Below are 1,153,433 nucleotides of genomic sequence, written 5' to 3'. Positions count from 1 at the left end.
GTCCAGCTGTTCAGTGTACAGTGCTTTGATGCATACTGAGTGTGGGACAAAAGAAAAATCACATTAAGCTGCCAAACACGCTTGCTCACAGCTAACAAAGAAGTCAGGAAAAGTGGATGAAAGGTTAAAAGGAAGGAGGAGAACTTGGGCCAAGCTCCACTGATAAGAAAAAAGCACGAAGAACAACAGAAAATTGCATGCTTCAACCAACAGAAACAGAGGAAAAGTAAATGGCAAGCACATGATCAAATAAAAAAAAGTAAGGGGGGGATGTAAGCCCCTTTTAAGATTTATACTGATTACAATAGACTTCACAATCAGAGCACAAGCGCTGTGCAGGTGAACCTAAAAAGGTTGGTCCGGCAAAGGTAAAAATGCCAAAATGGCTGATAGATAACCCTTAACTATGCCCAGAGCAGAGCCCTGCTGGGCCAACGATAGAGCAAAAAGAAGAACCCTAGAAAGAGGTGCAGAAAGAGCATTGATTTTGTGGAACTCACACCATGTCACAAACGTTGCTCAATAGCAGGTGGTATACAGACTTGGTGGAGAAATGCCTGGCAGCCAGAATAACATCACAGACTTTGGGAGGAAGATCAAATACTGTCAACTGTTGCCACTAAATTTCCACTCATGAAAGTGAAGGGTATGCAGGTTCGGGTGCAGCGACCTCCCTTGTTGCTGTGACAGAGGATCCTGTAGAAGAGGCAGCCTGATCAGAGGACAAAGGGTGAAGATCAACAACTCGGGATACCAGACTCACCGTGCCCAATCTGGAGCCACAAGAATAACTTTGGCCTGGTCTTTGCTTATCTTCTTGAGAACTTTGGGCAGGAGTGGTATTGGCAGGAAAGCATACGGGATGTCGAAGCTCCACTTGAGATGAAAAGCGTCTGAGTGTCACCATGGAAACTCCAGCTCGCAAAGCTGCTGACATTGAGTGTTCTTGGTGGTAGCGAACAGATCTAACCAAGGATCTCCACACCACTGAGAGTCCTTGCCCCACCTCCGGGCAAAGACGCCATTCATGATCCATTAGGCATCTTCAGCCCAGTTCGTCCACCCTGGCATTTAGAGAGCACCCCAGGAATTAAACCACCTGTGAAATGTCCTGGTGTTCTAGCCCTGTCAACAGATGCAGAGCCAATTGACAAAGGGTCCATGACCCCACCCCGGCCTGTTTGATGCAGTACCACATGGCGGTGGTGTTGTCTGTGAACACCTACACTAGTCTTTCTTTGATCGAAGGAAGAAAGATTTTGAATGCCAAGTGAATCACCCAAAGCTCCAACTGGTTGATGTACAGCACAGACTTTGCCGGGGACCAGAGTTCTCTGATCTACAACTCTCCCAGATGGCCGCCCCATCCCAGAAGTGGCATATCCAATCTCAATCACGGTTCGTCAGCCACCACTGCAGAACTTTCGCAGTTCCCTCCAAGATCTGGACCATATCAGGGAGATTCCCCGATACTGTGCCCACTGGGATTTCAGGTCCCACTGCAGAGCCTGCATATGCCAACGTGCATGAGTTACAGGCAGCACGCAGGACGTCATGAGACCCAATAACCTAAAGGGTAATTCTCACTGAAATCCAGGAGAGAGGCTGATATCATAGCAGGAATATCCTGGACTCGCCACTCGGGAGGATAAGCCTGAAACAGCACTGTGTCAAGAGGTGGTCCTCCATCAGCCGGTCATAAGTGGGTGGCATGGGTAGAGGGATAGTCATAAATGAGAGGGAGTAGACCCTTTGGACAATTTGCAAAACCCAACGATCTAATTTTAATGACCGCCAGTGGTACAGGCGATGGCATATCATGCCCCAATTGGATGCCCATGAATGTCAGAGGGCAAACCAAAGGGGTTTGGAGGCGGAGGTTGACAGAGGGGGGCAGGTTGATGGGGGATGGTGAGTTAGCCTGATCTCTAGCTACCTGCCCTATGTGGTCTATTGGAGCCACATCCTCGGCCATTAATGAGGTTAGAGGCCCCTTGCGTGGTCACAAAAGGGGCCATACACAAGTCCAAGGACCTGGCTGTAGCTCTGATGTCGTTAAAGCCCTCCAGCATGGAGTCTGCTTTCTCAAGTGCTGTCAAAGGACATGTCCATAAGCGAGACTTGGAAATTCCCTGAAAAGTCAGTGGTCCTCAACAAGGCATGTTGCTGCATGGACACCAACGATAAAATCGATCTACCTAGCGAGTCAGTTGTGTCCAGTCCACATTGTATGGTAAACTTTGCGGCGTCTCTCCGGTCCACAATAGCCTGGGAGAGTATGGCTCGGGCCGCATATGAGATAATAGGCAGCACATGTGCAACCGAATCCCAGATCGTATGGGAATATCAGCCTAAAAGGCATATGGTGTTCACTGACTAGAGTGCAAGGCTGGCGGAAGAGAACATTCACTTGACAAAGGTATCCAGCCTCTTGGATTCCCTATCTGGTGGAGTGGTAGGTAACGTGCCGGGGTTGATCCCAGAGCTGGAAGTTTAGACTACCAAGCTCTCTGGCTTGAGGTGCTGGGTTAGGAAACTGTTGTACCCAGCAGTAGGGCAATGGTATCAGGCAATTTTCCTATGCATGGGAGCCCCTGTGCAGGGCTTGGACAAGGCCCCAAGAAGGACATCTGTAAGAGCTTCATTAAAGGGGAGTAAGGGTTCAGAAGGAGTGATGATTCCAGAGTGAAGCATCTCCATCAACATTTGTCTTGACTGCCACTAAGGGTAGATGAAGGTCCAAGATCTCAGCCGACCTACGCAACCACATAGCGAAAGAGGCTCCCTCCTCTGTAGCCACGGTAGGAGGAGAGACCAGGCCAGTGTCAGGTAAGGTGTCTAACCCACTGACCTATGCAAGTTACTCATATCAGTTGCCCTCATTCTCTTCTAGGGGATGCTGCTGCTATCCATTAGGGTCTCCAAACCCCTCCCACTCATCTCCCTCTCTAGGCTTGCCAAATGTAAAAGGTACTAGCTCTGATCCAGACAGCATGGTTCCAGCCGGCACAGGAACTGCCTGCTTGGCTCTGTCGATAATGATGATGGGGATGGTCCGCCATGGGGCATTGGCAGTGCTGGGGACATCAGCACTGGGGCAGACGCTGAGGAAGGTCTCGATCAAACTGCCAGCTCCGCCCCAGATCCAACATGGGGTCCATTGGGCCCGACTGAAAACCGAGGGCGAACTCGCCAGCAGGGATCCATCGGGGGCCCTTCCTGAGTCAGTGGGACCCAAAGATGCTCCATAGGGGCCAGGACACCCAAATATGAGGTGCATGGCCACATACAATTCCTTAAGTTGGGTGGGGGTCACTCCGGCTCCAGGAAAGTCGGGGAAACACAGAGCGGACATGTAAAAATGTAATGTTGCATATGTCCTCACAGGGAAAAGGCCCCAAAAGCTATTTTTATAGTTGCAAGGCTGGCTGTTCCATAAGAAGCAAATGGGATTCAATATTAAATACAGATACTGTATCTTGAGAATGGGAAATATGAAATACCAATACTGTATCTTGAGAATTAGACTGTCTAGAAAAAAACTAAACGCAATAATTATATAGCTATTTTAATTTACAAAATCCAATGCAATGGTGAAGTAGTATTTTTTAACTAACTCTTAAGGAAAAGTAACTTTTAGAAAGTTACCTTTTTCCTCAGTGATGTCATTTGAGATGTCATCAGTGATGTCATCAGTGATGTCACTGACCATATCATGAGTGATGTAATATGTGAGGTCATAAGCAGTGCATTGTGGGGGCGCGAGTTATAGCTTGTCCAGCTAACTATAAGTGCCGTTTTTCTCTGGTGTTGTCCGAGTGAAATATCAGCCTAACTATAACCTCCCTTTAACCTTGGGTTTTTTCAGTGAATTTCGAAGTTTAAAAAAAAATTCCATTTCCTAACTCTAACGTTCCTGTAACCTTTGGTTTTTTCACTGAATTTTAACCTGAATAGGCAGAGATGACCCATATTAAACTGACAGACTATGCAGTGTGGGGCTGTAAGCATCCTTTTTGATATAAAAGTGTCAAATCCTGCTTGACAGGTCTATGGGAGGGTTTTCTTAGAACACTTGGGGTGCACTTCAGAGAGGCTTCCCCTTTCGTAGGCTAATGTTAACTGACACCTGGGCAGGTCCTTTCATTTGTCCACCAGCCAGGCAGACTCCAATCACAATGTCAAAGTCTGCTTGACATGTCTCCTGGATATACAAAAAACACTTGGTGCACAAACAGGATGCCAAAACAGTTCTTGTGTATCCACTGTCTGGTTGCTGAAAACTCTACTTTTTGTTCTACCAGACTTATGTCTGGGTTTATTGGTGGTCCTGTGGCTGCTTCAAACTGGATTTTAACATTAGATGTAGGAGGACACTAGGATTACCATAGTACATCCCTCACACGCACACTTCCAGACCTCAGAGCCCAAGTTTGATGTAGCAGGAGACTTTTGCTAACTTGAAAATGCCTACAGTGTTTAGAGTTAGCCCTGGGAGCAATCTCCACATTGGTTATGGCATCCCCAGGGGTCATTCCCACCCACTAACTTTTCCCAGGCATAAATGTGGCATCTCCACTTCAGAGCACTCTTGGAACACTGCTCAGTGACTTTAGTGGTTTACCCTGACAAGTTTTGTGACTGTTACTTGAAGTGGGTAATTAACTGCCCTCAACTAATACTCCAAGGACTTACAGTTTGCAGCTCATCTTCTGTTCTACTGTGTGATATCAGCTCTTCTCTGATATTCTGTGGCAGGGGTGAGTTAGAAGGTCTGGCAAATGGGTGGACCACTTGAATGTATCTCAGTCATAGGTGGTTACATGGGCCACATCCCAGGTCATCGTTTTTTTGCCGACCATGCCAACTCAGACACAAACCAACCAATTTCAAACAAGACTTTATCAGGACAGTACAGTTTGAAGTGCCAGACTAGATCCCCTTTGAAAGGAAACCCAAGACGTATGATGAAAGGTGTGCAATCATGTCCATTTTCACCTCTCAAAATTGTCTATGCTTTCTAGGAGCGTAATATATAACCAAAACTTAAAATTGATCATTTTGATTATGATTGTACCAGCACGTATAGGTAGCAAGACCACTGGGGTGGGCAATTTGAAATAGCGAAATACCAGGGTCAGCAAAGTGATGGTAAGTACCACAACCTACAATTATATGTACTGCTACCGTATACTGTGTGCAGTGTTTGGACGGGAAAGTCCTCCACATGGTAAGAGACACAGTGGTGCTGGAAATATTTTTGAGTGGGGTTCTGCCATCAATGTTACATCACTGAAGTCATAGGGTTTGTGAAAGATCCAAGAGTCATTCAAAAAAGACAAGGGTAGCAAATGTGCCACGCCCATTCAGCAGGAGAGTGGTAAGGGTGTGGTATGTAGCTAGTGGTGCATTTTGGCACACTGGTGAGGTAGCAGGCTGTCATTTACAGACAGCATATTTTCTGTTGAAATGGCCACAAAATTTGCATAGGCCTCTGCAAATTTAGTGGACGTTTCAACCGAACCAGTTTTATTGGTAAATACATAAAGCACAAATATGAATATGTGTGGAAATCGGGGTTCAATGAATTTTTATCACCTGTTTCCATCACACTTCAGAATTGCAAAAAGTGATTTCTTTGGGCTTTCCTAATTGATTATTGTGAGGAGATGGGGTGTATTATATGGTGTGGTATTGCAACATCATTGTGTAATACACTTACAAACCCCTTTAGGTCCAGTAGGTTTCTCCCATAAAACCATCAGCTCAACCCTCTGTAGCTGGGGCAGTGAACAGCAAGCCTTACACAGAGAGTCAAGTGCAAAGCATTTAAACTGCACAAAAACAATTGAAGAAGAAATCAACTCGAAACTCAAGAAATCTGACACCAATCTTTAATAAAAGACTGTATTTTTATAAGAATTTAGACACTAGAACAAAAAATAGCCACCAGAGGATTCAGGACTGGCACAGGTAACAGCGGTGGGGTGTGGCCGGCACAGTTAACAGCGGTGAGACATTGCGTGGTGTGGCGGGGGTGAAGTCGACAAATGACGGTATAGTGAACGTGAAATAAAAATAAAAAAAACACTTACCTTGCGCCCGCCACATCACCAACCCCGCTGTTATCTGTGCTGGCCGTGCCTGGTTCTGGAGATATAGATTTTACAAGCAATAATACATTAAAGCAATTTCACTCAACAGTGTACAAGGCTTGGAAAAAGTCAACGAATTGGATACTTAAAAAGGATGTATGACGTTACAACGCATACATTTACATCGCGGTACATTACATCGCGGTTTTGACAACGCAAGTCGTTACAACGACTTGCGCTAGATGGCGCTCTAGGACAAGGAATAGGACTTAGGAGTAGTATAATTTACTATTCCAACTCCAGTCTACGTACAGTAGGGAAGGTGTTGGATAGTAAATTATACTATTCCTTGTCCTAGAGCGCCATCTAGCGCAAGTCGTTGTAACGACTTGCGTTGTAAAAACCGCGATGTAATGGCATCGCGATGTAATCCCCGCGTTGTAAACGATGTTTCCCCTTAAAAACGTTGTAAAGGTAAACTTAGGTAAATGTCAATGCGGTTGGTTAAAGGTACTTGGGGTGACCAGCTCTGGCAGGGAGCTAGTCAGGGGAACCAGCAAGGTCTCCCAGATCAGTTACCTTCTTAGAAGAAACAGTCCTTCAGCAGTTTCAGGCACCTTGTGGCTGTGATGCTTTCTACGGGGGTCTTCCTGCAGGGATTCTTCGGTCCATGAAGATGGTGAGGGGGTCCTGGTTGCAAGTCCATGATCCATAAGGCTCTGTCCGGTCTAGCCAAATTCCACTTGCCACTGGACTACCAGTCTCCCGTTGTCGTGGTCACAGCACAATCCTTCTTGGGTAAATAACACCCTCTGAGGGTTCCAGCACACTCTTCGTTAGAACTCCCAGGCTCAGCAAACTCGGGTGCAACTTTGTGCATCAGATCACCCATTTGCCCTTCAAAGGCAGCTTCTTCTTTAAAACTCACCTTCTGAACTAACACCCGTGTGGTATTCTGCAGGAGGGACATAACACCTCTCCCATGCAGGCCCCTATAGTTTTCTTTCCTGGGAGTTATTAGCACATCTCCCAGGAGGGCAGAAAGCTGTCTGCAGGACAAACCCCATGTACATCTGTAAACGGGCACTGAAAACCTTGGGCAACTGAGACGGCAACTTCTAAAATTGCACTCTGCCCACCAGTGACATTACATTCGATGTAACCATTAAATCGGATTTTATGCACGGATTATTTAGATACCAAACAGTACCAATCTTAGTAGTCCCTTTCAGACGTTAGCAAGACTGGGGTGCCAGACTGTAACTCTGTACTTGCCAATGAGGCTACAAGTCTCCTCCGTAAAAATGACAATTTGGGGTTTTTACTGCTGGAACATGTAAAAGTACGTGTTTCACTTTTTATTATACAGCACCCTCCGTTAGGGCTCATTGGGCCTGCCAAAGGGTGACTTACATACCTTAGAAAGGGAGGTTTAGGCCTTGTTTTGCCTTGTCGTACTCGTGGTGGCACAACTGGTGCTGCAGTCTCTGGGGCACACCTCAACTTACAGGCCCTGGGTACCCCTGATACCACATACTAGGGACATATGTAAGTTGTTCTATACCAAATGGAGATAAACCAATGAAACATGCATCATTTTCAGAGTCAAGAGCACAAGCACTGAGTCCTGTTTAGCAGGGCTCAGGGCATTTCAGAGCCATTACACCAATAACTAGTGATCAAAATGTGGGCAAAAGGTCAGGTAAATCTGCAAAAAGCCTGTTTCCTTACACTGATATATTTTCAAATGTGTTTATAGTTCATTTCTTGATATTTAAATATTGTTGTCTGTTAAAAAAACTGACATGCTACAGCCTTTACTTTTGTTTCCTGAACACCAGCAGGAATATAACCTAGATGACTTAAAAAAAAATCCTAAATAAAAATAAAAGTGCACTCTGGTTTCCGACTCAGCAGCAATTTGTCAGACGATAATGCCTGACATTTGACCTTTGTCTTTGAATGTGCAGCATCTGTGACAGGATACACACAAAATTTAGAGGCACCTTTATTGAACTCCAGCATGGAGGTGTGGGGGCGTGCGAGTTGCTGCCAGTGGAAGAGTGGGAGGAAGAGCTGAAAAAAAAAAAAAGAACTCCAGCATGATTTTTTGGGGGGTGCTGCAGCACCCCCAGCACCCCTGCTTCCAGCACCTATGAATGGACGTGCACCTCCGCCCTGAGGCCCATCTGTACTGTTGTCTGGATCCCTGATAGTGATCTTTGTGGTCATAGGTGAACACGGATCATGCCTGTGCGCCATGACATAGGCCTGTCTCATGGACTGCGGTCTTGTTGGACCAGGAGGGGTGCCCAAAGTGTTACCCTCATAGTGGTGGAAGGCTCCTGCCCCTAACCAGGAGTTAAGGAGCACAAGCCCGGTGGTGGCAGCGTACCCCGTAGTGGTCAGTAGGAGTGCACAGGTCCGTTGTAATCTGCGTCACTGGAGTGAGGCCTACAGGCTCACTGCCTTTTAAAGTTCAATTGCTGTGCGCTTAATCCACCCATGGCCTACATCAGATTGCTGCGCAGTGCAGAGGTGGTGCATCTGTGCTGGGTGTATGTGTGCCTGGAAGGGTACAATACAGGGATAGTGCAGTACTGAGCAGTACGTGCATGGTGATCCATGTGCTGGATGTACAAGTGCCTATGAGTGGTACAGGACCTGAAGAATGTTGGGCTGAGCAGTGCATGTAGGACAAATGCATGTGCTGGGTGTATGACTTCTTGTGAGTGGTACAATGCATGAAGGATACAGTGCATGCTTGTTAAATGCATAGGTTTGGTGTAGGTGTGCCTATGAGTGGTATAATACATAAGGATACAGTGCTGGGTATTGTGTGTATATTAAATGCAAGTGCCGTATGTATTGTGCCTATGAGTGTTACAGTACATGTAGGGTACAGCACTGTGCAGTGCAGGTATGCACTGAACATGCACTGAGTGTATATGTGTGCCTGCGAATGGTAAAATACATGGAGGGCCCGGGTTCCATTTTGGGAGCCCCAGGCCTGCGTGGTGAAACATGGAGTGTAGAAAGAGCGATCCCCCGGAGAGATCTGTGTATTGATAAATCCCTGTAAGCTAAGTGGGACACACAAAGGGGAGGGGACCGCAAGGCTTCCCCTGTACACGTCAACGGGTGCTCTTCGATTCAGTGAGAGATCACAAGGAAGGGGCCTGGGCACATCTGAGGAAGGCGAGGGGGCTGATAATCATGAAGAGTAGGGCTGCGGGCCCTGGGCTAACCCTTTAAGGTACATATCCTGTGGTTGACATCCAGGGTGGACTCTAGTCTCTCCCATTGTCTGTGTTGTGGGACTATGAGCTTCGGAGACACTCTTGCTTTGATAGACTGCTTTTCAAGAGAAAGAGGGAGCAGGGCAGTGGACACTTAAAAAGAAGCAGAACCCCAGCGTAAAACTTCAAAGACTCACATTTGGTGTCTGGAAAAATGCTCCAGTTAGAAATCTTAGATCCAAGGACAAGGGCCTGCTTAATGTGCCTGGATCAGTTTGGCTAGATACTGTCGTAGGTCCTTTTCTTATCTCACTCCATGATATTGGAACAATCTTCCATATCACATTTGTTCCTGTAGAGATCATGCCAAATTAAAAGAAACTCCTGAAGACAAGGCTATTTTATGTCAACTGATTTCTCAGTGCCTAGCGAACCACTGAGGTACTCCTATGGGTGTGAGTCGTAGCGCTATAGCAAGTGAAGTTAACATAACATAACACCTGCCCTGGAGCACCAGCGCCTGCCTGCTTGCTAAGACCATTGCGCCCTGTGAGGAAGAGGAGAACGTTGGACGGAGCGCGGTCCAGTGGGGAGCCTTAACGAGTTGAGATACTGTGCCAGGTTTGAGTAAACAGCTGCTGTACCAATTGTGTTGTCACCGAGCGTCGTGTGCCAGGAGAGAAATGCCATGAATTTAGCCATCTGTCATCCTGCCCTGATTTGGCTGGAACCCGTGTGTAATGTCAAGGCGGCGATCCCGTATGCCAAGAGGGGCCACCGTTGAAAAGAATGCTGTGCGGTAAGGGCTATAGCCTTGTGCAGAAGGGTAGCGGCGACCCTGTATGCCAGGAAGGGCAGCCACACTTGAAAAGACTGCTGTGCTGGTATGGCTATAGTCTTGTGCAGAAGGGTGGCGGCGACCCCGTACACCAGGAGGGGCCGCTATGGGAAAGTTTGCTGTGAAATGAGTGCCATAGCCTTGTGCTGTAGTGTAATGGCGACTCCATATGCCATGAAGGGACACAGTGGGAAAGGCTGCCATGCCTTAAGAGCCGTAGCCTTGTGCAGTAGAGAGGCGGCGACGCAATATGCCAGGAGCAGCCGCTGTTCTGATCGGGCCGGAGCCCTTGGTCTGTGAGTTGCGGTGACCCCGTATGCCAGTGGGTCAATGGGAGCCCCAAGGACTGCAACTTGTCCTTCACCCGCAGAAGAAGTGAGAGTGCCATGGGAGTACCTGCGCACCATCACCCAGGCAAGGGACCCAAGACTGGATTGTCAACGCCACCCCTCATCAGAAGACCAACTGAACACTTACTTCACTGGAGAAACCACAGAGAGGCTCTGGTCGCATCAGGAGCACAAGCATGAATGAGACACTAAACCCGCTGAGTGCTGCCGCCAGGGTGGTATGCAGCCAGCTTGCATGAACTCAGTTGCAGTGAGTGCCCGTGGATGGGGTGCACTCATGGACTGCAAAAGCTTTAAACAAGCCGGTACATGTAAGACTGGTTTTGGGCCTGTCGACCCTGGGGAACCTTGCTGCTAAAATTAGCACGATAGCACTGGAACACTGTTGACATTAAGTTATAGTCATGGTAAATTCTTGAGACTTGGACTACTAGTGGAACATACCCTGGATGTCACCAATAGTGAATAGCAAATAACCGCGATTGCAGAATGAGTGGGACGGAACCGTCAAAGAAACACTGAGCTCTGACATCAGGGGAGGACTGTGTAATTGTTTGCAGATGTCATGTTGTTCCTCTGTGTGGATAGCTTTAGAAAAAGAAACACTTCCCCTTTTTTATTTTTTTAAAGTGAGTATTTAACTACACAATGATTTGTTGCTGTGTGCATTTCGAGTTGTGAGCCTGTGTTCACTATCCTGTATTAACAACCCCCCACTCCTCGAGAGAGCTTTGGGATGTTCGGACCATGCTAAATTCAGAGTCAAGTGCAGTAGGGGTACTTGGCACATTTTGTCAGAATCCACAGTGTTGGACCCCGGGACATCAGGAGTATAAGGCCTCACCCCCACGGTTGGACCTAGTAGCCCCTGCGTGCCCCACGGCCCTCTGGAATGGGTTCTGACATGCAGTATAAGAGAAAGGTCTTTGAGAAAAATAAAGGATAATGTCAAAGTGATTATACCTCAAAGATGTTACATAAGAATCATTGAAATAAATTGTGGGTCTGTCCATACATAGCGGGCATCACAAATATGAAAGGGGCAACACTTAACCCTTGGTACCTCGGTCAATAAATATAAACAAACAATGGTGCAGGTAGTAGCGAGTTAGTGTGGTCCCAAAGAAGCCCGTATATTCCAGCGGCACTGATGTTTGATGGTGTGTTTCCCTATCGAGTGCATAAATCCTCAGCAATTCTTCTACGTATTTGATTCATTCATCCACTTTCTGGTTCATTACCTAATATCGTGGCTACAATTTTTGTTTTGTCCTGATGATGATCCTAACAAATTGTTGTTAACAGGGTCGAAACGTCTACAACTATACAATTGTACTGATATGATTGACTAGGATAATTAGGATGTACCCTGATTCGGGGTCTCAGAGAGATTAATCTATCCTATCAATCCTTGGTCTTCAAATGACATAGTATCTACATATATTTTATATTTTTGTACAGCACCTATGCACTTTATTTTCACTGATGTTACTTTACACTTTCACTGCGTCTTATTTGCAGCACCTGCATTGCAATTTGAATGAAATATTGAATTAAATAATCAGTTAAATTCATACAGATAGTTTTCTGGTACCTTAATTCTGCAGCCCAGGAGGTTCAGGCTTGTGACTTCCCCACAGGGAACCATTATGTTGCTTTGTACATACATAGTGAGTTGCAATGTCATTCTTGAATACAAGGAGTTGTGATACAGCCTCGATCTTGGAAGAGAACTTGAGGCGTAAACAGGAGCCCCTCTGTCGACTTACTACCGTGAGGTGGGTGCACCTTTTACTATTGCGGCGTGAGCACCTCTTCCAGGACTGTTGAGCAGTTCAAGCAGAACCTCTTCCTCTGACAATGCTCGTTGATTGTGACTTTTGAGGCGGTCATGCATCACCGGACATCGCTGATGAGCGGATGTTGTATGCGCCAACACTGAAGGGTTGTCCTTGCTGTGTGCTATTTTGATTGGGTGCATTGGTGGGTTGGATAGTGAGGTAGACAAGGGGAACATTTAGGTTCCCTAGCAACGTGATCTCTATTTGAAAGTTCAACAGTTGTTTACTATTCCTTCTTGTCTCCTCATTGTGATTCTGATGTTTGAGCATGTCTTGCTTGCTGCGGTCCCACCAATATTTCTTTTCCTCCTAGCATATTCATTGTCTTAGTGCCATCTTAACGTCATATTGTTGATAAGTCAACCTATACCTGATGTACATCTATGTTCAGTAAGTACAGTCCATCTGGGGTCTTTCTACCCACATCTCACCAATGCCACTCGACAGGCTATGGGGCTGGGAGGGGTTGTCCTGGAACGGGGCTTTAGCTGCACACTTCTCAGGAAGACTCCAGACCCTTAATCTTAAACAGAATCTGACTGCATTTTTAGGAGTCGTATGTATACATTTTACTCTTCAATGTGTTTCCTTTCAGCATTTTCATATATCACATTTGCTACTTATCTCTTGTCAGGCAGGTTGTTCCAGAGGTAAGTCATTCAATCTCTGGCCAGAGTCTTATTGCAGATGATGTTGTTTGATCAGCTCCCCAGTGCACCCCACATGCTCCAGCTGTGGGATCCTACAGCCAGGAGGGTCACACATTCTAAGCGGCCTCTAGCTCCTCACAGCGTGGAAGCTCCCTATAGCTTAAAGTGATACTGCTTTCAGAAGATGGAGAAATGACTAGCCTGACATACATGTCTGACTCCTCCGGCAGCTCCATTCACTCTGTTTAGCACCTCCAGACTGTCCTTCAGGCAGCTGACACCAGCCATACATTAATCTGGAGATGAGGTGGTTTCCTCACTGCTACAGGGCTCAAAGTCCAGGGGGCCCCGCCGGCAGGCAGGTAAAGCCAAGGTAAACCATGTGAAATGCCCAGGTTTGAGTTACTGCTGTGACCCCACAACTATGTACAACTTGGCGCCCCTAAGCGGATCTACTGTTAATGTCAAGCCGCTAAAATATGCGACAACACCGGATTTAAGGGTTAAGCACAACAAGATGCAGTCAGTGGATCAAAGAAAGTGGGTAACATGGAATGAGACAAGCGAGGAGGGGACGGACAGGTGGCCGAAAAGGGTACAGGTAAGCAAATGGGAATGGGAACGGAGGAGACGTTGCAAAGCGAGGAGGACTGTAACACAAAAGGAAGGGAAGTGGAGGACGCTGGACATGATCAACAATAGTACACCCTATGGGGCAGACTTACTAATACTTTACACAACGCAGCGAACAAAACTGATGCACTGAGTAACAGGAAGAGATGGAGCAAATGTGTGTGCGTGATGTCTAGCTTAACTTTTATCCTTCCAGTAAAAAATATTAACCTCAGGCACACTTTTAAACTTTTCACACTCTGTATGTGTGCTGTACAGAGCAGCACACATGCAAAGTCTGAAAGGTTGAGAAAAAACTTTTCTCCTATTTTGCTTTGTCGTGAGTAGGGGTAATTTTTGGGCGCAAAGCCTTCTCTACAAATGTTAATAGGTAGGGCTTTGCAGCAAAAACAATAGTTGGTTGCTTGGGAATGCCAATGTAACAACCTCTTGACGCAGAGTAATCCGTTATTTTCAGACAACTGTCCAGTGCACAGTGAATCATTTATCAGGAGTTTGAGACAGTTTGCTTCGCATTTTGTGACTTTGCACTGGTGCAAAGCCTTGATAAACCTGACACAATATTTGCAAGCAAACAACAAGGAGCTACAGAGGGAAAAGAACCAACCAGGTCGCCCTCCACTCTATAGTCAATATCAACACAAAAAGACCTGTTCTACAAGGCACCTCTCTTGAGGCTAAACATATAAGCGGAGGTAGGGATTCACAGCATTTATTTCCCATGTACGCCTCTCTTTTCCATTACGAGGTAGTAACCTCCCGCTTTATTGCCTTCAATTTTTAAATAAAAAACGTTTTTAGGTCTCGTCTAGCGGTGCAACGCATGCGTTGCTCGCTTTGCGAGGCATGCGGTATACACTATAGGTGAAGGAAGCCCCGCCCCCTTTCGCCCACTTTTTCATTGGCTTGTGGCTTTGGCCTTTCTAAATGCTGCCTTCTGATTGGTTTGGAGGCTGCTAGTCCCTCCTTATGACAGCCATGTCTCCTTCCATGGCTATTGGCCCCTTTACTGCATATTTCCTGAGCACTACTTTGTGTCCGTGCCACCCCTCCCGCTGTCCGTGCCTTCTCTCCCGCCCCTCCCACTCCCGTTGTTCGTGCCTTCGTCACGCCCGCCCACCCGCACTCCCGCAACTCCCGTTTGCAATTCAAAAGGTCTCGCGTAAACGCAGTCCTCTTGCATTGCAAATGCTTGTTTGTGTTTCCTCTTTCTATCCAATGGCGGTATACCATTGGTAGTGACGTCGCTGTATACATACAGCGCTGGTGAAAAGGCGTGTGCTTTCGCTGTGAGGCGGTCAGCAGGCGAGACGTTCTCGTTGCGCTATAAGGGGCCATGGCACTCATGGCTGGGATAATCCAACGGCTGGATAAGACAGTGGAGAAGCGATCCAGAGACCAGCCAACACCATTAAGGAGATGCTGGAGAACTGGTGCGACAACGTGGGAAGTTGTGGGTCAAGGCAATCCTTGGAGGGGCCGTAAAAATCCAATTACAATGCACGTGCTGCATGTGGGTGGGGGTTGTTTTTTTCTGTGTTCCTGTCAGAATATGGAAACATGATCATTGTGGCTGGATTTTGCTACGCGCGTGTGTGCGTGCGTCCTATATCGCATTGTGATAATGCTGTGTGTACATGGAAAGTTGGATACTTATCTTGGCCTCTGGAGGTGGGGAACTGTAGGTCCTGTGGAAATTGTTAATCGTTTTATACGTGTAGTTAAATAAGAGTGAGAGGTTCTAAATGCTGGCTGCGATGAAGCTAAAGTTGTTTTCTCTCGAAGCAGGCACCTACTATTAAAATATGTGAATGAGAAGTGCTGATGAAAACTACCTACTGAATTAATGGGTGGGGGCATCCTTTTAGTATTATTCTACAACTATTGTTTACATACATTTACAACACCTTCACACTGCTTCTGACGGTCACAACTCTTATGCAGTGTGTGATGACAATAGTAGGATCATGGCACCAATTCAGTCAATAGAAATAATGTCTACAAATCAACCTCGACAAAGGGCTTTTTTAGCTCCTAATCAAAGTTAAAGCACCTCCTTATCAGGACATAAATATTTGTTTTAAATTCAATTAATGCAGGGCTTTAAACGGGCTGAAAAAAGTATGCGTACACAAACATTCTGTGATTCCTATAGTGTGCCCCTATACCGGTAATTTGGTTCCTCTGAGCTTTCTTTGATTTCATTGCTATTGCATTAAATATAACACAGCAATTGACTATTGGCTTTGTCAATGGCTGTTAGCTGTGTAAGATAAATAAGTAGCAAGTGGCTTTGTTGTAAATAATATTAAAAATGTTTCAATTCTGTCGGTGAGACTGTGAATTAAACGTTACTGAGAGCTGTGGAAGAGATAGCGGTTTTCAGAGTGTCCGAATCACTCCTGATGTATTTACTGTTGGGCATGTATGCATTTTTTATTTTTCTTCCACCTTCTCAATATTGTGACAATTGCGTGCTTCCTTCACACCGCATCACAATTGCACCTGGCATACATGGCCATTACTTTGTGTGCTCTACAGAGAGGCCAAGAATTGAATGGCACTGTATTCTGAACACCTTTTTGACCCACTGACAGGCACTTTGAGAACCTCGCACTCCTGTAGCTTCTACTCCAGGCCTTGCGTACGTGCTGTTTGTTATAAACACCGGAGGCCGACTCAGTTCAAAGTATCAACTACACAGGAGTCATGTGCTGCATGAAACAAACACAGAAACGCAACTTCCTGGAAATAGCTAACATAAGTTTAAATTAAGTAAGACATGTGAAATATAAATACTAGCTACATCACTGACATAGACTACATTAACGGTATTTACATTCATTGTTCAGAAATCGATCAGTGTTATTTGGCAGTAACTGTAAGGGCATGAACATAGAGCCTGGTAGGGATTTGTTTCTAGTGTCCTTTTTTCAAACTCTTACTGGGTTTTAGATCTGGAGGGACCCAGCCCACTTAAAGCCCTGCACTAATGCATTTCATGTAAGTATTGCAGATTTGAGGTTTTGTACTTTACATTTTTTTTAAATTATGTTTGCCTCTTTTTGTGTGCTGAATGTAGTCCACTCCTTACTTAAATTTTAAAATAATTCTTTCCGGGATTTATGTCTCTTTTTCTTCTCCACACATCCTTTCTCATCAGTTCGCTTCTTCTTGATGTTTTTCAGACTCTTGCAATGCGAAAGGAATGTGTGGCATGGTGGAAGGGCTGTCTGAAATGAGAACGGTATGCTGTTTGAGGTAGAAGCTCACTAGTCCCCTGAAGGCAGCGCTCTGAAAAGTGCAAAAACAGCACAGCACAGCACATAATTTATAGGGGTTAACCATATCGAAGAAGGCAGCACTACAAATCTATTGACCCTTACAGTGGTAGCCAACCAAATCAATGGTGACACCAAATAGACATAAATGCGCGCTGTGACAGCCTGTGGGATTTGCAACATCACATCTGTCTCCAGTCTCTATTTAGCAAGTCACATGGAGATTTTTCACTTCAGAAGTCTCACTCTATCAGCCATACTTAAAAGGATTAAGTCATTTGTTTGCCCTTGATCGGTCAAAAAGTTGCCTTTAACCTTAGAAACTTCTTCTAGAGCAAAAGGTCTTCACTTGGGCAGTGCAGCAGGCTGTGGCTGAAGTTGACCCAAGTCTGAGGACTCGGTGAAGACGTTGAGTAAGGGGAAAAAGCTCAGAGTGCGTGAAGCTTTCTTCTTTTGTACATTGATACCTTACTGGAGCTCAGATATCCTTAGCGGGGCAAGGCTACTGGCTGTGGCTGAAAAGGGCTCAATGTCATTGGATGGTTTCAACAGTGGTCCCACTGAATTTTGCTGTTATGGAGAAGAACTTTGTGGGAGATGCAGCAAACTCAATCCCAGTGGTAATGCACCTTCAGCGGATCGGCTTGGCAGGTAGTTCCAGTCCTACGCTTGTTTTCCGGGTTGGCAATACGTTTCTAAACCCCAGGTTTCAAGAATCCTTGGGAGGAGTACACCTTGACACCAGCTAAAAGTCCATAACCTTATGAACAGCACTTGGGGTTGAGACTCACTCCAGTAGGGAGCCAGCAAACGGGTCCAGGGCAGGTCCAGTGGCAACTGGTCAGCTGGGAATGCAGTAAAAGGCTTCTTGAAGCTTGTTGTGTACTTGTATCCCAAACAAGAGGTCAGCCTTATGACCCTTGGAGTCCACTTCTTAGTCCTGAGTACAAGAGGCAGAGCAAGTCTAATCTTAGGTCACTGGCAGCAGGTCCATTAGTCTTCTGTTCTTCCACAGGTTATGAAGTGATCTAAGGTGGGTTCTGTGGACACCGTATTTATTCCTGGCACCAGCCTATTGGTGGGGGAAACTCCTGACCATTCCCTAATCAATACGTTACAAAATTCCCAGGGATGCCCCTACCCACTTTCCATAATTACCAGTGTCCTCTACTGCAAAAAATCCCAAAGTACCTGAGTCTTCCTAAATCTACCATGACAGAATCTTTCTTCTTCTGGTCAGAGCTCCTAGTGCCCTCTCATAGTTGTGGCTATGGACATGGGCACCTCCTTCGCTGTGGTCACTCTAAACCAGTCCTGGAGCAGCTTCCCATCCTGCAAAGATTGGTGTCAGTCTGACTAGAGGGACAATATATGGAGCAGGTCTAGGTGTGAGCTACATTTGCCTGTGACAGGGTAAAGCTTCCTTTGAAGCCCACTATATGCCTGGGCACAGCTTCCAGGCCATCCTATCAAGGGAAAAACAAACCTCCCCACATCCAAGTTCCTTTGTCCCTGTCTGGGGAGCAATTTACACCTTCACTTCAGGGGAGCTGTCCGGTGACCGTTGGAATACTTACAGAAAGGCCTTAGAGGCTTGGGGAAAAGTGATTGCTCTAAAATACCTTTTCCTTAATAGTTGCATACCGTTCTACTTTGCCATTACTTTGAATTTTGTCTACCTGTTAAAACAAGCATTGGCATAGTCAATAGGTCTCACTTTTGGGACCTTATAAGTGTTTAGGCATGCAACAGTTGATGTTGTTGCACCAAGGATATTGTGCTGGATAACTAAACACTTATACGGTCCCAAAGGCGGGACCTATTGGCTATGCCAATGCTTGTTACAGATGGTAGTCACCACACTCTTTTACCCCTGACCAACTTCCAGGAGTTTTAATGTGAAAGGTGCATAAAAATTGAACATCACAATCAGAAAAATAGTGAAAGGGCAAGATGACACCTCACGTGCGCACCACCAACCGACCTCGCTGGTTGGTACTCACCAGCTGTGTCCACTTTTTTTTATCATTGGTAGCCATCTTGCCTTGAAAAATAATAAGTGTAGTGTCCAAAACAAACAAAAATGGTGCTGAGAAAGAAGTGAAGTGGATAAATCACATCCCACAAATGCGACCGTGTGCGACTAAAATTGAAATAAGTTGCACTTTACTCGATACCAACTTTATTTTTCACTGTGCACTTATTCAAATTAAAATCGGTTGCCTATCATGCATACCGCTTCATACTGAGCCGACATGTTTCATTGCCACAACAATTTCGAGGCAATTTCTTCAGGGCAGTGAGGTCGCCTGGCACCAGTACTGGACACTTGAATATCTTTTTTCTTTTTACAGGGACTGCCAAATGTAAAAACAAGACAAATACACAACCCATCATTCTCATATATTCCTTTCAAGCAGAATGTCTGCAAATCTCTATTCACAACTGTAGCGTTTATATTACCATAAGAGAGTCACAGTTCTTCATACCAGCTCTATTCTTTATGTCACGCATGAGACAAACTCCATCTGTGAGTCCTCTCAGTAGATTAACACTCAACCGTAATGCCAATCTACAAAGTGATAAGATTATTGTTAATCGAATGCAAATAGGATAGCTCACGACACACTCCTTTCATACAGATATCACTCCCATATGAGGTACTGTAAACTGGGACCCGCATCGATCTAAATTCCCGGTGCAAGGGTCACACAGTAAACATCATTCTAAAATATCAAACACTGTTAAAATCCCCCACACACAGTCCGCTAATATTTAGAGTTTCAATGATGGTGTTCCGCCGGTTAACGCCAAATACTTCCAGCGTGCCACCACTTTTGAAATCAGACCAATTGCGATCATATTCAAGTGTCATTGATCGCATATTGCCCTAATCCTTATTCATTCATCTCACACAACCTTACCGCACAGGTCCTCACGGAGCGTATTATCTCAACCGTTACTTCTCCTCGACTGGGCGCTTCGTATTTGAGCTTCAAGGAAGCTGCCCGATCACGTGAGAAGACGGCAAATGTGGGCGCCATATTGGAAAGGGATATCTAAGCCACATAACACATCTATTGCAATCTACAGCAGGATAAACGCCATGAACATTCTCATGCATTACCCCAATATACAAAAAATCGACTCTTCATGGTCATGTTTATTTGCAATTTTGAACACATGTGTTTCTTTTTTTATTAAAAAAAAAAAAAAAAAATCGAGAACCTTATGAGAATTGTCACAAACCACGGACTCCTCATCCCTGCGCCCTTCACTGTTGTCTATTAATATAGTCACCGTCAATCAAATACACAAACAGTGTGTCAGGCCACTTTGACGACTGGCTCCTACATTGTGATCTTGATAAAATGCAAGGGTACTGTCCTAGTCCAGCTTTCTCATACCAGACAAATTCATTACAAAAGAGGAAACAGGCTGTGCACCTGATTAATGTGCACAGCCTGTGTTCATTATCATAAAGTATGCCAGAAGTTCAGTGGTGTGGTGTAGTCAATGGCCACTTTACATTCTACGCTCAGGGACACCAAAGCAGGTTCGCTCTGTTACAAGGAGAAGCTTAGTACTTGACTTTATACCATTCTATAAAGTCATTAAGCCCAATCTGATCGCTTTTCTCTTGAAAAATCCAGCGTGCCTCTTTAGAAGCCAGCAGCCCCTCGATGCTCTGCAGATCCCCCACTACTTTCTCCAGTACAACCCAGGTGAATGAATGTTTCTGCTCATGACAGTGCTGTACTAGTTTCCTGTTCTAATGGTGCTAAGGTGTTCCTGCACTCTGATTTTGATCTTACTGTGCATCAAACTTGCGCTTACCCACAACTACTTCAGCTACGAAGATGAGCTATACCTTCAAACCACAGGAACTTCTATGGGCGCAACTTTTGCGCCCAGTCTGGCCTGCATCTATGTAGGCCAGTTTGAAGAGCACATCATTTACCATCAGACTAATCCCTTCCAGGGGAATTTACGCCTCTGGAAGCAGTATATAGACAATGTGCTCCTCATTTGGTCACTCCTGTTGTATCAGTCATACCACCCTAGGGCATTAAGAGACAACTTGCCAGTGGGACAGTTCCTGCGTTACCGTAGGAACTGCTCGACAACTGCTACATACCTTGACCAATCAGAGGGGCTGTGTGAAAAACTAAACAGAGGCACTATCCTTGTAAGATAATCAGACAAGCTAAGAAAAGGGCTTTAAATACTCCGGCCTGCGTCCTACTGGAGAAAAATGAAAGAACTAAAGATGAGTGTGTTACTGTGGTGATGACTTTCAACCCCTTGGCTACCCGGATTCGACAACCAATACGTAAACATTGGGCGCTGTTGTCTACCACTGACTTTAAAATGCCCCCCCCCCCCCAAGATTTGCATTCAAAAGGTCAAAAGGTCAAGTAACCTAAAGGACAAATTGGTTCACACTCGGGCAAGACCACAACAGGAATTAAAAGATACAACTGTCCCACCAGGACATTATCCCTGTGGAACGTGTTCTGTATGTGGTCTTACTAAGAAGACCATAAATGTAACCCTGAACTCTGGCAAAATGTGGCATCTGACGCGATTTAGTAATTGTAATACCATGAATGTGGTTTATAGGTTGACATGCCAATGTGGTCTTCACTATATAGGACTCACAATTAGAAAGATCAAAATCAGAGTGCAGGAACACCTTAGCACCATTGGAACAGGAAAATTAACCACTAAACTAGTACAGCACTGTCATGAGCTGAAACATTCATTCACCTGGGTTGGACTGGAGAAAGTAGTGGGGGACCCGCAGAACATCGAGTGGCTGCTGGCTTCTAAAGAGGCACGCTGGATTTTTCAAGAGAAAAGCGATCAGATTGGACTGAATGACTTTATAGAATGGAATAAAGTCAAGTACTAAGCTTTTCCATGTAACATGTTGTGAAGAGCGAACCTGCTTTGGTGTCCCTGAGCGTAGAATGTAAAGTGGCCACCACAACACTGAACTTCTGGCATACTTTATGGTAATAAACACAGGATGTGCACATTAATCAGGTGTGTAAGGGGGTCTTCTGTGACACTCTTTTGTAACGAGGAAAGTAATGAATTTGTCCGGTATGAGAAAGGTGGACTAGGACAGTACCCTTGCATTTTATCAAGAGCACAATGTAGGAGCTAGTTGTTAAAGTGGCCTGACACACTGTTTGGGTATTTGATTGACGGTGACTATATTAATAGACAACAGTGAAGGGTGCAGGGATGAGGAGTCCGTGGTTTGTGACAATTCTTACAAGGTTCTCGATAAGTTTGTTTTAAAAAAAAGAAAAAAGAAACGTGTTCAAAATTGCAAATAAACATGACCATGAAGAGTCGATTTTTTGTATATTGGGGCAATGCATGAGAATGTTCATGGCGTTTATCCTGCTATAGATTGCAATAGATGTGTTATGTGGCTTAGATATCCCTTTCCAATATGGCTCCCACGTTCGCCGTCTTCTCACGTGATTGGGGCAGCTTCCTTGAAGCTCAAATACGAAGCGCCCAGTCGAGGAGAAGTAAAGGTTGAGATAATACGCCCCGTGAGGACCTGTGCGGGAAGGTTGTGTGAGATGAATGAGTAAGGATGAGGGCAATATACGATCAATGACACTAGAATATGATCGCAATTGGGCTGATTTCAAAAGTGGTGGCAACCTGGAAGTATTTGGCGTTAACCGGCGGAACACCATCATTGAAACGCTAAATATTAGCGGACTGCGTGTGGGTGATTTCAACAGTGTTTGATATTTTACAATGATGTTTACTGTGTGACCCTTGCACCGGGAATTTACATCGATGTGGGTCCCAGTTTACAGTACCTCAAATGGGAGTGATCTCTGTATGAAAGGAGCGTGTTGGAGCAATCCTATTTGCATTCGATTAACAATAATCTTATCACTTTGTAGATTGGCATTACGTTTGAGTGTTAATCCACTGAGAGGACTCACAGATGGCATTTGTCTCATGCGTGACATAAAGAATAGAGAAGGTATGAAGAACTGTGGCTCTCTTATGGTAATATAAACGCTACAGTTGTGAATAGAGATTTGCAGACATTCTGCTTGAAAGGAATATATGAGAATGATGGGTTGTGTATTTGTCTTGTTTTTACATTTGGCAGTCCCTGTAAAAAGAAAAAAGATATTCAAGTGTCCAGTACTGGTGCCAGGCGACCTCACTGCCCTGAAGAAATTGCCTTGAAATTGTTGTGGCAATGAAACATGTCGGCTCAGTATGAAGCGGTATGCATGATAGGCAACCAATTTTAATTTTAATAAGTGCACAGTGAATAATAAAGTAGGTATCGAGTAAAGTGCAATTTATTTCAATTTTAGTCGCACATGGTCGCATTTGCGGGATGTGATTTATCCACTTCACATCTTTCTCAGCACCATTTTTGTTTGTTTTGGACACTACACTTATTATTTTTCAAGGCAAGATGGCTACCAATGATGAAAAAAGTGGGCACAGCTGGTGAGTACCAACCAGCGAGCTCGATTGGTGGTGCGCACGTGAGGTGTCATCTTGCCCTTTCACTATTTTTCTGATTGTGATGTTCAATTTTTATGCACCTTTCACATTAACACTCCTGGAAGTTGGTCAGGGGTAATAGAGTGTGGTGACTGCCATCTGTAAAAACGGTTTTTATTTAAAAATTGAAGGCAATAAAGCGGGAGGTTATTACCTCGTAATGGAAAAGAGAGGCGTATATGGGAAATAAATGCTGTGAATCCCTACCTCCGCTTATATGTTTAGCCTCAAGAGAGGTGCCTTGTAGACCAGGTCTTTTTGTGTTGATATTGACAATATTTGCAAGGCCACAGATATGAACCTCATCTAAGTACAAGAGGAGGCAACAGTTTCTACAAGGGAAAGCACAGACATAAACGGTGGTACGATGAGGACCAAGGGCCTGGGAGGTACAACATACACTGCTATGTTGACTAATCAGATTGACCCAGATTCGTTCTGATATTTGGAGCAGGGTTCTAGGCTCACAAACTAATGTGCCACGTTAGATCATTGTGGACAGGCTCCACTTATGTCTAGGTCCTCAAGGCGCTAGACGAATGAACAAGAAAGAAAATGACAAACAATGAATGGAAACAATTTTATTTTATGTGCTTATTTGCTTCAGGCATTGATTCCAACAGCTTTTGCACAGCAGGATAGTGAAAAGTAAATCATACACAGTAGAAAATGAGCCACATGTGCTCGCAATCAGACAGCAAACGTACGCAATATGAAGAACAATACAAAAAACTAATTTAAAACTCATTTGCTGAGTAAGAGAATACTCTCCTGGAGTCATTTTTGTGCATAGATCAAGGTTTCCGAAATATTAGAAAAGGCCAGAAATACTTTCACAGTTGAAACTTTCGGGTGTAGTCCGAGTGACGCGGAAGTGGTCAAGGTTTGCAGGAGGCACTGCTGAGGCTTTAGTTGTGACTTATGAATCTTGGGGGTTAGAACAATCATAGGTCCCTCACCTCAGGGTGGATATTGGCCTAAACTGAGTGTACGATTCGCACAGATAAACTTAGATCCGAAGTTTAAGTTTAGACCTGAAGTCTAAGTTTAGACCCGAAGTCTAATGTTAGACCTAAAGTCTAAGGGGCAGATTTATGTTCCCTGGCGCATCCCTGCAAATCAGCAGGGATGCGCCAGGGAAGATGCGTCACGCAAGTTTGCCCTTGCGCCACCGCAGATGCACCGCATTTACAATGCGGTGCATCGTGGCGCAAGGACAAACAGATGCGTGACGCATCTGCCAGCGTAAGGTTGGCGCAGTGCTGAAGTTGTGTCGCAAGCGTGAAGCAACTTCAGCACTGTTCCAACCTACCCTATCCCTAACATGGTGCGTCACGCCTTACGCCTGCTTGAAGCAGGCGTAAGGATTTGACGCACCAGCGTTGGGTAAGTGACTGCGTGAAATCTTGTAGATTTCACTCCGTCACTTTTCCGAGGCTTTTTTTGACGTAACGCCCACCCTGCATACATTAAACCTGACGCAGGTTTAATGTGGCGCAGGGGTTTACAACGTGACGCATCTCCCTAGATGCGTCACGTTGTAAATCTGGTGCAGCATGGCGCTTGCTTTGCGCTGCCGCTGCATCACAAAAGTGACGCAACGGCGGCGCAAAAGTGGCGCACGGGGCTTGTAAATCAGCCCCTTAGTTTAGACCCGAAGTCTAAGTTTAGACCTGAAGTCGAAAGTTAGATTTCAGGTCTAAACTTAGGGCTTCATTTACAATAATTTGCTGCAGGGCAGCACCGCAAGCCTTCCTGCTGTGCTGCCCTAAACCAAAATAAAAAGGTGGATATGTGGCGTATATATCAGATACTCCCCATTCCTGTCCTCTTTCCCTGTGCTGGTGCTTTATTGACTACCTTGCGCCAACGCAGGCACTCTTGCAGCATGGTGCAGGGTGTCTGCGTTGTAGGGATGATTGTTTTTGTGCATATAGAACGAGGAAAAACAGGGAGAAATAAAGGTATTTCTCCTCATTATGCCTCCCCTGTGGATGCGTTGGCTTTTGACGCATTCCCAGGTTTAGAGCTTGTTGTAAATCTGGGAACGTGTCAAATGCCATGGGTGTTACCTGGGAACCCCCACCGCAAGCCCATGGCACGTCTCTCTATCACAGTGTGAGGCAACGCAGTGCATTGCCGCACTCCATATCTACATGTCCGTGAAAAGCCATGCAGGGTGCTTTACGTGGCATTGTAGATATGGGTAAGCCCTGTGCGCTACCTGAATGTCACGTTCCGGCGGCACACAGGGCGTGTAGATGAGCCCCTCAGACCTCCGATCTAAACTTAGACTTCAGGTGTAAGTTTACCTTTGTGAATCGGCCCTGAATGAACGAGGGGCCGAAGAGACAGTTTAGAAGTGAGGAATTGAGAGATTATTGAATTAGCAGCAGTGTGAACGTATGTGATAAATTCAGAAGGAACATTTAGGCTGATAGACTCAAGAGAGAAGTTAAGGAACATATGATTACAGGGCTATAGTACAGAAAAATATACTTGCAGGAAAGGAACTTAAAATAGCACGTAGGCGATTTATGAGGCACATAGTAACTGTAGTGGCACATTTAACACTTGGGAATGGTGGCTGCAGGAGCAGTGAGGGCTGAGCAGAGATCGAGAAGCCAACACGTGGAATATGGGAGGGTTGGTTTCAATGTAAAGCTGGTTTGACTGGGGACATGTCAGTCATTGACAAGAGCCCCACATGCCACTGACTCCGCCTCAGCCCTACTGACCTTTTAAAGGCAGGGGTCTATGGTAATCTCTAAGTTTGTCCCTTGGTGAGTGTGCTTGTAAGAGACAAGGAAGGCTTTGGTCTACATTCCATTGAGTGGTTTGTGGAGACACCAGTGGAAGTGAGACTCTGTCCCTTCCTGTTTTTCAGCTCCCCTCTCCACTGAGTTCTTCTAGGTCTTGACTTTGGGCTCAAAGGATGGTGCAGGCTCCATTGCCCTTGTCCCCAATAGTGGATTTCAGGAGGCCCAGGTTGCGCTCAGTGTAGGGTGGGTATCGGATGGCGTTGAGGTTCTCCCTTCCGAAGCCTCGCAGGAGCACGCCACGGTGGTGCGAGAAGGTGTCGAAGGAGAACTTGCCATGGTACTTCCCCATGCCGCTGTTCCCTGCAGAGCAACAGAGAAAAAAAGCATGTTGGCACAGTCTAGAATATACAGCTGAACTGTGTAAACCCTGAAGGAGAGGGAGGTGAGGAGCTTGTGGAGTCAGGGCAGGGGCACTGCCATGAAAGACATGTGCACCGGATTCTTAACTCTCCCACAAAGCTTGCGTCTATGATGGAAGCTTTGATTAGTACCACACTCCAAGCAGCAACCATTCTGTACTCAGCAGTGCACTCAGAAAACCTGGAAACATCTCATGCTATCCACTGCTGATATTGAAGAGTCTGAGCTGCAAGGCCGGACTGGCTGTATCGAGACGCAGGCATTTCCCCAGGGGGCTGGATGGGTGGGACTGATTTTGAAGCAGTGGGGGCCGGTTTTGTTACTGGGGGCCAATTTTGCAGTGGCTCCCAGTAACAAAAGCAGCAGCACTTCACACTTGACACCTCCCCGCCGGTGTTGTTCGGACAAAATTGCCAGGGCTGATTTGGGTTCCTAGTCCGGCCATGCTGAGCAGATTTCAGAATACAGCCTGACAACATCCACCAATCTTATTCTAACAACAACATAGAACTTCCCTGCCCCTTGCACTACAACTACTCCCCTCCGCTGCTACAAGGAGTAGTTGAAGAACTTAACCCTTCAAGATGCCTAGGTACACCTTGTTTTTTTTTACAAGTCCCAAAAGGAGGAGAGAGTACACCGATTGGCTTAACAGCACCCAATTTGCCCAAATTGGCTGACTTAGTATGTGGTGCACACTTATTTAAGTGCTACACCTTGCACCAATCCAGGCATCCCTAATGGTGATTTTAGCGGTTTTTGATAACCATAGAAAGCTCTCAAAGTGGTAGCTGTGGAGAGCAGCCTTCAGGCTTATCTTGAAGGAGTGTTAAGCAGCTTGTTTTAAAAGTGTAATCATGTAGTGTAGGTTAAAAGAAAAAGAACCACACAGTGTCTATATAAAAATGCTTCTATTTATTACACAACACTCACTAACACGTTGGTATATCTCCTACCTGGAGATATCAACACAAAATCACAATAATACTTCAAATACAATAAGGTAAGTAGCACAAAATACAGTGATCTCCAGGGGAAGACCAAACCATATATTAAGAAAGTGGAATGCGAACTGCAGGAGAGGACGGGACTTGGACCAAAAGACCCAGAGGAGCCAGGTACCACTTTAGATAAGCAGCCAGGAACCCCATGGAGGCTGTGTGCAGAGTAGGAACATAGCAGTGGAAGTCAATAGAGAAGTTGCGGTTGTAGTTTTGCAGAACGGTCCTTCCCAGAGGACCCCGAAGAATTTCTTTGGAGGACAAAAGTTTGGACAGCAGCCCCACCTGTGGATGACCTGGAGATCAGGTTACCTACACCAGGGAAGCCAGGTGCATGGGGTGAAGAGTTGTTGGAAACCTCCGTAGATGACTTGGAGAAAAGTGGCTCTGGAGAAGGTGAAGAAGTCTGGTGGAATCCAAGGTTGAATTCTGGAAGTGAGAAAACTAGAAGCAGAGAGGACAGAGTCTGTGCCACTCAGGAGTAACCAGGAGGCAGGGAACAACAATGCCCACCGATGTCAGACGGTTCAGACGAGTTGACGGTGACATGGCTGCTGCAGCTGTAAGGACCAGGCGACACTGTGGAAGACCAGGAGCCGTGCACGGTCTGTTTCAGGTCGGATGTCAGTGACCAGGGGGTAAGTGTCCGGCGGGAGCACCAACAAGCCGTAGTAGCTGCAACTGGCATGGAGAATGAAGAAGGAGCAAAGTTGGGACTAGCAAAGCCCAAGGGACTCCCCACAAGCAGGAGAGTCAGAGCAGGCACAGAGCAAGCAGGGTCGCCCACTGAAGCAGGAGAAGATCCTCAGGAGGACTCGCAGGCCGAAGGCACAGGAGTCGCAAGAGGACCTTGAGCACCTCATCAAGAAGGAAGGCCCATGGTGCAGAGGATGTGGTGAGGATGTGGTACTTGGCAGGAAGAGATGGTGGAGCTTCTTGTAGCCTGAAGATCTCTGAAGTGCAGAGCCTTGGCAACGGCAAGTCGAAGCGATGCACAGGGGTTTGTTTGCAGTGGTTCCGATGAGAGATACTGGCCTCAAAATTACAGACAGGACACGCCAGGCCTTTGGGGAGTTGCAGAACCACCATCTGCATTGCTGAGCCTTTTGAAGTCCATGGGACATCAGGAGCAGCAGGCCGGTCAGCTTTGTTGCAGTGCATGCAGATGCAGGGGAGTGACTCCTGCACTCCAAGGGAGATTAATTTGGGTGTCCTTGATGCCCACAGGTCTGTTGAAGATCCTGGAAGGAGCCCAGACACAGACAACGAAGAAGACTTGCAGAGCAGCCAGACCAGGAGCAGCAGGAGTCTTCCTTGGTGCAGTCTTGGTTCCAAACGAAGTCTAGCGAAGTCCAAGTGTTCAGACGGTTGAAGAGTGATGTGGTTTCAAACTTGAGTCTTGTCTCATGACGAATCTGAAGAGCCACCCACAGTTGAACCCGTTTATACTCTAAGACAGGGGTTGGGACAACTCAGGGGTCCCTCCAAGAGGAGGGGCTGGACAGAAGGAAGGATACTTTCATGTCCTTTGCCAGAGTTGGAGCCAAGGGCTTCTGAACTGACTCAAACTGGAGAATGCAAGGAGGGAGCCGAATGTGCCCTTCAAAGCAGTCTGGTAGCGCTGGCAAGTGCCCCCACCCCAGGCCAATACTCTAAATCCTGTTTCGAAGGTAGTCACACCTCCCTGTGACAGGAAACCTATTGTTCTACCATCCCCTGCTCAAGATTGCCTTAGCAGCAGGAGGGCAGAATCATGTCTGTGGTCAGCGGCAGCAGTAGCTTGCTGTCAGACCCAGAAAGGCTGTTACCGGTAGAACAGGGGGGTACCCCAAGGGAGCCCGCCAGTACATGGGACCTACTTCTAACACTGGATTCAGAGTTGGGGTATGATTCCAAAATGTTTGATACCAAACATGACCGGGTTCTGTGCAGCCACTATATAGTTAGACATCAGTCAGATGTCTACTATATGTATTAAAATGGCTGACCGCACTTACAAAGCCTGGAGAATTGACTACGGAGTTTGTAGGGATGTCCTGCTCATGCAGGGGCACCCTCACACTTATAACCAAGCACCCTGCTCTCAGGACTGAAGGGGTGACTTATAGGTTTTAAGTGCAGTGACCTCAGATATAAGGAAACTTATATCTGTTGAGAGAGGTGCACGCACCTACTCACACAGGCTGCAATCGCAGGCCTGTAGTCAGGGTTTAAGTGGACTCCCATGGTTGGCACAATACATGCTGCAGCCCAAGGGAGACCCCTGGTGCACCTATGCCCTGGGTACCTTAGTACCATATACTAGGGACTTACAAGGGTACACCAGCAGCCAATTGTGGATGTACAGAAGTACTTACTAGGGACTGGGGTCCTGATTAGCAGGATCCCAGTCAGACTAAGTCATAAACACACTGACACCAGGCAAAAAGTGGGGGTAACCATGCTAGAAGGATTCTACCTTCCTACTCAGATGCATCTTGGTGAATGCAGTCCATGATAGCCCTCACTTCAGTTGAAAGTCTTTAGTATAAAAATATATTTTTTGTGTATTTTATTATTTTAAATAGTGAATAAATAAATAAAGCAGTGCCTTACGTAATGTCAGATAAAGGCACTTGATGTTTTTTTAAAATACCCCTCACACACTATGAATTCCCATAGTGTCATGCTTCATCATGGGAGTCTTCCCGTCCCTCTACGGGGCGGGGCGTGCTTCGACCAATAAATATATGGGAGCACTGTTGTTAGGTGAAGGAAGAAAACTATGTGTAAAGTGGTGGTGAGTGAGATAGGGTTAGTGAGTGAAATATACAAAAAATTAAAAATCCTCTAGCTAGTGGAAAAAACAAACTTTATTAAATTCCCTAGCTGAGAATGTTAAAAATTGGGGTTGCGTAGGGGGTGTATGCCAATTAGATACTGCCTACTGGGTCAACATGTTTCGTAAGCAGGCCCCACTGCTTTACTCATCAGGACCAAAAAATATATATGTCCCTACTACACTCAAAATATATGGATAGGGTAGTATGCCTATTCATTAGTTTTAAGTCCTCCCAAATTGGGGAATTCTTAAAGGTACATTGACCTTTCTTGATTGAAATAGCGTTGCTTCGTTATCTGTAAATATAAAAAAATGAATGAAAAACGACCCTTGAGTTGTTCATATAAACACATCTTCATACTCTGCATTTTTCTGCTAGCTGAAAAAGAAAATCGTGATATATTTTTCTTTATTTCAACGGTTCTTAGTACACCGGTTATTCTGGCTTTTCATTTACACGTGTTTACACATTTGTAATCATTCCAATTTCTTTGCCATGAAACGTGATATATTTTTCTATGGATAAATGCTGGGTATTATTTCACCAGCAGTTTATCAGAGACCAATTTGCAATGTGCAAGATATACTCGTTCTTTCATTCCCAGAAGATAGCACACACACATTCATACACCTACTTTCATTAAACACCTCGTTAAAAATAATAGCCATCTGACTCTGTTCTAGAAAAGAAAAGTTACTTTGTAAACTATTAGCTTGTGCGAGCTCGCAACTAAATACGTAATGTCATCTATGCTGTATTTCATAAACTCGTCATAGCCTGTTTTACATAACGAAAAAATATATACATACTTCATTGGGGATGATTATCCGATCTCATGAGCTTGCATCGGAGAAAGGGGGGAACTTCTACCAAGCACGTAGAGGGACGGGAAGACCCCCATGATGAAGCATGACACTATGGGAATTCATAGTGTGTGAGGGGTATTTTAAAAAAACATCAAGTGCCTTTATCTGACATTACGTAAGGCACTGCTTTATTTATTTATTCACTATTTAAAATAATAAAATACACAAAAAATATATTTTTATATCACATTGAGTAGAACCACCTTGTTTATTTGTAGTCTGACATAGGAGGAAGGTTCTACCAGAAATCCTCTTCACTCCCTCTCTTTGTTAAATTTTGAAAGTCTTTAGTATTCATCATTGTTGATGCAGCCAGTGCTGTGTGTCTCTAGACATGTGTTTCAGGATTGTTGCCCTTGTTCAGTAGAAAGTAACACGTTACATTTGGGGGTGCTGGCAATGCTGCTCACAGTCTCTCTACTGATGAAGGAATGAATCCACAAACACGTGTCCAGAGTTAGACAACACAAGCTGCACCAACAAGAGTGAAGAATTAAAGACTACTACTGAAGTAAGTGTTATCATGCACTGCATTTACCATGATGCATTGGGACAGATTGAGTGCTGGGAGGTGAAGCAGTGTGCTCCCTCCCACCCTCCTTGCGTTTGAAAAGGCTCCCTTCAGCTACAGAGCTGATGAGCTTGTGTTGATGCACATGCACCCAGTGAGTAGTACAGAGACTGAGAAGACTTTGGGAATCATTTCCCACACCCCTGCATTTACCACGATGCTTTGGGGGGCACTTGAGTGCTGGGGTGTGAGGCAGTGTGCTCCCACTCTCCTTTTCTTTCACAAGTCCTTCCTCTTTGCTCGCATCATGTTGTGGGGTTTTATTCAATGCCTGCTTGAGCTTAGCTATGCCCTGGCTAGTGATGTTTGACTTGGCTTCCTATCAGGACTCTCTGAGGAGATCTGGATTCTTAGAAGTGGCTGCAGCTAGGACACCTCTGACATTATTATCAGCATATTATTCCAGAACTGAAGCACACACTGAAATCCTGCTCTGTATCTAGCTTTCTCCTACCAGAGGCTCACACCCAACCAGGCTGGAACAGGGTGCTCAGAAAGGGACATAAAGCAGGTAAAGGCCACGTGTGTGCAGGCATGTACACATGCACCGCGTGCATGCACCGCGACGCTCAAGCAACAACACTTATCCGCCATACCAATTCCTCCGAAGGGCAGCGAAGGCAGTGACATCTGCATCATTCCGTCGTTGCTGCAGAAACCTCCACTGCTTGTCTGCTCCATGACTGCATCCACCACCTGCCACCCAGGTAAGACACAGAGGGTTAAAGGTCAGGTTAGTAATAAACATTCACACAAAGGTCATATGAGACACTAAAAAAATAGATCGGCCCACTGGGCATTCAGCAGCGTTTATGATAGCCCAGTGCCTCACAAAGTCTAGGGTTTCCCCATTTACCTACCTCTTGCAATTGCATGCTGGTATGCAGCCCTGCAGCCAGGGCCTCTAGGGGTGCAGAGGCTGCACTGAGGCTCATGTTACACCCCCAGCACGCCCTGCAGCCAGGGCCTCTAGGGGTGCAGAGGCTGCACCGAGGCTCATGTTACACCCCCAGCACGCCCTGCAGCCAGGGCCTCTAGGGGTGCAGAGGCTGCACCGAGGCTCATGTTACACCCCCAGCACGCCCTGCAGCCAGGGCCTCTAGGGGTGCAGAGGCTGCACCGAGGCTCATGTTACACCCCCAGCACGCCCTGCAGCCAGGGCCTCTAGGGGTGCAGAGGCTGCTCCGAGGCTCATGTTACACCCCTAGCACGCCCTGCAGCCAGGGCCTCTAGGGGTGCAGAGGCTGCACCGAGGCTCATGTTACACCCCCAGCACGCCCTGCAGCCAGGGCCTCTAGGGGTGCAGAGGCTGCACTGAGGCTTATGTTACACCCCCAGCACGCCCTGCAGCCAGGGCCTCTAGGGGTGCAGAGGCTGCACCGAGGCTCATGTTACACCCCCAGCACGCGCTGCAGGATCCTCTCACTCTGCAGCGCCCTCTCAAGCCAGGGGGCTGTGCTACCAAGAGCTCCCTGGTTCCCCTGCCTCCCAATCCCTTGGGCCCTGCATCCCCTACCCACGGCTGCCTCTCTCCCCACCTACCGCCCCTTACCAGAGCTCTGTGCCCCAGCTCCCTGGCTCCCCAGCCTCCCAATCCCTCGGGTCCTGCATCCCCTACACACGGCTGCCTCTCTCCCCACCTACCGCCCCTTACCAGAGCTCTGTGCCCCAGCTCCCTGCCTCCCAACCCCTTGGGCCCTGCCCCCATGCATACGACTGCCTCTCTATTCCCACCTGCCAACCCCTCCCCACATCACTCGCTCCCTGTTCCCCAGCCTCCCAGTCCCTCAGACCCTGCATCCCCTACACACGGCTGCCTCTCTCCCCACCTACCGCCCCTTACCAGAGCTCTGTGCCCCAGCTCCCTGGCTCCCCAGCCTCCCAAACCCTTGGGCCCTGCATCCCCTGCACAGGGCTGCCTCTCTTCCCACCTACCGCCCCTTACCAGAGCTCTGTGCCCCAGCTCCCTGGCTCCCCAGCCTCCCAACCCCTTGGGCCCTGCCCCCATGCATACGACTGCCTCTCTATTCCCACCTGTCACCTGCCACCCCCTCCCCACACCACTCGCTCCCTGTCTCCCCAGCCTCCCAGTCCCTCGGGTCCTGCATCCCTACACACGGCTGCCTCTCTCCCCACCTGCCACCCCTTACTAGAGCTCTGTGCCCCAGCTCCCTGCCTCCCAACCCCTTGGGCCCTGCCCCCATGCATACGACTGCCTCTCTATTCCCACCTGCCAACCCCTCCCCACATCACTCGCTCCCTGTTCCCCAGCCTCCCAGTCCCTCGGACCCTGCATCCCCTACACACGGCTGCCTCTCTCCCCACCTACCGTCCCTTACCAGAGCTCTGTGCCCCAGCTCCCTGGCTCCCCAGCCTCCCAAACCCTTGGGCCCTGCATCCCCTGCACAGGGCTGCCTCTCTTCCCACCTACCGCCCCTTACCAGAGCTCTGTGCCCCAGCTCCCTGGCTCCCCAGCCTCCCAACCCCTTGGGCCCTGCCCCCATGCATACGACTGCCTCTCTATTCCCACCTGTCACCTGCCACCCCCTCCCCACACCACTCGCTCCCTGTCTCCCCAGCCTCCCAGTCCCTCGGGTCCTGCATCCCTAAACACGGCTGCCTCTCTCCCCACCTGCCACCCCTTACTAGAGCTCTGTGCCCCAGCTCCCTGCCCCCCAACCCCTTGGGCCCTGCCCCCATGCATACGACTGCCTCTCTATTCCCACCTGTCACCTGCCACCCCCTCCCCACACCACTCGCTCCCTGTCTCCCCAGCCTCCCAGTCCCTCGGGTCCTGCATCCCTACACACGGCTGCCTCTCTCCCCACCTACCGCCCCTTACCAGAGCTCTGTGCCCCAGCTCCCTGGCTCCCCAGCCTCCCAAACCCTTGGGCCCTGCATCCCCTGCACAGGGCTGCCTCTCTTCCCACCTACCGCCCCTTACCAGAGCTCTGTGCCCCAGCTCCCTGGCTCCCCAGCCTCCCAAACCCTTGGGCCCTGCATCCCCTGCACACGGCTGCCTCTCTCCCCACCTACCGCCCCTTACCAGAGCTCTGTGCCCCAGCTCTCTGGCTCCCCAGCCTCCCAACCCCTTGGGCCCTGCATCCCCTGCACACGGCTGCCTCTCTCCCCACCTACCGCCCATTACCAGAGCTCTGTGCCCCAGCTCCCTGGCTCCCTGCCTCCCAACCCCTTGGGCCCTGCCCCCCTGCATACGACTGCCTCTCTATTCCCACCTGTCACCTGCCACCCTCTCCCCACACCACTCGCTCCCTGTCTCCCCAGCCTCCCAGTCCCTCGGGTCCTGCATCCCTACACACGGCTGCCTCTCTCCCCACCTGCCACCCCTTACTAGAGCTCTGTGCCCCAGCTCCCTGCCTCCCAACCCCTTGGGCCCTGCCCCCATGCATACGACTGCCTCTCTATTCCCACCTGTCACCTGCCACCCCCTCCCCACACCACTCGCTCCCTGTCTCCCCAGCCTCCCAGTCCCTCGGGTCCTGCATCCCTACACATGGCTGCCTCTCTCCCCACCTGCCACCCCTTACTAGAGCTCTGTGCCCCAGCTCCCTGCCTCCCAACCCCTTGGGCCCTGCCCCCATGCATACGACTGCCTCTCTATTCCCACCTGCCACCCCTTACCAGAGCTCTGTGCCCCAGCTCCCTGGCTCCCCAGCCTCCCAATCCCTTGGGCTCTGCACGCCTCTGCACTACTGTGTGTCTCCCTACCTCAACCCATGGCTCCTCAACCCCCCCATTTGTGGTCCCCCCACAGATGCACCATGGGGACCACAAACCTACACACCTGCCCAAGCGCCTTGATACACTCTCAGGTGGTTAGTGCGCTACACTAATCAATATAACAACATGCCCGTCTCCACGGCCTCTGCTTGCTCAAAGCTTCCATCAATAGACTGAGAAGGCACCTGGGCTCCTGCCTGCTAGTTGCCTGCTCCTGTTCCCAGCGTCAGCGTCTCTCTGCCTTTCTCTCGCACTTGGCAGCTTGTTGCTGCCTGGTTTCAGCGCCCATGCCAGGTTTCCTGCTTTCCCGTCCCCCATTTGCAAAAGACCCACCCACCCAATGACCTATTCAATGCAGGCCGTGGCACAACCGCATTGATAAGAACCGTGCTGAGAAGGTACGTGGGCACCTGCTTGCTAGTTGCCTGCTCCTGTTGCTACCACCAGCTTCTCTCTGCCATTCTCTCGCTCTTGGCAGCTTGTTGCTGCCACTGCAGGGTTTCCTGCTCTCCCACCTCTGCCGAAGCCCCGGCCCACCCTAGGACCTACTTAATGCAGGCTGCTGTGCACCCGTGCTGCTGGCACACCGAAGGCAGCCCAAAGGCTAGCCTGTCTGTGCCCGCCCATGCCTGGACTGTGCCCAGTGCCAGGAACCCTGGCCCCCACACCAATTGACCAAGACCACCATCACAGCTACTGAAGACACTGAGCCAACGAATTCCACCTCTACTCTGCCGCCATCCTTCATGGCCTCAACACCACGCACTGGTCTTCACAAGGCTACCGCGCATCTCCCTGCACCATGGTAGGACCTTTCACCTGCACCCACTGCAATTTCAGCTGCTACACCTCCTTGTAGGAAACTGCCTCTGTATATACTATACCAAAGCAAGGTATAGGTGCCGATTACGATCCGGTAAAAAAAATTCCCATACGACTCGTATCCGGTCTTTTTACCGTACGAATCGTACAAGTGCCGTACAAACTGGCAAGTACGATTCGCATGGGAAAAAGTCCATACGAATCGCATTGGGAATTATTCCCCACACGTCCTCGGGTCGGAAAAAGTGTCCGACACGTCCTCGGACGATTTACCGTACAAACGTGAAAAGCGAAGTCCGACCGTGCAAGTACGATCCGTCCCGGGCGTCCGATTGTACAACCGTATGGATAAAAGACCGTCCGCACCGAACTCCTATAGCAACCATGGAGACGTCCAAACAGGTGCCCGGTACGCGCCGAACCCCCCCCCAGCCCCCGTACATTTGAGTCGTCCCCCCCCAGCCCCCGTACGTTCAAGTCGACCCCCCCAGCCCCCGTACATTCGAGTCGACCCCCCCCAGCCCCCGTACGTTCAAGTCGACCCCCCCCAGCCCCCGTATGTACGTGTCAAACCCCCCCGTGTATGTACACCCGAGTACGTGTCGAATTGTATGTGTCGAACCCCCCCGTGTATGTACACCCGTGTACATTCGAGTCGTACCCCCACCCGTGTATGTACGGTGCGTACCCCCAGCGCGTACGTACACGGGTGTACATACACGGGGGGTTCGACATGTACATACGGGGGCTGGGGGGGGTCGACTCGAACGTACGGGGGCTGGGTGGGGTCGACTCGAATGTACGGGGGCTGGGGGGGGTACGGCGCTTACCGGGCCACCTACTCTGGTCGTTTCGCGCCGTACTTCGCTTTCCGGCACTTTTTGGGTGCCGTGAAAATATTGCCGTCCGGACTGCTGTCGGTTCGAATCGTACTTCCTGGGTCGTGAAACGCTGCCTGGAAGTGTCCCGACGTCATGTCGCAGCATTCCCGGATCACATTCGTATGCATGTTTTCGTCGGTCGGTGTTTTTTACGATTCGTACGGAAATGGTGTTTCCGTGCGAATCTTAATTCCATGTTTGTAATGTTATCCGACCGGGTATGAGTCGGACGGAGAATACGCTCCGACCGACGGTTCGTACCCGGTTTTTACCGGATCGTGATCGGCACCATAGTGTGCACAGAGTCCAAGGAGCTCTCTTTGTGGTAGTGTGGGTGAGCAGTTAGGCTTATCCAGAGGGTGTTTTGAGCATTTATTTTATTCACTCACTCAAGACTGATGGCACACACTCATAGAGACAGAATCCAGACCAATTGGTTTAGTATAAAAAAGATATACTTATGTTTTATTTTTAGAAGCAAGCAGGGCTCATGAGGCCTGGACATCCTCAGAGAAGACAGATGTGGGGTCGAACAGCCAACATTGATAAAATCACTCTATCCAGCGAAACGGTTGTGTCAAGACCACAAAGAATGTCAAACTTTGCTGTATCGCTCCTGTCTGATACTGCTTGGAAGAGGATGACCAGGGCCTCCTCTGGGACCTGTAACAGCACTTGCACAACCGTTTTCCACAGGGAGTGGGAATAATGGCTCAATAAGCACACATGTTCACTGACAACAATGCAAGGCTGGCAGAAAAATGTTCTTGCTCCAACTATCCAGGCTCTTGGATTCCCTGTCAAGGGGAGTGTAAGGAAAATGCGCCATGGGCGGTAGAAGCTTAGAGTACCAAGCTCTCTGGGGTAGGGTGGGTAGTGAAGAAGTTTGGGTCGCCCGGAGCAGGGCAGTGGCAGCGGGCAATTGTCCTATTTACAGGAGCCCCTGTGCTGGGCTAGGGACAGGTTCCCAGTAAGACGTCTGTAAGGGCCTCATAAAAGGGCAGCAATGGTTCCAAAGTGGAGTCACCAGGCTGTAGAACCTCTGTCAAGATATTATTCTTGGCTGCCCCTGAAGGGAGATGAAGGTCTAGAACCTCAGCTCACCTTCACACCACCATAGCATATGACACTCCCTCTTCGGTAGTCACAATAGATGGAGAAAGCAGTCCAAAATCTGGAGAGGTACCCAGTCCGCTGCCTCACCCAATTCTGCATACCAGTCAATTTCCTGATGAGGCTCGTCTTCAAAGGGTACAGCGACCTCTCCCAATCTTCTTCCATTCCTAGCCGTTCAGAATAAGGCTTAGGTAAGGACCTAGGACCTGGAGGTCCTGTCGGCGCCAGAACCGGCATCGGGAGATGGTGATCCCACCCGGGGTTGTCAGGAATTAGAATGGGGCTGGTGCCGCTGGTGGGCGCAAGTGGCATCGGGAGCCTCGGTGTCGGGACTGAGTCCGGGGAAGGTTGCAATGGCATGACCTGTGTCGATCCAGAACCACTGCCGGATCCATGGGGAGGGTCATCGGTGCCAGTGTTGGAGCTGCAGGCACGGAACCAGATGTAGCCCCCTCTCATCCTGCGAAGCCTGAAGTTGCACCGGTGGTGTTAGGCCAGACAAAAATGAGGCACATGGCATCATAAAATTCTGAAAGTTGGCTGCGGGTCACTCTGATTCCTAGAAAATCATGGTGGCACGCATCCGACCCAGGTACAGCTTATGAAGAACAAGGCCTAGAACGCCGAGGCTCCTCTATCGCGTCAGCTAATGGATGGCGATAAGTCAAATCATGCTTTTTTTGCCTCTTACCTGAATGTCCCGAGGATTTGGAGTGGGACGAAAAGTACTTGAGACTCCCGGAGCAGTGCCTGGACCTTCCTCTCAACCGGGACCGCGAACAAGATCTCCGAGTAGTCGTGCAACGTGGTGCCAACTGCCAGGCCGCAAGTAGCTATGGGGGAGCTCAAAGCATTCGAAGCCATGGCCCGACAGTCGGAGCACGACTTCGAGTTGTGCTCGTGTTCCAGGCACCACAGGCAAACCAGGTGTGTGTCTGTCACTGACTGGGCGCGGTGACAGGCACCTCACATTTGAACCCAGAAGTCTTTCTGGACATATAGTAAAAAACCTACACACCAGAAAGGGTTTGACATAACATCAAAAAGTCCTATCAAAAAGTGACAGAGGGTAGCTCTCTTCATGGATCAGAGCTTAACTGGCACGTACAGAAAAGAACGGCCATCAGTGCACTGAGGTGGTGCCTATATAGGTGACATGGACATCACTACGCCACAGACAACGCTGACAACGTCACGGGGAGCCGACAGACACCACCTACCAGTGCGCAGGGGTATTGCTTGAAGAAAAACCTTCCAGATCCAGTCTGATGCCTCGGTATTTCAAAGGTGAGGAATCTGCAGCTAGATGTTTCTATCAGATATTCCACATAAAAGTAACATTCCAGGCAGGGCAGGGGCAGGCTGTGAAGGGCATAGAAGGAGCAGATCCCAACACAGATCCCTTCTTTACAATGCATGAGCAGAAACATGTAGAAGCAGAACCCAACATATCACCCGCCTTCAGAATGACTGCAAACCTGAGACATGTTGTAGGAAAGGTTCCCTTTGTGCATGGTTACCACCCCACTTTTTGCCTGATTTCTGATCAACTTTGACTGAATGTGCGCTGTCTCCCTGCTGATAATGTCCCCGGTGCCTTTGTTCTTTCCCAAAATTGTACCTTGGTTTCCACAATTGACACACCTCTGGCCCACATATAAGTCCCTTGTAAAAGGTAACACTGGTATCAAGGGCCTTGTGACCAGAGTGGGTCTATAAGGGCTGCAGCATGTATTGTGCCACTCTCAGAGACAGTTTGTTTTGGTGCAGGTAAAACTTAAGTGACGACATGGCACACACCCCTGTCTGCCATGCCCACAGACACTGCCTGTGGCATAGGTAAGTAACCCTTCAAGCAGGCCTCACAACCATAAGCAAGCTGCACTATACCAGAGGTGAGGGCATAGCTGCATGAGCAATAAGCCCCTACAGTGTCTAGGTCTATTCTTAGACATTGTAAGTCCCCTGAAAAACAACTAAATCTCTAGTGTACAGCTGACTAGTCTACATCAGCCTGCCACACTCAGACATGTTTCTGCCCCCTGAGGTGGGAGCCCTTGTGAGTCAGGAACAAATCCTGCTTGGGGTGGAGATGCTTCAAACCTATCCCCAAGCATGGACAGCATTCAGGGCGGGAATTCAAAGGCCTCCTGCCTTTGTTATGCTAGCCTGGGCCTCTCCAGTTAGTTGAGAAGCATTCCCCCTGACCAAACCCCACCTTTGGTGGTCGGTGGGAAAATTAGTAGTCAGGAGAGGTATGTCCCCTCTCAGCCCGGACCACCCGTAAGATGTCCTCAGCTGAAGTGACCCCCTCCTTTGAAAATCCTCCATTGGATGGAAGGATTTTAGCCAATCAGGTTAGGGGGTGCCCTCTCCCCAAAGAGAGGGGACATACAAAGGGTGTAGTCACCCTAAAGGTAATTATCCCATTGGCTGCTACCTGCCAGGACCTGTAATGCCCCTAAATTCAGTATTTAGGTGCACCACTGAATCTTGATGCTCCGATTCCTGCTACCTAAGAAGAAGAAGGACGAAGAAGATGTCGTGCAGCCAAGCCTGAAGACGACTACTGATTTGGCCCCAGCTTTACTGGCCTTTCTCCAGCTTAAAGACCCTGCAAAGAAGACTACGCCTGTCCTGCAGCCAGAGACTTACAGAAACTCGAGAAAGACTGCCTGCTCTTTAACAAAGACCAGATCTCCCAAGGACAGTGGACATGTCCAGAAGAAAAAACACTCCAAGGACTCCGTATACAGCCAGAGCCGCGACTCGTACCCACTCAGCACCTGATGCCTAAGGCCCAAGACTGAGGGCTTACCTGTCCAGTGAAGTCTCCCCAGCAATCCTGACCTCGAAACCATTGGTGGATGACCTCTCTTGAACTCCACAAAGACGCCTGCAGCCTCACCATGTAGGGCCTAACTGACCGCGACCGGCTCCGGTAAAGAAGTTCCGATCTCCAAAGGTACCCCTGCATCCTCTGTTCCCGACTTTGGAGAGCCCTGCAGACGGTGTCCAGGCATCCACTGACACCTGTACTTACCTGCCCATTTGTTGGTCAACTTTGTCCAGCCTCCTGGTCCAAGCCTGCAGCCTCTTTATGCGACCGGAATTCCCATTTACTTGCATTGGGCGCCCAACGTTGATTTGCGTCGTGCACCTGGCCGCCCCTGTGCTGCTGGTGGTGAATGGTTGGTGCTGCCTTTTGGACTCCCACTGTGCTTGTTTGAAAACCCCCGGGGCCAGTGCCGTTAAACCCCAGGTACCTACCTACCTGCAACCATCACCCCCCAGTCTCTTTTGACTAAGTTTGGACTCAGTGTCCTCTGCACCCGGCCGCCCCAGTGCCGCTGGTGGTGCAGCACCAACCTTGATCTGACCCTTGCCCAGTGTTGGTCTAAACCCCCGAAGACTGGATGTGTAAGTCTAGTACTTATCTGAAAATGTACATAACTGTTTTTCTCCCATAGGGATGCATTGCATTTCTTGCTATTTGCACTGTCTCTCTTTCACATTGATAAGTCACTGCTCTTATTGATTGACACCACAAAGTATTTTCAGTAAAACTGAAAAAGTATTTTACTGCCTTTGTAAACAAATTCCATTGTACCTGAAAAGTATTGCTATTCTAAAACTGGTACCTGCAACTGAGTTTCTTTAGGTTCTAGAAATAAAAGTTACAAAGTAATATTTTTATACAATACAATTGGTCTTGGATTCAGTCTTTGAGAGTGTGTACTCATTTCTTGCCTGAGTGTGTACGACAAATGCGTAACACAGCCTCCTGATAAGCCTAACTGCTCAACCACACTACCAGCAAAGAGAGTGCTGTGTTATCTACTTTTGCCTCTGTAAATCCTCTGGGGAGCCACTGCACTCTGTGCACACTGTACATTACTTTGGTAAGTATATACAGAGCCAGCTACCTACACATGTGTCTGAACATTTTGTTTAGTAAGAGTGTTAAACACTCTAGTCACGACCCAAAACAACCTCCCTTAACACCAACACAACACACTACAGACAGCATTAGCCCCAACCAGTGCAAGATGAAACTTCATGCTGGCTGCACTCATCCCTGTTGTAGGCTTTCTGTGCAACGCACCAGGGCGGTCACCTTCTCAAAGGTCACTATGTGCATTCAACACCTTTGCACTGATCACTCACTGTCATACAGCACCCTGTGCACTTCAAGTCCCACACCACTTGTAGGACCATACACTGCACTCATCCCTGAGATGTGGCATTCCATGCAATCCAACTCCCACCAACCTAGTGCAACCATATACACTGCACTCATCCCCTGAGATGTGGCATTCCATGCAATCCAACTCCCACCAACCTAGTGCAACCATATACACTGCACTCATCCCTGAGATGTGGCATTCCATGCAATCCAACTCCCACCAACCTAGTGCAACCATCTACACTGCACTCATCCCTGAGATGTGGCATTCCATGCAATCCAACTCCCACCAACCTAGTGCAACCATATACACTGCACTCATCCCTAAATTAGGACTTATGTGCCATATTGCTTTGCACTTACCCTGCTTAGAACACTCAATGCATTCTACCCTTCGGCACTCACCCTGTCATAGGGCACTCCATGAAACATAAATCACTGCATTGACCCTGTACTAGGGCACAACTGTAATATCCATGTAATACTGCGATCCATGAATTCTACCCTTTCGAACTCACCCTATCGAAGAACACTCACCCCTGCTTTAGGGCATTCTGTGCATTAAATATCCTGCACTGATCTCTGTCATACGACATTTCCTTTAATTATTCTCCCACACCACTGATGGGACCAGATTCAGCACTCAGCCCTGCATGGGGCAATTTGTGCCCTGAACCCTCAGTCAACTAATGGGACAGTACACTACACCCCTCCCAGACACAGGCAATCTGTGCACTCAACCCTCAGTCAACTAATGGGGCAATACACTACACCCCTCCCTGACACAGGGCAATCTGTGCACTCAACCCTTAGTCAACTAATGGGACAATACACTACACCTCTCCAAACACAGGGCAATCTGTGCACTCAACCCTCAGCCAACTAATGGGACAATACACTATACCCTCCCAGACACAGGGCAACCTGTGCACTCAACCCTCAGTCAACTAATGGGACAATACACTACACCCCTCCAAAACACAGGGCAATCTGTGCACTCAACCCTCAGTCAACTAAAGGGACAATACACTACACCCCTCCCAGACACAGGGCAATCTGTGCACTCAACCCTCAGTCAACTAATGGGACAATACACTACACCCCTCCAAGACACAGGGCAATCTGTGAACTCAACCCTCAGTCAACTAATGGGAAAATACACTACACCCCTCCAAGACACAGGGCAATCCGTGCACTCAAACCTCAGTCAACTAATGGTACAATACACTACACCCCTCCAAATACAGGGCAATCTGTGCACTCAACCCTCAGCCAACTAATGAGACAATACACTACACACCTCCAAGACACAGGGCAATCTGTGCACTCAAACCTCAGTCAACTAATGGGACAATACCATACACCCCTCCCTGACACAGGGCAATCTGTGCACTCAACCCTTGGTTAACTAATTGGACAATACACTACACCCCTCCCTGACACAGGGCAATCTGTGCACTCAACCCTTAGTCAACTCATGGGACAATACACTACACCCCTCCAAACACAGGGCAATCTGTGCACTCAACCCTCAGCCAACTAATGGGACAATACACTATACCCTCCCAGATACAGGGCAACCTGTGCACTCAACCCTCAGTCAACTAATTGGACAATACACTACACCCCTCCAAGACACAGGGCAATCTGTGCACTCAACCCTCAGTCAACTAATGGGACAATACACTACACCCCTCCCAGACACAGGGCAATCTGTGCACTCAACCCTCAGTCAACTAATGGGACAATACACTACACCCCTCCAAGACACAGGGCAATCTGTGAACTCAACCCTCAGTCAACTAATGGGACAATACACTACACCCCTCCCTGACACAGGGCAATCTGTGCACCCAACCCTCAGTCAACTAATGGGACAATACACTACACCCCTTCAAGACACAGGGCAATCTGTGCACTCAAACCTCAGTCAACTAATGGGACAATACACTACACCCCTCCCTGACACAGGGCAATCTGTGCACTCAACCCTCAGTCAACTAATGGGACAATACTATACACCCCTCCAAGACACAGGGCAATCTGTGCACTCAACCCTCAGTCAACTAATGGGACAATACACTACACCCCTCCCTGACACAGGGCAATCTGTGCACTCAACCCTCAGTCAACTAATGGGACAATACACTACACCCCTCCCTGACACAGGGCAATCTGTGCACTCAACCCTCAGTAAACTAATGGGACAATACACTACACCCCTCCCTGACACAGGGCAATCTGTGCACTCAACCCTCAGTCAACTAATGGGACAATACACTACACCCCTCCCTGACGCAGGGCAATCTGTGCACTCAACCCATAGTCAACTAATGGGACAATACACTACACCCCTCCCAGACACAGGGCAATCTGTGCACTCAACCCTCAGTTAACTAATGGGACAATACACTACACCCCTCCCTGACACAGGGCAATCTGTGCACTCAACCCTCAGTCAACTAATGGGACAATACACTACACCCCTCCCTGACACAGGGCAATCTGTGCACTCAACCCTCAGTCAACTAATGGGACAATACACTACACCCCTCCCTGACACAGGGCAATCTGTGCACTCAACCCTTAGTCAACTAATGGGACAATACACTACACCCCTCCAAACACAGGGCAATCTGTGCACTCAACCCTCAGCCAACTAATGGGACAATACACTATAGCCTCCCAGACACTGGGCAACCTGTGCACTCAACCCTTAGTCAACTAATGGGACAACACACTACACCCCTCCAAGACACAGGGCTATCTGTGCACTCAACCCTCAGTCAACTAATGGGACAATACACTACACCCCTCCCAGACACAGGGCAATCTGTGCACTCAACCCTCAGTCAACTAATGGGACAATACACTACACCCCTCCAAGACACAGGGCAATCTGTGAACTCAACCCTCAGTCAACTAATGGGACAATACACTACACCCCTCCCTGACACAGGGCAATCTGTGCACTCAACACTCAGTCAACTAATGGGACAATACACTGCACCCCTCCAAGACACAGGGCAATCTGTGCACTCAAACCTCAGTCAACTAATGGGACAATACACTACACCCCTCCCTGACACAGGGCAATCTGTGCACTCAACCCCTAGTTAACTAATGGGACAATACACTACACCCCTCCCTGACACAGGGCAATCTGTGCACTCAACCCTTAGTCAACTAATGGGACAATACACTACACCCCTCCAAACACAGGGCAATCTGTGCACTCAACCCTCAGCCAACTAATGGGACAATACACTATACCCTCCCAGACACAGGGCAACCTGTGCACTCAACCCTCAGTCAACTAATGGGACAATACACTACACCCCTCCAAGACACAGGGCAATCTGTGCACTCAACCCTCAGTCAACTAATGGGACAATACACTACACCCCTCCCAGACACAGGGCAATCTGTGCACTCAACCCTCAGTCAACTAATGGGACAATACACTACACCCCTCCAAGACACAGGGCAATCTGTGAACTCAACCCTCAGTCAAATAATGGGACACTACACTACACCCCTCCCTGACACAGGGCAATCTGTGCACTCAACCCTCAGTCAACTAATGGGACAATACACTACACCCCTCCAAGACACAGGGCAATCTGTGCACTCAAACCCCAATCAACTAATGGGACAATACACTACACCCCTCCCTGACACAGGGCAATCTGTGCACTCAACCCTCAGTCAACTAATGGGACAATACACTACACCCCTCCCCGACACAGGGCAATCTGTGCACTCAACGCTCAGTTAACTAATGGGACAATACACTACACCCCTCCCTGACACAGGGCAATCTGTGCACTCAACCCTCAGTCAACTAATGGGACAATACACTACACCCCTCCCTGACACAGGGCAATCTGTGCACTCAACCCTCAGTCAACTAATGGGACAATACACTACACCCCTCCCAGACACAGGGCAATCTGTGCACTCAACCCTCAGTCAACTAATGGGACAATACACTACACCCCTCACTGACACAGGGCAATCTGTGCACTCAACCCTCAGTCAACTAATGGAACAATACACTACACCCCTCCCTGACACAGGGCAATCTGTGCACTCAACCCTTAGTCAACTAATGGGACAATACACTACACCCCTCCAAACACAGGGCAATCTGTGCACTCAACCCTCAGCCAACTAATGGGACAATACACTATACCCTCCCAGACACAGGGCAACCTGTGCACTCAACCCTTAGTCAACTAATGGGACAATACACTACACCCCTCCAAGACACAGGGCTATCTGTGCACTCAACCCTCAGTCAACTAATGGGACAATACACTACACCCCTCCCAGACACAGGGCAATCTGTGCACTCAACCCTCAGTCAACTAATGGGACAATACACTACACCCCTCCAAGACACAGGGCAATCTGTGAACTCAACCCACAGTCAACTAATGGGACAATACACTACACTCCTCCCTGACACAGGGCAATCTGTGCAATCAACCCTCAGTCAACTAATGGGACAATACACTACACCCCTCCAAGACACAGGGCAATCTGTGCACTCAAACCTCAGTCAACTAATGGGACAATACACTACACCCCTCCAAACACAGGGCACTCTGTGCACTCAACCCTCAGCCAACTAATGGGGCAATACACTACACACCTCCAAGACACAGTGCAATCTGTGCAGTAAAACCTCAGTCAACTAATGGGACAATACACTACACCCCTCCCTGACACAGGGCAATCTGTGCACTCAACCCTCAGTCAACTAATGGGACAATACACTACACCCCTCCAAGACACAGGGCAATCTGTGCACTCAACCCTCAGTCAACTAATGGGACAATACACTACACCCCTCCCTGACACAGGGCAATCTGTGCACTCAACCCTTAGCCAACTAATGGGACAATACACTACACCCCGCCAAACACAGGGCAATCTGTGCACTCAACCCTCAGCCAACTAATGGGACAATACACTATACCCTCCCAGACACAGGGCAACCTGTGCACTCAACCCTCAGTCAACTAATGGGACAATACACTACACCCCTCCAAGACACGGCAATCTGTGCACTCAACCCTCAGTCAACTAATGGGACAATACACTACACCCCTCCAAACACAGGGCAATCTGTGCACTCAACCCTCAGTCAACTAATGGGACAATACACTACACCCCTCCAAGACACAGGGCAATCTGTGAACTCAACCCTCAGTCAACTAATGGGACAATACACTAAACCCCTCCCTGACACAGGGCAATCTGTGCACTCAACCCTCAGTCAACTAATGGGACAATACACTACACCCCTCCAAGACACAGGGCAATCTGTGCACTCAAACCTCAGTCAACTAATGGGACAATACACTACACCCCTCCCTGACACAGGGCAATCTCTGCACTCAACCCTCATTCAACTAATGGGACAATACACTACACCCCTCCCAGACACAGGGCAATCTGTGCACTCAACCCTCAGCCAACTAATGGGACAATACACTACACCCCTCCCTGACACAGGGCAATCTGTGCACTCAACCCTCAGTCAACTAATGGGACAATACACTACACCCCTCCCTGTTAAACCTGGCACCTTGGCGTGAGTCTCCCTTCCTCTTTTTGTCGCTGTGCCTCATGTGTTTTTATGGTGTTGGCCGCTCAGCGTGCTGTGCCACTGCCAACCAGTGTCGCGGTGCGAGTGCTCCCTTGTAAATTATATATGTTGGTTGGATTCCATGATTGGATTGTTTGATTTACTGTCAGACCCCAGTAAAGTGCGCCAGGAGCGCCAGGGCATGTAAAGGCAAACACCGCTGGTGGGCTTGCAGCACTGGTTGTGCCACCCACAGAAGCGGCCGGTAAAATATGTCTAAGGTCTGCCATCGCAGAACCTGCGTGCAGTCTGGTACTGACATGCTGACTGGCAAGTGCCCACACTTGCCGGTCCCTGAAACCTTCCCTTAGCCGCATGTTAGTCACCCCTCTGGTAGGCCCACGGGCAGGGTGCGTTGTGAGCCTAAGGTAGGACAAGCCTGGATGCGTGGCATGTCCTGGTAGTGAATGACCGCCATTTTTTTGTTCACTACTGCAAGGCTACCCTGTTCTCATAGGCCAGTATGGGCGGCCTGGATTGTTACACCCTACGATCCTAACCGACCCAGGGAACATGGTAGAAGATCGAGTTTAGTATGCCTGAACTCGGAATAATAAGGTACATCTTTTCGCAAGGTTTATTTTAATATTCCGGGTTTGCAAATGTCGCTTTTAGAAAGTTGGCCTTTGCTTGCCTAAGCATTTCAGCCGCCTCTGCGTGATGTGTATCTGATGTCTGGCTGGTGTGAGTGACAGGGCTGGGGGAACCCAGATGGGCAGGGCTAGTTGGCCTGGGGGTGAATAGGACGATCAACCGGTAGATGGGTGGGAGGAGTGCTCCTAGGCTCTGAATAGGACAGTGCTCTGCTACCTCAATGCCGGCTCCGCCCCCTGTGGAGCGTCTGAGGACTCTGCCCTGCACTCTGAAAGAAGAAGCCTGCATCGCGTAAACAAAGTGATCAGAAACCGGACTGAACTAGGCAAGGGCCCCCCTGGCCTGGGAGAACAAAAGATTTGCTGTATAAATGTAGGAGCCCTGCTCCTGAGAAACTAGATCCGCTTTTGACCAAGAAGAATCTCTGCCTGAGGAGGAGGCACCGGGAAAGCTGTAGGAGGAAGACTGTCCCTATCCTGGGGGATTGGCCTGCAGTGGTGACCTTGCTGCCAAAGGGGAGAAGAGAAACTGTTGCTGAAGACTTTGCTTTATTTTTACTTTCAAGACTTGTGCTTTTCCAAAACGATCTCCAAGGGCTTGGAACTGAGCTTGCCCCCTGAACTGAGCCCCAGGACCATTGGGCTCTACCTGATCTTCACTCGCCTGCTGCTGGACTGTGGTGTCCTTTCCCTCGCCGGAGCTGTGACCCTCGTGCCGCAGTCCCTCCCTGAGCCGTGACCAGGACTGCTTAGCCGCCCCCGCCTTGGGACGAGCCTCGCTCGATCGGAGCCGCCCCCCCTACGCTGTGCTGGGTTGCCCCTGTCACCTCGCTCGCCGGAGGCTCGCTGCGCACCTTCACCCTCCCGCCGGAATCGGCGTTGTGAGCATCTCCAAGCCTCGGACGGCCCGGACGTATCTGCGTGCCCGGCTGCCCCGCTTTGTTCACCCGCCACCTGCAACACCCCGCTCTGGTCGTGAGCCTGAAGATCAGACACCCATCGTGAAGTGTGGGAGCCCCGGACGCCGCCTCGCTCTTCGGTCGAAGTGCCGCTGAAATCCCACACCCACCTTCGCGTCAAGAAACAAGGTACTGTACTTACGAACTCGACCGCGAGCTCGCATCGGATCCAGGGTCCGCAACGTTCTGATTTCCCTGTCATCTGCCGTGTGCTTCCCGGTCGCCGCTTCAGTTCAGCACGGAGTGCACTGAGGCCTACAGTCACCTTGTGCCCACCTAAAGAACTTTCCGTAACAAAGAGAACTTTACCGTATTCCTAAGAATTGTGGCCCCATCAGTTCAACGTTACTGGGCCTTGTATTTGACGCTGCTGAAACTACATAAAAGCTTATTTTTATATACTACCTGATTGGTGTCCGTTTGTGGTGCATGCAAGAGGTTTACTGTATGTGTAATTGCATTTGCTTAACCGTGTACGCCTGAGACTTAGCCTAGACTGCTCGCGCCACGCACCTAGAGGGTGAGCAGGGGTTATTCTGGGGAGTCATCCTTCGCCCTGACAAGAAGTAAAGGGTCCCTGCTTGTTGTGGGTTCACACCTGCGACAACCAGAGCCCCCTCATTTCTAACACTCCCTGACACAGGGCAATCTGTGCACTCAACCCTCAGTCAACTAATGGGACAATACACTACACCCCTCCCTGACACAGGGGAATCTGTGCACTCAACCCTCAGTCAACTAATGGGACAATACACTACACCCCTCCCTGACACAGGGCAATCTGTGCACTCAACTCTCAGTCAACTAATGGGACAATACACTACACCCCTCCCAGACACAGGGCAATCTGTGCACTCAACCCTCAGTCAACTAATGGGACAATACACTACACCCCTCCAAGACACAGGGCAATCTGTGCACTCAACACTCAGTCAACTAATGGGACAATACACTACACCCCTCCCTGACACAGGGCAATCTGTGCACTCAACCCTCAGTCAACTAATGGGACAATTCACTACACCCCTCTAAGACACAGGGCAATCTGTGCACTCAACCCTCAGTCAACTAATGGGACAATACACTACACCCCTCCCTGACACAGGGCAATCTCTGCACTCAACCCTCAGTCAACTAATGGGACAATAAACTACACCCCTCCCTGACACAGGGCAATCTGTGCACTCAACCCTCAGTTAACTAATGGGACAATGCACTACACCCCTCCCTGACACAGGGCAATCTGTGCACTCAACCCTCAGTCAACTAATGGGACAATACACTACACCCCTCCCTGACACAGGGCAATCTGTGCACTCAACCCTCAGTCAACTAATGGGACAATACACTACACCCCTCCCAGACACAGGGCAATCTGTGCACTCAACCCTCAGTCAACTAATGGGACAATACACCACACCCCTCCAAGAGACAGGGCAATCTGTGCACTCAACCCTCAGTCAACCAATGGGACAATACACTACACCCCTCCCTGACACAGGGCAATCTGTGCACTCAACCCTCAGTCAACTAATGGAACAATACACTACACCCCTCCCTGACACAGGGCAATCTGTGCACTCAACCCTCAGTCAACTATTGGGACAATGCACTACACCCCTCCCTGACACAGGGCAATCTGTGCACTCAACCCTTAGTCAAGTAATGGGACAATACACTACACCCCTCCAAACACAGGGCAATCTGTGCACTCAACCCTCAGCCAACTAATGGAACAATACACTATACCCTCCCAGACACAGGGCAACCTGTGCACTCAACCCTTAGTCAACTAATGGGACAATGCACTACACCCCTCCAAGACACAGGGCTATCTGTGCACTCAACCCTCAGTCAACTAATGGGACAATACACTACACCCCTCCCTGACACAGGGCAATCTGTGCACTCAACCCTCAGTCAATTAATGGGGCAATACACTACACTCCTCCCTGACACAGGGCAATCTGTGCACTCAACCCTCAGTCAACTAATGGGACAATACACTACACCCCTCCCTGTTAAACCTGGCACCTTGGCGTGAGTCTCCCTTCCTCTTTTTGTCGCTATGTCTCATGTGTTTTTATGGTGTTGGCCGCTCAGCGTGCTGTGCCACTGCCAACCAGTGTCGCGGTGCGAGTGCTCCCTTGTAAATTATATATGTTGGTTGGATTCCATGATTGGATTGTTTGATTTACTGTCAGACCCCAGTAAAGTGCGCCAGGAGCGCCAGGGCATGTAAAGGCAAACACCGCTGGTGGGCTTGCAGCACTGGTTGTGCCACCCACAGAAGCGGCCGGTAAAATATGTCTAAGGTCTGCCATCGCAGAACCTGCGTGCAGTCTGGTACTGACATGCTGACTGGCAAGTGCCCACACTTGCCGGTCCCTGAAACCTTCCCTTAGCCGCATGTTAGTCACCCCTCTGGTAGGCCCACGGGCAGGGTGCGTTGTGAGCCTAAGGTAGGACAAGCCTGGATGCGTGGCATGTCCTGGTAGTGAATGACCGCCATTTTTTTGTTCACTACTGCAAGGCTACCCTGTTCTCATAGGCCAGTATGGGCGGCCTGGATTGTTACACCCTACGATCCTAACCGACCCAGGGAACATGGTAGAAGATCGAGTTTAGTATGCCTGAACTCGGAATAATAAGGTACATCTTTTCGCAAGGTTTATTTTAATATTCCGGGTTTGCAAATGTCGCTTTTAGAAAGTTGGCCTTTGCTTGCCTAAGCATTTCAGCCGCCTCTGCGTGATGTGTATCTGATGTCTGGCTGGTGTGAGTGACAGGGCTGGGGGAACCCAGATGGGCAGGGCTAGTTGGCCTGGGGGTGAATAGGACGATCAACCGGTAGATGGGTGGGAGGAGTGCTCCTAGGCTCTGAATAGGACAGTGCTCTGCTACCTCAATGCCGGCTCCGCCCCCTGTGGAGCGTCTGAGGACTCTGCCCTGCACTCTGAAAGAAGAAGCCTGCATCGCGTAAACAAAGTGCTCAGAAACCGGACTGAACTAGGCAAGGGCCCCCCTGGCCTGGGAGAACAAAAGATTTGCTGTATAAATGTAGGAGCCCTGCTCCTGAGAAACTAGATCCGCTTTTGACCAAGAAGAATCTCTGCCTGAGGAGGAGGCACCGGGAAAGCTGTAGGAGGAAGACTGTCCCTATCCTGGGGGATTGGCCTGCAGTGGTGACCTTGCTGCCAAAGGGGAGAAGAGAAACTGTTGCTGAAGACTTTGCTTTATTTTTACTTTCAAGACTTGTGCTTTTCCAAAACGATCTCCAAGGGCTTGGAACTGAGCTTGCCCCCTGAACTGAGCCCCAGGACCATTGGGCTCTACCTGATCTTCACTCGCCTGCTGCTGGACTATGGTGTCCTTTCCCTCGCCGGAGCTGTGACCCTCGTGCCGCAGTCCCTCCCTGAGCCGTGACCAGGACTGCTTAGCCGCCCCCGCCTTGGGACGAGCCTCGCTCGATCGGAGCCGCTCCCCCTACGCTGTGCTGGGTTGCCCCTGTCACCTCGCTCGCCGGAGGCTCGCTGCGCACCTTCACCCTCCCGCCGGAATCGGCGTTGTGAGCATCTCCAAGCCTCGGACGGCCCGGACGTATCTGCGTGCCCGGCTGCCCCGCTTTGTTCACCCGCCACCTGCAACACCCCGCTCTGGTCGTGAGCCTGAAGATCAGACACCCATCGTGAAGTGTGGGAGCCCCGGACGCCGCCTCGCTCTTCGGTCGAAGTGCCGCTGAAATCCCACACCCACCTTCGCGTCAAGAAACAAGGTACTGTACTTACGAACTCGACCGCGAGCTCGCATCGGATCCAGGGTCCGCAACGTTCTGATTTCCCTGTCATCTGCCGTGTGCTTCCCGGTCACCGCTTCAGCACGGAGTGCGCTGAGGCCTACAGTCACCTTGTGCCCGCCTAAAGAACTTTCCGTAACAAAGAGAACTTTACCGTATTCCTAAGAATTGTGGCCCCATCAGTTCAACGTTACTGGGCCTTGTATTTGACGCTGCTGAAACTACATAAAAGCTTATTTTTATATACTACCTGATTGGTGTCCGTTTGTGGTGCATGCAAGAGGTTTACTGTATGTGTAATTGCATTTGCTTAACCGTGTACGTCTGAGACTTAGCCTAGACTGCTCGCGCCACGCACCTAGAGGGTGAGCAGGGGTTATTCTGGGGAGTCATCCTTCGCCCTGACAAGAAGTAAAGGGTCCCTGCTTGTTGTGGGTTCACACCTGCGACAACCAGAGCCCCCTCATTTCTAACACTCCCTGACACAGGGCAATCTGTGCACTCAACCCTCAGTCAACTAATGGGACAATACACTACACCCCTCCCTGACACAGGGGAATCTGTGCACTCAACCCTCAGTCAACTAATGGGACAATACACTACACCCCTCCCTGACACAGGGCAATCTGTGCACTCAACTCTCAGTCAACTAATGGGACAATACACTACACCCCTCCCAGACACAGGGCAATCTGTGCACTCAACCCTCAGTCAACTAATGGGACAATACACTACACCCCTCCAAGACACAGGGCAATCTGTGCACTCAACACTCAGTCAACTAATGGGACAATACACTACACCCCTCCCTGACACAGGGCAATCTGTGCACTCAACCCTCAGTCAACTAATGGGACAATTCACTACACCCCTCTAAGACACAGGGCAATCTGTGCACTCAACCCTCAGTCAACTAATGGGACAATACACTACACCCCTCCCTGACACAGGGCAATCTCTGCACTCAACCCTCAGTCAACTAATGGGACAATAAACTACACCCCTCCCTGACACAGGGCAATCTGTGCACTCAACCCTCAGTTAACTAATGGGACAATACACTACACCCCTCCCTGACACAGGGCAATATGTGCACTCAACCCTCAGTCAACTAATGGGACAATACACTACACCCCTCCCTGACACAGGGCAATCTGTGCACTCAACCCTCATTCAACTAATGGGACAATACACTACACCCCTCCCAGACACAGGGCAATCTGTGCACTCAACCCTCAGTCAACTAATGGGACAATACACCACACCCCTCCAAGAGACAGGGCAATCTGTGCACTCAACCCTCAGTCAACCAATGGGACAATACACTACACCCCTCCCTGACACAGGGCAATCTGTGCACTCAACCCTCAGTCAACTAATGGAACAATACACTACACCCCTCCCTGACACAGGGCAATCTGTGCACTCAACCCTCAGTCAACTATTGGGACAATGCACTACACCCCTCCCTGACACAGGGCAATCTGTGCACTCAACCCTTAGTCAAGTAATGGGACAATACACTACACCCCTCCAAACACAGGGCAATCTGTGCACTCAACCCTCAGCCAACTAATGGAACAATACACTATACCCTCCCAGACACAGGGCAACCTGTGCACTCAACCCTTAGTCAACTAATGGGACAATGCACTACACCCCTCCAAGACACAGGGCTATCTGTGCGCTCAACCCTCAGTCAACTAATGGGACAATACACTACACCCCTCCCAGACACAGGGCAATCTGTGCACTCAACCCTCAGTCAACTAATGGGACAATACACTACACCCCTCCAGGACACAGGGCAATCTGTGAACTCAACCCTCAGTCAACTAATGGGACAATACACTACACCCCTCCCTGACACAGGGCAATCTGTGCACTCAACCCTCAGTCAATTAATGGGGCAATACACTACACCCCTCCAAGACACAGGGCAATCTGTGCACTCAAACCTCAGTCAACTAATGGGACAATACACTACACCCCTCCAAACACAGGGCAATCTGTGCACTCAACCCTCAGCCAACTAATGGGGCAATACACTACACACCTCCAAGACACAGGGCAATCTGTGCACTCAAACCTCAGTCAACTAATGGGACAATACACTACACCCCTCTCTGACACAGGGCAATCTGTGCACTCAACCCTCAGTCAACTAATGGGGCAATACACTACACCCCTCCAAGACACAGGGCAACCTGTGCACTCAACCCTCAGTCAACTAATGGGACAATACACTACACCCCTCCCTGACACAGGGCAATCTGTGCACTCAACCCTTAGCCAACTAATGGGACAATACACTACACCCCTCCAAACACAGGGCAATCTGTGCACTCAACCCTCAGCCAACTAATGGGACAATACACTATACCCTCCCAGACACAGGGCAACCTGTGCACTCAACCCTCAGTCAACTAATGGGACAATACACTACACCCCTCCAAGACACGGCAATCTGTGCACTCAACCCTCAGTCAACTAATGGGACAATACACTACACCCCTCCCAGACACAGGGCAATCTGTGCACTCAACCCTCAGTCAACTAATGGGACAATACACTACACCCCTCCAAGACAGAGGGCAATCTGTGAACTCAACCCTCAGTCAACTAATGGGACAATACACTACACCCCTCCCTGACACAGAGCAATCTGTGCACTCAACCCTCAGTCAACTAATGGGACAATACACTACACCCCTCCAAGACACAGGGCAATCTGTGCACTCAAACCTCAGTCAACTAATGGGACAATACACTACACCCCTCCCTGACACAGGGCAATCTGTGCACTCAACCCTCAGTCAACTAATGGGACAATACACTACACCCCTCCAAGACACAGGGCAATCTGTGCACTCAACCCTCAGTCAACTAATGGGACAATACACTACACCCCTCCCTGACACAGGGCAATCTGTGCACTCAACCCTCAGTCAACTAATGGGACAATTCACTACACCCCTCTCAGACACAGGGCAATTTGTGCACTCAACCCTCAGTCAACTAATGGGACAATACACTACACCCCTCCCTGACACAGGGCAATCTCTGCACTCAACCCTCAGTCAACTAATGGGACAATACACTACACTCCTCCAAGACACAGGGCAAGCTGTGCACTCAACCCTCAGTCAACTAATGGGACAATACACTACACCCCTCCAAGACACAGGGCAACCTGTGCACTCAACCCTCAGTCAACCAATGGGACAATACACTACACCCCTCCAAGGCACAGGGCAATCTGTGCACTCAACCCTCAGCCAACTAATGGGACAATACACTACACCCCTCCCGGACACAGGGCAATCTGTGCACTCAACCCTCAGTCAACTAATGGGACAATACACTACACCCCTCCCAGACACAGGGCAATCTGTGCACTCAACCCTCAGTCAACTAATGGGACAATACACTACACCCCTCCAAGACACAGGGCAATCTGTGCACTCAACCCTCAGTCAACTAATGGGACAATACACTACACCCCTCCCAGACACAGGGCAATCTGTGCACTCAACCCTCAGTCAACTAATGGGACAATACACTACACCCGTCCCAGACACAGGGCAATCTGTGAACTCAACCCTCAGTCAACTAATGGGACAATACACTACACCCCTCCCTGACACAGGGCAATCTGTGCACTCAATCCCCAGTCAACTAATGGGACAATACACTACACCCCTCCCTGACACAGGGCAATCTGTGCACTCAACCCTCAGTTAACTAATGGGACAATACACTACACACCTCCCTGACACAGGGCAATCTGTGCACTCAACCCTCAGTCAACTAATGGGACAATACACTATACCCCTCCCTGACACAGGGCAATCTGTGCACTCAACCCTCAGTCAACTAATGGGACAATACACTACACCCTTTCAAGACACAGGGCAATCTGTGCACTCAACCCTCAGTCAACTAATGGGACAATACACTACACCCTCCCAGACACAGGGCAATCTGTGCACTCAACCCTCAGTTAACTAATGGGACAATACACTACACACCTCCCTGACACAGGGCAATCTGTGCACTCAACCCTTAGTCAACTAATGGGACAATACACTACACCCCTCCAAACACAGGGCAATCTGTTCACTCAACCCTCAGCCAACTAATGGGACAATACACTACACCCTCCCAGACACAGGGCAATCTGTGCACTCAACCCTCAGCCAACTAATGGGACAATACACTACACCCTCCCAGACACAGGGCAATCTGTTCACTCAACCCTCAGCCAACTAATGGGACAATACACTACACCCTCCCAGACACAGGGCAATCTGTGCACTCAACCCTCAGTCAACTAATGGGACAATACACTACACCCCTCCCTGACACAGGGCAATCTGTGCACTCAACCCTCAGTCAACTAATGGGACAATAGACTACACCCCTCCCTGACACAGGGCAATCTGTGCACTCAACCCTCAGTCAACTAATGGGACAATACACTACACCCCTCCAAGACACAGGGCAATCTGTGCACTCAACCCTCAGTCAACTAATGGGACAATACACTACACCCCTCCCAGACACAGGGCAATCTGTGCACTCAACCCTCAGTCAACTAATGGGACAATACACTACACCCCTCCCTGACACAGGGCAATCTGTGCACTCAACCCTCAGTCAACTAATGGGACAATACACTACACCCCTCCCAGACACAGGGCAATCTGTGCACTCAACCTTCAGTCAACTAATGGGACAATACACTACACCCCTCCCTGACATAGGGCAGTCTTTGAATGTTAACCCCCACTTAACTCATTCCTGTCATAGAGCATTCTATGAATTAGATATCAATGAACCACTGTAACAATAAATGTTACAGCTGGTGGAGATCAAAAAACATAAATTCACTTAAATTCTGTTTTGGTCAAATATATTTTCATAGTTTTCAACGTTCATGTTAAAGAAGCAATGTACGTCACTCCACATTACGTTCCAAAATGTCATTAACAATCATTATTCTTTGCAAAAAACCTTTTCGTATACTATCCATATCACAATAATTTTACATTCATTGAAGCTTTTCATCCATCGGTTGAATATTGACACATGTTGAGGTAATTTCCAAAACTATGAATGTGATTATATGAAGTTGATGTTGACGGGGGTGTATGTGTAACTGGGCAGGGCGCCGGTGGTGGAAAGGACCGGATACCCCTGCTGCTGGGGCATAAAGTCATGGCGCAGGCAGTGGAAAGGACCCGGATACCCCTGCTGCTGGGGCATAAAGTCATGGCGCCGGTGGTGGAAAGGACCCGGATACCCCTGCTGCTGGGGCATAAAGTCATGGCGCAGGCGGTGGGAGCTGGTTTCTATCAATAGGGGTATGCAGGGGTGAAGATACTGGATGAAGTTTAGTTAGGGTTGCTGAGGAGGTGAGCCCTCCGAGACTAGTGCATGCCCCTTCTGGCTGCACGGTCGATGGACGTAGTGAGGCTGCTCCGGAATTACTGAATTCACATAGGATACAGTCATAACGTGACTGAGCACCTGCCCCTGTGTCTATAGTCTATATGGGGAACATTACATATATTCAGTTCAGGGAGTTACCCAGTGGGGTTTATGTGCTTTTAAGTGTCTGTTGGCTTTCCTCGAGCAGTAAATGCAATATGATTAGTGAGGTGCAGTGACACTGCTACAAAGAGCAGGCTGGGTAGATGGTCTCACCCTTCACCCGTCAGCAGGTCATCATGCATGGATATGACATGAGAAGTCAACATTATCTCCTGGAATGTCAGGGGCTTACATGAAGTGATAAAAGGTACACACGTATCTTAGGCTTACAAGATAGGCATTGCCTTCCTCCAGAAGACCCACTTGACAGACACTGAGGTGGAGAAAATAAAGAAGAACTGGGAGGAGGCAGTACTAGCTTTCCACATACTCCTCCTATGCATGGGGTGGCGATATGGACGGCGTCACATGGAGGGCAGGTAATGTTTATGCGTCCAACCATGATGACAGGCAGTTCTATCTGTCCATGCTCAATGTACTGATGCCCTACCTGGGGATTTATTTAAAGAATTTGATATAGTTCTGGCAAGACCCTGGGGTATCAGAGCACTTTACAGATATGATCGAAATAATGTTAAGTAAACATAAGTTACATGAATCACAGACTCGTTGAGCGTTCGGCCACATAGGTTCTGGAGAGAATGACCTTGATATGGGCTGGGGACTTCAATTGGTGGATGGGAATTTCGACAGATCACATCTGCCGCTCTGCGCAAAGCCAGTGATGACGGAAACACTGGTTGATCTGATGGGCCGGGTGGCATGCGTGGACATCTGGTGGGCAAAGTACCCCTCTCTTAGGGAATTCCATTTTCACTCACTCATGCACCACATGTATAGTAGATTGGACAGGGCTCTGCTTACAAGCTCGCTGGTTTTGGGGTGGCCTCGGTTACTCATCTGGGTAGGTTTCTCTCTGATCATGCACCGGTTTTGCTAGTATATACCTGGGCAATGCGCAGTGCCCCTATTCTAACCTGGCTGCTCGGCCCAGAGACACTGGGGGATATGACGTTGAAGGACACGATTGAGGGTTTCCTGGAGGAGAATTGGGGTTAGTAACGGGTGCCTCTATAAAATTTATGGTATAAAGCATCAGCTGCAAAGTATCTGCGTACACAGGAAGATAGGCTGGTTCGCCTGCGGAGGGCAAGGTGTGGCACACCCCAAGCAGAGGTAGACACGTTAGCGGTACAGCAGTCTGTAGGAGAGACCTGGGACAGGCTTGCTAAGCTTAGCGTCCAGGAATAAAAGCTGCATCTCCATAGAGCAGGAGGTATACCGGGCCGGCTGTTGGCATGGTTGCTAGGGCTGATTTTGTCATTGAAAGACAGGAGGGGTGACACAGTGGTGTCTCAGGCTGCGATCAATGCCACACTGCAGGAGGAGATAGCGCAGCCCTACAGGCAGCCGCCAAGACATGGGGGTGAGGGCTGTCTGGCATTTTTTGGGAAGAGATGGCTCTTCCTTTGTTGCAAACAGATAATGTGGGCACCTTAACCTTCGAAATGACCAGAGAGGAGTTATTAACTGCCCATTAAAGAAATTCCCAGGAATAAGTCTCTGGGAATGGATGGGCTCCCACCAGAGCACTAATAAATGTATGGAGATCTGCTTGTGGATCGGACGCTGGAGATCTGCTTGTGGATCAGATGCTGGAGATCTGCTTGTGGATCGAATGCTGGAGATCTGCTTGTGGATCGGATGCTGGAGATCTGCTTGTGGATTGGATGCTGGAGATCTGCTTGCGGATCGAATGCTGGAGATCTGCTTTTGGATTGGATGCTGGAGATCTGCTTGTGGATCAGATGCTGGAGATCTGCTTGTGGATTGGATGCTGGAGATCTGCTTGTGGATTGGATGCTGGAGATCTGCTTGCGGATCGAATGCTGGAGATCTGCTTTTGGATTGGATGCTGGAGAGCTGCTTGTGGATCGAATGCTGGAGATCTGCTTGTGGATCAGATGCTGGAGATCTGCTTGTGAATCGGATGCTGGAGATCTGCTTGTGGATCGGATGCTGGAGATCTGCTTGTGGATCGAATGCAGAGGCGAATGACCGACCCACTCGATGCGGGAGGCAGTGGTTGTGATGCTCCTTAAGGCAGACAGGGACCCTACCGTGGTTGGGTCTTACAGCCCACTGTACATGATGAACGTGGATAGTAAAGTGCTGTCTACAGTGCTCACCAACAGGTTGCAGGGAGTGGTCAGAGCACTGGTACTAGAGTATCAGTGTGGCTTTTTACCCACTAGGAGCACCACTATTAACAAAGAAGACTCATACACGTCATGCAGTCGGCGCAGGGTTCAGACCTGGAGGTGGTACTGGTAGCCTAGGATACTGAAAAGGCATTGGACACCGTAGGCTGGGAATATTTGTGGGTGGTGCTCTCAAAGATGTGATTTGGCCCGAATTTAGAGAGTGGGTCGCCTTATTGTACTCAAGCCCTGTGCCCTGGTCCTATCCGGGGATACATTTCAGAAGGATGGAAAGTTGAGCATGGCACTAGGCAGGGTTGACCCCTCTTTCTGCTCCTATTTGCCCTTGTTATAGAGCCACTGAGCATACGCCTTAGAAGGGAGTTGAGGCAGTGGAGTATCCAGTTGGGCGATGTGAAACATGTCATCTCCTTCCATGCGGATGATGCGCTACTGTATTTGGAGCAACCAGGGGTATCAGTGCCCCTTCTACTTGAGTAGCTGCGAAGGTTTGAGGTGGCGTGGTGACCATATGTTAACCTGGGGAAGTCCCTTGTGTTGAGAACACTAGCTGGGTTGAGGAGCAGACCACAAGAATAGCTCCTTGCAGTAGGGTTGAGGTGGGAGCTTTAGAGATTTCTCTAGCTGGGGATACAGGTGGCGTGTGTGGCAATGCAGCAGTACAACTACAACATAAGTAGGGTCTGACCGGCCTGCAGGTTTCCATACTCTTTGGAGCAAGATCCCGCTATCAGTGGCAGGAAGAGACACAACAGCAAAAATTGGCAGCCATGCCACGTTGTTTACATGTGTTGCAGAACTCAGTATCCCCTACCCGGAGCCACATTTAAGAAACTGGACAGTTTATTGGTCTTCCTGGTGTGGGCAGGAAAGAGAAGCCAGGTCGGTCTGGGGGCTTTAAAATTGGATGGGTTGGAGCGGTGGGGCTCAGGCTCCCGGACCTGCAGCTGTGTTATTTGGCAGCACAGCTCCAGCAAGTAGCTGGTCTGTGCTGCAGACAATTATTGGGAGAAGTGCTTGCTAAGGGGGGCCTTGGAAACAGAGAATTTACTAGTAAGCCTTGTAGCAGGGGCTTGATAGTCTGCACAATGCCTCTGTATTATGTGATGAGTGTCTCAGGCATGGGAGATGGCAGTCAAGGTCGTGTTCCGCAGATCTCCCTTCTTGCATCAACTCTTGCTAAGGTGGCCGTCACCCTTTCTGCGGATTGGCGCCCAAATGTCAGTGGCCAGTTGGAGAGTGGGCAGGTGTGAGGAGCTGGGAGATCTCGACAAGGGCAACAGGTGTATCACATTAAAAGAGGCGCAAGAGATATCAGGGGAGGGCCTGGGCAGTTTCTCCAATGAGCCAAGCTGACTACGGTTCTGTGGGGATTGGGAATTTGGGCGTTCTTTTCTGATGGCCACACTCAGGGTTCTCCTGGATATGGGGGCCCCCTGCAGGCTGGTCTCCAGACTGTTTGGGACTCTGAGGCGGACAGGGGCAAGCCCAACCCATCGGCCAGAGCCAAATAAGAGGATACCCTGGATCCCATGTGAGACGGGGACTGGTCCCGGGTGTACGCGCAGGTTGAGGAGGTGTCTCGCACCCTCTGATTTAAATTAACCCACTTCTATGTCCTGCACCGCACCCACCAGCCACCGACATGCCTAGGCAGAATCTACCCGGCCAGAACAGATGAGGTCTGCGGTGTGGCACTGTGCGAGCCAACTTCCTACAGATGATCTGGGGTTGAGCTAGCTTGGTGCTGTATTAGAGGACAGTGGTGCAGCGTCTGAAGAAAGCAATGAGTGTTAGAGCGGAGGTCTCCATAAAGCTCTACCTCCTGGGTGTCATCCCAAACTGACTAATGGCAATGTGGGGAATAAATCTGTATGCCCGGGCAGGCCCTGGCACAGCGGCAGGTGGCCATCAGATGGATGGCACAGGTGAGCCAGACAGCATTGGCTTGAACTCGAGACATGACTGAGTGGGCGCTGGAGGAAGAGAGACGCACGAGGACAGCCAGACCAGATGATGGGGTCAAGAAGGACCGTCTGGACTGAGCTGGGATGCTATAGGAGCTCCTGGAATCGGAAAAGGCGAATCCATAACTGGGACTCTAGAGCGTCTAGTCGCAGACCTGCTGCCCGGGATGGCTGGGCATGGTGGAAGGGAGAACACACGTGTGGGAGAGATCCAGGTGAGCGTTGAGGCTGGTCAACACGACCCTACTAAGGAGGGGGTAAGGAGAATTCTTGAGATGATAGGGGGGTGGGAGGTCAACCGGTGTGACACTAAGGGGAGTGGGGGGGGGGTAGAGTGATTTGAGAAGAGACCCTAGCATCAGCACATTGAGAAGACACCTGAAGTAGTGTCTAAATTCTAAATCGATTAAAAGCACAACGTAAGCAATGGCAATAGAGTTGTTCTCGTTCTGGTGGGGTGTGTGGTTGTTTCTGCCCCGTGTTAAGTGTTGTTATTGCCTAATGATTAAAAAATGCAAAAATAAATATATTTTTTTTTAAACTGAAGGAGTCGCTTGAGTGTCTACGGGGATCAATACACTCACAGTGTGCTCATAGTGGGAATGTACCTTGTCCATGTCGCATAAAGAGATCACAGTGTCTGTGTAGACACTGGCAGCAGACCCTCAGCAGCCCAGCAAGCGCACTCACACGTCTTCCTCGTGGGGTGACCAGGGCAGCCCTATAATGCATTGCAGTGTGGTGATGCGGACACCACGCAAACATGTGTTAGTCTAACCACTGACACATGGGGCTTGGCAAGGCTGCACAAGCACCTCCCCATTATAAAGTGTACAAATAAAGCTGGCACCACTTTCTTTAAAAAAATGTACAAATCAGGCAGGATAATTTGTTTCACTTTCTGTCCTGCCACATGCACGACAGGTAATGGTGCAGCTCATAGCAAGCACCGACCTGGCCTCCACTGCTCACTTTTGTCTATGCTTGCTCAGCCTTCTAAATATTCAGCCATTTTCAAGAGACCTCTCCTCTCCTAAAAAAAGGATGGAAGTGACCTCGGTGACGTGCTAGACTCACCAGCAATACATTTGCAAGTCACAGAGGTCTTACCAGCTGATCGGCAGAACGTATCTTTGTCAGAGCAAAAAACTAAACTAAAGTTCTCACTACGATGGTGTGGAGTTGGTAAACATGCTTTCTGAAGGTTGTGTCAGCTAGTTTTACACTGCTCAGAAATACCTCTTCCTTGAAGAAGCAGTGTTTTCAGAGAGAGAGATGGACTGAGCAGGTGAAGAAGGTGGAGCCCATATAGACGTCCGCCGCATAAATACTGAATTGTTTTCTGCTATTTACTTGGCCGCTGGCTACGTAGTAGTGATTTTTTACTATCTGGCCAGTGGACCTACATATAGCAGAGAACGTTCACTATAGTAGTGATTTTTTACTATCTGGCCAGTGGACCTACATATACTAGAGAACGTTCACTATAGTAGTGATTTTTTACTATCTGGCCAGTGGACCCGCATATAGCAGAGAACGTTCACTATAGTAGTGATTTTTTACTATCTGGCCAGTGGACCCGCATATAGCAGAGAACGTTCACTATAGTAGTGATTTTTTACTATCTGGCCAGTGGACCCGCATATAGCAGAGAACGTTCACTACAGTAGTGATTTTTTGCTATCTGGCAAGTGGACCCGCATATAGCAGAGAAAGTTCACTATAGTAGTGATTTTTTACTATCTGGCCAGTGGACCCGCATATAGCAGAGAATGTTCACTGTAGTAGAGATTATTTATTGTGTCCAGGAGCCCTGCAAATAGAAGAGAAACTTCATTATTTACCTGCCCGCTGGCTAAATAATAGAGGCTCTGCATTGCCTGGCCTGTGGCTACACATAGAACAGAGAAACTTCACCACTCACCTTGTCGATTGCTAAATAGCAAACATTATTCACTATTTCTTCAGCAGCTGTGCTGGCCAATTAGCGACAAAAGGAACAATTCAAACAGTATCCATGCAAAGCGCGGAGAAACGCCACTCTTTACCCCGCTGCTATTTAACCACTGAGATGATGGGTTACGATGCCAGGTGCTGATTTCACCAGGCACTTACCACCAGACAGAACGGTAAGCTAAGAATGAACACACCTGGGAGCCATCTTCTTATACAGGTTAGTGTTAAAACTGGCGTAAATAAGGGATAAGGGGCTGCCAAATCAGAGCTAAAGGGGCGACTCGCAAACAATGCAGCACACACACATAGCGATTACAGTACATCAACATTGTGCAAAACCTTACACCACAGGACAGAGGACACAAATAGTGCTGCTCATGTGTAGAAACTGGTCAATCACATTTGGCATTGCATGACACTGTGAGATGATAATGTACGAGTACAACCACACATCCGTCATGTAGTCGAAATGTCCACTGTCTCCCATCAAATAGCCAGCTTCGCCAAAACAGTCACAATGTACATTGTCATGCAGTCTGAATGTAAACATCTACAATGCGTCAACATACATGGAACACACTGTTAACATGCATCTGTCGTTTACATTGCAGAGGGACAATCAACACCTCCTGCAGAGCAGACATCCCATCTCTACAGTGATGATGAAGAGGACACCCTGCACACTTGCTCAGACACCCTCCAACGGCTAATGGATAGCCTCCGCACCCCACCCTAGGAGTAGGGCAGCCCAGCTGCATCGCTGTGACCCCACACCCTGCACAGACCACACAGCAGGAAGCACACACCACCACGGCTGGCTCCCAGGACCCCCACGGCCAACACATGGAATTACAACGCTGTGTGTTAGGGTGCCAGGAGAAGATGTCAGATGAGCTGCGGGTGGGGTTCGACCTCATGGCAGCCAAACTCAATGTCATACGTGGGTGTCTGAATCCCATCAGTGACCACTTACAGTCCCTAATGGACACCCACTGTCCGCACCATGCTCACCAACAATCCTTGGCTGACCTCGCTGAGGCCATTACTCTAATACAAGAACTGTCTAGTCGGACAGGCTCCAGCGATGACAGTACAGAGTTGGCACAGATGCAGAGGGCAATGGAGACCATGGAGCCGATGCAGCCTGGAAGCATGGCTGCCACGGATTAACACCAGCGAGATGTAGCTGGGATCTTCCATGCGTTGCAGAGCCTCATCTTGCCATTGCTGCCACTGAGCCGGTACCAGATGAGCGCTGCAGGAACCTTGACACACACACATCTCCACACCCTAACGTGTCATTGGCACACAGTGTTTCAACCCTATCACCTTTGCACCCTGATGTGTCAGTGGCACACAGTGATGCAGCCATAACACCACCACACACACCTGACACACCGCATACAGAAGACGTCTCAGAGGAGTAAGATGTTTAGGGTAAGATGTGTAGGGTAAGATGTGTAGGAGTAAGATGTGTAGGGAAACACTCTGCGACATTCACCTGGACCCCGACATGGCCTGCCATATCTGCTCTGGTACCAATGACACAGCAATCCGGCTGCGGACTGAACAATTCCTCCTCAGGTTAACTGTGGATTCCTTCAAGGACTCGGGTTGGCCCACCACTGGGCAACCATGTTATGTGGGCTTGAAATGTCCATGTACTGCTCCAGCTCCGACACTCCCCAGAATGTGAATAAAACATTCCAAACCACACAGATGTGTCATGTCTATGTTCACTCACATATAAAAGTATGGATGAATGTAGGGACATTGATTGCACAAAAAGGTACACCCTGGTAAATGTCATTAATGCGAATGTTTGACCCTGACCCACATGGCCAATTAGACGACTGGGAAGGTGTGAACTAGCTGTGGCCTCATTGCACATGAGCAATAATCTCGTTACCCCCCAACGTAGCGCCGCGTCTATGTATTAAATAGGGCTGTGTGTAGAAATGTCAAATTCGGTAGCAGTCCTGAAGTGGTGTCCCCCATCACATGTGACAATAGAACGTCTCTTCGCATACCTACTCACACACATCTGTGTGGACACAGTCTGTTTTGATGGAAAACCTTGATCTACATGGCAAGAAGTTGGACACCATACTCACATTGCTGGAGACACGTAAGAGCACAGGTCTGCCAGCAACTATCCCTACCACAATGCCTGGCTCACAGAGGAGGAGCTGTCAATAGGGACTCACCCCCAATTTACAAGCGTCAGTCAATCCCTCCCTGTGTACGGACAATGCTCATGGAGGCACACGATTTGTCATTATAATCAACACTCATCACAGTTGTACACTAGTGAAGTTGCGTAAACTTTATTAGCATGTGCGTGTCAGTACGGGCAAGGCAAGGGCCACAACATGCAGACCAATGTTTAAGACACTTACAGGCAACTTAGGGACATGTTGAGGTGTAAGAAATGGGGTGGCATAAATGAAAACAAATCATTACGGATGTCAACGGTCTCAGCCCACCTTGCCTTGCTGGACGAGTCATGTGATATTTTGGCGTCTGCTCATTGCCCCGTATCAGGGGACACGACTCACAGCTCATGGGGTCTGCATAGTGATGTACCACCGGACTGCGCCGACTGTGTGCTCTGCTGAGCTGACAGTGAGCAGGTGAAAGGGTACTACAAGGTCACATGTCGTACTACATTGCCATGTGTATACTCTCCCCCAGCAGTTTCTCCGATTTTGGAACGTTGACAAACGACACTGTGCAGCCCCGCCCATGGAACTGCATCACCTTGCATAGGTGTGTGTACACACGCGTAGATCCACGCACATGCATGCTGAGTCCAGGCGAAGGTAGACATGTCCACTGTTGTGGTGGGATATGTGACCATTCCTCCAAGATGCTACAAGGTTTGGGGACCTGTGCTGTGGGTGACAATCAGGTGTGGCTGCAGGAACGTAGTTACTCGTCCATGAATGCGAGGGCAGCTTCATGGGCAGTCTGTTCCAAGAGTATGTCATTGTCGAGTTCAAGGAACATGAGGGCGAGCCAATCCATTAACTGGTCCGGGCAGCTGTGCTCTGTCCACGCCGTTTCACCGATCCGCAACACAGCCCAATAGGGGAGCGCCTCGATGTGGTACTGCACACAAGGAGTTGTGCAATCTCCCATGCCCAACTGCCTATACATACGCCAAATATCAATGTATCCCATGCACGGGTATCATGGTTACACTCCTGTTCGTGGGCCAACAGGGGGCGCACACACACATCATAATCCAGTTCAGCTACCATTGTGTTGGATAGGCAGACATCCATGGGCTACTCAAATGTGCATGATCAACAGTGATACCAGGGCTGGACGCAGGTGACGCACGCAAGACGGAAAGTCACGGTAACTGATGCGCAACATTGCCAGTGGCAGTGATCCCAACAGATGCAGCATTCGTGCACGGTACAGTTCCATGTGACAGGGGTTGTGAATGTGCCAGGGATTGCCAGCTATTGCCTTTGTTGGTCACGTAGTACCGGCACTCTTCTGACAGGCGGCAGTTATGTGGATGATATGCCACTGCTCAGAGCAATGAGTAGTATTTGTGTGCAACGTTTGGACGTATGGGTTGTTTTTTACTTATGTGTCAAGGGCATGCCATGCAGGTGCACCTCAAGCAGGGACAAGTGTGTGTGGGGTGTGGACACGTTGGTCTTTCATTCATGCAGTTCGTGGTGTAGGAGTCTGTTGTACTTAGATATGCTTGTTCAATGTTATTTATAAGAACCTCTATGTGTTGCCATAGCACTTGTGTGTGGGGGGTTCCATGATTGTTAGTTGGTAACTCTCATCTGTCGTGAGAGGAGCGGTGGCTCGTTGTTCCCACTAATAAATACTAAAGACTTACCTGCTGTGTCCTGTAGTGGTATCCTGTGTCTGGGGGCACTACACTATTTTTGGAGACGAGCAGGCGAGCCACCGCAGCATTTCAGTAGCAGAAGAGTGTGCTGTTAGACGCCTGCTTATTTAAAAGCACAGCTGCATGAATTTCAAGTAGCTATGTTCCACGATTGAAGCTTGGCACCGCTGCTCGAACCTCCTCCAGCGGCTGAATGTGTTCCTGAAGAGAAGGTGATGTATCACTTCTGCCGCGGCTGTTTGCAATATTCTCTAAGCTTTAGGAAGAATCTTGTGAGGAGGTCAGAGGGAGGGATTTGTGGTTGTTTGCACTTTGATGCCATTTATCTGTCCAGAATGAGCCCCGGTGTGCATGCTTTCAAAGGAGCTTCCAATCTTGCCAGTGATCGTTGGGAGTGATCGTTGGGATTCGGATCTCTTTCCTTTTGGGCTGCCTGTAGCAACTGATGATGCACTGGAATCCTGCAAGGGGATTCGGTGATTATCTAGCGTCATCAGTCTTCTCAACTCTTCCTGCCTGTGGTAATTGATGACGCTCGGACACACTGAAGTTTTATTGGAGGATCTTCAGCGTCGTGAGTGTTTAAAAGTCCGAGAGGCTTACGTGCACAGAGGGCTTTGTTTTTTTTCACAGCTGTGTGGTATTTGGACTTGTGGACACCACGTGTCAGTGCCAGCTGGTAACAGGTTTGTGACTTTCTATTTGTGTTTATTTTAAAGGTTCTAGAATTTTGGCCTGCATAACACTCAGGGATGTGTGCCTATTTTTTTTTTAAATTGGCAACGCAAAGTGTAGTTTCTAAACTGCTCATGCAAAGGTTTTGTGTACTTTTCTTCAAGAAAATCTGCCTTCAGTCAAGGTCTGGACGGGCCGAATCTTTGACAGTTATATTCATTGTTTTTTTTAAATGTCCTCCTTTTATACTGCAATTGCGTGTGTGACATTATTTCATCATTATTTTTCTGTGCTTTTTGGGAATAGTGCATATTTTTTGCTACATTCACTGCATAAGTATAAAATAATTGTGCTGGTTTTGTTGTATTTTGTCTGCAAGACGCTTTTGCTTACTAATATGCAATCTGTAAATCCACTACCACCATTTTTGGAAAGTCCGGGCTCACCTCAGATCCAATGGAGGCAGAGGTTCGATGTATTTGAAATTTATTTAGGTGCTATCGGCACATCACGTTTCAGAGCTGAAAGGAAGAAGTATCTTCTTCTCAAATGCTTAGGTTTTGAGGGAAGAGAAATTTTCAAACATCTCCCTGATATCGTGGCGGGGGAGGGTGAAGTCATTGATGATTATCAAGAAGCTGTTAAGAAATTAGTTATCAAATTTGATGTGCAAGCGAGTTTAGTTGTTTTAAGGGACACATTTTTTAAGTGTGCACAGCTACAAAGTGAGAATGTTGATTCATATTGGAGTGCATTGCGTAAACTTTGTGCTGAATGTCAATTTGGGGAATATCGTGACCAGCTCGTCAGAGACCAGTTCATTGCACATTGTTGGGACAAGCAGATTCAACAGAAATTACTTACTATGGGAAATCCTAGCCTTGAAGAGGTCATAAAGGTAGCAAAGAGTGTTGAACTGGCACAAATATCGATCAAAGAGCTTAATGTGAATTCCACCCCAAAGGAATCTGTTAATGCGATTGCTGCTGCCAATGCCACTAGCAACGCTTTGCGTAAGGTTAAGCCGAATGAGAAAGGGCCTTTCAAGAGAAGCAACATTTGCTATAGATGTGGGTATGCTCCACATGGTCAAGACAACAGATTTTGTCCTGGTAAAAATGCCAAGTGCCATAAGTGTGGGAGAGTAGGACATCTGGCAAAAGTATGTCAGTCTAGTGTCAGTAAAACTGACAAAGTTAATTGTGTAATACAGGATGAACCGTTATGTGAAAATGACCTAGTTCAAGATTTTCAAGACATGATTGTGGTGGTCACGGATGAAGGGGTAGTTTCTGGTGATCCGTCTGATAGTGTAGACCGCTATGTAGATGTGTTGGTGGGTGGAGTTTGTTTAAAGTTGCTGGTAGAATCTGGTGCCTGCATAACAATGATTACGTATGATTTGTTCAAGAAATCTTGGGGGGACAGATCCCTTTTTCCTCCTGATAGAGCACCCGTCTCTTACGAGGGACGCAAAATTGATTTGGAGGGGTTCATAGAGGATGTGCTGGAATTCAGGGGGCGCAAGAAACAGGGTAAAATTTATGTGGCGGTGCGTAGATTTAACATCCTTGGTTGGTACCATCAAGGGCTTTTCGGGATGGTTTTGAGACCCGGAACCAGTGAATAAGTCTTGGTTGTCAAAGACAATCCTGATTCTCTCTGTTTAGAACAAGAGTTTCCCAAAGTGTTTTCAGACTTTCTTGGAAAAATTGTGGGATTGAAGCACAAGATCAAAGTTAAGAAAGACGCTATAGCGCTGAAGCACAAGGTCAGGTCTGTGCCGTTTAGCCTTAGGGGAGATCTTAAGACGGAATTGGCTAGATTGCAGAATTGTGGGGTAATTGAGCCTGTAGAATCCAGTTTGTGGTTAAGTCCATTGGTTGTCGCCCGAAAACAGAATGGTGAAATACGTTTGTGCATCGACTTGAGAAGTCTAAACAAAGAAGTTTGGGTCGATTCGCATCCACTTCCAAAAATTGGTGACCTGTTAGAAGAATTGAGGGACACAGAATGGTTTTCCAAGATAGATTTGGCCTCTGCGTACCATCAAGTTATGTTGGATCATGAGTCTCGCCACTATACAGCTTTCAATTCCCTGTTTGGTTCATTTCAGTTTTGTAGGATGCCCTTTGATCTCGCCTCTGCGGCTTCCCTGTCTCAACGCATAATGCAGACAGTGCTTCAGGATGTAAGGGGTGTTGTCATCTTTCAAGATGATGTGCTTATCTTTTCTAAACATTTAGATGAACATGATAAGGTTTTGAGGACTGTGCTTGGTATGTTTGAGAAAAAGGGAATTGTTGTTAAAAAAATAAATGTGAATTCTGGAAGAGAGAAATAGAATTTCTGGGACATCTTGTTTCTGCTAAATGTGTCAGCCCGAGGCCAGGTCTGGTGAAAGCAGTTGTCGAATGCCCATGTCTAAAAAACAAGGATGAGTTACGCTCTTTTTTGGGGCTGTGTGAGTTCTACTCACGTTTCATACCTGATTATGCCAGTAAAATGAAGGTCCTTTCTAATATGTTAAGAACATATGTCACTTTTGAACAGGATGTGAACTGTCAAGAGACATTTGACTTGGTCATGTTAGAAATGGTTAATGCAAAAACCCTTAGTGCTTATGACCCGGCTGTTCCCTGAACCATTACAGTTGATGCTAGTAATGATGGGTTAGGGGCAGTTCTTATTCAATCTTCAGGTGTGAGTGAAGTTACCATCAGCTATGCTTCCAGAGTACTGTGTGATCCAGAGCTTAACTACTCTGTGATTGAAAAGGAGCTTCTGGCGTGATATTGGGCATGTAAAAAGTTCAGGACTTGCATTTGGGGCAGGAAATTTGTCATCCAAACTGATCGTAAGCCCCTTGTATACATTCTGGGGGGAGAACGTCTCAAATATGCCACGCCTCGTATTGCACGGCTTACTACTAAACTTTTACAGTATGATTTTGTGGTTAAGCACATCCCAGGAAAGGAAAATGTCAGAGCTGATTTACTGTCAAGACTTCCTTTAAGTGAGGATGATATACTTGATGTGGATGAGGACAAGGAGGACTGTTTTATTGCTTTTGTCAATGCGGTTGAAAATAAGGCTTGCAGTGAGATTGAATGGAAAGAGGCGTTGAGTGAAGATTCTATTCTTGAAAGAGTAAAAGAATATATTGTGAAAGGTTGACCTAGAGGGAGGTGTGTGTCTCCTGAAAGTCAACCTTTCTGGAAAGTTGCTGATGAACTGCCCATTGAAGATGGTGTCATCATGAGGGATGGTAGGTGAAATTCCTCTTCTTAATGTACGTACCAAGTTGGTTGATTGTGCACATGATGGACGTCTAGGGGCAACTATAACAAAAAGGCATGTCAGACTCCACTATCGGTGGCCTTCTATGGACAAGAACATTGAGTTAAGAGTCAAGGAGTGTGTTGTCTGTTGTGGAGCTGAAAAGGGTTTGAAAGTTGTCACACCTCCTTTACAGCCCATTCCTTTTCCAGAAAAGCCATGGCTTAAGGTGGGAATTGATTTGGTGAGTCCGTTCAATATTCTTCCCAACAACTGACGTTTCGCGTTTGTGTTGATGGACTTTCACAGCAAGTGGCCTGAAGTCCGGTTTTGTGCCTCTCCCACAGCAAGCAATGCAATACTTTTCCTTAAAGAGATCTTTATGAGGGAAGGATTTCCAGAAGCGCATGTTTCTGTAAACGGTGTTCAGTTCGTGAATCAGGAAATTAGTGTGTTTTTGAATGAATCTGGTGTAAAACATTTAAGAAGCTCGGTTGGACATCCTCAAACCAACAGTTTTGTTGAGAGGATGAACAGGGTTGTTGTGGAATGTATTAAATGGGTAAAACATAATGGTTACGACGTGGAAGGTGCTGTCAGATCCATGCTGTGGTTTTACCGCACAACGCCACATTCTCTCACAAAGGTGGCACCCTTTGTATCACTCAGAGGTAGGGTACCCACTTCTGCTTTATACCCGGCTTGGCTTTTAAGAACGGTTTGGGACAAAGTGTCGTGCTGGGTGGATCATGTTGCCTTGGAATCCAGGTTTGAAGCTGCGCAGAGGAAGATGTCCGACTGGTATAATCAAAAGAAGTCGGCGAAGTCTGTTGATTTGCATCCTGGGAACATGGTTCGTATCAGAAAAACAAATTTTGTTAAAAAGGGGGGTAAGTCCTTTGGTGATCCTGTCTGTGTCGAGAAAGTTTGTGGTGGTGCTATTATGGTACGTGGTGGGCATTGGTGGAATGCTGGGAAAGTTGTGAGAGTTCATTCTGCAGCCAATAACTCAAACTGTACGAGGAGAAATTTTGATGTGCCTTCTGGCCCAATTGATGTGCCTTCTGATCATACTTCTGAATCTTTTGAGCCAAGTGAAGCACCAAGGAGGTCTAGTTGTGTTTGATGTGTTCCTTGGAGGCTACGATAATTTACTCTATTTTTCTTTATAGTTCAATCTACATGATTTGTATTACCTTAGATAAATTCTTGTATCCTTATGTTTATTTTTTTTGACACTTGTTAGTTTCATTTTATTTTTTGTTTTTTTGGCTGTTGCTCCTCATCTGGGGAGTTGTTCATATGGTTGCTTTTTATGTTTTGTTTTTTTCATAAACAAAAGCAGGTAATAAGTTGTACTTATAGTTGCTTGTTCAATGTACTTTATAGAATCTCTATGTGTTGCCATAGCACTTGTGTGTGTGGGGTTCTATGATTGTCAGTTGGTACCTCTCATCTGTCATGAGAGGAGCAATGGCTCGTTGTTCCCACTAATAAATACTAAAGACTTACCTGCTGTGTCCTGTGGTGGTATCCTATGTCTGGGGGCACAACACTATTTTTGGAGACGAGCAGGTATGGTATCTCTCGCAGGGAGTGCCAGCCACATTCAAGACCAAGGTCAGGGGTTCAGATGTCCTTCCGCCTTGTGTATTGAGACAAAGGAGCTTTCATACCTAATGTTAGCATTTTTGAAATGTGATGTGGCCTTCGCGTTGCAATTGATGCCAGGCCTTTGACTTAGTGTGCACCGCTACCGATACACACACAACTGTTGGCATGTATGAGCCAAGAGCCTGATTGGCCTTGCGCTCCTTGTACAATCTCTCTCTCTCTTTCTCTCTCTCTCTCCCTCTCTTTCTCTCCCTCTCTTTCTCTCCCTCTCTCTATCTCTCTTTCTTTCGCTCGCTCTCTCTGTCCTTTGATGAGCACATGACACACCTTCTCATCTAGGATTTTGTTTTGCAGGCTGTGACTTACAGATTGTCCTGGGAGGACCCGCCATGTCTCTTCAAAATGGTTGTTTTGTGTTTCTTCTGAATGAGACAAATTATTTAGAAATTCTAAGATGAATGTATGATTCTCATTTTTCTGACCACACATGTATGTTAGGTGTTGTAATTGTGCGACATCAGGTACATTGTTGTGTTAATGATTTCGTAACGTTGATGTGACATATCTTTGTCCGGGGGTGGGTGGGGGGTGCCAGGAGTGGGGCCCTGGGGGTGGGGTCCTGGGGGTGGTGGCGGTGGGTTTTGTTGCCCTCTTGGGGTTCCGGGATGCATGGTCAGTGGCTCCATGGCATCTGTTGTTCTTCAGGTGTGGCTCTGGGCTGGGCTCCTTTCATGGTGTAGGTTGTCGTCTGACTTTGCACCAGGTCAGAGCAGTTGTTAGATTCCTGCTGCTAACGAACCTTATCGCATATTTTGAGATTTTATCGCCGATCTGGCTGGTTGTTTGGAATGCTGCAGATTGGTGTTGTCGTGGCTTTTTGCTCGGGAACGCCTACTCTGCATCTCATTAGCGATAGTTACCGGGCTCATTTGTGGCGATGTTTTTTGCGGCTCCTATAGCAGATAAACTAGTGATATCAGCTGTTTGCACCAGCTTGTGAATGGGGTGATACATTTATTGCGACTTTGGCTGCAATAAAGTGCCGATAACTCGGCGATAGATCCTTCAGAATATGCCCCTAAGTAAAGCTGTTTACCCTTCTACAGCTATGTATCTCTCTTACTCACAAAGCCATGAAAATGTACCAGCGCCAGCTCCACCTTATCAAAACACCTCTTTTTCTGTTCCAAGTTTTGATGTAACCACTAAGCGTGTTCTGGAATTAGTATTTCTGGTTCAACTGCATAGGACCCCCTATGCAAGTCACCAACAGAGTTTAATTAGATGGCTTCATTTTAATCTCATGACAGAAGAAACGTTTTATATATTTACAAAAAAATTAAATCTTTTTGCTCCTGGCCCCCTGGTCCTGCTTGCTGTTAACTCTGAGGCCTTGGTCTTCCAATCCCTGATGCTCCTTTTCATTTGCCTCCTGGTACTGATCCTCTTCAGCCTGTTCTCCTAGATATGGTACGTCTGTTCTTGTTACTCTTCATCCAGTTGTACCTAGTCCCCTCTGGCCTTGCTCACCCTGGTCCCTGTGGATTGAGTTTCCCTGTTCCTTGTGTTCTTGTCCTGGTCCACATGGCTTTTGTCAACCTAACCCTCCTGGTGGGCCCTTTCCTAGCCCTGTCCTACTACTTGTTATCCTTCTCCTGCAATGGGTCCTCTTTCCTTCTTCATGTTCCCTCCACAATTATCCCAGCAAATTTAAAACACTACTTAGCATGCTAAAAAGAAAATTAAAATTCCTAAAATACCCTGGGAGATGACTAAGGTGCCAATGTGACTGAAGGGGCCACTCATGACATAGCACTAAGCATCTATGGCCGAAACCGACCTTGCTGGGTGAATAGTTTGAAAAGAACAAGTTACTTACCTTTGGTAATGATCTTTGTCGTAGAGACTCTATCTAGCTCCAATTCCTTTTGAATGTTCCCCAGGCTTCAGACTGGACAGTGAAGCTTTCTAGCAGTACCTCTGCATGCCAGTAGGTGGCACTGTGTGGCTCCACACTGATTAATTTCCGCTTCCGAAATTATGTGCAGAGCCTATATATTGGCCACTCCCATGCGCTGACATCAGTTGCTCTCAAGACTGTATGTCCGCGCATTCAGACACAGAGCCCCAATTGCAAATTGGTGTGACCAGTGTGCAGATTTCTAGGCTTGGGATCTTATTAATCGATAGAGTCCAAACACAGAACAATCAATCAATCAAACATAGCATTTGTATAGCGCGCTACTCACCCGGAAGGGTCTCAAGGCGCTGGGGGAGAGGGGTCCGTTACTGCTCGAAGAGCCAGGTCTTGAGTTGCTTCCTGAAGGAGGGATGGCCCTGGGTCAGCCGAAGGTGGATGGGGAGGGAGTTCCAAGTCTTGGCTGACAGGTAGGAGAAGGATCTTCCTCCGGCGGTGGCTCTGCGGATGCGTGGAACGGCGGCGAGGGCGAGGCTGGACGATCGTAGCTGGCGGGTGGGCGTGTAGAAGGTCAGGCGGTTGTTGAGGTACTTGGGGCCCAGGTTGCGAAGAGCCTTGTGTGCGTGGGTGAGGTATCTGTGGCTAGATAGAGTCTCTACCAGAAAGAGCGTTACCGAAGGTAAGTAACTTGTTCTTCTGATGGAGACCACTAGCCGCAGATTCCTCACCTTTTGAAAAATATACCAAAGCGGCACCTATTTGGAGATGGGTCTGTGGATGGACTCAGACCAGTTCTGCAGTAAACCTGACTGTCCAGACAGTAGTGCTTTGTGAACATATGAAGGGACGCCCACATAGCCACCTGGCAGAGGACCAGGACAGGGACTCTGCATGCCAATGCAGTGTTAGCAGGTTTGGGCCTGGTAGAATAAGCATCCAGTCCTTGCAGTGGCTGTTTTTTCTCCAATGCGTTGCAGATCTTATTGCAGAGCACGATGCAGGGGGAGATGGTTCTCTTTTGCACAGCCTTGCCTTTTTTCACTCCAGAAAACCTCACAAAGATCTGATCGTTCATCCAGTGTTCTGTGGAACGGCTGTCTATGTAAAAGCTCAGTGCTCTCTTGGGGTCCAAGTATCACAACTTTAGGTAAGAAAGAATCACGTGTCCGCAAAACCAGTTTGTCTGAGGAGATTGGGGGGGGCACTGCAACTTGACACAGAGCTTGTAGCTCATTCGCACGCCCTGACGATGTTATGGCGATAAGGAACACTGTCTTGAGAGTGAGAACCTGCAAGCAGCAGCAGTGAAGCGGCGCAAACAGAATGCATATCAGAAACTCAAGGACCAAATTATGGTCCCACTGTGGCATGACAAAGGGAGAGTGAGGAAACAAATGTAAAACTCTCAAAAAACGCATAACAACTGGAGACTTAAACAATGAGGGCTGGTCTGGAAGCCACCAAAAAAACAAAAGATCCAAAACTGTGCCCAGAGCAAAGTTTTGCTGGCTATGGACAAAATAAATAATAAAATGTCAGATAACTTTGCCTGTTTATGGGGGGCAGTCTATCTGCCGAGTATCGCACCAAACCACAAAATCTTCCCCACGACAGGCATATACAGTTTTTGTCAGTGGACGTCTAGTTGCCAAGAAGATATCATCCACCTTTGTAAGAAGGTCGAAGGTGTTCAGGTGTCACTGTTTGATCTCCAAGCCAGAAGTTGGAGATTTGGAAGGCCTGGTACACAACCCCGCACTCCTGCTGCAATAGCAGATCCTCCCAGAGAGATAGCCAGAATGCCAGATCGGAGGGCAGATGCTCAACACCAGGAGTTCTGGATACTATACTCTCTGTGCCCAATGATGACCCACTGAGATGACTTGGGCTTGGTCGGTCTTGAGCTTCTTGAGAACTCGGGGCAGGAGTGGAATCGGCAAAAAGGCATACAGGAGTCCCGAGTTCTATTCAAGGCAGAATAAGTCTCTAAGCAAGAGATGCCTTGGAAACTTTAATGTGCAGAAGTGCTGAAATTGCGCTTTCTTGGCAGTGAGGGACAGATTGAGCCAAGGTTCTCCCCATTCATGGAAGAGACTTTGCATCACAAAAACTCATGATCTGATAGGTGCTGATGTCTGAGCGTGTCCGCCCTGATGTTCAATGATACTGAAAGGTGGTTCACCACCAGGAAAATTCCTTTGGTGGTCCAGTTTTACACCTGTCGGCCTTAGGGTGGTCTTCCGCAAGATATTTTTCATGTTCCCCTCCTTTTTTGCTGAATTAGTTTTTGTTGGCCTTAGGACCCTGCTAACCAGTGCTAAAGTGCTTGTGCTCACACCCTAAAACATAGTAAAACTGGCTTATACCTGATTGGCATATTAAATTTACTTATAAGTCCCTAGTAAAGTGGTATATCATCTACACAGGGTATATGGTATACCATTTGCTACTTGTAAATGCTACTAGTGAGCTTGCAGCGCTTATTGTGCCACCCACTTGAGTAGCCCTGGGAAACATGTCTCAGGTCTGCCATTGCAGGCTGTGAGCCGTTCTAAACTGCCAATTTGACTTGGCAAAATAAACCTTTTGTCAAGCCTAACACTCCATTTTTAGTACATACAAGTCATCCCTAGGGTAGTCCCTAAACATCCCAGCGAGCTCTCAAAAAATGCAGGAAAAGCAGGAGAAAGCAGTGAAAAAAGGGGGTAAAGCAAGGGGAAGGCACTCAAAAAACAGGGGGAAAAGCGAGGAGAAAGCAATGAAAACGAAGGAGAAGCAAGGAGAAGGTGCACAAAAAACAGGCGAAAACCAAGGAGAAGCCAGTAGCAAGAGTGATGCAGCAGCTTGGGAAGAGCTGGACCTGGGACCTGCGCAGTGCTATGTAGATTAATTTATTTATTGTTTTATAGAAACGAGTATCAAGAAACGAGCAGAAAACAAAGCTATGCCACTGTGCGGTGTGTGCAATGAGTGAGATTTATGGGCGGAATTTGCCCATTAGGAAGGTTTTAGCTTCCTTTTTGAATATTGTCAGACTTCTGATGTTAGGGGCGGCAGTGAGTTCCAGTCTCTTGGTGCGGCCCCAGAAAAGACTTGATTGTATGTTTTTTCCTTTCAGAAGCGGGGTGGTTGGAGCACAAAGTCTCTGACTGACCGGGAGTTTCTGGCTCCTCCAGAAACCACAATTCTCTGGGCAAGATATGCAGGGGAAATCGAGTGTAGCGCTTTGTGCGTGATACATGCTACTTTGAGTTGGATTCTGGCTTCAAGAGGAAGCCAGTTCAGCACCTTCAGGTGCAGTGAGATGTGGTCGAATTATTTTGAGCCTGTTAAGAGGCTGGAAGCGGCATAGAGGCAAGCTTTTAGGGGGGCCGTAGAGATCTTGGGTAGGCCAGAGAGGGTTGAGCATCCGTATTCAATTCTGGAGATAACTAATGCCTGAACTGCCATTCTTAGGTCCAAAGCATCAAGGAAAGGTTTTAGTTTTCTCAAGTAGCTCAGGTGAACCTTGGCAGTTTTGGCCATCGAGTGAATGAGGTCTCACATATTCAGGCTGCTGTCCAGGGTTATTCCGAGAAATGTGGCTGATTCCACAATGGTCGGTGTGCAGTTCAGTGCTGTGATCATCTTGGTCTATTCCAGTGTGTCAGTGGTACTTTTAGTGGGGGGGGGGGGGAGATTAGAAGGAACTCCGTTTTTTGAGCATTTATTTTGAGCTGGTTGCTGGTGAGCCATTGTAAAGTTAGTTTTAGGGCCTCATTCAAAGAGTTGATCTCCTCTAGGGATTTATACCATGCGTAGCTACCTGAAGGCTTTCCAGTGCTTAGAGACAACCAGCGAGCCTCCATAGAGAGGGAACTAGCTAGCCACATGCCTAGGCTCTTAATGAGAGAGGCAGAGGTGGGTGGGCTAGCCAGGTTCTTGGGCGAACCAATGCCTGTTTGTGGCATCGGTTTGTTTCCTAGCAGCATCAACTGTGTTTTGTCTCCTTTTAGCTTTAGTGAGCAGTTTGTCATCCAACTTAACTCTTTTCTCAAGGACGGGGTTAGTTGTTGTGAACCTAGTCTTAGAGACAGAAAGACCACCAACTGGGTGTCATCCGAATAAGAAACAATCAACACTCCAAATTCCCTCACTATGTCTGCCAAAAGGCACAGATAAATATTCAAAAGTGTGGGGCTCAATGCTGAACCCTGTGGAACCCCACAGTTTAACCTCCATTAAGTATGTCCTGGGAGGAGCGCTGGAAGACGGCAGGCAGGGCTCAGAGGGAAACAACAGGTGGGAAGGGTAATGATGGAAAAATAAGGAGAAAGCAGTGAAAACGAGGGAAAAGCAAGGAGAAGGCTCTCAAAAAAGAGGGAACAATTCACAATAGACAGTGCATGAAATACTTATATACAATCACATTTATGTACAACAACGTTGAACTTTATATATCAGTATTTCACGCACTGTCTATTGTAAATTGTCATAAGTATTTTTCATGTTTTGTATGTTAATTTGAAAAATGTGTGTCACTTCACTTCTTATGCAACTAAAATCTTTTTGGTAAATATAAACAATTGCAAAGAAAGGAATGGTTTAATAAAAATTCCATTTAAACAGAAAAGATAGTGGTCTGTTTGTTGCTCAAAAATAATAGGAGTGTATCGTCAAACGGAGCCAGGTTCTCCTTTTTGTATTCACTTTTAGAAAGTTGTCATTTTCTTGTCCTAACAATTTGGTGCCTGCAGCCTATTTTCTGGGTCACATGGCTAGGTGTAGTTGGTAGATGACCTTTGTGTATTATTCCCAGACAGCCACATATTATGGGTACTGGGTGGTGCCAGGATGGGCTATCCTGGAGGGATGGAAGGGGGGAGGGCTGTGCACAGCCCAACATGCACCTCAAAGGCACTGTTTCAGTCCATACACAAAGAACTTCACATTAGCATTTTGTGACTCCATACATCCTGGGGCCAGGGCAGTAGCAGGACATTCCAGACACTTATGTGGGGGGGATGGAGGGGGGGGGGAAACTTCGGATGTTTCTTCCACTTCAAAGATGGCACGAGGTATAAAAACAGGTCCCTCACACCCACTCTTCAGTTCAATTCTGCACCTGCGGATGACTCAGATTACTGTCCTGCTGCCTGTGCCCTGCTGTGTACTTCAGAGGACTGTCCTGCTGCTAGAAGCCTCCCCTGTGCCGTCGGAGGACTTCCCGACCTGCTTTTCTGCTTCAACCCAGGATTACAGAGTGACTCCAAGGGCTAGTTGGCTGGCATCCTGTTCCGAATCCCAGGGACAGAAAAGACTCCAGTCCTTACCATGTAAGTGGTGCCACTCCAGTCCTACTTTGAAGTGGTGCTAAGGATGACCAAAATCCTAACCCTGGGAATTAAAAGAATTTCTGCCAGAAAGTACCCTGAGAACCCAGACGAGACCAGGACCTAACTTCTCGCCAATCTGTCCAAGATGCATCGGCCTTATTAGTGGTTGCTCTCTCTGCAACAGAAAATCCTGTTCAGTGCCTTCTCTGCAGAAGGGTATACAGCTTCCTGAAGCCCTTGCCAGACAAAGCCTGCAGCCTTGTCCTGCTGGAGTTTTTCAACTTCCAAAAAAAGAGACTAAGGGCCATATGTAGGTAATTTATATTTACAGATTCTTAAATACCGAATTTTACCGATTCGGTATTTATGAATCGGTAAATATAATGTAGGTAAAAAATCGGTAAATGTTACCGATTCGGTAATATTCGGTATTACTGATTCGGTATTTACCGAATCGGTAATAAGGAATACCTTCCCATTCATTCCTATGGGCCTGGAGGCCCATAGGAATGAATGGGAAGCCATTCACTATTACCGATTCGGTAAATACCGAATCGGAAATAGGGGGAGCATATTCAAGGGTGGCAGGGTGTCACATTGACACCCTGTTGCATCCCTGAATCGTGCATGTGTGCACATGTGGCGCACATACATGCCCTAAGGACATGTATGTCTGCCACATGGCATATCTAGAAGAGCACAAAAGTGCATTTTAACAGGTATTCAGTATTTACCACCAACCTGTAGTTGGTGGTAAATAGAATCCTTGAAACAAAAAAGCACTCACTTGAGTGCTCCCTACATAGGATTTGAGGATTCGGTAATTTACCGAATCGTTATTTTACCGATATCTTAAAATACCGATTCGGTAAATTACCGAATCCTTAAAACCTGCCTCCTACATTGGAAAGGGATAATACCGGTCGGTAACGGGAAAATTACCGATTTTCGGCCGTTACCGACCGGTATTTAGCTACCTACATATGGCCCTAAGAGCCTGAATTAGATCTTGGCGGACGGGTTACTCCATCAAAACGGTGACAGATATCCCGCGAGCCGAAATATAAATCCCATTATATTTTATGGGATTTATATTCCGGCGGGCGTGGTATCTCACACCGTTTTGATGGAGTATTCGGTCTGCAAGATCTAGATCAGTCCCTAAGTCTGAATGTAGAAATCTTCACCGCTGTTTCACCCATTTCCCGCCCCCCCCACATTCCAAGACGACGCCTTCTCCTTGGACACCGCCAGCTTCCTTGCCCCACTGAACTTTACCATTTATTTTCTCAGAAATATCTTCCAAGTCTGAAGGTAAGCGAAAACCAGGCCCAATCCACTTTGTGTATCCGAAACACGTTTGGCCATAACTTTAGACTTTGCCTCATTCGCGTGCAATTAGATGTCCGCTGTTGGTGCCTTGATCTTTTTGGCACTATTTTTCACTCCAAACTTCAAAAATTCATAACTTTGGCTGTACGATTTTTGTTGTTTTGGTGTCAAATAATGTGTTCAATTATACTGTTTTTCTAAATTGGAGTAGGATCTCTTCTTGTGTGTGTTTTGCATTTATTGCTTTTTGAGTGCTGTAAAACACTTTACACAGTGTCTCTAAGTTAAGCCTGATTGCATTTGTGCCAAGTTACCAGAAGGTTAAGAACACCCTCGCAAGGATTGCGGCTGTTGCTTTCAGAGGGGCTCACACCCACACCCACCCCCGCCACCTCAACCAACAACTCAATTTCTCACATCAAGCCATTTCCAGAGGTGTAGGACCTCCTGGCACAGTTCCGGAGGTGTAGGACCTCCTGGCACAGGGTCCGTCATGACCCCCCTGCTGTGCTTGTTGCTGTATCAAATGGTGGCTGTGTTCATGAGCACCCGTACCAGCCTTCCCTTGGTGGATACAAGGAAAGCTTTCAACAGCAAGTGGATAGCCCTCAGGTCCAGACAGCAGATATGAAGCTGGGACTCTGCGGGAGACCAGAGGCTTCTGATCTTTACCTTTCCCAGATGGTCAACCAAACCCAGAAGTGATGCACTGGTCACCACTGGCAGCTGTAGGAGGGGAAGGGAAAGGGGTCTGCCTCTGACCCTTTCACTGTCCTGTAACCACCTCTACAGATTTGAAGCATGTCTACTCTGAATTCTTAACATGGTCTGACAGGTCCCCTTGATGACGGGCCCAGTGATTCAGATGCCACTGAAGGCTTGCATATAACACCTGGCGTACCTGACCAGAAGGATGCAGGAGGCATCCGTCTTCGAAGCCTTAGAGTTGACCTCACTGAATACCAGGACTGAGACTGAAAGATAAGGATCATAGCCTGAATGTCCTGGAATCTCTTTACCAGGGGAGACCAAACAATGTCCAGAATGGCTTTGATGAAAGAGAGCATCTAAGAAGTAATCAGGTGTAACTTTGGCACATTGATAGTGAACCCCAAAGATGACAGGAGGCTCTCGGATGTAAGTAGTAGACGACTGTCTGGGGCAAGCCCGCGCTTCAACAGCCAATCGTCGAGGTAGGGGAAGACAGGCACCCCTGACCTCTCAAGATGTGTTGCCACCACTGCCATCATTTTTGTGAACACCTGAGGGGTGCTGGTGAGACCTAAGGGAAGCACAGCAAACTAAAACTTCTCCTGTCTTATCACGAACTGCAGGATAGCCCCTTTTTGCCAAAAGGGCTAACACTTTCTGCCACAAAATGGAAAGATTAATCAGTTGCTGGGTGAACGGAGGGAGGTGCGGCAGGGCAGAAAGAAAAGGTAGGGCATAAAGGTAGGGCATACCCTTTCTGCACAATTTGCAGGACCCACCTGTCAGATGTTATGGTTTGTCATCCTGGCAAGAATCACCAGATTCTGCCTCTTACTGGGTGGCTGTGCTTCTCTAAATGCCCTCTAAAGGAACTTGCCAAGTGGGGCTGCATGAAAGGCAATGGACTGGGTGGCCCGTTCGTGTGTGCACGGTGGTCACCACTGCCATGACCACAAAACATTCGTGCTCTGTGCTGGTGTTGGATTGGATTGGTGGAGGAAATGTGGTACCTCTGCTGAAGCTATGAAAGGAACGGTAGGCCTGATTTGGCTCGCAAGGTGGGGCAGATAAGCCCAGGGAGAATGCTGTGAACATGCTCTCCTTGAACCACTCAAGAGTGAAATCTGCCTTGTCCCCATACAGGCAAGGACCGTCAAACAGCATGTCCCATGAGAGACAACTATACATCACCTCAAAAAATGGTGGACAGCAGCCAAGCATGCCAGCGATTGTCCACACTGGTACCAATGGAACCAGTGGTGTTCGAGCCACAACAAATTGTGAACTTGGCTGGGTACTGACTGTTCTATATAGCCTGAATTAGGACCAGCTGGAGACGGTTGGGGACACTTGGGAGGACTTGAGCCACCAAGTCCAAATGGGTGTGAGAATAGTGCTCCAGCATGCAGCTGCCATTCACAGACTGCAGTACAAAGCTGGTGGATGCAAAAGTCCTCTTCCTGAATGTCTCCACCCATTTAGGCTCCCGATCGGGGGCTGTCATCAGGAATGTGCTAGGACTAGTCTTGCTTGCAAATGCCTACACCACCAAGCTTTCAGGTGAGGGCTGCTGAGATAGATATGCATGGTTGCCTGGGGCAGTGCAGTGGCATTGTTCAACTTCACGGTTGAATGTGGAGCAGAGCAAGGTTCGACCCATGCCCCCAACAAAGTTTCCGTAATGGCCTTGTTAAATGGTAAGAGGTGCTCAGTGAATGTCTGCTCTGACTGAAGAACCTCTGTGAATACGTTGGTCTTGACCTCCAAGGTGGGGAGCTGGAGGTCAAGGACTTTGCCTGCCCTAAACATAACCATGGGGTAGGAAGCACTCTCCTCAGAGGCAGGGCCAGAGGGTGAGAGGGGACAGTATCGAGTATTGGGGGAGGTATCGAGGCACCAAACTTCCTTCAGGTCATCATGCCAATTCTCCTTGTAATAAGTTTATCAAACTCATCACCCATCACTCACGTTGTGAATCAGTTTCTGAAACCGTGCCGAACAAGGAATGCAGGGTATGCTTTTGTGGTTGCGGAGGCAGATCAAGTGGGAGAAATGGAGCTTCAACGGTGGCCATGCGTGACTTCGATCATTGTCGAACCAGCACGCCTCGCCATCAGAAGGACAATAGGGGCCTCATCTTCTGACGTTGATGGAGTCAACATTGGAGTCGATGCACCGGGAACCGGCATGGACTGTGATTCAAGAGTGGATCCAAAGGTGGCCTCATTATGGGCTTGGAGGGTCAAGCTGAAATTGAGGGCAAACTCGCTGACTGTAACCCAGTTGGTGAACCTCTCAGCTCCAAGGCGCCTGCACCAGCAAAGATCCAAAGAGTCAGAGCACAGTCGCATGGAACTCTTCGATTTGCTTCCGGTGCTTGGCGATGTAGAGTTTCGCCTTGCGGTCTCGAATGCCCTTCTGGTTCAAAATGCGCAGTCACTAAAGGCCTTGGAGTCATAACTTGACCTAAGAAAAAATATGGGAAGGTTTGGTTTGCTTGCAACAGTCTTTACAGGGCTTAAAACCTGTCATTTTTGGGAGGTGACATTTCCCTTACACACTGTAAAACTAACTCATTTTTTGAGTATGGTAAGGGACTCAAAGAGATGAGAGGTAGCTCCAAATCCACGTCTGGTGACTCGGAAATAAAGGAACTGACAACAGCACACAGCAGTGGTGCCTATATAAGCTCTGCATGTCATGTCCAGAGGAAAACATCGTTAGTGCTGAGCCACACAGCACTGCCTACTGGCACCCAGAGGTACTGCTGAAATGCTTCCAGACCCAGTCTGACACCTAGGGAACATTAAAAAGGTGAGTAATCTGGGGCTAGACGTCTCTATCAGAAATTGTGTTTATTCAGCTGGCAGCTGAGTGAATGGACACCTCCCTCATGAATTACCCAGATATTTTGCTTACCTGCCTCCTGCCCAAGCAACTGGATACCCTCTCAGGTGATTAGTATGCTATACAAATCAATAAAACACAACATAACAAAACTTTATGCATGGTTACTGCTTGTCCATTGAAGTTGTTTACTAAGAAGTGGAAGTCACAATGAATTTGTGTACTACCAAACAAAATGGGTAGGAGAGCTTTAACGGACCCTTTCAAGGGCTCACAATACGTGCATTGTGATTTACAAGGGAAGTTGTGAATTACAATGCACTGGTGAGTATATGCATTGCTAATAGGTACTTTGCATTCACAAAATCTTTATAAAAGCAAAATACTTCGGTTGATCTGCCCTGCAATTGCACAGGCTCTTTACTGCAAGCCGAGAAAGCAGCAGAAAACACATATCACCACAGCCTGCACTGGTGAGATACCGTCACACAGCAGAAGAGTAATGGAGTTCAACATAGGACTAAATCTTCAAGTCAAGACACTGAAATGTATGTTATAGCAAAGAGGTGTAGGAAAGGGTGATGGTATTCCTAATGTATAGTACATGGGATGTGCTCCCAGAGCCTAAGCACATCAACTCATGTTTTCTCTATCATATGAAACACATTATGCGTGTTGATAGACATTTAGCCTCATCTGTAATGTACCTTGCTGTCAGGAGAGAAGACGTGGAGTGTCAGCGGTCTCTCGCGCTCATTGATGAAGGCGATGGCTTCATCAGGGCCCTCGATGGTCATGATTGGCAGGATGGGGCCAAAGATCTCCTCCTGCATCACCGGGTCGGACTCCTTCACGTCCACCAATATGGTAGGGGCTGAGCGGGACAGGAAGTGAGAAATACATACATGGTTAGAATCGTGGAAACAAGAGAGAGGCTCTATAGAAGGTAACATTATTACAACTGCTAGATTATTTAATGGTGTTTAGTCGGGGGCTGGATACCCTATCGGGTGATTAGTTGTGCTTTATAAATCCTGAATGATTGAAGGATTGCCTGGGATGCAAGTGAGCTGTTGTCTCTACCTCGGTGGTGATTCCAGCCAGGCTACGCTGAGGCTCGCGACACAACTCCATTCCTCCAGCAAACACTGGGATCCAGCCTGCCCCGGTCACTCAAGTCCCCAAGTCAGACCTCTCTTCGCAGGATCCTTGACATGAAGGTCTAGAGATCAGTTTCATCCAAGGCTTGGTTTCATCATCATAGAGTACTCAGTGGATTAAATACGCTTCTGAGAACTTGTGACCAGGAATAGTTCCACCGCTCTCTTATATCAGCAGATTGTGACTACAGAAACACCTAATGGGAAGGGACAATCCAAATCTGCGGCGTACATTTTTCTCCAGAAAATACCGGTTACTTAGTTCCCTGAAGAGTTCTTAGTTCATGAGCAATTTATGAAATTGTGCACATTTTCACAGATTTTTAATGTTTGGAAATTTCCTGCAAATTCTTTTTAATGTCTCCCACTGTAACAATAATAGACAATATAAAAGTTATTTATTAACAAATATATTAAATAATATTGTAAACATAAATGATAGGAAACAAATCCAAATAAAAAATCCCTAATAATGATCAGGAGATGCAGGAAATGCTCAGTGCTCAAGCAATTTAATAGAAGTGTATAAATCACAGTCTTCTGCATCTCCATGTATATACACAGTCTGTAAATGCACAATTAATGGAGTTTAAATGGGTCCTTATTGTCTGTCAACAGGGATTTGATCCCATACTAATGCGAGATTATCTTCAGGAGTTTAGTAGGCATTGGCCTAAGACGTTGAGTAGTGACATGGTAAAGAAGCATTGGTTATGCATCGGTTTCGCCTATGTAGTGAATAAAGATCTGTTTTCATCAATCATCGAAGAAAGAGATTCCTGACAGATAATACGGGAGCGGAGAGGATGTGGCGCAGCGGGCAGAGCTACTGACTCGGGAGTGGGGGATCTCGGTTCGAGTCTCAGCAGCGCTGTGCAACATCCTCTGATTCTATGAAAATCACTTAATCTCTTTGGGTGATAAATTGTTATATACATATGCTGCAATGGTAAAAGTCAAAACTTTATGAAAATATAGTTCCAGTAAGGCGGACTGTAACAGTATATAACGGCGGTAGGAAACTGATTAGAGTAGCAAATGAGGAACAAGCATTGGTAAATGCAGAATAGTGCTACAGCTAATAGAAATGGAGGAAAGGTAAATGGCACTCACAGGAACCAGTGAGAAGCCAGGACAGAGAGAGGAGGCCCTTTTAAGTTTACATTAAAAACCATAGATTTCTCAAGCACAGTGCAAGCGCTGTGCAGGCGAAACCTAATAAAAATGAATGCAGTTGCATCAGATAATTCAACAGACAGGAGACTGGGATTGGACCGTGCTGTATGTGTCTGGCAGCAGGGCAAATGAATCATTAGGCTGCGTGCTGCAGTCCTGCCCTTTTCATCTTAAAAGAAGAGTGTCGGCCGTAGCGAAAAGCGCCCAGTAGCGCAATGTATACAGCCACTGCTTGCTGCTTGTTCTTGTTTCATAGAAATGCCACTTTTCCTACATCCTGGACCTGGCGATAATCCAGTAACAAATGGCGGCAACGCCACTTTGTGCTATTTCCTCTCCAACTTTTATGTTGTTTCAGGATTGCGGGTCACTTATGACAAATCTATCCCTTTCGACATACCCTGCCACAGCACGCAATCCTATTAGGGGACCAAACCCTTCCGTGGGCGCCAGACATCTTTCGATACTTAGGGGCAGATTTACAAGCCCCTTGCGTCACTTTTGCACAGTTGTTGCATCACTTTTGTGACGCAGCGGCAGTGTAAAAGTTGTGGCCCATTTACAACGTGACGCATCTAGGGAGATGTGTCACGTTGTGAAGCCCTGCACCACATTAAGCCTGCGTCAGGTTTAATGTATGCAGGTTGGGCATTCCGTCGCAGGAAGCCCTGTAAAAGTGACGCAGTGAAATCTACAAGATTTCACCGAGTCACTTTTACGTCCATACTGTGTCAAAACCCTGCACCTATTTGAAGCAGGCGTAAGGAGTGACGCAGCATGTTAGGCATAGGGCGCCCCTGAGCATTGCTGGAGTTGCGTCGTGCCTGTGACACGACTCCAGCAATGCATGACTTTTCCGTCAGAATTTCTGACGCATCAGTCAATCCTTGTGCCATGGTGTGCCGTATTGTAAATACGGCGCATCCATGGTGACGCAAGGGTTTTGCATGTTGGCGCAGGGAAAGTGACGCATCTGTAGAGATGCTTCACTTTCTTGTAAATCTGCCCCTTAGGGATTAACAGGTACCATACATAAGATGACCTACACAAGGGCAACCTAGACTGAACTATCCGAGCATTGCGATCACAAGTAGCGTTTTGGAAGCCTTACCTCGGACTATCCCGCAACGGATTGCTATTGCCAAAATGATTATGTTGCCACCTTTTATATCATTTTGTAAATCTGCCCCTATCCACACTCCTATCGTATTTTTGACAGCTTGATTCCCTCTTGGTGGAATTGATATGAGCAAATTTTACATCTAGAGTGAGCTTGATTAAGGGCCCAATTTATATCTTGGCAGTATGTATACTTTGTCACAATGGCGACGGAGTATGCATACCGGCAAGACAGTGGTCCGCCCACCAAATTTAAAAGCAGGAGGATCTTAGGTTCAAACATGGCAGAGAATACTCCGTCACCATCGAGATTAAACCCCTTTGATGGCCCTGCGGACCAAGGGCTGTCGGAGACAGACCTCTAATTCTGCCCATCTATTTTACATGGACAGAATTAGAGGTCAGTTTTCCGCCAGGAAAACCCTGGTGGTAAAAGACAGTGAAAACTGCTAGATGCTCCCCTTGCCATGGGAGAGGACTCCTATGGCAAGGGAAGAATTTTCTTTTCAAACAGAAAATTCAGCTTAAGGATCTTCTTTTTCAAAATAAAAAAGAAAACAGTTTGGTGCAGGGCTCTGTCATGTTGACGGAGCCCTGCACCAAACTAATTGTCTTTTTTGTTATGCATTGTTATTAAAAACCATAGTATAATAGCTCATTTAAAAAACCCGCTACAGCAACATTCAATAAAAAGTACCATAATTTTTTTTTCATTCAGAGCGTTACAATAATACCATAATAGCAGTTATCTGTGATCACATTTAAAAGGAAAATTCCAATAAAATATCAGAAGGTTAAAAATGAAAGAATCTCACAGATTTCCAGTTTCTTTGCCACAAGTTTTAAAAATTGAGTAAAATTACAGTTCAAAGAGACATGCATTGCCTTGAGGCATGCGATCACAGCTTGCCTGCACGAGCGAATGCCTATCTGCTTAAAGAGTATGATTAGCAGCCCCCTCCTCTGGTTCAGCAGACCAGGGCTAGGACAAGTAAGCCCAGCTGGAGTTTGCGGAGTTTTACTCAGTAGAACTCTGTGAAGTGGCAGAAAAACTCTGCCGCACTCTGTGGAATTCCACCAGTGGCGGAGTCTGTTAAGTCAAGCTGCTCGCCCTGATTTTTAGTGCCAAAAGTTTGTCTTGCACTGTAAAATCAGCGCAAATGGCACTATGCGTCGCGCCAGAGGGCACTGCTGCTTTCTGCTGCTTGAGGAGGCAGTCTACTTGAGCGGCAGCTTCCTCAACGCGAATGGCAGGTTTTTCAATACGAGCGGTCGCGACCTGCTGTGACTGCCCGCAATGAGAAATCTCACTAGGAGGAGGTCTATCACGTTATTTTGGGCCGCAAGCGCTCGCCAACTTACCGTTGGCAAGCTGCTCGAGAAAACTCCGCACAGAGCATGAAGTGGGCAATACTACACGAACTCCGCCGGCGGAGCGGAATTCTTAGCTCACCCCAAATAGCAAATCATGAGGATAATGTGTTCCTCCTCAGTTTTACACAATCTTCAATGAACGTTTTTATTGTTCCAGAGCCAAGGCACAGCTTGAGAAAGACCAGGGAGGAGGCCAAGGCGGCGCCTATTAAAGGGCTCTTTTAGCTGCCCTGACCACCCAGCCTCTAGATAGGGCTGGATTTAAGAATTTTATATTTATTTAAAATCATCCAGAAGTGGGCTCTGATTGAGAGGGCCTCTGTCTTTTAACACAGAGATTTGTTTCCTCACTCCATTAATTGCTTTTTAAAATGGTTCTGGAGGCAAGGGCCTCTCCCATAGAGATCGAAAAGCCATTTCGTCAATCGACAAGTCTAGATTCTGCCGGGAAGGCGCATTTGTATTTGTTTGAACTTCTTGCCAGAGAACTTGGCATAGTTGGTTCGCAGTCAATGACTTTATTCTTTTCCATACTTTAATGTGGGCTCCTTTCCTTGCAGTTGTTTGGTTTAGTAGACTGAACTCAAACCTTATCTGGGTCGGTAAAGCATTGTGGGGGAGACGGAAGAGCAATCTGAATATTTTTGTCAAGATTGTATTTGATATTGTCGCGTCTCTACCTCGTACTGCCTCACTTCCATAGGAGATGCTCAGTGGTAATTTTGCTGCTATTATAGCTAGCAGTAGTAAGCAGTTTTGGCTGTCGAACGATCTCTGTAACGTGCGAAATGCGAGGAGTAGATTGTTGCCCTTCCTCTGCAGGTCTAGCCTATGCTGGATGGAGGAGCCCTTATCGTCAAATAGTATTCCAAGGTGTCTATACGTTTTAACCAGTTGTTGAACTTGTAGATACCATTCGTGCGTTTTCCATATTCTATTGCTCACGTCCATAGCCTTGGTTTTCTTCTTGTTTATTAACATCCCATTAGTTGTTGAGTAGTGGGATAACTTATTGATGAGACATTACAAGCCAATATTTATTTGGTTTAGGAGTATCACATCATCTGCATGCAGAAGCTTTGAGATGTGCATGTCCCCTAGTCCAGGGGTGTGTGCATTTACTTCATCCAGGGCTGCGGTCAGGTTGGCCAGGTACGGCACAAGTACACATCTTTGTTTTAAGCCCTTGTAGGTTTCAATTTTCTTGGATAGAAAGGAGCCCTCCATCTCTAATCCTCACTCTTGCCCAGGTACCCGATTACAACATCTGTATTGCTTCTAAGTGGCGAGCAGGAATACCCCACTGGGACAGTTTATGCCAAAGGAGGTTGCGCGGAATTCAGTTGAATGCTGACTTGAAATCCCCAAAGCAGAGATACGTTGGTTGCTTTATAAACTTTTGTTTGTCCATAATTACTGAAAGTGATAAAATGTTGGTTGCCATGCCAGCCCCTTGTACAAACCAGGATTGGTTAGAAAGGATAATATATTTTTCTTCCGCCCAGAGCAATACTTCTGTTAAAGGAAGACCTGAAAAGTGATTTTCCTTCGGTGTCTAATAGCGTGAGGAGACAGTAGTTTTCTGTTCCATGGTGATCACCTACTTTGAACATTGGGGTAGTAGTGGAGCCTTTCCATGAGTCTGGAAAGCACTTTTAAACACTACCGAAAGGCTGGCCACCCAAAAGGCGGGCTTTGTCTTGTACAATGCTTGTGGGATTCTGGACCTGGTGTCCTGTCTTGTCTACTCTTTCAGATCAATATACATATTTGCTCTTCAAAAAAGTTACGCGTAAGGTCATCAAGTTTGTGGGGTGTATTGTTGGGGTTTTGCTTCCCGTCTCTTGCTTGGAAAGTGCTGTGGCCTCTAGGGGTTGGGTAAAGTGTTTAGTTAGGAAGTCAACCCAGCTGCACCAAATTGTAAAAAGCATTGGCAGCAACCACAGTGACAGCGGTTCCTGCCAATGCTTTAGAAATTGTGGAAATATGGATTTTTCTGGTCAGTTATGTCCCCTATCTTGGACCCCAACGGTTTCATGTATAAATCACAAGTACATGTATGTTCCCTCCAGTTCCAGTTATGAAGACGCAAACACATGTGTGTCCACCGCCAACATGTCCTCTTTCAGATCCGCCATGAATGGGCTGGATACTCCATTCCTAAGTATGAAAGGCCACCGCCTTTATATGGTTCACTTATGCCATTTTACAGTCCAGGCAAGTAGGCCCTGATTCTGCCATCAAGCTTTTCCTGCCTTCTGCCTCTGAAAGCTCCAGTTTGAGCTCGCATCTGTATCCATGAACTTTGTCCTCATTCTCTGCGCAGCTAACGGTGCCTGACATCAGCCTGTTGCCTGCCAAAAACTGTATTTCACCTTGTGATTATCTGCTCCGCTCCCTACCCAATGCATTCCTGTCTAGTAGTTTAAGTAAACATTCGTCCAGCTACCGAGCAAAGGGCTCGGCTTCTCTGTCTTTATGTAAGTAATTCATAGCCCTGTTACTATGAAAGATTTCTGCCCTCGCATCTAGTGTAGACACTTAGACGCTTGTACACGCACTAACGGACAGTATAGTCAGTATAGAATAAGATTCTACTCTAAGAGACCTCTCTTTTGGATAACATAGTTCTCTAAACATAAGATGTTAGATATGATTTGGGATTAGGTTGACTTGACCCTCCAGACTTCTGTCGCCACATGTAGAGCTAAATGTCAAGTCCCCTTCACCCCCTAGTTGCACGTCAATCACGTCATGCTGCTGCGCGCGCATTTCTGCCAAGTATTTCTGCTGACATTGCGAAATTCTTTCATGGAACCACCCATTTATGATGTCATATCCAATGACGTTCTTTAAGCTACGCCCAGTTACACCTACTTTAGTGACGCATGTATGTTTTATCTTTACTATCAATTGTTACGCCTCCTGCATTTGTTTCACTGTAATGCCTATTGTATAAAAATGATTGTCTGTCAATAAAGTTGGGTCTTCACTTCCTGAACCTTCGTGGTGATGGAATCTGGAGCTCATCGATTTAAATTGATTATGGAATAAAGCCCGTTCCGAACCTCTAATACCACGGATTCTGCCTCTTATTTTACTGAGCTATTGTTATAGATTTTCCGCATCAAATTAAGTCCCGGTAATTAAATTATTTACCACATAAATGGCGCCCGAACAGGGACACTTTCTCATCTCACGCGCCGGCGGTGCGTTGCAGGCCCGGTCTCCTGTCGCAGCTGGACGGACAACAACGCGTACCCACAGGATTTCCTGTATCTCCCTCCTGCCGAGCGGGGGTAACTGAGGCTGCGATCAACACCCAGACGAGGCGGTGAGAAGTGCGAAGTATCTCGACCAGAGCCTAGCTGAGAGAGCAAGATCCGAGGTATACAGAGGCCCACCAGTTTCCGAAGTTTCCGAAGTTCCGAGTCGAGTCCAGTCCGGTCCGAGTTCAAGTTCAGTTCAGTTCCGAGGCCTTCCGTTCCCAGCTACCTGGTGAGTACCATTATCGGGGAGGCGTTCTGACGTGCACATAGGTTGTGCCGGTCAAGACGGGTTTGGGTACACAAATCCGGTCTGCACTGTTTCAGCAGTGTATCTGTACTGTTTAGCAGTATATCAAGTATGTCTAGTATATGAAGTCAGAATTACCTAGTTAGTATCAAGTATTATGCTTAGTGAACGGCCATCATTGTTGTTCATTAAATGTTAAATGTTAAATGTTTTAATTACGTTCTGCATATTGTGGTGTGAATGACTGTTCATTATTGTGTTTTCGTTGTATTAAACGTGTTCAAAATTTAGGTATCAGATCAGATCAGTTCTCAAAATGCCGCTCTTTTCGAAATTAAGACAGATCACAACCAGAAAAGGGGTACTCGAAGAAGCTGTTCCCATTCCTCCTAGGGACACTCCAGGGTACTTCATGTATCATAAACATGGCCTAGACGCCATATTATTTCTTGATCTATGGGTAGACTACACCAAGGAATTACCGGAAAGTCAGAGGTGGCCCGCAGCTGGGACCTGGGATGCAGATTGCATCGTGAAAGTAGAGGAAGAATTATGGAAAAGGAAAGCTAGACAATCACAGAAAGACGCCATTGAATTATGGCGTAAAGAATCGTATAGACGTACAGAAAAAGCACGTAGACAGGAAGAGAAGAGTAAGGAGAATTCAAATAAAGTTCGAGAAAGTGTATTAATTGAAGAAGGTACTCGAGTAAAATCAGAACAAGTAGACAGACAACGAAATGCCCTTGTGAATGGTATGTATCCTCTTCTGGCCGAAGGACTACCTAAGGCTACTCCGGAAATACCAAGAGACTTGCCACCCCCATTGTTTCCGATAAAAGTACATCCCAAAGGGCATCCCAGATCCGCAGAAGATGTTTTTCTTTCCTCTTATTTAGACGACGCAGCTCCCGCGTATGCTAATGCTGCGCCACATAGACCGCCTGCAGAGGGGGTTCAACGCCAAGACCCTCCTCCGTCTGTACCTCTGCAACAGCAAACTCCGACACAAGTTCCGGCAAGCACATCTGTTTCTACATCCGCATCCACACCTATGGTTGCTATATCACGTTCAACGAATCCTTTCACATCCAGCACCCCAGGTGGTGCTACCGGAGGTACATCAAGCATTTTTTCTACGCCACCCAGAACAAATAAACTTTCCTTTCAAGAATTAGCTCACCAACGTACGCCCAAACTAGTAACTCCCAGCACGCTCAAGGAACTTCTAATAGATTGTAGATATGATCCGGTGCCCGGAAAAGGGGACGAAATGATGCTAGCATCATTACGTATCCGACGAGCTGCAATATATTTAGGGAAGCTACCAGGAATGACTGCACATTTAGAAAATATATATCATTTTGTTCAGTCAGGGCGAGACCCTGAGAGTATTAACAGAGCCATGGAGTATCAGAAGGTGGAAATACAGGGGGAACTGTTACGTTTCCTCATAAACTGTGTGATCAGAAATCAAGATCAACCAGGGGTAAATACGGAAGAAATGCAAATTCTTACCACATGGGGTAAGAATATATCAGAGGGGAGACACGATAAACGATCATGTATAGTAGCTATGAGCCGAAAGATCCGCAAAGAAATAGAACGAATACACGAGGAAAGATTAGCAGTAGACGAACCAGAACAAACCGAGGACGAGGAAGAATTAGAACTGCCCACAGGACAGTTAGAAACTATGGCCTATGTAGGTAGAGGAAGACCTTGCAATAATACTAGATGTTTTACTGATCCGATATGTCCGATACGTCCAGATAATAACAGAAAACTCCAAACTCCTATAATAAATATAAGGTCCCCCGAACATTCATTCCAAGCCGCTGACAAATTACTCCGAGAACGAAGGGGTTATCATATACTCGATTCTATGGACGAACAAGAATTAGCCAGGTCAGCCGTTCACTGGGTTGATAGTCCTGGAAAATATGGTGATGATACACTAGCACATACGTTTTTGAACCTCGCCCCAGATGAACAGCGTTTAGCTGGTATCTATATGATTCAACAACTCCTTATATTATATAAAGGCCAACACTCCGATCCTGGTCCATTACCTGATATATTGACTAAATTACTCACGAATAAATGGAGAGGTTCAGGTACTGAGTTAATTAGAGAAATACTAGAATCCAGAAAGCAGTACATTCTTTTTGTATGTCCTGAACATGTCTCACTACCCATCAAGGAAAGAACGACGTATTACATGGATAGACAGAATCCCTTACGCGAAGTGCACCCGATAAAAGGTGATGACAATGAGTTTAAACGTGTGTTTGTATACACACCCATATCTAAAATAGAACTATTAGAAATGAAGAAAGTGGTACCCAGTCATGATAAAGACCCAGCGGGTTTCCACCGTGAAATTAAAGACATGTTGCTCATGGGAGAATATACCTACCCCGACATTATGACAATATTGAAGGTATTAATGCCTGCTGGCATTTATGAAAAACTCAAGGAAAAGGATTGGGAGGTGGGAGACCAAAAGATAGATTGGACAGCAATAGAAAACGAAGAAAAAGCTCGAGGTCCAGGTTCAGGGCTCGGGGACAAGATCAAAGCACTACCAGGTCTACTAGTACAGGTACTGCCACGTCTATTAACTACGAAAAAGGAAGACTGGGGTGCAATCTCAGCCTGTAAACAAAAATCAGATGAAGACACTAGTGATTTCTATTCCCGATTTGAGAAATGTTTTGGTATAAATAGTGGAATAAAAGCAAGTAGCGAGTCGTATCCACATCTGTTTGTGACAAAATTGGTTGAAAATGCCTTGCCCCAAGTTAAGAATAGAGTATTGAAGTTCGAGAGTACCTGGCAAGGTAACTCTCCGTCACAAATGTTACAAATGCTACAGTATCATCACAATAGAATTAGAGAAGAACAAGAACATGAACATAGACGCATGAAAGACACGAAAATGAAAATGCTAGTTTCCCAGACAGTACCAACTGACGGTCATAAGAAGGGTATAACACAGTCCGGTGTTTCAACAGGTCCTGTTAAAGGGACGTGCAATTATTGTAAACAGCCAGGTCATTATGTACACGATTGTCCAGTTTTAAAACATAATATTGCCATAGGTAACGCAAAAGAAAGACCACGACCACTTAGACAGGATCAGAATCAACAAGGAGCTCCGCAGCATGCACAGCCCATGCCAGCTCCGCAACAGTCCATGCCAGCTCCACCACAGCAGCCTATTGCTGCCACACAAACAACGACCCGACAGATGTATCAGACCGCACAGTATGACTATCCTGATTATCAACGATACTCATGAAACAGCCTAGAGAGGGAAGTTGGCTTACCCCTTATTGAGGTCCCTGTAGATCAAGAAGGACCTTATGTACACAGTGAACTGTTAGGTCAAGATAGAAAATTCTTACTCGATACAGGGGCAAGCCGAACAACAATAAAACGTAGTGAAGTTCCAGGGGCACCCCTCTCAGGCTCACAGAATATGTCCCTTGGGTTTTCAGGAAAACCTATCGTTAACGAAGTATCACAGCCTCTTCCACTTACGATTGGTCCCTTGACACGAACTACAGATTTATTGCTTACTAAATCATGCCCAGAAAACTTGTTAGGTATAAAAACTTTGAAAGCTCTAGGAGCTATAATATGTTGTTCTCCGGAAGGAGTAAGATTGTTTTTACGTGATTTCAAAGGGCACTATGTGTCCCGAGACATGGATTCCCGATTGCAGACTTTACCGACACATTTATGGGCACAAGGCCCTACAGATGTTGGTTGCATGAACATTACACCATATCGAGTTACACTAAAGGCAGGAGTGGTACTACCACGAATGCGACAATACAAGTTACCACCAGATGCTGTAGTGGCTTTACTGCAAATCATTGACGAGCTTATTACCCAAGGAGTGGTTGTGGAGACCGACTCCAATGTATGTAATTCACCGATAATTCCGATTCTTAAACGAACTGATCCAAAGGCTCCGCCAGTATATCGATTGGTTATTGATCTGCGCGAATTAAATAAATGCATAGTACCACAATACCCCGTAGTCCCAGACATTTCTTCATTACTGACAGCTATTGATTCCGAAGCAACATTCTTTACTGTAATTGATCTCAAGAATGCCTTTTTCAGCGTCCCAATAGATCCGGAAAGCCAATACTTGTTCGGATTTAGTTTAAATGGACGAAGCTTTAAATTCACACGCGCACCTCAAGGATTCACAGAAAGCCCCAGCATCTATAGCCAAGCACTGAAACGAGAACTTGACAGTATACACATGCCAGTCAACACTGCCCTGCTTCAATATGTCGATGATCTGCTGATCACCGCTAGAAGCGAACCTGAATGTGAGAAAGCCTCACTGACGGTATTACAATGTTTGGCCGAAAAGGGGCACAAGGTGTCCCCTTCTAAGCTGCAATTCTGTGTCCAGCGAGTTGTTTACCTTGGTCACTCGCTGTCCAAGGAGGGAAGGCAGCTTACACCAGATCGCATCCAGTTAATTGCTAACATGCCAATACCCAGGACACAAAAGGAGGTGCGGGCTTTCATAGGCCTCACTTCATATTGTAGGCAGTGGATCCCTCAGTATGCATTTCTAGCAAAACCACTCATTCAGTTGACAACACAGGAGGCAGCCACATCGACTGTTCTCCCTTGGACTCAGGAACATACACACGCTTTTGAAAGTTTAAAGAAAGCCTTATGCCAAGCACCTGTCCTAGCAACACCATGTTACAATAAACAGTTTACACTCTTCGTTACAGAACGCGAAGGTACTGCCTTGTCAGTACTCACACAGGAACAAGCAGGATCACACAAACCATGTGCTTATTTTTCTAGTGCATTAGATCCCGTAGCTCAGGCTCTGCCTGCGTGCCTGAAATCAGTGGCAGCAACAGCTTTAGCAATCAGACAAAGCGATGCCATAGTATTAGGACATCCATTGACAGTACAAGTACCACATGCAGTAGAGGTTCTCTTGAACCGCACACAGACACAACACTTGACTATAGCACGACTCACTGGTTACGAATTAACATTGTTTCAGCCACATATAGAAATCAGACGTTGTAGTACATTGAATCCTGCCACACTGTTACCAGTAAATGGAACAGACCCACTTGCACATGATTGTATTGAAGTTATCACTATCACGACGAAACCTAGACAAGACTTGACAGATGTCCCATTGTCAGATCCGGACCTGACGTTGTATGTAGATGGTTCATGTATGAGAACAAGTACAGGAGAGTTAGTGGCCGCGTATGCAGTCACAACAGACACTGAAGTCATTGAAACAAATCGTATTAATACTTTGTCAGCTCAAGCAGCAGAGCTCATCGCTCTGACACAAGCCTGTATTCAAGCTACGAATAAAAAAGTCAACATATACACTGATTCACGTTATGCATTCGGAGTTGTACATGACTTCGGCGTGCTGTGGCGAGAGAGAGGTTATTTAACTTCTCACGGTACCCACATCCAGCACGGACCCCTCATTCATGCTCTATTAGATGCAATACATCTACCCACTGCAATATCAATTATGAAATGTAAAGCTCATACGAAAGTTACTGATATCATTTCTCAAGGCAATGATTTAGCTGACAGAACAGCTAAACAGACTGCTCAAACTCAAACATCCGACATGACAAAGACAATAGTCCCGACACCAACACATTGCATGATGGTTAAGGATCCCGCTCTTGACGTAATAGACATACAGACACATGCTACACCAGAAGAAATAAAGAAATGGACTGAATTAGGAGGGATCCAAACGGATCAAGGATGGATGACGAAGGAAAAATCTGTGTGGTTCCTTCCTGATTCAATGGTCCAAGTCGTTATTAACACTGTACATAGTCCAGCACACCTAGGAGAAAAAGCTATGCTAGACAGCATTCAACACATTTGGTTCAACAAACATTTACGAGCAGCAGCTAAACAAAAAGTCCGTACCTGTATGATCTGTTGTCAGTTTAACCCAGGTAAAAGCATTCCCGTAGAACAGGGTGGATTTCAGCCTCCTGATCACCCTTTTGAAGTCCTCCAGATGGATTATATCCAGATGGAACGATGTCGAGGATTCAAATATGTTCTCGTAGTTGTCTGTGCTCTTTCCCGTTGGACAGAGGCATACCCGGTTACACTGCCCCGACTACTGCCAAACAGTTAGTTCGAGAATTCTTCCCACGATATGGTTTACCACGTGCTGTCTACTCAGATAACGGCCAGCCGTTCTCCTCCGAACTAATGAAACACGTTTCACTTTTGTTAGGCTATCAGTGGAGATTCCACTGTGTCCGACACCCCGAGGCAGCAGGTCTCGTGGAAAGACATAATCAGACCCTGAAAATTAGATTGTCCAAAATTTGTAGAGAGAAAGGTGTCGACTGGGTAGTAGCCTTACCCGTTGCACTCTTTTACATGAGAATGGTAGCACACTCTCGAACAGGGCTATCCCCGTATGAGGTGATCTTCGGTAGACCACCAAATATGTGGGGGACGCCTATACCACGCAAAATAACTGATATTGACTGTAATATGCTGACAGATTACTTGGCTTCCTTGATGTCTGCACTACAATCTTGTCGTTCACAGGTAGTTGCAGCCTTTCCCGACAACACCGAGGTGAAACCCCATGACGTAATTCCAGGGGATTTAGTTCTAGTGAGGAACTTTGATCGGAAGTCTCAGCTGGATCCTAGGTGGAAGTCGCCTCAACTTGTCTTGCTAACGACGAGGACAGCCGTAAAGATCGAAGGTCGAAAAGGCTGGATACATTCAAGTCATATCAAGAAATTTCATGGACTACCGTCAGATGTAAACGACACACCTTGCGTGTCTTCCCCGAGTGACTCTAAACTTCCTTTGGTTGAACTGAATAGCCACGAACTATATAAACTAAAACTTAGGTCTAACCAGTCAGGCAATTTGATTGTTTAAGTCCTCTCCAAGGTGAAGCGGTCGAATTTGTCTCTGACATGTATCCCTTAGACCTGTGTAGAGAAAGAAACAAAAGGATAAAGCTGAAACGACATGCGTACTGTAAATCACTGCGTAGTCATTGCACAGTGACGTTATTAATTCTGTTTTCCTTAAGTCTTTTAATAATTACTGCAAGTATATTGTTGCACATATATTATCCTATTTCTAGACATGTTTATAATGTTACTGCTGAACATTCTTTTAGTGAATTACCTCCGCATGAATTGTCAAATAGATTTGCGCTGCGCAATAACACTTTTATTAGTATGTTACATCATTCCCATCAGGTTAGCAATGCTACAAATTGTTGGATATGTGGCCGACTCCCTCCCTATCAGAACTATAAAGGAATTCTACCTCTCTTTCCATACCCGTTCACACACAACGGCTCCTGTGGAGCATGGTTTAGTTTAATTAATTCCCTAGATTCGAATTCTGCAGTTTACCAGAATAACTGGGTATGGGGAAATATGAACTTAGTTTTACTCAAAGTCTGTCACCCCAACAAGGAGGGACTTCCCAAAAGAACAGGAACTGATCTAGAAAATGAAGTATATGGATTAGGTAATTTTACGCTTAATCTCTTGATCTTGAATGTCGAATCCGAAGCTACTCCAATTTTGCCCGCCATGTCAGTATTTCCAGTAAAAGGTGAATTATGTGTAAGAAAGAATGGTTCCATACATATGGGCCATAGTAGATGCACCACTGTAATAGAAATTAGTGATCAAGGCAAGTCTACATTTAGAGCTTCTCGCCATTCCTACTTTGTATGTGGTCAGACTGCATATATACGTTTGCCTCTAGATTGGGATGGTACCTGCTACATTGGATTCCTTTTGCCACCTGTTTTCCTACCTCCTCCTGATTATCACAGAAATACTCATTTAGTACACAATAGAGAAAGGAGAGATCTCCCAATAGTCGATTACACTGAGACAGCATGGGAAAAATATACAGATTTCAATAAAGGTCTCTTTCCCTATATAGGTACAGTTACCAATAGTAAGCTGATACGTAGATTAACCAGAACCCTTGAAGCAGTAGTGAACGAAACTATTTCCGCCTTAGGCAATTTAACAGAAGAGCAGTCTGCTATGCGGATTGTTGTGCTTCAAAATCGTCTTGTCCTTGACGTCATCCTGGCCGATAGGGGCGGAGCTTGTAGGGTCATCGGATCAAGCTGTTGCATTTTCATACCAGAAAATTCGCCATCTGTATATAAAGCCATAACTCGCCTTCATAAGATTGTAAGCCAGATACACCAGAATCCAGGCACCTGGACTTGGTCCGGTTGGTTTTGGAGTGTATTATCTACCTTTGGATGGAAGGTCCTATCCTTCCTAGGTATTGGCTTCCTCATATTATTCAGTTGCTGTCTATGCCTACAATGTGGACCAGCGATCTGTGGTCTGTGTGCCACATCGTGTATTCCACCACCAAGATTTCATTCATCACGGAAGAAGAAAGAAGAACAAATGATGCTATATGAACAGATCGATGGATTAATGAAGATTGATATCTCTTGACGGGCAAGTAGGGGACAAGGAGGGAATGTGGAAATATGGATTTTTCTGGTCAGTTATGTCCCCTATCTTGGACCCCAACGGTTTCATGTATAAATCACAAGTACATGTATGTTCCCTCCAGTTCCAGTTATGAAGACGCAAACACATGTGTGTCCACCGCCAACATGTCCTCTTTCAGATCCGCCATGAATGGGCTGGATACTCCATTCCTAAGTATGAAAGGCCACCGCCTTTATATGGTTCACTTATGCCATTTTACAGTCCAGGCAAGTAGGCCCTGATTCTGCCATCAAGCTTTTCCTGCCTTCTGCCTCTGAAAGCTCCAGTTTGAGCTCGCATCTGTATCCATGAACTTTGTCCTCATTCTCTGCGCAGCTAACGGTGCCTGACATCAGCCTGTTGCCTGCCAAAAACTGTATTTCACCTTGTGATTATCTGCTCCGCTCCCTACCCAATGCATTCCTGTCTAGTAGTTTAAGTAAACATTCTTCCAGCTACCGAGCAAAGGGCTCGGCTTCTCTGTCTTTATGCAAGTAATTCATAGCCCTGTTACTATGAAAGATTTCTGCCCTCGCATCTAGTGTAGACACTTAGACGCTTGTACACGCACTAACGGACAGTATAGTCAGTATAGAATAAGATTCTACTCTAAGAGACCTCTCTTTTGGATAACATAGTTCTCTAAACATAGGATGTTAGATATGATTTGGGATTAGGTTGACTTGACCCTCCAGACTTCTGTCGCCACATGTAGAGCTAAATGTCAAGTCCCCTTCACCCCCTAGTTGCACGTCAATCACACGTCATGCTGCTGCGCGCGCATTTCTGCCAAGTATTTCTGCTGACATTGCGAAATTCTTTCATGGAACCACCCATTTATGATGTCATATCCAATGACGTTCTTTAAGCTACGCCCAGTTACACCTACTTTAGTGACGCATGTATGTTTTATCTTTACTATCAATTGTTACGCCTCCTGCATTTGTTTCACTGTAATGCCTATTGTATAAAAATGATTGTCTGTCAATAAAGTTGGGTCTTCACTTCCTGAACCTTCGTGGTGATGGAATCTGGAGCTCATCGATTTAAATTGATTATGGAATAAAGCCCGTTCCGAACCTCTAATACCACGGATTCTGCCTCTTATTTTACTGAGCTATTGTTATAGATTTTCCGCATCAAATTAAGTCCCGGTAATTAAATTATTTACCACAAAATGACAGCCAGCTTGGCAGTAATTTCTAAATTTGGCGGGTGGAGTAGTCTCAGCCTAGCAGACATTAAGTCCTCCACCAGGTCAACAGACATTACTTCGTCTGCCAAAATATAAATCGAGCACTAAGTTGCAATTGGCAATCTCAAGGGGTGGAATGGATGTCCCGAACGTTCCTCAGTATTCCTTTGCAGCACAGCGCCATTGGGAGACTTAGTCGCTGGTGGGCCACTACTTATGGGAGATGGGCCTTCATGCACCTCAACTCCGGTAGGATGAGCTAAGTAAAATCTTGCCCCGGGCGCCAAACCAAAGAAGGACCTCCCAGTCCTGGTCTGCACTGCAGTGGTCACCCAATGACTCTGTATTGGGTAAACAGGCCTACCTTTCCATATGGACCAGCCATACCATTGCAAGGGGAGGGACACTTCGACCCCGTGAGCTTCTACTATGGGGGAAGCTGATATCCACACGATAGGGGACCTCTACAAAGAGTGTACCCTCCAAGACTTCCCAACCTTAGTCGCCACCCGTGGCTTGCAGAATAGAGAATTTTTATCATACAGAAGAATCATACATGCCCATCACATAGCTTGTTATGCACTCTGTCATACAAATGCTGTATACGATAGGCACGGGCAATGAATGACTACGTGGTTTTATAAGGCAACACTTGAGCACTCCGAGTGGCCCCTTCTTCTACTAAGAGAACAACTGGAGACGTAGCTCAGAGCATTCATATAATGAGTGGCAGAAGGCTTTGGATTACCCATAGAAAGTATCCCATAATGCAATATTCATATTTTTGCCATTTAACATCCAACATAAAACCTGCCTCACCCCCTACAAAAACTGTCAGATGTCTGCTGACACTACACCCAACTGTCCCCGATACCAGCATGTGCCGGCCGATTTTGGGTATATGCTCTCACACTGCACATATATTCACCCCTTCTGGGAGGCAGTGCAGACAGTCTTTTTCGCTGTAATGGTTAAACCGAAATTAGAACAGATGGAGGCCTGCCTCTTAGGTGTTTACCCGAGACATAAGTAATTGAAAGTTATAACTAAATTTACTGACCTCACCCTCATACTAACGAAATGGGCCAGCCCCGTGAGATGGAAATCCCAAACGCCCCCATGATCACCACATGGTATCAGGAGGTTGAACACTGGGTGGAGGCCGCGAGTCATCTTTAGACGTGAAGAGAAAAGGTGATTGCGACAGCACGTGATTGCAGAGAGGTGGGATACACTGCCGCATAGATTCGAAGAGAAGGGGCAGGGCGGTGAGCAGAGAGGTGGGATACACTGCCGCATAGATTCGAAGAGCAGGGGCAGGGCGGTGAGGAGAGAGGTGGGATACACTGCCGCATAGATTCGAAGAGCAGGGGCAGGGCGGTGAGCAGAGAGGTGGGATATGTAGAGAGCCACTCGGCCTCTACTATATAATGTATCACACTGTTCAAACATCCCCCACCCCTCGAGGCGGGCTCACCTCGGGGGTATAAATTAAAATACGGAAGACCGCTCGGGGTCTTTCCGGTCAACCCTTATACCGAGTACCTGTGGTCCCTGTGTCCAGCGAGTGTGGCCTGCACCAGGTCACCACACTGGCGACGAGGGTGGGATCTATGTGGAGCCGAAATTGTTTTCCTTTCAGCTTTCCCAACCCTGTGAAAAGTTCGGGGAACTCCTTCATAATGTCCTCGGCGTGTGCTTCGTGTACTTCGTTTGTGAAAAACACAAGCCCCAAGTCTTCAGCTGTGTGGCAACTTAGGAGGGTGCCTTTCCTGCCTTCTGTCACATGGAATCTGGCCGTGGTGGTGAGAGGACCGCTGGTGACCGTCGTCTCAAAAGTACCTCTTAAGGGAAGCGGGTCGACGCCTCCATATGCGTATATTCTCGCTTTGGTTGGTAGCAGAGGGGAATGTGGCGCAGTGCTAAGAGGTCATGTCCTGGTTGTCCCAAGAACACTGCAAGGGCGTTTCCTGCAACTGGCACACGAAGGCCATCAGGGCATGGCGAAAACCAAGGCACGTCTCAGGAACAAGGTCTGGTTTCCAACCATGGACACAAAGGTAGAAGAGCTAGTACGGCAATGCCGAGCATGCACGATCACAGGAGGTTACCCACCAGCGACACCGGTCATCACCGAAGAGCCATGTCATCACCCATGGGCCAACGTGAGTGTGGACTTCGGCAGCTTTCCGGACGGAAGACAGATGCTAGTACTTGTGGATGCCTACACAAAATTCCCGGTGGTAGAGGTGGTAGAGTCCACGTCGTTCCAACACATACGGATGGCTCTGGAAAAGACTTTCGCCTTGCTAGGGAACCCCAAGGTAATCCGATCGGACAATGGGCCGCCCTTCCACGGCCAAGAGTTCAGAGAATACCTGGCGAGGCGAGCGATCAAACACCGGCGGATAACCCCTCTGTGGCCGCAGGCGAATGGGGATGTGGAGAGGCTGATGCGCACTCTGAATAGAGCCCTGCGCATTGCAGTAGAACAAGGACAAGATGTGGAGATAGCCTTAACCAAGTTCCTCGACACGTATTGACACACGCCGCACTGCACGACAAAGTGTGCGCCAGCCCATCTCCTCTTCAAAGAAGCCCCGCGGGACAGGATACCGACCGATCCGTCCTGGAGTCCACCGGCACATGACGATGAAGCGGTGCAAGATCGACGGGAGAAGACTAACAAGGCCAGCGAATACTGAAGAGCCCGAGAGCATCACTTAGTGGCTGGAGACAGGGTGGTAGTAAAAGATCGGCACCCTGGCTGGAAATTCCGTACACCCTTCGAACCAGAGGTGTGGACAGTGCTGGCAACAAAAGGAACTATGATCACGGCCAGAAGAGGCGATGTGAGAGTGACGAGGAATGTTTCGTACTTCAAAAAGGTTGACGGGGAACTAGCAGGAGAACAGGACAGCGAAGAAGTAGGGATGGAGTACGACGATTTCCCAGACTGGTCGGCTGCCCCGGAGAGGAGATCCCAAAGGCGAAGTGAAGGCGTACAACAGAGCGAACCAGAGCAAACCGCAGGCAGCCACCGGGAAAACCGAGCCCAAAGAGAAAAGCCCGTTTCCAGGAGCCTGGAGGACAGAGGTGGTTCCAGCAGAGGAGCAGGCTCCCGGTTGCGAGGTAATCCTGCTCCAAGCCAAAGGCTCAGAGACTTTATGTGCCCTTCACCTTAAAGGAACACTTTAATGATTGACATTATCTAAAATGTTGGAGGGATGTAGAGAGCCACTCGGCCTCCACTATATAATGTATCACACTGTACATACATCCCCCACCCCTCGAGGCGGGCTCGCCTCGGGGGTATAAATAAAGATACGGAAGACCGCTCGGGGTCTTTCCGGTTAACCCCCATACCGAGTACCTGTGGTCCCTGTGTCCAGCGAGTGTGGCCTGCACCAGGTCACCACAGGATACACTGCCGCATAGATTCGAAGAGCAGGGGCAGGGCGGTGAGCAGAGAGGTGGGATACACTGCCGCATAGATTCGAAGAGCAGGGGCAGGGCGGTGAGCAGAGAGGTGGGATACACTGCCGCATAGATTCGAAGAGCAGGGGCAGGGCGATGAGCAGAGAGGTGGGATACACTGCCGCATAGATTCGAAGAGCAGGGGCAGGGTGGTGAGCATGCACCTCGATTGAACCTCCCCCCAGGGGGCTACATCGCTAAGGGGGACAGCTAGAGCGCTGCCCCCTTTCTCGCTGGGAATACAAAGTCGGCTAAACTTTTGTCCTCTTGGACCCCCTCATAATCAGCCCAGTGGGGGCGTCTCTGTTCCCCAAAGTTGAGTGTGAGACGTCGTGACTCACAGCCCGCATATCTACAGCATTTTTCATTATTGTGCAACATTTTTCCTTTTCTTGATGTGCAGGTGTTTAACCCTCTCACCTGACATAGTGATCCCCGCAGTCTATAAACCTAGGACACTCCTGGGACAGAGGGAGGGATAGGAGGGTTATATACGTTTTGTTACATTTCTTGAAGCAATTACTAGCTTTTTACCAGCAATGACTTTGTCAGTGTCGTTGCAACGCCTGATATGTTTTTCGTCTCACTGAGAAAATATATAGGCCACCGTGAACCCAGCCGGTCACTTGTACTGTTTGAAATCTTGCCTGATATGACATGTACTGTCATCAATAACATGTTTTGTATACCGGAAAACTAATAAAGCATATTTGGAAAAAAAGAGTACCCTTGGCACGCACCCCCGCATTCCGCTGTGCCCGTATTACTATTACAGACTTTCCTCACATATAAATCTCTGGGATGATACCAGCAGCTTTAACCAGAGTTCCAACTTCTAGGGTTGAGTTTAGCCATTGAGATTTGGCATTCAGCATCATCAGAGCAAAGGCCTCCTTCTAGCTGAGGTGCCGCCTTCTTGCTGTGCTGCTTTTAAGCCACAAATTGATAATGAGGAGCCCAGTGTTGGAGTGATTCAGTTTCCATTAAGGCCCAATCATCTAGGTGTATATTAAGAAGTCACCGTAGCTTACTGCGTGGAAGCCTCTTGGTCCAAGAAGTCGCCGAGTGGGTCCTGTCCCAAGTAACTGAGTGCAGCGAGCATGCTTGCCCTGTTAGGTCTGCAAACTTGGAGAGGGGCTGACGAGAGCTGACCATTTTCCCCCTTCACACATTAAAATGTCCACAAGTGAAATGCTTTGCAGTGATATGTTATTCTTGGGGGACTCAGCTGCCCTCTCAAATGTGACGGTTCAAGGTTCTTCCGCTCTTCCTGCCTGAGATTCAGAAGGTCTATCCGGTTCATAAGTCAATCATTGTTGTTGTGTGCACCAAGATGTGTACTGTCACAATCCCATGACATTAGGTCACAAGGATAATATTTATCGTTCATTTAGGAGATGGGGCTCGGTATTGTTGCATCTTAGTCTGCATTAACATTGGCTGAGCCTATGTGGTATTTCTGCTCACCTTATGCTGACAGTGGGATTTTACAGTTTTTTTCCTATAAAGGAGGGCTCTTCTTGGAGGAGAGTCAGACTTGCTTTGGAGTCTGTGATTTACCTTGCCTGTCTCTGACAGGTTTCGTCTCACTCTTGAATCTTGCTGTGAGAGGCCTCAATCCTTCTCAGGCAGCATCTGTGCTACACGCCTGGTTATTATTGACTGAATAACTATATTTTTGCCTTCTGTATTGATTTCAGTGTTTGATAAACTTGCAGGCCTTCGAATTTGCTGCTGACTCAAGAAGGCTTATTCTTTGAATATGTTACTTGATTGCTTGACAATTATGATGCGTTAGTGGTACATTACCTCATCTACTCTTGAGGATAAGTAGTTCATCTATTAATTTATCAGATTATCAAAGATAGCATTGTCCATTCTGGTGGTGAATGCAGGCAAAACAAAACAGAAGAGAATAGATAAGATATGGAAATATCATTTTCCCTCCCTTGGATTCTGTCTGAATGTTAGGGACTAGATTTATCATTGTAAAGCGTTGCCCTTGTGTCACGCAGGCTGTCGCAAGGACAACACAATTAAATCAGTTTTACCACACAACACAAGAACACATTGTGTGGCCCTGCACGCTTGGTAAATCTGGAGTAACGAAGGCAGAGCAAGTAGAGACTTTGATCTAGTGCCTTGAGGTACTTAAAATCTGAGTTGGATTATTGTGCTGTCATGCATTACAGTGTGGGCAAACTCTCTCTTTTCGCAATTCTGATTTGTGGGTTATCAGAGCAGGAGAGAGGCGCAGGAGAGCGTAGCACAGTTGGAGTATACATATGCTGGTAGAGTTTCCAACTAAATCTGGGAAGGAAGATGGTCCTAGTGGGATTATTGCTACCAATATCACTGCATCCATGGTTGACACAGCTCTTACTATTGCTACTGTTACTACACTACAATTGAGTGTACCAGCATGGAGATATTTTAATATTTTCAAACTGAAAAGAGCGACATTGAAGTGTTCAGTTAGTACTGAATGTCTTACTATATACAGTGAAGATGCACTGAAGTATTTGACTAAGGAAGCAGCCAAATGTATGTGTGAAGCATATGAAAAGCTTGAGGAGTTGGGAGAGGAATGTAGCAGTGATCTGTGCAAAAAGAGAAATGTGCTCAGAAATTAAAGAATGGCTCTGAGTGATGAGTAGGTGAATTAAATGGGTTAATTGACTTTACGGGCACGCATTTCCTTTGCAATAAGTACATGGAAGGGCATAGGTGCATGTTCCATGGCAGAGATCTGATCTTCTCGTATTTACAACACATTTTCCAAAGATAAGGAAAGAACCAGATAAGCCGTATCTGCAAGGGGATAGGTTAGTGACAATTTCAAAGGTGTTTTAGGTGGAGTTGAATATGTTGTTTGAAATTACAGTCATCAAAGGATTTGTGGGCTGAATGTAAAGCAACCAGAACATGGCCAACAGAGAAGGCTCTAAGAGTACCTGCTCATAATAATACAGCTCCTATTGTGATGGAAAAACTAAAAGAAGTGATAACACATTTGAAGCAAAAATACCTAAAGAGAGAGGTGTATTGGTCAAAGATCATGAGAGCTACTCAAGAGCCAAAAGATTCAGTTCGAGGCATATGAGCTGCAGATTACACACTTTTGCATAGATCGCCATCTGGTGTTGGGCCCGGATGTTTGCAGTTTGTTTTTCCTCTTGGAAAGTCTTTGGAAGTCACAAGGTCGGTGACTCCTCCCTTGGATCGTATTGCGCATGGGCTTCGGCTCCATCCTCAGATTGTTTTTCGCCAACAGGGAAAGATGGAGCGTAGTAATAACAGTGAAGAAACCCATGTGTGTTGTATCTAAATAAGATAGACTGGAACAGATACAGGTAGCCGGGGAGGCGGGTGGGCGTGTGTAGATCTGCAGCTCTACATGCCAAGAACAGATGCATACTGGTAAGTAGCATATTCCGTTCGAGGCATATGAGCTGCAGTTTACACACTTTTGCATAGACTATATAGCAGTTCCCAACCCTAGCGGCGACCACCAGTATCTGTTGCAGTGGTTTGAAATAGTGTTTTTAGTACAGCCTGGCCCACACTAGCTTGTTGCTTGGTTTGCACATCTACACAGTAATGTTTAGTGAAAGTGTGCGGTGTTGACCATGTAGCTGCTTTGCAGATATCATCTAATGGGATGTTCCCTAGAAAAGCCATAGAAGCCCCAATCTTTCGTGTAGAGTGAGCTTTAGGGGAACAGAGAGCGTTCGTTTTGCTTTGTGGTAGCAAATCTGTATGCATTTTACAATCCACCTAGCTATCCCTGATTTTGAGATGGGGTTGCCCTTGTGTGGTGGAGAGAAAGAGACAAACAGTTGTTTGGTCTTTCTGAAAGGTTGTGTTCTCTGGATATAGTAAAGTAAGGCCCGTTTAACATTTAGCGTGTGTAGAGCCCTTTCTGCAACAGTTTGAGGTTGCGAGAAAAATACCGATAGTTCTACCGATTGGTTTAGATGGAAGGGGGCGATCTATGCAAAAGTGTGTAGATCTGCAGCTCTACATGCCAAGAACAGATGCATACTGGTAAGTAGCATATTCCTTACATGCATAGTATGAGAGGCCAGTGCAGATTTATAGAAACTTTAGCAGAGTCACCGGTCTGACAAAAGAAGGCAGTAGCGTTTTTCTATCAGCATTTCTTTTTGTCTTTTTTGAGCTTAGTTCCCACCCATCTGACTGCCAATCTTCCTATTCACCACCAGGCTGCCTAGCCCTGCCCCTCTGGGTTTCCCCAGCCCTGTCACTCACACAACCAGACAGGCAGATACACATCATAGCAGAGGCAGGCTGAAATGGTCAGGCAAGCAAATACCAACTTTCTAAAAGTGGTATTTGTAAACACAGAATATTAAAATAAACTTTACTAAAATATGTATTTTATTATTCTGAGTTCAGGCATACTAAACTCGAATTTCTACCATGTTCCCTGGGTCTGTTAGGATCATAGGATGTAACAATTCTAACAGCCCATTCTGGCCTATGGAGAACAGGTAGCCTTACAATAGTGAAAAACGAAAATGGCTGTAATTCACTATTAGGACATGCCACACACATCAGGGCCTGTCCTACCTTAGGCTTACAATGCACTCTGCCCTTGAGCCTACCATAGGGGTGACTAATATGAAGTAAAGGGAAGGTTTAGGGACTGGGAAGTGGGTGCACTTGCCCAGTCAGCATGACAGTACCAGACTGCACGCAGGTTCTGCAATGGCAGACCCTAGATACATTTTACCAGGCTGCTTCTGTGGGTGGCACAACCATTGCTGCAAGCCCACCAGCAGCATTTGTATTTACAAGCCCTGGGCACTCCTGGTGCACTTTACTGGGGTCTGACAGTAAACCAAATAAACCAATCATGGAATCCAACCAACATATACATTTTAAATAAGGAGCACTTGCACTGTGGCACTGGTTGGCAGTGGCACAGTGCTCTGAACGGCCAACACCATAAAAACACATGAGGCACAGCGACAAAAAGTGGAAGGGAGACTCACGCCAAGGTGCCAGGTCTAACATCGCCAATTACTCGAAGAGGAGTGAGGATATTCCAGGAAATGGTGGACTACTGTGTCAGTGGATTCCAAACCTTTCCTTGATTGCAAAGCGTTTACTGAGACTTTACTGAGGCTAAGTGACAGCGATGTGAGTGATCCGGTGCCTTGTGCGATGAATGCATGAGTGCCTCCTGGAGATCAGAGATAAACTAGCGCAACCAGCACTAGGGATGCCAATTTACAGGACTTTTACTTGTTCTGTTATGAAACAGAAGGGTGTGCATTATCAAGACTTACACACAAACAAGGTGAAATAAAAAGCCCTGGGGCCTACGTTTCTACCACATTAGACCCCGTAACCGCACTACTTCCTAGCTGCCTGAAAATGATAGCAGTGGTTTGTCTTGCAATCGAGCAGAGCAACGGGATTGTGATTGGTTATACACATATTGTGTTAGTTCCTCATTCAGTTGAGATTTTGCTGTCTTGAAGTCGAACTCAGCAGTTAAACAGCTGACTGACAAAGTATGAGCAGGTGATTCTTGCGGCTGAGAATATTTCAGTCAGAAGATGAAATACCCTGAATCCCGCTACGTTTTTGCAAATTGCAAACAAGGATGACGATGATTGTGATCATGACTGAATAATGTTACCAAATTATGCACCAAACCAAGATAAGACATACAAGATGTACCAAATGAACTTGCTGGTCTACTTCTGTTTGTAATTGGTTCTTGTCTGAGACTCCATCGAGGAACATTGAGAGCAGCATAAGCAGTTTGTATCATATTGAATCTTATGTAAGCATCATACTTTTTTTTTTTTTTGCATTGTTTTATACCGCGCGAACTTGATCCGAATCCAATCAGGTATCAGAGCGCTTTCCATAGCACCAGTTACGTTACATGAGGACACACATTAATTTTTTGTTAGGTACGGGGAGATTAAGTGATTTGCCCAGAATCACAGGATGTTCAGCATCATTACCGAGACTCGAACCCAGTTCCCCAGGTCCAAGGGAGAGCGCCCTAGCCGTTATGCCAACTCCTCTGCCCATACTTGTATGTATGATGTAACTTCAGCACAAGCAGCAGAACGAATTGCTTTGCAAAGAGCATGCTGCTTAGCTGATGAACTGAGTGTCACAATCTACACAAACAGCAAGTATGGTTTTGGAGTGGTCCATGATTTCAGACAGTTGTGGTCACAGAAGGATTGCATGACTTTGTAGGGTCCCCGGTTAGAAAAAGCATATACATTTTAAATCTGATGGAAGCATTGCATTTCAGTGGTCAAGCGGATTGCTCAAAAGGTCTGGCAATAGGTACACAGATGAGGTCACAGATTGTGCTCTTGAATCTGTCACAATTCAAAAGAGCAATGTAAAACAGAAAATAATAGTGTAAATTGTTTCTTGTAGACTCCAGTACAAGCATTTGGTGTGTTTAAGGAACTCCAGGACGAGACACTAGAAGATGAGAAAAAAAGAGAGAAACAGCAGGTTGCGTAACAATGAGGTCTGGCTGACAACAGAAAACCAATATGATCTGCTCAATTCACGTCACCAATGTCGAGACTGTTACTTGGTCCCACACAATTAGCGAGTAGCTCCTGATCTGATGGTCCGATTATTTAACAAATATTGGGTTAAAGCAAACTTTAGATCTGCGGCAGAAAATCTCTGTCAGCGTTGTGTTACTTGTCAACAGGTAAACGCAGGGAAGGAAAACTGGTGATGATGAGTAAGAAATGCTGCTTTATAACAACCTAACATACATTCTAGTGATTGTATTCTTATTCTTTAAGTGTGTTGAGGCCTACTCAACAAGTGATGTAACAGTATGCCACTGACCACACTATTAATGAGAGAGTTGGTCCTTAGATTCATTATAGAAACTGCTTTTGAATAAGCTAAAGGTACTCATTTTAAGAGTGAGATAAGTAAGCTACTGTGCACAGCCTTGAAGATTGAGCAGAAGTTCCATTGCAGTTACAGCACAGAAGCATCAGGAGTAGTGGAGAGAATCAATTGCACAGTGAAATCAAACCTGACTAAAGTATGTCCCGCAACATCACTGAAATGGCCAGACACCTCCCCAATTGTAATTATAAGCCTCAGAAACACTCCAAATAACAAGACAGGACTATCTCCTCACAAAGTCTTGATGGGAAGAGCAATGAGAATCCCCTTTGTACAATCAGCTTTGAAATGTGTCAATAAGTGATGACATTACTCTAAAGGTCTGGCTGATGCGGTACACTCTATTTCTCATCAGATGAATTTGGCAACTTCATCATCGAAAAAAAGGACTGTGTCACACTCTCCTGCCTGGTGGCTGGGAGTTGGAGAAGAAGCATGTTCACAAATCTTTTCTTGAGCCAAGATGGATAGGTCGGCACCAGGTGATCCTTGTGACAAACACAGCTGAGAAATGTGCAGATTTGCCACAATGGATTCACACATCTCACATATAGACAGTGAACACTGCAGGTGCAGACGCAATAACAACAACTATTGACACACACTGTCAATCTCAAGTTTGCTGCATGGATCCAGATGGGGGTGTTCTAGAAGAAAAGCAACAAGCACAGGAGCAAAAGACTCAAGCTTGTGATGAAGGAGTGAAATAACATTTGACTATCAAGAACCCCTAAGATACCCAGTTCACAGTGAATCAAGATGATTAAGAAGATGAAACTGTGAACCAAGTGGCAACTGAAGATGCTAATGCAGTAGTAATCATAAGGGGATCTGTAGGCAGAACACAAGGAGACATGTGATCTGAGAGTGTTAGAGGTGGAAAAAGAGTGTTGAAAATAAATCAAAGGCCAGAGGCCAATGTAGAGGAGACAGGGCCAGCAGAGCAAGTCTCCATGACAGTGAGAGTGAATCACCAGTCTGAAAAGATGAACAAGAGTATGAGTGCCAATAGAAAGTATGCAGCTCCTGAATGGTCATATTTAGCTGAAACCGGTGTTGAAACAGATGCTGAATCGAATATGGATGTCATTGAATTGACAAATTGCTACATTTTCCTTGAGGAACCTCCAGGAACATTGCTGTGAATGAAAGTGGAAAGAATCTTGATGGACTATATAAGTGATTTTTGAAAACCTTTCTTGAAATATGCACAGTTATTCAAGTTAGGGTCTGTGTTCTATACCTAGGCCTCCAGTCAAAGATAATAGGGCTTTCTTAGTCTCTAATTATTGGACTAAGATATTTGATTATTTTTTTTAAATCATCACAGCTTGATTTAGATTTTTGTACCGAAATATTAGTATTTAGATTTATATTTTTCTTATAGAACTTTTATAAAAGAAGTAAGGCAATTAACAAGCAAAGTTTCTGCTCAATTTTATGAATAATTTTCTTAGTAATGATAGTATTCATTTTAGTTGTCTTGCTGATAATGTCGCCAGTTGGGTACGAATCTGTTCCTAAAAATAAAAGTGTAGAATTAACCACTACATATAATAGTATAGTCGACAAAACTCGCACACAATGACAGGTTTTTAGGTAATTTTAAAGAGAACATACTATAATTTGCAGTTGAAGTATGCAAGCATCATGAAGAAGTAAGATTGCTATTTGTCTGCATTTCTTCCTGATTCTGTTATATAGAGGGGGTGACAAATCTTCAGCTTTCGTTGACTTATTCAATATCATATAATGTTTTCCGTGATGGAGACTTTCTAGCATCTTATTTAATTTATTTCAACGTTTCCTTGTGAAAACTTCTTTTAAGTATAAGACCTGGACCCTTTTTTTTAATCATTTAACAGTTACAATGTAGCCTAATTTAAAATTTAAGCTGACTAATAATACGTTTGTGTGTAAATGGAATGAAGTGGAGTGTGAATTTATTAGGGAATATACTGCTGATCTTGTGTTAGTCTTTCCCCATGTTTATCATGTGAATGAATTGAGTGAAAAGGATGACACTGGTCTTAGAAGAATGAAACGTGGTTCTGGACAAGTCTTAATAGATATATTTGGTGCCTATTGGTGTCGCATTGAATAATGTGAGAATTAGAAAAGCTGTCTACCTTTGTAGACAGGAAAGCTACTAACACTGCAGGAGCATTAACTCGCATTGATGAAGAATTACTGGCAATGTGTGCTATGAAAATGCAAAAGCGCCTTGCATTAGATAGCTTTGCAAAAGAGGGCGTAGTCTGTTGTATGTTGAATATTCAGCAGTGCTGTACTTTCATTATGGACAACAGTATTAGTTACAGATTAGTAATATCACTTAACATTTTGCGTGAGGCAAAGGACATTGAAGAGTATTGATTATAGGAGTTTGCTGGTACAAGCCTTAGTCACATTAGAAAGGGCTTTGCAAAGGTTGCAGAATGGTTCGATCACATAGGTGGAAGTGTTCTCCAAAAAATCCTAATTACACTAATTCTTCTTCTTATATGCCTTATGAGCTACATTCTTTTGCTGAAAATTCTGAAAGTAATTTTTTGCAAAGATCTTACTTATCAAAGTGAAAAGATGGTGTCAGCAACATCTGCGAAGACGAGAAAGAGACAAAAAATCGAGCAGGAGACCCTTAAAGTGTGTGCCTATGATAATATGAAGACACTGGAAGACTCTAGGGATAAGACACGGAAAACGAGAGAAACAGTGTTATGAGCTGTTTAGATAGAATACCGTGAAATGTATTGTTATAATTTTCAAACGGATTTCTGGAAGATATTTCTGAATAATAAATATTTACTTATGATTCTGGACGATTTTGCATGCTATATAAATACGTTTACATGTGACTGTGTGTTTGCATTTTTCTCCTTTCACGTGCACGAGTGAAATGCTTTGCAGTGATTTGTTGTGGTTGCTGTCCTCTCAAATGTAACTGCCTTCTTCAGTTCTTCTTGCCTGAGACTCAAAGGGCCTATTCCTTTCATAAGTCTGTCTATCATTATTTTGTGTGTATCAAGACTTGTATTGTCACATACGATGACATTAGGTCAGAAGGGAACTAATTATTATTTGTTTAGGGAAGGATATTTGGTATTGTGTTTTATTCTGTATTATTATAATTGGCTGAGCCTATGTAACATTTTGTTTACCTTACGTTGTCAGTCAGACTTCTACTGAGTATTTTCCTATCATAGAGGGCTCATCCTGGAGGAGAGTCAGACTTGCTTTGCGATCCAGTGATTTGCCTTGCCTGTCTCTGAGAGTTTTCCTTTCATTCTTGAATTTTGCTATGACAGGGCTTGCTGTGACTGATGCTGCATCAATGCTACATGCCTGAATATTATTGACTGACTAACTATATTTTTGCCTTCTGTAATGATTTATTGTTTAATACACCTACATGGCTTCAAATTTGCTGTTGACTCAAGATGGCTTATTCTTTGAGTATGCTTTTTGATTTATTGACAATTATGATCAGTTAGAGGCATGTTACCTCATGTGCTCTTCAGGGCAAGGCTGCTCTAATCCTGCGTGAGTGCTTTATCATCTTATTACATTATCAAAGTTAGCGTCATCAATAGGTGCGCCCTTTGCAAATTGTCAATTTTATTTTTTGATGCTTGAAGAACAAGGACTACAATCAGACCCAAACAAATGTCATTCTGTGAATGTGAATGCAGGGATGGATGTCTGCTGCCCCTTGCAGGTCTCTGTTCCTGCATGCCCAGCCCTTTCAGTGGGACTGCAAACAGTCACCTGCCTCACTAATATCAGTGGGGCAGGATTCTGCAAACCCTACCAAATGATCAACTTTGCACTGTGTTGGAGTAGTACATGAATCGCAGACCACTGACAGAATATCGGAAACAAAAACATTGTGTGAACAGAATATCGTCCAAAAATGTCGAAGACCAAAATATAGAGAAGGTAAGTATAGATTTAATATTTTTAACATCACTTCTATCTACCTTAAATATAAATATATTCTCAATGTACACTAAAAGCATACTATGCATATTTGGTCTATCAGTGTTTGTGAAACGCAAATTAAGGAACACTAGGTTCTTATTATTGTACTTGGATTCACAAGCAACAACAAGAAATAAAGAACACATATTGTTATGCATAATATAAACGAAAACTAATCAACAAATATAATAAGATGCGAACAAATATGCAGAAGCAACTGTGATAACTATGCTTAAATTATTTACAGTCCTATGTCTTTGTTTGAACTGCATTTAAATGGTAGTCTGTGCTTTTATTTATTAGATACACTATATATATGCACTGATTGGTCCAGCGCGTCATGTGATCAAGACTGCCGTCGGGCAGTCGAAACGTGTCAGGCTGGGCACTAGCTTGTTGATTCATGCACTTGCACTTTCGATTCAGCACTAAATAAAAGAATTTCTCTCCACGTTGTGGTCCGTACCTGCTTTGGATCTAACCAGGGATCGTTATATATATATATATATATAAAAGCACTGGACTGCTAAGCTGGGAGGAATTTAAATACCTTAAAAAAGAACGCGCTACCATCCCGGTAATTTACTTTATACCTAAAGTACATAAAAATATGAATAAACCACCGGGTCGACCCATTATTGCTGCATGTGATGGCCTTTTAGAGAACCTTTCTAGATACATTGATTTTTTCCTGCAGGGGTTTGTTAAAAATTTTAAATCATTTGTACAGGACACGTGTGACTTTCTGAGAAAGATACAAAATATAACATGGAAGCCCACGTATTTATTGGTAGCACTAGATGTGTCCTCCTTATATACATGCATCAAGAGTAAGGATGGAATGAGGGCGGTTGAATATTTTTTGATGAATAGGCCAATTGTATTCTCTCAGCACACTAATATGCTTCTTAAAATGTTATTATTCTGCCTGGAAAATAATGTGTTTCTGTTTGATGGGAAGATGTATCAGCAGATTCAGGGAGTTGCTATGGGGGCCAGCTTCTCTCCCAGCTACGCCTGTTTGTTTATGGGGTGGTGGGAGGAGCTGGTCCTCATGCAACAACATGAGCAGATTTTTAATAGGAGAGTGCTAACGTGGCTCCGCTATATTGATGACTTATTTATAGTGTGGGATGGAGATTCTGAAAGTGCAACAGCTTTTATTGAGTTATTGAATAATAACACAATTAACCTTCATTTTACGTCTGAGATAAGTAAGGAGATGGTCACATTCCTGGATGTGCGAGTCCAGGTAATGAACAATAGATTATCTACTACCCTCTATAGAAAACCTATGGCAGGCAATACATTGCTTCATGCCTCTAGCGCACATCCGCCACATCTCATCATAAGCATCCCGTATGGGGAGATGCTTCGCATCAGACGAATATGCAGTGAGGAGGCGGATTGCAATATAAAACAGAAGGAAAGCCGAGTTAGGTTTCTTGATAGGGGATATAGCTCTGATGTGATAGAGTCAGCAATTGCCAAGTCCAAGTCTTTGGCTAGGCAAGATCTGTTAAAATACAAGGATAAACAGACTGGCCAAGGTGGAGGAGAGGAACCCATAAGGTTGATTCTTGGATTTTCGCGCCAGGAAAAACAAATTAGGACACTAGTGAGGAAGAACTGTCCCATTGTAAAGGATGACCCAGTAATTGGGGGGTTATTACCCAATAATCCATCAGTCACCTTTAGGAAAGCCAATAGCATGGGCATGTCACTAGTCAAAAGCAACCTTGAAGTGAAAGGAAAGGGCTCATGGCTCATGGCAAGGAAGGGGTTCTTCAAATGTTCATCATGCAAGGCGTGCCAGTATGGAATTAACCAAAAACCAAAGGAAATGATGGACGGAGTGTTGAACATTGCAAGCACTCACCCCCAGTCAACTGATTTGGGTTTAATCCATCACCGTTCTTTAGCCCACTCTGCCACCCCAGTTCAGACATGGGCATATGCAAATCAGTCTGACCCTGTGCCTCATGGGAACAGTCCAGCCCGAACTGCCAAGCCATGTCTTCCCTGGACCGGAAACAAGCTTCCTAGGACCGGTTTCTGGCATTTCAGCCGTCTTCATCCAGGCTTGCTTGAGTCCAGTGGCAAAGTGAGCCACTGGACTCAAGCAACTGGGGTGGCAGAGTGGGCTAAAGATTAAACCCAGATCAGTTGACTGGGGGTGAGTGCTTGCAATGTTCAACACTCCGTCCATCATTTCCTTTGGTTTTTGCTTTGTTCGCCATAAGTTGGCAGGGTATGCTCAGACGTGAGTCCCTTGCTCACTTTGCCACTGGATTCAAGCAAGCCTGGCTGAAGACGGCTGAAATGCCAGAAACCGGTCCTAGGAAGCTTGTTTCCGGTCCAGGGAAGACATGGCTTGGCAGTTCGGGCTGGACTGTTTCCATGAGGCACAGGGTCAGACTGATTTGCATATGGCCATGTCTGAACTGGGGTGGCAGAGTGGGCTAAAGAACGGTGATGGATTAAACCCAGATCAGTTGACTGGGGGTGAGTGCTTGCAATGTTCAACACTCCGTCCATCATTTCCTTTGGTTTTTGCTTTGTTCGCCATAAGTTGGCAGGGTATGCTCAGACGTGAGTCCCTTGCTCACTTTGCCACTGGATTCAAGCAAGCCTGGCTGAAGACGGCTGAAATGCCAGAAACCGGTCCTAGGAAGCTTGTTTCCGGTCCAGGGAAGACATGGCTTGGCAGTTCGGGCTGGACTGTTCCCATGAGGCACAGGGTCAGACTGATTTGCATATGGCCATGTCTGAACTGGGGTGGCAGAGTGGGCTAAAGAACGGTGATGGATTAAACCCAGATCAGTTGACTGGGGGTGAGTGCTTGCAATGTTCAACACTCCGTCCATCATTTCCTTTGGTTTTTGCTTTGTTCGCCATAAGTTGGCAGGGTATGCTCAGACGTGAGTCCCTTGCTCACTTTGCCACTGGATTCAAGCAAGCCTGGCTGAAGACGGCTGAAATGCCAGAAACCGGTCCTAGGAAGCTTGTTTCCGGTCCAGGGAAGACATGGCTTGGCAGTTCGGGCTGGACTGTTCCCATGAGGCACAGGGTCAGACTGATTTGCATATGGCCATGTCTGAACTGGGGTGGCAGAGTGGGCTAAAGAACGGTGATGGATTAAACCCAGATCAGTTGACTGGGGGGTGAGTGCTTGCAATGTTCAACACTCCGTCCATCATTTCCTTTGGTTTTTGCTTTGTTCGCCATAAGTTGGCAGGGTATGCTCAGACATGAGTCCCTTGCTCACTTTGCCACTGGATTCAAGCAAGCCTGGCTGAAGACGGCTGAAATGCCAGAAACCGGTCCTAGGAAGCTTGTTTCCGGTCCAGGGAAGACATGGCTTGGCAGTTCTGGCTGGACTGTTCCCATGAGGCACAGGGTCAGACTGATTTGCATATGGCCATGTCTGAACTGGCGTGGCAGAGTGGGATAAAGAATGTGATGGATTAAACACAGATCAGTTGACTGGGGGTGAGTGCTTGCAATGTTCAACACTCCGTCCATCATTTCCTTTGGTTTTTGCTTTGTTCGCCATAAGTTGGCAGGGTATGCTCAGACGTGAGTCCCTTGCTCACTTTGCCACTGGATTCAAGCAAGCCTGGCTGAAGACGGCTGAAATGCCAGAAACCGGTCCTAGGAAGCTTGTTTCCGGTCCAGGGAAGACATGGCTTGGCAGTTCGGGCTGGACTGTTCCCATGAGGCACAGGGTCAGACTGATTTGCATATGGCCATGTCTGAACTGGGGTGGCAGAGTGGGCTAAAGAACGGTGATGGATTAAACCCAGATCAGTTGACTGGGGGTGAGTGCTTGCAATGTTCAACACTCCGTCCATCATTTCCTTTGGTTTTTGCTTTGTTCGCCATAAGTTGGCAGGGTATGCTCAGACGTGAGTCCCTTGCTCACTTTGCCACTGGATTCAAGCAAGCCTGGCTGAAGACGGCTGAAATGCCAGAAACCGGTCCTAGGAAGCTTGTTTCCGGTCCAGGGAAGACATGGCTTGGCAGTTCGGGCTGGACTGTTCCCATGAGGCACAGGGTCAGACTGATTTGCATATGGCCATGTCTTAACTGGGGTGGCAGAGTGGGCTAAAGAACGGTGATGGATTAAACCCAGATCAGTTGACTGGGGGTGAGTGCTTGCAATGTTCAACACTCCGTCCATCATTTCCTTTGGTTTTTGCTTTGTTCGCCATAAGTTGGCAGGGTATGCTCAGACGTGAGTCCCTTGCTCACTTTGCCACTGGATTCAAGCAAGCCTGGCTGAAGACGGCTGAAATGCCAGAAACCGGTCCTAGGAAGCTTGTTTCCGGTCCAGGGAAGACATGGCTTGGCAGTTCGGGCTGGACTGTTCCCATGAGGCACAGGGTCAGACTGATTTGCATATGGCCATGTCTGAACTGGGGTGGCAGAGTGGGCTAAAGAACGGTGATGGATTAAACCCAGATCAGTTGACTGGGGGTGAGTGCTTGCAATGTTCAACACTCCGTCCATCATTTCCTTTGGTTTTTGCTTTGTTCGCCATAAGTTGGCAGGGTATGCTCAGACGTGAGTCCCTTGCTCACTTTGCCACTGGATTCAAGCAAGCCTGGCTGAAGACGGCTGAAATGCCAGAAACCGGTCCTAGGAAGCTTGTTTCCGGTCCAGGGAAGACATGGCTTGGCAGTTCGGGCTGGACTGTTCCCATGAGGCACAGGGTCAGACTGATTTGCATATGGCCATGTCTGAACTGGGGTGGCAGAGTGGGCTAAAGAACGGTGATGGATTAAACCCAGATCAGTTGACTGGGGGTGAGTGCTTGCAATGTTCAACACTCCGTCCATCATTTCCTTTGGTTTTTGCTTTGTTCGCCATAAGTTGGCAGGGTATGCTCAGACGTGAGTCCCTTGCTCACTTTGCCACTGGATTCAAGCAAGCCTGGCTGAAGACGGCTGAAATGCCAGAAACCGGTCCTAGGAAGCTTGTTTCCAGTCCAGGGAAGACATGGCTTGGCAGTTCGGGCTGGACTGTTCCCATGAGGCACAGGGTCAGACTGATTTGCATATGGCCATGTCTGAACTGGGGTGGCAGAGTGGGCTAAAGAACGGTGATGGATTAAACCCAGATCAGTTGACTGGGGGTGATTGCTTGCAATGTTCAACACTCCGTCCATCATTTTCTTTGGTTTTTGCTTTGTTCGCCATAAGTTGGCAGGGTATGCTCAGACGTGAGTCCCTTGCTCACTTTGCCACTGGATTCAAGCAAGCCTGGCTGAAGATGGCTGAAATGGCAGAAACCGGTCCTAGGAAGCTTGTTTCCGGTCCAGGGAAGACATGGCTTGGCAGTTCTGGCTGGACTGTTCCCATGAGGCACAGGGTCAGACTGATTTGCATATGGCCATGTCTGAACTGGCGTGGCAGAGTGGGATAAAGAATGTGATGGATTAAACCCAGATCAGTTGACTGGGGGTGAGTGCTTGCAATGTTCAACACTCCGTCCATCATTTCCTTTGGTTTTTGCTTTGTTCGCCATAAGTTGGCAGGGTATGCTCAGACGTGAGTCCCTTGCTCACTTTGCCACTGGATTCAAGCAAGCCTGGCTGAAGACGGCTGAAATGCCAGAAACCGGTCCTAGGAAGCTTGTTTCCGGTCCAGGGAAGACATGGCTTGGCAGTTCGGGCTGGACTGTTCCCATGAGGCACAGGGTCAGACTGATTTGCATATGGCCATGTCTGAACTGGGGTGGCAGAGTGGGCTAAAGAACGGTGATGGATTAAACCCAGATCAGTTGACTGGGGGTGAGTGCTTGCAATGTTCAACACTCCGTCCATCATTTCCTTTGGTTTTTGCAGTATGGAATTAACACCACAACCTATACAACAGCATTTGACTCTAAAAATTGCGAAATAAGACATCTTACATGCAAATCTGACTTTGCAGTGTATGTGCTTACCTGCAGTTGTAAATTGAAATATGTAGGAAGCACAAAATTGCCTGTGCATAAAAGAATCCTTCAACATATCCGGGCTATTTGCAACAATGACGAGAATTATCCTGTTGCAAGGCATTTTAAGATTAACCATAATAGTGACCCAAAGCATTTGAGATACTATGTTATAGAGGCTACAACTCCCCAGAAAAGAGGTGGAGATAGAGAATCAAAATTGAGGAGGTTGGAAACAACTTATATCCTGCAATTTGATTCTAAATATCCCAGGGGGTTGAATAACAGTGAAGATCTATATACTTTCTTATGACGACAGCGATTTTTATAACAATAAAGAGATCAACATGGAGTTTCTTGTGATGTGAGATAGTACTGATGATATACATTAATGTTTCCTACCTTGTGATAAGATGAATGTTACTAGGTTCCACCGTACATGAATTTTTAGATTGCAAATTTTAGGATAGTATTTATATATTTATGATGTTTTAGGAATGATTTTAGGAATCATTATTGGAAAGTATATTTTTGTGCTTCCATATATATTATATTATGTGATTTCTTGATGGATCTACCTATTATATTGATTATATTTATTGTTGTCCTGGAATCTTTTGCACTTTAGAAATTTATGCTATTTGCACAACCTTTTTGCTCACAGTGAAGATGGGATACACCACATATGCTGCTTTGAATTAATAACTGTAGTATTATGTGATTGAATATGTGAGCTTTAGTAGGAGTAGAGATTTTAGGAGATCGCCTTACTGGAATCCGGAACTGTTTAGAGATTTTATATCTTTTTTTATAAGGTTCATTAGGTACAGCATTATACTGATTTTGTTAAGCACTTTATTAAGTTACACTGATGGGGCATAGTGAGGAACTTTAATTGATTTATGCATTTATGCTGTCATTATTTATTGTATATTTAAAACAAATACAAACAAATCTTTTTCAGCCTTTTTGCAATTTGGAAGGGCTTAGATATATATTTTTTCAGTGGTCATGATTTTACATTTATGTATTTGTCAATGAGCATTTGTTACAGCTAATATGGAAGTGTTTTCACTATGTCCATGATAATGTCATTGCACTTGCACTTTAAAAAGCGAGGTAAATAGCCAAAGAGTTGTCATGTGATCAAGGGCGGGATCGCTCGAAACGCGTAATGGCGGAGTTGGCTGAATAAAAATCGCACAGAACTATTGGGTCCACGCTTGTTTGTTCTCAAAAAGGAGTAGTGAAGGCGAGTTACAGTATATATATATATATATATATATATATATATATATATATATATATATATATATATATATATATATATATATATTGTCAAGGTACATATATGTGGGGTTATATATAGTAAAACTGGATATGTAGGGGCTTTAGGTTAGACATAAACCTTCATCTTGGTTAAGGGCAGGTGAGGAGTGGGATGGGTTGCTTGATCAGCTCGTTGATAGAGCACCTCCTAGGTAAAGGGCCTGGTGGGCAGTGACAGGACCTGCTCTTTAACTCAGTAATGGAAGAATTGTTTCTTCGTACTCACGACAATGACGTCGGTAATTAAAGCTGCACCTTCAACTCGCAAATGGAGACATTTCACTACCAAAGCCTAAAGGGTTCACCTTAACCCCATCAATAAAATTCATTACTTAGGATCCCAATAGTAATCGAGTAGAGCTGCTCTTTTAACTCACTATTAAAGCTGTAGTCTAGGAAATGGGAACATGGATGCGTGGAGCCACATTACATCTTATGCTTAAGTAGAGTTATTTGCTTAGGAGAATATGTATCAGCTTTGTACATGGTATGGTATAGTGTCTGTTAGTGAATGGAGAAAGGAGCTGCTACTTACTTGTGTTACACCATACACATAAAACCCTAGAAAATACCCCCAGAATTCCCATTACAACATAATTCTAATAATAAAGCTAAAATAAATGCAGACATTTACAGAAATGCATCTTTTAGATCTGTGGTAAGGACAAACGAGATGCTGGAGGTTTGAAAAGGTCTCAAAGATCATTCTGGAGAAAACAGACAAATAAACAAAGACATTTAACAGTTTCTAAAAGCAGAATAGTGAATAATGATTCAAAACCACTCACCAATATATCTCTCTTTCTCATCATAATCTCCACCGATGGCTACGGTGCCAGATCCCAGCAGTGCCTTCAGCCTCTGGAAGTGTCGGTCGTTGATAATACGTGCTAAGTCGGGGGACTGCTTCGGGTCCTTTCCATAAAACGTCTCCAGAGTCTCCTTCATGGCCGGCAGCAGCTGCTCGCGCATCTCCTTGGTGCACAGCACATAGTCTGGAGCCACGCAGGTTTGCCCAGCATTGAAAAAGTGGGCCCAGATGACTCGGTTGGCAGTGGTCTTGGGGTCGCATGCATTATCAATGAAGCAGGGGTTCTTCCCACCCAGTTCCAGCGTGACGGGTGTCAGCTGCTTCGCTGCAGCACTCATTATGATTCTCCCAACATTGGGGCTCCCTGAAGTGTGGAACAGAGGTAAGCATTCACATCTGGAGACAATGAAGTGTGCAGACTTCTACAATATTTAATGCAAAACAGAGATGCCATCTCAGACTTGCCATAAGTTAACTGGGCTGGGAGTGACGTTTGTGATGGTGCAGGGGATGTCGTTCACACTTGTACGGTCACAGGCGCAGCCCAAATGTTCGGCATTAGGTATGTCAAGACACACTGCCCATTGTCACTGCAATTTATTTTTACCTCTAATTTGCAAACTAGCACTTAGGGCCTGATTGGGATCTTGGCGGACGTGTTACTCTATCCCAAGAGTAACGGATAGCCCGTCCGCCGTAATTTAAATCCCATAGGATAGAATGGGATTTATATTTCGGCGGACGGGCTATCCATCACCGTTGTGATGGAGTAACCGTCCGCCAAGATCTTAATCAGGCCCTAAATGTGTGAATGTGTTTTTTAGTAGAGTTGCCCTTAACATTTCATTGGGCCACGTTTGTTTTCTCCGCCATGGCATGCTTGAATGCACTGAAAATAAATGTGGCCCAAAGCCATGTTATCCAGGGCATCCATACAAATAAACACAGATTTATAACTACAGAGCAAAGTTACCCCCGCAGTAGAGTGAAATTGACATTTGAAGACCACTGTTCACTGGTTCACTGATTCACTGATTGCAGGTTGCAATGACATGACACAGGGATAAACATCCGCTTGATAGGCACCAGGCCTCTTCAGTCTGAATTGACCTCCTTGCACATACATAACTCTTTGCATCCTGGTTTTAGCTAAATATATATTTAAAAACAAAAATACATGTGACAAAAATGCCAGGATATAAATCGCATATGGAGATGTGCAGTGTAATAGTTTTATTACCATTGTTATTGGGACAGAGTTTACATACACAACGTGATTTTTGTTTCACTAATAACTTTGACGACATTTGACGAAGCTTCATTTATTTTTATTTATTTTTATTTTAAACGTTTTATATAGCGCTAGCTTGACCCGTGGGTATCAGAGCACTTTACATACATACTGTAAAGAAATTGCATTACTTAGTGGGCAGGCAGTAAGGAAGCAAAACCAGGGATAAATAAAATACAGCATGGAAGACAAGGTGGTTAACACAGTCCGGTCACCAACTATCCTTGAATGTCAAGAGAGAGGAGTAAACTCGGATATTGAAGTCTAGGTTAGTTGACGTTGGTCAGGAAAGTATTTGTTAAGGAGATGGATTTTCAGGTCTCTTTTGAAACAGGAGAAGGAGGGGTTGCATCTGAGGACTCTAGGGAGAGCGTTCCACATCCTGGGAGCGTTGCCAGAGAACGATCAGTATTGTGTGGTTTTCTTTTTCAGTTTCGGAGGAATAAGAAGGAGTGAGTTGGAGCTTCTCAGCGTTCTGGATTGACCTGCTCTTACCTGTTTGTTGTTCAGGTAGTTAGGGGCCAGAGAGTGAAGGGTTTTGTGTGTGATGCAGGCCAGTTTGTAAATACACCTCCCTTCCATGGGAGGCCAGTTGATGGAGTTGATGTGATCAAATCTTTTTACTCCAGATACGAGCCGAGCGGCCATGTTCAACACAGCCCTTAGAGGGGCTAGGTGAGCTTTTGGAGTCCCTGTGCTTGTGCCGTAGTCGATTTTAAAGAGAACTAGGGATTGGACTACTGTCTTGAGGTCATCATGGAGAAGAAAAGGTTTCAATTTCTTGAGGTGTTTTAGAGAGAAAAGAGCACTTTTTGCAGAGTTTCTAAATTTGGGCCTCCAAAGATAAGTTCTTGTCAAGGGTGATGCCTAGAGACTTAACTGAGTCGGATAGGACGATGGGGCAGTTTAAGGCGACCAGATTCTTGAGCCACTCTTGGATTGGACGATGGTTGCTTTTTGGAGAGAATAGGATTAGTTCTGTTTTATCTGGGTTGAGCTTTAAGTGATTAGCGTTGAACCAAGTTTGGATCTCGGTTAGAGTGGCATCGAGGTGTTGGATGTCGCTGGGAGACTTGATTTTGAAATAGATTTGGGTGTCATCAGCGTAAAGGTGGTAATTCACTCCAGCTTTTTTCAAGATGATTGTGAGGGGCTCCATGAAAAGATTGAAGAGGGCCGGGGAGAGGATCGAGCCTTGCGGGACACCAAGTGTGACTTTTGTTGGCTTCGAGAGACAGGACTTGATTTTAATTTGTAGCGAGCGGTGTTGAAGGAAGGAGGAGAACCATTTTAGTACTGTGCCATTGATGCCAGAGCGTTTTGCCAAGGTCTCCAGAAGCGCTGGATGATTTACTGTGTCGAATGCCGCAGATAGGTCAATAAGGATGAGTAGGCAGGCATCACCTTCATCTAAAGCCATGTGAATATCGTCAGAGACGTTGAGCATAGCTGTTTCCGTGCTACAGCCTTTCCTGAATCCTGATTGAAAGGTGTCGAGGAGGTTGAACTCATCAATGTGTTTGTTGAGTTGGTGGAGAACACATTTCTCCAATGTTTTTGCAAGGAATGCGAGGTTGGAGATAGGTCTGAGGTTGTTGAGATCATTATGGTCAGCCGCTGGTTTTTTGAGAATGGGTGTGATTTGTCCAAGTTGAAGGGAGTCTGGGACACAGCCTGAGGCGAGAGAGGCGTTGATGATTTTTGTCCAGAAACGGGAAATGGTGTGGTTAAGTTCTTTTATGAATGTGGATGGGATGGGGTCCATAGTGTGGGAGGAAGGTTTTAGGTTAGAAATTATACTGAAAACCTCATTTTCCGACATAAGCTCAAAGTCGGACCAATGCGCATTGTTTTTTAGCTAGAGGCAGACCTGATTGTCCTTGGTAAGAACTTTTTCTGAATGATCAGGGGTGGTTAGAGTGGGGCAGGGTAAGAGGGAAGGAGGGTTAGAGGTTTGGATGAAGGATTGATACATTTTCGAGACTTTATTAGTGAAGAAGGTGGCAATTTCTTCACAACGCTCATTGGTGGCTTTGATTTCTTGAGAGGGAGTGCAGTTAGTTTGGCTTTTGACAATGTTGAAGAGTTCTCTCGGTCTGTTTTTCGCCAGATCTAGTTGGCTGTGGAAGAAAGACGCCTTTTCACTGAAAATGTGTTTTTTTGTATGCTTGCCGAGCTGATCTAAGTTGCGCTAGGTGTAAGGTCGAGGGGTTTAGTCTCCAAGACCTTTCCGTTTGTCTGAGTTGACGCCTTTCCTCATTCAGATCCACGTTAAACCAGGGTTTAGATTTGGTTTGCCTCAATTGTTTGAGTTTGAGAGGAGCTACTTGGTCTAGAACCTCTGTCATTTTTGAGTTAAAGTGTGTAGTGAGGTCATCGGCTGTCGATGATGAGGGTTGGAGTTGAAGATGGGCATGAATCCTGGATTCAAGTTCGGATAAAGGGATTGCTTTGATATTTCTGGTCCAGTGTTTAGGTTTGTCATCACGAATAGGTTGGTGGAAGACAAGTGCATCAATCTTGAACAGAATGAGGTGGTGGTCGGACCAGTCAATGGGAGAAATCGCTCTCAGAGAGACCAGATCATTGTTGGTAATGATCGCATCCAGTGTTGCACCTTTGATGTGAGTTGGTTTGTTGCAGAGTTGTTTGAGGTTATATATTTCAAGTAGGTTGGATAGGTTCTGGGTAGTGGAGTCTTCTGGGTCGTTCCAGTGGATATTGAGGTCACTCAGGAACACGTCTTTAGTGTCTGTCATGGAGAACCGTGATATTAGGTCTGTTAGTTCTTCGGGGAAAAGGGTGTGCTCTCCAGGAGGATGGTAGATGGTGTGGAATTTGATGAAACGTTCACATAAAAAATGTCAACCACTTCAGCAGCTCCCTGGAATATTTTGCACTTATTTGTGAAGCAGGGGCTTAGAAAAAGGTGGTCCCAAAACATTCATTTTCCATATTAACTCACTTAGGAAATCTTAGGACGTGATAACAGAAAACTGAAAAATAGAATTATACCAAATTTGGCTTGAAGTTATAACTTTACTTATAAAGCGAGTGTGCTTTTTCTTATGTGTTGTAATCTTTTAAGAAGTGTTAACAGAAAACTGGCTGAATGGAATGATAGCAAGTGTGGCTAAAAGTTAGAACTTTACTCATAAAGTGTGCTTTTTGTTATTTGGTATACACCCGTTCAGCCGTTTTCGAGAAATTCACATTTAAAGAGATACTGTAAGTGGTCATGAAGGAGTTTAAAAGAGTGATACCTCGATGGTTGATCCTGAAGGAATCCCGCTAGATAGTCATTTTTAGATCGAGCGTAAGCGTACGACCTCTTGTATACTTTAGTATACATATATCTCTGTGGGCCTAATGCCATTCCTTGTTTCTCATTTGTTTGTTTTAATGTCCTTTAAAAACCCTTGCTTATTAGTGGCCAGTCCAGCTTCTTTGTCCCTCATTCTTCCCCCAAGGAGCAGGGACTTAGTACAATATCATTACACTTTGTTCTGTTGATCTGCTCATGGGGGGACTATTTTATTGTGTTTTCAATCTCGTGTTACACTGTGGCTGCTCGGACCCTTGGCTGCTTACATTTTATTGCACATTAACCCTCTCACTACCTTCCATGTGGCTGGCATTCTTTTGTATTCTTCCTGAAGACAGCTCCCAGGGTGGTTTGGAATGCAAGTAATTAATTATTGTGGTTTAAAGTCTAAGTCTGCCTCCTTTAATTTCCTCCAGAAACAGGTACAAAAGCACTGCAACAGCATGCCATCTAGCTACTGCAGCTCTAAATCCAGAAAAAATGTTAAACCACTACTTAAAAACAGCCATTGTTTCAGTTCCATTAAATCAATGCTTCAAATGATATTTTGTAATGTGAGACCTATTGCATTGCAATTGTTTTTTTTTTGTTGTTTTATTTTATATAGCACGAACTTGAGTGAAAGGTGTGCATTTATGTTGCATTGAGTACAATGTAATTATGTGGCACAGATTGGAATTGTGTGGAGAGTATTTATGTTGCATTAAGTAGAGAGTAATTACGTGGCGTGCAATTATGTAGTACTGAGTGGTATGTGGAGTGTATTTATGTTGTACTGAATACAGGGTAATTATGTGATGTGTAATTATGTGGTACTGGGTCGTATTATGTTGAGTGTAGTTATGTACTCTACTCAATGCAACATAAATACACACCTTTCACTCAAGTTCGTGCTATATAAAAATAAAACAACAACAAAAAAAACAATTGGCCCTGAGTTTGTCCTGAATCCGATGCTGCTGGTGTCCGTCTGGTTAAGCCACCACACGGGTCATCGCTCCCATCGTAGCTGGTAAATCAGCAATAGAATAGTTAGGGGGTTGAGGGGTTATGCGGACTAGCACATAGTAGCACCATATCCACTTTACAACAGCAGGCACTGCCCTACTCCCATACCGGCCGCTGGTAGTGGTGCTACTATGATGAGTAACAATGGCAGGTGATTGCTCAGTGTACAGCAGAGTAAAGATGGCCTGCACGGATGAAGATATGGCGAGTGTTATGCCCAGCCTACAGTGCAGAATACAGAGGCTGCGCGTGGGGGCTGCAGCCGGGAGTGATGCAATGAGCAGTTACCCATGCAGAGTGGAGCAGAATCCCTACCAACCCGCCTCTCCTGTGTTTCTGGCTCAAATGCTGGTATTTGTTGTTTCACCCCCACTTCTAATCCGTGCAGTTCCTCACGTTCAGACTTCATACCAGATGTATCTGTGTGTGTGGTTTTCTTGTGTGTGTGACGTCCCTTGTGTGTCCTTGATATAAAGGTAAAGTGAACCAGCTGCAATACTTCACTGGGATTCCCCTGGCTGTGACCCAAATATGCTTGCAATACAAGGGTTCTTTAGTTTCAGGTTGGGAGGGGCAGTGCAGTACATGTTTTGCATCGCTGCTGAGTGGCGGTGTGTGTGTCGTGGAATATATTTTCAGCCAAGCCTCACTTGTTAGCCAGCAGTACCGTTCATAGTGTCATTTTGAGCAAATGTTTGCATTGTTGTCGAAAGTTAAGCGTGCAAGCTGTGTGCATCTGTGAGTGCACACAGCGAGTCCCTCCGGTGCGAGGGCCGTGATCTGTGCATTCTGTTCAACATCCTGTGATTCTGGGCAAATCACCTAATCTCCCTGCGTCTACCAAATAATGAATGTGTCCTTGTGTAACGTAACTGGGGCTCGTGTAAAGAGCTCCAACACCTTCGGGCCGAGTTCACGCTATATAAATCTGCACACCAAAAAAATAGATTGAGTTACCTGCGCACTAGCCGTGTTCTCTTGGGTCTTTATTTGCATTCGCTCCTGTGGTAGTTTACAACCCTCATAAATGCAGTGAGTGTTCTTTGTCTAGATGGCTGGGATAAAACGTACGCAGTTCGGCCAACTCCCGTAACACTGTAAAGACGTGCTGCCCAATATTCTTTCTCCACAACAGTCTGCCGTGAATAGGAGGGCTTGTTTACTTTAATGTGTGGCTGGCTGACTGTCTTGTCATCACACAGCGGCTAGCCGCATCGCCCAGGAGAGTGTATGAGGTCATAACTGACACGTTTTCAGGGTGCATATGTGTGATATTTCTAGGTTTACAGTGTGCTGTTGGGTGGCATTGGCCTGCCTCCCGCGTGACGCTTTAAGTGACAATTTCTGCAAGCGATTCAACAAGAAAATGGGTGTAATGCCAACATTTTCAGAGTCTTTTTTTTCACTTTGCCCGGTAGGCATTATGTAGATGCTATCCATAAAATGATGGCTGGGAAGTCCATCAGTTATTACTGCACGTCATACTATCTGCAGTGGACTACCAGCTGTTCCCTGTACAATGCTAAAAGAAAGGCACAGCGTAGAGTGAAAAGGGCTCATCATACAAACTCTCAGATGTACTTTTTCAGTGTAAGAGTCTGCGTCCAACGGAGATTGCTTTCACTTTGTTTCCCGTCACCCCGTGGCATATTGGAACAAACGCGCACTGAAGCTGACGAGGAGGGAGTGGGAGGGGGGAGTGGGGGCGGGCACAGTGGTGCGGCCGCAGTTGTAAAAGGCAGGGAGAGGGTAAGATTGAGAAAGGGAAAGATAGGGATCAAAGAAAACAAGTGTCCAACGGAGATTGCTTTCACTTTGTTTTCCGTCACCCCGTGGCATATTGGAACAAGCGCGCACTGAAGTTGACGAGGAGGGAGTGGGAGGGGGGAGTGGGGGCGGCCACAGTGGTGTGGCCGCAGTTGTAAAAGGCAGGGAGAGGGTGAGATTGAGAAAGGGAAAGATAGGGATCAAGGGAAACAAGGACGAACAGGAAGGAGAAACAAAATAGATAGAAACCACACGAGGCAGCGCTTTAACACCTAGCTAGACAATAACAAGCAAGAAGGGGGTGGCAAATGGTGTGCACTTTGATGTCCTCAGTGGCCGCGCGGCTCACTGAGGACATCAAAGCGGCCGTGAAAGTGATCAGGCAGTGCTTTTCAGGCTGCCAAATGGTGCGCGCGCCCGGCGCACATGCACTGTATTTGGAGGCCTGAAAAGCACTGTTTGCACTTCCAGATCCCCCTTTTACAAAAGCTCTCGCGAGAGCAGCGCTAAAGCGCTGGCTCAGGCGAGACCTAAAAATGTCAAGATAACTCCAGTGATTAATGTTCTTGCTAGAGAGCTGGAGTTGTCTAGTGGAAAAGGTTTTGACTCATTGCAAGGTAGCAGAGGGTTATTTTTCCGTCTGCAAATAAAGTGTACCATGCCAAACACAAAATGCATTAAATGTAAATAGGTCAGTGGGTTACTGCTTTTCTGTTACTTGCAGCTAATAAGTTAAAATCCTAACCTAGAACAATGAATTTATAACTGTCATCATAGAACTGCATGCACTGCAAAGTATAGATTAGAGCACATATTAATGTTGCAAAAAGGGTCCATCTGGGTAGAAATCGGTTCTTTTTATTTAAGAGAAACCCTTATGGTGTGCTGTTTTCAATTCTGAGTTTGTGCTTCTGGGGCCCAAGCACTCTTTAACAATGCTACCTTCCAATATGCATGACTTGTGACTCCTACACCCGTAAGTCCTCTGTCTTATGTAACATTTCCTTTACGCTAATTTATACACATATGATTGATTGCCTCTGCGTAATTTGTGTTTGATGCAAAATGCTTTGACACCCTACACTGGAATGAGTGGTGCTTTATAACTAATTAAATGCAACTGAACGTTAGTGGTTATGGAACCTTAGGGGACACTGTTAAAGGGTGGTGGTAATGAAGGAATCCGCAACACTCAGCCTTACCTCAAAATCACCTCAGCACCATTTCAGTATCAGCACAGCACAACCTCCTCATCAGTGCACCACAACCAGTGCAGCACCAACTCAGCATCAGCGCAGTACCAACACAGCACCAACTCAGCACCACCTCAACACCAGCGAAGCACCACCTTAACATCAGTACTGCACCATCTCAGCTTTAGTACAGCACTATCTCAGCATCAGTGCACCACCACCAATGCAGCCCCACCTCAGCAGCAACTCAGCACCAATGCAGCACCACTTCAGCATAAGGGGACCACCACCTCAGCACAGCACCAACTCAACATCAGCACCAGCTCAGCTCCAACTCAGAACCAGTGCACCACCACCACCTCAGAATCACCCAGCATCACCACAGCATCACTCATCACCACATCAGCATCACTCAGCATAACACCACCTCCTCATCAGTGAGCCACCACCAGTGCAGCACCACCTCAGCTTCAGTGCAGCACCACCTCAGCATCAGTGCAGCACCAGCGCATCACGATCTTCGCATTAGCACAGCACCACCTGAACACCACCACTTCAGCATCAGCACAGCCCCATTCCAGCATCAGCACATCACTACCTCCTCATCAGTGCAGCACCACCTGAGCACCAGTGCAGCAGCACCACCTCAGCATGACTCTGCACCACCTTAGCACCAAAGCAGACCCACCTCAGCAGAACCTGAAAACTCCTGAGGCGGAAGCCGGGAGAACGCCGAAATTCTTTTAAAAACTATCACCACTGTATTTTTGTGTCACCTTACTAAAATTGTATTTTAAAAAGCGCACTCACCCGGCAAACAGTCAGAGCGGGCTAGAGTCACGCTGAAACAGCGACTCCTTCGCTGCAACGAGCAAACCCTGGAAAAACAATTTCCCGCCGCCATCTACGGCGAGGAAGCAAGGCCACGCCTACCTGAGGCCACGCCCACCCCCCTCAGCATATATACGCGACCAGCAGCGTTGAAACTGACAGAACCTGAAAACTCCTGAGGCGGAAGCCGGGAGAACGCCGAAATTCTTTTAAAAACTATCACCACTGTATTTTTGTGTCACCTTACTAAAATTGTATTTTAAAAAGCGCACTCACCCGGCAAACAGTCAGAGCGGGCTAGAGTCACGCTGAAACAGCGACTCCTTCGCTGCAACGAGCAAACCCTGGAAAAACAATTTCCCGCCGCCATTTACGGCGAGGAAGCAAGGCCACGCCTACCTGAGGCCACACCCACCCCCCTCCTTAAACCCATAAAATAATGTGCAATTACCGGACGCGCAGCGGACGGGCGCAGCGGGCGCGCCGTCAGCGCGCCGAAGGCGCGCCAAAGGTAAGCCCGTCTGGGCCCGTCCGGACCCGGACGGCCCGTGGCCCCGTTACTCTGCCAGGTGACCCTCAGGAGCGAGTGATGTATACAGCTGATACACTACGAGCCCTACGTCCGAAAACCACCCTGACCTGCTACCACACGGTTACGGAAGGTAAGGTCTTTTCGACCTGCTCATACTGCAATCCGACTCCCCCCCCTAAAATCACCAGACCGGCTCTGAAAGCTGGACTCCTCAACTGCCGCTCCCTCCCGAAACACGCCACCGAAGTAAATCTCCTAATCCAAAATCAGGATTTCGACCTAATGTTCCTAACAGAGACATGGCTTTCTGACTGCACCGATCCGGATGTCGTCACAGCCCTCCCCACAGGTTATCTCTGCCAAACGCTAAATAGACCTAAAGGGAGGGGAGGCGGGGTAGCCATAATCCACAGGGAACGATACGTCTGTAGGATGATTAACGCTGATATCGAGGATTGTGAGTGCGGCCAGTTCTCCATCCAAATCTCCCCAGCCTTCACTGTGGCGGGGCTTCTGACCTATCGTCCCCCTGGGGCCCCAGGCAATTTCTCCAACTCCATAGTTGAATCCATTTCCCAACTAGCCTCCTCCACCTCCAACTTCCTGTTATTAGGTGATCTCAATCTCCACTTCCTTGATCCAACGGATCGTGTCGCCGCGGACATCAGACATGACCTTACAGTTCTAGAGGTATGTCTGGTGAACAACGAGCCCACCCACGAGAAGGGCCATCTATTGGACCCCATCTTTACCAATATTCCAACGATGACCACCAACCCTCCGGTGACCCTTCCATGGACTGACCATCTCCTGGTTCCGTTCTTCTGGGAAACTCCCATATCTAATCACTCAACTCCTAAAACCCAGGTTACCGACCGCCAATGGCACAAATTGTCATCTGATATATGGGCCCGTTCTCTTACAGATTCCACTCCCGAGCTTTCCTCGGACCCGAATGCGGCCGATAAACAATTCAGTGACTGGATTACGTCGTCTCTCGACGCTTTGCTTCCAAAAATCACTACTTTTAAACAGCTTAAAAAGATATCCCCTGCTCCATGGTACACTCCAGAGCTTAAAGCCCTACGGCAAGAATGTAAAAAAATCGAACGCTGATGGAGACGTGATAAAACAGGAGCAAATAAAAATATCTACTCCATCTCTCTTCTCAATTATAAAACCGCTATCCGGAAAACCAAAAGCGTGTTTTTTCAGGAGAGAATAGAGAGAGCGGGTGGCTCCGGGAAGGAAGCATTTGCTATCCTCAAAGAACTCTCAAAACCACCAGAACAAGAACGGGGACCCCCTTCTGACCCTAAAGTTGACCAAGAGAAATGCCAACAATTGGCTAACTTTTTCCAGGACAAAATCCGATTAATCCTGGATTCAATTCCTCCCCTGAGCCCGAGGGAAGAAACCGTTCTCCCATATCCGACTTCTTCCACCGGCCTGTCCACATGGGGCCAGGTCACCTCAGACGAAGTACGGACGACGCTCAACTCCATGAAGAGCGGCTCCCCCAGAGATCCTGCTCCTCTTCGGATCCTTAAAGAGGTAGCCCCTTCTATCATCCCCTCCCTCACTCAGTTGATTAATACGTCACTTCAACAGGGAGTTGTGCCCCTGAGCTGGAAGAAGGCGGTGGTAAAGGCCTTACTGAAGAAACCCACTCTTGACCCTGAAAACCTGGCGAATTACCGGCCCATTTCCTTACTCCCAGGAGTAAGTAAAATCGCGGAAAAACTCATCAACAAGAAACTTTCGCAGTACCTAGAGGCTAACAACAAACTGAAAAATTCCCAGACGGGCTTCCGACCAGGACAGGGCACGGACATCGCCCTCCTGGCGGCGGTAGAGGAAGCCAGAACGCTGCTGGATGGAGGAGGATCAGTGGCAGTGATCCTCCTCGACCTTAGCGCAGCGTTCGATACCGTTGACCACCAACTCCTCATCGAAAGGCTGGCAAGAGTTGGTCTGGAAGGCACAGCCTTATCCTGGCTCTCATCCTTCCTGACACAACGATCTTATCAGATCTGGGAGAAGAACGCCCGCTCCTCCGAAATGCCCCTCCAATGTGGTGTGCCTCAGGGCTCCTCCCTGAGCCCCACATTATTTAATATCTATATGTCCACATTGGAGGAGGTTATCACCCCTTTCGGAGTGAGTGTCATCAGCTATGCTGACGACACACAATTAGTGGTGTCTCTGTCCCACCCTAAACAACAGAAAGCTGATCTCCTCAACTGCCTCACGCAGGTCCATCATTGGATGAATAGATCAGCGCTAAAACTAAACGGGACAAAAACCGAGGTCCTTGTACTCGGCTCAAAAGGAACTTCACTTCCTCTGGACATGTGGCCAACATGTCTAGGTCCTCCCCCAGACCCAAAGACAGAGGTGAAAAGTCTGGGTGTTTGGATTGACTCGGAACTCTCATTCGCCCCGCAAGCAAAGAAGGTCGTAGGGACCTGTTTCGGTCTTCTAAAATCCTTGAGGAAAGTCCTGCCCCTTCTTCCTCCGAAATCACAAAAACTATTAGTCCAGGGTCTTATTATATCAAGACTGGACTATAGTAATGCGATTTATCTGGGTGCACCGGAAGCAACACTGAATAAACTGCAAAGGATTCAGAATACTGCTGCCCGGATCATTACCAACACCCCGGCAAGATCATCGGCCAAACCTGCCCTCAAACTCCTGCATTGGCTCCCTATAAGGGAGAGAATTAAATTTAAAGCCTTGTGTTTGGTGCACAAAACTTTGAACAACCAAGGCCCCCCAGTTCTCCGCAATTTCATCACCCCTTACATAGCCACGAGATCCCTCCGTTCCAACGCAGAAAATCTCATCAACGCCCCAAGGTTTAGGAAAGCACGTTCAGGAGGAAGACGGTTCTCTGTCCATGCGGCCCGTCTTTGGAACTCCCTTCCTCGGGTTCTCCGTCTGGAACCCCAATACCTTCGTTTTAGGAAACTGCTAAAGACACATCTTTTTCCCTAGCTCCTATGTCCCCCTCGTGAACTCAGCCTCGGTCCTCAGTTTTTCTGTTTTAGGGTTCTTCAGCGCTGGGATACCTCCGGGTGACTATGCGCTTTATAAAAATAAATAATAATAATAATAATAACTCAGCACCAATACCGCACCACTTCAACATCAGCGCAGCATCACCTCAGCACAACACCAACCCAACATCTCTCATCACCACCTGAGCACTAGTGCAGCACCACTACCTTCGCATGAACCAGCACCTCAGCATCACTCAGCACCACCTCATTATCACCTCAGCATCACCTCCTCATCAGTTCACTACCAACTCAGCATCAGTGCAGCACCACCTCAGCACCAACGCAGCACAACATAAACATCAGCACCATTTTTGCATCAGTGCACCACCACCAACACAGCACCACCTCAGCATTAGCAGAGCATCACCTCAACACAGCACCAACTCAGCACCAGCGCAGCACCACCACCTCAGCATAACTCAGCACCATAGCATCACTCAGCACCACCTCCGCATCACTTAGCACCACTTCAGTAACACTCAGTATCACCTCTACACCAGCACACCACTACCTCATCATCACTCAGCACCACCTGAGTATCATTCAGCATCACCTGTGCATCACATCTGCACCAGCACACCACCACCTCAGTACCACTTCAGCATTACTCAGCACCACCTCAGTGTGCCCTTGGAATGTGGCATCTGTTGATGCTCTCCTAGTGTCCGTCCGCTGCTTGTGTTGTAATTCAGGTACTATTTCTAAATCTCCACCCTCCTCTTGTTCATGTCCGTCCATTCATAACAAAAAAGCATTACAACAGGCAGGAAGAGGTTGCCAGCATTGCAAGAAAAAAAAATAGCACACATTTTTTGTTAATTCTTTTTTAATAGTCATTTAATTGTACATAATGTATTCTTTAAACTCCACTACATAACACTCCACAACACAAAATACAATTCCAGATACTTACACACAGTCCCACTCCACATAATTCCAATACACCCAAAAACACATAATTACTATCCACATAATACAACTGCACATCATACCACTTAATTCCACTACACACATGGACACCACACAGTTTTATACCACACAATACCACAACTAACAAGTCCAATCCAACCCCATAAATGGTGCACCCCACATACATCCACTCCAATCCATAACACATAGATAAGAGCCATTTACAATGCCAATAGCTCCAACTCTTTCCTTTTTTTAAACACACAGATCTGATGCTTAGCTCCTACCTATTTGTCCTTTTCCGTCACCAAAAACGCAAAGCTAAACACACAGTTCCATGCCACCCAATTCAGCTCCACACATTTCCAGTCCACACCACATAATTTAACACCAAATCACATAATACAACTCAACAACACAATTACACAACACACCACATACATCCAATCCACACCACACAATTCGACATTGTGCCGCAAAATTCAACAGCACAACACATAACTAAACTGATCTACTTACCACTCCACAACACACAATCCCATTCCACATAATGCCACTACACCGAATGCCACATAATTGCTAACCATATATTTCCACAGCACACCATGCCACATAATGCCACTACACAAATCCACTCCACACAATTCCACGCCACACAATTACATAACTAACTAATCCAATCCAACCCATATAGTTCCACTACACACCACATACATACACCCCATAACACATAAGAAAAATACTTTGCCATTTACAAAGGCAATAGCTCTAACTCAAACAAATGCGAGACTGGTTGCATTTCGAATGCTTGTTTAAAACTGGAGCCCTCTGATTGGCACAGGCAGCATTTACTCCTTTGGGTCATTCAGGTACTGTGGTACCTAGGCTGGTACCGTGGTACCGAAAGATTTGATTAGCTAGCCTCAACAAAATGCTGAAACATCCATTACAGGACTCAGTCCGCAAGTCCTGAATATTATTTTCAAAACACATAGAAGGAAGCAGGGTGGACATACCCTTTGACAAGAAACAAAAATAAATAAATAATTGAGACAGTGGTTACTGCGGTACCCAGCGCGGACCCGTGTGTGATACCACGACAACTATTAATTGGGAGTGCAGTACAGTAAATCATTACAAAAATATATATATCCAGCCCCACAGGAGTGGCAGCAAAGGACAGGCAGGAGGGTCGTGGAACCAAAGGGGCAGTGGTAGCAAAATGGATCAGGTAGGGAGGGAGAAGGGGCACACATATGGAGAATGAGGTAGGCAAAGGAGGGACAACAACGGAGGGCAGTGGCAGCACAACGGACCAGGAAGGGAGGGGGCAGGGGCATGCACATGGAAAATAGGGGGGCTAGGGGAGAGGGGCAGGGACTGCAATGGAGAGCAGTGACAGCACAGAGGCAATGTCCGTACAACATGCCAGGTGGGAGTGGCAGACACATGGAGAATGGATGGAAGGGGGGCAGACACGGCAACAAAGGGCAGTGGAACAACAGGAACGGGGCAGCACAACAGCACAAGGAGTGAGGGGCAAACAAAATGCACATAGACAACAAAGGGGGAGAGGCGCAGGGGCCAGAGGCAGCAACAGAGAGTGGCAGTACAGGACAGTGGCAGCACAACAAACCAGGAAGGGAGATTTCAGGGGCACATACATGGAGAACGGGAGATGGGGGAGGAGCAGCAACAGTGGACAGTGGCAGCTCAGGGACAGCACAACATATAGCAATACCCTTACTCCCCAGGGCCATTAAAAAACTTTGGCCACAGCAGAAACAGAGTAATCTCTGCCATGGTCAAACCAAAGGTCCGCCAACCCATAAATTGGGCAAGCGAACCGCTATATTGGCAGGGAGGCTACATGTCCAGCTGCCCAATTTAGATGGGCAGACATGTAGACATTTTTTACAGTCCATCACTGCCAGGCAAACCCTAATGTCCCACCAGCCCCGCCATGGAAGATGGGAGTATCATTTTTTTATTTTGAAAAAGAAAATTCCATTTTTCTTTTTCAAAATGGCGGTCGGCCATTTGAACAGTTCTCGCACTACTAGATGTCCGTGGATGATGCTTTGATCGTTTAGGCGCCGGTTTTTACTAAAAACTTTCAAAAGTCATAACTCTGGTTCTACTGATTAGAGTTTTGTTGTTTTTGTGTCAAATAGTTTTTTTACAATTTTTTCTATTTTTCTAAATTGGTGTGGAATTTTTCTTGTGCTGTATTTTCTCTTTATTGCTGTTTGCGTGCTGTGTAAATACTTTATACACTGCCTTTAAGATAAGCCTGACTGCTTTTTTGTGCCAAACTAGCCAGGGTTTTGTGGTTCACCGTGCAAAGGATTGTGGCTGTTTCTTACAGCCCAGTCAACCAACAACCCAATTTCTCACAGCTGCTATGGAGTGCTTGCTTTGCAGTGCATGATGATTATTTTACATCTCAAGAGTACACTGAGTTATCACACAATACATACTTTATCTCAAAGATGCACTGCACACAGAAAGCAATTATTTTTGGTTTTGTCAGTGCAGCAGGCAGTTTTGAACAGGCCTCAAAATACAAGCCAGATATATTGGTTAGCCAATGCTCCTTTTAACAGGGAGAAAAGATGACCTGCCGCTTGTACCTTCCCACTCTACCTACAAAAGTACCTTAAGTATGTGCATTTCTAATTTGTTTATTGTTATGGCAAGTCATTTGTTGCCATATTTTTGCTGTTAGTTCTTGTCTCATGTGACACCCACAACAGGAAGTGTCTCCAAAGTCCATTTTTGTTCAAAATTTCCAAAATACAAAGGTACATATGGGACAAAACCAACCACCAAAAGGAGACTTGGCAGCACTTGCCATTTCATGTCAAATCATGCTAAAGATGCCTCTGGTGCAAATAGTCATTTTCATATTTTCAGCAGAACATGCTAAATTAAGAAATTACCGTGTCTGTTTTTTTGTGTTGTTTGTCAATTAAGCTTTTGACAAAATGTCCTCATTCATATTACACAATGACAACTGATGATAGGCTGCTCTCGATAGAAGTTCAATGACAAAGTAATTAGTGTGTTGTATAGTAAATGTATACCACGTTGGCCAATTATGAGGAGCAATCTGCAACACAACATACATTCCAGGGAAGTGAGACATGCTATAATGGAGATCTGAGCTCACCTGTGAAGAAAATGTAATCAAACTTGTTCTCCAGCAGCTGAGTGGTTTCCTGGGGTCCTCCGCACACCACAGCAAAACATTCCTAAGGAGAAGTTACAAGAGAGTAGTATAAGTAATCACTGCTCTATGCATTGACAACAAACCTATGCAAAGACCTCGGCCCTAACTGAAAGATGACACTTCAGCTAAGTTATGGTAAAGATCTATAAACAGTCCCTCATCCCCACCCCCCAGGCACAAGCAGTGACCCTGTCATATGTTGCATAAGGGTTCTACCTCGAGCACACAAATCACTATTTACAGTCAAAGAAATGTTTTTATCATTCAAAAACATTGAGACAGTCTCTTTATGTTGTTCCAAATTTTCATTTTCTTTATTCCAATATTCACAGTTGAGTCTGTTTCGAAGATACAGCTTGATACAAAGATAAATTCAATGATAGCCTCCAAGATACAGCTTGATGCAATGATAAATTCACTGATAGCCAACACGTGTTTTTTCGTCTTGTGTTTTAGCACAAAAAGACTTCTTCAGGGCTGTGAACCCAAAGAGAAAGCAGTCAGTTACACTACAGTTTAGACACATAATTTCACTGTAGTCTATCCTACACCCATGATTAGCTTTCAAAGAGTGTCCATGACCAAAAAGATAGTCCTTCACCAAAAAGAAACAGCAGTCTGAGCAAGAATAGGGAAAGAACCTACACCACACCGAAAAAACAAGACTAAGGCACTTGAGTAGTCACCTGATTTGATCTTCAGTGTCTCTCACTATTAAACTATATCCGTCAATCTTGAAATATCACCTTATATTGGTGTATAAAACACCCCTGTAAATGTACATGAACACCTTCATTAGTTATCCAAGATGCCTTCCTCTATGGTAATTGTATATAACATTTCTAAGGTTAAATTCACCTTCTAACTTGCTACTAAAGTCCTTGCAAGTGAGGGGGTCAACAACGTCCTTGTGATTTATTAGAGGGAAAATCAAAGGTTCCACTGACTAAAATACAGAGAATAAAATTATATATACTGTGTATATTTATACACACTCATTGGCAATGCATTTAATAATGTAAGATCACCTGCCGTCACGATTAATATTTAACGCACTACACTATATGGTGATTGATTGTATATTCGCTCACCTGATTTATGCACACGGGAGTAAGATTTTCAATCAGACATGCGTTAAATCTCTGATGGTACAATTTTATAAAGTAGTTGAGCACGTGTTCATGACCTACAATGCATAATAACATAGCTGTCACAATTGAGCAGCGGCAAAGGTATATGGTCTCGAGCTGCCCCACACTGCTCACTATATTATTCATGTCATAACTAGAGTTATAGTATTCTCTATTCTTGTAACAAAACGATTGAAGTATAATTTTAAAGAGTTTCAGAGAGATAGGTGCTAGAATTAAGATCCATCATCTGTCAGGGGTTAAATATATAGGTACTCGATAATATGCCTACCTTCCCCTTATAATCGGATTATCAAAGTTAAGCATAAGGCACTACGGTCTCGGCTTGCAAAGTATTTCCTGGAGAGACTGTTACGTAACCATAAGCAATCCTAATCACCTACGTTAGAATGCAACTCTAAGTGCCATCTTAGAGTCGTTTAGTTTGAATATAATATATCCTCGTGACTCTTAATTTCTGAGTTATTCTTAAACAAACTAAGAGTGTACGGTACTATATTTATAATGTCATTTGTATGTACATATTAAGTGGTAATATTAAAAGAAACCTTTGTGTACATCGTATACTTAAATTTACCAATCATAAGTTCTACCGCTTTCAGTTCTTAACATAATGTTAATTTTATATTTGCAATACTATGCCTAATTATTCTCATTCCTGAGGTTAAAAATAAGTATTAGTAATTGTATTTTCCACGATAACCTTAATCTTTATCATCGTCAAAATTACGCCGCCAACCTAGATTAATATAGTTCACGCGAGTTTCAAATTATATTTTATATATATATATATAGTATGGTATTCATTTTACAGTAGCTGTTGTAAGTAAGTATTTTCACAATATGAAATAAAGTTCTCTTAACTATTATATACGCGGAGAAAATAATGTTTTCTCTGCATGGCGTTCAGTCAGCTAGCTACGGTCTTTAGCGTGGTGATAATTCTAAATGTACCATTCTATGATAGGCTCTTGTTATTCTATTTATCTGCTCAAAGTAATGGTAAACTCATATGCCATCGATAATCCTTATTGTTCTTGTAAACATACGCCCCATCTTAAAGTGGTAGAGTTTACACAGATTCTAAGTCTTAATCTCTGTGTATCTATTCTTATTCTAATCATTCGGTATGTAATATAATTTACAAAATGTATCCAAACTATTCAAAAGGTAAAAAATAGTACCTGAAACCAAGATCGACACCTTTGTGTGTATTAAGAGGGAAGGAAAGAAAAAAATATAAGTTTGAAGAAAAGTACATTTTTAAAGTAGAACAAAGTAGAAATGGAGAGAGAGAGGGAGAGGTAATACATATACTAATTATACAATCTCATTTTCTCATTTGCTTCATGTGACTATCTGAGTTACATAGTAATTTGCGTATTTAAAACATAATCTGTAAATGGATGATTTGAATATTGTTTCCTAATTGCACAACAATCATATGGACTAACCCAAATCAAATTACAGAGTCTCATTATAGATTTTCTTCCAAGAACATATGATGGCATATATAACAAATTTAGTATCACAATTTACGAACATCCTAATTGTATAGTCTCCAGTATTGTTATAGTTAAAGCGTTTCACTTTATCAACTGCCCGACTGCATGTACTGCATCGCCCACATCTGTAAAATCCTTTAAGGTGTTGACTTAACCAGTTACCATTGGCTTGTATACGGGGTTAACTGGGACTGATCATGTTGGCAAGCGTCAATCCTTTCCTAAATGTCAGGCTTGATGTCGTTGCCAGATAAGGTTGTAACGATTTATCTGATCTAAGTATATGCCAGTGTTTTTTCAGAGCCCTAAATAGTTTGTTACCCTCTGTACCGTAATTCGTTACTAATCGGATTAGCTTAGTATCTTGAGAGTCCTCTCTCTTAGAGACTTGCTTAAGTGTATTACTCCTCTTCAATTTGTATATTTTATTTGCATCATTATTCGCAACTTTACTATCATAGTCTCTAGTTGTAAATCTATTCTTGATATCTGCAATAGTTTCTTCAAATTCCCTCTGCTCGGAGCAATTCCTACGGGCCCTCACCATTTCTCGATAGGGAATGGAGTTAATTTGATTCTGAGGGTGACAACTTCCTGCATGTAGTAGGGCGTTACAACTAGTACTCTTGCGGTATATTCGAGTACATATTTTATCCTCTACAATATAAAGTTCAACATCCAAAAAAACAATTCGCTGTCTGTCAAAATGAGTAGTGAACTTCAGATTATATTCGTTGTCATTGAGATAGCTGAAAAATTCTTCTAGTTCAGTAACTGTACCTGTCCAAAGTAATAAGCAGTCGTCAATGAATCTCCTCCAGTAGTAGATATTATTGATCAACCGTCCTCCTTTTGTGCCCCAGATCCACTCCACCTCAAACCAACCCATATGGAGGTTAGCAAAAGACGGAGCGAATCTGGAACCCATCGCAGTCCCAAGTATCTGCCTATACCACTTTTAAAAAAAAAAAGAATCACATTATTTTACAATACAATCTTAGTCATTTCAATTAACATCTCAGTGTGTTCAAAATATTCCACAGCTCGTTTGTTAAAGCCATGACACCTAAATCATGCTATATATTAGTGTACAATCAGATCACATCTAAAGTCACTAAAATCATATCGGGTTCCCATGTGACTTCCTTCATTAGATTCAAAACATGTTTGGTGTCCTGCATATATGACGGGAAGTTATTCACATAGGGTCTCAAAAATGTATCTATAAATTGTGAAAGTTTTTCTGTAGGGCCCCCTATTTCCGATATTATCGGTCTGCCTGGTGGTCTAATGGGGTTCTTCTGTAACTTTGGCAGGGTATATAAACATGGATACCTTGGGTGCACAATTGATAGGTAGAGATATTCATCATAATTAATCAAACTTCTGTCATACCAGTTCTTCAGTTCCTTATTAATCTTTTCCATTAATCCTCTCATAGGATTACTGTCCAGTTTGTTGTGATAAAACCTCCTCAACATAGTCTGTTTTATTCATCATAACGATGTTCCCACCTTTGTCTGCCCTGCGTATTGTCACCTCTTGATTACTGGTTAACTCTTCAAGTGCATATCTCTCTGCCTTTGTAAGATTATCACATCCTGGAAAAATCCACCTAGTTTTCTTATTAGTGATAATCTTATCAAGTTCCAGGTTCATGGCTTTGTAAAAAACATCTATGTTGTTACCCGATGTTAGTTGGGGAGTCCACCTCGATTTATTTTTTAAACCACTCTCAATGCTTAAGTCTGTACTATGCTCTACATCTACTAAGCTCTACATCTTCCAAAGGTTTAGTCATAGTCCATGGGCCATCTTCATTTTCAGCTAGAGATAACAGTGTCTTAGTATTATATATGTCTTGTATAGTTAGGTCCCTGAGTTCTGGTGTAACATCATAACTACTAGACTTACTATGATTGGTTGAATGTATTTTTTAATTTCAATAATCTTACAAATTTGTACAGATCAATTTTGGTTGTATACCAATCATTAACTGTAACAGGATAAAATCCTAAACCTCTTTTCAAACCTGCAGTCACATCTGGAGCCAAAACTATACTAGACAAATTAATCTCCATCTTTTGCTAACCTCTATATGGGTTGGTTTGAGGCAGAGCAGATCTGGGGCCCAAAAGGAGGACAGTGGATCAATAATATCTACTACTGGGCGAGGTTCATTGACGACTGCTTATTACTTTGGACAGGTACTGAACTAGAATAATTTTTCAGCTATCTCAATGACAACTAATATAATCTGAAGTTCACTACTCATTTTGACAGACAGCAAATTATTTTGGGGATGTTGAACTTTATATTGTAGAAGATAAAATATGTAGTAGAATGTAACGCAAGAGTACTAGTTGTAATGCCCTACTACATGCAAAAGTTGTCTCCCTAAGAATCAAATTAACTCCATTCCATATGGAGAAATGGTGAGGGCCCGTAGGAATTGCTCCGAGCAGAGGGAATTTGAAGAAACTATTGTAGATATGAAGAATAGATTTACAACTAGGGGCTATGATAGTAAAGTTGTGAATAATGCTGCAAATAAAATATACAAATTGAAGAGGAGTCATACACTTAAGCAAGTCTCTAAGAGAGAAGACTCTCAAGATACTAAGATAATCAGTTTAGTAACGAATTACAGTACAGAGAGTAACAAACTAATTAGGGCTCTCAAAAACACTGGCAAATACTTATATCAGATAAAACATTACAACCTTATCTGATAACAACACCAAGCCTGACATTTAGGTAACTGGTTAAGCAAACACCTTAAAGGATTTAACAAATGTGGACGATGCAGATGGGCAGTTGATAAAGTGAAACGCTTTAACTATAACAATACTGGATACTATACAACTGAGATGTTCATAAATTGTGATACTAAATTTGTTATATATGCAATCATATGTACTTGTAAAAAAAATCTACATTGGAAGCACTATCAGATGTATTCGTGAGAGAATTGCTGAGCATTTCAGGGCACTGAAAAATGGTGATATGAGATATCCAATTGTTTCACATATTGTACAAAATGAACATGACAAAGCTGCCCACAAATTCAGTTTCCATGGTATAGATCATGTGAAAAATGACCTATGTGGTGGCAACAGGAAACTACAGTTGAGGCATAGAGAAGCAGTCTGGATTATGAAATTTAAGGCAGTAGAAAAGGGATTGAACATAGACAGCAAATTACAGTATTTCCTAGGCAACTGATACGTTTAATCTGTCATACTTTTTTACTGTTATGAACATTGTTAATTATCATGTATGAATATGAGCAAAGGTCTATAATTAGACTCTGTAATTTGATCTGGGTTAGTCCATATGATGGGTCACCAGTGACTTATATGATTTCCTTACCCTTGTTGTGCAATTAGGAAACAATATTCAAATCATCCATTTACAGATAATGTTGTAAATACTCAAATTACTATGTAACTACTAAGATAGTCACATGAAACAAATGAGAAAATTAGATTGTTTAATTAGCATATGTTTTACCTCTCCCCGTCTCACTCCATGTCTACTTTGTTCTACTTTAAACATGTACTTTTCTTCAAACGAATAATATTTTTTTCTTTCCTTCCCTCTTCATACACACAAAGGTGTCAATCTTGGTTTCAGGTACTATTTTTCACCTTTTGAATAGTTTGAATTCATTTTGTAAATTATATTACATACCGAATGATTAGAATAAGAATAGATACACGGAGATTAAGATTTAGAACTCTACCACTTTAAGATGGGGCGTACGTTTATTATGACAAGAACAATAAGGATTATCGATGGCATATAAGTTTACCATTACTTTGAGCAGATAAACTGAATAACAAGAGTCTATCGCAGAATGGTACATTTAGAATTATCACCACGCTAAAGACCGTAGCTAGCTGACTGAATGCCATGCAGAGAAAATAACATTTTCTCAGCGTATATTATAGTTAAGAGAACATTATTAAATATTGTGAAAATGCTAACTTACAACAGCTACTGTAAGATGAATACCATACTATATATATATAAAATATAATTTGAAACGCGCGTGAACTATATTAATCTAAGATGGCAGTGTAATTCTGACTATAATAAAGATTAAGGTTATCGTGGAAAATAAAATTACCAATACTTATTTTTAACCTCAGGAACTAGAATAATCAAGCATAGTATTGCAAATATAAAATTAACATTATGTTAATAACTGAAAGTGGTAGAACTTATAATTGGTAAATGAAGGTATACGAGGTACACAAAGGTTTATTTAATATTACCACTTAATATGTACATACACATGACATTATAAATATAGTTCCGTACACTCTTAGTTTGTTTAAGAATAACTCAGAAATTAAGAGTTGCGAGGATATATTATATTCAAACTAAACAACTCTAAGATGGCGCTTAGAGTTGCATCCTAACGTAGGTGATTAGGATTGCTTATGGTTACGTAAATTGGTATACATAGGAAGACAAAGATGGCGACCGCGGTGCACACCAAACGATTGGGATGCCCGATACGGAGTCTCCCAAAAGGTAAGGCATTTTTAGCGAAACTATTGTAGTTTTCTCAAGATTTGACCATATATTGAAGGTTAATTATTTATTTAACAAAATGTTTTTCTTGAAGTTTTATGCACATGTAACTTATTTCGAAGTTTAAAATCCGGACAGATAACAGTCTCTCCAGGAAATACTTTGCAAGCCGAGACCGTAGTACCTTATGCTTAACTGTGATAATACGATATAAAGGGGAAGGGGGGCATATTATCGAGTACCTATATATTTAACCCCTGACAGATGATGGGTCTTAAGTCTAGTATCTATCTCTCTGAAACTATTTAAAATTATACGTAAATAGTTTTGTTACAAGAATAGAGAATACTATAAGTCTAGTTATGACATGAATAATATAGTGAGCAGTGTGGGGCAACTCAAGACGATATACCTTTGCCCCTGCTCAATTGTGACAGCTATGTTATTGTGAATTGTAGGTCATGAACACGTGCTCAACTACTTTACAAAATTGTACCATCAGAGATTTAACGCATGTCTGATTGAAAATCTTACTCCATTGCGCATAAATAAGGTAAGCGAGTATACAATCAATCACCATTTTGTGTCGTGTGTTAAATATTAATCGCAACGGCAGGTGATCTTACATTATTATATGCATTGCCAATGAGTGTGTATAAATATACACACTATATATCATTTTATTTTCTGTATTTTAGGCAGTGGAACCTTTGATTTTCCCTCTAATAAATCACAAGGATGTTGTTGAACCCTTCACTTGCAAGGATTTTAGTAGCAAGTTAGAAGGTGAACCTTAGATATGTTATATACAATTACCATAGAGGAAGGCATCTTGGATAACTAATGAAGGTGTTTATACATATTTACAGGGGTGTTTTTATACACCAATATAAGGTATTTCAAGATTGACGAATATAGTTTAATAGTGAGAGACACTGAAGATCAAATTAGGTGACTACTCAAGTGCCTTCCTCTTGTTTTTTCGGTGTGGTGTAGGTTCTTTCCCTATTCTTGATCAGACTGCTATTTCTTTTTGGTGAAGGACTATCTTTTTGGTGATGGACACATGGATGTAGGATATACTACAGTGAAATTATGTGTCTAAACTGTAAATAGTGATTTGTGTGCTCTTGGTAGAACCCTTATGCTTTGTGTTGTATTCCCTCTTTCTGAAGGAATTTATGTGGTAGAATTGGTATCCAACCACTCTTCCCCCCGGAGCACCCCCCTAGACGTACACCTTTAATTCATACAGTGCCCTATACTTCAGTTGAGCGCCCAGAGTGTGGTTTTTTACATGATTACCAAGTAGATGTTGTCAACCCAGTCATATGTTCCACCGGCACAACTAAAATCAGAAGACTTTTCAAGATGGCCAAATATTGTGTTTGCCAGACCCTCCAGTTCCACATACAGTCAACAAGCAAAATGCCATCGACCATTTTGTAGAACAATGCCCTTCTTGTATGGTCCCCCCCACACTTTATGCCCCAATGATGATGGTAATGACTCTAAAAGTGCAGTGGAGCCTGCTGCCCAGGCCCCAATGCCAGTGATCTCTCCCTAAACATACATGATGTAGCAAATCAGTACTCTCAATTGGTAAGGACTGTAACCCTCTTATAAGTCTCCTAATAAAGTGGTACCAAGATTACCCAGGGCTTAGATGTTAAAGGGGTCACCAGGGCCTGAACCACTTTTTGTACCACCCTGAATGACCCAAGAGAACAGATGACATCAGGTGTGCCAATGCAGACTGGAGGAACAGTGCAAACGTCTGCAACTCGACTTAGCCCTCACCTTGAGTGGCAAAGTCAATACACTATCTTTAATATATGTCAGTCACCCCTAAGGTAGGCCTCCCAAGCCTAGCAGACAGGGCACAGTATATTAATGGTGTGGACATATACATGCAAGTTTATATGTTACTATACTAGGCCTTTCCATTAAGGAATACTATAAGTGATTAGCGGTCCATAGTATAACATGGGCTGGCACACTCGAGGTCGACAGCTATATTATAGTACCGCCGAATGTCATTATGTTTGGTATCAAAAAACATGCCTCTTCACCCGTGACATGATTTCCATGTAAGGGTTGATGTGCATTGCACCCAGGTGGCTAACTTAGATGTTGCCCACCTGGTTTGCCCAGCATTTCCTGTGCTCTGGCTGGCAGCTTGCAACTGCCAAACCCCAGACAGGAATCTGACCCACTGCCAGGCAGTGTGAATGATCCCAGGAGTCAGAACTAAAGGCCTGGCTGGGAAGGAGGTGACACCTCACTCCCTGAAAGGATGGCTAGTGAATTGGCACATCAAGGCAGTGAGCTTCAAAGCACGCCCCGCCTCTGATATGCATGCAGGTTGATTCCCAAAGGAAAAAGCACCCAGGCACATTTAGACCTGGACAGGTGGATAAATCAGTTAGTCAGAGGGCATACACCCCCAGAAGGCTGGCTGCACTCCTAGGGTGGGCTACATCATCTGTACAGCCAAGGGAGGTTTCTGCCATTTTTTTAAGTCGCAAAATAGAGGGTTCTGGATAGAAAAGGTGAAACAACTCTTGGATGTGGTCACCTCAGGGGCGGATTAGCCGCTGGGACACGTAGCCCATTGGCCACTTGCTCAAACACCCCTGAAACTCTTAAATCTAGAATTTAAAGGACATCCCTGACACCATAATTCTCAGATCTGTGAAGGCTGCAAAGAAGGACAAACAATAGACCCAAGTCTGTAACAGTGGGAGCTGCACAAACCAAAGGCAGGATACTCTGCACCGGTGACAACGTTCCTGGAACTGCACAACTGTGGCTCATCCAGGAAAAATGTCCAGCTCCCCCAGACAGAGGGATCCTTTTGAGAGCCAAAGGTAACTCCAGACTCCCTTGGACTAGTGGCACTAGTCCCTTGCAACCACAGGTAAAAACAACATCCCAGACCCAAAGCATCCCTGGCAATCTGGCCCTCCGAGGAATCACCCAAAAGTAGATGATCCAGTGCATTAAAGGAAATGTAGTCCTGACCTCCAGCAAGGTTCAGGCAGCTACCGTCCATCTTGCTGATCTTACCGCTACCAAGGCTTGTTGGTGACCAGTCCAGTTACCACCCTCTTTACTTTATACTGCCACAAGAGGGAGCCCGGCAACACCTTCAGCCAACTACAGCAGTGGACCTGTTGTCAACCTTTTGCATCCATTTTCTCCCGAGCACCATGTTAGCGGTAAACCCGGCTCTTCTGTGGCTCCCGCTTCAGCACCAAGGACAGTCAGGCCAGCTCTGCACCCCAGCCTCTCGGGCCAGGTAAAACTGAACTGACTGTTGTGACTTGGTCCTGAGACCCGCATCACATTACCCTCCATGGTTTCAACGCAACTCTACCTGCAAGTGGCCGATTGTCACTATTACCGCAATGATAAAGTTTACAGTAATGAATTACACTGAGTTATATGCATCCAATTGTGTTCATTTTGTTATCTACATTTATATAAAAATCTGCTTTATTTTTATAAATTGGTGTCAGATTTCCTTCGAGTTGTGCCAATTACATATCGTCCATGTTGGTACTCTGAAATGCTAAATACATTTTCTTCTTTGGGGTATCAGTTAATATTACATGGTGAGGCCTAAGTAGCATCAGCACATATTACTCCACTTTCCTACACATTTCTTAACTGACAAAATGGACAGAATTGAGATTCACATAAAGAAGAGCAACCAGATATGCACTCTGCATCCTACCCACCTCGAAACACCAGCAAATGGACAGCCTTTACCCTCTTGCATCCTCAAGTCCGTCAAGGTCACCACATCCAAAGACTACATTCAACCCTCATCTTTCATGAAATACTACTCCACAGAATGCCCTCACACCTCACCTCAACATTATCAATGCCTTCCTCAATCAAGAAATCTTTTCAGGTGACCTTATAAATCAGTCAATCAAGTAGTAGTTGCACATCGCTACTTATCACCCAAGGGGGTCTCAGTCAAAGAGCCAGGTCTTGAGTCTCTTCCTGAAGTGGTTGAACAAGGGTGAGGTGCGTAGGTGGAGAGAGAGGGTGTTCCATGCTTTGGCGACGAGTTAAGAGAACAAGCGTCCTCCTGTGTGGCTGCGGCAGATGCAAGTTGTCTGTGTGAGGGCAAGCTGTGCGGAGCTCAGGTTTCTGGTGGGTTGGTGGGTTGGTGGAAGGTGAGGCAGTGGTTCACGCAGTGTGGTCCGATGTTGTGGAGTGCTATATATGCATGGGTCAGAGGCTTGAACTGGTATCTCTTGTGGATGGGGAGCCAGTGGAGGTCCCTGAGGTGCTGGGTGATGTGTGCTCTTTTAGGCAGGTTGAGGATAAGTCTGGCCTCTGCGTTCTGCATTGTCTGGAGTACTTGCACAAGTTTGTTGCCATAGTCTAGTCGGCTGGTGATGAGGGCCTGTGTCACCATTTTTCTGCTGCTGTTGGGGAGCCATCCAAATATCCTTTGGAACATGCGGATGGTGTTGAATTCTTGGATAATGGTGAATAGTTCCGTGGTTCTGTTGGTACTGATTTCGATGCGCCATGTGAGGGCCTCCCTTTTTGAGACTTTGAGCTGGCAGTGGTGGTTGTTGAGGGCGGTTTTGGAGGTGGCTTGGTCGATGTCATTTTTGCTGATCTGCCATCTTCTTTCTTGTTGTTTACATTCGTGTTGTGCTGTGCTGAGTTCTGGTGTGTACTAGCTGGCTCATTTGGTGGGTCTGTGCATCTTGGGTGGTTTGGACGAGGGAACTTGTTTGGCAGTGTTGGTGATCCAGGCGTTGAAGTTCTCTACTGTTTGGCCCGGTTTTCCATGAAGTTGGGCTGGGTAATTCTGAGGAAGTCTGTACATTGTTGCTGGGCTACAGTGGTCCAGCTGCGGTGGGGAGCGCCATCCTGGACAGGGTTGGTGTGTGGTGGGACGATGAGGGTGAAGTGTACAATAGCATGATCTGTCCAGGTGAGTTGTGATGGGTGGCTGTATTTTATTCTATTATTGGGGGTGAAGATGGATTCCAGTGTATGTCCGGCACTGTGTGTGGGGTCGGTGATGATCTGCTTGAAGACAACGTTGTCTAGTCTTTCCAGGAGGTCAGTGATGTTGGTGTCAGTGGGGTCGTCTAGGTGAAAGTTAAGGTCCCCCAGGAGGATGTAGTGTTTGGGTTTGACAGCGAGGGGGGTGATGAGTTCCTTAGAACAAAACTAATTGCCCCTGATGAAAAAGCCCACCCTGCGCATAGAAGATCTCACCAAACTACCACCCTATAACCCACCAGAAAAATAATCAAGGAAACAGACTACCATCAATTACCAGATTAGCAAGAAAAAAACTTCTATAGAGTTAACCAACTAGCTTCTGGTCCCACTGCAGCTCAGAGACTGCGTGCCTCTGTCAACAAAACCCACCTGATCACTGACAAGAATAATTCCTACCTCTTCATCCTACTTAACATCTTTGCAGCCTTAGACACATGTAACCACTAAGCCCTCATCCACAAGCTGCAAGCATACATAGTCTCTGACATTGTCATTTAATGGTTCACCTTTGGGGGTGTACCCCAAGCGAGTATCCTTCGACATCTACTTGGAACCAATCGGCATGCTGTTCATAGACAGAAGCATCAAAATCCATCAATTCGATGACAACACAAATCTTTCCCTGAAAATCTTCTTAGCCCCTTAAACTTAGCCAATAAAATTCTGTCTCATTTTTATTTAGTGCAGACCAAAACCTCTATCCAAATAAGACTGAAGTTCTACTATTTGCTAACATCAACAACGAACCACAAACTGAAGCCAGCCTTTTGTAATAAACTGGAGAGTTTCAACTCCAGCTGATGCCCCAGGCTAAATCACATTGTTCCAACCTTTACATCAACATCTCTATCAAAGAACACATACAAAAAGAATAAGACAGCATGACACCAGCTCTCTTGCCTGAAGAATTTGAAAATCCATACACTGCAAAACCAAACCAACCTTTGAACAACCTAAGCCCTCTGTCTTGTGTCTGGAGGATGCAAAACGCTATTCAACACTGGACTCCACAGATATGTTGGTTTCACTCTGCTTTGCTCACACACCACATCTTAAGCCCACCATCCCTAACCAAAGACTAATTTCCATCAAAGCCATGAAAGTAAAAGTGCATATTTTTAAAGCAAGTATGTTGCAGTCAAAGCTTATTTTTATGTATTTTTAGGCACCACAATGAAAAAGATCCACCAGAGGGTGGAAATTACAAGGTATAGTAAATATGCACTTTTTCACTTAACTGAGAACAAGCAATGGCAAATTCAATAGATTTGACACAGAAACCTTTTCAAGAAAAACACCCGGTAAGCATCAATGTGGTTATTTAGAGTTACTTTGTGCGACCGACTCTGGCAGGGAGCCACTCAGGGGGACTAGTATTGTCCGCAGAAACAGCTGCATTGAAGGTAGGAACATTCCTCAGTTAGTCCCAGGCACTTTTATCCTTTGGCTGTAGGTTCCTATGGAGTGATCCTGATGAAAAGGATACAGGATGTTGAAGATGCTCAATAAAACTTTAGATGCAATACAGTCTACGGGAGACTTCCTGCGACTAATCCTCGGTCCACAGGTTCAGTGAGGTAATCCTGGCCAGAAGGGACGAACTCCCTCAAATTGCTTTCGGTCCTGGCAAAAGTACTTTCACGACTTGGCGTCAGTCACCCGATGTCACGAGCACAGTGGAATCCTTCCTTGGATGATAACTTGCCTTCTGAGTGACCAAGTTGCACTCCAGCGACTCGTCCAGGCTCAGCAAACTCGGGTGCAACTTTGAGCGTCGGGTCTTGGTCCCTGGTGTTGCATAGCGATGAAAGTGGCTGTTTGAGAATTTGGACTACAAACTTGCCCCAGTAGGCTTCTTCAGCTGTTGTGGCCCTGTGCTGCAAACAGGAGGTCATTCATTTGACCCTTGGAGTCTCTTGTTTTGGCTAGGCTCCAGAGACGACTTCTCTGCGAACATGATACAGCAGGCAAAGCCCACGTTTCCTCCTTCCTGATGACCACTTCCTACCAAGTGTGGCATCAGGCTACCCCAGGATGCACCATTCTGCCCACCTCAAATGTGGCAGAACCCCTCTCTTGGAATTCAGAGCTGCTTATCCAAACCCAGAGGTATGGCTATCAATGGGGATGCACTCTTCTGTAAAACCAGTTTGACAACTTGCTTTCCCTTCCCTTTCCATAGTGCTAGCCTGTCTACCTCATGAACAGAGCAGACCTTCTCCAAAGTGTTTCCCATTTGCCCTTCAAAGGCGGCTTCTTCTTGAAGCTTGCCTTTTGAGCCATCACCCATGTGGTTACCTGCAGGAGGGAGAACACTGCTCTCCCGTGCAGGCCCCTATTTTTTTTCTCCTTTTCCTGGGAGTCATCAGCACGTCTCCCCAGGAGGACAGAACGCTGTTTGAAGGTTAGATCCTGTTTACAACAGCAAACTGCCGCTGGAGATTATGGGCAACTAATGTGGCAACTTCTAAAGATGCACTTTGCCCACCAGCCACATTAACTTTGATTTAACCATTACATCGGATTTAATACATGGATTGTTTTGATACCTTGCAGTACCAACTTTAGCAGTCCTATTCAGACCTTGGTATGGGATGACAGCTTGTAACTCTGTACTTGCTAATAGGACTACAAGCCTTTCATATTAAAAAATGGCAATTTAGGGTTTTTACTGCCGGAACATGTAAGAGTACATTAGCCACTTTTTATTTTTCACAACAAAATGTTATTGTCAACAGTCAAGATACGCCCGTAGAGGCCTAATACCTAAGCAGCGATGGATACATGGTAAAAATATTGATGTCGACATTTTGTAGCAAAATATATAGAGGAGGATGTTGTGCATAATAACTTATTACAATAACAATTAACTGAAGTGTCATTAATCCACTGTAAAATATAGAGCATGTAGAATCAACCCATGAATGCAGACTCAACATTCTCATAATCTGAATATCCCGCCATATAGCAACTGTATTAACATCAATCCATTGTTTGATTAGGACTAGGCTCCAACTAAATCCCCCGGAAGTCTGCCCATCTCTTTGATAACTTGGGGTGTTTCAGAGGGCAGCCCGAGCAGCAAATATAGGTATCTCCAGCCCCATACAGAAATCCAAACCGTTCTTTCAAGCCCCATGAGAGGGCGGGGAGGTATCTTTCTAGGTTTTCGCAATGTCTCGCTTCGCGAGTGTGAGGCTCAGTAACAGTAGGTGGCGTTTGTAGATGTTCCCCCAATGTCGTCGGTGAGTTGTAGGAGGGTTAGTCTGGGTGAATGAGGGACATCCCAACCCAAAACCTGCGACATCCATGCCAGAACCTCGAGAGTGATGTACATGACCATACTGTGTGGAGGAAAGTTCCCTCGGCCACACAGCATCTCAAGCAAAGTGGAGATGTGATGAGCCCTGCTCGCCAGAGCCGATATCTCATGTAATACACCCGGTGTAGGGATTTGAACTGTATGTATCATAGTCGAGTCGCTATGGTGGCACCTCGTGGAGATACCAGCGCCTCAGTCCAATCCTCATCATCCAATGGGCCCAGGTCAGCCTGCCAGGCCTCCCGTGTTCTGGATAGTGTTGTATGGCTATTCGTGACTAGTGTGCGGTAGATTTTTGCAATCTTGTGTTCCCCTAATCCTCCCATAAACACTTTAGCCTCAAGAGGGCAAAAATCGGGTATGGTCTCCTGAAGTGCTAAATATGGCGAGAAGGCATGGCGGAATTGAAGATATTTATAGAATTGCGATCGAGGCATCGCATAATCTTGCTGTAATTCCTGAAAGGACTTCAGTGTCTGGCCATGAAGGACATCCCCCACGTTTGAAATTCCTATTATCTCCCAGCCCGAGAAACCAGGGAGGCCAGCCAGCTGCGGCATGAGGCCATTATGCCAAAGGGGAGCCTCTTTTGTTATTCTGCCCCACCACCCCAGCTGCCGGAGAGTGCGCTTCCAGAGCCTAAAGACCGTGGCAGTCGCCGGAGACAACGCCTTCTGGATTGAACCAGCATACAGGACAGAATATAAAGATTTTTCACCCATCAGCCACCGTTCGACCACATAGGTGGGGTCCGACCAATGAGTAGGTGCGAAGCTGCATAAAATGTCTGAATATCAGGTACTGCCAACCCACTGCAATAGGTTGACTGAAAACAGGTCCTCAAAGCGACCTGAGCTGCACCACCCCCCCAGAGAAAGTGTTGAAGTGTAGCATTTAGTTGCGTGAACCAACTAGGTGGTATCAAATATGGATGGTTTTGAAGTTGATACAATAAATGGGGTAGGGAGACCATCTTAAAAATGGCGGATCTACCAAATAGAGAGAGCGGTAGATGTATCCACAGCGGAGCTAGATTTCTTTCCCAAGACAGGGGCTTTGAGGCAGCCAGAAAGACCCCAAGGTACTTAAAACCATCCTGCACCACCCTAACCTCCTCGGACCATGAGCCGATATATCCTACATTACGTATAGGCCATAGATAGGATTTACGGGGGTTCATGTATAGCCCAGATGTTTCACCAAAGATCTGCATGATCCTGAGGAGTCTAGATACAGAACGGTCTGGTCGCATAAGAAAAAAAAAAACGTCATCTGCATACAGCGATATGTGATCCGACGTTGTCCCAGGTCACTCAAATCCCCGGTACTGAGAGTCCATCCCCACCCACACTGGAAGTGGCTCCATAGCAAGTGCGAAGAGATACGGAGAGAGAGGGGCAACCCTGGCGGGTGCCTCATCAGACAGAGAAAGTTTGAGAAACGGTGTCTGCCACACAGACGGAGGCTGTAATATCTGTATATAGAAGTTCAATATACCTCAGGAGATGTGGACAGAAATTAAGGCGGCTCAACAGCACAAAGAGATACGTCCAACTCAAAGAGTCAAAGGCCCTATCTATGTCAGCCAACAGGAGAGCAGTGGGTTTGCCTAAACGATCCACTGATGCAATGGCGTTGTGGGCGTGTCGGATGTTGTGCCGCGTAGCGCGACCCGGCATAAAACCTGCCTGGTCCGAGTGGACCAGATCCGAAATATGTGGAACTATGCGGTTGTCTATGATTTTGGTCAAGAGTTTTGCCTCGACATTGAGGAGAGATATCAGACGATAGGAAGAGTGGAGTTCAAGGGGTCGGCCCGTCTTCGGAAATATCACTATCTCTGCATGTCGCCAATCCGTTGAAAGAGAACGATCATCAAACGCAGCCTGAAGTGCGGTGAGATAAGGAGCAGTGAGGAGGGACTGATATTTCTTATAACATTTGCATGGGAAACCATTTGGGGCAAGAGCCTTACCTGAACAAATTCCAGACAACGCCTCCTGGACTTCCTCAGTCATGATCAGGACATCTAGTGCGTCCCTTGTCTGGTCTGTGAGGGCACGAGGGGGCAAGTCCGCAATGAACTGCTGAATTAGCTGTGGAGAGATAGTCTCGCGAGGGGCATACAACTCTGCATAGTAAATCGTGAAGCTGGCGGCTATTTAAAGAGGGTCTGTGAGAACTTTTCCATTGAGATAGCGCAGGCATGGGATGGAGATAGGGCGGAGCTCCCTCTGACACAAGCGGTGTAGAAAGGCACTCGATTTGTCGCCCCATTGATATACTCTACTCCGGGTAGCCAACCATGCAGAGCGAGCCTCATTCATCAGTTCCCCAGCATAGACCTGTTGGCTATAAAGTAGTTGTCTGTACGAATCGTGCCCATTCGCCTCACAGCACGTGTGCTCCGTGGCCATCATCTGGGCCTCCAATAGTATCAACCTCTCCTGACGTAATTTACGCTGCACCATACAGTAGGCAACATCTAACCCTCGCAGTGTAGGCTTCATCACCTCCCATACAATCGCAGGCGATTCAACCGATCCAATGTTGTGCAGGAAATATTCTGTCAGGGAGGTGTCTGTGTATATGTGACCTATATTTATCATCAAGTAGGGGCCAAGGTGAGAGGCGCCAGCGGAAGGGAGGATGCACAGTATCAAGTCTTAGATCCAGCTGTAATGGAGAGTGATCTGAAAAATTTCATCCGCTACTAATCTATGCATGTGTGCAGCTAATAGGAAAATGTGATCGATGTGGGAGAAGGAACCATGTACGCTGGAGAAATAAGTGAAGCCATCTCCAAGAGTCCACCCAATCTAATCCCCATATCATGGCTCCAAGTTTAGATTCACAGGGCTCAATCGGATTCCCTGCACCACACCACCTGTCTATAGAAGGGCATATTGTGTCATTCCAGACGACCCCTACCAAAGTCAGTCCCAGAGGAAACTCCACCCATAACCGCATCAAGCATTCCATCAGGTTCCATGTGAGGGGCGGAGGGGTGTATACACTTCCCAAGACAAACAACTTGCCATGCATAGAGCCCGTAACAACCACATAACGACCTTGGGGATCGGTCCATGTTTTCTCGTGTACGAAGGGGACTCTACGGTGGATAAGTATTGTTACTCAACGCGAACCCCTAGTGAAGCTGGAGTGAAAGACCTGTACAAAACCAAAACGTTTTAAGCATAGAAGCCTATTGCCAAGCAAGTGAATCTCTTGCAAGAGTAAAATATCTGTGCCATAACGTTTAGCCTGGTGCAAAACAGTCCCTCTCTTGACTTTATCCAATAATCCCCGAACATTACAACTGACCACCCGAAGGCGTCTCTCAACCAACCCAGACATGTCAAAAGTCGGGGACGAACATCACTGAATACATGCAGGGGACCACACGTAACAATCATAGACTTATCTACAGCTACAGAATGGACATATGCATGACACTGAGAAACAAAAAACAAGAACAGTCCCCAACATCCACCCCCACCCCAATACCTCAAAAAAGTAGAAGCATCTGTCGCGACATGAGAGGTCCCCAGGCCCCAACAGGGGTCCAGCGCCGCTCCCAGCCAATGGATCCCTAAATTGCTACCCCTAGACACAGCGATGTTTCAAGGTCTAGGGAGAGCGTTAGGAGGTGTAACACATAGTAACATGCCATCAACCATAGAATCTAGATCGCTCATGTGATGAGCGGAGGAGTGCAGTAGCTTTCCTGTGACAGTCCATACGAATCATACGTGTGATTTATTACGAGATTTGGAGTGTTTCTTGGATAAGAATCACACATGTTCCACTTTTTAACGTACAGCACCCTGCCTTAGGGCTCGTTAGGCCTAGCTTAGGAGGTTTGGGCTTTGCCATAAATGTAAATGGCAACGCCGAATTAGCAGTTTTAAACTGCCTTCCACTCTGCAGTAGCAGACTGGGGGCCATGTCTCACCTTGTCGTACTCCTGGTGGCACATCTAGTGCTGCAGTCTATGAGAGAAACCTCAACTTCCAGGCCCTGGGTACCGCTGGTACCATATACTAGGGACAGTAAGTAAGTTGGGCTATGCCACTTGGGGACAAACCAATTAAACATCCACCATTTTAAAGGTCAGAGCACATGCACTCAGTCCTGTTTAGCAGGGCTCAGGGCATTACAAAGCCATTACACTAAAACCTAGCTGTCAAGATGGGGGAAGAAGGCGGGGGTAAACCTGCAAAAAGCCTGTTTCATTACAGTGGGTCCCTTTAAATAATATCGGAGAACAGCTACTAAAATGGAATTAAATGCACCCGGAGCATATGCTTTACCGCATTAGGTGACAAGGCAATCCTCTGCCACAGTGCGACTGTTGTTGTCCTCTCTTCTTGGTACATTCCATTTTGGGCTGCAACCCATTAACGAGGGACACTGCGGAGTCGCTGAAGAAGAGCTGTATCACCAGTTACCTCTATTACCCCAATAAGATCCACTTCCACACATGGCTCATTGTTCTATCCACACTAGCTTCGCACATTCAGTGTCTGCCCATGACATGCATAATGAGGAGAAATATCGTTATTTCTCCTTGTTTTTTCCTCTTTCTATGTGTGCTGCATTTTGCAGCAAACATAGAAAGAGTAAAAAGCATCTATGGATTGTTTTTGTACAGGAAGGTGCGCCTTCCTGCACAAAAACAATCCTGCCAACAACACAGACACCCTTCCATCATGGCGCAAGGGTGCCCACATTGGCACTAGGCATCAAATTGTGTGCCATCGCAAGTGAAAGGACAGGAATGGGTCGCATTGCTGTAAACACAGCACATTCCTGTCCTTTCGTTTTGCAGCAAGAAGACTTGTGCTGCTGCCCTATGCCAAAAACTAGTTAATAAGCCCTCCCAGCATGAAAATAAGAGATATGGAACTGACACTGAGAAGTAATAATAATGAGGAAGAGAGGGGGGAGCTGTGGGCCATGCCACTTCTGTGTCAAGGGAAAAGAGCAAGGAGTCCACCACGTTAACTTTTTCAGAAACATATAACAGAAGTTGGAGTCTGCAAATATCTGGCCACCACCATAACACTCCAGACATGAAAAGCAGTAAAAACACACATCTAGTAACACCAGTGGAATGTCAGCATTCAAAGGACTTGCAACATCTACATCAAACACTGCTGAGGTCTTCACATCTGTCTACATGACACCTGACTGATCCTGGGCTTCCAGTGAAGACCCTCCTCCATCTCTTTCTCCAAAAGCAGGATGAAAGAGAGATCCAGTGATGATGGAGAGGTTTACCTTATTCTACTTATCATTTTATTTATTTCTATTTAATAGTAAGACAGAAATTCAAAAAATGATATTCATTAGATAATGTCCATATTGGCCAGCTTTAAGAGGTGTCTACAACCAATAACCATCTACAGCCCATCAAATCTGAGGGGCAACCACAGCACACAGGCAATCCAACACGTGCCCTCTCAGGTCAAGTTCCATCACTTCTCACACCATTTACAGGCCCGACCGATGCCTAAGCAGCCATCCCATCAATTTAATCTCAATCTTTATACATCACATACATAATAATACATCTGAGCACATAGGCCAACGCAGAGATTTGTGTTAACCACAAAGTTATTCAGGTGTAGTTGTGACACTCAGGGCACTATGAGTAGGAGCTACTGCATTGAGCCAATTCAATCGGCCAATAGTATGGCATCTCAATGTTCCCTCACTTGTGGGTCTCATCAGGGGAAGAAGGGCACACTGCCAATGAGTGCCACAACAATCCAGAGGACAACCAGAATTCATCGGCAACCAAGTACCACAGAGTTTAGCAAAGGGGATCCTCCAGCAAGCTAGATTCACGGTTACTTGGCAGATGTCAGCATAGTTGAGGATGAGCATCATACTGCTGTTACTCTGGTGTAGCCACAAAGTGTACCAGAGGATCTAGGTCAGACAGGCACACCAAGGGCAGCATGGTTTCACCTTGGGCTTCTTCCAGTCTTACAGCTCCAAAGACATCCCAGACCTACAAGTAATGGTCAGGGTGGTTTTTTTTTTTAAACAGGGTTATCATTTCTAGTAGAACAAACTTCAAGATGTGCGAGGGGTTGCAGCAGATCCCTGCATGACATATCTCCTTCATGTGGGTCTGCCTAATGTCTGTAGCTAGCTCCATTGCAAATTGTGGCACATTAAAAACTAACAGGAAAGCTTTTTACTACAGATACACCCAAAAACAAACCCCAAAGGTGGAAAGGTATCACACCGGGTCAAGATAGCGAGGCAGCAGATCCGAGACCAACTTCTCTATACTCTTGCTGATCTCAGATGGCTTCAGGATGCAGCAGTTTCCTACAAGGTAAAAAAGAGACACACAAGTCAGACAATCTCTGTAGGTCAAAGAAGCTGTTCCTATGGGTGGATAGAAGTCAATGTTCTCTAAGCCTGCAGAAACACGTATTATGGTGTGTGATATGTTGTGTTAAAGTGCAGGTACTTATGAAGCACATGCCTGTCGCAGATGTGGCCTTCTAGCCAATTTTAGAATTGTCAAAGGAGCTTTAAAGGCACTATCCTGAACTGTTACTGTGTTAGTGTGTGTGAGTGTGTGTATTTGTAAGAGTGCGTGTGTGTATGTATGTGTGTGTGTTTGTGTGTGTGTGTGTGTGTCTGCCCCCAAATCGTTCCAGTGTTCATGCTGGGCAGTGGGCAGGAAAATGGGATCTAGCAAGGGAATTCAAGATTCAATCAGAGACAGTGGTGTCAGTGTGGCAATGACACAACATGTTGTCTGCAGTCAGCTGGTGTCAGTGTGGTGAATGAAGAGATAAAAGCAGGTTTGGGGAGGTCAGTGTCTTCACGTTAACCCACTACACTGTAACAGCAAAGATAAGATGGGTAGTTGCACTGGGGAGGAAGGCAGAGAGTGTGGTGTGGTGGTGAGGGCAATGTATTGCCACCTACTGACCTCCTGGTGCTGTGCATGGAGGGGGCGTGCAAGGGTTAAACTAAGGACAGAATGGGGCTGATGTTGGTTGAAAACACTGTTGTCAGTGGGTGTAGCAGGAACACAGCAATATATGAAAGGAGATGAGGTGATGTGAATTAGCGCTGCTGTGGGATGGTTAGAAGCGCCGGATGTAGGATGGTGCTGGAGTGCTGGCTATAAGATGGTGGGGGTGCCTTGGGTTTGGGAAGCTGTAGGAGTCATAGCTGTGGGATTCTGTTGGAGCACTGACTGCAGAGATGATGTAGGAATGAAGACTGTGGGATGGTGAAAGAATGGTAACTGCAAGGATGGTGCGGGAGCACTGGCAGTGGGACAGCGGAGAAGGGCTGGCTGTGGAATGGTGTAGGAGCAATGACTTTCAGATGATTATTGTAAGACATTGGGTTGTTGGTTGGGGGAGTGTGAGCCCTTTGCAAGAAACAGTCGCAATCCTTGTCAGGGTGAACTACAGAAGTCACTAAGTTAAGCTGTAAGTAACCCTCTGGTAACTTGGCACAACAGCAGTCAGGCTCAACTTAGAGGCAAAGTATTTATGCAGCACTCAAACAGTAATAAAGTGAAAATATAACTCAAGAAAAATCCCACACTAATTTAGAGAAATAGAGTAAAATGCAAAACATTATTTGACACCAAAATTACAAAAATCCAACCAGTAAACCCAGAGATATGCAATTACAAAGATGTAGATAAATATAGCGCCTAAAACACTAAGTGCCACTCACGCTCTTCTGATCTTGCTAGAATGGGGGAAATCAGAAGTTCAGTCCACCCTCAATGGTGTGTGGGCCAGACACAGGGAACAGGTTAGTCCAGCGAGTCCCAAGCGGAGAGTTCAGTTCGCCATAGAGGAGGTTGCAAGGAGCAGAGTGAGCATCGGGATGGTCATCGCTGCAGTGAGAAGAGCAGGCCGGGAGTCGCAGATGGTCGTTGCTGGAGTATTGCATAGGTGGTAACTGCAGGTTGTCGATGCTGTTGTGGAAAGTGCAGATGTTGTGTTGGCTGTTGTCGCTGGTGATCGCTGTAGCTCGAAGAGTCAGATTCACCGGAGCTTTGTGTTGGTGGTCGGCGCAGGTGGCGAAATCTTGCTGTGAACGAGACCAGTCATAATTGTGAAGATCCCAAAACTTCAGGATTTCTCCATTTCTTTCAGGAGTAGCTCAACGGATGCCAACTCAACGGATGCCAACCAAGGGTCCAGGTTCAGTGATGCACTCTTGGAGATCTGGAACTCATTCCAGCAGAGGCCAGCAGTGCTCAGACAGGTCCAGTTAAAGGGCAGTGCAGCAGGTCAGCTTGGAAGTTGCAGGAAGGGAGCTGTAGCTCTGAACTGGAGGCCAGCCAGCTAACCCTTGGAGCCACTTCATGTAGCATGGGATGAAAGGAGCAGATCCAGACTTCCATTTCAGGCAGCAGGGCAGGCCTCAGGCAGCAGGGAAGGTCTCAAGCAGCATAGCAGCCCTATGGCAGTAGGCCAGTCCTTCTTTACTATCCACATGTCCAGGGTTGTACTAAAGAGATGGCCTGAGTGTTCAATATTTCTACCAGGTCCCAGCTGTGAAGTGGGCGAAACTTCTAGAATTCCCCCCCACATCTGGTACTAGAATTTCCTTCCATCCTCTGGCCCCAGGATATCTAGAGTCACACAAAATTAGTGTGAAGTTCTTTGTGTGTGTGCTGAGGCAGCTACTTTGAAGTGCAAGTGTGGTAGGTGACAGCTCTGCTCATCCCATCAGATCAGGATGTCCCATCCTGCAAACATCAAGTCCCTCTAGTGTGTGGCTGTCTGGGAGCAATAAAAAAAAAGCCCAACTGCCAACTACATCTAGTCATGTGACCCAGGATACAGGCTTCAGGTACCAAATGGTTAGGACAGGAAAATGGCAACTTTCCAAAAGTGCAACACAAAAAGATGATGGACGGAATATTGGACACTGTCAAACATTCACCTCCAGTCACAGATCTAGGTTTTATCCATTGTTATTTTGCTCACCATGCCTTTCCAGTTTGGACCCAGACATATGCAAATCAGCCTTGACCCTGTTCCCCATGGAAACAGTCCAACCCAAACTGCCAGGCCAGGTCCTCCCGGGACCGGAAAACAAGCATCCTTGGACCGGTTTCTGGCAATCACCACTCATCAGCCAGGCTAGCTTAAAATCAGTGGCGTAACGACCATGGGACTCACGTCTGGACATACCCTTTCCACTTAGGGTAAAAATGCAACACAAAAAGATGATGGACAGAATGTTGAACACGGTCAAACATTCACCCCCATTCACAGATCTGGGTTTAATCCATTGTTATTTTGCTCGCCACGCCATTCCAGTTTGGACCTAGCCATATGCAAATCAGCCATGACAATGTTCCCCATGGGAACAGTCCAGCCCAGCTAGCACAGACATGGGTCCCTTGCTCACTTTGTCACAGGATTCAAGCTAACCTGGCTGATGAGGGGTGTTACCCTGAAACTGGTCCCAGGATGCTTGCTTCTGGTCCAGGGAAGACCTGGCTTGACAGTTTGAGCTGGACTGTTCCCGTGAGGAACAGGGTAAACACTCATTTGCATATGGCTGGGTCTGAACTGAGGTGGCGAAGTGAGCTAAAGAACGATGATGGATTCAACCCAGATCTGTGACTGGGGGTGAGTGTCTGAAAGGTTTCAGCGCTCTGTCCATCATCTCCTTGTGTTTACTTTGTTTGTCCTAAGTTGGTAGGGTATGCTCAGACGTGGGTCCTTTGCTCACTTTGCCACTGGATTCAAGCTAGCCTGGCTGATGAGGGGTGTTACCCCAACACTGGTCCCTGGATGCTTGTTCCCGGTCCAGGGAAGACCTGGCTTGGCAGCTTGGGCTGGGCTGTTCCCATGAGGAACAGGGTCAAGACTGATATGCATATGGCTGGGTCTGAACTGGGGTGGCGAAGTGAGCTAAAGAACGATGACGGATTCAACCCAGATCTGTGACTGAGGGGGAGTGTCTGAATAGTTTCAGCGCTCCGTCCATCATCTACTTGTGTTTACTTTCTAAAAGTGAAATTTTCAGAATTGTGACTTAAATGACAACTTTACCATTAAAGGGAGGTTTAATTTACAATCCATTTGAGTATAAACATGACATTTCTAGCTGGTCCCAATGTAAAGTTGTCACTTATTAAATGTAATGAGGTAACCCAATGTTATCCTATGGGAGAGGTAGGCCTTGCAGTAGGGAAAAACAAATGTAAGAGTTTCACTACCAGGATATGTAAAACTTAAAAGTACATTTCCTACTTTTTAAATACTTTAAACCCTTCCCTGTGAGCTGTTTAGGGCCTACCCTAGGGTTGACTTATATCTATTCAAAAGGAAGATTTGAGCCTGGCAAAGGTTTATTTTGCCAGGTCGAAATGGCAGATTAGACTGCACACCCAAGATGCAATGGCAGGCGTTTTTAAAGGGCTACTTAAATGGATGGCACAGAAAATGCTGTAGGCCTACTAGTAGCATTTAATTTACAGGGCCTGGATACATGTAGTACCACTTTACTAGGAACTTATAAGTAAACTAAATGTACCAATGGATGTAAGAAGTACATTTTACCATGTTTAGATGAGAGAACACAAGCCCATTATCACTGGTTAGCAGTGGTAAAGTGCACAGAGTCCTAAAGCCAACAAAAACAAATTATGCAAAACAGGAGGAGTGAAGGCAAAACGTTTGGGGGTGGCGCTGCAAAGGGCCAGGTTCAACAATTATGATGTGTTGGTTATGGGATGAATGTAGGCGTGCTGACTATGGGTTAGTGTTGTAAGTCTGGCTTTTAAAAGGTATAGGAGAGCTGGCTGCACGGATTGTGTAGAAGCAGTGGCTGTGGGTTAATGTAGGAGTGCTCGTTTTGGAGATTTAGAAGGAGTGTTGGTGTGGGACGGTGTTTGAGTGCTGGTGTGAGATGGTGTAGGAGCGCTGGCTGTAGGGATAGTGTAAGACTGCTTGTTGTGGGATGGTGAATTAGTGCTGAATATGGGGTTAGTACTGAAGCACTGGCAGCGGGATGGTGATGGAGGGGCCATGGCTGCGAGATGGTGAAGGAGCCCTGACTGTCTGTTGGTGAGGGATTGCTGGCTGTGGGTTAGTGTAGTAGCGCTGAAGATGTAGTTGTGCTGGCTGTGAGGCGGTGAAGGAGCCCTGGCTGTCTGTTAGTGAAGGATTGTCAGCTGTGGGTTAGTGTAGTAGCACTGAAGATGTAAGAGTGCTGTCTGTGAGATGGTGACGGAGCCCTGGCTGTCTGTTAGTGAAGGATCGCTGGCTGTGGGTTAGTGTAGTAGCACTGAAGATGTAGGAGTGCTGTCTGTGAGATGGTGAAGGAGCCCTGGCTGTCTGTTAGTGAAGGATCGCTGGCTGTGGGTTAGTGTAGTAGCGCTGAAGATGTAGGAGTGCTGGATGTGAGATGGTGACGGAGCCCTGGCTGTCTGTTAGTGAAGGATCGCTGGCTGTGGGTTAGTGTAGTAGCACTGAAGATGTAGGAGTGCTGTCTGTGAGATGGTGACGGAGCCCTGGCTGTCTGTTAGTGAAGGATCGCTGGCTGTGGGTTAGTGTAGTAGCACTGAAGATGTAAGAGTGCTGGATGTGAGATGGTGACGGAGCCCTGGCTGTCTGTTAGTGAAGGATCGCTGGCTCTGGGTTAGTGTAGTAGCATTGAAGATGTAGGAGTGCTGTCTGTGAGATGGTGACGGAGCCCTGGCTGTCTGTTAGTGAAGGATCGCTGGCTGTGGGTTAGTGTAGTAGCACTGAAGATGTAGGAGTGCTGTCTGTGAGATGGTGACGGAGCGCTGGCTGTCTGTTAGTGAAGGATCGCTGGCTGTGGGTTAGTGTAGTAGCACTGAAGATGTAAGAGTGCTGGATGTGAGATGGTGACGGAGCCCTGGCTGTCTGTTAGTGAAGGATCGCTGGCTGTGGGTTAGTGTAGTAGCATTGAAGATGTAGGAGTGCTGTCTGTGAGATGGTGACGGAGCCCTGGCTGTCTGTTAGTGAAGGATCGCTGGCTGTGGGTTAGTGTAGTAGCATTGAAGATGTAGGAGTGCTGTCTGTGAGATGGTGACGGAGCCCTGGCTGTCTGTTAGTGAAGGATCGCTGGCTCTGGGTTAGTGTAGTAGCATTGAAGATGTAGGAGTGCTGTCTGTGAGATGGTGACGGAGCCCTGGCTGTCTGTTAGTGAAGGATCGCTGGCTCTGGGTTAGTGTAGTAGCATTGAAGATGTAGTTGTGCTGTCTGTGAGATGGTGAAGGAGCGCTGGCTGTCTGTTAGTGAAGGATCGCTGGCTGTGGGTTAGTGTAGTAGCACTGAAGATGTAGGAGTGCTGGCTGTGAGATGGTGAAGGGGTGCTGGCTAGGCGTGTTAACTGTAGGGGGAGTGTAATAGTGCTCACAGCACACAAGGATGCAGTACTTCAGCAGTAGGTGGGGTTGGAGCAGGGTCACAGGTGTAACGTTTGACTCCACCCACCACACATCCACTCACCTGCAGCGATGGCCCCCACGAGTGGAATCAGCAGAAGACCTAGGGGGTAGTTCCAGGGACCAATGATGAGTACCACCCCGAATGGATCCTTCCGGATATATGCAGTGTCTAAAGTTGTCGCCTGGAAGGAAAAAGGCACATTGCATGAGCAGAGATACCAGAGGACTTTGTCTTTAGAATCGTGGGTACTATGAGTTGCAGATCTCAATTTGGGGATTTCATTCTAGTTCCCCGTCCTCTAAATCAGACCATCTTAAAAGATAAACTTCAGCAGGGAATCAAAAGCAGCCCTGGAAAAAATGTGTTCATACTAGTCCCCATATTCCTTGGAGCAAGTGCAGGTGAGCCTGAACACTGCAAGCATGGATGCCTTCATGATCCGTTTTAAAACAATTACTAGGAAAATCATCAGTTGTGGCAGCCCACAGCAATCCCGGGAGGAGGCACTGATTTTGGACTCACTGATAAATGTGGCCAGCTGCATCAAGTATTTTTTTTCGGTCACATATGATCCAATTCACAGAAAAGGACTGTGATTGGAAAAATTCCTTTTCTTCTGTACAAATCACAAGTTGCCTTTTGGTAACAAGTTACTGAATCGCAATTTCGATTCGTGACGGACTCATTACAGATTCTTTATTTGGAAATGGCATATATTTAGGGTGTCCCATCCTAATACCAAATCTCAGGGGTAGGTATTAAGGTTTTGCATCAAACCTTTAATGTTTTACCACCCCCTAAGGAATGGATACTACATCTACATAGTAAAAGCCGTCTCCAATGCCCTGTCAGTATGGATAGAGTCCAAAACGCAACTAAGCACTTTTCATAAACATGAATGCAAAGAAGTAACATAGTCCCCAAACCTTTAATCAACATTTGCCAGGATTTCTGCACACTGCCCCCTGCTATGAGAGGTAAAAGAAATGTCAGGAAATATTCTCAAAATGACAGATAATAGATACCCATGTCAGTGCGTCCTTTGCCCCAGATTATGGGGTATGATGATCCAGTGAGCACAAAAACAAAATGTATACCAGACCCAACACCAAGGAATCATGCCTTGCATACTGGAAATAACAGAGTGGGGGTTGCCACTCTGTGGTTATATTTAGGTCATTAGGTCACAGTTTCCATAGGAAGAGCATTTTTTGTTTCGCTAACAACTTTGGCTCAGTTTTACAAATCGCCATGAGACGTTTAAAAAGAAAAGTTCATCCACTTCAGCTCTGACCTAGAAAGCTGAGCGGTGATCCTTCCATTCAGAGGCCGAGAAAAAGGGGGGTTGCAAAACATCAATTTCCCAGGTTAATTCTCATACAAAAGGTTGGAAAGGGACACAGAATAAACGACTGAATGGATTTACACCCATTTGGCAGAAAGTCAGAACTTTTCTCAGAAGGCATGCTTTTTGTTATTTGGAAATCCATACAGCCATTTTTGAGAAATTTGCATTGAAAGAGGTGACATTACAGGACTCAGGAAATAAAAATATACAGAGGGCAGGCTAAATACAGCCTGAATTCATGGTGCATTGGGTCCCAAAGGGACTGCTCCTTAATTGGCTAGTCACAACTTGGATAACTTGCTGTGGCAGCCATTATAGGTCTTGGGTCATGTTCCACATTGAAATGCATTGTAGTAAATGGCAGATTTTAACAGTCACAATCACAAGCACATATGTAGACTGATAACAGATTGTAGTCACAATCAAAACTTTTTTTGGTGCTACCGATCTAATTTTAGGTACTATGGTGTGTTTTCAGGAGATTTTTCCCACTAAAAAAGCTGATCCTTTGCTGGGATTTGATAGACCATGTATGAAAGAAAACCATTTTCTCTTATGATTTTTTAACAGAGGTTATATAATGTGCCCCAGAAACTAAAATTAGAACATGTTTTCTATACTTTTACGTTATCTTCCTCAGCTATGTGCGAATCAAGTCTGCTATTCTGTGTAAACGTACTTCCAACAGTAGCAGCACCCTGTCAGCTGATACGACAATAAATTACTTACCTGTAACTACGGTTCTCCAGTATTGGTATCTTTAAAAGATTCACATGCTTGAATCATCCCCGTCATCGCAGTGGGAGTCCCACGGTATACATATAAAAGCAGTAGATAATGTTACCATAGGCTACCATGCAATGAAGAGTCAGTGCAATAGCCTATCCACCTTCTTTTGTAAAAAGAACCAAATCCAACCAACAGCCAATCAGGCAACAGCACCCGCTAGAACAATCCCAAGAGAGGCTAGGTTCCTCAGATTTTCCAGCACAAGTGTGCAAGTATAAACCTTAGAGAATAAGGGAAGTCTCTCCAGGGAGGAGGGTGGGTTGCATGTGAATCTATGAAAGATACCAATACTGGAGAACCGTAGTGACAGGTAAGTAACTCATTTTCTTCTCCAGTATTGGATCTTTCATAGATTCACATGCTTGAATCAGAGTAGCTAGCAGTTTCAGAAACATGCATGTTTAACAGTACTGTACTATACACCTTTTCACCTTAGAGGATGGTGGGTAATAACATACATGCCACTATAAAAGCATTAATGAGATAGTACTTAGCAATATATCAATTAAATAAACATATATAAATGTATATATCAGATGAGAAAGAAGACCTCTAATAATAGAGGCTTACCTATTGAAATAGATGACGCAGGACTGCCTGTCCCACTGCTGCTTCGCTATAAGTTGCCACGTCCAGGCAATAGTGCAGCGTGAAGGTATGAACATTCTTCCAAGTAGCGACACGGCAAATCTTGTCCAGCGGGACACCAGCACAAGGAGCAGCAGAAGAAGACACTGCTCTTGTGGAATGCGCCTTGGTTTTGGTTGTACGCGGTTTACCCTCCTTTAAATGACACAATTGAATAGTAGCAGCAATCCATCATGCAACAGTTCTTTTTGTGACAGCAGATCCTAGTTTAACAGGTCCATGAGATACTAGGAGTTGATCCGTTCTGCGCAGATGCTTTGTCCTTTGCAAATAAAACTTAAGGCAACTTTTTACATCTAAAGAGTGAAGAGATTTCTCCGCTGGAGATGAAGGATGCGGAAAAAAAGTGCGCAGAATTACAGGTTCATTAAGGTGAAACACGGATGGCACCATTGGTATAAATTTGGGATTTGTTCGTAGCATCACATAATCTTCTGTGAAACGTAAGTAAGGCTCTTTAATGGTGAATTTCACTTACTCTTCTGGCAGATGTAAGTGCGAGAAGCAAAGCCAATTTCCATGAGAGAAATTTGAGCTCTATTTTGTGGATCGGCTTAAAAGGTGGTTTCAATGACTGTGAGAGGACCACATTAAGACGCCATTCTGGTGGAGGAGGCCTAATAGGAGAAAAAGTTCTGAAAAGGCCCTTCATGATCTGCTTGATGATGCGAGCAGAGCAAAGAGAAGAGGCGTCAGATGTCTGTCTATATCGGGAGAGAGCCACGAGGTGGACCCTTATTGAAGCATACGCCAGACCTGATCTTGCCAGGGATAAGAGATAAGGCAGGATTTGTTCTGGTGAAGAATGAAGAGGGTGAGTATCATTGCGATGGCACCAAGAACAAAAACGTTTCCATTTCAGTCTATATGTTTTAGTAACCGACTCAGCTCTTGCCCTGGACAAAATATCTTTACAATCCTGAGGGATAACTAAATCCTTGTATTCATTGTACTCAGGTTCCAGGCATGCAATTGAAGAGAAGCTGGGTGCCAGTGCAGAATCTGTTCCTTGTTCATCGTTAGCAGGGTGCCTGACAAAGGAAGGCGATAAGGATTGTATTATGACAGCAGGAGCAGCTCCATGAACCAGTGCTGACATGGGCAACGTGGAGCAATGAGAATGAGTTGGCACGGTTCCCGTTTAATTTTCATCAACGCTCTGGAGATCAGGGGATATTCCTGGGAGATGCTCCGCTTTGATAGTTATTTGATGCTGTAAAGTCCATTCCCATATCTTTTGAGCTTCCAAAGATAGGATCGGTGATCTTGTTCCTCCCTGCTTGTTTAGATAATGCATGCAGGTGGTGTTGTCCGTGCGTATGAGGACTGAGGATGCTCCTATCCTTGGGAGGAATGACTGGAGGGCTAGAAAATTGCCCGTAGTTCAAAATTGATATGCATTTTGGAGAGAGAAAGACTCCATTTGCTGCTTATTTGGAGGTCTTGTAGATGTGCTCCCCAGCCTTCCAAAGATGCATCTGTTGTCAGAACAAACTCTGGAAGAGGAGAAAGGAATAACAGTCCCAGAGAGAGATTGTGGGGAGATTGCCACCAAAGAAGTGCATCCTTCATGATCGGAGTTATCCGAACTATGTCATCGAATGATCCTGTTATTTGAAGCCATTGGGCGTCCAACTTCTCTTGAAATGGTCTCATCCTTAGTCGAGCTTGAGGTACCATGAGAATGGTGGAAGACATCATCCCAAGAAAGAATTTGAGGCGAGGTACAGAAGCGCACTTTCTTCTGAAATAGATAAGATGGCGTTCAGTCTTTCTGTTGACAAGTATACCTTGTTTTTGAGAGTGTCTATTAGTGCTCATAAAAACATTAACCGATGAGAAGCAACTAGAATGAATTTTTGAAGATTGACTGCCAGCCATAGAGAACAAAATAGTTGCAGGCAGAAAGAGAAGTATTTTGAAGCCTGACGAAGAGAAGGAGCTTTCACCAGCCAATCATCGAGGTATGGGAAGATCTGTAGGCCTTTCATCTGAAGGAATACTGCCACGGGAGCAAGGCACTTGGTGAAAGCCCATGGAGCTGAGCGAAGGCCAAAGGGGAGGATCTTGAATTGATAATGTGCGCCTGCCACAGAGAAACGTAGAAACTTTCGATGTTTGGGGTGGATAGGGATATGGAAGTAGGCGTCTTCCAGATTCAGGCTTGCTAAAAAATCTGAATGGTTCAAAAGTTGTAAAATCTCCTGAAGAGTAACCATGCGAAAGGATTTCTTCAGCAGGTATTTGTTGAGTTTCCTGAGGTCTAAAATGGGATGCCATTCCCACAATTACTTCGTTTTTATCAGGAAAAAGCAAGAGAGGAAACCTTTTCCTCTCTGAAAGCGTGGAACACATTCTTTTGCTCCTTTTTGAAGCATTATAAAAGCCTCCTCCTTTAACAACTGAAGATGGGGTGGTGTTGATCTTTGAGGCAGGTGATGAGGTGGCATTGTGGTAAACTCTAAGGTATGGCCATACCTTACTATATCCAGGACCCATTTGTCTGATGTTATTTTTCGCCATTGATGCAGGAAATGTGAGAGAGGGGTTTTCTTCAGACAAGACAGAGGAGCGGCTGGCGGCAAAGCGGCATCACTGTTTACGGCCCAAATCTCTGGGTTGAGCCTGTTGCTTTTGTCTAGGCTGTCTGGAGTAAGCAGCCTGTGGTGATGCACGGTATTGCTGTTGCTGCCGGTAGGACGGCCGGTAAGAGGTGTAAGTACGAGGCTGGTATCTTTGATAACCTCCTCAAAAAGAATAATTTCCTCTGCCACGTGCTCCACGGAAGGGGGTCTTTCTATATTGGAGCGTTCCTAGAACCTTAGCCTTGTCCGTATCTGTTTTGATGGTTTGCAAAGCGTCATCAATATGCTTGCCAAAGAGTGTTTGACCATCAAATGGCATATCCAAGATTTTGCTCTGTACCTCAGGGCGGAACATAGTTGCTTTCAGCCAACCCTGGAGTCTCAGGACAGCGGCTCCAGCAAGCTGGCGAAAAGCTAAGGAAGCAATATCCATGGAAACATCAATAACTCCGGATGCTGACCTTTCCCCTTCAAGCAGGATTTTTCTTGCTTCCAACCTTTTATCCTCCGGAAGGAGATCTAAGAAATGAGCAATGTCCGACCACATCTGTCAATCATACCCGGCTAAAATCGCAAGAGCGTTGGCAGCTCAAACAGTTGCTCCTGATGTGGTTGTTGTAGTCGTCGTCGCCGTCAGGGTTGCCGTCGACTGAGGTCGACGGCGGTGCAGCAATCGTCACTGGAAGCGTCGTCGACGGGACCGTCGTCGAGTCTGTCATTGGCAATGGAGATTTTTTCGACGATGAGGAAGGAGAAACTTGTTTAGAGGATGGTTTTTGCGTCCACGGTGATCCTGAAATTAACGCCATTGGTGATACAAGCTTCTTTGAGACAGATATTTTCATGGATTGGATAGAAGAATATTTATCTTTCTTATGGCTTTTCTCCTCGGTAGGAAATGGAAGCTTTCCTTTTTGTGAGGTGCCTTCCTCTTCATGAGGAGACCTTTTTGAAGTCTTCTTCTTGGAAACTTCAGGAGATTCAAGAGATCTCTCTCTCCTTTTAGGTGTTTCCTTTGAAGACAGTGAGGTAGAGTTCTCCTCATCCTCAGAGACAATATCAGATTTTGACTTAAGTTTTTGTAGCCAAATCAATAATCTACCCTCCCTATCCTTGAGGGTTTTTGTAGAGAAGGCTCTACAGATTTTGCAGTCTTTTACCTTGTGTTGAGGGTAAAGGCAGTAGATGCAGCTTTTATGTGGATCCTCAGCATGCAGCCTATTTTTTCCACATGATCCACACAACCTGAAGAGACTTTTTTTCGAAGATGCCAACATATTGGAGAGAAAACTGCTAGAAAACTGGATAACCAGAGAAAAACTGAGCAGAGCTCAGGGAGACTCCCTTTCACACAACGTGCAGTAGCAAATCTGAGGAACCTAGCCTCTCTTGGGGTTGTTCTAGAGGGTGCCGACGCCTGATTGGCTGTTGGTTGGATTTGGTTCTTTTTCCAAAAGAAGGTGGATAGGCTATTGCACTGACACTTCATTGCATGGCAGCCTATGGTAATTCTATCTACTGCTTTTATATGTATACCATGGGACTCCCACTGCGACGATGGGGATGATTCAAGCACGTGAATCTATGAAAGATCCAATACTGGAGAACCAGTGTTCTACTGCAGCTTCCCACAATGTAATAATAAACAACTAGAGCGCTAACATTCTGTATGTATGACAGAAGTGTGGCACGGCAGAAGCCATCTTAATGAAAATAATGTTGTAACACCTAAAGCATTTCATTTAGGTATCAACAAAATGAAGTTGTTATTTGTGATTAACAAGTTACTTACTTTCAGTAACGCCTTATCTAGCTGCACATTCCTTACCTTAGAATTATCCCCCGGCATCACACTGGATCTTGAAATTTTTTCGTGAGCAGTATCCCTGTTCACTGGTAGATGGCGTTGATCGGCTCCATAAGGCGTCGTCAGCGCCGGATGTGAGGCACTGTATTGCTCATGCAGCTATGCCCTCACCTGTGGTACAGTGCACCCTGCCTTAGGCATGTGAGGCCTGCTACTCAGGTGACTTACCTATGCCACAGGCAGTGTTTGTGGGCATGGCACACAGGGATGTGTGCCATGTCGACTCTTAAGATTTATCTGCCTCAAAACACACAGTCTGCAATGGTAGTGTATATGTGTCAGGTGAGGGGTCTCTGAGGGTGGCAAAATACATGCTTAGATACCCTCTCTGGTAACAAAACCCTTGGTACTGTGGTACCTATTACAAGGGACTCACATGTGGGCCAGAGGTGTGCCAACTGTGGAGACAAAGGTACAGTTATGGGAAAGAACACAGGCACTGGGAACCTGGTTAGCAGGAACCCAGTGCAGATTCAGCCAAAGTGCATCATATATCAGGCAAAAAGTGGGGAGTAACCATACAAAAAGAGGCACTTTCCTACAGTCGCTGGAGCATGAGCCTGCACCAGAATCTGTTTACACTCTTGCGATAGATCCAAATTGCTAAGTTCCATGTGGTCAGGTACCATGCTGTCAAGTTCAGCGACTTGGAATGGTGATAAGGAGTCTCTCCTTGATCTCTGGACAATATCCTGTGATGCACATTTAAAGGAATGGGTGGACATGCTGCCAACTGTAGCAGCTTGCTGTACCAGTACTGGTGAGGCTACGCTGCAGCAATAAGGATCAGAGTGCAATGTTCAACCTTCGCATTCTGGGGATAACGGGAAAAGGAGGAAAGGTGTAGGCAAATATATTGTCCAACTGATTGCCCATTGTCCCTGGATGCCATGACCTGCTTACGAAGCAGGCCCTTTCTTGTGGTGTTCTGAGTGGCAAACAGATTGATTGTGGGATGACCTCGCTGATTGAAATTTAATCTACCTGTTTCTGTTCTAGTTCCCACTCTTAACAATCTATCATTTGCCAGCTAAGCACATCCGCCTGATCGTTTTGGCAGCCTAGCAGATGTTCCACAGCAACGTCAATCCTGTAAGAAAAGCCAAGTTACACAGCAGCAAAACTTCTTCTGAAAGGGCCCTGAATTGCATCCCTCCTTGCTTGGCTAGGTAGAACATGCATGTTATGTTGTCTGTTCTGATTAGTACTGACTGACCTGCCAATCTGGGAAGGAACACCTGTAAATCTAGTTTTATTGAGCAGAGTTTCAACACACTGACATGGAGCTTCTTCTCAGCATCTGACCAAAGGCCTCTGGTTGAAAGCTCTTGTAGGTGGGCTCCCCATCTGTCCATGGACGCATCCGTGCTGAGTAATAACCTTTCTGTTATTGGCGGGAAAGAAAGACCTACATTTAGGTTTTCTGGAACTCTCCAACAGATCAGAGCTCATTTCATGTGCCCTGTGGCGCAGACCATATCTTTCCATGAGCCTTCCACCTGTTACCGTGGCAAATCCAGCTCTTGCTAAACAAGTCTCATACGAAGCCTGCAAAACTGAATGAGATCTAAACTTGATGCCATCATACCTATCAGGGACTTGTATTGCCTCACTTTGACTGATTGCTTTCCAGCAATATTCTTTGACATTGTCTGTAACTTTCGCTTTCTTTCTGCCGATGGAAAGGATTTTCCCAACTGAATGTTAAGTATTGCTCCGAGAAACTGGATCTTTGTTTGAGGTACCAATAATGACTTTGCTCTGTTCAAAGTGAGAACTAGTCTATGGAAAAGATTGATGCAGGTATTCTTGGAAGCTCTTGCTTTTTCTCTGGATGGCGCTTTGACTAACCAGTCATCTAGGTATGGGAACATCTGGTGACATTCTGTTCTGAGGAAATGGCAACTGGAGCAAGACAATATGGTGAATATTCTCATCGCTGATTTGAGCCCAAAAGGGGGCACGTTGAACTGATAGTGCTGAATTACTATTGAGAATTGAAGGTACTTCCTGTGTTTTCGATGAATAGGTATGTGGAAGTCAGCATCCCGGAGGTCCAGGGAGACAGTAAAAAAAAACAATCAAGAGGACTTCTTGCAGAGTAAGCATCCAAAATTACTGTTTCTTTAGAAAGGAGGAATTCATAATCTATATCAAAGCCAGTGATGGTGAAAGAAATGGCGCTGAACGCAAAAAATTCATACTTTTGCACTGTCTTGGGTCAGAAGGGCAGGTGGTATTCAGGACATTGCCCCCAGGTTACTCCATCAGATAACCAGGGTTTTATTGATGTGTATGCAGAGGCACTATTGAGGATGGAACTGAGATTCAAGCAAACTACCAGCATCGCTTTGAATAGATTTAAATTCAACACTAGAGCGCAGAGGGAAGGAGAGACATTAGACGAATTTCTTATGGCTCAGAGAACTTTATCCATGACTTGTAATTTCGGTCCTATAACGGATGAAATGATTAGGGACCAAATAATTGTTCACGTTAAGAGCAAAAAAATACTACAATTGTGGGTCATGGGATTTCTTATCCATGGCAAAAGCTCTAGAGCAATCAGAAAAATGGATGTCTACAGTTAAAGCCACTAGTATACAAATGGATGGTTCTGAGGATGTGTGCGTTGTGAAGCATTCTAATGATGAGAACAACATGGGTGGCACGCATCCCACCTACTCTGGAACTTTTAGGAAAACAGATAAGCCAGAGAGGGGTGGTGTGTGTTATAAGTGTGGGAGCAACACACACATCACTTCTTGTCCTTGATGTCCTGCCATTAATGGAGAGTGTAAAAAATGTGGCAGCATGGGGCATTTTGTACGTGCGTGTATGATGTAAAAAAAACCCTATTCAAATGCAAGGCAAGGTCTCCTATGCTGCGGGAGTGCTGGAGAGGAGATCATGTACTGAATGTGGGACAGTTGCAGTGTGTAGTAAAGGCATCGTTTTGTCCATTCAAGAGGGTGTGGATGGTGAGAGTGATCAAGTAGTTAATCCTTATAAATGTATAGTTTGTGTTGCTGTTGTAGTATTAGAGTTTATGGCAGATTCTGGTTCCCCCTGGAATATAATTTCTCAACTGTACTTTCTGGAAAAATTTGAGGGAGTATTTGACATCAATTGTTTACAACCTTCAGACATAACTGAGGAGAGCTTCGATGGTTCCACCATTGACATGGATGGATATGTAAATGTAAACTTGGAGTTCAAGAATAGATTGGCCGAAGTCACACTCAATGTGGCCATCAAGGGTGTGAGTGTGTTGGGGTAGAAGGATCAATAAAAGTTCGGAATTATCTTAAATCCTTGTTCTGGTGAACCTGTGTCTTTGATTAATGAGGAGTATGAGGAACATGTGTTGTGCCTGGATGAAAGGCATATAGAAGGGCATGAAGAAAAATTGAATATAAAATGTTTTCCTGGGGTTTTCAGTGACAAACTGGGATCATTAAAAGACTTTGTGTATAGAATCTAGCTGAAAAGTAATGCTGTTCTATTGAGACAGAAATTAAGAGGAGTACCCATTAAAGGAAGGTAAGAAATGAGAACAATGCTGAATAATTTGGTGGAAGAGGGAATCATAGAAGAGATAGAGTTAGCTGAGTGGCTTTCCCCCCATTGTTTTGGCTTGCAAAACAGATCAGAAATTGAGGTTGTGTGTTGATTTGGGGCACTTAATGCCAATATATTAGTTGACAGTCACCCTCTGCCTAATATCAACAAGGTGGTGTCCATGTTGGAGGGTGCCAGCATATTTTCTACCCTCAATCTCAGATCAGCATAATACCAAATTGAACTAGCTGAGGAGTCCAAACAATTTACAGCATTCATCACACCGCAAGGTCCGTATCAATTTAACAGGATTCCTTTTGGTTTGGCCTCAGCAGCCTCTGTGTTCTAGGGAACTATGTTCCATTTGTTTAGAGATGTGAATGATTTTGTAATATGTTTCCAGGATGACATTTTGATATTTTGTAAGAATAAGGAACAGCATCTTCAACACATATTTGAAGTGGGTAGTAGGTTGGAGAACTGTGAGTTGACTCTGAAGGCTTCTAAATGTAAAATATGTAAAAAAATCTGTTGAATAACTTGGTCACACTCAGTCCAGTGATGTGTAGTGCCAAAAAAATCTAATGTTTATGCTATTATCAATTCACCAACTCCTGTTAACAAAGAACAACTCTTATCTTTTGCTGGCAAGTGTGAGTATTATAGCAAACTTATTAAGGATTTTGCCACCAAGATGGAGCCATTAGGGAACTATTAAGACAAAAAGCCAATTTTGTGTGGTTCGAAAGACAGCAATCAGCATTTGAAAACATAAAACATGAGCTTGTGAGGGCTCCCACCTAAAACCTTTTTGCATGGGAAAAGAGTGAGTGATAACAGTAAAAGCCAGTATGTATGGAGTGGGAGGAGTACTGTCCCAGAGGTGTGACCAGGAGGAATAGAATGTGGCGTTTGCTTCACAGACTCTTAATGACAGAGAGAGAAGGTATGCTGTTATTGAGAGGGAACTTGTGGCATGTGTTTGGGCGATTGAGCACTATAGGAATTATGTGTGGGGTAACACATTTATGTTAAGGAGGGGTCACAATCCTTTAGTTAATATATTGTCTCCTGGTGGAAGATGGAATTCCACTGTGTGCATTGCCAGGCTTACCTCAAGACTACAGGAATACACCTTCAGAACAGAATTAGTCACAGGAAAGATAATGCTACCTCTGACTTTTTGACACTCTTACCGTGCCAACAAACTGATGAGGAAGGTGTTATGAGTGAGTGTGACATGGTTGCTACCAGTAGAGACTTAGTGCCAAGGGAAGGCTGGCCCAAACAGAAGAAGGTAATGTCGGAGTGTTTGTCTATGTTCAAGGTGGCAGATGAATTGGAGGTGGAGGGTGATCTTTTATTCATGGAAGGAAAATGCATCTCTCCCAGTGGGGTGCAGGAAGTTATTCTTAAGTTGGCTCACAAAGAACATCCAGGAATGTCAGCCATGAATCAATTGTTTCACGCATACTTTTGGTGGCCTAGAATAGACAGTGGATAGGACGGTGATTGAGTGTGAAGTGTGTGCCTGCAGTGAGAAAATGTTATAAGTCAGCACAATTTTATTTTCTAACTGTAACCGGTAAAGTTTGAGAGTGAGTGCATGAGTGTCTCAGTGTATGTGTGAGTGTCTGAGTGGGTCTGTGGCTGGGAGCATAAGTCTCTCACTGGGTGTGAGTGGGTGCCTGAGTGTCTGACTGGGTCTGTGAGTGGGTGCATGAGTGTGAGTGTCTGAGTAGGTGAGTGAGAGTGTCTGAGTGGGTTTGGGAGTGCCTCAGTGAGTGTGTGTCAGACTGTGAGTAAGTGAATGAGTATCTGAGTGGGTGCATGTGTCTCTGAGTGGGGCTGTGAGTGGGTGTGTGAGTCTTTGAGTGGGCCTGTGAGTCAGTGCATGAGTCTTTGAGTATGTCTGTGAGTGGGTGTGACAGAGTATGAGTGGTTCTGTAAGTGGGTGCATGAGTGTCTGAGTGGGTCTGTGAGTGGGTATACATGACTGAGTAGGTCTGTGATTGGGTGCATGAGTGTCTGAATGGGTCTGTGAGTGGCTGTGAGAGTGTCGGAGTGGTTCTGTGAGTAGGTGTACGAGTGCCAGAGTCGGTCTATGAGTGCTTGTGAGAGTGTCTGAGTAGGTCTGTGAGTGTGTGGGTGAGTGTCTGAGTGGTTCTGTTAGTGGGTGTATCAGTGTCTGAGTGGATCTGTCACAAGGTGTGTGAGTTCCTGAGTTTCTGAGTGGGTGCCTAAGTGTCTGTGTGGGTGTGTCAGTAGCTGTGTCAGTTCTGTCAGATTTTGTAAGGACAAGAAAGAACCCACTACACGGTCACTACAGATTGTGCTCCAATAGATCAACGATGCATTCACCTCCACAAAGCATTTCAGATCGTCTTTCAATGTGGAATTGCAGTGAAAACACACTTGCTTTGTCAAGTCCAGGAGGTCAGGATCATTTGTCCTTTACAGAAGTGAAGCTTCAATTGGGGCACCTATTATGTTTATATATGTAGGAGCTTCATGTTGAGGTTTAATTTCTGCAAATGAGTAACAGAGCCAGGACGACCCCACCAAAACTTAATGGGAGATGGGGGCCAATTTCGTCCCAGGAGACCCCATCCACGGGGCCTGGGAAAAATTCAATTGGGAGGGGACCCACGTAGTCCCCTTCCCTGGGCCGATTTCGGCCCCGGGGACACCAACCCCCAGGGATTGGCCACATCTACCTGGGTGCCCTGGCCCCATCAAAGGCACACAGTGTGCTTTGATAAAGACCACAGGTGGAGTCTCAATGCCCCCGGGGTCCCAGCCACCTCGCTGCCTCCTGCGGGAGCCGGCATTACTTCCGCACACAGGGAGCTGCTAAATATGCAGCTCCCTGCGTGTGGGAGCAATTTTTCATCTTTTTTCCTGCCGACATGAGAGGGGCAGGGAAAAAGATGAAAACTCTGCTCCCAGCAAGCGGGAGCAGTTTGACCGCTCCCGCTTATTGAGAGTGGAGTTAGTGTTTGGTCTCGCCTGACGAGAGCTGTCACAGCTCCCACCAAGCAAAAGCAAACAGCTATCTCCCAAGTGTGGGCACCTCGGAAGGTAGCAGGAGCTGGCCTTGTGGGGTGGCGGTCCCCAGGGCAATTATTGGCTGCAGAAGCAGGGCCCTGCGCGCCCCTTCTTTAGTATGCACAGGCCGGCGCCGGGGAAATGATGGTCCCCGGGTCATACATGGCCCTAGAGGCGAACCGCGTGGTCTCCCTCCCAGGTTTCACAACTTTATTTGGTCATGGGGAGGTGGTGGTCTCCACGGCCCTGTGGGGTATGTGCGGTACCCCAGCATATTAACTAATTTAGTCAAGGGGAGGTGGCGGTTCCTGGGACATATTAAAGCCCAAGGAGGGGTCCCCATGGCCCCACTTCTTTTTTAGAAATAAAGCACTGGGGAGGTAGTGGTCCCTGGTACTTCAAAAGGCCAGGGGGGGTCAGCGAAGTAACCCTCTAATATTTAAATGAACCCCTGGGAAGGTAGTGTCTCTGGTGCTAAAAAGAGCCCTGTGTGCCCCCCTTCTTCTTTTGTTGCATTATCCTCATGCCTCTGGGACCTGTCCCATTCGGGGGTTAAAGTGAAAACAAGCTCAGGAGACCACACTTGTTTTTTTCCTCAAAACGTTCTGTATGGAGTTTTCAAAAATTAACACTTAAGCTGTCTTATTAGTATCTGTGCCAGTACCATAAGTATACCTGTAGTGTACAGAAAGGCTAGTGAACGGAACAGTTGCTATACATTTTCAGGTATCATCTACATATTTCACATTTCCCAAATAGGTGTCACACAGAGTTTGTATTAGTTTCCGCTATGATCCCCCTCCCTCCCTCCCCCTAAGAAATAAGGAAAAGAAAAGAAAAGCCAAACCGAGAGAAAGCCTTCAACAATGACAGGTATATGTTCTAGGTGGTACAGGGCATTACACAGGTAGGTTTGAAGGAGCGAGATGGGGTTACCCAATCCGAGCCTGTATCCAGTCGACACTGGAGCACCTCAACATGTCAACCCTTTTGGTGTTATCAATATTGGAGCAAGTGGAGAGCTTGAGTTCACGTTGGGCAGGCAAATAGTGTTGTTATGTTATGTTATGTTATGTTACATGGATTTGTACAGCGCACGTTCACCAAACGGTTTCTTGACCCTAAGAGAAACAGGAGGCGGCAGAGGGACAAGGGCTAGTTGTCATAAGCCTGAGAGAATAGCCGAGTCTTCAATAATTTCCTGAATAGTGCATAGTTGGTAGCTGTTCTTATCTCCAAGGGGAGTGAGTTCCAGAACTGTGGTGCCAGAACTCCAAAACGAGCACCGCCCAGTTTTTTACGTTTGAAGGTAGGGATGACTAGCAGGTTGTGGTGAATAGATCGGAGGAAACGGTTGGGGACATAGCGTATGATTTTTGATGAGATGAAAGCTGGTGAGCTTCCATACAGAGATTTGAAGATGGTACACCCCAGTTTGAAGAGACCTCGCTTGGCCACAGGTAGCCAGTGAAGGTCCTTCATTAGAGGCTGGATGTGGTGCCATCTAGGCTGATTGAAGTTCAGTCTGGCCGCCTGGTTCTGGACAAGTTGGAGGCGTCTAAGCTGATAAGCTGGGATGCCTACGTAAAGGCAGTTGGAGAAGTCCAGTCGGGAGATGACCAGGGCTAAGATTACTAAGGTCAAGGCTTCTTGAGATAGAAATCTGCAATTTTTTTTGATTCGGTGCAGTTGGAAGAAGCCGGCTGAGACCACAGAACTGATCTGGGCCTTCATCGAAAGATCGTTGCTGACCAGTATTCCAAGGCTCTTGGCAGAGCTGGCTGGGGAAGGGGGGTTGCCTAAGTAGGGGGGCCAGAAGATGGAGTTCCATGGGTTAGCAGGGCCACCCGTGAGAATTAACTCCGTTTTGCCAGGGTTAAGTTTCAGCTGGTTTCCATTCATCCATTCGCTAATAAATGTCATAGTGTCTTGGAAGTGGGTTAGCGAAGAAGGGAGGAGGCTGATATTGAAAACCAGCTGAAGGTCATCCGCATAATTATAGGTTACGACTTCCCTGTCCAGAAAAGAAGAGATTAAAGGGAGAAGGTATAGATTGAAAAGAAGCCGGGAGAGGGAAGAGCCCTGAGGGACTCCACAGGAAAGTTTCCTCTTTTTGGATGAAAAATTGGCAAGACGGACTGATTGAAATCTGTTGTTAAGAAAAGAAGAGAGCCAGTCCAGAGCCCGCCCCTGGATCCCGGCATTGTTTACACGGTCCAAAAGGATGTTGTGGTCGACCGTGTCAAATGCCGCGGACAGATCCAGGAGGACCAGAGCCTGAGTAAGCCCTTTATCAGCGCTCCCTCTGGGCTCGTCCATAACTGTCAGAATGACCGATTCAGTGGAGTGAGAGGGCCGGAAGCAGGCTTGGTGAGGGTCCAGAATATGATGCAGTTCAACAAAAGAGCTTAGTTGTGAGGAGACATGAGCCTCTAGGACTTTTCAAAGGTAAGGTAGGAGTGAAATGGGGCGGTAGTTGGCAGGAATGGAGGGGTCAGCACCTGGTTTCTTCAATATGGGTGTGGTAAATAATTTTCCTTTACCGGGACTGAATTTGATACAGAAACATTATAAAATAGCTCAGTAAAATGAGAGGCAGAATCCGTGATATTAGAGTTTCGGAATGGGCTTTATTCCAGTAATCGATTATAATCGGATGCTTCAAGTTCCATCACCCCGGAGGTTCAGGAAGTGAAGTACATACATTATTGACATGAAATGGCTTTTATAGAACATACATTACAATGAAGCGAATACAGTAGGCGTAACAATTGATAAGGAAAATGACAATTTGTCTGCGTAACCAGAAATGGGTGTAATAAAGAGTAAAAAGGAACATAATTGGTTGTGATGTCATGTATAGGTGGATCTATAAGATAATACTTGGCATAGATGCGCGCGCAGCAGTATGACGTGTAATTGACGTGTAACTAGGGGGTGAAGGGGGCTTGACATTTAGCTCTACGTGTGGAGACGAAAAGTCTGGGGGGGTCAAGTCAACCTAATCCCAAATCATATCTAACATCCTATGTTTAAAGAACTATGTTATCCAAGAAAGAAGGACTCTCGGACAGAATCTATTCTATACTGACTGTGCGTGCATGTACAAGCGTCTAAGTGTCTACACTGAATGCGAGGGGGTAGGAATATTCCATGGTAACAGGGCTATGAATTACTTGCATAAGGGCAGAGAAGCCGGGCCTTTTGCTCGGTGACTGGAAGAATGTTTACTTAAGCTACTAGGCAGGAATGCATCGGCTGAGGGGGAAGCAGATAATTCGAAGGTGAAATACAGTTCTTGGCAGAGAATAGGCTGATGTCAGGCTTCGTGAGCCGCGCAGAGAATGAGACAAAGTTCATGGTCACAGATGCAGGCTCAGACTGGAGCTTTCAGAGGCAGAAGGCAAAAGGAGTTTTGATGACAGAATCAGGGCCTACTTGCCTGGACTGTAAAATGGCATAAGTGAACCATATAAAGCTGGTGGCCTTTCATATTTAGGAATGGAATATCCGGCCTATTCATGGCGGATCTGACAGAGGACATGTTGACGGTGGACGCATATGTATTTGCGTCTTCATAACTGGAACTGGAGGGGACATACATGTACTTGTGACACGCACATAGAACCGTTGGGGTCCAAGATAGGGGACATAACTGACCAGAAAAATCCATATTTCCACATTCCCTCCTTGTCCCCTACTTGCCCTTCAAGAGATATCAATCTTCATTAATCCATTGATCTGTTCATATAGCATCATTTGTTCTTCTTTCTTCTTCCGTGACGAATGAAATCTTGGTGGTGGAATACACGATGTGGTACACAGACCACAGATCGCTGGTCCACATTGTAGACATAGACAGCAACTGAATAGTAGGAGAAGGCCAATACCTAGGAAGGATAAAACTCTCCATCCCCAGGCTGATATCACATTCCAAAACCAACTGGACCAAGTCCAAGTGCCTGGGTTCTGGTGTATCTGGCTTACAATCTTATGAAGGCGAGTGATGGCTTTATATACAGATGGCGAATTTTCTGGTATGAATACGCAGCAGCTTGATCCGATGACCCTACAAGCTCCGCCCCTATCAGCCAGGATGACGTCAAGGACAAGACGATTTTGAAGCACAACAATCCGCATAGCAGACTGCTCTTCTGTTAAATTGCCTAAGGCGGAAATAGTCTCATTCACTACTGCTTCAAGGGTTCTAGTTAATCTACGTATCAGCTTACTATTAGTAACTGTACCTATATAGGGAAAGATGCCTTTATTGAAATCTACATACTTGTCCCATGCCGTCTCAGTATAATCGACAATTGGGAGATCTCTCCGCTCTCTATTGTGTACTAAATGAATATTTCTATAATAATCAGGAGGAGCTAGGAAAACAGGTGGCAAAAGGAATGCAATGTAGCAGGTACCATCCCAATCTAGAGGTAAACGCATATATGCAGTCTGACCACATACAAAGTAGGAATGGCGAGAAGCTCTAAATGAACATTTGCCTTGATCACTGAATTCTACTGTAGTGGTGCATTTACTATGGCCCATATGTATGGAACCAACTTTTCTTACACATAATTCACCCTTCGCTGGGAATACTGACATGGTGGGTAAGACTAGTTCAATTTCGGATACGACATTTAGAATCATGAGATTAGGTGTAAAATTACCTAATCCATATACTTCATTTTCTAGATCAGTTCCTGTTCTTTTGGGGCGACCCTCCTTGTCTGGGTAGCAGACTTTGAGTAAAACTAGGTTCAGGTTTCCCCATACCCAATGATCTTGGTAAACTGCTGTGTCTGAGTCTATGGAATTGATTAAACTGAACCATGCTCCACAGGAGTCATTGTGTGTAAATGGGTGTGGAAAGAATGGCAGGACTCCTTCATAATTCTGATAGGGAGGGAGCCGACCACACACCCAACAATTAGTAGCATTACTAGTCTGATGGGAATGATGTAACATACTAATGAAAGTGTTATTGCGCAGCGCAAGTCTATAAGACAATTCATGCGGAGGTAAGTCACTAAAAGAATGTTCAGCAGCAACATTATAAACATGTCTGGAAATAGGGTAATATATGTGCAACAACATACTTGTAACAATTATTAAAAGACTTAATAAAAACAGAATTAATAATGTCACTATGCAGTGGCTACGCAGTGATTTACAATACGCCTGTCGTTTCATCATTTTTCGCGACTGTCCATGATTCAGGTCTAGAGGATACATGTCAGAGACAGATTCAACCGCTTCACCTAGGAGAGGACTTAAACAATCAAACCGTCTGACGTTCTAGGCCTCAACTTAACTTTGTAAAGTTCTGTTTCAGTCTTTTCAACCAAAGGAAGTTTTGAATCAGTCTGTGAGGGAGTGCAGGGCACAATGTCTATATCCGAGGATAGTCCATGAAATTTCTTGATATGACTTGAATGAATCCAGCCCTTGCGGCCCTCGATCTTCACGGCTGTCCTTGTGGTCAGCAGGACCAACTTGGGTGCTTTCCACCTGGGCTCCAGCTGAGTCTTTCGGTCGAAATTCCTCACAAAGACGAGATCCCCCGGAACTACGTCATGGGGTTTCACCTCAGTGTTGTCAGGAAAGGCTGCAGCTACCTGTGAACGACAAGATTGTAGTGCAGACATCAAGGAAGCCAAGTAATCTGTCAGCATATTACAGTCAACATCAGTTATTTTTCGTGGTATAGGCGTCCCCCACATATTTGGTGGTCTACCGAAGATCACCTCATACGGGGATAGCCCTGTTCGTGAGTGTGCTACCATTCTCATGTAAAAGAGTGCAACGGGTAACGCTACTACCCAGTCGACACCTTTTTCTCTGCATATTTTGGACATTCTGATTTTCAGTATCTGGTTATGTCTTTCTACGAGACCTGCTGCCTCGGGGTGTCGGACACAGTGGAATTTCCACTGATAACCTAACAGAAGTGAAACGTGTTTCATTAATTCGGATGAGAACGGCTGGCCGTTATCTGAGTGAACAACACGTGGTAAACCGTATCGTGGGAAGAATTCTCGAACCAACTGTTTGGCAGTAGTCGGGGCAGTGTAATCTGAAACCGGGTACGCCTCTGTCCAACGGGACAGAGCGCAGACAACTACGAGAACATATTTGAATCCTCGACATCGTTCCATCTGGATATAGTCCATCTGGAGTACTTCAAAAGGATTATTAGGAGGATGAAATCCACCCTGTTCTACGGGAACGCTTTTTCCTGGATTAAACTGGCAACAGATCATACAGGTACGGACCTTTTGTTTGGCTGCTGCTCGTAAATGTTTATTAAACCAAATGTGTTGAATGCTGTCTAGCATAGCTTTTTCTCCTAGATGTGCTGGACTATGTATTGTGTTAATTATAACTTGGACCATTGAATCAGGAAGGAACCATACAGACTTTTCCTTCATCATCCATCCTTGTTCCGTTTGGATCCCTCCTAATTCAGTCCATGTCTTTATTTCGTCTGGTGTAGCATGTGTCTGTATGTCTATCACGTCAAGAGTAGGATCTTTAACTGTCATACAATGTGTCGGTATCGGGACTATTGTCTTTGTCATGTCGGGGGTTTGAGTTTGAGCCGTCTGTTTAGCCGTTCTGTCGGCTAGATCATTGCCTTGGGAAATGATATCAGTAATCTTTGTATGAGCCTTACATTTCATAATTGATATTGCAGTAGGTAGATGTATTGCATCTAATAAGGCATGAATGAGGGGTCCGTGCTGAATGTGGGCACCGTGGGAAGTTAAATAACCTCTCTCTCGCCACAGCACGCCGAAGTCATGTACAACTCCGAATGCATAACGTGAATCAGTGTATATGTTGACCTTTTTACTTGTGGCTTGAATACAGGCTTGTGTCAGAGCGATGAGCTCTGCGGCTTGAGCTGACAAAGTATTTATACGATTAGTTTCAATGACTTCAGTATCTGTTGTGACTGCGTAAGCGGCCACTAACTCTCCTGTACTTGTTCTCATACATGAGCCATCTACATACAACGTCAGGTCTGGATCGGACAATGGAACATCGGTCAAGTCTTGTCTGGGTTTTGTCGTTACAGTAATGACTTCAATACAGTCATGGGCTAGTGGGTCTGTTCCGGTTACTGGCAAAAGTGTGGCAGGATTCAATGTGTTACAGCGTCTGATTTCTATATGTGGCTGAAACAATGTAAGTTCGTATCCTGTAAGTCGCGCTATAGTCAAGTGTTGTGTTTGCGTTCTATTCACAAGGACCTCTACTGCGTGTGGTACTTGAACTGTCAATGGATGTCCTAACACTATAGCATCGCTTTGTCTGATTGCTAAAGCTGTCGCTGCTACTGATTTTAGGCATGCAGGCAAAGCCTGAGCTACGGGATCTAATGTACTAGAAAAATAAGCACATGGTTTGTGTGCTCCTGCTTGTTCCTGTGTGAGTACTGACAAAGCAGTACCTTCGCGTTCTGTAACAAAGAGTGTAAACTGTTTTCTGTAACATGGCGTTGCTAAAACAGGTGCTTGACATAAAGCTTTCTTTAGGCTTTCAAAAGCGTGTGTATGTTCTTGAGTCCAAGGGAGAACAGTCGATGTGGCTGCCTCCTGGGTTGTCAACTGGATGAGTGGTTTTGCTAGAAATGCATACTGAGGGATCCACTGTCTACAGTATGAAGTGAGGCCTATGAAAGCCCGCACGCTTTTTTGTGTCTTGGGTATTGGCATGTTAGCTATTAACTGAATGCGGTCTGGTGTAAGCTGCCTTCCCTCCTTGGACAGCGAGTGTCCAAGATAAACAACTCGCTGGACACAGAATTGCAGCTTAGAAGGGGACACCTTGTGCCCCTTTTCGGCTAGAAATTGTAAAACTGTCAGTGATGCTTTTTCACATTCTGGTTCGCTTCTTGCGGTGATCAGCAGATCATCGACGTATTGAAGCAGAGCAGTGTTAACTGGCATGTGGATACTGTCTAGTTCTCTTTTCAGTGCTTGGCTATAGATGCTGGGGCTTTCTGTAAATCCTTGAGGTGCGCGTGAGAATTTAAAGCTACGTCCATTTAAACTAAATCCGAACAAATATTGGCTTTCCGGATCTATTGGGACGCTGAAAAAGGCATTCTTGAGATCAATTACAGTAAAGAATGTTGCTTCGGAATCAATGGCTGTCAGTAATGACGAGATATCTGGGACCACAGGAAATTGTGGCACAATGCACTTGTTTAATTCGCGCAGATCAATAACCAATCGATATACTGGCGGGGCCTTTGGATCTGTTCGTTTAAGAATCGGAATTATCGGTGAATTACATATATTGGAGTCTGTTTCCACAACTACTCCTTGGGCAATGAGCTCGTCAATGATTTGTAGTAAAGCCACTACAGCATCTGGTGGTAACTTGTATTGTCGCATTCGTGGTAGCACCACTCCTGCCTTTAATGTGACTCGATATGGTGTAATATTCATGCATCCAACATCAGTAGGGCCTTGTGCCCGTAGACGTGTAGGTAAAATCTGCAGTCGGGGATCCATGTCTCTAGACACATAGTGACCTTTAAAATCACGCAAAAACAACCTTACACCTTCCGGAGAACAACATATTATGGCTCCTAGAGCTTTCAAGGTTTTAATTCCTAACAGATTTTCTGGACATGATTTAGTAAGCAATAAATCTGTAGTTCGGGTCAGAGGTCCTATCGTAAGTGGCAGTGGTTGTGACACTTCATTAACAATAGGTTTTCCTGAAAAACCAAGGGAAATATTCTGTGAGCCTGAGAGGGGTGCCCCTGGAACTTCACTACGTTTTATAGTTGTTCGACTTGCCCCTGTATCGAGTAAACATTTCCTATCTTGGCCTAATAATTCACTATGTACATAAGGTCCTTCTTGATCTACAGGAATCTCGATAAGGGGTAAATCAACTTCCCTCTCTAGGCTTGTTCATGCGTAACGCTGATACTCAGGATATTCATACTGTGCGGTCTGATACATTTGTCGTGTTGTTGTCTGTGTGGCAGCAACAGGCAACGGTGGTGCAGCTGGCACAAACTGTATTGGCTGTTGTGCGGCTGGCATGGCCTGGGCATGCTGCATAGCTCCTTGTTCATTCTGATCTTGTCTGAGTGGCCGTGATCTTTCTTGTGTTTTACCTATGGCGATATTATGTTTTAAAACTGGACAATCGTGTACATAATGACCTGGCTTTTTACAATAATTGCATGTCCCTTTTACAGGTCCTGCTGAATCGGAATGTGTCATACCCTTTTTATGTCCTTCAGCTGGAACAGTCTGGGAAACTAGCATTTTCATTTTCGTGTCTTTCATGCGTCTGTGTTCATGTTCTTGTTCTTCTCTAATTCTATTGTGATGGTACTGTAACATTTGTAACATTTGTGATGGAGTGTTACCTTGCCAGGTACTTTCGAATTTTAATACTCTATTCTTTACTGGGGGCAGGGCATTTTCCACTAACTTTGTTACAAACAGATGCGGGTATGATTCGCTACTTGCTTTTATGCCACTATTTATACCAAAACATTTTTCAAATCGGGCATAGTAATCACTAGTGTCTTCATCTTGCTTCTGCTTACAGGCTGAAATCGTTCCCCAATCTTCCTTTTTCGTAGTTAATAGACGTGGCAGTACCTGTACTAATAAACCTGGTAATGCTTTAGTTTTATCCCCAAGTCCTGCTCCTGCAGTTCGGGCCTTTTCTTCCGCTTCTAACACTGACCATTCTATCTTTTGGTCACCTACCTCCCACTCTTTTTCCTTGAGTTTTTCATAAATGCCAGCAGGCATCAATACCTTTAATATTGTCATAATGTCGGGATAGGTATACTCTCCCATGAGTAACATGTCTTTAATTTCTCGGTGGAAACCCGCTGGATCTTTGTCATGACTGGGTACCACTTTCTTCATTTGTAACAATTCTATTTTTGATATGGGCGTATATACAAATACGCGCCTAAACTCGTTGTCCTCGCCTTTTATTGGGTGCACTTCTCGTAACGGATTCTGTCTATCCATGTGATACGTGGTTCTTTCCTTGACGGGCAATGAAACATGCTCTGAACATACAAAAAGAATATACTGCTTTCTTGATTCTAGAATTTCTTTAATTAATTTAGTACCTGGACCTCTCCATTTATTCATAAGCAATTCAGTCAGTATGTCAGGTAAGGGACCAGGGTCCGAATGCTGACTCCGATATAGTATAATGAGTTGTTGAATCATATAAATCCCAGCTAACCTCTGTTCATCTGGGGTGAGATTCAAAAATGTGCGTACTACTGTATCATCACTATATTTTCCGGGACTGTCCACCCAATGGACAGCTGCCCTGGCTAAATCTTGTTCGTCCATAGAATCGAGAAAATGATAACCCCTTCGTTCTCGGAGTAGTTTGTCGGCGGTTTGGAACGAATGCTCGTTAGACCTTATATTAATTATAGGTATTTGAAAATTCCTGTTATTATCTGGACATATCGGATGTATTGAGTCAGTATGACATCTAGTCTGATTCCTATTACAAGATCTTCCTCTACCTACATAGGCTATGGTGTCCGACTGTCCTGCGGGCAGTCCTGACCCTTCTTCCTCGCTTTGTTCGAACTCGTCTGCCTCTAATCTCTCTTTGTGTAGGCGTTCTATTTCTTTACGGATCTTTCGGCACATGGCTATTATACAATTTTGTTTATCATGTCTCCCTTCTGATATATTCTGGCTCCATCTTGTAAGAATTTTCATTGCTTCCGGGTCTACCCCCGGTCGGTCTACATTTCTGATCACACAGTTTATGAGGAAACGTAACAGTTCCCCCTGTATCTCTACTTTCTGGTACTCCATAGCTCTGTTAATACATTCTGGATCTCGCCCTGTTCGGACAAAATGATATATTTCGTCTAGATGCGCAGTCATTCCTGGTAACTTCGCTAAATATACTGCGGCTCGTCTGATACGCAATGAGGCCAGGGTCATTTCGTCCTCTATACCGGGCACCGGATCATATCTACAATCTACGAGAAGCTCTTTAAGTGCACGAGCACTTACGAATTTGGGTGTACGTGAATGCGCTGACTCTTGAAAAGTAAGTTTATTTATTCTAGGTGGCGTAGAAAAGATATTAGTAGCACCTCCCGTGGCCCCATCTGGGGCGTCGGGTGTGAAAGGATTCGTTGAACGTGACACAGCAACTATAGGTGTGGACACAGCTATAGAAGTAGCTGTAGGAACAGATACAGAAACAGATGTGCTTGCCGGAACTTGTGACTCGACTTGTTGCTGTAGGGATACGGGTGCTGGATCTTGGCGTGAGACCTCCCTGATATGCGGTCTATGTGGGGCGGAATTAGCATACTCGGGAGCTGCGTCATCTAAATATGAGGAAAGAAAAACATCTTCTGCGGTTCTAGGATGCCCCTTAGGATGTACCTTGATTGGGAATAATGGGGGTGGCAAGTCTTTCGGTATCTCTGGAGTAGCCTTAGGTAATCCTTCGGCCAGAAGGGGATACATACCATTCATAAGGGCATTTCTTTGTCTGTCTACTTGTTCTGATTTCACTCGGATACCTTCCTCAATTAATAGATTTCCTTGAACTTTATTTGAACTTTCTTTATTCCTTTCTTCCTGTCTACGTGCTTTTTCTGTACGTCTATGAGATTCTTTACGCCATAACTCAACGGCGTCTTTCTGTGACTGTCTGACTTTCCTTTTCCATAACTCTTCCTCGACTTTTATGATGCACTCTGCATCCCAGGTCCCCGCTGCGGGCCACCTCTGACTTTCTGGTAATCCCTTGGTATAGTCTACCCATAAATCAAGAAATAATATAGCGTCTAAGCCATGTTTGTGATACATAAAGTGCCCTGGAGTGTCCCTAGGAGGAATAGGAACGGCTTCTTCGAGAACCCCTTTTCTAGTAGTGATCTGTCTTAATTTCGAGAAGAGCGGCATATTGAGAACTGACCTTATACTTGATTTTGACCAACTGACCTGATACTTGAATTTGGACAGACTTAATACAATAAACACGATAATGAACAGTCATTCATACCACACTATACAGGACGTTTTTAAACATATTAAACATTAAACATTAAACCTTTAACTGAAACAACAATGATGATCGTCTGCATAACTAATCACCAAGCTTAATTTTTGACAATAACTAGATACTTCGGAATACTTGATATACTGCTAAACAGTACAGATACACTGCTAAAACAGTGCAGACCGGATTTGTGTACCCAAACCCGTCTTGACCGGCACAACCTATGTGCACGTCAGAAATGCCTCCCCAGCAATGGTACTCACCGGGTAGCTTCGGAAACGGAAGGCCTCAGTAACTTGAACTTGAACCGGACTGGACTCGACTTGACTCGTCGGACACTGGGCTTGACTTCGGACTGGTGGGTCTCTGTATACCTCGGATCTTGCTCTCTCAGCTAGGCTCTGGTCGGGATACTTCGCACTTCTCACTGCCTCGTCTGGGTGTTGATCGCAGTCTCAGTCGCCCCCGCTTGACCGGAGGGAGATACAGGAAATCCTGCTGGTACGCGTTATTGTCCGTCCAGCTGTGGCAGGAGACCGGGCCTGCAACTCACCGCCGGCGCGTGAGATGAGAAAGTGTCCCTGTTCGGGCGCCATCATGTGGTAAATAATTTTCCTTTACCGGGACTGAATTTGATACAGAAACATTATAAAATAGCTCAGTAAAATGAGAGGCAGAATCCGTGATATTAGAGTTTCGGAATGGGCTTTATTCCAGTAATCGATTATAATCGGATGCTTCAAGTTCCATCACCCCGGAGGTTCAGGAAGTGAAGTACATACATTATTGACATGAAATGGCTTTTATAGAACATACATTACAATGAAGCGAATACAGTAGGCGTAACAATTGATAAGGAAAATGACAATTTGTCTGCGTAACCAGAAATGGGTGTAATAAAGAGTAAAAAGGAACATAATTGGTTGTGATGTCATGTATAGGTGGATCTATAAGATAATACTTGGCATAGATGCGCGCGCAGCAGTATGACGTGTAATTGACGTGTAACTAGGGGGTGAAGGGGGCTTGACATTTAGCTCTACGTGTGGAGACGAAAAGTCTGGGGGGTCAAGTCAACCTAATCCCAAATCATATCTAACATCCTATGTTTAAAGAACTATGTTATCCAAGAAAGAAGGACTCTCGGACAGAATCTATTCTATACTGACTGTGCGTGCATGTACAAGCGTCTAAGTGTCTACACTGAATGCGAGGGGGTAGGAATATTCCATGGTAACAGGGCTATGAATTACTTGCATAAGGGCAGAGAAGCCGGGCCTTTTGCTCGGTGACTGGAAGAATGTTTACTTAAGCTACTAGGCAGGAATGCATCGGCTGAGGGGGAAGCAGATAATTCGAAGGTGAAATACAGTTCTTGGCAGAGAATAGGCTGATGTCAGGCTTCGTGAGCCGCGCAGAGAATGAGACAAAGTTCATGGTCACAGATGCAGGCTCAGACTGGAGCTTTCAGAGGCAGAAGGCAAAAGGAGTTTTGATGACAGAATCAGGGCCTACTTGCCTGGACTGTAAAATGGCATAAGTGAACCATATAAAGCTGGTGGCCTTTCATATTTAGGAATGGAATATCCGGCCTATTCATGGCGGATCTGACAGAGGACATGTTGACGGTGGACGCATATGTATTTGCGTCTTCATAACTGGAACTGGAGGGGACATACATGTACTTGTGACACGCACATAGAACCGTTGGGGTCCAAGATAGGGGACATAACTGACCAGAAAAATCCATATTTCCACATTGGGATGATTTCCGCAGATTTAAAGAGGTCGGGGACTATACCCTCTTCAAGTGATTTATTTAAGAGAGAAAGAGGGTGGTCAGGACACCTAGAGAAGGTCTGCTGAAAAATGTGAGGGGGGCAGCTATCTGTTGGGGACCCTGAGCTGACTCTATTTAGTAACCCTAAAAAGGTTTCCAAGGAGCTGGGTCATCAGAAATGACAAGTCCTTGGTGTTAGGAGGGATGGGGGGGGGGGGGCTGAAGGGAGGAATACTGGCTTTAATGTCAGTGATCTTGTCTATAAAGTAGGAGTTGAGTGAGTCGCAGAGAGATTGAGAAGGGGTTAGCTTAGGTACTATTCTGTCAGGTTTAGACAACTCACTGACTATAGAGAAAATGTCTTTGGCTTTGTTAGCTGAGTCTACGACCTTTTTTGAAAAATAGTCTGTTTTAGTTTGGAGAATGGTAATTTTATATTCCTTTAATAGGGTGGTATAAATATTTTTGTCGACTGAGTGATAGTGGAGTCTCCACTTACGCTCGGCTTGTCTGAGTGCAAGTTTCTTAAGTTTTAGGTCCATGGAGAACCATCGCTGAGCGTCATGTGGTCTGCAGGTTTTAATATATTTAAGCGGAGCGACGTGCTCACTTGCGGATTCGAGCAAAGACTTGAGATTTGTGGCCTGAGCATGGATTGACTCTGAGTCAATAGGGGCCGTAAGGGTAAGGTGGGAACAGAGAAGATCAATGTTAGCATTTTTCCAGCTCCTTGACTTAAAGTTTTGGGTTGGATTAGGTTTAGGGAGCTGAACTTCCGGTAAGGTGAAGGACACAAAGTGATGATCCGACCATGTGCATGGAGAGATCAGAAGGGTCGAGGGAGTCATAGTAGCTGTCCAGACCTGGTCTAAGATATGTCCCTTGGTGTGGGTAGGTACCTGCACGTGTTGGGTGCAGTTCATGCCTGACAGAAGATCCGTTAGTTCAATAGAGTTGACGCTCTCCATTGCGTATAAGGGCCAGTAATTGAAGTCCCTTATGATAAGGAGTCTAGCATGAACAATCGCCAGGTGAGAGATAATTTCTCCTAAGGCATGGGGAAAAGTGGGCATACAGCAGGGGGGTCTATAAAAAAGGGCGCAGGTAAAGGATGACTTGGAGGATTCTAGTTTAATGACTAGGCTATCAACGGAGGGTACACCCTTAATCTCCATAGTCTTAAACTGATGGTCATTAAGGATAATGGCTGCAACACTGCCACCCACTTTCCCTGAGGGGCGGTTGGTTTGAAGAATATAATAATTGTCTGGCAAAGCTGCCACAATGTCAGGTGTGGATTCATCTGCGAGCCATCAATATTGGAACAAGTGGAGAGCTTGAGTTCACGTTGTGCAGGCAAATAGTGATAGTCCCCGAGACAGGTGGTGGACCAGTGGGCCCCATGTGTATTAATTTTTTGTATAAGTGTGTGACATTATATTGCCATGCGTTCCATGGTCAAGGCCTGCCACAAACGAGAGTGCCATTGTGTTATAGAAGGGTCATCAGGCTTTTTCCACGCTCCTGCCACTGCCATTTTTGCCAACCCTAGGCAAAGCCATAAAATTGATTTGTCCCCTACTGTTTGGTATTTTAGGGAGTCATCCCGTCGCCCCAGAAGTATTGACTTCGGGTCACTCGGCACTGGGTATCCTAAAATCTCTTTGATTTGTGCTAGAATTTCATCCAACAAAGGCTTTATTGAGGGGCAATCCCACCATATAGGTGAGAAATCACCAAGCATACCGCAGCCCCGCCAGATTTTTTTAAGTTTAGTCGGGTATAGGTACCAATCATAAAGCACCTTGTAATGGGCCTCTCTGATTCCCATGGAGTGGTTGAATTTCGGAATGTCCCTCCATAACTTATCCCACTGTGTTGTAGGGATGTCTTTCCCTAGCGTCTGCTCCCAGAAGGAGGTGTGTCTTGGTCGGGGATGTTCGAGGGTCGAAAGCAGGAGGGAGTATAGGGAGGATATAGTGCCCTTTGTTTTATTACCTCCTTTCACAAAGTGCTCAATTGCTGTAAGTTCTCTAGTTGCCGATTCTCTCATTTCTGCCCCTAACACCCAATGTTGAAGTTGTGTGTAGTGATAATGGGGGGAGTTGAAAGTCTCTCTGGCAGTGATCAAATATCAAGAAGTCCCACTTATGGAAGAGGTTGGAAACAATTAGACAACCACCCTTCTTCCACGCAACAAACGCCCTTGTGTGTAGGGCTGGGTTGCTGTGTATCGGAGTGTATGAGGACGGGAAGGTAGTCCAAGTCACTAGCTGGTTTACCTTGTCCAAGGCCCTATGGTTGGTTCTCGTGGGAGTGCTCAAATATGCATGAATTGGGCGATCTTTCTTGGGTTTCCATATGAGGTCCCATATAGTTCTCCCTGCTATTGCCTGGTCCATATGCAGCCAGTGCTTATAGGAAACTCTTGTGAAGCCTTATAGTAAAGATTTAGGTCTGGTAGTGCATGTTCCTCCATGGTTTTTGACGGGAGTAGTTGTTTATATGGAAGACAAGCTCTCTTACCTTGCGAGATAAATTAAATAAACATGGAGAGTAAGGTATTGAGGTATCCATGTTCTAGTTCAATCGGTAGTCCCTGGAAGAGATATAGTAAGCGGGACAGTACATTAATTTTTATAGCGTGTATGCAGCCCAGCCAGGAAAGGTAAAGGGGGCCCATCTCCGAAAATCGTTTTTCAGTTGTTGAAGAAGTGGGGGATAATTGGCCTTAAAATGGTCAGAGAGTTTAGGTGGAATTTTATTGCCTAATATAGGTGATCTCTCTCTTTGCCCATCGAAAGGGAGTGCCTTGCGGTAGGTTCAGGTTATGAAGGAACGATTTAGTGCGAAAGGTTCAATACTGAGGGCGAATAACAGGAGTATAATGGGGCATCCCTGCGGAGTTCCTCTCTCCAGACGGAAGATCTCAGAGCTCACTCCATTGACCAGGACCCAGGAACATAACTGTATATAGTTAGCTTGGACCATAGCCACAAAGTGGTTACTGAAGCCAAACTTTCGTAAGGTATGAAATAAGAAGGACCAGTTCACCAGGTCAAAGGCTTTTTCTGCATCTAGCACCAAAAGGGGTCAGTATTGATTTTTTAGTAGCCTTTTCAACCCGGTGGACCACCCTCCTCAGGTTATCGTGTGTCTGCCTACCTGCTATGAAGCCTGATTTGTCCAGGTGGATACGACCTGAGAGCAAGTTATCTAACCGAGATGCTACGATCTTCGTATATAATTTAACATCTAGGTTGAGGAGTGCTATCGGGCGATAAGATTCACATCTCTGCGGATCTTTCCCCGGTTTCGGGATAACTGAGATCACAGCCTCGTTCATAGAGTTGGGTACTCCTCACCCCTCACTCATGTAATTAAATAGGGGCACTAGTTGCAGGAGTAGTTCAGAGCTAACAGTCTTATAAAACTGGTTCGTCAGGCCTTTTAATCCCGGTGATTTGTGAAGTTTGAGCCATTTTATAGCCATGAAAATTTCCTCTTCAGTAATGGGGTCTCCAAATTGTTCGTTTTGAGTGTGGGTCACTTGTGGGAGATCACCCCCTTCTAGGTAGTCAAGTTGAGCCATCTCATTTGGGGTCTCTTTCGTGTATAGCTGTCTGTAAAAGTGGCTGAACACCTGAGCCTTTCCACAATCTGTGACTACTCTCTCTCCCGTGTTGGAAAGGACCTCTCTGATATATTCTTTCTCCCGTTTGACCCTCAGTTGCCTGGCCAGATGTAATTCCACTTTGTTCCCCTGTGTATATGTGGTATGTTTGAGATTCAAGAGTGTGAGTTAGGCCCTATTGCTATTAATGGCATTGAGGTTTCCTCTTAGCGTTGTTACTTTCCTCTGCAATGCTAGTGTTGGGGTTTCTTTATGTCTTTTCTCTGCCTCTCTCAGCTCATTTTCTAGCTCTAGCCTCTCTTTTGTTTGTTGTTTATTAAGAGCCACAAACATAGCTATGTATTGGCCCCTAAAGACCACGTAAAGGCATACAAGTTTGATGGGGTAGTTTCTGAGGGGAAATTTAGTGCGAGAAAGTCTGTGATGGTCTTCCATAGTTCATCGCGCATTAGTTTATCCCGGATCAGGGACCCTGGAAAGAACCAGCGGCAGTGCCTCGCTGGAGCCATGTCCCATTGCATAGTAATAGTGGTAGGGGCTTGATCGCAGATCCTGATCGGGTGGATTGAGGCTGAAGTCACTTACCCCAGTAGTGCCTGATTTACAAAACTATGATCTAAACAGGAATATGTACGGTGCGAGTGCGAGAAAAATAAATAATACCTCACCGTAGGGTGTAGGGATCGCCTGGCGTCCACGAGGCCCAGGATTTTAAATTCTCTTTTCATTGTTCTCGATATACTACCAGTATTGGCCCTATGGTGGTGCGTAATATCTTCACTCAGGTTCCAGGTTAGATTAAAATCCCCCATCAACACTATATCCCCTTCTGCGAATCTTCCCAACATTGATATTATAGAGCTCAGAAACTGTCCCTGATTACTATTGGGTGTGTATACAGAGGCAAAAGGGCACATTCTTCTATGGAATCATCCTTTGACCATAATTAGTCTACCCTCGCTATCAGACATATATCCTTTCGGCTGAAACTTCAGTGATGAGTGGAAGAGCAGGGCAACCCCATTGTGTTTCGTTGGTGCCGACGACTGATAGATAATCCGGTATGCTCTGTGGTGAGGTCTATGGTCTTCAGAAATTTTCATGTGTGTCTCTTGTAAGGCTACTACGTCATGTCTTTGATCTAATAGGTACTTCCACAACTTGTGCCTCTTGAATGGGGAGTTAAGTCCTTTAACGTTCCATGTTAATGAGGTTACTACCATCAAGACTTAACAACCTGCTGTGCCTCCCCCAGTATCACCTTAAGAAACTCTAGATATCTGTGTGGCTCCACCACCCCCTCTGTGGCAGATCATCCCTTTTCCTGATGGTCCTGTAGCTGCTGACATTGTTTTGGTGTCCCTGTAACACCTCGGTTAAAAAAAAAGAAAGAAAAAAACAAAAAATACACCCACAATTAATTTGAACATGTGAACAGTAACTAGGTCACACTGCTCTCTCGAAAAAGAAGAGCATCTATTGGGGTAGATAGGTCAAAATCCGCCGGTGTAAGGGGCAAATGATTTACCATATTGTTTCCATCCTAAAAACCTTCTAGCAATACAACAAAAGTGGTGTTAGGGCTATGCATCCCTAGACCCCCACTGTACAGAGAGTAGTTAAACTTAAGCATAGGTGGTCCCTCTAAGTGAGCATCCATGTGTCTCGAGGAGACCATATTGAGTAAAATTTCCTTCACGCGGCGTTCCCTCCGAGGTGAAGGAGGTGACTTCCTGCTTCCTCAAATGCATCAGCGTTTCTGCTGTTGACGCAGGCTTTTCTGGGTGCACCAGTGTTCTGGTTCGGATGTTCCTTCCCCCTGATTTGGTTCTTCTCCTCCTTCTTCCTGAGTCTTCGGTACTGATCTTCAGGATACTTGCTGCTTCCTTGAGTGTATTAGCGTAATAGGGTTTGTCCTTTATTGTGAAAACAATGCCAAATGGATATGCACATCGATATTTGATAGAGATTGGATGGGATTGCTATCGGCGGGCTAGTGTGGCAGGGGCTAAATCTTGAAACAATGCACATGTGAAGCCTTGGAACGCCACCTCTCCTGCCCATCAAGCTGGCTGTAGAATTGTTTCTTTCACTTTGAAGGAGTGCAATTTGATTACAATATCTCTTGGTCTACTATTTCCTCCAGAGTTTGGTGGGCCTACTCTATGTATTCTGTCTATTTTGACTTTGAGTCCCGGTGGACCCAATAGCTCTGAGAATAGTCCCATTACAAAGGACCTCCAGGTCCGTTCCCTCTGCCCCGTCTTCCAGATTGTGAATAAAATATTGTTCTGTCTTTGGGATCGGTTCTCTAGATCTTCGCATTTCAGAAGTGATGTCTGAAGTTACGTCCGGAAGTGTTTTGCTGTAATCTCCACCCAGTTGAGACGTTGTTCTAGGTCTTGTGTTTTAGTTTCAAGATCCATAGTACAGGTACTCACAGACTCTACATCTTGTTGGAGGGAGGTAAGTTTGCTTTGAAGGTCCGCACTTAAATTTTACAGTGATGTGTTCATGTCTGACTTCAAATCTTCCCTTAGTTCACGTTTAAAGTCCCTTAAGGACATCAGGAGGTTCTCCCTAGTAAGCGTCATGTTGTTGTTTGGGTCCCCCACGGGGCTACTCCCCTCGTATCAGATGGTGTAAATCAGTGTTTCCCAAACTGTGGTCCGGGGACCCCCAGGGGTCCCTGACACTTTCCCAGGGGGTCCGCAGGCAGCAGTTTAAAAAGCACTGCACTTGTATAATTAGCAGTTTTCCAGCAACAATAAAAGTGTCAAGAAAACACCAGTGATTAATGCACCTGCTTGGAGAGATGAGAGTTTTGTCCTGTGGCAGCTTTGAGTTATCTAATTTAGCACAGAGGGTTAATATGCCTATTGCAAAGAACTTGAACTGTGCATTTTAAATAACAGTATTTTATGTGCATAGGCGAGTGAGTTACTGCTTTTGTCACAAAGATTATTTTGTTACTGCGCAGTACATAAGTGACAACCGCAATCTAGCACAGTGACCTATAAACTGTCATCAAAGAGCTGCTTGCAAACTGCATGGTACAAGTTAGTAACTTATGTTTTTTCCCTGTCTTTCATTATCCCGATGCTGCTAAAAAGGTTGATTAGGGTGGAAATACATTTTTATTGTTAAAGTCAATGCTAATCACTGTCTTATGTTCTGAATCCCGAGTTTTTTGTGCTTCTCCAGACCAAGCACGCTTTAAAAATGCCTACCAGTATAAATGACATGTGAATCCTACACCTTGTAGTTCCCTTTGCCTTATGTAACATTTTCTATACACTGATTTACACTTATGATTAATTGTCTCTATATGTGTGTGATGTAAAGTGATAAACGTGTTGTAGACTGCACCATTGTTTCCTAAATTTCTTTGGGGGGAGAGCCTCCCAAAGCCCCCTTTGTATTGGTCAGGCACACTCAATGCACTTGGTGTGCACCGTATGGGGACTGGTCTGAAAACATCTGCCAGGGCTGCTTTGGGTTTCCGGTCTGGCCCTGGCAGGAGTAGGAGCCTCGTACTGCGAAATAAAACCAACCATTTAAAAGTTAGTCACAGAGATGCAACACCAACCTTCCCATTAAAACTTTAGTTTTTTTGCAAATTCTTTCAATATAAAATACTAAGGGGGATATTTACAAAAGAAGTGGTGGAGCGTGTCGTTAGCCTCTGTGGCTTAACGACACGTGGCGCCATTTCAGAAACGCAGGGCTGCACCATATTTACAAGAATATGGTGCAGCCCTACATTTTGCCCTGTGGTGGTGCTACACTTAGCAGTGTAGCGCCAACACAGGCACCCTTGCAACACAGTGCAAGAGTGTCTGCGTGCAGGTCAAGATTGTTTATGTACCCTTCCTGCACATAAACAATCTTGAAATTGGGTTTTGTCACTTGTATGTGTGCTGCTTAATGCAGCACACATGGAAGTTATAAAATGCCATTTTTTTAATGATTGTTTATGTACAGGAAGGGTCACCTTCCTGAACATAAATAATCCAAGGCGTTTTGCTTTTTCAATGTGTGCTCCACAAGGCAGCCCACATGAAAAAAGCAAAAATGAGGAGAAATAAAGCATTTCTCCTTGTTTTGCCAAGTTAAGACCTGGTTTTCCCTGGTGTGAAATTTTGCGCTGCCTCCTATTTACACTGCCCCTGTGAATAGGGGGCAGCATCAAAATCAATGGGTTTTGCGGTGGAATGCCCACTGCAAAACCCACTACCCACCCCTTTCACGCTAAGCATTGCGCGAAAGGGGGCCTTATTTACAAGGCAGCGTTAAACCATATTAAGTGGTATACCGCTGCCTTGTAAATAAGGCGAAGCCCCTATCGACACGCAAACGTTGCAAAAAGTGATGTTTCCATGGTGGTAGGGGTTTGTAAATATGCGCCTAAAATCCTTAGTATTCCGAGTATTTGTTTTGTGTGCACATGTGTTTATTTTTTTCGAATTACTGTTTTAACGTTTGAAATTTAAATCATACAAATTGCTTGGGGGTCCCCGAGTTCCAGTGGTGACTCAGTGGGGTCCTCAGGAGTCAAAAGTTTGGGAACCACTGGTGTAAATAGTTCGAGACTCTGTTTGCCTGGTTTTTCTTTGGAGGCATAAAGTCGTGCAGGCAGCTAAAACAGAGTATAGCAATAGTAGACGTCGATATCCTGCACTACACCCTACCAGCTATCTGCTATTGTCGTGAGGGTTTAGGGGTGCCAGCGGACGTTGCTAAGTTAGCATTAGTTCGTGCTTTGCATCACCGCCATCTTGCCGCTTATGCACACGACAATACATGCCTTGGTTCCTGTAAACACTCTTGCTCGTGCTGCTTCACATGGGAACTGTCTGCCTTTTACTATTTCTGTTGTGCTCTGAGTTCTCGTCTGTACATCGCATTCAAGGCCAGAAAACAACTTCACTGGTTAATCGGCTTCGGTCCGTCCCACACACATATAGACATAACATGGAACACAGATGCGCTACTGACTTTTCGGGTGCTTTTAATATTGCACGGGATGCAAGTTATGGGCACTTGGAGAAAACCTTTGCAGAGGAAGAGCTCTGCTTGTCTGGAGATGTAAATCCTATCATCTAAGACTTGAGGTAGGGGGTTCACTGCGGTCCATTTTCTTCTGATACTGCCTATAAATTCATCTTAGTTGCAGTTGATTCGTGCACATGTTTTCTTTGGGTTTGGCCACAACGCAGCGCTGACGCTCGAACTGTAGTCAGGGATTTGCGTGTCTTTGTGGGAATTTTTATAGTGGGCACCTTACATTCGGACCAGGGTCCGGCATGCGCCTCTAAGGCGTACAAAGACATATAATGTCACGTGTTTTACATTTTAAGGCAGATCTACGCATTACATGGCAAAGAACGAACATACATATTATTGCCTTGCGTAGGTTAAGTACAGGTTCACTGATCAGTTTAGCTGCTGCATTCGGTCAGCAGAGAAAAAACATGAATCCATGCGGTCTTTGGGGGTGCAGGTCAAATTTTCGTCTCCATACCGGCCTGAGGGCAATTCTGTTGTGGCGCGAATGAACCGTGACTTACAGCAATCCTTAACAGCTAGAGTCCTAGGCACTGGCAGGAACTGACTCGCCCATTTGTATAGCATGCAACGTGCACCTAATAATCTCCCTAGAAGACCTCTGGGTGGGCGGACCCCTTACGAATTGCTCTTTGGCATGAAAATGATTGTGCCAGAGCTTGATGGTCTAGACTTGCCGGCTGCAGCAGTCCCTTTTGACGTAGATGAACATTGTGCTGTATTACAGAACCTACAAGACACAAGAGACAGTCTTGCAAAAGAACATTTACCTGCCACTGCTGATGGTGCACTGCAGATTCCAGTGATCGGCTGGCTGCCTAAAGTTGGAGAACTGGTCCGAGAGAAGGTGGAGATCAAAAAAGAATTTGGTCCATCATATCGAGCTCCGGTTCCAGTGCTGGGCGTGCAAGTTAAGGGCACTTAGAGAAAACCTTACCAGAGGAAGAGCTGTGCTTGTCCGGAGATGTAAATCCTATCATATAAGACTTGAGGTAGGGGGTTCCGCTGTCCAAGCCCAGAGGTCTTCCACTGATATAATAAACATAGCTTATAGCACGGGGAGGGTGGTGAAGCGCTAAAAGGCTTCATCCACTGTCATTATAATATGCTGTCCCCGTTCTTATTATATGGAATTGTAACCATGCTGATTATATTGTGTTTTTGCATTCACTTGCTAATGTTAGTACGTGTACTGCATTACAGAGCATGTTAGTTGAAATAAGCATTTTAAACTATACAGTGTCTCTGGTAACTCACATTGTGAACAGGTATGATTTTCTAAGCAAAAGAGTGTCTTGTTCCCACGAATTCTGAGAGGCCCGGTGTCACATGTTCCAGGATATCCAATCATTGTTAGCTCCGCTGTAGTACGGATAACGAATGGGATACTATAGATAGCCGGATAGGGGTTCTGGGCACTAAGGCGTGTTTTTGGTACACCACAATACACCGAAGTCCTGGGTTCCTGTGCATAGTTCTGTGTGTGTGCAGAATCCCTGCAACACTATCACTGTGGAGAGATCTAGCCTTTAAACGGGTCACTCAGCTATAGGCGCCATCTCCTCCACGATCTGTAGTAGAGTAGTGCTTCCAGGACTATATAGTTGTCATTTAGCAGAGAAGCAGGATCATGGCGATATATCTTGCATGCAGGGCTGACAGAATATAGCTCGCCTGGTCTTCTCAATAGGTAATAGAGCTCCTCACCACATCTCTAGTTCTGGATTCTTGGGACATTAGATAATCAGGGTATGTAGGATATTCATGCTATGAAGCCTTTGCCACAGTGAATAAAAATAAAGCGAGTTGTCACCCGTTCTCCGTTGTTGTCCCAGGGTGCCGCCATCTTAAAGTCAGGCAACTGAGTCTGCTTGTTCCCCGCCTTGCCGTTCACGAGATCAGCGCTTCGGTTATTGCCAACCCTGGGATCTGGTGAGTAGTCTCTGTCACCTATCCTCTCAGGCACACACTAGTGGTGTCTTCAGATCTGTACTTACGAGCCGGGCGGTAGTTACTAGTGAGAAGAGGCACTGCACTCCGTCGCTCCTGGAATCACTAGCTGAGTTTATCAGTCCATCTCGCCAGCCTCGCTCCGTCTCTCCTGGTTGTCATTGCCTTCCGTCTCATAACGCTAACGTCTTCAGGGCCGGGGAGATCGGAGTAGCCCAGTCCGGGTATCACTCTGCTTTGCTTGATGCTAGCCATTCGTCGGCCTCAGCGTTGCATCTGGCTGTATTCGCCTCAAATCATCTGTTTCTTGAGGCTCTCGGAGGTCTGTTGCGCAGCAGCTCCAGAACCGCTTTGTGGAAATATCAAAAATTGTGCTTGAGGGTCTTATTAGGTAACATTTGCCACCTTTACAGCAGAGCCCTCGCGGTTCACGTCCGCTCGGCCATCTTGGCTGGCCACACCACACGCTTGTTTTTTTTGCCACAAATCCACGAATATGTTGCAATTTTTGCTGCATTTTTTAAAAAAATATGCTTTTTTGCCTTGCCGGGGTTCCTGGGAGACCCCAGCAATAGAGCTAGGGGTTCAGGGTATTCCTGCCCAACTCCCTTTTGTTTACTTTTAAAAAAAAAATTGTGACTCGGTTTTAGCCGATTTCCAAATGGCGGGCAACACTGGAACTGTTGGCAGCTAATCAGATCTCTGCACAAGATTGTCATTATTCACGGAGCGTCCGTGTCGCTAGATATACAAATTTGGATTTTCTTTAATAGCTCCAAAACTACTGACTGGGTTTGCACAAAATAACAGAAAGGGTGCTTTCTGGACCAAAAGCTACCTTTCTGCCAAATTTGGTGTAATTCCGTCCAGCGGTTGTATTCGTGTCTAATTTCTCTATAGGAATTAACATGAGAAAAGCAATTATTTTGACCCCCCCCTTTTCTCAGCCCCCGCTTGATGGTTGAGCCCAAACCTTTTCCATGCACAACTAGACAGAGTGGGGCACTGTTTTTGGAAACTTTTGTGGTGAAGATTCGTCAAACTACGCTAAAGACATAGGCAAGTCAAAAAACACTTTTCCTATGGAGACTAGGTCCTATCTATAACTACCTACTGGTGACCGCCAGTAGGTAAAATCTTGTAAGGGCAATTTTAGGCATAGGGGTGGGTAATAGTACTGGGTGGTAAGGGAGTTTTAAGGGTTTAGGTGTGGGTAAGGCTACCGAGTGGTAAGGATGTTTTTAGGGTTTAGGGGTGGGTTAAAGTATTGGGTGGTAAGGGTGTTTTTATGATTTAGGGGTGAGTGTAGGGTATTGGGTGGTAAGGATGATTTTAAGGTTCAGGAGTTGGTAAGGGTATTGGGTGGTAAGGGTATTTTTAGTGTTTAGGAAGGGTGAGGGTATTGGGTGGTAAAGGTGTTTTAGGGTTTAGGTGTGGGTAGGTGTATTGGGTGGTAAGGGTGATCTAGTTATAGGGATGTGTAAGAGTATTAGGTGGTAACGGTGATTTTAGGGTTTAGGATGGGTAATGGATTTGGTGGTAAGGGTAACTTTAAGGTTATGGGGTGGGTAAGGTTATTGGATGGTAAGGGTATTTTTAGGGTCGAGGGGTGGGTGAGGGTATTGGGTGGAAAAGGTATTTTTAGAGTTTGGGAGGGGTGAGGGTAATAGGTGGTAAGGATATTTTTAGGTTTTAAAGGTGGGTAAGGGTTTTGGGTGGTAAGGGTGTTTTTAGGGTTTAGGGGTGAGTAAAGGTATTGAGTGGTAAGGGTGTTTTTAGGGTTTAGGGGTGGGTGAGGGTATTGGGTGGTAAGGTATTTTGTAGGGGTGGGTAAGGGTATTGGGTGGCAAAGGTGTTTTTAGGGTTTAGGGGTGGGTGGATTTAGAGGTTATGGGTCGACAAAAGAATAAATATATATATTTGTGATGTAGGAGGCTGGCTCAGTATATAGTGTACACCTATTGGGAAATCAACCCTTAGTTATAGTTGTTTTGGTCCCTGATAACCAAAGCTCTCAAGGGGGACCTGTGGAGAGCAGGTAAGGCTTATCAGCGAGTGTGTAAAGCAGGTGCATTTACCACAATATTCAGTCAACAAGCTTACACACAAGAAAGAACCACATCAGTGTTAGAATAATACATCTGTATTTATTAAACACAACAGTAAGAACTACTTGGTATATCTCCTACCCAGAGATATCAATTCACACAAAGAAATACTGTATAACAGGTAAGTAAGCATAGGAGAACATATGGGCCCCTATGGGGGAGGCTAAACCACATCCTAAAAAATTGGGATGTTAGATGAGTATCCAAGCTATACAGATACCCAAGGATGAAGAAGCCAGGAGAAGCATGGAACCACCAAAGGTGGTAGCTAGGGATCCCCAGGTGCCCGATTGCAAAAGTGTTACATAGGGTCAAAAGTCCATAGGATAACACGGGGAAAGTTGCGGTTGGTATTACACTGTTTCAGGACCCTTCTCAAAGGACCCAGAGGAAACCAGTAAGATCAAGGAAGGTCAGCGAGCCACCTCACCCTACCTGTGGATACCCAGGCAACCAAGATACCGACACCAGGAAGCCCAGGTGCATAGGTGGAAAGTGGTGTCAGAACCGCCTGTTCATATTAATGGAGAGTCTTCAAAGTCTGGTGGCTAAAGCGTCTCGTGGACCAGGTCGGTGGAAACCAAATGAGCATTCTGGATGAGAGGTGCCTGAAAGTAGAGGGCACAGAGTCTAAACCACCCGTAGGTGTCCAGGAGGAGCAAGAGCTAATGCCACCCCTGGTCGGAGGTACTTCCTGTAGCACAACGTTCTTGATGAAGCAGCTGTGGAGCCCAGGCAATGATGCAGGAGTACAGGAGTCATCCACAAGCTGTGCAATGACGGGTGAAGAATGCAGGAGGGTCAGTGGCTAGTAGGACCACAAACAAGCCTTGGCAAACACAACAGTCAGATTGCAGATAAAAATGCTTGGTTACAGACAAGCAAAGTATGTGGGACTAACCCAGCAAGGGTAAGTCCGGCCGGCCCTCAGGACACAGCAGAGCTAGCAGGAATTGATGGAGACCCCAGGAGGACCCTTTGGTAGCAGGAACGGGGAGTTGTGAGGAGGCCTCAGCAGCACACAAAGGATGGACGCCCACGTTGCAGGAGATGCAGGGTGAACGAAACTCTTGGAGCTGTGCGATCCTTGAGACTGGGGTTTCTTGGAGCATGAAGATCTTCAGTCTGCCTTATAAACGGCAGACAGACACAGTGCACAGGGATGCAGTTCAGATTTGCTGGTGAGGGATTACAGTCTCCCAAGTTGCATGGAAGACTTGTCAGTCCTCTGGGGAGCTAACAAACCTCCACCTGTGTTGCAGAGCTGGGAGGTGTCTGTGGGACAGCAGGGTCAGCAAGCCGGTCATCGACTTTGAGGTGCTTGCAGGTGAAGGAAAGTGACTCCTTCATTCCAAGGGAGATTGCTTCTTGCTGGGATGCATGCAGATTCGTGGGAGACTTGAGGGATGCATGATCATGGAGTTGCAGAAACTTGGAAGATCTTGGAGACAAAGTTGCAGTAGGAGTCTTTCTACCAGGAGCAGTCTTGTCTTGGTTTCTGGCTCGATCCAGCAGCAGAGATCCAGTGTCCAACAGCAGAAGTGTCTTCAGACAGGTATTGACTAATCCTGACAAACTCCAGGACGAATCTATGGACCCACCCTCAGGGGAACCCTTAAGTAGCTCTGAAAGGGGGAAGGACACCTTCTGCAGTGACCTACCTCTCAGAGGGGTCCGGGACACTAGTCTGAGGACCTAATCAGTCAGATGATCCCAGGGGCCAGCATTCAAGATGGTAGAATCCAGCGGCCACCTGGAGTGGCTCTGGGCACCTCGAAGTGGAGGAGCTGGACAGGGGGGTGGTCATTCCCCTGTCCTTTGTGTAGGCTCACACCAGAGCAGGAGCCAATGGCTCCTGTACTGGTGGAAACTGGTTTTTGCAAGGAGGGCATCAAATGTGCCCGTCAATGCAGTCTGGAGGTGCACGTAAGCACCCCCACCCTACCCAATTCTAAAGGAGAGGTGGTCACATCTCTCCTCTACAGGAAATGTGTTCTGCCTTCTCCTGCCCAAGTTAAGCTCATTAGCAGGGGGGCAGAATAGTTTCTTGGGGCAGCAGCAGCACAAGGAGGCAGGCATACCCTGCAAGGCTACACAGGTAGGTATGGGGCTCCTCTAAAAAGCCCCCTCAGTACATGGTATCATGCAACTAGCACTGGAATAGGTGCAGTTTCATGATTCCAACATGTTTGATACCAAACATGACCTGATTCGGAGAAGCCATTATATAGTTGGATATCTCGAGATGCTAGTGTCCACTACATACCTTACAATGGCTTCCCCGCAATTACAAAGCACAGAGAATGGAGTACCTCTGCTCGTGCACGAGGTACCCACACACTTAGAACCATGCCCCCTGCCTGTGGGCTGTAAGGCCTACCTTAGGGGTGACTTATACGTCCTAAGTGCAGTGACCAGGATATAAGGAAAATCCTATATCTAAAGTGAAAGGTGTATGCACCATTTCACGCACGCTGCAATGGCAGACCTGCAGACAGAGTATGCATGGGCTCCAATGGGTGGCATATTACATGTTGCAGCCCATGGGAGACGCCTGGTGTACCAATGCCCTGGGTACCTCAGTACCATATACTGTATACTTACAGGGGTACACCAGTATACCAATTGTGGGGTGTACAAAGTACAAAAAATTGTTTTGCCCAGCACACGCTAATGTCAACACCGGTTAAAAGATAACATTAACCATACTTACGAAACAGCCCTGAGGAAGTAGCAGCCACCTGCCATGGGTGACGAAATCCGTTTTGGCGAAAAAGAGGCAAATAAAAAAACTAAACAAGAACATATGAGAATAAACTTAACAAACACAAAGAAAGACAAGAATTGTTGATATCTGTTATTTATGTAATACATGTTGAAATTAACGTGTGTTGGGGAAAACAATTTTTTGTACAAACTGGATGATTTTGGTCGTTCAACTTGGTCGTGGGTGATCTCTCCACCTCAGAGCGCCACAGAACCTTCTGCAAACCTCACCCGCGCTAGGGTGTACAAAGTACTTACCAATGAATTGAGGAGAGAGAGCACAGACACTGGGATCCTGATTAGCAGGATCCCAGTGTACTACAATCAGCAGCCCACAAATCACACTCGCCATGCAGGAAAATATACTGAAGCCCAATACTACTTCCTTTGCCCTAACGTTTCAACTTAATAGCCTTGCTCACAGGTGGAAGAAGACACCTACGTGCGCTCTGACGTTTTTAAAAAGGATGTTTAATCACGTGACTGAATTATAACACTACATATCCCATAGTGCACTGTAATTTCATTCAGGTGTACTCACTGGAAGTCCTCGAAAATTTCATTTTTCCCACAAATCACACTCGCCATGCAGTATTGGGCTTCAGTATATTTTCCTGCATGGCGTGTGATTTGTGGGCTGCTCCGTGCCCATTTCACTGAAGCCGCCCTGAAGGGTCCTGGGCTCCGGTAACGTGAGACTTGTTGTGTGTGTTCAAATTGAGGAGCCTGATCCACGAATGCACCAGACCTACAGAGGAGTGCTACTTAGCGAAAACGAGTTGCAATTGGAAGGGATTCAAGCAGGATGACTCCTGCTATGATCGTGCTGCAGCACAGGGCTTCTGCTGGTCGCATGTAGAAGTAAAAACACTACAGCACATTTCGTTCACCTGACTGCTGTTTCATGGATTCCACTTGAATACCAGTGCATGTATCGAAAGGAACTGTTTACCAAAAATGAAATTTTCGAGGACTTCCAGTGAGGACAATATATATAAATATATATAAATATATATATGTGTATATATATATATATATATATATATATATATATATATATATATATATATATATATATATGTCCATGTCAGAAAACAGACTAAAGACAACATTTACGTTTTGCAGTGTTTCTTCTATGTTTACACGTCATGTGATGTCAGCACTCTAATCACTGTGAAGTATTTAAAAATAATGATGAGCATGCTTCAAACTGACTTGTGAGCAAGGGCTTTCGTAGCCCGAAACGCGTCAGGTTCGAGGTTTAAGAACAATAAACTCCATCTAACCTAATTTCGCTGGGTCCGCGTCCCTGTTCGCCATTGCTGTGGAGGTGCAGGGATACTATCGCTTTTCTATATATATATATATATATATATATTACCTACTAGCGGTCACCAGTAGGTAGTTATAGTTAGGACCTATTATCCATAGGAAATCAGCAACGTTCTATTTAGAATAACTTTGGCGCCGGTTGACGAATCTTCGCGAAAATTTCAAAACTCGTGGCCCGGTCCGGTCTGCTCCTATCCTGAAAGTCTCAGGGTGATTCGTCAAGCGGGGCCGAGAAAAAAGGGGGGTCCGAAAACGTGTTTTCCTCATGCCCTCGAGGGCCCTGGGGACCGTCACCCCCCAGGGCCGGCTCCTGCAGTGTCCTGGGGTGCCCACTCCCGGGACACTGCTGTTTGCTATGGCAGGGCGAAAGCTGAGGCTCCCGCCCTGTCATAGCAAACTTGGTTTGGATTTTGAAAGAGAGAGCAGGGAAACCTGCTCTCTCTTTCAAAATTCAAACCATTTTGCTTTTCCACATGGGGAGTTGCATGTTTGTAGCTCCCCGTGTGGAAAAACAATGCCGGCTCCCGAAGGATGCGGGGAGCCGGCTGGGACCGTGGGGGCATTGGGGCTCCCCCCACGGTCCCCAACATTATAAATGAGCCCCGGGGGATGGGGACCCCGGGGAGAATAGAAATTAGTGATAGGTGCTTCTTTTTTTTTTACGGTAAAATTAGGAGTCGCGCATCCGGCGCAGCGCTCAGCGCGGCCCCCTGGTGCGCATGCGTTGGGTGCACGACTCCTATCGCGTTGGGTGCACGATTCCGCTTGCAGCCCCTGGTGTGTACGCGTTGGGTGCACGATTCCGCTCGCGTAGGGTACGCGACTCCTAACGCGTCGGGTGCGCGATTCCAAGCAAAAAAAAAAGAAATATTTTTGAGATAAACATCAAGCTTATGTGTTTTGATCTTGAGTGGCTCTAAAAAGAGCCGTTGTGTTTATTGAGAGATTTTGGTACTTATAAGTAAGTACCTATACAGAGTCTAAAGTTGTTGAGGAAGACTCTGTTACCCTCATCAGTAAAATGTACACCATCTCTCCTAAAGATGCCTTACATAGTAAAACGCAGATTGTTGTTGTAAATGGACCCCATCGTATAATCTCTGAGATAATCAGAAACAGATTTATTGAAATGTTTCCTAGCTTTCTCAATCTGTGGACAAAATTGATTGGACCAGTTCCATTTCTGCCTTTGGCATATGTTAGAATAGACAAAGGCAGTTTGGGGGAAAAGTGACATCAATTCTGCAAAGGTGTCCTTGATAAGCATTTCCAGACCTATCCCAGTCAAAGTGCCTAGGTCATTGCCACCACAGTGCACAATTATGAGGTCAGGGTGTTGGAGATGTAAAAAAAGGATTTAACCAATGGCATCAATTGGTGCCACTTTAACCCTCTCTGTCCAATCCATTTAATGTCTACATTTGACAAAGCTAGGTCTTTGTCAATGCCTTTGTTTTCTGCATACCTTTGGCTCCAGAAAATATAGCTGTGTCCCACAATCCACACTCTAAGCATCTTGAAAGGAAGTCTGGATGCACTCAGATGGTCTCTGTAAATGAAATGGCAGTTTGAAAACTAAGATTTTTCTAAAATGGTGGATAAGATACAGTTTTGGAGAAAAAAAAGAAAAGATTGGTTGTTTGAGAACATTCTAGTCTGAAACCTAGGGTGCATGTTTCTCTTTTTTAAAAGCATGTTTCTTATTGGTTAACAAAAACTGTTTGAAAAGAACATCATATAGGATAAGCTGGTATAGTGAAAAGTCAAGCACACTTGCTGTTTTGATTAGCAACACTGTGTGCTGAACTTGTGACCTGTGTGCTCAGTTGAGTGTTCCATGAACTGTTACTATGGTAACAGGCAGAAGGCACATTGGGTGTAGGGTTCAAACTTATGTCAATTGGAAAGGGTTGAAATGTGTAACCAATAGAAATGTGTGTTTGCTTTTGAATTAATGTGGGAAGCAATGTGATTTGATAATTACATGTATATGTGTGCATAATAAGAGGGAAACTTTGCCATTCTTTGGTTTTCCTGAAAGCAGTTCAATACAGAGATTCTGTATAAGAAAATCTGGTGTGTGACTGACATACTTCTTAATCTACAAAACAATTTGAAAGGTGAGTTATTAATTTGTGAGGGGATGTATGTGGTGCATTTTGTTTTTAATAAGAGTAATGTGTTTCTCCTGCTAAAAGTCCAGGGAGTAGTTTTTCTTGTCTAGAATCACATGGTGAGTCTGTGTGCATTTGGGAACCATTGTGACAGAAAAATGTGGGTAGATCATGTGTTTGCAGACACATAACTGCTTAAAAACTTATCCTGTTTTTATGTTTTGGTAGAATTAGAAACCTGTCATTGCTTATGTACTTGCAAAATGAGTGAGGCTTCTACACTAATGTACAGTAGTAAAATATGTGCAAAGTGTGCAGTCACCTTACCTCTTGTAGACTAGTAAATGTGTTTTGGAAAAATGCAAGGGATAGTGTTGCTTGTCTAGAATCACACTGTGAGTCTGTGTGCATTTGGGCAACCATTGTGAGAGAAGCATTTGGTTACATCGGGTATTTGCTGAGAGATAACTGTTTTAAAATCTGTCATGTTGTCAAGTTTTAGTAGCATTAGAAGCCAGTCATTGCTTATGCATTAAGAAAATGAATCAGGCTTTCACAGTAGTGTGCCGTATTGAAATATGAAGAATGTGTGCAGCCACTTTACCCCTTCCAGACTAGTGAATGTGTTTTGGTAAAGTAAAAGGAATAGTGTTGTTTGTCTAGAATCACACTGTGAATCTGTGTGCATTTGGGAACCATTGTGAGAGAAGGATTTGGGTATTTCATGTTTTTGCAGACACATAAGTGCTTAAAAACCTATCCTGTTCTCACGTTTTGGTAGAATTAGAAACCAATTAATGTTTATGTATTTTCAAAATGAGTCAGGCTTCAACACTAACATGCAGTGCTAAAATATGTGGAATGTATGCACTTATCTTACCCCTTGTAGACTACTAAATGTGTTTTGGTAAAAAGCAAGGGATAGTGCTGTTTGTCTAGAATCACACTATGAGTCAGTGTGCATTTGTGAATCATTCTGAGAGAAGTATTTGGATATTTCATTTGTTTGCAGACACATAACTGCTTAAAAACCTATCCTGTTCTGACGTTTTGGTAGAAATAGAAACCATTTATTGTTTGTGTTTGCAAAATGAGTCAGGCTTATACACTAATGTGCAGTAGTACAATATGTGGAATGTGTGCAGTCACATTACCTCTTCAAGAATAGTAAATGTGTTTTGGTAAAATCCAAGGGATACTGTTTGTATTCTAGAATCACACTGTGAGTCTGTGTGCATTTAGGAACTGTTCTGAGAGAAGGATTTGGGTATTTCATGTGTTTGCAGACACATGACTGCTTAAAAACCTATCCTGTTCTCACATTTTGGTAGAATTAGAAACCAGTCATTGCTTATGTATTTGTAAAATGAGTCAGGGTTCTACAATAATGTGCAGTAGTAAAATATGTGGATTGTGTGTACTCCCTTTACCCATTCCAGACAAGAAAATGTGTTTTGATAATATGCAAGGGATAGTGTTTGTTGTCTAGAATCACACTGTGAGTCTGTATGCATTTAGGAACCATTCTGAGAGAAGGTTTTGGGTACTTCATGTCTTTGCATACACATAACTGGTTAAAAAACTCTAAACATTCAGTCAGTACCCAAGTACTCATGCAGTGAGCCAGGCCTTAGCACATGGATTGATTCAAACGCCTATCCACTATGCACGCAGGCATCTAACCACCTACTCAATTGTCTTTCACACCTTCAATTCCCCAGTCAGTATCCATACACTTCCAGCAAATACCCTGTCACTCCCCTTGTACTCTTCTAGGGACCCATTCAGCACCATGTACTAATCTATTCACTGCGCCAAAACCCAAACCCTTAAAAGATTCATCCAGGCACTCTCCTTGCAGTACTCTAATCATTCACTCAGTACCCAAGTACTCATGCAGTGAGCCAGGCCTTTGCACATGGACTGCTTCAAACGCCTATCCACTATGCATGCAGGCCTCTCACCACCTACACACTTGTCTTTCACACCTTCAATTCCCCAGTCAGTATCTATACACTCCAATAAACACCCTGTCACTCCCATTACACTCCTCGAGTGACCCATTCAGCACCATGTACTAATCCATTCACTGCACCAAAACCCAACTACTTATAAATTCACAGAGGCACTCTCTTTGCACTACTCTAATCATTCATGCAGTACCCAAGTACTCATGCAGTGAGCCAGGCCTTTGCACATGGACTGCTTCAAACACCTATCCACTATGCATGCAGGCCTCTAACCACCTACACACTTGTCTTTCACACCTTCAATTCCCCAGTCAGTATCCATACACTTCCAGCAAACACACTTTCACTCCCCTTACAGTCCTCCAGTGACCCATTCAGCACCATGTCTTAATCCATTCACTGCGCCAAAACACAACCACTTATAAATTCACCTAGGAAGACTCCTTGCATTATTCTAATCATTCAGTCAGTACCCAAGGTCTCATGCAATGAGCCAGGTCTTTGCACATGGACTGCTTCAAACGCCTATCCACTATGCATGCAGTCCTCTAACCACCTACACACTTGTCTTTCACACTTTCAATTCCCCAGTCAGTATCTATATACTCCAATAAACACCCTGACACTCCCCTTGCACACCTCCAGTGACCCATTCAGGACCATGTACTAATCCATTCACTGTGCCAAAACCCAAACACTTATACATTCTCCCAGGCATTCTCCTTGCAGGACTGTAATCATTCAGCTAGTGAGTAAGTACTCATATAGGGCCCGATTCACAGAACTAACTTAAGACAAAATCCTAAACTTACTACCATTTTGGTATTCACAGAAGGCACTTACTCATTTCGGTATTCACAGAAGTTAGGAGTCCTAACTTTAGGACTCCTAAATGCCTTCTGTGAATACCGAAAGTCTTAAAGTTAGGATTTTTCTCAGTTTAGGAGTAGTAAAGTTAGGAGTCCTAACTTTACTACTCATAAACTGAGAAAAATCCTAACTTTAAGACTTTCGGTATTCACAGAAGGCATTTAGGAGTCCTAAAGTTAGGAGTCCTAACTTTACTACTCCTAAACTGAGAAAAATCCTAACTTTAAGACTTTCGGTATTCACACAAGGCATTTAGGAGTCCTAAAGTTAGGACTCCTAACTTCTGTGATTACCGAAATGAGTAAGTGCCTTCTGTGAATACCAAAATGAGTAAGTGCCTTCTGTGGATACCAAATTGGTAGTAAGTTTAGGATTTTGTCTTAAGTTAGTTCTGTGAATCGGGCCCATAATGTCCCAGGGCATAACTCAAACACTGGTAGAAACCTTTGTCCATTACACATGCAGACCTGTAATCACCTATTTAGTTATGTATACACCTTGAATTACAATTTCAATTAGTGAAGAGAAAACAAAGTGGTTAAATGGTTTTTATATAGAATGTGTCTGTATAATAATTGAAAAGTATAATTTATAAATGTATTAAAATACATTTATTTATGTTTACTTTTTACAGATATTGTTTATCATCATTAAAATAAAGTTATCACGCCTGAAAAATCAAGAAAGAGAAAAGGACAGAAAAAGGAAAAATATTCGAAGAAAATTCAACAAGCATTGGATGACCAACATCATGTGGCTAAAAAGAAGAAGTCTTCTGGTAAGACAACCAAGGAATTCATTAAAAAACTTTCAAAGCCTACAAACAGTGTGCGGAATGTGCAAATTAATGACAATGATTCGACTAGACAAAAGAAAATCAATAACAGGAAAAGAAAAAAAGATAATTTACATGCAAAAGATTTAAAGTATGGTAAAAGAAGGCAAAATCAGTACAAAGAAATACCTAATTTTTTTTTTACAAAAGAGTGGTTCTTAATTTGCTGAAAGATATGAAAAAATATAGAAAAAGAGCACAATTTTATAAAAAGAAGAAGCATATTGAATCCATTGTTGAAAAGGCTTTTGCAGTAAAAAGGAAACTATTTATTTTAGTTTTAAACAGAATTCGATCACTAGATAAACCAATCCATTTAATGAAGGCCAAAAGTAAGAGTAAAAGAGTAATTAACAGAACTAATTTTTGTGATTTTTTGGGGTGAATGGAAACACAGTTCAAGTTCTGAGCCTTTCTTTAATGAAGAAAGTTATTTACAGACCAATGATTTGTTGCATGCAGTTGATACCAGCTTATGAGGTTACAAATGGTTATCCAATTGAGAAAGAGAAAATGGTTCCCAGAAATGCAGAAGTGATAGCTGATGAAGTTCTAGGCATACGTCCTGAAGCCCCAGTGTACACTTGGGATTGCAGTAGTATTTGTAGCGTACGACAAGAATCTATTGATATTTTACGCAATTTCTTACAAACATATAGTAAAAAATCTGTTAAACAAAAGATGAAGATATTGCAAGGACTAGACTCTTGCAGAGTGAGACAAAATACTGGTTTGCAAGGTCATTCTCTGGCTTGTCTTTCTAGGTAAGTATGCCAAAGTGTTTTTTACCATTTCAGGATGTTAGCAGTACACCATACTCAAATGCGGAAATTAGTCAGAAGATTGTATTATGCAAAAAGTCCAGCACTAATGTTAAATGAGTTGAACAGTGCTCTTTTGCGTGGATCAGTATCAGATGTGAAGAAGGTTTGTGATGAAATTGAGTTTTGTTACTTTGGTCCAGAACAAGAGAGTGCAGAAACTGATACATTAATAGAAGAAAATGTTGAAGAGAATGTTGAACATAGTAGTACACAAAATGTTGAAGATCAAATTTCAAAGTTTAAGGTGATTTCAGATGAAAGGCCAAATTATTATTGTATTTGTTGCCGGTGAACTCACTATAAAAATCAGACTAGAACTGTTGATCTGTATTTAAAAAGTGAAAGAGAAAATAATGATAAGTGGAAGGAATTTACAGCTTATTTGTTGGTAGAGAATTGTTTTGATTTGGGTTCTGACCAGCGTATTTGCAAATATTGTTATAACAAATTAGATGAAAATAAAATGCCCGCTAGAGCTGTTCATAATAATATAGAGTTGGTTGCTATTCCTCCAGAACTGATAGATTTAAACACCTATGAGTCTATTCTCATTCAATGTGTGCACCCGTTTCAGGCTATCGTTCGTATGGAGCCTAAAACAGGTAAATTGCCTCCTTCAGATTTACAGAGAGGATTAAAAGGAAGAGTTGTATATTTACCTCTAGATTTAAAGAAAAATATTGAAACTATTGGTGTAGAGAATGTAGAAAATGAACCACTAGTTATTCTAGTTAATGGTGTTCATACTAAGAATAAGAAAATCTGGCAAGAGTTAGTGGATGTTAGAAAAGCGCAAAAGGCAACATTGTATCTGACAACAAATAATGAGTACTATAGAAATGTGTATGTAGGAGAAGAATAAATAGATTTAGCAGAAGATACTGAAACGTCAAGTGGACAAATTTGAAAAGTGGACATGTCCAGATGTGAAGAAATCAATGAACATTACAGTGTACATCCACTTCATTCCAAAGAAGTGATGGGGAATACTATTGAGTTATTCCAAATGAAAAAAGCAAAGGGAAGTCCCATGAGTGTATGGGAAGAAATTTTGGAAGCTCGTTGTTTTCCTCAGTTGTTCCCAACAGGAAAAGGTGGACGATATGATGAACGACCTGTGCAGATTCCTGCATCTGAATTTCGCACAATAAGATTGTATGCAGAAGATCCAAGATTTCGACAATGTATCTCATATATATTTCATCTTTTGTTTGAGAGGGACTTTTCTGGACTTTCTATGCAGTGAATCACATATTGAACATAGGAGTACATTTTCAAAATGTTTTTGTGAAGGAATTTATTGATAAAGTACAACAAAGAGATGATCATTTAGAATCTCAGCTGATTAATCTGATGGCATGTCAGCGTGGCACTAATGAGTATTGGTACCGTCGTCATGGAGAACTTAAATGTATGCTAAGAAACTTAGGAACTCCTACGTGGTTCCTTACCCTAAGCTGTGCTAAATACGCTTTGGATGATTTACTTGAATTTCTTCGAGAGGCAAATTCGAATATAAAAAATATTGAATACAAGACACCTGGAGAATTGTGCTCTTTGGATCCTGTTAATGTATGCAAGTATTTCAATCATAGATTTGAAGCTATGATGTCTTTTATCTGTAATAAAAAGAATCCTCCTCTTGGAGAAGTTGTGGATTTCTTTTGGAGAAAGGAGTATCAAGCTCGAGGTGCTCCTCACATACATATGCTCATATGGATCAAAGATGCCCCCAAATTCGGAACTGATTCTGATGATACTGTTTTGTCGTTCATTGAAGAATATGCCGCATGTGCCATACCCAAAAGCACAGAAGAAAACAATTTAAGACAACAAGTCTTCCGATTCCAAAGTCATCGATGTGGAAAATACTGTTGACAAAAGTACAAGTCTAAGGAAAAGTTTTATACCAAATGTCGTTTTGGATTTCCACGTCGTGTAATATCAAAAGGAAGAGTGAACAGTTTTATGTCAGCAATGAGACATACTATCACTAGAACGTCTCCAAAAAATTCCTACAATTTGAGAAGATGTGAAGAATCAAAATACATAAATGATTACAATCCGGGTATCTCTCTATGTGGAATGCTAACATGGATATTCAGTACGTAGCAGATAATTCCATTGCTGTTGCTCGGTATGTAACATGCTACATTACAAAATCAGAAAAGACGGAATTAAAAGAAATGTGGGAAGAAATTTCTCAAATTATACAGTTTCAGTTTGAAGATGTTATCCCATCGAGAGATTGGAGCGTATGAATGCTTAGATCAGTTATCATCTGCAAGTTTATACTCCAAATCTAGAAGAATCATTTGGGTGAGTCTAGGTCTTGCTGCAACATGAAATTGAGTTGTTAAATCTGTACAAGAAATTGAATATTTAGCATTAAATGAACCAGAAAGTACAGATATTCTGAAAACAAATATGTTGGACACATGTTATCCAAACAGAAGTCATCATCTTGAGAACATATGTCTTTATGAAGTGCTGCAAAACTACACTTTTAAACAGAATACCACAGAAAATATCAATGATGGAAAATATGCAGTTATTGGTTCCGAAGGATGTTTGGTGAAACAAAGGAAAGGAAATGTAATTAATCACAAGAAACTGAGTTGCGACACTCCTGATAAAAGGGAACTTTACTATTTAGCACTTTTTCAACTGTTCAAACCATGGCGTTCAGAATTGGAATTACTTGGAGATTTTCACAGCTATGAAGATTCCTTCAATGCTTGTAAAGATACCATAGAATGTTCTGTTTTTGCAAATTATGTGAAAATGTTGAACGATGAAATTGATCAAAAAGCTACAATTGCAGCTGAGATTGCTAGGGACAGTTCTCAAGACAGTCAAAGCTCTGCTCCACTGAGTCAAGATCCACTAGGACAACCAATTGTTGAAAATGAAGCAGCAATCGCCATGAATGAGGTGGAAACAGCAATGCATCAAGTTCAAGAAGATATTATGGACTTAGCCAACTTGGAAGAACAACTAAATGTTGAACAGAATAAAATATATCAGCAAGTGAGACAACAGATTGACCATGCATTTCTTCATGAAAAGAAAGAATGCACATGTACCTCATTTCAACCTATACGAATGTATGTGAGTCGACAAGCTGGAACAGGAACAAGTTTCTTAATTAAAGTAATCACCAGTTATATACAGAAAACAATGGACTCACATTTGTCTTGTGTTGTAACTGCTCCAACTGGGTTGGCAGCACACAACATTAAAGGAATTACATTGCATCGTTTACTCATGCTACCTATGGAGCATGAAAACAAATTGGAATATCACAAGCTATCTGGAGAAGCTTGTTTAGAAGTTTCAAGAGTACTAAAGAAAATGAAACTTCTGATTATTGATGAGGTAAGCATGGTCTCAAACTTAATGCTTGCTTTTGTACATTTAAGAATGCAGCAAATTCTTAAAACAGAGTATGATGTGTTATTTGGAGGAAAACATGTCATAGTTTTTGGAGATTTACTGCAACTTACTCCCATAAAAGGATAACCAGTATTTAAAACACTTGCGCATGAAGACACCAAAAAGTCTTTGGGAAGTGTTGGAAATGTTAACATTTGGTCATATTTTGAGCAAAAAGAACTCACGAAAAATACGCGAAAGGCAAATGATGCTGAATATGGAAGTATTCTTCAAGATATAAGAATTTGAGTACTGACAGAACATGACAAACAAGCTTTGCAAAGTCGACTACTTACAAACTTGTTTCCAAATGAAAATATACTTCCTGAAAAAATATATAAAAAAGTTGTAGAAAATAATTCTATAATGTGCTTAATGCCAACAGTGCGTGAGTGCTCTATTTTCAATGAAGAACTTTTGAAGCTAGAAAATGAACAAATAATAAAAATGGAAGGCATTGATAAAATAGAGCATGAAGGGATCACTATTATTTTTTATTTTAACAGACAAAATGAAAACAAAGTTGGATTCTTTAGAAAAATCTATTTCTAAAACTGCAGGTTTAGAAAATAATTTTTATGTATGTGTAAACTGTCGGGTTATTTTGCGGCGTAATTTGGATGTTGAAAAAGGGTTAGTGAATGGAGCAATGGGAAAAGTTGTTGATTTTGTGAATTATCCCAAAAAAAGATGGAATTGAATGTTTAAAAATTAAATTTGATCAGATTGAAGAAATGAAACAAATTGCTTGTTGTTCTGCTCGTTTTTTGCTTGTTAAAGATTTGTATGTACGTAGAAAACAGTTTCCTCTTTCTTTGGCATATGCAGTGACTATTCATAAATCTCAAGGATTAAGTGTAGACAGTGCTTTGGTGAACATTGGAAGTACCGTGTTTAAAAAGGGGATGGCATATGTTGCTTTGTCGCGAGTCAGAAGTTTATCTGGTTTGTTTTTGATTGATTTTGATGAGTCAAAGATTGCTGCAGATGGAAACTGTGTAAAAGAATATAACAGGTTAAGAAGAGTGTATGCTCCCCATTTAGGGAAATATCCTGTGTTTGAAAAGCGTGTGGTAGGTCGAAAAAGAAGATATTAGTATATCTGTAGTGAAGTTATAGAGAAGGAAAAAAATCATAATAATGTTGAGATTGCAAGTAAAAAGAAAAAGGATACTGTAGAACAGACTGTTGGTTATCACTTTGAAAATACTTCTGGTATCAACTGCTATGCTAAAGTAGTGGTCAATGCTGTTTTTTTTCTTGAAAGCTTGCAAGAGCAAATTGAGGAGAATCGGGAAAAAAGATTTTGTTCCTTGTTGCATTCTGTTTATGAAAAATTGAGAACAGATAAAACTAAAATGCAAAGCGTTTCTGATATTCGTGATCTTTTGGATATATGGTCTGGTTCTAGACAATTTACGCAGAATATCCAACAAGATGCTCAGGAATTTCTAATGTATATGCTTACCGTATTGGAAAATGAAGGCATAGAAATTGAAAATCTTTTTGGCCTTCGTTATAAATGGGAACATCAATGTGAAAATTGTATGTTCACATGTAGCACTGACATAGACACTGAAAGATTTATATATTTGACATTACCAGACTATAAATCAGTGTATTTCAATAAACTAGTTAAATCAGCAAATCAGAACATGGACTGTAGCCAATGCAACTCAGAAATGTTATCAACATTATTTATACAAAGATATGGACAATATATAATTTTAAAAAAACAACGCTGTACAGCTGATGGAAGAAAATTGGAAACTTTGATAAAAACTTTTGTAGCAAGTCAACTATCAATTTCAGGAAGAACGTTTGTAGCAGTAGCAATAATTTTCCATGATGGTCCTTCTACAACATCTGGACATTACACTGCGTATTTAAAATGTGATAATGGATGGACATATTGTAATGATGCTCAATTGGGTTTTAAACAACGCTTGACTCGCGAATTACCAAATTCCTACCTAATATTTTTAAAGCCAAAGCTTTAGGAACATAATTCAGTGTATTAGGAATATGTTAAAATGTCTTAATATGATTACTATTGGACAATTTCAGTTTAAAGGATTTCAGCAATACCATTTGGCCCTGAGGAAAGGTATACATTTTAATTATGGACTTTTTGTTGCACATTCTCAAAGCATATATTTTTTAAAACCTCATTTACAGAGTACAGAAATTATAAAAAGAATTCTTTATTGAATCATTATTTGAGTACTTTCAGATTCAAGTAAAAAAATGTGCTTAGAAGGAACCATTTTAAATATCTGTGTGATTTGAATGAAATGGTTTGTTATTGACGATGTATGAGTAATAGTTTATCGTAGGCACCACGCACCGAACACGACTTCACGAAATTGCATTCAAAAGTAATATAGGTTTATTAAAAGTAAAAATACATTATTTTTATGAGTAGCTTAGATTATGTCTTGCCTTAATATTTATATTAAATCCATATATATATCTTTTTTGGCATTAAAATATTTTGCGGGACTCGCGCACCCACCGTGCCAAATACGTATATGACGTCACGTGGAAGCACGCGAGCATCGCGTAATGTACAACGTATGCATCGCGTATGCGCTTGAAGTCACGTACGGGTCGCATAGCAATCGAGCAGGAAAATACGTATTCATCGCACACCCTACGCGGATCCTGAACAACAGTGGTAAAGTGGCGGCTAGGTTCCGTGCATTGTTCGAGAACGGTACGCATTGGGTGCGTGACTTTCCCTAAAAATTTCTTTTTTTTTAAACAATAACAAAATATTAACAATATATTTTTAAAAATATATATAAAAAAATAGAGTTAGAATATTTTTAAAAATATATTTTTTTAAATTTACATTAAAAACGTAATGCAATTTAAAAAAAATATGTTAAAAAAAAGAAGTATAAAAAACGTAAATAAAACAATTAATGCACTTAAAAATTATGATTTAGAAAACCTAGAGATATGTTATAGATAGGAATTAGATTTTAAAAAACCTTAGAAATTCACGGACAGGTTTCAGGGGTGCTATATTTAGATATTAGCATTTAAAAATCCTTTGAAATTCACTGAAAAAAAGTAGGTTTCAGGGGCGTTATAGTTAGAAACTAGCTTTTAAAAAACCTTTGAAATTCACTGAAAAAAACATAGGTTTCAGATACGTTATAGTTAGGAATTAGAAATTAAAAAACCTTAAAAATTCACTGAAAAAACCATAGGTTTCAGGTATGTTATAGTTAGGAATTCGCATTTAAAAAACCTTAGAAATTCACTGAAAAAACCATAGGTTTCAGGTATGTTATAGGTAGGAATTCGCATTTAAAAAACCTTAGAAATTCACTGAAAAAAACATAGGTTTCAAGGGTGTTATAGTTAGGTGGGCATTTCACTCGTACATGATATTGTTATATTGATCATTGACAGCATGTATGAGTGAATCTTTAGGTAAGTGATTAGATGTGTGTGTAGATGTAGGAATCACTGAGTGGATTTTTAGAAACGTGTATTGGTGGGTGAATGGATTCAAATATGGTACTCTGTATTTTACAGTGAGTGATGAAAGGTTATACTAGTGTATGATGAGGTGTATCTGACTGTCACGTGGAAGATGTCATCAGTGATGTCATCAGTGATGCCATTTGAGATGTCATCAGTGATGTCACTGACCATGTCATGAATGATGTAATATGTGACATCATCAGCAGTGGATTGCGGGAGCGCGTGTTATAGCCAGCAGAAATAACTATAACGAAGGAATTTCAATGGTTTTGTACGAGTGAAATGTCCAGAAAACTATAACAGCCCTGAAACCTATGTTTTTTTCAGTGAATTTCTAAGGTTTTTTAAATGCTAATTCCTAACTATAACATGTCTGAAACCTATGGTTTTTTCAGTGAATATATATATATATATGTATATAATATATATCCACACACTCACACACACACACACACATAGATATATGTATATGTGAGTAAACAAATGCCCTGGAGCTGCGCAGAACTCACTCGGCAATAAGCCACCCATCCGGGTTTCTCTGACAGTTCACCTTTGCATGCAGGTATTATCAATTGTTTGCCTGTTTGCCTGACGCGTTTCAAGACACAAGGTCTCTTCCTCAACATGCTTTATGTTTGAGTCACCAATGATAGTGCAGCCCACTTAGGGCAAATCATCCAATGAGGAGAGAGCATGATTTAAATAAAGAAAACAGGAGCGAACCGTCACTCATTTGTTGAGCTGCCTCTGAGGAAGAGACCTTGTGTCTTGAAACGCGTCAGGCAAACAGGCAAACAATTGATAATACCTGCATGCAAAGGTGAACTGTCAGAGAAACCCGGATGGGTGGCTTATTGCCGAGTGAGTTCTGCGCAGCTCCAGGGCATTTGTTTACTCACATTACTTGCACGGCGGCCCTCGTCGTGGCAGAACGCACCATCTCGGTAACATGGAGAGGCCGTGGTCTGGAACTGGTTCGGACTGTTGCGGCGCAATAAGCCAGACGAATAATGCTTACCTGAACATCCAGGATCCTACCAAGGAAATGAACTGCTTTTATTAAACAAGTGAGTCGGAACCTACTTAAGGAAAAAATGTTTGTGTTGCTCCTTGGGACTACTAAACCCAACATGCTTTATGTTTGAGTCACCAATGATAGTGCAGCCCACTTAGGGCAAATCATCCAATGAGGAGAGAGCATGATTTAAATAAAGAAAACAGGAGCGAACCGTCACTCATTTGTTGAGCTGCCTCTGAGGAAGAGACCTTGTGTCTTGAAACGCGTCAGGCAAACAGGCAAACAATTGATAATACCTGCATGCAAAGGTGAACTGTCAGAGAAACCCGGATGGGTGGCTTATTGCCGAGTGAGTTCTGCGCAGCTCCAGGGCATTTGTTTACTCACATTACTTGCACGGCGGCCCTCGTCGTGGCACAACGCACCACCTCGGTAACATCGAGAGGCCGTGGTCTGGAACTGGTTCGGACTGTTGCGGCGCAATAAGCCAGACGAATAATGCTTACCTGAACATCCAGGATCCTACCAAGGAAATGAACTGCTTTCATTAAACAAGTGAGTCGGAACCTACTTAAGGAAAAAATGTTTGTGTTGCTCCTTGTGACTACTAAACCCAACATGCTTTATGTTTGAGTCACCAATGATAGTGCAGCCCACTTAGGGCAAATCATCCAATGAGGAGAGAGCATGATTTAAATAAAGAAAACAGGAGCGAACCGTCACTCATTTGTTGAGCTGCCTCTGAGGAAGAGACCTTATGTCTTGAAACGCGTCAGGCAAACAGGCAAAAAATTGATAATACCTGCATGCAAAGGTGAACTGTCAGAGAAACCCGGATGGGTGGCTTATTGCCGAGTGAGTTCTGCGCAGCTCCAGGGCATTTGTTTACTCACATTACTTGCACGGCGGCCCTCGTCGTGGCAGAACGCACCATCTCGGTAACATCAAGAGGCCGTGGTCTGGAACTGGTTCGGACTGTTGCGGCGCAATAAGCCAGACGAATAATGCTTACCTGAACATCCAGGATCCTACCAAGGAAATGAACTGCTTTTATTAAACAAGTGAGTCGGAACCTACTTAAGGAAAAAATGTTTGTGTTGCTCCTTGGGACTACTAAACCCAACATGCTTTATGTTTGAGTCACCAATGATAGTGCAGCCCACTTAGGGCAAATCATCCAATGAGGAGAGAGCATGATTTAAATAAAGAAAACAGGAGCGAACCGTCACTCATTTGTTGAGCTGCCTCTGAGGAAGAGACCTTGTGTCTTGAAACGCGTCAGGCAAACAGGCAAACAATTGATAATACCTGCATGCAAAGGTGAACTGTCAGAGAAACCCGGATGGGTGGCTTATTGCCGAGTGAGTTCTGCGCAGCTCCAGGGCATTTGTTTACTCACATTACTTGCACGGCGGCCCTCGTCGTGGCAGAACGCACCATCTCGGTAACATCGAGAGGCCGTGGTCTGGAACTGGTTCGGACTGTTGCGGCGTAATAAGCCAGACGAATAATGCTTACCTGAACATCCAGGATCCTACCAAGGAAATGAACTGCTTTTATTAAACAAGTGAGTCGGAACCTACTTAAGGAAAAAATGTTTGTGTTGCTCCTTGGGACTACTAAACCCAACATGCTTTATGTTTGAGTCACCAATGATGGTGCAGCCCACTTAGGGCAAATCATCCAATGAGGAGAGAGCATGATTTAAATAAAGAAAACAGGAGCGAACCGTCACTCATTTGTTGAGCTGCCTCTGAGGAAGAGACCTTGTGTCTTGAAACGCGTCAGGCAAACAGGCAAACAATTGATAATACCTGCATGCAAAGGTGAACTGTCAGAGAAACCCGGATGGGTGGCTTATTGCCGAGTGAGTTCTGCGCAGCTCCAGGGCATTTGTTTACTCACATTACTTGCACGGCGGCCCTCGTCGTGGCACAACGCACCACCTCGGTAACATCAAGAGGCCGTGGTCTGGAACTGGTTCGGACTGTTGCGGCGCAATAAGCCAGACGAATAATGCTTACCTGAACATCCAGGATCCTACCAAGGAAATGAACTGCTTTTATTAAACAAGTGAGTCGGAACCTACTTAAGGAAAAAATGTTTGTGTTGCTCCTTGGGACTACTAAACCCAACATGCTTTATGTTTGAGTCACCAATGATAGTGCAGCCCACTTAGGGCAAATCATCCAATGAGGAGAGAGCATGATTTAAATAAAGAAAACAGGAGCGAACCGTCACTCATTTGTTGAGCTGCCTCTGAGGAAGAGACCTTGTGTCTTGAAACGCGTCAGGCAAACAGGCAAACAATTGATAATACCTGCATGCAAAGGTGAACTGTCAGAGAAACCCGGATGGGTGGCTTATTGCCGAGTGAGTTCTGCGCAGCTCCAGGGCATTTGTTTACTCACATTACTTGCACGGCGGCCCTCGTCGTGGCAGAACGCACCATCTCGGTAACATCGAGAGGCCGTGGTCTGGAACTGGTTCGGACTGTTGCGGCGTAATAAGCCAGACGAATAATGCTTACCTGAACATCCAGGATCCTACCAAGGAAATGAACTGCTTTTATTAAACAAGTGAGTCGGAACCTACTTAAGGAAAAAATGTTTGTGTTGCTCCTTGGGACTACTAAACCCAACATGCTTTATGTTTGAGTCACCAATGATAGTGCAGCCCACTTAGGGCAAATCATCCAATGAGGAGAGAGCATGATTTAAATAAAGAAAACAGGAGCGAACCGTCACTCATTTGTTGAGCTGCCTCTGAGGAAGAGACCTTGTGTCTTGAAACGCGTCAGGCAAACAGGCAAACAATTGATAATACCTGCATGCAAAGGTGAACTGTCAGAGAAACCCGGATGGGTGGCTTATTGCCGAGTGAGTTCTGCGCAGCTCCAGGGCATTTGTTTACTCACATTACTTGCACGGCGGCCCTCGTCGTGGCACAACGCACCACCTCGGTAACATCGAGAGGCCGTGGTCTGGAACTGGTTCGGACTGTTGCGGCGCAATAAGCCAGACGAATAATGCTTACCTGAACATCCAGGATCCTACCAAGGAAATGAACTGCTTTTATTAAACAAGTGAGTCGGAACCTACTTAAGGAAAAAATGTTTGTGTTGCTCCTTGGGACTACTAAACCCAACATGCTTTATGTTTGAGTCACCAATGATAGTGCAGCCCACTTAGGGCAAATCATCCAATGAGGAGAGAGCATGATTTAAATAAAGAAAACAGGAGCGAACCGTCACTCATTTGTTGAGCTGCCTCTGAGGAAGAGACCTTGTGTCTTGAAACGCGTCAGGCAAACAGGCAAACAATTGATAATACCTGCATGCAAAGGTGAACTGTCAGAGAAACCCGGATGGGTGGCTTATTGCCGAGTGAGTTCTGCGCAGCTCCAGGGTATTTGTTTACTCACATTACTTGCACGGCGGCCCTCGTCGTGGCAGAACGCACCATCTCGGTAACATCAAGAGGCCGTGGTCTGGAACTGGTTCGGACTGTTGCGGCGCAATAAGCCAGACGAATAATGCTTACCTGAACATCCAGGATCCTACCAAGGAAATGAACTGCTTTTATTAAACAAGTGAGTCGGAACCTACTTAAGGAAAAAATGTTTGTGTTGCTCCTTGGGACTACTAAACCCAACATGCTTTATGTTTGAGTCACCAATGATAGTGCAGCCCACTTAGGGCAAATCATCCAATGAGGAGAGAGCATGATTTAAATAAAGAAAACAGGAGCGAACCGTCACTCATTTGTTGAGCTGCCTCTGAGGAAGAGACCTTGTGTCTTGAAACGCGTCAGGCAAACAGGCAAACAATTGATAATACCTGCATGCAAAGGTGAACTGTCAGAGAAACCCGGATGGGTGGCTTATTGCCGAGTGAGTTCTGCGCAGCTCCAGGGCATTTGTTTACTCACATTACTTGCACGGCGGCCCTCGTCGTGGCAGAACGCACCATCTCGGTAACATCGAGAGGCCGTGGTCTGGAACTGGTTCGGACTGTTGCGGCGTAATAAGCCAGACGAATAATGCTTACCTGAACATCCAGGATCCTACCAAGGAAATGAACTGCTTTTATTAAACAAGTGAGTCGGAACCTACTTAAGGAAAAAATGTTTGTGTTGCTCCTTGGGACTACTAAACCCAACATGCTTTATGTTTGAGTCACCAATGATAGTGCAGCCCACTTAGGGCAAATCATCCAATGAGGAGAGAGCATGATTTAAATAAAGAAAACAGGAGCGAACCGTCACTCATTTGTTGAGCTGCCTCTGAGGAAGAGACCTTGTGTCTTGAAACGCGTCAGGCAAACAGGCAAACAATTGATAATACCTGCATGCAAAGGTGAACTGTCAGAGAAACCCGGATGGGTGGCTTATTGCCGAGTGAGTTCTGCGCAGCTCCAGGGCATTTGTTTACTCACATTACTTGCACGGCGGCCCTCGTCGTGGCACAACGCACCACCTCGGTAACATCAAGAGGCCGTGGTCTGGAACTGGTTCGGACTGTTGCGGCGCAATAAGCCAGACGAATAATGCTTACCTGAACATCCAGGATCCTACCAAGGAAATGAACTGCTTTTATTAAACAAGTGAGTCGGAACCTACTTAAGGAAAAAATGTTTGTGTTGCTCCTTGGGACTACTAAACCCAACATGCTTTATGTTTGAGTCACCAATGATAGTGCAGCCCACTTAGGGCAAATCATCCAATGAGGAGAGAGCATGATTTAAATAAAGAAAACAGGAGCGAACCGTCACTCATTTGTTGAGCTGCCTCTGAGGAAGAGACCTTGTGTCTTGAAACGCGTCAGGCAAACAGGCAAACAATTGATAATACCTGCATGCAAAGGTGAACTGTCAGAGAAACCCGGATGGGTGGCTTATTGCCGAGTGAGTTCTGCGCAGCTCCAGGGCATTTGTTTACTCACATTACTTGCACGGCGGCCCTCGTCGTGGCAGAACGCACCATCTCGGTAACATCGAGAGGCCGTGGTCTGGAACTGGTTCGGACTGTTGCGGCGTAATAAGCCAGACGAATAATGCTTACCTGAACATCCAGGATCCTACCAAGGAAATGAACTGCTTTTATTAAACAAGTGAGTCGGAACCTACTTAAGGAAAAAATGTTTGTGTTGCTCCTTGGGACTACTAAACCCAACATGCTTTATGTTTGAGTCACCAATGATAGTGCAGCCCACTTAGGGCAAATCATCCAATGAGGAGAGAGCATGATTTAAATAAAGAAAACAGGAGCGAACCGTCACTCATTTGTTGAGCTGCCTCTGAGGAAGAGACCTTGTGTCTTGAAACGCGTCAGGCAAACAGGCAAACAATTGATAATACCTGCATGCAAAGGTGAACTGTCAGAGAAACCCGGATGGGTGGCTTATTGCCGAGTGAGTTCTGCGCAGCTCCAGGGCATTTGTTTACTCACATTACTTGCACGGCGGCCCTCGTCGTGGCACAACGCACCACCTCGGTAACATCGAGAGGCCGTGGTCTGGAACTGGTTCGGACTGTTGCGGCGCAATAAGCCAGACGAATAATGCTTACCTGAACATCCAGGATCCTACCAAGGAAATGAACTGCTTTCATTAAACAAGTGAGTCGGAACCTACTTAAGGAAAAAATGTTTGTGTTGCTCCTTGGGACTACTAAACCCAACATGCTTCATGTTTGAGTCACCAATGATAGTGCAGCCCACTTAGGGCAAATCATCCAATGAGGAGAGAGCATGATTTAAATAAAGAAAACAGGAGCGAACCGTCACTCATTTGTTGAGCTGCCTCTGAGGAAGAGACCTTGTGTCTTGAAACGCGTCAGGCAAACAGGCAAACAATTGATAATACCTGCATGCAAAGGTGAACTGTCAGAGAAACCCGGATGGGTGGCTTATTGCCGAGTGAGTTCTGCGCAGCTCCAGGGCATTTGTTTACTCACATTACTTGCACGGCGGCCCTCGTCGTGGCAGAACGCACCATCTCGGTAACATCAAGAGGCCGTGGTCTGGAACTGGTTCGGACTGTTGCGGCGCAATAAGCCAGACGAATAATGCTTACCTGAACATCCAGGATCCTACCAAGGAAATGAACTGCTTTTATTAAACAAGTGAGTCGGAACCTACTTAAGGATAAAATGTTTGTGTTGCTCCTTGGGACTACTAAACCCAACATGCTTTATGTTTGAGTCACCAATGATAGTGCAGCCCACTTAGGGCAAATCATCCAATGAGGAGAGAGCATGATTTAAATAAAGAAAACAGGAGCAAACCGTCACTCATTTGTTGAGCTGCCTCTGAGGAAGAGACCTTGTGTCTTGAAACGCGTCAGGCAAACAGGCAAACAATTGATAATACCTGCATGCAAAGGTGAACTGTCAGAGAAACCCGGATGGGTGGCTTATTGCCGAGTGAGTTCTGCGCAGCTCCAGGGCATTTGTTTACTCACATTACTTGCACGGCGGCCCTCGTTGTGGCAGAACGCACCATCTCGGTAACATCGAGAGGCCGTGGTCTGGAACTGGTTCGGACTGTTGCGGCGTAATAAGCCAGACGAATAATGCTTACCTGAACATCCAGGATCCTACCAAGGAAATTAACTGCTTTTATTAAACAAGTGAGTCGGAACCTACTTAAGGAAAAAATGTTTGTGTTGCTCCTTGGGACTACTAAACCCAACATGCTTTATGTTTGAGTCACCAATGATAGTGCAGCCCACTTAGGGCAAATCATCCAATGAGGAGAGAGCATGATTTAAATAAAGAAAACAGGAGCGAACCGTCACTCATTTGTTGAGCAGACTCTGAGGAAGAGACCTTGTGTCTTGAAACGCGTCAGGCAAACAGGCAAACAATTGATAATACCTGCATGCAAAGGTGAACTGTCAGAGAAACCCGGATGGGTGGCTTATTGCCGAGTGAGTTCTGCGCAGCTCCAGGGCATTTGTTTACTCAGATATATGTATATATACACACACACACACACAGACACATATGTATATTTATTTTAACTGAAAAAAGCAAAGGTTACAGAGCGTTACAGTTAGCTTCAGATTTTACACGCGCAAAACCGTAATTCAGCAGCTATAGTTATCTCAAGTAACGACAACTCACACCCCAGCAATACACATTTTTCTCATCAATAATTATTCATTATGTCATGGAAGATGTCATGACTGATGTAAAAGGTGGGGTAATTAGCAGGACCTATGGCCAAATCCCCGCATGTAGCCAACCCCACACTGTGCACAGTCTTTGGCCGTGTACAGAGTGGGGTTGGCCACAAGGCCTGACCTGCAGTTCTTAACCTGTGTTCTGGGTCTGGAAAGCCTACTCGGGGGGCATGCGATTGCTTAAAAAATTATGAAACATTACCAGATTTATAAGGTGTCTATAAATGAGGATGCAAAATCCAGGTTGAAAATGATAAAATGATAAAGTCAAGTTCGCGCTATATAAATCTGCAACAAAAAAAACCTATCTTATTCACTTTTAAAATAAAAATACCTACCTCTGCCTGTTGCTCATAAAAGTGTGTTTCATTTTACTGTAGTTAATAAAGAAGTGCTTTAAGGATTTTGTTTACAAATATTTTGGAAATAGATACCTTTCTTTATAAAACAATTGTTCTGGGACCTTGCAGCTAGGTGGAGATATTCCACTGTTATTGATATGAATTAATATCCCATGGTGGAGAAAGGCTACAGCTTGGGAGAGTTTTATGTTTCATACTCACATTTCCTATGCACAGTATCTGCACTGTCAGTAATGCCAGGGTCAACACACTCCTGACGGTCACTTAGCGGCTCAAAGGTAAAGACACTTCAAGAGGGCAGACCTTGCCATTCTTTCTGTTACAATAACACATGTGCTTCAAAGACATACCCAGTTTTTCGTCACATATTCATCTTTCATCCAGGTCTTCAGGTTGTTGAGGGCCAAGTTGATTTCAATGTGTATTAAACTGGTCTCCCCCACTTCCGTCTCGAATGCAGGCTACGAGGGCACAACCATGAAAGAAGGGAAAAGAACAAGACAACATGAGTGGGAGTGTGGGCAAGGGATGGGGTGAACGAGGAGAAAGGGAAGAAACAAGACAAGGTGACGGTAGTAAAGGCTGAGCATTAGGACAGTGGGAATAAGGGGGACTCAATAGCAAGAAACAGCAAAAGATGACCACAAAGTTGAGTACAATTGAAATGCAGTGGAGGTGAAGAGTAAACAAGGAGAACATAGGTAGAGCAGCGCATGTTGAAAAGCGAGCGAGAGACAGCATTGATGGGGAGAAGAGGACAATGACATATTAACTCTGAGGGGATTATATCAACTCTTAAGTAAACTATACCGACCTTGAGTGATGCTGTAATGTCAGCAGAAAAGGAATCCTCTCAGTGTTTGAGGCGAGCAGGTGACTTACATGCCGCTTTGGTAAAACAGCAATCAACTGACCGTGCCACGCCAATCCACTGCTTATCTTTTGCAATGCTTAGAACGACATTCGTGCAAAAATTACGCGCTGATTAAAATAAAATTTAAAGAAGGCTTAAAATAATATAAATCCAAACTGACTCTTTCTAACTCTGCCGACAATTAAAATAAAATTATAGAGGCTCATATCAAACAGAAAGAGATTTTTAAAATTAGGAAGGAGCTCTTATCAGCAAAAAGAATTTCGATAAATATAACTCTCTAAATAAATAAAATGAATCAAAGACAGCATCGCCTGTAATTCCACGAATGGTTTCGATGTAAAACCCGACAAAACCCCTTCTGTTCTTTCGTCTTTCATTGAGAGAGACGGAGACTGGTTCCAAGAAATGATGTCAAAAGTAAAGTCTGGTTCACCATTAGAACCCGGTCTTGCAGCAAGTTTATAATGACAGTCCACGGCAAGCAGATCATCCCTTTTCGGCCTACTGAATAGGTCCTTAGCCCAGGGTGGAGTACCAGCCTCATTGAAGAGCACAATGGTCATTTATTATTAAAAAAGCAGGGAAAATATCCCATAGTGCTATAAAAGTCTAGGCCAATATCCCTGCTCCCTTACCAGGCCAAACCTTACGTGCCTGTGTAGCCCAAGAAATGTGCAAGCACCAACAGCCTTCTGATTTTCTTCGCCCCTTCGGGTGGAATTCTGCCCAAATGCATAGCATGGAATCTGTGGATGGCTTGAGGTGGGACGATGACTGGGGATCAGTCTCAGCCTTGGTGCTGCTCAATCTGTCAGCTGCCTCTGACAAGGCTGACCATCAGATTCTGGTCGACCGTGTGGACAATGCTGGCCTTTAAGGACCATCCATGAATTGGAGGACATCTTTTTTGGCAGATCGCACCCAGACAGTTCATCTCTTGCATTATTCTGCTAAAGCACTTGCAATTAGTGGGGAGTTCCTCAAGGCTCCCCTCTATCCCCTCATTTGATCTACCTACACATTAAGCCTCAGATGCAAGAACTAGCAACAAGAGAGTTAAACTCTACAACTATGCCATTGATTCTCAAGTCTTGCAATGACTTGATGAAACATTGGCCTCGCTACTTGAACTCCGGAACGCTCTGCACCTCTTTCGAAATTGGAGAAGCTCCAATTATCTTAAATTAAATGGAGATGAAACAGAGATCATAATACTGAACAATAACTCAAATATCTGGAATTAGTCTATTGGGAGGTAGAAATGTGACTGGTACTAATCCAATGGTGAAAAGCCTTTGAGTTTTTATGGACAGTAACTTGGCCATGAAACCTCAGGTTGGTTTAGTGGTATCCAAATGCACATTCATGTTGAAGATGCTAAGGAAAGTTGCTCTACTTTAAAACTTGTTGCCTCATCTTTCAGGTCTAGTAAGGCATACCACCTTTTTTGTAGTTATGAAGAACAAGTTACTGGATGTGCCCCAGACTTAACGTGTGCAGTGCCTATATAGGCACCACCCCAGCATTTTCGAGACTTTCCACGCCAGAAGCGTGGAGCCATGAAGAACACTGACCACTGGTGTGGAAAACTAGGGCCCTGAAAGAGGAAAAATCCTGTCTCTAGAAATCCATTCACAGAGTGGGGAGGATGGGTGGCTACATAGAGTCTCCACCAGATAAGGCGTTACTGAAGTTAAGTAACTTGTTCATCTGATAGAGACTTCTAGATGCAGATTCCTTACCTTAGAATAAATACCCAAACAATATCTCCCCGGAGGCGGGTCTGCAAAACCATTTCACAACGGACCTGACTGTCCAGGCAATAGTGCTTGGTGAACGTGTGCAGAGAAGCCCACTTTGCTGCCTGGCAGATGTCCAGGACTGGAACTCCGGGTGCCAATGCAGTGGTCGCAGCCTCAGCTCTGGTGGAATGAGCACACAAACCCAAAGCGGGCTGCTTCTTGAGCAGTGTCTAGCAGATTTTAATGCTGATTTTAATGCAGACCATGATCCATCGAGATATGGTATATTTCTGCACCACCTTCACCTTCTTTTCTCTGACACACCCCACGAAGAGTTGATTGTTCACCCGGAAATCTTTTGTATGGTCAAGGGTAAAACGACAGTGCTCTTTCTGGATCTAATTAGTGGAGTTGCTCCTCTTCCTAAGAGGGATTTGGTGGAACATATTCTCAACAGGGTATTTGAACAGGGATTGCTGATCTTGCAACCGCAGAAAGACCAAGATGGCAGAAAGATAGCCTTTTAAAGTACCCATAGCAGAGCACTGCTGGATAAGAGAAGAAATAAATAGAAATACCTTAGAAAGAGGAGCAGAAGGGGTCAACCTGATTTTTTGCACAACATGCCACAAACGTGCCGCAATGGCAGGTGTACATTGTCTTGGTGGAGGGACACCTGGCTAGCAAGATAACATTTTAGACTTAGGGCGGAAGGATGAAAGCTGTCAACTGTTGCCGCTCAATCTCCACACATGACGGCTAAATGTTGCCAGGTTAACTGCTGCTGCAACAGAAGTTTCCCCCCAAAGTGGCAGCCTAAGTGGAAGAACAATGTCAATGCTCAACAGCTCGAGTTGCCAAGTTCTCCGAGCCCAGTCCGGAGTCACAATGATGACCTGGGCCCAGTTGTTACTGATCTTTTTGAGAGCTGTGGGCAGAAGTGGTATGGGCGGAAAGGCATACAGGAGGCCTGAGCTCCACTTGAGATAAAAAGCATCTCTGAGTGAAAGCCGCCTTGGAAACTTCCGTGTGCAAAACTTCTGACATTACTGCATTCTTGGCAGTGATGAAGAGATCTAACCAAGGCTCTCCTGACTGCTGAAACAGACCTTGCACCACCTCTGGATGGAGACACCATTTGTGATCCGATAGGCATCTTTGACAGAGTTTGTTTGCCCTAGCGTTCAAAGAGTCCTCCAGGTGTTGAACCACCAGGTAAATGCCCTGACGTTCCCGCCATGTCCAGAGGTGCGTGGCCTCTTCATAAAGGGTCCACAATCCCACATCACCCTGTTTGTTGCAGTACCAAATGGCAGTGTAGTTGTTTGTGAACACCTGCACTGGCCTTCCCTTCATGGAGAGTAGAAAGGCTTTCAATGCCAGCTGGATCGCCAAGAGCTCCGGTAGGGTGATGTAGAGTCCGGATTCTGCCCGAATCAGAGGCCTCTGATCTCCATCTCCACCAGGTGGCAACCCCATCCCAGGAGGGACGCATCTGTCACTACTGTCAGATCTTGTTGGGGAAGGCACAGGGGTCTGCCGCTGACCCAATCGCAGTTCGTCATCCACCACTGCAGATCTTTTGCAGTTCTGTCTAAGATCTGGACCATGTTGGAGGGATTCTTATGATGCTGGGACCATTGGTACTTCAGATCCCATTGCAGAACCTGCATATGCCAGTGGGAATGTGTCACAAGCAGGATTCAGGTGGCCATGAGGCCCAGCAGCCTCAGAATCCGTCTCACTGAAACCCAGGACACATCGGTATGTTAGCCAGAATATCCTGGTCTCGCCTCTTGGGAGGATAAACCTGAAACTGTACTGTCCAGAACAGCTCAGATGAAAGGGAGCATCTGAGAGGGAGTCAGGTGTGAATTTGGCATGTTGATAGTGAACCCCAGAGAGTGCAGGATGTCCGCCGTAGTCTGGAGGTGGGAGCCCGGCTTCAACAGCGAGTCATCGAGTTGGAGCAAGGCTGGTACTTCTGATGTCCACAGATGAACTGAAACCCCCTCCACTACCTTGGTGAACACCCGAAGGGCGCTGGTAAGGCCAAAAGGGAGCACAGCAAATTGAAAGTGCTCATGGTACACGGTGAACCGCAGGCAACGCCTGTGGGCAGGCAAGACAGGAATGTAGAAGTAGGCGTCCTGCAAGTCCAACACTACCAGCCAGTGTACCAGATCGAGGGCAGACAGAACTTGAGGGAGCATGAGCATTTTGAATTTCTCCTTTCTTAGGAAGAAATTGAGAGGGTGCAGGTCTAGGATATGACAAAGGCCTTCATCATTTTAGGGTACCAGAAAGTAGCAGGAATAACAAGCATGACCTACTTCTTGTGTTGGCACCTTCTCTATGACTCCCTTGGCCAAGCGAGCCGCTACTTGCTGGTGGAGTAAGGAGAGGTGGTCCTCCTGTGGCAAGTGGGTGGCATAGGTGGCGGAGTAGTCATGAAAGGGAGGGAGTAGTCCCTTCAGATAATCTGGAGAACCCAACGGTGTAATGTAACTGACCTCCAGAGGTGCAGGTGATGGCGCATCCTGCCTCCCACTGGTTGCTCATGATGGTTAGAGGGCGAACTAAAGAGGTTTGGAGACTGCGGCTGCTGGGGGAGTGGTGGAATGGCCTGAACTCTGGCTGCCTGACCCACAGGGTATGGGGGAACCGTGTCTTCAGCCGAGCAGAGGCTGGGAATCTGGCGTGCCGTGGTGGCTGGGCGGGTAAAGACGTGGTTGGAAGCCCCTTCCGTGGCCACGAAAGGAGTGAGAGGTGGAGTGAGAGGTGGACTGGGGTTGAAGTTCTCCAGCGCTGAATAATGTCTCAGAAAAGACAGAAGTCATGAAAGGGCATGTCCATAAATGAAGCTGGGACAGCCCCTGAAAAGCCAGTCACCCTCAGCCAGGTGTGGCACCGTAAGGCCACAGACAAAGAAACTGCTCTGTTCTAGACCATAGGAATAGGGCTCAGGTTCCGGTCTGGAGGGTATGGCCCCATTTGGTGTTGACTGATGCCCCTCCAGTTGGGTTTCGGAGTCGGAGATGTGGATAGGGATAGTGCCAGTGGTGCCGGGAGCTTCGACATGGGGATTGGTGTTGGGGAAGGTTGAGCTGGTATAACAGGCACCAGTCTGGATCCATCGTGGATCGAAGGGGCGTGACTGATGCCGGGAGCAGTCCGCTGTGGGGAACCAGTGGGGTCCCTTCCCGAACCCGCAGGGTCCGAAGGTGCCCCAGCAAGGACAGGCCACCCAAATATGAGGTGCATGGCCTCATAAAATTCTCGGAGCTGGGTGGGGGTCACTCTGGCTCCCAAAAACTCAGGGAGGTATTAAGAAGGCCCAGGTGTAGGCTCAACCACGGAGCTAGATCTCGAGTGACTATGCTCCCTCGTCGGAGGACTTTAACCGATGGGGTGAAGTTGAAGACCTCTTCGACGTCTTACTCTTCTTCTTTGTAGGAAAGTACGATCTTTCTGGCATAGATATCCCTACTTTTTGCTTAGTGTCAGTACCTTTTGACTGTAGTTCACTGGGATCCTGCTAACCAGGACTCCAGTGACAGTGCTCTCTCCTCTAAATTCACTGGTAAGTACTTTGTACACTCCACAATTGGCATACTGAGGTTATAAATCCCTAGTATATGGTATTGAGGTACCCAGGGCATTGGTACACCAGGGTGTCCTATGGACTGTAGCATGTATTGTGCCACCCACAGGAGCCCATCCAAACTGTGGCTGCAGAGCTGACATTGCAGTCTGTGTGACAGGATGCATGCAGCCTTCAGTTCAGATGAAAAAGTTACTTACTTTCGGTAACGATGTATCTGTAAGAGACATATGAGGTTATAGATTCCTTACCTGTAGATCTACCCCCAGGCGTCAGACTGGGTCCGGAGAATTTTTTCGTAGCACCACCCCTGCGCGTTGGTAGGTGGCGTCGGTCGACTCCTTGTCCGTCATCGGCATCGTGATTGCCGGGATAACATCGCAGTGTCTACTTAGACGCCGCCCCTGAGCTCTGATGTCAGTTCTGACACGACTTTCCACGCCAGAAGCTCAGAGCCATGCAAGACACTGACCACTGGTGCACAAAACTAGGGCTCTGTAAGGGAGTCCCTATCCCCAGAAGTCAATGCGCAGAATGGGGAGGATGGGTGGGGCGGTAAGGAATCTATAACTACATATGTCTCTTACAGATACATCGTTACCGAAGGTAAATAACTTGTTTATCTGAAAGAGACTGTAGTTATAGATTCCTTACATGTAGAATAGATATCCCAGCAATGCCAACCCCTGAGGTGGGTCTGCGAATTAAGTTCACACCAGGAAGTCCTGGAGAATAGAATGGCTGAAAAAGATGCCTCTCCGGATTTTCTTTCCAAGCAGTAATGTTTTGTGAACGTGTGCAGGGATGCCCATGTGACTGCCTGGCAGGTATCAATCAGCGGAACGCCATGTCCCAAAGCAGTAGTGGCTGCCGTCGCCCTGGTAGAGTGGGCACGCAATCCTACAGGAGGTTCCTTTTTCACCAAAGAATAGCTGGTTTTGATGCATAGGACAACCCATCGAGAGATGATACATTTGTGCACGGCCCAACCTTTCTTGGCGCCCACATAACTCACAAAGAGTTGATCGTCCATTCTTTAGTGTGGTCAAGGTAGAAGGACAGCACACGTTTTTGGTCCAGACCGTGGAGTCTCTCCTCCTCTTTGGAAGGGTGCGGAGGCGGGAACAAGGTAGGCAATGTGATAGTCCAACCTGTGAGATACCCACTTTGGGTAGAAAAGAGGGCCTAGTGCAAAGGACCACTTTGTCCAGATGAACAGCAAGAAAGGGAGTCTTGGAGGATAGAGGCTGAAGCTCACTCACCCTGTGGGTAGAGGTGATGGCAAGCAGGAAAGCAGTCTTTAAAGTAAGAAGACGAAGAGGACAATTATGTAGGGGCTCGATGGGAGCACACATAAGATAAGTAAGGACAAGATTCAAGTCCCAATGGGGCATTACAAAAGAAGGAGGAAAGAGATGAGTAATGCCCCTCAGAAATCTATTTACAATCGGGGACTTGAAAAGAGAAGGTTGATCTGAAAGGCAAAGAAAGGCTGAAATGGCCGAAAGATATCCTTTAAGGGTGCCCAGAGCAGAGCCCTGCTGGGCCAAAGAGAGAATGAAGAGGAGAACCTCTGAAAGATAAGCGGAAAGGGCATCCACAGCCTTTGCTGTGCACCATGCCACAAATTAGTTCCATCCACAGGTGTACCGTTTTAGTGGAGGGATGCCTGTCTGCCAAGATGACGTTACAGACTTTGGGAGGAAGGTCGAAAGCTGTCAACTGTCGCCGCTCAATCTCCACGCAAGGAGGTGGAGGCTGGACAGGTTCGGGTGGAGGACTGTCCCCTGCTGCTGCGACAGAAGATCCTCCCGAAGAGGCAGTCTGGTCGGAGCATCAATGGGCATGCTCAAGAGCTCGGGGTACCAGACTCTTTGTGCCCAGTCAGGAGCCACAAGAATGAATTGGGCCCGGTCATGCTTGATCTTCTTCAGCACTCTGCGTAGAAGTGGTACAGGTGGAAAGGCATACAGGAGGCCGCAACTCCACTTGTGACGAAAAGCGTCACCTAGCAAGTGCCGGCATGGACACTCCAACGCAAAAGAACTGTTGACATTGCACATTCTCTTCAGTGGCGAACAGATCTAACCAAGGCTCTCCCCACTGCTGAAAGAGACCTTGCACCACCTCCGAGTGAAGACGCCATTCGTGATCCATCATGCACCGGCGGCTGAGTTTTCCCACCCTTGCGTTCAGGGGACCTGCCAAGTGTTGAACCACCAGGGATATGCCCTTATGTTCCAGCCATGTCCAAAGGCAAAGAGCCTCTTGACATAGGGTCCATGACCCCACCCCGCCCTGTTTGTTGCAGTGCCAGATGGCGGTGGTGTTGTCCGTGAACATCTGCACTACTCTTCCTTTGACAGAAGGAAGGAATGCCTTCAGTGCAAGACGGATCGGCCAAAGCTCCAGAAGATTGATGTGGAGCCCGGACTCTGCTGGAGACCAGAGACCCCTAATCTCCGCCTCTCCCACGTGGTCGCCCCATCCCAGGATTGACGCATCTGTCACCACTGTGAACTCTGGTTGGGTAATGGAGAGGGATCTGCTGTTGACCCAATCCCGGTTCGTGAGCCAACACTGCAGCTGATATGCAGTCCCCTCCAAGATCTGGACGACATTGGAAAAGATTCCCCTGATGCTGCGCCCACTGGGACTTCAGGTCCACTGCAGAGCCCGTATATGCCATCCACCAGCAGGATGCAAGAGGCCATGAGGCCCAGCAGCCTGAGGGTCATTCTCACCGAAATCCTGGCTAGAGGCTGAAACATCGGTATCGTAGCCTATATATCCTGGACTCACTGCTCGGGAGGATAAGCCCGAAACTGTGCTGTATCCAGAACTGCTCCAATGAAAAGGAGCTTCTGAGAGAGAATCAGGTATGACTTCAGTCCTAACTTAAACCTAAGGGCCCTCAACCGCTTCCTCCGGAAGGAGAAGTTCAAAATGCTCACGTTGGCTCAGGTCCTCTCTACCCTTGATCCTGGAGACAGGATGGTAGCGTTGGACTTGCAGGACGCCTATTTCCACATCCCCGTCCTGCCAGCCCACAGGCGTTACCTACATTTTACGGTGGGCCATGAGCATTTTCAGTGTACCGTGCTCTCCTTTGGCCTTTCCAGCGCCCGTCGGGTGTTCACGAAAGTGATGGCAGTGGTCGCAGCTCATCTGCGCAGATCTGGGGTTCGGGTCTTCTCCTATCTCGACAACTGGCTGTTTGAGGCGGACTTGCCCCAGGCTGTCGTCTCCTACCTCCATACTACAGTGGACCCCCTGCATTTGCTGGGGTTTACTATCAACATGCCGAAGTCTCACCTGATTTCATGACAAGACCGGAGGCTAGCATTATGTATATTACTTTTATTGCCAGCTCTTTGCATTAAGGAGGATGGTGGGAATCGAACCCTGAGTGGGACACGCTACCAGGTGGCAAACCGGACACATTGTACCGCCATTCTGGACATTGTGCGGTCTAGTGGGTAAACTGGGGGAAATAAAATGGGACGCTGCGCGAGTGCACAGCAGACGCGTGCAGCGGACACACCGCTGTCGCAGCGAAGGCGTGCCAAAGGCAAGCCCATCTGCACCCGTCAGCGTCCCGGAGGCGACCGGTGCCGGAAAGGCTGCTGGGCACTCGCCGGATTTCAATTATGGCATTAAGTACCACAGATCTAAATTATTAGCCATCGGAAAGTGCATGAGCTGCCGCCCCCTCCTATCTCTTTTAGCCGATGCGGACTGCCTTGCTTGCAAATTTTGTGGATGGACATTCTCGCCCAGTGCAAAGGGCACGGAGGCTCTACAGAAATCCAATAATGGCGCCCACCAGGATCAGACCTTAGGGGAAGGGAGCCTCTTGAAGGCTATCCTGTTAAACATCAGGTCGTTAAAAAAACATGAGCTTCAGCTCTCCGACCTTTTAACTGACCTAAAGCCTGACATCATGTTTGTTACAGAAACCTGGTTAAATGACAGCTCCAACCCCACTATTACTAGTGCAATTCCCCCGGGGTACCGGATCCTCAGAAAGGACAGACTGGGGGGCAGGGGTGGGTGAGTGGCCATTATTTATAAAAACCTTTATTCCTGCTCGCTACTCCCTATTGCAGAGATAGAGGGAGCGGAGGAACTCGGTTTCTTTCTAACTGTGTCGGCACACCAATCTATCGCCGGGGTCGTAATCTATCGACCCCCGGGTTCGGACGGATCATTTGTAGAATCAATTGGTCATGCTATAGCCCCTATTGCTGCCAAATACAAGCATTGCCCAGTACTTGGAGTTTTTAAAATCCATATGGATCAACCTGGAGAACCTGAGCCTTCCAAGTTGTGTGAATCACTGGGTATTTTTAACCTGGCCCCCTATGTTTTTTTGCCCACTCATGAAAAAGGCCACATCTTAGACCAGATTTTTTCAACGGCCACTATAGAAATGGAAGTGCCTCTCCCCATAATATGGTCGGATCAATTTTTTGCTTACTTTCAGAGACCCTAAAGAGTTGAGTAGGCCTCTATCATATAGTAGGCCTGCCCGAATAGTCTTAGGCCTTTTAATAAGTTCACGGTTGAGGCACTAGACAGTGCACTCAGGCTACACGCCATTCCCTTCAATGGAATGTTGGAGAGTGATGTACTCTCCTTGGAGAACTGGCTACATTTCTGATCGGCAGAGCTGGCTCCTCTGACGACCCGGGCAGCCAATGCCAGTAGGGCCTCAGCGCCATGGTTTACTGAGGCCCTACGAAAAAGTAAAAGCGCATGTAAATGCCTTGAGAGAATATGGCGGAAGAATTTTAATCCCTCTGACAAAGCCATTTAAAAACAGTCCTTGAAAGTTCAACACTCCAAGGTCCGCGACAAAAAGAAACTCTTCCTAACCACCAAAGTTGAACAGGCGGGGAACAAGAGTAAGGAATTGTTTAAAATCGTTAAAGACTTTAAATCCCCAAATGCTATGAACAGCCCATTTATCCCGACCAGTGACTGGACTAACAGTTTAGGGCATTATTTCTTTGAGAAGATTAAAAACATCCAAGATTATTTTAAGGAGCTGCCCCGTGTAGAGGGATTAAACACAGCTGCTCCCCCCAGAGTTAATTCTACGCCAGGTGTGTCTCTCTCACAATTCCCGCCTATCGCACTAGATAAATCTCTCGAGATAATGAAGGCTCTAAAATCCGGTTCCCCTGTGGACCCTTGTCCGGCGCAAGTACTGGCGTCAATCGCTGAAGTGATTAACCCAGCGGTGAATCGAGTTCTGAACTCCTCCTTGTCGGAGGGAATAATGCCTGAGAGCTGGAAACATGCTAGAATTCTCTCACTGTTAAAAAAAACCTACAGCAGACCCTCTGATAGCATGTAACTATAGGCCAATTTCACTGCTGCCTTTCTTTTCCAAAGTTTTGGAGAAATATGTAAACATAGTTACTACAGAGTATGTGGAGGCTAATAACATATTACATCCGAGTCAGTCAGGGTTCAGAGCAAACTTCAGTACTGAGACGGCCTTACTAGAAGTCTCTGAAACTATCAAAACTACTTTGGATAGTGGGGGCAATGCGGTATTGGTGCTATTAGACCTGTCTGCGGCCTTTGATACTGTGCCCCATGACCAACTCCTGGAAAGACTTCAGGACTGCGGTATTGGTGGCACGGTTCTCAAATGGTACACTTCCTTTTTAAGTGGCCGCCAGCAACCTGTATGGTCCCCCCCTTTTTCATCCCGTATTACCTCCATGAAAGTAGGAGTTCCCCAAGGGTCAATTCTAAGTCCGGCCCTGTTTAATATGTATATGGCCCCCCTTGCACTCTTAGCTGAGAAATAGGGCGCTAAAATTGTTATCTTACGCCGATGACACGCAACTACTGTTCACCAGCGAGAAGTGCTCCGTGTTCAGAGGCAGTGAGATAAACACCGGCCTAACAGAGGTGTTTTCCTGGCTCAGAGGGAACCAATAAAAGTGCAATCCCGAAAAGTCGGAGATTATTTTTTTCGGTTCCAATTCGAGTGAGGAGCGGCGTCAGTGGTGGCCACTGGACATGTCCCCGCCGAAGTGCTCTGTTACCACAGTAAAAAACCTCGGGGTGAAGTTGGATTCGGACATGTCCATGAAGACCTAAATTCAAACTGTGGCCAGCACCTGTTTTGAGCTTTTAAAAATGCTGAAGAACTTCCTCCCCCTGCTCTCGGTCCCTCTCAGAAAGATGGTAGTTCAGGCCCTGATTGCTTCAAGGCTGGACTACGTAAATGTCCTATATTTAGGCTTACCGGAATATCTTCTAGGTCACTTACAGGTGATTCAGAATGCGGCGGCCAGAGCTATTCTGATGGTAGGACCCAGGGCTCATATGACCCCCCCACTTAAAATCTCTTCATTGGCTTCCGGTGCGTAAGAGGGTCCAGTTTAAGGCTCTTACTTTGGCCCTTAAGGCCCTACACAACTCAGGGGCCCATTATAATAGGAAAAGGATCCTGCACCACACCCCTCAACAGACATTGAGGTCCTCAATGCAGTACCTGGTGACCATTCCTAGGTTTTCCCGTTCTCTAATGGGCAGCCGCTCTTTTCAAGTGGTGGCATCCCGCTTGTGGAATAGTCTGCCACTTTCTCTTAGACAGACATCTGATTTAGGTGTGTTCAGGAGAAAATTAAAAACTTGCCTATTTCAACAGTAGTACTAGCTAGTAGCTGTGGGTTCACTCTGCCTGTTTTAGCGGTCTTTAGCGCCGGGACACTCCGTGGAGTAGCCGTGCGCTTTATAAATACCCAATTACAATTACAATTACTTCAAAGTATTACATCACTAACATCAAAACATCAAACAATATATAAACCCTGTCACAGCAGCCATCTTCCTCTTTTAAGCTGCTCCTGAAGCAAACAGGGGAACAACCTTTACAATGCAACTATTACAACGCACTACACTTACAACGCAGGCATTACAACGGAACATCCTTTACAACGCATGACACTACAACGCATACCATTACACTGCATACCATTACAACGCAGACACTACATCGCATGTCACTACAACGCAGGCATTACAACGCATACCATTACAACACATGCCATTACAATGCATACCATTGGAGTTAGAATATTAATTTTTAACCCCTACACTATCCAACACTTACCCTACTGTTGCACCCCCTGGAGTCAGAATAGTAATTTTTAACCCCTACACAATCCAACACTTACCCTACTGTTGCACCCCCTGGAGTTAGAATAGTAATTTTTAACCCCTACACTATCCAACACTTACCCTACTGTTGCACCCCCTGGAGTTAGAATAGTAATTTTTACCCCTATACCATCCAACACATACCCTACTGTTGCACCCCCTGGAGTTAGAATAGTAATTTTTACCCCTATACTATCCAACACTTACCCTACTGTTGCACCCCCTAGAGTAAGAATAGTAATTTTTACCCCTATACTATCCAATACTTACCTTAAATGCAATGTAACATTATGCGTTGTAATGGTATGCGTTGTAAAGGTAGTATGCGATGTAATGGAATGCGTTGTAAAGGTAGTTTTTTAAAATGCGTTGTAGTGTCATGCGATGTAATGGAATGCGTTGTAGTGGATGTTGCGTTGTAAAAATTGCGTTGTAAGTGCATGCGTTGTAAAAGTATGCGTTGTAACGTCATACATCCAAGCAAACATCAACTTATTTGCATGAACAAAAACATCTTCATGAACTCCTTTACTGGACATCTGAAATAAACATAATTTCCATAAATACACTGATCCTCTTGGAAATTCCAAAAATACACATAAATAAACTGATCCTCTTAGAAATTCCCAAATTACACCTTAACAAGTCCACCCCCCTTCCTAAAATCAAGACGGAAGGGTGGATGGGATAATGCTAGCCTCCGTGTCTTTAATGAAATCCAGATTCTCCTTACACAAACTTAGAGAATCTACATTTCATGACTAGACCGGAGGCTATCATTATGCATGTTCAAAGCTGTGATAACACCACAGATGATACATGACTCATAGGTCTTAAATAAAACTTTGTAAATACATCAGCATTCGTCCAATCTGCTGCACGCAAAATTTCCTCCAGACGACCACCAGACAAGAAAACCTTACTTGCCATCGCACTTCCCACCAAATGAGCACTACACCAGCTTCAAACATACAAAATCTCACCCATTTAGCAATAGTAGCTGTAGACACCGGCCTGTAAGATTTCAACAACTGATCATCTCCATGCCTTCGGAATTCACTCAACTTACCCTCATACCCTCTCAAGCATTTAACCACACACACCTTAGAATGCTTCTCAAATCTTGGATAAAAAATTGTAGAAGACATACATTTTGTCCTTTTTGTAATTGCAAAAATCACTCCATCTGGATTATAGCACCTGTTACTAACATCCAACACTCTTACATCAGAAACTCTCCTGAAAGAGATGAGACACAAAAGACTTGCTAGTTTACCAGATAACTGTTTTAGACTTAAATACTTATTAGCTGGCCATCCTTCAAACAAACTAAAAAGCTTGTTACCATCCCATCAACCACTGTATCTTGGCTTTGGGGGTCTCCTCAACTTAACGCCCTTCATCACCCCACAAAGTAACAGCTCTCTACATATAGAACAACCCCCTACCAAGCTATGCCCTGCAGCAATTGCAGACCTCTAAAAATTAATAGTCCTGTAACTCAAACCCTTATCAGACAAAGAAGAAAACAAAATACACAACTGTATGGCAGATGCCTCCAATGGGATCCAAACTCCTTTGCAAGCACCAACCAACCCATTTCCTCCATGTTCCCACATATCCTTTCCTTGTTCCTGGTGCCCAAGACTCCCTGAGTAACTCCTGAGCCTGCTTCGAAAGTCCTCCAAACTGCCTTCCTCTCCTGAAATCCTCCAAACAAGAAGGCTCAAAGCCCCTTCCATAACCAAAGGGTGAAAAACTCCTTCTTCCCCTTGAAGCATGTCCTCTGTATCAAGAATCAAAAAAGGTTCCTCTATTGCCATCTCCAAAAGTCTTGGAAACCAGGCCTGACCAGCCCAAAACGGCATCACTAGCACTAGTTGACATCTCTGCCTCCTCACCACCAACAACACTCTCTGTATCAATGCAAATGGGGGAAAAGCATATCCCCAAACTTTCCTCCAATCCTGCAGGAACGCATCCACTTCCTCTGCCAACGGATCTGGTCTCCAACTGTAATAACATTTCAATTGGAAAGTCAGCCTTGACACAAACAGATCTATCTCCAGTGGACCCCAAACTCGTAAAATGCTCTTGAAGTAAAGTACATTCAGCTTCCAATCGCTGTAATCCCTGAGATACTTCAAATTCCAGTCTGCTATAACATTGCTCTGACCTGGCAAATACTCTGCCTGCAAACCAGTCTTTTCTTCTAAACAAAAATTCCAAATCTCCTTGGCCAACTGAGTCAGATTCTTCGATCTGCTTCCACCTAAGTAGTTTATGTATCGAAGCACCAAAACGTTGTCCATTTTCAACAAAACATTGAAACTTCACAATTTCTTTTCAAAACTTCTCAATGCATAAAGACCTGCCCTCCAAACCATTTATATGCTCCGACCTCTCCTTCAAGGACCATTTCCCTTATGTCTCCTGATTCTCCAAACATGCTCCCCAGCTAAAGAAGCTCGCATCTGTCTCTAACACATAATCTTGGCATATTCCAAATATTGCTCGGCCATTCCACGCCTCCAAATTCTCCAACCACCAAATTAATTCCTCTTGAGCCTTCGCAGAGATAACGACCTGATCTCTATACCAGAACCCCTTCCTGAGAGCCTCTGCCTTCACTCTCTGCAACGCCCTGTAATGAAGAGTCCCTGGAAACATAGCATGAATAGATGAGGAACACAAACCAATCACTCTTGCCAAAGATCTCAGGATGACTTGTTCCTTTCGCAACAACCCTTTCAATTCTGACCTTATCTTTACCTTTTTCTCTGGTAAACTCAGGGAGGTGGATGCAAGGCCCAAGGACCGGGCGTGGCCCTGGAGTTCTTAAAGTGCTCAAGCGCGTTGTCCGCCTTGTCGCCAAGCAAGCAACGGCCATCAAAGAGCATGCCCAAAAGCATAGCTTGGACATCACCCGAGAAGCCAGTAGACCTCAACCAGGCGTAGCGTCTAAGGGCTACCGACGTGGAAATCATCCTGCCTAGTGAGTCGGCGGTGTCCAGCCCACACCAGATGGCGAATTTTGCTGCGCCTCTCCCTTTGGCAACAGCATGGGAGAGCATGGCCCGGGCCACCTCCGGGCACTGTGGCAGCACCTGCGCAACCGTGTCCCACACCAAGTGGGAGGTACAGCCCAAGAGACATGTTGTGTTCACCGACCGCAGTCCTAAGCTGGTAAGAAAACATCTTCCCAAGATGGTCCAGCTTCTTGGATTCCCTATGAGGTGGTGCATTAGGGAATGCGCCCTTGGACGTCAAGGCTTGGACTACCAAACTCTTAGGGGTGGAGTGTTGGGAGAGGAAAATGGGGTTGCCCGGGCCGGGCAGTGGGAATGGGGAATCATCCTATCCATAGATGCCCTTGTGTTGGGCTTGGACCAGGTGCCCAAAAGGATGTCTGTGAGGGCCTCATTGAACGGCAGTAGGGGCTCCGAAGAGGCCGCTGGTGGCTGAAACACCTCGGTCAGGAGGTTAGTCCTCACTGCCACTGTAGGAAGCTCGAGGTTTAAGGCCTCGGCCGCCCTACGCATCACCACTGCGTAAGATGCACCCTCCTCCGTAGCCACGGTAGGGGGAGAAAGCATGCCAAGATCTGGGGACGTATCCAAACTGCTGGCCTCACCCAACTCCTCTCTCCAGTCCGGTTCTTCCAACTGGTCTGCTTAGAGGGTCCACAGATCCCTCCCAGTCCTCCTCACCCTCCTCTGGTAGCCACTCAGGGAAATAAAGAACACCATGGGAGAACACTGGTAAAAAGTACCGTCCGGAACAGATCCCAACGACGCTCGACGCCGGACTTGCTCCGCGTCTACATCGAAGGGGAGGCTGGGGTCGACGTTGGCTGGGGACACAACCGGCGTCGGAGGGGGCGGAGGTGGGTGTCGTCACTAGATTTGGTACTGGAGGGGTTGTCAAGAGGTCGACCGGCGATGATCTGATCTGGATCTAGGCCTGGATCCTTAGGGGCCCTGCGGCACCGAAGCTGACGGCATCGAAGGCCTAGATCCCCCAGCTGAGTCCCCATGGCCCGAGGGCACGCCGCAGAGTCGGGCTTCCAGAAGATGGAATGCAAGGCTTTGTAAAAGCTGCAAAACTGGGCAGGGGTCGCTCCGGCTCCCGGAAAGGGAGGGAAGGCCGGAGTCGACCCAACAGGCTCAGTGGGCGGAACCGGAGAACTACCTTCCCCTTCCGGCGTCGCGTCGGCCGACGAACAGGGAGAACGTGAAAAGCGACAGTGCTTCTTCGCCTTCTTTTTGTGGATCGACTTACCGAAAGACTTCGACGAGGAGTGTTGGTGATGATTCTGCGACCAGTCCCGCGACCTCCCTCTCGACTGAGACCTCGAGCGGGGTGGAGCGGAATGCCAGGCCTCGAGAAGCTTTCGGGACCGATCCCGCAAAGACTTCAGGTTCATGGCCCGGCAGTCGGAGCACGACTCTGGGCCGTGATCACGCTCCAAACACCATAGGCACACAAGGTGCGGATCCATAACCGACATCAGCTTGTGACAGGAGTCACAAGCTTTGAAGCCGATTCAAGGACGGGACACTCCTGTGCACCAGGTGTCGAACGACTCGAAAAGATGTCGACAAAAGTCACAAAAAAGAGAGTCAAAAAATGACTCGATGTACTGCTCTCTCCGGATCTGTGCTTCTGGCGCGGAAAAAGAAAGAACTAACATCAGCGCGCGAAGGCGGCGTCTAAGTAGATACCGCGACGTCCTTCCAGCGACCACGATGCCAACGACGAACGCAGAGTCGACCAACGCCACCTATCGACACACAGGGGTACTGCTGAAGAAAAATTCTCCGGATCCAATCTAACGCCTGGGGGTAATTCTAAGGTGAGGAATCCATAACTAATTGTCTCTTTCAGATTTGTTGTTATCTGCTTAGCAGGCAGGAATGACTCCCAATCTACTCTTGGACGAGCAACAGTAAGTTGGAAGCCAGTTACAGGAGCCACTTCGATCCAGAGGGACCGTTACCTGTCGAGGCAGCAGTCTCAGGGTCCGCAATGCAGTATTCTAATTTAGTGTGGCCCAACAAAGAAGACATCCTGATGCTGGGGGTGCAGAATGCTGAGGATGCTGAAGTTACTGAGGAAGCTGAAGAAATACTGAAGACATGAAGATTTCTTTCCTAGTGGGGTGTACCAAGCATATTGAGCCACTCCCCCTGAAACATTGGCTCTGCAATAGGTTTTCCCCTCTCAGGAGGAGATGCCAGCCTGGCTGCCTACACAAAGGAGCGGGCCTGTTGAGGTCTGACTCGCATTTGCTTCACGGAGGCGGTAGCATCTTTGAAGCTGGCTATCTATGGTAACTGGCCAGGAGCCATCGTGCTGGAGAACGCCACATCTCCACCCAGCAATGTTTTGTCTTTGTTATCTATTCCTGGGAGTGCTTCACACTTTCTAGAAAGGAGGCAACCTGTTGTCTGGGGGGTCAACTGCTGCAGACTGTCAGGAAGGGCTACCAGAGTTCTGAGCAACAAAGTGGTGACTTTCCAAATTCACCTTTGCTTTAAAAGTTACTTTAAATCTGACTTCAGCAATGAATTGGGTTTAATAGATCAATTAAATTAATAACTCTTGTACTATCTCTGGTAGTCCCAAGTGGAAGTTAGCAGTTAGTGTATTGGCTGATGCAACTCCCTGTCAGCCATTTGGGCTACCAGCCTCACTACAGTAAAAACAGAAATTTCGAATTTTCACTACGAGGGCAGGTCAAACAGACAAGAAACCTCCCCTTGTTTTAAATATTTAACACCTTGTCCTATGGGACACCAAGGCCTTCCTTAGGGGAGACTGATTAATATTAAAAAGGAGTTGAGAACTTACCAAAATGGATTATTTTGCCATTTTGAGTTGGCAGGTTGAAAGCTGCCAAACTAGGCTGCGATGGCAGACCCACAGCCACGTTTTCACCTAGTTACGGTAGTAGTGACACAATTATGTGCTGCAGCCCATTAGTGACATTTAACTTACTAGCCTTTAGTACCTCTTGTACTATACACTAGGGACACTCATGAGTAGCCGAGCGCGTTATAAATCCAAATAACATAACATAACATACGTAAGTTAAGTAAGCAAATCAGGTATAGCCAATGGTACACAATTTTGAGCGGTCAAAACGCATGCATGGGGCCAGGACAGCAGGGTCCAGTGCACGACTGAGTCAAAAAACCAGCAGCCACAGTCCAACATTTTTTGGGAGGATGACCATACAAAAAGAGGCATTTTTAAAGAATAAATCTTAAAAAATGCTTGTGTATTAATCTTCAAGAGATTACATTTATTTTTAATAGAATCAGACAGATTACACAAGCAGCAAATTCTGATGACGGTGGTGACGTCTTTGTATACACTGACTGTAGAATTCTGGGGGGCTGGAGGGAGGGGGATTGTTATTTGTAAAAGACTAGTCCTGACATTCTCTGTAGCACCACTGTGTTGTTATTTGAAAATCCTAATGATGTGATGCGGGTAACTTCTCTCCACTGTTTAATTATAATAAAAAGGGGAGAAATAAAAAGAAAACATAAGATGAGCCCCATAAAGGAAAAGGGGTTGATTCACAAAAGTATCTAAGAGTTTCAAAAGTTGTACCAAAAGAGTACTCTTCTCAAACTCTTAAATGCTTATGGGATTTGGCTCTAAAACCTCCATTTCCACACTAGAAAACGCACAAAGACGTCACAGTCCTTTCTAATTCTACTAACTAAATTTGAATATTGTCCGAATAGCCCCATCTTATTCCTGTTCAGCTGTTCTGGGGGCAAATCCGAAAGGCATGCAAGAGTCCTACAGGGCTACTACTGTACATACATGTGTGAATAGGCCCATTGTGTGTGGTAATTGCTAATGACAAACAAGACCAGTGTTCAAGGATGGATTTTAGCCACACCACTCACGTTTCACCCCTAGAAACAGTCAACTGCAAAGCAAATCTCCACTTCAAAAGACACACATCAGAAACAACACATGCGGCAAAGTGAAAGCTTTTCTCCCAGAAGAAGACTTCAGAACTGCTATACTAGCCATGGTGTTATCATTGCTTACTGTCATCCCAGAAAAACAAGTGGCCCCCTGAGGAGACTCCTCCATGCAGCTGCCTGACTCTTGCAGGATTTAAGGAAGTTTGATACAATCTCTCCCACCCAATAGGCAGTCCAATGGTTCCTCCACCAGCCTGTCACCTTCAAAGTCTATTGCATCAGCTGCAAAGTGTCAAAGTCAAGCCCCCTGGGGCTACATAATTCTAGCAGTAGCATCCTCATCAGGCTAAGTCACCTAAAAAATCAGGAAGGGCTTCTTGCCATCCTCTCAAGAACTAAAATGTGTACCACCCCATTATGGGTTCAGACCCATCCTCACCTTCTGTAAGTCGTAGGCCAGCGCCTCATTAATGTCTGTGCTGTGCACCTCTCCCCACCCTGGTCTCAGACCAATCATCACCTAATGTAAGTCCTGGGCCAGCGCCTCATTAATGGCTGTGCAGTGCACCTCTCCCCACCCTCACCCTGGTATCAAAGCCGTCCTCTCCTTGTGTAAGTCCTAGGCCAGCGCCTCATTAATGTCTGTGCTGTGCACCTCTCCCCGCCCTGATCGCAGACCAATCCTCTCCTTGTGTAAGTCCCAGGCCAGCGCCTTATTAATGGCTGTGCTGTGCACCTCCCCCCTCTGTGTTCAGACCAATCCTCACCTTGTGTCAGTCCTGGGCCAGCACCTCATTAATGGCTGTGCACCTCTCCCCAGCCTGGTGTCAGACCCCTCCTCTCCTTGTGTAAGTCCTAGGCCAGCGCCTTATTAATGGCTGTGCTGTGCACCTTCCCCCTCTGTGTTCAGACCAATCCTCACCTTGTGTCAGTCCTAGGCCAGCGCCTCATTAATGTCTGTGCAGTGCACCTCTCCCCACCCTGGTCTCAGACCGATCCTCACCTTCTGTAAGTTCCGGGCCAGATTCTCATTAATGGTTGTGCTTTGCACCTCCCCCCTCTGTGTTCAGACCAATCCTCACCTTGTGTAAGTCTTGGGCCAACGCCTTATTAATGGCTCTGCTTTGCACCTCCCCATTATGTGTTCAGACCAATCCTCACCTTGTGTAAGTCCTAGGCCAGCGCCAAATTGATGGCTGTGCACCTCCCTACAACCTGGTCTTAGACCCGTCCTCACCTGGTGTAAGTCCTGGGCCAGCGCCTCATTAATGGCTGTGCTGTGCACCGCCCCCTCTGTGTTCAGACTAATCCTTACCTTGTGTCAGTCCGGGGCCAGCACCTCATTAATGGCTGTGCTCTGCACCTCCCCATTATGTGTTCAGACCAATCCTCACCTTGTGTAAGTCCTGGGCCAGCACCTCATTGGCTGTGCACCTCCCCCCACCTCCCTCCACCATGGTCTCAGGACCCGTCCTCACTTTGTGTAAGTCCTAGGCCAGCGCCCAATTAATGGCTGTGCTGTGCATCTCGCCCCTCTGTGTTCAGACCAATCCTCACCTTGTGTAAGTCCTAGACCAGCGCCTCATTAATGGCTGTGCTCTGCACCTCCCCCCTCTGTATTCAGATCAATCCTCATCTTGTGTCAGTCCTGGGCCAGCACCTCATTAATGGCTGTGCTCTGCACCTCCCCATTATGTGTTCATACTAACCCTCACCTTGTCTAAGTCCTGGGACAGCGCCTCATTAATGGCTGTGCACCTACTCCCTCTGTGTTCAGACCAATCCTCACCTTGTGTAAGTCCTGGGCCAACGCCTCATTAATGGCTGTGCTGTGCACCTCCCCCCTCTGTGTTCAGACCAATCCTCACCTTGTGTCAGTCCTGGGCCAGCGCCAAATTATTGGCTGTGCTGTGCACCTCCCCCTCTGTGTTCAGACCCATCCTCACCTTGTGTAAGTCCTGGGCCAACGCCTTATTAATGGCTGTGCTGTGCACCTCCCCCCTCAGTGTTCAGACCAATCTACACCTTTTTTTTTTGTTTAAATAATTTTTTGGATCAAAAAGAGGTACAGCCATACAGTCCAATCCGATATACATAAACAAAGCATAATTATACATCAAACAGAAAAAAAAGCACATGGACAATCATAATGGGATTTCTTTCTGAGCCATTTCCAATCTATATATTGATATAGCCATTATATCAATATGCTGGCTTAGAGCAGATGTTTTTAAAGCTCTTCCAAGCCGCCCCAAACGGACCTATATTTTAGCAGTGCTTTAGCTCCCCTAGCTTTAGCCAGAGTTTTTTCCATTTCCCTAGCTACTTTAAGAATTAGCGCCCATTCCATCTCCGTAGGGGGTTTAGGGGAGATCCAGGCTCTAGCTATCGCCAGCCGGGCAGCAACCAGCATAATTGCCAGTATGGGTCCAGTCTGCTCACATGCATCTTTATAGCCTAGCATCCTATCAGTTACTGAGAGCGTAAGATCCCTTCCTAGTCTCCTTTCAGTTACTCCTACTACCTTATCCCAAAAGGTCTTCATTGAAGGGCACAGGACAAACATATGCGCACTACTATGTAGCCCACATTTAGGACAGTTATGTTGTGTCCCTCCATGAGTACCTCCCCATTCAGCCACCCCTTGGGACCATCTAGCGATCTTTTCTGGTGTATGATATAGCAAACAAAGTGTCCGAAACTGCTGCAGACGTAAGTTCACAGAGTGTACAGATCGGGCAACGGTGTCTAGAGCTATCCTCATGTTCTCAACAGTAATATTCTCCCCCAACATCTCACTCCACTTGAGCGCCAATTTCTCACACCCCTCTGTCCTGTTTTGACAAAAAAAATTGTATGCCTTGCTAATGGTTGCTTGCTGGTTCTGAGCATACATACAATCCCACATATTTGACCCAGCAACCCTCCTTACTTCTAAACCTCTAAGTAGGTAGTCCCTAATCTGTAGATATTTAAAGAACAAATGCTGGGGGATATCAAATGTCGCCCGGAGATTCTCAAATGTTTTGAAGCCATTACCATCGTAAAATTGTCCCAGAGAGTACACCCCATACCTAGCCCATTGATGGGCCATACAGTCTTGAAAAATTGCCGCCAGCATTGGGTTCCCCCACAAAGGGAGTCTACTATGCATAGTAGATAAAGAAAATCGAATTTTAATGCCCTGCCATATATATATACACAATCCCGAATAGTCTTAAACCGTACGCGTTTGAAACAGTTGGGGTCGTCAATTCGGTACTAAAGCATCTGGCTCTCCGCCCCGAGAACCAGCCAATGCCAGAAAATCGTTTGCTCAGGTTTCAGCTGTATATTATCCCTATTCACTCTTTTTTTCTTTCCCTCATTTTCTCTCTCGCGTACTCTCTACCGAATGAGTCATGGTAGATTCTAAATCTCTTGTATACCACGACCCAATATAATATTATTATTTTTATTGGTCTCAACTTATACTTCTGTCCCTGTAAATGGAACATTGATACTTTAGAATATTCAACGGCCCGTTATGACTAGAACTTGACTCATGTGTTGATTCTTAATCATTGTGTTGTGAAATTGTATTGTACACACGCAACCAGGATCAGAATTGAATTAAGTTTTAAGATGTTTTTACTGCACAATCTTGACCTGCACCGGGTTTGTGGTGTCACAACGTAGGTTCGACTGTCTCACTTACTATATATTTTTCTTATCATGGAACTAAATTTTGTCACAGGGGTTCAATTTTGTGTGTTCACAGGCGCAGTGTCGGGTTTTTTCACGTTGTTAATAACTATTTTATGCATCTACTGTAGTGTCTCTACATTGTACCCTTATATGTTTTTGTAGCCCTGAAGAAGTCGTGGGTTCACACCCGGACGAAACACGTGTTGTCTGGGCAACGGATCCATATTAAAACAAGAAAGATACACTTTATTGGACTCACTAAGTGTTTTTTGAACTCTTGTTCTCTCCACTACTGTTTGTACTTACAAAGCATTATCTGTTAACGTGTGCATAGGCATCCTATGTTTAACAGGTTTCAGCAGGCTCCGTAAACGGCCAACAAAAGCAGACAAAAAATAAAGTTTAAAATCAGGAAGATCTAAACCACCTTGATTGTATGGGAGCTTCATCATTCCAGTCGCCCGTCTTGCCTTCTTATAAACCCATATGAAACTACTTAAAACTCCGTCAAGTTTCCTAAAAATAACATTTGGAAAACGTAACGGGATAGACCTAAAGAGATAAAGAAACTTAGGAAGTATTTTCATTTTAATCACATTGGATCTGCACAGTTTGCTTAGTGGGAGTTTATGCCACAGCTTCAATTGTTTAGTAACTTTAGTTAATAATGAGACATAGTTTAGGGAGTGTATAAGCTCAATTTTAGAAGAAATTTGTACCTCAAGATATGTGGCTTTCGGACATACCCCTTCAATCTCGTCCTCCGGTTGAAAACTAAGCAAAACCTGAGTTTTATTCCTGTTCAACTTATATCCAGAAAAGCATCCAAACTGTTTTGCCTCTCTATCTATATTATCTATAGCCTCCTTTGGTTTTACCGTGAAAATAGCTATATCATCGGCATATGCCGTAAGCTTCAGGGGGTGCTGTTCAATGGGCAGATCAAATTATTACTCAAAAGTGCCCGGATAAATGGCTCTATATAAAGAGCAAATAAAAGCAGGGAGAGAGGACAGCCTTGCCTCGTACCACACAGAATGGGAAAAGGAGTAGTTTGGACATTCGAATAGAGTAACTTAGCCATTGGATTATGATACATAGCCTCTACTAATTTTCGAAAACTTTCCTTGACCCCAAATGCAGTAAGTGTTGCCCAAAGATAATCCCAGGCCACCCGGTCAAATGCCTTTTCGGCATCCAATAAGACCATGCCCAATTCGATCCTTAACTTCCCAGCTACATCAAAAGCAGCTACTGCCGTATTTACATGGCCGGTGGTATCTTTCCCATGAATAAACCCATGTTGCTGGGGAGAAACCAGGCTGGCCATCAATGGAGCTAACCGGGTGGCCAATATCTTAGCAAACACCTTTGAATCTGTATTTATTAGTGAAATTGGGCGGTACGAGGCTCATTGTTCCAGGTCTTTATCTTTCTTCAAAAAGAAGATTATATTAGCCATATTCCATGAGTCAGGAACACGCCCTGTGTTCCCAACTTGAGAAATTACATCCCGCAGCACCGGGGCGAGAAGGTTCTTACAGCACTTATAAAGCTCCGTGGGGAGGGCATCATCCCCCACCGCCTTCCCTGATGTTAGCCCTCCGATTTCTTCCAAGACCTCTTTCCACTGTGATCTCCTGTTCTAATATAAGAGAATCTTCTTCAGTCAAAGTTGGTAGATTGCCCCCCTGTAAATAACTCTGCATATCAGTTAAGTCCTGCCCCAAATCTGTAGAATACAATTGTTGATAAAAAATAGAAAACTGATTTGCTATCTCCTGAGGGCATCTATTGAGGGCTCCTCCCTCTCCTTTTATAACCTTGATCTTAGTTTGGAGACGTTTATCCATGAGTTGATGGGCAAGGACTTTGCCAATCCTATCGCCATATTCATACTGTAAGGTCTTATGCTTGGTAAAGCACATTGTCACTTTTTCTTTTAAGACCCTATTTATCACAGCCTTCTCCTCCAGCAGCGAAATATAACAAAGATCTTGATCTGCCTTTTGGAAACGAACAGCTTCAGCATGTTGAAATTCACATATAATAAGCTTTTGATAAGCGTCTTTACTTTGCCTCTCCCGTTCCTTATTTTGTTGGTGAACAAACTGCTGAGTAACTCCACTAATAAATGCTTTCATAGCATCCCAAACAACCCAAAGCAGTGCTGATCCTATATTGTCACTGAGAAAATCCGGTTTTCTTTTTACCAATGAAAGCTGAAAACTCACAATCTGTTGCCAAATATCTTGGAAAAATAAATGAGCGAGCAGCTTTGATTACAGGTTTAACTCGAAAAGAGAGAATTATGGGATTATGATCTGATGTGATCCTAGGGCATATCTCCATATCAGCCCCTAATAAGATGGTATCTGAAACTCAGGCCATATCAATCCTCGAATACTGCTGATGAGGCACTGAGTAAAATGTATAGCCCGGCTTGTTAGGATACAAAACCCGCCAAGCATCTTGTAAAGCATATAGTCTCCCTAACTCTAGAATAGAAGCTATCACCTTCATCATTCTTGGAACATGCGGCTGGCTAGCGGAGTCTATACCGTAATTGATAACACAGTTAAAATCTCCCATCAAAACCATCTGTTCTTGCCATCCCACTAATTCTAAACAAATATCATCAAATATAGTCGGGTCATCAACATTCGGGCCATATAAAACACAAAAAACATATATAACAGTACTAATTTCAATTTGAGCTATGGCCCATCTTCCCCTTTGATCTGCTAGAACTTTATGAATCTGGCAATCTAATGTTTTTGATATTAGAATAGCAGCCCCCCGAATTGATACATTCTGAGAGGTACATACAACATTCCGAAGTCCCAGTTGTTCTAGAAGAATTCACATTAATACAAATGATAGTCACACAGTTTGCCACTTTGTCAATGCCAATTTGGCCTCCAGATCTGAAGCAAAAAAATATGGCTTTCCATCTTTGACAATTTTCAGCCTTGCGGGTTCCTGCAGAAACACTTGGGCTCCAGTGGCCTTAAGTGGATCAATAAGTTGCCTCATCTTCCACCTTTTTTCCATAGTAGTGCGGCTTAGGTCTGATCTAAAAAATATTGATAAAGAATCCACTGCCACTGGAGAATTAGGGCGAGCTTTAAAAGACAGTGTTTGTTTCAACAGAAAATTCCCCAAAAAAATCAAAATAGGGCGAGGATACCGGGGATTAGACCTTTGTATGGGTAAGGGTAGCCTGCGTGCCCTTTGGACTTGACAGTCCCAATCCCAATCCGATAGGTCGGGAAAAGCTTTTCGGAGGAGTTGGACCACAAAGGCGCGGGCATCTGCATCTTCCTTTCCCTCCGGGACCCCAAATAGTCTCAGATTATTTCGTCTTTGCCTGTTTTCCAGGTCCTCGATCTTAGCATGTCAGGCTTGGAGCTGTTGTTCATGAGACTGAACAGTCTGTGCAATTGTAGTGACTGATTCTTCTGCTTCCGTCACTCTGCTTTGTAGCTCCGTCACATCTTTCGTAATATTGGCCACTGTATTTGTTATCTCGTCTAGGGACATTTTAATACTTAGATAGTCCGCCCGGACCTGTGCATGGTGGCCCTGAGCCTCACATCGTTGTTCTTGCAGCGCCTGTAATATTGCCGCAAGTGAGGGTTCTCTCTCCGTGCAAAAATCTGCTCCTTTCCCAGCTCTCGGGCTGATGAAGCTGTTTGTGCATTATTGACCCCCTCCATACTGAGTGCAGTCGGGCTGTCTAGGCTATTTAGAGGATAGGTCAAAAGTACCTCTTGTTCGACTCCAGCCACATTCTTTTCATTGAGAGCTGTACTTTCTGTGCTTTGACTCTTGGCTGAGTTAGTGCCAGACAAGCGTGAAATCATCGCCTGACTTCCCCCTTAGCCAGTACCCATTTTCTTATTGGGCTGTTCTCAAATCCTCGTCGGGCACCGGAGCTAGTATAGGGACTCCCCCTTTGAGGGTCAACAGATTTCCCATGGATTTTGGTGATTTTAAGGACTTTTCCCTTTTTCTTTTGGCTTGTCACTAAAGTAATATGAACATTGCGCAGATCCTCTTGATTATTCTTTAAAGTTACGGCCTCCCCCGCCAGACCAGGTTTGTTTACATTTATCTTCATCTGGTTAGCCATCGCCTGTGATTGATCATATATACTACTCTGGTTACCTTGATTCAATTGTGTATCATTATTAGATTCAATCTCGAGACTGAAGACTTCCCCATTTTGGCTTATACTACTGGGACTTTCTGCATTATTTTCATTGTTACTGCCCGACTGGCTCATGATCGATATTTCTCCAGAATTATCCATTCCCTCAGTCAAACGCTCCCTTGCGCTTTGCAGGTCCAAGAGACAACTCCCGCCCGGCAGCAAATTCACCAATTTCTCCTTCCACCCTATCAACCAAGTTCTCCAGAGCCCTATTCTCAGGAGCATCCACCTCGCCTTCTTCAACAGTCGGGCTGCAAAGTAATGAGGTAAGCAGGATAGCATTTGCAGAAGCAGCGCGGAGCTCTCCTTCCGATATCAGCTCCGCCGCCTTACCTTCCTCAATGAGTCGTACTGTCGATCTGCCAGTTTTAATCAAGGCAGTTTTACCCCCGCTTTTCAGATTGTCCTCAGTCTGCGGGGGAGGTTGTATTCCTGCAAGGCGAGCAGCCTGAGTCGTCTTTCCTGCATTCTTCGGTGGCGCCATGCCCACCCTCGATTCTATATCCCAGGAAGGAAGACGTGACCAATCGACACCCAATTCCCAAGAGCAGCGGGAGTAGGATACGCAGCAGACTCTCCAGCAAGCCCATCCCGAAGCCCGCCAGAGATTGCAATTAGCTCCGAGCATCCGCGACGTCAGAGGCAAAGCAGAGGCAAAAACCACACAGCTCGCTGTTAGCGGCGAAATCAGCACCGGGATTTTCTAATCGGTAGGCCGCTCAGATCATATCAGTACACCAGTCGGGTGCTAGGAGTGCTGCGTGGCTGTGAGATGCGGCGGCACTAGTCTGCCATCTTCCTTCCCTTGACCATTCTTCACCTTTTGTAAGTCCTAGGTCAGCGCCTCATTAATGGCTGTGCTGTGCACCACCCCATTATGGGTTCAGACCAATCCTCACCTTGTGTAAGTCCCAAGCCAGCGCCTCATTAATGGCTGTGCTGTGCACCTCCCCCCTCTGTGTTCAGACAAATCTTCACCTTGTTTAAGTCCTGGACCAGCGCCTCATTAATGCCACCCTTTGCCACTCCCCCACCCTGGTCTCAGACCCCTCTCACCTTGTGTAAGTCTTGGACCAGCGTCTCATTAATAGCTGCCTATGCACCTCCCCAATCCTGGTCTCAGACCCCTCCTCACCGTGTGTAAGTCTTGGGCCAGCGTCTCATTAACGTATGCCTGTGCACATCCCCACCCTGGTCTCAGACCCCGCCTCACCTTGTGTAAGTCCTGGGCGCGCGCCTCATTAATGGCTGTACTTTGCACCTCTCCCCACCCTGGTCAGACCCCTCCTCACCTTCCTTAAGTCCTGGGCCATCGCCTCATTAATGGCTGTATTGTTCTCGTCCAGGAGTGTCCTTAGGGCTTGGAGCTGGGCCAGCCGGTACTCCAGGGGTCGGGTCTTGCGCAGTTTGAAGCTGGTCCTCAGACGGTCCACAATGTCCTTGAAGTTGGACATCCTGAAAACAAAAAGACAGCAGAGGGTCAAAGAGCCGCTTGTAGGACTGGCACTATCTGCTGCCTGTAGGGGCGCTGCAAGGTCGAACTGAGGTGCATTGGGAAAACTATGTGATCACATTAGTGGAATAACTGAGGGTGCTGTAGGCCAGACTTCAGTCAAGACTCAGTGGAGATGCTTTGGGCCACACAATGTGTTGAACTGTTGAGCTGTTTGTGGATCAGTGCTGGAGTCTCAGGCATACTGCAGGTGGAGAGTGAGGTGCATTGGTAGAGCTTTTTATAGGGCGGTGCTGGAATATCAGTCACTCTGGAGGTGAGAACTGAGGTGTATTCAGAGAGGTGTGAGGAGAGGCAGGAACTCGAACCCACACACATCTCATCTGATTACCGGGGGCTGTCCAGATATGAATAGCCACTAGAGAAGGCTTGAGTGCCTAGCCCTGGGTGAGCCAGGCAGGAAGCAGCTGTAAACTCCACATGATGCTAAAGTTCAAAGCATGCAAGGACGGACAAGGGATCTTCCATCTTTGACCTGAGACTGGTTTGGTGGATCACAGAAAGGAAGGTTTGCAAAAAGAAATTCCACATTCCTCTACATCGCACTGTTTCACACCCAATCTATATGTTATAAGTAATGATGTCTTATATAGGATTATCAAAGAGTGAATGTAGCCACATTGTACGTTCTTTTGGACAAAGCACACAGCCTATTTGACGTCATTTGAAGACGGGGCTCATATGGGCTTGAAAGTTAGTGAGGTATTCCATGCTTGCAAACTTAGTAATTCCTTAAACTATAGCTTTCCCTGCAGTAGGGGGGTCCATCTTACAAGAGGGGGGGGGGGGGGGGGCTCTACTCCAGACATTCAGTATACTGCGGTAGGATAAAAATGGAGTAACTTCTAAAATCTAAATCTCAATCTGAAATCTAAAACAATGAATGTGCACATTCAGAGGCTATCCGGAACAAATGGCTTGCACCCGGATGTCGTGGACCACTCAAGGATGCTCCTGGACACAGACGGGCCGATTCCAGGTCAGGCCACTTCTCCAGGACTTGCGTGATCCTGGAAGTGTCGACAGTCCTTTTAACGATGGCTGCCGCTGTCTTTGGAAACAGGAACCAGAGATGTGTGCAGGCTCACTGAACTGCCAAGTGACTCCTCTCTCGGTTTTCACTTTAACGAGGTTAGATAGTCCATCTTGGAGGCGCTATAAGGCAGAGATCTAGCTCTGGCAGCAGATGTATCCCAAATAATAAATATGGCGTTTAAGCAATGCTGTAAATTTACATAAAAAAGATGCAATTTGTGAGACTTGGTACCCGTCGTCTCGGGGCAGCCACAAGGTCCTGGGCTCCAATGGTGACATTTCCAGTCCTTTGCCACTGTTGTTGGGGTCACAGAGTACTGTTGCTCCCCAAGGGGGTCACTGAGTATTATTGCTTGACGCTCTCAGGGTGGGGAAGGAGAGCAGCTAAAGGCTTATTTCAGGAGGTGAGGACAGACAGACACTTCGGAACACAGCAACACACAACACCCTTTAATAAACGAATGTCCAGTCAGTTCATCAGTTTATAAAATTAAAAGTACTGCCACACACACACAACTGAATCCGATATGTAAGAGAACGAAGAGAAAGCTCCTTCCAGCAAGAGATCTGACCCCAGACACGATCATGGTGCTAATGCTGTAGTGCCTGTTCATCTTGGAGTGATGTCATCACTGATGTCATTTAACATGTCGTAGATGATGCAATATGTCAGGTCATAAGCAGTGCATGGATGGGGCGCAAGTTTTAGTTAGTGCACTGTATTATAACTGTCGAATTTCAGTATTTTTTCTGTTTTAAAATGTTACTATGTGTGTGACTTTGTCACCTGACTACAGCAACACTTTAACGTAAGTGTCTTTCCATTAAATGTCTGTAAATTAAGATTTAAAGATCATGTTAACCTTTGTTTTTTCAGTGAAATTCTGGGATTGTGTTGAATTTATTTTAAAGTGTTTTTTCCATGTCTAACCATAATAACACTTTAACCTTTGTTTCATTTTTAGTGAATTTATGTTTAAAAAAAAAATCGTATTCAGGCAACTCCTCGCTGTGCTCAGCTTTCGGCCGTGCATAGCAGCAGGATTGGCCGCAGGACTTAGTGCCCAGCAGGGCCATCCACCCAACACCCCACGCCCATTGTGCAGGGCATTTTAATCCAGCTAGTCCTCCTCGATTACACATAACCTGCAGATCGGTGTAGAAGAGATTGGATGCATATTTGTATTTCATTTTTCGTTTTTTATTGTTTTAACATCTTTTGGTTTTATATATTTATGCATTTATTTTTTACAGTTGAGAACTTCTTTATTTTATTCTTTTTTGCACAACACTTTGGGGCAGCTTTACAAGTCCCTTGCGCCACTTTTGCGTCACTTTTCCCATGTTAAAAGTGACAGCAAAGTGGCGCAAGGGGCTTCTAAATCTGCCCCTTTGTTTTTTGTGTGAAGATGGTCTTCCGTGGCCCTTGAATATATTCTTTAATTAACTTCACTATTTTACCAGCACCTGCAGTACATTCCAAAACGTTGCACCTTGTCATCATTTACTTCCTATTCTTCATGCAGCACTTCCTGTGCAGCAGCTGGATCTTCTTCTACAGCTCACCTCTCCGGCATCCCTGCATGAGCTCTGCTGTTGAGTTGCATAGCCCAGGGAATATTGTCCTGGCTTTCCTTTATGCAGCACCTACTTCTACAAAGTACACGCCACGTCTTGTGCATGGCACAGATTTACTTCGATTTCATTCTACGCAGCGTAGCAAGGGTAGTAGCTGAGGTGCGTTGCATGAAAAGGAGCGCTATTTACAAACATATGACGCAGTTCAGCTCCCTCCTGAGGGCCGCCAGCTCCCATGCAGGCGGCCTCGCGCAACGGCGCCTTAAGGTCAAGGTAGTTATTCTTTGATGCTTAGTTCTCTTTGCATGTGCATGTATACTGCGCACACATACAAAGAGGAAGTAACACGGAGAAATAAAGATATTTCTCCTTTTTACGCCTGCCTCAGGTAGGCACACTACTTTGGTACAAACCCATGTTTACACACCTTTGTAAATATGGGTTTGCATCAAAATACATGGGTGGATACACGGGAACATATTCTACCCATGTAACATTCATATGACGCAAAGTAAAGCAATGCAGCGCTATGCTTTGCGTTACTTTTAAAAAAATTACAAAGGCACTTAAATTGAGATTTGCAAGTCTTTGTAAATCCCGGTTGGAAATGGCCCTTTCTGCAGGGTCACCCCCATACCTTTTGCCTTTCCTCATTCTCTTTTTCTTATTTTGTTTTTGCTGGCATTAGAATTCTAAGCACTTTACCACTGTTAACTGGTGCTAAAGTGCATGTGCCATGTATTTATAAGGCAGGACGTGCACTTTTAAGTATTACATTTCCTTGCAGTGAAAAACTCCCAATTTTGTTTTTCAGTACTGCAAGGCATATCTCTCCAATTGGATAACATAGGGATTGAATTATTACATCTTTTAAGTGTAATTCCCAAATGTGAACAAATAGGCTTTCCATGTATAGTGTCAATGAACTCACAATTTAAAACCACAACTTATGATGAAGTTGCATTTTAAATTCCAGTTTAGGCACTGCCCCTTTATAACGTTGCCATTTACTTACCTTAGCCATGTGGGGCCTACTGCCTGTCTCTGGAATACACGCCTGGGGTGGGTGACAGCTGGCTTTCTGCATTACCTCTAGACATTCTCACACAAACGAAGGGCTAGTGTGCATGAGTGGTCATCTGTATGTGGTTGAACCATTTTGAGCAGGGTGGGAGGGAGGAGCTGACACTTACACCTGACAGGGATGTGTCCTGTCCCCACACAAAAAATTGATTAACCTCCTGTAGTGTGCCTGGAGCAAGGGCAGGAAGAGAAAGGCTCTGTGCACTTCAAAGCTTTCTTTGAAGTGTCCCCCACTTCAAAGGCACCACTGGGTATAAGTACTGGCACTACCAAATCATACACTTCTCAACTTGAGACTACTTTGCCAGGAAGAAGAACTGCTCTGCTGCTGTACGGACTGCCACTCTGCTGGACTGCTGCTTAGCTGGACTGTACCTTGCTGTACTCTTGCTTTGCTGAGCTGCCCTGCTGCCTTCTGTTCTCCTGGCTGGGTGAAAAGAACTGGACGTGTATCACTTGAACCCAAAGTAACTCCGAGGGCTTCCTGGCTTGCCTCCTATTCCAAGTCTCAGGGTTATCAAGGACGTCAACTACCTACATCTGCACCTGGACTTTGCAAGCTGTGAGTCTGACCTGCCAGGTGGTGCTACCCCAGTCCTGGACCCTTGGAAGTGAAGCCTAAGGTGCCTCTTCAACCAGAACCCACGCATCCTCATCGGAGCTGGCACATCTTGGCCTTTGCATGAGTCAGAACCAGAGCATCTGCATTGTTGCAGGGAGTGGACCAACGCATCGCATCCGGAAGCAGCGCTTGCACTCAGAACTGACGCATTACCGCAATTGCATGGAGAAAATCGACGCATCTCGTCCACTGCATGGCTCGAAACGGACGCATTCTCGTCGATGAAGACGCGTCCTGGATCAAGGTACTTTGGTTCAGTGGGCCCAAGTGAGTCTCTGTATCCGGCCCATGGTCCATTGTGGTCGGCCTGAACTTTTGACTTTGCCCCAGTCTAGCGAGTCCAGAAAACCCATTTTAAGAGCTTATTGCTTCTAAGCGCTATTTTGACATTTATTCTTTTGTCGTTTTCGTCTTGGTTTATTTATAATATAATAATCTATTTTTCTAACCTGGTGTGGAGTCTTTTTCTGGTGTTTTCATTGTGTCATTGTATGAAGTGTTGCACAAATACTTTTCACATTGCCTCTACAAGTTGATCATTCATTCATTCATTCTTGGTTTAAGCCTGACTACTCTGTGCCAAGCTACCAGAGGGTGAGCACAGGATTATTTAAGGTGTGTCGTGACTTACCCTAGGATTGTGATTCCTGCTTGCATAGGGTGCATACATCAACCAACCTGAAACCCAATTTCTGAGCATCCCCAAATAGATTTTGCGTTGGGTTGCGCCAAAAAAGTGACACAACCCGGATGCAAAATCTTAGCAAATCTGGGTCATATGTTTTTGTACCATGGTAGAAGTGCAAAAAAATAGACACCAGTGATTCCTTTTCAGGCCTCGCTAGTTTTAGTGCTGTAGAACTGAATGGGAACATATTAAATGTTATTATCTTCATATGGTGCACCTCTGATAGGTTTGGTAGATAATATGCTTACCATTTGCTGGCGTCATCTTTTGTCAGAGGACATGATGGTTACACATTGCATTTACAGTAAACTGTTTCTTTTAAACACCATTCTAGTAACAGTGGTCAAGAAAAATATTTGAGGATCTTTTCAAAGTGTGTGGGCTAATTTTTTTAGCAGTGTCTCCTGAGTGGCCAATCTAATGGCAGCTTTATGTTTTTTAACCTCCTATAAGGTACTGCAGTACTTCCCCAGGACTCATAGATGCAATAAGCAGGTACAGTGGGAATCCCGTGTAGGTTTTACTTCCATTTCTGTGTCCTGCTAGAGTACCATAGGACCCAGAACTTCGAAATCAAAGTTGTGTTTACTATGAAGAGGTTGTTTTTGTTTGTACTTTAAGCCTTGAGAAACAAGCAAAATGTATTGGGTTTTTGTGAAATTTCTGAATTTGTTGGTGTTGTGTTACTGCAGTACTTGAAAGCAGTACCGCAGTACCTGTGACTTATAATAAAAGCACATCTGACTGCCTGATACCATTGGCTTATATCGCTGTATGTACTAATGAAGTTACTTCTCATTGGTTCATAAAAGTGTCATAAAGCATGTTTAACTAGTTGCTTCCTCTTGGCCACCATTTTACATCTGTCCTTTAAGTGCACACCAGTGACTCTGTGTCTTACTTTTTTTGTGAGTGCTTTTTTTTATTTGGGTTAGTAAAGACAGGAATGAATCTGTTGTGCGGTATGTTTTTAATATTGCTGTCAGGGTAGGGGTTGAGATTTCTGCTCAAATCACTACATGTAAATTATCTAACAGAGATTTTAGTAGGGGCACCGGAAGAATATATAGCTTTGGCACCAGTGGGATGCACAAGCATTTAGGGCCACACGTTTTAGCGGTCGCAAACAGAGAATCGGGCCATTTGAGACTGCTAAAGAGTCATTTAGCATGTACTAACTCTATTTTACGAGTCGATAACCTATTACTGTCTCAAAAAATATGATTTGTGAAGGGCGTGCCTTCCTTATAGTGAGTCACAAGGGCATGTATGAATGTTTCACGACCGGAATGCGGTGGCAAAACATTCATATTTTACCAACTCCTTAAAGCGGTGGTAATACATTCAAATACTGGAAGAGGTCCCCAAGGGTTCCCTTCCCTTTCGAGAATGTGGGCGCCAACATTTTTATTAAGAGCAGGCAGTGGTTCCACAGACCACTGCCTACGCTTCAAAAATAAAAAGGTAGCTTTTCATTTTTATTTGGGAAATGTAGCCGGTTTTCCTATAAGTACATGTGGCCCTTAAATGTCTGTCATCTAAAAGAATTTGCATCAGCCAAGTCTTGTTGAATAGACCAAGGTGGACAATCCATGGTTGCTTTATCTTTGATGCCACAGGAGCTGTTAACACCTGCATCCATTATGCCGAAAATAAATTTAAGAGCTGTGATGAATGACATTGATGAACTCTATGCCACCATGGACTTCTATTGCATTGTTTATGCAAAAATGTTTTTGGCCAGTGAATAGAGTGCCAATACAAGACAACAATTGATCACTGCTAACAGCAACGCATGCAAAAACAAAAATTCTGTTCTGAGGTCCGGATTTTTTCCTGTTTTTGTTCTACTCCAAACATTTTAATCTACAGCAAAAAGATTATCAAAAATGTCAAAAAACACAAGAATATTACAAACAAATCCCCTGGTACTTTTTAGAACCATCTTTACTGGTTCAAAAATAGAAAACTATTTATAATTTTTGTTATGTTTGTCTTTAATGTTATTATAGCTTTACAGACCACCATAGCAGGCTATTCTGGCCAATAAAGGCCCAGTCTACTATTATAGACTCAACCTAAACCAGGAAAATGTATAAGAAGGCAGTAGCCCTTTAATGGACAGAACAGCCAGCTACAGCCAGATGCGTACCAGGCTATACAAACCGCTAAAGGCCCAGCCAGGTGTTTCAGAGCTGCGAGAAAAATGAATGTCTGTAACACGCGGGTGGAACGTTATTGGCAGCAGTATCCGCTACAGCGGGTTACAATGCCATTATAACATTCTACGCCCTGAGGGAACAATGTCCTAATTCACCCTTGTTACTAATTGTAGCAAATTATAGCAGCCATTTACTTTTAAATAAAGTTCCAGAATTACAGGCCCAAGCGAAGTCAAAAGAGCCAAGAAAACTCAGAAGCTCTATCAGATAGTACTTCCTCTAACAACCTGATGAAATAGAGGCCCCTGGATAAATTCCATAACGTCATTTCCTCAATGTAGGCCGTATAATGTTATGTCTGGCGTTCACGGAAAGGAAAATAAAATTTGACCTTTACATCTTCTGAGAAAAGTTCTGGGCGGTTGTGACCAGTAGCTTTTTTGTTTTCAAAAACAAACTCTTGTTTTTGGATTTTCTTGTGGTAAAAGAAGAAACTCTGTAAAATGTTGATAGCTAACCATCATGTCTCACAGTTCTGCCTGTCAGTGTTTTACCAAAATTGCAATTAATTGCAATGAAAGTAGTTTTTCTTAATGTGGACAGATATCCTTGGTGTCAAGACGCATTTCTAAATTTTGTGGATGGGCTATGTGTTAAGGTGACAGAGTAAAGTATTCGATCGCAGGAATTAAACCATTCATTGAAGTTTAAATTAAGACCACAGATGTTTCAGGAGACAAAGGGCTTTCTAACCCTCGCAGCTCTGAGATGTTTGTTTCATTACTCTTAATTTACTTCTCATACGTTTTTCAAATTTTTTATGTATGCTGCACTGTACAGCACACACCCAAAGAGGGAAAGTGTTAATGGCATCCTAAGCATAATATTTTATCCTGGAAGAGTGCTCTTCCATTACAAACATTATGGTACAGATCCCTTTGCACTGTTGTGCAAAGGTGTGTGCGCAGCACTGGTCAGCCTGATTCTGCACCCGCGCTATCTTAGTAGATATGACATATTCCTGCTCTCTCAATCTCTGTTTAAGAACAATCTACTGAATTGTTTAATAACCAAGCATTGCACATCATGGGATAGCCATTTCTCCCTCACTATTAACCAGATCTTTTTACTTTTTGTAGAGTTTTTCATTTCTAAAATATTTTTAAAAAAGTCAATTTTACTCTTTTGAAGACCACTGCTTTCAGTATATGTACGTTCATTAAGTATATTCTCTTCTATAGTATATGTTGTTACTAATATTAGTTGTAAACAGACATACAAAATGTACTATTTACATATTCAGAATATATCTCTGTACTGTCAACACTGGAAAAACTGTAATTACCATAAACAAATTCAAAAACATTCAGACAATGTTTAAAACAACATTTATTAGTTGGTTAGTAAACCTCCACAAATGCTATCATTTGAACAGGATAGACAATATTTATTTTTGTTCTCAGTGAGGCTGTTTTACCTATTTCACCACGTGTGATTAATCATATACCTTCAGCACTCCAGACACTTCAGAGAAATGTTTGCTCAAATGGAACTGTGATGAAAAAAATCCTTAGGATTATAAAAATCTGTAAAAGGTGCACATGTTAAAGTGTCAAATGTAAAGAGAAGATATATCGTTTACTGCATTGCGGACATCATTTTCTCTGCAAGTTTATCAATTAGTACTTAGAAAAGGAGAGGACATCTTAAAGAAATTGCTCACTGCTCTAAAGTACTAGTAAACAGTAATTATTCTCTTTGCTGAAAAAAATCTAGTAGCCGACACTGACTGTCACACTTCATGGGCCAAATGACAACATATACTCAAAACATTAACAAAATCTATATATCTCTGAAATCAGATCTAATACACTATATGTTATATTTTCTCAAACGATGGTTCCAGAAAACATAGAAATTCGTTTTCTAATCCTTTGGCAACCTCTCCTTGAATGTCAGAAAAGTATCTTTGCATTCAGTCCAACCTGATCTATTTCTCAAATACACAGTGGACCGTTTGTCTGATATAAGAGTAGAAGGGCCAGCATGGAAACTGTTGCAGTCTTTTTTAACCGACAGATCACAAACTGTGGATCTGGACGGTAATAGTTCCAAACCTTTCTCCCTTCCATGAGGGGTGCCACAGGGCTCGTGCCTAAGCCTGACGCTTTTCAATATCCATGTGGCACCCCTGGCTGGAGTCATTAGATCTTTTAGTTTCCAACTCACCTCCTACACTGATGACACTCAAATAGTGCTATCACTGATGGAAAGGAGGGAAATGGAAACCGGGGCAGGTTTCCATGACTGTATGGGAGCCATCTCACATTGGATGGCCTCTTATTGCCTAAAACTGAACTCCACCAAGACTGAGGTCATAAAGTTCGACAACAATCCACGTGTGTGGACATCGGACTGGTGGCCAGAAGATCTTGGTGTATGCCCCCCCACAAGGAAAGCAAAAAACCTGGGGGTACTGCTGGACAATAAGCTCACCATGAGTGACCAAATAAGCATGGTGATCTCAGCTTGCTTTCTAGTCTTGAGGATTATAAGGAATATTAAGTTCTTCCTGTCTGAAAATAGCCTCAAGACAGTGATTACGGCTCTTATAATGTTGCGTCTGGATTACTGCAATGGCCTTTATCTCAAAAAAAAAATCAGTTATAACCAATGTCAGTTCTTGGTGACAATTCACACATTCATGGTCCTAGTAATCATTAATTGCAAACAAATCATCAAGAGGAATGCATTAATTTTCTAGAATATCTAGAACAACCTTGACAAATTCTGTTCACCCTGTGCAAACGTCGAAAAATACCCGTCACAGAATAAGACGCATGATTTTAAGCTTGCACTGTCCTCAGTAAAGTTGACAGTACTCTACACAGTGTTTTATCAGTGTTCTCCTCAGTTTTATGAATAAGTTAAGTAAACTGAAAAATAACATCTACAATTACATTACAGTAGCAGTTTACTCTATTTAAATTAGAAAACTGAGATACTACCATAACCTTTACTTTATCCGCTTTAAACTTTATGTTGATGCATACCACATCATGGACCAGGGAAGGGCATTGTCTGCAGTTAAGGTAACACTTGTGTCTGTTAATATGGAAAAAGTTGATGCTGACATGAAAACGATACATTCATTTATGTGAATTGAGATTGCGTCTTTATTAATGAATTCACCTGTTGTGAACTCCACATCAACCCCAACTTGCAAATACGTAATCAGGCCAGCACTAAGACCTAGGCCCAAGGTTTTTGATTGATAGGTTACAGGTGGGGTGGCACGTACCTGGCAGACAAATAGACAAACAGGAAACCTTTGATCAATCCCACAGATAGGCGCAGCGACACTATAATGCCCAATAAATCACACATGACCAGGGTGAGGGTGAGGGGGGGCATGCACGTTCTTAAAACACCATAAAGTACGATGCCACATAAGTTAGAAGCATGTAACCAAATATAACACAACACACGCAGTGATCACACGCTCCTCATGACGGACATGTTACCCACTGGCCGGACTGTGTCATGCAAGGTCGAGGCCCACCTGTATTATCCATTAAACCATTATTTTTTTACTCTAAAGGGAGCAACTTACATTCTTTACCAACCAAGGATTGGCGGAAACGTTTTATTGCCTATGATGAAATGTACTTAGGAGAGCCACAGATCGATTGTAACTGTTCGCCTAGCCGCCATGTGTATTGCTCCTGTTTTGTTATGGTGCTTCTTGTATTTTTAAAGGTATTTCATGTTCAAGAAACATGTCCATATGTTAATCCTGTTCACTCTTATATTTATGGTTCATTAATGCAAAGCCTTCGTTATACGGGTGAGCACTGTAAGGAAATTTTGTAAGCTTGTACTGCACTGCTCATAGTGGGTTTAGTATAAAAATGTGTACCTACGTTTGCATAGTTTAACAATATGAGGCTACATATAATGCTCCCAGAGTGCTCTCTGATAAGATGCAAACAACTGCAGAAGTTTGAAAGCAAGATTGGTGATTACTTGCTTTCAAAATAAAATGTTAAAAAAATGCAACTAGGAAAAAACGTTTTATTAAACTACTGTAAAATATTAGGTACCATTTCTGTGAAGCATCATTTAGTAAAATGTGTTGATGCATGCTAGTATTTCCAATAAATATTCATAATGGAAAATCAGTGTATGCAGTTTCAATAAGATTGTGGGAAACATGAACATAAACAAACACTGGTTAATCCAAACCTATTTAGGGGCCCAATTCTTAAAAGCCCTTAACTCAGGTTCAGCTCCAATTTCTCCCTCAGGATGTTAGAGAGGAAAGTAAAGATGGCTCGAGATGCAGTGTTTTGCAGCTGACTGACACACAATTCCAACCCCTGCTAACTTTGTTCTGCATGATACATAATGAGATTCCAGAGACTTTTGTATAAAAGCAGGGACAAGCAAATTCATTTTTAGTCTGGATGTTCTTCCCTCACCTACTGCAGTCATCATGCCAACCACCAAAACCTAAAACTGTACAGATGTCTAGACCTTAAATAATTTCCAATACTTTTTAGGCCTTATTTCAGACTTTGGTTTGTATGTCTTCATGCGTTACTGACTACTCCTCATACCTTTCTGGGACTTGAACCAACGTTTCCAATTGTTCAGATGTAGTAGTTACTCATGTTTTTTATTGAACATTTATATGAGTTTTAAGTTGACATATGGTGGTCAGGCAATACATTACAACAATACATACTTCCCCGCTCCCCCTCCACCCTGAAAATACATGTTGCACACATAGTTTACTAAGGCAAGTCTTTCTGCTGCATGCTACAGATTTGGGTAACTGGGTGTCCACCTTTTCCCTTGGGCCTTCGTCTGCTCGGTTGAATCTACCCTAATCCTCTTTCTCATTTCTCGTGTGAGACCTCTGTAACCCTAGCTCCCTGTGGACCAGCCTCCCCTTACATTTTGCGCCATCCCCTTCGATCATTATTTTCTCTTGCCTACAAAATTCTTTCCCAAAGCCCAGTCTTACAGCCTTGGGCATATTGTGCTGGGCCCCTTCCGGGCAATTTCCCTCTTTCCCAGTACAAATCTTAGATTAATCAGTATTCGCTTATATGACATTGTGCATAAGTCCCTCCATATTACTATTATTACAAGGGATACTTGAGCATCAATATGTACTCCAGTGGTGTCTTCTAGTTTGTGTACCACTCCAACCAAATAGAATTGGAGTTTAGGGCATTCCCATATTGTGAGGAGGAGGAGGGTGCACTTCTGACCACACTTTGCATGCACTGAGCATCTCTGGCCCTACCTATTGTGTGCAGCAGGGCTCGGGTACAGTATATTCTATGCAGGATTTTTAATTGGAGTTGGCCGAAGCTCGCCTTTACGGCCACTTCTCTTGGGAATTGTAATGTCTCTTTCCTTCAACTCCCCCTATGTTGCTGTGCAAATGTACCCGCAGCTGGCCTACTTCGCCCTGTGTGTTCCTCATCAATGTGTTGTACATGAGATAGAATGTCTTTATCTCTATCATCACTAGGGTGTAATCTTCTTTGGTTTCCTCTCTCAGTGGATCCTTGTGTGTAACACAAGGCGTAATTGTAAGTATTTAAATATATGCGTTGTTGCCATTTCATACTTGATCCATAGCTGCTCAAATGGCACTATAACATTTGTGTCAATGCATCATCTAGTGTGGACAGGCCAATATATCATCGTCTCACAGTGCCAAGTCTTGTGTCCAGCCACTATGGGGCCTTTGGTGTTAGTCTATTCTCATGTGCCAGTTCTCTGTTTAGCTTATGCCATAAGCTATGACTGTTGCGGTTGCCAGTGGTATGTTGGCCTCCATACACCACAAGTGCATGAAGGCATCCTTTCTTGCCCATTCTGGCCCGATCACTCTGAAATGCTGGGTCATCTAGTGGTGCGTATGTACATTTGCCGCTCTGTAGTATTTACAAATGTTGAGAAGCTCTACGCCCCCTTCGTATACAGATCTGTGGAGGGTGGGCATAGCTACCCATAGTGAACCCTTCAACAAGAGTAGGGATCTTAATAATCTATTTATTGTAAGGAAGAACTCATCGGAGAGGGTGTACGGGCTGTTTTGTGTTCTATAGCCTTTTCCAGCCTATGGAGGAGAGGAGCTAAATTCTCTTCATAGTGAGTTCTCTTGTCTTTAGATATCCATAGCCCCAGATCAAGGTAGCAACCCTTAGTGGTAAGGGCAGGCCTCCTTCTATTGCCCAACTTCCAGTTGGGGATATCAGGGATTTCGCCCAGTTTATTCCTAGCCCATATACTGAAAAGATCTCCCTAAGCCTTAACAGGGAGGAATCTGGTTCTGCCAACTAGAACATGATATCATCTGCATATAGAGATATTCATTCCTCCCATGGGTCGTCCCATTGCCAGCCCCATACCTAGGCACCAGCCTGTATCCATTCAGCCAAAGCCTCTATCGCAACAGCTAATAGCATCGGTAACAGGGGGAATCCTTGTCTTGTGCCCGTCTTTATGGTGAATTTCCTGGAGAGGACCCTAGGGTCTGTATAAAGTAGTTGAATCCATTTAAAAAATGTAGGTCCGATCCCCATTTTATCCATGATTAAAAACAGGAAAGGTCATTCTAATGAGTCGAACACCTTTTTTGCATCCAGCGATACCAGCTAGTGGTGCCTTCATCCCCTCCACAGCTGTGATATTATTATAAAGGCAGCAAAGGTTTAGCTTGGTAGATCTATGTGGCATGAATTTAAGGATTGTGCGCTGCGAAGGAAATGCGTTGGGCACACTCACAGTGGTAGTTCTCTTAGTTCAAATGAGAGAAACATTGGACGAGTTGATTAATCTCTTTCCTGGCACTGCCTTTGTTTATTCCAACATATGTCAAAGGCAAAAGCGGCAGTAGTCCAACCAATTTTGTACAAAGATTGAGAAATCTCAGAAACATGTCAGTAAAGTAATTTCTGCATATCTTTGTGACTACTCTGAAGGGAGGATGGCAGAAACATGGACTTGGACAACAAAGGACAGGGGTGAGAGAGGCAAGGGCAGGAGCAGCAAACTAACCACTAAGGGCAAGTGGGAGCGGCAGAAGCAGCACAACAGACCACATCGAGCTGAAGGGAGAGACGAGAGGCACAAACCTAGACAACATAGCATAGGGTGAGGGGGAGCAGGGGCAGCAAGCTTACCATGGACTGCAAGTTGGTAGGGCAGTGGCAGCACAACGGACCACACAGATGACTTAGTGTCCGCCACCCCCCTCCCCTTTAACCTTTTTCTATCACTGTTACTCAACACTCTGTCCAGAAACATGACTAAGAACTGCAATATGCTCCCAGAAAAATAAATCTACTACCTTTTTTTACTTGTTAGAGGACTACTTGTGATATGATGATATCAGACACTAAGCACCGCCTCCGGTGATGTCTTTAATGGAGGATTTAATGTGATATTCAGGCATTAAACACTAAGCCCCGCCTCTGGTGATGTCTCGAATGGAACATCAGATGAACTAGTGAATGCAATAATGGTGCTTTGTAACCCCTACACATTGTAAAATGATTTCCTTGCAAATTATTTAATGATGTGGAGCACTCTTGAGTCTGCAGGGACTATGTTTGTGCTACAGAAAAAATGCAATAAAAAAAATATAGAGGGTGCAGATTTCACTGCAGTGATGAAGGCTATTTTACCAAATGTGGGTCCCTACTCGCATTTTATATATAGGACAGGTGGCTTTTATAGTGAAAGAGACCCTGTCACAGTGTGCATGTCACTATATTGTGCAGCTCTGAACACTGCAGGCAGAGGTACAGCTATCAATAGTCTAAGAAAGTGGACCATTAGTTTGGGGGAGTGAGAACATACCTCAAATAATAATCGCAATCCTTGTCAGGGTGAACCACAAATGTCACTATATAAACCTGTGCTTAACCCTCTGGTAGCTTGGCAAAAGGAATCAGGCCTAATTTGGAGGCGATTTGTAAAGAATGTATGCCGTACTCAAACAGAATTAAAGTGAAAACACAACACAAGAAAATTCCTAAAAGAATTTAGAAAAATTGAGAATATTTTAATAAATTAATACCACTGCTACCGCAAAAATACAACAAGTAGAACTGGAGATATGGAGTTTGAATTATAGCACCAAACAGCACAAAATTACCACCGCAGTTATCTGCTTGCGCTAGACCAGTTTAAAATAAAAAAATAAGGATGAAAATGATAAGAGTGTGGGTCAGCTACAGGGACCGGGTTCGTCCCAGTCGAGAGCTTACCATCAGACTTGTTCACTTTTATAGAGAAAAAGTGCTTGTCAACTACTTGTCAGTGAGGAAAGCTGCAAGCTGAATCCTAAGTGAGGCTTGATGATAGCTGGTTGCTCAAGAGCGGGGTCTCTGTGAGGTACTCGATAACGGCGAGAAAGCTCTGAGCAGACAAAGTCCGATGTATGTGTCCATGAAGGCCTCGACGTTGACAGGTTGTTGCTCAGCATTGGTCTATTAAAAACCCTCTATGGTTGGACTTTGACACTTTTCTAGAAGTCAGATGTCCTTCAGCGGGGCAAACCAGCAAGCTGAGGCTGATTGGCAATTCAATGTTGACGACTGAGAGTTAGACTGCAAACCTGGTTTCCCATCGATTCTCCAGGCAGAAAGTTGGAAAACAATATCCATTTCCTTTGTTTTGGGGACATGAGGAGTACACTCTAACACCAGCCAACGGTCCATGACCTGTGGGGCACCACTTCATGGTTAGGATTCACTCCAAAAGAAGCCAGCAGCAGGGTCCATGGCAGGTCCAGTTAGTACTAGCCCGCCAGGAGGTTGCACACCCTTGTCTTGCTCAGGCTGCACCTTGGCCTCCCCGTGCCTTGGGGTGCGGCAGAGCAGTCTGGGCCTGCTGGTGCCCATGAGACGGCCCTTTCTACTTAGCAAGCAGGGGCTCCCAAAGCAGGCTCCCGAAGGGTGATAAGGTCAGTCCAGGATGGGATCGCAGCTCCTCCTCCTGTTCAGCAGGTGCGGCTCTCTGGTTGATACTGCCGGTAGCATATGCTTATCTCGCTCATTAAGCCATGCATGTGTAAGAACACATTGCCACTACAGTTAAACTGTCAATGGCTCATTAAACTAGTTATGGTTCCTCTGAGCGCTCAAGCTGTTACTTGGATGACTGTAACTCAAGAGCTAAGACATGCCAAAGAGTGCTGAACTTCTGTATACATGCATTTAACAGACCATGACCAATCTAAGCCTCCCTGGCCACTTTGTGATTTTAGATAACATCAGTTTGTTTACACGTGTCTGTGATGGCTACGATACTTACGGAGGTCTGTCCTATCAATGTTAGATGGTGCTTTTTGTGCCTATCTTGTTGACCACAGGTAACAGGGAATTAGGCTTTGATTTGGGATTGGGAGCCTGAGAAACTGTACCACAAGGAAATCAGAAGGCACACTAATTACCTACTCCTGACTCGGGAGGTAAAGACAAAAAATAACAATATAGGACTCTTTCAAGACCCTGTAATTGGAATGAGTACACTTTCAATCCTTTAAGAGGATCCATTGGAGGTCACGTCTGGTGCCAGCAGCTGTGGTATTTTCAGCCCCAATAGGGTATTTTAAGTTTACTGCAGTTAAAAAGCTTATAGCTTGATTTTGGAATAAAGCTGGCGGACCACTGCAGGCAAGCTACTACCTATCCCAGCCCATGCCTCTCGGCACCCCCCTGAGAGTCTTTGGAGTTCAAAACATTTATTGTGAAAAAATTCATGTTCCGAGCAGGTTGGTTGCCTGAAAACTTCACCTAGAAATATTTGTTGTTTTTTTGGAACTGCCGTTATGATTAGGAGGGACAGCCGTGAACATTTGTACTGTGCCGCTAGATGTGAAATTCTTGGGCCGAAACAAGACGAACCAAAGCAAAAGCATTTGGCAAGAATGTTGTCATTAATCTAGAACAGGCATCTCCAACCTTTTCTGTAATAAGAGCTACTTATGTTCAATTAAAATACTCCTGAGCTACTATAAAATTATGACAGAAGTAATTGTAACCACATCAGATATTCTCAAGGAGCTATCGCCGAGTTAACGGCACTTCAACGCAGCCAAAGTTGTGATAAATTCATCACCCCATTCACAAGCTGGTGTTAACAGCCCATAGCACCAGTTGACCTGCGATAGCAGCCACAAAAAACACAGATGACCCCCGCAACTATCGCTAATGAGATGCAGAGTAGGCGTTCCCGAGCAAAAGTCCGCGACAACACCACACCGCAACTTTCTCAACAACCAACCAGATCGGCGATACAACCACAAAACATGCGATAAGGCGCATTAGCAGCAGGAAACCAACACCTGCTCTGACCTGGTGTAAAGTCAGATGACAACCTGCACCAATAAAGGGAGCTCAGCCCAGAGCCACACCTGAAGAACAACAGATGCCATGGAGCTACTGATCATGCAGCTCGGAGCCCCAACAGGCCCACAACACCCACCGCCACAACCCCCAAGCCCGCCACCACCCCCAGGACCTCCCCAGCACCACTCCCCTGGACCACCACAGAGGCAGCGCAGACACAGACCGCGGACCTTCAGAAAACGCACCAGCCTCACAGACATGACACCAGAGTAAGTCATTGCCCACAGGCTCAAAAGGACAACCATCCTCCGCATCCTGAACATCATTGTCCACAGGCTGAGGGTACCAACACAGCGGATAACCAACATCCCACCTCAGACAAAGCTGCTGGCTGTGCTGCACCTGTTGGCCTCTGGTACCTTCCAACCAACAACTGCCAGAGTCGGAGGGGTCTCACAGCCAGCCCTATCAAAGTTCCTCAAACCTGTCCTTGATGCCATCATCAGCTTGGTACCCCAGTACCTATACTTCCCCCTCACTGCGCATGAACAGCTGGAGACCAAGCAAGACTTCTACCACATAGCTGCATTCCCACACGTGTCGGGGGCAATTGACTGCACACATGTCCTAATTTTGCCCCCTGCCGACACTGCACACAATTACCGCAACAGAAAGTACACACATTCCATCAATGTGCAGGCAATAGTGGACCACTGGGGACTCTTCACCAATGTCGTCGCCAAGTACCCAGGCAGTGTACATGATTCCTACATCTTCCAACAGTCCATCATCAACCGGCGCTTCCAAGATGGCACATACGGAAATGCTCTGCTCGTTGGTAAGTACCAAATGAACACACCACACACCTCAACTCCACAATCATGCAACTCACAACTCTGGGAATGCACATGTTACAAACTAACATACAACATGCCAAACAACATGCCCACCTACCAGACACGACAGCACAACTTACTGTGGTAACCTGGGCTAGCCATGTACATAAGCCATCAACGGCTTGGCACCTCAGCCACACAATAGCAGATAGCGGGGAGAGGTGGGAACCAGGCATGTGCGAAGGATGCAAGTGACCCATTAATAAGCATGTACACAATGCCAAGTGTGGCGTGGATGTGCTGGCCAGACTGCAGTATGCAGACCACACACATGTCGACACACACCGCTGGTGTATGGAGTGTAGTGGACAGTGGACGCAACCATGTCACCGCAGGCAGTGGTGTAGACCTGGGACAAGTAACCGTGTCGTATCTTCATGCAAGCGTAAGCGGGGTGGACAGGCGTACGACAGTGCTGCGTAGGAGTGTGGCTCCTCCACACGTGGATCTGGGTGTGGCTCAGTGTGGGCATTGCCAAGGATTTGGCTGATGCGTGTGTCTCTGTTGTAGTGTCTGCGCCACCCGTCACGCAATCGACATTGTTGCCATGTGACATGTCCCCAGTGTGCGTGGTCGGCCGAAGGGGTACAGGGGGGAGGCCATGCCAGCTCTGGGTCAGGGATCACACATGCCAACTGTTGTGTGTGCCGCTATTAGCGCAGCATGAGCCAAAGATGTACCCTCAACTACATGTCGAGTTCAGCCAGGCAGGTGCTCTACATCTGTGACAGCACTGTCCTTGCGATGGACCTAAACGCACGTGGCCACATTCTGCGCAGCATCATCACTGTGTCGTACTCAGGCCTGTACACATGCGCAGACAGGCATGTCAATGGTGTGCAGTAGGGGTGCATGCGATGTAATCGTGCTGTGCACACTAGTGAATGTGCTCGGGGGGAGGTGCTGCAGTGAGGCTACATAGTACACAGTGATGCAGCTCATTTGCAACACGCAGTACATGCCATACAGGAATCACTAAGTCACACATATCACACACCAATGAACCAGTGAACCTGCCAACACATCATGCAGTATGTAGTTGTGACTCATGTCTCCCTGCACTGTCACAGGTGACCAAGGATATGCACTCTGCGCTTGGATGATGACACCCCTCCGAGCACCGAACACACAGGCCTAGAGGCAGTACAATTTGGCCCACAAACGCACCAGGGGCATCGTGGAGCACACATTTGGCGTGTTGAAGTCACGTTTCAGGTGCCTGGACGCCACAGGTGGTAAGCTCCTGTACAGCCCAGACTTTGTGTGCAAGATGATCGTTGCATGTTGTGTGTTGCACAAAATATGTGTACGCAGCAAAGCCCCATGGATACGAGTGCCAGATGCACCGGACGATGATGATGAAGATGAGGCAGGTGGACCACACCCCACTGCAGCCGCAGCAGGAATAGCCCATAGGGAATACATCATTGACAATTTCTTCTCTGGTTGACGTCACATTGTGTGGGTCCTTCGCAGTAATGGCACAGTACGTTGACTGCCACAGGCACTGCATGTGCTATTAAAAGCATTCTGATACACATTCCCTGAGTGCATGTCACTCATCTGTACAGGCACTTCACTCAGACAAGTGTGGGTGCGACATGTTGTGCTGTCAATTGAGGGATTTGTTGATGGATGGTGGGTGTGTCACCTCTGTGCAGTGAGGCTGTTTATGGTGTCGTGTATTCGAACTGCCAGTTCTGTGTGCCACAGTTGTTACAGTATCCCACTCTTCGGCGTTTCACATGTGTCCCAAATCATTCCCTTTTGGCTGTCATTTGTGGCCTACAGGTCACAACAGGCATTCTCTTGGGCTCTGATAAGTGCCCCCATGATGCAGGTAAGCACCCTGTGACTCAAGTTCCACAACATAGGCAACATGTACGTAAGGGGGAGTCAATGCCCCTACATTAGTCCGTGCTTTCATTCTTGTTTGGTCATGGACATGGCACGTCGGTGTGCAGGGGGTGTTGTTTGTCCCTCTGCAATGTGAGAGGGAGATGCGGTTTCACAGTGTGTATCATGTTTGTCTCCGCATTGGCGCAGGTTACGTACTGAATGCATGTCAATGTGTGTTGTGGCTGTTTGTGGGGAAATGCCTATCTGATTTGGACAATGGTAATTTGTTCTGCGTCACAGCTGTGGGGTTGTCTCGCACGTTGTCACCTCACCATTTATTGACTCCGCTTTTAGGTAGCATTTTCCTGCCAGACACGTGGGATTCACTGGCCGGTCGCTGGTTTTCGGTGCTTTTTGTACCGCGATTGGCCTCATCGCAGGATTTCTTGCGTTCGCGTTGTGCATTTTGCGGCGTGGCGTTGATTTTGATGCGGTCAGTTGACGCGTTATCTGGTGACTATCGCATGGTGCCGCCGTGTTGAGAATGCTTCGTTCACACGGCGTAATTCGATAGACTGCGATGTTGGAGGTTGCGTTAAGTAACTTTTGCGATGGTTATCACACGTTCTTGAGAATATCCCCCAGGATCGCATAAGTGGCCACCAAATGTAAGATTAACAGCAGAGATCCCCTCAGTGCATCAGGCATGGTTGCAAATGGTAATGTAAGAAAAATGCTTTGTCGATGTGGAATGCCTCTACATGGGTAATACTTAACAACCATAGCTTCAATGTCCCTAGCACCAAGTACATTTTGTTAGCAATAGACTTCCCAACACCATTGGATTTTTAACACTCAGATATAGCTTTAAATATATTTTGGAAATTCAACCATTTTTCTCCCAATTATCAGCTTTTGAATTCTCCAAACATACACATTTTCATGTTGAATACATGACAATAATTTTCAATTATGTTACAGCTATATTAATTCAACCAAGAGAATGTTCACTGAGCTGCACACTGGACAGCTACTGGCAGGCAGCTGGAGAGCAACTACTAACTCACAAGCTAATGATTGGAGAAGCCTGATCTAGAATGAAAGCCGGATGTTCAAAGACGATTAGATATCCTTGTAATTCCGACTATAAACAATGGCAACTAGAGATCCAGCAGCATTATTTCCATGACCTGCTGAGCAGCATCCGAGAAACTAAGCTTGGGTTCCGGGGGGAGAAGAGCATCATCAGGAGTGGCGTCAGTGGCTTAAATGGACTCAGCACGGGAAACCTCACCCAGCCCAGTCACAGACAGGACTGACAGCGGTGGTGCATGGCCCTTCTTATTTGTTGGAGTGATTTGTCTGGTTAATTCTGATAATGAATGAGATTCACTCATGCTAACTAGTTGAGTGACCCACAGGGGTTGGCAAACAACTTTTTAGAGGGACAAGTGGTGTTTAGACACATGCGATCGAGCAATAACAGGTTTGTGATGCTCATAAATGCCCGGGGCTGCATGCGTGCTACACTGTAGGAATCAGCATGTGTCTATCCTTTGCTGACAGGTATGGGAAACCTGCTGAACCCATTCATGATAGGAATTAGACATTCAATTATTTCCACACAAACAAGAATTTCCTAGTAAGTGTGGGTCATAAGCTCGTGCTAATGTCCCTGCCCATTGTATACACCGTCTGTTGCTACTACTGATTAGATGGTTTAGTGAGGTCTCCGAATCGGCCCCGGCTGAGTCGGCAACGGCTCTGGTGGAGTACTGAGAAGATGATCAAACTTGTCTATCTAGAGAATTTAAAATTTGTAACAAGGTTTCCAGAGGTGAACCTGCCGAAGGATCCTTAATGGAGGAGTTGGCTGAGTGACTGACAGTGTGAACCCTCAGCCGCCTCACAGACAGAACCCAAGGCACAGGGCCCAGACTTCCCCTGGTGCATCCTGGCCAGCATAGTGGTCTATGGCTGCAGGGTGCCTGGGTGAGGACTAGGCAAGGGTCAGGCTCCTCCACCCATGAGGACTCAACTGAAACTTGAGGCACAGGGGCTTGTGACTTCACACGTCTATTTTACTAAAAAATTTCAAACGGTGGACCAAGTGTACCAAAGCTGTGTACAAAATTAACAATCTATTATATCTCAGAGAAACTCTAGATGTGTACATTTCTCACTCATGCATGTACACAGGAGAATAAACGATAAAATCAACATCATTAAAACTGACCGAGAGGTGATTCGTAAACCACAATTTGCAATTTTGGAGAAAAGAAGAATATGAGAAATGGAAAAATCTCCCTGTACAAGAGGACAGTATCAAATATCTTCTGGATAACATAGCGCATGAAATTGAAGGAAAGCCAATATATAAGTGCACTGATGTTGGGATCGAATGTAATAAACTCAGTAGAAACCATCTCCAGTGGAAGAGATCAAACATTTTCCACTTGTAGATATTACAAAGATGTACGTGAAACAATTGTGCAAGTATCTTGTATATGTCCTAGAATAAAGGACATACAAATCTAAAAAGACACAATAAAATTGTCATTGACAGAGAAAAAAGCTGTGATTAGATGACATATAGGGAACCTCATATCAAGAATAATCAAGGCGAATAAGAAAAATGTATGTTGTGTTCGCCAACGTTGGAACTGCTCTAATATCAATGTTTCAATCCGGTACGAGAACTCACAAATTTCCCTTGAACAAGCATTTAAAGGCAAACTTACCTACTACCAGGGACTATTGCAAGAAATCCAAACCCTCTCAAGCTTTTCCACAGTGAAATGTCATGGTTTCATCGTAGGATGTTGGGTATTTGACATTGCTCTAGCTCATCTTCGTCTCCAAATGTCTCTACAGTTTAAGAAAAATGTATGCCTAACTAATCTGATGTGCACTCTGAAAATATCGCAAAAACCAAAGGAAACATGCCAAGTATTCATGGACAACTGATGGATTAGCATATCACATAAATGTAAAGTGAATTATGTATTGTATCTCATTCAAGATAGAATACTATTTTAGAAATGATGGCACGTAATAGTTAACTTAATCTCACATGAAGTAGAATTTTATTATGATGCTTGACTTTGATACCCAGTATTAAAACTAGGTGAATGTTATCAGTATTAGTATTAGTCGAACATCATCAGTATTAGAATTAGTTGAATACTAGCAGTTATATATGTAAAGTTAGGACTGTTAGAATTGTACTGGGGGGTGTATTGTCTATATACAAATGTGGTTCTTATCTGTGAGGACAAGTCAAAGTGTAATTGAACTCCGGGTCAATCTTTGTGTTGTTAGAAGCAAGACTGATTTGACGCTGATGGGCAACAATAATATTCCAGAATTAGTGATTGAATAGTGGTACACGAATACCAAATACCTCATCATCTAATTGATTTGATTTTATATTTGATTTGATTTTTATTTTATATTTATGTTTATAGGGTGCGACAATTACATGAAGGCATTAATGTGCTATAGCCGGCCGTCTAGTGGAAAACCCTGTCTATAAGTCCACTAGAGAAAAATAGATGCAGCCTATGAAGTATAGAGCCAGGTTTTGAGTACCTTTCTGAAAGGCAACATCTCTGGGATAGCACTCAGGCTTTACGGAAGGGAGCTCCAGAGTCTGCTTGCAGCAATCGAGAAAGCTCTATCTCCCCAATTATTCTTACCACTCCTTGGCACAGAGCAGATTATGGTGTGCCAATCGGAGTCTTCTATATGGAATATGCCAGTGGAACATATTTTTGATCCCCACCAGCGTTTCGAGAAAAAGGGGCCTTGTGAACCGTGCATATTGCTTTCAACATAATGCGCTTTCTGATGGGGAGGCAGTGTAAGGCCTCGAACCCCACAGTAGCCGATTGTGTTAGTTAGTGAAACGAAGGAATGGATGAAAGAGATTCCCACTGGCCCTACCTCCTATCTAGTGAAACCACAGCCGAAGGAACAGGCTTGGCAGAATTAGCAGGGGAAGAAGGGCCTATTGGTCCTTCTGACATTTTCATTTCCAAACGGAGGTGTCAGAAAAATTACCATAGGGAAACTGGCTTGTGGCTGCCAAGCATCGATAGCGACGTTACTGTTTGATCCTTGGATGTTGGCTCATTTTGAAGCAGAATTCACCAGGCTTTGATTGTTCACCCACTAATAGAGAACGTGAGCTGGGTTTAGACTGCTGTGATACAGGTTAGTTTTACCATATGGATGATGTGTTGTTGCACTAATAATCCCAATCAGTACGAGAGGAACCACAGATTCAGACATTTGGTATGCGTGCTTGGCTGAGAATGTCCACCAGTTCGCTTGTCATCTTTGTGTTGGCAAAAACGTCACCAGTGACGTTTCATTCTCAAGGCTGTTCCAGCCAACGGATGAGCATGAGTATTCAAATTCAGTGACCCAGGTCACCAGCCCAGTCCTCCTAATATGAATTATTGCCAGGCCTAAGGACAATGCACCCAAATGATGGCAGTATTTCAATGCCCACCTAGTGGGCTGGGATCATTTAAAACACTTGCAACAGGACACACAAAACTACTGCTACAGCGCTGTCTGCATGTCAATTCAAGCAAACCCGAGTGTTGCTTCACCTTTTGGAAAAACGTCTGTTTCTTGGATGGCCTCTATCCTTTTATACCTCACTGTTAGGGAAAAGTTCTCCTGGTAGACGATGGAGAGTATTCTACACGCCTATAAATGTATTGATTATCAGAATATCCATTCAGCTCAGTTTTTATTAACACACTGATGTTATCCTAGCGGTCGTTACTTGCATGATCACACTTCTCTGCCTTGAGTGTGTGTGTGATTGTGTGTGTGTGGGTGTGTGTGAGGGCAGGGGGCTTTATCAGTTGTACGATGTGCTAAGAGTGAGTTGAGTCCACGCAGGCTGGATCCTTGGTAGAATATGAAGATGGGGGGTAAAGGTGGAAAAAGCTCATTAGAGGTCTCATCATCGACTCTCTGGTATACCATGCTGGGAGACATCTCAGGGGCTAGTGGTGGTTGTAGTGCTGGCTTACTCAGGGCTCGGAGGTTGACTTGGCTGGTTGAGTAGGTAAGAGCAGGCATTTGGCACCAGAGGCTGACTTGGCAGACAAGGGCATTCATGGTTGTTGGTTGGGTGGTTAGGGCCCACGTCAGAACTCAGAGGCTGACTCGGGGGAAGAGGGCCTTGACCTTGGTTGGGGTGTTCAGGGGGTGTTTGTGAGAAGTTGGCCTGGTATATGCTGTCCACTAGTTATAGCGGGCACCCTGTACCAGTCCAAAACAACCCCTTATTGGTTATAAGTTAAAAACAAACTTTATTGAAAGCTATCCTAGTGGTTTCTATGGAGAGCAGCCTTCAGGCTAAGTCTTGAAGGAATGTAAAGCAGCTTGTTTTACCAGTCTATAATCTCTTGAGTTCCTAAATGAAAGATATCCACACCAGGTATATATATAAAATATATGTATTTATTACTAAACACACCCTCCTAGTCTCTTTATGGGACTGGAGGTCAAAACACATAAGTTACACTTCAGTAATCACAGTAAAATAGCACAAATACATGTGAGGCCCTAGGGGCGAGCCAAACCATATACTAAAATAGTGGTATAAGAACCACGACTTAACTAGACACAAGGCCTAGAGCCTGTAGAATTGCTGGGACCCCAAGGTTCCACCCAAGGTAGTGACAGAGGGGACCCATGGGGGGCCGTGTGCAGTGTGTGAACACAGCCGCGAGCTCCCGTTAGCTTCTATGGGGAAAGTCGCGGTTAGATTTTTAAAGATTAGGGACACTTAGAATTGAGTCAGGACCAAACCCTTTTGGACTTAAGAAGTACCCACGGGAGCACCAGAGTGCTCGTGTTACCTCACCCAGGGATGCCGGGTGCATAGGTGTATTTTGGTGTCGGGGCGCGTCGTCGATTTCAATGGGAGCTGGCGAAGAAGTGCTGCTGCCATGAAGAGGCGAAGTGTCCGAAGAGATCCAAGCCTGGATCGGAGATGAGAAGAACCTGAAAGCAGAGGGGACAGAGTCTGGGTCACTAGCAAGTGACCAGGAAGGCGATAGGCAGATGCCCACCGATGTCAGGTGATTTCAGAAGAAGAAGGTGAAGCTTGACTCTTCAGCCAGGAGGACCAGGAGGCGTCGAGGACAACCAAGAGTTGGATTCGAGCTGTCCCACGAAGGATGTCGAGTGCTGCAGCGTCAGTACCCGGATTGGAGACAACAAGCCTTGGCAACAGCAACCCACGCAGAAACGAGAAAGATGCTCCTGTGGGACTCACCACTTGGTTGGGAGTCAGGGCACGTCTGGCGCAACCAGGAAATACCAAGGAAATACAAAGTTACCCCCTCAGGTACCCACCAGTCAACGGACCAGGGATCGCGAAGGGACCTTGAGATGAAACACAAAATGGCGGCCCACGGGTCACTCGGAATGACCAGGCCAACAATCTTCAGTGGATTCAGTGCTCGAGGTGGGGGCTACAAGTTAGCCCAAGCACGACTTCAAGAGATGTTGAGAAGTCAATGCACTAGCAAAAGTGCACGGTGACCAGGAGTTCTGGTTCCACACTACTCACGAGGGCTGCGGGTCTCAGCTATGCTGGGGACTCGGGTCGGCCTGTGAGATGTCTGGAAATCTTCTTCCTGGGTTGCAAATACTTCGGAGTTCGGCGGGAGATTCGGAAATGCAGACCGGCAAATTGCTTTGTTAGTGCCCACCAGGCAGGGGAGTCACTCCTTGACCCCAAGGGAGATTTCTTCAGTCCTCTAGTCTTGAGTAGAGCATCGAAGTTCCAGGATTCAGCTTCAAAGTTTCGTCCAGGGATATCTAAAGTTCTGGTTACAGAGGTTCTTTACTTATACCTAAGGAAGGGGTTGGACTAGCTCTTGGGACCCACCAATGGGAGGGTTTGGAAAGAGGGGTGGCTACACCCATTTCCTTTGTCCAGTTTCACACCAGAGCAGGGGCTAGAAGCCCCTGGACCGGTTTGAGCTTGACTATGCAAAGGGACACCAAATGTGCCCCCAGTGCAGGACTTCAAAGCACTCAGAGTGCTCCCACCCAGCCCCAATAAACATATGCCTGTCTGAGAGGTGGTTACACCTCCCTGTGACAGGAAAACTATTGTCCAGGCCTCACCTGCCGGAGTTTTGGTCAGCAGCAGGAGGCCAGACCCGTGTCTGTGGCTGCAGCATCCATTTTGTGATGCCAGGGTTCTGTTAAGTTTCTACCGGGCAACCCAGTACTATACTATCCTGTCTCTCCCTCTAGAAGGGTGGAATTCTACCCCCGCCGTCAGAACTGGCGGGTGGGGGGGGGGGGGGGGTAGGATTCCAAAGTGCTTGACCCCAAACACGACATGTTTCTGTGCAGCTATCCCAAAGTTAGCATTTACCGCGAGGTTATAATGCACTTAAGAGTATATGGTCAGGATGCATTACAAACAGCATCAGAGAAGGGTCTCCGAATGCTGCCGAGGGGCTCTGCTCATGCAGGGGCACCCCCTCACATAAGAACCAAGCACTCTGCCTTCAGGATTGATAAGGACTGCCATAGGAGTGACTTATAGGTTTATATGTGTGTATATATATATAGTGATATAGGTAACCTATATCACAGTAAGCGGTGCATGCACCACCTTACCCAGGCTGAAGTAGCAGACCTGTGGTGTCATTTTGTGTGGCTTTCCAGGGGTGGCATAATACATGCTTCAGCCCCTGGTAGGCCTCTGGGATACCTATGCCCTGGGTACATAGTGTACCATATACTAGGGACTCACAAGGGTACCTCAGTATCCAATCTATGGTGTACCTAAAGTACATGCAATTAATTTATAAGAGAAAGCAGATAGGCTGGGGACCTGAATAGCAGGTTCCCAGCCAAACTAAGTCAAAAACCATCAAAACACTAGGAAAAAAGTGGGGGCAGTCATGCAGTCAGATTCCACTTTTCTACCGTGTTTGGATACAAAATTGACCAAAAAATATTCTGTGAACAAAATATTTTGTCAAGAACATCGAGAATCAAGATATTGTGAAGGTAAGTTTATATAGGAAAGCAAAGTTTTACTATACCTAATTCTACATATATTTACCTTAAAAATATATATATATATATTTTCAAGGTACAAAGATGAGGAGTTTGGAATAGTAACTTTATACTTACTTATTTGCACTTACCTTCTCGTTATTTTGGTGCTTTATATTTTTGACACAATACTCTGTCCACATGATATTTTCTACATTGATTTTCTATTAGGAATTCTAGGAGACTTTTATCAGACAACCCTCTAGGCCCAAGTTAGGGAACAGAGGTTAAATCTGCAGACAATGGCTTTCACACTGGTTGGTTGCATGGTTCAGGGCCCAGAGACCCTGAGTTTAACTCAGCAGATGATGACTTTCACAGCAGTTGGGTGGTTCAGTGCCCACTTAAGGGACCAGACGTTGATTCAGCACACGAGGGATTCACATTGGTTGGAGCCTACGTTAAGCATCAGAGGTTGACCCAGTGGACAAGGTCCATATCCGGCACCATAGGCTGACTCTGAGGATGAGTCTTCATGCTGGTATATTGATTATAAGTGGTCTGCATTTTAGTTTTCCTTCCTAACTTAAAACTTTCAGAGTTGGTGGTTTGCACATGTTTTTCACTAACACAGGAGAATGTCACGCACACATTTATTTTTAGTAGACATTGTTGTTCTATAGTCTGCACTGTTAGTTCCAGGAACACACACGTGAGGAGGCGATGTCCTTCCTTTATTCTCGTAAGAGATTACTCTTTCCCTCCAGACTGAGTAAAGCTGCTATTCGGTCTGACTAGCAGAATGAAAAGACTAGTGTTTTATTATTTAAACCATGAAAAACCATGTCTGTGGAGGTGGGAGTCGTGCGCCACAGGAGGAGCAGGAGCAAATGGAGGCCACAGTCATCAGTGTGGAGATGGTGCAAGGAGTTGGAAGAACGGACACAACTCGATAGGACCTGACACAACATCAACAGGGTGAGTAACACCCACAATGACCCTGGATCATGTCCCTCCTCCCCATGGCACACTGCAGCACACACACATAGCAATCACAGCACATCCCACGACAATGTGGTACAAAGTGCAACACCGACACTGCAGAACAGAAGACACAACTGGGTCTGCCCATACGCAGAAACAGGCCAATCACATCCAACATAGCAGGAAACTGTGAGATGGAAATATACGTGTACAAACTCACATCCGTCATGTAGTCCACATGTCCACTGTTCCACCTCAAATTGCAGCACCTCCCAAACAGTCACAATGTACATTGTCATACAGTCTGCATGTAAACAAGAACAATGCGCCAACATACATGTCAAACACAATGTCAACATGCATCTCCCCTTCACATTGCGGAGGGACAAACAACACCTCCAGCAGAGCAGACCAGACAACTCATCACTGATGCTGGAGAGGACCACCACACCTCCGACACCGACGCCCTACAACAGCTCATGGACATCTTAGACAACCCAACCCCAGAAGGAGACCCCAGCCCCTGCACAGACCACACAGCAGGAAGCACCCGCCACCATGGCTGGCTCCCAACACTCCACTGAGGCACACATCGCATTCCAATGCCAGGTGTCAGAATGTCAAAAGGAGGTGGCCGGACAGGTGCTGGTGGGGTCAGAGCCCATGGGAGCCTAACTAGATCACATACGTGGGTGTCTCATTCCCATCTGGGACCACCTACACCCCACAAAGGAGACCCACCCTGCGACAGAGACACATGCATTTGCACATGTCCTGTAATGAACCATGCCCAGAGCCCCGGAATTATCATTCACACACCCACGCCGGACAATGACCCAGTCCACTCCCCTTACGTATAGAGTGGGTGACGACAAAGCTACACGTCCAAGGTCCTACCCGCTGCCACCGGGGACATGGTTGCGTCCACTGTCCACTACACTCCAGACACTAGCGGTGTATGTCGACATGGATGTGTGTGGTCTGCATACTGCAGTCTGGCCATCACATCCACACCACACTTAGCATTGTGTACATTCTCATCCATCGGTCACTCGCCTCCTTCGCACATGCCTGGTCCCCACCTCTTCCCACAATCGGCTATCGCGTGGCTGAGGTGCCATGCCGTTGATGGCTTATGTGCATGGCTGGCCCAGGTTGCCACAGTAAGTTGTGCTGTTGTGTCTGGTGGGTGGGCATGTTGTTTGGCATGTTGTATGTGAGTTTGTGACGTGTGCATTCCCAGTGTTGTGAGTTGCATGATTGTGGAGTTGAGGTGTGTGGTCTGTTCATTTGGTACTTGCCAATGAGCAGCCTGGAAGCGCTGGTTGATGATGGACTGTCGGAAGATGTAGGAATTATGCACACTGACTGGGTGGTTGGCGTCGAGGTTGGTGGAGATTCCCGGGTGGTCCACTGTTACCTGCACATTGATGGAATACATGTGCTTTAGGTTGCGGTTATTGTTTGCAGTGTTGCCAGGGTGCACAAGTAGGACATGTGTGCAGTCAATTGCACCCTAACACGTGTGGGAAGCCAGCTTTGCTTGGTCCCCAGCTGGTCCTGTGCAGTGTGCGGGAAGTATATGTAGCGTGGTACCAAGCTGATGATGGCATCCAAGACAGTTGTGGGGAACTTGGAATGGGCTGGCTGTGAGACTCCTCCGACTCTGGCAGTTGTTGGTTGAAAGGTACCAGAGGCCAACACGTGCAGCACGGCCAGCAGTTTTGTCTGAGGTGGGATGTTGATTGTCCGCTGTGTTGGTGCCGTCTGCCTGTAGGTAATGGTGGTCAGGATGCGTGGGATGGTTGTCCTTTTGAGCCTGTGGTGGGCACTGACATTCTCTGGTGTTGGGTCTGTGAGGCTGGTGCATATTCTGAAGGTTCACTGTCTTTGTCTGCTCTGCCTCTGTGGTGGTCCAGTGGGGGCCCTGGGGGTGCCGGTCTTGGTGGTGGTGGTGGTGGGTGTTGTGGCTCTGTTGGGGCTCCAAGCTGCATGATCAGTGGCTCCATGGAATCTGTTGGTCTTCAGGTGTAGCTGTGGTCTGGGCTCCCTTTTCTGGTGCCGGTTGTCGTCCGACTTTGCACCAGGTCAGAGCAAGTGTTAATTTCCTGCTGCTAACATGCCTTATCGCATGTTTTGTGATCTTATCGCCGATCTGGCTGGTCGTTGAGAATGTTGAGGTGTGGTATTGTCATGGCTTTTTGCTCGGGAACGCCTACTCTGCATCTCATTAGCGATAGTTTCCAGGGTCATCTGTGGCGATGTTTTTTGAGGATGCTATCGCAGGGAAACTGGCGATATCGGCTGTTTTCACCAGCTTGTGAATGGTGCGATTAATTTATCGCGACTTTGGCTGCGCTAAAGGGCAGATAACTCGGCGATAGATCCTTGAGAATATGCCCCTTAGATGGGATATATTTGTTAATGCACTGAGGCTGGCTTCCTGAGACATTACACTAAGGTATGGGGTTAGATCATTTCAACAAGGTCTGCAAGAAGGATACTTTTATTATGCTCTAGGTGTATTAGTGATATGTAGGAGTAACATTAGGAGCAATTAACATGGTTGAATTATTTGTATTTTCACCATTCTAATAATGCTTGTAACAATGTGTTTCATCTGTCTAATAATCGCAGTTCACATGTTTCAATAGCAGGCTACGTGCATTATCTACGTTCAAATGCATTAACATGGTGAGAGACGCTTGCTCTCTTGAATCATTTGAATAGACTGTATCAATGACTTATGGAGTGTAATATACGTAGATTAACTATTGCCCCAGCAAGGGCTCTTAAAGCTGGACATCGCCAGTTAGCTGTGCCTGCAATTAGTCAGATTACTATTAATACCATTATGAGTACGATTCCAGCCTAACATGATGAAATTGCGTTTTTGATTGCACAAAAAACAAATCAACTTGAGGCAGTTTTTCCACGTATGGGACCCCAAGATATACTTAGAATTCTCACTGTGTGTTCCACTTGGTATGGTTATCCCAATTAAGGAGTGAAATACCCACAGAACTGTATTTGCTTCTCTCTACACCGTTACTCAAGGTACTGCTTCAAATGCTGTTTTACCTGAAGTTCTTAAACAGACCATGGAGCAGCCCCTGCCCTAGGTTTGGGGATGAAACTCATTAGCAACATTGCTGCAGTGTCCTCAATTATGTTAAATAATATCGGAATGAAGGCAGCTTTTCTGGCGACTCGCCACTGGCTCGCTTATTTCACAACGTAGGTGTAAACGCCATGGAAAGGCTGGGGGGATTGTGTTGGGGAGGCAAGGGTGCACTTGGGGGGTACCCATGGTACCATCCTACATTTCACAGCACAACGTGGCAGGCATCGTGTGGTGCCTGCCACGTAGTGCTGTGAAATGCGCATCATGGTATATTGGCATCGCAGCGTGTGCTGCTCTCAGCAGCACCCGCCGCAATGTTAATGATCAAGATCCGACCGCCATGGTGGCGGTCGCATCGTGATCGGGTGTGCGGGACCGCCGCATGCATGGCGGACGGTCCCGATTTACACCAGAATGGCAGAGTCCGTCCACCATCCTAACAGGCCCCTCAGTTATGAGGTGCTGCCTGCCCTCACTCTAAAAATAGTGATAGTAATCCTTCAACTGATTTTATCCCCTCCATAACCACTCCACAGCAAACAATCAGTGGGAATAGTGGCAGGCAGGGCCTTTTGCTGTCTTGCACCACCACGTCCCTTTACAATACCGCCCTTTGTTCAAACAAGTATGGTGGGTGATATCCACGTCTCCAAGGTTCCGTACATCTTCATTGAAGAATTATAACATTAGTCAAAGGTACTGTTTGTCATTCTTCAGGGGCCCTACCGCCATCATTAGTGGGTTACTCCCATGGCTACTCCGCCCTTTCTCTGAGATTCCAATGGCTCCTCCTGATCGAACCATAAAATCACCACGCATATAAGTGTAGAGCTGCACTGCCCTAACCGTCCCCCACCCTAGCATCCCACAGCTTTTGTAAAATGAGTGATGGTGAAACTTTGCAGGTGCTCCATCGACCCCATTTCCACCCACCATAAAATCAAAGGGGAAGCAATCTCACTGCTGCCTTAGTACTGCTGAGAAAAATGGGTAAAATTAGAGGAATTTACATGCAAATCCAGAGGCACCTTTTATTTGCTTTGTTCACATTAACTATTCACCACTCTATTATAATAACACATTATTATTCCAGAGCAAAGAGCCTCTTTTACTAAAACATGATAGGAAACAAATATCGCCCTCATTGGAATAATTCACCAGACACATCTCCATTCTCTGCATACAAAATCGCTGTAGAGCAAACATAAAGTCAGACCTGCTGATCTGTTCATTGTTGTTTGTAGTTTTAATTCTACTGTTTGTCTGCACATCTTTAGTTTGCATTTCTAAATGAGGTAGTCTGGCTCATATGGTCTCAGTGTTCCTTCATAAATTATGAGGGTCATGTGCTAGCCTTTTTCAAGCTCCAGGGTTTCAGTAGTTTTATCCTGTGAATGTTATTGAATGTAAAGATTGAATTCAATGAGATTACACAATTAGTAAAATGCCACTCTGTCTGGGACACCGTCTGGGAGAAGCCAAAGGCTGATGAAGACAGCCTGCTAGGAGCCCAAACCAGGATTGCAAATATACTTCTGGAAAAATGCAAATGATAGTAAATAACAAGTACACAAGAGACTTGGCTTGGATACTAAGTAGATTAATACAGCCCCTGAAGGGCTCTGCGGTTGACTCCGTGGGTCCCATTTGGTGAACGATTGAGTTGAGTACCCATAAACATCAAATATATGGGACCCCGTATGGTGAATGTGGTCTTAACTCATACTACGTTAGGTAAAATGCAAAAGCAGGTCCTTCCTGAAGGCTGACAACTTTGAAAGCCAAGTGGGACATGCTCATTCTTTTTATTTATTTTATTTATATATGTATATAGCGCACTGCTACAGTCCTACTACCATTTTCACATAGGTGCATTTAATTTTAGGACTCTAAAATTCTTGTTCCAGATTGCTTTCCTGACCCCCTAACTATTTGAGTTATTGGTGGAAGTCCTGCAAGAAGGGTGCCTTTGCTACACATCAATGATGGACACAATACCTGGAATGTAGAGAGTAAATACATTGATGCATCGATCTTATAGTCAATGCACAGGGCTTGGATTGCCAGCGTGCCATTGACTCGTCTTCGGCTGGGGTAAAGCACTCCAATGCAGTAACACACCTTTTCTTGTTGGCCATCTCTGCTTGTCTCTGGCATGGCCATGTGTTGGATGACCCCACGTAATAAGCATGGCAGCAGATCCCTCAATCATGCCACCACCCCCTCCTCCCCCACGATTAAAACAAGGGGATATTGAAAAAGTGATCACACGAACAAGATCATCCTGGTAGAGCTCTGCTCATCTCATGTAAAAAGGACTTTCTGCAGAGACTAACTCACAAGATGAACAATGCATGCCTCACTGCACAAGAGAACATCTCACAACTGTGGAGGGAATTGCTACGCTACTGCAGAAGATACCAACTGCTGATCTTCAAGACTTCACCAATTACAGTAAAATCCTCAAAAATATAAAGACATGGTAACTAAAAGACTGCACGATGGACACGTGTTGCTGACTCACTATGATCATACACATGGTGTTTCCAGCCCTGGGCTTTAGTGTGATAACCTAATGCTTTCTGGGTCTTGTAGTCCTGGTTTAATCATACCATAGATAAGTGATGAGCCCAGTCGCTATCGTAGCTGGTAAACAAAGCTGTTAAGACAGCCTTTTGGCAATAATCAGCTGTTCAGCTAATACAAGTGTGCCACCCTAAGTACTGTCCTAAGCAGACCCTGGGACTGGATCGGCATCCCTGTGAGTTTAGGTATATGCTATGGCTCTGAAAGATGACGTTATTGTAGTACATTAAATGTGCTGACAGAGGCGATGATTCCCACTCCTACGTACATTTACGTACAGATCCCTCAGAGTTCACAGCTGCAGAATAGCCACTTCTGTGTCTTTCACTAAAGCAGATATGATTGAGACCCAGCCTGAACCATCAACTTTGAATAATTATCCATAGTGCCAAGCAATTTATATACTCAGTGTAGGATGAAATGTAAACTGAAGTGTGGGCTTGGTCAGAAGTCTGTTTTCAGAATAAAAAATATGGAGCACATTATTATTTAATTAACATACACATGTTTGTAGTTTTCTGATCTCAGTTTATAAGCTCTAAGTTCATGTTACTCATGCACTGTATCATTTGGAGATGGTGCTCTACACAGACAGCAGAGGAACGTATTACTTAGGCTTTCCAAGTGAGAAGGCTGCTTCTCTGAATGATTGTCAGCAATTCAGTTCCTTCTAGGAGGGGCAACAGGAGGTGGTGGAGGTCACTGACAATGTCCTTGTAGAACTTCATGATAAAATCAAGCTTCTGTGGTCCAGCAGTACAACAGGACCTCATAATATGGCACCAAGACAAAAGAGTCACAGACTCAGAGGTCACTCAGTGCTGTTAGAATGTAAAACTGGAATGGGACTGTGGCACAGAAGAGCTATAATGTGAAACTGGAATGAGACTGGGACACAGAAGATCTATAATGTAAAACTGGATTGAGACAGGGACACAGAAGAGCTATAATGTAAAACTGAAATGAGACTGGAACACAGAAGAACTATAACGTGAAACTGAAATGAGACTGGGACACAGCAGAGCTATAACGTAAAACTGGAATGAGACTGGGACACAGAAGAGCTGTAATGTGAAACTGGAATGAGACTGGGACACAGAAGAGCTGTAATGTAAAACTGGAATGAGACTGGAACACAGAAGAGCTATAATGTGAGACTGGAATGAGACTGGGACACAGAGGAGCCAAAATGTAAAACTAAAATGAGACTGCTACACAGAAGAGCTATAATGTGAAACTGGAATGAGACTGGAACACAGAAGAGCTGTAATATAAAACTGGAATGAGACTGAGACACAGAGGAGCCAAAATGTAAAACTGGAATGAGACTGGGACACAGAAGAGCCAGAATATAAAACTGGAATGAGACGGGGACACAGAAGAGCCAGAATATAAAACTGGAATGAGACTGGGACACAGAAGAGCCAGAATATAAAACTGGAATGAGACTGGGACACAGAAGAGCTATAACGTAAAACTGGAATGAGACTGGGACACAGAAGAGCTATAACGTAAAACTGGAATGAGACTGGGACACAGAACAGCTGTAATGTAAAACTGGAATGAGACAGAGACACAGAAGAGCTATAATGTAAAACTGGAATGAGACTTGAACACAGAAGAGCTATAATGTAAAACTGGATTGTGACTGGGACACGGAAGAGCTATAACGTAAATCTGGGATGAGACTGGGACATGGAAGAGCTATAATGTAAAACTGGAATGAGACTGGGACACAGAATAGCCAGAATGTGAAACTGGAATAAGACTGGGACACAGAAGAGCTATAATGTGAAACTGGAATGAGACTGGGACACAGAAGAGCTATAATGTAAAACTGGAATGAGACTGGGACACAGAGAGCTATAATGTACAACTGGAATGAGACTGGGACACAGAAGAGCTATAATGTAAGACTGGAATGAGACTGGGACACAGAAGAGCTATAATGTAACACTGAAAAAGACTGTTACACAAAGAGCTGAAATGTAAAACTGGAATGTGACTGGGACACAGTGGAGATATAATGTAAAACTGGAATGAGAATGGGACACAGAAGAGCTGTAATGTAAAACTGAAATGAGACTGGGACACAGAAGAGCTGTAATGTAAAATTGACCTTTCAGCAGCAGAATAGAAGAACCTGTACTAAAACCACAACTCTGCATAGAAGGAGTGATTCATATTTTTTCAGGTCTTAGTGTCAATTTAGTCCTCTGACAGTCATGATAGGCCTGAAAAAGAAGGAGCGACACAGAGGACAAAGAGATAACATATTTACAGAGGCCATAGCCCAGAGCTTGTTTGGCAGCCCCTAGTCCACAGCAGGGGGCAGAGATCCAACAGGTTTCCAAACTGATTGAATGAAAACAGTACTATGCAAACTAGATTGACGTTCATGTAATATTGTTGAGCAGACTAAGAACAATTGTTACTTACCTGTAAACAGGTGGTTCTCCAGTATTGGTGTCTTTCATAGATTCACATGCTTGAATATATTCCCCGTCGTCGGAGTGGGAGTCCCACGGTAAATAAAATAGCAATATATATATATATATATATAGTAAAATATACACAAGTAATCATATAATTAGCGCATGTAGGTGTAAAACACACATAGTGTACCTATAAGAGAAAACTCCATAGGAATACAATGGAGAGAGACAAAAGACCTTTGTAGTCTATCTCTGTCATTATGTAAGTCCGAACTCCAGCCAATCAGGCGTCAGCCCCTCTCTAGAACCTTCTCCTCAGAGCTTCTCACCTCAGATTTTCGTAGCACAAGAGTGACTGTAAAGTGCATGAGGAGAAGAGAGCCTCTGAAGGGAGGAGGGAGGGTCGCATGTGAATCTATGAAAGACACCAATACTGGAGAACCACCTGTTTACAGGTAAGTAACAATTGTTCTTCTCCAGTATTAGGGTGTCTTTCATAGATTCACATGCTTGAATATAGAATAGCTAGCAGTAACAATCACCATTGTTTCCATGCCAAAATAGATTCAACATATATAGATAATCAATCTTCTTATTCATAAAAACAGTATTGAACAACTGTAACATTGTAAATGCATAATATACATATATGGAAACAATATGGAGGCGGGAGGAAGAGGCTCACCTTACTTAAAAGGATTGCGCAGCACTGCCTGTCCCACTGCAGCATCCTCCTCGCTTAAAGTTGGCAAGCAGTAGTGCTTAGTAAACGTGTGTCTGGTCGACCACGTAGCTGCTCTGCAGATGTGTTGCAAAGATACTCCAGCAAATAAGGCAGTAGATGATGATACTGCCCTAGTGGAGTGTGCCCTCACTGGAGACTGCAGAGGCTTATTTGCCCTTTGGTGACAAAAGACAATAGCTGCCGAGATCCAGCGTGCAATCGTTGGTTTAGTAACCTGACGTCCTTTATGACAGCGTCCATATGCTATAAAAAGTTGATCGGATTTCCTGAAAGAAGCTGTCTTACTGATGTAGAACTTAAGACACCGCTTGACGTCCAAAGAATGTAATCTTTGTTCTGCAGGTGTCTGAGGATTGGCAAAAAAGGTCTTTAATATTACTGGCTCATTAATGTGAAAGTCAGTAGGCACCTTGGGTAGAAATGATGGATTGGTGCGTAACACTGCAGCATCCGGTTTGAACTGCAGGAACGGAGGTTTGATGGTAAAAGCATGGATGTCACTGACACGACGAGAAGACGTTAGTGCCAGAAGTAGAGCTACCTTCCAAGTGAGATATTTTAGGTCGGCCTTGTGAATGGGCTCAAACGGAGGTCTCATCAATTGTGCCAACACAACGTTGAGGTGCCACAACGGAGGAGGACGCCAAACTGGCGGAAATTTCCGGAATAGGCCCTTAAAGAATTGGCGGATTATTCTTGAGGAACAAAGGGAACTTGATCCATCTTGCCGGAAACGGGAAATGGCTGCTAGAAAAACCCTTAGGGTTGCATGCGACAGTCCAGAACTGGCTAGGTGCAAGAAGAATGGTAGCAATTGCTCTGCCGTGGAATGTATCGGATGAACTCCGTTAGCAGCACACCAATGGCAGAATCGTTTCCATTTAAACTTGTACGTCCTGATTGTAGAAGGTGCTCTTGCCTGGGCCAAAATATCCCTACAATCCTGGGGGATATCTAGGTGGGCGAACTCATGGTGTTCAGGTTCCATGCTGATAAGCTCAGTGAGGAGGGATTTGGATGACAAATTCTCCCTTCGCTCATTGTGAGCAGATCCGTCCGATGTTGCAGGAGGATTGGCTGGCATTGGGACAGGAGGAGCAGTTCTGAGAACCACGCTTGCCGTGGCCAGCGCGGGGCTATTAGGATCAGGTGGCAAGGTTGTCTCCTCATCTTCCAAAGAACCCGAGGTATGAGGGGTATTGGAGGAAAGGCGTACGCAAATAGATTGCACCAGTTTATCAAAAGGGCATTCCCTTGTGATTGCTTGTGGGGATGCCAGCTTGCGTAATTTCGGCATTTCCGGTTCTCCGGCGTGGCAAAGAGATCGAGTTGCGGACGGCCCCATAGTTGGAATATCCTCTCTAGAGTGGGTTGGTGTAACTCCCACTCGTGGGTCGACGAGGAGGACCTGCTCAGGGAATCCGCTAGGACATTGGATACTCCTGGCAGGTGGACTGCCGTAAGCAAGATCTGATGACTGAGAGACCAGTCCCAAATTCTTTGAGCTAGCCTGGAGAGACTTGGGGATTTTGTTCCGCCCTGTTTGTTGACATAGTGCATACAGGTTGTGTTGTCTGTCTGTATTAGCACTGACTCTCTTTGGAGCAAAGGCAGAAACGATTTTAGAGCCAGAAAAATCGCCATGAGCTCCAACTTGTTGATGTGCCAAGATCTTTGATGTGTGGACCATCTTCCCTTCACAGAGAGATCCTCCAAATGAGCGCCCCATCCTTCCAATGAGGCGTCTGTTGTGAGTGTTCTGTCCGGTGGCAGCGACAGAAAGGACATGCCTTCCGTCAAGTTGGCTGGAATTGCCCACCATGCGAGTGCTGACTTCATCTGATCTGTGACACATATCATGTCGTGGAAAGATCCCGTTACCTGACGCCACTGAGCATCCAGAGCTTCCTGTATAGGACGTGTCCTCAGCCGGCAATGAGGGATCAAGGCAATGGATGATGACGCCATCCCCAGAAATGATTTTAATAGTCTCACAGAAACTGACTCTCTTGATCTGATCAGAGCCACCAGTCGCAGAATCTTTTTGAGATGCTCCTGGGAGAGGAATGCCTTCGCTGACACAGTCTCCAGAGTTGCGCCCAGGAAATCTCTTTGTTGGTACGGATGAAGTTGGGATTTTTCCACATTTACGGACAGGCCTAAAGAGCGAAACACGTTCTGGCACAGAAGAGTGTGTTGTCGCAGGTGAGTGCTTGACTGAGATTTCAGGAGAAAATCGTCCAGGTATGGAAATATTTGCACTCCCTGGAGGCGCAAATACGCTATTACTGGAGCCGGTACCTTTGTGAACACTCGAGGGGCCGAGCGCAGGCCAAATGGTAACACTTTGAATTGGTAATCGTGTTGACCCACTCGAAAACGCAGGAACTTTCGATGCCGCTGTAAAATAGGGATATGAAAATAGGCATCCTGGAGATCTATCGTCGCCAGAAAATCTTCCTGCAAGAGTAAGCGCAAGATGTCTACCAGCGTCATCATACGGAAGGATTGGCTCTTTATATATTTGTTTAGTGCTCTTAGATCGAGGATGGGCCTCCACTTTCCGTTTTTCTTTGTGATCAAAAAGAACCGGGAATAAAAACCTTTTCCCTTCTGAGACACTGGTACCAGTTCTATAGCTCCTTTTTGCCTTAAAAGTCGTACTTGATGCAACAGTTCTTTCATGTGAGCTGGTGGCGGTCCGGAGGGTGGAGTGGGAGGAGGGAATTTGGTGAATTCTAAGGCGTGTCCCTTCTTCACAATGTCCAAAACCCAACGGTCCTTTGAGATGGAGGACCATTGGGAAAAGAACAGAGAGATTCGACCTCCAACCTTGTCTGTCCGGTAAGAGTCACTGTCTCTTTGATGCGGTTCCTCTGTATGAGGATTTTCCTCTATATGACTTGGAGGTTTGCTGCCGTGATGTTTGCTGTTGCTGTCCATAAGAGTAACGGTTGGACCCTTGATTGTAAGGTTTGTATTGTTTATTGTCTCTTCGAAAACTTGAGGAGGTGCCGCGTCCGCGTGCACCACGAAAATTACTCCGCTGAAATTGAAGGTTTCCTAGTGATCTAGCTGTTTCAGTGTCTTTCTTTATGGACTGTAGAGCTTCATCGACGTGGCTCCCAAATAAAGACTCGCCGTCATATGCCATGTTTAGGATCATGGACTGAACCTCCTGACGAAAGGATGTAGATTTTAACCATCCTTGCCTACGCAGAACAGCCGCACCGGCAAGCTGACGGAAACCCATGCAGGCGATGTCTACTGCACAATCGATTATTTCCGCCGATGCCGCTTCTCCCTCTTGGAGCAACTTCATTGCCTCCACTTTAGATGGCTCTGGTAACTCCTGAACCACATCCGAGATATCAGCCCAAACTTGTCTGTCATATCGTCCCAGGATGGCCAAGGCATTAGCTGCTCTAACCACCGTAGAGGCCATAGAAGAGAATTTACGCCCTATGGCATCCATCCGACGTCCGTCACGATCCGGAGGCGAGGTGATAGAAGATGCCAGATTTTTCACCTTACGTTGCGCTGCCTGCGTAACGACCGACTCAGGTTTAGCCTGACCCGTGAGGCATGCTGGGGTTCCTATTGGTGCCTTATATTTCTTTTCTAATCGAGGCACCTGAGCTGGCAAGGTATTCGGTGTCTGCATTAATTTCTTGCCTTCTTCCCAAATAAACTCAACTATGGGAATAGCATGAGTCTGTTTGTAGGGTTGATTCTTGAAATCATAAAGGAAGCAATCTTCCTCCCTGCGCTCCGTTGTTAACTTAAAACGGTGTGATGCCCTTTCCATCAGTTGGTGAAAATTGGCTATGTCCACTGGAGGTGAATCCCCTGTTACTATCTGTGAGGGGGATGGTGTTTGTGCCTGGTAATTGTCCCACTCCGCCATATCATCATCATTGTCATCTACATCCCCATCATCATCTGGGATTTCACCCTCTTCTGTGTCCTGAGGGCCTTCCTCTACAGGCTCATAATGAGGCAACAACCTTTCCGGAACCTGTCGTGGAGGTACAGGCGGCATCTGAGGAGCAGGATTTACAATAGGTACCGGTGGAATTGTGGAAATATGGATTTTTCTGGTCAGATATGTCCCCTATCTTGGACCCCAACGGTTCTATGTGCATATTACAAGTACATGTATGTTTCCTCCAGTTCCAGTTATGAAGACGCAAACACATGTGCGTCCACCATCAACATGTCCTCTGTCAGATCCGCCATGAATAGGCCGGATATTCCATTCCTAAGTATGAAAAGCCACCGGCTTTATATGGTTCACCTATGCCATTTTACAGTCCAGGCAAGTAGGCCCTGATTCTGTCGTCAAACTCTTCTTGCCTTCTGCCTCTGAAAACTCCAGTCTGAGCCTGCATCTGTGACCATGAACTTTGTCTCATTCTCTGCGCGGCTCACAAAGCCTGACATCAGCCTATTCTCTGCCAAGAACTGTATTTCACCTTCGAGTTATCTGCTTCACCCCTTAGCCGATGCATTCCTGTCTAGTAGTTTAAGTAAACATTCTTCCAGCTACCAAGCAAAAGGCCCGGCTTCTCTGTCTTTATGCAAGTAATTCATAGTCCTGTTACCATGGAATATTCCTACCCCCTCGCATTTAGTGTAGACACTTAGACGCTTGTACACGCACGCACGGTCAGTATAGAATAGATTCTGTCCGAGAGTCCTTCTTTTGTGGATAACATAGTTCTTTAAACATAGGATGTTAGATATGATTTGGGATTAGGTTGACTTGACCCCCCAGACTTTTCGTCTCCACATGTAGAGCTAAATGTCAAGTCCCCTTCACCCCCTAGTTGGACGTCAATCACACGTCATGCTGCTGCGCGCGCATCTATGCCAAGTATTATCTTATAGATCCACCTATATATGACATCATAACCAATTATGTTCCTTTTTACTCCTTATTACACCCATTTTCGGTTACGCATATGAATCGTCATTTTCCTTATCAATTGTTACGCCTACTGCATTCGCTTCATTGTAATGTATGTACTATAAAAGTCATTTCTTGTCAATAAAGTATGTACTTCACTTCCTGAACCTCCGTGGTGATGGAACTTGGAGCAACCGATTATAATCGATCATTGGAATAAAGCCCATTCCGAACCTCTAATACCACGGATTCTGCCTCTCATTTTACTGAGCTATTTTATTATGTTTCCGTATCAAATTAAGTCCCGGTAATGAATTTTATTTACCACATGAATGGCGCCCGAACAGGGACACTTTCTCATCTCACGCGCCGGCGGTGAGTTGCAGGCCCGGTCTCCTGCCACAGCTGGACGGACAATAACGCGTACCAGCAGGATTTCCTGTATCTCCCTCCGGTCAAGCGGGGGCGACTGAGGCTGCGATCAACACCCAGACGAGGCGGTGAGAAGTGCGAAGTATCTCGACCAGAGCCTAGCTGAGAGAGCAAGATCCGAGGTATACAGAGGCCCACCAGTTCAAAGTCGAGTCCAGTTTCCGACGAATCGAGTCGAGTCCAGTCCGGTCCAAGTTCAGTTTCCGAGGCCTTCCGTTTCCGAAGCTACCCGGTGAGTACCATTACTGGGGAGGCATTTCCGACGTGCACATAGGTTGTGCCGGTCAAGACGGGTTTGGGTACACAAATCCGGTCTGCACTGTTTTAGCAGTGTATATGTACTGTTTAGCAGTATATCAAGTATTCCGAAGTATCTAGTTATTGTCAAGAATTATGCTTGGTGATTAGTTATGCAGACGATCATCATTGTTGGTTATTTTAAAGGTTGAAAAAAAAAATGTTTAATGTTTAATGTTTGATGTGTTAAACGTCCTGCATATTGTGGTATGAATGGTTGTTCATTATTGTGATTTTGTACTAAGTGTGTTCAAGATTAAGTATCAGATCAGTTCTCAATATGCCGCTCTTTTCGAAACTAAGACAGATCACTACAAGAAAAGGGGTACTCGAAGAAGCCGTTCCTATTCCTCCTAGGGACACTCCAGGGTACTTCATGTATCATAAACATGGCTTAGACGCTATATTATTTCTTGATTTATGGGTAGACTACACCAAGGAATTACCAGAAAGTCAGAGGTGGCCCACAGCGGGAACCTGGGATGCAGAGTGCATCATGAAAGTCGAGGAAGAGTTATGGAAAAGGAAAGTCAGACAGTCACAGAAAGATGCCGTTGAGTTATGGCGTAAAGAATCTCATAGACGTACAGAAAAAGCACGTAGACAGGAGGAGAAGAGTAAAGAGAATTCCAATAAAGTTCGAGAAAATCTATTAATTGAGGAAGGTATCCGAGTGAAATCAGAACAAGTAGACAGACAAAGAAATGCCCTTATGAATGGTATGTATCCCCTTCTGGCCGAAGGATTACCTAAAGCTACTCCAGAAACACCGAAAGACTTGCCGCCCCCATTATTCCCAATAAAGGTACATCCTAAGGGGCATCCTAGAACCGCAGAAGATGTCTTTCTCTCCTCATATTTAGACGACGCAGCTCCCGAGTATGCTAATTCCGCCCCACATAGACCGCATACCAGGGAGGTTCAACGCCAAGACCCAGTACCAGTATCCCTACAGCAACAGATCGTGTCACAAGTTCCGGCAAGCACATCTGTTTCTACATCTGTTCCCACAGCTGCTTCTATAGCTGTGTCCACACCTATAGTTGCCGTGTCACGTTCAACGAATCCTTTCACACCCGACACCCCAGATGGGGCTGCAGGAGGTGCTAGCAACATTTTTTCTACGCCACCCAGAATAAATAAACTTACGTTTCAAGAGTCAGCACATTCACGTACCCCCAAACTCATAAATGCCCGTACGCTTAAGGAACTTCTTATAGATTGTAGATATGACCCTGTGCCCGGCAAAGAGGACGAATTGATCATGGCATCATTACGTATCAGACGAGCCGCAGTGTATTTAGGGAAGTTACCAGGAATGACGGCGCATCTAGATAATATATATCATTTTGTTCAAACAGGGCGAGATTCTGAAAGTATTAACAGAGCTATGGAATACCAGAAAGTGGAGGTACAGGGGGAACTGTTACGTTTCCTCATAAATTGTGTGATCAGAAATGAAGACCGACCGGGGGTAGACCCGGAAGCAATGCAAATTCTTACTAGATGGAGCCAGAATATATCAGAAGGAAGACATGATAAACAAAATTGTATAATAGCCATGGGCCGAAAAATCCGTAAAGAAATCGAACGCCTACACGAAGAAAGATTAGCGGTAGACGAGTTCGAACAAAACGAGGAGGAAGGGTCTGGACTGCCCGCAGGACAGTCAGACACCATAGCCTATGTAGGTAGAGGAAGATCTTGTAATAGTAATAAATGTCCTATTAACCCGATACGTCCGATATGTCCAGATAATAACAGGAATTTCCAAATACCTATAATTAACATCAGGTCTAACGAGCATTCGTTCCAAGCCGCCGACAAACTACTCCGGGAACGAAGGGGCTATCATTTCCTCGATTCTATGGATGAACAAGATTTAGCTAGGGCAGCTGTCCATTGGGTGGACAGTCCCGGAAAATATAGTGATGATACAGTAGCACGCACATTTTTGAATCTCACCCCAGATGAACAGCGGTTAGCTGGGATTTATATGATTCAACAACTCCTCATACTATATCAGAGTCAGCATTCGGACCCTGGTCCCTTACCTGACATATTGACTGAATTGCTTATGAATAGATGGAGAGGTTCAGGTACTAAATTAATTAAAGAAATTCTAGAATCAAGAAAGCAGTATATTCTTTTTGTATGTTCAGACCGTGTCTCATTGCCCATCAAGGAAAGAACCACGTATTACATGGATAGACAGAATCCCTTACGAGAAGTACACCCAATAAAGGGCGAGGACAACGAGTTTAAGCGCGTATTTGTATATACGCCCATATCAAAAATAGAATTGTTAGAAATGAAGAAAGTGGTACCCAGTCATGACAAAGATCCAGCGGGTTTTCACCGAGAAATTAAAGACATGTTACTCATGGGAGAGTATACCTATCCCGACATTATGACAATATTAAAGGTATTGATGCCTGCTGGCATTTATGAGAAACTCAGGGAAAAAGAGTGGGAGGTAGGAGACCAAAAGATAGAATGGTCAGTATTAGAAGCAGAAGAAAAGGCCCGAACTGCAGGAGCAGGACTCGGGGATAAAACTAAAGCACTACCAGGTTTATTAGTACAGGTACTGCCACGTTTACTAACTACAAAAAAGGAAGATTGGGGTACAATTTCAGCCTGTAAACAGAAGCAAGATGAAGACACTAGTGATTACTATGCCCGATTTGAAAAATGTTTTGGTATAAATAGTGGCCTAAAAGCAAGTAGCGAATCATACCCACATCTGTTTGTAACAAAATTAGTAGAAAATGCCCTGCCCCAAGTAAAGAATAGAGTATTAAAATTCGAGAGTACCTGGCAAGGTAACACTCCATCACAAATGTTACAAATGTTACAGTACCATCACAATAGAATTAGAGAGGAACAAGAACATGAACACAGACGCATGAAAGACACGAAAATGAAAATGTTAGTTTCTCAGACAGTTCCAGCTGAAGGACATAAAAAGGGTATGACACATTCCGATTCAGCAGGACCTGTAAAAGGGACATGCAATTATTGTAAAAAGCCAGGTCATTACGTACACGATTGTCCAGTTTTGAAACATAATATCGCCATAGGTAAAACACAAGAAAGACCACGGCCACCTAGACAGGACCAGAATGAACAAGGAGCTCCGCAGCATGCACAGTCCATGCCAGCTTCACAACAGTCTATACAGTTTGTGCCAGCTGCACCAGCGCTGCCTGTTGCTGCCACACAAACCACGACACGACAACTGTACCAGACCGCACAGTACGACTATCCTGATTATCAACGATACGCATGAACAAGCCTAGAGAGGGAAGTTGACTTACCCCTTATCGAGATCCCTGTAGATCAAGAAGGACCTTATGTACATAGTGAATTGTTAGGCCAAGACAGAAAATTTTTACTCGATACAGGGGCAAGTCGAACGACCATAAAACGTAGTGAAGTTCCAGGGGCACCCCTCTCAGGCTCACAGAATATTTCCCTTGGTTTTTCAGGAAAACCTATTGTTAATGAAGTGTCACAGCCTCTTCCACTTACGATAGGACCTTTGACCCGAACTACAGATTTATTGCTTACTAAATCATGTCCAGAAAATCTGTTAGGAATAAAAACACTGAAAGCTCTAGGAGCTATAATATGTTGTTCTCCGGAAGGAGTAAGGTTGTTTTTACGTGATTTTAAAGGTCATTATGTGTCTAGAGACATGGATCCCCGACTGCAGACTTTACCTACACATCTATGGGCACAAGGCCCTACTGATGTTGGATGCATGAATATTACACCATATCGAGTCACATTAAAGGCAGGAGTGGTGCTACCACGAATGCGACAATACAAGTTACCACCAGATGCTGTAGTGGCTTTACTACAAATCATTGACGAGCTCATTACCCAAGGAGTAGTTGTAGAAACAGACTCCAATGTATGTAATTCACCGATAATTCCGATTCTTAAACGAACAGATCCAAAGGCCCCGCCAGTATATCGATTGGTTATTGATCTGCGCGAATTAAACAAATGCATTGTGCCACAATTTCCTGTGGTCCCAGATATCTCGTCACTACTGACAGCTATTGATTCCGAAGCGACATTCTTTACTGTAATTGATCTCAAGAATGCCTTTTTCAGCGTCCCAATAGATCCGGAAAGCCAATATTTGTTCGGATTTAGTTTAAATGGGCGTAGCTTTAAATTCTCACGCGCACCTCAAGGATTTACAGAAAGCCCCAGCATCTATAGCCAAGCACTGAAACGAGAACTCGACAGTATCCACATGCCAGTTAACACTGCTCTGCTTCAATACGTCGATGATCTGCTGATCACCGCGAGAAGCGAACCGGAATGTGAAAAAGCATCACTGACAGTTTTACAATTTCTAGCCGAAAAGGGGCACAAGGTGTCCCCTTCTAAGCTGCAATTCTGTGTCCAGCGAGTTGTTTATCTTGGACACTCGCTGTCCAAGGAGGGAAGGCAGCTTACACCCGACCGCATTCAGTTAATAGCTAACATGCCAATACCCAAGACACAAAAGGAGGTGCGGGCTTTCATAGGCCTCACTTCATATTGTAGGCAGTGGATCCCTCAGTATGCATTTCTAGCAAAACCACTCATTCAGTTGACAACACAGGAGGCAGCCACATCGACTGTTCTCCCTTGGACTCAGGAACATACACAAGCTTTTGAAAACCTAAAGAAAGCTTTATGTCAAGCACCTGTTTTAGCAACGCCATGTTAGAGAAAACAGTTTACACTTTTTGTTACAGAACGCGAAGGTACTGCCTTGTCAGTACTCACACAGGAACAAGCAGGAGCACACAAACCATGTGCTTATTTTTCTAGTACATTAGATCCCGTAGCTCAGGCTTTGCCTGCATGCCTAAAATCAGTGGCAGCGACAGCTTTAGCAATCAGACAGAGCGATGCCATAGTGTTAGGACATCCATTGACAGTTCAAGTACCACATGCAGTAGAGGTTCTTGTAAATAGAACGCAAACACAACACTTGACTATAGCGCGACTTACAGGGTACGAACTTACATTGTTTCAGACACATATAGAAATCAGACGCTGTAACACATTGAATCCTGCCACACTTTTGCCAGTAACCGGAATAGACCCACTATCCCATGACTGTATTGAAGTTATTACTATAACGACGAAACCCAGACAAGACTTAACCGATGTCCCATTGTGCGATCCAGACCTGACATTGTATGTAGATGGTTCATGTATGAGAACAAATACAGGAGAGTTAGTGGCTGCTTACGCAGTCACAACAGATACTGAAGTCATTGAAACAAATCGTATAAATACTTTGTCAGCTCAAGCCGCAGAACTCATCGCTCTGACACAAGCCTGTATTCAAGCCACGAATAAAAAAGTTAACATATACACTGATTCACGTTATGCATTCGGAGTTGTACATGACTTCGGCGTGCTGTGGCGAGAGAGAGGTTATTTAACTTCCCACGGTGCCCACATTCAGCACGGACCCCTCATTCATGCCTTATTAGATGCAATACATCTACCAACTGCTATATCAATTATGAAATGTAAGGCTCATACGAAAGTCACTGATATCATTTCTCAAGGCAATGACCTAGCCGATAGAACAGCTAAACAGACTGCTCAAGCTCAAACTTCCGACATGACAAAGACAATAGTCCCGATGCCGACACATTGTATGACAGTTAAAGATCCTACTCTTGACGTAATTGACATACAGACACATGCTACACCAGACGAAATAAAGAAATGGACTGAATTAGGAGGGATCCAAACGGACCAAGGATGGATGATGAAGGAAAAATCTGTGTGGTTCCTTCCTGATTCAATGGTCCAAGTTATAATTAACACTATACATAGTCCAGCACATCTAGGAGAAAAAGCTATGCTAGATAGCATTCAACACATTTGGTTCAATAAACATTTACGAACAGCAGCCAAACAAAAGGTCCGTACCTGTATGATCTGTTGCCAGTTCAACCCAGGAAAAAGCGTTCCCGTAGAACAGGGTGGATTTCATCCTCCTAATCACCCTTTTGAAGTACTCCAGATGGATTATATCCAGATGGAACGATGTCGAGGATTCAAATATGTTCTCGTAGTTGTCTGCGCTCTGTCCCGATGGACGGAGGCATACCCGGTTTCAGATTACACTGCCCCGACTACTGCCAAACAGTTAGTTCGAGAATTCTTCCCACGATACGGTTTACCACGTGTTGTTCATTCAGATAACGGCCAGCCGTTCTCATCCGAATTAATGAAACATGTTTCACTTCTGTTAGGTTATCAGTGGAAATTTCACTGTGTCCGACACCCCGAAGCAGCAGGTCTCGTAGAAAGACATAATCAGATACTGAAAATCAGATTGTCCAAAATATGCAGAGAGAAAGGTGTCGACTGGGTAGTAGCGTTACCAGTTGCACTCTTCTACATGAGAATGGTAGCACACTCTCGAACAGGGCTATCCCCGTATGAGGTGATCTTCGGCAGACCACCAAATATGTGGGGGACGCCTATACCACGCAAAATAACTGATATTGACTGTAATATGCTGACAGATTACTTGGCTTCCTTGATGTCTGCACTACAATCTTGTCGTTCACAGGTAGCTGCAGCCTTTCCCGACAACACTGAGGTGAAACCCCATGACGTAGTTCCGGGGGACCTTGTGCTTGTGAGAAATTTCGACCGAAAGACTCAGCTGGAGCCCAGGTGGAAGACACCCCAGCTGGTCCTGCTGACCACAAGGACAGCCGTGAAGATCGAGGGCAGGAAAGGATGGGTGCATTCAAGTCATATCAAGAAATTTCATGGACTTCCTTCAGATGTAAACAGCCCACCTCGTGTGTCCTCACCAATTGACTCAAAACTACCTCTGGCTGAGGCCGACAGTCAAGAACTCTATAAACTAAAATTAAGGCCTAGGCCGTCGGACGATTTGATTGTTTAAGTCCTCTCCTAGGTGAAGCGGTTGAATCTGTCTCCGACATGTATCGCCTAGACCTGAATCATGGACAGTCGCGAAAAATGATGAAACGACAGGCATATTGTAAATCACTGCGTAGCCATTGCATAGTGACATTATTAATCTTGTTTTTCTTAAGTTTTTTAATAATTACTGCAAGTATATTGTTGCACATATATTACCCTATTGCCAGAAATGTTTACAATGTTACTGCTGAACATTCTTTTAGTGACCTACCGCCACATGAATTGTCTTATAGACTTGCGCTGCGCAATAACACTTTCATTAGTATGTTACATCATTCCCACCAGACTAGTAATGCTACTAATTGTTGGGTGTGTGGCCGACTCCCTCCCTATCAGAATTATGAAGGAGTCCTGCCTTTCTTCCCACATCCGTTTACACATAATGGCTCCTGTGGAGCATGGTTTAGTTTAATGAATTCCATAGACTCAGACACAGCAGTTTATCAAGACCAGTGGGTATGGGGAAATCTGAACCTAGTTTTATTCAAAGTCTGTTACCCTGACAAGGAGGGTCGCCCCAAAGGAACAGGAACTGATCTAGAAAATGAAGTATATGGATTAGGTAACTTCACACCTAATCTCATGGTTCTAAATGTCGAATCCGAAGTTGAACTAGTTTTACCAACAATGTCAGTATTCCCAGCGAAGGGTGAATTGTGTGTAAGAAAGGTTGGTTCCATACATATGGGCCATAGTAAATGCACTACTATAGTAGAATTCAGTGATCAAGGCAAATCTTCATTTAGAGCTTATCGCCACTCCTACTTTATATGTGGTCAGACTGCATATATGCGTCTACCTCTAGATTGGGATGGTACCTGCTACATTGCATTCCTTTTGCCACCTGTTTTCCTAGCTCCTCCTGATTATTATAGAAATATTCATTTAGTACACAACAGAGAGCGGAGAGATCTCCCAATTGTCGATTACACTGAAACAGCATGGGAAAAATACACAGATTTCAATAAAGGCATCTTTCCCTATATAGGTACTGTTACTAATAGTAAGCTGATACGTAGATTAACTAGAACCCTTGAAGCGGTAGTGAATGAAACTATTTCCGCCTTAGGCAATTTAACAGAAGAGCAGTCTGCTATGCGGATTGTTGTGCTTCAAAATCGTCTTGTCCTTGACGTCATCCTGGCTGATAGGGGCGGAGCTTGTAGGGTCATCGGATCAAGCTGCTGCGTATTCATACCAGAAAATTCGCCATCTGTATATAAAGCTATAACTCGCCTTCATAAGATTGTAAGCCAGATACACCAGAACCCAGGCACTTGGACTTGGTCCGGTTGGTTTTGGAGTGTGATATCAGCCTGGGGATGGAGAGTTCTATCCTTCCTAGCTATTGGCCTTCTCATACTATTCAGTTGCTGTCTATGTCTACAATGTGGACCAGCGATCTGTGGCCTGTGTGCCACATCGTGTATTCCACCACCAAGATTTTATTCGTCACGGAAGAAGAAAGAAGAACAAATGATGTTATGAACAGATCAATGGATTAATGAGGATTGATATCTCTTGACGGGCAAGTAGGGGACAAGGAGGGAATGTGGAAATATGGATTTTTCTGGTCAGATATGTCCCCTATCTTGGACCCCAACGGTTCTATGTGCATATTACAAGTACATGTATGTTTCCTCCAGTTCCAGTTATGAAGACGCAAACACATGTGCGTCCACCATCAACATGTCCTCTGTCAGATCCGCCATGAATAGGCCGGATATTCCATTCCTAAGTATGAAAAGCCACCGGCTTTATATGGTTCACCTATGCCATTTTACAGTCCAGGCAAGTAGGCCCTGATTCTGTCGTCAAACTCTTCTTGCCTTCTGCCTCTGAAAACTCCAGTCTGAGCCTGCATCTGTGACCATGAACTTTGTCTCATTCTCTGCGCGGCTCACGAAGCCTGACATCAGCCTATTCTCTGCCAAGAACTGTATTTCACCTTCGAGTTATCTGCTTCACCCCTTAGCCGATGCATTCCTGTCTAGTAGTTTAAGTAAACATTCTTCCAGCTACCGAGCAAAAGGCCCGGCTTCTCTGTCTTTATGCAAGTAATTCATAGTCCTGTTACCATGGAATATTCCTACCCCCTCGCATTTAGTGTAGACACTTAGACGCTTGTACACGCACGCACGGTCAGTATAGAATAGATTCTGTCCGAGAGTCCTTCTTTTGTGGATAACATAGTTCTTTAAACATAGGATGTTAGATATGATTTGGGATTAGGTTGACTTGACCCCCCAGACTTTTCGTCTCCACATGTAGAGCTAAATGTCAAGTCCCCTTCACCCCCTAGTTGGACGTCAATCACACGTCATGCTGCTGCGCGCGCATCTATGCCAAGTATTATCTTATAGATCCACCTATATATGACATCATAACCAATTATGTTCCTTTTTACTCCTTATTACACCCATTTTCGGTTACGCATATGAATCGTCATTTTCCTTATCAATTGTTACGCCTACTGCATTCGCTTCATTGTAATGTATGTACTATAAAAGTCATTTCTTGTCAATAAAGTATGTACTTCACTTCCTGAACCTCCGTGGTGATGGAACTTGGAGCAACCGATTATAATCGATCATTGGAATAAAGCCCATTCCGAACCTCTAATACCACGGATTCTGCCTCTCATTTTACTGAGCTATTTTATTATGTTTCCGTATCAAATTAAGTCCCGGTAATGAATTTTATTTACCACAGAATAATTGCTGGAATCACCGGGGTTGACGGAACCTCTGAATGTTGAGGGGATAGAGGGAACCGTTGGTTGTAGTCGTCCAACATGCGTTGGAGATTAGTAATGAGCGACAGAGGAAGAGTCGCCGTTTTATGCTTCGGAGGGGCCTGGTGTATATATACCGGATCCTCATCCTCACTACTGACATCCTGGCACTTAATAACCAAGTCGGATGGACTTTGTGCCGTTCCGAAAGACTCCGGTAACCCCTCGGATTCCTGATCCGAATCTGTAGCGAATAATGGTGAGGGAGGCTGTGCAACTCCCAAAGGAATATTATGTTCCTGGCTCTCCGAGCCCACAGTAGGAGGTAATGGTGTCCAAGAAACTCCTTCCCTTCTTGTTTTCTGGGTAGCCGCCACACCGCTTATTCGTACCCTTACGAATGTCTGTGGAGATGTACTCGTCGATGGAGCCGTCGTCGAAGGAATGATGGTCGACGGAATTATCGTCGACGAAGTCTGTGGCAACAAAATTGCCGTCGACGGGGCCATCGTCGACGGAGCCACCGTCGACGGGGCCATCGTCGACGGAGCCACCGTCGACGGAGCCGCTGCCGACGGAGCCGTCGTCGAGGTCTTCGTAGACAAGGCTTTCTTCAGGTTCTTTACTTATACCTAAGGAAGGGGTTGGACTAGCTCTTGGGACCCACCAATGGGAGGGTTTGGAAAGAGGGGTGGCTACACCCATTTCCTTTGTCCAGTTTCACGCCAGAGCAGGGGCTAGAAGCCCCTGGACCGGTTTGAGCTTGACTATGCAAAGGGACACCAAATGTGCCCCCAGTGCAGGACTTCAAAGCACTCAGAGTGCTCCCACCCAGCCCCAATAAACATATGCCTGTCTGAGAGGTGGTTACACCTCCCTGTGACAGGAAAACTATTGTCCAGGCCTCACCTGCCAGAGTTTTGGTCAGCAGCAGGAGGCCAGACCCGTGTCTGTGGCTGCAGCATCCATTTTGTGATGCCAGGGTTCTGTTAAGTTTCTACCGGGCAACCCAGTACTATACTATCCTGTCTCTCCCTCTAGAAGGGTGGAATTCTACCCCCGCCATCAGAACTGGCGGGTGGGGGGGGGGGGGGTAGGATTCCAAAGTGCTTGACCCCAAACACGACATGTTTCTGTGCAGCTATCCCAAAGTTAGCATTTACCGCGAGGTTATAATGCACTTAAGAGTATATGGTCAGGATGCATTACAAACAGCATCAGAGAAGGGTCTCCGAATGCTGCCGAGGGGCTCTGCTCATGCAGGGGCACCCCCTCATATAAGAACCAAGCACTCTGCCTTCAGGATTGATAAGGACTGCCATAGGAGTGACTTATAGGTTTATATGTGTGTATATATATATAGTGATATAGGTAACCTATATCACAGTAAGCGGTGCATGCACCACCTTACCCAGGCTGAAGTAGCAGACCTGTGGTGTCATTTTGTGTGGCTTTCCAGGGGTGGCATAATACATGCTTCAGCCCCTGGTAGGCCTCTGGGGTACCTATGCCCTGGGTACATAGTGTACCATATACTAGGGACTCACAAGGGTACCTCAGTATCCAATCTATGGTGTACCTAAAGTACATGCAATTAATTTATAAGAGAAAGCAGATAGGCTGGGGACCTGAATAGCAGGTTCCCAGCCAAACTAAGTCAAAAACCATCAAAACACTAGGAAAAAAGTGGGGGCAATCATGCAGTCAGATTCCACTTTTCTACCGTGTTTGGATACAAAATTGACCAAAAAATATTCTGTGAACAAAATATTTTGTCAATAACATCGAGAATCAAGATATTGTGAAGGTAAGTTTATATAGGAAAGCAAAGTTTTACTATACCTAATTCTACATATATTTACCTTAAAAATATATATATATATATTTTCAAGGTACAAAGATGAGGAGTTTGGAATAGTAACTTTATACTTACTTATTTGCACTTACCTTCTCGTTATTTTGGTGCTTTATATTTTTGACACAATACTCTGTCCACATGATATTTTCTACATTGATTTTCTATTAGGAATTCTAGGAGACTTTTATCAGACAACCCTCTAGGCCCAAGTTAGGGAACAGAGGTTAAATCTGCAGACAATGGCTTTCACACTGGTTGGTTGCATGGTTCAGGGCCCAGAGACCCTGAGTTTAACTCAGCAGATGATGACTTTCACAGCAGTTGGGTGGTTCAGTGCCCACTTAAGGGACCAGACGTTGATTCAGCACACGAGGGATTCACATTGGTTGGAGCCTACGTTAAGCATCAGAGGTTGACCCAGTGGACAAGGTCCATATCCGGCACCATAGGCTGACTCTGAGGATGAGTCTTCATGCTGGTATATTGATTATAAGTGGTCTGCATTTTAGTTTTCCTTCCTAACTTAAAACTTTCAGAGTTGGTGGTTTGCACATGTTTTTCACTAACACAGGAGAATGTCACGCACACATTTATTTTTAGTAGACATTGTTGTTCTATAGTCTGCACTGTTAGTTCCAGGAACACACACGTGAGGAGGCGATGTCCTTCCTTTATTCTCGTAAGAGATTACTCTTTCCCTCCAGACTGAGTAAAGCTGCTATTCGGTCTGATCAGCAGAATGAAAAGACTAGTGTTTTATTATTTAAACCATGAAAAACCATGTCTGTGGAGGTGGGAGTCGTGCGCCACAGGAGGAGCAGGAGCAAATGGAGGCCACAGTCATCAGTGTGGAGATGGTGCAAGGAGTTGGAAGTACGGACACAACTCGATAGGACCTGACACAACATCAACAGGGTGAGTAACACCCACAATGACCCTGGATCATGTCCCTCCTCCCCATGGCACACTGCAGCACACACACATAGCAATCACAGCACATCCCACGACAATGTGGTACAAAGTGCAACACTGACACTGCAGAACAGAAGACACAACTGGGTCTGCCCATACGCAGAAACAGGCCAATCACATCCAACATAGCAGGAAACTGTGAGATGGAAATATACGTGTACAAACTCACATCCGTCATGTAGTCCACATGTCCACTGTCCCACCTCAAATTGCAGCACCTCCCAAACAGTCACAATGTACATTGTCATACAGTCTGCATGTAAACAAGAACAATGCGCCAACATACATGTCAAACACAATGTCAACATGCATCTCCCCTTCACATTGCGGAGGGACAAACAACACCTCCAGCAGAGCAGACCAGACAACTCATCACTGATGCTGGAGAGGACCACCACACCTCCGACACCGACGCCCTACAACAGCTCATGGACATCTTAGACAACCCAACCCCAGAAGGAGACCCCAGCCCCTGCACAGACCACACAGCAGGAAGCACCCGCCACCATGGCTGGCTCCCAACACTCCACTGAGGCACACATCGCATTCCAATGCCAGGTGTCAGAATGTCAAAAGGAGGTGGCCGGACAGGTGCTGGTGGGGTCAGAGCCCATGGGAGCCTAACTAGATCACATACGTGGGTGTCTCATTCCCATCAGGGACCACCTACACCCCACAAAGTAGACCCACACTGCGACAGAGACACATGCATTTGAACATGTCCTGTAATGAACCATGCCCAGAGCCCCGGAATTATCATTCACACACCCACGCCGGACAATGACCCAGTCCACTCCCCTTACGTATAGAGTGGGTGACGACAAAGCTACACGTCCAAGGTCCTACCCGCTGCCACCGGGGACATGGTTGCGTCCACTGTCCACTACACTCCAGACACTAGCGGTGTATGTCGACATGGATGTGTGTGGTCTGCATACTGCAGTCTGGCCATCACATCCACACCACACTTAGCATTGTGTACATTCTCATCCATCGGTCACTCGCCTCCTTCGCACATGCCTGGTCCCCACCTCTTCCCACAATCGGCTATCGTGTGGCTGAGGTGCCATGCCGTTGATGGCTTATGTGCATGGCTGGCCCAGGTTGCCACAGTAAGTTGTGCTGTTGTGTCTGGTGGGTGGGCATGTTGTTTGGCATGTTGTATGTGAGTTTGTGACGTGTGCATTCCCAGTGTTGTGAGTTGCATGATTGTGGAGTTGAGGTGTGTGGTCTGTTCATTTGGTACTTGCCAATGAGCAGCCTGGAAGCGCTGGTTGATGATGGACTGTCGGAAGATGTAGGAATTATGCACACTGACTGGGTGGTTGGCGTCGAGGTTGGTGGAGATTCCCGGGTGGTCCACTGTTACCTGCACATTGATGGAATACATGTGCTTTAGGTTGCGGTTATTGTTTGCAGTGTTGCCAGGGTGCACAAGTAGGACATGTGTGCAGTCAATTGCACCCTAACACGTGTGGGAAGCCAGCTTTGCTTGGTCCCCAGCTGGTCCTGTGCAGTGTGCGGGAAGTATATGTAGCGTGGTACCAAGCTGATGATGGCATCCAAGACAGTTGTGGGGAACTTGGAATGGGCTGGCTGTGAGACTCCTCCGACTCTGGCAGTTGTTGGTTGAAAGGTACCAGAGGCCAACACGTGCAGCACGGCCAGCAGTTTTGTCTGAGGTGGAATGTTGATTGTCCGCTGTGTTGGTGCCGTCTGCCTGTAGGTAATGGTGGTCAGGATGCGTGGGATGGTTGTCCTTTTGAGCCTGTGGTGGGCACTGACATTCTCTGGTGTTGGGTCTGTGAGGCTGGTGCATATTCTGAAGGTTCACTGTCTTTGTCTGCTCTGCCTCTGTGGTGGTCCAGTGGGGGCCCTGGGGGTGCCGGTCTTGGTGGTGGTGGTGGTGGGTGTTGTGGCTCTGTTGGGGCTCCAAGCTGCATGATCAGTGGCTCCATGGAATCTGTTGGTCTTCAGGTGTAGCTGTGGTCTGGGCTCCCTTTTCTGGTGCCGGTTGTCGTCCGACTTTGCACCAGGTCAGAGCAAGTGTTAATTTCCTGCTGCTAACATGCCTTATCGCATGTTTTGTGATCTTATTGCCGATCTGGCTGGTCGTTGAGAATGTTGAGGTGTGGTATTGTCATGGCTTTTTGCTCGGGAACGCCTACTCTGCATCTCATTAGCGATAGTTTCCAGGGTCATCTGTGGCGATGTTTTTTGAGGATGCTATCGCAGGGAAACTGGCGATATCGGCTGTTTTCACCAGCTTGTGAATGGTGCGATTAATTTATCGCGACTTTGGCTGCGCTAAAGGGCAGATAACTCGGCGATAGATCCTTGAGAATATGCCCCTTAGATGGGATATATTTGTTAATGCACTGAGGCTGGCTTCCTGAGACATTACACTAAGGTATGGGGTTAGATCATTTCAACAAGGTCTGCAAGAAGGATACTTTTATTATGCTCTAGGTGTATTAGTGATATGTAGGAGTAACATTAGGAGCAATTAACATGGTTGAATTATTTGTATTTTCACCATTCTAATAATGCTTGTAACAATGTGTTTCATCTGTCTAATAATCGCAGTTCACATGTTTCAATAGCAGGCTACGTGCATTATCTACGTTCAAATGCATTAACATGGTGAGAGACGCTTGCTCTCTTGAATCATTTGAATAGACTGTATCAATGACTTATGGAGTGTAATATACGTAGATTAACTATTGCCCCAGCAAGGGCTCTTAAAGCTGGACATCGCCAGTTAGCTGTGCCTGCAATTAGTCAGATTACTATTAATACCATTATGAGTACGATTCCAGCCTAACATGATGAAATTGCGTTTTTGATTGCACAAAAAACAAATCAACTTGAGGCAGTTTTTCCACGTACGGGACCCCAAGATATACTTAGAATTCTCACTGTGTGTTCCACTTGGTATGGTTATCCCAATTAAGGAGTGAAATACCCACAGAACTGTATTTGCTTCTCTCTACACCGTTACTCAAGGTACTGCTTCAAATGCTGTTTTACCTGAAGTTCTTAAACAGACCATGGAGCAGCCCCTGCCCTAGGTTTGGGGATGAAACTCATTAGCAACATTGCTGCAGTGTCCTCAATTATGTTAAATAATATCGGAATGAAGGCAGCTTTTCTGGCGACTCGCCACTGGCTCGCTTATTTCACAACGTAGGTGTAAACGCCATGGAAAGGCTGGGGGGATTGTGTTGGGGAGGCAAGGGTGCACTTGGGGGGTACCCATGGTACCATCCTACATTTCACAGCACAACGTGGCAGGCATCGTGTGGTGCCTGCCACGTAGTGCTGTGAAATGCGCATCATGGTATATTGGCATCGCAGCGTGTGCTGCTCTCAGCAGCACCCGCCGCAATGTTAATGATCAAGATCCGACCGCCATGGTGGCGGTCGCATCGTGATCGGGTGTGCGGGACCGCCGCATGCATGGCGGACGGTCCCGATTTACACCAGAATGGCAGAGTCCGTCCACCATCCTAACAGGCCCCTCAGTTATGAGGTGCTGCCTGCCCTCACTCTAAAAATAGTGATAGTAATCCTTCAACTGATTTTATCCCCTCCATAACCACTCCACAGCAAACAATCAGTGGGAATAGTGGCAGGCAGGGCCTTTTGCTGTCTTGCACCACCACGTCCCTTTACAATACCGCCCTTTGTTCAAACAAGTATGGTGGGTGATATCCACGTCTCCAAGGTTCCGTACATCTTCATTGAAGAATTATAACATTAGTCAAAGGTACTGTTTGTCATTCTTCAGGGGCCCTACCGCCATCATTAGTGGGTTACTCCCATGGCTACTCCGCCCTTTCTCTGAGATTCCAATGGCTCCTCCTGATCGAACCATAAAATCACCACGCATATAAGTGTAGAGCTGCACTGCCCTAACCGTCCCCCACCCTAGCATCCCACAGCTTTTGTAAAATGAGTGATGGTGAAACTTTGCAGGTGCTCCATCGACCCCATTTCCACCCACCATAAAATCAAAGGGGAAGCAATCTCACTGCTGCCTTAGTACTGCTGAGAAAAATGGGTAAAATTAGAGGAATTTACATGCAAATCCAGAGGCACCTTTTATTTGCTTTGTTCACATTAACTATTCACCACTCTATTATAATAACACATTATTATTCCAGAGCAAAGAGCCTCTTTTACTAAAACATGATAGGAAACAAATATCGCCCTCATTGGAATAATTCACCAGACACATCTCCATTCTCTGCATACAAAATCGCTGTAGAGCAAACATAAAGTCAGACCTGCTGATCTGTTCATTGTTGTTTGTAGTTTTAATTCTACTGTTTGTCTGCACATCTTTAGTTTGCATTTCTAAATGAGGTAGTCTGGCTCATATGGTCTCAGTGTTCCTTCATAAATTATGAGGGTCATGTGCTAGCCTTTTTCAAGCTCCAGGGTTTCAGTAGTTTTATCCTGTGAATGTTATTGAATGTAAAGATTGAATTCAATGAGATTACACAATTAGTAAAATGCCACTCTGTCTGGGACACCGTCTGGGAGAAGCCAAAGGCTGATGAAGACAGCCTGCTAGGAGCCCAAACCAGGATTGCAAATATACTTCTGGAAAAATGCAAATGATAGTAAATAACAAGTACACAAGAGACTTGGCTTGGATACTAAGTAGATTAATACAGCCCCTGAAGGGCTCTGCGGTTGACTCCGTGGGTCCCATTTGGTGAACGATTGAGTTGAGTACCCATAAACATCAAATATATGGGACCCCGTATGGTGAATGTGGTCTTAACTCATACTACATGCTGCGTTAGGTAAAATGCAAAAGCAGGTCCTTCCTGAAGGCTGACAACTTTGAAAGCCAAGTGGGACATGCTCATTCTTTTTATTTATTTTATTTATATATGTATATAGCGCACTGCTACAGTCCTACTACCATTTTCACATAGGTGCATTTAATTTTAGGACTCTAAAATTCTTGTTCCAGATTGCTTTCCTGACCCCCTAACTATTTGAGTTATTGGTGGAAGTCCTGCAAGAAGGGTGCCTTTGCTACACATCAATGATGGACACAATACCTGGAATGTAGAGAGTAAATACATTGATGCATCGATCTTATAGTCAATGCACAGGGCTTGGATTGCCAGCGTGCCATTGACTCGTCTTCGGCTGGGGTAAAGCACTCCAATGCAGTAACACACCTTTTCTTGTTGGCCATCTCTGCTTGTCTCTGGCATGGCCATGTGTTGGATGACCCCACGTAATAAGCATGGCAGCAGATCCCTCAATCATGCCACCACCCCCTCCTTCCCCACGATTAAAACAAGGGGATATTGAAGAAGTGATCACACGAACAAGATCATCCTGGTAGAGCTCTGCTCATCTCATGTAAAAAGGACTTTCTGCAGAGACTAACTCACAAGATGAACAATGCATGCCTCACTGCACAAGAGAACATCTCACAACTGTGGAGGGAATTGCTACGCTACTGCAGAAGATACCAACTGCTGATCTTCAAGACTTCACCAATTACAGTAAAATCCTCACAAATATAAAGACATGGTAACTAAAAGACTGCACGATGGACACGTGTTGCTGACTCACTATGATCATACACATGGTGTTTCCAGCCCTGGGCTTTAGTGTGATAACCTAATGCTTTCTGGGTCTTGTAGTCCTGGTTTAATCATACCATAGATAAGTGATGAGCCCAGTCGCTATCGTAGCTGGTAAACAAAGCTGTTAAGACAGCCTTTTGGCAATAATCAGCTGTTCAGCTAATACAAGTGTGCCACCCTAAGTACTGTCCTAAGCAGACCCTGGGACTGGATCGGCATCCCTGTGAGTTTAGGTATATGCTATGGCTCTGAAAGATGACGTTATTGTAGTACATTAAATGTGCTGACAGAGGCGATGATTCCCACTCCTACGTACATTTACGTACAGATCCCTCAGAGTTCACAGCTGCAGAATAGCCACTTCTGTGTCTTTCACTAAAGCAGATATGATTGAGACCCAGCCTGAACCATCAACTTTGAATAATTATCCATAGTGCCAAGCAATTTATATACTCAGTGTAGGATGAAATGTAAACTGAAGTGTGGGCTTGGTCAGAAGTCTGTTTTCAGAATAAAAAATATGGAGCACATTATTATTTAATTAACATACACATGTTTGTAGTTTTCTGATCTCAGTTTATAAGCTCTAAGTTCATGTTACTCATGCACTGTATCATTTGGAGATGGTGCTCTACACAGACAGCAGAGGAACGTATTACTTAGGCTTTCCAAGTGAGAAGGCTGCTTCTCTGAATGATTGTCAGCAATTCAGTTCCTTCTAGGAGGGGCAACAGGAGGTGGTGGAGGTCACTGACAATGTCCTTGTAGAACTTCATGATAAAATCAAGCTTCTGTGGTCCAGCAGTACAACAGGACCTCATAATATGGCACCAAGACAAAAGAGTCACAGACTCAGAGGTCACTCAGTGCTGTTAGAATGTAAAACTGGAATGGGACTGTGGCACAGAAGAGCTATAATGTGAAACTGGAATGAGACTGGGACACAGAAGAGCTATAATGTAAAACTGGATTGAGACAGGGACACAGAAGAGCTATAATGTAAAACTGAAATGAGACTGGAACACAGAAGAACTATAACGTGAAACTGAAATGAGACTGGGACACAGCAGAGCTATAACGTAAAACTGGAATGAGACTGGGACACAGAAGAGCTGTAATGTGAAACTGGAATGAGACTGGGACACAGAAGAGCTGTAATGTAAAACTGGAATGAGACTGGAACACAGAAGAGCTATAATGTGAGACTGGAATGAGACTGGGACACAGAGGAGCCAAAATGTAAAACTAAAATGAGACTGCTACACAGAAGAGCTATAATGTGAAACTGGAATGAGACTGGAACACAGAAGAGCTGTAATATAAAACTGGAATGAGAGTGAGACACAGAGGAGCCAAAATGTAAAACTGGAATGAGACTGGGACACAGAAGAGCCAGAATATAAAACTGGAATGAGACGGGGACACAGAAGAGCCAGAATATAAAACTGGAATGAGACTGGGACACAGAAGAGCCAGAATATAAAACTGGAATGAGACTGGGACACAGAAGAGCTATAACGTAAAACTGGAATGAGACTGGGACACAGAAGAGCTATAACGTAAAACTGGAATGAGACTGGGACACAGAACAGCTGTAATGTAAAACTGGAATGAGACAGAGACACAGAAGAGCTATAATGTAAAACTGGAATGAGACTTGAACACAGAAGAGCTATAATGTAAAACTGGATTGTGACTGGGACACGGAAGAGCTATAACGTAAATCTGGAATGAGACTGGGACATGGAAGAGCTATAATGTAAAACTGGAATGAGACTGGGACACAGAATAGCCAGAATGTGAAACTGGAATAAGACTGGGACACAGAAGAGCTATAATGTGAAACTGGAATGAGACTGGGACACAGAAGAGCTATAATGTAAAACTGGAATGAGACTGGGACACAGAGAGCTATAATGTACAACTGGAATGAGACTGGGACACAGAAGAGCTATAATGTAAGACTGGAATGAGACTGGGACACAGAAGAGCTATAATGTAACACTGAAAAAGACTGTTACACAAAGAGCTGAAATGTAAAACTGGAATGTGACTGGGACACAGTGGAGATATAATGTAAAACTGGAATGAGAATGGGACACAGAAGAGCTGTAATGTAAAACTGAAATGAGACTGGGACACAGAAGAGCTGTGATGTAAAATTGACCTTTCAGCAGCAGAATAGAAGAACCTGTACTAAAACCACAACTCTGCATAGAAGGAGTGATTCATATTTTTTCAGGTCTTAGTGTCAATTTAGTCCTCTGACAGTCATGATAGGCCTGAAAAAGAAGGAGCGACACAGAGGACAAAGAGATAACATGTTTACAGAGGCCATAGCCCAGAGCTTGATTGGCAGCCCCTAGTCCACAGCAGGGGGCAGAGATCCAACAGGTTTCCAAACTGATTGAATGAAAACAGTACTATGCAAACTAGATGGACGTTCATGTAATATTGTTGAGCAGACTAAGAACAGTTGTTACTTACCTGTAAACAGGTGGTTCTCCAGTATTGGTGTCTTTCATAGATTCACATGCTTGAATATATTCCCCGTCGTCGGAGTGGGAGTCCCACGGTAAATAAAATAGCAATATATATATATATATATATATATATATATATATATAGTAAAATATACACAAGTAATCATATAATTAGCGCATGTAGGTGTAAAACACACATAGTGTACCTATAAGAGAAAACTCCATAGGAATACAATGAAGAGAGACAAAAGATCTTTGTAGTCTATCTCTGTCATTATGTAAGTCCGAACTCCAGCCAATCAGGCGTCAGCCCCTCTCTAGAACCTTCTCCTCAGAGCTTCTCACCTCAGATTTTCGTAGCACAAGAGTGACTGTAAAGTGCATGAGGAGAAGAGAGCCTCTGAAGGGAGGAGGGAGGGTCGCATGTGAATCTATGAAAGACACCAATACTGGAGAACCACCTGTTTACAGGTAAGTAACAATTGTTCTTCTCCAGTATTAGGGTGTCTTTCATAGATTCACATGCTTGAATATAGAATAGCTAGCAGTAACAATCACCATTGTTTCCATGCCAAAATAGATTCAACATATATAGATAATCAATCTTCTTATTCATAAAAACAGTATTGAACAACTGTAACATTGTAAATGCATAATATACATATATGGAAACAATATGGAGGCGGGGGGAAGAGGCTCACCTTACTTAAAAAGATTGCGCAGCACTGCCTGTCCCACTGCAGCATCCTCCTCGCTTAAAGTTGCCAAGCAGTAGTGCTTAGTAAACGTGTGTCTGGTCGACCACGTAGCTGCTCTGCAGATGTGTTGCAAAGATACTCCAGCAAATAAGGCAGTAGATGATGATACTGCCCTAGTGGAGTGTGCCCTCACTGGAGACTGCAGAGGCTTATTTGCCCTTTGGTGACAAAAGACAATAGCTGCCGAGATCCAGCGTGCAATCGTTGGTTTAGTAACCTGACGTCCTTTATGACAGCGTCCATATGCTATAAAAAGTTGATCGGATTTCCTGAAAGAAGCTGTCTTACTGATGTAGAACTTAAGACACCGCTTGACGTCCAAAGAATGTAATCTTTGTTCTGCAGGTGTCTGAGGATTGGCAAAAAAGGTCTTTAATATTACTGGCTCATTAATGTGAAAGTCAGTAGGCACCTTGGGTAGAAATGATGGATTGGTGCGTAACACTGCAGCATCCGGTTTGAACTGCAGGAACGGAGGTTTGATGGTAAAAGCATGGATGTCACTGACACGACGAGAAGACGTTAGTGCCAGAAGTAGAGCTACCTTCCAAGTGAGATATTTTAGGTCGGCCTTGTGAATGGGCTCAAACGGAGGTCTCATCAATTGTGCCAACACAACGTTGAGGTGCCACAACGGAGGAGGACGCCGAACTGGCGGAAATTTCCGGAATAGGCCCTTAAAGAATTGGCGGATTATTCTTGAGGAACAAAGGGAACTTGATCCATCTTGCCGGAAACGGGAAATGGCTGCTAGAAAAACCCTTAGGGTTGCATGCGACAGTCCAGAACTGGCTAGGTGCAAGAAGAATGGTAGCAATTGCTCTGCCGTGGAATGTATCGGATGAACTCCGTTAGCAGCACACCAATGGCAGAATCGTTTCCATTTAAACTTGTACGTCCTGATTGTAGAAGGTGCTCTTGCCTGGGCCAAAATATCCCTACAATCCTGGGGGATGTCTAGGTGGGCGAACTCATGGTGTTCAGGTTCCATGCTGATAAGCTCAGTGAGGAGGGATTTGGATGACAAATTCTCCCTTCGCTCATTGTGAGCAGATCCGTCCGATGTTGCAGGAGGATTGGCTGGCATTGGGACAGGAGGAGCAGTTCTGAGAACCACGCTTGCCGTGGCCAGCGCGGGGCTATTAGGATCAGGTGGCAAGGTTGTCTCCTCATCTTCCAAAGAACCCGAGGTATGAGGGGTATTGGAGGAAAGGCGTACGCAAATAGATTGCACCAGTTTATCAAAAGGGCATTCCCTTGTGATTGCTTGTGGGGATGCCAGCTGGCGTAATTTCGGCATTTCCGGTTCTCCGGCGTGGCAAAGAGATCGAGTTGCGGACGGCCCCATAGTTGGAATATCCTCTCTAGAGTGGGTTGGTGTAACTCCCACTCGTGGGTCGACGAGGAGGACCTGCTCAGGGAATCCGCTAGGACATTGGATACTCCTGGCAGGTGGACTGCCGTAAGCAAGATCTGATGACTGAGAGACCAGTCCCAAATTCTTTGAGCTAGCCTGGAGAGACTTGGGGATTTTGTTCCGCCCTGTTTGTTGACATAGTGCATACAGGTTGTGTTGTCTGTCTGTATTAGCACTGACTCTCCTTGGAGCAAAGGCAGAAACGATTTTAGAGCCAGAAAAATCGCCATGAGCTCCAACTTGTTGATGTGCCAAGATCTTTGATGTGTGGACCATCTTCCCTTCACAGAGAGATCCTCCAAATGAGCGCCCCATCCTTCCAATGAGGCGTCTGTTGTGAGTGTTCTGTCCGGTGGCAGCGACAGAAAGGACATGCCTTCCGTCAAGTTGGCTGGAATTGCCCACCATGCGAGTGCTGACTTCATCTGATCTGTGACACATATCATGTCGTGGAAAGATCCCGTTACCTGACGCCACTGAGCATCCAGAGCTTCCTGTATAGGACGTGTCCTCAGCCGGCAATGAGGGATCAAGGCAATGGATGATGACGCCATCCCCAGAAATGATTTTAATAGTCTCACAGAAACTGACTCTCTTGATCTGATCAGAGCCACCAGTCGCAGCATCTTTTTGAGACGCTCCTGGGAGAGGAATGCCTTCGCTGACACAGTCTCCAGAGTTGCGCCCAGGAAATCTCTTTGTTGGTACGGATGAAGTTGGGATTTTTCCACATTTACGGACAGGCCTAAAGAGCGAAACACGTTCTGGCACAGAAGAGTGTGTTGTCGCAGGTGAGTGCTTGACTGAGATTTCAGGAGAAAATCGTCCAGGTATGGAAATATTTGCACTCCCTGGAGGCGCAAATACGCTATTACTGGAGCCAGTACCTTTGTGAACACTCGAGGGGCCGAGCGCAGGCCAAATGGTAACACTTTGAATTGGTAATCGTGTTGACCCACTCGAAAACGCAGGAACTTTCGATGCCGCTGTAAAATAGGGATATGAAAATAGGCATCCTGGAGATCTATCGTCGCCAGAAAATCTTCCTGCAAGAGTAAGCGCAAGATGTCTACCAGCGTCATCATACGGAAGGATTGGCTCTTTATATATTTGTTTAGTGCTCTTAGATCGAGGATGGGCCTCCACTCTCCGTTTTTCTTTGTGATCAAAAAAAACCGGGAATAAAAACCTTTTCCCTTCTGAGACACTGGTACCAGTTCTATAGCTCCTTTTTGCCTTAAAAGTCGTACTTGATGCAACAGTTCTTTCATGTGAGCTGGTGGCGGTCCGGAGGGTGGAGTGGGAGGAGGGAATTTGGTGAATTCTAAGGCGTGTCCCTTCTTCACAATGTCCAAAACCCAACGGTCCTTTGAGATGGAGGACCATTGGGAAAAGAACAGAGAGATTCGACCTCCAACCTTGTCTGTCCGGTAAGAGTCACTGTCTCTTTGATGCGGTTCCTCTGCATGAGGATTTTCCTCTATATGACTTGGAGGTTTGCTGCCGTGATGTTTGCTGTTGCTGTCCATAAGAGTAACGGTTGGACCCTTGATTGTAAGGTTTGTATTGTTTATTGTCTCTTCGAAAACTTGAGGAGGTGCCGCGTCCGCGTGCACCACGAAAATTACTCCGCTGAAATTGAAGGTTTCCTAGTGATCTAGCTGTTTCAGTGTCTTTCTTTATGGACTGTAGAGCTTCATCGACGTGGCTCCCAAATAAAGACTCGCCGTCATATGCCACGTTTAGGATCATGGACTGAACCTCCTGACGAAAGGATGTAGATTTTAACCATCCTTGCCTACGCAGAACAGCCGCACCGGCAAGCTGACGGAAACCCATGCAGGCGATGTCTACTGCACAATCGATTATTTCCGCCGATGCCGCTTCTCCCTCTTGGAGCAACTTCATTGCCTCCACTTTAGATGGCTCTGGTAACTCCTGAACCACATCCGAGATATCAGCCCAAACTTGTCTGTCATATCGTCCCAGGATGGCCAAGGCATTAGCTGCTCTAACCACTGTAGAGGCCATAGAAGAGAATGTACGCCCTATGGCATCCATCCGACGTCCGTCACGATCCGGAGGCGAGGTGATAGAAGATGCCGGATTTTTCGCCTTACGTTGCGCTGCCTGCGTAACGACCGACTCAGGTTTAGCCTGACCCGTGAGGCATGCTGGGGTTCCTATTGGTGCCTTATATTTCTTTTCTAATCGAGGCACCTGAGCTGGCAAGGTATTCGGTGTCTGCATTAATTTCTTGCCTTCTTCCCAAATAAACTCAACTATGGGAATAGCATGAGTCTGTTTGTAGGGTTGATTCTTGAAATCATAAAGGAAGCAATCTTCCTCCCTGCGCTCCGTTGTTAACTTAAAACGGTGTGATGCCCTTTCCATCAGTTGGTGAAAATTGGCTATGTCCACTGGAGGTGAATCCCCTGTTACTATCTGTGAGGGGGATGGTGTTTGTGCCTGGTAATTGTCCCACTCCGCCATATCATCATCATTGTCATCTACATCCCCATCATCATCTGGGATTTCACCCTCTTCTGTGTCCTGAGGGCCTTCCTCTACAGGCTCATAATGAGGCAACAACCTTTCCGGAACCTGTCGTGGAGGTACAGGCGGCATCTGAGGAGCAGGATTTACAATAGGTACCGGTGGAATAATTGCTGGAATCACCGGGGTTGACGGAACCTCTGAACGTTGAGGGGATAGAGGGAACCGTTGGTTGTAGTCGTCCAACATGCGTTGGAGATTAGTAATGAGCGACAGAGGAAGAGTCGCCGTTTTATGCTTCGGAGGGGCCTGGTGTATATATACCGGATCCTCATCCTCATCCTCACTACTGACATCCTGGCACTTAATAACCAAGTCGGATGGACTTTGTGCCGTTCCGAAAGACTCCGGTAACCCCTCGGATTCCTGATCCGAATCTGTAGCGAATAATGGTGAGGGAGGCTGTGCAACTCCCAAAGGAATATTATGTTCCTGGCTCTCCGAGCCCACAGTAGGAGGTAATGGTGTCCAAGAAACTCCTTCCCTTCTTGTTTTCTGGGTAGCCGCCACACCGCTTATTCGTACCCTTACGAATGTCTGTGGAGATGTACTCGTCGATGGAGCCGTCGTCGAAGGAATGATGGTCGACGGAATTATCGTCGACGAAGTCTGTGGCAACAAAATTGCCGTCGACGGGGCCATCGTCGACGGAGCCACCGTCGACGGGGCCATCGTCGACGGAGCCACCGTCGACGGAGCCGCTGCCGACGTCGAGGTCTTCGTAGACAAGGCTTTCGTCGACGGAACCACCGTCGACAGTGTCGTCGTCGGGATCTTCTTTTTCTTCGCCGACGGAATGGGCGTCGACGAGCTCGACGACGTCTTCGTCGACGACACAGTCTTCGTCGACGGAACCTTTACCTTCTTCGTCGACGTCGAAGTAATGGGCACAACAGAAGTCACCGCCCTTGAAGAACTGATGGTAATCGTCGACGAGGATAACGTCGACATAACGCTCGTCGACGACGAAGCAGCTGACGTCGTCGTCGGGGTCACCGTCGACGAGGTAGAAACAGCAGATCTCGTCGTCGGGAGCATCGTCGACGAGGCTGACAAGTTTTTCCCCGAGGAATGGGAAGTAGACGCCTCAGCAGCCTGAGAACAGTGTCCCTTAGGCGACAAAGCAGTAGGTGAAACCACAAAGGTGGCAGTTGTCAGAGGCAAAGCCAGCTTCTTTTTCTTCAGGAAAGGAGATGGTAACTCCTGCACACTACTGCGCTTAGAGGCTGGTTGAGAACGACCAGAAAAGAGACTTTCCACATCAGAGAGAGGGTTATCCTTGTCCTTCAGTCTCTGTAGCCATAATAGCAGGCGGCCTTTTCTGTCCTTTAGAGTTTTTGTAGAAAAAGTTCTACAAAACTTACATTTTGCCACCTCATGGTCAGGATATAAACAGTAAATACACTTACTGTGTGGGTCCTCAGAGAACAAACGCAGTTTTCCACATGAAGAACATGGTCTAAACAAAGATTTCTTACTAGAAGACATCCTCACTGACAAAAACTGCGCAGAGCTCAGGGAGACTCCCTGTCACACGACGTGCGGTAGAAAATCTGAGGTGAGAAGCTCTGAGGAGAAGGTTCTAGAGAGGGGCTGACGCCTGATTGGCTGGAGTTCGGACTTACATAATGACAGAGATAGACTACAAAGGTCTTTTGTCTCTCTCCATTGTATTCCTATGGAGTTTTCTCTTATAGGTACACTATGTGTGTTTTACACCTACATGCGCTAATTATATGATTACTTGTGTATATTTTACTATATATATATATATATATATTGCTATTTTATTTACCGTGGGACTCCCACTCCGACGACGGGGAATATATTCAAGCATGTGAATCTATGAAAGACACCCTAATACTGGAGAAACATTGATGCATTTGGGGAAAGTCACGTTTGCTTGTGTAAGTAAAAATAACATCCATAAACATGTGGGTGTAAACGTGGATAAACATGAGGGAGATATGAGAGGGTTAAGAATTAAAATGTAGGAAGGGATAAGCATGGATCATTCTGAGGGTGTATGCTTACATATGTATGAGGGGATTATAAAATAGGGAGATGCCCTAAAATGCAAGAGGTGTACTCACATGTATGAGTGTTAAGAGCGGATGTGAAAAAGGTGGAAAAGCATGAATATGCAAGAGCTAGATCTGGATATCTATGAGTGAGTAAGGATGTATGGAAACGCTTATCAAACTTATATAACATGAGTGCAAACAATCCTTTAAGAAGGCCTAAGAAGTGGATAAAAGTTTTACCTGACAAACATTGACAACGTTTTACTGATTACTAATGTCATGAATTAATCAGTGCGACTCTTGAAGTTTGTGAACACAACTAAAGTATCCCTTTGGAGGATACCATCTGATATTCACTGACTGACCCAAACTTAAAGTTTATCTAATTTTTTAGGTCGAGAATTCGAGTCCTGTTGTAATTTCTTATGTTAGGTTAAAGCCATCCCCTAGCTTTTGATTTGTTTGTTTAAGACCCTACAAAAATCCTTGCTTCCCATTGGTCAGTCCTGCCTCTTTGTCTCTCTTTCTCTCTTCCATTCCTCCCATGCAGCAGGGACTAAGTACTGTCTCATCACACTCCAGTTCTTTGTCTGTTCTCTGGGGACTACTTTTTTTCTTGGTTTCCTGCTCTGTTTCTGTTTGCCTGAGTGTAGTTTCGGGCACCATAGCTGATTACATTTAAATATAGTTTTTCTCCCTCCCACCTCCTCCTAATTCCACAGTTGTAGTGGGGGTACCTCTTTCGCCATGCCTCCTTCTTCATTGGTTATATTTTTTGGTCTTTTAGCAATTTTCGATGTCTACAGTCATTTGGGCTCTTTTTGTAGTAGGATATTAGTTGGTTTTGGGCTTTGTTTTAAGGAGGATTGGGCTTGTTCCTCTTGCGAAAGCTGCTGCTTCAGCAGCACACTCTGTGTACAGGTAGCATGCTTGAAAGGCATGTGCACTGGGCACCTGTTGATCTGTAACTTTTAATAACTTAAAACACTTTAACTTTTAATTAGTCCGCGCAGCGCCCGCTTTCACTTTTAAATATTCAGCCCGAGGGCAGCCTTCACTTTAAAATACTAAGTCTGATGCCCGCCTTAACTTAGCCTAAATTCACTTTTATATCTAAGTGTCACAGCCGCCTTCACTATTAAATATTAAGCGCAATACCCGCCTTCACTTTTAAATTCTAAAATCTTCCGAGGCATTCCGCGTTTTAAGTCACATTCATTTCAAAGATGACTATGAGCCTTGCTGCCTCTTAGTCATGCCCTGTCGTTTGCAGCACCCCGTCTGTATGTGCTTCCCCCCTTGCTTGAGTGCATGCTTATCATCAAACGCATGCGCCCGTGGTTTGCGTCGGCTGAGCTTTGAGGGAGCCCACCCTTCTGCGACCACTCAGCCCAAGGCATGTCTGGCACCGCTGCAGTGGGAGGGGAGGACAGTGCAATACGATTACACTACGGGAAGGAACGTCAGAGTATCCGTGATGTTGGATGTGGTTAATCTTCACATCAGTGTCCTTGTGAAGACAAAGGGGCTTGTGAACAGCAAAACGAAGGTAGGTGGTTCTCCTCCCGCCTGTTGTTCTATTTGGTATTTATATACGTGTGCTGTGATTTACGATTTTTTAAAACTGTTTTATGTTTCTCTCGCTCTTGTTCTCTCTCTCTCATCATCTCTACTTTCTACCTCTCTTTGTTTCTCTCTCTGCCCTTATCCCAGCTAGGTCTCCGTTGCTCTCCAGCTAACCCTCTCTCTTCCAACATTTTAAAAATCGTGCGTCGTTGCAGTATCTTCTCCCACAAGTACATCGCCAGGCAAGAGGCAGCACGTGACTCCTGGAACCCGAGGACGTCTTGGTACCTCCTCTTTGTTTCATAATATAGCTGAGATCGATATGCTTACAACAGGTTTCTTGGAAATATATACTTCCAAATCTTCCTCGACCTAGGCGCTGTTTTGAACTGCATTGAAATTACATTTCTGTAGTGCTTGCCACCCCTGACGAGACGCTGAAGCGCTGCATTTTGTGTTAAGTAAATGAAGCACGGTGATCTTCAATCTGCGGTTGATCCATTTTAAGTATTTGCACCAATTTTATAATACCACATTGCAACTTCACAAGTATGGTTTGTGTGAACATGCCAATTGTGTGAGGTGTGGGCATGCTGATGCTGATTTTTTACATATGTCCTGGACCTGTCCTGGAATCTCTACTTTTTGGTCTAAGATTGCGCATATTCTCACAGAGGTTGTGTTGGAACCTGTACATTGTACACCGGAGCTCTGCCTGCTGGGTTATGCGAGGCAGTTAAAACCATGTAATAGGCGGATAATCGCTGTATCCACTTTGTTAGCGAAGAGGTCTGTAGCACTCTGTTGGGGGGCAAAAACTACACCCACTGTTAAAAACTGGATTCGTGATTTGCTTTATTGTAGAGACAAATTAGAGATATATGCTGAGTAGCTACCTGAAACCTCACGCCCCAAAGATTTCTGGGCGCCCCTTACGACCTATTTATGAATTCAGCCGAACTTAACATGAATGATTTATACTGTGCTCCTAACATTTGATGGGGGATTACTCCTTGTGATGTAGACCACGTTGTAGGTTTTTCACAAGCCACCTACTCACGTTTCTATCTGCTCACTACTATGCCGTCAATGTACAATGTACTGCAGTCCACATTGTTGAGGGGGGTGGGTTGGGGTTGGTTCATTTGGGTGGGGTTGGAATAAAGGAAGGGAGTTGGGGCTCTATAGTATTACTTTTGCTCTCCTGTTTCAGCTTCTAAATGCACAAGACTGTCATGCATTGAAATGGCAAAGTGAGCAAGGGACTCACGTCTGAGCATACCCTGCCAACTTATGGCGAACAAAGCGGTACAAAAGGGGGTGGTGATGGACGGAGCATCAGAACCAATCAAACACTCACACCCAGTCAACAGATCTGGGTTTGATCCATCAAAGAACGGTGATGGATTAAACCCAGATCAGTTGACTGGGGGTGAGTGCTTGCAATGTTCAACACTCCGTCCATCATCTCCTTTGGTTTTTGCCTTGTTAGCCATAAGTTGGCAGGGTATGCTCAGACGTGAGTCCCTTGCTCACTTTGCCACTGGATTCAAGCAAGCCTGGCTGAAGACTGCTGAAATGCCAGAAACCGGTCCTAGGAAGCTTGTTTCCGGTCCAGGGAAGACATTGCTTGGCAGTTCGCGCTTGACTGTTCCCATGAGGCACAGGGTCAGACTGATTTGCATATGGCCATGTCTGAACTGGGGTGGCAGAGTGGGCTAAAGAACGGTGATGGATTAAACCCAGATCAGTTGACTGGGGGTGAGAGCTTGCAATTTGGTTTTTGCTTTGTTAGCCATAAGTTGGCAGGGAATGCTCAGACCTGAGTCCCTTGCTCACTTTGCCACTGGATTTAAGCAAGCCTGGCTGAAGACGGCTGAAATGCCAGAAACCGGTCCTAGGAAGCTTGTTTCTGGTCCAGGGAAGACATGGCTTGGCAGTTCGGGCTGGACTATTCCCATGAGGCACAGGGTCAGACTGATTTGCATATGGCCATGTCTGAACTGGGGTGGCAGAGTGGGCTAAAGAACGGTGATGGATTAAACCCAGATCAGTTGACTGGGGGTGAGTGCTTGCAATGTTCAACACTCCGTCCATCATCTCCTTTGGTTTTTGCCTTGTTAGCCATAAGTTGGCAGGGTATGCTCAGACGTGAGTCCCTTGCTCACTTTGCCACTGGATTCAAGGAGGCCTGACTGAAGACGGCTGAAATGCCAGAAACCGGTCCTAGGAAGCTTGTTTCCGGTCCAGGGAAGACATGGCTTGGCAGTTCGGGCTGGACTGTTCCCATGAGGCACAGGGTCAGACTGATTTGCATATGGCCATGTCTGAACTGGGGTGGCAGAGTGGGCTAAAGAGCGGTGATGGATTAAACCCAGATCAGTAGACTGGGGGTGAGTGCTTGCAATGTTCAACACTCCATCCATCATCTCCTTTGGTTTTTGCTTTGTTAGCCATAAGTTGGCAGGGTATGCTCAGACGTGAGTCCCTTGCTCACTTTGCCACTGAATTCAAGCAAGCCTGGCTGAAGACGGCTGAAATGCCAGAAACCGGTCCTAGGAAGCTTGTTTCCGGTCCAGGGAAGACATGGCTTGGCAGTTCGGGCTGGACTGTTCCCATGAGGCACATAGTCAGACTGATTTGCATATGGCCATGTCTGAACTGGGGTGGCAGAGTGGGCTAAAGAACAATGATGGATTAAACCCAGATCAGTTGACTGGGGGTGAGTGCTTGCAATGTTCAACACTCCGTCCATCATCTCCTTTGGTTTTTGCTCTGATTGGTTGAAAGACGTCAATTGTGTGTGCAGCAGCTGAAGGTGATGTAGCTCAGAATCAAAGGGAAAACTACCCCCCCCGCCACCCCTGTCGTGTGTGTCAGCCCGGCTGTGACAGCTTCCTGGGTACACACACAGCCGCACCCGAGTACTTCACAGGTCTTTAAAAAGACCATTTACTTGTTAAAGGCTGTGTTGCTTTTCACCCCTTCTTAAAGCCCCTGCAGCTCCATTCTGCATATTGCTGGAAGAGTCAGTTCCCCCCCGAAATTTTTAGTAGCGCCCCGAAATTTGGCTCTAGTTGTGCCTCTGCATGGGGGTCCTTGTGTCGTTAAAGAATACATTCCACTTGTCATTTTCACACGACATCCGAGCATGCACACATAATGTGCATGCTCTCACTGCAGTCCCAGAAAAAAAAAGAAAACGGACTACCTCTGCGAGGCCCGAAAATAGAGCCCGATAGAGACCTGTTTCGAGGCCCCCTGAAAATAACTCCTGGTGCTCAGACCTGGATAGACCCGGCCCACTTAAAGCACTGCCTTTCAAGCAATAGGTGTCTGACTGCCGAGGGGTACTGCATTATGCAAGTAAATCTCAGTTTGACAACTTGCAGAAAAGGGGTTTCAGTAACAGAACTTTGAGATGTGGACAAAGGGTATGTCAGAAATGCAGAGAATCCAACGCTATGTGCAAATGTCCCATGTGAAACTAGAGCAGATCTTAACCCCACGATACTCCTTAAAGCAGTATCGCAAAGCGTCTCCCCAAAAATCGGAATAGTTCAATTTACCAAAACTGCCCACCAGCTCGCCAGCCTTTGTCTCCCAGAGATAACTGCCTAATGCTTCATACAAACACAATGGGGCTTATTTACAAGACCCCGGCGCCACACCTACATCACTTTTCCATGTTACAAATGACGCAAAAGTGGCGCAAGCGGCTTGTAAATTAGCCTCAATGTGCGCATAGAACGTGAAATATTCCTCATTTGAACACAGAAAGGTTTTGCCTCCCATGATGCTCCCAGTTGTTCGCCTCTCTGGGGATCATTAATGCTGCTGCGGCATGCGGTGCTGGATGGCTTGCACGTGACGTTGCCTCTCTGCTAACCATAGAAGGTAAACAGTAGGCGATTTTAAGAACTGCGTTGAGCTCCAAGCCTCGAGCCACAGGCCGGAGGCAGACAGAGGCTGCTGAAGAAAGACAGAAGTGAGGCAGGCAGGGTGCACCACTCTCCAGGCACACTGGGGGGCTAGGCTTCAGATCCTTGTAGAACAAAAAAAAACGTAGAATATTAATATAATAATAATCATTATTCGGCAGTCTATACAGCCATAAAAAAGAGACACTTTTAAAAAGATACAAAATCAGCACATCAAATCCACATGTTAACTACACTATGGTCATATATACAGGTTTACAGAGTATCCTAAAAAAAACCTTCAGAAGTCAGGGAAGTGTTTTAATGTAGCCTCTTCCCTGGTTGTGCTTGTAGCTTGGGGGTCCTGCTAACTAATACTGCTGTTAGTGCTGGTGAGTAGCAGTGATGGAACAGAAAGAAAGGTCAGGCCTGGTGGGGCTGAAGGATTAGGGAAAAGATTTTTTTTATAAAAGGGCGGAAGCAGGAATGGAAAGAGTGACAAAGGATCAGTGGGGGGCTTAAGCCAAGAACACTACACAGAGGAAGCACAACATGTTGTTGTGTTTTTGTTTCTTAATAATATTTATGTAAACTACCATCATGCCTTTCATTCTAGCGCAGGTTTTGCACCAATGAGTATTTTCTTCCCGTTTTGAAAAGAGGCTTTTTTTAACTACAAATGTTTATATTCGCCCACTTTTGTATGTACCTCTGAAAAAAGAAACTATTGCTCTATAGGGCGAGGATGGCAAATATCGTCAGCTCCAAAATCATCCCCGGGCTGTTCCCAAATGTGGGCGCCATCGTGCGGCAAGTATATTTTGACACGGCTTCCATTTGAGTGTTCTAGCCTGGGCTTGTGTTGTGATGTGGGATCACTGACAGAATACTGATTACCAAAATATCCCCATACGCTAACATTGAGACAGAAGTATCGATGTCAAAAGTATAAAAATATCGAAAAAATTATATTGATGTTAAAAATATCGATGTACAAAATATTGTTTTTTATATATATATAAAACATAATGTTAAATAAATTAAATAATACCATTAACTTTGAAAAAATCTTTAAGATGTAATGTACATTTTAACAAATATAAGAAATACATTTAATTAAAAAAATTAAACATATATAAAATGTAATATATATGTATATTAACTTTGAAACAATTAATACCCTAATAATTTTAATTTATTTTAAAATGTTATAAATATAAAAAAAATGTACAATTAAATAAATAAATATATATATGTACATATGCCTATAACATAAAATCTAATAAAAAAAACAGTATATTATAAATTAAAACATCAAAATATTTAATAATTTTTAAACTTGGACCGCATATCTCTGTATGCAGATGATGTGCTTCTATATCTGGCCTCCCCTACATAGCCTCCTTGACAGATGTGATTCCTATGGGAGGCACTCCGGCTACACGATTAACTGGAGCATATCTATTCTATATGTCCTAAGAGGGCCCCCGCCGGTGCTACCTCTCGGATGCGAAGTGAAAGTAGTGGATGCCAACTTCAAATACTTAGGGATCCATATTACTTCCAACCCTGAGGACTTTATAATCCAAAATCTCCAACCACCCATAAGACGGCTACAAAGGGATGCCAAACACTGGCAATCCCTACCACTAACGCTATTAGGAAAAGCAGCACTTTTCAAAATGATGGCGCTTCCTAGATTTCTCTATGCACTGCAAATTACCCCCTTCTTGGTTCCCCTCTCCTACTTCCGGGCTATAGAGGCAGAAATCACCAGGCTCCTATGGAATGCGAAACCAGCCAGAATAGCAATGGCCAAACTGAACAAAACTTGGTATGATGGAGGCATTGCACGAAATGTTATAAAAAAGAGATATCTAGTGAACAGATGCGACATTTATATATATATATATATATATATGGATCTATTTATTCAGGACATGTCCTAAGGTATAATTCAAGAGTTGGGCTCCAAAACGAATAACATTCTCCTATAAGTATTGCTATCTTTTTATTTTTTTATTGCTGGATTGCTGTTGGGAACAGGCATACCAAACACTTTTATCCTGGCTCTCGATTGGAGATGACAGAATGTGCGGGCCGTAAGCGCCCAAGACGATTAGCAACTGCATGAGCATCCATATACTGTAGGCACAAACGACACTAGGATTATGTAAAGAAATTACGCTGATTTCTCTGCACAGTGCCAAAGAATAAGAGATGCTATTATGAAGGCGATGCTTATTGATGCTTGACAATAGATGTATTGTACCAGGTAAAAATGTAATAATAAAGATATTAAAAAAACAAAATGGAGGCATTGCACTCCAAAACATACACACACACCACTGGGCGGCCCAATTGATAGTAATAAATGGATGGCTACATGTCCCACAGACGGATCCCGCTTACAGACTTGACAGGCTAGAGTTGGGGAAGGGAGGAATTGATCGAGCACTAAATAACAATAACAAGGACATGCTAGGACCGACAAAGCAAACACTCCATGTATGGTATGAGTCATGCCGAAAATTGGGTTGGCATAACAAAATCACGCAAGCCACACCTCTTTGGGTAACTAGAAAGTTAGGTGTGTTGTGCAATAGCAAAGGATGCCAAGCCTGGGACAACATAGGAATGTAGAAAGTGGGCGACCTATGGGCTCAGGGGAGGGTGGGGTGATCCCATTCACACAGCTTCAGGAGAAATATGAAATGGCACCCACAGAACGATTCCGTTACCTACAGATTAAACATGCCCTGGAAGCGACTATCCCTCCTGGCACGGCCCTCCTGGAGGCCTTGCCACTAGAAGACAGGCTATTGACAGAACACATGGACAAAAAAGCCATATCACTAACATATCGCAAAATAATGAATAATCTACCCAACCCCACACAACTCCTTAGAGAAAAATGGCAGAAAGATTTAGGTGAATTAGACGAATCGGACTGACAGGAGACATTGGAATCACCGAGAGAAGTAGCGATACCATCTAGGCTTCGCCTTGTCCAACTCAAGCTACTCCACAGGATCTATAATACTAGAGTCACGCTACATAAGATGGGCAAGATTAACAACTGCAAAAATGTGATGACATAGGCACATTTTTCCACACAATATGGGAATGCCCCAAAGTAGTAGCATACTGTAAATCAGTGATGTCCACTATCACAAGAGTGAGCAGGACCCTTGTACCACCGGAGCCCAGATGTTGCCAACTGAATATATGGGAACCAAATGACCTTAACTCAGCGACGCAGACATGGACAACACTGGGTATGATGTTAGCCAAAAGAAATATTGCCAGACACTGGGGGGCACACAATACTCCAACGGTGGCAGACTAGTGCAATGATTTAGATGGGGCCATGATGACAGAAAGAACTGTCTATCTACATAGGGGATGCCCCAAAAAATGGGAACGTCTATGGGGACAACGGAACACATTCAGGGGTGGGATATGCACAATACCTACAATTGACGCTAGAATTGATGCTGATGATTTTGCTGATGTAAAATAGCTATACTCAAATATGTATAAGACTTTATTGTATGATAAGAATTCAACTGTAAGATATGTACCAATTGTTATCAATAAAAAGAGTTAAAAAAAAAAATTAAACCTACATTTCGCATTACATTGAGTTCAACAGTAGGGAAAGTTGTGGATAGTGTAAGGGCAAACATTACTATTACCACTCCAGTGAGTGCAACAGTAGGGAAAGTGTTGGATAGCATAGGGGTAAAAATTACTATTCCCACTCCAGTGAGTGCAACAGTAGGGAAAGTGTTGGATAGCGGAGGGGTAAAAATTACTATTCCCACTCCAGTGAGTGCAACAGTAGGGACATTGTTGGATAGCGGAGGGGTGAAAATTACTATTCCCACTCCAGTGAGTCCAACAGTAAGGAAAGTTAATAACATTTAATTACGTCCCACCCTATTCACCTATAAACCCACAACCCGCTCCTAAAAAAATTACACAATTAACATAATTACCAATCAACATAATTACCAATTAACAATAAGTTAATTCCCACAATTGACAGTATAAAATATAAAAAAATAGATCACCTACTTTTAAAATACATACTAAAATACAGAACAGTAATTTAAAAATCGATATTTGAAACAACTATATTTTTGCAAACGATATTACTAACTTTAAGTTGATATTCTTGACCACGATATTCTTGCTGTCGGTATTTCTGTATCACGATATTTCCAACTCGATATTTGAGTATGTTGACATTTAAAACTCAATATTCTTTCTGTGCACCGTGATGTGTACAGCGGGGAGAGAGGGGCTCGATCTACTATATTGTACAGGTGTGGGTCGATTTCATTTGTTGTAAAGGAAACAATACACCCAGTCTCATTTGACCACATGTTAATTTGTATCGATTAGAGAGGGGACAGCAGTCTGACAACCGCCCTTCCCCACAGATGCGCACACTCCACCTCCTACACCCCTTACCCGGCCTCACTGCTACAAAAGGCTAGCCAGCTGTGCTAACAATACAATGGGGTCACTGGATCAGTTGCCCATAGGACAAAACCAACAGGAAGCCATTATATGGGCTTTAATCAGTGCGTACACTTCTTATAACATATGCTCTGTATATCTTAGCAGAATTCTATAGGGTGACCTTATAAGGCAATGTGCCTGTCATACTCCTTTTCCCACAGGATACCTATAAAAACAAGGCGTCGATAGTAATCACTACGAAATAAACGTACAGGATTAATATTTCCGAAATGTGCCCGAGCCTGTTGTTCACAGTGCCGTTTATTAATGTATTTAATTTGTATTTATTTAATGCAGTTTTATATAGCACAAACGTTACCCAAAGGTATCAGAGCGTTTTACAAAAGAACCAGGTACGTTACAAAAGGTACACCAGATAGACTAAACATGCTAACAAGTTAGATATATACAGTTACGAGTACACAAAAGAGACTGATCACGCTAAAATGTTACATATATGCAGTTACAACGCTAACAAGTTGCATATTTATATTGTAAAATAGAAAAGGTGTCAGCGTTAGGTTGGAACAAGAGTAAAATACATATTGACAAGGTTGACCTCATGTGAGTGCCAGGTATATTACAAAAGGTACACAAGGTAGACTAAACACGCTAACAAGTTACATATATACAGTTACAGGTACACAAGATAGGCTGATCACGCTAACAAGTTACATATGTGTAGTTACAACGCAAATAGGTTGTATATTTATATTGTAAAAAATATGAAGGGTGTCAGCGTTAGATTGAAACAGGATTAATATACATATTTACAAAGTTGACCTCATGTGAGTTCTAAATAGTCGTACTGGTCAAGAAATGGGTTGAGTTATTCCAGGAAGTGTCTATGGAGGAGGAGTTTTAAGATCTGTTTTGAAGGTCCAGAAAGAGGTGGTGGTTCGGAGGGATGGAGGAAGTGAGTTCCGGATTCTCGTTGCATTACCAGAGAAGGACTGAGCCATAAATCTTTCCCTTTTGAAGGTAGGTGGTTCAAGCCGTAAGTTTACCGCATTGCATAAATGTCTAAAGCCTCCTAAGATTTTGAGTTTATTGCCAGGTGGCATGTGGTGGAGGTGTGCAAGGCTTCGTGGGTGATACAGGCAGTCTTGTAAATTGACCTTGTTTCGATAGGAAGCCAGCGAAGAGACAGCGGTGTGGGTGTGATGTGATCATTTCTTTTAGCCCCATATATGAAGCGAGCTGCTGAGTTTAGGATGGATTTTAGAGGGGAAAGGTAGGATTTGGGGAGGCCAGCAAGGAGAGAGTTGCAGTAGCCCAATCTGGAAAGAACCAATGATTGGACCAAGGTTTTTAGGTCTTGGTCAGGAAAGAAGCGCCAAAACCCCAGAGAAGGCGCAGTTGGTAGCGTGCATTCTTAGCGATGGAATTGATATGGTAAGTGAATTGAGCCTTTTATCTAGGATGAAGCCAAGAGATTTGGCACTGTCAACAATGATAGCCTTGTTGTTGACAATGTTCAAATTGTGACACCAGGGATTCGTTTTTGGATCAAAAGGAAGCGACCCCTTGGGCAAGGGTCGCTTCCTAAGGGGGAAATGTAATTTCAGACTTTTCTGCCCCCCCTGGGGACAGATCGGCCGATTTTTGGCCGTTTATGGACCCAGAGGGGGCAGAAAAGCCCACTAGAGCCAGGGAATAGTTTATTTTTAAATGAAAGGGACCCCTTGGGCAAGGGTCGCTTCCAGGGGCCAAATTTATTTAAAAATGATATTATACCCCCCTGGGGACAGATAGCCTGATTTTTTTGGTGTTTCTCGCCCCGGGGTGCGGGGGGGCAGAAAAGCCTTCTAGAGCCAGGGAATTCGTTTTTTTAAAATTGGAAGCGACCCCTTGGACATGGGTCGCTTCCAGGGGCCATATTTTTTTTTAAAGTATATTCTGTCCCCCCTGGATCATTTTGTTTATTTGGCCTTTCTGCTCCCAGGGGGGCAGAAAATCCCACTAGACACCAGGGAGTGTTTTAAATTTTAAATGGAAGCTACCTCTTGGGCCTAAATAATTTTCAAGACTTTTCTGCCCCTCCCCCTCACCCCCCCGTGGTCAGATCAGCTATATTTTGGGGTTTTTCTGGCCTGGGGGAGGGGGGGGGGCAGAAAAGCCCACTAGAGCCAGGGATTTAAAAATAAATAAATTGGTCGCTTCCAGGGGACATATATTTTTTTATGTGTATTCTGCCCCCCCTGGGGGCAGATCTGCCCGTTTATTTGGCCTTTCTGCCCCCATTTGGGTAGTAACATAGAGTATTTTAATGTTAATTGTTGTATTTCTTGTGAATTGCAATTGCCGTGCTTTATTTCTCCCTTTTTTTTCTAGTTCAAGACTTTTTTTGTACAATGTAAATGAGTTTCATTTCTCTGCATGAATGTGTTTTTTGCAAATCGTGTACTAATACCAGTATGTTTGGCTTCTGTTTTTTGAGTGTCCAAAACTTTTTGAATTTGTGCTTGATGTGTATTGTGTTGTCTTGTGAGTAATTGGTTTTGGTTTTTTCTTTCTAGTGGGATATCGTTGGTTTTTGCTCTGTCTCTGCAGAGTAGGTGCTGGTGAGTGCAGCTGTCTCTTTTAAGTGAATCGTATAGTTTTTGAGTATATAGATCTTTGTGATAAAGGCACACATTTTTTTAATTAATTATTTTGCACAGTGTTGGATGTTGTTGACTTGTTTGTGCAGTCTCCTTTTTTAGTAAGGATAATGGCTAGCCGCAGGATTACTGCTTAGCAGGTTGTTGGTAGTGAGTTTTCTCTCCACAAGGTATCATCGGATGATGAAGCTACTCTCATTGAGGATGAAGCTACTCTCAGTGCGGATGAAGTGCCTGTGTTAGAGGAGGACATTGATGTGCGGATAGTGCGGCAAGAAGCATCTGGGCTGCAGCCTGGGGCTGCAAGGCTTCCCATTGATATAGTGCGGCAAGAGGCATCTGGTTTGCAGCCTGGGGATGCAAGGCTTCCAGTTGCCCCAGGCATGGTGCAGCCGGCATTGCCAGACTTTACTGGTGTTCCAGGGTGTAGAGTCAATACTGAAAACTTTTTGCCAATACATTTATTTTCAGTTTTTATGGACGATGTATTTTTGACAGTGATTGTTGAGCAGACTAATTTGTATGCCGAACAGTTTTTGAGGGACAACAATGCCAGTCTTAAGCCCGACTCTAGAGCTACCCGGTGGACTCCCACAAATCTGGAAGAGATGAAGAAGTTCTTGTGTTTAACTTTTTGATGGGCTTGCTAAGGAAGCCATCAATGTCTTCATATTGGTCTACTAGTCCCTCGGCGACAACTGCTATATTTACGGCAGTCATGAGTCGTGATAGGTATTTGCTTCTGCTTCGGATGATGCATTTTGTCGATAATGGTTCAGCGTTGCCACGAGATCACCCTGATTGTGACTGTCTTTTTAAGATTCGGCCTGTCATTGATCACTTTGTTGATCGATTTTCTGAGATCTATGCTCCAGGGAAAGAAATAGCAGTGGATGAGTCTTTGGTGTTGTTCAATGGCTGCTTGGTTTTCAGGTAATACATTCCTAGGAAGAGGGCACACTATGGAATTAAGCTGTATATGCTGTGTGACAGTTGGACTGGATATGTCTCTAATTTCAGGGTGTACACCGGTAAGGAATCCAGGATTAACCCCATTGGTTGTCCGTTCACTTTTGGAGTGACTGAGAAAACTGTGTGGGGGCACTTGGTAGAGGACTTTTTAACAAAGGCCACCATTTATATGTAGATAACTTCTACACTGGTGTGCGGTTGGCCAAAGTGGACACTGTTGCTTGTGGCACAATCCGCTCTAAACGTAAAGGTTTCCCGAAAGAACTAGTTTGTCAAAAGCCTGTGCGGGGACAGTGCAGTGCGTTGCGTTGCGTTGCAAGAAGCTTCTAACTGTGAAGTTTTCAGACAGGAGAGATGTCTACATGCTGACTACCATCCATGATGAAATCACTTCACCTGTGACTGTTTGGGGTCAGGTTGCTGAAGTGCGCAAGCCTGTGTGCATTGTAGACTGTAATAGGCACATGGTTGGTGTTGACAGAGTAGATCAGAGGTTGGAACCTTACGCTGCTCTTCGTAAGGCTTACATTTGGTATAAGAAGTTGGCTATCCAACTTTTCCACTTGGCAACCTTTAATGCTTTTGTTGTATTGCAGGATTCTTGTCCTGAGTCAAAGATGACTTTTGCTAAGTTTCAGGAGTCTGTAATAGGCAGCCTTGTTTTAGTGGAACAGGCAAGTGTTCCTAGAGTTGGAGTGGTGGAGGATGTTGCTAGATTGAAAGATTGCCACTTTCCTGATCACCTTCCTCCCACACCCTCAAAAGACTTTCCCAGTAGGAGATGTAGAGTTTGTTGGCGAAGAGGTATGTGGAAGGAGACTCGTATGTACTGCCCCGAGTGTCCTTCTAACCCTGGGCTGTGTGTGCCTGCTTGTTTTAGAATATACCACACGCAAAATAATTTTTGGGAGCATCCATGAGTGGTAAAGTGAACTGCACGGCCTCTATTGTTTAATATTTTTTATTCAGTTTCAAGGTTGGCATTTGTGTAGTGTATTTAGTTTCAGATTTTGTGTTAGTAGATTTGTATCTATTTGCAATTTGTTTGTGTTTTCTTATTTGTATAAAAAAATCTTAAATGTGATGGCAGTGTGCGTGGAGTGGTGCTTATCTGGTGGTGTGCGTGGACTGGCGCTTGGCTGGCGGTGTGCGTGGACTGGCACTTGGCTGGTGGTGTGTTTGGACTGGTGCTTGGCTGGCGGTGTGTTTGGACTGGCGTTGGCTAGTGGTGTGTGTGGACTGGCGCTTGGCTGGCGGTGTGCATGGACAGGTGCTCGGCTGGTGGTGTACGTGGACTGGCGCTTGGCTGGCAGTGTGTGAGTAGTGACTAGCTGCTGGTCACTACACACACTGCTAGCCAAACGCCACTCCACGCAATCCGTGAGCTGGTGTGGTTGCTGTGTCAGGAATGTGGGCATGTGAAAGTGATGGTGGTTGTGCAGAAAAATGTGTCTTTTCTGTTTTTGTCAAGCAGGGTATAGCTTGTCCCTTTTTGTGAATGTTGTAATGTGTTGGTTTTGTGCCTACTGGTGTGAATGTCAAATAACAATAGATACCTTGAGGATTTATTCAGTAGAAATTAATTAATTAGATAGTCACAACAGTGATCTTAATTTCCTTGAACTCAAAGAAGAAAAAACTCACAAAGTGCAATTTTCAAAAAAATGACCCAAGTTCATTTTTAGTTTTTTAACAAAAATAAATTTGTATTTTCAATTTTTTAAAGTAGTGAAACAATACACTTTACATTTCATGTACGGCAACATAAAATTACTGTCTTCTTTAGAATCTCATTAGCAGTAGTCAATGACATTTCTTACAAACAAAAATGTCGCAGCGTCGACGTTTCGGTCTCACTCTCGAAGAACAATCACAGGGACCATCCTCAGGACCGAAGTTGCACCATGAATCGGCTGCTACTTACACAATTAATAGGCATTTGAAGCCTAAAAAATCCTTCTACTTTGTACGGATTAAGTTCAACATATGGCCAAATATGTGGTTGGCTTTGTTTTGTTTGTAAGAAATGTCATTGACTACTGCTAATGAGATTCTAAAGAAGACAGTAGTTTTATGTTGCCGTACATGAAATGTAAAGTGTATTGTTTCACTACTTTAAAAAATTGAAAATACAAATTTATTTTTGTTAAAAAACTAAAAATGAACTTGGGTCATTTTTTTGAAAATTGCACTTTGTGAGTTTTTTCTTCTTTGAGTTCAAGGAAATTAAGATCACTGTTGTGACTATCTAATTAATTAATTTCTACTGAATAAATCCTCAAGGTATCTATTGTTATTTGACTGATCTACCCAATTCCTTGGGGAATAGTGGGTTGCCCTATTGTGATTACCTACTGGTGTGAATGGTCTTGTATGTATCATGTTTGAAAGGTGTGTGAATGGCCTGTAAAGCGGTTGGTGCCTTGACGTGGCTTTACAGCTCACGAGCTGCAAATCACTGGTTCAGTTTTTTGTCCTTTTAATTATTGACAGTGCATTTCATTTTTGTGAATTCTCGTTAATAAAATTATATATACTGAACCATCACTCGCCCTCGTGCCAAATACAACCAGTATGTGTGTGTGCTTGAGGAATAGATGGCTGTGCAATAATCTTTGTCTTTTTTATCTCTCTGCAAAGGTGTACATTTCATCTAAGAATAACCTACCAACTGTAGATTTTGTCGTAAACTAAACACCCATGGGAGTACATGGTGATGTCTCTCTTGTGGATCCCAACAAGCTATCTTACCCACAATGTTCTGCAAACTTCAAAATGTCTGTCACATTTTCCTTGCAATATTGTGCCAAAATTTTCACGCTGCAGAAAGAAACAACACATTTTCTACCCTTTCGCCTTTCTCCAAGTATCCCAATAGAAATGGTACCTCACTTGCGTGGGTGGGTCAAAGACCCGTGACAGGCAAGCGCCCAAAACCTTCTGAGGCTACATCAAAATTTGACTATCACAAAACAACCTGGTTTTGCAAGGGGGGTCACCTGGGTTTTTGGCCCCCGTGCTCGGCGGCCATCTATGGAAACCTACCAAACTCACACATTTCTAAAAACTAGACACCCGGAGGATTCCAGGGAGGTATGACTTGCGTGGATCCCCCAACATTTCCTTACCCAGAATCCCCTGCAGACCTCAATTTTAACTGAAAAAATCACTTTTTTCACAAATGTTTGTGTGGGAAAGTTGTGGCATCACCGTGCTGACGCAAATTTCCTACCACCCAGCGTTCCCCCGGGTCTACCGATAAAAATGGTGCCTCACTTGTGTGGGAGGCCCAAGTACCTGCGACAGGCAGGGGCCGAAAACGTATTGAGGCAATATCAAAATTGCCTAGCACCAAACAACCTGGTTTTGCAAGGTGGTCACCTGGGTTTTTGGCCCCGTGCTCGGCGGCCATCTAGGGAAACCTACCAAGCTCACACATTTCTGAAAACTAGACACCCTGGGGATTCTAGGGAGGTATGGATTGCGTGGATCCCCCAACGTTTCCTTACCCAGAATCCCCTGCAAACCTCAATTTTAGCTGATAAAATCACTTTTTTCACACATTTTTGTGTGGGAAAGTTGTTGCATCACCAGGCTGACACAAATTTCCTACCACCCAGCGTTCCCCCGGGTTTCCCGATAGAAATGGTGCCTCACTCGTGTGGGAGGCCCAAGTACCCGCGACAGGTAGGGGCCCAAAACGTATTGAGGCGACATCAAAATTGCCTATCACCAAACAACCTGGTTTGCAAGGGGGGGTCACCTGGGTTTTTGGCCCCGTGCTCGGCAGCCATCTAGGGAAACCTACCAAACCCACACATTTCTGAAAACTAGACACCTGGGAGATTCCAGGGAGGTATGGCTTTCCCCAACGTTTCCTTACCCAGAATCCCCTGCAAACCTCAATTTTAGCTGCAAAAATCCCTTTTTTCACACATTTTTGTGTGGGAAAGTTGTGGCATCACCGGGCTGACACAAATTTCCTACCACCCAGCGTTCCCGAGGGTCTACCGATAAAAATGGTGCCCCACTCGTGTGGGAGGCCCAAGTGCCTGTGACAGGCAAGGGCCCAAAACGTATTGAGGCAACATCAAAATTGCCTATCACCAAACAACCTGGTTTTGCAAAGGGGGTCACCTAGGTTTTTAGTATGAATTCCCCAGCACACGTGATATAAAAGCAACAAAAATTTCAGATGTTATTCACATGTAATTAAGAACAAAACAATGGATCAAAATTATTGAAATCCCCTGGGTGTCTAGTTTTCCAAAAAGGTATAGGTTTGCTAGGTTTCCCTTGGTGCCGGCAGAGCTAGGGTTCAAAAACTACAGCTAGGCACTTTGCCAAAAATGGGTCATTTTTCACAGTGAAATTGAGGTGTGTCCACGTTGCGTTTTGTGCCGTTTCCTGTCGCGGGCACTAGACCTACACATGAAAGTGAGGCACCATTTTTCTGGGAAGACTTTGGGGAACGCGTGGTGCGTGGAAATTTGTGGATCCACGCAGATCCAGAACTTTCCACCACAGATATGTGAGGAAAATGTGTTTTTTTGGACATTGTTTTAGGTTTGCAAGGGATTCTGGGTAACAGAACCTGGTGAGAGCCAGTCAAGTCACCTCATCCTTGATTCCCATGGGTGTCTACTTTTAAAAAATATATAGGTTTGCTAGGTTTCCCTAGGTGCCGGCAGAGCTATGGTTCAAAAACTACAGCTAGGCACTTTGCCAAAAAAGGGTCATTTTTCACTGTGAAATTGAGGTGTGTCCACGTTACGCTTTGCGCCTTTTCCTGTCGCGGGCACTAGGCCTACCCACACAAGTGAGGTACCATTTTTTCTCGGAAGACTTTGGGGAACGCGGTGTGGGAGGAAATTTGTGGATCCACGCAGATTCCAGAACTTTCCACCACAGAAATGTGAGGAAAATATGGTTTTATAGGACAATGTTTTAAGTTTGCAAGGGATTCTGGGTAACAGAACCTGCTGAGAGGCAGTCAAGTCACCCCATCCTGGATTCCCCTGGGTGTCTAGTTTTCCAAAAAGGTATAGGTTTGCTAGGTTTCCCTAGGTGCCGGCAGATCTAGGGTTCAAAAACTACAGCTAGGCACTTTGCCAAAAATGGGTCATTTTTCACAGTGAAATTGAGGTGTGTCCACGTTGTGTTTTGCACCGTTTCCTGTCACGGGCACTAGGCCTACCCACACAAGTGAGGTACCATTGTTCTCAGAAGACTTTGAGGAACGTGAGGTGGGTGGAAATTTGGGGATCCATGCAAATTCCAGAACTTTCCACCACAGAAATGGGAGTAAAATGTTTTTTTTTTTTTTTACTATTTAGGTTTGCAAAGGATTCTGGGTAACAGAACCTGGTGAGAGGCAGTCAAGTCACCCCATCCTGGATTCCCCTGGGTGTCTAGTTTTCCAAAAAGGTATAGGTTTGCTAGGTTTCCCTAGATGCCGGCAGAGCTAGGGTTCAAAAACTACAGCTAGGCACTTTGCTAAAAATGGGTCATTTTTCACAGTGAAATTGAGGTGTGTCCACGTTGCGTTTTGCGCCGTTTCCTGTCGCGGGCACTAGGCCTACCCACACAAGTGAGGTACCATTGTTCTCAGAAGACTTTGAGGAACGTGAGGTGGGTGGAAATTTGGGGATCTACGCAAATTCCAGAACTTTCCACCACAGAAATGGGAGGAAAATGTGGGGTTTTTGACAATTTATTTAGGTTTGCAAAGGATTCTGGGTAACAGAACCTGGTGGGAGCCAGTCATGTTACCCCATCCTGGATTCCCCTGGGTGTCTAGTTTTCAAAAATGTATAGGTTTGCTAGGTTTCCCTAGGTGCTGGCAGAGCCAGGGTTCAAAAACTACAGCTAGGCACATTGCCAAAAAAGGGTAATTTTTCACTGTGAAATTGGGTTGTGTCCACATTGCGTTTTGCGCCGTTTCCTGTCGCGGGCACTAGGCCGGCCCACACAAGTGAGGTACCATTTTTCTCGGAAGACTTTGGGGAACGCGGGGCGGGTGGAAATTTGTGGATCCACGCAAATTTCAGAACTTTCCACCACAGAAATCTGAAGTAAATGTGTTTTTTTTTTACAACTTTTTAGGTTTGCAAGTGATTCTGGGTAACAGACCCTGGTGGGAGACAGTCATTTCACCCCATCCTGGATTCCCCTGGCTGTCTAGTTTTAAAAAATGTATAGGTTTGCTAGGCTTCCCTAGGTTCCGGCAGAGCCAGGGTTAAAAAACTACAGCTAGGCACTTTGCCAAAAAAGGGTCATTTTTCACTGTGAAATTGGGGTGTGTCCACATTGCGTTTTGCGCCGTTTCCTGTCGCGGGCACTAGGAAGACCCACACAAGTGAGGCGCCATTTCTCTTGGAAGACTTGGGGAACGCGGGGTGGGTGGAAATTTGTGGATCCACGCAAATTCCAGAACTTTCCACCACAGAAATGTGTGGAAAATGTGGGTTCTTTGACATTTTTTTAGGGTTGTGAGGGATTCTGGGTAACAGAACCTGGTGAGAGCCAGTCAAGTCACCCCATCCTGGATTTCCCTCGGTGTCTAGTTTTCAAAAATGTATAGGTTTGCTAGGTTTCCCTAGGTGCCGGCAGAGCTAGGGTTAAAAAACTACAGCAAGGCACTTGGCAAAAAAAGGGTAATTTTTCATTGTGAAAATGTGGTGTGTTCACATTGCGTTTTGAGCCGTTTCCTGTCGTGGGCACTATGCCTACCCACACAAGTGAGGTACCATTTTTATTGGGAGACTTAGGGTATTTCAGATTTGCAAAGCAACTGTTATTACCTATTGACTTTCAATGCATTTCTGCCATCCAAATAATAGACAATGTGTAAAAAAGAAGTCATTTTGAAAAATGACCGATAATTCTCATGCTAGTATGAGTGTCCCAATTTCGGAAATGTGCAAATATCTACTGTTTCTAAACTCTATATTTTGTTCCCATTTCAGAAATACATAGGTGTCTTTCATACAAATTTTTCCTTTCTATACATTTTCCCAGAATAATTGCTATATACCCGCCACATAATAAAAAACCATTGCAAGTCGCTGCTCAGTTTTTGGCTCTGGGTTCGTCGAGTTGTTGGTGAACCTATAAGTCCTATATATCCCCACAACCAGTAAGGTCCCACGGATGTAATGGTATATTGCTTTCAAAGAGCTTTCATAATTAGAAGAAGTTACAGGTGAAAACATTGAAACAAAAGGCTGTTTTTTTCAAATAATTTTCAATTTTTCCTATATTTAACTGTTATTTTCTATGAAGAAACCTTGAAGGATCTACACAAATGACCCCTTGCTGAATTCAGAATGTTGTCTACTTTTCAGGACTGTATAGCTTTTCAGGATCCATTAATGCTTTCATACCCATTTTTACCATTCACTGGAAGGAGGTTGAAAGCACAAAAAATAGCAAAAATCGGCTATGTCCCAGAAAAATGCCAAAACAGTGAAAAACATTTTGGTTTTCTGACAAATGTCTGTCATTTCCTAAAAGCTGGGAAAATGGTGATTTCAGCCCCACAAACCCTTTTTTGATACCATTTGCAGGGAACAACCCAGACGCTTTCATTTGCAGCACTTTTTTCCCATTTTTCCCCCAAAAAACAAAATGTAGCTTTATTTTGGCTAATTTCTGGGACCCCTCTAGGGGAATCCACAAACCCTGGGTACCTTTAGAATCCTCATGATGTTGGAAGAAAAGGACGCAAATTTTGCATGGATACCTTATGTGGTCAAAAAGTTACAGAGGCCTAAGCGCAAACTACCCCAAATAGCAAAAAAAAGGCTTAGCACGGGGGGGGGGGGGGGGGAGGCCTAGCAGCGAAGGGGTTAAAGCTGTTTATTTTGGGTATTCGCCTTTCCATGTGTTTTACAAAAATATATATATTCCCTGCTCAACTTCCTCTTGACTTACTTCTAGGACTCTGCTTAAAACAGGTGAACGCATACCAGTGAACGTTCTAGGTTTGTCAACCAAAAAAAAAAAAAAGTAACAATAATATTGGGAAGTGCACGCCAGGTCTCACATCTGGAACGGTACTCGCGAAGAGCAGCACTGGAGACGTAGGATTCAGTAGCAGATTTACAATAAACTAACACAGCTCGGAGTTTATTGTACATTTTTGTGTGCGATGGCGATGCCTCCTCCCGGGTGGTTGTGGCGGTCCTTTGCCTGGATCTTGCACCCATATGGGATGGCGATGGCAATGTAGGGGGCGAGGAGGCATTGGTCCAGGTTTCTGTGAGGAAGGTGACGGCGGGTGAGAGCGAGTCAAGGAGGTTCCAGATTTCCATGGCGTGTCTGTGCATAGAGCACACGCTGAGGAGGATGCATCTGAGGGCGTCGGTGGTGTTGGTTTTGGCGGTGTTGGTGTCCAGAGCGGTGGTGAAGGTCTGGCGGCAGCTGCAGCAGGAGAACTGGCCATGGGTCGTGCTCGGTGTGGCTGTGTATACTGTCCGCCTGTGTGCATAGCCACAACAACATATAACACAACTATTGCAGCCTGTGTGGCCTTGTTGATGTGGCCGGCTGTACACAGCATGTGGTATACAACTGTGTATACTGTCTGCCTGTGTACATATCCACAACAACATATAACGCAACTATTGCAGCCTGTGGAGCCTGTTTATGTGGCTGGCTGTACTCAGCACGTGGCATACCACCGTTGTACTCAGCACGTGGTATACCACTGTGTATACTGTCTGCTTGTCTACATATCCACACAAACATATAACGTATTTATTGCAGCCTGTGGAGCCTGTTTATGAAGCTGGTTGTACTCAGCATGTTGTATACAATCATGTATACTGTCTGGCTGTGTGTACTTAACTAAAAGAACATATGATGCAAGTAGTGCAGTGTGTACAGCCTATGTATGTACCTGGCTACCTCTAAGCATGTGCTATCATGCACTGGATTCTGTCTATGTACCTCCCAGTAATACAAGATACAAAAAGCCCAGTGTTTGCGGGCTGCATCTGTGGGTAGCTATTCTAAGCATGTGATGTGCCAGTGCAATGTATAGAGGCTGTTTGCTTCCTTAAAGCATAAGCCTGTGTAGTCTCTTCTAAGGATGTGATAGAACAGTATGAATATATAGAGCCTGTGCTTACTTGCACCAAACATAAGATACGTATAGTGCAGGGTATGCAGTCTTTTTAGGCGACTGGCTACACTGAGCAGGTCTTATAGCAGAGTGTATGGAGACTGTCTGTGCACCTGACTACAACAACCATGTGATGCACATAGTGCAGTGTTTGCGTCCTGGGAATATGGCTGGCTATTTTAAGCATATGATATAACAATATAACATGAAGAGTGCTACCTTTTACAAAACATAAGATACAAATAGTGCAGTGTTTACGGCCTGTGTGTGTGGCTGGCTTCTCTAAGCATGTGATATAACAGAGCAGTGTGCAGTATCCACAGGCCTGCCTGCAGCTGACATGATACAAATACTGCAGTGTTTGTTGCCTGTGTATATGGTGGCTGTTCTGAGGATGTGATAGAATAGTGAAGCGACTGTCTGCGCCTGACATGCAAACAGCGCAATGTTTGCAGCCTGTTAATGCGGCTGATCACACTAGGCTTGTGATGCCACTATGCATTGTTTTCTTTGCTTCTTTAAAGTTTACAGTGTGTCTCCTGTCCTGCCTGTCTATGTTTTATTTCTCTTTAGGACTCTTTTTTCCTGCAAGTTTATCTTTCCACCTATATCGTCACCCACACCATCTTTTCTTTTATTTCCCCACTTTCACCTTTTGGTGTTTTAGGTCTCGCCTAGCGTTGCAGCGTGAATGCGTTGCCATCGCTTTGCGAGGCATGCAGTATATACTGTAGTGTGGAAGCTTCGTGGAAGCTCCACCCACTCGCTGACCATTGGCTTTTGTCTTAAATGCTGCCTTCTGATTGGTTTGAGGCTTGTTAGTCCCTCCTCATTCATCATTTGTAACCTTCCACGCCTATTGGCCCCTTTACTCCTGACACTATTTTCTTTTAGGTCTCGTCTAGCGTTGCAGCACGAATGCGCTGCCCTCGCTTTGCGAGACATGCAATATATACTGTAGTGTGGAAGCTTCGTGGAAGCTCCACCCACTCTCTGCCCATTGGCTTTTGTCTTAAATACTGCCTTCCGATTGGATTGAGGCTTGTTAGTACCTCTTCATTCATCATTTGTATCCTTCCACGGCTATTGGCCCCTTTACTCCTAACACTATTTTCTTTCCTGTCTCCCTACCCCACTGCCCTCTCCCTCAGTCTGTGACTTCTCACCCTCCACAGCCCCCCCACCAATCCCGTTCATGTTTTCTTGCCTGCCGGCACTTCAGTTTTCATCTTCATTATTGCCACCTTGAAATATGTGAGTTCAAGATGCGTGCTGTACAAAAACTTCTCGTGTTTAATGAACTAGATTTTAATGTTACTCTAAATATAATAAGACTCTAGGCAACATTCGGGGTATGCATGGCAAATGACGCCTCTTAGTTCACAAATGGCATTGTTGTCGGGCGGGAGGAGCGGCAGTATTTTAGCTCATGCTTAAAATGAGCACTTTTGATAACTTCCTCTCAATTCAGTGCTATAATCTTGTGTACTGAGGTGACGCGTTAAAGAAATGCACTTTTTTGAATTCTGAAGAGACATTATCGCACATTTACATCATGTTTACTGTATGATTAACATGCCGATCATTTTCACGGCTCGCCCACTGGCTCGTATAGGCTTGGCTCATCTCCGACTGGCTCTACCTGTTAATTAATATATTGGCTCGCGCACCTCTAACAAAGAGAGAAGAATGGATACATGACAGTGAGCCCTGTAGATGGTAGAGAAATAGACTGGTGCAGACAAACAGACAAAGTCAGTCTCCATTGCCTCATGTCAAAATCATTACTTTCAATAACCTGGTAATCTGCCGGCAACTCCTGCATGCCCCAACCTCATCCCCCTCACCTATTCTTAGTAGAAGCAGCAGATTCTGAGCTGTGCCCTGTTGGTGCAGAGGAGCATGGCAGAGTCTGTAGAAGCGCTGGGATCCCTAGCCTCTCCGGGCGGGCACCTAAGCCTTCTGGGTGCCTTCACACTCAGGGTAAATGAATACATTTTGTTCTGTGTTTTAGTCGCCCCTCTGTGAGCACTGTCTGGTAGATGAAGCTCTGTGGCAATAAACAAATTCAGAAAGGTGGTTGTGTACACACAAATAACAGCCACAATACCATACGTTTTGAACGTGAAGTTAGATACCTGCTCATCGAGTACCTCATTGGCTGATCATTCCATGGCATTACCAAAATTATATTTGGACAAATTTGCTCAACTGTAAAACACTCCCTTCTATGGGTCATTTAACAACTTGGGGCTTTGGGGTTAGGTAACCTACTTTGGATGCTGTGTAAAAGACTAAATACAAAAATTAATGCAATGAAACTAAGCAACCAGTATTGTCTAAAACACTGTGAAAACTGACAAGCATTCTGGCATTTTGTTAGTTGATGTAGATTTTCTCATAGATGCGAGTAAAGTACTCTTAATATCTTAATGAAATCTGCACACTTTTAACTAATAGCACCGGGCGACCTTTGACAACTAGGCAATGAATACATTTTCATGTACCCCCGAAGCCCCCCTGCTCCCTTGGCAAACTTCATTGCCTCCCAGTATTTGGGGGATAACCAAGACACAGGAGAGTGAGTGAAATAGTCTAGAAAATGAAAGAGAAGCCGGGATTCGGATTCACATGCTCCGATCCCGATCGCATTGCTTAGTCTGTAAGCACTACTTTTATTAATGAGTTGCGCATTAGTAAAGCACCACGGTGTGCATGTATGGCGACACTTCACCCATGACGTACGTGCCAAGCAATTGTTGACACAATCCACACTTTGCGTCTTTTTCAATATATTTATCACAAAGTGCAGGTCCTTTCCAAGGGATTTTGCACACTACATACATTCACTCCAAAAATAAAACGTGTAGGTAAACAACATTGCCATTTACAATGTCAATAGCTCTAACTCACAAATGTGAGACCTATTTGCATTGCAAATGCTTGTTCTTTCTGTACCTGTCTACTGACCCCCTCCTTGGGTACCACATCTCTCTTTGCCATTCCTCATAGACGCCTCCTCTGGATGTCTCTTTGGTTCCTCTCCTCACTCTCTATACTATTATTATTATTATTATTATGTGTTCTTATATAGCGCTCAACTTACCCTTGGGCATCTTGGCGCTTGCATTGGGAACCCGTCCTGGTTTTTCCCTGTGAGATAACCCGTACTGGGCATCCCCAAGGTGAAAGCCAGGCATCCCGCCACGGGGGGGCCGTTGTGGAGATTAAGCAAGCTTGTTGCCCAGAGCTGCATAGTGTGAACTCGTGCTTAGAGTGGGCACCGAAGCGAGAATTATCGAGTCCGTGGACAATTGGGCTCCGGACCCTGCCGCGTCGGGAATTGAACCCTGGTCCCGGGTCTGACCTCTGCTTCAGAGTATGCCTCCTCTAACCAGTGAGCTACACTTCTCCACCCTCCACTACTACACCCTCTCATCATCCCCCTTGGCCTTGAACCGTCTCTTACCAGTTTACCCTGTGACTTTCTCACAAGCCTGTAGTGCTGCCAGGGTGGCTGCGTGACTTCAGGCAAGCAGGGCATCTGAGGGACGCCTCATGACATGGAGAGTACATGCCCTCGTGGGGACTCATACATGCATGAGAATAACGACAATGTTTGCCTTGTATGGCGCCTAAGGCTGCTGGGTTGCTGCCTCGAAGCGCTGTCTTGCATGACTCTAAACAAACATCTCATTGGTGTGTCATCCAAGGAATACACAACCGCGTGCACATGCGAAGCTAATGATACTGACTGCAGTGATGATATTGACTATGTCTGCTTTAAATAGCAAGTGTCCTGCAGCATTGCCCTTTCAAAGCGCTTGAATCAAGTTACCAGGTTTAATGAAAAGAAGGAGCCCGCGCCTGAGGTGACACAGCTGTGGCAGGGTGCAGCGCGTTCTGAGCTTTTCTCAACCCCACCTCCAGCCACTCAACCTGTCTTCTCCATTCCTTCATTCACTGAGGCTGCCCCCTACTCCCCCTGCTTCCCCACAGCTTTCACAACACAAGTCTCGTGATGGGCCTGCAGGGCAATGCGTGCTCCTGTGGGAGGGATGCACTGGGTGCAAGGCTGCAAAACCTGTCTGGGGAGCTGTGCAGGGTACCTTCCACCCCATGCGGCCATGTGCTCTGTATGAAAGCGGGTTACAAGTTAGGGAGGGTCTGAGTCCTACCCAAGTAATATGTCCAAAAATCCTGTCAGGTCAAAGAAACACTTTCAATCATTGAAATCACTGTAGGGGCCCGTGTTTGACCTCAAGGTCATGGGTTCAAATCCCGGAGGGTCCACTCAGCCTTTCACCCTTCTGAGGTCAATAAAATGAGTACCATTGAATTGAGTAACAATAAACATCAGTTATTCACCGCCGAGATACCTTTTGCGGTGACCGTGCTCTTCACAAATACACCTTATGTTGTGTTGTGTTGTGTTATGTAAACCAACGCCCGACTCTCCCCCACTGCACAGAGCAGACAGACACATTATTTAGCAACAATAAAACAGTCAAAAAGTCAAACCACACACAATGAAAATCCCACCACCAAAATGAAGAAAACATTACTAAGACAATTGACACCAAAAAGGCTAAAATTATATCCGGGGATTAGAGATAGGAATTTTTAAAGTTTGGAAGCAAAACACCCCAGGATAAAGCAAAGACCCAATCACAAATCACTGTTTATGGTTGGCCAGAACCTGGATGCAGTTTCAGGATGCCACGATGGAATGGCGGTGGATACACCAAGTGAGCTGTCCCGGTTATAGATTTTACTTTCTGAATTAAAGGCTGATAACATTTTTAGGAGATGGAGTAATTACTGTCACCACGGTGGAGTACTTTACTCCTGCCATGGCGAGGGTACACCGTCTGCCGCATGGCAAATGCTGTTTGGTTGATTTCAGCCCAAATCCTATCCACCCAGTGTGTTTGTTGTAAACCAATGCCCCTTCCACCACCATACAGCCTCTAATGCAGCTTTGATTACAAATGAGCCCGGTGAACAGTTATGCCTCAAAGAGAGAGAGAAAAAAATGTAATCAAACGTTAAGTAGGAGCTGCTCCATCCCCAAAGCCTCCACCTCCCACCATCCACTCACTGTCCACCAAATCCTTCGCACTCAGCCCTCTGCACTCTCCGTCCTCCCTAATATGCACAATTTCCCTCAATACCATCTGCCTCACCATTGTCCAGAGCCCGCCTCTACCCTGTCATCATCTAACTCCAGTGTCATCTCTCATTTCCACAGTCTATCCACAATCACCCTTCTCCCACCCTCAGTTGTTTCCCCTTCACTCCACTTTCCTTCTCCCCATTACAGTTTTCCTGCACTAGTCCACTCATCATGCCAAATCCCATTCATTTGTTTCTCTCCACTGTCCACCTTCTAGACATGCCCTCTTCTCTCTCCACTGTCCTTCCTCCGCAACCTCACAATCATCGTCAATACCTCGCCCCTGCTGCCTCCCCTTCGCTGTATATTGTTCCACAATCCTCGTCTTTCAACCGTTCTCTACTCCATCCACCACGTTCATTTTCCACCAAACTTTCCCACAGTCCTCTGGATGTCGATTTCCTCAGCTTGCTTCACTTACCATGTGTCCAACATAGAAATCTATGATTTTTTTACAAAATTCATACATTTTGTGGCTTTTTATATTGCAACCATAATCCTCCATTGGACTGTTCTACATGCCTGTTTGCGGCTTCATATTGCTTCACATGGGACTTTAAAAAGTTATTTTTGGGACCTATATTAATTGTGACATAGCTGGTAACAATCCTTGGTGAAATATTTCTCTTTAGCATTGACAGATCTTAGGCGTCTGCTATGGGATTATGCGTAATCTCCGTAAAAATTTTAAGTGGCTACCCATCGAAGCGAGAAAACCTTTGCTACAGGGTCTTGTTATTAGCCGTCTTGATTATGGCAAAGCTTTATTTACAGCACTCAATAAGGACCTGCTTTCCAAGCTCCGGATTCTTCAAAATACCGCAGCCAGACTTATTCTTAATCTTCCCCCCAGATCTCCTTCCGCCCCGATTCTTAAAACCCTTCACTGGCTCCCGGTGCGTCAAAGAGGCCATTTTAAAATCTTAAATCTTACACACAAGACAATGTATGATACCGGCCCAGGCTACCTGGCAAAGAAACTACAATGGTATGTACCTGGAAGATCCTTAAGGTCTGGTACTAAATCATACCTTGTTCAGCCGCGTATTCGAACCTCCCGTAATGGTGGCCGTTCATTTTCTTACCTTGCCCCCATGCTTTGGAACAAACTACCATCAGACCTTTCATCCATAGCTGATCATAAATGCTTTCGTAGAAAGCTGAAAATCTGGCTTTTTTCCCAATAAGTTTTTCCTTTAGTTATCAGGCTACTGTCTGTTTTACTGTCATTTTGCTGCTAGCGCCTTGAGACCTCCGGGTGAATTATGCGCTCTATAAGAATATCTGACATTGACATTGACAGCGTTGCAGTGTAAGTATACTTCCAAACAATATTAGATACATTTATTTTTTAAATTGATTGTCAAAAAACAAAACAAATTCTTTTGTTGGTGTGCAGATTGTGAAGACTGTTGTAACAGTCAAGGTTCTACATATATTAAGGATATACGTTTGTGCAGCTTTTCAAGCACTTTCTTATGCGGACGACATGCAGATTATAGTATCTATCTGTCACGACCTGCCCCTAGTGGCCAACAGATATAATCACTGCATGGCCCGAATAAACATCTGGATGAAGGAATGTTCTCAAACCGAACATGGAGAAAACTGAGGTGCTGGTGTTCTCAATTGGCAAAAAAAACTTGGGGCGGTGTGTGATACCCTTTTGGATTTTGAGTAGCCGGTCAAGCGGACCACTAGTACCCGGTACTATATTAGTAAAACTCTTGTGAAGATCTTTCCTTTTATTCCTGTTGAACTGCACCATGTGGTGGTCATTGCTTTAGTTTGGTCTAGACTTGACTACTGCAATGCCTCTTATTTGAATTTCGAGGCCTCATTATTGAACACGCTGCAAGTGTTTGAAAACGCGGCTGCCTAAGCGTGCCTCGGTTAGAGAGGGTATCAAGGCGCTGCATTGGCTCCCTGTTAGGAAGCGCATCTTTTATAAGAGTATCTGCTTAGTCCTTCAAGCCCTCTATCATAAAGGGTGTAAACATGTTTCGGCCCAGTTTAACTGGTATATCCCTGGCAGGCCACGCAGAATCTCCTCTGGTTGAAAAGTTAGCCTCCCAAGATTTCAAAAAGCCAGCTGGGGAGGCCGGTCTTTCTCTGGTGCTGCGGCCAAGCTTTGCAATCCCCTGCCTACCCATATTATCCATTTAGACTCTTTTACTCTGTTTAATAAATCCATAAAGACTTGACTTTTTTCATCCTAATTCTTTAGGACAGCTCTTGTTAAGCCCTGTTTCTCTGTAGCGCTTAGATACCTTTGGGTATATTGCTCTTTATAAATTGAATTGTAATTTCATTTTCATAAGTATGAACTACGGGCCGGATGTACAGAGGGTTTTCCCCATTCTCTGTCTATGGAGAAATGTCTTCATAGATCAGAGAACATGTCCTCTTTTTTAAAGTCACACTCTCTCAGGGTCCACAGGAAATAAATGCATCTGTTTGACACCTTTGTGGATTTGCATTTTTTATTTCAGGTCTGGTTGGTGCTCCAACTATTGGCCTATGTTAGTTATGAAAGCCTAAACTGGAAACTTTACCTCATCCTGTTTGTATATGATAGCTTGAACTTTATTTAATTACATTTAAAAACACATATACATTTACATTTCAGCAGCTGTAGTTGATTTGAATAAATGCAATCACCAGATGACTGGAACTTGCCTTTTGACTACCTTGATATACGATTGTTTTCAACTTGAATTATGATACAATATGAGGTTAACAATATTTTATTTTTGTGTAATTTCAAGGCCCAGAAGACTAATGAGGTGCTTCTCCTGAAAGAGGGACCCGTATCCTCAGCTGGGGTCTGTCCCCAAATCCTCCCTCAGACTGACTTACACTGTGAAATGTTACACCTCGGTACAGACCAGTCAGGGAGGGGAGAGGGGTAGTGGGATGAGGGATACAGAGAAGTGGAGTAGGTTCGTCACAGGCTCTCAGTCCTTCGCTCAAGCTCCTCAGCCTCAGTCTTCTCGCCTGCCTCGTCGCCATGATGTATGGATGAGTGGGGAATAAACACAACTGAGCGCCTCCTCGTTAGCCTCTCACTTCCCAGGAAACTCACTCGTTTCTGCCTGATTCTGCCGGATCTTTTCTTCGTACCCGACACTGTCTGTTCCCCACTTTATTCCTGGCTCTTGAAATTCTATATTATATTTCGCTAGAAAGGAGAATTCACACATTCGTTGATGTCTTATAGTTCATACACTATTTGAATTCCTTTGCATGTTCAAAATGATCTGTTAATTTACAGTTGCCATTTACCAACTGAAGTGCCTTTGCCTTTAAAAAGAACTGCTTTAACTGCTCGAGACAGGATTAGTGACTCCTCTTAGCAGTTTATGTTAACATTATCTTTTTGAAATTAAATGTTTACGTGTTCATAAATCTTTACTTGCGTAGTGTCCTTTTCTGCACATCCCTTCTACATTTTCACTTCACTTCACCATAAATGTCTTTCACTTTGATAAGTTAACATTAACATAAATATTACACTTCAGCAAAGTCCTTTTGTTCTGCTGAAATTCCTCGGATTAAAAGCCAGACACTGTTTTATCATAACTTGTTTTCTGCAATGCGCTGCACCTGTTTCCTGACTTGTTTTCCCCTTTCACGGCTTCAGACGGGATCGGAGAATAAAGTCTACGCTACACGTGTGTATTTTACTCTGCGCCGCATCTTACCTTCAGGCTTGATTCTGCTCTGAAGTCTTATTGTTTGCTTTTAATATTCTCCTGTTGCAGGTCAGGGAAGTCGGCTCTTCAATGCTAGTGTCTTCAGGGCGCTGCACACAGGCAGACAGGTGCTTCAGGGCGCTGCACACAGGGAGACAGGTGCTTCAGGGCGCTGCACACAAGCAGGCAGGTGCTTTAGGGCGCTGCACACAGAGAGACAGGTGCTTCAGGGCGCTGCACACAAGCAGGCAGGTGCTTTAGGGCGCTGCACACAGACAGGTGCTTCAGGGCGCTGCACACATGGAGACAGGTTCTTCAGGGCGCTGCACACAGAGAGACAGGTGCTTCAGGGGGGTGCACACAGAGAGAAAGGTACTTCAGGAGATGCGGTGCGGGAACCAGGCCAGCAGCTCCTGCCTCTTCCACAAACTGGATTACAAGGGAGGTGGGTAAACCTGGGCGTGGCACATATACCCTAGCCAAGCCCAGGATGGAGGTGAGCTTGGGCGTGGCTTAAATAAATACCACAGCCATGCCCAGGATGGAGGTGAGCTTGGGCGTGGCTTAAATAAATACCACAGCCATGCCCGCGATGGCTGCCAAACCCCTAAAATGTCTAAATCTTTAGAGATTTGCCTCTTATCACTTGTCTTTGGCAGTGGTAAGCCATAAACAACGGCCTCACAAGCGTTACTGGTGCAAAATATGTCTTTGCATCAGCAGCACATTCCAAGCGCCTCCACGCGGATTCCTCTTTCATCAGCATTTAAGGTTCAAAAATTACCCACGCACATTCACACAAGGTTCCTCTAGTCAGTGTGGGAGAAGCCAGATCTATATTAGGATATCAAATATTTTCTAGGTCATTTAGGTGACAAGGTTAATGTATATTAATGAGAACATCATTTCTTGGCACCCCTTAAGTTAGGTTGTACTGTAATTGTTGGTTAGGGCTCCTGTGGGCTGTCAAAAAAAGCTCTGCAGCTTCTCAACAACCATCATAAATAAACCCGCTGTTAATAATCTGAGTTTCTTGAGACAAAAGATAGCTGTCAGAACCTGTCTCAGAAACGTTAGAGTTAAGTCTGCTTTTCCATACACTGAGGCGCTTATTTACAAGCCCCTTGCGCCAATATTCCAATATTAAAAGTGACGCACCGGCAGCGTAAGGGGCTTGTAAATAAGCCCCTGAGTGTTTATTGGTTTGTTGATAACTTTAGCCCCGTTAGAACAATCTTCACAGAACTTTTCCTCCCAAAAAGTTAATTGACCTCAGCTCCTTCCTGGAATGTTTTGGGGTGATCTGTCTAGCGAGGCCAAGAAAAAAGGGGTGTCCTAAAACGCAAACTCTCCATTCATTTTCTATAGACTTCTTTAAGACGGGCGCAAACTGCTGGACGGAAAGACACCAGATTTGTCAGGAAGCGGATCTTGGCCCTCAGATTGTGGTTATTGTGATTTGGTGTAAATGCGTTTAGTAGTTTTTGAGATATTGAAGGTACAAAAATATAGTTATTTGGACGGGTGTATTCGCCAGAGTCTCGGGAGCGTCCCGCGAGAGCGCAAATTAAAAAATTGAGCCCTATGATTGGTTGAGAGGCCAATTTTTCACATGAGCCTTCTCGCAGGGAGTCTCGCGCGCTCTCTGTTTCACTGGCTGTTAAGTTCAGAAATGAAATGGCCGCCATTATTGTTTACTATGAAAAATTGCAGCTGTTGCCAAAATGAAGTAAAAAGTTAGTATAGTTAGCAGCACTAACTATAACTTGCGCTCCTGCCATGCACTGCTTATGACCTCACATGACATTACTCATTACATGCTCTATGTCATCATTTATGACATCACTGATTACAACTCAAAAGACATCACTGATAACATCATCCAATGATTGTTCTAATTTGTTTTATAGTTTACATAGTGGCGGGTAAGTAACAAAGTAACATATTACTTTTCTACCTAATATTGTACAGCCTGGGTCCAGCAAATGGGTGTGTTTAAAATAAATAAATGAAAATTTGATACTTGTATAGCGCACTACTCACCCGCAAGGGTCTCAAGGCGCTTGTACGAATACCGCTGTGGAACCCATCCTGGCTTTCCCTGTGAGGCGTCCACTCCTGGGCACCCCCAAGGTGGAGGCCAGGCATCCTTAGCGTTGTGGGGGCCGTTGTGGAGATTAAGCAAGCTATTGCCCAGAGTTGCAGAGTGGGACTCCATGATTGGAATAGGCACAGAGGCGATACTTATCAGGACCATGGAATTTTTGAGCCCAAGACCCGCCGAGGCGGGGAATTGAACCCTGGTCCCGGGCTAGACCTCTGCATCAGGGTCTGTCGCTCTAATCCTTGAGCCACACTTCTCCACCGTCTACAACACACATGTGCTACTAATGCGTGTGTAGTGGTATTGAACATGTTATACATCTTGGTATTCATTCAATGTAACTCTGTGTTCATGTGACAGTTGACTTGTGTACATTAAGTTCCAAACAAATTTTAGATTCTGCAGAAAAAGTTTGCAACATGAGAAAGATTCTACGTAGAAGATACTATCTTTTGTAAGCAGCCTTGAGTTATTAGATAATTATGTCAGCATGACTTTTTTTTACTTAAAATAGAAGACTGTGTGCACCAGGTACTGACCTATTTACATGTGTTTTCTTTGATTCAGAACAAGGACTATCTGTACAGTTATCACCACATTATGATGGGTCCAGGTAGTATGATCATTAGCACCTTCAGATATTGGTTATTTTTAGCAAATTGTGTCTTTTTTAACAACTGTTGAATAGAGTGTACACTGTTCTTGGTAGACTGTGTTCAATACTCAGTGGTGTATTTCTTATGAGAATTTAACTGTTTGTAAACAGTGTGGTATAGAATAAATTCTATCCAGGGAGTAAACACTTTTTGCAGTACCCAGTTCTCCATTGATATCTACTGCATTTCTCATTGAAGGTTCGGTAAGTGTCAGGGCTTTAATACAGTTAAAAGCTGTCTATAGTGGGGCATTTGTTGTGGAATTGGGATTCACTATTTTGGCTTTCTGTAAACAGTTGTATACGGATTTGAGCACCATACTCAATTAGGGTTTCGGATATATCTGTGGGTTATTGATAATGTAAACTATGCTACCTGTAAAGTGTATGGTATATGGTCAAAGTTGCATATAATGCTTGCTTTCTACATGTAAGGGAGTTGTATCTGTGATGGCACTAATAATGCATGATATCCCATGAGCTATTTTGTACTTACTGTCAGGCCTCTAATGCCATAGTAATTTATAGAGCAATATGCAGGAAAACATAGATTGGATGATGTTATCAGTGATGTCATTTGAGATGTCATTAGTGATGTCATATGTGATGTCTTAAGCAGTGCATGTCAGGGGCGCAAGTTATAGCTAGTGCTGCCAACAACAACTGGTGAATTTCAGTGGTTTTTATTTAGTTCAAAATGTTAATGTTGTCATTGACAAATTCACCAAACTATACCGTTACTTTAACTTTTGTTTTTTTTCAGTAGATATAAATAGAATATGTAATAAAGAACAAGTTACTTACCTTCGGTAACGATATATCTGTAAGAAACATTAGTTAGTTAGTTAGATTCCTTACCTTAGAATATCCCCAGGCGTCAGGCTGGATCCGGAAACATTTTCGTCAGCAATACCATTGCTCGTCGCTAGGCGTTGTCTGCGGCTCCGCGTCCGTCGTCGTGATCGCCGAGATGACGTCGTCGGAGTACTTAGACGCCGCCCTCGCGCGCTGACGTCAGTTCTTGTACATAGCTTTCCGCTCCAGGAACGCAGAGCCATGCAAGAAACCGACACTAGTGCCATGAATCTAGGGCCCTGAAAGGGATGACCTTAACCCTAGATGTCAGTTCGCAGAACGGGGAGGATGGGTGGGGCGGTAAGGAATCTAACTAACTAATGTTTCTTACAGATATAGCGTTACCGAAGGTAAGTAACTTGTTCATCTGAAAGAAACACGTTAGTTAGATTCCTTACCTTAGAATAGATACCCCAGCAATACCAACCCCAGTGGTGGGTCTGCGAACCAAGATCACACCAGGAAGTCATGGAGAATGGAACGGTCAAAGAAGCCGTCTCTCCAGACTTGGCAGTCCAGGCAGTAATGCTTGGCAAACGTGTGCAGCGAGGCCCACGTTGCTGCCTAACAAATGTCCTGTAGAGGGACTCCCCGTCCCAGGGCAGTAGTAGCCGCTGTGGTCCGAGTGGAATGGGCCCTCAGCCCCACAGGAGGGTCCTTCTTAGCCAAGGAATAACCGGCCTTAATGCACAAAACGACCCACTGAGAGATGGTCCGCTTGTGCACTGCCCGCCCCATATTAGCGCCCACGTAGTCAACGAAGAGTTGGTCGTCCACCCGGAACTGTTTTGTGCGGTCCAGATAGAAGGAGAGCGCACGTTTTGGGTCCAAACGGTGGAGCCTCTCTTCCTCTTCCGAGGGATGCGGAGGCGGAAAGAAGGTGGGAAATGTAACAGACTGGCCGATGTGAAAGGCAGTTACCACCTTAGGGAGAAAGGAAGGACGAGTCCTGAGAACAACCTTGTCCAGATGGACAGAGAGGAAAGGAGGCTTAGAAGAAAGAGCCTGGAGCTCACTCACCCATCTGGCAGAGGTGATGGCAACCAGGAAAGCAGTCTTAAGAGTCAGAAGACGAAGAGGACAATTATGAAGTGGCTCAAAAGGAGCGCACATCAGATAGGTTAACACCAGGTTCAAGTCCCACTGAGGTATTACGAAAGGGACAGGAGGAAACATTTCATTAGTCTTTATTTCGATATTTCATCATAAAAGACATAACAATAACAAGAGAACAAATAAAAATGACAATCGGTCATAATTAAAAAATACCATACAATGTAATCCAGTTTGTTCTTAGAACATATTAGACCTAATTAAAAATACCATACAATAAGTTCCAATTTTCTTTAAAAACAAGTATAAAGATAAAATTGTATATAAAAAATTCTCGGTATATTAAAACCACACGATTATTATCAGTTCAATAGCGTCTTTTATCAAAAATGAGAGCAGAGAAACAACTCTATTGGCAACAATCAGGAAGACCCCATATTAGTTTATTGTTGTTTGTATATTCCTGGCCCTAATAATCCACATCCAGCCCAGAAATTTAGCAACAGCTATAACCAAGGATTCCTGGGTGTTAGTTCTCAGAATCCTCAGCGCTTCAGAACCGACACGTGTGCCTAAATTTCGACAAATAGGTATCAACCACTTGTTACGTGGGGCAGTGTAGGCTGGACATACAAAGAATATATGGGCAATAGTTTCTTTTAGGCCCATACACCATTTGCAGACATCATCCTGCAGGCCGTTCCAAGATTTGGTGAAGGTTTTAATGGGAAGACTACCAACCCTAAATTGATGGTACAATTTACGATCACAAGACCTGGTGATAATATCCCAATAGTCCTCCATAAGGGGAACGATCTTGGGTTCGAAAAATAGTCCAGTCAGGGTGAATAGCCTCAGTCTTCATTATATATTTGTGACACACTAGTGCCCAGTATGTTTCTTTAAAAACCTTTTTTGTAGGAAATTGGCTATTAACAGGATCTAACCACAGGTTACTCATCCCCATATCCACCAAAAGCGTTCTAACTTCCTTAAACCATGGGATATTTCCTGAACCTACTACTGATCTAACATCCAGGATTGCCCGGGCGAATAGATCAAGTTCTGGGGTAGTCCATATCCGCCGCCAAAGAGCGAGCGGCCTGTAAAGTGCCACATCCTCAATAGATTAACATCCCAAATCCATTAAGAGGGGCTTTAATGGAGTAGAACCAGGAAGACCTGTCAGATTCCTCAAGAATTTGTTTTGAACCGTAACCAACATGGATAGGTCAGAAAAGCCCCATAGCTCCGCTCCATACAGGATCGCAGAGCTAATCCTAGAATTGTAAATTTTAAGGGCAGGACCTATCCTTTTGGTCAAGGACGATGGCTGTTCTTTAATTAAGCACCCTGTCAACTGGGCGAACTTGAGGGAAAAAACATCAATCTGAGGTTTCCATTTTAATTTGGACTCCAATGTAATTCCTAGGTAGGTCATTACATTGGTCTGGACTAACTTGGTATTATTCATAGTTACAGAGCCATCTACTTTAGAGAGGATCATGAATTTGGTTTTATCAACATTAACCTGTAGATCATTATCAGAGCAAAACTCTTCAAATTTGTTCAGTGCCCGTTGCAATCCCATCTGGGTTTTAGATAGCAAGAGAGTGTCATCCGCAAACATAAGTAACGGTAATTTGGTGCCATCCAGGGATGGAGCATCCGTTGGAAAAGCAGAAAAGTACTCCATTACCCTGTTGATGAACAACAACAAGAGTGTTGGCGCTAGAACACACCCCTGTCTAACCCCGCGTGACACAGTAAATTTTTTGTAACCTGCCCTTGCAGGCCCCAGCGAACACGTGCAAAATTTTCCTCGTAGCTTGATTACTAGGGCCAGTAAATCCAAAGGCATCCCCATTTCACTCAAAGCCCTCCATAGCTTACTCCTAGGCACCAAATCGAACGCAGACTTGAGGTCAATGAAGGCAGCATAGATGGTACCACCACCCAAGCTCACCACACACCAATAAATCAATAAAAACCTAAAGACTTGCTGGATAGTGCCTACACATGGTCGAAACCCAGCCTGTAGTGGGGACAATATATCGTCAAGCTCCATCCAACTCTGTATTCTCGCGAGAACCATCCTTGCAACTATTTTTTGTATGCAATCGATCAAACTGATCGGACGGTAATTTCCTGGATTGGAGCGGTCACCCTTCTTGTAAATTGGCAAGATCTCAGCTCCCCGCCATGAATCTGGGATGCGTGCCCCATTAGCTATTGCATTCGCCATAAATACTATATAGGGCACCCAATTGGCAGTATCATACTTGAAAAGATCCACAGGAACACAATCCATGCCCGAGGCCCTACCACTGGGGGCCTTGTTTAGGGCATCCTCTGCCTCCTTACTGTCAAACGGTAAAATATGATTATTAGTTGGGGTACAAAAATTAAGCTCCAATAATAAGTCAGACCGCAAGGAATCAATCACTGCCCCCGACACAGAAAACTGGGCACCAAAGTGATTTACCCAGTCATCTGGGGAAACATAATTTGTGGGGGATTGTGATTGTGTACCATTACCCCATTTCACAATATGCCAAAATTTGGCCATGTTTGTTAATCTACTAGCATCAAGAAGATCTTTCCAATGCTGCTCATCCCATTCTTTTTTGGCACAATGCAAGACTTTTCTATAGTTTCGCCTGGCCGTCCTAATGTTGGGCATTAGTTTAGACCTAATTGCCAGAGACAAAAGTTTGTAAGATTCACTGCACAATTTATTGTACCATGATTTATCACTACACTGACTCATTGCGTTCTGGGGTCTAGTGGTGTTAGAAAAAGGGGATTTTAAACTCAAAAATAGGTCTTCATGAATATTGAGGATACTATCATTAATTTCAGCCTGAAATTTAAAGGATCGCAGTATAACCAATGCCCGTACCACCTCTGATCTTATATTTTCTAGGGCCTCCATATCATCAAACACTCTTGCCCATCGAACCCTTAGCAAATCATTTGTTAGTAGGGCATCAGCAGTGGCCACCTCTGTTGGTTCATTACCTGTCGACATTACAATAAGATTGAGACTAAGAAGCAGAGGATTATGATCACTTTCTGGACGTTCGAGAATCGCCATGTCACCTAAAATAGACCAATACTCAATCTTAATTAAAATATAATCAATTCTGCTTTTATGTTGACCATTATCGAAAGTAGCCCTACCCATTTTGTCTGAAGTTGATCGTCCATTGGCTGCCCTAAAGCCTCGTTCCAAACAAAAGCCCAGCAGTTGTAAGGCAGATTCAGACCATTTCTTTATAGGTGGTAAATCGAGAGGAGGAATATTCCACTCAGCATCCTCCTCATCCATAATATTTTCCCCTTCATGATTTAGGGGTTCAAATGTGCAGTTAAAATCCCCCGCTATGATCGTGATACAATCGTGCCCCACCAAATCAAAAAAGGAGTCAAAATCAACAAAGGTTTTCGAACTCTGCCCCCCTGGCATCCCTCGCATATATACGTTTGCAATAAGAATATCCTGTAGGGCAGGACGATGTAATTTAACAGCGAGGATATCTGGGCTATTTATAAGAATCTCCTCCTGACAATAGTTGTTTGATTGCCTAACCCAAAGTGTAAGGACCCCCGAGGGCCTACCCAGTTTCCCTCTCACCGCTGCTTTAAAATTTTTTAGATATCCTAAGTGGTGGGTGGGTTCGACAGCCCATGTCTCCTGGAAAGCCCAGATGTCATACTTCTCCACAAAGTCTGACCATTCTGTTACCGGGAGTCTGCGCTGTAACCCTGCAATATTCCAGGAAGCAAACGTGAGCAAAGAAGAATGACTACTCTGGCCTGGCAAAAAGTGAGCATTTACAGACTGTGTGGGCACTTCCAATGCCACATGACCCTGGGATATTTCCCTTCCCAAACCTGAACCCTCATACACAGGGATCACAATGGCCGGCCTTTCTAATTCACCAAAAGCCATTGTGAAACCACCAAAAATCTCACCATCAATATTTTCCGGCCTGTTACCACCCCCATCATCACATAAAGCCATCCCAACATTCGGTTCCGAACTCCCTGTAGAAAGGGAGAGTCAATCCACCTGATCCAAAACTCCAAAACTATTGTTTATAGGAATGTTGTATGAACGGTCATTTAACCACCCCCTTTCTCGCTCCCTGGTGACATTAGCTGGGGCCGACCATTTCTGCCTTCCCAAGTGATTTCCATGAGGGTAATAATAAGAGAGAGGGTGTGACTTAATGCAAGATACCATACCCTCAATTCCCTGTTCACAGATAAATTTCACAGCTCGTTTATCTCTAAAGTTGAGAACAATACAATTACCTGTAGAATCCTTCTTTCGGGTTCCCAACCAACCTACTCTACGCACATGAATGATCTCACTAAACACATGTAAAGGTAGGGATTTATGTTTGTTCAACCAATGTACGGATTTGTTCTTAAGTTCGTCATAAGATTCTGGGGTATTACTACCAAACCCTGGAACCCCAGACAAGATCACTACATAGGGTGCCCAATCTGGAGGTAAGTCCAAAAGGACCCTATTTGGCTTTGTTCCAGTTCGAGCACTACTCAGTTGGCTTCCAGTGCTAGCAACTCTAGGGGCAGAAGGGTGGAACCCCCTGTTCTCGTGCGATATATTGACCGCTGCATCCGTGTTAACGGATGCAGCAACCAATCTAGTAATAGGAATGTTATTGGGAGATGGTAAAACACCTACTTGCACAACTGGTAGCCATGGGTTATTTGAAGAGGGTTGCTGACATGGCACCGACATTGGTGCGGATAAACTCTCCACCTTTGTTGTTAATATATTCACCGCATCAACATTTGAGCCCACCCTCGTATCAATGGCTCGGAGTTGCTCTTCAATACACGTTAGCCGCTCGTTTAGAGGAGAGACAATTGAAGAGACTACATTTTTCATTTCTTCCCAGAATCTAGCACCTAAATTTAGAGATGAAACATCCCTTATTTAATTGGGTGGGGGTATCTGCACCAAGCCCGGGGTGGCATTATTGGTAGGGGGATCAGGGGGGTCACTATGCTTCCCTTTCCCTAATTTGGTACCATTGTTTGATTTACCAGCTGTCGCATTTGTCTGTCTCAATAAGCCTCCACCCCGTTTACGTTTGCCTGCATAAGCACCTAGGGGGGAGGGCACAGATTTATTTGGTAACAAATGAGGTGTAGATCTCGTTGACACCCGTGATGTCATGGGATTTGAAGCAGAACTCTGTGGTAGTCCCTCATTTGCTGGATGAACACTCTGATTAGACAGGGACAAAACTGAGTCTACAACCGGGTGGGACTGAATTAGGCCATCAGGTGGAAGGTGGACCGGGGAGGGAACTCTGGCCAATCTCCCCAGCGAGGAACGTTTAGTATACTCCAATTCAAGAGACACTCTGCGTTCCGCTAATGCAATCTCCTTTTCCAGGACCGAAGTAGCTCTTATAATGAAGTTATCTAATGTCCCAGCAACACCAATATTAGAGCTTCTCCCAATTGATTCACGGCTGCCTGCCATAATTAAATAATCAAATAAATAATGCAAAAAACACAGATTGTACTAGTAATAATAATAATAGTGCATACAACCCCTAACACCAGGGCACAAGCTTTCATTCAAAAGGTCCTGCCTTTGCCCTCGCCCCCGGGCTTGCCCGGACTTTTCTCCAGCGCGCCGACCAAGTAGCCTCTTAGCGAAAAGTCAGTGGGCGTTGGAGAGGCAAATTCTGGTGAGTTCAGGTGAGGCAATCACAGGGCTCCTGGAACTAGAAGTCCTACACAGACCTACACCTCTTTCGGGTAATCTCCCCACACAGCGGCCGCGCCTAAGGTGTTTGTAGGCAGCGGCCGCAGGGGAGACAGCAGGCAGGACACAGAGCACCAGGCAACGGGGCAAAACAACAGCAAGCAGCAACATGCAGCCCAGAGACAATTTAAGCAGCGGCGCAGTTCCTTCCTCTGGAATCGGCTAACAAGTATCCCTTTAGGTAAACGTAAGGGGATCAAAGGACAGTCACAGGATAAAGAAATAAAGGATTCATAGAGACTGTATCCCTTCCGTAGGTACACAAAAAAAAGAAATACAGCCGATCCTGTCCCTGGCGACAATGAGACAGTTCCCTGTATTCTCAACTGACTTTTCTCCCGCTGGGGCTGTCCGCCCTCAGTGTCGAAGTAAGCACCAGGAATTATGCCCCCAAAATGGTAGAGAAACAACAGGCTCCTCGTAGCGGGCCCCCGGTAACGCAGCACGCAGCACGCAACTGTGCCAGTATGGGCCGTCGGGGGAGTACTGGTCTGGAGGTTTCACTCGGCGATGTCGATCAGGACACTATCTCACTCCCTCCCTACCCAGGTAGTGGCACACAGCAGCGCTGGACCGGAGTCCAAGCGATTACCTGGGGGGTCTGCCTCGTTGTCTTCTTTCCCGCTGTCGGATATCCCACGGAGCCGGTCAGGTCACGGCGCTCTCTCTCTTCAGGCACACAGCTCAGCCTACGGCGGTGAAAACACACTGCGCTCTGGCAGATCACGGGCCGGGCGGGCGGCGGTGACAGCAGGCACGCAGGCACGCAGCACCTCTCGGCTTCCTCACGATCACAAGCAGAGGCGATCACGAGGAAAAGCTCCGCCTCCGCCTCCTCTCAGCCTCCTCTCAGCAACACGGGCTTCCGCAGGCACGCAGCACAGGAGGAAACATTTAATGCCTTTAAAGAATCTAGCAACAACAGGGGACTTGAAAAGAGAAGGCTGATCAGGAAGCCGTAAGAAAGCAGAAACAGCTGAAAGATATCCCTTGAGGGTGCCCAGAGCAGAGCCCTGCTGGGCCAGGGAAAGAAGAAAGAGGAGAACTTCTGAAAGAGGGGCGGAAAGGGGATCCACAGCCTTTGCTGTGCACCATGCCACAAATTTGTTCCACCGGCAGGTGTATACCATTTTAGTGGAGGGACGCCTGGCTGCCAGAATGACATCACAGACTTCAGGAGGCAAGTCAAATGGCATCAACTGTCACCACTCAATCTCCACGCATGGAGGTGGAGACTGGACAGGTTTGGGTGGAGGACCGTCCCCTGCTGCTGCAACAGAAGGTCCTCCTGAAGAGGCAGGCTGATCGGGGGATCGATCGATAGACTGAGTAGCTCGGGATACCAGTATCTTTGTGCCCAATCCGGAGTCACAAGGATGACTTGGGCCCGGTCGCGCCCGATCTTCTTCAGCACTCTGGGCAGAAGTGGTATAGGCGGAAAGGCGTACAACAGACCGCAACTCCACTCGCGACGAAAAGTGTCTCCGAGCGAGTACCGCCTTGGAAATTCCAACACGCAGAACTGATGACATTGCGCGTTCTCTTCGGTGGCGAATAAATCTAACCAAGGCTCTCCCCACTGCCGAAAGAGGCCTTGCGCCACGTCCGAGTTCAGATGCCATTCGTGATCCATCATGCACCGGTGGCTGAGTTCATCCGCCCTGGTGTTCAAAGAGCCCACCAGGTGTTGAACCACCAGGGTGATGCACTGATGTTCCAGCCATGTCCAGAAGCGCAGAGCCTCCTGAAAAAGGGTCCATGACCCCACCCCGCCCTGTTTGTTGCCATACTACATGGCGGTGGTGTTGTCCGTGAACACCTGCACTACACTTCCCGAACAGAGGTAAGGAATGCCTTCAGTGCAAGCCGGATCGCCCGCAGCTCCAATAGGTTGATATGGAGCCGGGACTCCGCCGGAGACCAGAGGCCTCTGATCTCCGCCTCTCCCATGTGGCCCCCCCATCCCAGAAGGGAAGCATCCGTCACCACTACATGCTCCGGTTGGGGTAGGGAGAGGGATCTGCCACTGACCCAATCGCGGTCCGTGAGCCACCACTGCAACTGCCTTGCAGTGCCCACCGAGATCAGGACGTGGTCGGACAGGTTGCCCCGATGTTGAGCCCACTGGAACTTCAGATCCCACTGCAGAGCCCGCATCCGCCACCTGGCGTCATGTACCAGCAGGATGCAGGAGGCCATCAGACCCAGCAGCCGCAGCACCAACCTGACCGATACTCGGGATAAAGGCTGAAAGATCGGAATCAGAGCCTGAATATCATGAACCCACTGTTCCGGAGGATAGATCCGAAACTGCGCCGAGTCCAGAACCGCTCCCGATGAAAAGGAGCTTCTGGGAGGGACTCAGATGCAACTTCGGCACGTTGATGGAGAACCCCAGCAAATGCAGGAGGTCGGCCGTAGTCTGGAGGTGGGAGACGACTGGGGAAGACTGGAACCCCCAATCTGCGCAGATGAGCTGCGCCCACCGCCATCACTTTCGTAAACACCCGAGGGGCACTGGTGAGTCCGAAGGGGAGCACGGTAAACTGAAAGTGCTCGTGGCCTACCGTGAACCGCAGGTAACGCCGGTGGGCCGGCAGGACTGGGATGTGGAAATATGCGTCATGCAAGTCCAACGCTACCATCCAGTCTCCAGGGTCTAGTGCAGCAAGAACCTGAGCTAAGGTGAGCATCTTGAACTTCTCCTTCTGGAGGAAGGCGCTGACGCACCTGAGGTCCTTCTTGGGAACCAGCAAGTAGTGGGAATAACAACCCCGACCTACTTCTGGGCCAGGAGCGTGCTCGATGGCCTCCTTGGCCAAGAGGGCCGTAACTTTCTCCTGCAGAAGTTGCAAGTGATCCCCCTACATGCGGTGGTACTGCGGTGGCATGGCTGGAGGGGCTGCCTCGAAGGGGAGGGAGTAGCCCCTTCGGACGATTTGCAGCACCCACCTGTCCGACGTGATGGTGGGCCTGAAAGGTCAGACTAGGAAGGCTTTGAGGCAGATGCTGCTGGGGCAGATGTGGGCTGACCGGCTCTCTGTCCCCCAGCTCCACAGGGGGACAGAGAGCCGCGTCCGTGACCGCGTTGAGGCTGGTTCTGCGGCCTGTGGCTAGACGGACTTGTGGGGGCGCCCCTTTCTTGGCCACGAAAGGGGCGAAAAGTGGAAGATTGCGGGCGCTGGGCCGAGATGCCCAAGGACTTGGCCGTAGCCCTGGAGTCCTTAAAGCGCTCCCGCGCACTATCCGCTTTGTCGCCAAAAAGGCGACGGCCATCGAAGGGCATGTCCATGAGGGTGCTCTGAACATCCCCGGAGAAATTCGTGGATCTCAGCCAGGCGTGGCGACGAATCGCCACCATTGTCGCAATCGCCCTACCCCGCAAGTCCGTGGTGTCAAGCCCACATCGAATCGAGTACCGTGCTGCATCCCGCCCCTCAGCAAGATCCTGGGTGAGCCGTGTCCAGGACACCTCCGGACACTGGGACAGCACGTCCGCCACCGTATCCCACAAGGAGTGGGTGTAACGGTCCAAAAGGCACGCGGTGTTGATAGACGGCAACCCCAAACTGAGGGAGGAAAACAGCTTCTTCCCAAACTGTTCCAACCTTTTGGATTCCTGATCCGGAGGAGCGGACGGGAAGGCGGTCTGGGACGTAGAGGCCTGGATAACCAGGCTCTCAGGGGTGGGGTGCACCGACAGAAAGCTGGGGTCCCCCGGTGCAGGGCGGTGGTGCCGGGCCACGTTCCTGTCCACAGGAGGGACTGTGGAGGGCTTGGACCAGGTGCCCATCAGAACGTCAGTCAGTGCTTCATTGAACTGCAGTAGAGGCTCCGAAGAGTTTACTGGCGGTTGAAGCACTTCAGTGAGGAGATTAGTCCTCACGGCCACTGCAGGGAGCTCCTGATGAAGGGCTTCGGCAGCCCTGCGCAGCACCACAGAATAGGTAGCACCCTCCTCCGTAGCCACGGAGGGAGGAGAGATGAAGCCAGTGTCAGGGGAGTTGTCAAGACCACTGGCATCCCCCAGCTCTTCTGCCCAGTCCTGATCAAACTGGCACTGCTGTGCCAGAGGGTCCTCAGACCCCTCCCAGTCATCCCCGTCATCCGACTCCTGGCAGATAGGCTGAAAGGTCGGAGCCGGGCGGTAGATGAATTGCTCGTCCATCAGCGCCTGGATCCCACGGGGGCCTGCAGCGTCGGGATCGAAGTCAACGACGGGGCCTCCCAGTCGGACCTGCGGGGCCCGAAGGCGCGCCGGCAGGCCTCGACGGCGGAGCGAGACTCTTCATGGCCACGAGGAAGTCCCGGATCTCGCCTGGAGTTGCATTAGGCCCAGGGACCAGAGGGTATGGGGCCGGATGCGACTCCTGCGGCTCCGACGGAACCGCGCAGGTGGTGCCACCCGAACCCTCAGCCGAGTCGCGCGACCGTCGAGGGGAGTCAGAAGAGTGATGCCGCTTCTTCGACTTCTTCTTACTGTGCCTCGACTTACCTGAATGCGAGGACTTCGAACCCAACGAGTGATGATGGCTGCAGCTCCACGACCGGTCCCTCGACCTCCACCGGGACCTTGAGCAGCGCGGAGACGACTGCCAGACCTCGAGGAGCTTGCGGGACTGCTCATGCCTTCGAGGTCAAGGCCCGGCAGTCGGGGCATGACTCGGCATCATGGTCGGCCCCAAGGCAGTAGAGACACCGACGGTGGTGATCCGTAACTGACATCAGTCAGTGACAGGCGTCGCACGGCTTGAAACTGGACATCTCTACCGGCACCAGGAGTCGAGGTCGACTCGAAAGAGGAACCAAAAAAGTTCAAAAAGTTTAGTCAAAAAGTGACTAAAGGGTATGCTCTTCCCGGATCTGCGCTTACTGGCGTGGAAAAAAGAAGAACTGACGTCAACGCGCGAGGGTGGCATCTAAGTACTCCGACGACATCATCCCGGCGATCAAGACGCCGACGACGGACGCGGAGCCATAGACGAAGCCTAGCGACGCACAAGGGTATTGCTGACGAAAATCTTTCCGGATCCAGCCTGACGCCTGGGAATATTCTAAGGTAAGGAATCTAACTAACGTGTTTCTTTCAGATGCAATTGATATACAAAAACTATGTTCTTGAAGTATAACAACTGACAGTTATTCTAGTAGGTATTAAGGCCCGATGGGACCTGCTCATGGTAACCCATATTCTACACATTTGGGACCATCACCATTTTTTGGGTGTGCCAAGGAAGAGGAAGGGGAAAAAGAAGACCAAATCAACGAGTGAGTTGGAGCCCGCTACCTACATTACGACAAACACAGAGCCGGCAGAAACAACTATCAACCAGCAAGAGCAATTGATTGCTAATCTGGGAGACTACAAATTATCTAAAGAGGAATAACAAGAGCTTAGTAAACATATGGGATTTGTACCCACATATGTTGGAGTCATGTTTAAAATAAGAAGCTTACAGACTTCTTTCGAAAGATTTTCCTTAAATGCTTTTTGCTAAGTTAGATTGCATTGATACAGGCGTAACCAATACTGGTTTGAAAAACAGATACACTTTTGTTCCGCCTCCCCATACCCATAGTTGTATACCGTGGAACATGCTGCTCTAAAAGTTTTAGAGGGTGGGCATAACAAACACAGACCCCCCGGTTAGAAATAGTGGTCTCTAGTTGGCAATGGTTGGCACCTTTGTCCAAGCAGGGACCCTTGTTCCTAATATGGGTAAGGGAGTTACACTCCTAAAATAACCCCTGCTCACCCCCTTGGTAGCTTGGCATGAGCAGTCAGGCATATCTCAGAGGCAGCGTGTAAAGCATTTGCACATAACCAACAGTAATACAGTGAAAACACTACAAAAGGGCACCACACCAGTTTAGAAAAATATCCAATATTTTTATAAGTCCAAAACAAGGCCAAAACCAAAAGAATCTAACATACAGTACTTAAAAATATATACTTTGCAATATATCCTTTAAAATTACAGAAATATCTCAAAAACACAGTTCTTCCGAGTCAGTAGCTCCGTCTGGGGCTACTGCGATACTGAAAACAACAGACTCCGACAGAGCCGGTTAGCGGAAGCTGGCGTCTGTCGGCCCAGAGCGATGCGTTGTGAAGCTTACGAGCGGGGCCCCCAGCCACAATGCGGTCATGGGTGGCGAAGTCAGCAGGTAGTGACGACGTCGGTGAGATAAAGTTGGTGAAGTGAAGCAAGGCGTACAGAGTGTGGTGCCCATAGGTCACGGTGCAAGCAGCGGCTCGGTGGCGGCGATCGTCGTCGTCTGTGAGACCAGGATTGCGGTGCAAGATGCAGCGGTTCCTTATGCAGTGCCTTCAGGACACAGAGCCAGCGATGGAGACAGTGACGGAGTCGGTTGCTTTTCCCTTCTCTGTGGCAACTGAAACAGTGGTTCCAAAAGCGGTACCAAGAGGTTGGTGAAGCCTTTGCAGTCCCTGAGATTTCAATACAGGAGGCAAGCTCTACTTCAAGCCTTGGAGATACTCAGCACAAGTAAATAAAATTCAGTCCAGCCCTTTCACTGCCCAAGGCAGAAACAGCAACTGCAGGCCATTCCAACAAAGCAACAAAGGGGAGGTACTACTTCTGGCAGCTTTTCCAGCTCTTCTTCTTGGCAGGTTCCTTGATTCCAGAGAGTTCTAAAGTTCTGGGGTCTGGCAGAGAGTGTCTGTGCTTAGTCCAAACCAGTTCTGTCCTCTCTGGCCCAGCTTTCTGCCAGGAGGTGGCGACAGCATTGTTCAAGGCAGACCAGGCCTATTCAGGTGTAAGGAAATCTCCTCCCACTACTCTAAATGCAGCCCAGGTCTATTCAGCCCAGCCCTGACTGATCCAGGAAAGTCAGGACACACCTTGGCACCCCCAGGTGGCTGTCTGAAGAGAATGTACATCCCTATACCCTGTCACTCCAAAGCCAGACAGTCAATCAATCCACAAACCCAGCAGAAGCACACAGGATGGCTAAGCAAGAAAATACATATTTTCTAAAAGTGGTATTATCAACCACAGAACATAAAAATCCTCTTTACTAAAAGATGCATTTTTACATTCTGACTCCAGGCATACTAAACTCCATTTCGCTATCTTGTCCCAGTGGGAAGTTATGCTTATAAGATGTTATATGTAAAACTCCCATTCTACGCTATGGGACAGATAGCCTTTCCATTGGAAAAACAAAATGCACTGTAATTCACTACCAGGACATGCCACACACATCAGTACATGTTCTACCTTTAAAATACACAGTACCCTGTCCACAGGGGTACCCTGGACCTACCTTAGGGGTGATGTATATGTAATTAAAGGGAAGATTAGGGTCTGGCAAGTGGGTGCATTTGCCAGGTCGACATGGCAGTTACAAACTGCGTGCAGACACTGCAGTGACAGGTCTGAGATACCTTTACAGAGCTACTCATGTGGGTGGCACAATCAGTGCAGCTGGCCCACTAGTAGCATTTGATTAACAGGCCCTGGCACACCCAGTGCACTTTACTAGGGGCTTACTAGTAAATCAAATATGGCAATCTTGGAAACACGAAATCCGTAATAATAATTTACAACAGGAGCACTTGCACTGCAGTGAGAAAGTGTGCAGAGACACTAAACTAGCAAAAACAGAGTAAAAACCGGGAGGTCAAAAAGCAAAAAGACAGGGGATCTGCAGCCGTAAAGGGTGCTTGGGACCCGATGAATCACTCCAAGCTTTGTGATGACAAAGATTTGTTTTTTTTAGTGGTAATGGTGGGCTATGAAGTACTTGCTTTTAATCGTAACAGTATTTACACAATCAATCAATCAATCAATCAATCAGATAATTTGTAAAGCGCACTACATACCCGCAAGGGTTTCAAGGCGCTGTGGGTGGGGAGGGGGTAGGGGTGCTGTTGCTACTGGTCGAACAGCCAGGTCTTGAGTTGTCTCCTGAAGGTTAGAAGGTCTTGGGTTTGTCGTAGGATGAGGGGGAGGGTGTTCCAGGTCTTGGCGGCGCGGTGGGAGAAGGATTTGCCTTCGGCTGTGGTTCTACGGATGCGTGGGACGGTGGCCAGGGAGAGGTCTGCGGAGCGGAGTTTCCTGTTGGGTACGTAGAAGGAGAGTGGACTGTTGAGATAGGCTAGGCCTGTCTTGTGAAGTGCCTTGTGTGCGTGGATCAGGAGCTTGAAGGAGATTCTTTTGTCGACAGGGAGCCAGTGCAGGTTCCTCAGGTGGGGGGTGATGTGGTCGCGGCACGGGACGTCGAGGATCAGGCAGGGTCATTCTGGATTCTTTGCAGTCTGTTGATGAGCTTGGTCGGGGCTCCGACGTAGAGGGCGTTTCCTGCCGACCAGGGCCTGGGTGACTGTTTTCCTTGTGTTTGTCGGGATCTATCTGTAGATCTTGCTGAGGGTGTTGAAGCAGGTGGAGGAGACAGCGCTGACTTGTTTGGTCATGGTGAGTTTTGAGTCGAGGATGACTCCCAGGTTGCATGTGTGGTTGGTGGGAGTGGGGGGTGTCCCCAACGATGCGGGCCACCAGGAGTCGTCCCATGCTGAGGGGTTGGGCCTGAGGATGAGGATCTCTGTCTTGTCTGTGTTCAGCTTAAGGCGGCTATCCTCCATCCAGTCGGCGATGGCCTTCATTCCCTGGTGGAGGTTGGATTTGGCGGTGAGGGGGTCCTTGGTGAGGGAGAGGATCAGTTGCGTGTCGTCGGCGTAGGAGATTATGTTGAGGTCGTGATGTCGGGCGATGCGTGCGAGAGGTGCCATGTAGATGTTGAACAGCGTCGGGCTGAGGGAGGATCCCTGCGGGACGCCGCAGATGATTTCGGAGGCTTCGGATAGGAACGGGGGGAAGCGGACTCTCTGGGTTCTGCCGGAGAGGAAGGAGGAGGTCCAGTCCAGGGCCTTGTCTCGGATCCCTGCGTCGTGGAGTCGTGTGCGTAGTGTGCGGTGGCAGACGGTGTCGAAGGCGGCGGAGAGGTCCAGAAGGATGAGGGCCGCCGTCTCGCCGTTGTCCAGTAGGATCCTGATGTCGTCTGTGGCGGCGATGAGGGAGGTTTCGGTGCTGTAGTTGCTGCGGAATCCTGACTGGGAGGGGTCCAGGATGCTGTTGTCTTCGAGATAGCGGGTGAGCTGGATGTTGACTATCTTCTCGATGACCTTAGCTGGGAACGGAAGCAGGGAGATGGGCCGGAAATTTTTCAGTTCGCTCGGGTCCGCCTTGGGTTTCTCCAGTAGGGCGTTAACCTCGGCGTGTTTCCAGCTTTCAGGGAAGGTCATGGTCTCGAAGGAGAGGTTGATGATGTTGCGTAGGTGGGGTGCGATGGAGCTAACCGGCTTTGTTGAAGATGTGGTGTGAAAAAGGGTCAGAGGGCGAGCCGGAGTGGATTGTGCCCATAGTCTTGATTTTGTCTTCGATGCTCACGTTTGCCCAGGTTGTCAGGGGGTCGTAGTCAGTGGGGTGTAGTGGTTCTGGCATGTAAGGGCCTGTTAGGGTCATCTGGGGGTTGAAACTATCGTGGATGTCAGCGATCTTGCAGTGGAAGAAGGTGACGAGGGAGTCGCACAGGGCTTGCGATGCGGGATGTCGTTGGCGTTGGAGCTGTGGTTGGAGAGTTCCTTCACGAGGTTGAAGAGCTCCTTGCTGTTGTGTGCGTTGTTGTCGAGGCGGTCTTTGAAGGAGGTCCTCTTGGCGGTCCTGATGAGGTGGTGGTGTTTGCGGATGGCGTCTTTGTGGACTGCGCGGCTGCCCGGCGACTTCTCGCTGTGCCATATGTTCTCCAACTTCCGGCAGGTGCGCTTTGACGCTAGGAATTCCGGGGTGACTCTCTTGCTGGTGTCTTTGAAGGTTTGTTTTTTCAGCGGGGCTAAGGTGTTGGCGCAGTCGTCCATCCATCGTCTGAGGGTGCGCGCACCATCGTCGGGGTTGGAGGGGTTGGTCGTTGGGTTGAGTGCGAGGTTTGTCTGTAGTTGTAATTCGGTGATTTTGCCCCAGCAGCGACGGGGGATCTGTAGGGTGCGGTGATGTGCGACGGGTTTTCGGAAGGTGAAGTGGATGTAGTGGTGGTCGGTCCAGGTGGGGTCAGAAACGTGACTGAAGGAGACGTGTGGGCTTGAGGAGAAGATGGCGTTGAGTGTGTGTTTGGCGATGTGGGTCGGCGTCGTGATGAGCTGTTCCAGTCCCAGGTTGGCGAGGTTGTCTATCAGGGTGGAGGAGTTGCTGTTGTTGTTGTTCTCCAGATGGAAGTTCAGGTCTCCGAGGAGGATGTAGTCGGTGGAGGTCAGTGTGTGCGTGCTGATGAAGTCGGCGATGGCGTCGCAGAATTGTGGTCGGAGTCCGGGTGGTCTGTAGACGAGGGTGCCTCTTAGGGTGGTCTTGGGGTCCGTGTGGATCTGGAAGTGCATGTGTTCGGCGGTGCTGAGAGTGTCGTCGGTGTTTGTTGAGACCCTGATGGTCTTCTTGTGGACGATGGCGCTTCCTACTCCGACTACGTTGGTGCGGTCTCTGCGGGTGATCTTGTATCCGTCGGGGATGGCTATGGTGATGTCTGGAGAGGAGGCTTCGTTCATCCAGGTCTCGGTCAGGAAGGCGACGTCTGGAGATTCGGTGTTGAGTAGGTCCCAAAGCTGGGTGGCGTGTTTGCGTGCAGAGCGGGTGTTGATCAGGATGCATCGGAGCTGGTTGGGTTTTGTCGTGGTGGGTGTCTCTGCGTCTTTGATGCAGGAGAAGCTGCAGTTCTGGCAGGCGAAGGGACCGTGGGTGCGCTTCGGTGTGGCCCTGCAGCAGGTGGGTGTTCGTCCTGGGTTGAGAGCGATGAGGGTGCTGGTGTCGTATCGGAGGCGGTCTTCATGGCTGGTGTGGGGGCCAGGGGTTCTGGCGCTGGGCGCGGTCCAGGTGCGGACGGGTGCAGACGGGCTTGCCTTAAGCACGCCTTTGGCGCACCAGCGGCGCACCTGCACTGCAGCCACCATTTTAAGGGGAGGTGGGAGGGAGGAGCAGCTGGGAGGGGGGAGGCAGGTGGCAGGGGTCAGCAAATGGGCGCGGGGGGGCGGGGCCGCAGGGGATGCAGCGGCAGGAACGGGAGCGGCGCGAGCAGGCACAACAGGGGGCATAGAAAGCAAGTGGGCAGCGGGGGCACAGAGGAGCAAAAGGCACACAGGGATGGGGCACAGAAAGCAAATGGGCAGCGGGGGCACAGAGGAGCAAACGGCACACAGGAACGGGGCACACAAAGCAAGTGGGCAGCGTGGGCACCGAGGAGAAAAAAGGCACAGAGAACTCAGGGAGCAGGTGGAGCTGCAGCAGGGAGGGGAGCGACCTACCTGGCAAGCTCAAGGGTCTCTCTCCTCACCGCGCAGCGGGCGCCATTTTAAGGGGAGGTGGGAGGGAGGAGTAGCTGGGAGGCGGGTGGCAGGGGGCAGCAAATGGACACGGGGGCAGGGCCGCAGGGGATGCAGCAGCGGGAATGGGAGCGGCACGAGCGGGCACAACAGGGGGCACAGAAAACAAGTGGGCAGCAGGGGCACAGAGGAGCAAAAGGCACACAGGAACGGGGCACAGAAAGCAAGTGGGCAGTGGGGGCACAGAGGAGCAAAAGGCACACAGGAACGGGGCATAGAAAGCAGGTGGGCAGCGGGTGCACAGAGGAGCAAAAAAGGCACAGAGCACTCAGGGAGCAGGTGGAGCAGCAGCGGGGGGGGGGAGCGACCTACCTGGCAAGGTCAAGGGTCGCTCCACAGCCCTTAGTACCCCTAAGGATGTGTTGAAGGGACAGTTATGTAAAAAACAATTGCATTACATACACCCTGGTATTTCCAAAACTTACATTTTGGAAGCACCATTTTATCGTAAAACTATTTACACATTTTGTATCAGTGTATCTTATACTGTGTGTAATGCATTGCAAGTATAAAATAATGACTTACATATTCACAGTGCTTTGTGTCACAGGCTGTGATCTCGTAGCACTAAAAATATACAAGTCACTATTCTCCACTGCACCAACCACGATTTAATTCTGTGGCTCTCTGGTTACACCTAGACATCTGCAAATGACTAAAAGAGGTTTCATAATGTACTGCAGTGCATCTCCCACTGAGTAACAACTTTTAAAATGTATTTTTCATTTACGCTGCCCATTATTTTATAAGTAGGTACCTGATGGTGAAAGACCTAAAAACACGTACAGAATATTTTGGGGCGTATTTATGAGAGGTTTGCGTTGCCAGAACATCACTTTTTTTTATGCTGCGGCGGCGCACGCATCTCAACCATATCGATGAGGCAGCACAAAGTCACCCTGCATGGCTTTACATGGCCTCATAGATATGGAGTAAGGCAAAGTGCGCAAGTCACTTCGTTGCCTTACTCTGCGTCAAAGATGTGTTCCATGGGCGTTGCATGGGGGTTCCCACATAACAACCATGAACTTTGATGCTGCCCCATACTTACAAACTCACATAAACCTGGGGCAGCACCAAACACATATGTCTTCCCAGCGGACGCGTAAGGAGGAGAAATGTTTCAATTTCTCATGTTTGTTTCCTTTTTTCATGCGTGCTGCATTCAGCAGCTCACATAGAAAGAGGAAAACATCTCTTGAGATTGTTTTGTGAAGGAAGGTGCCCCTTCCTGCACAGAAACAATCGTGCCTATGTTGGTGCTAAGCAGCAATTTGTGCACCACTTTCATAAATATGGTGCATTCCTGCCCTTTCACATTGGAATAGGACAGCGCAGCAAGAAGACTTGCGGCGCTGCCCTACGCCAATTCTTCATAAATGAGGCCCTTTGTTTTTAGCTACACCTTTGACCACGCCCCCACATGCACTGACCTTTGGTTTGCTAAACGCTGTTTAATATTATTTCCCCACCATAAAAATGATGTGCTGTGGGAATTGGGGGCATTTATGGTTCTCGATGATGAGAAGCACCAGGTTCTAGAAATTTTTATTAGAAGGGGGTTCTTACACCTAAAAATGTTTAACAAGGCGGTCTCAGCATCAAAAAGTTTGAAGACCTCTGCTTTAGGGGATCCAATACATTTGTTATAACACCTAGTAGGACATTTTATTATTTTTCAATCCATTATTCCTCTCTGCATAGCCTCACACCCATACAAGTGGCATAGTTTAGTGATATAATCTGTACTTGGTATGCCCGCTACCCCCCTTCCCTCCACCTCTTGGTATGTACCTATCCGAAGTGTTATGAACATCCCACAGCTGACTCCAGCTGACTGGAACATGTGAAAGGAACGAATAAAGAAGACTCTTCACCTTATTGAGCTTCGTCTTCTTTTTGTAACACTGGCGACAAACAACCGGATGGGGACGGTTCACCATTGTGAGAAGTTGGCCTGATGTATGATGTCACTAGTTCTAGTGTACACGTTATATCAGTCCAAACAACCCTTATGGTGATTGGTTGTAAAGTCAACCTTATAGACCAGCTATCCTAGTGGTAGCATGGACAAGAGCAGTCTTAGGTTAAACTCTGAATGGCATGTGAAGCCAGCTGTGATACCATATATAATCTCTTGAATACCAAATGAAAGGACACCACAACAGATATAAATATATAAAATAAAGTGTATTCATTCTAGTCAAACCCTCAGCACTCTTTATGAGATTCGAGGTAAGTTCAACACAGTCTTATTTAAGCATACATTAAGTCACACAGGTAAGTAATACAGTTAGGCCCTAGGGGCCACGCAGACCATATACTAAAGAAGTGGTATAAGGACCACTGTCACGGAAATACTATAGGCCTAGGCCTAGGGAATCGCTGGGGCTACACTACACTACCAACAGTTAGGAAGTGGGAGGCCCACGGGATTCAGGTGCAGAGTGGAAACACTCACGCGTAATGCGTATAATCGATAGAAATAGTACAGTTCTGAAATAAGCAGTTTTAGGACACTTCTGGAGTAGCTAGAAAGTCGAGACTCGGAAACTAGACCCTAGGATAGTCACTACCCTTGTGAGCACCGAAGTACCCAAGTTACCTAGCCCACAGGCTGCGGGTGCATAGGTGTGAACTTTCGTCGTGGACTTCTATGGATGCCTGAAGGAAAGTTGCTGACAGGCAGTCAGTGCAGAGTGTCCGGTGGATCCCAAGGCCGGGCTCAAGAAGGAAGGGTACCTGCAAGCAGAAGGGACAGAGTCAAGGTCACTAGCCAGTGACCACGTGGAACCAGGAAGGAACCAGGCGATGTTGTGAAGATTGCAGGTGAAGAGGTGAAGCTTGTCGCAGCAGCCACGGGTACCAGGAGACGTCGAGGACAACCAGGACCAGGAGGCGAGCTGTCCCACGAAGGCTCTTGCTGTCGGCGGCGTCGAAGTCGAACTAGGACTCACCAAGCCTTGGCAAGCGGAACCCACGAAGAATGGAGGACTTGCTTCTGGTGCAGACCAGGAAGGTCTGGGGTGCTTCTCTTTTGCAGAGGAGCAGGAGCCAGTCTGGAGGAGCCAAACCAGCAGTGAAGATTTAAAGGTGTGTCGTCGCAAAGGCCGCTAGCCAACGGGCAAGCAACCGGACAGACGCGGCAAGCAGGAAAATGCAGAAGGGCCCCACGCAGGACTCGTGGAGTGTGGGGGCTGATCTTCGGTGCAGATGGTGCTTGGGGTTGGGGCTTCTCAATCCCCGGTGCACAACTTCGAAGGTACCTCAGAAGCTGCACTGGAAGATACTCGCCACTTTTCCCAGGTAGCCGGTCCCACGTCTCTCGTCGCCTCCACGGATCTCAGCTCGGCTGTGGATGTGGATCAGGGTCAGAGAAGTCTGGAAGTCAAGGCTCTGCAGTCGGTCCCTCGTAGAACTTCAGCAAAGCAAAGGGTAAGTCTCTTGATGGTGCCTGTTTGCACAGGGTAGCCACTCCTTGGCCACAAGGGAGATTCTTCGGTCTTCTTCTTTCGTCGAATGTCGAAGGTCCAGAGTTTCTGTTCAAGTTGCAGGTTCAGGATAATCTAATCTCCTGGGGCCCAGCTACCACTCTTATCCAAATCTGGGGGGCTGGGTTGCCTGCTAGGTCACGCCTTATGGGTGGGACCTGGGAGGGGGGTGGTTACACCCCCTTCCCTTTGTCCAGTTTCGCGCCAGGACTGGGGCTGGTGTGCCCCAGCACCGGTTTGAACTGGACAATGCATGGGACACTTTGTGTGCCCCAGGCAGTGTCTCGTTTCTTTCATCCCTCCCTGCCCCAATACACTAAGGCCTGTCTGGGGTGGTGCTCGCACCTCCCAAGGCAGGAAACCTATTGTCCAAGCCTTCCGTGCCGGGATCACTCCCAGCAGCAGGAGGTCAGACTTGTGTCGTGGCAGCAGCATCCATTTTGTGATGCTGGGGCTCTGGTTAGCTTTAACCGGGTAAGTAGGTTTCGATATGTCTTCTCCCTCTAGAAGGGAGGGATAATCTCCTCATCACCAGAAATGGGATGGGGGTATTATTCCAAAGTGTTAGACACCTTACACGACATGTTTTGATAAAGCCAAACCATAGTTACCATAACCGTTTAAGATTATAAGGCACTCTAAGAGTATATGGTAGGCTATATCATAGAACAGCTATAAGGACATGGTTCCGAAAGCTGCAGACAGGCTCAGCTCATGATAGAGCACCATCTCACATGTTACCAAGCACTCTGCCTCCAGGATTGTTAAGGCCTGCCATAGGAGTGGCTGATAGGTACACATGTGTCTATATATGAGGTAGGTATAGGAATTCTACACCTAAGCAAGGAGTGATTACACGACCTTGCCCCAGCTGAGTGATCAGCCAGTTGTGTCATAATGGAAGGCCAGGCCAGGGGGGGCATAATACATGCTGCAGCCCCTGGTAGGCCTAGGATACACCTATGCCCTCGGTACCTAAGGTACACTGTACAGGGACCAATAAGGTGATCCTATCCAAATGGGTTATGCACCTAAAGTACATAGTATCAATTTAGAGAGAGAACAGCAGGGCTGTGGGTCTGATTAGCAGGCCCACAGCCACATCTAAGTCGAAAACCAGTAAAGCAAAAGCAAAAAGTGGGGGTGAACATAGAAAGCAGACCCTACTCTCCTACACAACCCCCCCCCCCCCCAAACTTAGGGACATTAAACTAACCTTGACCAGTTGAGTCTTCATGTTCTAAGTGGAAATATCTGGAGAGTCCATCTGCATTGGCATGGTCAGTCCCAGGTCTATATTCCACTGTGAAGTCTGTCCCCTGTAGGGAAATGGACCACCTAAGAAGTTTGGGATTTTCACCCTTCATCTGATTTAGCCACAAGAGGGGCTTATGGTCTGTCTGAATCTTGAAGTGAGTGCCAAACAAGTATGGCCTCAGCTTCTTCAGGGCCCAAACCACATTAAAGGCCTCCCTCTCAATAGCTGACCAACGTTTCTCTCTAGGGGTCAGCCTTCTACTTATAAAAGCAATGGGCTGGTCTTGACCATCTATATTAAGTTGTGAAAGAACAGCTCCCACACCCAACTCAGAAGCATCTGTCTGGACAATGAACTCTTTGGAGTAGTCTGGACTTTTCAGAATAGGTGCACTGCACCTGGCCTGCTTCAGGTCATCAAATGCCTTTTGACAGCTTACTGTCCACTGAACTTTCTTTGGCATTTTCTTGAAGGTCAAGTCATTAAGTGGTGTCACAATGGACCCATAGTTCTTAACAAACTTTCTGTAGTACCCAGTCAGGCCCAAGAAAGCTCTGACCTGAGTCTGGGTAGTTGGAGGAGTCCAGTCCTTTATGGTCTGGATCTTGCTCTCCAGTGGTTGAACCTGACCCCCACCAACTAGGTGGCCCAGGTATACAACCTTGCTCTGCCCTATCTGGCACTTAGTGGCCTTGATAGTGAGGCCTGCCTTTTGCAGGGCCTCTACACCATCAACTGAGCCATCATCAGGGTTCTGAGTCAACAGGTCTGGGAGAGGGTCACTCTCTTCCTCCTGCCCCTCATCTGTAGCCATGAGTAAGCCCATGTCTGCCCTGTCAACATATGCCTTCAATCTGTTGACATGAAGCACCCTGTGGGGGCTTCTGGGAGTCCCAAGGTCCACCAAGTAGGTGACTTCTCCCTTTTTCTCAACAATAGTGTGGGGTCCAGACCATTTGTCTTGGAGTGCTGCTGGGGCCACTGGCTCCAACACCCACACTTTCTGCCCTGGCTGGTAAACAGTCAGCACAGCCTTTTGGTCATGCCAAGCTTTTTGGAGTTCTTGACTTGCCTCAAGGTTTTTAGAAGCCTTCTTCATATACTCTGCCATCCTGGAGCGGAGACCAAGTACATAATCCACTATGCCAAGTTTGGGTTGTCTGAGAGGTCTCTCCCATCCTTCCCTTACTAAACATAGGGGTCCTCTTACAGGATGCCCAAACAAAATCTCAAAAGGGCTGTAGCCAACCCCCTTTTGTGGGACCTCTCTGTAAGCAAACAGAAGGAAGGGTAAAAGGATGTCCCATCTTCGCCTAAGCTTGTCTGGTAAATCTTTTATCATTCCCTTTAGGGTCTTGTTGAATCTCTCAACAAGCCCATTGCACTGTGGGTGATAGGGTGTGGTGAACTTGTAGTTCACACCACACTCCTTCCACATTGCAGTCAAATATCCTGACATGAAGTTGGCACCTCTGTCAGAAATGACCTCCTTTGGAAAGCCCACTCTGGAGAATTCTCCAAGTAGGGCCCTTGCCACAACAGGAGCTGTTGTGGTCCTCAGGGGAATAGCTTCTGGATACCTGGTGGCATGATCCACTATCACCAGTATGAATCTGTGCCCAGATGCTGTTTGTGGGTTCATTGGTCCTACAATATCTATGCCCACTCTTTCAAAGGGAACCCCCACCACAGGTAGTGGTATGAGGGGGGCCTTTGTGGTGCCACCTGATTTGCCACTGGCTTGGCAGGTGACACAGGAGCGACAAAACTCCTTGGTATCTTCTGACATATGGGGCCAGTGAAAGTGAGGGACAAGCCTGTCCCAAGTCTTGTTCTGGCCTAAGTGTCCTGCAAGGGGAATATCATGGGCCAAGGTAAGAAGGAAGCCTCTGAACTTCAGTGGTATGACCAACCTCCTGGATGCACCAGGCTTGGGGTCTCTAGCCTCTGAATACAGCAGCCCTTCGTCCCAATTCACTCTATGGGTACCTTGAGCATTCCCTGCAGCCTCAGCAGCAGCCTGCTGTCTGAGGGGTTCAAGAGAGGGGCAGTCTAATTGTGCCTGCCTCAGATCTGCCCTTGAAGGTCCCCCTGTCCCAAGAAACTCAACCTGATCAGGTTCAAGTTCTTCTAGAACAGTTCCTTCAGGGCCCTCAGAATCATCCTCCTGTGAGGGCTGATCCAGTGCCTGAGGCAGGGGGGAAGGCTCAGCCTTTACCCTACTGCTCTTTCTCTTGGTTTGTGACTGGTCCATAGTTTCAGGATCCAGCACTTGTTCAGTGGTGCACTTTTTGGCCTGTGACCTGGTCACAGCAAGGACATGTGCATCTATCCCTAGCATTTCTGCATGGGTCCTATACTCCACTTCAGACCAAACTGAGGTTTCAAGATCATTGCCCAGTAAACACTCCACAGGAAGGTCTGAACTAACAACAACTTTCTTGAGGCCAGTTACCCCTCCCCAGGAGAAGTTAACAATAGCCACACTATGGGAGGTAGTGGCATTGCTAGCGTTGGTCACTAGGTAGTTCTCACCTAGTATGATCTGTCCAGGGTCCACAAAGGCAGGTGTCATCATTGTGACACTAGCCCCAGTGTCCCTGTAGGCCTGAGCCATTCTTTGGTTGATAAAAGGTGTCTGTCTGTACTTGCCCAGGTTACTGGGGCCTACAGTAGAGGACAAAGCTATTTCCCCATCACAGATCAGAACAGCCTGAGTAGGTATCCTGACTAGGCCAGAATCCTCCTCAGTTCCCAGGGTTAACCCTACTACGCCCTTTTGCTGGGAACCACCACTTACAGCTGAACTAGGGGGTACAGTTGCCTTAGGGGCAATGGTGGCTGGGGGCTTATCCTTTTTGGTGCACTCACTAAACCAATGTGAGTTGGACTTACAATAGTTGCACCATGGTTTCTTTTGGCCATCTTTCTTTTTATCCTTTTTGGGACCACCCTCCCCCTGAGCCTTTTGGGGGCCTGGTGAAGACTTCTGGTCGTTTTGTTTCTGATCATTACCCTTCTGGTCTGCCTTTTTCTGATCACCGCCCTGGTTCTGGTTTTTCTGCTTAACTCTAGTCCTGACCCATCTATCTGCCTTCTTTCCCAATTCTTGGGGAGAAGTCAGATCAGAATCAATCAGGTGTTGATGCAGTAGCTGGTTTTGACAGTTGTTAAGGATTTGTTCTCTCATGATCAAATTGTACAATCCTGTATAGTCCTTAACCTTACTTCCCACTAGCCAGCCTTCCAGAGCCTTAGTGGCACAATCTACAAAGTCAGTCCAGTCCTGAGTCTGTGTCTTCTGGGTATCCCTGAACAACAACCTGTATTGTTCAGTGGTTAGGCCAAACCCATCAATTAGAGCACTCTTCAGGACAGTGTAATTGTCTGCATCCTCATCACTAACTGTGAGGAGCTTGTCTCTACCTTTCTCAGAGAAGGAGAGCCACAAGATAGCTGCCCACTGACTTTGGGGTACCTGCTGTACTTTGCAAGCCCTCTCCAAAGCAGTTATCCATTTGTGGATGTCATCCCCACACTTGTAGGGAGGGACAATCATTCTCAGGTTTCTATTATCATAGTGCCTGTCTCTATCCTTAGGGATATTGCTGCCACCAGTGGGTTCTAACCCACTTAACTTTTGCTCTCTAGCCAGAGCAAGCTTCTCCTTGGCAAGGGCAAGTTCTTCCCTCTCAATCCTTAGATTAGCTTCCCTCATTCTGGCTTCATGCTCTTTTCTCTGGGGGGAAGTCATTCCCCTGTGAGAAGAGGCATTAGAGATGCTAGAGACATGGGAGTGGATGGATTCCCTTGAAGGGGATCTGTCCCTCCTGCTTCTCTGGTTAAGCCCACTTAGGGGTCTGTATGGGGGGACCCCATGCAAACTCCCATGTAAGCTTAGGTTAGCCTGGCTAAGTCTTCCTACTTGGCCCTGGCTGTCTACCTCTTCATCTGAAGTCCCATCTGACTCATCTGTAGTGGGTAGACCCTCCCCTGTACCTAGGGTACCAGCCTGTGAGGCCCTAAGAGCATCATATTCCTCTAGGATCTGTACTAGCTGAAGGAGGGTAGGGTTTACACCCTGTTTTAACTTTCTGGAGGTACACAATTGTCTCATCTCCTGAAAAGTTAGGGTATCATATCTAGAGGGGATCTTTCTCAGACCTGCCCCTCCTGAGAGAGAATCTCCTTGATCTCCTCCCAGAGACATGATCTAGTGAGGGTGTGGTGTGTGCACCTACCTACACTAGTTGTTTCTACTAAACCTCTCTAGTAGTTGTAGTCAGGGTGTGTTAGTCCCTTCAACCTACAACAACTAAGTCCAGTAGGACTTAAGTATTATAATCTATGTTATATGTACCTAAACAATATCTGTGTGATCTTTCAATTTAGTATCTCAAGACTACAATGGTATTACAACAGCAAGCTCAGATCCCAACCGCTGCTCACCAATGTGAGAAGTTGGCCTGGTGTATGATGTCACTAGTTCTAGTGTACACCTTATATCAGTCCAAACAACCCTTATGGTGATTGGTTGTAAAGTCAACCTTATAGACCAGCTATCCTAGTGGTAGCATGGACAAGAGCAGTCTTAGGCTAAACTCTGAATGGCATGTGAAGCCAGCTGTGATACCATATATAATCCCTTGAATACCAAATGAAAGGACACCACAACAGATATATATATATATAAAATAAAGTGTATTTATTCTAGTCAAACCCTCAGCACTCTTTATGAGATTCCAGGTAAGTACAACACAGTCTTATTTAAGCATACATTAAGTCACACAGGTAAGTAATACAGTTAGGCCATAGGGGCCACGCAGACCATATACTAAAGAAGTGGTATAAGGACCACTGTCACAGAAATAGAATAGGCCTAGGCCTAGGGAATCGCTGGGGCTACACTACACTAACAACAGTTAGGAAGTGGGAGGCCCACGGGATTCAGTTGCAGAGTGGAAACACTCACGCGTAATGCGTATAATTGATAGAAATAGTACAGTTCTGAAATAAGCAGTTTTAGGACACTTCTGGAGTAGCTAGAAAGTCGAGACTCGGAAACTAGACCCTAGGATAGTCACTACCCTTGTGAGCACCGAAGTACCCAAGTTACCTAGCCCACAGGCTGCGGGTGCATAGGTGTGAACTTGCGTCGGGTTTCGTTGTGGACTTCTATGGATGCCTGAAGGAAAGTTGCTGACAGGCAGTCAGTGCAGAGTGTCCGGTGGATCCCAAGGCCGGGATCAAGAAGGAAGGGTACCTGCAAGCAGAAGGGACAGAGTCAAGGTCACTGGCCAGTGACCACGTGGAACCAGGAAGGAACCAGGCGATGTCGTGAAGATTGCAGGTGAAGAGGTGAAGCTTGTCGCAGCAGCCACGGGTACCAGGAGACGTCGAGGACGACCAGGACCAGGAGGCGAGCTGTCCCACGAAGGCTCTTGCTGTCGGTGGCATCGAAGTCGAACTAGGACTCACCAAGCCTTGGCAAGCGGAACCCACGAAGAATGGAGGACTTGCTTCTGGTGCAGACCAGGAAGGTCTGGGGTGCTTCTCTTTTGCAGAGGAGCGGGAGCCAGTCTGGAGGAGCCAAACCAGCAGTGAAGATTTAAAGGTGTGTCGTCGCAAAGGCCGCTAGCCAACGGGCAAGCAACCGGACAGACGCGGCAAGCAGGAAAATGCAGAAGGGCCCCACGCAGGACTCGTGGAGTGTGGGGGGCTGATCTTCGGTGCAGATGGTGCTTGGGGTTGGGGCTTCTCAATCCCCGGTGCACAACTTCGAGGGTACCTCAGAAGCTGCGCTGGAAGATACTCGCCACTTTTCCCAGGTAGCCGGTCCCACGTCTCTCGTCGCCTCCACGGATCTCAGCTCGGCTGTGGATGTGGATCAGGGTCAGAGAAGTCTGGAAGTTAAGGCTCTGGTCGGGCTCTGCAGTCGGTCCCTCGTAGAACTTCAGCAAAGCAAAGGGTAAGTCTCTTGATGGTGCCTGTTTGCACAGGGTAGCCACTCCTTGGCCACAAGGGAGATTCTTCAGTCTTCTTCTTTCGTCGAATGTCGAAGGTCCAGAGTTTCTGTTCAAGTTGCAGGTTCAGGATAATCTAATCTCCTGGGGCCCAGCTACCACTCTTATCCAAATCTGGGCGGCTGGGTTGCCTACTAGGTCACGCCTTATGGGTGGGACCTGGGAGGGGGGTGGTTACACCCCCTTCCCTTTGTCCAGTTTCGCGCCAGGACTGGGGCTGGTGTGCCCCAGCACCGGTTTGAACTGGACTATGCATGGGACACCTTGTGTGCCCCAGGCAGTGTCTCGTTTCTTTCATCCCTCCCTGCCCCAATACACTAAGGCCTGTCTGGGGTGGTGCTCGCACCTCCCAAGGCAGGAAACCTATTGTCCAAGCCTCCCGTGCCGGGATCACTCCCAGCAGCAGGAGGTCAGACTTGTGTCGTGGCAGCAGCATCCATTTTGTGATACTGGGGCTCTGGTTAGCTTTAACCGGGTAAGTAGGTTTCGACATGTCTTCTCCCTCTAGAAGGGAGGGATAATCTCCTCATCACCAGAAATGGGATGGGGGTATTATTCCAAAGTGTTAGACACCTTACACGACATGTTTTGATAAAGCCAAACCATAGTTACCGTAACAGTTTAAGATTATAAGGCACTTTAAGAGTATATGGTAGGCTATATCATATAACAGCTATAAGGACATGGTTCCGAAAGCTGCAGACAGGCTCCGCTCATGCTAGAGCACCATCTCACATGTTATTATTATTATTATTATTATTATTTAATCATTTGTAAAGCGCGACAGCTACCTCCAACGGAGGTGTCCCGGCGCTAGCATCCAGAGGTCATGCAGAGGACAGCGGGGTGAGAGAGACGTTAGACGGAAGTCGTGAGGTCAAACAACCAAGTTTTGAGGGCCTTTCTGAAAGGGAGTTCAGCTTTAATCTGGCGTAGGTGGTTAGGCATCATATTCCACATAGTAGCCGTTTTTACTACAAAGGCCCTCCCTCCTATTCTAGCTTTCCTAAAACGTGGAGTGGCAAGGAGGTTCAGGTTGCTGGAGCGTAAGGTTCTGGCGTTCTGATATTTTTGGAGCCTCTGTCTCAGATAACGAGGGCCAACCTCTCTGAGTGCTTTATGGGCTAGGACCAGGGCCTTAAACATTAATCTTTTTTTTACGGGCAGCCAGTGAAGGCTCCGCAAATGTGGAGTAATATGATACCTTAGTGGCACATTTCTAATCAATCTCGCAGCAGAATTTTGAATTCTTTGAAGTCTCTTCATAAGATAGTCAGGCAGACCAATGAAGAGGCTGTTAGCATAATCTAACTGGGAAGTGATAAGCGCATGCACCACCATCTTTCTGCATTCCATAGGAAGGAAATGAAGACACCTGCGAAGTGCCTTCAGTTTCCAGAAACATTGTGAGGAAATATAGGCTATTTGAGCCTTGCCAGTGAGTTGGGTGTCCATTCTAAAGCCTAGGTTCCTTGCTGAGTTGACCGGAATTGGGGGGGGGGGTTAAGTTCTGCAGGCCACCAGAGCTCAGCTTGAGGAGGGGTCGGCTGATTAAAAAACAATATCTCGGTCTTGTCAGTATTTAGTTTCATGCAGTTATCGGTCATCCAGGAGGAGATATCACGGAGACACTGCCTGAACTTAGTGAAAGCATTCTCGTTATGCTCTTTGAAGGAGAAGATAAGTTGGGTGTCGTCAGCGTAAGAAACGACACGTACACCCAGGCCTTCAACAATGGATGCCAGGGGGGCCAGATATACGTTGAACAGAGATGGGCTCAGGGCGGACCCCTGCGGACCCCCTGCGAGAGTGTCCTAACACTTGACACGTGTGGGTGAAGAAAGACTTGTTGAGATCTATCTCCCAGAAATGACTTGAACCAGCGTAGAACAGTTCCTGTAACACCTAGTGAGTGGAGCCTGTTGAGCAGGATCTTATGGGAGACCGTGTCGAAGGCCGCCGACAGATCAAGCAGTACCAGCATGGCACAGCTACCTTGATCCATAGTCTCCCGGATTGATTCTGTCACCTCCAGCAGTGCCGTCTCAGTACTATATCCCGCCCTAAAACCGGATTGTGAGTCATGTAGGCAGTTATTGGATTCGAGAAAGTCAGACAGTTGCCTTTGGACCTCCTTTTCCAGAATTTTTGCAGGAGCGGGAAGCAGGGAGATGGGCCTAAAATTCTTCAGTTCCGTGGGATCAGAGTCTTCCTTTTTTAGAATAGGACAGACAAAGGCTTTCTTCCATTCTGTAGGGAAAATACCAGTGTCAAGTGAGGTATTCCAAACATTGTTCAATGTATTGTTCACTGCCGGGGCTAGAAGTTTGAAAATTCTAGCCGGGCAGGGGTCAGAGGGGCAGCCAGACTTAATTTTCATAAGATCCCTCAGGGAGGCGTCATTTTCATACCGATGAAAGTCGGACCATTTACCTGGATGACCAGTCAGGGGCCTCTCCCGCTCATCCGTAATCGGGAAGGCAGAGTAAATGGCCGCAATTTTATCATGAAAAAAAGAGGCTAATTCCTCACACAGCAAAGGGGTAGTCGGGATGATACTTTTAAGGGATTGAGGTTTCAGAAAGCTCTCTACTATCTTATAAATCTCCCTAGGGGAGTTCTCTGCCTCCATAATTTGTTTAGCAAAAAAATCTTTCATAGTTTTGCGCTTGAGGATATGGAATTTTTTCAATGCTTCTTTGTAAGTATACTTGGCTGAGATTTCATATTTTTTTCTCCAGATGCGTTCCAGTTTTTTACAGTGACTTTTAGCCAATTGTAGTTCAGTATTGAACCACGGCGCTGAAGGCTTGCTCCTAACTACTTTACAGGATCTGATCGGGGCAATCTTGTCTAGGGCAGAGGTCAGCCATGTATTGAAGAGGGAAGAGTCCCTATTGGGATCACCTGAAGGAGTAGGAGTGGAGTTAGCTAATTCATTTTTCATAGCGTCAAAAGTAACTTTCCTCCAATTTCTTCTTTTTTCTACAGTGGGTCCACCGACTTTGGCAGGACATAGTAGTCCCAGCGTGAATGTGACTAGCATGTGGTCTGACCAGGTTACTGGTAAAGGTTTTTCCACACTGATGGCCCTGTCGTTAGAGAAGATGAGATCTAGTGTATGTCCCGCTGAGTGGGTGGGAGAGTTGACTAATTGCACAAGATTTAAACTTTTAAGTGCATCGTCCACTAAGGTGGTTTGAGGACATGTTGCAAGGTCCATATGTATGTTAAAATCTCCTAGTACAGTGTAGCTGGAGTAACGCAGTGAATGGTTGGCAATGTAGTCGAAAAGTGGCGACCAGTAAGAAGTCGGAGTACTAGGGGGTCTATAAATCAGAAGACCTGCCGTAGACTGATTTTTGTTGAGCTTAATTTGATAGGACAGGGCCTCAATAGGATCCAGCTCCGTTATTTTTTTATATGAGATATCCCAGTCTTCTTTCAAAATTATTGCCAGACCTCCTCCAAGTCTGTTGTCGGCTCTGTTGGCAATAACCATTCTGTAACCTATGGGGACAGTCAGGCATATATCTGGATTCGATCCCTCACGCAGCCATGTTTCGGTCAAGAATAACAAATCCAAATTTAAGGTTTTTAGAAGCAGCCACAGATCAGCAGCATGCTTAGGCAGTGATCTGCAGTTTATCAGGGCTGCTTTGATGGAATGTTCCTCCCGGTAACTGTCTAATCTGTTGGCCCCAGGTGGAGTGGAGATATCAAGCGACTTTATGGGAGTAGGTCTAGGCAGAAGAAACTTACATGCTTAGCATTGTGACTCGCAGTAGTTTCCGCCCCTTATCCGCATTCTGTCAAGTGAAAAACAGGTAGGGATTGCACAATTCTGTTTAGACAGGTCAAGCAGTTGATTCCTAGACCAAGTTTTTCTCCCCTCGTGAGAATGGCAAGCAGAATATCCGGCCCCGGGCGCGGGACAAGCGCGGACGGGCGCAGACGGGCTTGACTTTGGCGCGCCTTCGGCGCGCCAGCGGCGCGCCCGCTGCGCGTGTCCGCTGCGCGTGTCCGCTGCGCGCTCGCGCCATTCTGCCGTGAAATACCTCTCAATGCGTTGTGATTGGCCAGGGCCCCACACACCCTCTCAGCTCACCGTGTAAGTGCGCATGCGCCAAGCGCAGGCACTAAATCAACACAGCTGCGCTGAAACAAGGATCGTAGCGGGCCGCCAAAACTAAAAACACATTAAAAACTGAAGGTAGGCAGTAAAATCAGAATAAAACAGTTATTTAAAAAAAATACTGTGCCAACTACGCTGAATGTCAAACAGTCGCCTCTCTCCCGGCTGAGCCTCAGGAGGATGCAGTGACGCGCGCTCGCGCCGTTCTGCCGTGAAATACCTCTCAGTGCGTTGTGATTGGCCAGGGCCCCACACACCCTCTCAGCTCACCGTGTAAGTGCGCATGCGCCAAGCGCAGGCACTAAATCAACACAGCTGCGCTGAAACAAGGATCGTAGCGGGCCGCCAAAACTAAAAACACATTAAAAACTGAAGGTAGGCAGTAAAATCAGAATAAAACAGTTATTTAAAAAAAATACTGTGCAAACTACGCTGAATGTCAAACAGTCGCCTCTCTCCCGGCTGAGCCTCAGGAGGATGCAGTGACGCGCGCTCGCGCCATTCTGCCGTGAAATACCTCTCAGTGCGTTGTGATTGGCCAGGGCCCCACACACCCTCTCAGCTCACCGTGTAAGTGCGCATGCGCCAAGCGCAGGCACTAAATCAACACAGCAAGCACTCTGCCTCCAGGATTGTTAAGGCCTGCCATAGGAGTGGCTGATAGGTACACATGTGTCTATATATCAGGTAGGTATAGGAATACTACACCTAAGCAAGGGGTGATTACACGACCTTGCCCCAGCTGAGTGATCAGCCAGTTGTGTCATAATGGAAGGCCAGGCCAGGGGTGGCATAATACATGCTGCAGCCCCTGGTAGGCCTAGGATACACCTATGCCCTGGGTACCTAAGGTACACTGTACAGGGACCAATAAGGTGATCCTATCCAAATGGGTTATGCACCTAAAGTACATAGTATCAATTTAGAGAGAGAACAGCAGGGCTGTGGGTCTGATTAGCAGGCCCACAGCCACATCTAAGTCGAAAACCAGTAAAGCAAAAGCAAAAAGTGGGGGTGAACATAGAAAGCAGACCCTACTCTCCTACAACCATCACCCCCAATATACGTAATTCAGTGACAGCTGATACATACAACCCTGATAAGGGAACAATATAGTGAGTACTTCTCTTACCTCAAGTTACTGCTGCCGCTTGTGCTGATCGTGTGTATCCAGATTGCTGACTGTATTTCAAAGTCATCTTGCCTGCTGGACTCCCCACATGAGGAGGCACTCTAAAGTGTGCATCAGCATCTGATTGTTGCAAGAGAGGGCCCCGGAGGATTGCGGATCCGCTGCAGTTGTGGGGACAGATGTCGCGTTGCAGAGTGGAAGTGTGGTGCCTGCCAATTTTTCGAATTTGGAACTGTTGTCTGCGTGGTGCGACTGACTTTGCCTTGAGCCGTAGCTTGTAAGGAGAGCGCACCGCCGGAGGGGAGCATTCGAAGAGGCGAGCCTTCGTGGTTTCGCGGTGGGGGTAAGCCAGTCTCCCTTGAAGTGCCATTGCCGGGTTAGCGTCACGGCGTGGGAGCCGGTCTCCGCAGCAGAGTTTCCACAAAATCTTGAGCATGCCTTGTCACCAGCCCAGTTACCTTTACTGACGAAGGAACGGGTCTCCGCCTGGAGCGTCGCCTCTTCATACAGGATCGGCAGGTTCCGGCGGTCCTTCCTCCATTGCCTTCCATCTCTCAACCTGCAGCTTCCTGAGTCAGGACAGTGCAGGGATGGCCTCCGAAGGCGTTCCTGGGTGAGGAATTTGTCATTTTATCGTCAAACATTCTTCACACGCCTGTCTCCGCTTGCTACACGCTGACAGGCACAGCTGACACGGCAATTTACCCTGGTTTGTAAAAGTCTTTTGGCTTCTTTCCTGTGCTTCATCACCGTCAACCATTCCATGCACCTGTCTCCGCCTTCCACACGCTGACAGGCACAGCTGGTGCTGCAGTTTATTTTGCTTTTCAAATCACTTGGCCCCAATCTAGTGTTACATCACCGTTTGCCGCCTGCTTCACGCTGACAGGCACAGTTTCATTAGAAGTGTCCTTCACTGCGGAGTCCATCCTTCAGCACTACTCCCACCTCATGTTGACGGGCACAGCCTGTGCTTGCATACCATCACCGTGTGGCAGTCTCCGCAGTGGTCAACCCAGTGTTTGTGTTTAGTCATTTTTCCATGTTGTCATCTCACTTACATAGTACGGGCAAGGCATAGACAAATTTGGCCACTACAAATATGTCTCAACCACCCCCTTTCCTCAATGAAGTGGGGGAGCCCCTTTTACCATAGAAACAATGGTTTGGACTAATGGAGTCATACCTATTTGCAATTGGTGGGGTGAGATTCTCGTCCCTACGTAAACTACATACCCTACTTCATAACTAAGGAATTGAAGGCCGCAAAACCTACGATAACATTTCGGAATCAGCAGCAGAGGATGAAGATAGCGACGATGATGACAATGTGTACTTAGTCGCAGTTAACAGATTAGAAAAGCATTTTGGTAAAACTATCAATGTGGTGTTAGAAAGACACAAGTTCTTTTCTAGGGTACAGGCCAAGAGTGAGAAAGTTAAAACTTACGTTGCGGCTTTGAAGGGTCTGGCAAACACGTGTGAGTTTGAAGCCTTACAAGATTCCCTCATTAGAGATCAGTTGGTCAGATGCACCAACAACCCAAAAATACAGGAGAGACTCTTAGTGGCCAACCCAGATCTCAAACAGGCCATAGAGATAGCAGTTGGAATTGAGCACACTGCAGATTGCATGGTAGCAATGAAGGAGGATGGGGACAAACACGCAGATGTAAAGGTGATAAGTACACAAGAGGTCAGCAAAGAGAGTAAGAGTAAGGTACCTAATGTTCTTCCCTCGGGCACCAAACTTAAATGTTACAGATGCGGGAGCCCCAGTCATCTGGCTAACTATGTAGTGTGCCAAGACAGATCAGTCACGTGTCACAAATGCAGAAGAAGGGGTCCCTTGGCCAGGGTCTGTAGAGATCAACGTTCCAAAGCCGTACTGCCCATTGAACAGGAACTTCCCCAAGAAACCAAACGTGTTTCAACTGCAAAGTTCTGATAAAACTACTGATTTCCCTTCTTGTACTATCACTTTGGATAAGAAAGAAGTGGCCGTCTTTGCAGACTCTTGCTCACCCTATACTTTGGTGGAAGCTGAGATGTTCACTAAACTGTTCCCCTCGTGGCAACAAGACATGCAGCCACCCGACATTCATCCAGGAGGTTATAATGGTGACCCCATACCTTTGATAGGTATGACTACCATGAACATAGGATTAAAAGGGAGGAGTACAGTAGGCAAAATCAACATCACGCAGAAGGTATCCAACTTGTTGGGGTGGAAACACCAAAGAGAACTGGGTATCAAGTTAGACCCCAACAGTCCTGACCAAGTTCTTTTAGTGGATCCGTCAGTAGGTGGCACGGAGATTTGTAATGACTTCCCTAAAGTCTTTACGGATAAGTTAGGGTTACTTAAAAACTACCAACACTCCATCAAGCTTAAAACCAATGCTAGACCAGTGGCTCACAAAGTCAGGCCCATACCACACATGATGCAACCCCCCCCCCCCCCCCCAAGCTGAGCTAGACTGACTTTTGTCACAAGGGGTCATTGAACCCATAGAAAGCTCACAGTGGTTGGCCCCCATTGTTCTTACCGCCAAAGCGTCCAGCAAGGAGATCACCACAAGGTGGACCGTCACCCTGACTCCCGTCACCTGACCTTGTTCATAACCCCTCTTGGGGCATTCCAGTACATTCGCATGCCCTTTGGGTTGGCTTCAGCAGCCGCTGCCTTCCAGAGGATCATGCAGCATGTGCTAAAGGATCTCCCATGTACCCTGTGCTTTCAGGACGATATTCTCAATTATGGGAAGGATTTGGAAGAGCACAATACCATCCTGAGGAGTGTGTTGGCCAAACTTGAGGCAGCAGGCCTGACCTTGAAGAAAGACAAATGTCACATAGGTGTGGGATCCGTAGAATACCTAGGTCACACCATTTCTCAAGATAGAATAAAGCCCAAGGTAGATATGGTCAAGGCTATTCAGAATGCTGCTGCCCCAACGTGTGTTGAAGACCTTAAATCATTCTTGGGTTTATCCGCGTATTGTGCTGAGTTTGTCCGTAACTATGCCAGTATTGTGGAGTCATTGAGAGTATTACTCAAAGCGAGGTCCCCTTTTGTATGGAACAAAGATTGTCAGGCTGCATTCATCACAGTGAAGGAGGGCATCGCATCCGCCCCATCGTTGGGCAGATATGATCCCACCAAAACCACCGTTCTATGCACTGACACCAGTAATAAAGGGATGGGAGCCAGTCTCACCCAATTTGTCAATGGCAATGAACAGGTGGATGCCTTTGCTTCTCGCACTCTTAAAGGGGCGGAAGCTAATTACTCCATGGTGGAGAAAGAGGCACTCGCTTGTGCATGGGCCCTCAAACATTTCCATTTTTTCTTATGGGGTATTCCCTTCACTGTGAAGACTGATCACAAAGCCCCTCATGTATGCGTTAACCACAAAAGGGTCAGCAAAAACTACACCGAGGATTGCAAGAAGAATCCTGGGACTGGATGGGGTACAATTTCATAGTCAAATATGTGCCAGGTACTAAAAATGTTGTAGCTGATTTTCTATCTCTCTCACCGTCTGTGGTTGATGATTGTGCTACTTTGGTTGAATCTGATACTTAAACTGACTTGTCTTAATAAAGAGGAATGGGACAATTGCTTACAAACAGATGAGGAAATGAAGGCCTTCAAAAATTATATAGTCAATGGGTGGCCTAGTGGGAAAAATGAGGTCGCAACACCATTGAGTAGTTACTGGGATGTGAAACTGGAATTAAGCATTCAAGAGGGATCGGTTTGTAGGGGTGAGAAAATCATTCCACCTGTGAAATTGAGACAAAAAATTGTGGACCTAGCCACTTAGGGCATAGCCTGAAAAAAAACAAGATCAGACTGGACTACTGGTGGCTTGGGATGGATGCTATGGCTGAGCACATGGTAAGGGACTGTCTAGAGTGTAGGCGCTCAGACAAAATACATCAAGCCCGGATCGTGGTCCGTGGTCCAAACTAGCTCTTGATGTCATTGGTCCCCTCAATCTCAAAACCTTAGATGAACGCTTTGTACTGGTCATGGTGGACTATCACACTCGTTGGGTGGTTTACAAGTGTGTGCACCAGATTAACACAAAGGTACTCATCAGCTTTCTGTGGGACGTGTTCTTCGATGAAGGAATCCCTGACATCCTGGTTACTGATAACGGGGTACAATTTACATCGGAAAACATGACTGATTTCTTATTTGAAATGGGCAATACTCATCACAAAACGGCTCTATAGTGTCCCTGTGCCAACGGGTTAGTGGATCGCATGAATCGTTTAGTAAAAGAGTGTCTACAGCGAGCAGAGATCTTAGGAATCTCAGCGAAAGATGCTTTGCAAGATACATTTTGGGCCTATCGCTCAACCCCAAACTTGGTCACAGGGTTTTCCCCTTTTTGCTCCTTGAAGGGTAGAGTCCCCAAAACCAGACTGTCTCCTCCTTTGAAAAGAAAAAATACATGTGTAGTAGATCATGACGAGATTAACAAAAGAATAGTACAAAACAGGTATGATGTAACAAAACATGTTAAATCTTGCACGTTCGAAGAAGGTGATTGGGTTCCGTGGACCTTCCCAAACCACGTAGGAGGGAGGCTACAAGATTCTCAGAACCCATAAAGGTAACAAAAGTGGTCAGAAATGTAGTTGAACTTGCTAATGGGCAAACCTGGAGCATGGACAGAATTGTCCCACATAGGCACGAAAACGTTCCTCATGTTGATGCCCAAGGGGGTGAGAGGTATAGTGTTGCTCCTAGGAGATCCCAAAGAACCAAGTCCACGCCTAAGTCAATAAAATACTATTGTACTACATAAGGCTTATCAGTTCTGTGTTCTATTGCCTTTCTCTTTTGTCCACATGTGTTTTTACTTCCTAAGGATGTACTCCACGCATGGGGAATTCAGAGACTTCCACATTTTGCGGACTAAACCGTTAGTGCTTTGTATTTTCCTGGCTCACCCGGTTACTTCTCCCTCCCTTTCCCTTCCTTTCCTTTCCTTCCCTATGTAAGGAGATGTGTTATAATCTGTACTTGGTATGCCCCGCCACCCCCCTTCCCTCCACCTCTTGGTATGTACCTATCTGAAGTGTTATGAACATTCCACAGCACGTATAAAAAGACTCTTCACCTTACTGCGCTTCGTCTTCTTTTTGTAACACTTAGCATCTACTTAGCATTCTCCCTAAGCTCCCCGATACATTGACGGGTAGTAGCTTACATCTACTCCTTAGGAGTGATGTCAGGAGGGGTTTTATGAGGAAGCATGCTTGGGACCCGATGGTTGGGTGATGGCTACTGTCCCTAAACAAGAAGGTTTTCAAATTTATGATTAAACCTATTGATGTGATAGCTCCCATTTGTTTTGGCAGGCCATTCTTTTTGTGATATTTTATAGTGTTTGTGTACCTGCCTGCACGTGACATATGCCTATAATGTAGTGCTTGCAGCCTGTGCATTTGGCTGCCACACTAAGCATGTGATACCCACAAGGAGCTGCTGAGTGTGACTCACTTTAGACAAATATCTCAAGAATTCATCTTAACTTTCCAGCCCCTGAGGAGTACATACTTCATGTGGACAAACAGACAGAAAAGATAAAGACAATATTTGCCTTAGATGGTGCCTGTGGTCTGGCCCGTGCCAGGTCCACGGTTTAGGTAATGACTGGGCTTCACACTAGTGTTTTCCTTAGGTTTTTTTATGATTTTTTATTAGGGTATGCAAGGATACGTTAGAGCAGATCACATTCAAAACACAATCTGTCTGTGGGCTTTGTTCCACTCCTTCTCAGTCTCTATTTCCCATTAGTCCACTCTCTTTGGTCTTGGGCACTGATGCCTCCCTCCTAGTCCGTTGCCCCAATTACTGGTCCTTCCCTCCTATCCCGGTCTCCCAGGTACTGATATCTCCCTCCTACCCCGGTTTCTAAGGCGCACCAAGTAGGGTAGCATCCCTCAAAAAGAAAGAAAAGAAACAAATGTCATGGGCGGCTTGCTGGTTAACCTTCCGTGTCCTAGAATGTCCACCACCCCTCCTCTGTCTTCCCTCCCACACTTTCTGTCTCCTTCTTGAAGGAGTGTTCTAAAAAAAGAAAAAAAAAGAATCAGGTAAGACATGTTTCCTCTTCTGTCCCTGCCCCTCTGTCCCACTGCAGTGTTCTTCTCTTCCCCAGCCCGCTTCGGTGTCCATCTGGACCCCTCTCCCACTTTTTCCCCCCCCCAACCTTTCATTTGACTTCACTGTTTTTGCCTCCCCTCCCACCACCTCCGTAATAGGGCTCTCCCTGCTCCCAGGACTTGCCTTGAGCCTGGACCCGTCCAGGCAGCAGCGGAGGGAGTCAGCACGTCCGCCTGACTTTCTGGGGGGCGTAGCTCCCTTCTGCAAATGGCTGCCTCTGCATCTGCTGTCCCGTCAGTCTTCTCCTTTTCCCGCGGCGTCTTCTTCTCGGACGGCGTCTCCTCTTCCTGCGGCGGGATTCCAAGATGCAGTTTTACGTGCTTGCAATGAAGTCAACCAGGTGGGTGTGACAGCCGCTGCTGGTCTCTCCGCCTTCTGCTATCGCGCCAGACTACAGTGCCTTATGCCACAGGGTTGCTGAATCGAATTACTGCAGTGCATGGCTCTGCACAAACGTCTCATGAGTGCAATAGGACTTTCCAGTTTCTGAAAAATACACAACCGTATGCACATGCAAATATACCGATATGTTTATGTTTATGGGATTTGTAATACGCACAGCTACTCAACAGAGTGTCCCGGCGCGAGCCAGTGGATTGGAGACATATTGACTATTTCTGCTTTATATAGCACGTTTACTGCAGTGTTGCCCTTTCAAAGTGCTTTAATCAAGTTACTGAGGTTAATGAAAATAAGGAGGTGTGAATTGAGGTTACATAGCTGTGACAAGGTGCAGCATATTCCGTACTTATGTCACCCTTCTACTTCACACATATCTTTGTCTGTCCTTCAGCCCTTGATTCCCTGGGGCTACTTAGCCTCTCCTTCCCCACAGCTTTCATGACAGAAGTCTTGTGATGAAACTGCAAAAGCAGTAAGCGTTCCTTTGAGAGAGATGTAGTTGGTGTAAGCCAGAGAACCTTGCTGTGGCGCTGTCCGGGGTACCATCTACCACATGAATTCATGTCCTCCCTATAGTATGGCACAGGCTCATGCACTGTGGTGTAAAGCTGACACGCATGCACGGCCTGACCTCACGTGGGAGGTCGCAGATGAATAAATAAAAGGGGTGAGGTTCTGCCCGTACTCACTGTTCGCGGAGAGTTCTGAAGCATAATGTGCCTCTGTGTCTTATTGCTGCTGCGTGAACCTGCAAAGGCCCAGCGGGCCATAGCACTACATTGATGATGAGGAGGAGCCAGCTTTCTGCACCAATCTCACCAGTCTTGGCCATTATCGCGTGGAGTGTGCGTGCCTCCATTCCATGCGGACCAACTCTTCTCTGCCTAGCCTGAAAACATCCCCCTGTGAACTTAGATGGCAACTGGTGAGACTGCAACCGCTCCCATGCGGCCAACTCCACTTAGTGCCTCCTCTTATCCTCCTGAGAGGAGACCACATACTGCCACCGTATACTAGCACCTTACCCTGCAATGCTAAACAGGTGACCTACAACACTGCTTTTCCTCATGGTAAGTGCCAGTGCCACTACATTCCTCATGATGCTGTCAAGTCTCACAGCACTGGCACAATACCTCCTAGACTCCAGCACCCCAGTTTGACTGCAGTTACATCTCTCAATGAGTGCTGCGCTACAAGAACATTTTCAAGTCATGTCTAATCAGCAGGGTCCACCCCCTGCCCTGGCACCAGTGCCTCTGCCAGAGCGACTCATGTCAGCTCACACCATTGGAGGTGCATCCAATCCTCTACCACCCCTCAGCGAGCTCAGTGACCCGGTGACTATGGCACCTCAGTGGCGCATGTGGGTCAAGTGCCTGAACAGCTATTTCAAGGGCACCAAAGAGACAGACAGTGAAACAAAATGCTCTTTGCTAGTACACTATGCGGGGGAGGTGATCTTTAAGTTTTCTGTAATCTCCTTGGCACTGGTTGCGATGATGATTATGACGGGTCTATCACTGCCTTCAATGCATATTTTGATCCCCAAATAAATTCTGATATTGAGAGATTGAAATTACACCAAGCCCGTCAATGTGAGGGGGAGTCCACTGCCCTGTTCTATGCTCGCACCTGAAAGAGGTGTGCGCTCAAATCAACCAAGGCTGCCAGTCTGCGGCTTCCACCGGCCCAACGTCCCATGTATCCTGATTCTCGCATGATCCTACAAACTGTCCAATGACAGTGCAGGCCAGATTGAAATGGTGTTCCACAAACTCACTGCCAAACCTAAGCCTACATCATGACCGATTAGGACTAAAACAATAGCTGCAGTCTCGAAAGCCCCCCCCCCCTTGAAGCAGTGTACCCAGGCCTGTCTATGCTGAAGACCCTAAATTAAGACTCCTGTGGCTACTGCATAATCTCCTCTCAACCTCCTATTGAGGTCATGGCTAGGAGCAAGAACTGCTCAACATGTGAATGCGCCAACCACTTTGCGAATGTCTGCTGGGGTAGATGCCGACCCCCTGCATTCTGAGATCATTGCATGCCCAAGAATCCAGAGGTGAAAGCGATCACACATGTCCAATGAACAGGCCCAGAGGGCGCTACTATTTGCCTGCAGTTCCAGCTGTGCTTCAGCCAAAGATGAAAATGATGAGATCTGCTTGATCTCCTCCAAACTAGAACCGTGACAACTCACACAGCGAGCTCTCCCCACCTGCTGAGTGAACATTGGTCACACGCTGGTCATTGCTCTGATTGACACTGATACATTGGTCAACGATACCAGCCTGGCACAGTTCCATGCCACTGATCCATGCCCCACGCTGCTGTCCACCTCAGCCAAAATTCGTCAATGGAAGTCTGACAGCCAACCCACTAGCAAAAGTGTTCACCTGCTCCGTCTCTCATGGCGCCCAGCTTGCTTGATAAAATTCTTTGTTGCCTTCTTCGGATTCGGAAACGCACCTCACCTGGGACACCGCAGAGCACTTATAGGTCATCCACTTCACTGCAGTCTTCAGGGATCTATCCTGTCACATCAACCACCTACTTCTCACCTCTCGCCTGGGTCACCTGAAAGGGCACCCAATATCACTCCAGATTGACTCTATAGTTAGCCCTCTTACCTTAATACACAGCAGGATCCCATTCCACCTCCACCCCGCTATGGAAGCAGAGCTACAAAAGCTTGAATATGCTAGGGTCATCAAAAGTATCTGGCCCTACCCCCTTGGTGTGTCCTATGGTGATTGTGAACAAGCCTAAGCAGCCAGGGTGCATCCGAATTTGCATTGGCATGCTCCTTCCCAACATAGCTATGAAAAGAGAATGCCACGTCTCCCTTAACAATTGATGACTTGATGGCTGACATCCATGGATCCAAGTGATTCTTGAAACTCAACCTGAAGTCGGGATGTCATCAGCTTTGAGCTACATGAAGACAGCAGGTACATCACAACGTTCTCTCCTCATGAAAGGCATCCACTCAGGGGCCCCCACCCACCCCTGCCCACCACACACCTACCACAGAGTCACCACCGCCATCGTACCAGAACTTCAACACACCATCAACACGAACTTCAAGACCGGCACCTTCCCCGACAACTGGAAATGCGCAGAAGTCCAGCACCTGCTCAAGAAGCCCTCAGCTGATCCCACGGACCTCAAGAACTACCGGCCGAAATCGCTCCTCCCCTTTGCAGCAAAAGACCCTGAGAAAACCGTCAACTCAGAACTGACAAGGTTGGATTGATGCACTGAGCTCCTGAGGCGGAAGCCGGGAGCAAGACTTGTTGTTTTTTAACCTGATTTTAACCTTACTTGTATGTCACTTGAATACTTGATGTAAAAACTTACCTGCTCAGCTCCTGAACAGTTCGTGCAATGGATCTAGCGTTGCCGCGGTACCTCAACTGTAAACACTTATTGCCGCCATTCCGGCGAGCCCGAAGGCCATGCCCCTTTCTCAGAGGCCACGCCCCCCCACCGAGCCCTACATATAGACGCTGATTGCAAGCGCCTTTCATTGATGCACTGAGCTCCTGAGGCGGAAGCCGGGAGCGAGACTTGTTGTTTTGTTACCTGATTTTAACCTTACTTGTATGTCACTTGAATACTTGATGTAAAAACTTACCTGCTCAGCTTCTGAACAGTTCGCGCAACGGATCTAGCGTTGCCGCGGTACCTCAACTGCAAACACTTATTGCTGCCATTCCGGCGAGCCCGGAGGCCACGCCCCTTTCTCAGAGGCCACCCCCCCCCCCCCGCCGAGCCCTACATATAGACGCTGATTGCAAGCGCCTTTCATTGATGCACTGAGCTCCTGAGGCGGAAGCCGGGAGCGAGATTTGTTGTTTTTTAACCTGATTTTAACCTTATTTGTACGTCACTTGAATACTTGATGTAAAAACTTACCTGCTCAGCTCCTGAACAGTTCGCACAACGGATCTAGCGTTGCCGCGGTACCTCAACTGTAAACACTTATTGCCGCCATTCCGGCGAGCCTGGAGGCCATGCCCCTTTCTCAGAGGCCACGCCCCCAGCCTCCGTCCTACCTACCCATAAATTATGTGCATCTTCCGGACGCGCAGCGGGCTCGCCGTCTGCGCGCCGAAGGCGCGCCAAAGGTAAGCCCGTCTGCGCCCGTCCACGGCCGACCGGGCCCAGGGGCTCTCCACCATGCCCAGATTGTTCAATACTCTCCTGCGCAGCTCTACAATCTCCAAGGACCGTGGCCTTTGGATGACTCTGTGATTTTGTACATCGGCAGACTGGGATTGACGGCCTCGTGCCCTCTCCCTTCTCTCCCGTCCTTACCATCCCTTCCCCCTCTCCCCCCTGATCCAGCTCCCATCCCCCCTGCCCCTCCTATGCCTACCACCCTATCCGTCTATTATCTTAACAACAGGTCAGCAGTTAAGCACTATCACGAACTTTTTGTCTTTTTGGACTCGCACAAACCAGATCTCCTATTTCTTACAGAGACTTGGTTTAGTGACAACTCCCTTCCTTGTTTGTTAGCTGCCCTTCCTGTCGCATATTACGCTTTGCACGCCGACCGACCCTCTGGAAAACCGGGAGGCGGCGTCGCTCTGATCGCCCGTAGAGAACTCTCCTTTCAGTCTTTAACCTTTTCCTCCATTGGATCGTCAGACTTTTTAGTCGTCCGCTCACCGTCTTTCAGAGTCCCACTTACCTGCTTGCTTATGTACCGTCCCCCCCAACCCTCTCAACTTTTTCTCCCCGGTTTCCAAGATCTACTGGCCACCTTAGCGGTCAACAACTCCTCCATTTTGGTTCTAGGAGATTTTAACTTTTGGCCCTCTGACCCCGCAGAATGCTCGACCTCTAAAGAATTCTCGGACACCCTTTGCTCCCTTAACTTTGGACTCCCACGTTCACTCCCCCACCCACATTCAGGGCCACATCCTTGATCAGATTTGGTCTCTTAATTGTCCTATTGCTTCCTTGTCCATCTCCCCCTGCACCTGGTCTGATCACTTCTTGATATCCTTTTCCCTACACCTTAGCCAAGTCACTAAGCACTCTCTCCCCAAAAACATCTGGGCGCGTTCCTGGAGCCAGGTGGATGTGGCCGCCCTTTCCGCCACACTCTCCGCATCCAGTCCGGATCTACACGGTCTGTCATCTTCCGCACAAGCCGACTCTATTAACTCCTGGCTCCTGTCAGGGTGCGACTCGGTCGCCCCCCTCAGGCGGGTGTCCTCCAGACGTCTGAACGACGCAAACCGTTGGTTCAATGAGAAACTCAAAGCCCTTAAACTCATTGTGCGCCATGCCGAGCGGGCCTGGAGGCGAGACTACTGCCCTAACCTCAAAACCCAGTATACCACCCTCCTGTCCCAATACAAAAAATCTATTTTGGCTACAAAGACTGTCTACTTCTCTTCAAAAATTCTGGCTGCCGAAAATCAGACCAGAGAAATGTTCTCCATTGTTCACGACCTTGCCTACTCCGACAGAGCCACCCTTAAACCCTCTCCCTCCCAGGGCTTATGCGACTCTCTTAACACTTATTTCCTGGATAAAATCTCAAACATCAAAGCAAACATCCCTCCCCCCTCCCCTTCCTTTGTCGACCCCCAGTGTCCGTCAGTCGGGGCACGCCTTGACTCCTTCCCCCTTTTGACAGAGGAGGCTTTTCTCTCCCTCCTCCCTATGGTCAAATCAGGCTCACCTCTGGACCCCTGCCCTGCCCACATCCTTAGGCACATCTACTCTGTTTGTGTGCAGCCCCCTCTCAAACTTCTCAACAGTTCACTGTCCCAGGGCATTGTTATTCAATCTCTAAAAACGGCCACCATTGTTCCTACCCTTAAAAAACCGGGCGCTGACCCCTCCGCTCTTGTCAACTACCGCCCCATCTCATTATTGCCCTTTCTGGGGAAGGTACTGGAGCGCCATATTACCAGAACGCTCAGTACCTTTGTGGAGGAGAACGGGATATTAGCCCTTCGCCAGGCTGGATTCCGCCCCGCACACTCCACGGAGTCCGTGGTGCTATCGGTCCTTGACAACCTCAGAGAGGGCATGGACACCAACCACCCCCAGGCCTTGGTCCTCCTCGACCTCTCCGCCGCTTTTGACACGGTTGATTATTTCATCCTACTCTCTCGTGCCAGAGCGGCGGGGATTGGAGGCTCGGCCTTGGTCTGGCTGTCCTCCTTCCTGAGGGACCGCACCCAGGCAGTACGCCTGGGCGACTTCTCGGCGGACTTCCGGAAAGTACAATGCGGGGTCCCCCAGGGCTCCTCCCTCTCCCCCCTTTTATTTAATTTGTACATTGCCCCTCTCATTTCTGCCCTCCAGCAAATGGAGGTCTCCGTCTACAACTACGCAGATGACCTGCAGCTTATTTTTATCTTGTCCCCATCCCCAGAGTCTATGGTGAAGTTCCAGTCTGTTATGATCTTTATCCGGGACTGGATGAATTACAACCACCTGAAGTTAAATCCAGACAAAACCGAGCTGGTTCTGACAGGTGGTTGCTCCAGTCCCTGGACCTCTCTCTTCTGGCCCCCCTCCCTAGGTTCCCCCCCTTCTTCTTCCTCCTCTGTGAGAACTCTGGGGATCAAGCTGAATGACCAACTCACCCTGCACTCCCAGGTTAGTTCTGTGGTGTCCTCCTCCTTTCTTTCACTTCGCACCATCCGTAAAGTTTCCCGTTTCTTTTCTTTTTCTGCCCTAAAACTCATTGTCCTGGCGATGGTAATCTCCCGCATAGACTACGGCAACGCTCTATATTGTGGCATGCCCGCCTACAGTATGCGACGACTACAGCTGGTCCAAAACCAGGCCGCCCGCCTGGTCTACAACCTGGCCAAATTCCACCATGTCACGCCGCTTCTCAAGTCCTTGCACTGGCTCCCTATTCGAGAACGAGCCCAGTTCAAGATGGGATGTATCACCTTTCAGGCCCGGGTCGGCGCAGCCCCTGCCTTCATCTCCTCTGAAATCAAAGCCTACGCCCCCGTCAGGGAACTACGTTCATCCTCCCAACATCTATTGACAGTTCCCCGCTTTAGGCGCAAAAAGTGGGGGGGCACAAAATTCCCCACACTTGCCCCTGCCTTCTGGAACTCTCTTCCCGTCCACCTTAGATCTTCCACTCAATACTCGCATTTCTGAAAGGCGCTCAAAACCTTCCTTTTTTCAAAAGCCTTCTCATTATAACTATCATATTCTCCCCCTCCTCCCGGATCGCCTTATCCTCCCGGGTCTAGTACCTCAAAGCGCCATGAAACCGCCAGGTGTACGTGCGCTCTACAAATGTTTTAAACTCAAACTAAAACTCATTCATCGAAGACAATGTCATCCTTGACCCGTCTCAATCCAGATTCTAAAGCAACCACAGCTGTGAGACCACCCTACTCGCCACCACAGACGATATCGCACACTCCTTGACCAAGGCCACACCGCTGCCCTGATCCTACTCGACCTATCAGCCACATTCAACACCGTCTCCCATCGCACACTCATAGCCAGAATACACGACGCCGGCATACAAGCAACCGCCCTCGACTGGAATCGATCATTCCTCACCGGCAGAAGCCAAAGGATCAGACTGCGGCACTTCCTCTCTGAACCCACGGAAATCAATTGCGGAGTCCCACAGGGGTCATCACTCAGCTCAACCCTCTTCAATATCTACATGGCAACCCCTCGCCGCCATCGTCTGACAACACGGCCTCAGCATTGTATCCTGTGCCGACGACACCCAGCTCATCCTCTCCTCACCAAGGACCCTGCCACCACCAGACTCAATTTCCAAGAAGGAATGCAGGACGTCGCAGCCTGGATGACAAACAGCTGCCTAAAGCTCAACACTGAAAAGATAGAAGTCCTAGTCCTCGGAACCACCCCATCAGCATGGGACAACACCTAGTGACCCATCACCCTAGGCAGTCAGCCAACCCCCACGGACCATGCCAGAAACCTCAGCATCGTACACGACTCCTCCCTCTCCATGAACCAACAGGTCAACGCCGTCGCCTGCAGCTGCTTTAACACCCTTCGCATCCTCCGCAAGACCATGCACTCATCACCAGCAGGCTGGACTATGAAAACACCCTCTACGTTGGCATAAACAAGTCTCTACTCCGCAAACTCCAGACGATACAGAACACCGCCGCCAGACTCATCCTCGGCATTCCTCGACACAAGCATATCAGCCAACACCTACGGAAGCTCCACTGGCTTCCTGTTGAGAAGAGAGTCGCCTTCAAGATCCTCACCCACACCTACAAATGTCTACACAACACCGGACCCCAATACCTCCCATCAGCCAACCTCGTCCTCACCAAAACCCCACGCATTTGCAGAGCCAAAGCAGGGGGGAGATCCTTCTCCTACATCGCGGCCAAGACCTGGAACAAGCTCCTGATTGACATCAGGCTCGCCCCCTCCCTGAACACCTTCAGGAAGACTCTTGATTCCTTGCTCCATCACTCCCAAGACCTGGCTGTTCGGCTGAATGGAACTGCTACCCCCCCTCCTCCTCAGCACCTTGAGACCCTCACGGGTGAGTAGCGCGCTTACAATTCTCTGATTGATTCATTGATTCATGTCAGCCTCCACCGCTACCACAGGCTCAACTTTAGAACATCATCGGTGGTGCAGGTCTTCCAGAATGCCATTTGAGAAGTCCTCACAGGCCTTGAGGGGGATCATTAATGTCAGTGATGACATCCTCATCCATGCCCCCACACTCAAGTTACCGGAGCTGCCTGAGCGCAGCCCTCGAGAGGATCAACTCAACCAGCCTCCTACTTAATAGGGCAAAGTGCCACTTCTTCTGCCAAGAAATGCAGTTCTTCGGCTACAAATTCTTAAATACAGGCATCAAAGTTGATTCTGCAAAGTCTGTTGACATCAAGGACACAGCTACACCATCCTATGCTGCTGAAGTCCGGAGCTTTCTTGGCCTTGCAACGTACTCTGGGAGGTTCATTCCCAGCCTGGCGACGCTGTCAGGACCACTGAGACACCTCACCAAAATATCCAATCCCTGGGTATGTGAAAAAACTGAAGATGACGTATTCCAGGCCATCAAGACAGCTCTTCTCCAGGACTTAGTAAGTCCTACTTTGACCCGGCAAAGGAATCAGAACTGGTGGTGGACGACAGCTCCATTGTCCTTTGAGCAGTCCTGCTGCAGCATGCAGGTGATGACCATTGGGTACCAGTTGCTTTAGCCAGCAAGGTCCTCACTGAGACTGAAAAGTGATATGTCTACATTGAAAAGGAAGAACTCACCATCAAATGCAGCTGCCACCATTTTCAACTTTACCTCTATGGTCGGGCTTTCAAGCTCATAATGGACAACAAACCACTCATATTGCACTTTGCTGGCACTGCCCCGTATCCGCCTACCTGTATAGAGAAATGAGCCCCACAGCTCCAGAAAAACCAACTGATTGTAAACTACAAACCAGGGCTGAGCTATCCTGCAGACTGTCTCTCCAGGCAACCCCTACGACCGGTCAGTGGCCCTTCAGGTCCGATGTGGAGACTAGGCACACCTGAGTGCGGAGGTCACCTGTCCCGGGACTATTGTCCTTGAAGACATTTCCATTATCAACACCTCAGGTCCATGAATTCAAAAGACCTGGGAAGCTGCCAAATCACGAAAATAAAAGGATTTCTTCTCAAACATCCGGCGGTACAATGACATCACCCAACGTGACCTTTCTGCTCTATAGAACATTTGCCACAAACTCAGTACCACAGACCAAGGCATCCTCCTTAGAAGCCGCCGAATTGTGATTCCTCTCTTGCTGCAATCAACCATGCTGGCCTTCGCACACACCGTCACCAATGACCCACTAAAACAAAAGAATGCCTGAGTCAGAAGGACTGGTTTTCCACTTTCAGTGCAAAAGTACACAACATGGCTGCCCGGTTTAATTGGTGCCAAGTAAGCAATTCACCAGACCGACCCCCTCCGATCACAATCGAGAGCACTAGCGCTGGTTCCTGGTGTCAAATAGGTGTGTAATTCGGTGCTGTGCCTGAAGGGCACCACATGGTGCCATGGTGGTGTCGGATACTTTCTCCAAATTCCATATTGTAAAGATGTCGCAAAGCACCATTTCAGAACACTCTGGGAAGTGCCTTGACAAGATTTTTGCGATATTTGGAGTCCAAAACACTTTAAAAAGCGACAATGGCTTTCCTCTTCAGAGTCTGGACTTTAAAGAATACCTACAGGCCCTCGCTATCATCCACTGTTCCTATTGGCCACAGGCCAACAGGAAAGTTGAGAGACTAATGCGCACACTCAACAAATCGATCCATATTGAATGTGAGCAACAAGTTGACGTGGAGGACACCATCCACAAGACACTTGGCGCATGCCTGGCGCACTCCACACATTACCACCCAAAGGGCACCAGAGGATGTCCTATAAAGCTATTCCACATTCCACATGCTAAAGGATGGACTCCTGAGACTCTGGATATGGAGGCAACATAACAAAGGGCACAAAATGACAGCCAGACCCATGGAGCACGAGGATTGGACATCCACACTGGGGGACTGGGTCCTGGTGCATTATCGACATCCCGGTGCAAGGTTCCAAATCATATTCAAAACACGCCCCTTTCAGGTTAGGAAGGGGCACAATGGCAACGGCCCAGGGCAACTCAGATTGTGTCACAAGAAAAGTGTCAGCCTTTACCAGTGGTACCAGCAGAGGTATTTAGACAATATATTGAGTTGTAAATACTAGGATACAGAAATATCGTTGTCAAGAATATTGATTTTTTCAGGTAAGCAACATCATTGTCGTTTTCAATAATAAAGTTGTAAAAATATTGTTTTTTAATTATCTTAATGTGTTTTAGTTCATATATTATTTTTTATGTTATTGTTTGTATAATTAATAATATTTTTTAAATATAGTTTGTAATTTTATGTGATCTATATATATTTTTTTTATTGAAGTGCTAATAGTAATTTATAGTGTCGTAGCAGATTGCTAGGTTTGTAGGGGTATAGGGTGGGAAGTTAATTAAGTAATAATTTTTAACAATTAATAATTAATTTATAAAGTGAGAACATGACCACCATGGCATCAGAGTTTTACAAAAGAGAGCTGATGAGAGTCGTGGTACAGGAAAGCACCTATCACTTATGATACACAGTAATAGGAGTAGAACAGCAAGGTACAAAACAATAGGATACAATATGAAAAAGGATGAATGATAGTCTCAAAGAGTTTTCTTATGACACATGTTTTTTTAGTAGTAAGGCTTTAACTTCCAACTTGAAAAGCCTGAATGAGGTGATTGCGCTCGTTGAAGGTGGAAAGAAGTTCCATATTTTGGAACAGATCTGGCGAAAGTGCGGCCGTGTGTTTTTTTTTTAATCTGGCTGGTTTTACTAGTAGTGATTTAGCACTTCTACAGTCCCTTCCACCTGCTGATAGCTTGATCCTATTTGCCAGAATTGTGTAGAACATGGTGTGTTATGCATGCAACCTTCAATTAAGTCCTAGCTTCAACTGGGAGCCATTTGAAAGCTGAGTGAATGGGGGGATGTGATCATAAAGACATGTGCCTGTTAAAAGCTTTGCTGCTGCATTTATTGTTGCTTTCAATGGGGCTAGGCTGGCTTTAGGTAGACTACGTGGCATTCCCACACTCTAGTCTTGAGAGCACTAGAGATTGAAAAGCTGTTTTGAGGTCTCCTAGTGGTATGAAGGGTTTTAGTTTTCTTAGAAGGTGCAGATGTAGGTTAGCACTTCTGGAAGCCACTTGTATGTGAGCTTGCATGCTTAGACTTGAGTCTAGTGTGATGCCAGGTTATTTTAGTTAGTCGCAGAAGGTTGGGGGGCAGTTTAGCAATTTGAGGTTTTAAGACCACAGTTGAGGTTGTTGGGATCTAAGTGTGGAGAGAAAAGAATGAATTCGGTTTTAAGAGGATTTAGTTTTAGGTGGTGGTATGCCAGCCAGTCTTGTGTTTTTTCTCAGGGTGTCATCCAGTCACCGGATATCCTCTTGAGAGGGGAGTTTGATGTAGAGTTGAGTATCATCAGAATACATGTGGTACGAGATATTTGATTGTTTCAGGAATTCAGTGAGTGGTTCCATGCATAGGTTGAAGAGCACTGGCGAACTTGTAGATCCTTGCGGAATGCCCCTGTCTGCTACACCAGATAGGGTGCTGCCATTCTTGACTCTTTGTTAACGGTTCTGAAAGAAGGAGGTGAACCAGGATGGCTTCTGATAGGCCCATACTGAATTCAAAAGTTTCTCTGAGGCGTTTTCAGCTGGCCGCATTGAACGCCGCAGATAAATCCAGAAGTATTAGGACACAGGATGCGTTTTGGTCTAGCGATGTTTGTATATCATCTATGATGTTTAGAATTGCGACCTCATTATTATGTGCAGGCTGGAAACCTGAATGGTGTTCACACAGCTGATCGTGGGTGCATTTTTCTACCAAGTTAGGCAGAAAGGGCAGGTTGAATAAAGGTCGGAAGTTGGCTAGGTCTTTCTGGTCAGTGCCTGTTTTTGTTTTTTGTTTAGCAGGCATTCTGTGAGGGATCCTTGTTGGAGAGATGAATTCACAATTTTTGTCCATAGGGAGTGATGAAGTGGAAGTTGGGAGGGAATGGGATCGTCAAAGTGTGTGGTGGGTTTTATTGACTAAATGATTTTCTGGATTTACCCATCAGACAGAGAACTGAAACTGTTCCAGGAGACTCTGTTTTTCTTGAGACAGTTGGGGTGTGTTGGTCAGTATTCTTGCTGTGTGCATGGGGTTGATGGATTCCCTAGATTGGGCACTGGCTTGGCTGGTAATAGAGTTGCTTATGATTGTGATTCTTTTCTTTAAAGAAAGTTGAAAAGGCGTTTCAGGTGTCCGTTGAGTTATTTGCAATTGCGGGTTCTGCAAGTTTTGCTCATTGTTGTTTTATTATGTCAAAGAGTTTTCTGGGCTTGTTCTTTGTTCTGTTTTTTTGTGATCTGATAGCTGTTACTTTGGCTTGTCAGATAGCCTTTTTGTATGAGATTCTGTGCATTCCCAGCTGTTCCAGTTAGGTGATGTTTGCATCCTTCCTCCATAGTTATTCCAGATGTATTAGTTGTCTTCGGTCATTGTTTATATTTTGGTTAAACCACAGTACTGAAGGTTTTTATTTGCCCTTTTTAGACGTAACTACGTCAGTCATGCTGCTGTTGTAAAGATGAATCAGTTCTTGAACCAATGTTTAGTCATGCCTAGGTGTCAAGGAGGTTTGGCACAGACCCAGCAATTCAGTTCTGTTAATGTGGCTGTAATCCCACACTCAAGTTGTCTTCCCTTCTATTTTTTGCCATTGGTTTTAGTTTCTTGTGTAGATGTTTGGAAAAGAATTTGATGATGGTCCGATCAGTCTGTCAGGGTGATGTCTAGCATCTTTACCGATTCTGGTTTAGCCATGATGAGGTCAAGTGTAGCACCTTTGTTGTGCGTTGAACCCTTGCATGCTTGAATCATGTTGAGGTCCCAAAGCAGGTTACTGAGTGCAGCCACTGTAGGGTCATTGTTCTAATGCAGGTTGAACTCTCCCAATAATATTGTATTGATTGTTTTCAAAAGTTGCCCCAGGAAGACTGTGTTGTCACCAGGTGGATGGTATAAAATGAGTGTTTTCCCCAGCAGTTTCTTTTCCAGTCTGACTTCAGCTTCCATGAGTTCAAACGGCAAAGTATCTTGACGCGAGAGTGGGTTTAAGGGAGTTTCTGTAAATTATAGCGATACATCCCACATGCTTCAGTGTATGGTCTAGACGTAAGATGCCAAAATCCAGGGGAATAAGAAGGTCTAGCATTGGAGCAGCTGTTGGGTGTAGCCAGATTTGAGTTAGAATGTCTGGATCATGCGCTAAGAACACATCTGTTAAATCAGTTGCGTGTTTTGCGGCTGCATTGCAATTGTGCAGCATGCATTTCAGGTTTCTCCCTGTTTTGTGAGTCACTGTGGTGGACAGCGTGTTCGTAGAACTCGGGATCAGGTTGTTGAGATTGACTTGTAGAGGGTTGTATCTCCAGTTTTTGTAGTTGGATATCTTGACGATCAGGATGTTGGATGTTGCATCAGGGGAGGTTTTCTGTGTGCCCTGATAGAATATTGCAGACTGTTTACCTCTTCTTCTGAGAGGTAATTGTTCGACTTCTCAGCTGGTGAAGCTTGTTGTCACGGGGAGTTGTGCGTGTGCTGTTGTAAATAAGTTGACTGCTAGTTGGGGAGTCAGTGCACTTGGTTGAGGGAGTGAACATTGTCTCTAGGGTGAGTAGAAGTGTGATGACTTTCTTCTTGACACATTCTGTGTCTTCCCCAAGTAGTTGCAAGTTGTTATTGATTTAGTTTAAGGGAAGTTTATGTGTTGGACACTGACAAATTACATTGTTTTTCTGCTGGAATGTTTGCGAACCTTTGTGACCGGTCTGCGCTTTTACTTTAGAGGTGTTATTCCCTGTGTGGAGCTTCCAAGTCCTTCAACCAGCTTTTTTAGTTTGGGCTGTCCTGTGAGATCTGCTCGGAATCTGCTGTATCTGGTCTGAGGATAGGAGTGGTGGTAGCTTGAAGGACTGTTCTGTGATTGTCTCTGTGTAGGGAAGGTCTCTTTCCAAGGTTTTGAGGAGCCCTGCCTTCTCTTAGAGGGGTAGAGTCATTTTAAGTTTTTGTCATAGCTAGAGTGTCGGTGGGTGTAGTGCTCTGAGGTCATTCTTCTGTGTCTAATTCAGTTGTAAAGGATTGAAAGGGCAGTGCTAGTGGTCGGGTTGTGCGAAACCCCTATGGTGGGTTAAGAATGTAGCACAAAGAGTGTTTGTCGATTGAAGCTCAACATGTCTGGTGGCTGGTGTTGTCTAGTTGTTACATGCATACCCTTCACAGTGGGTATCCTGGATGTATTGTTTGGTTTCTCTACGTGGGACAGTGTTTTTTTCTTTCTCAATAAGTGAGGATGTGTCCGAGAACCTGGTCTCCCTGTTGTTATGTGCCCTGGTTAGGCCCATGTCTCAAAGCTGCTCATTTCTTACATTGTCCTCTTTTTCACAATAACATTTCTGCTGGGACCTTTTGCACATATTTGTGTGCGTGACAATGTTGGATTATTTTATCTTAACCTACTTTTGTTTACACATCTAGCTTTGCATAACATTATCACGATGCCTCGAACACCATGTACAAGGCCTTTTTAAGAACAATGTACAAATGTCTTTCTATCTACATCCATGGTGCGACAGGGCTATCTACATATCCATAACATTGTTAATCTGTACGTACAACCCAAGGATGCTTTCTATTATGAATAATGAGCATCCCAAAAGATTAGCGGAGGATCCACTCCGGCTGGCACCGAGGGTCCCTGCATGCTGAGACTTTACCGAACAGTGGTCTGACATCTCTGTGAGGGGGTGTCCAGTTCGGGACCAAGACAGGCTCCTACATTCTCTCCCACCAGGTAATGTGATTTGATCATCCCTCTGGGGGATTCTTGGCTTCACACCTACACACAGAGTAGGGTTTGCATAGTAGGATTACGCCTGATTACTACCTTGTTTATATACCTGCATATATAGACTGTATTAGCTCCATGGTAGAACTATATCTACTATTCACTCTTTTGTTGTGTGTAATCACTTTCATCTGCTTCTGTCTACTGATTATCGCAGGACATGTATTAAAACGTCACACTGTGTATTACCTGTATATTTCTCTGAACACAAGTAAGCACGAGTGACTGAGCTAAAGGTTCTGAACTGTAACCACGATCCCTGTGGGGTCAGGGTTGTCAAGTTCAGTGGTTGCCAGAAACCATCCGCTCCCTGGTAGGGTTAGGGGGGCTTATGGTGGCACTGTGTGATAGCTGGTCTCTAGGCCAACATATCCAGTAGGGATGCTTGGAATAAGTCTGGGCACCTCACCCAAATTGTATGTTGTCCAACAAACATGCAGGTCCTACAGATTAGTGGAAACTACACAACACTGTAAGTTAGATTGATGACCCAGTCAGGTTTTACGTTAGATTGAGTGGTCCACAACGGGGTTAATATCACCTGCTCTCTGTCTGGCTGGGGTTTCTTGGTCACTGACTCAATTACTTTTGTTGAATTTTTGCTCCTTGGGCTGTTTGTAGAAGGGTCTAGTTGGAGTTTCCGTGAAGCTGTGTAGCCTTCTTGGCTATGATTGCCATTGCATGTAGTTCTTATAGTTAGGAGACGGAAAGCTCACTAAAAAGAGAGTCAAATGCGTGTAGGCGATTATGAGCTGCTTGGATAAGGATGTTGCCATTTTTATAAATTGAGATGGTAGCTTTTGCTTTGATTAAGGCGGAAGGTGATATTATGATTTTGGGACCATATGGGATGTTCTCTGTGGTGTTAACTGCTTTGAGAGAGTAAAACACATTCCACCATTTTGCTCTGTGTATCGTGTGGATGATAAGATCGGTCTTAATGGCACCTTTTGAGAAGCAAAAATAGAAAAAAGATATGAGTTTCGGGGTTACTCCTTAGAATGTTGTGTTTTAATTTTGTTGCTCCATTTGTGCGTAAGTCATGTGGATAGTTGATTCTGAGTGAGTTAGAATTATGTCCATTTTATAATACCTTTACATATTATTTATATTTTAGGTGTGGGCTGTTGGGTTTGTAAGGATATAAGGTGGGAAGTTAATTAAATATTAATTAATTATCAATTATTTGTTTATTATAAATTATTTAATTGATAGCTATATTTTAGTTGCTGGTTGCTAGGTTTCTAGGAGTAAATGTAAATGTACATGTCCAGTATTTGTAAAGCGCAAACAATTACCTGAAGGTGTCAAGGCGCTGGGGGCCGTCTGGAAGATTAAGCGAGCTATTGCCCAGAGTCACATGGTGCTGGACTGATCTGCCGCCGGCACCGGGGATCGAACCGAGAGCCCCCAGGTTCCGGAGTGAACCGCCCGGGCTGCTGCACCACACCTCTTCGTACGTTAGGTACTAATTAATTACCAGTATTACATTTTTAATAATTAGTTAATTGATTATCAATTAAGTAAATTGTGTTATAATTATTTATTTTCGCTATATTTTAAGTGCGGGCTGCTAGGTTTGTGGGGATATAGTGTCGGAAGTTAAGTAAGTAATACATAAATTAAAAACAATTGATAATTAATTACTCTATTGATTAATAATCATATAGATTGTGTAATTGTTTTTTTTGGGTGAATTGATAATGTTCATATTAAGAGTTTTATATTTGTTGTTATTTAATAGGCTTATTCAAATATGCAATGTGTTTGAAGTTAAGTACTTTCCCTACTGTTGCAGAGACTGGAGTGGGAATAGTAAACTTAACCCCTCTGAAATCCAACGCTTTCCCTACTGCTTCACTGACTGTGGAAATAGTAAATTTAACCCCTCTGATGTCCAACACTTTCCCAACTGTTCCACAGACTGGAGTGAGAATAGTAAATCGTACCCCTCCGGAGTCCAACGGTCTCTCTACTGTTGCACAGACTGGATTGCATATAGTAAATCTAACCTCTTCGAAGTTAAACTCTTTCCCTACACTTGCACAGAGTGGAGTGGGAATAGTAAATTTAATCCCTCCGCAGTCCAATGCTTTCCCTACTTCTGCACAGACTGGAGTGGGAATGACAAATGTAATCCCTCCGCAGTCCAACGCTTTCCCTACTGTTGCACAGACTGAAGTGGGAATTGTAAATGTAATCCCTCTGAAGTCCAATGTGTTCCCTACTGTTGCATAGGCTGGAGTGGGAATAGTAAATATAATCCCTCCAAAATCCAATGCTTTCCCTACTTCTGCACAGACTGGAGTGAGAATAACAAATGTAATTCCTTGGAAATCCAAAGATTTCCGTACTGTTGCACAGACCAGAGTGGTAATAGTAAATGTAATCCTTCCGAAGTCCAATGCGTTCCCTACTTTTGCACAGACTGGAGTAGGAATAGTAAATGTAATCCCTCTGAAGTCCAACACTTTCCCTACTTCTGCACAGACTGGAGTGGGAATAACAAATGTAATCCCTCGGAAGTCCAATGATTTCCGTACTGTTGCACAGACTGCAGTGGGAATAGTAAATGTAATCCCTCCAAAGTCCAATGCGTTCCCTACTGTTGCACAGACTGGAGTGGGAAGAGTATATGTAATCCCTCCAAAATCCAATGCGTTCCCTACTGTTGCACATACTGGAGTGGGAATAACAAATGTAATCCCTCCGAAGTCCTATACTTTCTCTACTGTTTCACAGATGTGAGTGGGAATAGTAAATGTAACCCATTCGAAGTATTAAGTCCCATATTGGAAGCACCTTGAGTACTTCTTAGGGGTGGTCTTGCTGAACCTTTGCCCTGCAATGAGATTATAGAGATGCCCCATGTAGACTAGCTTCTATTTTGTTTTCCTTTCAGTCAGTGCACTGCTCCCTTCCCTTTCCTCAGTGATATTATTGAAGTCTCTCCTCCTGGCCTTTTTTTGTATTACACCATTTTGCTGGTTGGTTGTCCCTTACATTCCTATGCAAGCAATAGGAAGCTTGATTGGACATCGCTTCTATGGCTAAATAGGAGCTTTTATTCTGCTGATTGGTAGCTATTGATTGCCTTCCTGTGTGTCTGCAGCTAAGGCATTGGTTGAGCATTATATACATATACTAAGTTAGTCTCCTAATGAATCAGGTTGCACACAGTAGTGAATGAATGTAGGGTTCCCTTCTAGTTCCTTCCTCATGTTTTTTCTTTTCTTAAGGTATACAATGCTGATGAAATCAAATGAAAAATGAAATCCAGTATTTGTAAAGCGCACAATTACCCGAGGGTGTCAAGGCGCTGGGGGCCGTCGGGAAGATTAAGCAAGCTAATGCCCGGAGTCACATGGTGCTGGGCTAACCTGCTGCGAGCAATCGAACTGTGAACCCCGTGGCCTGGAGTCAGGCACCCTGGACGCTGTGCTACACCTCTTCCACTGATGCACCTTCCTTGATGCATGAGGAGATCGACCAGGGGAGAAAAACACCAGGACACCTTCCTTGAATCAGCTTCTTCTGGACAACCAGAATCCTTCCCTTGTTTCCTAATTTACCTCCTTTCCCCCAGTTCTTTACCGCCCACAGCTGTTCTCCAGTCAGCATGGAGGGTTAATCACATAGTGAGAGGTTGGACTATCTCCGTTTCCACAGTACCTGGTATTCAGGTGAGTGGGGCTCCCAACACAAAGTCTAATGCTTTCCCTACTGTTGCACAGACTGGAGGTGGAATAGTAAATCTTACCCTTCCTAAATCCAATACTTTTCCTACTATTGACCTGTATGGAGTTGGAATATTAAAAGTAATCCCTCTGAACGCCTACGTTTTCCCTACTGTTGCATAAACTAAAATAGGAATAGTATAGCTATTATGCCCACACCTTAATACTTTTCTTAATATTGTTTAAATATATCGATTATTGTATATATGGATGTGTATATTGTTTTAATTTTGTATTATTTGTTTTATATATATATATATATATATATATATATATATATATATATATATATATATGCCAGCCACAGTTTAAAGATTGCTGCGCACTCCAACCAGTATTCAAATTGTTTTTATTTTATTCTTTACAAGGAACTCACTGAAACACTGAGAGCTCGCATGAAAACTCGGCTAGTGGCATATGAGAACGACATAAAGAAACGCAAACAGACCAAGTTCGCACGTGACCAACAAGATTACGAGAGTGGCAGAGTGCTCACTTTCGCTAAAAAGTATGACGCTCCAAGAAGAGCCCTGCGAGAGGCGAGAGGTGAAGCAGCCAGCACGCCAAGAGACACATCGGAATCGGAAGCGGATCTCTCTGAATCAGAGATACCCAGAAATTCCGGGGGAGCAACTGCTAACACGGACCAGCATTTTCCCGAGGAATATCACCTCATCAAGGAAACATGGCGCAAATTTCCCCAAAAGAGCCGTCCACCGGAACAAAGCGGCGGAAAACAAGGCGAGGAGGGCAGATCAACAAATCAAAACTACGAACCCCGGGTTACAAGGAGCAGACGGGGCGGCAAGAGGAAGTGAACAATCTCTCTATCAATCAATCAATCAATCAATGAAACTTTATTCGGATCGTTGAGAATCCATAAAAGTACAAAAAGACAATTATAAAATCGTACAATAAAATAAAATACTATTTGCACATGAGAAATAGTCCATCTAAACTTTAAGACATAGTAGACCGGGCGCGAACCGCAGTCTCTATCATTAACCTCTCAGAAAGGACTTTGACACAAATAGAGAAAACGGTGTTACAGAAGGGATTGACTTTCTGCCCCACGACTCAATGGGACTATACAACTACGCGCATTGACCTATACCAATACATCCGCAAGCTCAAGTTACGCAAAATATTTGCGATGCACCCTGGCCCTAAGAAGAAACAGCAAGGAACAGAAGGACCGATCATGGGTAACTTAGTAGGTAGTGATCTGGAAATTCTGACAACAATCCGTGATCTGCACGAATCTGAAACAGTGGAGAGTGCTGTGGACATGCAAAGCAACACCCAGCTTCTATTAGAGACTGGGATTGAACAGAGCAGTGGGAAAAGTGAGTTCAAGCCACGATCTAAATTTATCCCACAGACTCCACATGATGCGATTGATTGCTTCCATGAGGCGGTAATCAAGGACCTAGACAAATTTAGAACGTCAACTATCACTCCTGGTGGAAGAAGGAAATACAACCTCACGAGAAAACAATGGGAGGCTGTGAAATCCCTTAGAGATGACCCCAGACTGGTGATCAAACAGTGAGACAAAGGGGGAAATGTCGTGATAATGACCAAAGAGCGATATAAGCAGGAGGCCCTTCGCCTACTTGGTGATGCACAAAGCTACAAACTTATCAAGAGAGAGGACTACAACAAGAGTATACAGGCCTTTCATGATCTCCTGGAAGAGTGGAACAGCAGGGGAATTCTTGAGATCAATGAATTTCAATACATGAGGGTAGAATGCCCTGTTCTGCCCACATTTTACCATCTCCCAAAGGTCCACAAGGACATCAATGTACCTCCAGGACGCCCAATAGTGTCTTCATTGGGAAGCCTCCTAGAAAAAGCTTCCATTTATGTGGACTCTTTCCGGTTTCCAATGGTGAAAGACCTCAGTTTGTTTATTTTGGACTCAACCGACTTCATTCGCCAGATTCAAAACATCATTTGGGACAATGAATTATTGCTAATCACATTAGACATAACCAGTCTATATACCAGCATCAGACACTCGCAAGGATTAGCAGCTCTTGAGTTTTTTCTAAAGACCCGATCCCTGAAGTTTCAGGAACACAACAAGATGTTATTAGAAATAGCATCATTTTGTCTACACAACAACATTTTTTTATTTGCAGGGGAACTATACCTGCAAATACAAGGTACCGCGATGGGCACGTGCTTCGCCCCCAGCTATGCGAATTTATTCGTAGGCTGGTGGGAGAAGCACGTGGCCTGGGCGGGCAGAAATGAAATCTGGCTAGACAAGATAGCCCTATGGACAAGGTACATCGATGACCTCTTCATAGTATGGAGAGGTACACGCACAGAGGCAGAAGATTATGTAAGATCCCTGAACAACAATGAGTTCAATCTACAATTCACTAGTAACATTAGTGAAAAGGAGGTAGCATTTTTAGATCTCCTAGTCTTTGTGGCAGACAATAAGTTGTGTACTAAACTATATCGCAAACCCACAGCAGGGAACACTGTTTTGCACTCTTGGAGCCAACATCCCCATAATTTAATCAACAGTATACCATACGGGGAGCTTCTGAGACTTAAGAGAAACTGCTCCCGACCAGACGACTTACAAGAAGCCGCCAACGAATCCCTAGATAGATTCAGGGATAGGGGCTACACTAATAAAGTTTTGCAGGAAGCGACAGTTAAGGAAAGCAGCAGAAGCAGGCTAGAATTACTAACCCAAAAGCAAACAGATAAGAAGGAAACGGAAGAAGAGCAAGGTAAAGTTAGGTTAATCATGACCTACTCATTTGAAGCACAAAAAATAAGGGGTCTCATCCAGAAAAATTGGAATATCCTCCAAACCGATGGGGTCCTTGGGAAATTGATCCCGTCTGGTCCTGATGTCACCTATAGGAAGAGTGCTTCCTTGAAAGATAACCTGGTACGCAGCCACTTTGAGGATAAATCCCGGATCAAACCATTGATTACGGGCTTTTTTCCATGCATGAATTGCAAGGCCTGCAAGAATTGCAAAAAGGTTAAAGATTATTCGATACCTGGGAAGAAAGACAAAAGGCCCATTGATAAATTATTGAACTGTAACTCCAGCTTTGTGGTATACTGTTTAACCTGCCCTTTGCGGGTTGCAGTATATCGGGAGCACAAGACACCCAGCAAAGAAACGTGTATTGGAGCACAAACGAGCCATAACCAACAGGGACAGAACATATCCAGTGGCGAGGCACTTTGCCAACATGCACGAGGTGAGGAGTGATAAGTTAACATACTTTTGCCTAGACCAGATTCAACCGGCAGAAAGAGGGGGAGATAGAGTCAGAACACTTAGGCAATTGGAGGCCAAACTCATAGTGGAACTACGTACCAGGATCCCGGGAGGGTTGAACCAAGAGGAGGAACTGTGGTCTTTTATTGGATAAGTAGAATAATAACATGAACAATGCGCTGTACCTTTAGAGCTGGAACTAATGGGGAAAAGCAAGAACCATGAATAACTACTTAAAATAGAATAGACAGCAGCAATTTGAGTTTGCTCATCCAGAGCTTTATTTTGATTTGATTGGATTATGACAATCTAACCACGTTGGCTACATGCCCACTCTATTTAGGAGTCCGTATTATCAGATAAACGCATTAGGGCACACTTTTACTAATCAAATGATCAGTGAAGAGCTAATTTAGATAGGCCAATGCTATATTGTGATAAATTCAATTTAATGAATTGATTTGATGCTTTTCACTGATTATCTTGTGAGAACGTGGAGTATAATGTGACATTGTCATTCTGTCTAATAGTAGAGAGCATAGTGTCAATATGGCTGCCAATTCCCCAAAGCAGTATCCGGTCTCTGCAAGACCGTTTTCTATTTTTATTTTCATCACTGCACATTTTTTTCTTTGATTGGAATCCCTGTTAACCAATGAAATGACTTGTTTAAATAGGAGGTGTGAGAAGGGAATCACTGACATTGCCGAAGGCCAGGAGGCTGAAACGCGTTTGTCAGTAACTTTATTGATCATGTTTGCAAAGAATAAAATAAAAACAATTTGAATACTGGTTGGAGTGCGCAGCAATCTTTAAACTGTGGCTGGCGTGAATTCGCGAGTTTTCGTCCTCGCGGCTGGGGCACCCGCTGTGCTGAGAGCAGGAAGCTGACGGGGAAACGTGGTGAAAAAAAAAATATATATATATATTCAATTCAATTCAATTCAATTCAAATAGACTTTATTCGGATTTCAAAAACCATCCATAAAAGCACAAAGTAAATTTTAAAAATACAGATATAATACTACAATTTTGGGCCACAACTTATCATTTACAAATATAATTTATAAAAAACAGCAATGAAAACTCAGATAACCTTTATACTGTACAATGCATAGAACCACCTCAAATACAATATATAGCAGTGTATAGCAAAGGGTAAATATAGGTATTATGAAAACAAGACAAATACGTTATAATACATTAGGTGTAGTGCAAATCACGTTTTAAAGTGCGAAGTGCATATCTTGATACAGAATTAATCAATTCTCAAAGACCTGCGTGAGCATACAATAGCATTAAGAAAATTGCAAACTCTAAAAATTAATTCATCAGATCCCAACATTAAAAAATGTCTATAAGCGTGATTGAGGTCGGTCAAATCATGTTTTCTGCAATAGGGGATTAAATAGTGCCTTGTAAACTTCATGTAAAAACCACAGCCAAAGATAAAGTGTAACATACTCTGGGTTCCACCATGGTCACATGGGCAATTTAATTTTTCCAGGTTTTTAGTGTAGCCCAATGGAAAGCAGATAAGATTGATAATACTCCGGTCCCTGAATCTGAAGAGTAGAGTCCTCTTCCATCTGCCCAATTTTTTACATAAATAGGGCTGAGGTAACATCGGGAATTCAAGGGATGGTTCCTGGATTTGTAGATAATTGATAGTAGATGGTTTCACAAAATCTACTCTTTCCCTCTCTATGTGATAATGCTGATAGAGTGCTCTTCTCACTAGGTTTTTGTGGGAGCCATCAATCTGGTTAGGGTATGTAAAAAGATGGCCATAGTTAACACTCTTGAGGCTCTTTTCTACCGCATTAATCCAAGGAATTAAGTTGACATTCTCGCAATTCAGACAGTCCATAATAATCTCGCGGGACAAGGAAGCTGCCGGGTTTTTCCAGACCCTTAACCAAAACAGTGCGGGTCTGGCTCTTATAAAATCCTCAACATAATGTAGTTTTAATTCATTATGGCATACAGTAGTTGGTGCACAAATGACTCCCCCCAAAATTTTCCGGCAAAATCTGTTCTCTTCTCTCTGTAATTCGGAACAGTTCGAAAACCCCCAAACTTCAGCCCCGTATGTGCCAGTTGGGAGACATTGGCTCCGATAGATTTGTAATAGGCTAGGAACCACGTCCGCCTGGCGCGGTTGGCGGAGAGAGATAACAGAGTTGATTGATTTTGAGAGTTTATTTCTCCCCATTGCTACGTGGGGTTGCCACGAGCCGCTATTAGAAAATAGCAGGCCCAAATATGGGAAAGTGCAAGTGCTTTTTAAGGAGTTTTGACCTATCACAATCTTTGGGATTTTGTAGTTTTTAGGGCCACAGGTCATAATAAAAGATTTGCTAAAATTAGTGCACAAGCCTAAGTCAGACATGTAGTCAACGAATCCCGAGATTAAAATACGTAGGGCGTTCGGGGTGCGGCCTATAAGTACCGCATCATCCGCGTAGAGTAACGCCGGGATTGGTTTCTTATTAATCATTGGAACATCTTTTGTCAGGTTACATAAGGAGTTGGTTAATTCATTGATGTATAATATAAAAAGCAAGGGGGCCAGAACGCAGCCCTGCCTGACCCCCTTGCCTATTAAAATTTCGTTTGAGACCTCGCCTTCATTGTTTATTCGGACGCGGGCCTTCAGGTTGCAATGGAGATTGGCCAAAAAGTGGACTAGTGGTTCATCTAAGCCGTAGTTTAAAAGAATGGACCATAAGCGGGAGCGGTTTACAAAATCAAATGCTGAGCTTAGGTCCATGAACCCAAAATACAGAGGGGATTGTTTAGCTCTTGTGTATTTAGCCATTATAAGGTTGAGGTTCAGACATTGTTCCACCGTGCCAAGTTTGCTCCTAAAGCCTAACTGGCAGCGGTGGATGATAGAGTTGTCATCTGCCCATATACTAATTCTATCAAATAAGACCCTGCCAAGGACCTTCAGGGTATTATCGATCAACGATATTGGTCGATAACACCCCGGGTCCAACCTATTTCCCTTTTTGAAGATAGGTACAATAGTACTACTGGACCAAGTCGAGGGGATAGATTTCTTACTCAAGTTGTTAAAGAGATTACAGAGTAAGGGGGCCCAGAAGCTTATATTGGATTTAATCTGGTCGATAGACAGACCATCCGGGCCTGGTGCCTTATTACCGGCACTATTTCCAATAGCTTCCTCTACCTCCTCTAGTGTTATAGCAATGATGCTATCTGGGAAATTATCCTCGGTATGATCTCCATCTTCCGCATATAATTTCGAAAAGTGGGTGACCCATGAATCTCCCGTGATATTGCAGTTAATCGGGGTGATGTTACTTCCCAGGGCTCTCAAATTCTTTACGTTTCTCCAAAACCCGGTTGAGTCTTTTAGGGCAGCAGATTTCATTAGATTATCCCAGTGACTTATTAAAAGCTCCTCAGTTCTAACTTTTAGTGCGTGTTTATATTTAAAGCGTAGTGAACTGACAAGGGACACATCTCGAGGTTTAACTGCCAAGGCCTTTCTGAGTTCTCTATTGGCCCTCGAGCAATTAGTATCAAACCATCTTTGATCGATTACGTTATGTTCTTTTGACGGTCTAGATATTGCCCTTTTTATAGCTATGCATAAATCACAAAATGACTTAATTATGTCGGGGCCATCGAATGCTAAACATTTGGAGATCAACAGAGGATTATTCCTGATCACAGTAGATAGGATCTCATGATTGTCGATCCCTCTCCAGACAATCCTAAGCCTGTCTGTAGAGACAGTAATATTTTGGGCTCCTATCTCACAAGGGCCTATAGGTTTATTGATAGATTTAAGTTGGATTACTATGGGCAGATGATCGCTATATGGGCTACTAACAACCTCAGAGCTAAATAGCACTTCACTAAGGAGGGAAGAGGTAAACATGTAATCAATCGTAGTTGAACTACCACGGCCAATATAAGTAGGGGCCGGCTCAATTCCCTCGGGAGATCCACATAGACTCATTACATCATCTAAATCCCTACTATGTAATAAATCCAATAATTCGGCACCTCGTCTACAAGGCAAGGATGTTTGGTGGATGTGGGCATTAAAGTCTCCACCAACACAAATGCCATCAAATTGGCCAAACTTTTCCCCATTTGCAACTTCATCAATAAAATTAAACAGTTCCAAAAAAGTAGGATTGGGATAGTTAATAAAATCATTATTATAAAAGTTTATAAGACAAATTCTTAACCTTGCAACATATTTCACAGCTATCAGATGTTTACTGACCACATGTAAAGGTTCAATTTTCACATCTTTAGAGACTTTTGCCCAGATGGATAAACCGCCACTTGGTCGCCCCGAAACAGAGGGCAAAGCAGTGAGATTATGCGCAAAAAAACCCTCCAGCAATTGAGGACATGTACACCATGTTTCCTGCAACATTACCACATCAAAATGGCTTATCCATGTAACCCATTCTTTAATTTTCATCTTGCTTAAGAGCCCAGCAATATTCCAACTAATGATACTGAGAGTATCAGTTGGTGGAGTAGTGGTGCGAGAAGGCTGGGCAATAGGAAGGTAGGGGCGTATTACAAGGGGTGAAATTGATCCATCTGGACAGGACTCAGGAGTATTTATAAATTTTGCCCTTTCCAAAGGCATTGTATTAGTGGCCTTATCCGGTATGATGGAGAGAGTTAATAGTGGTCAATCTAGGCTACCTAATTCAGATAGGGCGGAGAATCTGTTAAATAAAGGAATTGTATTAGGGGCCGTTTGGAATATTCTGTGTGGAGGCCTATAAAAATGGCCCAGTGGGTGAAGAGTTATGGCGGTCGATGAATTGGCATAGGTATTGTGTATGTCTAAAAAGAATCTTACTGAACTCGGGTGTCGGAAGTTAATCACTATGCAGTCCCCACTGATATTTTTGTGTTGTGGGCCCACCCAGCTTACCCGACGAGTTGATATGATCTCATTAGATATGTTCCATCTTGCCCCTTTATGTTTAGTCAGCCAATCAGTGCATTTATTGTGCAATTGTTGCCATGACTCACTTTGATTTTCATTAAGGGCTGGTACACCAGCTAGCACAAGAACATATGGGCAGGCTTCTGGGGGTAAGTGAAGTGATGGTCCTAAATTATTAGTGGTGCTATTTCTTACTGTCGCACCTCTACTTACACTTACACTCTCTGGTTTATTGCCTGTCCTATCTTGTCGGGTTACTGATGGGGTAATAGTAAGATTGGCATCCGAGCTCACGATATTAGTAATAGCTCTTCCTGCTGTTCCAAAAGAATCATGATTTGGGCCCTTAGTCAGTACGGGTTCGATATTGGTTGAAGTACTGCTAGATGGAACGGCTTTAACCGCTGTTAAACTTTTGGTGTTACTATGGCCAGGGTCATTAATAATGGCCAGACCTCCCTCCCTCAGATCATTGCATAATGATTCTAATTTATTCATAATTTTTTCACCCCGGGCGACATCCACACTCATAGTGCCTTTCCTTTTAATTTCCTCTTTTTTTACAAGGGTTTCGATTTTGTCCAGTCTTTTAAAAACAAGATTAAATTGCTTAGCTATTTGAATTTCTACTTGCTTAAAAATGGTATCGACGATAGTTTCAACCAGGTTACCATTAACTTTGGCTTGGATATTGCGGTCAGTATGCTCAGTCTGGGTACTGACCGAATTGTCAATCTCATCACATAGTCTAACGACCTCACTTATACCCTTATCCCGGGCAGGAGACACTGAACTACAGACAGGGACAGTAGATCTTCCCGCTCCTTCATCCGCTGGTAAAAGTTGCGAAGATAAGTCCTCCACGGAGCCTGATAGCACTATTTCACAGTCATTTCCTTTATTTTTATTCCATAAACTTTGTGGCGTGGGTTGGTTTCTACAGTGGCTTGGTTGTTTCCTCTTGTTTATGGTACATTTCACTGGGCCTCTTTTGCGTTTCTCCCTTATTGTTGTGACAGGACGTGTTGTTTTGTCTGATGCGGATTCCACTAATTGAACAGTTACAGGTACAGTCACCAAGCTGGTTGTATCAGTAATGGAAGTTACAATATCAGTTTGTGCTGATGTTTTGATAACTGTTACTGTAGGGGAGAGGGGGAGACCCAGAGTAGGAGAATCGTTAGGGGACTGGGAGCATAACAAGGTAGTAGTAGGAAGTCCGAAGGACATCCTACGTTCGGTGTCCGCAATCTCGTTGGTAACCATGGTAAGGGCATTTGCCAATAATACATCAATTGATGTGGGCAGCTCGTTAGGGGTAGCAGTATTAGTAGGTATAGACTTCATCGTGCGTTTCCCCATACTTCATGTAAATACCTGTACGGCTTAGCGATGCAAGGGGGGGCCCAGCCCAGCCTCGTCCTGCCCCGGACGGCCACAGACGGCCCGCCCTCTGCCCGGGCTCCGCCCGGCGCCGCCCGCGCGCGTCCCGCGACGCGAGGGAAGCACTCTCTTTTAAAGCGCCTCCGGGCGCGCTGGAAACCGGAAGGTGTCAGCCCCCAAAGGATCACGGGAGCTGTACAACCTGAACAACAATGAGTTCAATCTACAATTCACTAGTAACATTAGTGAAAAGGAGGTAGCATTTTTAGATCTCCTAGTCTTTGTGGCAGACAATAAGTTGTGTACTAAACTATATCGCAAACCCACAGCAGGGAACACTGTTTTGCACTCTTGGAGCCAACATCCCCATAATTTAATCAACAGTATACCATACGGGGAGCTTCTGAGACTTAAGAGAAACTGCTCCCGACCAGACGACTTACAAGAAGCCGCCAACGAATCCCTAGATAGATTCAGGGATAGGGGCTACACTAATAAAGTTTTGCAGGAAGCGACAGTTAAGGAAAGCAGCAGAAGCAGGCTAGAATTACTAACCCAAAAGCAAACAGATAAGAAGGAAACGGAAGAAGAGCAAGGTAAAGTTAGGTTAATCATGACCTACTCATTTGAAGCACAAAAAATAAGGGGTCTCATCCAGAAAAATTGGAATATCCTCCAAACCGATGGGGTCCTTGGGAAATTGATCCCGTCTGGTCCTGATGTCACCTATAGGAAGAGTGCTTCCTTGAAAGATAACCTGGTACGCAGCCACTTTGAGGATAAATCCCAGATCAAACCATTGATTACGGGCTTTTTTCCATGCATGAATTGCAAGGCCTGCAAGAATTGCAAAAAGGTTAAAGATTATTCGATACCTGGGAAGAAAGACAAAAGGCCCATTGATAAATTATTGAACTGTAACTCCAGCTTTGTGGTATACTGTTTAACCTGCCCTTTGCGGGTTGCAGTATATCGGGAGCACAAGACACCCAGCAAAGAAACGTGTATTGGAGCACAAACGAGCCATAACCAACAGGGACAGAACATATCCAGCGGCGAGGCACTTTGCCAACATGCACGAGGTGAGGAGTGATAAGTTAACATACTTTTGCCTAGACCAGATTCAACCGGCAGAAAGAGGGGGAGATAGAGTCAGAACACTTAGGCAATTGGAGGCCAAACTCATAGTGGAACTACGTACCAGGATCCCGGGAGGGTTGAACCAAGAGGAGGAACTGTGGTCTTTTATTGGATAAGTAGAATAATAACATGAACAATGCGCTGTACCTTTAGAGCTGGAACTAATGGGGAAAAGCAAGAACCATGAATAACTACTTAAAATAGAATAGACAGCAGCAATTTGAGTTTGCTCATCCAGAGCTTTATTTTGATTTGATTGGATTATGACAATCTAACCACGTTGGCTACATGCCCACTCTATTTAGGAGTCCGTATTATCAGATAAACGCATTAGGGCACACTTTTACTAATCAAATGATCAGTGAAGAGCTAATTTAGATAGGCCAATGCTATATTGTGATAAATTCAATTTAATGAATTGATTTGATGCTTTTCACTGATTATCTTGTGAGAACGTGGAGTATAATGTGACATTGTCATTCTGTCTAATAGTAGAGAGCATAGTGTCAATATGGCTGCCAATTCCCCAAAGCAGTATCCGGTCTCTGCAAGACCGTTTTCTATTTTTATTTTCATCACTGCACATTTTTTTCTTTGATTGGAATCCCTGTTAACCAATGAAATGACTTGTTTAAATAGGAGGTGTGAGCAGGGAATCACTGACATTGCCGAAGGCCAGGAGGCTGAAACGCGTTTGTCAGTAACTTTATTGATCATGTTTGCAAAGAATAAAATAAAAACAATTTGAATACTGGTTGGAGTGCGCAGCAATCTTTAAACTGTGGCTGGCGTGAATTCGCGAGTTTTCGTCCTCGCGGCTGGGGCACCCGCTGTGCTGAGAGCAGGAAGCTGACGGGGAAACGTGGTGAAAAAAAAAAATATATATATATATATATATATATATATATATTATTTTGTTTACTATTTTTTGTAAATGTCATTTTTTTTATTTTGTTGTTTTATGTTTCATATATATGTATATTATCTACTGGCGGTCGCCAGTAGATAGTTATAGTTAGGACCGTGTTTCCATAGGAAATCTGAAAATTCTATTTTGAATAACTTTGGCGCCGATTGACGAATCCTCGTGAAATTTTCAAAACTAATGGGGCGCTCCGCTCAGCTCCTACCCTGAAAGTCTCGGGGTGATTCGTCAAGCGGGGGCTGAGAAAAAAGGGGGGTCCCAAAACGCGTTTTCCCCATGCATTTTTTTTTTCCATAGGACCTTTAGTCGAAGGTACAGCCGAACGGCTGAACGGAATTACTTGAAATTTGGCAAAGAGGTAGTCCTCAGGTCAGGCATGTGCCTTTTGCATATATGGAGTCAATCTGTTCAGTAGTTCCTGAGGAAATTGCATTTAAAACCACATACATATCTATAGCCGCGCACCGTCCGCGCACCCTAACGTGCGCGAGCGTAATTCTGATTGGTGGATTCATGACAGTCAACATTCAAATCGGTCGAAATCAGGAAGTGTCGGCCGCCATTTTGTGTGTTGTGTGTGTGACAGGGAAAAAGGTGGAGAACGTGAAAAGGGGGCAGGGTAGAGAGTTCCTAACCCCGTAGCCTTTGTCAGGGGGTCCCTGAAGGACCACGAAGAGTGAAAAAAACATTTTATTTTTTTTCAAAAACTCGCGGGGTGCGCGCACGGTGCGTGCACCCCCAGCCGCCATTTTGAGTTTTAGAGGTAGAAGAGAGCTAAAAACATAAGTGGAGAACGTGAAAAGGGAGCAGGGTAGAGAGTCCCTGACCCCCTAGGCCTTCTCATGGGGACCATGAAAGACCTCTTAGGTCTAAAAAAAAAAAATATTTAAAAAAATATCGCGGGGTGCGCACACGGTGGCAAAAAAACCCATAAAAAAATAGATTAAAAAATCAAGTTTAAGTGCTTAGATGTTGGTTGGCTCTAAAAAGAGCCGTTGTGTTCATTGAGTGTTTTTTGGTACCTACAAGTAAGTACCGATGCAGAGTCTAAAGTTCAAGAGGAAGACTCTGTTGCCTTCATCTGTGAAATGAACACCGTCTCCTCTATAAATGCCTTGCATGTTGTAACGCAAGTCGTTGTGGTATATAGAACCCATACCATAGTCTCTGAGGAAAGCAGAAACAGACTTATTGACGTGCTTTCTTGCTTTATCAATCTGTGGACAATCTGCGGACAATATTGGTTGGACCAGTTCCACTTTTGCCTTTGGCATATATTAGAATATACAAAGGTAGTTTGTGGAAAAAGTGACATCAATTGCACAAAGGTGTCCTTAACAAGCATTTCCCGACCTACCCCAGTTAAAGTGCCTAGGTCATTTCCACCACAGTGCACAATTATAAGGTCAGGCTGTGGAAGATGTAAAAAGGATTTCACCAAAGGCATTAATTGGTGCCACTTTAACCCTCTCTGACCAATCCATTTAATGTCTACATTTGGCAAAGCAAGGTCTTTGAAAATACCTCTTTGTTCTGCATACTTTTCACTCCAGAAGACATAGCTATGACCTACAATCCACACTGTGAACATGTTTCAAGGAGATCTGGATGCACTCAGAAGGTGTCTTTCAGTAGAATGGCAATATGAAAAGAAAGATAGTTGTAAAATGGAGACCATTCCACACTAAAAACTAGGCTGTATGTTTAAATTTTAAAAAGCATGTTTTGTATTGGTTCAGAAAAATGTGTTCCCACAGAACATTACTTTGGATTTGCTGTTAGGTTTGAAAAGTCAAGAACTCTTGCTCTTTGGATTAGAAACATTGTGTGCTGAACTTCTGACCTCTCTGCTCACACCAGTGTTCCATGACCTGTTGCTATGGTAGAAGGCAGAAGTCATGTTGGGGGTAGGGATCATTTGGAAAGGGTTGAAATTTGCAACCAATAGAAATGTGTGTTTCCATTTGAAAAAATGTGGGAAGCACTGTGATTTGAAGTTAACATGTATATGTGTGAAAAAAGAGAGGGAAACGTTGCCATTTACTGGTTCTGCTGAGAGGTGTACATTTCAGAGATTCTGGCTCTGATAATCTGCTGTGTGAGTGCCACATTTCTTTCTCAACTAACTACTTTTAAAGGCGAGTTATGAATTTGAGAGGGATGTATGTGGTGCATTTTGATAAAAAAAATGTAAATGAGATTTTTGTTTTAAAGTTGTGTTTTACATGTTATGTTTTGGAAGATATTTAACTGCCTTGAACTTGTCAGAAATTATGGAGTATGTCTTCACCATAAGTAAAGGTGTACTGGTATCACCCAGGAATATTGTTTTCTGCCTAGAATCACACCATGAGTCTGTGTGCACAAAGGAATTGTTGTCAGAGATTTAATTCGTGATGGTCTGGTTCTGTAAGACTTGCATTCGTAGGAAAGGGGCAGCTTGTTTTGCTGAAGTGTGATGGCTAGCATTCAGCACAAATCAATATCTCACAAAAGAGAGGCAAATGCTAACACATTTGAAAACAACAGGGTAGATTTTCCTTTCACTCCTGCCATGGGTGAGGTAGATCCTACATGTTCAAAACTGCAATTAACCCTTACCCCACAAGTACTCTTACATACATCTGTGCAGTCTTCATGCAGTTCTGCAAGCGTCCATGCAGATCTCTCTTGCACCTGACAATACACAGTCTCCAGAAGCACGCTCTTATCACACAGGCAGCTGCTTCTCCTGCACTCCCATGCTAAGTATTCAGCACTGTGTGGTATTTTAGATAGTAGTGTGTAACGCTAACACATTCAATGTCACCAAGGCTCATTTCCTTTGCTCTAGTCTAATCACTCACTCAGGTTCCACATGCTCATGCTTTCAAGTAGCTGTTAGGACATGTGCTCTTTTCTGCCTCTCTAAACTATAAGGAAAATGTGTCAGGCTCTTACAGTATTTATCACTTGCAAAACCACAGTGGTAAATGTGCTTTGAAATTGCCAATGAAAAATCGTTTTCTGCCTAGAATCACACCATGAGTCTGTGTGCACACAGGAATTTGTTGTCAGAGATTTAATTCGTGTTGGTCTGGTTCTGTAAGACTTGCATTCGTAGGAAAGGGGCAGCTTGTTTTCTTGAACTGTGATGGTTTGCATTCAGCAGAAATCACTATCTCACAAATGAGAGGCAAATGCTAACACATTTGAAAACAACAGGGTAGATTTTCCTTCCACTCCTGCCATGGGTGAGGTAGATCCTACATGTTCAAAACTGCAATCAACCCTTACCCCACATGTACTCTTACATACATCTGTGCAGTCTTCATGCAGTTCTGCAAGCGTCCATGCAGATCTCTCTTGCACCTGACAATTCACAGTCTCCAGAAGCACGCTCTTATCACACAGGACATCCGTAAGAGTCTTCGGAAAAAGAAATTGGATCCACGGCGTACACTGTAAGAGGGTACCCTTACCACTGTCGTACGACCAGTGGATCCGCGGAGGTATCGCAGACACCGAAACTGAGAGATTACCGAAATTCACACCGTTTAGCGACGCTGAATTGGTATGGACAAGGTCTGAGAAAGAAGATGACGATGTCTTGCAAGCAGCTGTGCCTTCACCTTTAAGATTGGACACCACTGAACCTGAACTGTTGTTTCAAAGCCAGACAGAGCCTGGTAAAAGTCGTTATAACCTACGGTCTAGAGACAATGGACTAATAAAGAACAAATAATTCCTTTCATTTTGAGAACAGCACACTTTCAGCCGAGGAACTGTTTTGGTCCTTTTTTTCTTTTTTTCGAACCACCATCCAGGTTCAGCTGTAAGGTCGCGGTGTAAAGACTTGGGATTGCAGCCGTGTAGACACAAGGTCGATGGTTCTGGTTGGTCCTAGGGCGTTCCCTGGACTGACAGACGCACTCCTTAGCAGAAGAAAACCAACCGCCGCGAACAGCACGGTGAGAGGATGGAATTTTTTGAGGTCAAGAGAGCTGTTGAGAAAACAAACTTTAAGACGAAACTATGCAGGATAATGCATCTCAAATGTTTTCCGATTACATGTATTGTGATGTTTCTTAGCATGACGCTGGCTTTGGTGGGTTGGATTGTTTTTTCTACCCAATTGACTTCTGCACCCACTTCCCAACCTACGTCTTTTCCTATTACTACTTCTTTGCATTCTTTTCATATCTTACCAGAACACGAGCAGATTAGAAGGTCAGAATTTGCAAATAACTCATTTGTACAGCTTCTGCATCAACATCAGTTGGTAGTAAACATCACTAATTGTTGGGTGTGTGGTCTTATGCCACATACTACGGATAGAGGCATTCCCTATCTGGTTCTGCCGTTTAGTCAGAATGGGTCTTTATGGGCCTTCCAGACGATGTTCATTTATGCTATCGAAGTCTATCCCCTGCGTTCCATAAGAGATAACTCGAGTAATAAAGCCTTGGTGAAGGGAATTGCGAATATGAGTAGGGATATCGACACGTATAGGACTATTCCCAAGGACGAGTTACTAGCTTATGTTGGCTGGAACGCGGCTGGATACAGTGTTAGCCTGAGTGAAAAGCAGAGACAAAAGAAGTCACCTCCGATTTGGATCGTACCCCACCGAGGTCATTTTTGTCTGCAAGGTATTGGCAGGAACCCGAAAGCTCAGTTAGGGAAGAGTGTTTGTACTCAGACGTATGTTTTTACGTCTCAGTCTTCCCCGCCGTTTTTGGCAGCCAAGGGTACGTATTTTGTTTGCTACAACAGAGCATATACATGGTTGCCCCCTGATTTTTCGGGAACGTGTTATGTTGGATATTTGTTGCCTCCTACGTATACTGCTGCCGCAGATTACCACAAGACGAGAGTTGTCAGGGGTGTCTTCGATCAGGAAGATACCGCTGGACAAGAAGTAGGAGACTTCTTTAAGGGTTTCCTACCGTTTTGGGGACCTATGGTTAACAGTAGGAGCTTGCGGCAATTGACGAGAGTGGTTGAATCCACCATAAAAGAAACTGCCGGTGCCCTTAGTAATTTGACAGCTGAGCTTCAAGCGGATCGCCTTATGACATTGCAGAATCATATGGTTTTAGATGTCATACTTGCAGATCGAGGTGGAGTATGTAAAGTGATCCAATCGAGTTGCTGCGTTTTCATTCCAGATAATGCGCCGACAGTATACGAGGCCATCTCCAGGCTACATAAGATCTCCGAGTCAATACATACGGACGGAGGAGATTGGTCGTTAACTGGATGGTTTTGGGGACTGTTATCCGCTTGGGCATGGAGGATTCTGACGATCATTGGTGTGGCTTTAGCGATTCTTTTCTTGTGTTGTCTCTGTGTACAGTGTGGTCCTGCCATATGTGGCCTTTGTGCTACTACCTGTGTTAGGAGACCGCCTGTCTTGAGAAAGGTACAGAGAGATAAGATGATGCTTCAACAGCACCTTGATGATTTGATGAATATCAACATCAATTCAAATGCAGACTGAGATTGCCTATGTAAGGGCAAAAGGAGGGTCTGAGGTTCCGTGAAATCTAAATCTGCGTAGTAAATATCATGGTTCCGCTACGATTTTGGTAACAGCGAACCGTAACTAGTGAGTTCGGCTAGTACGTGTGTTCTCGTCACATTACACCAGTGGATTCACTGCGTATTTAGGGTTTTCGTTCCGAACCCTGGGTTCTATTTTGTGCATGGTAGCCATTTTGCGGTTGCCCTCACATAGGCCGATGACTGTGGTCAAATAATACAAAAAACAATGGTCCTAGACCTACTTTAGAAAAGCATTAGTCAATACTCCTTGTATTTCATAGAATTTCCAATTATTCATGAGCGTTGATCACGTGCAGCCGCACCCGCTCGAAGTAATGAATACAATAGTATGTATGAACAGTAAAAATGCAATACCCAATGTTTTACTCAACCATGCATTTAATTCTTCATGCCAATGGTATACAATACTAATGTAATCGTTTTCATAAACCAAAGTAGTACAATCATCAGGCACTCAATGTAGAAGGTTGCTCCAGATGGAACGTGCGGGGAGAAAGTGCTCAAGTGAAAAGGGGATGTGAAAAGACTTCAAAGTAGTGGCATAGGAGATAGAGGTTGATATGTTCTAAACAGAAATGGAAACGGTTGTAATTCACCGTTCCTTCGGGACTGGCCACATGTATGATAAAAATACAACTTTACATTTCATTTCATACAGATATAACTTCTTGTGGTGCACGTTTTTTCAAAGAAAACAGCATGTGTGGTCCAGGCCAGGTATTAGGGGCGTCGACGTTTCGATCCGTCTTGTGGCCGCGAGGGTAATTTAAACCTCGGCCGTGCGGATCTTCCTCAGGACGAAAATGGGGCAACCAACTCTTATAAGGATCCGTCAAGGTCAGTGAAACCAAGGTCCTAGTGTGTCAGGGTCCGTCGATTAGTGGGCCCAGCAATCACTCAATGATGTGCGTCAATAAGTTGCCTAGTAGTAGTTACAAGGGAAACCAATCTTTTGTTCTGTTTTGACCGAGTCCGTGGCATTTAAGGCCAAATTAATCTGATGTTCGGCCGAGAGCAAATCCCAAAGTGAGTTGGCTCGAAGGGACTGTGGTCAGGCGCACCTTAGCTCGAGTTTGTGCTTACTCCTACATGACTTGAGTGAACTGACCTCGTTGCCTAAGGCCGACCCTGCCAAACCCGTTCCCGCCCGCTAGCTGATCTTGATTAAGGGTCAGAGCACGGGATCTCGTAAAGTTTTATTGCACACAAACATGCCCCATCCTACTTCTATCTGTTTCTGTTTCTTCTCTTATGGTCCATTTACGATATGGGTTGTGGTCTCTTTATCATGGGTCTGTCAGGCTTGTCTAAAGAAGAATGTTGGGATTGTTCGATGATTGATCATGGGCCGGACAACTGAAAAGTGAGTTTTACCGTCATGCGATACTTTTGGTGTGGTTACATGCGATTGGACAATTTGTAAAATAATGGGTGTTTGTCTGTAATGTGATGTTTCTGGCATAAAAAGGGATGACTTGCTTTGTAAATCTGAGCAGTCTCCTGAGAACTCATACCGTGATGACTTCTAGGACTTCTGTTACTGGCTGCAGCCAATAAATTCGATCTCTGACGCCACCAAGAAGTATCCTGTGTCTCTGTATTCTAAGACAGGTGAACCCGAAGACTTTGGGCGTGCCCCTGACGCCGCTGGGTTCTAAATACCCGGTTCTTCAGATAGTGATATTGTGTCGTAATAAATAAACACATTTTTGCTAAACATTGTGGGGTTTCTTTTCATCTAACACACTACAGATTAAACTGATAACACAAGCTGCCTAACACTCCTTCAAGAGAAGCCTGAAGGCTGCTCTCCACAGCTACCACTTTGAGAGCTTTCTATGGTTATCAAAGACCACTAAAATCACTATAAGGTTTGCTTACATTAATGCATGGTGCACTACTTGAATAGGTGTGCACCATATACTAAGCCAGCCTCCTACAGTCAGCCACTACCTGTTGCCTTCTCTGATGATATTGATACACCAAATAAACATTCTAAGAAAACACACAGGGTGGCTGTAGTCAAGATGGACCCCCACAAAACGCTAACTATGTAGGGATTCTCTGGAGAAATCAAAGAAGATATCAGGTGGGTCACCTGTTAAGATACCTTCTTCGTCGATGGCCATGGCAGTCCCAAGGTAGTCTTTGAAAGAGATACTGACAATATTACTGTTGACGAAGACATTGTTGACAACACATGCTTCAAAAGTTGATGATTTGTCTGTGAGACATCTGACGCTAAAAGCATCTACACTCTTGTCAACAGAAAAGGAAACACCCAAAACAATTACGAAGAAGACCCTATCAGCCTTGGAGCCATTACTGACGCATTCATCATTGGCAAGCACTCGTGAGAGACTGTTTCACCGTCGACAACACTGATAATTTAAAGGGAAAAAGCACAGAAAAGTGCCAGGTCTATACCGATATTAGAACATCTACAGGATGATAACCATGCAAAAACCGGCTACTGCCACAGTCAATCTATTAAGAACTGAGAAAAATACAAGGCTACCAGTACTGCGTCATCTTGTATATTAAATCAAGTAAAGACAGAGTAATTTGTCTCTGCTTTGGTGCAACGTAGATCACGTAACCCTTTGACTCCTTGCTCAGCTCCCACAGACAAGGAAGGGCGTAAATGGGAGTCTATGGGAAAAAAGAGTCAACATTCTAGATGCTGATGCAGTAACAAATTTCCAATGCTTCTGCGATTGTGCCACTTTTTGACCAACAATTATGGAGTGACATAGCTTTATAATAAAAAGAAATACCCGAAGATGACAAAATTAAAGCTAAAGCGATAATATTAAATGGAGAACAAGCTTTGGCTTCTTTAAATAATGCAGCCATGGATGCATTCACCTGTGCCTTCTGCCAAATAGGCAACACTACCGTTATCAGATGGTATGGATGGTTAAAAAGCATGTCATTTAGGCCCTAGGTACGATCCAGAGTTATGGACATGCCTTTTGACGATACAACATATTTGGGAAGAAAGTTGACAATACCCAACGACCTATTAAAACAAAGCCTGAAATGAATACATCATTAGCAAAACAGGCAATTCAAAAATTATAGAAGGCACGGACACCAGTCCTATAATAAAGGCTCCCTTCTCTACCCATACAGGCAGTAAAGGAAAGAGTGGCAACAACACAGACATTAAAGGCAATAAAACGCAAACCAGCAGCAACAATAGAAACAAAGGACAAAGAAGAAGGGGATATTATTACTCCAGATATGACTCGAAGGGAGAATAAGCAGGACATCCTAGTGGAAGTACGCTACCTGGCTCAGTTGCCAATAGGGGCCAGAATCACCGTTCTCAAAAACTGGCACTATATATCATAAGACAGAAGGGTGCTAGCCATAGTTCATCATGGTCATACCCTGGAATTTGTGGAAAAGTCGCCAGAGGTTCCGCCAAGGAAAGAGAAACACAAACACCTCTCTCGGGTTCTGTAGGAGGCTGCGGAATAATAAAGAAAGGGGGAATAGTAGAGGGACCAAATGGAGAAAAATCCAAAGGATCTACTCAAGATTTGTTCTGATTTTGAAAAGATCAGGGGATTAGTGTCCAATCCTGTACCTTAAGAATCTAAACAAGTACATGAAAACCCAAGGTTTTCGTATGGTCACCCTGCAGGAAAGGTTGCCCTTCTTCAAGGATCAAGAATTGTAAGCAACCATAGACTGGAAGATGCTATTTGCTATTGTCAGGTCGCTCTAACTCAGGGCCTTATCCATCAGTCTAAAATCAGCACCAAGGGTTTTCACCAAATGCCTGGCGACAGTGACGGCATTTATAAGGAGAAAAGGAGATGTACCTTTTCTCAGGCAATGGATACTATCAGCTTCACAACGGTAATGCTCATGAGCCTGGGACTAGCTGTCATCAACAAAAAGTCTCAGTTAATACCGAGCAAGAATCCCACGCTCCTCGGACCCCGGATCTCCACAGACATAGGCCTTTTGTACCCCTCTCATGAAAGAGTACAAAATGACTAAGACAATTCATATTTTTGCGGACAAAGGACACCTCAACAGTGAGGGCGCTAAGCTCAATTCAAGGGACTATGGTCTCATGCACTCTCCTGATACCTTTTTGTCCTCTACATGTGAGGATTATTCGGGAACGATTGAACTTCCAATGGAAGCAAATATCAGGAGACTAGGGCGACCTTGTACATGTGACCGCTCTTATTGAAAAAGTCACTCAAGTGGTGGCGACAACATTTTCAAAGGTCAGCCACTTAACTCAAAGAAGCCCCAGATATTTTTTAACAGCAAATGCATCTCTCAAGGGATGGGGAGCTCACATTTAGGGCACGGAGACAAATGGTCTATGAACAGAAGAAGAATGTAATATGCACATAAATGTCCTGGAGGTAAGAGCAGGCAGACTAGCTTTAAAATCTTTCCTATCTCTGGTTCAAAATACTCATGTCAGAGCCCAAACAGACAACACCACAATGATGTTTACATCTTGAAACGAGGAGGAACCAGATCCCTCATGCTTTCCAAAGAAGGTCAGTAGCGTGTACTGGGAGTGCACAATACACAGATACTCACAAGTGTCAGTTACATGGCAATCAACTGCATCTCAATGTTTGCAGATGGGGCACAGAAAGGAACAACAAATGCACTAATTTTGACAGCAGGTGGCCATGCCCTGGGCCCAGTGAAAATACGTTTGCAATGGATTGGACTGGAAAGTTCATCTATGCCTTTCCACTAATAGCAAGAGTCATTTGCAAATTGCAGTTAGAACAACGCGCAACCATGTTGATAGCTCCAGCATGGCCACAACAACATTGGTACACAGAACTATGGAACATGTCGGCACACACACAAGTCTAATTCAAGTCAAGCCCATGCCTGCTGTCAAGAAGCAACAGAAAAATCTAACATCACAACTCGCAATCTCTAAAATTGACAGCACGGCTCATCAGTCTTCAATCACTTGCCGATTCCAGTACACTGTATGAAGGTTCTGAACACTTCAACAGTCAAAACGTACAACGCTAAATGGAAACATTTTCTTATGTGGGCTGAAAGATAGAAGCTAGATCCACTGTGTATGCTACCTTACGAATTCTTGTCATACCTGTTGAACAAGTTACTTACCTTCGGTAACGATGTATCTGTAAGAAACATTAGTTAGTTAGATTCCTCACCTTAGAATATCCCCAGGCGTCAGACTGGATCCGGAAGATTTTTCGTCAGCAATACCCCTTGCGCGTCGCTAGGCGTCGTCTGCGGCTCCGCGTCCGTCGTCGGTGTCGTGCGCCGGAATGACGTCGTCGGAGTACTTAGACGCCGCCCTCGCGCGCTGACGTCAGTTCTTGTACATAGCCTTCCGCGCCAGGAACGCAGAGCCATGCAAAGACCGACACTGGTGCCAAAAATAAAATCTAGGGGCCTGAAAAGGATAACCTTAACCCTAGATGTCAGTTCGCAGAACAGGGAGGATGGGTGGGTCGGTGAGGAATCTAACTAACTAATGTTTCTTACAGATACATCGTTACCGAAGGTAAGTAACTTGTTCATCTGAAAGAAACACGTTAGTTAGATTCCTCACCTTAGAATAGATACCCAAGCAATACCATCCCCGGTGGTGGGTCTGCGAACCAAGATCACACCAGAAAGTCCTGGAGGACAGAACGGCCAAAGAAGCCGTCCCTCCGGACTTGGCTGTCAAGGCAATAATGCCTGGCAAACGTGTGTAGCGAAGCCCACGTCGCCGCCTGACAGATGCCCTGCAAAGGGACTCCCCGTCCCAAGGCAGTAGTAGCCGCTGTGGCCCAAGTAGAATGGGCGCGCAGCCCAACAGGAGGGTCCTTTTTTGCCAAAGAGTAACACATTTTGATGCACAAAACGACCCACCGAGAGATGGTCCGTTTGTGCACAGCTTTCCCCTTCTTAGCACCCACGTATCCAACGAAAAGTTGGTCGTCCACCCGGAACTGCTTTGTGCGGTCCAAATAAAAGGAGAGCGCACGTTTTGGGTCCAGACGGTGGAGCCTCTCTTCCTCTTTGGAAGGATGCGGAGGCGGAAAGAAGGTGGGCAAGGTGACAGACTGCCCAAGATGAAATGGAGTCACCACTTTCGGAAGAAAGGAGGGACGAGGCCGAAGGACAACCTTGTCCGGATGAACAGACAGAAAAGGAGGCTTTGAAGATAAAGCCTGGAGCTCACTCACCCGTCTAGCCGAGGTGATGGCTACCAGAAAAGCAGTCTTAAGAGTCAGAAGACGAAGAGGACAATTGTGAAGAGGCTCGAAGGGAGCGCACATCAGGAATGTCAAGACCAGATTCAAGTCCCACTGAGGCATTACAAAAGGGACAGGAGGGAACGTGTGAGTAATGCCTTTTAGAAAGCGTGTAACCACAGGGGACTTGAAAAGAGAAGGCTGATCAGGAAGCCGCAAGAAGGCAGAGATGGCAGCAAGATAACCTTTCAGGGTGCCCAGGGCAGAGCCCTGCCGGGCCAGAGAAAGAAGAAAGAGGAGAACCTCAGAAAGAGGGGCGGAAAGGGGATCCACAGCCTTTGCTGTGCACCATGCCACAAATTTGTTCCACCGGCAGGCGTATACCGTCTTTGTGGAGGGACGCCTGGCTGCCAGAATGATATCACAGACTTCAGGAGGCAAGTCGAATGGCATCAACTGCCGCCGCTCAATCTCCACGCATGGAGGTGGAGGCTGGACAGGTTCGGGTGGAGGACCGTCCCCTGCTGCTGCGACAGAAGATCCTCCCGAAGGGGCAGACGTATCGGGGGATCGGTCAAAATACTGAGTAGCTCGGGATACCAGTATCTTCGTGCCCAATCCGGAGCCACCAAGATGACTTGGGCCCGGTCGTGCCTGATCTTCTTCAGCACTCTGGGCAGAAGTGGTATAGGCGGAAAGGCGTACAACAGACTGCAACTCCACTTGTGACGAAAAGCGTCGCCGAGCGAGTGCCGCCTTGGAAATTCCAACGCGCAGAACTGCTGACATTGCGCGTTCTCTTCGGTGGCGAATAGATCTAACCAAGGCTCTCCCCACTGCTGAAAGAGACCTTGCGCCACTTCGGAGTTCAGACGCCATTCGTGATCCATCATGCACCGGCGGCTGAGTTCGTCCGCTCTGGCGTTCAGAGAGCCCGCCAGATGTTGAACCACTAGGGTGACGCCCTGGTGTTCCAGCCACGTCCAGAGGCGCAGAGCCTCCTGACAAAGGGTCCACGACCCCACCCCGCCCTGTTTGTTGCAATACCACATGGCGGTGGTGTTGTCCGTGAACACCTGCACGACACTGCCCCTGACAGAGGGAAGGAAGGCTTTCAGTGCAAGTCGGATCGCCCTTAACTCCAACAGGTTGATGTGGAGACGAGACTCCGCCGGAGACCAGAGGCCTCTGATCTCCGCCTCTCCCATATGGCCACCCCATCCCAGGAGGGACGCATCCGTCACTACGACATGCTCCGGTTGGGGAAGGGAGAGGCTCCTGCCCATGACCCAATCGCGGTCCGTGAGCCACCACTGCAACTGCTGTGCAGTGCCCTCCGAGATCAAGACATGGTCGGACAGGTTGCTGTGATGCTGGGCCCACTGAAACTTCAGGTCCCACTGCAGAGCCCGCATGCGCCGCCTGGCGTGATGCACTAGTAGGATGCAGGAGGCCATCAGCCCCAGAAGCCGCAACACTAGCCTGACCGAAACCCAGGATAGAGGCCGAAAGATGGGAATCAGGGCCTGTATATCCCAGACCCGCTGTTCCGGTGGATAGACCCGGAACTGCGCAAAATCGAGAACCGCTCCGATGAAGAGGAGCTTCTGAGAGGGACTCAGGTGTGACTTCGGCACGTTGATGGAAAACCCCAGCAAATGCAGGAGATCCGCCGTAGTCTGGAGGTGGGAGACGACTGTCTGGGGCGAGCCCGCCTTCAACAACCAGTCGTCGAGATAGGGGAAGACTGGAACCCCTGATCTGCGCAGATGAGCTGCGACCACCGCCATCACTTTCGTGAACACCCGAGGGGCACTGGTGAGGCCGAAGGGGAGCACGGTAAACTGAAAGTGCTCTTGGCCCACCGTGAACCGCAGGTAACGCCGGTGGGCCGGCAGGACGGGGATGTGGAAATAAGCGTCCTGCAAGTCCAACGCTACCATCCAGTCTCCGGGGTCTAGGGCAGCTAGAACCTGAGCCAAAGTCAACATCTTGAACCTTTCCTTCCGGAGGAAGGCATTGACGTTCCGAAGGTCCAAGATAGGGCGGAGGCCCCCTTTGCCCTTCTTGGGAACCAGAAAGTAGTGGGAATAACAACCGCGACCTACTTCTGGGCTCGGAACGCGCTCGACGGCCCCCTTGGCCAAGAGGGCGGAAACCTCCTCGTGGAGAAGATGCAAGTGATCCCCCGAGATACGGTGGTGCTGCGGTGGCATGGCTGGAGGGGTCGTCTCGAAGGGGAGGGAGTAGCCCCTTCGGACGATTTGCAGCACCCACCTGTCCGATGTGATGGACCGCCAGTGGAGCAGGTGATGGCGAACTCTGCCGCCCACTGGCGTGGAATTGGCCTGAAAGCTCGGACTAGGAAGGCTTTGAGGCGGATGCTGCCGGGGTGGATGTGGGCTGACCTCGTCGTCCTCCAGATCCGCCTCGGCGGAAACCACGTCCGCGCGCAGGTTGGTTCTGCGGCTGGTGGCTAGGCGCACGTGAGGAGGCACCCCTTCCTTGGCCACGAAAGGGGCGAAAAGCGGAAGATTGCGACCGCGGGGCCGAGAGGCCCAAGGACTTGGCCGTAGCCCGGGAGTCCATAAAGCGGTTCAGCGCACTGTCCGCCGTCTCGCCAAACAGGCGAGTGCCATCAAACGGCATGTCCATGAGAGTGCTCTGGACATCGCCGGAAAACGACGTGGACCGCAGCCAGGCGTGACGTCGAAGCGCCACAGTGGTGGAAATGGCCCTACCCAGCGAGTCCGTGGTGTCAAGCCCACAACGTATGGCATGTCGCGCGGCATCCCTCCCATCGGCCAGAGCCTGGGTAAGTCGTGTCCGGACCTCCTCCGGACACAGGGGCAGCGCGTCCTCCACCGCATCCCACAGAGAGTGGGAATAACGGTCCAAGAGACAAGCGGTGTTCAAAGACCGCAGGCCCAAACTAAGGGATGAGAACAGTTTCTTGCCAAACTGCTCCAGTCTCTTGGAATCCCAGTCCGGCGGGGCGGTCGGGAAAGAGGATTGGGAGGTGGAGGCCTGGATAACCAGGCTCTCAGGGGTAGGGTGTTGGGACAGAAAACTGGGGTCGCCCGGAGCAGGGCGGTGGCGCCTGGCAACGTTCCTGTCCACAGGAGGAACTGTGGAGGGCTTGGACCAGGTGCCCTGGAGAACGTCAGTGAGGGCTTCATTGAACGGCAGCAGAGGCTCAGTGGAGCTTGCTGCAGACTGAAGCACCTCAGTGAGGACGTTCGTCCTCACAGCCACGGCAGGTAGCTCGAGCCCAAGGGCTGCGGCCGCCTTGCGCAGCACCACGGAGAAAGCAGCACCCTCCTCCGAAGCCACAGTCGGAGGAGAGATGAATCCAGTGTCTGGCGAGGTATCCAGACCACTGGCCTCCCCCAGTTCATCTGCCCAGTCCTGGGACAGTTGGGCCTGATGGGCCATAGGATCCTCGGATCCCTCCCAGTAGTCCCCATCATCCGACTCCTGGTGTAGAGGAGAAAGTAACGGAGCCGGGCGGTAGACAAAATGTGTCTCTAGCGGCGTCGATCTCGGCGTCCATCGACGCCGGACCGGCGCCGGGCCCGGACCGGGACTAAACTGGGGCACGGCGTCGAGCGGAGTCGACGTCGGCGTCGGGGGTGGAACCGGAGTCGACGCCGGTGGAGGAGTGACAAGGTTGACCGGCGTCGACGGGGACTCGAGAACGGGTCCCTCGGACGCTTGCGGCGTCGAGGCCGGAGCCGTCAACGGCGCCGGGGCCGGAGCCGCCGGCTGGCAAGGCAGCCCAGTCGGGTCCGCGGGGCCCGAAGGCGCACCAGCGGGCGCCGACGGCGGAGCCAAGCTCCTCATGGCCGAGAGGAAGGCACTGACTTCCGCCGGCGTTGCGTTAGTCCCAGGGACCGGAGGGTATGGGGACGGACGCGGCGCCTGCGGCTCCACCGGAGCCGCGGGGGTGGAACCACCCTGACCCTCGACCGAGTCGCGCGACCGGCGAGGGGAGTCCGAAGAGCGATGTCGTCTCTTGGACTTCTTGGAATGCTTCGACTTACCCGAAGACTTTGATCCCGACGACCGATGGTGACGTCGGCTGCGGCTCCGCGACCGATCCTTGGACCTCCTCCTGGACCGGGATCGAGAGGCGCGCGGAGCCGAGTGGCGAATCTCGAGAAGCTTACGGGACCGCTCCCGTCTAGCCTTCGAGGTCAGGGCCTTACAGTCCGAGCACGACTCCGCGTCGTGGTCGAGGCCCAAACAGTACAGGCACCGGCGGTGATGGTCCGTAACCGACATCAATCGGCTACAGTCCGTACAGGCTTTAAACCCAGGCATCCTACCGGCACCGGTGTCGATAAACAGGATCAAAAAGGATGAAAAAGTTAGTCAAAAATTGACTAAAGGGGTAGCTCTCCCGGATCTGCGCTTACTGGCGCGGAAAAAAGAAGAACTGACGTCAGCGCGCGAGGGCGGCGTCTAAGTACTCCGACGACGTCATTCCGGCACACGACGCCGACGACGGACGCGGAGCCGCAGACGACGCCTAGCAACGCGCAAGGGGTATTGCTGACGAAAAATCTTCCGGATCCAGTCTTACGCCTGGGGATATTCTAAGGTGAGGAATCTAACTAACGTGTTTCTTTCAGATAGGTCTGGCTAAGGAAGCCTTGTTAGTCGCTTAAGGCAAAGTACTTCTCCCTGCAATTTCCAGATTCACGAGAAAGCCAAACAAGTTGTCTTTACTTTCCCACCGACTAATTAGAGTTTATGTAACAGATCTATAGACTGTTTCCTCCGTCACCAAAATTGGCTACGGGATGGCAATTAAATACAGTTGAAGCAGCTTTGATGAGACAACCTTTTGAACCTAAGCATAGAGCAAGCATACAGCATATCTCTTGGAAGACAGCTTTCTTACTGTTCAATGCCTTAACTAGGAGAGTCATCAAGTTTCAAGCACTCTCATGCAAAGAACCTTTTTTGCAAAGAGAAAGGTAACGTTAATGCCCACTCCAAAGTTTATCCCAAAGTACCTTTGACATTTCATTTAAGACAAACAAATAGTACTTCCTACATTCTTTCCAGGTCCAATGACTGAAGCAGACATATCATTGCATTTTCTAGGTGTTATATGATGTCTAAATGTTATTTAGAGGCCACAAGGAACATTCGTAAAACAGAGTGACTGTTTGTAACCATTGGAGTATTAAATAAGGGAGGTCCTGTTAAAAAACAGACCCTAGTAAGATGGGCAGTTTATTGCATAAAGAAATCTTACACACTCATGAATAAGACACTAACAAGGTCAGTGAGAGCTTATTCTACAAGCGTGATGGCAGCCACTATGGCTCTTTGTGCAGGGCTCTCTCTGAAATGTATTTGCTGTGGTGCCACATAGAGGACTGAGGTGACGTGGTGAGCCCCAAAAAGATGGATTTAGGCCCAGATTTCTGTACGGGGTGAATATTTGACATTGTTCAGCATTTCGTCAATCAATTGTTCTTTTTGCATTTGTCACCCCGAGTGGGATGGGTATGCCCATATGTGGGTCATGTGCTTGCCATGCCACTGGAGTCAAGCTAGCCTGGCTGATGAGGTGTAATACTCCGAAACCGGTCCTAGAACACATGTTTCTGGTCCAGGGAGGATCTGGCCTGGTATGGCTGGGTCCAAACTGGAATGGTGTGGGGAGAAAAAAACAATGGATTTAGGCCCAGATCTCTGTATTGAGGCTAAATGCTTGAAGTTGCTCAGATTTCTGTCCATCAGTTGCTCTTTTTGCTCTTTTACAAAGTTGCCATTTTCCTGACCTTACCATTTGGTGCCTGCATCCTGTGTCACATGACTGGGTGCAGTTGGCACTTAGCCTTTTTATATTACAGAAAGTGAAACAAACGGGGACTAGTTGTTAGCAGGATTGGCCATCCTGCCAGGATGGGAGGGGCAGAGCTGTTCCCTGCCCACTTACATTTCAAAGTGGATGCCTTCAGCACACTCAAAAAGAACTTGACACCAGTCTTTTGTCACCCTAGACCTACTGGAGCCTGGACAGGGAAAGGGGGAACATTTCAAGAACAAGATGTAGGATCACCTATACATTTCTCCATCTTCAAAGGCTGGTACCAGGAATACATATTGGCCCATAAGACCAACTCAATTCACTCCTGGACCTGCGGAGGGCAGTCAGAAGGACTGCCTTTGCATTCCAGAGGGATGCCCTGCTTGAAGCTTGCTTTGTACTTCATAGGACTACTCTGCTGCTAGCAGAGGACTGCTCTGCTGCTTGAAGCCTGCCTTGTACCCTCAGAGACCTGCCTTGCTGCGTGTACCCAAGACTACCAGAGGGATTCAAAGGGCTCATTGGCTGGCCGCCTGTTCTGAGCTACAAGAACACAACAAGCGCCAATAACCTTAAACCCTGCACTTAGACCCTGCCTGAAGTGAGCCATGCACTCCAAGTGGTGCTCCGCTAGTCCTAGATCCTTGGAGGTAGTGCTAAAGGTGCCCAAAACAGCCAAAATCTGAAACTTTGGGTATCCACCAAAAAGTGACCTTAGAACAGTCAGGAGACCGTACCTTACCTGCGCGCTGATCCGCCCAAGGCTCAATGCCAGCTGGCCTGACTTTGCGGTAGCTTCAGCTACATTCTTCTCCGCAGCAGCATATCCTGTTCAGCAGCTCCTCTCAGAAGGGGTATCCGGGCTTGTAAAGCCCTCGTCGGCTATGGCCTGCAGCTCTGTCCCACTGGAAGTAGAAATCTTCACCACAACCTCATCTAGCGGCTTCCCCCGATGATGACACCTCCTCCTCGGACACCACTGGCTGCCTTCCCCTGCTAAACTTTAACTTCTTAGGAACGTTTCTTTGAAATTTCTTCTAAGGTCGAAGGTAAGCTGAGACCTAGCCCAATCCACTTCTTGTATCCGAACTGCTCTCCATAGTGGTCAGCCATAACTTTTGACTTTGCCCTGGTCTCACGCAACTAAATGACCATGGTTGGCGCTTTGAACTTTTAAGTGCTATTTTCACTTAAAACATTTGGGGAGAGGAGTTGGCCTAACGGTTAGGGCGCTCAATCTCAGACCTGGGGGAACTGGGTTCAAGTCTCAGTAATGACGCTAAAACATCCTGTGATTCTGGGCAGATGACTTAACCTCCCCGTGCCTAACAAAAAATGAATGTGTGTCCTCATGTAACGTAACTGGTGCTATGTAAAGCGCTCTGATACCTGATTGGATTCGGGTCAAGTTTGCGCTATATAAAACTCTGCAAAAAAAAAAAACTTGAAAGACTCATAACTCTGGTTGGATTTAATTTTTTGTCATTATATTTATTAAAATGTTCCCTATTTTTCTAAATTGGAGTGGGATTTTTTTGTGTTGTCTTTTCATTTTATTACTGTTTCTGTGCTGCATAAATACTTAACACAGTGCCTCTAAGTTAAACCTGTGTTTGTGCCACCTAGCAGCAGGGTTAAGCGCAGGTTAATTTTGTGACTTTTGTGGTTCACCCTCACAAGGTTTGTGGTTTTGCTTGAGAACTGTGTTCACTCCACCTCAATCAAAAATCCAGTTTCTTACAAGACAGTTTTTACAAAGGAAGACACAGACATAAACGAAGTTACAATGAGCAGCAAGGTCTAAATGCTCCGGAGGTAAACTTTACATGCTATGTTGACTACTCAAATGAAGCCAGATCCTTTCTCAGATGCAGAGTTGATTTCTAGGATCAGAATTCTTTGTGCAACAGTAGATGATTGTGGACAGGGCCCTCTGATTTTAGGTCTGCATGGTGCTACGCGAATAAATAAGCAGGAAAATGACAAAGCACTTGGATGAATAAAAACAATTTTATTTTATGAGTGTAGTTATTTCTAGTATTGATTCCATCAGCTTTTGCGCAGCAGATTAGTGCCAAGTAAAAACATACACAGTAGGAAAAGATTCATCGCTCCATGTACTAATCAGATAGCAAACGTTTGACGATATGAAGAAAAACATTTACAAACAGATTTAAAACCCATCTGCTATCTCAAAGTAAGTTTTGAAGATTGATGAGCATTCTGTTAGTTACAAAATATTTAAAAAGGTGGGAAATACTTTGACAGCTGAGGCCTTCAAGTTTAGTCTGAGTGACTCCAAAAGGTCAAAGGTTTGCAGGAGGCACATCTAAGGTTTCAGTTGTAACTTATGAGTCTTACAGGTTAGAAAAAAGATAGACTACAACTGAGACCTCAGCCGAGCAGACCACAGAGACGTTTTTTCTGCTAGACCTGTCAATCGACCAAAAGCTACTTTTTTCAAGAGCACCGGAAAGACCAGATCCGCGACAATCCAAAGGGGTCCCTGCCCTTGACTAACCCCGGATACCTTAATTTAGGACCTAACAAAACCAGCATTGCAATCGATTTTAGAATAATAGACCAAGGTGGACTGCTAGCCCAGACTGCTAGCCTCATTCTTCAATCAGTCTTGGAAAATCAGCCCTACGCACCAGAGGAGGCGAAAGACATGTGGGCTGTCCAGAGCTTTCAAAAGATTATGCATCAGAATAAATGAATGAGTGAATGGAGAAAATATGTTTACTTTGTCTGACATACATAATTAAGAGCAATGTAAATATGTAGTAAAACATAAAGCATTCATATTAGAACAGATGTGTAAATGTGGAGTAGTAGGCCCACACTCCCACTGAAACCCCAATCAAAACCACCCTGCCACCAAAATCACATCTGTACCAGGCAGGCACAGTGGACAGGCACTGGAGGGCCTTCTTAGATTGCCATTAGTGATCTGGTAGTAGAAGCGACATGAGACTCAGAGAAAGAAACTGGCTGGGCAAGGATTACACAAATGGGCCAAAGCAGAGCAGGCAGGAGTTGAAGCCATGTTCTGTAGTCAGCAATCCAACCACTGGACAACATCATCCAATCAGGATTGATGAAGGGACCGGAATAATGACGGTGTGCTGAGGATAGCGGAGACAATTTAAAAGTCGGCAATTGTGAGATTGTTAATTAGCAGCAATGTGAATGTATGTGATCTGTTAAGCAGGAGGATTTAGTAAAGAGACTCAAGAGAGAAGTTAAGATACTGATTACAGGGCTACAGTACAGAAATATATACTGCTAGCAAAGGAACTACATACAACAGAGGAGATTTAGGAGGCACATAGTACTAACACTTAGGATGGGTGGCTGCAGGGGAAATGAGAATTCAGCAGAGGTCGAGAAGCCAACAGGTGTAATATGGAAGGGGCCCATGCCGATGAAAAGCCGGCTTGACTGGGGACACGTCCATCATCGACAAGCAGCCACACATGCCACTGACTCCACCTCAGCCCTCTGACCCTTTAAAGCCAGCGGGTCTCTGACAGTCTCTAGACTTCTCCCTTGGCCAGTCTGCTTGTATTTTATAAGAGACAGGCTTTGGTCTACGTTCCATACAGTGGTTTCTGGAAGCAGGAGAGGAAGTGAAAATGTGCCCCTTCCTGTTTATCAAGCTTGCCCCGGCTGAGTTCTACTTGGTCTTGACTACAGGCTCAGAGGATGTTGCAGAGTCCTTTGCGCTTGACTTCGATGGCAGACTTCAGGAGACCCAGGTTGCGCTCAGTGTACGGTGGGTATCTGAGGGAGTTCAGCATTTCCATGCCAGTGCTTCGAAGTAGCACAGCACGGTGGTGCGAGAAGGTGTCGTAGGAGAACTTTCCATGGTACATTCCCATGCCGCTCTTCCCTGCAGTGCGACAGAGAAAAAAGCATGTTGGTGCAGTCTGGAATTTGCAGTTCAACTAAGCAACTTTTAAAGGAGAGGAGCTCAATGAATCAGTGCAGAGGCAGTGACGTCACAGACATGTGCGAGCACCCAAGAGCACAGCCTTGATGAGGTCTATGCTCCAAGCAGCAGCCATTTTGTACTTTGCGTGCATTCAGAAAAGTAGGACACATCTTAGCTATCCACTGGTGAACTCGAAGAGTCTGGGCTGACCTCATAAATCATTCACACAACATCGAAATGACCTGCCCAGGGCACCACAACCACTCCCCTCTGCTGCTACAAGGGGATGTAACCCTTCAAGGTGCCCAGTTACACTGAGTTTTTCTTTTGCGGGTCATCTCTCTATTCTCTTTGCTTTCAATGTGTTGTGAGGGTTTGTTAAATGTGTGTTTGGGATTTTGCTATGCCTGGGCTAGTTATCTGGCTTACTAACAGGTGCCTTTGAACAGATCTGTATTATTGGAAGTATGCTGCAGCTCTTACTTCTCTGACATTATTGTCAATATATTAATCCAGGATGGACTTGTTTGGGGTCAGCGAATCATGCTATGTCTCAAGCCCTATCCTAATAGAGACTATGTGATCCTGCTTACAACTTAGGCTGAGAGAAATATGCGTAATCTGCTTTTCTGTACTTATGCGAAAGGTCGTGAAAATTACACAAAATTAAGCGTAAATACATAAAATCCACATACATCATTTAGCAATATATTTTTCTCACTTTCTTAGTACAAAATGCATCCTCGTATTGAAATGTAATGTGAGGAAGCATTTCATGCTAAAATATAGTACGAAAAATGCAAGAGCTATTAACAACAACTGCTCCTGCTCTGGTTGTTCGTGTTGCATCCAAGCTCTGTTATAATTTTACCACAAATGGCTGCATAATTATGCAACGTTAACAACCAAAATGATGCAAATTACACTGTTGCAATTTGAATTTCACCTGGTCGTACTTAGAACCAATCAAGAAAGGAGCAGGGTGTGTGCACACATGCAATTCAGTACCTAGTGCTCTTAACTGTCAGCATACATCATCGAGATCAAGCAACATTACAATCAGCTGCCATACCAATTCCTCCGAAGGGCAGCGAAGGCAGTGTCATTTGCATCATTGCATCGTTGCCGCAAAATCCTCCGCTGCTTGTCCGCGCCAATATTGTATCCATCACCTGCCACCCAGGTGAAACAAAGAGTTAAATAGGTTGGACTAGAGTTAGACATTCAGGCAATGCACAAATATGACACTGAAAAGAAATGGATAGACCTACTGGGAATTCAGGAGAATTTAAGATAGGCAATTGCCTCAGAAAGTTTTGTATGGCTTTCCCATTCATCTAGGTCTTGAGATTCTATGTTGGTATGTTAAAATTAGAATATATTGTACACAATCAATTTTTGTGTCCTTAGGAAGTCTTTAGCTAATTAATCTGAAGCTGAAACATTCTAAAAACTGTTGTATTGTGTTTAGGAAGTTGGGAAAATGAGCAGAAAAAATACCTTAATGTCATTATCCTGGGAGAAGTGTTCCCTGTTGGTGTTGCGGCGGTGTAGAGGCATCCGTATGCTTGGCGGTCCCGCCACGGGTCCGCCAAGCTTATCAGGAGTTTCCTCTCTGTTAGGGTTTTCATGGCAGTTCCTACTCCATGAAAACCCTGTTGGAGAGGAAACAAAGGGGGCCCTACAGGGCCCTCAGGTTCCTCACCCCCTGTGGATGCCTACAGGGAGGCACAAAATGTGCCCCCATGTGTGCATGCACACCAGTTCCTACATTGCATGGACTTTGCTGTCCATGCCGTGCAGGCACTCTTTTTGGCGTTCCCTTTGCGGTGCCCAATTTCTGAGGCACCGCTGTGGGAATGCCAAAAAAGGCCCACCAGGCAGGAGGAAACTCCTAATTTGGCATGTGGCCCGACCACGGCTTTGGCTGTGCGGAAAAGGGCGGACTTGGTGCTGCACTGTCAAAGTCATAATCAGGCCCTAAAAGTTGGATACCTTTATGAGACCTGGAGGAATAGTTTTGGAGTGGTCCTGTCGCTAGTTTATTTACCACCTTTATGGTGATTTAATAATGCGTGATGTATTACAAAGGCATATATGCAAACACTTGTATGCCAATGACATCTAGCTTCTAATATGGTTCCATGTGTCTTCTGGGGTGGAATTTTCATTTTGAGATTAACAGTGAAGTGCTTAATTTCCAGATTTTATTTTTACCATTTTATTACAATAATCTTGATTTTTGGTTCAGGAGTTCCATGGTGAAACTTAGACTGACTCATTTGTGTTGAGAGCCCCGTACACAAGGTTTTTTATGCTTAACCCTTGACAATTACCTGTGTCATTATTTTTTAGCTTAAAACGTTTTATTAATTGTAATAAGAAAGTTTGAAAAGAAGCAGAATAATTATTATACACAATATTAGGTACATACTGCCGGTCACATTTACAGACAATGCATGTTAGAAAAACTTAATTCCAACGCTAAACAAGCATTTTCAAAGCAATAGGTCTCGCATTCAAGCGAGTTTGAGCTATTGGCATTGTAAACGACAATGCCTTTTATTTATGTTTTAGGTTTTAAAACATACATAAAATGCATTTTCATTTACAATACTAATAGCTTAAACTCTTGCAAATGTGAGACTTATTGAATTGCAATAAAGGGCCATCTGAAATGCTTGTTAGACTGTAAATATCAGAGGAAGAGACCGGCCAGCAACATCTTCAAAGTAGCGATAAATAGTGCAGTGAAGAAGATGTGTAAATGTTGTAAATTACACAGACACAAAGTGTGAAGTGAGACTTACATATGATCCATCCAGGATTTGTTTGGGGACACAGGTTCGCCTCGCCCCCCCCCCTTGCCTTTCCCAACTTCGATGGGGTTCTCCATGAGTTTCCCCCTATTCTGTTGGGCAGATCTCTTAAAATAATGAAAACGTTGAAATCCGGCTTTCCTACGGACCCTTGTCCTACGAAAGTATTGGCATCCATTGCCGAGGTGATCAATCCTGCTGTTAATGTGGTTTTGAACCTTTCCTTGTCTGAGGGACTGATGCCTGATAGTTGGAAACATGGAAAAATTCTTCCACTCCTAAAAAAACCCTCAGCAGATCCTTCTGTAGCTAGTAATTATAGGCCAATATCGTTGTTGCCTTTCTTCTCCAAGGCTTTGGAGAAGTATGTAAATGCTTTGGTCACAGACTTTGTAGAGGCAACTCATGTATTACATCTGAGCCAGTCAGGGTCTAGAGCCAACTTTAGTACGAAGACGGCCTTATTGGACGTCTCAGATACTAAAACAACCCTTGATCGAGGAGGTAAAGCGGTACTGATATTATTGGACCTTTTGGCGGCTTTCGACATCGTGCCCCATGATTTACTTTTGCACAGACTCCAGAACTGTGGCATGGGCGGTATGGTCCTTAGGTGGTTCTCCTCCTTTTTGTAAAGTCGGCAGCAAACTGTATGGTCCCCCCCTCTTTCTGCCCATATTCCCATGATGAAAGTTGGAGTTCCACAGGGCTCTATTCTGAGCCCAACTTTGTCAACATATATATGGCTCCCCTTGCGCTGCTCGCTGAGGAATATGGGGCAAAAGTAATATCCTATGCCGACGACACGCAGTTGCTGTTTACTTGCGAGAAGGGTGAAATAAACACTTGCCTGACAAAGGTGTTCGCCTGGTTTAGGCAAAATCAACTGCTATGTAATTCAGTTAAACCTGAAATTATCTTTTTCGGCCATAGTCCAGGTGAGGTATGGCGCCAATGGTGGCCCCAGAATATGTCCCCCCCAGCAAACTCAAGTCACCACCATAAAAAACCTTGGGGTGAAACTGGACGCTGACATGTCCATGAAGTCCCAGGTTCAAACAGTGGCCGGCACTTGCTTTGGGCTACTGAAAATGCTGAGGAACTTCCTCCCCTTACTCACGGTCGCGCGTAGGAAAACAGTGGTTCAAGCCTTGATCACGTCAAGGCTGGACTTTGTTAACGTTCTGTACCTAGGCCTTCCTGATTACGTATTAGGACGACTACAGGTGGTACAAAACGCGACAGCAAGGGCTGTACTCATGGTTGGTCCCATGACACATATGACGCCTCATCTGTAGTCCCTGCACTGGCTCCCAGTGCGAAAGAGGGTAGACTTTAAAGCCCTGGTGCTGGCCTTCAAGGCCTTTCACAATATAGGGGCTCCCTATATTAGGAATAGAATTCAGCCCTATGCTCCATCCAGAACCTTGAGGTCTTCGACCATGCGGTTGTCGATCGTGCCAAAATTCTTTCGTTCTCGTATAGGGGGGAGCGGGGCGCTCATTCCAGGTGGTGGCCTCCAAGCTATGGAACAGCCTGCCGCCCTCCCTGAGGAAGGTGCAGGATCTCGTTAGTTTCAGGAGCAATCTAAAAACTTGGATGATTATTAGCAACGGCCAGCGATAATTCTCGCTGGCCGTTCTTAGCGATAACTTTTTGATCGTAGGCTATCTCTGGAATGTATCGCCCTGGTAGCGCGTTATTAACAACGCGTTTCTCCAGGGCGTTAAAAATTCCAGAGATAGCGAGGTTATCTCAGTTTTGCAGGGAACATTGCTGGTTTTCCAGCGATGTTCCCTGCAAAACGGCGATAACCTTGCTGATACGACCCTATGGTCGTATCAGCATAATCCACCCCCTACGTAAAGCATAGGCGAGTCAGGATTTTAGCAGACGTTAGTTTTTGGCGAAAACAGCAGTTTTCGCCAAAACCTAACGACTGCTAAAATACTGTGGGCTGTCTTGTAAATATCGCGATGTGAACATCAGCGATATTTGCAAGGAAGTCCATCCGGGGAACGTCCAGTGACGCCCACTTTGCATCTCATTAGAGATGCAAAGGGAGGCATTGGGAAAAAGGGTGCTAACATGCGATTATGCATGTTAGCACCCTCTTGTAAATAGGGCGATATTTTTATCTCCGCTTTTTTGGCTTTAAAGCCAAAAAAGTGGTGATAAAGCCCTTGTAAATATGCCCCTTGACTCTTCCAACATTAGACGAAGTTTACCGGCCGTTGTGGGCAGTGTACTGTTAAGGGGCTCCTTTAGCGCCAGGACACTCTTAGGAGTAGCCGCGCGCACAAATACCCAGTAACATAACATAACATCCGAGCTATAAGCACTAACAAAGCGCTCCAAAACCTTTCGCTCTGTGATTACACTGTCGCGGCTGAGGAGGAAGAGCGCGGGGGGGGGGGTATTTCCTGCCCTCTCCGTGATTTGATTGTGCAGTATGGCATTGCATAATGTCATTGCTATATTTGGCCTAATAAAAAACACTCCAGCTGTAGTATGGCTCTGGCTTCACCTCCTGGTGCAGTGCAGGCTGTGCTTTATGGCAGGCATGGAGGGAGGGTGGGCTGGTCTCGGCTGCAGCTCCGGCCTCGTACAGTGCCCCTGTTATTACAAGTGAGAGAGAGGCTCTGAGGTGGTGGTATTGGTATTGGTGGTGGTGGTATTGGTGGTGCTGGTATTGGTAGTGCTGGTATTAGTGGTGGTGGTAGCATTGGTGGTGGTGGTACTGGTGGTTGAGGTGGTATTGGTGGAGGTGGTGGTATTGATGGTATTGGTATTGGTGGTGGTGGCTGAAAAGAGTATTGGCAGACGTTAAAAAGCATGTACCAGGAAATGCGTGCGTGCTGGAAAGCATGTAAACTGGCCGGTGAGCTCAGTTGGTTAGAGTGCGGTGCTAATAACGCCAAGATCGCGGGTTTAATCCCCTGATGGGACGATTTCTGTCAATCTAAAGACTAAACTAGACAAACTGCACATAAAGCAGTGAACCAAAAAGTGATAACTTGCTGCAGTCATTAGCAAAGAATATATATTTATTGTGGTTCTCCGGTAAGCTGGGCGGCTGTGTGCCTTGCTTACTGCACGGACAAAGCAAGCCTGCTCCTAGGCATGCTCATGTCTATTGAAGCTGCAAAAAATAAAAAACTGAAATCGTCCAAGAAGAGGATGCAGCGCATACAAAAGAATGAGTGCACTGGAGGTGGGGTTAGAGACATGTCTGAAAGGAGCAAAATGATCTAAAACTAAGGTGACTGCTTATAAAATACTTCTTGAACACCATCAATGAAAAATACTGCAAAGTAAACTAATTGATGGGAAATGCACTTTTACCCTGTTGATAGCTCAGTTGGTTTAGTGCGATCACTGTAGCTATCTGATGTTGTAGCAAAAGAGTTCAGTGGCCAACCTGCCATCATATTTTAGACTTGTCCTGTAATTGTGCCTCCAGCTCCTATACGCAGAGAAGAGCCGCAGGACCCCCATTGTCTTGCATTTTGGTTTCCCGCTTCTATAAAATCTCTCAAAGGACAAGCATCTCTCATTAAACCCTCTATAAGCCCTGAACCCGGCATCTGAACAACAGGGCTCCAGCGCGTGCTCCCCTGTTGCAACGCAGCATGCTACTTGTCGTTCATAGCACCGACAGCAGCCGACAATACTGCCAAGAGACAGCTTGAATGTGTTAATGACTACCACAGTTAGGGCATTGGTATTTATTTCCTCCATTAGGTATGTTTCAAAGTGGTGACTTGTGCCAACAGTGGGTAGAGGCAAAGAGGGTGATTTGCACAGGATGAAGTAGAAAGCAGACACTAGACTGCAGCAGGATGCAATTTGCTGCAGAGAATATGCATTTATCACGATAGTGCAATTTGGTGAATATACCACGTGACTGGGCACTTCTTCACTCCTCCTGGTTACACTCAGTCCATGTGTGTTTTTTTAACCACACACTAGTAGTTTTCTCATTAATAGTAGATACTCGCAAACTAGCCGAAACAGAGTAGAAGAAAAAAAGTGATTGCCCAAGAGCACACCATTTGGGCAAATGCAGCTGTCCGTGGCCCCCGCAGGGGGCCCTACCAACGGGCGGCCGTTTAGTGCCATTTGGGCACTCGCCACCCGCTGGCCAAGGGTTGGACTCAGAATTGAGTCCTTCACCTTGGCGCGCTAGGCGCGTCACTTCCGGCGGACAGAGGTCGGGGGAGGGTACTTGTACCTCCCCCACCTCTCTGGTGTCCTCTTTGCGCCAGACAAGCTGTCTTGTGGTTGCCCCCTCTGTCGTCGTCGCGGTCGTTTGCAGGAGCTGCTTATAGTGCAGTGAGGTTGATCTGCCCCACCTCCCCTCGTCCCCTCCATTGAGCTGGGGATGCGTGGCCAGCCCTGGTGGGCGGTGGTCCGTTCTTGGAGGGGGGATCAGTTAGCTCCGAGGGGGCTCCGATAGCGGCACCCTTTCCTGGCAGGAGGCCAGCACTGTGTCGTCCGGTGGGGGGGTACGAGGGGGCACGGCGCGGGAGACATACCGAATGCTTCCCGGCTCGGGCGTGCCTGCCCGATTCGGACTCAGGGGTTTTGGTGGAAGGTGCTATTAAATCACAAAGATAAATTGTAGGCTTGAATGACTTTAATTGAACAGCACGGCAGACATCCTCCCAGCTCCAGACTCCTAGACCAACTGAGTCTCTTACTGGCAGTAAACATCATCAGTTCTACACTACAACTTAGAACATAGCCTGAAAGCAAGCAAAGCGCATGCCACTGATGAAATCAAGTTAACATTCAAATGACCACAATATAGGTTACAACACATCCCCCTCCTTTGAACAAAACAAAAACAAAAAACAAAATGAAGCAAATAAAATAACAAAAAGCAAAAGCAAATTCACAAAGGAAAAAAAAACAAAAAAAAACACAATGTAAGAAACTAAATATAGTCATTCAATTTTTTAGGAAAATATTTTACACGGCTTGAGGTTCTAACCTTAAAACCACCAGAATTCTTTTCCCCCGCATTGCTAGATTCACAAAAAGTACCAGCATTGTACTCATCAACACGGTGCGTATCACCAGAAACTTGATTGGATAAACTTCTGCTTACACTGGGTGGACACTTTGCAACTCTTCTGACATTCCAGACCTTCCCATCCTGAGTAGCTACAGAATTCTTGAAAACCCTTTTGATTTGTATAGCTTTACCAAATTTACTAGCTCCCTTGCAGAGAATACCAGGCTTACGGATCCTAATCCAATCACCAACTATAAATGATGGTGTTTGCGTTTTCCACTTTTTATCAAACCAAGAACAAGTTTTTTGTTGTTTGTTCATCACTCTCAAGGAAATGTCATCAATACCTACACTGTTTGAGTCTAGTTTCATGCACTTCTCTCTAAACCACCACGGAGAGATCTTTGAGGCTGGCTCTCTCCCTTTCAACAATTTGAACGGACTAACCTCAGTTGTAGTATGAGGAGTGATCCTGTATAGCCATAATTTCTCTCTAACTCTGTTTAACCAATACTCTCCAAACTTTACCGTATCAACAACAAACTCCTTCAAAACTCTGTTGAACCTTTCAACCTGACCATTTTCATGCGGCCCATACAGAGACGTGAAAATATGCTTTATACCACATTCACCAACAAAATTCCTCATCTCTGAAGACTTAAACTGCACCCCGTTGTCGGTGACAAGGTAAGACGGGCAACCTTCACGTGCAAACGTTTCTTTTAAGAAATTTAACACAATTTCTGTTGTTATTCTATTCACAAACTTTACTTCCAGCCATTTTGAATGGTAATCAACCACCACTAAAGCAAACCTACATTTTTCAGGAAGCATATTAAGAGGACCTGAAATATCGAAAGCTAACTTTTGCCAAGGTACTTTTGGCCATTCCACCATTCTTAAAGGTGGAGTCTTAACACTCAACATTCTTTCACTAGACACACAAAACTCACATTCTCTGACTAAGCAATCAATGAACCTGTCAATGCCTGGCCACCAAAAAAAATTCCTAACCAGACGTTTCATGGAAGAAATTCCATGATGTGTTTTGTGTGCAATTTTAAGAATAACATCCCGCATCCCTTTAGGAGGAATACATTTAGAATTCTTGAAAATAAAGTCTCCCTCCACTTCAAGTTCATCTGCAACCTTGAAAAAAGACAATATCTCAGATCTGATCTGACGCTTGTTAGGCCAACCTTCCATCACAAATTTTTTGACCTCCAACAAATCTTCGTCCTTAACCACACATTCTTTCCAAAACTCCTCACTAATGTCCTGAAATTGTGCAGGGATAACATCATTAATATTAAGCACAAAATCAACCTCTTTTACCACATTTACACCACTAGAACCACATGGTAACCTTGACAAAAAATCAGCTGTAACATTCTTCTTCCCTGGCACATACTCTGTCTTGAAATTGTACTCTTGAAGCTGTAGTAAGGACTCCCTTACTACGTACATACATTGTTAAGTTAGCATAACCACGTTAGAAGTTAGAAAGCCATCTTGCTGCTTTTGCACACGACACTGCGTTCACATGTTATTGCTTAAACGAACTGCTGACTCGAGTTTTGCCTCACACGAGAGCAATCTGTTGTTACCATCCCGAGCTCTGCGAAGCGACCTTGGTCTGCACACGATGTGACAAACAGTCTGAGTTGTTAGACAATGCATGTTTTCCACTCTAGGTTGATCGACCCACTATTTAGTCATAACACACGAGCAGCTGCACATACCTGAAAGTTGGTGCTTTTAATATCACAGACATCATGTTTATTATTCAGACCGAAGACGAGCCTTCCTGCGAGAAGACTCCTGATGCTCCTGTGATGTGATTTCACTAAGCTGATCTTTGAGGTATGGGGTCCCCTATTCAAGCCTAAGAGACCTTCTGTTAGTCTAATAATAATATTAGCTTCTTAGTAAAGGGAAGGTGGTAGTATCCACTGTCATTATAATATGATCACCCCTTTTATATTCTATGGAATTGTAACTATGCTGATGGTTTTGATTTTAATCATTTGTCTGCTTGTATTAGCCAAAGTACTGCATATTAGGGCACGTGGTCTATAAAAATAAACTCTTTTTATTTTCACCGTGTCTTTGTTGATTCTTGTTGTGGACTGATGTGAGAATAATATACGAACAGGTATTTCCGATTCCCACCATTCCTGAGTATGTACTGAGTCGCTTTTTCTGGGTTGTCTTTTCATTGGGACCGCCGAGTTAAATCTCGGATAACGAATGGGACACTTATGCTAGCCGGATACTGGGTTCTGGGTTCTGAGGTGAGTTTCTGGTACACCACAACTCACTGAGGTCCTGGGGTTCTACGCATAGTTCTGTGTATAAGCAGAATCCCTGCAACATGGCGCACCTAACGTTTGGTCTATGAGTTGAAACGCCTTAGTAGTGCTCGCGTTTGTCCACAACACCCTCTTTCTTGTTTCCGGATAACAAGTCTGACGGATTTAAAACCTACCTAGGTCTATTGATATAGGTTCTTTCAAGCTTGATAATTAAAAAGGTTATTGAACCCTTGTGCTACTGATAGTTTCAAGTGTGTGTTGTCCTAATGTCGGTGGATATTGCGGCGCATAGCCGTGCAGCTCTGAAACGTCATTTGACGCAGTATGGGGTGCCGGACACTGGTATGAACGTCATCTTTGTGGTGGGAGCCGATGCGGCTCATCCCTATGAGTTGTTCTACTCTTGGGTGACGATTCCGGCGGTGGGGGATGATGACACCTTTCATTCTTACACTGCCGCTGCCGTGCCAGCGAGCTATACGCCGTATAGGACACAGGAAATACCGATATCTGCTTGGCAGCATCTTATTTGGTTTAATGGCGCCCTTCCCCATGTGGTTATACCGCCGAGAATGGGCCCTTTATCAATTGCAGGGGCCACTTGGCCGGTACTAGCCGGATTTACGCCTCATCCCCGTTACCTCACGGTGACGGTAGCTGAGTTGCGTGTACTACACACTGCCCTAATTACGGTATATAGGGCGTTGGTGCAGTACGTGTCGCGCAATATGCAGGCGGGGGCACCTGCTGTTGCGGGGCAGCCTACTGATCATCACGCGGTGGTCATTAGTCCTGTTATGGTTAATTCTGTTATGGGCAAGCGCCCCCAAAATAGGGATGATTTCCCCTTTTGGCTTGCTGAAAAATTTGACCAAATAGAAGCGGTTTACCCGAATACTACTCCTGTGGAGAAACACAGGATCCTCACCATTAGTTTGCCTAAAGACTTGGTCCCCCACATAGATGATTGTGTAAATTGGGGCAAGGTCTTTGCAGCGACGTATGCGCAGTGCTTTGGCACTCCGTCTATGTTGCAGCTGCCCTCCGTTATCAAAAGAGTTCAAGAGAACCATGGTGCGGAGTCTGCGATAGAGTTAGGGATGCGGCCCCTCGGTCAATTTGACCTGGTGGCTACCATGATAATTGGAAACCTAAAGGGTGATGCTTTGCATTTCCAGGTTCGTAATGAACTGAAGCGAGTTGCTGAGGAGGACAAACCGCAGGAATTTGCGAAAATAATCGCAGAGGCATATCGGGATTTGGGTCGTAGCTCTTTAGGAGTTAAGCCTGTCATAAAGAATCCCGATCTAAAACAGCAGGGTAAGGCAGAAACGTCTGGTAAGGACGAACGACCCATTTTTCCAAAACAAAAATGGCAGTTTAAACAACAGGGAAAGCAGCAGCAACAGAAACAGGGCTCTCGGCCTGCCTCTCCCGTACAGTCAAGTAGTGAACGCACTTATGATCTGCGCGATCGTGCTGCTATAAAGTCTCCTGATAGATTTCAGGTTTCTGAACAGCGCTCTCCTCGTTCTTCACAGGAAACATCGGCTACACAGTCCGGTGGCGGAGGCGGTGGCAAAGGTCGGGGTGCTCCACAACAGCGTGACCAACCCCGGCAGACTGAGGGTAAAGGCAAGCAGGACGAATTTGCACGACAAAGACCCCCGTTTCAGAAGAAGAAAGTGGCGGCTCTGACGGCAAGGTATGCCTCAGATAGTGCGGACACAGCTTCGGAACCAGACGTGGGCGCTGACGCTCCTGGACAGCGCAGCGGAAATTACCATAGTCCGTCAAGCTCTGCGTCCATTTCTGGCGGTGACAGCAACTGATATATCGGTTACTGTTGAAACAGCTGACACCAGAGTGGCGCCCCCTGACAGACTTTATGAAATAGTCTTATTAATTGAGGGTGACATACAACGTACAATAAAAGGGATTTTTTGGGATAATCTGACCACCACCTATGATATCCTCCTAGCGGAGGCAGATTGGCCCCCAGCTTTCATTTTAGAGGCTCCTAGAGGGGAGGAAGTAATCCTCCCGTCCTTTGCGCACACAGTGCCTAAGGACCAAGCTGAAGTGTATGCTGGGGAGTGGGCGCTTGCGCTTGCGCCGGCGGTGTATCGTACTCAGGTGGGATGGGACAGATTGTCCCCCTGCCATGAGATTCCATTGCGGTCTATGCCCCAGCCTCAACCTCAATATCCTGTGCGTCGTGAAGCGAGACCCCACGTCGCGGCAATCCTTGAACAATTGGAATATCAGGGTGTTATTGAAACATGTGTGTCCCCTATGAATAACCCTTTATTCACTGTAACGAAGCCTGACGGCTCGTACCGTTTAGTTTTGGATTACCGGCACCTAAACTCCCATTGCCGGACCTGCGCGGTACAAAATACACATAGCTCGGCTTTGGTCGACAGTCTCGTGCGTAAAAGGTTTAAAACGACACTTGACATTTCCAATGGCTTTTTTAGCCACAACCTGTCCACACTGAGTAGCCAGTGGACAGCGTTTACTTCGGGCGGCAAACAAAAACAGTTTACAAGATTAGCCATGGGTTACAAAAATAGCCCTGGCGTCTTTTCTGCTCGCGTGGTTTCTCTCTTAGAAAGAATAGACCCCGACGCATACTCTTATGTTGACGATATCTATCTTACGGATGATGAGCTGATGCCACATCTGTCTCGAGTCGACAATATTATCGTGAGTTTTGCTGACTATGGCTACAAATTCAATTTTGCGAAGTCACACATCGCAGAATATACGGTGTTGTTTTTGGGCTACGAGCTCAACAATGAAGGTAAGGGGTTAGCCCCCCACTTTCTGGAAAAGTGTGCACGCTTAAGTGCTCCTACGACACTGAAGAAATTACAATCTCTGCTGGGTTTTCTGAATTTCGGCCGTACGTACATTCCTGATTATGCCCAGCGTATCAAGCCGCTTTACGCCTTGGTACAACCTTCGTTTTCGAAGTCTAGCTGGCAGCTAGAACACTCTGCAATTTTACAGTCTTTACAGGCTGACCTTCTTGCTTCACAATACTTGCTGACACGTGATAACCGCACTAACCTGGTAATAAGAATTGTACCAGGCGCCGTGGGGTTCACGTATTTGACGTTTAATGAGGGCGACACAGTCCCCATTGCGTACAAATCCCACTTGTACACCTCTGCTGAATTACGTTTTTCCACGGTCGAAAAAGTTCTGACTGCTGTGCAGATGGCGATCCTCAAGGAACGCGCACTGTCGCATGGGAAACAGATTCTGGTTGTAACACCATATCCTGCTTTAGAGGCAGTGACTAAAGCAAGTGTACCAAATTCTAAAGCTTTGCATCCACGGTGGATACAATGGGCCACAACACTGACGTCGCCAGATGTCACTTACATCTTTGATGCCTCATTACAGACTCAAGAGTACTTGCAGTATGAATTCGTTCATCCGGCACCTCTGTCTTTGCGCCCGCTCGAGGAATACCATTGTGTCATATACACTGACGGGTCTGCGCAACCCGCAATTGGATCGAAGCACGCTTATTCAGCGGCTTGCGCAATTGTCGTAGGTACATTCGTAAATGGTGAATTCCAATCTGATGCAGTGCATACGCAGTCATTGGGTGATTGTACCGCGCAATTAGCGGAGCTTCGGGCTCTGGTGCTTGCACTGGAGTTTGCTGATCCCCGAGTCACTACTCTTATAGTGAGTGACTCCTTCTACTGTGTCCAGTCCTACAATGACAATTTACACTTCTGGTCTCAGAATGATTACCGCGACACTAAAGGTAGCACAATTAAGCATAAAACGCTTTGGGTTCGGGTGGCGGACTTTAAAGAACGTCTCCCTCTCGTGAGTGTTATTCACACTCTTGGTCACCAGCGGCTTGGTGTTCATGCTGTCGGCAACAGCTTAGCTGACGAGGCAGCGAAAACAGCAGTGGCTACATACTTAGTGGCAGCGGTTACAAGATCCAAAAGTAAGATTGATGATGACATCTTGGCAGCTATTGCTGCTACAGAGAAGGGAGGTGATTACCCGAAGGGTTTTCCCTCTCGGTATATTTATCATTTAAGTCCTGATAACGTCCCATTAGTGAGGATTAACGACGTTGGTGACAGAATAATTCCCAACGCGGACTGCAGACCAGCACTGATCCTAGCTGCGCACGAGGGGTTGGCGTCAGCCCACGCCGGTGTGTCAGCTACAATATCTCTGCTACAACAACGTTACTGGTGGTTTGGTTTATATAAACAAGCGCGCGCTTATGTTCTTGATTGTGACATTTGCCAACAGATTAAACCTTCTACTGTTGCGCGCCCGCCACAGACACAGCTGTACATCTCTAATAAGCCATTTGGTTGTGTTTATTTAGATCACTGCGGTCCTTTTTCTTCTGATACTGCGTACAAGTACATCTTGGTTGCAGTGGATTCGTGCACACGTTTTCTATGGGTATGGCCACAAAGGAGTGCTGACTCGCGGACTGTCATCAGGGATTTGCGTGTCTTTGTGGGAACTTTTGCGTGTGGTACCTTCCATTCTGATCAGGGCCCTGCGTTCGCCTCTAAGGCTTACAAGGAGGCTATGAAAAATTTGGGGGTCCTTGTCAAATTTTCGTCTCCCTACCGACCTGAGGGTAATAGTGTGGTGGAGCGAATGAACCGTGACTTAAAGCAATCATTGACAGCACGTGTTTTAGGCACAGGCCGGAACTGGCTAGCCCATTTGTATAACGTCCAACGTGCACTTAATAATCTCCCTAGAAGGTCTCTGGGTGGGCGGACCCCGTACATGATGCTCTTCGGAATCAGAATGTTTGTTCCAGACCTTGATGGTCTAGACATTGCGGCGTCGACCGCACCCTTTGACGTAGATGATCACTGTGCTGTTTTGCAGACTCTACAAGAAGCCAGAGACTCTCTTTCGAAAGAACATTTGCCCTCCACATCTGAAGCTGAGGTTCAGATTCCGGTAGTCGGCTGGCTACCCCGAGTTGGAGATCTGGTCCGTGAGAAGGTGGAGAACAAGAAGGAGTTCGGCCCCTCTTATCGTGCACCAGTTCCAGTGCTTGGAGTGCAGGGTACAAGAACAGTCATTTTACCTCCACTTCCTGGTCGCAAAGAAAACAGGTACATCTCTATTGACAATGTCAAACTTCAGCGAGTGGCCGATACTTCTTAGTATGACTCCGGCAGTTTCATGCCAGACGATGCAAAGACATTCAATGTTGGTTCCTGCTTCTACCACCTTGTCTGATGTTGCCATCGAGATGCATTCAGTTACTGATCCCTTGCTGATACCACCGGCTGGTGGTTTGCCCGAAGAGACTGAGTATGCTTATCCAACACGTGGACCCTCGCCTGTCTTACAATCTACAGCGCTTGGCCAGTCCCGTTTTTCCTTTGACACTAACTCTTTGCCCTCAACTCCCCCATCTAACATTGCTGTTGTTGTAAGTTGGTTTAAGAGACATTTTTTGATAGCCCCTTGGACATACATCTGGTTGATGCTTTTTGGTATTTTTTTGTTCATGTCCATTGGATTTGTTGTAGTTTTCTTCCGTTTGGTGGATGGCCATTATCTCAAAGAGAGATCGACAATTAGACTTATCAATGGAACTTTGGCCCCCCACTCCTCATCCCACATCATGAAAAGGGACCAGACTTTTGTGAATATTACTGCCTGGCCCGTCATGGATGGAATCGCATGGGATGCAGTTAAATTTCAAATTCATGGGCCTACAGAGGTCATTAATGTGCCTAATGTATTTCGTGTTTCTATGGGTGATGTAGTTAAACAGAACATACGTTCTGATGATTGGGATGTACACGCCATTGAAGCACTGTTTTCAGATTTGAAATATTATGCCGCCTTTGATGCTGAGGATTTGTATGAAAATGCGGCTAATTATGCGGAACAGTATTGTTTTCAACATTATGGCAATCACTTCCTGCATAAATCGAATTCGTTTAGAAATTTTGTAAATTTTACCCAGTGGGAACATTGTCCCACCCCCTCGTTTGGCAGTTCACATACATTAGTTGATAAGTTTACTTATTTTACTGATTTCAGTGTTTCAGCCCCGGCATCCTTTTATTTTAAAGTTAAGCCTGAGTCTGCCTCTAAGGTTAGACTGACACACACCAAATTGCTGTATTCTAAGTCCTTTATGGATGAGTTGTCAATCAAAGGTTATGATCTATGGAAGGCTACTATTGATCTTAAGTCGGTTTGGGGTTCCAAACCGTGGCAGGTTCAGGGAACTGAAGCTTTACACCGTGCCTGTCTAGTACCAAATCATATGTTGTTTTTAAATGCAACCATCTTCCAAACCACCTGTTTCGGATTGGCCACTTCTAAAAAACTAAATTCGCCTTCTGTGCCGGATCTGGGTGCTTACCCAAATTGGAATAATCACACAGATCTGTCCCTTCCTGCTTTGCAGTTATTAGTTTCTAATTCATCTTTCAATATTTCGAAATTTAATAGTGAGGGATGGTTAATTTGGCAAAGCAGTTCTGATACCTGTCAACGTCGTTTTCTAGGACTGAAACCGGGGTATACTCAAGATAGCGTGGACCCCTGGTTTGAGTCGTCACATACGGTAACTACATACTCTGTAGGGAAATTATGTCAGTCCTGGCTGCGACATTCCACCTTGGCATCTGTCAAAGTTCATTTATCAAAGTTACATGACAAAATAGATTTGAATGATTTTGTTAAAGGTCCTGTGGGTGGCAGATCCAAGAGATGGGCGTATGCTATTTACAACGAAGTATGGAAACTGTCGCAAATTGAGGCAGCTTCAAGAGTGAGAGCTATTGATCAGGCTAATATGGAAAAAGTATTAGCAGTTATTGATAACAGCATTAACACTCTTTCTTCTCGCATTTATACATTAGATAATATTGTTTCTTCAATTGTGGATATTGTGCAGGATGATATGTCTGTGTTGTATCATGGTCAAAACCAGTTGCGTTCTGTTATGCAGTTTGCATGGACATTACAAACGTTGAAGGCAGGGAAGGTCCCTTGGGACTATCTGAATACAACATCGTTATTTCTTCCCTTTAACCTTACTGACAAACAGCAGTTCATGTCCATGAAGGATGCTACATATTCCTTGCTACATATTGAAAAATTGGAGCCGTTACCTTTCTCTGTAGCGGAAGTCGATTCCGCAGTGTGGCTCTTACACGGATTGATAACTCTCCCGTTCGCACTTTTTAAGTTTACCTCTTGTATGAAACACTATGCTCTAGGTAGATATGAACAGCTGGGTACCGCTTTCATACATGAAGTCTGGTCCCTCCCCTTTACGTATAGATGTACAAGAGACGGTACTGAGGTTTATCTGAAGGGTGAAGAATGTACAACGTCACCTGATCATTCTGTTGTATGTAGGCACATTCAATTGCACGGAGCTTGTAATGTACACGCTCCGAATTTGGCCTGCGTCCTCAAAAGTATCCCGGTACCAGTGATTACGCCATCTTTCACGCTGCTTGCAAACGGTAGTTATTTAATTTTAAACAATGAAGCTTGCTGCAGGATGTTAGTAGGGATCCCGTATATAGTAACTGTATCACAGAGGGTTGTCTGCTGCAATAACGTCCTGTTTCCACCCCCGCATGGGAGGCTGGATGCTTCCATCTGGCCTTCGATTCCAACCTTGAAAGCAGAGTTCAACAAGATGAGCAGAATAAGAGCGCTATTGTCCCAAAAGGAGGTGCCATTGACTTCCTCCCGGGAAACATTTGTCCTTCACGTAGCAAATACGCGCACTGAGGTACAGGCGCTTTTGAATACTGACCTCCCCCTGCATTTTGGAGCTTTGATCCAAACAATTTTCAATGCCTCGTCCACGACTGGCCTGGCTCATTTTTTTAAACTTGTGGGCTCGGGCCTCGTGACCTCGTTCCAAACTATTTTTGGTGTGATTCCGGCATTTTTTCATTCTATTTTCTCAAGCGTCTTTGGAGGTGTCCCGTTAATTCTGGCGCTAGTGGCAGGTGTGCTGCTTTTACTTTTCATCTTGCGAAATGGCTGCTCTTTCTGTGCCACACGACAGCCTGTCCCGCCTGCAGCTTCTTCGTGACAGGATGCTTGATTACTATGGTGTCCTGCCGTTGGCGACTTTGAGCCTGGCATATGGATTATCCTTCCGGTATTCCTACTTCACCTGCGTGCAACCTGTCTTCCACTGCCTAGATTGTCCCTTTGAATGGCCTATGGATTTGTGCTTATCCAACATGGTGTCTCCGGACCCGGATTATGATCGACTGATGAGGCCCTTAGTGTCTCACGAGTCTGCCTGTTCTGGTGTTCGGATTATGGCCTGCGGTGCGGCGCATGGTATCCTGGGTAATTGGGACATCATGAGAGCGGCATATGACTTCTTGGATAGGAGTTATTTGGAAGTACACGCTGGTTGCCCTCTGATGGTGCTAGAGGCTCCGCTAATAGAAGAACACGTATGTTCCTTTTCTTTGCTTAACTGGATGGCTGAAACCTTCAGTGGCCGTGCCAATGATTTTCTGCTGGAAGCAGTGGCCACATATGCTGCATATACTTTCATGGATTGAGTGAACTGTCGTCCACTGTGTTTTCCTCACGTGTCTTGAACTGTCCCTGTACGTCTGCACTTCTGCCCGGTGAGGCGTTTTTTCATTTTTTCACCCCCCACAGCACGTTTGAGGTTTTTTGTTTTTTCTTTCCACTTTTGGTTTTTTCCTATTCGGACTTTGCCTGAACTGACCAGTGTTTTTTAAATTGGATACACCTTGTTCTGCTCTGTCGCGCTTGAACTCTGCGTTCTCTCTTTTCTTGCATACTAAGTAGTGCTTCGATCAAGGGGGCATGTAGTAAGGACTCCCTTAATACGTACATACATTGTTAAGTTAGCATAACCACGTTAGAAGTTAGAAAGCCATCTTGCTGCTTTTGCACACGACACTGCGTTCACATGTTATTGCTTAAACGAACTGCTGACTCGAGTTTTGCCTCACACGAGAGCAATCTGTTGTCACCATCCCGAGCTCTGCGAAGCGACCTTGGTCTGCACACCATGTGACAAACAGTCTGAGTTGTTAGACAATGCATGTTTTCCACTCTAGGTTGATCGACCCACTATTTAGTCATAACACACGAGCAGCTGCACATACCTGAAAGTTGGTGCTTTTAATATCACAGACATCATGTTTATTATTCAGACCGAAGACGAGCCTTCCTGCGAGAAGACTCCTGATGCTCCTGTGATGTGATTTCACTAAGCTGATCTTTGAGGTATGGGGTCCCCTATTCAAGCCTAAGAGACCTTCTGTTAGTCTAATAATAATATTAGCTTCTTAGTAAAGGGAAGGTGGTAGTATCCACTGTCATTATAATATGATCACCCCTTTTATATACTATGGAATTGTAACTATGCTGATGGTTTTGATTTTAATCATTTGTCTGCTTGTATTAGCCAAAGTACTGCATATTAGGACACGTGGTCTATAAAAATAAACTCTTTTTATTTTCACCGTGTCTTTGTTGATTCTTGTTGTGGACTGATGTGAGAATAATATACGAACAGGTATTTCCGATTCCCACCATTCTTGAGTATGTACTGAGTCGCTTGTTCTGGGTTGTCTTTTCATTGGGACCGCCGAGCTAAATCTCGGATAACGAATGGGACACTTATGCTAGCCGGATACTGGGTTCTGGGTTCTGAGGTGAGTTTCTGGTACACCACAACTCACTGAGGTCCTGGGGTTCTACGCATAGTTCTGTGTATAAGCAGAATCCCTGCAACAAAGCCTAGAAGAAAGCCTAGCAATTCTAGCGGTGGAATTCCACCCTTCACCAGATGAAAGAATGTTGACTAAAGGCTTATGATCCGTTCTTAAGGTGAACTTGCTACCCCACACATACAGTTTAAAATGTTCGATGCCCCACACACACGCAAGTAATTTTCTCTCAATAACCGCGTACTTTCTCTCTGACTCTTTGAGTGTTCTTGAAGCAAAGGCCACATTCCACTCACTAGAACTTAGAACATAGCCTGAAAGCAAGCAAAGCGCATGCCACTGATGAAATCAAGTTAACATTCAAATGACCACAATATAGGTTACAACAGGTGCCTCCTTGCTGCCCATGGGGTGGCCAACGGGAGGGGGGCTGCTCTCACTCACGTGGCGGCAAGGTAATCTTTGAATGGCGGAATGTTAGCGAATATAGGGGGGAAGAACGGGCGATGCACCTGGGGCAGCCCATTTGCCGGTGAGCGCTCCCTGCCGGCACGGGCCTTCCTACCCTGGTCAAGAAGAGAGCGTTTTCATCCCCACCTTGGCGCCCCCCCACACCCCACTTCCAAAGAATTAAAAGCACAGTAAATCTGTTATGCCCTGCATAATACTTTCATATCTTGCAGTTTACCAGTCCACATACTGCTCAGACACAGTGTGTGTTTGGAGTAGAATGTTGAGAATGTTGTGATGCGTGGAATGTTGGGAGTCTGACTGAGTGAGGTATGACAGTTACAGATGGGCTGAGCAGCAGGCAGGCTGCTCCTGGTGGGGTTTGCTGTGGCATAGGACCAAGGGCTGACTACTGGGCTAATCTACATCTTTACTACCTGTTTATCCAGCATACCAAGTTGATGTACCAACCTACCATCTTGCTGTACAACTGGAATAAAGGTACTTAAGAACTTACATGGCTACCAGCGTCTACTTTCTACTACAGAGTACAACATATTTTGGCGACGAGCGAGAGTTGGAGACTTACTCACTGCCCTTATAGTTGGTCAAGGAACCAGAAGAAGAAATCTCAAACAGCGCAACTAAAGAAGTAACTCAAGATGTCACAAGCAACAGAAGATTTTGGCACAGCACTCTTCGCAGCCCCACCAGTGTCCTGTCCATCGGACAGCCCTAACAACAGAGTGCTGTACCGTGTGGTTGTGCGTACACCCACAAGTCCTGCACCTGCATGGAAAGTCTACTACTTGGATATGGCTTTCTATATGTCTTCAAGCTACATGGGCGCAGCACATGTCAAGATTCACATGGACAGCTGTCTAGCGCCAAATTCGGCTACTGCCAGGTGTTGGCGCTACTTTAGAGGTGCCTGAAGAGTGATGTTTCGTGCTTCACATGCTTCTACAACGTGTGCAGAGATCGCTACACACGGTCGTGCACAACAACCTCAAGTCTCTTTTTAGCATACTGTCATCTGTGGATGTTTTAAACGCTGAAACTCCACATGAAAGTGAGCATGGCACAGAGACTCCAATTTGTCTGTTCATTTCGGGATGTGGGCGCTACTCGAGACGTGCCTGCATATTGCTTTAACACATTCACAAGAGGTTACTCATATTCTACATGAGCATAGACTCCACAATTGGTCCTGCGTATAAAAATGGTTTGTCAGCTCTGGACATATTCTACTTTGAAAACCTCACACAAAGCAGAGTTTTGAACATTTACTACGAAGACTCTTAATTTGAAGCAGGTCAGGTGTGATGGCTGTTTGATTAAGTGTTGTTTCCCGACCCACGTTACTTGCACTGTTATGGTCTTATGGGGTAAGTTAATTTAATTTTAATTTGGGCCCCAGCCCCCACTATGGCAGTTAACCACTTCTGCCACACTTTTAAAAATAGTAGCTCGAGCTCACATACAGCCTGCTCGAGCTCACACCGAGCCTGCTCGAGCTCTTACCGTCATTCCTGCTGCCTCCTGCCTTCATGTCTCTGTGACGATTATCCTGAGCGTCATTGCAGCTGCTCGGGAATTCTTGGTGCAACTTTCTGCCGTGAGCCATCCTTCCTTACGTCAATTTACGTGCCGCCATTTTGTGCTTCCACTGGAACTCTGCACTGTTTCAACTCGGTCTCATCTTACAGCATTTTTCTGCCAACCATGCCAAACACGTTTTTGGTCAGTTGAAACGTTTTCAATTCAGTAAATTGAAGCTCTAGCCTGCCTGAGTGCCGTCATGGGAGCAAGTTTTACACGTTTTTTGTCTGTTTTCCTGCAGCATCTCACCCGTTGAGTCACAAGGTACTTTTCTTCTTTAGATGGTCTGCAGCATTTAATCTATGTTCTCCAGTACAATTTCTTGTTTGGATGAGTAAATCTTTGGAGGTTGCTCACATGCTCATAACATGGGCAGTGACTCGTTTTTCGAGGTGATATTCTTTTCACGAATGCAGCTTAGGTTTGTTCTAATTTGTGAAATCTTCTTTTCAGGCATTTCTGTATTCACTGCCATGTGTTGTGCTGCCATCTACTGCCAAGATGAAATATGACGATTTTGTATTTGAAATGAATTTTGTTTAATCCACGTTCTCTTTCCTACTTCAAGCATGTTTCGGATCAGAGATTTCTACAGTAGTGTCTTTGCATTGCTAGTATTATGTATGTAATGTTTAGTATCCATGCTTGATAGATTTGCGCTTAAAATGTATGTGCCAGCTTCCACAATTTAGGTTGTGTTTCTCTATGGACGTCTTTGTCTAGTTTATTATAGTGGGTAGCTGTTCTATATTTTCCCTTACATTAGGGATGGGCATGGGATTGGGTACGAGTCTCTTTCCCATAAAGCGTTAACGCAACCCCTACACAGGGGTGGGTTTGTGGTTAATGTTCTTATAAAGCGTTACACGCGGCCCCTTCATTGAGGCGGGTTTGTGAGTGTGATTCCCACTTACAGTTCCCTTACATGAGGGATGGTCATGGTTTGGGTACTAGCCCCTTTCCATAGTGCGCTACACGCAGCCTTTACTGAGGTGAGTTCATGGGTATTATTCCCACTAATGGTTCTTTGATTGGTAACCCTTACATGGGGTATGTTTATGGGGTTTCCTCCAGTTAACATAACATTTTACCCTCTCACAGGGTTGGTTTAGATTTATGGGCACGGTTCCCCTACACAGGGTGTATCTTCTAGTTATGTGGTCCCATATTCATCGTTTTAGTCATAGACCCTTACATTAGGGTGGACTTTAGGGTCTTAATCCCAGGTTTTTGTACCTCACATGAGGAGTGAAGTTTTGGCTTTTATAGCCATCTTCACAACGTAGGTATGTTTCCTTATGCTAGGAATCTAGATTTTCATTTGTTCCCTTTCAGTAGGGATTGAATTTTCGTGGTTTGTTTATTGGGTTTTCACCAATTTACATTACTTTAGGTCATGGGTCTTTTCCCAATATGTCGCGCATAACTCCTACATAGGATTGGTGTGCATTGGTTGGGTCCCATCTATGCTATACAAGGTCATTCCTACACAGGATGTGCATACATGGGAGTTAGACCCAAATACAGTGGCGGGGTTTTTACCTTTTGCCTTACGCAACGACATTTCTCATTTTTTTTTTGTTGGGAGAAGATGGGTTACTGTACTAAATTTTTCAGTTGTTGTATATTATCCGTTCTCTCTACTTTGAATGGTTCTTTATCTCTTGTGATGTTCTCTTAATTGCACATCCCTGGTTTTGATCCATTCCTTACATTTGTAATTTTGCTATTTTTGAAATTTAGCAATCTGTGCATTATGCAACAGTATATTTTATAGTTTGGGTCTAGTGTTGCGGGGTTTGTTTCCCCTTTGCTATACTCTACTTATTGTCTCAATCTGTTATTTTCTTTTTATTGCTTCTGATTCTTTCGTGATATTTAAACACTTTTATGCTTCCCTGAGTTTTGAATCATTTTATTGCAATGTACTTTCTCTTGTGTATAGTTTACTCTTTTTGCATTGTTGCTTTTCCGTGGTACCAATGTCACTTTCGTTTTTCATTTTAAAAGGAGGGGGATGTGTTATGCCCTGCATAGTACTTTCATATCTTGCAGTTTACCAGTCCACATGCTGCTCATCCACAGTGTGTGTTTGGAGTAGAATGTTGAGAATGCTGTGATGCGTGGAATGTTGGGAGTCTGACTGAGTGAGGTATGACAGTTACAGATGGGCTGAGCAGCAGGCAGGCTGCTCCTGGTGGGGTTTGCTGTGGCATGGGACCAAGGGCTGACTACTGGGCTAATCTACATCTTTACTACCTGTTTATCCAGCATACCAAGTTGATGTACCAACCTACCATCTTGCTGTACAACTGGAATAAAGGTACTTAAGAACTTACATGGCTACCAGCGTCTACTTTCTACTACAGAGTACAACAAAATCCATAGCGCACCTTTCCAGTGCTGCATTAGTCTCCTGAGGCAGAAGCCGGGAGTTTTACATTTTGAATATCGTTTTTAACTTGCTTTTACTAGTTTTAAAACTTACTGTAATTCTTGTGTCACTCTCACATCCGATTTCCCTCACACCGCACAGCAGAACGAAGCGCTGTCACGGTGATTGCCGCCATTCAGACAAGCCCTCGAGCCTGGCCACGCCCCCTGATGATCGGCCACGCCCCCGCCACACTATTTAAAGCGCGCTACTCCCTAACGCGTCTTAGTGCTGCATTAGTCTCCTGAGGCGGAAGCCGGGAGTTTTACATTTTGAATATCGTTTTTAACTTGCTTTTACTAGTTTTAAAACTTACTGTAATTCTTGTGTCACTCTCCCATCTGATTTCCCTCACACCGCACAGCAGAACGAAGCGCTGTCACGGTGATTGCCGCCATTCAGACAAGCCCTCGAGCCTGGCCACGCCCCCTGACGATCGGCCACACCCCCCTCCCACCCCCCTAAATGGGATGGTTTCCTCGGCCGCGCAGCGGACGTGCGCAGCAGGCGCGCCGCTGGCGCGCCAAAGGCAAGCCCTTCTGCGCCCGTCCGCGCTCGAACGGGCTTAGGGCCAGAACCTATGCCAGGCGTGGAAACCAATAAAGTGAGCTACTCGCGTCATGCCTTACTCAGCCTTAGACCCATAAAGAACGCACAGTGCAATTATGTCCACGATTCAGATGAACTTTTTGCAAATTGTTTACTCTGCCATCCGGTCAACCTACAACTGTCTCAGGCACCAATTTCACACTCTGGCCTAAAATTAGCGGAATTGAACTGTAGGTCGCTCCCCAAGCACGCCTTGCTTATTAATCACCTGCTCGTGGACCATGAACTAGACATCCTGTTTCTTACGGAAACCTGGCTCACATCTCACTCGGACTCGGATGTAGTCTTGGCTCTGGCCCCGGGGTTTCTTATCCAGTCCCAAGTACGCCCCTTTGGTAGAGGGGGCGGACTGGCCATTTTGCACAGAGATCATCTCTCTTGCCGAATTAGCGACGCTCACATCACAGACTCAGAGAGCTGCCATTTTACCATCAATTTGGGCCCGACAACCTCTATGACAGGTCTTCTAGTGTACCGCCCCCCCGGCCACTCTGGTCCCTTTACCAGCGCCTTACTAGAATCTATCTCAGCACTTGCCCACTCTACACCTAACTTCACCGTGCTAGGGGACCTCAATATTCATTTTGATGATCCCCTAGACACAGGGGCTGCGGATTTGATACTAGACCTGGCTGCCTATGGCCTTCATTTGGGCAACACCGGAGCCACTCATATCAAGGGCCACCTGCAAGACCCAGTTTTTACAAATATCTACACCCTCCAGGCCAAACCTTCTTGCCCCCTCCCTTGGACAGACCACTTTTTGGTGCCTATCTCCTGGCCAGGAAAATTCAGGAAGCCCCACAAGCCCGTCAAGTACACCCAGGACAGGGCATGGTCCAGACTCGCAACTGAGGACTGGGCCAGAGCTCTGGAATCAACGACCTATGCCCCCTCAGAGGATCCTGTCGTAGCTGATAGCAATTTTAGGAAGTGGATCTGCGACTCACTCGATTCTATCCTACCTATAAAAACTCGTGAAGACAAGAGCGGAAAGACTGGCTCGGCCCCCTGGTTTAGCCTGGAACTCAGAGCCCTCCGCAAGGAATGCAAAAAAGCGGAACAACTGTGGAGGAAGGATTGGCTCCACTCTAGTAAAGACTCCTACCGGAGGACCGTGAGAGTATATAAATCCGCTCTTAAACTCTCCAAGGCCTCCTACTACGACAATAGGATTAAAAATGCCACAAACTCCGCGAGAGAATCCTATCTCATTGTTAAGGAACTCCTAAAGATACCACAACCCCCCTCACCGACCAGGACTCCATCGGTCAGGAGTAATGAACTGGCAAAATATTTTGACTCTAAAGTCTCCCATATTTTAACCTCACTTCCACAGCCTAACCAGCCACCCTGCCGGGATGACGTGACGCCTGACACTTGCCCTGCAGGCGACCATCGTCCGCAGCTTAATGCCTTTAGGGCAGTCTCGTTGGTCGAAGTTGAAAAAACTCTGGCCAAGATGAAAAGTGGCTCTCCCGGTGACCCTGCTCCCATGAGGTTCCTGAAATCAGTCGCCTTGGTGATCGTCTCTCCAGTCTTGGAGCTGATTAATGCTTCACTGTCCCAAGGCTCCGTTCCTCCTAGTTGGAAGGGGGCGGTAGTCAAAGCCCTTCTCAAAAAACCACAATTGGACCCTGCCGATTTGGCCAACTACAGACCAATTTCGCTCCTTCCGGGCATCAGCAAAATCGCTGAAAAACTAGTTAATGTCCAGCTGTCCCAGTTTCTGGAATCTAACAATCTGCTCCGACGTTCCCAAACGGGGTTTCGCCCTGGCCAAGGCACGGACACTGCCCTCCTCGCTGTCATCGAGGAGGCAAGGTGCATTTTGGATTCGGGGGGATCAGTGGCAGTGATCCTCCTGGACCTTAGTGCAGCCTTTGACACAGTGAACCACCGTGTCTTGCTCCACCGGCTGGCCAGGGCAGGACTTGGGGGCACCACGCTGGCCTGGATAGAGTCTTTTCTGTCGGACCGCTCGTTCCAGGTCTGGGATGGCAACTCCCGCTCTGACTCTCTTCCTCTGACAAGTGGGGTTCCCCAGGGCTCCTCACTTAGTCCTACTCTATTTAATGCATATATGGCCCCTTTGGAGGACGTAGTCACCCCCTTCGGCATCAAGACTGTGAGCTATGCGGACGACACGGAATTGGTCGTCTCTCTCTCTCATCTTGAGCAATGCCCAGATAATCTTCTGCACTGCCTCCAGAAAATTCATCTCTGGATGTGCGAGTCCTCACTCAAACTTAATGGGTCCAAAACAGAAGTTATGCTGATGGGGAAGAAGTGGTCAGCAATTCCACCATCTGTCTGGCCCGATATTATGGGTGAGGTTCCCGCCCCTAAGAAAGAAATCAAGAGTCTTGGGGTTTGGCTCGAACCGGACCTCTCCATGAAGACCCAGGCGACTAAAACAGCGGGAACCTGCTTCGGACTCATGCGGTCAGTCCGCAAGATCCTTCCTCTGCTCCCCCTTCAATCCAGGAAACTCCTGGTTCAAGGACTGGTCCTGGCACGATTGGACTACAGCAATGCTGTCTATTTAGGAGCCCCTGAAGCCACTCTGGGCAAGCTACAACGAGCCCAAAACGTGGCGGCCCGGATGCTGATGGGTCTCCCCTCCAGAACCTCTGCGAGACCTGCGCTCAAGGCTCTGCATTGGTTACCAGTCCGAGAAAGGATCGATTTCAAGGCAATGTGCATCGCTCACAAGCTTCTCAATGGGCAAGGTCCATTGATCCTGGGAGATATGGTAACCCCTTACAAAGCACCGAGATCTTTACGCTCGGACAATGAGGGACTTGCGACTGTCCCCAGGTTTAGGAGGGTGCGTGCTGGAGGCCGGCGCTTCTCCGTTAAGGCGGCCACCCGCTGGAACTCGCTCCCCCGCAGTCTGCGGTTGGAACCTTGCTACCTGCGTTTTCGCAAGCAACTTAAAACTTTACTTTTCCCAAAATAAGTACTCTCTCCCCTAGTGACTAATTCAAGCTCTTACAGCGCGGGGATGCCTTCGGGTCACCAGGCGCTTTACAAATCTTTAAATAAATAAATAAATAATAAATTTCCACACGCGAGTGCCGTGTGTGATCTTGGCCATGCAAACGGCTCTTGGATGCTGCGGGGATCGAAATCGCTACCCCCAGGTGGTCCACATCAGTGTGCCTGCCGGCAAGGGGGGCCTGGACATGACGGCAATTACTCCGTATTGTGTACCCGGGGACGAGGGGCTCGTGCGGGGTGATGATATCAGAGAAAGGGTTGTCCTACCTAACGGCGATGTCTGCGGTGGACCAGGCCCACGGGGGCCGGTCGCAATGGCGGGTCGCGCGGCCGAAGGGCACCGGAGGGTGAGAATCACTGGGGCAGACCTTAGGGTACTGCTGGGAGTTCCGCCCGCTGTGCCGGTAGCGCAGTGCTTTCCCAGTTTAAGGCAAAGTGGCTGGCACTTCCAGAGCGGGAGGGGAACATCCGGGTTTGTGCTGCTTCCCCCTCCAGTGCACAGGGATCTGCTGTCCTGACACACGGGTCATGGTAAACGCCCGTGTCCAGGTTCTGTCCTGGGCTCGAGAGTCCCGTATTGCCAAGGTTGCTGCACTGCTCCCCTCCAGTGCTTGCGGCGCACATCACTCCGTGACCCCCCCACGCAGCCCATATCCAAGCTGGAAAAGCACGCCGCAACCCCTTAGGGCGTTTACTGTGTGGTGGGTGGTGGGGGGTGAGGCTGGCGGCCGCTCTCTCTCCGAGCAGGGGGAGGGCCTCTCTGTACCCGGAGCTCCCCTCTGCCGTACACAGCTACCGGCGGGAGCGCTGTGGTCACAATGCAGCACACGCCATGCCAGGGAGTGCGCGCCTATCGGCCTTTATGGCAGTGGCGGCCCTGGGCACGTATTCCGTGTTCGGCGGTTTTAGGGTGGATGGGCGCATTACAAAGTCAGCACACAATTCGTCGTGGGAGGACGGTGAGCGAGGCATTACAGTTAAATTGCAGTTTGCTCAATTTTATATAGCGCGAACTGGATTCGACAGTAGGGGAGCGATCCTTTGGGTGCAGGTGCACATGCTTTCTTTCCGCACAAGTGAGATGGCCTCCTTCATAATAGTCTCTGGATAATAGGGTTGTGAGAACCGGTACTGATTTCGGCATTACTCGGAGGTTGGTAAGATGGTTGTTATGATGTAACATGTCATAGTTCTTGAGTGTTAGACGTCGAGAGTTCCGTGAGAGTCAGTTGGCCTCCGGCTCGGGCTGCTCTGGCTGTACATGCGCTTGGCCATAGTGGTGTTTATGGCAGCCTCGGCTCCTCCAGTACGTGGCACCTCGGGCGTGCCTGCTTAGCGATGTTGGAGCAGCTTCAATCAGTCGTGTCTCCTCCATTTGTATGAGGCCGTCGTTAGGGAGCGCCTCGTGTTACAATTTGGGTGGTGCACGTGAGGCTTAATTAATCAAGTGGCCGACTGTGGTCCGGTTCGAGGTTCATAAATTACATGTACCCTAAGGAGCGGGCAGGGCTGCTCGCTATCTGGGCGTCATGTGAATGCATCAAAGTGCATTTAAGGAGTTTCGCTTTTGCAGGCGGCTCTTACCCTCCTTATTGAATACTTAAAAGAAGTAGGGGCCCTTTTGGGATATCTGAATGGACGCAGTCTCTTCTGGCTGTCTTGTCCCAGGCGCCGCCTGTGTCCTGGTGAGGCCACCCAATCCTGAATTTAACAGGAATGTTGCACGTTCTAGTTTGTAAAACCTGTTTTCGAACATGCCATTGTGGACATGATGCAGGTGAAAATTCGGACCATGCGGGTGTTGTTTATGGTCTGCGGATAGTAAACAAACAGACTCTTCGGTTGAAACATCTACGAAGTTGATGGCACCGCGGGACGCCTTACTGGGTCCTTCCGCGCTGCATTCAGAAGGCTATGCCGCTGCCCGCGTCCCACGCAGTGGGACATCAGCAGGGCAGCTCTCTAGTGGCCGCCCGTCGCAGCCTTCCCCCTCTTCTGCCTCGCGCGCGAGGCTACGCCCAGGGAGGAGACCTCCCAATAGTGTGTAGGTGGAGGCGGGCCGTTGGGGGTGGGGGGCGAGGCTAGCCCCCCTACTTAGGCGGCCCTCTCGCCCAGTTCCTCCTCTGCTTTCTGCATGCCGCTCCAGCTCGGACACGCGTTTGCCGTCCGTACCACGCGATTGCGATCGGGGCCCTCCAGCGTCGTCGTGCTTTCAAACACCAAGCGGTGAGTCTTGTTACACCCCTCCCACCCCGGCCCTGTCCCTGGGCATGACCAGGTTGACGGGGCCCTGTGGTTCGGATGGCCACGGGTGGGGGGAGGCGCAAGTGGGGGTCCCGCGCCGTCGAGGGGCAATGCGGCGGGTTTATAGGCATTTTGAGCGGTGCGAGTCCGGCGTTGCAGGGCGGCCAAGAATAAGGGTTTTGCGGTTGGTGCACGGGGGCCGCTTCGGCCGCGTGCGTTTGCTTGTGTTGGGGAGGTCGAGTAACGTTTCAGCCGTCCCTTCGCGCCAAAATACCCCCCCCCCCCCCACCCGCAATCCCGGCCATCTACAACGGGAAGGGGTGATGTTAGGCAAATATTCATTCTGGCCAGATCGCTCCACTTCCCGCCCCGCGACTGAATATGTTTTCGGTGAACACGGTGCTTAGAAGCAACCTTGTGTTCACACCCAACGCTGCTCGGCTACGCACGTCTCATGATCGTCCTGGTTGTGTCCTCGCGTACCAGTTATTGGCTGCTTGTGGAATGCTCCCCCCCCCCGCGCATGTATGTAGTTATGATGCGATCCGGGTTATTGGCGGCTTTCTGATCGCTTCACCTCCCGCGCATTCAATGTAAATATGGTGCACAGATGCAATCCTGTTTATTGGGGGCTTCCGGATCGCTCCACATCCCGCGCATGTAATGACCACAGATGCGATCCTGTTTTCAAATTAACCGCTCCACAGCTCAGGTTGCTACCACCCTTCGGTGCGCACCCAGCTCCTGGACCCTGGTCCGTTGGGACTTGTGGTTGGGTGGTGGGGGAGGGCAGCGAGTGCCAGGTTGCTCCCCCCCTGATGTGGCTCACCAATGCTGTGTCCCGGCGTGGGGTGCTGGGGAGGAGGGCTTTGAGCGGCGCAGTACTTCCCCCTCCGCTGCTGCCCCCGCTCTGTCCTCCTTCAATGCGTGCAGCCGCCATCCTTTTGAGAGGGCGGGAGTAGGAGCCTGGGTCAGATCTAATGTGCACCTTGTGCACTGATGCAAAGGACCCACCCGGACAACTTTCTTCATCCCCTGTGTGTTGGAGTGGAGCCGGAGTGCAAGTGCCTCCGGCGGGGGCTAGAGACTGCGTGGACCGGCCTTTAGCTGTAGACCATTAGAGTGCATTATGTCACGGTTAAACTCTTTCCTATCGAGGAAAACAGACAATGCTTTCCATTGCTGTTCAGCTGTCCTAGCGGCAGTAGGTACCATATGGTCGGTTCGGTGTTTGAGCCTAGACTTAGCACATGACCTTGCTCGCTTATTTATACAAAAGGCAAGACTCGACACTATACGGCTGTGCCGGATTAAATTCTAATTGCGGCCTTGCTGGAATCGGGGGGAAGCTACTGGGAGCCAGGAAGCCAATTGCTCACGCATGGATCCTTTTTGTGTTCTGGGGGTGGGAAGAGGAGCACAGCACAGGAGCTCCTTGGGGGCCGAGTCCGGTCCTGAATCATGGCCGCAGTGCAGGGGGGGCAGTGGGTCCTGGGGGTATCCGGCAACTTGGATTCCCTGTCCTTGGGAGTGGTGCTGACACGCGGGAGAGTGGTGGTGGTCAGGTTCGGGCGTGGGAGCTGGACCTTGTGGCTGGGGAGCGAGGTCCGAGGCCGGCGACACGCTCCAGCGCCCCCCCCGTTTGGGTGTTCACAATTTTGTAGTGTCCCAGTGTCCGGAAATTGTTGCAGCGCCACCTGGCATGTCGCTGCATGCCGGTGGTGTCCTTTGGTATGCGATTGATATGTTGGCGTTCCGATGCCTTCGGCGGCCACGTTTTTTTTTTTTTCTTATCCCTGAAAATTCTTTGGTGATGACGAGTTTTCGCGGGTGCTGCATTTGCGGGCAGCCGCGGGGGGGGGAGGAGTGCGGGCCCGCACCCTGGGTGCATGCATAGACCCACGTAGTTGAGTGCGGATAGCCGGGACGTAGGGCGAAGGGGTTCGAGAGCCTGCGCAAATCGGCTCCTTCAACGCTGCTGCAGCCCCAGTCCGACTTGTAGCCCCCCCCCTCCCCTCACGAATCGTCCCCGACCCCCCCCGCAATTAAAGTGAAATAGGTTTCTTGTCTGGTGCCGGTGGTGGGGGGGCTAATTATCGCACGGGACACAGGTAGTGCCTCGCAGTGCCAGTGATAGGTGGTGCCTCGCAGTGCCAGTGATATATAGTTGTCTGAGAGCATGACTGTCCTCAAACCCCAAGACTAGTTTGTGTTCCAAGGCGTGACCTGAGGCGCACGAAGGTAACAGTGAGCTCTTAGAGTGGGCGGGGAGGTTGTGGACCCGGTCACCCCCCCTGTGGAATGAGAAGGGGAGGTAGGAGCTGACAGGAGTGTCCAGCTTCCGAACAGTTGTTAAACGTAACTCGCCCTGAGACAACCAGTGGACACAATAGGCAGCATAAAAGACATCAAGAATGCCGCTGCCCGCGTCCCACGCAGGGGCACATCGGCAGGGCAGCTCCCTAGTGGCCACCCGTAGGGGCCGCCTCCCCCCCCCCCCCCCGTTCCATCTCTCCCGAGAGGCTGCGCCTTGGGGAGGGGGGCCTCAATAGGCATGTGTGCGTCGCGTCGGTACACTGGCATGTCTGTGTGGTCGGGCGGCTTTTCGACCGATTTTATTACTTTTTCTCCATATGATTGCCCATGAAGAGTCTGGCCTTCCGGTGCGGTTGACGGTCTCGTGTTCGGGCGCGCACTGGATAAGATTGAAAGATTGAAATTTTCGGGACAAACGCCGAGCACCTTTGTTCCAGACGCATGTTCACAATTTGGTCTACGCCGCCCTGCTTTCGGGACATGCATTGTTTGTGGGTTGTTTAATTGTTGCAGATACGCTCGCAGATAGAGTTCGCGCCATATAAATAGGCAACAACAAAGCAGAGTTAACAGCCAGGGGGGGGAAAGCATATGCCAGAATGTGTAATGTAAATACGGTGCTACGCAAAGCGCTCCATACCTTCGGGTCGAGTTCGCGCTATATAAATATGCAACAATTTTCAGCCGTAAGCGCATAGAATATCTGCTGTGTTCGCCCCGTGTCGCTGTGCTTTGCTGTCAGAGGCCTGAGACTGGCAGAGTAGCGTAGGGGCCAGCTGCAGTGTGTCCCAAGCCTGACAACCTGATGATAGTTCTATTAAGCCTCCAGAATGGAACACGAGTGATAATAATATCAACTTATTTGTTATATAGCGCATCTAATCAGAGCCCAACACTACTTACAACGCGCTGTACATAAGTTCTATTAATGCGCAATTGAATGGTACTCAATCTATCGGGCGCCAAAGGATGTAAGGTCATAGTGTCATCCCAGATGTGCTCAAGAAGTGCCAGATTCGTAAGGCTCACAACGAATTATTGGATAAAATAAGAGGTATCTTTTTTTTTCAAGCCACCATGTCGGTGCCACGAGTCAGGATAACTCGTGCGATTCGTTAGCTTCCTGGAGAAAGATCAAGAATTTGTATAGTGGAGGTTTCGACTTCAGTGTAGTAGTGCAGACGGTTAAATAGGCCCGCTACAAAGAACGTGTGCCAAGTAGATTTTCAGAGTGTGTATGATGTATAGAGGTCAGCAGGTTACTGTGTTCAAAGGAGGCATCCTTTTGTCACTTGCAATGTAGATCTTACAGCCCTAATAGTCAATCGTGAGCTACGAACGCTCATCCTAGAGCTGCATTCACACCACTAAGCAGACATCAATGGAACAATGATTAGTGTTGCAAGGAGGGTTAATTTGGCTGACTCGACCGAGCTTGTGCTTCTCCACGCCAAGCAGCCTTAAACTATACTGCCTGCCAGTGGGGAAGGCCATGAATCGCCTACACTTTGAGTCCTTTGGCTTAGGTCACCTTTCCTATACACTGAATCATATGCATATGATTGATTGGCTCGGCGGATTTTGTGTGAGATGCAAAGTCGCGGACACCCTACACCGGTAGGAGTGGCGCTATATAACTAATTAAATGCATCGGAGAGTGGGCATGGAAACGTCGTCATCAGTAACTTCTGGTATTTCATGCCCTGCGCAATTGAGTTCATTTCTCTCCAGTTCCCTGGGAAAGGTTTGGGGGGGGCCAGGGTGATCTATGACGAGTCTGTACTCATTACGGTTTATGGTAAGCGTTTTGAGAAACATATGGTATAGTTTTTTACTAGTTTAGCTCTTGGCCAATGGTAGTTTTCGTCAGCCAGATTCGGAATAGCTGGTATTGCAGGACACTAGAGGCGGTTGTGTGTATGCCCAAGTTGGGGAATGGCAGGCTTTGCAGATTAAGTGATTACATGAATAAAGTCGCAGGTTCTAGCTCGAACAGAGCAACTGTTACTAATCGCAATGCCATGGGTTCACACGCACGCGAGAGCTCCCCCCTTTTGCATTTATTCCCTGGTATCTTTGTCCCATAATGCAGCATTTATTGGGATTATCCGGTACAAGGGGGGAATCTCGTTGGCATTAGTTCCATGCCGGTGGGTACGAATGGACAAAGTTGTGTCCCAAGTGGTGCAACAGGATAAGGGCAGGTCTATAGGTAGATACATGCTCCCTGGCAGCAGGTGTACAAATATGTTAAGGTTCAGCCTAAATCCCAGTCTCAACCATGATGCAATGGTCAGCTTGTGGAAAGGTGTAACACAGAAATTGAGCAACCAATGTTATTAATGTGAGTCAACGCTTGAGTCAGGAGATGCTGCTGTCTCTCATCTTCGCCTTGCTATTTAAAAAACAGCTGGGGTAAGGTTTCTCAAATTAGTCATAGTGACGGCTTAGCGTATATAGAAAAGTCAGCAGCCTGTGCTGTGTTGAGGCAAGTTGTGAGCTTGGGTTTGTGTATCATACATAACATCTTGAAGGTATTGTGTAGTTCCACACTTAAGTCAAGAGATGCGGCGGGCTTTCATCCTTAGCCTTGCTTTAGGAAGCAGCTGGTGTGATATTTTCTGCAACTCAGTCATAGTGGCAGCTTAGTCTATACAGGAAGGCAGCAGCATGAGCTGTTTTGAGACAGGCGGAAGGCCTGGGTTTGTCTATCATACTTAACATCTTTGAGGTTATTCTCCCTGTTCCACAGGGAGGCCAGGGAAAGCACGGAGTGACAGGGTTGACCGAGACTTAGCCTGGCTTGCCGCTTCTGCGACCTTGTGAGGTTTGTTTATGTATTGTATGAAGGTGACAGAGGCTGTCACTGTGGTTTGACAGGCGCCAGGGCCAGATGAAGGTTCAGTGCAAGGCCACATTTGGGGGGGCCATTCCAGGCGAAAGCATTAAACCAGACAGCCCTGGGAATTAGGCAGGCGTACGATTAGCTAAGATTTTGGTCAAACTGAGGAAGAGCATATCGACCACAAATAATTGGGGAACCAGATATCGCTTTACAGAGCAATGCTGTAGATTTCCGGGAGAATGCTGTATGGATAGGCTTCAGGGATAAGGCCGTGACCTTTCTGGAAGGGGCATTCTTCTTCGACCTGTGTCGAACTGGGAAAGGAAATAAGGAGGGCAGGATAACTCTTTATTCTACCTGCGTTGGCACATCTTGCCAGGAGTGATGGTCAAAGTTTTGCCTTCAGCCAGCCTAGGCAACACCCATCCACTCCAAGCTAATTGTTCATGGTGGTTTTGGGCCGCATTTACACAGCCCAGTATTTGGCCCCTGGGGTTGTCAGTGTCGTGAAGTACTAAATTTCACTGAACTGGAGGTGGGCCGGGTTTTACACGAGCAGAAGTTTGGGAGTGCAAGCCTCCACCTAGGGGGTGGCTGGCTGAATCTGATGAACTACTTCAAATGGTTCACAGCACTGCGCGTGGGAGAGTGTCAATGACCTGTGCATACTTCAACCAGACACCCGTGTATGGCATGCCCTCAGCCCATGGTAATAATTGAGAGAGCAGAGAGCGACCATGAGCATGACCAGAGACGTGCTGCTCTCCACAGACATTTGACAGGTTAATGGGCAAGGCTAGCGGAAAAGCCAGATGTAATGTCGTCATTTAAGGCGGACGTGCCACAGGTATTGGCAAGATAGAGACACTGTCAACTATGATGATATGAACGATATCATAACTGGGGCTCACAACAAATCATTTGATAAAATATGACGTTTCATTTTCAAGCCACTATGGCGGCACCACGAATTACCTATAGCACAGCAACACCGGTATAACAAGGACTGTAGGCAGACCTTTGACCCTTTCCAGCAGCAAAAAAGTCCGAAAGCTAGCTTCTATTCATCAAGCGAGGCAATTGTATACGCTGTCCCAGTGGAGAGCAAGAAATGATTGGGTTGGACAGCGGGACTAGTATAAGACTCTATCGTCCAATTTAATGTAACTTAATTTGCAAGTAGAAAGGCAAAAACGAGGAGATGTTGCTAAGATATGGGTCAGTTTGCAGTAAGCAATAGGATAATACCTTGTGAAAGGAAGCAAATTTATATACCCGTGATGTCAGCTTGTGTTTATATACGTAGGTAAGCGGCTGAATCACACGCTACCTTCACCCTGCTTGTTGTGCTGTTGGGAACACAATTACAAGCCAGGAAGGCACTTAATCTGGCCAATTGGAAAATCTCAATAGGATTGCAGGTCCATAAGTGCCTAATTCACCTAAGCCTTGTTACCAATGCCATATTTCCCAGCCTGAGAAACAGATTTAGGTGTTGCTCTTCCCGCTCAGCCTTTCTTGGAGCCAGGGAGTTGGGAAACACTCACATATTTGGGTCCCCGAGCTGAGAGATGTATCCTTCGGCAGCTCAGTCAGTCAAATTGGCTTTATCCAGAGTCATGATAAACGGCGTCCGATTAGCAGTTGCGTTAAAATGTTTTGCCCAGCCGACAAATCATGCAATCCTCGCAGTAGCAGCAGCAACTCAGGAACCATGACGCTATCAATACATCACCTTTGTAGATAGAGTGGAAATTAAAACCTTCGTGCTAGGATATGAAGGGAATCGATGGATTGAGGAATTCAGCTATGGTTCAGTTCTGGCTCCATATGCAGGTGCTAGATCTTCCCATAATTACGTTAGGATGATCTGCTGTGGCTTCGCTTAGAAGGTTAGGAACACCAGTCACGTCTAAGCTTACGGCAGTGGGGCCAAAAGACATCCTTTGTTCGTCTGCCCTGGGCTTCTGTGTAATGTTGCAAATTAATGCCGTCTTTTACGGGTTACAGAACAGGACCCCTAATTTAGCCCATTAAGCTGGCTCGCAGGGGCAGGGCACATATAACAGCAAAGGGAGGAAGGGGGGGCTCTGGCAGCGACGGTAGCCTCCCCAGAGCTGTGGCGGAGTTACAGGGCGATCTGGATGCAGACGGGTACAGTAAGGGTACCTCTGCGACAGGCGGTACAGTAAGGGTACCCCTGTCCGGCACAGTAAGGGTGCCCGAGCCAAGGTCCAGGAGCCGAAGGGGGTTCTGGGAAGACCGCGACGGCGCCCCGTTAGTCCTTCGGGCGGTTGGGGGGCCTGACCAACCGGGGGTGTGCCACAACACGCTCCGCCCCTGTCAGAAGGGGCGGGAGTAGGAGACAGATCACGTGACCCAGTGGATGATCTGAAAATAATTATGTGCCACACTGCCGGGCATCGACCCACCGTGTGTGCTGGCTCACCAGGCGGGCGGAGCAGCTAGGGGCTGCTTGCCCTGGATCGCCCGTAAGATAACCCAATTTTATTGTCATACTATGTTGTATGAAATAAACCTGCAGCAGTTCTTCACCCACAAAGAAAGTGTCAGTGTAATCATTGGGTGACGTCTGTGCATGCGTGTTGATTGAAGCGGATGACGGTGTGGTCACTATGCCGCTGCCCGCGTCCCACGCAGTGCGACATCAGCAGGGCAGCTCTCTAGTGGCCGCCCGTCGCAGCCTTCCCCCTCTTCTGCCTCGCGCGCGAGGCTACGCCCAGGGAGGAGACCTCCCAATAGTGTGTAGGTGGAGGCGGGCCGTTGGGGGTGGGGGGCGAGGCTAGCCCCCCTACTTAGGCGGCCCTCTCGCCCAGTTCCTCCTCTGCTTTCTGCGCGCCGCTCCAGCTCGGACACGCGTTTTCCCACCCTTTCCGCTTACCCTGCGTGGCGGAGACAGCGCGTTATTGGAATGTTTTAATGTTTTCTTTTGCGTTGCAGGAGGAGTTACAGGGCGATCTGGATGCAGACGGGTACAGTAAGGGTACCTCTGCGACAGGCGGTACAGTAAGGGTACCCCTGTCCGGCACAGTAAGGGTGCCCGAGCCAAGGTCCAGGAGCCGAAGGGGGTTCTGGGAAGACCGCGACGGCGCCCCGTTAGTCCTTCGGGCGGTTGGGGGGCCTGACCAACCGGGGGTGTGCCACAACACGCTCCGCCCCTGTCAGAAGGGGCGGGAGTAGGAGACAGATCACGTGACCCAGTGGATGATCTGAAAATAATTATGTGCCACACTGCCGGGCATCGACCCACCGTGTGTGCTGGCTCACCAGGCGGGCGGAGCAGCTAGGGGCTGCTTGCCCTGGATCGCCCGTAAGATAACCCAATTTTATTGTCATACTATGTTGTATGAAATAAACCTGCAGCAGTTCTTCACCCACAAAGAAAGTGTCAGTGTAATCATTGGGTGACGTCTGTGCATGCGTGTTGATTGAAGCGGATGACGGTGTGGTCACTATAGCTCTTCCCGATCACTTGGGTAATGTATCGTCAAAGGAATCATGACTAGAATGTCGGATTACTGTAAACCGAAACGTCCTGACGAGGGTTAGAATCCGAGTAGCTTTAACCTGGGGGCACATGCTGCGATCGCCTTTGGTTACTTAGGAATGAGTGCAAGTGCGCAGGGTCAGCGTTATTTGCTGTCGGCAACAAGGGGAGTGTAAGAGGAGTACACTTTTACACTTATTCCGGGACGTAGAGGCTGGGTTAGCTGCCCTATATTTGTGGGGATAAAAAATGATGTATTTGTAGACTGTATTTGGTTGAGTGTCATTCTCGGGGATTCTGGCCCTCCACTCTAAACGGGGATGGGCTCCTTGGTAGAGGGAGGCCACTTGGTGCAGCTAGTGTACACAGCAAGCGCATTTCGCGGCCAGCGGAGAGCAGTGCACCCTGTACAGGAGCTCCAGCCCTGCTCCATCTCAGGTGTAGCTACTGCTTGGGGGGCAGCTCGCGAAGGCGCCGCGGTGCAGGAGTGGCGTAAGCCGGCATGAGCCGGTTTTCTCCCCTCAGCGCAAGGTGGACATCACATTGGGGGCTGCTTTAGTTTGGCCACATTGCAGGGCCGGCGAACACGTGTCCGACCTGGGATTACATTGTGATTACAATGACAACTATTTCATCCATGCAGCTACGGATTACTAATTTCATTGCAATGGGAAACTGAATGCTGCAGGGAGGGACTCAAACATATTTCACCCGGCCACAATAAGCTTCGGGATGTGAAGGGACATGTCTGCCAGCGCACATTTAATTGGGATGTAGTTATTGTGAATTTTATAACGCAAACTTTACCCGAAGGTGTCAGAGCGCTTCTCAATAGGACCAGACGTGCCTATTCGCTACCCCTGCCACCCGCCTCCCAGCTGCTCTTCCCTCCCCACCTCCCAATATATGGCGTCCGCTGTGCGGCCGCGCCGAAGGGGCGTCTAAGGCAAGCCCGTCTGCGCCCGTCCGTGCCTGGACCGCGCCCAGCACCAGAACCCCTAGGCCCCGCACCAGCCATGAAGACTGCCTCCGTTACGACGCCAGCACCCTCGTCACTCTCAACTCAGGAAGGACCCACACCTGCTGCAAGGCCGCCCGAAGCGCACCCACGGTCCCTTCGCCTGCCGGAACTGCAGCTTCTCCTGCCTCGAAGGCGCCGAGACACCAGCCACGACGGAACCCAACCAGCTAAGATGCATCCTGATCAACACCCGCTCCACACGCAAACACGCCGTCGAGCTCTGGGACCTACTCGACACCGCATCTCCGGACGTCGCCTTCCTGACCGAGACCTGAATGAACAAAGCCTCCTCTCCAGACATCGCAATAGCCATCCCCGACGGATACAAGATCACCCGCAGAGACCGCACCAACGGAGCCGGAGGAGGAATCGCCATCATCCACAAGAACACCATCAGGGTCTCGACAAACACCAACGACACTCTCAGCACCGCCGAACTGTGGTAAATAATTTAATTACCGGAACTTAATTTGATGCGGAAAATCTATAACAATAGCTCAGTAAAATAAGAGGCAGAATCCGTGGTATTAGAGGTTCGGAACGGGCTTTATTCCAAAATCAATTTAAATTGAGGAGCTCCATATTCCATCACCACGAAGGTTCAGGAAGTGAAGACGCTACTTTATTGACAAGTAATCATTTTTATACAATAGACATTTACAGTGAAGCAAATGCAGGAGGCGTAACAATTGATAGTAAAGATAAAACATACATGCGTAGCAAAAGTGGGTGTAACTGGGTGTAACTAGAGAACGTCATCAGGTATGATGTCATAATAGGGTGGTTCCATGAAAGAATTTCGCAATGTCAGCAGAAATACTTGGCAGAAATGCGCGCGCAGCGGCATGACGTGTGATTGGCGTGCAACTAGGTGAAGGGGACTTGACATTTAGCTCTACATGTGGCGACAGAAGTCTAGAGGGTCAAGTCAACCTAATCCCAAATCATATCTAACATCCTATGTTTAAAGAACTGTGTTATCCGAAAGAGAAGTCTCTTAGAGTAGAATCTTATTCTATACTGACTATACTGACTATTAGTGCGTGTACAAGCGTCTAAGTGTCTACACTAGATGCGGGGGCAGAAATCTTCCATAGTAACAGGGCTATGAATTACTTGCATAAAGACAGAGAAGCCGGGCCTTTTGCTCGGTAGCTGGAAGAATGTTTACTTAAACTACTAGACAGGAATGCATTGGATAGGGAGCGGAGCAGATAATTTCGAAGGTGAAATACAGTTTTTGGCAGGCAACAGGCTGATGTCAGGCACCGTTAGCTGCGCAGAGAATGAGACAAAGTTCATGGTCACAGATGCAGGCTCAGACTGGAGCTCTCAGAGGCAGAAGGCAAGAAAAGCTTGATGGCAGAATCAGGGCCTACTCGCCTGGACTGTAAAATGGCATAAGTGAACCATATAAAGCCGGTGGCCTTTCATACTTAGGAATGGAATATCCGGCCCATTCATGGCGGATCTGAAAGAGGACATGTTGACGGTGGACGCACATGTGTTTGCGTCTTCAAAACTGGAACTGGAGGGAACATACATGTACTTGTGATGTATACATGAAACCGTTGGGGTCCAAGATAGGGGACATAACTGCTCAGAAAAATCCATATTTCCACATTCCCTCCTTGTCCCCTACTTGCCCGTTAAGAGATATCAATCTTCATCAATCCATCGATCTGTTCATATAGCATCATTTGTTCTTCTTTTTTCTTCTGGGATGAATGAAATCTTGGTGGTGGAATACACGATGTGGCACACAGACCACAGATCGCTGGTCCACATTGTAGGCATAGACAGCAACTGAATAGTATGAGGAAGCCAACACCGAGGAAGGATAGGACCTTCCATCCAAAGGTAGATAATACACTCCAAAACCAACCGGACCAAGTCCAGGTGCCTGGATTCTGGTGTATCTGGCTTACAATCTTATGAAGGCGAGTTATGGCTTTATATACAGATGGCGAATTTTCTGGTATGAAAATGCAACAGCTTGATCCGATGACCCTACAAGCTCCGCCCCTATCGGCCAGGATGACGTCAAGGACAAGACGATTTTGAAGCACAACAATCCGCATAGCAGACTGCTCTTCTGTTAAATTGCCTAAGGCGGAAATAGTTTCGTTCACTACTGCTTCAAGGGTTCTAGTTAATCTACGTATCAGCTTACTATTAGTAACTGTACCTATATAGGGAAAGAGACCTTTATTAAAATCTGTGTATTTTTCCCATGCTGTTTCAGTGTATTCGACTATTGGGAGATCTCTCCTTTCTCTATTGTGTACTAAATGAGTATTTCTATGATAATCAGGAGGAGCTAGAAAAACAGGTGGCAAAAGGAATCCGATGTAGCAGGTACCATCCCAATCTAGAGGCAAACGTATATATGCCGTCTGACCACATATGAAGTAGGAATGGCGGGAAGCTCTAAATGTAGACTTGCCTTGATCACTAAATTCTATTACAGTGGTGCATCTACTATGGCCCATATGTATGGAACCATTCTTTCTTACACATAATTCACCTTTAACTGGAAACACTGACATGGCGGGCAAAATTGGAGTAGCTTCGGATTCGACATTTAGGATCATGAGATTAAGCGTAAAATTACCTAATCCATATACTTCATTTTCTAGATCAGTTCCTGTTCTTTTGGGAAGTCCCTCCTTGTTAGGGTGACAGACTTTGAATAAAACTAAGTTCAGATTTCCCCATACCCAGTTATTCTGGTAAACTGCAGAATTCGAATCTAGGGAATTAATTAAACTAAACCATGCTCCACAGGATCCATTGTGTGTGAACGGGTATGGAAAGAGAGGTAGAATTCCTTTATAGTTCTGATAGGGAGGGAGTCGACCACATATCCAACAATTTGTAGCATTGCTAACCTGATGGGAATGATGTAACATACTAATAAACGTGTTATTGCGCAGCGCAAATCTATAGGACAACTCATGCGGAGGTAATTCACTAAAAGAATGTTCAGCAGTAACATTATAAACATGTCTAGAAATAGGATAATATGTGTGCAACAATATACTTGCAGTAATTATTAAAAGACTTAAGAAAAACAAAATTAATAACGTCACTGTGCAATGACTACGCAGTGATTTACAGTACGCATGTCGTTTCAACTTTATCCTTCTGTTTCTTTCTCTATACAGGTCTAAGGGATACATGTCAGAGACAAATTCGACCGATTCACCTTGGAGAGGACTTAAACAATCAAATTGCCTGACTGGTTAGACCGAAGTTTTAGTTTATATTGTTCATGGTTATTTAGTTCAACCAAAGGAAGTTTTGAGTCAATCGGGGAAGACACGCAAGGTGTGTCGTTTACGTCTGACGGTAGTCCATGAAATTTCTTGATATGACTTGAATAGTATCCAGCCTTTTCGACCTTCGATCTTCACGGCTGTCCTCGTCGTTAGTAATACGATTTGAGGCGATTTCCACCTAGGATCCAGCTGAGACTTCCGATCAAAGTTCCTCACTAACACCAGGTCTCCTAGAATCACGTCATGGGGTTTCACCTCGGTGTTGTCGGGAAAGGCTGCAGCTACCTGTGAACGACAAGATTGTAGTGCAGACATCAAGGAAGCCAAGTAATCTGTCAGCATATTACAGTCAATATCAGTTATTTTGCGTGGTATAGGCGTCCCCCACATATTTGGTGGTCTACCGAAGATCACTTCATAAGGGGATAGCCCTGTTCGAGAGTGTGCTACCATTCTCATGTAAAAGAGTGCAACGGGTAAGGCTACTACCCAGTCAACACCTTTCTCTCTACAAATTTTGGACAATCTAATTTTCAGGGTCTGGTTATGTCGTTCCACGAGACCTGCTGCCTCGGGGTGTCGGACACAGTGAAATTTCCACTGATAGCCTAACAAAAGTGAAACGTGTTTCATTAATTCGGATGAGAACGGCTGGCCGTTATCTGAGTAGACAACACGTGGTAAACCGTATCGTGGGAAGAATTCTCGAACTAACTGTTTGGCAGTAGTCGGGGCAGTGTAATCTGAAACCGGGTATGCCTCTGTCCAACGGGAAAGAGCACAGACAACTACGAGAACATATTTGAATCCTGGACATCGTTCCATCTGGATATAATCCATCTGGAGAACTTCAAAAGGGTGATCAGGAGGCTGAAATCCACCCTGTTCTACGGGAATGCTTTTACCTGGGTTAAACTGACAACAGATCATACAGGTACGAACTTTTTGTTTAGCTGCTGCTCGTAAATGTTTGTTGAACCAAATGTGTTGAATGCTGTCTAGCATAGCCTTTTCTCCTAGATGCGCTGGACTATGTACAGTGTTAATAACGACTTGGACCATTGAATCAGGAAGGAACCACACAGATTTTTCCTTCGTCATCCATCCTTGATCCGTTTGGATCCCTCCTAATTCAGTCCATTTCTTTATTTCGTCTGGTGTAGCATGTGTCTGTATGTCAATTACGTCAAGAGCGGGATCCTTAACCATCATGCAATGTGTTGGTGTCGGGACTATTGTCTTTGTCATGTCGGATGTTTGAGTTTGAGCAGTCTGTTTAGCTGTTCTGTCAGCTAGATCATTGCCTTGAGAAATGATATCAGTAACTTTCGTATGAGCTTTACATTTCATAATTGATATTGCAGTGGGTAGATGTATTGCATCTAATAAGGCATGAATGAGGGGTCCGTGCTGAATGTGGGCACCGTGAGAAGTTAAATAACCTCTCTCTCGCCACAGCACGCCGAAGTCATGTACAACTCCGAATGCATAACGTGAATCAGTGTATATGTTGACTTTTTTATTTGTGGCTTGAATACAGGCTTGTGTCAGAGCGATGAGCTCTGCGGCTTGAGCTGACAAGGTATTTATGCAATTTGTTTCAACGATTTCAGTGTCTGTTGTGACTGAGTAAGCGGCCACTAGCTCTCCTGTACCTGTTCTCATACATGAACCATCTACATACAACGTCAGGTCTGGGTCTGACAATGGGACGTCTGTCAAATCTTGTCTGGGTTTCGTCGTGATAGTGATAACTTCAATACAATCATGTGCTAGTGGGTCTGTTCCATTTACAGGTAACAGTGTGGCAGGATTCAATGTACTACAACGTCTGATTTCTATATGTGGCTGAAACAATGTTAATTCGTAACCAGTGAGTCGTGCTATAGTCAAGTGTTGTGTTTGTGTGCGGTTCAAGAGAACCTCTACTGCATGTGGTACTTGTACTGTCAATGGATGTCCTAATACTATGGCATCGCTTTGTCTGATTGCTAAAGCTGTTGCTGCCACTGATTTCAGGCACGCAGGCAAAGCCTGAGCTACGGGATCTAATGTACTAGAAAAATAAGCACATGGTTTGTGTGATCCTGCTTGTTCCTGTGTGAGTACTGACAAGGCAGTACCTTCGCGTTCTGTAACAAAGAGTGTAAACTGTTTATTGTAACATGGTGTTGCTAAAACAGGTGCTTGGCATAAGGCTTTCTTTAGGCTTTCAAAAGCTTGTGTATGTTCCTGAGTCCAAGGGAGAACAGTCGATGTGGCTGCCTCCTGTGTTGTCAATTGAATGAGTGGTTTTGCTAGAAATGCATACTGAGGGATCCACTGCCTACAATATGAGGTGAGGCCTATGAAAGCCCGCACCTCCTTTTGTGTCTTGGGTATTGGCATATTAGCAATTAGCTGGATGCGATCTGGTGTAAGCTGCCTTCCCTCCTTGGACAGCGAGTGACCAAGGTAAACAACTCGCTGGACACAGAATTGCAGCTTAGAAGGGGACACCTTGTGCCCCTTTTCGGCCAAAAATTGTAAAACCGTCAGTGAGGCTTTTTCACATTCAGGTTCGCTTCTAGCGGTGATCAGCAGATCATCGACATATTGAAGCAGGGCAGTGTTGACTGGCATGTGGATACTGTCGAGTTCTCGTTTCAGTGCTTGGCTATAAATGCTGGGGCTTTCGGTAAATCCTTGAGGTGCGCGTGTGAATTTAAAGCTACGTCCATTTAAACTAAATCCGAACAAGTATTGGCTTTCCGGATCTATTGGGACGCTGAAGAAGGCATTCTTGAGATCAATTACAGTAAAGAATGTTGCTTCGGAATCAATGGCTGTCAGTAATGAAGAAATGTCTGGGACTACGGGGTATTGTGGTACTATGCATTTATTTAATTCGCGCAGATCAATAACCAATCGATATACTGGCGGGGCTGTTGGATCGGTTCGTTTAAGAATCGGAATTATCGGTGAATTACATACATTGGAGTCAGTTTCCACAACCACTCCTTGGGTAATAAGCTCGTCAATGATTTGCAGTAAAGCCACTACAGCATCTGGGGGTAACTTGTATTGTCGCATTCGTGGAAGTACCACTCCTGCCTTTAGTGTGACTCGATATGGTGTAATGTTCATGCAACCAACATCGGTAGGGCCTTGCGCCCATAAATGTGTCGGTAAAGTCTGTAGTCGGTGATCCATGTCTCGGGACACGTAGTGCCCTTTGAAATCACGTAAAAACAATCTTACTCCTTCCGGAGAACAACATATAATAGCTCCTAGAGCTTTCAAAGTTTTTATGCCTAACAAGTTTTCTGGACATGATTTAGTAAGTAATAAATCTGTAGTTCGTGTCAAGGGACCGATCGTAAGTGGAAGAGGCTGTGTTACTTCGTTAATGATAGGTTTTCCTGAAAAGCCAAGGGAAATATTCTGTGTGCCTGAGAGGGGTGCCCCTGGTACTTCACTACGTTTTATTGTTGTTCGGCTTGCCCCTGTATCAAGTAAGAATTTTCTATCTTGACCTAACAGTTCACTGTGTACATAAGGTCCTTCTTGATCTACAGGGACCTCAATAAGGGGTAAGCCAACTTCCCTCTCTAGGCTGTTTCATGAGTATCGTTGATAATCAGGATAGTCATACTGTGCGGTCTGATACATCTGTCGGGTCGTTGTTTGTGTGGCAGCAATAGGCTGCGGTGGTGGAGCTGGCATAGACCGTTGCGGAGCTGGCATGGACTGTGCATGCTGCAGTGCTCCTTGTTGATTCTGATCCTGTCTAAGTGGTCGTGGTCTTTCTTTTGTATTACCTATGGCGATATTATGTTTTAAGACTGGACAATCGTGTACATAATGACCTGGCTGTTTGCAATAGTTGCATGTCCCTTTTACAGGACCTGTTGAAACACTGGACTGTGTTATACCCTTCTTATGACCGTCAGCTGGAACTGTCTGGGAAACTAGCATTTTCATTTTCGTGTCCTTCATGCGTCTATGTTCATGTTCTTGTTCTTCTCTAATTCTATTGTGATGGTACTGTAGCATTTGTAACATTTGTGATGGAGTGTTACCTTGCCAGGTACTCTCGAACTTCAATATTCTATTCTTAACTTGGGGCAAGGCATTCTCAACCAATTTTGTCACAAACAGATGGGGATACGACTCGCTACTTGCTTTTATTCCACTATTTATACCAAAACATTTCTCAAATCGGGAATAGAAATCACTAGTGTCTTCATCTGATTTTTGTTTACAGGCTGAGATTGCACCCCAGTCTTCCTTTTTCGTAGTTAATAAACGTGGCAGTACCTGTACTAGTAGACCTGGTAGTGCTTTGGTCTTGTCCCCGAGCCCTGAACCTGGACCTCGAGCTTTTTCTTCGTTCTCTAATCCTGTCCAATCTATCTTCTGGTCTCCCACCTCCCAATCCTTTTCCTTGAGTTTTTCGTAAATGCCCGCGGGCATTAATACCTTCAATATTGTCATAATGTCGGGGCAGGTATATTCTCCCATGAGTAACATATCTTTAATTTCACGGTGGAAACCCGCTGGGTCTTTGTCATGACTGGGTACCACTTTCTTCATTTCCAATAGTTCTATTTTGGATATGGGTGTGTATACAAACACACGTTTAAACTCATTGTCATCACCCTTTATCGGGTGTACTTCGCGCAAGGGATTTTGTCTATCCATGTAATACGTCGTTCTTTCCTTGATGGGCAGTGAGACATGTTCAGGACATACAAAAAGAATGTACTGTCTTCTAGATTCTAGTATTTCTCTAATTAACTTAGTACCGGAACCTCTCCATTTATTCGTGAGTAATTCAGTCAATATATCAGGTAAGGGGCCAGGATCGGAGTGTTGGCTTTTATATAATATAAGGAGTTGTTGAATCATATAGATACCAGCTAAACGCTGTTCATCTGGGGCGAGGTTCAAAAACGTATGTGCTAGTGTATCATCACCATATTTTCCAGGACTATCAACCCAGTGTACGGCTGACCTGGCTAATTCTTGTTCGTCCATAGAATCGAGTATATGATAACCCCTTCGTTCTCGGAGTAATTTGTCAGCGGCTTGGAATGAATGTTCGGGGGACCTTATATTTATTATAGGAGTTTGGAATTTTCTGTTATTATCTGGACGAATCGGACATATCGGATCAGTAAAGCATCTAGTATTATTGCAAGATCTTCCTCTACCTACATAGGCCATGGTTTCTAACTGTCCTGTGGGCAGTTCTAATTCTTCCTCGTCCTCGGTTTGTTCAGGCTCGTCTACTGCTAATCTTTCTTCGTGTATTCGTTCTATTTCTTTGCGGATCTTTCGGCTCATAGCTACTATACATGATCGTTTATCGTGTCTCCCCTCTGATATATTCTTACCCCATGTGGTAAGAATTTGCATTTCTTCCGGATTTACCCCTGGTTGATCTTGATTTCTGATCACACAGTTTATGAGGAAACGTAACAGTTCCCCCTGTATTTCCACCTTTTGGTACTCCATGGCTCTGTTAATACTCTCAGGGTCTCGCCCTGACTGAACAAAATGATATATATTTTCTAAATGTGCAGTCATTCCTGGTAGCTTCCCTAAGTATATTGCAGCTCGTCGGATACGTAATGATGCCAGCATCATTTCGTCCCCTTTTCCGGGCACCGGGTCATATCTACAATCTATTAGAAGTTCCTTGAGCGTGTTGGGGGTTACTAGTTTGGGTATACGTTGGTGGGCTAATTCTGGAAAGGAAAGTTTATTTGTTCTGGGTGGCGTAGAAAAAATGCTTGATGTACCTCCGGTAGCACCACCTGGGGTGCTGGATGTGAAAGGATTCGTTGAACGGGATATAGCAACCATAGGTGTGGATGCAGATGTAGAAACAGATGTGCTTGCCGGAACTTGTGTCGGGGTTTGCTGTTGCAGAGGTACAGACGGAGGAGGGTCTTGGCGTTGAACCCCCTCGGCAGACGGTCTATGTGGCGCAGCATTAGCATACTCGGGAGCTGCGTCGTCTAAATAAGAGGAAAGAAAAACATCTTCTGCGGATCTGGGATGCCCTTTGGGATGTACTTTTATCGGAAACAATGGGGGTGGCAAGTCTTTTGGTATTTCCGGAGTAGCCTTAGGTAATCCTTCGGCCAGAAGAGGATACATACCATTCACAAGGGCATTTCTTTGTCTGTCTGTTTGTTCTGACTTTACTCGAGTACCTTCTTCAATTAATACACTTTCTCGAACTTTATTTGAATTCTCCTTACTTTTCTCTTCCTGTCTGAGCGCTTTTTCTGTGCGTCTATATGATTCTTTACGCCATAATTCAATGGCATCTTTCTGTGACTGTCTAGCTTTCTTTTTCCATAATTATTCTTCTACTTTCATGATGCAATCTGCATCCCAGGTCCCCGCTACGGGCCACCTCTGACTTTCTGGTAATTCCTTGGTGTAGTCTACCCATAGATCAAGAAATAATATGGCGTCTAGGCCATGTTTATGATACATGAAGTACCCTGGAGAGTCCCTAGGAGGAATGGGAACAGCTTCTTCGAGTACCCCTTTTCTAGTTTTGATCTGTCTTAATTTCGAAAAGAGCGGCATATTGAGAACTGATCTGATACCTAATTTTGAACACGTTTTAATACCATAAAACACAATAATGAACAGTCATTCACACCACAATATACAGAACGTATTTAAAACATTTTAACATTTAACATTTAATGAATAAACAATGATGGTCATTTAGGGAACTAGTCACTAAGCATAATACTCGATACTAACTAGATAATTCTGAATTTATATACTAGACATACTTGATATACTGCTAAACAGTACAGATACACTGCTGAAACAGTGCAGACCGGATTTGTGTACCCAAACCCGTCTTGACCGGCACAACCTATGTGCACGTCAGAACGCCTCCCCGATAATGGTACTCACTGGGTAGCTCGGAACGGAAGGCCTCGGAACTGAACTGAACTTGAACCGGACTGGACTCGACTCGGAACTTCGGAAACTTCGGAAACTGGTGGGCCTCTGTATACCTCGGATCTTGCTCTCTCAGCTAGGCTCTGGTCGGGATACTTCGCACTTCTCACCGCCTCGTCTGGGTGTTGATCGCAGCCTCAGTTACCCCCGCTCGGCAGGAGGGAGATACAGGAAATCCTGTGGGTACGCGTTGTTGTCCGTCCAGCTGTGACAGGAGACCGGGCCTGCAACGCACCGCCGGCGCATGAGATGAGAAAGTGTCCCTGTTCGGGCGCCATATATGTGGTAAATAATTTAATTACCGGAACTTAATTTGATGCGGAAAATCTATAACAATAGCTCAGTAAAATAAGAGGCAGAATCCGTGGTATTAGAGGTTCGGAACGGGCTTTATTCCAAAATCAATTTAAATTGAGGAGCTCCATATTCCATCACCACGAAGGTTCAGGAAGTGAAGACGCTACTTTATTGACAAGTAATCATTTTTATACAATAGACATTTACAGTGAAGCAAATGCAGGAGGCGTAACAATTGATAGTAAAGATAAAACATACATGCGTAGCAAAAGTGGGTGTAACTGGGTGTAACTAGAGAACGTCATCAGGTATGATGTCATAATAGGGTGGTTCCATGAAAGAATTTCGCAATGTCAGCAGAAATACTTGGCAGAAATGCGCGCGCAGCGGCATGACGTGTGATTGGCGTGCAACTAGGGGGTGAAGGGGACTTGACATTTAGCTCTACATGTGGCGACAGAAGTCTAGAGGGTCAAGTCAACCTAATCCCAAATCATATCTAACATCCTATGTTTAAAGAACTGTGTTATCCGAAAGAGAAGTCTCTTAGAGTAGAATCTTATTCTATACTGACTATACTGACTATTAGTGCGTGTACAAGCGTCTAAGTGTCTACACTAGATGCGGGGGCAGAAATCTTCCATAGTAACAGGGCTATGAATTACTTGCATAAAGACAGAGAAGCCGGGCTTTTTGCTCGGTAGCTGGAAGAATGTTTACTTAAACTACTAGACAGGAATGCATTGGATAGGGAGCGGAGCAGATAATTTCGAAGGTGAAATACAGTTTTTGGCAGGCAACAGGCTGATGTCAGGCACCGTTAGCTGCGCAGAGAATGAGACAAAGTTCATGGTCACAGATGCAGGCTCAGACTGGAGCTCTCAGAGGCAGAAGGCAAGAAAAGCTTGATGGCAGAATCAGGGCCTACTCGCCTGGACTGTAAAATGGCATAAGTGAACCATATAAAGCCGGTGGCCTTTCATACTTAGGAATGGAATATCCGGCCCATTCATGGCGGATCTGAAAGAGGACATGTTGACGGTGGACGCACATGTGTTTGCGTCTTCAAAACTGGAACTGGAGGGAACATACATGTACTTGTGATGTATACATGAAACCGTTGGGGTCCAAGATAGGGGACATAACTGCTCAGAAAAATCCATATTTCCACAGAACACATGCACTTCCAGATCCACACGGACCCCAAGACCACCCTAACAGGCACCCTCATCTACAGACCTCCCGGACCCCGACCACAATTCTGCAACTCCATCGCCAACTTCATCAGCATGCACGCGCTGACCTCCACCGACTACATCCTCTTCGGAGACCTGAACTATCATCTGGAGAATAACAACGACAGCAACTCCTCCACCCTGATCGACAACCTCGGATTAAAACAGCTCGTCACAATGCCGACCCACATCGCCGGTCACACGCTCGATGCCATCTTCTCCTCAAGCCCCCACGTCGCCAGCAGCCACGCCTCCGAACTCACCTAGACAGACCACCACTGCATCCACTTCACCTTCCGAAAACCCCTCACACACCACCACACCCTACAGATCCCCCGCCGCTGCTGGGGCAAAGTCACTGAAGAACAACTACAGACAAACCTCGCACTCAACCCACCCACCAACCCCACCAACCCCGACGATGGTGCACGCATCCTCAGACACTGGATGGACGACTGCGCCAACACCTTAGCCCCGCTGAAAAAGCCAACCAACAGATACACCAGCAAGAGAGCCAGCTGGTTCACCCCGGAACTCCTAGCATCAAAGCGCACCTGCCGGAAATTGGAGAACAAATGGCACAGCGAGAAGACGCCGGACTGCCGTGCTGCCCACAAAGACGCCATCCGCAACCACCACCACCTCATCAGGACCACCAAAAGGACCTCCTTCAAAGACCACCTCGACAACAACGCACACAACAGCAAGGAGCTCTTCAACATCGTGAAGGAACTCTCCAAACCCAGCTCCAGCGCCAACGACATTCCGCCATCGCAAGCCCTGTGCGACTCCCTCGCGACCTTCTTTCACCGCATATCACCGACATCCATGACAGCTTAAACCCCCGGACGACCCCTACAGGCCTCGACACGCCGGACCCACCGCACCCCATCGACCCCGACTCCCTGACAACCTTGGCCAACATGATCATCGAGGACACAATCAAGACCATGGGCATAATCCACTCCGGCTCCCCGTCTGACCCTCTTCCACACCACATCTTCAACAAAGCCAACAGCTCCATCGCACCCCACCTGCGCAACGTCATCAACCTCTCCTTCGAGACCACTACCTTCCCTGAGAGCTGGAAGCACGCCGAGATCAGCGCCCTACTGAAGAAACCCAAGGTGGATCCGAGCGACCTCAAGAACTTCCTGCCCATCTCCCTGCTTCCGTTCCCAGCAAAGGTCATCGAGAAGATAGTTAACATCTAGCTCACCCGTCACCTCGAAGACAACAGCATCCTGGACCCCTCCCAATCAGGATTCCGCAGCAACCACAGCACCGAGACCGCCCTCATCGCCGCCACAGACGACATCAGGATCCTGCTAGACAACGGCGAGACGGCGGCCCTCATCCTCCTGGACCTCTCCGCCGCCTTCGACACCGTCTTCCACTGCACACTACGCACGCGCCTCCACGACGCAGGGATCCGAGACAAGGCCCTGGACTGGACCACCACCTTCCTCTCCGGCAGAACTCAGAGAGTCCGCCTCCCCCGTTCCGGTCCAAAGCCTCCGAGATCATCTGCGGCGTCCCGCAGGGATCCTCTCTCAGCCCAACGCTGTTCAACGTCTACATTGCTCCACTCGCACGCATCGCCCGACAGCACGACCTCAACATAATCTCCTATGCCGACGACACGCAGCTGATCCTCTCCCTCACCAAGGACCCGGTCACCGCCAAATCCAACCTCCACCAGGGAATGAAGGCTGTCGCCGACTGGATGGAGGAAGGCCGACTTAAGCTGAACACAGACAAGACGGAGATCCTCATCCACGCGTCCAACCCCTCAGCATGGGATGACTCCTGGTGGCTCACATCACTGGGGACACCCCCGGCTCCTACCAACCACGCACGCAGTCATCCTTGACTCGAAACTCACCATGACCAAACAAGTCAACGCAGTCTCCTCTACCTGCTTCAACAACCTCCGCATGCTCCACAAGATCCACAGATGGATCCCGACAGACACGAGGAAAACAATCACCCAGGCCCTAGTCAGCAGCAGACTCGACTACGGAAATGCCCTCTACGCCGGAGCCCCGACCAAGCTCATCAACAGACTGTAAAGAATCCAGAACGCCTCTGCACGCCTGATCCTCGACGTCCCACGCCGCGACCACATCACCCCCCACCTGAGGAACCTGCACTGGCTCCCCATCGGCAGAAGAATCTCCTTCAAGTTCCTGATCCACGCACACAAGGCACTCCACAAAACCGGCCCAGCCTATCTCAACAGTCGACTCTCCTTCTACGTACCCAACAGGAAACTCCGCTCTGCTGACCACGCCCTGGCCACGGTCCCGCGCATCCGTAGAACCACATCCGGAGGCAGGTCCTTCTCCCACTGCGCCGCCAAGACCTGGAACACCCTCCCCCTCAACCTACGACAAACCGAAGACCTGCTGACCTGCAGGAGACAACTCAAGACCTGGCTTTTCGACCAGTCGAAGCAGCACCCCCCCTCCTCCCCTCCCCCTTCAGCGCCTTGAAACCCTTGCGGGTAAGTAGTGCGCTTTACAAATTAACCGATTGATTGATTGAACATTCATCAGGGAAGGATATCACAGCACTGTGCTAGGACTCTGGTAGATAGCTGAGTGGTTGATGAGTTTTGCCGGTGTTAAGTTTTAACGAACAGGTGGGTCTTAAGTTTTTTCCTGAAGACAAGTTAGTCCTCGGAAAGGCAGAGATCTTGTGATAGTTCATTCCAATGCTTTGCTGCCAAGTATGAGAAACTACGACCCCCTGACCTTACTTTCTTAATGCGTTTTGTTCTGGCTTGAGCTAGAGACCGTGATCTTAGGCACCTGGTGGGTACATAAAATTCAACTTTGTTCTGTAGGATAGGAGGCCCTCGTTTGTGCAGCGCCTTGTGCGAGTGACTGAGCAGCTTAAATTTCGCTCTTTGGCACATTGGCAGCCAGTGAAGTAGTTTCAAGCACTCAGACGCTGAGCTGAGTCTGTCTTTGTTACATACCAATGCGGCTGCGGCATTTTGCACCACTTGTAGGCGTGTGAAGAGGTAGTCTGTCATGCCCACGAACAATGCATTACCATAGTCCAACCTACTAGTAAGTAATGCTTGCGTGATGGTTCTCCTACAGTCTAGTGGGATCCAAGGGAATAGCCTTTTTAGGAGCTTCAGCGTCGCAAAGCTTCTTCCACATAGAACTCACACATGGTCCTGCATGGATAGGGTATTGCCCATGAGGATCCCCAGATTCTTTGCGCATTGCTTTGGAGCAGGCGCGTCACCCAACGTCTGGGGCCACCAGGTGGTATTCCAGATAAGTTTAGCTCCTCCGAAAAGTAAAATTTCGGATTTTCCTGCATTTAGTTTAAGGTAGTGATCTGCCATCCAGGTTGCCATTTCCAAGAGGCAGTTATTCAGTTTTGATCTAGTGTTCTCGTGCCTTTCTTCAATGGTTATCAGCAGTTGGGTGTCATCTGCGTAGGAGCAAATACCAAAGCCCCACTTCTCGCTGATTTTTGCCAAAGATGACACATAGACATTAAAGAGTGTGAGGCTTAGGGATGCTCCCTGTGGAACACCATAGCCGATGGGTGTTGGTTTTGATGAAAATTCCCCCATTTGTACTCTCTGTGTTCTATAATTTAAGAAAGAGCTCAACCATTGAAGGGCTTTGGCATAAACTCCTTTTCCATGAAGAATCTCCAGTAGGCGATTGTGTGAGAGGGTGTCAAACGCTGCCGATAGGTCTAATTAAATCAGAGCGCCGGCTTTCCCTTGGTCAACCAAAGATCTTATGTTGTCTGACACGGCTAGGAGGGTTGCTTCCATACTGTTAGTGGCTCTGAAGCAGTTTGGGAGGGATGCACTAGGTCATTTGACTCAAGGTAGTTCGACAGCTGTCTGTTAACCAGTTTTTCCATAACTTTCGAATGGTACGGGAGTTGGGAAATAGGTCGGTAGTTTGCAGGGTTGCGCACATCTGTGCCTGCTTTCTTCAAGAGGGGGGTCACTACGGCCCGTTTCCATGTTTCTGGGAATGCTGCAGTATCTAGCAGGTTGTTAAATAGCTGGGTAACATATGGACAGATTATGGGTATAAACCTGGAAAAGACAAAATGAGGGCAGGGATGAACTTGACTTCCTGCATAGTTTTAGCTACTTCTTCCTCAGTAAATGGGGAGAAGCTGCCTATGCACGCAGATGCATCGGGGGGCGGGGTTGGAGTTTCACAGTTAGATGCTGGCAGTGGGGTGTTGGTGTTGAAGGTGGAGTATATTTTACTAATTTTGTCTGAGAAAAACTCACTGATTTCTTCGCAGCATTCTTCTGAAGGTGGCAAAGTTTGGGATAGGCTCACTGGGTTGCATAGCTCCCTAACTATTTTATACAACTCTTTAGTTGAACTACAATTCTCATTGATTCTTCTGGCAAAGTAGGTCTTCTTAGCTTTCTTAATGGCATTATTGTAATTCCTCAACTCTGTCTTGAATGTCTTTCTGTCTATTTGTGATTTAGAGTTCATGTGTATTCCACTTTCCTGGTTGCGATTTGTTTGACTCCTTCAGTGGCAGTTTAGGTACATATGAATCTAAGGTGTTGGTGATTTCTTTTTCAAGATTTGTTATTTCCCTATTGGCCTGAAGAATACTTAGGGCCTCTGGATTCCTGGGGCAGAAGTGAGACCGAAAAGTATCTTCGGTAACCAGCCGCCATGCTCTTCTTATCCCCTCTGAGCGCCTCGAGGGCTTAGTTGCATTTACTGGGAGCTTAAGTACAAAAGATATAAGTGAGTGATATGTCCAGGGGAGGGGTGTAATCTCCTGTATAGAAATTGAATCAAAGTTTGAGAATGGTAATTCCAAAGTTTGCCCTGCAATGTGTGTGGGCTCTGTAACCCACTGCTTTAATTGAAGAATCTGCATGTCATTCTCCAAGTGCAAGGCTGAAGAGTTGGTGGCTTTCTCAAAGTGGATGTTGAAATCCCCTATGACTAGATAATGTTTATATTTCAGGCAGGAGGGGAATAGTTGAGTTAGTAGGTGGGCGCTAAGTTCAGATTGGTGCCCGGGGGTTATAAATTACAGCTCTGCCGAATGATATGCGGCCCTCTCTGATCACCTCAAAAGTTAGTACCTCATGCTTCCCTACTCGCGACACTACAGCCTGAAGGCAAGTGAGGTGGTCTTTAAAAAAAATAGCCAGCCCCCCTCCTTTCCGTCCCTGCCTATCTTGTTTTAAAATGTTATAGTCTGTGGGTAAGGCGGTAGCAATATCAGGAGAATTGCTTTCATCAAGCCATGTTTCCGTTATGAAAACCAGATCAGGGCGCATTTCGTTTATAATGTCCCAGATATCAAGGGAGTATTTGGGTACAGAGCGGGCGTTAAAATAAATGCAGCTAAGTTGGTACAGATCGTCCTCCTCTCTGGGTGGCCGCTCCGACTGTGTTAGACTGCACCATTGGCAATTCAGGCATATGAAGGGGTATCTAGGCGAGTGTAGAACGTACTAAGTTCACAAGGGAGAGTCTGTAGAGCAAACCCTTTTAATATCTCCTCCGTGCCTGCTGTAACAACTAATGACCCAGAGGCAAAGCCGCAGAATGTTTCGCTAGGCCCTTTACAAATTAACACCTGAACACAAGGTTCATCAGTCTTGCACAGCCCCAGCTTCTAAATTCAGGCAGTGCCTTAGGTATATCTGGGCACAAGAAGAAGGCCTGACTCGTACCCCGCACTACCGTAGATCTATCAGGCACTTCTGACATACCCTGCTCGCATGCACCATGCAGAAATCAGATGGAGGAGAAGCATCAGGCTCTAACCCATACGTGTAGATTGCATGTGACTCCTGATGACCAGTATAGCCCTCAGATTTGTGGGGGCATAAGAATCCTATCTTCTGAACTGCTGTGCAAATTGGGGGTAGAGGATCTCCATTCAGAGCTGTGACTACATAGCATTTGAGGGCACCGCTCAATCGTTCTCGTTATCTGCACTGGCTAATTATCATAGTTGTATTATCCCTTCCTGCCCAGTATAGGTCCCATTTAACACTGTATCCTCTGGGTAGGGACCAACAGTTAGTACCTACCAGTAAAGGAAAGACCAGAGGGGGCTCCTAGTAGTCAACTCTTTCAGACAGCTGCGAATTAATTTGGCCGGTCATGTATCCGGTCCCCATTAACCGACATGAGGAAGGACTTATCAAGGGGGGCAGGCTCAGTAGGGGCAAGGAGGCACTAAGCGGTAGACTCTGCCAGCAGCAGTACGTCCATTTTGGGCTGGTGTATCGACCCACAGACAGGCCGCCGAGTGAGCTGGACTAGTTACCGATGTCACGCAAATTAGGCAGAGGTGTCCAGGGGAATCTCATAAACGGGGATGCGCCAGGACATGCCCTGCTAATGTTAGATCTGGACGTAATTTTCCTGCACTACTTATATTGTTAACAAGGACAGGCATACCCTAGACCTCTTGCTTATACGAACCAGCAGCTAGGCAGGCGTGTACTTTGGGGAGTAGGGCTACAAAGGTAGATCTGCCTGTGGCGGCCAAGCCAGCAAGCCATCTCCACCCTCCTCCACCAACAGGAGCTCCTATGGGGAAACAAGGGGTGGTGCTTGCTATTCGGGCAAGATTCCAAGATATCTACGGGTGTGGGGCACGCAAATACAGGTTGGGGTGACACAACTAGGGTCTACCTCTATGCTTGTGGACGGGACGAACCATCACAACTTATAATGGACAACACTGGGGAAAGCTTTACACAGTGGATACCCGGGCCACAGGTAGTGCAAGGTGCCCGTAGGTGCGGGGTACACTGGGGATAGGACGCTTGCGGACAAAGGGTAGCAAAGCCACCTGCTTTTCCTCTCCTGCTTTCCAGCATTACTCCCAACCTGGGTACTGGGTAAGCCACACCAGGGTGGGTGCGCCGGTCGGCCACACACCGTCCGGCCTCTTTCTAAATCTGGCACCAGAACACAAGGTAGTCAGGGCCAACTTGTCTGTTGAGTGACTTGTGTAGGCACCGGTGTAGTTGTCACTCCACGAAGGGGTGAGTTATCTCCAATAGTGGGCACAATACATATATGGGTGTCTCTGGCCTTACAGCTGTGTGGAGCCTGTCTCATTTAGAGGTACGCCCAGGTGGAAATTGTGTACTTAAGGTTTGCATGACCAATGCGGTTTGTGGTATCTCCTAGCGGACCCACTGAAAGTGTACTGCAGCTAAACAGGGAACTCAGAATCTAGGTTTCCATCACTTTGGCAGGTCTAAAGCAGCCAGGGTCGGAGATGGACAGTAGGTACTGTGCATCTGTGATCCGACGGCCTCTTTCTAAATCTGGCACCAGAACACAAGGTAGTCAGGGCCAACTTGTCTGTTGAGTGACTTGTGTAGGCACCGGTGTAGTTGTCACTCCACGAAGGGGTGAGTTATCTCCAATAGTGGGCACAATACATATATGGAACTTTCCCGCAGTAGGGTGAACAGTTCTTGGCACAGGTTCACAGGCCAGAAGGGTCTTTGGCATCAGACACTAGCTGTTCCAAGCTAACGTCAAGGGCTATTGTGTTATAGATGGGGTTCATCCATCTCCAGTAGGGAGGGACCTCTTCCATTAGATTTGCAAGAGGCCTGGTAATGAGCGGTTGCAGGGAGGAATGCGCTGTTTGGTGAGATCAGCAACTACATGGGTCAATGTGAGCTCTGGTGGTCTGACTTGATCGCACGCAGAGGTCGGAGCTAAGCAGAGGAGGCCGTTGAACATCCCTGTAAGAAGGCACTGTTCATGGCCTAAGTTCGCAGACCAGTGGGGCCAGGGATTCATCAGACACGAGCTGATCCAGGCTAATGTTAAAGGCTACGTTGCTAAAGATGGGGTCCATTGTCACCATTGCCATCCAGCCGTACGCCTAGGTTAGGTTGACAAACATGGGGTGCATCTGTCACAGGTGGGCATGGACACTTTCCACTGGACATGCACGAGGCCCTAGAAAGCAGGTTACAGGTCAGAATTGAACTGTTTTGGTGGGGGGGGGCTCTGGCGGCGACGGGGGGCCACCTCCAGAGCTGTGGTGGAGTTACAGGGCGAACTGGAAGCTGATGGGTACAGTAAGGTTACCTCTGTGGCAGACGGGTACAGTAAGGGTAGCTTTGCGCGGCACAGTAAGGGTGCCAGAGCCAAAGACCAGGAGCCTCAAGGCAGGTTACTGGAAAACCGCGACGGCGCCCCGTTAGTCCTTCGGGCAGTTGGGGGCCTGACCAACTGGGGGTTTGCCCTGCTACGCTCCGCCCCGGAAAGGGCATGAGTAATACGAGACCAACGTATTACGTGATCGGAAGAGGATCACCAAAGATGTAGCACTGTCTGGGTATCCCACAGTGCTGGCTCATGAGGCAGGCGGGGGCAGCATAGGTTGGTACAGTTGCCCGCCCTTTGATCGCCCGTAAGATAACCCGCCATATTGCATACTTTGTATGGAATAAACCTGCAGCAATATTTTCCCAGAACAAAAGTTGTCTTGTGTATTTGTTTATTCATGCATGCTCAGATGGTGGGTGGGGGTAAGTTGCCGATAATGGCACTATGCGGCTGTCCGCGGCCCCCGCAGGGGGCCCTCCCAACGGGTGGCTCTTTAGTGCCATTTGGGAACACACCACCCACTGGCCAAGGGTTGGACTCAGGATTGAGTACTTCGCCTTGGTGCGCTAGGTGCATCACTTCCATCGGACAAAGGTGGGGGTAGGGTACTTATACCTCCCCCCCACCTCTCTGGCGTCCTCTTTGCGCCAGACACGCCGTCTCCCACCCTACCGCTTTCCCGGCGTGGGGTTGGCAGGCAATGTACGTAGAACGTTGTAATGTTTTCTTTTTCGTTGCAGGCTGAGTTACAGGGCGATCTGGAAGCAGACGAGTACAGTAAGGGTACCTCTGCGGCAGATGGGTACAGTAAGGGTACCTCTGCGCGACACAGTAAGGGTGCCAGAGCCAAAGACTGGGAGCCTCAGGGCAGGTCACTGGAAAACCGCGATGGCGCCCCGTTAGTCCTTCGGGCGGTTGGGGGCTTGACCAACCGGGGGTTTGCCCTGCTACGCTCCGCCCCGGAAAGGGCGTGAGTAATACGAGACCAACGTGTCACGTGATCCGGGAGAGGATCACCAAAGATGTAGCATTGTCTGGGTATCCCACAGTGCTGGCTCATCAGGCGGGCGGGGGCAGCATAGGTTGGTACAGCTGCCCGCCCTTGGATTGCCCATAAGATAACCCACCATATTGCATACTTTGTATGGAATAAACCTGCAGCAATATTTTCCCAGAACAAAAGTTGTCCTGTGTATTTATTTATTCATGCATGCTCAGACGGTGGGTGGGGGTAAGTTGCCGATAATGGCACTATGTACCGCCGGGCTTAAATTTTTTTTACATTTCATCCAAGGATCAGGCTCCCTGGCGAGAGCGTATTTCTTCGGTGGCTGTCTGTACCTCTCTTGCCTCACAGTACTGAACATACCTCTCCTTCCCTTCCAGCTGGAGACACCTGAAGATCAGCGTTAATTGTCTCTTTTTTTTCTTCCCAAAAATATATGGGAAAAGGTTTTGTAAAATTCCTAAAGCATGGGAACGCCGTTCCCAATAAGTCCCACCCACTTCGACCTCTGCATCCAGGTTAACAACAGGTCATTATGTGCAGTAGTTTAAGTCTGCTCAAACTTGTCACAGAGAGCTGTACGGCGGTCGGTGCTGGGGGTCTTTATCATATGCTGGAGCTAATCTTCTGGGCGACCTAACAGAGAACAGCAGAAACATATCAAAATACTGAAAATTAGAAAAGTACTTAACACCAATGGGCAGTCTATAATCCCACAATGCATGTGGTGCTGTGGCTTAGTGGGTTAAAGCGCCTGTCTCGTAAACAGGAGATACAGAGTTCAAAACTCAGCAATGCCTTGCTTTTTGTTTGATCCATTATAACACGCTGCTTAAATTCAAGCAGCCTGCAAACGCCTGCTTCTACCATTCATATAAAAGTCATTTGGGACAACCATGCTAATTGTACCGGTAAGGGCTACTGCACTATACGGTGTTAATCCAAGTGCTGCATTTTTGGCAAAATTGAACCTACAAGCGATGTTACTATACATTTATATTTTAATAACCGTGGGTGGGTCACTTCTCTTTCTCAGTTGCATCACTTGTCGCTTCAGGTTAGCAATTGTGTGCAACTGATTGTATGGAAAGAGGAGCAGGGTGAAGGATGCTGCTAGCAAAGTCCCACTACTCCAAGACTCTGGACCCAGGAGGGACTTAAACAAAGGTTTTTGAGACTTAAAAAAGATTTTGTGCGACATACGGCGGAGCAAAGAACGACCATGTTTATTTAATGTGCAGCCGACTGCAAGTGGCAGAATAGTGAAAAAGATCGTTCACTTTCTGCATTTAATCGTGTGTTAAACACCCAAAAGTTTCTTAACATTTTTGGTGGAATGGCTTCTTGAGGGAAAATTCTCTTTTGTCATCTGGACGCCCTACACCTTAAAACGCTTCTGTACAATAGTTTTCATTCATTTCATCAAGAGCAGGAGACAGGTGGGTTTGCCCGATATGGTTGACCTCCTATAAATTAAAAGTAACCCAAATATACTTTGCTGTGACATCCGCCTGCACCTTCCATTTTGTGCACGCTGTATCTGCGGCATCCGATCTTTGTCTGTTCTTAGTTTATGAAGTGTTGAGGCATCATTGCATATTGTAGGAGAGTTTTATGCCTCCTCTGAATATGTGATGTTTATTTTAATTGACGGTTAGGAGCCATGCACCTTCTTTAAACTTATGAGGCACTGTAGTTCATTGCCTGCATTAAGTAAAAAAATTAAAGACTGAGAGGCGAAACTGCACCGCATCACACAATGCAGCACAGTAGAGACGCCGAGATTAAAAAATATTTGCAATGCTATAGGTCTCGCATTTAAATGCGAGACTTATGGCATTGCAAACAAAGGGCCACCATTGTCCCGGCTGCTTCGAAAGTGAAAGCCAGCCTGGCGTGCTGAATGTAAGCGAAGCACGTCGTCATGCCTAATGTAGGAGAAGCTCAATAAAGAAAAAAGTACACCCACCATGAAACAACCAAGTAAAGGGGCCAGTAGCCATGGGAGGATGCAAATGATGCCATGGCCGTACTAAGCCTATTAAGGAATCAAACGCCAGCATTTACGAAGGACAAAGAAGCTAGACAATGAAAAATATGGATGGGGCTTCTCCTCCGTACTCTACCTACAACAGATCACCAGAGCAGCGCTTGCACGCTGGCTCAGGCTTGAATTAAAAAGGAGGAAATTGGTATTTCATTTGCAGCAAAAAGCAAGGCCATTTGTTACCCTGATCCTGTGTATCTGGTGGACATGACCAAGCTAGCAAGAGAGGCAGACTTAGCAGAATTCAGAAACTGGTCCGATAGAATATGTTACTTTGTGGAGTCTTGGAAAACCCTCCCTCGGAATTCCTTTTGGAATGGTAGGACCTGAACTGGGGGTTGGGAGGGAGCTCCAAGTGTCAGTGGCTGGAGCTGTGGATGAGGCGCCTTCAAATAAACACACCTCTGATCCGCTTCTCACATCTGGTGTGCTTCTTGGATTCAGAATGATGGAGGTTCACTGTTTCATACTAGTTACATTCGGGTGAATCAGGAGAGGCACGTCAACACTAGAGAAGGAGACGAACACCGGACAATGACTACGACTCATAAAGTAAGGTCGTAATGGAGTAAAGTCTTCGACAGCAACTGAAAATTGTGAGAAAATCTGAAGAGTCCGGTTCTCTAGAGGTAGAAGAGCCATCCCTGAAGGCATAGAGAAGCAGAGAGAAGAAACAGGCAAAGTGGAATGCACGTCAACAATGCTTCATTCCAAATGGAAGGAGGCGTGACACACAGACATGTCTATGCTGTGTTCCAGCAAAGCTAAGAAAACCACACAACCAGAGGACAATACTGTATTCCAAAAGAGTACCGCAGAGAGGAATGCACCTGTGTGCACCGCTGAGCGTGCACAACAAGAAGCATACTAGTTTGGCCTTTTACGGCATCCAGGCTTCGTGATATTCGGGAGACAGAGTGAAAAATACTGGTTTGTGCGTGATGTGAAGATACGAAAGAGGCACTGAACTAGAGGTAAGATTGTAGCATTTTGCCCAGCCGTGACTGGCCGTTCTGATGAGGGATCAAAAGCCAGATGCACCATTACTAAATTGTTGGAGATATAAGAAGATGGATACTGTTTTTCTGGCGAGCCCTAAATATTCTAGAAGTTTTACTTGGATACTGAGTGGTGCTTAGATGTGTACAACTGGTAACATCGGAGGCTATAATTAAAGTTGCTGTGGAAACTGTGATGCATATTTATGAGATGGTGCAGCTTGGCGCTGCAAGCAATTTAGCTGTGTCATTCAAAAGTGCAGGGATGCACCGTATTTACAAGAATACAGCACACCCCTGTGTTTTTTCCCTGGTGCCGGCGCTAAAAAAGCTGCCTGCGCCAGCACAGGCACCCTTGCACGAAGGTGCCTGCATTGCGGGGATCATTGTGTTTGCGCAAGAAGGCACACCTTCCAGCACAAAAACAATCCTTAAAGGCGTTTTGCTCCATCTGTGTGCTGCAGACCACCTCTGTAAGTTCCGTAAATCACAGCACAAGAGAGAGGACAGGCCCGGTTTCAGCAAAATGGTGGAAGCCTTGGGAAAGGATAGAGACAAATCCCTGCTTAATTCTAGAGGAAAGGAAGGGAGATGACCCAGAGAACTTGGATTCAGGGCCTTTACTATATCCTTTAAAGTTCTATTTGAGACACACAATGAGAATATTGGTTACATGGTTACTATTTCTTACTAGTTGTACTATAACAGTTTCGCATCTGGGTGCGCATTTCTACTCCTGTTCCTTACAGCTGGCAGATAGTGGGGGCAGCAGCTCCGGGTGCGTTTGGGCTGAGCCCTTATCCTCTGTGGCGTCCCCGCTCAGCTGCCAATACCTTTCCACTCCCTATGCAGCCTTACAACCTCATCCTGCCCTCTGGTGGACATGCTGGGAGTAAAGGCTGCTTGTGACTCTTTAGGTAGAGCGGGCTCTCTGGCTCTGAGGAGGTCGTGGGGGTGGCCGGCCTGCAGGTAAAACAGGTAGCGGGCAGTCGTCAATCGAGGACTAGAGTGTTAGGCATCCCTGTTGCTCCTTACCACTCCTATTACTTCTCAGGCTATGGACATCATAATCAATTTAAGACTTTAAGCTGAAGCCAAATGGAGCTATTGTCTGATGTATAGGGGAAGCCATAGAGTTGGAAAATAAAGTAAGCCTACTCCATTTAACCCTATTCAATTATTACACAATTGTTTGTGCCCCCATACACACCCATTGTTAATCAGCTAATCTTTTTACTCACTTACAAACACTTATATGGGGTAAAAAGCTGTATTCATTCTATTTGTCAGAATATAATTTTTTATGCAGAAAATTGTTGACATTTTTGGCAGCCCGATATATCAAAAGTACACCATGCGATTCAGAAGAGTAAGCAAGAATGCTTTGGTGACAGCATTAAATAGGAGAGAACTTGGGCCAAAATAAAAAAAGGTGAGTCAAAATTCCTAGGGGCAATGGGAAAACAACAGCCACTCATTTCAGCAGGCTTGTTTACTTCAATTACTGACGTAAAAATGATTAATATGTTAAAATAAACTGACCCCTTGAGTCCATGTCAACAGCTTCACCTAGTAGAGAGCAAGAATCAAAAAGTCACGCAGTGACCACAGGGTAACGAAGCATAAAACAAGTTTTTTTCCTACAGAATCTTCCGAATTAATTAAAGGAGAGGTCTCTCTGGATCAAGGTCTATTAGCCCATCTTCTCTCCACCACCTTCAAGAAGGTCAATTGAGAGACTGCTTCTCTGGATTGGGTATTTCCAATGATCGATGGGCTCAAGCTTCAAGCGGACTGAGCCTCTCCAAGACACCAATGTATTTCTGCAATGGTCCTGGGCTGAACTTTGCTATGAGTTAGAGTAACATTCCTCTTTTAGATGCTCCTTATCAATCAAATGTCAACAGGGCAAGAAAGTCTGAAGCCTCCAAAATCAACCTAGGAGTACAAAACAAGATCAATTTAGGAGCTCCGTCCAAATGGAACTGCCACCTCTTAAAATAAAGGAAGGCTCGTCTAACTTATGTTGGTTCATCATGATGAGCACATAAGTGCAATAGTAAAAACTTGAAACTTTCATTCGTACAAAATGGAAATACAAGTGGATTTACTCAGTACTCTAGCAGTATTCATTTCAGGGATTGATACAAAACTTGAAATTTTGAACAACCTAGTGCTAAGGGCTAGGAGTGAGGTAGGGGAAAAAAACAAAGGCTTGTGCCTGTTGAACGATTATACAATAGTTAACCCCCTTCCCCGCAGTGGTGCAATCCTTGACCTCTGAGATTAAAGTTATGACTTCACGACCAACAACAAAACCATCCAGAGAGCAGAGTGGCTCAAGAAAATCAAACCGTAACTTCTTTGTTAGCTCACTCAAAAAGGAATTTAGAATACAGCACTGTCAAGAACTTCGCTGCCTCTTTGATTCCAAATGTTACTGTGATAAACACAGAAATAAACTCTCCAAAACAGCCTCAAATTAATCAAATAATTCATCAACTTGAGATTCATTCTGTAAACAATCCTGAGGATAATCTAAGATCTGAGATCTCCTCCTGGTTTGGAGACCTCACCTAATATCAACACTAACAGCAGCAGCCTTCAACAAAATGATAGCAAACCATTATCGAAACGTGAACGCAAAAGGTTGAGAAAATAAAGAAACAAAAAGGTTTGTTTAGTTAATCAGCAACTGATCAAGGGCAGTTAAAGAAGTTCCCTAGCTTTCTAAAAAACAAGCAAATGTTATCATAGTCTAAGGAATGTGTTATATTACACTCATAAGAAGCTAATAACATTACTCACGAGAAAGCGAAAACCACATGGTAGCAGAATTCTGAGCCGCAAGCAGATCATTTAAACAAGCTTCCTCAAAAAAACCAACGCAGCAGCAGTGACGCTTCAGAAATTTTTAAAAATGGCACAAACCGCAATAAAAGAGATGTCGACAGACAAAAGTTATATGGTAGCTGTTCAAGAACAAATGTACAATTCCCATGCTGTTGAAGCCCAAGGTTTTGAGCAAACTGATGAAGTCTTTCAAAGTGAAATAACAACAACAACAAAAAGTGATTAAGGATGATGAAGAGCAAATTATAACAGGACATCATACCTCTGCATCTCAGAATAATAGAATACGAACATTCAACCATTGCGATGAAAAGAAAAGTTACATACCTGTAACAGGATAATAATGCAACCTGACAGGAAGAGAGGGTGTTTATGACTTCACTGAAGATACCTACGATGCAGAACTATACCTACAGGTATGTAACTTTCCTTCTGCAAAGTAGGATCTTCATTGATAGTCATAAACCTTGAATAGAATAGCAAGCTATTCAAACTCCGTAAGGCGGCTGTCAGGGACTAAGCCAGCCTTCTACATTGGTGTGCAGCGGTTGGGATTTAAGCCTGCACTATGTTACCAGTTAATCTAGACGTGGATTAAAGGAAAAACACCACTAGCCTTAGGCACATATAAAGTATTTTTGTAGACAATTAAGTTCTACTGAACTTTTAGATTGGTTGTTAAGGTTCTAGCACAACCTTTTCTCCAATCTTAGGAAGTTTCGTTTTCACTAGGGTAGGTAGGTGCAACACCACACTACACCTAGACAGCATGTGTTTAGTTATAAAACCCAGTGGGTCCCAACCCTCTAGATACAGTGATCTTAAGTTCCAGGAACCTGTGTACATCTAGAAAATTGAAGACAGGTAGTAACCCCACTACTTAGCACGTCTTAGAGTTGCTTATCCCAGATGACCTCCAGAAACCTTATAGGTCAGGGGAACAGGACAAAGTGGGTGGGGATGCTTCAGAAGATGGGTCAGGAGGGGTTGCCCCTAGTGACCTTAATTCTGAGCATGGCCAGGAGGAGTCTGATGACTCCATCCTGGTGACTCTGATTCACCAGGGAATAGTACAGATGATACAGAGGGTGACCCTAGAGGTGGGTCCACCTTTGTTCCTCCTGGGAGGGTGCAGAGAATATGGGGAAGGTCTAGATCCTCCTCTTTACATTCCAATGCTTCTGCTAGTTCCATTGGGGCCTCCATCTCTAGCAAGAGGAAGGACTCTTTAGAAAGGGAATACCACCTGATCACACTTGAGAGAGTTAGACTCAAACTCAAGCAAGACCTGTTGGCCCTTGATAAAGAGACCCTGGAAGTCCAGAGGGCTAGGGAAAATTTGGGCCTAGAGTCCCATGGTGGCAGCACTACTGTATCTAGAGTCAGGGAATCTTCCTTTGATACGACTAACCTGAGCAGGATAGTCCCTCCTTACAAGGAGATGGCTGATATATATAAATGGATCACTGTTTTAGGGAGGGCCTGCAAATGCACGAGGTCCCTCAAGGAAAGTGGGCGGCTATCCTGTGACTCTCCTTCGCTAACAAAGGTAGAGACAAGCTCCTCACTGTTAGAGAAGAGGATGTGATAATTATTCACTCTTAAAGAGTGCCCTCATAGATGGGGTTGGCTTTAACACTGAACAGTACAGAGTTAAGTTCAGAGATACCCAGAAGGCACATCTCAAGACTGGGTTGATGTCATAGACAGTGCTATTAAGGCTCTGGAAGACTGGCTTCATGGAAGCAAGGTACAAGGCTATGAGGGATTGTACAATTTGTTGATGAGGGAGCACATCCTTAATGATTGTCCGAATCAACAGCTGCACCAATACCCAGCAGCCGCCCGTGCAGGTAAGAGGGGTGGGGCGGGGATGGGGGGGTGGGGGGGGGGCGATTCGACAGACGACCACGAGGGAAAGTTAAATAAATAATAAATTTTCCCTCGTCGTCGTCTGTTGAAATCCCCCCACACCTGGCCCCACCCCTCTTACCTGCACGGGCCGCTTCTGCCAATACCTGGTGGACTCTGATCTGATCTCTCCCAAGAATTGGGAAAGATGGCAGACAAATGGGTCCGCACCAGCAGAAAAACCATGGTGGTGGAGGCCCAAGAGAAAGGTGGGAGAAGTGTAAAGATAAGAAGGCGTCTTCTCAAGTTTCCCAAAAACCTGCCTCTGTGGGTGAGTCCCAAAACTCCATCAATGGAAAAAAGAGACTTTGGTGTTACCTCTGTAAGGAAAAAGGCCACAAGCCAATGGGTGGCAAACTGTCCTAAGGCTAACAACAAAGAAGCTACTACCACTGCCCCAAAGGCAACTGTTCTCCCTAGCACCAGAACAAGTGGTAGTACAGCTCCAAAGGGATTAGTTGGCTTAACCTTGGGCTCTGAAGTGGGTTCTGGCCTAGTCAGAACTTTCACTCAGGTTGTCCTTGTCTGTGATAGTGGCATGAATCTTGCCACTTTACTTGTAAGTCCCACTAACCTGTGCAAGTACAAGAAGCAGTCTTTGATTAAAGGAAAATAAGCTATGGCTTACAGGGACACAGGGGCCGGTGTCACAATGGTGACAGAGAAATTGTGTCCCCTGAACAAATCATACTAGGACAACTGTAGCAAGTGACCAACGCCAGCAACGTCAGGTCTGACACCCCTTGGCAGTTGTTAATGTCAGTTGGGGAGGGGTAACAGGCCCTAAAAGAGTTGTAGTTTCTCCAGACCTACCAGTAGATTGTCTGTTGGGCAATAATTTAGAAACTTCAGCCTGGTCTGAAATGGAGTTCAGGACACATGCAGAGATTATGGGAATCTCGGCCAGTGCATTTGCTCTCACCAGGACTCAGGCCAAACAGCTAAGCACTAAGGGAGCACTGGGATCAGCTGGCTCCTAAGAGAAGGAGAAGGAAGCGCAAAGATGTATCCTCCTCCCAAACTCCCAGTGAGGATCAGTCCCCTGGGGGAGATGATCTCAGTCCCTGTGAAGGAATTGTTCCAGAGGAAGTTGGACCTGACCAGGCAGAGTTCTTGGGGGCAAGGGGGTCTTCCAGGGTGGACTTGAGTTTGGAGCAGAAAGCCTGCCTCTCTCTTGAACAGCTCAGAAAGCAAGCTGCTGCTGAGGAGGCAGGAAATGTCAGTGGGTCCCATAGGATCTATTGGAAAGATTAGCTCCTGTTCTCCCAGTGTAGAGACCCCAAGCCTGGTGCCACCAAGAGGTTGGTAATACCTCAGAGGTTCAGGGGATTTCGTCTGCCCCCCTGCAGGACATCCTGGGTAAAGCAAGACTTGGGACAGGCTTGTCCATCATTTTCACTGGCCCTATATATTGTTATTGACACTGCTACCCGAAGGTGTCCTGGCACTGTATGAGGTTCTACAGAAGATTGTGGATGGGAGATATGACAATGAATATTAATTGGTGAAGAGCCATGTTTTTAACGCCTTTTGTAAAGGCCCGTAAGTTAGTCATACTCCTGAGGTGAACGGAAGGCAGTTCCATGCCTTGGCAGCATTTGCTATATAGCTTCTGCCCCCCCCCCCCCCCACCCTCAGCTGGCTTTTTTAACCAGTAGCACCATCGCCAGATTACCAACTGATGACCTTAACACTCTGTTCGGAATATACAAGTGTAAATGTTGTTGCAGATAGTCTGGCCCGTTTCCATGAAGGGCTTTAAATATCAAGCATAATGCTTTGAATCGAGTGCGCTTCCTAACCGGCAGCCGAGATAGAGGCATATTTAGGGGTACCAGTCAGTAGTCTTGCTGCCACATTCTGGACATCAAGGAGTTTTGTCACTCCTGTCTCACTTGCTAAGCCAGTGGTAAATCAGGTGGTACTACAAAGGCCCCCTAATCCCACTTCCAGTGGTTGGGGTTTCCTTCGAGAGACTAGGGATAGACAATGTTGGTCCCTTAAACCCTCCAACAGCATCTGGACACCGTTATATCCAAGCACATCTGGACACAGTTATATCCTAGTGGAGGTAGACCATGTCACTAGATATCCATAGGCTATTCCCCTTAAGACCACCACAGCTCCTGTAGTGTTTAGGCCCCTTACAGAGTGGGTTCCCTAAGGAGCTTTTAACTGACGAATGTACAAACTTCATTTCTAGTTATATCACTGCAATGTGTAAAGAGTGTGGAGTGAACTACATGTTCACCACACCCTACCATCACCAGTGCAATGAGCTTGTTGAAAGGTTCAACAAGACCCTCAAGGGTTTTAGTTACAGCCCATTTGAACTTCTGTTTGGACATCCAGTTGGGGGTCCATTGTGTCAGGTTAAGGAGGGCTGGGAGCAGCCTCTCAAACCTCCTAAACAGGATATTGTGGACTATGTCCTTGGCCTGTGTTTACATATGGCTGAGTACATGAAGAAGGCAAGCAAAAACATTGAGGAGAGCCAGGACCTTCAGAAAGCTTGTCATGACCAAAAGGCTGTACTGACTGTTTACCAGCCAGGACAGAAAGTGTGGGTGTTGGAGCCTGGGGCCCCAGCATCTCTCCAAGACAAGTAGAATGGCCCCCACACCATTCTTTAGAAAAAAGGTGAGGTCGCCTATTTGGTTGAGCTATGTACTCCTAGCTGTCCCCACAGGGTACTTCTTGTGAACCGTCTAGTCTTTTGTTGACCGGGCTGACATGAACTTGTTCATGGCCACTGATGAGGGACAGGAGGAAAAGAGTGACCCTCTCTCTGATCTCCAATCTCAGGACCCTGTTTATGGGTCAGCTGATGTTGTAGCCTTGGCAGGCAGCCTCACTGACCAGCAGCAAGCTAATTGCAGGAAGGTCCTCAATTAGTTTGCCTACATGTTTTCTCTGACTCCAAGTCAAACCACCTGGTGTACCCATGAAGTGGAGAGAGGTGACAGTCTGCCTGTGAAGAATAAAATCTACACACAGCCGGACCATGTCAGAGACTGCATCAGGACTAAGGTCCAAAAGATACTGGAGTTGAGGATCATTGAACCTTCAAATAGCCCTTGGCTTAGTACAGTAGTCTTGGTACCAAAACCTCACACCAACGATGGTAAGAGAGAGATGTGGTATTGTTTGGATTGCAGGGGCATCAATGCAGTCACTAGGACTGATGCCCATCCAATTCCAAGGACAGATGAGATTATTGATACTTTGGCCTCAGCCAAGTATCTGAGTACATTTGACCTGACTGCTGGCTACTGTCAAATCAGATTCTCTGAAGATGCCAAGCCAAAAATAGCATTTTTAACCCCTAGTGGGCATTATCAATTTATTGTAATGCCTTTTGATCTGAATCAATCTGAAAAAATGCACCTGCCACATTTCGGAGGCTGGTGAACAAAGTCCTAACAGCTCTGGAAGCCTGTAGTGCAGCACATCTAGATTATATTATTGTCTTTAGTTCCACCTTGGAGGAACACCTGGTCCACCTCAGAAATGTCCTGGAGGCCCTGTAAAAGGCAGACCTCACTATCAAGGCCAAAAAGTACCAGATAGGGCAGAGTTAGGTTGTATAGTTGGGTCACCTGGTAGGTGAAGACCAAGTTCAGCCATAGGAACGCTGCAGGAGAGTAGGATCTGCTTCACATGGGTATCCCCACTTTTTGCTGGTGTTTCACTGTTTTTCGACCTTAGTCTGGCTGTGGCCCTGCTAATCAGGACCCCAGCCTAGCTGCTTCCTCTCTAAAATGGTTTGCATGTACATTAGGTACATATCTAATTGGATTCTGGAGTGCCCTATTGTAGGAGATTAGGGTCTGCAATCCTATGATCACCCAGATTTTTTGCTTTTGCTTCATTGGTTTACGACTTTCCCTGGCTGTGGGCCTGCCAATCAGACCCACAGCCTAGCTGTTCTCTCTCCAGATTAACACACATGTACATTAGGTGCATCCACTAATTGGAACTGGGCCGCCTTATCAGTCCCTGTATCAGCATACCACAGGTATCCAGGGCATCGGCGTACCCAGGGCCTACCAGGGGCTGCAGCATGTATTATGCCACCCCTGGGTGGCCACCCCAAATCTGACACAACTGGCTGCACGACAGCTGGGGCAAGGGGGTGTAATCACCCGTTGCTGTAGGTGTAGTATTCCTATACCTAACCCTAAAATGGACGCATGGATTCCTATCAGTCACTCCTATGGCAGGCCTTATCAATCCTGAAGGAAGAGTGCTGGGAATCATGTGAGATGGTGCTCTGGCGCGAGCTGAGCCCGTCGACGGCTTGCGGAACCAAGTCCTAATAGCTGTTCCATGGTGACGCGTGCCACCTACCTTAAAATGCATTATAATCCTCGCGGTTATTTGCTAACTATGGCATCGCATCACCCACACATGTCGAGTAAGGTGTCATACGAATTGGAATACAAACCCCTCGCCAACTCTGGCGACGGGGTTAGCATTCCACCCTTCTAGAGGGACACGACATGGAAGTAACCTTGAACCCCGGTTAAAGTTGACTCAAGCCTCAGCATCACAAAATGGATGCTGCCACCAGACACAAGTCTGACCTCCTGCTGCTGGGAGACCTTCCAGCGAGGGGAGCTTGGACAAAGGGTTTCCTGTCGAGGGCGGTGTTAGCACCATCCCAGACAGGGTTTGTGTATCCCAGGTAGGCAGGGCTGAAAGGAAGGTGATTGCAAGTGGCACCCCGGTGCTCACTGTGCATAGCCCGGCTCAAACCAGTTTCGGAGGCACCCCAGGCCTGAGCTGGGGCGAAGCCGGACAAAGGATAGGGGTGTAACCACCCCCCTCCTGGTCCCACCCATAGGTAGGACCTAGTCACGGGCCAGCCCCTTTTCCTAGTATAAAGGTAGGAGCGAGTCCCCTTCCCAAATTGGATAATTCTGAATCTTGAACTACTTTCCACGAAAGGAACTCTTGACTTTTTCTGAAGACTCTCCCTTGTGGCTAAGGAGTAGCCACCCTGCACCAGCAGGCACCACCTAAGCGCTTGCGGTTTGCTGTACGTCTCTCCTACGGATCAAGACTGCCCAGCTCGACGAGACCCGGATTCCCCGCCATCTCTGACCTCTACCTACATCGTCAGCCCAGCTGAGATTCGTAGGTGTGACGAGACCTGCGGGACCGGCCATCTTCAGAACCTGCACGACGCTTATCTAGCACAACCACCGAGGGACCCTCGAGTGAGTGCACCTAGGGTTTGAGAAGCCCTAACCCTGAGCAGCTCCAGCACCGAAGTCTGCCTCCCCCGCATCCACGAGATCTGCGTGGGGGCCCTTCTGCTCCTTGCTGCTCACCGCGTTGTCCGGCCACTCGCCGTCGGCTAGTGGCCCTCTTCACGACGCGCCACGACAGTTTTTCATCACTGGTCTGGTTGCTCCAGACTGGTCCTTGCTCCCCTTCAACAGAGGAGTACCTCGGACCCTCCTGGTCCACTCCAGACGCCATCTTGACTCCACCGCGTGGGCTTGCCTCTGCTAAGACCTGCTGCCCCACTCCTGGGCCCAGCATCATCGACAGCAGGCACCTTCGTAGGACAGCTCGCCCTCCATCCTGGTCGCCGCCGCGCCTCCTGGTCCGAGGAACAGCCGAGTCCGACGTCACCCACTCACCTGCCTTCCTGGTGCCCGCACGATTGCTGGCTAGCGGTTGAGAACTGAGTCCCCTCTGCTTTCAGGTTTCCTTCCTCACCGATCCAGGCTTGGATCTCGCTGAACATCGACACTGGTCGCCTGCCAGCAACTTCTTCTTTCAGGCTCCCGAGACTACAACGAGGACTCCTGACATCTTGCTGAACCCCACGCAGCCGCAGCCTCTGGGCTAGGTAACTCGAGCATTTCGGTGCTCCATCATAGGTTCACTCTACAAGTGTCCAGCTCCTTTTCCGTTTAGTCCAACTGATCGGATCCCTCCGGAATCAGTAACTTTAGACTCTCTAACCTCTCCCATTCCACTTGCAGTGTAAATGGTTTCGTGCCCTTCGGGCATTTGTGTAAATTGTGCAACTAGGAGTATTTTCCCAAGAGTTTTGTATTGTGCTTAGCTCCCTGACTCATAAAGAGCCAGGGTAGTCTTGTTATAAATAAATATCCTTTATTTTCATAACAACTTGTGTGGTGTCCTTTCACTTGGTGTTCAAGGGGTATATGTGATGGTAAACAGCTGGCTTAACACGCCCTCTAGAGTTTAGCCTGAAGACTGCTCTTGTCCACACTACTAGGATAGCTGGTCTACAAGGTTGACTTACAACCAATCATCAATAATGGTCGTTTGGAATGATACACAGTGATCACTAGAATAGTGAGCACTACATATCAGGCCAACTTCTCACATTGGTGAGCAGCGGTTGGGATTTGAGCTTGCTGTTGTTTTACCACACACGTATCCTAAGAATATCAAGTTGAAAGATCACATAAGTACCCAGGTACATATAACTTAACTTAGAATACTCGGAGTTCTACTGAACCAGCTGTTATAGTGAAACAGGGACTAGCACACCCTGACTATAACTCTTAGCAAGGGATCAGTAGGGAAACACATAGTGTAGGTAGGTGCATCACTTACACCTCACTAGAAAGCATGTCGGTCCGCGGAGAGTCTGCAGAGACTCCCTTAGTGGTCATTGACCCTCCACAGGTCATGTCACGATATGCAGTTCTTAGCTTCACGGAGATGAGACAACTGTGTGCCTCCAGGAAGTTAAAACAGGGTTCTAACCCTACCGTCCCATTCCTGATAGGTCTCTTAGAGACTTATGATGCTAGAAGGGCTCTTAACGTAGGCCCCTCTAACCCAGATGGGAGCATGCCCCCCTTAGAGGGAACCCTTGGTGACCCAGACCTCGACCTCCATACAGAGGAGGAAGAGGAGGAATTATCAGGAGACGAGGCAGACAAAGGTCCAGTAGTAGTCGGCAGGCTCACGAGGACCAACTTAAGCAGGCATGAGAATGGAACTGGGGGAGCCCCGGGCCCACGCTCAAGCAGGCTTAACCTTGGGAACGGACGAGCTAGGTCTCTCTCGAGAGGCTCTAACAGATCTGTTCGAACACATGTCTCTCAGGCATCTTCTCAGAGAGGAATGACGTCCCCTCAGAGAAGGGAGCACGAAGCGAAGATGAGGGAAGTCAATCTGAGGATCGAGCGGGAAGAACTTGCCCTCGCCAAAGAAAGACTTGCCTTGGCCCGAGAGCAGAAATTGAGTGGGTTAGACCCCACTGGTGGCAGCATTCTCATTAGAGAGAAAGACAGGGGTATAGACACTAGACACCTGAGTAAAATAGTGCCCCCCTTTAAACAAGGGGACGACATACACAAGTGGATAACTGCTTTGGAGAGGGCCTGCACTGTCCAGTGCGTCCCCCCCAAGTCAGTGGGCAGCTATACTGTGGCTCTCCTTTGAAGGTAAAGGACGGGACAAGCTCCTCACTACGAGAGCTGAGGATGCTAACAACTACCAAGTCCTGAAAAATACACTGATTGATGGGTTCGGCTTAACCACTGAGCAGTACAGGTTGCTGTTCAGAGACACCCAGAAAATTCAGTCTCAGGATTGGACTGACTTTGTCGATTGTGCCACTAAGGCTTTGGAAGGCTGGTTGCTGGGTAGCAAGGTTACTGATTACACAGGATTGTACCATCTTATCATGAGAGAACAGATTTTAAACAACTGTCAGAACCAATTGTTGCATCAGCACCTTGTCGACTCGGAGCTGACCTCTCCCCAAGAATTGGGAAAGAAGGCAGACAGATGGGTCAGAACAAGGGTCAAGCAGAACCAGACTCAGAACCAGGGTGGTCAGAAGAAAGCAGACCAAAAGGGTAGTAACAAGAACGAACAAAATGACCAGAAGTCTTCGACAGGTCCCCAACAAACCAAAGAGGGTGGGGGTCAGGCTTCACAGAAGAAGAAGACTCAAGAAGGCCAGTCAAAAAGGTGGTGCCAATACTGTAAAAGTAAGACTCACTGGTTTAGTGAGTGCACCAAGAAAGGAGGGCAAACTCCTGCCACTGCAGCCCCTAAGGCACCTGCACCCCCTAGTACAGTCAGCAGTGGTAGTGCGCCTCCCAAGGCATTAGTTGGGTTAACCTTGGGAACTGAGGGGTGTGACGACTTAGTTGGCACGCTCACTCAGGCCGTCCTTGTCTGTACAGGGGATATGGATATGTCCCCTGATGCCAGTCCCAATACTTTGGGCAAATACAGGCAGACGCCTTTGATCAATGGAAAAGTGGCTTAGGCCTACAGGGACACTTGTGCCAGTGTTACAATGGTGACACCTAACTTTGTGGACCCTGGACAGATCATGCTAGGTACCGATTACCTAGTGACCAATGCCAGCAATGTCACTACCAATCACAGTATGGCAGTTGTTGATTTCTCCTGGGGAGGGGTAAGTGGCCCAAAGAAAGTTGTGGTTAGTTCAGACCTCCTCGTAGAATGTCTGTTGGGCAATGATTTGGAAACGTCACAATGGTCAGAAGTGGAGCAGAGGACTCACATGGAAATGTTAGGCTTGCCAGCACATGTCCTTGCTGTGACCAGGTCACAGGCCAAAAGATGCCCCACTGAACAGGTGCTGGATCCTGGAAGAACAGACCAGACACCATCCAAGAAAAGGAGCAGTAAGGGTAAGGCCTCGCCTTCCCCCTTGCCCCAGGTCGTGGATCAAGTCTCTGAGGAGGCTGACCTTAAAGAACTGAGGGAAACTGAGCCAAAAGAGCTTGACCTGGTCAGGTTGAGTTTCTGGGCTCAGGGGGACCCTCTAGGGAAGACCTGGGGAAGGCACAGTTAGACTGCCCCTCACTTGAACCCCTCAGACAACAAGCTGCTGCTGAGGCTGCAGGAAACGCCACAGGTACCCACAAAGTGTACTGGGACGATGGACTCCTGTACTCCGAGGCAAGAGACCCCAAGCCTGGCGCGACCAGGAGGCTGGTCGTCCCCTTGTCTCTGAGAGGTTTCCTTCTTACCTTGGCCCACGAGATTCCCCTTGCAGGTCACTTAGGCCAGAATAAGAATTGGGACAGAATTGTTCCACACTTTCACTGGCCCCACATGTCCGAAGATACGAAGGAGTTTTGTCGCTCCTGTGTCACTTGCCAAGCCAGTGGTAAGTCAGGTGGCACGACAAAGGCCCCCCTCATACCACTGCCGGTGGTGGGGGTACCCTTTGAACGAGTGGGGATCGACATTGTCGGACCAATGGAACCCCAGACAGCATCAGGGCACAAGTTTATACTCGTGGTGGTGGATCACGCCACCAGGTATCCCGAAGCTATTCCCCTTAGGACCACTACAGCACCTGTTGTGGCACGAGCCCTAGTTGGAGTGTTCTCCAGAGTGGGCTTCCCTAAGGAGGTTGTCTCTGACAGAGGTGCAAACTTCATGTCGGGATATCTGACTGCCATGTGGAAGGAGTGTGGTGTCAACTACAAGTTCACCACACCCTATCACCCACAATGCAATGGGCTTGTTGAGAGATTCAACAGGACCCTGAAAGGGATGATTCATGGACTACCTGAAAAGCTTCGGCGGAGATGGGATGTCCTGATACCCTGCCTCTTGTTCGCCTACAGAGAGGTCCCGCAGAAGGGGGTTGGCTACAGCCCTTTTGAGCTTCTGTTCGGACATCCTGTAAGGGGACCCCTTTGTTTGCTAAAGGAAGGATGGGAGAGACCTCTCAAAAAGCCAGCATCAAACATTGTGGACTATGTGCTCGGTCTCCGCTCGCGGATGGCTGAGTACATGGAAAAGGCATCTAAAAACCTTGAGGCGAGCCAAGAATTACAAAAAGCTTGGCACGACCAAAAGGCTGTCCTGACTGTGTATCAGCCGTGACAGAAGGTGTGGGTGCTGGAGCCAGTGGCCCCAGCAGCACTCAAAGACAAATGGTCTGGGCCCCACACGATCATTGAGCAAAAGGGAGAGGTCACCTACTTAGTAGACCTGGGAACTCCCCGGAGCCCCCACAGGGTGCTTCATGTAAACAGGCTCAAAGCATATGTCGACAGGGAGGGCATGGGCTTGCTCATGGCCACAGATGAGGGACACGAGGAGGAGAGTGCCCCTCTCCCGGACCTGCTCTCTCAGAACCCTGACGATGGGTCAGTAGATGGTGTTGTCTTTTGTGGCAGCCTCTCTGGACATCAACAAAAGGATTGTAAACAGGTTCTTCAATCCTTCCGACATATGTTCTCTCTGACACCCAGTCAGACCAATTGGTGTACCCATGAGGTCGACACTGGGGACAGTCTGCCCGTAAAGAGTAAAATCTATCGACAGCCTGATCATGTCAGAGACTGCATCAAGACAGAGGTGCAGAAAATGTTGGAGCTGGGAGTCATTGAGCCCTCGGACAGCCCCTGGGCTAGTCCAGTAGTTCTCGTGCCAAAACCTCACACCCAGGGCGGTAAGAAAGAAATGAGGTTTTGCGTAGACTACAGAGGCCTCAATGCAGTCACTAAGACTGACGCCCACCCAATACCAAGAGCAGATGAACTTATAGACCGGTTGGCTTCGGCCAACTACTTAAGTACATTTGACCTGACAGCTGGGTATTGGCAAATCAGGTTAGCTGAGGAGGCCAAGCCCAAAACCGCATTTTCTACCCCGGGTGGGCATTATCAGTTCGTGGTAATGCCCTGTGGTCTGAAAAATGCACCTGCCACCTTCCAAAGGCTGGTGAATCAAGTTCTCACTGGGTTGGACGACTTCTGTGCGGCATATCTGGACGATATCGCTGTCTTTAGCTCCACCTGGGAGGATCACCTGGTCCACCTGAGGAAAGTGTTAGAGGCTCTGCAAAAGGCAGGCCTCACTATCAAGGCCACTAAGTGCCAGATAGGGCAGACACAGGTTGTATACCTGGGCCACCTTGTAGGTGGAGGCCAGGTTCAGCCATTGGAGAGCAAGATACAGGCCATCCAGGACTGGGCTCCTCCAACCACCCAGACTCAGGTTCGAGCTTTCTTGGGCCTGACTGGTTATTACCGGAAATTTGTCAGAAATTATGGATCCATTGTCACCCCGCTAAACGATCTGACAAGTAAAAAGATGCCAAAAAAAGTTCAGTGGACAGCAAGCTGTCAAAAGGCATTCGATGACCTAAAGCAGGCCATGTGCACAGCACCTATCCTAAAGAGTCCAGACTACTCCAAAACATTCATTGTCCAAACAGACGCTTCGGAGTTGGGTGTGGGAGCTGTTCTATCTCAGCTGAATTTTGATGGTCATGACCAGCCCATAGCTTTTATTAGCAGGAGGCTGACCCCCAGAGAGAAGAATTGGTCAGCTATTGAGAGGGAGGCCTTTGCTGTGGTTTGGGCCCTGAAGAAGTTGAGGCCATACTTGTTTGGCACTCACTTCAAGATTCAGACCGACCATAAGCCCCTCTTGTGGCTAAATCAAATGAAGGGTGAAAACCCCAAACTCCTTAGGTGGTCCATTTCCCTACAGGGGATGGACTTCACAGTGGAGCATAGACCTGGCACTGATCATGGCAATGCAGATGGGCTCTCCAGGTATTTCCACTTAGAGCAAGAAGACTCACCTGGTCAAGGTTAGCTTATTGTCCCAAAGTTTGGGGGGGGGGGGGGTCATGTAGGAGAGTAGGGTCTGCAATCCTTTGATCACCCAGATTTTTTGCTTTTGCTTCATTGGTTTACGACTTTCCCTGGCTGTGGGCCTGCCAATCAGACCCACAGCCTAGCTGTTCTCTCTCCAGATTAACACACATGTACATTAGGTGCATCCACTAATTAGAACTGGGCCGCCTTATCAGTCCCTGTATCAGCATACCACAGGTATCCAGGACATTGGCGTATCCAGGGCCTACCAGGGGCTGCAGCATGTATTATGCCACCCCTGGGTGGCCACCCCAAATCTGACACAACTGGCTGCACGACAGCTGGGGCAAGGTGGTGTAATCACCCGTTGCTGTAGGTGTAGTATTCCTATACCTAACCCTAAAATCGACGCATGGATTCCTATCAGTCACTCCTATGGCAGGCCTTATCAATCCTGAAGGCAGAGTGCTGGGAATCATGTGAGATGGTGCTCTGGCGCGAGCTGAGCCCGTCGACGGCTTGCGGAACCAAGTCCTAATAGCTGTTCCATGGTGACGCGTGCCACCTACCTTAAAATGCATTATAATCCTCGCGGTTATTTGCTAACTATGGCATCGCATCACCCACACATGTCGAGTAAGGTGTCATACGAATTGGAATACGAACCCCTCGCCAACTCTGGCGACGGGGTTAGCATTCCACCCTTCTAGAGGGACACGACATGGAAGTAACGTTGAACCCCGGTTAAAGTTGACTCAAGCCTCAGCATCACAAAATGGATGCTGCCACCAGACACAAGTCTGACCTCCTGCTGCTGGGAAACCTTCCAGCGAGGGGAGCTTGGACAAAGGGTTTCCTGTCGAGGGCGGTGTTAGCACCATCCCAGACAGGGTTTGTGTATCCCAGGTAGGCAGGGCTGAAAGGAAGGTGATTGCAAGTGGCACCCCGGTGCTCACTGTGCATAGCCCGGCTCAAACCAGTTTTGGGGGCACCCCAGCCCTGAGCTGGGGCGAAGCCGGACAAAGGATAGGGGTGTAACCACCCCCCACCTGGTCCCACCCATAGGTAGGACCTAGTCACGCGCCAGCCCCTTTTCCTAGTATAAAGGTAGGAGCGAGCCCCCTTCCCAAATTGGATAATTCTGAATCTTGAACTACTTTCCACGAAAGGAACTCTTGACTTTTTCTGAAGACTCTCCCTTGTGGCTAAGGAGTAGCCACCCTGCACCAGCAGGCACCACCTAAGCGCTTGCGGTTTGCTGTACGTCTCTCCTACGGATCAAGACTGCCCAGCTCGACGAGACCCGGATTCCCCGCCATCTCTGACCTCTACCTACATCGTCAGCCCAGCTGAGATTCGTAGGTGTGACGAGACCTGCGGGACCGGCCATCTTCAGAACCTGCACGACGCTTATCTAGCACAACCACCGAGGGACCCTCGAGTGAGTGCACCTAGGGTTTGAGAAGCCCTAACCCTGAGCAGCTCCAGCACCGAAGTCTGCCTCCCCCGCATCCACGAGATCTGCGTGGGGGCCCTTCTGCTCCTTGCTGCTCACCGCGTTGTCCGGCCACTCGCCGTCGGCTAGTGGCCCTCTTCACGACGCGCCACGACAGTTTTTCATCACTGGTCTGGTTGCTCCAGACTGGTCCTTGCTCCCCTTCAACAGAGGAGTACCTCGGACCCTCCTGGTCCACTCCAGACGCCATCTTGACTCCACCGCGTGGGCTTGCCTCTGCTAAGACCTGCTGCCCCACTCCTGGGCCCAGCATCATCGACAGCAGGCACCTTCGTGGGACAGCTCGCCCTCCATCCTGGTCGCCGCCGCGCCTCCTGGTCCGAGGAACAGCCGAGTCCGACGTCACCCACTAACCTGGTCGAGGTGACTTCATCCGGTACCTTCCTGGTGCCCACACGATCGCTGGCTAGCGGTTGAGAGCTGAGTCCCCTCTGCTTTCAGGTTTCCTTCCTCACCGATCCAGGCTTGGATCTCGCTGAACATCGACACTGGTCGCCTGCCAGCAACTTCTTCTTTCAGGCTCCCGAGACTACAACGAGGACTCCCGACATCTTGCTGAACCCCACGCAGCCGCATCCTCTGGGCTAGGTAACTCGAGCATTTCGGTGCTCCATCATAGGTTCACTCTACAAGTGTCCAGCTCCTTTTCCGTTTAGTCCAACTGATCGGATCCCTCCGGAATCAGTAACTTTAGACTCTCTAACCTCTCCCATTCCACTTGCAGTGTAAATGGTTTCGTGCCCTTCGGGCATTTGTGTAAATTGTGCAACTAGGAGTATTTTCCCAAGAGTTTTGTATTGTGCTTAGCTCCCTGACTCATAAAGAGCCAGGGTAGTCTTTTTATAAATAAATATCCTTTATTTTCATAACAACTTGTGTGTTGTCCTTTCACTTGGTGTTCAAGGGGTATATGTGATGGTAAACAGCTGGCTTAACACGCCCTCTAGAGTTTAGCCTGAAGACTGCTCTTGTCCACGCTACTAGGATAGCTGGTCTACAAGGTTGACTTACAACCAATCATCAATAAGGGTCGTTTGGAATGATACACAGTGATCACTAGAATAGTGAGCACTACATATCAGGCCAACTTCTCACACCTATAAGCCCCTAGTATATGGTATACTAGGTACCTAGGGCATAGGTACCTCAGAGGCCTACCAGGGGCTGAAGCATGTATTATGCCACCCCTGGGAAGCACTCCAAAATGGCACCACAGGTCTGCTACTGCAGCCTGGGTAAGGTTGTGCTTGCACCCCTTACAGTGGTATAGGCTACCTATATCACTACCATTGCACACACATATAAAAACTATAAGTCACTCCTATGGCAGGCCTTAACCATTACGAAGGCAGGGTGCATGGTTTTTATGTGAGAGGGTGCCCCTGCATGCGCAGAGCCCCTCTACAGCGTTCGGAGTACCTCCTCTGATGCTGTTTGTGGTGCAGCCTGACCATATACTCTTAAATGCATTATAACCTCGCGGTAAATGCTAACTTTGGGATGGCTGCACGGAAACATGTCGTGTTTGGTGTCAAACGCTTTGGAATACTACCCCACCGCCAGTTCTGGCGGCGGGGGTAGCATTCCACCCTTCTAGAGGGAGAGACATGTTCACACTGGGCTAACCCGGTACGACTTTCTACAGCCCTCGCATCACAAAATGGATGCCTCTGCCACAGACACGGGTCTGGCCTCCTGCTGCTGACCGAAACTCCCGCAGGGGAGGCCTGGACAATAGGTTTCCTGTCGAAGGGAGGTGCAAACACCTCCCCGACAAGCAGATGTGTATTGGGGCTGGGCGGGAGCTCTCTCTGGTGCTTTGAAGTCCTGCACTGGGGTCACATTTAGTGTCCCTGTGCATAGTCCAGTTCAAACCGGTTGCAGGGGCTACCTGCCCCTGCTCTGGTGTGAAACTGGACAAAGGAAATGGGTGTAACCACCCCTCTTTCCAAACCCTCCCATAGGTGGGTCCCTAGAGTATGTCCAACCCCCAAACTTGGTATAAGTATGGGAACCCAGACCTTGAGACTTTAGATTACCCTGGATGAAACTCTGCAATATATATCCTGGACCTTCGACGTTCTATCCTGACTAGAAGACTGAAGAAATCTCCCCTGGAGTCAAGGAGTGACTCGCCTGCTTGGCAGGCACCAAAGAAGCAACTGTCCTATCTGCAATTCCGAAGCTCCCGTTGGACGCCGAAGTCTCTGCATCACCAGAGGTGGATTTCCTGACTTCCCCGAGGCTACCCTGAGTCCACAGCACAGCTGAGGCCCGTGGCTATCGTGGGTGACAAGGAACCGTGACCCCTGGTCACCGCGTACTATTGTTGGTACATCGACTTCTTGTTCATCCTTGAAGTTCTGCTTTGGGCTCCGAGTAGCCCCAGCCCTGAGCACAGACTGCACCGAAGATCTTTGGCCTCCACTCCACGAGTGACCCGTGGGTCAGGTTCCAGTGCGACCGCTCGAGGATCCTTCGCAAACGCTAGCCCGTTGACTAGTGGGTCCCCACTCAGGCAACTCCTCTTCTGCTTGGGCTTTCCTGGTTGCTCCAGACATGCCCTGACCTACCCTTGCTGGGTGAGTCCCTCAGATCTTGCTCTTCTGCACCGGCGTCCTTCTTCTCTTTCCACGAGACTTGCCGTTGCCAAGGCTTGTTGGGTCCATTCTGGTCACCGACACCCTTCGTGGGACAGCTCGAATCTGCTCGTGGACTTCGTCGATGCCTCCTGGATTTCGTGGCTGAAGAGTCAAGACACCCGTTAACTCACCTGAAGCACCCGACATCTGTGGGCATTGGTCCATCCTGCCCTCGGTCACTGGCTAGTGACCCAGACTCCGTCCCCTCTGCTTTCAGGTTCCTTCCATCCTAGATCCAGGCTTGGATCTCTTCGGACACTTCTCTTCTTCACGGCAGCAGCAGTTCTTCACCAGCTTCCATTGTAATCGACGACGCAACCCGACACCAAAAGACACCTAGGCACCCGGCTTCCCTGAGTGAGGCAACTCGAGTACTCCGGTGCTCATGTGGGTGCTAGCCCTAGAACTTCTTAAGTCCAAAAGGGTTTGGTCCTGACTCAATTCTAAGTGTCCCTAATCTTTAAATTTCCAACCGCACCGACATTGCCCTTAGAAGCTAACGGGAACCCGCGGTTGTATTTACACACTCCACACGGCCCCCGTGGGTCCCCTGTGTCACTACCTTGGGTGGTTCCTTGGGGTCCCAGCAACTCTACAGGCTCTAGGCCTTGAGTCTAGTTCAGTCGTGGTTCTTATACCACTTTATTGGTATATGGTTTGGTACGCCCCTAGGGCCCAAACGTATATTTGTGCTATTACTGTTGATTGCTAGCTTGTAAATTAAGTACTTCGAACTCCAGTCTCATAAAGAGACTAGAGGGTCCTAAATACATATATTTTAAATATATACCTGGTGTGGTTGTCCTTTCATTTGATCATTCAAGGAATTATAGACTGGTAAAACAAGCTGCTTTACATTCCTTCAAGACTTAGCCTGAAGGCTGCTCTCCATAGCTACCACTAGGATAGCTTTCAATAAAGGTTGTCATTAACCAATTCACCATAAGGGGTTGTTTGGACTGATACAAGGTGCACACTAGAACTAGTGGACAGCATATATCAGGCCACCTTCTCACAACTGCAAAATCCAGACCATCAAGGACTGTATTGCTCTAACTACCCAGACTCAGGTCATAGCTTTCTTGAGCTTGACTGGGTACTACAGGAGGTTTGTTAAGGGATATGGGTCCATTGTGACTCACCTTAATGATCTCACCTACAAAAGAATGCTTAAGAAAGTTTAGTGGACAGTTAGCTGTCAAAAGACATTTGATGACCTGAAGCAGGCCATGCACACTGCTCCCAGTCTGAAAGTCCTGATTACTCCAAAATCTTCATTGACTAGACAGATGCTTCTGAGATAGGGGTAGGATCTGTTTTGTCACAACTTAATGCAGAGGGCCAGGACCAACCAGTAGCTTTTATAAGCAGAAGGTTGACCTCCAGGGAGAATTGTTGGTCAGCTATTGAGAGGGAGGCCTTTGCTGTGGTGTGGGCCTTGAAGAGGTTGAGCCCATACCTGTTTGGTACTAACTTCATTGTTCAGACAGACCATAAGCCCTTCTTATGGCTTAAACAGATGAATGGTGAAAATCCCAAACTTTTGAGGTGGTCCATTTCCCTACAGGGGACGGACTTTTCTGTGGAACACAGACCTGGGAGTAACCATGCCAATGCAGATAGACTCTCCAGATATTTCCACGTAGAAAATGAAGACTCAACTGAGCAAGGTCTCATCTCCTTTTTGTTTAGGGGCAAAGGGGGTTGTGTAGGAAAGTAGGATCTGCTTTCATGGTTATCCCCACTTTTTGCTGGTGTCATTCTGTTTTCTGACTCGTCTGACTGGGATCCTGCTAATCAGGACAGGACCGCAGTCACTGTGCTCTCTCCCCAAATTGGACTATGGTAAGTACTTTGGTACCTTGCTAATTAGCTACTGGTGTACCCTTCTAAGTCCTTAGTATATGGTACTGAGGTACCCAGGACATAGGTTCACAAGGGGTCTCCCCTCAGACATTGACTACAGGCCTGCCATCGCAGCCTGTGTGAGCTGGTGCTAGCACCACTCACAACAGATAGGTTTCCTTATATCTGAGGTCACTACACTTACAACCTAAAAGTCACCCCTAAGGTAGGTCTTTCAATCCTGAAGGCAGAGTGCTTAGTTATAAGTGTGAGGGTGCCCTGCATGAGCACTGCCCTACAAACCCAGGAGTCAATTCTCGTGGCTTTGTAAGTGCGGCTAGCCATTTTATACAAATAGTGAACATCAAATCATTTACGAGATGTCTATCTATACATTAGTTGCATCGAAACCGCTCATGTTTGGTATCAAACAAGTTGGAATCCTGCCCCAACACCGAATCCAGTGTTGGATGTAGTATCCCATTTACTAGGGGGATCCCATAGGGAACCACCCTGTATTCCCGGTACCAGCCTTTCAGGGTCTCACAGCAAGCTAATGATGCTGCCGACCACTGACACAATTCTGCCCTCCTGCTGCTGAGCAAGGCTCGAGCAGGGGATGGTAGAACAATAGGATTCCTGTCACAGGGAGGTGTGACCACCTCCCGGACAGGAGTTTTGTATTGGGCTGGGGTGGGGGCGCTTACGAGTGCCACCTGACTGCTTTAAAGGGGACATTTGGAGCCCTCCTTGCAACCTCCAGATGAAACCAGTTCAGGGAGCTGTTGGCTCCCACTCTGGTGCAAAACTGGACAAAGGACATGTGAGTATCCTCCCCTCTGTCCAGCCTCTCCTCTGGGAGGTACACCTGAATCGTCCCAACACTTTCCTTTATGTACTTAAGGGCTTATCTGTGGGTGGCTCTTCAGATTCGTCATGGGGCAAGATTGAGATCCGAAACCTCTTCATCCTCAACCGTCAGGGCACTTCGAAATTCATTGGTCTTTGCTTTGGGAAACAAGACTGCATCTGGAAGACTTCTGCTGCTCCTGGTCTCGTCATCATGCCAGTCTCCTGCATCATCTGTGCCTGTGCTTCATCTAGGTTCTTCTACAGGCCTGTGGGCATCCAAGACACCCGAAGGAATCTTCCTTGGAGTGAAGGAGTCACTCCCCTGTATCTGCAGGCACTGCAACTAAGCTGACTGGTCTGCTGCTCCTGACATCCTCCGGACTTTGAAAGGTCCAGCAGTGCAGGTGGTGGTTCGACAACTCCCTCGAGGCATGAACTGTCTTCTCACTGAGTTTTGGCCAGTATCCCTCGTCGAAACTACTAAAATAGCACCCCGGTGCACTGTGTCAACTTGCCGTTTCCAAAGCTTATTGACTCTCTTCTCCAGAGATCTTCGGGTTCCAAGAAGCTTCAGCTTCCAGCATCTCTTCCTACCAAGAACTTCGTCCTCACCGCATCCCCTGCACCGTGGGCCTGCATCATTGGTGAGCTGCTCGAGATCCTCTTGCGACTCCTGTGCCTTCGGCCTGTGGGTCCTCTTGAGTATCTTCTTTGGCTCCAGTGGTCTCCTTGCTTGCTCGTGGCCTGCTCTGATTCACCTGTACTTGGTGAGTCCCATGGACCTTGCTGGTCCCAACACTGCACATTCTTTGTTTTCCACATCTTTTGCTGCTCCCAAGGCCTGTTGGTGCTTCTGCCAGACACCGACCCCTAGTTCTCGACTTCTTAGGTGGGACAACTTGTGAACGGCTCCTCGTCTTCCACAGAGTTGCCAGGTCCTCACAGGTGCGGCAACAAGGTCACCGTCAATTCTCCTGCATCTTCTGTCATCAGTGGTCATTGGTCTTCCGTGCCTCCTGGTCACTCACGAGTGACATAGACTCTGTACCCTCTGCTTGCAGGTATCCCTCTACAAGAATCCACCCTTGGATTCCACCGGACTCTTTTCACCTTCTTCGACAACTGCAACTTCACTGAAGTCCTTCATTATGATATACGGAGGTTTTCGACATCACTTCTCACCTATGCACCTGGCTTCCCTGGTGGAGGTTTCCTGGTTCCTGGGGTATCCACAGGTGGGGAGACACTCCAACCTTCCATCTACCACGGTTTTCTTCAGGGTCCTCTTCTTCTTGAAAACGGCAAATTCCCCATTGACTTGCATTGCGTACGTGGCTGTGTTTCCACTCTGCATAAGGCCTCCGTGGGGCTCCTGGGTACCTCACTTGGGTGGTTCCTTGGGTCCCCAGCTTTTCTAAGTCTTCTGGGTCAAGTCTCGACTTTGGTCACAGTTTGCATTACACTTTATTAGTATATGGTTTGGTCTTCCCCTGAAGACCACTGTGTATTTGTGCTACTTACCTGTTCTACTATTGAAGTACTGTGTGTATTGTGATTATATCTCCAGGTAGGAGATATTCCAATGTGTTAGTGAGTGTTTATAATAAGTAACTATTTTTATAACTACAGTGTGTGGTTATTTTTCACTTAACCTACACTATATGATGGATAGTTCTGGTAAAACAAGCTGCTTAACACTCCTTCTGGAATAAGCCTGAAGGCTGCTCTCCACAGCTACCACTTAGAGAGCTTCCGTGGGGTTCCTGGGTACTTACCTGAGATGGGTCCTTAGGTCCCCAGCTCGTTTAAGTCTTCTGGGTCAAGTCACGACTTTGGTTGCAGTCTGTATTACACTTTACTAGTATATGCATTTGGTCTCCCCCTGGACACCACTGTGTATTTGTGCTACTTACCTGTTCTACTATTGAAGTATCTTGTGCATTGTGATTATATGTCCTGGTAGGAGATATACTAATGTGTTAGTCAGTGTTTATAATAAATAACAATTTTTATAACTACACTGTGGTTCTTTTTCACTTAACCTATACTATATGATACATAGTTCTGGTAAAACAAGCTGCTTAACGCTCCTTCTGGACTAAGCCTGAAGGCTGCTCTCCACAGCTACTGCTTAGAGAGCTTTCTAAGGTTGTCTGAGACAACTAAAATCACCATAAGGGTTGTCTGGATTTGTGCAGGTTGCTACACTTAAATAAGTGTGCACCGTATACTAAGTCATTAAAGATAATGGGGTAACCCAGTAACCCTCAGAACCTGGGTGTATACGTGAAACAAAAACAATGGTTCTGTTGGGAGTCTAGTAACCTTCGTTTGACACGCACTTAATACATATGATCAATGTCTCAATAATCATTCAGTAAGAGATACAAAAACACACACATATACCAATTGAGAGATTCAGAAAGTGAATTCCTTTTTACTCAGTTATATAAATCAACCAGATATTTTAGCAAAATATTTACAAGGCTGACCAACAATAAAACACAAAGCCGTGAGACAATTAGTGGCTAATCGAGCTTAGTGACAAAGTGTTTGACCACACATTCACATATATAACACATATTTACAATGACGGACGCATATTTACAAGGAAAGTCCAAAGTCAAAAGCATAAACCAAAACAGGATATAATATTCCGTATTCTAATTGTGGGATTGCGTGGACAAGTTGAACAGGCAACGTCGAGGTTTCGACCCTATGAAGTAGTGCAGGTTTGTAAGCATCTAAAGCGGGTCTTCATCAGGACAAAAAAGGAGGGGAAAATGGCAGCCTGTAAGTGCAAAAAATTGAATCAGAACTATGTGTGTGTTATATAGCTTAAGATAAACTTAACATTGCATTCAGCGGCAAATTGCTCACCTGGTATCCAGAAAGTATATGATTTAAATTCCTGGAATCACATTTAACGAGATGTCAGCCGACACCTCTCTAGGTCGTCTGTTCTGTAACAGATAAGGGAGATTGGAATGACACCCAACCTTCCCCGTAGATCTACTCAGTGTCATGCGATGCAAGGGAAGCCACGTACCTTGAAGGTTATTCACTCCAATGGGAAAGGTGGTGCCGTCGAAACGATCGCCACAAACTGTAAAGGGAACGGCATAGTTTAAGCCACCTGGCAATAGCAGAGGCTGTGGTATAATTAACTGCGCAGAATGCGCATGGCCGAGAAAACAGGGGAATCGTTAATTGGTCACCCGCAAAGAAACTCTATCAGTGAAGTAATCAACTTACGCGCTCGCTAGACAGATCTCCTCGTGGCAAGTCTAATGGGAGGGAACCGTGTTGATGTGAAATTAACGTTCTACCGAGTTTCTTTGCGATCCGTCCTGTGAATTATGAGGCTCCCCTTCGCTGGTAATAGATTTTAGAAAGTTCGTTGGCTTCTTAGAATCGAAGCGATCTGCTTTTCTGTTTTTCGTGCACGCTATCAAAATGTCTTCGTGACAATTGTTGAATCGTTAATGTATTGCAGTTTCAGCCCTTGTGATGCGTAATATACACATTTTTCATTGGTTCCTCTACCGTTTTAATTATAACTTATGCGTGTACATGCAAAATAATCCCTTTCTTAACGGGTGATTTATTTAATTTATTTCCCTTTGGATAAACTACCACGGGTATGCCCGCCTCCCTCCCCCCCCCCCCCCGGTGACCAATTAACGATTCCCCTGTTTTCTCGACCATGCGCATTCTTCGCAGTTAATTATACATCAGCCTCTGCTATTGCCAGGTGGCTTAAACTATGCCGTTTCCTTTACAGTTTGTGGAGATCGTTTCGACGGCACCACCTTTCCCATTGGAGTGAATAACCTTCAAGGTACGTGGTTTCCCTTGCATCGCATGACACTGAGTAGATCTACGGGGAAGGTTGTGTGTCATTCCAATCTCCCTTATCTGTTACAGAACAGACGACCTAGAGAGGTGTCGGCTGACATCTCCTTAAATGTGATTCCAGGAATTTAAATCATATACTTTCTGGATACCAGGTAAGCAATTTGCCGCTGAATGCAATGTTAAGTTTATCTTAAGCTATATAACACACACATAGTTCTGATTCAATTTTTTGCACTTACAGGCTGCCATTTTCCCCTCCTTATTTTCCTGATGAAGACCCGCTTTAGATGCTTACAAACCTGCACTACTTCATAGGGTCGAAACGTCGACGTTGCCTGTTCAACTTGTCCACGCAATCCCACAATTAGAATACGGAATATTATATCCTGTTATGGTTTATGCTTTTGACTTTGGACTGTTCTTGTAAATATGCGTCCGTCATTGTAAATATGTGTTATATATGTGAATCTGTGGTCAAACAATTTGTCACTAAGCACGATTAGCCACTAATTGTCTCACGGTCTTTGTGTTTTATTGTTGGTCAGCCTTGTAAATATTTTGCTAAATTATCTGGTTGATTTATATAACAGAGTAAAAAGGAATTCACTTTCTGAATCTCTCAATTGGTATATGTGTGTGTTTTTGTATCTCTTACTGAATGATTATTGAGACATTGATCATATGTATTAAGTGCGTGTCAAACGAAGGTTACTAGACTCCCAACAGAACCATTGTTTTTGTTTCCCGTATACTAAGTCAGCCCAATATTTTAACGAGTCCAATAGGGTGAGAAAAATGGGTAAAGGTCACATTTTGTACTTTCTAGTGTTAGTCTATCAGGCTGTCTTTTCCTTTACACTATAGGCTTTCTGAAGCAGTCCCTTTTCCTATGAAAAGTGTTATAAGTTTTGAAGTTCCTGCCTCCTGCAGTCTCTACCAGCACGCACTAGGATAATACAATGCTGACAGTCTACATTACAAATAAATGGAAAGTGTCTTTCAGTGATGAACACTGTACAGATCTTTTTCCTGGATATTCTACATATATGGAATAAGGTGTTACAGGGTCAAAGCAGGCAGCACAACATTATTCAAAGTTTACGACTCAAATGAAGATCCTATGATGCAGAACCACGGATATCATTACAGCGAAGCTTTCATTGATGCCAGATATCAATCTTGGTGTGGGCATGATGTATTGAATCACGGTAACATAATCAAGTTACTGCAAGGCCTGGGAGAGTTGACGCATCTAAATTCAAGCAAAAGACACACAATTGATGGACGGAATGCAGAACAAATCAAAACATTCACCCCCAGTCAAGAGATCTGGGTTAAATCCATCATTCTTTTGCTCACCATGCCACCCCAGTTTAGACCTGGCCATATACAAATCAGTCTTGACCCTGTGCCTCATGGGAACAGTCCAGCCCGAACTGCCAAGCCAGGTCCTTCCTAGACCGGAAACAAGTATCCTAGGACCGGTTTCGGGGTTTCACCCCTCTTCAGCCAGGATAGCTTGATTCCAGTGGCACAGTGAGCCCAGGACCCAAGTCTGGGCATACCTGGCGCACTTAGAGCGAGAAAGCAAAAGACACACAATTGATGGACGGAATGCAGAACAAATGAAAACATTCACCCCCAGTCAAGAGATCTGGGTTAAATCCATAATTCTTTTGCTCACCATGCCACCCCAGTTTAGACCTGGCCATTTTCAAATCGGTCTTGACCCTGTGCCTCATGGGAACAGTCCAGCCCGAACTGCCAAGCCAGGTCCTTCCTGGACCGGAAACAAGCATTCAAGGACCGGTTTCAGCAGTTCGGGCTGGACTGTTCCCATGAAGCACAGGGTCAAGACTGATTTGCACATGGCCGGGTTCAAACTGGAATGGCATGGTGAGCAAAAAAACAATGGATTTAGGCCCAGATCTCTGTACTGGGGTGAATGTATAACATTGTTCTGCATTCTGACCATCAACTGTTGTTTTTGCATTTGTCACCCCGAGTGGTACGGGTATGTCCAGACGTGGGTCCCGTGCTCTCCATGCCACTGGAATCAAGCTATACTGGCTGAAGAGGGGTGAAACCCTGAAACCGGTCCTAGGATGCTTGTTTCCGGTCCAGGGAGGACCTGGCTTGGCAGTTCGGGCTGGACTGTTCCCATGAGGCACAGGGTCAAGACTGATTTGCACATGGCTGTGTTCAAACTGGAATGGCATGGTGAGCAAAAGAATGATGGATTTAGGCCCAGATCTCTGTACTTGGGTGAATGTATGACATTGTTCTGCATTCTGTCCATCAACTGTTGTTTTTGCATCTAAATTCAAAGCAGATAGAAGCAATCAAGTTTCACGTGCCTAGTGGCCCTTCATTAAATGCACCAACCTTGGTGACCTGGGCTAATGCGGACATTGCAGAACAGACTTATTTGAAAACACCTTTATTTAGAAAATGGTGAGTAAGATTAACAAAATATATAGACAATGGTTATCCCACCATTTAGGCCAGGCCTTTAACAAAGAAAGAAAACAAAACTCCAGATGCAGGACTGAATTTAGAGTCCGTGCAAGAGTGCAGAGGCTCTTGGAAATCTGTTTTGTGGAATGTTACTGGTAAGAAATATGCATCCAAAAGTCGAGCGCTTGCCAATTTAGCAATTACTTACGCGCGATCCCATGGAAGACAATGTGCTGAATAGTAGACCAACAGCGATCGACTCATGCCTTGAACTGGCTACCTGCCACGGTAATTAATGGAAAAGAAATTAAGTTTGGCCCAGTTATCGTCTCCTAAAACAAACTGACTTACCATCGACTCATTTAAACATTTGTTAATGGAACCTGCATGGCATATATAACTTAATCTATGGAGAAGACACAATTACGTATCGAGCCAATTTCAAATTATTATCGCATAAGAAACATGGAGTATGACCTCCACGCCATTGAGTATCAAAATTGTGCGATAAAATAAAAAGCTAAAGGTTGGCCTTAGGGGGATTGTCAATAGATATTGCCTCTGATCTACAATTAAAGGTCACAGATATAGATATTATAGAGAGTTGGGCCCTGGCTATCAGCAGGAGATTGGGGGAAAGCACCCAAAGCATGTTTAGAACATGAAGCCTGCACCACTAGGCTCTCCGGAGAAGGATGCGTGGATAAAAAATCCGGGTCTCCTGGCGCAACCCTGTATCTCCTTGCCACCTGCCTGCAAACTGCCGGAGCTGATAGAGGCTTCTTCCACACCTCCAACACTGGTTCCAAGAGAGCCTCATTGAAAGGTAACAAAGGCTCCGAAGCCGACGTCGGGGAGTGCAACACCTCTGTAAGCAGATTGGACTTGTATTCCACAGAGGGCAGCTGCAGATCTAACAACTCCGCGGCCTTCTTGATCACAACATGGTAGGGCGCCAATTCCTGTGGTGGAGAAGACCTTGCAGAAGCATGCTCCCACTCCGGGGTGGTATCCAAACCACTTGCTACCTCTATACCTCCAAACTCATCCAAAGAAGAGTCGACTTCACCTTCTTCCACCTCAGCCCGATATCTTTCCTCCTCCAAAACCCTTTGGGCCTCCCGCCTCGATCGGATCCGGGGAGCCGGCGTCGTCGACGTCGTACGCGGCGTCGGTGGAGCCAAAGGCACCGGCGTCGGAGGCGCCACAGGTGGAGTCGGCGGCGCCGGATGCGGCGTCGATGGAGTCGGCCTCGGCGTCAAAGAAGGCTCCGAAGATTGACCATCCATCCGAGGTCGAGCCGGATTCCCAACCGGCGCCGGAAACTGCCAAGAAGGCGCCATCGGCATAAAAGGCAGAAAAGGAGCCTGAGCGTATTGCTGCGGCACTCCCAGAGAAAACGCCATCGGACCCACGGGACCTGCTGGTGCTCCGGATGGGAAGGATGCTCTCTGAAAAATGCCATACATGGCATTCAGAAATCCCGAAGGATCCGTACCTGGAGCCGGGAATTGGGGATAAGGAACTGCCCCTGTATCCTCCTGTGGAGCCACCGGCGTCGGCTCCCCAGAATCCTCCACCGGAGCCGCGGAGTCACCAGGCACCGGAACAGACTCTTCCTGCTCCTGCTCCACATCAGATTCCACCCGACCCGGAGTCGAAGCCTTGGACGGCGCCGGCGAAGGCGTCGGGGAACGAGCTGGAGTCCGCTTCGGAGAAGGAGACTTCGAAGACTTATCAGGAGAAGGCGAAGGAGACAAGACCTTGCTCTGACGTCGATGAGGCGAAGCCGACCTCGACCTCTTAGACTTCGAGGACCGACGCCGAGAAGAATGCTTCCTCTTCTTATGGTGCTTCTTCGACTTCGACGACCTCGAAGTCGAAGACTCTCGCCTGGACTTCTCCTTTTTCCTCCCTCTCTTCTCCTCACCGATCTTCTTCATGAAGAGTTTGGTCTTCCTCTCCTTCAGCGCTTTAGGATTCATGCTCCTACAGCACCCGCACTCATCCACGTCATGATCAGAGGAGAGACACCATAAACAGTTCTGATGCGGATCCGTCATGGACATCAGGCCTCCGCACTCCCTACAGGGCTTAAAGCCCGACTTCCTCGTCGAAGACATACCGATTTTAACAAAAATACACCACTAGATTACAAAGTATCTAGAGAGCACTGGGAAAAAACCGTTGCGCGTCGACGGCGCGGAAAAAAGGGAACTGACGTCATCACGCCGACGTGGGCTTCTTATGGCTCTGATGACGTCGTACGGAGTCGCGTGCGGAGCCGATGTATTGTGACGTCGCCCACGTCGACGTGGAATGCTGGGGAAGAAAAGTTCCGTGGAATGCTGGCGCAGGGGATATTCACAAGGTGAGGAATCCACTGGCAGATGTATCCATCAGAAACTAGAATCAGTGGTTATGGATTTGAAATATGAAAATACCAGTGCTTACTTTTTAACAATGGGAGATTTCATTTCTCATCTTCTATTTCTCATCATGAGTATGGGTACCCTCTTTGTAAGATCATTTGTGAAACATTCGTCTCAGGAGTCAAAAAGCCTAAGCAACGAAATAAACTTGACAAATAGATCTCGAGTCTACTGAATGCAGCAGGCCTCAGAAATCTTAATGGCAGGTTTCCTAAAGACCAACCTCCGGCTTACAAAATCGTACAGCGACCAGAAAGCAACCATTTACCCCAAGTTATGCGCCTCTCTTGTAAGATAGTCTTACATCAAAAATCAAACACGTTGTTCTAAGCACATTTGGAAAATCAAACTGAACTGATGTGACCTGCACTTTTAGTAAATACAATAATGTCTGATTGTAGGCAAATGCTTGAACACTGGGCCAAAAACATGGTAACTTATTAAATGAATGGAGTGTTTTACCAAAAATATACTTCACCAGCTTCACAATTCTGCCTCAAATAGGGGTTATTTACTGGGCCATACTCGGCCCAGGAGAGTAAGACTTACCACCAGTCTCAGAAACATGGAAAAATATCTAAATTGGGATTGCGATTGCTGCAAAAGAAACCGGAAAATAAAATATGCGGATTCCAGGTAGTAGTGCTGCGTAAACATGCCTGTATCTCACTAACAGTTCTGGTGGATGTGAGAGCGAGGAGAAGAGCCACTTTCTATGTCTGACATTTTAGGTCAACCCCATGGATTGTTTCGAAGGCTGCTTCATCAATTGCAAGAATACCACACTGAGACGTCATTTTGGAGGCAGGGCTCTTACTGGTGGAAAGATCTGAAAAAGTCCTTTCATGGACTGCTTTACTAGTCTGGAAGAATAGAGGGACAAGGTGTCTGTATCGGGAAATAGCAGCAAGGTGTACCTTTACAGATGCGAAAACTAGGCCTGACTTGGCAAGAGTGAGCAGATATGGCATGATTAGCTCTGGCGAAGCTTGAAAAGGATGCAAATTATTCTGTGTGGGCCAAATACCAGAATCTCATCAATTTCAGTTTGTAGGTTTTGTTGGTGCTATCTGCCCAGGATTTAGAAAGAATGTTCCTGCAATCTTGAGCTACTTCTACGTCCCGAAACTCATAGAATTCAGGAGCCAGGCATGTAAGTGGAGAGATGCTGGTTCCAGATGGGATATCTGACCGCTGTTCCTGGTCAGCAGTGATGATGTCAATGAGAGACGAATGGGCTTGGCCTCTGACAGAAGGAGAAGCTCCAAGAACCAGTGTTGCCTGGGCCACCTGGGTGCGATCAGCAGGAGACTACAGCGTTCTGTCCTCATTTTGGTGCGGACCCTGGGTATCAATTGGATGGGGGAAAAGCGTATGCATATATTATGGACCATCACATCGAAAGGGCATTCTCCCACGACCCTGGGAGAGTGGAATCTGCTGGCACAAAACCGGCATTTACTGTTGCTGTTCGTCGCAATGAGATCCAGTGCTGGTTTTCCCCATTGTGAGAAGATCTTGTCCAGTTGATGCTGGTCCAGCTCCCACTTGTGGCAACTGCTGTTCGTCCTGCCTAGAGTGTCTGCCAATGTATTTTGAAGACCTAGGACATGTTCGGCTTTCAGGAATATGCTGTGACCCGTGAGCCAATGCCAATGCTCTTGGGCTTCTTGCGAGAGTGTGAGAAACTTTGTTCCTCCTTGCTTGTTGATGTAATACATGATGATCGTATTGTCCGTACGAACCAGCACAGCAGGTCCTTTGATCCTTTTATTTTATTCTTTTTATTCAATTTTTCATCAATAACAAACAACATGAAGAAAAATATGCATTGTTCACATTAGAGAAATGTTCATATAAACGCATTTGACAATAGTACGATGGGAGAACAGCTTTAGCATCCTTTTAATTCATAGCATCACATGCCCAATATTTTAATGAATCCAATAGGGTGAGCAAAATGGGAACAGTCACGATACTTCAACTGAAAGGAGAGAGAAGAGAACAAAGAAATGAGGGGGAGTAGGACATAATGACATGACCTGGATCTTTGCGGCAATGTAAGTGCAACTGTGCAGGACTATGCCCACTTCCGCTCCTTCCACCACGGTAAACCTCTTGCCCTCCCCCCATTCCAATCGACCCTCCCTCATTCCGTCTCCTCCGGGTGTAGCAACAAATATGAACAAAGTGGCTGCCAGATATTTATGGGTCTGGACGAGGGTGGTTGCACTGTAGCATATATATGTCACGGTGAGCAGTCTAAATATCGAGTTTTAAATTTCGACCTACAAGTATATCGAGTTGTAAATATCGTAGGTAAAGAATATCGAAGTCAAGAATATCGATGGACAGAATATCGACCCCAAGGTAAGTATTATCTAAGTTAATAATATCAAAGTCATTAATATAGATGTAAGTAATATCGTAATCAAAAATTTCGATGTCAAGAATATCGATATTTTATTAGTGTAATGTATTTTAATATGTATTTTATTTGTATGTGAAAGATTATTGTAATGTATTTTAATACATTTAAAAATAAATGTTTAGAGATTAATAATTATTTAAAATATAATTTAGCGTTTTAGTATCAGAGCGGGTTGTGGGTTTATAGGGGAATAGGGTGGGAAGTAATTTAATTATAATTAATTAATTAATATGTATTGTTTAATTGGTATTTATGATTAATTAATTGTTAATTAATTACTAATTGTTAATTAAATATATTAATTGATTAATTAATTATTAATTAATTATTAATTGTAAATTAATTTTATTAATTGGTTAATTATATAAGTTATAATTAGTTTAATATTAATATTTCTTTATTGGTATTGTTAATTAATTAATTGTTAATTACTAATTAATTGGTGATTTAATTTTATTAAGTGATTAATTGATGCTTAAATTAATTATGTGAATTTTTATGTGTAGTGGGTTGTGGGTTTATAGGGGAATAGGGTGGGATGTAATTAAATTCAAATAATTACTGAACATTTTTATTTATTTGTAATTAATAATAATTATTTGTTATTTAATTATTAATTGGTAATTAATTGTTATTAGTACGTTAAATATAGTAAATATAAATAATTTATTAGTTCATGTTATTTGTTGTTATTGCTAATTAATGTATTGTTAATTAATAATTAATTTGTGAATAATTTTAATTTGGTAGTTAATATGTATAAATTTGTAAATAATAAGTATATTAATTATAAAGAATGTATTATTAATTGTAAATAATAGATAAACTGATATTTAAATGTATTGTGTATTTTGTATGTGTAGTGTGTTGTGTGTTAAAGGGGGAATAGTGTGGGATGTAATTTAAAGTTATTTATATAAATATTTATTTTAAATAATTGGTATTTAATAATACATATTTTGTAAATTAATTATTAATATGCTATTTTTTTATCACTAATTATTTAATTGGTTATTATGTTTATAGAATCCCTATGCTATCCAGTGCTTTCCCAACTGTTTTACTATCTGGAGTTGCAATAGTAATTTTTAACCCTACGCTATCCAGCGCTTTCCCTACTGTTTAACTTACTGGAGTGGGAATAGTAGTTTGTACCCCTACGCTATCCAGCGTTTTCACTACTGTTGCACTCTCTGGAGTGGGAATAGTAATTTTTACTCCTACGCTATCCAACGCTTTCCCTTCTGTTGGACTCACTGGAGTGGGAATAGTAATTTTTACCCTTACGCTATCCAACGCTTTCCCTACTATTGCACTCTCTGGAGTTGGGATAGTAATTTTTACCCCTACGCTATCCAACGCTTTCCCTACTGTTGCACTCTTTGGAGTTGGAATAGTAATTTTTACCCCTACGCTATCCAGCGCTTTCCCTACTGTTTCACTTACTGGAGTGGGTATAGTAATTTGTACCCCTACGCTATCCAACGCTTTCCCTACTGTTGCATTCTCTGGAGTTGGAATAGTAATTTTTACCCCTACGCTATCCAGCGCTTTTCCTACTGTTGCACTCTCTGGAGTTGGAATAGTAATTTTTACCCCTACGCTATCCAGCGCTTTCCCTACTGTTTAACTTACTGGAGTGGGAATAGTAATTTTTACCCCTACGCTATCCTGCGCTTTTCCTACTGTTTCACTTACTGGAGTGGGAATGGTAATTTGTACCCCTACGTTATCCAGCGTTTTCACTACTGTTGCACTCTCTGGAGTGGGAATAGTAATTTTTACCCCTACGCTATCCAACGCTTTCCCTACTGTTGGACTCACTGGAGTGGGAATAGTAATTTTTACTCCTACGCTATCCAACGTTTTCTCTACTATTGCACTCTCTGGAGTTGGAATAGTAATTCTTTTCCCTACGCTATCCAACACTTTCCCTACTGTTGCACTCTCTGGAGTGGGAATAGTAATTTTTACCCTTACGCTATCCAACGCTTTCCCTACTATTGCACTCTCTGGAGTTGGAATAGTAATTTTTACCCCTACGCTATCCAACGCTTTCCCTACTGTTGCACTCTTTGGAGTTGGAATAGTAATTTTTACCCCTACGCTATCCAGCGCTTTCCCTACTGTTTCACTTACTGGAGTGGGAATAGTAATTTGTACCCCTACGCTATCTAAAGCTTTCCCTACTGTTGCACTCTCTGGAGTTGGAATAGTAATTTTTACCCCTATGCTATCCAGCGCTTTCCCTACTGTTGCACTCTTTGGAGTTGGAATAGTAATTTTTACCCCTACGCTATCCAACGTTTTCCCTACTGTTGCACTCTCTGGAGTGGGAATAGTAATTTTTACCTTTACGCTATCCAACGCTTTCCCTACTATTGCACTCTCTGGAGTTGGAATAGTAATTTTAACCCTACGCTATCCAACGCTTTCCCTACTGTTGCACTCTTTGGAGTTGGAATAGTAATTTTACCCCTACGCTATCCAGCGCTTTCCCTACTGTTTCACTTACTGGAGTGGGAATAGTAATTTGTACCCCTACGCTATCCAACGCTTTCCCTACTGTTGCACTCTCTGGAGTTGGAATAGTAATTTTTACCCCTACGCTATCCAGCGCTTTCCCTACTGTTGCACTCTTTGGAGTTGGAATAGTAATTTTTACCCCTACGCTATTCAACGTTTTCCCTACTGTTGAACTCGCTGGAGTGGGAATAGTAATTTTTACATTTACGCTATCCAACGCTTTCCCTACTATTGCACTCTCTGGAGTTGGAATAGTAATTTTAACCCTACGCTATCCAACGCTTTCCCTACTGTTGCACTCTTTAGAGTTGGAATAGTAATTTTTACCCCTACGGTATCAACATTTTCCTTATTGTTGTTTTTGTTGGAGTTGGACTAGTAGTTTTATTGTGTCTGATATTTCATATGTTTTGTATTTTTTTTGCTATTGTAATATATCATTAATAATAAAAATTATTCGCATAAAAAATATTGATTATTATTTGCTATATGTAATTATTAAATATTTATTAATGTTATTATTTTATGTGTATAGATGTATTGGTATTTTTTAAAAACATTTAATAATTTATACGTTACAGAAATTATTAGTAAAATTAATTATTCAGTAAGTATATATATTATATATTATATGTACATGTTTAATTAAAGTTTTATTAAATTATATATATTAATTATACATTTTAAATATTATACAATATATTTAATTATGTTTATTAAATTTCTAAGTATAATTTGGTTTATTTTACATATATTTTTAAAGTAAAAGAAAAACGATATTTTTAATAACGATATTTTTGATATCGATATTTAATTTTCGATATTTTTGTACTTACCATGTTGTAGATAGGATGTCGATATTCTTGACATCGATATTTTTGTTGCGATATATTTGTAGGTCGATTTTCTGTCTGTCGAAATTATGTCATACAACCATATGTCACCAGTAGTCTCACAGTATACCAGATACCGTAGCCAGGTCTTAATTGTGGGGTCCTTAGGACCACTCCAGTGCTTAGAAATTGGCCTTTAGGCTAGAAGTAAGGCAATAGCGGCAAATCGCTGACTACCCGTGCCCAATGGTTTGAAGTATCCCAGCAAGGCAAGTAGCAGGGAAAGGGTGCAAGATATCGAAAGATCTCTTGCCAATACCGCTGTATGCTAGATGAATGAAATCAGCCTGTTCTGTCGCACATCTGGAAAAGGTGTGGGTTTTTGTAGGTTCCACACTAGCGATCAGCTTGAGTGTAATGTATGCTTTATGCAAGTATTTGTAATGCAGAAGCTTATGCCGGTGATTGCCAGAAATGAAACGGGTCTGTTTGCAACAAAACGTCCATGTCTCATCTGATAACGAATGTCGCAGATCTCTTTCCACGCTTCCCCACCCCCACCAGCAGTCTAAGCGTCTGGGCAAAGTTATATAGGTGAGAGACCAGGTGAGTGCTATCTGTAGATGTAATGATAAGAGATAGCGGCAAAAATTCAGCTGGTCCGGCTGTGGTGGAGTGAAGCGCAATGTACATGGATGTGTGCATTCTATGCAAGAGAAACTTGTCCGAAGGAAAGGACCTTGAATTGGAAATGGGTACCAGCTACTGTGAATCTTAGGTATCTTCGATGTTTGGATTGAATGGGGACATGGAAGTAAACATCTTTGAAATCTAGAGACATCATAAAATCTCCACTGCTGAGCCATTCAAGCTATCCGAAACTGTAACCATCCTGAATGTCTGTTTCTTGAGGAATTTGTTGAGTTTCCTGAGGTCTAATATAGAACTCCACTCCCCTGACTTTTTGTGAATAAGAAAGAAACAGGAGTAGAATCCCTTCTCCATTTTTCATTATAGGAACTTCCTCTATTGCCCCTTCAGGAGCATAATGTTGGCCTCCTTTCTTAAATAGTGAAGACAAGGGGGGTGAGTTCCCCTGGGAGGGATATTGGGTGGTTGTTGAGTAAATTCTAGGGTGCGGCCATAGGCAACTAAGTACAGCACCCATTTGTCCAATGTTATGCTACTCCACTGATGGAAGTGGCTGGATATTTCCTCACCAAGGGGACAGTGGGTACCGGAGTAAGGTCATTGTTTACAACCTGTGTTTCGCCCTTGAGATGGTGTTCTCCTTCAGGGATCTCTGTTGGAGAAACAAGCTGTTGCTGTCTGTCGATAAGAGGGCTGCTGGTAACCCTGCCTGTACTGGGACTGGTAGACCTGATACTGTTCGGTGCACTGGTATCCACCCTTACAGCCTGAAAAACCACGACCTCGCACACCTTGAAAGGGCAGTTTAGGATATTGCAAGGTGCCTAGAGATTTGGCAGTATCAGTGTCGGTTTTGATGGTCAGTCAAGCCTCATCAATATGTTTGCCAAATAATGACTCTCTATCATACACCATCTCCAAGATTTTGGTCTGAACCTCCGGGCTGAATGTTGTTTCTTTCAGCCATTGCATAACGTCATTGAACTGCTGCACCAGCTAGCTGTTGGAAACCAGTTGTAGCTATATTCATCGTGCAGTCGATGACTTCTGATGCTGCTCGCTCTCCTTCTTGTAAGATTTTGCTTGCTTCCCGTTGCTTAGAATCCGGAATGAGATCCAACATAGATGCCATATTGGACCAGATCTACTAATCATAGCGACCCCAAATTGCCAAGGCATTTGCAGCCCGACTTGTGATGCAGATATCAAAGAGAAGCGTTTCCTAATAGCATTGAATCAGCATCCTTCTTTGTCAGAAGTTGCAGTAATTGGCGTTGATGGATTTCTGGATCGTTTCTGTGCAGCTTAGGATATAACAGAGTCTGTCTTGGTATGCAGGGGAATCCTCAGGGGCCCTGTATTTTTTGTCAATTCGAGGCAAGACAGCAGTCCCTGAATCTGGCGTTTTCATTACCTTTAGCCACTCCTGCCAAATATATTTAATTATAGGTGTGCAGCGTACTGATATCCTTGTTTGCTCCTAAAAATCGTATCGGAAGCAGTCTGACTGCTTCAACACCATAGGAAGGTGAAATCTAGTGCCAGCTCTCTATATTAGATTGTGGAAACCTCCAATATCCTCCGGTAGCGAGTCAGCTGTATTATGTGGAGGTGGAGACGATGTAGGGATTATGTAATCATCCCACTCATTAGTCAACAATAGAGGATCATGAATCTCACCCTCTTCGTAAGAAGAGGATGGATCTTCCCTTGGAGGTAAAGGTCCTGATGGGCGAGGAGTTATCCTTGGTGTGGGGGAAGGGGGCGTATTTGGATTCAGAGAGTCAGCAGGTTGCCTTGGCGGAGTTACAGGACGTTTGTTTTGTGGTTGAAGAAATCTCTTTCTGTAGTCTGACAGCATTGCCTGTAGATCCTAAATTAAGGATGGTGGTAGGTGTGCAGTAGCCTGCCTAGGACGTCTAGGATAGTACCCATAAGGATCAAATTATCTTTGAGGAGCAGGGCAGTAATGCTGATAATACTGCTCTTTATCATCATAATCCTTGTCTTCTTCCTGATATTTTACATGGAGCTCAGACAGGTTGTGTGCCGTGCCAAAAGGACCTTCCTCGCCTGAGTCCTGAAGATTCAGTAGGTGACTTGGTGGTAACAAAGACATATTGCTTGGTGAGGTGATCTCTGGGCGTAAAAATGTATTGTGCACTTGGTTTGTACTCTTGTCGAAGGTGTTGTTAGTTGAAGGCGGGGCCGACGGCAGTGGTGATGGTCTCAGCTACAGGATCACTGACGCCGTAGCTAAAGGCACAGTTCACAATGGCTTCGTCGAAGGACACTTCTTCGATGGTGACAACGACGACACCGTCATGGATGGTTAAATTGTCGTCGATGAAATCGGAGTGTTGATGGCAGCTGTAGTCGACGTTATAGAAGCCAACATTCTCGACAACGAAATAGAAGTGCTAGTTTTCGTCGCTGGCGCTTGCGACGTCGATGGAGATGGCGTTGTCGACAAGGACTTCTGAGGAGTTATGGTTCCCTGTATTAGAAGGGGAGGCCTGAAAGCGTACTTTCTCGTTGTGAGAAGGAGTAGATGGCACCGATAAGGCTGGCTCTGAGGGGACTTTAGAGTGTTTCTCCTTTTTATGAGAGTCCTTAGCCCTGGAGGTTTATAAACGTTTTCTGGCCCCTTCAGAAACATAATCATGGGACCTGGCTCTTTTATTTGACCTATGAGAGGCCTCACTGTCCTCATCAGAAGATGTCTTGTGTGACTTTCTTTTTTGAAACCACAAGAGTAACCTCCCCTCTCTATCTCTCAATTTTTTAGAGGAAAAAGTGCAACATATTTTACACTATTTTACCTCATGTTGGGGATAGATAGTAAATACATTCCTTATGTGGGTCATCTACATGAACCCTTTTCTTCCCACTGGTCTTGCAGGGACGAAACAGGCCGTTTCCTTCAGACATAGTAGTAGAAATATAAAGCTGTAGTAGTTTGAAGAAGAAAAACAGAGCAGAGCTCAGGGAGACTCCCTTCACACACAACGTGCTGTGAAAATTTGAGAGATTCATCCTCTCTTGGGATTGTTCTAATGGGGTGCTATATGAAGTCTGAGCCTGCTGGGTCTGTCGTCCTAAGACACCAAGGTTGGTTCAAGGCCACAACACTTAGAACCTATATTTTTATCTTACTATGGCAATGCTCTGTTTGGCAAGCACCTTGACGATGCCTTGCAAGCAGGCAAGGCTGATTCTAACACCGCAAGATCTTTTGAGCACATTACAATTTTGAAAGAAACATCCTTCAGAGGGACCCGCAAAAGAGACACTTATCCGTATCAAGGAGGATAAAAGAAATTTTAGAGTTATCTAGTATTGGGGTATCTTTCATAGATTCACATGCTTGAATCATTCCCCGTCGTTGAGACTACTTCCGGATTCAGGGCTGCACCCTACTACCCTACTACCACGGCCACAGGACAATGATCTCTAATCTAAACGTTATCATGCATGGATGATTCTAAATAATTATACAGTCCGAAATAGACAGTCTTATCTGGGAGAATGTTATTCAATTAAAAAAAAATCATGCTTTATAGATCAGGAGGCCTACCAACAAATGATTATGCCCCACCTTGGATCAATTTAAAAAACGTAATGACTGCAGACTATGCAGCTCAGCAATCAAGACTATCATTCATAAGTTATTACAACACTACTACTACTGAAGGAGAGTCAAGATAAATTAGCCTGTTTGTGCTGCAGACTACATATCCCTCATTAGCATACCTATTTTTGCTAACTATGCTAGGCAAAGTTATTCCATCACTGGCTCAATCCTCTCAGATCAGTTTTGTTCCTTGGCGCTCGCTCTCAAAAGAGAACGCTAGTGTATCTTTTGTGGGCCACAACTAACTCTGAAGAGGAAGCACTAGCCTTTTCACTTGTTGTGGAGAAAGAATTTGATGTGGTATTTAAACTGCTTGACAAGTGGTATTATTAGGCACCATAAGGGCAACTTATCTGTGGCAGCTTTCTGCCATGTAGCTTCCCCATCATACTGGGCCTGAGTCAGAGGTGTATCCTCTCCACTTTGCTATTTCTTTTGGATCTGAAATCTCTTGTCGCAGCTCTAAGGAATTCTTTGCGGATTGATGGCATCACCATTAACACAGTAACTATTAAAGTGTTCCTCTATGCAGATAACATTTTAATGGAAATAACTAATACGAATGAAACATTTCCACTCATAATGAAAACAAGAGCAAAGTTTGAGAAAGGTCTAGCTCACAATTGTCCCTTTTAAGCAGAGTTCAGGCAGTTAGAGGCAGCCTCCCTTTTTAACTATGTGTTAAAAATGCTCCTGATATGGATTACTAAAGTTCTTGGAGTTCCACTCGAGTGTCATTGCGGTTCTGTCCTCTTTGCACCTCCAGTGTTGAAACCATAGCGCATGTCCTGTTTGCCTTCCCAGTCTACTGATCTCCAAGAGCCACGTGTCTTGCACCTATATGCAGGCAGATGGGAACACGTAACCATGTTTAAGTGCTGAGAATATTTAAATCAGATCCAAGCCAAGTGATAGCATACCCTGTGGCAAAATTCTTGGGCCTCATGTGGGGCATGGAGAAAGCTCCTACAAGCAGATTGAGGTGGATGAGGTTGAGGAGAAACTTCCAGTAGGTTACTGTTGTCACTGTTCTGGGTAGCGTAGACAGAGGGCTGTCGTGCATGCGCATTGTGCTCCTGGTTTTAGTCCTAAATGGCCTGAACTGATGATGTATCTTTTTAAAAAGATTTTATAATTTTAAGAATGAGGTGATTCTCATAATGTATTTAGAGAACTTTTAAGTAATAGTTGGACTGCTTTTTTATCTGCAGGATTTTTTTTTTTTAACGATTTTCTTTTAATGGTTATCTGTCTCACATTTTAACATTGTGTGTAAGCGTTGTATTGTACATGCACTTTTATGGTCGAATAGCCAAAATAAAGTATAAATATGATTGATTGACAACTAAAATTTTATCATAACGGATAGATTCTGGAATTAAATAACTTATGGGGCTGGGGTGGGGAGGTTTGACAACCACGATAAAACAATTCGTAAGTTGTATATGCACACTGAAACTGGATGCTTTGTTTACCATGTTATGTGTATTTGTAAAGCACACCGTCACCCGCGAGGGTATCCTGCTGCTGAGCAAGTGTGTGTGCAATAGGTTGGTTAATTGAAGAGCCAGCACTTCAGCTTGTTGCAGGATTTAGAAGAGAGGAGGAGGCTCTGATGTGGAGTGAGGGGTTGTTTTACCCATTAGGAGCTATGTAAGAGAATGTCAAGAGCTATGTAAGAGAATGTCTGCCCCCCTGTTCTGGTTCTGTTTGTGTGGGACGTGTGCAAGTAGGAGTCCTGCGGAGCCGAGGGGTCTGAGTGGTTGGTGGAAGGAGATGCGAGTGTTCAGGTAGATGGGACTAACTTGTGTTACACCTTGAATGTGTGCGTGAGGAATTTGAAAAGAGAGTTTGTGTATCGGGAACCAGTGGAACTCTCTGAGGAGTGGTGTGAGTAAAGTTCTGAATGGGAGGTTGAGTATGAGTCTGGCAGCCGAGTCCTGAGTGGTTTGTAGTCTTCTGGTGAATTGCTTTGTGTTCCCATTGTCCAACTTGATCTGACTAGGGTGTGACTTGATGTGACTAGGGTGTGACTAGTTTTTTCTTGTGTTGCATGGTAGTCATTTGAAGATCTTTCTCAGCATCTTCGCAAAGTGAAAGTAGGGCGTAGTGACTACGTTGACTTGTTCAATTTACTGTCGAGGATTCCGAGGTTCCTATCACGGGTGCTGGGTGTGGGTCCGAGTTCGGCCAGCCACCAGTGAGTCCTATGGCAAGGTATTCTTGACAAAGATCACTACTTCTGTCTTGTTGGTGTTGAGCTTGAGACGGTTGGCTTCGATCCTGTTAGCGACTTCGGTCATCCATGCAGTAAACTTGTTTCTTGAGTTAGGGCCTTGTCCGAGGGGAGAGTATGAGTTACGTCTCATCAGCGTAGGAGAGGATTTTGAGGTTGTGTGCGCAGACAACGCTGAACAGGGGGATCATATATGCATTGAAAAGGGTTGAGCTGAGTGATGAATCTTGAGGCACTACGCAGATGAGTTTGTGAGCTTCCACAAAGTTGGCAGCTTGTGTTCTATCTGTTAAGGAGCAGATCCAGCCGAGAGGGCTCTTGTAGGTCTATCCTGTGCAGATGCAAATGTGGATGGGGTAAAAGACCATATCAACTGCAACAAAGAAATCCAAGAAAATGAAGGATACCATATCTCTTCTATCAAGGATCATGTAGATGTCGTCTGTGGCAGCGGTGAGTGCTGTATCTGTACTGTGGTTGGGCTTGATACCAGACTGTGTGGCGTGAAGGAGCTGGTGGTTGCTGAGGAGGTTGATGAGGTATCAGTTGATAGTTTCTCTTATACCTTGGTCGGGTATGGTAGAAGGGAGATGGGTCCATAGTTGGAGGTTGAGGCTGGGTCAATGGATGGTTTCTTGAGCCGATGGGTAACTGTTGAATTTTTCCAGGTGTCCAGGAATGTTCCTGAGTTGCAGGAGGCATTGAGGATGGGTTTTAGTGCTAAGCTGATTGGATAAGTCTTTTGGTGAAGGCAAAGTGGAGGCAAAGATCAGATGACGCTTCGAGTGAATGGTCTTTATGGTATTGGGGGTTTAGACGGTGGTGACAGCAGGCAACAGAAGAGGGTTCACTCTTCTGCCATGATGGGAAGTTGAGTTGCAACAGTGACAGGGTCCTGGTTGAGGGTATATGTTGCCGTATATGGTGGTGATTTTGTTACAGAAGAATTCCAAGAGTTTGTTGCAGAGGTCTTGTGAGCGGGTGTTATTGCTGGAGTGTTCTAGAGGCATGGTGAAACAATTGATGTTGGTAAAGATTTTCTTGCTGCTTTTTGTGCTGGCTTAGAAGCTGTCTGCAGGAACAAGACTTGAACATGTCTTTATCCATGGAGTCTTAACTGGGTCTCTGTTTGTGCTCCAGTTGCTTGCAGCAGCCTGTGATTCTTTGTTTACCAGATGGCCTGTGGTTGAACTCTTGTTGCTGGTTTGAGCTTCAGGGGAGTTAGAGTATCAGCGCATGCAGTGATCCAACTGTTGAGTGTTTTAATAACTTTCAGCAAGCTGCTGGTGTGCTCAGGCTGGTGTGTGAAGAGGGCGAAAGCCCACTCCTTTGCTGTGAGGCTTCTCCAGCTGCAGCAGGGTGGTACGGTGGTGGCATGTCTGTTGTGGTTTGAGATAGGTATGTTCGTATTATCTAGCTCACCATCTCTCGCAATTAATCAAAAGACTTCCTGAATCCCTCAAAACCACCCATGTGGGTCTCTATACAAAAGACTATATCACTCTGCGTAAGAGGCATAGATGCTCTCTATAAGTTTGCTCCTTCCCACCATGGAAATACGCTCATGGCTTCTTGAAAATTAGTTAAATGGTTAAATACATCAGCCCCCATCTGGCAGAACTGTGGCATTATAATAGGGAGCTCCCCTATCTCTAGGACTGCATAGAGGACATTGGATATTGGATATGTGGAGCAACTGTTTTTGGGAGATAACCTCAATTCCGTCTAGCCCTGTCCCAACAATGGAAATACATTCAACTAATGCATTGTATTTGGAGCAGATTGGTCAGAGTCACATGGTCCCTTCTGCATTTCCGCATAAGTCAATATTTAAAGACTTGGGAGGCGTACAAAGGTGTGGTATCTGGCCTTATAGGCTTCTGATTGGCAAGCTTTACTTTATCCCCAGGGAGAACACCTGAGGTTTCTGGGAAACAGCTCTGCAACACAAATGCACTCTCAAGGACTGGTCGATACAAACACACACCAGCCTAACCAGAGAGTTCAAACTGAAATTCAGCTACTTTAAACTTTTACACAGTTGGTATCAGCCCCCAGAGATTCCACTGAACAAACCTATAATTGCAGACAAGGTACTGGAAGTGTGGGACAAAGGGGTGCACTTTCCTTCATATACTATGGCAAAGCACCAAACTTTCTTCCTGCTGGGCCTCTGTTTGGCCCACACTTATGGGCACAACAGGGCTGTAGGTTATGCCATTGATGCGCTTAGCCCTCCTCCAGTTCTGTCTGAACTGTTCCCATGGGGAGCAGGGTCAAGACTGATTTGCATATGGCTGGGTGTAGACTTGCATGGCATGGGGTGCAAATAAATGATGGATTTAGGCCCAGACCTCTGTACTGGGGTGAACGTTTGACATTGTTCAACATTCAGTCCATCAATTCTTCTTTTTGCATTTGTCACCCCGAGTCAGACGGGTATGGCCGACATGGCTCGTGGGCTCTCCATGCCACTGGAGTCAAGCTAGCCTGGCTGATGAGGGTTGATCCCCTGAAACTGGTCCCAGGATGCTTGTTTCCGCTCCAGTAAGGACCTGTCCTGGCAGTTCGGGCTGGACTTTTCCCATGGGGAGCAGGGTCAAGACTGATTTCCATGTGGCTGGGTTTAAACTGGAATGGCACAGGGAGCAAAACAAACTATGGATTTAGGCCCAGATCTCTGTACTGGGGTGAATGTCTGAAATTGTTCAACATTCTGTCCATCAATTGTTGGTTTTGCATTAGCCCTCCTCTATGACATGGTGGACCATGTATTATCAATAAATGCAACCAGCAATGATTAGCAACAGCTACAAAAGTCTGTATCCTTTTGATATTGGAGCAAGCTTTCTCTACATAATCACTCAGAATGGATGCCTGAGCTTGCCAGAACTGCAGTGTGTTATTTATTATTTATAAAGTTAACTATCAGGTTGGAATATATGAAACAATATAGGAACCATTTCTCAAACCTCCACCACCCTTAGGCTAGGAAATGTCTATATTGATAAGGGGCTTGTGGTGTAACATTCTTGCACTGGTTGTGAAAGTGCCTCCGCACTTCGTGTGTACATCTCTGGAGGGAGACAGATATAGACATAGATATAAAGTTACTAATGTCTGTGTTGGGTGAAGTGGGTATGCCAATGTTTTTCTGATTATGAATGATAGAGTGGGGCAACTGTGCAATATATAGGGAGACTTTGGTGGGCGTAGGGTAAGGTCCAGATATGGGTGGCCACTGTTGCATTTTTCCATAGTAGTGATCAGAGAATGATGATGTGTCTTTACTATACCATACAATGTTTGATGTGGCCTAAGTAAAGATTTGTATAAGGAATTAATGAGAAACAACCAAAAAACTACAAGAAAGGCAATATATTTGAAAACAATGTGATGTAAACTCAAGGTAGCCAAAAATAAATTGTCATTCCTAGCCTATTGCAAGTCAAATCACAAAGATTCTCAAATCACTGAACATCATTTTGGGCAGCCATCTTTGAATTCCTCTGTGTATGATGTATCACAGATGTACCGATTCAAGATGGCTGACATGATGCTTCTAAATGTGGTCATTTTCTTGGAATGGTATGTAATCCCTGATGCGTTTGTCATAGATGTATGTAAAAAACATATCGGACCTATGGAATCTGTAACTTCTCCCAATGAGTCAATCAGATCTGTAGCCTTGCTCATTATCGCCCTAGCCAGCTTTGCCTTATGTAGGAAATATAAGCTTTCCAACAAGCCAAACACTGTAGAAAACACCTTCTGAGAAATTAAAAGCTTGTACAGAATAAGCTCAACATGTAATAGGGGTGTGAATCCTTCTTTGCGTGTTGTTTCTTAAGGCTCTTTTTATGGTGATCTAGCGACAAATGCACTGCCATGCTGGGGCTAAAAAATCACACAAAGTGTTTACTATTTTGCTACCTTGAGTGCAGCTGAAAATGCATTAACACACATGGTGCAAAAGTTTGCTAAAAATGTCACACCTTTTTTATGAATAGTACAATTTCAAATATTTATCCAGTGGGTATACACTCTTTGTTGCACCATTGCACATTAAACAAATCAATGTCTTTAATAAATCAAGACAATTTCGGATCAAACAGGAGATACCTTGATTTGAAACAAATGATTGAAACTCAGGGTTATCATTTCTTTCAAAATTATATTTTGTGCTATTAGATGTATGACAAATATAAAACAAGTGAGGGTTACTATTTGGCTACATAGTTGCAGCATGCAGTCCACTGGTTGGGCGAACAAGATCATTGGGAGTGTAGATTATTAAGGGGCAGCTGCGGTAGGAATTCCCGCTGAGATCCTGATGATGGGGGCCAAGGCCCCAGTCTTCTTACTGCTCGCAGTCTGACGGGTGTGGGAGGCCTGGGACCATGTGGTTAAGACTGTGCTCAAGACGGCCCCATACGCGTCAGACATGAACATCTGGGCGTTACGTCCATTCAAAAATATAGAAAGTTCCATGTGCTTACATAAACGGCGTGCCGGAGGCTGCGACACATTGCAGGACCTTTATCCCAATAATAGGTTTATAACACTGACTGATGCTTAGAGGTGTTCCAACTTGGAGAGGGTCCATTTGTACAGTTCTCTAAAATAGCAACCACAGCACGAGAAATCTGGCTATGTTTCCCAGAGCGCCAAAGGCCTCCCAGACACTGGAGGCCATGTCCGGGGGCAAGAAATTGATCTCTCATATATACAGGGCCCTGAGGAAAGACGCGCCCACAGCTGAACTCTTGGTGCAACAAAAATAGGAGGCAAGCTTCGACAGGCCATTAACGGTGAAACCTGTGACAGTGACAGTGCAAACATGGCTTAAGACCTACCATTGTAGCCTGGCTGTAACAGTGCAAAAACTGCAATTCAACCTGTCCAAATAAACTCTTATGACAGGTAAAATATTAAATATTAACAGGTCACCCCGTATCTAGGCCTTATAGCCTAATCGGTGCATGGTATTTTATAAGAAAGCTACTTAGAAATTTAATGTTAATGAACAAGTTACTTACCTTCGGTAACAATGTATCTGTAAGAAACATTAGTTAGTTAGATTCCTCACCTTAGAATATCCCCAGGCGTCAGACTGTATCCGGAAGATTTTTCGTCAGCAATACCCCTTGCGCGTCGCTAGGCGTCGTCTGCGGCTCCGCGTCCGTCGTCGGCGTCGTGCGCCGGAATGACGTCGTCGGAGTACTTAGACGCCGCCCTCGCGCGCTGACGTCAGTTCTTGTACATAGCTTTCCGCGCCAGGAACGCAGAGACATGCAAAGACCGACACTGGTGCCAAAAATAAAATCTAGGGGCCTGAAAAGGATAACCTTAACCCTAGATGTCAGTTCGCAGAACGGGGAGGATGGGTGGGTCGGTGAGGAATCTAACTAACTAATGTTTCTTACAGATACATTGTTACCGAAGGTAAGTAACTTGTTCATCTGAAAGAAACACGTTAGTTAGATTCCTCACTTTAGAATAGATACCCGGTGGTGGGTCTGCGAACCAAGATCACACCAGAAAGTCCTGGAGGACAGAACGGCCAAATAAGCCATCCCTCCGGACTTGGCTGTCAAGGCAATAATGCCTGGCAAACGTGTGTAGCGAAGCCCACGTTGCCGCCTGACAGATGTCCTGCAAAGGGACACCCCGTCCCAAAGCAGTGGTAGCCGCCGTGGCCCGAGTAGAATGGGCGCGCAGCCCAACAGGAGGGTGCAAAACGACCCACCGAGAGATGGTCCGTTTGGGCACAGCTTTCCCCTTCTTAGCACCCACGTATCCAACGAAAAGTTGGTCATCCACCCGGAACTGCTTTGTGCGGTCCAGATGAAAGGAGAGCGCACGTTTTGGGTCCAGACGGTGGAGCCTCTCTTCCTCTTTGGATGGATGCGGAGGCGGAAAGAAGGTGGGCAAGGTGACAGACTGCCCAAGATGAAATGGAGTCACCACTTTCGGAAGAAAGGAGGGACGAGGCCGAAGGACAACCTTGTCCGGATGAACAGAGAGAAAAGGAGGCTTTGAAGATAAAGCCTGGAGCTCACTCACCCGTCTAGCCGAGGTGATGGCTACCAGAAAAGCAGTCTTAAGCGTCAGCAGACGAAGAGGACAATTATGAAGAGGCTCAAAGGGAGCGCACATTAGAAATGTGAGAACAAGATTCAAGTCCTACTGAGGCATTACAAAAGGGACAGGAGGGAACGTGTGAGTAATGCCTTTTAGAAAGCGTGTAACTACAGGGGACTTGAAAAGAGAAGGCTGATCAGGAAGCCGCAAGAAGGCAGAGATGGCAGCAAGATAACCTTTCAGGGTGCCCAGGGCAGAGCCCTGCCGGGCCAAAGAAAGAAGAAACAGTAGAACCTCAGAAAGAGGGGCGGAAAGGGGATCCACAGCCTTTGCTGTGCACCATGCCACAAATTTGTTCCACCGGCAGGCGTATACCGTCTTTGTGGAGGGACGCCGGGCTGCCAGAATGATATCACAGACTTCAGGAGGCAATTCAAATGGCATCAACTGCCGCCGCTCAATCTCCACGCATGGAGGTGGAGGCTGGACAGGTTCGGGTGGAGGACCGTCCCCTGCTGCTGCGACAGAAGATCCTCCCGAAGGGGCAGACGTATCGGAGGATCGGTCAACATACTGAGTAGCTCGGGATACTAGTACCTTCGTGCCCAATCCGGAGCTACCAAGATGACTTGGGCCCGGTCGTGCCTGATCTTCTTCAGCACTCTGGGCAGAAGTGGTATAGGCGGAAAGGCGTACAACAGACCGCAACTCCACTCGTGACGAAAAGCGTCGCCGAGCGAGTTCAGCCTTGGAAATTCCAACGCGCAGAACTGCTGACATTGCGCGTTCTCTTCGGTGGCGAATAGATCTAACCAAGGCTCTCCCCACTGCTGAAAGAGACCTTGCGCCACTTCGGAGTTCAGACGCCATTCGTGATCCATCATGCACCGGCGGCTGAGTTCGTCTGCTCTGGCGTTCAGAGAGCCCGCCAGATGTTGAACCACCAGGGTGACGCCCTGGTGTTCCAGCCATGTCCAGAGGCGCAGAGCCTCCTGACAAAGGGTCCACGACCCCACCCCGCCCTGTTTGTTGCAATACCACATGGCGGTGGTGTTGTCCGTGAACACCTGCACGACACTTCCCCTGACAGAGGGAAGGAAGGCTTTCAGTGCAAGTCGGATCGCTCTCAACTCCAACAGGTTGATGTGGAGACGAGACTCCGCCGGAGACCAGAGGCCTCTGATCTCCGCCTCTCCCATATGGCCACCCCATCCCAGGAGGGACGCATCCGTCACTACGACATGCTCCGGTTGGGGAAGGGAGAGGCTCTTGCCCTCGACCCAATCGCGGTCCGTGAGCCACCACTGCAACTGCTGTGCAGTGCCCTCCGAGATCAAGACATGGTCGGACAGGTTGCCGTGATGCTGGGCCCACTGAAACTTCAGGTCCCACTGCAGAGCCCCCATGCGCCGCCTGGCGTGATGCACTAGTAGGATGCAGGAGGCCATCAGCCCCAGAAGCCGCAACACTAGCCTGACCGAAACCCAGGATAGAGGCCGAAAGATGGGAATCAGGGCCTGAATATCCCGGACCCGCTGTTCCGGTGGATAGACCCGGAACTGTGCCGAATCGAGAACCGCTCCGATGAAGAGGAGCTTCTGAGAGGGACTCAGGTGTGACTTCGGCACGTTGATGGAAAACCCCAGCAAATGCAGGAGATCCGCCGTAGTCTGGAGGTGGGAGACGACTGCCTGGGGCGAGCCCGCCTTCAACAACCAGTCGTCGAGATAGGGGAAGACTGGAACCCCTGATCGGCGCAGATGAGCTGCGACCACTGCCATCACTTTCGTGAACACCCTAGGGGCACTGGTGAGGCCGAAGGGGAGCACGGTAAACTGAAAGTGCTCTTGACCCACCGTGAACAGCAGGTAACGCCGGTGGGCCGGCAGGACGGGGATGTGGAAATATGCGTCCTGCAAGTCCAACGCTACCATCCAGTCTCCAGGGTCTAGGGCAGCTAGAACCTGAGCCAAAGTTAACATCTTGAACCTCTCCTTCCGGAGGAAGGCATTGACGTTCCGTAGGCCCCCTTTGCCCTTCTTGGGAACCAGAAAGTAGTGGGAATAACAACCACGACCTACTTCTGGGCTCGGAACGCGCTAAACGGCACCCTTGGCCAAGAGGGCCGAAACTTCCTCGTGGAGAAGATTCAAATGATCCCCCGAGATACGGTGGTGCTGCGGTGGCATGGCTGGAGGGGTCGTCTCGAAGGGGAGGGAATAGCCCCTTCGGACGATTTGCAGCACCCACCTGTCCGATGTGATGGACCGCCAGTGGAGCAGGTGATGGCGAACTCTGCCGCCCACTGGCGTGGAATGGGCCTGAAAGCTCGGACTAGGAAGGCTTTGAGGCGGATGCTGCCGGGGTGGATGTGGGCTGACCGCGTCGTCCTCCAGAACCGCCTCGGCGGAAACCACATCCGCGACCGCGCGCAGGTTGGTTCTGCGGCTGGTGGCTAGGCGTACGTGAGGAGGCACCCCTTCCTTGGCCACAAAAGGGGCGAAAGGCGGAAGTTTGCGACCGCGGGGCCGAGAGGCCCAAGGACTTGGCCGTAGCCCGGGAGTCCTTAAAGGTCCTTAAAGCGATTCAGCACACTGTCCGCTTTCTCGCCAAAAAGGCGAGTGCCATCAAAGGGCATGTCCATGAGAGTGCTTTGGACATCGCCCGAAAAGGACGTGGACCGCAGCCAGGCGTGACGTCTAAGCGCCACTGTGGTAGAAATGGCCCTACCCAGCGAGTCCGTAGTGTCAAGCCCACATCGGATAGCATGTCGCGCTGCATCCCTCCCATCGGCCACAGCCTGGGTAAGTCGTGTCTGGACCTCCTCCGGACACAGGGGCAGCACGTCCTCCACCGTATCCCACAGAGAGTGGGAATAACGGTCCAAGAGACAGGCGGTGTTCAAAGACCGCAGGCCCAAACTAAGGGAGGAGAACAGCTTTTTGCCAAACTGTTCCAGTCTCTTGGAATCCCGGTCCGGCGGAGTGGTCGGGAAGGAGGATTGGGAGGTAGAGGCCTGGATAACCAGGCTCTCGGGGGTAGGGTGTTGGGACAGAAAACTGGGGTCGCCCAGAGCAGGGCGGTGGCGCCTGGCGACGTTCCTGTCCACAGGAGGAACTGTGGAGGGCTTGGACCAGGTGCCCTGCAGAACGTCAATGAGGGCCTCATTGAATTGCAGCAGAGGCTCAGTGGAGCTTGCTGAAGACTGAAGCACCTCAGTGAGGACGTTAGTCCTCACAGCCACGGCAGGTAGCTCGAGCCCAAGGGCTGCGGCCGCCTTGCGCAGCACCACAGAGAAAGCAGCACCCTCCTCCGAAGCCACAGTCGGAGGAGAGATGAATCCAGTGTCCGGAGAGGTATCCAGACCACTGGCCTCCCCCAGTTCATCCGCCCAGTCCTGTGACAGTTGAGCCGGAGCGGCCATAGGATCCTCGGATCCTTCCCATTCACCCCCATCATCCGATTCCTGGTATGCAGGAGGAAGGATCGGAGCCGGGCGATAGACAAAATGTGTCTCCAGCGGCGCCGAACGCGGCATCCTTCGACGCCGTATCGGCGCCGGGCCCGGAGTGGGGCTGAACCGGGGCTCGACGCCGAGCGGAGTCGGCGTCGGAGGTGGTACCGGTGTCGACGCCGGCGGAGGAGGCGTGACGAGGTCGACCGGCGTCGGCGGGGACTCGGGAACGGGTCCCTCGGGCGCTTGCGGCGTCGAGGCCGGAGCCGTCGACGGCGCCGGGGCCGGAGCCGCCGGCAGGCAAGGTTGCCCAGTCGGGTCCGCGGGGCCCGAAGGCGCGCCAGCGGGCGTCGACGGCGGAGCCAGGCTCCTCATGGCCGAGAGGAAGGCACTGACTTCCGCCGGCGTCGCGTCAGTCCCAGGGACCGGTGGGTATGGGGTCTTGCGCGGCGCCTGCGGCTCTGCCGGAGCCGCGGGGGTGGAACCACCCTGACCCTCGGCCGAGTCGCGCGACCGGCGAGGGGAGTCCGAAGAGCGGTGTCGCCTCTTGGACTTCTTGGAGTGCTTCGACTTACCCGAAGACTTGGATCCCGACGACCGATGGTGACGTCGGCTGCGGCTCTGCGACGGATCCTTGGACCTCCTCCTGGACCGGGATCGAGAGGGGCGCGGAGCCGAGTGGCGAATCTCGAGAAGCTTACGGGACCGCTCCCGTCTAGCCTTCGAGGTCAGGGCCTTGCAGTCCGAACACGACTCCGCGTCGTGGTCGAGGCCCAAGCAGTAAAGGCACCGGCGGTGATGGTCAGTAACCGACATCAAGCGGCTACAGTCAGCACAGGCTTTAAAACCAGGCATCCTACCGGCACCGGAGTCGAGACAAGATCAAAAAGGATCGAAAAAGTTAGTCAAAAAGTGACTAAAGCGGTAGCTCTCCCGGATCTGCGCTTACTGGCGCTGAAAAAAGAAGAACTGACGTCAGCGCGCGAGGGCGGCGTCTAAGTACTCCGACGACGTCATTCCGGCGCACGACGCCGAAGACGGACGCGGAGCCGCAGACGACGCCTAGCGACGCGCAAGGGGTATTGCTGACGAAAAATCTTCCGGATCCAGTCTGACGCCTGGGGATAGTCTAAGGTGAGGAATCTAACTAACGTGTTTCTTTCAGATATGTCCTTACAATGACTAGCACCCAAAACCTATTTTCAGGGGGGCAGGCCTAGCTGTTCTAGGTAGAAAACCAGAGTACAGATTCATATACTAATACTGTATCTCGGGAATGGGACCAGCTAGAAAAATAATTAAACAATTATTTCAATAGGTATTAAGAACAATTGTTACCTGTAAACAGGTGGTTCTCCAGTATTGGTGTCTTTCATAGACTCACATGCTTGAATATTCCCCGTCGTCGGAGTGGGAGTCCCACGGTAAATAAAATAGCAATATATATAGCAAAATATATACATAAATAATCACATAATTAGCGTTATACAGGTGTAAAAACACCCATAGTGTACCTATATGAGAAACTCCATAGGAATACAATGGAGAGAGACAAAAGACTTTTGTAGTCTATCTCTGTCATTATGTAAGTCCGAACTCCAGCCAATCAGGCGTCAGCCCCTCTCTAGAACCTTCTCCTCAGAGCCTCTCACCTCAGATTTTCGTAGCACAAGAGTGACTGTAGAGTGTATGAGGAGAAAAGAGCCTCTGAAGGGAGGAGGGAGGGTCGCATGTGAATCTATGAAAGACACCAATACTGGAGAACCACCTGTTTACAGGTAAGTAACAATTGTTCTTCTCCAGTATTAGGGTGTCTTTCATAGATTCACATGCTTGAATATAGAATAGCTAGCAGTAACAATCACCATTGTTTCCATGCCAAAATAGATTAAAAAATATAAAGATAATCAATCTTCTTATGCATAAAAACAGTATTGAACAACTGTAACATTGTAAATGCATAATATAAATGGAAACAATATGGAGGAGGGAGGAAGAGGCTCACCTTACTTAAAAAGATTGCGCAGCACTGCCTGTCCCACTGCAGCATCCTCCTCACTTAAAGTTGCCAAGCAGTAGTGCTTAGTAAACGTGTGTCTGGTCGACCACGTAGCTGCTCTGCAGATGTGTTGCAAAGATACTCCAGCAAATAAGGCAGTAGATGATGATACTGCCCTAGTGGAGTGTGCCCTCACTGGAGACTGCAGAGGTTTATTTGCCCTTTGGTGGCAGAAGACAATAGCTGCCGAGATCCAGCGTGCAATCGTTGGTTTAGTAACCTGACGTCCTTTATGACAGCGTCCATATGCTATAAAAAGTTGATCGGATTTTCGGAACGAAGCTGTCTTACTGATGTAGAACTTTAGACACCGCTTCACGTCCAAAGAATGCAATCTTTGCTCTGCAGGTGTCTGAGGATTGGCAAAAAAGGTCTTTAATATTACTGGCTCATTAATATGAAAGTCAGTAGGCACCTTGGGTAGAAATGATGGATTGGTGCGTAACACTACAGCATCCGGTTTGAACTGCAGGAAAGGAGGTTTGATGGTAAAAGCATGAATGTCACTGACACAACGTGAAGACGTTAGTGCCAGAAGTAGGGCTACTTTCCAAGTTAGATATTTTAGGTCGGCCTTGTGAATGGGCTCGAACGGAGGTCTCATCAATTGCGCTAACACAACGTTGAGGTGCCACAACGGAGGAGGACGCCGAACTGGCGGAAATTTTCGGAATAAGCCTTTAAAGAATTGGCGGATTATTCTTGAGGAACAAAGGGAACTTGATCCATCTTGCCGGAAACGGGAAATAGCTGCTAGAAAAACCCGTAAGGTTGCATGAGACAGTCCAGAACTAGCTAGGTGCAAGAAGAATGGTAGCAATTGCTCTGCCGTGGAATGTATCGGATGGACACCGTTAGCAGCACACCAGTGGCAGAATCTTTTCCATTTGAACTTGTACGTCCTGACTGTAGAGGGTGCTCTTGCTTGGGCCAAAATATCCCTACAATCCTGCGGGATGTCTAAGTGGGCGAACTCATGGTGTTCAGGTTCCAGGCCGATAAGCTCAGTGAGGAGGGATTTGGATGACAAATTCTCCCTTCGCTCATTGTGAGCAGATCCGTCCGATGTTGCAGGAGGATTGGTTGGCATTGGGACAGCAGGAGCAGTTCTGAGAATCACGCTTGTCGTGGCCAGCGCGGGGCTATTAGAATCAGGTGGCAAGGTTGTCTCCTCATCTTCCAAAGAACCCGAGGTATGAGGGGTATTGGAGGAAAGGCGTACGCAAATAGATTGCACCAGTTTATCAAAAGGGCATTCCCCTGCGACTCCTTGTGGGGATGCCAGCTTGCGTAATTTCGGCATTTCCGGTTCTCCGGCGTAGCAAAGAGATGCAGTTGCGGACGACCCCATAGTTGGAATATCCTCTCTAGAGTGGGTTGGTGTAACTCCCACTCGTGGGTCGACGAGGAGGACCTGCTCAGGGAATCCGCTAGGACATTGGATACTCCTGGTAGATGTACTGCCGTAATCATGATATGATGACTGAGAGACCAGTCCCAAATTCTTTGAGCTAACCTGGAGAGACTTGGGGATTTTGTTCCGCCCTGTTTGTTCACATAGTGCATACAGGTTGTGTTGTCTGTCTGTATTAGCACTGACTCTCCTTGGAGCAAAGGTAGAAATGATTTTAGAGCCAGAAAAATCGCCATCAGCTCCAACTTGTTGATGTGCCAAGATCTTTGATGTGTTGACCATCTTCCCTTCACAGAGAGATCCTCCAAATGTGCGCCCCATCCCTCCAATGAGGCGTCTGTCGTGATTGTCCTGTCCGGCGGCACCGACAGAAATGACATGCCTTCCGTCAAGTTGGCTGGAATTGTCCACCATGCGAGTGCTGACTTCATTTGATCTGTGACACATATCATGTCGTGGAAAGATCCCGTTACCTGACGCCACTGAGCATCCAGAGCTTCCTGGATAGGACGTGTCCTCAGCCGGCAATGAGGGATCAAGGCAATGGATGATGACGCCATTCCCAGAAACAATTTTAACAGTCTCACAGAAACTGACTCTTTTGATCTGATCAGAGACACCAGTCGCAGCATCTTTTGTAAACGCTCCTGGGAGAGAAACGCCTTTGCTGATACAGTTTCCAGAGTTGTTCCCAGAAAATCTCTTTGTTGGTACGGATGAAGTTGGGATTTTTCTGCATTTACGGACAGACCTAATGAGCGAAACACGTCCTGGCACAGAAGAGTATGTTGTCGCAGGTGAGTGCTTGACTGAGATTTCAGGAGAAAATCGTCCAGGTATGGAAAAATTTGCACTCCCTGGAGTCGCAAAAACGCTATTACTGGAGCTAGTACCTTCGTGAACACTCGAGGGGCCGAGCGCAGGCCAAATGGTAACACTTTGAATTGGTAATCGTGTTGACCCACTCGAAAACGCAGGAACTTCCGATGCCGCTGCAATATAGGGATATGAAAATAGGCATCCTGGAGATCTATCGTTGCCAGAAAATCTTCCTGCAAGAGTAAGCGCAAGATGTCTACTAGCGTCATCATACGGAAGGATTGGCTCTTTATATATTTGTTTAGTGCCCTTAGATCGAGGATGGGCCTCCACTCTCCGTTTTTCTTTGTGATCAGAAAGAACCGGGAAAAAAAACCTTTTCCCTTTTGAGACACTGGCACCAATTCTATAGCTCCTTTTTGCCTTAAAAGTCGAACTTGATGCAACAGTTCTTTCATGTGAGCTGGTGGCGGTCCGGAGGGTGGTGTGGGAGGAGGGAATTTGGTGAATTCTAAGGCGTGTCCCTTTTTTACAATGTCCAAAACCCAACGGTCCCTTGAGATGGAGGACCATTGGGAAAAGAACAGAGAGATTCGACCTCCAACCTTGTCCGTCTGGTAAGAGTCACTGTCTCTTTGACGCGGTTCCTCTGTATGAGGATTTTCCTCTATATGACTTGGAGGTTTGCTGTTGTGATGCTTGCTGTTGCTGGCCATAAGAGTAACGGTTGGATCCTTGATTGTAAGGTTTGTATTGTTTATTGTCCCTTCGAAAACTTGAGGAGGTGCTGCGTCCGCGTGCACCACGAAAATTGCTCCTTTGAAATTGAAGGTTTCCTAACGATCTAGCTGTCTCAGTATCCTTCTTTATGGACTGTAGAGCTTCATCGACGTGGCTTCCAAATAACGCCTCGCCGTCATACGCCATGTTAAGGATCATGGACTGTACCTCCTGGCGAAAGGATGTCGATCTTAACTATCCTTGCCTACCCAGAACAGCCGCTCCGGCAAGCTGACGGAACCCCATGCAGGCGATGTCTACTGCACAATCGATTATTTCCGCCGATGCCGCTTCTCCCTCTTGGAGCAACTTCATTGCCTCCACCTTAGACGGCTCTGGCAACTCCTGAACCACATCCGAAATATCAGCCCATACTTGTCTGTCATATCGTCCCAAGATGGCCAAGGCATTAGCTGCTCTAACCACAGTAGAGGCCATAGAAGAGAATTTACGCCCTATGGCATCCATCCGACGTCCGTCACGATCCGGAGGTGTGGTGATAGTAGATGCAGGATTTTTCGCCTTACGTTGCGCTGCCTGCGTAACGACTGATTCAGGTTTAGCCTGACCCGTGAGGCATGCTGGGGTTCCTATTGGTGCCTTATATTTCTTTTCTAATCGAGGCACCTGTGCTGGCAAGGTATTCGGTGTCTGCATTAATTTCTTGCCTTCTTCCCAAATAAACTCCACAATGGGAATAGCATGCGTCTGTTTATAAGGTTGATTCTTGAAATCATAAAGGAAGCAATCTTCCTCTCTGCGCTCCGTTGTTAGTTTAAAACGGTGTGCTGCCCTTTCCATCAGTTGGTGAAAATTGGCTATGTCCACTGGAGGTGAATCCCCTGTTACTATCTGTGAGGGGGATGGTGTTTGTGCCTGGTAATTGTCCCACTCCACCATATCATCGTTATTGTCATCCACATCCCCATCATCATCTGGGATTTCACCCTCTTCTGTGTCCTGAGGGCCTTCCTCTACAGGCTCATAGTGAGGCAACAACCTTTCTGGAACCTGTCTTGGAGGTGCAGACGGCATCTGAGGAACCGGATTTACAATAGGTACCGGTGGAATATTTGCCGGAATCACCGGGGCTGACGGAACCTCTGAACTTTGAGGGGATAGAGGGAACCGTTGGTTGTAGTCGTCCAACATGCGTTGGAGATTAGTTATGAGCGACAAAGGAAGAGTCGCCGTTTTATGCTTCGGAGGGACCTGCTGTATGTAAACTGGATCTTCATCCTCACTGCTGACATCCTGGCATTTAATAACTAAGTCGGACGGGCTTTGTGCCGTTCCAAAAGCCTCCGGTATCCCCTCGGACTCCTGATCAGAATCCGTAGCGAATAATGGTGAGGGAGGCTGTGCATCTCCCACAGGAATATTGTCTTCCTGGCTATCCAGGCCAACACTAGGAGGTAATGGTGTCCAAGAAACCCCAGTTAAAGATGAAACCGACGCTGAAGTTAGCTGAGGTAGTTGTTCCCTCCTTGTCTTCTGGACAGACGAAACGCTGCTTACTCTTATCTTTACAAATGTCCCTGCCGTCGACTGCTGCATGGTATGTTCTGCAGACGCCTTTGGAGAGGCCCTCGTCGACGGAGCCGTCGTCGACGGAATGCTGGTCGACGGAACTATCGTCGACAAAGTCTGTGGCAACAAAATCGATGTCGACGGATCCGCCGTCGACAGAGCCGCCGTCGACGGGGCCGCCGTCGACGGAGCCACCGTCGACGGGGCCGCTGCCGACAGAGCCGTCGTCGATGCTTTCGTCGACAAGGCTTTCGTCGACAGAACCACCGTCGACAGTGACGTCGACGGGATCTTCTTTTTCTTCGTCGACGGAGTGGGCGTCGACGAGCTCGACGACGTCTTCGTCGACGACACAATCTTCGTCGACGCAACCTTTACCTTCTTCGTCGACGATGAAGTAATAGGCAAAATAGAAGTCACCGCCCTCGAGGTACTGATGGTAATCGTCGACGAGGATAACGTCGACAGAACGCTCGTCGACGACGAAGCAGCTGATGTCGTCGTCAGAGTCACCGTCGACGAGCTAGAAACAGCAGATCTCATCGTCGGGAGTATCGTCGACGAGGTGGACAATCTTTTCCCTGAGGAATGGGAAGTAGACGCCTCAGCAGCCTGAGAACAGTGTCCCTTAGGCGACAAAGCAGTAGGTGAGACAGCAGAAGTGGCAGCTGTCAGAGTCAAAGATAGTTTCTTTTTCTTGAGGAAAGGAGATGGTAACTCCTGCACACTACTGCGTTTAGAGGCTGGTTGAGAACGGCCAGAAAGAAGACTTTCAACATCAGAGAGTGGGTTATCCTTATCCTTCAGTCTCTGTAGCCATAATAACAGGCGGCCTTCTCTGTCCTTTAAAGTGTTTGTAGAAAAGGTTCTACAAAATTTACATTTTGCCACTTCATGGTCTGGGTATAAACAGTAAATACACTTACTGTGTGGGTCCTCAGAAAATAAACGCAGTTTTCCACACGAAGAACATGGTCTAAACAAAGATTTCTTACTAGAAGGCATCCTGACTGACAAAAACTGAGCAGAGCTCAGGGAGACTCCCTGTCACACGACGTGCGGTAGAAAATCTGAGGTGAGAGGCTCTGAGGAGAAGGTTCTAGAGAGGGGCTGACGCCTGATTGGCTGGAGTTCGGACTTACATAATGACAGAGATAGACTACAAAAGTCTTTTGTCTCTCTCCATTGTATTCCTATGGAGTTTCTCATATAGGTACACTATGGGTGTTTTTACACCTGTATAACGCTAATTATGTGATTATTTATGTATATATTTTGCTATATATATTGCTATTTTATTTACCGTGGGACTCCCACTCCGACGACGGGGAATATTCAAGCATGTGAATCTATGAAAGACACCCTAATACTGGAGAAAAATGCAATTCAATTCAATGGTGAAGTAGGGCTTTAATAAACATTAAGAAACAATTACTTTTAGAAAGTTACTTTTTCCCTGCCCGAAGTTCATTGAGACTAATTTGCATTTGCTCATCAGCTTCTCCCAACCAGTAATCAGCCTAGGCCTGATGAGCGGGGAGCCGTGAGGGATCCTCGGGCCAAAAACATTTTCTTTTCAAATCTTAATGCAAATATGTGAAGGATTTGCACTAAAATAAAAAATAGATGTTTAAAAAAACTAAATCCCAAAGTGAGCCAGGGTCCCGGGGGGCGGTGCAACATCATTTTAATGGAGAGGGGCGGTGTGGAGCTCTCCCAGAGCCTTTTCTAGGCCCCGGGGACCTCATCCCCCATGGCCAACTTTTCTGTAAAGCGTAGGGAGTTACGTGCCTCCCAAGCCTTTTCTAGATCTCTGGGACCCCGTCCCCTGCAAGCAATTCATTTCTAATAGGGAGGGTGCGCACCTTGGAAAGGCACCGGGGACCCCAGCCCCTGGGCCGATTCATTTCTAATGGAGAGGGAGCATTTGTCCCCCCTCCGCGAGCTATTGTATGGCCCCACCTCCCAATCCCCTAGATCACTGTTGTTTCCCTTGAAGAACTCTGAGCTCACAGTTGGCCGGAGCAGAAAGGCTCCCACCAGATGTGAGCACACATATTTTTTCCTGCCTGCGCTCTTGAGGGCAGGCAAACAGACCTGCTACTGCCCAGTGGCAGCACAAAGAAAAGCTGCTCCAGCCGTTTGGGTAGAATGCTGGCTCTTGCTGCACCTGAGATGAGTGCTGGCAGGTAAGCCAACTAGGCTGTGGGGGCCATCCCCCTCAATGTTAAAAATGTTATAGGGTGCCCTGGGTGGGCACTAGGGCACTCCAGAGATGTAGGAGGCTGGCTTAGTATATGAACGGTACACTTATTTAAGTGATGTAGCCTGCAGTAATCCAGGCAACCCTGCTGGTGATTTTAGTGGTCTTTGATAAACATAGAACGCTCTCAAAGTGGTAGCTGTGGAGAGCAGCATTCAGCTTATCCAAAGGCACAGAAGTCGCAAGAGGACCTCGAGCAGCTCACCAAGAAGGAAGGCCCATGGTGCAGAGGATGTGGTGAGGAAGCTGTACTTGACAGGAAGAGATGCTGTACGCTGGAACTTCTTGTAGCCCGAAGATGTCTGGAGTGCAGAGCCAACAAGCCTTGGCAACGGCACCTCAACGTGGTGCACAGGGGTTTGGGCCAAGCAGTTCCAATGAGAGATAAGCCCTCAAAATTGCAGAGAGGACAAGTCAGGCCTAAAGGGAGTTGCAGAACCACCACCTGTGTTGCTGTGCCTTTTGAAGTCAGTGGGACGTCAGTAGCTGCAGACCGGTCAGCTTCGTTGCGGTGCCTGCAGATGCAGGGGAGTGACAGCTTCACTCCAAGGGAGATTACTTTGAGTGTCCTTGAGGCCCACAGGTCTACTGAAGATCCTGGAAGCAGCAAAGATACAAGCGACGAAGAAGACTTGCAGAACAAGAAGACCAGGAGCAGCAGGAGTCTTCCTTGGTACATTCTTGGCTTCAGACGAAGTCCAAGTGTGAAGATGGCCTAAGACTGACATGGTTTCAGCCTTGAGCCTTGTCCCACGACGACTCTAAGGAACCACTCACCGGTAAGCCTTTAAGTACCCTAGAGAAAGGGCTGGAACGACTCTGTCTTTTGTCTTTTGTCCAGTTTCACACCAGAGAGGGAGCCAAAGGCTCCCTGAACTGGCTCAAAATGATGTATGCAAGGAGGACACCAAATGTACCCTATAAAGCAGTCTGGTGGCGCTGGCAAGCGCCCCCCTACCCACTCCAATACACTAAGTCATAACTGGAGGGTGGTCACACCTCCCTGCGACTGGAAACCTATTGTTCTGCCTTCCCCTGCTCGAGCTTGGCTCAGCAGCTGGAGGGCAGAATCGCATCTGTGGTCAGCAGCAGCACTAGCTTGCTGACAGAACCTGAAAGGCTATTACCGGTGGTACAGGGGGATAAGCCAAGGAAGCCTCTAGTACATGAAATCATAATTCCAATACTGGAATCGGTGTTGGGGTATGAATTTAACATGTTTGATACTAAACATGACCGGGTTCGGTGCAGCCACTATATGGTTAGACATCTCGTAATGACTGATGTCCACTATATGTATTAAAATGGCTGACTGCACTTACAAAGCCTGTAGAATTGACTACGGGGTTTGTAGGGGTGTCCTGCTCATACAGGGGCACCCTCACACAACCAAGCACACTGCCCTCAGGACTAAAGAGCCTGCCATCGGAATGACTTAAAGGTTTTAAAGTGTAGTGACCCCAGATATAAGGAAACATATATCTGTTGTGAGAGGTGCAAGCACCAACTCACACAGGCTGCAAAGGCAGGCCTGTAGTCACAGTTTGAGTGGACTCCCATGGGTGGCACAAAACCTATGCCCTGGTTACCTCAGTACCATTTACTAGGGGCATACAAGGGTACACCAGTAGCCAAAGATGGATGTACAGGAGTACGTACCAAGGTCAATTTAAGGGGAAAGCACAGCGACTGGGGTCCTCATTATCAAGACCCCAGGCAGACTAGTCAAAAACATACTGACACCAAGCAAAATGTGAGGGTAACCATGAAAGCAGGTCCTACCTTCCTACAGATATGGACAGCCGTATGTTTTACATAATGGTGGACTAACTAATGCTTTGCTGTGCAAAGGGATGGCATGCAGTGATGCGTAATCACATTCCTCATTTATAGCAATGGGCAGGCATCAGATGTGCACCTCAATGAGAATAAAAGCAAATGGCTACTGCCTGCCCTCGGAAGTTTGTAACTGAGAAATGAAAGTCCCAAAGAATGTGTGCTTTGCCTTGCAAGCTGCAAATGGTGGGAGGGCTTTTATGGACAATTTTAAGGGATCTCAATGTGTGCATTGAGATTTACAATGAGAATCGTGAATTACAATGCACTTGCGTGTATTGGGATTGCACATTGGTACTTGCCATTCACCAAGCCATATCCAGGCTTCATGAGAGCTTTTGGATAGGTCCTTCACCAAAAGCCAATAAAGCAGTAGACAACACAGATCACCACAGTCTGCACATGCGAGACAAATAAACCAGCATAAGCGTAAAGGAGTACAACATAGGCATACATCTCCAAGTAAAGAAAGACAATAATATATGTAGAAAGGTATGCTACTGGAAAGAGGTGCAGGCAGAGGTGATTTTGTTGTATTCCTCCTGTGTCTATCCACGACAGCTCATGTTTTTCTCTATCTATATGAATAACTCTCTGTATGTTGGAAAACATTTGGCCACATCTATAATATCTTCTGCATTCTGTGTCTAGTGTACCTTATTGTCAGGCGAGAAGGCGTAGAGTGCCAGTGGTCTTTCATGCCGGTTGATAAAGGCGATGGCCTCGTCCAAATTCTCAATTGTCAGGATTGGCAGGATTGGGCCGAAGATCTCCTCCTGCATCACTGGGTCGGACTCCTTTACGTCAACCATTATGGTAGGGGCTGAGCGGGGAATGAGGTAAGGAAAGGAGAAATACATACATGGTAAGGATCGTGGATGGAAGACATGGGGTTCAATCGAATGCAGCATTATTACAATTGCTAGTCTCTTCAGAGGAATGTAGATGGGTGCAGAAGACATGCAAAATCTCGTAGCAGTCTTTCCTAAAATTCCTCCAAATTCAAAGAAAAAACATTTGTTGGTACACCGTGCCACTGCCTTGTTAAGGGATGTCCTATGATGTAGGGGAACTGTTGTCTGTACCAGGGTGGTGATTGAGACCATGATGCACAGAGGAGACTTGTGGCACAAGCCCGGTCTTCGAGTATGAACTGGGATCCAGCCTGTCCCTGTCCCTGAAGTCCACAAATAAGACCTCCCTTTGACAGTCAGTAACATGTCTACATACATAAAAGACACCACACATTTTTTAAACATCCTGGAAAATCATAAAATTCACTTTTCCAAAGACATGATCATGTGTACGATTGACGTCAAATCGTTATAGACTTCTATTCCACACAAATTGGGATTAACAGCTGTAGAAAGCCTCCTGGTACTAAGTAACAAGGATGAAGATCTTAAAATATTTTTGATGGAGTTACTTCATTTCACACTTTACCACAGTTACTTTCAATGGAACAACCTATTTTACGTACAATCATCTGGTACATCGATGGGAAATTGTGCCGCACCCAGCTACGCAAACATTTTTATGTATCGATTCGAACTGGATCACATATTACAACAATCAGAATGGCAACAAAATTTGATCTTGTATAAAAGATACATTGATGACATTTTTATTCTTTGGAAAGGATCAGAGAGTACTCTTATTACCGCCATTTAAAACCTGAATAAGGTCAATGACAGAATTTCCTTCACATCTAACATCAGTGAACACCAAATATCTTTTTTGGACGTATTAATTACCAACGTTAACGGTACATTACAAACCAGTATCTATAACAAACCTACAGACAGAAACAACTTATTACATTTTCACAGCTTTCATCAACCATCACTCAAAAAACACTTACCATTCTCACAATTGCTCCGAATCAAAAGAATTGCTTCTACAGAAGAAACTTATAACAAACACAAAGTGATTACCCTGAGCAAATTTAAACAGAGAGGATATCCTGAACCCATACTAACAGATGCCATGGAAAGAGTTCAAAAACTGGAAAGAAAACAAATACTCGCATCTAAACTTAAAAGTGATGAACAAAGGTCCGTTTTTGTTTCAAAGTACTCCAGCAGAAGTCACAGAATTAAAAAATCCATTCTAAAACACTGGCCACTACTTTCATTGGAGAAAGATTTTAAGGGTATTTTTTCATCAAATCCCAGATTTGCGTATTTACGCACAAACAACGTCAAAGAACTATTAAAAGAAAAAGAAGACATGTCTACACCTCTAAAACCACATCGTGGCACCCTCCCATGCCACAATTGTGGCAATTGTAATGCGATAATTAAAGGAAACGAAATATCTCATCCAACAAAGGGCACCCCCATAAAACTCAAAGTAACAGGAACTTGTGATAGCAGCAACTTAATTTACATGTTGAAATGTCCTTGTGGAGTAGCTTATGTGGGGAAAACGCAAAGGAAAATTAAAACACAAATAATTGAACACAAGAGCAACATTTGATTAAACAATGTTAAATCCACGGTCGCGGTTTATTTCAACCAGTTTAACCACAACACCAGTCAGCTACGCTTCTGTATTTTAGAAAAAGTGCCAACATTACCCGGCAGGGACAATCAGCAGCATCTTTTAAGAAGGGAAATCTTCTGGATAAATCATTTATCGACACTACAGCCCAAAGGCATGAATGAACGTTTAGATTTTGGATGTTTTTTATAAATCTGATTTTTTATAATTTTTATAATTTTGATAACCAGCATAAACATGTGTCAATGTTGCAATATGAACACACCAGAATTATCGTAAATATCATGTTTTGGAATTCGCAATTATCCTTTTTGCTGAAGCTTCTGAGGGTTACAATCATTCAGGACATTGAAAATATGGTGAACAAGACTGTTTATATTTTACATGTCGTTTTATCGTTTCTCTGCACCATATCATCGTTATCATTATTACACAATTAGAATGATCGTTGAAATCACTTGTAGCAGCATAGACTCATCGAATCATGTACATTTTCATTTTTATTTTCCCATCATCACAATTTTTTGATTATTTTTTTAATCAAATGAGCAGGATAAACTTTATTGGTACACACGTACACACAAATGCACAAACGCAGTCTGTTTTCTTTATACAAGCTGCATGGAACTTGTAGTATTTTCTCGCTCTCTGTAGAATTTTTTTTTGACTCAACAGTCGGTTTTTGTACATTAAGACATACATTTGTTAGTCATTGCAAAAACCACATTTGTTTTATTTAATTTCATTTTCACATTCGTTCGGATATACGTATAAACGGAGTCTGTTTTCTCCACTCATGCCGCATGGAACTTGTAGTACCTTGTCACTATCGGGTAACATCTGACTTGAAAGTCAGCATCCACTGCTGTTTTACGTAAATCACGAACTAACACACGGATCCTAACTTCCGGTACAGGCGCATAACCAGCAACCGAAGGTAAGCGTTTAGCATTTAGTCGCATGGACCGTTTGTAACCTCTAAAAAAAGTTTTTGGCGGGTACGAGATAGTAACTAATATCACGTTTCGTCCACAGGCGATTCACACTCCTGATTTTTAAAAATGTGTGACCATTACGGCGTTCAAACCAGGTCAGATATTTATATTTCTCGTGCCACTTTCATTAAGCACGATGTTACTCGCAACACCACGGGTGTTTTTCACCAGCATCACCTTTTATAAACTAGACGTATCACGCTGCTAACACACCATCTGAGTGGTTACTTATTACGATAGCACGCTCAATTGAAATTTAAAAAAAAAATCAGCCATACACAATTCACATTGTGACCCATTGGTTACAATGATAGCACGCTTTTCACACGAATACCGTTTGAAGCACCATAAGACATGTTCAGCATTTACCAGCAGGATTGTAAATTCAAAACGGGCATATGTTCATGCACTTTTTTCACCGTTTTTTCATAACTTGTTTAATGACATATGTGAATTGTTCTTTAGAGCATTGTTTTCTTCCAACTTTATCACTCTTGTACTTTCAGAATGTAAGTCCCCTGAAGAAGGGCTTAGCCCGAAATGCATTGGGCGGAATCAATGATACATTTATACTATAAATGCAATAGTATGAAACCATTCAAATCAACAAAACTAAGAAAAGAAACTAACAATATGAAATAAAGAGAAAAAACTATTGAAAATATTTGTATGAAACTTTATTGAAACATATTTAAGGAGTGCAAAGTTGGGGACGTTACTCCCAAGGGAAATAACACACATCTGATCAGGATCCTTGACAGGACATTCCAGAAATCTGTTTTATTCAAGCCTTGGCTTCATTATCTTAGAGTGCTCAGAGTATTAAAACCGCTTGAGTAAACTTGTGATCTGGAATCGTTGCGTCACATGTTTTTACAGCAAAAGATTGCGGCTACACAAACACCTCATAGAAAGGGAGAGTCCGGATCAGTGGCAAAGGTCTTCTACTGAAGAACAAGTTACTTACCTTCGGTAACGATGTATCTGTAAGAAACATTAGTTAGTTAGATTCCTCACCTTAGAATATCCCCAGGCGTCAGGCTGGATCCGGAAAGATTTTTGTAGCAATACCCCTTGCGCGTCGCTAGGCGTCGTCTGCGGCTCCGCGTCCGTCGTTGGCGTAGTGCGCCGGAATGACGTCGTCGGAGTACTTAGACGCCGCCCTCGCGCGCTGACGTCAGTTCTTGTACATAGCTTTCCGCGCCAGGAACGCAGAGCCATGCAAGAGACCGACACTGGTGCCAAAAAATCTAGGGCCCTGAAAAGGATAACCTTAACCCTAGATGTCAGTTCGCAGAACGGGGAGGATGGGTGGGTCAGTGAGGAATCTAACTAACTAATGTTTCTTACAGATACATCGTTACCGAAGGTAAGTAACTTGTTCATCTGAAAGAAACACGTTAGTTAGATTTCTCACCTTAGAATAGATACCCCAGCAATACCAACCCCGGTGGTGGGTCTGCGAACCAAGATCACACCAGAAAGTCCTGGAGAACAGAAGGGCCAAAGTAGCCATCTCTCCGGACTTGGCTGTCCAGGCAATAGTGCTTGGCAAACGTGTGCAGCGAAGCCCACGTCGCCTCCTGACAGATGTCCCGCAAGGGAACTCCCCGGCCCAGGGCAGTAGTAGCCTCTGTGGCCCGGGTGGAATGGGCCCTCAACCCAACAGGAGGGTCCTTTTTTGCCAAGGAGTAACAAAGTTTAATACACAACACGACCCACCGTGAGATGGTCTGTTTGTGTACCGCTTTTCCCTTCTTAGCTCCTACCTATCCAACAAAAAGTTGGTCGTCCACCCGGAACTGTTTGGTGCGGTCCAAATAAAAGGACAGCGCCCGTTTTGGGTCCAGACGGTGGAGCCTCTCTTCCTCTTTTGAAGGATGCGGAGGCGGAAAGGTGGGCATCGTGACAGATTGCCCGATGTGAAAGGGGGTCACCGCTTTCGGTAGAAAGGAAGGACGAGGCCGGAGGACAACCTTGTCCGGATGAACAGAAAGAAAGGGAGGCTTTGATGACAGAGCCTGGAGCTCACTCACCCGTCTAGCCGAGGTGATAGCTACGAGGAAAGCAGTTTTCAGGGTCAGAAGACGAATGGGACAATTGTGAAGAGGCTCAAAAGGAGCACACATCAGAAAAGTCAGAACAAGATTCAAGTCCCACTGAGGCATTACGAAGGGGACAGGAGGGAACATGTGAGTAATGCCTTTGAGAAAACGGGAAACAACAGGGGACTTGAAAAGAGAAGGCTGATCAGGAAGCCGTAAGAAGGCAGAGATTGCAGCAAGATAACCTTTCAAGGTGCCCAAAGCAGAGCCCTGCTGGACCAAAGAAAGAAGAAAGAGTAGAACCTCAGAAAGAGGGGCGGAAAGGGGATCCACAGCCTTTGCTGTGCACCATGCCACAAATTTGTTCCACCGGCAGGCGTATTCCGTCTTTGTGGAGGGACGCCTGGCTGCCAGAATGACATCACAGACTTCAGGAGGCAAGTCAAATGGCATCAACTGCCGCCGCTGAATCTCCACGCATGGAGGTGGAGGCTGGACAGGTTCGGGTGGAGGACCGTCCCCTGCTGCTGTGACAGAAGGTCCTCCTGAAGAGGCAGTCGTATCGGGGGATCGATTGACATACTGAGCAGCTCGGGATACCAGAACCTTCGTGCCCAATCCGGAGCCACTAAGATAACTTGGGCCCGGTCGCGCCTGATCTTCTTCAGCACTCTGGGCAGAAGTGGTATAGGCGGAAAGGCGTACAACAGACCGCAACTCCACTCGTGACGAAAAGCGTCTCCGAGCGAGTGCTGTCTTGGAAATTCCAACGCGCAGAACTGCTGACATTGCGCGTTCTCTTCGGTGGCGAATAGATCTAACCAAGGCTCTCCCCAATGCAGAAAGAGACCTTGAGCCACGTCCGAGTTCAGACGCCATTCGTGATCCATCATGCACCGGCGGCTGAGTTCGTCTGCTCTGGCGTTCAGAGAACCCGCCAGATGTTGAACCACCAGGGTGATGCCCTGGTGTTCCAGCCATGTCCAGAGGCGCAGAACCTCCTGACAAAGGGTCCACGACCCCACCCCGCCCTGTTTGTTGCAATACCACATGGCGGTAGTGTTGTCCGTGAACACCTGCACGACACTTCCCCGGACAGAGGGAAGGAAGGCTTTCAGTGCAAGCCGAATCGCTCTCAGCTCCAAAAGGTTGATATGGAGTTGAGCCTCCACCGGAGACCAGAGTCCTCTGATCTCCGCCTCTCCCATGTGGCCCCCCCAGCCCAGGAGAGACGCATCCGTCACTACTACGTGCTCCGGTTGGGGTAGGGAGAGGCATCTGCCGCTGACCCAATCACGGTCCGTGAGCCACCACTGCAACTGTTTTGCAGTGCCCTCCGAGATCAAGACATGGTCGGACAGGTTGCCTCGATGCTGGGCCCACTGAAACTTCAGGTCCCACTGCAGAGCCCGCATTCGCCACCTGACGTAATGCACCAACAGGATGCAGGAGGCCATCAGCCCCAGAAGCCGCAGCACCAACCTGACCGAAACCCAGGATAGAGGCTGAAAGATGGGAATCAGAGCCTGAATATCCCGGACCCGCTGTTCCGGAGGATAAGCCCGGAATTGCGCCGAATCGAGAACCGCTCCGATCTGGGAGGGACTCAGGTGTGACTTTGGCACGTTGATGGAGAACCCCAGCAAATGCAGGAGGTCGGCCGTAGTCTGGAGGTGGGAGACGACTTGCTGGGGCGAGCCCGCCTTCAACAGCCAGTCGTCGAGATAGGGGAAGACTACAACCCCCGATCTGCGCAGATGAGCTGCGACCACCGCCATCACTTTCGTGAACACCCGAGGGGCACTGGTGAGGCCGAAGGGGAGCACGGTGAACTGAAAGTGCTCCTGACCCACCGAGAACCGCAGGTAATGCTGGTGGGCCGACAGGACGGGGATGTGAAAATAGGCGTCCTGCAAGTCCAACGCTACCATCCAGTCTCCAGGGTCGAGGGCAGCCAGAACCTGAGCTAAAGTGAGCATCTTGAACCGTTCCTTCCGGAGGAAGGTGTTGACGCTCCTGAGGTCCAAGATAGGGCGTAGGCCCCCTTTGCCCTTCTTGGGAACCAGAAAGTAGTGGGAATAGCAACCACGGCCTACTTCTGGACCAGGAACGCGCTTGACGGCCTCTTTGGCCAAGAGGGCCGTAACTTCCTCCCGCAGAAGATTCAAGTGATCCTCCGATATACGGTGGCACTGTGGTGGCATGGCTGGAGGGGTCGTCTCGAAGGGGAGGGAGTAGCCCCTTCGGACGATTTGCAGCACCCACCTGTCTGAAGTGATGGAGCGCCAGTGGAGCAGGTGATGGCGAACTCTGCCGCCCACTGGCGTGGAATGGGCCTGAAAACTCGGACTAGGAGGCCTTTGAGGCGGATGCTGCCGGGGTGGATGTGGACTGACCGCGTTGTCCTCTAGAAGCGCCAAGGCGGAACCCACATCCGCAACCGCGTGCAGGTTGGTTCTGCAGCTGGTGGCTAGGCGGACGTGAGGTGCCCCTTCCTTGGCCACGAAAGGGGCAAAAGGTGGAAGTGTGCGGCCGTGGGGCCGAGAGACCCAAGGACGTGGCCGTAGCCCGGGAGTCCTTAAAACGAGCCAGCGCACTATCCGCCTTCTCACCAAAAAGGCGAGCGCCATCAAAGGGCATATCCATGAGGGTACTCTGGACATCCCCCGAAAAAGACGTGGACCTCAGCCAGGCGTGGCGCCGGAGCGCCACCGTGGGGGAAATCGCCCTACCCAGCGAGTCCGTGGTGTCAAGTCCACACCGTATGGCATGTCGCGCTGCATCTCGCCCGTCAGCAAGTGCCTGGGAGAGACGTGTCCGGGCCTCCTCCGGACACAGTGGCAGCACTTCCTCCACCGCATCCCACAGAGAGTGGGAGAAACGGTCCAAGAGGCAAGCGGTGTTCAAAGACCACAGGCCCAAACTCAGGGAAGAGAACAGTTTCTTTCCGAACTGTTCCAGCCTCTTGGATTCCCGATCCGGAGGAGCGGACGGGAAGGAGGATTGGGAAGTGGAGGCCTGGATAACCAGGCTCTCGGGGATGGGGTGTTGGGACAGGAAACTGGGGTCGCCCGGAGCAGGGCGGTGGCGCCGGGCCACGTTCCGATCCACAGGAGGAAGTAAGGAGGGCTTGGACCAAGTGCCGTGCAGAACGTCGATGAGGGCCTCATTGAACTACAGCAGAGGCTCTGTGGAGCTTGCTGATGGTTGAAGCTCCTCTGTGAGGATATTAGTCCTCACGGCCACAGCAGGCAACTCCAGCCCCAGGGCTTCGGCCGCCTTGCACAGCACCACTGAAAAAGCTGCACCTTCCTCCGAAGCCACAGTCGGAGGAGAGATGAAGCCAGCGTCCGGCTAAATGTCCAGACCACTGGCATCCCCCAGTTCGTCTGCCCAGGCCTGTGAAAGTTGACCCTGGAGGACCATAGGGGCCTCAGACCCCTCCCAGTCGCCACCGTCATCCGATTCCTGATAAACAGGAGGAACGATCGGAGCCGGATGGTAGATGAAACGCTCATCCATCGGCGTCGGGTGCGGCGCCGGGCGGCGCCGTGCCGGCGTCGGGTCCGGACAGGGGCTAAACCGGGGAACGGCGTCGTCCGAAGACGGCGCCGGAGGTGGAACCGGTGTCGGCACCGGCAGAGGAGGCGTCGTGAGGTCGACTGGCGCCGACAGAGATCCAGGCCTGGATCCCTCGGGGACCTGCGGCGTCGGGACCGAAGTCGTCGATGGCGTCGGGGCCGGAGCCGCCGGCACGCGAGGTCGCCCAGTTGAGCCCGCGGGCCCGAAGGCGCGCTGGCAGGCGTCGACGGCGGAGCCAGGCCCCTCATGGCCGAGAGGAAGGCACTGACCTCCGCCGGAGTCGTGTCAGTCCCAGGGACCGGCGGGTATGGAGACGGACGCGGCTCCTACGGCTCTGACGGAGCCGTGGGGGTGGGACCACTCTGACCCTCGGCCGAGTCACACGACCGGCAAGGGGAGTCCGAAGAGCAGCGTCGCCTCTTGGACTTCTTTGATCGCTTCGACTTACCCAAAGACTTCGAGCCCGACGAGCGATGATGGTGACTGCGGCTCCGCGACCGGTCCTTGGACCTCCTCCTGGACCGGGACCGTGAGCGGCGCAGAGCCGAGTGCCGAAGCTCGAGAAGCTTACGGGACCGCTCCCGCCTAGCCTTCGAGGTCAAGGCCTGACAATCGGGGCACGACTCCGCGTCGTGGTCGGCCCCCAGGCTGTAAAGGCTCCGGCGATGGTGGTCCGTCACCGACATCAGGCGATGACAGGCGTCACAGGCCTTAAATCCAGGCATCCTACCGGCACCAGAGTCGAGTCGAAAGAAAACCAAAAAGAGTCAAAAAGTTTAGTCAAAAATTGACTAAGGGGTAAGGTCTTCCCGGATTGGCGCTGTCTGGCGCGGAAAAAAGAAGAACTGACGTCAGCGCGTGAGGGCGGCGTCTAAGTACTCCGACGACGTCATTCCGGTGCACGACGCCAGCGACAGACGCTGAGCCGCAAACGACGCCTAGCGACGCGCAACGGGTATTGCTACAAAAATCTTTCCGGATCCAGCCTGATGCCTGGGGATATTCTAAGGTGAGGAATCTAACTAACGTGTTTCTTTCAGATCACCGGTTTCTCAGTCCCAAGAAGATTTAGTATTATAGTTGCAATTTTTTATGTTTAGCAATTTTCAAAAGCTTTTTTAAATGTCTCCCTGAATTTCAAGAAGGAAAAATCTGTGTGTAACATTATAAAAGGAGGAGGAAGGACAGTGGGCAACAAGGATGAGTTGCAGTGGTAACTATTAACAAACTAGCAACACAGCAGCCCCTGACTGAAGAAAATAAGTTACTTACCTGTAATTGCAGTTCCCCAGTATTAGTATCTTTCATAGATTCGACGTCGAAGTGTGAATCCCATCGTACCTTAATAAAGCAGTATGTATCACTATCACCGCCTATTATTGCAATGAAAAAGTCAGTTTAATAGCCTATCTATGTCCCTTTGTTTAAAAAAAGACCAAACTTGAACTATAACCAATCAAGCGGCAGCACCCTGTAGCACTCTCCCAAAAGAGCCTGAGTACCTGAGATTTTCAAGCACAAGTGGGAATAAATAATCTCGAGCTATAAGGGGTGCCCCTCTGGGTATGAGGGAGGGTTACATGTGAATCTATGAAAGATACCAATACTGGAGAACTGCAGTTACAGGTAATTAACTTATTTTCTTCTCCAGTTTGGATCTTTCATAGATTCACATGCTTGAATCAGAATAGCAAGCAGTTACTGTATTTGTATATCTTATAGTATTAGTTCAAACAGCGGATGGAGGGTAGAAAATATATACATAGCATTCATACACAATTTAGAAAATTAATATATATCATACATAAAAATTAGCATCAATACATAAGCAAACACATAAAACCAAAAGAGGCTTCCCTTATTGAAATAAGTGGTGTGGTAAAACCTGTCCAACCGCTACATCACTGTGCTGTGCAGATTCCGGGTAATAAGGCTGCATTCATTATATGCACACTCTTCTAGGTCGCAGCACGACATATCTTCTCCAGAGGCACATCTGCAAACAAAGTAGTTGAGGTGGAAACTGCCCTAGTTGAGTATACCCTGGTTTTCACTATGAGAGGCTTGCCAGCCTTTGAGTGGCAAAACTAGATTGCAGCTGAAATTCATCGAGCACTGGGTGCCATCATGACTGGAGCACCTTTACGAGTGTGTCCCTTAGTGTCCAACAGTTGGTCAGTTCTTATGAGTTGTTTACCACGATGTAAGTAGAATTTAAATATCATAATGTATGACTAGATCTCTCAGGTTGGATTCTGGAACAACGTCCAAAATATAGGTTAATTGAGGCAAAATCTGAAGAAACCTTGGGAATAAAATCTTTGACTTGGTCCTGAAAAGTACTAAATTGTGGAGGCTCAAAAAGGCTGATGGTTGAAGTGAGCGCTAGTAACAAGGCAACCTTCAATTTGAGGAGCCCTTACAAGAGGAAATAACTGAATAATTATTTCATGAACTGTTTGATGAGTCTGCAAGACCAGAAAGAGAAAATGTTATGAGCATCTAAATCTTGATATTGCTGTAAGCCGTACCTTAACAGACACATGGACCAACCGTAACTGAGCTAACAAGGGGAGATAGGGTAGTTATCTGCATATTATGCAAGTAGAGAATGTAGGTTTGATTTCTGGAGCCATAAGCAGAAATGTTTCCATGGCTTCCTCCTTGACCCGTAGAGAATACACCTGCAGTCCTGAGGAAACATTGAGATCTTTGAATTCAGGGAATTTAGGAGCCATGCGCATAAGAGGAGAGAAGTAGGGTCAGGATGAAGGACATGGCCTTAGTTATTCATCAAATGTTTCTGGGATGTTGGAAGGTGAATGTGGTTATATTCCAATAGCAGAAGAAACTCTGTGAACCAATAGTTGTATGGCCCACCATGGGGATATCAGGATGAAACAACACTAATCTGCTTTCCGGTTGCTGAGAATCTTTGGTATTAAAGGTGTCGGGGCAAAAGTTAAGCACAGATCCCGGACCATGTTTCGAAAGGTATTGCCTCACGATTCTGGATGAGGATGACAACTTGCATAGAATTGGCATTGATGGGTTTCATTTGTTGCAAAGAAATCTAGAGCCAGTTTGCCACAGAACGAGAAGATCAGATTTGGCGCCAACCACTCAAATTTCTATTCATGGAGGCTGCTTCACTGCATGCTGGTGATATTGTAGTCGATGGAACGAACTCCCTTCAAATTCTGCCCATGGTGCCACGTGAAATACCCGGGCACCGACTCACACGAAGTGTGTAATCTGTGTTTGCCCCCTGAACACAAAGAACAAGACTGCGACGCTTCCAAGGCTTTCCGCCGGGCTCGACGTCCCCACATACAGAGCCAGCACACAAGCTCCATTTCGAACATCTTCGATCAACAGTAGGACAAAGAGGCCGGCGAGGCCATGGGAACAGAGGAGGAGCAGGAACCGGTAGCCATCTCAGAATTTGAATCTGACCAAGAGGAGGACATCCCACATGGTCAACGTACAGTGAGTACATCTTCCCCCTCATCCCAAGAAACAACTTGGCTCCGGTCCAACCCGCGCCCTCCGGTTCGCACCAAGATCACGCTTCTGACGCCCGGCCCAGTGGCTCGGCACCGAAGCCTACCAAAAAACCTTCCGGCTCTGAAAAGACTCCCTCCAAACCGAGTGGGGAGCCAAGACCTTCGGGTTCGAAACACAAGTCAGGCACCGACCCCCATCATTCGGCCCAGAAAAAATTGTCAGATCCGAAGACATCAATGGTTTCGACTCACAGACAGAAGTGCAGAAAACAACTAGAAATCCCAGACAAATAATTTAACAGCTTTTTGGGGTATTATTAACTCTTTGGAACATGGCAATATGAGAGCTAGCAGTGCTAATATTTCCACAATAGCCTGGGAGTCTTTTATTCCTACCCTGTATGGGATGCATACTGCAAATGGACCAAACTCCTTTAAAGACACATGTAACCCGTTGTCGATAATTAATATAGATAATGAAGGCACGAAAATTGTGACAATCAATTATTAATATTTGAGACACCGCAGGTGGACATGGTAAAGTCACTGATAAGCAGGATGAAAACAAATAGTGCGCCTGGTCCAAATGGGATCCCGAATGCTGTTTTTAAAGCAAGAACAGACATAAGGCCAAAATTTCTTACCCAAATGTTTGAAGACATCATTAAAAACCAAGCAGGTCCCAGAATCTTGGCATGCATAATACATCCGATTTATAAAAATGGCCCCCCTGAAAACCCAGCACACTATATGCTAATTGCCCTAACGGATGCAGAGGCAAAAATGTTTGCAACAGTATTACTGAAAGATCTAGAGAAATGGGCAACTACAAGGAAAGTTATCCCAATTTTTCAAACTGGATTTCGTAGGGGACAATCAACAATAACAAAATTGCTGATACTTACCTTGTTGGCAGAGAAAACCAAATACAAAAAGCAAAAACTTTTTTATTTGTTATGTAGATCTAAAGGGAGCTTTTGATTGTGTTCCGCGTAACCTTCTTTGGGCAGTTATCAGCATGGGACGTACCAAAACACCTTTCAGATATGATTGTGCTATTGTATACAAATACGTGGGTACAGGTCAAAGTGGGGGATGGAAGTAGTACCACTCGTCGCCTTGAAACATAGAGTGGCCTTAAACAGGGCTGCGTACTTGTCCCCTGTCTTTTTAACCTTTTTATGACTGATTTGTCTCATCATTTACATAGTGTCAATGCACACTCGCCAATTCTTGCAGGCCAAAGTGTAAAATATTTGTAATATGCAGACAATACTATTCTGCTGAGTCACACGCAAATAGGGCTGCAAAGATTGATAGTCATTTGATCAATATATATCGGCAAATGGTTTACAAATAAATGCCCAAAAAACAAAAATCATGATAATAGGATCAAAAAAATGAGATAAGACATTATGGAAACTGAAGGATTTATCTATTGAAACAGTAAAGCTGTATAAATACTTAGGAGTTACGCTGGATGATAGAATGACTTTTAAACCACACTTTGATCATTTAAAGGCCAAGGCAACTTCATTGTCTTTTGCCTTTAGATCATTGCGTGATAAACTTTCATGCCCTAGTGACAATCATTTACTAAAAATAATGAAGGCGAAACTTATCCCTGCGCTTACATATGGGTCAATAACTTTCCGTGGAAAAGATAGCCAACTGCTGGATAAATTACAAATAAAAGTTTTTAAGTCAATCTTTAGGATTTCAAAAAATGTTGGACACGCTACAGTTAGACTGGAATTCGGTTTGCTAAACCAAATATTGGTAAGACAAGCTGCATTTTTAAAATGTCTATTTTCACTTTGTTTATCAGTCCCTGAGTCCCTTGCATATATGTGTTAGCAAGAAATGAATAAGAAGGCGTATACTAGACCATGGAGGTCATACTTAATGGAAAGTTTGAATACTTTTAAGCTCCAACATTTTGATAATATGATTAGAAATAAAACCATTTTAAAACAGATTTTAAATGAATCAACTAAATTGGTATCATTAATATTGGATCAGGAGCAGACTATAAAAAAAGCATGCTTGGTGGGTTATTAATTCATATAACAAAATTGAACCCTAATTCTATCTAACATCTTGTTTGAAACCAGCGGTAAAGGATATATTGCTCAAGCTTAGGTTTGGACATTACCCAACAAAAGATGGTACACCTAGATGGGTACAAGTTTGGCAATCACAAAAGTGTAGATTATGTGATTATATTAATGAAACGTTATTGCACATTGCATGCATTTGCCCCAAATTGTGTCAAGAAACATTAACACTTTTAAAACCAATATTCAACGAACAAGGGGTGAGAACGTGTCGCCAAGCGATAATACTGTGCCTTCAAGGGCGTATCATCAATTTAACAGTTAACTTTGTCAAATGTATCCTTATAGCTGAGAAAAAAATGGCTCAGGACGATGTTGTAGTCATTTAATAAGAATAGAAAGTGGCTACGATTCCAACTTTATTGTTTTCCCCTATACTGGCAATGTAACTTGATACATTTTATAAAGTATCTGAGGTTCGGGGTAATTTTAAGAAGCGTGGATGCACTTTATATTTTAAGTACTAAGATTACAACTGAACCAAACGTCTTACTGTATGCTCTGCTTCTTTTTAGGGGCTGATAAAAAAACAGAGAGGGGACTCAAAGATTATCTGCTCTGGATGGGTTTACTAATTTGTACGGTGAATAATAATGAAATGTAATGTTTATATTTGGTTATGAACAAAATACCTTTTTATGATATTTTATGTATTTCTAACTGTTATAAAGATATGTTAACACTTCCTCATTATCTTTAAGGAATTTAAGAAATTGCCTTTTTTTACGAATTGTATTGTTGTATTGTAATTGTGAGAAGTTGGCCTGATGTACGATGTCACTAGTTCTAGTGTACACCCTATATCAGTCCAAGCAACCCTTATGGTGATTGGTTGTAAAGTCAACCTTATAGACCAGCTATCCTAGTGGTAGCATGGACAAGAGCAGTCTTAGGCTAAACTTTGAATGGCATGTGAAGCCAGCTGTGATACCATATATAATCCCTTGAATACCAAATGAAAGGACACCACAACAGATATATATATAAAATAAAGTGTATTTATTCTAATCAAACCCTCAGCACTCTTTATGAGATTAGAGGTAAGTACAACACAGTCTTATTTAAGCATACATTAAGTCACACAGGTAAGTAATCCAGTTAGGCCCTAGGGGACACGCAAACCATATACTAAAGAAGTGGTATAAGGACCACTGTCACGGAAATAGAATAGGCCTAGGCCTAGGGAATCGCTGGGGCTACACTACACTAGCAACAGTTAGGAAGTGGGAGGCCCACGGGATTCAGGTGCAGAGTGGAAACACTCACGCGTAATGCGTAAAAGTCAATAGAATCACTAGCAGTTAGAAATAAGCAGTTTTAGGACACTTCTGGTATAGCTAGAAAGTTGAGACTCGGAAACTAGACCCTAGGATAGTCACTACCCTTGTGAGCACCGAAGTACCGAAGTTACCTAGCCCACGGGCTGCGGGTGCATAGGTGTGAACTTGCGTCGGGTTTCGTCGTGGACTTCTATGGATGCCTGAAGGAAAGTTGCTGACAGGCAGTCAGTGAAGAGTGTCCGGTGGATCCCAAGGCTGGGATCAAGAAGGAAGGGTACCTGCAAGCAGAAGGGACAGAGTCAAGGTCACTAGCCAGTGACCACGTGGAACCAGGAAGGAACCAGGCGATGTCGTGAAAATTGCAGGTGAAGGGTGAAGCTTGTCGCTGCAGCCACGGGTACCAGGAGACGTCGAGGACGACCAGGACCAGGAGGCGAGCTGTTCCACGGAGGCTCTTGCTGTCGGCGGCGTCGAAGTCGAACTAGGACTCACCAAGCCTTGGCAAGCGGAACCCACGAAGAACGGAGGACTTGCTTCTGGTGCAAACCAGGAAGGTCTGGGATGCTTCTCTTTTGCAAAGAAGCGGGAGCCAGTCTGGAGGAGCCAAACCAGCGGTGAAGATTTCAAGGTGTGTCGTCACAAAGGCTGCTAGCCAACAGGCAAGCAACCGGACAGGCGCGGCAAGCAGGAAAATGCAGAAGGGCCCCACGCAGGACTCGTGGAGTGTGGGGGGCTGATCTGCGGTGCAGATGGTGCTTGGGGTTGGGGCTTCTCAATCCCCGGTGCACAACTTCGAGGGTGCCTCAAAAGCTGCGCTGGAAGATACTCGCCACTTTTCCCAGGTAGCCGGTCTCTCGTCGCCTCCACGGATCTCAGCTCGGCTGTGGATGTGGATCAGGGTCGGAGAAGTCTGGAAGTCAAGGCTCTGGTCGGGCTCTGCGGTCGGTCCCTCGTAGAACTTCAGCAAAGCAAAGGGTAGTCTCTTGATGGTGCCTGTTTGCACAGGGTAGCCACTCTTTGGTCACAAGGGAGATTCTTCAGTCTTCTTCTTTCGTCGAATGTCGAAGGTCTAGAGTTTCTGTTCAAGTTGCAGGTTCAGGATAATCTAATCTCCTGGGGCCCAGCTACCACTCTTATACTAATCTGGGGGTCTGGGTTGCCTGCTAGGTCACGCCTTATGGGTGGGACCTGGGAGGGGGGTGGTTACACCCCCTTCCCTTTGTCCAGTTTCGCGCCAGGACTGGGGCTGGAGTGCCCCAGCACCGGTTTGAACTGGACTATGCATGGGACACATTGTGTGCCCCATGCATGTCTCATTCCTTTCAGCCCTCCCTGCCCCAATACACTAAAGACTGTCTGGGGAGGTGCTAGCACCTCCCCAAGCAGGAAACCTATTGTCCAAGCCTCCCTTGCCGGGATCACTCCCAGCAGCAGGAGGTCAGACTCGTGTCTGTGGCAGCAGCATCCATTTTGTGATGCTGAGGCTTTGGTTAGGGTTAAACAGCAAAGTAGGATTTTAACATGTCTCTCCCTCTAGAAGGGGGGAATAATATCCTCATCACCAGAAATGTTATGGGGGTATTATTCCAAAGTGTTAGACACCTTACACGACATGTTTTGATAAAGCCAAACCATAGTTACCATAACCGTTTAAGATAATAAGGTACTTTAAGAGTATATGGTAGGCTATATCATAGAACAGCTATAAGGACATGGTTCCGAAAGCTGCAGACAGGCTCAGCTCATGCTAGAGCACCATCTCACATGTTACCAAGCACTCTACCTCCAGGATTGTTAAGGCCTGCCATAGGAGTGGCTGACAGGTACACATGTGTCTATTTTAAGGGTAGATATAGGTATACTATATCTAAGCAAGGGGTGATTACACAACCTTGCCCCAGCTGAGTGATCAGCCAGTTGTGTCTGATTGGAAGGCCAGACCAGGGGTGGCATAATACATGCTGCAGCCCCTGGGAGGCCTAGGGTACGCCTATGCCCTGGGTACCTAGGGTACACTGTACAGGGTCCAATAAGGTGATCCTTACCAATTGGGAATGTACCTAGGGTACATGGAGTCCATTTTAAAGAGAGAGCAGACAGCCTGAGACCCTAAATGGCAGGAGCTCAGGCCAACTAAGTCGAAAAACCAGCTAGACACTAGGCAAAAAGTTGGGGGTAACCATAGTCAGATATCCACCTTCCTACACAACCCCCCCCCCCAAACGAAAGGAGATAAGGCTGGCCTTGACAAGGTAAGCCTCTATTGCCTAAGTGGCCATATAAGGAAGAACCAGCACTGGCATGGTTACCCCCTGTCTCATGGTCCACTAAGCAATCCCTCACCCTAAAGGTATCATAGGGTCTCCACCATAGGGAATCTCTACCTTTGGTGTGTCTTTGCAAAGTAAAAGGCTGGTGTTGAGATGGAGTACTGAAGTGAGTGTCCTCAAAGTGAGGCCTCAGCTTCCTCCAATCATCCTCCACCATGGATGCCTTTCTTTCTTTCACTGAGTTGCACTGTGCTCTCAGGGTCAGCCTCTGGCTACCTACAGCTGGATTCTGGGTCCCTTTTGTGGGCTTACTGGAGGGACAGGTCAGGTTTGGGGCCCTAAGGTCCCATGTTTGCCTGTGCCCAACAGAAACCCTCTGGGGGAGGTCCCTAACTACCTGTAAAGGAGATCCCTCAGGAATGTTTTTAACCATCACCTGGCTAGGGCTACTAGCCAGGCAATCCTCATTCTTTTGATGGGGGGGTTCTTGTGGACAGGGGCCCTCTTGGGGTCCACTGGCCTCCCTGACCTCTGCAACCCTGGGCTGACTGAGGCAGGGTAGAGAGAGGCAGGCTACCTGCACCAGACTGGGTCCCACCTTGGAAGGGGCCACTGACATCAGAGGCTCTGCCAGGCCAGGCCTGGCTACCTCTGGGGCAGTTCCTTCACAAGCAGTGAGGTCAGATCCCTGAGGAGGCTGACCTTTTCCTGATGTCTGGGGAGAGGGAGACTTTTCTTCCTCCCCACTAATCTCTGTTTGTGTGGAGTGATCCATAGTTTCAGGCTTCACTACACCTATGTCAGTCTGAGTATGGGCTGAGACCATTACAGCCTTGCCAACCTTTTCAGGGAGGCACTCAGTTTGGGTTTGAGCTGTGACTGTCACAGCTCTGCCAATCTCTACAGGGAAGTCTGTCTTTGCCTTGGCTGTGGCTACCACTGCCCTTCCAACCTTTTCAGGGAGGAAATCTACTTGGACAGGGGTTGTGGCTGGCACAACCCCACTACCCTTTTGTGAAAGGCCTACCATTTTAGAATGGGTGTCTTGTTCAACTCCAGCCCAAGCTGAGAGTTCTAAGTCATTCCCCAGTAAGCCGTCCACAGGCAAGGTTGGAGACACTGCCACCCTTTTAGGGCCAGTGACACCTCCCCAGCTGAGACATACCTCTGCCACGGGATGACTGTTCTGTTTGCCATCAATGTTAGTTACCTGGTATGAGAAACCAGGCAAAAGCTGCTCAGAGGGAACTAGCCTATGGGCCACCATAGTGATGCTAGCTCCAGTGTCTCTGTAGGCCTCAGCTTTTCTACCATTGATGTATGGCTCCTGTCTGTACCTACCCAAAGTGTTGGGACAGGCAGTGAAGTTGGCAAACCCCATGCCACCATCACAGACAAGAGTAGCTGCTGTAGGGGAATTGGCTAAGCCAGGGTCCCCCTGTGTTACCCAAGAAAACCCAACCAAATTTTTGGGGGCACTCCCACCACCTGGGGGATTACTGCTGACAGTAATAGGTGGTGTGACAGGAGTAGTTGGAGGAACAGTTTTGTTTTTAGCCTTTGGGCAACTGCTGTCAGTTTTCCAATGCCCAGGAGTTTTACACTCATGGCAGTAAGGCTTTTTAACTGTGGTAGAGGAGGGAGCTTGGGACCCACCACCCTGTGTGGAGTTTTGGGGCCCTGAGGAAGATTTCTCTTTTGTTTTGTCCCCACCCTTCTCTTGAGGCTTGGTGGTATCTTTCTTTTGCTCACCACCCTGATTTTTAGGCCTAATCCTGGTCCTGACCCATTTATTTGCCCTCTTTCCCAATTCTTGGGGAGAGGTCAAATCTGAGTCTACCAGGTGTTGATGGAGAAGCTGGTTCTGACAATTACTAAGGATCTGCTCCCTCATAATCAAGTTGTACAATCCTGTATAGTCCTGCACCTTGCTGCCAGTTAACCAACCTTCCAAAGCCTTAGTGGCACAATCCACAAAATCAGACCAGTCCTGTGTCTGTGTCTTCTGGGTGTCTCTGAACAACAACCTATATTGCTCAGTGGTTAAGCCAAACCCATCTATCAGAGCACTCTTCAGGACTTTGTAATTGTCAGCATCCTCATCACTAACTGTGAGGAGCTTGTCTCTACCTTTGTCAGAAAAGGAGAGCCACAAGATAGCTGCCCACTGACTCTGGGGTACCTGCTGTACTTTGCAGGCCCTCTCCAAAGCAGTCATCCACTTGTGGATGTCATCCCCATTCTGATATGGGGGGACTATCTTGCTTAGGTTTCTATGGTCATAAGACCTATCCCTATCTCTAGGAATGTTGCTGCCACCAGTGGGTTCTGACCCACACAATTTTTGCTCTCTGGCCAGAGCAAGCTTCTCTTTGGCAAGGGCAAGTTCTTCCCTTTCAATCCTCAGATTGGCTTCCCTCATTCTGGCCTCATGCTCTCTCCTCTGGGGGGAAGTCATCCCCCTGTGGGATGAAGCATTGGAGCTTCTTGAGTGATAGGAGTGGAGAGAGTCCCCTGAGGGAGATCTACCCCTTCTATCTCTCTTTTTAAGATTACTTGGGGGCCTGTAAGGGAAGCTCCTATGCAAGCTCCCATGTAAGCTTAAGTTAGCCTGACTAAGTCTTCTGACTGGGGTCTTGCTACCTCCCTCTTCCTCTGAGGTCTCTTCTAACTCATCTGTATCAGTTAAGTCAGGGGTCTCTTCTGTGGAGCGGAGGCCCTTATCTACAGCTATGGCACCATACTTGGCAGCTCTTTCAGCATCATAGGCCTCCAGAAGCTCCACTAGCTGTCTAAGGGTAGGGTTGGAACCCTGTTTTAATTTCCTGGAGGTACACAGTTGTCTCATCTCCTGGAAAGTGAATGCATCATATCTAGAGGGAATCTGTCCAGGATTCTCCTCTCCTGAGGGAGTATCAGTGTGATCTCCATTCAGGGACATGATTCTAGTGAGGGTGTGGTGTGTGCACCTACCTACACTAGTTGTATCTACTAAACCTCTCTAGTAGTTGTAGTCAGGGTGTGCTACTCCCTTCAACCTACAACCACTAAGTCCAGTAGGACTTAAGTATTATAATCTATGTTATATGTACCTAAACAATATATGTGTGATCTTTCAATTTAGTATCTCAAGATTACAATGGTATTCCAACAGCAAGCTCAGATCCCAACAGCTGCTCACCAATGTGAGAAGTTGGCCTGATGTATGATGTCACTAGTTCTAGTGTACACCCTATATCAGTCCAAGCAACCCTTATGGTGATTGGTTGTAAAGTCAACCATATAGACCAGCTATCCTAGTGGTAGCATGGACAAGAGCAGTCTTAGGCTAAACTCTGAATGGCATGTGAAGCCAGCTGTGATACCATATATAATCCCTTGAATACCAAATGAAAGGACACCACAACAGATATATATATAAAATAAAGTGTATTTATTCTAGTCAAGCCCTCAGCACTCTTTATGAGATTAGAGGTAAGTACAACACAGTCTTATTTAAGCATACATTAAGTCACACAGGTAAGTAATACAGTTAGGCCCTAGGGGCCACGCAAACCATATACTAAAGAAGTGGTATAAGGACCACTGTCACGGAAATAGAATAGGCCTAGGCCTAGGGAATCGCTGGGGCTACACTACACTAGCAACAGTTAAGAAGTGGGAGGCCCACGGGATTCAGGTGCAGAGTGGAAACACTCACGCGTAATGCGTAAAAGTCAATAGAATCACTAGCAGTTAGAAATAAGCAGTTTTAGGACACTTCTGGTATAGCTAGAAAGTCGAGACTCGGAAACTAGACCCTAGGATAGTCACTACCCTTGTGAGCACCGAAGTACCCAAGTTACCTAGCCCACGGGCTGCGGGTGCATAGGTGTGAACTTGCGTCGGGTTTCGTCGTGGACTTCTATGGATGACTGAAGGAAAGTTGCTGACAGGCAGTCAGTGAAGAGTGTCCGGTGGATCCCAAGGCTGGGATCAAGAAGGAAGGGTACCTGCAAGCAGAAGGGACAGAGTCAAGGTCACTAGCCAGTGACCACATGGAACCAGGAAGGAACCAGGCGATGTCGTGAAGATTGCAGGTGAAGGGTGAAGCTTGTCGCTGCAGCCACGGGTACCAGGAGACGTCGAGGACGACCTGGACCAGGAGGTGAGCTGTCCCACGGAGGCTCTTGCTGTCGGCGGCGTCGAAGTCGAACTAGGACTCACCAAGCCTTGGCAAGCGGAACCCACGAAGAACGGAGGACTTGCTTCTGGTGCAGACCAGGAAGGTCTGGGATGCTTCTCTTTTGCAAAGAAGCGGGAGCCAGTCTGGAGGAGCCAAACCAGCGGGGAAGATTTCAAGGTGTGTCGTCACAAAGGCCGCTAGCCAACGGGCAAGCAACCTGACAGACGCGGCAAGCAGGAAAATGCAGAAGGGCCCCACGCAGGACTCGTGGAGTGTGGGGGGCTGAACTTCGGTTTAGATGGTGCTTGGGGTTGGGGCTTCTCAATCCCCGGTGCACAACTTCGAGGGTGCCTCAGAAGCTGCGCTGGAAGATACTCGCCACTTTTCCCAGGTAGCCGGTCCCACGTCTCTCGTCGCCTCCACGGATCTCAGCTCGGCTGTGGATGTGGATCAGGGTCGGAGAAGTCTGGAAGTCAAGGCTCTGGTCGGGCTCTGCGGTCGGTCCCTCGTAGAACTTCAGCAAAGCAAAGGGTAGTCTCTTGATGGTGCCTGTTTGCACAGGGTAGCCACTCCTTGGTCACAAGGGAGATTCTTCAGTCTTCTTCTTTCGTCGAATGTCGAAGGTCCAAAGTTTCTGTTCAAGTTGCAGGTTCAGGATAATCTAATCTCCTGGGGCCCAGCTACCACTCTTATACTAATCTGGGGGTCTGGGTTGCCTGCTAGGTCACGCCTTATGGGTGGGACCTGGGAGGGGGGTGGTTACACCCCCTTCCCTTTGTCCAGTTTCGCGCCAGGACTGGGGCTGGAGTGCCCCAGCACCGGCTTGAACTGGACTATGCATGGGACACCTTGTGTGCCCCAGGCATGTCTCCTTCCTTTCAGCCCTCCCTGCCCCAATACACTAAAGTCTGTCTGGGGAGGTGCTAGCACCTCCCCAAGCAGGAAACCTATTGTCCAAGCCTCCATCTCCAGTAAGACTCCTTTCCACAATAGCAAGTGTGCATACTACACTGTATTCAAAAATCACCTACTCCTTTCTACAGTTCACAATCCTGTGAGAGTCTCGCAAGATAGTAACTTAATTCAAAATAAGAATTAACCATCTACTCATCACAGTACTTATCTCTTACACACTTTTTCAAAAGCAACTACCACAATATGCATTCCTACTAATGGAGTGTATGTAACACTCATCTACTCTACTCTTTTTTACTATTCGCAATCCCACAATATATTTTCTTCACATTAGTTATACCGTAGACATCAGATTTCTAAGCTTAAGGGGACAGCATGCCTTTCTGCTGCCCCCTTATATAGCTTTTTTAAATTTCATTTCCACAACACCTCCAATTTTTCACAGTAAACTGTAATGGCAGCTATTTCACTTTTAACATTCCAACGGCCAGTCAATGAGATCGCTCGCAAGACTCACAGGAGGCTCTTGCTCCTGCTAGAGCGTGAAAGCTAACAGAGCAAGCATTGGCATAGCCAATAGGTCTCGCCTTTGGGACCTTATAAGTGTTTAGCCATGCAACAGTTGCATAACTAAATACTTATAAGGTCCCAAAAGCGAGACCTATTTGCCGCGAAAGTGATCGCAATCACGATCACGATCAAACATCAAAGCGGCCGCGAAAGTGAAAGTAATCGCGGTAAAGCGCGGCGCGCGCGCCCGCACACATGCACTGTAGCTCTAGGCTGGCCTGGTAGCACTTTTTGGAGCCCTCTCAATAAGTCTCGCCAGACCAGCGCAGGCGCTGGGTCAGGCGAGACCTAAAAACAGGCCTCTCGACTAATCACAGGGCTTCATTTTTAGGTCTCACATAGGGCAGCGCATGCGCTGCCTCTATGAGTCATTAAGTAATTTGTATATTGGGAGAAACTCCGCCTATTGCCGCTTAATTTCTCCTGCCTCTTCCCATTCGTTAAACGTTATCATAGCTTTTCTTTCGGGCTTATTATTGGCTGTAGAGACAATGCTTCACTTCCGTTTATTCCGGAAGCAGCACTGCGTAACTATAGTTTCCGTCCGCTCTTCATGTTAATCTGTGTCCGAAGGGAACTTTCTTAACTATCCACAGACCGAGAAGCCCGCACCCAGGCTTCCGTATTCACCTCCTGGTATGCGCGGGGTAAATTCAGTCATTCAGACACGCACCAAGCGCATTATTCCCGATACTGCTGAAAACGAAGAGTTCCGAGGCCCGATAATGTCTTCATGCAGTATCTCGTGAGAAAAAGGCGGCATTTATCAATATACAGTATTTCTGCTGCTTCCTATTAGATGTTCCGTCGATTCACACAGACCCTTCACACAGCCGAGAGCCCCTCCACCTGCACCAGTGCACATGCAGGCAGAGTCAACAGGTGCAAAGCATGTGCACTTTGGCGCAGATACCCCGCCTGTGAATCACAGCTGCCCCCCTCCACCACCAGTCTGGGGAAACCCATCCAGTCCAGCGCTCTGGCCGCGAGGTGCAGTGCCTCGTGCACGGCCCGGCTGGAGACTGGGGCTACTTGGGCACACGTTTTAAGGGGCAGCCCACATGGAGGATTGCAGCAAAGCCAGCAGGCATGTCTCAGAATCATATCCCGCTAACTCTCAGTCGCTCTGTTCCAGCGGGTGCTCGTCCCCCTGCTTGCTCACTGAAAGGGGTCACTGGTTTTGAAACGTGCGGACTTGGCTCGCGGTGTAGGTTGCAGCGACGCTCCTCTCCACGCACAGACGTACACAGTTCACACAGACTCTTTTATGCTTATTGATGGGTGCAAGCTTCGGTTTTTCCCTTTTCCGGTGGGACGCCGGATGTGTAATTAGTTCTTACAGGGGCGCTCTGTGAAGGCTCCAGAGGCCGGTCTGGGCTGCAGCTCATGCTGGATGGACTCCTGCCCAGCTCTGGCTGACATTGAGGCATGATTGGCGAACACACGCACGCACAAACGCGCACACATAATGAATAGCTGAGAGATATGGGAGTACTAAGGGTCCTCACCAGACTCTGTAGGGGAGTATCATTTTGCATTACGCTATGGACACACACCACATGTACTCACACAAAAACATACACACTGACATGCATATGCATGCATATACACAAAAACAGACACACACGTACAAATGTACTTACACTATGCACATTATCAAACAAGCATGCAATAACAAATGACTGCACGCGCTATTGAGTGAACACACTCTTACACATACAAACATGCAGGCTCAAACATGAACACATACTTAGACACACAGTCACACCCCCATGCACACTCACAGAGAAACACACAAGCAAACACACTGAGACACAAAGTTCCATACATTGAAGCGTAACAAACTCTGAGAGATATGGCTGCTGTAGCGCGGCGGGGCCTATGTCGCAGTTAAAGGGCTAGCGCCAATAAAGGACACAAGTATACTGGTTCTGCGCTCTGGGCCGGAAGACCCCGTGCGGTCCCGCCCACGTTTATTTATCCCCTCGGGACGAGCCCGCCCCGAGGGGTGTATGGATGCGTGTTGTAGCGCAACATTGTTTTAGAGAGTCCGGGTGGCTCTCTACATCCCTCCTTTCTTTTAGTTCAGAAACCCCGAGTTCGCCCCATCATGGGGAAGTATATACAAAGTCCTTCAGTCTCTGACTTGGGACCGGATTAGGGCGGAGGCCATACTTCTGTCTTCTGGTGCAGGATTCCGGGGAACTGCCCGGCGGGGTAGTCCGTTATGTCTCAGTGACCGGATCCAGACCTGTTGGCCTTCGGCAGTCTTCGCCACACTGAGGTACCTGCTGGCCGGACACCGGAGGGGACATCCCTTCGCCAGGAGACGCCGGGGAACCACAATCCGCAGGATAGCCTGGAGGCTGGGACTCCTCACAATCCGTGCCCAATTCCGAGACTGACTTGAAACTTGACACATTCCTTGTAATAACCTGTTGGCCTCTTCTTGCCGTAACCATAGTCCCTTGAACCTCTGTCACAGTCCATACATCCGGCTCATAGGGAGTTCGGAACTTCCATCCGGGGTGCCGATCCTTGATGACCACACGGTCTCCCACTCGAATCCGTGGGTCTCGGGCTCTTCGGGACTCACTACCTTTCCGGTTTGTTGCTTCTCTTCTCGCCTGAATGGCCGCTCCATCTCTCTCGGCAGGTGCCCACCCTGGATTGGACGGGATAATGTCCCGCGGGGCTCGGTTGAACAGGATGTGAGCCGGAGCACATTTGGTTGTGCTGTGGGGGGTCTGTCGATACACTCCAAGGAACTGGTCTAGAGCTGCTTCCGGGTCTTCTCCATGGCAATCCGCAGCGCTCGATTGTGTGTTTTCATTAGTCTTTCCACCTCCCCGTTTGCTTGGGGCCATAGGGGGGTGATCTTCCGGTGTCGGATCACTAGATTTGCAAGGTATTCCTGGAATTCACGCCCCTGGAAAGGGGGCCCATTGTCCAACTTGACTTCTTCGGGCAGCCCCATCGTTGCGAACACCCGGTCTAGAACCCTTTTGACATGAGGAAACGCATTTGACGCTATTACTTCGACGACAGGGAATTTCGAGAAGGAATCGACCACGACCAGCATGTGCTGACTGTGAGAAGTTGGCCTGATATGTAGTGCTCACTATTCTAGTGATCACTGTGTATCATTCCAAACGACCCTTATTGATGATTGGTTGTAAGTCAACCTTGTAGACCAGCTATCCTAGTAGCGTGGACAAGAGCAGTCTTCAGGCTAAACTCTAGAGGGCGTGTTAAGCCAGCTGTTTACCATCACATATACCCCTTGAACACCAAGTGAAAGGACACCACACAAGTTGTTATGAAAATAAAGGATATTTATTTATAACAAGACTACCCTGGCTCTTTATGAGTCAGGGAGCTAAGCACAATACAAAACTCTTGGGAAAATACTCCTAGTTGCACAATTTACACAAATGCCCGAAGGCACGAAACCATTTACACTGCAAGTGGAATGGGAGAGGTTAGAGAGTCTAAAGTTACTGATTCCGGAGGAATCCGATCAGTTGGACTAAACGGAAAAGGAGCTGGACACTTGTAGAGTGAACCTAGGATGGAGCACCAAAATGCTCGAGTTACCTAGCCCAGAGGCTGCGGCTGCGTGGGGTTCAGCAAGATGTCGGGAGTCCTCGTTGTAGTCTCGGGAGTCTGAAAGAAGAAGTTGCTGGCAGGCGACCAGCGTCGATGTTCAGCGAGATCCAAGCCTGGATCGGTGATGAAGGAAACCTGAAAGCAGAGGGGACTCAGTTCTCAACCGCTAGCCAGCGATCGTGTGGGCACCAGGAAGGTACCGGCTGAAGTCACCTCGACCAGGTGAGTGGGTGACGTCAGACTCGGCTGTTCCTCGGACCAGGAGGCGCGGCGGCGACCAGGATGGAGGGCGAGCTGTCCCACGAAGGTTCTGCTGTCGATGATGCTGGGCCCAGGAGTGGGGCAGCAGGTCTTGGCAGAGGCAAGCCCACGCGGGGGAGTCAAGATGGCGTCTGGAGTGGACCAGGAGGGTCCGAGGTACTCCTCTGTTGAAGGGGAGCAAGGACCAGTCTGGAGCAACCAGACCAGTGATGAAAAACTGTCGTGGTGCGTCGTGAAGAGGGCCACTAGCCGACGGCGAGTGGCCGGACAACGCGGTGAGCAGCAAGGAGCAGAAGGGCCCCCACGCAGATCTCGGGGATGCTGGGGAGGCAGGCTTCGGTACTGGAGCTACTCAGGGTTAGGGCTTCTCAAACCCTAGGTACACTCACTCGAGGGTCCCTCGGTGGTTGTGCTAGTTAAGCGTCGTGCAGGTTCTGAAGATGGCCGGTCCCGCAGGTCTCGTCACACCTACGAATCTCAGCTGGGCTGACGATGTAGGTAGCGGTCAGAGATGGCGGGGAATCCGGGTCTCGTCGAGCTGGGTAGTCTTGATCCGTAGGAGAGACGTACAGCAAACCGCAAGCGCTTAGGTGGTGCCTGCTGGTGCAGGGTGGCTACTCCTTAGCCACAAGGGAGAGTTTTCAGAAAAAGTCAAGAGTTCCTTTCGTGGAAAGTAGTTCAAGATTCAGAATTATCCAATTTGGGAAGGGGACTCGCTCCTACCTTTATACTAGGAAAAGGGGCTGGCCCGTGGCTAGGTCCTACCTATGGGTGGGACCAGGAGGGGGGTGGTTACACCCCTATCCTTTGTCCGGCTTCGCCCCAGCTCAGGGGCTGGGGTGCCCCCGAAACTGGTTTGAGCCGGGCTATGCACAGTGAGCACCGGGGTGCCACTTGCAATCACCTTCCTTTCAGCCCTGCCTACCTGGGATACACAAACCCTGTCTGGGATGGTGCTAACACCGCCCTCGACAGGAAACCCTTTGTCCAAGCTCCCCTCGCTGGAAGGTCTCCCAGCAGCAGGAGGTCTGACTTGTGTCTGGTGGCAGCATCCATTTTGTGATGCTGAGGCTTGAGTCAACTTTAACCGGGGTTCAAGGTTACTTCCATGTCGTGTCCCTCTAGAAGGGTGGAATGCTAACCCCGTCGCCAGAATTGGCGAGGGGTTCGTATTCCAATTCGTATGACACCTTACTCGACATGTGTGGGTGATGCGATGCCATAGTTAGCAAATAACCGCGAGGATTATAATGCATTTTAAGGTAGATGGCACGCGTCACCATGGAACAGCTATTAGGACTTGGTTCCGCAAGCCGTCGACGGGCTCAGCTCGCGCCAGAGCACCATCTCACATGATTCCCAGCACTCTGCCTTCAGGATTGATAAGGCCTGCCATAGGAGTGACTGATAGGAATCCATGCGTCCATTTTAGGGTTAGTTATAGGAATACTACACCTACAGCAACGGGTGATTACACCACCTTGCCCCAGCTGTCGTGCAGCCAGTTGTGTCAGATGTGGGTGGCCATCCAGGGGTGGTATAATACATGCTGCAGCCCCTGGTAGGCCCTGGGTACGCCGATGCCCTGGATACCTGTGGTATGCTGATACAGGGACTGATAAGGCGGCCCAGTTCCAATTAGTGGATGCACCTAATGTACATGTGTGTTAATCTGGAGAGAGAACAGCTAGGCTGTGGGTCTGATTGGCAGGCCCACAGCCAGGGAAAGTTGTAAACCAATGAAGCAAAAGCAAAAAATCTGGGTGATCATAGGATTGCAGACCCTACTCTCCTACATGACCCCCCCCCCAAACTTTGGGACAATAAGCTAACCTTGACCAGGTGAGTCTTCTTGCTCTAAGTGGAAATACCTGGAGAGCCCATCTGCATTGCCATGATCAGTGCCAGGTCTATGCTCCACTGTGAAGTCCATCCCCTGTAGGGAAATGGACCACCTAAGTAGTTTGGGGTTTTCACCCTTCATTTGATTTAGCCACAAGAGGGGCTTATGGTCGGTCTGAATCTTGAAGTGAGTGCCAAACAAGTATGGCCTCAACTTCTTCAGGGCCCAAACCACAGCAAAGGCCTCCCTCTCAATAGCTGACCAATTCTTCTCTCTGGGGGTCAGCCTCCTGCTAATAAAAGCTATAGGCTGGTCATGACCATCAAAATTCAGCTGAGATAGAACAGCTCCCACACCCAACTCCGAAGCGTCTGTTTGGACAATGAATGTTTTGGAGTAGTCTGGACTCTTTAGGATAGGTGCTGTGCACATGGCCTGCTTTAGGTCATCGAATGCCTTTTGACAGCTTGCTGTCCACTGAACTTTTTTTGGCATCTTTTTACTTGTCAGGTCGTTTAGCGGGGTCACAATGGATCCATAATTTCTGACAAATTTCCGGTAATAACCAGTCAGGCCCAAAAAAACTCGAACCTGGGTCTGGGTGGTTGGAGGAGCCCAGTCCTGGATGGCCTGTATCTTGCTCTCCAATGGCTGAACCTGGCCTCCACCTACCAGGTGGCCCAGGTATACAACCTGTGTCTGCCCTATCTGGCACTTAGTGGCCTTGATAGTGAGACCTGCCTTTTGCAGAGCCTCTAACACTTTCCTCAGGTGGACCAGGTGATCCTCCCAGGTGGAGCTAAAGACAGCGATATCGTCCAGATACGCCGCACAGAAGTCGTCCAACCCAGTGAGAACTTGATTCACCAGCCTTTGGAAGGTGGCAGGTGCATTTTTCAAACCAAAGGGCATTACCACGAACTGATAATGCCCACCCGGGGTAGAAAATGCGGTTTTGGGCTTGGCCTCCTCAGCTAACCTGATTTGCCAATACCCAGCTGTCAGGTCAAATGTACTTAAGTAGTTGGCCGAAGCCAACCGGTCTATAAGTTCATCTGCTCTTGGTATTGGGTGGGCGTCAGTCTTAGTGACTGCATTGAGGCCTCTGTAGTCTACGCAAAACCTCATTTCTTTCTTACCGCCCTGGGTGTGAGGTTTTGGCACGAGAACTACTGGACTAGCCCAGGGGCTGTCCGAGAGCTCAATGACTCCCAGCTCCAACATTTTCTGCACCTCTGTCTTGATGCAGTCTCTGACATGATCAGGCTGTCGATAGATTTTACTCTTTACGGGCAGACTGTCCCCAGTGTCGACCTCATGGGTACACCAATTGGTCTGACTGGGTGTCAGAGAGAACATATGTCGGAAGGATTGAAGAACCTGTTTACAATCCTTTTGTTGATGTCCAGAGAGGCTGCCACAAAAGACAACACCATCTACTGACCCATCGTCAGGGTTCTGAGAGAGCAGGTCCGGGAGAGGGTCACTCTCCTCCTCTTGTCCCTCATCTGTGGCCATGAGCAAGCCCATGCCCTCCCTGTCGACATATGCTTTGAGCCTGTTTACATGGAGCACCCTGTGGGGGCTCCGGGGAGTTCCCAGGTCTACCAAGTAGGTGACCTCTCCCTTTTGCTCAATGATCGTGTGGGGCCCAGACCATTTGTCTTTGAGTGCTGCTGGGGCCACTGGCTCCAGCACCCACACCTTCTGTCCAGGCTGATACACAGTCAGGACAGCCTTTTGGTCGTGCCAAGCTTTTTGTAATTCTTGGCTCGCCTCAAGGTTTTTAGATGCCTTTTCCATGTACTCAGCCATCCGCGAGCGGAGACCGAGCACATAGTCCACAATGTTTGATACTGGCTTTTTGAGAGGTCTCTCCCATCCTTCCTTTACCAAACAAAGGGGTCCCCTTACAGGATGTCCGAACAGAAGCTCAAAAGGGCTGTAGCCAACCCCCTTCTGCGGGACCTCTCTGTAGGCGAACAAGAGGCAGGGTATCAGGACATCCCATCTCCGCCGAAGCTTTTCAGGTAGTCCATGAATCATCCCTTTCAGGGTCCTGTTGAATCTCTCAACAAGCCCATTGCATTGTGGGTGATAGGGTGTGGTGAACTTGTAGTTGACACCACACTCCTTCCACATGGCAGTCAGATATCCCGACATGAAGTTTGCACCTCTGTCAGAGACAACCTCCTTAGGGAAGCCCACTCTGGAGAACACTCCAACTAGGGCTCGTGCCACAACAGGTGCTGTAGTGGTCCTAAGGGGAATAGCTTCAGGATACCTGGTGGCGTGGTCCACCACCACCAGTATAAACTTGTGCCCTGATGCTGTCTGGGGTTCCATTGGTCCGACAATGTCGATCCCCACTCGTTCAAAGGGTACCCCCACCACCGGCAGTGGTATGAGGGGGGCCTTTGTCGTGCCACCTGACTTACCACTGGCTTGGCAAGTGACACAGGAGCGACAAAACTCCTTCGTATCTTCGGACATGTGGGGCCAGTGAAAGTGTGGAACAATTCTGTCCCAAGTCTTATTCTGGCCTAAGTGACCTGCAAGGGGAATCTCGTGGGCCAAGGTAAGAAGGAAACCTCTCAGAGACAAGGGGACGACCAGCCTCCTGGTCGCGCCAGGCTTGGGGTCTCTTGCCTCGGAGTACAGGAGTCCATCGTCCCAGTACACTTTGTGGGTACCTGTGGCGTTCCCTGCAGCCTCAGCAGCAGCTTGCTGTCTGAGGGGTTCAAGTGAGGGGCAGCCTAACTGTGCCTTCCCCAGGTCTTCCCTAGAGGGTCCCCCTGAGCCCAGAAACTCAACCTGACCAGGTTCAAGCTCTTTTGGCTCAGTTTCCCTCAGTTCTTTAAGGTCAGCCTCCTCAGAGACTTGATCCACGACCTGGGGCAAGGGGGAAGGCGAGGCCTTACCCTTACTGCTCCTTTTCTTGGATGGTGTCTGGTCCGTTCTTCCAGGATCCAGCACCTGTTCAGCGGGGCATCTTTTGGCCTGTGACCTGGTCACAGCAAGGACATGTGCTGGCAAGCCTAACATTTCCATGTGAGTCCTCTGCTCCACTTCTGACCATTGTGACGTTTCCAAATCATTGCCCTACAGACATTCTACGGGGAGGTCTGAACTAACCACAACTTTCTTTGGGCCACTTACCCCTCCCCAGGAGAAATCAACAACTGCCATACTGTGATTGGTAGTGACATTGCTGGCATTGGTCACTAGGTAATCGGTACCTAGCATGATCTGTCCAGGGTCCACAAAGTTAGGTGTCACCATTGTGACACTGGCACAAGTGTCCCTGTAGGCCCGAGCCATTTTTCCATTGATCAAAGGTGTCTGCCTGTATTTGCCCAAAGTATTGGGACTGGCATCAGGGGACATATCCATATCCCCTGTACAGACAAGGACGGCCTGAGTGAGCGTGCCAACTAAGTCGTCACACCCCTCAGTTCCCAAGGTTAACCCAACTAATGCCTTGGGAGGCGCACTACCACTGCTGACTGCACTAGGGGGTGCAGGTGCCTTAGGGGCTGCAGTGGCAGGAGTTTGCCCTCCTTTCTTGGTGCACTCACTAAACCAGTGAGTCTTACTTTTACAGTATTGGCACCACCTTTTTGACTGGCCTTCTTGAGTCTTCTTCTTCTGTGAAGCCTGACCCCCACCCTCTTTGGTTTGTTGGGGACCTGTCGAAGACTTCTGGTCATTTTGTTCATTCTTGTTACAACCCTTTTGGTCTGCTTTCTTCTGACCACCCTGGTTCTGAGTCTGGTTCTGCTTGACCCTTGTTCTGACCCATCTGTCTGCCTTCTTTCCCAATTCTTGGGGAGAGGTCAGCTCCGAGTCGACAAGGTGCTGATGCAACAATTGGTTCTGACAGTTGTTTAAAATCTGTTCTCTCATGATAAGATTGTACAATCCTGTGTAATCAGTAACCTTGCTACCCAGCAACCAGCCTTCCAAAGCCTTAGTGGCACAATCGACAAAGTCAGTCCAATCCTGAGACTGAATTTTCTGGGTGTCTCTGAACAGCAACCTGTACTGCTCAGTGGTTAAGCCGAACCCATCAATCAGTGTATTTTTCAGGACTTGGTAGTTGTTAGCATCCTCAGCTCTCGTAGTGAGGAGCTTGTCCCGTCCTTTACCTTCAAAGGAGAGCCACAGTATAGCTGCCCACTGACTTGGGGGGACGCACTGGACAGTGCAGGCCCTCTCCAAAGCAGTTATCCACTTGTGGATGTCGTCCCCTTGTTTAAAGGGGGGCACTATTTTACTCAGGTGTCTAGTGTCTATACCCCTGTCTTTCTCTCTAATGAGAATGCTGCCACCAGTGGGGTCTAACCCACTCAATTTCTGCTCTCGGGCCAAGGCAAGTCTTTCTTTGGCGAGGGCAACTTCTTCCCGCTCGATCCTCAGATTGACTTCCCTCATCTTCGCTTCGTGCTCCCTTCTCTGAGGGGACGTCATTCCTCTCTGAGAAGATGCCTGAGAGACATGTGTTCGAACAGATCTGTTAGAGCCTCTCGAGAGAGACCTAGCTCGTCCGTTCCCAAGGTTAAGCCTGCTTGAGCGTGGGCCCGGGGCTCCCCCAGTTCCATTCTCATGCCTGCTTAAGTTGGTCCTCGTGAGCCTGCCGACTACTACTGGACCTTTGTCTGCCTCGTCTCCTGATAATTCCTCCTCTTCCTCCTCTGTATGGAGGCCGAGGTCTGGGTCACCAAGGGTTCCCTCTAAGGGGGGCATGCTCCCATCTGGGTTAGAGGGGCATACGTTAAGAGCCCTTCTAGCATCATAAGTCTCTAAGAGACCTATCAGGAATGGGACGGTAGGGTTATAACCCTGTTTTAACTTCCTGGAGGCACACAGTTGTCTCATCTCCGTGAAGCTAAGAGCTGCATATCGTGACATGACCTGTGGAGGGTCAATGACCACTAAGGGAGTCTCTGCAGACTCTCCGCGGGCCGACATGCTTTCTAGTGAGGTGTAAGTGATGCACCTACCTACACTATGTGTTTCCCTACTGATCCCTTGCTAAGAGTTATAGTCAGGGTGTGCTAGTCCCTGTTTAACTATAACAGCTGGTTCAGTAGAACTCTGAGTATTCTAAGTTAAGTTATATGTACCTGGGTACTTATGTGATCTTTCAACTTGATATTCTTAGGATACGTGTGTGGTAAAACAACAGCAAGCTCAAATCCCAACCGCTGCTCACCAATGTGAGAAGTTGGCCTGATATGTAGTGCTCACTATTCTAGTGATCACTGTGTATCATTCCAAACGACCCTTATTGATGATTGGTTGTAAGTCAACCTTGTAGACCAGCTATCCTAGTAGCGTGGACAAGAGCAGTCTTCAGGCTAAACTCTAGAGGGCGTGTTAAGCCAGCTGTTTACCATCACATATACCCCTTGAACACCAAGTGAAAGGACACCACACAAGTTGTTATGAAAATAAAGGATATTTATTTATAACAAGACTACCCTGGCTCTTTATGAGTCAGGGAGCTAAGCACAATACAAAACTCTTGGGAAAATACTCCTAGTTGCACAATTTACACAAATGCCCGAAGGCACGAAACCATTTACACTGCAAGTGGAATGGGAGAGGTTAGAGAGTCTAAAGTTACTGATTCCGGAGGAATCCGATCAGTTGGACTAAACGGAAAAGGAGCTGGACACTTGTAGAGTGAACCTACGATGGAGCACCGAAATGATCGAGTTACCTAGCACAGAGGCTGCGGCTGCGTGGGGTTCAGCAAGATGTCGGGAGTCCTCGTTGTAGTCTCGGGAGCCTGAAAGAAGAAGTTGCTGGCAGGCGACCAGTGTCGATGTTCAGCGAGATCCAAGCCTGGATCGGTGATGAAGGAAACCTGAAAGCAGAGGGGACTCAGTTCTCAACCGCTAGCCAGCGATCGTGTGGGCACCAGGAAGGTACCGGCTGAAGTCACCTCGACCAGGTGAGTGGGTGACGTCGGACTCGGCTGTTCCTCGGACCAGGAGGCGCGGCGGCGACCAGGATGGAGGGCGAGCTGTCCCACGAAGGTTCTGCTGTCGATGATGCTGGGCCCAGGAGTGGGGCAGCAGGTCTTGGCAGAGGCAAGCCCACGCGGGGGAGTCAAGATGGCGTCTGGAGTGGACCAGGAGGGTCCGAGGTACTCCTCTGTTGAAGGGGAGCAAGGACCAGTCTGGAGCAACCAGACCAGTGATGAAAAACTGTCGTGGTGCGTCGTGAAGAGGGCCACTAGCCGACGGCGAGTGGCCGGACAACGCGGTGAGCAGCAAGGAGCAGAAGGGCCCCCACGCAGATCTCGGGGATGCTGGGGAGGCAGGCTTCGGTGCTGGAGCTACTCAGGGTTAGGGCTTCTCAAACCCTAGGTACACTCACTCGAGGGTCCCTTGGTGGTTGTGCTAGTTAAGCGTCGTGCAGGTTCTGAAGATGGCCGGTCCCGCAGGTCTCGTCACACCTACGAATCTCAGCTGGGCTGACGATGTAGGTAGCGGTCAGAGATGGCGGGGAATCCGGGTCTCGTCGAGCTGGGTAGTCTTGATCCGTAGGAGAGACGTACAGCAAACCGCAAGCGCTTAGGTGGTGCCTGCTGGTGCAGGGTGGCTACTCCTTAGCCACAAGGGAGAGTCTTCAGAAAAAGTCAAGAGTTCCTTTCGTGGAAAGTAGTTCAAGATTCAGAATTATCCAATTTGGGAAGGGGACTCGCTCCTACCTTTATACTAGGAAAAGGGGCTGGCCCATGGCTAGGTCCTACCTATGGGTGGGACCAGGAGGGGGGTGGTTACACCCTTATCCTTTGTCCGGCTTCGCCCCAGCTCAGGGGCTGGGGTGCCCCCGAAACTGGTTTGAGCCGGGCTATGCACAGTGAGCACCGGGGTGCCACTTGCAATCACCTTCCTTTCAGCCCTGCCTACCTGGGATACACAAACCCTGTCTGGGATGGTGCTAACACCGCCCTCGACAGGAAACCCTTTGTCCAAGCTCCCCTCGCTGGAAGGTCTCCCAGCAGCAGGAGGTCAGACTTGTGTCTGGTGGCAGCATCCATTTTGTGATGCTGAGGCTTGAGTCAACTTTAACCGGGGTTCAAGGTTACTTCCATGTCGTGGCCCTCTAGAATGGTGGAATGCTAACCCCGTCGCCAGAATTGGCGAGGGGTTCGTATTCCAATTCGTATGACACCTTACTCGACATGTGTGGGTGATGCGATGCCATAGTTAGCAAATAACCGCGAGGATTATAATGCATTTTAAGGTAGATGGCACGCGTCACCATGGAACAGCTATTAGGACTTGGTTCCGCAAGCCGTCGACGGGCTCAGCTCGCGCCAGAGCACCATCTCACATGATTCCCAGCACTCTGCCTTCAGGATTGATAAGGCCTGCCATAGGAGTGACTGATAGGAATCCATGCGTCCATTTTAGGGTTAGGTATAGGAATACTACACCTACAGCAACGGGTGATTACACCACCTTGCCCCAGCTGTCGTGCAGCCAGTTGTGTCAGATTTGGGTGGCCATCCAGGGGTGGCATAATACATGCTGCAGCCCCTGGGTACGCCGATGCCCTGGATACCTGTGGTATGCTGATACAGGGACTGATAAGGCGGCCCAGTTCCAATTAGTGGATGCACCTAATGTACATGTGTGTTAATCTGGAGAGAGAACAGCTAGGCTGTGGGTCTGATTGGCAGGCCCACAGCCAGGGAAAGTCGTAAACCAATGAAGCAAAAGCAAAAAATCTGGGTGATCATAGGATTGCAGACCCTACTCTCCTACACCGACCATCCGGGAAACTCCCAAAGTCCATGCTGAGATACGTCGACGGCGTCTCACTCGCTTCTTCGGTGATTACTGGGGCTGGTGCCAGGGCCCCTCCGGTGATAGTGCAGGCATGGCATTGTCGAACCATCTCATCTACTTTTGAGTCCATCGCCGGGAACCAGACCTTGTCGCGTAGCCGGGCCTTAGTCTTGGCCATTCCCTGGTGACCTACATGCGCCAGCGCAAGGATTCTTTTCTGGAGGCTTTCGGGGACCACAATGAGGCGTTCACTCAGAATGACTCCTTCCTCCCCCACGCTGAGTTCCCTCCGGACCTGCCATAGTTGTTCGCGAGCATGGCTGACCTCTTGTCGCAGGGCACAGGTCCCATCCATGAAATGGGCCCATCCATTGCTGTCCAACGCCCTGTGGACGTGAGCGAGGGTGGGGTCCTCCCGAGTGGCTGGACTGATTTCCTCCAGCGTCATGGCCTCGGGACACGCCCCCTGCGTTACCATGCTGACAAATGCTTCAGTGCCGCACGTGTCCTCTGGCGAGGCGGATGGTGGGGTTGAGTCCGGGTGACGGGACAGATAGTTCGCGGGGTTGTGAGCCCCGGGCCGATAAACTACCTTAAAATTGTGTGCCTGAAGCTGTACGGCCCACCGTTCGATCCTCGGCGGTGCCAGCCTCGACAGTCCGGTGAACAGCAGGAGCAGTGGCTTGTGGTCCGTTACGACGGTGAAGTCCTGTCCGCACAGGTACAGATGGAAGTGCTGGCATGCCCATTTGATGGCCAGCGCTCGATTTGGTCATACCTCGTCTCGGTGGCGGTGAGGGCCTTGCTGGCATATGCAACGGGCTTCCACACTTCGTGGCCATGCTCCTGCAGGAGGACGGCACCAAGGCCCACCGGGCTGGCATCCACAACCAGTTCCGTTTTCCTCCGGGGTTGAAAGTACGCCATGATGGTCTTGTCTAGGAGCCCCTCTTTGATATCTTGGAACGCCTTATTGGCTGCAGGTGTCCTCTACCACTGGTGATCGTGGCGCGTGAGAGCGCGTAGTGGCTCCGACATAGCGGCTAGATTGGGGATGAACCGCCCGCAGTAGGTGGCCATCCCAAGAAAACTTCTCACTTTGGTGGGACTGCGAGGCGTGTGGGCGGCTCGGATGGCTTCAGCTTTCTTCTAGGTCTAGCAGGAGTCCTTCGCGAGTGAATGTGTACCCAAAGAAGTCTACGCTGTCTTGGTAGAAGGAGCACTTGGCTTTGTGTAGCGTCAGCCCACATTCTGCCAGTCTCTTGAGCGTGGCCCTTTATGTGGGAGTGATGCTCCTCCAGCGTGTTGGAGAAAACCAGGATGTCATCGCTAAGGTTAATCACTCCTTGCAGTCCGGACAGGGTCTCACGGATCGCATTTTGGAACACCTCGGCGGCTGAAGAGACTTCGAAGCTTAGCCTTTTATAACTCCTGAGACTAACATGAGTAGAAAAGGTGCTGATGTACCGGCTACCCGGGTCTAGCTCCAGCTGGTGGTAGCCGGCGTTCAGGTCCAGCTTCGAGAACCATTTCGCCCCGTTGAGGTCCGCCACGATGTCGTCCATCGTAGGGGTGATGTGCCGCTCCCTCTTCACCGCTGAGAAGCCTCATGTCAACACAGAGTCTGATGGCCCCTGGTTGCTTGGGCTTGGGTGCCATGACCAGTGGGGACACCCAGGGGGTGGGGCCGGAGACTTTCTCAATGACGTCTAGCTCTTCGAGCTTGCGCAGCTCCTCTTCCACTTGAGGGCGTAGGTTGAACGGCACCCTCTGATGCCTGAGGGCTACCGGTCGTACTGACTGGTCTATATGCAACTTGAATTTCTTGCCCTTGAGTTTCCCCAGGCCGGTGAAGAGTGTTGGGAACTCCTTGAGTATGTCCTCGGCGTGGGAGTCATGAACCTGGTTTGCAAAGAACACAAGCCCTAAGTCCTCCGCCGTGTGACAGCTGAGTAAGGTCCCTTTCTTGCCTTCCGTTACATGGAACTGCGTCTTGGTCGAGTATCCCCCGCTGGGGATGGAAGCGCTGATGATGCCACGGAGGGGAAGAGGGTCCGTCCCTCCATACGTGTATATTCGCGCCTTGGCTGGCATCAGGGGGGGTCGCGGTGACAGGCGGTCATACTGATCAGAGTCCATCACATTGACAGACGCCCCAGTGTCAATGAGGGCTTGTACTTCCATGCCTCCTACTGAGACTGAACACATGGGCGGCGGCCTTCGCCGGGAGCCTGTCCGGCTGACGTAGGATACCACGAACACCTCGTCATCTTCATCTTCATATATCGGGGGCCACGACTGTGGCTGGTGTTCCAGGCTCGGCAGCGGGTCCTCATGCGAGACCTGGCGAACTTGCTGTGGCCCGAACCTGGGTCTCGACGACGGCTGTCTGAATCGCCCACTCCGGCACACTCTGGTATAGTGATTCATTCTTCCGCAGCGGGAGCACGCCGTCCCTTTCGCCCCGCAGACGGCCGTTGCCAGACGGTCATCACCGCAGTACCCACACGACCCTCCTGGTGCGGGTTTGGACGTCTGGCAAGGTGTAGCAGGACGCCTTTGAATCATTTCCACCTTTTCTTCCTTGATGGGTGTGTTCTTGAACCCCGATCCCGTGGCCACGGCGCGTGTAGGGCCGCTTCCATTTCTTCCGCCCGTGCGTCGGATAACTCATGAGAGCGTGCAAGTAGTAGGATTTCATCCAGCGAGATCCCTGGCTGTCGGAGGATCAGCTTCCGTAGGAGCTTGGAACGACAGCCTAAGATGATCTGATCCCTTATCTCCACTCTTTGGTCTGTGAATGGGCACGTGCTGGCCAGCCGGCGCAGCCGCGCGTAGAACATGTCAACTGATTCCGTGTCGGTCTGCCACGCCCTCCGGAACTTAAATTTCTCTAAATCAGGGTTGAGCTGTGGGTCGAAATTTCTATTCAGCGCAGCAACCGCCGCGTCGTAGTCGTCATCGTTCCCTGTGTTGGGAAGCGTGTCGAACAGGTCATAGATCTCAGCCCCTCCATAATAGATGAGTAGTGATTGCTTTACTGTCCCATCGGTTTCACGAGTCCCTTTGAAATAATGGTTTAATCGCCCTACCCATGCTTTCCATCTTGGCGCAGCAGTAGCCGGATCCGAGGTCTCGCTAAACGGTGGTAGCGGTGCAACTGCGGTGTCGGTGACCACTGGTGGTGGTGGGTTGTTGCCGGCGCCTAGGTTGGACCCACCAGCTTGCGGTGCGCCTGCACCTGCGGCGGGTACCATGGTCATTGTGTGGCTTTTCTGCGTGCTACTGTGGTGCTACCAATGCTTGTTTGATCAGGGTAGCATCTTGCCCCACTTGGTGTCGTGGCCTTGCCAATGCTTGTTTGTCCCAGCTACCCTCTCCTTTCTTTTGGAACTGTTTTCCTCTTTGTGTGCCCCAAATCCTGCTTCTCACCGTGTGAAGTCCTTGTCCAGGCAGGCAGGAGAAAGACAGCCCTGCCGAGGCCCCTCCAGGAGATCGGCCGAGTCAGAGTTGAAAATCTTAAGCTGAGGCCCAAGGCACCATGGTTCCTCACAGTGGGCCATAAGGTGTGAAGACTACATGCACATTCAATCCTTGGCCTCTCTGCAGAGCGATGCTCGTATATGTGCTAGTGTTAATTGTGTGACTGAGGAACACAGCTGTCGAAATCTGGGAGCAGCATAGGAAACGACAATGCAGTGGGGGAGGTGTATGCGCAGGGCTTTAAGTGGGCCGGATCTCACCGGTGCTGAGCACTGGCAGTAACTTTATCCTATTAGCATTACAAATACATTAAATGTATTTTGCTTAACAAACTCACATTGACACAAGCCATTAACATTTACAAAGCCAATAGCTTGCACTCATATAAATGCAATTAAAAACTTTTCCATTTACAAATTTTAACACTATTTGCATTTTACATTACAACCATTTAAAAACATTTTTACAAAACATAAACAATATAAAAAACAATGTCATTTAGAAGGCCATTTACTCAAAACAATGTCACTGCGAGACCTATTGCATTGTAAATGCTTGTTGATTTTGCGCTGTCATGGGAGGTTAGCGGGACTCTTGTTAGCCAAACTGCCAAAATATACAATTATTTTTTACTCCTAATTTCTCAAAACCTACTGAACAGATTTACACCAAATCACAACAAGCATTGGCATAGCCAATAGGTCTCGCCTTTGGGACCTTATGTGTTTAGTCAGAACTTTTGGCTCTGTTGTAGAGCATTGTGGCTGCTGTGCATCATGTTGAAAAGTTATAACAAAAAGTGTTAAGCATTTTTGTTACCTTCATACAAACCAAGACGACATTATATACAACTGAACAAGATTTTAACATAAAAAATGTCTTCTAGTTTTTTTGTACTTGCACTGGTGGCAACTTCTTCCTGCCTCCTATCATGCTTGTTTGTTATAATTTTTTTTGTTATGGGGGAGCGGGACATTATTAATGGGGGAGTGGAGGTTGTAAAACAGTAATTTAATTAGAACACGAGCAGTGGACGGACACAATGGGAGAATCAACAGATGCCAGATTCCAAAGGCAGACTGACGTGATGCTTAGGTGGTGTGCTGATGCAAAATGGTGGTGGTGAGTGATGTTTGGTGGTCAGGTGGTGCCACTATATGGTGCGCATTGGAGGTACGTTGTGGATTGTGTGGTGGAGTTGAAATATGCTGTTTGGTGTGTAATTATGTGGTGTGTATTGGAAATGTGTGGAGTTGAATTGTGTGGCCTGGAACTGTGGTGTTGAGTGAAATTATGCTTAGTGAAATTGCGGCAAGGTGTGGAGTGCATTTATGTTGATTGGTGGTATGTGGCATAGAGTGCATTTATGTGGAGTGTATTTATGTTGCATTGAGTAGAGTGCAATTATGTGGCGTGTAATTATGTGGCACTGAGTGGTATTATGTGGAGTGTATTTAAGTTGCATTGAGTAGAGTGCAATTATGTGGCGTGTAATTATGTGGCACGGAGTGGTATTATGTGAAGTGCATTTATATTGCATTGAGTAGAGTGTAATTAGGTTGCGTGTAATTATGTGGTACTGAGTGGTATGTGGAGTGTATTTATGTTGCATTGAGTAGAGTGTAATTATGTGGCGTGTAACTATGTCGTGCTGAGTGGCATTTTGTGGAGTGTGTTTATGTTGCATTGAGTAGAGTGTAATGATGTGGCATGTAATTATGTGGCACAGTGGTATTATGTGGAGTGTATGTTGCATTCAGTTGAGTGTAATATATGGCGAGTAATTATGTGGCACTGAGTGGTATTTTTTGGAGTGTATGTTGCCTTGAGTGCAGTATAATTATGTAGCATGTGGCACTGAGTGGTATTATGTGGAGTGTATTTATGTTGCATTGAGTAAAGTGTAATTATGTGGCGTGTAATTATGTAGCACAGAGTGGTATTATGTAGAATGTATTTATGTTGCATTTATTAGAGTGTAATTATGTGGCAAGTAATTATGTGGCAATGATTGGAATTATGTGGAGTGCATGTTGCATTGAGTGCAGTGTAATTATGTGGCATATAATGATGGGGCACTGAGTGGTATTATGTGGAGTGTATTTATGTTGCATTGAGTAGAGTGCACTCGGGCAGCTACCACTGGCATCACATGAGAAAGTTATCTCTGGCACCACGGGGGGCAGCAACCACTGGCACCACGGAGGGACAGCAACCACTGGCACTACACGGGGACAGAACCACTGGCATAACACAAGAAGGCGAGAACTGGAACCATACAGGGAGAGAACCACTAGCAGCACACACGGACAGAACCACTGGCAGCACACGGGGACAGAACCACTGGCAGCACACAGAGACAGCAGCCATGTGCACCATGCGGAGATATAACTACCACTGGCATCACATGTCAAGGTGGGAACTGGCACCTCACTCACGGGACGGCAATAAACATCACCACACAAAGGGCCGGAACCACACGGCAAAAACTATCGATTACAGGGCACAGGGAAAGCTTCTACAAGTAGGTACCACACAGGGAAAGCCAGTCCTGGCATCACAATGTGAAAATGAGAAGTGGCAGCACACGGGGAAAGCAAGAAATGTCAACACACGGGGGAAACTGACACTGGCCCCATGGGGTATGTAACTTTTACACCGCGGCGTTTTACATGATGGCGATTACAACACAAGACTTACATGGCCATTAAGTACACCGAGAGACCTTTTTTAAGAGCTTTTTGTTTAAATATTTATGTCATTTAGAAAATGCGGTTTAAGGGTTAAGGAAAGTGATATTAAGGGGGTCAGTGGTAGGACGAGGTTTAAGTACACACATTTATACATCTATATTTTGATAGGTAGATTGATAGTTAGATAGGGGTGCACATAATAGCGAGTGCAGAAGTGGGAAGAGGACCGAAATTCCTCAATATTTCTTCCAAAACAAATAAAATCGCTGCACTTGATGAACTTAGTTGCGGCAGTTTTATTCCGACAGAAAATTAATCCACCCGCGCGTTTCGACGAAACGGTGTTGCTCACTGTAGGGGAGTCCCTTTTTCACATCAATTTGAATACAAAAAGCCCATCTAGTCAATAAAAGCTTTCAAATACTCACCACAATTTCCAGAAGCGTTGGTGGAAAAAACAAAAAAAGAGAGTATACGAGTCTCATAATATAATATATATATCCCCTTAGATCTGCATGTAGTACTAGGAAGCCAGAGCTACAAATGACACTAGATATGGATGGCAAGCATTAGATTCACTGCAGCTTACACTCGAATGCGAATTGTAGAAAAGTTAAAGCGACCATGAAGTGAAAGCAGCTGCGCGCGCGTTTGAAATCTGACATAAAACAGATGGCACACTGCACGCTGGGGCTTGTAACCCAAGCCGTAGGCCTTTTCACACGCACGAGCATGTGTAAAGTACAGCGCGATTCCAAGAGTCCGTTTTCCTAGAGCAGCACAAGCGTGCTGCCTAGGTTCGACCTAAAAGGCACAATCTGCAGACTAAGATCTAGCTTCCTGCTGAATTTGGTGTAATTCCGTTCAGCAGTTTTTGTTGCAGCCATGTCTAAAGAATTCTATGGAAAATGCATGGGGATTTTACGTTTTGGGACCCTCTTTAGGTCGAGCCTATAGCAGCAGCGTGCATGCGCTGCTCGCCTTGCGAGGCATGCAGTAATGGAGTATGGAGTGGAAGCTCAGTGGAAGCTCCGCCCACTCTCCACCCATGTTTTTAATTGGCTCGTGTCATTGTCTTTCGTAAATGCTGCCGTCTGATTGATTATGAGGCTTGTTAGTCCCTCCTTAATATGGTCATGTCACCATTTGTAAACCCCATGGCTACCTGGCCCCTTTACTTGGTTGTTACACGATAGGTATTCTATTTACTTTATTGTGTTTCTCCTATCCCAGGCACGAGGACATGTTTCGCTTATATTCAGCTCGCCGTACGCGCTTTCACTTTCGAAGCAGCCAGGACAATCACAGCCGCATGTTTGCAATGATATAGGTCTCGCATTTAAATGAGAGACCTATAGCATTGCAAATATTTTGTTCATTGTACGTACGGTGCGCTCAGCCTAAACCGAAACACTTTCTGAGATGTCTCCTTATGGGGTTAATTATTCATTCTAATATCTGGTGAACACTATTTAGGCTGCACCGGAAGAGAGCTTTCATCTGAGCTGCGGGACGTTATGTTATGTTATGTTATTCGAGATTTGTTAAGCGCACGGGCACCCAGAGGTTTCATGGCGCTGATGGTGAGAAAGGAAGGTAAACAGTGACCTAACCGTGCGCTTGCTTGAATAACCAGGTCTTCAGTGCGCCCCTGAATTCCGTCAGATTAGTGCATCTCCGGAGTGACAGAGGAAAAGAGTTCCAGATCTTTGGGGCCAAATAAGCAAATCGGCATCCGCCAAAACGTTTCTTTTTAAAAGAGGGCAAGGTGAGAAGGGACAAATAGGCAGAGCGGAGATTACGAGTTGGTTCATGTTTATTTATGAGATGGTTAATAAATTTAGGGCTTTTTCCAAGGAGAGCCTTAAAGGTCAAGCAGCCCACTTTAAAAGTTATCCGTTGGGCTATAGGTAACCAATGAAGAGTGGCTAACAGCGATTTCGCCGAGCTCCTGACGTTACTTTTAAAAATTAGTCTGGCCGGCTGATTTTGCACGATTTGCAGACGTTTAGACAGAGTCAAAGGGAGGCCTAAATAGATGGAGTTTGAGAAATCTAGGCGGGAGAGGACCAAAGCGATTACCACCTGAATAAGGGCAGAGAGCGTGAGCAGATGAGCAATTTTCTTAATCTTCCGTAGCTGGAAGAAACTTGATGAGATCACCGTTCCCACCTGACTTTTTAGTGAGAGATCAAGATTGAGGGTGATTCCGAGGCTTTTCACCGAGATAGAGGGAAGCGGAGGAAATCCCATTGATGATGGCCAGAAGTGAGGGCCCTAGCTTGTTGCACTTATACCCGGAAGTACCAGCTCGGTCTTACCAGGGTTGAGTTTAAGGTGATTCACTTCCATCCACCCTTGAATGTGCAGCATAGTGGCCTGGAATTCCTCGACGGAGTCAATTGAGTTTAGTGGAAATATAAGTTGCAGGTCGTCCGCATAATTATATATTGTAACCTTCCTGTTTTTTAGAGAGTGCAATAGGGGCTTAAGGTACAGATTAAACAGGAGGGGGGACAATGACGAACCCTGCGGAACGCCGCAGGTGGTGGACAGTTTGGGCGCCGTGAAGTTCTCAAGCTTGACTGCCTGGAATCGGTTATTAATAAAGGACTTGACCCAGCCGAGGGCCGCGCCTCGTAGGCCGGCTTGTTCGACACGGTGTAATAAGATGTTATGATCCACCGTGTCGAACGCTGCCGACAGGTCCAGGAGCACCAAGGCCTGGTGTATGCCCTTATCTGCATTAGCCCTCATTGTGTCCAGGACAGCGAGGATCACTGCCTCGGTAGAGTGCGCCTGGCGAAAGCCCGCTTGGTTAGGCTCCAGGTAGTCGGATGTCTCTATAAAATTAGAGATACAACTGGCCACATGGGCTTCTAAAATCTTTGCAACAAAAGGGAGGAGGGATATGGGCCGGTAGTTCGATAGATTAGATGAATCGGCACCTGGTTTTTTAATCAGTGGGACCAGCGTAGCATTTTTGAACGAGTTGGGAACTATACCCTGCAATAGGGACTCGTTTAAAAGGGGAAGTATTCCTCGAGGGAGTGTAGAGTAAACTTCCTTTAGTACATGTGGGGGACAGGGGTCGTTGGGAGACCCAGACTTTACGCGATTCATTAATTCCGCTAGCCTGGATTGGTCTATGAGAGGAATAGCCTCGAGTTCGTAGGGGTTTCTACAGATGTCCACTCTGTCCGTCATGGTAGAGCTGATCTGGATGCTTTCTTTTATAATGGCGATCTTATCCTTAAAAAAAATCATTAAGCTGATTGCACATCAATTGAGTGGGGGGTTGCGAAGGGGAGGTTCTGACATCATTACATAGGTCATTTACGACCCTAAAGATTTCTCTTGATTTATTTTGGGCATTGGAAATTTTTTCGGAGAAAAAAACTGCCTTCGCAGATAAGATGGAGTTCTTATATTTCCTACGGGCAGATGTATATAATGATCTGTCTTCGTCAGAGTACCCGTGTCTCCATTTTCTCTCCATTTGGCGCACTTCAAGTTTTTGTTCTTTTAGGTCTGGGGTGAACCACCTATGGGCGTCCATGCAGCGAGCACGTGAGAACTTGGTTAGGGGAACGTGCTCGTTGCAGGCCGCCAAGAGCCATTCTGTAAGATCCTTATCCATAATGTTAATATCTGGAGAAGATGCTGGGATGGAATTAGCCAAGGTGGTCAGAAAGTCTTGGTTATTTAAAGAACTCCATTTCCTTACTGGCCCCCCCGCAGAAATGGGGGCTTTCAAATGGCCGTAAAAGGTGATGGAGAATTGCAGTAGGTGATGATCGGACCATATGCAAGGCATTATCGTCGGGGTGGATAATGAGACATTGTGTGACCAAATCTGGTCCAAAGTGTGACCCTTTTCGTGAGTGGAGGTCAGGACTGATTGAGAGAAGTTCATATGGGAAAGAAGCTAAAAAAGTTCTGTGGCCTGGGGTCCTGCTTCCGGGTCATTATACCAATAATTCAAGTCCCCAATCAGCATAACCTTGTCATAATTGACTACTAGGCTAGCCATTTGCTCAGTCAGAGAAACTGGGAATGTAAGCATAGTTTTAGGTGGGCGATAGATCAATACCAGCACCATAGTTCCCTTGTCTGTATCGGATTTGAATACGAGGTTTTCAGTGTCTGGTAAGTCCAAGGAAGGTAGGGTGGTGAACGTGTAATCTTTATGGATAATGGCGGCGACGCCACCCCCAGGCTTTCCTGGTTCTCTGTTTGCTGACATTAAATAATAGTCTGCCGGTAGAGCTGTAAGGATATCCGGTAGAGAGTCCGCAGTGAGCCAGGTTTCAGAGACGAATAGCATGTCAGGTCTGTCCGAGTCAAGCAGTAAGAAAATATCTAGTTGGTGTTTTACCAGAGATCTGGTATTAAGGTATAGGCAGCGAAGTGTCAAGGCCTTTGGACTAGGAGTGAAACTAGTGGACTTAGAACCTTGAGACATGATAGAAGAAGTCTCCTGCATTAGGTGGAGAGGATAGATGTTATTAGCCTTTAGGCAGGCGCGTGAGGCGGGATCAAGGTGGAGGGGACCAGAGTGTTGCAGAGCACGGAGTTCAAGGGAGGTGTAACAATACTTTTCTCCATTCTGCCTAGTCCCTAGACCCGGCCAGGCGCGGACGGGTGCAGACGGGCTTGCCTTAGGCGCGCCTTCGGCGCGCAAACGGCGCGCCCGCTGCGCGTCCTTGGTAAACACATGATTATGAGGAGAAGGGGGGCGTGGCCTCGCACTAGTGGGCGTGGCACAGGGAGATGGCGGCAAGACGAAATGAGCCCCGCGTCAGTGCAGAAATCTGCTGCACGGGAAGCCCTGAAGGTGCCCTGTCACCGGTTCAAGTACCGGGAGGAATAGTACATTTTAAAAACACAGAATATTACAACCAGATTAAAAAAGCAATAGCAGCGATTCTCCCGGCTTTCCGCCTCAGGAGTATAGGTATTCTCTATACGTTGAGTCTGTGGTGGAATATAATTTTTTTTCTGAGTAGAAATCTGTCGCCGTTCGGTGGCATTCGAACCGCAACCATGGTAAGGTTGAGTGGGAGCCTGCTTAGGGCACCCTTCCAGCCGGTTGAAGGGTTTATTTCAGGGTTCTGTTTGAAGGAGGGCACGGGACTGAAAATCGTAGGGGTATTTGGGCCCATGGGTCCGAAGCAAGTTACTGAAAAAATTACACAGTTTTGTTTTTAAGGGAGTTATCTTGAGCCCAGGCAAGGAGGAAGGGTTGCTTCTTGGTCTGAGCCCCGAAAGGTCTGCTGTGAGCCCGGGAGGGGAAGTGTAATGGGCGCCTCGGGATGCAGTCGCTCTTGGACAAGCGTGAAAATCAAGTCGCCCGGCTCCATTTTCTATTACCACAAGGAGCCCTCGACAATAGGAGTTTAGTTTATCAGTGATCTTGCCAGATCTGATCGTAGGCTTACACTAGTGGGCTCTAGACAAAACTACCTTAGCTTGGCAGTACCATTGGGCAAAAAAACGAGACCCTTGACGCTGACAAAGGCACTTCACACTTGCACTTTAGTTTTGTAGATTAGCATAACCCACGAAATGCATCCAGTTTACCACAGATATCACCTATTTCGTGACCCACATCGGTCACAATACCATTGCCATCCTACCCAAAAACCAGTAACTATGGTGAAGGATGTATCGTTGGTGGAGGGTCGTCTCCTTTGCACGAATACGATAGGCAATATACCATGCAATAACCTTTTTAAAAATGTACTAGCAGCAGGGGCATTGGACCTCTGAGATGCAACCAACTACCACCCCCTCTGCAATTTATTTACGAGATCTGTAAGACCGAAGTACAATTTTAGACCTGCCTTTCCTGCGATTTCGCATTGAGCAGTCTACCCATTGTCCCCCACTGTTTGCACAACCTTGTTATTTCTATTCGGGGAAGACATGTTTGCATGTGGCACGTTTAACTAGCGAACCTCTACATCCCTCCTGCACTTAATCCCATCCACCCCCTTTAGGTGATTTGTAAAGCGCTATGTTAAACCATGATGTTATTGTAATGAATCCCGCTCGGCCAGATATTGCACTGCAAAATGGTAATTTATTTTATAGAAATCTGTTTAGTCTTGAATGTAAACTACCCTTTTTTGCCACTTAGTTTTGTTTTTCAGTTCAATTTTGAGCACAACATATTTCTTAATGCACGGTTGGCCTCTCGTTGTGTTGCCGTATTTTTTGGGGCAAGGGTATAGCATGATTCTTTATTAGTGATGACCTAGTTGAAAGCGGGTTGTGACTGTTGCAGCCTCACGTAAGGAGGAGTTTGTTTACCTCAATGGCAACGACCCCGTCCACAACTACCAATGTAGAGGGATGACAAGGTACACTTCGCAGAAGAGGTGTGCGAGCAGGTAAAATATGTGGGCTTTTGGGGTGCCACTTACAGAACAAGACTTGAGATGTAGAATTTAAGTCTTTCCACCCCCTCTAAAATCAGAGGGAAGTGGGAGTCACTGAAATTATGCGGCAGGGTCGACTAAATTATGCAGCACAATGCGCCATATTTTTTGTTTTATGGCATTACTTCATTATTAGTGCTATCTTTTATCTTGGTAAATATATCACATCATTGGCATAAGTGTTACCAACCAATATAGAAATAAAAAACTGAAAGCTTACTAGTTGATCTTTGTGAAGGGCCTTTCGCTGCACACACGTTCAAATGTTCTTGGTAACTTTTGATCTGTTTGAGCTAGATCTGCAGGTGATGTGTTACGCGGCAAATCCACAATTCAACGAAAAGAAATCGCATAAATCCATAGTTCCAGTGGACCTCTGTAAGGCCACTACTACTAAAGCTCATGGGTGGTTTCCTATACTGTTGTGAAAATTTTAGTATCGGCAGGAGCAAGTGTTTGATTTTTATATATAAGGTTATGACTTGTTGGGGGTTTTATGCTCTAAAGTAACTTAAAACTTCTCTCTTCAGAGTGTGAGTAAGAGCAGCAAGATTCTTCAGCACAGTGACTTCAGAAAGCGTTGTATCTTGCAAGATGGCTGCATCTTCATTGGAACGTTCGAAGCCTTTGACAAGCACATGAACCTAATTTTGTGCGACAAGTTCGGGAAGATCAACTAAGAGCATTGAGTGCTTCACACTAGTCGAGATATGCATAATCAAGGTTGCCAGAATGAATCCCTTTTTTGCCATAAGTACTTGCATATGTAATCTAGAGTTAATCATACTGTTTGCTGGCATAACAAGATGTGTTGGTATATTCCATTGTGTGGCTCTCAAGCATGGTGCAATGGTAGGAGGACTCGATTGAATGCTTCAATGGTCATGTTGCGTAATCTGTTATCATCCTTGGTGGTACACTGAACCATGTACATGCTTAATGGGACGGCTGATTTATTTGATCTATCCTATATATTTGCAATTTAAAACCTTTGCTCCATTGTCAGGTTTGGGTATTGTGCCGTTATTGATAAGATCTTTTCGGGCCAAGGGCAAGAGATTTGTACAGTCTGAATAGCTTTTCACCTTTTTCTATTTAGGTCCACCCTGCCAGACGGCATACGCTTTTCTGGTTATGAAAGACACTGTGGGTTTACCTAGTACGCCTCCTTCCCCAGCGCTAAAATCGGTTGGCTTAACATTCAATCCTAATAGGCTGCTTCTAATTGCATGGCATGCCTTGTCCATACAGTCTGTTCCTCCTCCTAGACCGTCCCAATTTACTTTTGTCCTTCACTGCTCATTGGTACGGAGTTTCTTTTGTCTTGCATGCTAGACAGATGATGCTCTGCCTGTTGTAACGTATTGTCAGCTTTGACCCTGCCCATTGCTTGCCTTTGGTTGCCTTCTTTGTCATTAGTTTGCTTGTTTGGGTTTTACTTACCTTCTGTGTGTTTGGCCCTCCCCTGGCGAATGAAAAAGTGGCAGCTCTTCCGCAAAGGCAAAGGAGCGTCACCCCACTGCTTTGCAGCAGTGAAATAAAATGATAACTTAATGTTTTATTTTGTCCTGCTGCTGCTATGTAGACTGCATAGGCCGTCAATATTGCACTTTCACTACTCTGTGCAGGTTAGTTGTCCCATGTCATCATGGCAGTCCCTTAAGCTCATCTGCTATGCTGATAAAAGAATTTTGATGGGAGTGATAAAGCACATTTATTTGCAGCATTTAATGTTTCCACATAAAACTACTTAAGTATAACTAGCATACTCGAGGGTAAAAGCTGCAGTCATTATTCCTATATCTTCTGAGCCTCGCTCTTGCTCTCTTCGTGTGCTGAACACCATGCGTCTTTTTGGTTTTAAATTTTAATAAAGCAATTGCTAAAGCGCTTTAAGCCACACAAGGGTTTCTGCCTGCCACCTGTGTCTGAAGAAAGTTGGCAGGCTGGTCTACTCCTCTACATCATTCCATAAATCCATTCCATGCTACACAATTCCACAGCTAACAATATCAATCCAACCTATATAACCCCACTACACACCACATACATACAAACCATAACACATGAGTAAAAGACTTTGCCATTTACAGTGCCAATAGGTCTAACTGCAGCAAATGCGAGACCAATTGCATTGCAAATGCTTGTTTTTCTCAGACCCCACTAGACGGATCTCACTGAAACTTTCCCGGATACTGGTGAATATATATATATATATATATATATATATATATATATATATATATATATATATATATATGTAATCCAAAATGCAGCGGGAGGGCACTCGACGGTACTCAGCTCACCAGCTTTAAAGATGCAGCCCGTCTTTCTTCTCCACCTTACAATGTACTTGCCGACGCGTTTCAGGGACTTGCATCCCCTTCTTCTTGGGCTACAATAACCAACACCTGAAGCTCACATTTGGTTTTTCACTTCCGATTTATGTAGATTGGTATCACTGCCCCCAGTGGGCGTAGGATTAGTGCAAACACTGTTCAATGCATGATGGGACACGGAGTCCCAATGTGATATATATATATATTTTCAATCCGTCACTCCTCGGCATTCGTACCACAGACGGAGATGGACCACAAAGTCGTGCTGCAGATTCCTTTATTGCTGTTTACTCGATCTGACGCGTTTCGGCTCAGAAGAGCCTTGATCACAAATATATATATATATATATACTCGTCTATATACCCTCTTGTTTATGGGTTTGTATTATTTTTTGTTACAAGGACAGAGATGTGCCATATCTTGCCCACACTATAAACGTGAAAATGTTCAAAATGTAGAATAGAATATTAGTGCTGCTAGGCGGCAGAAGCTAGCCAAATGCGTAAGATGTCTGAGGCGTATGTACGCTTCATCTTATTAATAGAGATCTGTGCAGCTACCAATCTACAAGACTACTTGTGCGGTGTACTCCTTTACATACTGGTGACGACATATAGGGAAATTGCTCTAGTGACCTATAGCTCTACTCAATGTGGATGTGAAAATGTATACGGCTATTATAGCTGCATAGCTAAGTCCACTTCTGCTGGGCTTGACGGATCACAAACAGAGTCAGCATTCATACCAGGAAGAAACGTTGAGAATAAAATGAAAAAAGAGTTGATAATATGCACAGGGCCCAAATAATGCGATTGTAATCTATCTGGACGTGGAAAAAACATTCGACCAAGGCAACTGGTGCTCCTTAACTGAGGTACTGAAATCTTGCGGCATTAGTTTAAAACTAGGGGTTGTGGACAAGGAAGCGCTGCCCACTCTTGCACTTGTTCTCATCTATGTCTATGGAGCAGATTGCAGAGTGGAGATTTAAGAAAGAGATCATAAGTAGAGTTCAAATTGGCAGAGACACATATAAGCTTATGAAGTTCTACTCTTGATAAACCTGCCAGGTCTATACCTGCATTCTGCCATGAACACGGTGACATGGGCCGTTCTTACCTCTACTTTTTTACTGTATGCTTGTGTGTAAACTTTGTTTTATCTCTTTCTATTAGAGAAAGTCATGTTTTAGACATATACAGAAATGTTAGCATCATGCCTGCCTCCTAGTTAGGATGACATCTTTTTGTTGTTCATCCTATGATCGCTGCCATATTAGTATGACCACTTATAGTGGAGGCTAAAATATTAACATGAGAACTGAAATGCCGCATTCAACTCCATACTTAATTTGTCTTAGTGGGGCTTTAGCGTTGCCAAACTTATAAACAGGAGATAACAATTGGTGATCAGGTGCTAAAAAACCTGTATTTGGCCAGAGTTCGGTGAGGCTTCGCAACAGAATTATCAGGCCTGAGGTCACGCTGATTTGCTGCAAACCAGCTCCAGTCTGGAGTTGCTTCCATGCTCCGAAAGAGCCTTCAGCCTGACATTGCTTATCATTCCGGAGTAAGTAGTGGCGGATACATAACCAGGAACAACTGCAATTGAATGACCTGTTCAGCATACCACTGTGTACTGTATACGAGGGGAGAACATCACAAGCTAAAATGCCATTTGTATTACATGTATCACAGTGCAATGCTATCTTGGCTATCAAGAAACTATGCATGTCTGGAGTAAGAGTCGTGATAGACAATAGTGAACAGCTACTTCTCACATAGAAGGTACACTACGCAATCCATCCCAAGAAGCTAGATTTATAGGCTTGCTAAATTCATGTATAATGCTTATAAGTAGCGACAGGGTGCTAGGGTATTTGGAACAGGCTAACCATGTTAGAACTGTTCACATTGTATTCATTTGATATTTCATGTTACCATTCATATTTTATGCACGAAACTTGGGTCTCAGAAAATAAACATTTTAAAGCTTTACCCCATGTTTCTTAGTGCTACTTTGACTGTGTTATTCATTTACGAAAGATGATCTAGATTTCTGCTGAATCCTTGTACTCACCCAGACAGACTAATGGCCAGAAAACGCGACCTGTACAGTGTTGCTTAGTGGGTTGTGTATGGGTCATAGTTGAACTGGATTTCTAATACATGTTGGTGATTTCGACTATGTCCTTCCATAGAGGGGTTAGAAATCTGACCCCTACGGCTCTGGATGACCTAGATTGTGACAACTCATAAATCAATAGCAAGTTTAGAGCACAATGTCAAGAAATAAGACCGATTTAAGAACTTCACATATACTACCTATCTCACTCCACTGAGAGCAAGTAGCAGACTTACAAACTTAATACCCTTCCATGCGCTAAGTTGTCCCCACCCTTATTTAGAACCAAAGATTACACCCACTATTGAGCAATTGATCCCGACAAACTACGCCACCTTCCTACAGGAAATATCAAAAGACCTACAAGCCTGGCATATGGTGGTTTTTGTGCGTACCTCAACCACCGCCTCTCTTTCTACACTCCCACCAGACATCTCCGATCTGCCCAACTGGCCCAGGCCACAATCCCACGGATCCGCAAGACCATGGATGGAGGAAGATCCTTCTACTACTTCGCTGAGCATACCTGGAACTCCCTGCCTCTGCACCTCAGACAATCACCATCGCTGCCGCAATTCAGGAACGACCTCAAGACCTGGCTCTGCGACTGAATCGCAGCCCCCTCCCACCCCCACTCAGCACCTTGAGACCCAAATGGGCGAGTAGTCACGCTTTAAAGGATTACTGATTGATTGTGGCTTGGCAGACTTGCATCAGTAAAGATGGCAACTCTGTCCAGAATTCTGTACTTACTTGAAACATTACTACTCCAAGTTCCAGAACGGCTGCTCAAAAAGCTCCAAACAGCAACTGATGACTTTGATTGAGCACGCAAAAAAACACAAGAATATCTAGACAACACATGAACCTGCCACCAAAAGACAGTGGCTTGGGTTTTCCCAATGCAATTAAATATTATCAATGTTATCAAGCAGCCCAATTGAACTATTTGATTGAATCGGAAAGACGCCTATCAGAAAAACAGTGGAGCATTCTGGACCAGATCGTCGCAGGTACAAATATGTGGAAAATACCATGGTTTGAGAAGACGCATCACAGCTGGAGGCTGTATTCCTCCAGTATCACTAGAGCCACATTAGCATAATGGGACAAGGCACCCCAAATACTTTGGCTGTAAACATGTGCCTGGCTTAATTCCCAATACCCTTCTCACCAACAGGAGGCAGCTCAATGTATACCAGCAAGGGACGAAGACACCTCTAGTGAAAGGAGAGACGGGGGATGCCCTAGAGTAAGAAACAATTTTATTGAATTACTGGATACTCTTGTAAAGGAATATAAACCTTCCGCCATGGGCCAATATAGATATGACACTGGGCTTCACATAGTTTGATCAGACTTGCCCGAACCCTACAGATCACAAAGTCCGAGAAGTAGATGATCACAAAGAACAGGGACAAGAAAGTCATCTCTGAGCTCGACAAGTTCTTAATAAATAGCTTCAAACAAGGAAAACTTTCTGAGCAATGTCAGTGGGAAGCTGGTTGCACGCTCAAAGAAAAGGAAGGGGAAGACAGCTATTGTAGGATGGGTACAGCTGCTAAAAGTACAGATAGAGGAGAAGCACTCTAAAAACGAATGCTTTATTGCAACTGTACCACCAGCATATTATACAAATGGGACAAGAATCGATCCGAAGAGTGTTGGAGGAAATATTTTAGATCTGCGGTAAGAACAAATTAGATGCTGGAGGATTGACAAGGCTTGAAAGATCATTCTGGAGAAAAAAAACTAATAAAGAAAAGACATTTACAGGTTTACAACAGCATGAAGGAAAATAACGAATAAAAACCACGTACCAATATATCTCTCTTTCTCATCAGAATCCCCACCGATGGCTACGGTGCCAGATTCCAACAGTGCCTTTAGCCTCTTGAAGTGTCGGTCGTTGATAATACGTGCTAAGTCGGGGGACTGCTTCGGGTCCTTTCCATAAAACTCCTCTAGCGTCTCCCTCATGGCTGGCAGCAGCTTCTCGCACATGTCCTTTGTGCACAGCACATAGTCTGGGGAAGTACAGGTCTGCCCAGCATTGAAAAAGTGGGCCCAGATGACTCGGTTGGCTGTGATCTTGGGGTCGCATCCGTTATCAATGAAGCAGGGGTTCTTCCCACCCAGTTCCAGCGTGACGGGCGTCAGTTGTTTCGCTGCAGCTGTCATTATGATTTTCCCAACATTGGGACTCCCTAAAGTGAGAAACAAAGAGAGTTAGTTAATCATTCATGTTAGGAGACAATGCAGCATGTTGACTAGAATAATAATGCATTACTGAAAAGTTCAAGGAAGGCTCTGAGCCGAAGGTAAGTAAATGCAGATCCTTTATTTCTTCTTGTACAGGGTAAACGACCGGCAAGACTAACGTTTCAGCACCAACTGCTGAGATTCTACACTCCCACATTCCCCACGACGCTGTTGCCAAGGTGGCACCCGCGCACACATTCGGGCTGAAGACCCAACACATCTTCCCCTTCAAAAAACTCACAATCCAGAAACTGCACATAGATCAATACAAAGAACAAAGAAGGGAGTGAAGAGGTACAAAAATTTGTTGACTCAGCCTCCTCTGCAAGTTATGAAAAAACGAGAGTCCACTCTTAGTTCCCAAAAAACGTGCTATCCTTACAAAAAGTGACTAAACCCAAGAGAAATGAGCGTATCTTCAGTAACGATATATCTGGTAGACACATAGTCTAGCCGCAGATTCCTTAACTTAGAATATCCCCAGGCGTCAGACAGGATCCGGAAAACTTTCCGCAGCAGCACCTCTGCCATGATGACGTCCACGGACGTGACGTCAGCGAAGCCATATATACCCCTCCCGGCGCGCTGACGTCAGTGTTCGTCGGAGAAACTTTTCTGTGCCGCAACGCAGAGCCACCACCAAAAAACTGTTAGAATATGGGGACAGTGTGCGAAAATTATGAAAAGTCATGGAATGATGAAAAACAGCACCATAAAGGAAAGTGCCAGGCACTGTATATTGGAAACAAGTAAAGGGAAAGAGCAGAGCACCGCTCTGAGAAGCAACCCCGCAAAAGTGAAGGCCCACCAACCTGGGCGGTAAATGAAGATGTAAACAATATCATGGCAGACGACAGAAAGTCCGCAACCTTAATGTATAACCGTGAAGGACAATAAGCTCGGAACATAGGAGCTAGGACAATTGACCACAAGACATCACCAGAAAGAGATGTTGTATCCCCAATAAGAGTTTCAAAAAATGTGGCAGAGCCAATAGACCTCAAACCAATGGAGCACAGGGGTGGTAAGAGACCCCAAGGCGATAAAGAAAGAGAGAGCGGGGGGTGGGAAAAAACACAAATAGAACCCACACTGTACAACCCAAGACGCAGGGTTAGAATGGATACATGACACATGAACATACCGTCCAAATACGAAAATGAGTAGAGCTATGAAAGCAGAATGAAGCATTCTGTGTGGGAGTGAAGTGAAAGCATCACCCTGCAGAAGGATCAAGCCACCCGGAGGGAGGCGAGCATAGAAAGCCCAAATTTAAAGGTCCTCGCCGGACGGGGAGGACGGGCTGGCGTTAAGGAATCTGCGGCTAGACTATGTCTCTAGCAGATACATGGTTACCGAAGGTAAGTAACTCGTTCATCTGAAAGAGACATCTAGCTGCAGATTCCTTAACTTAGAATAGATACCAAAGCCATACCCATAGAGGAGGCGCGTCTACGACTGAACCCCACCAAGTTCTAGAGAGAACTTGGTCGTCCATAATGTGACTAAAACAGTGCCGTCAATCATGTGACGAAGCACAGTGGGGACAGTGATGTCAGCGTACCTAACTCCTAGACCCTGAAGCTCCGGAGAGAGCGGAGAACAATGGAAGGCAAAGGTAACACAAGCCGACAAGTACAGCACGAAAACCCCTTTTGTGTATTATGGGTTGAGAGAGGGAAAGCCCAAAGCCAGAATGCACGTGCTGGAGCAAGAGTTCACAACTTCGAAAAGGGAAGATGAATGAAGCCTAGGGCCCGAAGGATCCAGAGGATCCGAGGTGTCAACAGAAAACAAAAAGCGATTACCGGTCCACCAGACAAAACAGTGGAAAAAACACTGTTGAACCTGCGCCTGCAAGATTCAAGAGGCAATGGAGGCAAAAGGCTGGCTCCTGCCCAGCAAGTGCCGGTACGGAACAAGAAAACGCTTACTAGGTATGCTGGAGTTAAAAGTAATCTGAGGACACCGTCAGAAGTGGAACTGGACCTAGGGTGTGAGAGATCCACCAGATGTGATGTATCGACTGTAAGCAAAACGCAGAGAGATGGCAACCGGCCCAGTATGCAGAATAGCAGAAGAAGCACTGTTCAAGCCGCATCAGCTAGACACGTGACAACATCGGCAGGCGACCAATCCATGGCCAGAAGGCCGGTAGTAAGATAGAAGACACGCCAAGACATAGGCGGTCTGTTACAACTGGCGAAAGGGCCAATGGCACACAGCCTAGCATCAAAGTAGGAGCGACACTTGTAAGACATCAAAGCATATCAGAAGGCACCTAAGCACACCGTGTGGACGTTGGAACCACACAAAGAAAGGAAAGGCCTGCAGGGCAGCATGAGCAGCTCAGATGCTCACAACAACAAGAGGGCAACAGTCCAAAAGGGGGACCAGGCAGCCGAGCACAACATAGAGGCGGTGGTACAAGCAGACCGGGTCAGTAAAGGAAAGAAGCAACATACACCCCTTTCTTGGGAAGAACCACGGCCCCTGTAAGCTAGAAGCACGCCCGTGGTAACAGTCAGGATCAATGTAAGTGCCCCAGACCACAATAAGCAAGTATTCCGAAGAAATACGCCCCATGAAAAATCACAGTATGACCCAAGCAGAAGTGTGGAAACACCTGTGCGGGGTAACAGGCAATGTGGAAAAACACTGCTGTAGGAGAAGTGGTGAGAAAAGAGGCCACATACAGCAGAGATTTAAATGCTAAGCTTGTACCTTGGAGGACGAGCCCAATCCGGACTGCGTGCCCAAGTTTGTACTAATAGTACTAAACATTTCCACACAGCGGCGGAGACGGTGAGAGCCGTAAAAGCAAGGACAAAAGGACTACAGACAAACGGAACCAAAGGCACCCGAAGTGACACAGGGCGAGGCTAATAAAAGGATCACAAAACAAAAGACAAGGAGGGACTCCCTGAAGGATGTCCGCGAAGAATACTCCATAGGAGCGTACTAAGGCAAGGCAGTTGCAAAGCACCAGCATATACCCCACATAGGGTAAGTGTCAACCCCTGATACGGGGATCCTCTTGGGCAAAACACGCAGTCAGAGGACTGAACCAAAGATTAAACCAGCCATATGGCTGAAATCTAACAAATCAGAGAAGGCTGAACAGCCATGGACAGCAACCAGGGAACCTACTATACACGTTTGTGATAGAGGTGTAGGAAAATAAGGCACAGAACCGTGGAAAAGATATGGCAAGAGCAAGAGCCGGGAGACTAACGAATCCGCGTGGGGAACAAAAAGGTCCACACCATTAAACCTAGATCTCTGAGATCCCGAACATTATCTGGGAAACGACTGTCGCACAGCCATGCATGGCGGCGCAAAGCCACAGATCGAGCAAGAGCTCGTCCCACAGAGTCAGTGGCATCAAGGGAAGAACGGAGCGAAAATTGCGCCATTCCCCTGCCATCAAACAGGAGCCGAAGCAACTGTGACCGCGGCTTCTCTGGAATAGAAGGGAGAAGGTTCTCGACCAAGTCCCAAAGGGTTGAGGATGAACGCGCGAACACACACGCAGTATTCAATGCGCGGATACCCGCACTGGTAGAGGCAAAAAGTTGGCGAGCACACGCGTCCAGCCACCTAGACTCCCTAGTGGGAGATAATAATGGCAAGGCAGACGAAGACTGCAAGTTAAAGGCCGCCTGAACAACGAATCCCTGAGCCATAGGGTGAGTGGACAGGCAGAGTGGATCACCCGGAGCAGGACGATGCCTACGAGCAATAGCCCGATCAACAGGGTCACCAGAAGAGGGCCTTGCCCACATGCCACGCAAAATGTCAAATAAAGAGCTGCCCAATGGCAGCAAAGGCTCCATCTCAATCGGCTCCATATGGAGCAGATCCTCTACGAGACCTCTGGGTAGAAGTGCGCTATATAAGTACAAATACATTTACATTAAGGGATCAGACAGCAGGGGGACCGAAGGAGGCTGAAAACCAAGAATAGCAGCCGCCCTGTGAATGGCACGTGCGTAAGCAGCACCAGCTTCAGTTGCCATCTGGCTAGGAGATAATAAGCCGTCGGTAGGAGACGGTTGAAGACTAAGTTGTCCACTGGACAACAAAAGTGGAGGAGCCGGAGACTGACCCGAAGGCCAGGCAACACAAGGCACTTGCACCATGGGCCCCCGATCCGGGGAATCCAGAGAAGCGTCAACCTCTTGACAAGGAGGCGTTGTTGCCGGCACCGGCGTTGATCGACACCGTGTGGAGGTCGCAGCAACGTCCGAGGAGTCGGGTGGAGCAGCAACCTCGTGAGAAGGCTTTGGCGGTGGCACCGGCGTTGATCGACGCAGGGCTGGAGTCGTCTGGACGTCGACGACCTCCAGAGGGGACCCGACCTGGACGCCGGCCGACGTCGATCCCACTGCAAAATGTGCCCGTTTGATCAAGCCGGGCGCCGAGCCGGTCGTCAATCCGGGCGTCGGGGTCGGCGCCGCCTCCGACGTCAGTGCAGGAAGCTGCTCAGGGCTATGCGAAGATGGACAGGGTGGACTGGATGGGCAACTGGGAGGACCCACCGGGACGGGACCCTTCGGCGTGGTATCGTCTCCGGAGTCGATGCACACAATCGGCGATGAGGAAGAATCCGCCGGCAAGGACCCGACATGAGTGCCCTCCACCTGTTTGGGACTCGAAGGCGCTCCAGGGAGAGGTGGGGACCCAAAGTACGTCGGGAGTGCAATAGAATAAGCCTCCATTTAGGCACGCGTCACTCCAACCCCCAGAAAGGGAGGGTACGGAGAAAGCAACTGCCGGGTGCCCTTACCTGGCATAGAGCGAGAGCAGTACGCGAATGGGAGGAGGACCTCCGTGCTTGCCGCTTGTGCTTATCCGCCCTCGAACGACGTTCGTGGGAACGACCTCTGGACTGACCCCGATCCGGAGGGGGAGAGCGGCGACACGAAGATGCTGGACTGGACAGCCGTGCACCCAGCAGTTTCATACGGCGCTCTCTGAGGGATTTGGGCTTCATCCTCTGACAGGCGTCGCACTCTTTTCTGGTCATGGTGCATGCCGAAGGACCCCATACAGATGAGATACGGGTCAGTGCCAGACATATCACGCGCACAGGCTTCACAAGCATTAAAACTCGAAGGCACTGCACACTGTTCTGGCGCCACCGAAGGTGTCGAAAAGGCCTAAAAACCAGGCCAAGGAACTGCTGGTTTTCCAGGATCCGCGTTGGGTGCGGAAAAGGAGAAAACTGACGTCATTGCGCCGGGAGGGGCATATATGGCTCGACTGATGTCATGTCTGTGGATGGCGAGCAGAGGTGCTGCTGCAGAAAGTTTTCCAGATCCAGTCTGACGCCTGGGGATATTCTAAGTTAAGGAATCTGCGGCTAGACGTCTCTATCAGATACTTGGATTCTTGCATGGGAGAAACAATATGTGTTCTAAAATAACCCTCACCCACCAAAAGGTCCCTTGGTGGCATGCTTCATCATCGGGTTCTTCCCGCCCCGCTGCGGCACGGGGCGTGCTATGACCTACGGAGCCATGGGAGCACTAATGAGTGAAGTGAAATTATGCGTTTGATGTGAGAGTGGAAGGGTCAAGAGATAAGTACCTGGCTGCGTGGAAAACTTTAATACTCCCTAGTGGGGAAAAGGAGGAAAAAGTGCAGTAATGGGCAGTTTCCTCACAGGTCTACATGTTTCGAAGTCTAGTGGGTTGTAGTCTATACCTTATCGGAGCAGAACGGGCATACTTCTCCTGAGGTTCCCTACATCTCTCCTTCACACACTCCAATTTGGCTTGTGGAACAGACAAACCATTCATCCATGGTCTGACTAATTTGGAGGCAGCCATCCTCCCATTAAGTAAAACAAAAGGTGAGACCTTGGGGGAGGTACAAGGAGTGATGTGTAGTGCCCATAACAACTTGAAATGTTCTCCCTTCCAGTTCAACCCATTGGCTACCGAGAGTTGAATACTGTCCTTTATAATTCTATTACAACGCTCCACTAATTCATTGCTGTAGGGATCATAGAGAGAGGTAGTGACATGTTTAATACCCCAATGAGACTTTTAAACTCTTTTGATGTAAACTGCACGCCGTTGTCAGTGACAAGTTCCACAGGTGCCTCTTCTCTTAAAAACAAAGTATGCAAGAATTAAAAAACTTCCTCCGTATTGGCTGATTGAACAAATTGAACCTCAGGCCATTTTGTGCCATAATCTACAAGTACTATCCCAAACCTACTGCATTCATTCAAAACATACATGGAACCAATTATATCTAAACCCAACTTAAACGAGGGTTTCTCTGGAATAGGAATAGCTTCCACGGGACTGAGAAGAGTCACCTAAGACTTACCACTGACTGCACATGCTACACAGTCCCTGACAAAATGCTCCACACTCCGATCCCAACCTGGTCACCAAAAGTTCCCTGATCCTCCTCTTCATGGCTCTCATTGCCACATGTCCTTCTTGAACTAAAGACAAAATCTTACTTTGTAACTTCAAAGGGACTACCAACAAATCCATCTTCCTCAATACTCCATCATTAATGCTCAGTTTGATAAGTGCTTATACGAATTTACGCCAGCAACAAAATCATTAGGTTTCCAATCTTTCCCATGAATGTTAGTGAGAACTTGCAAGATCTCATCACTCAAAACAGCCTCTTTCCATTCTCCTTCTGAGATGCATCCAAATCCAGATTCTCCCAACGTGGCTACTATACAGTCCTCACAACTCACTGCCTCTGTGACATTATCTTAAATAGACAACCTGGATAAACAATCCGCAAACACATTCTTGGCACCAGAAATGTACTCTAGGATGAATTGGTACTCCATCATTCTATAATGTCACTTAGTTATGCGGGGTTGTGGCCTTACTGGCACCTTTGGTAGTAGGCAGGTTCAGAAGCGGTTTGTGGTCCATATGAATGGTAAATGTGGAACCCAACAAATAGTTCCTGAAATGATCTACTCCCCAACAACAGGCTAACGCCTCTTTCTCAATAACTGAGTAGGTAGGTTCAGCTACTCTCAGTGCTCTCAAAGCAAACACCACTACCACTTCCCTAACATCCCTTTTTTGCAAGAGTACAGCACCCAGCCCGTGTTGGCTGGCATCCATTACATCAATTGGAGGATCACTGATATGAAACGGCTGAAGAAGAATGGCATTTCCTAAAGCACTTTTGACATTACGGAATTCCATGTCACGCTCATTAGACCGCACAAATTGCTGATTCTTTTGCAATAACTTCCTCATGTGCTGTATCCTGCCACTGCAATTGGGAATGAAGCTGGCATAGAACCCTAGCATGCCAAAGAAGGGCCGCAATTGATCATGTTGAGAGGAATGGGGAATTCCTTGATGGCCCTGACTAGATCCTCTTTGGGTTCCACCCCTTGGAATGACAACCTGTATGCCAGATAATCTCCAGTATCAACAGCGAACTAGCATTTGTCACTTTTGAGTGTTTACTATTAAGAATGGAAGCACCACAGCTAGGGTCTTATCATGAGACTCCATATCTTTCCCATACACTAAAATGTAATCCTAAAAGCATCTCACGTGTGGAACACCCTCAAACATTGCCTCAGTGATTCTCTGAAATACAGAGGCAGCGGACGCTAATCCAAATGGTATTCTTTTGAACCTGTACCTACCAGCCGGAGTAATGAAGGAAGTCAAATGATGACTCTCTTTGTGCAAAGTTACCTGATGGTAGGCCGAGGACATGTCTAAAGTAGAAAAAAATGTGGTCCCCTTCAATGAGCTTAACATTTCGGTGATATTGGGCAAAGGATGTCTGTCTACCCAGATCTTATCATTGTGCTCTCTCAAATCAATACGTATCCTAAGAGAGCCATTGGCTTTCCTGGCTAAAACTACAGGGGCTAGCCATTCAGAGCTTTTTATTGGCTCGATTATAACTTGTTTAGATAGGTGTGTTAGTTCATGTTCTAATTCTTTCCTCATGGCAGAAGGTATACGTCTAGGTCTATGGTCTACCAGTTTGGCCCCATCCTTCAGGATTATACGATGAGAGAATCCTTTAATCCTGCCTAAATTCTCTTGAAATACTTCAGGGTAACTTGCTTCCTACTTCTTGTCATGCACTGCACACACAGATGTATTATCTTCTCTGAGCAACACTTGCTCAGGACCGTTAGGGTCAAGAATGATGTCTAAATTCTTTTGCTCTAACCATCATAATATATGGGTCCCTCTTTTGCTACATAAACTGTTGCATGGGTACTGTGAGTATTAAAGTGGAATACAGTGTTGAATTCCCCTAGAATCTCTACTGGTTTGCCCCCATATGCTATTGGTCTCACATATGACTCCTTCAAAGTGACATTGCTGATTTTGTTCCAGTCATCTGGACCGATGAGAGTGAAGAAAGATCCTGAATCTGCCACAGCAGAAATACTAATGTTTGCCTGACTTATTTGACACACATGTTTTTTCATACCTACAGATTCTAATCTGAACACTTTGTTCGGCAACACACCACTTGCTTCAGAAGTCATCATAACCTTGTTTTTCTCATCACTACCAGAAGCAGAACTATGTTCAGAAACACACTCAAGGGAAAGAACACGTTTAGGGGTGATTTGACAAATTTTGGCTTTAGATTTACAAACTTTAGCAAAGTGCCCTCTTTTTCTAAATTTAGCACAAATCTTGTCCTGAGCTGGACACAAAGGAGCATTCCCTAAGTGGTTCCTGCTCCCACATCTGTAGCACTTCAAAGTACTTTTAGATTTTAAAACATTTTTTCTCTCAGTCATCCTTGCAGTAGTATCAGAAACCACAGTGTGAACTTGAGATTCCAACGCCATCTGGTGCATGAATCTGGCAGGTGCTTCCACTCTTTTTGCTATTTCCAAAACTTTGTCCAAAGTAAGGTTCTCTGCCATTAAAGGTTTCTCCTGTACTTTCTACTGCTGGTTTTCTTTACTAACTGATCTCTCAATATCACCTTTACAAAGTCTTTATAGTCACACATGGAGGCGAAAACTCTAAAGTCACTCATAAAGTTCTCTACTGCCTCCCAAGAAAGCTGTTTCCTCATAAACTTTGTGTTTGTTCCATAATGATGTTGTTCTTCTTCCTGAAGCGAGAATCTAACATTCTGATGGCAGAAGCGTTTTCATCAATGGCATCTCCTTCACCCAAAACTACTGCTGTAGGTATTTAGGATATTCCTGCCTTCTTTGCCTAAACAATGGCGTAACAATGCCAGCTTCTTTTTTTGAGTAAAGTCCTCTCCCTCAATGGCTTCTAAGTATGCCTCAACCGGGGTGGAAAGGAAGGGAATAGGAGGAATTACACCCTGTTGCATGTTAGCTGAATGAAAAAGGGATAAGAAAACAGCAATTGGTCTACGATGTATGGAGCCCCTATTCCCACTCGCCTTCCCGATGTGACGTGCTCGGTGTTGCTGGCCTGGAGGGCTGCACTGCGGCACACCAAGTGGACACACACGCTGACACAGTGTACTCTGTTGTGGAATGGGACCTGGCTCAAAGAAGTGAACAAACTGCAGGGTTTCAGGCCTTGGGACCTCATAGGTATTTCGCAGCTGGGAGACGTGTGGGTGGGGGACCATTTGAGTTCCTTTGGAGACCTCCAAAACAGGTTCTCACTACACCAGTCACAATTTTATAGGTACCTGCAGCTGCAACATGCCCTCCGCTCACACCTTACAACGGGTACACGGCTCCCCGACCACAGCCCACCTGAAGCTCAAATAATGTTTGGGGACCTGGGGAGGGGTGGCATCTCACGCATCTATCGTACACTGATTAATAATACTCCCACCTCCTTGGACCGACTGCGGGCTCAGTGGGAGGACTGGGTTGGCCCCCTAGAGGAGGAGGACTGGCGTGATGCCCTTATGGCCCCAAGAACAGTCACCGCATCCGCTAACTGTGCCTGGTCCAGCTCTACTATTTACATACAGCTTATCTCACCCCGGCGCGCCTCCATCGGTCTGGGTTTAGTCCGACCCCTGCCTGTACTAGATGCGGGCACAACCCGGCGGACTTCCTTCACATGGTATGGGCCTGTCCTGACCTGCCGTGGTTCTGGAAGGAAATAGAGGAAGAGCTTACTGAAATCTTGGGGTTGGAGGATCCACACGACCCTAAGCACACACTCCTGGGTATTACTAATGGGTTAGACGGCTCTAGGAACGAGAAAGTATTTCTAACTACAGCATTGGTGGTCGCTAAGAGGGACATTGCAGCCTCCTGGAAATGTCCGGAGCCCCCGATTATCGGAAGATGGCGGGCTGGGGTGGACTGGTGCGCCACGCAGGAGAAGGTTATGTACGAAGCTCGTGGGTGCCCCAAGAAATATCGCAAAGTGTGGGGGAAATGGTTGGGGGAGGTGGGTTGATCTTTGGGGAACTATCTATTTGTCACATAACTGTATTTAATGGTATCTGTCCGATGGGTTGTGCAGAGTCTTATATGCAATCTAAAACTTTCATGGGTCTATGATGTAATGCTGGTGTATTCCTTTGCAAAATCAATAACATTTGTTTATCAAAAAAAAGAAAACAGCAAATGTGGCACATACAAATACAGGAAGATTTCACAAAATTGCAGTCTTAAATCTAGGCAGTAGAAATGGATAAACAGCTGTAACAGTAATAAAAAGAATACTCATGACACCTAGGTGTGCGTATCACCGATGCGCACAACAGTTTCTATAAGTAGAAGTTTGCCCAATGTTGAAATGGAGAGTACACATTCTGTGGATCAGTTGCTCCATTTAGACAAAGTACATGGCTGTGCAGGAAAGGTGATTTTAGCAGTTAGAACGGTAATGGAGTGCAGATCACCGCGGATCTGCTGATCTTTTACCGTAGCAGACAGGTTGAATAACCGTGACTCCGAGGTTGCTAGGCAACTGGGAGTAGTAGGTAACTGCCGCTGACCGCGGCTCCCGCAGGGGGCCAATAGAGCGGTCGGCGCTCTAGTGTCGTCTGGGCACCAGAGTACCCTCCCCGCCCCCCCGTGGGGGCAGGGACTCCGGTGAGTCCCCCCTCTTCCTCCCTGGGCGTGACGCGATGGGCGTCACTTCCGGGGGCTTCGTGGCCTGAGGGGAGGCTATATAGCCCTCCCCCACCATGAGGTCAGCCTCTTTGCCACGCTCGCCGCAAGCCATCTACTGGTCGTCTCCCGCCTTCTTCTCCTCGCACCGAGATTCACGCCGTCTGGTTGTCCGAGGGAGCTGCAAGTGAGGGTGAGACTTCGGTTAACTACCATCCCCACCCCACATAAGCCTCGCTGCGTAGGCTCTGCCCGGCCATTGCTGAGTTGTGATGCCTAAGAGGGGGGGATTCAGGAGCTCCCTCGGTGCTTGGTCAGGCTCCCTTGGTTATGCAGCGCAGAGAGAGAGAAATACGGGAGGTAGAGGGCGGCCGTTTATTTCGGTGTACTACGATTCATTGTGATTCTCCGGTGAGTCGGGTTCATCCCTCAGACTATTAGACATGGGCGTATTTAAAGTCGTACTCGACGCTGCCGGTTCTTCGGTAGTTACCCTCCTTCCCCCGGGGGCCGGTCTGTGCCCCTGTCGAAGCAACAACTTAAGCGGTGCTCCGATCACTGCATCCTTGGGGCTTCTCTCACCCTGGTGGGAACTGGCGGCACCAGGGTCCGACCTCCTTACTCGCACACTTCCTGCTGCCTGTGAATTCTTTTCCGCCGAGATTGGGGCGTAAGGCCTGAGCTGCTTATTTGGCACTCATGCACGGCGAGCGGGTGGTGCGTGTCTATGGGATGTCGCATAGCGTTTGATAGCGCATTTCATATTGGGGGTGATTGACATGCTAGATGTAACATAATGTTTTACTAGCACGCATACATTAATAGCGTGCATGCTAGTCCATTGGAGGTTTGATCAATTGGAGGTTTGCACTCACTACCGTGCGGGCGTATTTTCGGTATTGTAGCAGCGCTGCGAGGCGGCTACCCCCATATGCGAGGGGGGTATAGACAAGCCCTTATTCAGGGGTGAGGCCGCTTGTGCAGGCAGGGAGGCGCGGTGATGGCTGACCGAGTGTGCGGAAGGAATGGATGCAGCGCTGCCATAGGTGGGTGCTGCTCCCGTATGTGGGTGCGGCAGGAATGGCAGAAGGGTGCCGCAAGGGATTAGGCATGCCTGTATGCAGCAAAGAGGCGCCGGGAGCGAATTGAGTGCAGTTCATCTTGATCCTGCATTTAAGACGAATTGTGGGACAATGTTCTGTCTTCTTCCGTTGTGGCCTAATAAAATTGGTGGGGACATGCACAATATGGTTGGAGAGAGGTGCAATACTGCAGTGAGGTGCCTTAATCAATACACGGTTTTGCGAATAAATGCAGTACATTGCGCGAATGCACCGGTGAGTAGGGGGCAGGGTTGTACGGCTCGACCTGGGACTGCTTCTGTTTCGATCATCTCTGTGAGGCTGTCGGCTGATAAGGGTGAGGCAGTAGGAGCTGGCCCTTTGCTATATTTGTTATTAGTACCGGGCGAAGGGTACTTAGAGTTGATTATGGATTATGCATGTCCTGCCTGGACGTGGGGCGCTTGGTGCTTGTGCTGCATGGATGTTCTTGTCACGGTGTGGGTCTGTGCCCAGTGCCGATGAAAGATTGATTGGACCGTAACTGATGATTAGCAATGCTATGTCGCCCGTGGATACACACAGCAGCTGTTGAGGGTGGCCTGCAGAGACAGACCTCAACATTTGGAGATGTGAATCGTTTTGCGTGTACTTTTGATGCCTACTTGTTTGGTATTCCATGGCTCCTTGGGTGTTTCATCCGGGCAGATGGGAGCCAAGGAGGTGTGGGGCCCCCTTTTGTTGTGGCTGTGACAGGCCTAGGGCTTCATTTCAGGTTATGCGCTGATAGGCAATCAGGGGAGATCTTTTTTCATGCAAATTTAATTTTACATAACTGCTTCTTTCAATAATTGTTTAATTGTTAAACAAACAAAATGAAAAAATGGCATGGCATAAATCACATACTCAGTGGTGCAGCGTGAAATACTTTGAATACTATTGTGGAGGGAGGAGAGGGGCATCATGAATCAATCAAGGTTTCACCTTTAGTGAGTCATTGCCCCTCCCCACATACAACAATGGTAATCAATAGCATATTGTACATCCGTATCTATATCTATCTATCTATATATATATATAGATATATATATATATATATATGTGTGTGTGTGTGTGTGTATATATATATATATATATATATATAGGTATATATATATATGTATGTATATATATACACACACACATCTGCACATTCATGGCCATACATATATATAATGCATATATATGTACATAAACTGTATATAACCACATACATATATATAGGTTTTAGTTGGACCTGGCACCATTAGCGTGGGTCTCCCTTCCATTTTTTTGCTGTTGCCTCATGTGTTTTTGCTGGTGTTAGATGCTTTGGGCACTGTGCCACTGCTATTCAGTGCCACAGTGCAAGTGCTCCCTATGGTAAATTGATGTATGGATTAGTGACTCCATGATTGGCTGATTTGGTTTACTTGTCAGACCCTAGCACAGTGCACTGAGTGTGCCCAGGGCTTGTAAACCAAATGCTGCTGGTGGGCTTGCAGCACTGGTTGTGCCACCCACAGAAGCAGCCTGTAAAGTGTGTCGAAGGCCTGCCATTGCAGAGCCTGTGTGCAGTCTGGTACTGCCATGTTGACTGGCTAAGTGCACCCACTTGCCAGTCCCTAAACCTTCCTTTTTCTTCATATCATACACCCCTATGGTAGGCCCAAGGGCAGGGTGCATTGTAAGTATAAGGTAGGATATGCCCTGGTGTGTGTAGCATGACCTGATAGTGAATTACAGCCATTTTCGTTTTTCACAATTGCAAGGTTACCTGTTCCCCATAGGCCAGAATGGGCAGTTTGATTATTACATCTTATAATACTAACTGACTCAGGGAACTAGGTAGAAATTCGAGTTTAGTATGCCTGAACTCAGAATGATAAAATACATATTTTAGTGAAGTTGGTTTTAACATTCTGTTTGAAAATACCACTTTTAGAAAGTAGGTATTTTCTTGCCTAACTATCCAAGCCTGCCTCTGCTAGGTTGTGTATTCCTTGTCTGGAGTTTGAGTGACAGGGGCTGGGGGATTCCAGGAGACAGGGTGAGTCAGCACAGGGCTGAAAAGAGAGATCTGCATGCAGATGAGTGGGATGAGTTGCACCTGGGACCTGAATAGGGCTGTGCCTTCCCTCCACAATGCTGGCTCCCCCTCCTGTGGTGCGTCTGATGTCCCTGGCCTACACTGTGAAAGGAAAGTAGGAGTCTTGTCAACAAAGTACTCCAGGACTGACCAGAACTGGTTTGCACTAGGCAAAGGCCTCTCTGCCTTCAGAGAACAAAGAGAAAATGAGTATAAAAGGGAGGACCCGGACCCCAGAACTTTAGATCGCTTTGGGAAACAAGAAGAACCTTTGCTGAGGAGAGGAATCAGAGAAACCGAGGAAGAGACTATCCCTAGCTGATTGCTGTTTGGGGGATGGGCCTGCAGTAGTTGCCTGACTGCCAAAGAAAGGAGAAAGGACTTTGTGCTACGTTCAAACCAACTTGTGAAGGATCTTCAAGGGCTTGAAATAGAGCTTGCCTCCTGCTGAAGTCTCAGGGACAACCGACTTCACCAACCAGCTCCCCAAGAGTTCTTTTGAAGTGCCTGCTGTTGTGTTGGGCCTTCTGAGGGACTGCGTGCCGCAAGGAGCTGGAAGCGCGACTTACCAAGAAGAAGCGTGACGCCGCCGCAGCCGCTGTCGTCGCATCACTGGAGAAGGGTGTCGCCTCTGCCGCTGTCGCTTCGCAGAAGCGCCTCGCATCGCCGGAGAAGAGTGTTGCCGTCGCATCAGACGCCGTCGCATCATCGGAGAAGCGTGTCGCCGCCGCAGCCGCTGTCGTCGCATCACTGAAGAAGGGTGTTGCTGCTGCAGCTGTCGCATCGCCTAAGCGTCTCGCATCACAGGAGAAGAGTGTCGATGTCGCATCAGACGCCGTCGCATCACCGGAGAAGCGTGTCGCAGGGTCTGTCGCGGCTCAGAAGAATCGTTGAATCGCCGCACGGCCACCGGGCATGCACGCATCGTGTCGCAACAAGAAGACACCATTTTTGTTTCATTGCACCGGATCTTCATCGCATCACCACGTTGCAGGTCGCACCGCCATGAAAGCGCAGTAAGAAACCGACATATCACATCCCCATGCAGAGAAGAACTGACGCATCACCGCCCCCTACGCATCAGTAGGGAGCCAACGCATCACCGTTCTTGCGTGTAAGGAACCGACGCATCACCTTCCCTGCAACACTTTCGTTGTATAGCGTTACGCATCCAAAGGTACATTGAACTCAAAGTGTCGCATTTACCATCTTAAGAGAACTAAGCTATTTCTACCATTTTTAAGTACAGTATTGTGGATTTTTGTCGTTTGTGGTCTTGTGATAAGTCTATATAAAGAATCCTATTTTTAATATACAACCTGTGTGGCGTCCATCTGTAGTGTTGTCACTGGATTACTGTATGTGTTCACAAATGCTTTACACACTGCGTCTGAGATAAGCCTGTCTGCTCGTGCCAAGCTACCAAAGGGGTGAGCAGGGGTTATTTTAGGCGTGTACCCCCACACCCTGACTAGAAAGAAGGGTCCCTATTTGGTCAAAGATACCTACCTCTGCCAACTAGAGACTCCCAGTTCTAACAGTTTTTAAATGTGTATGTATATTTTTTATTAAAAATATATATAGCTGTATATATGTACACACAATGAATAAACCTAGCCAGACTACATGCACTATAACTCTCCCCTTCCCCATGCACTTATTATATGCTTTCAACTTACATCATTTATACCATGTTAAATTATAGCATTCGCAGCAAAACTCATGACTTCTCAAATGACATAATTTATGAGAATACAGTGCATGGTAGCAGGGCAAGTTATAGTTCATGTAGTCTGGGTAGCAAGTCTAAAACACTGTGTACAGAGGTTGAGCTAGTTTTAGGTGATGCGCAAATTATAACTTTCAGTTATTCCCATAAGTTTAGAATTTCTAATCTTTGTGTAGTTTAAATCGGTTTTATGGAGAAATGATGAATGTATTTTTCCTAACTATAACTCATCCTCAACCTTTGGTGTTTTCAATGAATTTCAATGTTTGTTTTTTTTGTAATAAATATGTGTTTCAAATCGTACCGTGTAATGTCGTACAGTGGAGTGGCGTTGAGTGGAGTCTCGTAAGGCGGAGTGGTTTAGAGTGTCGTGGCATAGAGTGTCATGGCATAGAGTGCTGTGACGTAGAGTGTCATGGCGTAGGATGTCATGGCAAACAGTGGAGCAGCATAGAGTGTAGTGGCGTGGGGTGGTGTGTCGTAGAGACGAGTGGCGTACAGTGTGGGGGAGGTGTCATAGAGTGAGTTGAGTGGCGTGTATAGAGTGCTGCGTCATAGTGTCCTAGAGGTGAGGGGCGTAAGGAAAATGCTACTTACCCAGTATGCATCTGTTTTTGGCATGTATAGGTGTAGAGTCACATGCTGTGCATAGCCCGCCATCGAGTGTTGGGTCCGGGATGTTTGCTCTTTGTTTTTGTTCGTAGAAGTCTTTTCCAGTCACGAGGTAGGTGACTCCTTCTTTTGGTGATAGTGCGCATGAGCATCACCTCCATTGTTAGATTGTTTGCAGCAGATGGTGATAATGGAATTAGTAAGAGTAGTATGAGATGTCCATGTATGTATGTATCTAATTAAGATGTAACTGCAAGAGGTATACGTACCCGGGGAGGAGGGTGGGCGCATGTCACTCTACAGCTCTACATGCCAAGAACCGATGCATACTGGGTAAGTAGCATTTTCCGTTCGAGGCATGTGAGCTGTAGATCACATGCTGTGCATAGACTAAAAAGCAGTTATCTCCCAAAGCGGTGGCTAACCGGTAGCTGTTGCAGTGGTCTGAAATAGTGTACGTAAAACTGCTTGGCCCACAGTAGCTTGCTGCCTTGCTAACACACCTACACAATAGTGTTTTGTGAATGTGCAGATATCATCTATGGGTATGTTTCCTAGAAATGCCATAGAAGCCCCTAGTTTGCAAGTGGAGTGTGCTCTAGGGGGAATTGTTAAAGTTCTTTTTGCTTTTGTATTGCATACCTGAATGCATTTGACTATCCACCTTGCAATGCCTGGCTTTGATATTGGATTGCCTTTATGTGGAGGAGCAAAAGCGACAAATAGTTGTTTTGTTTTGCGGAAAGGTTCTGTCCTTTCTATATAGTAAAGAATAGCTCTTTTCACATCTAAAGTGTGTAAAGCATGATCTGCCACAGAATCTGGTTGAGGGAAGAACACAGGCAACTCAACAGATTGATTGATATGAAAGGCAGAAATGACCTTTGGTAGAAATTTAAGGTTGGTCTGCAGAACGACTTTGCTTTGATGTACTTGTAAGAATGGTTCCTCTATGGTTAGTGCCTGAAGCTCACCCACTCTCCTCAGAGATGTGATAGATGTGAGGAATGCTACCTTCCAAGTAAGAAATTGTATTTCACATTTATGCAATGGTTCAAAGGGTGAACCCATTAGCCTAGTGAGGACAATGTTGAGATCCCACACAGGAGCAGGTGGAAGTCTTGGAGAAATTATTCTTTTAAGTCCCTCCATAAATACTTTGATGACAGGCCCTCTAAAAAGAGATAGAGGTTGTCTGTTGTGTAGGTATGCAGCTATTGCAGCAAGATGTAAGCCTATGGAAGAGTATGCTAAATTGGAACGCTGCAGATGTAGTAAATAGCAAATGATGTTTTGAACTGAAGCGTCCAGGGGATCTATTTGATTGCAGTATATCACAAATCGCTTCCACTTTGCTACATACCATGCTCTTGTGGTAGAACGTCTAGCCTCTTTGATAATATTTATACAGTCTGGCGGAAGATTAAGGTTAACACAAAGAGATGATAGACGGAGCGCTCACCCCCAGTCACAGATCTGGGCTGAATCCATCATCGTTCTTTAGCTCACTTCCTCACCCCAGTTCAGAAACAGCTTTGTGAAAAGATTACGGTTGCCAAACTTTAAGATTTCACGTGCCAGATTGCAAGGTTGAGATGGCTGGGATCTGGATGTCTTATTTCTCCATGGCTCTGAGTGACCATATTGGGAGTGAGGTGTAGTTTTTGTTGAGAAACTTCTGTGAGCTGCACCAGGATTGTGAACCAGGGTTGTCGAGCCCATGAGGGAGCAACTAGGATTAATGTCAGGGACTCCTGCCTGAGCTTCCGGACCACTAATGGAATGAGAGGGAGAGGCGGAAAAGCGTAGGCAAATATCCCTGACCAATTCATCCATAGTGCATTGCCCTTGGACAATGGGTGTGAATGTCTGGATGCGAAGTTTGGGCATTTTGAGTTTAGGTTTGTGGCGAACAGATCTATGTCTGGAAAGCTCCACAATTGAAAGAATGAGAGGAGAACTTGAGGGTGGATTTCCCATTAGTGGATCTGTTGTCTTTGACGACTGAGCAGATCTGCAATCTGATTGTTCAATCCTGGAAGGTGTTCTATCAGGAGAAACATTATGTGATGTATGGCCCATCTCCAGATGGTCTGTACTAGTTGTGACAGCTGGAAAGAGTGTGTCCCCTCTTGTTTTTGTATGTAGTACATTGTTGACATGTTGTCTGTACGGATCAGGACAGCTTTGCCTAATAGATTAACATAAAACGCTTTGAGAGCTAGAAAAATTGCAGCCAGCTCTAGATGGTTTATGTGGAGCTGCTTTTGCTGCAGGTTCCACAGGCCCTGAATTGTATGTATTTGGAGATGAGCTCCCCAACCAGTGAGTGATGCGTCTGCTGTTAGCACTATCCGTGGAACTGGGTCGATGAAGGGCTGCCCTTTTTAAAGGTTATGTGTATTCCAACACTGCAGAGAGCGATGGGTGCAGCCGTCCACCAGCACTAGATCTGATAACCGACCCTGAGCCTGGTTCCACCTACGTCCTAAGCACTCTTGAAGGGGATGCATGTGAAATCTTGCGTAAGGGACTATTACTATGCAAGACGCCATCATTCCTAGTAACTGCATGAACACTGAAGCTAGTAATGAGTGATGAGGCTGAAACTGGCAGAGCAGAGTCTGTATGTTGTGGATTCTGGCCGGATTGGGGTAGGCCAAAGCCTTTTGTGTATCTATTGTGGCTCCCAGATACACCTGTGTGTTGGATGGCTGTAGATGAGACTTGGACAGATTTACTGTGAATCTAAGCTTGTGGAGCAACTGCACTGCATTGTGAGTGTGACGGAGACAGCTTTTTTGCTAGCTGGCTTTTATGAGCCAGTTGTCCAGATATGGGAAGACATGAATGTGTTGTATTCCAAGGTGAGATGCGACTGCTGCTAAGCACTTGGTGTAAACTCTGGGTGCGGTTGTTACTCCAAATGGGAGCACCTTGAACTGATAATGCTGTCCTGCTACTACGAACCTTAGGTATTTGCGATGAGCAGGATGTATTGGGACATGGAAATAGGTGTCCTTTAAGTCCAGAGTGGACAGGAAGTTGCCTTGTTGAAGGAGTGGAAGTACTTGCTGTGGAGTAACCATGTGAAAGTGGTCTGATTGAATGTATAGATTGAGTTCTCTGAGGGCCAGTGTAGGCCTTCTAGGGAATTAAGAAGTATAGGGAGTATGCACCGGTCCCTTTATGTTTCAATGGGACTGGCTCTATTGTTCCTTTTTCTAACAGAGATTTAACCACTTTTTCTAGAAGGGTGAGATGTTCCAGTGACATTGCATGTGATCTTGGAAGAATGTTTGGGGGAGTGTCTGTAAGTTCCAGGCAGTAACCCTATTGGATAATTTGTAGAACCCTTTTGTCTGAGCTGATGGTGTTCCAGGCAGGGAGAAATTGAGAGAGACGTCCCCCGACAGGAGTGGAAAGATCGGAGGGTAGTGGAAGCAAGTCACTGTTTGTTATTAGCAGGGGAAGTGCGTGTGGAGTTGCCCCTGCCTCTTCCCTTACCATTGTTTACCCTAAAACCTCCTCTAAACTATCCTCTTGATGAGGGTGATTGATTGTTGCCCTTGTAAGAGGAGGAGGGATTTTCTGTGATAACAGTTTTGGAACCACCCCTGTAAAAGGAGCGGCGAAAGGAACCTCTGCTAGCAGGTAATTGCAAAGGCCACATGGACTTTGCGACCTCAGTGTCTTTTTTCATTTTCCCCAGCGAGGTGTTAACTGCTGGGTCAAATAGGTGTCCCTTGTCAAAGGGTTGATTAAGAATGGAGGCTTGTACCTCAGGTTGAAACCTGATATTCTTAAACATGCGTGTCTGCGCAGCAACACGCTTGTGTTTACTGCATGTGCTGCTGTGTCTGCTGCATCTAATGCACATTTGATGGAGGTATTGGTAATGAGTTTTCCTTCTTGTATGAGTTCATTTGCCTTAGCTTTATGCTCATCAGGCAGATATTGGATACGTTTTTCCAACTAATCATAATGAGCTCTATCATATCCGGCTAGCAAAGCCTAAGCTTTGGCAATGCGCCAGTGATTAGCTGTCTGAGAAGCTACCCTTTTACCAGAGGCATCAATTAACTTGGACTCTTTATCAGGAGGAGGGTCCTCACCTGTTGTTTGTGAATTTGCTCTTTTATGAGCATTAGAGACCACCAAAGAATCTAAGGGAAGTTGACCTTTGATGTAAGCAGGGTCAGTAGGTGCTGGTTCATATTTTTTTCAACCCTGGGCGTGATTATTCTTGCCCTAACAGGGTCTTTGAAAACCTCATCTGCATGCTTAAGCATCCCCTTAAGCATTGGTAAAATGTGTGTTGTTTTTTAAGTGGAGCTTAATGCCTCGAATAAGAAGCCCTCTTTATGCAATTCCACCCCATAATAGTGAGCTGCCATATTAAGAAGCTCAATATAACCTATATTGTCATCAGGAGGTGATGGCCTTGATGGCCTTGATGGCTACAAATCAGGGTCAGTGTCTGTTTGTGGATCAGTATTATAATCCTCCCATGGATCAGCACCTTGTGGCCTGTTGTCATCCCCATCCCCTTCATCCTGTGGGTCAGGTGATAGTGGTGGTGAATTAGTGGGGGTAATAAGTAGGTAAGGATTAGTAGGTGAAGGAGGTGGAATATCAGGTGGTGATGGGTGTGTACCCATATTCCTTTTCTTTAGAGGTATATGATGCTCATCCTGATGTGCCAATTTCCTTTTTTCAGGTAATTTGGCATGAATATGTTCAATATCTGGGTTCATGACCAGTTCTTTTTGTTTCGGATATGGAGGTGGAACATCGGACCGAAAATCTTTTGTTGAAGTCTTTTTCTCTTTAGTTGTAGTTTTCTGCATCTAGAGTTTCGGCTCAGAACTCTTCAGCACCGAAGATTTAGGCTTGGACAAAGATGGAGGATGGACATGCTTGGTTTTCGGCGCCAAGGATTTTGGTTCGGTGCCGCTAGGGGGCTGACTGGATCCTGAGACCTTTTCTTTGTATTTCGGCTCCGGTCCCGCGGGCGGGGTGCTCAAAACTCTTTCTCTGTGCCGACCTTGGCCCGCAGGCAGAGGAAGGCCTGGAGCCTTTTTAGGTTTTGGTTGTTGGGGCAAGGGAGTTTCTGTACTCACGGTACGTTGAGCCGGTGTAACTTGCTCACCTTCTTCCATGTCGGAGTCGGCTTCGAACACGGAGACATGTTCTTCTTCCTCGGCTCCTTGAGCGTGTTCCTGGTCGGAATCTTCTCCGAAGATGTCCGGTAGGGAGCTGCTGTGTTGTTGCATTTCGTGACGTCGAGCCCGACGGTCACGGAGCGTCTTCTTCGATCGAAATGATTGGCACGCGTCGCAGACTATCTCGCTGTGTTCCGGGGACAAGCAGAGATTGCACAGTTCATGCAGGTCGATGCGCAGAAACTTGGCGCGACACCCGGGACAGAGCTTGAATGGAGTCGTTCAATTGACTCCTGGCGAGCCCGGCGTGGGTAGATCCAACGGCCCTCCACGAGTTTTAAAATTGAAGATTCTTGGTTCAAAATGATATGCGGAGAATAGGAAACGCGATCCAGAAACAATACCGTCGAGGGAAGTGGATAGTGCTTCGAAGAGAACCCGAGAAACGGTGCCAATCCGGAGCACAGCAATTCATATCCGAACCCGATGGCGGAAAAAATCAATCTAACAATGGAGTCGATGCCCATGCGCACTATCACCGAAAGGAGGAGTCACCTACCTCGTGACTGGAAAAGACTTCTTCAAACAAAAACAAAATGAAAACATCCGGATCCAACACTATATGGTGGGCTATGCACAGCATGTGATCTACAGCTCACATGCCTCGAACAGTGGAGTTTCGTAGAGTGGAGTGGCATGTCATCGAGTGTAGTGGCATGACATAGAATCGACTGGCATAGAGTGAAGTGTCGTACAGTGGAGTAGCGTGTTGAAGAATGGCTTGGTGTTTATTAGAGTGTAGTGGCATGTGGTACACTGAAGTAAATTGGATGGGTATAGAGTGGAGTGGTATATAGTAGTGTTGTACAGTGTTGTGTCATAGAGTGTCATTGCGTAAAGTGTTGTGGCGCAGAGTGTTGTGGCATAGAGTGGAATGGCGTACAGTGGAGTTGTGTGGAGTGGGGGTGAACATTGCGTAGTAGAGTGCAGTGGAGTGGCCCGTCATAGAGTAGAGTGGAGGGGTGTGTCAGAGTGGCATGTCTTAGAGTGGAGGGGCGTAAAGTGGAGTGCAGTAGAGTAAAGCAGCATGTCGTAGAGTGGAGTGGCACAGAGTGGAGTGGCGAGTCATAGAGTAGAGTAGAGTGGAGTGGAGTGGCCTCGTAGAGTGTTGTATAATGTAGTAGAGAGGAGGGGCATAGAGTGGAGAGGTGTTATGTAAAGTAAGTGGAATAGCGTCTCATAGAGTTGTCGTACTGTGTATTAAAGTGGAAGAGCAGAGTGGAGTGGAGTCGCAAGTTGTGGAATAGAGTATCATGTTGTAGTTTGAAGTGGCGAGTCGAACAATGGAGTGGCATCTGGCAGAGTGGAGTGAAGTCTGGTAGAGTGGAGCTGCATGGAGTGTTATACAGTGGAGTGAAGCGTCATAGAGTGGAGTAGCGTGTCGTAGAGTAGAGTGGCGTGTCATATACTGTAGTGGAATGTTGTAGAGTGGCATACATTGGCACAGAGTGGAGGGGCACAGAGTGTAGTAGAGTGGTGTGTCGTAGAGTAGAGTGGAATGCCGTGTCATAGAGTGTGTTAGAGTGTAGGGGCGAAGAGTGGAGTGGTGTACAGTGGACTGGCGTGTCGTAGAGTGGAGGGGCATGGTGTAGAAATGAGGGGTGTGTCGTAGAGTGGAGTGGCATGGAATGGCTTGGAGTGGAGTGGAGTAGAGTGGATTAGTGTGTTGTGAAGTGGAGTGGAGTATCACTGAGGGGAGTGGTGTGTCAATTGGAATGGAATGGAGTGTTGTAAAGTGTCATACAGTGGAGTAAACTAGCAGTGGAGTAGAGTATTGTAGCATGGGGTGGCGAAGAGTGGGGTGGCATGTCATACAACAGAGTGACGTGGAGTGTCACAGAATGGAGTGGCCTATCAGAGTGGAGTGGCGTGTCATGAAGTGGAGGGAGGTGGCATGCAGTGAAGGGGCATAGATTCAAGAAGAGTGTTGTACAGTGGTCTGGTGTAGAGCAGAGTGGTGTATCATAGAGTGGAGTGGCCTGTCATATTGTGGCATGTCTTTGATATGCCACAATATGACAGGCCACTCCTCTCTATGATACGCCACTCTACTCTTCACAGTCGAGAACGGGCAACTGTTACGACACTGAAACTCTTACAATACCTGGAGATTATAGTGATCCTTCCAGATCCCAAAGGAATGGCGCCTACCTTGGAGAAGGTGTCTCCACTCCTTGCAAACCGCTTTCATTGTAACACACATCAATGTGAAAAATGAATAAAGATAGTTCAGGGCATAGCTGAGATAGATTTATTTTCTGCCTTTTTGTTCTGCTGTATGGATCCCATAGTATTTGTTTGTATTGTCTGCCCAACACCTTTGCTCCATTCGAGGCATTGGTCTGCACAGGGATAATGGTGCAGCCCTAGGATGAAGCATGCCACTATTAGTGTGTGAGGGCAATCTTTTTTTTTTTTTTTTTTGAAACCGTTTATTACAAAATTCAAAAAATATACAGAGATGGGCCTACAACCTTCAGGCCGGCCGCTAGCAAGCAAGAGGAGCATTGGATACAAACAATAGCGCCCATGCCGCGGCAAAGAGAAATGCACAGGAGGTAAAAGCGGTGGTAGCCACACCATCCGAGCACACATAACGGTTTCATTTTAATATAAATAACAACACAAGAACAAATCCACAAGGCAACCCACAATCAGAAACAGCAGCATGTGCTCCCCTAGCGGGGGGGACCCTACCAATCCATAGGAGTAGCAAGGGGGGAAAAAGGGCAAGACTGGGATTAGGTGGACTCAGTGCCCGGGACCGGGGAGATAGACTGGCTAAGGGGATGGGGCCGGTGACGGATCGGGCAATAACGGCAGGGTACAGATTCCCCCGCGGTAGGCGTTCCAGGGGCCCCATACGTTCACCCATGTCCCAGGCTTACCTCTCGCAACATACACCACTTTTTCCCGAAACATGCACCAATCCATGTTGTCCTTCCATGCCGAGACAGTCGGGGACCTCTGGGAACCCCACAGTTGAGCTATGTCGCGTTTGGCCACCATATATCCCAGAGTCACCCACCGCGTCTGTGGTACCGAATAATTGGTTGGCTCCCACACGTTCAACAGGCATCTCCTCGCTTCGGGCAGCAGCGACACACGCGTAACCACCCGCAGGACCTCATGCACACCACGCCAGAATCGCTCCACCTCCGGGCATTCCCACAAAATATGGAAAAAGGTCCCCAAAGAACCACACCCACACAGCCCGTCCACAGCATATCCCATACGCAGTAGCCTTGTCCCCGTGACATAGACCCTATGGAGTACCTTGAGCTGGACGAAGCGAAGGCGGGCCGGTATGGCCACCTCTTTCGGGGAGGCCACCGCCGATACCCAGTCCTCGTCATCCAGCTCCAATCCATCGGCCACCCATGCCTCACAAGGTTAGTCAGCAGTCCCGAGCGGTCATTGATAAGTTTTTTATAGATCAATGAAATCGTGCTGTCCGGTACATGTCCATCTAGCACTCTATCCTCCAGAGGGGAATACTCCGGGATGGAGGCAACGTCCGGGAATACGGAGCATAGCGCATGATGGATCTGCATATACCGAAAGTACTCCCTGTCCTGCAATTCTGTCCGTAGCATCTCGAACGTTTTGAATCCCCCCCTCGTCCAGAGATCACCCACCCTGCTGATGCCTATCATGTCCCACTTTTCAAAGCCCTTCGAGGTCCACAGGGAGCCCAACTGCTCAGATGCGTATAGTGGCGACGCCCGGGTCAAACGACCTTTCCACCCCAGCGCCACATTAGCCGCGTGCCACACTCGTACCATGACACGAGTGGGGCCCGTCAAACGTGCGTCAAGCGAGCCGGAGTACAGCACTCGGTTATAATCACCACCCGGCAGTAAAATCTTATCCATTTCAAAAGCCGGGTTTAGAGCGGGCCCGTACAGGCCGTGATTAATCGCAGCCAGCTGGGAGGCCCAATAATACCGTTTGATATCCGGGAGGGCGATCCCCTCGTCATACCACGGGAGCGTCAGCTTCGCCAAGGCGATACGCGGTCTACCCTCCCAGAGCAGTCGGCGCTGCAAACTCTCCACCTCGCGAAAGTAGAGCGCCGGGACGACGTCCATTGTGTTCTGCAGAGCATACAGGAAACGCGGCAGCGACATCATCTTAAACAATGCCGCCCGGCCGAGCGGCGAGAGCGGCAAGCGCCTCCAACGCGCAACATCCTCCTTCAGGCGCTGGAGGGGGGGAAGCAAGTTCTGACTATATCGGGCCTCCGCGTCCAGGGTAATGAAGACACCCAGGTACCGAAATCCCTGCGGGGCGATCTGGATAGGACAGCCCCGCGGAAGGATAGGGTCCTCCCCAGAGAGAACATAGACGCACGATTTAGCCCAGTTGATGATAAGGCCGGAGTTAAGGCCAAATGAATGCAATACATCAACCAGCACTATCAGTGATTTACGTGGGGAAGCCAGGTACAGGAGGATATCGTCAGCATATAGAGATACGCGGTCCTCATACTCGGGGGTCCAGCGGAGACCACGAATAGAAGGTTCCCACCGCAGCCACTCCGCCAGGGGCTCCAAAGCGAGCGCGAAAAGGAGCGGTGATAACGGGCAGCCCTGCCGCGTGCCTCTGCCCAGCTCGAACGAGGCCGACACTCTACCGTTGACCACGACCTGCGCCAGCGGGCCCGAGTACAACAATTTTACCCAACTGATGAATCCTGGGCCAAACCCAAACTTCGCGAGCGTCGCCCAAATATAGGGCCATTCAAGCGTGTCAAACGCCATAGTGGCGTCCAAGGACGCCAAAATGGCCGGCTCTCGTATGAACGGGACACGTGCGAGCACCCCATGCAAACGCCGCAGGTTAAGCGCTGTATTGTGATGAGGGATGAAGCCGGACTGATCCTGGTGAATCAAGTCACACACTACGCCGACCAGCCGATTGGCCAACACCTTGGCGAGGATTTTGGGCTCTGCATTCAATAACGAAATAGGCCGATAGGATGTGACCCGGTCCCGTGGCCTCCCCTCCTTATGGATAACCACGATAGTAGCTAGACGCTGGTCTAGCGGGAGGGAACCCGCCGAGTGGGCCGCGAGGAACATATCACGGAGATGTGGCGCCAGCGTATCCGGTCGCAACTTATACAACTCGATGGGAAGACCATTAGGGCCCATGGCCTTGCCGGAAGCGACCGATCGTATGGCGAGGGCAATTTCTTCGGAAGTTGGAGCAGTGTCCAACGACACTCTGTCCTCCTCCGAAAGGGAAGGCAGCGCGATATCCCTGAGCAGGGCGTGGGAATCCTCTTCAGAGCGGGAGGACACCGGGGAATACACCCCACGGAAATAGTCTGCAAAGCAGGCGACAATTTCTTCTGGTTCAGTGACACACACACCATTCTGTTTCTCAATCAACGGGACAACTCGACTCGCTCTCTCCTTTTTGTCCAACCATGCAATCAATTTACCAGCCTTATCACCCACATCATACAATCTCCCCTGTTGCTCTCTACTGAGGCCCCTGGCCGCCTCCGTGACGAGGGCCTTATAAGCCGATTGCTTGAGTCGAAGAACATGTAATTTGTCATCCGTCACCCCATATTCTAGATCACCCTCCAACTCGGTTATCTCCGCTTCAATACGAGTCACCTCCTCCCGCTCGCGCCTCCGAGAATGGGAAATAAGGGACAAGGCCTCTCCCCTGAGTACCGTCTTGAACGCCTCCCACAATGAGATCGCTGATGACACAGACCCCACATTCTCGTCAAAGTAACGCTTAAGGGATTTAACCAGCTCTGCGCGAATGGTGGGGTCACGCAGGTACCAGGGATTAATCGGGACCACCCTACCCTCTCCCCTCGGAAGAATATCAAAGTGCAACAAGAGTGGAGAGTGGTCCGAAATACCCCGTGCCAAATGGCGCACCTCCCTATCCTCCCAACGTGTGCCGCCGGAACCAGGACATAATCTAGCCGTGAGAGACTACCATGAGCCCCTGAATGGAAGGTGTACTGCAGCTGCGTGGGATGTTTCAAACGCCAACAATCCACCAGCCCCAAGGTATCCAAGAGGCCAGACAACCAGGCCTGGGCACGGGGGAGATCCCTAGGGGGGTGACGATCCACAGTTCGGGAAACCACAGCATTAAAGTCCCCCCCCACCACTAGAATCCCCTCCGGAAGGCCAAGGAGAAGGCCCCCCAGATCCGCAAAGGTGGTCGTCTGCAGCCCCGGCGGGACATAGACAGACACAAAAACGACCACTCTGCCCTCCATTCTACCCACCAAAACCGTGTAACGTCCCCTGTCGTCATGGTGCACCTCATCAATCTCCAACGGGAGCGAGTTCTTAACCATAATGCCCACACCCCTTGAACCAGACGTGAAGCCCGAATGGGCCACAAGGCGGTAGCCCCGTCTATTCATGGCACAAAAGGAGTTGCCAATGAGGTGTGTCTCCTGCAGAAAAACTATATCGGGCGAGATTCGCTTCAAGAACTGCAGGACCACACCTCGTTTTATCCTGTCCCCCAATCCATTAACATTCCAGGACAACAAGCTCAGTCCCCTACCCCCCATCATAAACAGAAGCCATCACTCGTCCCCCAGAGAGCACTTTAGAAATGATACAACGATGTTTTTGCCTTGTGGTAGAAACGAACAACACCCCACCCCAACCCACCCACCCCAACAAAACTCCCCCCTCCCTGCACCCCTGCATGAGCCCAGACAGCCCCCCCAACTTGCAGTGTGCCTGTCGCCCCTATATAGTGAAACTAACTAGACCCCCTAGAGGACGAAAGAGCACCCCTTCTAGACCCCACACAACCTCCAAAAGAGGGGAAAGAACAAAGACACAAGCTTCGGTCGAAAGTGGCATCATAATCGTCCAGAGTGAGGTCCAATATCCACCCCTCAGTCCCGATCCAGTGGGCCGTCTCCTCCCGCCGCCCCCCCCCCCACCATCCCGAGCACTACCCCCAGACAGAGTGTCCAGCCAGTCCCCGGCCGCCTCGGGACGATCAAAAAAGTGCGTGCGACCATCCACCTCTACCCGCAGCTTGGCCGGGAAGAGCATGGCGTATTTTAAGTTCATGTCCCGGAGCCGGCGCTTAACACCCAGGAAACTCAGTCTCTGTTTCTGGACCGCTTGAGTGAAATCGGGATAAAAGTTCACCTCCATATTTTCCAGCTTCATCGGCCCTTGCAGTCTGGAGGCTTGCAAGATCGCGTCCCTGTCCCGAAAGTTAAAAATCCGGGCAATGAGAGGCCGCGGAGGGGCTCCGACCCTCGGCCTTCCCCCGGGAACTCTGTGGGCCCTCTCCACTGCAAAGAATTTACTCAGTCCCCTAGGCTGGAGATGGGTAACGATCAGGTCCTCCACAAAAAGATCCGCCGCCGCTTCCTCCCGTCCCTCGGGTACTCCGATGATGCGGATGTTATTCCTCCGGGCCCGACTCTCGGAATCTTCCAGGCGCCGATCCATAAGCACACTCGCCTGACGAAGTCGGCGCACCTCCGTTTGGAGGGGCGCCACTTCAGTCGTGAGGCCCGACGCGGCGTGGGCCAAAGAATCGACCCGGTCGTTGGTTTTGGAGAGATCAGCCCTCACCAGGTTGACATCCACTAGGATCGCGTCGATTTTGTGGGCTAAGGTGTCAAACTGCTGGCCCACCGAGGCCTTCATCTCAGCAATGGCGCCCATGACGTCTTGCAGAGTCAACTCTGTGGGCAAATCCGGGGCATCCGGAGGGCACTCAGAGGACTTGTGCGGTCCACCGGGAGATCCCTTCGGGAGGGTGTAGCGGTCCATGATGTTGGCCTGATGTGCGGTGCCACGCCGGGTCGACTTGGCCTTCGACCGATCGCCATCTTGTTTCGTGGCCATCGTCGCTGGTCTCACCCCCTCACCAGCCACGCAGTAAAGGGTAAGCAATCAAGGCCACGGGGTCCGGGGGGTCACCCCAGGACGGCGGAGCGGGCCACAGCAGGCAGGCAGGCTGGGTCACCCAGCGAGGCCACTCCAACACCAAGAGCGTCGCGATCCCACTTGCAAAGACGGCAAGGGGGCGCGAAAGTGAAAGTGAAAGTGCGGGGTACGCGACTCGCCAGGCCCAGCCCGCCGTTGTTGTTCACTTTGCCACCGGGTCGCCCCCAAACGCGAGTCCGGGGTCAGGAGCGAAGGAGGCCGCAAACTTCAATCGGTGCTCACTCCGGCACCCGAGGTCCGATTCGAGAACGGGAAACGGGTACCACCTCGGCTCAGGCTCACCGACACAGTCCCCTCAACCGATGCAGGATGAAGACAGGATAAACGTAGGAGGTCGCGGAGGTCCTCGGGAGCCTCGCACCTACGCGGCCATCTTGGTTGCGCGCTAGGTTCCTCCTGTGAGGGCAATCTTAAACAAGCATTAGCATAGCCAATAGGTCTCGCCTTTGAGACCTTATAAGTGTTTAGTTATACAGCACAATATCCTTGGTGCAACAACATCAAGTGTTGCATGGCTAAACACTTATAAGGTCCCAAAGGCAAGACCTATTGGCTATGCCAATGCTTGTTTTGAGTGAGTGGTGTGGTGGTGGACGTGGTGGTGGTGGACATGGTGGTGGTGGATTGGTGGTGGACGTGGTGGACATGGTGGCTATGCCAATGCTTGTTTTGAGTGAGTGGTGTGGTGGTGGACGTGGTGGTGGTGGACATGGTGGTGGTGGATTGGTGGTGGACGTGGTGGACATGGTGGTGGTGCACATGGTGGATGTGGTGGTGGTGGACGTGGTGGTGGATGTGGTGGTGGACGTGGTGGTGGGGGACGTGGTGGTGGTTGACGTGGTGTTGGTGGTGGACATGGTGGTGGTGGTGGACGTGGTGGTGGTGGTAGTGGTGGACGTGGTGGTGGTGGACATGGTGGTGGTGGATGTGGTGGTGGACATAGTGGTGGTAGATGTGGTGTTGGTGGTGGTAGTGGACGTGGTGGTGAACATGGTGGTGGTGGTCGTGGTGGAGGTGGACGTGGTGGTGGATGTGGTGGAAGTGTTGGTGGTGGACGTGGTGGTGGTGGAGGACGTGGTGGTGGTGGACGTGGTGGTGGTGGATGTGGTGGTGATGGACATGGTGGTGGTGGACATGGTGGTGGTGGATTTGGGGGTGGTGGATGTGGTGGTGGTGGCCATGGTGGTGGGGGATGTGGTGGTGGTGGACATGGTGGTGGTAGATGTGGTGATGGTAGACATGGTGGTGGATGTGGCGGTGGTGGTGGACATGGTGGTGGTGGATGTGGTGGTGGATGTGGTGGTGTACGTGGTGGACGTGGTGGTGGGGGATGTGGTGGTGGTGGACATGGTGGTGGTAGACGTGGTGGTGGACATGGTGGTGGGGTGGTGGACATGTCGGTGGTGGATGTGGTGGTGGACGTGGTGGTGGTGGACCTGGTGGTGGTGGTGGACCTGGTGGTGGTGGACGTAAAATGTAAATGTAAATGTGCAGATATTTATATAGCGCAAATCACCAACCGGTCTCCAAGCGCTTGCTTAGGGAACCCGTCCTGGTATTCCCCTGTGAGATAACCCAGCAGGGCATCCACAAGGTGAAAGCCAGGCATCCCGCCGCGAGGGGCCATTGTGGAGATTAAGCAAGCTATTGCCCAGAGTCGCAGAGTGTGAACCCATGAATCGAGTATGCACTGGAGCGGGAATTATCGAGTCCATGGACAATTTATGGACTCAAGACCCAGCCGAGCCAGGAATTGAACCCTGGTCCCGGGCTGACCTCTGCTTCCAGATCTGCCTACTCTAACCAGTGAGCCACACTTCTCCACGTGGTGTTGGTGGTGGTAGTGGACGTGGTGGTGAACATGGTGGTGGTGGACGTGGTGGTGGTGGACGTGGTGGTGGTGGACGTGGTGGTGGAAGTGGTGGACGTGGTGGTGGTGGACATGGTGGTGGTGTATGTGGTGGTGGTGGACGTGGTGGATGTGGTGGTGATGGACGTGGTGGTGGTGGACATGGTGGTGGTGGATGTGGTGGTGATGGACGTGGTGGTGGTGGACATGGTGGTGGTGGATGTGGTGGTGGATGTGGTGGTGGTGGTGGGGGATGTGGTGGTGGTGGACATGGTGGTGGTAGACGTGGTGATGGTAGACATGGTTGTGGACATGGTGGTGGATGTGGCAGTGGTGGTGGACATGGTGGTGGTGGATGTGGTGGTGAATGTGGTGGTGTACGTGGTGGTGGTGGACATGGTGGTGGGGGATGTGGTGGTGGGGAGGTGGACGTGTTGGTGGTGGACGTGGTGGTGGTGGATGTGGTGGTGGATGTGGTGGTGGTGAACCTGGTGGTGGTGGACGTGGTGGTGGTGGACGTGGTGGTGGGGGACATGGTGGTGGTGGACATGGTGGTGGTGGTTGTGGACGTGGTGGTGGTGGACGTGGTGGTGGATGTGGGGGTGGATGTGTTGGATGTGGTGGTGGTAGTGGTGGACATGGTGGTGGTGGTTGTGGACGTGGTGGTGGATGTGGTGGTGGACGTGGTGGTGGTGGACGTGGTAGTGGTAGACGTGGTGATGGTAGACATGGTTGTGGACATGGTGGTGGATGTGGCAGTGGTGGTGGACATGGTGGTGGTGGATGTCGTGGTGGATGTGGTGATGGATGTGGTGGTGGACGTGGTGGTGGTGGACGTGGTGGTGGTAGACGTGGTGATGGTAGACATGGTTGTGGACATGGTGGTGGATGTGGCAGTGATGGTGGACATGGTGGTGGTGGATGTGGTGGTGGATGTGGTGATGGATGTGGTGGTGTACGTGGTGGTGGTGGACGTGGTGGTGGGGGATGTGGTGGTGGACATGGTGGTGGGGTGGTGGACGTGTTGGTGGTGGATGTGGTGGTGGATGTGGTGGTGGACATGGTAGTGGACGTGGTGGTGGATGTGGTGGTGGTGGACCTAGTGGTGTTGGTGGATATGGTGCTGGTGGATGTGGTGGTGGACGTGGTGGTGGTGGACGTGGTGGTGGTGGACATGGTGGTGGTGGATGTGGTGGTGGTGGATGTGGGGGTGGATGTGGTGGTGGTGGTATGGTGGACATGGTGGTGGTGGTTGTGTACATGGTGGTGGATCTTAAACAAGCATTACCATAGCCAATAGGTCTCGCCTTTGAGACCTTATAAGTGTTTAGATATACAGCACAATATCCTTGGTGCAACAACATCAAGTGTTGCATGGCTAAACACTTATAAGGTCCCAAAGGCAAGACCTATTGGCTATGCCAATGCTTGTTTTGAGTGAGTGGTGTGGTGGTGGACGTGGTGGTGGTGGACATGGTGGTGGTGGATTGGTGGTGGACGTGGTGGACATGGTGGTGGTGCACATGGTGGATGTGGTGGTGGTGGACATGGTGGTGGATGTGGTGGTGGACGTGGTGGTGGGGGACGTGGTGGTGGTTGACGTGGTGTTGGTGGTGGACATGGTGGTGGACATAGTGGTGGTGGACGTGGTGTTGGTGGTGGTAGTGGACGTGGTGGTGAACATGGTGGTGGTGGTCGTGGTGGAGGTGGACGCGGTGGTGGATGTGGTGGAAGTGTTGGTGGTGGACGTGGTGGTGGTGGACGTGGTGGTGGTGGATGTGGTGGTGATGGACATGGTGGTGGTGGACATGGTGGTGGTGGATTTGGGGGTGGTGGATGTGGTGGTGGTGGCCATGGTGGTGGGGGATGTGGTGGTGGTGGACATGGTGGTGGTAGATGTGGTGATGGTAGACATGGTGGTGGATGTGGCGGTGGTGGTGGACATGGTGGTGGTGGATGTGGTGGTGGATGTGGTGGTGTACGTGGTGGTGGTGGACGTGGTGGTGGGGGATGTGGTGGTGGTGGACATGGTGGTGGTAGACATGGTGGTGGACATGGTGGTGGGGTGGTGGACATGTCGGTGGTGGATGTGGTGGTGGACGTGGTGGTGGTGGACCTGGTGGTGGTGGTGGACCTGGTGGTAGTGGACGTGGTGTTGGTGGTGGTAGTGGACGTGGTGGTGAACATGGTGGTGGTGGACGTGGTGGTGGTGGACGTGGTGGTGGTAGACGTGGTGGTGGAAGTGGTGGTGGTGGACGTGGTGGTGGTGGACATGGTGGTGGTGTATGTGGTGGTGGTGGAGGACGTGGTGGATGTGGTGGTGATGGACGTGGTGGTGGTGGACATGGTGGTGGTGGACGTGGTGGTGATGGACGTGGTGGTGGTGGACATGGTGGTGGTGGATGTGGTGGTGGATGTGGTGGTGGTGGTGGGGGATGTGGTGGTGGTGGACATGGTGGTGGTAGACGTGGTGATGGTAGACATGGTTGTGGACATGGTGGTGGATGTGGCAGTGGTGGTGGACATGGTGGTGGTGGATGTGGTGGTGTACGTGGTGGTGGTGGACATGGTGGTGGGGGATGTGGTGGTGGACATGGTGGTGGGGTGGTGGACGTGTTGGTGGTGGACGTATTGGTGGTGGATGTGGTGGTGGATGTGGTGGTGGTGAACCTGGTGGTGGTGGACGTGGTGGTGGTGGACGTGGTGGTGGGGGACATGGTGGTGGTGGACATGGTGGTGGTGGTGGATGTGGTGGTGGTGGACGTGGTGGTGGATGTGGGGGTGGATGTGTTGGATGTGGTGGTGGACATGGTGGTGGTGGTTGTGGACGTGGTGGTGGATGTGGTGGTGGACGTGGTGGTGGTGGACGTGGTGGTGGTAGACGTGGTGATGGTAGACATGGTTGTGGACATGGTGGTGGATGTGGCAGTGGTGGTGGACATGGTGGTGGTGGATGTGGTGGTGGATGTGGTGATGGATGTGGTGGTGTACGTGATGGTGGTGGACGTGGTGGTGGGGGATGTGGTGGTGGACATGGTGGTGGGGTGGTGGACGTGTCGGTGGTGGACATGGTGGTGGATGTGGTGGTGGACATGGTAGTGGACGTGGTGGTGGATGTGGTGGTGGTGGACCTAGTGGTGTTGGTGGATGTGGTGGTGGTGGATGTGGTGGTAGACGTGGTGGTGGTGGACGTGGTGGTGGTGGATGTGGTGGTGGTGGATGTGGGGGTGGATGTGGTGGTGGTGGTGGTGGTATGGTGGACATGGTGGTGGTGGTTGTAGACATGGTGGTGGATCTTAAACAAGCATTAGCATAGCCAATAGGTCTCGCCTTTGAGACCTTATAAGTGTTTAGTTATACAGCACAATATCCTTGGTGCAACAACATCAAGTGTTGCATGGCTAAACACTTATAAGGTCCCAACGGCAAGACCTATTGGCTGTGCCAATGCTTGTTTTGAGTGAGTGGTGTGGAGGTGGACGTGGTGGTGGTGGACATGGTAGTGGTGGATTGGTGGTGGACGTGGTGGACATGGTGGTGGTGCACATGGTGGATGTGGTGGTGGTGGACATGGTGGTGGATGTGGTGGTGGACGTGGTGGTGGGGGACGTGGTGGTGGTTGACGTGGTGTTGGTGGTGGACATGGTGGTGGCGGTGGACGTGGTGGTGGTAGTGGTGGATGTGGTGGTGGTGGACATGGTGGTGGTGGATGTGGTGGTGGACATGGTGGTGGACATAGTGGTGGTGGACGTGGTGTTGGTGGTGGTAGTGGACGTGGTGGTGAACATGGTGGTGGTCGTGGTGGAGGTGGACGTGGTGGTGGATGTGGTGGAAGTGTTGGTGGTGGACGTGGTGGTGGAGGACGTGGTGGTGGTGGACGTGGTGGTGGTGGATGTGGTGGTGATGGACATGGTGGTGGTGGACATGGTGGTGGTGGATTTGGGGGTGGTGGATGTGGTGGTGGTGGCCATGGTGGTGGGGGATGTGGTGGTGGTGGACATGGTGGTCGTAGATGTGGTGATGGTAGAAATGGTGGTGGATGTGGCGGTGGTGGTGGACTTGGTGGTGGTGAATGTGGTGGTGGATGTGGTGGTGTACGTGGTGGTGGTGGGAGATGTGGTGGTGGTGGACATGGTGGTGGTAGACGTGGTGGTGGACATGGTGGTGGGGTGGTGGACATGTCGGTGGTGGATGTGGTGGTGGACGTGGTGGTGGTGGACCTGGTGGTGGACCTGGTGGTGGTGGACGTGGTGTTGGTGATGGTAGTGGACGTGGTGGTGAACATGGTGGTGGTGGACGTGGTGGTGGTGGACGTGGTGGTGGAAGTGGTGGTGGTGGACGTGGTGGTGGTGGACATGGTGGTAGTGTATGTGATAGTGGTGGACGTGGTGGATGTGGTGGTGATGGACGTGGTGGTGGTGGACATGGTGGTGGTGGATGTGGTGGTGATGGATGTGGTGGTGGTGGACATGGTGGTGGTGGATGTGGTGGTGGATGTAGTGGTGGTGGTGGGGGATGTGGTGGTGGTGGACATGGTGGTGGTAGACGTGGTGATGGTAGACATGGTTGTGGACATGGTGGTGGATGTGGCAGTGGTGGTGGACATGGTGGTGGTGGATTTGGTGGTGGATGTGGTGGTGGATGTGGTGGTGTACATGGTGGTGGTGGACATGGTGGTGGGGGATGTGGTGGTGGACATGGTGGTGGGGTGGTGGACGTGTTGGTGGTGGACGTGGTGGTGGTGGATGTGGTGGTGGTGAACCTGGTGGTGGTGGACGTGGTGGTGGTGGACGTGGTGGTGGGGGACATGGTGGTGGTGGACATGGTGGTGGTGGTGGACGTGGTGGTGGTGGACGTGGTGGTGGATGTGGGGATGGATGTGTTGGATGTGGTGGTGGTAGTGGTGGACATGGTGGTGGTGATTGTGGACGTGGTGGTGGATGTGGTGGTGGACGTGGTGGTGGTGGACGTGGTAGTGTTGAACGTTGTGGTGGTGGTGGACATACTGGTGGTGGACATGGTGGTGGTAGATGTGGTGGTGGTCGGCCTGGTGGTGGTGGATGTGGTGGTGGACAAGGTGGTGGTGGATGTGGTGGTGGTAGATGTGGTGGTGGTGGACGTGGTGGTGGTGGATGTGGTGGTGGACATGGTGGTGGTGGACGTGGTGGTGGTGGTCGTGGAGGGCACGGTGGTGGTGGACGTGGTGGTGGACGTGGTGTTGGTGTATGTGGTGGTGGGCGATCTGGTGGTGGTGGTGGACGTGGTTGTGGTGGATGAGGTGATGGTAGACATGGTGGTGGATGTGCCGATGGTGGTGGACATGGTGGTGGTGGATGTGGTGGTGGATGTGGTGGTGGACGTGGTGGTGGACGTGGTGGTGGGGGATGTGGTGGTGGTGGACATGGTGGTGGTAGACGTGGTGGTGGCCATGGTGGTGGGGGATGTGATGGTGGTGGACATGGTGGTGGTAGACGTGGTGATGGTAGACATGGTGGTAGATGTGGCGGTGGTGGTGGACATGGTGGTGGTGGATGTGGTGGTGGATGTGGTGGTGGATGTGGTGGTGTACATGGTGGTGGTGGACATGGTGGTGGGGGATGTGGTGGTGGTGGACATGGTGGTGGTATACGTGGTGGTGGACATGCTGGTGGGGTGGTGGGCGTGTTGGTGGTGGATGTGGTGGTGGACGTGGTGGTGGTGGACCTGGTGGTGGTGGTGGTCCTGGTGGTGGTGGACATGGTGTTGGTGGTGGTAGTGGACGTGGTGGTGAACATGGTGGCGGACGTGGTGGTGGTGGACGTGGTGGTGGTGCACGTGGTGGAAGTGGTGGTGGTGGATGTGGTGGTGGTGGAGGACATGGTGGTGGTGGTGGACGTGGTGGTGGTGGTGTATGTGGTGGTGGTGGACGTGGTGGTGGACGTGGTGGTGGTGGATGTGGTGGTGATGGACGTGGTGGTGGTGGACATGGTGTTGGTGGTGGATGTGGTGGTGATGGACGTGGTGGTGGTGGACATGGTGGTGGTGGATGTGGTGGTGGTGGATGTGGTGGTGGGGGATGTGGTGGTAGTGGACATTGTGGTGGTAGACGTGGTGATGGTAGACATGGTTGTGGACATGGTGGTGGATGTGGCAGTGGTGGTGGACATGGTGGTGGTGGATGTGGTGGTGTACGTGGTGGTGGTGGACGTGGTGGTGGGGGATGTGGTGGTGGACATGGTGGTGGGGTGGTGGACGTGTTGGTGGTGGACGTGGTGGTGGATGTGGTGGTGGACATGGTAGTGGACATGGTTGTGGTGGTGGATGTGGTGGTGGTGGTGGACCTAGTGGTGTTGGTGGATGTGATGGTGGTGGATGTGGTGGTGGTGGTGCACGTGGTGGTGGTGGACGTGGTGGTGGTGGATGTGGTGGTGGTGGATGTGGGGGTGGATGTGGTGGTGGTGGTGGTGGTATGGTGGACATGGTGGTGGTGGTTGTGGACATGGTGGTGGATCTTAAACAAGCATTAGCATAGCCAATAGGTCTCGCCTTTGAGACCTTATAAGTGTTTAGTTATACAGCACAATATCCTTGGTGCAACAACATCAAGTGTTGCATGGCTAAACACTTATAAGGTCCCAACAGAAGACCTATTGGCTATGCCAATGCTTGTTTTGAGTGAGTGGTGTGGTGGTGGACGTGGTGGTGGTGGACATGGTGGTGGATGTGGTGGTGGACGTGGTGGTGGGGGACGTGGTGGTGGTTGACGTGGTGTTGGTGGTGGACATGGTGGTGGTGGTGGACGTGGTGGTGGTAGTGGTGGACGTGGTGGTGGTGGACATGGTGGTGGTGGATGTGGTGGTGGACATGGTGGTGGACATAGTGGTGGTGGACGTGGTGTTGGTGGTGGTAGTGGACGTGGTGGTGAACATGGTGGTGGTGGTCGTGGTGGAGGTGGACGTGGTGGTGGATGTGGTGGAAGTGTTGGTGGTGGACGTGGTGGTGGTGGAGGACGTGGTGGTGGTGGACGTGGTGGTGGTGGATGTGGTGGTAATGGACATGGTGGTGGTGGACATGGTGGTGGTGGATTTGGGGGTGGTGGATGTGGTGGTGGTGGCCATGGTGGTGGGGGATGTGGTGGTGGTGGACATGGTGGTGGTAGATGTGGTGATGGTAGACATGGTGGTTGTTAGACCTGGCACCATTGGCGTGGGTCACCCTTCCATTTTTGTCTGTGCCTCAATGTGTTTTTGTGTTGATGTTAGCTGCTCAGGGCACTGTGCCACTGCCATCCAGTGCCACAGTGCAAGTGCTCTCTATGGTAAAATGTATTATGTGAATTGACTTCCACGTTTGGTTTATTTGGTTTACTATCAGTCCCTAGTAGAGTGCACCAGGGGTGCCAAGGGCTTGTATATCCAAATGCTGCTAGTGGGCTTGCAGCACTGGTTGTGCCACCCACCGAAGCAGCGGGGTAAAATGTGTCTAGGGTCTGCCACTGCAGACCCTGCGCGCGGTCTGGTACCGTCGCGCTGACTGAGCAAGTGTCCCCACTTACCAGTCCCTAAACCTTCCCTTAACTACATGTTAGTCACCCCTCTGGTAGGCCTGAGCGCAGGGTGCATTGTAGGTATAAGGTAGGACATGCCCTGATGGTGTGGCATGTCTTAATAGTGAATTACAGCCATTGTCGTTTTTCACTATTGAAGGCTACCTGCTCTCCCTAGGCCAGAATGGGCTGCTGGGATCGCTACACGCTGTGACCCCAGTGGACTCAGAGAGCATGGTAGAAGGTCATGTTTAGTATGCCTGAACTCGGGATAATAAAGTACATCTTTTAGTAAAGGTTATTTTAATATCCTGGGTTTGCAAATGCTACTTTTAGAAAGTCAGCCTTTGCGTGCCTAACCATCTCAGTCCGCCTCTGCTGTGTGTGTGTGTGTTCTGCCTAGCGACAGTACAGGAGCAGGGCTGGGGGATTCCGGGAGACAGGTTGGCTGCCAGGTGGTGGGTAGAGAGATTACACCAGGATGGGTGGGAGGAGTGCACCCTGACTCTTGAATAGACCTGTGCTCTGCCACCACAAAGCCGGCGCCGCCCCCTGTGGAGCGGCTGATGTCTCTGCCCTGCTGCTGAAAGGAACAAGCCGAGTCACCACCACAGAGTGCTCCAAAACTGGACTGAGCCAGGCCCAGGCCCCCTGGCGCTAAAGAACAAAAGAATCCCTGTATAAAAGTAGGGGCCTGGCTCCTAAGAAATCAGATCCAGATTGAACCACGAAGGAACTCTGCCTGACTAGAAGGACCTGGAAGAAGCTGAAGGAGGAGTAACTTTCCCTGACCTAAGGGACTGGCCTGCAGTAGGCGCCTTGCTAAGGAAGGAGAGGAAAAAGACTGAAAGAGACTTTTGCACTTTGTTCTTCAACTATCTCCAAGGGCTTGGAAGAAGAGCTTGCCCCCTGAACTGAACCCCAGGACCAGTGGGTTCACCGTGTCTCCGCTCGTCTGAGAATTCGAGCCGTGTGCTTTCTCCCGCCGGAGTGCCCTGCGCATCTTCGCATCCCTCCTAGGGCCGTGACACCCAGAAGCCTGGCCGCCTCCACTCGCCGAGAGCCCCGCTCTACCTGAGTCGCTCTGGACCCACGAGTCTGGCCGTCCCGCTTCCCTGTCACCTGCCTGCTACTGGAGCGCGCTTGGTGCCCTTTCGCCCTCCCGCCGGATTTCTAGTGGGAAGTGAAATCCAGCCTCAGACGGCCGCCCGTACGTCGTAACGTATCCGGCCGCCCCGCTTCACCTCCCAGCCTGAGTCTGACCGTGCCGCCCTCCGCAGTGACCTCCCGCACAGTCCGTGTCGGAGGCCCTGGGCCGCACCTGTCTACCGAAAGCCGCCCGCTGAATTCTTGATCCGGAAGACCCACGAGGTGCAGAACCTGCATCTCTCCTGAAGACTCGTCCAAACACACCGCACGTTCCCAGGTACAGTGAACTCTCTATCGGACTCGGGGTCCGCAACGTTCTGATTTCCCCGTATCACTGTACCCTGGGTGCACTGCGCATCATCGTGACTGGACCGACTCAACCGAGCCCTGTGAAGCGCTCGTGATCGAATAAGTTACCAAAGACAAGAACAGTGCCTAATTATCATCTTGTGGCTTCCATTTCGTAACCGTTATTGATGGTCTTGTACATGCCTGCGTAACAAAGAATCTTTTATATAAAGCATCCGTATTTTTGATACAACTTACGCCTGGTGTCCGTTTGTGGGGGATCATCGTGGTTTACTGTGTGTGATCATAAATGCTTAACTGACTAGCGCCCTGAAGTTTAGCCCTGACTGCTCGCGCCACACTACCTATAGGGTGAGCAGGGGTTGTTCTGAAGGGGTAATTCCCTCGCCCTGAATAGAAGAAGGGACCGCTGCTTGTCACAAGTACCTACCTGTGCCAACCAGAGGTTCCCCATTCTAACATTGGTGGCAGCGGTGGGATTTCGAATTTGCATTTATGATTTACATACAGTGAATTATTGATCACCACGTAGAGCAGACCTATAACGCAGCCACAGATTGAGTGACAGTGGTTGCTAAAGAAAAACCTCCACCTTAAGAAACCATGCCTAGCTCAGTCAACGGAGGCGGAGCGCCCTCTGTATTCTCTGGAGTAGATGACATCGATTGGGAGCCCGAGGCACTGAGGAAGTGCACAAATGATGTCCTGAAGGGATATCTCTCCAAGTACAGAATCAAGCAAAGTGGACTAAGCAACAAGGATCAGTACGTGACAGCACTGAGAGCCTGGCACGAATCAAAGTTCCCAGAGAATGCCCGGGAGGTGATCCCCCCCGAAGGTGTGTTTGAGCCTAGCAGAGGCCTGTCGCCAGAGGAGTTGGCCGACAGGAGTGCCGCCCGAGCACACGAGGTGGAGATGGCAAAACTGCAAATGGAGAGAGAAAGGCAGAAACTGGCCATGGAGCATGAGGTAAAAATGAGGGAGTTGGATCTCAAGGCCAGGAGTTTAGACAACTCACCCTCTGGTGGCAGCAATTCAACAGAGTCAAGGGTGCACATTCCTAAAGATGTAGTCAAAGAATATTATAAGCAGGATGATATTGGGCAGTGGTTTAGGGCCTATGAAGTAGCCATGTCCTCCCACCGGGTCCCTGAGAAGGATTGGGGAGCGGGGTTGTGGGGAAGGTTCCTGAGTGAGGGGCGGGACACACTGCTAGACCTCCCCTCTGATGTCCACACATCCTATCCACACATGAAGGAGGCTCTTATGACAAGGTATGGGTTGACTCCTGAATTGTACAGACAGAGATTTAGGGATTGCACCAAGAAACCTGGTACCACTTATGTAGAATATGTGACCTTTTTTTGCAGAGCGCTGGATGGTTGGGTGAAGGGTAGCAAGGTAGATGATTACCAAGGGCTGTTTGATTTAATCGCATGGGAGCACTTGTCGGATAATTGTTTTCCTGAGCTACGCCAACACCTGATCGATAGCAAGCTGTCCAACCCGAGGAAGCTTGCTGAGGAGGCGGACCGCTGGATCAGCACCAGGGTCCACAAGGGTCCCGTGGGAGGCCCCGCCAAAGGTGTTCAGGGTCCCCAGCAGAAGAGTGGGGGGGACAAGGGTAAACAGAGGGAGTTCTACCAAGGGCCCCAACGTAATTCCCAAGGGAACCAAGGGAAAGGTTCTCAGCCACCCCCACCCCCGAAGCAGACCGGGGCCCCGACAGGTAACCCTGTTCAAAGAGGGCCCCTCAGATGTTACAAGTGTAACAACCTGGGGCACATTTCCGTGGATCCCAAGTGCCCCCTGTATGGTAAACCAGCACCCTCTGGTGCTCCACCCCCCAAGCAGGTGAATAGTGTAGCCTTGGGGAGGGAGATAGACGTCCAAGGGGCGGGGGGATCCCGTACAGATGACCCTAGTCTCATTAGGAGACCGTGAGATGGTCGCTGAGGCCCAGCTGCCCCCCAATACTCAAAAGTATGGGCAGTGGGTGACCATAAATGGCAAGAGGGTGGGGGCTCTTAGAGATACTGGAGCCAGTGTGACTGCTGTCAAGCAACACCTGGTGTCTCAAGAGCAGGTTGTCCCGCACGCATTCTGCCGTGTTGTCAACGCTGACAACACAGAGAGTCAGTGTCCAATGGCTCAGGTTCCCTTTGAGTGGGGGGGGTCTCTGGTACTCTGCAAGTGGCTGTGAGAGAGGCCATGCCTGTTGATTGTCTCCTAGGTAACGATTTGGAGAGCTCCCCTTGGGAAAAGGTGGAGAAGACGACTCACCTGCGGATGGTGGGCTTGCCTGATTGGGCGTGTGTGACCACCCGGTCGATGGCAGCCGGTAGGGGTGTTGAAGGAACCCTGGAGCCTGAGGGAGAGGCCCAGGAACCGGCCTTAGAGAGAGGGCAAGGGAGGCACGGGAATCCGGCTCCTGACGTTCCCACGGCCCAGGAGGAAGCAGACCTTGAGGGGGATGCCCTGGAGCCTACCGGGGAACAGATAGCCGAACTGGGGGACCTGCCTGAGCTGACCCATTGGCAGCAAGAAGGAGGCCCCACCAGGGAGGAATTCTGCAGGGAGCAGAAAGAGTGCCCCTCTCTAGAGGGTATGCGGCAGCAGGCTGCAGCCCAGGCCAATGGTGATCAGTCCGGAACTCACTTGATCTACTGGGAGAACGACCTCCTATACTCCGAGCCTAAGGTTGCTGAACCTGGGTCAGCCCGTGCGCTGGTGGTACCCCAGAGGTTCAGAGCCTTCCTACTGGGGCTGGCTCACGACGTACCGTTAGCAGGACATTTGGGGCAGGACAAGACCTTTGAAAGGCTTGTCACCCACTTTTATTGGCCCCAAATGCGCAGGAGTTCTGACACTCACTGCAGGACATGCCAGACTTGCCAGGCAAGTGGCAAGAGTGGAAGGAAGCTGAGAGCTCCACTCCAACCTTTCCCTGTGGTCAGTACCCCATTCCAGCGAGTGGGGATTGACATTGTGGGGCCACTGGACCCCAAGACAGCCATGGGCAACAGGTTTATCCTGGTCTTGGTGGACCATGCCACCCGGTACCCTGAAGCCATCCCTCTGAGGACAGTGACGGCCCCCGTGGTGGGACGGGCACTGATGGGAATTTTCTCACGAGTAGGATTCCCTCTAGAGGTGGTGTCTGACAGGGGGACCAACTTCATATCGAAATATATGAAGTCCCTTTGGCAAGAGTGTGGTGTAACCTACAAGTTCACCACACCCTACCATCCCCAAGGAAACGGGTTGGTTGAGCGCTTCAACCGAACCCTGAAGGGCATGATTATGGGTCTCGAGGAACCCATGAGGCGTAAGTGGGACGTCCTCTTACCATGCCTTCTCTTTGCGTACCGCGAGGTGCCACAAAAGTCTCTAGGGTTCAGTCCCTTTGAGCTTTTGTATGGCCACCCAGTACGAGGACCTCTTAGTCTGGTCAAGGAAGGCTGGGAGCAATCTCCCAGGAAACCTCCCCAGAATGTATACAGTTACATGCTGGCTTTCCGGAACCAGACTAGGCGTTTCAGGCAACTTGCTGAGGCAAACCTGGAAGCCAGCCAGGAGGAAATGAAGCGGTGGTACGACCAGAATGCCACTCTGGTTGAGCTTCAACCTGGCCAAAAAGTGTGGGTCCTGGCCCCTGTGGAGCCTTGTGCACTCCAGGACAAGTGGACAGGACCCTTTGAGATTGTGGAGCGCAAGAGTTCTGTCACCTACTTGGTGGACTTGCGGTCTCCTAGGAACCCCTTAAGGGTCCTACATGTCAATCGACTGAAGCCCCACTTGGAGAGGTCCGAAGTGGGCATGCTCTTGGCCACCGATGATGGGATGGAAGAGGAGTCCGAGCCTCTTCCTGACCTCTTGGTAGCCTCGGAGCGAGACGGGTCAGTGGATGGAGTTAGCCTCTCACCCACCCTGACCCCTGAGCAACAGGGTGACTGCCGCCAGCTGCTGGGGCAGTTTCCCGACCTGTTCTCCCTGGTTCCCGGTATCACAAATTGGTGCGTCCATGATGTGGATACGGGAGACAGCTTACCTGTGAAGCACAAGGCCTACCGGGTAACTGACAGGGTCAGGGCCTGCATCAAAGAGGAGGTCTCGAAGATGCTTGCTCTAGGGGTGGTTGAGTCCTCCAGCAGTCCTTGGGCCAGCCCAGTGGTCTTGGTCCCAAAGGCTGCAGCGCCGGGTGCCACGCCCGAACTCCGGTTCTGTGTGGACTACCGAGGACTCAACTCAGTCACGAAGACTGACGCGCACCCCATCCCCAGAGCTGATGAGCTCATCGATCGGTTAGGGGCTGCACGGTACCTCAGCACGTTTGACTTAACGTCTGGGTACTGGCAGATCGCCTTGACTGATGGGGCCAAAGAGAGGTCCGCATTCTCTACGCCAGATGGGCATTACCAGTTCCGGGTGATGCCCTTTGGGATGAAGAATGCCCCTGCCACCTTCCAGAGGTTGGTCAACCAGGTGTTGGCTGGGCTGGCCGAGTTCAGCGCCGCCTACCTGGATGACATCGCAGTGTTCAGCGGCACATGGGAAGGACACCTGCAACATCTCTGGGAAGTGTTGATGGCGCTGCGCAAGGCAGGCCTCACGATCAAGGCAAGCAAGTGCCAGATCGGGCAGGGTTCAGTGGTGTACTTGGGACACCAAGTGGGGAGCGGCCAGGTGGCGCCCCTCCAACCCAAAGTGGAAACCATCCTGGCTTGGGAGCCCCCAAAGACCCAGACGGAGGTGAGGGCCTTCTTAGGACTCACCGGGTACTACAGGAGGTTTGTCAAGGGGTATGGCAGCATCGTTGCCCCCTTGACAGAGCTGACTTCGAAGAAGCAGCCCAGAAAAGTGATATGGACTGACACCTGTCAGAAAGCCTTCGACACCCTGAAAACTGCCATGTGCACGGCGCCCGTGCTCTTGGCTCCTGACTTCTCCAAAGAGTTCCTGGTGCAGACGGATGCATCAGAGCATGGTGTAGGGGCTGTTCTCTCACAGATCACTGAGGAGGGCTTTGACCAACCCGTAGCCTTTATTAGCAGGAGGCTACTTCCCCGGGAACAAAGGTGGAGTGCGATAGAACGAGAAGCATTTGCTGTGGTCTGGGCGCTGAAGAAGCTAAGACCCTACTTGTTTGGGTCTCACTTCCGGGTTCAGACCGACCACCGGCCCCTCAGATGGTTGATGCAAATGAGGGGTGAGAACCCAAAACTGTTGAGGTGGTCCATCTCCCTACAGGGTATGGACTTTACGGTGGAGCATCGCCCTGGCACAGATCACGCCAATGCTGACGGTCTGTCCAGGTTTTTCCGCCTTAGTGATGCAGAACTCCCTGGGGTAGGGTAGTTCTCCCCACTTTTCAGCTGGAGGGGACACGTGTTAGACCTGGCACCATTGGCGTGGGTCACCCTTCCATTTTTGTCTGTGCCTCAATGTGTTTTTGTGTTGATGTTAGCTGCTCAGGGCACTGTGCCACTGCCATCCAGTGCCACAGTGCAAGTGCTCTCTATGGTAAAATGTATTATGTGAATTGACTTCCACGTTTGGTTTATTTGGTTTACTATCAGTCCCTAGTAGAGTGCACCAGGGGTGCCAAGGGCTTGTATATCCAAATGCTGCTAGTGGGCTTGCAGCACTGGTTGTGCCACCCACCGAAGCAGCGGGGTAAAATGTGTCTAGGGTCTGCCACTGCAGACCCTGCGCGCGGTCTGGTACCGTCGCGCTGACTGAGCAAGTGTCCCCACTTACCAGTCCCTAAACCTTCCCTTAACTACATGTTAGTCACCCCTCTGGTAGGCCTGAGCGCAGGGTGCATTGTAGGTATAAGGTAGGACATGCCCTGATGGTGTGGCATGTCTTAATAGTGAATTACAGCCATTGTCGTTTTTCACTATTGAAGGCTACCTGCTCTCCCTAGGCCAGAATGGGCTGCTGGGATCGCTACACGCTGTGACCCCAGTGGACTCAGAGAGCATGGTAGAAGGTCATGTTTAGTATGCCTGAACTCGGGATAATAAAGTACATCTTTTAGTAAAGGTTATTTTAATATCCTGGGTTTGCAAATGCTACTTTTAGAAAGTCAGCCTTTGCGTGCCTAACCATCTCAGTCCGCCTCTGCTGTGTGTGTGTGTGTTCTGCCTAGCGACAGTACAGGAGCAGGGCTGGGGGATTCCGGGAGACAGGTTGGCTGCCAGGTGGTGGGTAGAGAGATTACACCAGGATGGGTGGGAGGAGTGCACCCTGACTCTTGAATAGACCTGTGCTCTGCCACCACAAAGCCGGCGCCGCCCCCTGTGGAGCGGCTGATGTCTCTGCCCTGCTGCTGAAAGGAACAAGCCGAGTCACCACCACAGAGTGCTCCAAAACTGGACTGAGCCAGGCCCAGGCCCCCTGGCGCTAAAGAACAAAAGAATCCCTGTATAAAAGTAGGGGCCTGGCTCCTAAGAAATCAGATCCAGATTGAACCACAAAGGAACTCTGCCTGACTAGAAGGACCTGGAAGAAGCTGAAGGAGGAGTAACTTTCCCTGACCTAAGGGACTGGCCTGCAGTAGGCGCCTTGCTAAGGAAGGAGAGGAAAAAGACTGAAAGAGACTTTTGCACTTTGTTCTTCAACTATCTCCAAGGGCTTGGAAGAAGAGCTTGCCCCCTGAACTGAACCCCAGGACCAGTGGGTTCACCGTGTCTCCGCTCGTCTGAGAATTCGAGCCGTGTGCTTTCTCCCGCCGGAGTGCCCTGCGCATCTTCGCATCCCTCCTAGGGCCGTGACACCCAGAAGCCTGGCCGCCTCCACTCGCCGAGAGCCCCGCTCTACCTGAGTCGCTCTGGACCCACGAGTCTGGCCGTCCCGCTTCCCTGTCACCTGCCTGCTACTGGAGCGCGCTTGGTGCCCTTTCGCCCTCCCGCCGGATTTCTAGTGGGGAAGTGAAATCCAGCCTCGGACGGCCGCCCGTACGTCGTAACGTATCCGGCCGCCCCGCTTCACCTCCCAGCCTGAGTCTGACCGTGCCGCCCTCCGCAGTGACCTCCCGCACAGTCCGTGTCGGAGGCCCTGGGCCGCACCTGTCTACCGAAAGCCGCCCGCTGAATTCTTGATCCGGAAGACCCACGAGGTGCAGAACCTGCATCTCTCCTGAAGACTCGTCCAAACACACCGCACGTTCCCAGGTACAGTGAACTCTCTATCGGACTCGGGGTCCGCAACGTTCTGATTTCCCCGTATCACTGTACCCTGGGTGCACTGCGCATCATCGTGACTGGACCGACTCAACCGAGCCCTGTGAAGCGCTCGTGATCGAATAAGTTACCAAAGACAAGAACAGTGCCTAATTATCATCTTGTGGCTTCCATTTCGTAACCGTTATTGATGGTCTTGTACATGCCTGCGTAACAAAGAATCTTTTATATAAAGCATCCGTATTTTTGATACAACTTACGCCTGGTGTCCGTTTGTGGGGGATCATCGTGGTTTACTGTGTGTGATCATAAATGCTTAACTGACTAGCGCCCTGAAGTTTAGCCCTGACTGCTCGCGCCACACTACCTATAGGGTGAGCAGGGGTTGTTCTGAAGGGGTAATTCCCTCGCCCTGAATAGAAGAAGGGACCGCTGCTTGTCACAAGTACCTACCTGTGCCAACCAGAGGTTCCCCATTCTAACAGTGGTGGATGTGGCGGTGGTGGTGGACATGGTGGTGGTGAATGTGGTGGTGGATGTGGTGGTGTACGTGGTGGTGGTGGACGTGGTGGTGGGGGATGTGGTGGTGGTGGACATGGTGGTGGTAGACGTGGTGGTGGACATGGTGGTGGGGTGGTGGACATGTCGGTGGTGGATGTGGTGGTGGACGTGGTGGACCTGGTGGTGGACCTGGTGGTGGTGGACGTGGTGTTGGTGGTGGTAGTGGACGTGGTGGTGAACATGGTGGTGGTGGACGTGGTGGTGGTGGACGTGGTGGTGGAAGTGGTGGTGGTGGACGTGGTGGTGGTGGACATGGTGGTGGTGTATGTGATGGTGGTGGACGTGGTGGATGTGGTGGTGATGGACGTGGTGGTGGTGGACATGGTGGTGGTGGATGTGGTGGTGATGGACGTGGTGGTGGTGGACATGGTGGTGGTGGATGTGGTGGTGGATGTAGTGGTGGTGGTGGGGGATGTGGTGGTGGTGGACATGGTGGTGGTAGACGTGGTGATGGTAGACATGGTTGTGGACATGGTGGTGGATGTGGCAGTGGTGGTGGACATGGTGGTGGTGGATTTGGTGGTGGATGTGGTGGTGGATGTGGTGGTGGATGTGGTGGTGTACATGGTGGTGGTGGACATGGTGGTGGGGGATGTGGTGGTGGACATGGTGGTGGGGTGGTGGACGTGTTGGTGGTGGACGTGGTGGTGGTGGATGTGGTGGTGGTGAACCTGGTGGTGGTGGACGTGGTGGTGGGGGACATGGTGGTGGTGGTGGACGTGGTGGTGGTGGACGTGGTGGTGGATGTGGGTGTGGATGTGTTGGATGTGGTGGTGGTAGTGGTGGACATGGTGGTGGTGGTTGTGGACGTGGTGGTGGATGTGGGGGTGGACGTGGTGGTGGTGGACGTGGTAGTGTTGAACGTTGTGGTGGTGGACGTGGTGGTGGTGGACGTACTGGTGGTGGACATGGTGGTGGTAGATGTGGTGGTGGTCGGCCTGGTGGTGGTGGATGTGGTGGTGGACGAGGTGGTGGTGGATGTGGTGGTGGTGGATGTGGTGGTGGTAGACGTGGTGGTGGTGGATGTGGTGGTGGACATGGTGGTGGTGGACGTGGTGGTGGTGGTCGTGGAGGGCACGGTGGTGGTGGACGTGGTGGTGGACGTGGTGTTGGTGTACGTGGTGGTGGACGATCTGGTGGTGGTGGTGGACGTGGTTGTGGTGGACGAGGTGATGGTAGACATGGTGGTGGATGTGCCGGTGGTGGTGGACATGGTGGTGGTGGATGTGGTGGTGGATGTGGTGGTGGACGTGGTGGTGGACGTGGTGGTGGGGGATGTGGTGGTGGTGGACATGGTGGTGGTAGATGTGGTGGTGGCCATGGTGGTGGGGGATATGATGGTGGTGGACATGGTGGTGGTAGACGTGGTGATGGTAGACATGGTGATAGATGTGGCGGTGGTGGTGGACATGGTGGTGGTGGATGTGGTGGTGGATGTGGTGGTGGATGTGGTGGTGTACATGGTGGTGGTGGACGTGGTGGTGGGGGATGTGGTGGTGGTGGACATGGTGGTGGTATACGTTGTGGTGGACATGCTGGTGGGGTGGTGGGCGTGTTGGTGGTGGATGTGGTGGTGGACGTGGTGGTGGTGGACCTGGTGGTGGTGGTGGTCCTGGTGGTGGTGGACGTGGTGTTGGTGGTGGTAGTGGACGTGGTGGTGAACATGGTGGCGGACGTGGTGGTGGTGGACGTGGTGGTGGTGGACGTGGTGGAAGTGGTGGTGGTGGACGTGGTGGTAGTGGAGGACATGGTGGTGGTGGTGGTGGACGTGGTGGTGGTGGTGTATGTGGTGGTGGTGGACGTGGTGGTGGACGTGGTGGTGGTGGATGTGGTGGTGATGGACGTGGTGGTGGTGGACATGGTGTTGGTGGTGGATGTGGTGGTGATGGACGTGGTGGTGGTGGACATGGTGGTGGTGGATGTGGTGGTGGTGGATGTGGTGGTGGGGGATGTGGTGGTGGTGGACATGGTGGTGGTAGACGTGGTGATGGTAGACATGGTTGTGGACATGGTGGTGGATGTGGCAGTGGTGGTGGACATGGTGGTGGTGGATGTGGTGGTGGATGTGGTGGTGTACGTGGTGGTGGTGGACATGGTGGTGGGGGATGTGGCGGTGGGGTGGTGGACGTGTTGGTGGTGGACGTGGTGGTGGTGGATGTGGTGGTGGATGTGGTGGTGGTGAACCTGGTGGTGGTGGACGTGGTGGTGGTGGACGTGGTGGTGGGGGACATGGTGGTGGTGGACATGGTGATGGTGGTTGTGGACGTGGTGGTGGTGGACGTGGTGGTGGATGTGGGGGTGGATGTGTTGGATGTGGTGGTGGTAGTGGTGGACATGGTGGTGGTGGTTGTGGACATGGTGGTGGATGTGGTGGTGGACGTGGTGGTGGTGGTGTATGTGGTGGTGGTGGACGTGGTGGTGGACGTGGTGGTGGTGGATGTGGTGGTGATGGACGTGGTGGTGGTGGACATGGTGTTGGTGGTGGATGTGGTGGTGATGGACGTGGTGGTGGTGGACATGGTGGTGGTGGATGTGGTGGTGGTGGATGTGGTGGTGGGGGATGTGGTGGTGGTGGACATGGTGGTGATAGACGTGGTGATGGTAGACATGGTTGTGGACATGGTGGTGGATGTGGCAGTGGTGGTGGACATGGTGGTGGTGGATGTGGTGGTGGATGTGGTGGTGTACGTGGTGGTGGTGGACGTGGTGGTGGGGGATGTGGTGGTGGACATGGTGGTGGGGTGGTGGACGTGTTGGTGGTAGACGTGGTGGTGGATGTGGTGGTGGACATGGTAGTGGACATGGTTGTGGTGGTGGATGTGGTGGTGGTGGTGGTGGTGGACCTAGTGGTATTGGTGGATGTGATGGTGGTGGATGTGGTGGTGGTGGTGGACGTGGTGGTGGTGGACGTGGTGGTGGTGGATGTGGTGGTGGTGGATGTGGGGGTGGATGTGGTGGTGGTGGTATGGTGGACATGGTGGTGGTGGTTGTGGACATGGTGGTGGATGTGGTGGTGGACGTGGTGGATGTGGTAGTGTTGAACGTTGTGGTGGTGGACGTGGTGGTGGTGGACGTACTGGTGGTGGAAATCCCTGCGGGGCGATCCGGATAGGACAGCCCCGCGGAAGGATAGGGTCCTCCCCAGAGAGAACATAGACGCACGATTTAGCCCAGTTGATGATAAGGCCGGAGTTAAGGCCAAATGAATGCAATACATCAACCAGCACTATCAGTGATTTACGTGGGGAAGCCAGGTACAGGAGGATATCGTCAGCATATAGAGATACGCGGTCCTCATACTCGGGGGTCCAGCGGAGACCACGAATAGAAGGTTCCCACCGCAGCCACTCCGCCAGGGGCTCCAAAGCGAGCGCGAAAAGGAGCGGTGATAACGGGCAGCCCTGCCGCGTGCCCCTGCCCAGCTCGAACGAGGCCGACACTCTACCGTTGACCACGACCTGCGCCAGCGGGCCCGAGTACAACAATTTTACCCAACTGATGAATCCTGGGCCAAACCCAAACTTCGCGAGCATCGCCCAAATATAGGGCCATTCAAGCGTGTCAAACGCCATAGTGGCGTCCAAGGACGCCAAAATGGCCGGCTCTCGTATGAACGGGACACGTGCGAGCACCCCATGCAAACGCCGCAGGTTAAGCGCTGTATTGCGATGAGGGATGAAGCCGGACTGATCCTGGTGAATCAAGTCACACACTACGCCGACCAGCCGATTGGCCAACACCTTGGCGAGGATTTTGGGCTCTGCATTCAATAACGAAATAGGCCGATAGGATGTGACCCGGTCCCGTGGCCTCCCCTCCTTATGGATAACCACGATAGTAGCTAGACGCTGGTCTAGCGGGAGGGAACCCGCCGAGTGGGCCGTGAGGAACATAGCACGGAGATGTGGCGCCAGCGTATCCGGTCGCAACTTATACAACTCGATGGGAAGACCATTAGGGCCCATGGCCTTGCCGGAAGCGACCGATCGTATGGCGAGGGCAATTTCTTCGGAAGTTGGAGCAGTGTCCAACGACACTCTGTCCTCCTCCGAAAGGGAAGGCAGCGCGATATCCCTGAGCAGGGCGTGGGAATCCTCTTCAGAGCGGGAGGACACCGGGGAATACACCCCACGGAAATAGTCTGCAAAGCAGGCGACAATTTCTTCTGGTTCTGTTTCTCAATCAACGGGACAACTCGACTCGCTCTCTCCTTTTTGTCCAACCATGCAATCAATTTACCAGCCTTATCACCCACATCATACAATCTCCCCTGTTGCTCTCTACTGAGGCCCCTGGCCGCCTCCGTGACGAGGGCCTTATAAGCCGATTGCTTGAGTCGAAGAACATGTAATTTGTCATCCGTCACCCCATATTCTAGATCACCCTCCAACTCGGTTATCTCCGCTTCAATACGAGTCACCTCCTCCCGCTCGCGCCTCCGGGAATGGGAAATAAGGGACAAGGCCTCTCCCCTGAGTACCGTCTTGAACGCCTCCCACAATGAGATCGCTGATGACACAGACCCCACATTCTCGTCAAAGTAACGCTTAAGGGATTTAACCAGCTCTGCGCGAATGGTGGGGTCACGCAGGTACCAGGGATTAATCGGGACCACCCTACCCTCTCCCCTCGGAAGAATATCAAAGTGCAACAAGCGTGGAGAGTGGTCCGAAATACCCCGTGCCAAATGGCGCACCTCCCCTATCCTCCCAACGTGTGCCGCCGGAACCAGGACATAATCTAGCCGTGAGAGACTACCATGAGCCCCTGAATGGAAGGTGTACTGCAGCTGCGTGGGATGTTTCAAACGCCAACAATCCACCAGCCCCAAGGTATCCAAGAGGCCAGACAACCAGGCCTGGGCACGGGGGAGATCCCTAGGGGGGTGACGATCCACAGTTCCGGAAACCACAGCATTAAAGTCCCCCCCCACCACTAGAATCCCCTCCGGAAGGCCAAGGAGAAGGCGCCCCAGATCCGCAAAGGTGGTCGTCTGCAGCCCCGGCGGGACATAGACAGACACAAAAACGACCACTCTGCCCTCCATTCTACCCACCAAAACCGTGTAACGTCCCCTGTCGTCATGGTGCACCTCATCAATCTCCAACGGGAGCAAGTTCTTAACCATAATGCCCACACCCCTTGAAACAGACGTGAAGCCCGAATGGGCCACAAGGCGGTAGCCCCGTCTATTCATGGCACAAAAGGAGTTGCCAATGAGGTGTGTCTCCTGCAGAAAAACTATATCGGGCGAGATTCGCTTCAAGAACTGCAGGACCACACCTCGTTTTATCCTGTCCCCCAATCCATTAACATTCCAGGACAACAAGCTCAGTCCCCTACCCCCCATCATAAACAGAAGCCATCACTCGTCCCCCAGAGAGCACTTTAGAAATGATACAACGATGTTTTTGCCTTGTGGTAGAAACGAACAACACCCCACCCCAACCCACCCACCCCAACAAAACTCCCCCCTCCCTGCACCCCTGCATGAGCCCAGACAGCCCCCCCAACTTGCAGTGTGCCTGTCGCCCCTATATAGTGAAACTAACTAGACCCCCTAGAGGACGAAAGAGCACCCCTTCTAGACCCCACACAACCTCCAAAAGAGGGGAAAGAACAAAGACAGAAGCTTCGGTCGAAAGTGGCATCATAATCGTCCAGAGTGAGGTCCAATATCCACCCCTCAGTCCCGATCCAGTGGGCCGTCTCCTCCCGCCGCCCCCCCCCCCACCGTCCCGAGCACTACCCCCAGACAGAGTGTCCAGCCAGTCCCCGGCCACCCCGGGACGATCAAAAAAGTGCGTGCGACCATCCACCTCTACCCGCAGCTTGGCCGGGAAGAGCATGGCGTATTTTAAGTTCATGTCCCGGAGCCGGCGCTTAACACCCAGGAAACTCAGTCTCTGTTTCTGGACCGCTTGAGTGAAATCGGGATAAAAGTTCACCTCCATATTTTCCAGCTTCATCGGCCCTTGCAGTCTGGAGGCTTGCAAGATCGCGTCCCTGTCCCGAAAGTTAAAAATCCGGGCAATGAGAGGCCGCGGAGGGGCTCCGACCCTCGGCCTTCCCCCGGGAACTCTGTGGGCCCTCTCCACTGCAAAGAATTTACTCAGTCCCCTAGGCTGGAGATGGGTAACGATCAGGTCCTCCACAAAAAGATCCGCCGCCGCTTCCTCCCGTCCCTCGGGTACTCTGATGATGCGGATGTTATTCCTCCGGGCCCGACTCTCGGAATCTTCCAGGCGCCGATCCATAAGCACACTCGCCTGACGAAGTCGGCGCACCTCCGTTTGGAGGGCCGCCACCTCAGTCGTGAGGCCCGACGCGGCGTGGGCCAAAGAATCGACCCGGTCGTTGGTTTTGGAGAGATCAGCCCTCACCAGGTTGACATCCACTAGGATCGCGTCGATTTTGTGGGCTAAGGTGTCAAACTGCTGGCCCACCGAGGCCTTCATCTCAGCAATGGCGCCCATGACGTCTTGCAGAGTCAACTCTGTGGGCAAATCCGGGGCATCCGGAGGGCACTCAGAGGACTTGTGCGGTCCACCGGGAGATCCCTTCGGGAGGGTGTAGCGGTCCATGATGTTGGCCTGATGTGTGGTGCCACGCCGGGTCGACTTGGCCTTCGACCGATCGCCATCTTGTTTCGTGGCCATCGTCGCTGGTCTCACCCCCTCACCAGCCACGCAGTAAAGGGTAAGCAATCAAGGCCACGGGGTCCGGGGGGTCACCCCAGGACGGCGGAGCGGGCCACAGCAGGCAGGCAGGCTGGGTCACCCAGCGAGGCCACCCCAACACCAAGAGCGCCGCGACCCCACTTGCAAAGACGGCAAGGGGGCGCGAAAGTGAAAGTGAAAGTGCGGGGTACGCGACTCGCCAGGCCCAGCCCGCCGTTGTTGTTCACTTTGCCACCGGGTCGCCCCCAAACGCGAGTCCGGGGTCAGGAGCGAAGGAGGCCGCAAACTTCAATCGGTGCTCACTCCGGCACCCGAGGTCCGATTCGAGAACGGGAAACGGGTACCACCTCGGCTCAGGCTCACCGACACAGTCCCCTCAACCGATGCAGGATGAAGACAGGATAAACGTAGGAGGTCGCGGAGGTCCTCGGGAGCCTCGCACCTACGCGGCCATCTTGGTTGCGCGCTAGGTTCCTCCTGTGAGGGCAATCTTAAACAAGCATTAGCATAGCCAATAGGTCTCACCTTTGAGACCTTATAAGTGTTTAGTTATACAGCACAATATCCTTGGTGCAACAACATCAAGTGTTGCATGGCTAAACACTTATAAGGTCCCAAAGGCAAGACCTATTGGCTATGCCAATGCTTGTTTTGAGTGAGTGGTGTGGTGGTGGACGTGGTGGTGGTGGACATGGTGGTGGTGGATTGGTGGTGGACGTGGTGGACATGGTGGTGGTGCACATGGTGGATGTGGTGGTGGTGGACGTGGTGGTGGATGTGGTGGTGGACGTGGTGGTGGGGGACATGGTGGTGGTTGATGTGGTGTTGGTGGTGGACATGGTGGTGGTGGTGGACGTGGTGGTGGTGATAGTGGTGGACGTGGTGGTGGTGGACATGGTGGTGGTGGATGTGGTGGTGGACATAGTGGTGGTAGACGTTGTGTTGGTGGTGGTAGTGGACGTGGTGGTGAACATGGTGGTGGTGGTCGTGGTGGAGGTGGACGTGGTGGTGGATGTGGTGGAAGTGTTGGTGGTGGACGTGGTGGTGGTGGAGGACGTGGTGGTGGTGGACGTGGTGGTGGTGGATGTGGTGGTGATGGACATTGTGGTGGTGGACATGGTGGTGGTGGATTTGGGGGTGGTGGATGTGGTGGTGGTGGCCATGGTGGTGGGGGATGTGGTGGTGGTGGACATGGTGGTGGTAGATGTGGTAATGGTAGACATGGTGGTGGATGTGGCGGTGGTGGTGGACATGGTGGTGGTGGATGTGGTGGTGGATGTGGTGGTGTACGTGGTGGACGTGGTGGTGGGGGATGTGGTGGTGGTGGACATGGTGGTGGTAGACGTGGTGGACATGGTGGTGGGGTGGTGGACATGTCGGTGGTGGATGTGGTGGTGGACGTGGTGGTGGTGGACCTGGTGGTGGTGGTGGACCTGGTGGTGGTGGACGTAAAATGTAAATGTAAATGTGCAGATATTTATATAGGGCAAATCACCAACCGGTCTCCAAGCGCTTGCTTAGGGAACCCGTCCTGGTATTCCCCTGTGAGATAACCCAGCAGGGCATCCACAAGGTGAAAGCCAGGCATCCCGCCGCGAGGGGCCATTGTGGAGATTAAGCAAGCTATTGCCCAGAGTCGCAGAGTGTGAACCCATGAATCGAGTATGCACTGGAGCGGGAATTATCGAGTCCATGGACAATTTATGGACTCAAGACCCAGCCGAGCCAGGAATTGAACCCTGGTCCCGGGCTGACCTCTGCTTCCAGATCTGCCTACTCTAACCAGTGAGCCACACTTCTCCACGTGGTGTTGGTGGTGGTAGTGGACGTGGTGGTGAACATGGTGGTGGTGGACGTGGTGGTGGTGGACGTGGTGGTGGTGGACGTGGTGGTGGAAGTGGTGGACGTGGTGGTGGTGGACATGGTGGTGGTGTATGTGGTGGTGGTGGACGTGGTGGATGTGGTGGTGATGGACGTGGTGGTGGTGGACATGGTGGTGGTGGATGTGGTGGTGATGGACGTGGTGGTGGTGGACATGGTGGTGGTGGCTGTGGTGGTGGATGTGGTGGTGGTGGTGGGGGATGTGGTGGTGGTGGACATGGTGGTGGTAGACGTGGTGATGGTAGACATGGTTGTGGACATGGTGGTGGATGTGGCAGTGGTGGTGGACATGGTGGTGGTGGATGTGGTGGTGGATGTGGTGGTGTACGTGGTGGTGGTGGACATGGTGGTGGGGGATGTGGTGGTGGGGTGGTGGACGTGTTGGTGGTGGACGTGGTGGTGGTGGATGTGGTGGTGGATGTGGTGGTGGTGAACCTGGTGGTGGTGGACGTGGTGGTGGTGGACGTGGTGGTGGGGGACATGGTGGTGGTGGACATGGTGGTGGTGGTTGTGGACGTGGTGGTGGTGGACGTGGTGGTGGATGTGGGGGTGGATGTGTTGGATGTGGTGGTGGTAGTGGTGGACATGGTGGTGGTGGTTGTGGACGTGGTGGTGGATGTGGTGGTGGACGTGGTGGTGGTGGACGTGGTAGTGGTAGACGTGGTGATGGTAGACATGGTTGTGGACATGGTGGTGGATGTGGCAGTGGTGGTGGACATGGTGGTGGTGGATGTCGTGGTGGATGTGGTGATGGATGTGGTGGTGGACGTGGTGGTGGTGGACGTGGTGGTGGTAGACGTGGTGATGGTAGACATGGTTGTGGACATGGTGGTGGATGTGGCAGTGGTGGTGGACATGGTGGTGGTGGATGTGGTGGTGGATGTGGTGATGGATGTGGTGGTGTACGTGGTGGTGGTGGACGTGGTGGTGGGGGATGTGGTGGTGGACATGGTGGTGGGGTGGTGGACGTGTTGGTGGTGGATGTGGTGGTGGATGTGGTGGTGGACATGGTAGTGGACGTGGTGGTGGATGTGGTGGTGGTGGACCTAGTGGTGTTGGTGGATATGGTGCTGGTGGATGTGGTGGTGGACGTGGTGGTGGTGGACGTGGTGGTGGTGGACATGGTGGTGGTGGATGTGGTGGTGGTGGATGTGGGGGTGGATGTGGTGGTGGTGGTATGGTGGACATGGTGGTGGTGGTTGTGTACATGGTGGTGGATCTTAAACAAGCATTACCATAGCCAATAGGTCTCGCCTTTGAGACCTTATAAGTGTTTAGTTATACAGCACAATATCCTTGGTGCAACAACATCAAGTGTTGCATGGCTAAACACTTATAAGGTCCCAAAGGCAAGACCTATTGGCTATGCCAATGCTTGTTTTGAGTGAGTGGTGTGGTGGTGGACGTGGTGGTGGTGGACATGGTGGTGGTGGATTGGTGGTGGACGTGGTGGACATGGTGGTGGTGCACATGGTGGATGTGGTGGTGGTGGACATGGTGGTGGATGTGGTGGTGGACGTGGTGGTGGGGGACGTGGTGGTGGTTGACGTGGTGTTGGTGGTGGACATGGTGGTGGACATAGTGGTGGTGGACGTGGTGTTGGTGGTGGTAGTGGACGTGGTGGTGAACATGGTGGTGGTGGTCGTGGTGGAGGTGGACGCGGTGGTGGATGTGGTGGAAGTGTTGGTGGTGGACGTGGTGGTGGTGGACGTGGTGGTGGTGGATGTGGTGGTGATGGACATGGTGGTGGTGGACATGGTGGTGGTGGATTTGGGGGTGGTGGATGTGGTGGTGGTGGCCATGGTGGTGGGGGATGTGGTGGTGGTGGACATGGTGGTGGTAGATGTGGTGATGGTAGACATGGTGGTGGATGTGGCGGTGGTGGTGGACATGGTGGTGGTGGATGTGGTGGTGGATGTGGTGGTGTACGTGGTGGTGGTGGACGTGGTGGTGGGGGATGTGGTGGTGGTGGACATGGTGGTGGTAGACGTGGTGGTGGACATGGTGGTGGGGTGGTGGACATGTCGGTGGTGGATGTGGTGGTGGACGTGGTGGTGGTGGACCTGGTGGTGGTGGTGGACCTGGTGGTAGTGGACGTGGTGTTGGTGGTGGTAGTGGACGTGGTGGTGAACATGGTGGTGGTGGACGTGGTGGTGGTGGACGTGGTGGTGGTGGACGTGGTGGTGGAAGTGGTGGACGTGGTGGTGGTGGACATGGTGGTGGTGTATGTGGTGGTGGTGGACGTAGTGGATGTGGTGGTGATGGACGTGGTGGTGGTGGACATGGTGGTGGTGGATGTGGTGGTGATGGACGTGGTGATGGTGGACATGGTGGTGGTGGATGTGGTGGTGGATGTGGTGGTGGTGGTGGGGGATGTGGTGGTGGTAGACATGGTGGTGGTAGACGTGGTGATGGTAGACATGGTTGTGGACATGGTGGTGGATGTGGCAGTGGTGGTGGACATGGTGGTGGTGGATGTGGTGGTGGATGTGGTGGTATACGTGGTGGTGGTGGACATGGTGGTGGGGGATGTGGTGGTGGACATGGTGGTGGGGTGGTGGACGTGTTGGTGGTGGACGTGGTGGTGGTGGATGTGGTGGTGGATGTGGTGGTGGTGAACCTGGTGGTGGTGGACGTGGTGGTGGTGGACGTGGTGGTGGGGGACATGGTGGTGGTGGACATGGTGGTGGTGGTGGTGGATGTGGGGGTGGATGTGTTGGATGTGGTGGTGGTAGTGGTGGACATGGTGGTGGTGGTTGTGGACGTGGTGGTGGATGTGGTGGTGGACGTGGTGGTGGTGGACGTGGTGGTGGTAGACGTGGTGATGGTAGACATGGTTGTGGACATGGTGGTAGATGTGGCAGTGGTGGTGGACATGGTGGTGGTGGATGTCGTGGTGGATGTAGTGATGGATGTGGTGGTGGACGTGGTGGTGGTGGACGTGGTGGTGGTAGACGTGGTGATGGTAGACATGGTTGTGGACATGGTGGTGGATGTGGCAGTGGTGGTGGACATGGTGGTGGTGGATGTGGTGGTGGATGTGGTGATGGATGTGGTGGTGTACGTGGTGGTGGTGGACGTGGTGCTGGGGGATGTGGTGGTGGACATGGTGGTGGGGTGGTGGACGTGTTGGTGGTGGGCATGGTAGTGGACGTGGTGGTGGATGTGGTGGTGGTGGTGGTGGACCTAGTGGTGTTGGTGGATGTGGTGGTGGTGGATGTGGTGGTGGACGTGGTGGTGGTGGACGTGGTGGTGGTGGACATGGTGGTGGTGGATGTGGTGGTGGTGGATGTGGGGGTGGATGTGGTGGTGGTGGTGGTGGTATGGTGGACATTGTGGTGGTGGTTGTGTACATGGTGGTGGATCTTAAACAAGCATTACCATAGCCAATAGGTCTCGCCTTTGAGACCTTATAAGTGTTTAGTTATACAGCACAATATCCTTGGTGCAACAACATCAAGTGTTGCATGGCTAAACACTTATAAGGTCCCAAAGGCAAGACATATTGGCTATGCCAATGCTTGTTGTGAGTGAGTGGTGTGGTGGTGGACGTGGTGTGGTGGACATGGTGGTGGTGGATTGGTGGTGGACGTGGTGGACATGGTGGTGGTGCACATGGTGGATGTGGTGGTGGTGGACATGGTGGTGGATGTGGTGGTGGACGTGGTGGTGGGGGACGTGGTGGTGGTTGACGTGGTGTTGGTGGTGGACATGGTGGTGGACATAGTGGTGGTGGACGTGGTGTTGGTGGTGGTAGTGGACGTGGTGGTGAACATGGTGGTGGTGGTCGTGGAGGTGGACGCGGTGGTGGATGTGGTGGAAGTGTTGGTGGTGGACGTGGTGGTGGTGGAGGACGTGGTGGTGGTGGACGTGGTGGTGGTGGATGTGGTGGTGATGGACATGGTGGTGGTAGACATGGTGGTGGTGGATTTGGGGGTGGTGGATGTGGTGGTGGTGGCCATGGTGGTGGGGGATGTGGTGGTGGTGGACATGGTGGTGGTAGATGTGGTGATGGTAGACATGGTGGTGGATGTGGCGGTGGTGGTGGACATGGTGGTGGTGGATGTGGTGGTGGATGTGGTGGTGGATGTGGTGGTGTACGTGGTGGTGGTGGACGTGGTGGTGGGGGATGTGGTGGTGGTGGACATGGTGGTGGTAGACGTGGTGGTGGACATGGTGGTGGGGTGGTGGACATGTCGGTGGTGGATGTGGTGGTGGACGTGGTGGTGGTGGACCTGGTGGTGGTGGTGGACTTGGTGGTGGTGGACGTGGTGTTGGTGGTGGTAGTGGACGTGGTGGTGAACATGGTGGTGGTGGACGTGGTGGTGGTGGACGTGGTGGTGGTGGACGTGGTGGTGAAAGTGGTGGTGGTGGACGTGGTGGTGGTGGACATGGTGGTGGTGTATGTGGTGGTGGTGGAGGACGTGGTGGATGTGGTGGTGATGGACGTGGTGGTGGTGGACATGGTGGTGGTGGACGTGGTGGTGATGGACTTGGTGGTGGTGGACATGGTGGTGGTGGATGTGGTGGTGGATGTGGTGGTGGTGGTGGGGGATGTGGTGGTGGTGGACATGGTGGTGGTAGACGTGGTGATGGTAGACATGGTTGTGGACATGGTGGTGGATGTGGCAGTGGTGGTGGACATGGTGGTGGTGGATGTGGTGGTGGATGTGGTGGTGTACGTGGTGGTGGTGGACATGGTGGTGGGGGATGTGGTGGTGGACATGGTGGTGGGGTGGTGGACGTGTTGGTGGTGGACGTGGTGGTGGTGGATGTGGTGGTGGATGTGGTGGTGGTGAACCTGGTGGTGGTGGACGTGGTGGTGGTGGACGTGGTGGTGGAGGACATGGTGGTGGTGGACATGGTGGTGGTGGTGGTGGATGTGGTGGTGGTGGACATGGTGGTGGTGGATGTGGTGGTGGACATGGTGGTGGACATAGTGGTGGTGGACGTGGTGTTGGTGGTGGTAGTGGACGTGGTGGTGAACATGGTGGTGGTGGATGTGGTGGAGGTGGACGTGGTGGTGGATGTGGTGGAAGTGTTGGTGGTGGACGTGGTGGTGGTGGAGGACGTGGTGGTGGTGGACGTGGTGGTGGTGGATGTGGTGGTGATGGACATGGTGGTGGTGGACATGGTGGTGGTGGATTTGGGGGTGGTGGATGTGGTGGTGGTGGCCATGGTGGTGGGTGATGTGGTGGTGGTGGACATGGTGGTGGTAGATGTGGTGATGGTAGACATGGTGGTGGATGTGGCGGTGGTGGTAGACATGGTGGTGGTGAATGTGGTGGTGGATGTGGTGGTGTATGTGGTGGTGGTGGACATGGTGGTGGGGGATGTGGTGGTGGTGGACATGGTGGTGGTAGACGTGGTGGTGGACATGGTGGTTTGGTGGTGGACATGTCGGTGGTGGATGTGGTGGTGGACGTGGTGGTGGTGGACCTGGTGGTGGACCTGGTGGTGGTGGACGTGGTGTTGGTAGTGGTAGTGGACGTGGACGTGGTGGTGAACATGGTGGTGGTGGACGTGGTGGTGGTGGACGTGGTGGTGGAAGTGGTGGTGGTGGACGTGGTGGTGGTGGACATGGTGGTGGTGTATGTGATGGTGGTGGACGTGGTGGATGTGGTGGTGATGGACGTGGTGGTGGTGGACATGGTGGTGGTGGATGTGGTGGTGATGGACGTGGTGGTGGTGGACATGGTGGTGGTGGATGTGGTGGTGGATGTAGTGGTGGTGGTGGGGGATGTGGTGGTGGTGGACATGGTGGTGGTAGACGTGGTGATGGTAGACATGGTTGTGGACATGGTGGTGGATGTGGCAGTGGTGGTGGACATGGTGGTGGTGGATTTGGTGGTGGATGTGGTGGTGGATGTGGTGGTGTACATGGTGGTGGTGGACATGGTGGTGGGGATGTGGTGGTGGACATGGTGGTGGGGTGGTGGACGTGTTGGTGGTGGACGTGGTGGTGGTGGATGTGGTGGTGGTGAACCTGGTGGTGGTGGACGTGGTGGTGGTGGACGTGGTGGTGGGGGACATGGTGGTGGTGGACATGGTGGTGGTGGTGGACGTGATGGTGGTGGACATGGTGGTGGATGTGGGGGTGGATGTGTTGGATGTGGTGGTGGTAGTGGTGGACATGGTAGTGGTGGTTGTGGACGTGGTGGTGGATGTGGTGGTGGACGTGGTGGTGGTGGAAGTGGTAGTGTTGAACGTTGTGGTGGTGGACGTGGTGGTGGTGGACGTACTGGTGGTGGACATGGTGGTGGTAGATGTGGTGGTGGTCGGCCTGGTGGTGGTGGATGTGGTGGTGGACGAGGTGGTGGTGGATGTGGTGGTGGTGGATGTGGTGGTGGTGGACGTGGTGGTGGTGGATGTGGTGGTGGACATGGTAGTGGTGGACGTGGTGATGGTGGTCGTGGAGGGCACGGTGGTGGTGGTGGACGTGGTGGTGGACGTGGTGTTGGTGTACGTGGTGGTGGACGATCTGGTGGTGGTGGTGGACGTGGTTGTGGTGGACGAGGTGATGGTAGACATGGTGGTGGATGTGCCGGTGGTGGTGGATGTAGAGGTGGATGTGGTGGTGGACGTGGTGGTGGACGTGGTGGTGGGGGATGTGGTGGTGGTGGACATGGTGGTGGTAGACGTGGTGGTGGGGGATGTGATGGTGGTGGACATGGTGGTGGTAGACGTGGTGATGGTAGACATGGTGGTAGATGTGGCGGTGGTGGTGGACATGGTGGTGGTGGATGTGGTGGTGGATGTGGTGGTGTACATGGTGGTGGTGGACGTGGTGGTGGGGGATGTGGTGGTGGTGGACATGGTGGTGGTATACGTGGTGGTGGACATGCTGGTGGGGTGGTGGGCGTGTTGGTGGTGGATGTGGTGGTGGACGTGGTGGTGGTGGACCTGGTGGTGGTGGTGGTCCTGGTGGTGGTGGACATGGTGTTGGTGGTGGTAGTGGACTTGGTGGTGAACATGGTGGCGGACGTGGTGGTGGTGGACGTGGTGGTGGTGGACGTGGTGGAAGTGGTGGTGGTGGATGTGGTGGTGGTGGAGGACATGGTGGTGGTGGTGGACGTGGTGGTGGTGGTGTATGTGGTGGTGGTGGACGTGCTGGTGGACGTGGTGGTGGTGGATGTGGTAGTGGTGGACATGGTGTTGGTGGTGGATGTGGTGGTGATGGACGTGGTGGTGGTGGACATGGTGGTGGTGGATGTGGTGGTGGTGGATGTGGTGGTGGAGGATGTGGTGGTGGTGGACATGGTGGTGGTAGACGTGGTGATGGTAGACATGGTTGTGGACATGGTGGTGGATGTGGCAGTGGTGGTGGACATGGTGGTGGTGGATGTGGTGGTGGATGTGGTGGTGTACGCGGTGGTGGTAGACGTGGTGGTGGTGGAAGTGGTAGTGTTGAACGTTGTGGTGGTGGACGTGGTGGTGGTGGACGTACTGGTGGTGGACATGGTGGTGGTAGATGTGGTGGTGGTCGGCCTGGTGGTGGTGGATGTGGTGGTGGACGAGGTGGTGGTGGATGTGGTGGTGGTGGATGTGGTGGTGGTGGACGTGGTGGTGGTGGATGTGGTGGTGGACATGGTAGTGGTGGACGTGGTGATGGTGGTCGTGGAGGGCACGGTGGTGGTGGTGGACGTGGTGGTGGACGTGGTGTTGGTGTACGTGGTGGTGGACGATCTGGTGGTGGTGGTGGACGTGGTTGTGGTGGACGAGGTGATGGTAGACATGGTGGTGGATGTGCCGGTGGTGGTGGATGTGGTGGTGGATGTGGTGGTGGACGTGGTGGTGGACGTGGTGGTGGGGGATGTGGTGGTGGTGGACATGGTGGTGGTAGACGTGGTGGTGGGGGATGTGATGGTGGTGGACATGGTGGTGGTAGACGTGGTGATGGTAGACATGGTGGTAGATGTGGCGGTGGTGGTGGACATGGTGGTGGTGGATGTGGTGGTGGATGTGGTGGTGTACATGGTGGTGGTGGACGTGGTGGTGGGGGATGTGGTGGTGGTGGACATGGTGGTGGTATACGTGGTGGTGGACATGCTGGTGGGGTGGTGGGCGTGTTGGTGGTGGATGTGGTGGTGGACGTGGTGGTGGTGGACCTGGTGGTGGTGGTGGTCCTGGTGGTGGTGGACGTGGTGTTGGTGGTGGTAGTGGACTTGGTGGTGAACATGGTGGCGGACGTGGTGGTGGTGGACGTGGTGGTGGTGGACGTGGTGGAAGTGGTGGTGGTGGATGTGGTGGTGGTGGAGGACATGGTGGTGGTGGTGGACGTGGTGGTGGTGGTGTATGTGGTGGTGGTGGACGTGCTGGTGGACGTGGTGGTGGTGGATGTGGTAGTGGTGGACATGGTGTTGGTGGTGGATGTGGTGGTGATGGACGTGGTGGTGGTGGACATGGTGGTGGTGGATGTGGTGGTGGTGGATGTGGTGGTGGAGGATGTGGTGGTGGTGGACATGGTGGTGGTAGACGTGGTGATGGTAGACATGGTTGTGGACATGGTGGTGGATGTGGCAGTGGTGGTGGACATGGTGGTGGTGGATGTGGTGGTGGATGTGGTGGTGTACGCGGTGGTGGTAGACGTGGTGGTGGGGGATGTGGTGGTGGACATGGTGGTGGGGTGGTGGACGTGTTGGTGGTGGACGTGGTGGTGGATGTGGTGGTGGACATGGTAGTGGACATGGTTGTGGTGGTGGATGTGGTGGTGGTGGTGGTGGTGGACCTAGTGGTGTTGGTGGATGTGATGGTGGTGGATGTGGTGGTGGTGGTGGACGTGGTGGTGGTGGACGTGGTGGTGGTGGATGTGGTGGTGGTGGATGTGGGGGTGGATGTGGTGGTGGTGGTGGTGGTATGGTGGACATGGTGGTGGTGGTTGTGGACATGGTGGTGGATCTTAAACAAGCATTAGCATAGCCAATAGGTCTCGCCTTTGAGACCTTATAAGTGTTTAGTTATACAGCACAATATCCTTGGTGCAACAACATCAAGTGTTGCATGGCTAAACACTTATAAGGTCCCAACGGCAAGACCTATTGGTTATGCCAATGCTTGTTTTGAGTGAGTGGTGTGGTGGTGGACGTGGTGGTGGTGGACATGGTGGTGGTGGATTGGTGGTGGACGTGGTGGACATGGTGGTGGTGCACATGGTGAATGTGGTGGTGGTGGACATGGTGGTGGATGTGGTGGTGGACGTGGTGGTGGGGGACGTGGTGGTGGTTGATGTGGTGTTGGTGGTGGACATGGTGGTGGTGGTGGACGTGGTGGTGGTAGTGGTGGACGTGGTGGTGGTGGACATGGTGGTGGTGGATGTGGTGGTGGACATGGTGGTGGACATAGTGGTGGTGGACGTGGTGTTGGTGGTGGTAGTGGACGTGGTGGTGAACATGGTGGTGGTGGTCGTGGTGGAGGTGGACGTGGTGGTGGATGTGGTGGAAGTGTTGGTGGTGGACGTGGTGGTGGTGGAGGACGTGGTGGTGGTGGGCGTGGTGGTGGTGGACGTGGTGGTGGTGGATGTGGTGGTGATGGACATGGTGGTGGTGGACATGGTGGTGGTGGATTTGGGGGTGGTGGATGTGGTGGTGGTGGCCATGGTGGTGGGGGATGTGGTGGTGGTGGACATGGTGGTGGTAGATGTGATGGTAGACATGGTGGTGGATGTGGCGGTGGTGGTGGACATGGTGGTGGTGAATGTGGTGGTGGATGTGGTGGTGGATGTGGTGGTGTACGTGGTGGTGGTGGACGTGGTGGTGGGGGATGTGGTGGTGGTGGACATGGTGGTGGTAGACGTGGTGGTGGACATGGTGGTGGGGTGGTGGACATGTCGGTGGTGGATGTGGTGGTGGACGTGGTGGTGGTGGACCTGGTGGTGGACCTGGTGGTGGTGGACGTGGTGTTGGTGGTGGTAGTGGACGTGGTGGTAAACATGGTGGTGGTGGACGTGGTGGTGGTGGACGTGGTGGTGGAAGTGGTGGTGGTGGACGTGGTGGTGGTAGACATGGTGGTGGTGTATGTGATGGTGGTGGACGTGGTGGATGTGGTGGTGATGGACGTGGTGGTGGTGGACATGGTGGTGGTGGATGTGGTGGTGATGGACGTGGTGGTGGTGGACATGGTGGTGGTGGATGTGGTGGTGGATGAAGTGGTGGTGGTGGGGGATGTGGTGGTTTGTGGACATGGTGGTGGTAGACGTGGTGATGGTAGACATGGTTGTGGACATGGTGGTGGATGTGGCAGTGGTGGTGGACATGGTGGTGGTGGATGTGGTGGTGGATGTGGTGGTGTACGTGGTGGTGGTAGACGTGGTGGTGGGGGATGTGGTGGTGGACATGGTGGTGGGGTGGTGGACGTGTTGGTGGTGGACGTGGTGGTGGGTGTGGTGGTGGACATGGTAGTGGACATGGTTGTGGTGGTGGATGTGGTGGTGGTGGTGGACCTAGTGGTGTTGGTGGATGTGATGGTGGTGGATGTGGTGGTGGTGGTGGACGTGGTGGTGGTGGACGTGGTGGTGGTGGATGTGGTGGTGGTGGATGTGGGGGTGGATGTGGTGGTGGTGGTGGTGGTATGGTGGACATGGTGGTGGTGGTTGTGGACATGGTGGTGGATCTTAAACAAGCATTAGCATAGCCAATAGGTCTCGCCTTTGAGACCTTATAAGTGTTTAGTTATACAGCACAATATCCTTGGTGCAACAACATCAAGTGTTGCATGGCTAAACACTTATAAGGTCCCAACGGCAAGACCTATTGCTTATGCCAATGCTTGTTTTGAGTGAGTGGTGTGGTGGTGGACGTGGTGGTGGTGGACATGGTGGTGGTGGATTGGTGGTGGACGTGGTGGACATGGTGGTGGTGCACATGGTGGATGTGGTGGTGGTGGACATGGTGGTGGATGTGGTGGTGGACGTGGTGGTGGGGGACGTGGTGGTGGTTGATGTGGTGTTGGTGGTGGACATGGTGGTGGTGGTGGACGTGGTGGTGGTAGTGGTGGACGTGGTGGTGGTGGACATGGTGGTGGTGGATGTGGTGGTGGACATGGTGGTGGACATAGTGGTGGTGGACGTGGTGTTGGTGGTGGTAGTGGACGTGGTGGTGAACATGGTGGTGGTGGTCGTGGTGGAGGTGGACGTGGTGGTGGATGTGGTGGAAGTGTTGGTGGTGGACGTGGTGGTGGTGGAGGACGTGGTGGTGGTGGACGTGGTGGTGGTGGATGTGGTGGTGATGGACATGGTGGTGGTGGACATGGTGGTGGTGGATTTGGGGGTGGTGGATGTGGTGGTGGTAGATGTGATGGTAGACATGGTGGTGGATGTGGCGGTGGACATGGTGGTGGTGAATGTGGTGGTGGATGTGGTGGTGGATGTGGTGGTGTACGTGGTGGTGGTGGACGTGGTGGTGGGGGATGTGGTGGTGGTAGATGTGATGGTAGACATGGTGGTGGATGTGGCGGTGGTGGTGGACATGGTGGTGGTGAATGTGGTGGTGGATGTGGTGGTGGATGTGGTGGTGTACGTGGTGGTGGTGGACGTGGTGGTGGGGGATGTGGTGGTGGTGGACATGGTGGTGGTAGACGTGGTGGTGGACATGGTGGTGGGGTGGTGGACATTTCGGTGGTGGATGTGGTGGTGGACGTGGTGGTCGTGGACCTGGTGGTGGACCTGGTGGTGGTGGACGTGGTGTTGGTGGTGGTAGTGGACGTGGTGGTGAACATGGTGGTGGTGGACGTGGTGATGGTGGACGTGGTGGTGGAAGTGGTGGTGGTGGACGTGGTGGTGGTAGACATGGTGGTGGTGTATGTGATGGTGGTGGACGTGGTGGATGTGGTGGTGATGGACGTGGTGGTGGTGGACATGGTGGTGGTGGATGTGGTGGTGATGGACGTGGTGGTGGTGGACATGGTGGTGGTGGATGTGGTGGTGGATGAAGTGGTGGTGGTGGGGGATGTGGTGGTGGTGGACATGGTGGTGGTAGACGTGGTGATGGTAGACATGGTTGTGGACATGGTGGTGGATGTGGCAGTGGTGGTGGACATGGTGGTGGTGGATTTGGTGGTGGATGTGGTGGTGGATGTGGTGGTGTACATGGTGGTGGTGGACATGGTGGTGGGGGATGTGGTGGTGGACATGGTGGTGGGGTGGTGGACGTGTTGGTGGTGGACGTGGTGGTGGTGGATGTGGTGGTGGTGAACCTGGTGGTGGTGGACGTGGTGGTGGTGGACGTGGTGGTGGGGGACATGGTGGTGGTGGTGGACGTGGTGGTGGTGGACGTGGTGGTGGATGTGGGGGTGGATGTGTTGGATGTGGTGGTGGTAGTGGTGGACATGGTGGTGGTGGTTGTGGACGTGGTGGTGGATGTGGTGGTGGACGTGGTGGTGGTGGACGTGGTAGTGTTGAATGTTGTGGTGGTGGACGTGGTGGTGGTGGACGTACTGGTGGTGGACATGGTGGTGGTAGATGTGGTGGTGGTCGTCCTGATGGTGGTGGATGTGGTGGTGGACGAGGTGGTGGTGGATGTGGTGGTGGTGGATGTGGTGGTGGTGGACGGGGTGGTGGTGGATGTGGTGGTGGACATGGTGGTGGTGGACGTGGTGGTGGTGGTCGTGGAGGGCACGGTGGTGGTGGACGTGGTGGTGGACGTGGTGTTGGTGTACGTGGTGGTGGACGATCTGGTGGTGGTGGTGGACGTGGTTGTGGTGGACGAGGTGATGGTAGACATGGTGGTGGATGTGCCGGTGGTGGTGGACATGGTGGTGGTGGATGTGGTGGTGGATGTGGTGGTGGACGTGGTGGTGGACGTGGTGGTGGGGGATGTGGTGGTGGTGGACATGGTGGTGGTAGACGTGGTGGTGGCCATGGTGGTGGGGGATGTGATGGTGGTAGACGTGGTGATGGTAGACATGGTGGTAGATGTGGCGGTGGTGGTGGACATGGTGGTGGTGGATGTGGTGGTGGATGTGGTGGTGGATGTGGTGGTGTACATGGTGGTGGTGGACGTGGTGGTGGGGGATGTGGTGGTGGTGGACATGGTGGTGGTATACGTTGTGGTGGACATGCTGGTGGGGTGGTGGGCGTGTTGGTGGTGGATGTGGTGGTGGACGTGGTGGTGGTGGACCTGGTGGTGGTCCTGGTGGTGGTGGACGTGGTGTTGGTGGTGGTAGTGGACGTGGTGGTGAACATGGTGGTGGACGTGGTGTTGGTGGTGGTGGTGGACGTGGTGGAAGTGGTGGTGGTGGACGTGGTGGTGGTGGAGGACATGGTGGTGGTGGTGGACGTGGTGGTGGTGGTGTATGTGGTGGTGGTGGATGTGGTGGTGGACGTGGTGGTGGTGGATGTGGTGGTGATGGACGTGGTGGTGGTGGACATGGTGTTGGTGGTGGATGTGGTGGTGATGGACGTGGTGGTGGTGGACATGGTGGTGGTGGATGTGGTGGTGGGGGATGTGGTGGTGGGGGATGTGGTGGTGGTGGACATGGTGGTGGTAGACGTGGTGATGGTAGACATGGTTGTGGACATGGTGGTGGATGTGGCAGTGGTGGTGGACATGGTGGTGGTGGATGTGGTGGTGGATGTGGTGGTGTACGTGGTGGTGGTGGACGTGGTGGTGGGGGATGTGGTGGTGGACATGGTGGTGGGGTGGTGGACGTGTTGGTGGTGGACGTGGTGGTGGATGTGGTGGTGGACATGGTAGTGGACATGGTTGTGGTGGTGGATGTGGTGGTGGTGGTGGTGGTGGACCTAGTGGTGTTGGTGGATGTGATGGTGGTGGATGTGGTGGTGGTGGTGGACGTGGTGGTGGTGGACGTGGTGGTGGTGGATGTGGGGGTGGATGTGGTGGTGGTGGTATGGTGGACATGGTGGTGGTGGTTGTGGACATGGTGGTGGATGTGGTGGTGGACGTGGTGGACGTGGTAGTGTTGAACGTTGTGGTGGTGGACGTGGTGGTGGTGGACGTACTGGTGGTGGACATGGTGGTGGTAGACGTGGTGGTGGTCGGCCTGGTGGTGGACATGGTGGTGGTGGTGGATGTGGTGGTGGACGAGGTGGTGGTGGATGTGGTGGTGGTGGATGTGGTGATGGTGGACGTGGTGGTGGTGGATGTGGTGGTGGACATGGTGGTGGTGGTGGACATGGTGGTGGACGTGGTGGTGGACATGGTGGTGGTGGACGCGGAGGGCATGGTGGTGGTGGACGTGGTGGTGGACGTGGTGTTGGTGTACGTGGTGGTGCACTCGTGCTTGTGGTGCGCGCCTGCTCACTCCCGCAAGGTGGATGCCGCCACAAGCATGAGTGTGTGCTTGAAAATGAGCAGAGCGACGGCTAAAGGCCCTCCTATGCAGCGAATGCGCGCTACGTAGGTGAGACCTAAAGACCTTGCGCTTTTCTCCATGTTGTTTATGGTCTTTCAGACATCCACATTTCCTCCTTTACCTCTTTTTGTGGATAAAAGTGATTATTTGGAGGGGGGATGGAAAAGGGGTTGTACCTCTCTCACCTTTGATGTGTGTTATAGTAGTACGGCTGCTGAGCCGAAGGGCTTAACTGAAGAGTAGTGAGGTGGAAATTTTCCAAATACCACTGGACTGAGGAAGACTAACCCAGTTCAATTTTTTTGTTTTCTTTTGTATATACTTTTTGCATCTTCTGAGATATAAGACATAAAGTTGGAGGAACAAGGTTTGTCATACAGAGATGCTGCGGCGGCATCAATCTCAGCGGGCCATCCTTATTAGGAGAACCTACCATCATGCAGGCACTCACCCAGGTGGAGGGGTGGGACACATTTGTAGAATTGACAAAAAAAATGGTGATAAAGATCTTACATGGAGCGATACTAAGTTATACCTTACAGTAAATTCAGCTTGAGGGGTCTATTGGACAATAATAAGCCATTGATATTTCTAGAAGATACATCTTTTAGAAAGGACTGGGAATTAATTGCCTGCAAGTGCAGGGATTGGCTTATACTAATCATCAACATAGCCAAAAGAATCTCTGATGCACTGTTAATTCAAATTCAAACAAGTGAGCAATCACTGAGAACCAATATACTGATATCTATGTATAAATAGAAACTCGCGGAAGTCCACACTGAGGTAGCTGGGTACAAAGAATTTCTTATGCAGTCCAAAATAAATAAAATGCACAAAGATCTTAAACGGTTCTCAAGAGAGAAGGTATATCCCTATACCACAGATGAGTATGTCAATCAAAAGGAACTTGAAACCAAGAAAGGAACCCTGAGAAAAGTTGTAGATTAATCAAGCTCAGGGAGCAATAGCAGTGATTATGAGTATAAACCTCCAAGAAGAGGAAGAGGAAGAGGTTACTATCAGAACCCACCTCAGTTGTTCAATTTCCCCTTTCCCATTACCCCCTGGTCAAGGATACAGGTGGCCTCCGGTGTAGCCACACATGCAATCTATGCAACCTTTCTAATATCACCAGAACCTCCCTTTTTGAGGGAGAGGAAGGGGCAGAGGAAGAGGAAGGGAATGGAAATGAGAGGACACGGCGTCCAGTGGGAAGATCTCAACAAGAGGATCACCAGGAGCATGACCAGGGAATTCATGCCAGACATAAGAAAGGATTAAACTAAGAGCCTTGTTATGATTATGGCTGAGCGGGACCTCCCCACTCTTGCACCGCCAAAACCTTGTACAAACCGCCACCAGATCAGGAGTTTTCTCCTGTCTGGCAGGCCGTTCTTTGGTGTTCCCAGGGTGGTGCCTATGAAATTGGCACCGCAATGGGAATGTCAAACGCAGTACCTGCACGGCATGGACTGCTGCAGTCCATGCCGTGCAGGTACTGCTGTGCATGCACACAGGGGACAAATGTGGTGCCCCCTGAGTGCATCCACATTGCGGGAGGAATGCAGGGCCCCCTTTGTTTCCTCACCGCCATGAAAAGTGTGGCAGAGAGCAAATTCGCAATATGCTTCGCGGGGCTGCAGGGGCCCCACCAAGCATATTGCGGCCTCAATACCGTCGCACCACCGCCAGTGATCTTGGTTGCGGTGGTCCCAGGGTGGCCCGACTGCCCTGGTCGTAATGGAGCGGTCGGAAGACCGCCACCACTGCGCCCCTACGACAGACTTGTAACAAACGCCTTAGTCATGAACCACACAGATATCATATTATCAGAACATCAAGAGAGAGTCCTGAATAAAAGCCTGGGATTCTTTCCCACAAACATGTTGAACTCGTTCCAACTAAGACAAGACCTGGCTGAATTTTTTAGGAAGGTAAGCTTCAGGATCTACTTTAACTGAAGTGAGGAAAGGCATTTACAGGAAGGAGACACGGCCTTCCGTCCAAAATCTACGTCTGTACCCCATTTGACCAAATTATGCCTGAACTGGCAATATTCTATCAGGCCATCATACATGATGTGGACGGGATGAGTAGAAAATAGAATCAACCCTTCAGGAACTTATCCAAGATGGAGATGAAAGCAATTGAGGAACTCAGGCAGAATCCGAGCATAGTAATAAAACCGGTGGATAAGTGGGGGGGGGAGCCATAGTGATACAAACTAAGGTGGCCTATTAACAGGAATGTTTATGCCTGCTGTCTGACAGGTGAAACTACAGTGTGCTCCTGAGTGATCCTACTCCTGAACTAATAAAAGGTTTTAGGTCCCTAGTCAATGAGGCTGTGAGTAATGGTTGGATCTCTTATAATGAAGGATCCTTTTGGAGCAAAGAAAAAACAATAATCCCATACTTTAATACGCTCCTAAAGGTGCACAAATAAACCATTTTCCCACCTAGACCTCCCATTGTCTCTGGGATTGGCTCGATAATGGAACCCCAGTCACAATTTTGTGACTTTTTTCCAGAAACCATTAGTTCAGAAAATGGAGTCATGCTTAAAGGGCACTAGGGATGTCCTTAATCTGATCAAGGAATTTGATCCGGCATCTGAATTGCTAATAGGCTTGGACATAGAAACCCTCTATACTAAAATACCCCAGATGGAGACTTTGAGGATGGTAAGATATATTGTACCAAAAAGAGAGGGATTTCCAAACCCCGAGAGCATTCATAATAGACCTGGCAAAGATAGCGCTTACAAAAAACGTCTTTGAATTTAATGGTACCATCTAACTACAGGCCCATGGCACTTACATGGGTAGAGGTATTTGGTATTTTATTATACAGTTAATTAAAACCGTAACGTACAAACTTCATAGTAATACTTAATAAAATTTCAAAGATTACAAATTGTATGGAATATGCTACTTACCAGTATGCATCTGTTCTTGGCATGTAGAGCTGCAGATCTATACACTGTGCATAGATCGCCATCTGGTGTTGGGCCCGGATGTTTGCAGTTTGTTTTTCCTCTTGGAAAGTCTTTGGAAGTCACGAGGTCGGTGACTCCTCCTTTGGTTCGTATTGGGCATGGGCTTCGGCTCCATCCTCAGATTGTTTTTCGCCAGCAGGGAAAGATGGAGCGTAGTAATAACAGTAAAGAAACCCATGTGTGTTGTATCTAAATAAGATATACTGGAACGGATACGGGTAGCCGGGGAGGTGGGTGGGCGAGTATAGATCGGCAGCTCTACATGCTAAGAACAGATGCATACTGGTAAGAAGCATATTCCGTTCGAGGCATATGAGCTGCAGATTATACACTGTGCATAGACTATATAGCAGTACCCAACCCTAGCGGCGACCACCGGCATCCGTTGCAGTTGTTTGGAACAGTGTTTTTAGTACAGCCTGGCCCACCCTAGCTTGTTGCTTGGTTTGCACATCTACACAGTAATGTTTTGTGAAAGTGTGCGGTGTTGACCATGTCGCTGCTTTGCAGATGTCATCTAATGGTATATTCCCTAGAAAAGCCATAGAAGCCCCTATCTTCCTTGTAGAGTGGGCTTTAGGGGGAACAGATAGCGTTCGTTTTGCTTTGTGGTAGCAAATCTGTATGCATTTTACAATCCACCTAGCTATCCCTGATTTAGAAATAGGGTTGCCTTTATGTGGTGGAGAAAAAGAGACAAATAGCTGTTTGGTTTTTCTGAAAGGTTGTGTTCTTTGGATGTAGTAAAGTAAGGCCCTTTTAACATCCAGTGTATGTAAAGCCCTTTCCGCAACGGTTTGAGGTTGTGAGAAAAAGACTGGTAATTCTACCGACTGGTTTAGATGGAAGAGAGAAATGACTTTGGGTAGAAATTTTTTATTTGTGTGGAGTACAACCTTGTTCTGATGCATTTGAAGAAAAGGTTCCTGTATAGTGAGTGCTTGTATTTCACTAACCCTTCTAAGGGAAGTGATGGCCACTAGAAATGCTGTTTTCCATGTGAGAAATTGCAGCTCACATTTATGTAATGGTTCGAAAGTGGGTCCCATTAGCCTTGTGAGAACTATATTTAAGTTCCAGACAGGTGAGGGTGTTACTCTGGGTGGAATTACTCTTTTGAGGCCTTCCATAAAGGCTTTGATGGCAGGCACCCTGAAAAGTGATAGGTGCTGCCTGTTTTGTAAGTAAGCAGCAATTGCTGCGAGGTGTAACCGAATGGACGTATATGTGTAGTATCTATGTTGGCAAAGGTTATGACATACTCAAGGTTCTGTCATTACCTTGGGGATGGAATGTGCATCTTACAATTGTAGAGCGTTATGACTGTTATTCCCTGGAAGCTGTCTAGATGAGTAGGAATAAATACGACGTTCCTGCATCTAATCTGTGTTCTGGGTTACTTCAATTGGCGACGAGGATGGGATTCATCTACTTATCTATATTCCCATGCGTGTGAGATTTCCTGTTCTTTGAGACGACTATCTGCATTTTTTTGATCCCAATACCAATGAAGTTATCAAGTGTTTGGAAAGCATTTTTGCAAGGGAAGGTTTTCCAAAGGAGTTAGTGTCAGATAATGGGGTACAGTTTGTCTCCAAAGAGATGTCCAGTTTTTTTAATCAAGCTGGTATTATTCATCGGCTCTTTACCACCCACAAGGGAATGGTTTCATTGAGCGCATGAATCGAATTTTGGTGGATTGTGTGCAATGGGCGATAGCTGGAAATATCGATGTCAAAAGAGCGGTACAGAGTATGTTATGGGCTCATCGTACCACACCGGGGACTGAGTTTGGCAAAAGTCCGTTTGAACTGTTGAGAGGGAGAGTTGCTACGTTCGGTATGTGTCCGGCTTGGATGAGACAGTGGGGACTATCATCCACGTCATGTGTATTATTCTCTCAGGAAAGAACGAAGAGAGACATGCATTCTCTTGTTCATAAGAAAACTAAGGTGGAAGAAAGTAATTCGGTCAATCCAAGACAAAGTTTTCAAAATGAAGGGTGGTTCCATAAGATTAAGGAGGGAGATTGGGTTAAGATTAGGAATCCTCATAATGTACATAAAGGTCTCTCAAAATTTAGTCAACCTATGTGTGTTGATACAGTTGCACGTTATGCTGTGAGAGTAAAAGGAAAGAATTGGTGGAATGTGTCCAGGATTTATAGAATACCTGATAAAGTTGTACATCAGATGAGTTTGAAATTCAATTTTGATCATCCTACAACTAAACCAGCGTTTGATGAGAAGGAGATGGTAGTGAGGGGAAAGGGTTCAACCAGCAATGGTGAACTTCAAAGTATGTCTACTCCTTTGGTGAGGAAGAGTAGCCGTAGAAGATCTGTTCCCAAACGTATGGACTTATGAAATGTATTTGCAAGGCTAAACTTCAAAATATGTCTACTCCATTAGTGAGGAAGAGTAGGAGATGTGTTCCCAAATGTATGGACTTTCTGTTATAGTATATTCTTTTATTCTGTGTGTTTTTATAGTCCATTTATTATTTTTCTTTAGTTTTGTAGTTTGTTTATTTATGTATATAGGCAATTTTGTATTAGTTGTTTTGGGGTATTATCCAACTCAAATGTTTCTGTGAGGAAAGGCGATGTTGTAGTATCTATGTTGGCAAAGGTTATGACATACTCAAGGTTCTGTCATTACCTTGGGGATGGAATGTGCATCTTACAATTGTAGAGCGTTATGACTGTTATTCCCTGGAAGCTGTCTAGATGAGTAGGAATAAATACGACGTTCCTGCATCTAATCTGTGTTGTGGGTTACTTCAATATGCTAGGTTACACCTTTGTAGATGGAGTAAGTAACATATGATGTGCTGTATGGACACATTTAGAGGATTGATTGTGTTGTTGTGGCAGTAAACAACAAATCTTTTCCACTTTGCAGCATAGCATGCCCTAGTAGTAGGGCGTCTAGCTTCCCTGATAATATTCATGCAATCAGGGGGAAGGTTAAGGTATCCGAATTCTAGGACCTCAGGAGCCAGATCGCAAGGTTGAGCTGAGCTGGGTCCGGGTGCCTGATCTCTCCATGGTTCTGGGTTAGGAGGCATGGTGAGAGGTGCAGCTTTTGGTGTGGTACTACCGAGAGTTCCAGCAGTGTGGTGTGCCACGGTTGTCTGGCCCATGCTGGAGCTACTAGGATCAGTGTTAGGGAATACTATTGTAGCTTTCGCACCACTAATGGAATTAGTGGGAGAGGTGGAAAAGCGTATGCAAATTTGTTTGACCAGTTCATCCATATCGCATTGCCTTTGGACAATGGGTGTGGATATCTGGCGGCGAAGCTTGGGCATTTTTTGTTTTCGTGGGTGGCGAATAGGTCTATCTGTGGATGCCCCCACTTCTGAAAGAACGGGTGAAGAACCTGTGGGTGAAGTTCCCATTCGTGAATCTGTTGCGTTTGTCTGCTGAGCAGATCTGCCACAGTGTTTTGGACTCCTGGGACGTGTTGGGCCAGGAGAAAGATTTTCTGTGGAATTGCCCATCTCTATATGCTCTGTGCTAATTGAGAGAGCTGTGGAGAGTGTGTGCCCCCCTGTTTTTGAATGTAGTACATGGCAGTCATGTTGTCTGTGCGAATGAGGACTGCCTTGCCTGAAATCTGCGTCTTGAAGGATTTTAGGGCCAGGAAGATTGCCAGTAACTCCAAATGGTTGATGTGGAGTAACTTCTGTTGCGGCGTCCATGTGCCCTGTACTGTGAGATGTAACAGATGAGCTCCCCAGCTGGAGAGCGATGCGTCTGTTGTTAGGATTATTTGTGGAACCGGGTCCAGGAACGGTCGACCTCTGGAAAGGTTTGTGGTGTTCCACCACTGCAGAGAGCGATGGGTGCGACCGTCCACCAACACCAGATCTGTCAGTTGCCCCTGGGCCTGGTTCCACTGGCACGCTAAACACTCTTGGAGTGGACGCATCTGGAGTCTTGCATGGGGCACTATGAAAATGCAAGAGGCCATCATCCCTATCAGTTGCATAAACACCCTTGCTGGGAGAGAGTGTTGAAGTATGAATTTTTGACGCAGAGCCTGTATGTTTGCAATCCTGGCCGGATTGGGATAGGCTATGGCTTTTGAGGTGTCTATGGTGGCACCGAGGTATTGTTTTGTGTGTGATGGTACCAAGTGGGACTTTTGGTGGTTCACCGTGAAACCTAGCTGGTGAAGTAGTTGGATTGTAGCGGCGGTGTGGTGCACACATTGTTCGTAGGACGTGGCTTTTATTAGCCAGTCGTCCAAATATGGGAAGACGTGAATGTGCTGTCTTCTGAGGTGTGCCACCACTACTGCTAGGCACTTGGTGAATACCCTTGGTGCTGTTGTGACCCCGAACGGGAGCACCTTGGACTGGTAGTGTTGCCCGTCCACTACAAATCTGAGGTACTTTCTGTGAGCATGGTGTACTGGGATGTGAAAGTATGCGTCTTTCAAGTCCAGAGTGGTGAGAAAGTCGTTCTGGGAGAGGAGTGGAAGAACCTGTTGAAGGGTTACCATGTGAAAATGGTCTGAATGTATGTAAGTATTTAGAGGTCTGAGATCTAGGATAGGTCGTAGAGTCTCGTCTCTTTTTGGAATCAGAAAGTACAGGGAGTAGACCCCTAAATTTTGTTGATTGATGGGGACTTGCTCTATGGCTTGTTTTTGCAGGAGGGAGATTACCTCCTGTTTTAGTAACGTGGCATGTTCTTGAGACATTGGGCGTTGCCTGGGTGGAATGTTTGGGGGGTAGATGTTAATTCTAGGCAATACCCTGAATGAATAATTTGGGTCACCCATCTGTCTGAGGTGATTGTCTCACAGACGTGAAGGAAATGTTGTATTCTGCCCCCGACCGGAGTGGAATGGTCTGGAGGGAGCGTGGGAAAGTCATTGGGTAGGCGGTGTGGCAGAGCGGGCGGTATTTGTTTTGCCTCTGCCTTTATTATTATTGCCTCTGTATCTGCCTCTTTGATAACCCTTTGTGAAGGTATACTGAGGAGGGGATTTGTAGGACGTGGATGCACTATCTGAGGAGTAGCCTCTGCCCTTGCCCCGAAAGGAAGAGCGGCGAAAGGAGCGCCTAGGAGTGTGTGACTGTAGGGCTCCCATGGATTTCACCGTATCAGTATCTTTCTTCATCTTCTCGAGGGCTTCATCAACTTTTGGACCAAATAAATGTTGTTGGTCGAATGGGTGATTCAATATGGAGGCTTGCACCTCAGGTTTAAAACCTGAAACTCTTAGCCAGGCGTGGCGACGGAGAAGGACACTGGTGTTTATGGCCCTGGAGGCTGTATCTGCCGCATATAGGGAACAGCGTATAGAGGTATTAGTTATAGTTTTTCCCTCTTGGATCAATTCATTAGCCCTATTTCTGTATTTTTCAGGGAGATGGTGCATGATGGTCTCTAACTCATCATAATGCGCCCTGTCGTATCTGGCCAATAGCGCTTGCGTGTTGGCGATACGCCATATATTGGCGGTTGTGACGCAGTGCGCTTCCCTGACGCGTCTAGGAGCTTGGTCTCTTTGTCAGGTGGTGGTGCTACGCCTGACGCCTGAGAATTTGAATGCTTCCTAGCTGTAGATACCACTAAGGAATCCAGTGGTGCAGGGCCTTTAATGTATGAAGGATCTGTGGGGGCGGCTTTATATTTTTTCTCTATACGGGGGTTTAGGACCCTAGCCCTGACTGGGTCTTTAAAAACCTCCGGTGCATGTTTGATTACTCCTTTTAGCATAGGTAGAATGGCAGTAGACCTATGTGCATTATCGAAGGTGTCTAGGAGAAAATCTTCCTCCACTGGGTCAGTATGTAACTCCACCCTGTGATAATGTGCCGCCATCTGTAGTAGGTGGTGAAAGCCTAACGAATCTTCTGGTGGGGATGGCTTAGATGGGTAAAGGTCATCCTGTGGGACATCTGGGATGTCCGGATTGTTATAGTCATTCCATGGGTCTGGGGATCCAGTAGGGGTGGGGTCTTGTGGCACATGTGCTGGATCATAGTAAGGGTCCCCTAGATCATCCTGGTCTGGAGGCAGGGTCGGAGAGCGAAGAGGCAGGGGTGGAGAAGGTGGAGGTGGGGAGGGTGGAGGAGGTGTGGAAGGCACTCTGAAAGGGGAGGTAGCAGTGTCCTTCCTCTTTGGAGTTGGAGGTGGAGGTGGAGCTGGTTTGTCCAAGTGTCTCTTTTTTGAAGACCGTGTCAAATGTCCAGTTTTTGGATCCTTGGTAAGTGTCTTTTGCAGAGGATCCGGTGTGAAAAGTTCTTGCAACACTGGTTGTTCGGTCGGCGCCGAGGTTTTCGGGGCCGGCGGCTTTTTAGGCTTGTCTAAGCCGTGCTTCTTCGGGACCTCCGATTTTTTGTTCGGTGCCGAAAGAGGCTTCGGCACGGGAGTGTCGGTGCCGAGGGCCTTATGATGTTTGGGCGGCACCGAGAGGGCGGGTTTCGACACCGAGGGAATTGGTGCTGGGCTCGGTGTGGAGGTGGAGGCCGATTTTTTCTTCGGTGCCGAAGGGTGTTTTTCAGTACCGCTGATAGGCTGGCTCGAGCCCGAGCTGCCGGAAGGCTTAATAGGCTTCTTTACCGGGCTCGAAGGCGAAGGCGTGACCGAAGCCTTTTTGGGTATCGGCGTGGGTGTGGGAGGGGGTATAGTACTCACGACCCTCTGCGCCGGGGTGATGTCCTCCACATCTGAGTCGTCAGCCTCGGAAGCACTGACGAGGTCGTCGTCCTCTTCTTCGATGTTCTGCTGTCCTGGAGCTTCGACGTCGTCCCCGAAGATGTCGACTGGATCGGAGGTCGAGGAGTGCTCCATGTTGCATCTGGCCCTTCGATCTCGAATAGTCTTTTTGGATCTAAAAGACTTGCAGGCGGGACAGTCTCGGGCCTCGTGTTCAGGGGAGAGGCAGAGGTTGCACACCTCATGAAGATCGTGTGGGGGAATTTGGACCCACATCGAGGTCACTTCTTGAAGGGAGTTCTTTCCATCAGCCGAGACCGGAGCCGGAATAGGCCCGAAGGCTGCCGTCGACGACCGGAATCGAAGAAGTGCCGAAGAGAAGGTGATTAAGATGATTTATTATCTAAAGGATCTCGATGAGCGAGGATTTTGCGTCGATCGTTGAACTGGAAAAGTTCGGAACCGGAGCGCGAAGTATTACATCCGAGCCCGATGGCGGAAAAAAACAATCTGAGGATGGAGCCGAAGCCCTTGCACAATACGAACCAAAGGAGGAGTTACCGACCTCGTGACTTCCAAAGACTTTCCAAGAGGAAAAACAAACTGCAAACATCCGGGCCCAACACCAGATGGCGATCTATGCACAGTGTATAATCTGCAGCTCATATGCCTCGAACACATATTTATAAAATCTAGCAATACGAAAAATGTCAATTCAAAAAGCAGCATTTCAAGTTGATGGCAATATATCCCAATTAGCCGATTAGTCCAAAAGGAGGAGTATATAGTATGAGAGACAATAACAAAATGTCACAATGCTTGCTACTGAGAGTTAACTTTCATTAACGTTCGTTTGTGCTTGTCTTCTCTTAGTGCTGGGCATTGTGCAGTGCAGTTAAAATAATGTTAACAAACTTCCCAGCCCTTGCTAGAACTTGGGCTGAATTATTACTGAAGCACAAATCAGATGCTTCCCTGCAATGTCTCAGTAGTTTTTCCCGATAGACTGGGACCAGTAGACGTCGACGTTCGTTGGCAAGATGGGGGCAACAACATAGCAGATGTAACCAGGACTCATGTGGATAATTTCAGAGCCTACAAGTTAACTGACCATTCCTCCGAGCCCACAGCGGGTTAAAATCATAGATTGCAAGGGCTAACAGCCTCATATAAATAATTTTATTGCATGTCTGTGATTGGAGAGAGTAATTAAAATATGGCTGAGGTTTCCCCTTAATATACTAAACATCAAGAGCTGTAAGGAGTGGTTTTTTAGGAAGCCGAGCAATGTCTCTCTCGAATGACACTAAAGTGATTTGGCTTTTTATCGTTTTTTTTCCACATTGACAGGGGAATGATTGAATTAGGAAGGCTTGAGATTTCAATCTTCAATGTGGAACTGGCCAGGTGCAGCTGTCTGTACCAGGGAGAGAGTTCATCCGTGAACACTGATTGCAATTGTTCTTTCATGGATTGAGCTGGTGCACGCAAAGTATAGATATAGAATTTAATTGGGTCTCCTAACCAGTGAAGATCTGCACTTGCCAGGCCCAGCTCAAGTCTCAGCCTCCCCCTCCTTGCATGCTGGGGAGCCGAAAATATTTTCTTATAGGCCATTATTTGATAATTCACTAAAAATGAGTCAATTTTACCAGGGAAAGCTAGGTGACTATAGGACACTGCCAAAAGTAGTTTGGCTCGTAGGACCCTCAGGATTGGTTCAGCTGTGGGACTGTGAAAATGCCGGCTCAAGTGCCTCAGATTATGTATGACCCCTGCTCCCTTGGGCCGAAGGTGTTTGAGATGGGCTACTTGATTTCCTCTTTCATTAAACCAAACTCCTAGATAATAGCTAGTGCAGGTCGCTATATGTAGACCACCTGCTCGCCAAGACAACATTTTCTTTTTTTGATGTTTCCCAAAAGTCACAACTTTAGTTTTTGACTCTATTGTATGTATCAATGAGCGCTCTTTGTAGACCTGTTTTTGTATGGTCCATAATAATGATGTCGTCGGTGTTGGACTTGGCCCTTCTGGCCGGTTCACCCCGAAACTTTTTGCTTAAAATGGTGACTTGGTTTAGTGATTTTAGTGACTTCTGCGCACTTTACCGCTGTGTCCCAGGGTAAAGTGCGTGCGTGTTGTGAGGTTGGCCTGCCCTCCCATAGGAATGCATGGGGGAATGTATGTGTCCCGGTAGTTCCTGATGCGTGGGGTGTGCAGGCCTGTGTTTGGTATGTGCGGACTCGTGGGAGTGAATGCTGCGCGTTGATGTGTGCAGCGTGCGTGTACCTGGTGTGGAAGTGCCACTTCTAGAAGTGGGCACTTCAGTGTGCAGTCTGAAATGTGTGGCTTGTCTGGTGATTGGCTGGTGAGGTCAGGTGACGGACTAGGGAATTCCCCAGAGTCAGGAGGAGTCACCCAGTGGTGAATGGGGAGTTAGCATGTTGATGGCTGGGGAGGAGTGTACCTGGGTCCTGAATAGGACAGGGCTTCCCCCACACAATGCTGGCGCCGGCCCCTGTGGTGCGTCTAATGACCCTAGCCCTGCCAGTGAATAGGGAGAGGGGCTGAGCAAAACAAAGTGCTCAGGAACCTGTTGGAACTGGTTCGCCCCTTCCCTGCACCTTAGACAAAGGATTTGCCTGTATAAAAATGGGGCTGTGTCCCCATAGAGGGGGTGCTCTTGCAGGATCCACTTGAGGGGGGGCCTGCTGCTGCTGGGCGCCAGGAGAGACCGCCACTGGGGACTGCCTCCCTGCTGGAGGGCCCTGTGAGCTGGCTCTGGGCCCAGCCTTTGCCCCCTCCTCTCTGAAGGACCTCTTTGTTGCTGAACCCTGCTTGCAGCGCCTGGGAGCGCTTTTTGGACTTCCTAGCGCTGGGCGCGCTGTTTTGCTGGACCTTCCTTTGTTTATAGCGCTGGGAGCGCTGGTTTACTGTATAGCGCTGTGTGCGCTGGGATCCTGATAGCGGGTGCCCACCCCGCGATTCCGCCGGTATCTGCCAGGGCGGGCGGGTGCCACCCCGCTTGTTTTCGTATTTCAAGGGCCGGTGCCCACCCGGCATTTACCCCGCCAAAGATTGCCTTTATCGAGGGAGCCTACCCCTCTTATCGCGGAAACGATCACCGCTGCAGCCCGGAGTTCCCGGACGCATCATCCCCCTGCCGCGCTGTGATTGGACCAGCGGGAGGGGGTGTGGCCCACGTGATCGGGGCCGCCAGGAGGAAGCCGCGACATAGAGGGAAGCGGACGGGAGCCTACCCCGCGCTTCCCGGAGCAGAGAGAGAGGAGAAGTGCGGCCGGAGCTGGTGCGGAGGGGGCGCGAGGCACATTGTCGGTGCCTGCCCCTCCGCGTTGCAGAGAAGCTCCAAAGTCCATCGCCGCCGGGAGGAGAGACGACGCGGGAGTCCCCGGAGAGCAGCCTGGTGAGTGCAAAGGGCTGGGGGACTCCGCGCATGTGTTGGGGGTGCGGGGGCAGTGTCAGAGCCCCGTGAAGGCTCCAACGTTGTCTGGCACAGTGGCTACATGCTAGGGCGGCCCCGGAAGGCAGTGGGTCGCCCCCACGTGTTCCCGAGCCCCGAGAGGCTCCAACGACGGGGCTTGGTGATTCAGAGTCCAGTGTGACTCCATTCAGACGGGGGCATTTCTTGTTTAGAGCCTGCGAGGCTCTAGAGGGCATTTTTGAATAGCCAGAGCCCAGAGAGGGCTCCAGAGGCACGCCGAGTGCCTGAGTTTCATTCTACAGCTGCCCAGCACTTAGTGGGCAGCTGCAACGTTTAGGTTGAGGATGATTTACTCTTTAGCTTGCGCAGCTGGCGCAGCTTGACCGAAGACAGAGTGTCCTAGCTTGGACAAGGCCAGTTGGCCTAGGGACTGCCACAGGTGGTGGCTCATGTGAGTTCTCGCTAATGTTCCTACCTGCACCTCTGAATGTTTTCATGCATCATGTGTTTCCTTTGCTCTGCACCTCTGAATGTTTTCAGGCATCATGTGTTTCCTTTGCTCTGCACCTCTGAATGTTTTCATGCATCATGTGTAACGTTCTCTTACCCCTATAGGTATTGTGATACGTAGGTGGTTGTTGCTTTCTCCTAGTACAGGTGGTGCTAGTGAGGTTCTAGTTCCCTGCGTGACAGTCTCCTAAAGTAGTTAGGGTTGCGTAGGTGATACTCCCTTGATACCAGTAAGTACTGGTTGTGTGCTCTACTTATTATTTTTGTGCTACAGTGATTTTATATATGTTATGTGCTAAATATCTAAAAGTGCAATTTCCTGACAGTGGTCCAGGTGGCCCTGTCTTGTACATAATCCCTTGTAAATTCTGCCCGTGCCTGTTGGCACATTGTAAAGTGTGTGTTTTTATCTAATGTGTTTTATTATAATACAAAGGTTATTTTTATAGAATACCTTGTGTGGAGTTTCCTTTGTGGTGGGCCTTGGGTGTTGTTGCTGGGTGCGCGCGCAAACGCTTTACACATCGCCTCAGAGATAAGCCGGACTGCTCGTGCCAAGCTACCAAGGGGGTGAGCAGGGGTTATCTTTGGCGTGTAACTTCCTTGCCCTGACTAGACTGGTGGTTTCTGCCTGACTTTGGCGCAAGCCTGAGCCAACCGGAAATCGCCAGGTCTAACAGTCGGCATATTGCATAATCTGTAGTCGTATACCACCCAATTTTGGAGCTACCAGAGTTGAGCCTGCCAGTTCTTTAGACAAGTCGGCGGTATAAAGATTAAATAGTAGAGGGGCTAGTACACAGCCTTGCTTCAGACCCTTTTTTGTTATATTTTTTGCAGATACAGTTGTGGCGCTTGTTTTAATCCTCAGTCAAGTTTTCTGATGCAGTGACATTAGTGCAGAGAGGAGGGCGGATGGTATCCCCCAGGAGTTTAATTTGTTCCATAACATCCCTTGATTCACTCTATCGAATGCTGCACTGTAGCCCACAAAACAGCAGAATAGAGGTAGATGATTGGCCAAAGTGGCTCTCCACGACAGGTAGGACAGTGCTATTATATTGTCTGTCGTGGAACAGCCTGATCTGAAGCCTGACTGAGTGCGGGGGAGGATGCTGTTTTCTGTAACCCAGTTTTCGAGTTCTGCCAACAAGACGTGAGCATAGGCTTTAGCTTCGATGTCCAATAAAGCTATTAGCCTATAATTGGCTGGATCTGACCGATTACCCTTTTTGTAAAGTGGATGTAATATTGAGCCCTGCCAGGTAGATGGAATTGTAGTTGTAAGAAAGGCTTGTTTAAAGAGCGGTGTAAGGAGCTCTGCCCAGAAAGATCGATTCAATTTAAAAACTGTAGCTGGTATTCCATTTGGCCTTGGCGCGCAATCATTCCTCATACGACTGATGATCTTGATCACTTCGGCTTCGGAGTTGCCTGGGCCCTGAATGTTTTCCTGATTTGGAGCTTGAGGCGAGTAGAGGGCTGACAGCTCCTCTATCCCACTACTGTAGAGCTGATTGATGTGATTCACCCAAACATTCTCAGGTACCCCGTTCTCCTTGGACTGGCCACTATTGCTGACTTGGTTAATATATTTCCAAAATGAAGCTGGATTTTTTTCTTTAAGAAGAGAGAACATTTTAAGCCAGGCATCCTCAATTTGTTTAGCACGTTTCTCCCATGCATGTTTCTTGTAGGCAGCTCGAAGTAATCCAATTGCAGTGCCCTGCAATGCTTTTCCCCCTCGACTTGCATTTGGGGTATATTGGCGCTTCCATTTGCTTTCCGGCTTTTCCTTATTTGGGTGCTGGTTTGGATTATTTGGCCCCTGTTTCTGTTGAGCATCTGGTGTTCCCCCCAGCGCCCGATGCAGGTCCATCAGGAGAGTGGGCCAGTAGTCTAAGAGAGCTTGTGGACTAAAAGCAGTTTTTAATTGTTCATTTTTAGTTATCCATGCGGACAATTTTGTACCGAGATTGGCGGTCCATTTTATCCTGCGCTGGACTTTATCGCATTCTTCCCCCGTTGATTCGCCTATAGGTATGAATTTACAAAATACAGCAGTGGAGAAACTGAAAGATGCTCTAAGGGACCTGTGGTCACTCTCTATTCGATTGTCAATATCAAAGTCATTCAGATGTAATGCTAGTGTACTGCCGATAAATAGATAATCAATTGTAGAGATGTTCCTGTATGTTGGAAGCGGGCCCATGTCTGATCCTTTGCTTTCTTGAGTTTATGAGCGGATGATATAGAACAGGCGTCGAATAAAGTTTGTAATGCGGCGAACTCTTTAGATTGTTTTCTTTTCCTGTCTTGTCAAGTGATCTATTATTAAAGTCCCCGACTATAAGTGGATTATGATAAGGCTATTTGACGAGGAAAGCTCCAATGATGGCTGCCTGATCATCAAGTGCTTGGTTTCTCTGATGCAAAGCTGGATTGACATAACAGTTGAATAATATCATTCGAAATGATCTATAGTGATTTTTTATTCCACTAATAAGTAATACTTGAATTCCAGGTGAAGGAGGTGCAAGTGTAATTACTTCCAACCATCGAGAATGCTTGATGTAAACAGAGAGGCCGCCCATTGGCCGCCCAAAAATGTTACGTCTTGAAGCCGGGACGTTGACTTCAAAGTACCCGGAAAGAGCTGTAGTAGACATTGCCCATGTCTCCTGGAGGCAGATTATATCGCTGCTTTAAAGATAATCTAGGGCCGGATCGTTTTTAATCAATTTCTGAAGACCGGCCACATTCCAAGAAATTATCGTTAAGTAATTGTTTTGCTCATTCAATGTATAGTCTGTATTGCCTCTTGGGGGCTTAGAGATGCCGCTGGACCGAAGTGTCCTGTTTGCTGGTAAAGACTCTTCTCTGGTTAGTAGAACATGGGTAGTGCATTCGCACCAAGTCTAGCATGCTTGTATGTCTGTGAATTTGAAAGGAGATTAATTTACGGACCCGACAAACCCTGGACAGGGCATATGAAACTTTGGCGACAATTTATTGACAATGTACTCTTAGCATGGATAGGAGATCGCAACTGCATTGATGAATTTCTGTTCTGACTAAACAGTAGGAATCACTTCCTATATTTTACCTCCTCGGTCACTACTACTTCACTGTCATTCCTAGGCTTGGAAGCTATGGCCAAAGAGGGCAGACTAATTACCCAAGTATATCATAAGCCAACAGATAGGAATAATCTGTTGTCTTTCAACAGTTTTCGGCCTAAATCCCTTTGTGAAAACCTCCCTTTTGGACAGTTTTTGCGTCTCTTCGGGAATTGCACCAATGCGGGCGACTTTAAGATGGAATCACAGAAGCTTTGCAAGAAACTGCAAGAAAAGGACTACCCACATCGAGTCATTCATCAGGCACAATGAAGAGCCCGAAATTACAACAGGGATGCCCTCTTGGAGAACAGAGAGAAAGCAAACATCAACAGTACAATTTGTGTTACGACATTCAGCACAGCATCTAATCAGGTGAAAAGGATTGTCACAAGGAACTGGCGGATTCTCCATTCCGCTGGCTTAAACTTGACAATGCCCAAGTTCTCTTTTAAAAAGAGTGCAAGCATCAGAGATATGCTGGTACACACTAGACCACAACAACGTGGTCCCATACCCGAACCCAGGATGTGGTATCTTCCGCCAGTGGTAGGCCACACTGCGTGTGGGTCATGTGGCATCTGCTCATCAACGAAAAACTCTAAATTAGTGGATGTGGTTCTGAGCTACCTTTGGATTCAAAACAAACACACCAACTGCAAATCGGATAAAGTGATTTATCTGATCCGGTGCCCATGTAACCTCATTTACATAGGGTACATAGGGATGACAACACCGAATGTGAAGATCAGAATATTGGAACATAAAAGTAATGTAAGTTGCAAAACAAACATGACATCTCTCGCAACACACTTTGCTGAAATGAACCATAGAGTTGACTACATATATTGGACAGTACTAGACAGACCCACAATCCCTGTAGCATCAGGGACATTAAAAGATTTCTATAAAAGCGGAACAGAGATGGGTCTATCAGACCTGCAGCCATGAGGTTGATCTAAATGATCAATCAATCAATCATAGCATTTATAAAGCGCACTACATACCCGTGAGGGTCTCAAGGCGCTGGGGGTGGGGGGGGAAGCTGCTACTGTTCGAAGAGCAAGGTCTTGAGAAGTTTTCTGAAGGTCAGAAGGTCTTCGGTCTGCCATAGGCGGATGGGGAGGGTGTTCCATGTCTTGGCGGCAAGGTGGGAGAATGATCTGCCGCCGGCGGTCACTCTTCGAATGTGGGGGACGGTGTTAAGGGCGCGGTCTGCGAAACAGAGCTGGCGGCTGGGGGTGTAGAGGTTAAGTCGGCTGTTGAGATACACTGGTCCGGTATTGTGGAGTGCCTTGTGTGCGTGGGTGAGGAGCTTGAAGGTTATCCTCTTGTTGATGGGGAGCCAGTGCAGGTCTCTAAGGTGGGGTGTGAGGTGGATGCGGCGAGGGATGTCGAGGATCAGGCGTGCAGAGGCGTTCTGGATGCGTTGGAGCCGTTTCAGGAGTTTGGCTGGGGCTCCTGCGTAGAGTACGTTGCCGTAGTCCAGTCTGCTGCTGACGAGGGCTTGGGTGACCGTCCTTCTGGTTTCGGTGGGGATCCACTTGAAGATCCTGCGAAGCATGCGGAGGGTGTTGAAGCAGGAGGAGGAGATGGCGTTGACCTGCTTCGTCAAGGAGAGGGTGGAGTCGAGGATGACCCCTAGGTTGTGTGCGTGGTCGGTGGGTGTAGGGGGTGCTCATAGAGCGGTCGGCCACCAGGAGTCGTCCCAGGCCGAAGGGGTGGGTGCGAGGATGAGGACCTCCGTCTTGTCCGAGTACAGCTTCAGTCGGCTGTTTCTCATCCAGTCGGCGACGGCCTTCATTCCTTTGTGGAGGTTGGTTTTGGCGATGTGGGGGTCTTTGTTGAGGGAGAGGATCAGCTGGGTGTCGTCGGCGTAAGAGATGACGTTGAGGTCGTGCCGTCGTGCAACGTGGGCGAGCGGTGCCATGTAGACGTTGAACAACGTTGGGCTGAGGGATGAGCCTTGGGGTACGCCGCAGATGATCTCGGTGGCTTTGGAGCGGAAGGGGGGAGGCGGACGCTCTGAGTTCTGCCGGAGAGAAAAGAGGTGGTCCAGTCCAAGGCATTCTCTTGGATTCCGGCGTCGTGGAGGCGTGTTCTTAGTGTGCGGTGGCAGACCGCGTCGAAGGCGGCTGACAGGTCCAGGAGGATGAGGGCCGTGAATTCTCCATTGTCAAGCAGGGTCCTGATGTCATTGGTGGCGGCGATGAGGACAGTTTCGGTGCTGTGGTTGCTGCGGAACCCGGACTGGGACGGGTCCAGGATGTTGTTCTCTTTGAGGAAGCTGGTCAGTTGTTTGTTGACGGCCTTTTCGATGACCTTCGATGGGAACGGGAGCAGGGAGATGGATCGGAAGTTCTTGAGGTCCTTGGGGTCCGCCTTGGGTTTCTTGAGTAGGGCGTTGATCTCTGCGTGCTTCCAGCTCTCCGGGAAGGTCGCTTTCTCGAAGGAGATGTTGATGGTTTTCCGGAGATGGGGTGCGATGGTGCTGCTGGCTTTGTTGAAGATGTGGTGTGGGTAGGGGTCTTCCGGGGATCCAGAGTGGATGGTGTTCATGATCTTGATGGTGTTATTGTCGGTGATGTTGGTCCAGGCGAGCAGGTGGTTGGTGCGGGTGGTGGTTGTCATGGGAGAAGAAGTCTTGGCGGTTGCCAGGGGGGTGACGGAGTCGAAGCTGTCATGGATGTCTGCGATCTTGCGATGGAAGAAGGTGGCCAGCGAGTCACACAGGTCTTGTGATGGTGGGATGTCGTTGGTGTTGGAGCTGGGGTTGGAGAGTTCCTTCACGATGCTGAAGAGCTCTTTGCTGTTGTGTGTGGTCTTTGAAGGAGGTCCTTTTGGCGGATCTGACGAGGTGGTGGTGTCTGCGGGTGGCGTTCTTGTGGGCTGTGTAGCTTTCCAGTGTTTGTTCACGGATCCAGGTTTTTCTGAGTTTTCGGCAGGTTTGCTTGGAGGCCTGGAGGTCTTCGGTGAACCAGCTGGCTCTCTTGCTGGTGTGGGTGTTGGGGGGTTTCTTGAGCGGGGCGAGGGTATTGGCGCAGTCGTCGATCCATTGTCTGAGGTTGCTGGCTGCGGTGTCGGGTCTGCGGGTCGGCTCTGGGCGAGGGCGGTGGTTAGCTGGTCCTCGGTGACCTTGCTCCAGCTGCGGCGAGGCATCTGCTGGGTACGGTGGTGTGTGGTGGGCTTCCGGAAGGTGAAGTGGATGAAGCGGTGGTCGGTCCAGTGGAGTTCGGTGTTGCGGTTGAAGAAGACGTGGGAGCTTGCTGAGAAGATGGGGTCCATTGTGTGGCCGGCGGAGTGGGAGGGTGTTGTGACGAGTTGTCTGAGTCCGATGTTGGCGAGGTTGTCAATCAAGGTGGCGGAGTTGGAGTCGTTGTTGTTCTCGAGGTGGAAGTTCAGGTCCCCGAGGAGGATGTAGTCTGTGGAGACGAGGGCTTGTGTGCTGATGAAGTCGGCGATGGAGTCGCTGAACTGCGGTCGGGGTCCGGGGGGTCTGTAGATGAGGGTGCCTCTGAGGGTGGCGTTGGGGTCGGTGTGTATCTGGAAGTGCAGGTGTTCAGCGGTGCTGAGGGTGTCATCGGAGTCTGTCGAGATTTTGAGTGTTTCTGTGGACAATGGCAATTCCTCCTCCAACTCCGTTGGTGCGGTCCTTGCGGGTGATCTTGTAGCCTTCCGGGATGGCTATGGCGATGTCGGGTGCCGAGGAGGGGTTCAGCCAGTTCGCCGTCAGGAAGGCGATGTCTGGGGCGTTGGTGTCGAGTAGGTCCCAGAGTTCGATGGTGTGTTTGCGGGCGGAGCGGGTGTTGAGCAGGATGCGTCTGAGGAAGTTAGGGTCTTTGGTGGGTGGGTTGGCAGGTCGGATGCTGGTGAAGCTGCAGTTCCGGCAGGAGAAGGGTCCTTGAGTGCGCTTCGGGGCGGCCAGGCAGCAGGTGCGTGAACGTCCGGGGTTGAGTGCGTGGAGGGTGCTGGAGCCGTAGCGGAGGCGGGTGTCGTGGGGTTCGTGGGGGCCAGGGGTCCTGGCCCTGGGCGCGGACGGGCTTGCCTCTTAGGTGCGCCTTTGGCGGCCTCCATATGAGGGGTGTGGGAGGGAGGAGCAGCTGGGAGGTGAGAGCAGGGTGGCGAATGGGAGTGCAGGTGGGCGGGGCTGCAGGGGACGCAGCGCCAGGAACCACAGAGGGGGGAGCGGGTGGGTGTCACAGAAGGCAATGGGACACAGGCAAAACGGGGAACAGGAGAAAAATGGGGCACAGAGGAGACACAAGCAAAAAGGGGCAAGGCAGCAGAAGCAAGAAATATACAGAGCAGTCGTAAATCAAAACGGTGGCACAAACCTAATTGTTAACGGCAGCAGCAGCGGGCACACAGGGGGCTGTGTGGCGGTGAGGGGACCGGCCTGCCTGGTGGCAGGGTCAAGGGTCGCTCTCTCTACCGCTGCGCGGCCTCCATATGAGGGGTGTGGGAGAGAGGAGCAGCTGGGAGGCGGGAGCAGGGTGGCGAATGGGAGTGCAGGTGGGTGGAGCCGCAGGGGACGCAGCGGCCGGAACCACAGAGGGGGGAGCGGGTGTTGGTCACAGAAGGCAATGGGACACAGGCAAAACGGGGGACTGGAGATAAATGGGGCACAGAGGAGACACAAGCAAAAAGGGAGCAAGGCAACAGAAGGAAGAAATATACAGAGCAGTCATAAATCAAAACGGTGGCACAAACCTATTTGTTAACGGCAACAGCAGCGGGCACACAGGGGGCTGTGTGGCGGTGAGGGGAGGGGAGCGGCCTGCCTGGTGGCCGGGTCAAGGGTGCTCTCTCTACCGCTGCGTGGGTGTGGGAGGGAGGAGCAGCTGGGAGGCGGCAGCGGGGTGGCGAATGGGAGTGCAGGTGGCCGGGGACGCAGCGGCGGGAACCACGGAGGGGGGAGCGGGTGGGGGTCACAGAAGGCAATGGGACACAGGCAAAACGGGGGACAGGAGAAAAATGGGGCACAGAGGAGACACAAGCAAAAATGGGGCAAGGCAGCAGAAGCAAGAAATATACAGAGCAGTCACAAATCAAAACGGTGGCACAAACCTAATTGTTAACGGCAGCAGCAGTGGGCACACAGGGGGCTGTGTGGCGGTGAGGCGAGCGGCCTGCCTGGTGGCTGGGTCAAGGGTCGCTCTCTCTACCGCTGCGCGGCCTCCATATGAGGGGTGTGGGAGGGAGGAGCAGCTGGGAGGCGGGAGCGGGGTGGCGAATGGAAGTGCAGGTGGGTGGGACCGCAGGGGACGCGGCGGCGGGAACCACGGAGGGGGGAGCGGGTGGGGGTCACTGAAGGCAATGGGTCACAGGCAAAACAGGGGACAGGAGGAAAATGGGGCACAGAGGAGACACAAGCAAAAAGGGGGCAAGGCAGCAGAAGCAAGAAATATACAGAGCAGTCACAAATCAAAACGGTTGCTCAAACCTAATTGTTAACGGCAGTAGCAGCGGGCACACAGGGGGCTGTGTGGCGGTGAGGGGAGCGACCTGCCTGGTGGCAGGGTCAAGGGTATCCCATGGCATAAGTTCAATAGCCTGCAAGGCCCTAATGCAATTTGAGATAGTGCACTACCAGTACCATGATTACGTGGGCAGAGCTATCCTAAATCCACATCTCAATATAGATTAGAACAAGACTACATAGTTACATAATTAGATGAACTAGCAAGAGGGATGCCCCTAATATACAGGACATGAGGCTATGTCCATGTTGTATTAATTTATTTTACTTTGTGACTCTTTTGATGATCAGAAAAGGAATAAGAGTCGGGAAGGAGTTAATCAGTGACTCACTTCGTGTTTGATCCACCATGCGAGTGAAAATCAATTTCCACAACTGTAGGAGGCTGGCTTAGTATATGGTACACACTTTTTCAAGTGATGCACCTTGTATAAATTCAGGAAACCCTTAAGGCAATTTTAGTGTTCTTTGATGACCATAGAAAGCTCTCAAAGTGGTAGCTGTAGTGAGAAGCCTTCAGGCTTATTCTGAAGGAGCGTTAAGCAGCTTGTTTTACCAATTTAATCCGTAGTGCAAGTTAGATGAAAAGAAACCACACAGAGTTTAGCAAAAATAAGTCTATTTATTTCAACGCAATATCACTATCACATTGGTATATCTCCTACCCAGACATATCAACACAATACACAAGAATACTTCAAAAGCAAAAGTATGCATGAAAGCAGATCCTACTTTCTGGTCTGCTTTCATGGATACCTTCACTTTTGGCTTGGAATCAGTGTGTTTTTGACCAAGTCTGCTAGGATCCTGCTAATCAGGAACCCAGCAACTGAGCTTTCTCCCCTAAATTGACATGGTAAGTACTTTGGTACCGAGGGCATACGTACACCAGGGGTCTACCATGGGCTGCAGCATGTATTGTGCCACCCATTAGAGTCCACTTAAACTGTGGCTACATGCCTGTCATTGCAGCCTGGGCGAGTTGGGGCTTAAACCTCTCACAACAAATATATGTTTCCTTATATCTGATGTAACTGCACTTAAAACCTATGTCATCCCTGTGGAAGGCTCTTCAGTCCTGAGGCCAGGGTGCTTGGTTGTAAGTGTGAGGATGACCCTGCAGGCTTTGTAAGTGCGATCAGCAATTTTAATACATATAGTGGACATCAGTCATTACGAGATGGCTAACTATATAGTGGCTACACCGAACCCAGTCATATTCGTTATCAAACATGTTGGAATCATACCCCAACACCGATTCCAGTGTTGGAAGTATGATCCCATGCATTGGGCGGCTCCTCAGGGGAACTGAAAGCAAATTAGTGCTGCTGCCGACCAGAGACACGATTCTGCCCTCCTGCTGCTCAGCTGAGCAGGAGAAGGTAGAACAATAGGTTTTCTGTCACAGGGAGGTGTGACAACCTCTCAGACAGGACTTAGTGTATTTCGGCTGGGGTTGTGGCACTTACCAGTGCCACCAGACTGCTTTGAAGGGTACATTTGGTTTCCTCCTTGAATACTCCAGTTGGAACCAGTTCAGGGAGCCTTTGGCTTCGCTCTGGAATGAAACTGGACAAAAACATGGGAGTATTCTTCCCTTTGTCCAGCCCCTCCTCTGGGAGGGACCCCCGAGTCATCCTAAGCCTTTCCTTAAGGCATTTAAGGGCTCCCCTGTTGCTGGGTCCTCAGTTTTGTCCTGGGACAAGACTCAACCATGAAACTATGTCGCTCTTCAATCGTCTGGACACTTGGACTTCGTTACCATATTTTGCCTATTTTCTCAGTACCCTCCAGGGGAATCCAAAAACCTTGGGTACCTTTGGAATATCCTGGATGTTAGAAAAAAAATTCACAATTTGGCTTGGATACTTTGTTTGGAAAAAAAGCTTTGGAGGCTGAAGCGCGAACTACCCCAAATAGCCAAACGAGGGCTTAGTTTTCTAGGGGGAAAAGGCTTAGCAGCCAACGTGTTACACATTAGCTTCAACGTCAACACACCTCTCCCTCTAGGTCAACCTTAATAAGAAGAAATTTGGTTGTGTATCACAAAAATCATTGACCGCCAGAACCTGGACACTCATCACCTCTCATAAGACAACACCACCACAATGAGCATTCATCCCTGCTTTTTCACCGCCAAGCTGGCAATCATGGGGTGGCACGTCTATGTTTTAAAAGGAAAATTCCAAAAATGAAGTGCTGCAGTACTCCACTGACTTCAATTTAGTACAAATACCCATTTCAGGCTCAGCAGTAGAAACAATGAAACCATGCAACACCATTCAGCCAAAAGTAACATAAGATAACTCTACAAAAGAAGCCCACACAAGCCCAAAACAGCCTCTTTCAGAGCCCCCTCCCCCTCCAAAAAGGAAAAAGACACAGGAAATTAATTTGTGGTCTTGATCAATCCTGTACAACTCCTTCCTGCTGCTCTTATTCTGTAGTCAAGAAATTACTCTCGCTCATTTCAATGAAGCCAAGTTGTTTTTTTATATTTAAAGTGGTCAAATGATTTATACAACATATGGTCATATGCGCCATATATTCTCTATTCCAACAGTGGGATTTTTTTGTAGGGGTTCTTGTTTGGAATACTCCATGAAATCTCATAAATGCTGGAGACAGATGGAATCAAACTCATCAGTGAGCCTTCACTGCACTCTGTGTCATTTCCTTGAGTAGAAGTATTGAGCAGGTGACATAGACAACGTCTAAGTTGACTTGGACCTCTGCGTTTCATGTTTCTCTCAATGGCTCCGACAGGTGGATATGGAAATATGCCCACCAGCAGCGGCGCTGCACAAGCAGTTTACTGCACGAAGTAAATGTTTTTTTAACTTCGTACTGTAATAATGCATGTTTAAAATGAAAATGAACTGTTTTTACTCCTATTATGACAGGCGGACACTTTTAAGACAGGCATGTCGGACTAAATCTTAAGTTCTAGTTTGTACTAACACTGGCAGAGAGTGTCTCATGTGGAAACTGGACGATGAATTGTGGTCTGATGATCACTCAACTGCTTGCACACTGTAAAGCCACTGTCTGTATGAAGATAAACTTGTGTGTATTTTATGTCATGTTTTTTACGAGCTGTTTACATTTGATATCTTTATATCATATTATATGTCTGTTCTGCTTATTCGCTTGTATGACACGTATTGTCAAAATGTAGCTTATACATACAGATAGGGAAAGTTGTTCCCTGGAGCATGTTCAGACAGCTTACGAGCCCAATTCTGCAGAAGGAGTGCTGTAGGCACAGCACATTTAACTCTTCACTCTGCTCCTCTGCCTCGTGGTAAATTCTCCTTACGCGGCATCCTGCCCAGATGGTGTTTCCAGTATGCAGCCCCCTTTGAGCCATGTGCACAGGTTTAGGTTGCAAGCCACCACCAGCCAAGCATCGTAGCTGGCAGACTTGGGACCAACCGGGTCTCCCTAATGGCTGGAGCCCAAGTAAGCTCTGAGGCAGTGGACATTTGTGAGGCCCTAAATTGTTCACTGGAGTTTCAAATCCAGGAAAGGCAGTAAAGTGAAGTGAAGTGTCTGATGTGGCCTTGAAATGTCCTGAAGTGAGCTTTGAAGAAAGGGTTTGTGAACTTCATGCTGGGACCTGCAAAAATGCGAGAGGAGGTTCTATCGGGTGTATCAGGGACACACTGCGAAAGACTCTCAATCAGATTTTAGACCAAGCACACTATGCAATCTGTGCACTAATGCAAATTCATGATGACCGACCTACACTTCATGAAAGATGGTGTCTCTGCTCAGCCAATTCTCCTCAATATTACGGCAGATTTCATACTATAGGTCATGTTATCACCTCAAGACCAGGTCCTGAAATGGCTCTTGTCATGCCAACGTTTCTGCTTTTCTCTGGACTAGGGGGCACTATAATTTTCATTCAACATTAGCACAAAGTTTTTGAAATGTCCATGATAACTGAGCACCTTCTACCATCTTTATGGCAAGGACATGCATCTATTACGGTATCTGGGTAAAATCCTCATCACCAAATCACAGGTGATGCAGTACTATTGTAAATTGAACTTCGACTGCCTGACTTGCCCTTCCCAGAGGCCTTAAGGTTTTTCATAAAATTTGCCACCAGCAACTAATCTTTCAGTCTTCTGTTTAATGAGACGATTCTGCCTTCTCATCTCTTGTAAACACTATGGTAATGACATTTTGACGCGCGTTCCCAAAGTAAAAAGATACCCTCCAGGCACTAACTGATCTAAGGATCCTGCACATGTAATTACATGAAGCCAGTCTCAAATGGCTCCCTGTGGAGGTTTGCCCAACCTACAAAACGGGCCTGCTTCGCCCTGAAAGGTAATCTGCCAGAGTTCAGCAAAATACTGGGGTAAGATGCACAGAAAACTGATGACTGTTAGTTCCTTGCTTTATAAAGTAGGCTACCCAGGTCTGTTCTTTTTCGGCAATAGACATGGAATCTGCAAGAACCTACCTACAGACCTAATGCTTGAAAAATACAGGAAGAATGACACCTGCCTTTGCCCCGTTTACACTAATCATCAGAAAGTTCACTTCTGTTCTTTGTGTGTACTGGCTACCATCCGAATCTTATAAATCACAGGTAAAGAGAAGGATTGGGTATATCATTCACCTAAGGGTTGCCTACAGTGCAGAGAAGCAAACTGTGATATTTAACTAGGTTTGGTTGCTCTTAAATGGTTTGTTTCCAACCCTAAATAGGGGACTATAATTATTTATCTGTAAACTGCTGCATATACTCGGGGACATCTTCGTGCCTGGGCAAGCAGGGTAATATTAAAAAAGGATAGGAAAATATAAACAAACAAAGGAGACAGGAAAGGAAGGCACGCTATTAGGAATAGAGATAGGTTTAAACCTTTTTCTGAAATAGTGAATGAGAAGTTGTTTTGTGAAGTTAAAAAGCCACCCAGCTTTGTAATTTAGGGTCCACAATACTGGAAGAACACCATCCAGTGTGGGTACACAAAACCGAGGGACTTGCAAGAGTAACTTACCACAAGGTCTAAGCAACCTTGTTGGGATGCAGCGACAATTCTGGGAAGATATCAGATTTAAAGCGTTTTTGTAGCTGGTTTGTGAATAACTGAGAGGGCCTTAAATTGGATTAGACTCTTCATTGGTTCCAGTGAAAGAATGGGACGATCCCAGCACTGTCATCCTTACTGGGGCCAGCCACCAGGCAGATTGCTATCTTTCGTAGCCTCAGCAGTTTAAAAATTTGTTAGTTAAATAGGCCAAGATTAAAGACATTATCATAGTCAAGCCATGAGAATATATTAGCATGGACTAGAGGACTCCAGCTATTCAGAGGGAGGAAAGGGAGAATTGTTCCTAGAAGCATGAAGCAGGACATAGGACATACAGGTTTTTTATAACCTGGGTGTTGGAGAACAGGACATGATCAAACCAGTTGGCAGGGACAAGTGGAGTGCCAAGCGAAGCGGGCCAAAGCACTTGGTTCCAAATTATTGTGTATTCTCACTGAAATAATTTCATATTCAGCCCTGTTCAGCTTAAGAAGGTTGGAAACCATCCAGTTATGCACTGCACAAAGGTAGTAGCGCCTAAGGGGTTCCATGGGGTTTGAGACAGATTTGTGGAATTCAAGCAGGATCTGGGGATCATCTGAAAATGACACCAGTTGAAAGCAAGACTCACAATCAACTCCCTCAGGAACTTTGACATAAACGTTGATCAAAAGGATGCGGGAGGGGACAACAGGTTCTTTGGAGCAACCCACAAATAATGTGCCATTATTTAGTCTGAAATAGGGAAAGTGGGATAGACCAGTCTAATTCAAGGGAAAGGATATAAACCAGTCTAATGCAAAGCCCATAAGGCCACTACGTTTAAATATGTTGATTACAATGGAGGGCCCATCATGTCAAAGGCAGCGGAGAGGTCAAGCATCAAGAGACTCGCATGGGGTAGCTCGATCCCAGGTGGAGCAAAGGGATTCAAGAGCGATCACTAATGCAGACTGTGTGCTTTGACCCACTCTGAAGTCAAACTGTGTCTAGTCATGGAGTTCAAAATTCTCAACCCTCGTAGCCAGCCATAACATGATCCATGATCTTACATAGGGCTGGGAGAAAGGCGACAGGCCGTAAATTCTTCATCCCCGTAGACGGTGTTTGTGGAATCTACAGCCCCAAGGTAAACTTCGACTGAGTAATGTCAGATAAGTGAAGCGAGGAACTTTATCGAGCTGAGTCCGAGGATTTGGCGTTGCACAAACGGAATTGTAGGCTTGGGACTATAGGTCTGCCAGAGAATGTAAGGTACATGTAATTTTGATCAGTACGAATAATAACCAGCTCTCGACTTCTACCTTTATGGCAAAGAGAGGGAAAAAAACGGACAGCTGAAAAGTGGGAGAGGTATCGCGGGGGAGGGAGTCCATTTCAGTTAAAGGAAAAAAGGCAAGCAGCAGTTGGGGAAACCAGATGGTGGTGGATTTGTGAAAACTAATTATACTATTATAGATAAAAAAAACAGCGCCTGGAGGTGTCATGGGGCAGAAACAATCACTGCGGACATGGAAACAAGGCAAACGGGGTTGATGAGGGCGATAACGAGATACAGGGAGACGGTGCAGGGGAAGAGAGACACTGAAGTGTAGGAGGGAGTGGTATAGGTGAGCAGGGACGCACCTGAGAGGTTGGTGGGGTGAAGAATGCTAGAGACAGACATTGATGCATCCTAGCCATTATGCCGTGATGAGGAGCTGGGGAGAAAGAGACGCAGGTGTTTGGAAGGTTAGAACAAAGAGACTGTGCAAACACCGGCTGCGCCGGAGAATTGGCGAGCGTCGCTTATAACCTGCAGGTGAACAGGAAGCATTGTGTTTCTTACCCTGTGGTCTCCATTACAGCTGGGGCTGAGGTTCTTCCTGTGCTCTCTACCAGCCTTCGCTTGCACTTAAAAGGACCTTTAAATCTGCCGCCTACCCTCCCGCCTTTGCAGCCGCCGGAGCTCAGCCTCACTCCATCTTTTGGCTCCCACTGCCGGCCGGACTCAGCTTGGTGGCTGTTAGATTCGTCGGCAGGGGGAGCAGTCGCCCAAGCGATAACGAGGGATAACTTGTTAAAACAAGCATTTGCAATGCAATAGGACTCGCATTTATGCGAGATCTATTGATTTGCAAATGGTAGTCATCACGGACAACGGGAGGGAGAGCGGGGGTAGGCACAGACAACAGGAACGCGGGCGGGGGAGGTGGAAGGGGGGCGGAAATGGGCGAGAAGGCACGGACAACGGGAATGTGGGTGGGGGATAAGGGTGCGAGAAGGCAGGGACCACGGGAGTGCGGGTGGGGGAGGGGGTGAGAAGGCACGGACAACGGAAGGAAGGGGGAGTAGAGAAGGCAGTGGGAGAACCTCATTAAAGAATATAGTGGTCACAGTCTAAATAACAGGTACCATGTAACACTCGAAGTAAAGGGGCCAGTAGCCATAGGAGGATACAAATGACAACATGGTCGTAATAAGGAGGGACTAACAAGCCTATAAACGAATCCGAAAGCAGCATTTACGAAGGACAAAGACACAAGCCAATGAAAAATATGGATGGAGAAGTGGGCGGGGCTTCCCTCATGTACTAAACTACCACAATTCTTCCCTAGAGCAGCGCTTGCGTGCTGACTCTAGGGTCGACCTTAAAAGTACTGAAAATGCAATACCTGTTCAGGCTAACACACAGTGAATCTGCATTGATGCTGTTAGGTGTTAATGAATAATATGCAGCAGATTATGCACATTGTACTTTACAGCATCTCCATAAAATCCAAACAAATATGTTTTAAAAAGTCTGTTGCATATTTTTGCCTTCATTTCCGCCAGAGCTTCTCTGCCTCAGACGAATAAATCAAGCAGAGTTGCTAAAGTCCCTTTCTGTTTTAAATTTTCAAATTACAAAAAAACATATGGGATGAAACCCAGCACCGGAAGGAGACATGGCAGAACTTGCCATCTTTGGTCAAATCATGCTAAATCTACCTCTGGTGCAAACAGTTATCTTTAGCTTTTATGCAGAAAAGGCTACATTATAGTGTTGATTTGTGATTTTATTTTGCATGGTCCTTCTTCACGGATGTGTTTTTGGCATAAATTCCTCTTTATAATTACACAATGACAACAATGATATCCTGCTCTCGGTAAAGGTTCACTGATGCTGTAATGAATGTGTCATATAGAACAAGCAACCAACATTTTCCAATATAGAGAAAACATCTGAAACACAACATACATTCCAGAGGAGTGAGACATATTAAAAGGGAGATCTGAACTCACCTGTGAAGAAAATGTAATCAAACTTGTTCTCCAGCAGCTGAGTGGTTTCCTCGGGTCCTCCACACACCACAGCAAAGCAATCCTATGGAGAAGTCATGAGAGAGTAGTGTGAGTACTCACTTCTCTCTGCACTGAATATAAACCTGTCCAGGGACCTCGGCCCAGAGTCCTCAGGTAGGCGACGGTGAAGTTTTGTACACAGTCCCTCATCCTGTCAGGCAAAAGCAGTGACCCATCATATGTTCCACTGAAACCCCTGGACCTAAGCCCCTGACAAATTTACAGAACCCAGATTCATTCGGTCAGCTGATCCCTCATGATCTCAGCAATAATCACCTTTTACAAAAACACAAATAATGAAGCGTTTACTAGAATCAGAACATTCTTCAAAGCAATCACTGTGCTTGCCAGACCCTCCTGTTCCACATGCAATCAACAAGCATTATGCCATCAATCACTTAGTCACAGAGAAAATAGACAAAATTGGGACTAGCATCAGCAAGAGCCCCCTCTTAGCCATGTTGTCTTCTACCCAGTTTGAACCACCTCCAAATAGACAAGTCTTCAACCTCCTCTTCTATGAGATCCTCAACTCCATGAAGGTCACCACCTCAAAAGACTATATTCTAACCTTACTCATCATGAATCGCCATAGAGATGCCCTCACACCTCACCCTGAATCTCAATGATGTTGCCAACTCCTACCCTATAACCCACCTCAAAAATCATTGAGAAGACTGTCTTCAATCAATTAAAAGATCAGCAAGGATAAACATCTACAAAGCTACCAGTTTAGCTTCAGGTCTCACTGTATTACAAAGACTGGATGCCTTTGAGTAGTCAACAGCGCCTTATCACACATACTTCTTGATCCTACTTAACCTCTCTGCAGTCTTCGACACCCAAAGCCCTAATCCACAGTCTGCAAGCATACATGGGTTGTAGTGGTTCACCTCTTACTTCTCCAACTATCACAAATATTTTCAAAGGTGAACGTCAATATCCTAGAAACTTTCTATCTCTTGAGCAGTACCCCTGGGCTATCCTTAAACCATTTTCTTCAACTTCTACTTGTAGCCCATTGGCATCCTATTCAGAGACATAGGCAGTTTCAAAAACCAAGAATTCACTAACAACACAAAATTACTCGAAAATGTCCTCTTCCCATTAATTTGGGGTCAGATGTATGTACAACTGGTCACGAAATACGATTTGCAACAAATATTTTTGAGACCAGCATTTTATTTTGCAAACTGACCTGCGACTCGTAGTGGTGGGTCATAATTCAAACTACCCCATGAATATCAATGAGGTACGTCGCAAATTGCGACCCACTAGCAGTCACCGCTATCACAGACCCCTATATCTGTGACTGCTTTAAAATATAGCAACCTGTTTTTTAAATGCAACTGTGTGAGAAGATCTGACCTGTTGGGTTGTTTTTTCATGAGAAGCAATGAACATTTTGAGGTGGGATGAGACCCATAGTTATCTGGCCCCTGTTGGAGCCATCAGGATGCCTTAGCTTCCCAATCATGTATGTTGTCAGTGGGAGAAGTGGACAAGCATACACAAAGATCCCTGAGCAGTTAATCCACAGAGCATTGCCCATGGACTGTGGGTGTGGAAACCTGGTGGCAAAATCTGGGCATTTTGTATTTTCGTATGTGCGAAAAGGTCTATGTTTGCGGTGCCCCATTTCTGAAAGTAAGGGAGCAGGACTTGTGGGTGGAGTTCCCGTTCGTAGATTTGTTGCCGAGTCCTGCTGAGCAGATCTGCATTGTCGTAGTCTATTCCTGGCAAATGCTCTGTTAGGAGATGAAATTGGTGATGGATTGCCCAGCACCAGATTTGCTGCGCTATGGCTGACAGGTGAGGGGAGCGTGTGCCTCCTTGTTTTTGTAGATAGACCATGACGGTCTAGGTGACTGTGTGCATATGGACTATCTGGCCTTGAATCTGTTGGAGAAAGGCTTTGAGGCTCGGTGAATGGCTCCAGGTGGTTGACATGGAAGCTGCTCTGGTGAGGAGGCCAAAGACCCTGTACATTCATGCCATTGAGGTCTGCCCACCGGCCGACTAAGGATGCATCCTTGGGGGTCAATTGTAGAAGCAGATCTGCAAAGGGCTGACTGCAATAGATTGTTGCTGTTCCACCACTGCAGAGAGAGCGATGGGTGATTCGCATGTACCAGCACTAGTTCCTCTAATTGACCCTGCGCTTGAGACCATTGGCTTGACAGACGCTCCTGAAGTAGGCACAAATGGAGTCTGGAGTGGGGCACTATGGCAATCCATCAAGCCATCATATCTAGAAGGGGCATTACTGTGGACATGTGAAGTGGAAAGAGTGGCTGAAAAAGAGGTAGAATAAGTTGGGATGCCTACCTCCCTTTGGGACTGGCGAAAGCTTTGCCCACAACTGTGTTTAGGACTGACCGTAAAAAGGAGTGGACTTGGTGTGGCTCCAAGTGAGATTTTGTAGCTTTTACTGTGATCCCTAGGCTGTGCAGAATGAGGATGAGGACTAGGTGAGGGCTAGACATTCCTGTATGCTTGCGCTCTTGATCAGCTAGTCATCTAGGTAGGGGAAGACATGGGTTCCTCCTCCCCTGAGGTGAACAACTACTACTGCTAAACATTTAGTGAAGACCATTGCAGGGCCGTGGTGACACTGGAGGGTAGTACCTTAAACTGGTAGTGTTGACCACTTACCATGAAGCGTAGGTAGTCCTGATGTGCTGGAAGGATTGGGATGTGGAAGTAGGCATCCTTCAGGTCCATTGTGGTCACAAAGTCCCCTTACAGCATCAGGTGGATGATATTCTGTAGGGTGATCATGTGAATGTGTTCTGACAGGATGTATATGTTGAAAGGGTGGAGTATGAGGATTGTTCTGGGAGTTCAGTCCTTCTTGGGAATTAGGAAGTATAGGGAGTAGAAGCCTTAGCCTTGGTGCTGGGGCACTGGTTCTTTGGCTCCTTTGAGTAAGAGCACCTGAACCTCCTCTTGAAAACGAACATGTTACTTACCTTTAGTAATACCTTATCTGACAGTCTATCTAGCCACAGATTCCTTACCTTTGAATAATCCCAAATCACCACACTGGCTCAGGAAAGTTTTAGTGAGCAGTACCCATATATAGGTGCCACCCCAGTGCTCTGAAGTCAGTTTATTTTTGTGACTTTCCATGGCAGGAGTACGGAGCAACAAAGCACACTGACCACTGGTGTGTTAAACTATGGCCCTGAAACGGGGAACAGCCCTGTAACTAAAATCAGTTCGCAGGGGTAAGGGTGGGTGGTTCGGTAATGAATCCGGGGCTAGATAGAGTCTCTACAAGATAAGGCGTTACAAAAGGCAAGTAACTTGCTCATCTGACAGAGACTTCTAGCCGCCGATTCCATACCTTAGAATAGATACCCAATCGATACCTCCTGCGGTAGGGTCCGTGAATCCGATTTAGACTAGAAAGTCCAGTAGAACGGAGCGGGCAAAGTGCCCATCCCAATGGACATTACTGTCCAGGGAGTACTACTTGGTGAACGTGTGCAGCAAAGCCCACGTTGCAGCCTGCCAGATGTCCAGGACCAGGCCTTTGCGTGCTAATGCAGAGTCATAGCATTTTTTCTGCTGGAATAAGCACGCAAGCCCTCTGGGGGTTTCTTCTATGCCAATGCGTAGTAGATCTTAATGCAGAGCACAGCCGATCGGGAGATGGTTCGTTTCTGCACAGCCTTCCCTTTCTTGGCTCTGACATACCCCACGAAGAGTTGATCATCCACCTGGAATATTTGTATGCAGTCAAAGGTAGGATGACAATGCTCCTTTTGTGTCTCTCCTCTTTCTTAGAGGGATGAGGCAGTGAGTAAAAGGAAGGTAAGGTGATGGACTGGCCCATGTGGAATATGGTGACTACCTTGGGTAAGAAGGATGTTCATGTCCGAACGACCAGTATGTCTGGGTAAAACAAAATGTACAGAGGCTGAGACGACAGCGCCTGTAGTTCACAGACACTCCGGGCAGATGTAATTGCCACTAGAAAGGCTGTCTTGATTGTGAGAAGGCTCAGACAGCAGTTATGATGTGGCTCAAAGGAAGCACACATTAAAAAAGCAAGAACTAAGTTGAGGTCCGATTGAGACAGAATGGAGCGAGCTGGAGGAAACGTGCTGAAGACCTTTAAGGAACCTATTTACAATAGGAGACTTAAAAAAGGAGGGTTCATCGAGCAGCGGCAGAAAAGAAAGCTGAGATAGTAGATAAATAACCGTTCAGCAACCCCAATGCACAGCCCTGCTGGGCCAGGGTAACAATGAACAAAAGAGCTTGGGACAGGGGTGCAGATAAAGAGTCAACCTGTTTGTCTATACATCATGCCACAAACTGGCTCCAACAGCATTGCTTACCATCTTGGTCAAAAGTTGTCAACTGTTGCCGCTCAATCTCCATGCATGAATGCGAAGCATTAACAGATTGGAATGAAGAACCCTCCCCTGCTGCAACAGGAGATCCTCCTGAAGGGGTAGTCTGTTCGGAGGACCGATAGACATGCTCAACAGTTTGGGATACCAGACTCTCCAAGCCCAGTCTGGAGCCATAAGGATGACTTGGGCCCGGTTGTTCCGAAACTTCTTGAAAATTTGGGGCAGGAGTGGTAATGGCGGAAAGGTGTACAGAAGGCCCGAGCACCACTCAAGACAAAAAGTGTCTCTGAGCAAGAACTGTCTTGGACACTCAATCCCTGAGAACTAATGACTTTGCACATTCTCAGCAGTGGCGAACAGATCTAACCAAAACTTTCCCCACTGCTCAGATACCGTGCACCACCTCTGGCTGGAGACACCACTTGTGATAAGCTAGGCATCTTCGACTGAGTTTGTCTGCTCTGGCGTTCAGAGAGTCTGCCAGGTATTGAAGCACCAGGGAAATGCCCTGATATTCTAGCCACATCCAGAGATGCAGTCCTTTTTGTCAGAGGATCCACAATTCAACCCCGCCTTGTTTGCTGCAGTACCACACTGTAGTGGTGTTGTCTGTGAACACCTGCACTAGCCTTCCTTTGATGGAGAGTAGAAAGGCTTGCAATACCAACTGGATCACTCAGAACTCCAACAGGTAGATCAGAGTCCTCAGATCTCCACCTGTCCCAGATGGCCACCACAGCCCAGGAGTGACGTGTCAGTCACTACCGTCAGATCTGGTTGGGGAAGGAAGAGGTGTCTGCCGCTTACCCAATCGCGGTCAATGTGCCACCACTGCAAATCTTTTGCAATGCCCTCCGAGATCTGGACCATGTTGGTGAGATTCCGCTGATGCTGCACCCACTGAAACTTCAGGTTCCACTACAGAGCCCGCATATGCCAACGGACATACATCCCATGCAGGAAGCCAAGAGGCTCAGCAGCCTACGTCAGTCTCACGAACTTTAGGATGGACACTGAAACATCGGTATCATAGCCTAAATATCTTGGAATCGCCGCTTGGGAGGATAAGCTTGAAATTGCACTGTGTCCTGAACAGCTCAGATGAAAGGGAGCATCCGAGAAGGGATCAGGTGTGTCTTCGGCATGTTGATAGTGAACCTCAGCGAGCTTAGGAGGCACACCAAAGTCTGAAAGTGGGAGATGATAACGTGGGGAAAGCCAGCCTTCAACAGCCAGTTGTCGGGATAGGGGAAGACTGGCACCCTGATCTCCACAGATGGGGTGCAACCATTGCCATCACCTTGGTGAACACCCTAGTGCCGATGGTAAGGATATAAGGGCGCACGGTAAATTGAAAGTGCTCATGCCCAACCGTGAACCGCAGGAAACATCTGTTGGCAGCAGGACTTGAATATGGAAGTGTGCATTCTGCAACTCCAATGCTAAAATCCAGTCTCGCCAGTCCAGGGCAGACAGGACTTGAGCAAGCGTGAGCATTTTGAATTTCTTCTTTTTCAAGACAAAATTATGAGGGCACAGGTCTAGAATAAGGCAAGGGCCTCCTTCATTTTTTGGGCACCAGAAAATAGCAGGAATAACAACCATATACATTTTATGCTGCACCCTCTCTATGGTTTCCTTGGCCAAGAGAGCCGTCACTTCCTAACGGGGTAAGGAGATGTGGTCCTCCAACAGCTTCTCAAAAGTAGGTGGAATGGGTGGAGAGGTAGTCAAAAAGGAGAGGGAATAGCCCCTTAGGGCAATATAGAGAACCCAGCAGTCGGGTGTTATCGATCTCTAGTAGTGCAGGTGATGGCATACCCTGCCTCTTACTGGGAAACCATGATGGTCGTAGGGAAAACTAAAGGGCCATGAAGGTTGCCTGGGGTGGTGGACTGTCCCGAACTCTGGCTACCTCACCCCTGAGGCCTGTAAGTGTCAAGTCCTTGGCCACACAAAGACTAAGAAATCTGCTGGTTATAGTGGCTGGTTGGTTGGAGACGTGGTTGAAACCCACTCCTTGGCCATAAAAGGACTGGAAGACAGACAGTGGTTGTTGAGGGGCCATGGAAAAGCCAAAGACCATAAACCTGTTGCCCTTGAAGGGCTCTAGCGCTGAGTCCCCTTGTCTCCGAAGAAACAGGAGCCATCAAAGGACATGTCCTTGAGCCAGCACTGTACATCCTCAGAAAAGCCAGTCATCCTCAGCCAGGCATGGCGCCGTAAGGTCATCGACGAGTAAAGCGTTCTGACTAGCGAGTCGGTTATATCAAGCCCACAGCTTATGGTGAACTTAGCTGCATCTCTCAAGCCAGCAATATCTTGAGAGAGTATGGCCCACCTACAAGACAATAGGAAGCACCTGGCCAACCAGGTCTCAGAGCGAGCAGGATTCTCAGCCCAAAAGGCACGCAGTGTTCACCAATTTCAGTGCCAGGCAGGGGGAACTGAACATGTTCTTCCCCAAAAATTTCCTAAGATCTATTTTGGAAGTAGAGGCTAGGACCACCATGCTCTCCGGGGTGGGGTGTGTTATGAGGAAACCAAGGTCCATTGTGGAAGGGCGATGGTGGCGGGCAATCAACCTATTCTCAGGAGCTCCTGTGCAGTGCTTGGACCACTCCCTATGTAGAACGTCCATGAGGGCTTCATTAAACAGGAGAAGCAGTTCAGATGGGGTGACCCCCAGCTGAAGCAACTCGGTCAAGACATTTGTCTTTACAGCCACAGTGGGCAGCTGAAAGTCTAGAAACTCAGCTGCCCTTCTCCCCACCATAGCAAATGCGGCTCTCTCCTCTGTAACAACAGTAGGAGGAGAGACCAAGCCTGTCTCTTGGGAGGTATCCAGTCCACTGGCATCTGCCAGATCCTAAACTTGGTGTCCTTGGTGACATCTAAGAGCTGGTATTCATGATGGTCCACTTGCCCCTTTAAAATTATCTCCAAGTCCCAGCCCAAAAGGAATAAGGCACAGGCTCTGGCCTGGGTGGTACCCAAGTCGGGTCCGGAGTTGGACGATGCCCATCTGGCTCCGCATCAGAGTCGTGGATGGGTATGAAGACTGTGCCACTCGTGGGGGCCAGGGAAGTAGGCAGTGGAGCCAGGGAAGATTGAGGTGGCTCGACCTGATGAATGGATCCATCCATTTATGGATCCAAGGCTGGCCCCAGCGGCGAACCCACTGGTGGAAGACCAGTAGGGGCCCCTCTTGAGTCTCCGGGGATCTAAGGCGCTCCAGTGGGGACAGGTCGCCCAAATATGAGGTGCATGGCCTCATACAATTCACAAAGTTGGGTGGGGGTTGCTCTGGCTTATGGAAGCTAAGGGAGGTGAGGAGACAGCCCAGTAGCAGGCTCAACCATGTAGCCAGGACTTGAATGCCAATGCTCCCTTGTCTCATCCATTGACTTCGACGAATGGGGTTAAGTCGAATTCCTCTCCAACTTCTTGTTCTTCTTCCGTTTGTGGGACATACCCAAATGCCCAATCTTCGACTGCGATGATGAGCACTGGAAGTGGTTCTGGGATCGTTCCCGGAACCTTCCTCTTGACCGGGATCGAATCACTGCAGCACGCGTTAAGTAGCAAGGACCTAGAGGGTGTATGGCACGACAATCAATGTAGGTCTTGACATCATGGTTGTGCTCAAGGCACCATAGACAGACAAAGTGTAGATCCGTCTCTGACATTTGTCAGTGACAGGTGTGATAGGGCTTGAAACCATTCATCCTTATAGACATCCATGCCACACCAGGAGACTCAAAAAATTTGTCAACAAAAAGTTAAACAAAAGAGACAGTGAAAAACAGCATGGTGTAGCTCTTCTCCAGATCTGCGTTATCTGGCGCAGAACGAAAAGAACTGACATCAGAGCGCTGGAGTAGGCACCACGCACATTACTTTAGGTTGTGACTATGTCATGAGGAGCAAAACTACACGGCCTGTCAGTGAGCAGAAGCATAAAATTTCTGAAATGAGCCTGACTCCTGGGGATTATTCTAAGGTAAGGAATCTGTCGCTAGAAGTCTCTATTAGATATAAGATGTTCTGTGCTGAGAGTGTGTGTGCATGGTGGGATGTCTGAAAAGAGCAGTGGCAGTAGCTGTGCTCGATAATGGATAGGACCCATTGGTCTTCGTTGATTTCCTTTTAGCGGGGAAAAAAACCCTGAAGTCTTTCCCTGAAAAGTGTTGGTTGGGGAAATGCGACCAAGTCATTTCTTGGAGGTAAAGGTTTCCTTACTGGGAGTGCTTCTGCCTCAGCCTTTAGAGCTTTTCCCCTTAAAGGAGCCCCGTGAGAAGCCTCTACCATCCTGTTAGTGGTAACACTTGGACTGCCATTGGTAGGACTGGGTTGGTTCTGGGGCAGTGGTCTAGCACCCACCTCTAGACTGCTACTGCCAAAAAGAGCTCCTTCCGGAAGGGACCTGAAAGGCAGCCATAGCCTTAGTGTTCTATGTGTCCTTCTTAATTTTCTCAACCACGGTGTCAGCCTGAGGTCCAAACAGGTGCTCCCCGTCAAACAGCAAGTTAACGTGGTGCTGTTGCACCTTTGACTTGGACCTGGACACACGGAGCCAGGAGTGGCGCCTAAGGATGATTGAGGGGCTCACTCCTCTGACTGCTATATCTGCTGAATCCAAGGCACATCTGATAGTAGTATTGGAAATGGCTTTCCCTTCTTTAACAAGTTTCTCCCCCCTTTTGCGTTATTGGTCATATTGGTCAGGGAGGTACTGTAGTAGCCCCTTCATCCCCTCCCAGTTAGCTCTATTATAACGGGAGAGGATGCCTATGGAACTGGATATTTGCCAATGTGTGCCACACCCACTGCTACAGTCTTCTCTGCAGCATTAATTCACTTGTCAAGAGGCGGAGCGTCCCCTGTGACCTAGGCTGCTGCCGTTTTACTAGGAGTGGTGACAACCAGGGAGTCTGGTGGGACATGACCACTGATGTAGAGTTGGTCGGAGGGCGCAGACTTATACTTTTTCTCTATACGAGGTGATTCTATCCAGGATTTGAAGAGGAATTTTCAAATTCCACAGGCAGATTCTATTATGCCCTTGTGCATGGCAGAGGTACTGAATGGAATAATCTGCCTTTGAAAATGTCTCCATCAAAAATTCGTCATAATCAGGGGTCATGCATTTGTCCACTTTATGCTACGCGGCCGTGCGTTGAATAACGCTGTGGTACACCATGGCTTCTTCCAGGGGGGGACCTAAATTCTAGATTTGCAAAAGGCACACAATTGATGGACAGAATGCAGAAAAAATCAAAACATTCACCCCCAGTCAAGAGATCTGGGTTAAATCCATAATTTCTTTGCTCACCATGCCACCTCAGTTTAGACCTGGCCATATGCAAAGCAGTCTTGACCCTGTGCCTCATGGGAACAGTCTAGCCTGAACTGGCAAACCAGGTCCTCCCTGGACCAGAAACAAGCATCCTAGGACCGGTTTCGGGGTTTCACCCCATATCAGCCAGGATAGCATGAATCCATTGCTACAGTGAGCCCAGGACCCATGTCTGGGCATACCCGGCGCACTTAAGGTGAGAAAGCAAAAGACACACAATTGATGGACGGAATGCAGAACAAATCAAAACATTCACCCCCAGTCAAGAGATCTGGGTTAAATCCATCCTTCTTTTGCTCATAATCTGCTCAAGGAACCTCCTGAGGGGCCAGGGTAGACTGGGGTAAAATCCTCGGCCAAGGAAAAGGGGCTAGAACTGCCCGTATCAGAGTAGGACTCTGGTAACTCCTGTGTAGAAATGGCGGTTGAGATAGAGGCAGTGGAGGATGGGAAGGCAGGAAAGGAGGAGCATGAGTAGGAGCAGAAGCTTTGTCCTTAGGCTTGTTTGAGGGTAAAAGAGACACAGAAGTGCCCGTGGCGGAAATTTTTCAAAAGTAAGCCTTTGCTTCTTTATGTTATGTAATGTTATGGGGGATTTGTAGAGCGCACAGCTACTCAAAAAGAGTGTCCCGGCGCTAAAGTCGCACCTCGAGAAGGGAGAAATCCTGCAAGCTTCCATTTCTACACAGCGAGATTATTGATGGAACATCCAGGTCTTAAGATGGCGTCTAAAACTAAGGAGTTCAGGTTCGCTTCTGAGGGAGGGAGGAAGAGAATTCCATAATCTGCTTACGGTCACCTGGAAGGAGCATCCTCCCTTCCTTACTAGAAGAAATTTTGGCACCACTAACAGATGTTGGGTCGAAGATCTTAGCGTCCTACCCGGACAGTAGGGGGTGATTCTCTTTCTGAGATACAATGCCCCGCTATCATGCAAGGCCTTGAAAGCTAGTACCAGTGCCTTGAAGTTAATTCTGTTTTCCACTTGTAACCAGTGTAAGGTTTTTAGGTGACTTGTCAGATGGGTCCTAGGCCCGACCATCAAGATAGCCCTAGCCGCCGCATTCTGCACCAACTGGAGGCGGTTTATTAAGAATTTCGGAATGCCCAAGTACAGGACATTAGCATAGTCCAGCCTTGAGGTGATCAGGGCTTGAACTACCGTCTGCCTGTGAGGCAAAGGTAGAAGTGAGAGAAAATTTCTCAACATTTTTAGAAGCCGAAAACACATACCAGTCACCGATTTGACCTGCGATTTCATAGAAAGATCAGAATCTAATAGGACTTCAAGATTTTTCACAGAAGTGACAGGGCTAGGGGGGGAAGGTTGGTCCTGAGGCCACCAATTCCTCCATTCATCACCCGGTGTGTGTCCAAAAAAGATGATTTCGGTTTTAGCCGAATTACACAAAAGTTGATTCTGGCGAAACCAGTCAAAGATGTTGGACAAACACTGGTTAATTTTGCTATCATTAAAAGGTTCATCCTTTCCGTATGTGAACAGGAGTTGTGAATCGTCTGCGTAGGTTATAATCTTAGCGCTAAATTTTTCTGCGAGTGAAGCCAGAGGAGCCATTTAGATATTAAAAAGAGTAGGGCTCAATACTGAGCTCTGAGGCACTCCAACGTTCAGTAAGGGAATATCTGCTGAAAACGGTGGGGACCAGACAGATTGTTTACGATCGTTCAGGAAAGAGGCAAACCAGCTGAGAACCGTGCCCCCAAGACTACATTCCCTAAGTCTCTGAAGGAGACGGTCGTGGGGCACGGTATCAAAAGCAGCCGAGAGATCGAGCAGTATTAAAACTGCTTTTCCTCCTCTATCAAGGGTGCCTTTAATGCTTTCTGTAATTTCCAGTAGGGCTGTTTCGGTGCTGTAGTTAGCTCTAAAACCAGATTGACTGCGATGAAGGGCCTTAGTAGCTTCTATATAGTTGGTGATGACTGAGTTCACATATTTTTCTAGTGCCTTAGCAAAAAAAGGAAGCAGTGTTATGGGCCTATAGTTGCTTACAACGGCTGGGTCAGCAGAAGGTTTCTTCAGAAGAGGGATGATTTTACCCTGTTTCCACCTTACTGGAACATTACCGGTGGCTAAAGAGAGATTCATGACTTGGTTAGCAGCGGGATTTAAAACCTCGGCGACAGAAGCTACCATTTTAGCAGGGCAGGGGTCAGTAGGCGATCCGGATTTAAGTGCACTCAAGATGGTAAGTGAGGTATCCAAGGAGATGGGTGGAAACTCCAATAGTGCATCCGCCCTAAAAAGGTCTTTAGAGTCCTGAACGTCAGCCAGACTTGTATAGATGGATACAGCAAATGAGTCCTGAATGGACTTGATCTTGTCATGAAAGAACTTTCCAATACGAACAGTCCATTCTAAATTGGGGGTAAAAAGACTCTGGGTAGCATTTGGGGAGACAAAATCTTTCACTATCTTGAATAGTTCCTTGCTACAATTATTAGCGGAGTCGATTGTTTTAGCCAGAAAACTTTTTTTCTCATTGCGGACTTTCAGATAATGTGTTTTAAGTGCCTGTTTGTAATTGAGTTTGCTCTGAGGGTCATAGCTTTTTCTCCATAAACGCTCAAGGCATTTACAGGCACTTTTGCTCTTCTTCAGCGCCTCGGAAAACCAAGGAGCCTAGGGGTTTCCCCGAGCGGCCCTATGAGCCTTAGGAGGGGCAAGGTATAGTGTCCATTTGTGAAGCCAACTTTCTGGCGCAGATGCTGCATCCTCTAAAAGCCCTTTCACAAGGATCGGACGATGACTTATTATTTCTGCTAGAGAGTCAGGAGTAATAGCCTTAAAAGATCTAGCTTCCTTCTTTTGATTAGTGCTCTGAGCCCAAGACTTGTTACACTCTTTGTTCAGCCAAAAGGTGAGCAGGAAATGGTCTGACCAAGCAATCGGTCGGGGATTCTCTACATCAATGTTATGTGTGGAAAAGATCTGGTCTAAAATATGACCTTTGTCATGGGTTGAAGTAGACACGTATGAAGCCATACTAAAAATGTTTAAAGATTTGCATAGCTTCTTGACCTTGGGATCTTCTTTTTGGTCAAAATGCAGGTTAAAATCACCAAGGACCATGCAATGATTATATCTAGTGGCAATAGATGCTTTAGCAGGGTCTTTTCTGAGGAAGAGCTCTTGCCTGTGCACAAGTGGATAATGATTCTCCTTTATCTTTTGTTCAGCTCCTGCTGTGTCCTTTTGAATACTGGGCTTTCCTCGAGCTCATGAGCGGAATGCTTCGGAGCCAATAGTGGTTTCAGCATCGAAAGCAACTGATTCAGTGCTTATAGCGCTTTCGGCCTCAACGGGGGATCTGGCTTCGAAATAACAGTGCCGGCAGGCGTATTCGGATACACGGCTTGCTGAGTGTCCAGGCTCCTAAAAGCATCTTGCCTCAGGTCCAAGGTCTTGCTTCAGTATCGCTAAGAACTGACAAAACTGGGAGCAAAGCTGATTCACATCTGAATTCGATGGCAGAGAAAAACTATTTGACAATAGAGTCGATGCCCATGTGGATCCATGACTAGAGGAGGAGTCACCAAGATCTCATGACTTGAAAGACTACTTTGGAAAAAAAAAAAAGTTGCAATAGTCCGAGCCCACCACTAGATTGCAGGAGTATGCAGGGCATGTGTATCTACAACCACGCATGCTACAAACATGTTGGTTTCATTCTGCTTCGTTCACATACGACATCTTAAACCCACTATACCTACTCAGAGCTTAACTTCCATCGGAACCATGAAAACAAAAGTGCATTCAAACGGGAATGTTTTCCTCAAAGCAGTAGATCAAAAAGATGCATAAGTCCTAAGCTCTTATAACTGCTGCAGCCAAACAGGGTGAAAACACACCTCGGAGCCTAGGGTCCTTGTGTTCCTCCTCCACGGGCACATGGCCATGTTGTGCGGGCTGCACTGTCCATTTTGGAACAGGACCAAGACTGATTTGCATATAACAAGTCCCTTTCTATACAAGACCGGCTACAAACATAGAATGAAAAGCGCCCAGAGCAACTTTCAGCTGTTCAAACTGATTCAAGCCTTTCGATCCTTCACTTTATGCTGTCTACTCAGCTGGAGCACGTTTTAGCATGTTAGATGACAAAAGGCGCTCCGATGCCACCATATGGATGTTGTTCTCCTCTCTTCTTGGTCCACTTCATTTTGGACCATAACCCAATAATGAGGGAGACTTCCTACTTGAAATTCGGCAGGTGATATGCAGAGTCCCTCAGGGAGGGCAGTGTAACCTTTAACAACTATCTCCACTCCAAATTAACACAAACACAGCCTCTTCCACATATGGCCCCTTTCTATACCCAAACTTACTTCTCATATTCCATGCTCAATTATTTATGATGAAGTGGGGATAAAAGCAGGAACCACATCCAAAGTGGCATGGGACTGACAGCGAGAAGCAATAAGACTGAGCAAGTAAAGGGGACGCTGTGGGCTATGCCACAACTGTGTCAATACAATAGAGCAAACAGGCCACCACATAAACTTTTTTAAAATCATATAATAGCAGTTGGAGCCAGCAAATAACTGGTCCCCACCATGACAGTTCAAGCCTGTAAAAGCAGTACAACTGTATCAGATCTATTAACACTAGTGGAATCGTAGTGTTCAAAGGATATCTATATTAAACACTGCTGAGGTCTTCACATCAGTCTACAATGGTATCTGACTGATTCTGGGCTTCCAGTAAAGACACCCCTACCAAGCATTTCTCCCAAAGCAGGATCAAAGGGACATCCAGATTAGACTGGTAATATTTACATTTTTCTACCCATTTATTTTTATTTATTATTAGGACAGGAATTAAAAATTACATTAAGAAGATAAGGGCCAGATAAGCCGCCCCCATTTGCCTGGATCCAAACTCTTGTAGTTAGGCTTTAAATAAAGTAGTCAAATGGCTTGTGCCAACTGCCTTTTGCACTTCTGCTGTTACTGCCTTCTGAAAACTTCTATTGAAATTACTTTCTGACTTCTAGGCAGCCAAGACAGAGAAGACAAAAGCTTCTTTCACTCACTTTTCAGCTCCCCCCTATCTGCTCACACCAATTCTACTCTATTAACTCAGTTCACTGTCCTCTCTTTAGAGGGCTCCAAAACTGCCCTATTATCTATTGCACCAAGGACTCCTCTTGCTCTTGTCCTGTTCAATTCTGCCTCTGGTAACTGATTCCATGGCCCTAGCTTTCAGAGGTCTTTACAGCCTGTAACTACCTACTGCCTACCCAACTGAGGGGACTACCACAGCACACAGGCAGTTCATCACGTACCCTCTCAGGTCAAGTTCTATCACAGCCCATCCCATGGACAGGCCTTCGATCAATGTGATCCCTGAGTAAACATCCCACCAATGTTAATATGCACCTTTGTATCTCACCAATCTGGCCAGTGGCCAATACAGAGATAAGTGTTACAACACTCATAACACACTATGGACTGAGAGCAGGACGAGCAGGGGCCTCGCCACAGCAGTGAACCAATTGTTATTTGGCACTCATCTCGCACTCGACCTGCCATTATTATGGGGTCTCAGTTTTCCCCCACAAGTGGGTCTCGTCAGGAGGAAGGCACATTGCCACCCAGTACCACAGCTCTCCAGAGAGCAGCCAACATTCAATGGTACCCAGGTACCGTAGTGTACAGCAAAGCGGAGCCCTGACTTGTAAGGGTACCTGTTTTGTTATATTTGTGTATTTGTAAAGCTGTGATGGTAGCCTGGCACTAAGCAGGTGTTTGTGCCTAGCTGTATGGTTGGTTAATAAAAAGCCAGATGACACCCCAGTTGAGGGTGCACATAATGCAGCTGCTACCACCACAAGCTCTCTGGATGATGGCACCACCTCATGGTTCTAGCCGCTCTGGTGCAGCCACACCGTGTACCAGAGGGTCCAGCTCAGGCAGAACCACCAAGGTCAACATGGTTTCTCCATAGACTCCTTCCAGTCTTGCAGCTCCATGGATATCCCACACCTACAGGCATGACCTTGGTGTCTTTCAATATAGGGTTATCATTTACAGCAGAAAAAACTTCACGATGCGTGAGATGCATGAAATGATTGAGGGCTTGCAATAGAACTTTGGAAGACACATCTAGAAAGTTGGTTCACATGATCACTAGTTTCTGCAGCTAGTTTTGCGTAGCACAGTATTTCTTTACTTGTTTTCATAAAAGTCATTACTTTTCAGATAGAGAGTTAGAGAGTGTATCAACAATCATCAAATGCAAACAATTGTTACATAAACGTAAAGTCTGGTATACACATATGACTACAGACGGCTCTACTCATGGGAAGAAAATACTAACTATTTAAACAACAGATCAAAAAGGCCGGTGCTTAGGTCTGTGCAGGAGCTATAGTTCTTGAGCCAAGTAAGTCACTATGCACTAAACAGTGCAGGAGCCATGCACAATATTAGTGCCTTCAGTCTAAAAGTGGTAAGTTGAATAGTACCACCCTAACAACTAACAAGAAAGCATTTTGCTAAGACTACACCCAAAAACAAACTCCGAAGGTGGAAAGGTGTCACACCTGATCAAGATAGCGAGGCAGCAGTTCAGACATCAGCTTCTCTGTGCTCTTGCTGATCTCTGATGGCTTCAGGATGCTGCAGTTTCCTACAAAGGGAAAAAAGAAACACACGTCAGACAATCCCTGGAGTTCAAAGCTGTTCCTTTGGGTGGATAACAGTCAATTTTCCTTAACTCTGGAGGATACATATTTTGTTGTGTTATGTTACAGGAGGAGACATGTTATGTTGGGTTGGGTTATGTTACAGCTACTTGTGTAGCACACGCATGCTATAGGAGTAGCCCTTTAGCAAATTTGGGGATGTTCAGATGAGCTTACGAGCACTATTCTGGACTTTCTGGTTGTGTGTAAACACTGTATTGTTCGGTGATGTGTGATTGTGTGTGTAGGTGTGTGAGAGTGTGGGGGAGTATCTGTGTGTGTGCGGACACAGTGTTTGAGTGTGCTTGAGAAAGAGTGTGTGAGTGTGTCTGCACAGGTGTGTGTGGTGCACTCAAACAGTTAAAAAGGAACACCGACCTAGACAGGGTTGGTTAAAACATTCATTGTGCCAGCCTGCACAAGTGTAATGGGAGGTAGAGGGGCAGGTTTAGCACTGTGGGTGCAGATCAGTGATCTGTGGCACTGTGACCACACTGTTCATGCTAGTGGGCAGGTAAGGGGATAGAAAAAGGGCACTGAAGATTGAAAGGGAGAGCATGGTGTTAGTGTGGCAGAGTAAAGATGTTGACATCAGTGGGCAGTTGTCGCTGTGGTAGTTGAATTCATAAATGGCAGGTATGTTGAGGTGGGTGTCTCCAGGTTATTCTCTACACTAGAGCGAAGGTAGGACAAGGGCACTTACAAGGAAACTAATGGGTGTAGTATGGTGATGATAACAACGTATTGCCAGTTACTGGCCCTCTGCTGTGGTGTAAAACAAAATTCTGCACACTGGGAGCAGTTCATGGAGGGTGCATGCAGGGGTGAAATTAAGAGGTTGGCTGAAAAAACCCATATTACAAGTGGTGCTCAGCTTCAGTGCTTTATCGAATGTAGTAGAGACACAGCAACGTGCAAGAAGATGGAATGATGAATGGCAGAAGTTGCAGACACAGGCATTATGGGCACACTGTCTGGGGCGTGTTTGCTTGAGAGATGTATTCTAGGTGGGGAAAAATGGATCAACAGGTTAGTGACTGTATCTAGGTTCAGCATATTGTTGCATGATATATGCACGTTTGACTCTAGGGCATTCTCCAAAGATATGACCATCCCCCGGCCGGATGACTGACTCCCACCTAACTGCTTTTGTGGGACGGCCTGCCGTTCTGTCATGGAATGTCAATGGTCTCCTGGAAAAGATAATGAGGGGGCGGTTAGGAGGGAGGCACACAAGTATAACCCAAAAATACTCCTCTTGCAGGAAACATATCTCATGGGCAACAAGGTCCTTTTCTAGCATTTAAAGGGTTTACAAGGGTGTTTCATGCAGATTTTCATCGCAGCTTGAGAGTGGCTATACTGCTGCGGAGACGCGTCCCCCTAGCGGTATCAAGGGAATGGAATGATAGGCTGGGACGCTATATGGTGGTGATTTACATTATTCTACCTATTTAGTTCTATTTATTATTAGGACAGAAATTAAAACATTACAGTAATAAGATAAAGCCCAGGTAAGCCACCCAGAATGCCCTGGCTCAAAACTCTTGTTGGTAGGCTTTAAATCAAGTGGTCAAATGGCTCAAGCCACCTGACTGGTGCACTTCTGCTGTAACCACCCCCTGAAGCCTCCTATACAAATCTCTTTCTGACTGCTAGGCAGCCAAAATTGTCACTGCATGGAGCCCCGTTGTCCCGGGTTTGTGTCTATGCCCCACCCCCCTTGATGTTGGAGTTCCTAGCTACATTGAGTCAGCTCCTGTTGGAGCTTCCAGCAGACCCATGGGTTCTGGGTGAAGACCTCAATGGGGGTCTATGACCCTGGACTAGATTGTCCTTCCAAGGTTTCCACAGTGGCAGCACAACCAACTACTCTAGCCATGTTTCTGCAAAATATGTTTCTTCTGGACATGTGGCAGGCGCACCACTCAGCAGGGCGTCGATATACATTCTTCTGTAACCCACAAACGACTTTCCCCCACTTCGATTATTTGTTACACCCTAAAACTAAGGGCCATAGGGTACTCCATGCATGCATCCTAGAACGAGGCCTATCGTATCACTCACCTGTGCAGAAAGACCATGCCTGGGGGCCTCCGCCCTCCATAGTAATTTGGTGCCCGAGTCAATGGTGCCTGCAAGATGGTGACTTTTGCAAGGCTTGCCAACAAATGGGTGAATGATACTTAAGAGAAAAGGGTGGTTCATTCGATTTCCCGAGTATCCTCTGGGAGGCCCTGAATGTCACCCTGAGAGGAAAGATCATTAACTATATTAAAGGCCAGGGAAGAAGGTCCCAACAAATGATCTTTGACTTAGAATGTCGCATTGACGAGCTGGAACAGCAATACCTTGCCAAGGCACATGACTCCATTCTAAGGGACTCTTTACACACACAGGTGCTTCTGAGACAGGAACACATGCAGGAGGCTCAGGTGGTGTGGTTGGCTACACGAAGCCAGATATACCAGAGAGGGGACAACGCTAGCAAGACTCTTCATTGGCTGTGCACACCCCATGTCATTGGAAACCCCATATCTTACATCGAAAAGGACCATGGTACGCATGTCACGGGCAGTGAGGATATAGCACATGCTTTTGCCACTTACTATCAACAACTATATAGCCTCGGCCAGAAAGAGCAGCAGCCAGACATGCAATTTTTCACTGAAGACCTTCCAGTGACCAAGATGGGGCTTGCAGACAGGGAAATGGTGGAGGCAGATGTCACACCAGAGGAGTCAGGGGAGGCCCTAGCACAGTTTCAATTGGGTAATGCACCGGGCCCAAACAGGTACCTGGTAAAGTTTAGGAAGGTCCTATGGCCTCAGGGGGGCCCACTCCTGCTGCAAGCATTCCAGGAGGCTATAAAGAGGGGCCATCTACCTTGAAACCTCTGGACTGCTGACATAGTGGTGATTACAAAATCAGGCCACAAAGGCAAAGGCTGTGAGGAATAATGCCTGATCTCACTAATATACACAGATGTTATGATCTGAGCTAATATGATGGCCAATAGACTGTTGGGATGACTGGAAAACTTGTACATCCAGATCAGTGAGGTTTTTGACCCGGAGGGTCACTAGGCACAACATTACAAGAGTCAACCACGCTATTGAGCTGAGCGCTGGCTTGGCGGGCCATCAAGCTATATAGGATACATAAGGCTGCTCTACATCCACCTCCAGGCCAGGCTGCAGATTGGCAATGCCATCCCCCCTTAGTTCCCCATAAGGAGGCTCGCCAGGCATGCCCACTCTCTCCCCCTGGCAATAGAGCCCCTGGCAGCATGGGTGAAGGTTGATACTCTGCTCCGCGACTCCCAATGGTCTCCAACGGTAAAGGACAGAATCTCATAATTTGCAAACTATGTCCTGCTCTTCCAGAATGATCCTCCCAGCTCGGGGCCTAGAGCCCTGCAAATGTTATCCATATTTAGGGCTTGCAGATTAATAAAGCAAAATCATCCATCTATCCTATTGCTCATTGGAAGACAGACATGTCTTGGGCCCTGGAATTGCGTGTACTACTGAAGGGGTAAAATACCTTTGGGTTTATATCACGGCAGAGAAAGCCTTGGCTTATGAGTGTAACCTCCATTCGCAGCTAGGGAGACTGGCTGGAGACATTACATTTTGGAACTCCCTCCAGCTATCTCTGCTTGGCCATTCGGTCATCTTCAAAATGGTCTAACTGCAGAGACTACTGTATCAACTCCAGAACTTCCTCTTTCCAGTTAAAAAAACCTTCTTTGCTAGGGCCAATGTCCCATTAAGGGAGCTCCTGTGGAGCGAAGGACCCCTGCATTGCCCTTGCAAAATGCTGTAGGCTCACCTTTGAGGAGGGCATTGCCCGGACGTGTTGCAATATAACAGAGCGCCACATCTCCTGGTACTTAATGAACTGGTGGTTCTAGGGATTTGAGGATCCAAACTATGCAGTGGAGGGTTGGGTCTTGGGTCGTGACAGCTTCCCAAACTTGTATACGGTGGTGCTTTACCACACACTATGCTCTGCTCCACGTGGGTGGCACTGACTATATGAAAACAGGTCACAAATGCCACGTGATGGGCTAGCCAACTGACATTGGGGACCCAGTTGTGGAGGGGGACTAGACTTCCCCAGGTATCGGCATTTACACGGTTTTGCCACGAAGGATGAAGTTGGCATCATGACGCTGGGAGATGTTCTCACAAACGGATCCCTTAAGGCTTTCACAGAGCTACAAGTATAATGTAGACTACCAAATGCACGCAGCCAGTTTTTCTTTAGACTTCGGCATTCTCTCACCCCCTATTTGCCCAAAATTCAGGCTTATTCACCTCCAGAGGCTAAAACCCGGCTCACTGACATTAAAACACACAAGCTGTTGGTAGTATATCAAATGTTGTTATGCCAAAAATCAGCTCTTAGAGTAACGGTGAGGTAGGTTAGGACACAGTATCAGGGCCAACTTGAGGATGAGAACTGGAGGGAGGAGTTGGCGACCCTGAGAGAGGCAGTAGTGGCCGCTCAGTACCGTCTTATCCAACTCAAAATACTGCACCACATATACCTCACGAGAAAATGGCTATTCAGAATGGGGCTGTGGGCTCGGGAGTTGCTTGCACTGCAGTGCTGCTAACAGAAGCTCACTACATACAATCTGGGGCTGTCCAGTCCTATCACATTTCTGAGATGGGATGCAGAGGACTCTGGGGACACTGCTGGGCTGGAGGTTCAATCAATCAATCAATCATACGTTTGTAGAGCGCAACAACTCACTTGATAGGGTATCAAGGAGGTGGGGGAGGGGAATGCGCAGATTCTGGAGGCTCACGGCAATCCGTCGAAGAGCCAGGTCTTGAGGTCCTTCGTGAACTTGGAGAGTATTGGCGTCTGTCTGAGGTGGAGTGGGAGGGTGTTCCATGCATTGGCTGTGAGGAAGGTGAGGAGCGACCTCCTGTTCTGGTCTTCTTGATGGGCTGCACAATAGCGAGGGAGAGCTGGGCTGACCGGAGGGCTCTTTGGAGTGCGTGGAAAGAGAGGCAGTGGTTCAAGTAGGCAGGTCCTGTGTTGTTGAGGGCTTTGTGGGCGTGGGTGAGAAGTTTGAAGGTGATTCTCTTCTCAATGGGGAGCGAATGCAGTGTCTGCAGGTGTTGGGTGAAGTGGCAGGGACGTGGTAGATTGAGGATTACTCTTGTGGAGGCGTTCTGGACATTCTGGAGTTTACTGGCGAGGTTCTTGTTTATTCCAAAGTAGAGAGCGTTGCAGTAGTCGAGTCTGCTGATGATGAGGGCGTGGGTGACGGTTTTTGTGTTCGAGGGGAATCCAATTGAAGGTCTTTTGTAGGAGTCGGAGGGTGTGGAAACAGGAGGATGAGACAGTGTTGATTTGGTGGTCCATTTTGAGTTCAGAGTCCAGAATGATTTCGAGGTTGCGTGCGTGGTCCGTGGCGGATGGTGGGTGTCCGAGGGCAGGGGCCACCCGGTGTTGTTCCAGGCGTCGTGGTGTGGGCCCATGATGAGTACTTCGGTTTTGTCCATGTTGAGTTGTAGGCAGCTTTTCTTCATCCACCTGGCGAAGGGAACCAAAACTGGTCTTACTCCGTATTGCAGAGTCCACAGTCCCCAGAGATTTGTCAGAGGTTAAAGTTAGATATAACCTTACTCTCTAAAGTGGTAGCTTGGTCGAGCAGTAAGGCAGTATCAGAGGACAGGTAAAGCATTTGTTGTACACACTCAGTCAGCAAATGGCCTCACACACTCATAGTTACAGGTTGTTGCAATAGGCCACACAGTTTCAAACACAAGAATACATTGAGCTCAATGGGAACTTTTAAGTTATATGCAATTAATTACTTTCAGGATTACTTTTCTAACTCCAGGACTGGATCCTAGATTCAATCCTGGGACGTTCTTGGAAACAAGCGAGTAAATTCGGTTAAGTTATGGTTGTGATTTTTAAGCAATATTTTGCTATTTTAAAAGTTGACACTTAGAAGAAATGTCATAGAAAAACAGTCAATGGTTCCCTATGGAAGAAAATTCATGTTACGGGTAAAGTATGTTCTCGTTACTTTTGTAATCCAGGGCTGGGCTCCTAGGCACAGTACTGGGACCTCTATCTAAAACAGGTAAGTAATTACGTTTTCACAGTTGGTACGATTTTTAAAGAATATTTGTAGTTTGCAAAAATCGACACTTAGAACAAATTTCACAGAAAAACAGTCAATTATTTCCTATGGGAGAAAATTGGGTTAGTGGTAAGTACGTGTAGGAAGGTGGAATCTGACTAATGGTTGCCCCCAACCTTTTGCCTGGTATTTGAGTGGTTTTTGACTAGTCTGGCTGGGATCCTGCTATCCAGGACCCCAGCCTATCTGCTTTCTCCCTAAAACTAATGTGAAGTACCTTAGGTACAAACAATTGGATGCTGAGGATGCCCTGACAGTCCCTTGTAGATGGTACCCTAGGTACCCAGGGCATGGGTCCCTCAGTAGGCCTACCAGGGCTGCAGCACTTATTATGCCTCCCTGGGACAGCCATACAAACTGACACCACCAGACCACTACTGTAGTCTGGGTAAGGTGGTGCTAGCACCCCTTACAGGGATATAGGTACCCTATATCCCACCCCATTACAACACATGTACTCTCATAGGTCACCCCTATAGCAGGCCTTGCTAATCCTACAGGGCAGGGTGCTGAAGTATGTGTGAGGGGGGACCTCTACATGAGTAGGGCCTCTCTGCAACCTTCGTAAAATCGTTACTGGGTTGTTTGTAGTGTAGCCATACCATATACTCTTAACCGCATTATAAGTCTATCGCGATACCGCGATAACTTGAGAATGGCTACACAGAACCATATCGTGTTTGGTGTCAAACATGTAGGAATCATACCCCTAGTCCAGCCTTGGGCATGAGGGTACGATTCCCCCTTGCTAGAAGGGCGATATGGGAAAAGCGGTAGAATTTAGACACCAATTTAAAAGTGCACAAGTTTCACAAAATGGCTACTGCCCACCACCTACACGACCCTGGCTGGCTGTTGCTGGGGAAAACCCCAGCCTCGCCAGCTGGACAATAGGGCTCCTGTGGCAGGGAGGTGCTAGCATCTCCCCAGACAGGATAATGTGGATTGGAACAGGGTGGGTGCACCAAATGTCCTTTCAGAGTTGCACGTAGGCAGCTGCAGAGACCTAATTCTGCATACACCGCATCCTGCCCCTCACCCAGGCGGGAAACACACAAAGGGGAGAGGGTGTAGCCACCCTTTCCCGCCTCACCACTCATTGGTGGACACTACTCTGGACACTCTCCTAATCTTGGGGATAAAGGTGAATAACGTGGCCCCAGAGCCTCAGATTAATCTTGAACTTTACAGTCTTGACCTTCAACTTGCTGCTGCCCAGCTGACGGAAGAAATCTCCCTTGGGATAAAGGAGTTATCCCCCTGCTTGGCAGGCACCTGAAACACTGCAAGTGACCCGGTTGGAACTTCGCTGCTCTCACGAACTTCGACGACTTCCAGAAACCTTGAGGTGGGTTTCCAGCACATCCCAGAGGCCAGTGAGTGTGCTCAACGAGTTTGGGCACCGTGGACCGCATGGGTGCCGAGAGCCCCAATACCCCGAGACCCCGGCCACCTCTTGCATAGCACACGACCCTGACCAGTGGGGAAGTTGTGCTTTGGTCCGTTTACGAGCCAACCACTCTACAGCAATTGTGCCAAAGATCAGCACCCTAGTCCCCTCCGGTGGCCCGTGGGTGCCCTTTTACGCACGCCAAATTGCTGCCTCCCGCGGTCCCTTGTCTCTCGACTTGTGGGCCCTAGCGGAGGTCTATCTTTGAAAACAAGAGTTCCCCTGGTTGCTCCAGGCCTGCTCTACAGTCTCCTCGAAGGAGACCTCTCCCAGACCTCGTGGGTCTGCAAAGTAGCAGATTTGTTTATTCTTCGTGGGTTGCGGTTGCCAAGGCTTAGTGGATCCAATCCGGACACTAACACCGCAGCGACCCTCATCCGACGTGGGACAGTCGCCCTCCTGAAGCTGGCCTTCCTTGAAGCCTCCCGGAGACCGTGGCTGCAGATCCAAGCTACACAACTTTCCACCTGAAGCACCCGACATCGAAGGGCTCTTTGCTTTGAGCCTCCTGGTCACTTTGCCGTGACCCAGACTCTGTCCCCTCTGCTTTCAGGTTCTTCTCTACATTCTTCACATCTTTGATCTTCACGGCATCATCAACGCTTTTGGCTAGCAGAACTTTTGACTATTTTCCCATTGAAAATCAGCCCGCGACCCGACAGCAGAAACGACCTATGCACCCGGCTTCCCTGGGGCAGGTAACAGTGGTACCTCGGTACTCTCGTGGTTGTGGGCATCTCAAAAGCTTAAGTCTAAAGTTTTAACTTTGTACTCCTGCTAGAAGTATTTTTAAACTGTTTATTTCCAACCGCGACATTCTCCGTAGGCTGTAATAGAGATCCCGATAACAGCTACTTGCACTGCACGCGCCTCCCGTGGGTCCCCTTCCTCATAACCTGGGGTGGATTCTTAAGGGGCCAGCGATCCTGAATGCCCTAGGCATTGCCTGTAGAATTGTCGTGGTTCTTATACCACTTTTTTAGTATATGGTTTGGTCCCCCCCTGGGGCCCAATGTTAATAGTGCTATTTATTGTGTCTATCAATGCTTGTTTGATATTGTAACTTTGCCACAGCTTCATAAAGAGACTGTGGGATTCTGTCTAGAATAAATACATATATTTTATATATATACCTGCGTGGGCTACTCTTTCATTTGGTTATTCAAGAGGTTATTATGGTAAAACAATAAGCTTAACACTCCTTCAAGACTTAGCCTGAAGGCTGCTCTCCACAGCTACCACTAGGGTAGCTTTCTTTAAAGGTTGTCTTAAACCTATCATCAATAAGAGTCGAATTGGACTGGTACAAGGTGTCCCTATAACTAGGAACAGCATATGCCAGGCCAACTTCTCACAGTACGGTTGTGAGTACTTTTTAGGGTCAGTGCTGGGCTCCTGGAGCCCTAGTTTGGTTAGATGCAGGCCCATTGGTAATTTTTTAAGTTTGCATAGGGACCTCAATTCCTTGAAAGACAAGTGTAAGTAAAGTGTGAGGTCGAGCTCCTCCACGAGGTCCATGTTATTATTTTCACTAATAGCTGGGTTTGTTTGAGTCATTCTAACCTGACAGTTCTAATCCTCTACCCTGACTATAGTGACTTTTATTTTTCTAAACTTCTAATGGGACTTAAGCAAGGCCCTGACAAGACTTTTAGTATTTTGGAAAAGACCAATCAGAATTCTAAAGGCAGTTTTAAGAGTTCTGTTGTGTGATCACATGGTAACCAAGTAGTCCAACAAATGAAAGTTTGTATCCCACCGCTGATCCACCAATGGGAGAAAATGGCTCTGCATATACTGTTCGCAAATAGGTACAGTGTGTACAGAGTCCACAGTCCCCAGAGGTTTGGCAGAGGTTAAAGTTAGATATACCCTTACTCTCTAAAGTGGTAGCTTGGTCGAGCAGTAAGGCAGTATCAGAGGACAGTGTAAAGCATTTGCTGTAGACACTCAGTCAGCAAATGGTCTCACACACTCAAGAACTGAACTCTAGGCCAATGGTTTATATAAAAATATATGGTTGTTTTATTTTAGAACCAACAATAGGTATAAAAATATACTTTCTCAGAATGAGATGCTTTAGTTAAATACTTTTGCAATATGCAATTGACTTTTGTAGGTAATAGTTACAGGTTGTTGCAATAGGCAACACAATAATACATTGAGCTTAATGGAAACTTTTAAGTTATATGCAATTAATTACTTTCAGGATTACTTTTCTAACTCCAGGACTGGATCCTAGATTCAGTCCTGGGACAGTTCTTGGAAACAAGTGAGTACATTTGGTTAAGTTACTGTTGTGATTTTTAAGCAATATTTTGCTATTTTAAAAGTTGACACTTAGAAGAAATGTCATAGAAAAACAGTCAATGGTTCCCTATGGAAGAAAATTCAAGTTACGGGTAAAGTATGTTCTCGTTACTTTTGCAATCCAGGGCTGGGCTCCTAGGCACAGTACTGGGACCTCTATCTAAAACAGGTAAGTAATTACGTTTTCACAGTTGGTACGATTTTTAAAGAATATTTGTAGTTTGCAAAAATCAACACTTAGAAGAAATTACACAGAAAAACAGTCAATGATTTCCTATGGGAGAAAATTGGGTTAGTGGTAAGTACGGTTGTGAGTACTTTTCAGCTGGGCACCAAGATCCAGCACTGGGAGCTCTCCTAATAGCAGGTGAGTATTTCCGTTTTCGTTACCCGGTTGATTTTAGGTGAATATTTTACGTTTTAGAAACTCCACACTTGGAAGAAATTTCAGAAGAAACCAGTCAATGTTAACTCATGGAAGAAAAGTGAGCTATCGGCTTTTGGGTAAGTACTCGATTGGCAGAGTTAAGGTTCTGGGCACAGACTCAGGGGTCTCCCAGGGTCAGGTTGGTACAGTTGTTACACCCTCAGCGGCACTGGGGCGGCCGGGTGCAGAGTGAGTTAGGCCCAATGTTATCCTATGGGAGGCAGTGGGGCCTTGGTTGGTGGCTGCTGACTAGCAGTCCACGATGCTGTAGGAGCTGGGCTCCTGGTCATTTGCTCAGGGCAAATGAGGAAGTAGGTAGGAGTAGAAGTTGCACTGCCTGGGCCACTCGGGCGGCTGGGTGCAGGGTGCTTTTGAGCCTTCTGGCGCTCAATGGATTTCAATGGGAAAGCTCAAGGACGAACGAAGGCTGCAAGCTCGGGGACGAAGATTCTTCGGTTGCCACCACCACTTCGAGAGGTAAGTTGGGTAGTTGGAGGATAGGTAGGTACCCAGGAGTCGGGCACAGGGGGCCGCCGGGTGCAGGGGTGCCTTTTGATGTCGGGAAATCTTACCCTCTGTTGATCGAGGTTGGGGGGTCCCTGGTTCTGAGGCTGCAGGCATCATCAGGAGCGTCGAGGTGGGTCCTTGGGTGCCGGATTTGGGGTCACAGTCACCGGGGGGACGTCCTCGGGGTCTTTGTCCACTCCGGCACAGGCCAGGCTTGGATGGTGCATAGTGTGCAGGGTTCGCGGTTCTGGGCTAATGCCAGGGGTTAGAAACTTGCTTTGAGCAGAGCCACTGCTCATGGGAGTCCCAGATGCTCAGAGTCACAAGGTAGCCAGGTCCTCCGGGGTTTGTGAGGTTGCTGGCCACAAGAGGTGCCGGGATTTAGCAGGAGCAGGTTCGAGGGTCGACAGGCCGGTAGGGCGGAGCCAAAGCAGTTGGTGTCTTCCTCTTCTTAGCAGCTGCACAGCAGGTCTTCTTTCTTCTTGCTTTTTCGGAATCTGGAATCAGCAGAAGGTAGGTTCAGGGTGCCCCTAAATACTAGATTTAGGGGTGTTACAGGTAGGTAAAGGGCAGGGACCAATGGGTCCCTGCCCTGGGGTGGGTACACCCCCTATCCTACCACTCTCCTGTGGTAGGTGGGCAGTAGACTAGTCCTGATTGGGTAGGACTTCCCATCTTCAAGATGGCGAGCGCCCGGAGATGTGCTTCACCTCACCTCCCCCACCTGAGGGGTGGGGTTGGCAGGCTGGCACATCCCCTGTCCTTACTTGGGGTTTCTGGCCGGTCTTCCCACCAGAGTGGGGGTCAGAACCGGTGGGGGCCAGTTGCTGGGTATAGCAAGTGGCCTGGAGAAGCTCACAAAGGCGGCATGCCTTTGAAGGTTCCCTCTGCCCATCCTGGGGAGGAGACCTAGCACCTCGCCCAGGATGTGCATTGTTGCAGGCTCAGGAGAGCGGGGGCTCTCCACCCAGGGGTCCAGCAACATGTCTGCTGTGTGGCAGCCGTGGCAGCCTCCCAGACCAGACGTTAATGGTAGGTTATGTTTCAGGGGGCATCTCTAAGATGCCCTCTGTAGTGCTTTGTACATTAATTCCCACACTGGCATCAGTGCGGGTTTAATGTGCTGAGAAGTTTGATATCAAACTTCTCAGTCTTCAGTGTTGCCATCATGGTGCTGTGGAGTTCGTGTTTGACGAGCTCTCAGCACCATATACTCTTAAATGGCAGCACTGCACTTACAGTGCCCAGGAATGGACCTGGGTACTGTAGGGGCACAGGGCTCATGCTCCTGGGCCCACGCCACTGGCATAGGGCACCCAGCTAGAGGGGTGGCTGATGTATGCCAGGGCACTGTAGGTTGTGGGCATGGCACACAGGGATGTGTGCCACGTCGACTCTTTGTTTTGTCTTGTACCCAGACACTCAGCCTGCAAGGGCAGTGTGGTTGTGTTAGGGTACAGGGCCTCTAAGGGTGGCACAATAAGTGCTGCAGCCCTTAGAGGCCTTCCCTGGTCACAAGGCCCTGGGTACCTAGGGTACCATTTACCAGGGGCTGACATGTGGCCAGGGTTTGCCAATGTGGGGTTTTAGGTAAGGAACATAGGCCCTGGGCACCTGATTAGCAGGAGTCCAGGGCACACTCAGTCAAAGTACATTCAGCAATTCAGCAAAAAGTGGGGGTATACCATGCAAGAAAGATGCCACTTTCTCACACAACCCCCCCACCCCAAACGAAAGGTGATGAGACTAACCTTGCCCTAGGGAGTCTTCATTGTCTAAGTGGAAGAAACTGAAAAGTCCATCTGCACTGACATGGGCAGTCCCTGGTCTGTGTTCCACTTCAAAGTCCATTCCCTGTAGGGAGATGGACCACCTTAGTAGTTTTGGATTTTCCCCTTTCATCTGCATTAGCCATCTGAGAGGTCTGTGGTCAGTTTGAACCAGGAAGTGAGTACCAAGCAAGTATGGCCTCAACTTCTTCAGGGACCAAACCACAGCAAAGGCCTCCCTCTCAATTGCACTCCAACGCTGCTCTCTGGGGAGTAGCCTCCTGCTTATAAAAGCAGCAGGTTGGTCTTGGCCTTCATCATTGGTCTGGGATAGGACCACTCCTATCCCTAGCTCAGAGGCATCAGTCTGCACTATGAACTGCTTGGCATGATCTGGAGCTTTTAGAAATGGTGCTGAGCACATTGCTTATTTCAGGGTGTCAAAAGCCTTTTGGCAACTAACTATCCTGTTAACCTTCTTGGGCATCTTCTTGGAGGTGAGTTCTGTGAGGGGAGTCACAATGGACCCATATCCCTTCACAAACCTCCTGTAGTACCCAGTCAAGCCAAGGAATGCCCTGACTTGGGTCTGGGTTGTTGGAGCTACTCAGTCCATGATCGCCTGGATCTTGGGTTGTACCTGGCCTCCACCTACAAGGTGGCCCAAGTATACCACAGTGCCCTGCCCTATCTGGCATTTGGATGCCTTGATAGTGAGGCCTGCATTTTGCAGAGCCTCTAAAGCCTTCCCAAGGTGGATCAGGTGATCCTGCCAGGTGGAGCTAAAGACAGCAAAATCATCAAGATAAGCTGCACTAAAGGACTCCAGCCCAGCCAGGAAATGGTTCACCAATCTCTGGAAGGTGGCAGGAGCATTCTTTAACCCAAAAGGCATCACAGTAAACTGGTAATGCCCATCAGGTGTGGAGAATGCTGTTTCCTCTTTTGCTCCTGGGGCCATACCAACCTGCCAGTACCCTGCAGTTAAGTCAAAGGTACTGATGAATTTGGCTTCCCCCAATTTATCTATCAGTTCATCTGCTCTTGGAATAGGGTGAGCATCTGTCTTAGTGACAGAGTTGAGTACTCTATAGTCCACACAGAACCTCATCACTCTCTTTCCACCCTGTTGATGAGGTTTGGGGACCAGAACCACTGGGCTAGCCCAGGGGCGCTCAGAGGGTTCAATGACCCCTAACTCCAGCATCTTGCATACTTCAGCTTTGATGCTTTCCTTGACTTGGTCTGACTGGCGATAGATCTTGTTTTTGACAGGTGCACTGTCACCAGTGTCCACATCATGGGTACACCAGTTTGTCAGACCAGGGGTCAGGGAAAATAGGCTAGCATACTGTTGCAAGACTTGCTTGCAGTCAGTCTGCTGTTGGGCAGAGAGGGTGTCTGAAAAGACTACACCATCCACTGACCCATCTTGTGGGCTGTAGGAGAGGAGACCAGGGAGAGGTTCACTCTCTGCTTCCTGTTCCTCATCAGTCACCATCAGCATGGTGATGTCAGCCGTGTCATTGTAGAGCTTAAGGCGGTTCACGTGGTTAACCCTTTCGGGTGTCCTGGTCAACTAAATAGGTGATCTCACTCTTTCTCTCTAGGATAGGGTAAGGGCCACTCCATCTATCTTGGAGTGCCCTTGGTGCCACTGGCTCCAAAACCCACACCTGTTGCCCAGGTTGAAATTCAACCAGTGCAGCTTTTTGGTCATACCAGTGCTTCTGAAGCTCCTGGCTGGCCTCAAGGTTTTTGGATGCTTTTTCCATGTACTCAGCCATTCTGGACCTTAGGCCAAGCATATAGTCCACTATGTCTTGTTTGGGCTCTTGAAGAGGCCTCTCCCAGCCCTCCTTTACAAGACAAAGTGGTCCCCTCACAGGATGACCAAACAGAAGTTCAAAGGGTGAGAAACCCATTCCCTTCTGTGGCACTTCTCTGTAAGCGAAAAGCAGGCATGGCAACAGGACATCCCATCTCCTTTTGAGTTTCTCAGGGAGTCCCATGATCATGCCTTTCAATGTCTTGTTGAATCTCTCAACAAGGCCATTGGTTTGTGGGTGGTAGGGTGTAGTAAACTTGTACTGCACTCCACACTCCTTCCACATGTGTGTCAGGTAAGCAGACATGAAGTTGGAACCTCTGTCTGAAACCACCTCCTTAGGAAACCCTACCCTGGTGAAGACACCCAGGAGGGCCTTGGCTACTGCAGGAACTATAGTAGTCTTAAGTGGGATTGCTTCAGGGTACCTAATAGCATGATCCACTACTACTAGAATTAATTTGTTCCCTGAGGCTGTGGGAGGTTCAAGTGGACCCACAATGTCCACACCTACCCTTTCAAAGGGCACTGGTAGTGGGATTAGGGGGGCCTTTGGGCGGCCACCTGTCTTGCCACTGGCTTGACAGGTAACACAGTAGCTGACAAACTCCTTCACCTTTTGGTGCATCTGGGGCCAGTAAAAGTGACTAACTAGCCTTTCCCAAGTTTTGGATTGCCCCAGATGTCCAGCTAGAGGGGTGTCAAGAGCCAAAGTTAGGAGGAACTCCCTGTACTTCTGTGGCACTACCACCCTCCTGGTGGTTCCAGGAGTGGAGTCTCTTGCCTCAGCATCCCTCTTCCCAATAAGCTCCGTGGGTACCACTGACATCTCCCTTTGCTTCTGAAGCAGCTTGCTGCCTCAGGCTTTCAAGAGTGGGACAGTCTCGCTGACCCTGGCACAGCTCTTCCTTAGAGGGTCCCCCTGGACCCAAGAGTTCAACCTGGTAAGGGTCAAGCTCCATGGGCTCAGTTCCCTCAGGAGTATCCAAGTCCTCTCCCTGTGGAGAGGGGTCCTGAGTGTTCTGCTGTACAGAAGCTGGTTCCCCAGTCTTCTTACCCTTTCTCTTGGTTGGTTGGGCCATTATTTCAGGCTCCAGACCTACTTTTTCACCCTTCCTCTTGCTCTGTGCTCTGGTTTGCACACACACCAATTCAGGGATGCCCAGCATGACTGCATGGGCCTTCAGCTCAACCTCAGCCAGGCTGAGGTTTCCAGATCATTTCCTAGCAGACATGCAGCTGGCAACGTTGGAGAGACCACTACCTGTTTCAGGCCAGTAACCCCCCCCCCGCCAAGCCTAATGTCACCATGGGATGACTAGTGGTGACACTGTCAGCATTGGTGACTGGGTAAGTTTTCCCTATCAAATATTGCTCAGGGGAAACCAGTGTGTCTTCCAACATAATGACACTGACACCTGTATCCCTGAGAGATTCTGCCCTAGTTCCATTCACCCAGGGGTACTGCAAATATTTCTTTAAGTTGGGTGGCCACACAGCTACAGTGGCAAACTCCACTTCCCCCAGTGAGACTAGACTTGCCTCACTGTGTTCCCAGATTTGCTTAGGGTACACTTCTGATCCCATCTGTAAACTTGCTGCCCAGGAGTAGCTGTACTGGGTGCCTTAGGGGCTTTGTTGTGGGGGCAAGATTTATCTACAGTTAGGTGTCCTGACCTCTTACAGTTATTACACCAGGCCTTTAAGGGATCAAAGTTCTTTCCCCTATAGGGTTGAGGCACATAGGGAGTAGTTTGGGTCCCACCACCCTGAACAGGTTTTTGGGGCCCTTTGGCATACTCAAGACTTTTTATCTTGGGGATTCTCACCACCTTTCCCAAGGGAGGTTTTGCGACCACCTTCTTATGGTCACCCCCAGTGGCTGTCCTTGTCACCCTAGTCTTGACCCAGTAGTCTGCCTTCTTTCCCAATTTTTGGGGAGAAATTAGACCTAGGTCTACCACATGCTGATGCAACTTTCATTTGTGCAATTACTTAATATATGTTCCTTCATGAACAAAGTGTACAATCCAGTAAAATCATGTACACCATGTCAAGCTAACCAACCATCCAGTGTCTTTACTGAGAAGTCTACGAAGTCAATCCAGGACTGGGTCTGGGTTTTGTGAGCCCCCCTGAATCTAATTCTATACTCCTCAGTAGTGAATCCAAATCCCTCAATCAGTCTTCCTCATGAGGTCATTGGATCATGCATCTGGCCCAGAGAGGGTCAGAAGCCTGTCTCTGCAGTTACCAGAGAACAGTTCCCACAGGAGTGCCCCCCAGAGAGGTTTCTTTACTCTTCTTAATTCCCAAGCCCTCTCAAAGGCTGTGAACCATTTGGTGATGTCATCACCTTCCTCAAATTTAGGGACAATCCCTTTGGGGATTTTAGGATCAGAAGTTTCCTCTCTATCCTTCTTTTTGTTATATCTGCCACCATTGATGGGTGCTAAACCCATCTCTCTCCTTTCTTTTTCTAGAGCCAGGAGCCTGGACTCTAGATCCAACCTTTTGGCCAGCTTTGCTAAAAAGCTGTCCTCTTCACCGGTGGGTTCTCCACTGATCTCTCTGGTACCTGGTTCACCTGTGTGATCTCTAGGTTCCCAGATGCTAATTCTTGGATTTGAGGGTATGGGGGGCCTTTCTTCCCTAGGGAACAGTATAGGGGGGTTATTACCCTCCTCCTCTTCTTCCCCTTCCTCATCTGACTGGCCATCACCATGTTCAGATGGGTGGTCCTTAGCATACTCAGCCAAGAGCTCCTGGAGCCCTAGTTTGGTTGGATGCAGGCCCATTGGTAATTTTTTAAGTTTGCATAGGGACCTCAATTCCTTGAAAGACAAGTGTAAGTAAAGTGTGAGGTCGAGCTCCTCCACGAGGTCCATGTTATTATTTTCACTAATAGCTGGGTTTGTTTGAGTCATTCTAACCTGACAGTTCTAATCCTCTACCCTGACTATAGTGACTTTTATTTTTCTAAACTTCTAATGGGACTTAAGCAAGGCCCTGACAAGACTTTTAGTATTTTGGAAAAGACCAATCAGAATTCTAAAGGCAGTTTTAAGAGTTCTGTTGTGTGATCACATGGTAACCAAGTAGTCCAACAAATGAAAGTTTGTATCCCACCGCTGATCCACCAATGTGAGAAAATGGCTCTGCATATACTGTTCGCAAATAGGTACAGTGTGTACAGAGTCCACAGTCCCCAGAGGTATGGCAGAGGTTAAAGTTAGATATACCCTTACTCTCTAAAGTGGTAGCTTGGTCGAGCAGTAAGGCAGTATCAGAGGACAGTGTAAAGCATTTGTTGTACACAGTCAGCAAATGGTCTCACACACTCAAGAACTGAACTCTAGGCCAATGGATTATATAAAAATATATGGTTGTTTTATTTTAGAACCAACAATAGGTATAAAAATATACTTTCTCAGAATGAGATGCTTTAGTTAAATACTTTTGCAATATGCAATTGACTTTTGTAGGTAATAGTTACAGGTTGTTGCAATAGGCAACACAATAATACATTAAGCTCAATGGAAACTTTTAAGTTATATGCAATTAATTACTTTCAGGATTACTTTTCTAACTCCAGGACTGGATCCTAGATTCAGTCCTGGGACAGTTCTTGGAAACAAGTGAGTAAATTCGGTTAAGTTACTGTTGTGATTTTTAAGCAATATTTTGTTATTTTAAAAGTTGACACTTAGAAGAAATGTCATAGAAAAACAGTCAATGGTTCCCTATGGAAGAAAATTCACGTTACGGGTAAAGTATGTTCTCGTTACTTTTGTAATCCAGGGCTGGGCTCCTAGGCACAGTACTGGGACCTCTATCTAAAACAGGTAAGTAATTACGTTTTCACAGTTGGTACGATTTTTAAAGAATATTTGTAGTTTGCAAAAATCAACACTTAGAAGAAATTACACAGAAAAACAGTCAATGATTTCCTATGGGAGAAAATTGGGTTAGTGGTAAGTACGGTTGTGAGTACTTTTCAGCTGTGCACCACGATCCAACACTGGGAGCTCTCCTAATAGCAGGTGAGTATTTCCGTTTTCGTTACTCGGTTGATTTTAGGTGAATATTTTAAGTTTTAGAAACTCCACACTTGGAAGAAATTTCAGAAGAAACCAGTCAATGTTAACTCATGGAAGAAAAGTGAGTTATCGGCTTTTGGGTTAGTACTCGACTGGCAGAGTTAAGGTTCTGGGCACAGACTCAGGGTTCTCCCAGGGTCAGGTTGGTACAGTTGTTACACCCTCAGCGGCACTGGGGCGGCCGGTGCAGAGTGAGTTAGGCCCAATGTTATCCTGTGGGAGGCAGGGGGGCCTTGGTTGGTGGCTGCTGACTAGCAGGCCACGAGGCTGTGGGAGCTGGGCTCCTGGTCACTTGCTCAGGGCAAATGGGTAAGTAGGTAGGAGTAGAAGTTGCACTGCCAGGGCCACTCTGGCGGCTGGGTGCAGGGTGCTTTTGAGCCTTCGGGCGCTCAATGGATTTTAATGGGAAAGCTCAAAGACGAACAAAGGCTGCAAGCTCGGGGACGAAGATTCTTCGGGTGCCACCACCACTTCGAGAGGTAAGTTGGGCAGTTGGAGGATAGGTAGGTACCCAGGAATCGGGCACAGGGGGCCGCAGGGCGCCAGGTGCAGGGGTGCCTTTTGATGTCGGGAAATCTTACCCTCTGTTGATCGCGGTTGGGGGGGTCCCTGGTTCTGAGGCTGCAGGCGTCATCAGGAGCGTTGAGGTGGGTCCTTGGGTGCCGGATTTGGGGTCACAGTCGCTGGTGGGACGTCCTCGGGGTCTTTGTACACTCCGGCACAGGCAAGGCTTGGCGGGTGCAGAGTGTGCAGGGTTCGCGGTTCTGGGTTGAAGGCATGGGTTAGAAACTTGCTTTGAGCAGAGCCACTGCTCTCATGGGAGTCCCAGATGCTCAGAGTCACAAGGTAGCCAGGTCCTCCGTGGTTAGTGAGGTTGCTGGCCACATGAGGTGCTGGGATTTAGCAGGAGCAGGTTCGAGGGTCGACAGGCCGGTAGGGCTGGGGCCAAAGCAGTTGGTGTCTTCCTCTTCTTAGCAGCTGCACAGCAGGTCTTCTTTCTTCTTGCTCTTCTTTGCGTTTTCGGAATCTGGAATCTTCAGAAGGAAGGTTCAGGGTGTCCCTAAATAGTAGATTTAGCGGCGTTACAGGTAGGTAAAGGGTAGGGACCAATGGGTCCCTGCCCTGGGGTGGGTACACCCCCTATCCTGCCACTCTCCTGTGGGAGGGGGGCAGTAGCCTAGTCCTGATTGGGCAGGGCTTCCCATCTTCAAGATGGCGAGCGCCCGGAGATGTGCTTCACCTCGCCTCCCCCACCTGAGGGGTGGGGTTGGCAGGCTGGCACATCCCCTGTCCTTACTTGGTTTAGTTTAGTTTATTTTTATTTTGCATAGTTAATTAAAACCATTGCAATAAAATATTCCAAAATTCTTAAAACATTCTTGTTTAAAACCAATAAAAAATCGAAGAGTGAGAAATTCATAACAAGTTCAATGGAGCTGATTAGAGACAAGCATTTATACACTGGCTGCTGGAAAGTGGTTATCTTGGTTTTCGCTTGCTCTTGCCCAGCGTAACCATTTGTCGTATTTTCCCCAAGGACTCTGCTTGTTGCACAAATTGTCCCCCTGATGCTAATGGACGTCCTTGATAAGGTTCCGCTGAGTCTTTTCGCCCATCTACTGGTCAGCTTGGGTCGGTAGATTTTGTAGAGCATTTTTCATTATTTTCGGCATTCTCCGTTCGACCACCATCAGAAATTTTACAAATCTGCAGTTTAGTTTAGTATTTGACGGGTTTAGGCAGGCCAGTACCGCTTGCCTTCTGGTGCGGATGCCTTTCTGCTTGAATTGATCTTTGAGGAACTGTTGCCGGGCTTGGTGCAGCTCTTCACATAGGCAGATTACGTGAAGGATGTAGCCATTGTTGGAGTTACACAGCCTACAAGTATCTTGTCCGTTTGTCCTCACCCATGGTGGTAGATGCCCAGTGCAAGGAAGAATCCCCAGTTTGTGCTTTAAGAAGTTCAATTTTAAGGCTTTGGGATAGCCCTGATTGAAGTATGTTTGTGGAGTTAGTGATTTGTAGGAGTTGAGAGTCATCCATGCTTGAGATCTTTTTGAGAAAATCTCCTTGTCCTCCAGTAAGGAGAGTGATTTTACATTTTTCCAAACTAATTTTTTGAAGTTGGGGTGACCAAATTGTGCATCCCAAAGATCAGAAAGTTTAGTGGCTTCCAAGGCTAGCCGAAGATGGTTTCTCGCCTCAGAGAAATCCCTGTATTCTATGCCGCGCCACAACAGATAATTTAGCATGTTTGTAGTGGCGCTTCTTATCTTGTGCCAACAAATGATGTATGCCCCGTACCTGGCTAGAACTTGTTTTTGCAGGCCAAACTCCAGCCTTATTTGAGCCGGTGATGTGTAAGGCACATGGTTCTATAGGCTTTAACCTGCAAGCTATCCAGGTCTTTAGCGTCTCTTCCCCGCATTGCCTCACTACCATAGGTGATCGAGGGGAGCAGTTTGGCCTGAACTACCTTCAGTAACGGGGTCAAAGTCGGGCCCATCAGTTGATTTGCCATGTTTTTCATTGTCATGGCGATCAATAAGCCTCTCCTTCTTATTTCCTGTTTCTGATGCACAAAGGACCCCTCTTTATCGAATGTGACTCCCAGATATTTAAACTCACAAGCTGGGTCAATTTTTGAACAGCCGAGGAACCTGATCTTCTGTGATTTCTTTTTATTATTTATTGACATTGTTCGTGTTTTGCTAAGATTTATTTTTAGGTTGTTTTCTGTAGCATATTTCTGCATTTCAGTCAGTTGTCGTTGAAGGCCGATGTAAGTGTGGCTGAGCAGCACTACGTCATCTGCATACATAAGATTGGTTAAAGTTTCCCACCTACCCTTGGTGAGTGGGAGTTGCAGGCATCGAGCACTTTTGGGAGGTCTGCCATGAAAAGGTTGAACAAGGTTGGCGCAAGCACACATCCCTGTTTCAATCCTTTTGTAGTGGGTACTTTTGTGGACAGGTGAGTAGGAGCATCAGCATATTTAGAGTGGTCTGTGGAATGCCCCATCGCTCCAGTTTCCCCCACAGTCTACCTCTCTCTACATTGTCAAAGGCAGCGCTAAAGTCGATGTAACACAAATGTAGAGGAATCTTAGATGTTTTTGCTGCGTCAATTATTAGTGAGATTGCGAGGATATTTGTTGATGTTCCAGTCGTTTTACGAAAGCCAGTCTGGTTCAGCGGTATTACCTGGTTTGTCTCAGCCCAGAGTGTTAGCTCCTCTAGTATGATGCCTGCAAAATATTTAGCTTTGTTGTCAATAAGAGCTACTAGGTGGTAGTTGTTTGGGTCAGCCTTGTCTCCTTTTTTGTGGATTGGGACTATTGTAGAGCCCCTCCAGGATTCTGGAATTCTGTTTATCAGCCTAATTTCCAGGAATAAGGGTTGCAGGATATCTGCCCACTCATTGCTCTTTGCTTTATAGAGGGCAGGTGGAATGCCATTCGGTCCCGGGGCACCTTCTTTCCTGCCTTTGGCTATCTGTTTTTTAATTAAGTCTGACAGCTGGCGCCTCGATGCCCTCAAAGGATTGATTTTTGTGTCTGGATAGACCTGCTCCCAATTCTCTGAAGCGCTTGTTTCCAGTTGTCTCTCTGGAATCCAGCTGGTGACCATTTGGACTCCTGCGTTTTCTATATTGTCGTTGAAGTAGCAGGAGAGATATTTTATCCAAATCGCTTCGGAGATGTGAGATCCTATACCTTTGTGTTGTGGGCGCATGATCCCGTTAACTGTTTTCCGGAAGTGGGCACTGTTGTTATTGTTTATGTCGTATAAGAGTTTTGCCCAGATTTCGTTCTTACCATCTCTCTAGATGTTCTACTTTAATATTTTGAGCGCTACCCTTTGATGTTTCAGAGATGCTCGTCCGCTAGTGTTTACGGGGGATCTTCTCAGATTGCACAGAGTTGAATTTATTGATCTTTTAAGTTTTTTTAGCTGTACTCTCTGCTCTTTCTTTAAGTTGTTGTTACTGCCCTCTTTCCGAAAGTTGTCTTTGGTGGGGGGAGTGACTGCAAGCTTTTTTAGCAGTGTGGCGATAAAATGACCCCAGTAAGTAATATGGCAATCTGTAGTCGAGGCTTGCATATTGAAGAGTTGTATTGCAACTTCAGACTGGAGGTTGGAATTGTCTGTCGTGCATTTGATCCTTTTTTGATTCAATGTGTGGATCAGCCTCATGAATGTATCTGGCCTGATTAGGCTCGGCGCGGTTGCTGTTATATGAAATTCCTGGGGGCGATGATCGCTATCGCCTATGTCCTTACTTGGGGTTTCCGGCCAGTCTTCCCGCCAGAGTGGGGGTCAGAACCGGTGGGAGCCCGTTGCTGGGTACAGCAAGTGGCCTGGAGAAGCTCACAAAGGCGACATGCCTTTGAAGCTTCCCCCTGCCCATTCTGGGGGAGAAGACCTAGTAGTTCGCCCAGGATGTGCATTGTTGCAGGCCCAGGAGAGCGGGGGCTCTCCCCCCAGGGGTCCAGCAACATGTCTGGTATGTGGCAGCCTAGGCAGCCTCCCAGACCGGACGTGGATTGTAGGTTAGGTTTCAGGGGGCATCTCTAAGATGCCCTCTGTAGTGCTTTGTACATTAAATCCCACACTGGCATCAGTGAGGGTTTAATGTGCTGAGAAGTTTGATACCAAACTTCTCAGTCTTCAGTGTTGCCATCATGGTGCTGTGAAGTTCGTGTTTGACGAGCTCTCAGCACCATATACTCTTAAATGGCAGCACTGCACTTACAGCGCCCAGGAATGGATCTGGGTACTGTAGGGGAACAAGGCTCATGTTCCTGTGCCCACACCACTGGCATAGGGCACCCAGCTAGAGGGGTGGCTGATGTATGCCAAGGCACTGTAGGTTGTGGGCATGGCACACAGGGATGTGTGCCATGTCGACTCTTTGTTTTGTCTTCTACCCCGACACTCAGCCTGCAAGGGCAGTCTGGTTGTGTTAGGGTACAGGGCCTCTAAGGGTGGCACAATAAGTGCTGAAGCCCTTAGAGGCCATCCCTGGTCACAAGGCCCTGGGTACCTAGGGTACCATTTACCAGGGGCTGACATGTTGCCAGGGTTTGCCAATTTGGGGTTTTAGGTTTTAGGGAAGGAACATAGGCCCTGGGCACCTGATTGGCAGGAGTCCAGGGCACACTCAGTCAAAGTAAATTTGGCAATTCAGCAAAATGTGGGGGCCTACCATGCAAGAAACATGGCAATTTCTCACAGTTGATAAAAGAGCACTGAATGTTGGATGGTAAAAGAGATTTGGATGCTGGATTGTGTAAGTGTGTTTTCTATGTGTTAGTGAAAGAAAGTTCACTTAAGATGTTGAAAGTGTGCTGGCCGTGGGATGGTGGACAAGCACTGGTTGTGTGGCGGTCAAAGAGTGCTGGATGGTGAGAAGGGTGGGCACTGAGAAGATGAAGAAGTACTGGCTGTGCGATGGTGAAGGAGAGTTGACTGTAGTATGGTAAAGGATTGCTGTCTGTTGGTTAGTGCAGGGGTGCAGGCTGTGTGATGGGAGCACTGGTTATGGGAGGGTGTAGGAGAATTGGCTGTGGGATGTTAAAAGAGATTTTTCTGTAGGATGGTGGAGGAGGATTTACTGTGGGTTAGTGAAGGAAGGGTGGCTCCGAGATGGTTGTTGGATTACTGGTTGTGGGATGACTATGGAGTTGTTGGGTTCTTTTGAGTGGCACAGACAGGCACAGGATATGCATTAGTGAAGTCAAGTGTTGAAGTTTATTCTTCTTGATGTTGGACAGCACAACGACAATCCCCACCAGCTTCTCCAGGCATCAGCCACCAACTGACCACCTGGAACCTGGCATCGGAATTCTAATTACCCAAATTCCACGTTAGCACATTCGGTTACATTCCACATCTAACTACGCTCTAGACAAAACTTAACACAACAGAAGTGCTGGCTGTAGGGTGAATGTAGGAGTGCTAGCTGTAGGGTGAGTGAAGGTGTGCTGACTAAAGGGACCTGGGCTGTAGGTTTAGTGTAGGACTGCTGGCTGTAGGGTGAGTGTAGGCAAGCTCACAGTACAAGGAGGGGGCAGTAGCTCAGCAGTGGGTGTGGATAGAGCAGAGTCAGTGCATGTCCTATGTTTCAATCTCCACCCACGCATGTTCACTCACCTGCAGCGATGGCACCCACGAGTGGAATCAACAGAAGATGGACGGGATAGTTCCAGGGAGCGATGATGAGCACCACCCCGAACGGATCCTTCCGGATATACGCAGTGTCTAGAGTTGTTGCCTGAGAGAAGAAATGTAAAGTTTACACCTCCAACTTTCTATTATCACTCCCTGGCACTCTTTGCACGCTCCTCTAAATAAGGCCATCTTAAAAGATATGATTTGGCCAGAGATTAAGATTATATAGTATGATTCACTGGCTTAATGCAAAATGATGCCCCCACCGCCCCCTCCCCCCTACAGAATGTGATGAAAGGCCTCGGCGTCTCCCACATCTCATGACAATCATTTGACTTGGGCTGTAGTATCCCACCTGAAAGAGTCTCACCCATCACCACCACCTGAGCAGCATGGGCTGCAGGGACCTGTGTTAAGCCCCAGGGGTGATTACTAGTCATACTGTATTTGAGTTACAATCCCTCTACCACCACTATTGTCACTTTTGAGAGAAAATTTAAAGACTAGAATGAAATAGTCGATAGCTGTGAAGCACCAATGGTAAATATTGGTATCTACCACGCATACTGCCCAGTAACCGCCTACTGCCACTGGACCCAATGAAAAGGTCTTGCAGTCAAGTCAGGATGTTTTTATATTAAATGAAACTATTGGAAAGCTTAGAAACAGACTCTATACAGGCAGTGAGTGCTATAAAAAACCTCAAAAGGACCTCTAACAAGGTAGGCAAGTAACTGGGTAGGGAAGACAGAACAAGATATGGTTCAGTGTGTATGTTTTAACTAGGGAACTAGGATACTTGACATCTATTGTCGGTCTTATCACTTCACCTAAATATGCTGGAAGAAACTGCTGAATTCTAAAGCAGGGCAGGGCCCACCCTATAGTTACAGTTGCCTTGGACGGGTAATTCCTCAACCTTACCATTGGAATCACAGCTTTCCCTGGTCTAGTTGGAAACTGGAACCAAGAGGCACGGCTTGTAATATGGGCTCCCACTTGGCTGCTAGAAGGTCTATTTACAATCTACATTTTATAGTAATATAGCTATTAACAAATCTGTTTATTAAGAACTCTACCTCTACATTCTTTTCTATGCAGAGAGATCACCAGCATATAAATTTAGAATTTAGGTCAAAATGTGGGACTGACCACAGAGATTTGTAGGAAAATAGGGAATAATTACTCAAATATGGGAGTGCCTTAGAGAAGGTCATGCAAATACAAACACACATCCACAAAAGAGTAATACCACTGCTATTCACAAACTACACTTCTGAAGTTACTTTGTACCTAGAAGTGGCAAAACAGGCTCAAATGTAGTTCAGTGCAGCCTTGGAGCAAGTCGGGCACAACACACATGAGCACAACTGGTACTGCAAGGCAGGGAAATAAAATAAATCCAATAGGAACTAGTGTTAAAGTGAATAAATTATAAATTATGTTAATAAATAGTTATATATATATATATATATGTAAATATATATATATATGTGTGTATATATGTTTATATATATATTTAGTGAGAGAGATATGCAAACATTTAACATATTTAAATATATCATTATTAAATAATTATTTTACAATGGAACAATAAACCTAATTTAAAACATGATATAAACTTCTACTAGAACATTAAAAGTAAGGATCAGTTTCTTACCCGTAATCCTAGTTCTTTTAGGGGAATCTCCATTGAAATCATAAGCCCTGAATAGTCCCACCCACATGTGGGGTCCTCAAAGCACTTTATCTAAAGTCATATTTATGTAGTATCTTCACCTTATTTCGGAAAGGCAAGGAGGTACATGTGACAAAAGAAATTAGTTACTTACCTGCAACTCCAGTTCTCCAAAATTGGTATCTTTTATATATTCACATGCCTGCATCCTTTCCTGCTGTAAGGCTGCGAATCCTCAGTACAGCAAAATAGAAGTATACAGTGTGAAATATACAGCATACAGTGTGAAATGGCCATAGTCCTAAAACATTGTATTTTTTGTAGCACGTCCACTTGATTTGAAAGAAACTGAACTTCAGCCAATGAGGTGAAACCTTAAGCTCTCGAACTCTACCTAAAGGTCACCATAGCTCAGATTTCAAAGCACAAGTGTGAGAATAATATTGGATGAGCCTCTGACCAGGGAAGAGGGAGGTTTGCATGTGAATATATAAAAGATACCAAAGTAAGAGAACTGGAGTTACAGGTAAGTAACTAATTTCTTCTCCAATATTGGATGTTTTATATATTCATATGCTTGAATTAGAATAGCAAGCAGTACACGTTATAATACATCACAAAAGCGGAAAGATGGCTCAACTTTACTGAATCAGGTTTGTTAGGACACCTTGTCCCCCAGCTGCGTCTGGCTTCTACGTCCACATCTAGGCAGTAGTGCTTTGCGAATGTGTGCCATCTCTTCCAGGTAGGTGTACGGCAGATGTCTTTTAAGGACACCCCAGCATTGAGTGCCATCCTAGTGGAATGCACCCTCACTCTTCCCTTGAGTGGGCGCTTGGTTTTGGCATGACAGAAGGAGTCACAAGCTGAGAGCCAATGAGTTATCTCTTACTTGGACATAGGATAACCTGCCTTTGGCTGTCCAAAAGACACAGACAGCTGGTCCGATGTGCATATGTCCTTTGTCTTGTCTATGTAGATCCTGAGACATCTATGCAGGTCTAAAGAATGTAACGATCTTTCTGCCGAAGTAGATGGATTTGGAAAGAAAGATCGAAAAATGACACGTTCATTTAGGTGAATGGGGTTGGTTCTTACGATTAATTTGTCCTTTGCCAAGCTAAGGAAAGGCTCCGTGATTGTGAATGCTTGAATCTTTACAACTCTTCTTGCAGATGTCAAAGCCACAAGAAGCGCCATTTTCCATGAAACAAATTTTAAATGTGGTTATGTATTGGTTTGAAAGGAGGAAGCATCAATTGACTGAAGACAGTAATAAGTTCCCATGGAACTGGTGAATGAAACGCGATTGAAGACGTTTTAAGCCCACAGTTCACTAGAGTCAACAAATATGGAAGGATTAGATGAGGTTTTATTCTCAGTGGATAATGACCATTATTTCTGCACTATATAAAGAAACGCTTCCACTTGGCTTTGTAGGTCTTTTTGGTCGCTGGAACTCGAGTCTGCAACAGAATATTTCCACATTCTTGCGAAGATCCAAATGGCAAAACTGTAGGAAGTCAGGACCATGCTGTCAAGTTCAAGGACTTGATCGTGATGAAGAACCTCTCCGTGATGTCTGAAAAGAATCTGGGGATGCACTTTCAGAAGAATGGCTGGACATGTTGATAACTGCAGCAGTTTGCTGTACAAATGTTGGTGTGGCCATGACAGAGCAATGAGGATCAGAGTGCAATGGTCTATCTTCGCCTTCTTTAGCACCCGGGGGATCAGCAAAAAAGAAGGAAAGGCGTAGGCAAATTTCTTGAATTAACTGGTTGAAGAGCATTGACCATTGTCCCTGGATGCCACAACCTGCTTTTGAAACACAGGCATTTCCCGTTGCTCGGAGTTGCAAACAGATTGATTGTTTGATGACTCCATTGATTGAAAATGTAATCCACCTGCTTCTGTTCTAGTTCCCATTTGTGACAATCTGACATTTGCTAACTGAGTGTATCTGCCTGATCGTTCTGGCAACCTGGCAAGTGTTCCACCGAGATTTCGATCTTGTGAGAAATGGCCCGATTCCAAAGCTGCTGAACCTCTTCTGAGATGGATCAGAACCTTGTTCCTCCTTGCTTGGCTATGTAGAACATAGACGTTGTGTTGTCCGTTCTGGCTAGGACGGGCTGACCTATTATCCTGGAATTAAATGCTTACAGGACTAGACAAGTTCACAAACATTGATGTGTAGTGTTCGGTATCCAACCATAGGCCTCTGGTTGAGAGTTTCTACAGGTGAGTTTGCCAACAAACCATGGATGCATCTGCTCTAAGTATCATCCTGTTAGACGCAGGTAAGAAAGTTAGTCCTGCATTTTTCTCTGAACAGATTGATGGAGGACATTGTAGGCCTTCTTTCCTCTTTCTTCGATAGTGACTTGCCGAGCCAGTCATAGGGGTATGGAAACACCCGATGACCTTCTTCCGTGAGGAAGGCAACTACTGGAGCAAGCCATTTGGTAAAAATATAAGGGGCTGATTTGAGCCCAAAAGGAAGCGTCTTGAATAATAATGCTGCCCCACTTCCAGGAATCCTAGATATTTTCTGTGTCTTTGATGAATGGGTATGTGGAAATATGCATCCCGAAGACCCAGGGATGTCATGAAATCTCCTCCCTGCATTATCAGGAGGACGTCCTGTAAGGCCATCAAATGGAAAGATTGCTTCTTCATAAACTTGTTTAGCTATCTGAAATCCAGGATTGATCTCCATTGATTCATCTTCTACTTGATCAAGAAAGACCTAAAATAAAACCTGAATTCTCTGTGATTTGGGGACAACCTCTATAACTAATTTGAGAAGGAGTAAGAGAATTCCCTACTGAAACTCCTTCAGATGCATATGATGTTCTTTCATGGGTGGTTTCACAGGGGCTCTCTGAATGAACTTTAGTGTATGGCCTGAAATACAAATTTGCCTCACCCATTTGACTGTTGTTATAGCCTCCCAAGCTGGAGCAAACATGGACATTCTCCCTCCTCAACTGCAGTGTAGGAGATGGGGAATGTGGTAAAGGCAGAGAGTCAAGCTCTTTTCTGGTTGCCATTGGTGCTTGATTGGGAAGCACCTCTTTTTTTCCTGGCGATCTCCCATAGGGCTGCCTTTGACTATGGCTGTAGGCGTATCCTTGACCATATCAAGATTGTTTTTGAGGATAATAGGACCGTTGACTTCCATACTCGTTGAATTCTCCCCTTAAACTTTGAGATCTTCGAATACATGAGAATTAGAAGATCCAAATCTGTGATTCTGTTGTAGACCCCAAGTTTTAGCAGTAACTGTTTTTAGAGCATGAAGAGCCTCATTTACATGTTTGCCAAAAGAAGTAAGGCCATTGAAGGGCATATCCAAAATCTTTGATTGCACCACAATACAAAAGGCTTTGGACTCTAGCCAACCATGCCATATTAAAACCGTTCCTCCTGCAAGTTGTTGAAAACCTGTATTGGAGACATCCATTGCTGCATCAATAATGCAAGAAGTGAGTTCTATTTCCTTAAGGATAGCTCTCGCTGTCTCCCTCTTATCCTCTGGGATGAGTTCAAGCAATGGTGCAATATCATGCCACATCTTGCAATCATAACAACCCAACATTGCCAAAGCATTGGCTGACTTGACGAGGTCACTGCCATAAATGAGATTCTTTTGCTTCAATTGTTTATACATCTAATAACTTTATCTGGCGGGCCGGAGGATGATGTAGGTGAATTTTTTGATCCTCTTCGGGCAATTGAGGAGATAACTGAATCCAGCTTAGTATGGGCGGTGAAACAAGCTACAGCAGATTCTAGAGCCTTATATTTTTTTCTCCAGGCGAGGTATCACTGCCGTCACTGTAGCCAGAGTCTTCATTAACTTTAGTTCTTAAGTCCAAATTAAATCTAAAATGGCTATAGATCTTATAGGCTTCAGAGGTTGCTCTTTAAAGTCATTAAGCAAACATTGTTGATCTGAAAACTTTATTTGAAGACTACTCTTATTTGCAGCTCTTTCCATAAGAGAGTGACATCTGGAAATCTCATCCTTCTGATCTTGAGGAACAGGTGCATCATTCCCTTCCATTGGGTTCACCACATTATCTGCCATATCATCTTGTCCTCCATGATCTTGTGGAAGTTCACATTCTTCCTCATCCACATGAGAATAGATAGATCGATTGGAGTCATTGTCACCCATATCTTCAGGCGTTGGTGGGAACACTGGCCTCTATACAACTCTGGGTGATTCTCTTGAAGGTGGTGGAGGAGGTAGTAGCGACTGTTGTGAAGGATTATCTGCTAAAGGATTAGGCTGTTATGGATTGCTGGGTGGCTGTTGTATCATTAACTTTTGAAATGTTTGCATAATTTGCGGTCATGTAGCTAAAAGGCCTTAGGCACCTGGACTACTTGAGGCTGTCTGTGCTGCCGATTGGGGGGTCTACATTTTAAGATCACGAGGGAAATACCTGATGTTGCGAGGTTTCTTTCTCTAAGCCACACTTCTGGTTCGCTTCCCCGGTCCACCGCGGGTCCTAATCCCGATTGTGTGGAGGGAAGCCATATCCGGCCAATTGAGGGTTGGTGGTCTAGTCCCCACCCTCACATTCACATAAATGGGCATGCAGAGCGGAGCGCGCAGTGGACGCGCATGAGGTAGTTGTACTATTGTGTTGCATTGTAATACTGCCCAGCGCTAGTATGACGCTTGCTGCTGCTATTTTTTAAACTGTTACCATTTATTTTTTGTGCACACATCTTTTAAACATTTTAAGATCACGAGGGAAATACCTGATGTTGCGAGGTTTTTTCTCTGAGCCACACCTTCCCCGGTCCTCCCGATTGTGTGGAGGGAAGCCATTTCCGGCCAATTGAGGGATGGTGGTCTAGTCCCCACCCTCACTTTCACATAAATGGGCATGCAGAGCGGAGCGCGCAGCAGACACGCCAGCAGCGCGCCAAAGGCAAGCCCGTCTGCGCCAGGATATCGCCAGGAGCCAGAGACCCTGGTCAATTTTATGTCAACCATGCCCCCCCCATGCAAACACACTATACCAGACAAGAGCTAATTAATTTACAGACCAATGTAACCCCCACTTGTCGGAAAGAAATCTGGCCTTACCCAGAAGGTCCGTTTTCCTGCAGAGCATGGTGATTTCTCTCCTGGTCAGGCTATCAACAATTCCATGTATAACTCACGAAAGGGGTGGAAAAATCTGTTGTGCAATATTCGATCGCGGCCCAAACACTCTGTTGACGTATGGGACCTAGTGTCCTCGGCTCAACCTGAACTGGGCATTCTAACCGAAACCTGGCTCAAGCCCCACTCTGTGCCCGCTATAGCGTTAGGCATACCGGAGGGGTATAAAATGGTTAGACTGGACAGAACTATGAAGACAGGGGGCGGAATTGCCATTGTGCATAAAGATGGAATCAATGTTTCCGTCCTAGACCAACGTGGCGATGCTACTATGGAGATGTTGGTCTTTAGGATAGATTCCTCCATGCAGGCTAGCTGGAAAGGGGCGTTAATTTAACGTCCCCCAGGACCCCTAGCTGATTTCTCTCTACAATTGGTTGAACTATTAGCTCCGTATGTGAACGCGTGCAATAACTTTTTACTCTTAGGAGATTTCAATATCTATAGTGAATGTCTCTCCAACTCAGATGCACAGACTCTTTTAGCTGACCTATCCCTTTTAGGCCTATCCCAGTTTAATGAAGGCCCGACTCACATAGCTGGTCATACTTTGGATATTATATTTTCAAATTCTTCTAAGATTCAGTGCGAACCCCCCCAACAACTTACTTGGTCTGACCATTCAGTCATTGAATTTTTTATCAAGGACCCTACAGATCTCAAAATACCTAAACCAGCTACATTTTATACTCGCAGGCAGTGGCAGAAAGTCTCTGCGGAAAACTTTCAAACTCAAAATTCTGCATCGGACAATATTGAGGAAGCACTGTCCAAATATAACTCAGCTTTTTCAATAGCCATTGACCACATCGCACCTCTGAAATCTTCCTTGAGCCATCCTAATCGCCCACAGGCAGTCTGGTTCTCGACTCAATTGCGTGTTCAAAAACAACTTTGCAGGAAGTTGGAGAGAATCTGGCGTGCTTCTCATAATGAGGCGGACAGAGATCGGTTTCATTCCACTCTGTCCAGCTACCATACAAATATAGAAATAGTACGGAAAACCCATATAACAGCTCAGTTAGCCCAGGCCGAAAATTCTTCTAAAACCCTGCACCATATTCTTCAGTCCTTCATTAACCCCAAGGCATGTGAAAGCTTAGAGGCCCCCTCCCAACTACTGTGTAATGATATTGATCTCTATTTTACACAAAAGATAGAGCTTATCTATGGAAAAATTACCGCAACAGGAAGCCTGCAGCAGATCCCTATGGCCTTGGACAAACTGAATCTAACAAACTCTCAGTTGTTAGAGAACTTCCCCGCAATTACATTAGCAGAGGTTGAATCACTGATCCACAAGATAAAGTCTGGGTCCCCTTCTGACCATATTGCAGCTAAAGTCATTCCGTCCTTAGCTAAAAATCTGTCTCCCTCGATTCAATCTCTTATTAATCTCTCTCTAACGGAAGGCCATGTACCGCTAATGGAAAAGCATGTCAATACCCACCTTTCCAACTATGTCGAACTGACAGGATGTTTAGATCCTTCCCAGTCCGGTTTTAGGCCCAAATACAGCACCGAATCAGCATTACTAGCGGTCACAGATAACATCAGGATGACCTTAGATAAAGGCCACTCTATGATTCTGGTGCTGTTGGACCTATCTGCAGCGTTCGACACAGTTTCCCACAGTATTCTGATCAAGAGGTTGGGCTAAGAAAATCAGCCTTACAATGGATGAGGAGCTTTCTGTCTGATCGCTCCCAGATTGTCAACCTAGGCCCGTATCGTTCGGCCACTACAGAATTGACCAAGGAAGTACCCCAGGGCTCGCGTCTGAGCCCTACATTATTTAACATCTATATTGCTCCCTTGGCCAATCTTCTGAGGACACATGGGTTCATTCCCACATCATATGCCGACTATACCCAGTTACTCTTTCCATTCGATAAATTCACCTCGGCGGTACGGCTAGCCTTCTCCAATGGGATGAGAGCCATATCACACTGGATGAAGAATAATTTCTTCCAGTGTAATGTGGGAAAACAGAGATAATGCTCTTTGGAGAAGCCTCCCTCCTATAGACCCTAGATTGGTGGCCGACCGACCTAGGTCCCCATCCCCCTCCCAATTATACAGTAAAAAATCTGGGTATCCGTCTAGATCAAGCCCTCAGTCTGAAGGAGCACGCTGCTCAGACAGCTGGTTCCTGTTTTCCTGTAATAGGCCTGCTCCGCCGAGTTTTCCCCCTGCTTCCTGACTCCACCCGGAAAACTCTAGTCCAGGCGCTGGTATTAAGTCGTCTGGACTACTGTAACGGCCTGCTGGTATCTGCTAATGATGCCTCACTCAGCAGAGTGCAGGTAGTTCAGACCACTGCGGCGCGGTTGGTCCTTAATGCCCCCTCTAGGACCCCCTCTCACCCTTTTCTCATGAAGCTGCATTGGCTCCCTATCCGCCAACGGATCAAATTTAAAATCTGCTGCACCATTCATAAGGCACTGCTTAACTTGGGCCCATCCTATCTTTCCGAGAAATTCATGCCCTATGTACCATCAAGATCCCTCCGCTCGAGTGCTCCCTCTCTGCCGCTTTAGGGCCAACTACACTGGCTGCCAGTTAGAAAAAGGGCCATCTTCAAAATGTTGTGCCTCGTCTTTAGATCCCTACATGGACTGGGACCGGTCTATCTTATGGATAAACTTAAATGGTATCAGCCCTCAAGACAGCTTAGATCCTGCAATCGCAAAACCCTGTGCGAATATAAAATCAGGAAACCAAGGTTAGGAGGTCGTGCTTTTTCCTACCTAGCCCCCAAGCTATGGAATAGCCTCCCTGAAGCTATTCGCCAATGTTCAAATCTGGCACTATTTAAAAAGATGCTTAAAACTTGGCTTTTCTAACTGTTCTTTCCTTCTCTCTGATCGCTGATCCTGTTTGCTTACGCCGAGAGATCCCCATGGGGATGATTCGTGCGCGATATAAGTGATCTAAATAAAATAAATAAATAACACCTTCTGGTGGTGCTTCGAGTAAGTAAGGCAAGACTAGGAGGAAGAGCTCTTTCCCATCTTGGCCCTCGTTACTGGAACAAACTCCCCTTGTCCTTGAGACAGTGTCTAGATCACTTGCAATTCAGGAAGTTGCTTAAGACAACGCTTTTCTGCGCTTGTTAAACTCTGCTGGAGTTGCTTCACACCCTACAGTCTGCTCTAAGCGCAGAGATACCCCTTCGGGGGTCGATTCTAGCGCTATATAAATAAATAAATAAATAAAGGTCTTGTAGCATAGGTGTGGGAGGCTGGCTTACTATATGGTGCACACTTCTTCAAGTGAAGCACCCTGTACTGATCCAGGAGCCCCTTATGGTGATTTTAGTGGTCTTAGACAACCATAGAAAGGGTAGCTGTGAAGAGAAGCCTTCAAGCTTAGTTCTGAATGAGTGTTAAGCAGCTTGTTTTACCAGAACTAATCATATAGTAGGTTATGTGGAACAGAACCACAAAGTGTAGTTATAAAAATAGTTATTTATTATAAACACTCATTAATACATTGGTATATCTCCTGCCCAGAGATATGAACACAATACACACAATATTTCAATAGTAGAACAGGTAAGTAGCACAAATGCGCAATGGTCTCCGGGGGAGACCAAACCGTATACTAATAAAGTGGAATGCGACCCGCGACCGAAGTCAGTACTGGGCCCAGAGGACTTTGAAGAACTAGGGACCCAAGGAGCCACTCAAGGTAAGTACCCAGAAATTCCACGGAACACGACCGCATACTCAACACAAGTCAATGTGGAAGTCATGGTTGCAGATTTCAAGAAGAAGGACCCTTCCCAGAGGACCCTGAAGAAACCCCATGGAAGATGGAAGGTTGGAGAGTCACCTACCCATGGATACCCCAGGATACCTACACCAGGGAAGCCAGGTGCATAGGTGTGAAGTGACGTCGGAAACCGCTGTAGACCACAATGGATGACTTCAATGAAGATGGCATTGGCAAAGAAGGTGAAAGAGTCTGGTGGAATTCAAGGGTGGATTCTTGAAGAGGAGTACCTGCAAGCTGAGGGGACAGAGTCTATGCCACTCTGGAGTGACCAGGAGGCATGGAAGACCAATAACCACAATGAAAAAGATGCAGGAGAGTTGATGGCGACCTTATTCCTGCAGCTGTGAGGACCAGGCGATGCTTTGGAAGGCCAGGACCCATTCACAAGCTGTCACACGTTGGATGTCGAGAGCCAGGGAAGCAGTGTCCAGCAGGAGCACCAACAAGCCTTGGCAGCAGCAACAGACGAGGAAAACAAAGAAGGTGCAGTGTCGGAACCAGCAAGGTCCAACAGACTCACCAAGAGCAGGAGAGTTAAAGCAGACCCCGAGCAAGCTGGAGAGCCCACTGGAGCTAAAGAAGAACCTCATGAGGACCCACAGGCCGAAGGCACAGGAGTCGCAAGAGGACCTCGAGCAGCTCAAGAATGAAGGCCCATGGCGCAGAGGATGATGTGAGGATGAAGATTTTAGAAGCAGGAGATGCTGGAGGCTGGGGCTTCTTGGAGCCTAAAGATTTCTGGAGAAGAAAGTCGACAAGCCTTGGCAACGGCAAGTCGATGCGGTGCACAGGGGTACTGTTCCAGCAGTTCTGATGAGGGATACTGCCTTCAAACTTGCTGAGAAGACAGTGCAGGCCTCGAGGGAGTTGTAGAACCTCCACCTGTGTTGCTGAGCCTTTCGGCATCCCTGAGAGCTCAGGAGCAGCAGACCAGTCAGCTTCGCTGCAAGATTCCTTCTGGTGTCTTTGATGCCCACAGACCTGGAGAAGAACCTGGATGAAGCACAGGCACAGATGATGCAGAAGACTGGCAGGACGACGAGACCAGGAGAAACAGGAGTCTTCCAGGTGCAGTCTTGGTTTTCCAAGGAGAAGTCAAACGAAGACCAAAGTGCCCAGACGGTTGAAGATGAAGTGGTTTCGGATCTGAATTTTGTCCCATAATGATTACTAAGTGCCACCCACAAGTGAGCCCTTAAGAACCCAAAGGAAAGGCTTAGGACAATTCAGGGGTCCATCCTAGAGGAATGGCAGGACAGAGGGGACTTATACTCTCATGTCCTTTGTCCAGTTTTGCACCAGAGCAGGAGTCAACGGCAGCCTGAACTGGTTCCAAATGAAGTATGCAAGAAGGGCACATAATGTGCCCTTCAAAGCCATCTGGTGGCGCTTGCAAGCGTCCCCACCCAGCCCAATACACTAAGTCCTGTCTGGGACGTGGAAACCTATTGTTCTGCCTTCCCCTGCTTGAGCCTGGCTCAACAGCAGGAGGGCAGAATCATGTCTGGGGTCGGCAGCAGCACTAACTTGCTGTTAGACCCTGAAAGTCTGGTCCCAGGAATACAGGGGGGCTTCATAGGGATGCCCCCAGTATATGAGATCCATCATACAACACTGGAACCGGTGTTGGGGTAGGATTACAACAAATATTTGATACTAAACATGACTGGTTTCGGTGCAGCCGATATATAGTTAGACATCTCGTAATTGACTTGATGTCCACTATATGTATAAAATGGCTGACCGCACTTACAAAGCCTGGAGAATCAACTACTCAGTTTGTAGGGGGCCACACTTAGAACGAAGCACCCTGCCTTCAGGATTGAAAGGCCTACCTTAGTGGTGACTTATAGGTTTTAAGTGCAGTGACCTCAGATATAAGGAAATGTATATCTGTGGTGAGTAGTGCTAGCACCAGCTCACACAGGATGCAATGGCAGGCTTCTAATCACAGTTTGAGAGGTCTCTCAGGGGTGGCATAATACATGCTGCAGCCCATGGGAGACCCCTGGTGTACCTTGGCCCAGGGTACCTTAGTACCATATACCAGGGTCTTAGAAGGGTACACCAGTAGCCAATTAGGAAGGTACCAAAGTACTTACCATAGTCCAATTTAGGGAGACAGCACAGTGACTCGGGTGCTGATTAGCAGGATACTAGTCAGACTAGTCAGAAAAACAGAACAACACCAGAAAAAAGTGGGGGTAACCATAAAAGCAGATCCTACTTTCATACAATAAGTCATAATAGTCATTTTCCTCTATGTCTTCTCCAAAATCCCAGACATACTTCACATTTAGTTGCATTGGCCTATATTGCAGTGTGTGAAGCATAGTTGCTTGCCTTCTCTTCCTGGTCAGATTGTACATTCGGAACTGCTGGCAATGCTGATACATTCAAAGGTCAAAGCAGAGGTTCCAAACAGTTTATTCTTTGATGGTGCCATAGTCAAAGACACAGTAGACGGTACGTTGACGAGATAGTTTCTACCTTCGACGTTGCTGTCATTAAAGGCGTAGTGACCACCATCGACAGCTCTTCAACAATGGCAAAGCCGCGGTCGACAGAGCAGGGTCCATCATCGCTTGTGTTGACGTTGGGATTGCCATCGACAGAGCGGTGGCCATCAAAGCCGATAGTCTCACCGTCAACAGTCTTATAGACAAAGTCATCATTGACAACGATGTTTGAAAGTTTTAAGATTTAGACTTCTCTGTCAGGTAGGAGTTTGATCCTGTGTCAGTCCCTTTGATCCATGTTTTCCTTGTTTAGCGACAGAAGGGGTGGCTGCAAGAGCTGTTCCAAACAAGTCCAATCCAGGAAACTGAATAAGTCTCCGTTTTTGCACTTCCTTAGTAGAAGTGTGTAGGAGCCTGACTTAGAATATGGTGAACACTTATTCAAGTGGTACACCTTGCACTAATTCAGGCAACCCTTATGGTGATTTTAGTGGTCTTTGATAACCATAGAAAGCTCTCAAAGTGGTAGCTGTGGAGAGCAGTCTTCTGACTTATCTTGAAGGAGTGTCTAGCAGCTGTTTTACCAGTTTAATCTGCAGTGTAACTTAGATGAAGGGAAACAACACAGTGTTTAGCAAAAATAAGTCTATTACAATATCACTATCACATTGGTATATCTCCTACCTGGAGATATCAACACAGTATACAAGAATACTTCAAAAGCAATCAGGTAAGTAGCACAAGACACAGTGGTCTCCAGGGGATGACCAACCCATATACTAAGAAAGTGGAATGCAAACTGCAAAGGAGAACAGGACTTGGACCAGTAGACCCAGCGGAGCCGGGCACAAAAGGAACCACCCAAGGTAAGTACCCAGGAGCCCCACAGATGCTGTGTGAAGAGTAGAAACACAGCCGCCTGCCCAATGGAAGTCAACGGAGAAGTCGTGTTGCGGTTTTGAAGAAGAAGGACCCTTTCCAGAGGACACCGAAGAATTCCCTTGGAGGACGTAAGGTTGGAGCACCACCCCACCTGTGGATGCCCCAGGAACCAAGTTACATTCACCAGGGAAGCGAGGTGAATAGGGGTGAAGCGATATCAGAAACCTCGGTAGACAAGGGAAGACTTAGAAGAAGATACCTCCGAGGAAGACTGTGAAGACGTCTGGTGGAATCCAAGGGAGGATTCTGGAAGTGAAGATCCTGCAAGCAGAGGAGAGAGTCTATGGCACTCGGAGGTGACCAGGTGTCACGGAGACACAATGCCCACCGATGTCAGGAGGTTCTAAAGAATCAACTGTGAGCTTGTCGCTGCAGCTGTAAGGACCAGGCGACTCTAAAGTAAGCCACGTTGGATGTGGGTGACTTAGCGGTCGGTGTCTGGTGGGAGCACCAACAAGCCTTGGTAGCCGCAACTGGCATGGAAGACGAAAAATGAGCAAAGTTAGGACCAGCAAGTTCCAGGGGACTCCCAAATAACAGGAGAGTGAGAGAAGGCCCCCAGCAAGTAGTGGGGCCCACCAAAGCAAAGGAAGCGCCTCAAGAGGAACCACAGGCCGAAGCCACAGGAGCCACAAGAGGACATCAGGCAGTTCACCAAAGATGGAGGCCCACGATGCAAGGACTGCAAGGAGGACGCTGACCTTCAGGAAGTGAGGTGCTGGAGGCTCGAGCTTCTTGTAGCCAGAAAATCTCTGAAGTTCAGCACCAACAAGCCTTGGCAACTGCATGGTAACGCAGTGCACAGGGTTTTGGTTCCAGCGGATACTGGCCTTAAAGGTCAGGTCCCAAGGGAATTGCAGAATCACCAACTGTGTCGCTGAGCCTCGGGAAGTCCGTAGTATGACAAGAGCAGCAGACCGGTCAGCTTTGTTGCCGTGCCTGAAGATACAGGCTAGTGACTCCTTCACTATAAGGGATATTTCATCGAGTGTTCTTGATTCCCACAGATCTCTTGAAGAACCTGGATGAAGCAAAGACACAGACAATGAAAAAGACTTAAAGAACAGTGAGACCAGGAGCAGCAGGAGTCTTCCTTGGTGCAGTCTAGGTTCCAGTGGAAGTCCAACTTCGTTGAAGCGTCCAGACCAATGAAGAGCGACGGAGTTTCAGGGCTAAGTCTTGTACAAAACAAATCTGAGGACCCATCCACAGGAGAGCCCTTAAATACCCTAAGGAAAGGGTAAGGACGTGTCAGAGGTGGCAGCAAGCTAGAGCTGCTACTAACCGAAGACACAATTTTGCCCTCCTGCTGCTGAGCAGAGCTCGAGCAGGGGATAGGTAGAACAATAGGTTTCCTGTGACCACCTCCCAGATAGGACTTAGTGTATTGGGCTGGGGGTGCTTGCCAGCACCACCATACTGCTTTGAAGGGCACATTTGATGCCCTCCTGGCATTCTTTAGTTTGAGCCAATTCAGGGAGCCCTTGGCTCCCACTCTGGTGTGAAACTACACAAAGGACATGGGAGTATCCTCCCCTTTGTCCAACCCTCTCCTCTGGGAGGGACCCTTGAGTTGTTCCAACCCTTTCCTCAGGTTATTTATTTAGGGGCTTATTTAAGGGTCTGCAGATTCGGACAAGACTCAGCCCTGAAACTACGTCACTCTTCGATCATCTGGACACTTAGACTTCAGTGGACTTTGACTGGAACAGAGACTGCACCAAGGAATACATGGTCTCGTTGTTCTTCAAGTCTTCTTCGTTGTCTGTGTCTGTGCCTCTTCTAGGTTCTTGAACAGACCTGTGGGCATCAAGGACACCCACAGTAATCTCCCTCAGAGTGATGGAGTCACTCTCCTGTATCTGCAGACAGTCCAACGAAGATGACCGGTCTACTACTCCTGTCGTAAGATGGACTTCCTGAGGCCCAGCAACACAGGTGGTGGTTCTGCAGCTTCCTCCAGGCCTGAACTATCCTCTCTGCAATTCTGAGGCCAGTATCCCTCATCAAAACTGCTGGGACCAAACCCTTGTGCACCGCGTTGATTTGCCATTGCTAAGGCTTGTGGGCCTTGCACTCCAAAGACCTTCGGGCTACAAGAAGCTTCAGCCTCCGGCATTTCTACTCTCCAAGATCAACATCCTCACCCCATCCTCTGCACCGTGGGCCTTCATCTTTGGTGAGCTGCTCGCGGTACTATCGCAACTCATGTGCCTACAGCCTGTGGGTCCCCCTGAGGATCTTCTACTGCTTCAGTGGGCTCCCCTGCTGGCTCAGGTCTGCTCTGACTCTCCTGCTAATGGTGAGTCCCGTGGACCTTGCTGGTCCCAAAGTTGCTCCTTTTTTGTCCTTCACGCCAGTTGCAGCTACCAAGGCATGTTGGTGCTACTCCCAGACACCGACCACCTAGTCACCGACTTCTGACATAGGACAGATTGTACACGGCTACCAGTCTTCCTCAGCATCATATGGTCCCCACAGCTGCAGCGACATGGTCACCGTCGACTCTTCAGAACCTGCCGACATTGGTGGGCATTGTGTCTTTGTTCCTCCTGGTCACCTCCGACTGGCATAGACTCTGTCCCCTCTGCTTGCAGGTTCTTCACTACCAGTATCCACCCTTAGATTCCACTGGACTCCTTCCTGAACTTCTCCAGAGGCATCTTCTTCTTAGTCTTCCATTGTCGTCTGTGGAGGATTCCAACGTCTCTTCACCCCTATGCACCTGGCTTCCCTGGTGTAGGCGATCTGGTTCTTGCAGCATTCATGGGTGGGGTGGCTTTCCAACTTTCCTTTCTCCAAGGGAATTCTTTGGGGTACTTAGCCTTGCCTCTGGTGAAATGAGCATGCATACTCTCTGGAGGTTGCTTTTTGGCCAATGTGTAGCAGATCTTAATGCATAGCAATGATCGATCTGGAGATGGTTCGTTTCTGAATGGCTTCCCTTATTTGTCTCCGACATATCCCATGAAGAGTTGATCATCCACCAGGAACTGTTTTGTGTGGTCAAAGTAGAAAGACAACGCTCTTTTTGTGTCCAGGAATCTCTCCTCTTCCTTAGAGGGATGAGGTAGAGTGTAAAACATAGGCAAGGTGATGGACTGGCCTACATAGAATCGGGGTGACGACCTTCGTCAAGAAGAATGATCTTGTCTGAAGGACCAGTTTGTCTGGGAAGAAAAAGACCTAAGGAGGCTAGAATTACAGTGCCTACAGTTCACTAACCCTCCAAGCAGATGTAATTGCCACTAGAAAGGCTGTCTTTATGGTAAGAAGCCTAAGATGGCAGGTATGAAGTGGCTCAAAGGGAGCACACATTAGAAAAGTATGAACTAAGTCAAGGTCCATTGAGGCCTAACAAAGGAAGCTGGAGGAAATAAGTGTTGCAAACCTTTAAGCAACAGGGGGCTTGAAAAGGAAAGGCTGATCTTGCAGCCATAGGAAAGATGCAGATAAATAACCCTTTAACATGCCAAATGCAGACCCGTTAGGCCAGGCTACGATTAAACAAAATAACTTAGAAAAGGGGTGCAGCTAAAGGGTTAACCTGTTTGGCTTTACACCATGCCACAAGCTTGTTCCAACGGGCAGTGTACACCGTCTTGGTGGAGGAACGCCGAGCTGTAAAGATAATATTACTGACTTAGAACAGAAGGTCGAAAGCTGTCAAATGTGGCCGCTCAATCTCCACATATGAAGGCAGAGAGTTGACAGTTTTGGGTTGAGAACCCTACCCTGCTGCAGCTACATAAGATCCTCCTGAGAGGACTGCCTGATCGGAGGACCGATGGACATGCTTAACAGCTCGGGATATCCGACTCTCCAAGCCCATTCCAGAGCCACAAGGATGACTTTGACCTGGTCGTTCCTGATCATCTTGAGAACTCTGTGCAGTAGTGGTATGGGTGGAAAGACGCACACTAGGCCTGGGCTCCACCCAAGATGAAAAGCATCTCCAAGTGAGTGCTGTCTTGGGAATTCCAGTGTGAAGAACTGCTGACATTGCTCGTTCTTGGCGGTAGTAAACAGATGCAACCAAGGCTCTCTTCACTGCTGAAAGAAACCTTCCACTACTTCCGGATGGAGATGCCATTTGTAATCTGCTAGGCATCTTCAGCTGTTTGTTCGCTCTGGCATTCAGAAATCCCACTGGGTTTTGATCCACAAGGGAAATACCCTGACGTTCCAGCTATGTCCATCGACGTAGGGCCTCTTGACAAAAGGGTCCACGGCCCCACTGCGCCGTGTGCTGCAGTACCACATGGCAGTGGTGTTGTTTGTGAACACCTGCACTAGCCTTCCCTTGATGGAGGGTAGAAAGCCAGTAGGACCTCTCAGAGCTCCAATATGTTGATGTGGAGCCGGGATTCCGTCGGAGACCAGAGGCCTCTGAACTCCACCTCTCCCAGATGGTCACCCCAGCCCTGAAGTGATGCATCTGTCAGTGAAGGGAGAGGGGTCTACCACTGACCCAACTGGGGTTCGTTAACTATTACTGAAGATCTTTTGCAGTGCCCTCTGAGATATGGACCATGTCGGAAGGATTCCTCTGATGCTACGCCGACTGGAGCTTCAGGTCCCACTGCAGTGCCCGCATTTGCCAGCAGACATGTGTCACAAGCAGGATGCAGGAGGCCATGAGACCCAGCAGCCTTAGAGTCAGTCTCACCGACATCCAGGATAAAGGCTGAACAATCGGTATCAGGGCCTGAATATCCTGGACTCGCCGTTCAGGAGGACAAGCCCAAAACTACATTATGTCCAGAACAGCTCTGATGAAAGGAAGCGTCTGAGAAGGGAACAGGTGTGACTTTGGCCATGAACCCCAGCGAGTGCAGGTGGTCTGCAGTAGTCTGGAGGTGGGAGACGATCGCCTGGGGCGAGCCTGGCTTTAACAGTGAGTCTTCGAGATAGGGAAAGACTGGGACCCCTGATCTCCACAGATGCAACAACCACAGCCATCACCTTGGTGTAACTCAAGATGCACTGGTAAGTCCAATGGGGAGCATGGTGAGATGAAATTGCTCACGGCTCACCGTTTACCGCAAATATGGGAAGTATGTGTTCTGCAAGTCCAATGCTACCATCCGGTCCAGGGAGGACAGCTTCTCCTGGATCCAGGGAAGACAGGACTTGAGCTAGAGTGAGCATTTTGAATTCCTCCCTTTTCAGGAAGAAATTGAGAGGGCACAGATATAGGATAGGAAAAAAGCCTTTTTCCTTCTTGGGCGCCAGAATGTATCAGGAATAGCAACCACAACCTACTTCTGATGTTGGCACACTCTATATGGCTCCCTTGGCTAAGAGACCTGCCGCATCCTGGTGGAGTGAGGAGATATGGTCCTCTGTCAGCCTGTTTCCTAGTTGGTGGCATGGGTAGAGGAGTAGTCACAAAGGAGAGTGAGTAGCCCCTTCGGACAATCTGGAGAACCCAGTGGTGCAGGTGATGGCATGACCTGCCTCCCACTGGGTGTCCATAATGGTCGGGCCAAACTAAAGGGCTTTGAGGCTGTGGCTGCTGAGGGGGTGGTGGACTGACCTCAACTCTGGCTATCTCTGATCCATGAGGTTTGTGGGTATCACATCCTCAGCCACGTAGGAGCTGGGAAGCTGATGTGATGGTTGGGTGGGTACAGATGCATCTGGAATACTTTTCTGGGGCCACAAAAGAAGTGAAGGTGGACTGGGTTAGCGAAGTGTCATGGAAAGGCCCGAGGACCTGGCTGGAGCTCTGCTGTCTTTGACAGGCTCTAGTGCAGAGTCCGCCTTTGTCTCTGAAGAGACAGGAGCCATCAATGGGTATGTCCATGAGCGAGGCCTGGACGTCCCCTGAAAAGTCAGTGGTTCTTAACCAGGCGTACTGACTAGGGGCCACTGACGATTAAACTGCTCTGCCTAGGGAGTCGGTCTTATCCATCCCACAGTGTATGTTCAATTTAGCTGTATCCCTCCCATCAGCAAACTCTTGGGAGAGTGTGGCTCGGCAGGCCTCCTCCAAGACAATAAGCAGCATCTGCGCATCCGAGTCACAGAGCAATTGGGAGTATCGGCCTTAAAGGCAAGCAGTGTTTACCGACCACAGTGCCAGGGTGGCGGAAAAAAACATCTTCTCTCCCAAGGTCTCCAGCTTTAATGATTCCCTGTCCAGTGGTGTGGTAGAGAATACACCAGTATATACTCTGAAATTGGAGGCTTGGACCACCAGGCTCTATAGAGTGGGATGTCGGGTGAGGAAGTTGGGGTCCACTGGGGCAGAGTGATGGCAGTGGGAGTTTGTCCTTTTCACAGGAGCCCCTGTGTAAGGCTTGGACCAAACCCCAAGTAGGATTTCTGTGAGGGCTTCATTAAATTGGAGAACTGGTTTGGAAGGGAATATTCCCCGCTGAAGCTCCCCCGTCAAGACGTTCTTCTTGACAGCCACAGAGGGCAGCTGAAGATCCAGGACCTCGGCTGCTCTTTACCACCATAGCAAATGAGGCTTCGTCCTCTGTAACGAGGGTAGGAGGAGAGACCAAGCCAGTATTTGGGGAGTTGTCCAGTCCATTGGCATCTGCCAACTATACACACCATGTGTCCTTGGTGATTACTAGGGGTAGTTATTGATCAGGGTCAGTGGCACCTTCCATTCCTCCCCAAGTCCTAGCCCAAATAACAACAACAATTCTTTTTTGTATGATTAATTCAAATTTTCGGAATGAAAGTTCAAAGAAAGAGTAGTCCTCATTGCTTTGTGTTGACTGCAAATTTACATCCATGGATTCAAGAAAGAGAAGGCATTGCATTCTTTTTGCTGTACGTTTAGAGCCACTGCTTAAGAATCATTGCTTTGTCTTAACTACAATAGCAGCTTAAAGAAAGTGAAGTCATTCCTTTCTTTTTGCTGTAAGTTTAGAGCCGCTGCTCAATAAAGGAATAAGTCATTGCTTTGCATGATTTCTGAGTTCACAGTCCCTGCTTAAAGAAAACATTGGTTTGTGTTTTCAGAGACTTGGCCAGCTGTTGCTGAAGTCTAACTTCTCCCTATATTAATAGGCCAACTCCTCTGCCTCTGAATGTCACAAAGACAACCATGCAAAGAGCAAGATCACCTCTCCTTGAAACTTTACCATCTTGGGAAGCGCCATATGTCAAAAGAATAACACCCACGTGAAAAGGTCAGGAAAATGGATCACACCGCAACAAAATTTTTTAAAAAGGTAGGGGATATCTAAAATGTCAAATAAAGTAAAATACTGCTTCAAAGTTTCTCTAATGTAGCAGGATCAAAGAAAAAAACCTGGTGGTGCGCAAGATAGCCGCACTTGCATGAGGCACTTGATGTCCGGGGATAACGTGCCATCATCCTGCCTACCAGCGGAGATTTCGTCTGTTGTTGAAGTCTCTCCTTCCTCTAGTGGTGCTCCAGTGAGGGACGATTGAACTGCATCACGCTAGACCGACAGACGGGTGAGAACAAGCAAGAGCACTGACCTACGGGCCACCCACCGGGCCAGGTGTAAGACCTGCTGCATGGGAGCTGGGCCTGGAGGCAGTGTCCCTGGACCAGAATAGCCCACTTTTACCGTGTTCACTTGCCGGGCACTGCAGTGCGAGGACAGCAGTGGTGGCCGCCCTCCTCCCCCGACCAGGGGGTAGGGAACAGTTGTCATGGGCAGACAGCCATGACTCTCTGGTGCTGCCTATCTCGGTGGTGGGTGCCGGGCATTGCTGGGGACCTGACGGGAGAGAACGCACCCTCCGAGTAAGTGCGATTAGGTTGCAGCAGCCTGGTAGTAGCCAACTTAAATCCTCCTCGCTCTTAGCTCCAGGCCATGGGGGACTATTGAGCCCGCTCTGCTGCTTCGCCTTGGCCCACACAGGAGTAGACCCGTTCACTATGGGGTGCAGACTGGGCCATTATGAGAACCTGCCTTGGGACCAGGATTAATACACCATCCAGCCACCAGTCAGCCATTTAGAAACTGGGTTGTGCTTGTGCCCCCCCACGCCTGATGTAAACGTGGTGGTGAGGCAGGACCCAGTTCCCTTTCTATCAGATCAGTATTGCCGCCATCTTGTGCCACTAGGGAGCGGGCATGGCCTTCCTTGATATTGACACTTAGCCCTGGTGCAGGAAGTAGCCCCGTTAACACGTCATATGGCTGAACCAAACATATATGGGGAAGATGCCCCTCCAATGAATGCTAGCCGGCCGGGATCCGCTCGTGCTCCCCACTTCACACTCGCCTGTAGGGGTGGGGCTCGACCTGGACCTTTCTGGCACAAGGTTCCTCATCCTGCTGATCTTTGAATCCTGGACTGCTGTAGGGGGTGCATCATCCACTATATAGTATCCTGCATACTGCTCATCTCTGGATGACAAATGCAAAAAGAACAATTGATGGACAGAGTGCAAAACAATGTCATACATTCACCCCAGTGCAGCGATCTGGGCCTAAATCCATAGTTTTTTACTGCTCATCTCTGGCAGATTCTTCTGGCGCTGTACAATCTGCATTGCGATGGGCAAATTTGATATCTGTCATTCTATGCTACATTTTGACTCCCGTTGGTCCCAGCGAGTGGTCAAAACTGGGGCAGAGATGGGGGCGTGGCTAACTGCCGACCGCGATGGCCGTAGCTTAGAGAAGCTCAGACTAGCCGTCCTTAATTTTCCCCGAAAATCCACACATCCATCCGCAACACCATGGGAGTGACCCACGACGTGTGCGGGGAAAAAAACTGAAGTGGTGGGATTGAAGTTCGCCCAGCGGAAAGCCTTCGGAGACCGCAATAGAGTAAGTGGCCCCGTGAACACCCGAAGGTAACGTGGAGGAGGCCGAGACGTGATTCAACGTCGGCTGGGATCCCTACGCGAGCCCACTGCTTGTTGAGACTCACATCGGGGCCGCCAGAGTGGAAAGACCTGCACTTTAATTAATGCGCCCGACTCAGCAGCGCTAAGAAATCCCCCAGGAGTGGCATGGAGGTGTAGGGAGCGCTGCGACCGGGCGAAGGGCGGCCCCCAACGAGGAGAAAGGTGGTCATCCATGACCATTTAAACAAGCATTGGCATAGCCAATAGGTCTCGCCTTTGGGACGTTATAAGTGTTTAGCCATGCAACAGTTGATGTTGAAGCACCAAGGATAGTGTGCTGCATAACTAAATACTTATAAGGTCCTAAAAGCGAGACTTATTGGCTATGCCAATGCTTGATTTATAGGACTTGTGCCCTGAGTGTAGGGTTCTGGGTAGATGTAGTTAGTTAATACGTTCTGCCTAGATCGATTATACAGGTAGGGTACTGCTTTAAGAAAAAAAAAAAGACGCCATTGCTATGCTCCGAACGGAAATCAAAGCTCTCCAAATCCAAGTAGGGGAGCTGAAGAAACTAGCACAAAGGCATGAGGCAAGAGTGTAGGACGCTGAGGGCCGCTCTCGGCAGAATAACGCCAGCATTCTTGGTGTCCCGGAGAGAGCGGATGGCAGAGCAGTTCACCTGTTCGTAGTGGAATTATTCTGCAATACCTGATTTAGACATAGGATTGCCCTTGTGTGGTGGCGCAAAAGCAACAAAGAGTTGTTTTGTTTTACGAAAAGATTTTGTCCTTTCAGTGGAGTACAAGAGTGCACTTCTAACATCTAAGGTGTGTAGAGCTCTTTCTGCTACTGAATGAGGTTGAGGAAAGAATACGGGTAATTTTACCGACTGATTTATGTGAAATGCAGATACAACCTTAGGTAAAAATTAAGGATTAGTAGAGTTGGAAAAATTGTTCTTTTATGGTTAATGCCTGTAATTCACTCACTCTCCTTAATGATGTGATTGCAATGAGGAAAGCTGTTTTCCAAAAGAGGAACTGTAGTTTGCATTTGTGCATGGGCTCAAAAGGTGGGCCCATCAACCTTGTAAGGACTATATTAAGATTCCACGCTGGAGCTGGTGGAAGTTTTGGTAGGATGACTCTTTTTAGTCCTTCCATGAAAGCTTTGATCACAGGTACAACAAATGCTGTCTATTCTGTAGATATGCAGCAATTGTAGTATGATAGAGGTATAAACCAACGCTGACTGTTGCAAGTGTAACAGATAGCATATGATGTTCTGTATGGAAGCATCAAGAGGGTTGATAGATATGATTGTTACCCCAGTAGATAACAAATCTCTTCCACTTAGCTGCATGGCAGGCCCTTGTAGTACGTCTTCTAGCCTCCCTAATGATATTCATACATTCTGATGGAAGGTTTAAGTAACCAAACTCTAAGACTTCAGGAGCCAGATCGCAAGGTTCAGTTGCTTGGGATCTGGGAGTCTGATTTCTCCATGGTTCTGTGTGAGAATACTGGAGGTTAATTGTAGCTTTTGATGCAGGACTAGAGACAGCTTCAACAGGATTGTGAATCATGGTTGACGTGCCCATGTGGGAGCTACTAGGATTAGTGTGAGAGATGTTTGCCTAAGCTTTTGAACCACTAATAGAATGAGTGGGAGAGGCGGGAAAGAGTAGGCAAATATCCCTGACCAGTTCATCCATAGTGCATTGCCCTTGGATTGCGGGTGTGGGTACCTGGATGCGAAGCTTTGGCATTTTGGTGTGTGGCGAACAGGTCTATGTGAGGGACTCCCCAACTTTGAAAGTATGGGAGGAGAACTGGAGGGTGGAGTTCCTATTCGTATATTTGCTGTCTTTGTCTGCTGAGGAGATCTGCAATCTGGTTGTTCACTCCTAGAAGGTGTTCCGCTAAGAGATAAAGTTGAATGGCCCACCTCAAGATGTCTTGGGCTAGGTGTGACAGTTGGAGAGAGTGTGTGTCCTCCTGTTTTTGTATGTAATACATAGCTGTCATGTTGTCTGTACGAACCAAGACAGCTTTGCCTTTCAGATGAGTCTGAAATGCTTTGAGAGCTAGAAAGATTGCAAGCAGCTCTAGATGACTGATGTGAAGCAACTTCTGCTGTCGTTGACTCCACCGAGCTTGCACTGTGTGTTGTTGTAGATGAGCTCCCCATCCAGTGAGGGACCCGTCCGCTGTCAGTTCTTTCTATGGAACTGGGTCTATGAAAGGCCGTCCTTTTGACAAATTTTGAGTGTTCCACCATTTCAGAGAGCGATGAGTACGGCCGCTTACCAACTCTAGATCGGTCAATAGACTGTGTGACTGGTTCCACTGACTGGCTAAGCATTCTTGAAGTGGACGCATGTGCAGTCTGGCATGGGGGACAATCATGATGCAAGATACCATCATTCCCAGCAATTGCATATAAAACCGAGCTGGAATCCAATGATTGGGTTGAAATTGGAGAACTAAAGCCTGAATATTTCAAATTCTAGCTGCGTTGGGACACGCCAGGGCTTTTTGAGAACTTAGCATGGCTCCTAGGTAGTCCTGCGTATTGCCGTTTGGAGATGTGATTTTGTCGCATTGATTGTGAACCCTAGTTGATGTACTAACGGGATTATTCTGAAAGTGTGCTGAAGGCACTGCTGGTACATACTGGCCTTGATGAGCAAGTCGTCCAAGTATGGGAAGACATGGATGCTTTGTCTTCTCAAGTGAGCAGCTACTACTATTGTCTGTTGTTATTGACTGCCAGATTGGTAGGAAATCTGACAGTCTTACCCCGACAGGTGTTAAGTAGTCGGGGGGAGGGGGAGTGGAGGCAAGTCACTACTATGTATTGGTGAGGGAGGTGCGTGTGTTTTAACCCCAGCCCCTGCGTTTGCCGTTATTACCTCTGTAACCCCCTCTGAAGTAAATCCTAGATGGAGAGAGTTGGTTATTGCCCTTATAGGTGGAGGTGGTCTCCGAGGATGTATTTTTAGAGCCTTTGCGGTAAAAGGAGTGCCAAAAGGAACCACAGCTTTGTGCTGACTGAAGGGCTCCCATGGATTTGGCCACTTCAGTGTCCTTCTTCATTTTCTCTAGTGAAGAATCTACCACTGGGCCAAATAGATGCTCTTTATCAAAGGAAGTGTTTAAAATGGAGGTTTGCAACTTTGGTTTGAACCCTGACATGTGAAGCCAAGCATGTCTTCATAGCGTTATTGGAAATAAGTTGCCCTTCACACACCAGGTCTTGTGCCTTAGATTTGTGTTCATAGGGCAAATATTGTCTTAATTGCTCCATCTCATCCCAGTGCTCACAATCATATCGTGCTAGCAATGCCTGAGTGTTGGAGACACTCTAGAAATTGGCCGCCTGAGAGGCCACCCCTTTTCCGGAACCATCAATAAGTTTGGATTTCTCATCCAGGGGTGGAGCATCTTGTCTGGGAGTTGGCCCTTTTCCTTGCATTGGACACAACCATGGAGTCTAATGGCAACTGACCTTTTATATAAACTGGGTCAGATGGTTCTGGTTTGTATTTTTTGTCTACTCTAGGGTTAAGAATACGAGCTCTGACCGGGACGTTAAAAATCTCATCTACATGCCTGATCATCCCTTTGAGCATAGGTAGTGTATGTGATGACCTCTGAGTGGTACTAAGGGTTTCAAAGAGGAATTCCTCTTCTAAGGACTCCTTATGTAGCTGCACTCCATTGTGGTAAATATTTAAATTACCTGTACTATTTTTTATGCGGAAAAGTCTAGTAAGAATAACTCAGTCAAAATAAGAGGCAGAATCCGTGGTATTAGAGGTTCTGAAAAGGGCTTTATTCCTTACAAAGGAATCATAGTTCGAACCAGGCAATCTTATTCCATCACCACGAAGGTTCAGGAAGGGATAGGCAATACATTATTGACAAGTAACAATATATATATGAAAAGCATTGCATTAAGACAGATGCAGGAGGCGTAACAGCTGATAATACAGATAAGAATACACATACGTAATGAAAATGGGCGTAATAACAGGCGTATACTAGAAACGTCATTTAAAATGATGTCACAAGTGGGTGGATCCATAAGAGAATCCTGCAGTGTCAGCAGAAATGTTTGGCAGAGATGCGCGCGCAGCCGCATGACGTGTGATTGACGTGCAACTAGAGGGTGAAGGGGAATTGACATTTAGCTCTACATGTGGAGACAAAAGTCTGGGGGGGTCAGGTCAACCTAATCCCAAATCGTATCTAATATCTTTGTTTAAGGAACTGTTTTATCCAAAAGAAAAGGTCTCTCGGACGGAATCTATTCTATACTGACTGTTAGTGCATGTACAATTGTCTATGTGTCTACATGAGATGCGAGGGGGCAGGAATCTTCCATGGTAACAGGGGCTATGAATTACTTGCATAAAGACAGCGAGGCCAAGCTCTTTGCTCGGTAGCTGGAAGGATGTTTACCTAAACTACTAGACAGGAATGCATTGGATGAGGAGCGGAGCAGATAACTTGAAGGCTGAATACAGTTTTTGGCAGGCAACAGGCCGCGTCAGGCACCGTTAGCCGCGCAGGGAGTAGGACAAAGTTCATGGATACAGATGCAGGTCCAAGCTGGAGCATTTCAGAGGCAGAAGTAGGAAAAGGCTTGATGGCAGAATTCAGGGCCTGCTCGCCTGAACTGTAAAACGTGAAAAGTGAACCATATAAAGTCGGTGGCCAATCATACTTAGGAATGGAATATTCGACCCATTCATGGCGGAGCAGAAAGAGAACATGTTGACGTTGGACACACATGTATTTGCGTCTTCATAGCTGGAACTGGAGGGAACATACATGTACTTATAGCATGTACATGGAGCCGTTGGGGTCTAAGATAGGGGACACAATTGACCATAAAAATTCATATTTCCTCATTCCCTCCTTGTCCCCTACGGACCCTTATGAAATATCCATCTTCATCAATCCATCAATCTGTTCATATAGCATCATTTGTTCTTCTTTCTTCTTCCGGGATCTTGAATGAAAATTCGAAGGCGGGATACACGATGTGGCACACAGACCACAAATCGCTGGCCCACATTGTAGACACAAGCAGCAACTGAATAGAATGAGAAAGCCAATACCTAGGAAGGATAGGATCCTCCATCCCCAGGCTGACAACACGCTCCAGAACCAACCGGACCAAGTCCAGGTGCCTGGATTCTGGTGTATCTGGCTTACGATCTTATGAAGTCGAGTTATGGCTTTATATACTGACGGCGCGTTTTCTGGTATGAAAACACAGCAACTTGATCCGATGACCCTACAAGCTCCGCCCCTATCGGCCAGGATGACGTCAAGGACAAGACGATTTTGAAGAACAACAATCCGCATCGCAGACTGCTCCTCTGTTAAGTTACCTAAGGCGGAAGTAGTTTCATTCACTACTGCTTCAAGGGTTCTAGTTAATCTACGTATCAACTTGCTATTAGTGACTGTACCTATGTAGGGAAAGAAACCTTTATTGAAATCTGTGTATTGCTCCCATGCTGTTTCGGTGTAGTCGACAATCGGGAGATCTCTCTGCTGTCTATTGTGTACTAAATGGGTATTCCTATGGTAATCAGGCGGGGCTAGGAAAACAGGTGGCAGAAGGAATGCAATGTAACAGGTACCATCCCAATCTAGGGGTAGGCGTATGTATGCGGTGTGACCACAGATGAAGTAGGAGTGACGAGAAGCTCTAAACGTAGATTTGCCTTTATCACTGAATTCTATTACAGTGGTACATTTACTATGGCCCATGTGAATTGAACCATTCTTTCTTACACATAATTCGCCTCTAACTGGAAATACTGACATAGCGGGCAAGATTGGTGTAGCTTCAGATTCAACATTCAGGATCATGAGATTAAGTGTAAAGTTACCTAATCCATATACTTCATTTTCTAGATCAGTTCCTGTTCTTTTGGGAAGTCCCTCCTTGTTAGGGTAGCAGACTTTAAGTAAAACTAGGTTCAGGTTTCCCCAAACCCAGTTGTCTTGATAAACTACTGAATTTGAATCTAGGGAATTAATCAAACTGAACCATGCTCCACAGGAGCCATTGTGGGTGAATGGATACGGAAAGAGAGGCAGAACTCCCTTGTATTTCTGATAGGGAGGGAGTCGGCCACATATCCAACAATTTGTAGCATTGCTGGTCTGATGAGAATGATGTAACATACTAATGAATGTGTTGTTGCGCAGCGTAAATCTATAGGACAACTCATGCGGGGGTAATTCGCTAAAAGAATGTTCGGCAGTAACATTGAAAGCACGCTTGGAAATAGGGTAATACATGTGTAATAATATACTGGCAATGATAATCAGAAGACTTAGAAAAAACATAATTAACAATGTCACTATGCAGTGACTACGAAGTGATTTACAGTACGCATATTTCTTGAGCTGTTTCTGTCTATTTCTCTCTCTATTTCGGTCTAGAGGATACATGTCAGAGACAAATTCAACCGATTCACCTTGGAGAGGACTTAAACAATCAAATTGTCTGTCTTGCTAGACCTTAGTTTCAGTTTATAGTTTTCCTTTTCTGTCTTGTCAACCAGGGGGAGTTTTGAGTCAGTCTGTGAGGGAATGCAGGGCTGATAATTCAAGTCGGATGATAGTCCATGAAATTTTTTGATATGGCTCGAGTGCAACCACCCTTTACGTCCCTCAATCTTCACAGCTGTCCTTGTGGTCAATAAGACGAGTTTAGGCGACTGCCAGCGAGGCTCCAGCGGGTTCCTTCTGTCGAAGTTCCTTATCAGTACAAGATCTCCCGGAACCACGTCATGGGGCTTCACCTCAGTGTTATCGGGAAAAGCTGCAGCTACCTGTGAACGACAAGATTGTAGTGCAGACATCAAGGAAGCCAGGTAATCTGTCAGCATATTACAATCAACATCAGTTATTTTACGGGGTATAGGCGTCCCCCACATATTTGGTGGTCTACCGAAGATCACCTCATACGGGGATAGCCCTGTTCGAGAGTGTGCTACCATTCTCATGTAAAAGAGCGCAACTGGTAAAGCTACTATCCAGTCGACACCTTTTTCTCTACATACTTTGGACAGTCTAATTTTCAAAGTTTGATTATGCCGCTCCACGAGACCTGCTGCCTCGGGATGTCGGACACAGTGGAATTTCCATTGATAGCCTAACAAAAGTGAAACATGTTTCATTAGCTCGGATGAGAACGGTTGGCCATTATCTGAGTACACGACACGGGGCAAACCATACCGTGGGAAGAATTCTCGAACTAACTGTTTGGCAGTAGTCGGGGCAGTGTAATCTGAGACGGGATACGCCTCTGTCCACCGGGAAAGAGCGCATACAACTACGAGGACATATTTGAATCCTCGACATCGTTCCATCTGGATATAATCCATCTGGAGGACTTCAAAAGGGTGATCGGGGGGTTGAAATCCACCCTGGTCTACAGGTACGCCTTTTCCTGGATTGAACTGACAACAAATCATGCAGGTACGTACTTTCTGTTTAGCTGCTGCTCGCAAGTGTTTATTGAACCAAATGTGTTGAATACTGTCTAGCATAGCTTTCTCTCCTAGGTGCGCTGGACTATGTATTGTGTTAATGATGACTTGAACCATTGAGTCGGGGAGAAACCATATAGATTTTCCCTTTGTCATCCATCCTTGATCCGTTTGGATCCCTCCTAATTCAGTCCATCTCTTTATTTCTTCTGGTGTAGCATGTGTCTGTATGTCAATTACATCAAGGACGGGATCCTTAACTGTCATGCAGCGTGTTGGTGTCGGAACTATTGTCTTTGTCGTGTCAGTTGTATGAGTCTGATTCTGAGCAGTCTGTTTAGCTGTTCTGTCAGCTAGGTCGTTACCCTGAGAAATAATGTCAGTCACTTTTGTATGGGCTTTACACTTCATTATCGATATTGCAGTCGGCAGATGTATTGCATCTAATAGAGCTTGAATAAGGGGACCGTGCTGGATGTGGGCACCGTGAGAAGTTAAATAACCTCTCTCTCGCCAAAGCATGCCGAAGTCATGGACGACTCCGAATGCATAACGTGAATCTGTGTATATGTTGACTTTCTTATTTTTAGCTTGAATACAGGCTTGTGTCAAAGCGATGAGTTCTGCTGCTTGAGCTGACAAGGTATCTATACAATTTGTTTCAATAACTTCAGTGTCTGTTGTGACTGCATAAGCGGCCACTAACTCTCCTGTACTTGTTCTCATGCATGAACCATCTACATAGAATGTCAGGTCTGGATCTGATAATGGAATATCTGTCAAGTCTTGTCTGGGTTTCGTCGTAATAGTAATGACTTCAATACAATCATGTGCCAATGGGTCTGTTCCGTTTACTGGCAAAAGTGTGGCAGGATTTAATGTACTACAACGTCTGATTTCTATGTGTGGCTGGAACAATGTCAATTCATAACCCGTCAGTCTTGCTATGGTCAAGTGTTGTGTTTGGGTCCGGTTCAAGAGAACCTCTACTGCGTGTGGTACTTGTACTGTCAATTGATGTCCTAACACTATGGCATCGCTTTGTCTGATTGCTAAAGCTGTTGCTGCGACTGATTTCAGGCACGCAGGAAGAGCCTGAGCTACGGGATCTAATGTACTGGAAAAATAAGCACATGGCTTGTGTGATCCTGCTTGTTCCTGCGTGAGTACTGACAAAGCAGTACCTTCACGTTCTGTAACAAAAAGTGTAAAACGTTTGCTGTAACATGGTGTTGCTAAAACAGGTGCTTGACATAAAGCTTTCTTTAAGCTTTCAAAAGCTTGCGTATGTTCCTGAGTCCAAGGGAGGACAGTTGATGTCGCTGCCTCCTGTGTTGTCAACTGAATGAGTGGTTTTGCTAGAAATGCATATTGAGGGATCCACTGCCTACAGTACGAAGTGAGGCCTATGAATGCCCGTACCTCCTTTTGTGTCTTGGGTGTCGGCATGTTAACAATTAACTGGATACGGTCGGGTGTAAGCTGTCTTCCCCCCTTGGACAGCAAGTGCCCAAGGTACACAACTTGCTGGACACAGAATTGCAGCTTTGAAGGGGACACCTTGTGCCCCTTGTCGGCTAGGAAATGTAAAACCGTCAGTGATGCTTTTTCACATTCAGGTTCGCTTCGGGCGGTGATCAGCAGATCATCGACGTATTGAAGCAAGGCAGTGGTAGCTGGCATGTGGATACTGTCAAGTTCTTTTTTCAGTGCTTGGCTATAGATGCTGGGGCTTTCTGTGAATCCTTGAGGTGCGCGTGCGAATTTAAAACTTCGTCCATTTAAACTGAATCCGAACAAATATTGGCTTTCCATATCGATTGGGACGCTAAAGAAAGCGTTCTTGAGATCAATTACAGTAAAGAACGTTGCTTCTGAATCTATGGCTGTTAGCAATGAAGAGATATCTGGGACCACGGGGTATTGTGGTACAATGCATTTATTTAATTCTCGCAGATCAATAACTAATCGATATACTGGTGGTGCTTTTGGATCAGTTCGTTTAAGAATCGGAATTATCGGGGAATTACATATATAGGAGTCCGTTTCTACAACCACTCCTTGTGCAATGAGTTCGTCAATGATTTGCAGTAAAGCCACAACAGCATCTGGCGGTAACTTGTATTGTCGTATTCGTGGTAATACTACTCCTGTTTTGAGTGTGACTCGATATGGTGTAATGTGCATACAACCTACATCAGTGGGGCCTTGTGCCCATAAATGTGCAGGTAGATTCTGTAACCGATGATCCATGTCTCTAGACACGTAGTGACCTTTAAAGTCACGCAAAAATAGTCGTACTCCTTCCGGAGAACAACATATTACAGCTCCTAGAGCTTTCAATGTTTTTATACCTAACAAGTTTTCTGGGCATGATTTTGTGAGCAATAGATCTGTAGTCCGTGTTAATGGACCGACTGTTAATGCAAGCGGTTGCGATACTTCATTAATAGTGGGCTTTCCTGAAAAACCAAGGGAAATATTTTGTGAGCCTGAGAGGGGTACCCCTGGGACTTCGCTGTGACGGATAGTGGTTCTGCTTGCCCCTGTATCGAGTAGAAACTTTCTGTCTTTCCCTAATACTTGACTCTGTACGTAAGGACCTTCTTGATCTACGGGAACCTCAATAAGGGGTAGGCCAACTTCCCTCTCTAGGCTATTTCATGTGTAGCGCTGATACTCTGGATAGTCATTTTGTGCATACTGGTACATCTGTTGTGTCGTGTTTTGTGTTGCCGCAATAGGCTGTGGCTGTTGTTGTGGTTGTTGTTGTGGTTGTGGTGCGGTCTGTTGTGGAATTGGCATAGGCTGTATATTCTGAGGTACTTGTTGTTGGATCTGATCCTGTCTAGGCGGACGTGGTCTCTCTTTCGTTATACCCGTAGAGATATTATGTTTTAGAACTGCGCAATCGTGTATATAATGACCTGGCAGTTTACAATAGTTGCTTGTCCCTCTAACAGGACCTACTGAATCATTGGACTGTGTTGTACCCTTTTTATGACCTTCAGCTGGAACTGACTGAGCAACAAGCATTTTCATTTTCGTGTCTTTCATACGTCTTTGTTCATGTTCTTGTTCTTCTCTAATTCTATTGTGATGATATTGTAACATTTGTAACATCTGTGACGGTGTGTTACCTTGCCAAGTACTCTCGAATTTTAATACTCTACTCTTAACTTGGGGCAGGGAATTCTCAACTAATTTTGTCACAAACAGATGTGGATACGACTCACTACTTGCTTTTATGCCACTATTAATACCAAAACATTTTTCAAATCGGGAATAGAAATCACTAGTGTCTTCATCTTGTTTCTGTTTACAGGCTGAAATTGCACCCCAGTCTTCCTTTTTCGTAGTTAATAAACGTGGTAGTACCTGCACTAATAATCCTGGTAATGCTGTAGTCTTTTCCCCAAGCCCTGAACCTGCAGCTCGGGCTTTTTCTTCGTTTTCTAATGCTGTCCACTCTATCTTTTGGTCTCCCACCTCCCATTCCTTTTCTTTGAGTTTCTCGTAAATACCGGCAGGCAATAAAACTTTTAATATTTTCATAATGTCCGGATAAGTATACTCTCCCATGAGTAACATGTCTTTTATCTCACGGTGGAAACCTGCTGGGTCTTTGTCATGGCTAGGTACTACTTTCTTCATTTCTAATAATTCAATTTTTGTTATGGGCGTGTATACAAACACGCGTTTAAAAGTATTGTCTTCACCTCTGATTGGGTGTACTTCGCGTAAGGGATTCTGTCTGTCTATGTGGTACGTTTTTCTTTCCAACTTGGGGGGAACTGAAACATGTTCTGGGCATACGAAGACAATGTACTGGTGTCGATATTCTAGAATTTCTTTAATTAAATCAGTACCTGAACCTCTCCATTTATTCGTGAGTAATTCTATCAATATATCAGGTAGGGGACCAGGATCGGAACGTTGGCTTCTATACAATATAACGAGGTGTTGTATCATGTATATACCAGCTAAACGCTGTTTGTCTGGGGTAAGATTCAAAAACGTGTGTGCTAACGCATCATCACTGTATTTTTCAGAACTGTCAGCCCATTGTACTGCTGACCTGGCTAATTCTTGTTCATCCATAGAGTCGAGCATATGATACCCCCTTCGGTCTCGGAGTAATTTATCAGCAGCCTGGAATAAGTGTTCAGGGGACTTCGCATTTAGCATAGGGGCTTGAAAATGTCTGTTACATTCTGGACGTATCGGACGTATCGGGTCATTAAAGTATCTGGTATTGTTACAAGGTCTTCCCCTACCTACATAAGCTATCGTTTCTAATTGTCCTGTGGGCATTTCTGATTCTTCCTCCTCCTCTCCCTCTGATTCAGTTTTGTCTGCCTCCGATCTGGCATTATGTGTTCGTTCTACTTCCTTGCGGATCTTTCGGCACATAGCTACTATACATGTCTGTTTATCGTGTTTTCCCTCTGATATATTCTGACCCCATCTGGTAAGGACTTGCATTTCATCCTGATCTACCTCGGACCTATCTCTGTCTCTGATCAAGCAGTTTATGAAGAAGCGTAACAGTAGTCTCTGTACATCCACTTTCTGGTATTCCATGGCTTCGTCAATACTTTCAGGGCCTTGCCCTGTTTGGACAAAGCGATATATATTGTCTAAATGTTTAATCATTCCTGGTAATGTCGTTAAATACGTTGAAGCTCGTCGTATACGTAGTGATGATAGCAGCATTCTGTCATTTTTACCGGGCACTGGATCATATCTACAATCTACAAGATGTTCCTTAAACATGTCGGACGTTGCTATTTGTGGTGTACGTTGGTTTGCTAAATCTCTAAGAGACGTTTTGCTTCGTAATGGTGGCGTGGCGAAAATTGCTGCCGCACCTCCTGTCGCACCTTCTGAGGTGCTAGGCATAAAAGGATTTGTGGGATGTAAGGTAGAAACTGTGGATGCAGGAAAAGTTGAATTTTGCGGAGGAGTTTGTGGTTGCGGAGTTGGGGGCGGATGATCTCGGCGTTGAGCACCATCGACAGGTGGTGTGTGTGGCGGAACATTAACATATTCGGGAGCTACATCGTCTAAATAGGAGGAAAGGAAAATATCTTTTGCGGTCTTGGGATGTGCTTTAATCGGGAGTAATGGAGGTGGCAAATCTTTCGGTATTTCCGGGGTGGCCTTAGGTAAACCTTCGGCCAAAAGAGGATACATACCATTCATAAGAGTGTTTCGTTGCCTGTCTACTTGTTCTGTTTTTACTCGGGTACCTTCCTTAATTAATATATTTTCTCGGGCTTTATTTGAGTTCTCCCTACTTTTCCCTTCCAGTCTGAGTGCTTTCTCTGTGCGCCTATGCGATTCTTTACGCCATAGTTCAATGGCATCTTTCTGTGACTGTCTGGCTTTCTTTTTTCCATAATTCTTCTTCTACTCTCATGATGCAATCTGCATCCCATGTCCCAGCTGCGGGCCATCTCTGACTCTCTGCTAAATCCTTGGTGTAGTCCACCCATAAATCAAGATATAATACGGCATCTAGGCCATGCTTATGGTACATAAAATACCCTGGAGTCTCCCTAGGTGGAATGGGAACAGCTTCTTCGAGTACTCCTTTTCTAGTTTTGATCTGTCTTAATTTTGAAAAGAACGGCATCTTTAAACCTTGCTACTTGATTCTTACTCAAACTGGACTTGAACACAATTAATACGAAAAACACAATGATGAACACTCATTCATACCACAATTTTTGAACACAGTAAAACATTTAACATTTAACATTTAACGAACAATGATAATTAAGAGAAAACTAACTACTGACATAATACTAATACTAGATAATACTAGATTATATACATGAACATACTGGATATACTGCTAAACAGTACAGATACACTGCTAAAACAGTGCAGACCGGATTTGTGTACCCAAACCCGTCAGGACCGGCACAAACCAATGTGCACGTCTAACTGCCTCCCCAGCAATGGTACTCACCGGTTAGCACGGAACGGAAGGCCTCGGAACTGAACTGAACTGGACCGGACTGGACTCGACTCGACTCGGAAACTTCGGAACCTGGTGGGCCTCTGTATACCTCGGATCTTGCTCTCTCAGCTAGGCTCTGGTCGGGATACTTCGCACGTCTCACCGCCTCGTCTGGGTGTTGATCGCAGCCTCAGTCACCCCCGCTTGGCCGGAGGGAGATACAGGAAATCCTGCGGGTACGCGTTTTTGTCCGTCCAGCTGTGGCAGGGGACCGGGCCTGCAACGCACCTCCGGCGCGTGAGATGAGAAAGTGTCCCTATTCGGGCGCCAATTTATGTGGTAAATATTTAAATTACCTGTACTATTTTTTATGCGGAAAAGTCTAGTAAGAATAACTCAGTCAAAATAAGAGGCAGAATCCGTGGTATTAGAGGTTCTGAAAAGGGCTTTATTCCTTACAAAGGAATCATAGTTCGAACCAGGCAATCTTATTCCATCACCACGAAGGTTCAGGAAGGGATAGGCAATACATTATTGACAAGTAACAATATATATATGAAAAGCATTGCATTAAGACAGATGCAGGAGGCGTAACAGCTGATAATACAGATAAGAATACACATACGTAATGAAAATGGGCGTAATAACAGGCGTATACTAGAAACGTCATTTAAAATGATGTCACAAGTGGGTGGATCCATAAGAGAATCCTGCAGTGTCAGCAGAAATGTTTGGCAGAGATGCGCGCGCAGCCGCATGACGTGTGATTGACGTGCAACTAGAGGGTGAAGGGGAATTGACATTTGGCTCTACATGTGGAGACAAAAGTCTGGGGGGGTCAGGTCAACCTAATCCCAAATCGTATCTAATATCTTTGTTTAAGGAACTGTTTTATCCAAAAGAAAAGGTCTCTCGGACGGAATCTATTCTATACTGACTGTTAGTGCATGTACAAGCGTCTATGTGTCTACATGAGATGCGAGGGGGCAGGAATCTTCCATGGTAACAGGGGCTATGAATTACTTGCATAAAGACAGCGAGGCCAAGCTCTTTGCTCGGTAGCTGGAAGGATGTTTACCTAAACTACTAGACAGGAATGCATTGGATGAGGAGCGGAGCAGATAACTTGAAGGCTGAATACAGTTTTTGGCAGGCAACAGGCCGCGTCAGGCACCGTTAGCCGCGCAGGGAGTAGGACAAAGTTCATGGATACAGATGCAGGTCCAAGCTGGAGCATTTCAGAGGCAGAAGTAGGAAAAGGCTTGATGGCAGAATTCAGGGCCTGCTCGCCTGAACTGTAAAACGTGAAAAGTGAACCATATAAAGTCGGTGGCCAATCATACTTAGGAATGGAATATTCGACCCATTCATGGCGGAGCAGAAAGAGAACATGTTGACGTTGGACACACATGTATTTGCGTCTTCATAGCTGGAACTGGAGGGAACATACATGTACTTATAGCATGTACATGGAGCCGTTGGGGTCTAAGATAGGGGACACAATTGACCATAAAAATTCATATTTCCTCATTATGGTAGTTGGCAGCTCTACCCAGTAACTCAATGTAGCCTACACTGTCATCTGGTGGAGAGGGCTTGTTAGGATATAAATCAGAATCATTGCCCATGGGTGAATTGGTATTGTAATCAACCCATGGGTCTTGCATTGGTTAATTATCATTTCCATCCCCATTGTCATCCCCATCATACTGGTTGTCAGGTGTATGTGGTTGTGTATGTTGTGGTAAATAATTTAATTACCGGGACTTAATTTGATACAGAAACATAATAAAAATAGCTCAGTAAATAAGAGGCAGAATCCGTGGTATTAGAGGTTCGGAATGGGCTTTATTCCAATGGACGATTCGAATCGGTTGCTCCAAGTTCCATCACCACGAAGGTTCAGGAAGTGAAGTACATACTTTATTGATAATTAATCACTTTTATACAATAGGCATTACAGTGAAGCAAATGCAAGAGGCGTAACAATTGATAGTGTTGATAATACATTCATGCGTAGCAAAAAGTAGGCGTAACTGGGTGTGACTAAGGAACGTCATCAGGTGTGATGTCATAATAGGGTGGTTCCATGAAAGAATTTCGCAATGTCAGCAGAAATACTTGGCAGAAATGCGCGCGCAGCAGCATGACGTGTGATTGACGTGCAACTAGGGGGTGAAGGGGACTTGACATTTAGCTCTACATGTGGCGACAGAAGTCTGGAGGGTCAAGTCAACCTAATCCCAAATCATATCTAACATCCTATGTTTAAAGAACTATGTTATCCAAAAGAGAGGTCTTCTTAGAGTAGAATCTTATTCTATACTGACTATACTGACTGTTAGTGCGTGTACAAGCGTCTAAGTGTCTACACTAGATGCGAGGGTAGAAATCTTCCATAATAATAGGGCTATGAATTACTTGCATAAAGACAGAGAAGCCGGGCCTTTGCTCGGTAGCTGGAAGAATGTTTACTTAAACTACTAGACAGGAATGCATCGGGCAGGGAGCGGAGCAGATAATTTCGAAGGTGAAATACAGTTTTTGGCAGGCAACAGGCTGATGTCAGGCTTCGTGAGCCGCGCAGGGAATGAGACAAAGTTCATGGTCACAGATGCAGGCTCAGACGGGAGCTTTCAGAGGCAGAAGGCAAGAAGAGTTTGACGACAGAATCAGGGCCTACTTGCCTGGACTGTAAAATGGCATAAGTGAACCATATAAAGCCGGTGGCCTTTCATACTTAGGAATGGAATATCCGGCCTATACATGGCGGATCTGAAAGAGGACATGTTGACGGTGGACGCACATGTGTTTGCGTCTTCATAACTGGAACTGGAGAGAACATACATGTACTTGTGATTCATACATGAAACCGTTGGGGTCCAAGATAGGGGACATAACTGATCAGAAAAATCCATATTTCCACATTCCCTCCTTGTCCCCTACTTGCCCGTTAAGAGATATCAATCTTCATCAATCCGTTGATCTGTTCATATAGCATCATTTGCTCTTCTTTCTTCTTCTGGGATGAATGAAATCTTGGTGCTGGAATACACGATGTGGCACACAGACCACAGATCGCTGGTCCACATTGTAGACATAGACAGCAACTGAATAGTATGAGAAGGCCAATACCTAGGAAGGATAGGACCTTCCATCCAAAGGTAGATAATACACTCCAAAACCAACCGGACCAAGTCCAGGTGCCTGGATTCTGGTGTATCTGGCTTACAATCTTATGAAGGCGAGTTATGGCTTTATATACAGATGGCGAATTTTCTGGTATGAAAATGCAACAACTTGATCCGATGACCCTACAAGCTCCGCCCCTATCGGCCAGGATGACGTCAAGGACAAGACGATTTTGAAGCACAACAATCCGCATAGCAGACTGCTCTTCTGTTAAATTGCCTAAGGCGGAAATAGTTTCGTTCACTACTGCTTCAAGGGTTCTAGTTAATCTACGTATCAGCTTACTATTAGTAACGGTACCTATATAGGGAAAGAGACCTTTATTGAAATCTGTGTATTTTTCCCATGCTTTTTCAGTGTAATCGACTATTGGGAGATCTCTCCTTTCTCTATTGTGTACTAAACGAGTATTTCTGTGATAGTCAGGAGGAGCTAGGAAAACAGGTGGCAAAAGGAATCCAATGTAGCAAGTACCATCCCAATCTTGAGGCAAACGTACATATGCCGTCTGACCACATATAAAATAGGAATGGCGGGAAGCTCTAAATGTAGACTTGCCTTGATCACTAAATTCTACTACAGTGGTGCATCTACTATGGCCCATATGTATGGAACCATTCTTTCTTACACATAATTCACCTTTTACTGGAAATATTGACATAGCGGGCAAAATTGGAGTAGCTTCGGATTCGACATTTAGGATCATAAGATTAAGCGTAAAATTACCTAATCCATACACTTCATTTTCTAGATCAGTTCCTGTTCTCTTGGGAAGTCCCTCCTTGTTAGGGTAGCAGACTTTAAGTAAAACTAAGTTCAAATTTCCCCATACCCAGTTATCTTGATAAACTGCAGAATTCGAATCTAGGGAATTAATTAAACTAAACCATGCTCCACAGGAGCCGTTGTGTGTGAACGGGTATGGAAAGAGAGGTAGAATTCCTTTATAATTCTGATAGGGAGGGAGTCGGCCACATATCCAGCAATTTGTAGCATTGCTAACCTGATGGGAATGCTGTAACATACTAATAAACGTGTTATTGCGCAGCGCAAATCTATAAGACAACTCATGCGGAGGTAATTCACTAAAAGAATGTTCAGCAGTAACATTATAAACATGTCTGGAAATAGGATAATATATGTGCAACAATATACTTGCAATAATTATTAAAAGACTTAAGAAAAACAAAATTAATAACGTCACTGTGCAATGACTACGCAGTGATTTACAGTACGCATGTCGTTTCAACATTTTTCGGGTGTTTTCTCTATTCAGGTCTAAGGGATACATGTCAGAGACAAATTCAACCGCTTCACCTTGGAGAGGACTTAAACAATCAAATTGCCCGACTGGTTAGACCTGAGTTTTAGTTTATATAGTTCGTGATTACTCTTTTCAACAAAAGGAAGTTTTGAGTCAATGGGGGAAGACACACGAGGTGTGGTATTTACATCCGATGGTAGTCCATGAAATTTCTTGATATGACTTGAATGTATCCAGCCTTTTCTGCCCTCGATCTTCACGGCTGTCCTTGTGGTGAGCAAGACCAGCTGCGGCGACTTCCACCTAGGATCCAGCTGAGTCTTTCGATCAAAGTTCCTCACCAGGACCAGGTCCCCCGGAACTACGTCATGGGGTTTCACCTCAGTGTTGTCAGGAAAGGCTGCAGCTACCTGTGAACGACAAGATTGTAGTGCAGACATCAAGGAAGCCAAGTAATCTGTCAGCATATTACAGTCAATATCAGTTATTTTGCGTGGTATAGGCGTCCCCCACATATTTGGTGGTCTGCCAAAGATCACCTCATACGGGGATAGCCCTGTTCGAGAGTGTGCTACCATTCTCATGTAAAAGAGTGCGACTGGTAAGGCTACTACCCAATCGACACCTTTCTCCCTACATATTTTGGACAATCTAATTTTCAGGGTCTGATTATGTCTTTCTACGAGACCTGCTGCCTCGGGGTGTCGGACACAGTGGAATTTCCACTGATAGCCTAACAAAAGTGAAACGTGTTTCATTAGTTCGGATGAGAACGGCTGGCCGTTATCTGAGTAGACAACACGTGGTAAACCGTATCGTGGGAAGAATTCTCGAACCAACTGTTTGGCAGTAGTCGGGGCAGTGTAATCTGAAACCGGGTATGCCTCTGTCCAACGGGAAAGAGCACAGACAACTACGAGAACATATTTGAATCCTCGACATCGTTCCATCTGGATATAATCCATCTGGAGGACTTCAAAAGGGTGATCAGGAGGCTGAAATCCACCCTGTTCTACGGGAACGCTTTTTCCTGGGTTGAACTGACAACAGATCATACAGGTACGAACTTTTTGTTTGGCTGCTGCTCGTAAATGTTTGTTGAACCAAATGTGTTGAATGCTGTCTAGCATAGCTTTTTCTCCTAGATGCGCTGGACTATGTATAGTGTTAATAATGACTTGGACCATTGAATCAGGAAGGAACCACACAGATTTTTCCTTCATCATCCATCCTTGATCCGTTTGGATCCCTCCTAATTCAGTCCATTTCTTTATTTCGTCTGGTGTAGCATGTGTCTGTATGTCAATTACGTCAAGAGTAGGATCTTTAACCGTCATACAATGTGTTGGCGTCGGGACTATTGTCTTTGTCATGTCGGATGTTTGAGTTTGAGCAGTCTGTTTAGCTGTTCTGTCAGCTAGATCATTGCCTTGAGAAATGATATCAGTAACTTTCGTATGAGCTTTACATTTCATAATTGATATTGCAGTGGGTAGATGTATTGCATCTAATAAGGCATGAATGAGGGGTCCGTGCTGAATGTGGGCACCGTGAGAAGTTAAATAAGCTCTCTCTCGCCACAGCACGCCGAAGTCATGTACAACTCCGAATGCATAACGTGAATCAGTGTATATGTTGACTTTTTTATTTGTGGCTTGAATACAGGCTTGTGTCAGAGCGATGAGCTCTGCTGCTTGAGCTGACAAGGTATTTATGCAATTTGTTTCAATGATTTCAGTGTCTGTTGTGACTGCGTAAGCGGCCACTAACTCTCCTGTATTTGTTCTCATACATGAACCATCTACATACAACGTCAGGTCTGGGTCTGACAATGGGACATCTGTCAAGTCTTGTCTGGGTTTCGTCGTGATTGTAATAACTTCAATACAATCATGAGCTAGTGGGTCTGTTCCGATTACAGGTAAAAGTGTGGCAGGATTCAATGTGTTACAACGTCTGATTTCTATATGTGGCTGAAACAGTGTTAATTCATACCCTGTAAGTCGCGCTATAGTCAAGTGTTGTGTTTGCGTTCGATTCACAAGAACCTCTACTGCATGTGGTACTTGAACTGTCAATGGATGTCCTAACACTATGGCATCGCTTTGTCTGATTGCTAAAGCTGTTGCTGCCACTGATTTTAGGCATGCAGGCAAAGCCTGAGCTACGGGATCTAATGTACTAGAAAAATAAGCACATGGTTTGTGTGATCCTGCTTGTTCCTGTGTGAGTACTGACAAGGCAGTACCTTCGCGTTCAGTAACAAAAAGTGTAAACTGTTTATTGTAACATGGTGTTGCTAAAACAGGTGCTTGACATAAAGCTTTCTTTAAGCTTTCAAAAGCTTGTGTATGTTCCTGAGTCCAAGGGAGAACAGTCGATGTGGCTGCCTCCTGTGTTGTCAATTGAATGAGTGGTTTTGCTAGAAATGCATACTGAGGGATCCACTGCCTACAATATGAAGTAAGGCCTATGAAAGCCCGCACCTCCTTTTGTGTCTTGGGTATTGGCATATTAGCAATTAGCTGGATGCGATCTGGTGTAAGCTGCCTTCCCTCCTTGGACAGCGAGTGTCCAAGATAAACAACTCGCTGGACACAGAATTGCAGCTTAGAAGGGGACACCTTGTGCCCCTTTTCGGCTAGAAATTGTAAAACTGTCAGTGATGCTTTCTCACATTCTGGTTCGCTTCTCGCGGTGATCAGCAGATCATCGACATATTGAAGCAGGGCAGTGTTAACTGGCATGTGGATACTGTCGAGTTCTCGTTTCAGTGCTTGGCTATAGATGCTGGGGCTTTCTGTAAATCCTTGAGGTGCGCGTGTGAATTTAAAGCTACGTCCATTTAAACTAAATCCGAACAAGTATTGGCTTTCTGGATCTATTGGGACGCTGAAAAAGGCATTCTTGAGATCAATTACAGTAAAGAATGTTGCTTCGGAATCAATAGCTGTCAGTAATGACGAGATATCTGGGACCACAGGAAATTGTGGCACAATGCATTTGTTCAAATCGCGCAGATCAATAACCAATCGATATACTGGCGGGGCCTTAGGATCTGTTCGTTTAAGAATCGGAATTATCGGTGAATTACATACATTGGAGTCTGTTTCCATAACCACTCCTTGGGTAATGAGCTCGTCAATGATTTGCAGTAAAGCCACTACAGCATCTGGTGGTAACTTGTATTGTCGCATTCGTGGTAGTACCACTCCTGCCTTTAGTGTAACTCGATATGGTGTAATATTCATGCAACCCACATCAGTAGGGCCTTGTGCCCATAGATGTGTAGGTAAAGTCTGCAGTCGGGGATCCATGTCTCGAGACACATAGTGACCTTTGAAATCACGTAAAAACAATCTTACTCCTTCCGGAGAACAACATATTATAGCTCCTAGAGCTTTCAGTGTTTTTATACCTAACAAGTTTTCTGGACATGATTTAGTAAGCAATAAATCTGTAGTTCGGGTCAAAGGTCCTATCGTAAGTGGGAGAGGCTGTGATACTTCATTAACAATAGGTTTTCCTGAAAAACCAAGGGAAATATTCTGTGAGCCTGAGAGGGGTGCCCCTGGAACTTCACTACGTTTTATAGTTGTTCGACTTGCCCCTGTATCAAGTAAAAATTTTCTATCTTGGCCTAATAATTCACTATGTACATAAGGTCCTTCTTGGTCTACAGGGACCTCGATAAGGGGTAAGTCAACTTCCCTCTCTAGGCTGGTTCATGCGTATCGTTGATAATCAGGATAGTCGTACTGTGCGGTCTGGTACAGCTGTCGTGTCGTGGTTTGTGTGGCAGCAACAGGCAGCGCTGGTGCAGCTGGCACAAACTGTATAGACTGTGGTGGAGCTGGCATGAACTGTGCATGCTGCGGGGCTCCTTGTTCATTCTGATCCTGTCTAGGTGGCCGTGGTCTTTCTTTTGTAATACCGGTGGCGATATTACGCTTCAGGACTGGGCAATCGTGTATGTAATGACCTGGTTGTTTACAATAGTTGCATGTCCCTTTTACAGGTCCTGCTGAATCACCGGAATGTGTCGTACCCTTTTTATGTCCTTCAGCTGGAACTGTCTGGGAGACTAGCATTTTCATTTTCGTGTCTTTCATGCGTCTTTGTTCATGTTCTTGTTCCTCTCTAATTCTATTGTGATGATACTGTAACATTTGTAACATTTGTGATGGGGTGTTACCTTGCCAGGTACTCTCGAATTTTAATACTCTATTCTTCACTTGAGGCAAGGAATTTTCAACTAATTTTGTCACAAACAGATGTGGGTATGATTCACTACTTGCTTTTATGCCACTATTTATACCAAAACATTTTTCAAATCGGGCATAGAAATCACTAGTGTCTTCATCTTGCTTTTGTTTACAGGCTGAAATTGTACCCCAGTCTTCCTTTTTCGTAGTTAATAAACGTGGCAGTACCTGTACTAGTAAACCTGGTAGTGCTTTAGTTTTATCCCCAAGCCCTGCCCCTGCAGTTCGGGCCTTCTCTTCTGCTTCTAATGCTGACCATTCTATCTTTTGGTCTCCCACCTCCCACTCTTTTTCCTTGAGTTTTTCATAAATGCCAGCAGGCATCAATACCTTTAATATTGTCATAATGTCGGGATAGGTATACTCTCCCATGAGTAACATGTCTTTAATTTCTCGGTGGAAACCCGCTGGGTCTTTGTCATGACTGGGTACCACTTTCTTCATTTCTAACAATTCTATTTTCGATATGGGCGTATATACAAATACACGTTTAAACTCATTGTCCTCGCCTTTTATTGGGTGGACTTCTCGTAAGGGATTCTGTCGGTCCATGTAATACGTGGTTCTTTCCTTGATGGGCAGTGAGACATGTTCTGGGCATACAAAAAGAATGTACTGCTTTCTTGATTCTAGTATTTCTCTAATTAACTTAGTACCTGAACCTCTCCATCTATTCGTGAGTAATTCAGTCAGTATTTCAGGTAAGGGACCAGGATCTGAATGTTGGCTCTTATATAATATAAGGAGTTGTTGAATCATATAAATCCCAGCTAAACGCTGTTCATCTGGGGTGAGATTCAAAAATGTGTGTGCTACTGTATCATCACCATATTTTCCGGGACTGTCAACCCAATGAACGGCTGACCTGGCTAATTCTTGTTCATCCATAGAATCGAGAAAATGATAACCCCTTCGTTCTTGGAGTAATTTGTCAGCGGCTTGGAACGAATGCTCGGGGGACCTTATATTTATTATAGGTGTTTGGAAATTCCTGTTATTATCTGGACATATCGGACGTATCGGGTCAATAAAACATCTAGTACTATTACAAGATCTTCCTCTACCTACATAGGCTATGGTGTCTGACAGTCCTGTGGGCAGTCCTGATCCTTCCTCCTCGCTTTGTTCGAACTGGTCTACCGCTAATCTCTCTTCGTGTAGGCGTTCTATTTCTTTACGGATCTTTCGGCACATGGCTATTATACAATTTTGCTTATCATGTCTCCCTTCTGATATATTCTGGCTCCATCTGGTAAGAGTTTGCATTGCTTCCGGGTCTAACCCCGGTCGGTCTTGATTTCTGATCACACAATTTATGAGGAAACGTAACAGTTCCCCCTGTATCTCCACTTTCTGGTATTCCATAGCTCTGTTAATACATTCAGAATCTCGCCCTGTTTGGACAAAATGGTATATATTATCTAGATGCACAGTCATTCCTGGTATCTTCCCTAGATACACCGCGGCTCGTCTGATACGTAATGATGCCATGATCATTTCGTCCTCTTTGCCGGGCACAGGGTCATATCTACAATCTATAAGAAGTTCCTTAAGCGTGCGGGCATTTATGAGTTTGGGGGTACGTGGATGTGCTGATTCTTGAAAGGTAAGTTTATTTACTCTGGGTGGCGTAGAAGAAATGTTGGTAGCACCTCCGGTAGCCCCGTCTGGGGTATCGGGCGTGAAAGGGTTCGTTGAGCGCGATACAGCAACTATAGGTGTGGACACAGCTATAGAAGTAGCTGTAGGAACAGATGTGGAAACAGATGTGCTTGCCGGAACTTGTGTCAGGATTTGTTGCTGTAGAGATACAGGTACAGGATCTTGGCGTTGAACCGCCCCGCCAGACGGTCTATGTGGGGCGGGGTTAGCATACTCGGGAGCTGCGTCATCTAAATATGAAGAAAGAAAAACATCTTCTGCTGTTCTAGGATGCCCCTTAGGATGCATTTTTATTGGAAACAATGGGGGTGGCAAGTCTTTTGGTATTTCCGGAGTAGCCTTAGGTAATCCCTCGGCCAGGAGGGGATACATACCATTCATAAGGGCATTTCTTTGTCTGTCTATTTGTTCTGATTTCACTCGTGTACCTTCTTCAATTAATAGATTTTCTCGGACTTTATTTGAACTCTCCTTATTTTTCTCCTCCTGTCGGAGTGCTTTTTCTGTACGTCTATGAGATTCTTTACGCCATAACTCAACGGCGTCTTTCTGTGACTGTCTGACTTTCCTTTTCCATAACTCTTCCTCTACTTTCATGATGCACTCTGCATCCCAGGTCCCAGCTGCGGGCCACCTCTGACTTTCTGGTAATTCCTTGGTGTAGTCTACCCATAAATGAAGAAATAATATAGCGTCTAAGCCGTGTTTATGATACATGAAGTACCCTGGAGTGTCCCTAGGAGAAATGGGAACAGCTTCTTCGAGTACCCCTTTTCTAGTTGTGATCTGTCTTAATTTCGAAAAGAGCGGCATATTGAGAACTGATCTGATACTTGATTTTGAACAAACTTAATACGATAAACACAATAATGAACAGTCATTCACACCACAATATGCAGAACGTATTTAAAACATTTAACATTTAACTGAGCAAAAATGATGATAACGATCTAAGAAAACTTAATCACTAAACATAATACTCGGCATTAACTGAATTATTCTGAATTTATATACTTGATATACTAGATATACTGCTAAACAGTACAGATACACTGCTAAAACAGTGCAGACCGGATTTGTGTACCCAAACCCGTCTTGACCGGCACAACCTATGTGCACGTCAGAACGCCTCCCCAGTAATGGTACTCACCGGGTAGCTCGGAACGGAAGGCCTCGGAACTGAACTGAACTTGAACCGGACTGGACTCGACTCGGGACTTCGGAAACTTCGGAAACTGGTGGGCCTCTGTATACCTCGGATCTTGCTCTCTCAGCTAGGCTCTGGTCGGGATACTTCGCACTTCTCACCGCCTCGTCTGGGTGTTGATCGCAGCCTCAGTCGCCCCCGCTTGACCGGAGGGAGATACAGGAAATCCTGCTGGTACGCGTTGTTGTCCGTCCAGCTGTGGCAGGAGACCGGGCCTGCAACGCACCGCCGGCGCGTGAAATGAGAAAGTGTCCCTATTCGGGCGCCATTCATGTGGTAAATAATTTAATTACCGGGACTTAATTTGATACAGAAACATAATAAAAATAGCTCAGTAAATAAGAGGCAGAATCCGTGGTATTAGAGGTTCGGAATGGGCTTTATTCCAATGGACGATTCGAATCGGTTGCTCCAAGTTCCATCACCACGAAGGTTCAGGAAGTGAAGTACATACTTTATTGATAATTAATCACTTTTATACAATAGGCATTACAGTGAAGCAAATGCAAGAGGCGTAACAATTGATAGTGTTGATAATACATTCATGCGTAGCAAAAAGTAGGCGTAACTGGGTGTGACTAAGGAACGTCATCAGGTGTGATGTCATAATAGGGTGGTTCCATGAAAGAATTTCGCAATGTCAGTAGAAATACTTGGCAGAAATGCGCGCGCAGCAGCATGACGTGTGATTGACGTGCAACTAGGGGGTGAAGGGGACTTGACATTTAGCTCTACATGTGGCGACAGAAGTCTGGAGGGTCAAGTCAACCTAATCCCAAATCATATCTAACATCCTATGTTTAAAGAACTATGTTATCCAAAAGAGAGGTCTTCTTAGAGTAGAATCTTATTCTATACTGACTATACTGACTGTTAGTGCGTGTACAAGCGTCTAAGTGTCTACACTAGATGCGAGGGTAGAAATCTTCCATAATAATAGGGCTATGAATTACTTGCATAAAGACAGAGAAGCCGGGCCTTTGCTCAGTAGCTGGAAGAATGTTTACTTAAACTACTAGACAGGAATGCATCGGGCAGGGAGCGGAGCAGATAATTTCGAAGGTGAAATACAGTTTTTGGCAGGCAACAGGCTGATGTCAGGCTTCGTGAGCCGCGCAGGGAATGAGACAAAGTTCATGGTCACAGATGCAGGCTCAGACGGGAGCTTTCAGAGGCAGAAGGCAAGAAGAGTTTGACGACAGAATCAGGGCCTACTTGCCTGGACTGTAAAATGGCATAAGTGAACCATATAAAGCCGGTGGCCTTTCATACTTAGGAATGGAATATCCGGCCTATACATGGCGGATCTGAAAGAGGACATGTTGACGGTGGACGCACATGTGTTTGCGTCTTCATAACTGGAACTGGAGAGAACATACATGTACTTGTGATTCATACATGAAACCGTTGGGGTCCAAGATAGGGGACATAACTGATCAGAAAAATCCATATTTCCACAATGTTCAGGTGAAAAAGGCTGAAACTGTGGTGAAGAAGGTGAAAGAAGAGGAAGAGGAGGAGGGGAAGGGTTAGTTCCAACCGTTCTCTTCTTTAAAGGAATGTGGTATTCATCTTCTGTATCAGTCCTTCTTTTTAAAGTCACTTTAGTGGTGATATGTCCAGTTTGAGGATGAACATACAACACTTTTTGTTTTGGAGCCGGTTTGTCGATTGGAGCATTGAAACAATATTTTTTGGTGATTTCGGCACATCTGACTGTAACGACGCTGAAAGTTTTGGTGATGAAGTCTTGGATGTTGGTGTTTTCGGATCCGAAGTGTGTTTCTATGCCTAATGGTGGAGGTCAGTACCGGACTTGTGTTTTGACCCTGAAGTTCTCGGCTCTGAAGTTGATTGGGAGGGAGTATTTTCAGAGCCGGAAGGCTTTTTGATAGGCTTCGGTGCCAAGCCAGAAGGTGGGGTGTCGGAAACATGGTCTCGTGGCCGACTGGAGCCCGAGGACACGGGTTGGAATGGAGCCTTCTTCTTTTGTGGTGTTGGGTCTTGGGACGAGGGAGGAGCTGTACTCATGGTACGTTGTCCATGTGGGATGTCACCCTCTTCGTCGGAGTCGAGCTTTGGGACGGCGATCGGCTCCTGCTCCTCCTCGGTTCCCATGGACTCGCCCGGCCTCTTGGTCCGATTGGTGTCTGAAGAAGTCCGGAATGGAGCTTGTGTGCTGGCTCTGCATGTCATGACGTCTAGCCCAGGGGTCGCAAAGTGTCTTCTTGAAGCGGAAAGCCTGGCACACATCGCAGTCTTGTTCTCTGTGTTCGGGGGACAAACACAGATTACACACTTCGTGTGAGTAGGTGCACGGGTATTTTGCGTGACAGAGAGCGCAGAATTTAAAGGGAGTTCGTTCCATCGACTGCGGGTCGGCCCGACGCGGGTAGGCCCGACGGCATTCCACGAGCTTTCCGAACAAAAGTTTGTCTTTTGCAAGTAAATATGATACGCGATAGAAGGGAACACGCGATCTAAAACAATACTGTTGAGGGTGAGTATCTTGCACTCCAAGGGAAACCGACGGAAAGGTGTCGAACCAGAGCGCAGTGATAGACGTCCCAACCCGATGAAAGAAAAAAAACAATCTAACAATGGAGTCGATGCCCATGCGCACTTTCATCAAAAGGAGAAGTCACCTACCTCGTGACCAGAAAGACTTCTTAGAAGAAAAACAAAGTGCAAACAACCGGACCCAACACTAGATGGCGAGCTATGCACAGCATGTGATCTACAGCTCACATGCCTCGAACATAAAAGTTTCAAGATTCTTTCCTGGAACGTGAACGGGTTGCGAGACAAAATAAAAAGAGGGCTAGTCCTCCAGTTTCTCAAGATACATGCGCCGGATGTAGTTTTATTGCAGGAAACGTATATCCAATGAACACGCTATGGAGCACTCAATCGATGGGGATACAAACTGCTTGCACACTGCGGGTACACTAGGGGCTCCATAGGAATCGGGATTTTAGTGCACACTGCCTTTCCCCTTACCAATCCTAAGGTCACAAACGATCTGCAGGGTAGACTAGTGGTGTCTAGGGTGGCTGGGAGAGACACACCTTTAACTTAATTACGATATATATTCCGCCTAGACAGCAATCCCTGGTCCTGCCGAACCTAGGGGCTCTTCTTTTGAAGCTCCCGGAGGGGGTGATGATTAGGGGCGAGTGTAACGCAGCTCTCTTCCTAGTGACGGACCACTGGCCCAAGCAGGCGCGGCGTTGGGAGATTTTGTGCAGGCAATGGGATTGCGTGACATTTGGAGGGGACTCAGCCTCAATGCACGGCAATATACATAACACCCGGGGGCGCATGGTAGTATGTCTCTTATCAACTACCCTTTTGCATCAACACAACAGGCACCCCACTGCCGGGAGACTTACACCCTGGCCCTTGGGATCTCCAACAACTCTCCACTATGTGTTAATTACGAAATAGCAGATCCCAGACAGCTACGATTGGGCAGGATTAACCCCTGGTATCTTCACATCCCTCCAATTAGATCTAAAATACAGGAAGCAACAGACCAATACATTGCAGAGAACACTGGCACAGTGAGCTTGGCGTGGATCCTTTGGGATGCATATAAAGCAGTGATTAGGGTCCAAGGTATTTCGCTGATAGCGGGGGAGAAGAAACAGAAGCGAGCGCAACTGGACGAACTAGAGCAGGGTATTTTAGTGTTGGAGGCCCACCTACTCACAGACAGTAAAAATGAGGTTAGACACCGTCTGGCCTTAAAACAAGCAGAATACAAAGCAACTGCAGATGAGACCGCAAAAGCCAGATATCGGGCGGCGCAACAGAACTTATACGAAGTAGGGGATAAAGCAGGCAAGTTACTGGCGTGGATCAACAAAAAATCAGAGGCCTCTAGATGTGTGCAAGAGGAACGGAGAGGAGACAGAATCGCCGTCCAAAGAGGTAGTTCCATAGGTGAAGCATTCGCTGAATATTATGAGCAATTATATGCCCCCGAGACCAGGGCCACGATTAGCGAATCCTGGGAATTACTGGACACACTCCAGTTACCATGACTCAAACCAGAAGAGAAAGACCTCCTAGAACAAGACCTGGTAGAGTCTGAAATTGTAAAAGCAATCAGAGACCTCACATCCGGTAAGGCTGGCGGCCCTAATGGCCTGCCAATTGATCTATAGAAAACAACAGCACCCAAAGTTCTGCCCCTGCTGCAGAACATGTTTAATGAAAGCTATGATAACAAGATACTTCCTAGGGACCAGCAAGTGGCCACTATTTTGGTGATTCCAAAGCCGGGCAAGCCTCCTGACAAATGCGGCTCATACAGGCCGATCTCTCTCTTGAACGCCGAACCCAAAATCGTTGCAAAGTTATTAGCAAACCGCCTGCCCCCATGATATCCCCACCCCGATATCCTCACCCCGATCAATCCAGATTTATGCCGAAGCATAACACTGCTCTGAACCTCAGGCATCTCCATGGGTCCTGGGCAGGGCAGAGTCCATTGAAAAAGATATATTAATAATATTACAAGACGCTCGTATAGCATTTGATTCAGTTGAATGGCCCTTTCTGTGTGCAGTATTAGAGAGTCGAGGCTTTGGGATGACATTTTTAAACTGGGTAAAACTCTTATAGTGAATGGTAACATTTCAAGGATCTTTAAGTTGCGCAGGGGAACGAGGCAGGGATGCCCGTTGTCCTCCCTGTTGTCCGCATTGATTCTGAAGCCCTTGGCCACCTGGATTCGGGGAGATCCCGTGATCCATGGGCTCTGCTGGACGCCGGATTGGGAAGATAAGATCTCCCTGTATGTGGATGACATTCTTATGTATGTAGCGGACCCCAAGGTTACCATCAGTAGAATGTTACATGTCTTCGCATTATATCGCAAGTACTCTGGGTACACAATTAATTGGGATAAATCTGTAATATACGTCCTAGCAGGTAATAAACATATGCTTCCCAGAGGATGTTAACCGAAGACTGCTACTGAGGGGTTCCGATATCTAGGCATATACATTACTAAAGACCCGTTGGACTTTTACGAACACAATCTGGTCCCCCCGCTAAGTCGCTTATTAAGCGATACTCAACATTGACGCTGTTTATAATAATGGCACTGCTCAGGTTCCTTTATGTTTTGCACAACATGCCCTGTCCAATATCTCCATGGTACTCCCAGCAAGTAGATGTGGCGGTGAGGCAACTGCTATAGGATGGCGGCACACCACGGATCTCATTATTAAAGTTGACCAGACGCTGATATGATGGTGGGATAGCGCTACCCTCAATTAGACACTACTACTGGGCAGCCCAACTGACGGTGATTAATCACTGGGTACATAAACCGCAGAACGAACCTGCTTACTGGATGGACCGCCAGAACATGTCACTGGGTGGGTACCTCAGGGCAATATATTGGGGGGTGGGGGGGGGGTTCGCGGTGGGAACCTTCCATTTCCCGACATCAACCACACTCTGACTATGGCAGGAGAGTACTGGAGACCTGGGATGGCATGGTCAACTTACCCAGATGACTCCCCTATCGAAATAAAAAAATTAGGCCTGTGGAAGGTGAGCGCGGGTTTCAGTAAGTGGGACACAATTGGAATTTCCAGGATAGGGGATCTCTAGGGGGAGGGGGGAACGTAAAGGCCTTCCCGGTGCAGCAGAAGGAATACCAAATGCCACAGCCTGAAACCTTTAGATACAGCCAGCTCACTCATTCACTGGGAATGACATTACCCAAAGGAACGGAAGAGGAGTTGGCCTAACGGCTAGGGCGCTCGACCTCAGACCTGGGGAACTGGGTTCGAGTCTCGGTAATGACGCTGAACATCCTGTGATTCTGGGCAAATCACTTAATCTCCCCGTGCCTAACAAAAAATGAATGTGTGTCCTTATGTAACGTAACTGGTGCTATGTAAAGCGCTCTGATACCTGATTGGATTCAGGTCAAGTTCGCGCTATATAAAACTCTGCAAAACAAAAGCGGCGCTCCCAGAGGCTTCCCTACTCGAAGATAGGCTCCTGGATGACTGTCTGGCTATAAAGGCAATATCGTTGGTATATCGCAAGCTCATTAATAACCTTCAAGACCCCTTGAAAAAGCTTCGGAGCAAGTGGGAGGGAGAACTAGGTGCACTGGATGATGAAGAATGGATAGAAGCCTTGGACTCCCCTAGAGAGGCGGCCATCTATCTGCATTTTAGATTAATACAGTTAAAGATACTCCACAGGGTCTACTATGCATGCACCACCCAGGTTAAAATGGGAATACTTGACTCACCGCTGTGCCCGAGGGTTCGTGGACGGGAGGGTTCCTTCTTCCACCTGCTGAGGGAGTGCCCCCCACTTCAGCAATATTGGGAAGGGATATTAAGGATCATGACAGAAGTTTATAATGTGACTGAGAGTAGATCTCCGAAATGGTGTCTGTTGAACATCTGGGGGGATTCCGCTTTTATGAACGCGGAGCGTCTGTGGGTAACACTGGGATTCACAATAGCCAAACGCAATATAGCAAAGAATTGGAGAGCGTTGAAGGCCCCGAAGTTGAGGGAATGGAAGACTGACCTGGACTGGTGTATGCAGGCAGACAAACAATTTATAAGAGTAGGGGGTGCCCACAAATGGACAAAAATCTGGGAGAAATGCAATAACTATCGGGGTATGATATGTGACCCGTTGACTGTACATCATCGGGAGGACGAATCACTTTAATTGAGGGGGGATACAGCCATGGTGGTGGGGAAAGGGGGTGGGGGGAAGAGCTGGTACCTGAACAATTATTACAAGCTAATGACCATGACATATTTGATTTGTTGGCAAATTGTTGATCTTTTTTGCATTATGTATCCTGTAAATACAGATGGCATGTTGTTGTTTCAATAAAAAGATTTTATTTTAAAAGACTGGAGCAGAGATACCCACGCATCCTCGGTGGCACACTCAGACTCAGCTGATGTGAACACCCTGCTGCTGCAGATGCAACAAAGCCTGACTTCCATCAAAACTAAAATGGATTCCATTAGCAGCAGTATGTACTCCATCCCTCGCAAACTGGAGAGGCATGATGGTCGACTCCAGGCGGCCGAGCAGCACCTCCCTATGGTTGAGGATACTGTATCTTCTCGAGATGACACCCTCCTTAATATGGAGAAAGTCCTCAAAGTAATAGCAGATAAGAATGAGGATCTACAGGCACATTCCCGCCGCAATAATCTTTGCATCTTATGGGTGACTGAATTCACAAATAAGGGCAAGCTGGAGGATTACGTGGAGAAGATGTTAATTGTTCTTTTTGGAGTGGCCCCTCTTTTGTGGTTATTCATCATAGAACAGGCGTACTACACCATGTTCGCTCGACCCCCACCAGGGGCCTCAGCACACCCGATTGTTGCCAGACTCCTTAATTTTTGAGATTGTGATACTGCTCTTAGGAAGGCCAGGGAGAATCGTACTCGATGGCAATGAAATCACTATATTCCCAGACTTTACTGCAACGGTCCAGGAGGCGCATTGCAAGTTTATTGTGGTTATACAGAAGCTACGACAGAATGTTATTTCTGTTCTCTATGATATGCTCTATGATATGCTATACCCTGCCCACCTTCGAATCTTCATACAAGGAATTTTCTTCACCAGCCCTCAGCATGCCACAGTCCTTTTACACAAACATCCTGTCCATGATCCTGGCTTGGCGTCATCCGCTGCTTCTTCACAAGCCGCCTCACCATCTGCAGTCTTGGGATAAAAATTGTATCCACTACACCGGGCCCGTGTCGATCTTCTTGGGACCTGGACATGGGTTGATGTTGCCACTCAGTGATTTCTTACGCCTTCCTCTGTCGTATGCTGAGACCATCACTTCACCCGCTCTTTCCCAATGGAGAGGCTATGCTTGGTCTCCCCTGATGCCCTCGGCCTGACAAGGATGACTATCTCCCTCGTTGTACCCTGTAGGTTACCCCTCAATATGGTTGATTGGTTTACTATTTCGTTCTACCTGAACAGCTTGATGGGTTGTTCTGTATTCCAATGTTTGGGTTACATGGGATGGCTGGGTGTGTCTTCCTGATATGGTTGGTGGGTATGTTTTCTGTCAGTGTTAATGGCTTGCTATACTTCCTCTTCCACATGCCAGTATGACTACTACTGAGCGAGATGGTTCTACCCTTCTCCACACATTCTATACCTGCATCACATGGAATGTATGTGGCATAAGTGACCTGCGTAAGCATAGACATATACTATCCTATCTAGACAGGCATCGTATACACATAGCTCTGTTGTAACAGACTCATCTTGCCCCTTCTAACCACTCATCATTGACTGGGAAATAGGCATCCTACAGCGTTTTTTCCTCCTACTCATCTTATGCACATGGTACTGTTAAACTAGTTTGTAAGGGAGTACCGTATTTCATGCAGGGGTCCCTGAGTGATGTCCAGGGTAGATATGTGTTAATGTGGGGGAAATTACTCTCCCATAACATCACTATTATTAACTGCTGTGGGTCAAATACCAGTGACCATACTTTTTTTGACTGCCTGTGAGGCCAAATCACATCCATGCAACCATCACTGATGCTTTTGGGGGAGGGGACTTCAATTGTGTTATCGTTGAGGGAGTGGAACAGTCGCATGTGGTGCCCATTTATCCTAGTAGTGCCTCACACCAACTTCAAGATATCATGAGGGACTATGAGCTGAGAGATATGGAGAATTTGCCAACCACATGCCAGAGAAGGTACCTTTTATTCTGGGGAACATGGGAGTTGGTCCCGTTTGGACTACTGGATAGCTTCTAGAGGGATGGGATGCTGGGTGCAATAGGTTACACATCTGGCTTGTACTCTTTCTGATCACTCCTCTGTATTGCTTGCACTGTCTGTTCTTTCACAGGTACCACTAGGAGTCAACTTGTGAATTTCTCCACTCACACTGGTAGGCCATCGATTTAAAGAAGAGCTAGGTCAGGACATCTCCAAATTCTTTCAACGTAATGAAGGACCTATGCCGTTAACTGGGAGAGTATGGGAGGCCTTCACGGTCACCATACAAGGTTTGTGTTTTGCTAAGAGTGGGGGTGGGGGGAGTTGTGTTCCCTAAGGAATTACCTATTCCTCTTGGAGAAGGATCTCAGCTGTGGAACCCCTGCTAGCCCAACAATTTAAGTCATAGTTTTCAGGGTGCCATGAGGTGGCCACCAGGGAGTGCCATCTTTGGGGTAAATATGCCCCTGCAGACTCTTCCAGAGAGGGTGAACGCCTGGGCAAAACCCTAGCAACTATGATTTAGCGTCTCGGGCCACTAATGATATATTATCATATATATATTAGTATATAACAGCGCCCGAATCCCCAACTGGGAGCAGTGCGGCTGGAAAGAGTAGCCACGTTTGAATATCTCGGCGTGACGCTCAACGAAAATATGATCTGGGGGACCCATCAGAGCAGGGCTAACCTTAAATTAGTGCAAATTACCGGGGGTATATCCCGGATGATGAATGGTTCGACCTACCGCCCACTGGGGGCCTTAATTCAGATATATAAAGCCCAGGCCAGGGGGGCGATCTTGTACGGGGCTGAATTGTGGGGCCACATTCCATGTCGGAACCTGTCTTCCACGGAAAATAGGTTTATAAGACAAATAACCGCACTTCCCCCTAGCACTCCACTTCTTCCTCTGAGGCTTGATCTAGGGCTACGGCCACTTGCCGACGAGATAAGTCTAAGACCCATTGCCTTCTGGCGCAGGCTATGGAGCAGCGATGATCTCGCCGACTATAGGGCGGAATTGGCCGAACTATTAAAGCACCCCAAGGCGCTCAGTATCCCCTGGGTCAAAAACATCCAGTCAATTTGCACCGATCTGGGGCTCCCTGAATTGTGGACCGAACCAGCGAATGTAGCACCAGGAATCTCTAAGAGATCCCTGGCGAATCTGTATCACGAACACAAAAGGGCAAGGGCCTTAGCTACCCAGACAGAGGGGTCCCTCTCTTCCATATTCCTGCAAACTAAGGATCTCTACAGATTTGAGAAGGCTTTCGATCCCATATATCCCATACTCACCAGAAAGTTATTTCTCCAGTGGAGATACAGTACATTGCCTTTTCGGTCCTTTTCAAGCACCTGGCTACAAGTCCCTTCCACCAAATACTGTCCTCTTTGCGTTGATAAAGAGGAAAATGATTTGCATGTGATCTTTTTCTGCCCAGCCTACAAGGCACCCAGAAAGCATTGGCTGCTTCCCTTGATTAAGAATTTGGGTGGCAGGGAATATATACCTATGTACAGGATTTTAAAATCCGATGTTTCTGGCCCAACCGTTTTTGCACTTTCCAAATTCTTTACAAATGTTTGGTATACGCGTATTCGTCTTTTAAAAAATGCTGGGTAGATTTTAGAATCACTTCAATTCTTAATAACTGTTTTTATTGTCTGTGTTGATCTTAAAATCATGTATTGATGTTTTAACAAATCTGACAGAATTCATGTGATTTTTTAGTATGTGCATCTTTTATGACCAAATGGTCGAAATAAAGATTGGAAAAATGAAAATGATATATTGGGTATTCGAGGAGAGCACGATAAGCTGCATGTTGACACCGCTAATATCCTCCAGACTTTTTCGGCCTTCTATAGCCCTCTCCACACTTCTCGACCGGGGTTTCGTATTGGGGTGGGAGCCTACTTGGAGGATGTAGCATTGGGTAGGCTTAGCAACACACAGCACACTTTCCTTGAACATGGTTTTACCTATAGAGGTCAGGGAGGCCCTACAGCAATTACAGGCCAGTAGAGCACCAGGGCCTGATGGTCTATCTGCTGAATTTTATAAGGATTATTCAGATATCACGGCTTTGGTCTTCTTATGACCTGTCTGGTCTGCCCGACTAGTCGGGTTATATCCCCGGACGCTCCACCGCCTACAACTTACGAACTCTGTTTGCACTGCTGCAGGATATTGATCCAGTCTTGTTAGCAGTGAAGGTCTTCTTGGACACTACAAAGGTGTTCAACTCTCTTGAATGGGACTACCTTTAAGCCATTCTCCACCGGATGGGATTCCCCCATACCTTTCTGCCTTGTATTGCACTCCTCTATTCTCACCCCGTCACTACACAATTTCACCCACTTTGTAACTAAACTAGGTATGCAGCAGGGCTGCCTGTTATTGCTTTAACTTTTTTGCTTTCATGGTTGAGCCGCTAGTCTCAAAGTTTAGGCAGCACTATCGCAACTATGTTCTACGCTACCCTAGGCGACGCCTGTTAATTTCTCTTTACGCTGATGATATTACCCTTTTCATTCGAGACCTGCATCTAAGTCTGACTGGCATCTTGAGGGAGTTTGTCCAGTTCAGCAGGTTGTCAGGCATTCGGTTCAACTGGGAGAAATCCCAGCTCTTTCCCCTCACACAGGCCACAATACCATTCAACCTGTATTTTCCTCTATGGTGGTGCCCAGAAGAACTTAAGTATTTGAGGATTTATGGTCTCCCGAGAGGAAGTAATAAGCTCTAATTTTGGCACCTTCCTTTCTGCACTCACTGATCAAATCATCCGCAGTTTTTTTGCCGCTGTCTTTAGCTAGCTGTATTGTCCTAATGAAAATGGTGCTTCTGCCTAAGGTATTATATCTCTTTTTGAACATGGCCATCCTGCTAAAAAGACCATTAATCTAAAACACAATTCATTTGTTTTGCATGGGTGGGGATACATTACTCTTTTAAGAGGTTGGGTTTGAAGCCCCGCACATGGTGCTTTATTACCGGTGTGCTCAGGCTCACCATGCTGTTCACTTGTACCATTCCACCCTGTTTCTCCCTCATTTGGCTGTCAAGCAAGGGTATATGACCCGATTCCTCCTTCTTCATTCTAAGGTACTTTGTCAGGTACTCCCGCCATTTACTCGTCCCCTGTGGCGTGCACCTCGGGTGCTTGGCAGAGATGGTTTCGTAAAGTGGGCATGAAGGTCCTGTATTCTCCTTTGGGCCCACTAACCTATCATCCCTTGCTACCAGTCACCCATGAGTCCCCGTGTAGGCTTCAGCTCGAGAGACAGGGCTTTAATTCTTGGGGAGATTTGTACCACAACGGACTCTTCCTTTCACAGGCCGACATTCTGACTGTTGCGCCGGCCTCCTGCATGGAAGTCTTCACATACATTTGTCTGAAATGTAACAAATGACCTTCCCGCTGAACCACCCCCCATAGTCAATAATGTACATAATTTGCTCCAAGCGACTACTACAAGGCACCTAGTTTCCTGATTGTATTGCATTGTATAGGCAGAATCTCTGGGCTATCGGGGGCAGGCACGTTCCCAGTGGGATGCAGAACTTGGGTGGGAGGGGGCACTCACAGATAAGCAATGGCAATATTGCTGTGCACAGACAGGACAGATAGCATCAGTTAAAGGCTCAGAATTATGCATTACAAGTTCCTCCACAGGGCGTACTACACTCCAGTCAAACTGCATAGGTTTGGGCTTACGGTTTGATTTAGATCTTGGCGGATGGGTCACTTCGTCACAACAGTTACGGATATCTTGTCTGCCGAAATCTGAATCTCATAAGATATAATGGGATTTATATTTCAGTGGACGCAATATCCATCACCGTTGTGACCGCAAAACCCGTCCGCCAAGATCTAAAACCGGTCTTAGGCTGGATGATTCCTCTGCCAGACGCAGGATGGCCAGTGCTGATTTCCTTAATCTGGCTTGGTCCTATGGGCCAGTACAATTATATTGGCAGGAGGTACGAGCAGCTCTCTCCATCCTGATAGAGAAAGAACTTCTGCTGACTCCTCTCATGGCTCTTCTTGGGCACGTCAACCATTTGGATGCTGCAAATAGGAGGTATGTGGCGCTAGCCCTACTCCTTGCTAAGAGACGAGTCGCCTTTTGGGCACCTAAATTCAAGTAATGGATTACATATCTAATATACTATAGTGAACAATTGCCACTGTATGCCGAACTCTTGCTTCCCACTTCATGACCCCGAGATATATTGTTACCTCTACACATTTATATCTTGGCACATGTATCCTCCTCTGATCAGCCTTCAGAATCTCCTGAAGCTCCACATACAGGCACTATTTAGAGCTACATGTGCAATACTGTGCTCCATGCTATTCCGCTCAATGATACGGTGCTGACTGTAACCCAGATTTTCCATACCCCTCTTGGTGGTGCTCTGCCATTGTACCTGTCATTGCTATTTATGTGGGTTGGGTTTAATATTTGTTGATGTGTGTAGGCTCGTAGGTGTGAGGCAATCGGATATACTGTAACCCTCATGAATTCATGCCACAACTATTGTTGTTCTTGATTTATATTACAATATGAAATTAAATAAAGAATTTATTTATTTATTTATTTTAATGAAAAAGAAATATGTTTTTTAGAATTATGTTAGAAATAGACAATTGTTTATATAATTGTACTGGGACCTGGCACCTAAGTGGAGATATTTCAATGTTATTAATTTTAATCAATCTCCCATGATGGACAAAGGATATAGCTACAGGAAGTTTTATGTTTCATGATCACATTTCATGTGCCCCACCTCTGTACTGTCAGTAATGCTAAAGTCAACACACTCCACGCTGTCAACTGGTGGCTTCGAGTTAAAGACACCTGCAGGTAGAGGGCAGACCATTCAAACCTTCCTGATTCAAAATACACATCAAAGACATACCCAGTTTTTCTCCACATATTCATCTTTCATCCAGGTCTTCAGGTTGTTGATAGTCAAGTTGATTTCTGTGTTTATCAAACTGGTCTCGGACACTTCTGCCTCGAATGCAGGCTAAGAGGGCATAAGCCATGAAAGAAGGGGAAACAAATAAGAATAATTAGTAGGTTTAGGGTCAATGGATAGGGCAAAAATGAGAGAACTTAGGAAGGAGGGATATGTAGATGTGAAACTGCAAAATGAGATGAGGAGGAGAAAAGGAAGGAAGCGAGGGGGAAAGTATAAGTGAAGAAGTACAGAAGGAAAAAACAAAATTGTAAACATAGACTGTGGGGTAAGAGAGCCATGAATTAGAAGCAAGACGGATAAGGAAGACGTCAGATAAGTGAATTAGCAATATCAATGCACAGGGAAAAAACAGGATATGGGGAGGGTTGTAGCAGGTGGGAGTAAGGACAGTGGGGAGAAGGGAACTGAATTTAAATAAACAGAGCTACTGAAAGTAGTAAAGTGAAAGAGCAAGATGGAGTGTTCGTGAAGTGCATATAAGAGAAATATAAATGCACTAATCCTTTAGATTGCGAAAGCGAAAGACTTAGTGCCTGAGAACCAAGTATTTAGAATTGTGAATATAGCTAACAAAGCGTTCGAGATCACCATATCATTTAATAAAAGTTAAAATTAGTTGTGCTAAAAAAAAATAACAGAAATGCAGCAAAGAAAAAGTCTTCCATTCTCCTGTTGAGGAAGCTACATGTAGTATGTAACACTGTAAGTTTGTCTGCCTAGCACTGAGCTGTGGACGAAAGCATGTTTTGATCAATCAACATCACTCAGAATGGTTGCAATATATATTGTCACACTCAAAGTCGTTCAAGGTTACTGGTGCACAACTCCTTGGGTTGACCATTTCAAAACCATTAACATAAGAAGCACTTTACATGAAAATGAAAAAGGCACACAATAAAATGTAGTTATCCTTCAATTATTTAAAATGTCAGGTTTGTTTAAAAAGTTATTCCACATATGTCAAGTGATACGCTACTACAGTCCAAATATACAAAGGCAATTCATAAATGAGAAGATAGTCTTTATTTTATTCATGTAATTTCAATATAAAAGAGAACACAGCAAATATGTTTCGTCCCAGAAACATCTGGACTTCTTCAGGGCGTTAAATAGCATTCAAATGACATTTTTACTTAATTGGTATACACCTATTTAATGTTTCAAAAAGTATTTATTTTCTAAAGTTCTAGATATGTTCTATTTTCTTTCAACCCATTTGATAGGTCATCCTTCATCGAATCAGTAGTCCCACGCATAAGTTACAAGAGGGCATTGTAGCGTCATGATGGTATTGCTGTTCCTTTATAATCAAATACATGAACAAAATAAAGACCATCACATTATCTATGAATTGCCTTTGTATATTTAGACTTTAGTAGGGTACCACTTGACATATGTGGAAAGACTTCTAAAAGCACCTGAAATTTGGAATAATTCAGGAACAAATACATTTTAGGGTGTGCCTCTCTCATTTTCTTGTAAGATGTTTTGACACAATTGCTTTCCTTTCTGATATGTCCCTAACTGAGGCACTGTTAATGCAGTGATGTGTGTGTAAGTAACTGTACAAGCAACTCCACCACCTCGCTCCACACAGAATCTTTATGAACTAATGTATGAGGAGACCTTAGAATTTGGGCGAAGCAGACATGAAGACTGGTTGTTGGAGGAGCATGCAGAAAACTGTACATCTGGGATCTTCTTGGAGACATGCAAGGATAAGGCACAACAATGAATCCTGGCTGATACCTTGCTCTGGCACTTGGTGTATAAGCCAAGGTGTGTCAGACCCATTGATGTTTACTTAATTACTCCTATGAATGTAACTTTCACAATCTGTAACCATAAAAACTTACCATGTTCCTTTTCCATCACATCTCCATACCTTCTATTGCTTCTTTCAGATCCCTAAGCCCTTCGATAAAAGGTACCTCAATCATCCGCCTATTTTATGGGGACACCATTAAACCACTTAGAAGATGTCAACAGTCTTTAAACCTGGACAAACCTGGGCAAAATAGAAAGATTCACTATGGCCTGGGAACTCTTTTGGAAGGACTAGATAATAGGTTCAACTAGTATTGATGGGAGAGAAGCCTTTACAAGGTGATGCTTGATTAGTATGTGAACCTAACGAAACTACATAGGTACTTTCTATCTTCCGGCATATTTTGTTGGTGAGCATTGTTTTGGGTTGAGGAACTTTCAACATATAGAGTGGAATTCGCCCTTCATTGTATCCTTTTGGAAGGAAATGTTGGTGGCTATTAGAAAAATCCCAGCATATCCTATTCCAAATGACATATACTTTATAATATTGGGTTTCTACTCGCTTCTCCTAGAACCTCAATCTAGAGCAGATTTGAAACTAATGAGGAATTGTCTGGGTGTGATGAAACTAACTGTAAACAGAATTTAAAAAAACCCTACCATAGAATTGTGGCATTTATGTCCCTGGAATTTAATCACCATGGACAATTATCCTGAACCCTTCACAACCAATGTAGGAAGTCTCAGATATTCTGCAACCCGTTACTGTCTTAAGTATCAACTGGCATCCTACAACCTCATGCCCTGCAAGACTGTAAGCTTGCATATACATCTTAAAGAGATGAGAACACTGTGCTTTATTTTGAGTTCAATCAGACAGACTACGCAAGCAACCAGTACAGATGACTGTTGTGATTTCACTCTATACTTTGCCTGGAGACGTATGGGGGGGTCTTTGGTGGTGGAGAGAAGGTGGGGTTAGGAATTGTAGATGATTCATGCTGACATTCTCTGTAACAATGCTATGCTGTTTTTAGCGCTCTTAATGGCAAAATGTTGGTAACTGATCTTTACTGTTTAACCCTAATAAAATGAGAAGTTTAAAAAAAACAAAGCTGAGCCCTATAATGAGAGAAGGGTTGATTCACAAAAGCATGTATGAATATGGCAAATAGTAATCTTTGACATACTCTAACATGCTTCCACCTTCCTATATGAAAAGGTGCAAAGACGGCAGAGTCCTTTCTAACTGTACTAATTATTTATGAACATTGCCTGAATATCCCCGTCTTATTCCCATTTTAGATGTTTTGGGGATAACTCCCAAAGGTATGTAAGAGTACTGCAGGAGTGCTACTAAAAAGCCCTCATTGTTTGTGCTAATTGCCAGTGACAACCAAGAGGAACGAGTTAGAAGTGATTTTAGAAGTAACCAATGCTGCTACACTCCACAAATGGTCAATTGCAAAGCAACCCTCAGCTTTCAAACACGCACCTCAAAAATGACACACGCAGGAACTTGAAAACTTTTCTCTCTGAATCAGATGTAAAAACTGCTGCACGAGCCTGGTCCCATCCTTGCTTACCATCATCCCTGAAAACTCTGTGACCCCTTCAGGTGTATTCTTCATCCAGCTGCCTAAATCTCTCAGGATTTGAGAAGCTTCGACCCAATTCCATTCACTCAATAGACATTTCAGTGGCTTCTCAACCAGCCTGTGTCACCTTCAAAGAATGCTGCATCACCTACACAGTGTTAAACTTAAGCCCTCCGGTGTTACATAATTCTAGCAGAAGCAACCTCATAATGCCTGGGTCGCAAACAAAAGCAGGAAGGACTAAAAAAACATGCCATCTCTTGCTACTAAGAACTCCTTATTCCTTCCACCCCCAAGTCCAGCAAGCTCCCAACCACTGCTCTTAACGAAACGCTTCATCCAAGTATAAACAGCAAGTTATTAAATGGCAGCTGATAGTTCTACTTACCCTGCTGCATAACCTCCATTGACCCATGCTTTGTTCCTTTAAACCCATATTTGAACAGTGCTACAATGGTTTGTTCAATTTAAACCCCCATGCACACATGCGGGAAACATCGTTTACAACGCGGGGATTACATCGCGATGCCATTACATCGCGGTTTTTACAACGCAAGTCATTACAACGACTTGCGCTAGATGGCGCTCTAGGACAAGGAATAGTATAATTTACTATCCAACACCTTCCCTACTGTACGTAGACTGGAGTTGGAATAGTAAATTATACTACTCCTAAGTCCTATTCCTTGTCCTAGAGCGCCATCTAGCGCAAGTCGTTGTAACGACTTGCATTGTCAAAACCGCGATGTAGTGTACCGCGATGTAAATGTATGCGTTGTAACGTCATACATCCACACATGCTCATACCCCTCACCTTATGTATTCCCTCTTCCAGCATCTCACTATTGAACGGCTTGTATACTTCTCTCCTCCCCTTGTACTGAGTCTTCTCCTCACCATGTGTATAGACCTGTGCCTGGGTCTCATTAGAGGACTCCTTGTGCACCTTCCCTTTTGTGCGTACAGCCCTCTCATCTTGTGTATGTCCTGCGCCCGCCACTTGTTAATGCTCACCTTGTGGACATCACTCATTATGCAAGTCTAGTACCATCGCTTTGTTAATGCCCACCTAGAGCACATCCATTGAACTCAGCAGTCTTACCTTATGTAAGTCCTGAGCCAGCGCTTCATTAATGGCAGCCGTGTTCTCTTTAAGGAGCTTCACAAGGGCATTGAGCTGGAGCAGCCGGTACTCCAGGGGTCGGGTCTTGCCTGAGTTGAAGCTCACCCTGAGACGGCCCACAATGTCCTGGAAGCTGGACATCCTGAGGACAGAAGGAGAGCAAAGGGTCAAACACCTCCACTTCTTGGACCACCTCTATCTGCTGTCTGATTAGACCACTGCCCGCCAGAACTGATATGCAGTGCAAAGTTACATGAATCCCAGTAGCAGATCAGCTGAGGGTGCTGTGGGTCAGACTTGTTTTCATTAATACAGATCTATGGTCAATGTTCTGAAACAGTGGGGGTTACTGTGGCCACAAATATGTTAGAGCTGTTTGTGGATCAGTGCTCGAATACCAGGCTTTCTGCAGATGAATTGGTAGAGCTCTGTATGCAGTAGTGATGGAATACCTGTCATAGTGCAGGTGAGAATTGAGGTGCATTCGTAGAGGTGTGAGAAGAATGGCTAAACATGCCTTTATCTGGCAGAATATAGGAATGAGGCAGGGAGCTTTAACCCACACACATCTCATATGATTAGAGGGAGCTGTAAAAATATGGACAAAGCCACTTGAGAAGATTTAAAAGCTTAGCCCATATTTATCTACAAAAATCTTACTAGATTAAAATGAGGGTGCTGTTAAGCACCAGAGAAGATAGGAAGGCTTAGTAAGCAAATTTGGAAAGGGGGCGCTGTTCGTATGCAAATGTCTCTCCTCTTTAATTATTTTAAGCCCTATTAAAAATATATTATGCCTCAAATTACTAAAATCCACACGTGCCCTCACATTTGTAACCCTCTGGTTTCATGCCCGCATTTCTCAAGTTTTGGTATCAAAGCACTTCTGTTCATTTATGGTGCTTTTGTGGGGTGTCAGCTTCTGATCTTAGGCGCAAAAATGGAATATCCGTGAAGCACTAGTCACGAACCAGGACAGTGTCTCCCCTCTAGCACCACTCAGGTTTGATTCTTCAGTGCAAAATTCTTTAGTCATACTTGTAATCAAGTTGTAATCAATTAAATCAACTTGTTTCCATTATTATTCTGTGTCTTAATTTGTAATTCAGTCTGTTCATAAAGAACGTATCCAAAAGTGAATTCCAAATCCCTAGTGCAATTTGAAAGTCCACAATGTGTTTCGGACCACATACAGTCCATCATCAGGGGGTGTCTTGAAAAACCAAACAAAAGCAATACATTTTGTTTGGAACATGGCTGAGGGATACACTAGGGGAGTGTCATGCTGGTATGGAATGCAGAGTATTGTAAACAACTTTTAAATGTGCTATCTGGCAGAATATCCTTTAAGCTCAGTTTTCATTAACACAGTGCCATTAGAGCTGTCTTTGTTTGTAATTACGTTGCCTGATCATAATTCTCTGTCTAGTGCAGCGGCGTTTTATTAATCGCTGGTTGGGTTGTTCAGGACCTACTCAGGAATCAGAGACTAGCTGAGCTGACAAGGGCCTTCACACTGGTTGGGTTGTGAGGCACCAGAGGTTGACTCAACAGATGAGAGCTTCACATTGGTTGGGTGAATCAGGGTCAACATATGGGATCAGATGGCGACTCAGCAGATGAGGGCCTTCACACTGGTTGGTTTGTGAGGCACAAGAGGTTGACTCAACAGATGAGAGCTTCACATTGGTTGGGTGAATCAGGGTCAACATATGGGATCAGATGGTGACTCAGCAGATGAGGGCCTTCACACTGGTTGGGTTGTGAGGCACCAGAGGTTGACTCAACAGATGAGAGCTTCACATTGGTTGGGTGAATCGGGGCCAACATATGGGATCAGACGGTGACTCAGCAGATGAGGGCCTTCAGGCTGGTTGGGTGGTTTAGCGCCCACGTAAAGGACGAGAGGATGGCTACACGGGCAAGAACCATCAAGCTATTTGGGTGGTCATCACAGGTATCAACATTTTATTTTTGGCAGTTTTACAAAACTCCGAATCTGGTTTCTGCATGCAGGAATCGGGAGGTGGAAGACTAGCCTTGAAATCAGCAGTCTGCTGCCAGATTGAAGGGTTGGCATGTATGCTCAGGGGACGAAAACATCTAAATGGAAAACAAATTCAGTCACTGCAAACAGACTCCTGAAACTATTTCCCATGACTCAGTTGCTGATAGAGTGCGTTTGTGAGATGATGTATGAGCAACATTTTTGTTTGTTGGTGGAAACCTTTTGGATTGATAAATGAAAAAAAATCAGTTTCACAAATGTTTTGCGAGCAACAGATGAGCGTGGATGGGAGGCAACAGAAAGTGGGAGGGTGAGGAAGCAACGAAGGCACTGTAGGTTGGGCAAGGGAAAATCCCAAAACAAAGAAAAGCTGAGAGTGGGGAAAGCAATAAATTAGCTTGGGGGGGGGGGGGGAAGAGGGAGGGTGTTGAGGCAGCAGCAAGAAGTGTGGGGGCACCAGGGGGGCTCTTTCATTTTAGCGGAGGAGCATCGCCCCACTGAAATGCCCTCAGAAAAGCCCCAGAGACGAAAAATTAAATGTCATTTTATTTTTTCTCAAGCTGTTCAGAACCGAGTGTCAGGACGGGCGGGCCTGCTGAGGGCTTGCAGCAGCATGGAGGAGTGGGGCTGCCTGTGCATAGTCTAAAATGCACAATTCTCTTTGGCCATCTGCCTTGTGACGTCCAGTCACACATGCGCATTTTAAACCTCTTCAACCCAGCTGGATTAGACAGCTGGATTAGAGAAATTTCAGGCTCCAGTGCCCTCGAGAGCACTGGGAGAGGCCGCTCTCGCCAATCCTAATGCTGCTCTCATGCATGGTTTATTTACAGTCGCCACTCACCTAGCATGCATGCACCCACCCACCACCCATGTGCCCGCCCCCCACTCTTCCTAGATGCCAACTGCCGTTGGGGGGCACTGGTGTTCTGAGGGACATCAGCACGAGGGAGAGCGCTTAAAAACACTTGCACTCTCATGGAAAGCTGAATGTGAGCAGTGGAAGAATACAAACCACTCAGTCCAAAGCATGGGAAGGACGATATGCTCCAGAGAAGAGAATATAAGTATGGGAAGACAAGCCAATGAATACAAAGCAGGAAAATGAGAGTGATAACAAAGCCAACCAATGACAGCAATGGGTGGGCTCTAAGACCACTACGTTTTTGGTATGGTCCACAAGAGGTTTGTCGCAGACAGACAGCTAAGAACTGCCTAGCAGACAAGATATGAAAACAAAAACACTGTCAAAGCCAAATGGCAGCCAAGTCATTCTGGAGGGGAGGGAGGAGAGGGAAAGGGAGAGGAGGGAGGAAAGGGGAGGAGAGGGCTAGTCAGCCAGGAGTTCGGCGACCGAGGTGCTCATGCTGCACCCAACTAAGCTCAGGTCACTTAAGCCCAGGGGTCATTCCCCTGTTCTGCCCATTCATGCTCCCAGCACTTCTCCCCCAGAGGCAGAGGTTTCGGGTAGGTCTCAACAGGGTGGGTAGGCGGGCTGGGGAGCAGTGGAGGAGTTTAGTGGAGGTCAGTGGGACGGCTTGATCTAGTGTTGTATTGTGACACTTTCATGCTGTCATGAACACATGATGTTTTCTTTTGAAAACTCCTCATGCCTGCCAGTACTCCCTCTCCCTTTGGTGGTCTACTGTTGTCCGGTACTACACTGCGACCTGGACTCCAGACTGGACAATAGTGCCCCCCTGCCTGTCTTTTCTGCACCGTCATGGGCCAGTATTCCAGCTTTGTGCTCCATTTGGATGTACGTGAGTAAACGTCACTGGAAGCATCATCACACTCCTGCTTCTTTTATATCACGGATACCACATCAAGGCAGCCTCAGTAAAGTCGGTCGGTGCTATCCTTCGAGCATCTTTGGAGTGTAAAGAATACAATATCCCTGCCATCCTCTGATAGTTGTTTTGAGACAAGATGCAGTCTTAATACTTTCTGCACACACCCCACGAGCAGTTACCCAGCATATAACTAGGATGGTGCAGCTGAGCAGAGACTTCAATTCAGGGCAAGCTCATCTGGCATGCTTGTGCCCCATCCCCTTGTGCAACGATAACGTAAGAGGTGCCAGTAAAGGGAAGGTGAGGCGGCCCCTAAGTGTATGCCAAGTGCATGTCTATCAAGGAGAACCCTTGATTACTACCTATAGGACATCATTAATCGCATAAAAAACGTTAGATTTAGGAGACTGAAGCTTAAGACTGAGAAGGAAGCTACATATGAAGCAATTAAAGTTACAAAAAGTGTGAGAGCAGAAAAGGGAAAATGTGGCAAACACGAGCAAGAACACCCATTCAGGAAGGTTAGTCACAAGCACTAGGAAACAGGAGCGGCTTCTCCCTTAGGACGGAGGAGCGTCGCTCCACTGCCAAAAATGCCCCCCAGGGAAGCCCCAGAGATAAAAAATAAACTGGTAAAACAGTAAAAAATAATTACCATTTAATTTTTCATCCACCCATTCTGAACTAAGTGTTAGCCTGGGGTGGGTCCATTGCTGCAGCAGGGAGGAGGGGTGGGCTGGCTGTTCACTAGGTTCAAGTGTGCATGTCTCTTTGGCTGGCCGTCTTGTGATGGCCAGACAGACATGGTCATTCGAAACCTCTCCAACCCAGCTGTCCCACACTTCACACTATCTCTATTTATTATAGCAATTACGAAATATCAAGGAAGAGAAAGTCATGCTTTCCTTAGATGCAGTAAAAACATTTGATAGAGTAGACTGGGGTTACTTGTTCCCCGCTATGGAAAGGATGGCCTTAACTAGTGGTATGTATTTTTCACCCACAGCGGCCGTCTCTTGTGGTGGGTTTACAACTCCATATTTCAGAATTTATCAAGGTATTTGTGAGAAGGTGGGCTGATATATGCTGTCCACTAGTTCTAGTGGGCACCTTTTATCAGTCCAAACAACCCCTTATGGTGAATGGTTAAAGACAACCTTATATGAAAGCTATCCTAGTGGTAGCTATGGAGAGCAGCCTTCAGGCTAAATCTTGAAGGAATGTAAAGCTGCTTGTTTTACCAGTCTATAATCTCTTGAACGATCAAATGAAAAGACAGCCACACCAGGTATATATTCAAAATATATGTATTTAAGATTAAACACACCCCTCTAGTCTCTTTATGAGACTGGAGTTCGAAGTACTAAAGTTACAAGTGATCAAGCATCAGTAAAAGCACAAATACACGTTTGGGCTCTAGGGGCGTACCAAACCATATACTAAAAAAACGGTATAAGAACCACAACTGTAATAGGCACTAGGCCTATTGCCGCTAGAATCGCTGGAACACCAAGGAATCACCCAAGGTAGTGACACAGGGGACCCACGGGAACTGTATGCAGTGTGGAAACACAACCGCGGGTTCCTATTATCTTCTATGGGGAATGTCGCGGTTGGAATTTTAAAGATTAGGGACACTTCTAATCGAGTCAGGACCAAACCCTCTTGGACTTAGGTAGTTCTAGGGCTAGCACCCACGAGAGTACCAGAGTACTCGAGTTACCTCACCCAGGGAAGCCGGGTGCATAGGTGTCTTTTGGTGTCGGGTCGCGTTGTCGATTCCAATGGAAGCCTGCAAAGAACTGCTGCTGCCGTGAAGAGGAGAAGTGTCCGGAGAGATCCAAGGCTGGATCTAGGATGTAAGGAACCTGAAATCAGAGGGGACAGAGTCTGGGTCACTTGCCAGTGACCTAGGGCAGGATGGACCAATGGCCACAGATATCGGGTGCTTCAGGTGAGTTGATGGGTGTCTTGACTCTTCAGCCACGAGATCCAGGAGGCGTCGACGAAGTCCACGAGCCGGATTTGAGCTGTCCCACTTAGTCTGTCGAGTGCTGCGGTGTCGGCGACCAGAAAGGACCCAACAAGCCTTGGCAACGGCAAGTGACAGGAATGCAGAGAAAGGACTGCAGAGCAGACCAGCAAGGTCTGAGAGACTCACCCAGCGACGGTAAGTCAGGGCACGTCTGGAGCAACCAGGAACGCCCAATTAGAAAAGGAGTTGCCTTAGTGGGGACCTGCTAGCCAACGGGCTAGTGATCGCGAAGGAGCCTCGAACGGTCGCACTTGAAGCTGGCCCACGGGTCACTGTTGGAGTGGAGGCCAACAATCTTCAGTGCAGGAGGTTCTCAAGGCTAGGGCTACTCGGAGCCCAAAGCACAACTTCGAGGATGACCAGGAAGATAGTGTTGCTGCAAAAGTTCACAGTGTCCAGGGGTCACGTTCCATGTCACCCACGGGCCTCAGCTTTGCTGTGGACTCAGGGTAGCCTCGGAGAAGTCTGGAAATCCACCTCTGGGGATGCAGACTTCGGCGTCCGGCAGGAGCTTCAGATTTGCAGACCGGTCAGTTGCTTCTTTGGTGCCTGCCAAGCAGGGGAGTCACTCCTTGACTCCAAGGGAGATTTCTTCCGTCTTCTAGTCGTGATAGAAAGTCGAAGGTCCAGGATATATGTTGCAGAGGTTCGTCCAGGGTAATCTAAAGTCCTAGGGACTGGGTTCCTATACTTATACTAAGTTTAGTGGATGGACTAACTCTAAGGCTCCACCTATGGATGGGCCTGGGGTGGGGGTGGTTACACCCCTTCCCCTTTGTCCAGTTTCGTGCCAGAGCAGGGGCCGAGTGCCCCTGCAACCGGTTTGAACTGGGCTATGCACAGGGACACCTTGTGTGCCCCAGGCAGTGTCTCAAAAGCATTCTCTGAATGCACCCACCCTGCCCCAGTACACATCTGCCTGTCTGGGGAGGTGGTTACACCTCCCTGTGACAGGAAACCTATTGTCCAGGCCTCCCCTGCCGGAGTCTCCCCCAGCAGCAGGAGACCAGACCCGTGTCTGTGGCAGTGGCATCCATTTTGTGATGCCAGGGCTTTGGAAAGTTTTAACCGGGTTTAGCCAGCGTGAACATGTCTCTCCCTCTAGAAGGGTGGAATGCTACCCCCACCGCCAGGAGTGGCAGGGGGGGGAGGGGGGATAGTATTCCAAAGCGTTTGACACCAAACACGACATATTTTGATGCAGCCATTCCAAAGTTAGAATTTACAGCGAGGTTATAATGCACTTAGGAGTATATGGTATGGCTGTATCACAGAACAGCCATAAGGAAGTATTTCCGAATGCTGCAGAGGGGTTCAGCTCATGCTTGGGCACCCTCTCACATAAAACCAAGCACTCTGCATTCAGGATAGTCAAGGCCTGCCATAGCAGTGGCTTATAGGTGTCTGTATAAGGTAGTGATATAGGTAGCCTATACCACAGTAAGGGGTGCAAGCACACCCTTACCCAGGTTGCAGTAGCAGACCTGTGGTGTCATTTTGGAGTGCCTCCCAGAGGTGGCATAATACATGCTGCAGCCCCTGGTAGGACTCTGAGGTACCTATGCCCTAGGTACATAGTATACCATATACTAGGGGCTTATAAGGCACTCCAGAATCCAATTAGATATATACCTAATGTACATGGAAACCATTTTAGAGAGGAAGTAGCTAGGGTGTGGTCCTGATTAGCAGGGTCACAGCCAGACTAAGGTCGAAAAACAGTGAAACACCAGCAAAAAGTGGGGGTACCCATGTGAAGCAGATCCTACTCTCCTACACAACCCCCCTCAAACGTAGGGACATTAAACTAACCTTGACCAGTTGAGTCTTCATGCTCTAAGTGGAAATACCTAGAGAGTCCACCTGCATTGGCATGGTTACTCCCAGGTCTATGTTCCACTGTAAAGTTCATCCCCTGTAGGGAAATGGACCACCTAAGCAGTTTGGGGTTTTCACCCTTCATTTGTTTTAGCCATGAGAGGTGTCTAATGAAGTGCTCTCCAACTACCATCCCATTTCGCTCCTTCCTTTAATGGGTAAAATGGCAGAGAGCCATGGTAACACGCAGCTAACTGAATATTTGGAAATCAATGGCATTCTTGACCCGTCACAGTCCGGATTTAGATCTAACCATTCTACAGAGACAACCCTTATTGGGGTTACGGATTATATTAAAATGGCCTTAGATGAGAATAAAGGAGTGATGCTGGTCCTATTGGATTTAACCGCAGCCTTTGACAGTCTTGACAGTCTGTCATCAGAAATCAATATTTCGGCTAAGAGAGACCGGTCTACAGGAGTTGCCGCTTAAGTGGCTTATTAGTTTTTTGGACCAGCGTTCACAAACTATTAATCTGGGCCCACTCCGCTCACGTACTGTGAAGCTTAATAAGGGGGTGCCCCAGTGCTCGTGCTTAAGCCCGACTTTATTTAATATCTATGTGGCCCCACTTGCTAAAATTATTTGAAAGTTTGGCTTTGTGCCATTTTCTTATGCAGACGATACCCAATTACTCCTATCTTTTGATAAAGATAGGGAGTTAGTTGATCAGCATTTTGCAGAAGGCATGACTGCCATAGCAGAATGGATGACGGATCACTTTCTGCAGCTGAATGCGGCCAAAACTGAAATTTTGTTATTTGGTCCTGCACTTGCCTCCTGGTCGCCTGTACGGTGGCCGGCGGTGTTGGGCCCCACCCCCTCTCCTACTTTGGTGGCAAAAAATTTAGGAGTTCAGTTGGATATACGGTTATAAAATGAAAGATCATGTTATGACCACTGTTGGGGCCTGTTATCGTACTTTGAGCCTGCTGCGCAGAGTGTTCATTTTGTTGCCTCTGACAGTACGTAGGTCGCCTTGATTATTGTAATGCCTTATTAGCATCTGCAAATGAGGCTCTTCTTAGCAGATTGCAGGTAGTCCAAAATTTGGCCGCACGCTTAGTCCTTAATAAACCGCCTTGCACCACCTCCGGGCCACTTCTGAAGTCGCTTCATTGGCTTCCTATTCGCCAGAGAATAAAGATTAAGCTCTGTTGCTTTGCTCATGGAGCCGTCTTTGGCAAATGCCCTAGTTATATGGCAGATAAGTTTAAGTTGTATCGCCCAAACCGGAATCTTAGGTCAGAAAATAGAGGATTGCTGGTGGTTCCACGTTTCAAGAAAAGTCGAACTGGAGACAAAACAGTCGCCTTCCTGGCCTCTAAGCACTGGAACTCCCTGCCAGAGGACCTTCGGAAATGCTCTAGCTTGATGCGCTTCAGAAAACTCCTGAAGACGGAATTATTTAAGATCTGAGCTGTGTAAAGCTATGTCAGCCTGTTCTGTTCTCTATGCTAGCGCGGAGATACCCCTATGGGGGTGATTCCTGCGCTTTATAAATTTTATACATACATACATACATACATATGGTCTGTCTGAACAAGGAAGTGAGTACCAAACAAGTATGGCCTCAACTTCTTCAGAGCCCAAACCACAGCAAAGGCCTCCCTCTCAATGGCTGACCAACGTTTCTCTCTAGGTGTCAGCCTTCTGCTTATAAAAGCTACTGGCTGATCCTGACCTTCTTCATTCAATTGTGACAGTACAGCCCCAACCCCCAATTCAGATGCATCAGTTTGAACAATGAACTTTTTGAAGTCGTCAGGACTCTGTAGAATGGCAGTAGTACACATGGCCTGCTTCAGGTGATCAAATGCCTTTTGACAGCTAGCTGTCCACTGAACCTTTTTGTGCATTTTCTTGGAAGTTAAGTCATTCAAGGGTGTCACTATTAATCCATACCCTTTGACAAATCTCCTATACTACCCAGTCAGGCCTAAGAAGGCTCTCACCTGAGTCTGGGTAGTTGGAGCAGTCCATTCCATTATGGTCTGGCTCTTGCTCTGCAATGGTTGAACCTGGCCTCCACCTACAAGGTGGCCCAGGTACACAGCCTGACTCTGCCCTATCTGGCACTTAGTAGCCTTGATAGTAAGGCCTGCTTTTTGCAGGGCCTCCAAAACATTCCTTAGGTGGACCAGGTAATCCTCCCAAGTGGAGCTAAAGACAGCAATACCATCTAGATATGCTGCACTAAAGGCTTCCAGGCCTGTGAGAACTGTGTTCACCAACCTTTGGAAAGTGGCAAGTGCATTCTTCAAACCAAAGGGCATTACCACAAATTGATAGTGCCCACTAGGGGTAGAAAATGCTGTCTTTCGCTTTGCATCATCAGCTAGTCTGATCTGCCAGTAGCCAGCTGTCAAGTCAAATGTGCTAAGGTACTTGGCTGAGGCCAAAGTATCTATAAGCTCATCTGCCCTGGGTATTGGATGGGCATCAGTCCTAGTGACTGCATTGAGACCCCTGTATTCCACACAAAACCTCATCTCTCTTTTCCCACCACTGGTGTGAGGTTTTGGCACAAGGACCACTGGACTAGCCCAAGGGCTATCTGAGGGTTCAATAACTCCCAAATCCAACATTTTCTGGACTTCTGTCCTGATACAGTCCCTGACATGGTCAGGTTGCCTATAAATCTTATTTTTAATAGGCCGACTGTCCCCAGAGTCCACTTCAAGAGCGCACCAGGTAGTCTGACTCGGAGTCAGTGAAAACATGTGTCTGAACTGATTGAAAACCTGTCTGCAATCAGTTTGCTGCTGGGCAGTGAGGCTGCCTGCCAAGGCTACACCATCAACTGACCCATCATCAGGGTTCTGTGAGAGGAGGTCAGGGAGTGGGTCACTCTCTTCCTCCTGTCCCTCAACAGTTGCCATGAGCAAGCCCATGTCAGCCCTGTCCACATATGGCTTTAGCCTGTTGACATGGAGAACCCTATGGGGACTCCTAGGGGTTCCAAGGTCTACCAAGTAGGTGACCTCCCCTTTCTGTTCAACAATAGTGTGGGGTCCACTCCACTTGTCCTGGAGAGCTGCTGGGGCCACAGGCTCCAACACCAACACTTTCTGTCCTGGCTGATAAACAGTCAGTACAGCCTTTTGGTCATGCCAGGCTTTTTGCGGTTCCTGGCTAGCCTCAAGGTTTTTGTTTGCCTTTTTCATGTACTCAGCCATCCGGGAGCGGAGACCGAGTACACAGTCCACTATGTCTTGCTTTGGGGGCTTGAGAGGTAACTCCCATCCTTCCTTCACCAAACACAATGGACTCCTGACAGGGTGACCAAACAGAAGTTCAAATGGGCTGTAGCCAACCCCCTTCTGAGGCACCTCCCTGTATGCAAATAAAAGGCAGGGCAAGAGCAGGTCCCATTTTCACCTAAGCTTCTCTGGGAGTCCTTTGATCATGCCCTTTAAGGTTTTGTTGAACCTTTCAACTAAACCATTGCATTGTGGGTGATAGGGTGTGGTGAACTTGTAATTCACTCCACACTCCTTCCACATTGCAGTTAAGTAACTTGACATAAAGTTTGCATCTCTGTCAGATACTACCTCCTTTGGAAAACCTACTCTTGAGAACACACTCAAGAGAGCTCTTGCCACTACAGGTGCTGTAGTGGTCCTTAGGGGAATAGCTTCTGGATACCTGGTGGCATGATCCACTACCACCAGTATAAATCTGTGCCCAGATGCTGTTTGAGGATCCATGGGACCAACAATGTCAATACCAACCCTCTCAAAGGGAAACCCCACCCGAGGTAGTGGTATCAGGGGGGCCTTTGTAGTGCCACCTGCTTTGCCACTGGCTTGGCAGGTTACACAGGAGCGCCACAACTCCTTTGTGTCTTCAGAAATGTGTGGCCAGTGAAAGTGAGGAACAATTCTGTCCCAAGTCTTCTTCTGGCCTAAGTGTCCTGCTAGGGGAATATCATGGGCTATTGTCAATAGGAAACCCCTAAACTTCAGAGGTATAACCAACCTCTTGGATGCACGAGGTTTGGGGTCTCTACTCTCTGAGTATAGGAGTCCATCATCCCAATAAACCTTATGGGTGCCACTACCATTCCCAGCAGTCTCATCAGCAGCTTGCTGTCTGAGGGTTTCAAGAGATGGGCAGGTTTTCTGCTCCTGGCTCGGATCAGACCTGGAAGGGCCCCCTGTCTCCAAGAACTCAACCTGGTCAGGTTCAAGCTCCTCTGGGACAGTTCCTTCTGCAGGCTCAAGATCATCTCCCTGAGAAGACTGATCAGCATGCTGAGACAGGTGGGAAGGCTCTGCCTTAACCCTACTGCTCCTCCTCTTGTGAGGCACCTGGTCCGTTATTCCAGAATCCAGGACCTGTGCAGCTTTTGGCATTTTTGCCTGTGACCTAGTCACAGCAAAGACATGTGCAGGGATCCCTAACATTTTTGCTTGTGTCCTGAGCTCCACTTCAGCACAAGCTGAAGTTTCCAGATCATTGCCAAGCAAGCACTGTACTGGTAGGTCCGCACTTACCACAACCTTCTTAAGGTCAGTTACCCCTCCCCAGGAGAAGTTAACAACGGCCAGAGAATGGTCTGTTCTGACATTGCTAGCATTGGTCACTTGGTACATTTCACCAAGTGTAATCTGCCCGGGATCCACAAGATCTTTTGTCACCATTGTGACACTTGCTCCTGTGTCCCTGAATGCCCAAGCTTCTACTCCATTAATTAAAGGCTGCTGTATGTATTTGCCCAGGTTACTGGGGCTCACAAAGGGGGGCATATCAATGCCCCCATCACTGACAAGCACAGCCTGAGTTGGTACTCTGACTAGGCCAGAGTCCATCTCAGGACCCAGGGTCAACCCTACTACACCCTTATTCTGTGTATTTCTTTAGCCTTGGTGTAGTCACTAGTCCAGTGAGTTTTCTGCTTACAGATTTTGCACCGGGGCTTCTTTTGGCCTTTCCCTTTGTTAGGCTGTGAATCCTCCCGTGAAGAAGATTTTTGGGACCCTTGTGAAGACTTCTGGTCTTTACCCTTGTCCCCACCCTTCTCAAAGTTTTTGGAATCTTGCTTCTTAGGGTCACCACCTTGGTTCTGTACTTTCTGCCTCACCCTGGTTCTGACCCATTTGTCTGCCTTCTTTCCCAATTCTTGGGGAGAGGTCAGATCCGTGTCTACCAGGTACTGGTGCAACAGCTGATTTTGACAGTTATTAAGAATCTGCTCCCTCATTATCAGATTGTACCATCCTATGAAGTCACACACGTTACTGCCTAATAAACTACCTTCCGGAGCCTTGGCAGCACAGTCAACAAAGTCAACCCAGTACTGATTCTGTGCCTTTTGGGTATCTCTGAACTTTAACCTATATTGTTCAGTGGTTAGGCCAAACCCATCTATCAGAGCACTTTTCAAGACTTTGTAATCATCAGCATCCTCTTCTCTTACAGTGAGGAGCTTGTCTCCACCTTTGTCTGCAAAGGAGAGCCATAAGATTGCTGCCCACTGAGCTTGAGGGACCTTCTGTACTTTACAGGCTCTCTCCGAGGCAGTTATCCATTTGTGGATGTCATCCCCACTCTGGTAGGGAGGGACTATCTTACTTAGGTGTCTATGGTCATAAGACCTCTCCCTATCTCTAGGGAAATTGCTGCCACCAAGGGACTCTAGTCCCTCCTTTTTACCACCTCTGTAGAGCTCCAGGGCTTCCCTATCTAAGGCCATCTGCTGCTTTCTGAGGTTGAACTTGTCTTGCTCATACTTCAGCAGTCTCTCTCCTCTCCTGGGAAGTTTCCCTCCCTCTGTGAGAAGAAACAGAGGTTCCAATAGAGGAGTTAGACTGAATAGATCCCCTTGACAGAGATCTATCCCTTGAAGCCCTGTGTTCAGACCTACCAGGAGGAAGAAAGGAAGTGGCATTATTGTCATCATCCTCATCCTCATCCTGGTGGTCTGTGTTCACCAGAGTCTGGTCATTGTCACCAGTCTGGTCAGCATTAGAGTTAGGGTCAGGGGAGTTTCCACCCCTGGACCCACCCTCAGGTGCTGCCCCACCCACACTGTCTCCATCTACAGGCCCACTAGGACTTGTGATATCATCCAGTTTCAGTATCTTTATGAGATGCTGGGTGGATGGACTTTTGCCTGTCTTCAGCTTCCAAATGGTGCATAAGGCGCTAAGCTGAGCAAAGGAGAGATACTCATACTTATAGGGAAGGAGCTCACTGGTTCCGGGTAGGGACTCAGTGGTTCCTGGCTGGTTAGACATTACTAATGTGGTGTGGTGTATTGCACTACCTACACTGGTGTGGCCTACTAAACTCTCTTGAGCCATAGAAAGGGTGTGCTATCCCTTAACACACAACTCTAAGTTCAGTAGAACTTACTGTAGCTAAACATGATATTATATGTACCTCAGGTACCTTTAGTGGTTTTCAGTTGATCAATTCAATTGAGATTATCTGGTAAAACAAAAGCAAGCTGGAATCCCACCGCTGCCACCAATGTGAGAAGGTGGTCTGATATATGCTGTCCACTAGTTCTAGTGGGCACCTTGTATCAGTCCAAACAACCCCTTATGGTGAATGGTTAAAGACAACCTTATATGAAAGCTATCCTAGTGGTAGCTATGGAGAGCAGCCTTCAGGCTAAATCTTGAAGGAATGTAAAGCAGCTTGTTTTACCAGTCTATAATCTCTTGAATGATCAAATGAAAGGACAACCACACCAGGTATATATTTAAAATATATGTATTTAAGGTTAAACACACCCCTCTAGTCTCTTTATGAGACTGGAGTTCGAAGTACTAAAGTTACAAGTGATCAAGCATCAGTAAAAGCACAAATACACGTTTGGGCCCTAGGGGCGTACCAAACCATATACTAAAAAAATGGTATAAGAACCACGACTGTAATAGGCACTAGGCCTATTGCCTCTAGAATCGCTGGGACCCCAAGGAACCACCCAAGGTAGTGACACAGGGGACCCACGGGAACTGTATGAAGTGTGGAAACACAACCGCGGGTTCCTATTATCTTCTATGGGGAATGTCGCAGTTGGAATTTTAAAGATTAGGGACACTTTTAATCGAGTCAGGACCAAACCCTCTTGGACTTAGGTAGTTATATGGCTAGCACCCACGAGAGTACTGGAGTACTCGAGTTACCTCACCCAGGGAATCCAGGTGCATAGGTGTCTTTTGGTGTCGGGTCGCGTCGTCGATTCCAATGGAAGCCTGCAAAGAACTGCTGCTGCCGTGAAGAGGAGAAGTGTCCGGAGAGATCCAAGCCTGGATCTAGGATGTAAGGAACCTGAAAGCAGAGGGGACAGAGTCTGGGTCACATGCCAGTGACCTAGGGCAGGATGGACCAATACCCACAGATATCGGGTACTTCATGTGAGTTGATGGGTGTCTTGACTCTTCAGCCACGAGGTCCAGGAGGCATCGACGAAGTCCACGAGCCGGATTCGAGCTGTCCCATGAAGTCTGTCGATTGCTGCGGTGTCGGCAACCAGAAAGGACCCAACAAGCCTTGGCAACGGCAAGTGACAGGAATGCAGAGAAAGGACTGCGGTGCAAACCAGCAAGGTCTGAGAGTCTCACCCAGCAAGGGTAAGTCAGGGCATGTCTGGAGGAACCAGGAACGCCCAATTAGAAAAGGAGTTGCCTTCGTGGGGACCTGCTAGCCAACGGGCTAGTGATCGCGAAGGAGCCTCGAGCGGTCACACTTGAAGCTGGCCAACGGGTCACTCGTGGAGTGGAGGCCAACAATCTTCGGTGCAGGAGGTGCTCAAGGCTAGGGCTACTCAGAGCCCAAAGCACAACTACGAGGATGACCAGGAAGATAGTGTTGCTGCAAAAGTTCACAGTGTCCAGGGGTCACGGTTCCACGTCACCCAGGGGCCTCAGCTTTGCTGTGAACTCAGGGTAGCCTCGGGGAAGTCTGGAAATCCACCTCTGGGGATGCAGGGACTTCAGCGTCCGGCGGGAGCTTCAGAATTGCAGACCGATCAGTTGCTTCTTTGGTGCCTGCCAAGCAGGGGAGTCACTCCTTGACCCCAAGGGAGATTTCTTCCGTCTTCTAGTCGTGATAGAAAGTCGAAGGTCCAGGATATATGTTGCAGAGGTTCGTCCAGGGTAATCTAATGTCCTAGGGACTGGGTTCCTATACTTATACTAAGTTTAGGGGATGGACAAACTCTAAGGCTCCACCTATGGGTGGGCCTGGGGTGGGGGTGGTTACACCCCTTCCCCTTTGTCCAGTTTCGCGCCAGAGCAGGGGCTGAGTGCCCCTGCAACCGGTTTGAACTGGGCTATACACAGGGACACCTTCTGTGCCCCAGGCAGTGTCTCAAAAGCATTCTCTGAATGCACCCACCCTGCCCCAATACACATCTGCCTGTCTGGGGAGGTGGTTACACCTCCCTGTGACAGTAAACCTATTGTCCAGGCCTCCCCTGCTGGAGTTACCCCCAGCAGCAGGAGGCCAGACCCGTGTCTGTGGCAGTGGCATCCATTTTGTGATGCCAGGGCTTTGGAAAGTTTTAACCGGGTTTAGCCAGCGTGAACATGTCTCTCCCTCTAGAAGGGTGGAATGCTACCCCCGCCGCCAGGGAGGGGGGTAGTATTCCAAAGCGTTTGACACCAAACACGACATGTTTTGATGCAGCCATTCCAAAGTTAGCATTTACAGCGAGGTTATAATGCACTTAAGAGTATATGGTATGGCTTTATCACAGAACAGCCATAAGGAAGTGTTTCCGAATGCTGCAGAGGGGCTCAGCTCATGCTTGGGCACCCTCTCACATAAAACCAAGCACTCTGCCTTCAGGATTGTCAAGGCCTGCCATAGGAGAGGCTTATAGGTTCATATGTGTCTGTATAAGCTAGTGATATAGGTAGCCTATACCACAGTAAGGGGTGCAAGCACACCCTTACCCAGGTTGCAGTAGCAGACCTGTGGTATCATTTTGGAGTGCTTCCCAGGGGTGGCATAATACATGCTGCAGCCCCTGGTAGGCCTCTGAGGTACCTATGCCCTAGGTACATAGTATACCATATACTAGGGGCTTATAAGGCACTCCATATGTACCTAATGTACATGGAAACCATTTTAGAGAGGAAGCAGCTAGGCTGTGGTCCTGATTAGCAGGGCCACAGCAAGACTAAGGTCGAAAAACTGTGAAACACCAGCAAAAAGTGGGGGTACCCATATGAAGCAGATCCTACTCTCCTACAGTATTAGGCAAGATTGCCCGCTTTCTCCTTTACTGTTCCTCTTGGTTTTGGAACTACTTGCTATAGCAATTTGTTCCAATATTGATATCAAGGGTATACTACTATAGCTGTCATTGATAATCTCCTGTTTAAGCGGCTAAATTAAAAATTAAAATATTTAGGGATATTTCTTAATAAAGGTTTAAAGGACATGATTTCAGACAATATTAACCCAATATTTGACCAGGTTCAGAGAGACTTTTAATGATGGTCATTGCTAACCCTGTCACTATGGGGTAGGGTGCAAATAATAACAAGCACTGGTAAATGCATTATGTTTCGCCTTTGTGATTTTTTTTAAATTACATTTCAGCTTGTTGAGCAGTTGTGCAATATAATTTAAAGGAACTCCATAAAAATGGTATGACTTGTTTCTTGAGAAAGGCAATATATTGTGCAGTAACAAGTGGAAAGGAAGGTGCCCACCAGGAGACAGTATACAAATTGTATGCCCCCTGTCAGGAGGATGTACAGCAAAAACAGAGGGAAAGTGTCAAGCAATGAAAAGCAAGGGGACAGGATGTAAGCCCCTTTTAAGGTTTATATTAAACACAATAGATTTCACAAACAGTGCAAGCGCTGTGCAGGTGAAGCCTAGAAATAAATTTTCATAGGGTAGCTTGAATGGGGTGAAATCTAGGTAGGTGATGGCTCTGAAATGAAGATGCATGAATGAATATAAGGGGCATGATTAAATGAAACTACTGCCAAGAAATGACATGCAAGGGGTCAACTCACCCAGTACAAAAGTAACACTATCAGGGATAAGTGTTTTTGGGTGACACTGTATATCTGGAAAAAAAACAAGTAATGGGTGATTAACCCTGAATATTGAAAATGAAGAGAACAGTGTGGGGGTAAAGAAACTATTGGTATGGGCCCCCCAGCAGCGCGCTAAGCAGCGTTGTGTGAAAATATCAAAGGCACCCAAACTCACCCTGATGCTTCTGGACACCGTCGAGGATTGGTGTAAGCTGGAAATATAAATAAAAAGAAACTGTCACAAAATGAGCCTTAACTGTGGCAGACTGCCAACCTGTGGTGAAGGAGCTGCAGGCTCCTAAAATCAGTACGACTTACTGAGCGATGGAAATGCATCTCAATAGCAAGGCTGGAGCGAGTGTGTGTGCTCTGACTGCCATATATATGGCAGTTGTGATCTGGACAGCGGCACGCGGTGGAGCTCATTTAAAAAGCTCCTGGTGGCATATAATTGTTATTTGCCAGTGACCAATAGCACAGGAGTGCTACAGTAGTGTTTTGGGCATAGTAAAAAATATTAAATTGAGGATTGAGCTCATCGTAGTTCTAGTATTTGTAGGAACTACAATGGAACCAAAAGAAACAATGCCTTGCCCAGGAGGGGAGGATCCAACTACATATATATCCTAATTATGTGCATAATGACTGTTATGTTCACAAAAAACTGGGCAAAAATAAATAAATAAATAATGGATTGTCGCCTGGGTGATGGGGACACATGGCGAAAAACGCTCATGGATTTGATTTGATGATTGCTGACGACTGGTGAATGTCAAATAAATGTGAGACATGATTGGTCAGGCAAGAATGTCTAGGCGTGGTGCTTACAGGTATGAGATACTTATGTGAATGAGCCAGTGGGGGTCTTTTGAACTGTGTTTTATGGGCTGCTACATATGATTAGGAGCAGAGAAAAAAAGAAAAACAAGCAATGACAGGGCTGGAGGCAGATGCCAGCAAAATTGGGGGAAAAGGGAAGAACGGTCTGCAAAAATATGAAGTGCTACAGATTAAACAAAAAAATAGAGAATACGGGCAGGACAGAGGATGTAGCATAAGGGCCAGAACTGCCGACGTTGGAGCTGGAGTACCGGGTTGAAGTATCGGTGCCGACTCGTAAGCACCCTTGAAATGCAAGCAAAAAATGTTTAAATAAAAGACATGGGAGAATGCACTTTTTAAATGAGCGCAGTCTATGAAGGTAAAATCAGTTAAAAATAGTTGCAGAAAAGTGGATGAAAACAGTACTACGGTAACGGGAAACTGATAAGAGAAGCACACAAGGAACAGTATGCTACAGCCAATAGAAACGAAGAACAAGTAAGCGGCAATCATTGGAACCAAAGAAAAGCAAGGGGGTGGGATGTAAAGCCTGTTTAAGATTTATATTAAATACAATAGATTTCACAAGCATAGCGCACTAGTGTCCAGTGTCCAAGACTGTGGAATGTCTTTGGCCCAGAACAGCATCTCCCAAGCTTTAGTTCAGGAAACTCCTACAAACCGAACCTTTACAATGAACTTTAATAAAATGGCAAATAATTAAATCCCTAAATCTAACCGGTGAACAACTGGAAAGTGATGTAAAAAGTACTGTCTAAGCATCCCCTGGACTCTAACGTCTTTGGGCACAATTTCTATTATTCCTCTTGTTTCTGTTGTTTTGTTACATCCAGCGCTATGAAATAACCTAAGCACTTAATAAAACGTCAATAAAATAAAATTAGTCCGTGCTTGAAAATATCTGCGGGACTTGACATTGCATTACGATCTGTCATTTGTGCACTCAAAAAACATTTACACTCCTATCAGTTAGGTATACAAAAACTTTGTGATTAGGGGAATGCAAAAACCCAAATTGGTGATATGGAGCAGCTAGAACAAGAACTTGATAAGGAGACCAGCATCTAATGTCAACAACTTAATAGCTACTTTCCGATGCACCCTCCCTTGACCCATGGGATAAAGCCATTACAATGAATGAGTTACAATGCATGCTTTTACCCCGCATGCCGTTACAACGCAAATGATTTGTTGCAGGGGGGTATAAGGTGTTGGATTTAACTCCAACACCTTCCCTACTGTTTCACACGCTGGAATTGGAATAATAAATTGTACTATTCATCCAGCACACCCCGGACAGCAAGTCGGCATAAGAATTTGTGTAATAACGGCATGTGGGGTAAAAGCATGCGGTGTAACGTCATACAACATTGACCCATACGTATAGTAAAGCATTCCACATGTTCATATTCGTAATTTATTATAGCTACAAGGTGACACACAATATGCTATACCTTTTCACTGCAAAAAAAAAAAAATGTCAAAGCCAACAGGTCTGGCCTCCCACAAACGTACAGCCTCCGGCTGAGAAGGGGTAAAAAACCCCGAAACCGGTCCTAGGATGCTTGTTTCCGGTCCAGGGAGGACCTGGCTTGGCAGTTCGGGCTGGACTGTTCCCATGAGGCACAGGGTCAAGACTGCTTTGCATATGGCCAGGTCTAAACTGGGGTGGCATGGTGAGCAAAAGAATGATGGATTTAACCCAGATCTCTTGACTGGGATGAATGTTTTGATTTGTTCTGCATTCCGTCCATCAATTGTGTGTCTTTTGCTTACTCGCCCTAAGTGTGCCAGGTATGCCTAGACGTGGGTCCTGGGCTCACTGTGCCACTGGAATTGAACTATCCTGGCTGAGGAGGGGGCAACACCGAAACCGGTCCTAGGATGCTTGTTTCCGGACAGGGAGGACCTGGCTTGGCAGTTCAGGCTGGACTGTTCCCATGAGGCACAGGGTCAAGACTGCTTTGCATATGGCCAGGTCTAAACTGGGGTAGCATGGTGAGCAAAAGAATGATGGATTTAACCCAGATCTCTTGACTGGGGGTGAATGTTTTGATTTGTTCTGCATTCCGTCCATCAATTGTGTGTCTTTTGCTTTCTTGCCCTAAGTGCGCAAGGTATGCCCACACGTGGGTCCTGGCCTCACTGTGCCACTGGAATCGAGCTATCCTGGCTGAAGAGGGGTGAAACCCCGAAACCGGTCCTAGGATGCTTGTTTTCGGTCCAGGGAGGACCTGACTTGGCAGTTCGGGCTTGGCTGTTCCCATGAGACACAGGGTCAAGACTGAATTGCATATGGCCAGGTCTAAACTGGGGTAGCATGGTGAGCAAAAGAATGATGGATTTCACCCAGATCTCTTGACTGGGGGTGAATGTTTTGATTTGTTCTGCATTCCGTCCATCAATTGTGTGTCTTTTGCTTTCTCGCCCTAAGTGCGCCAGTTATGCCCAGACGTGGGTCCTGGGCTCACTGTGCCACTGGAATCGAGCTATCCTGGCTGAGGAGGGGTGAAACCCCGAAACCGGTCCTAGGATGCTTGTTTCCGGTCCAGGGAGGACCTGACATGGCAGTTCGGGCTGGACACTTCCCATGAGGCACAGGGTCAAGACTGATTTGCATATGGCCAGGTCTAAACTGGGGTGGCATGGTGAGAAAAAGAATGATGGATGTAACCCAGATCTCTTGACCGGGGGTGAATGTTTTGATTTGTTCTGCGTTCCGTCCATCAATTGTGTGTCTTTTGCTTTCTTGCCCTAAGTGCGCAAGGTATGCCCACACGTGGGTCCTGGGCTCACTGTGCCACTGGAATCGAGCTATCCTGGCTGAAGAGGGGTGAAACCCCGAAACCAGTCCTAGGATGCTTGTTTTCGGTCCAGGGAGGACCTGACTTGGCAGTTCGGGCTTGGCTGTTCCCATGAGACACAGGGTCAAGACTGAATTGCATATGGCCAGGTCTAAACTGAGGTGGCATGGTGAGCAAAAGAATGATGGATTTAACCCAGATCTCTTGACTGGGGGATGAATGTTTTGATTTGTTCTGCGTTCCGTCCATCAATAGTGTGTCTTTTGCCTTCTCGCCCTAAGTGCGCCAGGTATGCCCAGACGTGGGTCCTGGGCTCACTGTGCCACTGGAATCGAGCTATCCTGGCTGAGGAGGGGTGAAATCCCGAAACCGGTCCTAGGAGGCTTCTTTCCGGTCCAGGGAGGACCTGGCTTGGCAGTTCGGGCTGGACTGTTCCCATGAGGCACAGGGTCAAGACTGATTTGCATATGGCCAGGTCTAAACTGGGGTGACATGGTGAGCAAAAGAATGATGGATTTAACCCAGTTTTCTTGACTGGGGGTGAATGTTTTGATTTGTTCTGCATTCCGTCCATCAATTGTGTGTCTTTTGCTTTCTCGCCCTAAGTGCGCCAGGTATGCCCAGACGTGGGCCCTGGGCTCACTCTGCCATTTGAATCGCGCTATCCTGGCTGAAGAGGGGTGAAACCCCGAAACCGGTCCTAGGATGCTTGTTTCCGGTCCAGGGAGGACCTGACTTAGCAGTTCGGGTTGGACTGTTCCCATGAGGCACAGGATGAAGACTGAATTGCATATGGCCAGGTCTAAACTGGGGTGGCATGGTGAGCAAAAGAATGATGGATTTAACCCAGATCTCTTGACTGGGGGTGAATGTTTTGATTTGTTCTGCATTCCGTCCATCAATTGTGTGTCTTTTGCTTTCTTGCGCTAAGTGAGCCAGGTATGCCCAGACATGGGTCCTGGGCTCACTGTGCCACTGGAATCGAGCTATCCTGGCTGAGATGGGGTGAAACCCCGAAACCGGTCCTAGGATGCTTGTTTCCGGTCCAGGGAGGACCTGGCTTGGCAGTTCGGGCTGGACTGTTCCCATGAGGCACAGGGTCAAGACTGATTTGCGTATGGCCAGGTCTAAACTGGGGTGGCATGGTGAGCAATAGAATGATGGATTTAACCCAGAACTCTTGACTGGGGTGAATGTTTTGATTTGTTCTGCATTCCGTCCATCAATTGTGTGTCTTTTGCTTTCTCGCCCTAAGTGCGCCAGGTATGCCCAGACGTGGGTCCTGGGCTCTCTGTTCCACTGGAATCAAGCTATCCTGGCTGAGGAGGGGTGAAACCCCGAAACCGGTCCTAGGATGCTTGTTTCCGGTCCATGGAGGACCTGGCTTGGCAGTTCGGGCTGGACTGTTCCCATGAGGCACAGGGTCAAGACTGATTTGCATATCGCCAGGTCTAAACTGGGGTGGCATGGTGAGAAAAAGAATGATGGATGTAACCCAGATCTCTTGACCGGGGGTGAATGTTTTGATTTGTTCTGCGTTCCGTCCATCAATTGTGTGTCTTTTGCTTTCTTGCCCTAAGTGCGCAAGGTATGCCCACACGTGGGTCCTGGGCTCACTGTGCCACTGGAATCGAGCTATCCTGGCTGAAGAGGGGTGAAACCCCGAAACCGGTCCTAGGATGCTTGTTTTCGGTCCAGGGAGGACCTGACTTGGCAGTTCGGGCTTGGCTGTTCCCATGAGACACAGGGTCAAGACTGAATTGCATATGGCCAGGTCTAAACTGAGGTGGCATGGTGAGCAAAAGAATGATGGATTTAACCCAGATCTCTTGACTGGGGGATGAATGTTTTGATTTGTTCTGCGTTCCGTCCATCAATAGTGTGTCTTTTGCCTTCTCGACCTAAGTGCGCCAGGTATGCCCAGACGTGGGTCCTGGGCTCACTGTGCCACTGGAATCGAGCTATCCTGGCTGAGGAGGGGTGAAATCCCGAAACCGGTCCTAGGAGGCTTCTTTTCGGTCCAGGGAGGACCTGGCTTGGCAGTTCGGGCTGGACTCTTCCCATGAGGCACAGGGTCAAGACTGATTTGCATATGGCCAGGTCTAAACTGGGGTGACATGGTGAGCAAAAGAATGATGGATTTAACCCAGTTCTCTTGACTGGGGGTGAATGTTTTGATTTGTTCTGCATTCCGTCCATCAATTGTGTGTCTTTTGCTTTCTCGCCCTAAGTGCGCCAGGTATGCCCAGACGTGGGCCCTGGGCTCACTCTGCCACTTGAATCGAGCTATCCTGGCTGAAGAGGGGTGAAACCCCGAAACCGGTCCTAGGATGCTTGTTTCCGGTCCAGGGAGGACCTGACTTGGCAGTTCGGGCTGGACTGTTCCCATGAGGCACAGGATGAAGACTGAATTGCATATGGCCAGGTCTAAACTGGGGTGGCATGGTGAGCAAAAGAATGATGGATTTAACCCAGATCTCTTGACTGGGGGTGAATGTTTTGATTTGTTCTGAATTCCGTCCATCAATTGTGTGTCTTTTGCTTTCTTGCGCTAAGTGAGCCAGGTATGCCCAGACATGGGTCCTAGGCTCACTGTGCCACTGGAATCGAGCTATCCTGGCTGAGATGGGGTGAAACCCCGAAACCGGTCCTAGGATGCTTGTTTCCGGTCCAGGGAGGACCTGGCTTGGCAGTTCGGGCTGGACTGTTCCCATGAGGCACAGGGTCAAGACTGATTTGCATATGGCCAGGTCTAAACTGGGGTGGCATGGTGAGCAAGAGAATGATGGATTTAACCCAGAACTCTTGACTGGGAGTGAATGTTTTGATTTGTTCTGCATTCCGTCCATCAATTGTGTGTCTTTTGCTTTCTTGCGCTAAGTGAGCCAGGTATGCCCAGACATGGGTCCTGGGCTCACTGTGCCACTGGAATCGAGCTATCCTGGCTGAGATGGGGTGAAACCCCGAAACCGGTCCTAGGATGCTTGTTTCCGGTCCAGGGAGGACCTGGCTTGGCAGTTCGGGCTGGACTGTTCCCATGAGGCACAGGGTCAAGACTGATTTGCGTATGGCCAGGTCTAAACTGGGGTGGCATGGTGAGCAATAGAATGATGGATTTAACCCAGAACTCTTGACTGGGGTGAATGTTTTGATTTGTTCTGCATTCCGTCCATCAATTGTGTGTCTTTTGCCTTCTCGCCCTAAGTGCGCCAGGTATGCCCAGACGTGGGTCCTGGGCTCACTGTGCCACTGGAATCGAGCTATCCTGGCTGAGGAGGGGTGAAATCCCGAAACCGGTCCTAGGAGGCTTCTTTTCGGTCCAGGGAGGACCTGGCTTGGCAGTTCGGGCTGGACTGTTCCCATGAGGCACAGGGTCAAGACTGATTTGCATATGGCCAGGTCTAAACTGGGGTGACATGGTGAGCAAAAGAATGATGGATTTAACCCAGTTCTCTTGACTGGGGGTGAATGTTTTGATTTGTTCTGCATTCCGTCCATCAATTGTGTGTCTTTTGCTTTCTCGCCCTAAGTGCGCCAGGTATGCCCAGACGTGGGCCCTGGGCTCACTCTGCCACTTGAATCGAGCTATCCTGGCTGAAGAGGGGTGAAACCCCGAAACCGGTCCTAGGATGCTTGTTTCCGGTCCAGTGAGGACCTGACTTGGCAGTTCGGGCTGGACTGTTCCCATGAGGCACAGGATGAAGACTGAATTGCATATGGCCAGGTCTAAACTGGGGTGGCATGGTGAGCAAAAGAATGATGGATTTAACCCAGATCTCTTGACTGGGGGTGAATGTTTTGATTTGTTCTGCATTCCGTCCATCAATTGTGTGTCTTTTGCTTTCTCGCCCTAAGTGCGCCAGTTATGCCCAGACGTGGGTCCTGGGCTCACTGTGCCACTGGAATCGAGCTATCCTGGCTGAGGAGGGGTGAAACCCCGAAACCGGTCCTAGGATGCTTGTTTCCGCTCCAGGGGGGACCTGGCTTGGCAGTTCGGGCTGGACTGTTCCCATGAGGCACAGGGTCAAGACTGATTTGCATATGTCCAGGTCTAAACTGGGGTGGCATGGTGAGCAATAGAATGATGGATTTAACCCAGAACTCTTGACTGGGGTGAATGTTTTGATTTTTTCTGCATTCCGTCCATCAATTGTGTGTCTTTTGCTTTCTCGCCCTAAGTGCGCCAGGTATGCCCAGACGTGGGTCCTGGGCTCTCTGTTCCACTGGAATCAAGCTATCCTGGCTGAGGAGGGGTGAAACCCCGAAACCGGTCCTAGGATGCTTGTTTACGGTCCATGGAGGACCTGGCTTGGCAGTTCGGGCTGGACTGTTCCCATGAGGCACAGGGTCAAGACTGATTTGCATATGGCCAGGTCTAAACTGGGGTGGCATGGTGAGAAAAAGAATGATGGATGTAACCCAGATCTCTTCACTGGGGGTGAATGTTTTGATTTGTTCTGCATTCCGTCCATCAATTATGTGTCTTTTGCTTTCTCGCCCTAAGTGCGCCAGGTATGCCCAGACGTGGGTCCTGGGCTCACTCTGCCACTGGAATCGAGCTATCCTGGCTGAAGAGGGGTGAAACCCCGAAACCGGTCCTAGGATGCTTGTTTCCGGTCCAGGGAGGACCTGACTTGGCAGTTCGGGCTGGACTGTTCCCATGAGGCACAGGATCAAGTCTGAATTGCATATGACCAAGTCTAAACTCGGGTGGCATGGTGAGCAAAAGAATGATGGATTTAACCCAGATCTCTTGGCTGGGGGGTGAATGTTTTGATTTGTTCTGCATTCCGTCCATCAATTATGTGTCTTTTGCTTTCTCGCCCTAAGTGCGCCAGGTATGCCCAGACATGGGTCCTGGGCTCACGGTGCCACTGGAATCGAGCTATCCTGGCTGAGGAGGGGTGAAACCCCGAAACCGGTCCTAGGATGCTTGTTTCCGGTCCAGGGAGGACCTGGCTTGGCAGTTCGGGCTGGACTGTTCCCATGAGGCACAGGGTCAAGACTTATTTGCATATGGCCAGGTCTAAACTGGGGTGGTATGGTGAGCAAAAGAATGATAGATTTAACCCAGATCTCTTGACTGGGGGTGAATGTTTTGATTTGTTCTGCATTCCGTCCATCAATTGTGTGTCTTTTGCTTTCTCGCCCTAAGTGCGCCAGGTATGCCCAGACGTGGGTCCTGGGCTCACTGTGCCACTGGAATCGAGCTATCCTGGCTGAGGAGGGGTGAAACCCCGAAACCGGTCCTAGGATGCTTGTTTCCGGTCCAGGGAGGACCTGGCTTGGCAGTTCGGGCTGGACTGTTCCCATGAGGCACAGGGTCAAGACTGATTTGCGTATGGCCAGGTCTAAACTGGGGTGGCATGGTGAGCAAAAGAATGATGGATTTAACCCAAATCTCTTGACTGGGGGTGAATATTTTTATTTGTTCTGCATTCTGTCCATCAATTGTGTGTCTTTTGAAACTAAAGGGGACCACACCTCCCCAAACCAGAGATATAACAATGCGGAATCACAAGCTAGAGCCCGCGGGAATCATCGCGGTAGGCGCCGCACACGCACAACAGACTTACCAGTACACTCGTGGCACCTCACAATCATGAACAAGTGCTGCGAGAACGGAGAGATGAGCTGCAAGTAGTAGCAGACTTAAGAAACCAACAGAACAGTAGAGACGCAGATGCTTCCTCTAAACAGTCGCTAAGTGAGGACAGCTCGCAGGCCAGGTGGCCAATACACGAAGACCAGCTATCGCTCCCTGATGTGACTCCCCAGACTGCGCCAAGATGTCTTCGGGTATATGCTGCGCTCTATAAATTTTTTGATTCAATTCTTACTGTGTAATGTAATGTAATGTAATGTAAAGGCCACTTCTATAGCGCTGCTATCACTCCAGGGAGTATCTTGGCGCTCACCCAACTCAGTTGTACGAGATGGGGGGGAAGAGGTAGACAACATTTCGCACAAGACACTGCATCTTTAAACCATTGCTATGCAAGCTGAAACGGACATAGAGTATACCCAAGTTTTTAGTGCTTTCCTATATTGGGTTTCATCCGAAATGGAACGTAAGAAAAGGGGGAGCTTATTCCAGGCCTTGGCGCCCAACACGAAAAGAGATTTACCACCTTTAGTTGTCAGTCTGAATTTAGGGATAACTAACAGATTCTGGCCCAGAGACCTTAGACAGCGTCCTGGATTATATCGTCTAAAGCCCTGGCTTAGATATTTAGGGCCTTGATGGTGAAAAGCCCTAAAGGTAATCAAGAGGACCTTAAAAAGGATCCTCTTTGCAATTGGAAGCCAGTGTAGAGCATCCATTGCCGCGGAAGCTGATGATCTGCGTGGCCAGCCTAATACTAGGCGGGCTGCTGCATGTTGGACCATTTGTAGTCTGTGGAGTACCGATCTACTGGTTCCAGCATATAGACTATTACAGTAGTCCAGCCTGGAAGTAATCAAGGCTACAGCAACAGTTTTCCTGGCTGACAGTGGCAGAAGATCGAAGAACTTTCTCAAGGTTTTAGTAATATGAAAACATGTGCCAGCTACTGCAACAGCTTGTTGTTTGAAGGACAGCTGATTGTCAAATGTAATGCCTAAGTTCCGGACTGATGTGATGGTTTTGGGGGGAGTTTCCTCATCATCAGGCCAACATCCTTTCGGGGAAAACAGATTTTCTTTTCCAACTGGCAGAATTTCCGTCTTACCGGCATTGCATTTAAGGTGGTTATTTGTCATCCATTTAAATGTTGCAGCTAGGCACTCTTTTAGATTTTCTTCGGCGCCAGCCTGCTCCCTGTCTAATACTAGAATAAGCTGGGTATCATCAGCAAACGAGATGGTACTGATCTGAAAGGAAGCAATCAAGTCTATCAGGGGAGCCAAATACAGATTGAAAAGTATGGGACTTAAGCTCGAACCCTGGGGAACTCCAGAGCTAAGGGCCTTTGCTTCAGATTTGTACTGGCCCAATACTGTAATTTGGTGTCTGTCCCTAAGAAAGTTTCTCAGCCAGGTCAGGGCTGTCCCATCTACCCCTGCGGCAGCTAGACGGTCCACTAAGATGTTATGTGAGACCGTATCAAAGGCTGCCGACAGGTCAAGTAGGATTAGGACAGCCTTTTTTCCTTGGTCAATGGCCATACGGAGAGTCTCAGTTGTAAACAGTAGGGCAGACTCGGTAGAGTGTTTTGACCGAAAACCTGACTGATTATGATGTAAAATATCATTTGCTTTCAAAAAACTCGTGAGTTGAATGTTCACGAATTTTTCAGTCAGTTTAGACATCACCGGGAGCAGGGAGATCGGGCGTAGGTTGGAAAGGGTAGTTGGGTCGGCGAGAGTCTTTTTCTGAAGCGGCTTGACAGCAGCAAGTTTCCAATCGCTAGGGACGTCTGCTGTCGCTAGTGATGAATTTATGATGCTGTTTGTGATGGGATTAATAGTTTCTGCTAAGGTTTGTAAAGCCGAAGGAGGACACGGATCAAAGGGAGATCCAGATTTGCTTGCGAGAATGGCTTTAAGGGAGTCTTCAAGAGAGACAGGATCAAAAGTATCCAACCTAGCTGGAGGTTTCACCCTCTCCACTCTTTCATCTGCTTCTGGGATGGAAGAAGCTGGTGGAAAGGTTCTCACAATGTTAAGAATTTTGTTATCAAAATAATCTGAGATATCATTACATAGGCTTTGAGATGGCGGAATCTCCTGCAGCAAGGCAGAAGGATTCATAAAGTCCTTGACTATTTTGAAGATTTCTCTTTGCTCTTGAGCTGCCGTGTCGATGGCCTGGAGATAGTAAGCTTTTTTGGCTGATTTAATGTCAGCATGATACTTTCTTCTTGCCTGTTTATAAGTGTCGCGGGCAGTGATGTCATAATGCCTGCGCCACCGGCGTTCTAGTGTTCTTAGTTTTCCCATTTCTATTCTCAAAGATGGTGTGAACCAAGGGGCCTTCTTTTTCTTTTTAATAGAGTTTTTAGTGTTGGAAGGACCTAATTGATGGCCTATTATTGTTAGCCAATTCCGTAACTTTTGGTTATCTACGAAGGTGTTACCTGTTGGCACCGGGGTACAAATTCCAGGAGCATCCAATACATCCAGTCTGCTGGGTAATTGTTTCCAGTTAGGTTTACAGCTCAAATTGGAAGCAGTGATATTATTTATGGTGCTATTCAGCATTTTATGCGTTAATGAGATTTGAAACGGGATAAAGAAATGGTCAGACCAAATCTGAGGACAAGGAGATTGAACTGTCAGCCTAGTGGAATTGGAGCAGATACAGTCTAGTGAGTGGCCTCCCAAATGTGTCTGTTGATGAGTCAAAAGACTAAGTCCTAGAATATTGATAGTATCCATGAAACAATCAACTCCAGGAGCTGTTGGAGAGTCAAGGTGCAAGTTTAGGTCACCCAGTATGGTGAAGTTCGAAAATCTGAGTACCAGATTACTGAGTGTTTCTCCTACGGTTTCCAGGAATTCCTTGGGGGGGCCTGGAGGGCGATAAATAAGTACCCCTGAAAATGTAAATGAGTCATGTATTCCCAAGGAGAATGATAACGCTTCTGCTCCCTTAATCTCAACAAGTTCATGGGAGGAGCATTTTAGAGAGCTACGATATATAATAGCAAAGCCTCCACCCCGTGTTTCCTTTCTGTCCAAGCGCTGAATAGAAAACTCTTCTGGGAGAGCTATAGCCAGATCAGGATTACACCAGGGCTTAAGCCATGTCTCAGTAATCAAAAGCCAATCAAGCTTATTTACAGTGATAAGCTCATGTATATTTTGAGCATTTTTACATAATGAACGGGCATTGATAAGACCGCCTCGCAGTATTGGACCGATAGGCAGTGTTTCCATAGTAGCCTCAGACCATGGCCTCACCATCTCTTGTTTACATATGATAGGAGCAGAGTGTGCAACCGTATGATAGTCGTGAACAGGACCGGTACGTGCTGGCGCGGTAATGGCAGCCATACCTGTAGAGGACTGAAGGATACAGCCCAGGGGAGGGGCTCCCGCCTCCGCGCCTCCGATGCGCTGACGGGCGCAGACGGGCAAGACTCTGGCCCGACTCAGGCACGAGTCAGGCACTACCGCTGCGCGTCACCGCTGCGCGGTCCTATGGGAGCTTTAAGTAGTAGCTGCCCTCCCCTCCGCCTGAGCACTGGAGCGCTCAGCGCAATGGCGCCACGAAGGTACTCCAAGATGGCGTCAAGCACAGGGTGAAACAACTGATTTTACCCGCTAAAGAAGCGGTGAGTTTACAATTTTCAGTGCAGGCGATGGTTGCAAGTTAAAAACAGGGGAACAAATAAACGATTTACAAACCAAAATACAAAATGAGGATATGACGTTTTTAAAATACACAGCTCAAGTCCTAATTGCGCTTGTTTAAGCGCTGGCTGAAATAAGCAGCGCCGCGGTCAATATGTCCAGCTTTCCCTCGCATCGGCGACCCGCCGCATAAAAGATCTGGCACAGATGGGCACACAATTTACTCTGCAAGAAATAAGCGAATAACACGACATACGGCATAAGTGCACACACGGCAGTGTACACCGTGGGTCTAGACTCGCAAGGCCTGACACCTACATGACTTACGCCCGACCCACCCCCATTTCCCCCTAATAGGTTCGAAGCGGCACACATAGCCGTGAATCACCGTATCGTGCTGTTACTTGTTTGGGCAGACACAGGTTGTCACTCTGCTCTTTCCCAGTTGTACCCCCTGAACATGTTGTTCGCATCCTTAGTTTAAATTTAAAGTTAGCGCACTCACACATCCACGGTTCCCACATCCATGTTCTGTAATTACACAGCACGCATCGTGTCATCACCTCATACCTTGCGTAGCACATCGGCTGCATGACATACTGCTTCCTAACCATGCCACATGCCGCCCACCAACGTAGTCAGTTGGAATGTCAGGGGTATCCACATGCCAGCACGCAGGTATGCAATATATGCATATCTTAAACGTCACGCTGCACATGTAGTGTTTCTACAAGAAATGCACATCTCGCAGCCGAAAATCCGCAAACTGCAACAGAGATGGAGAGGCCATATACTGGCCACAGGCTATTCGGCTTACGCAAGGGGGGTTTTGATATGGGTATGACCCGGTACCCATTTTGAATCAGAGGAGACTGTAATAGACACATACGGTAGGTCTGTTTTCGCTAAGGGCCTGCCTCAATGGCCAATACGTGGTGCTAGGCTCCATATACACACGGAACAAGGCACATTTTGGCACACACTCACGAACCTACTATCATGCTGGTATGATGTTCCTTGGTTGCTTGGAGGTGACTTCAATTCAGTCGTAGACACAACACATGACAGATCATTCCCACCACTCCCACAAACAGCAGCGACTTCTAACACTAGACATTTATGCCGCTGACCGCGGCCCCCGCAGGGGGCCAATCGGCGGTCGGCGCCTTAGTGGCCCCGGGGCCCCGGTCACCCCTCCCCACTCCCTACTTCGGGGGGGGGCGGGGGCAGGGATTCTGATTGTGCCCCCCTCCGTGTCAGGGGCCGGAAGTGACGCGAAAGGCGCGTCACTTCCGGGCCCAGGTGTGAGGGGAAGGCTATTTAGCCTTCCCCCACCCTCACTGGCGACCTCTTTGTCGCCCACCTCGCCTTTCTCGGTCGCAGTCTCCGGCTCCTTCGGTCGTCGTCCTCGCCGCTGCGATCCCGGCCCTAACACCATCTCGAACAACGGTGAGTCTTGCTCTACCCTTCCCGCCCCGGCCCCGGCCCTGGGCAGTACCAGGTCGCCCGGGCCCCTGTGGCCCGGTTGGCCATGGGCGGGGAGGGCGCAAGTTGGGCCAAGAGGGCTCAGGGCCACGTTAGGGATGTGGTCCGGATGCTTTACCAGACACCCCGCTTAGAGAGGGGAGAGGATGTGGTCCGTCGGCTGAAACTGCCGACTTGTGCCTGAATGTGCTATGTAAATACGGGGCTCATGTAAAGCCGGGATGTGCTATGTAAATACGGGGCTCATGTAAAGCCTCCAATACCCTCGGGTCGAGTTTCCCGCTATGTGCATATGGACTGTGCCTGAATGTGCAATGTAAATACGGGGCTCTTGTAAAGCCGGAATGTGCAATGTAAATACGGGGCTCGTGTAAAGCCTCCAATGCCCTCGGGTCGAGTTCACGCTATTTGCATATGGACTGTGCCTGAATGTGCAATGTAAATACGGGGCTCTTGTAAAGCCGGAATGTGCAATGTAAATACGGGGCTCGTGTAAAGCCTCCAATGCCTTCGGGTCGAGTTCACGCTATTTGCATATGGACTGTGCTTGAATGTGCAAGGTAAATACGGGGCTCGTGTAAAGCCGGAATGTGCTATGTAAATACGGGGCTCATGTAAAGCCGGAATGTGCAATGTAAATACGGGGCTCATGTAAAGCCTCCAATACCCTCGGGTCGAGTTCCCGCTATGTACATATGGACTGTGCCTGAATGTGCAATGCAAATACGGGACCCATGTAAAGCCGGAATGTGCAATGTAAATACGGGGCTCATGTAAAGCCTCCAATGCCCTCGGGTCGAGTTCACGCTATTTGCATATGGACTGTGCCTGAATGTGCAATGTAAATACGGGGCTCTTGTAAAGCCGGAATGTGCAATGTAAATACGGGGCTCGTGTAAAGCCTCCAATGCCCTCGGGTCGAGTTCACGCTATTTGCATATGGACTGTGCTTGAATGTGCAATGTAAATACGGGGCTCGTGTCAAGCCGGAATGTGCAATGTAAATACGGGGCTCGTGTAAAGCCTCCAATACCCTCGGGTCGAGTTCACGAGATGAGCGGCAACAGGCCCGGTACCAGGAATTCTCGACTACTGTCTTACGTGACACCTCCCAGCTTCATGCGACAGGGCCCCACTTCCCAACGGCTACGAGGTCGGGAGGGGGGCGCGTGTAGTGGGCGCACCCCCCGTGCGTTGTTGTGTGGGGGCCGAGGTGGGCGGGGCCAAGGGGTAGCCGTGGCTACCTGATAGTTGGGGGCGGATCTAGGGTAATCCGTTCCGGCCCGCGGGATCGCGTCCGGTTCCCAGGGGAGGAGAGTTAGCCTAACCGGCGTTCGAGTCTCGGCAATGACGTTGGAACAGCCTTTGATTCTGTGCAAATCACTTAATTTGTCCGGGCCTAACAAAATGTATGTGCTCTCATTCTATTGTATTCCGAATGACGCGCTTAGTGCCTGCATGGGGTAGGAAAATAGGGCACTCAGGTAAAGCGCTCCAATACCTGTGGGCCGATGGCGCGCTACATCCATATGCCAATAGGTAATCGTGGCTGCCCCCATATATGCGTGTCACGATGCCAGTGCGGGCATTGCTCGCGGGTTGTTGCTCCAAGAAACTCCAGTTCACAAGATTGCCTTGGGGCGAAGCGCCCAGTGCCTACACGGGAGAGAAAATGCGGCACTCATGTGAAGGCCATCAATACCTTAACCTCAATCTCCAATAACGAAGATGTTATTGCCATCACGGGCCGAGTTAGCGCCATCGAGGCAACGGTGACCCATGCGGCTGCATGATTAGGTGTTTTGCGCGGAACTAGCGGCCGTGAGCGGTCGCGGGTCGGTGGAATCGAGCCGCGGGGCCGCGTTCGCATTCGCGGGTCAGAGCTCGGGTAATATGAGATCGAGCACCAGTGCCCTGTGTGTCGATTTTGCGTTCGGACGCGGTACTGAGCTCCCAAGGCCTGGGGCAATGGGAATGCAATGCACATGAAGGCGCTCTCCCAGTGCCCTTTGTAAGGGAATACGACGCTCATGTAAGGTGCTCCAATACCGCGGGACGCTTTCGTATTTAAGCGGTTCCATGTCTGGCTATGGAGATAACACCCTTCCCTCGGTGGAAAGTCCGATGCCAGTGACATGAGTGTGTGTCTAGCACTGGGGCCCCTTGGGGCACCACAGCTCACCCGGGCCCTATGCTGCCTGGGACCAGCTAACCCTCTGCCAGGAGGAAGAAGTGCCCCTTTCATAAAATAAACGCTATTTGTGAACCCGACGTGCTGGTACCAGTGCTCAATCATCTCGGGTCGCGTCCACATCCTGTGATTCCGGCCAAATCATTTAAGCTCCCCATGCCTGAATGCGTAAGGAAAATACGGTGCTCGTATAAAGCGCTCCAATACATCGGGTTGATTTCGCACTATGTAAATAGACAACAATCTTCTCAACCTTTCAAAGAGGTGCAGCTCCCATCTTTTCGAATTGGTCGTCGTCGGGTCTCCAGATTTTGGTGAGTCTTGCGCACCCACTCCGCCCCGGCCCTGTCCCTGGATGGCCACGGGCGGAGGGGACGTAGATTAAGGCGAGTGTGGCGACTCTAAACGGCAGTGACGCGGTTCGCCGGCCGAATTTATCGGGTAGTGAGGGACATAGCCCTGATTGGTAGAGCTCCTGTGGGCGTGCTAAAGTAGCGGGATCGGTGCCCGCACCCCACGTTTTGCAAGCAACTAATCCCCTGGGTGAGGATGGCTTCGGAGCCGCCCACCCACCCTGCGGCTAGTCATTGAGTATCCCCGCGCCGCGTGACCATGGCAAAATTAATCGCCCCCTCCCCCTCGAGTTGGGTCTAAGTGGGGTTTGCTAATGCGGGGCCCTGTAGCACGGTTTGTCATGGGCGGAAGGGGGGGCAAGGTCTATGGCTGGCGGCGAACAGAGAGGGCTGCCTTTCCCTGTGTACTGCGGTCCAATACCTTCGGGAGGGTCGCGCCGTGACCCGGGGCTAATCTATTAAATCCAGAGTTCGCTAGGTACTGCACTCTGGGCAAATCACTTGATCTGCCTCTCGCGCCTGGATATGTGTGTAAATCTATTAAATCCCGGTTTCGCTATGTACTGCACTCCGGGCAAATCACTTAATCTGCCCGTGCCTGGATTTGTTTGTAAATGCGGTGCCCATGTACTGCGCTCCAGTGCCTTCGGGTCGACTCGTGCGGTGAATATGGGCACTTAACGTTGAGTGCACGAATGTGTGGATAGATATGGGATCATGTACGGCGCTCCAACATCTTCGGGCGAGTCATGCTGTAACTCTGGGCAGATCACTGGATCTCCCCGTGCCCGATGTATGTAAATACGGGGATTATGTGCTACGCTCCAACACCTTCGGCCGAGTACTCTCGTCAAATCTAGAATCCACCGTGCCTGAAGATTTATGTAAATACGGGGCTTATGTACTACGCTCCAACACCTTCGCCTTCGGGTGAGTCACGCCAGCAAGATGCACTTTCTTTATCAGGTGCAAAGGCAATTCTGACCCCCGTGTCGCCTCCTCATGCTTGTTTGGGAGAAGGCATTTGCGCCCCCCCTTGGGGGGCGCGGCCGCGGGGGGAATGCGGCGGGCCGCGTGGTCCTGGGCAATGGATGCGCTGCCACCGAAGGGGGGAATGCGTAATGTTAACGCTGTACTAGTTAAGCGCTTCTATGCCTTCCAGACCTCCTCCTGCCCATGCATCGGCGGCAGCGAGTTAGAGGTTGGCGGCTGCATCGAACTAGGGTTCAGGGGGTTTCACGGGCAAGATCTAAACCTTCCCCTGCCCAAGCGTCACCGCAGCGTGACTCGATGGCGGCGGCCCTCGCGAACAAAGTTAATGAATAGGGGTGCGACGGCAAAGAAGCCGCACACCCTGCGCCGGGGGAGCGGTTAGGAGATTAGCGTCGGTTCTCGGCCCTAATACACCAGCACTGCAAGGCTGGGAGCTGCCTGGGTCCCCGCGGATCGTGGGCGGTGCAACCCCGTGGTGCTCCCTGGATAAGGTGATCGCCCCCCCCTCCCGTCGGCTATGCTGCCGTTGAGGGCGGGGGGGGCATGCAGTGGGCTGCGTGCGGTAGGCGTGGGGACCCGCAGAGGTGGGGTAGTCCGCACTATGCGATTGCGGGCATCACTGAACCCCGCACCTTTATGGATAATTGGTACGAGTCTTGAAGCTCCCCGTGTTTAAATGTGTAATGTAAATAAGGTGCTCATGTGAAGCGCCTCAATACTTTCGGGTCGAGTTCGCGCTATATAGTTATGCAACATGTATTGCTGGCTTCCTATAAGGCGGATACATGATACAAGTGCATGCATTGTTCACATTACGCGATTGCGGGCATTACTAACCCCTCCCGCACCTCAGTGGATAATCTGGTGCCGTGCATGCGTGATCTGGTACGGGGAGCGTGGAATATGGTACGATTCTCTTAAGCACCCCCTGCTTGAAGGTGTAATGTAATTACGGTGCTCATGTTAAGGCCTCCAATACCTTCCGGGCAAGTTCGCGCTATATAAATATGCAGCGATTGCAGGCATTGCTAAACCCCCCGCGCCTCAATGGATAATCGGGTGCGGTGTTCGCGTGATTTGGCTCGGGGGTCGTGTTATATGGTACGAATCGCTTACGCTCCCCGTGCCGGCATGGTGTAACGTAATACGGTGCTCATGTAAAGCGCTCCAAGACCTTTGACGTCGAGTTAGCGCCATACAAATAGGCAACATGTATCTGCTGGCTTACTATAAGGCAGACACTTGATACAAGTGCAGGCATTGTGCGCAAGATTTTGCTCCAATACCTTCGGGTCGAGTTTGCGCTAGATAAATATGCAACATGTATGGGCTGGCTTCCTATAAATGCAGACACATAGGTAGTATTCACAAGAATTTGTTCGTGCCCACATTCGCGCGCATCAGGTGATTCCGGGCATTACGACACACCCTGCACCCGAATGGGCAGCCAGGAGCCGTAGCTCAGTGGCACTGTTGCCAGCCTTGGGTGTTGCAGGTCCCTAAAAAGCAGGGGTTCAATCCCCAGCAGTGGAGGCAAGGTCATCTCTGACGGGCAAAATCCAGAGCATTTGCTTGGCCGGGCAGATCACTTAATCTCCCCGTGCACGATTATGTATGTAAATACGGTACTCAGGAATTGCGCGCCAATACCTGCGGATCGAGTTCGCGCCGGGTTGGGACGCTGGGTAAATCAGTGAATATCGCCGTATGATCTCGCTCCCGTGCCCGAATATGTGTGCAAATATGGTGCTCAGGCACAGCGCTGCTATACCGTCGGGTCGATTTCGCGCGTTATAAAAGTGCTATTTACAGCAAGGGTCGCGCTGTCGATCCTGACCACACGTGACCACGTGTCCCTCGTCTCCAACCTTTTGCTGACGGGGGGCTTGGGTCGTGTGTCGTGGTTGTTGTTGTCAGCAACAGATAAAGTATCAGCGTGTGGGTAACAGGCATCTGCTCTCCAGCAGCTCCGTGCCCTGGGAGCACTCGCGTTGCCATAATTCTGAGGCCTACCCATAAAGGGGCAGAGTAGCAAAACAAGTAAATGGGCCCATAGGCGGGCCCCTGGCCTCATTGCTTGAGACCACCATTATTTGGAGATAGGCCCAGGTAAAATAGGGCCTTTTCTGGATGTCTAGGGGACTATTGCGGTTGGGGGTATCCCACACCGGATTCACTGGTCGCGTACGGCGGCCGCTGGGAGACTGGGATGCGGGTTTACGGACACGTTTACCGCACTAGGGGCGCCGCCAGCCAACATAGGGTGCTGCGGTCCCAATAATTGGGGTGTCAGCGGGTATCGTTGGAATCACCCTTTCTGATTAAATAACTTGTGTGTACACCATGTCTCCTCTTTATTAGGACGAGTGGTGTGGGTGATCGGGCATTCATTTGTCGCCCGGGCGGCCCAATGGGCATTGCACCGAAATTGGATGCGACACTTCCCTCAGACCGAAGTGGAATGGATGGGGGTGCCGGGGATGAGATGGTTCGAACTCAGGAATAAGATCGAGCAGAAACTAAGAGCACACGGGTCCACCTTGCCCCACCTGTTGGTGATTCACCTGGGTGGTAACGACCTCGTTACCCTAGGGAGACGTTTGCTGTTATTAGCCATGAAAAGAGACTTAGGGGAAATCTGCAAACGTCTGGGCGAGTGTGAGATCGTGTGGTCAGAGATCATCCCCCGCAGGTTTTGGCGGGGAGCTAAATCCTTAGAAGCGGTAGAGCACTCCAGGAGGCGCATTAATGGAGCAATGCTTAAGTTCACAGCCCAAAGGGGTTTGGGCTTTATTCGCCATGAGATGATTCGGGGGAATGTTAAGGGGTACTTCGACTTGGATGGAGTACACCTCTCCCAAATAGGCATGGACCTGTTTTATTGGATCTAGGCGAAGCATTGGTGAATAGAGGGTGCAGGTAAAGAGCTAGGTTGGTGGGGGGCCCTGGCTGCGACGGTTAGCCGCCTCCAGGGCTGTGGCGGAGTTACAGGGCGATCTGGAAGCAGGCCGGTACAAAGGGTACCTCTGCGCGGCACCACGTGGTGCCTGAGCCAAAACGAGGAGCCTCCAGAGAGGTCCCGGAAGCCGGTCGGCGCCCCGCTAGGCCTGTGGGCGGTTGTGGGCCTGAACAACCGGGGGCTTGCTATGCGACGCTCCGCCCCGAGAGGGGGGGCGTGAGTAGAATGACAACGGCACGTGATCGCAAAAAGAATCACTTGGGGGGCAGCACTTGCGGGTCGTTCCCGTGCTGCCCGGCTCATCAGGCGGGGCAGGTGAAGTAGATGGCCGCCTGCCCTTGGATCGCCCGTAAGATAACCCACCTATTACATATCCTGGAATTATGTAATAAATCCTGCAGCATTTGTTACCCAACTACAACTGTTTCTTGTGTCTTCTTTGGGGGTAACCTAATTTGGGGGAGGGGGGTAAGCGGGGTGCCCCTGGGGGTACTATGCCGCTGACCGCGGCCCCCGCAGGGGGCCAATCGGCGGTCGGCGCCTTAGTGGCCCCGGGGCCCCGGTCACCCCTCCCCACTCCCTACTTCGGGGGGGGGGGGCGGGGGCAGGGATTCTGATTGTGCCCCCCTCCGTGTCAGGGGCCGGAAGTGACGCGAAAGGCGCGTCACTTCCGGGCCCAGGTGTGAGGGGAAGGCTATTTAGCCTTCCCCCACCCTCACTGGCGACCTCTTTGTCGCCCACCTCGCCTTTTCCCTCCCTACCGCTTACCCGGCGTGGTGTGGTGGGGTGGGGTTTTTGGCTGAACGTTTTAATGTTTTCTTTTCGTTGCAGGCGGAGTTACAGGGCGATCTGGAAGCAGGCCGGTACAAAGGGTACCTCTGCGCGGCACCACGTGGTGCCTGAGCCAAAACGAGGAGCCTCCAGAGAGGTCCCGGAAGCCGGTCGGCGCCCCGCTAGGCCTGTGGGCGGTTGTGGGCCTGAACAACCGGGGGCTTGCTATGCGACGCTCCGCCCCGAGAGGGGGGGCGTGAGTAGAATGACAACGGCACGTGATCGCAAAAAGAATCACTTGGGGGGCAGCACTTGCGGGTCGTTCCCGTGCTGCCCGGCTCATCAGGCGGGGCAGGTGAAGTAGATGGCCGCCTGCCCTTGGATCGCCCGTAAGATAACCCACCTATTACATATCCTGGAATTATGTAATAAATCCTGCAGCATTTGTTACCCAACTACAACTGTTTCTTGTGTCTTCTTTGGGGGTAACCTAATTTGGGGGAGGGGGGTAAGCGGGGTGCCCCTGGGGGTACTAGGGGAATGGCTGCGTCACTGGGACTTGGCAGATGTATGGAGAACCCTCAACCCGCAGGCGCGACTATACACATCCACACAGGCTGCACATCCGTATTGACTGCTTAGTTGCAAGCGCACCGCTAATTGAGAAGTGTATTAAAGTGTATTATCTAGGCAAAACACATTTGGATCATAACCCACACGTTATAACATTGCAGGGGGAGGATGTCGGTCCCATAAGCCGCATGTGGAGGCTTCAACCTCTGGCGCTGGAGGATCCCCGTTCAAAACAGCAGTAGGCACAGCGTTAGAGGAGTACTTTGTGAATAATGAGGGGTCGGTCACAGACACAGGGGTCATGTGGGATGCATGTAAGGCTGTGGTCAGGTTACATTGCATTGGACTGAGTTGGAGAATTAGGAAACAACTAGATGACAAGGTTAAATGCATAGAGGTTGACCTGACTCGGCTTGAAGCCGACCTTGCACAGGGTAGCGTAGTACAGCCAGACATAGACGAGCGGTGCCTACAACACGCTGCTGTGCTAGAGCGTCTATGCTGTTTAAATTATGTATCCCATGCTGCACGCACTCATGCGGCGGCAGATAGAGCGGGCAGATTACTGGTGCGCATGATCCGCCAGGAACATGCGCATACACCAATACTGAGACTGCGACCTGCGTCTAGACCGGTGCTCACCACGCAACGAGACATACACAATGAGTTCACTACACACTACACCAGAGTCTACCAGTCAGCACATTGTGCAACACCTGCAGACATGGATTCCTTTCTCACTCCCCTGACTCTGCGTCACATCACAGCAGAGCAACGAGATGAGCTGAATGAGCCACTTACATTGCCGGAAGTACAGGCATACATCTGCTCGCTCGCCACATGAAAAACGCCGGGAGCGGATGGATATCCGGCCAAATTTTATAAAGCGTACCGGCAAACCTTAGCACCACGACTCCTTGCAATGTATCAGAATGCTCAGGAAACAGGCATGTTGCCAGACACACTTTGTGAATCCCTGCTCGTGTCGCTGCCCAAGCCTCACAGAGATGTAGAGCTGATTGGGTCCTACCGCCCACTACCACTACTTAACACTGATTACAAAGTGCTAGCGAAGGTTTTGGCGAATAGACTAGCCCCGTTAGTTCCTAAATTGGTACATGAAGATCAGAATGGTTTTGTGCCAGCTTGCAGCACGTCCTTGAACTTACGTCAGTTCTTCCGAGTGGCGCATTGCTCGGGAGACAATTGGTCACATGCTGGGTGTCTGGTCTTAGACCTAGAGAAGGCCTTCGTCACCCTAGAGTGGGGATATCTATTTGCCGTGTTGCAAAAATAGAACCTAGGAGCTGTGTTCGTGGACCTTGTTAAGTTGTTATTTACCTGTCCCGTAGCCAAAATTAAGACAGGTCTTTACATATCGGAGCAGGTCCCTATCGAACGTGGCACAAGGCAGAGCTGCCCGCTTTCCCCTCTGCTGCTGTTCGTGCTGGCAGTCGAGCCACTGGCAGAGGCGCTACGCAAAACTCAAGACGAATAGGAAATCCCCTTAAGGGACGGCATGCACGTGGTCTCGCTCTATGCCGATGACCTGCTCATATATCTCAGGGATATTAGGCAATCCTGCGTGACAATCGAGAACACCCTGGTTCAATTTGGTTTAGTGTCCGGACTGAAAGTGAACTGGGACAAGTCATATCCATACCCCTTTGCGGAAACTATCCCAGACCCGCATTTAGTTATCAGCGGCAAACCGGTGCACTGGCAATCCACGGCGTTGCGATATCTCGGGGTCCATATATATCGGGAACAACAGGACCTCCTTGAAGGTAACCTGACGCACGCCATCACAGCAGTGCGAGCACAAATGACCTTCTGGAAAACCCTACCACTGGCGGCCATGGGCAGAATCGCACTAATAAAAATGGTGGTACTGCCGCGTTACATACCACTTCACCTTAGGCCGCCGCTGTTCAGAGACCTGGAGTCAGACATGCGGCAGTTCATTTGGCATGGATAGCGAAGCAGAGTGGAGATGACTAAAATGTACCCATTGACCACTCAGGGAGGCCTCTCACTGCCTAACATGGAGCACTACTATCTGGCGGTGCAACTTCGGAGGGTAGCACGCTGGCTAAGCGTGCGGCATTTCGAGGACACAGCAACGCAGGCGCCTGATTACACCCAACCCCAGATTGTGGCTCTTTTTCACCCCAGTAGGAAACAGGCACGCCCATACAGCTGCTGTTGCGAGTGGCGTACCAGTGCTGTTGACGCAGCCTTCGCATCACACACCAGCCAAACGCACCGTCTTTCCTTATACTAAGCACTCTCAGAAGACATCAAGCAGTATCCAGCGCGGAACTCACGCGGTGGGAGGAAGCGGGCATTCTAACAGTAGTGGATTTATACAATGATGGGCAGCTCGTCCCTTTTGAGGACCTGGTGGAAAGCTCGGGTCTGCCACAAGGCCAGTTTCTCCTTCACGCCACGGTGACTTGCGTGCTTGGCATGCAGTGGGGGAATGTAGTGCTGGAGTCTGCCACTCACCTAACCATATAATATTTACATGAGCTAGGCACTGGTCGACATCTCACCAGGTGGTTTGCAGAATCTCTTAGAGTTCACACGGTGCCGCAACTACTCTCTCTGCGCACCCACTAGGACACAGACCAGCAGAGGCCTACCACAGACCGAGAATGGGGTCACATACTTGAAGTCCCACACAGATCCCCCGTAATATGAGGTTCTGGCTCATCGGGGGCATAACACAGGACCCCGCAGACCCCGCGGTGCAGGGGGGCCCCAAGCTCCAGGTACCTTGCAGGAGCCCCCTCAAAATGTGTTACACCACTGCGGCTCATCCAATACTACATAATACATAGAGCCTACCTTACACCGGAAAAAATAAACAAATTCTTTGTCCGTGCGGATGCCAAATGCGCCAGATGTAACAAGACGGGGCAGACCTCTTACATATGTTGTGGTCATGTGCCGCTATTCGAGCATATTGGGACGAGGTCACTAAGCGACCGGCTCAGTGCACAGAGCGAGCATTAGACTGGACATGGGAAGTGTGCATCCTGGGACTCTACCATAGATCTAAGAAGCATAAGGTGACGTCCAGGTATATAGACCTAGGTCTCATAGAGGCTAAGCAACAGCTTACGTGTCGCTGGAAATCGCCCATTCCCCCAGCAGCTAAGGCCTGGTATCACTCACTCCTATGTTGGGCGCAGGCGGAGAGCATAACACTCCGTTGTGAAGATGCGATTGGGCTACGGAAGCAGCCACTGGCGCCGGCATGGGACGCAATCTTATTAGTTTTTCGCGCAGCAGGGCAGGGGCTGGAGTCGGCAGCAGACACGAATGTGAGCGATGAGGAACAGACGACATCACTGCTGGCACCTAACTAGGTCTTATAGGACACTGTGATAACAAACTTGGTCACTGGCATACCCGGACATTTAGCAGTACACGACATATATGCGAAGGTGGGTGGCTGGTACAATTCAATGACTTGTATCTGTATTCATCATGTTGGTTGGGGTGATGCATATTCATAATGTACGTGATTTATGGATGATGGAGTGCTTGTTAGTCAACATAATTGTTCATGTTGATTACAGTTGAGCTTTGCTCTTCAAACCCTTATTTGTTTTCCTTTTAAGCATTAAGGCAATATGCCATTTCATTGCATACTGAACTCGCAACATAGCTCCAATGTCCAAACTGTAAAACGTCATAAATGCATTGACTTGTATAATGATATTACACAAACAGTAGTATATAGCATACATACTGGCTGTCATGTAACGTGTATAAAATCATAATAATAATAAAAACAAATGTAAACAAAAAAAGTCGATGGTAAGTGGAAACTAAATGTAATTGGCAGCTGAACAGGCCAATCGATGAATACGGCTCACTGAAAGACATTTTATTTATGCATTTATTAGGTTTGGTCATATTTAAACAGAAAAAAACAGGAGGGTGTTGCAACAGCTAAAGCCACGTTTAAGTCAGACCAGAAACAGAGCCCTACGGTTCTCCTATCGCACATGGCCAAGTTTGCAATGCACGTCTGTGGGCATTTCTTAATTCAGCTGGGTCAGGCCAACCACAGGCACATACAGGTTCTGCAAAGGACGACACAGTCTGTTCAATGCCAACAAACAGAGGCCGAGGCCAAAGCGGAATTCACTTTTTTTGCTTTCCAGGCAGCAGGACGTGTCAAACTAAACTGACATTATGCATCTGGGAGAGAAGGAAGGGCTCAGAGAGCTATTGTTTCAAATATTAGCTGATAATGACATAATATTTTTCTGCACATTTTGTCAATGTTGTGACGAAAAGCATCAGCCTTTCAATGTAGGTCCCAGCCTCGGGCTGTGGTTGCTTCAGTTAGATAAACAAGCATTGGCATAGCCAATAGGTCTCGCTTTTGGGACCTTATAAGTATCTAGTCATGCAACACAATATCCTTGGTGCAACAACATTAGCTGTTGCATGGTTAAACACTTATAAGTTCCCAAAGGCGAGACCTATTGGCTATGCCAATGCTTGTTGTTAAAACTATGAGAAATACATAATATATTTGCCACTAGTGTTTCCAACTGGAGTGTTTTCGGATTTTTAGGTTTTTTGCAACTAAAGAACTGACTCGATACTTAAACATAAGCCAATAACTTAAAACATACATATGGTGTTAAAGGACCTTGTGTTCAATTCACGGCATACCCTGCAGAGAACTGCTAGTTAAAGGTTCCTGCATTGTAAAGGTGGCGACAATTACAAACCGTATCACCGAATGCGACTAATTTGAATGGATGAACCTCAAATCAACACTTATTTTTAAAACCGTCTAACAAGAATGGTACTTAAAAGAAATATAATCAAAAGAGATGTTTGGGTCTGCCACCACATGCCTGTAATGTTGCAAGTTTTGTACTTTAGGTTACAAGCTAGTGGCGACTTCACCCTCTTGATACATAGATAGATAGATAGATAGATAGATAGATAGATAGATAGATAGATACACACACACACACACACATACATATACACACACACATACCCAAACAAAAACCACCTTACAAAGCCAGAAAATAAAATAGTTAGTTTGACAGTTTGAGGCCTTCAGATGTAAAGTACAGAAGGCTAGCATGATTAACAGGTTCATCCAACTCCTGCGACACCACTGGCTATTTACATGTTCAAAGGCTCTCATGGGTGCCACATAATCACAATGCACAGCTTCAAATGTTGGGTAAATTGTTCGGCCTGCCTTCATATGCATCCAAATTGAACTCACCCTTTACATCACAAAGATACAGTGAATAATCCGATAGATTGTGCTTCCCAACAAAGTATTTACAAACAAGAAAGCCAGTCCATATTTCAGGCAAAATGGCAAGGTTTAAGTAATGGTTCTTGGGATATACACTAATCATGGTTTAATGTTGAAGAAGGAATTTGTTGATTTTAGGTTCTGGTGTAATATGAATGCACATCAACGTCAGAATTATTTACGGTTCTAAAAACAATGTAGGGATTAAGATGGAGTATATCATGACAGAATATACCAAGATATTTTTTAAAGTCACAAAAAAAGGTAAACAATTGTTGCACCCAAGCAATGACTACAGAAAAAGCATAGTACACTATCCCTACCGTTATATAGCATAACAAAATAACAAGCCTTCAAATATAAAATGAATCAAATATAGGTGAAAGAAATGTATAAAATCAAACTCGAATGTGCATAAAATGTACAAGTGACGCGCTTTGTATATTTCGCATCAAACTGTAGCTCCCCTCCCCCTTGCTGTTAGTAAGGGTAGGGAGCGTTCCTGCTAAATTCACGTGTATTAAAACCTTTCAAGACAGCTGCTGACTCACATGCATTGTCAGTAGTTACTCGCCCACGTGCTTTACCCTGCATTCTAATGATAATCTACCCACATCTGTCCTTGGAGTCTGGCCGGTTGATACGTCTGTTCTATTTACAAAGCATCCATAAGAAAAATCCATGGTTGCAGAGAAGCAATGAACACTGCCACTGTGACTAAAGAATGTTCGGTATGCTGAAGGAGACAAGTATATAAGACGCTGCCCCTCAGGAATCAGCAGTCTCCCCCCTGCCCGAAAGCAGTAAACAACTCGGACATGTGGGAACAATGGAGGGCCCCAGAAGGACCAGCTGAGTTTCAGAACATTTTGACTGTTTTAGAGCCTGTGGTGGGGTAAAGTTCTCGACTAATGTAAGACTGCTTCCCAAAGCATAGCCAACTAATGTTTAAAATTAGTTCTGAACTGGTGCTTGATAATTTAAAAACATTTACCGCTTATACAAGTCGCAGTAATGCAAACTTCATTTCTAGCGGGGACATTATATCAGTTGCAAAATGTATACACATCTTCAGAAAGATAAAATTCCTTAAATGTTGAAAAATTCCATGTAAACACATATTTAAACAAATACGACAATCAGCCTAATTATTCAACTGATCAATATATTCCCAATCGTAGTATCTCAATAACTTAAAATGAGATGCCCTCCGCCTGAGAAACGTCCCAGTAACAAAGTTTAAAGTAGCTCTACCTACATTATTGTCGACACCGGAGTGCCATGGTATGGGTGCGGCCCATAATGTAGATGGGCCGGTTTACACTACAGATCATGGGCGGTGAGGTCACAGGCAGAACCGCATAGCTCCCACAAAGAAGAGTGGGAGCCCAGACCATTACCGTGAGTAACTGTAGAACGACTGAACCGAGACTGCACACGAACATTACCACTTATCGGCCCAGCCATATTAGAGTCAGGCTGAACGTCCGCGCGTTCTCGTTGTTAAGTGACGTGTTCTCTACGACGTTGCCAGAGCATGGAATGTTTTTCCTGCCCCTAATATGGCCGGCGCTTTGGGTTTCACCACTCCTTCTTGTTGCCGTCAACACGTAGCAAGAGCGTAGCTTTTGAAACGAAGCCCCTTAGACTCTCAGACACCCTTAATATTTTCATAGAGTATACGTTGTGAACAAGCGTTGACTTGCCAGGCAGAGATATTTATCTACATATACTCTCCCGGTGTCTGCTCAGTCACCAAATCGCTATTATTGCATTTTTGTCTCCGGGTTTAAATGTGAACTGTATTCATTAGGCAAGCCGCTGTCCAATTTGTTCTGGGTTTTTTTATTCGGAAAGCTACTCATTCCGGGAAACCGCAGCGGGTCTTACACTACTTCCAAAGACCTGCGTGTGAAGGTACATGTACTCTGGGTGTGGTGCACGGCACGTTCAACGGTGTCCTACTTTTTCTTACAACCCAGCGTGTCACCCGCAACCGTTTGTTTTCTACTGCGCAGTTTCAGCATCAAACGTGCACAGAGACGCACAGTGCGCACTCAAATTATTGTTTGGTAACCCTCAGGAAATTTTGGACAGATGCCGACCTCTTACGGAAATGTGTACAGGGGATGCTAGAAGACTACTGAAGTGCTAATCGCACATGCCAGGTAAACTAATATTATTGCACGTAGATACTGGAGGCTTTGCCAGCCACAGGTAGCCGTCTCCACGGTTAGTATTCCGCTCCTTATTTAACCATTCTATCTAAGGTTCCCCTTTAAGCTTGGATGGGATGCGAAAAAATGAAACACGGGCATGGTGTTTACACAGTTTGGTAATATGAAAAGTTACGCTTTACAACAATACCGATGTTTACAGTGTGAAACATATGGCCCCTGCATGCCTATAGATGCTGAGGGGTGGGGGGGGGGAGTGCGGCCGAGAGCACACACAGCATTTCCCTTGCAGGAACGAGCAAGGGCACCATTTGTTTAAAAGTTAATTACAAACAGATGGTTTCAAAGCTCGCTCCCGCAAGGGACTTGCCAAACATGCACGTGTTGCCATTGAAAGCAATGCAATGCGTGCACGTTTTTGGCCTAAAAAGCAAATCGATTCCAAGAGGTCTCCTCCTATTCAACGCATGCGCGCTGCGTAGGCGAGACCTAAAAACAAGCATTTGCAATGCAATAGGTCTCGCATTTATAAGAGTTTGAGCTATTGGCATTGTAAAATTACAATGTCTTTTATTTAGGTTTTGGTTTTAAAACAAATAAAAGGCATTGTCATTTACAATGTCAGTAGCGTAAACTCGCATAAAAGCAGTGTGTGGAGTGCAGCAGTGTGTGGAGTGCAGCAGTGTGTGGAGTGCAGCAGTGTGCCATGTGCAGCAGTGTGCGTCGTGCAGCAGTGTGCGTCGTGCAGCAGTGTGCGTCGTGCAGCAGTGTGCGGCGTGCAGCAGTGTGTGGCGTGCAGCAGTGTGTGGCGTGCAGCAGTGTCGTGCAGCATGCAGCAGTGAGTAATGCAGCAGTGTGCAGCAGTGTGTGGCGTGGATCACCCCTTCAGTAAGTCAACCTCAGTCACTGAACTGCAGTATTAAGACCTGTTGAGCAAAGAGTGGGGTACCTTTACAACAGGATTGCCCAACTCATCCCAACATCTCCCAACATTTAGCTGATTTTAGGAAGCTGTCGTGTAGATGGAGTAAAGTAAACTGCATCTCTTGTGTTCCACACGTTTCACCAGTATTAGTAGGCGATCAGCTTTTTATGTCATCATAGTTAATTGCGTCCCTGTTACTTCTATAATTGATAACTTGCAGTGACATTGAAGTCGGTAATTTCCAGGAGAATAAAAATAGACGCATAGAAATGCTTGATTTGCTAACCACTCTGAACATCATTCCATTCCGTTGTTTTTGCTGATATTGCTTTTAACTACTGGCACAAAATATATGCAGGGAGGCATTGTCACTGGCCTTTAAAGGGACATCCAGCCTGGGGTGCCGGGCCGTGTGCATACTGCAGGGAACGCAAGCTTCAGCTCCTAGTCACGTGTATGTACTTTATTAATCTGCTAGTATCATTTAATTTTCTAAACAGTGGTGGACCCCCAGAGGGCCTCAAACAGCTGACCTAAATTAGTTCTAGAGCCGGCAATTTTCTCATTTATAAACTATTTGAGTATGAACAGAAGCTACGAGACAAAAGTCTACTACCACCTGTTAGCTTCTTGCCAGTCCACGAATCGCGTTTAACTCCTGTCGGGGCTGTCACAGATCCCTGTCTTTACCACAAGAGGGCAGTGTCTGCTTGCAGTGGACGAGCCTTATCAGCAGCCACAGGGCCCCAGGTCAGCAAGCGGCGAGGGACCCGCTCGTATTGGACAAAAGTTGCAAATATTAACACATCTGTCCCTACAAGCTTGTCGTGACCTTGTTTAAACATGCAAGGCCGCTCTAAAGACTCTGTCTTTCCGTGTAAAGGTCAATGGTCGCGGTGTCAACACAAATCTCGATTTCACGGTAAAAACACCATCTGAATTTGTAATTAAAGAAAACTCTGAACAGTATTTTTGCCTCGTTTCTTTGCTGCGAATGGACATTTTAGTGTGTACAGTTTGAGCTCACAAAACTAAAATGAGTAACTTTTGTTGTCAGAAGCGATTTAAGGACTGTAAAAGTAAAAGCCCCTTCGGTTGGCCATGAAAATCTGGGAAATCCATGAAATCCATAGTGCGGGTACTTGACCTTAAAGTGCCGGATGTTTCGATCTAAATTATTTTATTCCCTCGATGTGGAAATTTTTTTTTTCTGTGTGGAGAAATCCCTCCCTCTGAAAATATGGGAGCGTTTGGGCCACCATTTGTTTGGGCGCTTTATCATTAGTGGTGGAGGTGCTTTAAAAAACTAGTGACACCACGACAATGTTACTGCTCCTGAGTTTCAAAAAGAGGCACAAGAATCCAGAGCAGACATGGCGAGTAAGTTGGCTGAAGAGGTGGGGGTGGCAAATGGTGTTCACGGGCGCTTTGATGTCCTCAGTGGCCGCGCGGCTCACTGAAAACATCAAAGCGCCCGCGAAATGTAAGTGATCGCAATCGCGATCACACTTCAAAGCGCGGCTGTGTGACAGGCGAAAGTGAAAGACGAGTGCTTTCAGGCTGCCAAATGGTGCGCGCGCCCGGCACACATGCACAGTAGTTGGCGGCCTGAAAGCACTCGTTTGCACTTCCAAAAGTGCTTACTATAAGTCTCGCCAGAACAGCGCTAAAGCGCTGTCTCAGGCGAGACCTAAACATTGGAGGAACAACAGCCTTCTCATTACTGGTTTCACTGAAAAGAAACTTCGAAAGGCATTATGTGCCCTTGCTGGAGGAGACCAAAGGCCACTTAAACTGTCATCACATCTCCAATGTCGCTTTAATGACTGCTGTAGCGGGCATTGCCATGAGATAAATGCCTGTATATGGCGCTAATAGAGATGCACATAATGAGTGTGGGGGGCCATTTTCTCAAAGTTAATACCCTCTAGAACTTTTGTTAATTATTGGAATGCCTTGCTGAAAGCAGCAGTTCGGTAAACGTTATGAGGGGGTCTTTAAAAATGTGTACATGAATGATGTGATTTTGCCTAATGTACTTGCTATAATAAACCGAGGCACATTTCTGTAACACAGGGTTAGTTGCAGTGACGAGGACCAATAAATAAAAGTGTGTATTAACATAAGAGAAGATATGCTGAGAAAGTATGCAGTAAAACACACAGAGAGCAAATGTTAACAGAATGCATCTTTCAACGACGAACAGTCATTGTCACTGAAATGCAGATTGCAACATACAAACCAGAGTCATTCTTTGAAGATAAATGTCTTAATCTGTTCATAATATCCCTTGCAGTGTGAGTGAATGCCCCGTCCTTCGCTCCTCTGATCATGGAGGCGGCATTGTCTTCCAGAGACAGGGTGTTGCGATTTCTGTGTTAGTGAAGTGAATAAAGCATAAGGCACGAGTGTCCTCAGCTCCCAGCCTCGCTCCTTGAAGCTCGCACCTGCTCCAGGAAGGAAGCACGTGCCAGGGACAGTAGTCAGCGTTGAATGATCTGGTCTTTGAGAATGGCTCTCCTCCCTCGGTGCGCGCTCTAGGGAATGTCAGAGCACGCTGGCTCTTACAGTCACCCCAACCCCCTCACAGAGTTAGCCAACTAGTACGTTCTCAAAATGTCAAAAGCTGAACTAGGGGCGAGCCGCGAATGCCCATATGTGAAGTTTGGTTGGCTTCATGTGACTAATGTGTGGATAGCCGTATTTTCACTGACTTGTGCACAGCCAGTGCGTAGGACTTTTCGTAACTGATGCTGGCTTGGAAGAAATCGCTCACATGTTTTTTTAACAAACTAAAATGTCTGCAAAGTTTAACAAAGCAGTTCCACTGTTGCCTCGTTTTGAGTGAATAAAAAATCTAGGCAACAAGGTAGGGGTTCTAAAAGTAATTTTATACGACTGCTGCCTGACTCCAAGATAGCAAAAGAAACACAGATAATGGACGGAATGCAGAGCAAATCAAACATTTACCCCCAGTCAATAGATCTGGGTAAATTCCATTGTTCTTTTGTTCACCATGTCACCCCAGTTTAGACCCAGCTATATGCAAATCAGTCTTGACCCTGTGCTTCATGGGAACAGTCTAGCCTGAACTGCCAGGTCAGGTCTTCCCTGGACCAGAAACAAGCATCCTGGGACCAGTTTCAGGGCATCACCCCTCATCAGCAAGACTAGCTTGAATCCGGTGGCACAGTGAGCCCGGGACCCATGTCTAGACATACCCGGCATACTTAGGGCGAGGAAGCAAAAGATGGCAGAAGTACGGGATGTGTTGAGTTCTTGTTAATGAAGTGGTGCGTGGGAGGAGGGAAAAGGGGCTGGGGAGCAACATGAGGAAGGGAGACAAACTGTTTAGAGCCATGCACTAAACAGAAAGTAAAAAAAAAAAAAGCAGTGGACAAACGCTGGGCAGGCAAAAGCTTTAAAAAAGTGCCACAAACCGTATAATACAGTACTTGGGCCATGGGAGACTGATAAGAGAAAGACAGGAGGAGCAACAGGAAATAGTATGCTACAGCCAATAGAAAGGGAGAAAAAAGTAAGTGGCAAGCACAGGAATCAATGAAAAGCAAGGGGGCGGTATGTAAGCCTTTTTAAGAATTATATTAACAATAGAGTTCACAAGCAAAGCGCAAGCTCTGTGCAGGTGAAACCTAAAAATGAATACAATCCCAAAATTCAATTACATATTTGGTATAATTCTGGTTACTATGCCAAGATCTTTCATTAAAATGTTGACATCAACTATTTCAGAGTTTTTATAGGGTCGAAACAGACCCTGGCAAAATGACTCCAAGTTACATTACTCCACTGCGAAGGAGGGAGGGGGTATGAGGGGGGGTTACATCTTCCTCACTTAGAATATTATTGGATAGCACAGCAATTTGCTCACTCTATTTACATGTTATTCACTCATAAGAATACACCACTCTGGAATTTACTTGAAAGTTCAATATGCCAGTCTGACATGGAACTGGTGATCTATTACACTAAAAGTCCAAAATGTAATCAATCAATCAATCAGTATTTGTTAAGAGCGACTACTCACCCGTGAGGGTCTCAAGGCACTGGGAGGGCAAGAGGCTGCAGGACCGACTGGGCGCTGAAGTTCAGTCGAAGAGCCAGGACTTGAGATCCTTCCTGAATTGGGTCAGTAACGGGGATAGCCTGAGGTGGAGAGGCAGGGTGTTCCAGGTTTTGGAGACAAGGTAGGAAAAGGATCTTACTCTGGTCCTGGTCTTGGAGATCTGAGGGCCGGTGGCAAGTGCCAGTTGGGGGGAGTAGAGGAGTCTGGTGGATACGTGGAAAGAGAGGTTATGGTTCAGGTATGCTGGTCCGGCATTGTGGAGGGCTTTGTAGGGGTGTGTGAGAAGCTTGAATGTGACTCTTTTGTTGACTGGAAGCCAGTAGAATTCTCGTAGGTGTTCGGAGCTGTGGCTGTGGCGGAGAATGTTGAAGACTGTAGTTTCCTGAGGAATTTCTCAGTGACACATGCGTAGAGTGCGTTGCCATAGTCGGGTCTGCTGCTGATGAGTGTGTGGGCGACCGTCTTTCTGCCCTCAGTGGGGATCCATCTGAAGGTCTTTTGAAGCAGGCGAAGAGTGTGGAAGCATGATGAGGAGAGGGCGTTGATCTGGCGGTTCATGGAGAGCGAGGAGTCCAGTATGATGCCGAGGTTTTGTGCATGGTCTGTGGGTGTGTGTGTGTGGGGTTTCCTAACGCAGCAGGCCACCAGGAGTAGTCCCAAGCAGAGGTACTAATTCTACTAATCCTATTATCTGTTCCTCACAACTAGCATGGCAAAAAGTGCGCAAGATTACGAACACTCATATTCATTATGATGCCCCACTATGAAACAATGCAGATATCACATTCAAAGGGGCTGAACTCAACTGGCCTATATAGATCAGGTTCCCCGCTTACCTGCTAGCGCCTTGTGTCCCTGTCTGTGGATTCTTGGTTCCGTTCACCGCTCCCGTTGAGCCAAGTTTGTCCCCGTCTCCCGCCGGCGTGCTACCAGCCATCGCGCCCGCGGAGGGGAGACGGAAACTACACCTCCCAGCAGCCCTAGCGGGTCGAGTCCAGCTGAACCCCTGACGCTGATTTTCGCGCCAGGAGGCGCAAGGAGGCGCATAAAAGGTCGTTGAAGATCTGGGAGAGTGGGTTCCCCGCTTACCTGCTAGCGCCTTGTGTCCCTGTCTGTAGATTCTTGGTTCCGTTCACCGCTCCCGTTGAGCCAAGATTGTCCCCGTCTCCCGCCGGCGTGCTACCAGCCATCGCGCCCGCGGAGGGGAGACGGAAACTACACCTCCCAGCAGCCCTAGCGGGTCGAGTCCAGCTGAACCGCTGACGCTGATTTTCGCGCCAGGAGGCGCAAGGAGGCGCATAAAAGGTTGCTGAAGACCCCGCGACGCGGGACGTGCGCGGGCGGCGCCGGGCTAAGCCCGGGCAAAGGGCGGGCCCTCTGAGGCCCTCAGAGGACAGAAGAGACTGGACTGGGCCACGGACTTTGTACGTATGTAATACAGACCCTGTGAAATCACTATACTTTGTTGTGTAATGTGGTTATCTGCAGGGTCTAAGCTAAGTTAGCCGGTTGTATAGTCCCCGGTAAAAACGTGCCTGGTTCCAAGGATTACCGTTAGGGTTGCTAATATGTCTAAGGTCAAGACGAATAAACCTACCAAGGGGGCTGGTTCTATGGATAACTATCTGGTGCAAAAGGTGACTCAAATTAACAACACCCGCAGAGCTTCCCTAGGGCGGGGTAATGATTCTGCCGGGTGTGCTGAATTATCGTCTCCTTTGATAGTCACAGCTCCTATAGACGGATTGGACGGGGGAAGCGGGGCTGCTGTAATTATTGCAGCACAAACACACATAGATCTGATTACAGATGACCCTGAAGTTGCATCTGAACTAACAGAGGAAGAGTCATCACCCTTATCACCCCTATCGCCCCAGCAAAGACCAATGAGACTGTGCAGGAAGGTGCAAGCTAAGCGCATGGGCAATTATTGCAAGAGTAAAACCGGGAGGGGCAATAGAGTCTCTAACAGTGGGGGACTGCAAAAGAATCTAGGAGAGGGTAGTGGTATGGGCGGATTGAGCTCTAATATCGCCCCTGAACCATTAGCACTTCTATTTCACTCACTGGAGGGAAAATTAGAGGCAAAAATTGTAGAGTTGATGCAACCATTGCTAGCCAAATTAGATACTATGGCCTCAGAAGTAGAAAGACTAGGTGGCCTGTTAAAATCCCACCTGGCTGGGGTATCAGGCAAACCAGATGCAGCAAATATTAGACCAACTGTGGATGACCCGGGATCATCAAAGGGAAGTATATCCAATATTCACTTAAACAGGCAGATTAACACACAGAACACAGTGGTTGTTGTTGATCCTGTCTTATCGGATCCCACGACATTAACAATGCAGAATACCATTAATACGAGATCCCTTGAGGGAAATTTGACCCATACCCACATAAAGAAAAATCGTCATGTAAATCTTCCCCCTGATTGCGCACCTTATGTGGCTGTACTTACGAATGTCCCTCCCATTCAGCCCCAAGCACATCAGGTGTCTGAAGAAAATCATGACTCTTTAAAGAATAGGACGGTTTTCTGGCTCAACAAGAATTGTGGGTTTCCCGTTAAGTATGCAGATCAAATATTAACAACAAGAAGGGTGAGCTGGATTGGTTCATCTAGCAAGACAACAAATGGTGACTGCATTATCATTAATTTTAGGCATCCTCAGCATGCTGCTACAGTTCTACTCAGAGCTGCTGCATTGGCCAACACTCCCAACAGTATTTGCATACGCCCACTGGGTTTTTTTTATTCCCACTTTATTAGAAATCCACCAACCCCTGGCCCATTTAGATCACGTATACCCTCACAGTCAGTGCCTCCAAATGAGGAATATGTTCATAATGGGGGGTTACAGAGAGGTAATGGTTTCAACATTATAACCCACAACAGATTCGATGTCCTCTCAGGATTAGAGCTATGTGACTGACAGGAGGTACCCGGTGGGCAGGCAACTCGTGGCTTAATGGATACGGAATGTTCGGAATGTATTTTGGCTGTCAATAACTCTAATAACATAATTTCTTGGAACATCGCGGGTCTTGGTTCCAAAATGGAGGATTGCAATTGGATCGAGTATATTAAAAAGTACCAAGTTATCTGTTTACAAGAAACTTGGTAAATCGATTGTAATTACTTCCTGGAAGGGTATAAGGCCTATTACGTACCGGCAGTAGCAACTAACAGGGGTAGACCTAAGGGGGGCTTGGTTGTGTTTATATCTATAGTTTTATGTTGTAAGGTTCGGAGAATTACAACAAACCACACTGGCATTATTGGTTTAGTTTTAAATGGAGATAACTGTATGGCCGGTTTGGTCAATTTTTATAATTCCACTAATTGTAGTACCAACTCTAGTCAGATAGTTACATTGCATTCCTTTATTAGTAACTCCATGAAGGGTTGTCTTCATAACCTCATGGTGGTCGGGGATTTTAATGTTCATCCCTGTGGAGACCCTCTTTTTAAAATGATCACAGAATTTAATTGCCCGGACTGTGAGAATTTCCATTTTGAGCACACAACTGAGGGGGAACACCTCAATGATATGCTTAATGAGTTAGAATTAACTCCTATGATGGCATTGATGGCCCCAAATAAGCGCTTTGATACCCCAACATTTAAGGGGAATGGTAGGGCAACTTTTATAGATTTTATTTTGCTAACATCTGTAATGCAGTCTTTTGTGGGATTCTTCTCTATTGAAGTCAGTGAATTCAGTGACCACAATCCTCTCACTGCTCTTATGAGGGGTCCACTGATAGCAAAAGAAAGAGTGGAACCCCTTATCGGTAGGGTGAATACCACTGATGGCAGACGCCGTCTGAGATGGTCCATGGTAACCCCTGATCAGCTGTACACCAAAATAAAAACTACTTGTGCTGACGAAATTTCGTTATGCACACAAGTGGATGCACTCCCAAACACTGTCCTAAATGCCTTCAACAGTTTAGCGGGGAAGGTATCTCAATTACTATCAGTACCTATAAAAAATTCGGACTCCTTAAAAGGTCCAAGGTGGTTTAACAAGGATTGTTCTCTAGCAGCTAAAAATCTAAGAGCAGCATTGTCATCCAAGCCAAGGATAAAAGCTGATGTCCAGCAATGTAGAATGATCTACAAAAAAACTATCGCAAGACATAAGGAATTTCTCAGGGAAGAGGCGTGGTTAGCGATCTTAGATCCTGCCACCCTTGGAAGTAGTACAGCTTTCTGGGCCTTGATGAGAAAACCATTTCTGACACAGGACCCGGGAAATGGTACTGAAAGTTATATATCTAAGGAGGAGTGGGAAGTGCACTTTAAAAAACTATACTGCTGCACAGAGGACATGGATATTAGTACTGACTGTAGTAAAACTGGTGTACAGATTGTTTTTAATAGAGCTGAAGTTTTGGAGGGCATACAGGGAATCACAGGTGGAAAAGCTCCCGGCCCGGACGGGATTCCCCCTGATTTGTATAAATCTGATCCTAGCTTTTGGGCACCGATTCTAGAGTCAGTTTTTAATGCTGCTGCAAAAGAAGGATGTCCACGATCATGGGGTGTTTCCACAATTGTCCCAGTTTTTAAAAAGGGTGACAAGGGCAGCCCACATTGCTATCGACCGATTTCTTTATTAGATTCTATGGTCAAGATTGTAGGAAGAATTGTACTGCAAAGATTGGTAGAGTGGGTGGAGGAAAAGAACATTATGTCTCCCTCGCAATACGGATTTTGTAAAGGCCGATCAACAACTACTCAATGCCTTAACCTCTTCCTGATCTTAAGTAAATATACTATAATACAGAAAGGTACCATTCATCTTGCCTTTATGGACTTGTCTTCAGCGTTTGACTGTGTTAACCGGTGTAAGCTGTGGCAGTCCATGAGGTCAAAAGGGGTTGATAGCGGTCTGGTTGATTTTTTGGTTGCCCTACACTATAATACCAGTGCCAATGTGAGATATTCCCTGGATTTGAGTGTATCTAATAATTTTAGTATTGGAAAGGGTGTCCGGCAGGGCTGTATCCTGGCCCCCTTTCTTTTTAACTTCTATATTAATGATTTAGATGGGGTGTTACAAGATGTTCATGCTGACTGTCCTAGAGTTGGTAGGCGAGGAATTCCAATACTTCTTTATGCAGATGATGCAGTACTTATATCTAGGACCGAGAGGGGCTTGCAATCATTGTTAACAGCATTTAATACATTTATGAGAGATAGAGACCTCTTGGTAAATAACACTTAGGGCCTCATGTAGGAAGCCAAATACCGGTCGGTAACGGCCGATTTTCGGTAATAATACCGTTACCGACCGGTATTTTGGCCATTGGTATGTAGGGGGAATTCGGAATTTACCGAATCGGTAAAATTACCGATTCGGTAATAATACCGAATCGGTAATGTTACCAAATCGGTAACTTTTCCGAATCGGTAATTTTACCGATTCGGTAAATTCCGAAAGCAAAATCGAGATGTAGGGGGAGTGTGTGTGTGTGTTTATGAGTCGGTATTTACCACCAACTTATAGTTGGTGGTAAATAATGAATGTATGTGTAAATGCATTTTTACGCGCGTAGCTGTGTGCAATGTGGCATGCATACATGCCCTTAGGGCATGTATGTGTGCCACATGTGCACACATGGCCGAAACAGGGGTGCAACAGGGTGTCAATGTGACACCCTGCCACCCTTGTATGTGTTCCCCCCATTACCGAATCGGTATTTACCGATTCGGTAATGAGGCATACCTTCCCATCAATGGGAAGGTATGCCTCATTACCGAATCGGTAAATACCGATTCGGTAATCACCGACTAGTAACGAATCGGTAAAAATTACCGACTCATTACCTACATACGAGTTACCACTTCTTAAATACCGAGTCGGTACGGCTCGGTATTTAAGAAGTGGTAACTGGTACGCTACCTACATGAGGCCCTAAATCTTTTGTATTACAAGTTGGTCAGCAACCAAGAAAACCCTTCCAATTTAGGATTGGCGGAGAAATAATCCCTTTAACTAAAACATTTTCTTATCTAGGAGTTCTCTTCGATACAAAATTAAATTGGGAACCTCATCTTGTAAAGAAAAAAGGTGAAATGGTGAGGGTTAATGCGTCAATATTTAATTTTGCAACCAAATTGGGAAAAAAGCCAATCTGTGCAATGTTGAAATTGTACAATGCTAAGTCTGTGGCAACTGTATCCTATGGTAGTGAACTTTGGGGGTATGTTAATGGAGAGCAATTACAGATTGTTGAAAATCGTTTTATGAAGCGCCTATTGTGTGTCCCATCTGGTACGGCTAATCTTGCTGTTCATGAGGAGTTGGGGTCCCAATATATATGTGATTTGCTTTCCTTACGCCCTTTGATGTTTTGGCTTAAAATTTGGCTCAATGAGAACATACCCCTAACACACTTAATTATGAAGGACTTTTTGTCACTGGACAAGGCACTGAGCTCTCCTTGGCTAAGCTACTTAAAATCAAACTTTGATAAACTTGGTCGCCCTGAACTCTTCTCCAAACCACAATTAATTACAAGGGGAGATCTGGAGCAAATTAAACAATCATTTCTGTGGGATAAGAGGATTACGAGAGAAGATGTGGAGCTCCAGAAACCAAGTGTGAGAAAGTTTGTTATGCTTAAGACTACCGTGGCCATCGAACCATATTTGGAAGGGTCTTTGTCTTCACATGAGAAATTTTTACTGACCAGATTTAGGTTTAATCAATTCCATCACCTGCTTATTCAACCTAAATGTGACATTTTTAATAAATTGGCAGCGCCCTGCGGCTGCGACGGAAAGTCTCCGCAGGATATGCTGCATTTTATCTTTTTATGCAAATTTTATGAATTTCCTCGTAAATTATATTTAGTGACTCTTTTAAAAAAACTTGGTTTTAAACAAATCAGACCGGCTCTTTTGTACTTGCAGCTTTTGCACAGTGACGGTATTCTCCAAATTAAGGAATTTTTAAAACTATGTATTAGATTGAGAAACTGCCTGGACCAGTGAAACCATGCCCCTCGTTTTGTGTCCATACTTTGATAGCACTCTTTTTTTGTATTGAAATGGTTGGTTGTTTTTAAGTGGAATTGTATATTTTATGTATGTCTTTTATGGTTAGCAATAACCGAAATAAAGATTTTTGAATTGAATTGATATAGATCAGACATAAAATACTTCACATAAAGGATCTTTGAACACATAATCATTCTTTGAAATCCTTCTTAAATTTGCACTCCAATTTTGATCTCCCCTCAGCACAAATGATTAGATGCACTCATCTCTCATCAGCATTTGCTTTAAGCGCGACAAAAGCTCACAACATAACAACCCATTCTCCAATTGCACGATATAATCATACTTGGAAACATTTTAAGGGTACAGTATCTGATCTCTATGCTATACTGGATAACTACAATAAAGGACTTGGGGAATCCTGTCTTAAATTTACTTATTTCAAAATATTGCATCATTGGCACTGGTCACAGGCCAGACTTCATTCAGCTCACCTCAAACCGTATTCAACTTGTTGGTATTGTAATTCGCCGGATTGGAATATTGTCCATATTTTGTGGGCATGTCCTAATATTCGCATATTTTCGCTTCAGATTGAAGATTACTTGCAGACACATTCTTTTATTAACTTCTCCCTTTCAGAACATCTATCAATTTTACATGATAAATCTGATATAATATCTATATTCATCTATGACTTTAAGTGGTTCTCTACTAATCTCATTTTGTTCAAAGTTTATAATTTACGTTTTTGGAAGACCAATGTAATTCCAGCGCTTAAATCTTGGCTTAAAAGATATCTTTAATGTGGCTCACTTTGAAAAAATTATATATAAGTTGAATGACAATTTACATTGCTTTGATTGTATATGGGGTCCTTTTCTAAATTTAAGGTGATTCAGAATGTATATGGGCTCACACTTAATTTCCATATATTGTATATACCACACTTTCTGTTGTATGCAAAATTTGATTTTCATTCTGTTGTACTGATTTATCATTTACGTGTGCACTCAAGGTATTTGTGACATTGCTTTGTTTTTGTTTTCTTTCCTCCTCTTTTGCAACAATTACTTCTAGTTAATAATATCATTGTTTGCATTTACATATTGCATAATTGTTTTTCCTTCTCTCTTTTCCTGAAAATATTTACTTGTTGATTATTGTATGTTTAATTATGTAAAGAATGAATAAAGAAAGTCAATACAAAAAAGACAGGAAAGCACACCAGGCACTGAGTCACTCTCATTGACAATGAGTAACTACACAGTGGGGCGAACCTTTAATGAGGTCTCAGGACTCAGAGGTTCATCTCTGTGGATTAATGAGGACAGAATCCAGGAGGTCATAGCATCATCAAGATGCAACAGTGCACCAGCATCTGTCTTTAAATCAGACATTGCAAATTGGGTGAAGCAACTTTGCCTTCTTTCGCCGAGCACACTTAACACAGTAAAAATACCCACATTCTGGAAGGGTTCAATCTGACATCCGATACAAAATAAGGGTAGTGTAAGTGACCCAAAGAATTTCAGGGCAATTGCTCTTGTAGCCAGTGACACAAAACTATGTTCTGGGAACCATCTTGCAGATTTAGAGAGTTGGGTCACCCCGAAACAAATACTACCCTTAGAGCAGACCAGCTACAATGACAGTAATGATCTTATATTAAATCTAAAGAAAAAAATAATAATACAGTAAGGAAAACATTATTTTGTGGAGAATTGGGAAGAATGGGTTGACCCTGTGAAATGCTTACCAATATTTGCCTCAAAGCTCAACTAGCCGTAATGAGAGATTGAGTGAAGCATTTGCAACTTAACTTAATAACATCCTGCACAGTCCAACCGTCTTCTGTAATGTGGAACTAATCAGAGCAGACCCCATTACAGCACTTAGGGAGTAACATTAAGTTTTGGCCTTGATTACATTTTCTCAGCAGCGATTTATGCAATTTCTGGTCTTCCTAGAACCCCCTTCCTCTCAACTCAACTTAGAACTAGATATGAGGAATCTGAGTTCAATAGCGGATCTACAGTTTTTGAAGTACTGTTACAGGATGACGAGATCCGAGTACGGCTCCCTAAAGAATGATATTTGGAAGGAAATTATGGTTAACAGTATAATACATCTCCAGGATAAATTCTTTAACCTCCAGTGAAGCAGAACCACACAATTAGAGCTAAGGACTTGAGACTGAGGTTTCTATTGGTCCCGCTTACATCATTGATGTATGGCCAAAGTACGACAACGTCCGGGAAGTGTAAATGTTGTAGAGGCTGTGGCTGTTATGAGACAGTAGAGCACATAATATGTCTATGCCCACATTTGCTTGACCTGCGCAGAAATGATTTACGCATCTGCTTTCTTAGACTAGGTGTTGGAACAATGCTGTCTGCAGTCTTTGTGCGTCTGCAGGGTTCAGATTGCCACTTGATTTGCCAGGTGGTAAATATCTAGACCTGGCAGTCGGAATGCTGGATAGCAGTGAAAGATCATTGCACTCTAAGAACTGCCAGGAGGAAATAATACAAGTGGCTCACGATACAAATAGTGCTCAATGTGCTCATTAAATTGTACTGTACTCACATTTTATTCCTGCACGTTCGGAACTCTATGATTAACATTTTAACCAAATCAATTGTTGCTAGTGAGTATAGGCAGCTTTATTGACTTAAAGGACACAGTGAGTTGTCCATCTACCTGTGGGGTGGGAGGGTTCTCTGTTGGGGAAGACGGCTGTCGAACTGCGGCATATATGTTTGACCCACACTGCATCCATAAAGACAATCTAAGCACTTTAATCTCTTCCTTTGGGTTACACATTAAATCATTTTAAAAAAACAATACATTTATCATATTGTGAGAATATTAATTAGTTTAAATGCCACAAGATGCCAATACACAGATCAAACGTGAAATTAACGAAAAAGGAAGAAGTTAATTAAAAAGTAATGAAAGGGACACTACATTTCTTACAAGTCTAGATTAGCACTTGTTTAATGCTACATCTACTGATAATTTCAAATAAATCGTGACCTTTTTTATGATACAATAACACGTGCCCTGGCGGAGTTTAAATGATATCAGTGTAATTAGTGCAATTCGTGTATTTCACATTAATGACACCATTATGCCACGTCGCTTAGTTACATTACTGTTCACAGCAAACGTATAGCCCGAAGCACAGGAACACACACAACCCGAACGCGAGTGGCTTTTGTTTGCTCCAATTGTGTTTCTCCTGCTATGTTTTTGCGCTCGATGTGTGTTTGCATCACAAGGTGATGTACGGACACAGTTCAGCTGAAATACAGCGCTGTATGACACATTTACATTTCGCGATTGCACGTAATTTTACAAAATTAAACAAAACAAATTTCGCACAGCCCTAAAAACAGATGTCACCGCCGCAGGTGCCTTTAGGCAATGGGCACTTTGTTTCCTCTTCTCCAGATTCCCTGAAGTTTTCGGTCTGCAAATCACCAAGAAGGTACAATACATGTTCTGCACAGCTTGGATGCAGTGCTTTAATCACCGATCTGCATCCAAGCGCTGCTTTTATGTCCATCGTCCCTGAAGATGCCGAGCAGAAGGTACAAAGAAGTCACCCTGTCAGAGTGTCACTTCTCTCCTGTCCCGAGACGAAAAGCCCTGGAGAACTTTTGGTGCCCATCCTTGAATATGTAGGTTTGTGGATATGCGTAAACTCAAACGCGCTGGAGAGCTTTTGGGGCCTCTCCTTGAATATGTAGGTTTGTGGATATGCGTAAACTCAAACGCGCTGGAGAGCTTTTGGTGCCTATCCTTGAATATGTAGGTTTGTGGATCTGAGTAAACTCAAACGTGCTGGAGAGGTTTTGGTGCCTATCCTTGAATATGTAGGTTTGTGGAAATGCGCAAACTCAAAAGCCCTGGAGGGCTTTTGGTGCCTATCCTTGAATATGTAGGTTTGTGGATATGCATAAACTCAAACGCGCTGGAGAGCTTTGGTGCCTATCCTTGAATATGTAGGTTTGTGGATATGCATAAACTCAAAAGCCCTGAAGAACTTTTGGTGCCTATCCTTGAATATGTAGGTTTGTGGATCTGCGTAAACTCAAAAGACCTGGAGAACTTTTGGTGCCTATCCTTGAATATGTAGGTTTGTGGAACTGCGTTAACTCAAAAGCCCTGGAGAACTTTTGGTGCCTATCCTTGAATATGTAGGTTTGTGGATATGCGTAAACTCAAATGTGCTGTAGAGCTTTTGGTGCCTATCCTTAAATATGTAGGTTTGTAGATATGCATAAACTCAAACGTGCTGGAGAACTTTTGGTGCCTATCCTTGAATATGTAAGTTTGTGGATATGCGTAAACTCAAAAGCCCTGAAGAACTTTTGGTGCCTATCCTTGAATATGTAGGTTTGTGGATCTTCGTAAACTCAAAAGCCCTGGAGAACTTTTTGTGCCTATCCTTGAATATGTAGGTTTGTGGAACTGCGTAAACTCAAAAGCCCTGGAGAACTTTTGGTGCCTATCCTTGAATATGTAGGTTTGTAGAACTGCGTAAACTCAAAAGCCCTGGAGAACTTTTGGTGCCTATCCTTGAATATGTAGGTTTGTGGATATGCGTAAACTCAAAAGCCCTGGAGAACTTTTGGTGCCTATCCTCGAATATATAGGTTTGTGGATCTGCGTAAATCTCAAAAGCCCTGGAGAACTTTTGGTGCCTATCCTTGAATATGTAGGTTTGTGGATATGCGTGAACTCAAAAGCCCTGGAGAACTTTTGGTGCCTATCCTTGAATATGTAGGTTTGTAGAACTGCGTAAACTCAAAAGCCCTGGAGAACTTTTGGTGCCTATCCTTGAATATGTAGGTTTGTGGATATGCGTAAACTCAAAAGCCCTGGAGAACTTTTGGTGCCTATCCTTGAATATGTAGGCTTGTGGATATGCGTAAACTCAAAAGCCCTGGAGAACTTTTGGTGCCTATCCTTGAATATGGGGAACAACCTTTACAACGCAACTTTTACAACGCACTACCTTTACAACGCATTTTTTACAACGCATAATCCATTACAACGCATGACACTACAACGCATGACACTACAACGCATTTTTAAAAACTACCTTTACAACGCATTCCATTACAACGCATACTACCATTACAACGCATACCATTACAACGCATAATATTACACTACACTATCCAACACTTACCCTACTGTTGCACCCCCTGGAGTTAGAATAGTAATTTTTACCCCTATACTATCCAACACTTACCCTACTGTTGCACCCCCTGGAGTTAGAATAGTAATTTTTACCCCTATACTATCCAACACTTACCCTACTGTTGCACCCCCTGGAGTTAGAATAGTAATTTTTACCCTTATACTATCCAACACTTACCCTACTGATGCACCCCCTGGAGTTAGAATAGTAATTTTTACCCCTATACTATCCAACACTTACCCTACTGTTGCACCCCCTGGAGTTAGAATAGTAATTTTTACCCCTATACTATCCAACACTTACCCTACTGTTGCACCCCCTGGAGTTAGAATAGTAATTTTTACCCCTATACTATCCAACACTTACCCTACTGTTGCACCCCCTGGAGTTAGAATAGTAATTTTTACCCCTATACTATCCAACACTTACCCTACTGTTGCACCCCCTGGAGTTAGAATAGTAATTTTTACCCCTATACTATCCAACACTTACCCTACTGTTGCACCCCCTGGAGTTAGAATAGTAATTTTTACCCCTATACTATCCAACACTTACCCTACTGTTGTACCCCCTGGAGTTAGAATAGTAATTTTTACCCCTATACTATCCAACACTTACCCTACTGTTGCACCCCCTGGAGTTAGAATAGTAATTTTAACCCCTATACTATCCAACACTTACCCTACTGTTGCACCCCCTGGAGTTAGAATAGTAATTTTGACCCCTATACTATCCAACACTTACCCTACTGTTGCACCCCCTGGAGTTAGAATAGTAATTTTTACCCCTATACTATCCAACACTTACCCTACTGTTGCACCCCCTGGAGTTAGAAAAGTAACTTTTACCCCTATACTATCTAATACTTACCTTAAATGCAATTTAATATTATGCGTTGTAATGGTATGCGTTGTAAAGGTAGTATGCGTTGTAATGGAAATGCGTTGTAAAGGTAGTTTTTAAAAATGCGTTGTAGTGTCATGCGTTGTAATGTCATGCGTTGTAATAGATTATGCGTTGTAAAAAATGCGTTGTAAGTGCATGCGTTGTAAAAGTGTGCGTTGTAACGACATACATCCAATATATAGGTTTGTGGATCTGCGTAAACTCAAAAGCCCTGGAGAACTTTTGGTGCCTATCCTTGAATATGTAGGTTTGTGGATATGCGTGAACTCACTGGAGAGCTTTTGGTGACTATCCTTTAATATGTAGGTTTGTGGATCTGCGTAAACTCAAACGTGCTGGAGAGCTTTTGGTGCCTATCCTTGAATATGTAGGTTTGTGGATATGCGTAAACTCAAAAGCACTGGAGAGCTTTTTGGTGACCATCCTTGAATATGTAGGTTTGTGGATCTGCCTAAACTCAAAAGCGCCAGAGAGATTTTGGTGCCTATCCTTGAATATGTAGGCTTGTGGATATGCGTAAACTCAAAAGCCCTGGTGAACTTTTGGTGCCTATCCTTGAATATATAGGTTTGTGGATCTGCGTAAACTCAAAAGCCCTGGAGAACTTTTGGTGCCTATCCTTGAATATGTAGGTTTGTGGATATGCGTGAACTCACTGGAGAGCTTTTGGTGACTATCCTTTAATATGTAGGTTTGTGGATCTGCGTAAACTCAAACGTGCTGGAGAGCTTTTGGTGCCTATCCTTGAATATGTAGGTTTGTGGATCTGTGTAAACTCAAAAGCCCTGGACAGCTTTTGGTGCCTATCCTTGAATATGTAGGTTTGTGGATATGCGTAAACTCAAAAGCCCTGAGAACTTTTGGTGACCGTCCTTCAATATGTAGGTTTGTGGATATGCGTAAACTCAAAAGCCCCTGAGAACTTTTGGTGCCTCTCCTTGAATATGTAGGTTTGTGGATATGCATCAACTCAAAAGCGCTGGAGAGCTTTTGGTGCCTATCCTCCTTGAATTTGTAGGTTTGTGGATATGCGTAAACTCAGATGTGCTGGAGAGCTTTTGGTGCCTATCCTTGAATATGTAAGTTAGTGGATTTGCGTAAACTCAAAAGCCCTGAAGAACTTTTGGTGCCTATCCTTGAATATGTAGGTTTGTGGATCTGCGTAAACTCAAAAGCCCTGGAGAACTTTTGGTGCCTATCCTTGAATATGTAGGTTTGTGGAACTGCGTTAACTCAAAAGCCCTGGAGAACTTTTGGTGCCTAGCCTTGAATATGTAGTTTTGTGGATATGCGTAAACTCAAACGTGCTGGAGAGCTTTTGGTGCCTATCCTTGAATATGTAGGTTTGTGGATCTTCGTAAACTCAAAAGCCCTGGAGAACTTTTGGTGCCTATCCTTGAATATGTAGGTTTGTGGAACTGCGTAAACTCAAAAGCCCTGGAGAACTTTTGGTGCCTATCCTTGAATATGTAGGTTTGTGGAACTGCGTAAACTCAAAAGCCCTGGAGAACTTTTGGTGCCTATCCTTGTATATGTAGGTTTGTGGATATGCGTAAACTCAAACGTGCTGGAGAGCTTTTGGTGCCTATCCTTGAATATGTAGGTTTGTGGATCTGCGTAAACTCAAAAGCCCTGGAGAACTTTTGGTGCCTATCCTTGAATATGTAGGTTTGTGGATATGCGTAAACTCAAACGTGCTGGAGAGCTTTTGGTGCCTATCCTTGAATATGTAGGTTTGTGGATCTGTGTAAACTCAAAAGCCCTGAGAACTTTTGGTGACCATCCTTCAATATGTAGGTTTGTGGATATGCATAAACTCAAAAGCCCCTGAGAACTTTTGGTGCCTATCCTTGAATATGTAGGTTTGTGGAACTGCGTAAACTCAAAAGCGCAGGAGAGCTTTTGGTGCCTATCCTTGAATATGTAGGTTTGTGGATATGCGTAAACTCAAACGTTCTGGAGAGCTTTTGGTGCCTATCCTTGAATATGTAGGTTTGTGGATATGCGTAAACTCAAACGTGCTGGAGAGCTTTTGGTGCCTATCTTTGAGTATGTAAGTTTGTGGATCTGTGTAAACTCAAAAGCCCTGGAGAGCTTTTGGTGCCTATCCTTGAATATGTAGGTTTGTGGATATGCGTAAACTAAAAAGCCCCTGAGAACTTTTGGTGCCTATCCTTGAATATGTAGGTGTGTGGATATGCATAAACTCAAAAGCCCCTGAGAACTTTTGATGACTATCTTTGAATATGTAGGTTTGTGGAACTGCGTAAACTCAAAAGCGCTGGAGAGCTTTTGGTGCCTATCCTTGAATATGTAGGTTTGTGGATATGCGTCAACTCAAAAGCACTGGAGAGCTTTTTGGTGACCATCCTTGAATATGTAGGTTTGTGGATCTGCATAAACTCAAAAGCGCCAGAGAGCTTTTGGTGCCTATCCTTGAATATGTAGGTTTGTGGATATGCGTGAACTCAAAAACACTGGAGAGCTTTTGGTGACTATCCTTTAATATGTAGGTTTGTGGATCTGCGTAAACTCAAACGCGCTGGAGAGGTTTTGGTGCCTATCCTTGAATATTTAGGTTTGTGGATATGCGTAAACTCAAAAGCGCCGGGGAGCTTTTGGTGACTATCCTTGAATATGTAGGTTTGTGGCTATGCGTAAACTCAAAAGCACTGGAGAGCTTTTGGTGCCTATCCTTGAATATGTAGGTTTGTGGATCTGCATAAACTCAAAAGCGCCAGAGAGCTTTTGGTGCCTATCCTTGAATGTGTAGGTTTGCGGATCTGCGTAAACTCAAAAGCACTGGAGAGCTTTTGGTGACCATTCTTGAATATGTAGGTTTGTGGATCTGCATAAACTCAAAAGCGCCAGAGAGCTTTTGGTGCCTATCCTTAAATGTGTAGGTTTGTGGATATGCGTAAACTCAAAAGCGCCGGAGAGCTTTGGTGACTATCCTTGAATATGTAGGTTTGTGGATCTGCATAAACTCAAAAGCCCAGGAGAACTTTTGGTGCCTATCCTTGAATATGTAGGTTTGTAGATATGCATAAACTCAAAAGCCCCTGAGAACTTTTGGTGACTATCCCTGAATATGTAGGTTTGTGGAACTGCATAAACTCAAAAGCGCTGGAGAGCTTTTGGTGCCTATCATTGAATATGTAGGTTTGTGGATATGCGTAAACTCAAAAGCCCCTGAGAACTTTTGGTGCCTATCCTTGAATATGTAGGTTTGTGGATATGCGTAAACTAAAAACCCCCTGAGAACTTTTGGTGCCTATCCTTGAATATGTAGGTTTGTGGATATGCGTAAACTAAAAAGCCCCTGAGAACTTTTGATGACTATCTTTGAATATGTAGGTTTGTGGAACTGCGTAAACTCAAAAGCGCTGGAGAGCTTTTGGTGCCTATCCTTGAATATGTAGGCTTGTGGATATGCGTAAACTCAAAAGCACTGGAGAGCTTTTTGGTGACCATCCTTGAATATGTAGGTTTGTGGATCTGCCTAAACTCAAAAGCGCCAGAGAGCTTTTGGTGCCTATCCTTGAATATGTAGGCTTGTGGATATGCGTAAACTCAAAAGCACTGCAGAGCTTTTGGTGCCTATCGTTGAATATGTAGGTTTGTGGATATGCGTGAACTCAAAAGCCCTGTAGAACTTTTGGTGCCTATCCTTGAATATGTAGGTTTGTGGATATGCGTAAACTCAAACGTGCTGGAGAGCTTTTGGTGCCTATCCTTGAATATGTAGGTTTGTGGATATGCGTAAACTCAAACGTGCTGGAGAGCTTTTGGTGCCTATCTTTGAGTATGTAAGTTTGTGGATCTGTGTAAACTCAAAAGCCCTGGAGAGCTTTTGGTGCCTATCCTTGAATATGTAGGTTTGTGGATATGCGTAAACTAAAAAGCCCCTGAGAACTTTTGGTGCCTATCCTTGAATATGTAGGTGTGTGGATATGCATAAACTCAAAAGCCCCTGAGAACTTTTGATGACTATCTTTGAATATGTAGGTTTGTGGAACTGCGTAAACTCAAAAGCGCTGGAGAGCTTTTGGTGCCTATCCTTGAATATGTAGGTTTGTGGATATGCGTCAACTCAAAAGCACTGGAGAGCTTTTTGGTGACCATCCTTGGATATGTAGGTTTGTGGATCTGCATAAACTCAAAAGCCCCTGAGAACTTGTGGTGCCTATCCTTGAATATGTAGGTTTGTGGATATGCATAAACTCAAAAGCCCCTGAGAACTTTTGGTGCCTATCCTTGAATATGTAGGTTTGTGGAACTGCGTAAATCTCGAAAGCGCTGGAGAGCTTTTGGTGCCTATCCTTGAATATGTAGGTTTGTGGATATGCGTGAACTCAAAAACACTGGAGAGCTTTTGGTGACTATCCTTTAATATGTAGGTTTGTGGATCTGCGTAAACTCAAACGCGCTGGAGAGGTTTTGGTGCCTATCCTTGAATATTTAGGTTTGTGGATATGCGTAAACTCAAAAGCGCCGGGGAGCTTTTGGTGACTATCCTTGAATATGTAGGTTTGTGGCTATGCGTAAACTCAAAAGCACTGAAGAGCTTTTGGTGCCTATCCTTCAATATGTAGGTTTGTGGATCTGCATAAACTCAAAAGCGCCAGAGAGCTTTTGGTGCCTATCCTTGAATGTGTAGGTTTGCGGATCTGCGTAAACTCAAAAGCACTGGAGAGCTTTTGGTGACCATTCTTGAATATGTAGGTTTGTGGATCTGCATAAACTCAAAAGCGCCAGAGAGCTTTTGGTGCCTATCCTTGAATGTGTAGGTTTGTGGATATGCGTAAACTCAAAAGCGCCGGAGAGCTTTGGTGACTATCCTTGAATATGTAGGTTTGTGGATCTGCATAAACTCAAAAGCCCAGGAGAACTTTTGGTGCCTATCCTTGAATATGTAGGTTTGTGGATATGCGTAAACTCAAAAGCCCCTGAGAACTTTTGGTGCCTATCCTTGAATATCTAGGTTTGTGGATCTGCATGAACTCAAAAGCCCTGGAGAACTTTTGGTGCCTATCCTTGAATATGTAGGTTTGTGGATATGCGTAAACTCAAAACCCCCTGAGAACTTTTGGTGCCTATCCTTGAATATGTAGGTTTGTGGATATGCGTAAACTAAAAAGCCCCTGAGAACTTTTGATGACTATCTTTGAATATGTAGGTTTGTGGAACTGCGTAAACTCAAAAGCGCTGGAGAGCTTTTGGTGCCTATCCTTGAATATGTAGGCTTGTGGATATGCGTAAACTCAAAAGCACTGGAGAGCTTTTTGGTGACCATCCTTGAATATGTAGGTTTGTGGATCTGCCTAAACTCAAAAGCGCCAGAGAGCTTTTGGTGCCTATCCTTGAATATGTAGGCTTGTGGATATGCGTAAACTCAAAAGCACTGCAGAGCTTTTGGTGCCTATCGTTGAATATGTAGGTTTGTGGATATGCGTGAACTCAAAAGCCCTGTAGAACTTTTGGTGCCTATCCTTGAATATGTAGGTTTGTGGATATGCGTAAACTCAAACGTGCTGGAGAGCTTTTGGTGCCTCTCCTTGAATATGTAGGTTTGTGGATATGCGTGAACTCAAAAACACTGGAGAGCTTTTGGTGACTATCCTTTAATATGTAGGTTTGTGGATCTGCGTAAACTCAAACGCGCTGGAGAGGTTTTGGTGTCTATCCTTGAATATTTAGGTTTGTGGATCTGCATAAACTCAAAAGCCCTGGAGAACTTTTGGTGCCTATCCTTGAATATGTAGGTTTGTGGATATGCGTAAACTCAAAAGCCCCTGAGAACTTTTGGTGCCTATCCTTGAATATGTAGGTTTGTGGATATGCGTAAACTAAAAACCCCCTGAGAACTTTTGGTGCCTATCCTTGAATATGTAGGTTTGTGGATATGCGTAAACTAAAAAGCCCCTGAGAACTTTTGATGACTATCTTTGAATATGTAGGTTTGTGGAACTGCGTAAACTCAAAAGCGCTGGAGAGCTTTTGGTGCCTATCCTTGAATATGTAGGTTTGTGGATATGCGTAAACTCAAAAGCACTGGAGAGCTTTTTGGTGACCATCCTTGAATATGTAGGTTTGTGGATCTGCCTAAACTCAAAAGCGCCAGAGAGCTTTTGGTGCCTATCCTTGAATATGTAGGCTTGTGGATATGCGTAAACTCAAAAGCACTGCAGAGCTTTTGGTGACTATCCTTGAATATGTAGGTTTGTGGATCTGCATAAACTCAAAAGCGCCAGAGAGCTTCTGGTGCCTATCCTTGAATATGTAGGTTTGTGGATATGCGTGAACTCAAAAGCCCTGTAGAACTTTTGGTGCCTATCCTTGAATATGTAGGTTTGTGGATATGCGTAAACTCAAACGTGCTGGAGAGCTTTTGGTGCCTATCCTTGAATATGTAGGTTTGTGGATATGCGTGAACTCAAAAACACTGGAGAGCTTTTGGTGACTATCCTTTAATATGTAGGTTTGTGGATCTGCGTAAACTCAAACGCGCTGGAGAGGTTTTGGTGTCTATCCTTGAATATTTAGGTTTGTGGATCTGCATGAACTCAAAAGCCCTGGAGAACTTTTGGTGCCTATCCTTGAATATGTAGGTTTGTGGATATGCGTAAACTCAAAAGCCCCTGAGAACTTTTGGTGCCTATCCTTGAATATGTAGGTTTGTGGATATGCGTAAACTAAAAACCCCCTGAGAACTTTTGGTGCCTATCCTTGAATATGTAGGTTTGTGGATATGCGTAAACTAAAAAGCCCCTGAGAACTTTTGATGACTATCTTTGAATATGTAGGTTTGTGGAACTGCGTAAACTCAAAAGCGCTGGAGAGCTTTTGGTGCCTATCCTTGAATATGTAGGTTTGTGGATATGCGTAAACTCAAAAGCACTGGAGAGCTTTTTGGTGACCATCCTTGAATATGTAGGTTTGTGGATCTGCCTAAACTCAAAAGCGCCAGAGAGCTTTTGGTGCCTATCCTTGAATATGTAGGCTTGTGGATATGCGTAAACTCAAAAGCACTGCAGAGCTTTTGGTGACTATCCTTGAATATGTAGGTTTGTGGATCTGCATAAACTCAAAAGCGCCAGAGAGCTTTTGGTGCCTATCCTTGAATATGTAGGTTTGTGGATATGCGTGAACTCAAAAGCCCTGTAGAACTTTTGGTGCCTATCCTTGAATATGTAGGTTTGTGGATATGCGTAAACTCAAACGTGCTGGAGAGCTTTTGGTGCCTATCCTTGAATATGTAGGTTTGTGGATATGCGTGAACTCAAAAACACTGGAGAGCTTTTGGTGACTATCCTTTAATATGTAGGTTTGTGGATCTGCGTAAACTCAAACGCGCTGGAGAGGTTTTGGTGCCTATCCTTGAATATTTAGGTTTGTAGATATGCGTAAACTCAAAAGCGCCGGGGAGCTTTTGGTGACTATCCTTGAATATGTAGGTTTGTGGATATGCGTAAACTCAAAAGCACTGGAGAGCTTTTGGTGACCATTCTTGAATATGTAGGTTTGTGGATCTGCATAAACTCAAAAGCGCCAGAGAGCTTTTGGTGCCTATCCTTGAATATGTAGGTTTGTGGATATGCGTAAACTCAAAAGCGCCGGAGAGCTTTGGTGACTATCCTTGAATATGTAGGTTTGTGGATCTGCATAAACTCAAAAGCCCAGGAGAACTTTTGGTGCCTATCCTTGAATATGTAGGTTTGTGGATATGCGTAAACTCAAAAGCCCCTGAGAACTTTTGGTGCCTATCCTTGAATATGTAGGTTTGTGGATCTGCATAAACTCAAAAGCCCTGGAGAACTTTTGGTGCCTATCCTTGAATATGTAGGTGTGGGGATATGCGTAAATTCAAAAGCCCCTGAGAACTTTTGGTGCCTATCCTTGAATATGTAGGTTTGTGGATATGCATACTCAAAAGCCCCTGAGAACTTTTGGTGCCTATCCTTGAATATGCAGATTTGTGGAACTGCGTAAACTCGAAAGCACTGGAGAGCTTTTGGTGCCTATCCTTGAATATGTAGGTTTGTGGATATGCGTAAACTCAAACGTGCTGGAGAGCTTTTGGTGCCTATCCTTGAATATGTAGGTTTGTGGATATGCGTAAACTCAAACGTGCTGGAGAGCTTTTGGTGCCTATCCTTGAATATGTAGGTTTGTGGATCTGTGTAAACTCAAAAGTCCTGGAGAGCTTTTGGTGCCTATCCTTGAATATGCAGGTTTGTGGATATGCGTATACTCAAAAGTTCCTGAGAACTTTTGGTGCCTATCCTTGAATATGTAGGTTTGTGGATATGCATAAACTCAAAAGCCCCTGAGAACTTTTGGTGACTATCCCTGAATATGTAGGTTTGTGGAACTGCATAAACTCAAAAGCGCTGGAGAGCTTTTGGTGCCTATCATTGAATATGTAGGTTTGTGGATATGCGTAAACTCAAATGTGCTGGAGAGCTTTTGGTGCCTATCGTTGAATATGTAGGTTTGTGGATCTGCGTCAACTCAAAAGCCCCTGAGAACTTTTGGTGCCTATCCTTGAATATGTAGGTTTGTGGATATGCGTAAACTCAAAAGCCCTGGAAAACTTTTGGTGCCTATCCTTGAATATGTAGGTTTGTGGATATGCGTAAACTCAAAAGCCCTGGAGAACTTTTGGTGCCTATCCTTGAATATGTAGGTTTGTGGATATGCGTAAACTCAAAAGCCCCTAGGAACTTTTGGTGCCTATCCTAGAATATGTAGGTTTGTGGGTATGCATAAACTCAAAAGCCCCTGAGAACTTTTGGTGCCTATCCTTGAATATGTAGGTTTGTGGAACTGCGTAAACTCAAAAGCGCTGGAGAGCTTTTGGTGCCTATCCTTGAATATGTAGGTTTGTGGATATGCGTAAACTCAAACGTGCTGGAGAGCTTTTGGTGCCTATCCTTGAATATGTAGGTTTGTGGATCTGCATAAACTCAAAAGCCCCTGAGAACTTTTGGTGCCTATCCATGAATATGTAGGTTTGTGGATCTGCATAAACTCAAAAGCCCCTGAGAACTTTTGGTGCCTATCCTTGAATATGTAGGTTTGTGGAACTGCGTAAATCTCAAAAGCGCTGGAGAGCTTTTGGTGCCTATCCTTGGATATGTAGGTTTGTGGATCTGCATAAACTCAAAAGCCCCTGAGAACTTGTGGTGCCTATCCTTGAATATGTAGGTTTGTGGATATGCATAAACTCAAAAGCCCCTGAGAACTTTTGGTGCCTATCCTTGAATATGTAGGTTTGTGGAACTGCGTAAATCTCGAAAGCGCTGGAGAGCTTTTGGTGCCTATCCTTGAATATGTAGGTTTGTGAATATGCGTAAAGTCAAACGTGCTGGAAAGCTTTTGGTGCCTATCCTTGAATATGTAGGTTTGTGGATCTGTGTAAACTCAAAAGCCCTGGAGAGCTTTTGGTGCCTATCCTTGAATATGTAGGTTTGTGGATATGCGTAAACTCAAAAGTCCCTGAGAACTTTTGGTGCCTATCCTTGAATATGTAGGTTTGTGGATATGCGTAAACTCAAAAGCCCCTGAGAACTTTTGGTGCCTATCCTTGAATATGTAGGTTTGTGGATATGCATAAACTCAAAACCCCTGAGAACTTTTGGTGACTATCCTTGAATATGCAGGTTTGTGGATATGCGTATACTCAAAAGTTCCTGAGAACTTTTGGTGCCTATCCTTGAATATGTAGGTTTGTAGATATGCATAAACTCAAAAGCCCCTGAGAACTTTTGGTGACTATCCCTGAATATGTAGGTTTGTGGAACTGCATAAACTCAAAAGCGCTGGAGAGCTTTTGGTGCCTATCATTGAATATGTAGGTTTGTGGATATGCGTAAACTCAAATGTGCTGGAGAGCTTTTGGTGCCTATCGTTGAATATGTAGGTTTGTGGATCTGCGTAAACTCAAAAGCCCCTGAGAACTTTTGGTGCCTATCCTTGAATATGTAGGTTTGTGGATATGCGTAAACTGAAAAGCCCTGGAAAACTTTTGGTGCCTATCCTTGAATATGTAGGTTTGTGGATATGCGTAAACTCAAAAGCCCTGGAGAACTTTTGGTGCCTATCCTTGAATATGTAGGTTTGTGGATATGCGTAAACTCAAAAGCCCCTAGGAACTTTTGGTGCCTATCCTAGAATATGTAGGTTTGTGGGTATGCATAAACTCAAAAGCCCCTGAGAACTTTTGGTGCCTATCCTTGAATATGTAGGTTCGTGGAACTGCGTAAACTCAAAAGCGCTGGAGAGCTTTTGGTGCCTATCCTTGAATATGTAGGTTTGTGGATATGCGTAAACTCAAACGTGCTGGAGAGCTTTTGGTGCCTATCCTTGAATATGTAGGTTTGTGGATCTGCATAAACTCAAAAGCCCCTGAGAACTTTTGGTGCCTATCCATGAATATGTAGGTTTGTGGATCTGCATAAACTCAAAAGCCCCTGAGAACTTTTGGTGCCTATCCTTGAATATGTAGGTTTGTGGAACTGCGTAAATCTCAAAAGCGCTGGAGAGCTTTTGGTGCCTATCCTTGGATATGTAGGTTTGTGGATCTGCATAAACTCAAAAGCCCCTGAGAACTTGTGGTGCCTATCCTTGAATATGTAGGTTTGTGTATATGCATAAACTCAAAAGCCCCTGAGAACTTTTGGTGCCTATCCTTGAATATGTAGGTTTGTGGAACTGCGTAAACTCAAAAGCGCTGGAGAGCTTTTGGTGCCTATCCTTGAATATGTAGGTTTGTGAATATGCGTAAAGTCAAACGTGCTGGAAAGCTTTTGGTGCCTATCCTTGAATATGTAGGTTTGTGGATCTGTGTAAACTCAAAAGCCCTGGAGAGCTTTTGGTGCCTATCCTTGAATATGTAGGTTTGTGGATATGCGTAAACTCAAAAGTCCCTGAGAACTTTTGGTGCCTATCCTTGAATATGTAGGTTTGTGGATATGCGTAAACTCAAAAGCCCCTGAGAACTTTTGGTGCCTATCCTTGAATATGTAGGTTTGTGGATATGCATAAACTCAAAACCCCTGAGAACTTTTGGTGACTATCCTTAAATATGTAGGTTTGTGGAACTGCGTAAACTCAAAAGCGCAGGAGAGCTTTTGGTGCCTATCCTTGAATATGTAGGTTTGTGGATATGCGTAAACTCAAAAGCCCCTGATAACTTTTGGTGACTATCCTTGAATATGTAGGTTTGTGGAACTGCGTAAACTCAAAAGCGCTGGAGAGCTTTTGGTGCCTATCCTTAAATATGTAGGTTTGTGGATATGCGTCAACTCAAACGTGCTGGAGAGCTTTTCGTGCCTATCCTTGAATATGTAGGTTTGTGGATCTGCATAAACTCAAAAGCCCCTGAGAACTTTTGGTGCCTATCCTTGAATATGTAGGTTTGTGGATCTGCATAAACTCAAAAGCCCCTGAGAACTTTTGGTGCCTATCCTTGAAAATGTAGGTTTGTGGATATGCGTAAACTCAAAAGCCCTGGAGAACTTTTGGTGCCTATCCTTGAATATGTAGGTTTGTGGATATGCGTAAACTCAAAAGCCCCAGAGAACTTTTGGTGCCTATCCTTGAATATGTAGGTTTGTGGATATGCGTAAACTGAAAAGCCCCTGAGAACTTTTGGTGCCTATCCTTGAATATGTAGGTTTGTGGAACTGCGTAAACTCAAAAGCATTGGAGAGCTTTTGGTGCCTATCCTTGAATATGTAGGTTTGTTGATATGCGTAAACTCAAAAGCACTGGAGAGCTTTTGGTGACCATCCTTGAATATGTAGGTTTGTGGATCTGCATAAACTCAAAAGCGCCGGAGAGCTTTTGGTGCCTATCCTTGAATATGTAGGTTTGTGGATCTGCGCAAACTCAAAAGCGCTGGAGAACTTTTGGTGCCTATCCTTGAATATGTAGGTTTGTGGATATGCGTAAACTGAAAAGCCCCTGAGAACGTTTGGTGCCTATCCTTGAATATGTAGGTCTGTGGAACTGCGTAAACTCAAAAGCGCCTGAGAGCTTTTGGTGACTATCCTTGAATATGTAGGTTTGTTGATATGCGTAAACTCAAAAGCCCCTGAGAACTTTTGGTGCCTATCCTTGAATATGTAGGTTTGTGGATATGCTTAAACTCAAAAGCCCTGGAGAACTTTTGGTGCCTATCCTTGAATATGTAGGTTTGTGGATATGCGTAAACTCAAAAGCCCCTAGGAACTTTTGGTGCCTATCCTAGAATATGTAGGTTTGTGGGTATGCATAAACTCAAAAGCCCCTGAGAACTTTTGGTGCCTATCCTTGAATATGTAGGTTTGTGGAACTGCGTAAACTCAAAAGCGCTGGAGAGCTTTTGGTGCCTATCCTTGAATATGTAGGTTTGTGGATATGCGTAAACTCAAACATGCTGGAGAGCTTTTGGTGCCTATCCTTGAATATGTAGGTTTGTGGATCTGCATAAACTCAAAAGCCCCTGAGAACTTTTGGTGCCTATCCATGAATATGTAGGTTTGTGGATCTGCATAAACTCAAAAGCCCCTGAGAACTTTTGGTGCCTATCCTTGAATATGTAGGTTTGTGGAACTGCGTAAATCTCAAAAGCGCTGGAGAGCTTTTGGTGCCTATCCTTGGATATGTAGGTTTGTGGATCTGCATAAACTCAAAAGCCCCTGAGAACTTGTGGTGCCTATCCTTGAATATGTAGGTTTGTGGATATGCATAAACTCAAAAGCCCCTGAGAACTTTTGGTGCCTATCCTTGAATATGTAGGTTTGTGGAACTGCGTAAATCTCGAAAGCGCTGGAGAGCTTTTGGTGCCTATCCTTGAATATGTAGGTTTGTGAATATGCGTAAAGTCAAACGTGCTGGAAAGCTTTTGGTGCCTATCCTTGAATATGTAGGTTTGTGGATCTGTGTAAACTCAAAAGCCCTGGAGAGCTTTTGGTGCCTATCCTTGAATATGTAGGTTTGTGGATATGCGTAAACTCAAAAGTCCCTGAGAACTTTTGGTGCCTATCCTTGAATATGTAGGTTTGTGGATATGCGTAAACTCAAAAGCCCCTGAGAACTTTTGGTGCCTATCCTTGAATATGTAGGTTTGTGGATATGCATAAACTCAAAACCCCTGAGAACTTTTGGTGACTATCCTTAAATATGTAGGTTTGTGGAACTGCGTAAACTCAAAAGCGCAGGAGAGCTTTTGGTGCCTATCCTTGAATATGTAGGTTTGTGGATATGCGTAAACTCAAAAGCCCTTGATAACTTTTGGTGACTATCCTTGAATATGTGGGTTTGTGGAACTGCGTAAACTCAAAAGCGCTGGAGAGCTTTTGGTGCCTATCCTTGAATATGTAGGTTTGTGGATATGCGTCAACTCAAACGTGCTGGAGAGCTTTTCGTGCCTATCCTTGAATATGTAGGTTTGTGGATCTGCATAAACTCAAAAGCCCCTGAGAACTTTTGGTGCCTATCCTTGAATATGTAGGTTTGTGGATATGCGTAAACTGAAAAGCCCCTGAGAACTTTTGGTGCCTATCCTTGAATATGTAGGTTTGTGGAACTGCGTAAACTCAAAAGCACTGGAGAGCTTTTGGTGCCTATCCTTGAATATGTAGGTTTGTTGATATGCGTAAACTCAAAAGCACTGGAGAGCTTTTGGTGACCATCCTTGAATATGTAGGTTTGTGGATCTGCATAAACTCAAAAGCGCCGGAGAGCTTTTGGTGCCTATCCTTGAATATGTAGGTTTGTGGATCTGCGCAAACTCAAAAGCGCTGGAGAACTTTTGGTGCCTATCCTTGAATATGTAGGTTTGTGGATATGCGTAAACTGAAAAGCCCCTGAGAACGTTTGGTGCCTATCCTTGAATATGTAGGTCTGTGGAACTGCGTAAACTCAAAAGCGCCTGAGAGCTTTTGGTGACTATCCTTGAATATGTAGGTTTGTGGATATGCGTAAACTGAAAAGCCCCTGAGAACTTTTGGTGCCTATCCTTGAATATGTAGGTTTGTGGATCTGCATAAACTCAAAAGCGCCTGAGAGCTTTTGGTGCCTATCCTTGAATATGTAGGTTTGTGGATATGCGTAAACTCAAAAGCCCCTAGGAACTTTTGGTGCCTATCCTAGAATATGTAGGTTTGTGGATATGCGTAAACTCAAAAGCACTGGAGAGCTTTTGGTGACCATCCTTGAATATGTAGGTTTGTGGATCTGCATAAACTCAAAACCGCCAGAGAGCTTTTGGTGCCTATCCTTGAATATGTAGGTTTGTGGATATGCTTAAACTCAAACGTGCTGGAGAGCTTTTGGGGCCTATCCTTGAATTTGTAGGTTTGTGGATCTGCATAAACTCAAAAGACCTGGAGAACTTTTGGTGCCTATCCTTGAATATGTAGGTGTGGGGATATGCGTAAATTCAAAAGCCCCTGAGAACTTTTGGTGCCTATCCTTGAATATGTAGGTTTGTGGATATGCATACTCAAAAGCCCCTGAGAACTTTTGGTGCCTATCCTTGAATATGCAGATTTGTGGAACTGCGTAAACTCGAAAGCACTGGAGAGCTTTTGGTGCCTATCCTTGAATATGTAGGTTTGTGGATATGCGTAAACTCAAACGTGCTGGAGAGCTTTTGGTGCCTATCCTTGAATATGTAGGTTTGTGGATATGCGTAAACTCAAACGTGCTGGAGAGCTTTTGGTGCCTATCCTTGAATATGTAGGTTTGTGGATCTGTGTAAACTCAAAAGTCCTGGAGAGCTTTTGGTGCCTATCCTTGAATATGCAGGTTTGTGGATATGCGTATACTCAAAAGTTCCTGAGAACTTTTGGTGCCTATCCTTGAATATGTAGGTTTGTGGATATGCATAAACTCAAAAGCCCCTGAGAACTTTTGGTGACTATCCCTGAATATGTAGGTTTGTGGAACTGCATAAACTCAAAAGCGCTGGAGAGCTTTTGGTGCCTATCATTGAATATGTAGGTTTGTGGATATGCGTAAACTCAAATGTGCTGGAGAGCTTTTGGTGCCTATCGTTGAATATGTAGGTTTGTGGATCTGCGTCAACTCAAAAGCCCCTGAGAACTTTTGGTGCCTATCCTTGAATATGTAGGTTTGTGGATATGCGTAAACTCAAAAGCCCTGGAAAACTTTTGGTGCCTATCCTTGAATATGTAGGTTTGTGGATATGCGTAAACTCAAAAGCCCTGGAGAACTTTTGGTGCCTATCCTTGAATATGTAGGTTTGTGGATATGCGTAAACTCAAAAGCCCCTAGGAACTTTTGGTGCCTATCCTAGAATATGTAGGTTTGTGGGTATGCATAAACTCAAAAGCCCCTGAGAACTTTTGGTGCCTATCCTTGAATATGTAGGTTTGTGGAACTGCGTAAACTCAAAAGCGCTGGAGAGCTTTTGGTGCCTATCCTTGAATATGTAGGTTTGTGGATATGCGTAAACTCAAACGTGCTGGAGAGCTTTTGGTGCCTATCCTTGAATATGTAGGTTTGTGGATCTGCATAAACTCAAAAGCCCCTGAGAACTTTTGGTGCCTATCCATGAATATGTAGGTTTGTGGATCTGCATAAACTCAAAAGCCCCTGAGAACTTTTGGTGCCTATCCTTGAATATGTAGGTTTGTGGAACTGCGTAAATCTCAAAAGCGCTGGAGAGCTTTTGGTGCCTATCCTTGGATATGTAGGTTTGTGGATCTGCATAAACTCAAAAGCCCCTGAGAACTTGTGGTGCCTATCCTTGAATATGTAGGTTTGTGGATATGCATAAACTCAAAAGCCCCTGAGAACTTTTGGTGCCTATCCTTGAATATGTAGGTTTGTGGAACTGCGTAAATCTCGAAAGCGCTGGAGAGCTTTTGGTGCCTATCCTTGAATATGTAGGTTTGTGAATATGCGTAAAGTCAAACGTGCTGGAAAGCTTTTGGTGCCTATCCTTGAATATGTAGGTTTGTGGATCTGTGTAAACTCAAAAGCCCTGGAGAGCTTTTGGTGCCTATCCTTGAATATGTAGGTTTGTGGATATGCGTAAACTCAAAAGTCCCTGAGAACTTTTGGTGCCTATCCTTGAATATGTAGGTTTGTGGATATGCGTAAACTCAAAAGCCCCTGAGAACTTTTGGTGCCTATCCTTGAATATGTAGGTTTGTGGATATGCATAAACTCAAAACCCCTGAGAACTTTTGGTGACTATCCTTGAATATGCAGGTTTGTGGATATGCGTATACTCAAAAGTTCCTGAGAACTTTTGGTGCCTATCCTTGAATATGTAGGTTTGTAGATATGCATAAACTCAAAAGCCCCTGAGAACTTTTGGTGACTATCCCTGAATATGTAGGTTTGTGGAACTGCATAAACTCAAAAGCGCTGGAGAGCTTTTGGTGCCTATCATTGAATATGTAGGTTTGTGGATATGCGTAAACTCAAATGTGCTGGAGAGCTTTTGGTGCCTATCGTTGAATATGTAGGTTTGTGGATCTGCGTAAACTCAAAAGCCCCTGAGAACTTTTGGTGCCTATCCTTGAATATGTAGGTGTGTGGATATGCGTAAACTGAAAAGCCCTGGAAAACTTTTGGTGCCTATCCTTGAATATGTAGGTTTGTGGATATGCGTAAACTCAAAAGCCCTGGAGAACTTTTGGTGCCTATCCTTGAATATGTAGGTTTGTGGATATGCGTAAACTCAAAAGCCCCTAGGAACTTTTGGTGCCTATCCTAGAATATGTAGGTTTGTGGGTATGCATAAACTCAAAAGCCCCTGAGAACTTTTGGTGCCTATCCTTGAATATGTAGGTTCGTGGAACTGCGTAAACTCAAAAGCGCTGGAGAGCTTTTGGTGCCTATCCTTGAATATGTAGGTTTGTGGATATGCGTAAACTCAAACGTGCTGGAGAGCTTTTGGTGCCTATCCTTGAATATGTAGGTTTGTGGATCTGCATAAACTCAAAAGCCCCTGAGAACTTTTGGTGCCTATCCATGAATATGTAGGTTTGTGGATCTGCATAAACTCAAAAGCCCCTGAGAACTTTTGGTGCCTATCCTTGAATATGTAGGTTTGTGGAACTGCGTAAATCTCAAAAGCGCTGGAGAGCTTTTGGTGCCTATCCTTGGATATGTAGGTTTGTGGATCTGCATAAACTCAAAAGCCCCTGAGAACTTGTGGTGCCTATCCTTGAATATGTAGGTTTGTGTATATGCATAAACTCAAAAGCCCCTGAGAACTTTTGGTGCCTATCCTTGAATATGTAGGTTTGTGGAACTGCGTAAACTCAAAAGCGCTGGAGAGCTTTTGGTGCCTATCCTTGAATATGTAGGTTTGTGAATATGCGTAAAGTCAAACGTGCTGGAAAGCTTTTGGTGCCTATCCTTGAATATGTAGGTTTGTGGATCTGTGTAAACTCAAAAGCCCTGGAGAGCTTTTGGTGCCTATCCTTGAATATGTAGGTTTGTGGATATGCGTAAACTCAAAAGTCCCTGAGAACTTTTGGTGCCTATCCTTGAATATGTAGGTTTGTGGATATGCGTAAACTCAAAAGCCCCTGAGAACTTTTGGTGCCTATCCTTGAATATGTAGGTTTGTGGATATGCATAAACTCAAAACCCCTGAGAACTTTTGGTGACTATCCTTAAATATGTAGGTTTGTGGAACTGCGTAAACTCAAAAGCGCAGGAGAGCTTTTGGTGCCTATCCTTGAATATGTAGGTTTGTGGATATGCGTAAACTCAAAAGCCCCTGATAACTTTTGGTGACTATCCTTGAATATGTAGGTTTGTGGAACTGCGTAAACTCAAAAGCGCTGGAGAGCTTTTGGTGCCTATCCTTAAATATGTAGGTTTGTGGATATGCGTCAACTCAAACGTGCTGGAGAGCTTTTCGTGCCTATCCTTGAATATGTAGGTTTGTGGATCTGCATAAACTCAAAAGCCCCTGAGAACTTTTGGTGCCTATCCTTGAATATGTAGGTTTGTGGATCTGCATAAACTCAAAAGCCCCTGAGAACTTTTGGTGCCTATCCTTGAAAATGTAGGTTTGTGGATATGCGTAAACTCAAAAGCCCTGGAGAACTTTTGGTGCCTATCCTTGAATATGTAGGTTTGTGGATATGCGTAAACTCAAAAGCCCCAGAGAACTTTTGGTGCCTATCCTTGAATATGTAGGTTTGTGGATATGCGTAAACTGAAAAGCCCCTGAGAACTTTTGGTGCCTATCCTTGAATATGTAGGTTTGTGGAACTGCGTAAACTCAAAAGCATTGGAGAGCTTTTGGTGCCTATCCTTGAATATGTAGGTTTGTTGATATGCGTAAACTCAAAAGCACTGGAGAGCTTTTGGTGACCATCCTTGAATATGTAGGTTTGTGGATCTGCATAAACTCAAAAGCGCCGGAGAGCTTTTGGTGCCTATCCTTGAATATGTAGGTTTGTGGATCTGCGCAAACTCAAAAGCGCTGGAGAACTTTTGGTGCCTATCCTTGAATATGTAGGTTTGTGGATATGCGTAAACTGAAAAGCCCCTGAGAACGTTTGGTGCCTATCCTTGAATATGTAGGTCTGTGGAACTGCGTAAACTCAAAAGCGCCTGAGAGCTTTTGGTGACTATCCTTGAATATGTAGGTTTGTTGATATGCGTAAACTCAAAAGCCCCTGAGAACTTTTGGTGCCTATCCTTGAATATGTAGGTTTGTGGATATGCTTAAACTCAAAAGCCCTGGAGAACTTTTGGTGCCTATCCTTGAATATGTAGGTTTGTGGATATGCGTAAACTCAAAAGCCCCTAGGAACTTTTGGTGCCTATCCTAGAATATGTAGGTTTGTGGGTATGCATAAACTCAAAAGCCCCTGAGAACTTTTGGTGCCTATCCTTGAATATGTAGGTTTGTGGAACTGCGTAAACTCAAAAGCGCTGGAGAGCTTTTGGTGCCTATCCTTGAATATGTAGGTTTGTGGATATGCGTAAACTCAAACATGCTGGAGAGCTTTTGGTGCCTATCCTTGAATATGTAGGTTTGTGGATCTGCATAAACTCAAAAGCCCCTGAGAACTTTTGGTGCCTATCCATGAATATGTAGGTTTGTGGATCTGCATAAACTCAAAAGCCCCTGAGAACTTTTGGTGCCTATCCTTGAATATGTAGGTTTGTGGAACTGCGTAAATCTCAAAAGCGCTGGAGAGCTTTTGGTGCCTATCCTTGGATATGTAGGTTTGTGGATCTGCATAAACTCAAAAGCCCCTGAGAACTTGTGGTGCCTATCCTTGAATATGTAGGTTTGTGGATATGCATAAACTCAAAAGCCCCTGAGAACTTTTGGTGCCTATCCTTGAATATGTAGGTTTGTGGAACTGCGTAAATCTCGAAAGCGCTGGAGAGCTTTTGGTGCCTATCCTTGAATATGTAGGTTTGTGAATATGCGTAAAGTCAAACGTGCTGGAAAGCTTTTGGTGCCTATCCTTGAATATGTAGGTTTGTGGATCTGTGTAAACTCAAAAGCCCTGGAGAGCTTTTGGTGCCTATCCTTGAATATGTAGGTTTGTGGATATGCGTAAACTCAAAAGTCCCTGAGAACTTTTGGTGCCTATCCTTGAATATGTAGGTTTGTGGATATGCGTAAACTCAAAAGCCCCTGAGAACTTTTGGTGCCTATCCTTGAATATGTAGGTTTGTGGATATGCATAAACTCAAAACCCCTGAGAACTTTTGGTGACTATCCTTAAATATGTAGGTTTGTGGAACTGCGTAAACTCAAAAGCGCAGGAGAGCTTTTGGTGCCTATCCTTGAATATGTAGGTTTGTGGATATGCGTAAACTCAAAAGCCCCTGATAACTTTTGGTGACTATCCTTGAATATGTGGGTTTGTGGAACTGCGTAAACTCAAAAGCGCTGGAGAGCTTTTGGTGCCTATCCTTGAATATGTAGGTTTGTGGATATGCGTCAACTCAAACGTGCTGGAGAGCTTTTCGTGCCTATCCTTGAATATGTAGGTTTGTGGATCTGCATAAACTCAAAAGCCCCTGAGAACTTTTGGTGCCTATCCTTGAATATGTAGGTTTGTGGATATGCGTAAACTGAAAAGCCCCTGAGAACTTTTGGTGCCTATCCTTGAATATGTAGGTTTGTGGAACTGCGTAAACTCAAAAGCACTGGAGAGCTTTTGGTGCCTATCCTTGAATATGTAGGTTTGTTGATATGCGTAAACTCAAAAGCACTGGAGAGCTTTTGGTGACCATCCTTGAATATGTAGGTTTGTGGATCTGCATAAACTCAAAAGCGCCGGAGAGCTTTTGGTGCCTATCCTTGAATATGTAGGTTTGTGGATCTGCGCAAACTCAAAAGCGCTGGAGAACTTTTGGTGCCTATCCTTGAATATGTAGGTTTGTGGATATGCGTAAACTGAAAAGCCCCTGAGAACGTTTGGTGCCTATCCTTGAATATGTAGGTCTGTGGAACTGCGTAAACTCAAAAGCGCCTGAGAGCTTTTGGTGACTATCCTTGAATATGTAGGTTTGTGGATATGCGTAAACTGAAAAGCCCCTGAGAACTTTTGGTGCCTATCCTTGAATATGTAGGTTTGTGGATCTGCATAAACTCAAAAGCGCCTGAGAGCTTTTGGTGCCTATCCTTGAATATGTAGGTTTGTGGATATGCGTAAACTCAAAAGCCCCTAGGAACTTTTGGTGCCTATCCTAGAATATGTAGGTTTGTGGATATGCGTAAACTCAAAAGCACTGGAGAGCTTTTGGTGACCATCCTTGAATATGTAGGTTTGTGGATCTGCATAAACTCAAAACCGCCAGAGAGCTTTTGGTGCCTATCCTTGAATATGTAGGTTTGTGGATATGCTTAAACTCAAACGTGCTGGAGAGCTTTTGGGGCCTATCCTTGAATTTGTAGGTTTGTGGATCTGCATAAACTCAAAAGACCTGGAGAACTTTTGGTGCCTATCCTTGAATATGTAGGTTTGTGGATATGCGTAAACGCAAAAGCCCCGGAGAACTTTTGGTGCCTATCCTTGAATATGTAGGTTTGTGGATATGCATAAACTCAAAAGCCCCTGAGAACTTTTGGTGCCTATCCTTGAATATGTAGGTTTGTGGAACTGCGTAAATCTCGAAAGCGCTGGAGAGCTTTTGGTGCCTATCCTTGAATATGTAGGTTTGTGAATATGCGTAAAGTCAAACGTGCTGGAAAGCTTTTGGTGCCTATCCTTGAATATGTAGGTTTGTGGATCTGTGTAAACTCAAAAGCCCTGGAGAGCTTTTGGTGCCTATCCTTGAATATGTAGGTTTGTGGATATGCGTAAACTCAAAAGTCCCTGAGAACTTTTGGTGCCTATCCTTGAATATGTAGGTTTGTGGATATGCGTAAACTCAAAAGCCCCTGAGAACTTTTGGTGCCTATCCTTGAATATGTAGGTTTGTGGATATGCATAAACTCAAAACCCCTGAGAACTTTTGGTGACTATCCTTAAATATGTAGGTTTGTGGAACTGCGTAAACTCAAAAGCGCAGGAGAGCTTTTGGTGCCTATCCTTGAATATGTAGGTTTGTGGATATGCGTAAACTCAAAAGCCCCTGATAACTTTTGGTGACTATCCTTGAATATGTAGGTTTGTGGAACTGCGTAAACTCAAAAGCGCTGGAGAGCTTTTGGTGCCTATCCTTGAATATGTAGGTTTGTGGATATGCGTCAACTCAAACGTGCTGGAGAGCTTTTCGTGCCTATCCTTGAATATGTAGGTTTGTGGATCTGCATAAACTCAAAAGCCCCTGAGAACTTTTGGTGCCTATCCTTGAATATGTAGGTTTGTGGATCTGCATAAACTCAAAAGCCCCTGAGAACTTTTGGTGCCTATCCTTGAATATGTAGGTTTGTGGATATGCGTAAACTCAAAAGCCCTGGAGAACTTTTGGTGCCTATCCTTGAATATGTAGGTTTGTGGATATGCGTAAACTCAAAAGCCCCAGAGAACTTTTGGTGCCTATCCTTGAATATGTAGGTTTGTGGATATGCGTAAACTGAAAAGCCCCTGAGAACTTTTGGTGCCTATCCTTGAATATGTAGGTTTGTGGAACTGCGTAAACTCAAAAGCACTGGAGAGCTTTTGGTGCCTATCCTTGAATATGAAGGTTTGTTGATATGTGTAAACTCAAAAGCACTGGAGAGCTTTTGGTGACCATCCTTGAATATGTAGGTTTGTGGATCTGCATAAACTCAAAAGCGCCGGAGAGCTTTTGGTGCCTATCCTTGAATATGTAGGTTTGTGGATCTGCGCAAACTCAAAAGCGCTGGAGAACTTTTGGTGCCTATCCTTGAATATGTAGGTTTGTGGATATGCGTAAACTGAAAAGCCCCTGAGAACTTTTGGTGGCTATCCTTGAATATGTAGGTCTGTGGAACTGCGTAAACTCAAAAGCGCCTGAGAGCTTTTGGTGACTATCCTTGAATATGTAGGTTTGTGGATATGCGTAAACTGAAAAGCCCCTGAGAACTTTTGGTGCCTATCCTTGAATATGTAGGTTTGTGGAACTGCATAAACTCAAAAGCGCCTGAGAGCTTTTGGTGCCTATCCTTGAATATGTAGGTTTGTGGATCTGCGCAAACTCAAAAGCGCTGGAGAACTTTTGGTGCCTATCCTTGAATATGTAGGTTTGTGGATATGCGTAAACTCAAAAGCACTGGAGAGCTTTTGGTGAACATCCTTGAATATGTAGGTTTGTGGATCTGCATAAACTCAAAACCGCCAGAGAGCTTTTGGTGCCTATCCTTGAATATGTAGGTTTGTGGATATGCTTAAACTCAAACGTGCTGGAGAGCTTTTGGGGCCTATCCTTGAATATGTAGGTTTGTGGATCTGCATAAACTCAAAAGACCTGGAGAACTTTTGGTGCCTATCCTTGAATATGTAGGTTTGTGGATATGCGTAAACGCAAAAGCCCCTGAGAACTTTTGGTGCCTATCCTTGAATATGTAGGTTTGTGGATCTGCATCAACTCAAACACACTGGAGAGATTTTGGTGACAATCCTTGAATATGTAGGTTTGTGGATCTGCATAAACTCAAAAGCCCCTGAGAACTTTTGGTGCCTATCCTTGAATATGTAGGTTTGTGGATATGCGTAAACTCAAAAGCCCCTGAGAACTTTTGGTGCCTATCCTTCAAATGTAGGTTTGTGAATCTGCGTAAACTCAAAAGCCCTGGAGAACTTTTGGTGCCTATCCTTGAATATGTAGGTTTGTGGATATGCGTAATCTCAAAAGCCCCTGAGAACTTTTGGTGCCTATCCTTGAATATGTAGGTTTGTGGATATGCGTAAACTCAAAAGCCCCTGAGAACTTTTGGTGCCTATCCTTGAATATGTAGGTTTGTGGATATGCGTAAACTCAAAAGCCCCTGAGAACTTTTGGTGCCTATCCTTGAATATGTAGGTTTGTGGATATGCGTAAACTCAAAAGGCATGGAGAACCTTTGGTGCCTATCCTTGAATATGTAGGTTTGTGGATATGCGTAAATTCAAATGTGCTGTAGAGCTTTTGGTGCCTATCCTTGAATATGTAGGTTTGTTGATATGCATAAACTCAAACGCGCTGGAGAGCTTTGGTGCCTATCCTTGAATATGTAGGTTTGTGGATATGTGTAAACTCAAAAGCCCCGGAGAACTTTTGGTGCCTATCCTTGAATATGTAGGTTTGTGGATATGCGTTAAATCAAAAACGCTGGAGAGCTTTTGGTGCCTGTCCTTGAATATGTAGGTTTGTGGATCTGCGTAAATTCAAAAGCGCTGGAGAGCTTTTGGTGACTATCCTTGAATATGTAGGTTTGTGGATCTGCGTAAATTCAAAAGCGCTGGAGAGCTTTTGGTGCCTATCATTGAATATGTAGGTTTGTGGATATGCGTAAACTCAAAAGCCCTGGAGAACTTTTGGTGCCTATCCTTGAATATGTAGGTTTGTGGATATGCGTAAACTCAAAAGCCCCAGAGAACTTTTGGTGCCTATCCTTGAATATGTAGGTTTGTGGATATGCGTAAACTGAAAAGCCCCTGAGAACTTTTGGTGCCTATCCTTGAATATGTAGGTTTGTGGAACTGCGTAAACTCAAAAGCATTGGAGAGCTTTTGGTGCCTATCCTTGAATATGTAGGTTTGTTGATATGCGTAAACTCAAAAGCACTGGAGAGCTTTTGGTGACCATCCTTGAATATGTAGGTTTGTGGATCTGCATAAACTCAAAAGCGCCGGAGAGCTTTTGGTGCCTATCCTTGAATATGTAGGTTTGTGGATCTGCGCAAACTCAAAAGCGCTGGAGAACTTTTGGTGCCTATCCTTGAATATGTAGGTTTGTGGATATGCGTAAACTGAAAAGCCCCTGAGAACGTTTGGTGCCTATCCTTGAATATGTAGGTCTGTGGAACTGCGTAAACTCAAAAGCGCCTGAGAGCTTTTGGTGACTATCCTTGAATATGTAGGTTTGTGGATATGCGTAAACTGAAAAGCCCCTGAGAACTTTTGGTGCCTATCCTTGAATATGTAGGTTTGTGGATATGCTTAAACTCAAAAGCCCTGGAGAACTTTTGGTGCCTATCCTTGAATATGTAGGTTTGTGGATATGCGTAAACTCAAAAGCCCCTAGGAACTTTTGGTGCCTATCCTAGAATATGTAGGTTTGTGGGTATGCATAAACTCAAAAGCCCCTGAGAACTTTTGGTGCCTATCCTTGAATATGTAGGTTTGTGGAACTGCGTAAACTCAAAAGCGCTGGAGAGCTTTTGGTGCCTATCCTTGAATATGTAGGTTTGTGGATATGCGTAAACTCAAACATGCTGGAGAGCTTTTGGTGCCTATCCTTGAATATGTAGGTTTGTGGATCTGCATAAACTCAAAAGCCCCTGAGAACTTTTGGTGCCTATCCATGAATATGTAGGTTTGTGGATCTGCATAAACTCAAAAGCCCCTGAGAACTTTTGGTGCCTATCCTTGAATATGTAGGTTTGTGGAACTGCGTAAATCTCAAAAGCGCTGGAGAGCTTTTGGTGCCTATCCTTGGATATGTAGGTTTGTGGATCTGCATAAACTCAAAAGCCCCTGAGAACTTGTGGTGCCTATCCTTGAATATGTAGGTTTGTGGATATGCATAAACTCAAAAGCCCCTGAGAACTTTTGGTGCCTATCCTTGAATATGTAGGTTTGTGGAACTGCGTAAATCTCAAAAGCGCTGGAGAGCTTTTGGTGCCTATCCTTGAATATGTAGGTTTGTGAATATGCGTAAAGTCAAACGTGCTGGAAAGCTTTTGGTGCCTATCCTTGAATATGTAGGTTTGTGGATCTGTGTAAACTCAAAAGCCCTGGAGAGCTTTTGGTGCCTATCCTTGAATATGTAGGTTTGTGGATATGCGTAAACTCAAAAGTCCCTGAGAACTTTTGGTGCCTATCCTTGAATATGTAGGTTTGTGGATATGCGTAAACTCAAAAGCCCCTGAGAACTTTTGGTGCCTATCCTTGAATATGTAGGTTTGTGGATATGCATAAACTCAAAACCCCTGAGAACTTTTGGTGACTATCCTTAAATATGTAGGTTTGTGGAACTGCGTAAACTCAAAAGCGCAGGAGAGCTTTTGGTGCCTATCCTTGAATATGTAGGTTTGTGGATATGCGTAAACTCAAAAGCCCCTGATAACTTTTGGTGACTATCCTTGAATATGTGGGTTTGTGGAACTGCGTAAACTCAAAAGCGCTGGAGAGCTTTTGGTGCCTATCCTTGAATATGTAGGTTTGTGGATATGCGTCAACTCAAACGTGCTGGAGAGCTTTTCGTGCCTATCCTTGAATATGTAGGTTTGTGGATCTGCATAAACTCAAAAGCCCCTGAGAACTTTTGGTGCCTATCCTTGAATATGTAGGTTTGTGGATATGCGTAAACTGAAAAGCCCCTGAGAACTTTTGGTGCCTATCCTTGAATATGTAGGTTTGTGGAACTGCGTAAACTCAAAAGCACTGGAGAGCTTTTGGTGCCTATCCTTGAATATGTAGGTTTGTTGATATGCGTAAACTCAAAAGCACTGGAGAGCTTTTGGTGACCATCCTTGAATATGTAGGTTTGTGGATCTGCATAAACTCAAAAGCGCCGGAGAGCTTTTGGTGCCTATCCTTGAATATGTAGGTTTGTGGATCTGCGCAAACTCAAAAGCGCTGGAGAACTTTTGGTGCCTATCCTTGAATATGTAGGTTTGTGGATATGCGTAAACTGAAAAGCCCCTGAGAACGTTTGGTGCCTATCCTTGAATATGTAGGTCTGTGGAACTGCGTAAACTCAAAAGCGCCTGAGAGCTTTTGGTGACTATCCTTGAATATGTAGGTTTGTGGATATGCGTAAACTGAAAAGCCCCTGAGAACTTTTGGTGCCTATCCTTGAATATGTAGGTTTGTGGATCTGCATAAACTCAAAAGCGCCTGAGAGCTTTTGGTGCCTATCCTTGAATATGTAGGTTTGTGGATATGCGTAAACTCAAAAGCCCCTAGGAACTTTTGGTGCCTATCCTAGAATATGTAGGTTTGTGGATATGCGTAAACTCAAAAGCACTGGAGAGCTTTTGGTGACCATCCTTGAATATGTAGGTTTGTGGATCTGCATAAACTCAAAACCGCCAGAGAGCTTTTGGTGCCTATCCTTGAATATGTAGGTTTGTGGATATGCTTAAACTCAAACGTGCTGGAGAGCTTTTGGGGCCTATCCTTGAATTTGTAGGTTTGTGGATCTGCATAAACTCAAAAGACCTGGAGAACTTTTGGTGCCTATCCTTGAATATGTAGGTTTGTGGATATGCGTAAACGCAAAAGCCCCTGAGAACTTTTGGTGCCTATCCTTGAATATGTAGGTTTGTGGATATGCATAAACTCAAAAGCCCCTGAGAACTTTTGGTGCCTATCCTTGAATATGTAGGTTTGTGGAACTGCGTAAATCTCGAAAGCGCTGGAGAGCTTTTGGTGCCTATCCTTGAATATGTAGGTTTGTGAATATGCGTAAAGTCAAACGTGCTGGAAAGCTTTTGGTGCCTATCCTTGAATATGTAGGTTTGTGGATCTGTGTAAACTCAAAAGCCCTGGAGAGCTTTTGGTGCCTATCCTTGAATATGTAGGTTTGTGGATATGCGTAAACTCAAAAGTCCCTGAGAACTTTTGGTGCCTAGCCTTGAATATGTAGGTTTGTGGATATGCGTAAACTCAAAAGCCCCTGAGAACTTTTGGTGCCTATCCTTGAATATGTAGGTTTGTGGATATGCATAAACTCAAAACCCCTGAGAACTTTTGGTGACTATCCTTAAATATGTAGGTTTGTGGAACTGCGTAAACTCAAAAGCGCAGGAGAGCTTTTGGTGCCTATCCTTGAATATGTAGGTTTGTGGATATGCGTAAACTCAAAAGCCCCTGATAACTTTTGGTGACTATCCTTGAATATGTAGGTTTGTGGAACTGCGTAAACTCAAAAGCGCTGGAGAGCTTTTGATGCCTATCCTTGAATATGTAGGTTTGTGGATATGCGTCAACTCAAACGTGCTGGAGAGCTTTTCGTGCCTATCCTTGAATATGTAGGTTTGTGGATCTGCATAAACTCAAAAGCCCCTGAGAACTTTTGGTGCCTATCCTTGAATATGTAGGTTTGTGGATCTGCATAAACTCAAAAGCCCCTGAGAACTTTTGGTGCCTATCCTTGAATATGTAGGTTTGTGGATATGCGTAAACTCAAAAGCCCTGGAGAACTTTTGGTGCCTATCCTTGAATATGTAGGTTTGTGGATATGCGTAAACTCAAAAGCCCCAGAGAACTTTTGGTGCCTATCCTTGAATATGTAGGTTTGTGGATATGCGTAAACTGAAAAGCCCCTGAGAACTTTTGGTGCCTATCCTTGAATATGTAGGTTTGTGGAACTGCGTAAACTCAAAAGCACTGGAGAGCTTTTGGTGCCTATCCTTGAATATGTAGGTTTGTTGATATGTGTAAACTCAAAAGCACTGGAGAGCTTTTGGTGACCATCCTTGAATATGTAGGTTTGTGGATCTGCATAAACTCAAAAGCGCCGGAGAGCTTTTGGTGCCTATCCTTGAATATGTAGGTTTGTGGATCTGCGCAAACTCAAAAGCGCTGGAGAACTTTTGGTGCCTATCCTTGAATATGTAGGTTTGTGGATATGCGTAAACTGAAAAGCCCCTGAGAACTTTTGGTGGCTATCCTTGAATATGTAGGTCTGTGGAACTGCGTAAACTCAAAAGCGCCTGAGAGCTTTTGGTGACTATCCTTGAATATGTAGGTTTGTGGATATGCGTAAACTGAAAAGCCCCTGAGAACTTTTGGTGCCTATCCTTGAATATGTAGGTTTGTGGATCTGCATAAACTCAAAAGCGCCTGAGAGCTTTTGGTGCCTATCCTTGAATATGTAGGTTTGTGGATCTGCGCAAACTCAAAAGCGCTGGAGAACTTTTGGTGCCTATCCTTGAATATGTAGGTTTGTGGATATGCGTAAACTCAAAAGCACTGGAGAGCTTTTGGTGAGCATCCTTGAATATGTAGGTTTGTGGATCTGCATAAACTCAAAACCGCCAGAGAGCTTTTGGTGCCTATCCTTGAATATGTAGGTTTGTGGATATGCTTAAACTCAAACGTGCTGGAGAGCTTTTGGGGCCTATCCTTGAATATGTAGGTTTGTGGATCTGCATAAACTCAAAAGACCTGGAGAACTTTTGGTGCCTATCCTTGAATATGTAGGTTTGTGGATATGCGTAAACGCAAAAGCCCCTGAGAACTTTTGGTGCCTATCCTTGAATATGTAGGTTTGTGGATCTGCATCAACTCAAACACACTGGAGAGATTTTGGTGACAATCCTTGAATATGTAGGTTTGTGGATCTGCATAAACTCAAAAGCCCCTGAGAACTTTTGGTGCCTATCCTTGAATATGTAGGTTTGTGGATATGCGTAAACTCAAAAGCCCCTGAGAACTTTTGGTGCCTATCCTTCAAATGTAGGTTTGTGAATCTGCGTAAACTCAAAAGCCCTGGAGAACTTTTGGTGCCTATCCTTGAATATGTAGGTTTGTGGATATGCGTAATCTCAAAAGCCCCTGAGAACTTTTGGTGCCTATCCTTGAATATGTAGGTTTGTGAATATGCGTAAACTCAAAAGCCCCTGAGAACTTTTGGTGCCTATCCTTGAATATGTAGGTTTGTGGATATGCGTAAACTCAAAAGCCCCTGAGAACTTTTGGTGCCTATCCTTGAATATGTAGGTTTGTGGATATGCGTAAACTCAAAAGGCATGGAGAACCTTTGGTGCCTATCCTTGAATATGTAGGTTTGTGGATATGCGTAAATTCAAATGTGCTGTAGAGCTTTTGGTGCCTATCCTTGAATATGTAGGTTTGTTGATATGCATAAACTCAAACGCGCTGGAGAGCTTTGGTGCCTATCCTTGAATATGTAGGTTTGTGGATATGTGTAAACTCAAAAGCCCCGGAGAACTTTTGGTGCCTATCCTTGAATATGTAGGTTTGTGGATATGCGTTAAATCAAAAACGCTGGAGAGCTTTTGGTGCCTGTCCTTGAATATGTAGGTTTGTGGATCTGCGTAAATTCAAAAGCGCTGGAGAGCTTTTGGTGACTATCCTTGAATATGTAGGTTTGTGGATCTGCGTAAATTCAAAAGCGCTGGAGAGCTTTTGGTGCCTATCATTGAATATGTAGGTTTGTGGATATGCAAAAACTCAAAAGCGCTGGAGAGCTTTTCGTGCCTATCCTTGAATATGTAGGTTTGTGGAACTGCGTAAACTCAAAAGCACTGGAGAGCTTTTGCTGCCTATCCTTGAATATGTAGGTTTGTGGATATGCGTAAACTCAAATGTGCTGGAGAGCTTTTGGTGCCTATCCTTGAATATTGAGGTTTGTGGATATGCGTAAACTCAAACGTGCTGGAGAGCTTTTGGTGCCTATCCTTGAATATGTAGGTTTGTGGATATGCGTAAACTCAAAAGCCCCTGAGAACGTTTGGTGCCTATCCTTGAATATGTAGGTTTGTGGATATGCATAAACTCCAAAGCCCCAGAGAACTTTCGGTGACTATCCTTGAATATGTAGGTTTGTGTAACTGCGTAAACTCAAAAGCGCTGGAGAGCTTTTGGTGCCTATCCTTGAATATGTAGGTTTGTGGATAAGCGTAAACTCAAACGCCCTGGAGAGCTTTTGGTGACCATCCTTGAATATGTAGGTTTGTGGATCTGCATAAACTCAAAAGCCCCTGAGAACTTTTGGTGCCTATCCTTGAATATGTAGGTTTGTGGATCTGCATAAACTCAAACACGCTGGAGAGGTTTTCGTGACCATCCTTGAATATGTAGGTTTGTGGATCTGCATAAACTCAAAAGCCCCCGAGAACTTTTGGTGCCTATCCTTGAATATGTAGGTTTGTGGATATGCGTAAACTCAAAAGCCCCTGAGAACTTTTGGTGCCTATCCTTGAATATGTAGGTTTGTGGATCTGCGTAAACTCAAAAGCCCTGGAGAACTTTTTGTGCCTATCCTTGAATATGTAGGTTTGTGGATATGCGTAAACTCAAAAGCCCCTGAGAACTTTTGGTGCCTATCCTTGAATATCTAGGTTTGTGGATATGCGTAAACTCAAAAGCCCCTGAGAACTTTTGGTGCCTATCCTTGAATATGTAGGTTTGTGGATATGCGTAAACTCAAAAGCCCTGTAGAACTTTTGGTGCCTATCCTTGAATATGTAGGTTTGTGGATATGCATAAACTCAAACGCGCTGGAGAGCTTTGGTACCTATCCTTGAATATGTAGGTTTGTGGAACTGCGTAAACTCAAAAGCGCTGGAGAGCTTTTGCTGCCTATCCTTGAATATGTAGGTTTGTGGATATGCGTAAACTCAAATGTGCTGGAGAGCGTTTGGTGCCTATCCTTGAATATTTAGGTTTGTGGATATGCGTAAACTCAAACGTGCTGGAGAGCTTTTGGTGCCTATCCTTGAATATGTAGGTTTGTGGATATGCGTAAACTCAAAAGCCCCTGAGAACGTTTGGTGCCTATCCTTGAATATGTAGGTTTGTGGATATGCATAAACTCCAAAGCCCCAGCGAACTTTCGGTGACTATCCTTGAATATGTAGGTTTGTGTAACTGCGTAAACTCAAAAGCGCTGGAGAGCTTTTGGTGCCTATCCTTGAATATGTAGGTTTGTGGATAAGCGTAAACTCAAAAGCACTGGAGAGCTTTTGGTGACCATCCTTGAATATGTAGGTTTGTGGATCTGCATAAACTCAAAAGCACCAGAGAGCTTTTGGTGCCTATCCTTGAATATGTAGGTTTGTGGATCTGCGTAAACTCAAAAGCGCTGGAGAACTTTTGGTGACCATCCTTGAATATGTAGGTTTGTGGATCTGCATAAACTCAAAAGCGCCAGAGAGCTTTTGGTGCCTATCCTTAAATATGTAGGTTTGTGGATATGCGTAAACTCACAAGCGCCGGAGAGCTTTTGGTGACTATCCTTGAATATGTAGGTTTGTGGATATGCATAAACTCAAAAGCCCTGGAGAACTTTTGGTGCCTATCCTTGAATATGTAGGTTTTTGGATATGCGTAAACTCAAAAGCCCCTGAGAACTTTTGGTGCCTATCCTTGAATATGTAGGTTTGTGGATCTGCATAAACTCAAACACGCTGGAGAGGTTTTCGTGACCATCCTTGAATATGTAGGTTTGTGGATCTGCATAAACTCAAAAGAACCAGAGAACTTTTGGTGCCTATCCTTGAATATGTAGGTTTGTGGATATGCGTAAACTCAAAAGCCCCTGAGAACTTTTGGTGCCTATCCTTGAATATGTAGGTTTGTGGATCTGCGTAAACTCAAAAGCCCTGGAGAACTTTTGGTGCCTATCCTTGAATATGTAGGTTTGTGGATATGCGTAAACTCAAAAGCCCCTGAGAACTTTTGGTGCCTATCCTTGAATATCTAGGTTTGTGGATATGCGTAAACTCAAAAGCCCCTGAGAACTTTTGGTGCCTATCCTTGAATATGTAGGTTTGTGGATATGCGTAAACTCAAAAGCCCTGTAGAACTTTTGGTGCCTATCCTTGAATATGTAGGTTTGTGGATATGCATAAACTCAAACGCGCTGGAGAGCTTTGGTACCTATCCTTGAATATGTAGTTTTGTGGATCTGCGTAAACTCAAAAGCCCTGTGGAACTTTTGGTGCCTATCCTTGAATATGTAGGTTTGTGGATCTGCGTAAACTCAAAAGCCCTGGAGAACTTTTGGTGACCGTCCTTGAATATGTAGGTTTGTGGATATGCGTAAACTCAAAGCGCTGGAGAGCTTTTGGTGCCTATCCTTAAATATGTAGGTTTGTGGATATGCGTAATCTCAAAAGCACTGGAGAGCTTTTGGTGCCTATCCTTGAATATGTAGGTTTGTGGATATGCGTTAAATCAAAAACGCTGGAGAGCTTTTGGTGACCATCCTTGAATATGTAGGTTTGTGGATCTGCATAAACTCAAACGCGCCAGAGAGCTTTTGGTGCCTATCCTTGAATATGTAGGTTTGTGGATATGCGTAAACTCAAAAGCGCCGGAGAGCTTTTGGTGCCTATTCTTGAATATGTAGGTTTGTGGATATGCGTAAACTCAAAAGTGCCGGAGAGGTTTTGGTGCCTATCCTTGAATATGTAGGTTTGTGGATATGCATAAACTCAAAACCCCTGAGAACTTTTGGTGACTATCCTTAAATATGTAGGTTTGTGGAACTGCGTAAACTCAAAAGCGCAGGAGAGCTTTTGGTGCCTATCCTTGAATATGTAGGTTTGTGGATATGCGTAAACTCAAAAGCCCCTGATAACTTTTGGTGACTATCCTTGAATATGTAGGTTTGTGGAACTGCGTAAACTCAAAAGCGCTGGAGAGCTTTTGGTGCCTATCCTTGAATATGTAGGTTTGTGGATATGCGTCAACTCAAACGTGCTGGAGAGCTTTTCGTGCCTATCCTTGAATATGTAGGTTTGTGGATCTGCATAAACTCAAAAGCCCCTGAGAACTTTTGGTGCCTATCCTTGAATATGTAGGTTTGTGGATCTGCATAAACTCAAAAGCCCCTGAGAACTTTTGGTGCCTATCCTTGAATATGTAGGTTTGTGGATATGCGTAAACTCAAAAGCCCTGGAGAACTTTTGGTGCCTATCCTTGAATATGTAGGTTTGTGGATATGCGTAAACTCAAAAGCCCCAGAGAACTTTTGGTGCCTATCCTTGAATATGTAGGTTTGTGGATATGCGTAAACTGAAAAGCCCCTGAGAACTTTTGGTGCCTATCCTTGAATATGTAGGTTTGTGGAACTGCGTAAACTCAAAAGCACTGGAGAGCTTTTGGTGCCTATCCTTGAATATGTAGGTTTGTTGATATGTGTAAACTCAAAAGCACTGGAGAGCTTTTGGTGACCATCCTTGAATATGTAGGTTTGTGGATCTGCATAAACTCAAAAGCGCCGGAGAGCTTTTGGTGCCTATCCTTGAATATGTAGGTTTGTGGATCTGCGCAAACTCAAAAGCGCTGGAGAACTTTTGGTGCCTATCCTTGAATATGTAGGTTTGTGGATATGCGTAAACTGAAAAGCCCCTGAGAACTTTTGGTGGCTATCCTTGAATATGTAGGTCTGTGGAACTGCGTAAACTCAAAAGCGCCTGAGAGCTTTTGGTGACTATCCTTGAATATGTAGGTTTGTGGATATGCGTAAACTGAAAAGCCCCTGAGAACTTTTGGTGCCTATCCTTGAATATGTAGGTTTGTGGATCTGCATAAACTCAAAAGCGCCTGAGAGCTTTTGGTGCCTATCCTTGAATATGTAGGTTTGTGGATCTGCGCAAACTCAAAAGCGCTGGAGAACTTTTGGTGCCTATCCTTGAATATGTAGGTTTGTGGATATGCGTAAACTCAAAAGCACTGGAGAGCTTTTGGTGAGCATCCTTGAATATGTAGGTTTGTGGATCTGCATAAACTCAAAACCGCCAGAGAGCTTTTGGTGCCTATCCTTGAATATGTAGGTTTGTGGATATGCTTAAACTCAAACGTGCTGGAGAGCTTTTGGGGCCTATCCTTGAATATGTAGGTTTGTGGATCTGCATAAACTCAAAAGACCTGGAGAACTTTTGGTGCCTATCCTTGAATATGTAGGTTTGTGGATATGCGTAAACGCAAAAGCCCCTGAGAACTTTTGGTGCCTATCCTTGAATATGTAGGTTTGTGGATCTGCATCAACTCAAACACACTGGAGAGATTTTGGTGACAATCCTTGAATATGTAGGTTTGTGGATCTGCATAAACTCAAAAGCCCCTGAGAACTTTTGGTGCCTATCCTTGAATATGTAGGTTTGTGGATATGCGTAAACTCAAAAGCCCCTGAGAACTTTTGGTGCCTATCCTTCAAATGTAGGTTTGTGAATCTGCGTAAACTCAAAAGCCCTGGAGAACTTTTGGTGCCTATCCTTGAATATGTAGGTTTGTGGATATGCGTAATCTCAAAAGCCCCTGAGAACTTTTGGTGCCTATCCTTGAATATGTAGGTTTGTGAATATGCGTAAACTCAAAAGCCCCTGAGAACTTTTGGTGCCTATCCTTGAATATGTAGGTTTGTGGATATGCGTAAACTCAAAAGCCCCTGAGAACTTTTGGTGCCTATCCTTGAATATGTAGGTTTGTGGATATGCGTAAACTCAAAAGGCATGGAGAACCTTTGGTGCCTATCCTTGAATATGTAGGTTTGTGGATATGCGTAAATTCAAATGTGCTGTAGAGCTTTTGGTGCCTATCCTTGAATATGTAGGTTTGTTGATATGCATAAACTCAAACGCGCTGGAGAGCTTTGGTGCCTATCCTTGAATATGTAGGTTTGTGGATATGTGTAAACTCAAAAGCCCCGGAGAACTTTTGGTGCCTATCCTTGAATATGTAGGTTTGTGGATATGCGTTAAATCAAAAACGCTGGAGAGCTTTTGGTGCCTGTCCTTGAATATGTAGGTTTGTGGATCTGCGTAAATTCAAAAGCGCTGGAGAGCTTTTGGTGACTATCCTTGAATATGTAGGTTTGTGGATCTGCGTAAATTCAAAAGCGCTGGAGAGCTTTTGGTGCCTATCATTGAATATGTAGGTTTGTGGATATGCAAAAACTCAAAAGCGCTGGAGAGCTTTTCGTGCCTATCCTTGAATATGTAGGTTTGTGGAACTGCGTAAACTCAAAAGCACTGGAGAGCTTTTGCTGCCTATCCTTGAATATGTAGGTTTGTGGATATGCGTAAACTCAAATGTGCTGGAGAGCTTTTGGTGCCTATCCTTGAATATTTAGGTTTGTGGATATGCGTAAACTCAAACGTGCTGGAGAGCTTTTGGTGCCTATCCTTGAATATGTAGGTTTGTGGATATGCGTAAACTCAAAAGCCCCTGAGAACGTTTGGTGCCTATCCTTGAATATGTAGGTTTGTGGATATGCATAAACTCCAAAGCCCCAGAGAACTTTCGGTGACTATCCTTGAATATGTAGGTTTGTGTAACTGCGTAAACTCAAAAGCGCTGGAGAGCTTTTGGTGCCTATCCTTGAATATGTAGGTTTGTGGATAAGCGTAAACTCAAACGCCCTGGAGAGCTTTTGGTGACCATCCTTGAATATGTAGGTTTGTGGATCTGCATAAACTCAAAAGCACCAGAGAGCTTTTGGTGCCTATCCTTGAATATGTAGGTTTGTGGATCTGCGTAAACTCAAAAGCGCTGGAGAACTTTTGGTGCCTATCCTTGAATATGTAGGTTTGTGGATATGCATAAACTCAAAAGCACTGGAGAGCTTTTGGTGACCATCCTTGAATATGTAGGTTTGTGGATCTGCATAAACTCAAAAGCGCCAGAGAGCTTTTGGTGCCTATCCTTAAATATGTAGGATTGTGGATATGCGTAAACTCACAAGCGCCGGAGAGCTTTTGGTGACTATCCTTGAATATGTAGGTTTGTGGATCTGCATAAACTCAAAAGCCCTGGAGAACTTTTGGTGCCTATCCTTGAATATGTAGGTTTTTGGATATGCGTAAACTCAAAAGCCCCTGAGAACTTTTGGTGCCTATCCTTGAATATGTAGGTTTGTGGATCTGCATAAACTCAAACACGCTGGAGAGGTTTTCGTGACCATCCTTGAATATGTAGGTTTGTGGATCTGCATAAACTCAAAAGCCCCCGAGAACTTTTGGTGCCTATCCTTGAATATGTAGGTTTGTGGATATGCGTAAACTCAAAAGCCCCTGAGAACTTTTGGTGCCTATCCTTGAATATGTAGGTTTGTGGATCTGCGTAAACTCAAAAGCCCTGGAGAACTTTTTGTGCCTATCCTTGAATATGTAGGTTTGTGGATATGCGTAAACTCAAAAGCCCCTGAGAACTTTTGGTGCCTATCCTTGAATATCTAGGTTTGTGGATATGCGTAAACTCAAAAGCCCCTGAGAACTTTTGGTGCCTATCCTTGAATATGTAGGTTTGTGGATATGCGTAAACTCAAAAGCCCTGTAGAACTTTTGGTGCCTATCCTTGAATATGTAGGTTTGTGGATATGCATAAACTCAAACGCGCTGGAGAGCTTTGGTACCTATCCTTGAATATGTAGGTTTGTGGAACTGCGTAAACTCAAAAGCGCTGGAGAGCTTTTGCTGCCTATCCTTGAATATGTAGGTTTGTGGATATGCGTAAACTCAAATGTGCTGGAGAGCGTTTGGTGCCTATCCTTGAATATTTAGGTTTGTGGATATGCGTAAACTCAAACGTGCTGGAGAGCTTTTGGTGCCTATCCTTGAATATGTAGGTTTGTGGATATGCGTAAACTCAAAAGCCCCTGAGAACGTTTGGTGCCTATCCTTGAATATGTAGGTTTGTGGATATGCATAAACTCCAAAGCCCCAGCGAACTTTCGGTGACTATCCTTGAATATGTAGGTTTGTGTAACTGCGTAAACTCAAAAGCGCTGGAGAGCTTTTGGTGCCTATCCTTGAATATGTAGGTTTGTGGATAAGCGTAAACTCAAAAGCACTGGAGAGCTTTTGGTGACCATCCTTGAATATGTAGGTTTGTGGATCTGCATAAACTCAAAAGCACCAGAGAGCTTTTGGTGCCTATCCTTGAATATGTAGGTTTGTGGATCTGCGTAAACTCAAAAGCGCTGGAGAACTTTTGGTGACCATCCTTGAATATGTAGGTTTGTGGATCTGCATAAACTCAAAAGCGCCAGAGAGCTTTTGGTGCCTATCCTTAAATATGTAGGTTTGTGGATATGCGTAAACTCACAAGCGCCGGAGAGCTTTTGGTGACTATCCTTGAATATGTAGGTTTGTGGATATGCATAAACTCAAAAGCCCTGGAGAACTTTTGGTGCCTATCCTTGAATATGTAGGTTTTTGGATATGCGTAAACTCAAAAGCCCCTGAGAACTTTTGGTGCCTATCCTTGAATATGTAGGTTTGTGGATCTGCATAAACTCAAACACGCTGGAGAGGTTTTCGTGACCATCCTTGAATATGTAGGTTTGTGGATCTGCATAAACTCAAAAGAACCAGAGAACTTTTGGTGCCTATCCTTGAATATGTAGGTTTGTGGATATGCGTAAACTCAAAAGCCCCTGAGAACTTTTGGTGCCTATCCTTGAATATGTAGGTTTGTGGATCTGCGTAAACTCAAAAGCCCTGGAGAACTTTTGGTGCCTATCCTTGAATATGTAGGTTTGTGGATATGCGTAAACTCAAAAGCCCCTGAGAACTTTTGGTGCCTATCCTTGAATATCTAGGTTTGTGGATATGCGTAAACTCAAAAGCCCCTGAGAACTTTTGGTGCCTATCCTTGAATATGTAGGTTTGTGGATATGCGTAAACTCAAAAGCCCTGTAGAACTTTTGGTGCCTATCCTTGAATATGTAGGTTTGTGGATATGCATAAACTCAAACGCGCTGGAGAGCTTTGGTACCTATCCTTGAATATGTAGTTTTGTGGATCTGCGTAAACTCAAAAGCCCTGTGGAACTTTTGGTGCCTATCCTTGAATATGTAGGTTTGTGGATCTGCGTAAACTCAAAAGCCCTGGAGAACTTTTGGTGACCGTCCTTGAATATGTAGGTTTGTGGATATGCGTAAACTCAAAGCGCTGGAGAGCTTTTGGTGCCTATCCTTAAATATGTAGGTTTGTGGATATGCGTAATCTCAAAAGCACTGGAGAGCTTTTGGTGCCTATCCTTGAATATGTAGGTTTGTGGATATGCGTTAAATCAAAAACGCTGGAGAGCTTTTGGTGACCATCCTTGAATATGTAGGTTTGTGGATCTGCATAAACTCAAACGCGCCAGAGAGCTTTTGGTGCCTATCCTTGAATATGTAGGTTTGTGGATATGCGTAAACTCAAAAGCGCCGGAGAGCTTTTGGTGCCTATTCTTGAATATGTAGGTTTGTGGATATGCGTAAACTCAAAAGTGCCGGAGAGGTTTTGGTGCCTAGCCTTGAATATGTAGGTTTGTGGATATGCGTAAACTCAAACGCGCTGGAGAGGTTTTGGTGACTATCCTTGAATATGTAGGTTTGTGGATCTGCATAAACTCAAACGTGCTGGAGAGGTTTTGGTGACTGTTCTCTGTGGTTATGCACAGACTCACAGGGCTTGCCTCTTGCCTCCTGCCTCCAGCCCGAGAGGAAGATCTCTCAGATGGACATCTTCAGCTTTTTTGCATAAATATCTCTGACAATCAGGTCCATAAAACTGTGACTTTGACAAGATCTTGCAGAGTTCATGTAGTTGTAAAATGCAAACCAGTCATTGATCTGGCGCCTGGTACATGATGACATGTCTCACAAACGATGAACTGAGGCATAGTGAGTTCAATTGATTTGCCCAAGAATTTCACAGTGTGGTCAAGCGGAGGTCAGTTTGTGAGCGAACTTGTTGCTCGTCCGCTGGCACTGGACAGCACATATCATTTAAACCAACAGGTTGTGAAATCAATTGAATGCTTAAAAGTAAATTTGTCGAGCAATCATAAGAAGCTTCCTCACAAAGTAAAGTAAGAGAAAAAATCATTGCTACACTTCAAAAATAGTAAATCCTGATATTTTCTCTAATGAGACGTCCGTTGCAGCGAAAGTACTGGTTTATCCAAAACTCTACTGGGATTAAAACTCTGCGCTCATCAGACCATATTAATCGCCTGTGCCTACTCAGACATCTGAAACACACAAAAGTTGATGAGAGGCTGCTTACAATAAATCTAACCACTGCCAATAGCTTGGAGTAGCACTCAAAACCATCCTTCTTTTGCTCACCATGCCACTTCAATTTGGACCCAGCTATATGCAAATCGGTCTTGACCCTGCTCCTCATAGGAACAGTCCAGTCTGAACTGCCAAGCCAAGTCCTACCTGAACTAGAACACAAAATATCCAGGACCAGTTTCACCCTAGCTATGGTCTCATCAGCTAGGTAAAGCTTGGTTCCAGTGACACAGTGAGCACTGGACCCATGCCTGGGCCCACCCATGCCACTTAGAGCGGCACATGAAACACACACAAGGTGATGAGAGGCTGCTTCCATTAGGTCTGACCACTGCCAATAGCTCAGGTAGCACTCCAAGCCATCGTTCTTTTGCTCACCATGCCACCCCAGTGCGGACCCAGCCATGTGCAAATCAGTCTTGACCTTGCTCCTCATGGGAACAGTCCCGCCTGAACATGCAAGCCAGGTCCTACCTGAAGCGGAATACAAGCAACCCAGGACTGGTTTCGCTCTAGTAATAGTGTGGAAAATATGGATTTTTCTGGTCAGTTATGTCCCCTATCTTGGACCCCAACGGTTCTATGTGCATGTTACAAGTACATGTATGTTCCCTCCAGTTCCAGTTATGAAGACGCAAATACATGTGCGTCCACCGTTAACATGTCCTCTGTTGATCCGCCATGAATGGGCCGGATATTCCATTCCTAAGTACGAAAGGCCACCGCCTTTATATGGTTCACTTATGCCATTTTTACAGTCCAGGCAAGTAGGCCCTGATTCTGTCATCAAGCTTTTCCTGCCTTCTGCCTCTGAAAGCTCCAGTCCGAGCCTGCATCTGTGACCATGAACTTTGTCTCATTCTCTGCGCGGCTCACGAAGCCTGACATCAACTTGCTGCCTGCCAAGAACTGTGTTTCACCTTCGGAAATTATCTGCTCCGCTCCCTGCCCAATGCATTCCTGGCTAGTAGCTTAAGTAAACATTCTTCCAGCTACCAAGCAAAGGCCGACTTCTCTGTCTTCATACAAATAATTCATAGCCCTGTTACTATGGAAGATTCCGCCCTCGCATCTAGTGTAGACACTTAGACGCTTGTACACGCACTAACAGTCAGTATAGTCAGTATAGAATAAGATTCTACTCTAAGAGACCTCTCTTTTGGATAACATAGTTCTTTAAACATAGGATGTTAGATATGATTTGGGATTAGGTTGACTTGACCCTCCAGACTTCTGTCGCCACATGTAGAGCTAAATGTCAAGTCCCCTTCACCCCCTAGTTGCACGTCAATCACACGTCATACTGCTGCGCGCGCATATCTGCCAAGTATTTCTGCTGACATTGCGAAATTCCTTCATGTAACCACCCTCTTATGACATCACATCTGATGACGTTCTTTCATCACTCCCAGTTACGCCTATTTTTGCTACGTATGAATATATTATCACCCCTATCAATTGTTACGCCTCTTGTATTGGCCTTACTGTAATGCCTATTGTATAAAAGTAATTGATTGTCAGTAACGTATGTACTTCACTTCCTGAACCTTCGTGGTGATGGAACCTGGAGCAACCGATTATAATCGACCATTGGAATAAAGCCCATTTAGAACCTCTAATACCACGGATTCTGCCTCTTATTTACTGAGCTATTTTTATTATGTTTCTGTATCAAATTAAGTCCCGGTAATTAAATTATTTACCACATGAATGGCGCCCGAACAGGGACACTTTCTCATCTCACGCGCCGGCGGTGCGTTGCAGGCCCGGTCTCCTGCCACAGCTGGACGGACAATAACGCGTACCAGCAGGATTTCCTGTATCTCCCTCCGGTCAAGCGGGGGCGACTGAGGCTGCGATCAACACCCAGACGAGGCGGTGAGAAGTGCGAAGTATCCCGACCAGAGCCTAGCTGGGAGAGCAAGATCCGAGGTATACAGAGGCCCACCAGTTTCCGAAGTCCCAAGTCGAGTCCAGTGTCCGAAGCGTTCGAGTCGAGTCCAGTCCGGTTCAAGTTCAGTCCAGTTTCTGAGGCCTTCCGTTTCCGAGCTACCCGGTGAGTACCATTACTGGGGAGGCGTTCTGGCGTGCACATAAGTTGTGCCGGTCCAGACGGGTTTGGGTACACAAACCCGGTCTGCACTGTTTCAGCAGTGTATCTGTACTGTTTAGCAGTATATCTAGTATATCAAGTATATAAATTCAGAATAATTCAGTTCAAGTCGAGTATTTTGTTTAGTGATCAAGTTTTCTTTAGATCGTCATCATTATTGTTGCTCAGTTAAATGTTAAATGTTAAATGTTTTTAGTACGTTCTGCATATTGTGGTATGAATGACTGTTCATTATTGTGATTACTGTATTAAGTTTGTTCAAGATCAAGTATCAGATCAGTTCTCAATATGCCGCTCTTTTCGAAATTAAGACAGATCACAACTAGAAAAGGGGTACTCAAAGAAGCTGTTCCTATCCCTCCTAGGGACACTCCAGGGTACTTCATGTATCATAAACACGGTTTAGACGCTATATTATTTCTTGATTTATGGGTAGACTACACTAAGGAATTACCAGAAAGTCAGAGGTGGCCCGTAGCGGGGACCTGGGATGCAGAGTGCATCGTGAAAGTAGAGGAAGAATTATGGAAAAAGAAAGCTAGACAATCACAGAAAGACGCCATTGAGTTATGGCGTAAGGAATCATATAGACGTACAGAAAAAGCACGTAGACAGGAAGAGAAGAGTAAAGAGAATTCCAATGAAGTCCGAGAAAATCTATTAATTAAAGAAGGTGCACGAGTGAAATCAGAACAAGTAGACAGACAAAGAAATGCCCTTATGAATGGTATGTATCCCCTTCTGGCCGAAGGATTACCTAAGGCTACTCCAGGGATACCAAAAGACTTGCCAACCCCATTATTTCCAATAAAGGTACATCCTAAGGGGCATCCTAGAACCGCAGAAGATGTTTTTCTTTCCTCATATTTGGATGACGCAGCTCCCGAGTATGCTAATCCCGCCCCACATAGACCGCCTGCCAGGGAGGTTCAACGCCAAGATCCAGTACCCGTATCCCTACAGCAACAAGTTCTGACACAAGTTCCGGCAAGCACATCTGTTTCTGCATCTGTTCCCACAGCTACTTCTATGGCTGTATCCACACCTATAGTTGCTGTATCACGTTCAACGAATCCTTTCACATCCGATACCCCAGACGGGGCTACCGGAGGTGCTACCAATATCTTTTCTACGCCACCTAGAATAAATAAACTTACTTTTCAAGAGTCAGCACATTCACGTACCCCCAAACTCATAAATGCCCGTACGCTTAAGGAACTTCTTATAGATTGTAGATATGACCCTGTGCCCGGAAAAGAGGACGAAATGACCCTAGCATCATTACGTATCAGACGAGCCGCAGTGTATTTAGGGAAATTACCAGGAATGACTGCACATCTAGATAACATATACCATTTTGTCCAAACTGGGCGAGATTCTGAATGTATTAACAGAGCTATGGAATACCAGAAAGTGGAAATACAAGGGGAACTGTTGCGTTTCCTCATAAATTGTGTGATCAGAAATCAAGACCGACCGGGGGTAGACCCGGAAGCAATGCAGATTCTTACCAGATGGAGCCAGAATATATCAGAAGGGAGACATGATAAGCAAAACTGTATAATAGCCATGTGCCGAAAGATCCGTAAAGAAATAGAACGCCTACACGAAGAAAGATTAGCGGTAGACCAGTTCGAACAAAGCGAGGAAGAAGCATCAGGACTGCCCACAGGACAGTCAGAAACTATAGCCTATGTAGGTAGAGGAAGATCTTGTAATAGTACTAGATGTCTTACTGATCCGATACATCCGATATGTCTAGAAAATAACAGGAATTTTCAAACACCAATAATAAATATAAGGTCTAACGAGCATTCATTCCAAGCAGCAGATAAATTACTCCGAGAACGAAGGGGTTATCATTTTCTCGATTCTATGGATGAACAAGAATTAGCCAGATCAGCTGTCCATTGGGTTGACAGTCCCGGGAAGTATAGTGATGATACAGTAGCACACACATTTTTGAATCTCACCCCAGATGAACAGCGTTTAGCTGGGATTTATATGATTCAACAACTTCTTATACTATATAAAAGCCAACATTCAGATCCTGGTCCCTTACCTGATATATTGACCGAATTACTCACGAATAGATGGAGAGGTTCAGGTACTAAGCTAATTAAAGAAATACTAGAATCAAGAAAGCAGTACATTCTTTTTATAGGCCCAGAACATGTCTCACTGCCCATCAAGGAAAGAACCACGTATTACATGGACAGACAGAATCCCTTACGAGAAGTGCACCCAATAAAGGGCGAGGACAATGAGTTTAAACGTGTATATGTATATACGCCCATATCGAAAATAGAATTGTTGGAAATGAAGAAAGTGGTACCCAGTCATGACAAAGACCCAGCGGGTTTCCACCGAGAAATTAAAGACATGTTACTCATGGGAGAGTATACCTATCCCGACATTATGACAATATTAAAGGTATTGATGCCTGCTGGCATTTATGAAAAACTCAAGGAAAAAGAGTGGGAGGTAGGAGACCAAAAGATAGATTGGACAGCATTAGAAGCAGAAGAAAAGGCCCGAGGTCCAGGTTCGGGGCTTGGGGACAAAACTAAAGCACTACCAGGTCTACTAGTACAGGTACTGCCACGTTTACTAACCACGAAAAAGGAAGACTGGGGTGCAATTTCAGCCTGTAAACAAAAGCAAGATGAAGACACTAGTGATTTCTATGCACGATTTGAAAAATGTTTTGGTATAAATAGTGGTATAAAAGCAAGTAGCGAATCATACCCACATCTGTTTGTGACAAAATTAGTTGAAAATTCCTTGCCCCAAGTGAAGAACAGAGTATTAAAATTCGAGAGTACCTGGCAAGGTAACACTCCATCACAAATGTTACAAATGTTACAGTATCATCACAATAGAATTAGAGAGGAACAAGATCATGAACAAAGACGCATGAAAGACACGAAAATGAAAATGCTAGTCTCCCAGACGGTTCCAGTTGAAGGACATAAAAAGGGTACGACACATTCTGGCGATTTAGCAGGACCTGTAAAAGGGACATGCAACTATTGTAAACAACTAGGTCATCATGTACACGATTGTCCAGTCCTGAAGCGTAATATCGCCACGGGCATTACAAAAGAAAGACCACGGCCACTTAGACAGGATCAGAATGAACAAGGAGCCTTGCAGCATGCACAGTCCATGCCAGCTCCACAACAGACTATACAGTTTGTGCCAGCTGCACCAGCGCTGCCTGTTGCTGCCACGCAAACCACGACACGACAACTGTACCAGACCGCACAGTATGACTATCCTGATTATCAACGATATGCATGAAACAGCCTAGAGAGGGAAGTTGACTTACCCCTTATCGAGATCCCTGTAGATCAAGAAGGACCTTATGTACATAGTGAATTATTAGGCCAAGACAGGAAATTTTTACTCGATACAGGGGCAAGTCGAACAACCATAAAACGTAGTGAAGTTCCAGGGGCACCCCTCTCAGGCTCACAGAATATTTCCCTTGGTTTTTCAGGAAAACCTATTGTTAATGAAGTGTCACAACCTCTTCCACTTACGATAGGACCTTTGACCCGAACTACAGATTTATTGCTTACTAAATCATGTCCAGAAAACCTGTTAGGAATAAAAACACTGAAGGCTCTAGGAGCTATAATATGTTGTTCTCCGGAAGGAGTAAGATTGTTTTTACGTGATTTTAAAGGTCATTATGTGTCTAGAGACATGGATCCCCGATTGCAGACTTTACCTACACATCTATGGGCACAAGGCCCTACTGATGTTGGTTGTATGAATATTACACCATATCGAGTCACACTAAAGGCAGGAGTGGTACTACCACGAATGCGACAATACAAGTTACCACCAGATGCTGTAGTGGCTTTACTGCAAATCATTGACGAACTCATTGCCCAAGGAGTGGTTGTAGAAACAGACTCCAATGTATGTAATTCACCGATAATTCCGATTCTCAAACGAACAGATCCGAAGGCCCCGCCAGTATATCGATTGGTTATTGATCTGCGCGAATTAAATAAGTGTATTGTGCCACAATTCCCTGTGGTCCCCGATATCTCATCATTACTGACAGCTATTGATTCCGAAGCAACATTCTTTACTGTAATTGATCTCAAGAATGCCTTTTTCAGCGTCCCAATAGATCCGGAAAGCCAATATTTGTTCGGATTTAGTTTAAATGGACGTAGCTTCAAATTCTCACGCGCACCTCAAGGATTTACAGAAAGCCCCAGCATCTATAGCCAAGCACTGAAACGAGAACTCGACAGTATTCACATGCCAGTTAACACTGCCTTGCTTCAATATGTCGATGATCTGCTGATCACCGCTAGAAGCGAACCCGAATGTGAGAACGCATCACTGACAGTTTTACAATTTCTAGCCGAAAAGGGGCACAAGGTGTCCCCTTCTAAGCTGCAATTCTGTGTCCAGCGAGTTGTTTATCTTGGACACTCGCTGTCCAAGGAGGGAAGGCAGCTTACACCAGACCGCATTCAGTTAATAGCTAACATGCCAATACCCAAGACACAAAAGGAGGTGCGGGCTTTCATAGGCCTCACTTCATATTGTAGACAGTGGATCCCTCAGTATGCATTTCTAGCAAAACCACTCATTCAGTTGACAACACAGGAGGCAGCCACATCGACTGTTCTCCCTTGGACTCAGGAACATACACAAGCTTTTGAAAGCTTAAAGAAAGCTCTATGCCAAGCACCTGTTTTAGCAACACCATGTTACAGTAAACAGTTTACACTCTTTGTTACAGAACGCGAAGGTACTGCCTTGTCAGTACTCACACAGGAACAAGCAGGATCACACAAACCATGTGCTTATTTTTCTAGTACATTAGATCCCGTAGCTCAGGCTCTGCCTGCGTGTCTGAAATCAGTGGCAGCGACAGCTTTAGCAATCAGACAAAGCGATGCCATAGTGTTAGGACATCCATTGACAGTACAAGTACCACATGCCGTGGAGGTTCTTGTGAATCGAACGCAAACACAACATTTGACTATAGCAAGACTTACAGGGTATGAACTAACACTGTTTCAGCCACATATAGAAATCAGACGTTGTAACACATTGAATCCCGCCACACTTTTACCTGTAAATGGAACAGACCCACTAGCCCATGACTGTATTAATGTTATTACAATCACGACGAAACCCAGACAAGACTTGACAGATGTCCCATTGTCAGACCCAGACCTGACGTTGTATGTAGATGGTTCATGTATGAGAACAAGTACAGGAGAGTTAGTGGCCGCTTACGCAGTCACAACAGATACTGAAATCATTGAAACAAATTGCATAAATACCTTGTCCGCTCAAGCAGCAGAGCTCGTCGCTCTGACACAAGCCTGTATTCAAGCCACAAATAAAAAATTCAACATATACACTGATTCACGTTATGCATTCGGAGTTGTACATGACTTCGGCGTGCTGTGGCGAGAGAGAGGTTATTTAACTTCTCACGGTGCCCACATTCAGCACGGACCCCTCATTCATGCCTTATTAGATGCAATACATTTACCCATTGCAATATCGATTATGAAATGCAAAGCACATACGAAAGTTACTGATATCATTTCTCAAGGCAATGATTTAGCTGATAGAACAGCTAAACAGACTGCTCAAACTCAAACATCCGACATGACAAAGACAATAGTCCCGACGCCAACACATTGTATGACGGTTAAAGATCCTACTCTTGACGTAATTGATATACAGACACATGCTACGCCAGAAGAAATAAAGAAATGGACTGAATTAGGAGGGATCCAAACGGATCAAGGATGGTTGATGAAGGAAAAGTCTGTATGGTTCCTTCCTGATTCAATGGTCCAAGTCATTATTAACACTATCCATAGTCCAGCGCATCTAGGAGAGAAAGCTATGCTAGACAGCATTCAACATATTTGGTTCAACAAGCATTTACGAGCTGCAGCCAAACAAAAGGTTCGTACCTGTCTGATCTGTTGCCAGTTCAACCCAGGAAAAAGCGTTCCCGTAGAACAGGGTGGATTTCAGCCTCCTGATCACCCTTTTGAAGTCCTCCAGATGGATTATATCCAGATGGAACGATGTAGAGGATTCAAACATGTTCTCGTAGTTGTGTGTGCTCTTTCCCGTTGGACGGAGGCATACCCGGTTTCAGATTACACTGCCCCGACTACTGCCAAACAGTTGGTTCGAGAATTCTTCCCACGATACGGTTTACCACGTGTTGTTCACTCAGATAACGGCCAGCCGTTCTCATCCGAATTAATGAAACACGTTTCACTTTTGTTAGGCTATCAGTGGAAATTCCACTGTGTCCGACACCCCGAAGCAGCAGGTCTCGTAGAAAGACATAATCAGACTCTGAAAATAAGATTATCCAAAATATGCAGAGAGAAAGGTGTCGACTGGGTAGTAGCATTACCAGTTGCACTCTTTTACACAAGAATGGTAGCACACTCTCGAACAGGGCTATCCCCGTATGAAGTGATCTTCGGCAGACCACCAAATATGTGGGGGACGCCTATACCACGCAAAATAACTGATATTGACTGTAACATGCTGACAGATTACTTGGCTTCCTTGATGTCTGCACTACAATCTTGTCGTTCACAGGTAGCTGCAGCTTTTCCTGACAACACTGAGGTGAAACCCCATGACGTGGTTCCGGGAGACCTGGTCCTCGTGAGGAACTTTGATCGAAAGACTCAGCTGGAACCTAGGTGGAGGTCACCTCAGCTGGTGTTGCTCACAACAAGAACAGCCGTGAAGATCGAAGGCAGAAAAGGATGGATTCATTCAAGTCATATCAAGAAATTTCATGGACTGAAATCAGATGTGAATAGCACACCTTGTGTGTCTTCACCCATTGACTCAAAACTTCCTTTTATGGAAAAAAGTGACTCCGAACATTATAAATTAAAGCTCAGGCCCAATCAGTCGAGCAATTTGATTGTTTAAGTCCTCTCCAAGGTGAAGCGGTTGAATTGTCTCTGACATATATCCCTTGGACCTGAATAGAGAAAGCACCCGAAAAATGTCGAAACGACAGGCGTACTGTAAATCACTGCGTAGTCATTGCATAGTGACGTTATTAATTTTGTTTTTCTCAAGTCTTTTAATAATTACTGCAAGTATATTGTTGCACATATATTATCCTATTTCTAGACATGTTTACAATATTACTGCTGAACATTCTTTTAGTGAATTACCTCCGCTTGAATTGTCATACAGATTTGCGCTGCGCAATAACACTTTTATTAGTATGTTACATCATTCCCATCAGGTTAGCAATGCTACAAATTGTTGGATATGTGGCCAACTCCCTCCCTATCAGAACTATAAAGGAATTCTACCTCTTTTTCCATACCCGTTCACACACAACGGCTCCTGTGGAGCATGGTTTAGCTTAATTAATTCTCTAGATTCGAATTCTGCAGTTTATCAAGATAACTGGGTATGGGGAATTTTGAATTTAGTTTTACTTAAGGTCTGCTATCCTAACAAGGAGGGACTTCCCAAAAGAACAGGAACTGATCTAGAAAATGAAGTATATGGATTAGGTAATTTTACGCTTAATCTTATGATCCTAAATGTCGAATCCGAAGCTACTCCAATTCTGCCCGCTATGTCAATAATTCCAGTAAAAGGTGAATTATGTATAAGAAAGAATGGTTCCATACATATGGGCCATAGTAGATTCACCACTGTAGTAGAATTTAGTGATCAAGGCAAGTCTACATTTAGAGCTTCCCGCCATTCCTATTTTATATGTGGTCAGACGGCATATGTACGTTTGCCTCTAGATTGGGATGGTACCTGCTACATTGGATTCCTTTTGCCACCTGTTTTCCTAGCTCCTCCTGATTATCACAGAAATACTCATTTAGTACACAATAGAGAAAGGAGAGATCTCCCAATAGTCGATTACACTGAAACGGCATGGGAAAAATACACAGATTTCAATAAAGGTCTCTTTCCTTATATAGGTACCGTTACTAATAGTAAGCTGATACGTAGATTGACTAGAACCCTTGAAGCAGTAGTGAACGAAACTATTTCCGCCTTAGGCAATTTAACAGAAGAGCAGTCTGCTATGCGGATTGTTGTGCTTCAAAATCGTCTTGTCCTTGACGTCATCCTGGCCGATAGGGGCGGAGCTTGTAGGGTCATCGGATCAAGCTGTTGCATATTCATACCAGAAAATTCGCCATCTGTATATAAAGCCATAACCCGCCTTCATAAGATTGTAAGCCAGATACACCAGAATCCAGGCACATGGACTTGGTCCGGTTGGTTTTGGAGTGTATTATCTACCTTTGGATGGAGGGTCCTATCCTTCCTAGGTATTGGCCTTCTCATACTATTCAGTTGCTGTCTATGTCTACAATGTGGACCAGCGATCTGTGGTCTGTGTGCCACATCGTGCATTCCACATCAAGATTTTCATTCAAGATCCCGGAAGAAGAAAGAAGAACAAATGATGCTATATGAACAGATCAATGGATTAATGAAGATTGATATCTCTTGACGGGCAAGTAGGGGACAAGGAGGGAATGTGGAAAATATGGATTTTTCTGGTCAGTTATGTCCCCTATCTTGGACCCCAACGGTTCTATGTGCATGTTACAAGTACATGTATGTTCCCTCCAGTTCCAGTTATGAAGACGCAAATACATGTGCGTCCACCGTTAACATGTCCTCTGTTGATCCGCCATGAATGGGCCGGATATTCCATTCCTAAGTACGAAAGGCCACCGCCTTTATATGGTTCACTTATGCCATTTTTACAGTCCAGGCAAGTAGGCCCTGATTCTGTCATCAAGCTTTTCCTGCCTTCTGCCTCTGAAAGCTCCAGTCCGAGCCTGCATCTGTGACCATGAACTTTGTCTCATTCTCTGCGCGGCTCACGAAGCCTGACATCAACTTGCTGCCTGCCAAGAACTGTGTTTCACCTTCGGAAATTATCTGCTCCGCTCCCTGCCCAATGCATTCCTGGCTAGTAGCTTAAGTAAACATTCTTCCAGCTACCAAGCAAAGGCCGACTTCTCTGTCTTCATACAAATAATTCATAGCCCTGTTACTATGGAAGATTCCGCCCTCGCATCTAGTGTAGACACTTAGACGCTTGTACACGCACTAACAGTCAGTATAGTCAGTATAGAATAAGATTCTACTCTAAGAGACCTCTCTTTTGGATAACATAGTTCTTTAAACATAGGATGTTAGATATGATTTGGGATTAGGTTGACTTGACCCTCCAGACTTCTGTCGCCACATGTAGAGCTAAATGTCAAGTCCCCTTCACCCCCTAGTTGCACGTCAATCACACGTCATACTGCTGCGCGCGCATATCTGCCAAGTATTTCTGCTGACATTGCGAAATTCCTTCATGTAACCACCCTCTTATGACATCACATCTGATGACGTTCTTTCATCACTCCCAGTTACGCCTATTTTTGCTACGTATGAATATATTATCACCCCTATCAATTGTTACGCCTCTTGTATTGGCCTTACTGTAATGCCTATTGTATAAAAGTAATTGATTGTCAATAACGTATGTACTTCACTTCCTGAACCTTCGTGGTGATGGAACCTGGAGCAACCGATTATAATCGACCATTGGAATAAAGCCCATTTAGAACCTCTAATACCACGGATTCTGCCTCTTATTTACTGAGCTATTTTTATTATGTTTCTGTATCAAATTAAGTCCCGGTAATTAAATTATTTACCACAATAGGCTCATCAGCCGAGTAGATGTGTGACATAAACAGAGCCCTAGTTTGTTTAGAAATGTGGCATAATCAGAAATCTGCTAGGATCCAGACTCTGACATAATATTAGAGAGTATTATCAGACCTCTGATATGAGAATGCTGCTATAATTTGTCACCTCACTGAATGGCAATGAATGGGCCAAGTGGGTTTTTATACAAGAAAAGTGGGAAAGAGTACTGCATTTGTACCACCCAAGGGGTCACGGTAAAAGGGGTGGCAATCTTGTTTAAAAAATCTTCTCAATGTATTTTAGGTGAAACTTTGGTGGACTCATCAGGTAGATGGGTAATTGCAAAGGCAAAGATCCAGGGAATTTGGCTTGCATTTGTTGGTTATTACGGTCCAAACCTGGATGATCCCACTCCCCTAAATACTTTATTCCTACATTTAATTGAGTTAAACGAACCTATCGTCATGGGGGGGATTTTAATGTAGTCCTTGACACAACCTCTAAGAGGGCGGCTTGTAATGTCTCCAAAATGAGAGCAGCTCTAAGGCATATAATCCAGGATCTGGGCCTTGTTGATATTTGGACCCTTAAGGGCGTAAAGAGAGGGGTAGTATCGGGTAAATACACCTTTTACAGTAAAAAACATGGTCACCGATCAAGAATAGATTTTGTTTTGGTAACGGCAGCCATTAGTAACCATATTAAAAGTGTCTCTCATATTTCGGAGCATATATCCGACCATTCGGCAGTCTCTCTGCAATTTTTGGTCAAAGATAAGGCTTCTGAACGACGCTGGACTTTGAATAGATCTTTACTTTTAGACGCTTCAATAATTGATCAATTGAAAAACTCAACGAATTAGGTTTTTCTTTTTAATCTTGACTCAGCCCCTTTAAATAAGGTATGGGACACATACAAAGCCTATTTTAGAGGCATATTAGCCAGCATTAACGCATCACATAACAAAAAGGTCAAGAATGAGATTCATTCTTTAGAAGAGTCAATCAAAACAATACAAGGAAGTAGTGGGCGTACCCCAAACCCATCTAACAAGTTAGATCTAGAAACTAATTTAGTAAAAGCAAAAACTAATTTGGCAGATTATTTGGAAATTAAGGTAAAACAAAAATGGAAGCAAGTAAACTTGCCAATTACGAATACGGGGAAAGATGCGGTAAACTTCTGGCCTGGTGGGTCAAAGCAAATCAGGCCAGAAATGCTATCAAAGAACTAAAATGTCAAACTACAGGCAATATCATCACTGATGAAGGGGCGATCGAAAATGCATTCATCCCATTTTTCCAGGAATTATATACAGAAGACATAGATCCGGTAAAGGAACACATAAGAGCTTTTTTTCATCATCTGGGTCTCCCACTCCTAAGTGATGAATTTAGAGATGAACTATCTGCCCCCTTTACAATAGATAAAGTCTATAGCGCAATGAAAAGCTTAAAAAAGGCAAGGCTGCAGGGCCTGATGCCCTCCCAAATGAAATATACTCCCATTTGAAAGAAGAGCTGGATCCTATCTTGCTTAATCTTTTTAACTCTGTCTATATATCGAAACAAGAGCTCCCTCCTTCTTGGGATCTAGCTATAATAATTATCCTGCTTAAAACCAATAAAAATTCAAGGGTATGTGAATCGTATAGGCCGATCTCCCTTCTTAACAGTGACTATAAACTGTATACACAGATACTTACTTAAAGGTTGGATCGGATGGTCGGCCTATTGATTCATAGTGATCAGAAGGGTTTTGTGAAGGGGAGGCATTTACATGATTTGACCACGAATCAATTGGGACAATAGATATAGCAATAGAAAATGCCAGGCCCCTAACTGTGATGACATGTGACGCTGCCAAAGCGTTTGATAGGGTCAGCTGGTCATTTTTCCAAGAGGTGATTCAGCGTTTTAACCTGGGTCATACTTTTGTTTCTGCAATCAAGGCTCTCTATAAAAACCCATCCGCTCAAGTTTTAATGAATGGCAATTTATCCAAACAAGTTAAAGTAGGCAGGGGTTGTCCCCTTTCTCCCCTGTTATTCAACTTGTATATTGAGTCACTCGCCATCAAACTAAGGACATGTAGGAATATTATACCATTCTCCTGCAACGGGTGGGAAAAGAAAATCGGGCTTTACGCAGATGACCTGATGATCTTTACCGGCCAGTTGCCTTTGTCAATTGCAGCCATATGGGAAACACTAGAGAGCTTTGGCAAATTATCTGGATATGCTGTTAATCCAGTAAAGACAGAGATTATGCAATGGAACACAAATTACAGGAGTGATCTAGTTGGGCAAAATATCAGGTATTTGGAGATTGAAGTGGTTCAGAAACTCGAGTCATTAGCAAAAGTAAATTTTGATAAGGTCACAACCATAGTTAAGAAACAACTACAGCATTGGGAATCTTTACCGTTATCTTTTCTAGGCAAGTCCAACCTTTTAAAAATGGCAATCCTACCTAAATACACTTTTCTTTTTTACTCGATCCCCCTAGAATTTAAGAAGGAGTGGTTAAAGAAAGTGCAAGGACTCTTTTCCAGTTTTATCTGGCGAAAAAAAAGACCTAGAATAGCTTGGCAGAAGTTTCGAGAAAAAAAGGAAAACTGAGGCAAAGCAAGCCCGGATCTTCTCCAATATCAGAGAGCCTTCCACCTAAAAATCTTCAGGCAATTGTTAAAAGAAACCCCCGAGCTTTCACCACTATTCCAAGCACTTACTTTTGGCCCTCCGGACCAATTCAGCTGCTTTCTCTTTAAATTTGGAGACCCAACATTTTTTAAGAAGGTGAGACTAAAAATCCTGCAGGCGGCATGCAAAGTATGATCGCAAATCAGGGGTCTACTTCAAATTTCGTGTTACAGTTACAACGCCTCAATTTGGAGATCACCTGGAACACAAGCAAGCCTTCAAGACTCTCTAGCAGTTCCAATAAAAGAAAAAGGAATCCACAGATGGGGTCAACTGTTAGAGGGTATGGATCTAATTTCTTGGCAGCAAATGCAGGAGATTTCAGAAGGTTCTGTCTCCAAATTTAAGTACTACCAATTGCTAAATGGGGCCAAAACCTTAAGAAAAAGTGGAAGGGGAAATAAGTTTTACGAATCAAAAATGGTTACGTGACCCCGGGGTCAAAAGGAAGTCTCAGTATGGTACTGGCTGCTGATACACCCCCATGAAGAACCACAAGCATGGTTTAAAGAGACTTGGAGGAAGGAGCTGCCGGGACACGATCTTGACACACTATGGCAAGTATCTTTTTCTTTTTTATGGTACAGTGTGAAGTCTGCACCTCTAAGAAAAAAACACTTATTTACCATTCATAAGGCATATTGGACTCCTCGGAAGACCCAAGGGCCTACAAGCTGTGAAGAAATGTCCAAAGTGCGGTGAAATAAATGCAGACGAAGCACACATGTTTTGGCTGTGTCCTACCATCCAAGTTTTGCGGCAGAAAGTGGGCACAACTCTCTCAGGTATTGTGGGGCACGAAATTAAGGTGAGTTTAGCATTGGTAATTTTGGGGATAATTCCGGACGAAGACTCCACAAATATTTTATCAAACAATATAAAACTCTTATTTTTATGTTAATTCTTTTGGGGCGTAGAGAGCTCTGCATTAAATGGATTTCAGCTGTCCCTCCTCTTGAATGCGAGTGGCTCAACTCGATACATAGAATAGCAAAAATGGAAAGGGCAACTTATAACACGAAAAGAACACAATTTTGGAGCTTGTGGGATAATTGGTGTAAGACTACACCTCTTTAATATGATACTTTCTTATCATTCTATTTAATTTTCTTGCTTTTCTCTTTTCTTTTTTTCCTCTTCATTATTTTCTTAAAGCCATATTGTTTAGGACTATAACCAGTCCTATGATTAAGAATCAGTATTACAGGCTGTGTGGGATTGCCCAGGAGTGGCCAAGAGGGATTGCCAGTCCTGGAAAGGTGACTCCGTAAGCACCTGTAGATTTGGAGTAAAAGGAAAGGCGGTTAGGCTCGGATGGGGCCCGAGATGTAACACATCTCCTCCTTATTAGGAGTGCGCGGGTACCCCACACAAAGTGTGTCAGAAAAAAAAAGCCGGAATTCCATTTTATCTTCAAACGAATCCTGTTCTGACAAATGAGGACAAAAAAACAAAAAAACAAGAAAAGTGGGCTTCTGAACCATCCAATTCGTTGGACAAATAGAAATGTTATATAAATCCACACCCCTGGTTTAACATTTGGATGGATTCTTCTTTACACCCAAAGGAAAAACAATGGAAGAAATACTTGAAGCACACAGCTTGACGTTGCAGCGTACAGGAGCCTCTCACCTAATGTGTCATTGGCTGGACCCTGTGATGTTACAGCTAAAATAGATGTCTCAACCTTGTGATGTTTAAGCATATGGAAGGAGCTAAAAAAGAGTTGCCAGGTCTAATTTATTTTTGGCTAAATGTATTGGTTAATGGTACACAGCAAGGCATTCTAATCAAAAGAGAACGATGGGTGCTATTAACTATTGCCAAACAAACACTCTTAGCATCAACTATTACAGAAGATAAACTGCCGAAAGTAAATAACACCTTTGTGTACCATAGTATTAGAGCAAATATGACTTTAAGATAACACACTGAACTAACAACTAAAAGAACTAGGAAAATATTCCCTCCCTTGTTCAGTGCCTTGTTGTGAGAAGGCAATGGCATGGGCAGATGGCTTGATATAAGGTGGCAAAAACCTAAATTCATAGAAGATCACAATAAGCGTAAAACCCAGCAACAGATTTATTGAAAAACCATTTTGGAGGATTAAAATACCTCTCTAAATTTTACTACTGGGGTAGCAAGTAATAAACTGAAAAAAAACCTCTCAAAGGTACTCCAATTTTGCTACCCAAGATATCTCTCACAATGCCCTGGATCTTCTGCAGAGAAGGTCCATTTTTATTCATGAAATTGTAGACAATCAACACTGCACTGCATGATGACAGCCCAGAGGGAAGTCCAGGGAGAGCTCAGGTCTCAAATTTCCTCCTCAGAGAAGTAAAACTGCTGGACCTGATAGATTGTAAAAACAAGTAAGAACCACCGTTGATGAATATGTTGCACCACCTATACCCGAAGCCACTCTCTCCTGTCATAGCACAATGAGTTACAAACGGAGGGCCCCACTCACTGCAGGATGGCGAGTTCTCTAACGGCTTAAAGCAGACAACACTAACGGCGCAGATAAAGAAAGAAAGCACCTCTGGACCCAGAAATTCTATAGACTTGATAACTCATAGTGATAGCGTGGCACCCCAGCTCCAGAAATTTCTGGACTGTCATCAATGGTTAGACTCTCCTCAGTGAGGATTCAGGCCACATCTCAGCAGTGAGAAGCTGTTCTCGCAATTAGATGGTGTGTGCTACGTATGACATGACATTTGACACAATAGAGATTGACCTGTGGCCTGAGAGGTGAGGGTCAGAAGCCACCAGGTTGGGCGCAAAAATTAGAAGGATTAGATGTTCTCCATCTGGATGTAAATAAAGGCTCAAACTTGATCCTTTCCAGTCATCGGAAGCATGGGTGGAGTGAGGGGTACCTCATAGATCCCCAAGTCTCTTCAATGTGTTTATAAAACCACTTTTCTCGATCATCATGCCAGAGGCCACAGTACTACTCATATGCCAGGGACTGCCTGTAAGCAAAACATGGCGATGCAGGATTCTTGGAACTTCTTTGGGCGGCCTGCGTAATAACAGAGTCAGGTCTTAGATGGCCAATAAGACATGCAGGGGAGTCCTTTAGTGCCCTGTATTTCTTATCCAATTTCGGGTAAAAAGCCTGTACGAAGGCTGGAGTCTTCATCAGCTTAAGGCCCTACTGCCTTGAAGTCCTATAAAAAGCACTCCGTCTGCTTGACAGGCATGGGGAGATCAAAACAGTTTGTTGCCCGCCCTAAAAGGTCATGAAAAACGCTGATATCTGCCGGTGAAGGATCGGCCATCAGCAGAGTGGGAGAAGGTGGTGTGTGTGCCACATAGTCATTCAATTAGTCTCGGACATCCGGGTCCAACTGCAGCTCTCCCTCTTCTAGCTGCTGGTCACCACTGTCCAGCACCTGAACAGGAATTTGCAAAGGCGGTAAGGTTTTCTGTTTCTGCAGCACAGACGTGGCCTGCTAATCTGAGATGACGGTAGGTTCCTCCTGTGTTGGAGTGGCTTTTGAGTAGCATTGGCCCCAAAGAAACGCTTGTAATAGTCACTCAGCATCAGACGCAAGACTGTGACTAAAGAAATGGAGATGTTAATGGAGGAATCCTGCTGACACTCCTCCTCCTGTTTACCATTAGGATAATGTTAATGTTTAAGGCCTCACAGTTGCCACCGCCACCAACATCACCACTTCTGTCTTCTTCGATGCTACAGCTGTCGTCGTCCTGACCGTCGTTGTCTTAGAAGTCACCGATGATACAGTCAACGGCATACCATATCCGGCAGAGACAGCGGTCGTAGACAGAGAGTGTCTCATGGACGAGCCCGTAGACGGCTGGATTTTTTTGTTAGGGAGTATGTGGCGCAGATGACAGCGCACAGCCAGATCTTTGCTGGGTAAGAGATGGGCCAGGCTGCTCTTTTTAGTCCTTTTTTGCACTGATGTTTCCTCACTCTGAGACCTGGATATGAGGTTACTAGCTATATTTTATTTTTGTGTGGTTTCAAGACCCAGAGCACTAAACTGGTTCTTCTCCTGAAGGAGCGGTACACATCCTCAGCTGGGGTCCATCCCCAAATCCTCCCTCAGACTGACTGTACACTGTGAAATGCTACACCTGGGTGCAGACCAGTCAGGTAGGGGAGAGCTGTTGTGTGATGAGAGATACTGAGATGTAGAGTGGGTTCATCACAGGTTGCCAGTCCTCCCCTCAAGCTTCTTTGCCTCAGTCTTCTTCTTGCCTGCCTTAGAGTGCCTCCTCGTTAGCCTATCACTTCCCAGTAAGCTCACTAATTTCTGCTTGGATATGCCGGATCTTTTCTTCATATCCGACACTTGTCTGTTCACCACTTGCTTGATGATTCCTCAACTTCACCATTAATCCTTACCTTCAAAGGGGAATTCAAGCATTCGCCTTGTGTTATATTTCCCACTGCTCCCTCTTGTGTGTGGATACTTGGGAGAGTGATATTTGTCTTGAAACTGAAAGCATTGGCACCTTGCCAAACAAGAAGGTGTATTGTCATGCCTATTTTAAAATATGCCATAGGGATCTTTTTGTATACTGTGCTTTATTTGTACCGAGGAGTCTTGTTCACTCTGTGTTTACATTTTATGTTTTAAGGGAATGTTGCTTAACCAGTTTGAATTTTTAGTGAGGAGAAACAGAGGTAGTTGGTGGGAACAGAGAAGTATTCAGAATGAGGACGGGTGGATTCTGATGTATATGCATTTAACGTTGAAGATGGATTGTGTTGTAATGATTTATAGAAATACTACATGGCTTCTGGAAAAAACAAGCATCAGCAAAGCAAATAGGTCTTCCCTATGTGCGGCTGCTGTGCAGCGTGGTTGAAACTTGGAAAAAAAGTGCTGTGGGGCAGCCAGTCTTGACGGCGTTATTGCGCTTCTTTTTTTTCTACTTCCAGCTGCGCTGCGGTACAACATGGCTAAAAAGACTTTCACAAAGGTAATATATCTTGCAGTAGGCAGAGGGACTACTGGCTTTGCCAATGCTTGTTTTAGTCGGATGCTGTGATATTGGGTTCACGAGCAATAACCCAGAATAACTGAACTGTGCAGACCTCTTGGGCCTGAACTTCATACACAAGGCTAGGTGAAACAGATACTGAGTGCTGCTCAGTGTAAAGTGAGTCAAAGGCTTAGATTCACTGTGCTAAACGCGAAATAAATGCATTTACTATGCAATAACAATGCAGAGATGAGTCTGTGGGAATCAAGAACCTTACTTTATCTAGTAGGACTGGCGCTCCTGCCTGGGCCCGGAAGGGGGGGAAACACACATGGGAGGGGACCCAACTACCGTCATATTTCACAGAAGCATTGGCCTGTATCACGGTGGCTACCTTTTCCAACTGCTTAACACGAATTAAGAGAGGATATATGGTCTACAGACTGACCGGTTAACCTCTGTACCCGGAGACCCCCGTTCTCATCTTGGCATCGTAACCGGACAAATCCCTGTCTAATGCTGGGCAAAACACTTATGTTGTTTTTTCAGTCTGATGGTTGGCCTTATGTTGGACAGTCTGCTGAAAGCACACATTCCTGTTAATGGTAGGTCAGACAAGTGATTGACTCTTGCCAGCCCTACAGGCCTTTCTGATTCCATCATGCAGCTAACTCTGATACTGATGTGCTTCCTGCAGACATACAACTGACTGTTTCTTGGTCATTCAGGTCTTTTAGGAGCAAGCCAAATCATTTCTTCAGCTTTAGTGGCTTACACCAGACCCCAACTTGTCACCAATTAGTACAGCCCTACATGACATTCACCCATAGCTCGACTTGAAAATTGCTATACTGCTATCCTTCGAGGTCTGCTCCAACCCTGCAGGCCTTTCATTGGTGAGCCTGCTATGCGACTGACACTGTCATCGCCTGTGTGCCAGACACTGGAAACTCAGAAATGTAATTGATTCTGCCACAGGAGCCTCACAATATCTCCGGCTGATCCACCTCTGGCTAGTAACAAGCATTTGCAATGCAATAGGTCTAGCATTTATGGGAGTTTGAGCTATTGGCATTGTAAATTGCATCCTCCTGAGGTGTGAGCCGGGAGAGACGCGGTACTGTATAACCTAAATTTGCGAAGTTTGCACAATCTGTTTTTAAGCTGTTTTTATTGTTGAATCTTTGGTCCACATTACTTTTATGGTAAAATAGCCGCTTTTGTGTATCTCCATACTAGTAAAGCGCATGATTGGTGGTTAGTGTTTGTGCCTCAGCTCATGCGCGCTGACACTGACACTACAGGCTGCTATTAGGGTGGCGAGCTGTGAACCAATCACGCTGCATCAGGGTCACTATTTGAAGAGCAGGCTGGCGCGAGCGCGCTCAACTGCATCCTCCTGAGGTGTGAGCCGGGAGAGACGCGGTACTGTATAACCTAAATTTGCGAAGTTTGCACAATCTGTTTTTAAGCTGTTTTTATTGTTGAATCTTTGGTCCACATTACTTTTATGGTAAAATAGCCGCTTTTGTGTATCTCCATACTAGTAAAGCGCATGATTGGTGGTTAGTGTTTGTGCCTCAGCTCATGCGCGCTGACACTGACACTACAGGCTGCTATTAGGGTGGCGAGCTGTGAACCAATCACGCTGCATCAGGGTCACTATTTGAAGAGCAGGCTGGCGCGAGCGCGCTCAACTGCATCCTCCTGAGGTGTGAGCCGGGAGAGACGCGGTACTGTATAACCTAAATTTGCGAAGTTTGCACAATCTGTTTTTAAGCTGTTTTTATTGTTGAATCTTTGGTCCACATTACTTTTATGGTAAAATAGCCGCTTTTGTGTATCTCCATACTAGTAAAGCGCATGATTGGTGGTAAGTGTTTGTGCCTCAGCTCATGCGCGCTGACACTGACACTACAGGCTGCTAATTAGGGTGGCGAGCTGTGAACCAATCACGCTGCATCAGGGTCACTATTTGAAGAGCAGGCTGGCGCGCCGCTGGTGCGCCAAAGGCGCGCCTAAGGCAAGCCCGTCTGCGCCCGTCCGCGCTCGTTTCGCGCTCAGCGCCAGCCATGCTGTCGTTAGCTCCCCCCAGGTGAGAAAGTCGTGGTCTAAAGAGCAGCTGCTTGCCTACTCTCACTCGGATTGCCTTGAACCTTTATGCTTTAAACCTGACAAGATGTATGCAAAAGGAAGAGGGCGTGATGAGTTTCGTTGTGGGTCCTGTCAGTTTGCTCTGAATAAGCCTCCCAGGAAGGAAGTCACGAGCCCTGATACACCCAAGGAACTGCCTTGTTGTAATTCCCCCGATAATTCCAGCTATGGACTGCAGATCAGGGCAGGTTTGATCAACTGCAGATCCCTCCCTAAACATGCTGAAGAAATCTGGTTGCTGTTACAAATGCATGATTGGGACCTGCTGTTTGTAACAGAAACCTGGTTGAGAGAGGGTTCTAACCCTGATATTTGCCTAGCTATTCCTATGGGCTATAAGATAGTTAGGGTTAACAGGGCTGAGAATAGACTTGGGGGGGGCCTTGCCATTATTTTGAGGGATGGCTGGGAAATTTCTTATAAAAAAGTCGAGGGCATGGGGCCTATAGAGGTTATATCCTTCTATGTTAAGTTCTCCAGTACTTCCTCAATGGCTGGACTTTTGGTCTATAGACCCCCTAACACCGTGGCCACCCATTGGGTGTCACTGTTTGACTGTATTGCAAATCTTTCTGTACGATATACAAACTTTACCGTGCTTGGAGATTTTAATGTTCATATGGATAATGCGAATTGCTCTCTATCCATTCAATTAGGAGATGCTTTAAAAAGTTTAAACCTGATGCAAAAAGTACTATCTCCAACTCATGCAGCTGGCCATATTTTGGACCTTCTTTTTACTAATGACCCAGCCATCAAGGTGGAAGAGCCTCTACCTGTAATTTGGTCAGACCACTTGCTGGTCACTTTTAGGATAAGCCGGAAGCTCCGTGACAGCGTTAGTGGATTGGTCACTGAGATTAGGAGAAACTGGAGGAAGGTTACGCTTGAATCTATGGGGGATGAATAATTCAATACCTCCCTAGAACTATCTGGGAATCCTAACGTTGATACCTCCCTTTTTGATTCATGGCTCAATCTAGCACTTGATAAATTAGCTCTGATTAGAGCATGTAAGGTGTCTAGGAGCAAACCATCAGCTCCCTGGTTCACTACGGAGCTTCGCTGCGAAAAAAGTTATTGCAAAAGGCTCGAGCGAGCATGGAGAAAGAACTATGAATTCTCAGCTAAAATTATATATAAGGCAGCACTAAAAAAATTCCATACGCTGAAACGTAAGGTTATGAGAGATTTTATGGCAAAACAAATTAGGGAGGCTGACAACTCCCCCAGGGAGATCTTTAGGATAGTAGAGGGCTTTATGAAGCCCCAGATCCTAAAAAGCAGGATTTCACCTTCCCTGGCTCTTTGCGAGGAACTTGCTACATTCTTTCATGAAAAAATTCTGACTATCTACTATACCTTCCCGGCGACAGAAATGCAGGATTTGGCAATTGTCAATTCTCCAGACAACTGGTCTACCTTTCACCGATTCGAGAAGGAAGCTTCTCTGAAGGAATTGCTGAAAGTGAAATCAGGGTCTCCTCTTGACCCCTGTCCGGCCAGAATTTTTTAACTATTAGCGCCTATTCTCAACGACACCTTGAATCTTCTCTGGAATACGTCTTTGGAAACCGGAATCTTCCCGTCTGACTGGAAAAAAGCCTTTGTTCAGCCTATCCTAAAGAAAGAGGATGCCGACCCAGCGGAGCTAAACATTTTTAGACCTATATCACTACTGCCAGCCCCTGCTAAAATTTTAGAAAAGGAAGTCCAGAGGCAACTCTCAAACTTCCTTGAATCTAACAATCATCTGCATGACTCCCAGTCAGGCTTTAGGGCAGGATATAGCACCGAGACAGCTCTCCTAGAGGTCGCAGAGTCGATTCGTGAAACCCTTGACCTTGGAAACTGTGCTATGCTGGTATTGCTGGATCTATCTGCCGCGTTTGACACGGTCTCCCATAACATCCTCCTGACTAGGCTACATAGTTTAGGAGTGACGGGGACCGTGCTGCGCTGGTTTCAGTCTTTTCTGGAGGATAGGTCACAACAGGTGTTTCTACATCCTCATGTTTCCGGATCAAAGTCTTTGTCACAGGGGGTGCCACAGGGTTCGGCACTCAGCCCCTCACTTTTCAATGTGTATCTCGCTCCTCTGGCGGCAATTGTGGAAAAATGGGGTGTGCGTGTTGTCTTGTATGCAGTTGACAAACAACTTGTTTTTTCATTTAAAGAACAAAGCGAGTCAGCTTTTACTAACTTCAGGCAATGTCTTTTAAATATCTCGTCTTGGATGACAGACAGTTGCCTAAAATTAAATACAGATAAAACTGAGTTTTTATTTTTTAATCAACCGATCCCTCCTAGTACTGAGTTATGGTGGCCAGCTGAGCTAAATCCGCCTCCAAAACCAGTAACCTCAGCAAGGAATTTGGGTTTCAGGTTTGACTCGCAGCTCACAAGTAAGGCACAAATTATGCATGTCTCCTCTCAATGTGTTTGGAGATTTAAAGCACTTCGTAGATTTCTTCACTTCCTACCTATGGAATGTAGGAAGTCAGTGGTCTATGCTCTAATTACGTCTCAACTTGACTATGCGAACAGCCTGTATTTAGGCATCCCGGACTATTTGATGAGGAGACTGCAGCGTATATAAAATTCAGCAGCTAGGCTCATTAGAAATGTGCCTCTACGTTATCATATCACTCCTCATTTGCGTAGCCTGCATTGGCTCCCTGTAAGGAAAAGAGTCCAGTTCAAAGCACTCGTGCTGGCCCATAAAGCAACAAGGGGAGTAGGCCCTCTATATTTAAAACGAAGGCTTCAGAAATATCATCAAGCAAGAACATTGAGATCAAACAGCTGCAATCTTTTGGTCACCCCGCGTTTTAGGAAGGCAAGGATGGGTGGACGCGCTTTTTCCACTAAAACAGCCTTGCTCTGGAATACTCTGCCAAATGACCTTCGCCAGCTAGAGACGGAACTTTCTTTCAGAAAGGCTCCGAAAACCTGGCTGTTTGGATTACCTTAAAGACTCTGGTATATGCTGCTTAACCCTCCCTTGTCTCGCTTCTCTCTTGATGGATGCCAGCGCCGGGACACTTCCGTTGGAAGTAGCTGCGCGCTCTATAAATATTAATAATAATAATAAATAACAATGCCTTTTATTTATGTCTAGTTTTTAAACAGATAAATAAAAGGCACTGTCATTTACAATGTCAATAGCTTAAACTATTGCAAATGCAAGACCTTTCGCATTGCAAATGCACCCTATAAAAAGAAAAAAAAGCGTTAGGAGAGAGGGTGTCCTGCCTGCAAAAGCAGGCAGGACAAAGCTATTTGAGGAAATGGTGCTCAGAGGCTGTAACTAAAGCCTACCAAGCAACAACACACATAACAGGGGGTGTCGCCATGGGAGGTTACACAATGAGACATGGCGGTACAAGAAGGGACTACTAAACCTTTTGATCAATTGACAGCCACAGTTTACAGTGGACAATGACACAAGCCAATGAAAAATGTAGGTGGAGAGTGGGCGGAGCTTCAAGTCTCTACCTAACTACAGCATGCCTAGCGCATGCGTTGCCCAGGCTCAACCTAAAAAATCCCTATTCACATCAACCATGCTGCCCTCTTGAACCCTTGGTCTCAGACAGCAGCTCGGCAGGTGTCACGAATTTCAAATCCGCATCCAAGGAAACACAGGAAACACTGAATGACTGTTTTCAGCAATAGCTGATTGAAAAAAGCAAGATAGCCAGAGCAGCAGGAGTGGGGGGGAGGGGAATCACGTCAGGAGCAAAGGAAGGGCACTTGAATCAAGTGAAGTTGAATCAATCTGTGCTTGGTCCCAGCTCCACAGAAAGGATTGAAGTGTTGTTTGGCCTGCACTTATTCAAACCTATTTTTTTCACCCACTGTGCTACTCTAGACAGAGACTATTCCTTCTGCAACTCAATACGGACTGGCCGTGCTCCTGATGGGGCATATGTACAGCCCATCCTGACTTGCCAGGAAAGGCTCCCACTAGAAGGGAGAAGAGGCAACACCAGACCGGTTCAGTATTGTTAGGCCTCATCACTGTGGTATGGCTTGGATCCTGTTACACAGTGAGCAAACCTCTGTAAACTGCAAAGGGTCTGCACTAAAATAACATGGATAACCCTGTGATGTTTATTACTTATAATTTAAGAGTTTGTTTCACTTCATGGATTTCTGCAGGGATTACTTTTCCCCCAGGATATAGTTTTAAGAGTAGAGTCTGTTTTCGCTACGTGATGCGATACTTGAAAGACACACTTACCATTATTTACTTTTTTACATTTATAAATGTGAGATTTCCCCTGATGAAGGACTGTAGAGTCTGAAATGCACAGGGGGCCTAAAGGGAATGTGAGATTTCCCATGATGAAGGACTGTAGAGTCTGAAATGCACAGGGGGCCTAAAGGGAATATGTCACAAAGAAATGAATCACACATGATTTATCTTCATATGCTTTACGTATCATGAAAAGAAATAATGAGACTATCAATGAATACCCCAAACCTATAACTTGATGATTTATTAACAATACATTTTTTCTACTGTTTGAACAAAGAGAGTGAGACAAACTTGCTTGAAACTTAACATCAAGAGACGGACAGACGTCACAATAGTGCACAAGCGGACCACCCCTCTTCCAAGGGTGTAGCTGATTTGTAAATACTACCAATGACCACATGGTCTGGTGTCACAACCATGGAGGAGCACCGCGAGGGGGTGTCTGCTCCAACAGCAGGCTCCAATTCAGGTCTAGTGGCCAGTGGTCAGCTAGGAACTTCTAGGAAAAGGCTCCTGCAGTGTGTTGTCTCCTTGTGGCCACAAACGAGGTCAGCCAACAAACCCTTGGAGCACACTTCTTTGTCCTGGTACAAGAGGGAGCAGGTCCAATCCTTCAGGGCTCCTCTCAGGTCACAGACAGATGGTCCAGTCCTAATCTGATCTTCCACAGGTCCAGGAAATGTTCTGAAGTGGTTACCTGGAGGTACCGAATGTATCCACATAAAACACAGCCACAGACGTCTTGTAGGACAAAAGCAGAGTCCTTCGGGAACCAGCCAGTGGATCCACACAACTTGTCTTGGCTTCCTGTCTGCCCCCTTTCAAGTGTGGCCCAACTGAACCCAGCAGACCTGTCAAGCAAGATCTGACACTCAAGCAGCATTTGTTGCTCTAGTTGCAAAAAGGATGCTCACAGTCCCCTTCCTGCATACTCTGTGGTATAAAATATGTAGAGTGCTGCCTTTTACTGAACATAAGATAAAAACAGTGCAGTGTGTATATCCTGTGTGTGTGTGTGGCTGGCTTCTCTACGCATGTGATATAACAGTGCAGTGTATAGTGTCTGTGTACCGGCAGTCTCTGACATATTGTGCCTATAATGCAATGTTTGCAGCCTTTGCATGTGGCTGCCACACTAAGCGTCCACTGTGTACTGTTTTCTGTGCCTCTGTTAAGTTCACTGTGTGTCTCCTGTCCTTCCTGTCTATTTTGTATTTCACTTTAGGATGCCTTTCCCTGAAATTTTGTATTTCTCCACTTATCTCATCACCCACGCCGACTTTTCTTTTATTTCCCCACTTTCTTTCTGTATCTGCCTACTGACCCCCCCTCTCTGGCATGCCACGTCTCTTTGCCGTTCCTTATCGTTGCCTCCTCTGGATGTCCCTTTAGTTCAGTGTTTAGTTTGTGAAATATAAAAGTGCCAAGGTCCCTCGTCAAGAGGCCACTGTAGCTTCCACTGCCCCTACCAATACTGCTACCAACCATCAATCTGCGACAAGTGTGACCATTCAGCAGGGGCGGCTCCTCCATTAGAACGGAGGAGCGTAGTCCCACTGACATGTCCCCAGAAAAGCCCAAAAGACGAAAAATAAAATAGTAATGAAGTTAGTTAGCAGCAGGGAGGACTGGTGGACTGCCAGTGCATAGTTCAAAATGTGCATATCTCTTTGACCGGCTGTCTAGCAATGGCCAATCAGACATGCACATTTTAAACCTCTCTAACCCAGCTAGGTTAGAGAAAGCACTGGCCTCCAGTGCTCTTGAGAGAGCTAGGCCACTCCCTCTAATCCTGGGGCTTCTCTCATGCTGGTTACCAGCATGAGAGCAGACCCAGGATTGGTTAGGGGGAATTTGTTGAAGCCCGCGAGCCTGGAGGAGAGAGAGAACAAGGACTGGAGCAGGATGTCATGCAGCACGCCAGGTAAGTGGTTATCTCTTTTATTTACAGTTGCCACGTACTTTGCATACAAGCACCCACCCACCACCCATTTGCCTGCCACCCACTCTTCCTAGATGCCAGCCGCAATCATTGCCATTTAGACTATTCTAGGCCCCCAAAGCTATAAGAAGTGCTTGTGTGGCTGGTATTTGTAATTTTTAATGTATATGGAATTAATAAACAAGTGTTTTTGTGCTCATCTATAAATTAGGCAAACAGCACCGCATGTCGCATACTGTCATAAGCACCAGTGCTGACATTTAGGTGCCGGTGCCGAGCACCGGAAACCACTGGCTCAAAATAAGCACTGCTTTGGTTTCTCTCCTTTCTCTCTGTACCACACCCGCTCAGCAGCCCCCACGGCTTGCCTCACTAAACCCTCTCAGCAGCGCTCTCTGCTTCCCTCTCTACACTACACCCACTCAGAATCCCCCTCGGCCTCCCTCTCTACACGACACCCTCTCAGCATCTTCCTCAGTCTCCCTCTCTGCACTGCATCCTCTCAGTATCCTCCTCGGCACCCCTTCAGCCTTCTTCTCTGAACTACACCCTCTCAGCATCCTTCCCGGTCCTCCCTCTCTACACTACACCCTCACAGCCTCCATCTGTACACTACACCCTCTGAGCAGCCCCTACGACCCTCTCTACATTACACCCTCTCAGCCTCCATCGATACACTACACTCTCTCAGCACCCCCCTCAGACTCCCTCTTTACACTACACACTCTCAGCCTCCATCTGTACCCTAAACCCTCAGAGCACCCCCCTCGGCCTCCCTCTCTGCACTACACTCTCTCAGCACCCCGTCGGCCTCCCTGTCTGCACTACACCCTAACAGCACCCCGTCGGCCTCCCTGTCTGCATTACACCCTCACAGTACCGCCACTGGACTCCCTCTCTGCACCCCCTCGGCCTCCACCTATACACTGCAACCTCTCAGTATCCTCCTCTGCCTCCATCTGCACATTACACCCTCCCAGCCTCCATCTATACACTGCACCCTCTCAATATCCTTCACAGCCTCCATCTGCACACCACACCCTCTCAGCCTCCATCTATACACTGCACCCTCTCAATATCCTCCTCGGCCTCCATCTGCACACTACACCCTCCCAGCCTCCATCTATACACTGCACCCTCTCAGTATCGTCCACGGCCTCCATCTGCACACTACACCCTCTCGGCCTCCATCCATACACTGCACCCTCTCACTATCCTCTCAGCCTCCATCTATACACTGCACCCTCTCAATATCCTTCACAGCCTCTATCTGCACACCACACCCTCTCGGCCTCCATCCATACACAGCACCCTCTCGCTATCCTCTCAGCCTCCATCTATACACTGCACCCTCTCAATATCCTTCACAGCCTCAATCTGCACACCACACCCTCTCGGCCTCCATCCATACACTGCACCCTCTCACTATCCTCTCAGCCTCCATCTATACACTGCACCCTCTCAATATCCTTCCAGCCTCCATCTGCACACCACACCCTCTCCGCCTCCATCCATACACTGCACCCTCTCACTATCCTCTCAGCCTCCATCTATACACTGCACCCTCTCAGTATCCTCCTCGGACTCCATCTGCACACTACACCCTCTCAGCCTCCATCTATACACTGCACCCTCTCAGTATCTGCCGCGGCCTCCATCTGCACACTACACCCTCTCGGCCTCCATCCATACACTGCACCCTCTCAGTATCCTCTTAGCCTCCACCTATACACTGAACCCTCTCAGTATCCTTCTCGGCCTTCATCTGCACACTACACCCATCCCAGCCTCCATCTGTACACTGCACCCTCTCAGTATCCTCCGTGGCCTCCATCTGCACACTTCACCCTCCCAGCCTCCATCTATACACTGCACCCTCTCTGTATCCTCCTCGGCGTCCACCTGCATGCTACACCCTCTCAGCCTCCATCTATACACTACACCCTCTCAGTATCCTCCTCAGCCTCCATCTGCACACTACACCCTCTCAGCCTCCATCTATACACTGCACCCTCTCAGAATCCATCGAAGCCTCCATCTGCACACTACACCCTCTCAGCCTCCATCTGTACACTGCACCCTCTCAGTGTCCTCCTCGGCCTCCATCTGCACACTACACCCTCTCAGCCTCCATCTATACACTGCACCCTCTCAGTATCCTCCTCGGCCTCCATCTGCACACTTCACCCTCCCAGCCTCCATCTATACAGTGCACCCACTCAGTAGCCTATTCGGCCTCCATCTGTACACTACACCCTCTCAGCCTCCATCTATACACTGCACAATCTCGGTATCCTCCGTGGTCTCCATCTGCACACTACACCCTCTCAGCCTCCATCTATACACTGCACAATCTCAGTATCCTCCGTGGTCTCCATCTGCACACTACACCCTCTCAGCCTCCATCTATACACTGCACAATCTCAGTATCCTCCGTGATCTCCATCTGCACATTTCACCCTCCCAGCCTCTATCTATACACTGCACTGTCTCAGTATCCTACGAAGCCTCCATCTGCACATTACACCCTCCCAGCCTCCATCTATACACTGCACCCTCTCAATATCCTCCACAGCCTCCATCTGCACACTACACCCTCTCAGCATCCATCCATACACTGCACCCTGTCAGTATCCTCTCAGCCTCCACCTATACACTGCACCCTCTCAGTATCCTCCGCGGCCTCCATCTGCACATTTCACCCTCTCAGCCTCCATCTATACACTTCATCCTCTCAGTATCCTCCTCGGCCTCCATCTGCACGCTACACCCTCTCAGCCTCCATCTATAAACTGCGCCCTCTCAGTATCCTCCTCGGCCTCCATCTGCACATTTCACCCTCTCAGCCTCCATCTATACACTGCGTCCTCTCAGTTTCCTCCGAAGCCTCCATCTGCACACTACACCCTCCCAGTCTCCATCTATACGCTGCACAATCTCAGTATCCTCCGTGGTCTCCATCTGCACACTACACCCTCTCAGCCTCCATCTATACACTGCACAATCTCAGTATCCTCCGTGGTCTCCATCTGCACATTTCACCCTCTCAGCCTCCATCTATACACTGCGTCCTCTCAGTATCCTCCGAAGCCTCCATCTGCACACTACACCCTCTCAGCCTCCATCTATACACTGCACAATCTCAGTATCCTCCGTGGTCTCCATCTGCACACTACACCCTCTCAGCCTCCATCTATACACTGCACAATCTCAGTATCCTCCGTGGTCTCCATCTGCACACTTCACCCTCTCAGCCTCCATCTATACACTGCACAATCTCAGTATCCTCCGTGATCTCCATCTGCACATTTCACCCTCCCAGCCTCCATCTATACACTGCACCCTCTCAGTATCCTCCGTGGTCTCCATCTGCACACTTCACCCTCCCAGCCTCCATCTATACACTGCACCCACTCAGTAGCCTCCTCGGCCTTCATCTGCACACTTCACCCTCCCAGCCTCCATCTATACACTGCACCCACTCAGTAGCCTCCTCGGCCTTCATCTGCACACTTCACCCTCCCAGCCTCCATCTATACACTGCACCCACTCAGTAGCCTCCTCGGCCTTCATCTGCACACTTCACCCTCCCAGCCTCCATCTATACACTGCACCCTCTCAGTATCCTCCTCGGCCTCTATATGCACACTACGCCCTCTCAGCCTCCATCTATACACTGCACAATCTCAGTATCCTCCGTGGTCTCCATCTGCACATTTCACCCTCTCAGCCTCCATCTATACATTGCACCCTCTCAGTATCCTCGGCCTCTATATGCACATTACACCCTCCCAGCCTCCATCTATACACTGCACCCTCTCAGTATCCTCCTCGGTCTTCATCTGCACACTACACCCTCTCAGCCTCCATCTATACACTGCACAATCTCAGTATCCTCCGTGATCTCCATCTGCACATTTCACCCTCCCAGCCTCCATCTGTACACTGCACCCTCTCAGTATCCTCCGCGGCCTCCATCTGCACATTTCACCCTCTCAGCCTCCATCTATACACTTCACCCTCTCAGTATCCTCCTCGGCCTCCATCTGCACGCTACATCCTCTCAGCCTCCATCTATACACTGCGCCCTCTCAGTATCCTCCTCGGCCTCCATCTGCACATTTCACCCTCTCAGCCTCCATCTATACACTTCACCCTCTCAGTATCCTCCTCGGCCTCCATCTGCACATTTCACCCTCTCAGCCTCCATCTATACACTTCACCCTCTCAGTATCCTCCTCGGCCTCCATCTGCACGCTACATCCTCTCAGCCTCCATCTATACACTGCGCCCTCTCAGTATCCTCCTCGGCCTCCATCTGCACATTTCACCCTCTCAGCCTCCATCTATACACTGCGTCCTCTCAGTATCCTCCGAAGCCTCCATCTGCACACTACACCCTCCCAGTCTCCATCTATACACTGCACAATCTCAGTATCCCCCGTGGTCTCCATCTGCACACTACACCCTCTCAACCTCCATCTATACACTGCACAATCTCAGTATCCTCCGTGATCTCCATCTGCACATTTCACCCTCCCAGCCTCCATCTATACACTGCACCCTCTCAGTATCCTCCGTGGTCTCCATCTGCACACTTCACCCTCCCAGCCTCCATCTATACACTGCACCCACTCAGTAGCCTCCTCGGCCTTCATCTGCACACTTCACCCTCCCAGCCTCCATCTATACACTGCACCCTCTCAGAATCCTCCTCGGCCTCTATATGCACACTACACCCTCTCAGCCTCCATCTATACACTGCACAATCTCAGTATCCTCCGTGGTCTCCATCTGCACATTTCACCCTCTCAGCCTCCATCTATACACTGCACCCTCTCAGTATCCTCGGCCTCTATATGCACACTACACCCTCCCAGCCTCCATCTATACACTGCACCCTCTCAGTATCCTCCGCGGCCTCCATCTGCACATTTCACCCTCTCAGCCTTCATCTATACACTTCACCCTCTCAGTATCCTCCTCGGCCTCCATCTGCACGCTACACCCTCTCAGCCTCCATCTATACACTGCGCCCTCTCAGTATCCTCCTCGGCCTCCATCTGCACATTTCACCCTCTCAGCCTCCATCTATACACTGCGTCCTCTCAGTATCCTCCGAAGCCTCCATCTGCACACTACACCCTCCCAGTCTCCATCTATACACTGCACCCTCTCAGTGTCCTCCTCGGCCTCCATCTGCACACTACACCCTCTCAGCCTCCATCTATACACTGCACAATCTCAGTATCCTCCGTGATCTCCATCTGCACATTTCACCCTCCCAGCCTCCATCTATACACTGCACCCTCTCAATATCCTCCACAGCCTCCATCTGCACACTACACCCTCTCAGCATCCATCCATACACTGCACCCTGTCAGTATCCTCTCAGCCTCCACCTATAAACTGCACCCTCTCAGTATCCTCCTCGGCCTCTATATGCACACTACACCCTCTCAGCCTCCATCTATACACTGCACAATCTCAGTATCCTCCGTGGTCTCCATCTGCACATTTCAGCCTCTCAGCCTCCATCTATACACTGCACCCTCTCAGTATCCTCGGCCTCTATATGCACACTACACCCTCCCAGCCTCCATCCATACACTGCACCCTCTCAGTATCCTCCTCGGTCTTCATCTGCACACTACACCCTCCCAAGCCTCCATCTATACACTGCACCCTCTCAGTATCCTCCTCGGCCTCCATCTGCACACTACACCCTCCCTCCCAGCCCTCCTCTTATCTCCTTCACCCTGTGACTGTCTCACCAGCCTTTTTTGGCGGAACCGGTTTCTGAAGCGCTGCCAGGGTGGCTGCGTGACTCAGGCAAGCAGGGCATCTGAGGGACGCCTCATGACTTCCCAGCCCCTGGAGAGTACATGCCCTCGTGTGGACTCTGACACGGACGAGAATAACGACAATGCTTGATTTATGTGGCGCCTAAGGCTGCTGGGTTGCTGCCTCGAAGCGCTGTCGTGCATAACTGTACACAAGCATCTCACGGGGGCACCGCATCGCCTGGAGACTACGCAACCGCGTGGACATGCAGAGATTATGCTGTTGCGATATCTGCTTTATATAGCGCGTTATACTGCAGTGTTGCGCTTTCGAAGCGCTACTACCAAGTTACCAAGTGGAATAAAAAAAGGAGGTCGTGCCTGAGGTAACACGGCAGGGACAGGGTGCAGCGCGTTCCGAGCTTATCTGAAATCCACAGCGTTGCCTCTCCTGCATCCCTTGATTCACCGAGGCGACCCCGCCCTGGCTTCCCCACAGCTTTCACAACACAAGTCTCGTGATGGGCCTGCAGGGCAATGACTGCTCTGGTGGGAGGGATGCACTGGGTACAAGGATGCAGAACGCGACTGGGGAGCTGAGCACGGTACCTTCCACCCCATGCGCCCATGTCCTCTATCCCATCAACAGGCTCTTTACCTCTTCTGCTCCTGCTGCCCCCACTGCTCCTCGGGCTCTCTCACATCACATGACCTCAGTCCATGTGACAGGCAGGGATCTCTCGCCCACAGAAGCTAAGAGAGTGCTTCTCGGACACCCCCATCCGACCGCTGATTGGCCGAGCTTTGGCACAGGGAAGAAATGTCAACATCCTCTCGCCTGCTGATGCACTTCAGATCTGCACTGCACACATGCAGACCCTACTCTGCCGCACGGAGCCCGGCTAATGCACCTCCCTCCTGCTCTTCCAGTACCGAGCCCCTGTCACAGGTCAGCTAATGCACCTCCCTCCTGCTCTTCCAGTACCGAGCACCTGTCACAGGTCAGCTAATGCACCGCCCTCCTGCTCTTCCAGTACCGTGCCCCTGATCCCCTGTCACAGGTCTGCTAATGCACCTCCCTCCGTGCTCTTCTAGTACCGAGCCCCTGTCACAGGTCTGCTAATGCACCTCCCTCCTGCTCTTCCAGTACCGAGCCCCTGTCACAGGTCTGCTAATGCACCTCCCTCCGTGCTCTTCTAGTACCGAGCCCCTGTCACAGGTCTGCTAATGCACCTTCCTCCGTGCTCTTCTGGTACCGAGCCCCTGTCACAGGTCTGCTAATGCACCTCCCTCCTGCTCTTCCAGTACCGAGCCCCTGTCACAGGTCTGCTAATGCACCTCCCTCCGTGCTCTTCTGGTACCGAGCCCCTGTCACAGGTCTGCTAATGCACCTCCCTCCTGCTCTTCCAGTACCGAGCCCCTGATCCCCTGTCACAGGTCTGCTAATGCACCTCCCTCCGTGCTCTTCTAGTACCGAGCCCCTGTCACAGGTCTGCTAATACACCTCCCCCCTGCTCTTCCAGTACCGAGCCCCTGTCACAGGTCTGCTAATGCACCTCCCTCCGTGCTCTTCTGGTACCGAGCCCCTGTCACAGGTCTGCAAATGCACCTCCCTCCTGCTCTTCCAGTACCGAGCCCCTGATCCCCTGTCACAGGTCTGCTAATGCACCTCCCTCCTGCTCTTCCAGTACCGAGACCCCGTCACAGGTCTGCTAATGCACCTCCCTCCGTGGTGTACCAGTACCGAGCCCCTGTCACAGGTCTGCTAATGCACCTCCCTCCTGGTCTTCCAGTACTGAGCCCCCGTCACAGGTCTGCTAATGCACCTCCAATAGTGCTGTTCCAGTACCGAGCACCTGTCACAGGTCAGCTAATGCACCTCCCTCCTGCTCTTCTAGTACCGAGCCCCTGTCACAGTTCTGCTAATGCACCTCCCTCCTGCTCTTCCAGTACTGAGCCCCCTGTCACAGGTCTGCTAATGCACCTTCCTCCTGCTCTTCCATTACCGAGCCCCCGTCACAGGTCTGCTAATGCACCCCCCTCCTGCTCTTCCAGTACTGAGCCCCAGTCACATAACAGCTAATGCACCTCCATCCTGCTCTTCCAGTCCCGAGCACCTGTCACAGGTCTGCTAATGCACCTCCATCAGTGCTGTTCCAGTACAGAGCCCCCGTCACATGTCAGCTAATGCACCTCCATCCGTGCTGTTCCATTACCGAGCCCCCGTCACAGGTCAGCTAATGCACCTCCCTCCTGCTCTTCCAGTACCGAGCCCCCGTCACAGGTCAGCTAATGCACCTCCCTCCTGCTCTTCCAGTACCGAGCCCCTGTCACAGGTCTGCTAGTGCACCTCCCTCCTGCTCTTCCAGTACCGAGCCCCTGTCACAGGTCAGCTAATGCACCTCCCTCCTGCTCTTCCAGTACCGAGCACCTGTCACAGGTCAGCTAATGCACCGCCCTCCTGCTCTTCCAGTACCGTGCCCCTGATCCCCTGTCACAGGTCTGCTAATGCACCTCCCTCCGTGCTCTTCTAGTACCGAGCCCCTGTCACAGGTCTGCTAATGCACCTCCCTCCTGCTCTTCCAGTACCGAGCCCCTGTCACAGGTCTGCTAATGCACCTCCCTCCGTGCTCTTCTAGTACCGAGCCCCTGTCACAGGTCTGCTAATGCACCTTCCTCCGTGCTCTTCTGGTACCGAGCCCCTGTCACAGGTCTGCTAATGCACCTCCCTCCTGCTCTTCCAGTACCGAGCCCCTGATCCCCTGTCACAGGTCTGCTAATGCACCTCCCTCCGTGCTCTTCTAGTACCGAGCCCCTGTCACAGGTCTGCTAATATACCTCCCCCCTGCTCTTCCAGTACCGAGCCCCTGTCACAGGTCTGCTAATGCACCTCCCTCCGTGCTCTTCTGGTACCGAGCCCCTGTCACAGGTCTGCTAATATACCTCCCCCCTGCTCTTCCAGTACCGAGCCCCTGTCACAGGTCTGCTAATGCACCTCCCTCCGTGCTCTTCTGGTACCGAGCCCCTGTCACAGGTCTGCAAATGCACCTCCCTCCTGCTCTTCCAGTACCGAGCCCCTGATCCCCTGTCACAGGTCTGCTAATGCACCTCCCTCCTGCTCTTCCAGTACCGAGACCCCGTCACAGGTCTGCTAATGCACCTCCCTCCGTGGTGTACCAGTACCGAGCCCCTGTCACAGGTCTGCTAATGCACCTCCCTCCTGGTCTTCCAGTACTGAGCCCCCGTCACAGGTCTGCTAATGCACCTCCAATAGTGCTGTTCCAGTACCGAGCACCTGTCACAGGTCAGCTAATGCACCTCCCTCCTGCTCTTCTAGTACCGAGCCCCTGTCACAGTTCTGCTAATGCACCTCCCTCCTGCTCTTCCAGTACTGAGCCCCCTGTCACAGGTCTGCTAATGCACCTTCCTCCTGCTCTTCCATTACCGAGCCCCCGTCACAGGTCTGCTAATGCACCCCCCTCCTGCTCTTCCAGTACTGAGCCCCAGTCACATAACAGCTAATGCACCTCCATCCTGCTCTTCCAGTCCCGAGCACCTGTCACAGGTCTGCTAATGCACCTCCCTCCGTGCTCTTCTGGTACCGAGCCCCTGTCACAGGTCTGCAAATGCACCTCCCTCCTGCTCTTCCAGTACCGAGCCCCTGATCCCCTGTCACAGGTCTGCTAATGCACCTCCCTCCTGCTCTTCCAGTACCGAGACCCCGTCACAGGTCTGCTAATGCACCTCCCTCCGTGGTGTACCAGTACCGAGCCCCTGTCACAGGTCTGCTAATGCACCTCCCTCCTGGTCTTCCAGTACCGAGCCCCTGATCCCCTGTCACAGGTCTGCTAATGCACCTCCCTCCGTGCTCTTCTAGTACCGAGCCCCTGTCACAGGTCTGCTAATATACCTCCCCCCTGCTCTTCCAGTACCGAGCCCCTGTCACAGGTCTGCTAATGCACCTCCCTCCGTGCTCTTCTGGTACCGAGCCCCTGTCACAGGTCTGCTAATATACCTCCCCCCTGCTCTTCCAGTACCGAGCCCCTGTCACAGGTCTGCTAATGCACCTCCCTCCGTGCTCTTCTGGTACCGAGCCCCTGTCACAGGTCTGCAAATGCACCTCCCTCCTGCTCTTCCAGTACCGAGCCCCTGATCCCCTGTCACAGGTCTGCTAATGCACCTCCCTCCTGCTCTTCCAGTACCGAGACCCCGTCACAGGTCTGCTAATGCACCTCCCTCCGTGGTGTACCAGTACCGAGCCCCTGTCACAGGTCTGCTAATGCACCTCCCTCCTGGTCTTCCAGTACTGAGCCCCCGTCACAGGTCTGCTAATGCACCTCCAATAGTGCTGTTCCAGTACCGAGCACCTGTCACAGGTCAGCTAATGCACCTCCCTCCTGCTCTTCTAGTACCGAGCCCCTGTCACAGTTCTGCTAATGCACCTCCCTCCTGCTCTTCCAGTACTGAGCCCCCTGTCACAGGTCTGCTAATGCACCTTCCTCCTGCTCTTCCATTACCGAGCCCCCGTCACAGGTCTGCTAATGCACCCCCCTCCTGCTCTTCCAGTACTGAGCCCCAGTCACATAACAGCTAATGCACCTCCATCCTGCTCTTCCAGTCCCGAGCACCTGTCACAGGTCTGCTAATGCACCTCCATCAGTGCTGTTCCAGTACAGAGCCCCCGTCACATGTCAGCTAATGCACCTCCATCCGTGCTGTTCCATTACCGAGCCCCCGTCACAGGTCAGCTAATGCACCTCCCTCCTGCTCTTCCAGTACCGAGCCCCCGTCACAGGTCAGCTAATGCACCTCCCTCCTGCTCTTCCAGTACCGAGCCCCTGTCACAGGTCTGCTAGTGCACCTCCCTCCTGCTCTTCCAGTACTGAGCCCCCGTCACAGGTCTGCTAATGCACCTCCCTCCTGCTCTTCCAGTACCGAGCCCCCATCACAGGTCAGCTAATGCACCTCCCTCCTGCTCTTCCAGTACTGAGCCCCCATCACAGGTCTGCTAATGCACCTCCATCAATGCTGTTCCAATACAGAGCCCCCGTCACAGGTCTGCTAATGCACCTTCCTCCGTGCTGTTCCAGTACAGAGCACCTGTCACATGTCAGCTAATGCACCTCCATCCGTGCTGTTCCATTACCGAGCCCCCGTCACAGGTCAGCTAATGCACCTCCCTCCTGCTCTTCCAGTACCGAGCCACTGTCACAGGTCTGCTAGTGCACCTCCCTCCTGCTCTTCCAGTACCGAGCCCCTGTCACAGGTCTGCTAATGCACCTCCCTCCTGCTCTTCCAGTACCGAGCCCCCGTCACAGGTCTGCTAATGCACCTACCTCCTACTCTTCCAGTACCGAGCCCCCGTCACAGGTCTGCTAATGCACCTCCCTCCTGCTCTTCCAGTACCGAGCCCCCATCACAGGTCAGCTAATGCACCTCCCTCCTGCTCTTCCAGTACTGAGCCCCCATCACAGGTCTGCTAATGCACCTCCATCCGTGCTGTTCCAGTACCGAGCTACCGTTACAGGTCTGCTAATGCACCACCATCAGTGCTGTTCCATTACCGAGCCCCCGTCACAGGTCTGCTAATGCACCTCCCTCCTGCTCTTCCAGTACCGAGCCCCTGTCACAGGTCTGCTGATGCACCTCCCTCCTGCTCTTCCAGTACCGAGCCCCCGTCACAGGTCTGCTAATGCACCCCCCTCCTGCTCTCCCAGTACTGAGCCCCCGTCACATAACAGCTAATGCACCTCCATTCTGCTCTTCCAGTCCCGAGCCCCTGTCACAGGTCTGCTAATGCACCTCCATCAGTGCTGTTCCAGTACAGAGCCCCCGTCACAGGTCTGCTAATGCACCTTCCTCCATGCTGTTCCAGTACAGAGCCCCTGTCACATGTCAGCTAATGCACCTCCCTCCTGCTCTTCCAGTACCGAGCCCCCGTCACAGGTCTGCTAATGCACCCCACTCCTGCTCTTCCAGTACTGAGCCCCCGTCACATGTCAGCTAACGCACCTCCCTCCTGCTCTTCCAGTACTGAGCCCCCATCACAGGTCTGCTAATGCACCTCTCACAGGTCTGCTAATGCACCTTCCTCCGTGCTGTTCCAGTACAGAGCACCTGTCATATGTCAGGTAATGCACCTCCATCCGTGCTGTTCCAGTACTGAGCCCCCGTCACAGGTCTGCTAATGCACCTCCCTCCTGCTCTTTCAGTACCAAGCCCCCATCACAGGTCAACTAATGTACCTTACTCCACGCTGTTCCATTACCGAGCCCCTGTCACAGGTCAGCTAATGTACCTCCCTCCTGCTCTTCCAATACCGAGCCCCCGTCACAGGTCTGCTAATGCACCCCCCTTCGTGCTGTTCCAGTACCGAGCCCCTGTCACAGGTCAGCTAATGCACCTCCCTCCTGCTCTTCCAGTACTGAGCCCCCGTCACAGGTCTGCTAATGCACCTCCCTCCTGCTCTTCCAGTACCGAGCCCCCGTCACAGGTCTGCTAATGCACCCCCCCTCCGCGCTGTTCCACTACCGAGCCCCTGTCACAGGTCAGCTAATGCACCTCCCTCCTGCTCTTCCAGTACCGAGCCCCCATCACAGGTCAGCTAATGCACCTTCCTCCATGCTGTTCCAGTACCGAAGCCCTGTCACAGGTCAGCTAATGCACCTCCCTCCTGCTCTTCCAGTACCGAGCCCCCGTCACAGGTCTGCTAATGCACCTCCATCTGTGCTGTTCCAGTACCGAGCTCCCGTCACAGGTCTGCTAATGCACCTCCCTCCTGCTCTTCCAGTACCGAGCCCACGTCACAGGTCTGCTAATGCACCTCCCTCCTGCTCTTCCAGTACGGAGCCCCTGTCACAGGTCTGCTAATGCACCTCCCTCCTGCTCTTCCAGTACGGAGCCCCCGTCACAGGTCTGCTAATGCACCTCTGTTGGACCCGGCCTCGTGGCGTGGTCCTGGCCCCCTTTTCAGGCCGACCGGGGACCTCTTCACCCTTCGGGGCCCCCCCTGGATTGTACACATCTACCCGCACCAGCCAACGTGACCCGGCTTCCCCCGGCTGCGGCCCCAGCGAAACCCCGACATCGAGGCACCAAGATCCGGCCAGGGGGCCCCACGTGGCCAATCCCCGATCCCGGAGGAGGGGAGTTTCGATGGGACCCCCAACCGTCCCCCAACGCCTGGGTGCGATCGCTCTCCGGCCTCCCTGGGCACTGGCGCCTCTCCCGCTGGGCGTCTGGCCTCTCCCAGCCCGGCCTCTCCGCCCCCCGGACGCAAGGGTCCGGACATCAAAGGGCTCCAGACCGATATCTGGGGCGAACCCGCACCAGGACAGCAGTTGTATCCTGGAGTCGAGAGCCCTGCTGATCGGATCGCGGCTGACCCTACGGAGAAAAGACTCTTGCCTGGAACTGTACCTCGAGCCCTGCTGACTGCGTCGCGGCTCCACCTTGCTGAGAATAAGATCCTCACCCCGGGGCCCTGCTGACGCCGTCGCGGCCCAACCTCGCTGAACTACCATCGGAGCCCTGCTGACCTCGTCGCGGCTCGACCTAGAGGAACTACCATCGGAGCCCTGCTGACTTCATCGCGGCTCGACCTCTTCGAGCCGCCCTTGTGTCCGGCACCCGACGCTCCGACTCCCGGAGTCCTTCCCCGCTTGAGACTTAATACCTGGGCGCAGGGTACCCCCGTACCAGGCTGGTACTGAGACTGTCCCGCTACCCCGTCCCCCCAAAGACATTGAGACTCTTTTCGGATCCCTCGATCCACCTGTACATATTGCCAAAGAAACCTACGATAAATTACCGATAAAAATATATGAGAACTGATACCGGTGTCAAGTCCTGTGTGGTGGTGTTACTGGGCTAGTACGATCATAGGGAAAGGACCTCTCCTAGGAGGCTCCTCAGCGGCGCTCGGCTACTTCCTTGCAGTAAGGAGGCCCACTGGGTGGTCCCGCCGACTCCCCAGAGGTCCGCCTTCCAACAACCTCCCTCCTGCCCTTCCAGTACAGAGCCCCCGTCACAGGTCTGCTAATGCACCCCCCTCCTGCTCTTCCAGTACTGAGCCCCCGTCACATGTCAGCTAATGCACCTCCCTCCTGCTCTTCCAGTACCGAGCCCCCGTCACAGGTCTGCTAATGCACCTCCAATAGTGCTGTTCCAGTACCGAGCACCTGTCACAGGTCAGCTAATGCACCTCCCTCCTGCTCTTCCAGTACTGAGCCCCCGTCACAGGTCAACTAATGTACCTTACTCCACGCTGTTCCATTACCGAGCCCCTGTCACAGGTCAGCTAATGCACCTTCCTCCTGCTCTTCCAGTACCGAACCTCCGTCACAGGTCTGCTAATGCACCTCCCTCCTGTTCTTCCAGTACCGAACCCCCGTCACAGGTCTGCTAATGCACCTCCCTCCTGCTCTTCCAGTACCGAGCCCCCGTCACAGGTCTGCTAATGCACCCCCCTCCTGCTCTTCCAGTACCGAGCCCCTGTCACAGGTCTGCTAATGCACCTCCCTCCGTGCTCTTCTAGTACCGAGCCCCTGTCACAGGTCTGCTAATGCACCTCCCTCCGTGCTCTTCTGGTACCGAGCCCCTGTCACAGGTCAGCTAATGCACCTCCCTCCTGCTCTTCCAGTACCGAACCTCCATCACAGGTCTGCTAATGCACCTCCCTCCTGCTCTTCCAGTACCGAGCCCCCGTCACAGGTCTGCTAATGCACCTCCCTCCTGCTCTTCCAGTACCGAGCCCCCGTCACAGGTCTGCTAATGCACCCCACTCCTGCTCTTCCAGTACTGAGCCCCCGTCACATGCCAGCTAATGCACCTCCATCCTGCTCTTCCAGTACTGATCCCCTGTCAAAGGTCTGCTAATGCACCTCCATCAGTGCTGTTCCAGTACAGAGCCCCTGTCACATGTCAGCTAATGCACCTCCATCCGTTCTGTTCCAGTACTGAGCCCCCGTCACAGGTCTGCTAATGCACCTCCCTCCTGCTCTTCCAGTATCGAGCCCCCGTCACAGGTCAACTAATGTACCTCACTCCACGCTGTTCCACTACCGAGCCCCTGTCACAGGTCAGCTAATGCACCTCCCTCCTGGTCTTCCAGTACCGAGCCCCCATCACAGGTCAGCTAATGCACCTTCCTCCATGCTGTTCCAGTACCGAAGCCCTGTCACAGGTCACCTAATGCACCTAACTCCTGCTCTTCCAGTACCGAGCCCCCGTCACAGGTCAGCTAATGCACCTTCCTCCATGCTGTTCCAGTACCGAGCCACTGTCACAGGTCAGCTAATGCACCTCCCTCCTGCTCTTCCAGTACCGAGCCCCCGTCACAGGTCTGCTAATGCACCTCCATCCGTGCTGTTCCAGTACCGAGCTCCGGTCACAGGTCTGCTAATGCGCCTTGTTGGACCTGTCAGCCTTAGGGTAGTCTCCCCATTTATTTTTGATCGTGCCTCATTTTTTCCACCCTCATTTTTGATGTTGGACTTAGGTCTCTGGGCGCCTTTTCATTGCCAACCAGTGTTAAGGTGCAGGTGCTCCCTTCTCCCAAGATGGCTACCACAGACCCCTGTTACTGCGGAGTGGTCTTTCATAGTAGCACCCTAGCTGCCAGGAGCTGGCTGGAACCCCACAACAATATTGCGACACCAGCCCGCCTTTTTTGTTCCATAGGTAGTATGGGGAAGCTCCTGGAATGTGCTGGAACCTTCTAGAAGGGAGGTGTGGTTTTTACTTTTGCTGCCTTGGCTAGATGTCACCTGACCTAGGGATACATAAGTGAGGGAGGGAACTTTTTCCAGTTAGTTGGCCAGTTGGGGTGAAGCAGAGCTGGAGAATCCACGCAGGAGTGTAGGCGGTAGGGCCAAGCCAGGGACTTATGCCTCTGAGAGTGAGAGGATTTAGGTGCTGCCTCTTAAGTGAGTGAGGGATCCTGTGAAACCCACTGATCTTGCCCAGCAGTAGGAGGACCCAGGGAACCTCTGCCCAGCCTGACTAGGAAGGACCTAGTCGCCAACTCATCCCCTACCCCCCAAGGAACAGAACCCCAAGGGCGCCAGTATTATCTGCGCCACAAAGACTGACTTTTGAAACTGCAGAAGTACCATTCTGAAACTTCATGCCAAGCTGACTCTTGTAACGTCGTGAAATGACTGATTGCCTGACTGCTGGGGATCGACCAGGTGCTGGCGCTGTGTTTCCTGCGCTGCCAGACCTGACCTGTGACCCCCGGTGCTAATCTGCTGTCGAGCGCGGAGCTGACCGAGCTCCCGCTTAATTTGTGACCCCCCCGGGTGCCAGGACCCGCAACGCGATCACCGCCGCGGCCCGTGGGCCTCAGGGAAGTGTCAGTGTCAAGTCGGAGCCCGCGGAGAAGCCCGGGGCCCCGCCGCTGCCGTCGCAACGTCCGAAGGAAGAGCGAGTGTCCGGGATTGTCCCGCGCCGTTGCGCGCATCGGAAGGAGGACCCGGAGCGGAACCGAGCGACGAGATCAAGGTAACTCCCCGGGGGCTGGGAGGTAGCGCGGCCGTGTGGCGGCCTGAGACTCGCCCCCCCTGCTCCCCGGGAGTCGTGGGAAGGCCCGGTGCGCCCCCTGCCAGGTGGGAACGACACCGCATGCAGGAACTGTGACTTTCCCCCCTCCGTGGGATTTCCCGCCGTAATTGTGAGTCTCCCCTCCGTGGGATTACCCTCTCCTGGGGACTGCCGTTCGCAGGACTCAACAGTGCTCAAAGCGTTCTATGTCCCCGTAGCGCTGAACGTTCAATTGTACTCAACAGTGCTCAATGCGTTCTATGTCCTCGCAGCGCTGATCGTTCAATTGTATTCAACAGTGCTCCATGCGTTCTATGTGGGAGTAGCGCTGATCGTCCAATTGTATTTATCAATGCTCAATGCGTTCTATGTTAGAGTAGCGCTGATCGCTCAAGTGTAGTTACCAGTGCTCCATGCGTTCTATGTTAGCGTAGCGCTGATCGCTCAAGTGTAGTTACCAGTGCTCAATGCGTTCTATGTTAGAGCAACGCTGATCGTTCCATTGTATTCAACAGTGCTCAATGCGTTCTATGTCTCAGTAACGCTAATCATTCCTGTGTATTCACCAACCCACAAGCGCTCCTTTCGCCAGTGAAGGTCCCAAGTGCAAGGCGCTTACTGTGCCCACCACGTTTATGCTCAGGGTGCTAAGCAGGCATTATACGACCGCAAGTTATGCTCATGTGCCTTTGTTTCTTCGTAGACACCCGTAGCGCCACGTGTGCAGGCCCCGGCCCACAGCACTAGGGAGGTTCATACTGCAGGGGTTGCGGAGGTAACAGTACTGAGAGGCTGTAATGCACATGTTAAAGCGTACAGGTAATGAACAACTGCAATGCACATGTTGAAGGGTACAGGTCAGGAACAACTGTAATGCACATGTTAAAGTGTACAGGTAATGAGAAACTGTAATGCAAATGTGAATGTGTATAAGCTAAGATACATTGCCCTCCAAGATCACCACGTGTGATCCTTTGATTAGATAAAACTTGATTAATTTGCATTCACCTTATTGTGTGGCGTCCATTATTGTGTGCGTTTACTGCTTCAGAGGATGCGTGTGTTGTATGGTCGCTTAACACACAGGCCTTTGGGTGCCCAGCCGCTCGTGTCACGTTACCCCCTTAGGGCCTGGAGACCCCAGGTCTTACATTGTTGGCGAGCGGTGGGATTTTAGGACCTGTGACCATACAGCACCCTTCCGTGAAGCGGAGGGCGCCACAATTAAACGCCTATTGTTTTTCTCCAAAAAGCTCTGAAACCATTGATTGCTGTGTATATTGATTCCACTGTCCAGGCTGAGTGTGTGAAAGAATCCTGGTTAGCTGGTTACTGTCACCCATATCCTAGGAATTTCTTCCTTAGTATCTAGGTCCCCACCTGTCACAATGGATTTCCGGTTAGCTGACCTCGAGGGGTACACTGTAAAGCAACTGAGAGAGTTCGGGCAGGGGATGGGGGTGCCTGGGGTGCGGAAGGCCAAAGGACCGGAACTCCGTACCGCCATTAGGGCATGGGTAGAGGCCCACCCAGAAGGGAGAGAGGATGAGGGACAGGAGGCGCCAGATGCACTTCAGGAGGAGAGCGCCCAGGAAGTACTAGACATATTAAATGTAGATGGGTCTGAAAATGTGCCCCCAGGGAGACGTTCTGGGGCCAGTAGTAGGACAGGGTCTAGAAAGAGCGCGTCTCCAGAGGAGTACGAGGACAGAAGGGAAGAGAGGCAGTTAAAATGGGAGCTGGCTAAATTGGAGCATGAAAGAGAAAGAGAGAGAGAGAACAAGAAATGGGCAATGGAGGAGAAGAAGCTGGCGCACGAGCTTCAGCTAAAAGAGTTGGAGCTGCGCGCCCTCCAATTGAATGTGTCCAATAAGGACAATGGTGGCAGCATACCTAAGGAGTCTCACGAGTCAAAATTCTACCTACCTAAGGAAGTCATTGCCAATTACACAGTGGGGGACGACATTGCTAAATGGTTGGAGGCATACGAGGTAGCCTTGACTGCCCATGGGGTACCCGAGAGTAATTGGGGAGGTGGTTTATATTGGTATATACCTCCCAATGTCAGGGACACCCTGTTATATTTGGCCAAGGCGGACCAGGTCAGGTATGCCCCCATGAAAGAGGCTTTACTGAAAAAGTTTGGTCTTAACCCCGAGAGGTACAGGCAGAAGTTCCGTGGCAGCCATAAGCTGTCCACACAGACATGGGTGGATTTTTTTGATTATGCGAGAAAGGCACTAGATGGTTGGGTGCGTGGCAGCGAGGTGCAGAACTATCGAGGGGTGTACAATCTTTTTTTACGGGAGCACCTCTTGGATAAGTGCTTTCCGGAGCTGCGCCAACATCTGGTGGACCGCAAGTTGATGGATCCCCGTGAGCTTGCGGAGGAGGCAGATATTTGGGTGAGCACCCGGGTGTCTCACAAGGGCCCCGGGGGAGATGGCTCGAAAGGCGGACAGGGTTTCCCCCAGAAGAAAGAGGGGGGAGATAAAAAGGTGGAGTTCTCGAAAGGCCCCCAAAATAAGTTTGGGAAGGGAGTAGGAACCCCACCCCCATCCAATTCCACAAGACCCACTTACCCTGACAGGAGTCAACAGCCAAGGATTGTGCGGTGCTACGAATGTGGGGAGATTGGACACTACAAGGGAGATCCCAAGTGTCGCAAGCGACCCCCAGCCCCAACGGGCGGGAAAAGTCCCGGGGTGAGTAGTATAGCGCTTGGGGCGGAGCTGCCCTTAGATAGGGAAGGGGAGTGGACAGGCCTGACGCTGGTTTCACTCGGGGACAGAGAGGTGGTTCCCGAAGTGTCCCTGCCCCCGAACACTGCTAAGTATCAGCAGAGGGTGAGAGTTAACGGGGAGGAGGTGGATGCTCTGAGGGACACAGGGGCCAGCATGACCACTGTCGTGCGGCGGCTGGTGTCCCCAGACCAAGTAGTCCCCGAGGAGTTCTATCCCGCCGTATTGGCTGACGGCAGTCTGAGTCACTATCCAGTGGCTCGTGTTCCATTTGAGTGGGGAGGAGTCAAAGGCTTACTGAGAGTTGCTGTGAGCCCTGCCTTGCCTGTGGGGTGCTTGCTAGGGAACGACCTGGAGCACACCAAGTGGAAAGATGTCGAGTTTCGAGCTCACACCGAGATGCTGGGATTACCAGGGTGGACTTGCCTAGTCACACGGTCCATGGCTGCCCAGCATGAAACTCACCCTCGGTTGGAGCCTGGAATAACGGCCCAACCCAACACCAGAAGAGGAAAAAAGAAGGTGGTAAAGGACACGCCCCGTGAGATGGATGGGGAGGCCGCAGAGGTGCCCCCGGAGTCCGTGGAGGTGGATGTCGTTCCCGTGGAGGACTTGCCGACCCTTGCTGACTGGCATGTGGGAGGAGGCCCTACCCGGGAGGAATTTTGTCAGGCACAAAGGGCGTGCCCCACGCTTGAAGGCATGCGGCGACAGGCTGAAGCCCAAGTGGCCAGTCAGGAGTTGGGAGGATATCATGTGTATTGGGAGGATGGTCTCCTATACAGTGAGCCCAGGGTGCCGGTACATGGATCTTCGAGGGCCATAGTGGTCCCCCAACGTTACCGGGCCTTCCTGCTGGAGTTAGCGCACGAGATTCCCTTAGCCGGACACCTGGGCCAGGACAAAACCTTTGCACGGTTGGTCCCTCATTTTTATTGGCCCAGGATGAGGATTGCCTCAGACACCTTCTGTAAGATCTGTAAGTCTTGTCAGGCAAGTGGCAAGACTGGGACTAAATTGAAGGTCCCTTTGGAACCGCTCCCTGTGGTCGGGACCCCTTTTGAGAGGGTCGGTATTGATATTGTTGGGCCATTGGACCCTCCGACCGCAGCGGGACACTGGTTCATTCTGGTTTTGGTGGACCACGCCACAAGGTACCCAGAGGCTATTCCTCTGAGGACCATCACTGCACCGGTGGTGGCGCGGGCACTGTTGGGGATTTTTACCCGAGTGGGATTCCCCAAGGTCGTGGTGTCGGACAGGGGCACCAATTTCATGTCGGCCTACATGCAGGCCATGTGGAAGGAGTGCGGGGTGACCTACCGGTTCTCCACTCCTTACCACCCCCAGACTAACGGACTTGTAGAGCGCTTCAATAAGACATTGAAGGGTATGATCCGAAGCCTGCCAGAGGGCTTGAGGCGTAAATGGGACGTCCTCCTCCACTGCTTGTTATTCTCCTACCGGGAAGTACCGCAGAAGGGAGTCGGGTTCAGCCCGGTAGAGTTGCTCTATGGCCATGCCGTTAGGGGTCCCCTCAGTTTAGTGAAAGAGGGGTGGGAGAAGACTTCACAGAAGCTTCCCCGTGACATTGTCAGCTACATGCTGGCGTTCCGCAGCCAGATGGCCAAGCTGTGGAAGGCGGCCTCAGAGAACCTGGAGGCTAGCCAGACCGCGATGAAGGAGTGATATGACCGCAACGCTCGGACAGTCGAGTTGGACGTTGGACAGAAGGTGTGGGTTATGGAACCTGGGGATCTTTGTGCCCTCCAGGACCGGTGGACTGGTCCGTACGACATTGTGGAGCGACGAGGCCAGACCACGTACGTTGTAGATTTGAAAACCCCCCGTCAGCCCCTCAGGGTGCTCCACGTCAACCGCCTGAAGCCGCACCATGAGCGATCAGAGCTTGCTCTCCTTATGGTGACGAATGGGAGCGAGGAGGAAGAGAGTGAGGCTCTTCCTGACCTTCTAGCGGTACAGGAGAAGGATGGTTCAGTGGAAGGTGTAGTCCTCTCCCCATCCTTGACCCCAGAGCAACAGAGGGACTGCCACCATGTCCTGGGACAGTTCGCCTCGTTGTTCTCCCTCACGCCTGGAATCACTCATCTGTGTACCCATGATGTGGACACAGGGGACAGCCCCCCGGTGAAGAACAAGTCTTACCAGCTCTCTGACCGAGTGAAAGATAGCATCCAGCGTGAGGTAGCCAAAATGCTGGAGCTGGGGGTGATAGAACCTTCCAGCAGCCCGTGGGCTAGTCCAGTGGTGTTGGTGCCGAAAGTGGCCCCACCGGGTTCGACACCGGAGCTTCGGTTCTGTGTGGCCTACCGGGGGTTGAACTCTGTCACGAAGACAGATGCTCACCCCATCCCACGTGCAGACGAGCTGGTGGACAGGCTGGGAGCAGCCCGGTACCTCAGCACCATCGATCTGACATCCGGATATTGGCAGATTGCCATGGCCGATGGAGCACGGGAGACAACAGCATTCTCCACCCCCGAGGGCCACTACCAGTTCCGAGTGATGCCCTTTGGGCTCAAAAATGCTCCGGCCACATTCCAGCGGTTAGTGAATCAGGTACTATCTGGCCTGGAGTCCTTCTCAGCGGCCTACCTCGATGACATAGCTGTCTTCAGTGGTACCTGGGAGGACCATCTGCAACACCTCCAGGAGGTATTGCAGGCGCTGCAACGTGCTGGCCTAACAATTAAAGCCAGCAAGTGCCAGATTGGACAGGGATCTGTCGTGTGCCTGGGACACCTGGTGGGCGGAGGTAAGGTGCAACCCCTCCAGGCTAAAATAGAGACCATCTTGGCTTGGGAGCCCCCCAAGACCCAAACAGAGGTCCGAGCTTTCCTCGGCCTCACTGGGTATTACCGCCGGTTCGTCAAGGGATATGGTACCATCGTAACCCCCTTGACGGAATTGACCTCGAAGAAGCAACCTCGCAAGGTCATATGGACAGCTGCATGCCAAGAAGCCTTTGACACGCTGACAGATGCGATGTGTACCGCTCCAGTACTAGCAACACCAGATTTCAGCAAGGAATTTATTGTGCAGACCGACGCCTCAGAGCACGGCATAGGTGCGGTGCTCTCGCAACTCAACACCGAGGGCCAAGATCAACCAGTGGCCTTCATATCCAGAAGACTCCTCCCTCGGGAACGGCGATGGAGCACCATTGAGAGAGAAGCCTTCGCGGTGGTCTGGGCTCTGAAGAAGTTGAGGCCATACCTCTTTGGAACTCACTTCCTTATCCAGACCGACCACCGTCCCCTTCGCTGGCTCATGCAGATGAGAGGCGAAAACCCCAAGTTGTTGAGGTGGTCCACTTCCCTACAGGGGATGGATTTTCGGTTGGAACATCGGCCCGGAGTTGACCACGCCAATGCTGACGGTCTCTCCAGGTTTTTCCGCCTTAGCGATAAGAACTCCCTAGAGGTTGGGTAGCTCTCCCCTCTTTCGGCTGGGGGGGACACGTGTTGGACCTGTCAGCCTTAGGGTAATCTCCCCATTTATTTTTGATCGTGCTTCATTTTTTCCACCCTCATTTTTGATGTTGGACTTAGGTCTCCGGGCGCCTTTTCATTGCCAACCAGTGTTAAGGTGCAGGTGCTCCCTTCTCCCAAGATGGCTGCCACAGACCCCTGTTACTGCGGAGTGGTCTTTCATAGTAGCACCCTAGCTGCCAGGAGCTGGCTGGAACCCCACAACAATGTTGCAACACCAACCCGCCTTTTTTGTCCCATAGGTAGTATGGGGAAGCTCCTGGAATGTGCTGGAACCTTCTAGAAGGGAGGTGTGGTTTTTACTTTTGCCGCCTTGGCTAGAGGTCACCTGACCTAGGGATACATAAGTGAGGGAGGGAACTTTTTCCAGTTAGTTGGCCAGTTGGGGTGAAGCAGAGCTGGAGAATCCACGCAGGAGTGTAGGCGGTAGGGCCTAGCCAGGGACTTATGCCTCTGAGAGTGACAATATTTAGGTGCTGCCTCTTAAGTGAGTGAGGGATCCTGTGAAACCCACTGATCTTGCCCAGCAGTAGGAGGACCCAGGGAACCTCTGCCCAGCCTGACTAGGAAGGACCTAGTCGCCAACTCATCCCCTACCCCCCAAGGAACAGAACCCCAAGGGCGCCAGTATCATCTGCGCCACAAAGACTGACTTTTGAAACTGCAGAAGTACCATTCTGAAACTTCATGCCAAGCTGACTCTTGTAACGTCGTGAAACGACTGATTGCCTGACTGCTGGGGATCGACCAGGTGCTGGCGCTGTGTTTCCTGCGCTGCCAGACCTGACCTGTGACCCCCGGTGCGAATCTTCTGTCGAGCGCGGAGCTGGCCGAGCTCCCGCTTAATTTGTGACCCCCCCGGGTGCCAGGACCCGCAACGTGATCACCGCCGCGGCCCGTGGGCCTCAGGGAAGTGTCAGTGTCAAGTCGGAGCCCGCGGAGAAGCCCGGGGCCCCGCCGCTGCCGTCGCAGCGTCCGAAGGAAGAGCGAGTGTCCGGGAGTGTCCCGCGCCGTTGCGCGCATCGGAAGGAGGACCCGGAGCGGAACCGAGCGACGAGATCAAGATAACCCCCCGGGGGCTGGGAGGTAGCACGGCCGTGTGGCGGCCTGAGACTCGCCCCCCCTGCTCCCCGGGAGTCGTGGGAAGGCCCGGTGCGCCCCCTGCCAGGTGGGAACGACACCGCATGCAGGAACTGTGACTTTCCCCCCTCCGTGGGATTTCCCGCCGTAATTGTGAGTCTCCCCTCAGTGGGATTACCCTCTCCTGGGGACTGCCGTTCGCAGGACTCAACAGTGCTCAAAGCGTTCTATGTCCCCGTAGCGCTGAACGTTCAATTGTACTCAACAGTGCTCAATGCGTTCTATGTCCTCGCAGCGCTGATCGTTCAATTGTATTCAACAGTGCTCCATGCGTACTATGTGGGAGTAGCGCTGATCGTCCAATTGTATTTATCAATGCTCAATGCGTTCTATGTTAGAGTAGCGCTGATCGCTCAAGTGTAGTTACCAGCGCTCCATGCGTTCTATGTTAGCGTAGCGCTGTTCGCTCAAGTGTAGTTACCAGTGCTCAATACGTTCTATGTTAGAGCAACGCTGATCGTTCCATTGTATCCAACAGTGCTCAATGCGTTCTATGTCTCAGTAACGCTAATCATTACTGTGTATTCACCAACCCACAAGCGCTCCTTTCGCAGTGAAGGTCCCAAGTGCAAGGCGCTTACTGTGCCCACCACACTTATGCTCAGGGTGCTAGGCAGGCATTATACGACCGCAAGTTATGCTCTTGTGCCTTTGTTTCTTCGTAGACACCCGTAGCGCCACGTGTGCAGGCCCCGGCCCGCAGCACTAGGGAGGTTCATACTGCAGGGGTTGCGGAGGTAACAGTACTGAGAGGTTGTAATGCACATGTTAAAGCGTACAGGTAATGAACAACTGTAATGCACATGTTGAAGGGTACAGGTCAGGAACAACTGTAATGCACATGTTAAAGTGTACAGGTAATGAGAAACTGTAATGCAAATGTGAATGTGTATAAGCTAAGATACATTGCCCTCCAAGATCACCACGTGTGATCCTTTGATTAGGTAAAACTTGAATAATTTGCATTCACCTTATTGTGTGGCGTCCATTATTGTGTGCGTTTACTGCTTCAGACGATGCGTGTGTTCTATGGTCGCTTAACACACAGGCCTTTGGGTGCCCAGCCGCTCGTGTCACGTTACCCCCTTAGGGCCTGGAGACCCCAGGTCTTACACACCTCCCTCCTGCTCTTCCAGTACCGAGCCCACGTCACAGGCCTGCTAATGCACCTCCCTCCTGCTCTTCCAGTACAGAGCCCCCGTCACATGTCAGCTAATGCACCTCCCTCCTGCTCTTCCAGTACCGAGCCCCCGTCACAGGTCTGCTAATGCACCTCCAATAGTGCTGTTCCAGTACTGAGCACCTGTCACAGGTCAGCTAATGCACCTCCCTCCTGCTCTTCCAGTACTGAGCCCCCGTCACAGGTCTGCTAATGAACCTTCCTCCATGCTGTTCCAGTACAGAGCCCCTGTCACATGTCAGCGAATGCACCTCCCTCCTGCTCTTCCCGTACCGAGCCCCCGTCACAGGTCAACTAATGTACCTTACTCCACGCTGTTCCATTACCGAGCCCCTGTCACAGGTCAGCTAATGCACCTTTCTCCTGCTCTTCCAGTACCGAGCCTCCGTCACAGGTCTGCTAATGCACGTCCCTCCTGCTCTTCCAGTACCGAGCCCCCGTCACAGGTCTGCTAATGCACCTCCCTCCTGCTCTTCCAGTACCGAGCCCCCGTCACAGGTCTGCTAATGCACCCCACTCCTGCTCTTCCAGTACTGAGCCCCCGTCACATGCCAGCTAATGCACCTCCATCCTGCTCTTCCAGTACTGAGCCCCCGTCACAGGTCTGCTAATGCACCTCCCTCCTGCTCTTCCAGTACCGAGCCCCCGTCACAGGTCTGCTAATGCACCTCCCTCCTGCTCTTCCAGTACCGAGCCCCGTCACAAGTCTACTAATGCACCTCCATCCGTGCTGTTCCAGTACCGAGCTCCCTTCACAGGTCTGCTAATGCACCTCCCTCCTGCTCCTCCAGTACCGAGCCACCATCACAGGTCTGCTAATGCACCTCCATCAGTGCTGTTCCATTACCGAGCCCCCGTCACAGGTCAGCTAATGCACCTCCCTCCTGCTCTTCCAGTACCGAGCCCCCGTCAAAGGTCGGCTAATGCACCTCCCTCCTGCTCTTCCAGTACCGAGCCCCTGTCATAGGTCTGCTAGTGCACCTCCCTTCTGCTCTTCCAGTACTGAGCCCCCGTCACAGGTCTGCTAATGCAGCTCCCTCCTGCTCTTCCAGTACCGAGCCCCCGTCACAGGTCTGGTAATGCACCTCCCTCCTGCTCTTCCAGTACAGAGCCCCCGTCACAGGTCAGCTAATGCACCTCCCTCCTGCTCTTCCAGTACCGAGCCCCCGTCACAAGTCTACTAATGCACCTCCATCCGTGCTGTTCCAGTACCGAGCTCCCTTCACAGGTCTGCTAATGCACCTCCCTCCTGCTCCTCCAGTACCGAGCCACCATCACAGGTCTGCTAATGCACCTCCATCAGTGCTGTTCCATTACCGAGCCCCCGTCACAGGTCAGCTAATGCACCTCCCTCCTGCTCTTCCAGTACCGAGCCCCCGTCAAAGGTCAGCTAATGCACCTCCCTCCTGCTCTTCCAGTACCGAGCCCCTGTCATAGGTCTGCTAGTGCACCTCCCTTCTGCTCTTCCAGTACTGAGCCCCCGTCACAGGTCTGCTAATGCACCTCCCTCCTGCTCTTCCAGTACCGAGCCCCCGTCACAGGTCTGCTAATGCACCTCCCTCCTGCTCTTCCAGTACAGAGCCCCCGTCACAGGTCAGCTAATGCACCTCCCTCCTGCTCTTCCAGTACTGAGCCCCCGTCACAGGTCTGCTAATGCACCTCCATCCGTGCTGTTCCAGTACCGAGCTCCCGTCACAGGTCTGCTAATGCACCACCATCAGTGCGGTTCCATTACCGAGCCCCCGTCACAGGTCTGCTAATGCACCTCCCTCCTGCTCTTCCAGTACCGAGCCCCTGTCACAGGTCTGCTAATGCACCTCCCTCCTGCTCTTCCAGTACCGAGCCCCCGTCACAGGTCTGCTAATGCACCCCCCTCCTGCTCTTCCAGTACTAAGCCCCCGTCACATAACAGCTAATGCACCTCCATCCTGCTCTTCCTGTCCCGAGCCCCTGTCACAGGTCTGCTAATGCACCTCCATCAGTGCTGTTCCAGTACAAAGCCCCCGTCACAGGTCTGCTAATGCACCTTCCTCCATGCTGTTCCAGTATAGAGCCCCCGTCACATGTCAGCTAATGCACCTCCCTCCAGCTCTTCCAGTACCGAGCCCCCGTCACAGGTCTGCTAATGCACCCCACTCCTGCTCTTCCAGTACTGAGCCCCTGTCACATGTCAGCTAATGCACCTCCCTCCTGCTCTTCCAGTACTGAGCCCCCGTCACAGGTCTGCTAATGCACCTCCATCAATGCTGTTCCAATACAGAGCCCCCGTCACAGGTCTGCTAATGCACCTTCCTCCGTGCTGTTCCAGTACAGAGCACCTGTCACATGTCAGCTAATGCACCTCCATCCTGCTCTTCCAGTACTGAGCCCCCGTCACAGGTCAGCTAATGTACCTCCCTCCTGCTCTTCCAGTACCGAGCCCCCGTCACAGGTCTGCTAATGCACCCCCCTTCATGCTGTTCCAGTACCGAGCCCCTGTCACAGGTCAGCTAATGCACCTCCCTCCTGCTCTTCCAGTACCGAGCCCCCATCACAGGTCAGCTAATGCACCTTCCTCCATGCTGTTCCAGTACCGAAGCCATGTCACAGGCCACCTAATGCACCTCCCTCCTGCTCTTCCAGTACCGGGCCCCCGTGACAGGTCAACTAATGCACCTTCCTCCATGCTGTTCCAGTACCGAGCCACTGTCACAGGTCAGCTAATGCACCTCCCTCCTGCTCTTCCAGTACCGAGCCCCCGTCACAGGTCTGCTAATGCACCTCCATCTGTGCTGTTCCAGTACCGAGCTCCCGTCACAGGTCTCCTAATGCACCTCCCTCCTGCTCTTCCAGTACTGAGCCCACGTCACAGGTCTGCTAATGCACCTCCCTCCTGCTCTTCCAGTACCGAGCCCCTGTCACAGGTCTGCTAATGCACCTCCCTCCTGCTCTTCCAGTACCTAGCCCCCATCACAGGTCAGCTAATGCACCTTCCTCCATGCTGTTCCAGTACCGAAGCCCTGTCACAGGTCACCTAATGCACCTCCCTCCTGCTCTTCCAGTACCAAGCCCCCGTCACAGGTCAGCTAATGCACCTTCCTGCATGCTGTTACAGTACCAAGCCACTGTCACAGGTCAGCTAATGCACCTCCCTCCTGCTCTTCCAATACCGAGCCCCCGTCACAGGTCTGCTAATGCACCTCCATCCGTGCTGTTCCAGTACCGAGCTCCCGTCACAGGTCTGCTAATGCACCTCCCTCCTGCTCTTCCAGTACCGAGCCCACGTCACAGGTCTGCTAATGCACCTCCCTCCTGCTCTTCCAGTACTGAGCCCCCGTCACAGGTCTGCTAATGCACCTCCCTCCTGCTCTTCCAGTACAGAGCCCCCGTCACAGGTCTGCTAATGCACCCCCCTCCTGCTCTTCCAGTACAGAGCCCCCGTCACAGGTCTGCTAATGCACCCCCCTCCTGCTCTTCCAGTACTGAGCCCCCGTCACATGTCAGCTAATGCACCTCTCTCCTGCTCTTCCAGTACCGAGCCCCCGTCACAGGTCTGCTAATGCACCTCCAATAGTGCTGTTCCAGTACTGAGCACCTGTCCCAGGTCAACTAATGCACCTCCCTCCTGCTCTTCCAGTACTGAGCCCCCGTCACACGTCTGCTAATGCACCTTCCTCCATGCTGTTCCAGTACAGAGCCCCTGTCACATGTCAGCTAATGCACCTCCCTCCTGCTCTTCCAGTACCGAGCCTCCGTCACAGGTCAACTAATGTACCTTACTCGACGCAGTTCCATTACCGAGCCCCTGTCACAGGTCAGCTAATGCACCTCCCTCCTGCTCTTCCAGTACCGAGCCCCCGTCACAGGTCTGCTAATGCACCTCCAATAGTGCTGTTCCAGTACTGAGCACCTGTCCCAGGTCAGCTAATGCACCTCCCTCCTGCTCTTCCAGTACTGAGCCCCCGTCACAGGTCTGCTAATGCACCTCCCTCCGTGCTGTACAAGTACCGAGCCCCCATCACAGCTCTCCTAATGCACCTGCCTCCGTTCTGTACCAGTACCGAGCCCCTGTCACAGGTATGCTAATGCACCTCCCCCGTGCTGTTCCAGTATAGAGCCCCCATCACAGGTCAGCTAATGCACCTCTCTCCTGCTCTTCCAGTACCGAGCCCCCGTCACAGGTCTGCTAATGCACCTCCAATAGTGCTGTTCCAGTACTGAGCACCTGTCCCAGGTCAACTAATGCACCTCCCTCCTGCTCTTCCAGTACTGAGCCCCCGTCACACGTCTGCTAATGCACCTTCCTCCATGCTGTTCCAGTACAGAGCCCCTGTCACATGTCAGCTAATGCACCTCCCTCCTGCTCTTCCAGTACCGAGCCTCCGTCACAGGTCAACTAATGTACCTTACTCGACGCAGTTCCATTACCGAGCCCCTGTCACAGGTCAGCTAATGCACCTCCCTCCTGCTCTTCCAGTACCGAGCCCCCGTCACAGGTCTGCTAATGCACCTCCAATAGTGCTGTTCCAGTACTGAGCACCTGTCCCAGGTCAGCTAATGCACCTCCCTCCTGCTCTTCCAGTACTGAGCCCCCGTCACAGGTCTGCTAATGCACCTCCCTCCGTGCTGTACAAGTACCGAGCCCCCATCACAGCTCTCCTAATGCACCTGCCTCCGTTCTGTACCAGTACCGAGCCCCTGTCACAGGTATGCTAATGCACCTCCCCCGTGCTGTTCCAGTATAGAGCCCCCATCACAGGTCTGCTAATGCACCTCCCTCCGTGATGTACAAGTACCGAGCCCCCATCACAGGTCTCCTAATGCACCTGCCTCCGTTCTGTACCAGTACCGAGCCCCTGTCACAGGTCTGCTAATGCACCTCCCTCCTGCTCTTCCAGTACTGAGCCCCCGTCACAGGTCTGCTAATGCACCTCCCTCCGTGGTGTACCAGTACCGAGCCCCTGTCACAGGTCTGCTAATGCACCTCCCTCCTGCTCTTCCGGTACCGAGACCCCGTCACAGGTCAGCTAATGCACCTCCCTCCTGCTCTTCCAGTACCGAGACCCCGTCACAGGTCTGCTAATGCAAACCCCTCCGTGCTGTTTCAGTACCGAGCCCCCGTCACAGGTCTACTAATGCACCTTCATCTGTGCTGTACAAGTACCGAGCCCCCATCACAGGTCTCCTAATGCACCTGCCTCCGTTCTGTACCAGTACCGAGCCCCTGTCACAGGTCTGCTAATGCACCTCCCTCCTGCTCTTCCAGTACTGAGCCCCCGTCACAGGTCTGCTAATGCACCTCCCTCCGTGGTGTACCAGTACCGAGCCCCTGTCACAGGTCTGCTAATGCACCTCCCTCCTGCTCTTCCGGTACCGAGACCCCGTCACAGGTCAGCTAATGCACCTCCCTCCGTGGTGTACCAGTACAGAGCCCCTGTCACAGGTCTGCTAATGCACCTCCCTCCTGCTCTTCCAGTACCGAGACCCCGTCACAGGTCAGCTAATGCACCTCCCTCCGTGGTGTACCAGTACAGAGCCCCCGTCACAGGTCAGCTAATGCACCTCCCTCCTGCTCTTCCAGTACCGAGCCCCCATCACAGGTCTGCTAATGCACCTCCCTCCTGCTCTTCCAGTACCGAGACCCCATCACAGGTCAGCTGATGCACCTCCCTCCATGGTGTACCAGTACAGAGCCCCCGTCACAGGTCTGCTAATGCACCTCCCTCCTGCTCTTCCAGTACCGAGCCCCCGTCACAGGTCTGCTAATGCACCTCCCTCCGTGCTGTTCCAGTACAGAGCTCATCACAGGTCTGCTAATGCACCCTCCTCCGTGCTGTTACAGTACCGAGCCCCCGTCACAGGTCTGCTAATGCACCGCCCTCCGTGTTGTTCCAATACTGAGCCCCTGTCATAGGTCTGCTAATGAACCCCCCTCCGTGCTGTTACAGTACTGAGCCCCCGTCACAGGTCTCCTAAAGCACCACCCTCCGTGCTATTCCAGTACCGAGTCCCCGTCACAAGTCTTCTAATGCACCTCCCTCCATGCTCTTCCAGTACCGAGCCCCTGCCATGGGTCTGCTAATACAACCCCCTCTGTGCTGTTCCAGTACGGAGCCCCCGTCACAGGTCTGCTAATGCACCTCCCTTCGTGCTGTACCAGTACCGAGTCCCCGTCACAAGTCTTCTAATGCACCTCCCTCCGTGCTCCTCCAGTACCGAGCCCCTGTCATAGGTCTGCTAATGCACCCCCGTCCGTGCTGTTGCAGTACTGATCCCCCGTCACAGGTCTACTAAAGCACCTCCCTCCGTGCTCTTCCAGTACCGAGCCCCTGCCATGGGTCTGCTAATACATCCCCCTCCGTGCTGTTCCAGTACGGAGCCCCTGTCACAGGTCTGCTAATGCACCTCCCTTCATGCTGCACCAGTACAGAGCCCCCATCACAGGTCTGCTAAAGCAACCCCATCCGGGCTGTTCCAGTACCGAGCCCCCGTCACAGGTCTGCTAATGCACCTCCCGCCGTGGTGTTCTAACAGGAATGTGGTCTGGGTCATAGGTTTTATGGCGCCTCAAGGAAAGTGCACATTAATTATCTATGGTTCACTTCTATGACGGTGCTGTAGGGTGTAAAGAAACCACAAACTTTACAAACAAGCAAGAGCTTAAATGACAGTTTTTCTCAAATCCCCAGCACACGTAAAATTCAAGAGATTCTGACGTTCATAGTATGTGATTAAACAGTATAATTGAATCAATAAATCAATCGCGAGGTCTTCATTCTTCTCCTTTTATTTCATGACGTTTTCAAGTTGAACATCACAGTCACAGCCAACACGTGTTTCGTCGTAAAGGGAAATGATCCCACGACTTCCTCAAGGCTGTGCAAATAAACAATAATGAATACCCTCTGGCATTGGAAACCTAATGTCAAACAGGTTTCTAGTCTTTGAAACACAATAGTTACAATTCGACAAAAGAGGGAGAAGAGGGAGAGAATTGCTAAGATGTTGGTTGTGAACCAAAAATTCCTACAGCATTAGGATAGGCATCTAGGTGTGCAGGTGATTTCAGAAATGAAGAAAACCCAAAAGATGGAGAGAGGAAGAGGGTTTAAAAGTGAGATAATCCGTGATGTATTTTTATAAAAATTGTGGGCGAATAAGCTGAAATTTATTATTTTCAGCGTAGTGACATAGTGAAGCGCAAAAACAGCATGCCAACCGGTGAGATTCACGATAAAAATCCAGGCCCCATGGCCAAATAATATTTACCTATTTTGTTGTTCCAACAATGTTCTGTTTATAAAAAGAAAATATACCAAGCGTGTCATCAGACCTTGAGCTAATGTTTGTAGAGCACTAAAACATCTCATTGGTTGATAAAACAAGAAGCACAAACCTACTTTAAACGTGGTTCTAATTCCAGACCACGTGGGGGTCTATTCATGGACGAGGAACATAGGATTTCACAGCCCTGATTCTGTAGTATGTGTGTATCGCAAATATCTGTAAAAAATAAAATCGCCCCATAAGTACTCATCCTAGAAATGAGTGCCTTCAAAGGGTTTGAGCAAATGACTGAAAGTTCGGTAATCAAGTAGCGTGTCTGGGTACGAGGGCGCAAAAGATTTCACCCACTGTAAGTATGGTACTGTATTCTAATTTAAATCCTCGTCCTCACAGTGATAACCGGTTACATCGCCGAGTGCAGCAGAGTGTTCCTAACGGCAAGTGAAGTTTCCAAGTAACTGAACTACCGGGTGACGTGCAACGTCTCGCGTCACGTTCATAGAGGTAGAAAAAAGACTCCCCAATACAATATCGAGTCATTCCATTCTTTGCCTAATGGGCCCCAGATCCTCATCGCCTCGAACCATCCCATAAAGAGATTGGCATACGAGGGAGAGAATCTGGAACCCATTGCGACACCCTGTTTCTGTCTCTACCATGTCTCTTGAAATAAAAAAACATTATTATCCAGTAACAGTGCCACCATGTCCATTAGCATCTCAGTATGCCAATCTCTTTATGGGATGGTTCGAGGCGATGAGGATCTGGGGCCATTAGGCAAAGAATGGAATGACTCGATATTGTATTGGGGGAGATACATAGATGATTGTTTTATGATTTGGACAGGATCTCAGACCAAACTAACCAACTTCATTAAATATCTCAACTCGAATGACTGCAATATTCACTTTACTTCTGAGTATAGTAAAGACAAGATCTCCTTTCTAGACGTGGAATTTTATGTTAAAGATAAGTGCCTGCAAAGCAGATTGTATAGGAAAGAAACAGCATGCAACTCCATACTCCACACATCCAGCTCACACCCACAGCACCAGATTCGGTCCATCCCATATGGAGAACTTGTGAGGTGAGACGTAACTGCAGCACTAACACTGATTTCGAGTCTCATAAAAGGAGTACACTCAACAGATTCAAGAATAGGGGCTATAACCAAGAGACCCTGAGGAGGGCGGATAAAAGAATTGACACAATCGCTGGGATAGACACTCTAAAAGAGCAAACGATGCCTAACAAGGATGAGAATGAGATAAGACTTGTCACCAGTTTCAATGATTGGTCTGAGATTCTGAGACGTAGCCTTAACAAACATTGGCACCTTCTGAAAGCAGACAGATCTCTGAATGAGGTCATTACGGATAAACCAAATATCACCTTCAGGCGAGGTGTGTCACTTAAAAATATCCTGAGTCCAAGCTACCCGACACCCAAAAAGAGAGACAATTGGTTGACTCAGTACTCATGCGGATTCTCTGGTTGTGGACAATGCACGGCATGCAAGTGGGCACACCCAAGAATCACAGAGTTTCATGGCCCAGGTGGAAAGACTTATAATATTAGGACTAATATTACATGTCTCACCAAATTTGTCATTTATGCAATAGAGTGCAAGTGCCGAAAAAGATATGTTGGCAGCACTATCAGGCCCTTACGAGACAGAACAAGGGAACATATACGAGCGTTGAAGAATGGGGATATGAGATACCCCATAGCAGCACATATATCTACCTGCTCAGAACAGACTACGAACAGATGTTTCAAATTCTATGGAATTGACCATATAACGAGACACCCCAGGGGTGGGAACCGGGAACTGACGCTTAGACGTAAGGAAGCATTATGGATTTTAAAATTGAGGAGTACAGAGTGTGGATTAAATATCGACCACGAACTGCATTAATTCTTAGGCAGATAGAGTAGTTGTCCAACTCTGCCTAAAACATGACGTATCAATATATACAACAATGAACATAATGACCGTGACTCTGATGTAAGAAATGTTAATGTACATTATACATCATACATGATGTATTGTCTATGTCTTAACTGCATGTATAACTTTGTGCTCAGATCACAACATTCATCACTTATTTACTGTCCTTTTGAACCTTGTGACTTTAATTGATGGAGAGACTTAAGGGTGCACAAGGAGCACGAGTAAAAACCTAAGTAACTTGAGGCGAACGCTATAATTGCACTGAATACTGGCACCTCACACACCTAAAGCTGGAATCTACGAGATAATAGGTTGTCATTGACGTAAACACGGGCGTCACAAACTCGAGACACAAACACATCTATCACGCGCACTACTCGGCAGCTTTTCGAAATTTATAATTTTATAACTTTATGCTATAACCTGATTCATAGACTTCCGACTCACTCGTTTGATATGTAGAGAAATAATGATGCACATTAAAATTGGTTTAAGTGATTACGATATTGAGAGGACCCCGTGGAGTCTTTTTTCTACCTCTATGAACGTGACGCGAGACGTTGCACGTCACCCGGTAGTTCAGTTACATGGAAACTTCACTTGCCGTTAGGAACACTCTGCTGCACTCGGCGATGTAACCGGTTATCACTGTGAGGACGAGGACCAGGAATATTGAGTTATATTCAGGTAAGGAGACGTAGTGTCGTGGGGAATATTATAGGAGGCGATCCAAGTGCAGCGGTGCACTATATACAGATTTTTTAAGAGTTCTCTGGCGTATCCGACCTCATATACACTGTCGGGGATAAAAACTCTGCTTTGATTTACGAGAGCTTCTATTCTTATTATTTGTATCGGTTTGTGGTTACGTTTGTGCCGTACACGCTATAAATGGTAAGGATTGAGAAAACGTTGTTTTTATTGAATCCTAGTCAAAACTTTTTAAATTTTTTTTAAATTAGAATACAGTACCATACTTACAGTGGGTGACATCGTTTGCGTACTCGTACCCAGACACGCTACTAGATTACCGAACTTTCAGTCATTTGCTCAACCCCATTGAAGGCACTCATTTCTAGGATGAGTACTTATGGGGCGATTTTATTTTTTACAGATATTTGCGACACACACATACTACAGAATCGGGGCTGTGAAATCCTATGTTCCTCGTCCATGAATAGACCCCCACGTGGTCTGGAATTAGAACCATGTTTAAAGTAGGTTTGTGCTTCTTGTTTTATCAACCAATGAGATGTTTTAGTGCTCTACAAACATTAGCTCAAGGTCTGATGACACGCTTGGTATATTTTCTTTTTATAAACAGAACATTGTTGGAACAAGAAAATAGGTAAATATAATTTGGCCATGGGGCCTGGATTTTTATCGTGAATCTCACCGGTTGGCATGCTGTTTTTGCGCTTCACTATGTCACTACGCTGAAAATAATACATTTCAGCTTATTCGCCCACAATTTTTATAAAAATAAATCACGGATTATCTCACTTTTAAACCCTCTTCCTCTCTCCATCTTTTGGGTTTTCTTCATTTCTGAAATCACCTGCACACCTAGATGCCTATCCTAATGCTGTAGGAATTTTTGGTTCACAACCAACATCTTAGCAATTCTCTCCCTCTTCTCCCTCTTTTGTCGAATTGTAACTATTGCGTTTCAAAGACTAGAAACCTGTTTGACATTAGGTTTCCAATGCCAGAGGGTATTCATTATTGTTTATTTGCACAGCCTTGAGGAAGTCGTGGGATCATTTCCCTTTACGACGAAACACGTGTTGGCTGTGACTGTGATGTTCAACTTGAAAACGTCATGAAATAAAAGGAGAAGAATGAAGACCTCGCGATTGATTTATTGATTCAATTATACTGTTTAATCACATACTATGAACGTCAGAATCTCTTGAATTTTACGTGTGCTGGGGATTTGAGAAAAACCTCCCGCCGTGGTGTACCAGTACCGAGCCCCTGTCACAGGTCTGCTAATGCACCTCCCTCCGTGCTCTTCCAGTACCGAGCCCCTGCCACAGGTCTGCTAATGCAAACCCCTCCGTGCTGTTCCAGTACCGAGCCCCCGTCACAGGTCTACTAATGCACCTTCATCTGTGCTGTACTAGTACCGAGCCCCTGTCAGAGGTCTGGTAATGCAAACCCGTCTGTGCTGTTCCGGTACTGAGCCCCTGCCACAGGTCTGTTAATGCATCTCCTTCCGTGCTCTTCCAGTACCTCTGTCCTGCCCTGCAGACAGCGTGTAATTTTAGTGATGGCCCCAAGCACAGCTCTGGCACTGCATTCTGATCCAGCACTAACATTCACACACTGGCCAGCCAGTGTACCTCTGTCCTGCCATGCAAGCCTCGCACTGCATGTTGATCCAGCACTAACATTCACACACTGCTCATGAAGTGTACATCTGTCCTGCCATGCAAGCCTCGCACTGCATGCTGATCCAGCACTAACATTCACACACTGGCCAGCCAGTGAACCTCCATCCTGCGATGCAAGCCTCGCACTGCATGCTGATCCAGCACTAACTTTCACACACTGGCCAGCCAGTGTACCTCCGTCCTGCGATGCAAGCCTCGCACTGCATGCTGATCCAGCACAGCACTAACATTCACACACTGCTCATGAAGTGTACATCTGTCCTGCCATGCAAGCCTCGCACTGCATGCTGATCCAGCACTAACATTCACACACTGCCCATGAAGTGTACATCTGTCCTGCCATGCAAGCCTCGCACTGCATGCTGATCCAGCACTAACATTCACACACTGGCCAGCCAGTGTACCTCCGTCCTGCCATGCAAGCCTCGCACTGCATGCTGATCCAGCACTAACATTCACACACTGGCCAGCCAGTGTACCTCCGTCCTGCCATGCAAGCCTCGCACTGCATGCAGATCTAGCACTAACATTCACACACTGCTCATGAAGTGTACATCTGTCCTGCCATGCAAACTTCGCACTGCATGCTGATCCAGCACTAACATTCACACACTGGCCAGCCAGTGTACCTCCGTCCTGCCATGCAAGCCTCGCACTGCATGCTGATCCAGCACTAACATTCACACACTGCTCATGAAGTGTACATCTGTCCTGCCATGCAAGCCTCGCACTGCATGCTGACCCAGCACTAACATTCACGCACTGGCCAGCCAGTGTACCTCTGTCCTGCCATGCAAGCCTCGCACTGCATGCTGATCCAGCACTAACATTCACACACTGGCCAGCCAGTGTACCTCCGTCCTGCCATGCAAGCCTCGCACTGCATGCTGATCCAGCACTATCATTCACACACTGGCCAGCCAGTGTACCTCTGTCCTGCCATGCAAGCCTCGCACTGCATGCTGATCCAGCACTAACATTCACACACTGGCCAGCCAGTGTACCTCCGTCCTGCCATGCTAGCCTCGCACTGCATGCTGATCCAGCACTAACATTCACACACTGCTCATGAAGTGTACCTCTGTCCTGCCATGCAAGCCTCGCACTGCATGCTGAGCCAGCACTAACATTCACACACTGGCCAGCCAGTGTACCTCCGTCCTGCCATGCAAGCCTCGCACTGCATGCTGATCCAGCACTAACATTCACACACTGCTCATGAAGTGTACATCTGTCCTGCCATGCAAGCCTCGCACTGCATGCTGATCCAGCACTAACATTCACACACTGGCCAGCCAGTGTACCTCCGTCCTGCCATGCAAGCCTCGCACTGCATGCTGATCCAGCACTAACATTCACACACTGCTCATGAAGTGTACATCTGTCCTGCCATGCAAGCCTCGCACTGCATGCTGATCCAGCACTAACATTCACACACTGGCCAGCCAGTGTACCGCTGTCCTGCCATGCAAGCCTCGCACTGCATGCTGATCCAGCACTAACATTCACACACTGGCCAGCCAGTGTACCTCCGTCCTGCGATGCAAGCCTCGCACTGCATGCTGATCCAGCACTAACATTCACACACTGGCCAGCCAGTGTACCTCCGTCCTGCGATGCAAGCCTCGCACTGCATGCTGATCCAGCACTAACATTCACACACTGGCCAGCCAGTGTACCTCCATCCTGTGATGCAAGCCTCGCACTGCGTGCTGATCCAGCACTAACATTCACACACTGGCCGGCCAGTGTACCTCCGTCCTGCGATGCAAGCCTCGCACTGCATGCTAATCCAGCACTAACATTCACACACTGCTCATGAAGTGTACATCTGTCCTGCCATGCAAGCCTCGCACTGCATGCTGATCCAGCACTAACATTCACACACTGACCAGCCAGTGTACCTCCGTCCTGCCATGCAAGCCTCGCACTGCATGCTGATCCAGCACTAACATTCACACACTGCTCATGAAGTGTACATCTGTCCTGCCATGCAAACCTCGCACTGCATGCTGATCCAGCACTAACATTCACACACTGGCCAGCCAGTGTACCTCCATCCTGCCATGCAAGCCTCGCACTGCATGCTGATCCAGCACTAACATTCACACACTGCTCATGAAGTGTACATCTGTCCTGCCATGCAAGCCTCGCACTGCATGCTGATACAGCACTAACATTCACGCACTGGCCAGCCAGTGTACCTCTGTCCTGCCATGCAAGCCTCGCACTGCATGCTGATCCAGCACTAACATTCACACACTGCTCATGAAGTGTACCTCTGTCCTGCCATGCAAGCCTCGCACTGCATGCTGAGCCAGCACTAACATTCACACACTGGCCAGCCAGTGTACCTCCGTCCTGCCATGCAAGCCTCGCATTGCATGCTGATCCAGCACTAACATTCACACACTGCTCATGAAGTGTACATCTGTCCTGCCATGCAAGCCTCGCACTGCATGCTGATCCAGCACTAACATTCACACACTGGCCAGCCAGTGTACCTCCGTCCTGCCATGCAAGCCTCGCACTGCATGCTGATCCAGCACTAACATTCACACACTGCTCATGAAGTGTACATCTGTCCTGCCATGAAAGCCTCGCACTGCATGCTGATCCAGCACTAACATTCACACACTGGCCAGCCAGTGTACCTCCGTCCTGCGATGCAAGCCTCGCACTGCATGCTGATCCAGCACTAACATTCACACACTGGCCAGCCGGTGTACCTCCGTCCTGCGATGCAAGCCTCGCACTGCATGCTGATCCAGCACTAACATTCACACACTGGCCAGCCAGTGTACCTCCATCCTGTGATGCAAGCCTCGCACTGCGTGCTGATCCAGCACTAACATTTACACCCTGGCCGGCCAGTGTACCTCAGTCCTGCGATGCAAGCCTCGCACTGCATGCTAATTCAGCACTAACATTCACACACTGCTCATGAAGTGTACATCTGTCCTGGCATGCAAGCCCTCCACTGCATGCTGATCCAGCACTAACATTCACACACTGACCAGCCAGTGTACCTCCGTCCTACCATGCAAGCCTCGCACTGCATGCTGATCCAGCACTAACATTCACACACTGCTCATGAAGTGTACATCTGTCCTGCCATGCAAACCTCGCACTGCATGCTGATCCAGCACTAACATTCACACACTGGCCAGCCAGTGTACCTCCATCCTGCCATGCAAGCCTCGCACTGCATGCTGATCCAGCACTAACATTCACACACTGCTCATGAAGTGTACATCTGTCCTGCCATGCAAGCCTCCCACTGCATGCTGATACAGCACTAACATTCACGCACTGGCCAGCCAGTGTACCTCCGTCCTACCATGCAAGCCTCGCACTGCATGCTGATCCAGCACTAACATTCACACACTGCTCATGAAGTGTACATCTGTCCTGCCATGCAAACCTCGCACTGCATGCTGATCCAGCACTAACATTCACACACTGGTCAGCCAGTGTACCTCCATCCTGCCATGCAAGCCTCGCACTGCATGCTGATCCAGCACTAACATTCACACACTGCTCATGAAGTGTACATCTGTCCTGCCATGCAAGCCTCGCACTGCATGCTGATACAGCACTAACATTCACGCACTGGCCAGCCAGTGTACCTCTGTCCTGCCATGCAAGCCTCGCACTGCATGCTGATCCAGCACTAACATTCACACACTGGCCAGCCAGTGTACCTCCGTCCTGCCATGCAAGCCTTGCACTGCATGCTGATCCAGCACTAACATTCACACACTGGCCAGCCAGTGTACCTCTGTCCTGCCATGCAAGCCTCGCACTGCATGCTGATCCAGCACTAACATTCACACACTGCTCATGAAGTGTACATCTGTCCTGCCATGCAAGCCTCGCACTGCATGCTGATCCAGCACTAACATTCACACACTGGCCAGCCAGTTTACCTCCGTCCTGCCATGCAAGCCTCGCACTGCATGCTGATCCAGCACTAACATTCACACACTGCTCATGAAGTGTACCTCTGTCCTGCCATGCAAGCCTCGCACTGCATGCTGAGCCAGCACTAACATTCAAACACTGGCCAGCCAGTGTACCTCCGTCCTGCCATGCAAGCCTCGCACTGCATGCTGATCCAGCACTAACATTCACACACTGCTCATGAAGTGTACCTCTGTCCTGCCATGCAAGCCCCGCAATTCATGCTGAGCCAGCACTAACATTCACACACTGGCCAGCCAGTGTACCTCCGTCCTGCCATGCAAGCCTCGCACTGCATGCTGATCCAGCACTAACATTCACACACTGCTCATGAAGAGTACATCTGTCCTGCCATGCAAGCCTCGCACTGCATGCTGATCCAGCACTAACATTCACACACTGGCCAGCCAGTGTACCTCCGTCCTGCCATGCAAGCCTCGCACTGCATGCTGACCCAGCACTAACATTCACACACTGCTCATGAAGTGTACATCTGTCCTGCCATGCAAGCCTCGCATTGCATGCTGATCCAGCACTAACATTCACACACTGGCCAGCCAGTGTACCTCTGTCCTGCAATGCAAGCCTCGCACTGCATGCTGATAGAGCACTAACATTCACACACTGGCCAGCCAGTGTACCTCCGTCCTGCGATGCAAGCCTCGCACTGCATGCTGATCCAGCAATAACATTCACACACTGGCCAGCCAGTGTACCTCCGTCCTGCCATGCAAGCCTCGCACTGCATGCTGATCCAGCACTAACATTCACACACTGGCCAGCCAGTGTACCTCTGTCCTGCCATGCAAGCCTCGCACAGCATGCTGATCCAGCACTAACATTCACACACTGGCCAGCCAGTGTGTACCTCTGTCCTGCCATGCAAGCCTCGCACTGCATGCTGATCCAGCACTAACATTCACACACTGGCCAGCCAGTGTACCTCCGTCCTGCCATGCAAGCCTCGCACTGCATGCTGATCCAGCACTAACATTCACACACTGGCCAGCCAGTGTACCTCCGTCTTGAGCTGCAGACACTGTAGTATTCCAGTGATGGCCTCAAGCACAGCTCTGGCACTCCATGCTGATCGAGCACTAACACTCACACACTGCTCATGAAGTGTACCTCTGTCCTGAGCTGCAAGTCTCGCTCGTTCAGTGCTGGCCTTCTGTCGTGGCTGGCTCTGGATTCCCGCTGCCTGCTGGTGCAGTGCTTGGGTTAAATGCCTAGCCTCTGATCTGCGGGACGGAATAGTGCCAAGCCGGGCCCGCCCGAGTCTGCCCCGCAAGCCCAAAGTGAACTTTAGAGGCTCCTCCCCGGGACGGAGCTGCCTCCCCTACAACACACACTCACCCTTGTGATGCAATGGACGGTTACAAAATCGGGAGGGTGAGGGCATGTCTCTGAAAGGCTGACCTCTTCCGGACCCTCATCTTGCAGGTGACTCTTAAGGGAAGCAGCACTGAGGGTATAAGGCACTATGTGGGAAGATTAAAACCACAGCAGCAGAAAGAGAGATTGGGGGGCGGGGAGCGGGGAGTGGGGGAGCACTGAGACGAACAGGAAATACAAAGAGAGAGCCAAGGCGGAAGACACGAGAGAGAGGATTTAAGGCGGAGATGGGCTGGGCGTGTGGCTGAGGGAAGTAGGGAGAGAGGGGAGATAGATGAGTGATAATGAGGGAGAGGGGAGGAAAGGGTGATCCGTGGAGGCTGAGGTGAGAGAGAGAGAAAGAAACACAGAGAGGGGGGGGGGAGACAGAGGAGAGGGGAGAAGATAAGGAGGGGAGCAGGATGATCTGTGGTGACCGGGGAGAGACAACGGGAGAGAGATACAGAGAGGTTGAAAGAGGAGAGAAGCTAAGGAGGAGACGGCGGAAGAGAGAGGGATTGAAGTGAGGGACAGGGATCAAGAAGGAAAGAGTGAAGGATGGTGAAGTAGAGGAATTGAGGTAATAAGGGTACAAGAAAGCGAACGAGAAGGAAAAAGGGAGAGAGAAGAGAGACACGGATATAGGAAGAGAAATGAGGGACGTGAACGAGTAAAACTGTCGACACATTCCTTCAATTCTGTGAGCTGTAGTAGAAAGTGCCTTGCAGAACTCTGGCCTGCAGGTTTACAGACAGGTCCTCAAAGTGCCATCCTAGTGTAAGGTGTGAGTGCAGAAAGTGCCTTGCAGAACTCTGGCCTGTAGGTCTACTGGTAGGTCCTCAAATTGCCCCCCCCCCCTAGTGTAAGTGCAGAAAGTGCCGTGCAGAACTCTGCCCTGCAGGTGGCATGTCCTCAAAGTGTCCTCCTAGTATAAGGTGTAAGTGAAGAGTGCCTTGTAGCACTGTACCCTGTAGGTGGCATGTCATGAAAGTGCCCCCCCTAATGTAAGGTGTAAGAGCATAAAGTGTCTTGCAGAACTCTGCCCTGTAGGTGTGGAGTCAGGTCCTCAAAGTGCCCTCCTAATGTAAGGTATGAGTGCGGAAAGTGCCTTGCAGAACTCTGTCTTGTAGGTCTACAGGCGGGTCCTCACAGTGCCACTTAGTGTAAGTGCAGAAAGTGCCTTGCAGAACTCTGCCCTGTAGGTGGCATGTCCTCAAAGTACCACCTCTAGTGTAAGGTATAAGTGAAGAGTGCCTTGAAGCACTGTACCCTGTAGGTGGCATGTCCTCAAAGTGCCCTCCTAGTGTAAGAGCAGAAAGTGCCTTGCAGAACACTGCCCTGTAGGTTTATAGGCATGTCCTCAAAGTGCCTCTAGTGTAAGGTGTGAGTGAGGAAAGCACCTTGCAGATCTCTAGCCTGTAGGTTTACAGGCAGGTCCTCAAAGTACCCTCCTAATTTAAGGTGTGAGAGAGGAAAGCATCTTGCAGAACTCTGCACTGTAGGTCTACAGACGGATCCTCAAAGTGCTTCCAAGTGTGAGGTGTAAGTGCAGAACGTGCCTTGCAGAACTCTGCCCTGTATGTGGCATGTCCTCAAAGTGCTCCCTAGTGTAAGGTGTAAGTGCAGAAAGTGTCTTGCAGAACTCTGCCCTGTAGGTGGCATGTCCTCAAACTGCCCCCTTGTATAAGGTGTAAGTGCAGAAAGCGCCTTGCAGCACTCTGCCCTGTAGGTGGCATGTCCTCAAAGTGCCCCTAGTAAAAGGTGTAGGTGCAGAAAGTGTCTTGCAGAACTCTGCCCTGTAGGTGGCATGTCCTCAAAGTGCCCTCCTAGTGTAAGATGTATGTGAAGAAAGTTTCTTGCAGAACTCTAACCTGTATGTGGCATGTCCTCTACGTGCCCCCTAGTGTAAGGTGTAAGTGCAGAAAGTGCATTGCAGAACTCTGCCCAGTAGGTGGCGTGTCCTCAAAGTGCCCTCCTGGTGTAAGGTGTAAGTGCAGAAAGTGCCTTGCAGAACTCTGCCCTGTAGGTTTATGAGCATGTCCTCAAAGTGCCCTCATAGTGTAAGGTGTAAGTGCAGAAATGTAAGGGGTGAGTGAGGAAAGCGCCTTGCAGAACTCTTCCCTCTAGGTGTACAGGCAGGTCCTCAAAGTACCATCCTAGTGTAAGGTGTGAGTGAGGAAAGCACCTTGCAAAACTCTGGCCTGTAGGTTTACAGGCGGGTCCTCAAAGTGCCCTCCTAATGTAAGGTGTGGGTGAGGAAAGTGCCTTGCAGAACTCTGGCCTGTATGTTTATAGGCATGTCCTCAAAGTGCCCTCCTAGTATAAGGTGTAAGTGCAGAAAGTGCCTTGCAGAACCCTGCCCTGTAGGTTTATAGGCATATCCTCATAGTGACCTCCTAGTGTAAGGTGTAAGTGCAGACAGTGCCTTGCAGGACTCTGCCTTGTAGGTTTAGAGGCATGTGCCCTCCTAGTGTAAGGTGTAAGTGCAGAAAGTGTCTTGCAGAACTCTGCCCTGAAGGTGATATGTCCACAAAGTGCCCCCTAGTGTGAGGTGTAAGTGCAGAAAGTGTCTTGCAGAACTCTGCCCTGTATGTGGCATGTCCTTAAAGTGCTCCATAGTGTAAGGTGTAAGTGCAGAAAGTGTCTTGCAGAACTCTGCCCTGTAGGTGGCATGTCCTCAAACTGCCCCCTTGTATAAGGTGTAAGTGCAGAAAGCGCCTTGCAGTACTCTGCCCTGTAGGTGGCATGTCCTCAAAGTGCCCCTAGTAAAAGGTGTAGGTGCAGAATGTGTCTTGCAGAACTCTGCCCTGTAGGTGGCATGTCCTCAAAGTGCCCTCCTAGTGTAAGATGTATGTGAAGAAAGTGTCTTGCAGAACTCTAACCTGTATGTGGCATGTCCTCTAAGTGCCCCCTAGTGTAAGGTGTAAATGCACAAAGCGTGTTATATCCTTTTAAGTGTAATTGAATGCAATCCAGCCTAGCTGTCTCCTAGCTGCTCAGCTAGAGTGAGAGATGGTGACAGAATGTTGGTGTGACTGTGATGAATGCAATGGCAGGGTGCCTGTGTGTATGAGTGGTGACAGATGGAGATGGGCTGAGCTCCTGGTGGGGCTGGTGTAAGAGCTGGTAACTGGGCTGGATAGATGGCTGGCAACATGAACAAGGACTTATGTATTGACTTACATGGAACTAATAAAGAAGTCACGAAACTCTACCTGGCTACCTGTGTCAACCTGTGAGTAAGTGTAGGAGAGTAGGATCTGCACTTATGTTGCCCCCACTTTTTTTCTGATGTATACACTGGTTTCTGGCTATAGTCTGGCTGGGTCCCTGCTAATCAGGGCCCCAGTCTCTCTGTTCTCTCTAAACAACTTGGTGTGCATATTAGATGCACTAGTGATTGGATACTGTGGTACCTTATGAACCCCTAGTATATGGTCCCCTTAGGTGCCTAGGGCATTGGTACTTCACAGGCCTACCAGGGGCTGCAGCATATATTATGCCACCCCTGGGAAGCATTCTCAATCTGACACCACAGGCCTGCTACTGCAGCCTGGGTGAGGTAGTGTTAGCACTCCTCACTGAGGTATAGGTTCCTATATCTCACCAAACACACACATATAAACCTATCAGCCACCCCTATAGCAGGCCCTATCAATCCTGAGGGCAGGGTTCTTGGTTTACTGTGTGAGGGGGGGGGCTTCTGCCTGAGCAGGACCCCTTTGCAGCTGGCAGAGTCTATTCTCTGCTGCTGTTTGTGGATGTGGTTAAACCATATACTCTTAAGTGCATTATAACCTCGCGGTAAATGCTAACTTTGGAATGACTGCATCAAAACATGTCGTGTTTGATGTCAAACAACTTGGAATCATACCCCCACACCAGTAACTGGTGTGGGAGTATGATCCCACCCTTCTAGAGGGGATGACATGTACCCACTGTACTAAACGGTAGAAATCTGAAAGAGCCCTGGCATCACAAAATGGATGCCACCAGCACAGACACTGGGCTGCCCTCCTGCTGCTGACCGAAACTCGCAGTGGAGGAAGCCCAACAAAAGGCATCCTGTCACAGGGAGGTGTCACCACCTCCCAGACAGGATTTAGTGTATTGGAGCTGGGTGGGTGCACTCTTAGAGTGCTTTGAAGTCCTGCACTGGGGGAGCAGTACGCTCCTCTGTGTATATGCCAGCTCAAACCGGTTCAGGGGCTACCTGCCCCTGCTCTGGCGCAAAACTGGACAAAGGGAAGTGGGTGTAACCACCCACTACCCTGACCCTCCTAGAGGAGTGGTCATAGAGCTAGTCCCTCCCCTATCTTCACTATACGATAGCAAGCATTGCCAATGCAATTCAGATAACCCTGGACGACGCTCTACAAAGAAGAATCCTGGCCCTTCAACGTTCCACTACCTTTGTAAGACACAAGAATCTCCCTTGGAGTCAAGGAGTGACTCCCCTGCTTGGCAGGCACCAAAAACCTTAATCAACGGTTGCAAGCTTTCCCGCTCCCGGCGGAGTTCGAAGTTCCTGCTGCCCCGGAAGTAGATTTCCTGAGTTCTCGACGGCCCCTGTGAGTCCCCAGCGAAGCTGTGGCGAGTGGACCCCACGAGTGACGAGGAACAGCAATACCCGGGGACCGTGCACTATTGTCGAGTGCAAACCCTAAACAACGTTCTATGAACTTGTGCATTGGACAATTTGTGGCCCAAGCCTCCAGCAGGTCTTGCACCAAAAATCAGCTGCCTACCCCGTCCCGAGTGACCGTGGGCCCCTGTGAAGCATTTCCTGAGGCGGCGTCTTCGCGATCACTTGCCCCTTGGCTAGTGGGTCCCCCGAAGACTTTCTCATTGACTCAAAGGGCTCTCCTGGTTGCTCCAGGCCTGCCCTCACTTACCCTTGCTGGGTGAGTCTATCAGACCTTGCTGGTCTGCACCATCGACTTTCTTCAGTTCTGCAGTTGCCAAGGCTTGGTGGCTCCAATCCGGTTGCCGACACCGTCATCAGCTGCAGACGTCGTGGGACACTCCGAATCCAGCTGCTGGTCATCGTCGATCCTTCCTGGACCTCGTGAGCGAAGAGTCAAAACACCGTCGACGACCTGAATCAACGCGACATCTGTGGTCATCCATCTTGCTGGCCACCAGTCACTGGCAAGTGACCTTGAACACTGTCCCTTCAATTTTCAGGTCCTCTTCATCTTCAATCCACCTTCGGATTCCAGCAGACACTTCTCCAGTCGTCGCAAGCAGCAAGTCTTCTTTGGTCTTCATTGAAAACAGCGCCTCAACCCGACACCAAAAGACACCTATGCACCCGGGTTCCCTGGGTGAGGTAACTCGTGAACTCCGGTGCCCTAGTGTGTGTTGGCCCTCGAAGTACTTACCTGGTAAGTGGCTTGCTTGTTGACTTCCTCGAAGTGCCCTAGAACTTTAAAATTCAAACCGCGACTTGCTCCATTGAAACCAATAGGGAACCCGCGGCTGTGTTCACACACTGCACGCGTCTCCCGTGGGCTTGTTACTTACCTGCTAACACTGCAGTAGTGAAGCCCCAGCGATTCCTCAGGCCCTAGGCCTTGTCATTCTTCAAGTCGACTTTGTTAACCCATTTTTTTAGTATATGGTCTGGTACGCCCCTAGGGCTCCAGCCATATTTGTGCTTAATTTATTGTGAAACGTTGACATTTGAATGTGTACCTGGCTTCTAATCTCATAAAGAGATTAGTAGAGTGTGTCTAGAAATAAATACATATATATTTGATATATATACCTGTGTGGTGTCCTTTCATTTGGTAATTCAAGAGATTATAAGGTAAAACAAGCTGCTTTACATTCCTCAGAGACTTAGCCTGAAGGCTGCTCTCCACAGCTACCACTAGGATAGCTTTCTTTAAAAGGTTGTCTTAAACCTATCTACCATAAGAGTCGAATTGGACTGGTGCAAGGTGGCCACTATAACTAGTGACCAGCATATGCCAGGCCAACTTCTCACAGTAAGGATACAACATATTTTGGCGATGACTGGACCTGGACTCAAGCATCTATAAGGATTTAATAGCTGTCTACATATGGTACAGAAACCAAGAGACTACAAGAAGCAAGAGAACCAAGACAGAAGAACTCAAGTGCAACAAAGTTAAGAGCATTCTGTTTGGCGCAACAGGCAAGCCAGCCCCACCAGTGTCCTTGTCAGCGGAGGGCCCCAACCACCATTGCCCAGCCTGGATATGCTCCATTCGACCTACAATATAGATTTGAGAGTAGGTGGTGTAAGGTACACAACTGCCACATGTGTGTGATCCAGCAACTTTGATTTCCTGAAGTCTACTTGGGGCGTATTGACTTTATGATAATGGCACCATATGATCTCTAAAACGATCATTATGGTTATTCTTTATGGATTTTCTCTTTATTGCCTCTGCCCTCGATTGGGATGTTTATACTCTGCAAGGAGTGGCTGCACAACGCGTGTTACTATTCTGAAAGACCTGCACTGTCGTGTTGATGGAGCAAGGATTCCAGAAAACGAAACTTATTTGGAGAAATCGTCCATTAACTTTTATTAACCGTTAAAACTGTAGATGAGACGAAACTAATACACACCAGACACCGACACATGGGAGAAAACCTTTACGCATGTTTAATTAATGTGGAATAAAATGTAAAGCAACTAAAACCCGCTTTAATTCGGAAAAACGCTTTGCGCATGTGCGTACCAGAATTACATAGAGATAACATGACCAACTCATTTTGAGAGGGAAAAACCTCACGCTTGCGCAAGAAGGACTAACATGTGGTCTTGAGGTACAACATGCCCGGCATCTGCTTGCTTGAACTTAAAAGAAAGCTACTGTTGTTAATGCTTTTGCTCATACAAATAATAATAACATGGGATAGAGTAGAAGTGGGTGGTGAACAGTGATAATTATATGTTTAAGAAAATAACATCTGTTTATGATTCTTTTATTAATAGTGTGCATTTGGGCCTGTTAAGCCTATAACAGGAGGAGAAAATGGTGGCGGCTGACTAGAAATCGTGCATGCTCAGTGAATTTATAATGTGACCCGATGACCGAAAAAGCTGAATAGCTGCCAGACACCAAGGACAGAAAACGTGGGAAAGAGAAGACGTGTGTCACTCGTCTATGTAACCTGTATTGAATTAACTATTAAAATGGCAACAATATATGTATGGGAAGAGGAAATAGTGAATGAGCTAAAGGGGAAGGGTTTGCAAGACAATAGTACCTTAATAAAAATGAATATGTCAGCATAGTGTAATGACAACTCCCCTAGCCCCGTCCAATCATACTCCGTATTTTACCAATATTTGCAATTATTGGAGGTGGGTCATGTAGAAATGAAGACTATAACTAGAGTAAGTTTTATTAGTAAGAGAGTGAGAAGTTGCAGTTGTCGACGCTGAGAGAAGATGAGAGAGAGAGGCGAGAGCTGCTAGAGGAAAAAGAAGAGAGAGCAGACTGGGAAGATTCAGATCCAAATGACGCCCTGATTAGATTCAATTCCGGAAGAACATCGAAGAGGGAGAGAGTGTAAGAGAGGGATGCACCCTGGTGTGTCGGGTTTGTAGAGAAGTCTAGTAAGTAGCTGCCCTGTCCTGATCCTGATCTTTGTCTCCTGATTCTAAACTCAGGGTACCCCCACCAGTCCTTTGGCCAGAGGGGTGGTTTTCAGTATAGTCTATTAGGTAAATATTATTCTGTCTCAAATTTGCATAGTTCTTTGCAAATGTATCTTATCATGTGCCTTTTGTCTCTACATCTATCCACTCTTATGCATTGATTTGTTGAATGAGGTTGTGTTATTGAATGTATTGCTAAATTAAAAATTTCTCTCCCATTTGAAGAACGATGGAGCTTGCACTGTGAATCTGTTTTAATGAGCGTTCAATTTATGACTGAAATCCTAGATAAAGCGTATGAATCTTACCCAGAGTCTGTGGTTATTTCACTGAGATCTGTGAATTAGTTATATAACTGTTAATATCACCATCAACTAACTTAACTAATGGTCCATCGACCAGAGGAAAGTGTTGATTTGTGAAGATTAGTTAGACATTAAATATTATTCCAAACTGATTTGTGGTTTCTGTAAGTCAACTAATCAGAACATAAGTGAATTATAAAACTTGACCCCCAGCGGACTGATCAGTGAGTGTGGATGAACATTTGGGTAAATATGTACGGGCCCCATTGAAATATTTGGTTTGTGAAGTGTTCATCCCTGGCCTTCCGCAGGATCAGTGTCTCTCCTAGGATTGCTCATAAAGCAATTGAGGACGCTTTCTTTTGCTTGGTCCCGCTGCCTGCAATATGTGAATTCCATCTAGGTGAGACAATTAGTGATTTATGATTTATTTTATCACGTGAAATGACTTTGAGGCACGTGGAACTGTTGCGCGTCGTTTGACATTTAAATTGTGACAGGAGCAGGTTCATGCACAAATTTCTACAATGCGATTTTAAGTTTGTCACAGCTATGGCAGTTCAACGCCAACAGTGCTTTTTAAATTGGAACGCGCAAGCTCGCTTACCTTCACCATGGGGGTCACGTGTTGTTTCTTCGTGGGCGTCCTTGCATCACAATCAAGGAGCCTTCAGCTGTGACGTTCGTGGCAGTTTCAGCTATGTCTTTGGACGCTTTGGTGCACAAACGTGCCGTGAGCCATACAGCACAACGTAGACTACGTGCCGCCATGTTGAGGTTGGCTGCCACTGCTCTTTCTCGTTAGATCAGCCTTGACCGCGTTATGCCAACCACGGTTTCATCGCTTCATTTCCTTAAATTTCACCTAAAGTGCTCACAGTCGGCGTGAGCACACTACGCAAGTTTTCACTTGTGTATGGATAAGTTCTTAAAACAAGGTACTTTAATTTATTGCTTTTTCCTCACACATGGTTCCATTCTTCGTGCTAGTTTCTTGCACACAGAGTGTCTTGTTGTCCAATAACGCTCTCACTACGAAAAGGAGCCTGATGTGGGCGTTTTGTAGCTATGCTACTTTAGCTACCGTTTTAACATCTTTACTTATGTCTTTTGCTTATGGATGTTCTGGTAAGACTGTTATTGGCCGTACATGCTCAAAGAGAAGCAGCTGTTGGACACTGCAGAGCACGGGCAGAAAAATGACTGTAACTAATTTGTGAGAGACATCGCTCACAGGTGTTTGGGAAGAGTTATATTTAGTTAAAAAACATATAGATATGACTGTAAAAATGTGTTTGTTTGAATTTTAGCTCATGTGTTTTTCTTTAACTCTAGAAATTTGTTCTGGTGTTGTTGTGTACTTGATTCCTCTATGCAAGGGAAGTTCTAGTCTAGTGGTGCTCGGGTGAGAGGTCGCTCACGGGTGTGGGTCTCAATTTATAAATGTACTACTATTAGAATTTTATTTGTATGTCATATGGAAGGATTTTCCGTGTGTCGTGATGCCACAGTTTATGCTTCCCTACAGATTGGTGTTCTATGTGTTTTAGGGGGTGGCAGTCACAGTTTTATCCCTTACATGAGGGATGGGTTTGGATAATACTACCGTCACAATTTGAAGTACTGGGAATTTAAAGCCCAGCGGTGCAGGGGAACACACCCTAAGACTTCGGGTTCTTCCTGTTTCAGACCTACAGAAACACAGAGTCTTCTGGGTGAAGTCAAAGATCGATTTATTGGCTGCATACCAATTACAGGTATCCGAGAAGTACAACACAATGTATGTTCTCAGGAGACTGCTTAAAGTTACAGAAACGGGCTTCTCCTTAAATACAAAATATCATGCTTCAGGCATACATTCCTTGTTTTACGATATGGTCATCTACATGTATCCATTACAAACGAAAAGGCAGAGTCATGATGACCATCCCACATTCCAGTTAAGCCAGCCCACAATTATTTACCCAGCGAGGCTCAGATCCCACATCAGATATCAACAGGCCCCAATAAACACGGGCATCTCCTGTTTGGAAAACAAGCCATAAAGCAGGAAGAGTCAGGTGTGAAAGAGATTAGCCGGAGGCTTGTGTGGGATGAAAAGGCTTTATGGTGTGTCAAACCCTGATGCTAATCACAGGTGGCCGTAGGACGGGGAGCTCGTGGGACCGGACTGACCTGGGGCAGTGGAGCCAAGCTGCACAGGTCACAGAGAAGTCAAACAGAAAGTACATGTGTTCTAAAGGTCCGTACTTGTTCGTAATGTGTAGCCTATGTGAGGGCAACCATAAGATGGCCACCGCTCTAAGATGGAACCCACGAAGTCAATGTATAATATCATATACACAGTGTATTTATCGCTAAAACGTTATACAAGGCACTTGTACATACCGCATTGGCCATTCGCGGTTCGCTAATACCGGAATAGACTGGGGTAGGGCCCTGCCTCCCACGCGGTCCCAAATTCTAAAGTACCACAGACCCTCCTTTTGCCCTTACATAGGCAATAACTATACTCACATCAATCCGAGTCTAGGTCAATATTCACGAAGTCATGGAGATGTTGCTGTAGCATCATCCTATTACTTAGCTCGTCCCTCGATACAGGTTTCCTTACACATAATGTAGCACAGAGGCCACATATCGCAGGAGCACACTGTATGCACAGACAGAACAGGAAAAGAATGGCTAAGATCATTCCAATGACCATCAGAATTTTCCAACCCCAGGCAGATATCAGTTCCCAGAACCACCCCACCAGTGACCAATCTCCTTTATCCACATGTATGGATTCAGATATTTTATGCAGTTTGGAGATGGCTTGATAAACTGTTGGAGCGTTATCTGGTATGAAAATGCAACAACTAGATTGGATAACCTTACATACCCCACCGCGGTCTGCAAGTATGACGTCTAGAACCATACGGTTCTGCAAAGTCATGAGGCGATCCGCTTGGAGCTCAGCTGTCAAATTACCAAGGGCACCAGCCGTTACATTAACAGTGGATTCAACCACACGAGTCAGTTGTCTCAGGTTCCTACTATTGACCGTAGGTCCCCAAAACAGCAGGAAACCCAAAAAGAAGTCTCCCGCTTCCTGACTGGCAGTATCCTCCTTACTAATCACGCCTCTTACGACTCTGGTCTTGTGATAGTCAGAGGCAGCAGTAAATGTTGGCGGTAGCAGATTTGCAATATAACATGTGCCCGAGAAATCAGGGGGCAACCATGTATATGCTCGGTCATTGCAGACAAAATATGTACCCTTGGCAGCCAAGGGAAAACTGTGATGGAAAAGTGTACGTTTCAGTACAGTCACTTCTCCCCAGTTGAGCTCTTGGATTCTGACCATTACCTTGTAAACAGAACCGACCTAAATTGGGGATGAGATTTTTCGCTGCCTTTCACCCAGACTAATACTATACCCCGTCGCGTTCCACCCTACATAAGCTCGCAATTCATCCTTGGGAATAGATGAGTATGCGTCGATATCTCTGCTCATAACGGCAACTCCTTTCATTAAAGCTTTATTATTTGTGCTAGGTCTGATGGAACGCGGTTGTCGCGGGGAGAAGGCATCTAATGCAAAAAGAAACATGGTCTGGAATGCCCATGACGATCCATTGTAACTAAATGGCAGCACTAGATAAGGAATACCCTTATTAATGGTATGTGGCATTAACCCACACACCCAGCAATTGGTTGTATTCATGACTAGTTGGTGCTGGTGCAGGAGCTGAATAAACGAGTTGTTTACAAACTCTGATCGTCTAGCTTGTTCGTGTTCAGGCAGGGGGTGGAAAGAGTGCAAGGAGGCAGTAGGAGGAGGTATAGGCTGTACAGTGGGTGCAAAGGGCTCTTGAGAGGAGAAGAATACAAATCCTACAGTAAACACCATCATACTACATAGTATAAACAGACATAAAAATACAAAACGTTTGCTCTTCATTATTTTACATATTTTTGCTTTAAAGTTCATTTCCTCAGCGAGTCTCTCCATCTTAAAAAACTCCATCCTCTAATCGTGCCGCTCGCGGCGGGTGAGTCTCTTCTGCTAAGGAGTACGCCTGTCAGTCCAGGGAACGCCCTAGACCAACCAGAACCGTTGACCTAACGTCTTCAGCCTGTACCCCAAAGTCTTGGCACCGCGACCCTGCGGCTGAACCCGGATGGTGGTTCGAAAAACAAAAATCAAAAAGTTCTTCAGATGGGAGAGCTATAGTATCAAAAAAATAGTAAGGGAAAGGAATTTTATTTGTCCATAGGCCTTGGTCTCAGTTTGTAGCGGTTTCTACCAGCCACTGTCTGATCTTGAAACAAGAGTTCAGGCTCTGTGGTGTCCAATCGAATTGACGGTGGCACAGCTTCTTGTAAAATATCGTCACTCTCTTGTTCTGAAGTTGTGCCTCTTACACGTGCATCACTAAATGGTACAAAACGGGGTACAGTGTCTGTTTCAGAATCAGCGATACCCTCCTGGACCCACTGGTCATATGGTAGAGGCAAAGGGATCCTCCTACAGTGGGCGCCGTGAATCCAATTCTTCTTCCCTTTTACTCGAACCGCTGACCTTGTCGACAGAAGTACGAGGTGAGGGCCAATCCAACGGGGCTCATCATTGCTCTTTCGCTGGAAGTTCCTCACCAGAACCCACGTGGTAGGGTCGATAGGGTGTCCTGGAGCTTCAGAGGCCTGGGGGAGAGTATCATGCACCTGTTGGTGTAAAACACGCAATTTAGCCGTCAATTCATACAAATAATCAAGCAGTACTGGATGTTCGATTTCGCAGTATTTTGTCGGTCTTGGCACACCCCATACATTGGCCGGGCGGCCAAAAACCACCTCATATGGACTGAGTCCCACTCGTGAGTGCACAGTCATTCTGGTGGATAGGAGTGCTAAAGGCAGAGCGTCAGGCCATTTAGCCCCTTCAGCGCTGCGCGGATTTCCGCGCAGTGCTGAAGGTTCTGAGCGCGGGCGGGGCCATGACGGAACGGTTCCGTCATAAGCACAGCCCAACCGACGTGCATGACGGAACCGTTCCGTCATAAGCGTCGAAGGGGTTAGGGCCGGAGCTCGCTTGGATTTTGGCTAGTTTTAGCTTCAGAGTGCCGTTGTAGCACTCTACTAATCCAGCTGATTGGGGGTGATTTGCAGCGTGAAACTTTTGCTTTATCCCTAATCCCTCACACACATTCTTCATCACTCGACCCACAAATTCACTCCCGTTATCACTCCACACCATTCTTGGCATTCCAAACCTAGGAAAAAATTCCTTCACAAGGGCTTTGGCTGTGGATAAAGCAGTGTTGTCTTTTAGGGGATATGCTTCTATCCATTTTGAAAAAGCGCAAACAACAACCAATACATATTTCAAGTTGTTGCACCTTTCCATGTGGATAAAATCTAGCTGCAAAACTTCAAATGGATATGATGGAGGCACAAAATGACCAGCTGGAGTTGGGGTTCCCTTACCAGGGTTGTATTTCAAACATACCATACAATTCTTGACCACATTCTCTGCACACTTGGGAATTCCAGCATTCTGCCATACTGGAGCCAACAACTTACAGATTCCTTTCATACTGATATGTGCCATTCCATGTGCCATAGTAACCACTGGAAGCACATATGCATCAGGTAGCAACCATCGCCGATGTTCTGACAAATCAACCCAACAACCATTCTCATCCAATTTACCCGTACTTTCTCTCCACTTGCTCAACTCTTTCTCTGTGGCTTCAGCTTGCAGGGACTTCACACTCTCTATCGTGTTTTCACACATTCCAACATCACCAACCCATCTTGCAGGGCCTGCAACATACATTCGAGTTTTCACATCTTTTGCTGTTTCTTTCGCGATTTCATCAGCAAACGCATTACCACGACCAACATCATCAGTGACTTTCTTGTGCGCACTGCATTTCATGATTGCAACTTGTAACGGTAGGGTCAGTGACTCAAGGAGATCATTCACCAACTTGCCATTCTGAATCTTAGCTCCATGCGAAGTCAGGAACCCACGTTCTTTCCACAATCGCCCAAAACTATGAGCCGCGCCAAAGGCGTACTGGCTGTCAGTATATATGTTCACTTTCATTCCTTCAGACAACACGCATGCTCTTGTAAGGGCAATTAATTCTGCTGCTTGAGCCGAATTATGTGGCACACGTGCGGTTTCAACAATCGTGTGCAAAGTCGTGATAGCATATGCAGCAGTCGTATCACCATTCGGAAGCTTGAAACACGAACCATCCACCCATAAGGTACCATCACACTCAGTCAGGGGAGTATCTTTAAGATCTATTCTCCCTTTCGTCTCTTCTTCTGTTCTGAACAAACAATCATGTTGCTCAATCTCATCTAGGTCTGCTGGAATCGGCAATAATGTAGCTGGATTCAAAGTGTTGCATCTCTTTATGTGTATATGATTTGCTAACAGTGTCAATTCATATCCTGACAATCGCGCACTAGCTAAGTGCTGTGTCTTGGTCCTGTTTAACAATGTGTCCACAGCATGTGGAACCATAACAATCAATGTATTATCCATCACTAGTCCAGCAGACTGTTGAATATAGACATAGCTGCTGCAGCTGTAGCTCTCAGACAACTTGGCAATGCCCTAGCTACCGGGTCCAAGGTTGACGAAAAATATGCGCATGGACGCGGTCTGTCGCCAAAAGGCTGTGTTAACACAGATAATGCGCAACCATCTTTTTCATGAACATACAATGTAAAAGGCTTACTGTAGTCAGGGGTACCCAACACAGGAGCTGACCATAATGCATCACACAATTCCAAAAACCTTTACTGACACTCCTCAGACCATGGGATAGGATTCGGTGTGTCTTTGCATGTTAATGCTAACAAAGGTTTTGCCAGCAAAGAAAAATTTGGTATCCAGTGCCTACAGTATGAAGTAATGCCCAAGAAAGCACGCACTTCTCTCTGTGTTCTTGGCACACTCAATTGTGCAATGGCTTGAATTCTTTCTGGGGTCAGTTTCCTTCCCTCCTTCGATAAGAGATGACCTAAGTAGGTCACTTCTTGTCGACAATATTGCAGTTTTGAGAGAGACACTTTGTGATGGAAGGCAGACAAATGAAGCAACAATGACAATGTAGCTTCTTTACAGATCTTTTCAGTATCCGCGGCGATTAGTAAATCGTCAACATACTGAATGAGGATAGCGCCACTAGGTAAAACAAGTGCATCAAGCTGCGCTTTTAAAGCCTGACTGTATATTGATGGACTTTCACAGTAGCCCTGGGGAGCGCGTTTAAAGCGGAAGCTTCGACCTCCTAAACTGAAGCCAAAAATGTCCCTGCTCTCCTCTGCAATTGGGATGCTAAAGAAAGCATTCTTTAGATCGATCACTGAGAACCATGCAGCGGAGGCTGGAATCATAGTTAACAAGGCAGTTATATCAGGGACAACTGGAAACTGTGGCACAACAATCTTATTTACCTCTCTAAGATCAATCACAAATCTGTAAACAGGTGGCTGTGAAGGGTCCGTTCGTTTTAAGACAGGTAAAACAGGACTATTGCAAACGTTGCCTCTTGTCTCTTCAATTACATCCTTTTTAATCAAATCACTGACAATTGCTAACAACGCTTTCTGACCTTCATTGGAGATCTTGTACTGGGGAATACGTGGCAATCTGACATTGGCTTTTAAAGTGACCACGTATGGCGGTATTTCCAAGAGACCCACATCATTGGGACCAGTAGCCCAAAGGACATCCGGGAGGGATGACAATTCAGGTGGCATTGCATTCTTAGACAAATACATAGGGGAAATCACTTCCTTACCTAATGTAAGTTGTACTCCTGAGGGAGAACAATATAGCGTTGCATGCAATCTTTTCAACAAATCTAACCCTAACAGATTTTCACCACAACCTGTCGTTAGGATGAGGGGTGCTTTTAGTTCACAAGGTCCAACAGAATGTGACATAGGACTAGAAATCGGGTTTCTAACTGGGGCGCCAGAAAAACCTACTGAAACATTTATTTCGCCAGACAAAGGCGCGCCAGGGAGTTTTGAATGCATAATTGGACTCTTTGCAGCACCAGTGTCCAGCAGAAAGGGATCTGTTACACCCGCTGTAGTCACTTTAACATATGGTCCACTCTGATCCACTGGTACTGAAACAACTCCCTCTCTCTGTCTATGGCTGCCCTAGTAATCATTACCTTCCACATTGTCTTCTGCATAATAATCATGTTAGAAATGGGGGTCTCTAGTTGGCAATGGCTGGCCACTGTCCAAGTAGGGACCCTTCTTCCTAAGTCAGAGCAAGCAGCCTACACCCTTTGACAATCCCTGCTCAACCCTGTGGTAACGTAGCACGAGCAGCTAGGCTTATCTCAGAGGCAGTGTGTGAAGCATTTATGACCATACACAGTAATATAATGAGGAACACTACAAATGGACACCACTCAAGTAGTTATGAAAAATAGGTATTTTTATATAGACTTAATCACAAGACCAATAACAGTAAAAATCCACAATACTATAAAAATATAATTACTTTAGAAATGCTGCAAGGAAAAATAGTTCAGGATGCACAAAATGATGTTTAGTTCAAGGCAGTGGTCTCTGCGACACTTTTACTCACAAAGTATCTGGTTCCTGGAGCAAAGCAACAAAAAAGTCGCTAAGGCGTTGTAGCGATAAATTTCCTCACGCTAACCAGCGATGCGTTGAATCCTTACCGCAAGGGAGGATGATGCGCTGGGTTGCGGGCAGGACAAAGCGACAAACTTCCTCACGCTAAGCCGGTGATGCGATGAAATCCTTGCCGCGAAGGGAGGATGATGCACCGAGCCTGTTGTGTGTGCGATCTTGCTGCGATGACAAAGATGGCGTCCGCGAGGAAGCGACGATCCGGATTCGATGCGCGGAAAATGGCGAACGCTCGGCGTCCGCGCTGCGATGATCCTGTTGCGATGATTTCCAGATAGCGGGCGTTTTCAGGCCCGCAGACAGGTGCTGCGACGATCTTCGGATAGCGGGCGTTTTCAGGCCCGCTGACAGGTGCTGCGACGATCTTCGGGGTTAGCGAGCACTCGGCGACAGCGGAGCGGCGATTTTTCTCACGCTCACCAGCTGCAGCGGCTCGCTAACGGAGGTTAGCGACGATTTTCAGCGCTCTTTTCTCAGCAGTAGAACTAGAGGCCCTGGAACACACAGGAGCCTCACCTGCAGATAGTAATCCTCGCTGGGAGGAAACAGGAGGCTGATGGTGGAGTCTGATGTGCCTGAGACTCCAGCAGGAGGCCAGCTCTCTTCTAGCCCTTGGGTGATTGCTGTAGCACAAAAATAAAAGTCCAATCAAAGTTCTTTTCCTCTTCTTGGAGTCCAGTAGTAACAGCTGCAGGCCAGTCCCAGAAACAGCCTACAAGCACAAGGACAGTCCTTCTTCTGCAGATTCTTGTAGCCACACGGACAGAGGTTCTTCTTGTTATCCAGGAGCAATACAAAATGTAGGGGTTTGTGCACAAATATTTATACCCCCAAAGTCTTTGTTCTTAGGGGTCCCAAGTCTCTGAACCCAGCCAGAACCAGTTCTGCCCAGCCCTGGAGCACTTTGTTGATCAGGCTGCATCCTTCTTTTCAGAAAGAGGGGGTCTGCCTCAGACGCACAGTGGGAGGTGGAGCCAGCATTCACCTTGCCAGGCACAGCCCTATTCAAGTGCAGGAGCTACCCCTCCCCTCACACCCAGGCAGGTCGCTCTATTCAACCCAGGTCTGACTCAGCCTGCCCTGTCCCTCCAAAACCAGACAGCCAATACACATCATAGCAGAGCAAACTGGAAGGCTTATGCAAGAAAGTACCTATACTCTAAAAGTGGTCGTTTCAAACACAGAATATAAAAATAACCTTCACTAAAAGATGTATTTTAATATTCTGAGCTCAGGCATACTAGATTCGTTTTTCTACCATGTTCTGTGGGTCAGTTAGGACTATAGAATGTAATAGCCCAGACCTCCCATTCTGGCCTATGGAGAACAGGTAGCCTTACAGTAGTGAAATGGGGTGTAATTCACTACTAGGACATGCTACATACATCAGGGCATGTCCTACCTTACACATACAATGCGCCCTATCATAAGGGGGGCTTACAGGATGCCAAGGGAAGGTTTAGGGGCTGGGAAGTGGGTGCACTTCACAGCCAAGATGGCAGTTCTGGACTGCACGCACACACTGCAGTGGCAGGTCTGAGACACACTTTACAAGCTGCTTCTGTGGGTGGCACAAACCAGTGCTGCAGGCCCACCAGCAGCATTCGGTTTACCAGCCCTGGGCACACACAGGCCACGCTACTAGGGACTAACAGGTAAACCAAATAAGCCAATCATGGATGTACCAATTCATATGTCATCTTTACAAAGGGAGCAATCGCGCTGTGGCACTGAATGGCAGTGGCACAGCGCCCAGAGCATCTATAACCAGCAAAAACAGAGGAGACACAGCGAAAAAATGGAAGGGAGACTCACGCCAATGGTGCCAGGTCTAACACACGTCCCCTCCAGCTGAAATGTGGGGAGAACTACCCATCCCCTGGGAGGTTCTCATCACTAAGGCGGAAAAATCTGGACAGACCATCAGCATTGGCGTGTTCTGTACCAGGGCGGTGTTCCACCGTAAAGTCCATACCCTGTAGGGAAATGGACCACCTTAACAACTTGGGATTCTCACCCCTCATCTGCATTAACCACCTGAGGGGCCTGTGGTCGGTCTGAACCCGGAAGTGAGTCCCAAACAGGTATGGTCTCAGCTTCTTCAGCGCCCAGACCACAGCAAATGCCTCTCGCTCGATCGCACTCCACCTCTGTTCCCGTGGAAGTAACCTCCTACTGATGAAGGCTACAGGTTGGTCTAGTCCCTCCTCATTCATCTGTGACAGAACAGCCCCCACCCCATGCTCTGAAGCGTCTGTCTGGACAATAAATTCCTTAGCAAAGTTGGGCGCCTGGAGTACGGGTGCTGTACACATGGCAGTCTTGAGAGCATCAAAAGCTTTCTGACAGGTGTCAGTCCAGTTCACAATCTTGGGCTGCTTCTTGGAAGTCAGCTCAGTCAAGGGGGCAACAATGCTGCCATACCCCTTGACAAACCTCCTGTAATAACCCGTGAGTCCTAAGAAGGCCCTCACCTGGGTCTGGGTCCTTGGGGGCTCCCAAGCCAGGATGGTCTCCATCTTGGGCTGTAGAGGGGCCACCTGGCCACTCCCTACCTGGTGTCCTAAGTACACCACGAACCCTGCCCAATCTGGCACTTACTGGCCTTGATTGTGAGGCCTGCTCTGCGCAGCGCCATCAACACTTCCCAGAGGTGGCGTAAGTGGTCCTCCCACAAGGAACTAAATACGGCAATGTCATCCAGGTAGGCGGCACTGAAATCCTCCAGCCCAGCCAACACCTGGTTGACCAACCTCTGAAAGGTGGCAGGGGCATTCTTCATCCCAAAGGGCATCACACGGAACTGGTAGTGCCCATCTGGGGTGGAGAATGCGGACCTCTCCTTTGCCCCATCAGTTAAGGCGATCTGCCAGTACCCAGACGTTAGATCAAACGTGCTGAGGTACCGGGCAGCCCCCAACCGATCTATGAGCTCATCAGCTCTGGGGATGGGGTGCGCGTCGGTCCTCGTGACCGAATTGAGACCTCGGTAGTCCACACATAACCTAAGTTCTGGAGTGTCACCAGGCGCTGCAGCCTTTGGTACCAAGACCACGGGGCTGGACCAAGGGCTGCTAGAGGACTCAATCACCCCCAGGGCAAACATTTTGGAGACCTCCTCCTTAATGCAGGCCCTTACCCTGTCGGTCACCCTGTAAGCCTTGTGCTTGACAGGAGGACTGTCCCCGGTGTCTACCTCATGGACGCACCAGTCAGTGACACCAGGTACCAGGGAAAATAAATCTGGAAATTGCCCCAACAGCTGGTGGCAATCTCTCTGCTGTTCTGGGGTCAGTGTGGTGGAGAGGACCACACCCTCCACTGACCCATCCTTCTCTCCTGCACACAGGAGGTCAGGAAGAGGCTCACTCTCCTCCTCCATCCCTGCATCTGTGGCAAGAAGCATGCCCACTTCAGACCTCTCAAAGTGGGGCTTTAGGCGATTCACATGCAGGACCCGCAGGGGGTTCCTGGGAGATTTAAAGTCCACCAAATAGGTAACTTGACTTTTTCGCTCCACCACCTCAAATGGACCGGTCCACTTATCTTGGAGCGCGCAGGGCTCCACTGGGGCCAGTACCCAAACCTTTTGACCAGGTTGAAACTCGACCAGAGTGGCATTCTGGTCGTGCCAACGTTTCATCTCCTCCTGGCTGGCTTCCAGATTTGCCTCAGCAATGTTTCTGAAACGCTGAGTTTGGTTCCTGAAGGCCAGGATGTAGCTAAACACATCCTGGGGAGGTTTCCTGGGAGATTGCTCCCAGCCTTCCTTGACCAAACTCAGAGGCCCTCTTACCGGATGGCCATAGAGCAGTTCAAAGGGGCTGAACCCTAAGGACTTCTGTGGCACTTCACGGTATGCAAACAACAGGCATGGCAAGAGGACGTCCCACTTACGCCTCAGGGGCTCCTCTAGGCCCATGATCATGCCCTTCAAGGTCCGGTTGAATCTCTCAACCAGACCGTTACCCTGGGGGTGGTAAGGAGTGGTGAACTTGTAAGTCACCCCACACTCCTTCCACAGAGACTTCATATACTGGGAGATGAAGTTGGTCCCCCTGTCGCTCACCACCTCTCTGGGGAACCCCACACGGGAGAAGATCCCCATCAGTGCACGTCCTACCACGGGGGCCGTCACTGTCCTTAGCGGGATGGCTTCAGGGTACCGGGTGGCGTGGTCCACCAAGACCAGGATGTACCTGTTGCCCATGGCTGTCTTGGGGTCCAGAGGCCCCACAATGTCAATGCCCACTCGCTCGAATGGGGTGCTAACAACTGGGAAGGGTTGGAGTGGGGCTTTGATCTTCCCCCCACTCTTCCCACTTGCCTGGCAAGTCTCACAGGTCCTACAATACGTATCTGAACTCTTGCGCATCTGGGGCCAATAAAAGTGGGTGACCAGCCTTTCAAAGGTCTTGGTCTGCCCCAGATGTCCTGCCAATGGAATGTCATGAGCCAACCCCAGTAGGAAGGTTCTGAAGCACTCGGGTACCACCAGCACACGGGCTGACCCCGGCTCAGCAACCTTAGGCTCGCTATACAGGAGACTGTTCTCCCAATAAATCAGATGTGAACCGGACGTATCACCTGCTGCCTGGGCTGCCGCCTGTTGCCGCATACCCTCAAGAGAGGGGCAAGTTCTCTGCTGTTCACAAAACTCCTCCCTGGTGGGCCCCCCTTCCTGCTGCCACTGGGTCAGCTCAGGCAGGTCCCCCAGGTCGGTACTCTGCTCCCCGGTAGGCTCCAGGGCATCCCCCTCAGGGTCTGCTCCCTCCTGGGCCGTGGGAACCAAGGGGGCCGGTTTCCGGCGCCCCCTGCCCCCTCCCTCTAAGGCAGGGACCTGGGCCATATTCTCAGGCTCCAGGTCTTTTTCAACACTCTCTTTGGCTGCCATGGACCGAGTGGTAGCACATGCCCACTCAGGCAGTCCCAACATTTGCAAGTGAGCTCTCCTCTCCACTGTAGCCCACGGTGAGTTCTCTAAATCATTGCCCAACAGACAGTCCACAGGCATGGCGGGCCTCACAGCCACCTGAAGAGTTCCTGAGACCCCCCCCCCACTCAAAGGGAACCTGAGCCACCTCACATTGGCTCTCTGTGTTGTCTGCAGACACTACTGGGTAGAATGCATGGGGCACGACCTGCTCTTTGGACACCAACCGGGAGCTGACAGCAGTTACACTGGCTCCGGTGTCCCTCAGAGCCTCCACTCTATGGCCATTGATGGTTACCCACTGCCTGTATTTTTTAGTGTTATCAGGCAGTGCAGGCTTATGAACCATTTCAAAGTCTCCTAGTGAGACAAGGGTCAATTCTACGGGATCCCACCCACCTTGGGCACCCATCTCCTCTTCCCCCAGGGCTACACTAGCAAGCTGGCGGGGTGGTGCACGGGGTGGTGCAGGAGTATCCCTTTGGGGACACTGGGGATCAAAGTACCTGTGGCCCACCTGGCCACACTTAAAACAAGTAGGGGGCCCCCTTGGAACAGGCCTACCTGTTGGGGGCATTGGCTTCTTATCTTGGGGAGGCTGGGACACCACTGCCTGGTTCCCTTGGGAATTATCTTGGGGCCCTCGGTGGAACTCCCTTGGTTTACCCCTGTCCCCCCCACCTCTCTGCTGGGGACCCTGCCCACCTTTGGCAAAGTCTCCCACTGGACCCTTGCGAACCCGGGTGCTCACCCAGCGGTCCGCCTCCTCAGCAAGCTTCCTAGGGTTAGTCAGCTTGCAATCTATCAGATGCTGGCGTAGCTCAGGAAAACAGTTACTAGAAAAATGCTCCCATGCAATCAAGTCATACAGTTGCTCAAAAGTTTCTACTTTGCTGCCTTTTACCCAGCGCTCCATTGCTCTGCCAAAAAAAGACACATATTCAACCCACGTGGTACCCTCTATCTTCTTGCAGGTTCTAAATCTCTGCCTGTACATTTCAGGGGTCAAACCATAGCGGGTAATCAAAGCTTCCTTCATGTGGGCATAAATCATCCTACTTTCTGGGGGTAGGTCCAACAAGGTATCCCTCCCTTCACTCACAAAGCGTCCCCACAACCCCGCTCCCCAATCCTTCTCAGGGACCCGGTGGGACACCATGGCTAATTCATAAGCGGCAAACCATTGCCCAATATCCTCACTTTTATGAAAATCCTTAATAACCTCTTTAGGTATATACACTCTACTCTCAGTATGCACTACTGGTATGCTGCCACCAGAGGGGGAGATCTCAATACTCTTGGCCTTAATCTCCAACTCCCTCAAAACTCTCTCATGTTCAAATTTCATCTTCATTATCTCAACTTCCAACTTCTTATTCTCTAGGTCTCTCTGACCATCCAATTTAAGCTTAGCCATCTCCATATTATGCCGCCTATCTCTCTCCCTGTCCTCCATCTCTTCTGGAGTCAGGCCCCTTGAGGACACACTAGTGCCCGGGCTGGAAACTGCTTTATCCCCTACCAAATCTACAATTTCTTCCTGCTGCTCTCCTGCATTCTCTCCCCCCTCCACAGGCCCTTCCTCATTCCTAGGGGCATCCCTGGCTTCTAGCCAGGCCTTCAACGCCTTGTAATACTCTTCCCTTCTAGTGAGACCTGTGATAAGGACTGTGAAGCGTTTGCAAAAATATTTGAGCTGCTTGGCATTGTAGGTGTCTAATTTCTCTTCTTCCCAGGAGAGATCCTCAGAGGCATTGGATCTGGGCTTGCCCATTGTGGCAATAACTGGCAATAACGATCAAAAATAGAATCAAAAAATCTCAACAACGTACGTGGTTATGTTATGGTCTGCACTCACTAGTAGTGTACGCTATAATTACTGTATGCAATCATAAATGCAAGTCCAGATCCTCACCGCTGACCACCAATGTTAGAAATGGGGGTCTCTAGTTGGCAATGGCTGGCCACTGTCCAAGTAGGGACCCTTCTTCCTAAGTCAGAGCAAGCAGCCTACACCCTTTGACAACCCCTGCTCAACCCTGTGGTAACGTAGCACGAGCAGCTAGGCTTATCTCAGAGGCAGTGTGTGAAGCATTTATGACCATACACAGTAATATAATGAGGAACACTACAAATGGACACCACTCAAGTAGTGATGAAAAATAGGTATTTTTATATAGACTTAATCACAAGACCAATAACAGTAAAAATCCACAATACTATAAAAATATAATTACTTTAGAAATGCTGCAAGCAAAAATAGTTCAGGATGCACAAAATGATGTTTAGTTCAAGGCAGTGGTCGCTGCGACCCTTTTACTCACAAAGTATCTGGTTCCTGGAGCAAAGCAACAAAAATGTCGCTAAGGCGTTGTAGCGATAAATTTCCTCACGCTAACCAGCGATGCGTTGAATCCTTACCGCAAGGGAGGATGATGCGCTGGGTTGCGGGCAGGACAAAGCGACAAACTTTCTCACGCTAAGCCGGTGATGCGATGAAATCCTTGCCGCGAAGGGAGGATGATGCACCGAGCCTGTTGCGTGTGTGATCTTGCTGCGATGACAAAGATGGCGCTCCGCGAGGAAGCGACGATCCGGATTCGATGCGGGGAAAATGGCGAGCGCTCGGCGTCCGCGCTGCGATGATCCTGTTGCGATGATTTCCAGATAGCGGGCGTTTTCAGGCCCGCAGACAGGTGCTGCGATGATCTTCGGATAGCGGGCGTTTTCAGGCCCGCAGACAGGTGCTGCGACGATCTTCGGGGTTAGCGAGCACTCGGCGACAGCGGAGCGGCGATTTTTCTCACGCTCACCAGCTGCAGCGGCTCGCTAACGGAGGTTAGCGACGATTTTCAGCGCACTCTTCTCAGCAGTAGAACTAGAGGCCCTGGAACACACAGGAGCCTCACCTGCAGATTGTAATCCTCGCTGGGAGGAAACAGGAGGCTGATGGTGGAGTCTGATGTGCCTGTGACTCCAGCAGGAGGCTAGCTCTCTTCTAGCCCTTGGGTGATTGCTGTAGCACAAAAATAAAAGTCCAATCAAAGTTCTTTTCCTCTTCTTGGAGTCCAGTAGTAACAGCTGCAGGCCAGTCCCAGAAACAGCACACAAGCACAAGGACAGTCCTTCTTCTGCAGATTCTTGTAGCCACACGGACAGAGGTTCTTCTTGTTATCCAGGAGCAATACAAAATGTAGGGGTTTGTGCACAAATATTTATACCCCCAAAGTCTTTGTTCTTAGGGGTCCCAAGTCTCTGAACCCAGCCAGAACCAGTTCTGCCCAGCCCTGGAGCACTTTGTTGATCAGGCTGCATCCTTCCTTTCAGAAAGAGGGGGTCTGCCTCAGAAGCACAGTGGGAGGTGGAGCCAGCATTCACCTTGCCAGGCACAGCCCTATTCAAGTGCAGGAGCTACCCCTCCCCTCACACCCAGGCAGGTCGCTCTATTCAACCCAGGTCTGACTCAGCCTGCCCTGTCCCTCCAAAACCAGACAGCCAATACACATCATAGCAGAGCAAACTGGAAGGCTTAGGCAAGAAAGTACCTATACGCTAAAAGTGGTAGTTTAAAACACAGAATATAAAAATAACCTTCACTAAAAGATGTATTTTAATATTCTGAGCTCAAGCATACTAGATTCGTTTTTCTACCATGTTCTGTGGGTCAGTTGGGACTATAGAATGTAATAGCCCAGACCTCCCATTCTGGCCTATGGAGAACAGGTAGCCTTACAGTAGTGAAAAACGAAATGGGGTGTAATTCACTACTAGGACATGCTACATACATCAGGGCATGTCCTACCTTACACATACAATGTGCCCTATCATAAGGGGGGCTTACAGGATGCCAAGGGAAGGTTTAGGGGCTGGGAAGTGGGTGCACTTCACAGCCAAGATGGCAGTTCTGGACTGCACGCAGACACTGCAGTGGCAGGTCTGAGACACACTTTACAAGCTGCTTCTGTGGGTGGCACAAACCAGTACTGCAGGCCCACCAGCAGCATTCGGTTTACCAGCCCTGGGCACACACAGGCCACGCTACTAGGGACTAACAGGTAAACCAAATAAGCCAATCATGGATGTACCAATTCATATGTCATCTTTACAAAGGGAGCAATCGCGCTGTGGCACTGAATGGCAGTGGCACAGCGCCCAGAGCATCTATAACCAGCAAAAACAGAGGAGACACAGCGAAAAAATGGAAGGGAGACTCACGCCAATGGTGCCAGGTCTAACAAATCATTATTATAGTACTGAGCTGTATTACCAGTTGCATTGGCTTGCTGATCAAAGCTATTTATCGTATTTTGAGGTGGAAGAGGACGCGCGTTCTGGGGAACATTTCCACGCCCTCTACCTCTAGGAGCTTGTTGACCACCTCTACCTCTTGCGCCATACGCATTACTAGTACGCTGCATTAATTTAGGGCAGCTATACTTGAAATGACCCTCCTCTCTGCAATATGAACATTGATTGGGACCTACAGGGATACGTGATTGATAATACCCATTCCTTTGCTGGTTATTCTGAAACTGTTGGGGCTGCTGATAGATACCTTGGGTTTGCCTATAATTATTCTGTCCTCCACGTGGCGGATAAGCCTGCTGTAAGAGGACCTTTGTTTTCAGTTCTTTCGTTTTCTTGTCTGTTCTATCTTTCTCGTCTTTATCTCTATTTTCATAATACTGTGCAGTAGCCAGTATTTGCGCTGAAGAGGAAACAGCCCAAGAACTCTCTGAATCTTTTAATTTCTTACACAACTCGGGGAGTAGATTCTGCACAAATTTATCAACAAATAACCGTTGGCCACCTTCAGTACTCATGTCTTGACCACTGTGGTCGATAAACGTTTCTTCAAACCTTGTAAAGAAATCGGACACTGTCTCATCTTTCTTCTGCTTACATGCGGATAGTTTATCCCAATTCACGCGCTTTGCGGGCATTAAAGTTTTCATGTATGTAATAATTATACCAGGGAGGTCTGCTACCAACGGGTCGGGCTTCGCACCACCAACTTGGCCAGCGTCTGCAGCAATGATATTAGCCCATGTGTTACCCGATTCTGCAGCGTGATCCGTATTACGAATGGATCCCCATAAAGGCTGCGGAACAACATTCCCGAACAACATATCTATGTCAGCTAGATTCATGACACACGATTCTGCAGTTTGTGATAACTCCTTATAATATCCTGCAGGGTTTTTACGGGGGTCAGGCAATGTCTGCTTAAGCGCTAACACCTCAGAACGCTTCCATGGAACATGTACCCAAACACGCTGAAAATGAGTTGGAGCAGCAGCAATATTCCGAGCGGCATCAGCCGCAACGGCTTCCTTCCATACCGGAGGGACTTCTCTCATAGGGTATTGTCGCACTTTTCCCTTTTTCCCCACAGGGAATTCCTGTTCGAACAATGATTGTTGACAATCATCATTCCTGAAGGACAGTAAAGTCGCAACTGCTTTATCTACATCGGGACCCACAATTGTACCTGTTTCAAAATTAAATCGTACTCGACACAATTCCTGCGGGATTGTGTTTGTACCGTGATCCTCCAATTCCTCACAGAGGAATTCACACATTTTGTCAAAGACATATCTCTGTTTTGGGGCATCCCATTGGTGGAAAACGTTAACAACTGATTCCACATTATAGAGTGAAGGGAAACCAATCCACCTACGCGCCAGGTGATCTAACACCTCCTTCTCTTCAGGACCAGGCAGCTGACTGCGCAATTGCTTACGTTGAAAACCAGGAGTCATACTAGATGACCCAAAGAGAGGCGACATTAAACTAGTAACTACATTAGCTAGTCATTGTCGTGCTGAAGGAGAAGTTGAGGCGAAAACGGGGGGATAGACAGAGGGAAGAAAAGCGGATTCAGATACAGGTGCCTTGGTAGTGTAAGAAAGAGCGCCAGGGGAGGCAGCTAATGTGCTAGGCAAAGTCGCAGGAAGCTCAGGGGCAACAGGTAACAAAACTGGCGGCCCTTGAGAGGGCTGCACTGTAAGGATAGGAGCCAGCTGAGGAGGAGCTGGCGGCTGTGGGAAGGCTTGCGGCATATTTACTGGAGGCTGCACATTTACGAGCTGTGGAGGCGCTGTGGCATTTTGCACATACGGGGGTGGCGAACTTAGCAAATGGGACATTAGGGAATCTTTCTCTTCTGTTTCATCTTGCACAAGGGGTGACAAAACAGGGTAACATTTATCGATCCCTAGTTTGCGCTGTCTATGTAACTGCTCATTCATTTGTTCCTCCTCATTATCTTTAAATTGCACAGCTGCTTGCATCATTGACATACCTCTTTCTCTCTTATTCCTTTTCGCTAGTTTAATTTCCTTCTGTTTGGCTTCCTTTCGCCATAGGCGGAAAGAATCAAACATCGCCGGCCGGGCTTTCTTTTTAAACAATTTAACTTCCAAATTATCTAAGATATCTGTATCGAAACTACCATTTTGGGGCCATTTTAAAACACCGTCCTTTCTGGTGTATCGGATCCATACTTCATTATATGCAATGGGGCCCACGCCATGTTTTACATAAAGCTCATAAGTTGGAGTTCCAATTGGAGGAACCGGACATGAATCCTCTAATTGGGAATCCCTTCTACAACCCAAACAAAACAATCTTCCAAATACACTAGAACCAGGCATCTTCGCTCACTAGTCTAGTTTCAAACTTCAAAGGATTATCGAATACGATAGTCTCGTGAATACACGAGTCCTCTGGCTTTGGCACTTGCAAGCTCCAAATCAAAATGATCCCGAAGGATACCAAAAATCCCGAAGGATACCAAACAAACTGGGAGACGCTCCACTTATACTTAACTGAATATCGATGATCGATGGCGTCACCAGAAGACTCTCTCGATTGTTTCGCTCTACCAAATCGTCAAGGGTCCAAAACAGGGCGATTAATCAGGGCAGCAGGCCTTCGTAGCCGTCGGGACGCAGAGAACCTCGCAGAAAAGACTTTCGGACCACGTCGACATGCAGGGGTCGATGAAGTGGCGGCCTTCCTCCGGAATTTCCACACGAAGCTCCTCACGAACCTCTGGCTTGGACTGGTACCGCTGAAATCGCCCCGAGTTGGTCGCCAACTGAAGTACTGGGAATTTAAAGCCCAGCGGTGCAGGGGAACACACCCTAAGACTTCGGTTTCTTCCTGTTTCAGACCTACAGAAACACAGAGTCTTCTGGGTGAAGTCAAAGATCGATTTATTGGCTGCAGACCAATTACAGGTATCCGAGAAGTACAACACAATGTATGTTCTCAGGAGACTGCTTAAAGTTACAGAAACGGGCTTCTCCTTAAATACAAAATATCATGCTTCAGGCATACCTTCCTTGTTTTACGATATGGTCATCTACATGTATCCATTACAAATGAAAAGGCAGAGTCATGATGACCATCCCACATTCCAGTTAAGCCAGCCCACAATTATTTACCCAGCGAAGCTCAGATCCCACATCAGATATCAACAGGCCCCAATAAACACGGGCATCTCCTGTTTGGAAAACAAGCCATAAAGCAGGAAGAGTCAGGTGTGAAAGAGATTAGCCGGAGGCTTGTGTGGGATGAAAAGGCTTTATGGTGTGTCAAACCCTGATGCTAATCACAGGTGGCCGTAGGACGGGGAGCTCGTGGGACCGGACTGACCTGGGGCAGTGGAGCCAAGCTGCACAGGTCACAGAGAAGTCAAACAGAAAGTACATGTGTTCTAAAGGCCCGTACTTGTTCGTAATGTGTAGCCTATGTGAGGGCAACCGTAAGATGGCCACCGCTCTAAGATTGAACCCACGAAGTCAATGTATAATATCGTATACACAGTGTATTAATCGCTAAAACGTTATACAAGGCACTTGTACATACCGCATTGGCCATTCGCGGTTCGCTAATACCGGAATAGACTGGGGTAGGGCCCTGCCTCCCACGCGGTCCCAAATTCTAAAGTACCACAAGTTTTACCCTTCACATGAGGAATGGGTTTGGGTAACAGTCTAATTTTTACATTTTACAGTCAGTGACCGCTACATCGAGGTAGGTTTCTGGGTGGGTTCCCATATTCACTGTTTTTGATGTTAACCTTACACTAGGTTGAGTTATGGGTTTTGGCCCCATTTATTTGTAGTGCTGTGCAAAGGTATATCCCTATATAGGGTGTGTGTTTATGGGTGCTAGCCCCATTTTCACTTTGTGTGTATGTCGTCTTGTGCTGCACGTTTGGTCTGCTTTTTGGGTCTGATGTGTTGGTAAGTTGCGTTATCCTGCACGTCTTGTCATGTTGTGTGTAATTTGCCCTCCGCCTCACGTTTTGTGTCTTGTGTGTAAGTCGCCCTGTGCCTCATGTTTGTTCTGTGTAAGTCACGCTGCGCTTCAGATTTTGTGGTGTGTACCCTCTGTGTTGTTCACTTTGTGGTCCACGTGTATTTTTGGTGTTGGTTTCTTCCTTGTTGCCTGATGTTGGCCTCGGGTGTCTCTTGGGGTGTGGTCCACCCCTCTCATCATTTTAATTTGTTTATTGGGAAGGATGGGGATATTGCTTGTTTCTGATTTTATCTTACTTGTCAATATGTTTCCTTCTTTCAGTTTACGCAGTGTTTCAACTCTTGTGAAGTGGTATTTAGCTTTGCTTCCCTGAGTTAGAACCTTTTCTTCTTTTGTAAATGTATTGTTCATAGTTATTCTCATGCTTTCCTACATTTTCATTTGTCTTTTAATATGAAGGGGGTAATGTTATGTCTTCTTAAGTGTCATTGAAAGCAACCCAGCCTAGCTGCATCCTAGCTGCTCAGCCAGAGTGAGAGATGGTGACGGAATGTTGGTGGGACTGTAATGAATGGAATGCGTGGGTGCCTGTGTGGATGAGTGGTGACAGTTGGCGATGGTCTGAGCAGCAGGGAGGCTGCTCCTGGAGGGGCTGGTGTAAGAGCTGGTAACTGGGCTGGAGAGATGGCTGGCAACATGAACAAGGACTTATGTATTGACTTACATGGAACTAATAAAGAAGACAATAAAACTACCTGGCTACCTGTGTCTACCTGAGTAAGGGCACAACAAAGTGCCTTGCAGAACTTTGCCCTGTAGGTTTATAGGCATGTTCTCAAAGTGCCCTCCTATTGTGAGGTGGAAGTGCACAAAGTGCCTTGCAGAACTCCGCCCTGTAGGTTTATAGGCATGTCCTCAAAGTGCCCTCCTAGTGTAAGGTGTAAGTGCAGAAAGTGCCTTGCAGAACTCTGCCCTGTAGGTTTATAGACATGTACTCAAATTACCCTCCTAATGTAAGGTATGAGTGAGGAAAGCACCTTGCAGAACTCTGCCCTGTAGGTGTACAGGCAGGTACTCAAAGTGCCCTCTGGTGTAAGGTGTAAGTGCAGAGAGTGCATTGCAGAATTCCGCCCTGTAGGTGGCATGTCCACCTAGTGTAAGGTGTAAGTGCAGAAAGTGTTTTGCACAACTCTGCCATGCAAGTGGCATGTCCTCAAAGTGCCCCCTAGTATAAGGTGTAAGTGAAGAGTGCCTTGCAGCACTGTGCTCTGTAGGTGGCATGTCCTCAAAGTGCCCCCTAGTGTAAAGTGTAAGTGCAGAAAGTGCCTTGCAGAACTCTGCTCTGTTGGTGGCATGTCCTCATAGTGCCCTCCTAGTGTAAGGTGTAAGTGCAGAAAGCGCCCTGCAGCGCTGTGCCCTGTAGGGGGCATGTCCTCAAAGTGCCCCCTAGTGTAAGGTGTAAGTGCAGAAAGTGTATTGGAGAACTCTACCTTGTAGGTGGCATGTCCTCAAAGTGCCCCCTAGTATAAGGTGTAAGTGAAAAGTGCCTTGCAGAACTGTGTCCTGTAGGTGGCATGTCCTAAAAGTGCCCGCCTAGTGTAAGGTGTAAGTGCAGAAAGGGCCTTGCAGAACTCTGCCCTGTAGGTGGCATGTCCTCATAGTGCCCTCCTAGTGTAAGTTGTAAGTGAAGAGTGCCTTATAGCTATGTGCCCTGTGGGTGGAATGTCCTCAAAGTGCCCCCTACTGTAAGGTGTAAGTGCAGAAAGTGCTTTGCAGAGCTCTGCATGTAGGTGGCATGTCCTCAAAGTGTCCTGCTGATATACGATGTAAGTGAAGAGTGCCTTGCAGCACTGTACTCTGTAGGTGGCATTTCCTCAAAGTGCCCGGCTAGTGTAAGGTGTAAGAGCCAAAAGTGCCTTGCAGAACTCTGCCCTGAAGGTTTATAGGCATGTCCTCATAGTGCCCTCCTAGTGTAAGGGGTAAGTGCAGGAAGTTCCTTGCGGAACTCTGCCCTGTAGATGTACAGTCAGGTCCTCAAAGTGTCCTCCTAATGTAAGGTGAGAGTGTAGAAGGTGCCTTGCAGAACTCTGCCCTGTAGGTGTACAGGCAGGTCCTCAAAGTACCCTCCTAGTGTAAGGTGTGAGCGAGGAAAGTGCCTTGCAGAACTCTGGCCTGTAGGTTTACATGCGGGTCCTCAAAGTGCCCTCCTAATGTAAGGTGTGAGTGAGGAAGGTGCCTTGCAGAACTCTGCCCGGCAGGTGTACAGGCAGGTCCTCAAAGTACCCTCCTAAAGTGAGGTGTGAATGCAGAAAGTGCCTGGCAGAACTCTACACTGTAGGTTTATAGGCATGTCCTCAAAGTGCCCACTAGTGTAAGGTGTGAGTGAGGAAAGTGCCTTGCAGAACTCTGCCCTGTAGGTTTATAGACATGTACTCAAATTACCCTCCTAATGTAAGGTATGAGTGAGGAAAGCACCTTGCAGTCTCTGCCCTGTAGGTGTACAGGCAGGTACTCAAAGTGCCCTCTGGTGTAAGGTGTAAGTTCAGAGAGTGCATTGCAGAATTCCGCCCTGTAGGTGGCATGTCCACCTAGTGTAAGGTGTAAGTGCAGAAAGTGTTTTGCACAACTCTGCCATGCAAGTGGCATGTCCTCAAAGTGCCCCCTAGTATAAGGTGTAAGTGAAGAGGGCCTTGCAGCACTGTGCTCTGTAGGTGGCATGTCCTCAAAGTGCCCCCTAGTGTAAAGTGTAAGTGCAGAAAGTGCCTTGCAGAACTCTGCTCTGTTGGTGGCATGTCCTCATAGTGCCCTCCTAGTGTAAGGTGTAAGTGCAGAAAGCGCCCTGCAGCGCTGTGCCCTGTAGGGGGCATGTCCTCAAAGTGCCCCCTAGTGTAAGGTGTAAGTGCAGAAAGTGTATTGGAGAACTCTACCTTGTAGGTGGCATGTCCTCAAAGTGCCCCCTAGTATAAGGTGTAAGTGAAAAGTGCCTTGCAGAACTGTGTCCTGTAGGTGGCATGTCCTAAAAGTGCCCGCCTAGTGTAAGGTGTAAGTGCAGAAAGGGCCTTGCAGAACTCTGCCCTGTAGGTGGCATGTCCTCATAGTGCCCTCCTAGTGTAAGTTGTAAGTGAAGAGTGCCTTATAGCTATGTGCCCTGTGGGTGGAATGTCCTCAAAGTGCCCCCTACTGTAAGGTGTAAGTGCAGAAAGTGCTTTGCAGAGCTCTGCATGTAGGTGGCATGTCCTCAAAGTGTCCTGCTGATATACGATGTAAGTGAAGAGTGCCTTGCAGCACTGTACTCTGTAGGTGGCATTTCCTCAAAGTGCCCGGCTAGTGTAAGGTGTAAGAGCCAAAAGTGCCTTGCAGAACTCTGCCCTGAAGGTTTATAGGCATGTCATCATAGTGCCCTCCTAGTGTAAGGGGTAAGTGCAGGAAGTGCCTTGCGGAACTCTGCCCTGTAGATGTACAGTCAGGTCCTCAAAGTGTCCTCCTAATGTAAGGTGAGAGTGTAGAAGGTGCCTTGCAGAACTCTGCCCTGTAGGTGTACAGGCAGGTCCTCAAAGTACCCTCCTAGTGTAAGGTGTGAGCGAGGAAAGCGCCTTGCAGAACTCTGGCCTGTAGGTTTACATGCGGGTCCTCAAAGTGCCCTCCTAATGTAAGGTGTGAGTGAGGAAGGTGCCTTGCAGAACTCTGCCCGGCAGGTGTACAGGCAGGTCTTCAAAGTACCCTCCTAGTGTGAGGTGTGAATGCAGAAAGTGCCTGGCAGAACTCTACACTGTAGGTTTATAGGCATGTCCTCAAAGTGCCCACTAGTGTAAGGTGTGAGTGAGGAAAGTGCCTTGCAGAACTCTGCCCTGTAGGTTTATAGGCATGTCCTCAAAGTACCCTCCGAATGTAAGGTGTGAGTGAGGAAAGCGCCTTGCAGAACTCTGTCCTGTAGGTGTACAGGCAGGTCCTCAAAGTACCCTCCTAGTGTGAGGTGTGAGTGAGGAAAGTGCCTTGCAGAACTCTGCTCTGTGGGTCTACAGGCGGGTCCTCAAAGTGGCACCCTAGTGTAAGGTGTAAGTGCAGAATGTGCCTTGCAGAACTCTGCCCTGTAGATGGCATGTCCTCAAAGTGCCCTCCTAGTGTAAGATGTAAGTGCAGAACGTGTCTTGAGAACTCTGCCCTGAAGGTTTATAGGCATGACCTAATAGTGCCCTCCTAGTGTAAGGTGTAAGTGCAGAAAGTGCCTTGCAGAACTCTGCCCTGTAGGTTTACAGTCATTTCCTCAAAGTGCCTCCAAGTTTGAGGTGTGAGTGCAGAAAGTGCCTTGCAGAACTCTACCCTGTCGGTTTATAGGCATGTCCTCAAAGTGCCCCCTAGTGTAAGGTGTGAGTGAGGAGAGCGCCTTGCAGAACTCTGCCCTGTACATGTACAGGCAGGTCCTCAAAGTACCCTCCTAGTGTAAGGTGTGAGTGAGGAAAGCGCCTTGCAAAACTCTGTCCTGTAGGTTTAACAGGTGGGTCCTCAAAGTGCCCTCCTAATGTAAGGTGTGAGTGAGGCAAGCGCCTTGCAGAACCCTGCTCTGTAGGTCTACAGGCGGGTCCTCAAAGTACCTCCAAGTGTGAGGTGTAAGTGCAGAATGTTCCTTGCAGAACTCAGCCGTGCAGGTGGCATGTCCTCAAAGTGCCCCCTAGTGTAAGGTGTAAGTGCAGAAAGTGCCTTGAAGAACTCTGCCCTGTAGTTGGCATGTCCTCAAAGTGCCCTCCCAGTATAATGTGTAAGTGAATATTGCCTTGCAGCACTATACCCTGTAGGTGGCATGTCTTCAAAGTGCCCTCCTAGTGTAAGGTGTATGTGCAGAAAGTGCCTTGCAGAACTCTGCGCTGTAGGTTTATAGGCATGTCCTCAAATTGCACTCCTAGTGTAAGGTGTAAATGCAGAAAGTGCCTTGCAGAACTCTGCCCTGTAGGTTTATAGGCATGTCCTCAAAGTACCCTCCTAATGTAAGGTGTTAGTGAGGAAAGCACTTTGCAAAACTGTGCCCTGGAGGTGTACAGGCAGGTCCTCAAACAACCCTACTAGTGTAAGGTGTAAGTGCAGGAAGCGCCTTGCTGAACTCTGACCTGTAGGTTACAGGTGGGTCCTCAAAGTACCATCCTAATGTAAGGTGTGAGTGAGGAAAGTGCCTTGCAGAAATCTGGCCTGTATGTGTATAGGCGTGTCCTCATAGTGTAAGGTGTAAGTGCAGAAAGTGCCTTGCAGAACACTGCCCTGTAGGTTTACAGTCAGGTCCTCAAAGTGTCTCCAAGTGTGAGGTGTGATTGCGGAAAGTGCCATGCAGAACTCTGCCCTGTAGGTCTACAGGTGGGTCCTCAAAGTGCCACCCTAGTGTAAGGTGTAAGTGCAGAACGTGCCTTGCAGAATGCTGCCCTTTAGTTGGCATGTGCTCAAATTGCCCTCGTGGTGTAAGGTGTAAGTGCAGAAAGTGCCCTGCAGAACTCTGCCCTGTAGGTGGTATGTCCTCAAAAAGCCCTCCTGGTATAAGTTGTAAGTGAAGAGTGCCTTGCAGAACTCTGCCCTGTATGTTTATAGGCATGTCCTCATAGTGCCCTCCTAGTGTAAGGTGTAAGTGCAGAAAGTGCCTTGCAGAACTCTGCCATGTAGGCTACATGTCCTCAAAGTGCCCTCTAGTGTAAGGTGTAAGTGCAGAAAGTGCCTTGCAGAACTCTGCCATGTAGGCTACATGTCCTCAAAGTGCCCTCTAGTGTAAGGTGTAAGTGCAGAAAGTGTCTTGCAGAACTCTGCCCTATAGGTGGCATGTCCTCAAAGTGCCCCCTAATGTACGGTGTAAGTGCAGAAAGTGTTGTGCAGAACTCTGCCCTGCAGGTGACATGTCCTCAAAGTGCAACCTACTATAAGGTGTAAGTGAAGAGTGCCTTGCAGCACTGTGCCCTGTAGGTAGCATGTCCTCATAGTGCTCTCCTAGTGTAAGGTGTAAGTGCATAAAGTACCTTGCAGTACTGTGCCCTGTAGGTGGCATGTCCTCAAAGTGCCCACTAGTATAAGGTGTAAGTGAAGAGTGCCTTGCAGTACTGTATCCTGTAGGTGGCATGTCCTCAAAGTGCCCCCCAATGTAAGGTGTAAGAGCAGAAAGTGTCTTGTAGAACTCTGCCCTGTAGGTGGTATGTCCTCAAAAAGCCCTCCTAGTATAAGTTGTAAGTGAAGAGTGCCTTGCAGAACTCTGCCCTGTATCTTTATAAGCATGTCCTCATAGTGCCCTCCAAGTGTTAGGTGTAAGTGCAGAAAGCGCCTTGCAGCACTCTGCCCTGTAGGTTTATAGGCATGTCCTCATAGTGCCCTCCTAGTGTAAGGTGTAAGTGCAGAAAGTGCCTTGCAGAACTCTGCCCTGTAGGGTTAAAGGCATGTCCCCATAGTGCCCTCCTAGTGTAAGGTGTAAGTGCTGAAAGTGCCTTGCAGAACTCTGCCATGTAGGCTACATGTCCTCAAAGTGCCCTCTAGTGTAAGGTGTAAGTGCAGAAAGTGTCTTGCAGAACTCTGCCCTATAGGTGGCATGTCCTCAAAGTGCCCCCTAATGTACGGTGTAAGTGCAGAAAGTGTTGTGCAGAACTCTGCCCTGCAGGTGACATGTCCTCAAAGTGCAACCTACTATAAGGTGTAAGTGAAGAGTGCCTTGCAGCACTGTGCCCTGTAGGTAGCATGTCCTCATAGTGCTCTCCTAGTGTAAGGTGTAAGTGCAGAAAGTACCTTGCAGTACTGTGCCCTGTAGGTGGCATGTCCTCAAAGTGCCCCCTAGTATAAGGTGTAAGTGAAGAGTGCCTTGCAGTACTGTACCCTGTAGGTGGCATGCCCTCAAAGTGCCCCCCAATGTAAGGTGTAAGAGCAGAAAGTGTCTTGTAGAACTCTGCCCTGTAGGTGGCATGTCCTCATAGTGCCCTCCTAGTGTAAGTTGTAAGTGCAGACATTTCTTGCAGAACTTTGCCCTGTAGGTAGCATGTCCTCAAAGTGCACTCCTAGTGTAAGGTGTAAGTGCAGAAAGTGTCTTGCAGAACTGACATGTCCTCTAAGTGTCCCCTAGTGTAAGGTGTAAGTGTCGAAAGTGCCTTGCAGAACTCTGCCCTGTAGGTTTATAGGCAAGTCCTCATAGTTCCCTCCTAGTGTAAGGTGTAAGTGCCGAAAGTGCCTTGCAGAACTCTGCCCTGTAGGTGGCATGTCCTCAAAGGTCCCCCTAGTGTAAGGTGTAACTGCAGAAAGTGTCTTGCAGAACTCTGCCCTGGAGGTGGCATGTCGTCAAAGTGTCCCTAGTGTATGTCCAGAAAGTGCCTTGCAGAATTCTGCCCTGTAGGTGGCATGTCCTCAAAGTGCCCCCCTAGTGTAAGGTGTAAGTGTAGAAAGTGTTTTGCAGCACTGTGCCGTGTAGGTGGCATGTCCTCAAACTGCCCCCCTAGTGTAAGGTGTAAGTGCAGAAAGCGCCTTGCAGCACTGTGCCCTGTAGGTGGCATGTCCTCAAAGTGCCCCCTAGTGTAAGGTGTAAGTGAAGAGTGCCTTGCAGTACTGTACCCTGTAGGTGGCATGTCCTCAAAGTGCCCCCCAATGTAAGGTGTAAGAGCAGAAAGTGTCTTGTAGAACTCTGCCCTGTAGGTGGCATGTCCTCATAGTGCCCTCTTAGTGTAAGTTGTAAGTGCAGAAATTTCTTGCAGAACTTTGCCCTGTAGGTAGCATGTCCTCAAAGTGCCCTCCTAGTGTAAGGTGTAAGTGCAGAAAGTGTCTTGCAGAACTGACATGTCCTCTAAGTGTCCCCTGGTGTAAGGTGTAAGTGTCGAAAGTGCCTTGCAAAACTCTGCCCTGTAGGTTTATGGGCAAGTCCTCATAGTTCCCTCCTAGTGTAAGGTGTAAGTGCCGAAAGTGCCTTGCAGAACTCTGCCCTGGAGGTGGCATGTCCTCAAAGGTCCCCCTAGTGTAAGGTGTAACTGCAGAAAGTGTCTTGCAGAACTCTGCCCTGGAGGTGGCATGTCGTCAAAGTGTCCCTAGTGTAAGTGCAGAAAGTGCCTTGCAGGATTCTGCCCTGTAGGTGGCATGTCCTCAAAGTGCCCCTCTAGTGTAAGGTGTAAGTGCAGAAAGCGCCTTGCAGAACTATTCCCTGTAGGTGGCATGTAAATTTAAATGTAAATTTGATACTTGTATAGCGCACTACTCACCCGCAAGGGTCTCAAGGCGCTTGTACGAATACCGCTGTGGAACCCATCCTGGCTTTCCCTGTGAGGCGTCCACTCCTGGGCACCCCCAAGGTGGAGGCCAGGCATCCTTAGCGTTGTGGGGGACGTTGTGGAGATTAAGCAAGCTATTGCCCAGAGTTGCAGAGTGGGACTCGATGATTGGAATAGGCACCGCGGCGAGAATTATCAGGTCCGTGGAATTTTTGAGCCCAAGACCTGCCGAGGCGGGGAATTGAACCCTGGTCCCGGGCTAGACCTCTGCATCAGGGTCTGCCGCTCTAATCATTGAGCCACACTTGTCCTCAAAGTGCCCCCTAGTATAAGGTGTAAGTGAAGAGTGCCTTGCAGCACTATGCCGTGTAGGTGGCATGTCCTCAAAGTGCCCCCCTAGTGTAAGCTGTAAGTGCAGAAAGTTCCTTGCAGCACTATGCCCTGTAGGTGATATGTCCTCATAGTGCTTTCCTAGTGTAAGGTGTATGTGCAGAAAGCGCCTTGCAGCACTGTGCTCTGTAGGTGGCATGTCCACAAAGTGTCCCCTAGTATGAGGTGTAAGTGAAGAGTGCCTTGCAGCGCTACACCCTGTAGGTGGCATGTCCTCAAAGTGCCCCCCTGTTATATGGGGTTATGTGGCCCATAGATACATTGTCGTCATTGCTAAGTAAGCATGAGTTTTGCTTGCCCTATGCTGCTGCTTTTTGCGCACGCCTCTGCTAGAGTTTGTCTTCGAGACGCTTTGCCTCTGCCCTGTACATGACGTTCTCAGCTTTCTCTTCAATTCTGTCTGAACATAATGTCCAAGGTTGATCAACAATGTCTCTTGTTATTCTGTTCTTGTCAGTCCCTATTACCTAGACAAAACATGTTACCAACAGTTGCAATATGGAAGAATCGTGCTTTGATATAGCGTTGTTGCATGTTTTTGAAACACACTTGAAGAAAGCCATTCCATGGAGCTGAGCTCTCCTGTTCCTATGATGTAAACCTTTGCGTTTAGGCTTTCAGATAGGGGGTCTGCAAACAACGCCTAGAGATCTTCTGTTATATAAAATAACTTCTTACTGCCAAAGGGAGGGTGATTAGGCCTAGTTATTTTGCCTTTTTCACAGTCTTTATAAAATGACGACTCCTTTTGAATTCTATGGTATTGTAACAATGCTAATGATGCTTGTGTTATGCCAGTCAGTCAGTCAGTCAAAGAAGTCTTTATTATGATTATTCATCTTAAAAGACATAATGACAATCATGAATTAAATAACACAGGGTATTTATGTCATACACAACAACAATTCATTTGAAAGATTTGAAAATGACCATAAAATCCATCTAAAAAATAAAATAGGAAGGTACTACAGTCCTCCATTCCTTTCCCGAATAGCCCAAGACCAGCTAAGAAATTTGGCTACCCCTACAATGATTATTTCATTGTCACCGATTTTTAGCAGCCTTTTAGCAGTCAGAGCGGATGATGTGCCGAGAGTTCTACTCAACGGTTTAAGCCATGTACTCCTAGGTAATTGATAGGCTGGGCAAACATAGAGAAGGTGGCTTATATTTTCGATATAGTCAGGGCACAAGGGACACCGGTCTCCGATGCCAGTTTTCCATTTACTGGTAAATTTCCTTAATGGGAGCGTTTCTAGCCTGAACTGATGGTACAGCCTACGATCTCTAGGTTTGGTAATCAAATCCCAGTAGGTTTCAAGGGACGGTTCATCTTTGAAATCCCAGAAAGCTCTAGTCAATGGGGAGACTACCAATGTGGAGTACCTTCTAGATTTTACTAAGCTCCAATATGCTGCTCTTAGGTCTGTTTTTGTTGGTATAGCAGCCGTTTCAGGAGACATCCAGAAATCCCTCATACCCATGTCAGTGAGAAGGCTTTTAATAGTTTTTAGCCATAAAATCTTGTTTTGGTGGTCCAACCCCCTTACTTCAAGTAGAGCCTTAGAGAAGTGAAGTAATTCCGGGGTGGACCACAACCTTCTCCAAAAATACAGCATTTTTAACTTTACAGTGTGCTCGATGGGGTTACAACTGAGGTCAAATAATAGAGGGATTCGTGGAGTCGATCGTGGAAGGCCCACAATTGATCTTAAAAATTTATTTTGGGCCTGAACTAGATCGGACAGATTACTGCAACCCCAAATTTCAGCACCATAAAGAATAGCGGGAACTATTTTCAAGGAATACAGCTTAATTGCTGGAGCCAGTGGTTTGTGTTATGCATTCTGCTGCTGGTCGTGGTTCGCATACTGTTTTATGAATCACTATAGTCAAAATAAACATTTTGAACTTATTTAGTGACTGACTATTCTTATTGCGAATAAGTATGAGAGAGTGAAAGATTGTCTTGTTCCCGCGACTCGGAGGTGAGTCGGGAGTGCTCGTGTTCCGGGTTGTCTAAACATTCGTAGCTTCTTGATATTTGTAGGAGACCGAATAAGACACTATTGCTAGCCGGTTGGGATTTGGGGTACTAAAGTGGTAGGAGGTACACCCCTATTTACTGAGCTCCTGTTTCCTTGTGCATAGTTCTGTGTATGAGTAGAATCCCCGCAACACTCCTAGTGTAAGTTGTAAGAGCAGAAAGTGCCGTGCAGAATTCTGCCCTGTAGGTAGCATATCCTAATAGTGCCCTCCCAGTGTAAGGTGTAAGTGTAGAAAGTGCCTTTGAGCACTCTGCCCTGTAGGTGGCATGTCCTCAACATGCCCCTAGTATGAGGTGTAAGTGCAGAAAGTGTCTTGCAGAACTCTGCCCTGTAGGTGGCATGTCCCCTAAGTGCCCCACTAGTGTAAGTTGTAAGTGCAGAAAGTGTCTTGCAGAACTCTGCCCTGTAGGTTTATAGGCATGTCCTCATAGTGCCCTCCTAGTGTAAGCTGTAAGTGCAGAAAGTGCCTTGCAGAACTCTGCCCTGTAGGTTTATAGGCATGTCCTGATAGTACCCTCCTACTGTAAGGTGTAAGTTCAGAAAGTGCCTTGCAGAACTCTGCCCTGTAGGTGACATGTCATCAAAGTGCCCCCTAGTGTAAGTGCAGAAAGTGCCTTGCAGAATTCTGCCCTGTAGGTGGTATGTCCTCAAAGTGCCCCCAAGTGTAAGATGTAAGTGCAGAAAGTACCTTGCAGAGCTATGTCCTGTAGGTGGTATGTCCTAACAGTGCCCTTCTAGTGTAAGGTGCAAGTGAAGAGTGCCTTGCAGCACTGTGCCCTATAGGTGACATGTCCTCAAAGTGCCCCCTTGTGTAAGGGGTAAGTGCAGAAAATGCCTTGCATAAATCTATCCTGTAGGTGGCATGTCCTCAAAGTGCCCCCTAGTGTAAGGTGTAAGTGCATTAAGTGCCTTGCAGCACCTTGCCCTGTAGGTGCATGTCCTCAAAGTGCCCCCCAGTATAAGGTGTAAGTGCAGAAAGCACCCTGCAGATCTCTGCCTTGTAGGTGGCATGTCCTCAAAATGCCCCCTAGTATAAGGTGTAAGTGCAGAAAGTGCCTTGCAGAACTCTGCCCTGTAGGGTTATAGGCATGTCCTCATAGTGCCCTCCTAGTGTAAGGTGTAAGTGCAGAAAGCACCTTGCAGAACTCTGCCCTGTGGGTGGCAGCTCCCCATAGTGCCTCCAAGTGGTGGACTGGGATGAGGACCCGAGTAATTACCATTGGCTGAGATTAATTCAAGCATTCCATCCATCACCTTTTTGCATACTTTAGTGTTTCACCCCTATTTGGGAAAGAGCCAAAGACTCACGTCTTTCTAGAACAATACATAATGATGCAGTAAAAGGCTTGTGTGGCATAGCCAAGCTCAGTGCTAGAGCTCTGCTCCCTCCACCCTGCAGTCTTCCCTAATCCGGACACTGGGCCTTGCATCTCCACTAACCCAACCTCCCGTGCAGTTGCAGTGACCGATACGGACCACTGTTACCGATTGGGGCACGCAATACGACTCCCGAGGGCCTTGGACAGCGAGTGAAGGGCCCGCCTGGGACAAGCGACCACGGCTTACTTCCGAGACCCAAGAGTAGAGATGGAAGCTGAAAACCTCGGCGGTGTCGCGCCGATCCACAGCAACATCGGCAAGTGGACCAGGGTGTGGAAAGTAAGACGCGGCTGTGGCGTGGCAGCCTGCCGAACCTCCGACCATGCGGCTGGCTAAGAGCCAGGAGCAGCAAAGTGAGCAAAGAGGCGGTCAGATGCGGTCTTCCTGGATAGCTGTGAGGCTGGTGTCGCCCTCCATTAAAACAGAGGGGAGGGAGGCCTCATACATCCATTGATCCCCCACAACAGCGCAGCCCCTACTGTGTATGCTACACTGTTGGTGCTGAGAAGGAGGCCTAAGATCGTGCAAGACGCCTGGGGGAGTGGCCCCACGTCTACCCTACTGTAGACCAGACTGACAGCGGCGCCTAGGCCAGGGCACAGAGAGTGAAGCAGAGCTGGTGTGCAGTAAACTGGTGCAAGAGCCGCCACTTGCCCAGAGGTGGCTTCAAGTGCAAATAAACCTGAAGGCAAAGTAGGTGGCACTACGTGCTCCCAGGAGGGTTTGCCCCCGGCAAACCAGGGTGAAATAACTAGTGGAGACCTCGACCAGACCTGGGGGTACCCCACATCCCTCCTCCTTCTTGTGCTTTCTGGAAACCGGTCCCAGGATGCTTGTGTCTGGTTCAGGGAAGACATGGCTTGGCAGTTCGGGCTGGACTGTTACAATGAGGCACAGGGTCAGACTGATTTGCAAATGGCCATGTCTGAACTGGGGTGGTGGAGTGAGCCTAAGAATGATGATGGATTAAACCCAGATCAGTTGACTGGGGGTGAGTGTTTGATTTGCTCAAGCGTTCCGTTCATCATCCCCCTTGGTATCGCTTTGTTCGCCCTAAGTTGGCAGGGTATGCCCAGACGTGGGTCCCTTGCTCACTTTGTTACTGGATTCAAGATAGCCTGGCTGATGAGGGTTATGAACCCGAAACCGGTCCCAGGATGCTTGTTTCCGGTCCAGGGAAGACATGGCTTGGCAGTTCGGGGGACTGTTCCCATGAGGCACAGGGTCAGACTGATTTGCATATGGCCATGTCTGAACTGGGGTGGTGGAGTGAGCTAAAGAATGATGATGGATTAAACCCAGATCAGTTGACTGGGGATGAGTGTTTGATTTGCTCAAGCGCTCCGTCCATCATCCCCTTTGGTATCACTTTGTTCGCCCTAAGTTGGCAGGGTATGCCCAGATGAGGGTCCCTTGCTCACTTTGCCACTGGATTCAAGATAGCCTGGCTGATGAGGGTTATGAACCCGAAACCGGGACCAGGATGCTTGTTTCCGTTCCAGGGAAGACATGGCTTGGCAGTTCGGGCTGGACTGTTCCCATGAGGCACAGGGTCAGACTGATTTGCATATGGCCATGTCTGAACTGGGGTGGTGGAGTGAGCTAAAGAATGATGATGGATTAAACCCAGATCAGTTGACTAGGGGTTAGTGTTTGATTTGCTCAAGTGCTATGTTCATCATCCCCTTTGGTATCGTTCTGGAAGGTGAGGGCCACACCAGGGAGGCAGCAGGCACCAATGCATATTGGAGAAAATCTGTACCTTATATGGACGCGGTAGCTGGTGCGCACTGCCCATATGGTGTCTCACAGACACTGAGGTGGAAGAGATATTCACTGAGAGACGATGAGAAGGTACCAACCGCTTTAGTCACTTAGCCCCCCACTTTCATCCCTGAATTGAGGGGATGGTCTTGGGAAACATCAGCTGGGGACCCTCCATTCACCTGGTAACTAGCTGAGACTGCTTTCCACTTGCTAGCCTCCACTGCAGCAAAAACTCTTGGGGAGTTGACAACAAAGACCATTGTAAACCCTTGAAGGTGGGGGCCCTACAACATGCAATCATGGATAGGCAGAAGTCAACTGCACAAACTCTGAAACAAGTAGTGACTGATCCCCCATCTACGATACCAAATACCCCACAGCAAAGTCTTTCTGAGCCTGCAGCAGACAAACTGGATCAGGTCTTGGCTGCGATCAAGAGCTCCTGGATATCTATGGCGCAGCCCTAGGCTCCCTGGTAGCCGAACTGAGGGGCATATTAGCAAGGGCAATATCGCCGCTTTAGCGGCACTTTCCGTCATTAAAGCGGCGATATTATTATCGCCCAATTAACAAGCTGTCGCTAACAGCAGTTAGCGACAGCTTACTGGCAATAGCGCCTGTGTCCTTCCCGCTTTGCATGTCAGCGATAATCATCGCTAATGACATGCAAAGTGGGCGTACCTCACCTAATCCTGAATGAAATCCCTCGCCACCACAACATAGCCCTATTAACAACGCGGGTCAAGCGACAACAAAAGCTGCGCTGCCCGCGATTATTGCCGGAAATTAACACCTGCTCCAGACCTGACTTAGCTATGCTAACAATGGGAGGTGGAGTGAAATGTTAAATCCACGCTCCCCTATCAGCTAGGATTACCGTAGCGCACTGCCATTATCGCAGCTTTTCCTGTGCAGATGCCGGATATCACCGTCTATCGCTGGAATGTACATCGCCATTGTGCAAAGTGCTGATAATCCGCCGCTGAAACGGCGATGTACTCCAGCGATAGGCGGCGATAATGCGATAATTAGCACAGGTCCTTGCTGATATGCCCCTGAGTTTCCTTCACAATGACCAACGGAAGCTGGTGGACAGGGTTGCAGAAGGGGAGAGAACGCTAGCCTCGCTGCACCTACAAACAATTGATAATCAGCGAGCTCTTCTAGACCTACGAGACCATGTGTGCATGCTGGATGAGAGGGTAGAGGATACAGAGGGATGATCCCACAGGAGCAATATAAGGATCCTGGTGGAGAGTCAGGTCTCCCGGACTTTTCTGGAGACCTGGTTCCACTCCTTTGTTCATGCCTCGGACCTCACCTCTTTCTTCTCATTTGAAAGGGCTCAACGGGTGCAGGCGCGCCCCCCCGCCAGGAGCCCTACTGAGACCCATGCTGGCCAGGCTCCTGCTTTTCAGAGACCGGGATGCCATCCTGCGTGCTGCCAGAACAGCTGGACCCTTAAAATTGGTAGAGAGAACTGACATGCAGTTCCCCGATTATAACCAAACAGTGCAACGACAACGCACTATCTTTTTGGAGGTCAATAGGCGACTCCGACAAATGGGGTTCCAATATTACTTGCTATTTCCAGCCCGCCTTAAGATCCTCACAGATGGCTGATCTCTCTTTTTTACTGACCCCAAAGAAGCCTGGGACTGGGCTAATGGATACCCCAACCCTACCCCCTCCCCCCCACCTACACCCCGGTATGCGGGTGGACCGCATGACCCCCATGACCAGACCAGAAAAGGTGGAATTGTCCAAGGCAAGATCATTCTCCAAGGTCTCTATCTTCGAAGTCTTCCGCCCTGCTGCATATACTCTAGGTCCGCAGGCAGGCCCTCAGAGCTGCATCCAGCCTAGGAGGCGAGGCTGGTCTCTTGGACAGCGGTCCGCGCATTGTTTTCCTCAGATGGGGAGTCTGACTCCTCACTGTCCTTCAACCGTGATTCTCAATCTCCTCCGCAGGTGACTCCACAAACGACTGACAATATCATATGAAGAGACTAACCACTGCCATGGCACAGGCAGGCTGACTCCTGCTTACATATTCTACTGCTGTGTACTGACTTTTTAATCTGTGCATTATTGTGATCGCACCTTTCTCGGCCACCTGGATAGAGGTGCAACCACACATTCCCACACACCTCTCCAGACACCCCACAAAACAACTGTCAATACAGTTCGGATTGAATATACATAGGCATGGCTCATGCAAGCTGCCTTCCTCCATATACACTCCTTATTGCCTAATGGGTCTCCAATGTGTGCACTACTAGTTGAGTTTCACGATCATATCCTCCCAGTCTGCCACAGCAGTGGCATGGCCACACGCTTCTGTACACTTTTAAGACTGGGCCCAGTACAAATTAGATACTGACATGCAGGGCAGAATCGCTCTTGAACCTTCCTTATGCACCACTAGGCAGACTACACCACACAACTTGATGGTTATCCACTATGTCCACTTCGAGGGAACTGCCAGTTGCGGTAGGCTCTGTAAGTTGTTGTTTATACCAGTTGACAGACGCCGAAGATTGCCTTCCACACGAAGCGTGAGGTAGACAGGCATAAAACGTCCCATGTAGCTACGGTATTTGGGTGCCAACACATGGGGGAACTCACTTAGTGGCCCCACGTTTCTTAGGTCAGATATCCCTCACTATTCATGTAATGGTTCTGCTCACTACCACTACATTCCTCACCTTGTATGTAAGGGGTATGCATACAAGGTGATGAAATGTTACTTTACATACTCGTTAGATAATAAGCACAAATAGCGTTCCTTCAAGAAACGCATATCACAGCTGGGGAGCTGATGCAACTCCAAAAGCGGTGGTGGGGGTCTGCACACCCGAGAGGGGCCATGGTCTGGATACACCGAGAGGTTTATTCTCAGGTGCTCGACGTGACCATAGACAGGGAGGGACACTTTGTACTGCTTGAGGGCAGGCTAGAAGGCTCACATGTTCTATTGGGAGCATCTATGCCCCGAACACTGACCAAGAGGCATTCGAGACAATGCTCTGTAGCGCACTAGTGCATAAAACCCAAATGCCATGGATACTGGGCTGCGATTCCAACGGTGTACTCTATCTACACCTTGACTACCTACCTATCGAATCTTACTCTCCCTCGAATCCCTGAAGATCAGAGAGGCAAACTAGATGCTGTGATTACTGCTGCAGACGCCAAGCAAGAGATTCGGTATCATGCTAGAAGTAAAACCCCAGGCCTGGATGGACTGCCAACAGGGAACTACAGTACTTTTGGTAGCAGCCTAGTGCCTCAATTGGCTGAGATGTACAATGATGCCCTAAAATCTGGGGAGTTACCACCCTGCCTCTGGGAATCCTTGTAGGTATGCATTCCCAAGCAGGATAGAGATTCTGCTTGTATGTCCTCATACTGATCTATTGCCATACTAGGAGCAGACTATAAAATCCAGGGCAAAATTGTATCTCGTAGATACGCTCAGGTTACTGGAAAGCTCGTACACCGAGATCAAAATGGATTTATTGCAGGGCGCAGTACTCCTCAAAACATTCGGCGCATGGTTCATGTCCAGGGAAGGCACAGGAGCGGTTCTCTTGCGCTGCATGTCTGGTGTTGGACCTGCAGAAAGTATTTGACTCTCTAACCTGGGACTGCCTTTTCCAGGTCCTCGCACAGATGGGAGTGGCCAAGTGCCTCATGACGAACATGCGGCTATTATATACCAAACCCATCTCCCGAATCCACTTGCATGGGTTCCTTTCGACAACATTTCCGATAAGGCGTGGCACTTGGCAAGGATGCCCCTTTGTTGTACTCACAGAGGCAACAATTGACGCACACACTCAAAGAATAAATCCGAGACCAAATTAGAAAAATAACACTTCTTTTCATATACTTTGTAAAACCAAGAACTTTGTTCAAAAGTATGTACTGTTCTTGTTAGCAATTTTTACAGGTAATTAAATCTTTCAAACATATTCACCTTTACGTACAATGCAATCCTACGGAAGGAAAAATCCTCAATACATAAAGGTAAGTACAGTTGGATTCAGGGGTTCACCTTCGACGTTTTGAGATGTCATGGGCCAAGGTCCAAAGAACCACCAGTGCGGGCGAGATTATAGCTGGATTTGCAACGGTCGGGGTGAAGGGGGCGGGGGGGGGGGTACATCTGAAAACAGGCAAATCTTAGAGCTCCCAAATAGGGACTTGGGTCGCAAGGGGGTACAGCAGTTTCTTCAGTATCCGGGCCAGGCGGCTCACATGCGGAGTGCTTAGGACGGCTGGGCTGAATGCGCAAAGATGCTCCTCGCAGTTAGGGGAAAACAGCTAGATGGGGCAAACTTAGGACTGCTGGACCACTCATGAAGTGTGTCTCAGTGATGTGAGCGCCCCTCACCGGCTGCTTTGTCGTGGAACAAGGAGAATCCAGATTGGACTCACTGTTGATGTTTATGCAGGGCGTCCAGTACACCAGGGGTTGGTGCTTCATGGCTCCGGTTGGTCCTGGTGTCTTCAGACTCAATGGGGAGACAGATCTAACCTTCCAGAGCATGAGTACCTTCTCCTGGTCGTCTGCGGTTGGGAGCTGCAAGGCGGTGGATCGGACTCTGCTTGTTGGTGCCTGCGGGCTGCAGGAGAGTAGCTACTCTACTCCAAAACGAGACTGTAGGCAATTTTTGAAGTGCTGGCAGGCTACCCTAGGCTTTGTAGTTCTCCAGCTTGCAGGATGAGTCCTTCTTTAGCAATTGTCGAGAGAGGTGTGAGCAGACTGGGTTTCGCACCAAAAGTTCTCAGCTCTTCTGCAGTTCTCGCTAGGCAGTGATTCTTCTTAATCCTTCTTCTCTTGATCCGTCAAATCTGAGTTCTTAGGTTGAGGGGTGGCACATAAATACTCAATTTAGGGGTGTTTAGATTATCTACAACCTCTATATGACCACTTCCTGTGGGAAGTGGGTGTAACCCTGACCTGAGAAGGCTAATTCCTTCCAAAACAATATGGAGGAATTTGAAAAGGTGGTGTCCACATCAGCTAGTCCACCTTAGGGGTAGTGCTGGCTTAGTGTGGGCACACCTCTTAATCTTTTCCCACCTGTCTTGCCACCAAAAATAGAGGTTAGGACAGGGGGTTGGGATTTCCACAATCTTGAGAGGCATGGGTCGCATAACAAAGATGGCAGGGTCTTTGAAGCTTCCTGTCCTGGAATGCAGTTCCAGGGTGGAGGAGGTGTAAACACCTCAGCCCACAGCAGGCTTTGATCCCGGGCTCTGAGAGTAATGGCTCTCATCTCAGGAGGTCAGAAACTTGTCTAGGGTGGCTAGCTGGTCGAGATCAGTCAGTCAACATACTAGTGGTCAGCTGGTTTTCAGGGGACCTTCTAAGGTGGCCTCTGGGTGCATTTCTTAATAAATCACTGGCATCCGTGTGGGATTATTGAGATGAGCTGTTTGGTACCAAACATCTGGGGGTGCAGTAAAGCCATCATGTAGGTGGGGAACTCATAATAACTAGTGTCCAGCCCATGTATTCGGTATGGCTTCCCTGTGAACTTGTGGTATCCAAGAGTGAACTTAGATATCACAGGGACACATCCAGTGATGCAGGTATGCCCACACATGGTATGCTGCACCCTGCCATAGGGCTGTAAGGCCTGCTGTAGGGGTGACTTACCTATACCACATGTAGTGCTTTGCAGGCATGGCACAGGGATGTGTGCCATGTTGACCCTTCACTTTTCTCTGTACCAAGACACGGAGGCTGCAATGGCAGCTGGCATGAGCTTGGTGAGGTGTCCCTAAGGTTGGAACAATTTGTGCTTCAGCCTTTAGGGCCCTCTTTAGTCCCAATGCCCTAGGTACCAGAAATACAATTTGCTAGAGACTTACATGGAGTCTAAAGTTGTGCCAATTGTGGAACAATGGTACAGTGTAGGGAAAGAACACTGGTACTGGGGACCTGGTTAGCAGGAACCCAGTACACTTTCAGTCAAAGTTGCATCAGATACCAGGCAAAAAGTGGGGGGTAACTGTGGGAGAGCTTAGTATATGGTTCATACTTATTAAAGTGTTGCACCTTGCACTAATCCAAGCACCCCTATGGTGGTTTTAGTGGTCTTTGATAAGCATAGAAAGCTCTCAAAGTGGTAGCTGTGGTGAGCAGCCTTCAGGCTTATCTTGAAGGAGTGTTAAGCAGCTTGTTTTACCAGCTTAATCTGTAGTGTAAGTTAATTGAAAAGAAACCACACAGTGTTTGACAAAAATAAGTCTATTTGTTACAACACAATATCACTATCACACTGGTATAGATCCTACCTGGAGATATCAACACAATACACAAGAATACTTCAAAAGCAATCACCGAAGTAGCATAAGATATAGTGGTTTTCAGGGGGAGACCAAACCATATATTAAGAAAGTGGAATGCGAGCTGCAAAGGAGAACAGACTTGGACCAGAAGACCCAGAGGTGATGGGGACACAAGGTAGGTACCCAGGAACCCCACGGAGGCTGCATGCAGAGTGGTAACACAGCACACATACCCAATGGAAGTCAATGGATAAGTCGCAGTTGCAGTTTTGATGAAAAAGAAGAAGGACCCATCCCAGAGGACCCTGAAGAAACCCTTTGGAAGAGAGACGGTTGGAAAGCCATCCCATCTGTAAATGCCCGGGAACGAGGTTACGGATGCCAGGGAAGCTGGGTGCATAGGGGTGAAGTGACGTCAGAACCTTCCGTAGACAACATTGGACAACTTCAAAAAAGATGCCTCTGGAGAAGATTGGGAAGGAGTCCAATGGAATCTAAGGGTGGATTTGGGAAGTGAAAAGCCTGCACGCAGAGGGAACAGAAGTCTATGTCACTCGGAGGTGACCAGGAGGCACAGAGAAACAATGCCCACCGATGTCAGGAGGTTCTGAAGAGTCAATGGTGACCTTATTGCTGCAACTGTGAGGACCAGGCAACTCTGAGGAAGACCAGAAGCTGTGCACGAGCTGTCCCATGTCGGATGTCAGTGACTAAGTGGTTGGTGACCGGCAGGAGCACCAACAAGCCTTGATAGCCGCACCTGGCGTGGAAGACAAAAAAGAAGCAACATTGGGACCAGCAAGGTCCAAGGGATTCACCAACTGCAGCAGAGTCAGAGCAGGCCCCAAGCAAGCAGGGTAGCTCACTGAAGCAAGAGAAGACCCTCAGCAGGAGCCACAGGCTGAAGGCACAGAAGTCGCAAGAGGAACTCGAGCAGCTCACCAAGGATGGAGGCCCACGGTTCAGAGGATGCAGTGAGAACATTGACCCTGGGGGGAAGAGGTGCTGGAGGCTGAAGCTTCTTGTAGCCCGAAGATCTCTGGAGTGCTGAGCCAACAAGTCTAGACAAGGGCAAGTCAACGCCGTGCACAGGGGTTCGGTTCCAGCAGTTCCGACGAGGGATACTGGCTTCAAACTCAGTAAAAGACAGTGCAGGCCTCGAGGGAGTTGCAGCACCACCACCTATGTTGCTGAACCTTTTGAGTCCGTGGGAGCCCAGGATCCGCAGACCGGTCAGCTGTGTTGCGGTGGCTGCTGATGTAATGGAGTGACTCCTTCACTCCAAGGGAGATTCCTTAAGGTGTCTTTGAATACCAGCAGGACGATGAGACCAGGAGTATCAGGAATCTTACCTGTTGCAGTTTCGGTTCCCAAAGCGAAGTCCAGAGTGCCCAGACAGTCAACGTTGAAGTGGTATGTGATCTGAATCTTGTCCCACGAGGAATCTAGGGACCCACCCACAGGTAAGCCCTTAAGTACCCTTAGGAAAGGGTTGGGGCCATTCAGGTGTCCCTCCCAGAGGAGGGGCTGGACAGTGGGAAAGATACTCCCATGTCCTTTGTCCAGTTTCTTGCCAGAGTGGGAACCAACAGCTGGTTCCAACTGTAGTATGCAAGGAGGGCCCTTCAAAGCAGTCTAGTGGCACTGGCAAGCACCCCCACCCTGTACCAATACACTAAGTCCTGCATGGAAGGTGGTCACACCTCCCTGTGACAGGAAACCCATTGTCCTGCCTTCCCCTGCTCGAGCTTGGCTCAGCAGCAGGAGGGCAGAATTGTGTCTCTGGTCGGCAGCAGCCATAGTTTGTTGTCAGGGGTCTAGAAGAGTGGTACCGGGAGCACTGAGGACCTCCTTGAGGAGCTTTACAGTGCATGGGATCATACCTCCCACACCTGTTCACAGTGTTGGGGTATGATTCCAACATGTTTGATACCAAACATGGCAGGGTTCATTAAAGCCAGTTTAGAGATGGTCTTTGCGTCATGACGTATGGCCACTCTATATATCATAATGGCTGATGCACTTACAACCTGGGAGAATGGACTCCGAAGGTTGTAGGGGTGCCCTGCTCAAGCAGGGGCACTCTCAGACTTAGGACCCAGCACCCTGCCTTTAGGACTGAAAGGCCTGCCTTAGGGGTGACTTATAGGTTTTAAGTGTGGTGAACTCAGATTTAGGGAAACCTATATCTGTTGTAAGTGGTGCTAGCACCAGCTTACAAAGGCTGCAATGGCAGGCCTGGAGTCACAATTTGAGTGGTCTCTCATGGGTCACATAATACATGCTTCAGCCCATGGGAGACTTCTAGTGTACCTATGCCCTGGGTACCTTAGTACCATATAGTAGGGACTTACAAGGGTACCCCAGTAGCCAACCTGGAGTGTACCTAAGTTCTCACCACGTCCAATTTAGAGAAGAAGCACAGAGACTGGGATACAAGTCAGACTAGTCGGAAAAACATAATGACACCAGCAAAAAGTGGGGGTGATCATCAAAGCAGATCCTACTTTCCTACACACCCTCACACTTATAACCAAGTACTCTCGCCTTCAGGACTGAAGAGCCTGCCATAAGGTTGAGTTATAGGTTTTAAGTGCATTGACCTCAGATATAAAGAAACTTATATCTGGTGTGAGAGGTGCAAGCACCAACTCACACAGGCGGCAATGGTAGGCCTGTTCTCACAGTTTAAGTGGACTCCCATACATGCTGCAGCCCATGGGAGACCCCGGGTCTACCTATGCCCTGAGTACCTTTGTACCATATACTAGGGACTTATAAGGGTACACCAGTAGCCAATTGTGGAGGTACCAAAGTACTTACCATTTCAGTTTATGAGAGAAAGCACAGTTGCTGGGGTCCTGATTGGTAAACAGACATAATATTGAATTCAAAATATCGACAGGACAGAATATCGAGTTTTTAATATAGAATGGACAGAATATCGAATTGCCAAAATATAGTGGTGAAGAATATCGAAAATCAGGTAAGAAATAAAATATCGATTTAAATAAGAAGTAAGTAAAATCAACAGTCATAATATAGTTGTTAAAAATATCGAATTTTTTTAAAGTGTTTTAAGTGTTAGTATATGTGTTACAAGTATGTATACATTTTGGAATGTATGTTTGAATATTTGTAAAATAATGAATTTTATGGTATTTAATTTTTGTGTAATTTAATTCCGTAGCGGGTTGTGGGTTTATAGGGGATTAGGGTGGGAAGTAATTTAATTATAGTATATTAAATAAAAATGTTTAGGAATTATTAATTATTTTTAATTTAATTTTGCGTTTTACTTCTGTAGCGCGTTGTGGGTTTATAGGGGAATAGGGTGGGAAGTAATTTAATTGTTATTAGGTAATTATTAATTGGTATTGAAAATTAATTGGTTGTTGATTAATTATTAATTGGTAAATAATTTGTATTAATTGGTAATGAATTAGTATTAATTGTTTAATTGATAATTATGTTAATTGTATTAATTTATTATTTGTAGCGGGTTGTGGGTTTATAGGGGAATATGGTGGGAATTAATTTAATTGTAAATAATTAATTATTGAAATAATTTTTGTATATTGCTAACTAATTTATTCTTAATTAATTATTAATTGGTATTAATTTTATTTGTAAAATGTTGGTATTGAAAATTAATTGGTTATTAATAAAAAAATAAATTGGTATTTATAACAAAGTAATTATTAAATATTGTTTGATTGGTAATTAATTTTAATATTTTTATTTGGTATTAATAATTTAGTTATTTTTAATAAAATATTACATTATTACTTTCCCTACTATTGCACTCACTGGAGTGGGAATAGTAATTTTTACCCCTACGCTATCCAACGCTTTCCCTACTATTGCACTCACTGGAGTGGGAATAATAATTTTTACCCCTACGGTATCCAACGCTTACCCTAGAGTTGCACTCACTGGAGTGGGAATAGTAAATTTTACCTTCCCGCTATCCAACGCTTTCCCTACTGTTGCACTCTCTGGAGTGGGAATAGTAACTTTTACCCCTACGCTATCCAACGCTTTCCCTACTGTTGCACTCTTTGGAGTGGGAATAGTAATTTATACCCCTACGCTATCCAACGCTTTCCCAACTGTTGCACTCTTTGGAGTGGGAATAGTAATTTTTACCCTCCCGCTATCCAACGCTTTCCCTACTGTTGCACTCTCTGGAGTGGGAATAGTAATTTTTACCCCTACGCTATCCAACGCTTACCCTACTGTTGCACTCTCTGGAGTGGGAATAGTAATTTTTACCACTACGCTATCCAACGCTTTCCCTACTGTTGCACTCTTTGGAGTGGGAATAGTAATTTTTATCCTTACGCTATCCAACGCTTTCCCTACTGTTGCACTCTTTGGAGTGGGAATAGTAATTTTTATCCTTACGCTATCCAACGCTTTCCCTACTGTTGCACTCTCTGGAGTGGGAATAGTAATTTTTACCCCTACGCTATCCAACGCTTTCCCTACTGTTGCACTCTTTGGAGTGGGAATAGTAATTTTTACCCCTACGCCATCTGACGTTTTCCCTACTGTTGCACTCACTGGAGTGGGAATAGTGAATTTTGCCCTCCCGCTATCCAACGCTTTACCTACTGTTGCACTCTCTGAAGTGGGAATAGTAATTTTTACCCTTCTGCTATCCAACGCTTTCCCTACTGTTGCACTCTCTGGAGTGGGAATAGTAATTTTTACCCCTACGCTATCCGACGCTTACCCTACATTTGCACTCACTGGAGTGGGAATAGTAATTATTAGCCCTACGCTATCCAACGCTTTCCCTACTGTTGCACTCTGAAGTGGGAATAGTAATTTTTAGCCCTACGCTATCCAACGCTTTCCCTACTGTTGCACTCTCTGGAGTGGGAATAGTAATTTTTACCCCTACGCTATCCAACGCTTTCCCTACTGTTGCACTCTTTGGAGTGGGAATAGTCATTTTTACCCCTACGCCATCTGACGTTTTCCCTACTGTTGCACTCACTGGAGTGGGAATGGTAAATTTTGCCCTCACGCTATCCAACGCTTTCCCTACTGTTGCACTCTCTGAAGTGGGAATAGTAATTTTTACCCCTACGCTATCCAACGCTTTCCCTACTGTTGCACTCTCTGGAGTGGGAATAGTAATTTTTAGCCCTACTCTATCCAACACTTTCCCTACTGTTGCACTCTTTGGAGTGGGAATAGTAATTTTACCCCTACGCTATCCAATGCTCTCCCTACTGTTGAACTCACTGGAGTGGGAATAGTAAATTTTACCCTCCCGCTATCCAACGCTTTCCCTACTGTTGCACTCTCTGGAGTGTGAATATTAATTTTTACCCCTACGCTATCCAATGCTTTCCCTATTATTGCACTGTCTGGAGTGGGAATACTAATTTTTACCCTCCCGCTATCCAAAGCTTTCCCTACTGTTGCACTCTCTGGAGTGGGAATAGTAATTTTTACCCTCCCGCTATCCAACGTTTTCCCTACTATTGCACTTACTGGAGTGGTAATAGTAAATTTTACCCGCCCGCAATCCTACGCAAAAAATATTGCATTTTTTAAATTAATATTACGTTAATATATATGTATTATTATTTTTTTTTTACTTACATTAATTATTTATTAATTTTAAAGTAATTTAAATATTTTTAAGTATGTTTCAGTTAATTACATGTTTTATTTCATTAATTTTACATTAATTTTAAGACATTTACAATAATTCGATATTGTGACTAACTATATTTTTTACAACGATATTTAGGATTCTATATTTTTGTACTTACCTGTTTGGAGATAGGGCTTCGATATTTTGGCATTCTATATTTTTACTTCGATATTTTGGCAATTCGATATTCTTCTTCTCGATATTTCGTCAGTGATCTGTCCTGATTAGCAGGATCCCAGCAGACTAAGTCAAAACACACTGACACCAGGCAAAAAGTGGTAGAAACTATGCTAGAAGGATCCTACCTTTGTAGTGAGGACAGCGTTTTAGAAGTTAAACGCCATCTTGCCACTTTGCCGCTTTTACACACGACATTACACGCAACTGTTATTATAAGTAAAACTGCTTGCTTGCTTTTTCTTCACATGAGAACGGTCTGTTTTTCACATCCCTAGACTTACTCCACGACCTCAGTCTGAACAATGTGTGCAGAAGCCCTCTATTTCAAATAACAATGTATGCTGTTGAATTCAGGTTGATCGGCCCACACTCTAGACACAACAAGCACACAGCTGCAAATATCTGAAACTCGGGTGCCTTTAATATTGCATTGCATGCATGATGCTAGCACCTTTGGAGAAAACCTTTCCAGACACAGAGAGCAGTACTGATCCTGTGATGTGATTCACCTAAGCTGATCTTGGAGGTATGGGGTTCCCCATTCAAACCTAGAGACCTTCTATTATTATTATAAAACTAGTTTATAGTCAGGGGAGGGTGGTACACAAGGTACTATAGGACCTGTTTCCACTATCATTATAATATGATTTCTCCCTTTGTGTTTTATGGAATTGTAACAATGCTGATGGTGTTATTTCTAATCATTTGTTTGCTTATGTTAGCCAAAATACTGCATCTTAGAGCACATAGGTTAAAAATAAACATTTTAATCTTTTCCGTGTCTCTGATTACTCACGTTGTGGACTGATATGAGAATAAAAACGAAAAGGTGTTCTTGATGCCCACCATTCCTGAGAGTAACCTACGTCGCTTGTTCTGGGTTGGCTAATCATTGGTAGCCTCGCTGTAGTATGGAGAATGAATGAGACACTGATGCTAGTCGGATAGGGGTTCTGGCTACCAAGGTGAGTTTTTTGGTACACCACAATTCACTGAGGTCCTGGTTACCTGCGCATAGTTCTGTGCATGAGCAGTATCCCCACAACATGGCGCACCTAACGTTTTGGTCTTATATTTGAGACACCTTAGTAGTGCTTATATTTGTCCACAACACCCTCACTCTTGTTTCCGGTTGACGGGAGTGATGGTTTCAACCTACCTATATAGTTGAATTATAGGTTCATTCAAGCTTGACAATTAAAAAGGTTTCATTTTGAATTACTACCCCTTTTTGTGCTACGGTTTAATATAGATTGTTTTTCTTCTCTGCGCCCTTATGGCTGAAGTTGCTATTGCAGCGCATAGTCGCGCACCTCTCCGGCGTCATTTGACGCAGTTTGGGGTGCCGGACAATGGAATGTCAGTTATCTTTGTATTGAGTGCCGATGCATCGTTCCCCTATCAGCTTTTCTACTCTTGGGTTACGTTTCCGGAGGTGAATGTGGATAATAAGACGTTCACTCATACACTCCTACGGCAGTTCAAGCGAATTACACGCCATATAGGACGCAGGAAATTCCAATTTCCGCTTGGCAGCATCGTATTTGGTTCAATGGTGCACTCCCCCACACTGTAACTCCGGTTCGGTTAGGTCCCTTGTCCATTCCTGGGGCCACTTGGCCAGTCTTGGCCAGGTTCACACCTCATCCAAGTTATTTGCAAGCCCCGGTGGGTGACTTACGTCAACTACATACCACCTTGATTGCGGTGTATAGGGCTTTGGTGCAATACGTTTTGCGCAATCTCCAGGTGGGGGCAGCTGGGGTTTCGACGCAACCAGTAGGACAGGCCTGGATCACCATTAGTCCCGTCATGCTTAATTCGGTAATAGGCAAGCACCCCCAGAATAAGGACGATATGCCTTATTGGCTTGCTGAGAAATTTGACCAGCTGGAAGCAGTATTTCCTAATTCAACCCCTATGGAGAAACACAGGATTCTTACAATTAGTTTGCAGAAAGATTTAGTCCCTGAGGTAACAGATTGTGAGAACTGGGGTAAAGTATTTGCAGCAGTCTATGCGAAGTGTTTCGGCACACCGTCTATGACTGTATTGCCCTCCGTGATTACGCGTGTTCAGGATGAGCACAGTCCGGAGGTGGCGGTCAAATTGGGAATGAGGCTTGTCGGCGGGTTCGACGTAGTTGCTGATCTCATCCTTGCTAACGTCAAGGGAGATGCAGTTAACTTTCAAGTGTCGAATGAGCTGCGCCTCGTCGCCGACGTCGATAAACCCCGGCAGTTACCAAGAATTATTGCGGAGGCATATAAGACCATTGGCCGCAATAGTTTGGGTGTTAAGCCTTTTCCTAAAATAACCACGCAACCGTAAACTCAGACGGTTAAGTCTACTAAAGACGACCGTCCTGTTTTTCCTAAACAAAAATGAAAAGGTAAAAAACAGGGGAAGCAGCAACAGAAACGATGGTCATGTCCCGCGTCACCAATACCAATGATTACTGAATGCACATATGAATTGCGCGATCGCACAAGAATTAGGTCTCCTGATAGATTTCAGGTTCCTGATCAACGTTCTCCTCGTTCTTCACAGGAAACATCGGTCTCACAAGCTGGTGGAAGAGAATGCGGCAGAGGTCGGGGTGCCCCTCAAGGACGTGAGCAGCCTGCTCGGCTGTTGGTAAAGGCAAGCAGGACGACTTTTCACGTCGACGACCTCAGTTTCAGAAAAAGAAGGTTGTTGCATTACCAGCGAGGTATGCCACAGATAGTGAGAACACAGTTTCAGAACCTGACATGGGCACTAACACTGCTAGACAGTGCAGCGTAGGTTACAATAGTGCGGCAAGCACTGCGCCCATATCTGAAGGCGACAGCAACTGACACATTTGTTACTGTAGAAACTGCTGACACTAGAGTGGCTCCCCCTGACAGACTATATGACATAGTCCTTTTAATAGAGGGTGACATAAAACGTACAATAAAAAGGGATTTTATGGGAAAATCTGACCTCTACATATGACATTTTATTAGCAGAGGCGCACTGGTCCCAGCTTTCGTTTTGGCTGCTCCAAGAGTAGAGGAGGTAATCCTCCCATCTTTCGCGCACACAGTGCGGAAGGAGCAAGCTCAGAACTTTGCAGAGGAATGGGCGCAGGTGCTTGCACCGACGTTGTACCGTACTCAGGTGGGTGGAATAAATTGTCGCCAAGCCATGAGATTCCCTTATGGTCTATGCCTCAGCCACAACCCCAATATCCCATGCGCCGAGAAGCTAGATCTCACGACGCAGAAATCCATGAACAATTGGAATATCAAGGAGTAATTGAAACATGTGTGTTACCCATGAATAATCCTCTTTTCACTGTAACCAAACCTGATGGATCGTACCGCCTAGTTTTGGATTATCGGCATTTTAACTCTCATTGTCGGACGTGCGCGGTGCAAAACACCCACAGTTCTGCCCTTGTTGATAGTTTTGTGAGAAAAAGATTTAAAACCACACTTGACATTTTGAATGGCTTTTACAGTCATTACCTGTCCTCTATTAGTAGTCAATGGACAGCCTTTACTTCTGGCGGCAAACAAAAACAGTTTAAAAGATTAGCCATGGGCTACAAAAAAAGTCCAGGCGTCTTTGCCGCACGTGTTGTTTCTCTGTTAGAGAGCATTGACCCTGATGCGTACTCGTATGTTGATGATATTTATCTTACAGACGACGAATTATGGCCGCATCTGAGTTGCGTTGACCGCATCATTGTTATGTTTGCGGACTTCGGTTACAAATTTAACTTTGCAAAATCGCACATTGCAGAGTATACAGTGTTGTTTTTGGGCTATGAACTCAACAACGAAGGACAAGGTTTAGCACCGCAATTCCTTGAGAAATGCGCATGTTTGCGCGCTCCGACATCTCTGAAGAGGCTACAATCTTTGCTGGGTTTTTTGAATTTCTGGCAGACTTACATTCCCGATTATGCCCGGCGTATCAAGTCGCTATATGCCTTGGTACAACCTACTTTTACCAAATCTTGCTGACTGCCAGAACATTCAGCTATACTGCACTCTTTGCAGGCTGATCTTCTTGCTTCTAAATACTTATTAACACGTGATAACCACACAAACCTCGTAATCAGAATTGTGCCTGGCGCCGTGGGTTTCACGTACTTGACATTTAATGAGGGGGACACGGTCCCTATTGCTTACAAGTCACACTTGTACACCTCGGCTGAAATGCGCTTTTTCACCGTCGAGAAAGTATTGACTGCAGTACAGATGGCGATTCTGAAAGAGAGGGCGCTATCGCAAGGGAAACGCCTGTTGGTTGTCACACCGTATCCTGCCCTTGAGGCAGTGACGAAGGCCAGTGTACTGAATTCTAAAGCTTTGCATCCACGTTGGATACAATGGGCCACTTCTTTGACATCTCCGGATGTGACATTCATCTTTGATGCCTCATTGCAGACTCAGGAGTATTTGCGGTATGAATTTGTTCATCCAGCTCCTCTGTCCTTGCGCCCGCTTGAGGATTACCATTGTATCATTTACACTGACGGTTCGGCTCAACCGGCGATGGAATCTAAGCATGCTTATTCAGCGGCCTGCGCAATAGTGGCAGGTACCATTGTGAATGGAGAATTCAAGTCTGATGTCGTGCATACACAGACATTGGGAGACTGTACCGCCCAATTGGCAGAGCTACGTGCTCAGGTGCTTGCACTAGAATTTGCTGATCCTCGTGTGACTACTCTTATTGTAAGTGACTCATACAACTATGTTCAGTCTTTTAACGACAATTTATTCTTTTGGTCTCAAAATGAATATCGTGATTCCAAAGGTAGCACAATCAAACATAAAATGCTTACTTACGCAGAACTTAAACAACGTCAGCCGCTCGTGAATGTAATTCATACTCTTGGTCACCAGCGCGTAGGGGTACACGCTGTTGGCAACAGTTTAGCTGATGAAGCAGCGAAAACTGCAGTGGCAACATATCTAGTAGCAGCAGTTACGAGATCCAAAAGTAAAATTGATGATGATATCTTTGCGCTATTGCTGCAACAGAGAAGGGTGATAATTACCCTTGAGGTTTCCCTTCTAAATACTCTTATCATTTAGGGCCTGATAAAGTTCCCTATGTGAGAATTAACGACGTTGGTGACAGGTTGAATCCCAACGCGGACCGCAGACTTTGCTTGATAACAGCCGCTCACAAAGGTATGGCCTCAGCCCATGCAGGTGTCTCAGCGATTGTCACTATCTTACAACAACGTTACTGGTGGCACGGATTGTATAAACAGACTTGTGATTATGTCCTTACTTGTGACATTTGCCAGCAGATTAAACCTTCGACTGCTGCGCGGCCACCTCAAACACAGGTGTACATATCTAATAAACCACTTGGGTGTGTTTATTTAGATCACTGTGGTCCTTTCTCCTCTGATACTGAGTATAAGTTCATCTTAGTTCCAGTGGATTAGTGCACACTTTTTCTATGGGTCTGGCCACAAAGGAGTGCTGATGGTCGAACTGTCATCAGGGATTTGCGTGTCTTTGTGGGAATTTTTGCATGTGGTACCCTCCATTCGGACCAAGGTCCGGCGTTCGCCTCTAAGGCGTACAAGGATGACATGAGGTCTTTGGGGGTCCAAGTAAAATTTTCGTCTCCATACCGGCCTGAGGGCAATTCTGTTGTGGAGCGAATGAACCGTGACTTAAAGCAATCTTTGACAGCTAGGGTTTTAGGTACTGGCAGGAACTGGTTAGCCCATTTGTATAGCGTTCAACATGCACTAAATAATCTCCCTAGAAGGACTCTGGGTGGGCGGACCCCATACGAAATGCTCTTTGGCATAAAAATGTTTGAAGGTCTAGACATGGCGGCGTTGGCCGCACCCTTTGACGTAGATGATCATTCTGCTGTGTTACAGAATCTACAAGAGGCTCGAGACAGTCTTGCAAAGGGACACTTGCCCTCCACAACTGATGCTGCACTTCAGATTCCGGTAGTTGGCTGGCTACCTCGAGTTGGTGACCTGGTCCGTGAGAAGGTGGAGAACAAGAAGGAGTTCGCCCCTCTTATTGTGCACCTGTTCCAGTGCTTGGCGTGCAGGGTACAAGAACAGTCATTTTACCTCCACTTCCTGGTCGCAAAGATAACAGGTACATCTCCATTGACAATGTCAAACTACAACGAGTGGACGATTCTTCTTAGTATGACTCCAGCGGTCTCTTGTCCAGCAATGCTGAGAAATTCTGTTTTGGTTCCGGCAAATACGAACAGGCCTGACATTGCCATCGAGATGCATACAGTTACTAATCCTTTATTGACTCCACCGGCTGGTGGGCCCCATGAAGATACTGAATATACCTATCGCACAGATGTGTCGTTGCCTGGTGTGCAAACAAGTGCAGTTGACCAGTCACGTTTTTCATTTGACACAAAGGTGCCGATTACGATCCTGTAAAAACCAGGTACGAACCGTCGGACGGAGCATATTCTCCGTCCGCCGCGTACCCGGTCGGAACAATATACAAACATGGAAGTACGATTCGCACGGAAATACTATTTCCGTACGATTCGTACAAAACACCGAACGACGAAAATATACATACAACTGTGATCCGGGAAAGCGCCGGCGTGACGTCCGGACGCACGCAGCCTGCCTTTCACGAACCAGGAAATACGATTCGCACCGACGTCATCCCGCACGGAGAATATTTTCCGGCAGCCAAAAACTGCCGGGAAATTAGGACGACGCGAACAAGGAGTACCTGCACGCAACGGACAGACATGGACCCGAACCTACGTGTCATCCCGGCCCTCATAGCAGTCGACCTCCTCTACAGATTCCGACGCAGACGCCGCAGAAGGTCAGAACAACAAAGGGAGGGGGGAAAACGGGGGGGGGGGGCAGGAGCAGGGGCAGGCCACAAAACCCCCACCCAAGTCACACAGCACACATGCCCTGGACATACCTGACCCCCAGGCCCTGGTCACTACGAGGGGGTGGGGGGGTGTCCAGCAAAGCCAGCGTCCGCCACAACGGAAGTGGTTGACGACGCGAACCGGTAACACAACAATACAGGTACGTCCCGTACCCACGCCTTAAGAGCGTGGGTACGAGTCGTACCACGCCCACACCTACGTCACCCCAACAATGGCGGGACGGCTCGTACCCACGTGGCAAAGGCCTGGGTACGGCCCGCACAAGCATTCCACAGTGGACCGTACCCCCACCCGCGTATGCATGGAGCGTACCCCCCATCCCAACAGTGTACGTAAGGACCCTACCCCCACCCCCGTATGCATGGAGCGTACCCCCACCCCAACAGTGTACGTACGGACCGTAACACCACCCCCATATGCATGGAGCGTACCCCCACCCCAACAGTGTACGTACGGACCGTAACACCACCCCCGTATGCATGGAGCGTACCCCCCCAACAGTGTACGTACGGACCGTACCCCCACCTGCGTATGCATGGAGCGTACCCCCACCCCAACAGTGTACGTACGGACCGTACCACCACCCCCGTATGCATGGAGCATACCCCCACCCCAACAGTGTACGTACGGACCGTAACACCACCCCCGTATGCATGGAGCGTACCCCCCCAACAGTGTACGTACGGACCGTACCCCCACCCGCGTATGCATGGAGCGTACCCCCACCCCAACAGTGTACGTACGGACCGTAACACCACCCCCGTATGCATGGAGCGTACCCCCCCAACAGTGTACGTACGGACCGTACCCCCACCCGCGTATGCATGGAGCGTACCCACACCCCAACAGTGTACGTACGGACCATAACACCACCCCCGTATGCTTGGAGCGTACCCCCCCCAACAGTGTACGTACGGACCGCACCCCCACCCGCGTATGCATTTAGCGTACCCCCACCCCAACAGTGTACGTACGGACCGTACCACCACCCCCGTATGCATGGAGCGTACCCCCACCCCAACAGTGTACGTACGGACCGTAACACCACCCCCATATGCATGGAGCGTACCCCCACCCCAACAGTGTACGTACGAACCGTAACACCACCCCCGTATGCATGGAGCATATCCCCCCCAACAGTGTACGTACGGACCGTACCCCCACCCGCGTATGCATGGAGCGAACCCACACCCGTGTATGTTCTAAGCGTACATATCCTGATATAGGAGGGTTGGGTGCAGAGTCCTCCCAGCAGTGCCCAGACACAGGAGGGGTGGGTGCCTAACACTCCCAGCAGTGCCCAGACATAAGAGGGGTGTGTGCAGAGTCCTCCCAGCAGTGCTCAGACACAGGAGGGGTGGGTGCAGAGTCCTCCCAGCAGTGCCCAGACACAGGAGGGGTGGGTGCCTAACACTCCCAGCAGTGCCCAGACACAGGAGGGGTGGGTGCCTAACACTCCCAGCAGTGCCCAGACATAAGAGGGGTGTGTGCAGAGTCCTCCCAGCAGTGCCCAGACACAGGAGGGGTGGGTGCGCTTCTCTTTTGCAGAGAAGCGGGAGCCAGTCTGGAGGAGCCAAACCAGCAGTGAAGATTTAAAGGTGTGTCGTCACAAAGGCCGCTAGCCAACGGGCAAGCAACCGGACAGACGCGGCAAGCAGGAAAATGCAGAAGGGCCCCACTCAGGACTCGTGGAGTGTGGGGGGCTGATCTTCGGTGCAGATGGTGCTTGGGGTTGGGGCTTCTCAATCCCCGGTGCACAACTTCGAGGGTACCTCAGAAGCTGCGCTGGAAGATACTCGCCACTTTTCCCAGGTAGCCGGTCCCACGTCTCTCGTCGCCTCCACGGATCTCAGCTCGGCTGTGGATGTGGATCAGGGTCGGAGAAGTCTGGAAGTCAAGGCTCTGGTCGGGCTCTGCAGTCGGTCCCTCGTAGAACTTCAGCAAAGCAAAGGGTAAGTCTCTTGATGGTGCCTGTTTGCACAGGGTAGCCACTCCTTGGCCACAAGGGAGATTCTTCAGTCTTTTTCTTTCGTCGAATGTCGAAGGTCCAGAGTTTCTGTTCAAGTTGCAGGTTCAGGATAATCTAATCTCCTGGGGCCCAGCTACCACTCTTATACTCAGTTGCCTGCTAGGTCACGTCTTATGGGTGGGACCTGGGAGGGTGTTGGTTACACCCCCTTCCCTTTGTCCAGTTTCGCGCCAGGACTGGGGCTGGTGTGCCCCAGCACCGGTTTGAACTGGACTATGCATGGGACACCTTGTGTGCCCCAGGCAGTGTCGTTTCATTCATCCCTCCCTGCCCCAATACACTAAGGCCTGTCTGGGGTGGTGCTCGCACCTCCCAAGGCAGGAAACCTATTGTCCAAGCCTCCCTTGCCGGGATCACTCCCAGCAGCAGGAGGTCAGACTTGTGTCGTGGCAGCAGCATCCATTTTGTGATGCTGGGGCTCTGGTTAACTTTAACCGGGTAAGTAGGTTTCAACATGTCTTCTCCCTCTAGAAGGGAGGGATAATATCCTCATCCCCAGAAATGGGATGGGGGTATTATTCCAAAGTGTTAGACACCTTACACAAAATGTTTTGATACAGCCAAACCATAGTTACCATAGCCGTTTAAGATTATAAGGCACTTTAAGAGTAGATGGTAGGCTATATCATAGAACAGCTATAAGGACATGGTTCCGAAAGCTGCAGACAGGCTCAGCTCATGCTAGAGCACCATCTCACATGTTACCAAGCACTCTGCCTCCAGGATTGTTAAGGCCTGCCATAGGAGTGGCTGATAGGTACACATGTGTCTATATATAGGATAGGTATAGGAATACTACACCTAAGCAAGGGGTGATTACACGACCTTGCCCCAGCTGAGTGATCAGCCAGTTGTGTCATAATGGAAGGCCAGGCCAGGGGTGGCATAATACATGCTGCAGCCCCTGGTAGGCCTAGGGTACACCTATGCCCTGGGTACCTAAGGTACACTGTACAGGGGCCAATAAGGTGATCCTAGCCAAATGGGTTATGCACCTAAAGTACATAGTATTAATTTAGAGAGAGAACAGCAGGGCTGTGGGTCTGATTAGCAGACCCACAGCCACATCTAAGTCGAAAACCAGTAAAGCAAAAGCAAAAAGTGGGGGTGAACATAGAAAGCAGACCCTAATCTCCTACACAACCCCCCCCCCCCAAACTTAGGGACATTAAACTAACCTTGACCAGTTGAGTCTTCATGTTCTAAGTGGAAATATCTGGAGAGTCCATCTGCATTGGCATGGTCAGTCCCAGGTCTATGTTCCACTGTGAAGTCCATCCCCGGTAGGGAAATGGACCACCTAAGAAGTTTGGGATTTTCACCCTTCATCTGATTTAGCCACAAGAGGGGCTTACGGTCTGTCTGAATCTTGAAGTGAGTGCCAAACAAGTATGGCCTCAGCTTCTTCAGGGCCCAAACCACAGCAAAGGCCTCCCTCTCAATAGCTGCCCAACGTTTCTCTCTAGGGGTCAGCCTTCTACTTATAAAAGCAATGGGCTGGTCTTGACCATCTATATTAAGTTGTGAAAGAACAGCTCCCACACCCAACTCAGAAGCATCTGTCTGGACAATGAACTATTTGGAGTAGTCTGGACTTTTCAGAATAGGTGCACTGCACATGGCCTGCTTCAGGTCATCAAATGCTTTTTGACAGCTTACTGTCCACTGAACTTTCTTTGGCATTTTCTTGGAGGTCAAGTCATTAAGTGGTGTCACAATGGACCCATAGTTCTTAACAAACTTTCTGTAGTACCCAGTCAGGCCCAAGAAAGCTCTGACCTGAGTCTGGGTAATTGGAGGAGTCCAGTCCTTTATGGTCTGGATCTTGCTCTCCAGTGGTTGAACCTGACCCCCACCTACTAGGTGGCCCAGGTATACAACCTTGCTCTGCCCTATCTGGCACTTAGTGGCCTTGATAGTGAGGCCTGCCTTTTGCAGGGCCTCTAAAACATTCCTCAGGTGGACCAGGTGATCCTCCCAGGTGGAGCTAAAGACAGCAATATCATCAAGATAAGCTGCACAGTAATCATCCAACCCAGTAAGGACTTGATTCACCAACCTTTGGAAAGTGGCAGGTGCATTCTTCGAACCAAAGGGCATTACCACAAATTGATAATGTCCTCCTGGGGTCGAGAAAGCAGTTTTGGCCTTTGCATTCTCAGCTAGTCTGATTTGCCAGTAGCCTGCTGTCAGGTCAAATGTGCTCAAAAACTTAGCAGCTGCCAGTCTGTCAATGAGCTCATCTGCCCTAGGTATTGGGTGGGCATCTGTCCTAGTGACAGCATTGAGACCTCTGTAATCCACGCAAAACCTCATCTCTCTCTTACCATCTTGGGTGTGAGGTTTTGGCACAAGAACTACAGGACTAGCCCAAGGGCTCTCTGAAGGTTCAATGACTCCCAGCTCCAACATCTTTTGTACCTCAACTTTTATGCAGTCCCTGACAAGGTCAGGTTGCCTGTAGATTTTACTCTTCACAGGCAGACTGTCCCCAGTGTCCACTTCATGGGTGCACCAGTTTGTCTGACTTGGGGTCAGAGAGAACATATGTCTGTAGGATTGCAGCACTTGTCTGCAGTCCTGTTGCTGATGGACAGTGAGGCTGTCAGAAAAGACCACACCATCAACTGAGCCATCATCAGGGTTCTGAGTCAACAGGTCTGGGAGAGGGTCACTCTCTTCCTCCTGCCCCTCATCTGTAGCCATGAGTAAGCCCATGTCTGCCCTGTCAACATATGCCTTCAATCTGTTGACATGAAGCACCCTGTGGGGGCTTCTGGGAGTCCCAAGGTCCAAGTAGGTGACTTCTCCCTTTTTCTCAACAATAGTGCGGGGTCCAGACCATTTGTCTTGGAGTGCTGCTGGGGCCACTGGCTCCAACACCCACACTTTCTGCCCTGGATGGTAAACAGTCAGCACAGCCTTTTGGTCATGCCAAGCTTTTTGGAGTTCTTGGCTTGCCTCAAGGTTTTTAGAAGCCTTCTTCATATACTCTGCCATCCTGGAGCGGAGACCAAGTACATAATCCACTAAATCAAGTTTGGGTTGTCTGAGAGGTCTCTCCCATCCTTCCCTTACTAAACATAGGGGTCCTCTTACAGGATGCCCAAACAAAAGCTCAAAAGGGCTGTAGCCAACCCCCTTTTGTGGGACCTCCCTGTAAGCAAACAGAAGGCAGGGTAAAAGGATGTCCCATCTTCGCCTAAGCTTGTCTGGTAAACCTTTTATCATTCCCTTTAGGGTCTTGTTGAATCTCTCAACAAGCCCATTGCACTGTGGGTGATAGGGTGTGGTGAACTTGTAGTTCACACCACACTCCTTCCACATTGCAGTCAAATATCCTGACATGAAGTTGGCACCTCTGTCAGAAATGACCTCCTTTGGAAAGCCCACTCTGGAGAATACTCCAAGCAGGGCTCTTGCCACAACAGGAGCTGTTGTGGTCCTCAGGGGAATAGCTTCTGGATACCTGGTGGCATGGTCCACTATCACCAGTATAAATCTGTGCCCAGATGCTGTTTGTGGGTCCATTAGTCCTACAATATCTATGCCCACTCTTTCGAAGGGAACCCCCACCACAGGTAGTGGTATGAGGGGGGCCTTTGTGGTGCCACCTGATTTGCCACTGGCTTGGCAGGTGACACAGGAGCGACAAAACTCCTTGGTATCTTCTGACATATGGGGCCAGTGAAAGTGAGGGACAAGCCTGTCCCAAGTCTTGTTCTGGCCTAAGTGTCCTGCAAGGGGAATATCATGGGCCAAGGTAAGAAGGAAGCCTCTGAACTTCAGTGGTATGACCAACCTCCTGGATGCACCAGGCTTGGGGTCTCTAGCCTCTGAATACAGTAGCCCTTCATCCCAATACACTCTATGGGTACCTTGAGCATTCCCTGCAGCCTCAGCAGCAGCCTGCTGTCTGAGGGGTTCAAGAGAGGGGCAGTCTAATTGTGCCTGCCTCAGATCTGCCCTTGAAGGTCCCCCTGTCCCAAGAAACTCAACCTGATCAGGTTCAAGTTCTTCTAGGACAGTTCCTTCAGGGCTCTCAGAATCATCCTCCTGTGAGGGCTGATCCAGTACCTGAGGCAGGGGGGAAGGCACAGCCTTTACCCTACTGCTCTTTCTCTTGGGATGTGACTGGTCCATAGTTTCAGGATCCAGCACTTGTTCAGTGGTGCACTTTTTGGCCTGTGACCTGGTCACAGCAAGGACATGTGCATCTATCCCTAGCATTTCTGCATGGGTCCTATACTCCACTTCAGACCAAACTGAAGTTTCAAGATCATTGCCCAGTAAACACTCCACAGGAAGGTCTGAACTAACAACAACTTTCTTGAGGCCAGTTACCCCTCCCCAGGAGAAGTTAACAATAGCCACACTATGGGAGGTAGTGGCATTGCTAGCGTTGGTCACTAGGTAATTCTCACCTAGTATGATCTGTCCAGGGTCCACAAAGGCAGGTGTCACCATTGTGACACTAGCCCCAGTGTCCCTGTAGGCCTGAGCCATTCTTTGGTTGATAAAAGGAGTCTGTCTGTACTTGCCCAGGTTACTGGGGCCTACAGTAGAGGACAAAGCTAAGTCCCCATCACAGATCAGAACAGCCTGAGTAGGTATTCTGACTAGGCCAGAATCCTCCTCAGTTCCCAGGGTTAACCCTACTATACCCTTTTGCTGGGAACCACCACTTACAGCTGAACTAGGGGGTACAGTTACCTTAGGGGCAATGGTGGCTGGGGGCTTATCCTTTTTGGTGCACTCACTAAACCAATGTGAGTTGGACTTACAATAGTTGCACCATGGTTTCTTTTGGCCATCTTTCTTTTTATCCTTTTTGGGACCACCCTCCCCCTGAGCCTTTTGGGGGCCTGGTGAAGACTTCTGGTCTTTTTGTTTCTGATCATTACCCTTCTGGTCTGCCTTTTTCTGATCACCGCCCTGGTTCTGGTTTTTCTGCTTAACTATAGTCCTGACCCATCTATCTGCCTTCTTTCCCAATTCTTGGGGAGAAGTCAGATCAGAATCAATCAGGTGTTGATGCAGTAGCTGGGACAGTTGTTAAGGATTTGTTCTCTCATGATCAAATTATACAATCCTGTATAGTCCTAAACCTTAATTCCCACTATCCAGCCTTCCAGAGCCTTAGTGGCACAATATACAAAGTCAGTCCAGTCCTGAGTTTGTGTCTTCTGGGTATCCCTGAACAACAACCTGTATTGTTCAGTGGTTAGGCCAAACCCATCAATTAGAGCACTCTTCAGGACAGTGTAATTGTCTGCATCCTCATCACTAACTGTGAGGAGCGTGTCTCTACCTTTCTCAGAGAAGGAGAGCCACAAGATAGCTGCCCACTGACTTTGGGGTACCTGCTGTACTTTGCAAGCCCTCTCCAAAGCAGTTATCCATTTGTGGATGTCATCCCCACACTTGTAGGGAGGGACAATCTTGCTCAGGTTTCTATTATCATAGTGCCTGTCTCTATCCTTAGGGATATTGCTGCCACCAGTGGGTTCTAACCCACTTAACTTTTGCTCTCTAGCCAGAGCAAGCTTCTCCTTGGCAAGGGCAAGTTCTTCCCTCTCAATCCTCAGATTAGCTTCCCTCATTCTGGCTTCATGCTCTTTTCTCTGGGGGGGAAGTCATTCCCCTGTGAGAAGAGGCATTAGAGATGCTAGAGACATGGGAGTGGATGGATTCCCTTGAAGGGGATCTGTCTCTCCTGCTTCTCTGGTTAAGCCCACTTGGGGGTCTGTATGGGGGGACCCCATGCAAACTCCCATGTAAGCTTAGGTTAGCCTGGCTAAGTCTTCCTACTTGGCCCTGGCTGTCTACCTCTTCATCTGAAGTCCCATCTGACTCATCTGTAGTGGGTAGACCCTCCCCTGTACTTAGGGTACCAGACTGTGAGGCCCTAAGAGCATCATATTCCTCTAGGATCTGTACTAGCTGAAGGAGGGTAGGGTTTGCACCCTGTTTTAACTTTCTGGAGGTACACAATTGTCTCATCTCCTGAAAAGTTAGGGTATCATATCTAGAGGGGATCTTTCTCAGACCTGCCCCTCCTGAGAGAGAATCTCCTTGATCTCCTCCCAGAGACATGATCTAGTGAGGGTGTGGTGTGTGCACCTACCTACACTAGTTGTTTCTACTAAAGTAGTCAGGGTGTGTTAGTCCCTTTAACGTACAACAACTAAGTCCAGTAGGACTTAAGTATTATAATCTATGTTATATGTACCTAAACAATATCTGTGATCTTTCAATTTAGTATCTCAAGATTACAATGGTATTACAACAGCAAGCTCAGATCCCAACCGCTGCTCACCAATGTGAGAAGTTGGCCTGATGTATGATGTCACTAGTTCTAGTGTACACCTTATATCAGTCCAAACAACCCTTATGGTGATTGGTTGTAAAGTCAACCGTATAGACCAGCTATCCTAGTGGTAGCATGGACAAGAGCAGTCTTAGGCTAAACTCTGAATGGCATGTGAAGCCAGCTGTGATACCATATATAATCCCTTGAATACCAAATGAAAGGACACCACAACAGATATATATATAAAATAAAGTGTATTTATTCTAGTCAATCCCTCAGCACTCTTTATGAGATTCGAGGTAAGTACAACACAGTCTTATTCAAGCATACATTAAGTCACACAGGTAAGTAATACAGTTAGGCCCTAGGGGCCACGCAAACCATATACTAAAGATGTGGTATAAGGACCACTGTCATGGAAATAGAATAGGCCTAGGCCTAGGGAATCGCTGGGGCTACACTACACTACCAACAGTTAGGAAGTGGGAGGCCCACGGGATTCAGGTGCAGAGTGGAAACACTCACGCGTAATGCGTATAATCGATAGAAATAGTACAGTTCTGAAATAAGCAGTTTTAGGACACTTCTGGAGCAACTAGGAAGTCGAGACTCGGAAACTAGACCCTAGGATAGTCACTACCCTTGTGAGCACCGAAGTACCCAAGTTACCTAGCCCACAGGCTGCGGGTGCATAGGTGTGAACTTGCGTCGGGTTTCGTCGCGGACTTCTATGGATGCCTGAAGGAAAGTTGCTGACAGGCAGTCAGTGCAGAGTGTCCGGTGGATCCCAAGGCCGGGATCAAGAAGGAAGGGTACCTGCAAGCAGAAGGGACAGAGTCAAGGTCACTAGCCAGTGACCACGTGGAACCAGGAAGGAACCAGGCGATGTCGTGAAGATTGCAGGTGAAGGGTGAAGCTTGTCGCAGCAGCCACGGGTACCAGGAGACGTCGAGGACGACAAGGACCAGGAGGCGAGCTGTCCCACGAAGGCTCTTGCTGTCGGCGGCGTCGAAGTCGAACTAGGACTCACCAAGCCTTGGCAAGCGGAACCCATGTAGAATGGAGGACTTGCTTCTAGTGCAGACCAGGAAGGTCTGGGGTGCTTCTCTTTTGCAGAGAAGCGGGAGCCAGTCTGGAGGAGCCAAACTAGCAGTGAAGATTTAAAGGTGTGTCGTCACAAAGGCCGCTAGCCAACGGGCAAGCAACCGGACAGACGCGGCAAGCAGGAAAATGCAGAAGGGCCCCACGCAGGACTCGTGGAGTGTGGGGGGCTGATCTTCGGTGCAGATGGTGCTTGGGGTTGGGGATTCTCAATCCCCGGTGCACAACTTCGAGGGTACCTCAGTAGCTGCGCATGAAGATACTCGCCACTTTTCCCAGGTAGCCTGTCCCACGTCTCTCGTCGCCTCCACGGATCTCAGCTCGGCTGTGGATGTGGATCAGTGTCGGAGAAGTCTGGAAGTCAAGGCTCTGGTCGGGCTCTGCAGTCGGTCCCTCGTAGAACTTCAGCAAAGCAAAGGGTAAGTCTCTTGATGGTGCCTGTTTGCACAGGGTAGCCACTCCTTGGCCACAAGGGAGATTCTTCAGTCTTCTTCTTTCGTCGAATGTCGAAGGTCCAGAGTTTCTGTTCAAGTTGCAGGTTCAGGATAATCTAATCTCCTGGGGCCCAGCTACCACTCTTATACTAATCTGGGGGGCTGGGTTGCCTGCTAGGTCACGCCTTATGGGTGGGACCTGGGAGGGGGGTGGTTACACCCCCTTCCCTTTGTCCAGTTTCGCGCCAGGACTGGGGCTGGTGTGCCCCAGCACCGGTTTGAACTGGACTATGCATGGGACACCTTGTGTGCCCCAGGCAGTGTCTCGTTTCATTCATCCCTCCCTGCCCCAATACACTAAGGCCTGTCTGGGGTGGTGCTCGCACCTCCCAAGGCAGGAAGCCTATTGTCCAAGCCTCCCTTGCCGGGATCACTCCCAGCAGCAGGAGGTCAGACTTGTGTCGTGGCAGCAGCATCCATTTTGTGATGCTGGGGCTCTGGTTAACTTTAACCGGGTAAGTAGGTTACAACATGTCTTCCCCCTCTAGAAGGGAGGGATAATATCCTCATCCCCAGAAATGGGATGGGGGTATTATTTTAAAGTGTTAGACACCTTACACAACATGTTTTGATAAAGCCAAACCATAGTTACCATAACCGTTTAAGATTATAAGGCACTTTAAGAGTATATGGTAGTGTTAGAAATGGGATTTCTGGTTGGCTAGGGCTTGCGCCAAAGCCAGACAGAAACCACCACTCTAGTCAGGGCTGGGGAGTTACACGCCAAAGATAACCCCTGCTCACCCCCTTGGTAGCTTGGCACGAGCAGACAGGCTTATCCCTGAGGCGATGTGTAAAGCGTTTGCGCGCGCACCCAGCAACAACACCCAAGGCCCACCACAAAGGAAACTCCACACAAGGTATTCTATAAAAATAGCCTTTGTATTATACACAACACATTAGATAAAAACACACACTCTACAATGTGCCAACAGGCACGGGCAGAATTTACAAGGGATTATATATACAGGGGACAGGGCCACATGGACCACTGTCAGGAATTAGCACTTTTGGAACATAGGAATAATACTGTAGTACAAAATAGCAAATGTAGCACACAACCAGTGACTACTGGTATCAGGTAAGTACCACCTACGCAACCCTAACCACCTTAGGACAGTATTGCGCAGGGAATCAGGACCTCACTAGCACCACCTGTACTAGGGAGAAAACAACCACCTAAGTATCACAATACCTGTAGGGGTCTAAACACATAAACACATGATGCATAACATTCAGAGGTGTAAAGCAATAAAACACATGATGCATAAAAACATTTCAGGTGCAGGAAAGGAACAATAACGCCAAAACTCACATTAGCCACTACTGTGGCAGTCCCAGGCCAACGGGCCGTGAAGGGGCAAGGGCGCCCGGTGTCCAAATGTTAGGGCAAGGCTGCGCAAGCTGCGCCAGCCAACACACAGAGGCCACAACCTAAACGTTGCAGCTGCCCACTAAGTGCTGGGCAGCTGTAGGACAAGGATGGGGCCAACACTGGAGCCTCCCAGGGCTCTGAAACAAATGAAATGCCCCCTAGAGCCTCGCAGGCTCTAAATAATACTGTGCTCTTCGTTGGAGCCTCGTGGGCGCAAGGGAAAATATTTGCCCCGTCGTTGGAGCCTCTCAGGGGCTCGAGAACGTAATGCTGCGACGTGGGAGTCCCTCTGGACTCTACCAAAACAATGTGCCCTGTTGGAGCCTCACAGGGCTCGTGCTCTTAATAAAAATGCCCCCAAGAACGTGTGAGCCTCACTGGGCTCGTGCAACAAATAATGCCCCCGTCGTTGGAGCGCACCAGCGCTCTAAAATGATGTGCCCCCCGTTGGAACCTCGGGGGCTCTTTAACAAATATAGGCCCAAGCAATGTCGGGGCGGCCCGCTGCCTTCCGGGGCTGCCCGGTACCTGAAATGTCCAAGTGCCTCGCTCAGGCACAACAGAAGACCAAGGGCCTCGCTCAGGCACAACCAAAATGCCCCACAGGTGGAGCGGCCCGCAGCGGCGGTCCCGCTCAGGCCAGAAGCTGATCTGGGAGGACTGGCACTACTCGCACTCCCCCATGGAGCCTCCCAGCCCTGCGCGACTCACCGGCTTGCTCCTGTCGCGCTGCGGGGCTTCCTCTTCGCCCGGTCCCTCTCCTGGGACCAGGACTTCACGGGGGAACAGGCGAGGCTCCCGGCAGGGTCTTCCGGGATGGCGTCGCGCTCGTAGGTGGCGGCCGGCACAAGGGAGCTCCCGCTCCTCGGGGGCTCTCTCTCCTTTCCCAGCGGCTTCCTTCGCTCACCGGAGCACGGGGTGGGCTCCCGTCGACTTCCGGCTTGAGGCGAGGCCCCGCCCCCGTCACCAGAACTCTGCCTGACTTCCTGTCGTCCGGAGCCGGGCTGCAGCGGTGATTTGCGATCGTGGTGACGCGGGGTGGGCACCCGCGAGGGGGGGTGAAATTCACTACGGCAAGGTCCCTGGCGGGGTGGGCACCCGCTAGGGATATTAATTTACCAATAAGCGGGGTAGGCACCCGCCTTGGACACGGCAGACAAGCGGGGAATCCCACGCCGGGGTTCCTTCGCTAAATATTGCAGCTCAGCGCTGCTGGGGCCACAATAGAGCGCTCCTAGCGCTATAGGCAAATCAAAGCGTTTCTAGGCGCTTAGGGACACAATAAGTGCTCCCAGCGCTTTAGGGCCAAATAATCCCAAAATCAGCAAAGTTCTCCCTTGCAGGCAGCAAGGCAGGGGTGGGGGGGGCAAGGCTGGACCCAGAGCCAGCTCACTGGGCCTCCAGGCAGGGAGGTAGTCCAAGTGGCGGTCCTCTGGTCCAACAGCAGCAGCAGCCCCCCTCAGGTAAGATCCTGGCAGAGAACAGTTTCTGTGGGGACACAGCCCCATTTTTATACAGGCAAACCCCTTGTTCTGGGTTCAGGGTGAGGGGGAAAACCAGTCGCAGCTGGTTGGGGAGCACCCTTGATGTGCTCAGCCCCTCCCTCTATTCACTGGCAGGGCTAGGGTCGTCAGTCGCACCACAGGGGGCGGGGCCAGCATTGTGTTTGGAAAACCCTGTCCTATTCAGGACCCAGGTGTACTCCTCCCACCCATCTAGCTGCTGATCTCCCCATTCACCACTGGGTGACTCCTCCTGACTCTGGGGAATCCCTAGCCCGTCACATGACACGACCAGCCAATCACGCGACAGACACACTGCACACAGAAGTGCCCACTTCTAGAAGTGGCACTTCCACACTAGGTACATGCACGCCGCACACATCATCGCGCAGCATTCACTCCCACGAGTCCGCACATACCAAACTCGGGCCTGCACACCCCACGCATCAGGAACTACTAGGGACACATACATTCCCCATGCATTCCTATGGGAGGGCAGGCCTATCTCACCACATGCACTCAGAGCACGCACGCACTTTACCCTGGGACACAGGGAAAGTGCGCAGAGACCAAACAATCACCAATAAAAAGCCAAAAAGTCCAGGGGTGAACCTGCCAGAAGGGCCAAGTCCAACACAACCCCCTTCCAGCCAAAACGCAGGGCAGACCAATCACCACCGTGATGGACTTCCCTGCTTGGGGCGATAGAACACGGACGCGGGCCCGCAACTGCATGGACACCCTCCGGTTCTACGCCACGGTGAACCCATGGAATTCTTTTTAACACCACTGTCTGGACCAACTGGGCTACCCCACTGGTACTCCCAAGCTGTCCGCGGCCAAGACCAGGCCCTAGGCCACCCTGGTGCCACTGGTCTTTGCCTAACCACAGAGTGGGGGGTAGTAACCCCTGGCACATAGCGGCCATTCTCCACTCTTCCTCTCTGAAAGACAGGACTAGACTGCCACTGGTTCTCCAGCCTAGGGTCTACACCCTCAGGCGGACCAGGAGTCTCAGGGAAGGCTCTCCTCCCCCTACCTCTTCTCCTAGGGTTCCTCCTCCTCTGGCGAGGGGTACACCTAGAACGCCATCCCAACCCAGGGTTTAACCCCTCAGGTTGTACCGGGGGCAGAGGTGGGCTCTCCCACCCTCTGCACCCCCTTCCAGAGCCCTGCTCCCTACCAACTGGGGCGGTACCTCGGGAAGAAGAACTGGTCGGGACGCTGGTTACAGACGTCCCACCCTTCAGGTCAGGCTGATCCCGAACCTGGCCTTCCAACCTCCGGCCTAGAACCTTTGGTGGAATAATTGCCTGGCACTCCAGGACTTCTGGGGATTTCCACTCCATCCCCCTGAGGCTATCAAAGGACACATACGTCAGGCGACTGTCTGTCTGGCGCTGATCTCCCGTCCCCTGTCCACCTGACAGTGCGCGGAGATCCCCCAGAACAGAAGTGGTGCCACCCTGGTCACTACACGGGATCCTTGCCCAACTGGGTAGTCCCTGACCCACAGGCTCTTCCACTGGGAAACTCATCCCCCAATCACTCCTCACACTGGACTCCTGTACCCTCCCTACCGGAGCGGTACTGCAAGACTCTAGAACCACAGGAGCCCTGGTTACAGGTGCTCCAGGTCCTCTACTCACCAGGAGATCTCCCTCAAATGGGCTAACAGGACAGCCTAGGTCCCCAACTTGGTGTTCCCTCATGGAACCATCCAAGTCCTGAGGCAGGGTTTCGTACGTCCGGGGACCCTCGGTCACCCTCTCACTCCTGCTCCACTGAGCCAGGCAGTGAGCCCCTACACCCTCCTCGCTATCCTGGGACCTAGCTGGGCTACACTGAGCCTCTTCCACCACGCTGGGCTGGAAGATACCTGACCCACTACTTTTGGAGTCACTCCCTAATGACTCTAGAGAACCTCTAGCCCTTTCCCAGTGCTCTGCTTCCTCTGCAAGCTCCCAAGGACAAAAAGAGTCGTACCTCTGCAGGTGTTGGCGCAACCCTGGAGAACAACTACTGAGCATCTGCTCTTTGATAATCATTTTGATCACTGCCTTCAAATCCTCTTCCGGGTTAACCATCAGCCATTCCACCAGTGCATCCTGACAGTCATCCACAAACTCCTCCCAAGACTGGTGAGACAGCTTCCTACTGCCCCTGAATTTCAACCTTAACTCCTCCTCCTGGGAAACAGGTACCAGACTGGGGGAACTGGGACTGGGATTTCCTACACTGGAATCTATCTGGCTGCTACCACTGGACTCAACCCTCCCTGGGGAGCCCAGAAAATTAAAACTGCGCGCAGGGGATAGTCTACCCTCCAGAGCTACTTTGCCTCTGGTGGAGGCCCTCTCAGCCTCCTCTACCCTCTCCCGCGCCAAGACCCACTCAGTCTCTCGCTGTTGCTTCCTGGCCTCCAGCTGCGCCATAGCCTGAGCATGCTCTAACCTGAGCTTCTCTAACGCCAGCTGGTGCTCCCTTTCTTTCCTCCTATCTTCCCACTCCTCTGGGGACAGGGAAAGGGATGAGGCGCTGCCTCCTACGCTGGACCCAGCAAGGGACTCCCTACCTATGGGGTCTTCACTCTCTACTGGCGTCCAGGTATTGTCATCCTCTACCCCCTCTTCTGACTCTTCAGGGCTCCCCACAGACCCACCACCCTCCAGGTGTGAGGCCCGGGCCCTTTCCATACTGTGCTCAAGATCCCATGGACCCTTTTGCCATAGGACCAGGTGGTCCTGAAGTTCGTACAGGGTGTCGGACTCTCCCTCTGTACAGTACCTTTCTAACTCCTGCCTCTGGCGCCAAGCTAGCTCATAGGGATCACAAGCAGGCTCCATTCTGGCGGACGTTATGGTAAAAATTATACAGGGAACCTAGGGGTCTGAGTTTCACACAGGAGCACACAATTCACAAAAAGATTCAGCAAGCTCTCTATCCCAGAGAACTCACACTCACTTGCCTAGTGCCACACACCACTCATCCACACACAACCCTCCCCTCGGACTGGTAAGGCAGTTTCTACCACCCCTGATTCCTCAACCTGACCACCACGTGACACAGGTACCAACTCTGGGCGCAGGGCGGGGGACAAATGTACAGGACACTATTACGCTGCCACCACTGGATCCCACCCTCTGGTGAATCCAGAAACACAATGCACTAAGGGGGATGATCTACCCTCCCGAGCTAGGGACACCTAACTCACAGTGCACAAAAACACATTTCCAAAGAAATGACAAGTTAAAAACAAACTTTAAAACAATAATCCCTATACCATGTGATTTATCTAAATGCAGAGTTTTGTAGTGCGGCCAGTTGCCGCTGCGGTACAGCGCAAACGCAAGTCCAAATCCCACCGCTGATCACCAATGTTAGAAATGGGATTTCTGGTTGGCTAGGGCTTGCGCCAAAGCCAGACAGAAACCACCACTCTAGTCAGGGCTGGGGAGTTACACGCCAAAGATAACCCCTGCTCACCCCCTTGGTAGCTTGGCACGAGCAGACAGGCTTATCCCTGAGGCGATGTGTAAAGCGTTTGCGCGCGCACCCAGCAACAACACCCAAGGCCCACCACAAAGGAAACTCCACACAAGGTATTCTATAAAAATAGCCTTTGTATTATACACAACACATTAGATAAAAACACACACTCTACAATGTGCCAACAGGCACGGGCAGAATTTACAAGGGATTATATATACAGGGGACAGGGCCACATGGACCACTGTCAGGAATTAGCACTTTTGGAACATAGGAATAATACTGTAGTACAAAATAGCAAATGTAGCACACAACCAGTGACTACTGGTATCAGGTAAGTACCACCTACGCAACCCTAACCACCTTAGGACAGTATTGCGCAGGGAATCAGGACCTCACTAGCACCACCTGTACTAGGGAGAAAACAACCACCTAAGTATCACAATACCTGTAGGGGTCTAAACACATAAACACATGATGCATAACATTCAGAGGTGTAAAGCAATAAAACACATGATGCATAAAAACATTTCAGGTGCAGGAAAGGAACAATAACGCCAAAACTCACATTAGCCACTACTGTGGCAGTCCCAGGCCAACGGGCCGTGAAGGGGCAAGGGCGCCCGGTGTCCAAATGTTAGGGCAAGGCTGCGCAAGCTGCGCCAGCCAACACACAGAGGCCACAACCTAAACGTTGCAGCTGCCCACTAAGTGCTGGGCAGCTGTAGGACAAGGATGGGGCCAACACTGGAGCCTCCCAGGGCTCTGAAACAAATGAAATGCCCCCTAGAGCCTCGCAGGCTCTAAATAATACTGTGCTCTTCGTTGGAGCCTCGTGGGCGCAAGGGAAAATATTGGCCCCGTCGTTGGAGCCTCTCAGGGGCTCGAGAACGTAATGCTGCGACGTGGGAGTCCCTCTGGACTCTACCAAAACAATGTGCCCTGTTGGAGCCTCACAGGGCTCGTGCTCTTAATAAAAATGCCCCCAAGAACGTGTGAGCCTCACTGGGCTCGTGCAACAAATAATGCCCCCGTCGTTGGAGCGCACCAGCGCTCTAAAATGATGTGCCCCCCGTTGGAACCTCGGGGGCTCTTTAACAAATATAGGCCCAAGCAATGTCGGGGCGGCCCGCTGCCTTCCGGGGCCGCCCGGTACCTGAAATGTCCAAGTGCCTCGCTCAGGCACAACAGAAGACCAAGGGCCTCGCTCAGGCACAACCAAAATGCCCCACAGGTGGAGCGGCCCGCAGCGGCGGTCCCGCTCAGGCCAGAAGCTGATCTGGGAGGACTGGCACTACTCGCACTCCCCCACGGAGCCTCCCAGCCCTGCGCGACTCACCGGCTTGCTCCTGTCGCGCTGCGGGGCTTCCTCTTCGCCCGGTCCCTCTCCTGGGACCAGGACTTCACGGGGGAACAGGCGAGGCTCCCGGCAGGGTCTTCCGGGATGGCGTCGCGCTCGTAGGTGGCGGCCGGCACAAGGGAGCTCCCGCTCCTCGGGGGCTCTCTCTCCTTTCCCAGCGGCTTCCTTCGCTCACCGGAGCACGGGGTGGGCTCCCGTCGACTTCCGGCTTGAGGCGAGGCCCCGCCCCCGTCACCAGAACTCTGCCTGACTTCCTGTCGTCCGGAGCCGGGCTGCAGCGGTGATTTGCGATCGTGGTGACGCGGGGTGGGCACCCGCGAGGGGGGGTGAAATTCACTACGGCAAGGTCCCTGGCGGGGTGGGCACCCGCTAGGGATATTAATTTACCAATAAGCGGGGTAGGCACCCGCCTTGGACACGGCAGACAAGCGGGGAATCCCACGCCGGGGTTCCTTCGCTAAATATTGCAGCTCAGCGCTGCTGGGGCCACAATAGAGCGCTCCTAGCGCTATAGGCAAATCAAAGCGTTTCTAGGCGCTTAGGGACACAATAAGTGCTCCCAGCGCTTTAGGGCCAAATAATCCCAAAATCAGCAAAGTTCTCCCTTGCAGGCAGCAAGGCAGGGGTGGGGGGGGCAAGGCTGGACCCAGAGCCAGCTCACTGGGCCTCCAGGCAGGGAGGTAGTCCAAGTGGCGGTCCTCTGGTCCAACAGCAGCAGCAGCCCCCCTCAGGTAAGATCCTGGCAGAGAACAGTTTCTGTGGGGACACAGCCCCATTTTTATACAGGCAAACCCCTTGTTCTGGGTTCAGGGTGAGGGGGAAAACCAGTCGCAGCTGGTTGGGGAGCACCCTTGATGTGCTCAGCCCCTCCCTCTATTCACTGGCAGGGCTAGGGTCGTCAGTCGCACCACAGGGGGCGGGGCCAGCATTGTGTTTGGAAAACCCTGTCCTATTCAGGACCCAGGTGTACTCCTCCCACCCATCTAGCTGCTGATCTCCCCATTCACCACTGGGTGACTCCTCCTGACTCTGGGGAATCCCTAGCCCGTCACATGACACGACCAGCCAATCACGCGACAGACACACTGCACACAGAAGTGCCCACTTCTAGAAGTGGCACTTCCACACTAGGTACATGCACGCCGCACACATCATCGCGCAGCATTCACTCCCACGAGTCCGCACATACCAAACTCGGGCCTGCACACCCCACGCATCAGGAACTACTAGGGACACATACATTCCCCATGCATTCCTATGGGAGGGCAGGCCTATCTCACCACATGCACTCAGAGCACGCACGCACTTTACCCTGGGACACAGGGAAAGTGCGCAGAGACCAAACAATCACCAATAAAAAGCCAAAAAGTCCAGGGGTGAACCTGCCAGAAGGGCCAAGTCCAACAGGTAGGCTATATCATAGAACAGCTATAAGGACATGGTTCCGAAAGCTGCAGACAGGCTCAGCTCATGCTAGAGCACCATCTCACATGTTACCAAGCACTCTGCCTCCAGGATTGTGAAGGCCTGCCATAGGAGTGGCTGATAGGTACACATGTGTCTATATATAGGATAGGTATAGGAATACTACACCTAAGCAAGGGGTGATTACACAACCTTGCCCCAGCTGAGTGATCAGCCAGTTGTGTCATAATGGAAGGCCAGGCCAGGGGTGGCATAATACATGCTGCAGCCCCTGGTCGGCCTAGGGTACAACTATGCCCTGGGTACCTAAGGTACACTGTACAGGGGCCAATAAGGTGATCCTATCCAAATGGGTTATGCACCTAAAGTACATAGTATTAATTTAGAGAGAGAACAGCAGGGCTGTGGGTCTGATTAGCAGGCCCACAGCCACATCTAAGTCGAAAACCAGTAAAGAAAAAGCCAAAAGTGGGGGTGAACATAGAAAGCAGACCCTACTCTCCTACAGGGCGATCCTGCAGTACGCGAAGAGGGCCTCTGCGGATGTGCTGCTCCTACAGGAGACGCACCTGTTGGGGACGAAAGTGCTATGTCTCCAACGCTATGGATACACACAAGTGTTTCATTCATGGTTTGTTCAGGGTTCCAGGGGTGTGGGTATACTGGTACATAAGCGGGTTCCATTTACGCATCAACGGACTTGGGCAGACACACATGGGAGATATATCTTTGTTATGGGGCAGATAGGGACGGAACAGGTGGTTTTTGGTAGTGTATACACCCCCCCGCCCTGTCCTGGACATTTGCTGAACAACTCATGGCGCACTGTGCGGACATCCCAGAGGTTCCGGGGATAATAGGGGGGGACTGGAATGATGTGATGGATCTCCCTAGGAACCGACTGTCAGGGGGCCGGGGGAGAGGGGAGGGTGGACGGACGAAACTCAATGCGCTGGCCTAGCATGGGTGGATGCCTGGCGGCAATGCCACGGTACTGCCCGCGAATACACATACCTGTCGGCGGTACATGGCTCCTTCTCCCGACTCGACTACATCTTCCTCTCTGGGGCCACGGAGTCCCGGTTGGAGGCAGCGGAGATTCTTTCGCGAGGGCTATCGGACCATTCCCCGGTGTTTGCGGTCATACGGATGGGGGGGCGTGGGGCGGTCGTTTCGATGGCGGCTCTCGGTGTGGCATCTGCAACAAAACGACTATAGGGCGCATATGACTACGGCGGTAGATCAATATTTGTCACGGAATGTGGGATCCGTGTCCGGGGCGGACATGTTGTGGGAGGCGCTGAAGCCGACACTACGCGGTGCGGATATCTCATACTGTGCGGCGGCCCGCAGCAAGCGCCGAGCGGGGCTGGTTCGGGCAGAGGCTGAGGTCGTGGAGCTGGAGCGTGGGGGCCGGGAGGATGGGGGCGAGGTGTATCGTCTGCAGCTACTTTACGCACAGCAGACGTACGGATCTCTATTGCTTGACGAGGCACGCCAGGTTTGGCTAGCCACCAGGAGTCGAGTATACCAATGGGGGGACAAGTCGGGTGCAAAGCTGCACAGGCTGTGTCAGGGGGTGTATCATACCCAGGACCTCCCAGGGATCGTGGACCCAGGGGGCACGCCTCTTGTGGATCCAGGTGCGCTCGCCAATAGCTTCGCTACATACTATGCAGACCTATATAGTCCCTGCGAATGCCTCACGGAAGCGGAGGTGGAGTGGTTCCTGCGTGATCACCCTATCACGGCTTTACCAGAGGCGGCAAGGACAGCATTGGATCTTCCGCTTACGGTGGAAGAATTTGGGGAGGAGCTGGGTGGCCTCAACATGAGCAAGGCCCCGGGCACGAATGGGTTCCCGAGTGAGTTTTTGAAGAAGTATTTCCTACAATTAGGTCCACATTATACGGCGGTGGTGGAGGAGGCCCGAGAGCGTGGATTGTTACCCCGGGACTGGAGGCATGCTGATATTGTGGTGTTCCACAAGCCAGGCAGACCCCCGGAGGAGCACGCCTCGTATCGCCCGATCTCCCTCCTCAATGTGGAGGCCAAAATTCTGGCGAAAGCTTTGGCCAATCGTCTTCTGCCATACATCACCTCGTTGGTCCACCCGGATCAGGCGGGATTTATGCCCTCCCGTGCTACGCGACATAACATTCGGCGGGCCCATGTGGCGATCGCTGAAGTGCAGCGGTTGGGGGTTCCAGCAGCCCTCTTGTTGGCGGACATGGATCGGGCGTTCGACTCCCTTAGCTGGCGATATATGTTCCTGCTGCTGCAACGCTTGAACTTCGGCCCGCGGTTCATAGCCTACGTGCGGCTTCTCTACACGGTGATTACGGCCTCGGTCAGGGTAGCGGGGGCGTCCTCAATGACGTTCCCCGTACGGCGTGGAACACGCCAGGGGTGCCCCATGTCCCCGTATCTGTTTGCCCTGGCCATGGAACCCTTGGCGGTTTGGGTGCGGATGGACGCGCAAATCTCCGGCTTTGAGTGGGAGAATGGACTGGCCGATCGTATAGCCCTCTATGCGGACGACATCCTCTTTTTTCTGACAGACCTTGACCGCACGGGGCCCCGGCTACTCCGTATTATGCAGATATTTGGTGAGACGTCGGGTCTCTTCATGAACCCCCGGAAGTCTACCCTGTGGAGTCTACCCTGTGGGTATTGGGGGTCCGACTCAGTTGCAGGGGTGGGCGTCTCCGGTGCGGATGGCGGCGGGGGGGCTTCAGTATTTAGGGGTGTTCTTATCAACTACTCCGGCGGTTTCTTGGGAGCGTAATGTGGTGCCCGTGTGGGAGCGTGTTTGCCAAGACATTAAATTGTGGACCCGCATGCCGCTCACCATCTTCGACCGGTCTTCGATTTTCAAGATGGTGGCCCTTCCCCGCCTTTTGTACCAGCTGCAGAATCATCCGTATGTGATTCCACCGGGCTGGTTCCGTCGGGTGAACTCGACCCTGGGTCAGTTCCTGTGGGAGGGTGGGGTGGTTCGGGTGGCCCTGCGGACGTGCTTCCTCTCAACCTATGAAGGGGGGCTGGCTACATCAGATCTGCTCTCTTATTATCAGGCCTCCCACCTGCTAGTTCTGAATGAGTGGTGGTATGGGGATAGGAGGGACCCGGCATACGCAGTGGAGCGGCGGCTCATGGTCCCACACACACTACACACCCTGCTATATTCCGCCGTGCATCGGGTGCGCTTGCCACCGGTGACGCAGGTAATCTTTCAGATTTGGCACCAGGCGCTGACACGAATTGGGTGGTGGAACGTGATCACGTGTGAAACCCCCCTGTGGCACAATGGGCGACTACCACAGATGGCGGCCCTGTCAGGGTTTGAGGGGTGGGATCGGATAGGCATCTCCACCATCGGCGATGTGGTGCGGGGGTGCGCTTTGAAGTCCTTCCAGGATCTTCAACAAGAATTCAGCATGCCGCGGACACAGTTCTATAGGTACCTCCAGTTCCGTCATGCACTCTCCCCCAGCCTAGCGGGCTTAGACTCCATAGCTGATTTTAGCCCAGTGGAAGCGAAGCTCTTCATGGGGGACCTACAAGAGCAGAAAATCTCCAAGATATACCGAATGCTCGTCATTCACGGCTCCCCCTCGCTCCAGCATATCAAGGGGAAATGGGAGGACGATGTGGGCCCCCTCGACTGGACGGAGGCGCTGGCCTCGCCCCGGGGGGCAGCCATAGCTATCCGACTACGCCTCATTCAATTTAAATACCTGCACAGGGCTTATTTTACCCGTAGGAGGCTGTGGCGGGCGGGCCTGATTGTTTCTCCGGAGTGTCTCCGATGTGGACGGGAGGGAGGGTTCCTTCTTTCACACAGTATGGCTCTGTGGGTCACTATCCCGAGAGGGGTGTTGTCTTGCTTATCCGAGGTGTTGGGTTGGGATCTTCCCGCAGACCCTAAGTTGACACTTCTGCACGTCATGGACGATATTGGTGGCAATATATATAAGAGACATTTGCTGCTGTTGGGCCTTACACTGGCCAAGAGGGATATCGCCCGAGCATGGAAGGCTCCGGCGGCTCCCTCTCTGAACGTATGGAAGAGGGGTCTGGACTTTAGTATGGGCTTGGAGCTCCCCATATTTGCAGCTAGGGGGTGTCCCCGCAAACATTACAAGATATGGAAGCGTTGGGCAATCTACAGAGGTCTCCCCCTGGAGCCAGTTCCGGAGGAGCGGGAGGAGGTGTCCATCTAGTTCCCTGGGGGAGAGGGGGCGCGCATGGGGACTGGGGTCGGAACTGTCTAGCTTATGCTCATACAGGATGTTGCTTGTTAGATATGGTATGGTGCGGTCGGGGGGGGATCCGACAGTTGGGGGGGGAGGGTTGGTGGTCTGTTTTTCAACTGAAGTGCATTTTCAAGTATCCTACTAATGTAAAATGTCAATGACATCATGGTTGCAATGCTTTGGCAGGTACCTCTGGGACTTCAGGGGCCTGCAATTTATGTGTTTGTTGACGAATAAAAACTATTTAAAAAAAAAAGAAAAAGCCTGATCCGCTCTGAGGGCCAAACTTGTACAACAGCCTGCGTTGGGACCCTCTCTATGATGGTAATGTCACGGCTTCACCTTGGGAGGAAGTCCGGCGCAAAAACGGTGTGAAGCTTGCTGTAATACGTTTAGAAGGAGGGGAATTCCTTCTGACTTGTAAATGCCTGGCTTGGAACTCAGAAGCCAGGGGCATTTCCGTCACTAGATAAATTGGTTCAGTGGTGTAATATTCAGCAGTCATTGAGCTAGACTATCTACTCCATCACGTTTCCAACCTATTTTATGTACATGGTGAAAATACAAACATTTCTAGCCCACCATAGCCATCCACTGTACCCCGGCGTGCAATCTATTCTTTAGGGTACAACCGGAGACTGTCATTAGTCTTCGGCTTTACACTAGCTGCTGCACCCTTTTTTTTGCTAGCTTTTTAAGTTCTGCTCTTTTTCTGTCCAACATTCTTAGCATATTGTATATTTTTTTGCGAGTTACTACAGGTGTAGTCTTCTCTTCCTTGCAAAAACTTTGTAGCGCAGTTATAAGCCAAGAAGCTCATCCTAACTCACAGACCAGCCTACCTTCCTGCCGCCGGTGACACCTGGGCAGTGAGTGAAAGCACTTCCTTATTCCTGTCCCCTCCCTCTCTCACCACACACCCCTCCGGGCCTCCTAACCTCTGGTCCCAACCCTCCTGTCACCTCCCTCTCTCACCACACACACCCACAGCCTTCCTATCCTCCGGCACCAGCCATCCTGTCGCCTCCCTCTCTCACTACACACACCCCGAGCCCTCCTACCCTCCGGCCCCAGCCCTCCTGTCACCTCCCTCCCTCACCACACACACCCCAGCCCTCCCCACTCTCTGGCCCTGCCCTCCTGTCTTTACTCCCCTCTCCCCACCCTCAACCCTCGGCCTCCAGTCCCTCCACAGCTGTCTGTTTCTGTACTTTCCATTAGGAGTTAGGGGGATGAGGTGCCCACGAAGCACCCCTTGCCACTGCCAGGATCAACTCTCTTTTGTCACTATAACCCACGTGAGTTCTGGGTCTTGTGATTTCTGTCCGTAAGACCTGCGGACCGGACGCGCCCGCCCTGACAGAGAGTTAACTAAAGCCAGGGCCAGCTGAGGTGGCGAGTTTGTGATGTGGGACCACTTGGGCATATGCCCCTCTTCTGTCCCATTACCCTTGGACTTTAACCCCTGGTGCCCCTACATACGTCACCTATGGCCCTAGCCTTACATCAAACCATGGCTGGAAACGAGACATAGTTAAGTAAGTTGCCAAAGAGATCCACCATTTTCCCCTTGGAGAAGAGAGCCAGGGTGACTCCGCCTTTCATCCATGTGGAGGAGAGTCAGGGTGGCTCCACCTTTTATCCGAGTCGAGGAGAGTCCGGGTGACTCCACCTTTTTCCCTATGGAGGAGAGGGCCACAGTGACTTCACGTTTTATCCGTGTGGATGAGAGCGCCAAGGTGATTACACTTTTTATCCTCATGAAGGGTAGAGTCTGGATGACTGACTGCACCTTTTATTCGTTTGCAGGAGAGTCTGGGTGACAAAAGTGTGCTCCTGCACACAACACATGCCAGTGTCATTACGGGGAGTTTAAACCCTACAATGGCCCTGTCCTTGGCAACTGAACATAGCTTGAAAATAACGCAGGTGAAAAAAAACAGACACAACAACTCCTCTCCCGTCGGATCCGGTGCGGAAAAGCGCGGCGCAGGCACCATCTCCCCTGGTTGTGACATCTATAAACCACAACACAACACTCCCACTGCTGGCTGCTTCATGAAGGGGGAAAAAACCCAATAACATTTTCAATGCCAATAGCTCAAAACAATGTAATTGCGAGACCTATTGCATTGTAAATGCTTGTTTATAAACTCTGCCTTGTTGATTAGCGAAGATGCTAAAGCATATTCTCACAGACAATAGCATGAAGTGAAGAAAGGCATCCAAGTTGGCGGCACGTAGAAATGAAGAGTGCCGGATGACTCACACCGCTTGCGTGCTCTTCAGACATTGTAGGACAGAACAGCGTAACAGAACAACTTGGCATAGACACAAAAAGACGTCACAGGAGCTTTACGCGACACCAAACACAGGTAAGGTGTGCGCATTGGGGCTATTGTCACGAGGACTGCAGCAATTTAAATGCCGCAAGGGATAACAGCCAACGGCAATAGTAACAAGCATTGGCATAGCCAATAGGTCTCACTTTTGGGACCGTCTAAGTATTTAGTTATGCAGCACAATATCCTTGGTGCAACCACATCAACTGTTGCGTGGCTAAACACTTATAAGGTCCCAAAGGCGAGACCTATTGGCTATGCCAATGCTTGGTGTGGTTGTGTGTGTGGTTGTGTGTGGTTGTGTGGTTGTGTGTGTGTGGTTGTGTGTGTGTATGTGGTTGTATGTGTATGTGGTTGTGTGTGTGTGGTTTTGTGTGTGGGTGGTTGTGTGTGTGTGGGTGGTTGTGTGTATGGTTGTGTGTGTGGTTGTGTGTGTGGTTGTGTGTGTGGTTGTGGGTGTGGTTGTGGGTGCAGTTGTGGGTGTGGATGTGTGGTTGGGTGTGGTTGTGTGTGTGGTTGTGTGTGTGTTGGCGTATGTGTGTGGTTGTGTGTGTGTGGTTGTGTGTGTGTGTGTGGTTGTGTGTGTGTGGTTGTGTGTGGGATTGTGTGTGAGTGGTGTGTGTGGTTGTGTGTGTGGTTGTGTGTGTGGTTGTGTGTGTGGTTGTGTGTGGTTGTGCGTGTGTGGCTGTGTGTGTGGTTGTGTGTGTGTGGTTGTATGTGTGGTTGTGTGTGTGTGGTTGTGTGTGTGTGTGGTTGTGTGTGTGTGGTTGTGTCTGTGGTTGTGTGTGTGTGGTTGTGTGTGGTTGTGTGTGTGTGTGGCTGTGTGTATGGTTGTGTGTGGTGTGTGTGGTTGTGTGTGGTTGTGTGTGGTTTTGGTTGTGTGTGGGTATGGTTGTGTGTGGTTGTGTGTGTGTGTGTGGTTGTGTGTGTGGTTGTGTGTGTGTGGTTGTGTATGTGGTTGTGTGTGGTTGTGTCTGTGGTTGTGTGTGGTTGTGTGTGGTTGTGAGTATGGTTGTGTGTATTGTAGGTGTGGTTGTGGGTGTGGTTGTGTGTGGTTGTGGTTGTGTGTGTGTGGTTGTGGGTATGGTTGTGTGTGTGTGGTTGTTTGTGTGGTTGTGTGTGTGTGTGTTTGTGTGTGTTGTGTGTGGTTGTGAGTGGTTGTGGTTGTGTGTGCGTGGTTGTGTGTGTGGTTGTGTGTGTTTGTGTGTGTGGTTGGGTGTGGGTGTGTGTGATGTGTGTGGTTGTGTGTGTGGTTGTGTGTGTGGTTGGGTGTGGTTGGGTGTGTGGTTGTGTGTGTGGTTGTGTGCTTGTATGTGTGGTTGTGTTTGTGGTTGTGTGTGTGGTTGTGTGTGTGTGGTTGTGTGTGTGGTTGTGTGGTTGTGTGTGTGGTTGTGTGGGTGATTGTGTGGGCGGTTGTGTGTGTGGTTGTGTGTGTGTGTGGTTTTGGTTGTGTGTGGTTGGGTGTGTGTGTGTGGTTGTGTGGTTCTGTGTGCATGGTTGTGTGTGTGTGCGTGGTTGTGTGTGTGTGATTGTGGGTGTGGTTATGTGTGGGTGTGGTTGTGTGGCTGTGGGTGTGGTTGTGTGTGTGGTTGTTTGTGTGGTTGTGTGTGCATGGTTGTGTGTGTGCATGGTTGTGTGTGTGATTGTGGGTGTGGTTGTGGGTGTGGTTGTGGGTGTGGTTGTGTGTGTGGTTGTGGTTGTCCTTGTATGTGTGGTTGTGTGTGTGGTTGTGTGTGGTTGTGTGTGTGTGTGGTTGTGTGTGTGTGTGTGGTCGTGTGTGTTTGTGTGTGTGGTTGGGTGTGGTTGGGTGTGATGTGTGTGGTTGGGTGTGTGTGGTTGTGTGGTTGGGTGTGGTTGGGTGTGTGGTTGTGGTTGTGTCCTTGTATGTGTGGTTGTGTGTGTGGTTGTGTGTGTGGTTGTGTGTGTGTGTGGTTGTGTGTGTGGTTGTGTGGGTGATTGTGTGGGTGGTTGTGTGTGTCATTGTGTGTGTCGTTGTGTGTGTGTGGGTGTGTGTGTGGTTGTGTGTGGTTGTGTGTGTGGTTGTGTGGGTGATTGTGTGGGTGGTTGTGTGTGTTGTTGTGTGTGTGTGGGTGTGTGTGTGGTCGTGTGTGGTTGTGTGTGTGGTTGTGTGTGTGTGGTGTGTGTGGTTGTATGTGTGGTTGTGTGTGGTTGTGTGTGTGGTTGTGTGTGTGGCTGTGTGTGTGTGGTTGTGTGTGTGGTTGTGTGTGTGTGGTTGTGTGTGTGGTTGTGTGTGTGTGTTTGTGTGTGTGGCTGTGTGTGTTGTGTGTCTGGTTGTGGTTGTGTGTGATTGTGGGTGTGGTTGTGTGTGTGGTTGTGCGTGTGTGGTTGTGTGTGTTTGGTGTGTGTGTGGTTGTGTGTGTGGTTGTGTTGTGTGTGTGGTTGTGTGTGTGTGGTTGTGTGTGTGGTTGGGTGTGTGCGTGGTTGGGTGTGCGTGGTTGTGTGTGTGTGTGTGTGGTTGTGGGTGTGGTTGGGTGTGGCTGTGGTTGTGTGGTTGTGGGTGTGGTTGTGTGTGTGGTTGTTTGTGTGGTTGTGTCCTTGTATGTGTGGTTGTGTGTGTGGTTGTGGTTGTGTGTGTGGTTGTGTGTGTGGTCGTGTGTGTTTGTGTGTGTGGTTGGGTGTGGTTGTGTGTGATGTGTGTGGTTGTGTATGTGTGGTTGTGTGGTTGGGTGTGGTTGTGTGTGTGGTTGTGTCCCTGTATGTGTGGTTGTGTGTGTGTGTGTGTGTGTGGTTGTGTGTGTGTGTGGTTGTGTGTGTGGTTGTGTGGGTGATTGTGTGGGTGGTTGTGTGTGTCGTTGTGTGTGTGTGTGGTTGTGTGTGTGGTTGTGTGGGTGATTGTGTGGGTGGTTGTGTGTGTCGTTGTGTGTGTGTGGGTGTGTATTTGGTTGTGTGTGTGTGTGGTTGTGTGTGTGGTTGTGTGGGTGATTGTGTGTGTGGTTGTGTATGTTTCGTTGTGTGTGTTCTGTGTGTGGTTGTGTGTGTGTGGTTGTGTGTGTGTGGTTGTGTATGTGTGTGCCTCTGCTCCTAAGAGCGCACCCGCGCACATGCACTGTAGCTCTAGGCTGGCCATGGTAGCATTTTAGAGCTCTCACAAAAAGTCTCGCCAGACCAGCGCATGCGCTGGGTCAGGCGAGACCTAAAAACCAAAGCAAAAGAGGCACTCACCCCCCCAAAAAATAAAACCTCTCCTTGCCACACCAACACCAGTCCGCCTCAGTATAGCCCCAAATAACGAAGCACCAGTTAGAGTACGACTCGTAAGCAGATGTTCGCCAGACTTAGTAGAACAAAACACTTTAATCACGCTCTGCAGATCGATATAGAATTAAAAATGTAAATAACTTACCAATGTCCATATAGAGAGGAAGGTAAAACACTCTACGCATGCTGTCCGGGTAAAAAAGAACACTGGTGGGGCTGGTGAGAGCGTTCTTTTCCTTTGAGTTCCTTAGATTCCTTAGCACATATTTCTTGAGTAAATTCACACATCAGGTTTCAGTATACCTTGTAGTAGAATTCAAATTGTCCACTTACGTTTCACAGGCAGTACATCTTTCTAAAACACGCAGATTTGTAATTCAAAACGACGCTGTAACAATCAGTTTCCTTAGTAGAAAAATTCAGGTTTCCACAGTAGTTTCAAAGGTAGATTGTATTTCAACACAGGCAGGTTTGTAATCCAAATCGTCGCCAAAATGTTGTAGCATAAAGAAGTACAGATGTGGTCAAAGAAGTAGATTCCAAGATGGTGCTTATTAAAGTTGCAGTTACAGTTGAAGTAGATGATAAATAAGATGGTAAGTAGATATATTGTAGCCCCACCAGGAGCAGCCTCCCTGCTGCTCAGCCTGCATCCACCAACTGGCACTCCACACATAACCAAGCAACCAAGCATTCCGTGACCTCATCACACATTCCAGCAATCATCCTGGTTGAGCAGCAGGGAAGATGTAAGAGAAAGAAAGGAGAGGTGACAATAAAGTCACCACACATTGCTCACTTCTCTAACCCCTTACCCAGGGGATTTGATAAAACTCCAACAAAAACAGTTTTTTTTTTAAATGACGCAGTAAAAGGCTATTTCTGCTCTGAACGCCTAGCTCGCCATCCAATCTCTTGCTGTCTGAACCTGTGCTGCTTTTGACTGGTTTCCCACTATTCGAATCAGTAGCATCGCAAGGATGCCACCGGCCCTCGTGCAAGCAAGGACAATGGTCCCTCGACTGCTCTGATTCTGTGGTGCCTTTGACTGGTTTCCCACTATTCGAATCAGTAGCATCGCAAGGATGCCACTGTCCCGCGTGCAAGCAAGGACAATGGTCCCTCGACTGCTCTGACTGTGTGCTGCCTTTGACTGGGTCCCCACTATTCGAATCAGTAGCATCGCAAGGATGCAACTGGCCCTCGTGCAAGCAAGGACAATGGTACCTCGACTGCTCTGACTCTGTGCTGCCTTTGACTGGGTCCGCACTATTCGAATCAGTAGCATTGCAAGGATGCCACTGTCCCTCGTGCAAGCAAGGACAATGGTCCCTCAACTGCTCTGACTCTGTGCTGCCTTCGACTGGTTTCCCACAATTTGAATCCTCGTGGCAGCAAGGACAATGGCCCCTCGACTGCTCTGACTCTGTCCTGCCTTTGACTGGTTTCCCACTATTCGAATCAGTAGCATCGCAAGGATGCCACTGGCCCGCGTGCAAGCAAGGACAATGGTCCCTTGACTGCTGACTCTGTGCTGCCTGTGAGAAGTTGGCCTGATATATGATGTCACTAATTCTAGTGTACACCTTGTATCAGTCCAAACAACCCTTATGGTGATTGGGTGTAAAGTCAACCTTATAGACCAGCTATCCTAGTGGTAGCATGGACAAGAGCAGTCTTAGGCTAAACTCTGTATGGCATGTGAAGCCAGCTGTTATACCATATGTAATCCCTTGAATACCAAATGAAAGGACACCACAACAGATATATATAAAAATAGAATATATTTATTCTAGTCAAACCCTCAGCACTCTTTATGAGATTCGAGGTAAGTACAACACAGTCTTATTTAAGCATACATTAAGTCACACAGGTAAGTAATACAGTTAGGCCCTAGGGGCCACGCAAACCATATACTAAGTAAGTGGTATAAGAACCACACAGGATAGGCCTAGGCCTAGGGAATCGCTGGGGCTACACTATACTACCAAAAGTTAGGAAGTGGGAGGCCCACGAGATTCAGGTGCAGAGTGGAAACACTCACGCGTAATGCGTAAAAGTCGATAGAAATATTAGTTATTAGAAATTAACAGTTTTAGGACACTTCTGGAATAGCTAGGAGTTCGACACTTAGAAACTAGACCCTAGGATAGTCAATACCCTTGTGAGCACCGGAGTACTCAAGTTACCTAGCCCACGGGCTGCGGGTGCATAGGTGTGAACTTGCGTCGGGTTTCGTCGTTGACTCCTATGGATGCCTGAAGGAAAGTTGCTGACAGGCAGTCAGTGAAGAGTGTCCGGTGGATCCCAAGGGTGGAATCAAGAAGGAAGGATACCTGCAAGCAGAGGGGACAGAGTGTAGGTCACCAGCCAGGAGCCGGGAAGGAACCAGGAAGGAACCAGGCGATGTCGTGCAGATGCAGATGAAGAGGTGAAGCTTGTCACAGCAGCCACGGGTACCAGGAGACGTCGAGGAGGACCAGGACCAGGAGGCGAGCTGTCCCACGAAGGCTCTTGCCGTCGGGGGCGTCGATGTCGAGTTAGGACCCAACAAGCCTTGGCCAGCGGAACCCACGCAGGATGAGGACTTGCTTCTGGTGCCGACCAGGAAGGTCTGGGGTGCTTCTCTTTCACAGAGGAGCGGGTGCCAGTCTGGAGGAGCCGGACCAGCAAGGTAAAATCAAAGGTTCATCGTCGCAGAGGTTACTAGCCAACGGGCCAGCAACCGGACAACACGTTGAGCAACTCAGGAGCAGAAGGGCCCCACGCAGAACACGTGAAGTGTGGGGAGCTGATCTTCTTTGCAGATGGTGCTCGGGATGGGGGCTTCTCAATTCCCCAAGCACAGCTTCGAGGAAGCCTCAGAAGTCGCGCTAGTCAGTTACTAGCCACTTTTCCCAGGTCGCCGGTCCCACGTCCCTCGTCGCCTCCACGGGTCTCAGCTTCGCTGTAGAGGTGGATCTGGTTCAGAGGTGTCTGGAAGTCTCGGCGCTGGTCAGTCTCTGCAGTCGTCCCTCGTAGGATCAGTCGCAAAGCAAGCAGCGGTCGCTGGATGGTGCCTGGTTGCCCAGGGTGGTCACTCCTTGGCCACAAGGGAGATTCTCTAGTCTTCTTCCTGAGGTCGAATGTCGAAGGTCCAGAGTTTCTGTTCAAGTTGCAGATTCAGGATAATCTAATTTCTGCAGGGCTCAGCTACCTACTGATATACTGGGCTAGTGGGCTGGGCTACCTGCAAGGTCCCTCCTGTGGGTGGGAGCAGGCAGGGGAGTGGTTACACCCCCTTTCCTTTGTCCAGTTTCGCGCCAGAGCTGGGGCTGGAGTGCCACAGCGCCGGTTTGAACTGGACTATGCATGGGACACCTTGTGTGCCCCAGGCAGTGTCTAGTTTCTTTTATCCCTCCTTGCCCCAATACACTAAGTCCTGTCTGGGGTGGTGCTCGCACCTCCCAAGGCAGGAAACCTATTGTCCAAGCCTCCCTCGCTGGAAGGACTCCCAGCAGCAGGAGGTCAGACTTGTGTCTGTGGCAGCAGCATCCATTTTGTGATGCTGGGGCTCTGGTTAACTTTAACCGGGTAAGTAGGTTTCAACATGTCTTCTCCCTCTAGAAGGGAGGAATAATATCCTCATTGCCAGAAATGGTACGGGGGTATTATTCCAAAGTGTTAGACACCTTACACTACATGTTTTGATAAAGCCAAACCATAGTTACCATAACCGTTTAAGATTATAAGGTACTTTAAGAGTATATGGTAGGCTATATCATAGAACAGCTATAAGGACATGGTTCCGAAAGCTGCAGATAGGCTCAGCTCATGCTAGAGCACCATCTCACATGTTACCAAGCACTCTGCCTCCAGCATTGTTAAGGCCTGCCATAGGAGTGGCTAATAGGTACACATGTGTCTATATATAAGGTAGGTATAGGAATACTACACCTAAGCAAGGGGTGATTACACGACCTTGCCCCAGCTGAGTGATCAGCCAGTTGTGTCATAATGGAAGGCCTGCCAGGGGTGGTATAATACATGCTGCAGCCCCTGGTAGGCCTAGGGTACACCTATGCCCTGGATACCTAAGGTACACTATACAGGGGCCAATAAGGTGATCCTTACCAATTGGGTTATGCACCTAAAGTACATAGTATGAATTTAGAGAGAGGACAGCTGGGCTGTGGGTCTGATTGGCAGGCCCACAGCCACATCGAAGTCGAAAACCAGTGAAGCAAAAGCAAAAAGTGGGGGTGAACATAGAAAGCAGACCCTACTCTCCTACACTGCCTTTGACTGAGTCCCCACTATTCGAATCAGTAGCATCGCAAGGATGCCACCGGCCCTCGTGCAAGCAAGGACAATGGTCCCTCGACTGCTCTGATTCTGTGGTGCCTTTGACTGGTTTCCCACTATTCGAATCAGTAGCATCGCAAGGATGCCACTGTCCCGCGTGCAAGCAAGGACAATGGTCCCTCGACTGCTCTGACTGTGTGCTGCCTTTGACTGGGTCCCCACTATTCGAATCAGTAGCATCGCAAGGATGCCACTGGCCCTCGTGCAAGCAAGGACAATGGTACCTCGACTGCTCTGACTCTGTGCTGCCTTTGACTGGGTCCGCACTATTCGAATCAGTAGCATTGCAAGGATGCCACTGTCCCTCGTGCAAGCAAGGACAATGGTCCCTCAACTGCTCTGACTCTGTGCTGCCTTCGACTGGTTTCCCACAATTTGAATCCTCGTGGCAGCAAGGACAATGGCCCCTCGACTGCTCTGACTCTGTCCTGCCTTTGACTGGTTTCCCACTATTCGAATTAGTAGCATCGCAAGGATGCCACTGGCCCGCGTGCAAGCAAGGACAATGGTCCCTCGACTGCTCTGACTGTGTGCTGCCTTTGACTGGTTCCCCACTATTCGAATCAGTAGCATCGCAAGGATGCCACTGGCCCTCGTGCAAGCAAGGACAATGGTACCTCGACTGCTCTGACTCTGTGCTGCATTTGACTGGGTCCGCACTATTCGAATCAGTAGCATTGCAAGGATGCCACTATCCCTCGTGCAAGCAAGGACAATGGTCTCTTGACTGCTCTGACTCTGTGCTGCCTTTGACTGGGTCCGCACTATTCGAATCAGTAGCATCGCAAGGATGCCACTGGCCCTCGTGCAAGTAAGGACAATGGTTCCTCGACTGCTCTGACTCTGAGCTGCCTTTGACTGCTTTCCCACAATGCGACTCAGTAGCATCGCAAGGATGCCACTGGCCCGCGTGCAAGCAAGGACAATGGTCCCTCGACTGCTCTGACTCTGTGCTGCCTTTGACTGGGTCCGCACTATTCGAATCAGTAGCATCGCAAGGATGCCACTGGCCCTCGTGCCAGCAAGGACAATGGTCCCTCGACTGCTCTGACTCTGTGCTGCCTTTGACTGGGTCCCGACTATTCAAATCAATAGCATCGCAAGGATGCCATTGGCCCTCGTGCAAGCAAGGACAATGGTACCTCGACTGCTCTGACTCTGTGCTGCCTTTGACTGGTTTCCCACTATTCGAATCAGTAGCATCGCAAGGATGCCACTGGCCTGCGTGCAAGCAAGGACAATGGTCCCTCGACTGCTCTGGCTCTGTGCTGCCTTTGACTGGGTCCGCACTATTCGAATCAGTAGCATCCCAAGGATGCCACTTGCCCTCGTGCAAGCAAGGACAATGGTCCCTCGACTACTCTGACTCTGTGCTGCCTTTGACTGGGTCCGCACTATTTGAATCAGTAGCATTGCAAGGATGCCACTGTCCCTCTTGCGAGCAAGGACAATGGTCCCTCGACTCCTCTGACTCTGTGCTGCCTTTGACTGGTTTCCCACTATTCGAATCAGTAGCATTGCTAGGATGCCACTGGCCCTCGTGCAAGCAAGGACAATGGTCCCTCGACTGCTCTGACTCTGTGCTGCGTTTGGTTTCCCACTATTCGAATCAGTAGCATCGCAAGGATGCCACTGGCCCGCGTGCAAGCAAGGACAATGGTCCCTCGACTGGTCTCACTCTGTGCTGCCTTTGACTGAGTCTGCACTATTCGAATCAGTAGCATCCCAAGGATGCCACTGGCCCTCGTGCAAGTAAGGACAATGGTCCCTCGACTGCTCTGACTCTGTGCTGCCTTTGACTAGGTCCGCACTATTCGAATCGGTAGCATTGCAAGGATGCCACTGTCCCTCGTGCAAGCAAGGACAATGGTCCCTCGACTCCTCTGATTCTGTGCTGCTTTGACTGGTTTCCCACTATTCGAATCAGTAGCATCGCAAGGATGCCACTGGCCCGCGTGCAAGCAAGGACAATGGTCCCTCGACTGCTCTCACTCTGTGCTGCCTTTGACAGGGTCCGCACTATTCGAATCAGTAGCATCGCAAGGATGCCACTGGCCCGCGTGCAAGCAAGGACAATGGTCCCTCCACTGCTCTGACTCTGTGCTGCCTTTGACTGGGTCCGCACTATTCGAATCAGTAACATCGCAAGGATGCCACTGGCCCTCGGGCAAGCAAGGACAATGGTCCCTCGACTGCTCTGACTCTGTGCTGCCTTAGACTGGGTCCGCACTATTCGAATCAGTAGCATCGCAAGGATGCCACTGGCCCTCGTGCAAGCAGGGACAATGGTCCCTCGACTGCTCTGACTCTGTGCTGCCTTAGACTGGGTCTGCACTATTCGAATCAGTAGCATCGCAAGGATGCCACTGGCCCTTGTGCAAGCAAGGACAATGGTCCCTCGACTGCTCTGACTCTGTGCTGCCTTTGACTGGGTCCCCACAATTCGAATCAGTAGCATCGCAAGGATGCCAGTGGCCCTCGTGCAAGCTAGGACAATGGTCCCTCGACTGCTCTGACTCTGTACTGCCTTTGACTGGGTCCGCACTATTCGAATCAGTAGCATCACAAGGATGCCAGTGGCCCTCGTGCAAGCTAGGACAATGGTCCCTCGACTGCTCTGACTCTGTGCTGCCTTTGACTGGTTTCCCACTATTTGAATCAGTAGCATCGCAAGGATGCCACTGGCCCTCGTGCCAGCAAGGACAATGGTCCCTCGACTGCGCTGACTCTGTGCTCCCTTTGACTGGGTCCCCACTATTCAAATCAGTAGCATCGCAAGGATGCCACCGGCCCTCGTGCAAGCAAGGACAATGGTCCCTCGACTGCTCTGATTCTGTGCTGCCTTTGACTGGTTTCCCACTATTCGAATCAGTAGCATCGCAAGGATGCCACTGGCCCGCGTGCAAGCAAGGACAATGGTCCCTCGACTGCTCTGACTCTGTGCTGCCTTCGACTGGTTTCCCACTATTTGAATCCTCGTGGCAGCAAGGACAATGGTCCCTCGACTGCTCTGACTCTGTGCTGCCTTTCACTGGGTCCCCACAATTCGAATCAGTAGCATCGCAAGGATGCCACTGGCCCTCGTGCAAGCAAGGACAATGGTCCCTCGACAGCTCTGACTCTGTGCTGCCTTTGACTGGTTTCCCACCATTCGAATCAGTAGCATCGCAAGGATGCCACTGGCCCTCGTGCAAACAAGGACAATGGGCCCTCGACTACTCTGACTCTGTACTGCCTTTGACTGGGTCCGCACTATTCGAATCAGTAGCATCGCAAGGATGCCACTGGCCCTCGTGCAAGCAAGGACAATGGTCCCTCGACTGCTCTGACTCTGTGCTGCCTTTGACTGGGTCTGCACTATTCGAATCAGTAGCATCGCAAGGATGCCACTGGCCCTCGTGCCAGCAAGGACAATGGTCTCTCGACTGCTCTGACTTTGTGCTGCCTTTGACTGGGTCCCCACAATTCGAATCAGTAGCATCGCAAGGATGCCACTGGCCCTCGTGCAAGTAAGGACAATGGTCCCTCGACTGCTCTGACTCTGTGCTGCCTTTGACTGGGTCCGCACTATTCGAATCAGTAGCATCGCAAGGATGCCACTGGCCCTCGTGCAAGCAAGGACAATGGTCCCTCGACTGCTCTGACTGTGTGCTGCCTTTGACTGGGTCCCCACTATTCGAATCAGTAGCATCGCAAGGATGCCACTGGCCCTCGTGCAAGCAAGGACAATGGTCCCTCGACTGCTCTGACTCTGTGCTGCCTTTGACTTGGTCCGCACTATTCGAATCAGTAGCGTCGCAAGGATGCCACTGGCCCTCGTGCAAGCAAGGACAATGGTCCCTCGACTGCTCTGACTCTGTGCTGCCTTTGACTGGGTCCGCACTATTCGAATAAGTAGCATCGCAAGGATGCCACTGGCCCTCGAGCAAGCAAGGACAATGGTCCCTCGACTGCTCTGACTCTGTGCTGCCTTTGACTGGGTCCTCACTATTCGAATCAGTAGCATCGCAAGGATGCCACTAGCCCTCTAGCCAGCAAGGACAATGGTCCCTCGACTGCTCTGACTCTTTGCTGCCTTTGACTGGGTCCCCACTATTCGAATCAGTAGCATCGCAAGGATGCCACTGGCCCTCGTGCAAGCAAGGACAATGGTCCCTCGACTGCTCTGACTCTGTGCTGCCTTTGACTGGGTCCCCACAATTCGAATCAGTAGCATCGCAAGGATGCCACTGGCCCTCGTGCAAGTAAGGACAATGGTCCCTTGACTGCTCTGACTCTGTGCTGCCTTTGACTGGGTCCGCACTATTCGAATCAGTAGCATCGCAAGGTTTCCACTGGCCCTCGTGCAAGTAAGGACAATGGTCCCTCGACTGCTCTGACTCTGTGCTGCCTTTGACTGGGTCCGCACTATTCGAATCAGTAGCATCGCAAGGATGCCACTGGCCCTCGTGCAAGCAAGGACGATGGTCCCTCGACTGCTCTGACTCTGTGCTGCCTTTGACTGGGTCCGTACTATTCGAATCAGTAGCATCGCAAGGATGCCACTGGCCCTCGTGCAAGCAAGGACTATGGTCCCTCGACTGCTCTGACTCTGTGCTGCCTTTGACTGGGTCCGCACTATTCGAATCAGTAGCATCGCAAGGTTTCCACTGGCCCTCGTGCCAGCAAGGACAATGGTCCCTCGACTGCGCTGACTCTGTGCTCCCTTTGACTGGGTCCCCACTATTCAAATCAGTAGCATCGCAAGGATGCCACCGGCCCTCGTGCAAGCAAGGACAATGGTCCCTCGACTGCTCTGATTCTGTGCTGCCTTTGACTGGTTTCCCACTATTCGAATCAGTAGCATCGCAAGGATGCCACTGGCCCGCGTGCAAGCAAGGACAATGGTCCCTCGACTGCTCTGACTCTGTGCTGCCTTCGACTGGTTTCCCACTATTTGAATCCTCGTGGCAGCAAGGACAATGGTCCCTCGACTGCTCTGACTCTGTGCTGCCTTTCACTGGGTCCCCACAATTCGAATCAGTAGCATCGCAAGGATGCCACTGGCCCTCGTGCAAGCAAGGACAATGGTCCCTCGACAGCTCTGACTCTGTGCTGCCTTTGACTGGTTTCCCACCATTCGAATCAGTAGCATCGCAAGGATGCCACTGGCCCTCGTGCAAACAAGGACAATGGTCCCTCGACTGCTCTGACTCTTTGCTGCCTTTGACTGGGTCCCCACAATTCTAATCAGTAGCATCGCAAGGATGCCACTGGCCCTCGTGCAAGCAAGGACAATGGTCCCTCGACTGCTCTGACTCTGTGCTGCCTTTGACTGGGTCCCCACAATTCGAATCAGTAGCATCGCAAGGATGCCACTGACCCTCGTGCAAGCAAGGACAATGGTCCCTCGACTGCTCTGACTCTGTGCTGCCTTTGACTGGGTCCCCACAATTCGAATCAGTAGCATCGCAAGGATGCCACTGGCCCTCGTGCAAGTAAGGACAATGGTCCCTCGACTGCTCTGACTCTGTGCTGCCTTTGACTGGGTCCGCACTATTCGAATCATTAGCATCGCAAGGTTGCCACTGGCCCTCGTGCAAGCAAGGACAATGGTCCCTCGACTGCTCTGACTCTGTGCTGCCTTTGACTGGGTCCCCACAATTCGAATCAGTAGCATCGCAAGGATGCCACTGGCCCTCGTGCAAGTAAGGACAATGGTCCCTCGACTGCTCTGACTCTGTGCTGCCTTTGACTGGGTCCGCACTATTCGAATCAGTAGCATCGCAAGGATGCCACTGGCCCTCGTGCAAGCAAGGACAATGGTCCCTCGACTGCTCTGACTGTGTGCTGCCTTTGACTGGGTCCCCACTATTCGAATCAGTAGCATCGCAAGGATGCCACTGGCCCTCGTGCAAGCAAGGACAATGGTCCCTCGACTGCTCTGACTCTGTGCTGCCTTTGACTTGGTCCGCACTATTCGAATCAGTAGCGTCGCAAGGATGCCACTGGCCCTCGTGCAAGCAAGGACAATGGTCCCTCGACTGCTCTGACTCTGTGCTGCCTTTGACTGGGTCCGCACTATTCGAATAAGTAGCATCGCAAGGATGCCACTGGCCCTCGAGCAAGCAAGGACAATGGTCCCTCGACTGCTCTGACTCTGTGCTGCCTTTGACTGGGTCCTCACTATTCGAATCAGTAGCATCGCAAGGATGCCACTAGCCCTCTAGCCAGCAAGGACAATGGTCCCTCGACTGCTCTGACTCTTTGCTGCCTTTGACTGGGTCCCCACTATTCGAATCAGTAGCATCGCAAGGATGCCACTGGCCCTCGTGCAAGCAAGGACAATGGTCCCTCGACTGCTCTGACTCTGTGCTGCCTTTGACTGGGTCCCCACAATTCGAATCAGTAGCATCGCAAGGATGCCACTGGCCCTCGTGCAAGTAAGGACAATGGTCCCTTGACTGCTCTGACTCTGTGCTGCCTTTGACTGGGTCCGCACTATTCGAATCAGTAGCATCGCAAGGTTTCCACTGGCCCTCGTGCAAGTAAGGACAATGGTCCCTCGACTGCTCTGACTCTGTGCTGCCTTTGACTGGGTCCGCACTATTCGAATCAGTAGCATCGCAAGGATGCCACTGGCCCTCGTGCAAGCAAGGACGATGGTCCCTCGACTGCTCTGACTCTGTGCTGCCTTTGACTGGGTCCGTACTATTCGAATCAGTAGCATCGCAAGGATGCCACTGGCCCTCGTGCAAGCAAGGACTATGGTCCCTCGACTGCTCTGACTCTGTGCTGCCTTTGACTGGGTCCGCACTATTCGAATCAGTAGCATCGCAAGGATGCCACTGGCCCTCGTGCAAGCAAGGACAATGGTCTCTCCACTGCTCTGACTCTGTGCTGCCTTTGACTGGGTCCGTACTATTCGAATCAGTAGCATCGCAAGGATGTCACTGGCCCTCGTGCCAGCCAGGACAATGGTCCCTCGACTGCTCTGACTCTGTGCTGCCTTTGACTGGTTTCCCACTATTCGAATCAGTAGCATCACAAGGATGCCACTAGCCCTCTAGCCAGCAAGGACAATGGTCCCTCGACTGCTCTGACTCTGTGCTGCCTTTGACTGGGTCCGTACTATTCGAATCAGTAGCATCGCAAGGATGCCACTCGCCCTCGTGCAAGCAAGGACAATGGTCCCTCGACTGCTCTGACTGTGTGCTGCCTTTGACTGGGTCCCCACTATTCGAATCAGTAGCATCGCAAGGATGCCACTGGACCTCGTGCAAGCAAGGACAATGGTCCCTCGACTGCTCTGACTCTGTGCTGCCTTTGACTTGGTCCGCACTATTCGAATCAGTAGCGTCGCAAGGATGCCACTGGCCCTCGTGCAAGCAAGGACAATGGTCCCTCGACTGCTCTGACTCTGTGCTGCCTTTGACTGGGTCCGCACTATTCGAATAAGTAGCATCGCAAGGATGCCACTGGCCCTCGAGCAAGCAAGGACAATGGTCCCTCGACTGCTCCGACTCTGTGCTGCCTTTGACTGGGTCCCCACTATTCGAATCAGTAGCATCGCAAGGATGCCACTAGCCCTCTAGCCAGCAAGGACAATGGTCCCTCGACTGCTCTGACTCTTTGCTGCCTTTGACTGGGTCCCCACTATTCGAATCAGTAGCATCGCAAGGATGCCACTGGCCCTCGTGCAAGCAAGGACAATGGTCCCTCGACTGCTCTAACTCTGTGCTGCCTTTGACTGGGTCCCCACAATTCGAATCAGTAGCATCGCAAGGATGCCACTGGCCCTCGTGCAAGTAAGGACAATGGTCCCTCGACTGCTCTGACTCTGTGCTGCCTTTGACTGGGGCCGCACTATTCGAATCAGTAGCATCACAAGGTTGCCACTGGCCCTCGTGCAAGTAAGGACAATGGTCCCTCGACTGCTCTGACTCTGTGCTGCCTTTGACTGGGTCCGCACTATTCGAATCAGTAGCATCGCAAGGATGCCACTTGCCCTCGTGCAAGCAAGGACAATGGTCCCTCGACTGCTCTGACTCTGTGCTGCCTTTGACTGGGTCCGTACTATTCGAATCAGTAGCATCGCAAGGATGCCACTGGCCCTCGTGCAAGCAAGGACAATGGTCCCTCGACTGCTCTGACTCTGTGCTGCCTTTGACTGGGTCCGCACTATTCGAATCAGTAGCATCACAAGGATGCCACTGGCCCTCGTGCAAGCAAGGACAATGGTCCCTCCACTGCTCTGACTCTGTGCTGCCTTTGACTGGGTCCGTACTATTCGAATCAGTAGCATCGCAAGGATGCCACTGGCCCTCATGCCAGCCAGGACAATGGTCCCTCGACTGCTCTGACTCTGTGCTGCCTTTGACTGGTTTCCCACTATTCGAATCAGTAGCATCACAAGGATGCCACTAGCCCTCTAGCCAGCAAGGACAATGGTCCCTCGACTGCTCTGACTCTGTGCTGCCTTTGACTGGGTCCCCACAATTCGAATCAGTAGCATCGCAAGGATGCCACTGACCCTCGTGCCAGCCAGGACAATGGTCCCTCGACTGCTCTGACTCTGTGCTGCCTTTGACTGGTTTCCCACTATTCGAATCAGTAGCATCGCAAGGATGCCACTGGCCCTCATGCCAGCCAGGACAATGGTCCCTCGACTGCTCTGACTCTGTGCTGCCTTTGACTGGTTTCCCACTATTCGAATCAGTAGCATCGCAAGGATGCCACTGGCCCTCGTGCAAGCAAGGACAATGGTCCCTCGACTGCTCTGACTCTGTGCTGCCTTTGACTGGGTCCCCACAATTCGAATCAGTAGCATCGCAAGGATGCCACTGACCCTCGTGCAAGCAAGGACAATGGTCCCTCAACTGCTCTGACTCTGTGCTGCCTTTGACTGGGTCCCAACAATTCGAATCAGTAGCATCGCAAGGATGCCACTGGCCCTCGTGCAAGTAAGGACAATGGTCCCTCGACTGCTCTGACTCTGTGCTGCCTTTGACTGGGTCCGCACTATTCGAATCAGTAGCATCGCAAGGATGCCACTTGCCCTCGTGCAAGCAAGGACAATGGTCCCTCGACTGCTCTGACTCTGTGCTGCCTTTGACTGGGTCCGTACTATTCGAATCAGTAGCATCGCAAGGATGCCACTGGCCCTCGTGCAAGCAAGGACAATGGTCCCTCGACTGCTCTGACTCTGTGCTGCCTTTGACTGGGTCCGCACTATTCGAATCAGTAGCATCGCAAGGATGCCACTGGCCCTCGTGCAAGCAAGGACAATGGTCCCTCCACTGCTCTGACTCTGTGCTGCCTTTGACTGGGTCCGTACTATTCGAATCAGTAGCATCGCAAGGATGCCACTGGCCCTCATGCCAGCCAGGACAATGGTCCCTCGACTGCTCTGACTCTGTGCTGCCTTTGACTGGTTTCCCACTATTCGAATCAGTAGCATCACAAGGATGCCACTAGCCCTCTAGCCAGCAAGGACAATGGTCCCTCGACTGCTCTGACTGTGTGCTGCCTTTGACTGGGTCCCCACTATTTGAATCAGTAGCATCGCAAGGATGCCACTGGACCTCGTGCAAGCAAGGACAATGGTCCCTCGACTGCTCTGACTCTGTGCTGCCTTTGACTTGGTCCGCACTATTCGAATCAGTAGCGTCGCAAGGATGCCACTGGCCCTCGTGCAAGCAAGGACAATGTTCCCTCGACTGCTCTGACTCTGTGCTGCCTTTGACTGGGTCCGCACTATTCGAATAAGTAGCATCGCAAGGATGCCACTGGCCCTCGAGCAAGCAAGGACAATGGTCCCTCGACTGCTCTGACTCTGTGCTGCCTTTGACTGGGTCCCCACTATTCGAATCAGTAGCATCGCAAGGATGCCACTGGCCCTCGTGCAAGTAAGGACAATGGTCCCTCGACTGCTCTGACTCTGTGCTGCCTTTGACTGGGGCCGCACTATTCGAATCAGTAGCATCGCAAGGTTGCCACTGGCCCTCGGGCAAGTAAGGACAATGGTCCCTCGACTGCTCTGACTCTGTGCTGCCTTTGACTGGGTCCGCACTATTCGAATCAGTAGCATCGCAAGGATGCCACTTGCCCTCGTGCAAGCAAGGACAATGGTCCCTCGACTGCTCTGACTCTGTGCTGCCTTTGACTGGGTCCGTACTATTCGAATCAGTAGCATCGCAAGGATGCCACTGGCCCTCGTGCAAGCAAGGACAATGGTCCCTCGACTGCTCTGACTCTGTGCTGCCTTTGACTGGGTCCGCACTATTCGAATCAGTAGCATCGCAAGGATGCCACTGGCCCTCGTGCAAGCAAGGACAATGGTCCCTCCACTGCTCTGACTCTGTGCTGCCTTTGACTGGGTCCGTACTATTCGAATCAGTAGCATCGCAAGGATGCCACTGGCCCTCATGCCAGCCAGGACAATGGTCCCTCGACTGCTCTGACTCTGTGCTGCCTTTGACTGGTTTCCCACTATTCGAATCAGTAGCATCACAAGGATGCCACTAGCCCTCTAGCCAGCAAGGACAATGGTCCCTCGACTGCTCTGACTCTTTGCTGCCTTTGACTGGGTCCCCACTATTCTAATCAGTAGCATCGCAAGGATGCCACTGGCCCTCGTGCAAGCAAGGACAATGGTCCCTCGACTGCTCTGACTCTGTGCTGCCTTTGACTGGGTCCCCACAATTCGAATCAGTAGCATCGCAAGGATGCCACTGACCCTCGTGCAAGCAAGGACAATGGTCCCTCGACTGCTCTGACTCTGTGCTGCCTTTGACTGGGTCCCCACAATTCGAATCAGTAGCATCGCAAGGATGCCACTGGCCCTCGTGCAAGTAAGGACAATGGTTCCTCGACTGCTCTGACTCTGTGCTGCCTTTGACTGGGTCCGCACTATTCGAATCATTAGCATCGCAAGGTTGCCACTGGCCCTCGTGCAAGTAAGGACAATGGTCCCTCGACTGCTCTGACTCTGTGCTGCCTTTGACTGGGTCCGCACTATTCGAATCAGTAGCATCGCAAGGATGCCACTGGCCCTCGTGCAAGCAAGGACAATGGTCCCTCGACTGCTCTGACTCTGTGCTGCCTTTGACTGGGTCCGTACTATTCGAATCAGTAGCATCGCAAGGATGCCACTGGCCCTCGTGCAAGCAAGGACAATGGTCCCTCGACTGCTCTGACTCTGTGCTGCCTTTTACTGGGTCCGCACTATTCGAATCAGTAGCATCGCAAGGATGCCACTGGCCCTCGTGCAAGCAAGGACAATGGTCCCTCCACTGCTCTGACTCTGTGCTGCCTTTGACTGGGTCCGTACTATTCGAATCAGTAGCATCGCAAGGATGCCACTGGCCCTCATGCCAGCCAGGACAATGGTCCCTCGACTGCTCTGACTCTGTGCTGCCTTTGACTGGTTTCCCACTATTCGAATCAGTAGCATCACAAGGATGCCACTAGCCCTCTAGCCAGCAAGGACAATGGTCCCTCGACTGCTCTGACTCTTTGCTGCCTTTGACTGGGTCCCCACTATTCTAATCAGTAGCATCGCAAGGATGCCACTGGCCCTCGTGCAAGCAAGGACAATCGTCCCTCGACTGCTCTGACTCTGTGCTGCCTTTGACTGGGTCCCCACAATTCGAATCAGTAGCATCGCAAGGATGCCACTGACCCTCGTGCAAGCAAGGACAATGGTCCCTCGACTGCTCTGACTCTGTGCTGCCTTTGACTGGGTCCCCACAATTCGAATCAGTAGCATCGCAAGGATGCCACTGGCCCTCGTGCAAGTAAGGACAATGGTCCCTCGACTGCTCTGACTCTGTGCTGCCTTTGACTGGGTCCGCACTATTCGAATCAGTAGCATCGCAAGGTTGCCACTGGCCCTCGTGCAAGTAAGGACAATGGTCCCTCGACTGCTCTGACTCTGTGCTGCCTTTTGACTGGGTCCGCACTATTCGAATCAGTAGCATCACAAGGATGCCACTGGCCCTCGTGCAAGCAAGGACAATGGTCCCTCGACTGCTCTGACTCTGTGCTGCCTTTGACTGGGTCCGTACTATTCGAATCAGTAGCATCGCAAGGATGCCACTGGCCCTCGTGCAAGCAAGGACAATGGTCCCTCGACTGCTCTGACTCTGTGCTGCCTTTTACTGGGTCCGCACTATTCGAATCAGTAGCATCGCAAGGATGCCACTGGCCCTCGTGCAAGCAAGGACAATGGTCCCTCCACTGCTCTGACTCTGTGCTGCCTTTGACTGGGTCCGTACTATTCGAATCAGTAGCATCGCAAGGATGCCACTGGCCCTCGTGCCAGCCAGGACAATGGTCCCTCGACTGCTCTGACTCTGTGCTGCCTTTGACTGGTTTCCCACTATTCGATTCAGTAGCATCGCAAGGATGCCACTGGCCCGCGTGCAAGCAAGGACAATGGTCCCTCGACTGCTCTGAGTCTGTGCTGCCTTTGACTGGGTCCGTACTATTCGAAACAGTAGCATCGCAAGGATGCCACTGGCCCGCGTGCAAGCAAGGACAATGGTCCCTCGACTGCTGTTTTGTAGTACAATTCAGCATTGTCAGGGTTCACTGTGCGCCCCTCAGGGCCCAGAGCCCAGGTGCCGCTGCAACTCCTGCAGGAATGGGGATGTCAGTATAAATACATCACACTGCCCACCCTCCTTAAAGCAGACGAGCTGATATATATTTTTTTTGTCCTCGGGAGCACAGGATACGCCTGAAGGTTCCACAGAGGAAAAAATAAATATTCCTCCAACACTGATAGAAACTGGAAGTGCCAGGGTCAATATTTATTTGTTATACACAAACAAACTCTCACTTTGCTGAGTGTCTGCATGAGACATGAACCTGCTGAGCAAACATTGACTGCCTTCTAACGAGCTACCATGCTAGCAGCTTCCCTGAAGGCTTAACGATATCCGTCAGGAAGGCGGAGATCCCTAAATATGGTGGCCTGTGTCGGATGGTCAGGCACTCCGGATTTTGGACATTGCCTTATTTTACGAAGGAATCCACCCTGGCATCGAGGTAAACAACTCAGACCGCTCCTCGAATACAGATGGCGGTCTTTATGACACTCTGATATAATGTGTGGACACGCGGTAAGACATGAGTGACCAGTGCCACTCTTTATAATGCCAGGGACACTGACCATCCATTGCCAGTGAGTGAGAGTTCAAGGCAGGCATGATGAATTGGAAGAGGGTTTGCTGGGCAGCTTAAGTGCAGTGAGACTGGCCTTAAACAAGTGGTCCTAGTAATCAGTCAGATTGGCTGCAATAACTAGTTGGAGAGGCAGGTGTGATGACTGATGGGAGCGAGCGACTGTCGTGAACCCTCAACCACCATATTCATATATTCCTCCCTCTCTTTAGCATATTGTGCTTCCAGGCTGGTGTTGGAAGGCGTTCTCTGGGGGGCTTCGGAATACGTTCCTGACCACCTGTTGACCCACCTCTCCCAGAGTTAGGCCGAGCAAGGGCGGGAAGGCCCTTCCTGGAAGGGTCTCGTATCTAGGATCGCACACACTGCGCTTGCACTCTCTGACAGAGGGACACCACACAGTAGTTCTTCTTAAGACAGTATACTTTATCGTAGACGTAAGGGATCTTTATGATCCGAAATGCAGGTAGGGAATCAGTGCCACAAGCAGTAGCGATCTCGTGATGGGGGTAAGGGGGTATTGGGACAGTCTTTGAGTTCAGTGTCTCTGCGGAGTATCCTGCGCACAGCTCTCAATCCTCGAGCTGGGGGATGTTGCTTCTCTCGGCAATCTCTGCCGATTCCCTTGGAGGAGAGTGCCCCGAGTCACTCAGCAGGCACAGGTGGTTCAGAGTTCGGGGAGCCGCGACAGTGTCAGCAGGGCTCAGGTGGTTCAGAGTTCGGGGAGCCGCGACAGCGTCAGCAGGGCTCAGATGGTTCAGAGTTCGGGGAGCCGCGACAGCGTCAGCAGGGCTCAGATGGTTCAGAGTTCGGGGAGCCGCGACAGCGTCAGCAGGGCTCAGATGGTTCAGAGTTCGGGGAGCCGCGACAGTGTCAGCAGGGCTCAGATGGTTCAGAGTTCGGGGAGCCGCGACAGCGTCAGCAGGGCTCAGATGGTTCAGAGTTCGGGGAGCGTTCTTCGGTTCGGGGAGCGATCGAGCCGCGACCAGGTCAGCAGGCTCTCGTCGGTCCAGGTCTTCTCTGCCTCCCGTCCCTTCAGCACCCCTTGTTATACTCCCCCTCCTCTTTGAAGTCCGGAGTCCTCGTCGAGAGGGGTCTTGGTGCCTGGGGCGGTGTGTCGGGACTTCCTGTCGCTCGGCCCTTTGATCTGTTCAGGTGGGTCTGGGAGGGACTCCAGACACCCAGCAGGCGAGGCGCCCGCTCACCGGGGGCCTGGTGGCCGATCGAAACCTTCCTTGGGGATGAGACCAGAGGTGTGACAGGGACGGCGCCTCCCAGTCTGGCTTGGGGGGGTTTCTCTCTCCCTCGGCCGGGCATGCGTGTTGGGGTCTGGCCGGCCATCGGGATGTTGGGCCATGGTGGCCGGAAGTCTGTGACATCGGGGATCGGTGCGGTTGCAGGGTGGCTTGCTGGTCGGGAGGGCCCACGCCATGAGGCCGGTCTCACAGCTGGTGACGGTACGAGGAGCCCGGAGAGGTTGTCAGGTGGTTTGTGAAAGCTAGGCTTGAGCAACAGGGTGGCAATAGCTCACCTTTCTAGCTTCAAGTATGGGTGCACAGTTGGCACGGATGGGTAACTGCTTTGGTTTTAGTATGTATGCGAGGTGCTGGCTGAGTTCTTGCTGATAGTCACTGTGCCTCTCCCATGCCAAAGCTGACTTGGTGCGTTTATGAAGCAGGCTGGTTAGTGAAGTCAGGCTGCAGATGAACCTCCTGCACTAAGCTACCATGTCTCAAAACTAGGTAACAGACAATGATGACCAAGGAATCAACAGAGACACTACAGGCAGAAATCCCGTCCTCAGAAATAGTCAGTAGGTGCTCTCGCCAAGACTGAGGGTCAGTCTGCTGTTGAATGATTACGGGAGTCTGGGCTTGTGTGCAGCTGTGGTTGGTCTTGGCATAGCAACAGTGAAGCGTGGTGCTCTGTGAACCTTCACTGACTCACTCGCACAAGGGCTCAACAATGACACCTGGCCCCTAGGGAGGTACAGAGGGGGCATGGTGCGCATGTGCACAATATCAAGCCATAACCGCATGTCCCTTGTGTTAGTCAGTCACCCTGGTTTTCTCAGACAGGCAAACACAAGGAGATGATGGACGGAGTGCTGGAACTTTTCAAACACTCACCCCCAGTCACAGATCTGGGTTGAATCCATCATCGTTCTTTAGCTCACTGTGCCACCCCGGTTCAGACCCAGCTATATGCAAATCAGTCTTGACCCTGTGCCTCATGGGAACAGTCCAGTCCAGTCCGAACTGACAAGCCATGTCTTCCCTGGACCGGAAACAAGCATCCTGGGACCGGTTTCGGGCTAACAGCCCTCATCAGCCGGGCTAGCTTGAATCCAGTGGGCAAGGGACCCACCTCTGGGCATACCCTGCCAACTTAGGGCAAATAAAGCAAACACAAGGACATGCTCTATAGTCCAGAACTTAAATGTTTTTCTCTGTGGCCCCCTTATTTCTGAGGGACACCCTCAATGGCCAATGTCCTGGTTTAAAGGTTGGGGGACAGAGGACTTTAGCTGATGGTAGAAGATACAAAGCAAGGGGCATTGGTTGAGAATGGTGTAAATACAGAGTTAGTTAAACTCATTTCTGTGCTCCTGTTTTCAGGGATGGTTTGGTGGGGTCATGTGAGGACGCAGAGCTAGGACACATACAAAGAGTCTCTGAAGAGCTCAGGGCGTGTCAGGAGAAGAGCCCGAGTGGCGGCCTTACCCTGGGAGCCCGAGTGGGGGCCCTACCCTGGCGCCTGAGGGGAGCAGCACATTCTGTGCTCACAGTGAACCCAGGCTGCGGGCACACAGGCGGGGCCGGAGATGAGTGAGCCCTCGGACTCAGAGGCCCTGTGTCTGCTCAAGGCACAAGTGGAGGGAGGGGCAAGCGGTGAGTACATGAGACAGAGGTATGCAAGGGCATGGTGTAAGGCTGAGGAACGAGAACAGCATTGTACTCTGCGGGAGTGTGTCTGGTTAAGAGAGGGGAGTGGAGAGAAAAAAACCCTGAAGCTAGTGGGTTACAAAACGATCAAATCCAGCCATGTCTCAATCAGCCGCAAGGCGATGATGCACCCCGTGCCAAGGGCGACCGCAAACTGACGCAATCTCAGGCCAGGCCTTCTCAACACTCTCACTCTCACCAATTACCATGACTCTCTCACACTGTGGAACGAATTCAAAGTGTAGCTTTCATCAGTACTACAGATATCTCACCTCAAGTATTGTGAAACTGTCCCTGATTCATAGGGTGTGTTACGTAAGGGTCTTCAGTATATATTTGTTTTCCTAAGAAGGGGCATCAGCAATCTTTATGGAATAGATATACCTTAAGAAGAAACAGTACAAGTTTCCGTCCTTCAGAGGACAGGTACAACTAGGGCAGCAGCAGTGCAAGCTTCCCTCTTTCAGAGGATAGGTACAACTAGGGCAGCAGCTGTGCAGGGTTCCCTCCTTCAGGGGACAGATACAACTAGGGTAGCAGCAGTGCAAGCTTCCCTCCTTCAGTGGACAGGTACAACTAGGCAGAAGCAGGGCAAGCGTCCCTCCTTCAGAGGACAGTCACAACTAGGGCAGCAGCAGTGCAAGCTTCCCTCCTTCAGAGGACAGGTACAACTAGGGCAGCAGGAGTGCAAGCTTCCCTCTTTCAGAAGACAGGTACAACTAGGGGAGCAGCAGTGCAAGCTTCCCTCCTCCAGAAGACAGGTACAACTAGGGCAGCAGCAGTGCAAGATTCACTCTTTCAGAAGACAGGTACAACTAGGGCAGCAGCAGTGCAAGCTTCCCTCTTTCAGAAGACAGGTACAACTAGGACAGCAGCAGCACAAGCTTTCACCATCACAAGACGGGCACAAATCGTGCAGGAGCAGTAATAGCTTTCCCCATTACAAGAGACGTAAAGAGTGCAAGCTACCTTCTTTCAGAGCACAGGTACACCTTGGGCGGAAAGTCTGCAAGCTTTCCTCTTTCTGAAGACAGGGAGAACTAGCAGCTTTCACCATCCCAAGAAAGGTACAAATTGCAAGCAGTGCAAGCTCTCTTCCTCAGGTACAGCATGATAGTAGCAAGCAAGCTTCTCTCTGTCACAGAAGGCAGCCAGTACAATATTCCATTCTGTGCAGAACAGATCCAGAAGGACAGAGTAGTGCAAGCCTACATCACTCACAAAACATGCAAAGTTAAGACATGAGTGACATGTAGGGTATAAGCACATCTTTGGAGCTGGTGTTTAACCCAATGAGAGGAATGTATAGGTGAATGCATGAGTGAATATTCAAGTTGTGAGAGTCTTCATCAGCCTCCTCACAGGCCTGCTGCTTTCACTCCTGCTGTTTGTGTAGATTATTTGGCTTTACACGTATTGAGAAGTAGCAGTTACTTAGCAGGTCATTGTTTTGGAGCACCCCAGCCTAACCAACTACGCTCTACAAAGGCACAGAAATGGCAAACACTTCAAAAAGGCTTTGAATGTACACAGCACGAGCAGTGTAATCTCTGATTTGTTGCTGCACCGGTCCAAAATGTCGAGGGACACCATTACCAGTTTAAGAGGACAAAAGTAAAATAAATTACAGACTGCACATCTGAAGCTCAGCTTAGGAGTATTCTTTGTAACACTGGTGCACGTATTTTCAGTAACTCAGACAATTGATGTTTTGTCCCTTGGACCTTCCTTTACTCTACTAACAATCTGTTTTTGAGGGCATGTGTTGCAACCTGGCCCCTTCTAGTGGTCATTTATGGTGACACTGTAAGCAGCTGCCTCAACTAGCACTGCCCCTCGAAGCGTCCTTTGCCACCAAAAAAGCAGCTCGTGTCATTTCTTCTACCTCTAAAATTGATGCTGCAACTCGTTCACTGCGTCACCTTCCTGCTCATATTAGAAGAGCAGATTTAGGAGCAAAAGGTAAATACAGAGCAGCCCACTCCTGCATCTCCCGTTCAATGAGGCCTCAATGCCTAGACTACCAACCTCCATGCCTAGGAAGCGAGAGTCTCTGGCTGCTCCTCCGCTGTCCCTGGGTGAAGGCAAGGCCGGAGGCGGCAAAGGTCTGTCCACCTTCCCTCTTGATTGCCCAAGGAGAGGAGGCCTGCTCCCAGCATCCACAGTGTCACCTGCACAGTGTAACACATCTTAAAGGGGTCAGGCATCACCTTAGGAGCGTCCCGGTACGGAGGAAAAACACAAAGGTAATCAGCCTCCTTTACACGCTGGTAGGGCTTGATTGATGACGGAGACTTATGTGGCAGTGGATGAGCCAGAGCCTGACTCCCGCTGAGGGCAGGAAGAGAGATTAGACCTGTCAGATAAGCCACGGAGAAGGATCAGTAGGGAACCCAGCTGCAAGAAGGAGCCATCAAGGGCAAGAACAGAGAAGAAGTGGGCGACGAACGCAACGAAAACCGAGGGAACGGATGTGCTGCAAAGCATACACTTCTAATGACTGCCTCCTTTATATGTGATTCAATGGGGCAGGAAACATGCTTCACCTGGGAATGCCACATGACTGGTGTGGATGATGAGATTCCTTGGACGCTGCCCCATGATGAGGTGATGCGTCCGTTCGTTTCATTGGAGCTCAAGCATGTGCAGTTAATACTCGGCCATCATGTATCTTCAGATCCCGTGCGGCTCCCACCACAGCTGAGGGTTGAACCGAAACAGCGTTTCCATACATTGAACCATACTGGTGTCCCATCCCAGGGGCAGATTTACAAGCCCCTGGCAACAGTTTTACGCCAACGTTGCGTCACTTTTGTGACGCAGCGGCGGCGTAAACAATGCGCCACTATGCAACATATTTACAACGTGACGCATGTAGTGAGATGTGTCACGTTGTAAAGCCCTGCGCTACATTATACCTGCATCAGGTATAATGTATGTAGGGTGGGCATTCCGTCGCAAGGAAGCCCTGTAAAAGTGACGCAGTAAAATCTACAAGATTTAACTGAGTCACTTTTACGTCCCAGCTGCGTCAAATCCTTACGAAGGAGTGACGCAGCATATCAGGTATAGGGCACCCCTGAGCAGTGCTGGAGTTGCGTCGCACTTGCGACACAACTCTAGCACTGCGTCAACCTTATGGCGACAGATGCGCCACGCATCTGTCTATCCTTGCGCCATGGTGCGCCGCATCCATGGTGGCGCAAGGGGGTTTTTGAGTCACGCAAAATAACTGGCACATCCCTGCTAATATGCAGGGATGTGCCAGTTATTGTAAATCTGCCCCCCAGTATTTATCAGATTGAGGGCACCTGTGAGATTTACATATATTCTGCACCTGCAAGTTTACACACCGGATACTTCGTGT

The 1,153,433-nt window shown here is 47.4% G+C and overlaps 1 protein-coding gene and 1 pseudogene across 11 annotated transcripts; both read right to left on the bottom strand.

The window, feature by feature from the left end:
- Positions 1-24,057: 24,057 nt before the first annotated feature.
- Positions 24,058-410,104, bottom strand: LOC146839544 (aldehyde dehydrogenase family 3 member B1-like; annotated as a pseudogene). Its single transcript, XR_014981105.1, has 10 exons — positions 409,867-410,104; positions 268,888-269,050; positions 239,685-239,795; positions 172,753-172,873; positions 166,515-166,600; positions 144,633-144,714; positions 127,517-127,903; positions 87,663-87,829; positions 32,530-32,629; positions 24,058-26,613 (listed from the first exon to the last, which is right to left on the bottom strand). The product of XR_014981105.1 is annotated as an aldehyde dehydrogenase family 3 member B1-like (transcript).
- A 56,873-nt stretch (positions 410,105-466,977) lies between these two features.
- Positions 466,978-1,038,231, bottom strand: LOC146839543 (aldehyde dehydrogenase family 3 member B1-like). 10 transcript variants are annotated; one of them, XM_085651602.1, is made up of 12 exons: positions 1,037,991-1,038,144; positions 881,233-881,269; positions 881,034-881,087; positions 863,309-863,471; positions 858,773-858,883; positions 797,122-797,242; positions 772,260-772,345; positions 755,905-755,986; positions 653,708-654,094; positions 597,993-598,159; positions 469,996-470,095; positions 466,978-468,881 (listed from the first exon to the last, which is right to left on the bottom strand). In XM_085651602.1, exons 4-12 carry the CDS (start codon positions 863,468-863,470, stop codon positions 468,688-468,690), a joined length of 1,410 nt encoding a protein of 469 aa, XP_085507728.1. In that variant the 5' UTR covers position 863,471; positions 881,034-881,087; positions 881,233-881,269; positions 1,037,991-1,038,144; the 3' UTR covers positions 466,978-468,687. The 10 variants fall into 10 exon arrangements, with proteins under 10 accessions (XP_085507728.1, XP_085507723.1, XP_085507725.1 ...); XM_085651597.1 differs by lacking the exon at positions 881,034-881,087 and having other exon boundaries at positions 1,037,991-1,038,156; XM_085651599.1 differs by lacking the exons at positions 881,034-881,087; positions 1,037,991-1,038,144 and adding an exon at positions 1,037,763-1,037,894.
- Positions 1,038,232-1,153,433: the final 115,202 nt, after the last annotated feature.

This window comes from Triturus cristatus, chromosome 4_1 (assembly GCF_964204655.1).
Source record: "Triturus cristatus chromosome 4_1, aTriCri1.1, whole genome shotgun sequence".
NCBI classification, from domain to species: domain Eukaryota; kingdom Metazoa; phylum Chordata; class Amphibia; order Caudata; family Salamandridae; genus Triturus; species Triturus cristatus.
This window is presented reverse-complemented; position numbering and strand designations above follow the sequence as displayed.

Bases quoted from the DNA above. Each gene is read 5' to 3' on its own strand.
- LOC146839543 (XM_085651597.1), bottom strand. From the start codon at position 1,038,036: ATGCCCTCACCCTCCCGATTTTGTAACCGTCCATTGCATCACAAGG. The intron at 772,346-797,121 runs GTGAGTGAACAT...TTCCCTTTGTAG, and splicing joins CGTGGGTGCCATCGCTGCAG to GAAACTGCAGCATCCTGAAG. The intron at 654,095-755,904 runs GTGAGTTCAGAT...TTCTCACTTTAG, and splicing joins TGATTACATTTTCTTCACAG to GGAGTCCCAATGTTGGGAAA.